The sequence below is a fragment of the Acinonyx jubatus genome, chromosome C1, assembly GCF_027475565.1.
Source record: "Acinonyx jubatus isolate Ajub_Pintada_27869175 chromosome C1, VMU_Ajub_asm_v1.0, whole genome shotgun sequence".
Taxonomy (NCBI): domain Eukaryota; kingdom Metazoa; phylum Chordata; class Mammalia; order Carnivora; family Felidae; genus Acinonyx; species Acinonyx jubatus.
In genome coordinates, this window is record NC_069381.1 from 155,985,506 (window position 1) to 156,822,365 (window position 836,860).

Sequence of the window (836,860 nt, forward strand, 5' to 3'; positions counted from 1 at the left end):
CCGACTCACGCTCTGTCTCTGTCTCTCAAAAATAAATAAACATTAAAACATTTTTTTAATTTAAAAATACATAAATAAGTTCTTTAACAGTGAAAATTTGTTTTCTTTTTCTTTTTAAATCTGAGTATAGTTGACACACAATGTTGCGTTAGTTTCAGGTGTACAACATAGTGATTGGACAGGTTTATACAAATGTATACATTATGCTATGCTCACCAGAAATGTAGCTACCATCTGTCACCACACAACCCTATTACAATACCATTGACTCGATTCCCTGTACCTTTTATTCAACAGTGGGAAATTTTTAATCTCATTCTTTTTTCTTCTTGAGGCCATATTTCTGTTCCACTTTCCCCAGAAAATTGTTGTCCTACTGAAAATAAAGGCAGTCCTCATTTTACACAGTGGTGCAGGACCTAAAAATGTGCCAGATTACTGGGCAAAGTAATATTAATAATTAGTGGGAAAAATTTTAATTGTGACCTTAAAATATTCTTTTGTAAGAACATTAAAAACTGCTTTACTGTCAGTTACAAATATATAGGAAAATGAAAAACATAGTAAGATCAGTATTTACTTCGTACAGTGCAATTAGAAATATTGAGAATTAAAGTATTTCTTTGTAGAAAATATTATCTTGAGTAGTTTCAACAGTTCTTGCTTTCTTTTGTCATATAACTTAGAATACAGAGAGACCATCTTTCTATGCCCTAGTGAATTGTCATACTTTTTTCTAAGCTTGGATCAGTTTCCAACATTTTATCCTTTGCCTTGTCAGCATTATGAAGAATCTCCACGAGTTCCTGTAATATGAAGTTTTTTGCCAACATCACTTCTTCTGGGGCATCCTCATTCCTTTTGTCAACAACCGCTTTCCTCACTTAAGTCCCTACGTTTGCCTGCAGCAATTTCCACTGACTGTATATCTAGACTCTCTCGGATGGTGGCAGTGTTAACATACCCTTGGTCAGCTGTTTCTTCTAGTACTTCATTATGTTCTATTCAAATTTCACGTGTGGCATTATCCTTTTCAACTATTTGCTGAGTTTTCATTTTTATTAGCCAATGTCCTCTTTCAGTGATCTATTTTTGTAAAATAATACATTTGTCACTGGCAGATAACGAGGTAAAACAACCACAGGCTTTGCCGTCTGTGTGTCTTTGCTGCTTGAACTGAATAACAGATGCCCAGTGACCAATCACCAACGACTTTGAAAGAAGAAATATGATTGGTCACTGATAATGATGCTCATCTGTTATTCATATAGTGACTTGTAGATTGAGGAGCTGGGGGCGAAATTTGTATTTTGTGCAGTTACAGTTAATATACCATAGTGATTGAAATTTGAACCCTGTTTAGGGGATTGGTGTTATTTAAGCATGGTAAGTGAAATTCATGCATGTTGGGTCCATTTAAATAAAGAATTGTCTGTATATTTTTATACTTGAAATTTTTTTTTATTAATCACCTCTTAAATTTGCAACAAAAACGTACATAAATTAAAATTTAAACTATTTTACGTCCTGGATTCTTAAGTAGAAAAAAAATTATGGGCTGTTTAACATTACAATTATTATAATTGATCAAACAACATAAATGTGTTTAAATTAAAAGTAAAAATTTCAAAAATTATTTCAGTCTGATGAATTGGGCTATTTTCTTTTCATTAGACCATATATCATTGACTAAGTATTGCTTACTGTTGGAATGAGACAGAGTTTAGAATCAATGACATCCTTGTTTTTCATTTCTACAGATAAAATCCCTGAGAAAATGTGTTCACACAAACAGATGGAAATGAGAGGAATTTTATTATAGCAGTGCCACTCATTTTGTGGATTCTTTCCAAGTTATTTGTCAAAAATGCTCTTTGACATTTGCTAAAAACAAGGAATTTGAAAACTTCTGACTTGCGAAAGTAGTTGTTACCCAGTCATTAGAATGTTCACTCTCTTATTTTCCAGGAGGCCTACCAAAAAGGCTTTGCCAGCTTCTGGGCAGCCAATTACACACCTGTGTTGATTGTGTAGGTACAACTCCTAAGGACAGTGTTCACATTGCACTCTACTTGAGGGGAATGAGCTGGAATCGGTCAGTGCACAACTGTCACAGCTGTATGTGATGGCCTTATAAATTATGCCTACTAAATAAGCGTCTGACTTCAGCTCAGGTCACGATCTCGTGGTCCGTGAGTTCGAGCCCCGCATCGGGCTCTGGGCTGATGGCTCAGAGCCTGGAGCTTGCTTCTGATTCTGTGACTCCCTCTCTCTCTGCCCCTCCCCCGTTCATGCTCTGTCTCTCTCTGTCTCAAAAATATATAAAAAACGTTAAAAAAATTAAAAAAAATAAATTATACCTACTATTTACTTAGCAACTTATTTAATCCAGTATGTAAATGAAGTATGCAAAATTTCCTGTATATATCCATCATTTATACACACTGATAATGATATCACAATTAGCATATCAAACATTTAATGACATAGCAGTATTTAGTGGAAAGATGTACTAATATGGTAAAAACAAAATAGTTATTTTTAGAAACCAAGAGTCTTTTAGAAAGTGAAGTGTGATGTCAAAAGGCATCCAACTCCATGCCAAGCTCAATATCTGCCAAGAGTCATTTATATCTCATCTCCATGGTGGCTCTTTATTTCCTTAAGACTTGAATTCACAGATGGCACATTTGTTTCCTCGAACAGTGTCATTAATTTATTTAATTTATGAATGCTAATTATATGTTTCTGAGTGCATCAGATCTATTAGCATTGCAGTGGTCTCTACCACATGATAAAGCATGTGGTAAAGAGGAACTGCTCTGGCAGTACCCTACAGGACCTGTTCTTCCCTTGGCAAGTTGAGGCAGTCTAACATATACTAAGATACACTGTGTTTGGCCTTTTTAAAAAATGAGATATAATTGACATGTAACTGATATACACTGTTAAGCAGTAATTCATAACCAGTAAATATCAGGCAATGGAAGCAAGAGTTTAGTTGGCCTATACAGCAATCTGAATAACTGCACAAATGACAGTACAGTGAATTCTATTAGTCAAGAATCATTTATCACATGACATTATGATTCTGGAAGCCCCTACTCCTTGCCTGGGTGGCTCAGTCGGTTGGGTGTCAGACTTTGGCTCCTGTTTTGAACTTGCAATTGGTGAGTTTGAGCCCCTTGCAGCTGTGCTGACAGCTCAGAGCCTGGAGCCTGCTTCAGATGCTGTGTCTCCCTCACTCTGCCCCTCCCCCCTCTCAAAAATAAATAAACATTAAACAATGTAGAAGCCCCTACTCTTAGTTAGGTGGAGTCTGTAATATTTTCTATGCATCAAACTTGGCATCAGAGCCACAAACTTCAGGACAAATATGGAAAGAATGCCCCCTCTTCAATCAGTCACAATAACACCAAGAATAACATCACTATCAGTTGTGAAGGAAAAGCTGTCTATAATTACAATTTACTATAAAGTTCATAATTTTTTGAAGAAATGTTTACAATTACGAATTTCCAAATTGAGGTTTTGATGGAGAATTAAGTGTAAATACCCTTTCATTATAATAGCTTTCATATGTAACATTTTTATGCCACATCCTATGCACTCTCACATTTGTAATTTTATTTTATCCTTCCAATAATGTTATGTTGAGAAAATATTGGTATTTTCTGTTTTACATATCAGAAAACTAAGGATCAGAGAAATTTTGGTACTTCCTTAAGGCTATATGTTATAAAAGTGGCAGAGATGAAACCTCAGCCTGAAACAAAAATCTCATATACTTTTCCTCTCCACCAAACTGTTTACCTGAGGTTGAAATAGTAACCTTTTGTTTTTCTTCCATTTTGGGTCCAACATCCATTCTTCTAACTTTGCAAAAGAATCACCTGATACCCTTGTTAGAATACAGATTCCTAGGTCTCCACCCCAGAGACCTGGTGATGTTTGTGGGATGCTGCATAACTATGATCCCACATAATTCAGTTGAGACTGACCTGCAGAATTAAACTAAAACCACCCAAACGAGAACAAGCAGATGCTACTTATTCAGATTTTGCTATAGCAACAGAGTAAGCCCCCATTACTTGCCTTTGGGAGAGGCTCAAAGGCAGGCAGGGGAGTGGGAAAGCTTTATAAAACTGAAAAAAAGGGGGAAGGTATGTTCGGATTGGAGGTTGTTGGCCTGGGAAAGCTAGAGGCAGGCTACTAGAGGCAAGGGGTGTTTTATGTGATTGGTTTGGGGAGCAGTTGGCTTTCTCTGGTTGCTCCTGAGTTGGAAGTCCAGCAAAAAGAGGGACCTTGGCAGTCCTTGAGGATGTCCTAACTGTTCTGGTCCAGATGCAGAGGTTATGGTTTGGCTTCCTGAGCTTCTCACGTGGTTCAGAGTTGTGTTGTCATACATAGTTTGGCCATTGTCCATTTGTATATTCTGTCTCTCGGACCATACTTTGAGAAACACACTGGGCCTCTGATGTTCATTTCATCCTGGTCCCTTTCCTCCCTTAACATGGCTAGACTGTTAGCTCCCTAAGAGCTCTAATTACCAGTGCCTAACCCTATCAGACACTCAATAAAAACTTGCAAATGAATGGATGGATGCCGTCTGTGTAGCACATGGACGTCTTTATATGACTGGACTTGCTGTCATCAGGAAGAAAGACTAGAGGCTGCTTCTTCAGCTACTCTGCTCTAAATATGTGAACTTGAATCCTTGACCCTGGCTGCTCTCAGTTTATCTTAAAGCTTCCAGGTTAGTCTGTAGTGTGCAAATCAGCCCCAGGGGCTCCCTCCTGAGTTGAGGGCTCCGCTGGGGGCGGGATGATGTTGGTGGGAAAGCGACACTTATTCTGGCATTCTGAAGGCAACCTCAGCCCCAGACCTTTAAGGTTTGCTGCACACTTTCTCCTCCATCTCTCCCTCTAGGGCCTGGCCTGTGAGAGCTACTGAAGGAGGGGGAAAGGGCATCCCTCTCTCAGCCTCCAGATGTGGACTTCAGAGTGTCTAGAGAAAAACGCTCGGGCGTGTGTGCTGTGTGTGAGGCTCAGACCTAAGGAAGGAGCAGAAAGCTAGTCGCGCAGGCGGTCTCCTCGGAGTTGACTTCCCACCTGCTGCAGGGAGGAACGGCCGGGAAGGGGCTGCAGCCGCGTGCCCGGCCGCCCCGCCCCTGCTCGCAGCGCGGCCCCGCCACCGGGGAGTTCCCGCGAGTGGCCCCGCGCCCAGGCCGCGCGGGGGGCTGTTCGGCTGGAGGCGGGGAGCAGCCAGGGCACCAAAATAGGAGCCGCTTGTGGGCTGGAGCTGCACTAGCAGGCACCCTCCGCCGCGCTTCTTCCAAAGATGGTCAGAGGGTCCGGAGGCGCCCCAGCCCCCGCTCGCCGTTAGCCCATCGGCCCGCACCGTGCCCGGGAGCTGCCGCCGGAGGTAGGTGCGCTGCGGCGTCGCCGCCCGGGGCCAGCCCGAGGGGAGCGAGCGGGGCCGAGCGCGGGAGAGCGAGGCCGCGCCGCCTCCCGAGCCCGCCCGCGGCAGGGGCGCGGAGACAATGGCCGCGCGGGCGCCGGGCCGGGCCGAGCGCGGGGCCGCCCGCGTGCCCTCCCCACACCTGTGCTGCGCCCCGGGGCGGAGGGGACGCGGGCACCGGCCCGGCGGGCGGCGCGCGGCGCTCTCGAGTCGAGTCCCCGCGCCAGGCCCGGGGCGGGGCGGTCTCCGGGCGGGAACGCGGGCCCGGGGCCCAGGCGCGGGGCGCGCGGAAACCCCTGCGGCAGGCGCGGGGGAGGGGGCACAGGGATGGAGGGACAGCGGCCCGGCAGCTTTCTTTTCTCTCCTTTCTTAAGCCGAAAGGTACAAGGTTTCCCTTTTCCAAGATTTCTTCATTTCTAGTTATATTTCGATCGCCCCTTTTTTGGCATCTCGAGACGACTCCCAAGGGAGACGGAGCTAGTGAAAAAGGTTGAATTGGGGCCGAGCCAAGACGGCCAAAGTCCGGTCTCTAGTGGGGTGACCCGCCCGGACACTCGGTTTGTCAAGCGTGGGTTCTCTCTCTCCGACCGCCAACTAGGGTCGGATTTCGGAGACTGGGTGAATGGGGTAGCAAATCAATATTTTTTATTTAAAGGACTACTGAAAATCCTAGGGGCCTCATTTCAGGCTCAAAGTGACCCCGAATTTAGATTGACCATCACATAAATCACGAAATAGTGTATCCACATTTTGCATTTGTTACTTAGTGTAGCTTTAGAGTATCATCATAAGGATCGACATATTTAGCATTGATTATTTTCAGTAATATGCAACATTGAAAACACATTTATTTCATGTTTATTGCAGCCATGGCTCTCAAAGGACAAGAAGATTATATTTACCATTTCAAGGATACGACGCATCCAGTGGATTTTCTGGATGCATTCAGAACATTTTACTTGGATGGATTATTTACTGATATTACCCTTCAGTGTCCTTCAGGCATAATCTTCCATTGTCACCGAGCTGTTTTAGCTGCTTGCAGCAATTATTTTAAGGCAATGTTCACAGCTGACATGAAAGAAAAATTTAAAAATAAAATAAAAATCTCTGGCATCCACCATGATATTTTGGAAGGCCTTGTGAATTATGCATACACTTCCCAGATTGAAATAACTAAAAGAAACGTTCAAAGCCTGCTTGAAGCAGCCGATCTGCTACAGTTCCTTTCAGTAAAGAAAGCTTGTGAGCAGTTTTTGGTAAGGCACTTGGATATTGATAATTGTATTGGAATGCACTCCTTTGCAGAATTTCACGTGTGTCCAGAGCTAGAGAAGGAATCTCGAAGAATTCTGTGTTCAAGGTTTAAGGAAGTGTGGCAACAAGAAGAATTTTTGGAAATCAGCCTTGAAAAGTTTCTCTTTATATTGTCCAGAAAGAATCTCAGTGTTTGGAAAGAAGAAGCTATCATAGAGCCTGTTATTAAGTGGACTGCTCATGATGTAGAAAATCGAATTGAATGCCTGTATAATCTACTAAGCTATGTGAACATAGATATAGATCCAGTGTATTTAAAAACAGCTTTAGGTCTTCAAAGAAGCTGCCTCCTAACCGAAAATAAGATACGATCTCTAATATATAATGCTTTGAATCCCCTGCATAAAGAGATTTCTCAGAGGTCCACAGCCACAATGTACATCATTGGAGGCTATTACTGGCATCCTTTATCAGAGGTTCATATATGGGATCCTCTGACAAATGTTTGGATTCAGGGAGCAGAAATACCAGACTATACTAGGGAGAGCTATGGTGTTACATGTTTGGGACCCAACATTTATGTAACTGGGGGTTATAGGACGGATAATATAGAAGCTCTTGACACAGTGTGGATCTATAACAGTGAAAGCGATGAATGGACGGAAGGTTTGCCAATGCTCAATGCCAGGTATTACCACTGTGCAGTCACCTTGGGTGGCTGTGTCTATGCTTTAGGTGGTTACAGAAAAGGGGCTCCTGCAGAAGAGGCTGAGTTCTATGACCCATTAAAAGAGAAATGGATTCCTATTGCAAACATGATTAAAGGTAAGTACAGATTACATTTATTCTCTATTTTTAAGTGTTTTTTTTTTAAGTTTATTTTGAGAGAGACAGAGACAGTGCAAGTGGGGGAGAGGCAGAGAAGGAGAGAGAGAGAATCCCAAGCAGACTCTCCACTGTCCGCACAGAGCCTAATGGGGGGCTTGAACTCATGACACTGAGATCATGACCTGAGCTGAAACCAAGAGTCAGATGCTTAATCGACTGAGCCACCCAGGGGCCCCAATATTTTTTAAGGGTTTGAAGTTAAGACCAGTGATCTAAATTATCTTGCAAATAACTTTAAAAGAATTTATCACTTTTGGAATGCTACCTAGGAACTATAGTAGATTATACAAGTAATTGTGGACAGAATGTTCCAAGTAAAAGCGTGGTATAACAGTCCCCAACTTGTTTGAGGTTATGTGATCAGAATATGCTACTCAGACTAGAAAAAAATCATTTATGTAAGAAAACAGTATAACTCATTCTCCTTACTCTACAGCCTGTTTCAAGCCTAGGTCTTGCTTCAGGTCTTAAGAATATATATTTAAGTCAAAGTCTAAATGAAGGGAGAAAGCTGGGTAGTTTTATTAGTTTATACTTAAATTTTTTTTTTTGCTTGCTTACTCTTGAAATTGAATCCTTTTCAATCCTGCTTTTAAATATTCAGCTTTCTCCCTCTCATTATGTGGTCATCTCTCCTTTAAAGGGTCTTTCATTAAAACTTTGAAAGGTTTGGTCCCTGTAGAGTGTAACAAATTACATTCTCTCAAAAACTAGAGACAGATAGCCCCTTCTTTCTGTGATTCAAGTCCTGTTTCATAGAGTAGAAGATAAGGCAGATCCCATACCCTCCCTCATGTGGTCCACACAGCCAGGTGCACTATTGGGTCTCAATGTCTGTCTGATAAACACTGTATTTTCTGCTGTGTCCAGTACTATATTAGCCTTGCTCTCCTTCCTTCCCACTGGCAAAAAAGTTAAACTGGAATCTTAATTACATTTATTCATTTGTGCTGGAGAGTTGCACAAAAACAACTGGTAGGTTGTTACTAAATTTGTGTCATTTTATCCCAAATGTTCCTTCCCAGGGCTTTCTGTTTCTTTTTTAACACTAGGGAGGGTGTGGGAATCTGACCTGGTCTGGGAATCTGACCTGGTGTGATCGTTGGATGACAAGCAGGAAGCCTGAGAGGCCGGATGGTCTTGTGATCAGGCACAGTGCTTCTGAAGCCAAACTGCGGTCCAAATCCCAACTTTCCACTTACTTGCTGGTGTGCTCAGGCAAATTGTTTAATCTCCCTGTGCCTCGGTTTTATGGTCTGTACAGTGGGGGTGACAACATTATATAGCTTAGGGTTTTGAGAGGATTAAATGAATTTATGCATGTGAAGTGTGTAGAACAGTGTCTGGAGCAAAGTAAACACTCAGTAAGTGTTAGGTATTCTTGTCATTATTCGTTGTTCATTATTGTCATAATAAAGGTCATTATAGAAGAACATGTCAACTTTGATAGAACAAAAATATCTTTCATATTAGGGGCGACTAGGTGGCTCAGTCGGTTAAGTGTCCCACTCACGCTGACAGCATGAAGCCTGCTTGAGGTTGTCTCCCTCCCTCTCTCTCTGCCCCTCCCCTGCTCGCTCTCTTTCTCTCTCAAAATAAATAAATAAACTTTAAAAAGGTGTCTTTCATATTAAATCATGCCCGTTCTCCTGCATGCCCGAAGGTTCTGCCGCAGTAGGTGATAGAGCGGGAGAAGGGGGCATAAGGCCCACTACTGTTGCTGCTCTGGTTTTGTGGTTTTGGACTCTGCCTGAGCTTGACCACTGATTCCTGGTCTTCTCCCCAGGATGTTCCTGAAGGTTGTCATGACTCCTTTCCTACTAAAGAGACAAAGAAAGTTCAAATATTTTAGCAGCTATTGTCAACGTGGAAAAGTTTCTGCCAATGAGATAAATGAGATAACAGTTCCAGTGCTTTCCTAGTGAAGAGCATATTTCTGTGAGGATGAAAGTTTATTACTTTACTGCAATTTTGTTGAATCATATTAAAAAATTTTTTTTGATGTTTATTTTTGAGAGAGAGACACACACACATGTACACACACACACACACACACACACACACACACACACACACAGTCCCCAGTGCCCCTGGGGGAGGGGCAGAGAGAGAGGGAGACACAGAATCCGAAGCAGGCTCCGGGCTCTGAACTGTCAGCACAGAGCCCAATGCAGGGCTCAAGCTCACCTACTGTGAGATCATGGCCTGAGCAATAGTCAGACGCTCAACTGACTGAGCCACCCAGGCACCGCTGTTAAATCATGTGTGAAACATGCTTGCTGAAAAGAAAATGCTTCAGTGGTGCGTCCACTGTGAAAGAAAGCCATTATCTGTTTTTTGCCTTCACCTTGAATAGAATGGGAGACCCTCATGCACGAAAGCCCCCCATCCCAACCAGCTGGGCTTGAAATTTCAAAGTTTTATTTATACTTTGACATTGAAGTTTTGATTCCTGATTGTAACTAATTGTCCCTGGGAAGGGTAACACTGTGTCAGTCATGCGCAGCTTTCACCAGTGCCGATTTTGAGTTTTAAGTTTCTCATTTTTCTAAGTTGCAAGAGTAATGTTACTTTTCCCAGTTTGTTTTGTTTTGTAGTCCTGAAGTGAACTGGCAGCTTCCCCTGGTGATCAGAATGTAAATTTGGTAGAGTCAAATTTCAAATTCATTTCCTTTTTTGGTTTAGGGATGTACAGAGAAGAAATAAATACTTGGCTGAAGTTTAGGAGCTCCTGACTTTTTTTCCCTCTCTTACCGTAACTGCCCTGCTTATAAACTCACTTTTGTGTTGGAGTAGAAATACACAAGGAGATTGAACTGCACCCAGCATGTACCAGTGGTAAATAAAAGTTGTTTGGAAGACTAAACTGATGTATTCAACTAATCTGATGTCTTCCTTCCCTGCTGAACTCATTTCTTCCTCCTCATTTTCCTAGGGCATCAGGGTGTCCTGCTTTTCTGAGCTTAGGACCTCAGAATCAGTTTTGTTTGTTTCTGGCACAGTCAGTCATCAAGGCTTATCTGTGTGTCTTGTCTCCATACCCAAAGCCCCTCCTAAATCAGGCCCTCAGTACTTTGTACCTGGGCCAATACCTAGATCTTTCCGACTCTGTCTTCTGCTTTTGTAGTCTCTCCCTTCCTCTGCTTAAAAATCTTAAAAATCCTGCTGAATGAAGTCCACATTTCTTAGTTGAGTGCCAGGATCCTTTGTGATGTGGCTTCAACTTACGATGTCGGCTTAAATTCCCACACGACAGCCCCAGGTTTGCCACGGGCCCTTCCGTGTGCTGGCATCAATCCGGGCCTCTAGACATTGCCCACTAAGCCTCTGCACTTGCCTTGCCCCCTGCTTAGGATGGCTTCCTCTCACCTCTACCTGCCACAGTCCTACCTACCGGGGTCCAGGTCAGAGTCGGCCACCTGCTATCTGACTTCCCTCCTCAAAGCAATGTCTCCTTGCCCTGAGCGTTCACGGTGTTTCTGTACCCTGTGTTCTAACTATTGGTGTAAGTGTCTCACCCTCTTTTAAAAGAGAGCAGGCAGCCTCTCTTGTTCATTCTTCTATCCCTCATAGCACCTAGCACAGGACCTTGCATCTACTATCAGTAATAACAGAAACAATAAACTGAGCCCAGAATTCAGTGTGATTTTAATTAACACACAGGCGTGGGAAATGCAACTGCCTGCGTCTTACATGAAGTTATCTACGTCATCGGCGGCCACTGCGGCTACAGAGGAAGTTGCACCTATGACAAGGTCCAGAGCTACAATTCAGATATCAATGAATGGAGCCTCATCACCTCCAGCCCACATCCAGGTAAGAAAATACTGTTTCAAATAGTACATGTTGTACAGCTAAAAATGGCCTGGAAATAGAAAATGCTAGATTTATAGCAGACTGCACATGGGTGTAATTAAAAGGCTCAAAATATTCATATGCCCATCCAACCATAATCACAGGTAGTTCCAATTAGGTTACATCTACAAATGCTTTCCCCGATGTCTTTACGGAATACATTTTAAGCCTGTGTGGTTAAAAGTGGTAGTTTCTTTTTAAAATTTTCTAGATTCTTTTTATTTAAAAAATTTTTTTAATGTTTATTCATTTTTGAGAAACACAGACATGGTGTGAGTGGGGAGGGGCAGAGAGAGAGACACACACACACAGACAGAATCCAAAGCAGGCTCCAGGCTCTGAGCTGTCAATACAGAGCCCGATGTGGGGTCAAACTCATGAACCGTGAGATCATGACCTGAGCCGAAGTCAGATACTCCAACTGACTGAGCCACCCAGGCGCCCCAGAATTTTCTAGATTCTTTTGTTTTGTTTCCTATTCCTCTGTTGTGTGCTTTCTTTCGTTTATATGCATTATATAAAACACAGTTTTTATAGACAGTTAAAAAGCACTAGTCTGTCAAATAGTTGGGAAGATTACTCATTGATTCAGTTCAACAGGAGATGGTTTCTTCTTTTTAGCATGTTCTGTCTGGGCGCCAGTAATTATTAAGCACTCACTCCTGTGATGTACAGAACCCCATGTTGGCCTTACTTTGACAGTCATGAAGGGGACATGTGGTCCATCCACAAGGAATGGCCAGCCTTCTGCCTTCTGTGCCTTTGTTCTTTGACGTGTCTCTTTGATATATGTTTAAGATTTTTCCTTAGGTAAGATTCATATCACCGTATCACTATACTACTTTGGATGATTTTCCATATAGCATAAGGCTTCTATGTGAGTCACTGGTGAGCATAATTGGAAATTCCCAAGCTTGAATCATCTGAGAGTGATAGCAGTTGTTAACCTTCTTGAACACTTTCTGTAGGTCAGCTACTGATTAAGCACCTTACATGTCGTATTACCTTAAATTCTATCTATAACCTTACGAGTAGGTATTGTTCACCCCCATTTTACGTATTTAGAAATGGAGTCTAGAAAGGATAAGGTCACACAGTTTGGCAGTGGCAGACCAGGATTCATTTAAGCAGTCTGATTGTATAATCTGTGCTATAGCCACGAAGCAGTCTGTCTCTTCTGAAGGGACCAGGCTCTCCTGCTTTTGACCAGTTTCATCTGGCAGTTGAGGTGAAGCGCACTGAATCTGGTGCTGCATATCCATATGTCCTAGGCTTTGCATAAGAAGAGACTTCGGCCACAGGCTGGCCTGGCTCTGAAGACATGGAACAGGTAGCCTATCTCCTAGTAGCCCAGATGTAATTATCGCAGACTCCCCACCACTTTCTGTTATGGTCAGCGAAGTTATAATGGAAAGTAGTAATACCGGCTTGTATGGAGTAATAGCTAACTTTTAGTTAGTAAGTATGCATCAGGCAGTAACTATTCTAATAATTTTTTGTGTCTTAATCTATTTAAACCTTACAGCAATCCTATGAGCGAGGTACTTCTATTATCTCATTTTGCAGGCCACTGAGGCACAGACATGGTAAATGAATTGCCTAAGGTCAGCTAGCTAGCACTTGTTAGAGATGAGGTTCAAATCCAGGCAATCTGGCTGGGAGGCCATGTTCTTAACAATTGCACTGTTATCTCATTTGATCTTCATGTTAATCTTATCAGTTAGATATTACTTTGACATCTTTACAAAGAAAATCCAATATATGAAAACTCAGATTAACAAATTAGAGGGCAGTTATTTACATTACAAATTTAATATAGATTTCATAAAGGGTTCCTTTAAAAATAAATGTCCTATAACGTATTTAAATAGCATAGGTCTTGTTAACTGAAAGGGAGACTAAAAGATGTAATCGAAAGCATGAAAATCCATGGCCAACTGAAAAATCAGTCAGAAATAAATATTAAATTAGAGTACAAATCAATGGGATCATATAATTCTGTCTGTAAAGTTTTGCTTTATATTGGACTTTTTTGTGACATAATGTAAGAAACAAAGGTAGCAAATTAGCATGCTGCCTGGTATGTTCTTTTTGGGGTACAGTGTTTAAAATATTTTTAACTGACTTGCCACCAATATTTAAAATTCGGTAGTTCTTAAATAAAAATCATGATTCCTGGCCTTTAGAAAAATTATAATGACCTCTGTCAGCAATCACTGCAGCCAAGTAGTGGCTGTTCCCTTTTAGATGGCACTTCTTTTTTTTTTTTTTTAATTCATTATCTCAGTGCTGCATGCTTTTTTTTTTAATATGAAGTTTATTGTCAAATTGGTTTCCATACAACACCCAGTGCTCATCCCAACAGGTGCCCTCCTCAATACCCATCACTCATCCTTCCCTCCCTCCCACCCCCATCAACCCTCAGTTTGTGCTCAGTTTTTAAGAGTCTCTTATGCTTTAGCTCTCTCCCTCTCTGGCTTTTTTTTTTCCTTCCCCTCCCCCACGGTCTTCTGTTAAGTTTCTCAGGATCCACATAAGAGTGAAAACATATGGTACCTGTCTTTCTCTGTATGACTTATTTCACTTAGCATAACACTCTCCCGTTCCATCCACGTTGCTACAAAAGGCCATATTTCATTCTTTCTCATTGTCAAGTAGTATTCCATTGTGTATATAAACCACAATTTTTATCCATTCATCAGTTGATGGACATTTAGACTCTTTCCATAATTTGGCTATTGTTGAAAGTGCTGCTATAAACATTGGGGTACAAGTGCCCCTATGCATCAGCACTCCTGTATCCCTTGGGTAAATTCCTAGCAGTGCTATTGCTGGGTCCTAGGTAGATCTATTTTTAATTTTTTGAGGAACCTCCACACTGTTTTCCAGAGTGACTGCACCAGTTGGCATTCCCACCAACAGTACAAGAGGGTTCCTGTTTCTCCACATCCTCTTCAGCATCTATAGTCTCCCAATTTGTTCATTTTAGCCACTCTGGTGTGAGGTGGTATCCGAGTGTGGTTTTGATTTGTATTTCCCTGATGAGGAGCGACGTTGAGCATCTTTTCACGTGCCTATTGGCCATCCGGATATCTTCTTTAGAGAAGTGTCTATTCATGTTTTCTGCCCATTTCTTCACTGGGTTATTTGTTTTTCAGGTGTGGAGTTTGGTGAGCTCTTTATAGATTTTAGATACTAGCCCTTTGTCTGATATGTCATTTGCAAATATCTTTTCCCATTCCGTGGTTGCCTTTTAGTTTGGTTGACTGTTTTCTTTGCAGTGCAGAAGATTTTTATTTTGTGAAATCCCAATAGTTCATTTTTGCTTTTAATTCCCTTGCCTTTGGAGATGTATCAAGAAATTGCTGCGGCTGAAGTCAGAGAGGTTTTTTCCTACTTTCTCCTGTAGGGTTTTGATGGTTTCCTGTCTCACATTCAGGTCCTTTATCCATTTTGAGTTTATTTTTGTGAATGGTGTAAGAAAGTGGTCTAGTTTCATTCTTCTGCATGTTGCTGTCCAGCTCTCCCAGCACCATTTGTTAAAGAGACTGTCTTTTTTCCTGCTTTGTCAAAGATTAGTTGGCCATACTTTTGTGGGTCCAATTCTGGAGTCCCTATTTTATTCCATTGGTCTATGTGTCTGTTTTTGTGCCAATACCATGCTGTCTTGATGATTACAGCTTTGTAGTAGAGGCTAAAGTCTGGGATCGTGATGCCTCCCGTTTTGGTCTTCTTCAATATTTACTTTGGCTATTCAATCTCCCAACAAGTAAGAGTCCAGGATCAGATGGCTTCCCTGGGGAATTCTACCAGACATTTAAAGCAGAGATAATACCTATCCTTCTCAAGCTGTTCCAAAAAATAGAAAGGGAAGGAAAACTTCCAGTCTCATTCTATGAAGCCAGCATTACTTTGATTCCTAAACCAGACAGAGACCCAGCAAAAAAAGAGAACTACAGGCCAATATCCCTGATGAATATGGATGCAAAAATTCTCAATAAGATACTAGCAAATCGAATTCAACAGCATATAAAAAGAATTATTCACTATGATCAAGTGGGATTCATTCCTGGGCTGCAGGGCTGGTTCACCATTTGCAAATCAATCAATGTGATACATCACATTAATAAAAGAAAAGATAAGAAACATATGATCCCGTCAATCGATGCAGAAAAAGCATTTGACAAAATTCAGCATCCTTTCTTAATAAAAACCCTCAAGAAAGTTGGGATAGAAGGAACATACTTAAACATCATAGAAGCCATTTATGAAAAGCCCACAGCTAATATCATCCTCATGGGGGAAAAACTGAGAGCTTTCCCCCTGAGATCAGGAACACGACAGGGATGTCCACTCTCACTGCTGTTGTTTAACATAGTGTTGGAAGTTCTAGCGTCTGCAATCAGACACCAAAAGGAAATCAAAGGCATCAAAATTGGCAGAGATGAAGTCAAGCTTTCACTCTTTGCAGTGACATGATATTATACATGGAAAACCCGATAGACTCCACCAAAAGTCTACTAGAACTGATACATGAATTCAGCAAAGTCGCAGGATACAAAATTGATGTACAGAAATCAGTTGCATTCTTATACACTAATAGTGAAGCAACAGAAAGACAAATAAACTGATCCCATTCACAATTGCACCAAGAAGCATAAAATACCTAGGAATAAACCTAACCAAAGATGTAAAAGATCTGTGTGCCAAAAACTATAGAAAGCTTATGAAGGAAATTGAAGAAGATATAAAGAAATGGAAAAACATTCCATGCTCATGGATTGGAAGAATAAATATTGTTAAAATGTCAATACTACCCAAACTTATCTACACATTCAATACAATCCCAATCAAAATTGCACCAGCATTCTTCTAGAAGCTAGAACAAGCAATCCTAAAATTTGTATAGATGGCACTTCTGTGCTCCATTTCACCAGTCTCTCCCATTCCTATCACATCATGGACCTGGCATCCGTGCCGTTGCTCTTCTTACTCCCGGCCTGCTTCATTCAACTGGTCTGTTAGCTCCTTCGCCCTTGAAGGCATAGGGCCTGCCTCTGCTGAACTGTGGCAAGGTGTGCCTCTTACACACTTTCAGAGTGCCTCCTGAGGAACATAAAATGTCAGTCTCAAGTCTGCCTTACAGATCTGTAGCTTAGACCACAAAAGAAATCATGACTACTCTTATTTTTAAAAGGTACTATAAATGCTATCTTTTTTTTTTTTCCTTAATTCCTTTGAGGTCGGTGGTTTTCGGTTTTTTTTTTGTTTTTTGCTTTATTTTTTAATGTTTATTTATTTTATTAAAAAATTTTTTTTTAACATTTATTTTTTTTCCATAGAGAAAGAGACAGAGTGTGAGCTGGGGAGGGTCAGAGAGAGAGGGAGATACAGAATCCAAAGCATGCTCCAGGCTCTGAGCTGTCAGCACAGAGCCTGATGAGGGGCTTGAACTCACAAACTGTGAGATCATGACCTGAGCTGAAGTTGGATGCCCAACTGACTGAGCCACCCAGGCACCCCTCATGTTTATTTATTTTAGAGAGAGAGCGCAAGCGGGGGAGGGGCAGAGACAGAGGGAGACCCAGAATCTGAAGCAGGCCCCAAGCTCTGAGCCATCAGCACAAAGCCCAGTGTGGGGCTGGAACCCATGAACCGTGAGATCATGACCTGAGCCAAAGTCAGATGCTTAACCAACTGAGCCACCCAGGCGCTCCCCCTTTTTTTAACGTTTGTTTATTTTAGAGACAGAGTGCAAGCAGGGGAGGGGCAGAGAGAGAGGGAGACTTTTTTTTTAATTCTTTAATGTTTATTTATTTTTGAGAGAGAGAGAGAGAGAGAGAGAGAGAACAAGTGGAGGAGGGGCAGAGAGAGAGGGAGACAGAATCTGAAGCAGGCTCCAGTCTCTGAGCTGTCAGCACAGAGCCTGACATGGGGCTCGAACTCACGGACTGCAAGATCATGACCTGAGCCGAAGTCAGATGCTTAACCCACTGTGCCACCCAGGTGCCCCAAGGGTGGTGGTTTTGTTTGGTTAAAAAACAGGGGACTCCAATTCCATTAAATTAAAGATAACATTTATTGAGACCTTGCCTCAGGAAGGGTACCATTCAAGTTATTATGTAAGACACAAAGATGCTTAAGAGTGAGTCTCTACTGCTACAGGAGCTCAGAATTTAGAAGGAAATATACATACATAACAGGAATATAAGACAGTCATGGAAATAAGTGCCGTTGAAATTGAGGATAGAAAGAGCTTGAGAATAAGGGGAATCTGAAAATCTTAGAAGTCTTCCAGGAGTTCACTGTTATGATTTAGTCCTTAAAGAATGGATACAATTAAGGTATTTTTTGAGGGAGGAAGTTAATGATGGGAGGCAGAGGGGCAAGTTCCAGGTATATTCCAGTACCTGGGAGTGGATGTATATGATGGGATGTGAGAGGGTAGAATGAGAGATTGCATGGGAGAGTTCAGTGGAGGAGCGTACCATAGAGGGCTTTGAATGGCAGTTAGGAGAATTTGAAAAATTGTGAACTAACAAAGGTTTTAGAGCCTTTCAGAATAGATTAGGAGAAGGCCAGAAGTCTGCTGAAACTGTTATAATAACCCAGGTGAGAAATGCTGAAAGCCTGAAGCAGTAGGAGGTGAAAACGGGTAGATATGAGGAATAATATGGATTCACCATGGGAAGGAGAAGGTGGTGGGAACAGAGGAGAGGAGCTGAGTTGGAACTTAGTTTTGTAGTTAACTGTGAAGGACTGGTTGGATCACCCAGAAGAGCTGTCCAGCAGGCAATGGGAAGTGTGGGTCTGCGGCCCAGGAGGAAGAGTGAGGCTGACTTTAGAGATCTGGGTGTCATTTGCTTGGAGGTGATGACTGTGGGTGTGGAGATGGTTGAGGTGCCCTGCAAGGGTGGGACTAAGTACAGCTAAGGACAGAGTCTTGGGAAACAGCACTATTTAAGGGATGAGCTGGGAAAGAAGAGTGTGGGAAGAACAGGGAAGAAGCAGGATGTGATAAAGAAAAAAACCTATGGAGAGCCTTGTCAAGTGGGGAGAGAGTTCTTTCTGGCTCCGCCATTTACTCACATGACTGCTCTTGGGCAGTGGCTTAAGCTCTTGACTTTTACTTTCTAGTAAAATAAAGAGGTTAAATTACATAAGCTTTACAGGTCTTTTCCGTGAGAAAAATCTTAGGAAAAAGTTCTAAATCATTTCAGTGTATACTGAATACCTGAAAATATCGTGGTTGTCTCAGAGCCCCTACATGGCTTTATTCATATCATTCATGGAATACTAAATACAGACTGCTATGGATTTATACTGAATAGTTGTGTGTAAACTTTTTGAGCCATGACAGATGGTACCATTCTTATACTTAGTTTGAAATTGTTCACTCGTTCATTGGTCCAACAGAGGTTTGCTGAGTGTTTCCCACATGTTGTGTATAGTGTTAGGTATAGTTATGGATAGTGCTGGGAGCTCAATAAAGGCACAGTTCCTCAGGCTCAGTAGCTTTGTAGAGTGACCAACAGAGAAAAAGGCAGTTACAGATGAGGAAGAAAAAGTTTCCATCAGCAAAAACAGAGCATTATGCTGTATTTGGGTAACAGGAAAAAACCCAAGAATCACCTTATCTTAAACATTTTTCCTGCTATAGGAAGATTGAGATACTTAAAGAAAAAAATTTTTTTGTTGTTTATTTATTTTCACGGGGCACCTAGGTGGCTCTGTTGGTTGGGCGTTCGACTTCAGCTGAGGTCATGATCTCGCAGCTTGTGAGTTTGAGCCCCACACATCAGGCTCTGTGCTGACAGCTCAGAGCCTAGAGCCTGCTTCAGATTCTGTGTCTCCCTCTGTCTCTGCCCCTCCCATGCTCGTGCTCTGTCTCTCTCTCCTTCAAAAATAAATAAACGTTTTTAAAAAATTAATGTTCATTTATTTTGAGAGGGAGAGAGAGAGCACGAGGAGGGGAGGGGCAGAGAGAGAGAGAGGAAGAGAGAATCCCAAGCAGGTTTCACACTGTCAGCTCAAGAGCCTGATGCGGGGCCCAAACCCATGAATCGTGAGATAATGACCAGAGCCAAAATCAGGAGTCGGTCGCCCAAATGACTGAGCCAGCCAAGGGCCCCTTTTGATACTGTTCTTCACATAAGAACCACAAATTGAGGATTTTTTGTGAAATTTAAGAAAGGCCTAGTGAACTCATTGTTGAATCACTTAACACCAATGGATAAGATTTCTGAATCATCATGAATTTTCATGACCATTTAATGGAATGATTTCTCTAATTTCACAAGTACTGAAACAACTAAATTCTATAAAAAATTCTGCATGTATATAACTGGAAAGTAACAAAGGGGGTTTTTAGAGGTGGAAGAATTCTTATTTTCCTGGATGTCAGATACTTGAGAACAACAAAGCACAAATGTCCATCTTCTGAGATTTTTCTTGGCCTTCACAACCTAGATAGCAGAAACTTTACTGATAAGAATGTACTTGCATCCTTAAAGGGGAAATCACATTTTTGATTGTACATTCTCTTTCTAAAGAAGGGTTGATAAGCTTTTTTATTTTTTTATTTAATTTTTTTATATGTTTTTATTTATTTTTGAGAGAAGGAGAGACAGGGCGTGCGTGGGGGAGGGGCAGAGAGAGAGAGGGAGACACAGAATCCGAAGCAGGCTTCAGGCTCTGATCTGTCAGCACAGAGCCCGACACGGGGCTCAAACTCATGAACCACGAGATCATGACCTGAACTGAAGTCAGACGCTTAATCGACTGAGCCCCCAGGCACCCCGATAAGCTTTTTTAGTGTATAATGGGAGTGCATATTTGGGTACAGAGGGTACAAAGTACAATTCATTCATTGATCCAACAACCTTTTATTGAGTCCTTAAAAGGTTCCAAACACTTGCCATTCTTCAGCTGGGATGCAGTAGTGGGCAGGACACAGGTCCTACGCTGACCGAGGGTAGAGGGACAGTAAAGAAGAGACATCAGATAATGAGAAGTGCTGTGGAGAACATTAAAACAGGGTGATGTGGTGGAAATGCCTGACTGGCTACTTCAGGTTGGGTGGTCAGAGGAGGGCCCTCCAAGGAGATGATCATAAGATGAGACCTAGATGACAAGAAGGAGGCAGCTGTGCAAATACTTGGGAAAAGAAGAGTTTCTAGACGTACGGAACAGCTCAGTGACAGCAAACTGTAACGTTAGTGCTCCTGACAAATCCTGCAGCTGGAAGTATTGAAGTGTAATCCTCTGGTTGCTATTCCCAGAGAATGAACTCACAGGCCAGTAGTGGTGCTAGAAATAGGGATGTGGAAGAAGCCTGGGACTCAGCATGCCTGTGACTAGGGTGAGGGAGGAGAGACGCTCGCTCAAGGCACAGAAATGGAGTCCCTCCGCGAGTGAGAGCAGAGCGGTCTTGTGTTTTGCGCTCTAGGCCCCTCGCTTGCCTCGCCCGAGTCACAGACCTGGGAAGGGAGAGGACGTGAGGTTGCAAAAGAGCCTGATGCCTTGAAGAGCCAACAGGTTTGCATGTGGAGGGGGAGACACATAAAATGGGAAAAATTAAAACAGCACAGAAGGCTTGCCCACCTAGAGGCAGACTCCCAGCCCAGGATTCAGCCCTCACACAGCAGCCCTCTGCCTTTGAGCGTCTTTCACGGGGTTCTTAAGATGATAGACTGTAGTTCCCCACTAGTCTGGTTGTGCTTCTCTAACTCCTTGTGTCCTTAACTTGACGAGCGCTGTGAGAGAGGCAAGCAGGGTCATCCGTGCGGCACCCGTGGCTGCAGAGGCTACAGATGATAGGGATGGTGGTAGGGATGGCCGCTAAGACCTAGAGGAACCTGCACTAGTTACCTCCTACGTCTTTGTGTCAGAACGTCTGAGAGACCCTACAACTGTTATACGTGGATGTAGAATGAAAGGTGTCTGTGCTGGGGAACTCTCAGAAGGGTCTGAGGATGAGTTCTTCCCTGGCATCCTGCAAAGTCAGATTAAGGATTACCTGAGAGAGAATGGCTGGACAGGTAATCTGCATCAGGTGATGTCAGGGATGGATTTCATGGCTCAGTGTTGTGGTAGAGGAATCAAAATGTCAAGACTACTCTACTTTTGTCTGCAGCCTTGTAAGGGATTATTGTATCATCACCCTAAGGAATCTCTTTTGTTCATTATCCTAATAAAAATTTGCTTTTTTCTTTTTAATAGAGTATGGATTGTGCTCAGTTCCATTTGAAAATAAGCTCTATCTAGTTGGTGGACAAACTACAATCACGGAATGCTATGACCCTGAACAAAATGAATGGAGAGAAATCGCTCCCATGATGGAAAGGAGGATGGAGTGTGGTGCCGTCATCATGAATGGATGTATTTATGTCACTGGGGGATATTCCTACTCAAAAGGAACTTATCTTCAGAGCATTGAGAAATATGATCCAGATCTTAATAAGTGGGAAATAGTGGGCAATCTTCCAAGTGCTATGCGGTCCCATGGGTGTGTTTGTGTGTATAATGTCTGACTGAATCCATAGAAATGACCAAGTAATCACTGCGTAGTGGGAGAAAAAAAAAGAATTCAGGGTTTGGAGTCCCTTACTTATTATTGTGGCTTGGCACATAATGGGTAAATTCCCATGCCTAACCCCCACTCTTCACTTTAGTACAGTGATTAATGGTCAAGAAAAATCCTATGTATATTTACAGTTGAATCAGTAAGGTTAACACCCTATAATCTCTGCTTTTCAAAGGTAATATGGAATGTTGGACACTTGGTAGAAGGTAAAATACCTTTATAGTGAAATTTTCTCCTGGTAGCATCAACACTGGTGTAGGTCAGAATCATTCTGTGGAATGAAATGTCTCCTATGACCCTGTAATGTACTAGTGTCTATTAAGGTTCTGTTTAGCTAGCAAGGAATTTGAAATTCAAGGAGGGAATCTTCTCTACCTCTACAAAATCAACATTTTAAAACACCTTTTTTTTTTTCACCATTAGACTTATTTAGAATGTGGACTGACTTTAAGTTTTCTTTTCTTTTTAGTGTGTATAATTTATTGTTCTTCTTTAGTTACTGACTACAAGAAGTATACAAGATCCTGTGCAAGAGATTATTACTGTTGAGAGTTTACAAACTAAATTTAAAGGAATGGCACATCTGAAAAATTGCAGAGAAAATAGTCAAATATTTGCTGATGCTAAGAGCTATTTTTAATTTTCAGCTTTGATGTAAATTGCTAGTTTAGGTGTCTTTAGTTCAAGCATGCTATGAAATCCTCTTTATTCTTAAGTATAGGTATATATCTGCATACAAACTTGAATTTTAGAGCCAGAAAGCATGTAGAACAGTTGTGATATAGTAAAAAATACATTGATGAGAAGAAATCTGCATTCATTTCCCAGCTGTGCCACTAACTAGATTTTTGTAACTTGAATCGAGTCACTTAACCTCTCCTCAATTAGCGCTTCATGACCCATGCACTTTGGGTCATAGATGTGCCTAGATGTGGAGCGCCATATCCCTTGGGGCAGTCAGAGGTAGCCTGGGTGGCTGAAGCTTCTGGGCAGAAACATCTTTGCCCACTTTCCCCAGTGTGCCTACAGTATTACTTTCTGTGTGTGCCAAAACTTGAGAAAAGTTAGGAAGCATTGCTGAAGTTATCTGAACTTTTAGTGATCTGTTAGACCATCTATCCACACTCTTCATCCTTTTAAAAATACAGTAATTATTTTTAACTTTAAATGTGGAAGTTGAAAACTGCCTAGTGCTTCTGATTTTTTTTCTTTTTTTTTTTTTATAGAAAGAGACTATTTAATGCGTTCATTTCAGATGGCATTTTAAATAGACACAACCCTTTGGGAATGCAGTATGCTACTACATAGAGGGAGCCCCCAAAAATGACCGTATCTTTGTCCCATAAATTCTACTCCTAGATTTTAACCAAAGAATAATATAAAAACAAAACAAACAAAGGTAAATGCATGAGGATGTTTATGTCTGCATTATTTATAACAGCAAAGAATTGGAAATAATCTACATGTTAAGGAAGAAAGTGGGCTAAGAAAACAGTGAAGTATTATACTCCCACTACAATAATTATTTGGAAGACTGTAAACACATGGATGTATCTGTGATATGGTAAGTAACATAAGCACAATACAAAAGAGAATGTGCACTATGTGACTTTGTAAAATCTTTTCACATGTAGAAGGTAATATGCAAACTGAAATCCATTGTGTTAGTGTGGGGGGAATGTGGAATGATTTTTAATTTATTTAAGTGTTTTTCCTTAATATGACTTTGTGTTTTCAATAAAAATAAGTAAATCACAATATATGTGGTAGAATTGCTGGAATTTTGGGTGAGTGAGTCAAAGGATAGTCAGAATTAGTGAAACCACAGAATTATAGACTATTCCAATCTGAAATTGAATTATAGATTATTTGATTGCTTTCAAGAACACTTAGCTGGACCAGTAATGTGATGCCCTGTAGCGCTTTGGAGATCTGTTTTATGGAATAGATGAAAACAATTTAAATCACCTTCCCCTGATTTTAGCTTATCTAAGTCCTATAAAACCCTGATTCAAGTCCAACCTCTGGGAATTCTTTCCTGACTGCTTCAGCCACAGTAAAACTCGCACTGTCACATTTAAAGAATTTATCATTTATGTATATGTAATATATATCATTTTGAGATCATGGATCACATATGATTATTTTAATTTTTTCAAGGCCTAGCATTTCATTTGTATATCCAGTGTACTTTTTTAACAAAGATGATGGTATCTGTTACTTTTATGGAAAAGCATTCCACAGGTGCTTGAAAGACCTTGAAAATAGTTTGTGACTTGAAGCATTTAATTTGCTGTTCCTATTTGCTATAAAATTCTGTTTTTGGTATTGCTTTGTGCACATAAGAAAGGATTAAGGAAGGTAAGGTAAACATTTATGTCAGAATTGTCCCAAGTTCCAAATCACTGTAGTGTGAATGAAAAGTATCGTACTATAATTACATGCAAGCCATTGGTTTGGGAGGGCCAGCACTGTTTTGCAAAATAATTAAAATTGTGGAGATGATTTTAAGTAGATGATTTTGAGGTTAATACTTAAGAGGACTCTAAGTATCCAAATTTTAAAGTTAATGTTTCTCACAAGTCATATTTTTAGTTTTGAGCTGCGACGAAATAGGGTCAACATCAAGAGTACTTGCTTAAAGGCACATTAGCCTTTTCCCCCTCATTCACATACATAAATGCTGGTGTTAAGGAATGAATGTTTGTGTCTCCCCAAATTCATAGGCTGAAGCCCTTATCCCCAATGTGACTGTAGAGGTAGGGCTTTATGGAAGTAATTAAGGTTAAGGAAGTTATAAGTGTAGGGCTCTGATCAGATAGGATTCATTTCCTTGTAAGAGTTACCAAAGAGCTTTCTCTTTCCCTGCCTGAGTGAGGATACAGAAAGCAGCATCTGCAAACCAGAAAGAGAGTTCTTACTAGAAGCCGACTGTACTGGCATCCTGATCTCAGACTTCCAGCCTCCACAAACGTAAGAAACATTACTATTGTTTAAGCCACCTAATGTGGTGTTTCGTTATGGCAACCTGAGCTGGCTAATGTAGCCTGCAAAGGAGATGGTGCTTTATATGATGCAGTTAGGTGCTGAATCAGCCAGGAGTAGACAGGCTGTTCCCTAAACAATCCCCCTGCCTTCCTTGTACCCCTCCACCCAAAGCACCCAGAAACCCCCATTTTATTAGTGTGAAAGTGTCTGAAACTCTAGAAATACAGTTTCATTTTTCTTAGATGATAGTGGATGTAGCTAGGGGTTTCGTCTGTCTAGTTCTTGCCATGACTGCATCTGTACTGATGCCCTAACTCCCTCCTTATGGGGACACCTACACTTTGGCCATCATAGCATCTCATCCCCAGCCATGGTGATGAGTCCAGAGCTGTGGTTGGCCAAGTTCCCAACTGAGCTGGTTTGAGTGGATATAACTAATACACAGAAGACAGCAGTTTGGGATGGGGGGGTGACACTGGTGTCTTGGTTCTAGGCCTTCTTGATGCAGCTCCGTGTCTGTCTTTTCCACACTTTGATTATGTGAACCAGTAGGTCCTTTTTTTGTTTTGATTTGGGTTTCTGTCTACTACAACCAGTAGAGCTCTAATATCAAGCAAATGGTGAAATATAAATATTTTTTTGGATAATGTGTTAGTGTTCTATTGCTGCAGGAACAGTAACAAATCACCACAAACTTAGTTGCTTAACACAGGACAAATTTGCTTTACAGTTCTGCAGGGTATGAGTCTGACATGTGTGTCACTATATCAGTTTTGGTCACCTTAATTCCATCTGCCATTTTTGCCATGTACCCTAACATATCCACAAGTTCTGGGCATTGGGACATGAATGGAATGTGTTTAGGAGGTCATTACCCTGCCTGCCACAGATGGTAATATATTAAGTCTTATTCTGACTTTTGGAATTCCATGTGGTTGAATTTGTCTTATTTCCTCAGAGGAGGTTCTAATAGAAGGAAAAAGAAATCATGATGAGTCTCAGGGACCCCTGGAGGACTGGAAGGTAACAGTAGATGAAAAAAAGAGAAGTTGATAATAGGGTCATTTGCCATGAGACCATTCTTTAAAGGACTAGCCTTTCTACCCTGGAAACAATATATAAATATTTTATTTTTGAGAGAGAGAGCACATGCATGGAGCAGGTGAGGGGCAGAGAGCGAGGGAGACAGAGGATCTGTGCTGAAAGCAGAGAGCCTGATGCAGGGCTCAAACTCCTGAGCTGCGAGATCATGACCTGACCTCAACCGACTGAGCCACCCAGGCACCCTAAGCCTGAAAATAGTATATAATGCAAGAAAAATCACTGTAATTATGTTACAGATGCAGATTGCCAACCTTGTAACCATTATTTACTGGTAAGGAAAAGCTCCATATTTTTTTGTCTATTAAGAAAACATGTACCTTGAATCTTAATTAGTCTAAGCCAATCACGGCTCTCCCATCTTCCTTGTCAGTGTTTGGTTTAGGAATATGTGTGTGAAGCATTTCAAACCTCTAAGACATGAGAAGTCCGCTTGGGGTTGTTACAGAAAAAACATAGGAGATAGATAGGAGGACTCTACATGGTAAATCTCTTTCTTGAGGTTAATATACAAAGTTTTCTTAACAATTTGGTCACTATTATTAAATGTCAGTACATATAAGAAAACCACAAAATACTTCATAATATCAAGTGTTTCATAGTTTTTTAGCTATAGCAGTGATGGTTGAACAGCTAAGAAATAGAGCAGTGTAAGACAAAAATATTTTTTATAAAATTACAAAATATCAATACTGATAGTAAATCTTCATCAATTATCACAATAGTTAAGAACATAACTTAGCAATACTTCACAATTGAAGGGCTCAATATGAAATTAATACCATTGTCAAGAAATTAAACAGGAATTTTAATTTGTATTGAAGGTAATAAATAGAGTGTTACCTAAAAATATATAGTAGTCTAGTCCTAAAATCCAAATCTGAAGTCCAATGGTATTTTGAAATTGTGAATCATAAACTTAACTCTTACTTTAGCCTCTGATTTAAAAGATAATATTCTTTTGGGGGGTTCACTGGAGTGGTGTTCAGCACCTTGCTCAAACCCTCAGTGAATATTCTAGATTCCAATTAGCCACAATTTAGGGGTGTTCTATGCTGGTTTAGGAATGATCAATGTAAACTATGTCCAGTTGTATATATAAGATTGCCAATATTTTTTTAATGTTTATTTATTTATCTTTGAGAGAGAGCATGAGTGTGGGAGGGGCAAAGAAAGAAGGAGAGAGAATCCCAAGCAGGCTCTGCACTGTCAGCACAGAGCCTGATGTGGAACTCGAACTCACAAACCGTGAGATCATGACTTGAGCCGAAATCAAGAGTCAGTCACCTAACTGAGCCCTAAGATTGCCAATATTTCAACTTCTGCCTTTGAAATTCAAACCAAACCACAAGCTCTTACCTCTGTATACTGACAAGTGCCTATAGAAGTTCTTGGTGGGGAATCTGAAATACCATCGCTGGGTACTTCAGCCTTAATAGGGAGAAATGGAGCCGATTGTCCCCACCCCCACCCCACCCCCGCCTACACACACACCTTACCACCATTGTTCACCAACATAAGACTGTGTGGGCACATGTAATCTGTGAACCCTCTTAGCAGTGCCAGCCAGACACTGAAACTTGCTAAATGCATCTTTCAGCATTTCTTTCCTGGACAGATGGATACACAAAGGTGGCACTTATGTTTCCTGGATGTGTATTTCTGCAGCCCCTCTTCTACCCTTTAGCTCTTTCCTTCTCACACCTTCCTCACTGAGGAAATGAGACAAGCCTTCTCCCAGACAACAGACTCTAGGGCCTGTGCATATAGGCAGACATGGAGATAAGAGCTTCACTAGTTTGTGTGTGATTTTTTTAACCTTTTTTTAAACTGTCAAATATAATACAAATCCAGAAAGCCACATGAAACAAATGAACAGATTAGTGAGTTGTTAAAGGGCAAACCTTCTTGTAACTGGCATCCATGTCAGGAGAGAGGACTGGCCAACCGCCCTAGACACCCTCCAGAGGCACCTCACAAACACACCCCCCGCTGCTATGAATAACCTCTGTCCTCACCATAGTGATTATTTTTTTTTCTCCTACTGGCTATTAGCACCTGTATTACTAGTTTCCTGTGGCTGCTATTAAAAAATCATCTCAAACTGGATGGCTTGAGACAACAGAAATTTATTCCCTCAAAGTTCTAGAGGCCAGAAGTCCAAAATAAGGGCTGTGCAGGGCTGTTGTCTCTCTGGGGTGTCTAGGGGAGAATCGTTTGATTCCAGCTTCTAGTGGCTGTCAGCATTCCGTCACTTGCAGCCACAAATGATCCAATCTCTGCCTTGCTGGTTGGATGGTCTCTTCCTCTTCTGTCTGTGTCAAATCTCCCTCTACCTAACTTATGAGGACACTTGTGATTGGATTTAGGGCCACCTGGATGATCCTAGAGGATTTCCTCCTCTCAAAATCCTTAATGTAATTACATCTGCAAAGACCCTTTTTCCAATTAAGGTGATGCTGACTGGTCCATAGAATGTGGACATATTTTTGGAGGGGTCACCATTCCACTTAGTACACCATCCAAGTGTAAATTCCTACAACACTGTATTTTGCTTTGCCTTTATTTTGTCTTTCAGGTTTCTTAACTGATAGGTTCCCCATCCATCTCTCTCTCTCTCTTTGTTTTAACACCTTACAATTTATTTGCTGAAGAAGTTGGATCATTTATTTCGCTTTCCCAAAGCTGGGGTTGTACTGATTGAATGTGTGTTGTGTAGTTTAGCATGTTCCTTTGTCCTCTGTGTTTCCTGTAAGTTGGTAGTTAAATCTAGAAGCTCAGTCAAGTTCAGGTCTGATTCTTTTGTCAAAACTACTTTGTAGGGGGGTGCCTGGGTGGCTCAGTTGGTTGAGCGTCTGACTTCGGCTCAGGTCATGATCTCGCAGTTTGTGAGTTGGAGCCCCTGCATCGGGCTCTGTGCTGACAGCTCAGAGCCTGGAGCCTGCTTAGGATTCTGTGTCTCCCTCTCTGCCCCACCCCTGCTCATAGTCTGTCTGTCTCTCTCTCAAAAATAAATAAACATTAAAATAAAAATTAAAAAAAAAAAACCATTACTTTGTAGGTGGTGGTGTGTTTGTCAAAGGACACAGAATCACCTCTTTCTGATGTTAGCAGTCATAGGTACTGTGTGATGAGAAAACCACCATTTGGAGTGGCTGCCTATGCATCTTGCACTATGACAACCCTGTTCACACCTGGAGTCTGGATATTCATTTGTTTGTTTATGGAATTTTATTTTTATTGAAATATAATTGACACACAATATCATATTAGTTTCTGGTGTACATTGTAGTGATTTGATGTTTTTCTACATCAGGAAATGAGCCTACAATAAGCCTAGTCGCCATCCGTCATCATACAAAGTTATTACAATATTATTGACTCTATTCCCTGTAGTTTACATCACATGCCAGAGTCTGGATGTTTAAATAAGGACCTATGCGGGGCACCTGGGTGGCTCGGTCGGTTAAGCATCAGACTTCGGCTCAGGTCATGATCTCACGGTCCATGAGTTCGAGCCCCGCGTCGGGCTCTGTGCTGACTGCTCAGAGCCTGAAGCCTGTTTCAGATTCTGTGTCTCCCTCTCTCTCTGCCCCTCCCCTGTTCATGCTCTGTCTCTCTCTGTCTCAAAAATAAATAAATGTTAAAATTTTTAAAAATAAATAAATAAATAAATAAGGACCTACGCTTAGGATTCCCGCCCAGGCTCCTGCTTTGCTTTTCCCTGGGCACCTTTTAAAAATAACCACTTACAGTGGAGCCTGGAAAAAGTTAGTGGCCTCTGCCCTGACCACCTTATAAGTAATAAGGGCTTGCTACCCTGCTCTCTATCTCCCGCTCGCTCCTGCCCTGGGACAGAAGACTGCCTCTGCCTGGCTCATTGTGCACATCCCCACTCCCTCCACCACCAGTTTCTGGCATTTGTAACAAATCTTGTGACTTTTCTTCTTTTGGGTGAGTATATGGAAACTGGCTTCATCATAATGACCCTGGAGTTTTCACTTCCCCCAAATGGGAATTCTGATGCAGAGGAAGCTACCTGCTGACCCCGTGGTGGTGGCTTCTGCCTCCTCATTCAGCATATTCTGCGTATTCTTAATACACCAGCCAAGGGCCCCCTAACACAGATACTCAATACATAGGTCTTTAATTCATTAGAGACTGCCAAATGGTGATTTCCATGCCATTATCTTTTTGGATGTATTTGTTGAAATACTTCTGTAAAGAGAAACTTTCCTTCATTTACTATTTGTTTACCCAGAGGTATAAGAAAGGTGGGATAAATGCTTGGTTCCTACCTTAATGTACCAGTTTGCAAAATAAACAACCTTCAAAGGTAATTTATTAGAATTATTGGATTTTTAAAATTTTTTTTTTTAACGTTTATTTATTTTTGAGACAGAGAGAGACAGAGCATGAACGGGGGAGGGGCAGAGAGAGAGGGAGACACAGAACTGGAAGCAGGCTCCAGGCTCTGAGCCATCAGCCCAGAGCCCGACGCGGGGCTCGAACTCACGGTCCGTGAGATCGTGACCTGAGCTGAAGTCGGACACTCAACCGACTGAGCCACCCAGGCGCCCCGAGAATTATTGGATTTTTTAAATCATGATTAGCGAATGGATTTAAACATATTTGTCACCTTTCAGTCCATTGTAATCTTATTGAAGTTCAATTTATTCCATCTTGAGCCAGTGAAAGGCTCTACAAATGGCTTTCCAATTCCTTTTGGCACAGTCCCAATAGTCTTTGATACCTTCTCTGCTACCCAGTGTAACGATATACTCCTGGCTCATTGTCTACATCTCCTGCCTCCAATCTGGAATCTGACATTTATACAAAGAGCCCTGGTTTCTTTTACTGAAAAATGATATTCCAGCACCATAGTCTGCGCGCTAGGGATGTTTATTGCTACTAGGTAGGTCATTGTTTCTAGCTCTAAAATTAAAATACGTAATAATAACAACAACAACAACAACAACACACAAGACAGGAGAGGGGTAATTAAAGTTTTCTAAGGTCCTAGCATTGTCAAGGAAGTGCTAAAAGCACCATATGGTGTTTACCTAACCTCTTCTAACAGCTGTAGCCCCGTTTTCCCCCAGAAAGTGTTCTGGTTCTCAGAGTTACCTGGGATACTAGAATTAGAATATCACATTACAGTTCATTTTCTTTATCCCACATGTTACACACACATACACCATTCTCAGAATAACAGTATTTTTTCCCCTCAAAATAACAGTATTAACATGCAGGTTGGGAATGCATTTTCAGTCATTTGGGGCTTCTTCAAAGTCCACACAGGAAGCAAATGCAGAGATAAGGTTGAAACTGAACTCACTACCACCTGGGACTTTGTGGGGTTTAGACAGAAGGAAAGGATGGTAAGGGATTCCAGCCACGAACTCTAAATGTGTGTAAAAAGTAGGAACATTTTAGAGGATTTTGTTCTTCATAATTAAAAAAAAAAATTTTTTTTTTTTTTAAGTAATCTCTATACCCAACGTGGGGTTTGAACTTACAACTCCCAGATCAAGAGTCACATGCTCTATGAGCTAAGCCAGCCAGGCACACTCAAGTTCTTCATAATTTTGAAGATCTTTGAAACAGTCTTTGTTAGACCTTTCTTCTGCTTTTTTATCCTCCAATTTCTAGCAGAAGGTGTTTATGCTTAGGAACTCAGCCAACAGCTTATGGGGGAACTCTTCCAGATAACAATTCTCCCTTGTCAATATGTAAAATTATTTTCAACTATTTTAAAAGTTTACTAATTTATTTTGAGAGAAAGAGAGGGTGTAAGCAGGGTAGGGCAGAGAGAAAGGGAGAGAGAGAATCTCAAGCCAGCTCCAGGCCCAGCACAGAGCCCAAAGTGGGACTTGATCTCATGGCCAAGAGATTATGACCTGAGCCAAAATCAGGAGTTGGACACTTAACTGACTGAGCCACCCAGGCACCCCTCAACTGTTTTAAGAAAATGTAGACACCCAAAGTTGACTTAAAAATTTATGTATTCTCTTTTTCACCTCTGCTTTTAAAAGACGTGAGGAAGGCAAAGTGAAGGAGTCCATAACATTTGTCTCCTCGAACAAGAAGAAGTTTATCTAAGGTTTGTGTCAGGAACTGCACAGTTTAGAATCCCCGTGTATCCAAGCATTTATGTAGCCACACCCAAGTCACGACCCACACCTGGTTATGAAATTATTGGAAACTTTAAACCAAAATTGCACCCAATGTAAATTATCATTATTATTCTTACAGCCTCAGTCTTCAGGTGCATTTTGTGGCTTTAGATTTCCTATTTGAGTTTTTTCATCTTGTACACCTGTAATATTTTGAAAAGTAGTTTTAACTAGGCATCTCTCCATAGTGACATCCTCTTCTGAACCTCTGTGTTTTTATTGTTTAAGTTATAAATAAAGATGTTCTTGGCCATTACAAAGGATGAGCTGAAGCTTTGAAATGTTTTTTTAATGAGGAAGCTCAAGATTTTATGAGAAAATATAACAAAACATCCTTGAAAGTAGCACAGCATCCTGTCTCATAAATCCAGGATTGGAAACTTTCTCAACAGGCTCTTTTCTGTTCTTCCCCTTCCCTGTCTATAAAAAACATTTAGAAGAGTTTAAGATGTGGGAACGGACAGCACCCAACCCACTTCTCCAGTGGTACATTTCTGAGGGTAACCAAGAAAAATGTATCAAAATTGCAAATGAAAGATCCTGTTGAACTGGAAGAGAACACTTCTCATCTCCTGATGTGCCCTTCCAGACGGAAGCAGCTCTGCTAGTTTAATATCCTTGGATTATCCTGCTTCTCCCTAGCGAAGGAGGGATGGCTTTCCTAATTTTTAAACTTATAAAGAATAAACTGGCGGGGTGCCTGGCTGGCTCAGTCAGAAGAACACACAACTCTTGATCTCGGGGTTGTTAGTTCAAGGCCCAAGTTGGGTACAGAGATGACTAAATAAATAAATAAATAAACTAAAAAAAAAAAAAAAGAATAAACCGGGAAGGCTCCACTTAACCTCTCTTCTTCCTAAACCTATACAGGGAGGCCTATAGTCCATCAACATTGCCTTGAATAAATGGAAAGAGATTGGGAATTAGAAGCCCCCTTATCTACAAATGTAAGCTGCATTCTTCAAACATCAGTTTTTATCAGCAATAAAAGTCATATTTTGATCACCTGCCTAATTCTTTGTCTAATTTCCCAATTGGCTCAAAAGTTGGGTGGGGATGAGGAGTGTTATTTATTGTTCTAAAATCCAAACACACATCTAAGAATTTATCCTACACATACAATTATGTATGTGTGAAATGACACATGTACAAAATTATTCATTGCTTCACTGTTTGTAACGGCAAAAGACTGAAAACAAACTGAATGTCCTTGTAGAATTATTTAAATATATTAAGACACTGCTGCACAATGGAGTACTATATAGTCATAAAATTTGAGGAAGCTCCAAACAGAGATTAAGTAAAAACAAACAAAAAACCCCACAAAACAAAAACAATGTACAGAGCTGTGAATATAGTGTGCTATCAGTTCTGTAAGAAAAGGAAAAATGCATAAATATTTGCTGGTGCATTCATAGATTATTTCAAGAAGGATATACAAGAAACTAATGATTTTATTTACTTATTTTGCTTCAGGGGAAAGAAACATGGTAGCTAGGTGCATTTTATATTTGTTGCTCCTTAAAGTCACAGAAATAATGGGTGAGTGAAAATCCAAGGCAGAAATCATATGTCTTAAAGTCTTATGAAGTAGGTATACCTCTGAAATCATATTTGTTTGTAGATGGGTTATAAATTAATCAGTCATAAAAATAAATCAGTCATTCACTCAATCAAAATGCATTCACACTTAGTCATCTAAATTGAAGTGATTGCTGTGATTGGACTTTAAAAGAAAATACTTAATTCACATTTGCATAAATCCTCATATAATTGAGTACCTAAATGGAGTTTTCAAATAAATAGAATAAAAGCATAGGTACATGAATTGTTGCACTATATGGTAAGTTTCATCATGAAAAGCTATCTCAGTCTCACATATTCAGAAACTACTCCTGGAGAGCCTCCTCTGTGCTACGTCCTGCTCTGAACTCTGAAAACAAAGGGGAGCAAGACACTGTCCCTGTTCTTAGTACTGTTTCCCCTAACAGGGCATAGAGACCATAAACAAATAAACAAGCAGACAATTTTAAAAAGTGATAGTGCTAGAATCAAACCTATAAATACAGAGAACAAACTGGTGATTGTCAGAGGGAAGGGGGTGGGGGGCATGAGCAAAATGGGTGAGGGCGAGTGGGAGGTATAGGCTTCCAGCTATGGAATGAATAGATCACGGGAATAAAAAGTACAACGTAGGGAATATAGTTAATGATATTGTAATAGCCTATGGTGACAGATAGTAGCTACATTTATGGTGAGTTTAGCACAATGTATAAACTTGTCCAATCACTATGTTATACACCTGAAACTAATGTAACGTTGCATATCAACTATATTCAATGAAAAAAATTTAAGGGATAGTACTAAAAGAAAATAAGTACAGCTAAGAAGATAGAGTTGATAAACTGGGAGAGGAAACAGGATTATTTTTCCAGTTTGAGGTGGGAGGTGATAAACACATGTAATATGCCTCTCTGTGCCAGGCACTCAATGCGCATGAAGTAGTAAACACGGAAGACACCATTGCTGCTCTCAGAAAGCTAACATTCTGTTGTTGTGGACTGACAATAAATAATCAAATCTATATTTAAATTTGCAGAATCAAATTTATCACGATAACCCAAACCATATAAGCTTCAGGCCCCACAAAACCTGTATGTACCTGTAATAAGGTACCAGATGGGTTGGCATAAAAAACAGACACATAGACCAATGGGATAGAATCAAAAGCCCATGCTACTCTTGATCTCAGGATTGTGAGTTCAAGCCCCAGGTTGGTTGGGCATAGACATTACTTAAAAAAAAAAAAGTCAAAAGCCCAGAAATAAAACCAAGCAAATATTTGGCAGGGAGCCAAGCATACTCAATAGAGAAAAGACAGGCTCTTCAATAAACGGTACTGGGAAAATTGGATATTCACATGTAAAACAATGAAACTAGACCCCTCTCTTAGACCACTCACAAAAATTAACTTGAAATGCATTAAAGATTTAAATGTAGGGGCACCTGGGTTGCTCAGTTGGTTAAACATTCTACTTTGACTCAGGTCATGATCTCCTGGTTCATGAGTTCGAGCCCTGTGTCGGGCTCTATGCTGACAGCTCAGAGCCTGGAGCCTGCTTCAGATTCTGTGTCTGTCTCTCTGCCCCTCCTCCACTCACACTTTCTCTCACTCTCCCTCTCTCTCTCTCTCTTGAAAATAAATAAACATTAAAAAGATTTTTAAAAATTAAATGTAATACCTGAAATCATAAAACTCCCAGAAGAAAACAAAGGAAAAAAGCTCTCTGACATTGATCTTGGCAACAATTTTTTGGATATGACACCAAAAGCATAAACAACAACAACAACAACAAAATAAACAAGTTGGACTACATGAAACTAGAAAGCTTCTGCACAGCAAAAGAAACAATAACAAAATGAAAAGACAACCTACAGAATGAGAAAAATATTTTCAAACCGTATATCTGATAAGGAATTAATATCCAAAAAATACAAGGCGCTCATACAACTCAATAGCAAAAAAAAAAAAAAAAAAAAAAAAAAAAGGAACAATCCAATTTAAAAATGGGCAAAGAACCTGAATACATGCTTGTCTAAAGAAGATACATGAATGGCCAACAGATACCTGAAAAGATGTTCAGCATCAATAATCACTGGGGAAATGCAAATCAAAGCCATAATGAGATATCACCTCATGCCTATTTGAATGGCTAGCATCAAACAGACAAGAGATAATAAGGGCTGGTGAGGATGTGGGGGAAAATGGAACCCTGGTGCACTGTTGGTGGGATTGTAAATTGGTATAGCCACTGTGGAAAACAGTATGGAAGTTCCTCAAAACAATAAAAATAAACTGCAATATGGTCCAGCAAGCCCACTTCCAATCCCAAAAGAAATGAAAACACTGTGTCAAAGAGATATCTGCACCCCAATATTCATAGTTACAAGAGCCAAGACATAGAAACAACCTAAGTGTCCATCATGAGATGAATGGATATAGAAAATGTAGTATATACATTATTCAGCCATAAAAAAGAAGGAAATCCTGCAACATGGAGAGAACTTGGGGGCATTAAGCTAAATGAAACAAATCAGATGGAGAAAAACAAATACTATATGATCTCATCATATGTGGAATCTAAAAAAACAAACAACCCCCCCGCCCCCCGGCCAAAAACCAAACTCATAGGAAAAGGGATCAGATTTGTGGTTACCAGAGATGGGGGGCAGGAGTGGGCAGATTGTTGGATGAAGACTATCAAAAGTTACAAATTTCAAGTTATAAGTTAAATAAGTACTAAGGGTATAATGTACAACATGATGTCTATTGTTAGCACTGCTGAATGATATGTTGGAAAGTTGCTAAGAGAAAATACTAAGAGTTCTTACCACAAGGGAAGAAAAACATGTTTTTCTTCTATTTTGTATCTGCATGAGATGATGGGTGTTAATTAAACTTCTTTGGCAATCATTTCATGATATATATAAGTCAAATCATTATGCTGTGTACCTTAAACCTTTTCAGTGATGTTTGTCAATTATGTCTCAATAAAACAGAAAAAAAAAAAGATACCAGGTGGTGATCAATGTTATGTAAAACAAATCAGGATAAAGTAGATGGTGTGAGGGAATACTGTTTATATAGGGTGGTCAGCAAAGGCCGCTGATAAGATATTTGTGCTTGAGGTCTGAAGGAAAACCCAAACCTTGGAAACAGCAAATGCAAATGCCCTGAGGCATGTATACTGAGAGATCTTATGTATATTTGTTATCCAAAAGGATTTAGCCTAGGCTTAGTTAATACTTTTAGAATATTTTACATTTACAGAATCAAGGAACAATTACACTAATAAACATATATACTCATTAAGCAATCAATTCATAAGAAATGCAGAGGGTGAATTTTCATGAAAACAGTTTCATTTTCTGCAAACCAATCTGCAGTTTAGTACTGTACAAAGTTTATAGGCTGACTCACATGTTCACACGTGGTCCTCCACAATGATACTCCTAAAATCCTAAAATGATTAATTAAGTTCTCTTTATTTCTAGTATCTTTCTAGTATCTGACTTTAAGAACCAGAACAAATTTCTTTACATCTTCTGTGAGTCTTCCAAAGTTTACTTTATCCAGAGACAAAGGAGAAAGAATCCTTCAAGTTGGTAGCTCTTAGCTCTGTTTTTAGAGTAAACATAACCGTTTAATGAAAACAGACAATGTGCGTGCACTGAGTGTTATTTTAAGGGAATCAACAGAGAAGGGAGGGATGGGGGAAAACCAGAAGAGATCAAAGGTTATTAAACAACCCGGAATTAATAATAATAAGCTTTTGAAAAAGTTTCAAGCCAGTGTATCCTGTTTTTTTCCTGTCTACCTTCAATAAAGAAATGGTCATTAGAGAGAGGATGAATTTAACTAGACTCCAAGCTTTCCTGAATCAGAAGGCAGAGCCTCTTTTGTTTACTTTTGTGACCTCAGGGACAAGCACATGGTAGGCTCACTATGTATATTCGTGGAATTAATAATTAATGTTAAACTGAGCAGTAGCAACCATAGTTTTCCTACACTTCCTGGTGACACTTGGATTCAATCTTATATATGGGTTTCTTATTATTTTTCCAAGCCCTGCCCACAAAAAACCTTAAGAAGATGAAATGGAGAACTTTCAGCCCTGACCCTGTAGTCACAGAAAATGGGAGACTACCTGACTGCGGGCCTCACAAGAATTTCAAGGCCCAGAACATGTAAGTTGGGCCTAGATGGCTTAGCTCACTGAGCCTCAGAACGATCACCTTCCATGGTAGTCTAAGCTGCTTCTGAGCTGCTGTAGTTGGGAACATAGAAAGCAGGGAGTCTGTCATTTTATGTTCCTTTGACCTGGGGGATATTCCGTTCTGCAGAATTGCCAAGAGATGCAAACTTTGGGTGCACTCTGAGAGATACAAAGGAGGCAATGGAAGCCACATTCATCCTCCTGCATCTGTATCTTATTTATATCCTTTGCTCTGCCTGTTGGCTCATTTAGAACTAAATCAAAGTAATATCAACTTGAAGAAAAGCCTTGTCTTTATTCTCTCCATTCCCCAAACTTAGACCAAATCCCATGGTCTAGTTTTGAGCTCTAGCTCTGTGTTTACAGGGAGCATATTTAATAAAAGATGACAATTTATGCAGAGTATTATTTTAAGAGGAGCTAGAAATATATGCTCCAGCCCTCGAAGAGGTGACTTTATAGTAAGGGAGGCAAAAAATCTAAAAACTATTCCCTCAAAAGCAATGTCAAAGCTACAGGTTCTGGGGCACCTGAGTGGCTCAGTTGGTTAAGCGTCTGACTTCGGCTCAGGTCGCGATCTCACGATTCATGGGGTCTGAGCCCTGCATTGGGCTCTCTGCTGTCAGTGCAGAGCCTGCTTCAGATCCTCTGTCTCCCTCTCACTCTGCCCCTGCCCCATCTGCTCAAGTGCGCGTGCACACGCACTCTCTCTCTCTCTCTCTCAAAAGTAAATAAACATTGGGGCGCCTGGGTGGCTTCGTCGGTTAAGCGTCCGACTTCGGCTCAGGTCATGATCTCACGGTCCGTGAGTTTGAGCCCCGCTTCGGGCTCTGTGCTGACAGCTCAGAGCCTGGAGCCTGTTTCAGATTCTGTGTCTCCCTCTCTCTCTGCCCCTCCCCTGTTCATGCTCTGTCTCTCTCTGTCTCAAAAATAAATAAACGTTAAAAAATAAAAAAAAAAAAGTAAATAAACATTAAAAAAAAGCTACAGCTTCTAAGAACTATAATGAGCCACACGACATTCACTCAATTTGATGTAATAGTGTAGAAATCTTCCTCTTCAAATTATATTTTTTTTTACAGAATTTTAAAACATAGTAAAAGTAAAAGATTATCCAGTATGGAATTATTTAATGTATTTAAACTAGACCTCTTGTATGAGTATACCACAATACCACACACTTCTCCCCCTGACTCCAATATTTCTTTGTGGTTGGGGTAGAAGTCCACAGTACTCAAGCCGTCAATGGTGTCTGCTGTGGCTCCTCAGTCACCTTGACTTGGATGTGGTAGGAGGAGTCTCATGGAAACAAGGCCCAGAGCCTCTTGGCCTTTCAGGGATAGGAGGGTGGAGGGATAGTGTGTACTCTGCACTGGGAACAAGCATCATCGAGCTATGAAAGCTCCGGGCTTTACTGAGTGAACCCTAGTGTGTTGGTCTAGTTATGATGTAGTATCCTTCAAGAGATGTCAGAAACACTTATGTGTGGGCTCTGATATGGTACAAGGGCCAGAACAAAGATTTCAAGTCTTAATTCATATACAAAAACAATAAGAAGTGTTATAATTGGGGACGTGTGGGGTACTATGGCAGCATAGATGAGGGACAACTTCTCCCAAGAAATAGTATCGGCTAATGAATGCAGAAGGAATGATGGACTAATCGCCATTTTGCCATCTGAATGAAATAATGGATCTAGTCATTGATCATCAACAGCTGCTAAAATCATTATGTGAGAAGCTGATGGGGAACTTTATGATTCTGGATCAGACAATACTTGGGCTCAGTGATTAATTTTTTTTTAGTTTATCTATTTATCTTTGAGAGAGAGAGAGAGAGAGAGAGAGAGAATGAACATGATCTGGGGAGGGGCAGAGAGAGAGAGGAAGACACAGAATCCTAAGCAGGTTCCAGGCTCTGAGCTGTCAGTACAGAAACCAACGCTGGGCTGGAACCCACAAACCGTGAGATCATGACCTGAGCTGAAGTTGGACCCTCAACGGATGAGCCACCCAGGTGCCCCCCAATGATTAATTTTAATATTCCAAAAAGGAGACTGATAGACCATACATGTCTCCTAATGTGATGCAATAAAAGCACAGTATCACCTATGGAATGTTCCTCCCAAAGTTTATAGCCAGAATCTTATCAAGCCTCTAGAGCTAATTTTCAGTTTATAGGAAATGCAGGGAACAGAGGAACATTTTAAATAACACCCAGGATACAATCAGCCAAACCTAGAATGTAGCAAATTCTGTAGGGAAATGATTTGATTTCATCAACAAATAAATGGTGAGGAAAACTAAAGAAAAGAACATATAGATTAAAATAATTTTAAGAGGCATATCAACAATGCAATATGTGAATAGCATTTGGATCCTGATTTGAATAAAGGAACTGAAAATATATTTATGAGGCAAAGAAATTTGAGTACTGACTGCCTATTGATGATATTGAATCATTTTTATTAAATTTACTTTTTGAGTATGATAATGGTAAAGATGGCTATTTTTAAGTCCTTATTCTTAAAGATACAGATGTAAGACTTTGTGGATGAAATCATTATGCCTGCCATTTGCTCTAAAATAGTCTGCTGACAGTTTTGGGGAAGTGGGTAGCATACAGATAAAGCAAAAGTGATCATATGGTGATAAATGTAGAAACTGGATGGTGGGTATTTGGGGAGTTATTATACTATACTTTCTACTTTTGGAGCATCCTTGAAAATTTCTGTGATAAAAATGAAAACAAACAACACAACAGCAACAAAAAAACTTGCAACCCTCTTAGCTCTCTCCTTGTGAATTATTTTTCAAAGCCTACCAATGGTTTATCAGCAACACCTTTGCAAAACAATACTTCATCTATGGATTTCTTTCATTGAGTTCCCACAATTCTCTCAAAATTCCCCATGGTTGTTCTGAGTTAATTTATTACTTCATTTCTGTTTTTGAATGAGTAAGAGAGAACTTTTTCCCTGGGATTTTTCTACTAACTGCCCAGTTATGCTCCCCAATGTGGGGATTAGACCAGTTCTCTCAGTGGGAGGTACCCCCAAAGCATGATTTCAGCTTGTGTGTTAAGAGAAGATCCCCCAGACCTTCCTATGCTGCTCCTGTCTTCACAAAGCTTTCCTGGGAGACCTCTGCATGATAGGGAATTTCTTAAAGTAGTCTTGCTTCTGGAATGATTTTCTACCACTTTGCTGCCCGAGTTGTATGGGTCAGGATTTCCTCCACAATGCCACCTACCCCATCTCAGCTGGTTTTGCTTCTTTTCTCTCCTTCATTAATGAAGTTTCTAAGGTCTTTTCAATATATGCCTGTCATCCATCCATGAGAGAGTGCTTCATGTTGTAATTTAATTGCTGTTGTTATCATTGCAGTGAGTAGGCTCACTTTTGTATTTTGAGCAGAGTCATATCTGAATTTATGGGGCATGATGCTAAATGAAATTTGGGGGACTCACTTTAAGAAAAAGAATACCAAATTATGTGGGAAAATGAGTATCTCTTTAAATGAAATGATAAATCACAATAAAGACAAATACCACAAAATCCAGAAAAAATAACATTTTAAATTAGTTAACTGCCAGAAACATTTCTTTAATACTTTCCCCTACACTTTTGGCTTCATAGGTTTTGATCAATCTGTATATAACAATAATTTTGTAACATTTTCTACAGAAAGAGTATTTTCTGTAGAAAATGGTACAAAGATAATTCAGTCTTTCCTCTAGAATAGTTAGAATTTCTCTAGGATGCTTTTTATTATTGGTTACTTGAAAGGCATTGCTATTGGTGATGCTTTGTAAATATTTAAGAGTATTATCAAATTTAGGGACACCTGGGAAGCTCAGTCAGTTGAGCATCTAACCCTTGATTTCAGCTCAGGTTGTGATCTCGTGGTCATGAGATTAAGCCCTGAGTTGGGCTCTGTGCTGACAGTGGAGCCTGATTGGGATTCTCTCTCTTTCTCTCTCTGCCCATCCCCCATGTGTGCTCTCGCTCACCCTCAAAATAAATAAACATTTTTAAAAAAGAGTATTATCAAATTTAGGAAAACTATCATTTTTTTCACATATGTTACTTGATGGCAATCATTATAATGGTATAATTTTAGATCATATTTGTTGTCATTATTTTTAAGTGATCAAAAAATTTAATTTTGGGGGCACCCAGGTGGCCCAGTCAGTTAAGCCTTCAATTCTGGATATGGGCTCAGGTCATGATCTCACAGTCCTGAGATTTAGCCCTGAGTCAGTCCCCGAGCTCAGTGTGGAGCCTGCTTAAGATTCTCTCTCTCTCTCTCTCTCTCTCTCTCTGCCCCTCCCCCGCTCACATGCACTTTCTCTCTTTCAAAAAAAATTTTGGGGGGGCACCTGGATGGCACCGTTGGTTAAGTGTCCAATTTTTTTTAAATTTTTTTAATGTTTATTAATTTTTGAGAGACAGAGTGTGAGTGGGGGAAGGGCAGAGAGAGAGAAGGAGACACAGAATCTGAAGCTCCAGGCTCCAAGCTGTCAGCACAGAGCCCTACTGGGCACTGGAACCCACTGACCACAAGATCATGACCCCAGCCACAGTCAGACGCTTAATTGACTGAGCCACTCAGCCGGCCCTAAGCGTCCAACTCTTGATCTCCATTCAGGCCATGATCTCACAATTTGTGAGTTCAAGCCCGCGCTGGGCTCAGAGTTGATGCCCCAGAGCCTGCTTGGGATTCTGTCTCTCCTCTCTACCCCTCCCCTGCTTGTGTGCTCTCTCTCTCAAAATAAATAAATGAATATTTTTAAAAATTAAAAAACATTTTACAATGTGTTATGATTCTCTCCTCTTCATTAATTGGATTGTAAATAATCCAAAAGGCTTATTCCTTTCTTTTTTGGAATTTATTCTTCTTCCTAGTCAATTGCTGCTATTGAGAGGATCTAAAAATTTTTTGGTATAATTTGCTTCTTGAAGTCAAAATTATGCCCACTACCATTCTCTTTATCACTTTATCTTCATACTCCATTAATTTTATGAATTTTTCTCAGTTCTTTATTAAATAACTCTGTGCTGACAGCTCAGAGCCTGGAGCCTGCTTCGGATTCTGTGTCTCCCTCTCTTTCTGTCCCTCTCTTGCTCACGCTCTGTCTCTCTCTCAAAAATAAATATATATTAAACATTTTTTTAATAAATAAATAACTCTGAAACCTGTAATTTCCTCATGTTTTACTGAAATGTTCTAAAACATCTGTTCAAATTATAGATATAATGGCTTATTCTCAATTCAACTGCTTCTTAAACAGATAAGAAAAATGCCCATATCGCTTTAACACTATCAGACACTAGGCGAAATGGGATGGAAGGAAATTTGAAATGGAAAGAACACCAGTTTTAAATTTTTAAAATGTTTTATTTATTTTTGAGAGAGAGAGAGAGCAGGGGACGGGCAGGGGACAGCACGGGCACGGGAGGGGCAGACAGAGAGACACAGAATCTGAAGACAGGCTCCAGGCTCTGAGCTGTCAGCAAACAGCCCAATGCAGGGCTCAAACTCACGAACCCTGAGATCCTGACCTGAGCTGAGGTCGGACGCGCTCAACCGACTGAGCCATCCAGGCGCCCTGAAAGAACACCAGTTTTAATGATCTTGGTCAAAATATTTTACTTCTGCAAATTTAACAAAAACACTATCTCATGAACATGTTACTAGGATTCCTCCCAGGCTTTGGAAAGAGCCTATGTAACTGAGGGGCTCTGAAGCTTAAACTTCATTAGCTTCACTGTAAATCCACCTCTGATCTTGAGAAATCAGTATAAATATCCTCTTCCTTCCCTTGGACAAAGTGTGTTCCTGTGTTTTGTGTGCTGGATCTTCTGTTTGCTCCTCCAGATCCAGTCTCCACGGGGGAGGCGATGCATTCTGGTTGGGTCCAGCTGAAGGAGAGTACTGGTAACAGATTGGAGCAAAGGGGCAACATACTCTGACCTTTATTTCCCTGGCTCCTTCCCTGAAGTGTTGGCATGAGTTGGATGCCTCTTGTGAGGGCCCTCTCCAAACAGTCCTCTTTGTCACCACTTCCTTGTTTTATTCAGTCAGCCCTTGGGATGGTACAAGAACCTTCATTGTTACTAGTCCTAGGATACTGCCTTATCCCTCAGAGTTTATTTATGCCCTGCCTACAATTTTGTAGAAAGTGGTTTATTAAACTCTTGAAATTACCCAAGTTGAGTATATCACTTTTTCCTGCTGGGACTCTGATACAGTTTGTAACATCAGCCTTGTACAGGCAACAAATTTTTGTTATTTAACACTATGTTAACCACCTTAAAGTGTACAGTTCAATGGCATTAAACACATTCATATTGTGAAACCATCACCACCATCTTTCTCCATAATTCTTTCATCATGTAAAACTGAAACTCGTACCCATTAAACAGTAACTCTCCATTCTCCCCTCCTCCATTCCCTGGCAACCACTATTAAGCTTCCTGTCTTTATGACTTTGACTACTCTAAGTACCTCATTTAAGTGGAATCCTATAATATTTGTGTTTTTATGAATGGCTTATTTCACTTAGCACAATGTCCTCGGGTTCATCCATGCTGTAGCATACGACAGAATACCCTTCCTTTTTAAGGCTAAATTCCATTGTATGTGTTGAATGCCACTGTAAGTGGCATTTTAGATTTCTTCTAAAAGTTTTTTTTTTCTTTAACTCAGCATTATGTGTATGAATTTCATCTATGTCAATGTAGGTACCAAGAGATGGTCATTTAGTATATTATCCTATAAAGTTAAGGTATGAAAGAGGTGGATATTAGCAAGAAAGTCTTCGCGGTGCTTTTTCTGAAAAAATGAAGCTTGCAGCTGTGTAGCCAGGAAGCTTGGCCTCTGGAAGAGAGAGGGAAGGGGAGGGAAGGGGTAGGGAGAGAAAGGGAAGAACAGAGACGGAAGCGGGAGGGGAGGGAGAGAGAGACTAAAGGACTAGGGACCCAATAGGAACACTAAATAAATGTCCCGCAGTAAACGTGGTTTCTCGAAGTAGACTGTACCTGCAGTTCTACCCAGACACTATAGGGCATAAAGGAGCAGTTACATTTGTTTAGGTGCCACTGTTTCTAGGCAGAGTCTGGTCTTTTTATTCCCAGTGCTAAGCTCCATACCAGGACATTAGTAGGTATGTAATAAAACAGTTTGCTGAATGGATGAGTGAGAGTACTTTGACACATATTTGATGTGTTTTGTTAAATACCTAAATTCTCACTGACTTGATCAAAAAAGAAAATTAACTTTTTAATTAAGTCTGGCAGAAAGTAGAGACTAGGTAAGTACTGAACTTGATGAGTGAATAAAAGAGAACCTGATTAATTTGAATTAAAATTACCTGAGTATACCTAATTTTTTTCTCATCGGCTTGATGCAATGTCTGGATTGAATCTGTAACTGCATTTTTTCCCCCAAATAAATATATTTGATCTATTTTGGGACTGCCAAAAAGCCCTGAGATCACTTAGGGATCTCAAATTTTCAAGAAAACTGAGGGGAAAATAAAGATTACTTCACAAGAAAAAAAACTCCGTTAGTGACTATATTATCGTGCAAAAAGTATACTAATAGAAAAGAGTTCTAGCAGAGGTAATTGATTTCTGCATTAGATGGCATCTTGGTCTTCTAAAATTACGTTTTTTGTTTTAAATTAACGTCACCTGCTCCTCCTACTATATGCAAAGCAGTTCCCAGTAAGGAACATGTTGTATCACGTTTAATGCTCACAACTGTATGAAGTAGGTAATATTTATCATTGGCCCCACTTGATACATGAGGGACAGAGAAGCTGAGTAAATCGCTCAACGAAAAAGTCTGTAAACAAGAGAGCCATTACTTGAGCGCAGGCAATCGGACTCCAGATTCCCAGCTCCTAAACGCTCTACTCTGTTGCTTTCTCAACCCTAAGATTCCTGAATCCCTGATTTTTAAAAAATTTCACTTGCCATTTTTTTGAGAACTATCACAACGCGATAAAGTTTAGATATATATACGGATCAAGTAAAACAAATTTTTTGAGAAGTATAATCTGAAAAAAAGCCAAAACTTCATACGCATGAAGAGCCGAAGTAAGTACCGGAGATACAATCGCGGTCTAGAAATGCTTAATATATATTTACCCTAACACTCTCCCACCACCCTGCAGGACACTTCAAGCCAATCTCCTTGGCGAGGGGGCGGGACTTCGCGGGCCGTGGGAGCCCACGGCCGGCGCGCATACTCCTTACGCGGCGCTGGCTCCAGCGGCCCGAAGCTCCGCCCACTTGGGCCGCGAGGGCTGCCGGGAAAGCCCCCATCTTCCTTACGCGCGGTAGGCCACCCGGCGGCGCTGGGAAGTGGAGACGTTGTTGTCGCTGTTAGTGTTTTTGTGGCGTGGCTCTGTGGGACCCGGACCTTAAAGGTGAGCAACTCAGGGTGGCAAAAGAGAAGTACAAAAGGGTATGCTTTGCGTGGCTGCGGCGCATTCCCTTTCCTTTCTGCCTCACGCCGGGTGCGTCCACTCCTTTGGTCCGCATGTTCCGGGCGAGCGCCGCGTGGGCCGCAGCCCGAGGCGGCGCGCAGGGCTGGCCGCGGAGGGGCGCGGGCCGCGGCGAGGTGCAGAGCTGGCCCGAGAGGAATGCAGGAACCGGGGTTTCCCGCACGTGCTGGGGTCGGAGCGGGCCAGTGGTTGCTTTGGGACTGGACTCAGGCGGGTTCTTTGGACGGAGGCTGCCGGCATTCCCACTGCGTCTTCGACTTCCTACCTTCTCCGTGTTTCGGTGTCGCCGAAGGTGGACGTTTAGGGCAGTGTTTTCAGTTTCTGAGGTGGTTGGCTGTGGTGAATCGCCGGAGGCGCCCTTGGATCCCGTGGGACCAACTGGAGGTCGGGGAATGGGGGCCGCAGGTGTTCCTCTAGCGTCACCGCTCTAGGGTCTTTGGTGTCCCTCGTTCACTCACGTCAAGGATTCTGTGCGAAGTGAGAAAGTGTAGGTAATATTTCACTTCTAGTTGTACATTATCTTGTGAAACGGAAGTTTCAAAATTGGGTAGGCCAAAGAAGTCTTGTAACGACGGAACAGTTCTTATCTGTTTCATCCTTTGCTTTGTAAGGGACCCTAGATCATGGTAATAATTTAGGAATGTAGGTTGTGGTCGGCAAACAATGCATAAGATCGAGCAAATTTTGTAGTGGAATGGCACCATACAAATGCCTATTATAGGAGCTTCCAGTGTGCATCCAGATTACTGCATAGCAGTTACAGTGTGAAAAGCGGTAACTTGAAGAAGTGTACCAAAGATAGTTCACTAGAGTCAACTAGTGGCATCTATCCTTATGAGTTCTTACAAATATATTTTTGTGAATGTGGATGACTGGGTGGTTTAATAGAGCACTGGAGGCAAGTCATTTCAAGTCAGAAAACTTGGTTTGTGCTGCCTAGCAAACCAGCCTCACAACCTCACTTTTTCCTTCAATGCCAATGTCAGGGAAGTGAAACAGGAAACTGGTTGTAAGGCTAACCAATATATTGGTGAATTTGGGGGCATACCCCCAGCTTAACATTATTTTAGTGCCCCCAGATTCTTAAATTATCACGTGTTCCTTAACATACAGATTTTAATCTAACCCTGATGGTAATATTTGATTTTTTCAAGTATCATTATGATACTTAATCTTCGCTGATAAGTTTTTGGTAAGTCAGCTGTGAGTAATTTTAAAAGATGTGCAACCCACGCCAAACAAATAGAACTGAGATGGATCGAAATATACTGACAGATGGCGATCTGCTTAAAGCTGGACATGGTTGGTAAGGAGTTGAATGGAGTTTTTGCCCAGTGCTTTCTTGATCAGCTAAGTGAAGATAACTACTTGCTTTGTTATAGAGATGGAAACGTGATTTACTGAAAGGGTTGCAGATTATCTATCCTTTTCAATGTTCCATCATTTATTCCAACATTCTTTTGTTGAAATTTGAGAATTGAGTAGAGAAATTGAAACTGTGAAATTAAAAATTGTTGATTTTTTAGAAAATAATTGATAACTTTAAAACATTCTTGAGTGGTATGTAAAAAAAATAATAACCTCTTTATGCCAATTTGGGAAAATTTGCAGATAGCCACAATGGCTGAAAATGGTGATAATGAAAAAATGGCTGCTCTCGAGGCCAAAATCTGTCATCAGATTGAGGTAGGATTCTTGTGATATTAAATTGCAAAAATGCGCTCTTTCTTTGAAAGGAAATGTAGAGCCTCAAAACAAATACAGAAGGAACATTTAATTTCACTATGCTGACCTATTAAACATTTCGTGTAGAGTATTAAACATCTGGTTTGTCTTTGATACTTGGAATTAGATGAACTCACAATAGTGTAGAGTTTTGTATTAGTGAAATCAGTTTATGAAATCCAAGACCTGCAAACCTTTCAAAAGGTAACATTATAGACTAATGTTACTTTTTTTGCTTTCCTTCCCCCAGTTTATAAAGTGAGGATAGTAGTACCCTCCTCCTCCTAAGGTTGTTGTGAAGATTACATTAGTTAATAAAATGTAAAACATTCAGAAGAGTTCCTGGCACATAATAAAGTAAAAATTCTTTGTAAAGCAACTTCTCTGTTAAATAACACTTCATCTATTTGAAGGTCCTAGTAGATTTGTCTGCCCAATTAAGCTAAGTTCTGGGCTGTTACAACTTTTAACAGAGTGTCTATTTTTTTTTTTTAATGTTTATTTTTGAGAGGGAGAGAGCAAGAGCAGGGGAGGGGCAGAGAGAGAGGGAGTGTCTATTTTCAGTCAGCATTTTTTTGAACTTAGGTATTATATTTAAATTGAAGCTTTTCAGTGTCCATAATGGCTCTGTGGGAAATTATCTCTTAATGTTTTCTGTTCTTACCGAGGAACTTCAGATCATATTATTTGGTGGTTTTTGCAATTCTCAGAACTTTTTAAGTTGCACTTCTCTGCCATTTAAAATATCCTGTGCTACAAGTTTTTGTACTAATTTCATTATAATTTTTGTGAAGAAAAATTACAAACTTCAGTTTATCATTTAGAAAGTACAAAGATGTGTATAGACAGAGTTAATAATGTCCCTTCCACAATCTGCCACCTCTCAAATTCTGTTCTCTTGCAGTAATCAAAGTTAACAACCTAATGAATACCCCTTCATACTTTGTGGTCAGTGCTCACACTAACCTAATTCTTATTTCCTTCCCTTTCCCCATCACACATGGATGCATTTTGGGGGAGTAAAGTTTTGTGTCCTCAGTTATTTACCCAGTCCCCTGTTTGACGTAGGGTATTTCTATTTTTTTGAGCTGTAAGAGTTCTGTGATGAATATCTTTATATATAAATCTTGGTAAATATGTTCACTGATAAGGAGATGTTCCAGCTCAAGCGTTATACACATTTTTTAAAACCTTTGATACTTATTGCCAGTTTACATCTCCACCTGCATGACCATTTGTCTGTGTTCAGGACAGTACTAGGTATTCCTCTTTTTAGAATTTTGGCCAGTTTGTTAGGTGAAAAGTGTTATTTAATTGCTTTAAATTCCATTTCTTTGATTAATAATGAGGTTGAACTTTTATATGTTTATATTACATTCTTAGTAATTTTTTGATGTCCTTTACCCATTTTTCTATTAGGGTTTTCAGAATTTTTTCTTCACCCTTGATTTATAAGAATTATCAACAAACTTCTTTGTCTTTTACTTTTTAGTTACTTTTGGCATTCCAAGTAGTCATACCTGGGTCTTTCCATGTATAGTTTTCTTGTCTTTTTTGCTTTTATACTGAGAAATAGTGTTTTTATGCTTAAATAAACACTTGCCTATTTTTTTTAACTTTTAAAAATTAGATTAATCAGTTTATTCCAGTTCTTTTTATTTAACAATCTGTTTTTCACACACTGATTTGAAACAAGAGGCTTCTCATATACTAAATCCTTAACTATGTTTTTAAAGACTTGATAGTCTATTCACATATCTGCTAATTACATTGTTTCAGTAATAAATTTTTGGTTTTATCTTTTTAATTTGTATTGTAAATGTTTCATTATGGTATATTTGGGAGAAAATGTTTATTGCTTCTTAAGTTATGACATGTATTTTTAAAGAATAGAACATGGTGATGTAATTAAAAAAACAGCTTCAGAATTGGAGTCAATATTATACAGTGCTCTGAAATATAATGTAATTATCTTGCAGTATTATTTTGGTGACTTCAATTTGCCACGGGACAAATTTTTAAAGGAACAGATTAAACTGGATGAAGGCTGGGTACCTTTGGAGATAATGATAAAATTCAATAGGTAAAAACCTTTTGAAAATCATCTTTAGAGTTTTCTCTTAACAAGTGCTACTATGAAGTTTTATGATCCTTTTATATATATTCTTCAGGTTAAACCGTCTAACAACAGACTTTAATGTGATAGTAGAAGCATTGAGCAAATCAAAGGCTGAACTCATGGAAATAAGTGAAGATAAAACTAAAATCAGAAGATCTCCAAGCAAACCCCTCCCTGAAGTGACTGATGAATATAAGAATGATGTAAAAAACAGATCTGTGTATATTGTAAGTAGGCCTTTAACAACACACTTAATTACATCTTAAATATATCTTATTTAGAAAAACCATTTGGTAGAGTGGATAAGGATAAGGACTCAGGAATCATAGCTTTACCATTTACTGTGTGTTCCTGAACAATGTTCCTAACCTAAGCCTTATCTTCATAAACGAGGAGAATATTTTTTACTTTATAGAACTATTATGAGAATTAAATGAAAAAAACCCTTATATACCATTGTACAAAATCTTGGGCATGTTGTAAGCACCCAGTGCCTATCAACATCTTATTTATCAGTAGCCAATCTTGATAGTAATTTTCTTTAGCATCGTAATTTTTTTAAGTAGATTTTTTTTTTCCTGGAAAATGTCAGACCTACAAAGGTAGATTGACTGTATAATGTACCATTATCCAACTTCAGTTATTAACACGCAATTAATCTTGTTTTATCTCTGTCCCAAGTAGATTATTTTGAAGCAAATTCTAAATTAGTCACTTTTATTGCACTGGAGTACAGTGGCTCTTAACTAGAGCTGTTGTTAAACATTTAAGGGACAGAGGGAGATGGATATGTGTATCCTTGGCTTGGTTTCAAGACAGAATGAGTCAGAATTTCTGATAAATTGTTTACCTGAGAAGTCATTTGTCCATTTCTTTCTACTCTTCACAGAAAGGCTTCCCAACTGATGCAACCCTTGATGACATAAAAGAATGGTTAGAAGATAAAGGTCAAGTACTAAATATTCAGATGAGAAGAACATTGCACAAAGCATTTAAGGTACAGTTGTATGATATTAACAGACTTTATCTAGTTGAAAAATATATGGGACATACCTTTTTAAAAAGGGTTTTCTTCCCCTTTCCATAGGGATCAATATTTGTTGTGTTTGAGAGTATTGAATCTGCTAAGAAGTTTGTTGACACCCCTGGCCAGAAGTATAAAGACACAGACTTGCTAATACTTTTCAAGTAAGTCTTTATGCTGATGTTTCTTTTGGCTGCTTAGTTATATGGAGTTGACACATTGGCATATAGAATTTGGAATAGCATCTCCTGTAAGGACAATATTTTTAGTATCTTTGGGCATTCCTTGATAAATACTTGACATTTGCTCAGTGGAAACTACTAGTCCTTTGAGACCTTAAGTGTTTTTTAGTACCTTTTCACTGTTAGCAGTTAATAAAGATTAAGTTTTAGTACTTATTTTGCATCTAAAACGTATAATCAAGTTAGATAGTAAATTTGGGCTTTTGGTGTGGTTAGAGAATCAATCCCTGTACAATTTCCAGTCTGTTCTTAGTTCTCATAGTCTATACATGTCTATATTTGTTAGTACAAAGGAGTATTTAATACGGATTTGGATCACGTTTTTGTTTTTGAGAGAGAGTGCCCACACAGGGGAGGACGAGGGACACAGGGAGAGGGAGAATCTGAAGCAGGCTCCTTACTCAGGATGAGCCTAATACGGGGCTCAGTCTGAGATCATGATTTGAGCCGAAATCAGGAGTCAGAGGTTTAACTTACTGAGCCACCCAGGTGCTCTGGACCACATTCTTTAGTGTGTGTGTATGTGTCAAAAATTGGGACAAACCAGAGCGTTTTGTGGTAAAGTTAGGCCATTGTCCCCTACTTTCTCATTACGCAGTCTTTTAAATGCCATGTGCTAAATCTGATGGACTTAGAGAAAACTGATGAATCGTGCAATCAGTGTTAACCCTCAAAAGTATTTTTTAATGTAATTTTCATAATAGATCTTATTCTTAGGTTTCAGAGATTGTAGAATTTTCTTCTTTTGTGAAAGTAACACCGGGGGCGCCTGGGTGGCGCAGTCGGTTGAGCGTCCGACTTCAGCCAGGTCGCGATCTCGCGGTCTGTGGGTTCGAGCCCCGCGTCAGGCTCTGGGCTGATGGCTCAGAGCCTGGAGCCTGTTTCCGATTCTGTGTCTCCCTCTCTCTCTGCCCCTCCCCCGTTCATGCTCTGTCTCTCTCTGTCCCAAAAATAAATAAAAAACGTTGAAAAAAAAAAAAAAGTAACACTGTAGAAAATTCTATGAAACATTAAAGAATTTACATAACTTCTAGTTTACTTTTTTTTCCTACACATGAATGAGAAAACCAGTGTGAGATTATTATGGTGTTGGGTTTCTTTTTGTTCTGAGATTAGATGGTAGTGATGGTTGTGCAATTCTGAATATACAAAAAAAAAAAAAACATGAGTTGTAGACTTTTTTAATGTTTATTTATTTTGGGGACAGAGAGAGACAGAGCATGAATGGGGGAGGGGCAGAGAGAGAGGGAGACACAGAATCGGAAACAGGCTCCAGGCTCTGAGCCATCAGCCCAGAGCCTGACGCGGGGCTCGAACTCACTGACCGCGAGATCGTGACCTGAGCTGAAGTCGGATGCTTAACCGACTGAGCCACCCAGGCGCCCCAGTTGTAGACTTTTAAAAGTTGTAAGTTTTATGGAATATGAGTTGGTTTTTAGTAAAGCTATTAAAATAAGTAACTTCCTTGACATCTTTTGAATTTTTAGGTAATTATGTTGATAGAAAATGTAACATTCCTTCCTGTGCTTAAATCACTCAAAATAATTTGCATCTTATCTTTGTTCTCATGAACTCAGTCCCTATATTTTGTTCTTTAGGGAAGATTACTTTGCAAAAAAAAATGAAGAAAGAAAGCAAAATAAAGTGGAAGCTAAATTACGAGCTAAACAGTAAGTACGTTGAGCCAGTCATTTTAATTCCTTAAAGGTTTAACAGGGATAGAGTTAATGGTTCTGGGAAGTGGCGCTTGATGATGAGTTCTGAAATGAGTAGCAGTAGATTTTTCTTTTGCTAGTGAAACATTGAGATCTTAAGCTGCCTTGATAATCTGGGGGCCACATTGTGTTGCATTCCAGCCTTGAACAATCATAAAACGGACTGGCTTTAATTACTAAGCAGTGTGATCGTGATTGAGGTTAACTTTATCAGGATTTAATTTTTTCGTGCAGTAAAAGGAAACGTTCTAACTAACATTTCTTTTGTAGAGAGCAAGAAGAAAAACAAAAGTTAGCAGAACATGCTGAAATGGTAAGTATGTATTATTGGTATCCAAAGAAATCATTAATTCAAATTTATGAGACTAAAAAGTGAGGACTTTTTGAGGCATGTCTATAGTTGTTATTGTACGAAAATCATAGCCCAGTAATATTGCCTAAAATCATGATTTATCCAGAGAAGTAACTTAATAACTAGATTTATTTATTAACATATATACCTAAGTAAATATTACTTGTTGAAGAAATTAAGTTAAAATCAAGCTGTTGTGGAACAAGGGATGACATAGGAAAATGCACTGTTAAACTACTTCAAAATAGCATTTTAATTTATAGCCTTTTCCATGTATTAGGTACAGAGTGGTTTAAGCCGTTTGTGGTTGATTTTAAGAAACTTCTTTGTTGCTTTGTATGTTTTTATAGAAATCTCTAGAAGAGAAGATTGGCTGCTTGCTGAAGTTTTCAGGGGAGTTAGATGATCAGACCTGTAGAGAGGATTTGCACATCCTTTTCTCAAGTCATGGTGAAATAAAATGGATAGACTTTGTCAGGGGAGCAAAAGAGGTTTGGAAACATTCATGTGCTTTTTAGCAATCAGTTTAAAAATCCATAGAAACTTTTTATTTTTTATTTAGTTTTCAAATGTTTACTTCTTTAGAGAGCGGGGGACAGAGCATGAGTGGGGGAGGGTCAGAGAGGGAGACACAGAATCTGAAGCAGGCTCCAGGCTTTGAGCTGTCAGCACAGAGCCTGACGTGGGACTCAAAACCACGAACCGTGAGATCATGACCTGAGCTGAAGTCAGACGCTTAACCAACTTTGCCACCCAGGTGCCCCAAAACTTATCTTTTAGAAGACAACATTAGTAGAAATAAAATAATTTTTTAATTAATGTGTTTATGAAATAGTTTTTACTTACTCATTTACTTTCCATTTTGTTACTGCCATCACTGGATGTGATGTCTGATATTTTCTGAATTATACTATGAATAACTGTTGATATTAGTGACTATGAGTTTTGTGGTAACTTCCTTCCTGAAGTTTAGTAAAATTCATTGAAACTGGTAATGGCATAGAAGATTTGCAAGGTAGGAAAAATAACTTGAGCAAAGGAATTAACTACGGATCTAAAAAAAACCTTAAGGGTGTGGCTTTCATTGTCTGTCTTTGGTATAGGGGATAATTCTTTTTAAAGAAAAAGCTAAGGAAGCACTGGATAAAGCCAAAGATGCAAATAATGGTAACCTACAATTAAGGAACAAAGAAGTGACATGGGAAGTACTAGAAGGAGATGTGGAAAAAGAAGCATTGAAAAAAATCATAGAAGATCAACAAGAATCTCTAAACAAATGGAAGTCAAAAGGTCATTAGTTCCAATTTGTCTTTGACCATTGGTTATTTTAACTCATTTGCTTGTTCAGAGACACTGACAAGAGATTTAAAATATTTCTTAATGGATTTCTCATTATGTTTCTATAGGTCGCAGATTTAAAGGAAAGGGAAAGGGAAATAAAGCTGCCCAGACTGGGTCGGCTAAAGGAAAAGTACAGTTTCAGGGCAAGAAAACAAAATTTGATAGTGATGATGAACATGATCAAAATGGTGCATCCGGTAAGTTTTTCTAAGTCCTTTGGTACTTTCATGAGAAATTATTTGTGGGAAAGGACAGCAATGTGGGTTTTTCAACTTCTGTATAGTGACATTCTTGGACAGTGATTTTACACAAGTTATCCTGTTTTACAAGTAGAAAACAAAGATGTTTGGAAGATAAGTTTAGAGAGCAGAAGATCTGTACTAAAGGAAAAGCCTTCTCATTGGTGTTGGGAAGTTGTTTTTAAACAGAACTATTTTTGATAATTATACTCAGTATTAAAATAGAGTAATGCCTATATAGTGAACATAACAAAAATTCTGTTATTGTGTAGGACCAGCAAAAAGAGCAAGAGAAGAAACAGACAAAGAAGAGGAGCCTGCATTAAAACAACAGAAAACAGAAAATGGTGCTGGAGACCAGTAGTTTAGTAAAAAAAAATTTTTATTCATCTTAATTAGGTTTTAAGCTGCTTTTGTCTTTAGACGCTTTTAAAAAGAAAACCGAATTAGGTCCACTTCAATATCCACCTGTAAGAAAGGAAAGTTTTTGTTGTTTAACTTGTCTTTTTTGTTATACAAATGAGGATTTTTTTTTAATGTATAGTTCTGTTTGTGTTATTTCAAATGATTTAAATATCAAAAGATCTTTCCAGTAAATTGCCTTTGTAATATGAGAATGTATTAGTACAAACTAATAAAATATGTACTATATAAAAAAGCAAAAACCTAGTTTTTTTTTATTTTTGTGTCTAAAGCATATGAGAGAGAATTTACTTAAACCAGAATATTGGCTGTTTTCCCATAGATAATTATTCTATCTCCTGCTGGCTTTCTGTATGTACTCGGGCAACTTGTTAACACTGGAAACACTCATTGAAAAGTTCTTCAGTACTGAATGTAGATAAGCCAGAATCAAGAGACTTACTGATTTCTTTTTATGAAATTTGTATGATGCTGGCAGGTCATATCGCAACTCTATAAAAAAAAAGTCATCTAAGAATAAAAATTACATTTCTAAACATTTACCACCCCTGACATATATACATACATTCAAAAAATTAAGGAAGTACTTAAATTAACCCTGGTAAGGAGAACATTTGACTTGCTATTTCCCTGAGATTAGCTATGGCTAACTGAGGTTGGCATTTTTGTTATTTTGGTCATTTATACCATAATTTGAGGTTATGGGGAAGAGTGTGAAAGGGTAACAGTTGGGGTGCTTGGGTGGCTCAGTCGGTTAAGCGTCCGACTTTAGCTCAGGTCATGATCTACGGCTTGTGGGTCTGAGCCCCATCTTGGGCTATGTGCTGACAGCTCAGAGCCTGGAGCCTGCTTCAGATTCTGTCTTCCTCTTTCTCCACCCCTCCCGTTAGCACTCTTTCTCAAAAATGAATAAACATTAAAAACCAAAACGGTTGAACAAAAGAGATCGTACCTTTCTATTTTTAATTTCCTAATAATCTATAGCTGGCGATCATAATCATGCTTATTTTTTAATTTCTTCTCTGGATTTTAGTATTGGTAGTAAGTCATTATTTTCCTACTAAGCTCTCAAATGAAAATCCATTTTTCATAATCTAAGAAATAACGTAGGTTCTCCAAACTTAACACTTTTAGAGGGATGGCAATGAGACAGCCTATTCTTCACGTTTCCCAAACATAAATTCTAACTCTATAGGCTACAGCCCTCAAATTTTAATGTGCAGTCAATCATCTTCAAATCAAATCTTTTTGAAATGTGTATTTCAGTAAGTCTGGGTGGACCCTAGAATTATGCAAGACTCCTCTCCCAAGTAATGTCAATAGTATGGTCTGAGGACAACATTTGGAGTAGCAAGGCAGTGGTTTGGTATATGTGGAATTGTTTTAAGGTGCTCCAGGTTGCATATTCTAATACCTTAAACTAGGTATAGAATGACAGTATTGGGTAAATAGGAAGACTGTATAATTACATTACTAATTATTAATAATACCTGATCTAGTTACATGGTTAATACCACAGTGCTAATCCTGGACAGTTTATTATCAACTAAAGATATTTCCCCTATTGTATTCTTATTTCAGGCCTTCCGAATTATTTGGATTTACAGTTAGCTCCTAGTTACAGGTTCTGCCCATTTTGATGTTTGTGAATATTACCCAATTAATAATAATGTATCAAACATTTACAGTGTGGATGATTACATCCTATCCCTCACTAAAAGAAAAACGCTTCATGTTCTTTGACTTCAGGGACAATTAGAAAATTGAAATAGAAAAGTAATCGGGGAGCCTCGGTGGCTCGTTTGGTTAAGCATCTGACATCAGCTCGTGATTTCACAGTTTACACGCCCAGTAGGGCTCTGTGCTGACAGCTCAGCCTGGAGCCTACTTAGGATTCTGTGTCTCCCTCTCTCTCTGCCCCTCCTCTGCTTGTGCATGTGCGTGCTCTCTCTCAAAAGTAAATAAACATTAAAATTTTAATTAAAAAAAAAAGTAATGAGGCATAATCTGGTGGTATTTTCCATGAATGGATTTCACACAGGTCTGACCCACTCCAAGCCCAAGCTCTTAAGTCACTACGATGCTATATATTCTAAGCCCGGTGTGACCAAATAGTTGGGTGCTATTATAAATTTTCAGTAAAATGCATAAATTGAGACAGTTTTAGCCAAACACCCTACCCTGCCTTTGCTTCATTTCCAACCCATTACCTATTACTTCATTTCCATTACCCATCACCTAAACTGAATTTTGCTAAACTGAAAACATGTTCTGTGATATCTTTTCTCAGCATCTATATACAAAATCTGGTTGGGCTGATATATATTGTCCTTAAATAATTAGGATTTAGATTTGTTTTGTGAAAAACTTAAAAAATTGTCTTACCTGCAATAATATCTATCTTGATTTTCCATTCTGTAGCTTTCTTTTGAATATGCTGAAGATAACATGTTAATGTGAGCTGATTTTTAAAATAAGTTTTTGAAAATTGCTTTACTGCTAATATTTCATATTGAGTTTTCAAGCTTTTATATTTCATTAGACCCTTAAAATTTTTTCAACTGGATGGGTAGTATTTTGAAAATAAGAAAGCAAGCCATTTCAATACTGTAAGTGTAGCGGTGAGTACAATAGTATAGGTGGTAAAGCTGAATTCAAGTACTTTGACCAAGAAAGCTAAATTCAAGTACTTTGACCAGGATAACACAGGGAAACCATAGTCTGGATATGAACCTAGGCAGTCTGGCTCTACAGTCTGTGTCCTTGATCACTATGTTACATTGATAGATAATATACCCAGTGTTCTAGAATACATCTTACATACTCCCATATGTTACATGCTGGCAAGAAGAAGAATGGAAGAGGTAGGTTCTGAATTCAAATCAGTTTAGCTCCAGGCTCAATGTTCTTAAAAATCAGGTCTTACTGCCTCCCTCATGCACACAAAGGGACAATGGGAGTACCAGGACTTAGCTAACTAGGACATATTATAACTATAGTTATACCACACTTCTTAGTCTCTTTCCTGGTAACAGTTCCTGCCTGAGCAAATCTGTGGCAAAAGAAGTTATGTAAGGCTGGGAGAAAGCTAATCACAAATGCTAGCTACTTAAAGGGAAAATTCAGTTTCTAAGTGCCAGATGTTTATAAAGTCAGGAGAAATAGATACCTTGGTAATTAGTATTCACAACAAATCCTTAAAAACACTGTCATGAATTTTAAATTGACAATATCATGATGATTTGAACTTACATCTCTAGTGGAGGATTTGTGTAAAGAGTACACTGCTGTTCTTGCCATTTCCAAAGCAGTCTTCAGAAATGCCATATCTGTCCCTGTTAAGATAGAAAAAGCTCCTGTTTACATTATATATCTGTTATCAAAATAAAAGATTAAATGACTACCAGGTATTAAAAACTTTTTTTTTTCCAAATTCCAAAATAGACACTTCAAATTGTTCCTTCAAAAAGACAGGATAGAAATGAGTAAAATATCTAAATATCTTTTAAAGTTGATAAAATAAAACCAGAATTATACTATCTTGGTTAAATAAGGCTAAAATAAAACTTTTCATATTCCAAATTAACAGCTTTCAAGGAAGAAGAGAACAGGAACAATAGTAATCAGAATCAGATGGGGGCTGGAGGGAAAACTTTTCATATCTTCTTACCAACTTCCTACCCTCCTTGCCCAAAGCATACACAAAACAAATAGCCAGAGTCCGTCACTGTTACTAATGGATACATGTTGAAACCCTCATGTGTTAAGGCATCAAAAAGAGGTTTTTAGAAGCATAACAGCCTTGGGGTGCCTGGGTGGCTCAGTTGGTTAAGTGTCTGACTTTGGCTACGTCGTGATCTCATGGTTCATGAGTTTGAGCCCCACATTGGGCTCTGTGCTGAGAGCTCAGAGCCTGGAGCCTGCTTCGGATTCTGTATCTCCTGCTCTCTGCTCCTCCCCCACTTGCATTCTCTCTCTCAAAAATAAATCAACATTAAAAAATTAAAAAAAAAGTATAACAGCCTTTACAGGATTATTATAATCATTCATAAGGGTTAGGTAAGTCATTCTTGAAAGCACAGTATAAATAGTAAATGAATAAAAAGACTATTCACTTAGTACAAATAGATGAAAACAAAGATTGAAAAATTCGATTCCCTAGCCATGCATTAAAAAATTCAAATTGTATGGGGCGCCTGGGTGGCTCAGTCAGTTGAGCATCTGACTTTGGCTCAGGTCATGATCTTGCGGTTTATGAGTTCAAGCCCTGCGTTGGACTCTGCTGACAACTCAGAGCCTGGAGCCTGCTTCAGATTGTGTGTGTCTCTCTCTCTCTGCCCTTCCCCCAACTCACACTCTCTGTCTCCTTCAAAAATAAATACACATTTAAAAAAATTTTTTTAATTGAAATTGTACTAATTATACAGGTAAGAGATGGTTTATTTAATGAATAGTGATAAAATCACTTAACCCAATCAATAAGAAAATGACTTTTAAAACTTGCTTTTCTACAAATACAGCAGTACACATGATTCTTGTTACTAACCTTTATTATTTTTGGTCCCAAAGGGAGGATTCATAATTACTGTATCAAATGACTTGGACATTCTTTTAGATAATGAGCACACATCACACTGAACCATGTCAACATTTGTTAACTCAAACTCCTCCACATTCCTATTAAATATTTCCAATGCATCTTCATCTATGTCAAATCCAACACACAGCCTATAATACAAAACACAAAGAGTGACTACTTATAGCTACCAAGTCAAAACAATGACAAAAAACCATATACTTTTTTTAACCCAACTGGCAAAGTAAGAGTGAGCATTGCCTTTCAACAGCATGATTTCCCAACCTGGCAAGGGTTGGAAACTGAGGTGTGTATAAGGGAGGCATCTGATAGCTGCTGTTAACCATTTTGTGTTTTAATTTTTTTGTTGTTGTTCTGCTCATTCATAATGTACTCAGTATCAGATTCTTGCTCCCCTCATCTCATACTGTATAGTCTCATAAAAATAATTCAGTTAATTCTACTTATGTTTCTTATTAAGGCCATCCTATACCCAAACATTACATACAGGATCACCTACCCAGCTCCTAACATTGCAGTTCCGATGCTAAGAACTCCACAACCACATCCTAGATCTGCAACCACTTTATTTTCAATGTCATCATATGTATTATGGATTGTATAGAGCATACACGCTAAAAGATAAAAAACATATTAGGAAATAAGAGCAAGTTGATGACCAAAATCCAATTCATGTAAATGACTAACATAATTTCTTGTTTTGCATTATTCCTTCCCCAAATGGTGTTCCAGATTATTTTTAAAAACATACAAAGAACAATAATGCACACCAGTGGCTCCCAAAAACTACTCTGCTGACAATGCCAGGAATGACAAAACTCAAAATAAAATAGAAAAATAAGGTTAAAGTGTTTTTTCCTCAGCCTGTTCAAAACATTGCCATACACACATATACATTAGTTCTTTATTTGATGTTGAAATGTAAATACGTTAAAAAAATGTCTTTGTCAAAATATCAACTTGGCAACCCTGTGTCAGTCTCCAAAACTGTTTTGAAATTTTACTGATCTGTGAAATCTGTAAGTCTGGGAGCCACTAATATTGAACAACATTAACATTAAAATGGCACAGAACTTTTTGGCAACAAGTTTGTTACTAGAACACAGGTACCCTAAGTTCAAGATAGAATGGGAAAGGAGAAGTCCTATATCCACAATATAGCTTTTAGACACATATACTCATGATCTACAGATATATATGCATATCTACTAATGAGAACTAATAAGAGAACTGAGGAGCACAGCGGAAGCTGCTGAGATCAGAAAGCAATCTTTCAAATACACAAAGATGTGGGATATATACTAAAAGTTAAGCGTGAGTAACACCACTGATATCTCCCTGTGGATATCTGAACCCAGCAAGAATTACTGGCCATCACTGATGCCCTAGGATCCAGGGGTTTTATGAAAAACACAATTAGAGGGATATTGCAGTCTGACTGCTGTCCCAATTACTGCTGCAGGTTTTAGTGACTTTCAGCTGGTATCTCAAAGAATTAGTACATCCACGTGCATGGTACACCATGGGTATGAAACATGGATTAAAAAAAAAAAATTAGACTTCACTAAGAAACCCTACAGCCAGAATACATTAAAGAAGTCATCTAGGAGCACCTGGGTGGCTCAGTTGGTTTAGTGTCCAACTTCAACTCAGGTCATGATCTCACAGTTTGTGAATTTGAGCCCCACATCAGGCTCTGTGCTGACAGCTCAGAGCCTGGAGTCTGCTTCAGATTCTCTGTCTCCCTCTCTCTCTGCTCCTCTCCCACTCATACTCTGTCTCTCTCTCTCTCAAAAAAAAAAAAGTCATATAAATTGAGAAAATAGGTCTTAACCCAGACACAGTTTTGTGCCAGTTTGCTTGGAGTTCTGACAATACTTTGGAGTTAAGTGCAGGTATGCATGTATTTTCCTTGATTTTCATTGACTGCTTAGAAACAGAACTATGTTGGAGCTGGCAGGGATTCCCAAATTAATTTTCCTAAGACTCCTCAGTGACTCTGGTAATAGATTCACTAAATATGAATATTTTTCCTGTTTCCTCCTGTACTCCCAATATCAATCTCTTACATTAACACTGATGATTCTGGGTCATTAAAAATTGAAACGCATCCTCATCCTTATAGCACCTATTCTGGATTTGTTAAACTCAGTCCTTTGGCTACCAACCCTAGTATTCATTCATTGTGTGAACACGACCGAGAAATTCTTTACCCTCAAGGAGTTTATGGTATAAAGACAGAAACAAACATTAAAATGATGTCTGACAGTGTTAAGGGGTGTGCAGAAAACTAAACAGTAAAACAATAAAGGGGGGGGCTGTCTTTAGCTGCAGTGTCAAAATAGTCCTCTCTAACGTGCTATGCAATCTCAGAGCAGAATTCCTCTAGACGTTCTTTGTATTCAAATAACTTCTATTTTCATTATGGAGTAAGTAGACGGGACAAACCCTGGGAAGCAAAGACCTGGTCACCAGCCGCCCTACCTGCAATGTGCGGCCTGGTAGGATACTGTTCTAGAAGTAGCTTGGGCTTTTCGAATCCATCCACTTGTTGCAGGCGACTTTCTAGTTCCTTAAGCCTTAATTTCTTCATTTTTTTTTTTTAAGTGTGGGGTCGCAGGATTTACCGGCACTGGATCTGCAGAGAAACCCATTTAACCTGCATCTCCCCCCCCCCCCATCTCCCCCCGGCCCCACGCCCACCCCCACGCCCACCCCCACGCCTTTTTTCCATCGCCGCTGGCCGGGGCCGGACTGGGGAGGCAACGAGCAAAGCGCACACCCAGCCCAGGCTGTTCAAGCTTTCCTTTCAGCGCCAGCGGCAGGCGGAGCCTGGGGCCAGCCTCCGATCCGCCCGCAGGTTATACCGAGCCGATCTCGGGCCCCTCGGAGACCCGCAGCGGCTGTAGCCCCGAGTCAACACAACGCTCCTCGCGCCGCGTCAGGGCGCTCCGGGAGACTGCTCGCGCCTGGACCGGGGCCGGAAGTGCTGCCACGCACGCACGGCCGTGTCCGCTGCCCGGCTGCCCCGCTCCGAGCTGCAACAGCGGCCCCGCGGACGGGTTCCGCTGGCGACCCGGGTGCATCACCCGCCGGTGGACGCCGGTAGAGCCGTCCCTTCTCGAAGCTACGAAACCGGACCCCGCCACCTCTCACAGGGCCAAAACCCTCTACCTTTCCTTGAGTACCTGCAGGCCCCCAAAGGATGAGGGAAGAAAGGTGAAAGCAAGGGTGAAAGTCACGGTGGCTTTGTGTTAACACCTCGTTTAGCTCTGTCTTCCAGTCTCAGGAGGCCCGTCTCAAAAAGTAACAATTTCCACTTACCTTTGCCTCCTTGGCCAGTCGCATGCCCTACTTTGTTTTACATTCGTTTCCCTCTTTTTAGGTTACCTGTGTCACTTAAGTTGAACACTCACAGGGTGGTGATGTCAGAAAATGTAAGGAAGACAGTTTAAATGAAGGAATGGGTAGTGTGTCAAATGAAGGGGAGGGGTCAGCTTTCATAGAATAGACGCAGAAAGCAAGTTGTGGTGGATTGTGAAATGAATGGAAGTTTAGGAATTAAAGCCAATGTGAACAGTTAAGAACCGTCGCTATGAAAAGTGAGAATAGTTGGTGCTAAGTAAGGTTGGGGGAAGGTTGTTTTGTTTTGTTTTTAACGGTGGCAGGAGACATGAGCACACCTAAATTCAGACAGGATAGCGCTTATAGAAAAGCAGACGTTTAAAAAATACAAGAAGAAAGGACGCCTGGGTGGCTCAGTTGGTTCAGCATAGGACTTCAGCTCAGGTCTTGATCCTTCGGTTTGTGAGTTGAAGCCCCAAATAGGGCTGTCTGCTGTCAGTGCAGATCCCGCTTTAGATCCTCTGTACCCTCCTCTTTTTGCCCCCCCCCCCCAAATAAATAAACCATTAAAATACAAGAAGGATATTGGAAGGAGTTAGGATCCTGAAAAGATAGGATCCTGTGCATAAGTGAAAGAATTGCCCTTAATCTGGAGAATGGCCATGCTTCATTATTAAAGGAAGGGAAACAAAAGGAGTGGATGGATGAGGATGTGTGAAAATGAACTAGAGAGAGTGGTGTCTGAAGCTATTTCCTGTGAAGAATAAAACTCAAAGTTACCTGTTATGAAGATTAAGGGAATTAAGATATGTAAAGTTCCTACTGTGTAAAGCTACCACATAAAATTGTCACATAACAAATGCCCAATAAATGTTAGTTTTTGTTGGTGGTGGTAGTGGTATCTATTGAGGAGGAGGTGGCTAGAGTAAGGAGGTGGAGCCAAACGAATGATTGAAACTAGCCTGGTATGTGGAAGGACAATGAATTCATCTGAAGTTGAAGGCAATTTTTTTCTTTCTTTTTTTTAAAGATGAAGATTTTTCTTTGAGATAATTGTAGATTCGTATATAACCATAGAAAATAGTACTTAGAGGTGCCTGGGGGGCTCATTCGGTTAAGCATCAGACTTCAGCTCAGGTCATGATCTCATGGTTTGTGAGTTCAAGCCCCACATTGGGCTCTCTGCTGTCAGTGCAGAGCCCACTTCATATACTCTGTCTCCCTCTCTCTCTGCCCTCTTCCTGCTCATTCTCTCTCTCTCTTTCTCAAAAATAAATAAACACTAAAAAAATAATACTTAGAGATCCTGTGTATCTTTGCCCCCAGTTTCCCCCAATAATTACATTTCATAAAGCTATAGTATGGTATTACAACTAAGATATTGACAGTGATACAGTCAAGACAGCATTTCCTTTACCACAAAGATCCATGATGTTGCACTTTGGTAGCCACACCTACTTCCTTCCAGGCCTCCATAACCCCTGACAACTATTAATCTGTTCTCCATTTCTAGAATTTTGTCATTTCAAGAACTTCATATAAATGGAGGCATACAGTATGTAAACTCTGGGGAATTTTTTTCACTCACCATAATTCTCTGGAGAACCTTCTAAAGTTATGTGTATCAACAATTTGTTTCCTTTTATTGCTGTGGTATGCATGTACCAGAGTTTGTTTAAACATTCACCCACTGAAGAATATCTGGGTTGCTTCAAGTTTTGTCTATTACAAATAAAGCTGCTATGAAAATTCATGTACAGTATGTGTGTGAACATAAGTCTTAATTTCTGTGGGATAAATGCTCAGAAGCACAATTACTGGGTCATATGGTAAATCCATGTTTAGCTTTTAAAGAAACTCCAAACTTGTCCAGAGTGGCTATATCATTTTACATTCCCATCCATCATATATGAGTGACCCAGTTTCTCTGCAGCCTAGCCAGCATTTAGGGTTGCCACAATTTTTCTTTTTAGCTATTCAGTTGGTGTATATTGATATCTCATTGAGGTTTTAATTCGCACATCCTTAATGGCTAATGACATTGTACACTTTTTCATGTGCATATTTACCACCTGTATATCCTTTTTGGTGAAATGTCTGTTCATTTCTTTTGCCTATTTTCTTTTAATTTTTATTTTTAGAGAGAGAGCACAAGTTGGGGAGAGGGGCAGGAGAGAAAGAGAATCTCAAGCAGGCGCTATGCTCAGCATGGAGCCTGACGCAAGGCTCAATCTCACAACCCTGGGATTGTGACCTGAGCTGAAATCAAGATTTGGAAGCTCAACTGACTGAGCCACCCAGGCACCTCTCTTTTGCCTATTTCTAATTGAATGTGTTTTCTTTACAGTTCAGTTTGAGATTTGTTAATATATTATAGATTCTTGTCCTTTGTCAGATATGTGGTTTCCAAATATTTTCTCTCAGTTTGTAGCTTTTTTTAATCCTTTGTGCAGAATAAAAATTTTCAATTTTAATAAAGTCCAGTTTATCAATTTTTCTTTTCATGAATCAGTCTTTGATGTCAAGTCTAGGAACTCTTTGGCCCTAAAACTCAAAAAGATTTGCTCCTATGTTTTTCTGTAAGGGTTTTATAGTTTTCTGTTTAATATTTAAGTCTGTGAATTCATATCAAATTATTTGTTATATAAAATTTGAGATTTCAGTGGAGTTTTTTTTTTCTATGAATGTCCAATTTGCTATAGCACCATTTGTTGAAAAGGCTACACTCTCTCCATTATTGCTTTGTACCTTTGTCAAAAATCAGTTGAGTATATTTGTGTGAGTCAATTTCTGGATTTTCTACTCTGTTCTATCAACCTGTGTGTCTGTACATCTTCCAATACCACATAGTATTAAACTGAAGCTATATAATAAATCCTGAAATTAGGTAGTTTGAGTCCTTCCACTTTATTCTTGTTTTTAAAAATTGTTTTGGGGCGCCTGGATGGCTCAGTCAGTAGAGCATGTGACTCTTGTTCTTGGGGTCTTGACTTTGAGCCCATGTTGGGTGTAGGGGAAAAAAAAGAAATAATTTTAACTCTTCTAACTCCTTTATCTTTCCATATAGATTTTAGAGTAAATTTACCAATATTACAGAAAATGTTGTTGGGATTTTTATAGGAATTGGGTGAAACCTATATATCAGTTTGTGAAGAATTGATGTCTTTACTACATTGATTCTTCCAATTCATGAATACAGTGTCTTTCCATTTACTTAGATCTTCTTTGATTTCTTTCATCATCATTCTGTAGTTTTCTGCATATAACTCCTATACATGTTTTGTTAGACTTATGCTTAAGTATTAATTTTTTTTTAATGTTCATTTTTGGGAGAGGGGAGGGGCAGAGAGACAGGGAGACAGAGGATATGAAGTCGGCTCTGTGCTGACAGCAGAGAGCCCCATGCAGGGCTCAAATTCACCAACCATGATATCATGACCTGAGATGGAGTTGGGTGCTTAACAGACTGAGCCATTTAGGTGCCCCCATTAAGTATTTAATTTTCATTTTGAGCAAGTGTAAGTGGTATTACATTTTAAATTTCAGTGTTCAAATGTTAATCGATAATATATAGAAGTATAATATGTTTATCTTGTATTCTGTAACCTTACTAAACTTACTTACTAGTTGCAGGAGGTTTTTGTTTTGTTTTAGTAGATTCCTTAGAATTTTCTGTATAGAAAACCATGTCATCTGAAGCTCAGGACAAATTTATTCCTTTCTTATTTGTATGCATTTATTTCCTTCATTAGCCTACTGCACTGACTAGAACTTCCCATGCTATGTTGACTGAGAGTAGTAAGAGTGGACGTTTTTGCCATGTTTTCCGTTTTTGGGAGAAAACTTTCACTCTTTCACCATAAAGTATACTGTTAGATGTAGGTGTTTTGTGGGATGTACCTCATCAAGTTGAGGGGTTCCCCTCTATTCCTAGTTTTCTGAGAGTTTTGATCATGAATGGGTGTTGAATTGTGTCAAATGCTTTCTCTATGTTAATTGATATGATCATGAGATTTTTCTTCTTTAGTCTTTTACTTTGGTGGGTAACACTGATTGATTTTCAAGTATTGAAACAGCCTTGAATTCCTGGAGTAAATCCTACCTGGTCAAGATGTATAAATTCCTTTTTATACAGTGTTGAATTCTATTTGCTAATATTTTATTAAAGGTATTTGCCTCTGTATTTATGAAGGTTATTTGTAAGTGTCTTTTTTTGTACTGGCTATGTCTGGTTTTGGTATCAGGGTAATACTAGCTTCATTAAATGAAGTGGAATACATTCCCTTCTCTTCCATTTTCTGGAAGAGATTATATACAGTTGGTGTTAATTCTTTAAGTGTTTGGTAAAATTCTAAAGTGAAACCATCTGGACCTGGAAATTTTTGAGGAAGGGAATTTTTAAATTACAAATTTAATATTATTAATTTTAGGGCTATTCAAATTAGCAGTGTCATGTTGGGTGAGTTGTAGTAGTTCATGTTTTCTAAGAAATTGGTCCATTTCATCTAAATTATCAAATTTATGTGTATAGAATTGTTAGTAGTATTTCCTTATTATCCTTCAGGATCTGTAGTGGTATCCTCTGTTACAGCTCTTGCTGTAGTCAGAAGGGGGTGAAAGTTGTAGGCTCACTATGTGGTCCCCACTGACATCTGGTGGTTGGAGGATGGGAGAGAGCCTTTGTACAACCTGAGGAAGGTAGAAGTCTAGGCTTCCCCTTGGGCCTTTGCTAGTGTGGATATGGGTGGTACCAGTGTCTTTTGTGGTGTTTGGCTGGAGTAGAGTGGTTGTTGTTTAAGAGTTTTCTGTCTTGCTACGCTACCCCTTTCTTGGTTCTTTGGCTAGAGAGAGAAGCTTTTGTTGCAGCTGCTCCTCTTGGCATTTATGAACTGCTAGCTTCTTTAGGTCCAAGTCTGGAATATAATGAGACAAAAAGAATACACAGGGAACTCACCCACTGTGTTCCTCCTTGGATCTCAAGGTTCTTCACTGGTCTATCTTCTTCTCTTCCCTTTCAGCGTCTTCTTATGTTATATATATAATGCCCAGGCTATCTATCTATCTATCTATCTATCTATTTGTCATTTTTAAGTACATTTACACACTGACCAACAGCACTATCCAATTCTAGAACATTTTCATCACTGCACAAAGAAACCTCATACCTATTAGTAGGAATTTCTCATTCCTCCTCTTCTCCCAGTATCTGACAACCACTAATCTGCTTTCTGTTTGTATGTATGGATTTGCCTGTTCCAAACATTTTCTATAAATGAAATCATGTGTCCTTTTGTGTCTGGCTTATTTTTTTTTAATTTTTAATGTTTATTTATTTTAGAGAGAGAGAGAGCAGGGGAGGGGCAGAGAGAGAGAGGGAGACACAGAACCCGAAGGAGCCTCCAGGCTTTGAACTCTGTGCAGAGAGTCCAACACAAGACTTGAACTCACAAACCATGAGATCAGGACCTGAGCCAAAGTTGGATGCTCAACTGACTGAGCCATCCAGGCATCCCTGTGTCTGGCTTCTTCATTTAGCATAATGTCTTTAAGGTTCATTCATGTAGTATATGTCAGAATTCGTTTCCTTTTGATGGTTCCATGTTATTGTATGGATATACCACACTTTGCATATCCATTTATGAATTAATGGACATTTGGGTTGTTTTGACTTGTGGCTATTGAATAATGCTGCTGTGAATATTCGTGCACAAGTTTTTGCAGGAATATATTTCAATTGTCTTGAGTACATATCTAGGAGTGGACTTGCTGGATCATGTGATAATACTATATTAACTTTTTGAGGAACCGACAAAGAGTTTTCCACAGTGATTGCGCTATTTTATATTCCCACAAACAGTGTATGAGGGTTCCAATTTCTCCATATTCTTATGAACACTTGTTATTTTCCTTTCCTTTTATTTTATTTTATTGTTTTTGTTAAGGCCATTCTAGTGGGTGTGACGTGGTAATTCAGTGTGGTTTTGATTTGTGTTTCCCTGATGGCTGATGATGCTGAACATCTTTTCATGTGCTTATTGGCCATTTCTGTATCTTCTTTGGATAAATGGTAATCCAAACCTGTGCCTACTTTTACATTGTTTTTGTTGTTGAGTTGTAAGAGTTCTTTGTATATTTTCAATACTAGATCCTTACCAGATATATGATTTGAAAATATTTTCTCTCATTCTGTAGCTGTCTTTTTACTTTCTTGATAGTGTCCCTTAACATAATGCAAAAGTTTTTAATTTTGGCAATGTCTAAATCTATTTTTTTCTTTGGTTGCTTGTTCCTTAGGCGCTTATCTAAGAATCTGTTGCCTGATTCAAGGTCACAAAAATTTACATCTATTTGTTCTTCTAGAGTTGTATATTAGGTCTTTGATCTATCTTGAGTAAGTGAACACTGAAATCTCCATAATGGTGGTAAGAACTTAAGAAGTAGAGGAAAGCTGCTTTTCTACTGCCAACTCTTTTTATTTTATTTTATTTTATTTTATTTTATTTTATTTTATTTTTTAAGTTCATTTATTTATTTTGAGATAGAGAGACAGCAGAGGAGGGACAGAAAGAGGGAGAGAGAGAATCCCAAACAGGCTCTGCACTGTCAACACAGAGCATCACCTGGGGCTTGAGCTCACAAATCTTTTTAAAATGTAGGTACAGGGCACCTGGGTGGCTCAGTCAGTTGTGCGCTAAACTCTTGATTTCGGCTCAGGTCATGATCTAACCGTTCAGACGTTCAAGTCCCGCGTGGGACTCTGTGCTATGTCCGCATGGAGCCTGCTTGAAATTCTGTCTCCCTCTCTCTGCTCTTAGCCCACTCATGCTCTCTCTTTCTCTCTCTCTCTCAAAATAAATAAATAAACTTAAAAAAATGTAGGGGCAAGATTGATCTGTATAGGACATTGATAAGGAGGGTTAAAGAGTGATTTAAATGGATACCACAAGACTTTTGGGAAATACTTTTACCACATCACCAGGAGACCTCTTTGCTTAAACTTTAATTGATGGATTAGTAAAATTTGCTGTTGGTTCTAGGTAGTACACACTGTTGTAATGGTAACTGGGAGCTACATAAAATGTGTGATCCCTTCTAGTAGAGAGTTAATGATTTGCTTGAGGGAACCAACAATAAACAGTTGAAAAGTTTAGTAACAACTACTAGCATCTATTAGAGTGGCTAAAATAAATTAGGAAAAGAAGAAGAAACTCACAATACCAACTACTGTAGAAAATATGGAGCACTTGGAATACTCACACTTGGTTGTGCGAATGCAAAATGAGTTAGCCTCCTTGGAATGGTTTCACAGTTTCTTATATAGTTAAATATACACTTATCATATGATTCAGCAATCTGACTTGTGGGTATTTGAAGACAAATGAAGATACACGTCTACATAAAAGCCTTATGTATAGATGTTTATAACAGCTCTATTCAAAATTGTCAAAAACTATAAACATCCCAATTGTCCACTGACTGGTGAATGGATAAAATGTGGGACACTCATACATGCCATACAATACTACTCAGCAGTAAAAGAAAAAAAGAACCCTTGATAAATGCAACAGCATAGATAAATATCAAAAGTATTGTGCTAAGTAAAAGAAGCCAAACTAAAAAAAACTACATATTGTATAATTTTATTTATATAACACTCTGAAATCTATCAGAGAGGAATACAAATTAGTGGATGCCAAGGACTGAGTTGGGGAGGGATTGACTATAAAGGGGTATGAAAACACTTTTTGGGATGGTGGACTGTGGTGGTTACATGGTCATGCATTTGCCAAAATTCATAGAATACCTTAAAAGGGTCAGTTTTACTGTATGTTAATTACAATTTAATAAACTCAATTTCACAAAAAAAGTTTAGTAACAATATCAAACCAGTCATTTATACATTAATCTCACAGTTTTCAAGCTTTTTTGTGTCAGGATAGTTTTCTTTAAAATGATTCAGGACCAGGGCGCCTGGGTGACTCAGTCGGTTGGGTGTCGGACTTCAGCTGGGGTCATGATCTCATGATTTGGGAGTTTGAGCCCCGCATGGGCCCCTCTGCCCACTTTGGATCCTCTGTCTCCCTCTCTCTCTGCCCTGCCCCTGTTTGCATGCGTGCCTGCATGCACTCTCTTTCTCAAAAATAAATGAACTTAAAAAAAATTATTAAGAACCTCAAAAAGCTTTTGTTTATAATGGGTTATATTTACTGATATATTTATATACTGATATACTTATATTACTGGAAATTAACACTGAGAAATTTAAAAAATTCATTAATTTACTTAAGGCAATAATAATTCCATTAGATGCCAATGTAAGTAACGTATTTTGTATGAGAAGTAACTGTGTTTTCCAAAACAAAAAACATTAGTAGGAAGAAAAGCATTGATTTACATTTTTGTAGATCTCTTTAATGGCTGACTTAATAGAAGACAATTGAATTCTCATATCCATTTTCACAGTCAGTTGGTTGTGATATGTTTTTTTAATTGAAATATCTGAAGAAAATCCAATTTGACAGGGATATTTAGTAGAAGAAGCTAGGAGTAGTTTCATTGCTTATTCAGATGATTGTAGATACTCTTTTATATGATGCCACAAGTTGAAAGCAGTAATATCTTGAAGAGCAGCTGTAATGTGGAATCTTAAGCTATCAATGAGCTACAATTCATTAGACTATGTTGGACTTAAAAATTTGTTTTTAATGTTTATTTATTTTTGAAAGAGAAAAAGAGAGAGACAGAGTGTGAGCTGGGGAGGGTCAGAGAGGGAGACACAGAATACAAAGCAGACTCCAGGCTCTGAGCTGTTAGCACAGAGCCTGATACGAGGCTTGAACTCATGAACCATGAGATCATGACCTGTGCTGAAGTCAGATGTTTAACTGACTGAGTCACCTAGGAGCCCCAGTCTATGTTGGACTTTAAATAATAATGTTTTACTTATACATGATTTTGTAACATTATGCATCAATCATTTGGAAAATATTGGTTCACTGAATTACCCAAGTCTTCTGACATATTTTGTTATACCATATCAGAAATCACATTTAATAATATCACCACCAATCTACCCAGAAAAATCTTTAAGTAATGGAAAGACTGTCAAGCTCATGGTAGCAGATGTAAAGCTTTTTAAATATTAATTTTGTCTTGAAAAATCAAATTTTTTTTTTGGTAAAAAATACTGCCAGGCATTTTTCATGAAATGACAGTCTACTTCATCCATTTATCAGAAAATGACAGCCAAATATGAAGTCTGAAAAACCGTATTTTGTCAATCATGCTTTCAAGTAAAATTGTGTGATTAATATCCAGAATATGTAGAACTCCTACAATTCAATAAGAAAAAGACAAAGAAGCCAATTCAAAAAATGGACAAAATATTTGAGTAGACATTTCTCCAAAGATATGTAAATGGTCAATAAGCACATGAAAGGATGTTCAACACCATTAGTCATTAAGGAAATATAGAACAAAACTACTGTAAGCTTATGCCCAATAGGATGCCTATTATCAGTAAAATGGAAAATAACAAGGATGACATGGATATGAAGAAATTGGAACCCTGTGCATTGCTGGTGGGGATGTAAAAGGGCAGCTGCTGTGGAAAACAATGTGGTGGTTCCTCATAAAGTTAAACACAGTGTTATCATATGATTCAGCAATCCCACTTCTAGTTACATACCCAAAAGAATTGCAAGTAGGAATGCAGATACTTACACAACAATGTCCATTTTAGCCTTATTCACAATAGCCTAAAGGTGGAAATAACCTACGTGTGCATCAACAGATGAACGGATAAACAAAATGTGGTCTACACCTACAGAAGAACACTTTTCAGCCATAAGTAATGAAATTCAGTTACATGCTACAACTGGATGAACCTTGAAGACATTATGCTAAGTGAAAACAGCCAGACACTGGGGCACCTGGGTGGTTCAGTCGGTTGAGCGTCGGACTTCCGCTCAGGTCACAATCTGACAGCTCATGAGGTCCAGCCACGTGTTGGGCTCTGTGCTGACAGCTCAGAGCCTGGAGCCTGCTTCAGATTCTGTATCTCCCTTTCTCTCTGCCCCTGCCCTACTCATATTCCCTCTCTCTCTCTCTCTCTCTCTCTCTCAAATAAATAAACATTAAAAAAAAAATCCAAAGCAGGCTCCAGGTTCTGAGCTGTCAGCCCAGAGTCTGATGTGGGCTGAACCCACAAACCACGAGATCATGACCTGACCTGAGGTGAAGCGGGATGGTTAACTAATTGAGCCACTAGGTGCCCCAAACGACAGCTATTATATGACTTCACTTATTTGAAATATTTAGAGTAGGCAAATTCATAGAGGCAGAAAGTAGAATAGAGGTACTAGGGCTGGGGAGAAGAAGAATTGTTTAATAGCTGCAGTTTATGTTTGGGGATGATGAAAAAATTATGGGGATGGATAGTGGTAGTGGTTGCACAACATTGTAAATGTACTTGCTAATGAATTGTGTGTTTAGAAGGGTTAAAATAGTAAATGTTATGTATATTTTGCCACACACAAAAAAGCTGTTCAGTTTATACATTACATATGCATTTTTTTGCTGGACATTACATAGATGTTTCAGTATGCAACAAAAGTGCTTTATGTGTAAATTACTAACTCATTGAGACTGTTAAGATGTGTCCTCATGGATGAAAATGTAATAACATTTTATATTTTTTGATGCTTTCTTGAGAACATTTTTAAGGGAAAGTGGTTTTTTTCTTCCCCCTGCAAGTATAATAGAGACAAATACAATGTCAAATAGATAGTTTAGTGCCATTGTCTTGATTAATACTAAGTTGTGAGCAGTTTTATCCATCATTGCTTTTGCAACATCAGTGCAAATAATAATGCAGTTGTTCCGGCATAAATCATGAGATTCAAGAATGTTATTCAATAGTCTGAATGTTTCAATGGGAAATTCATTGCCAAGCATTCACATAAAAGATCATGTTTGATGATTATTTGGCACTGAATCTGGACAAATACAAGGAAAACAGCAAGTCCAGCCATGTTTTCAGATTTAATATACTCTTTTTAAGCCAAATAGTCATTCATTTTTTTAAAGTTTATTTATTTACTTATTTGAGAGAGAGAGAGAGAGAGAGAGAGAGAGAGAGAGAAAGCAGGGGAAGGGCAGAAAGAGAGAGGGAGAGAGACAAAGAATCCCAAGCAGGCTCCGTGCAGTCAGCGCAGAGCCCTACGTTAGATCCCATTAACCATTAGATCATGACCTGAGCTGAAATCGAGAGTTGGACACTTAACCTGCTTGAGTCGCCCAGGTGCCCCGAGTCATCCTTAAATGTAAGAAACCTATAAATACATTTTCTTATATTTTAGAATCAAACACTATTAGATATTTAAAAACAGTTTTAGGTAAAAAATTAAAATTTAGAAACATTTTCATATTTCAAAAAATTATTGAAAAATGAGACAACAATTAGTACTGACCTTTTATGTTTGCACAGATGAGATGAAAAGTTCATGATAACTGGGTGGCTCAGTCAGTTAATAGGTGCAGAGTCAGCTCAGATTTGTTTGGGATTCTCTCTTTCCCTCTCTCTCTCGCAAAATAAATAATAAAAAAAGAAAAGTCCATGATTTTAAAACAACAATTTAGTCCATAATAATGAGGTTATAGAGACTATAGCAGATATAACCTAACATAGCCAGTAAGAATATGGCAGAAGTACTGAGAACAAACTTGGTTAATCTGTGAAAATGTACAGATTTAAACCCTAATCCTACTACCTCAGAAAGTCCTAAAAAACAAAGAATACAAAAGGACACATTTCATTAATTGTCAGAATGATCATATCATCATACATCATGTAGCATCTGGAAAACTCCACTGCACGATTCTAAAATAATAAGAGTAAAAAAAGCAAATAATGTCTTAGTATTATTATGAAAACAGTCTTGTCTTTGTGGATGTCCTGAAAAGTTCTTGGGTACCCCCCAACCCAAAGTTCTGCAGACATACTTTAGGAATTGCTTACCAAATATTCAAATATTTAATGTTGGAATTTAGAAGATACTGTGTTGTGTACTGGAAAATAATTAAGACATGCTTCCTAGTTCTCAAGAAACTCGAGTTATATTATCAAATAATATTTGATTAATTGCTCAGGTCAGTGTGATTGAACAAGTAGGTGTGAATTGCCCAAGCACAGTGCATATGTGCTGGGTGGTCAGGGGCATTCTTACAGGGACTCTTGTAGTGGGAAACCTACCCTCCTGCCCATTGCCCAACCATCCTTTTATGAATTCTTATCTCAGGCCTTGTTCTACATTATCTTACTCCCTTTCTCTTTCTACAGTAGTCCAATAATTTAACATACTTTCCTTTTCTTCTTTTTAGGGAACTCTACCTGTTTTCAGTAGCAGGCAAAAATATGTGTTCTGAGTATCTTTATGCATATGTCCTGTAGGGATGCACTGGAGACAGGAATTCTTTTTGAATTCCCACTCTGGCTTTTGATCATATTGTGTTGTTGTCATGAAATGAACTTTAAAGTTTCTCCTTCATATATGTGAAGGAGAGGCAGAGAGGTTCAGTGAAATTTAAGCGTAAACTATTCTAATATTTCTAATATTAGAAAGTATACTCTGAAAGCATATTCTAATATTTCAACTTAAATTCATAATCACATTAAACCTTTAAATTTGGAATGTTTTGTATTCGGTGGTGAAGAGTCACTCATTTATTCATAAATGATTAAATGTAAAATATGTATCTTTCTCACTATTAGTACTAATTTTGATTGATTGATTGATTGATTGATTGATTTACATCCAAGTTAGTTAGCATATAGTGCAACAATGATTTCAGGAGTAGATTCCTTAATGCCCCTTACCCATTTAGCCCATCCCCCGTCCCATAAGCCCTCCAGTAACCCTCTGTTCTCCATATTTAAGAGTCTCTTATGTTTTGTCCCCCTCCCTGTTTTTATATTATTTTTGCTTTCCTTCCCTTGGGTTCATCTGTTCTGTGTCTTAAAGTCCTCATATTAGTGAAGTCATATGGTATTTGTCTTTCTATGACTGACTAATTTCGTTTAGCGTAATACCCTCTAGTTCCATCCATATGGTTGCAAATGGCAAGATTTCATTCCTTTTGATTGCTGAGTAATGCTCCATTATATATATATACCACATCTTCTTTGTCCATCCATCAGTGGACATTTGGGCTCTTCCATACTTTGGCTATTGTTGACAGTGCTGCTATAAACCTTGAGGTGTCTATACCCCTTTGAAACAGCACACCTGTATCACTTGGATAAATACCCAGTACTGCAATTGCTAGGGTATAGGGTAGTTCTGTTTTTAATGTTTTGAGGAACCTCCATACTGTTTTCCAGAGTGGCTGCACCAGTTTGCATTTCCACCAGCAGTACAAAAGAGATCCTTTCTCTCCACATCCTTGACAACATGTTGTTGCCTGAGTTGTTAATGTTAGCCATTCTGACAGGTGTGAGGTGGTATCTCATTGTGGTTTTGATTTGTATTTCCCTGACGATGAGTGATATTGAGCATTTTTTCATGTGTCAGTTGGCCATCTGGATGTCTTCTTTGGAGAAATGTCTATTTATGTCTTTTGCCCATTTCTTCACTGGATTATTTGTTTTTTGGGTATTGAGTTTGATAAGTTCTTTATAGATTTTGGATACTAACCCTTTATCTGATATGTCATTTGCAAATATCTTCTCCCATTCTGTTGGTTGCCTTTTAGTTTTGCTGATTGTTTCCTTTGCTGTGCAGAAGCTTTTCATTTTGATGAGGCCCCAGTAGTTCATTTTTGCTTTTGTTTCCCTTGCCTCTGGAGATGTGTTGAGTAAGAAGTTGCTGCGGCCAAGGACAAAGAGGTTTTTGCCTGCTTTCTCCTGGAGGATGTTGATGGCTTCCTGTCTTACATTTATGTCTTTAATCCATTTTGAGTTTATTTTTGTGTGTGGTGTAAGAAAGTGGTCCAGGTTCATTCTTCTGCAGGTTGCTGTCCAGTTTTCTCAGCACCACTTGCTGAAGAGACTGTCATTATTCCATTGGATATTCTTTCCTGCTTTGTCAAAGATTAATTGGCCATACGTTTGTGGGTCCATTTCTGGGTTCTCTATTCTGTTCCATTGATCTGAGTGTCGTGCCATAGTACTAATTTTAATTGATGTACAACATATATAAACAAATAATAAATGAACAGCTTATTGAACAAGTGAATACAGTGAACAAATCTGTAGAAACACCACCCAGGTCAAGAGTGAACACCATCAGCACCCCAAAAACATCCACCTCATGCTCCCTTCCAATCACTTCCCTCCCTGCCATTCCAAAAGCAATTATTATCCTGACTTAAAAAAAATTAAAAAAAATTGTTTTAAAGTTTATTTTATTTATTTTTGAGAGACAGAGAGAGACAGCATGAGCAGGAGAGGGCAGAGAGAGAGAGAGGGAGACCCAGAATATGAAGCAGGCTCTGAGTTGTCAGCACAGAGCCTGAAGCGGGGCTCAAACTCATGAGCCGTGAGATCCTGACCTGAGCCGAAGTCAGACACTCAACCGACCGAGCCACCCAGGCGCCCCCCACCCCAATTTTTTTTTAATGTTTATTCCTTTTTGAGAGACAGAGAGAGACAGAGCATGAGCGGGGGAGAGGCAGAGAGAGAGAGACGGAGACACAGAATACAAAGCAGGCTCCAGGCTCTGCACTGGTAGCACAGAGCCTGACGTGGGGCTCAAACCCACGAGCCATGAGATTATGACCTGGGCTGAAGGCAGATGCTTAACTGACTGAGCCACCCAGGCTCCCCACTATCCTGACTTTTAATACCACAGATTAAATTTACTAATTTTTAAACTTTACATAAGCAGTATCATACGATGTCAGATTTCTTTTTTTTTTTAATTTTTTTTAATGTTTATTTATTTCTGAGAGAAAAGGAGACAGAGCACGAGGAGGGGAGGGGCAGAGAGAGAGGGAGACAGAATCTGAAGCAGGCTCCAGGCTCTGAGCTGTCAGCACAGAGCCTGATGCAAGGCTCGAACTCACGAACCAGGAGTTCATGACCTGAGTCGAAGTCGGACGCTTAACCGTCTGAGCCACACAGGCGCCCTTGTCAGATTTCTTTTGTTCAACATTATGTTTGTAAGATTCATCTATGTTTGCTCTTTTTCTTTGTTGTGTCGCAGTCCATTATGAATATACTATAATTTATCTGTTCTGTTGAGGACATTTAGTTTGTTTCAGATTTAAAACGAAGATTTAGTTGACAGAAAATGAACAAATTTTAACCATACAGCTTGATGAAACATGAATAACATAGATACCATATAAGTACCATCTCAAGTAACTCATCCTAATGATTTCTAACATTCAGCCCCAGGCGACCGCTATTCTAATTTCAATTATCATAGCTTACTTTGCCTATTACAAAACTTCATGTAAATGTAATCATGCATATGCATTTTTTTGTGTGTTTGCCTTCTTTCACATACCATAAAGTTTTTCAGATCCATCCTGGATGTATCTTTTTATTACCAAGTTCTATTTTACTGTATAAATGTACCATGATTTGTTTATGCATTCATGTTATACATTTGAGTGATTTCTAGTTTTTGGCTAATATGAATAATGCTACTATGGACTTTCCTGTACAAGTTTTTTTTTTTTTTCTGGGTATACATGCTTTTGTTTCTGTTAAATATAATTTTGGGGTCATTGAGTACATGTATTTTCAACTTTATAAGAAACCACTGAAGTCTTTCCCAAAGTGGCTGAACCATTTTGCACTCCCACTGGCCCTCATTAATAGTTCCAGGTGCTCAACATCCTCACCAATATTTAATATTATCAATCTTTTAAATTTTAGCCATTGCATTAGGTGTATAATAGATAATACAATTTTGATTAGCAATTCTCTGATTACTAATGATTACTTATTTAATATGTTTTTAAAATATTTATTTATTTTTGGGAAAGCACAAGCAGGGGAGGGGCAGAGAGAGGGGGACAGAGGATCCGAAACAGGCTCTGTGCTGACAAGCTGACAGCAGCCCAATGTGGGGCTTGAACTCACCAACCCTGAGATCATGACCTGAGCCAAAGTCGGATGCTGAACCGATTGAGCCACCCAGGTGCCTCCTTATTTCATTTGTTATTTGCCATCTGGCTATCTCCTTTTGTGAAGTGTCTATTGAAGTCTCTTGCCCATTTTTCTATTGGGATGACTGTCATTTCCTTGTTGCTTTGTAGGAATTCTCTATATATTATGGATGCATATCCTTTTTGGGTTAGACACATTGCAAATATTCTAACTCCACAGTTTTCCCTTTTTACTCTTAATGGTATCTTTTTTTAACAGCTTTTTTGATATACAATTTGCATACCATTCAACTGACCAATTTAAAGTGTACAAATCAGGGGTGCCTGGGTGGCTCAGTCGGTTGAGCGTCTGACTTCAGCTCAGGTCACAATCTCGCGGTCCATGAGTTTGAGCCCCGCGTTGGGCTCTAGGCTGATGGCTCAGAGCCTGGAGCCTGCTTCCGATTCTGTCTCCCTCTCTCTCTGCCCCTCCCCCATTCATGCTCTGTCACTCTCTGTCTCAAAAATAAATAAATGTTAAAAAAAATAAAAATAAAATAAAGTGTACGAATCAATGGTTTTTGCTATATTACATTATCAGCTTTTAAAAATTGTGGTAAAATATATATAACAAAACTTGCCATTTTAACCATTTTGAAGGGTATAATTCAATGACAATAATTATGTTCATAATGTTGTTCAATCATCATTACTATCTATTCCCAAAACTTTTTCATCACCCCAAACAGAAATGTTGTAACTCTTTAAAAAATTTTCTTTCAATGTTTATTTATCTTTGAGAGAGAGAGAGAGAGAGAGAGAGAGAGAGAGAGAGAGAGAGAGTGTGTGTGTGGGCAGGGGAAGGGCAGAGAGAGAGAGAGGAGACACAAAATACAAAGCAGGCTCCAGGCTCTGAGCTGTCAGCACAGAGCCTGACATGGGACCAGAACCCATGAACTGTGAGATTATGAGCTGAGCCAAAGTTGGACGCTTAACTGACTGAGCCACCCAGGTGCCCCCGAATTTTGTAACTCTTGTTGGTGTCTTTTAATGACCAGAAATTTAAAGTTTTAAATTAACCCATTTTGTCAGCTAGTCTTTTCTTTTTTGTGGTTAATATTTTCTGTACCCATTAAAAAATGCTTTCTCACTACAAGATCAGAAGTAATAATAATTGTCGACATAGTAATAATGCATTTGTAGATTAGGCTGTAATATATAATGTGATTTTATCAGTCTGCAAGGTCCATGTCAGAAGTATTGCATCCTATGAGAATGGTACCTGTGGAGTTGTGCCACTCCAGGCCACGCCATGGACCATGTCTGTTTTGTTCACAGTGCTATCCTCAGCTCTTGCGGAGCAACTAGCAGGGGCTCAACAAATACTGAATTTATTTGCTGCATGTATAAGGCAGTGGGTGAAAATTTTCTGTTCTTTAGTGGAGATGCAGAGAAAACAACTTCTCTCTGGCTTAAAAAAAGAGGGGGGGAGGGAAGAAAATTAGGACAACATGTAATGGTATTAAATAATAATGAAAAAGACCCCAGAAGATTGTTAAGCATTTATAACCTCGGAAAAGTTGCGCAGACCAGTCTGTAGAGGAGCTAATATAGGTCAAATCCTTAATGCACTGTCACGCTTTTTTCCCCAAAATACATCTAAAGCATGAGTTGAGAAACTTACTAAAAATGTCCTAGCTTCAGTATTAAACAAATGAGAAAATCATGGTAAGTGTAGTTGCAGGATTTTAAAGGACTCAGTTTAAAGAAAGAAAGAAGGGAGAGAAGGGGGGAGAGAGAGAGGGAGAGAGAGAGAGGAGAAAGCAGACGGGCACATGTAGAAACAATAAATTTCTCTTCCAGTGTTTGTTCATATGTTTTGACTCCATGAAATGAAGGGTATCATTGCTGCTTGTAAAATGGGGATAATAACAATTCTCTATCAGGGTTGTTGTGAATCTTAAATGTGATCACCTGGCTGAATTTCTTGGCCATAGTAGGCACAATATTTCTCACAGCGTGAAATTTTAACAATCGTGATTAGAACTGGTGAATTTGCTGTGCACCTAGAGAAAGTCTGGTGTGTATATAGGAGCCAGAAGGAAATTTACAAGTTAATACTGTGGCAGTCATCTTGTATGTGTAATAAGTGTGGCACGGGCCACTAGCTGCGTCGGTCAGAGTTCTTCCCCAGGGTTTTAAGGGGATCTGGCAGAGAAGAGACTCATTTCTCCATTGGGAGGTTGTGGAGATATGCCCTAGAGTTGGGGTTGGGGAGGCCCATTTACAGAAGCTGTTTGAGCCCATGGAGCCCATCCTGAAAGCAAAGATAAGGATGCATCCAGATTGATCTCTCTCTTCCCTCCATTAATTATATGATTAAATACGGTCTTCTTTTTGGCTTAAGCTAGTTCGAGTTGGGGTTTTGTCTCTTGCATCCAGAGAGTCCTGATAAATACAAAAACAACTTTGGAGTGTTTACATTAATTTGTAAGTTCTCTGTTACATTAATTTTAGAAGCAATTGTGTTATCTATCATTTATAGTTTTTACCTTATCTGTGTGGTTTATTTTCATTTGAAAAGCCAATTTAGATGTATCACAAGATTCTTCCTCATGCTAAGATGGAATACATACAAAATGCAGTTTTTTTAATGTTTATTTATTTTTGACAGAGAGAGAAGACAGAGCATGAGCGGGGGAGGGGCAGAGAGAGAGACAGGGAGACACAGAATCTGAAGCAGACTCCAGCCTCTGAGCTGTCAGCACAGAGCCCGATGCAGGGATTGAACTCCCAGACTGCAAGATCATGACCTGAGCCAAAGTCACAGACTCAACCGACTGAGCCACCCAGGCGCCCCCAAAATGCAGTTTTTTAGATACAATATTGCAGCTTTCTGTAACAGCAGTCTGCTGCATTATTTATTCAATGTCCTCAGTAGAGTAACAGTAACATTTAATGAGGTATAGCATTTAAGGAGTGTGGAGTTTTCAGCTGAATTTCAATCTGGCTTTCCCTCATGGAAATATGATCCTTGTAGGAATTCCCCATGATACAGCACAGTGATTTGAGAGGTAGTTTAGAAGAAGAGATTTTATATTTCACTCAGGCACTGAAAGAGAAAATGTCAGTCTTCCTGAATCCGAATCATAGAAGCTGCAGACATTTTAGGAAAAGCAAAGATTTGAGAGCCTGTCATATGATTTTGAAAGCTAAAGCAGTAAAATAGTTTCTATCTGGACAGAAACTTGATGATTTCATTCATCTCAAACAATAGTTAATACTACTGATTACATATGGTACTACTGGACATATGGTATATTATTAACTGATTTATTGAAGTCTGGTTTCATATCATAAAAACCCACCTTTTTTTAGAGTTAAATTCAGTGAGTTTTAGCAAATTATAGTTGTGTAACCATCACCCCAACCATCCTTAGAACGTTTTTATCATTCTAAAGAAAGATCCCTTGTACCCATTTGCATCCACTGTCCGTTCTCACCCCCAGCTCCAGACAACCACTTTCTGTCTCTATACATTTGTCTTTTCTGGACAGTTCATGTAAATAGAATAATGTGTTTTTTGTGTTTGACTTCCTTCATTGACATTACATTTTTGAAGTTTATTCATGTTGTAGCACATATCAAAACTTCATTCCTTTTATCATTAAATAGTATACCATTATATGAAACATGCCACATTTTGTTTATCCATTTACAAATTCATAGACCTTTGGATCATTTCCAGTTTTTTTGACTATTATGAATAATACTGTTATGAATATTTATCTATAAGTTTTTGTGTGGACATATGGTATAAATTCTCTTGGGTAGATTTCTAGGAGTGGAACTGCAGGGCTCTATGGTAAATTTATGTTTAATTTTTAACTTAATTTAATTTTTTTTAAGTAGGCTCCACACCCATGGTGGGATTGAACTCAGGACCCTGAGATCAAGAGTTGCATGTTCTACCAACTGAGCCAACTAGGCACTCCTAATTTTTTTTTTTTATTAGAATATAGTTGACAGACAATGTTACATTAGTTTCAGGTGTACAGCTTGTGGTTTGACAAGTTTATACATTATGCTATGTTCACCACAAGTGCAGCTACCATCTGTCCCATTATATTGCTATGACAATATCATTGACCTTATGCTCTGCTTTTTATTCCTGTGACTTCCGCATTCTATAACTTGGAGGCCTGTACAGTATCTTCCACTTCTCTTCACCCATTTTGCTCAACCCTCCACCCCCCTTCCCTCTGGCAACCATCACTTGTTCCCTGTAATTGTATGGCCGACTCTGCTTTTTGTTTACTCCTTTTTTTAAAATATTCCATTATGAGCGGAATCATATAGTATTTGTCTCTCTTACTCTGACTTATTTCACTTAGCATAGTACCCTCTAGGTCTATCCATCTTGTCTCAAATGGTATGTTTAAATTTTTAAGTAACTGCCAAACTGTTTTCCCAAGAGGCTGTACTATTTTACATTCCCATCAGTACAGTATGAGGGTTATTGTTTTTCCATATCCTTGCCAACATTTGTTATTGTCTATCTTTTTGATTATCACCATTCTAGTGGGTATGTATAGTAGTATCTTACAGTTGTAATTTGCATTTCCTTAATGACTAATGATGATGAGCATCTTCTCTATGTCTATTGGCCATTAATATGTCTTCTTTCCAAAAATGTCTGTTCACATATTTTGCCCATTTTTCAATTGGTTTATTTATGTTCTTGTTATTACCAATGATTTTTAACAGTTTTTTTGATTTTGAACAAGTCTGATATCCTCATTACCAGAATAAGTGGGAAATCTGACAAGTGTCTGGATTTCTGTGCATGTGCTGCAATGAATATTTAACTGAAATACAGGGTAGTATTTAAATTTTGTTGTTGTTGTTTAGAGAAAAAGAGACCCTGGTGGGATTCTGTGGACATTTGCAGAATTTTAGGAGTGTATAGAGACCACTGAGAAGTGCTGAAAAGGCTTCATTTGTCAGCATGCATTATCATGGTCAAGCAGGGAGGGCACTCTTGTTATTTTCCACAGGAAAACAATCCTGGAGAGCTATATCAGCACACTTCCCCGACTGCCTTAACCCACAGACGTTGACTAGTGACTACATACTAGTTCTACCTTAGTTTGAAATATTCCTGGAATTTACTTGCTTTATAATTTGGTGATTCATCAAGAGAATTATTGAGCAACTTTTTTTTTTGAGCAACTTTTGAATTACTTATCACTGCTTGATAATTAGTATGAAATGCTTTATTTATATAGAGGGTCAGGGCATGTGAAATAGTATGTTTAAGTTGTGTTCAATTCACTTATAAATTTGGGGTCATGGATTGGAAATACTCTTATTCTACTTCCTTGAATTATTTCTCCTACAGTTTTGTTTTGTTTTTTTTTTTTTTTTTTTTTTTTGGTTGTCCTCTGTCATGTGTTACTAAGGTATTTGTATAACACAGCCAAGTGTCTGGAAGTAAGCTGTGGAAACTTCAATGAGCTGTAGATTTTTAGTTCTGGAAAGATCGTTAATGATTCTCTCTCTCAAGATTTATATTTTGCTGTGTAGGAGATTTTGATTCCTTAGGTCTGAGGTGGTGCCTGGGAATCTGTTTTTGTGAGTAGAGCTTCAGGTGATTCTTAGGGATCAGGTAGGTTTGGGAAATACTGGCATGGTAATTAAGATCAGGGCTTTGGAATCAGATGGATCTGGGTTCTAGTCACATTTCATTTAATAGCTAGCTGTGTGTTTTGGGGCACATAAATCATCTCTTTAAGTTTTAGTTTCCTCTAATTACAGTTCTTATCTCATAGAATTATCAAGAGAATTAAAAGAACTAACATAGATAAAGAGCATGGCCCATAATAAATATGCAACAAGCATTATCTGTTGTAATTATGTTCTATTTAACAATCAGACAAATATTTGAGCATTTATGGCCAATGATGAAATTTGGCAGTGAAGAAATTTAGGAATTTGGGGTGCCTTGGTTAAGCAGGCTCAGGTCAGGATCTCACAGTTTAGTGAGCTCTAGCTCCACGTAAAGCTCTGCTCTGACAGTGTGGAGACTGCTTGGCATTCTCTGTCTCCCTCTCTCTCTGTCCCTCCCTCGCAAGCTCTGTCTCTCTCAAAATGAAATAAATTAAAAAAAAAAAAAAGAAATTTACCATTAGTAGTGGGGTGGAGATGAGATTTTACAGTAAAGGCAATAAGTTGTTTAATCAAGGGGTGTCTGGCTGGCTCAGTTGGTAGAGCATGGGACTCTTTAAGACCTCTAGGTGCGAAGTTCAGACCCAGATTAGATGTAGAGTTAAAAAAAAAGTTATATCATCAAGTAAGTTAAGAAGAGCCATCCTTTTGAAGAAAATAAATTATAGGGGCAGACTGTGCTAGAATTGGTTTGTAGGGTGAGTGAGAGGAATACAGTAGTGTGGGAACTAGAAGCAATAAAGCCCCAGAGGCAGGAAATGATAAAAGCTCACAAAACAGTGAACAGTCCCATTGGGCTCTTTCATATGGCAAACCTGGAGTAGTGTCAGGAGATAAGGACAGAAAGATGGGTTTTTGAGAGAGGATTTAAGGAGCTTGGCTTTTTTTTTCCCACTGAAAATCTTGAACAGGAATGTGATAGTGAGAATGTAGTGTACTTTAATCGCCTAAAAAATGTACTTTAGATTAACTTGGTAATAGCGTGAGGGTAAGAATTGATTCAGGGGGGAAAACTAGGAGTTAGCTTTAATAGTAATAGTGATTCAGTAGTAATTAAGGATTAATAACAATGGGAATCTACATCGTAAAACGAAATGCAAATACTTAAAGTACATCTGCAAGATGCTGTGTGTAATTCCACAGTCCAGGTAAATACAGAAGGAAAAAGTCCATATGAAAGATTTTTCATGTGGTCCATATTAAAGTGGCCCGTATTTACTTACTTATTCATTTTTAAGGCGGATCCTTTATTTCGGTAGCTCTCAACTTTGAGAGCCAAGAGGAGGGGGAAGTAACACCCCAGGTCCCTGAGAGAGGGGCGGGGAGCAGGCCCCGCAGCCCGAGGGGGCGTGTGCAGGGGCGGGGACGCGGACAGAGGTGCGCGGGGTATCGCGAGAGTTGGGCGGGCCGAGCAATCGCAGCAGTCAATTCCCCCACCCTCCCGGGAGGAGCCGCCGGCCCTGGGCTCTCCAAATTCTGAGCTCTCATCATGGCGGCGGCGGCCGCGGCGGCCGTCGGGGGGCCGCAGCCGCCCCAACCCGAGCTGCCCGCGCCCGGGCTGGCCCTGGACAAGGCGGCCACCGCGGCGCACCTGAAGGCGGCCCTTAGCCGGCCGGACAACAGGGCAGGTGCTGAGGAGCTACAAGCGCTGCTGGAGCGAGTGCTGAGCGCCGAGCGGCCGCTGGCCGCGGCTGCGGACGGCGAGGAGGCGGCGGCAGCCGGCGGCGGGGGCGGTCCGGGGGCGGCCGAGGAGGAGGCCCTGGAGTGGTGTAAGTGCCTTCTGGCGGGCGGCGGAGGCTACGACGAGTTCTGCGCAGCAGTGCGGGCCTACGACCCCGCGGCGCTCTGCGGCCTGGTCTGGACAGCCAACTTCGTGGCCTACCGCTGCCGGACGTGCGGCATCTCCCCCTGCATGTCGCTGTGCGCCGAGTGCTTCCACCAGGGCGACCACACCGGACACGACTTCAACATGTTTCGCAGCCAGGCTGGGGGTGCCTGTGACTGCGGGGACAGCAACGTGATGCGGGAGAGTGGGTGAGTGGAGCCCCCCTCCGGGGCGGGGGCACGCCGGCGGCCCAAGCCGGGTCTGGGGAGGCCTGGGGCGTGCGGAAGGCTGGGAGCCGACCCTGAGCTGTCACGGGAAGGGGGTGGGGGAGGGCGCAGCCACACGGGGATGGAGGTGAGTGAGCTGTCAGCGGCGGAAAGGGAATGGGGAGCGGGAGAGCAGAGCGCATGTTTACGGAACGAGGCTTTCAATTTTCGGGGAAACCAGGGCGAGTGTGTGGTAGCGACAGAAGAGCCAGTGCGTGGGGCAGGAGGGGAAGGAGGAAAGGGGAATCTGGGGAATCTGGTGTCAAGCTGTCAGTTGTGTACTTCTCGGGAAAGGCTTTAAAGCTGCCTGATTCTTGGGAAGAAACTGATGATGTGATTTGGATTGGCTGGGCGGGGGATGGTATTAGGGACGGAATTGGGTCGCAGGATTGTAAGAGTCGGGGAGGTGTCTTGCAGCCAGCTGCAGGGGAGAACGGCTTGGGGAGAAGGACTTCTGAACTGTCAGTGTGTCTGTCAGTGTCGGGGAAGGAGCTCTAGCGCTTGTGAGGTTGAGGGAGGAGGGAAGGGGAGGGGCCTGCATGAAAAGTGACTGTTGAGCTGTCAGTGGAGTATTTGGTGTGCTGGAATGACATCTAGAATTGGGCTACTGAACAGTCGGTTACAGAATACCCTACACACCAGAAGAACAAACAAAACACTGAGCGAATTAGGAATCGAGTGTTAGGTCTTCTCCAGTTAAAAGGGCACTTTATTCACTCGCTAATATGAGAACCTCTATCTAAAGAGGGACAGTCGTCAAATGTTTTTTAGATAGCAGCAATGTACCAGGGTGTTGGGACTTAGGACAAAAGGCATTTCAGAGATTGCAGTGAGCTAACGAGTTGGTACGTGTATACTGTCTTGGATTTGGGACACGATATCAATGTCTGGGGAAGTCCTGGGAAAAGAAGAAACCTGATGCAAGAGAGGACATTTTGTCTGGGCGGTAGTTGAAAGGATGTTAGCAAACCCAGTTATTCAAGTTTAAAATTTTTCAGGTTTTATAATTGATGATAGAGCATAATCCCTTTAGAAATGGTCACTGTTTTCTTCTTTGGAGTATTTGTAGGTTACTGTTACTATAGAACCTTTGTATCTATCAGGTGCAAGCAAGGCACCTAGGATATCGAAGATGAACAAGACATTGACCTACCTCTTAAGCCGCTTAAGTAGAGTAGAAAATGATAAATTCTTTAAATAATCTGGAAGTTAGAGGAGGCTTCTGTGCAGAGGCAGTACTTCAGGAAGGAGGTATTTTGACCTTGCTACTGCAACTAGTAACAACAAAAACGGCAGTAGTAATTGCAGCCAACATCTGAGAACTAAAAAATGAAATATTAAAAAAAATATTTAAATATTTAACTATTTAAAAAATTAAATACTTAAAAAATTAATATTTGAATAGCTAAGCTATTCATATAGCTAAAAAAGCAAAAGAAAAAAATAAAAAGATGCACGGTTTGAAGTTTCCCTCCTATCTTGTCTTTTATCTGCCCAGTTCCTTCCCACCATTATTACTTTTCTTAGTGCTTAAAAACGAATAAGGATGAATATGTATTTTGATTTTTCAGTTTCTTTTATGTAAAAGGTAACATATTATATACACTGTTCTATACATCTTGCATTTGTCACTTATCCAAGAGGTCTTTCCATGTCAGTAAATCAGTATTCTACTTTAAGAGTGTTGTTAACACTTTCCTGGTTGGCTCAGTCGGTTAAGTGTCTGACTTGGGCTCTGGTCATGATCTCATGGTTCGTGAGTTCAAGCCCTGCATCTGGCTCTGTGCTGACAGCTTGGAGCCTGCTTTGGTCCTCTCTCTCTCTCTCTCTCTCTCTCTCTGCCCCTCCTCTGCATGCACTTTGTCTCTATCAAAAACGAATAAAGGTTAAAAAAAGGAAAAAAAAAGTGTAATTAACACTTTGGATTTTTATCCATCTGTTTGGTAAACAGTGGTCAAAGATTAACTGCTTTACATTATGTAACTCTTTTAATCTCCAACAGTTCTGAGATTGTTACTGTCACTATTCTCATGATACAGAAGAGGAGGGTGGGGCACAGAGTTTTAAAAACTTGTTTAGGATTATACAGGTAGTAAGCTAGGTATGCTGGCTCCAGAGAGTCACAACTCAACATTTCTCTCTACTGTCTCTACAAATAGCATTCCTATTGGTACTTCTGTTTGATACTGTGTTTTGTCTTTCTTTCTTTTTTTTTTAATATGCCCTTCCTATTTGAGCTTTTGTTTATTTTTCTTTTTAAAAATGAAAAAAAATTTAAAAGGGATTTTAAAACAGGAATTGGAACAATCCTTTACTGATATTCAGACTTTTTTAAAATTAAAAAAATTTTTTTTTAATGTTTTTATTTATTTTTGAGACAGAGAGACAGAGCATGAGCTGGGGAGGGGCAGAGACAGAGAGAGACACAGAATCTGAAGCAGGCTCCAGCCTCTGAGCTGTCAGCACAGAGCCCGACACGGGGCTCGAGCTCATGGACCATGATAGACCTGATGGTCTGATGATAGACCTGATGGACCTGAGCTGAAGTCTGAGACTTAACTGACTGAGCAACGCAGGTGCCCCTATTTAGACATTTTTTACTTCTTAGACTAGGTTAGCATTTGGGATGCCCCTAAACAAGGTGAAAGTAGGAAATAATATTGATTCTATCTTGAAGTTTGGAACACGGTAGTAATTGTCGAGTTGATCTGATTGAGTTGCAAGTCTGATCTGTAATTGTGATGCTTCAGTGCTGGGGCGGAAAGATCTCTGAGTTTCTTTGAAGGTACTCATACAGGTTTTCGGGCATTTGACTGTGTCAGATAGTCCACATCCTAATCTTACAACATTTGCCTTTCTTTGCTGACATCTGGTAGATTCTTATTTTTTTTCCTAGTTAGGCAGTGCTCTTATGAGTTGATACATAGTACTAAATAATTACTGTTGCCTATCTGAAAGGCAGAGCTGTTGCTGTATGTGCTAGCAGCTGCCATGTCCAATTTCAAGGTATTCCAAGGTAAACAATAAAAGTATTGTGGCCATGTAAATATTCTGAGATTTTTACAGCTCTGGGTTAGAAAGAATAATTCCAGGCTACACAGAATTAATCTACTGCCTGGAGAGACAGAGGTGATGTTAGCCAACAGTGCAGGTTAAAAGGCTGCCTCTGGAACCTTTTCAGAACTGGAAATCATCAACAAATTATAGCAGTTTTTCTGGTGGGCAAAGCTGGACTATCCTGGCATGGACAGAATATATTTAACTTTTCTCAGTTTTCTCAGTTTTGATATTTCTTAAAGCCCTGTTAGGTTGCTAAAAATTAAAGACGTGTTGTTTTGGAGTTGTTGTAACTGCCATTGAAATTTATAAATCCCATTGTTCAATAAATTTTTAAGCAAGTATTCTATTTTTCTCTGTATCTGTTTTTTTAGTAAAAGAGAGAAAAACCTGCTGTGCCTTAATCCTTTCCCCAAATGTCTGTTTTGGGTAAGATTTTGTATGATTGGAGATGGGGAAGAAGCTTGGATCCATCACAACCTATATTACTATTTAATTTTCAAATTTATAATTATAGAAATATGGGGAGAAGATTTAAGTTATTTTTGATTAGTGTTATAGATATAATGTAATATTAACAGGTATACAAACCAAAGGAAGAAAACAACTGAGAATTCATTTGTGGGATGAAATCACAAAGGCTATGGAATATGGAAGCTAGATATTAATAACTATATCATAACAGCATAATTTTGCCATTAATGAATAAATGCATCATTGTCACAAATGATTGAAGGATGGATAAAGTTTAAAAAAGTAATGAAAAATCTAAAATCATGTCTGATTGGTTTGGGGTTCTGATGATGCTAACCAGAAGTTGGAATTTTAAACAATTAGTTCTCAAATTTTGATGAGATGATGACCATTTTTATGTTCTATCCTGTATTAATAGATTTTTTTGTTTTTTGCCTCCTTGCTTGTTCTTCTTACACATTCTAAGCTCCTTAAAAATAGGAATCTCATCTTGCAGTTAGTTAATCAGAGGCCAGCGTAGTCTCGTGCACTTACTAGATGCTTAGTAAATTGTATAAAATAAATTGAATTCAGTTGGATAAAATAGTGGTTGTTGTATCTGAAAATTTACCCTAAGATTACATTGGTTTAGGTATTCAGGAGGTGGCACTGATTATTAAATTCATAACATTTTTTTTCCAGAGTGATTTAGGTTTAATTTCCTTCTTTTTTAATTTCAAAAGTAATACATATTGCTTAGAACATAAAAGTAAGTGGATAAAGTAAAAGGTAAGGGTTCCTCTTTCCTCCATCCCACTCCTCAGTGAGAGATTTCCCTTATTTTCTTTTGAGCTTAGCTATACATTTAAAAGGTATTAGTTATAATTTACTTTGCAATTGTAGATGTTTTGTTGTGAGAAATTTTTAGGTTATTTGGTCTGTGGCAGTGCCAGAAATGGAAGCAGTGAATGTCTGGTTGAATTGTGTCATACTCTGCTGTACCAGGCTTTTTTCCCCTTACCGTATTTATTGCACACGGTCTCTTATTAGTGCACATAGAACCATTTTATTTTGTTTTTTTTATAGTTAAATTATAGTTCATTGCATTTTTAATTTTTTTTCCTGTTAATTTATGCTGTCATTTCCCTACTGGTAGACATTTAAATTGTTTTCAGTTTTAGAGTATTATAAACATTGTTGCAGTCAGTATGCTTATATACACTTATTTGTATATATGTGTGAGCGCATGGGTGAGGATAAATTCCTAGAAGTGATATCTTGCTTAAAGGAAGTGTATATTTTAAGCTTCGATAGACCCTCCAAAGACATGGATTTACACTCCCGCTGACAATGTATGAAAGAGCATGTTTCCCTATGTCTTGGCCAGTGTATATGGTGTTATCTGTATTTCAATCTTTGTTAAGTGAGAAGTGTATCTTGTTTAATTAATTATTCCTCTCTCCACTGCTCTTTACTTCCAAACTGGAGTATTTTGAAGCAAATCTCAGTTATATTATAATTTAATTTATGAATATGTGAATATGTATCTCTGTAAAGAGATAATAAAGATAAACTCATAAGAATAAAACATAACCCAAATGTCCATTGACAGATGAATGGGTCAACAAAATGTAGTTTATACATAAGATGGAATGTTGGGGTGCTTAGGTGGCTCAGTTGGTTTAAGCATCTAACTCTTGATTTTGGCTCAGGTCATGATCTTATGGTTCCTGGGATCCAGCCCCAAGCTGTCAGCGTGGAGCCTGCTTGGGATTCTGCAGCCCCCTGTCTCTCTGCCCCTCCCCTGCTTACGTGCATGCATGCTCTTTCTCTCAGATAATAAATAAACTTAAAAAAAAAGATGGAATGTTACTCAACCTTTAAAAGGAATGAAGTTCAGACACATGCTAGGAATGAAGTTCAGACCCATGGATTGTGGTGATGGCTGCACAACAATGTGAATGTACTTAATACTACTGAACTGTACATTAAAAAAAGGTTAAATTGGTAAATTTTATGTATATTTTATCACAATTAAAAGAACAACCACAATACCATTACCACACCTAAAATATTCACAGATATTTTTAAAGTCTTCAAATATCCAGTGAATGTTCTGATTTTCCCAGTTTCATGAATGATTTCTTAGAGTTGCTTTAGAATTAGGATCCAAACAAGGCCCTCATATTGTGTTTGGTTTTTGTATCTCTTAGGACTCATCTATGTTATAGCCCCCTTAAATCCACCCCCCCACTTTTTTTTGTTCTCTGCAGTTGAAGAAACCTTCATTCTGAGTATTACTGATTGCATCTCTATGATGTGATGTTTAACTTGTTCTGCCCGTTATTTTCTGTAAACCAGTGGTTGGGATCTAGAGTCTTGATCAAATTTTAGGTTATGTTTTTTTTGTTGTTGTTTTGTTTTGGCAAGGAAACTTTATAATGGTGTTTTATACTTCCTGATTCATTGTATCAGGAGCTACAGATCGTTTCCTTGTCTCTCCTTTAGTTAATGTTAGGATTAACTAGTGGCTCAGATTTGTTAGTGTGATCCATTTGTTCTAAAGTTACCTATCTTAATTTTTTTTTTAATGTTTATTTATTTTTGAGAGAGACAGAGACAGAATGTGAGTGGGTTGGGGCAGAGAGAGAGGGAGACACAGAATCTGAAGCAGGCTCCAGGCTCTGAGCTGTCAGCACCGAGCCCAATGCGGGGCTCAAACTCACGAGTTGCGAGATCATGACCTGAGCTGAAGTCGGACGCTCAACCGACGGAGCCACCCAGGCGCTCCATAAAGTTACCTATCTTGTTAAAGATAGTAGTAACTACTGATTATTATTGTCCAGATCCATATTTTCATTAGGGTTTGCAAAATGGCTATATTCTAATTGTAGTATTCCTTTCATACTCTAGTGAGAGCTTTTTCTAGACTACTTTTAAAATTTCAAGGATCACCTACACTCACATTTGGCCTCTGCCTGCACTGCCAACCTTATCCATTGCAGTGGGATCCTCATTTGTTTAACTCACTGTATGTACATTCCTGTCCTTGAACTTTTATGTTAAACCTTCTCCTGCAAAGTCCAGAGGCACGTTTTACTTTCACTGTCCAGCTCATCTGTAGGGGCAACACTCCTATAACAGAAGTACAGCGTGAAACCATATTGTAGGATTTGATTTTCTGAATTGTAACAATTTTTTTCATTTCTAAGTTATATCTCTCCAAATAACCAACTTTTGATATTTGATGATAAAGACCTCTTTTGTTTATACCTCACACATATTTAGAGTTTTAGTAATTTGGTTAATCATATCATATTTTGTGTTTATTGATTTTGTGGGAGAGTGTTAGAGCTAATCTCCTAAATTATTTATGTATGTATCCATGCATTTACATGGATTACTTTGTGAAATTTTCTTCCTTATGAATCTGGAATTTTCTCTACAGCGATATCCATCTAATTCAGGTCACAAATTCAAACAAGGGAACAATGACACTCCCCATGATCCAAGAGCTTGGAGGAAGAAGAGTTGAAGAATTTTTTTGTTATCTTTTCTGTGTTCAGTGTACTTTTTTTTTTATTGCTAATTTACTAGAAATAGTATAGACAGATTCTTAGTGTAGAAGATTCTACTTGAGCTGGAAGTGTAATCTCTAGTCGTCTTCATTGTAGTAAGGTTTAACTACAACACAGCAATTTGGAAGACTTATTAGATTGTAATTATTTTTTCTAATCATTTTAATGTTATATAAAAATCATTAAAACTGTTTTCAACTATGAAACATTTTTAATACACAGAAAGGTACAAAAATAATATAAAAATACCTTTGTACTCACCACTGGGATTAATAGATGTTAACCTTTTGCCTTGTTTGCTGTAGAGCTTTTTCTGGTCAAAGAACTAAAGGTCATCCTCTTCTCCCTTCCTTTCTCTTTCCCTCCTCAGGAGTTACCATTATCCTGAAATTCCCATGTCATATCCATGCATGCTTTGTACTTCTACTACATCTAAGCAATATATGGTTGTTTTACTGTTAAAATTTTGCATAAATTTTATATTTTGTGAATCTTTTTGCAGCTTGCCTTTTTCACTTACCAAGTTACTAATATGGATTCGTTCATTCATTTCTAACCACCATTAAGCATTCTGTGGTATGACTGAATCATGATTTGCTGATTATTTTGCTAACGGACAATTAGATGCTTTACATTTTTGCATTGTTTCCACAGGGCTGCAGTGAACATTTTTGCATGTGTCTCTTTGTGTAGATATACTAGAATGTTTTTAGGATAGATTCCTGGGAGAGGAATTTCTAGGTCATAGAGTGTGTTGTTCTTCATATATGTGTGTGTGTGTGTATCTATACATATATATGTACACATATGTGTACTTGTATATGTATATATACTTGTATATACATATATGTACACACGTGTGTGTGTGTGTGTTGGATATAAACATTTAAAATTTTTTTAATTTAAATTTTTATTTTAAGTTTTAAATTTTAATTTTTAATTTTTAAAACTTTCCTGACTACTGGTAAAGTTGAACATTTTTTCATGCTTTTAGGCTATTTGAATTCTTCCTTTGTGATTGCTGGTTCATATTCTTTACCTGTTTTTTATTTTTTATTTATTTTTTTGTTTTATCTTACTGAGTTTTAAGACTACTATATATATATATTCTAGATCCTGATCTTTGGTTATGTGGATTCCTAATTTCATCTTTCAATCTGTGGCTTGTCTTTTCCTCTTGTAATACCCAATAGTGTTATAAAAAAAGCTTTAAATTAAAAGTGTAACTTTCCTTCTATAGTTGGTATTATTTGTTTCTTTTTTAAATGTTTATTTTGAGAGAGAGAGTGGATATGCACAGAGGAGGGACAGTGGAAAGGGGCAGAGAGAAAGGGAGAGAGAGAGAATCCCATGCAGGCTCCAAGAGCCCGATGTGGGGCTTAATCTTATGGTTGTGAAAATCATGACCTGAGCCAAAATAAAGAGTTGGATGCTCAACCAGCTAAGCCATCCAGGCATCCTTTATTTGTGTCTTTTAAAAGTAGTCCTCTCTATCTTTGTTTAGAAAAATGCTTATATGTTTTGTTTTAAAAGATTTAAGGTTTTGCATTTCATATTTACATCTTTATTTCCTCCATCAATCTATAGCACTGCCTCTCATATATCCATTTCCTTCATGTGTCCTAAGCTTTCTGTTGTATTGGTATGTCTCTGGCAACAGTATCATACTGCTTTAATTATGGTGACATTAGAAGTTATTGATATGGCAGGATTTCCCTTATTATTACTCTTTAAAAAAATTTTTTTTTAATGTTTATTTATTTTTGAGACAGAATGAGACAGAGCATGAATGGGGGAGGGTCAGAGAGAGGGAGACACAGAATCTGAAACAGGCTCCAGGCCCTGAGCTGTCAGCACAGAGCCCGACGCGGGGCTCGAACTCACGGACTGCAAGATCATGACCTGAGCCGAAGTCGGCCGCTTAACCGACTGAGCCACCCAGGCGCCCCCCCTTATTATTACTCTTAAAAAGAAACTTGGCTATTCTTGGTCCCTAACTCTTTCATTTTAATTTCAGGGTAACTCGTCAAATTCTGTGGAAAATTTCTGTCTGATATTGATTGGAATCATATTAAATTTGAGGACATTTTAAAAGGAGACCTGTACAAGGATATTCATTATAATACTGTTTTAAATTGGGAAAAATTGGAAACAAGGAGATTAGTAAACTATGGTTTAATCATGCAGTAGAATACTTTGCACTAGAATACATATATTATTGTCTTTATAGTATTTAGTCTGCCTATCCATGAGAGTAATTGTTTTTTCTTCCAGTAAAGTAATTTTGTCCATAAGTTGTGTATCTTTTGTTAGATTTGTTCCTCATTACCTTACTTTTGTTTCTACTATAAGTAGTATCCTTTTAAAAATTATTTTTTCCAATTTCTCATTTTTTGCTTTTTTGGTAATATTTTATATTACAAACATTTTCAAATGCTATTGAGTTTTTTAATTGAGCAACCTTCAACCTTCTCAAATTTTTTTTCCCTAATAGTCAATCTGTAGATTTTATTAATGAGTGCTTATTTTATATCAGGAATTTACATATATCTCATTTAACATTTTCAGCAAGTTGATATTGCTGATATTAGGGATTGATATTAGCATCTACATAAGAAAATACTATCTCAGAGAAGCAACTTGAGCAAAGTTACACAGCTCTTATTCACATCTGTTTCTGTCCACATCCAAAGCCTGTGTTCTAAGCTCCTTCCTGGCACCTCTGTTGTTACTGTGTAGTAGTGAACGTTAAAGAAAACTTTATAAAGAATTTGATCTGGTGGGAGATTGGGAGGTGAAGGATGACATTGTGGATAGAAGGAACAGAATACATAAAGCTTCACAGGCATGAAAGAATATAAGGCAATCAAGTGCTAGAGTAGTTCTCACCTTCTTTCTTGAATAATGTTAAAACAAATTTTTTTTTAAGTTTATTTTGAGAGAGAGAGGAGGGAGACAGACAGAGTGAGAGCAGGGGGAGGGGGAGCGAGAGGGGAGACACAGAATCTGAAGCAGGCTCCAGGCTCTGAATTTTCAGTGCAGAGCACAACGCAGGGCTCAGCCCACAAGCTGTGAGATCATGACCTGAGCCCAAGTAGGGAGCTTACCTGACTGAGCACCCTCAGGCACCTCTCTCTTAATAATATTTAAACTGAGTAGAGAATTTTAGTTGACATTTGTTTTCCCTTGCACTTTGATGATACTATTCTGTTGTCCTCTGGTTTCTATTGTTGAGAAGTATTTCAGTGTAATTGTTTCTTTGCAAGTAATCTGCTTTATTTATTGGTTGCTTTTAAGATTTACTTTTTGGTGATCTGTAGTTTCACTATGATGTGTCTAGGTGGGACTCTATTTGTTGGGTTGGTTCTAGATGAAGATTTTTGTCTCATAGCTTCTGGAAATTCTCAACCATTGTCCCTTTGAATTTCAAGTCTCTCCCATTGTTTCATTTCTGTTTTGGGATTGCTATAGTGTATTTGTTGAATCTTCTCATTCTGTCTTCTAAATCCTAGAGCTTACTCATTTTCTACTCATTTATCTTATTTTGGGCTGAATTGGGGGTGATTTCCTAGATCTATCTTCTAGATAATTTCTTCACCTCTATCTTATCTGCTGTCTAGCTTGACTATTACATTTTTTTTTAAAATAAATGTAATTTTCAGTTCTAGGAAATCTGCTTTTGACTTGGCCTTCTTAAAAAAAAAGTCTTATTCTTTTTTTTTTTTAAGTTTATTTTGAGAGAGAGAGCGCGCGCACGTGTGTGAGTGTGCACATGTGTGCACGAGAGCGGGGGGGGGGGGCAGAGAAAGAGGGAGAGAGAATCTCAAGCAGGCTCCATGCTGACAGTGTGGGGCTTGAACTCATGAACTGTATGAGATGATGACCTGAGCTGAAATCAAGAGTCAGATGCTTAACTGACTGAGCTGCCCAGGTGCCCCCCAAAGTCTTATTCTTTAGTTAGGGTTTCAATTCCTTCTATGCTTGTAGTAATTTTAAAAACATTTGTCTGTGTGTGTGTGTGTGTGTGTGTGTGTGTGTGTGTGTGTGTGTGTGTTTTCAGAATTTTTGTTCTATTTTTCAAATTTTTTGGAAAACAAACCTGCCGTGTATTGTGCCTACTGACTCTGTTGATGGATGGTTTCTTTCTGTTTTTGAAATTTTGGAATGTAATCTCTTCTTTAGTGTTTGTATTTAAGTCCAGTGGTAGAGTGAAGAAGGAATGCTTTTGCTGTGGGAATACCTTGTGGTTTGGGTTTGTTTGTTGTTTGTTCTGCCAGCTGTCATAGATACCACAGATATCCCAATGCCAATTAAAAAAATTAATATATGGCTTGGGGAGTTCCAATACGACATGAGTAATGTAAATTTGAACCCCAAACTTGCATGCAGCCTAGATTTGGGGTTTTGACTTCTCAAGGGAATTTTAACCCTTATTCATTGCTCAGGTTGAGATACCCTGCCCGTAGGCGATTTTATTTGGAGAAGTAGGGACAGTTTAATGGAAGATATTCTTGAAAGAATCTCTGGAAATCTCACCCTGTAATTGAAGAATTTCCTAGAATACTGGTTTGGAAGAATATGTTATAGTTCTGATTTATTAACTGTGATATTTTCATCATCACAGAACTCCAGTTAGCTTCTCAGTCATCTATAGAAAACTCCCATTTTTGACAGGGTATCTTTGAAATTGGTAACTTTTAGTTTAGAATTTGTGAGAACATCTCTACCTGTAAGGCCATGTTTGGGTTGTACCTCCAACATTTGTTATCTTTTTGTCTTTGGGTAAATCACTTAATTTTCCTTGGCTATAGTTTTTCTCACATGTACAATGGGAATGATGTTTGATGTGCCTACTTCAATTTATTTATTTATTTTCAAAAATTTTTTAAATTAAATGGGATACCACACACATATAGAGAATGGTATTATTCCCATTTTATGTGATTAATTGCCCAGGACTGTGAAACATTTTGGCATGTTGTATTAATATTCTATTTATACTGATGGTCTTGTGGACAGAGCCATAAGAAGCAAAGCCTTTTTTTTTGGAGCATTGCATTGGAATGCTTGAACAAGGCAATTGCATATGATTTTAGGGCATTTTGTGGTATTAGCTTTGTTGGAGGCATAATTGACTTACAAATTGTACACATTTAAAGTCCACTGTTTAAGTTGCCAAATATGTATACCCCTGTAAAACTATCACCATAATCAAAATAGTAAACATAGCAATGATTCCCAAAAGGGTCCTTGTGCCTTTTTTTTTATTTTATTTTTTATTTTTTAAAATATACATCCAAATTAGTTAGCATATAGTGAAACAACGATTTCAGGAGTAGATTCCTTAATGTCCCTTACCCATTTAGCCCAACCCCCCTCCTACGTCCCCTCCCATAACCCTCAGTTTGTTCTCCATATTCAACGTTTATTTATTTTTGGGACAGAGAGAGACAGAGCATGAACGGGGGAGGGGCAGAGAGAGAGGGAGACACAGAATTGGAAACAGGCTCCAGGCTCTGAGCCATCAGCCCAGAGCCCGACGCGGGGCTCGAACTCACGGACCACAAGATCGTGACCTGGCTGAGGTTGGACGCTTAACCGACTGCGCCACCCAGGCGCCCCTGTTCTCCATATTTATGAGTCTCTTCTGTTTTGTCCCCCTCCCTGTTCTTATATTATTTTTGTTTCCCTTCCCTTATGTTCATCTGTTTTGTTTCTTAAAGTCCTCATATGAGTGAAGTTCCTTGTGCCTTTTTTAATCCCTACCTCCAGCTTTTTCCTGTGCCCTGTCCCCCAGCAACCACCTATCTATATTCTGTTGGTATGGATTTATTTATTTATGGATTTATTTTCTAGAATTTTGTATAAATGGAATTATATAATATGTATACATATTTTTTGATCTGTTGTCTTTCAACATAATTATTTTGAGATTCATTCATGTTGTGTAGTTCATTTCTTTATTGATAAGTAGCATTCCACTGTATGGATATACCACAGTTTGTTTATTTGTTCATCTGCCAATGAACATTTGAGTCATTTCTAGTGTTGGGCTATTACATATAAAGCTGCTATCAACATTTGTATTCAAGTTTTTGTATGGATATTAACAAGTCTTTGTAGGGATACTTCATATCTGTTGGGTAAATACCTAAGTATGTTATGAGTGGATCATGTTGTAGATTTATGTTTAATTTTTTAAAAATTAAAAAGTTTTTTAGTATGGTTTTGTATATATTATAAAAGTTTACATTTCAATTATTTTTCAGTGTATGATTCAGTACATTAATTGCATAATGTTTAACTTTTATTTACTTATTAAAAAAATTTCTTTTAATGTTTATTTATTTTAGAGAGAAACAGAGTGCCAGCAGGGGAGGGTCAGAGAGAGATGGAGACACAGAATCCCAAGCAGGCTCCAGGCTCTGAGCTGTCACCACAGAGCCCGATGCAGGGCTTAAACTCACAAACCGTGAGATCATAACCTGAGCTGAAGTTGGACACTTAACTGACTGAGCCACCCAGACACCCCTAACTTTTAAAGAAACTTCCAAAATGCTTTCCCATTGAATGTTCCAGTCTATATCAGCAATGTGTGAGAATTCCAGTTCCTCTGAATTCTTGCTAACACTTGCTGTTGGTCATTCTTTTTAATTTCAGCTCTTCAAATAGCTATGTAGTGGTGTCTTCTTGTAGTATTAATTTGCATTTTCTTAATGGCTAATGAATTTTTAAAGTATCTTTTCATGTCCTTTTTTGCCATTGATATATTTTGTTTGGTATTGGCTCAAATATTTTGCTTGTTTTTTTCTTACTGGTTTATTTTTTTCCTTTGTTTCTAATTATTAACTTTTTTTTCCATTTTATTTTATTTAATGAATTTATTTTTTAAAGTAGGCTCCAATATGAGGCTTGAACTCCCAGCCTTGCGATCAAGAGTTGCATGCTCCACTGACTGAGCCACCCTGGTGCCCCTCTAATTATTAACTTTTGATACAGTTCCTTATCTATTGTGGATACAAGTAATTTTTCAGGTATATGATTTGCAAATATTTTTTCCTGGTTTATGGCTTATCTACTTACAGTATCTTTTGAAGACCAGAGGTTTTTAATTTCGGTGATGTCCAACTTACCGATGTGTTGGCCTCTTTTGGATCCTATCTTTGATGTTAGATCAAGAAGTATTTACCTAACTCAGCATCAAGATTTTCTTCTAGAAGTTTTATAGGTTTAAGTCTATGATCAATTTTGAGTTAATTTTTATATATGGTATGAGGTATGGCTCAAAGTCCATTTTGTTGCATACGGGTATCCAGTTGTTGAAAATACTGTCCTTTCTTCATTGAATAGCTTTGGCACCTTTGTCAAAAAAGAGTTGTCCATATATGTGTGGATATGTTTCTGGACTTTCTGTTTGTTTGTTTGTTTGTTTTTTAATTTTTTAAGGTTTTTATTTATTTATTTTGAGAGAGAGAGCGAGCGAGCACGAGCTGGGGAGGAGCAGAGAGAGAGGGAGAGAGAGATTTAGAAGCAGGCACTGTGCACTGTCAGCATGGAGCCCAAAGTGGGGCTTTATCTCACAAACTGTGAGATCATGACCTGAGCTGAAATCAAGATCTGCGCTTAACTGACTGAGCCACTCAGGCATCCCTGGACTTTCTATTTTTATGCCAGAGCCAAACTCTCTGGATTACCGTAGTAAGATTGTAGTAAAATCAGATAGTATCAACTTTCCAACTTTAGTATTTTTAATTTCAAAGTTACTGTGGGTAACTTTGCATTTCCATATGAATTTTAGATTAAACCTATCAGTTTCTACAAGAAAGAAAGCCTGCTTAGATTTTGACTGGCATTGTGTTGTATCTCAGATCAGTTTGGGGAGAACTGACATCCTAACATTACTAAGTCTTCCAACTTACAGTAAATCTATTCATTTTTTAAGGTCTTCTTTAATTTCTTTCAGCAATGTTTTGTAGCTTTCAGTGAACACGTCTTGTACATTTTTTAAATGCCCAAGTATTTCGTATACTATTATAAGTGGTAGTTGAAAATATTTCAATTTCTGATTGTTGCTAGTAAATAGAAATCCAAGTAAATTTTGTATATTGATTTTGAACCTTGCTAAACGTATTTATTCTAGTAGCTTTCTGTAGACTCCATTAGGTTTTCTATGTAGGTGAGTATGCTGAGTCTGAATATAGTTTTACTTCCTTTCAAATCTTAGTGCTGTTTATTCATTTTCCTGATTATGTGGAACAGAACCTCTATTACACTATTGAGCAGAAGTGATAGATGTGGACATCCTTGTCTTGTTCCTGATGTTAGGGAAAAGTAAATCTTTTATCATTAAATATGATATTAGCTATAAGATTTTGTAGATGTCTTTTCTCAGATTGAGGAATTTCTCTTCTGTTCCTCGTTTGCTGAGAAAATTTTTTTTAAAAAATCATGAATGGGTTGTTGGATTTTGTCAAGTGATTTTTTGCTTCAAATGAGATAATTGTATGGTTTTTCTTTTTAATTGTAGATATGGTGAATTACATGGAATAATTTTTGAATATTGAACCAGTCTTGCATTCCTAGAATAAACTGTATTTGGTCATGATGCATGTTTTTTTTTACATATTGCTAGATTCCAATTGCTAGTATTTTGATGTGAGGATTTTTGTTTCTGTGTTCAAGAGGAATATTGGACTTCTTTTGTCATATGTTTGTTTTCTTCTTTGGTAATATCTTTGTCTGATTTTGGTATCAAGGTAACGCTACTTATGTAAGATGAGGGAAGGTTTTCTTCTTCTATGTATATATTTTTAAGGGTTTATGAAGAATATAACTATTTCTCTCTCAAATGTTTGGTGGAGTTGGACAGTGAAACAATAATAAGTTTAGAGTATTTACTGTTGGAAGCTTTTTTAAGTAAAAATTTAATTTCTTTTTTATTAAGTTTATTTATTTTGGAGAGAGAGAGTGCAAGCTGGAGAAGAGCAGAGAGAGGGAGATGGGGGATCCGAAGTGGACTCTGCTGCCAGTGACAAGCCCCACACGGGGCTCGAACTCATGAACCGTGAGATCATGACCTGAGCTGAAGTTGGATGCCTGACCGACAGAGCCACCCAGGCGCCCCAGTTTCTTTAATAATGTAGTACTTATTCAGGTTACTTTTTTTTTTTTTTATGTACAGTTTGGCAGTTTTAATCTTTCAAGGAATTTGTCCATTTCATCTAAATAGAATTTCTGAGCAAACAAAAATTTTCATTCGTGTTGCCCTTTTCATGAAATCAGCTTTTGGTTTTATTGATTTCTCTCTTTTTTCCCCCCCATCTGTTATTTATTTCACTGATATGTGCTCTTTATTATTGTCTTCCTTCTTGTTTGGGTTTAATTTTGTAATTTCTTTTTGATTTTTTTAAGGTGGCATTTTTAGATCAATGCTTTGTGACTTTTTCTAATGTAAGTGATACTATAAATTTCTCTCTATGTACATTTTTAGAGGAATCCCACAAATTTTAATGTTTTTATTTTTATTCAAGTCACACTATTTTCTGTTTTCCAGGGCTTCCTTGTTGGCCCAAAGGTTTTTTAGAAGTTTTGAGGATTTTCCAAGATTGTTTTTTAATAATTTCTAGGTGAATTCTGTTATAGTCAGAGAACATACTTATATATCAACTTTTTAAAAATTGTTAACTTTGGGGCACCTGGGTGGCTATGTCAGTTGAGAGTCTGACTCTTGATTTTGGCTCAGGTCATGATCCCAGGGTTGTGGGATTGAGCCCCATGTTGGGCTGTACGCCGAGCATGGATTCTCTCTCTCTCAAAATAAAAATAAATAACTAAATAAAATTGTTAACTTTTTTTTTAAAGGTTTCCTTCATAGCCCAGAATGTGGTCTAACTTGGTGAATGTTCCATGTGCACTTGAAAAAAGTGTGTATTATTCTGTTGTCAAGTGTGGTGTCTTAAAAATGTCAAAATGTTTTTTTCTGTTTCTATGAAAAACCCTATTGGAATTTTGATAGGGGTCACACTGATTCTATAAATTGCTTTGTCTAGTATGGACATTTTATTTTATTAAAAAAAATTTTTTTTTTTTTAACGTTTATTTATTTTTGAGACGGAGAGAGACAGAGCATGAACGGGGGAGGGTCAGAGAGAGGGAGACACAGAATCTGAAACAGGCTCCAGGCTCTGAGCTGTCAGCACAGAGCCCGACGCAGGGCTCGAACTCACGGACCGTGAGATCATGACCTGAGCCGAAGTTGGACGCTCAACCGACTGAGCCACCCAGGTGCCCCTAGTATGGACATTTTAACAATATTAATTCTTCCTGTCCATGAACATGGGATAGCTTTCCATTTATTTGTGTCTTCAATTTCTTTCAACAGTATTTTATAGTTTTCAGTGCACAAATCTTTCACCTCCTTTGTTAAATTTATTTCTACATATCTTATTGCTACTACTGTAAATGAGATTTTTTTTCATTTTACTTGCATATAATTCATTGTTAGAATATAAAAATGCAATTGATTTTTGTATGTTGATTTGTATCCTGTGATACTAGTAATATTCTAATCGTTTTTTGATGCAGTCTTTAGGGTTTTCTGTGTATAATATGTCATCTGTAAACAGGTAATTTCACTTTTTTCTTTCTGATTTGAATGCCTTTTATTTCTTGTTCTTGCCTAGTTGTTGTCATTAGGACTTCTAGTGCTTTGTTGAGTAGAAGTGATGATAGTAGGCATGCATATCTTGTTCATGATTGTAGAAGAAAGCTTTCATTTTTTCACCATTTAGTATGAGGTTAGCTATGGGCTTGCCATATATAACTTTTATTATGTCGAAGTTTATTTCCTCTGTACTCAATTTGTGGAGTTTTTTTTTTTTTAATATATGAAATTTATTGTCAAATTGGTTTCCATACAACACCCAGTGCTCATCCCAACAGGTGCCCTCCTCAGTACCCATCACCCACCCTCCCCTCCCTCCCACCCCCATCAGCCCTCAGTTTGTTCACAGTTTTTAAGAGTCTCCTATGCTTTGGCTCTCTCCTACTCTAACCTCTTTTTTTTTTTCCTTCCCCTCTCCCATGGGTTCCTGGGATCCACATAAGAGTGAAAACATATGGTATCTGTCTTTCTCTGTATGGCTTATTTCACTTAGCATAACACTCTTGTGGAGTTTTTATCATGAAACAGATGTTGATTTTTGTCACATACTTTTTCTGCATCTGTTGAGATTATTGTATGATTTTTATCCATCATTCTGTTAATGTGGTGTTACATTGATTAATTTGCGTATTTTGAACCATCTTTATATCCCAGGGGTAAATCCCTTTTGGTGTAGGATCTGATTTTTTCATGTGCTGTTGAGTTCAATTTGCTAGCATTTTGTTGAGAATTTTTGCATCAATATGCATCAGGGATATTGGCCTGTAAGTTTCTTTTCTTTTAGTGTCTTATCAGAGTAATGTTTGCCTCGCAAAATGAAATTGAGAGTGTTCATTCCTCTTCGGTATTTTGGAAGAATTTGAGAAGGATTGGCATTAATTCTTAATTAAATGTCTGGCGGAATTCACCAGTGAAGCCATCTGGTCCTGGGCTTTTTTGTCTGGGAGGGATTTGATTACTGATTCAGTCTCTTTATGTTATTGGTCTGTTCAGATTTTCTGGTTTTTTCATTGATTCAGTCTTCAGTGGTTGTATGTTTCTAGGAATTTATCCATTTCTTCTAGATTGTCAAATTTTTGGTATTTAATTGTTTATAGTAGACTCTTATCCTTTGTATTTCTGTGCTACTAATTGTAATTTCTTCTCTTTCATTTATAATTTTATTAATTTGAGTCATCGTTCTTTTTCTGTTGATTAGTCTACTTAAAGATTGGTCAGTTTTGTTTATCTTTTCAAAAAACCAACTCTTAGTTTTGTTGTTATTGGTTTTCCATTTTTAATTTCATTTATTTCTGCTCTGTTCTGTTTTCTTCCTTCTGCTTTGGGCTTTGTTCTTTCTTTTTTTCCCCCTCGATCCTTGACATGTCGAGGTAGGTTGTTTATTTGTAATCTTTCTTTTTCCTTAATGTAGGCATTTATAGCTATAAATTTCCCTCTTATACCTGCTTTTTCTGCACCTTGTAGGTTTTAGTTTGGTTTGTTTCCATTTTCATTTGTTTCAAGATATTTTTTTATTTTCCTTTCTTTTTCGATCTGTTGGTTGTTCAGGAGTTTATTGTCTAATTTCTGTGTGTTTGTGAGAATCCCAGTTTCTCTCCTGTTATTGATTTTTAGTTTTATAGTTTTCATTGTGTTCAGAAAAGATGTAATTTCAGTTTCTTAAATTTGTTAAGACTTGTTTTGTGGTCTAACATATGATCTTTTTAGGAAAATGTTCTGTTTTGAGATGAATGTGTATTCTGTCACTGTTGGATGGAATGTTCTGTATGTGTCTGTTACATCTGTTTGGTTTATAGTGTTGTTCCCATCTGCTGTTTCCTTATTAATTTCCTGTCTGGATGATCTATCCATTGTTGAGAGTGAAGTATCACAGTTTCTTATTATATTACTGTGTTGCTGTTTATTTTCCTTTTAGAGCGAGAGAGAGTGAGAGCACACAAGTGGGGGAAAAGGGCAGAGGGGGAGAGAGAGAGAGTGGGGGGGGGGGGAGAGAGAGAGAGAGAGAGAGAATCCTAAACCCCAATGTGGGGCTTGCTCCCAGGATCCTGGGATCATGACCTGAGCCAAAATCAAAAGTCAGATGCTCAACCAGCTGGGCCACCCAGGTGTCCCTCTTTTGCCTACTTTCTAATTGAATTGTTTTTTTTTGTTTGTTTGTTTTTTACAGTTGAGTTTTGAGATTTCTTAATATATTCTAGATACTTGTCTTTTGTCAGATATGTGGTTTTGATAACTTAATGATAATGTGTCTCAATGTAGACCTTTTGGGACTAAACCTACTTAGGGACTTTAGGGCCTCCTGAGTCTTGGTGTTCTTTTATTTCCCCAAATTTGGGATGTTTTCAGCGATTATCTCTTTATTTAAAAAATTTTTTTAAGTTTATTTTGAGAGAGAGAGAGAGAGAGAGAGAGAGAGAGAGAGAGAGAGAAGGCACAAGCTGGAAGGGGCAGAGAGAAGGAGAGATAGAATCCCAAGCAGACTGCTCCATCAGCACACAGGCCCATGTGGGGCTCAAACTCACAAACTGTGAGATCATGACCTGAGCTGAGATCAAGAGTCAAATGCTTTTTTTTGTTAAAAAATATATTTTTAAAAATATATTTTAAAGAGAGAGAGAGACAGATAGACAAAGTGCAAATGGAGGAGGTGCAGGGAGGGAGGAAGACACAGAATCTGAAGCAGGCTCCAGGCTCTGAGCTGTCAGCACAGAGCCCAACACAGGGCTCAAACTCATGGACCGGGAGATCATAACTTGAGCCGAAGTGGGACGCTCAACTGACTGAGCCATCCAGGCGCCCCTAGAGCCAAATGCGTAACCAACTGTGCCACCTAGGCGTCCCAGCCATTATTTCTTTAAATAGACTTTTGCTCCCCTTCTCTCTGTCCTCCTTTTGTGATTCCCATAATGATGTATGTTGTTTGTTTGAGTCGTGTCTTATGAGTCCTGTAGCTTTCTTCATTCTTTCTTATTCTTTTTTCCTCTTGCTCTGCTGACTGGAGATTTCAAATGACATGTCTTGTTTTTATGAATTCTTTCCTGGTGAAGTCTGCTATTGAATAGTTCTGTTGAATTTTTCAGTTCAGTTATATTCTTCAGCTCTAGAATTTCTGTTTGTTTTTTAAATGATTTTCATTTCTTCTTGAACTTATTCTATTCATGTGTTTTCCCTGTATTTTTGCTTATTTTCTATCAGGGTTTTCTTGTAGTTCACAAAACCTATTTAAGAGGATTATTCTGAATTCTTTGTCATTCAGTTCATCTCCATTTCTTCATAGAGGAACCTTACTGATTTCCTTTGGTGGTTTCAGGTTTACCTGATTCTTCTTGATCCTTCTATCCTTATGTTGGTATGTGTGCATTTGAGGAAATGGTCTCCTTTTCCAGTCTTTACATGTTCACCTTGGTAGGGAAAGATTTTCTTCATTCACCTCAGCCTGGGATTCTGAATGGGCCAGCTGATACTATTCATTGGCAAGCAGCACTTCAGGGTGTCTGGTCGGGTGGAGCCACTGCCTGTGCTCTTAAGTTGAGAGGGGTCCCCTGGCTGGGTTTTACTGTCAGATGAGTCTGCATTCAGGTGGGGCTGCTGGCTGGGTTCTATGGTCAGGCAGGGCCATTGGCTGGGCTCCATAATAATCTCTGGTTGGACAGAATCGCAGGCTGTGCTTCCTGGCCAGGTAATGTAGCTAGTTGGACTATGTGATTGGGTGGGGCCACAGGCTAGGTCCTTAATCAGCCCTGATTGGGTGGGTCCCTAGGCTATGCTCCCTGGCTAAGTGCCAGTCTTTGTGTCCTGCTTGGTAGAATTTTTTGAATTCACCCCCTTTAAAAATTTTTTATTTTATTTTATTTTTTTCTTTGATTGTTCAAGCTGTTGAAAACTATGGGGGTTATAATATTTTATTATTTTGGCAATACTACATCTTACAGCTTAACTCTTTCATCTGGACACCATATGAAAATTCTTTCTTTGTACCTTGAAAAAATGTTCTTGTAGGTTTTGTGAAAAAGTTCTAGATCAGAAATTAGGCAATCCTGACTCTAATTCCTTGAATTACTGGGTGAAATAGGTATGCATTTATACTTTTAATACAGTATTGCCAAATTGTCCTCATATTTGGTGTGTTAATTTACACTCTTCTCCGTCAGTACAATGAGAATATCCATTGCTTTAGTACTTAGCCAAGCACTAAGCATGGTCCATGCATTGTTTGCAGGTGTGTAAATTTTCAAATTTTTAAGGATTTTTAAGCCTATGTCTGTTACTGATTTCCATTTTAATTGTTTTGTGGTCTGAGAACATAGTTTGTGTAATGTTCATTTAAAATGTTTCAATACCATAAAGTGGTAAGATCCATATACCATTCGTTGATGTTTTTTGCTTGTCAGTACTGACAAGCCATCAGTTTGGTTTGGACTAATTTCAGTGCTGGCCATAAGGCGGGCTCCATTGTGTATTTAGGCAGTTGTGTCCCATTGAGGGAGTATATTAGCTTGCTGCCATAACATAATACCATAGACGGGGGCTTAAACAGTAGAAATTCATTTTTCACAGTTCTGGAGCCTGGAAGTCCAAGATCAAGGTGCTGGCAGGTTTGGTTTCTACTGAGGCTTCTCTCCTGGGCCATAGAGGGCTGCCTTAACCCTGTATCTGCACATGGTCTTTCCTGTGTGTATGTGTGTAATCCTGGTGTCTCTTTCTCTTCTTTTTTTTTTTTATGTTTATTTTTGAGAGACAGAGTACGAGTGGGGGAGGGGCAGAGAGAGAGGGAGACACAGAATCTGAAGCAGGCTTCAGGCTCTGAGCTGTAAGCACAGAGACCAATGCAGGTCTTGAACCCATGAGCCATGAGATCATGATCTGAGCTGATGTCAGACGCTCAAACAACTGAACCACCCAGGCGCCCCTATTTTTCTCTTCTTATAGTGACACTAGTTGTATTGGATTAGGGCTCCACTCTATGACTTCACTTAACCTTAGTTACCTCCTCAAAGGTCCTGTCTCCACATACAGTCACAGTGGGGGTTAGGACTTCAATGTATGAATTTTTGAGGGTCACAATTCAGTAGGAAGAAGAGGATGGAGAGTGGGTATATTGACATGTATGTTGGTAAACATATACAGTGTAGATCATTTGAAAAGGTCTGTGTGTTTGACTACATAATTCTGTCAGTCAGTAATATCCTAGTACTTCTTAAAAATGATAAAAGGTATTTATTAGGATATATTTTATGAACAATGGAATGAGCTTCTAGCTGTTGTAGTTTGTAGTGTTCTATTATTGTTGGTTAGGTCTAGTTTGTTGATAGTGTTTTTGGTAGTTATCTATCACTGTGTAACAAATCACTCTGAAACTTAGAAGCTTCAAACAATAAAAATTTGTCATCTCATAGTTTCTATGGACTAGGGATTTGGAAGTGGCTTATGTGGGTTGTTTTGGCATAGTGTCTCATGAGGTTGTAGTAAAAACCTTGGCTGGCTTTACAGTCTTCCAGGGACTGGAAGATCCACCTTCAAGGTGGGTCACTCACATGACTGTTGACAGGAGGATCAGTTTCCTGCCATGTGGGCTTATCATAATATTGCTTGAAAAATTTCCTTTAATATTTCATATGGTACAGGTATGATAGCAATGAATTTTCTCTGGAAAGATTTTGTCTGGAAAGTTTTCATTTACCTTCAGTTTTGAAGGGTGTTTTCTTTGAGGTAAGAATTCTAGAGTCACAGGTTTGCTTTTTTAATTCTAGCGCTTTAAATATGGTTCTACATTGTGTTCTGATTATGCAGTTCCTGTTGAAAAGTCTGCCGTCCTTTATATTTTTGTTGCTCTGTACATAATGGATCATTTTCTTCTGGTTGCTTTGAAGATTTTCTTTTTATTTTTTTTAAATGAAAAAAAAATTTTTTTACATTTATTTATTTTTGAGAGACAGAGAGAGACAGAGCACAAGTGGGAGAGGGGCAGAGAGAGAGGGAGTCACAGAATCCAAACCAGGCTCCAGGCTCCGAGCCATCAGCAAAGAGCCCGATGTGGGGCTCAAACTCACGAACCGTGAGATCGTGACCTGAGCTGAAGTTGGACGCTCAACTGACTGAGCCACCCAGGCGCCCCAAAGATTTTCTTTTTTAAAAAAATTTTTTTTAAATGTTTATTTATTTTTGAGACAGACAGAGACAGAATGCGAGTGGGTTAGGGGCAGAGAGAGAGGGAGACACAGAATCCGAAGCAGGCTCCAGGCTCTGATCTGTCAGCACAGAGCCCGACGCAGGCCTCGAACTCATGAGCTGCGAGATTATGACCTGAGCTGAAGTTGGACACTTAACCCGACTGAGCCACCCAGGTGCCCCACTTTGAAGATTTTCTTACCACTGGTTTTCAGCAGTTTGATTATGAAGTGCCTTTGTATGGCTTTAAAAAAAGTTTATTCTGGTTGGGATTTGATGAGTTCTTGGATCTGTAATTTTATGGTTTTCAGCAAATTTGGGGAAACTTCAGCCATTCTTCAGGTATTTGTGTTTTCTCCCCTCCTCCCCTTTTTGGGTTTCCAGGGTAATGCAAGACTGCTTGTTATTGTCACTCTTCACATAAGTTTTGTTTATGTTCTCAGTCTCTGTGCGTTATTTTGGTTAGTTTCTTATTTTTTTAATGATTTTATTTATTTATTTTAGAGAGGAGAGGGAGCGTGCGCTGCGCGCATGTGCATGGATGAGCGGGGGAGAGGGGCAGTGAGAAAGAGGGAGACAATCTTCAGCAGGCTCCATGCTTAGCACAGAGCCTGACACAGGGCTCAGTCCCATGATCCTGGGATCATGACCTGACCTTAAGTTAAGAATCAAATGCTAAACCAACTGAGCCCCCCCAGACGCCCCATTTCTTATTGTTAGGTTAGTTAAATCGCTCATCTTTTTTTTTTCTAGTGTCTAATCTACTGTTATCCTGTGTGGTGTATTTTTCATTTCTGATATTTTTCATCTGTAGAAGTTTGATATGGGTCTTATTTATCTGTTATCATGGTATAAGGTGTGAGGAGATTACTCCTCCCCCGAATCTTTGCTGGTTACTCAATTCATCTCAATATCATTCATAATAAACCATGTTTTCCTCATAGATTGAAATCTGCCTTGTCATGAATTAAATTCCATATGGATTTGATTCTGTATTTGGATTCACAATAATTAATTTGTCCATTGATACACCTTTTTATCTACCATTACCACATTGTTTCCTTTCTGCCCTCGAGCATTCAATATAATTTATTTACTATTTTAATACTTTAATACATGTACATCTCTAATTTTGCTGTCTTCTAATTTACTGTACATCTCTAATTTACATGTCTTCTAATTTACTGTACATCTCTAATTTACATGTCTTCTGATCCTATATGCACACTGTGACTGAATTTAGAACTTAGAGTTTTCATAAATATTTTGCTTTTGTTTTGGTAGTACTTTAGGCCTCACCAAATAATATTAAACCTATATAGATGGAATTTGTTTTCTTTATTTCTAATAATTTTAGACATGAGATGGATTAATACTTTAAGCTGTACAAATTAGAGATGTAGAACTGTATGTCTAGGGAAATGGCATAAGAACACATATAGGTGAATTTGGAACTGAATTTCTGACCTAACTTCACCTTTCTTTACTTTATGTTTTATTTAATTATATTTATCATTAATGTCTATTACTGTCTTCTAAAAGGTAAGCTCCCTAAAAGCTGTCTACCACAGTTTTGATTATTTTAACCTTAAAGTAAGTTTTAATATCTGGTAAAGCTATTTTATTATTACTCTTACTGTTCAAAATTTTCTTAGCCTTTCTTTTCCATAGGAATCTCAGAATGACCTTGTTTATTCCTTACTGGTATTTTTACCTATAAATATATAGGTCAATTTAGTGGAAACCATATATCTTTACGGTATGTCTTTTGTGATCTTTAGGAATTTTTTTTTAAACAATTTTACTAGTTAGGCATGTCATTTAGTGTTTCTGAGGCTTCCCCATCTGTAAAATGAAGAGAACAGTTTATTTCAAAGGCTTTTAATATGGGATGCCTGTCTTTCCAGGGGTCTTTGTGAATTACCTTAAATTATATGCAGAATAGTGTATATGTGTGTAATTTGTGCTAAATTGGGAATGGGATGTATATGCCACAGTCTGATTTTTAGGGGAGCTTATCTTAGATGCTTTTCTAATTTTTGAAATATGTGCTTGAGTTATTTGAATTGGCCTTTTCTTACTGTCCTAACCTCCCCCCCCCCCCCCCCCAACTAAGTCTTAATAATTTGCAAATGGACCACCAGGAATCTCTGGTCCTTTTTTCTTTCTTCCCCTTTCTCCTCTCTGGTCCTGTCCACTCCCTTCCCATCCTGTCTCCTCCCTTCTCTCAGAATCCTGGAATTCCGCTTTTAGTCATTTAAACTCAGTATCGTAGGAGTCACAAGGAGAGTTTCTGGGATACTGGGAATGTTTTGTTTCTAGATCTAGTTGGTTACATAGGTGTGCTGTTTGTGATACTTCACTGAGCTGCACTTATTTTTTTGGAAATTTTCTGTCAGTTATATTTCAATGAAAAATTTTAAAAAGTTGAGGTAAAATAAAATTTGGAGAGGTTATTTTATTAACTGTTTCTGTAGTTCTGTTCAACCTTTCTATTATTGCCATAACATCCTGTTCCACTAAGGAATATTCAATCTTCTTAATCATTCAAAACTGCTGGATTCTTTGAAGAAAGTATCTGTGACCTGTGAGCTGCTATTGTGAACACATTACTTTCTGCCTCATTTTTTCTTTGGAGCCATACCAGTTGTCTAGAAAGGCCTCTTCCTGTTCACTTGGGGAGAGATCTTTCATACCTGTTTATACGCAGTTGGCTTTTGTCAGACCTCTTGACAATATACCTACAGAGCTTGGTGTGCCTAGCCTAGCTTCTTTATGTCATTTGGCCTGTATCCTAAATATCACCTCTTCAGAAAGGCCTTCCATTTCAAACCCAATTTAAAGGAGCCTGGTAGACACATTCTGTAAATCATGCCGTCAAATTATTTTTGCAGAGCTTATTATTCATATTTATGTTTTTGTTTCTTTCTCTGTCATCTTCTACTCACTCCCCCAGTAGAAAGTTAGCTCCATGGGAGCAAGGCCCCTGTATTCCTGGGGCCTAAGTTGTCAGTGTCAGGCATACAGTGGTTCTTTAAAATATAATTGAAAAGCTCGTATTATTAAATGGGTGTCTAGTCCTTTTTGTTGTTGTTGTTCACAGGAAGTCTGGTTATTTTTTAACTGGATGCCCTTGAAATCATCTTGGTGTTCTATTATTAGATTCATTCATTTCCTCAAGTCTTCATTGAACACTTGCTATGTAATATGTAAGATGCTTTAGTTCCCGCACTATGATCAGTTTGAAATATGAAAACCAATTTTGTCTATCTTATAATGTGTTATACCAGTATTGCACAGTCTTACGTTATTTTAACTAGCTCACAGAGCTTGGTCCTTAAGTCTTCTGGCTATTAATTTTTTCAGTCAATAGCCATCTGATATACTCCTGTAATCCCAGTCCCCAGGTTGCTTAGACCACTCTTGTTCCTTGGGCATAGTTAGTTCAAGGTTGAAATTTCACTCTTTGATGCCACTTGACACTGTTCAAATTGTTCTTCACTGGCTGCCCAGTAGCACTTTTGAATTCATTTCTTTTCTACATGGAAAGTGTCTAAGAGAGCTTTCTGTGCCCTCCTTCATCTAATCCTTTCTCTTTTCCTGCTTTTCAACTGTCAAGTTTTTCATTGCATCCTTTAGTGTATGTGTTCCCATTCTTCTCTTCTGGCTTTCCTTTCATCTGTTGTTTGTTCTTCATATTTATCCTTGCAGGCAGTATAATTAAATTATCTTCGATCACCACTTGTCTAACCTGTCACACAGGCCAGACTTTTTTTTTTTTTAAGCTTTTAAAAATAGAAATCTTTCCTTGATTTTGCTTATTAGATTTTGTGTGTCACAGCTGAAAGATGTTCTGAAGTTCATATTTATCTTTATCTTTATGAAGCAGGTGCTTGAGTCTGGTGCCTTAAACTACTTGGCCATCTTGACACAACCTTATTTATCTTTAATGTTTATTTATTTTTCAGAGACAGAGAGACAGAGTGAGAGTGGGGGAGGGGCAGAGAGAGAGGGAGATATAGAAGCAGGCTCCAGACTCTAGGCTGTCAGCAAAGAGCCCGACATGGGGCTCGAACCCATGAACCATGAGATCATGACCTGAGCCGACGTCGGACACTTAACTGACTGAGCCACCCAGGTACCCCAACCATATTTACCTTTAAAATAAAGGTTTGGACCTTAAGATACAGTACTTCCTAACCTTTTTCATAGTATGCTAGACATGGAAATGATATTTGGATGGGCCACAGAAGCAATTGAGGAGGCTGCTCCGACCCTGCCCATCTGTCTGCCTTGAGGACTGAGGAAATCTGTATCTCTCTACACTGTAATCTGTTGACCTAACATTAAGGATAGATAGGCTTCAGCAGTGTGTGACCACTCTGTTTTGTGGTCCTTCTTTCTTCCTTTTTTTAATATGGTTTTTTAAAAAACTTTTCTTATGTTTTATATTTGAGAGAGAGTGAGACAGAGACAGAGAGCCAGAGACGGAGACAGAATCTGAAGCAGGCTCCAGGCTCCAGGCTCCGAGCTGTTAGCACAGAGACGGACGTGGGGCTCAAAGTCATGAGCAGTGAGATCATGACCTGAGCTGAAGCCAGATGCTTAAATGATTGAGCCACCCAGGCGCCCCTGTATATATTTTTCTTAAGAAAGAGTTATAACTTTCATTAGATTCTCAAAGGAGTCTATGAATCCAGAAATGTTCAGAATTAAAACTGTAAATTGTAGAACTAAAACCAAATGAATGACATAACTTATTGTTTGTTTGCTTTTAGTGTAAATCTTTTCCTTTTGATTACAAAGTTATGCATGTGTTTGTTACACAAAATTCAAATATTATAGGTAGAATTAATGTAGAAGTCAGAGTGTGTTATATATTGTATTCCTGGTTAATTTCCACCAATTAATATTCCTGGTTAATATTCCACAGATACATGTATTTGATATAAATATTTTTTTCTTACACGTATTAACATTTTCTTTCCTATTCTTTCTCCAAAATTTTAATTATAAAGATATTACAATATGTATACTATTATGTAGTTCATTTCTGTATCTTAGATATGATTCTACTTCAGTACTTGTTGATCTACCTCATTCTCTTTAACAAACATAAAGTATTTTATGGATCTGCCATAATTTGGATAACCTTTATTACTGAACACGAGTTGTTTCTAGCTTTTTTTTTTTTTTTTGCATTGCAAACATCTTTGTAGATACTGTCTTAAAAATTTAGGAGTATTTCTGTGTAATAAATCCCTAGAAGTAGAAATGCTAGGACGGGGTGTGAACACTTAAAGATTTTTAAAACTAAATTTTTATTTTAATTCCAGTATAGTTAACATACGATGTTAAAGTTTCAGGTGTACAATATTGTGATTCATTACTTCCGTACGATACCTGGTGCTAATCACAACAAATGTACTCCTTAATCCTCATTACCTATTTCACCCATCTCCCCAGCCACCTCCCTTTGATAACCATCAATTTGTTCTCTACAGCTAAAAGTCTGTTTCTTTGTTTGTCTCTTTCTCTCTCTCTTTTTTCCTTTGCCCTCTGCCCATTTGCTTTTTTTTTTTAAATTATACTCATGTTTATTTTAATTCAAATTTTCACAGGTTAAAAGATTGCATTTTATTAGAATCAATTTATAGGCAGTTTGCAGCAATGATTTCTCATGAAAAAAAAAAAAAAGAGACGATAATCACTCAGATTTTGGATGTGAATGAAACCTCTTCCAGGGTGCCTGGGTGGCTCAGTTGGTTGAGCGTCTGACTTCGGCTCAGGTCTTGATCTCTCGGTCTGTGAGTTCGAGCCCTGAGTTGGGCTTTGTGCTGACAGCTCAGAGCCTGGAGCCTGCTTCGGATTCTGTGTCTCCCTCTGTCTCTGCCCCTGCCCTGCTCATGCTCTGTCTCTCTCTCTGTCAAAAATAAATAAACATTAAAAAAAAAATTAAAAAAAAAACAACAAAAAACCTCTTCCTGCAAACCATGGAGATGTTCCTACCAATCTAATAGCAGGAGTTGAATAAAGACATGACATCTTATGTTGTGCCCAAAATGTAGGGTAAGGCTTGAAGCTGCAGGTAGCATATGTTCTCATAAATGCAAGATGCAAGTGCCGCTCACTCTAGCATTCACAGACATACCACATATGTGTCCAGTGGCTCATTACTGTCTGGCAGTGATGAACTTAGCACGCACTAACAGGAAGGGCTGTCCCCTTTACAAGTGAATGGATCCAGGCAATTCTTTATGAAAATGGTAAGGTTTGGGGCACCTGGGTGGCTCAGTCAGTTAAGCATGTTGACTCGATTGTAGCACAGGTCATGATCCCATGCTTTATGGGATTGAGCCCCGTGTTGGGCTGCACGCTGACAGCTCAGAGCCTGCTTGGGATTCTCTCTCTGCCCCTCCCCACGCTCACACTCCTTCTCAAAATAAACATTAAGAAGAAAATGATAAGGTTCAGAAAAATGTTTGCTTCAAGAGTTATAAAACTTGTTAGAAAATACACAGAATGAACAGCATATAAAAGGGAACTAGTTCTCAATGGAGGAATCTACTCTTATTATAACTAGTGTAAATAATTACCTCAGATACATTACAATCAAAATGCACATTGGGGGTGCATGGGTGGCTCTATTGGTTGGACCTCTGACTCTTGATTTCAGCTCAGGTCATAATCCTGGGGCTGTGGGATCGAGCCCCGTGTCAGGCTCCGCAATGACAGTGCAGAGCCTGCTTAGGATTCTGTCTCTGTCTCTGTCTCTCTGTTTTTCCTCTCCATGTGTGCATGTGTTCTCTCTCACTCTGTCTCTAACATTAAAAACAAAACAAAACAAAAAACCCCCACATCGAACGGACTATGCTGTATGAGGGAATGTCTGACCAGAGAACATTCCCATGGGTACTTGGGGGGCTGCTGGTACATTGCTTACAGAGTTTCTTCGCGGAGGCAGAGAAACTGTGCCTCACTTGTATTTGCAATGTCCTTCTTCAGTCTTCTTGCCAAGCTTATTCTCTGCTACCAACTTCTTCAAGGACAGGCTGGGTTGAAGCAAAGGGTTCCATTTCATGCCACCTGTCCATGATGAACTTTGTAGTATCCAGCCCTATGTAATTAAGCTCAAATGGGCCCATGGAGTAACCAGCTCCTAGCTTCATAGCAGTGTTGATATCTTCCTTTGGATGCATTACTCATTCATGCAGCCTGACTGCTTCCATGAGGTATGGCACTAGGAGACAGTTCACAGTAAACTCAGACATGTTCTTACAAGAAACCGGATGGTTTTCCAGGGCTTTGCTGAAGTCTGTCAGAGATTCAGGTGTATTCTGGTCGGTCAGTGGTGTTTTAATGACCTCCACAAGCTTTATCAAGGGCACTGGGTTGAAGAAATGGAGTCCAGCGAATCAGTCCTGTCTTATGGTGGCATTGGCTATGTTTGTAGACTGCAGAGAGGAAGTGTTGCTGGCCAAGATTGTACGTTCAGAGGCAAACTTATTCAACCTCTTGAAGAAGTCATTCTTCATCTTTAAATTCTCCAGAATGGCCTCTACCACCAAGTCCATGCTGTGGACTATGGATGCTGCATCCATGCTGGTTGATATGTTGCTCAGGGTCTTCTCCACAAATTCATCACCCGCCTTGGGGTTTTATGCAGACTTCTTCTCTGCCACTTTCCTAAGGCTTTCCTCAATCTCATTTCTAGATTTTGCCAGCATGTCCTCTGTCTGGTCCACCAACACCGTTGTGGCCAGTTGCTGCAGCAACCTGGGTGATGTCAGTGCCCATCATCTTGCTGCCAGTAACCAACATGTAGTTGATGATGATTTTCTTCACGGAGGCTGAGGTAGCAGATGAGGAGCACACAGAGTACACAAATTGCCAGGTTATGAAAACCATGCTGCAGAGATGAAGGCAAAGGTGGGAACCGCGACAAGACCCACCAAAGCTTTTTTCCGCTCATTTGCTTTTGAACACTAAAAGTTTTAGTAAATTTTGCTAGAGCGGGATTTTATAGAAACGGGATCTATATACACTTCCGTGTATACGATAACAAACATTTCTGAATGTACTTTCCAACAATGAATTAGTAAAGTGAACTTTCCCCAGTCCTAAGATGAAAAAGATTTTTGTGTTATCAAAATTTTCAAACATACACAAAGATAAAGACGAGAACATTGAACCTCCGTGTATACCCATCACTGGACTCAACATTTACCAAGATTTTTGTCACATTTGCTTCATTTGTCCTTTTCTTCTGTTTTTCTGAAGTATTTTGAAGGAAATTCCAAATATTGTCATCTTACCCTGACATGCTTCAGTATTACCTTTTTTTTAATGTTGATTTTTGAGAGAGAGAGAGAGAGAGAGAGAGAGAGAATGCTAGTGGGGGAGGGGCATAGGGGGAGAGAGAGAGAGAGAGAGAGAGAGAGAGAGACAAAGGAGCCCAACAGAGGATCCAAAGCAGGCTCAGCGCTGACAGCAGAGAGCCCAATGTGGGGCTCGAACTTGCAAACCATGAGACCGTGACCTGAGCCAAAGTTTGATGCGCAACCAACTGAGCCACCCAGGCGCCCCCAGTATTTATATTTAAAAAATTCAAATAATTCCTTTCTTTTAAGCATTTTTTAGCTTTTTAGTACAGAAAATTTCAAACATATATAAAGGCAATGCACATAATGAACCCAACTACTATGATCTTTTATTCGGAAAAAGCTCCTTCAGTGACATTTTTTATTTAAAGACCAATTAAAACTACATTCATTTGACTTGGTGCCTTAAATATGTGAATGGAATACTTACTGGCTTTGATATTGGCCCACATTCTATTTAATGAGCACAACATAATGAAACCTCATGTATCCATCTCCCAGTTTCAACAACTAACAACTTCTAGTTGGTCTTTGGCATACTCCCACCTAATTCAGTTCACCCCACTGTGTTATTTTGAAGCAAGTCTCATATATATAGCATTTTATCTGTAAGTATTTCTATAGATATATCTCGAACACAAGACTTCCTTTTCCCACGATAACTGCAATGATGCTACTGTCCTACCTACATAAAATAATTCCTTAGTATCACCAAATATCCATGCATATTTTCCTACGTAATCACAATGCTGTTATCACACCTAATAAAATTATCTAATGAACTAATGAACTGTTATACCCAGTTCATAATTAGATCTCCCTGATTGTATAAAAAATACCTTTGTAAAGTTGGTTTGTTAGGATTGGTTCACGTATTATGTTTATTGGATCTCTAAAGCTTTTTCAAACCTAGAGTGGTCCTTCTACCTTCTTTCTCCTCTTGCCACGGACAGGTTGCATAAATTAAATCCATTGTCCTATATAATGGTCTACATTCATGATTTGTCTATTTGTTTTTAGGGGTGTTTTTAACTTTTTCCTTTAACCCCTATACTTCTTATAAATGGAAGTGAGCTCTAGAGACTAGGTGTCAAGTTCAGCTTGTTTGGTAAGAACTCTTCCTAAATGGTGCTGTGTGCTTCATAAGAATCACAGTGTTTGAATTTTTTTTTTAACTTCTTGTTATGCAAAGATTGATAAGGATGTTATCATCTAAATGGAAAATTGCCCCTTAAGCTTTTCTTTATAATGGCTCCATTCATATGTCAGTTATTTCACTAGATATCACAAAAAGGTTATTTTCTAGTTACTCATTTTTTATTAAAAAAAATTTTTTTTAATGTTTATTTATTTTTGAGACAGAGAGAGACAGAGCATGAACAGGGGAGGAGCAGAGAGAGAGGGAGACACAGAATCTGAAACAGGCTCCAGGCTCTGAGCTGTCAGCACAGAGCCCGACGCGGGGCTTGAACTCACGGACCATGACCGGAGCCGAAGTCGGACACTTAACCGACCAAGCCACCCAGGCGCCCCAGCTCATTTTTTATTTTAATATAATTCATTGCTTTGGTTATTAGAGAACTTGAGCATCTTTTCATTTGTTTATTGGCCATTCAGCAGGGGTTTTTTTTGGTGAATTGTTCATGACCTTGGCTGCTTTTTCTGTTGAATTGTTTTCCTTTTCTTACCGTTTTTAAGAGTTCTTAATCAAAGATACTAATCTTTAGTGTGTTTTGCCTCTTGTAAATATATTTTTTAATTTGTAATTTGTCTTCTGTATAGAAGTTATTGATTTATGTAGTTAATTTTTATCTTACATTTATGGCTTTTGGCTTAAACTTGGTTATGCTTTCTGTACTTTGAGGTAATGTAGGCGGAATAGTTTATTTTTTTCCTCGTAACTTTTTTCACTTTAGATGTGTATGAAATATATTTTGTATGTAGTGTAAGATAAGAATAACACTTACTTCCTGCATATATAAGTAATCAATTGTCCTAAAGCAATTTGTTGAATGTCTTCTCCCTACCACATTGAATTGAAATGCCGTATTTGTTATATTAAATTCACAGGTTTACGTGGTCTGTTTCTATACTCCATTGTGGTCCTTTGATGATATTTTATTACTACAGTTTTTTTTTTTTTTTACTGTTTATTTATTTTTGAGACAGAGAATGTGCCGGGGAGGGGCAGAGAGAGGGAGACACAGAATCCAAAGCAGGCTCCAGGCTCTGAGCTGTCAGCACAGAGCCCCACGCGGGGCTCGAACTCATCAACCGTGAGATCATGACCTGGAGTCGGACTCTCAACCCACTAAGCCACCCAGGCACCCCATTATTACCACAGATTTTTAATTATAATAGCTTTGTAGTATGTTTTAAGGTTTAAATCACTATCATTAATCATATTTCTCCCAAGTTTTACAGATTTTTTCCTATACATTTGCTCTTCCATTTAAACTTTGATTTAACTGTAATGGTATCAAGCTTGGTGGCACTGATTTAAAAAATAATAAAATTAGGGGTGCCTGGTTTAAGTGGTTAAACATCTGACTTCAGCTCAGGTCATGATCTCGCGGTTCCTGAATTTGAACCCCAGTTCCTGAATTTGACAGCTCTGTGCTGTCAGCACAGAGGGTCCTATGGATCTTCTGTCTGCCCCTCCTCACCTCTCCCCCACTTGTGGGTGCATGTACTCTTTCTCTCTCAAAACTAAATATTTAAAAAAAATTTTTTTTTAATTATTTTTTCCATTTGAGAATGTAGTTTTTCTCTATTTAGATCTTTTATGCTTTTCAGGTGAGATAGTTTTTGCATTCTTTCTAATAAGTTTGTTTCTAGATATTTTATATGTTTAGTGTGGTTATTCTGTATTGTCACAAAATACCTTATTTGTGATCATTTGGATTGTGAATACAGAATAGTTTGCTTAATTTTTGTTCAAGTATATCAATCATACTTTAAAATAAGTATAAACAAGATTAGAAGGAATGTATATACTTAAGTGTACTATATTAATTTTTCAAATAAACTAAGTATTTCTATCACTTATGTATTCATTAATACAATAAATTAGAAATAATTAAGGAATAGAAAATGCAAATTCTTAGGAAATGATGTTTCTACTTAATGGTTTTATAAAGAGTGGAAGTAACAAAGTAGTATGTAAAAGTAATAAATTGCAGTTAAAAATATTAAATCCTGTAATGAGATTTTCTTTTTATATTCTAGTTGGAACCTAGCCAGTGTAGTCTTCTATTAGGAGGAAATCCCCCTCAGCCACATTTTTGATTTAAAGACTCATTTACAGTCTTTTAACATGGTACCTTGATAAGAATCATATTGGCCTGCATTCTGTTTATGGATGTTGTAAATATAGTGATAATACGTTTCTGGCAGATTAGATATCACTGTTAATTTTTTTCTTTTTCATATTACAGGTTTTGCAAAAGGCATCAAATTAAATCAAGTTCAAATATTCCCTGTGTCCCCAAAGACTTACTGATGATGTCTGAATTTGTTCTTCCAAGATTTATTTTTTGTCTTATTCAGTACTTAAGAGAAGGCTATAATGAACCAGGTATGTTTAGTCTACTCTTTGTTAGTAGTCTTTTTAAGTTTCCTATTAACAGAATTTAGTATGAATAATGAGGTGAATTTTTTTCAGATATCATTTTTTTTGTTTACCGTGTTTTATGACAAGACTATGAAATACAGATGCTAAATAAAAACATACTTTAGTATATACATCAATTATATAACCTAACAGATACCTTATAATCTTATAACCTTTTAGTAGGCACAGTTTAGAACTTTCTGTTCCTGGGGTCATAGATATGTTGAATCAAACTTAGTTGGCCTTTTGCGGATGAGGAAATGATCATTTTATGGGGTTAAAGTGACTTTACGATTATATTGTGCTATAACAGAATTAAGAAGTCCTGGAAATGTGTGACTTTAACTTAGATTTTTAGAAGATAAACTACTTTTTCACCAGTTCTCTTTCTCTCTTTTTTTTGTAGATGTCTATATATTTTTATTCACCTCCATATATAACAACTTATGAGAGAAATTGCTCACTCCCATCTTACAGGTAGAATGTATGGGTGTAAGCATCGTGATAGTATTGAAAAGAAAAAAGAAACATGTAGATATTCTTCTTGCTTTTTAAGATTTAGTCACAATCTTGATTAATATACTTTTCTAAATATTTTGGATTTGGATATTATCTGTTAAAGTCGTCAGTCTGACCTTGTAAATTACAGATATCAATTAGTGTGGTAATTTACCTTTCTGATAATACTTGTATTTTTATCATTTAAGGGACTACATCTTGAATTACTTTTAGAGGTTTTAAATTATGTATTTACCATAAATAATCTTAAATCCAGTTTGAAACTATGGCACACGTTTTAATCTTCTGTCTATCCCCCATCATTGGAGTGTGAAGGAATATTTAGCATCTTCATCATTTCTAAAATACCATGTTATTCTCATTGTGAGCAAACACTTATACTACTGTATTTCTACATTTTAAACAAAATCTACAATCCTTTGTTAACTACTTCCACCCCTCTCAGAGCATATGTCTTAAAATATAGGAAGAAATATTACTTTGATTTAGCCTCAAACTACCCTGTCTTTGGAATGAAGGACCTGGAGGCCAGCTGGTTATTGAACTTGCCTTTTGTGCTATTTCTCATATACTAGTTAATAGAGTTTTTGGGAATTTACATTTTGTATTATGAATGTCCTATTTTAGAAGAGTAATAGGTAGAAATCATTTATTATGAGAACTTTAAACCTTACCATTAGATCAGGGAGCAATTCACACAAAAGTACATTATGTTTATTTTTTCCTTTAGTTACCTTTAGCAGTTATAAAAGGTAGATGACCTAGGTACATAGCTTTGATAATTATTTGCTATTTAATTTGATAATTATTTGTTTTGCAAATATGAGTGGAAGCACTTTTTTGTCTTCAGATGAGCTTCATGAACTTAGGTTCATGAAGATTTCCTTTCTGTATTACGACTTGTGCTCAGCATTCATTTCTTCTTCCTGTGCCAGAAAAATTACTACATTGCTTTGTGTAGAGATCATGGTTTAAAATTAAAGAAAGGACTTGAAATCATCTAATCCAACGTAATAGAAACTCAGAGATCTTGTTGTTTGACAGATGCCTTGAGTTCCATTTCTCATTTCACTCTACATTCCTCAGACCAGTGTCAGAGCTCATCTAGAGCTTTGCAAATGTGAATTAAATATCTGCTGTGTTACTGCATAAGTCATTGGGGAGGATATGAAGATGAATAATATACAGTATTAGTAATCCACTGAGAAAGTAAGGTTTTTTAGTTTTGGGTCTCAGGAGTCAAGAGTTACCTAAAATTTCATTCACAGATCATCTTTGAGCTGGGTTGTGAGTTCCTTGGGGGGTAGAAACTAGGTTTTATTTAGTTTTGCTTCTCAGTGCCTATCATGTAGTAGGTACTGAATAAATGTTGAATGAAATTGATATCCCCTTTCCTGGACACACGGGCCCCCCCATTAGCTCCCTTATGATGCGTCTTCTTTGCCAATTTTATCTGAGCTCTAAATCTAATTATTTATTTCTTCCTTTAAGACTCAGTTTCTCTGAAAAATCACTTTTTTTTCCCCTCCTAAATATTCTTTTTCAGTTGCTGTACAACTTTCTTCTCTCTTCCTCCAGCTCTACTAGACATATCTTGTCTGGTATCTTAAAACTATTTTAGTAAAAACATTCATGTTTATGAAAACAGTTATTTTTCATTTTGCTTGCTTTGACCTCCAGCTAACATGAGTTTGTATTTTTAGAATATGATAGAGGATGGGTTATTTGCTACACAGGTTTAAATTTAGAGCTGACATAATTTTGTTCTAATATTCTTACACTACTCTCAATATTATTTGGTTTCAAAATGTCTTATTTTAGAGAATGATCTTACTTTTTCTAAAACACTAATTTTGAAATGATGTTATGATTACATTTATATATTTGGAAGTATAGGACCCTCAAATTGAATCCCTTTTAACCACATTAAATGCTTAATATCTTATGAAGTCATCTCTTTTCCCCATTTACCTTTTCTCAGAGAATTGAATTCTTGAGCAAGTCTACCCTAGGCTGGGCTCTGGGTGGATAACTACCTTCTAAACTGAGTTCTTATATTAATTTTTTGATTATAAAATACTCTTACCCAAGTTGCTGTAATTTGAAAAGAATAAAATATTGTTATTCTTAGCAAAATATCTTAAAGGAAGTTAATTATATGTTTTTACAGCAGCCGATGTACCATCAGAAAAAGACCTTAACAAAGTTCTTCAGCTTTTGGAACCTCAAATTTCCTTTTTAGAAGATCTAACTAAAATGGGAGGAGCGATGCGGTCTGTTCTTACTCAGGTTTTGACAAACCAACAAAACTACAAAGATCTGACTTCTGGTAAGTAAAATGTTAGAATAGAAGAAAGAATTTATTTATGTTACTGTAATCATAAGAATTGCGTATTTTCAAACTTAAATGTAAAATGTGGATTTTTTTTCCCCATGGAATGCTAAAGCTGGACGTTATTAACTTGGAGTTAGCACTAGAACCCAGGTCTCTTCTAAGTTTCGGTGTGACATACTCATAATTGTACTCCACCTCCCCTTCTGCAAGCAGTAACAAAACTACTTCTGTGTCTTCATTTTTGGTATTCTGTACTTTTGGGTTATATTGAATAGAATTTTATAATAATGTAGAGTTTAAGTTAAAAACTTGGAATTGCTGACTATGTTTGTACATGATATATACTGTTATATAAAATGGTACAACAAATATTCAAAAAAATTTTTTTAACATTTATTCGTTTTTGGGAGACAGCAAGAACAGAGCATGAGTGGGGGAGGGGCAGAGAGAGAGGGAGACAAAATCCAAAGTAGGCTCCAGGCTCCGAGCTGTCAGCACAGAGCCTGACTCAGGGTTCGAACTCATTGACCACAAGATCATGACCCAAGCTAAGTCAGACACTCAATTGACTGAGCCACCAAGGTGCCCCAGTACAACAAATATTTTAAATAGCATTATTTTTGCTGGCTTATGAAAACATGCTATGAAAATTGAGGTTTATCTTTTCTTTAGAGTGTGAAATTTTCATATGTATTGTAAACCATATGTTCTTCAGAGGTTGTCTTATCTGATATGTTTACTTTTTCAACAAATGCTTATTAAGCACTTACTATGTACTTGGTTTGGGGGTAAGTACTGGAGCTTGGAGCAGGGAATTTAAGTAGTAAACCAGGTAATCCTGTCCCTGCCCTTATAAAGCTTAAGGACTGGTGAGTGAGATGGCATTAACAATTATATTAATACAGTATAGAAGGGAGACTTGATTTCACTGATGGGGAATGTGGGATGCTTCACTGAGGAAGTGATATTTAAAGTAAAACCTAATGGTTGAGAGAAAGTCATTTAGCTAGAGGGTGAGGGGGAATTGGGTGATAATGGGATGGAATTATATTCAAGGTGGAAGACATCCTCTGCTTCTGAGTGCTGGGCTAGCTCTTATGTCATAAACAACATAAAACTAGAAAAAATGTGAGGAAGCTGTTATTAGGCATTGTACAAAAGGCAATACAAGACTAGAAACCTTTGAGAGAAAGGAAAACATGAGACGAACTCCACGATTGCTTTGAATATCTGTCGGGGGATAACTTCCTGACTGTAGTACAGCAAGCTGGCATTGAAGCAGAGTGTGGTTGTCCAAGTGAGCCAAGGAGGCAGAAATCACAGGTTAGGACAGCGGAAGCAGTTGGAAACTGGAATCTTTGGGGTAGAATACCAAGAGGTATTAGGGCAGATGAATGAGGGACCCCTGAAGGTGGTTGGCTGAGGACGGAGATCCACCTGTACAGTATGAGACTGCCTCAGGCTTACTAGAGAGTCACTATAGAGTGACTGCTATCGGGTTAAAAGCAGAATAGTGACATTAGAGGTTAGGCAGTTTTGGGAGACATTGGCGTTTCAGCCCAACCAGACTGGAGAGACCTTGTTAATACCCCAGGTATCTAGCTGAGACACCATAGAGTAAGGTCTACCCTAGGTCAGATTTAATGAAGCCTAAAACCCTGGCAGATTCTGCAATGGAGACAGAATTTAGAGATTATTCCTGTCACTTAAAAAAATTTTTTTTGAATGTTTATTTATTTTTGAGAGAGAGAGAGGGAGACACACAAACCGAAACAGATTCCAGGCTCTGAGCTGTCAGCACAGAGCTGACAGGGCTCGAACTCACAAATCGCGAGATCATGACCTGAACTGAAGTCGGACGCCCAGCCTACTGAGCCACCCAGGTGCTCTGTCACTTTAGAGGGCCTTTTGAGAACCTTAGGCTTTCTACAGACCTGCCCTTCACAAATTTTAAAACCAAACCTTCATGAGTTTGTGATTAATTGAGTAGTCCGCTAAATTAAAATTGATACTCTTCAAAGGAAGATAATAGAATTCAGAATCTTCTATAATATGTCCTTAGAATGTCCAGTATACAATAAAAACTACTAAACATGCAAGAAAATAAGTTGTGCACTATAACCAAGAAATAGGGCAGTCAATAGAAATTGATCTTGAAATGGTCCAGATGTTGGATTTAGCAGATAAAGACATTGAAGCATCTATTGTCAATACATTCAATAAATTAAAGGAAAATCTATTTAGATAACTAAAAGTAAATATGCTGTTAATGAGTGAAGAGATCAGGAATCTTAGCAAAGAAAAATAAACAAAAAGAAATTCTAGAACTGAAAATTAGTGTTGAGTGCAGTAATTGAGAAAATTTACTGGATAGATTTAGCAGCAGATTGGAGAGGGTAGAAGAAAGACTTAGTAAATTCGAAGACAGATTAATAGATCATTCTATCTAGAGAACAGAGAGAAAATACAACAGAGTCTTAGGGACCTGTTAGACTAAATTGGATCTAACGTGCCTATAATTGGAATCCCAGGAGGACAGGAGAGTATGAATGTGGCAGAAAAAAAATTAGAAAAAATCCTGACTAAAATTTCCCTAATTGGATGTAAAACATTGACTTACAGATCCAAGATGCTTAATAAACCCCAAATAAGATAAATATAAAGACTATCAGTCACACCTGGACACCTCCTAGATTCCATGTTGAAATATTTGTGGATGAGAATGAGCTTACTTTTTTAAAAAGGACTAAAAAAAGGTCTAGTGTTGAAATTAAATGAAGGTAGGGTGATAGTGACACCAATAAGGCTACCACATCAGGTTAGATCCATGGCTCTCATAGGCCATGTGATATTTTATGTGATATCCTGAATGCGTTGGGAATTCATGGAAATATATATATTTTAAATGTTTATTTTTGAGAGAAAGAGTGGGGGAGGGGCAGAGAAAGAGGATGACTGAGGATCTGAAGCAGGCTCTGTCAGCGCAGAGTACAATACGGGGCTCAAACCCACAAACTGCAAGACCATGACCTGAGCTGAATTCGGACACTTAACCAGCTGAGCCACCCAGGCGCCCCAAGCGTGGAAATATTCTAAGCTTAAGAGTGACATGATCAGATATGTGTTTTGAAAAGATGATTTGCTGTTTTGCCAAAATAGATGGGAAGGGGCAAGAACAGAAAAGCTCTGCTATAGTAGCCTAGAGTAAAGTTGATGGTAGCTTGTATTTGAGTTTTGGTGATAAAGCTGGAGAGAGATAAATTATACCTGGTGGTCTGTTATTCTTCAACCTTACGCTGAAACTCAACTGTTGTGAAAGAAAGCAGCAAGTTGTTCTTAATCATTGTAAGAATGTATACCTTAGGAAAGATTTATGGTAATTGCCTTCTTTTATTTCCACAATTCCTTTTTAATTATTTATTGAAATTAAAAAACAACACAACAGAAATGCTTGAGTGATTTTTAGTGATGGAAATCACATTAAATTTTGATCAAGAAGTTTAAAATTTGCAGTCTAGCTTCACTGCTTATCACTGCTTGCTTACTCACTGGCTATGTTACCTTTGTAAGCCTCAGCTTCTTCACTTTTAAAAATGGTGATTATACATTCATTTTTCTCAGGCTTGTTGTGAAGGTTGGTAAAATACATTTTGTTATTTAAAAAGTATTACAGTATTACAGTATTAAAAAGTATTACACCTGGATGGCTCAGTCAGTTAAGCGTCCAACTCTTGATCTTGGCTCAGGTCATGATCTCAGCTCAGGTCATGATCTCGGCTCAGGTCATGATCTCACAGTTTTGTGGGTTTGAGCCCTGTGTTGGGCTCTGCACTGGCAGCATGGAGCCCGTTTGGGATTTTCTCTCTGCCCCTCCCCTGTTGCATGTGTGCACATGCCCACGCCCTTTCTCAAAAATAAGTAAACTTAAAGTATTACAAAAATTTCATCCATCACAATTGAGAGAAATACATGGCTTTTATTACTCAGGAGACATGTAGTCATTTCTCATATAGGATGCTTAGAAGGTCTTTATTTTTTTTTTTTAATTTTTTTAATGTTATTTATATTTGAGAGAGAGAGACAGATCAGGGGAAGGGCAGAGAGAAAGACCAAGAAGACAGTCTGAACCAGGCACCAGGCTCTGAGCTATCAGCACAAAGCCCAATGCGGGCTCGAACTCACAAGCCTTGAGATCATGACCTGAGCCGAAATCATGACTGAGCTACCCAGGTGCCCCAAAGGTCTTTATTCTTTATAAACTAAATGTAATTGTTTGTGTTACACTAAATGTAATTGTTTTTAATATTGGACTTGAACTGAAGGATAGATGTATTCCTCTCTGTTTTAATAAGTGCTAGAGTGTTTTTTTGTTTTGTTTTGTTTTGTTTGTTTTGTTTTTTGTCTTTTTTTAAACCAGCCCAGAGAGACATTTAAAAAACTAAACTAGGGGCTCCTGGGTGGCTCAGTCGGTTAAGCATCCCACTTCAGCTCAGGTCATGATCTCGTGGTTCATGGGTTCGAGCCCCGCATTGGGCTCTGTGCTGACAGCTCAGAGACTGCAGCCTGCTTCAGATTCTGTGTCTCTCTTTCTCTCTGCCCCTCCCCTGCTCATGCTTTGTCTCTCTCTCTCTCTCTCTCTCTCTCCCAAAAATAAATTAAAAAATATTTTTTAAAACAAAACAAGAAAACCCAAAACTGTTCTGGGGCACTTGGGTTCAAGCCCCACATCGAGCTCTGTGCTGTTAGCACAGACCCCGCTTCAAATCTTCTGTCCCTGTCTTGCGCGCATGCTCTCTCTCTCAAAAATAAATAAATCTTAAAAAAAAAAACAAAAAACCCAAACCAAAACTGTTCTATTGCAATTATTCAGGCTAGCAAGGAGAGAAAATAGAGAAAAGCTCAACAAGTATTAAGTTCATTTATGTATTTTTATAATCAAGAGATTGAGGTCTTAATTTAAGATATGTAATTTGCCTAAGAGGTGTACAATGCCATGGTATTTTGGCTTTCAGACAGCGAATAATCTTTTTCTTTTATTTTTCTTTTTTAATTTTTTTATTAAAAAAATTTTTTTTAACGTTTATTTATTTTTGAGACAGAGAGAGACAGAGCATGAACGGGGGAGGGTCAGAGAGAGAGAGAGAGAGAGAGAGAGGGAGACACAGAATCTGAAACAGGCTCCAGGCTCTGAGCTGTCAGGACAGAGCCCGACGCGGGGCTTGAACTCACAAACTGTGAGATCATGACCTGAGCCGAAGTGGGACGCTTAACCGACTGAGCCACCCAGGCGCCCCAATCTTTTTCTTTTAAAGAACTCTCAAAATAAATGTTTTTCTTTTACTGTTATTCCATGCTCCATAAATATATTAAAAAACAAAACAAAAATTGGCAATAATTAATAAGCCGCAATGCTAAAGTGAAAGTTCCAGGATTATGTAATTCTAGAACTTAAGGTTTTCAGTATTACTTGGAATAAATTAATTTTAACTGATACTTCTATAGAAATTATACTTTTAATTCTTGTGATAGAAAATGTGATGGAAAAAGTTTGATAAAACAGAAATTAAGAGTAATCTCAGTTATAATGCTTGAACATTCCACCTGGGTATTATTTTATCCAGGAAGCCTTTCCTAAGTATTTTGCTTTGGGTTAAGTCTAGCTGCACAGTACTGTGAGAGCACAGATTGTCAAGCCAAATGGTGAAGTCTAATACACTAAATTGTCATTTACCGGATTATCTGCCTTTCTCTGCCATGAGTTTTCAGGTTCCTTGAAGGCAGGAATTATACCCTTATTAATCTGTGTACCTCTTGTGCCTTGCTTATAATCTCTGGCATATTTTACATTTGTTACCTAGTAGATTTTATTATTTGTTATAAACATGCCGTGCAGTTTTGCCTGAAGCTGTTTTATATTATTCATTCTAGGGTTCTCCTGCCATTAGAATATTCAGCTCTTTTATACATATATTAGTTACTGAGGTTGCTTTACTTATATTTTGAATGGAATTTTTTTCTGATTTTAAATATTAGGTCTTGGAGAAAATGCTTGTGCAAAGAAAAGTCATGAAAAGTACCTTATAGCTCTGAAGAGCTCTGGACTTACGTATCCCGAGGATAAACTTGTATACGGTCTACAGGAACCATCAGCTGGCACTAGCACTCTGGCAGTGCAAGGTTTGTCTGTTTAATTTGAACAGTGGTGACTTTTCTGTGTTAAAACAGAAAGACCCTCACACTTGACTTGTTGTTGGAGAAATTTAAGTAATGTGTCATTCCTTGGTGGTAAACATGTAGAAGCAAGAAAGAATAGATTGGCCAAAGAAGAGAATACATTTCTTAAATGGAATTTGGTTAAGTTTATTTAAGGTTCTGTTTTTAATTCATGAAGAAGGTAGCAGTTGCTATTTAAGAGTAGCCCAAAACTTTAGTATCTTAATATTTTAGTAAACAATGATATAAAAAGAAAGAGATCCTTCTGAAACATTATTTGTGATGATTAAATCTGGATTTTCACTACAGATTTCCTTTGAAGTATAAACCTATATTAGGCCCAAATTTATTAAAGATAAATGTTGAACTCTCCCAAGATAACTGTGGGAATGAGTTGTCTTAATGTAACAAAACTTAGCTTTTTGTTTATGTCTCAGAATAATTTTAAAGTAAGGCAATACGTAACAGCTATGAAGGAAATTTTTTTTTTTCCTTTCCAAAGGTTTTGCGGGTGCAACAGGAACTTTGGGACAACTAGATTCTTCAGATGAGGTGACATTTAAAATTTAAAACTTTTTGCAAATAAAAGTTTTAGAACTGTATAGATTTGTGGATGTTATCTAGTTTAAATTTCTCATTTTGTAGACAAGGACACTGAAGCCTAGAGTGAAATAATTTAGCCAAGATTGCAAAGTTACTAGCTTTTTACTTCTGGTTTATAATTCATTTCTTTCTTCACAGTTCAAAAGTGGGAGATAGAAAGAGATAGCAATTTCTCCTAGGAAGATATCCCCATGTTGACCCAAATTATCCTATATACAATGAAATTGTTTTAAGAAATTTAGCTTAGTCTAGAACAGTGTATTAAAAGAGTATAAAATGTAACTGCTTAAAAAAATAAAATGTAACTGCTTTTCCAATTTCATAACAAGCTATACCTTATATGTTATATCTTATTTTAAAAAGCAGGGAAATGGGCTGTCAGTTTGAAATTTCAACTTTTATAGTACTTACTAGCCAAATAGTAGTGTTTATTAAATATGTCTGATAAATCCTTTAGAACATTCATATATTTTATTAATATACAATTTATAAGGGATCAAATATACAAATATTTGTGTACAATTTTGATGCTTATGAAATTTAAATTTCACATTTTTCTAAAATTATACATTTAATGATTAAAATTTATTTATTTTTTGATGTTTGGTTTTGAGAGAGAGACAGAGAGAGAATGAGAGAGAGAGAGAGCATGAGCAGGGGAGGGACAGAGAGAGACACACACACAGAACTGGAAGCAGATTTCAGGCTCTGATCTGTCAGCACAGAGCCCAATGCGGTGCTCAAACCCATGAGCCACGAGGCCCGAACCTACAAGCTGTGAGATCCTGAGATGAGTCGAAGTCAGATACTTAACCAACTGAGCCACTCAGGCGCCCCAGTGATTAAAATTTAAAACCTAAAAATTGTGTTATATTAAAACATACACTTTTTCTTTGAAAACCCATTTTGATTTGAAAATATCACATGAACTAAGAAAAATATCCTTTTTGAAAACATGATTTCTGTTATTGATGTCTTGTAATTGATTTAATGCCTTATAATTTGAACTTCCTGGTAGTATTTTTCCCCTCTAAAAAGGCTCTCACAAAATGCAACATTTTATGGAGTCCCTTTTTGGACAGTTTCAAAGAGTTTTCAACAAATTGGAGAGACAATTTCATAGGCTGTTTACAAGTTTGACTCTGGAATTAGAGTGCCTGGGTTTGTTTCTGGCTCCTGTACCAATTAGTAGTGTGACTTTAGGCAAGTGTCCTAACTTCTCCATGGCTAAATTTCCTCTTCTGCAAAATGGAGGTGATAATAGTATTATTGCCAGGCGTTATTATGAGGATTGAATGAGTTCATATATGAAAGCACTTAAACTAGTGCCTGGCATATTGTGAACACTGTATATGTGTCTGTTAAATAAGTTAAAATAAAATCATAAAAAAAATTAAATTTAAAATCATTAAAAATAGTGCAAATGGTTAGCTAAAACTTTTGTTTTTTTTTAACTTTAAAGATAAGTTACAAAGAACATTGCTATAATGATGAATTGGAAAACTTGTATTTAAAATAGATTCTCAAAAGTACATATAAACATTATTCATTATTCCAACCAAAATAATAATAATTCCATTTCGAAGCTAGTGGAGGGGAGTGATGGAGGTAGGAATACTAATTGTTCTTATGTCAAAGAAGGAAGAGATTGGATAATAGACATGTGGTTTCAAATGACTTACTCTTCTTTCCATAAGGGCATTTTATGGGGAGGCAAAATGGCCTCTAAAAAGGCAAGATCTGGGAATACTAGGAGTTGAATATGAATGGGTGCATGGACATTTTTGGTTTAAAGCCAGCCAGATAGGAAAGGAGCCTTGTCTATTGTCAGTAGAAACTTTAGAAAATAGTTTCATAATGAAATGGTTTAGTGATGTTACAGAACACTTTTAAAGATAATCTAAACATTTTATGTGATTTAGAACAATAAAAACCTATACTTACGTTATATGATGGGATAAAATTTTCGTATTATTTTAGCATACCTAGCATTATGCATCTAACAGCCATGCTAATAATTCTGCTTTACTTCCATGAATTGAATTTGATTTCTGGGCATGTAGAAAACTGATGTTCAACATAGATCCTTTTCCTCTGTGTAAGGAAAGTAGTAACAGTCATTTTGTCTTTGCCTAAACTCTCCAGATTGCCTTTTTAAACTGACAAGGGAGATTTTAATTGTATATAACTGCATTACAATAACACTGTATTTTATGGTAGGGTGCTAGAAGGAAATCCTTTTGTGTATGTATGTGTGTGGGGGGGGGGTGGGGGTGGAGAGAGAAGTAATTTTTGCGGGGGTATCAGAGGATTTGAAATATGGCTTTTCTTTGTTCATTACCATTGCTTCTAGTCTGTCCTTACATCTTCTGTTCCTCTGTTCTTTCCTCTTGGATTCTTTGTTTCAGCAACTTTTTGTGTGTGATACGGTTTTATTACAATAATATATAATATTTTGTTCCTTCATTATGATTGTGTGTCAGTGTGAGTATCATATTAAAAACATCTTGATGGTGACAGCTTCAAAATACTTCATTTCTTCTATCCTCAAAATACATCATTTTTTGAGAGTATCTGAGAAGAATTACTGTTAGAGCATGTGATACATATTTAACTTATGTATTTAAAAGTACTTTAGACTTTTTCACATTTAAATCACATTTTATAATTAAAATTTTAATCTCTTTAAAAGTACTTTTTGTAATTTACATATTTTTTTTAGTTTATATATTTTCTAAATATATGTGTTTATTATATTTTCATAAAAATGGGGTAATTCGGGCATTTGCAGACTTAAAGAGTTTCAAGTGAGTTGTTTAGCTGGAAGTGCATTGAAGGGCTATCTATTTTAGTTTTTCTTTAAGAGAACCTTGGGCTTTAGAGTTAGGAAGACCTTAGTTTGAATTTTCTTTCATAATCTTGCTCTGCTTTTGCCAGGTTATTTAACTTCCGAACATCCATTTTCTCTTGGAGAAATGAAGGTGATTATGTTAGGATTAAATGGGATAACGTATAAAGTACCTATCATGGATTAGACATAGAGTAGACTCTTGATAAATGTTTTTGTCTGAGTACTTCATGTGAGAAGTGGTTCAAATACATGAATTTTTGAGCTGTTGTGGGTCATATTATATACATTTCTATTTATTGTTCTGGAGGAAATAGTTTGCTAAAGCATGTTTTAAAAGAATGAAGTTTATTTTTATTTTTATATTTATTTATTAAACACATTTTATTTTTTTCATATTACCTGTCAAATTTTCTTTGGCAAATTTACCCCATATACCAAATATTCAATTTAGAGCTTAGTTTATATTTATATAACTGAGTGCCATTCACCAATATACCTTTCTCTAACCCCTAATGGTTTATTTATTTATTTATTTTTTATAATTTACATCTAAGTTAGTTAGCACATGGTTCAACAATGATTTCTGGAATAGATTCCATAAGCCCCTTACCCATTTAGCCCATCCACTCCTCCCCTAACCCCTCCAGCACACCTCTGTTCTCTATAAGAGTCTTTTATGTTTTGTCCCTCTCCCTGTTTTTATATTATTTTTGCTTCCCTTCCCTTATGTTCATCTGTTTCGTATCTTAAAGTCCTTTTATCAGTGAAGTCATATGATATTTGCCTTTCTCTGACTGACTAAATGCACTTAGCATAATACCCTCTAGTTCCAGCTACGTAGCTGCAAATGGACAAATGAAGTTTATTTTTAAAAATTTAATTGAGATGTTACCTAAATAATGCACAAATACATTGTAGTTGTTTTCCAGACAGTTCAGATAGAGTAAAAGTCCTTTCTCTATCCTCACTAGCACCAGCTCTTCTTTGGGTAACTACAGTTAATAGTTCGGATGTCCTCGACAGACCTTTTTCCATGGAGTTAAATAACCATGTGTTTACAGAAATGTGTGTGTGTGCATGTGTGTAAATAAAAGGTGTTGTGCTATTTTATGGCCTTCTTTTATTTACTGCAAAGTGTATTGTGTAGATCCATCTTTGTCAGTACTGTTCTTTCCATTTGCTGTACAGTAATCTGGAATATGAATAAACTACAGTTTGTCCAATCATTTCTTTAATTTGCAGTTTTTTCTTACAAGGTGCAGTACTTACATTTCTTTTTATGCAGATGTGCAGATAGTTTTCTAAGGTGGAATTGTTAAGTCACAGGATACGCATATCTTAAATTTTAATAGATTATATTTTTCTGATTATAAAAATCACGCATACTTAAAATGAAAAATGTAGAAAAGTGTAAAAATAAGATCATTACTTAGGACTAATTGTAGAAGAGTTTTAGTAATAAAGTCAAGAAATTTCCTATTTTAAGATTATAATCACAATTTTTTATATAAAAACACTTATTTTTATTGATTTGTATACCACAAGTTCTTTGCTTTTTGGTTCTGAACACATTTTCAAATCTTGAGCTGGAAACAGAAAAATCAGGGACTCTTGGGTGTCTCAGTTAAGCATCCAAGTTGATCTTGGCTCAGGACATGATCTCATGGCTTGTGAGATCGAGCCCCACATTGGGTTCTGTGCTGATAGCATGGAGCCTACTTAAGATTCTCTCTTTCCTCTTCTCTGTGCCTCTCCTCCGCTCACGTGAATTCTGTCTCAAACAAACAAACAAACAAAAAAATAGAAAAGTCATATAGTACAACAAAAACAAAAATGAGAATTAGGAAGGGGCAATTTGGTGGTTATAAACATTACTAATGCTAGAGCTAAAAGAAACCTTAAAGTGCATTTTGCCTAACTTTCTTATCAATGAAGAAGCTGAATTCCATGGAAATAACAGGTTCACTCAAGCTAGTAAATTTTAGCTCTAGTTAGTAGAGTTGGAAATGGACTCTAGGTCTTCTGTCTAGTTGGTTTAGAGTTCTTTCTATAAAGCAGATAAACTGCTGATTAATTACTATTACTGTGCAGCAAATTTCTCCTAAACTTTGTGGCTTAAAACTGTTCTTTTTCTTTTTCCTTACAATTTTATGACTCGGGAAATTGGGAACTGTATAGTTTGGCATTTCTCACTTGGGTTACCTCATGCAATTCTAGTTAGTTATTGCAGCCAACAACTAACTGCATTGCAACTGTAGTCATCTAAGGCTCAGCTGTGGTAGAGATATAAGGTGGTCACTGACAGGCCTAGGAGTTGATTGCTGACTGTCCCCAGGGAACTCAGCTGGCTTTTCATTGGAGTGACTACCTGTGGCTTCTCTAGCATGGGGTCTCAAGTTGTTACATAGTTACTGGCTTCTCCCAGATTGAGCAGCTGGGGAGCAGAATCTGTACAGGCTTTTCTGAGCTAGCTTTGTAAGTTACAGTGTCCTTTCCAGCTACATTTTATTAGTTGTGAGTTGTGAAGGTGGGCCCAGAGTCAGTGGGAGGGAACATAGATCTCACCTTTACAGGGAGGATATCAAAGAATTTGTAAACACATGTTTAAAACTTCTGTAACCAAGATGTGATGTCCGCCATTGTTTTCCCTGGATTCTCTTGATATCCAAAATAATGACTAACAAACCAACAATTGATTATAGATTTTTCCATCTATTCAGTCATTTTTTTTTTTTTTTTGGTTGGTTGGAAAAACTATCACATGATAATGAAACACCACTGCAATCAGAAATGACTTTTGTAGGAGTTTTCCTTAAGTGTAATAGTTACTGTGGTACATCAAGAAAATGAAAGCTTATATTTACGATTATAAGATATTTTTTTAAAAGGTGATGAAAAAGAATGAAATCTTGCCATTTGCAGCAACGTGGATGAAACTGGAGGGTGTTATGCTAAGTGAAAGAAGTCAGTCAGAGAAAGACAGATATCATGTAATTTCACTCATATGTGGAATTTGAGAAACTTAACAGATGACCATAGGGGAAGGGGAGGAAAAAATAAGTTACAGAGAGGCAGACCATAAGAGACTCAAAAAAAAAAATTATTTATTTTTTATTAACTTGTTTTATTTTTTATTTTTTAAAATTTATATCCAAATTAGCATATAGTGCAACAATGATTTCAGGAGTAGATTCCCTAGTGCCCCTTACCCATTTAGCCCATCCCCCCTCCCACAACCCCTCCCGTAACCCTCAGTTCTCCATATTTATGAGTCTCTTACGTTTTGTCCCCCTCCCTGTTTTTATATTATTTTTGTTTCCCTTCCCTTATGTTCATCTGTTTTGTCTCTTAAAGTCCTCATATGAGTGAAGTCATATGATTTTTGTCTTTCTCTAATTTCACTTCGCATCATATCCTCTAGTTCCATCTACGTAGTTGCAAATGGCAAGGTTTCATTCTTTTTGATTGACGAGTAATACTCCATCGTATATACATACCACATCTTCTTTATCCATTCATCCATTGATGGACATTTGGGCTCTTTCCATACTTTGGCTATTGTTGATAGTACTGCTATAAACATGGGGGTGCATGTGTCCCTTCGAAACAGCACACCTGTATCCCTTGGGTAAATGCCTAGTAGTGTAATTGCTGGGTCATAGGGTAGTTCAATTTTTAGTTTTTTGAGGAACTTCCATACTGTTTTCCAGAGTGGCTGCACCAGCTTGCATTCCCAGAGAGACTTTAAATACAGAGAACAAACTGAGGGTTGATGGAGAGTGGTGGAGAGGGGAAAATGGGTGATGGGCATTGAGGAGGGCACTTGTTGGGATGAGCACTGGGTGTTGTATATAAGTGATGAATCACAGGAATCTACTCCTCAAGCCAAGACTACACTGTATGTCAAGTAACTTCACAAATAAATTAAAAAAAAAATATATTTACCTTTGTGAACTCTTTTTTTTTAACTCTGTAAAGGAGAAAGTTGATGAAGGGATAAGATAGAGTATGATAGAAGAGTACCTAGATATACATTTTCTTGAACAAATACCTATTTATGCCATTTCAAAATTTCTTGAAGGCTTTTAAAGCTATATTACATTTTTTTTTCCAACCATAGGCACAAATGGTATATTTGCTTTTAGTATTTATATTTGAAATTTAATGAAGACCTGGGTATTATTTAAGGATTGGAGTTTCTACACTCTTACCCTACAGGCCCATGAGATTATTGAGCAAACTCTTTTCATGATTTCATTCTTGTAACTTAACAAATGGTATGAAAAGACAGGATGAGAAGAGAGCAGTGATGTGTTTTTTTTTTTTTTTAATTTTTTTTTTTTAATGTTTATTTATTTTTGAGACAGAGAGAGAGACAGAGTATGAACGGAGGAGGGTCAGAGAGAGAGGGAGACACAGAATCTGAAACAGGCTCCAGTCTCTGAGCTGTCAGCTCAGAGCCCGACGCGGGGCTCGAACTCACTGGCCGCGAGATCATGACCTGAGCCGAAGTCGGACACTCAACCAACTGAGCCACTCAGGCGCCCCTTAATTACTACTGTAGAGAAGTGATTATAACAACTAAAAATGTTTTAAGAATTTAGGATTGGAGAGACTCTAGAGGTAAGGTACTCTTAACCACTTTGTTTTAAAAATGAAGAAACGGATTTGGAACTATAACAGCAGTAAGAATTCTATTTGTAAAGTTTTATTTGAATGAGGGTATATATTGCAGTCTACTTAAAGTATATTATTCATACAAGTTGTGTCAGATATTTGTCCCCGCTGTCCCTAGAGTAACAGAACATTATGTACTCAGCAGTGCTATTTATACACATGACATTCTTCATGCTACTTACTACTACTTATTCTTTTTTTGTATAGCTCATATGAAATAGGAGTAGAAAATGTTTGTGTTGTATGGCACTGAAAAGAAAATAAGCACATTTAACTTTACAGAGTATTTTTAAATTTATATTTGTATTTTTTGTTTACATTTATTTATAACCATCAGATAATTCAGTTCAAAAGAATTATCTCTGTAATATATGTACCTGGGTCTAATTAGAGAATTTATCAGAGAAAATAGTATCCTTTAGATGAAGATAACATTGTAAGGAAAGATTATATTCACTGTGGCCATTACCATAGCAGTGTCCATTTATCTGTGTGCAGTGACCAGATCATTAATTTCTGTGGCATTGACGTACTTAGCTGTTCATACAAATGAAAACATTTAAGACACTTTTCCCTCTGTGAAACTGTAAAAATATGAAAAATTGAAATATAGAAAAAAGTATAAAAAAAGAAAACATTTACCTTCAGCTGTACCATCCAGAGATAACCATTGTTGATTTGTTTTTTTACTTCTAGTTCTTTTTTCTTCTTACTCTTATATAATTGAGAAATAATCACCCAGCAAAATAAGTTACTATGTAAACATGTTCTCAATACTCTTGCCTTTATTCAAGACAGAATCCAAATGAACAGTTAAAAAACTAATTTGTCAAACTGTAGCAAAAACAGGATTATTGAAATTGAAAGTCAGAGTTGCTTTTCATAAATTAATAGGTAAGGGAAAAAATTATTTTTAGTTTTGGAGGTGTAAGAGTGGGGTAGGGAATCATAGAAACTTTTGGTTGGGAAGGCCTTAGAAATGTCTATTGTATTTCTTTTCCAGTGCAGGAATTGATTTTACAACATTCCTGATAGTTGGTAAGCCTTTTCATAAACACTTCGAGTGATAGGTAGTTTACCTAGTTCTGAGGCAACTTGTTCTTTTGTTTGATAGCTCTAATTATTAGGAAGTTCTTCTCAATACTGTGCCAAAATTCTATAATTTTCACACATTTCTTATTTTTTCCTGTAGAAAGATGTTTGTTTTTACTTCCATAAGATGCCTCTTTAAATATTTAGCTTTAGTTATTTAATATTCTCTGCTGTACATACCTTTTTTTTTTTAACCTATTCACTCCCTTTTAAATCTGTGATCTAATTCAGTATACAATCATGGGCTATCTTTCAATAAGCATACTGTTTGTTAAGGTCTCAAGTTTTTTTTTGTTAGCCTTCTAGCAGCTGTGCTAGACTGTTCACAGGAGCCCAGTGGTGAAAAATAAAATGCTTAGGTTTGACCCTCTCACTCCCCAACACTTAAAGCTGACAAGTTAGAGTTTCCTCTCTGCTTTGTATTTGTAGAATTGATTTAAAGTAAACAATCTGATTGTAGTGGCTTACTTAAATCTTTATTTCATTTTATTGTTCTAGCCCCTCAGGATCTTTGGATTTTAGTTTTATAACCTGCTATGTTAAATATTCCTTTTAGCCATGTATATTCTTTTTTTTTAATTTAAATTTTAACTTACAGTGCAGTATTGGTTTCAGGAGTAGAACTTAGTGATTCATCACTTACATATAACACCCAGTGCTCAACATGACAGGTGCCCTCCTTAATACCTGTGACCCATTTAGCCCATCCCCCACCCACCTCCCAACATCAACTCTCCATTTGTTCTCTATAAAGAGTCTCTTATGGTTTGTTTCCCTCTCTCTCCCTTTCTCCCCCTCTCCCTCATCTGTTTTGTTTCTTAAATTCCACGTATGAGTGAAATCATATGATATTTGTCTTTCTTTGATTTGTTTTGCCTAATACATTCTGGCTTCATCCACATTGTTGCAAATGGCAAGATTTCATTCTTTTTGATGGCTGAGTAATATTCCATTGTATTTATACACCACATCTTCTTTATCCATTCATCAGTTGCTGGGCATTTGGGCTCTTTTCATAGTTTGGCTATTGTTGTTAATGCTGCTATTAACATTGGGGTGCGTGTACCCCTTTAAATCTGTATTTTTGTATCCTTTGGGTAAATACCTAATAGTGTGATTGCTGGATTCTGGGGTAGTTCTATTTTTAACTTAAAAAAATTTTTTTAAGTTATTTTTTAATGTTTATTTTATTTTATTTTACTTTATTTTATTTATTATTATTTTTTTAAGACAGAAAAACAGAGCGTGAGCAGGGGAGGGGCAGAGAGAGATGGAGACACAGAATCTGAAGCAAGCTCCAGGCTCTGAACTGTCTGCACAGAGCCCAATGTGGGGCTTGGACTCACAAGCTATGAGATCATGACCTGAGCTGAAGTCACAGGCTTAACTGACTGAGCCATTCAGGCACCCCTATTTTTAACTTTCTGAGGAACCTCCTTGCTGTTTTCTGGAGTGGCTTGCACCAGTTTGCATTCCTGCCAACAGTGTAAGGGGGGCCCCCCTTTCTCCGCATCCTTGCTAATATCTGTTGTTTCCTGTGTTGTTAGTTTAAGCCATTCTCACAGGTGTGAGTTGGTATCTCATTGTGGTTTTGATTTGTATTTTCCTGATGAAGAGCGATGTTGAGCATCTTTTCATGTGTCTGTTAGCCATCTGGATGTCATCTTTGAAAAAGTGTCAGTTCATGTCTTTTGCCTCTCTCTTAACTGTGTTGTTTTTTGGGTGTTGAGTTTGATAAGTTATTTGTAGATTTTAAACACTAACCCTTTATCAGATACTCATTTGCAAATATCTTCTCCCATTCTAGGCTGCCTTTAGTTTTGTTGATTGTTTCTTTAGCTGTGCAGAAGCTTTTTATCTTGATGAAGTCCCAATAGTTCATGTTTGCTTTTGTTTCCCTTGCCTTCAGCGACATGTCTAGTAAGAAGTTGCTCTCTGGCTGAGATCAAAGAGGTTTCTGCCTGTGTGATCCTCTAGGATTTTGATGGTTTCCTGTTAGGTCTTACATCCATGTTGAGTTTATTTTTGTGTATGGTGTAAGAAAGTAAGTGGTCCAGGTTCATTCTTCTGCATGTCATTGTCCAGTTTTCCCAACCCCATTTGTTGAAGACACTGCCTTTTTCATTGGGTATTCTTTCCTGCTTTATTGATGATTAGTTGACCATATAGCTGTGGGTCCATTTCTGGGTTTCTATTCTGTTCCATTGATCTGTGTGTCTGTTTTTGTGCCAATGCCATACTGTCTTGATGCCCACAGCTTTCTAATATAGCTTGATATCTGGAATCATGAAACCTCCTATTTTGTTTTTCTTTTTCAGGATAGCTTTGGCTATTCAGGGTCTTTTGTGCTTCCATACAAATTTTAGGGTTGGTGGTTCTAGCTCTGTGAAAAATGCTGATGGTATTTTTATAGGGATTGCATTAAATGCGTAGGTTGCTTTAGGTAGTAGTATAAACATTTTAACAATGTTTGTTCTTCCAACCCATGAGCATGGAATGCTTTTCCATTCTTTGTGTGCTCTTTAATCTCTTTCATAAGTGTTCTATAGTTTCAGATCTTTTATTTTTTTGTTTTTAATTTAAATCCAAGTTAGTGTAATAGTGATTTCGGGATGGAATTTAGTGATTCATCATTTGTATATAATACCCAGTGCTCATCCTAACAAGTGTCCTTCTTAATGCTCCTCTCCCATTTAGTCCATCCCCCCACCCAGCACCCTTCCACCAACCCTCAGTTTGTTCTCTGTGTTAAGTCTCTTACGGTTTGTCTCCCTCTCTGTTTTAATATTATTTTTGCTTCCCTTCCCTTATGTTCATCTGTTTTGTATCTTAAAGTCCACAAAACAGTGAAATCATATGATACTTGTCTTTCTCTGACTAATTTCGCTTAGCATAATACCCTCCACTTCCATCCACGTTGTTGTAAGTGACAAGATTTCATTCTTTTTGATCGCCGAGTAATATTCCATTGTACCTATGATGGAATACACATCTTCTTTATCCATTCATCAGTCAGTGGACATCTGGGCTCTTTTCCATACTTTGGCTATTATAGATAGTGCTGCTATAAACATTGGGGTGCACGTGCCCCTTCAAAACAGCATTCCCGTATTTTTTTTTTTAATTTTCAATGTTTATTTATTTTTGAAGGAGAGAGAGACAGAGCGTGAGCCAGGGAGGGGCAGAGAGAGAGGGAGACACAGAATCCGAAGCAGTCTCCAGGCTCTGAGCTGTCAGCACAGAGCCCAATGTGGGGTTCGAACTCACGGACTGTGAGATCTTGACCTGAGCCAAAGTCGGATGCCCAACTGACTGAGCCACCCAGCCGCCTAGCATTCCTGTATTCTTTGGACAAATACCTAGTAGTGCAATTGCTGGGTCATAGGGTAGTTCTATTTTGAATTGTTGAAGAACCTCCATACTGTTTTCCAGAGTGGCTGCACCAGTTTGCATTGCCAGCAGCAGTGTAAAAGAGTTCCTCTTTCTCTGCATCCTTGCCAACATCTGTTTTTGCCTGAGTTTTTTATTTTAGCCATTCTGACAGGTGTGAGGTGGTATCTCATTGTGGTTTTGATTTGTATTTCCTGACAATGAGTCATGTTGAGCATTTTTTCATGTGTCTGTTAGCCTTCTGGATGTCTTCTTTGGAAAAGTGTCTATTCATGTCTTTTTCCTGTTTCTTCACTGGATTATTTGTTTTTTTGGGTGTTGGCTTTGATAACTTCTTTATGGATTTTGGATATTAACCCTTTATCAGATATGTCATTTGCCAATATCTTTTCCCATTCTGTCAGTTGCCTTTTCGTTTTGCTGATTGTTTCCTTTGCTGTGCAGAAGCTTTTTGTCTTGATGAGGTCCCAGTAGTTCATTTTTGCTTTTGTTTCCCTTGCCTCCGGAGACATGTCAAGAAGTTGCTGCAGCTGAGGTCAAAGAGGTTGTTGCCTGTGTTCTCCTCTAGGATTTTGTTGGTTTCCTGTCTTAGGTCCGGGTCTTTCATCCATTTGAGTTGATTTTTGGGTATAGTGTAAGAAAGTGGTCCAAGGTTCTTTTTTCTGGATGTTGCTGTCCAGTTTTCACAACACCACTTGCTGAAGAGACTCTTTTGTCTATTGGATATTCTCTCCTTCTTTATCAAAGATGAGTTGGACATACATTTGTGGGTCTATTTCTGGGTTCTCTATTCTGTTCCATTGATTTATGTGTCTGTTTCTGTGCCAGTACCATAATGTCTTCATGATTACAGCTTTGTTATACAGCTTGAGGTCTGGAATTGTGATGCCTCCAGCTTTGGTTTTCTTTTTCAGGATTGCTTTGGCTATTCAGGGCCTTTTCTGATTCCATACAAATTTTAGGTTTGTTTGTTCTAGGCCTGTAAAGAATGCTGGTGTTATTTTGATAGGGATTGCATTGAATATGTAGATTGTTTTGGGTAGTATCATGTTCTTCCAATCCATGAGCATGGAATGTTTTGCCATTTTGTTTTGTCTTCTTCAATGTCTTTCATAACCTTTATCTGTAGTTTTCAGTGTATAGATTTTTCACCTCTTTTGTTAGGTTTATTCCTAGGTATTTTATGTTTTTTGGTGCAATTGTAAATGCAATCTATTCCTTGATTTCTCTTTCTGCTGCTTCATTATTGGTGTATAGAAATGCAACTGATTTCTGTACATTGATTTTATATCCTGTAACCTTGTTGAATTCCTATATCACTTCTGGCAGTTTTTTGGTGAAGTCTTTTGGGTTTCCCACATAGAGTATCATGTCATCTGTGAAGAGTGGAAGTTTAACTTCCTCCTTGCCAATTTGGATGTTTATTTGTTTGATTTGTTGGATTGCCGAGGATAGGACTTCCAATACTATGTTGAATAGCAGTAGTAAGAGTGGACATCCTTGTTATGTTCCTGAACCTTAGGGGGAGAGTCCTCAGTTTTTCCCCGTTGAAGATGATATTAGCTGTGGGTCTTTTGTATAATGCTTTGATGATCTTTTGGTATGATACTTCCATCCCTACCTTCTTGAAGGTGTTTATCAGGAAAAGATGCTGTTTTTTTTTTTGCCAGATGCTTTCTCTGCAACTATTGAGAAGATCATGTGGTTCTTTTTCTTTCTTTTATTAATGTGATGTATCACATTGCTTGATTTGCAGATATTGAACCAGCCCTGAATCCTAGCAATAAAACCCACTTGATTAAGTGGATTAATCCCACTTAATGTATTGCTGGGTCTGGTTTACTAGTGTCTTGTTGAGAATTTTTGCATCCATGTTCATTAGGGAAATTGGTCTGTAGTTCTCCTTTTTTAGTGGGGTCTTTGTCTGGTTTTGGAATCAGGGTATTGCCTCGTAGAATGAATTTGGAAGTTTTCCTTCCATTTCTATTCTTTTTGGAACAGCTTCAAAAGAATGGGTGTTACTTCTTTTTTAATTTTTAAAAAATGCTTATTTATTTTTGAGACAGAGACAGCACACGAGTTGGGGAGGGGCAGAGAGAGAGGGAGACGCAGAATCTGAAGTGGGCTCCAGACTCTGAGCTGTCAGCACAGAACCTGATGTGGGGCTTGAACCCACGAACCGTGAAATCATGACCTGAGCTGAAGTCAGATGCTTAACAGACTGAGCCACCCAGGCGCCCCATCTCTTCTTAAAATGTTTGGTAGAATTCTCCTGGAAAGCCATGTGGCCCTGGATTCTTATTTTTTGGGAGATTTTTGATTACTGATTGAATTTCTTTACTGGTTATAGGTCTGTTCAAATTTTCTATTTCTTCCTGTTCACTTTTGGTAGTTTTATATGTTTCTAGGAATTTGTCCATTTCTTTCAGATTGCCCAATTTGTTGGCATATAATTGCTCATAATATTCTCTTACTGTCTGTATTTCTGCAAGGTTGGTTGTAATCTCTTTCATTTGTAATTTTATTTATTTAAGTCCTTTTTTTCTTTTTATCAATCTGGCTAGGGGTTTAAAGAACCCTTCTTTCAAAGAACCATCTGCTGGTTTCATTGTTCTGTTTTTTTGATTTCAATATCGTTGATTTTCTGCTCTAATCTTTATTTTTTCCCTTCTCTGCTGGTTTTGGGCTTTATTTGCTGTACTTTTTCCAGCTCTTTTAGGTGCAAGATTAGGTTATGTATTTGAGACCTTTCTTCCTTCTTTAGGAATGCCTGGATTGCTGTATACTTCCCTCTTATGATCACCTTTGTTGCATCCCAGAGGTTTTGGGCTGTCGTGTTTTCATTTTCATTGGCTTCCATGTACTTTTACATTTCCTCTTTAATTCCTCGTTAGCCCATTCATTCTGTAGTAAGATGTCCTTTAATCTCCAAGTATTCATGGCCTTTCCAAATTTTTTTCTTGTGGTTGATTTCAAGTTTCATAGTGATGTGTTCTGAAAATATGCAAAGGTGTGATCTTCATCTTTTTTGTACTTGTTGAGGGCTGATTTGTGACCCAGTATGTGATCTATTCTGGAGAATGTTACATGTGCACTGGAGAAGAATATGTATTCTGCTGCTTTAGGATGAAATGTTCTGAATATATTTGTTAAGTCCATCTGGTCCAGTGTGTCATTCAAGGTCATTCTTTCCTTGTTGACTTTCTGCTTAGATGATTTGTCCATTGCTGTATGTGGAGGTCTTGAACTCCCCTATTATTATGTTATTATTATCAGTGAGTTTATTTATGTTTGTGATTAATTGATTTATGTATTTGGGTGCTTTCACGTTGCAGGCATAAATATTTTCAAGTCTTAGATCTTCTTGGTGGATAGGCCCCTTAATTATGCTATGATGCCCTTCTTCACCTCTTGTTACAGTCTTTATTTTAAAATCTAGTTTGTCTTGGGGCGCCTGGGTGGCTCAGTCGGTTAAGCATCCGACTTCGGCTCAGGTCATGATCTCGCGGTCTGTGGGTTCGAGCCCCGCGTCCGGCTCTGTGCTGACAGCTCAGAGCCTGGAGCCTGTTTCAGATTCTATGTCTCCCTCTTCCTCTGACCCTCCCCTGTTCATGTTCTCTCTCTCTCTGTCTCAAAAATAAATAAATGTTAAAAAAAATTTTTTTTTTAAAATCTAGTTTGTCTGACAGAAGTTTGGCTACTCCAGCTTCCTTTTGACGACCATTTGCATGATAGATGGTTCTCCATCCCCTTACTTTCAATCTGCAGGTGTCTTTAGGTCTAAAATGTGTTTCTTGTAAGCACCATAGATGGGTCTTGTTTTCTTATCCATTCTGATACCTTATGTCTTTTTTTTTTTTTTAATTTTTTTAACTTGTTTTATTTTTTAAAAATTTACATCCATATTAGTTAGTGTATAGTGCAACAATGATTTCAGGAGTAGATTCCTTAGTGCCCTTTACCTACTTAGCCCATTCCCCCTCCCACAATCCCTCCCGTAACCCTCTGTTTGTTCTCCATATTTATGAGTCTCTTCTGTTTTGTTCCCCTCCCTGTTTTTATATTATTTTTGTTTCCCTTCCCTTATGTTCATCTGTTTTGTCTCTTAAAGTCCTCGTATGAGTGAAGTCCTATGATTTTTGTCTTTCTCTGACTAATTTCACTTAGCATAATACCCTCCAGTTCCATCCACGTAGTTACAAATGGCAAGATTTCATTCTTTTTGATTGCCGAGTAATACTCCATTGTGTGTGTGTGTGTGTGTGTGTGTGTCTGTGTGTGTGTGTGTGTGTGTGTGTGTGTGTATGCACCACATCTTTATCCATTCATCCATCGATGGACATTTGGGCTCTTTCCATACTTTTACTATTGTTGATAGTGCTGTTTTCCGTATTGCTGATTCGCTGCTCTGCTTCGTCCATCCTTGTTGTCATGGCCTCCATTCTTGCTATAAACGTGGGGTGCATGTGTCCCTTTGAAAGAGCATACCTGTATCCCTTGGATAAATGCCTAGTAGTGCAATTGCTGGGTCATAGTGTAGTTCTATTTTTAGCTTTTTGGGGAACCTCCATACTGTTTTCCAGAGTGGCTGCACCAGCTTGCATTCCCAACCCTATGTCTTTTGATTGGAGTGTTTAGTCCATTGACATTTAGAGTGAGTACTGAAAGATACAAATTTAGTGCCATCGTGTTGCCTGTAGAGTTAGTGTTTCTGGTGATGTTCTCTGGTCCTTTCTGGTCTTTGTTGCTTTTGGTCTTCTTTGTTTTGTTTCTTTTTTTCTCCACTTAAAATTTCTTGCAGGCTGTTTAGTGGTTATAAATTCTCTTAGTTTTTTTTGACTGGGAAACTCTTTATTTATCCTTCTATTTTGAATGATAGCCTGCTGGATAAAGAATTCTTGGCTGCATATTTTTCTAATTCACCACATTGAATATATCTCCCACTCCTTTCTTGCCTGCCAAGTTTCTGTGGATAGGTCTGCTGCTAACCTGATCTGTCTTCTCTTCTAGGTTAAGGACTTTTTTTCCCTTTTTGCTTTCATAATTCTTTTCTTGTCTGTGTATTTTATGAATTTGACTATGATACAACCTGATGATGGTCGGTTTTTATTAAATCTAATGGCATTCTCTGTGCTTCTTTGATTTTGATGTCTTAGTCATTCCCCAGATTAGGAAAGTTTTCTGCTATAATTTGCTCACATTAAACCTTCTGTTCCTTTTTCTCTCTCTTCATTTTCTGAGATTCCTATGATTCGGATGTTATTCCTTTCTAATAAGTCACAGAGTTGTATTGTGCTCTTTTGCCTTTTTTCCCCTCTTTTTTTCCTGCTCCATAATACTGTTTTCTGTATTGCTGATTCACTGCTCTGCTTCGTCCATCCTTGCCTTTGTGGCATCCATTCTTGCTTGCATCTCGGTTATAGCATTTTTAATTTTGTCTTGACTAGATTTTACTTGTTTTGTCTCTGCAGAAAAGGATTCTATGGTTTTTTCCAACCCTAGCTAGTATTCTTATTATCATGGTTCTAAATTCTAGTTCAGACATCTTGCTTATATCTGTGTTGATTAAGCCCCTGGCTGTCATTTTTTCTTGTTCTTTATTTTGGGGTAAATGGGTGAATTCCTTCATTTTTTCATTTTGGAGGAAGAAAAAAATTAATAAAATTAAAAAAGTTAAAAACAAAACAAAAAATCAAACAAGGGAAGCTAGATCCTAGGTGTGTTTTGGTCAAGAAGTTGAAAGAAGCTTGATAGAATAGAGAAAAAAGACAGAAAAGAAAAAACAGGTAAGAAAATATTTAAAAATTAAAAAAAAATTTTATGGGGTGCCTGGGTGGCTCAGGTCATGCCCTCACGGTTCATGGGTTTGAGCCCCGTGTCAGGCTCTGTGCTGTCAGCTTGCAGCCTTGAGCCTTTTTCAGATTCTGTGTCTTCCTCTTTCCTTGCCCCTCCCCCACTCAAACACGTGCTCTCTCTTTCTCCCTCAAAAATAAATAAACACTAAAAAATTGTATATAATAAAATAGAATAAAATGAACTAAGGGAAATGAAACAGTAAACATTTCAAAAAATAATGAAAAAAATAATTAAAAAAAGAAAATAAAAATAAAATTCTTTATTTCCTTATCCAAGACTAAGAAAAGAATGGGGAAAAAAAAACCAAGAAAAACAATTTAAACAAAATCAGAAGCAACAAAAACCCAAAAACAAAACCACAACAACCTAAATAAATGAAGAAGCAAACAGAATGAAACCCGAAGGAAGTTACACCCAGGTTACCCTGGATTTCAATCTATGTAGTAATCTATAGTCCATAGTAAGCAGGGGGAGGGACTTGTGTGGTCTTCTAGGGGATGTGCTTGGAGGGTGCAGTTGGGTGGGGCTTGGTGTAATGACTCCGTTCTTCACTAGGTGGCACTGCTTAGCTTGCTGGGATGATTAGTGTGGCTTGTGCTAGAGAGGTGGAAATGGCTTCACCCAGCTCCCTTGTCTCTGGCATAGGAACTTCCCATTCTCACTGACTCATGATCAAGCACCCCTCCTCCTTTGTCTCAGGCCTCCCTCCACTCCCTGCCCCTACCCTGTCCATATCCAATCCATCTGCCTGCCAGGCAGTACCTCCCTCCAGAGTTTTAACTTAGGTGGTGTTGCGTTTCAAAACCCCACACTCCAGAGGCCCTTGCTGCTTGGACTTGTGCCAAATCTCTGGTGCAAGATCTCGCTGAGCAATGGCTGGGTGCCAGCTTGCTCCAGAAAATGTGATTGCGCAGTGACAGAGTTTCAGAGATTATGGCAAATCACAACACAGGCGGAGCCAGGTTTCTCCGCACTCTGGTGTCTTTGTCCCAATAGTAGCAAACATGGCTGCTCTCTGGGGTCTTCTGGGATCTGTGCCTTTGGTGAAGCCATATGACCTCTATCAGATGCCCTCCAAGGGGGGAACTGCTTCTCCCCATGTGGCACACTGACCCCTCAGACCTTGCTGCCTGCTTCTGGGGATTTGCCCTACTTCCTCACCAGAACACCACCAAGCACTGAGCTCCAAACTGTCAGACTCTGCTCTCCAGTGTTTTATAGGATCCTGGTGTATTGAAACCCTCTCCTTTCTTCCCATCAGTGGTTTTGGGGAACAAGTTGCTTGTTCAGTCCCCTGTGAGTGTTTTCACTTCTTTCTCTCTCACTCCTGCTACTTTTGGGAAGTGTTTTTTCCTGCACTCTCCTGATGTGCTTCATTCTCCACCTTTGTCTGTCTTCTTTCCAAAAAAACCCAGCTCTTTATCCTTCTCAGCTTTTCTCTCTCCCAGTTCACCTCTCTGCACTGTGTCCCTGCCGAGTTCTGTGGCTCAAGTCATGCAGATAGTTGTGTTCATTCTCAAATTAATTTCCTAGGGTGCAAATGGTTTGGTGCTGATCTAGCTGCGTTTTAGGAATGAGGCAAGCTGAGGGTCTTTGTGCTGCTCTGCCACCTTCTCATGGCCTCCAGATTTTGTACTTCTTTAGTTAGGTTTATTCCTGGGTATCTAGGGGTAGATTGGGGCTTCCTCTGCTCCTCTCACCTCTGTGTTGTCTTAGCTGGCTAGCTTCCCATTCTGCTGTGATGCAGTGGTAATATCCCCTGAGGCAGCCTAACACCACTCCAAGATATTTGTCTGGGCATCCAAATAATATCCCCAGGTACCTATTATTGCTTTTGTTACTTCTCTGGTTACAAAACTGACTAGGTTGTAAGTTGTCTGCCCCTCATCTCCCCCCCCCCCCCCCCCCCCCCCCCCGCTTAGCTTTGTTATTTTTAATGGGAGGGTTTTTCAGGAATGAATATATCACATATAAGCAGAAATGCCTGTATTTCCTTTTTGGATTTTTTCTTAAGTATTTAAAATTTGTTATTATTACTTTTTAGACTATCAACTCTAGCTTTTAATGCACTGTGCTTATTTTTCAGAATTTTTTTTTTTTTTTTTTTTAGAATTTGCTTTCTTAAACTCATCTTTTCTCTTAGATCCTTCAAAGCCTTTTCTCTATTCATTGTTTTAGCTCTCTTCCCCTTCTCTCCTTTCTTCCTGTATTAATCTTCTTCCCTTCTCCCCTTTACCTTTTTTGTGCATTTGATATTATGTTTCAAAGGTTAGTAATTTTTTTGTGTTTTGGAAATTTTTGTTTTGGAATTTTTGGGTTTTGCAAGTCTGCCATTAAAAACACAGATTAAGGGGTGCCTGGGTGGCTCAGTCGGTTAAGCGTCTGACTTTGGCTCAGGTCATGATTTCTCAGTTTGTGAATTCAAGCCCTGCGTTGGGCTCTGTGCTGACAGCTCAGAGCCTGGAGCCTGCTTCAGATTCTGTGTCTCCCTCTCTCTCTACCTCTAACCCACTCGCACTCTGTCTCTCTCAAAAATAAACAAACATTAAAAAAAATTTTTTTTAAGCACAGATTAAATTTAAGAGCTCTTGTATTTTAATACTAACGATTTTCATTATATATTTTAATTATAATGCTAATTTTAAAGTAAAAGTATATTTTATTGTGGTAAATACATAAAAGTAAAATGTGTTAATATTATGGAAGCATGCCTGTGTTATATATTTAACATAATTTATAAGCATATTTATATTTGTGTAAAATGTGTACATTCATGAATAGGACTGTACATGATGCTAATTTTGTTTTTCTCCAGGAGGATCAAGATGGGAGTCAAGGTCTGGGCAAGAGAAAGAGGGTCAAACTAAGCAGTAGCACCAAAGGTATTTATATTCGTTTTTTTCCTTGTATAAAAAGCTAAAAATATAAACCAAGAAACAGACTCTTAACTATAGAGAACAAACTGGTGATTGACAGAGGGGAGGTGGGTGTGGGGATGGATTAAATTGGTGATGGGGATTAAGGAGTACACTTGTGATGAACACTGGGTATTATATGGAAGTGTTGAATAACTGTATTGTACACCTGAAACTAATACTGCACTGTGTTAACTAACTGGAATTTAAATAAAAACTTTATTTAAATGTTTAATCTAAACATTAATTTAAAAATGTTTAATCATTAAGAACACTTATTGGCTAGCCATTTTGAAGAGAGTTATGTTTTTAGATTTGTCTAATGATGGAGAAAGTGTTGTTAGGGAGTGATTGTGGGGGACCTCAAAAGCAAATGAAACCCTTACTATCGGAATTTTGTTTCTTGTTTTTTTCATAAGATATGCATTATTATATTTGAACCATAAAAACAAATGTTTTCGTTGATTCTTTGATTTGGATCCAGTGTTTTTGGTGTAAAGTTTTAGTTTGATTTACATCTTGTTATAATCTGGAGTATGCAATTTCTAGAGTGAAAAAGGATGAACACAGAAGAGATGATGAGAGAGAGGTGGGGGGGAGGGAGAGATTTAAAATGAATGGCACTTATTAAGGGTTGTTTAAAGGGGTGCCTGGGTGTCTCAGTTGGTTAAACTGCTGACTCTTGATTTCTGCTCAGGTTATGATCTCAGGGTTCATGAGTTTGAGCCCCGCATCGGGTTCTGTGCTGACAGCATGGAACCTGCTTTGATTTCTCTCTCCCTCTCTCTCTCTGCCCCTCCCCTGATCACGCATGCTGTCTCTCTTTCTCAAAATAAATAAGTAACATTAAAAAAAAAAGGGTTCAGTAAAGGTTCAGTATGTGTTTGCTCAAAGGAGGAAGTAGATATGTCTGTAGTGAGGAAATAGATTAATAATAATAATATTTTTAAAACTTTTTTGCATATGCTAGACGTAGTGCTAAGCACCTCACATTTCATTTAATTCTTAAAATCACCATATGAAGCAGTTTTTATCATTATTGTTATTATTGTTATGACTATTTTATGAATGAGGAAATGAAGGCATGTTAGAGATCACAGCTAATGGGAAGTAGTTCCTTAATTCAAGTCCCAGAGCTTAACCTCATAATCACTATGTTTTCTAGACCCTCAGTAAAAGCTTTTCTAGAGTATTTGTTATAAGTTGATGGCCTGTGCTGTGAATTTTTGCCATGGATTTCCAAATACCAACGTGGTCTATATGCTGGGTTTGTATGCACTGTTAGAGAGTTTCCAGAGGTTATATTACTATTTTGATGAAAAGAATTTGTTAAATTACTATTTTGATGTATCTTGTAGAATATTTAGAACTGCTTGGGAAGGAATATTTAGAACTGCAGGCACTTTGAGTTGAGGCTCATTTTGTAAGTCTCTTCTGAGGTACTTATGCTGCTGCATTTAATTTCTAGTGGTGGGGACCCTTCAGGGTCCTTCTAGCCAGCCTAAGATGACATGAGACAGATTGGTAGGAGACAATCAGATTTAATCGCTTATATATGGGGAATCCACACCAACATGGAAATTCCAGAGACAGGCGAAATACAGCATCTAGGTCATTCTGAACTAAGGAGAAGCGAGTAGGGGTCTGGGACTTCAAAGAGAAGACTTGCAATTCACAGGAAGGGAAAAAGAGTAAGTACTTGATAAATGCATGTTTTCCGAGCCACTCAGAAACAATGGGACATAGAAGACTTTGATCAAACAAGTCTTGCTAGGTTCCTCCCTGTCTACTATACTTAGTTTATACCATAATGTAATTATCTTTGGTGATAGCTCTCTTCTTGGAGCAGATCTTCTATCTAAATTCTTTCTTTTAATTTTTTTTTTTAACGTTTATTTATTTTTGAGACAGAGACAGAGCATGAATGGGGGAGAGGCAGAGAGAGAGGGACACACAGAATCTGAAACAGGCTCCAGAGCTGTCAGCACAGGGCCCGACACGGGGCTTGAACTCATGGATCCTGAGATCATGACCTGAGCCGAAGTCAGCTTCTTAACTGACTGAGCCACCCAGGCGTCCCCTATCTAAATTCTTTCTGGGTAGTTGCAGGGGTAGGTTTTCCTGAATCTGCTGGGTTTTGATTGCTGTTTGTTTGTTTGTTTGAGTATAGTTAAGACACAGTATATGTTAGTTTCAGGTGTACAACTTAGTGATTTGTCAAGTTTGTACATTATGCTCTGTTCACCACAAGTGTGGCTGCCATCTGTCTGGTTACTTCACTATTACAATATCATTGACTGTATTCTGTATGGTCTGCTTTTTATTCCTGTGACTTACTCATTTCTTAACTGGAAGCCCATATCTATACATCTATCCTCTCTCCTTCACCCATTTGGTTCCCTCCCCCCCACCCCGGCACCTGTTCTGGCAGCTATCAATTTGTTCTGTATATTTGTAGGTCTGATTCTGCTTTTTTCTCCTCCTCCTCCTCCTCCTCCTCCTCCTCCTCCTCCTCCTCCTCCTTCTTCTTCTTCTTTTTTAGATTTCACTTATGAGTGGAATCATATGGTATTTGTCTTTCTCAGTCTGGCTTATTTCAGTTAACATTATACCCTGTAGGTCCATCCTCTTCTCTCAAATGGCATAATTTCATCATTTTTTATGGCTGCCTAATATTCTGTTGTGTGTATATATCATATTTTCCTTATCCATTCATCTATTGATGGACACTTAGGTTGTTTCCATATCTTGGCTATTGTCAATAATACTGCAGTAAACATAGGGGTGCATATATCTTTTTAATGTCTGAAGGAAATTAGAAACTCATATGGCTGCCTGGCCCTTTGACTTGCCAGAGTTGTCTTTGTGTTTACCTGAGTTCTTGAGGTAACATCTGAATTGAAGCAGACTGTTAGGCACATACTTGAGTTTAAGCTTTAGGGATGCCCAGAAAAAAATACCTGTTATGGTGTAACATTGTTTTCCTTTGGTCAGACTTTGGCTGAAGATACTTTTTATGGAGACTTAAAGTTGGAGCTTATTTTATACCTGATTTTTTTCATACTTGAGATTGGATTGATTATCTTCTCTTCCTTCTTCCACTGGTGAGGAGTAGTACAGAGATTTAAGACTTGATCAGTTATCATTTTTGCCCTAATTATGTGCATGGAAGAAATAGCCATTTGAATTAGTAGAACCCCTGTTTTCAAAAAATGATTGTTGCTTTTGAAGATATTGGTAGTCCAGGGAGTGGTGTAGTTTTTGTAAGAATTTGGTTCAGTGGTTAGAAAGGGAGCTGAAAAGAAAATATGTAATGATAGGCAAGAGGTTGAAGCTCTGTGCTACACAAACTCACTGTGTATTCTCAAAACCTAAATTTTAAGGATGAGAAAACTGAGGCCTAGAAGGCCAAGTTTATTGGCCAAAATTATTGAGTTCCTGAGTTATAGAGCCTGGACTCTACTGTTTAATTAAAACCTTTACCTTACCCACAGATTTTCCACCACATAACTGATTGTTCAATTTTTTTTTGTTTGTTTGTTTGGCTTAAGGTAGTTTTGGCATTGTAAAAGTCATGACAATTTAATCCAGATTTTAACGTAAATATGTAGTCCTACATAACTACTGGAAGCATTTCTTTTTTTTTCCAACGTTTATTTATTTTTGGGACAGAGAGAGACAGAGCACGAATGGGCGAGGGGCAGAGAGAGAGGGAGACACAGAATCGGAAGCAGGCTCCAGGCTCTGAGCCATCAGCCCAGAGCCTGACGCGGGGCTCGAACTCACGGACCGCGAGATCGTGACCTGGCTGAAGTCGGATGCTTAACCGACTGCGCCACCCAGGCGCCCCCTGGAAGCATTTCTAACCACATTTCCATAACATAGCACACAAAGCCCATCACACATGTTTTATTTTTTTGTTATAATTTTTTACATTTTTTTTAATGTTTATTTTTGAAAGGGGGAGGGAGGAGGGAGAGAGAGAGGGAGACACAGAATCCTAAGCAGGCTCCAGGCTCTAAGCTGTCAGCACAGAGCCCAACGTGGGGCTCAAACCCATGAACCTCAAGATCATGACCTGAGCTGAAGTCTGACACTCAACTGACTGAGCCACCCAGGCACCCCACACATGTTTTAAATATCTGGGAGAAACTGACATCATCTATTTTAAGAACGACTGCAATGAAGACATTGTGGGCTTTTTCTTTGCTTTTTGTCTGAAGATGAAAAAATTGAATTGTACACAACTGTAGCTATTTACATTTTAGTAGAAGCAGTAGCTTTTCTGGTTCATTTGGCTTGCTTTATTTATTTAAAACAAAGTTAATGTATCTTTCTTTTTAAATACTTGACATATAATAATTATGGTAGCTTCAGGCTTTCCTTTGACAATTGCAAACTTGCAGAGTCCTGTGAATTCTAAGATTAATACCACAAGTTTTTTTAGCTTTGCAAATATTTTTAGAAACACTTATCTTTGAAGGTTTTTAAATTTTTTTGGTAGTCTGTAAAATTTTCAATCATGTTAGTGCTAAATGAACTGTGCGAATTATATTGGCATCAGCAATATGCTCTGGGTTACATTCTAATTTTAATTTCTAATCCTCCTATTCCTGTCATCTGATTCACTTGGGCCCTAATTTTATTGCTTTTTTGGCTTTGAGTATGTCAGTGTGTGCTTTTGAATATATTTTACCTCAGTTTTTGCAAGACTGGTTTATTTCTATTTTTAAATCATTGTCATCCTGTGAATGATCTAGTTCAGGAGGAAGAGATTTTGGTTTTACAAGTAGAAAATTCTGAGAATAAAGAAATTCTGAAAATAAAAAATTAAGTAGTTTCCATTAAGGGGATATATAGTATAATTGTATTTATATTTTTATCCCTGTTACATATTGCTTATACTAAAGGCACAGTGAAAGGGAGTTGGGGGATTGGGACATAACTTTTGCCTTTGTGTAGTTAAAATTGTTGTGTCTCCAGAATAATGAAATTGTATTCTGAAAATATTGGGTTACCAATTATTAATGAAAAAACTGGGTTAAAGTTATGTCTAGTAAGTACGGATTCAAGCCTGTTAAGCCTAGAATATTTTATAGAAGAATCAAGAGAACGATGACATGCTTGTTGATGGCATGTGTATTGAGCGTACTGTTACATTTGCATATCTATGAGCTGAGGAGATGTGGTGTGACCACATTACTAAATAATAGAACTGTACCACTGAGGTAGGGCCAGTTGAAAAATGCTCCAAGATTACTCTGTAAGACAACTTGAACTATAATGTAGTTTGGGTCATTCCTGAGTATTTTAGTGCATGTGATTTTATTATTTTTAAATCTCTCATCTAAGTCTAGTCCCTGTGTAAGCATCATCACTGAACCAATCCATTCCATTGACACTTGCTATGTCCTCTGAAATGTGCTTATGTGGACCTGATGATCCAGAGCAGTAGCCCAAGATTATTGGCTCCAGCAAAAATCAGTAGAATTTTCTTGTTCTTTTTCAGGGAAAGAAATTAGAGAAAGTGAGAGAAAGAAATAACCAAAGTATTAAAATATTCAGTTCATTATATACCCACTGAGACCTTTCTGTTGACTAAGTGTGGCAAGGATGCAGAGATTAGCAGGAGACAAAGTAGCTCTCAAGGAGTGAGTAGCACTTCACCATAGAAATTGGCTGTCTAGTAGATAATTTTATCCTTTTTTGAATATTTTTATTTAAATGGGGCATCCAGGGGTGCCGGGGTGGCTCAGTTGGTTAAGTGTCTGATGCTTGATTTCAGCTCACGTCATGATTTCTCACATGGTGAGGTCGAGCCCTGTGTGGAGCTCCACGCTCATGGCATGGAACCTGCTTGGGATTCTCTCTGCCCCTCACCTGCTCATTTGCTCTCTGTCACTCTCTTTTAAAATAAATAAATAAACACACACAAATAAAAGGGGCATCCATTTTCTTTCTGTCTTTCTTTCATGTTTGTTTATTTTTGAGGAGGGGGGCAGAGAGAGGGAGAGAGATTTCCAAGCAGGCTCCACATTGTTAGTGTAGAGCTGGACATGAGGCTCAATCTCAGGAACCGTGAGTTCATAACCTGAGCTGAAATCAAGAGTTCAACCTGAGTTGAAATCACTGAGCCACTCAGGCACCCCAGGGGGCACCACCCATTTTCTGTTTCTTCTGTGCATGAAGAGGGCATCTTGAGTGCAGTGCAAGTAAGCATGTATAACACTCTTTATACTTGTTCTGGTATATTCTTTCCGGAAAAAAAGTGAGTGCTTCCATATACTAGAGTAAACAATACATTAGTAATTATTTCCTGCAGGAAAGTTAGTATTTCATTTATGAAGAACAATTTTAAAGAAATAAATTATTGAATTCTATAAAAATTTCTCCCCCTTTCTCTAAAAATTAAAAATCAAAAGATGTAATAATTTTGGGCTTTCTAGCTTTGATATTTTGTTTTTAGCTTAAAATTGTTATTACTGTAAATATTCAGTACCATGACTGTTCCATAATTATTTTGAATCTTAGAAATTTTAGATAAAGTGCTTATGTTTAAGGAGAAATAATTACTTATTTTTCTAGTACCTCCTTCCTATTAAAACATAAAGATTGAGTATTTTGCTATTTTATACTATGGAGATTATAGAAATCTGAATTGATGATGTCAGCATTATTGAATTAATGAAAAGGTATCCTTAATTTATATACATTCAGGTGTTTGAGGTTGATGGATTATTAATTATAGTAAGGTTTAAATGAGATGAACAACTTAAATCATTAGGTGATAAGTTTTCTTTTTTTATGTAGATCAATCTATAATGGATGTTTTGAAACATAAAAGTTTTCTAGAAGAACTATTGTTTTGGACTATAAAGTATGAATTCCCTCAGAAGATGGTAACTTTCTTACTCAACATGCTTCCAGATCAAGAGTATAAGGTATCTACATTTTTTCCCTTTGTTTCTGAACTTTGCTCTCCTTTCTTTGCCTTTTCATTATGAAAAATCTTTTTGGTGTGTTTCTCAGCTGTGGCTTATTTTATTGTAGCTTTGAGGACTGATATAACACTAATAAAAAGCATTAGCTTCTTTTGTTGTCAAACGGTTTGCACAAAAAGCACAGGATCATAGCTCTGAGGCAAAGCAGCTTTACAGAACAGAATTCCTAAGGATAGTCTTTCTGCATGGAACTTGGTCCAAAGAGAATGCTGGGGGACAAAGACATAATTGCACAAGTAAATGTGTAGTTACAAATTGTAGTACTCTAAAGGAGAGGTACAAGGTGCTATGAGAATGTTTAAGGGGGCAACTGAATTTGGATTGTGGGGTTAGAGGGGCACTTGGCTGGCTCAGTTGGTAGAGCATGCTTGATCCTGGCGTCATGAGTTCAAGCCCCATGTTGGGTGTAGCAATTACCTAAAAAAATGTATTGTGGGGTTAGGTTTGGGAAAATCGTGGGGTTAGTAATTGCCAGCCATACTGTTAAAGACAGAACAGGTATTGACCTATATACGCATGTAGGTATTGAAGGCTCTAGTCCCAGAAGGTGTGGACCCACACCTGTGACTACCATGTAGTTATGGCAAAGTGACACAACTGCATGCATGAAAAGAAAATAAATTATGTTGTAGTAGTAGTAGTTGTTGTTGTTATTGTTTTTCATTGATTGCTGTAGTTCTTCTTATGGTTTAGATAATAAAGTCTCTTTAGGAGTTAAACTTTAATGAATAATGCCATTGTTTTGTGTCATTATACCCAGTTAAGAAAACAAGAGGAAATGTACATGTTACACAGAGTTTGTTTTTTTTTTATTTTTAATAATTTTTTAAGTTCATTGATTTTTTTTTGAGAGAGAGAGAACCCCAAGTAGGATGTGGGGCTCAAATTCACAAACTGAGATCATGATCTGAGCCGAAACCAAGAGTCGGATGCTTAACCGATTGTGTCACCCAGGTGCCCCAGAAAGAGTATTTATTTAGTCATGTAGTGGTCAGCTTTCCAATCAAATAGGGGAATACATTTCTTTTGGAGTAATCACATTGACACCCTTGTTTTTTAGTTATATTACATCCTCTGGTATGGTTTTTAGCTGAGACTTTAGATTTTGTTGTTAAACAAAACAGTGACATCTATTTTGACATTAGCTAATTGATATTATTTGTAAGCAAAGTGAAAATTTGTGTTTTTAAATCATGGTATTTATAATTGCTCTAAAATTTTAATGATTTAAAATGGTAATTAAATTTTTTTTAACCATCCAAGTATTTTGCTAATGTTCCAAAAAAAAAAAAAAAAAAAAGAATGTGACTACCATCATCATTAAAATTACTTTTAAAATTATCTTGGGCGTCATCACAAGCTAATAATAGCTTTAAAATGCTAACATAAGGTATTGGAAAATGTGTTGTAAAACTCTAAACTATTGTGTTTTTTTCCCCCATTTTAAAAAATTTACAGGTTGCTTTTACAAAAACTTTTGTTCAGCATTACGCTTTCATTATGAAAACACTGAAGAAGAGTCATGAATCTGACACAATGTCTAACAGAATTGTGCATATTAGTGTTCAGTTGTTCAGCAATGAAGAGCTAGCCAGACAGGTGACAGAAGAATGTCAGCTGCTGGATATTATGGTCACTGTGCTATTATACATGATGGAAAGTTGCCTTATTAAAAGTGAGCTACAAGGTAAACTCAGAATTATTTCACTAGTTTTATTATTGGTATACTTTGTGTAACTAGTCTTAAAAACCTCCTTATATGCTTAAAATAACTTTAAAAATATTGTAAAATTATACATCTTTGTTAAAGAATTTTTTTGAAAATTTTCAGCAAAGTTTGAAGACAAACTTTAAAATTAGTTATAGCTTAGTTATTTACAAACAGCTGTTAACATTTGGGGATATTTCTTTTCTGTCTTTTTGTGTGATAGGAGTGTATTTACAGATAGAAATAATACTTTAATATATGGTACAATACTTTAAAAATACACTACCATAGTGTACGTGTTGGGAACATGGTTTTAATGATTGCAGTTATTAATATCATATGACTTTATCATAATTTAACCATTTCTTTATTGCACATGTTCCTTTTTTTTATTATAAGTTTAACTATCAGCCTTAGACATTTTTATATGCCTATAGTTTTATAATTTAAAAATTGAAATAAATATTGCCTTTTTTTGTTTTCCCATAGTGAGGTCTTTAGTTTTTTTCTTTTGTGCCCACTATATGGTTGATATTCCTCAAACTGCCGTAATGTCTCTGGGGCCTCCTTCTATTCTCATTTCACTGTGGTCTTTCATCTTAACTTTGCCTCCCTGTCATAATTTATATTATTTGAGTATTTGCTATGTATGAGGCGCTGTGTTAATACCATTCATATGTTGTCTCAGTTAAGCTTCGGAACTCTTTTCTGAGACTGGTATTATTATTTTCCCCACTTTATAGATGAGTTAAATTGAGTCTTAGAGAAGTTAAGTCATTTACCATAGATAAGCCAGCTAGTAAATGACAGAGCCAAGGACTTCATATCTCCTGATGTCAGAATCTGCCCTTAACCATGAAACAAGGCAGGTCAATATCGATAGCAGTGTGTCTTCACTTGTTGGCATGTGGAGCTAAACTTTAACAACAAACAGTACCTCAGATTAAATCTTAGGACTTTTCCATTTTCTCTGGAAGAGAGATCTTGTAGTTGAAACACCTTGTTCCATTGTTACCTTCTTTTGCATATCAGCTCCTATTTTCTCTCTATTCTGATAGTCTGTCTATATTCTCCTGTGATATCATAGCCTGAAAATTGATATATGCTCAGTGCAGGGTACAGTGCCTTATATATACTAATAATAGCTAGCTAATATGATAGCTACCATCTTTTGAGCACTCACTATATGCTATGCTCTTTTTCTTTATATTATGTCATTTAACCATTAGTAGTTCTAAGAAGTAGATTTTGTTTTTTTCCATTTTATAGGTGAGGGAACTGTGGCTTAGGGAGTTAAAGTCAATCATCTGTGGTTTTACAGCTGTAAGTAGTAAGGCTGGGTGTTTGACTTACACCCATTCTTTTGCCCACTCTGTGATTCTGTCTTCCATTGTGGGTATAGTGGGAGCATAATACATTATTTATATTAAGCAATATATCTCTTTACTTTTTTTAAAGGAAAATTTAACAGCTGCTTTGTATTATAGTTTTTCTGTCTTCATGTAAGATGACCCTTTCTTTCTGAGATTTAGTTACATACATTACATGTATTGTTTGTTCTCTTTTGAAATAGTATCTATCATCATTCAGTTCAGTATCTAATATCCTATCAGTCATATTCTTATATATAGAATTATTTATTTACAGAAGGACTTTTCACAAAAAGTATTTTTATTTTATAGACTAGAAAACTTAAAATTTAGAAGTATCTGCTCTTTTGAAAAGAATCTGGGGTCTGTTTTCTTGACTAAGTGGTTTAGCTGTGCTTATTATATATAGTTTGCATTTGATCATCAAGGAAGAACATTTGAGAAGATGTGTTTGAATCTGTCTCATATCTTTTCTGCAGCCAGATTTCCTGAAAGAGTTTGTTTGTTTCCTTGCTTTTCAGGCACTCAGTTACTGACTAGAGGTCTAGTGTCTAGTGTCCACTTCTATCATTCTGTTGATCTCTCCAAAATTGTCCATGACTCCAGTGGTTGCATGTCCTACTTTCCCCAGAACAATTCCAAGTAATGTCTGTTGTTCTGATGTAGTTATTCATACAATCCCTTTTACTCTCAAAAGAGTCCCAGTTTATACAATAAATTATATGGTCACCCTTTCCATGACCTACATGATAGGGAAACCCATGGCCACTCTTTCGACCTTATCTTTCCTAATTTTCAGTAGCATTTCACACTGTTGATTGTCTATTCTTTCTGTGGCCCAGAACTCTTCAGCTTGTCCTATCAACATTGGTGTTTTTTGGCACTTTGTCTTGGTATCTTTGTTCTTCTTACTTTACCCATATTTTATGAACTTATATTGCAAAGTCTTGTTTTGCTTTCTGTATATACTTCCCTTCTAATGCAGTTAATCTGTCTTGGAAATTCAACACAAATTGAATTTTCTAGAAGCTAAATAGCTATCAGTAGCATTGCTAAGATCTTTAAATACAAGTGTATTTTTTCTAGCAGTAAATTACATTATTTCTAAGCCAAGGCCTAATATTCTCTTTAGATCTCATGGTGTTTTATTCCAACGTAGCAAACATTTCATGATACCTGCTTGATGGTCTTCTAAAAACACCATAAACTTTCCTGTTTTTACATCGAGTATTGGAACGGGCTTTAAATATTTTGAACTACCTATAACTTGCTACAGATATTACAACAGGATCCCTGTACTTTGTTTTTATTTTTAAATAGATCTATCAGGCTGTTTCATAAATTTTCGTTAGACATTATTTTAAAATTTTGTATATATCGTTAGTAAATAGACGCTCATATAATGAGAATTCACATGGCCACAGCAATAGTTGAAGATTAAAAGGAAAAAGCCTCTAGTAGTATGCAATCCCTACTTTACACTTTTACTCTGTTGTATTCATTTCTACACCATACTCCTTTGTAATTCCAAACATAACTATTGATGTCCCTGAAATTTTACAATTTGTATTATGAAACAGTCTGTGTAAAATAGGAACTTAAAACCATATGTTGCATAACTATGGGAGTGTCCGCAGTTGGTAATAATCCCAGATCGATCTGTTCTGCACATCAGACTGTTTATTGTGCTATATTCCTTGGATGTCTCAAACATCCAGTTGTGTACCTCAAACCCACGATGCCCACACCAAGAACTCTTTATCTCTCTATCAAGCCTGCTTCTTTTCTGTTGTGTGTGTGTGTGTGCATGTGTGTGAATGTGTGTATTTATATGTGTATGTGAGTACACAGTGTGTGTTTTAGTACCCCTGTCCAACTACTTACACAGCTGCCTCACCTAAAAACCTAGGAGTCATTTTGACTTTTTACTCCTTGTAGATATAATGAGCATCACCGAATCTGTCATTTTAACCTTGTAAACACCTTACAATAGCCACTTCTCTTCATCTTTACGTCTTCATGCCACCACCATAGTTCAAGCCATCGCCATCTCTAGGCTTCATACTAGTAGCCGTCACCACCTTCCTTGAGTTACTTTCTATACTGCACATCTGATCATGTCCCCATCTCTCAACCCTACCCCCAGTGGCTTGCCATTCTCTTCACGTGAACTCCAGACTCCTGAAGCTGATTTATAAGGCCCTCTGGCGTCATTTGTGCCACCCGTCTTCTGCATTCTTTGTCCCAGTGATTCCATCCTTTTTTATATTGCTTCCTCTACCTAGAACACCATTGCCTCTCCCATCCCTAGTTTATTTGGCTTATTCTAATTCCTCCTTCATTCTGTAGATCTTAGTTTAAACATCGCTTCCTCAGGAGAGTCTTTTCTAGCTGTATTTGTTCTTACGACTTCTTATACTTTTCCTATTATAGCCCATGGTGATGGCGGTAGTAGTCAGGGAGGGCTTTCTAATCTCAGGTGTGGATGATTTGTAATCGCCCTCTTACCCCCACTCCTTCATTCAGTTACACCCTCTCTCGTCCTATTGAGAGGCACTGAAAGAGAGCATACTTAACTTCGCAGGTCTTGTCCTTGTGTATTGTTGTAAGTTAAGAGTTGAGTAAAATAATTTCATAGACTGAAACCTAAATTTAATGTATGGAAATTAAGAAGTGCTGTAGAAACCTCTCACTGATGAGTTTGACAAGTAGATGGTTAGTTGAAAAACTTGGTTAAAGTGAGGAATCATTAAAACAGGTTACATGCATGTATTAAACAGTGCATTTTTAACTAAAAACACAGAGATGCACGTTGATTCTCCAATCTGTTAATTTTGGGCAAAGCATTTTTAAATTTATTTATTATTATTTTTAAATGTTTTTATTTATTTTTGAGACAGAGAGAGACAGAGCATGAGCAGGGGAGGGTCAGAGAGAGAGGGAGACACAGAATCTGAAGCAGGTTCCAGGCTCTGAGCTGTCAGCACAGAGCCCGATGCGGGGCTCAAACTCACAGACTGTGAGATCATGACCTGAGCTGAAGTCGGACGCTCAACCGACTGAGCCACCCAGGCGCCCCTGGGCAAAGCATTTTTAAGTTACAGTTTCATTGACTGGAGTTCTCCCTCATCTTTCTTACATGTACCACTTGTGCAAAGCATCATCTGTGGTTTCCAGTTTCATTTTCTTTAAAGTTAGAACATAAAGATCTTTGTGAATCCATCTGAGTGTAAAATCCTAGATTTTTATGATTTTTCTCCAAGATTTTTTAGCATATATGCTTATCCAGAGTCAGTTTTTGTTTCTGTTCATGTTAAATGTTCTTATTATAAAATTTGAATTAAATATATATAAACTGATGAAATATGAATGCATAAAGAGGTATTACAAAGCTTTTGAGAGACAAAAAAGTAACTGCCTAAGAAATGCTAAAAAATCTTGGGGTATTAGTATGTTTTATAGTAGGAATGGGGAGCTCGTTTGTGCAGTGAATCAGTTAAGTTGGAACAGGTTAAGAGAGCTAATGCATATATGCTGTAACTTCTAATAGTAAAGATTTTGTACATGCCTAATCTTTCCCCACACACAATAATGTATTTAAACCTTGAAGATTTTTTTAAAGGCTTAAGAAGTTTATTTATGTGTGTATCTTTCATTTTCAAAACACCGTGTTTGCTAAAAAACTATGTATTTTTTGAATAGAAGAAAGCAACTAAATACATATCACTTATACAGATTTCTTTGATAAGATGGAATAAGATTAATCTAAGAATAAAAATATTTTACTGATTAGAACTGAAGATACTGCATTATGTTGTTAAAATCAAGAAAATAATAAGGTTTTATGAACATATAGCTACCTCAGTATCATGTAATATGTCAAACAAGTGGTATAATGATTATAATGATGTACTAAGTATTATGATAATGCTTCATTTAATTTCCTTAAGGTATGTGTCTTTTCCCCATTTTACAGTTGGGGAAATTGATTCAGAGTATAAGTAACACACCATATGTCAGGCTGGAGTTTGAATTTAGATGTCCCGATACATAATCTGTATCATTGATAAAGTTTTTGTTTTGTTTTGTTTTGTTTTGTTTTTAACTTATTTATTGCTGGGCTGTGTGTATCTGTTTTAGATGAAGAAAATAGTTTGCATGTGGTAGTGAACTGTGGAGAAGCATTACTGAAGAATAACACTTATTGGCCTCTTGTCAGTGATTTTATTAATATCCTTTCTCATCAAAGTGTGGCTAAGAGATTTTTGGAGGACCATGGTTTGTTAGTTACATGGATGAACTTTGTATCCTTCTTTCAAGGTATGAATTTTACTTTTTTTGTTAAGTTTTTAGTTTACAAAATGCCTAATGCAAAACTATCAAATAAGCTAATTAAAAGATAATAAGATACCATTCAGGTTACACGTGAAATGTCTCATTTTAATTAATATTTTTAAGTACTTTAATCAAGTGTTCATGAAAATATGTCAGAGTTATGAAAAATGTCAAATTATTAAAAAGGAAACAGGAGTATAATTTTTTTTAGAACTTTAAACCGTTAATCTGGAAATTTCTAATCTATTCTCCAAGAAAGATTTATAACACTTTCATAAAATTTCAGTTACTGTCAGTTAAAATAGTTTTGAGTTTCTTACATAACATATTCAATTATGTTGTAAAGGAGACAATTCACAAAGTGTTCCTAAGAAAACCTAGCTTGTAAAAACTTCCAAAAAGACTAGATTATTTTATTTTAAATATTTATTTCTATACATACTGTGCCATTTATGCCATTTGTGTGCACTGAAGTGTTTGGTACTCAGAAGTATTTTACTTGACTTTTAATATGAATAGTTGCTTCCATTTGGCAAGGTTTATATCTGCTTTAATTTTTGCAAGGTATGAACTTAAACAAGCGAGAACTAAATGAGCATGTGGAATTTGAGTCTCAGACCTACTATGCTGCCTTTGCTGCTGAACTTGAGGCCTGTGCACAGCCAATGTGGGGGCTCTTATCACATTGTAAAGTTAGGGTATGTTGAAATATTTTTGTTAATTTCTGTCTTTACCTTTAAAAAAGTGATTTGAGAAAAATATTTGTGAAAACATTGGTTTGTTTACTCATATATACTAATGGACAATGTTTAATTGTGAATTCAGGTCTATGAAAGCTGACCTGAGACAGTAATTATTATTAGGCAGGTAGGAGTTCATTATATTTTCAGATCTTTGCAGCCTTCCCTTACCATGTATATAGCCTTGCAGCTTTGTAAGTCTCCACATTCATTTTCATTGCTTCATTTTACCCATTATCAATTAATTGCCTGATGTTTCTTGTCTTTCAAGGAATGGGAATAGTTCTCAAGACAGTTTCCATTTTTAAGATTCCAAGCACAAAATTAGTACACATTTCATTCAGCTTCCAATTGTTTATGAAAGGAATCTTAAGAGTAGCATAGCAGCAATATAAATTCTTAAATTCTTAAATTCTAGGATAAGAAAATGATCACTTGTAATTGCATGTGTGTGTGTCTTTGTGTACAAATATATATTTTACCTTTGCATTTTAAAGTATTGGTTTGATGGGTCTCCTGAATCCTTGGATAATCCAGAAAAATGGAATTCCCTGACCCTACTAAACTAAGAACTTGAATGAGATTTTGCCATATGGATCTCATGGAGACCAACCTGCCAGCCTGTATCAGTAAGCATGCTGGACAAGATTTTATAGTGGGAATATTTTGAAGCCCTACATTCTGATCTTGGCTCTGCCTCTTTCTACTTAAGTCACTTGGTCAACTCATTTAAAACTATTTGAATGTCTCAGTCTTTTTCCTTATTTTTTAAAAAACAAAACAAAAGAAAATGGAAATGGAATACTAAAGTCTGCCCTTCTTCACAGGGTTATTATGAGGCTTTCCTCCATTATATTCTTTAAATATATGGGTTCCTTTAAGCACATTTATATTTTATCTCATGACTTCAGCTACTCTCCAAATGCACATGACTTACAACTTTGTTACTGTAGCCAGGTTCAAATTTCCAACAGCTCTGGTTATTCATGTGGATCTCCTTATATAGGTACATGAATTTTCTCAGGCCCGTAACTTTCTAAATTCATCTGCCCATACCGAGTCCTTTATGTCATTTAATGGTGTCTGAAAATATAGAATTATCCAGCATGGATACTCACTCTCCCTGCTGTGCCAGCTGTGTTCAGACTATAATAAGATACCATGAAATATCTCTTCTGTTCCAGCAGTTCTCCCTACCACTTCTTTCCTGTGTGTTACTTCTTCATATATTAAAAATAATCTAGGTTGTTAAGATAATTTCTTAACTGGTTCTTCTGAATTTAGATTCCACCTACTCTAATCTGTCCCAATACTTAAATTACTTTTCTAGGCTCTGTGCATATCTCTCCTTTGCTTAAAAATCATTAAAAGTTCTCATCTTTCTACAGGGGACATCTGTGTTTCCTATAGAGACACATAAGATCCTCCATCATAGGGGCGCCTGAGTGGCTCAGTTGGTTGAGCATCTGATTTCGGCTCAGGTTATGATCTCATGGTTCGTGAGTTTGAGCTCCACGTCAGGCTCTGGGCTGACAGCTCAGAGCCTGGAGCCTGCTTTGGATTCTGTGTATCCCCTTTTCTCTGCCCCTCCCCAACTCACTCTCTCTGTGTCTCTTAAAGATAAATAAACATTAAAACAAATTTGAAAAGATCCTCTATCATTTGCCCTTAACTTGTCTCTCATAATTCATCTTCCATCTATGCCCCTCTATCTATCTCCATGTCTTCATTGGATTGAATAGCATTCTTTTTTTTTTTTTTGAGAGAGAAAGCGCATGTGCGCACACACGTGTGCACACACTTGGGGGAGGGGCAGAAGGAGAGGGAGAGAGAGAATCTTAAGTAGGTTCCATACCCAGTGCAGAGTTCCACGTGGGGCTCTATCTCACAACTGTGAGATCATGACCTGAGCTGAAGTTCGAGAGTTGGAGGCTTAACCAACTAAGCCACCAGGTGCCCCTGAATAGTGCATGCAGTGTCTTTTCTTGATTCCTGTGCTTTTGTTCATGTTAGTGCCTTTTTTGGCTTATGCTCTCTTATTCTTTCTGCTTAGTCTTACATGAGAATCATCTGAGAAGCTTTAAAAATACATATGCCCAAGCCCCAGAGATTTTGATTTGATGTGCAGAAGGACCTTGGCAGTGATTCTAACCAGAGTGGAGAACCATTTGTATTAGCTCTTAAAAAATGCTACTCAGATGGTATATAATTTGCTCATTTAAGCTTTTTCAGTCAGGTTTATGATTTTAGTTTCTGTGTTTTCATTGTACTTTATTTAATTTCCACTGTAGCATTTATAAAAAAACTATTATATAATATGAGGTTCATTTGGTCATTCACTGAAAAAATGTTTGTTGAATGCTCTTCTTAGGCCTAGACACTATCTAGATTCTTGGGTTTTTGGTGTTGAACCATATAGGTATGGTTCTTGTTCTCATGGGGCAGTCTGACTGGGGAGATAGACATTAAGTAGGTAAACACACAGATTCATTTTGTAAGTGCTCTATAGGAAAATAACAGGTTGCCGTGAGAGTAATGAGTGTGGGGACTAATTAGTCTTGTGCTCAAAAGAGAATTCAGGACTAAGGTTATAAGTTTTAGACCCTTGGTAATGTAGATGGTGTTCATCACTGGGGGATGGGATAAGATCATGTAGGAGGAGAAGAGAAATGGACCCTGAAGAAAGAACTAACATTTGGCATCAGAGATAAGGGTGAGGAGAAAAACCAGAGGAACAGATTATCATATAAACCAATAAAAGACAGCGATTCAGCAGGGAGGTTGATATGATGTTAATGTGAAAAGATCAGTATTTTGGGAGGACTGTATTTAGGATGAAATTGAATTATGAAGCTGGGGTTATGTTTATCTCTGATGATGAGAACTCATTGTTTCTAGACAATAGTTTAATTTCCAGCTTTGGAGGTTAAGATTACAATGTGTTATGGTTCTCTTAACCTAAGAAGTGAAGAGAACAGAGAGAAAACAAGCTTATATTGTCCTGGTAGAATCTGAGAGAGTAGTTCCTCAGTTAAGGGAGTATTTAGTTCCTAAATAAGACATTCTCTTGAGGAGCACCCACACTATGTCAAACATTGTTCTTCACACTATATTCTTCGCATTATATTCTTATCTAATCTTCATTGCATCTCTTATAAAGTAGACACTATCATCTCTTTCTCTTAAAATTTTTAAAAATGTTTATTTATTTTTGAGTGACAGAAAGAGAGACAGCATGAGCAGGGGAAGGGCAGAGAGAGAGGGAGACACAGAATCTGCAGCAGGCTCCAGGCTCTGAGCTGTTAGCACAGAGCCTGATGGGGGGCTTGAACTCCCAGACTGCAAGATTGTGACCTGAGCCAAAGTCAGACGCTTAACCGATTGAGCCACCCAGGTGCCCCTCATCTCTTTCTTTCAGAAAGAGAATAATGTTTATTGAACTAGAAGTTAAATAACTTCTGAAAGAAAGAGATACTCAGAAAAAGAATAATGTTTATTTAGCTAGAAGTTAGATAACTTCTGAAAGAAAGAGATGATGCTATTTACTTTATAAGAGATGTAATGAAGATTCGATAAGAATATAATGCGAAGAACATAGTGTGAAGAACAATGGTTGGCATAGAGTGACTTGCTCAAGTTCATACAGCTTTAAGTAGAAAATGAGTTTGAAAACAGATCCATCTGATTTCAGAAGTAGTACTCTTTACCATTTTGCTCTAATTGTTTCTTAAGCAAGAATGTCTAGAGCTTTGTTAGACTTTAGATACGTAAGCTAGAAGAAAGACCATTAATTAATGAAAAAAAATTAGCTATTTTGTTGTTTCTATTCTCTTATAAAATATAAAACTAAAGGATTAACAATGAAAAGAACTTTACCTGATAGCTGACTTTCTTTGTATGATTGCTCTAAATGCTGTTTGGTTCTTGAAAATGTAAAGGGCTAGTTAAACAAGTAATACTAGATTAATAACAGATAGATTGGTTAAAGGGATGGCACATTTCTAGCACCTTACTAATTTTTGCCTTCCTAACAGCACAAGTAAGTTGTAAAATCTCCATCTAGTGGCAACTTTAGGTTATTGCATGAGTCTGGCCATGACTCTGGAGCACTCAACTGTGTGTTAAGACATAGTGCTAGGCTATGATATAGAGCATTTTACAAACATTATTCCATTTGCTTCTTTCACAGTACTAGGAAGTAGATAGTATTATGTCAATTTATGCATATGGATGACAGACTCAAAAGATTATCAAGTAGTAAATCAACATGCACCTGGGATGTTTTTGGGTGGATGTGTTAGTGGTGGGAGATGGGAGATGATCTGAACATAATTATTAAATATGATGTATTTAGAAATGGAATTAACTGGTCACCTTTTTAAAGCCTCTTAATTCATGCTTTTCAGAGTTTTCTCCAGAAGGGCTATATCAGTTTATACTTGTGCCAAGAGGGTGTTATGATATACCTTTGCTCAAGCCCTTGATAAAATGGTAGAACATTTGGTTTTAAATGTTTCTTTATCCATGACTTATCTGCCGTGTTAGTTTGGTTATGACACATTATTTATGGTAACTTAAAAGTGCCATTAAAATTTTTTAGTAAGAAATAAGGGAACAAAATGTATAAAATAATATTTTTATAAAGATAAATTTCATATAGGGTAGATTAAAACAGGGTGAGACCTTGGCAAGGAAACTAGATAAGTAATATTTGGTTTGGATGGTAGTGGAAATAAGAGTGGACCTACATGATAATATTAAGGAAGAATTAGCACGATAGGAGACTGAGCAGGGTGAAGAAGGCAACAATATGAGACTTTTAGCCTTCTTTAAAGGCACAGGATAATTTATATATGTTAAAGATTTTAACCTATTTGACTTTGATGCTACCTGCACTTTTATTACACATTAAGCCTCCAAAATGTCTGTCTGTCTTTCTTATAAAATGTATTTTTTTAAAACTTTTTTTATTGAGATCAAATTTACACAATGTAAAATTCACTATTTTAACCATTTTAAAGTATGCAGATCAGTAATGTAGTATATTCACAAAGCTGTGCAACCATTACCAAAAATTCTCCACTAATCACCCCTCCTCCAAAGAAATGTCATACCTCTCAAACCCAACTTCCTCTTATCTCCTGGAAACCACTGATCACCCATCTGTCTCTATAAATTTGCCTAATCTAGACATTTTATGTAAGTGGAATCATACAATATATTACTTTTGGTGTCTGGTTTCTTTCATTTAGCATAATGTTTTCATGGTCCAACTATGTTGCAGCATGTATCAGTACTTCCATTTCTTTTCATAGCTGAATAGTAATCCAGTCCGTAGATACAGCACATTTTACTTGTCCATTCATGGGTTGAGCTACTATGGATAATGTTGCTGTGAACATTGTATATAAGTTTTTGTGTGAACATATGTTTTTAATTCTCTTGTGTATGAGTGTAGAATTGTTTATCATATGGTAACTCTGTGTTTAATGTGGCTGCACCATTTTACATTTCCACCAGTAATGTATGAGAATTCCAGTTTCTCCACATCCTTGTCAACACTTTTTATTTTTGCATTTAAAAAATTAGAGCCTTCCAGATAGGTGTGAAGTGACATCTCATTGTGGCTTTGATTTGTACTTTCCTGATAACTCATAGTATTGAGCATCTGTTCATGTGCTTATTAGCCATTTGTAGATCTGCTTTGGAGAAATGTCTGTTCAAATTCTTTGCTCATTATTATTATTTTTTTAAGAGAGGCTGTCATGATTTTTCCATTTAATAGTTGCCTATTTCACTGGATCCATTTCTCCATAAAACATTACAATTTTCTTTCACAGTATCTTTATTTTAATTGGCACACATTTATCCTTTCTTCTTCTTAGCAAGCTATTTGTAGGCTGCTTATAGTACTTCTGTGTTCTGCCCTCTTTTTTTTTTTTTTTTTTTTTTTGGTTTTTATTTTTTGTGGCAAATATACATAACATACAAGTTAATCATTTTTAGGTGTGCAATTCATTGACATTAAGTACATTTTCAGTGTTGTGCCACCTTCACCATTATCTATTTCTAACACTCTTTCATCATCCCCAAAGAAATTATATCAGTTAAACAGTAGCATTAGGGAACTTATGTTTGGAATCTCTTCAAATGGAACCTGATATATAACACATAAAACTATTTCAGCTTTGATTCGTTTTCAAGTTGTGTTCTATAATTTTCATAATTGTCACTGGTTGTTAGTATTAATTTGTGAAAGGCTTTCTTAAAATTGCACATGTAGGTATTTTAAAAATATATATGTTTTCCCATTATGTATACAATTTTTATGTATTACATATAATTTGAAGTTGAAAATATACATATTTACATACTGTAAAATTTAACTAACTTATTATTTTAGGAAACTCAAGAATACACCCGAAATGTTGTTAGATATTGCCTTGAAGCTCTTCAAGATTGGTTTGATGCTATTAACTTCGTAGATGAGGTATGTATATTTTTGGTATGTATCGAGGCACTTAAGAAAAAAAGTGTTAGATCTCATTTAACACTAAAAATAATATAGGGTAAGGGAAAGATGTTGAAATGAACATAGTATCCTTAGGTTTAAAAAAAGAAATGGGAGATCAGTCCTTTGACATTTAGGAGATTGAGGAGTGCACTGATCATACTTGCTTATTTCCTAGAGAAGGGCATGATTTCTTTTTCTATTATTAAATGTACATGTCTCCATATTTCTCAGGAGTGAAAATTAGTTTTATGTAGAGGGGTAAAAGTGACAGTGCAAATGTGAATAGGGTGGGGGACATTAAGGGAAAGGGTGTTACAACTTTATTAATTGGTCAGTGTTCTTCTGTGGGCTTGAACAAAGGTGATTGTTATTAATAATAAACTGAGAAGAGTTGGCACGGAACATACTCTGTATGAATTAAACAAGGGTTTGCTTGTAATTAGCCAAGTTTCCTATCAGAAGCCCCTTTTATTTCTCTTATGAAGTGAGTTCAGAATATGCCATATGCGTAAGGAAGACCATGTTTCAGACAACTCCAGCTCCCCCATCTGATTTCTAAATCCTGGGCAGAATAGAACTCTTGCTATCTTTGTGTGTGTGTGTGTGTATGTGTGTGTGTGTGTGTGTGTGTGTGTGTGTGTGTGTGTGTGTGTATGTCAGGGGGGTAGGGTGGGGGTATTTTTCTTTTTCTTTGCTTTTTTAAAAAAAAATTTTGATATAGTCACAGACTTATTGAAAAGTTGGAGTGGAGTACAAAGAACTTTGTTTTCTTGAACCATTTGACAGTTAAGTTGTTGACTTGATGCCCTTTATGCCCAAATACTTTAGTGTGTATTTCCAACAAACAAGGACATTTCTCTTATATAACCAGATAAAACTGTAAATATTAGGAAATTAACATTAATATATTATTACTGTTTAAGTGTTAGAACTCATTCATGTTTTATAAATTGTCCAGTGTTGTCCTTTATAGCAAAAGGATCCCATTCTGAATCTCACATTGCATCTAGTCATCATGTCTCTAGTCTCCTTCTGGAGCAGTTTCTCATTCTGTCTTTGCCTTGAAGGATAGTAACATTTTCAAGAGTATGGTTGGCTCAGTTATTTTGTAGAACATCTCTCGGTCTGGGTTTGTCCCATGATTAGATTCAAATTGTGCCTCCACAGAACCCCTCCTCCTTTCAACCTTCTTTACTCCTTTGCCCCTCTAGGATTAGTTGGGCAGCTGGAGCATCTTTCAATACAGTTCTCATTGTTATTTGAAACTTTAGGAAGTATGTTGAAATAGTAGCATCACTAAGATAACACCTTGATTGAAGGAGGGGAAAACTCTCTTACACATAGAGGGTTATGAAGTACTTTAACATGAAATTAATAGTTGAGCTCAGGGGTGGAGTTAAGGACAGTTAGAATCATGTAAGGTATGTAGGGCAGCTGAACTTAAGGAAATAGTACATTTGTTTTTCACACAAGTATTTTAGGAATATGTTGAATATTATAAAGAATTTAAATAGATTTTTAATAGAAGACAGAATAAGTTCAGAACGTAAGGAATCACATAGAATGGTATGTTTTTAATGGTGTTTTCGAAGGTTTTTGTTTCTTAAAAGTGCTTTGACAGATTTGTTCCTCAAAACAACCCTGTGAAGTAGAGAAGGTATTATCTTCCTCTTTTTTTTTTTTTTTTTGGTAGATGTAAAATGGAGATGCAAAGATAGTAAATCACTTGCCTGTAGTTACATAAGAAATTACTGGTAGTTCTCAGTCTAGAACCCGCATCTCTCAACTCCTTGTCTGGTAGTATTTCAGTGATGCTGACTATTGGCAGTGGAAAGAGCTATGGGTCAGACAGGCCCAAGTGTAAATTGTGGCTCAGCCACAAACCAATGAGCTATGTGATCCTAGATAGGTTTTTAAAAATTATTTTAAATTTTTTTTACATTGCAAAATCCATCTCCTCATCTGTTTGTTGAAGATAATATTAGTAGTCAACGAGGATTGAATAAGAGGCACATTTTACATTTGTGATAAATATTTCTTTTACCATCCTTGTTGGTGGATGTCAGAAGTTATTGGGGTAATATAGCACAGATTAAATAAATACTTTTTGAACTGAATTAAGTCAGATCAGTCATATAGAAACAAGGGATAGGGGGTGCCTGGGCGGCTCAGTTGGTTAAGCATCCATCTCTTGATTTTGGCTCAGGTCATGATCTCACAGTTCATGGGTTCGAGCCCCATGTTGGGCTCTGCACTGACAGTGTGATATCTCCTTGGATTTTACTCTTTCCCTCTCTCTCTGCCCTTCCCCAAATCATGCTCATGCTTGTGCTCTTTCTCTCACTAGAATGCCAGTTCTTTGATATATACTGTACTAAGCTTTCTTATGGAGGCTGTGTTTTCAGTGCTGATATGGGGAGCATCTCACCCAGCTTGTGAAGGCACATAGGCCCTTCACTTGTATGTCACTTTTAGGACTGTGATAGAACCTCTTACCACTCTGAATATAACAGTGGAGTCCAGACTGGCTCTTCAGTTCACTATTTGTTAACTGTAGGAAGTTATTTAAGTTTCCAAGCTTGAATTTCCTTACTTATAAAATGAGAACATTAATAGTTTCTACTCCCTGGGGTTTTTCTGAGGATTAAATGAGGTAATGTGAATATGGTCAGCTGTGATTATTGTTCTTACTACTGTCATCATGTTTGGTATGCATGCATTTGAAGATTCCCAAATAGGCTAATTGTAAAAGGAAATGTGTTCCATCCCTTGTTCAATGCTGGATGCTTCAGAGGATTCAGAGTTGAGTAGTATGTAGTTTCTGCCTTCAGAAACTTGCATTTAGGTGTGTAAAATGGAATTAATTTTATCTTTTATCTATACAGGATTTTTTTTAAAGCTATATCTTCTAAAATTTTAAGTTTTGGTTAAAAAGGTTCAGGAATAAATCAAGGTGAAAGTGTGGTTTTAGCATTTTGAAACCTTCTTTGAACTTGTATAAAACATGCTTCAACTTGTGGATTTTGTTTGTTTATTCTAGCCAGCACCTAACCAAGTCACTTTTCATCTGCCCCTTCATCGTTACTATGCTATGTTTTTGAGTAAGGTAAGACTATCATTAAGCAATTCTGGTATTTTTTTTTTAATATTGGGAAATAAGTATTGAATTAGTAACTTGTTTTTTTTCAAAATTTTTAGGCTGTGAAATGTCAAGAACTAGATTTGGATTCTGTTTTACCTGATCAGGAAATGTTAATGAAACTAATGATTCACCCACTCCAAATTCAAGTATGTATTCAAGGTTTAAAAAGTTCTAAATTGAGGGACTCCTGGGTGGCTCAGTTGGTTAAGTGTCTGACTTCAGCTCAGGTCATGATCTCCTTGTGGGTTCGAGCACCGCATTGGGCTCTGTGCTGACAGCTCAGAGCCTGGATCCTGCTTCGGATTCTGTGTCTCCCTCTCTCTCTGCCCCTCCCCGCTCACACTGTGTCTCTCTCTCAAAAATAAACATTAAAAAAAAAAAAAGTTTTGAATTGAATTCCTCAGTTAAGTGATTCTTCTTTATTTTGTTTTTATGTTTTACATTGTTGTTATAGCCAAAATGTTTGAAAAGCTTTTTTTTTTTTTATACTTGGTTATTTTTGCCAGATTATATTTTGGTGTTTTTTGTTCTGTGAGATTTACAATGAGTTTTAATTTCCCCAGAAATTCTTTTCACCATATTTTAGGGAAGTTTTTAACATACTATGGCATTGTTTTGAGAGGAGATGCAAAAGAGTTCTAGCATTAGTGCTATTTCTATTTTACTAAAACCATGTTGTTTGGGGGTAACTTAGCTACTTGATTCTTAGTTTCCGAATCTGGAAAATGAGAGGAGAGAAAAGAGAGAAGAATATTTCTGCATAAACACCATGGTTTCTTTCAGTTCTAATACTATAATTTTATGGGCCAATCTTTTATATACAGTATAGGGACGTGTGCTTCAATTTATTTTTCCTGGAAATTTTAGATTTATTAAGTATTATTGAACTTTAACACTGGGGGTTAGGAACAAGTAAGAGATGAAGTTGATACAGGACACAAATTCATGAAGAATTAAACATTAAAAAAAAAATTTGTTCTAATCTGACCTTCTCTTACCTGCCAGTTACTTGAAAGATTACTAATTTAGGTTGAAGGTTGAGTTAGGGTACATTAAAGATATAGATTATATTTATTTATTGGAGCAATTAACTTTGTTTTATGCTTATTTGTGTGTTTCTTTAAGCATTATGTAAGTTTTTTTTCTTGAGAGACAAAGAGTTAAATATAAGTGTCATTGATTCCTCATGAAAGATTTCATTTAAAATTGTTATAAATGTATCCAGGCATCATCATACTAACTCATGTATAAACTCCAAAAGAAGGGATTGTATAAAGCATAATGATCACTTAAAAATTTCAACGTATGTATTTGAATAGAATATTTTAAACTAACATGGGGCAGAATGTCAGGCTTATTCTATGATTACGTTACAAAATACTTTGAACTGATTATTCAGTATAACATGATTTTTATAAAGATTGAATTTAGAACACTTCTTTGTCCAGTTTACTTAATTTTTATTTTACTAGGCAAGTCTTGCTGAAATCCACAGCAATATGTGGGTAAGAAATGGTCTACAAATCAAAGGACAAGCTATGACCTATGTCCAGTCTCATTTCTGTAATTCCATGATTGACCCTGACATTTACTTACTGCAGGTAAGCCAGTTTGATAATGCAGATATTATACTTTAGAAGTTTCTCATTTGTACCTGCAGCAGTTAGTTGATAGAGGTGACTCGATGACATGAAGAGGTCATTGCTATTGAAAGAATTTACTACTTAAATTTTCCAGGAGAAGGGGACATGCCATGCCACAGCAGAACCACAGGAAGCATTAGACTTTGGTCAAGAGGCAGGAACAAGGGGGAAATCCTAGAGCAGGACCTTTTGGGGGGTATCCACAGAAAGGGCAAGGCAAGGCAGGGGAAGCAGTTGAGAATTGGCTAATTTGAATAGATTCTGGTGGGCTTTGGGGCATTGGGGCTGTCCCCAGCTACCTGGCCATGGGTTGTTTCAGGGCAGGGAGAATATTGGCTTGGTGTGTGAGAGTTAGATAAAGGGGGGTGATTGACTTATCTGTAAGAGGCTTGTCCCCAGGAAGTTGTTTACTGTTTTTAGGAATATATTTAAGAATGTTTCTTGTCTTTAGCTAGCCCAGAGAGGGGTGGTCTCTCCCCCTGTCTGTAAGTGCCCCCCACATTGTCAAAACGTCATAAGACATAGGAAACTAACAAACCACATGATTAATACAAGAAGTAAAACTGAATATTGAGAGATAAAGTTTCTGGGTTTTTTTGTTTTTTGTTTTTTTGTCTTTTAAAGGTTTGTGCTTCTAGACTTGACCCAGATTATTTTATTTCATCTGTCTTTGAAAGGTGAGCATAATTTTATCAAGACAGGTATTAGGAAGTATTTGGAATTTAAGTTGATTTTGTTTTAACTTAAAAAAAATCTGTCTCAAATATTTCTTATTATAGATTTAAGGTAGTGGATTTGTTGACAATGGCTTCACAACATCAAAACACAGTACTTGATGCAGAGCATGAGAGATCGATGTTAGAAGGCGCTCTTACATTTCTTGTGATTCTTTTAAGTCTTCGTTTACATTTAGGTAAAAAGCACTCCTACTAATGCTTGGGTATTAAGTATTCTCTCTTTCCTCCCCTCTCCCTGTGGTAGTAACTGGCTTATGGAAAAAAGAAAAGGATTTGGATATATTTAAATACTGTTTCAAACTCTTGACATGTGCAATTGCTACTCCTTTCATAGTATCCTTTAAAAAGCCCTTTACTTAAGGGAGCTGCAAACAGCAGGTTAAACTGGTTATATTTGGGGCATTGCATTCTTTGCTCTTTAATTTTTGAAGCATCTCATTTTTGGTAAAACAGCTTAATAAAAAGTGTGGTAAGTTGTTTTTTTTTTTTATAATTTACGTATATTCAGATTAACTAATTTCCTTTTTAATTGTTTTAGGAATGTCTGACGATGAGATACTCAGGGCAGAGATGGTAGCCCAGTTGTGCATGAATGACAGGACACACAGTTCATTGCTGGACCTCATATCCTTTTAAAAGCTTAAGTTTCTGTTAATTATAGAGTCTAAATGATAAGTAATTTTTATGGGTTAAAGATACATCACTTTTGTGATTAAAAAATATTTTTGGAGTTGAAAAAAACCTTTAACTGTTCAAGTGTGTGTCCAGGGCTAGTTGGCAGATATTTTTGCCTCTCTCTGTCACTGCTCAGGGAGCTCTTGTTAGCCGTGGTTACACTTCAGAACTGATGGCTCTGGGCAACCCAGGATCTGACCTTCTAGGACCGTGTTCATGAAAGGAAGCTGGACACTTGGTAAAAGGCAGCAAAGTCTACGTTATCTGTATATCTAGGTTGGAATTCATGGTTAAAATTTATAGGTTTACCTTATAATTATTACCAGGGTTTTAAACATTTTAAGAATTTTTTTCTTAGAATTCAATCTTAAACCAAGAAGTTTTTGAGGGGAAAGACTATCGTCCATAAACTTTAAAAACTTATGGTTCTTTGTATAGGATAGAGCATACAACAGACGCTTTATTATTTTTTAAGTTGTTAATAAAATTTTAGACAAAGATTTTGTTATTTTGTGATAAAAATTTATTTTATAAATTTTGGACTAAGTTTACTTTGTATATTATGAATACGTTTGGAATAATTGGCTGACATTTTGTGAAATAACTCCTGTGGAATGCCATTTGATAACCTTGAAGATTTTCATTAGCAGCAGCAATTTGATATTGTTTGATGATTTCATTCAACTATTATATAATGTGTATCAATGCTGTAACAGCAGAGGCATTCCTCTGTAACTTTGAATTTTGAAAAGTTAATTGATTAATGTGAAATCAGTGGGAAAGGATCTTTGTGGTTTCCTGGCTTACTTCTTTATAAAACTTTGTTTAGCATCTTTTTTCTCTTTTTTTTTTTTTTTTTTTTTTTGGAGGATGGCATTTTGTTTTTGGAAAAATAATCTTTGCTCATAAAAATATTGGCTAATTTTTAGCATCCTGTTTTTGATTCTCTAAGGGAGAATATAACATTATTTGTAAAATGATGAAAATGGAGGTGCGCCTGGGTGGCTCAGTAGTTTGAGCATCCGACTCATGATTTTGACTCAGGTCATGATTCCAGTGTTGTGGCATCGAGCCCCGTGTCAAGCTCTGTGCTGAACATGGAGCCTACTTAAGATTCCCTCTCTCCCTGGGCTCCTCTCATGTGTGCTTGCTCTCTGAAAACAAAAAAGAAAAAAAAAGAATGGAGATTAATTTTATAAACTTTTTTTTTTTCATTTCTTAAAATTTGGTTAATTTGTTTTGGGGAGAAATAAACTTGGGAACTACTTTAGCATATAAGCTAGAAGTAGGCTTGTAGGTTAAAAATATTTTAAAAGTTCACAATTAATAAAAAGTTAGTGAACTCTTGTATTATATAGCCCTCTTGTGGCCAGTATTACATATTACAGCCAATTACTCAACAAAAATAGTTAGAAACTAGAGTACCTTGGTAATTTTATAAAGCTGGCTTTTAGGCATTAATTTTTTTCTTGACACATACATCATATTCCAGAAAATCCAAATCCCAAAAGTGGTATTATTCCAGGCAGTTACAGCTTTGAATCAGTTTTATCAGCTGTAGCTGACTTTAAGGCTCCTGTTTTTGAACCTGGAGGTTCTATGCAGCAAGGCATGTATACTCCTAAAGGTACGTTTATATACATAAATATATTTTTTCAGGAATGGTTTTCTGAAGGTAAGTTGTGTACGTAAAGAAAACATTTTGCTTTTTATTTATTTGTCTTTGAGTTATTCCTCAATTTTCTTATAGATGTGTGTTTGTTTTTTTATGGTATATGGTGATATTGCTTCTATTTATTTACACATCTATGGTTTTATGTTACAGGAAACCTTCTTAGATGACTCTGAATTAGAAAAGGAACTTTATATATGAATTCTAGTTCATTTTTATACGTGAATGAGCTGTAAATGAACCAGAAATTATAAAACAGTGTATATTAAAATTTTTTAAAATCTATTTATTTTCTAAGTTTGATTTTGAAATAGTTCTCACTACCCAAAATTTAACTTGAAACAGTTAAAATTAAAATCCAGATACGATACTGATTACATTTTCCTACATCCTATGTAAATACATAAAATCTTTTCCTTAAGTGGTTGGTTTTCCAAGGTTTTCTCCTTAGCTTCATAGATGACATGCTTGCCAAGCGCCACAAGTAGTGAAGTCTTCATTCACAGTCTTGTCCTTTTCACTTTCACATGTTCACTAATCTAAGTTAAAAGTTTGAAGGAAGTACCACTTACATGCTTCTTGACTTCCTCAATACTCATTGTCTAGCTGAAAAACTGATGCCCATGTTGAAGGTGTGAATAACATGTACTGTTTGGCAAAATCCAGCAGGATAAGCCTTATCATGTGGGATTTTTCCAGGAGTTTGCAATGGTGAATCCCGAGTCTCTGGTTGCAGTGTGTATTCCATTAAAGGAAAAGCACAGTGTTTCTCTATTGTAGAGAACTTCTCAGGTGGAGCTGCATCACATAGTACACTGCTTATTATGGTGTGAGGATTACCTCTGTCCTAGTCACTTGTGGTCCTTATAAAAAACACAGGTTCTTGTGCCTCACCTCAGTCTGTTCTCATCAGGATCTCTCGGGATGGATTCTGGGAATCTGCTTTTTTAATAAGCTCTGAAGGTGATTGTCATGCACAGGAAAGTTTGAGACACTGAGATTGAGCATTGGGCTTTTGAAGATTAGATTAACTAGTTTGCGTGATGTTTGGATTTGACATCTTATTTGTAAAAATGAGAGAGTTGGGGTAGATGAGTACTTTTAAAGCTTTTTAAAAAGTGGTTGAAATAAGCCTTTAGTTTTGGGCAACTAAACCTTAATTAAATCTGTTATACAAACCAATAAAAGCAAACCTACTCTTGTTAAAGTGGGTGCAGGTAATAGACGTGGCTTTTCGACTGTTTTGTCATCTCCTTGCTCTTGAAGTGGCCCCAGGTACACTTCTGTGGGAATCCACAGAACACTAAAGCCTGCCAGACTAGTTAATCACTAACAGTTTTCTTCTATTGCTGTGGTTTTATTCTGATAAAAGCATTGGCATTTTAGTTGTACAAATTAATAGATTAAAAAGTGAAGGACAATAAATGATAATAGAAGTAAGAACAAAGGTCTTTGTGAAGGCCTATCTTAAGGATCTTAAGTCATACTTAGGATAATTTAAGATGAATGAATAGTCTGTTACATGAAAATAGGGACAATTGTTAACAGTTTCTTATGCCAGGAAATTGGAATTACAGTAGATATGTAGAGAGAAGCTTAAGCTTCTTACTGTTTTCAGATGTTAAGAATTCTGCTAGAATGAGATGTGAAAAATGATCTAGTAAAGATAACACTCTTAAGGCAATGGTTTCTGAAATTATTATTTGCAGGCCATGCTGTAGATTTTTTCTACATCTAAATACCATCTCTGTTACTGTATACATAGTATGCTGTATTTTCTTGAGTGGATTCACTTCTTTAAATTTCACCTCATGCTAAGCATGATTATGAAATCATGGGTTTTATATGCAATGTACAAGTTCTTAATACATGTTAATATAATTGTATAATTGTTAAAAGCTTTGTGCACTTAAAATCATCTTGTATACCACCACTTGTACACATTCCACACATGGGGTAATGGTTCCTAATCACTTCTACAAACCAAAAATATTACAAAGACTCTTGAAAATCAATAGCTCATTAATTTTTTAATCTAGCTTTCACATTTTTATCTTTGAATGTTTTCAAATTTGTTAATGTGTTTTTTTCTTACATTCTATTGGCACTTTACAAAAAAAAAACATGAACTAAATTTTATGGTGCAGCATTATCACGTTGTAATAGATTTTTTTTTTTGCTCACTAGTTCTTACTGAAATTAAAAGAATATTCATAATGATGAAATTATGATTTTTAAGACTTAGAAAAGTAGTCATGATATCAAGCTTATTAAAGCAAATATATGATCCAATTAAACTATCCCATCTTATAAATTTAAAATATACTTAAATGTAATTAGTCATCAGAAATTGACCTTGTTCCTAAGAAGTCAGTGTTTTGTTTCTACTTTCTTTTGAATAATAGCTGAAGTCTGGGATCAGGAGTTTGACCCCGTCATGGTCATTCTTCGAACAGTTTACCGTAGAGACGTGCAGTCTGCAATGGACAGATATACAGCATTGTAAGTCTGTTATGCTAGTATAAAATGGATATTTTATATTTATGTAGAAAAACTTTAGTTATAACACAAATGTGATATGCAGTGATTAAAGTATACTCTCAATCTTTAGAGGAGAAAATAATACTTTAAGATTTAAAAAAATCTGCCATATATTTATGTTCTTAAGATCTTGATCCAAAATCTGATAAATATTATAATGTCACAAATAGACATTAAAAAAATAACAAACTTATTTAGTTGCTGTTTGACTGGTGGAATGCAAAACTTGGTTTTGTGTTGTTCTGCTTTCACACCAGTAGAGGAGGCACAAGTTAAGAGAATAAAATTATCTGATCTCAGAGATGATGGGTATCTACCAAAAGTTTGGTAATATTGCTGTGTTTTTCACAACTGGGAAAATAGCCAAAGAAAAATGAATTTTATTTGTAAATATTTAACAAAGTGGTTTAAAATGTTGATGATTGCAGAAAAAAGTTTTGAAGAATATCTTTTTAATGAAGTATTCATTTTTGTTATTGTTATAGACTATTTTTTAATGTATTGTTTCCACCAATTTTTAAACCTTAATGTTATATTGCTGAACATCATATAATACCATGTTTTATCTGTGCTTTTCTTTTTTTATTAGGTTTTTTTTTAGTTTTTTTTGTTGTTGTTGAAGTTTTTATTTTAATTTACATATTTTTTTAAATTTGTATCCAAATAGCATATGGCACAGCAATGATTTCAGGAATAGATTTCTTAATGCCCCTTAACCATTTAGCCCATCTCCTCTCCCACAATCCCTCCAGTAACCCTCTGTTTGTTCTCCATATTTAAGAGTCTCTTCTGTTTTGTCACCCTCCCTGTTTTTATATTATTTTTGCTTCCCTTCCCTTATGTTCATCTGCTTTGTATCTTAAAGCCCTAATATGAGTGAAGTCATATGATATTGTCTTTTCTCTGACTGACTAATTTTGCTTAGCATAACACCCTCTAGTTTCAGCCACGTAGTTGCAAATGGCAAGATTTCATTCCTTTTGATTGCTGAGTAATACTCCATTGCATATATACACTACATCTTCTTTATCCATTCATCCATTGATAGATATATGGACTCTTTCCATACTTTGGCTATTGTTGATAGTGCTGCTATAAACATGGGGGTGCATGTGTCCCTTCGAAACAGCATACCTGTACCCCTTGGATAAATACCTAGTAGGGCAATTGCTGGGTCGTAGGGTAGTTCTGTTTTTAATGTTTTGAGGAACCTCCATATTTTCCAGAGTGGCTGCACCAGTTTGCATTCCCACCAGCAGTGCAAAAGAGATTCTTTTTCTCTGCATCCTCACGAACATCTGTTGTTGCCTGAGTTGTTAATGTTAGCCATTCTGACAGGTGTGAGGTGGTATTTCATTGTGGTTTTGATTTGTATTTCCCTAATGATGAGTGATGTTGAGCATTTTTTCATGTGTCAGTTGGCCATCTGGATGTCTTCTTTGGAGAAGTGTCTATTCATGTCTTTTGCCCATTTCTTCACTGGATTATTTGTTTTTTGGGTGTTGAGTTTGATAAGTTCTTTATAGATTTTGGATACTAACCCTTTATCTGATATGTCATTTGCAAATATCTTCTCCCATTCTGTTGGTTGCCTTTTAGTTTTGCTGATTGTTTCCTTTGCTGTGCAGAAGCTTTTTATTTTGATGAGGTCCCAATAGTTCATTTTTACTTTTGTTTCTCTTGCCTCTGGAGATGTGTTGAGCAAGAAATTGCTGTGGCCAAGGTCAAAGAGGTTTTTGCCTACTTTCTCCTTGAGGATTTTGATGACCTCCTGTCTTACATTTAGGTCTTTCATCCATTTTGAGTTTATTTTTGGGTATGGTGTAAGAAAGTGGTCCAGGTTCATTCTTCTGCATGTCGCTGTCCAGTTTTCCCAGCACCAGTTGCTGAAGAGACTGTCTTTATTCCATTGGATATTCTTTCCTGCTTTGTCAAAGATTAGTTGGCCATACGTTTGTGGGTCCATTTCTGGGTTCTCTATTCTGTTCCATTGATCTGAGTGTCTGTTGTTGTGCCATTATCTGTGCTTTTCTGAAGCATATGTTAAATATTTTAAAAACAATATTTATTTATTTATTTATTTATTTATTTATGTATTTATTTATTTATTATTTTTAAAAATTTACATCCAAATTAGTTAGCATATAGTGCAACAATGATTTCAGGACTAGATTCCTTAGTGCCCCTTACCCATTTAGTCCATCCCCCCTCTCACAACCCCTCTGTAACCCTCAGTTTGTTCTCCATATTTGTGAGTCTCTTCTGGTTTGTCCCCCTCCCTGTTTTTATATTATTTTTGTTTCCCTTATGTTCATCTGTTTTGTCTCTTAAAGTCCTCATATGAGTGAGTCATATGATTTTTGTCTTTCTCTGACTAATTTCACTTAGCATAATATCCTCCGGTTCTATCCACGTAGTTGCAAATGGCAAGATTTCATTCTTGTTGATTGCTGAGTAATACTCCATTGTATATATATATACCACATTTTCTTTATCCATTCATCCATTGATCAACATTTGGGCTCTTTCCATACTTTGGCTATTGTTGATAGTGCTGCTATAAACATGGGGGTGCATGTGTCCTTTCGAAACAGCACAGCTGTATCCCTTGAATAAATGCTAGTAGTGCAAGTGCTGGGTTGTAGGGTAGTTCTATTTTTAGTTTTTTGAGGAACCTCCATACTGTTTTCCAGAGTGGCTGCACCAGCTTGCATTCTCATAAAAACAAATTTTAAGTGATATAAATGTCTTTGATCTTGAGAAAGTATTTGTCAAAGTTTAAGTGTAGATATTAGGTATAACTGAAACTTCTTTTTTCTCAAGACAGTGTAGTAATAGATATATGTTGAATTTATGATCCATCAGAGACCTATCTGAAGAAAGTTTATAGTATAGAATTTTAGTATACCCTTCCTACCCCCTAGAAAACAAAAACAAAAAACAACGCATAGTTCAGCCATCAGCATGTCTCTTTACCTTTCTTTAAAACCCTTGAAGAGGTAGTCTCAGGTTCTCCGTACTCTGGTTTCTTAACAACTTCTTTTTATATGGTTTTGTACCTATTTGTTTACTTGTAGGCTTTTACTAGACTCTTAGTTCCTTGAGGGAAGATATTTTTGTCTCTCCCTTTACATCTTTAGTACTTATTTTCAGTGCTGGCACATAGTAGGCATTCAGAATATATGCATTGAATAAATAAATTGGAGTAGTTCATCTTGAAAAAAGATGGACGGGAGGAAGCATTTGCATGGAAAGCCTAATGTGACATAAACACTGTGGTCTTAAGTGGCTCTGCTGTTTTCAGGGGGTGGTAGTGGTGGCTAGTCATTTGAATATATAAAGAGTATGTATATAGTAAATTTTATTGCTTTTTTTAAACTTTGTAATAAATAGAAATTTGCACTGGGATTGGGCTCAAACTTTCAAAGTTTTCAGGGAGCCATTAAATACTTAATGCAATCAGTTTTAAAGGGGAAATTTTATTAACAATACATATTTATTGAATGCTTGTTATATGCCAGGCACTCTGTAAAGCAAACAGCATTGTATCTTTTATTTTTCACATAGCAGACTTAATTGCTCCGAGCACTTAATTTCCTTCATTGAGAACCAGTAGTTCTCAACCAGGAGTGATTTTTATCCTTCAAGGGACATTTGGCATTGTCTGAAGACTTGGATGGTTGTTACTGACATCTAGTAGAAGCTAGCTAGATCTGTCCCCCTGAACAAGAATTATCTGGCCCCAAATATCATTGGTGTCAAGACTGAGAAAGCTAGTTTAGACCCATACTGACATAGAGGTATCCTTTTTTTTGTTTTCTGGTATCTTGTCTTTTGTAACGTATTTTGTGTTATTAGTTGCTTAGAACCAGATCATAGTTTGATTTATACCCACTTCACATAGTCATAGAAGACTGTATCTTCAGAGCTATTTTTATTAATTTTTCCTCTTTCCTGTTTTGTTCTCCATATTTTTTCTAATTCTCTCACGTCCCCCATTGGGCTTTTGAGTTCCTTCCTGTACAATATCTTTATAATTTCTTAGTAATTTCTGAAGTGCAGTGATGTTTCTTGGCAGTTTGGAAATCTCTGTTTTAAAAAAAAATGTGTATTTTATTTTATTAAAAAATTTTTAATGTTTATTTTTGAGAGAGAGAGAGAGGTGAACAGAAGAGGGGCAGAGAGAGAGAGAGAGGGAGACACAGAATCCAAAGCAGGCTCCAGGCTCTGAGCTGTCAGCACAGAGCCCTACACAGGGCTTGAACTCACAAACTGTGAGATCATGATCTGAGCTGAATTTGGATGCTTAACTGACTGAGCCACCCAGGCGCCCCAAGAGATGTATATTTAAATAAAGCAGTAATAACAAAGGACAAATAAATGTACTCTATAGCTTCAGGATAAAACTCTTTAATCATTTTCTTATAAGTTAATTTATGTATAAACTATTATATTCATGTGATAACATTTCATGTACTTAAATATCATACTCATGAATAAATGTATTAGTTTTTATGTAAACCTTAATTTTGTTTTGAAATTTATTTTGTATGTGAAATAATAACATCTGCTTTCTTCATGTGATACCTTTTATTTGCTGTATATTTGACTGTATAGTTGACTGTTTCAGTTCTTATTAGAGCACAACAGGAAATAACCCTAAATGGTAGGACTTCCTGGTCATTTTCATTTTCTTTTACTTCTAAGGGACAAGAAGTGGCTAAACTGATTTTACTGAGTGTGATCGTTTTTTATTTGCAAGAAGGCAGTAGAAAATCCTTGTGAAGAATTATGGTGAAAAATGATTGGATAAATTGACACTATTATGTCTTTAAAATCAAGCTTGGTGCTAGGCCCTTTTTAGGCGGTTAGTAATTGCTAAATTAATGAAAAATAAATTGCTTTAAATTTTTGTGCTGAGTGTTTAGGTGAAAACAAGCCATTTGCTGTATGTAATGGTTAGATGTTTAGAATCTTAGGATCTTGTTGCTGGAAAAGGCCTTTAAGATCTACTATCCAGGTTGCATCAAAGTGTCTCTGGGGCCATCACTGGAAGAGCAGGTTGGGCAACAGCAAGAGAAAGCCTAAAGAGAATGGAGGTGGCTCATACTGCTTTCTTCACTCCTTTCCAAATACCCCTTAGTGGGCAGTTCAGCTTTTAAAAGGAAAACAAAAACAAGACTACAACAACACAAACACAAACCCAACAGTTGGAAAACCATCAATATTGTATTTTATGTATGAGGACATTGTGGCCCAAAGAAGTTAAGTGAAAATGTTTTTTAATGGCAGTATTGGAACTATTGTCTAGGCCTTTTCCAACCCGCACATGTGATTTTTATACAGTGGCTGTTTTAAATTCAGCTGGAAAGTAAGTTTTTTCAACAATAATTTTTGATATTTCTATTGCTTCCCATCTCCCATCTTGAAGGTTAATGACTGCTGGCCCATGTTTGAAAGTATGATGTATGAGTTTGTATACATATCATTTTTGCTTCAACCTAGTCAATAATTAGGTGTTGGTTTGAATCACTTGGAATTTTTTTGCTGTCATGTAGCTTTTCATTTGCATTATTCTATTAATGCTTTTGAAAAGAGCAGTCAAAATGATGTATTACCTGCTGCCTTGAACAAATATATAACCTTTATTTTGGAATACTTTATTAATCTAGGTGCTACATATCTAGGAGCTAGCAAACAAAGAAACAAAATGAACACTAAACATGCTTATCTATGCTAAATGAAATAGGATAGTTGAAATATTTTATCATAAGCTATTGAAATTTTTTGAAAATTATGCTTTTAAATAGCTACTATAATAGTATATAGAAACCAGCTTTTTTTTTTTTTTTAAACAAACTTAGTTTTATGTCTTTCTCATCTTGAATCATAGATGCAACTCATTTCTCTGGTATATTAATGATATATCTTTTTGTTTTTTAGTTTTTTCCCCCCATTTACATAATATCTGTTTATTCTAAATTGAGTTTTCTGTTGTTTGGTCTCTGGCTTCCATATTAGAAGCATTCTTCAGATGTCTGATCATTCTGGCTGCTCTTGATAAAGAGCTCGGAGTACCTTGGTGTAGCTTGTAGATCCTGAGTTTTAATGTAGGGTGATTTGGGCAGGCAGGTTTTGAGAGCCTTTATGTTAGTCTCTTTAGAATTTTCTTTTTGGTCTAGAAAGAGTCCTCAGAGAAGTATTTTCATATATTGCCCAGAAGGTAATGGTTTGGCTGCCATTATTCTGTGAACCGAATGGGAGGAGACAAAGGCCTGGCTCTGAATCAGAAGTGAATACTGTGACCTTAATTCCCCATCCTCCTTCCTTTAACTGTGCTTGTGTTTTACCTTCTCCAGAGATGAATTCTCCAGTCAGAATTCTGTTGGAGTGGGAGAGAAACACTTCTTACTCCCGATCTCCTACTACTGAGGTACCAGGTGCTGTCAGTTTCTGACCTTTTGAGGATTCTGCAGTGTTACTTGGATTGATTCTCAGTTTTCCCAATTGCCTTCTTGTGATTTGGCTTTCTTAGGTCTACTAGTTGAGTTACCATGCGCTCATTTCCTTTCCAGTTAACAAAATTTTGCATTTTTTTCTTTTCTGATTTTCCCCATCGTTGTGGTTTTCATCCTTTAAAAAATACCATTATCATAGTTCTGTTGGAGTTTTGGGTGCAAGTAAAATTAAATACTTATGTTCATTCTTTGATTTTAACTTCAAGAGCTGAATGTGTAGCTCACTTTAATTTGCATTCTCTGGATTACTAGGTCCTCGAGGTTGAGCTTTAAAAAAATCTATTAATTTCTCTTTATGTTTCTTGCTCTGAGAACTGTGTATACATTATTCTTTGCCAGTTTTTCTATTAGGTTGTCTAAAGTTCATTCGGTCTCAAGTTTTACTTTTTATTTATTAAAAAAAAATTTTGTTTACATTTATTTATTTTTGAAAAACAGAGTGAGACAAAGTGTGAGCGGGGGAGGGGCAGAGAGAGAAGACACAGAATCTGAAGCAGGTCACAGGCTCCAAGCAAGCGGTCAGCACAGAGCCTGATGCGGGGCTCGAACCCACAAACTGTGAGATCATGACCTGAGCCAAAGTCGGACACTCAACCGACTGAGCCACCCAGGCACCCCAAGTCTTACTTTTTATAGTTAGATCTGTAACCCACCTGGAATTGATTTTTGTTTGTCAAGTAGTGATTTATTTATTCATTTATTTTTCTCCTATAGAAAACCAGTTGCTTTTGGATCATTTATTGAACAGTTCATTCCTTTGTCAATGATTTATTAATATGCTAATTTTGTCATAAACACTTGATCTTCATTATTTGCAAATTTGGCTACTTGCTAAAGTTTAAACCCCAGGTTAATACTTTCTCCTGGGTATTTGTTAAAGCTTTCTCCTGGGTATTTGCAGGTGTGTGCGGACATGAAGAGTGCACCTAGCTGAGGTTGAACAGAGCAAAGCTCTGTCCTCTTGTTTCAGCGCTCATACTTTAAACAAGTGTCCTTTTAGACTTAGTAGTGTTTTTAGAACTGTTTTTGCATTTTTGTCCTGTTTACTATTTAAAATGGTCCCCAAATGTAGCTGAAGTGCTGTCTGGTATTCCTGAGGGCAAGAAGGCTTTGATGTGCCTTACAGAGAAAATTCGTTGTTAGATTAATCTTCATTCAGTCATGAGTTATAATGTTGTTAGCTGAGAGTTCAGTGGTAGTGAATCAATAATATGGTACATCCAGAAAAAGGTAGAGGAAATTCACTGATCTGTACACGGGGTCATTCCAAAAGGGGCTAAAATAACAACTGTAGTGTGTAATAAAGCTATGGAAAAGCTGAAAATCTAAATTTGTGGACTCATGAGATGGTGACTGATAAAAAGGTGTAGAGGATAACATTGTTATGAGACTGCAAGCCAAAGAAATTACTGTCATGTTTAGCAAGGGTCAGAAAAAAGGTAAGCCCTACTTTGCTAGTGCTGGCTGGCTTACACGTTTCAAAAGGTAATATACTGTGAAAAATGTTAAATTTGCAGGCAAGGCAGGCTCTATAGATCATGAGATGGAGGAATTTTAAAAATACTTGCTAAGAGTTCTACAGAAAAGGGTTATGTTCAGAGCAGGTTTTCAGTGTTGATGGGACTGTCTTGATTTGCAAGGACATTGGCAAATATAATGTAAGTTGGAATTTTGATTAACAAAATTGACCCCAGATTTGCAGGAACCTAATTCTGTATTTCTCCTAGGAGCAATAATTCAGTGTGGTGTTTGTGGTATTTGTGGTGACTTTATAGAGCATAACTACTGTGAGTAAAGTCAGTTGACTGTATCAGGTATCATGTATATAGACCTATTTCTCTTTTGTTCATTCTGTAAATTAATGCCGTACTATCACAAATATTGTTTCCTTCCTTCCTCCCTCCCTCCCTTCCTCTTCCTCCTCCTCTTCCTCCTCCTCCTCCTCCTCTTCCTTCTCCTCCACCATCACCACCACCACCTCCACCCTCCACCTCCACCACCACCACTTCCTACTCTTCTCCTCCTCCTTCTCTCTTCTCTTTATAAGTTGTTTATTCTTGGCCCTTTGCCTAGAATTTTATGATCATATCAAATTTAATGATGAAACATGTTGGATTTTGATTGAAATTGTACTGATTGAAATTATCTAGAATAATTCCTAGATTAATTTGATAGAGATGCCATCTCTTTTTTAAGTTTTTATTTTAATTCCAGTTAACATATGGTGTTATATTAGTTTCAGGTGTAGAATATAGTGATTCAGCAGTTCCATACATCACTTTATGCTCATCTCAACAAGTACAGTCTTTAATCCCCATCACCTATTTCACCCATCCCCCCATCCACTTGCCCTCTGGTAACCATCAGTTTGTTCTCTGTTAAAGAGTCTGTTTCTTGAGTTGTCTCTCTCTTTCTTACTTTCCCCACCCCCATTGCTTGTTTGTTTTGTTTCTTAAATTTCACATATGAGTGAAATCATATGGTATTTGTCCTTCCCTGACTGACTTATTTCACTAAATATTATGCTCTCTGGCTCCATTCGTGTCATTGCAAAGAGCGAGATTTCATTCTTTTTTACAGATATGTAATATTCTATTATATATGCATACCACATCCTCTTTATTCATTCATTAGTCAGTAGAAATGCCATTCTAACAGTAATGTGTTCTCCCACGGATGAACATAGTGTGTATCTCCATTTATTTAGGTTGTCTTAAATTTCTTTCCATAAAATTGAGAATGTTTTGGTATCTTTTATTAGACTTATCTTATAAGTCGAATTATCTTAAAATTTTTATAGATATATGGTATATTTCCTATAATTATCATTTCTTTTTGTTCTAGTGAATAAGAATGCAATTGATTTTGGGGCTTTTATTAGTTCTAATAATTTGTAGATTTTTAAAGATTATCTATGTGGACCATTAAATTATCTGGGAATAGTGATGATTTTGTCTCTGTTTTTCACACAAAGATTTTCTATGTGGGCCATTAAATTATCTGGGAATAATGATGATTTTGTTTGTTTTTTACACACTCTCTTGTCTTTGCTGGCTAGTCTCAACTATAATACATAATAATAGCAGTGATGAAAAGCCTTCTTGTCTTGTTCCTAACACTTTTCATGTGTCACCATTAGATACAATGTTTAGTAGTTTTGTAGTTACCTTTTGTCAGATTGAGGAGATTCTTTTTTATTGCAAGCCTACCAGGATTTTTTATTATGATTGAGTTTTTAATTTTATTAAGTGCTTTTCTTGCATCTCTGTAGATGATGGTATACAATCCACATATCTTTGCATTATTGGGAAAAACCCAATCTTGTCATTATTCACTTAAAAAAATATTGCTTGATGTGGTTTATTGATTTAAACATTTTTTTCCCCATTGTACTTGCAAGAGTTTGGTCTTATAAGATAGTCTTTTTTTTTTTTTTTTTTTTTAAGTTTATGTATTTTCAGAAGGAGTCAGAATCCCAGGCAGGCTCTGCGCTGTTAGTGCAGAGCCTGATGTGGGGCTTGAACTCAAGAACTGTGAGATCACGACCTGAGCCAAAGTAAAGAGTCAGATGCTTAACCTACTGAGCCACCCAGGTGCCCCATCTTAGAAGATAGTCTTATACATTTTTAAAATCATGTTGTTTTCATATTGGTAACAGGTTGTATTAGCATCATAGAATTATTTGTGTATCTTTTATCTTTTTGCTATTTTCTAAAATTTATGTCAGGAGTTGGAGATTATCTGTTTCTTAAAAAAATTGTTTTAGGCAGCTTTATTTAGATATATTTTACCTACAGTACAATTCACCTATTTAAAAAGTACTATTCAGTTAGTGGTTCTTAGTATATTCAACAGAGTTGTGCCACTGTCACCATAATAATTTTAGAAAATTTTCATCATTCTAAAAAGAAACCCTCATTATTCATTAACAATTACCACGCATTTTCCCCAACCCTACATTCCCTAGGCAACCACTAATCTACTTTCTGTTTTATGGATTTACCTGTTTTGGACATTTCATATACATGGAATTCAATGTGGTCTTTTGTGACTTGCTTCTTTTACTTAGCATAATGTTTTCAAGGTTCATCTACATTCTAGAATGTATCAATACCATTTTTTTTATTGCCGAGTAATATTCCATTCTGAGGATATCCACTTTTATTGGTCCATTCATCAGTTAATGGATATTTGGTGCTATTATGAATAATACTGCTATGAACATTTGTGTATAAAATTTTGTGTGGACATATTTCATTTTTCTTGAGTGTATGCCTGTGAGTGGAATTGCTGGGCCTTATGGTAACTCTGTGTTTAATTGTTTAAGGAACTACTAGATTGTTTACCAAAGCAGCTTCAGCATTATGCATTCCTATTAGCAGTATATTTGGGTTCCAATTTCTCCTTATCTTTACTAACACTTGTTATCTGTCTTTTTGATTATAGTAATCCTTGTGGGTATGAACTGGTATCTCATTGTAGTTTTGATTTACATTTCCCTGATGGCTAATGATGTTGAGCATATTTTTAGTTTATTGGCCATTTGTTTATCTTCTTTGGAGAACTGTCCAGATCCTTTGCCCATTTTTAATTGTATTAACTTTTATTATTGAGTTTTAAGAGCTCTTTATGTATTATGAATACTTACTTATCAGAAATATGATTTGTAAACATTTTCCACTATTCTGTGGGTTGTGGTTTGTCTTTTCACTTTTTTGAATGTCGTTTGAAGCACAAAAGTTCATTTTAATGAAGCTTAATTTATCTGTTTTTTCCTTTTGTTACTTGTGCTTTTGGTATCATATCTGTTGCTTAATCCAGGATTACAAAGACTTATGCCTATTTTCTTCTAAGGGTTTTATAGTTTTAGCTCTTATATTTAAGTCTTTGATAGATTTTGAGTTAATTTTACATATGGTGTGAGGTAGTGGTCCAACTTCATTCTTATTTATGTGAATGTTTCTTAAAGTTTTGATAGAACTCACCTTTTAAACTACCTGGGCCTGATGTTTTATTTTTGAAGGAGGTGTAATTTAAAACTGATTTCACTTTCTTTAAAGCTTATAGTCGTAGAATTTTTACTCCTTTTTGAGAGGGATTGTCAAGTTATATATTTCTAAGAAATCTTTTATTGTCTTTTAAGTATATAATAAAAAAATTGTCTTTGCCTGTTTATTTCTATTATTTATTTGTGTTTGTTGTTTCTTATTCTTGATTAGTCTCATCAGAGGACCGTCAGTTTTACTATTTTTTTAAGAACAAGCATTTGGTTTTGTTGTTACTTCTTTTTCCCCCTTGTCCATTTTGTTCTTTTTTCCTTATTACTATCTTCTTTCAATTTAGTTTGGATTTTCTCCCTTAGACACTTAGATTTTGACTTTTTACAAAAACATGCATTTAATGCTGGGGATTTCCTTCTAAGTAGTGCTATAGTTGTATTCCATGATTTTTTTTCTCTATAGTTTAGGTTCTAATTTAAAATTTTTTCTATTATGATTATAATTATGTCTGAATGTATAAGAACATCATGTTATAAAATGTCTGCATGTCTGAAGTTTTGAGTTATCGTGTAGTGGATTTCTAGTTTTATTTGCTTTGTGACAAGTGGTTGTGGCCCATATATCCATTCTTTTGGTATTTTCTGAAATTTACTTTCAATCCTAGTATTTTGTAAATTTTCATAAATGTTCTAAGTGCACTTAAAATTATATGTATTCTCTAATTATCGGATGTTCTATATTTGTCTTAGGTTCAAGCTTGTTAATTATGTTGTTAAAAATCTTGAAAATCCTTACCAATTTATTTTTCTTGGGCTTTCTGTCAGAAATATGTTAATGTCTTCTATTATGATTGTGAATTTGTCAGTTTCTCTGTGTAATTCTCTCAAAATTTGCCTTTTGTATCTTGAGTCTGCTGTGGTTTGTATACAAATCATTGTTAGTTTCTTCCTGGGGAGGCTGTTGTTCTTCCATCACAGAAGAGACAGACAAGCTCTCTTACTTCTCCTAGTGAGTTATCCTTTCATTGAGGGTGAAGCTTTTCAAAAGTGTCAGCTTTATATGAATCTCAGTTCCAATAGCTTGAGATCTGCCTACTCAAGGACTTGAAACCATCACTAAACACGTATTTAGTGCTCATTGTTAATTCCTTCCTTTTCTGGTAACTTGGGAAGTTCACTTTCTTTTTTGAGTTGAAATATGCATTAAAAAGATTACATTTTATATTTTAACCAGCTTTCCCAGCTGTTTCTAAGTGGGATAGTTTTTCGGTTATCTGTTTTGTTTTTGTTTTTGTTTTTTCCAATTGTTTCAACTGGAAATTTCTTTGTTGAATAGTTTATTTTGTATTCTTTCTGTTTATTTCCTTTTGTTAACATTTCCTATTCACATTTTTTTTTCTAGCTGTCAGCTTAGGGACTCTGTATTCATTTTTATCTGATACAAAAAGAAAATAGTTATGTTTATTGTGAGAAAATAGTTATGTTTATCTTTTTGGCATTTTTGAGCAATTTGATTAAAATAGTACTGCGTAGAAAAATATGACCAAAAATTAGTATCTATAAATCACTATTTAAACGATAGTTTAATTTTGAATCTATCATCTAATTTTTGTTTTGCTTTGTTTTTACAGTTTAAAACAGAGTGGAAAGTTCCCTGGAAATCCCTGGCCTCCCTATAAGAAAAGGACACCACTCCATCCCAGCTATAAAGGTCTCATGAGACTTTTGCACTGTAAAACTTTACACATTGTGCTATTCACTCTGCTTTACAAGGTACAGTAGTAATTTGAATAGAAAGACTCAGAATTTATTTCCATAATTTTCAAATAAAAGTGTTAACATAATATTTGCATAAAAGTAGCACTCATAAAGCAAAGCGTATTTATACGTTAAAGATGTATGAAGATATGTCATAATCGCGTATATGTGAATTTTAAGTTGAAAAGGGAATAGATACACCATTCTTTGTGGGAAACTATTTCATGTTACCCCATTTCAGATAGGAATATTTATTTATGGCTCCTGTAGAACAAACGGTAAAATACTATAAAACGACAGGAGGGTGAAATAAACAATAGGTACCAAACGACTACCAGAATCCATTAAAATGACAAAACTAAGCGATGAGGGCCAGTGACCCTGTGTTTAGGGTTGTTTTCTTGGCTTTTTCCCTTTGATTAGGAATGCAACATGGAGGAATTTGAATGGTTTTATGTGTGGCAGCATTAAGAATTTGCTTTGGTAAATACCTTCTAAACTAAAAAGATACTTTTGCTCTCTTGTTACCTAGAATTTGTTTTATTCTTGGGTTTTCTTGTATAGAAGAGATTTATTTATATATTTGGCTAACATTAGCTATGTACTCAGAAACTGTATACATAATATTGTGCAGTAGGTGTATATATATAACAGGCATATTTATGATCTGTTACGTATTAGAGATAAAAGATGGAAGAACTGTATACTTGTGTATAGATAAAATAACTATAGATATCAATGAAGTAACTATACATGTGATAAACATAATTAGGTACAAAGAAAACCTTTTGTTTCTTATTCCTAATTAGAATTTGAAAAATTAAAAGAGGTTTTTAGAAAGCATATTTTTATGCAGATTTCCAATTGCTATATACACATTTTTTAATTACTTTAAGAAATAATTAGTGCATTTAGTTCAGTACACATTTGGTTTTAATGTTTGCTTTGTAGTGAAAGAATACTTTTAGATTTCTGTACCCCCCCATTCATTCAACTCTACCCCTTGACCACTTTTTCATCTTACTTATTAAGTTACTTCTGTTAAGATTTTAGACATGACTCAAAAAAACGTCTTTAAATTGTTTACTTTCATTAATTTCTGAGAGGATTATTCAGTAAAATGATTTAAAATGTTCTTTTCTTCATCAAAAATGGTAGATTTTTATTAGATACTTGTATTTACAGACATTTTTTGGATGCTTACCTATACCAGATTTTGTTTCAAATGCCTTATATATATTTACTTTGTTTAATTTTAACAACAATTCTTATGAGTGAAAGTTTTGTTATTCTTATTTTTTAGAAATAATTATTGAGTTTTAGAGGTTAAATAATTAGATGCTGAAGCTGAGTACTGTGATATCAGTTAAAAAGTAATAGGTCAGTAAGTCATGTTTTAAAAATTAAAGGAGCGGGGCACCTGGGTGACTCAGTTGGTTAAGTCTCCGACTTCGGCTCAGATCATGATCTCACAGTTCGTGAGTTCGAGTCCCATGTCAGGCTCTGTGCTGACAGCTCAGAGCCTGGAGTCTGCTTTGGATTCTGTGTTTCCCTCTCTCTCTGCCCGTCCCCTACTCGGACTCAGTCTCTCTCTCTCTCTCTCTCTCTCTCTCTCTCTCTGTCTGAAAAGTAAATAAACATTAAAAAATTAAAAAAAAATAAAAGGAGCCTTACTGCAAATGATTTGTGTTCTTTCAAGTTATATTTTTCAGTCTTTTCATTTGCTTAATGTACAAATAGAGCTTTCTCAAAAATAGAAGGCAGTGTTTCAGTTGTTACAAGATTATGAACAGTTTTTTTTAAAATCTCAACTTTGTAATAGCTGTTCTGACTTTAATAATAATAGAAAAAACTCTAATTGACGTTGCATTGGCAAATCAACTTTCTAAACATCAGTATCAATGAGCCATCTCATCACCTGCCATGTTTAATGTTAAAAAACATTAATATAGAACATGTTAAGAAAACTTCTCAGAAAATCATTCTTAGAAAGTCATTTTTTTCCTTACCTTTTAGGTTACTCATTTGAAACTGTGAGATGTAATGTCGTAGGATTTCAGCCAAAATTTATTTGAATTTAATTAGTAATGTTTTATTTATCAAGAGGAGGCAGTGTAGTAACGACAGGCAATAGTTGAGGTCTGAAATCTGTTTGGTGTTGCTTATACTAGCTGGGTGTGTGGCTGAGCCTTGGTTTCAGGGATTACAAAGGATGACGTCCGGGGCCTCCCAGCCTTCCGTCCTCTCCTCCTGCTGCTCCTCCCACCATGTGCACCACCTGCCTACTGTTTGTTGAACACCAACTGATACATGCTGTACCACACAAATTACAGTTGTTAACTTGTGGGATCCTCACAACAATTCTGGTCTGTTGTTCCAGGTTAAAGATGAGAAAACTAAGGCCAGAATCTGTGGCTCAAGGTCAAATAGCTAGGTATATACAGAATTTGTATAAAACAAGTTTTTTAAAAAAAGGTCCTTACCACCATGCCGCACAAAAGGTGACCAGAAAAGCCTTCTCAGTAGTCAAAATAAACATTAGAAAGGCAGTGAACTGAAAATCTTTTTATTTTTCAGTCAGAATAAATTAGCTCTTAGGTGATTAAGTCCTTTTTTTAAGCCTGCTCAGCCTTTGGGGCAGTTTCTATGAGGCCCATCCTAGAATGTTCTCTTTTGTACTCTCTGTAATCTCACCTGCTGCTGACAAGGCCACCCCCAAACAACCTCTTTCTCTTACCCTCCCGTCATTTGGCTAGATGGCTTTCTTATAATGAGGACGACATGATGGCTGCCAGGCCACTTTTTTCTTAGGTATTTTAGGTATCTTAGATTAGTAGTTTGTTGCATCATGTCGAATGAGTGATGTGAGTTAGCCCTGAAATCCTGCATAAGATGTGTAAAACTTGCAGTGTATAATCCACATAAGGGCAGATTTATTGGTAATTTCTCAGAGAAGCCTCTTTTTCAACTAGCTGCATCCCTTTTTGCTTTCTCACCCATATAAACCAAAGACTAACACATACATTTACTCAACCTCAAAAAATACTCAGGCTGAGAACTTTAATTTTAGAGATATTTTAAGAACATTAATATTCTGTAAACACTTATTGTCCTCCCAATTATATGCCAGGTGCTATGCTAAACACATTTGCATGAATAATCCTATTTAGTACACTTATTTATCTGGTATTTTTGTCATCAGGAAAAGTATCAGCAAATGAGGATGCGAAACATTCTTGTTATTTCATAGATACGGTATATTTGTAATAATGGATTTAATGGACTACTTATTGTGTTACCTTTAGGAATCAGTGAACCAGTATTCCTAGATACTGCTTAAAAGACTGTGTGATCTTGAAAAGGAACCTGTTGTTTCAGTTTTAGTTTGTCTTTTCACCAAGATATAGTTTTACTTTCTTTCTGATCATGTGGTATATTTATTTAAATATGTATGATTATTACTTTTATCTATTACTTTTATCTATAATAATGTTTTTAGATACTTAAATGAAATATATTTTGTGGAAAAAGTAATTACAAAGCATTTTTTCCCCTTTTTAAAGATTTTGATGGATCATCAAAATCTGTCAGAACACGTACTCTGCATGGTTTTATATCTGATTGAATTAGGACTTGAAAATTCAGCTGAAGAGGAATCAGATGAAGAGGTAAGTAAGTTTCTTTTATTTTTAAATACTGAAGTTATGAAATGCCTTAACAAAGGTACTATGTTATCTTGAAATGTATTTATGGATTCATCATACTCATTAGCTATTCCTTAGAACTACTGGAAAAGGCCCTTTTTCTTTTATTTTTTTTTAAGTTTATTTATTTTGAGAGAGACAGAGACAGAATGAAGGGAGGGGTAGAGAGAGAGGGAGACAAAAGATCCCAGGAGGCCTATATACTGCTGGCACAGAGCCCCACGTGGGACTCACAAACTGTGAGATGGTGCACGACCGTATCTGAAACCAAGAGTTGACGCTTAATCGACTGAGCCACCCAGGCACCTCAATTTTCAAATATATGTATGTTCTTTTAGAGGTATCACTGATACTTTAAACTCTACTTACGAAATTACTGAATTTGAAATTTGTAGTTCAGCATATATAGGTCTAAGAAAAGGGATTAATGCAATTTTGGAGTTACGCTAATAACATTGATTACTAGTAAATGTTATGTTAGGACTTCAGTCTAGAAATTCTAATCATTTGATTAGGGATTAATTTTGAGTGGCAAACTCTTCTGTAAAGGTTTTACGTTAATGAAGTAAATATTGTTATATGGGAAAATTTGTAAAGTACTTAAGAATACAAGTTATGGGGCACCCTGGGTGGCTCAGTCGGTTGAGTGTCTGATACTTGATTTCCACCCAGGTCATGATCCCAGGGTCTTGGAATTGAATCCTACATTGGGCTCCATGCCAAATGTGGAGCCTGTTTAGGATTCTCTCTCTCACTCCCTCTGCTCTGCACCCCCCACCCCTGCCCCAAAAAATAGATAAAAGGGAAAAAAATTGAAAAACAAAAATAGGAAAAAAGAATACTGTACAGGTTGTTAGAGGTGCCTGGGTGGCTAAGTCAGTTGAGTATCTGACTCTTGACTTGATCTCAGCTCAGGTCTTGATTTCAGGGTTGTGAGTTCAAGCCTGGCATTTGGCTCCATGCTGGGCAAGGAGCCTACTTTAAAAAAAAAAAAAAAGAAAAAGAATACAAGTTGTTAATATGTTTCAGGACTTTAGAAGTATCACTTCAATAAAAGCAGTTATTACTACAAATTGATTTGCAAATTTAAGATTCCCTTCATCTCCTTTCTCCAAAAAGACAAAATACTGTGGAACATTGTAACAGCAAAAAACAAATAAAAAGACTAGGCAGTATGCTATTGTCTAAGATAAGTCAATGTATATTCTTTCATAGATAATAAAAGGTCATTGATATTTCTCTAAGGCCAGGTCAGACTTTTGGTTGATTTTTTTCAACTTTCTTTTACAATTAGTCCAAATCAACATTATTTGACTGTATTATGAGTCATTATTAATGGGTACTGAAAAATACTCTGTATTGTTAAGTACTTCCAGATTGAAAAGTGTATTTTTTTTTTCCAGGAGAAGGTTAGCTGACTTCAATTGGACTTACCTATAAGAAATTTATTCTTGTATTTTATGTTTGAATTTGGGTTTATTGGCACTTGATAATTTGAAGATGAGACTGTAAAGGATGCAGAGATAAGACAGGCAGTGGGTGATTATTTGGGCTAGTTCATCTCCATTGTACCTTAGACCTGACTTTTGCAAGGTTTCACATTCATTATGTTCATGTTTTAGGCATCAGTGTGTGGACCAGAACGTTGTCATGACAGTTGGTTTCCTGGCAGTAACTTAGTGTCAAACATGCGACACTTTATAAACTATGTTAGGGTGAGAGTTCCAGAGACTGCTCCTGAAGTGAAGAGGGACTCACCTGCAAGTACCAGCTCTGACAGCCTGAGTTCTTTACATGTAAGTGTAGAAGAGGGAAAAAGAAAAAGAAAAGACTACATTTTATGTCGGAGTATATTGTTTAGATCATCCTGTGATATTCAGAAGAAAAATGTGGTTGTAGGTAACTTTAAATTGTCTTTTGTTTCCTCTGATATATCTAAGCAACTTCTGCTTCACCCATCTTTTCCCTTTAATCTGCCAGAGTTCACGAAGGCCTAAAGTTCTTCAGAGAGAGGTAGATATATATGATACTTGCATTAACTAGCAATATGGCTTTAACTGGAAATCGGAAAACACTTTGAAGTATTTGTGTGTATATGTGTGTGTTTAATATGGTTACATTTTTTAAAAAGTTTAACATGTGTGTGTTTTTATATGGTGACTTAGGCTTAAAGAAAATTCACACACTGAAGTTAAAAAATAATACTGAGTATTTATTCGTGGGTTTTTCTTAGTATTTTGGACCAGTTATAAGCAGCACGTTTGGGTTTGTTTGCATTTCTCATTGTTACTAATATCTTAAAAATGAATGTTTCCTAAATCAAAATAAATTTAATCTTTAATTGCTGGCAGCATGCCTGTTTACAGATTTTTTTGCTTCTGTGGCAATTAATTAACTTTGATAAAATAAGCCCACAAAAATCTTAGTACAGTGTGCATTTGGATTCATTTTGAAAATCAGCTCTTTCATTGCATGTAGCTTTTAATTAACTAATTTTTAAAAGGCAGAAATGAAAAATTCTTGAAATGACCTGCCAAGTAACTGAATTTAAATACCTCTTATTCTTACAATGTATTTTTTTGTGGATAGAGAGCACTGAATCAGATGTTTCTCTTAGCAGAGTCCATGGATAGGAACTTTCTTTGCCTTTGACAATATGTTTTTGCTGTGAACACCATAAAGAATTTTGATTAAATTGGAATCTTAATCAGAGGCAGCTTTTACCTCTAATGATGGTAGAGAGTACTTTGAAAAACAATTTGGATGTTAAAAAACAGCATATACTATAATTTAGCTCATAAAAGCTCTGTTGATATTGGAGCATCCTTTCTATGCTTGCTTAAAAAAATTAAATCCATTAAACTGACTTGTATCTTAATTAAAAGATGATTTCTAAGAGCTCCGATGCAGTTTGACTGTTTTAACAAAAAGGCTTTTTAAAAGACAAATTATTGAGGGAAATATTTTAAAAATCCTTTCAAATAAATTATAGTGATATTCAAATATGAAACAGACCATATTTTATTTTAGTAACTAAGCATTTATTAGAAGTAATTTTTCAACTTTGAAGTTCTTTAAAAATGAAATTAATTAGTAGTTCAGATTCATCAACTTAGGAAAAATTAGTTTATAATTTACTTAACTAGAAAATGTATCAGTCTTGTAGCAGTTAGTAAAGACATAATATTCTTTTTTTTTTTTTAATAGAAGCATAGTTAACACACAATGTTATATTAGAAGTATAGTATTCTTGATAAATGTTGGGTGGAACATCTTTTATTCCTATAAACTGGTGAGGAACTTCATGTATGATTTCTCCTTAACATGGCTATAGATACTTCTCAAGCTTTGTCTCTTTTCCCTGGTAGATTGGCCTAGGAGGTTGAGAAAGAGGTGTTACTGTGGATAACCTCCTTTTTCCCCAAAATTGTTTCCAGATTGAGTGAGACTAAATATATTTGATTAAGAGAGGTAAAGGGACAGATTTACTTAAAGAGTAAATCTATTGGCTGAATCTTTGGATGGAATGTTGAACATTCCCTTTGGAAAATGTTATACTAATATGTTCTTACACTTGACATTGAATAACTTCTCTTGATTTTTCTTTCTCTTTTTTAATGGTAGAATTCTGGTACAGCTCAAGTTTTCAGCTTAGTAGCAGAGCGTAGGAAGAAGTTTCAGGAGATCATCAATCGCAGTAGCAGTGAAGCAAATCAGGTGGTTCGTCCCAAAACTTCAAATAAGTGGTCTGCTCCTGGTTCAGCTCCACAGTTAACTACAGCCATTTTGGAAATTAAAGAAAGCATATTGTCTTTGCTAATTAAACTTCATCACAAACTCTCAGGAAAACAAAACTCCTACTATCCTCCTTGGCTTGATGACATAGAAGTTTTAATCCAACCAGAAATTCCTAAATATAATCATGGAGATGGTATAACTGCAGTGGAAAGAATTTTACTAAAAGCTGCATTGCAAAGCAGAATGAACAAACGCATCATTGAAGAGATATGTAGAAAAGTGACCCCTCCTGTACCCCCCAAAAAAATCACTGCAGCAGAGAAGAAAACATTGGACAAAGAAGAAAGGTAATTTTTATTTTTAATATTTTAAACATGTATGGTTCAGTTGAAGATTTGGTGGATCTCCCTTTTTTGGCCATCTGAGGCTAATCATCTGGATGTTTACCAGCTATAATCATAGTTGATTAGTTTGTAAGATAAAGAGAACCAAACATAGTCAGTGATTGGGCATGTATAATGCTTGAGTTAGTTTGGGGTAAGAAGACAAGAGTTTATGACCCCAACATTAAATTACTCCCCTAAACTTGTGAGATCCCTTTGGAAAAATTGCTACTTCAGTTATTGCTGTGGGTTATCTAATGATTCTGCTGCTGTTTTCAAATACTATTATTAATTCAACTTTAAATGAAAATAGAAAAATTTTAAAAAATATTTTAAATATTTCTCAAAAATTTGGTTGTTTTAGGGTTTTTTTCCTTTTTGGTCTTTTCCAATCTTTCCAGTATATAATTACTAATTATTAAACAAGTAATGTTTTATTTATTTTTTTAAAGTATATTTATTTTGAGAGAGAGAGAGAGAGAAAGCAGGGGAGAGGCAATGAGAGAGGCAGAGAGAGAATCCCAAACAGGTTCTGCTCTGTCAGCACTTAGCCTGACATGGGGCTTGATCGCACAAATTATGAGATCATAACCTGAGCTGAAACCAAGAGTCAGACACGTAGCCAACTGAGCCCCCCAGGCACCCCAACAAGTAATGTTTTAAAACGGCTGTAGTGGGGTGTCTGGGGGGCTCAGTTGGTTAAGCGTCCGACTTCAGCTCAGGTCATGATCTCATGGTTTGTGAGTTCGAGCCCTGCATCAGGCTGTGTGCTGACAGCTCGGATCCTGGAGCCTGCTTCAGATTGTGTGTCTCCTTCTCTCTCTGCCCCTCCCGACTTGCACTTTGTCTCTCTGTGTCTCTCAAAAAATAAATAAATGTAAAAAAATAAATAAAAAATAAAACATAGCTGTAGTTTTGGGAACTTTGGGTTGCTTTTTTTAAATTAAAAAAAATTTTTTTAAGCAAACTTTACCACCAACATGAGGCTTAAACTCATGACCCCCATATCAGGAGTCACATGCTCTAATGACTGAACCAGCCAGGTGCCCCTGTTAAATCATAATATTTATAAATTACAAAAAATCTTTCTTGGATGATGTTCCTCTTTACCAAGATAGGGGAGGATAACAGACCAAGATAAGGAGAGGCTTAGGCTTAGCAGTAAAGTTGATATGCACTGCTTTGTACATTACTGAGTTTAAAGAGCATACCCAAGTGGAGATGTCCAATCAGATAAAGCGTTTGAGACTTAGGGGAGAATTCAGAGTTAGAGCTATAGATGGGGCCATACAGGTAGTAGTTAAAGGCTTATATATAGAAAAGTGTGTGCAGTAAGAAATGAGATACTTAATACTGAACTTTTATAAAATAAGGAAAAAACATTAAACGAATTACCTGTAAAGGTGGCTTAAAAGGGATGACCAGAGTGGAAGAGGAGGAACACTGTAGAGAGTGGCATTCAAGAGGGTTCAGAAAGGAAGAAACAAGATTGTGCTACAAAAGTTCAGATAAGATTGGCAGTTTCCTTTGATTCAGTAGTTAGGTGGTTATCCTTTCTAACTGTGTCAGAAGCAATTTTAATCACATATATAGTTGTACTTCATTTCTGATATAATTAAAGTTGTAGATAATTTATATTAAAAGTATAAAGTATATAAATAAATATGTGTCCACATTTCTCACAAGGCAGCACATACACTAAAATTGGAACAATACAGAGATTAGCATGGCCCCTGCACAAGCATGACATGCAAATTCGTGAAGCATTCCATATTTTTAATTATATTTGAAAAAAACTTTTTACTCTTACTTCTATTGCATGAAAAAGAGCTCAAGACAAAAAATTCAAACAGTTACTAAAAGCACTCACCAATCAAATAACTTCATTGGACTTTATTGGATAGCTTTATTTTATTATACATTTCATTGTTGTTAATTTAGAAGACATGGTCTAAAAAAAAAAAAATCAAACCCATGTATAATTCTATCCCTCAGTGAAAACCAATGTTAATAAGAGTATATACAATCATCTAGTATAAATGCAATAATAATGGCTTTTCTATGTGTATTTATCATACTGCATTTTAATTTTTAAACAATTGTTATTGTAACAGTAGAGGTGAGATTCTCCATCTTGAGGAATCTTTCTTGTATTTTTGAATCTGTTATATCCAGTACCATATCTGGAACACAGTGCTAAGTATATATTTGATGACTAAATACATGAAAAAAGAAAAATATATATATACAAAAGCTTTTAGTAGGAGAATGTAGGAGAGTTTTATTTCTCACAGTAGTTCATAAATAGGAATCATTATAAATAACTAACCTATAATTTGCATGACAATATATTAATTTTGAATTAGTAACTGCCTAAGATTTAAGAGATCTATTGATAAAGTTGAAAGCGAGGTAAAATTTTTTATGTTTGTTAACCTTTTAAATTGGTGATACTTCCTTGATTATAGAATAATGTCATTTTTTAAAAAGAAGGTAAACATTCAGTGAATCAAAGTTTATTTTATTTGGTTAAAGGTATTTTGTAATTATTACTCAAAATGCATATGATACTGGAGTAGTTCAGATGCTATTTTTACAAAGGCTCTAATGCTATTGTAATAAATAGTACTCTTGAAAAATTGTAAAGGTTTTCTTCATAATAGGCTTTGTTTCCTTTGAGCAGTGGTGGTGATGGTATTGACAAGGACTTGAAACTAATTCTGTAGCAGACAGCTAAGGATTAAGATAAATTTATTTGAATCTCACTATGCTTCTCACATTATCTTTTCTTAATTTATTTTGGATTTTAGATTAAGTTTCATAATAAAGGCCAGTTTATAAACAGTGGTGGTCCATTTCCAACTACCTCACCCATAGACAAACGTGGCATCACTTTTCATTAGAGTTATTGCATAGAAAACGATACAAATAGGAAACCTTTAGATGGTTATAACAGTGTGCAGCCTCAATGTTTCTACCTCTGGGATAATAGTGGAAAATTCCTGAGTTGTACTAAATCTGCTACACTTGTCTGCCTTTTCATTTTTACTCATATTTATGCCCAATTTTAGACAAAAAATTACCTAAATTAAGAAAAAATTTATAAGGGAAAAAGAATTGACATTCTTTTTCTGGAAATCATAGAAAGCCAGTAGAGATTTTGTTTTTTTTAAGCAACTTAAAAAAACATCCATTTATTTACATAGTGTTTCTGTATGTCGAAGTGTAGGCATGATGTGACTGGGTTCTTTGCGAGAGTCTCTTGAAGCTAATGTCAAGGTGACAGCCATAATTATCTGGGGCTTATAGTTTTCCAGGCTCATGTGGATGCGGGAGAGTAGACATGCATTTTAATACTAGTACCAAGCAGTTATTTGAAGTTTCCTTAATGTTTGATATATGATTTGTTATTTGAAATACTCTTTTATGGATATACTCTAAATGTTCATGTAAAGGTGATTTATAGAGTGGCATAACTGATTGTGTTAATTAAAGAAACATGTAACTTACAAATTTTATATGGAAATTTTATAAAGTAGTGATGTAGGAAACCAAACGTATTATATCCATTCTCTTGTTGCTTATAGTATTTTTATAATAATAAATTTCATAAAGTAGTGATGTAGGAGATTAAACATGTATTCTATGCATGCTGTTGCTTATAGTATTTTTGAAGGTTTCACAGAATGCTTTGAGCATCTGTAGAGCATTTTTGTTTGTTTCCATTTCTTCTATGGTGGCAAATTTTTGTCCTTTGAGAATGGATTTTAATTTTCATTTTGAAGAAATGTCAAATTTATTGAAAAGTTTCAAGGACAGTACAGAGAACTTCTTAGACCATTTCAGAGTAAGTTGCTTTACCCTGGAATATTTTAGTTTGTATTTCCTAGAAATAAGGACATTTTTTTTTTTTATATAATCACAATATAGTTTTCAAAATAAGGAAATTAACATTTTATTTGAGTATGATAAAATCCTTAGATCCCAAGTTTTGGTAGTTGTCTCAATACTTTTTTTTTTTTTTTTCTTTTAAGGTTTGATTATCCATATTTGAGAGAGAGAGAGGGAGACAGAGCGTGAGCAGGGGAGGTGCAGAGAGAGAGAGAGAGAGAGAGAGAGAGAGAGAGAGAGAGGAAGACACAGAATCCGAAGCAGGCTCCAGGCTCCAAGCTGTCAGCACAAAGCCTGACATGGGGCTCGATTCCACGAACTGTGGGATCATGACCTGAGCCAAAGTCAGACGCTTAACCAACTGAGCCACCCAGGCGCCCCTCAATACTGTTTCTTACAACAAAAAAATCCAGTACAGAATTGTTCCTTGCATTTGGTTGTCACGTCTCTTTGGTGTCCTTCAATATGGATTTTCTTTAGTTTTTCCTTTATTTTCTTGATCTTGTCACTTTTGAAGAATATAGGGTAGTAACATTGTAGAATGTCCCTCAATTTGGGCTTCTCTACTGGCCCCTTATGTTTAGATTCAGATTATGCATTGCTGGCAGGAGTATCAAGGAAGCATTGCTATATTCTTTTGATTGTATTCCATCAGGTGTCCTATGATCTCAGTTTGTTTCATTTGGTGATTAATTTTGATCACTTGATTAAAGGGGTTTCAGCCAGACTTCTTCACTGTTAAGAATCCCCCTTTTCCCCCTTTGTAATTAATATGTAATTTATGGAGAGATATTTTGAGATGCTGTAATATCTTCTTTCTCACAAACTTTCAATTTATTCATTTTTTTATTTCTATCAGTTTGGACTTACAGATTCTGATTTTACGGGTTGCAACCTCATATGCTTGCTCTTCATTTTGATGCTCAAATTGTTTTAGATTTGACCTGTGGGACTCCCTTCCGGCTGGTTTCTGTATTCTTTTGATGTTTCCCTATCATTCTTTGAACATTTTCTTTTTTTCTGGGGCCAGAAGATAGTCCAGGTTCCTTTTGTATTTGGAACTAGCCATTTCTCCAAGGAGTTCTGATGGCTTTTTTTTTTTTTTTTTAGAAACCACAATCAATGTGCTCATTCTAGGGGATATAGCTATTTTCAGTCACTCTTAGTGGACAGAACTAGGAAAAGTTTGTGTGTGGGTGTGGGTATGTGAGAGAGTGGGAGGGAGAGGGGAAGGAGTTGGAGGGAATAGGGAGAGAAAGTTATTAAAAACTGTGAGTGGGGTGCCTGGATGCTCAGTAGGTTAAACATCCGACTTTGGCTCAGGTCATGATCTCTTCGTTGGTGAGTTCGAGCCCCACATCGATCTCTGTGCTGACAGCTCAGAGCTTGGAGCCTGCTTTGGATTCAGCGTCTCCCTCTCTCTCTGCCCCTGCCCCACTCACTCTCACTTTCTTGTTCTCTCTCTCTCAAAAATAAATGAACGTTAAAAAGTTTTTTTAAAGTAATTATTAGAAAAGCAGTGTTAAAATCTTTTGAATGTTATTGGCAAAAGTATGTAACTTCTCATGGTAAGGCTTGACAGTACTTGACTCTATGCCTGTTCATGATTATCTCCACTAATTGGATGGGAGTGGATATGTGAATGAAAAATCTAAAATTACTGTTAGCATTTTTTAATCCAGGATTCTCTATCTTTGAATCATTGAGATTAATGAAAATTCTTTTTTAGGTTTCCCACAGAAATGACTTTATAGAATCTCAGCTTAATACTATGCTTTGACTTTTATAGTATATCTGTATAATAAATAGTCATTAAATGACTGCTATAATATGCTCTATCCATTATGGTTTTTTAGACTTTTTTTTTTTTTTTTTTTTTACTTTTAATTTTCTGAAAGTTTTTATTTAAATTCTAGTTAGTTAACGTACAGTGTAATGGTAGTTTCAGGATATCCTTTATGTTTTAATGGATATGTTTTAATGTTTTTAACATCACAGGCCATGGCAAATTTCTTCTTGAGTTTTGTTTCAGTAAAAAGTTTTCTTTCTTTTGATGAGCTAATATATAGCTTACATTGTAACTTTTTTTTTCTTCCTTGCCTTTTGTTTTAGATTACTATTTTAACCTTTCTTTGCTCGGGATAAAATTTTTATGCTCGCTAGTATTGTTGGCATCCTCAAATCTAGGGAAGCCTCTGTTTCCTTTCTTTATTAGTTCACCTTTATTTTCTTATTCTTATGTTATAGTCCTGTTGTGTTGTATTTGTGTGTGTAGTTTTTATTTTTTTCTTTTCTTTTTTTCTTTTTCCCAACCAGCCTCAAGTTAAAATACTCTTTGGAAGTAGATAAAGGATAAATAATAAATAGAATTTGATGAATTAATCCAAAAGAATATTTATGCTTAGATTTGAAATACAGTTTATTTTTTATGTTGTATTTGAGACTTCTGTATTTTTCCTTGAAACAAAATAAACTAAACTTGGAATATTTCCTAGTAGAAACTGGGAAATTTATTAGCTTCTGCTCATTCTCTTTTAGGAGAGTCCAATTCTTAATATAATAGTAAATCTGACTATTTTTTATCTTTTAGATTCTGTTTATATCTAAACATCATAGCTTCTAGCAACCAGTTTGCTGTTATTTGTGCCTGGGGCCAAATTGTGAGTTCCTTGATAAAAAAACTTTTCTAACTCTTGCTGCCAATTGACATGACATACTTAGGAAATTGTTAGAAACCCAGATTTTCTATCTACTTTAATTATTTCACATTTTAAAATAAATCTTGGCTTTTATTTTTGTCTGTTTAAGCCAGTGATCTTCAAACCATGTTGAAGCAGTGGAATCTAAGGACAGTCAAATCTTACATAAAATTTAATACACAGTTCAGAAAATAGTTGTGTGCCAGGGGCTTTTCATACAATATACACTTCTGAAATGTAGTAGGTAAGTCTTAAACACATCTGATACTTACCACTTTGTTCTGTTTAATCTAGGCGACAAAAGGCTAGAGAGAGGCAGCAGAAATTGCTTGCAGAGTTTGCTTCACGACAGAAAAGCTTCATGGAAACTGCAATGGATGTTGGTAAGCTAAAATTTATTAGTTTAGAACTCTTATAATTATACTTATTACCTCAGGGATTATCTAGTTCAATCTTCACCAGTTTTCAACATTGTAAACGGATGATTTCTGGTCTTTATTTAAACAGTAGAGCGATGGAGGATCAGACTGTTATTGCGGGCAGTTTATTCCGTGTGGAGTAGTCGTAATTATTAGAAAGTTCTTCCTGATGGTAGCAATAAAATATCCTCTGCTACTTTCTTCTGCTAGATTGTCCTTTAGATCTGTGTGGTACACCAAAATGTATTTACTTGTTCTGATTTTTCCTGTGAAATTATCCCGAGGTTTAAAAATAGCTTTCAAATACTTTTAGTGCCTCCTCCTTCTGCTACCCCTTCAATATTTCTTAAAATCAGGTGTACTTCTCACTTCTGTTAGGATAAGCATTGGTGTATGTACAGTGAGAGGGGATGCCGTTTTCCTGTATAATAGTAGATTGCTATGAGTAATTTTTTACAAACATTGCAAAAGAATAGATTAAATTTCGGTTAATCTCAGTCTTCAGTCAACCAGGATACTCCCTTTCTTGACGATCTCTTGCATTCCAGTGGTTTTTATTTTTTCTTTTAGAACAGAGATGCTGAAATAAAGTCATACACATAATTAAAATATATACACATATATGCATTCAAACACCCATGTACATTCCCATGCACTTTTGTGCACATAAGCACACAGGGTCAACATCCAGAAGACGTGTGTGTGGGGGTGTTAGTCCAGATATAGTATAATGTCTTCTGAACCGTCAACAGTGGAGTTTATGTTCAGGACTTAATTTTGATGTGAAGAATACTGTTTATCAGATTTAGTATCAGTTGACTTTCTCATTTGAAAGATGAGGGTTTAGTTCATTGACATTACTTTCCCTTTCTTCATCTCTTCTTCTTTACCTTTTTCCAAAAATTCATAATTAATATTTTGTTTTTTACATATCGAATATAATTATCATGTGTATTAATTGTTCTTCCTATAGCCACTGTCTTCATACCCCTTCATATAAAGTAAACTTATAGCACCCCTATTTTTCCTTTTATTTTTCCTTTCCACATTTCTACCTCTGTCTTTATCAGTTAGTTACTTATTTACTTTTAAATTGTCAGGGTTGCTTACATTTTCTTCTGTAGTTACAATCAAGTGTTCTATCCAAAGATTGACTTTAAATGTTGAAAAACAATTAATATGACTTTTTGAATGTTGTTGAGTACAGGGCTAAGTAGTGTTCTAAGATTCATTTACTTTATTATTTTTTTTTCAGTCCAGTGGCCTGACTCCTAGACTACTTTAAGGAGATTGTGTATAGCCCCATTTCTTACAGTTTCTCAATTGCTAAAACCGTACCACCCTTTACATACCTCTGCTTGGGCCATTACTTTGTTATATTTATCTTTTGTTTTTCCTGAAGTTTTCAACTGTTGTTTTTTCTTAACTCACGTGCCCTTATGATATCTCTGTTGTTCTACTTAGTCGTACTGTCCTTTGAATGTAATTCTGTTCCAGTCTGGTTCATTTGCTCTGGAGGTATGCTGTACAGCCATTACCTTTGGATTTTCCTCTTGTAGAGTTGATCTGGGGTTTCCTGCATCTTATATCATCTCTCTTTTTTGGGTCTTGTTTTACTGGAGTTCAGCCATAAGTGTATTCCTAATAATGCTTATATGGGGTCTGAAATTTCTGAACTTTGTGTTTCTGGATGGAACTCTGTTTGCTCTCATGCTTGATATTTCATTTGGATAACTGTATAATTCCAGGTTGAAATATATTCTCTGTTACAAATGTTAAAGCAATACTCCTTTGTCTTTTACTATTCATTTGATGAGAAGTCTGGTGGTAGTCCTTTGTAGGTGAACTTTTTTTCCCTTTTCCGTAACTTTTTAATTGATCCTTAGAGATTTGGATTTTTTAAAAAAGATTGTAATGTGTTTTTTTGTTTCATTTTGATTTGTTTTGTGTTGTTTTGTTTTGTTTTTAATTTTAAGGAGGCTCCATGCCCAATGTGGGGCTTGAACTCATGACCCTGGGATTGAGAGTCTCATGCTCTGCCGATTTAACTAGCCAGGCACCTCAAGAGATCTGAAATTTTATGATTTGTATCTAGGTGGATCTTTCTCCTTTTCCTTAGTCCTTAGTGGGCCTTTTCAGTCTGAAGATTCATATCTGTGAAGCTCTGAGAAAAAACTTTCCTATGATTTCTCTGATGACTAGCCATTCTCCGAGATGACCCTCAAGGATCCATGCCTTCCTTTTTATTTTTAATTTTTTTAAATATTTATTTTTGAGAGAGAAAGAGACAGAGTGCAAGTAGGGGAGGGGCAGTGAGAGAGGGAGACACAGAATCTGAAGCAGGCTCCAGGCCCTGAGCTGTCAGCACAGAGCCTGAAGCAGGGTTCGAACTCACAAGCTGTGAGATCATGACCTGAGCTGAAGTCGGATGTTCAACCAGTTGAGCCACCTCGGCGCCCCTATGATCCGTGTCTTCTGGTTATTTATGCCCTGTGTAGTCTTCTTTCACATTCCACCAGCACTGGTGTGCATGGCCACTGGCATATGGCAGAAGTAATACTGTGTCATTTCTGACATTAGGTTATAAAAAACACTGCAGCTTCTGTCTTGTTTTCTCTCTTTCTTGGATTACTTATTCTGGAAGAAAACCAGCTGCCATGTTGTGACCAGCGCTATGGAGAGGACTGTCTGGAGAGAGACTGAGGCATCTGGCCAACAATTATGTTAGTGAGCTTGGATGTGAAACTTCAACCTCCAGTTAAGCCTTCGGATAGATTTTTAGTTTGACAGCAGTCTCATAAGAGATCCAGAACCAGAACCATTCAGCTAAGCTGCTCCCAGATTCCTGACCCTCAGTAACTGTGTGAGATAACAAATGTTGGTTTAAGCCACTGAGTTTTGGGGTAATTTATTAAACAGCAGTGAAGAACTATTACATACTTTTCTCCTTATATTTTCTATTATTATTTTCTTAGAGACAGAGACAGAGAGAGAGAGAGAGCAGGGGAGGGGCAGAAGAGAGGGAGAGAGAGAATCTTAAGCAGGCTCCATACCTAGCATAGAGCCCACCATGGAGCCCAACACAGAACCTAGCATGGAGCTTGATCTCATGATCGTGAGATTATGACCCGAGCTGAAATCAAGAGTCAGACACTTAACTGACTGAGCCACCCAGGCACTCCTATCCTAATATTTTCTTTATACTCCTTTTGTGGGACTCTTATTAGTTGTATAAGTTGGATGTTGAAACTCCTAGATTGCTATTTTACTTAATCTTTTATATTTGTTACCTTTTATATGATGTGTTCTTTTTACTTTGCATGCTTAGAGATGTTCTTTCTTCAGTATCTTGTTCCTACTTGCCCTACAGAATTTTTTTCAAATCTTTCTGAATTTGTTAGAGTGCACACGTGCTTTCTCTCTCTCAATTATCTTTTATCCTTTTGAATTACTTTAAGCTATAATTTTTAAGTTGGAGAGTGAATTTTTAAAGTTCATTGGAGAGGTAGCAAGGTGTAGTGGCTATGAATATGGACTCTGGAGCCTGACTGCCTAGGTTCATACCTCAGCCACTCTGTTGTCTGGAGCACTTTGCTTAACCTCTCTGTGTCAGTTTTCACGTAATGAAAAAGGGATTATTTTTTAAACAAAATTTTTTTTAATGTTTTATTTATTTTTGAGACAGAGAGAGACAGAACATGAGCAGGGGAGGGTCAGAGAGAGAGGGAGACGCAGAATCGGAAATAGGCTCCAGGCTCTGAGCTGTCAGCACAGACCCTGACGTGGGGCTTGAACTCACTAACTGTGAGATCATGACCTGAGCTGAAGTCGGACGCTTAACCGACTGAGCCACCCAGGTGCCCCCCCAAAGAAAGGGATTATTACACTACCTGCTTCATAAGATTGTTGTCAGGATTGAATGTACTAGTATATATATTTTTTAAATGTTTATTTATTTTGAGGGGGGGGAGGGAGGGGAAGAGAGAGAGGGAGAGAGAGAATCCCAGGCTATAAGCACGGAGCCCAATGCAGGGCTGGATCCCATGAACCCATGAGATCATGACCTGAGCCAAAATCAAGAGTCACATGCTTAGCCCATTGAGCCACCCAGACGCCCCGTATTAGCACATTTAAAATACTTAGAACACAGCACTCTCAACAATAGCCAAATTATGGAAAGAGCCTAAATGTCCATCAACTGATGAATGGATAAAGAAATTGTGGTTTATATACACAATGGAGTACTACATGGCAATGAGAAAGAACGAAATATGGCCCTTTGTGGCAACGTGGATGGAACTGGAGAGTGTGATGCTAAGTGAAATAAGCCATACAGAGAAAGACAGATACCATATGGTTTCACTCTTATGTGGATCCTGAGAAACTTAACAGAAACCCATGAGGGAGGGGAAGTTAAAAAAAAAAAAGAGGTTAGAGTGGGCGAGAGCCAAAGCATAAGAGACTCTTAAAAACTGAGAACAAACTGAGGGTTGATGGGGGGTGGGAGGGAGGGGGTGGGTGATGGGTATTGAGGAGGGCACCTTTTGGGATGAGCACTGGGTGTTGTATGGAAACCAATTTGACAATAAATTTCATATATTGGAAAAAAATACTTAGAACAGAGTGCTTAGCACGTAAGTGTTTATGAACATTGGCTATCCCTATTATGTTTATTATATAATTTACTTAATTATCCCATCTTAATTAGACTATAGCTTTTTTCTAATTTTAATTCTAAGCATTGTATACACAGAACTTTTTCTATATTTAAGAAAAAATTTTTTAATGTATATGTATTTTTGAGAGAGAGAAAGAGTGCAAGCAGGGGAGGGGCAGAGAGAGAAGAAGACGTAGAATCTGAAGTAGGGTTCAGGCTCTGAGCTGTCAGCATAGAGCTTGACGTGGGGCTTGAACTCACGAACCACAAGATCATGACCTGAGCCAAAGTTGATGCTTAACTGACTGAGCCACCCAGGCGCCCCAAACCTTTTCTGCATTTTGAGTCTGGGTCTAAAAGTACAAATTTTGGGGAATGATGGAGGTTATGTAGTTTTGTATGTTAATTGTGTACCCACCACTGTGTTGAATATATTGTATATTGACTTACTTATCCTGACACCCCCATGAGAGAGGTGGTATTATTCTAGATAAAGATACCTAGACTTAGATCAAGTAACTTGTCTGAGGTTATACTGTAGTACATGGTATAGTACCACAGTAAGTGGTATTTCTTCAGATTTGGAGGAAATTGAGAAGAGTTAAGTGCACTCGCCCCAAGTTGGTAGCCTGGGGATAGAAAGGGACAGACATGAGAATAGTTGCAAAGTAAGAATTAAAAGATCTGATCATTGCTTGATTGATTCAGGCACAAGGCACAAGATAGAAGGTATATTTAACGTGTTTGGAAATTTTATTTTTTAAAAACCAGAATGAAAAGAATACTGTTTTTCCAATAGCTAAAGCATAAATCTTTGATGTGCCTCTATTAGTCTAGCCTATTGTAGGGTCAGCCCCACCCAAATCATATGAATTGGAAGTGAGTGATGAGGGGGTGATTCTGCTAAACAAAAACTGAAGCCTGCTATTAGCAGAAGGGCAGTAGATACTAGGTAAATTGAAATAATATCTGTCCGCAGTACCTATCCTTTAAGATTTCATTTGGAATGTGGGGTTGTCCAAGCAACAGCTGGCACAGATCAGGATTTGGCTCAGTTTTATTGTTACTTGTGGAGACAGCTGATTATTTTGTTATTTAATAATACAGTTGGGTTTTCTTTAAGTTTCTTTATTCATTTTGAGAGAGAGAGACAGAGAGAGTGCACACAAGCTGGGAAGGGGAAGAGAGAGAGGGAAGGAGAGAGAATCCCAGGCAGGCTCTGTACCACCAGCATAGAGCCCCACAAGGTGCTTGATCTCACGATATCATGACCTGAGCTGAAATCAAGAGTTGGATGCTTAACTAACTGAGCCACTCAGCCACCCCAATAATACAGTTTAATTTGAGATTTATCCTTTTATTTTTTAACATGCATGCTAAAAATTTAACGTTAGCATTTACAGAAGAAAGGGACTGCAGATATGAGTATATTTTATATATTATATTAAGATATAAAAATACTTACATCCCTAGTGTCCCCTTCTCAGGTAAATAATAACATACTGTGTATGCTTTCTTTACCTTGTTTTTTTCACTTAACATTCTATCCTGGAGATCCCAGCAGACAGTGTATAGAGATCTTCTTCATTCCCTTTTCTAGCTGTATAGTATTCCATTTTGTAGACTTCCCCCGCCCCCAGATTTTATTCAAATGGTCTTCTATTACTGGAATTTGGGTTGCTTCTAGTACAAGTAGCACTGCAGTGATTGTCCTTATATATGTATTTATTTGTATTTTGATAATATATCTGTGAGATAGATTTTTAGATGTGGGACTGCTAGGCTAAAGGGCAAATACATAGGTAATTTTTCTAGGTACTGTCAAATTACTTTCTTAGTGGTTGTGCTATTTTGCATTCCCACCAACAGTGTGTCATAGTATCACTTTCCTTACATTCTTGCCGTAAGAATAAGTTGTCAAACTTTTGTTTTTTTGGTAATGTCATAGTTGAGAAGAAGTGGTATTGTAGTTTAGCTATAATTAGTATATCTATTATTTTTAAAAAGGATAATCTTTGCATTTTTAACTGCTTCTTCTTATTCCCTGACATCTCTTTTTGCTCCTTACACAGTTTTGTGTGTGGTTTTCATGAATTAGCCTCTTTTTAATGTTCTTCCATTTTCTTGGAATCAGACGCATCTGTGAGCTTTGTTCTCTTTCAGGTAGGACCAATCTACTTGGGACATTGGAATGCATGTAGTGCATAGTACTATGCATCTATGGCTGTTGCATATATGTTTAAAAACATTATTTTATGAAGTATCGTTTTGAATTTTGCTGTGTAACTTGTGAAATTCTTGCTCTCTCAACTAAGTAGAAACTACTTGAATTCCTTTTCACTGAAATTAGAAAGCAGATCTCATGGATAGAATATTTTTTACGTTGGTTATTCTGAATCTAAATATGTCAGTTTTGAGGGATGGTTCTTGGTCTGTAATGTCTTGTAAGTTTTTAATTAATTTCTAAAGTTTACTTTGAGAGAGAGCAAGCTGGGAGGGGCAGGGGGAGGAAGAGAGGGGGAGAGAGAGAGAGAGAAGGAGAGAGAGAGAGTATATCCCAAGCAGGCTCCACATGGCTTCAACTCATGAACCGTGAGAACCTGAGCCGAAATCTAGAGTCAGATGCTTAACCAACTGAGCCACCCAGGTGCTCTTTAAGTTTTTAATTTAAATTCTGGTTAGTTAAGGTACAGTGTAATATTAATTTCAGGTGTACAATTTAGTGACCAAACACTTACATAAACACCTGGTGCTCATCACACCATGTGCATTCTTTAATCCCCATCACCTGTTTGACTCATCTTCCCACCCTCATCCCTTCTGGTAACCATCAGTTCTCTATGGTTAAGAGTCTGTTTCGTGGTTTGCCCCCCCTCTCCCTCTCCCTCTCCCTCTCCCTCTCCCTCTCCCTCTCCCTCTCCCTCTCCCTCTCCCTCTCCCTCTCCCTCTCCCTCTCCCCCTCCCCCTCCCCCTCCCCCTCCCCCTCCCCCTCTCCTCTCTCCCCCATTTTACTTATTTGTTTTGCTTAAGTTTCACATAGGAATGAAATAATGTGGTATTTCTCTTTCTCTGACAGACTTATTTCACTTAGCATTAATACTCTGCAGCTCCATCCATGTCATTGCAAATGACAAGATTTCATTCTTTTTTATGGCTAAGTGATAGGCCATTATTTATATATACCACATCTTCTTTATCCATTCCTTAGTCGTTGGACACTTGGGCCTTTTCATAATTTGGCAATTGTAAATAATGCTGCTGCTATAAATGTTGGGGTACATGTACCCCTTTGAATTAGTATTTTTGTATTCTTTGTATAAATACCTAGTAATGCAATTGCTGGATTGTAGGGTGGTTCTGTTTTTTTTTTAATTTTTATTTTTAACGTTTATTCATTTTTTGAGAGACAGAGACTGAGCATGAGCAGGGGAGGGGCAGAGAGAGAGAGGGAGTCACAGAATCTGAAGCAGGCTCCAAGCTCTGAACTGTCAGCACAGAGCCTGATGTGGGGCTCAAACTCACTCGTGAGCAGTGAGATCATGACCTGAGCTGAAGTCGGACGCCCAACCGAGTCACCCAGGTACCCCTGGGTGGTTTTATTTTTAACCTTTTGAAGAACCTCCATACTGTTTTCCAGAGTATGGAAACTGGCTGCACCAGTTTGCATTCCCACCATGCAAAAGAGATCCTTTCTCTCCGCATCCTCGCCAACATCTGTTGTTGCCTGCGTTGTTAATGTTAGCCATTCTCACAGGTGTGAGGTGGTATCTCATTGTGGTTTTGATTTGTATTTCCGTGATGATCAGTGAAGTTGAGCATCATTTCGTGTGTCTGTTGGTCATCTGGATGTCTTCTTTGGAAAAATGTCTATTCATGTTTTCTGCCCATTTTTAATTGGATTATTTGTTTTTTGGGTATTGAGTTTATAAGTTCTTTATAGATTTTGGATACTGACTCTTTATCCACATTTCTCATTTGCAAATATCTTCTCCCATTCCGTAGGTTGCCTTTTAGTCTCATTGTTTCTTTCACTGTGCAGAAACTTTTTATTTTGATGTAGTACCAGTACTTTGTTTTTCTTTCCCTTGCCTCAGGAGACATATCTGGTAAGAAGTTGCTGTAGCCAGTGTCAAAGGCCAATGCTATGGCTTGTGTTCTCCTCTAGGATTTTAATGGATTCCTATCTCACATTTAGGTCTTTCATCCATTTTGAATTTATTTTTGTGTAAGGTGTAAGAAAGTGGTCCAGTTTCATTTTTGCATGTTGCTGTCCAGTTCTCCCAACACCATTTGTTGAAGATGCTGTCTTTTTTCAATTGGATATTCTTTTCTGCTTTGATGAAGATTATTAATTGACCATATAGTTGTGGGGCTAGGTCTGACATTTTAATTCCATCATTTGTGATGTGGTGTGTTTCAAAAACTGGAGCCCATAAATAAAAGTTAGGTTTTATTTGTACCATAAGTAAAACACACACTTCTATCAAGCCAAAACATTTTTTTAAAGCATAGTAATATGCTTAACATATCATATGAAACTATTTGAAAGCAAAGGTAATCATCTCTGCCTACCTTCCCTTTTAATCTCACCATTCTGGAGTAAACCATTATAAACAGGTTTTCTTCATATGAATACATATAAAAATTATATAAATGGATTTTTTTCTGAAATAAAATTATGGTGTACATAAGGCTGTGCAGTTTGCTTCCTTTTTAAAAACTTAATGTATCATGAATATCCCTGAAAATTACATATAGTATATATAGATCTCTTCTTATCCTAGATCTCATTATGCACACGTGCGTACACATGCATGCAATGTTACATGAATGGGATTAGTATAAGTGCTTTTCATTTGTGTTTTTTTCTTTTTCTCCCATGACCTATGATTACACTTCGGTTTGTGTACTCCTCTGCTACTCTCTATATTCATATAATCATGTACAAACATACTATAGTTACAGGTTCATTTAAGCTTCTCTCTCTCTCTCTTCCTCCCTCTCCCTCTTTCCCTTTCTTCCTTCCTTGTTTTTGGTCATTGTTTGCTTTTACCAAATGAGATCACCTTTCCCAGCTCTCTACCTCAGTAATATTTCTAAGTCCTAACCAGTAGTTCTGATTCAGTAGTTTTCAACCTTGATGCACATTAGAATCATTACAGCCTCCTTAAGGTAAATCTGTGCCTAGGTGTCACTATAGATTAAAGAAAAGTCTTTGGGAGTGGAATTCAGACATAGGGAGCCTTAGAAAAAGTTCACAGCTGATTCTAATGTGCAGCCAAAGTTGAGTACCACTGTTCTAATTTAGTGGTTTTTTTCCTTTCTTTATTTTGGGGCAAGCAGAGAAAGCCCATAATAGTGCATAATGAAGTAATTTACTCAGCCATGTCTTTATTATTGGACATTCACTTTATTTTCAGTTTGTTTTTTATTCTGTTTTAACTAACAATGTGCAGTAAACAGCCAACCTAATTTTCTGAAATTGAAATATCGCTATATGTATCTACTCTTTGATAGCCACTAGATGGAGATAAGTGTTTATTTTTCGTTTTAATATTTGTTAACCAATAGTTTATAAAGATCCAGCTACAGTGATATAAATGTGACATTTAACTCATAGTTTTTTCATGTGTTGCCAGTTAAAAGTACAAAAAGTTCTTTTTCTTGGAACTTTTGGTTTTAGGAATTTGACATTTTTCTCCAAGGTAAATTTACTCTCACCATATGATCCAGCCATCATGCTGTTAGGTTATTTACCCAATTGATGTCAAAACATAGATCGACACAAAAATCTGCACAAGTGTTTATAGAAGCTTTATTTGTAATCGCTCAAAACTGGAAGTAGCCAAGATGTTTTTCAGTAGATGAATGGATGAACAAACTGGTACATCCATACATTGGAGAACTATTCAGCAATAAAAAGGAATAAACTGTTATGCCATACAAAGACATGGATGAATCTTAAATTCATATTGCTTAGTGCAAATAGTCAGTCTGAAAAGGCTATATACTGTATGTTTCCAATTATATGGCATTTTGGAAAGACCAAAACTATAGAGATGGTGAACAAATCAGTGGTGACCAGGGTTGGGGGAGGGACTTAAGTAAGTGAAGCACAAAGTATTTTTTAGAGCAGTGAAATTATTCTGTATAAGACTGTATGGTTGGATACATAACTATGCATTTTGTCAAAAGCCGTAGAATTTTACAACAGAAAGAGTGAATTTTAATGTATGCAAATTTAAAAAATCACTTAAGAGGTTGAAGGTCCCAGAATGGACTTCAGAATGTGGCAAGAGGCTCTAACTGTATTTTAAATACACAAAACAGCCTCATTTAGGGGAAGGGGAGAAAAGAGGCTAAGTAACTTTGGAAATTAGTGAAGTCTAGAATACTGAAGATAAAAGGAACTATACATCGACACTGAGGTTGATAACATGCCTTCTGTGGAAGTATGGGTTAACTATTCTGCAACTCCTATCCTAATATACTGAGATTGAACAATTAGGTAAATAGATGGTGGCCTGGAGCTGGATTTCTCACTACTGGAGTGGTAGGTTATAGATAGATAAGAGAAGGCTAAAATGATCCATGTAGTAATAGATTAGAGTTGGAGACTGAAAGTGCTCCCAGTGGCCAAGTTGGCACAGTTTATGCAAGGAAATAAAGTAGTGTTGGGTTATAACCCTGAGTACAAAATAAATATCCATGAATTCATACTTATATAAATAAATGATTGAATGAATGAAGACGAATAGACAAATTTCCCATGCAGAGGAATTCCAAACCATTTATGTAGATAACTCAACCTTCAAGCAGGTAGAACAACTCTCTACTCCTTAAGTGTAGGCTGTGCTTAGTGACTTCTTTCCAAAAAGTACAGTGTGGAATGGGGGGAAAGTAATGTTACAGTAGAGAAAGTTGGCAAGCACTACCTTAACTAGATGTTCCAGGTAAATATTGATAGTGATGTCATGTTGATAATATGACATTGGTATGATGTGATGAGAATGGTACTTTACCTCAGTGGTCTTGTTCTTAAAACCCATAACCTAGGACTAATCTTGAGAAAAGCATTATCCAAGTTACAGTTGAGGAACATAGACATTAGGGTGCATGTATCCCTTTAAATCTGTATTTTTGTATTCTTTGGGTAAATATCTTATAGTGCAATTGCTGGATCATAGGGTAGTTCTATTTTTAGTTTTAAGGAAGCTCCATACTGCTGACCAGTTTGCATTCCCACTAACAGTGCAAGAGGGTTCCCCTTTCTCCACATCCTTGCCACGTGTTTCCTGTGTTGTTAATTTTATCCATTCTGACAGGTGTGAGGTGGTACCTCATCGTGGTTTGGTTTGTATTTCCCTGAGAATGAGTGATGTTGAGCATCTTTTCATGTGTCTGTTAGCCATATGGATGTCTTCTTTGGAAAAGTATCTATTCATGTCTTCTGCACATTTCTTCACTGGGTTATTTGTTTTTTGGGTGTTGAGTTTGGTAAGTTCTTTATAGATTTTTGGATACTGACCAAATACTTTCAGCTAATGTGATTTGCAAATATCCCCTCCCATTTTGTAGGCTGCCTTTTAGTTTTTTTGATTGTTTACTTTGCTGTGCAGAAATTTTTTTATCTTGATGAAGTCCCAGTAGTTCATGTTTGCATTTGTTTCCCTTGACTTCAGTGATGTTTCTAGTAAGAAGTTGTTCCAGCTGAGGTCAGAGAGGTTGCTGCCTGTGTTCTTCTCTAGGATTTTCATGATTTCCTGTCTCACATTTAGGTCTTTCATCTATTTTGAGTTTATTTTTGTGTATGGTGTAAGAAAGTGGTTCAGTTTCATTCTTTTGCATGTTGCCATCCAGTTTTCCCAGCACCGTTTGTTGAAGAGACTTTTTTTGCCATTGGATATTCTTTCCTTTGTCAAAGATTAGTTGACCATATAGTTGTGGGTCACAGAATTTTTTGAACTTAATTTTTTTCCCTGTGTTTTCATTGAAGAAAGATTTTTCTCCTCAGAAATTAAGACCTGCACCTTTTTCCCCCCAGATTCTCCTGAGAACGATATTCCTATGGAGATCGCAACAGCAGAGCCACAAGTTTCTGAGGCAGTATATGATTGTGTTATTTGTGGACAAAGTGGCCCCTCCTCTGAAGACCGACCTACAGGATTGGTTGTACTATTACAAGCATCCTCAGGTAAAATCAAAGTAATTTTTCGGTGGGAACATTTTACAGCCAAAGTATATACGACAGATTAATAAATACCTGTATTAATAAATTAGTATCTTTGGATATACTATAGATCTATATAGCAAGGATCAATTTAGATCTGTATAGCAAAGATTTTTAACATGGCTTTATCTGACTTTCCTGGACATGAGTGTTAGAAGAAGCCCTTAACAGAGAAGTCTTTCTATATGTCACACGGTCTTTTTCCTTGAAGTGTGATGGTATATTATCAATGGTAGGTGGCCAATAACTGAGTTTAGCTTTCTTGACAGTTTAATTGTTTTAAAATTGGAAAGCAGTTTAAGCCCAGAAATACTGTCAGTTTAAATATTTTAATTACATAAGGCACATTCAGGTAGGTTTGCCTTTATTTTTTGAACTACTAGAAGCAGTCATTCTTTTTTTTAAATTTTTTTAGTTTGTTTTTTGAGAGAGCAGGGGAGGGATAGAGAGAGAGAGAATGAGAGAGAATCACAAGCAGGCTCCACACTGTCAGCGCAGAGCCTAATGTGAGGCTCGAGCTCATGAACCATGAGATCATGACCGAAATGAAGAGTCGGAAGCTTAACCAACTGAACCACCCAGGTGCCCCTATAAGCAGTCATTCTTGAAACAGCCTGCTGAATGATATATTTGCCAATGTATAGTTAAAAAATTTTTCTTTGAAAAATTTTTGAAGGATTTGTCTGAATGCCCTTCATCCTCTCCCATACTGAAGTATTTTAAGGTGTGATAGCTCTTACACACTTTTGTCCCAATGAATTCAATCCATTTTCAGCAGGAGTTTGTGTGAAGCAAAGAGAAAATAAAATTCTTTTTTTTTAAAAAATTTTTTTTTTTCAACGTTTATTTATTTTTGGGACAGAGAGAGACAGAGCATGAACGGGGGAGGGGCAGAGAGAGAGGGAGACACAGAATCAGAAACAGGCTCCAGGCTCTGAGCCATCAGCCCAGAGCCCGACGCGGGGCTCGAACTCACGGACCGCGAGATCGTGACCTGGCTGAAGTCGGACGCTTAACCGACTGCGCCACCCAGGCGCCCCAAAATTCTTACACATTTCTCCCAAGCTTTTTTTTTCTAGGGTGTTTATTCTCTGAATTAGTATAGTAAAGTGGAAAGAGAAATGGCTTCAAATACAGGTATTGCTTGACATAATCTGGTCAAGTTTGTTGCTTTCTTTTAACTATAGAGATAATATTGACCTCCGAGGATTATTGTACTTGTTAAGTAACGTAATATAGGCAAAAGGATCTAATATGATGTCTAGTAATTAGTTTCTCCTCTTGTGACTTTTCTTGCTTAAAAATAAAATTGATTTGGGAAACCCCAGTTGAATAGAACATTGGAGTAGAGCTGTCAAGATCAGAAATGCTGACTAAAAAGGAAATGTGTGGGAGTATTGACTAGTTTTGTAGCTATTTCTGTTTTCTACTGTTGTGAGGAAAGTAGCATATTAGATTTTTGCCACTTTTTATAACTTCTTCTTCAAATACTTTATAATCATCAATGTAATGTTTTGTTTATTCCTTCATTCATTCATTCCACATATATTTATTGAGAACCTAGGTACAAGATACTGTCACAATAAGAAACAAGGCAAAACAAAATCTCTGTCCTATGCAGAGTTTTGGTTTTTGTTGTTTTAATCTTTTTTATTATTTTATATTTAGGTTACTTTCACCAGATTGTCACTTCATTTAATCCTTTTTACAATTTTGCATACTAGCTAAACTTATTAATGTTAGATAATTCTACTATAACATAGCTCTTTTATCTTTTATAGATAGAAGGAAGTGAATAAAAACTAACATTAAAAAGTGTTAAATCTGAAGAGTGATTTTAATTGGGAACTGTGGCAGGTGAAATCTCTGGCTGTTTCCTTCCTTTCTTTCTGAGCCTCACACACCTACTGACATCGTGCCTTTTACCCCTTTTTATTTTTCCTTACTTCTGACTTCTTTTTTTATTTTGATCTCTTTTTATCTATTTACATTTGGATATGGAACATTTCAACCGCACAATGAAGTAAAGAAATTAGTAAAATTAACTTCCATGTCTCCATCAGTCTTTAATAGTGACTGATTGGCTAATCTTATTTATCCCACCTCCTCAGAATTATATTGAAGAACATTCCAGATATTATTTCAGTTCATCTGTAAACATGTCACTGTTTCAGTTAAAAAGAAAGTTCATGTTTTTTAGATATAGCCCAGTCACTTGTAAGTAAATTAGTTCCTCAGTATAGTAAAATACCTCGTCAGTGTTTAAAATTCCCCAATTGTGGGGCGCCTGGGTGGCTCAGTCAGTTGGGCATCCGACTTCGGTTCAGGTCATGATCTCGCGGTCCGTGAGTTTGAGCCCCGCGTCGGGCTCTGTGCTGACCGCTCAGAGCCTGGAGCCTGTTTCAGATTCTGTGTCTCCCTCTCTTTCTGACCCTCCCCTGTTCATGCTCTGTCTCTCTCTGTCTCAAAAATAAATAAACGTTAAAAAAAAATTTTTTTAATAAAAAAAATAAAATTCCCCAATTGTTTCTTATTTACTTTATTTAATTAATTAATTTATACTTATCGGATCTCCTTGTAGTCTTTTAATTAATAAGCTCCCTTTTCATCTCCCCTCTTCCTTCTCCCTTCCCCCAAATAGGGGCCCTCCTATCCACATACGTTTTACTTTTTTGAACAAATTAAGTCATTTAAGAATGTTTTGAATTTTACTGAATGTATCTCTATGATGTTTACCTAGTTCTTCTGTCCACTCTGTTTTCTCTGTTTTTGAAATATTCGCAATGAATTGTGATTATTGGCTAGATTCATCAGTTCATCCACAAATCTTTCTCTTTTTTTGTTTATTACCTGAAATACTTCTATAAAAGAAATTTTACTTCATCAACTATTTTGATTACTCTGAGACATAAATTATCCGCAAAAGGCAGGGTAAATACTGTATTCTTTCCCTTAGTGCTCAAAATATTGAGGTAGCCATTCCTTAGCACTTTCCCAAAATAATTAATTAGTACTTTTTAAATCATTATGATATGTTGCAATTAGTTTCTCATTGAGGATCACATTCTTCCATCTTTGTTCAGTTGGAGCCTCTTCAAGTTACTTCCTCAGTTCTTTTGACATAACTCATGTAGACTTCAAACTTTACATTTTCTGGCATGGCAAGTTACACATTTCTGACCCAGGAATCAGCCATTTCTCTAAGAAGCCCTACTTCCTTTTAGTGGGAAATGGTATTTGGAGACCACAGTCTGGGTGCTAGGTGTGCTTATTGCTCTAGACCTTTTTTATGGCCATTGATTCTTTATTGGCCTACTTTGAAACCATGCATCAAAGAAAAGTCCCATGATATCTCCCCTTAGTCTGACATTTGACTTGTGCTGGATTATATTTTGATTACAAACCCTTCAAAATAACTGCTTGAGATAAGGGTTCTAAAGGTGTTGCTTTATATGCTGTCTCACTATTGTGCAGAATGCCTGTTGTAAATATTATTGACTTGGGAGATTCAGTTCTCCATAGGAGAAGAATACAATGTTATATGATCTTTTCCATATTATTAATCTCCACAGTCTTTGTAGAATTTAAGAAAATCCAAAATTAATGCCAGTGTTTTAATCTTCATAGTGTTTTAAACACATATGTAATAAAAAAAACAAAAAAATATATGTAATAAGAAGGAACTAAATCTGGAAAGCAATGCAGATTGAGGTTTTTAAACCAAGTATCAATGTTCTTGTAGAAAAATTCGGATAGATAAAAGCATGAAGGGCAAGGAGTAGAGATGTAACTGTAAAGGAGCAGAATTTTTGTATACTATTGAAACTAAGTTCAGATTAATTCCAACTTGATTGTTAGAAAATGAAGGTAACTATTTAAGGAGAAACTAAAAAAGAAAAGAAATGAGAAGGGAATCAATACAGTATACTAGAACAACAAATTGAGGAACATATAGAAAATAAATAGCAAAATGGGAAAATTAAATCATCCTAAATCAATAATTACTTGAGATATAAGTGCATTCAGCTCTTTAATTAAAAGGCAGAGATTAACAGAATAGATTAAAAAACATGAATAGACTGTAGGAGACATTTTATTTCCCTTTTTGTTTTTGAGAGAGAAAAAGAGTGCTCAAGCTGGGTAGGGGGAGAGGGAGAGAGAGAGAACTCCAAGCAGGCCCCACGCCCAAGGTGGAGCCCTCCCTGGGGCTCAATCCCATGACCGTGAGGTCATGACCTGAGCTGAAATCAACTAAGATGCACAACCAACTTAGCCACCCAGGCACCCTTAGACATTTTAGATCCAAAAGCACAAACGGGTTGAAAATGGGTGTGGGGGCGCCTGGGTGGCTCAGTCGGTTAAGTGTCTGACTTTGGCTCAGGTCGTGATCTCATGGTTCATGGGTTCAAGCCCTGCGTTGGGCTCTGTGCTGACAGCTCCGAGCCTGGAGCCTGCTTTGGATTCTGTATTTCCCTCCCTTTGCCCCTCCCCTGCTCTCACTCTGTCTCTCTCTCTCTCTCTCAAAAATAAATAAACATTAAAATTAAAAAAAAAAAAGAAAAGAAAATGGGTGTGAAAAAATATTCTGCACAAATAGTAACCAACAGAGAGCTGGGATGGTAATGCTAATATCAGACACAATAGATTTTAAGTAAAACATTGTTGCAAGAGCAAAAAGGACATTATATATTGATAAATGAATCAGTCCATCAAGAAAATAAAAACAGTTTTAAACATAATATGTACCAAACAACAGAGACCCGAAATATATGAAGCAAAAATTGATGGAGAAATAGTTTGACGATAATAGTTGAAGACTTCAGTGCCCCACTTTAAATAATGGATAGGACAACTAAACAGAAGAAGATAAAACAAACAAACTTTAGCAACAGTATAAAACAATTAGATCTAATAAACTTATATAGAATGCTTTATCCAACAAGAGTAGAGTACACATCTTTCTCAATTGTACGTGGAACATTCTCCAAGGTAGATGATGAATTAGGCTGTGAACAAGTCTTAATACATTTAAAAAGATTGAAATCATCCAAAGTATCTTCTCTGATCACAGTGGAATGAAACTAGAAATCAGTAACAGAAGAAAAACTGGAAAATTCACAAATAGGTGGAAATTAAATAAGAGATTACAAGTGAAATTAGAAGATACTTAATAGATGAAAATGAAAACACAATATACCAAAACCTGTGGGAAAATAGTGCACAGAAGAAAATTTATAGCTGTAAATGTTTACATTAAAAACAAAGATCCCAAATAAATAACCTAACTTCACACTTTTAAGAAACTAGAGAAAGAAGAGCAAGCTAAACCCAAAGCTAGATTATGGAAAGAAATAATAAAGATTAGAACAGAGATAAATGAAACAGAGAATAGGAAGACAGTAGAAAGAGTCAGCAAAAGCAAAAATTGGTTTCTTGAAAATATCATCAAAATTGACAATTTTCAGCTTGACTGACCAAGAATAAAAGAACACACAAATAACTAAAATCAGAAATGGAAGTTGGGGACATTACAATAAGCCTTACAGAAATAAAAAAGACTAAGAATATTATGAACAATTTTCTGTCAATGAATTTGTCAATCTCACCCTTAGGTGAGATGGGTAAGTTCCTAGAAACATAGAAACTACTGAAACTGACTCAAGAAGAAATGGGAAATCTGAATAGACATTAAACAGGTAAAGAGAATGGATCAGTAATCAAAAACTTCTCAACAAATAAAAGTCCAGGACCAGGAAACTTCACTCACAATGCTACCAAACATTTAATTTTTTTTTTTTTTTACATTTATTTATTTTTGAGAGACAGAGAGAGACAGAGCACAAGTTGGGGAGGGCAGAGAGAGAAGGAGACACAGAATCTGAAGCAGGCTCCAGGCTCTGAGCTGTCAGCACAGAGCCTGACTTGGGGCTTGAACTCACAAACCGTGAGATCATGTCCTGAGCTGAAGTTGGATGCTTAACCGACTGAGCCACCCAGGCGCCTCCCCCCTACTTTTTTTTTTTTTTTTTTGAATACTGACTGCTTAAAAAAATTTTGTTTTGTTTTGTTTAACGTTTATTAGAGAGAGAGACAGAGCATGAGCATGGGAGGGACAGAGAGAGGGAGACACAGAATCTGAAGCAGGCTCTAGGCTCTGAGCCGTTAGCACAGAGCCTGACACAGGGGTTGAACTCACAAACTGTGAGATCATGACCTGAGCTGAAGTCAGATGCTTAACTGACTGAGCCACCCAGGTGCCCCCTGTGCTACCAAACATTTAAAGAATTAACATCAGTCCTTCTCAAACTTCTCAAACTTCTCAAAAAAAAAAAAAAAAAAAAAAAAAAAAAGAGGAGGGAACTTTCTAATTCATTCTATTATGACAGCCATACCCTGATACCAAAGCTAGATAAAGACATCACAAGAAAAGAAAATGATAGACTAGTATCTCATGAATGTAGATGCAGAAATCCTCAACAAAATCCTAGCAAATGAAATCCAGCAGTGTATTAAGAGGATTATACATCATATAGCTAATTATATTTTAGTTGCTAGCATCTCCCTACTTCTGTTTTTTCTTTCTACTGCTGCTGTAAATCTCTTCAAAACTTGGGGTCCATATTTATATACCTGATACTCCTTCCCTAAGAATGGTCTTCCCATGCTCATTGAGTCTTATAGTAATATATGGCAGTGTATGTTTCTATCCCCCCTCCCTTTTTTTGTGCTTTGATGTTTTACAGTTATAAAATCTTAGTATTATTTTTGCCCTTTTGTTATACACCTCTTTTCCTAGCTTTTCATTTTGAAAATTTTGTATCTACAGAATAGTCTTTACTTGCACTCAACAATTGTTAGCATATTGCCATGTTTTTCTTTCCCTCTCTTGTCTATACACACACTCATATACACATGCACACGTACTTTTTAGAAGAAAATGGCAGATGTCATGATGTTTTATCCTTGTAAGAACAAGGATATTCTTCTATATTATCTATGTTACACCCAAGAAATTTATATAGTATCTATTATGTTCCAATTATCCCAATAGTATGTATGTTTTTAAAGTTTATTTATTTTGAAAGAGAGAGAGAGAGAGCATGGGCAGGAGAGGGGCAGAGAAAGAGGGAGAGAGAGAATCCCAAGCAGGCTCTGTGCTGACATGGGGCCTGAACCCACAAACCGTGAGATCATGACCTGAGCAGAAACTTAACCGAGTCAGACTCTTAACCGACTGACCTACCCTCGTGACCCCCCCCAATAATATTTTTTTGTAGCAGATTTTTTTTCTTCATCCAAGAAAAAGATCATGCATTGCATTTAATTATCAATTCTTGTTAGTTTCCTTGAATCTAAAACGGTTTCTCCAGCCCCTTTAAAAATTTTTGAAGAGTCTAGATCTTTTGTTCTGTAGAATAGTTCATGTTCTGGATTCATGTGGTTATTTTCTTATTAGGTTTAAGGTAAACATTTTTGACAATGGCATTATATACATGATGTTCCCTCCCATTCCATCACATTAGGAGGCTCATAGTGACAGCTTGTCCCATTATTGGTGATGCCAACCAAGTTTGATCACTTGGTTATGGTGGTAGGTAGTCTATAGGATGATACGTTGGGATCCTGACAATTTACCCCTTTACCCCTTTACTTGATGTTCTTTGCCTGAATTGATGAATGCGTTATCATTATTCTTTTCAGAACTCAAATTTTCTTGAATTTGACCATCAAAACTCCTGAAGGTCCTCATGACCAGGCACCTCAGTGTTTGAATATCTCCTTGCTATTTATTACAATTCCAGGCTCACTTTGAACTTTTCCCCAACCCTGGATGTAGCTTTTTCTCCAAGGATCTCTGTTTACTTTTAGTGAAAAATAGTATATTTAAAAATGAGGTTTATTGATACCAGAGAATCATAACTTCTAGGCCTTTTCACTGGACAGATTTTGAAAACCATTCATCCTCTATTGATTGATCGATTGATCATCCATCTCTCCATCCACCCAGAGTTCATACTAATATTTTAGTGTTATTTCAAAAAATAAATACTGTCATATTTCACACTTATTTACTCTTTAGAAGAAAACTAGAATATCACTTTTTGTTAGGTCTTTAAAAATATTCAGTAGTAGAATAATTAGAGTAGCTTGTGATAAATAACAGCTTTACTTAGTGAATTATGTTGAATCAGGTTGGTTATTTAATGAGCTCTTATTTCTGTTGTTAATGTAGTTTTGGGGCAGTGCCGTGACAACATTGAGCCAAAAAAATTGCCTATCACTGAGGAGGAGCAGATTTACCCTTGGGATACATGTGCAGCAGTTCATGATGTGAGGCTTTCATTATTACAGCGTTATTTTAAAGATGTAAGTACCCTTTTTTATCATATAGTGATAGTTTGTCTGCAAAATTGATGGTTACTTCTCTCCAGAGTTTTATATTTTTTCTTCTACTAGATATCATTCTAATTTGGAATCTGGAAGTTTATTAGAAAAATAGTTAATATATGGATAGTAAGGAAATAGGAATCTGTAATAAATAAACTTTTTAGGTTATAAATGTCATACCTATGTTTTAAATGTTATTTATTATAAGATATATAAATTCAGTTCAATGGAATGATAAGTATTACCTCTATAAAAACTTTTAGTTATGGCATGAATATTTTATGAAGATTTTTGCCTCCTTTTACTTTCTTTTAAACATATACAATAAAATCTCATTATGATGCTTTTAAAATGTAAAGTAGGGACAGATTAATTCATGGCTTCTATGGTTTGTTGTTGTGAACTTGATAGGTTTTTTTCCAACTCTTTACATCTAGGGGCTCTATCTAGCACTCAGGTGTTATTGGTCTTGGAAGGTCAACTTAGTTTATTCAGCAGCACCAGCATTGTTAACTTCCTTATAAAATTTCTGTACCATTTTCAGTATTCTCTCAGTGGATTATTAAATGGGGTTTCCATTCACCTGTTGTTTTTTGGATTTACTGTATCTTGAATTAAGTAAATATATAATAATAACTTAAAATAGTTAAAATATGAAGTGAAACATTATTTTTAGTTAGCTATATGAGATGAATATCTTGATACATTTTCACATATGATTCCTTTTTGCCCATAACACACTGGATTAAATGGAAGAAACTAGTAGGAGATGTGGAAGACAGAAACTTAATGAGAATAAGCAGCAACTGACCTAGTAATGATGGGAGTCAGAGTAGGATGTGGTTCAGTAGTTTGGACTGAGGAGAAGGTTTCTAGTGGGTTCTGGAGAAAATGATGGCTCTAGTAACGGAGGCACTGTGTAGGGTAGAAAGAGTTACAGTTGAGAAAAACTGGGGCTTGGTCCTGATTCTGCCATTGCTTAGCCATGTAAGCTTGCCAAAAAAACAGACTAGGACTCCATTTTCTCATGTATCAAATAGGCCTCATATGAGCGTTCATACAGTAACCCACCAGGTTAGAAATTTCTTTAGATCACTGTACATGTTATAAAGGTCAGTATAAATGTAGAGTGGTGTTTTTAATATTCGGGCTAGCCCAGTGAGAGGGCTCAAGTTAGGCCTTACAAGGCAGTTTGGGTTAGGTAGTGAGGATCATGTTCCCATATATTTTCAGAGGCTTTACAATGAAATTATTCTTATTTGGAAAAAGAGGGGTGCCTGGGTGGCTCAGTAGGTTAAATGTCTGACTCTTGATTTCTGCTCAAGTTATGATCTCACGGTTGTGAGATTGAGCCCTGCCTCGGGCTCCATGCTGGGCATGGAATCTGTTTAAGATTTTCTCTCCTTCTTCCTCTGCCCTGTTTGCTCCCTCTCTCTTTAAAAAAAAAAAAAAAAGTGTGTGTGTGTGTGTGTGTGTGTATGCATACATATGTACACACACATACATTTTCATGCTTTTTCTTTATTCTGTATTGTTTCTTTAAATTTTTGCAGCATATGTATGTTAATTTATTAATCATAGACCAATAAATATCTTCATTTTGAAGAAAACAATGAAACTGTGCCAAGTTCCTCTTTTGCAGAAATTTACTATCACCTTTATTTAGATTTTATTTTGTTGTCATAATCCTGAATTTTATCGTTTCGAATCACTTTAGAATAGATGAGTAAGGATGAATCCTAGAGCCAAGCAGAAAAGGAAAAAAACTTGATTCAATGGAAATATAACCCAGACTTAAGAACAAAATAATTTTGAGGGAAGGGGAGTTCTAATAAAGGAGAGAAAAAGTAGCGTATCTCTTTCTTAAAGCAGCCAGAATAGTTATTCATTTCTAGAAAAAAAAAATCTTTTTTGTAGGAACTTTGAACTGAAATCTGAACTGGACAGAATCTCTGTTGTGTTTCTGTTAATGATTATGGGATTTTATTCTTATATATATTTTTATACAACAGTTTTTTACTTTCATAATGGTTATTTTCTGTATATCTGGTGTGCTCCCTGGACTATATACGTCTAGAGGTGTAGGGCCATTCTTATATTGATTATACGGTCTCCTCAGGGGCTAGCACATGCTGTGTGGTTGTAGATGCTTAGCGGATTTTTTACTGAATTACTCTAGCATAGAGTACCTGAGTTTTGTATACAGGCAGACAGCTGTATGCAGCAGAAGAGTTTCTATTAATGAGCACTGATTCTGATTATAGAATTAAACTATGTAGATTGTTCTCTTCATATCAGTTGCATGCATTTTACAGAGTCAACCTGTAGAGTTTTAGTTGTGTAAGGCAGTAGTGCCGTTGAAACGGGGAGTATTATATTATGAGAGAGAGGACAGAGTAGGGCGGGAGCCCGAGCTTTGGAGTCAGATAGACTTGGGTTTGAACTTGGACTCTGCCATATATAACTGAGTGGTCTTGGTAAACTTTTCATTCCTTTTTTGGTAATGTTTTAATAAATATTGAGGCTATGAAGATTCAGTGGTAAGCAATTCTTAGCACAGTGGTGTGGGCACATTGTTGAAGTCTTCCTAAAATATTAGTCTCATGTTAGTAAATATTTTCCTGCCTTTTTGTTTTGACTCTGATTCAAACAAGAAATCTAACAGTTACTTAGACAAATGGCATACTGATTTTAGTTTTAAAAGCTGATTTATTAAAATGAAAGGGGCACCTGGGTGGCTCAGTTGGTTAAGCGTCTGGCTCTTGATTTCAGCTCAGGTCATGATCTTACGATTCGTAGGATTAAGCCCTGTGTCGGGCTCTGTGCTGACAGTGCAGAGCCTGCTTAGGATTCTCTGTCTCTGTCTCTGTCTCTCCCCTGCTGTGCTTGGGTGCTCTCTCTTGCTCTCTCTCTCAAAATAAAATAAATAAATATAACATTAAAAAAAGAAGTAAGATAAATTACATTTTTATAATACATTGCCAAAGAGAGCAGCTTATTAACTGACTAAAATGATTCTAAACCTGTTCTAGATGATCTAACCATTCTAAAATGATCTAAATCTGTTTCTACTTCAAGCGCTCCAAAACATAAAACAAAGATGAGCAGGTCTCCTATTGCTATTCTGATTTGTAACAATAGAAGCTAGCTCACCTGCTGTGAGTATTTGATTTGTGCTGCTACACATCTTTAAATAGGCTGGAAAGGCATTTTGCACCGTGTAATATTTTCAACTTTCAGATGTTCATGAAGAACATTAGAATTCTTTTAGAACATTAGAACATTCATTTAACATTAGAATTTTGTTTACTATTGTTTAAAGATTATTTGGTCATCTTACATTATATTGTAAAAATTTCTTTCCAAAGTAAAAATAAAGTTTAAAGCTATACTCAGTTTTAGTGGCTCTCAAATCTTTCATCATGTGCTATCACCCATGTTAGACCTTTTTCCTAATTTTGCTCTGGCCTGGTCATCTGTTTACTACAGACTCTAGAGGGTGAACTGACTCAAGTTCAGACCCAAATAGTGTTTGATAGAGGCCAAATGAAAATTCGAAGAGGATTATTTTAGGAGGAAAAGTCCAAGTCTGTGTATAGGTTGAGGGGAAGGAATTAGTAGAGAAGGAGAGAAGGAAGAGTTGACGATATAAGAAAAAGGAGATTAAAAAAGTTAACTTGTAGAACAGATTTCAAAAGGGTATTGTAGTTGCTTATATAATCTGGGTCCCTTCTTTATTGTATATTCTATTAAACCCATGTAAATGTTAAGGTACTTTTTGGGGTTATCTTATGACCAAATCTGTAGTCCAGAAAGATGTATGGAGGGTGATGCATTATGGGGAGAAGAAATTGGCATCAAGGTGACCAGTTAAAAAACTTTGTTGAAAAACCTCCTCCCCCACAACAAATGATGCAGACATGAATGTTATAGTGGAAATGAAGAGGAGAGGCCCAAATCATGTTTTATTTAGGAGATAGACTCTGCATAGTTTGGGAGCTAATACTGTGGTGTAAAAGAAAGAATGTGATGTAGAATAACTCTTAGCATTCTGATTTGGTGACTGAAAAGATTGTGGAGTTTTTAAACCAAGAGGAAAAGAAAGATTCATGGGGGAAAAAAGACAAATTTATGACACATTTAAAACAAATGTTTATTTATTATGAGAGAGAGAGAGTGTGTGTGTGGGTAGGGGAGGGGCAGAGAGAGGAGGAGAGAGAGAATCCCAAGCAGACTCTGTGCTATCAGCATGGAGCCCAACACAGGGCTCAGTCCCATGAACTGTGAGATCATGACCTGAGCTGAAATCAAGGGTCTGACACTTAACCAACTGAGCCACCCAGGCACCCAGTAACATATTTCTTAATGTTATCTGAGGGACATCAAACTAGAGATTTCTGCTTGGGAGTTGAGTGGTTGTATCTGTCACTAAGGCAAGTGATCCAAGTTTGGAGAGTAGTCAGATTTACTGATTAAATCACTCAGAGAACAGCTCTAGTAAGAAGAGAGTGGTACAAAGAACCTTGAGGAATATAAACATTGAAGGGACAAGAAAGAAAAAAGTTGTTACTCCATTGCATCTATCTATCTATCTATCTATCCATCCATCTATCTATCTATACCACAACTTCTATATAAATAATACTACTATGAACATAGGCATGCATGTATCCTTTTAATTAGGAATTTTGTATTTTGGGGGTAAATACCCAGTAATACAATTACTGGATCACAAGGTAGTTCGATTTTTGAGGAATCTCCATACTGTTTTCCACAGCTGCTGTACCAATTTGCATTCCCACCAACAGTGGATGAGGGTTCCTTTTTCTCCACATCCTTACCAACACCTGTTGTTTCTTGTGTTTCTGATTTTAGCCATTCTGACAAGTGTGAGATGGTATCTCATTGTAGTTTTGATTTGCATTTCCCTGATGATGAGTGATGTTGAGCATCTTTTCATGTGTCTGTTGGTCATCTGGATATCTTCTTTGGAGAAGTGTTTGTTCATGTCTTCTGCCCATTTTTAAATTGGATTATTTATTTTTGGGGTGTTGAGCTTGATAAATTCTTTATATATTTCAGATACTAACCCTTTCAGCCATAAAAGAGAATGAAATCTTACCATTTACAATGACATGGATGGAGCTAGAGAGTATAATGCTAGCAAAATAAGTCAGAGAAAGACAAATATCATATGATTTCACTTATATGTGGAATTTAAGAAACAAAACAAATAAGCAAGGGAAGAAAAGAGAGAGACAACAAAAGAAATGGACTCTTAACTGTAAAGAACAAACTGATGTTACCAGAGGGGAGGTGGGGAGGGAGGGGTAAAATAGGATTAAGGAATGCACTTGTCATGATGAGCACTGGATGATGTATGGACGTATTGAATCACTGTATTGTACACCTGAAACTAATAGAACACTGTGTGTTAACTACACTGGAATTACAGTAAAAGAAAGAAGTTGTTAATGTCAGATATCACAGAGCAGGTAAAATAATCGATAGCAGAATAATTTATAGTGAACTATAATATAATATCAAGAGTTTATATTTCATGGGGTAGAGAAAGTGTAATTTATAGTTTCTCTCTTTCGTTATGAGCCTAGATATTTGGAAGGTAGAACTTTATGGTATTTCAAGTTTAAAGATACTGCCTTGGTGCTGTCAAGTTGGGTGTTACTTTATATCATAAAAATATGAAGTTCACATTAGTATAACGGTATGAAATCATTCAGAGGTTTATGTGGATATGTTTAGGTATGTTTATGCTTCTTAAAAATTAATGTATTGTCTCCTTTTTTTTTTTTTTTTTAAGAGTTCTTGTCTATTGGCAGTATCAATTGGCTGGGAAGGAGGTGTTTATGTACAGACCTGTGGCCACACGTTACATATAGATTGTCATAAATCTTACATGGAATCATTACGGGTAAGTTGATTTAAAGGTATATGTATCTTTCCAGGTATTAAATATTTTTATAGCATGTATATCCCAGTTCATCTTGGGTGATTTTGATTGCCATTTGAACTATTCAGCCTTGTAATTCCCTGACCCCTTCAGCCTTAGGAATTTCATTTTTTTTTTTTTTTACTTCACTTTAGCAACTGATTTCCATGGTAGTAATTCTAGACTTTGCTACTCTAGCTCTGAAATACTATGCTTTAATATCCTACTATATCATTTTGTTATATGATCACTCTTCAGATTTTCTTATTTCATTTTCATTAGCGTGTTTTGCTTCTGACATCAAGATCTCTAGTCCCTTAACCCCTTTATATTTTCCCTAGCGTTAGTTCTTCCTAGCCTCACTTTTTTGAACAGTGCCTATTCTGCTCTGAATATCATTCATTTAATCCTCCTCCCTTGGTTTTAGACCCAGGCAGCTAGCCCTCCAGAAAAACCATGAAACTAAGTTAAGTGGTATGTCTGTAAATTTGTGGTTTCCTATATAATAGTGGCTTAAACTAGGGTCACAGATTGTAGATATTATTTATCGATTCATTTACCTGTCTTTGATCGGTTTCCTCTCTTAGTGTCCCCAGCAGCTATTCCAAACCTTTGCCTCCTCTATCCCAGGCTCTTTGCCTAAACTCCAAGATTCCTTTCCCCTCATCAGATTCTGTCTCTTTCTTTGTTACCGAGAAAACAGTGGCTTTCTGTCACACGCTACCTTAGCTTCCTACTTTGCTGATCTATTCCCTGATAAATGAGTCTGCATCCCAACCAATCCTTTTCTTCTCTACTCTTTGAGATAGTATTCCTTCTTCTGTTCAGGAATAATTTTTCTGTTTATGCTCTAATATTCCTTTCTCCCATTACCTTAGGAGCTTTGATCTATTAGTAAGTAACCTCTTTTTATTCCGTATCTTAAGTTTTTCTGCCCATTCTATTGTTTCTTTTCAGTCCATAAAGATGCTCAGGTCCCTGCCGTTCAGAATTCCTTCGTTTGACTTTGCATTCCCCTGTAGCTGCAGTTTTTCTCTTTTTCTTAGCTCAACTTCTTAGAAGTGTGGTCTTCTCTATTCCCTGATTCCTAGCTCAGAAGCAGTGGATTCCTATTTTTCCTTTCTTATCCTTCCCTATCACATTCATTTAGCAAATTCTATTAATTCTGTTTCTTAAGTCTCACTTGACTGTACTCTACTTTCATTATTGTTGCTTCTTCCTTTTTGTGTATGCCTTCATTTCTCATCTTGACTATTGCAATTGCTTTCTTATCAGTTTCCTTACTCCAAGTCTGATTTCTTCATTACATTGATCTTTCTAATATGTAAATCCGATGACATATGTCATTGGCTTAAAAATCCTTTACTGAATTCTCTTCCTGATGGGATAAAGTCCACTCTTCTCTGAATGGCATTCAAGGCACTTCATGATCTGGGCTTGCCTGTTGTTGCTTCAGCTTTATCTTTCATCAATTCAGCATTAATAAGCTAATTAATGGTTCCTTTAGCACATTATCCATTTTTCATATATCTCCATTCAGTCGTTCATTCAACAAATATTTATTCAGTGCTTACAGTGTTCCAGATACTTTGATAGACATTGGGGATTCATCAGTGAATAAGACACAGTTCCTTCCCTTTAGGAGTTTACTATGGATTGCATGAGATGGTGTATGTGCTGAGTGTTATGAGGTATACACAGGGCCTTTTTGGAACATCTGCCAAGTGCCAGAACATTTGATGAATTAAGGTGCTTGAGTGATGAGAGATAAGGGAAGATTAGGGGTCATACTGTAGAGGACCTGGTAGTTCATGTAAGGAACTTGGACTTTGTTTAGATAGGTTCTTTACAGAGAGCCATTAAAGCCATTTAAGACTTTTAAGCAGAGATAGGTTCAGAAAGATCATTGTGGTAATTGTGTAGATGGTAGGGGATTATGGTGGGATTGCAGGAGAGTAAGAAAGAATGCAATGAGGTACGAAATGATGGTGGCTTGGGGTTAGTCATGGCACTGGAGATGGAGAAGAGCTTAGAGATTTGAAATATATTTAGAAGAAAGGTCTTCTGGATGTGGTGAGAGATAGCATGTGGAGTGTCAGAGGGAGGAAGGCATCAGGTGATCATTGAAAGATTTTGATTGGGAATAAGAGTCACATTAGGTGGATCACGTTGGCAACAGTATGGTTGGAAGACTAGTTAGGAGATATTAGCAAAGAGAGTAGAAGGAAGTAGATGGAAGGACTTGTGAGATTTATTAATTAGATATTGAGATGGGAGAAGGTAGGAAGCAGAAGGAGCTGTCATGACTCTCTTTTCTGAGATAGGAAGTGTAGCTTTATGCTTCTAGAGTAAAGGGGGCAAGGCTCAGGTGGGTGAAGGGACTTGACAAGTGAGGAGGTGGTTTGGAAGAAACACTTCGGAATTGGGTGAGAGAGTGCTTCATAGGATGTTGGAGAGAGATTGTCAGGAAGTATTCAGGGCTCAGTTAGCGTGGAAACAGTTTGTAGCAAGAAGCTATTTCAGTATTCCATAACAACCCTTAATTCAAGTGTAGAATTGGAGAAGCCATACATTGGGTTAATTTTGTATGAAGGTTTTGTGGAGTGTGCATGATAGAAGGACAAATGGACAGGGAATGAGAAGTATTGACCGAAGAGTTTTTGAAGTGGTAGATCGTGTATAGGCAGGAGAGGAAAAGCTTGATAAAGTGGGGAAAAAAGGAGGAACTAAGACAGCTAGGAGTTGGCAGTCAGAATGTAAGCTGTTTGGATTTAATATTTTCAGATACGGACACTTTGGGGTCATTTCAGTATAAGGGGATAGTCATGGTAGCAGGTGCTGAAGTAGAGTGGAGGTCAAAGCTATAAGAAATAATGAGGTCAGAGAGCTGATAGACTGAGATGTAAGATTGGTTGTCTCCGTTACACACTGAAGTTGCACAGGAGGATGACGGCACTTGGAGCGATGAGGAAAACTGATTTAGGTACCAAACTCTTGAGTGATGGAGGACAGTGGATGACAGTAAAAAGGAAGGAAAAGGGTGATGTCACCAAATGACATTAGCCGCAAACATGGGAGAATGCAAGAGTAAAGATCTCAAGCCAGCACTGGAGATGAGAAAGATACTAGGTGGGAGGGATGTGGGAGAATGAGCAGTGCCTACTTGAGAATGCTTCTGGAGAGGCTTTAGGAAAGAACACATTTTCAATCAAGGCAAAGAGGGGGATCTAGCATTCTTTAAAATTAAATTATAGAGGAGCTTATCATAGAACGTTCTTCAGTGATATCAGGACCCTTTCCCCAACCGTCTAGTATGCTCTACTCTTCTTGTATATCTTTAAAACTTAGCTCACAAGTCTCCTCTGAGAAGCCTTCTCTGTTGTATTTTTCACACTATTGTTATAATTTATTCGTTTCTATTTGCTTTTATATTGTTAGGACCTTAAGTGAAGATGTACCTTAAGTCTTTATGCTATCACCTGGCACAGCATTTGACACATGTTAGGAGCTTAACAAATATTTGTAGAATTGGATTTAAGAAGACATGGTGTTATATTTTTAAGAACTTAAAAGAAGTGTCAAAAAGTGAAAAAAGTAGAATTTTGTTCTTTTAGTCAAAGTATTTGAGATCCAAGATAAAGCAATTAAGAGTGGGGAACTTAGGGGCACCTGGGTGGCTCAGTTGGTTAAGTGTCCAGCTCTTGATCTCAGCTCAGGTCATGATCTCGTGGTTTGTGGGTTCAAGCCCCGCATAGGAGGTCTGTGCTGATGATGTGGAGCCTGCTAGGGATTCTGTCTCTCCTTCTCTCTGCCCCTCCCCACTTGTGTGTGCTCTTTCTCTCTCAAAAAAAGTAAACATAAAAAAAATTAAAAACAAAAAAGAGCGGGGAAATTTAAATTCATCCTGACATTGTCATTACCTTTGTAACCATAGACAGATTCATTTTCTTCTCTTTGTATCCTTTTTTGCTCATTATTTTTGTCTTGTTTGTGATAATGGTCATATTGTAGCATTTGTACATTTACATTAATACATTAAAACATATTTTGAGATAGAACATTAGGTTAGTGGCAGAATAAGAAAGAGACTGCTGAGAAAAAGAGTAATATAGTGGTTAGGACTAAATAGCAGTGGCGTAAAGAGCGAAATAGATGTGTATGGTGTCATGCAAAAGAAAGGAACAAATGTAACCGTCTGGATTCCTGCCTTAAGTTTTCTGGTTAGTTAGCATGTATAGCAGTCTCTCGTGAACAAGAATTTTCCTAGGCATATACACTTATGTGTCTTTTTAAAAAATTCTCTTTCCTCCTCTTTCTATCAGAAACATCTGAAGAAAAGGGTGATAAATTAATTCCCCTCCTCTTACACTTATGTTCTGAATACTATAACTGAATCTTTCCCCATCCATTAATCCTAAACAAATCCACTGCATGAAGTCCAGTCAGTTGTGTTTGGCAGTTAAAGACACATCACGTTTTTAAGGCTTAATTCTCAAAAGTTGTCAGTTCTTCATCAAGAGAGAAAGAGGACGTGCACGCACAAGCAGGGGAGGAGCAGAGAGGGAGGGACAGAGGATCCGGGGTGGGATCCATGCTGACAACAGAGAGCTTGATGCGGGGCTCAAACCTGCCAAATGTGAGATCGTGTCCTGAACTGAAGTTGAATGCTTAACTGAGTGAGCCACCTGGGTACCCCTAGGGATGTCCTTTTTTTTTTTTTTTTTTTTTGTATGGTTCATTTCTTTACCATAAAATGTAATGATGTAAATTTTGTTTTCTGTAGAGGTGTGCATTATAAATCTGTATGTTTATTTCATCTTTTAGAATGACCAGGTTCTTCAGGGCTTCTCAGTGGACAAAGGAGAATTCACGTGTCCTCTCTGCAGGCAATTTGCTAACAGTGTTCTTCCTTGTTATCCTGGAAGTAATGTGGAAAGTAACCTTTGGCAACGTCCTAGTAACAAAAGCATTCAAGACCTCATAAAGGAAGTGGAGGAGCTGCAGGGACGGCCGGGAGCTTTCCCAGTAAGCATCAGTGTAAGGCAGAAATACCCTGGTAACCTCAGCTATGCTTTCAGCTCTCATTTTCCTTCCTTTCATTTTCATTCCCTTTCTGAATTGCTCTGGACCGTTACACATTTAATAGAAATTGCTTTTAGATGTTTTTCTCTTCTGTTTGTGGTTGCTACAAACAAAAATGAGAATAATGGAACAAATTCTTACCAAAGACTATACTTTTTCCTTCATCTAAATTGTTATAGTTTTAATATACATCTTCCAGATCATGAGATTCTATAAGCTTAGATATGGTTAGACTCTTTTAAGATGTTGAAATCTTAAACCAAACAAACAAATAAATTACATATATATGTATCTTGTAATGTGAAGCATAGTCTAACCACTTTAAAATATGTCTGTTAGGTATATTAGGATTAAGATGATATGTGTACACATACACACTTTTTATGTGTATAGTTATAGATTTGCATACATTGTGTGTGTGTTAGATAAAATATCATACACTTGATTGAACCATTCACAAGTCAGTCTGTTTTACTGTGGGATTTGGTGTAAGTGAACCCATCTTTTATCCCATTCAGTAGGATTTTTAAATTTTATTTCTTAAATTATTTTTTTAAACATTTATTTATTATTGAGAGACAGAGACAGAGCATGAGCAGGAGAGGGGCAGAGAGAGAGAGGGAGACACAGAATCTGAAGCAGGTTCCAGGCTCTGAGTTGTCAGGACAGAGCTGGATACAGGGCTCGAACTCACAAACGATGAGATCATGACCTGAGCCGAAGCCGGATGCTCAACTGACTGAGCCACCCAGGCGCTCCAGGATTTTTTAATTTGATTTAAATACTTAAATATTTCCCCTTTAATACAGGTTTATGATGTGGTCCCTGAAAGAAGTCATAGCTGTGCCTAGTTTAAGCAGTAAATGTATGAAAACTATTAATATTTGACTTTTGGGACAGAAATTTATAGTTAAAAGCTACTCTGAAAGATTCATCTCTTGGTAGTTTCTTTTCTCAGTTGAAGACTATAATTTTAGAGTCTGTAGTTTTCTTCTTTTGTAAATCCAAATTTTTATGTGTTTAAAATATGCTTAAAGCAAGGGACATCAATATTAGTGTTTGAGAAATGAACTGAAATGAAAATCAGGTTGTTTATAAACATGAAAACTGTTCCAAAATATTATTTTAATGACATCTACTCATTTGTTTAGCATATAGGTTTGTGTGGTTAGTTCATGGTTAGATTATAGGTTAACCAATCACAATATAGAATTAGGATAAGATAAGAGAAAATATTTCTTAATCTATTTTATCTTTGTACAGTAAATATATTTATGGTAGAAAGTTAATGTACATTTGTTTTAACTTTTTAACTTTAATTTCCTAGTGTATTCATATGATAAACCTTGTAGTGTAGACTATATTAGAGAAAGTGAATATGAATAAACTTTATATATGTTTCCTTTTTTTGCAGTCAGAAACCAACTTAAGTAAAGAAATGGAATCTGTTATGAAAGATATCAAAAATACCACTCAGAAAAAATATAGAGACTATAGCAAGACGCCAGGCTCACCAGACAATGATTTTCTCTTTATGTATTCTGTTGCTAGGTAGGTGTACATGTTATGTACTTCAATATTTACCTATTATTGGTAGTTGGTTTTTTGGTTTGTTTACTGCCATTCATATTTATTTGAAGAAAGGATACGTATTTTTTATGTTGGTTAAAATTATGGCTAGTTTTAGAAATTCCTCAAAGGATCATAAAAATGCAGGTTTCCTTCGTTTTCTGAAGAGTTTTTATTTTAATGAAATATTGGGTGAAATGTTCTTATGTATTATAGGATATGTGGGAAAAAGTATATTGTTAACATTTTGGGACAGTCTACCTCAAATATGTGAGTATTATATATGAAGGGTGTTGTTAAGAAATCACTGTTCAAGTCCTATCAAGAAGTGATAATACTGTAAACAAAACCATGGTAATATATTAAACACTTTTAATTTGTTTTTAATTCATAAGTAAGAAGAACTTATTTTCTTTGTTTTCAGCTAGTAAAAGATCTAGTAATATCCTAGAAGACTGTAGGTGGTTTAAAAATCAGATAAAGGAGCCAAAGCAAGAGATCAGGCATGCTCTAAGCCTCTATTAGTAGCTAGCAGGGGGCTCAAGAAAATAGAGGTAAATACTTCTCATCTTTCAAATTAGGTAGGATTAGTCTAATTGACTGAGTAGGTGTTCAGTACCTAAGAAATAATTCCAAATAGGAATTTTAGAAAACTTAATTGAATGAAAATGGAGAACCATAAAAGAAGTAAATAGAAAAGAAGCAGGCACAGTTAGGAACTTGTAAACACATACTGCCAGAACTGATGTTGTAGACCCCTGGATATCCTTAGAAGCATACTTCGTATTTCATCCCAAGTAGTGTTATAATAGGTAACATTTAGAGAGATAACGTAACTTGAATGTCATGCAGCAAAATTAGTGGCATGTAGGACTAGAATTCAGATCTGAGTCAAGGTCTATCGTTCTTTCAATTACTGTCCTCCTTTTTCCTCCCCTGTGTTCACATTTTATAGGTCATATATGCATGTGGTTCATCAGGGCCATTCTGTCTGCCCTGTTCCTGGAGCAGAGGTAGTATGGGTAAATGAACAATATGTAGTCTTTAGAACCTAGGAAAAAAGGAACCAGACTTAAGGAAATTGCAAGCAGGTTAGAGCTCAAGATAAGGAGACATTAGTCTTTCATTTAAGAATGCAGATGCTGGACATAAATTGATGTAAAAGGATCTAATGGCTTGGGAAGTAATTTTCTAGTCTGCACATTCCTAGACTATTGTTGTCATTTATCCAGAATACTTCGGGAGAACATATAACAGTTAATTCAACATTTTGTGTTTGGACAGTTACTAACTGCGTACTTGCAATAAAATACGATTTATGTGAAAACTAAATTGAATATGATTTAATTTTGCTAAGGTTTCAAGGTTTTAAAAAACTTACATACAATATTGTAGTAGTAATGGTGTAGAAGACTGAGATGAATATAGACCCACCCAGTTATGCTATGTGTATGTGTGTGTGTATATATGTGTGTATGTTTATATATATGTTATATATGTGTGTGTATGTATATATACATTTGTGTGTAAATACTATGTTTATGTTGCTTATTTATGCCTTTCATTTTCTTAGGATTGACCTCGTAAGAAAATTCTGGTTGAATAGGAATGATCTGTCCGTGGAATTTTTCTACAGTATGATAAATCAAATAACTTGATTTAAATTTAGTTTAGTGGAAATTTTAGATTCTTATTTCTTGAATATATAAATTCCTATTTTCTTAAATATAAAATAACTTATAAAGCTTGTCATTTTAATAGGAGACTTTATAGGATACCCAGCATATTTTGGGTTTTCTTTTAAGGGAAACCCAATTTGGTTAAAATTGCCCAGGCCATTGTAAAGTTCTCACAGTGAGATTACATGCCTTTTCTAAGTTTTGCTTAGTCATTAAAAAGAAAACAAACAGAAACCAAATTAATTAAAAAAATTAACAAAAACACAAATTGAAGGAAAAAAGTATATTGTAAGTTTTGTGTCTTAATGTAATTTTTTCAAAGTATGAGACCAGGTCTTTATAAATAACTTATGCCTAGCATATAACCTTATTTCATAAATACATATGATTATAGATTATGATTATTTTCATGCCTAAAAGGTAGGCATTAAAATGTTTAGCAATATTTAAAATGTTTAAATGTTTAAGTATTTAGAAATAAACTTACTTGAATTACTTAACTTTTAAATTAAATATTGTGATTCTTAAATGTATAATTCATTAGAATGTGCACATTTATTTGTATTTGACGTTAGTAATTTAAATGGACTGCAACCCTGTTTCCCAGAGCTGAATTTCTTCCCACTGAATGAGTAATTTAGTTTGCTCTTTAGGGAACTTAAATTTTTTGATGTTTAGGAACAAAATACATCCAGTGGTAAAGTAGCCTATAAAACTGTGGATTTTAATTGTTTTAGAGATTTTTTTTTTGTAAGGCAATACATTATTTCTTTGTTTTTCATTTTATTTGCATGGTAAAGCAGCCTTGGAGGATTTTTTTGAGGGCAGTAGAGAAGAAATTGTTGGAATAATATCTTTCTGTTACATTAAAATTAATCAGAATTACTATATTCAAGCTTTATTGTATTTCCAAAAAATGGTCTGTTGCAAATGTCAGTCATTCAGATGGATTATGGAAAGTTAATTTGGGGAAGAAAGCTTTCTTCACTTAAATACCAATTCATTATTTCTTTATTGAAACAATAAATGACACTAATTTTAGTAACAGATTTTTCCAAGGATTTTGGACTCAAGTTACACATAGCCTAGAAGTATTGGTGAGTAGTATTTAGCCTGTATATATATAGCAAGAAACATGGAAATGGAAAGATGAAACATGAGTAGCTGAGTTGTAGATGGAGAGACATCTTTAAGTCACAGTGGGCAAACTGCTCCATAGAGTGAGTGCACCTTGCTTTACACATTAGTTGCATGATTTTAAACTTTATCAACGAATTATGTTCAAAATAAAACGAATGCTTGCTAAAATACCATATTACCCATTTTAAAACCAAAATTTATTTGATAATAACCACCCCCCCCTTTTTTTTTTCTGTTTCACTGCTGGATTTAAGGAAATAGAAGGAAGGGTCAGCAAAAGAAAGAGAATAAACTACAGGGATAAGAGACTCTTATCGTTGGTTATATACCAAAACAAAGAGGTTGCCAGTTCCTAAGGTGTTTTTGAGCATTTTGCTGTGTACCATCAGGGATTTAGAAGCTTTATCTGAAATGATCCCTGCTCTCCAGGAATTTACAATGTGGTTGGAGAGACAGAATGAATATATATCAATCTGTATAAAACAATACAGTTTGTTTAAAAAATATCATATTGAAAAAGTGCTGTAGAACTTGAGAAGGGAAGATGAACAAATTGAAATATAAAGTATATGGAAATGCTTCTTTCCTGTCCCAAGAAAAAGGAATTAGTTCTCCCTGACTCCTGAAGGAGGTAGAGCTTGAGCTGAGTCTTGTATAATATAAGCTATGGTATGGATGAAGGTATTTTTTTCTCTGAGAAATTGAGTCACTTGTTCAACCAGTAAGGGGTAGGCTCAGGCCTTGAACCCACACTATGCCAGTGTGTGTTTGAGTGTCTCTGTGTGTGCATGTGTACAAATGTGCATGTGTGTGCACATTTGTTTTTCAAATTATTGCTTTAAAAATTGAAATTAGTGCCAAAGGAGGGTGGAGGAGGATGGAAGTTTGGAAAGCAGACCTTGGTCATGCAAAAAGAAGCTGGAGCATAGTTGGAGTTTTTATGTGGTATATGTAGGTGGACACCAAGGTAGGCTTGAAGCAATCTTTCTCATTATTGTTTCAGATACAGAGATATTTTAATTCATTTTTTTCTTTCCAAACTAATGGATGTGTGTTAGAAATATAGAAAGTAGAATCTGCTTTTCTCTGAGAACAATCTTTATGTCATCCATTCAGGAGGGCAGAAATAGAATATCGTGTTGGGATTTTCAACAGTGAGGGAAAATCAAACATGGGGCACATGACATGTTTGTATGTTCTTTTCTCTAGCAAGTGTTAAATTAAAGGACCAGTTTTGATGTAAATGAAATAAGGAAAACCTGAGGGTTAGGGTCTCTTACATATTGATTTTTAAAGTCCTAGATTATTACATGATACTAATGTTTTGGGTAGGTGGGGCTTTGTGTGTGTGTGTGTGTGTGTGTGTGTGTGTGTGGGTGGGTGGGTGGCTTTTTTTTTTTTTTTTTTTTTTTAATGTCAGAGGAACGTTGTTCAGGAGATTTTCCAACCATAATCCGAAATGATTAATTACATTTAGTAGTTTTCTTTCAAGTAGTCTTTAAAATCAACTTCCTGGTAACATGTTTGTCATCCTTTAAAGTATTTTATTTGATGATTGAATTCTGTTCTTTTACTTATATTTTAATGAATATTTTTGCAAACTGTGCTGAAATAAAAGTTGACATTCTGGTTCTGACATTCGTTTGTAACAATTGATCATGTTTCTGGTTAGCTCTTTTAAAAGTACAATCTAGGAAATCTTAGTTTTTATAAGAGAATATAGCCATTAATTTTTTTCTACAGATTAGGCAACAGAAGATTTGTGAAAACAAAATATATTGATCTCATTTATATTCCCTTGATGAAGGAACACATGCTGGTCTCCGCTCGCTTTCTGTCCACTAATATGAAATCCTTGTCCCTGCTTCCTTGCTGGTAGGTTTTTAGAAGTTCAGTGAGCAATGCAAATCGCCTGAAGGGTGGAAAATTCCCTTGTCACACAGATGCCCTTATCAGCAGCAACCAGATGGAGCTCTGAGCAGGAACATTATCAATGTTAAATTGCTTTTCCCCCACCCTAGTAGAGAGGATTAAAGCATTCCTTTAGAAATGGGTGGCAAATGTACAGACTTAGGAATATGAATTTAACAGTTTGCATTTATATGTACATATATGAAAATAATGTTTCACAACATTCTGTCTTTAAAATACAACCCAAACCAGTTCAAACTGTTTTGTTTTAAGTAAAATAGGATAATACTCTTCCTTGAATTCATTTACAGAGTAAGCTTGAAATTTTACCTTTTTTTTTTTTTTTTTTTTGAGATGGGGATATCTCACTATTAGTGTCAAATGCATATCTTGGATATAAATTTATTCAATTTTAGTTGTGACAAATAAAGGTGTTTAAGTTTATTAATACTGTTGAAGTAAAAATACACACATTTTATCACTCAGATTTTCATTTATTATTCTGGCAAAATTCACTGGCTATTTTATTTTCTTGTTTTTGAGTAAACAATTTGATTTTTGACATGTCAGTTTAACTATTATTCTGTAAGCTAATAATTGCTAAATATATAATAATTGCAGATCTATATGAACATTATCAATGTTTAGCAGTGTCAGTAGTTATACAATGCACTTTATAAAACTGTGATTTTAGAAGTCCATAGAAGAGACTGTTGTTAATTATATGTGTTGTTCATAGCTGATGTTAGTGATTTTAATATTGAATTCTAGATACTATCTAAGCTCCAGTGAGTGATAACCGTTTCTCCGATAGAAAAGTTGGTATGCCCTTGTGTTTTATATGACAGTAACCACCTATTCAGTGGCTGACAGTTGGGTACAAACTCCTTCATCACATTCATGTGCAGGTTTATGAAATGTGTTGCTGTTGTTTTCCTTAAGGCCTAGTTTTTAGTACTTGCCAACATTTGGGATTTTGCCGCAATTACATCGTGATGTGTGCAGTTTTGCAGATTATAAATATGAACATATTAATATAGATAAACTCACTCCCTTTCTTTCTTTCTTTCTTTCTTTCTTTCTTTCTTTCTTTCTCTCTTTCAATTTTCATTTGCTACTCAGATCTATCTTGTTGTGGCATTCAGGTAGCCAGGGTCCAGAACTACAGATCCCTTTTTATTTATAAATATCAGATAAAATATTATTATGGATATTACATAAACTATTCTTTGGCAAATAATAAAGTTGAAGAACTTCATTATTTAGGTTGATTCAGACATATCATTAAAACAAATTAAAAAGTATTGCTTCAGCCTAATTGAGTTCTATTTTAATGCTTTACTTACAGAACCAATTTGGAACTTGAATTAATTCATCGGGGAGGCAATTTGTGTTCAGGTGGTGCAAGCACAGCTGGCAAAAGGTCTTGTTTAAGTAAGTAGTAAACAGTGCTAAATTTAAAAACATTTTTATTTTAAAAACATTTTTAATTATGTCATTTCTGAAAAGCCTCTGCAGGCAAAGCGGTCTTTTGATGTATTTTCACATTCTTTTTATGTTGCATATAATCAGTTTTAATGGTGATTATACGCTTTAAATGGTTTATCTTGTACTTTAAAGAATCATATGAATATTTATCTCTTCCTATACTATGAATACTTAGTAAATAAATGCCATACCAATAGATCAGATTTACAGGGGCTCAAAAATAAAACAATGTCTCAGCTGTAAAAAATTGTCTTCAAACAAATTCTTTTAAAGAAGTTTTACATTGTCTGGATTTAAGAAAATTTTTTTACAAGTTAATTTGTGTTGCCTACAGATTTCTGTCATACACAGTGCTGCTGTTAATGAAGGCATTTGCACTCTATTTTGATGTGGACGTTACACTATATAAAATTGTGGATGCTTGCTTTTATTTATGAATATACTTTATGTTATGAAATGAGCATGATTTTTCATTACTTTTTGTAAGGGTAAATTTGGAGAAGTGTCATTTCATACTTAAAGTACATTTTTCATGAGTATGGTTTTGATGCTATCACTATTTAGTCAGAGAATTAATGTGAATAATAGGAGTAATGTTACTGAATGTCATGTACAGCCAATTATTCTTTCCCAATCACTGGAGTTAAAATGTTACCTAATGTCATCAGCACAGGAAATAAAAATTGTTTAAAATACATAATGTATTCTTTGAAAAATGAATGTGTTTTCTTAAATGCTAAAAAATATTAGTAGTTTATTAAAAATTATCAACACATAGGTTTCAAAAATATATGCATGTTATTGGAAAAAATATACATATATGTGATTTTGGTATGATTTCAAAGGACTGATCAAAAACATCTTGAAAATTTTAACATAAAGGTACAAATTTATGTGAAATTTCAACTGAGTTACTTTTAAAATTCTTACTAGTTGTATTAGATTTTGGTGTTTTGGGTTATCACTTGATTCCTAGAAATGTAAGATTTTGGAAGTTATTTGTTACTGAATAGTATTTATTGACTTTTGTATGTATTTAAACCCTACTGTACCAGTTGATTTAGTATTATGTTTTAAAGGAGAAGTTGTTGATACATAAGAGTTTTAGTTTCTGGACTGTTTGAATTAGCAAAAACTATAAGTTCACTTATTCAGATTATTTTTTCTTATTAATTTATTCTTAAATGATGTTTGGCATCAATAGTGTTCCAGAAACTGTCATATTAGAAAGTATTTACTAAAGGAATTTCAGTTTTATGTTCAAAAGCTCTACTTCATTTTTTCCCCTCTGAGGTACTTAAATTTATCCAGAGACTTGTAAATAATGAATTTATTCAGAATCTTAAAACTAGTAGTAAAATTCTAGCAGCATCCACTTCAGTTATCATCCTGAATTTTAGTTTAAATTATTAAATTGATAGTTACCTCCACTTTCTTTTTATTTTCCCCTTTAATGAATAAGAGATTATAATGTGCCAATAAAGAAAAGGTCATGAACATCCTAAATAAAAAATCAATACTATTTTTGGTTTTTCTTTTTCTTCTTCTGATTTATGTTAGTCCTTCATTCCCCCAGCTTTCTTGAAGTATGATTGACAAATTATATTGTATACGATTGTATATATTAAGGTTGTACAACATGATGGTTTTTATTTTTACTTGCCATATGATTTATTATTGTTCAGTTGCTTATGCATTATTTATCCTAATGTAGAATATATTTTATGTTGTATAAAATCCCACTGTTTTGCAAATGTTATTTACACAAGCTTAACTCAAACTCAAACTTAAGATGATGGTGTGTCTTAGGACCTTAGATCAAATATTTCATTTTTTCATTTTCCAGTAGAATGTTAATAGTATTATTAAACAAAAATTCCGTCTTTTCTCTAGAGACTCCTTTTAAATCAGTATTTTCTTATTTCCATTTATTGTTCTCTGTTAACTTTTTAAATATCACATTTTAAAGTGTCTTTTTGATCCCGTAATATTTTGGGGAAAGAGTAAGAAAATGCTTCACTAATTAAGCAAATGGTATGGAACTTACACTTTGGAATGGTGTTCCATTACAACTTCCTGATAAAATTGAAGATTAGTCAAGAAAAGAGTTAATATATTTCATCTGGAATAGCTTGTAAAATGCCTGATAGATAATTATGAACGGACACACACACACACACACACATACACACACAGGCAGGAGTTGAGGGGGGAAAAGATTGTTCTTTCCATAACAACAAAAGTATAAAATATTACTGGCTAAATTTACGTTGAGAAATAAAATTGTAGTGGAACAATGCCATTCAACGCTTACATATTCAACATTTTTAAGCATTGAGGTAAAATGGCCAGTACCCAATCATAATAAAAGTTCATTCCTACATATGTATCTGGGAAATTTTCCGAAGTAAAAAATGAGCAAAATTAATTAACAAAGCAGAGTACTATGGTGTTTTAATAATACCTCACATTTGTAATTTTAAAGTTTATGAAGTACTTTCACATAATTATTTAGTCTTTAGAATGACCATGTGAAATAGGTGTTATCTCTTTTTCATAGAAAAGGAAACTGAAGTTCAAAGTGATTGCCTTGCCAAGTCATACAACTGGAAAATATCAGAGCTTGCACTTGAACCCACCTCTTCTGACTCTAAATTCAGTTATGTAAGACATATCCCTTGCCCTTAATTGTACCAAAAGGTACAGAACCTTTAAGAACTTTTACTCATGGGCTTAGTTAAGGACATCTTACTGAATACTGTTGCCTTGGAATCTTTCCAGGCTCTACCTGCTAACACTCCTATTATTTTGTCTCCTGTTTTCCTTTGTTAACCTTTCACTGTGATTCCTGTTTTTGTTTGGGGCCGCTGCTTCAGATATTTTCTCAAGTCCCGATTCCTTCTTCTTTGAATACCAGCTGGTTTTCTTTTTATTTTTCACCAGTTTGCTGGCTGGTTCCTTCTTACTCCTGGTATCTGCATCAGCTCCCACATACAGCTCTGCTCCTGATTTCTGGATCAGAGTTCTGGACCTCCTGTTTATCAACTGGAAGGTCAGGCATTGAGGACCTTGTATTCAGCAGATAAGACTGTCTAGATAATTAATTATAAGATAGAAAGTGTTCAATTCTATTTTTTTTATTTTAATTTTAATTTTTAAAAAAATTTTTTAACATGTATTTATTTTTGAGACAGAGAGAGACAGAGCATGAATGGGAGAGTGTCAGAGAGAAAGAGGGAGACACAGAATCTGAAACAGGCTCCAGGCTCTGAGCTGTCAGCACAGAACCCGACACAGGACTCGAACTCACGGACCGCGAGATCATGACCTGAGCCGAAGTCGGATGCTTAACCGACTGAGCCACCCAGGCGCCCCAGAAAGTGTTCAGTTCTAAAGAGGGACATGGATAAAGTTCTAGGGAATTTGGAGGTTTGGGATCATATCTAGATGATAAATCAGTGAAGCTTTTGGTAGACGTGGCATTTGAACAAGACTGTAAAAGATGAGTGAATTTAGGATTTTTGTTGCAAATTGGTATATATGCTGATAAGTACCACCAGTTTCATTAGCAGCAGATGTAGGACAAAGCAGATGCAAAAATTGAAGGCATACATTTTAATTAAGAATAATGTTTTATTAAAATTGGTTAATTTCTTCATTCAAGTGATTCAAAAGTACATACAGAGCTCGGAGTCCAGTGAGGTTCACAGGATTTCAACACTTTTTTGCCATGATAATCTTAGTGTATTTCTTAGGTAGAAATTGTTGAAACTACTGTCTGGGCTAGGAGTAAAGGGAGGAGGTGTCAGTTGGTAAATTATTAATATTTGGGATAGTTTTTAAAAATATTTATCTTTAGGTAAACAACATCTTTCCATATCTTTGGGTCTGAGACTTTATATTACTGTCATTTAAGAAGCCACAGTTTATATTAAAAACTAAACTGTAGTTAGGTGAAATTATGGCAAACCCTTGCTTTGACATTTTCACTGGGAGTCTAACTTAATTTTGATATATGATCTCATCAAGAAATGATGCATATGGTGAATAAACTGCCCGTGTGTTTGTTATTCATAGAAAGCAATCCAGCTTAAATGTGTGCAGGCAACTTGAAATAATTCTAATTGCTCAAAGAATGAATTAGGAAGAATGATTTAATGTTAATTTCATCTTACAGTAAGACTACACAAAGATATTGTTGGTTAAGATTACAAAATTCCTCCTAAGTAGTCTGACCTCATTCTTTAACAGTGGTAAAATTCTGATATCTATAGCTTATTAAGGTCTATTCTTAGACTTAAAAATTATGAATTCTACAAATAGATTGAATCACAACTCTTGTTCTATTCTTACTGTTATTCCATAACAAGAGGAAAATTTGGCTACCAAATCATAACAGTCAAAATGTACAAATTAATATAGAAATGTGAAAATTGCCTCCTGATTCTATTCTTTATGAATAAAATAGGCAGATGATTTGGGAACAAGCTGTTTTACCTCATGAATTCTTTTTGTTCATAGTACCCAACCAGAAGATTGTTGTAAGAACTCAATATATAAGTCCTTTAATTTTTTTAAAGGACTTAACAGATGTTCTGTTGACCTGGAGATGAGAAGATCAGAATAGGATTTATTCCCAAAGGTTGATATAGTTTATCTGTTGGGAACAAAATACATTGTTGGTCTGGGGAGACCTGGATTAGAGGGATAAGAGTGGGGCTTGAGAATCAGAGCTAAGAGGAGTGGCTTTATTCTTTAGGTCTTTCTGAAGGTTCTGTGCTTTGTGGCAGCGTAGTCAGGCCTTACTGCATTTATGATTTGTGTATTCCAATTTGTGTATTCCAGGAACCTAGGTACCACAGATAATAATGTCCACTATCAGGGCTTAGGAGCCCTGAGACCTTGTTAGGCTTAGGGCAGGGCAGCTTCTTTCTTCTGCAGTATGATTAGAACCCCTGCCCCTCAGTTTTAAATGAGGTGTTCAAATTAGACCGGGATTCATGGAGCACGTCCTTTTTGGTAAGAGGAAATTGAGAGTCCTAAGAACCGGCTTTTTTTCTTTACCTTTCCTATGATTACCTACGTTTGGAAGCACATTGGTGCCTCTCCCCATATTGTTCCAAGCAATGATGTAAATGTGAAGGGGGAAGCTGCTAGTCATCTAAACCTTAAAAGTAGAAGGAAAACAGTTTGATGAAATTAATACTAATGTTGTGATACTTGAGGTGACCGGCCAAAGAATGATGGTGTAGTGTGCCCTGGAGTGGAGACATAGGAACTCCAGGAGGCAGTAGAGGAACACACAGCATGGAAAGCAGGCGGGTACTAAAGACAGCTTTTTTCCTCTGCATTTTTCCAGACTCCTATGGTGGAATAAAACCTCCCCTAAGTAAGCAAAGCTCTGCTACTTTACCCCCAAATTTCCATGTGCCTTTATAGGATATAGTGCTGGAAGGAGCACTGGATTCGAGTTAGAAGATCCGGATTCTAGTCCTGTTTGTTATCTTTTGTACTCTAGGAAAGTCACCTAATTTTTTACCTTATTGTGGACATGGAGATGATGATAGCTGTGCTAACATATCTGTCACAGTTAATTTAAGGATCAGATGGTAATAGATAAAACTGAAAGTATATATATACATGCTATGTATGTATACATATACACTAAAATAGAGTTTATGTATAAAACTGAAGTCTATATATAAAAAGTTATTATTATTATTACTTTTTTTCTTAACCCTCTAAAATTCCTACCATGACTGCCACTCTATTCCCTGCCCTGCCTTGCCTGGAGTGGTGGGGAGTGGGATGGGGAAAGATGAGTCAGCTCCTGTCACCCATGGCATTAATCTCCTGTTTCTTGGGAATCAGAGCTGCAAATCTTCCCTTCTTCTTAGAGTTGTACCCAGACTTCATTTGAGGAGCCATCTCCCATCTTTCTATGGCTAATTTCTCAGGGGTGTGTAGAGGAACCAGGATTATCTGATTCAACTATGAGAGGAATTTACCCACACCTATTACATTCACCTTGGATAAATTGGTCAGAATCATTTCTTCACTTTGATTGGTCAGTTACAGAGAAATTGGGATTTTTTTCCAGAGAGTCATTTGACTAATTGAGATTTTTTTTCATTGACAATTATTTCATCAGTGATAGCTACACTGATACTACTAAAATCTTGAATGATCCAAAATGTAGACCCAGATAAGTTTACCTTAGGTAAATTTTAACAGTGGTACAATTTAAAGTGGAACCAATTTATAAAAGTCTTTAGGACAACTCTTTAGTACATATTTGTTTAATGACATGAACTCCACTAAGAAATAATCTACCAGTTTTAGATTACTAGTTACTTTAATATTGATAAAGATAGAAGGGATTATTAAAGCTTACCTTTTTGTTCCAGCTGAGAGCTCTTATAATTAAACCATAGGGTGTGTTTTGTGTGTGTGTGTGTGTGTGTGTGTGTGTGTGTGTGTGTGTGTGTGTTAAGGACAAACCAGTCTTTCAGGGTGTTTTCTGCTTTGGTGAGGACATGTCTGTATTGTGATTAAGCACATTATAATACTTTAGACTTGTCACGATTACAAAGAATTTGGTTAGGTATTGGAGAAAACAGAATTTTTTCTCCCAGGTGAGTTGTCAGAGTAACCAACATAGGGAAGAAGATGGTGGGAGCAAGTAGGTTAAGCATTGTGCTAGTAGTTAGAGTTGAAAGGTCAGTCTCTTTGGGGCAATAAAATTAGGACTGATTAATTGGCATACTTCTTGGTTACTGAGCCAGTGTGTCATTACAACAGGAAAGGAGAGTAAAAATCCTTCATGAATTTTATGCTTATATCATACTATGTTTTTTTGTATGATTGTTGATTTATTCACACAATATTCAGCATACTTAAACAAAGTCCTATTATGTGACAAGCACTGTGCTAGCCTAAAAAGTACAGAGAAGAAAGGACACAGTTGTCTTTTTCCAAGCGCTCTCACTATTAATAGAGAAAAACGTGAAAAATAATTACAGGACCATATAAGAAGAGAAAATGGAGTTAACTCAAGGTATAGAGAATGTATAAAGCAGGGGATGATTACATTTGTCTCAGTTGTGGTATTAGAGAACATTTTACAGAGGAGCACTTGAACTTGCTCTTGAAAGAGAAATCGATTTGCCTGGAGCCCAAAAAGGTACTATTCTAGACTAAGAGAAGAGCTTGCAGAGACGGAATAAGACAATATGACACATTGGGGAATACTTGGAAAGGAAAGGGAGGAGAGAAGGTTAAATAAAAGATAGGGCTTAGCTCATGAAAGGCTTTCAATACCTATTCCTTCAGTGGTTCACCAACCAGTTATGAGATAATATGATAGACTTATTGTTTACAGGGATCAGGAGAGAATGAAACAAAATGAACCTGAATGAGCACTCTGTTGAGTAATCCATTTGTGAAATGATATAGCGGTGGAGTGAAGCAGAAGAGGATGGATCATAGGAGGCAGAACCAATAGGATTGGTAACCAGTTGGCTATGGAGGGCAAGGACATGGGATTTGACTCCCCAAGTTTTTGGTGTTTTATTTATTTATTTTTATTTATTTTTTATTTATTTTTTTTATGTTTGCAGGGGCAGTGATGTCATTCCCCCAAATAGGGATTATGAGAGGAACTGAACATTGCAGCCCAGACGAACATTGACCTATATAATCAGTTCATTTTTGGATATATTGATTTTGTGGCGCTGTTGAACATTGAAATGCTAGAGAAATTTGTGTATTGTAAACTTATAAATAGACATGGAAGTTGAATTTGATGAAGTAGTATGTGCAGAATGAGAGGGAAAGGAAACTAAGAAGGGCTTCTTTTTCTTTTCTTATGGAGAAGGCTGTCTTTTAGGTTTAACAGAGGAAGAACACGTAAAAGTAACTGAGAAGGAACTGGGGGAGAACCAGAGATGAGTATTACCAAAAGTAGTACCAAAATAAATATTTTTTGTGGAGTGGTAGTTTTATGTGGAGACCTGATGTTTGTAATATTATGATTTCTAATTTTAGTTGTAATATTCTCAAGTTTATAAATATTAAGCTTATTATTTATAATTTATTCTTGAAAACTATGTATGTATATGCATGTATATAAGCACAGCTATCTACACTACAGATATATACTATTATTTATTTTTATTGCTATATTCCAGGCCAGAAAGGTGGTATTATTCCCATTTTACACATAATAAAACTAAGGTCTTTTGTCCAAGGACATGTGATCAGTACAGAGTTTGGATTAAAATATAGGACTTCCTGGCTCCTATTAGACAGTGGTGCCTCCTATACATATGTTGAAATCATAGCACACATCTAAATAAATTTAATGATGTTTCTCATTTCCAAAACTTTTATAAGTGTAGGTCTAACTTTATAACTTTAAAACATGTCATTCCAAAAAAGACATTATCTATTCTTTTTGCTATTGTTATTCAAGATTTTAATAACATGATTTCTTGATAAAATTATTTTTCAGCTTTTAAAGTATCATACAAATAGTTGGTATTTAAAATGTTTTCCCACTGGGGTGCCTGGCTGGGTCAGTCAGAGGAAGATGTGACTCTTGATCTTGGGGTTGTGTGTTTGAGCCCCATATGGGGTCTAGAGATTACTTATTTTAACTTTAAGAAACATTTTCCCATTATTTTTAGTTGTTAACTTTTTGATTATGATCATAATTTCTCTTTATCCTAAGTTTGCTACTGTCATTTGTGTTTTAGTGTAAGAGCCCATTTTGCTGATAAATGAGTTTATTCTTACTGATAGCCCTCAGACTAAATTTTGAAAACACACAATGAATAGTGAAAGGTATTGATTGTTATTTGACCAGTTTTCTGTTTGCTACTGAAGTTGTCTGCAGTTTCTAGCATTGTTTTTCAAAGGTAGATGTACCTCGTTAGATATTCTTCAGTTCTAGTTAAAATCAGTACCAAAGACTATTATTATATATTGTATTAATAGCTTTAGAAGATTCCTCAGGGTTACGATATCAGTTTTTCATAGGAATGAAAAGGGGTGTGTATGTGTTAGAAAAGGAATTTTGTATTTTTCTTTTAATTGTAAACCCCCAAGGAGAACTGTGTTAGAAATAACAAAGAAGTAGCAAATCTTGAATTCTTAGCTTTTCCAGTATTAGGGTGATCTGGCAGGGTTCTTCCTTTCTCTGGGCCAATTTCCTCATTGGTAGAAATGAGGGAATAGAAGAAAATGGAAATGTTTCCTTCAACATTTGTATTTCTTTAATTAATGGTAGAGGTTGGGAAAATACCTGGATTGCAACATTATTGCTGTGCCAGCCATGGTTTCAATGTAAAATAACTTAGTAAAATTGTAACGCTTATGCTTTTGATTAAATCAGATAAACTTTAAGATAATTGACTTTGATCTTGAAAGGAAATTTTAAAAAGAGCCCTTTGATTCAGTTAGCACTTATATAAAAAGATTGTAAAACCCACCACTTTGCAATTTGAGTTAATATTTTTCTGCTAGAGGAATTTAGGTGTTTTCTTAAAAAAACACTTTTAGGTTTTAGACCCTTTTTAGATTATAAATTATGTACTTGGTAAAAAACAATCTCTTATGTGTAATTGAAGTGAAATAAAATGACCAATATATCTTCATCATTTTATTTCTCTGCTAAAAACATCCCTGTTGTCAATGCTATTAGTGGAATAAAGTTACTGGAAAAATTGGAGATTTGGGAAACTTAACTGGTCTCAAAACTGGGGGTAACAATATTACCTACCTGGTAGAATTTTTGTGAAAGTAATTGAGTGCTTGGCATGTAATAAATACTCAGCTAATGTTGGCTATTAATAGGATGAAGAAATTTTAAGAGAGGATTTATACTATACATTGACCTATAGACAGGAGTGAAGCAGGTTAAGGTATTTATATTCTTCTGATCGTTATAGAGAGGTCAGATTGAAACTTAAAGGTATGTATAGAGTGTTAAGATTCAGTTCCCCACCTCCCATTTCCTCTTCGTGCCCTACAGAGTGGAACATTTACTTTCATCTTACAGCTCTCCCATGTCTTACAAAAGCTTCCCAAGACAACTACTACTATTATTCCTATTACTACTGCACAGCGCCCCCCCCCCATAAGAATTATATTGATGGATCTTAAATGAATCTAAAATCTAGTTGATTTCTAAGTCAGTTGCTCAGAGAAACAAAATCTTGTTCAGTTTTGATTGTTTTAATTTAGAGATTAAGTGGCAACAATATGCTTGTGTTATTTGGCTTTTCATCCTGTCTGGTTTTAAGAATTAGATTCAGTTATATGTCAAAAAGTATTATCTGATTTTGTAAAAAATGACTTTTGATTTACATGTTTTTGAATATTTATGGCAGAATACTCTAACCCATTCCTTGTCATTTTTACCACCAAAAAAAAGGCCTTATATGAAAACAAAATTTCGGATTTTCTTCTGCATAATTTAAAATTTTTAAACCAAAGTTTGTTGAAAGCTAAGAATTATGGATTATTGTTATGGTTTAGATAGAAGAAATAAAAACTGCTGGATTAGTTCTGCTAAATAATATTATTTCAGTTTTTTTCTTCATGTTGAATCAAAAGATGATGAAGTCACAATTCAGTCTAACGAGGATTTGGGGAAAGATACTAAGTGAACAGAATTTCACCTAACAGTGATTTATGTGGGTGGAGTAGGACTCAGGGTAGGGTATCAAAGATAACACTAAGGAGGCGACCACAAGAGTAAGAAGTACAAGTTGTCAAGTCTGAAGCATAAGCCAAGAAAAAGTAGGTCTGTGATAGGAGATGAGGAAAACAAACCATTCCTGTATTAAGATTGAACATAAGGATAGTCCATATTCCAAAAGATACTATTTAGAGAGATATATGTCAGAGTTTACCTTAAAAGAGAGTATAAAATAGTCGGTACTTAAAGTTGGTGAATTATCATTATAAGGATGGGAAATATTTCCACACAAATTAGCTAGAAGTTTTGTTTGAAGTTTGTTCTGAAAGAATTGTGTGAACTTTCTAATTACTTTTTCTTCAATTTATTTAGATCAACTGTTCCATGTATTAGCCTTGCACATGCGGCTTTATAGCATTGATTCTGAGTATAATCCCTGGAGAAAGCTTACACAATTAGTAGAAGAGATGAATTCACAGTAAGTATTATCAAAAGATTAAAGTCAATTAAAACTGTTTTTGAAAAATAGTTAAGTATTAAAATAGGATTAAAATTCTCTATGAATATGTAAATTTTCCTTATTAAACATAGAAATATATTAAAAACAAACAATGGTTTATCATTATACACTCTGTAAAAATTGCATAAAAATTCACACCAAATGAGAAAATCCTATAAAGAATCTGTTGATTTGTATGCAGTTAAAAAGTTTGAATGGAGGTACACAAAGGCTGATTGCCTGTCTTTTTATGTCAGAATTGATTATTGATTCAGATAACCTTAGTCTGATCCCTTTATTTATTGTAAAGTTTTCCATCAGCTTTCTACCCAGTGATTTTTGTAACCCCTGATGCTTCTTGCCTAAATCTGGTATTTTATTAGGTGCTTCAAAATAGTGATTTTAAAAAACAAAACAAAAAAACTTCAATTCTGATTTATTAGCTAGGAATGTTTTTTTAATAAAGGGAAACTTTTCCATATCATATCAGCTATTTGGTTACCCTGAAATATAGTTTGGCAGGATGAATGCATGATTTTTCCCAGTTTATACATTTTCAAAGATACGAGTTGATGCCCTAGCAACTTCCAGTGGTGACCAGTAAGTGGTGGCTATTTATTTGGTGATCTCATAATTTTTATATGTTTGATGTGTTCACTCCATTTCAGCCATTCTTCTTTTCATTCTTCTTTAATTTTTATTTTATTTTATTTTATTTTTATTTTATCTTATTTTTATTAAAGTATAATTGGCATACCGTATCCTATTAGTTTTATGTGTACATCATAGAAATTTAGTATTTTTGCACATTACAAAATGATCTCCATGGTAAGTCTAGTTACCATCTGTCACCATACAGAGTTACTACAGTGTTATTGACTCTAGTCCCTATGCTGTACATTACATCCCCATGACTTATTTTATAACTGGAAGTTTGTATCTGTTAATCCCCTTCACCTATTTCGCCCATCCCCAACTCCTCCCCATTCTGGTAACCACTAGTTTGTTTCCTGTATCTGAATCTGTTTCTCTTTTGTTTTGTCTGTTTTGTTTTTTAGATTCCACATATGAGTGAGATCATAGATTATTTGTCCTTCTGACTTAATTTCACTTAGTGTAATACCCTCTAGGTTCATCCATGTTGTCACAAATGGCATGATTTCATACTTTTTTTATGGCTGAGTAATAATACATTGTATGTATATATCACATCTTCTTTATCCATTCATCTATTGATGGATGCTTAGGTTGCTTCCATATCCTGGCTATTATAAATAATGCTGCACTGAACATAGAGGTGCATATATCTTTTCCCTAGTGTTGGTGAGAAGGTGGAAAAAAGGAAACCCTCATACGTTGTTAGTGGGAATGTAAATTGGTGCAGCCACTATGGAGGTTCCTCAAAATTAAAAATATGATTCAGCAATTCTGCTTCTAGGTATTTATCCAAAGAAAGCAAAAACACCCAATTTGAAGAGATATATATTGCTCCCTTTTAGGTTATTGAGAATCCCTTTAGGATGGCTGTTGGACTTCAACATGATCCAAGTAGTCTTTGATAATATCCTTGTTTTCTGGCACAATAACCTAGGCTTATTTTGTATATTTTACACTCTGTACCTGGAATCAGCCAATCCTCTATGTAGTCCCTTTTAATGGGAAATGGTATTTAGAGATCACAATCTGGGTGGTTAAGGGGTATATATGACTATTATGTTATCACAAAATCTTACAGGCTCATAGGCCATTCCAGTGGACAGAGTTAGGGAGTCTTTTTTTTTTTTTTTAGAAAAAGATTCTGAGTTCTTACTGGTATTTGTAATTCAAATGCAAGATTGAGGGTATATTTTATTTCTTAACTTTTTTGTTATTTGCATCTTTTTTCTCTTATTCTGAAAATCTAGGTTCATAATGTTATTAACTTTATTACTACTTGCATAACCTATAGTATAATGATAATTATTTAAAAAAAAAATCACTACTGACTATATGTTCTTTTGTCCTAGAATCTATACCACCAGGGATGTACAGGCAAAATACTGTTTTTAAAGTCATTTGAAGTAACTTTTTTTCTTGTGTTGTTATGCCATCAACTTGATTTATAGTGAGACTCATTTGTTTCAGTTCTTTTTTTCCTCAGTGTTTAAAAATTGCCTTTTCCCCTTTGATTTATTGATTTTAATTTTATAAAACTTGTATTTTTCCAAAGGAAAAACTATGTGATAAAGTAAACTTGGAGACCTCTGTCTTACATTCGTGCCCATTTGCATTTTTTTGTGTGTGTGAACTCTTATCTGTTGCCTGTTTCTAACAATTGAGTTGTTGGTTGTTTTTAAAAACATGTTTATGGATTTTGAATATTAGCCCTTTGTATTATAATTTGCAAATATGTTTCAGTAGATTGTCAATTTAGTTTTACTTTATGATTTTTTTTTGCCATCCAAAGTTTTTTTTTAATGTCATATTTATTAATCTTTTCAGTAATTAATTCTGGAATTTGACTCATCCTGACTCAGATCTTAACCCCACTCCCTTTTTTAAAACTCAGGTTTTCTTTCCCTATTTCTTTTTTCTTAAATTGAGATATGATTGATGCACAACATTATATTAATTTCAGATGTAATGAAACTAATTACAACATGATTTGATATTTGTATATATTGTGAAATGATCACCATAGTAAGTCTAGTTAACATCTGTCATTGCACATAATTACAAACTTTTTTTCTTGTGATGGGAACTTTTGTGATTTATTCTTTTTGTTAACTTTCAAATACACAATACAGTATTATTAACTGTAGTCACTGTGCTGTACATTATATACCCATGACTTATTTTATAACTGAAAGTTGGTACCTTTTGACCACTTGTTACCCATTTTGCTCACTCACCATATCTGACATTTTGCTCACCACTGTCTCTGACAACCACCTATCTGTTCTTTGTATCTATGAGTTCATTTGTTGTTTACACTTTTCAATTTTATTTTATTTTATTTTGATTTGTTTTGCTTATTTATTTATAAATAAATATGAAATTTGTTGTCAAATTGGTTTCCATACAACACCCAGTGCTCATCCCAACAGGTGCCTTTCTGAATACCCATCACCCACCCACCCCTCCCTCCCACCCCCCATCAACCCTCAGTTTGTTCTCAGTTTTTAAGAGTCTTAGTTTTGACTCCCTCCCTCTCTAACCTTTTTTTTTTCCCTTCCCCTCCCCCATGGTCTTCTGTTAAGTTTCTCAGGATCCACATAAGAGTGAAAACATGGTATCTGTCTTTTCTCTGTATGACTTTTTCACTTAGTATAATGCCCTCAAGGTCCATCCTTATTGTCACAAATGCCAGGATTTCCTTCTTTTTTATGGCAGAATAATAATTCCATTATGTATGTATACATCATCCATTCATCCATTGATGGATACTTATGCTGTTTTCATGTCTTGGTTATTGTAAACAATGCTGCAGTGAACATTGGGTGTGTCTTAAAGTTTTTTGAGTTAGTGTTTTTCTTTCCTTTGGATAAATATGCAGAAGTGGAATTCCTGGATCATATGGTGGTTGTATTTTTAACTTTTTGAGGAACCTCCGTACTGTTTACTATGATGGCTGCCCAGTTTACATTCTCACCAACAATGTACAAAGGTTCCTTTTTCTCCATATTCTTGTCAACACTTAGTATTTTTTTTTTGATATCAATTTTAACAATTGCAAGGTGATAGCTCATTGTGGTTTTGATTTGTATTTCCCTCATGACTAGTGATGTTGAGCACATTTTCAGTACCTGTTGGTCATCTATATGTCTTCTTCAGGAAAATGTCTGCTCAGATCCTCTGCCCACTTTTTAATTGGCTTGTATTTTTCCTATTGAGTTGTATGAATTCTGTGTATATTTTGGATATTAACCTATTCTCAGGTACATGATTCTTCTAATATTTCTGTGACTTCAGTTTTTACATTTAGCTCTCTATTTGGAATTTATCATGATATCTGATATAAAGAATGGATCCAATTTTATTTTTTCCCATATAGCTACCAAATACTGCTTTATGTTCTCTACAATAGTAAATTAAAACAGACCTATCAAAAAAAAAAAAAAAAAAGAAAGAAAGAAAGAAAAGGAAAGAAAGGTGAGAAAGCACTTTGTTTACTAATGTGGAAAGATCTCCATCAAGATAAAATGTTAAGAGAAAAATCCAGGAGAAGAAAATATGTACATTATACCACCACTTATGTGATCAAGTGGAGCTGAGAAAATTAATTTGTATTTGCTTGTTAAAACAAAACAAACCAGACCCACACATGTCCGGATACTGGATTTATAGCATAGATGGCACTGAGGAACAGTGAGAGAAGCATAGTTTTTAAAATAAATGGTGCTGGGTTAATTGGACATGTATATGAGAAGTAATTAATATTGACCCCTATCTCATATAGAACCTAACACATTTTGCCAGTTGTTTCAGTAATGTCCTAGAAATGCAAATGCAATGAAAAAGAAATTCAAGGTTGTGCTTGTATTTAGGTGTCATATCTCTTTAATTTCCTTTAATCTGAAATTGTTCCTGACCTTTTCTTTGTGTTTCGTAACATTGACATTTTTTTCTAAGAGCTCAAGCCGGTTATTTTGTAGAATCCCTCAATTTATTTTTGTCCAGTAGTTTCTTGTGCTTAGATTCAGGTTATAAACTTTTCACAGAAATACCACAAAAGCAATGTGTTCTTTTTAGTGCATCATATTAGGAGGTATATGCTGTTGACTTTGTTTTGTTATTGATGATAATGACTCATTTCTTGGTTAATGTGGCATCTGCCAGGTTTTTCCACTCTAACGTTATTATTTTATCCTTTGTAATTAGTATTTAAAGTTATCTTCTGGAGAGCTACTTAGAGGCTATGAATATATCCTGCTACTTCTCAGAAAAAATTTGTGTGTTTTGTGTGTTTATAGACAGAATTAGCAAGCTATTAGTATTTTGCCTGTTATGGCTAAGGAAAATCATTTTCCTTAATATTAGCTAGTGATTTTCTTTCCTAGCTAGACTTGCATACTCAAGGGTGGAGAGGGTGTGCAAGTATTAGAAGGCCTAATTCTCTGAGTCTAAGTATGTTTAGCAAACATAACGTTTCCTAAGCGTAGTATTGGTGAATTAATAGTTTTAAACAATAGGGCACCTGGGTGGCTCAGTTGGTTGAGCGCTGGACTCTTGATTTTGGCTCGGGTCATGATCTCGTGGTTCGTGAATTCAAGCCCCACATTGGGCTCCATGTTGGCAGTGCGGAGCCTACCTGAGATTCATTCTCTCCCCCTCCCCCTCCCCCTCCCTCTCCCTCTCCCTCTCCTTCTGTCCCTCCCCTGCTTGTGGTTTCTCTCTCTCTCAGAATAAATAAATAAACTTAAAGAATATATATTGTAAAAACTAGACATAGGTACTATGATTTCAATACAACTGTTTGCCAAGAGTGTTCTTATCAAGCCCTAAGATTTAATACCCATTAGGATAGTAGTAAATGTTGTGAACACTTATCCAGTGATTATGTCATGCTTTCATTTTTATGCTTTGCATATATAATCTCATTTAATCTTCACCATAACTATATACACTAGGTACCATTGTTATCTCAATTTTTACATATGAAGAACGGAGGCTTAGAAAAATTAATTAAAATGTTCTTTAGGGGCACAGAACTAGTAAGGAATAGAGGTGGCATTTGAATCCACACCTTTCAGATTCAGGAGTCTAAGTTCCTAACTATTTTTCTGTTTCCTTTCTTAGTAAGAAGAAATCTGAGCAATTATTGGAAAATCCCATTGATTTTTCCCCCCTATATTTGTTCTCATTTTTATGGTTCATTAATTCACTAACTTGTAATATTATAGTTGATTATAGTATGATATCTGTGTTTCCTATCTATATATTAGATTTTAAAAGATTGAAATATCTTTTTCTATTTTCTCACTTTTAATACTTTACTAAAATAACATTCTATGTCTAATGATACAGGTTTCTCATATAAATTTTTTTCTGTAATCCTCATGAAAGTTATTTCTTTGTTTCTTTTTAATTTCATTGTGTTGATAATGGCTTTGGTTTTAAAAAATGGAAAATCAGGCCTATTAACTCTAACCATCCATTTCTTCTTATCCATAGAGTCAGTAGTATACAGTTTTTATAATCTGTATTTTTTTTAATGTTTATTTTGTGCGCACGTGCTGGTGGGTGAGGGGCACAGAGAGGGAGGGAGAGAGAGAATTGCAAGCAGGCTTCCTGCTGTCAGTGCAGAGCCCAGTGCTTGTCTCAATGACATGAACTGTGAGATCATGACCTGAGCCAAAGTCAAGAGTCATACACTTAAACAACTGAGCCACCCAGGCACCCCTATGATCTGGATTTTAAAGATAATCTAAAAACTTTAAAAAATGGAAAAAATTATGTATTTTTAAATTAAGTATTAAAAGGATAATTACTATAATGATGGTATTAAATCTCACAGTGAAAAGTTTTGGTTCTCTTTTCTACATTAGAGTATATCCATTCATTCATTTGTTCTGATTATTTGCCTGCTGTGTGCCAGGAAAGATCTATTTCTCTGTCCTCAGAATGATTGTTTTTGTCTTTGTAGCCAACAAGCTCCAGGTTATTACTGTTTTTGTAAATTTTTTTCTGATCATAAAAATTGTATTTATTGTACAATGTTTAGAATGTGCAAAAATGGTGAGGGAGAAAATGAAAGGATATAAAATCTTATAACCCACTTACTATATATAGTTTATTACAATTTAATGAATTTATGAGCTATAAAAATGAGGTCAAATATGAGGGCAGGGAATCAATACTATTTTCTGGGAATTCCTCTAACATTGGTAACATTTTGAGATATTTATTTCCAGTTTCTTTTTTTCTGTATATATATTATGAATTTTTAAGAACTATTTGAATCCTACTATACCAGTTTTAGAATCTGCTTTTTAAAATTAACACACAACTGGGGTACCTGGGTGGCTCAGTGAGTTAAGCATCTGACTCTTGATTTCAGCTCAGGTCATCTCACAGACTTGTGAGATTGAGCCCCATGTTGAGCTCTGCACTGACAATGCAGAGCCTGCTTGGGATTCTCTCTCTTCCTCTTTCTCTCCTCCTCCCCTGCTTGCTCTGTCTCTCAAAATAAACAAACATTAAAAAAAATAAATAAAATTAACACATAACAACCAAATTCCCACATCATTAAAAATTCCTTAAATGACAGGGGTACCTGGGTGGCTCAGTTGTTTAAATATCTGACTCTTAGGTTCAGCTCAGGTCATGTGATCTCATGGTTCTTGGGTTCAAGTCCCACATTGGGGCTCTGTGCTGACCGCACAGAGCCTCCTTGGGACTGACACTGTCTCTCTCTCAAAATAAATAAACTTAAAAAAATTCTTTAGATGACATACATTATTTATTCATTCCTATTGTTAATCTTTTAAATTGTTTCTCCTTTTCTACAATATCAGATGGTGTGTTTAGCAGTTCTTGACATGTCAGATATAATCCTAGAACTATAGAATGACATGAAAGTATATAAATTTTTTTTAGTTTTAGTCATTTATTTGATAAATATTCACACTGCTTGTCAGGCACTGTGTTACGTAGTACAGCATTGCTTTTTGAAAAGAGTGCCCTTTTATAAGCTTTTGCTGGCAGTGTAGGAACATTCCTGTTGCTGTTCATCTTGAGTATGATCACTTTAAAAACATATTTTGGGCTAGTTTGATAGATAAAAAATGGGATCCCAAAGTAATAGAAATTTGTTTAATTTCTGGTAAAATTAGCTTCATATTAATATTAAATATTTCCTGTTTATTAGCTATTTGTGTACATTTTTTATGAATTCTATGTTTAGAACATCTGTCCATTTTTCTGTTGGCATCTTATTTTTTAAAAATTATCTGAGTGATTCTTTATGGCTTAAAAATAGTAAACCTTATTTTTTCATAGGTGTTGAAACTTTTTTCCAAAATACATTTGTCTCTCAATTTTATATTACTTTTCTTGACATATTAAAGTTTTAAAATTTCATGTAGCCAAACCAGTCAGGCCTTATAATTCTTATTTTTTCTGATTGCTTTCATACTTAGAATGCCTCCCAAACTTGTCCATGATGTTTACCTTTATAACCTGTACTATAATGTGTTTCCTGCCTTGGGGTTTGCAATACCTACTTACATATTCTTTGTAGAATTTTCTTATGGGATGATTTTTAAAAATATATCATCCATTTGGAATTTATTTTCATCAGTAGTTATGAGTGAAGAGTTAATATTTATTTTCAAAGAACTGGCTAATTTTTAAAGCAGTTTTACATCCTGTTTATTATATGCTAAATATTTGTATGTTATGGTTCTGATTAGGGACTCTCCACTTTGTTCTGTTGACCCACAAGCCTATGTCTGTGGCAGAAGCATGCTGGTTTACTTTATTGAGAAGATAATGTGTATATCTCTGATCTGGATTAAGATTCTCTCCTTTTTCTCCCCTTTGACCCCCATCCATACTTCCCAATTTTTCTTTACTGTTCTCACCTGTTTATTCTTTCAGATGATCTTTAGAGCCATTTTCTAAGCTCTTCCCTTCACTTGTGATTTTGATTAGAATTATTTAAACTTATAAGTGAATCTGGGGAAAATAGCTATCTTTACAGTAGACAGTTTCCTCAACTAGGAACATTCTTTATTTTTTTAAACTTTTTTTATTTTTTAAGTAATCTCTAAGCCCAACATGAGGCTCGAATGTATGATCCTGGGATCAGGAGTTGCACGCTTTACCAATTGATCCAGCCAAGCACCCCGGAACATTCCCCATTTTTTAAATTCATTTTTTGTTTCATTCTAGTTTTCAAACATTTCTTAATTATACATTCTTAATCGTATTTAATGTAAAGATTGCTAAATTTTTAACAAGAATATATGAATAATTTTAATAGAAGATGTAATCTGGAGGTTTAGACTGATTTTAAATAATATTTGAAGGTCATTGCAATAATAATAAAAAAGCAAATAAGTAATAATAGCAAAAGGGAATTCACCTCTAAATTTGAGAAAGATTGCTTCTGTTACAAAAAAAAAAAATTGTTGACACATAACGTAATAAAATAAATGAGAATCTAGACTTATGTTAGCCCTTTAAGCTTTTCAGTTGCTTATAATATCCCTATTTTAAGAAACTATATTTAATTTATTCATTTGAGATGTATTTCGTTTCTATACCTAAAAGCTTTGTAATTTGTTAGTCTTTAGGTTGTGACACAGAAGTTCTTAAGTCTCTTTGATTTTTATGCAGTAAAATATATCTTTGTATAGGTATGAGATTGAGCTAGTTTAAATGGATTCACAAAGTTCCTTTTAATTCTAAGTATGAGTCTTTTGTCAACTGTTAGATTTAATGCAGCAGTATAATAATCCAAAATCATTTTTGTTCTAAATAGTTTTTAATGGACCAATTTCTTACCACTTTCTTTTTTTATCCATAGGTTAGTAAGGATTTTTCAGTGTTATTTTCCTCTTTTCTTTTTGGGAACAGGTTTCATCTTCTTGGCATGTTTTCTTTTGAGTCATTTGGTTCATTTCACTAAAGTAACTGTGATAAAACCATAGAAATACAAACATGTGTAGGAGTCAAGGGCCATGATCTTAAGTTTATAATTTACGATGATGTTTCTTCCTTCAGTGCATTTTCTCTCTTTATGCTCTGAAGTCTTAACTGTCTAGTTTTTGTCTCTTTTGCCACCTGTATGTCCATCCAGCAATCCTTTCATTTTTCATTTTTTAATTTATTCAGCTAGTTTTATTAACTGTTTTAATCCAGGCATCAGGGAAATGATGGTAAACAAGATACAGTTTCTGTGGAATTTTTTTTCAGCGTCTTTAACAGTGTAGAGGATGAATTGGGAGAACGTAAAATTGAGGGAGATTGGATAGTTAGAAGTCAGTGGCCATAGAGGTGGCAAAGAAGGAATAAAGATAGTTGTTAGGACTTACTGCCAATTAAATATGGGGTGAGTAAGAGAAGATAGGTTTGGGATATCCCTAAGATACTACCTTATTTATTCATTATATTTTTATAATTATACATTGTGCTAAATACATATAAATGTATATAAATATATCCATTGTGCTAAATACTAGAGGATATAATAAATAAGCCACATCAAAACTAAGAACATAGAAGGAAGAACAGATTGGTTATGGCTAGGGGAGATTGAGTGCAGTAGAGTAGAATGTTGATGAGTTCAGTTTTAGGCATGTTCAGGTTTAGCTGCCTGTTGGATATACAAGTGAAGACTGTAAATATTCAGGTAGTGGGTTTAAGAGATTCATAGCTAGAGATACAGACTTGGAAGTCATCAATGTGTAGCTGGTGATTGAAGTCATGGTTTAGGAGGTCTTTCAAAAAGAGTCCTTCATATGAAAAGAGAGTGGGAATTGGAGCCTTGGGGAACAGCACCAGTTCTAGGTTAGTCAGAGAAAGAACTTGTCAAGAAAACTAGAGTCATCAGAGAGTTAGAAGAGAATCTAGGAGAGTGTTTCAAAAAGGCCAAGAAAATTTTCCAGATAAAAGTGTTCAACTGTATGCAAAGTCAAGGGTCAGTATGATAAAGTTGAAAAATGCCCACTAGATTTTGTAATTAAGAGATCACTGTTGGCCATGTGGAAAACCATTTTGGTGGGGATTTGAATACTAGGTGAGCAAATGGTGCCTCCCTCCCAGTTTTTTTAAAAAGTACTTTGGGCTTGTTAAAAAAGATTGGAGAGACAAATAGGATTCATAGCATTAATGGAAGGTTAGCTTTAGAGAGGGAGGCAAGTAAATTAAAGGGTTATTTGTAGAGAATGGAGACACTGAAAGAGCTGTCTTTTTCCTCTGGCAGTTATAAGCTTCACAGCAGCAGGCATTGGTTTACTTGCCAGTGCTTCCAGTGCCTGACATATAATAAGTGATCAGTAAGTATTTATTGAATGATGGAGCCTAATAAAAGAGTTGAGCAACTTTTGTTCATCCCAAATCTAGTCTGAAGTATAGCTTCAGAATTTATTGAATTCTTTAGAAACTTAAGATTTGCTTTTGTTTTCTGAATTAAAAATTAAACCTAAGATCAAAAAATGTATCCTTCTATAGGAGTTTTAAAAATTCTTAACAGATCGAGAATGAGATCTGCTTTAGAATATATTCTGTTCCTCATAGTACCACACATTGCTGAGGTTTCCTACTTTGTCTTTTATAGTTTAAGTTCTGCCTATTATCTTTTTTTTTTGAAAGTGTTAAAGAATTTTTTGAATTTTATGTTAGTCATGAAATTGAAACAACTTTTTAATAAAAAAAATATTAACCATGCCTCTTCAATGTAACTTGTTTGCGAATTGTACCTGTTCTTTTTAATAATATGAACATTTACTTTTTAGTGTGAAGTTTGTGACAGCAAGTGTCCTATATGCCACCACATTTATAGTGAAACTAATCCTCTAAATTTCCAATTAATCCTTCATTTGATTTCTGTAATCTAAGAGATCAGAAAGACTCATAATCAAGTTAATGTATCCAATTGTTTGCTTAAATAAGATCTAATAAATTTTGTATATAATTTTTTCATATTAGGCAGAATCAAGGGAATAGATAGATTTAAAAGATTATACTTTTAGGCAAAAAACATGGCCCCTAACCTTTTCTTTTGAGATTTCTCAATTGTTTATGAAAGTTTAATTTCTGTTCCTTAGACATATATGTGAAATATAAAATGAATTAGAAAAGATATGCAATATTGTCTAAAGTAATTATGCATTTTTTTTAGGCAGGGAAATGAAGAACAACAGCCTGAGGTTCCAATTCTTTATCATGATGTTACATCCCTTTTGCTCATCCAGATCTTAATGATGCCACAACCCTTACGCAAAGGTATGTCTTTATAATTCCGATTCTTAGATTATATAGTATATATAATATTCTAAAAATAGTGGTGACAAATATTCAGTCTGCTGGAAATGTTTTGAGGTAAATGAGTGTACTATTTTTTTATTCGTAGTAAATAGTTCATATGTCTAAAAGAAGATGACAATGAAATGAAGGTTGTTGTTGGATGTGTCCTTTGGAAAAGTGTTCATGTCTTTTGCCCACTTTTTAAAAGTTTTTATTTAAATTCTAGCTAGTTAACATACTGAGTAATATTAGTTTCAGGCATACAATATAGTATCTCAACACTAACATACATCACCCAGTGTTCAACACATGTATACTCCTTAATCCCTGTCACCTGTTTAACTCATCCACCTACCCACCTCCCTTCTAGTAACCATGAGTTTGCTCTCTATAATTAGGACTCTGTTTCTTGGTTTGTCTCTCTCTCTTTTTTCCCATTTGCTCATTTGTTTTGTTTCTTAGATTACACATATGAATGAAATCATGTGGTATTTGTGTTTCTCTGGCTGACTTATTTTACTTAGCATAATACTCTCTAGCTCCATTGATGTCATTGCAAATGGCAAGATTTTATTCTTTTTTATTAATTCTTTCAAAGAACCAGCTCTTAGTTTTGTTAGTCTGTTCTACTGGGTGTTTTGTTTTTTTTTAATGCTTATTTATTTTTGAGATAGAGAACACAGGCAGGGGAGGGGCAGAGAGAGAGGAGGACAGAGGATCTGAAGCAAAGCAAGCTGTGTGCCAACAGCACTGAGCCCAATGTGGGGTTCAAACCCACAAACTGTGAGATCATGACCTGAGCTGGAGTTGGCTGCCCAACCGACTGAGCCACCCAGGAGCCCCTGTTCTACTGTTTTGTTGTTGTTGTTGTTTCTATATAATTTATTTCTGCTCTAATATTTATTTTAATTTCCCTTTTTTTGCTGGCTTTAGGCTTTATTTGCTGTTTCTTTTGTAGATCCTTTAGGTGTAAGGTTAGGTTGTGTGTCTGAGACTTTTCTTGCTTCTTGAGATAGGCCTTTATTGCTATATACTTTCCTCTTCTGCAATCAGAAGGTTTTAGACTGTCATGTTTTCATTTTCATTTGCTTCCTTCTGTTTCTTTATTTCTTCTTTAATTTCCTGGTTAACCCATTCATTCTTTAGTAGGATGTTCTTTAACCTCCATGTATTTGTGGCCTTTCCAAATTTTTTCTTGTGGTTGACTTCACGTTTCATAGTGTTGTGCTCTGAAAATATGCATGATATGATCTCAATCTTTTTGTACTTGTTGAGGGCTGACTTGTGACCCAGTATGTGATCTGTTCTGGAGAATGTTCCATGTGCACTTGAGAAGAAGAATGTGTATTCCGCTGCTTTAGGATGAAATGTTCTAATTATATCTGTTAAGTCCATCTGGTCCAGTGTGTCATTCAAAGCCATTGTTCACTTGTTGATTTTCTGTTTAGATGATCTGTCCATTGCTGTAAGCGGGGTGTTAAATTCCCCTATTATTATTGTATTATCATCAATGAGTTTTTTTATGTTTGTGTTTAATTGATTTATATTTTTGGGTGCTCTCAGGTTGGGGGCATAAATATTTACAATTGTTAGATCTTCTTGTTGGATAGAGCCTCTTTATTATGATATAGTGCCCTTCTTCATATCTTGTTACAGTCTTTGTTTTAAAATGTAGTTTGTCTGATATAAGTACAGCTACTCCAGTTTTCTTTTGATGTCCATTAGCATGCTAAATGGTTCTTCATTCTCTCACTTTCAATCTGTAGGTGTCTTTAGGTCTCAAAAGAGTTTCTTGTAGGCAGCATATAAATGGGTCTTGTTTTTTATCCATTCTGATACCCTATATCTTTTGATTGGAGCGTTAATATTCAGAGTAATATTGATAGGTATGAATGTACTGCTGTTGTATCACCTGCAAAATCAGTGTTTCTGGAGTTTTTCTTTGTTCTTTTCTAGTCATTGTTGCTTTTGATCTTTCTTTCCCACTCAAAGAGTCCCCTTTAATATTTCTTGCAGGGCTGGTTTAGTGATTATGAACTCCTTTAGTTTTTGTTTGTCTGGGAAACTCTTTATCTCTCCTTCTGTTTTGAATGACAGCCTTGCTGGATAAAGTATTCTTGGCTGTGTATTTTTCCTATTCAGCACTTTGAGTATATCATGCCACTGCCTACTGGCCTGCCAAGTTTCTAAGGAGAGATCTGCTGCTAACCTTGTCTTCCCTTGTAGGTTAGGAATTTCTTTTCCCTTGCAGCCTTCAGGATTCTTCCCTTATCTGTATTTTCCAAATTTTACTATGATATGTCTTTATGTTGGCCTGGTTTTTGTTGATTTTGATGGGAGTTCTCTGTGCCTCCTGCATTTGGATGTCTTTTCTTCCCAGATTAGGGAAATTTTCAACTATAATTTGCTCAAATAAACCTTCTCCTATTCCCCTCTCTTCTTCTTCTGGGATTCCTATTATAGGAATGTTATTAACCTTTATGGAGTTGCTGAGTTCCCTAAATCTATATTCATGATCCAATATCTTTCTTTCCTTCTTCTTTTTGGCTTCATTATTTTTCATAATTTTATCTTCTATACCACTTATTCATTCCTCTGCTTCTTCCATCTTTGTGGTCATTACAACCAGTTGGTTTTGCATCTCAGTTATAGCATTTTTTATTTGGGCCTGACTACTTTTTAGGTCTTTTATCTCTGCAGTAAAGGACTTCCTGGTATCTCCTATACTTTTTTTCTAGCCCAGTTAGTATCCTTATAATTGTTGTTTTAAATTCTGGTTCAGGCATATTACTTACATCTGTTTTGATTAAATCCCTGGCCATGGCCTCTTCCTGTTCTTTCTTTTGGGATGAATACCTTCATCTTGGCATTTTGTCTAGGTCTCTGTCCTCTGTGTGTGAGGAAAGTCTGTTATGTTTCCTGCTTCTGAGAGTAATGGCTATATTAGGAAGAGGTCATATACTGTCCAGGAACTCATGCTTCAGGAAATGTTCCTGGTGTATGCACTCTGCTGTTGTGTATTGGCTGCTCTTTCGCTGTGGTCAGTCCTCTGCAGAGTTTCTCCTTGCCTGCAGTGAGGAGTGTTTGGATTTTGTCCATTGTGTGGTGAATTTTAACTAGGTGTGTTTTGGTATGCTTGTTAAAGGAGGCTAAATCCTGTTTCCTCTAGAGCTAAAGCTTTGGAACGCTCTGTGGTCAATAGTCTTGGTGTGTGCACAAGGTTTGTGCTGGTCTTCTGGGGGAAGGCCCACTGCTGCTCTGAGTTTAGGCACAATTGTCCTAGTTTAAAAAAAGAAAGAAAGAAAAGCACTTACAGAATGCAGGGGGGCATGGCTTGGTTTAAGTCACTCAAGCCTCCACTGTGAGCACTATTCTGCTTACTGGTCTGTCTGTGCTGACAGGCAGGGGTAAAAATGGCATCAGCCAGCTCTCTAGTCCCCCAAGAAGGGAGTTTAGGAAACCCTCACAGAAGAGCATATGATCTCCCCTTGTGTGTGTTCCAGGCTTCTCTCAGGTCCCTGCCTTCACCCTGTGTGTGTTTGAGCCATCTGCCCACTTGGTGACACAGTGTTCCTGCATCTCAGGTGTGCAGGCTGTGTTTCAAAACTCCAAATCTTAGGGACCTGATGCAGAACGGCCCGTGCTGATCCTCTGGGGGAGGGGTCTCACTGCACTGTGACTAGTGGTGGTTTGTCCCACGAGGGCAATTGCAGGAACATGCAGAGACTTAGAGTTTATGGTAAAGCACTGCAAAAAGCTGGCATCCAGGTTAGCTGTCCTCAGCAGGTACCTCTGTTCCTATGCTAATGAAAAGGGCAGTTCAGTGGTACCCCCTGGCTCTTTTGTCTCCAGAGAGGCAGTGCTACTTCTCTCAAATGCACTCAGGAAGACAAACTGTCTCTCCCAGTGCGACCCAGGGGATCTTCAGGCCACGCTGTCTGCTCCTGGGCCTCCAAACTTCTAAAACTTTAGACTTTGAGCTCCACTGCTTGTAAAAACATGGAATAATCACTCCCTCTCATTTTCCCTGTGTGGTTTTGGAGAAGGGTTTTTTCTTGTTCTGTGCTCTGTGCCCTGTGCCCTGTGTGCGTTCTTTCTCTCCTCTCTGATCAGGGCTTCCTCCCCTCAGCAGCACCATCAATTTTTTTCTTCCCCAAATCATGAATCCACACCTCCTACCTTCCACGATGTGGCCTTTTCTCCCTCTAGTTGTGCAGTTTGTTTTCTCAGTCCTCAGATCAATTTCTGGGGCACACGTAATGATTTGATATTTATTTAGCTGTGTTGAGAGGGACAAGGAAGCATCGGGTCCCCCTACTCCTCTGCCATCTTAACTCCTCCTTTCAAGGCCTTTTAATTTGTGATTTAAGAGTTCAAAAGTAGGAATCCATGAATCTCCTAAAATGATATAGGAAATTTTTATATGTACATGTGCATTTTTTTTCTGAGAAGCTCCATAGCCCTTAACAAGGTTTACAAAAGGATCTTCACCCCTAAAAATGAGTTAGTTATAAATTCTCCTGAGGACTCCTGGTTATATGCAGTAATGAGGAATAATAATAAGGAAGTTGCTTTTGTGCAGTTGGAGAATCAGAAGTAGATTATAGTGGGATGAGAAATGACAGGGCAATGAGGAAACAGCAGAGAGAACTATCAAGAACGAATGTGGGGAGAGAGCAGAAGGTATGTGTGGATATATCAAAGGAGCTATATTTTGTTTGTGTTTAAGGTAGGAGAGTTTTGAGCATGTTTAAATTTTTGCCATTTCTCCATTAATAACTGTCAGTGGTACTTTTACCTTAAGTGTTACTCTCTCCTGGAAGCCTTTCTCTTAAATATGCGTTTTTCCCTTTCCCATAATATCTTGTCTATAGTTCTGTTTTGACAGTTGTCTCATGAAAATAATGGTAGATTATCTTTAAATCCCCTGCTCTAAACTATCAATTCCTCTAGGATTTGCATCATTTTACCTGTATCCCTAGTGCCTACCTGCTACCTAATATGCCCAGTAAATGTTTGTGGACTGGATATGTTAAATATCCAGTTGTCTTATTTTCTGGTAAATTGCTTATTTTCTATTTTGAAATTCAAGAAAGCTATTGCTTTGGTTTGAATCTTTATGTCTTATATTATGGTCTTTTCTATATAATGTTCTTAGAGAATGTTGGCAGTTTAGTAGACCCAAACCACAATTGCCCTGAAGTATACCCAAGGGAGCAGCTTTAACTACCTCATTAGTTGTTAGATGGACTCGGGATCTTTTCTCGGTGCTGTTCAGTAATGCAAAGAAAGTCTTACTAAACTATTTGGGTTCTTCACTCATCAAAGAGAAAATAGAGTTGAGCGTATCACACAAAACACATCACAAGTTGATTTTTGTTGTAGACTAGACTTTTTGAAGAAAGAACATGTGTACTTAGGAAGCTCAGATCATGAAAGAGAAGATTGAGAAGATTTGATGTTTATATGGATATGTGCAAAGTGCTTTACTGAAGTAGTGCAATAGTATATTTCTTTATAAAAGTTTTTCATGGTAATTTTAAGAAAACAATAAAATGTCTGATATAGTCTTTAGATTGTGTCCTGTTTACTTGTATGATTTTCCCCCAAGAGTTTTATTACTTTACATATATTATACTTTGTCCTAAAAGAAGTTGGAGTATTTTGTGTTACCTTAACTCTAAAACACTTTATGGGAAAGGAATTTCTGCAGGCATCTGAATCCTGTTTGTTTTAATTATCTCACCTGCACTAAGCATGGTACCTGTAGGCAAGCCAGTATCACCCCAGAAGACTGTCGGTTCCTTGGATTACTCTTATAACACCCAGCAAAAATGCCATTACATGAAGAGGGTACTCACTAAATATTTAGTTATCTTATTTTTGAAAATTTCTCATTGTGTGTTTATATATTACCCACGGGAGAGAATCTGGTTGAATCAGATTTTATTGGTATCATTAAAGAGTCATGCTGTTGTCTCAGTTATGTCAATACCCTTTGAACTGTTTATTCCTTTTTTAGGATTTTTATCTTGCTGGAAATAAGTCAGAAATAAGGCAAAGATTTACACATGTTATCTATTTAAAATGTCTTCATTTCATGAGTTATGATGTTTACAACTTTTTAAAATGATGATTTAAATATAAATAATGAAACTGATGACTTCATGTTCTCAAATAGTCTAATGATGTGGATGTTGCACCTGTCTAGAAGGTCAGAAACTTCAGTTCTCAGACGTTTAGAATAGGAAGTAAGGAATATAATTTTCATTTTTGATTCTAAGGAAAAATTCACTTTTTAAAGAGCTATAGGCTAACATTTCTATCATACCAAACTCTGTATCTCATGAAATCAGTTTTTTTAATTATTAAGCAGCCTTCCCAGCACTATGTTCCCCCACCCTTGTTTCCTGTCATGTAGTAGCTCTATAATACTTAAAATCTGTGCCATCATGGGGCGCCCGGGTGGCTCAGTCGGTTTAGCGTCCGACTTCAGCTCAGGTCATGATCTCACAGTCTATGAGTTCGAGCCCTGTGTCAGGCTCTGTGCTGACAGCTCAGAGCCTGGAGCTTGCTTCAGATTCTGTGTCTCCCTCTCTCTCTGCCCCTCCCCTGCTCATGTTCTGTCTCTCTCTGTCTCAAAAATAAATAAAAACACTAAGAAAAAAATTTTTAAAATATCTGTGCCATCGTTCATGGTCTGTTTGCTTCTAAATGCATTTCAAGTTAAGTATTGGTCTTCCTTTGTTCACATTCAGGTGGTTTGATGGTGGGCTTTTGGTTTTGGTTGTTTTAAAAGCACATTGACTGAGAGTAGATATCCAATTTCCCTCTCCTTTTAAAATGTTGATAATTGGTTTGAAGGGCTTTGTTCTGTGTTGCAGCCTTAGAAGATAACAACCTGGAAACCTAATGTACATGTTATATGAGTGATTCCTTGTTTTCTTCCAAGTCCCTGAGAAACACTGACTTAACGTGGCAATCATTTAGTAAATATTTGTTACATATGTTAGTGAATGTGAGAACTTAAGCAAAAGCTGTAACTTTAAACTGCCATTTGAAATACTTGAAAAATGATGATCACCAAGGCAGATAAAATGACTAAAACTAGGAATTAGTACATTGCTACAAGGAAAAGCTATGATTACTCTTATACTGGCGCTTATTTCCTTAAAATATATGACTTCTTCTTCTTTTTTTTTTTTGAGTGTTTATTTTGAGAGAGAGAGAGCGCGTGCACATGCACACACAGGGGAAGGGCAGTGAGAGGGAGAGAGAGAATCCCAAATAGGCTCTGTGCTGACAGCCCTGATGCAGGGCTCCATCTCATGAACTGTGAGATCATAACCTGAGTTGAAATTAAGAGTTGGACACTTAAGCAACTGAACCACCAAGGCCTCCCACTTCTTTTTAAACAAACAAAAAATTTGTGTCGTTTATGATGGGAGTAAGTCATATATGAGTGATATTTCTGAGCAATATTAAATGACTTCCTCATTTTGTTGTGCTTAGTAGACAAATTCTATTAATTTTCATCATTCTATTGAAACATTCAGTTAAGTCATGAAATAGTCTTTCCTTGACTTTGATGATACCATCCTCTTCTGGTTCTCTTCCTATCTCTTTTTCACTCATTTTCATGGCTCCTTTTTATTCACCTGTTCTTCTCACCATTTTTGGAGTTGTCTCTTAGTTCCTGTCCCTTTCTCAATTTTGTGTTCTTTCCCATAGTGTCAGTTCACCTGTTCTCTCATGATTCCCAAATCTCTAGCTGCAGTCGACAATTCCTTGGTGAATTCCTTAATTCATTTTCTACTCATCAAGACTAACTCTTTTCCTCTATTTCAGTCGTTCCATTTTAGTCAGTGCTGCTACTTTCTACTCTTTGTTATACAATGAAAGCCACCATCATTCTCTACCTCCAAAAGGCTACTAAGTCCTATCATTTTTGTCATCTAAATACTTCTCTAATTTAACTCATTCTCTCCATTATCATCATTCTTCTGTAGTTCAGGTCATCGAATTTCTCAGGTATGGTACTTTTGCTGTCTGTTAATAGGTTGTCTTGCCTCTAGTCTTGGCTTGTTTCAATCCTTTTCTTCTAAAGAAGCAGCAGTGAACATTTTAAAATGCAAATCTGATATTATCATTCTCATGCTTAAAGTGTTTCAGTGGCTTATTACCCAGTCTGTATGCCTGTAGATATCAAACAAGTAACAAATAGTAATATATTGGGGCAGCTGGGTAGCTCAGTTGGTTGAGCATCCGACTCTTGGTTTTGGCTTAGGTCATGATCGCAGGGTCCTGGGATCCAGCCCTGCATTGGGTTCCGCACTGAGTGTAGAACCTGCTTAAGATGTCTCCCTCTCTCCCTCTGCACCTCTCCCAGCTCGTACTCTCTCTCTAAAAATAAAAAAATGAATAAATAAACCAGATATTTACTGATTGCCGTTGCTAATCACTGTTTTAAGCATTTAGGTATAAACCTTATTTCACTTAATCTCTTTAAGGTAGATGAGATTATTGTCTCCATTAAATAGAATAGGAAATAAAGCAAGTGTATATTACTAACCTGCTTGAGATCTGAAGAGTCAGAATTTAAATCTAGACAATTTGGCTTCATAGCCTAAATTCATTCTTAACAATAATGTTATATACTGACTACTTGTGAAATAGTCTTTGGTTTGATGTAATTGGGAGTAGGAGACTGATAAGCTAGAGAATGAATGCTTGGCCAAAGAGGACAGTTACTACTCAGTTCCAAATCATTGTTGGCATGTAAAAATGTGGCCCCAGTGTTGTCAGATCTTCCTGTTTTTTTTAAGAGTAAGGGGAATTCTTGACTTGTATAAGAAATATCCTATTTTTAAATGTCAGTAACTAAAAACTAAATAGGATAGAGGCAAACCAAACCTCTCTGTAGACCACAGATAGCCTGTAGTTCATAACCTTTCATCTTCAGCAATAAAGATTGCTTTCCTAGGCTCATCTATCAAAAATCACTACTTGTATTCTAGTTACACTGGACAGTTTACAGTTCTTGTAAACCTTAGGCTTTTTCTGTGCCCTCAAAAAATGGCTTCATCTATCTGGAATCCCCCTTTCTTTACCTTTCCCTTCCCCCTTGCCTTCTTTATTATGGCTTATTTCTCTTCATCATTCAAGACTTAACTTTCCTCACTGAAATAAAAATCTGTATTATTTTTTTTTCTATGCCTTGCCCTTGAATTAGGTTAGTTCCTCCTCTTATTTTCTCCCAGTATACCATGTGTATGCATGTAGCCCTCTGTTTCTCTCTTCCTCTCTCTCTATCTAGATTGTAAGTTCTTATTGTCTTTATCCTGGCATATGTTCAACACCTAGGTGTTAGGACATTTAGAAATCCATTTACAGCTAGTTTATAAGCACAAAGGAAGAGCACTAATGTACTCACATAACCAAACTGTAGGAGTTAAGGGTAGTCTTGGGAATGACCAGAACCAGAACTTTGGATGCTGGCATCTTAGGTTTCTTGTCTTAATGGATCTGCTTTATTCAGTGTTACTTTAGACAGTCTGCCATAGACTAGGAACATGACCTGTGACACTTCTAGACTCACATTTTTATACTTTCCATTTACCTCCAGTTACAAAAATCGCACAGCTGGCTCAGCTGTAAGTTCCCACCCCAAGTCATCAACATGAGTAAGAGACAAGGCTTGCACGTGTATGCACTCACACATACTCATTTTAAAATCAGGAAAGATTTTCCTTAGGAAGTGACTTTAAGGTGTCACCTAAGAGTTAGCCAGGCTTTGAGGAAGGAAAGAGTGTTTCAGCTTGTACAGAGACTCAGTAGAAGGATGCTAGATATTTCTTTTAAAAAGATCAGTTTGGGTGCCTGGGTGGCTCAGTCAGTTGAGTGTCCAACTCTTGTTTTCAACTCAGATCATGATCTTCTGGTTTGTAAGATCAGGCCCAGTGTCGGGCTCTGTGCTGACAGAGCAGAGCCTGCCCTCTCCCTCTCTCTCTGACCCTCCCCTGCTTGGTCTCTCTGTCTCTCTCTCTCAAAATAAATACATAAATTTAAAAAAAAAAATTAAAAAGATCAGTCTGGCTGTAAAAAAAAAAAATAAAAAAGATTGCAGGGGACTAAGAGGTGATGCACATAAACCACTGTGCAAGAAAGACTTAACATAGAAGACCTGTTAACTTTTGAAAGGCCTGCTTACAAGGTTGGCACTTAACTGGTATCTGGGAACTTTGATTTTGGAAGGGTCTCTACCACCCCACCGTCCACAGAACTGATGGGAGTGGGTCACTATGCCTAAACTGTACAAACAGTGGTTTATGCTGAACACACCTGCTTTCCTCCTGGGAGTCTAAAAACCTGGTTTGTGCTAGGCAAAGGGTGCCTGTGTGAACTTCCCCCAGTAAAAACCTTGGGCACTCAATTTCTTAACAGGCTCTTCTGGTGTCTATATCTCACAATCTGTCATAACTTATTGCTGGAGGAGTTAAGCATGCCCTGTGCTAGAATACTGGTAAAGAACTCTGGATTTCATCTGGACTACACCCAATGTGCCTTTTGTCTTTGCTGATTTTACTTTATAGCTCTTGCTATAATGAATCATAGGTGTGTATGTTGAGTCTTGTGAGCCCTCCTGGTGAATCATCAAGCCTGGAAGTGGTCTTGGGGCACCCTGAACACAACTACTTAGGGCTGGAATTTTGGGCATAGGCAAGAAAGGATGGAAGCCTGGTCTAGGATTTTAGAATTGACTCAAGATATTTTTAAAGTAGAATTGACAGGACTTGGTGATTTTTTTTCATGTGGGGAGAATGAAATAGGAAAGTATCAAGGATATCTACAAGTTTCTGACCCCAGCAACTGACTAAATGGTAGTATCCATTTATTAGGGGAACCACATAATATAATAGAAGGAATACTGAATCTGCAGTAAAATCATCTATATGGATTCAAGTTCAGACCTGGATGTTTATTAGCTTTGTTATCAGCGGCACATCATTTTGAAACTCAGATGTCCAACTGAGACTTATGAGGATTGAATGAGACATTCGAGGAAATTTTCTAAGTTATTAGCTGTATGTAAATATTACTTGTGATTTTTAAGCTACTATTTATTAAGTACCTAATATGTGCCAGAAGCTACCAGGCATTTTATGTATTGTTAATATTGTTTTTGCATTGTTATAGTTTTAAATTGAGTTTTAAAACTCAATTAGAGTGGCTAAAATACTGGGATTTCTTTTCTTTTTTTTTTTTAACTTTAGAAGTTTTGTATTATATATAATATGATACGATATGATATTACTTATAAGGTTTATATAATATTAGAAGTGGATGAAGTGTTGGTTTAACACTGTTCTGAGACATCATTGTTAAGTACATAATGATCAGGAAGGGGATTTGCCAACATTACACAGCTTGAGTGGCATTAGCACTCTGTTCGTCTAAAACAGAGCACACTTTACGCTGCGCTAAATGCCTCTCATTTACATATTCTGTGGATGAATAAAGGAATTTTGTTTTCATAATTTCAGATCAGGTGGGTAGCAAATATAATATCACCTTATAATTTCATTTTATTAGGTGAAGTGTTGAACAAAAACCAATTACATGTTCAAGGAAAGATGTATTTGTGAAATGATCTTGAGTACAAAATGTCTAGATTCCAAAGAAATAATGATCCTCTCTTTCTCTTCTAGACCACTTCACCTGCATTGTGAAGGTGCTTTTCACCCTACTATACACACAAGCTCTTGTGGCACTTTCAGTTAAATGCAATGAGGAAGATAGGTTAGCCTGGAAACACATGGGAGCTCTCAAAAAGGTTAGTGTCTTGTCTGAATTTGTCATTTATAGCTTGGTGAACTCATTTAAGTTGGAGATATGAATGAATGAGATTAGGTGTTTGAAAGGCAAAATGAGTTATTAATAGTATTTCCACTGGAAATGGAGCACCTTCAGGTTAAACAAAGTTAAAAATGTTTCTTTGGATGGTGAAGTCTTCTTCATCTATCTCTAAACCTTGGCCTTTTGCCTCTTCTTATTTGGGCAGTTTTGCTTTTGCTTGTAAGCCTTAAACTTAGAGAAGTTATGAAAATTGTACCAACACAGTGAGTAAGTAATAAAATGTCTGCAGACTTACCTATTTTACTTATTTGTCATCTTTTCTTCTCCTTGCTCCTATTTGCAGTCAGTCCAAAGATGGCTTTTGATGTGTCACCTATGAATTTAAAAATCTTAACTTTTTCTTAATTATGCTTCTTTAAATACTAATTTTTATATCTTAAAAAAATGTGTAAGTTCTTACAAATTTAAAGTTCTCAAGTTAAAATTACATAAACAATTTTGAAAAATTGTCCAAGTTTAGTTAAATGTAAGTGTTTTCAGTGACTCGAGAACAAATGTGATACTATAGAACCGAAGAACTGACTGTGAGTGGTTTGGCTTAGAGGTAGGTAAAATAAGAAAACTACTTCAGGGTGTATTTGGGGAAGTTGGTAGGAAAAAATAGTAAGTGTAATGTTAACTGAACCTCTTGATTGGTTTATAGACTCTTCAAGAGATTCAAACCTCTTTGAAAGGTTCCAATTATATACTTAAATCATGGGGCGCCTGGGTGGCTCAATAGGTTAAGTGTCCAGCTCTCAATTTTGGCTCAGATCATGATCTCACAGTTCGTGAGTTCCAGCCCCACATTGGGCTCTGCACTGACAGCCTGGAGCCTGCTTGGGATTCTCTCTCTCTCTCTCTCTCTCTCTCTCTCTCTCTCTCTCTCTCTCTGCCTCTCCCCCACTTGTGCTCTTTCTCCCTCTCTCAAAATAAACATTAAAAAAAAAATCACATCTACTTATGTCAAAGGAAAGAAAATCCATGATAAATACAGGAAATGTATTCAATGTAATCTTTACTTTTATCACTAGTTTACTCCCAAACAATGATTTGGTGTAAAAAAAAAAAAAAATTAATATAGTATCACCACCAAGCTCATAATGTCTTAAATAGGGATATTGGTTGGATACTGAACCTGAATACTAGGCTGAGCTTCTGCCACTAAATAGAGCTATTATTTTTTTGGTCAAGACATAAACTTCCTGAACTTTAGTTTTCTCAAAGGTAATTGAGAGATTTGGAACATATAATTTATAAGAGCTCCTTTATTTCTAAAATTCTCTTATTCTAAATTCTCAAAATGGATATATTTTTTCCCTTAGTGATTTTTCCTCCTTGTTCCTAGTTTGTTCTTGGATAATTTTGCCTTCTGCAATTTTCTTTCTTTTTTTTTTTTTTTAATATTCTTACAATTTCTCTGCACTGTAACCTGATATTTGGATTGTTAGTATTCAAATAAGGTATATTAGGTTTCTATGCTGTTTCATTGTTTACATATGTTTTCTTTAGTAAGCTGTCTAATCATGAAACAGTACACATTTAAAACATTTTCTGATATAATTTGGGTCTAAATCTATTCATCTGATTGTTTACTAAAATGAGACCTAATGACAGAAAATCAGGCAATTGTAAATCTATGATAGAACTAACTTAGGTAACTGTTCTATCAGTTTTCTTTCTCAATTTAATAATTGTTAGCTATGCAAAAAAACAGTTAGTGAAACATTTAATGTAAGGCATATTCTTATCAGAACATACATTTAGAAGTTTATAGCCATGTAAATTGCTTTTAGCGAATAAAAACAGTATGATGTTCTCTTGGTTAGTTTGCCGCGTGTCACTAGCTTTTTCTGTAATAGATCTAAATATTTAGGTACACAGCAGATGGTAAATAATAGCAACAATATTATAAGGAATGAAATACATCATTGTGATTTTTAACTATTCTGCATCATTCATTCTTTATTTCCTTCTTCCTTCTCTCACCCCCACTTCTTTACTTATTTCCTTTCTTCGTTGAGTCTCATGTATTCATTCTATCCCTCTATTTTCTTATCCTCAGGTATTGATAATTCCAATGAAAACAGATTTTTGCTAGCTGTAATCTGGCCTAGGGCAATAAAAATATAGGTACTATGTATGTATTTTTAAAGGGATATTAGAGTTAATTTGATAATAAGGTTTAGTTGTGCTGGAATAATCATTATTATAGTTAGTATAAATTGTGTTCTTTTGGTTACTAAAATTTCTCTTAAAAGACTCTTTACAACAGGATTTCCTAATCTGAGGTCCTGTTGTGTTGTGTTGTGTTGTGGTGTTTTGCTGGGGATAGTAGGACGATAGCATCCAACATATATCCATAGTGTCTGTCATCCCCCAAATTTGAAGAACTACTGTAATTTAAACAAAGCATCTGCCCAACACATAACTGTTGGATCTCTCAACTCTCAACTCTTGATCTTTCTCTTTAATTAACTGCAGACCTTTGCCACCTTTCCGATTGGATTCTTTTGATCTGATTCTAGGTCTTTCATCCATGGTCTCCTAAGTCCTCTTAAGCTTTACAAGCCTATTTGTAAATTCATATATTACGTATATAAAAATATGCTTTCTTAAGACATGTATGAAATAAAACTATTTTCTTGTCTAATAATCTGATCAGAAGAATTCTCACTACAAAAGAGTGAATAGTACATTATATTTAACTTTCTGATCTGATATAGTACTTGCCATGTATAAAAAAAAGTTCTTAAAATATATTTGATAATAATGACTTGAAAGCTGATTATCACTCAATAACCCACCTGGATGATCTGAACATCATTTCTTATTATTGGAGGGTATTTTTTTCCCTAAGTTAGAAAGTATTTTGACTTGAAATACTCTTCTGTTGCTATGTATTCTGTGTATCTTTTACTGAAGAATATATTGAATTTAGGAAGATTTTAGGCTGAATTGTATATTTCCAGAAACTTTAATATGTGCAAAATCATGGTAATATTTTCTTTTGAGTCTTCTACATTTTGAGTTTAAGTGAACTCTGTTTAAAAACTACTGATTAAATTAATTTTTGTGTTTTTTTCAAGTTTTTATTTAAATTCTAGTTAATTAACATATAGGATAATATTGGCTTCAGGATTTAGTGATTCATCACTTACATATAATACCCAGTGCTCATCACAAGTGCCCTCCTTAATACCCATCACCCATTTAAACCCCCATTGGGGGTGGGTCACATGATTTAAAGAGTGCGGTTGTAGAATCAGAACTGTTTTTGTAGTTTAGAATCAGGACATGATAACACTACATGGCTGAATGATATGAAAAAGAAGCAGAGGAGTAATTTAAAGATAATGCAAAGAACTGATTACCAAAAGAGATACATCTAGGCAAGTTCCAAGGTCAAAAATTCCAACAGTACCAAAAGAAATTCTATTAAGTAGGCAGCAGGTGTTTATTGCTCAAATTTTTGTTCTGCAAATGGATATATATAAAGTACAAAGCATAGTTCCTGACATTTTGGAATTTACTGTCTAGGTGAGGAGAGCATAATAACACAGGAGAAGACTAAGATCGTCAAATAACAAATTCTAAAGATCGGACTGTTAGTGATTATCAGATGGTCAGGATAAACGTATATATCCCATAGTGTGTACTCAAATCTTATATTTTACTATGTAAAAAGTATAGTTAATGAGTAGAATAAATGACATCATAGCAAACTTATTACTGTAGCCCATTTTATACTTTATTGTATCTTTTTTTAAGAAAAAATTTTTTAACGTTTTTATTTATTTTTGAGACAGAGAGAGACAGAACATGAACAGGGGAGGGTCAGAGAGAGAGGGTGACACAGAATCTGAAACAGGCTCCAGGCTCCGAGCTGTCAGCACAGAGCCCGACGCAGGGCTCGAACTCATGGACCGCAAGATCATGACCTGAGCCGAAGTCAGCCGCCAAACCGACTGAGCCACCCAGGCGCCCCTATACTTTATTGTATCTTGAAACAACCTCCAGTATCTCAGTGAATATAAAGAGAAACATTTGTATAAAAACTTATTGACATAAATTTGAATTTATAAATAGCCATTATTTTTCCTTTCTTATAAAAATATAGCATCATTAAGCTTAATTAATTTATAAGCTGTTATTTAATGTATCTGGATTTTCTTTATTAAACATATTGTAATGTGGTGCCTGGATGGCTCAGCCTGGGTGGTTGAGTGTCTGACTCTTGATTTCAGCTCAGATCATGATGTCACGGTTGTGGGATTGAGCCCCACGGGTCTCTGCACTCATTGGAGGCTGCTTGGGATTCTCTCTCTCCCTTTCCCTCTGCCCCTGCCCTGCTCACACTCTCTCTCAAAATAAATAAATAAACTTAAAAAACAACAACAACATTGTCCTATTTTATTTTTACATTAATTTTTTTAAAGAAATCCCATTCAAGGAATTTGACAGAAATTGTAAAAGAAAAAGTTTGTGGTCCATGTTATTTCATGCATGTATGATTTTACATTATAATGAGTGTATGTATATATGCTGCTTTTGGCCTTTTTCACAGTATTATAAACATTTTTTCATTCAGCTCAAATTTGTCATGTCGTATTCACTGCTTATAAAATGTTCTATTGAGTTGATATGGAATAATTTAGGTAACTGCTTTACTTTTGTTGGTCATTTCTAGTTTTTCAGTATTGTAGTATTACAGTGAGTGTCTTGGGGGTTTAGTTATTTTTTTTTATTATAGATTATTTCCCTAGGAAGAATTTCCAGGAGTGGAAATTACTGAGTCAAAATATATGATTTACATATGTTTGTTTACTCATTCATTATATAATTTACGTCTGCCTTTTAAAGAAGTATTGCAATAGTTTTAATCCCATACCCAGTTTCCTTGCGAATCCAGAGGTGTGCTGTTGTACGTAGATTTGGAGGACTTGAAGTTTACATGTGTGAAAAATAATGTAGTCATAATTATACCCCTACTTATTAAGAAGCGTTCTTTCCAATGTAATTTTTTTTAAATTTTCAGTGACTGATGGAACTAATTTTTCATTTCTTCCAGAATGCATGTGATGCAGAAAAGTCTTATGAAGTGTTACTGAGCTTTGTGATAAGTGAACTGTCTAAAGGAAAGTTATACCATGAAGAAGGAACTCAGGAATGTGCAATGGTATGCTCTAGGTGTAGAGATTATTTGTTAAAAATTTAGATTTTGTTGCCATTATGAATATAATTTTTAAGCTATATCTATTAGAGAATGAATTGTTTAAATTCTCTTTTTTGACTTTAGGTTAGCCCTATTGCTTGGTCTCCTGAATCCATGGAAAAATACTTACAGGACTTCTGCTTACCTTTCCTCAGAATCACCAGCCTTCTTCAGCACCACCTTTTTGGGGAAGATTTACCTAGCTGCCAGGTATAATTTGGGATAGTATTTATATGCAGGACTGTCATGCAAGTGTATGTTAGTCTAACTGAAAAGGAATAAATATTTAGAACATTTACTATTAATGTTATTTTTTTGTATTTGCTAGCATCCACTCATTTTTATGATATTACTAATATTTGATATTAAAGCACTTTTAGATGAGATCAGTGATAATAAATGCCCAATACTTGAATAGGATCATAGTATTCATATTGATATATTTAGCATTATTTTTATCATATTGATAAATTAATCACTGATCATCATCTGCCTTTCTATCCTTTTAAAAGTTATGTTGATCAGAAAGCTGGTTGTCTGAAGACATGATGGCATTTATATAACTTTAGGACAGGAAAATGCTCAGTTTGTAGCCAGTTAAGTTAAAAATTTGGATATATTAGTGGTTTAGCCTATTTCATAAAACTGTGGGTTGATGTGAGTAGGCAAGAAAGTGACAGAATGGGGAACCACTATGTTTATAGGATTATAATCCTGACATTATCTCCCATCTGTTTCCAGGGAATTTGATATTAATTCCATGGGAATTAAGACATTTATCATATATATGGCCTTTGAAGCCTGTAGTATATCAGAATTAAGCAGTTGATTGTTCTTTCTCTCTTAAGTAATTGACCATTGTATTAAATAGTTTGGAGTGTTTGGTTTTTTTCAAATGATTCAAGATAAACTCTATACATTTGTCTTTGAAACATTCAGAATTTATGGACATTGAATAAATTAAAACTGTTCATCCATTAGATTTTCTTTCATAGGTGTTTTATTTTTAAATTTCAACTTAAAAGTGTTTTCTTCTGCTATACAGTAGTTGTTCCTTATCCATGGGGAATATGTTCTAAGGCTCCTAGTGTATGCCTGAAACTGGGGATAGTGCTGAACCCTATATATATTATGTATTTTTTCTCTGTACATAAATATCTATGATAAAGTTTAATTTATAAATCAGGCATAGTAAGAGATTAACAACTAATAATGAAACAATTATAAGAGTATACTATAATAAAAGTTATGTGAATGCTGTCTCTCTCTTAAAATAACTGTATTCACCCTTCTTGTGATGATGTGAGATGACAAAATACCAACAGGATGAGACGAAGTTAGGTGAATGATGTGTAGGCATTGTGATGTAGTGTTAAGTTACTATTGACCTTCTAACTATATATCAGAAGATGGATCATCTGTTTCTGAACCACAGTTGACCACCAGTAACTGAAGCCACAGAAAACAAAACTGGGATAAGGGGGAACTACTGTCTGAGCATCTTCAAGCATGCAGGAGATTAATTTTTTAAAAATATGCTACTTCATTAATTTTTCTTTCTTCACATTTAAAGGCCATAGGCTGTGGCTCTTTGTATGCTTATTACCTTATGGTTTATTTTATCATTTGTTTTTATTGGAAGTTATTTTTCTCCCCTAAGTTGGACATTATCTGGAAGCAGAAGCTCTCGAACTGGGCATTGAAAGTTGGTTGGGGGTTGGGTGTACAGTGATGCCTATAGTAGAGCACCAGGCACATGCTTAGAACAGGGAAGGAATGCATCAGTTAGGAGGCCTGAAAGGAGCAGTGCTACTTAGTGTTAGAAATACATTAAGGGGAAGTTGTAGTGAATCTTGAATTTCACATGAAGAAATTTGGACCATTGAAAGATTTGGGACAAAAATGTGACATGATTCAAATTTTATTTCAGGATGAAATTTCATTCTAATATTAGACAGATTTGAGAGTGTGAGGAATGGGGGGCCTGGGAACAGAAAAGCTAGTTGGGGAATGACATAATAGAAATAGAAGAGAATAGGGAGCAATTAAAGATTACAGAGGTGGAATAGTCAAGATTTGACAGCTAGTTGAACATGTGGGAGTCAAGGGAGAAGAGAGAGCCACACTGTACTTGGGTTTTGGGCCTCTGAGACTTGAACCTTTCTGGTATAGTTAATAGAAGGAGGAAGTATGGAACAAGTCTCTGGGACCTGAGTGAAAGAATTTTGCATATATTCAAGTTGAGGGGTTGGATATGGATATATTCAACTGAAGTGAGAAAAGTTAGATTACAACTTTAGGTAGAAGTTCTCTTTTTGTTTAGATTTCTGTCATCTGTGTAATCTAACTTTAGTAGATTTCACATTTTTTTCTTTGTGTCACTTTCATTTAATTTTTTTGGTTAGCGATATATTTATTCTCACAAATACTTTTATAATCAATTTGTCAATTTTCTTCCAATAGCCTACAAGATGTTAGATGAGAATTGCTTTGAACATGTAGTTTTAAGACATTGAGCATAGTTTATATGTCCATTCAGGGCTTCTTTTAATTTTCATAGAATTTTTAAATTGTCATCTTTTTTATGTTTACTTTATTTCTGAGAGAGAGAGAGAAAGAGAGAGAGAGAGGCGAGAGAGCACAAGTGGGGGAGGGGCAGAGAGAGAGAGGGGGACAGAGGATCCGAAGCAGGCTCTGTGCTGAAAGGAGTGAGACTGATGTGAGGCTTGAACTCATAAACTGCAAGATCATGACTTGAGCTGAAGTCAGATGCTCAACCAACTGAGCTACCCAGGCACTCCTAAAATTGTCATCTAAAGTCTGGAACATTCTTCATAAAGTGAACCCAAAAGGCTTTATGGTTTTAGTTTCTTTCTAAATGATGTGTTATTTCTGTGACACTCTGATTACTTCTTGCTGGTATAGAATAATACTATTAATTTTGGTGTGTTCTTGTAACTGGTCACTTGCTGAACTCTTACTAATTTGAATAGTTTGCCTGTTGATTCTTTTAGGTGCTTTATGTAATTATCATATCATCTGAAAATAATGAGAATGTTGTCTCTTTCCTTCAAATATTTATTTTTCTATTATTGTCTTAATACATGTCTAGTGAGTATTTTGAACAGTGGATGTAACAGGCAGCATCCTTTTTTTTTAAGTCATTTTTTTTTAAATTTACATCCAAATTAGCATATAGTGCAACAATGATTTCAGGAGTAGATTCCTTAGTGCCCCTTACCCATTTAGCCCATGCCCCTTCCCACAACCCCTCCAGTAACCCTCAGTTTGTTCTCCATATTTATGAGTCTCTTCTGTTTTGTCCCCCTCCCTGTTTTTATATTATTTTTGTTTCCCTTCCCTTATGTTCATCTGTTTTGTCTCTTAAAGTCCTCATATGAGTGAAGTCGTATGATTTTTGTCTTTCTCTGACTAATTTCATTTAGCATAATACCCTCCAGTTCATCCACGTAGTTTCAAATGGCAAGATTTCGTTCTTTTTGATTTGCCGAGTAATACTCCGTTGTATATATATACCACATCTTCTTTATCCATTCATCCATCGATGGACATTTGGGCTCTTTCCATACTTTGGCTATTGTTGATAGTGCTGCTATAAACATGGGGGTGCATGTTTCCCTTCGAAACAGTGCATATATATCCCTTGGATAAATGCCTAGTAGTGCAATTGCTGGGTCATAGGGTAGTTCTGTTTTTAGTTTTTTGAGGAACCTCCATACTCTTTTCCAGAGTGGCTGCATCAGCTTGCATTCTCACCAACAATGCAAAAGAGATCCTCTTTCTCCGCATCCTCACCAACATCTGTTGTTGCCTGAGTTGTTAATATTAGCCATTCTGACAGGTGTGAGGTGGTATCTCATTGTGGTTTTGATTTGTATTTCCCTGATGATGAGTGATGTTGAGCATTTTTTCATGTGTCAGTTGACCATCTGGATGTCTTCTTTGGAGATGTGTCTATTCATGTCTTTTGCCCATTTCTTCCCTGGATTATTTGTTTTTTGGATGTTGAGTTTGATAAGTTCTTTATAGATTTTTGGATACTAACCCTTTATCTGTGTCATTTGCAAACATCTTCTCCCATTCTGTCAGTTGCCTTTTAGTTTTGCTGATTGTTTCCTTCGCTGTGCAGAAGCTTTTTATTTTGATGAGGTCCCAGTATTTCATTTTTGCTTTTCTTTCCCTTGCCTCTGGAGATGTGTTGAGTAAGAAGTTGCTGTGGCCAAGGACAAAGAGGTTTTTGCCTGCTTTCTCCTGGAGGATTTTGATGGCTTCCTGTCTTACATTTGTGCCTTTCACCCATTTTGAGTTTATTTTTGTGTGTGGTGTAAGAAAGTGGTCCAGGTTCATTCTTCTGCATGTCGCTGTCCAGTTTTCCCAGCACCAGTTGCTGAAGAGACTGTCTTTATTCCATTGGATATTCTTTCCTGCTTCATCAAAGATTAGTTGGCCATATGTTTGTGGGTCCATTTCTGGGTTCTCTATTCTGTTCCATTGATCTGAGTGTCTGCTCTTGTGCCAGTACCATACTATCTTGATGATTACAGCTTTGTAGTATAGCTTGAAGTCCAGGATTGTGATGCCTCCTGCTTTGGTTTTCTTTTTCAAGATTGCTTTGGCTATTCGGGGGTCTTTTCTGGTTCTATACAAAGTTTAGGATTATTTGTTCTAGCTCTGTGAAGAATGCTGGTGTTATTTTGACAGGGATTGCATTGAATATGTAGATTGTTTTGGGTAGTATCAACATTTTAACGATATTTGTTCTTCCTATCCAGGAGCATGGAATCTTTTTCCATTTTTTTGTGTCTTCTTCAGTTTCTTTCATAAGCTTTCTGTAGTTTTCAGTGTATAGATTTTTCACCTCTTTGGTTAGATTTATTCCTAGGTGTTTTATGGTTTTTGGTGCAACTGTAAATGGGATCGATTCCTTGATTTCCCTTTCTGTCGCTTCATTGTTGGTGTTTAGGAATGCAACCGATTTCTGTGCATTGATTTTATATCCTGCAGCTTTGCTGAATTCATGAATCAATGCTAGCAATTTTTTGGTGGAATCTTTTGGGTTTTCTATATAGAGTATCATGTCATTTGCGAAGAGTGAAAGTTTGACCTCCTCCTGGCCGATCTGGATGCCTTTTATTTCTTTGTGTTGTCTGATTGCGGAGGCTAAGACTTCCAATACTATGTTGAATAACAGTGGCGAGAGTGGACATCCCTGTCTTGTCCCTGACCTTAGGGGGAAAGCTCTTAGTTTTTCCCCACTGAGGATGATGTTAGTGTTGGTTCATTCATATATGACTTTTATGATCTTGAGGTATGCTCCTTCTATCCCTACTTTCTTGAGGGTTTTTATCAAGAAAGGAGGCAGCATCCTTTTTTGTACCCTATCCTAAGAGACTTCTTTTAAAGTTTCCTGTGCATTTCTTTTTGTTTGTTTCTTTTTTATTATTATTATAAATGGAATTATTTAAAATTATATTTTCTAGTATGTTGCTAAGGTGTAGAAATCCAACTGGATTTTTGAACATTAATCATCTACATTTATCCACCTTGCTAATAAATTCTATGATTATTTGTAATAGACAGTAGACTCTTGAGTTTCACAAGACATTTAAAAAAATTTTTTTAACATTTTGGTAAGCATGGGAATTCATCAAGAATGGTACCTAGTACGTATTCCAGCACAACATTCTGCCTCCACAGTAATCTTTAGACTTCCTAATTTGGTTAAATGTCTTAACCTAACACTATTTCTACTACCATGAGAGGGCTAATTATAGTAAACTATATGGTTCTCCTATATTTTCCCCTACTTAAATGCAGCCTCTCTTATTTATCCTCTAACTCCGGAATTCTTACAGAGGGACTTCAGGTAATTTTTGAATTCCATAGCATTACCTGTAAAATGTTTGTGTATGTGTATTTTTCTTAGAAGAAAATGGTTATCAGACTCTTCTAGGGGACCTTGATTATCACCACCATCCCAACATTTGAAAATCAGTGCTCTAATATATCTCCTTTAATTCTTTTTTCTCTCTTCTGTCAAACAATAGTTTTGCCATGAATATTTATATTGATAGCTAGCATTTACTGTATACTGACTACATGCTAAGCACTGTTAAGTGCTTTGCGTTTGAATTCATTTAAGTTCCACAACAATTCTGAGATGGCTGTTATAGTCCTCACTTTACAGACAAGTAAACAGGCCCAGAGCTGAATAATCTGCTCAAGACTCACAGCTAGTATTTAAAGCAGCCAGGATTTGAACACAGTCAGTCTGCATGCCAAATCTGAACTATTACCGTCTGAACTGTGCTACTGCTTGCTACACAAAACTTTTTTTGAAGCACTCAGTTTTCTTCTAGTATTCAGTCTATAAAAACTGTTAAAATATTGCATGTTGTACTCTCTTTGAATCTCAATACAATTGTGAATACTTCATCTATAGGTGTCTCTTTTAGTACAATAATAGGATGATCAATTTATTGATAGCTGAATAGACATGGAAATAGCAAAAAAAAAATTGAAAACATCTGAAGTGTCCATCAATGAGAAGCTTGTTAAATAAATTGTGGTTTTTTTCATACAATGGAATACTCTTCAGAAGAGAATAGAGGGCACCTGGGTGGCTCAGTTGGTTGAGCATCCGACTTCGGCTCAGGTCATGGTCTCGCAGTCCATGAGTTTGAGCCCCATGTCAGGCTCTGTGCTGGCAGCTCAGAGCCTGGAGCCTGCTTCAGATCCTGGTCTCCCTCTCTCTCTCTCTGCCCTTCTGGCACTCATGCTCTGTCTCTCTCTCTCTCCTGCAAAAAATAAATAAACATTAAAAACAATTTTTTAAAGAAAAGAATAGAAAGTTTTCTATGTATTAATATGGAAAAATCTCAAAAATATTTTAAGTAAACAAAGGCAAGGTATGCTTATATTAAATTCAGTGGGGGAAAAATAGTGGTTTATATACACACACGCACACACACACACACACACACACACACACACACTCTGGAAAAATACATTAAAAAATTATGGTCAGTTCTGGGGCACCTAGATGGCTCAGTCGGTTAAGCATCCGACTTCGGCTCAGGTCATGATCTCACGGTTTGTGAGTTCGAGCCCCGCATCGGGCTTTGTGCTGACAGCTCAGAGCCTGGAGCCTGCTTTAGATTCTGTGTCTCCCTCTCTCTCTGCCTCTCGCCTGCTCATGCTCTGTCTCTGTCTCAAAAATAAATAAAACATTTAAAAAAAAATTATGGTCAGTTCTTACCTAGGAGTTGGGATTGTGAGTTTGAGATTTGTATCGAAAGGGAACAGAGATGGTTGAAAGTTTTGGTTTTTTTTAATGATATCTTTTCATACTTTCTAGTGTTTAAATATTATAAACATTCTGCAATAATTATGTTTGCAGAAAAAAATACATATTTTTTGAACAGGTACTGTATTCATAGTTTTCAAAATTCAAAAGTACAGTTTCTTTTTTTAAAAAGTTTTTATTTAAATTCCAGTTAGTTACCATACAGTATAATACTAGTTTCAGATGTACAATATAGTGATTTAAGCGCTATCATACAACACCTGGTGTTCGTCACAGAAAGTGCACTCCTTAATCCCCATCGTGTATTTGACCCATCTCCCCACCCACTTCCCCTCTGATAACCATCAATTTGTTCTCTCAAACAATTTTTTCCCCTTTGCTCATTTGTTTTGTTTCTTAAAATCCACATGTGAGTGAAATCATACAGCATATGGTATTTGTCTTACTCCGCTTAACTTATTTCGCTTAGCATAATACATTCTAGCTTCATAGATGTCATTGCAAATGGCAAGGTTTCATTCATTTTGATGGCTGAGTAATACTTCATTGTACATATATACCACATCTTTATCCATTCATCTATCAATGGGCACTTGAGCTGCTTTTATAATTTGGCTGTTGTTGATAATGCTGCTCTAAACATTGGGGTGCATGTGCCCCTTCAAGTCAGTATTTTTGTATCCTTTGGGGTAAATACCTAGTAGTGCAATTGCTGGGTCATAGGGTAGTTCTATTTTTAACTTTCTGAGGAGCCTCCATACTGTTTTCCAGAGTGGCTGCACCAGTTTGCATTCCCACCAACAGTGTAAGGGGGCTCCCCTTTTTCCGCATCGTTGCTAATATCTGTTGTTCCTGTGTTGTTAGTTTAAGCCATTCTGACAGGTGTGAGGTGGTATCTCACTGTGGTTTTGATTTGTATTTCTCTGATGATGAGTGATGTTTCATATGTCTGTTAACCATCTGTATGCCTTCTTTGAACAAGTGTCTATCCATGTCTTCTGCCCATTTCTTAACTGGATTATTTGTTTTTTGGCTGTTGAGTTTGATAAGTTCTTTATAGATTTTGGATACTGACCCTTTATCAGATAATGTTGTTTGTAAATATCTTCTCCCATTCCATAGATTACTTTTTAGTTTTGTTATTTCCTTCACTGTGCAGAAGGTGTTTTGTCTTGATGAAGTCTCAGTAGTTCATGTTTGCTTTTGTTTCCCTTGCCTCTGGAAACGTGTCTAGTTAGAAGTTGCTACACCTGATGCCTAAGAGGTTACTGCCTGTGTTCTCCTGTAGGATTTTGATGGTTTCCTGTCACACATTTAGATCTTTCATCCATTTTGTATTTATTTTTGTGTATGGTATAAGAAAGTGATCCAGTTTCATTCTTCTGCATGTTGCTGTCCAATTTTCCCAACACCACTGGTTGAGGAGACTTTTTGTCCATTTGTTATTCTTTCCTGCTTTGTTGAAGATTAGTTGACCATATAGTTGTGGGTTTTCTATTCTGTTTCTATTCTGACCATATATTTCTGGGTTTTCTATTCTGTTCCATTAATTTCTGTGTCTATTTTTGTGCCAGTACCATACTGTTTTGGTGACTACAGCTTTGTAATATAACTTGAAGTCCAGAATTGTGATGCCTCCAGCTTTGCTTTTCCTTTTCAAGATGGGCTTTGGCTATTTAGGGTCCTTAGAGATCATTTCATATTCAATATATGAAGATCTTCCTCATTTTGTTTTACAGATTCAGAATATTTCATTGTATGAGGTACCAGGATTTATTTAATCAGTTCTCCATTAATAAATATTTGGGTTATTTCTAGTCCTTTGCTCTTTGTAAATGATACAACAATGAATAATAGTATATGCAAGTTATTTTGCATGTTTTTTTTTATTGTATTTGTAGGATAAATTCTTTGAAGTGATTTGCTGTGGCAGCCCTTACATGCACTTGTAGTTATGATGGTTGTTACCAAACTACCCTTCATTGAAGTTGTACCAATTATGTTGACAGTAATGTATGAGAGTTTCCCTATACTGTACTTGTATCTACTTAGTGTATTATCACACTGTTTGATTTTTGCCTCTAGATCTTTTGTCTAGGTAAAATATATCTCAGTGTAGTTTTTATTAGCATTCCTCCTAAGGTTGAGCATGTTCCATATTTAGGAGCCATTTTCTTTTACTCCAATTTACTTGTTATATAGCACTTCTTTTGAAAATAATTAGAGAATGAAAAAATTAAAAAGATAATTTACTGTCTGATCTTGAAAAAAGTATCTCATGACTTTTCTTTGTTTAGAATAATCTGCCACTCTGTTTTGTTTAAGTTGAATGGGAAACTTTTCTTTCATTTTTTATTTCTTTCATAAATTTTTCCTCAGCTATGATTCTTTCATTTCAGTGAACTGCATTTGGACTCAGTATCTGCTTCATAAAATACAGGCCAAGTAATCATGAAGTAGCCTAGGAATCCCAGGAGAAAAGAAATACATTTATGTAAATCTTTGTTAATTTTTATTGGTTGTTGGATTTCCTGTCACAAAGATGAAAATGTTGCTATTTTTCTACCATTGGTAGTTCCCTTTTTCTCAGGTTATTTTTGTGCCTTACATTAGAAATAACTGTCTTCTCTCAATACAGCAGGAAGATAAATCATTTATAAATATATATGCACAAAACAACAAAACTCCAAATTACGTATGCAGAAATTGACAGAATTGAAAGAAAAAACAGACAAATCTACAATTACAACTAGAGATTTCAGGGTTCTTTCTTACTAGTCAATAACAAGTAGACAGATAACCAAATAGTATAAATGTTATCTGAATAATACTATCAATCAACTTGGTATAATGACATCTGTAGAATACTTCACCAAACAATAATAGAATGCGTATTTTTTACTAGTGTACATGAAATATTCACCAGAATATACCATATGCCAAGCCATAATGCAAGTATCAATAAATTCAGAAGAACTGAAATCATGCAACACATTTCTGCCACACAGGAATTAAATTAGAAATCAATAACAAAAAATATGGAAATCCCCAAATGTGTGGGAATTAAGCAACATACTTTTAAATAACTTACATTAGGTCAGAAATTCCAAGGAAATTAGAAAACACTTAAACTGAGTGAAAATGAAAACACAGCATAGCAAAAAAGTGGGATGCTGCTAAAGTAGTCCTTGGAGAGATACAGCTTCAAATGCTTATATTTAAAAAGAAGAAAGTTCTAGGGGCACCTAGATAGCTCAGTCAGTTAAATGTCCTAGTCTTGATTTCAGCTCAGATCTCAGGTCATGAGGTCAAGCCCTGCATGGGGCTCTGCACTGATAGCACCAAGCCTGCTTGAGATCCTCTCTCCTTCTGCCTCTGCCCCTGCCCCCACACAAAAAAGTAAGTAAATAAACATTTAAAAAATTGAAGAAACTTCTCAAGTCATTTCTCTAAATTTCTACTTTATGAAGCTTCTAGTTTCAAATTAGACCCCGAGCAATTAAAAGAAAGGAAATTACAAAAATTAGAGCAGAAATCAATGAAGGAATAATGAAGAGACAGTAGAGAAATTCAGTGAGTCGAAAGTCTGTTTTTTTGTAAAGATCAGTAAAATGGATAAACCTAAAATGTTAGGAGCTCAGCTGAGCTGGGAGAAAGAGAATTGAGCTGCTGGGTGTCAGAGTAGCTGATGAAAGTCAGTCACAAGCCAAAAGTGAGAGAATTAGGTCTTCAGTCACTTACTGTGAAGCAGGAGGCTAAGACCAGAAGAAGTGCCAGTTCCTTCTGTTCCATTTACCCTTATGGAATGAAATGGTACAACAGTGGAGGATCAGGTGAATCAGCACAGATATGGGGATCTGTTGAAGGAGCCCCAAAAGCCCTGAACTAAAAGCTCTGGCAGTGTTATGGACTCTGAGATAGAGAAGGGGTTGGGGAGACAAGGATAAGAGTAGAAGACACTCCTTCTCAAGGCCTCAGGTAAAGAAGCCTAGGAATAAAGGTACCAGGGCTGGGAATGTAAATATATGAAAGAGTGTGACAGGATGGGGGTAGGGGGCTGAGAACTTGACTAGAAATTCCTTCAGAGACTGCAGTGCATTTTGGCTGTGTACTGGATCTGATGTAGGGAGGGCAGTTTTCATCCATGAAGCCTGCGAAGTAAAACCTTTATAAATTGCCTATAGTTAGGTCTGAAAAAATCACACGTAGAATTTGAACCAGGAGCCAGACTCCTCACCAGATCGATAAGAAAAAGAAAAGAAGGTACAAATTACCAATATCAGGAATGAAGGAGGAAACATCCCTACAAAACTGTAAGAGAATATTATGAATAACATTTGCCAATAAATTTGATAATGTAGATTAAATGGACAAATTCCTTGAAAAATAAAACTTACTAAAACTGACTCAAGAAGAAATAGAAAGTCTTAACTAGATCTGTATAAAGTAAGAAAGTTGATTTAGCTATTAAACCTCTATAATTATTATCCTTCCAAAAAAGAAAAGTCAACAACTTTATACCAACAAAGATAACATCATGGTGAATCCTATCAAACATTTAAAGAAGAAATTCCATTGATACATATAAACTCTTTCAGAAAACAGAGGAAGAAGAAACAGTCCAAATTCATTTTAATCGACCAATTTTACCCTGACACCCAAATCAGGCATCGTGAGAAAACTACAAACCCACATCTTTCATGAACATAAAGCAAAAGCCTTGACAAAATATTAGCAGTAGAAGAGGATAATACATCATGGCCAAGTGGGTTTATTCTAGGAATGCATAGTTGGTTCAACAACAAAAATCATTTAATTTAATTTAATTCACCATATCAATAAAAGAGATTTTCAAAAAGCATATTATCATCTCAGTAGTCAAAAATTTTTTTGGACGAAATTCAATTCCTGTTCATGGTAAAAACACTAAAAAAACAACAGAAAGCAATTTTTTTCAGCCTAATAAAAGAAATGTATGAAAAATGCATAGCTAACATCATAATTAATAATGAAAGATAGGAAACTTTCTCCTGAAGATCAGGAACAAGACCAGGATGGCTGCCCTCATCACTTCTTTTTAGTATTGAATTAGAGGTTCTGGGAAGAGCAGTTAGGCAAGAAAAAGAAATAAAAGGCATCTGGATTGGAAAGGAAGAGGTAAAATAATGTCTGTTTTCAAATTAGATAATCTTTTATGTGGGCAAATTATAAGGAATCTCCAAAAAACTATTAAAGCAAATCATTGAGTTCAGCAGAGTTCTTATAGGATACATGATCTATGTACCATAAAAAAAACAAAAAAACAAAAAAACAAACCACATCTAATTTATTTGCACTGGCAGTGAGCAATCCAAAAATGAAATTTAAGAAATAATTCCAGGGTGCCTGGGTGGCTCAGTCGGTTAATCAGCTCAGGTCATGATCTCGCGGTCTGTGAGTTCAAGCTCCACGTCGGGCTCTGTGCTGACAGCTCAGGGCCTGGAGCCTGTTTCGGATTCTGTGTCTCCCTCTCTCTCTGACCCTTCACCGTTCATGCTCTGTCTCTCTCTGTCTCAAAAATAAATAAATGTTAAAAAAAAATTTTTTTTTAAAGAAATAATTCCATTTACAATAGAGCGATGAAAATATTCTGGAATTAGCTTGTGATGGTTGCACAATTCTGTGAATGTACTAAACTGTGCATGTTAAGAGGGTGAATTTTATGGAATACAAATTACATCTCAATTAAAAAAATATATGGAGGAAGGACTTGTATCCAGAATGCAGAATATTTTAAGAACTCTTGTAAGTCAATAATTAAAACAAAAACCACACAGTGGGCATAAAATTTGTATAGGCACTTTTCATAGGAATGATATGTGTGAAAGAGAGGCGCCTGGGTGGTTCAGTTGGTTAAGCATCCGACATCGGCTCAGGTCATGATCTCACAGTTCAAGCCCTGCTTCAGGCTCTGTGCTGACAGCATGGATCTTGGAGCCCACTTTGAGTTCTTTGTCTCTCTCTCTTCTGCCTCTCCCTCCCACCCTCCCTCCATTCCTTTCTCTTTCTCTCTCTCTCCTCCCCCCTCCCCAAAATAAGTAAACATTAAAAATTTTTTAATATATATAAAAGACCTACAAGTAAGTAAAAAGGTGTTCGCCATCATTGTTGATGAGAAGAGTACAAATTAATGTTACAAGTGTTGGTAAGGATTTGGAGTATCTGCAGCTCTCACTCATTGCTGGTGGGAATACAAAATGTTATAATCAAATTTGAAAAAAATGTGGCAGTTTCTTTAAAAAGCTGAGCATGGACTTACTATGTTTGGACAACCAAACAATTCTCCTATCCTGAGTATCTACCAAAAGAAATGAGAACATATATTCACATAAAGACTTTTACATAAATGTTTATAACAGCTTGATTTGTGTAGTCAAAAACTGAAACAAGCCAGAATTCATCAGCTAGTGAATACATCAACAAAATGTGGTAATATCCATGCAGTGGAATACTACTCAGCAGTAAAAAGGAATGGGCTGCTGATAGAATAACATGAATGAATCTCAAAATATTTTGCTAACTGAAAGAGGCCAGGCACAAAAGATTTCTCTATCTATCTATCTACACACACACACACATACACATATACACACACACATACACATATATACACACACTGTTTGAGCCTATCTATATGAAAAACTTTTTTAAAGCCAAAACTATAATGACAGCAAGCAGGATTAGTGGTTTCTTGGGGCCAGGAGTAATGGCTGGAATTGAAGGCATACAGGCACAAGGAAACTTGGAGGGGATGGAATTGTTCCAAAGTTTTATTGTAGTAGTGGTTACTTGGCTACACTTGCCAGAATTCATCAAAATACACTTAAAGTGGATGGATTTTATGGTATATAAACTACACCTCAATAAAGTTGTTTTTTAAGATGCCTTGTGTAGCTATGTAAATGGAGGATTTGCAGCCTCATTTCTAGAGATTTTAAACATTAACATCTTTTTCAGCCTGTGTATCATTTTGCTTTTTTATCTTTATTTTTCTTTGTTGTACATTTTAGAATTTTGTGCTTAATCTACATAATGAGTTCAGTTTTACAAACAGATGTGTGTTGAATGTCTACTATGTGCCAAGCGCTGGAGGTACACAGCCCCTATCCCCAGGGACTACTCCCACAGTCTTATAGGAAATGCTGATTTATTTTTAAATTAATTAATTAATAGAAAATGTAAACATGAGAAGTGTTTACAAGGTATGGAAGGATTAACTTCATCTGAATGGAGCTGAGTAACCTAAGTTGTCATTAAGTTTGGTCGGGAAAGGATTCCCAGGTGACCTGGAATTTGGAGGATGATAGGAACTGATCCAGTGGACAGGGGAAAGTAAACGTATGAGTCTCCTAAATGGTCTTTTAGTTAGAGAAGGATTGGAGGGTGTATTTTGGTGTTTATAAGACTAACAAATTCTTTTCAAAATCAGGATATGTGTCCTTGGCTCACTGAATTCTTTGGTTCTTTTATTACAGAGTAGAGCTTCAGCTTAGCTGGCACTTAGATCTCTCAAGCTTTTAAAAACTCCACCCTCTTTTAAAAACTGACCTTGTTGGGGGTGCCTGGGTGGCTCATTTGGTTGAGCGTTCAACTTCAGCTCAGGTCATGATCTCCTGGCTTGTGAGTTTGAGCCCTGCATCGGCTTCTGTTCTGACAGCTCAGATTCTGTGTCTCCCTCTCCCCCTCTGTCCCTCCTCCCCTCTCTCTCGCTCTCTCTCTCTCTCTCTCTCTCTCAAAGATAAATCAACATTTAAAAAATTTTTAAATAAAAGAGTAAATAAAAACTGTTTTACACTCATTCAGGGTCCAGGCAAATTATTTTGCACTATGTCTCGTGCATTCCATGTTTTTACTGTTCATCCACACTGACAGCCTGTGTGTTTTTAATCAAAAGCCACTTTCCCTTTGCCCCAAAAACATTTGCTCTCACAGAGTAGCTAGGTTCTATAGACTGTATTCATCAGAAATGTGACAACACTATTTAAAAAATAAATACATAGAAGACACAGATGGTATGGCAGTTTAAGATTTGAATTTCAAAGAGAAATACCGGGGATATTTGAATATAAAGCTAGAAACCTATTCTCTCCTTTGCTCCTCCTACTCCCTTCATTTTTCTTTAGTTGAATGTTAAGAAAATTTTTTTACTGTCCGAAAGCAGTTGATAAGGATGACACTTAAAATATCTTTAATGAGAAATGAATGTTCTTGATGAAATGTCTTGAGAATTTCCTGTTTCATGTCTAAAAGGAAGAAGAAGAATTTTCAGTTCTTTCCAGCTGCCTGGGACTTCTGCCAACGTTTTACCAAACAGAACATCCATTCATCAGTGCCTCCTGTCTGGATTGGCCAGTTCCAGCATTTGATATTATATCTCAGTGGTGTTTTGAAATAAATTCATTTACTGAAAGACATGCGGAACAAGGAAAGGTATGTAAAAACAATAATGAATAATTAAAAATTTCAGATCATCTGTTCTTGGCAGCATTTGTTAATAAACTGATGTTGAAAAAAATGGTTTTGCTTATATAATGAGTATAAAAGCAGAAATATTTCAGTGAACAAACCTAAGTTATTAATATATTACTTTTAGTTTGTTTTATGTCATCAAATTTTTATTGAATGCATTAAATTATGATAGTACTAGACTTGGAAGATACAAAGCAATTTTAAGATAGGCAAGGAACTTGTAAGCTTACTGGAAAGAGAACTGTCACCTAAAAGTCAAAGGTCTGGACTAGCAGATTTAAAAGGCCTTGTTTTAACTTTACAATTTGCCTATGCTGCCAGCTTGGCTGGTAAAAAATTTTGTTTTGGAGATGAGGTAATTGGAAAGATAGAGTGGGGGCAGTGGGAGGTGGCTGTGAATGCCATGGTTTGGTGCTCAGACTTTCTTCTATAGGTAGAACTACAGTTTTTGAGAACTGGAATTAGTGTATTAGGGAGGTAATTTGGGAGGTTTTTTTAGTAGGTAAATTGAAGGAGACAGGAAAGTCAGGGATTGTTTAGGTGGTGAAGAAAATCTGGTCTTATAGTAGAAATTAGATAGTAGAAAATCTGGCATAGTAGAAATTAGAATGTAACCAATGCAAGAGACATTTTAGAAAAAATATATAGGGCTTGATGACCAGATGTACTTGACTTTAAGACCTTGGAACTCAAATCATCAGAAGAGTAGTAGCTAGGAGACATAGATCTGATAGAAACGTGGTCTTGCTTAAAGCACCATTGATGCTGCCCCATTAGCCAGAGGAAGATAGGAAGTCTTTGCATGACATTCAAGAATTTTCACCATCTTGCTTGCCTTTCTGACCTCATTCTATATCACTCCCCTGCTACCACCTTGCTCAGACCACAGAAGAATGTTTCTTAAGTGTGCTGTATATTTTTAAACATCTGTGTTATTGCTTATTGCTGTTGCTCTTATCTAAAGCAGTTTTCCTACCCTTCTCATGTTGAATTAATCACCCATTAAGGTTTTGCTAAGATACACATACCTCTTCTATAAAGCTTTTTCTGATAACCCATCTTCCTCTTCAGTTCTAATCCCCTCTCTCTGTTGTGCTGTATGACAGTACTTTTGCCGTGGTCACTAACAGTTGCCATATTTATCACTTATGTTTGTTTAATATGTCTGAATGGGGGCTCCAAAAGCAAAAATTGTTCCTTATTTATCCTTGAATTCCTAGCTCTTAGAAAGTACCTGATGCAGACTAGTCACCTAATAAATATTTGTGGAACAGTTAACTTGTAGGATGATATCATTGGTAGAAATAGAACTGATGAAAGAAGGGCTATGTTTCAGGGAAAATGAGAATTTTAACATCAAGGGACAGAAAATGAGTATTTTAGAGGGAGGTGTCAGACTAGACTTAAATTTTAAAACACTGAATAATAAAGGCAAGGTAAGCATAAATAAAAAATATCTCTGCTTTTGTTCATTTTGTTTTTTGTTGAAATCCTCAAGGAGATAATATGCTCTTTTTTTAAAAGGAAAGAGAATTTCTTGAACCTTGTATATTATGTGTAAAAATTTTGTCCTATGTAGTAATTTATTTATAGATTATAGCTAGAATCTGAAGTTACATATTGATGTCTCAAAACCTATAAGGAATGACTAGGGGTAAGAGATGGGTATAACTGTAGAACCAGGACAGGAGAAAGTGATAAGTGTGTACTTAAAATTTTGTGTCTTCATGGGGCGCCTGGGTGGCTCAGTCGGTTAAGCGGCCGACTTCGGCTCAGGTCATGATCTCGCGGTCCGTGAGGGCTGTGAGTTCGAGCCCCGCGTCGGGCTCTGTGCTGACAGCTCAGAGCCTGGAGCCTGTTTCAGATTCTGTGTCTCCCTCTCTCTGACCCTCCCCTGTTCATGCTCTGTCTCTCTCTGTCTCAAAAATAAATAAATGTTAAAAAAAAAAAATTTGTGTCTTCATAGGAGTCATGAGTTAAGCAATAGATAAAAATTCACTCATTTGACTGCATAATAGCAAGCTTACATGTTGGATATATGATTATTGGTATGGATATTGATGGATAATAAGAATTTATCATCTAGGGCCACCTGGGTGGCTCAGTCAGTTAGGCATCCAGCTCTTGATCTCAGCTCAGGTTTTGATCTCAGGATCATGAGTTTGAGCCCTGTGTTGGGCTCCATGCTGGGCATGGAGCCTACTTAAAAAAAAAAAAAAAAAAAGCATCATTTAAAAATAATTAATCTTTTTTGTAAAATTGAGTGATAATGATTTGTTTTAGAGCCAGAATAGTAGTCATTTATTTATTTCTACTTAAATTGAATTTTTACCAGTTATTTGAATGTACTTATATCTGACCTGCATCCCTGTGCTTGTTCCTATTCCATTCTGTTCTGTCTCTAATCCTTACCCTGACCCAGATCAACCAGATTTTCTTTACCTGGAATTTTAAGTTTGAACAAGATAAACAGTGATTGGAGCTGAATAGTCTAACAAAACTACCCTTGAAAGATAGCCTGAATTACTACTTCTAATTTTTTTATACCAACTAAGACTCTTTGGTTATAGGCAGACAGTTTGATTGCAACAGTTTTGGGACATGGCAGGTGCGGGGGGGGGGGTTGGGGGGGTGGAAGATCTCTAACTTCGAAACATACTGCTGCTAATTGTATAGCAATATTTCAGTTCCTCCTGATAGTCAAGGTCAGTCCCTCCAGATAATGCTTTAAGCCATTCTTTTCTTCTCCTAGTAATGTGGGGAACCTAAAATGGCCAGATGACATTTAGTTTCTAATTTGGTAGAAATATTATTATATCCTCTGATGGAGGATAGTACACAGCTTCCTTAGGATGGTCCTAAAATCACACAGGAATTCAGAATAGCAGGGAAACAGAAATAAAAAACTGAATTCTTAGGTGTAATCATGAGAGACGCCAAAAACCACTTTGCACTCCCTGGTTTCCAGATTGGTGCATTTCATCTGTGAGAAAATGATCACCCATATATACTGGTTGCTGGTTAAGGCTGTATACCTCATTCTGTAGGAGCGTATACCCCATTTGATAGTTATTTTCTTCCAGCTGGTGTCATCTAAAAATTGATCAGCAAAGTAACTTCATCATTTAAAGATCAGCAGTTTTTTCAGATTTTTTGAATATATGTTACAATCAGTTAATTCAATAGACATCTACCTATTGGCCTTATATCTCTGTTTGAAGAGAATTCTTTAAGACCACGTGGTGTGAGCTACTGGGTAATTTACAACCTAATCTAGATAAGTATCAAGTTTAGTGAGGACAAATGGCTATTCCTTCCACTGATGGAAGAGTGTAATATAATCAACCCATTACAAAATATGCAATCTTTGCATTGTGGGATTGGACACTGAATACAGGCAAGTAGCATATTGTAAGCCCATATGTTGTCCTTATTCTTGCCTCCATGGCTACTTTATCCATGAGCTTATTGATAAGTGCCAAGCTGGCTGCTTAAGTACTGCTTTGATTTAGATGGATTATGGCTGTAGGTAATGTGAAGTGATCACCACATGAATTGCCTGCCTTCTATACAGTTTCTTGAGATAATAGATTCATACTACATTTTATCGATTTTAAGTGTTAATGGAGAGGCATCTAGAAAAAAAATAGTGCTATCACCAGTATTTTTGTACAACTGCAAATAACGAATAAAGTATAGTATGCAGGGAAATTTAATTTGGCAGGTTTTTTCGTACTTAGAGCAGAAAATTTTTGAAAAGAGTTGTAAGCCCCAGCACTTATGGATACAAAAGGCCTTAACAGCTTGTGGTGTGAGTAGATTTTACATCTTTTAAGAAGGAGATTCTAGATTATACAGTATCGAGGTAGAAATAATAAGTTACAACTATGACCTTACCTTTTAAAAAAAAAAAAGCCAATAACTTGTTTATCTGAGAAAGATCAAAACTTGGGTTTTAAAAATGTTTAACTTTTTAAAATGTTGCATTAAGCCTATTTAAAAACAAGTACATCAGGGCGCCTGGGTGGCTCAGTTGGTTAAGCAGCTGACTTCGGCCCAGGTCATGATCTCGCGGTCCGTGAGTTCGAGCCCCTCGTCGGGCTCTGTGCTGACAGCTCAGAGCCTGGAGCCTATTTCAGATTCTGTGTCTCCCTCTCTCTGACCCTCCCCCGTTCATGCTTTGCCTCTCTCTGTCTCAAAAATAAATAAACGTTAAAAAAAAAAAATTAAAAAAAATAAAAACAAGTACATCTAGATATATTTTCCATGCTTTCTCAGTTATGTTGAATATTTTTCTTGTAAAGTATTAGCAGGTTTCAATGTGCTTAATCTAAAAACTGACATCATATTGTAATTGGAAACTACATATGAAAGTAGAGATTGGTAATTGTTGAAGCACTGTTTTAGTCATTTGTAAAATGAAAATGAGAAGAGTTTTAACAAAGAAGATATACCACATGCATACAGAGGCTTTTTCTTTAATAAAAAAAAAAAAAGCCTTTAAGTCAGAAAGACAAATACCATATGATTTCACTCATATGTGGAAATTGAGAAACAAAACAGATGAACATAGGGGAAGAGGAAAAAGAAGAGAGACAGAGAGGGAAGCAAACAATGAGAGACCCTTAACTATAGAGAACAAACTGAGGCTTGATGGAGAGAAGTGGGTGGGGGACGGGCTAAATGGGTGATGGGTATTAAGAAGGGCACTTGTTGTGATGATCACTGTATTTTATATGTAAGTGATGAATCATTAAATTCTCCTGAAACCAATATTACCCTATATATTAACTAATTAGAATTTAAGTAAAAACTTGAAACAAAAAACAAAACAAGCCTTTAAAAAATAAGTACAGTATTTTGAAAAAAAATTTTTTTTGTTAGTGACTTAAATACAAAGGACTAATGAGTATTTTTGGATATTTTAGGCCTTGCTTATCCAAGAGTCAAGATGGAAATTACCACACCTGCTCCAGTTGCCTGAGAATTATAACACCATTTTTCAGTACTACCACAGAAAGACCTGTAGTGTCTGCACCAAAGTTCCTAAAGATCCTGCTGTTTGCCTTGTTTGTGGTACTTTTGTATGCCTGAAAGGACTTTGCTGCAAGCAACAGAGTTATTGTGAATGTGTATTGGTAAGTAATAGCAAATAATATACAATTTATGAAAACTAAAATCTGTCACATGGAAATGTATATGTGGTGAAGCCAACTCTTCATATTTAACTACTCTTTGAATTAAATGCTCAGTACGCAAGGATTTCATTTTTGTTCTTTTGTTTGTTCTTTTTAATCTGGTAGAAAGGTTAAAAAAAATTCAAGTGAGTAATACTTTTCTTAAGTACAATTCCAGTTCCTCTCCCTACTCCCATTGCCCTTTAATGGCTCATGCTCTTAAATGATGGACAATGAAACAACAGTCCAGCCTGCTGTTGTGGATGCTAGCCTCAGAGTTAGATTTAAGTTGGCTCTTAATTGCTTTCCCATATAATCCTTACCCAAATTCCTCCTAATGTATTATTAATCAAGTGTTAAGAATGAAATTATAAGTTTAACTTAGATGAAATCTTATTAAAAATTTAAGTAGGGGCACCTGGTGGCTTAGTAGATTATGCATCTGACTTCAGTTCAGGTCATGATGTCACCATTCGTGAGCCCTGCCTTGGGCTCCTGTGCTGACAGTGCAGAACCTGCTTGGGATTCTCTCTCCCTTTCTCTCTGCCCCTCCCCTGTATGCTCGGGTGCGCGCGCGCGCGCTCTCTCTCTCTCTCTCTGAAAATGGATCAGTGAACTTTTAAAAAAATTAAGAAATATTTCAGTATTATTTAGAAGATTAAGGCATTCTTTATTTTCTTATAAGGTCCATTTGATCATGAAGATCATTAATATATTTTTAATTTTTTAGCATTCTCAGAACTGTGGTGCTGGAACAGGGATTTTCCTTTTAATCAATGCATCGGTGATTATCATCATTCGAGGCCACCGCTTCTGCCTGTGGGGTTCTGTGTATTTGGATGCTCACGGAGAAGAAGATCGGGATCTTAGGTTAGATGCACATGGATATATTTAAATGTTTTATTGAGGTTTGATCAGTAAGAACAATGTACCATTCCTGGCTTTGTAATTGTAATAACAAATATGTTTTCTATCAAGAAATTCTGACAGTCATTACTTTAGAGTTATTTCTAGTTTTTGAGATACTTTCCACGTCCATATGCTCAGGAAATAGGAAATAAACCAGATTACTATATGAGATTTTTACCATAAAGAATCTATTTTTTAATAATGTGTGTGAAATCTTCACTGTATTGTATTACTTTTAATGCCTTTTTTTCCCTTTTTATTCTAGGCGAGGCAAGCCTCTCTACATTTGTAAAGAAAGATACAAAGTTCTTGAGCAGCAGTGGATTTCTCATACTTTTGATCACATCAATAAAAGATGGGGTCCACATTACAATGGGCTGTGATTCACCACCTCAGCATTGCATTATATCATTTTCATTAAGAATTTATCAACAATAAGCTTTACCTTAGTTTTGGGGATTGACGCTTTTGCTGAGAGAGAAAAAGAAAACATATATTATGAAGCCTTTCCAAAATTAGGTGCTTGGTAATGACATTAATGGTATAATAAACTTTTTTTTAAGTATCTGGAGAACATAACAAATAAGTTAAATCATTCTTTAATGGTCCTTTTTTTTTTTAAGTCCACAATTAATAATAAGCACAACTTGTTGACAAAATCATTTAAAAATGATTCTCCCAGCAATGCATATCAGCTATTCATTGATACTTAGAGTGGGTGTGATTTATTTAAAGTTTTACTGCTTCTTTATATCTGTGTGTTTTAATTTGCATCTGCTAAACACAGTGCATCTTTTCCCTCTGCCATTCTTGTGTTGATTTGAGATTTTTGCTGTATGTAACTAGAAAAAAAAATGTAAAACATGATTTATGTGAAATACTGTATAGTAAAAGTTGGTCTAATAGTAGGACTTTAAAATTTTTTCTTATTGTGAGGAATCTGTTAAAAGTTTAAGGCTTTGCTGAAAACTTAATTCATTCTCAGGAATTTCATAAATATTCTCCCCAGGTAAATAATTGAAATAGTTGTAAAATAAGTAGATAGCTGCTGTTAATATAATACAGTACATTTTGGGGGACATATGTGTGGTTGGGGGAGGGAGTCGTTAAAAATCAAAATTTGCCATTTCAGTTGGATGAATTACTTGAGGTATTAACAAATAGATTTTGGTGTAAAATCGAAAGTTTTAAGAGCATACACATGGCAGATTTTGATTTTGTGCATGCCCCCCTTTTATTACCAACCCAAGTTTTTGTTTAAATGATTGAATTGGAAATGCTCAGACTTACCCACAAATGAAGCTTAGCTTTGGAATTTCCCTATCATCTCGAGAGGTTCATCTATATTGTATTTGTGCAGCGTAATCACTGCTATTTCTGCTTGGTTTCCCAAAAGGAAAAGAAGAGGCTCAGTGGTGATGACCCTCATGAATGAGCCGCATCTGCATTCTTCTTAGAAGCTGCTGCGAAAAGCAATTTATGTTTGTCGGGGTTTTAATCAGTAAGAATGGGAATGATTGAGCTAAAACCCACTCTATAAATAGAGAAGGAAGATTACAGAAAAGCATGTTATATATTGCTAACAAGATTTTTCTTCCAAATTATTTAGTAATTTGATGACTATTTAATATATAGTGCTATCAAGCAGTTCCTGGTACTTCGAACTTCCATGGCTTGTTATATAAAATTACATTTTTACATGTAAAAAACTAAAAAGCATCTAATGATAAAATACAAAAATAAAGTCAGATCTATGTTCTAAAAATTATCAAATGACATGACATTACAGAATGTGAAAATGGACATTAAATGATGGTCTTGCATTAAAATAGAGCAGAACAGTACATGTTCAAATGTGTTCAAAATGTCAAAAAATGACCTATAGCTCTACAGTAAAATACATGGAAATAGCTTGCTATTTTTATATACATTTCCAAAATATTAAGATAACTTTCTGAAAGATGAGACTGATTCTGTTTAACTAAATAGTTGTCCTTTCCAACACATTGCTACTTTTTTAAATACTGTATCATAAGTTCAGCCTGTCATATTTTTTGCATCGGTCATTATGAATACCAGACCATTTGTAAGTGTGGTTGAAGAGCAAAATGCTAATTTAAATCTCTAGTAAATACTGTTACAGGATTCATGAACTTGAATAATTCTACAGTTTGAAACTCTGATGCTATATATACATGGTATAATGTATTCCGACTTTGATTACTACATATTTAAAATGGAATGTTTTATGGTTGTGCATATGGATGTGAAGTGAAAATATTAGCCTTAACATTAAAATTTGGGTATTTGATAGTGTTTATTTTGATATTGGTGAATTAGTCACCAGTAAATTTTTAAAAAGCACTTGGTTGAAAATTGTACTTGAATTACATACATGCATGCTGCTAAACTAGAACTTTAATTTTTTCCCCCATAACTTTTATAAGTCCCATTTATAAACCCACTTTTAAAAATAACAGGTCCAAGCTAGAGTGATGTGTGTATATTATTCAAAAAAAAAAAATGTACTGGTGTGATATCTTGTATGAATGATCATTTAAATACAGTACATTACTGTAGAGGCTAAATCAATCTTTATAATTAAGCAGAGATTACAAAACTAGGAATAATCAACATTGTAAGATATGTTAATAAAAACCTACTGTCATTTGGTTTGTGAAAGGTCCTTAAAATGTTTAATTCTTACATGTTTTTCTTTTTTTCAAAGGTATTGACAATAATATATATAAGTGAGCATAGTGGAAAAGATCAAAGCATAACATAACTAATAGTTGCTTTAAGGTAGGGTTAAATATAAAGGATTTGCTTTCCCTTAATACCTTTTGTTTACATAGGTAGTTCCTGTTTCTTCTGTCTTTGTCTTAAAATGAATACAAAGCTCTTGGTATAAGTGTGTGTGTTTTTGGAAGTAGGAGAGAAGGAAGTGGATATGCAGATCTGAGGAACACTGTGTGGTCCTTGCTGCTTTCTGAAAATTCCAGCTATACTTCAGAAATCTGAAGTGCTTTATGAGAGTGTTTATCTTGAGTGATCTGTGGTTGTGCTGGAATTGACGGTGTTCACCCCTACCCCTCCCACCCTGCAGTTTACCAGGCAGTTATCAACTAGGAATCCATTTGTATTCACACATCTTTTTTTCTGTTTTATGTATTTGGATATTTACTGATTTGATTTCTGTGACTTGGAAAAGATGCTGATTTGAAAACACTTGAAGACTTAGAGGTGACAGCAGCATAAGAGGATATACAACACAAGAGTCTATCCCATCTCTGGAATTGTAATGGCTGACTCTCAAGTTCCTGTTGTTGGCTTATCTTTAAGGGCATGTTGAACAACAACAAAACACATCACAACAGGGTTTTAAGCTCTAGAATCAAACCACCAAGATGAGATACATTTACTGGGGGTTATGTATGACATGTGATGGTTGGTGGGAGAGCAGAAGACTTGTGACTGTCTCAGTCCCATTTATAGCACATCGTTCTTTTCCTTTATGATCTGGCTGGATGAGCTGGAGTGGGCAGAAGGATGGCAACAGGATCACTTCTTACGTTGTGACCCTTCAAGCTCCCTTGATAATGAGGCATATGAAATACAGAAGAGCTATTATCTTCCATTCTGCTGTGCCATAATCAAGTAGCAGTGGAGTGAATGTGACTCCAGCTGAGGCAACACAATGAAAAGGCATAATGGGACCTTATGTAGAGTTACCATGTAAAATGTGGCAATGCCAAGCTTGATGCGGCAGAGCCCAAAAGCAAGCCAGAGAAGTAGGGTCAAGAGCACAGATAAAGGCTTCAGGTTAAGAGGAAGGAAAAGAGACAAAGGGAAAGGGAAGAAAGTCTGGAGCAAACTAAGAGGATTCATATCTGATTCCCTCTTAAGTTGTGGCAGAGGAGCAGGATCATCTGTTGACAGTGAGCAGGCCTAGTGTATCTGGGGGCTTGATTAAGTGGTAAGTGATTCATACATATGCTAGGAGAGAATAGGCTAGAAATGAGAAGCACCACAGAAGTCATATTGAGAGCCCAATAGGGTTAGAGGCCATAACATTTTAATGGACCCAATTAGAAAGGTTCTATGACTTTATAGAGCTCCTGAGATCAGCAGTCCAGGACCTTAAAGGTAGAAGTTAGACTGGGAATTAGGTGGGTGCAGTATCAGATGGTAAGAGAATTAGGAGTGCTGGTTGGAATGAGTGTGGGGCCCATGCTAAGTAAATTGAGGGGTATAGGATTGGAATTCATGATAAGATTTAATGAGCAGATTTAATGCAAGTTTTCAAAGTTTTCATTTGGAATCAGGACAAATTACTGTTGAAACATTTGAATCCATTCAGTAAATATTTATTGAGCTCCTCTTATGTGACAGGCAGTGATGAATACTGGAAATACAATGGAAAAGAAGCCAGATAACCCCTTTTCTCATATAGCTTTCTGTGTGATTAATGCTACAAATGCTGTGTGTTGGGGGTGGGGAGGCTGGCAGGGAGGAAAGTGGAGTATAAGATACTATTGTAGGGACCTCTAAACCAGACTTGGGAGTATGAAGAGGCTTCCAGGGGATACAGATGTCTGTGATGATCCCAAATACTGTGTAGGAGATACCTGGGTGAAAGTGGAGGTGGGGGGAGTAGTGTTTCAGTCAGTTGAAGGGGATGCCATTGGCAAGGATCCAAGGTTGAAAGAGAACTTATACTTACAGACCTGAAAGGGAATCGTTGTGACTCGAACATAGGTACTTTTGAGAGATGAAAAAATCTAAATTACAAACTGTTTTTATAAGCCTTCTAAGAGATTTAGACTTTTTTCAGAGAGCATGGGAAGCCATTTTTGGGCTTCAGACAGTAGAGTGACATAATCAGATTTGTGTCTTAGAAAAATCAGTCTGGCTGCACTGTGGAGAGAGATCCAGAGTGGGAAGACCTGTTAGATACCCATTCAAAGAGTGAAGACATGATGGTTGGCTCAGCTAGGTGAGCTGTGGTAGAGACAGAAGTGGATAGTATCAGAGGAGACTTGACAGAATTCAGTAAAGTAAGGGAGAGCAAGGGATATTTATTAAGTGGCTACTATGTGCCAGATACTGAGCTAAATGCTGGGGATACCACACTGAACAAGGCAGAAGGGGTGTTTGCTTACTATCTAGTGGAAAACAATACTAAGTATGTAATTACAAGTAAATAGATGTTATCAGCACATTAGGCAGAAGGCTGTGGGAACCAGTGGACTCGTGTATCTTGGGGAGTTCACAGGAGACCACATGGAGGAAGTGATGTTTAAGCTGAGACCAAAAAAAGAAAAAAAAAAAGGATAGATGTCATTGTAAGACTTTAGGGCAGATTGTGATATTAAAAAAGAGCACTATGGCCTTAGTTTAGAGCAGAGGTCAGCAAACATTTTGTATAAAGGGCCAGATGGTTTCTGTCTCAACTATTCAATTCTGCCATTGCCAATGCAAACAGCATCCATTGATATGCATAAGTGAATGGGCATAGCTGTGTTCCAACAAAACTTCACTTATAAAAACAGGGTGCCAGCCACAGTTTGCCAAGATTAGTTCTGGTAAAGTGGTAGAGGTAGAAGCCAAAGTATAGCTTCTGGAGGTGAGAAAGTAGAAAAGTGACAATGAAGCAGAGGAGAAGAACGCAATTTTCTCACTCTCCCTAGAATGTCCAGGTCATACTCCTGTCTGCAGGACATCTGACCATGTCTGCATCAAAACCTACTTTCAGTTAGTTTTTGCTTGTATTCAGATGGGATGGTTTACCATCTGAATCTAGGGCTTGAAGTCAGCAGACCTGGGTTTGAATGACCTCACTGCACCTCATTATATTAGTTAGGAATGTGCCCTGTTTTTAAACAAAAAACCTGACTAAAACAATGGCCTGAAGAAGTAAGGGGTTTACTAGTTTCAAGGAAAAGGAAGTCAAAGTAGGCAGACCAGTAAGGGGAAGCTGCACAAAGAAATAATTATGGATCTAGACCCCTACCTTTTTCCTTTTCTACATTGTTAGATTACAGCTTTCATCCTCATGGCTACAAAACAGCTGTCAGTCTCCAGGCTGCTGTAAAAACAAAACCAAGATGGCTGCTAACTTTGTTTTCTAGACAGGAAAAAAGGTCAAAGGCTTCTTCCTAAGGCTTTGTCCAGTGTTCAGCAAGAGAAGCCCTTTCCCAGCACACTTTTACATAACATCTCATTAGTACTATCAGATGGCTACTATTAAATGCAAAGAAATCTGGGAAGGTAAGTGTTTTAGCTTTTGAGCCTCTATGCTAGAGGAATACAGGGAGGAAAAAAGGGGTTGTGAATGACTTTTAGATCGCGAATTCAATGCCTCCCACACTTGGGTTTCTCATTTGGACAATAGAAACAATAGCTAATATGATTAAAAAACATTGACTCTTCTGGCTTCTCTTAAGTTCAGATTAAATTATTCAGACTACATTAGTTATCAATTGCTGTATAACAAATTACCATAAAATTAATGCAGTGAAACAATATTCATTACATCATAGATTCTGTGGTTTAGGAATCCAAGAGTAGCTTAGCTGGGTGTTTCTGCCTCAGAGTCCCTTATAAGATTAAGGCATCAGCCAGGGCAGCTTGGCCGGGGCTGGAGGATCTGCTTCCAGACTCGCTCCTGTGGCTGTTGACTAGAGACTTAAGTTTCTTGACATGTGGAACTCTCCCCATGGCTGATAACAGCACAGCAGCCGACTTTCTCTAGAACAAGTGATCCAAAAGAAGGAGAAGGAGAGACTGAGAACATAAAAAAGCCCAAGATGAAAGCCTCAGTGTCTTACAACCTAATCTTGGAAGTGGCATATGATCACTTCTGCCACATATACCAACTCTGGTACAATGTGGGAGGGATTTATGTAAGGGTGTTTAAGTATCAGGAGGTGGAGATTATTAGGGGCCCATCTTACTGAAGAAAACTTTAAAAGCCAAATGAGTGGACAGAAGTTGAAGAAGCAACAGTATGTGTGCAGTCTCAAAGTAGGCCTCCCAAGATGTTTATTAACCACAGAGGGTAAGATAGTAACTTTATAGTAGAGAATGGTAGACTCCACTTTAATGCAGTAATTAAAGTTACTATCACCAGGAATAAAGCTTATTGACTTGATGAACCCCTTAATATGATTTACTGAGAAATATATATTATTTCTGTAATAAAATTGCAAGAAGTACATAACTTTAATCACGTGAAAGCATCAGACAAACCGAACTAAAGGACATTCTAAAAAATAACTTAGCAGTACTCTTCAAAGTGTCAAGGTAAAAGACAAGGAAAGACTGAAGTATTGTTACAGACTATAAGGGCCAAAGGAGGAATAACTAACTGTAATATGTGGGATCTTGGACAAGATCTTGACACTAAAAACACATTAATGAGAAAACTGGTGAAATTCAAATTGGATCTGGAGTTTAGTTAATAGTTAATACTAATTTCTGATTTTCATAATTTTTCTATAGTTATATGAGTTGTTAACATTAGAGGAAACAGGAATATATAGGAAATCTGCACTATTCATGTAACTTCTGGAAGTCTAAAATTTGTTCAAAATGTAAAGTTTTTAAAAAAACATAGACTAAGAGAACTTTCCTCAAATAAAAGAAGACTCAAGTTCCTATTGAAAGAGCCCACAGAGTACCAGAAAAATTGACCCTTAATCAAATCCAAGACACACCCTAGAATAACACTAGTAGACTATACAGATAGAAGTTCTCAGGCCCTACAGACACAAAAAGAGAAAATACCTGAGAAGGACAAGGTAAGTATGCTGTGTCAGACTTCACATGCAACATGTAAAGCAAGGCAACATGCAAAGCAGAACTTTCAAAAATCCCGAGAAAGAAAGTCACCCAATCATTTTCTTTAAGGTCAGGCTGTCCTTTCAAGTACCAACACTGTAGAGAAACCATTATAAGCACTCAAATGTGAGTGTTTCTGAGCAAATCTACTAAAAGATTGGCTTCATCCAACCGCAAGTTGGGAAAACTTCAGCAGAAGAACTGATGGAGTGAAGGTAGCAATTCCAGCTCTAGAAAAAGTTCTGGTTATAGACTGCTAATGCTTTCTAGTAACTAGCAGAAAGAAAGAACTTGAAGATACCATCCAAATTCTAAAGTTATTTCTAGAAATATTTCAAATAAAGTAAAGGAACATGATGAGATGATACACATAAACCAGAATCAATAGAAAAAGAATAGTAACAGGCCACTGGGATTCTAGATATTAAAATTGTGATTTTTTTTTTTAATTAGAAAAAGGGCCAATTAGAAATTCTGGTACTGAAAAAAACTCAAGGGATCTGTGTAATCATTTGAGACACAGCTAAGGAAAGACTTAGTAGACTGGATTATAGGTCAGAAGAGTCTAAAAGATGGAAAATAGGTAAGAGAGGTAAAAGTCCTAGAGGACATCATGAAAATGTCAAACATACTTGAAGTTCCAGAAAGATAGGAGAGACAGAATGTGTCAGAGACAATATTGAAAGAGATGACAGGATTTTCTGCAAGTGATGAAAGGCATTGAGCCATAAATTCAAGAAGTCAGTAGAACCCAAGTAGAATTAATAGAAAGGAACCCATACCTAGACACATAATAGTGAAACTGCCAAAAAATAAAAAAGGGAAGAGAGAAATATTAACAGCCTCTCACTAGAAAAGGAATGAACTACTCTCCAGATTTCTGATTTCTGAATAGTACATTGGAAATAAGTAGACAGTAGAAAAATGTCTTCAAAGTGTTGAAAGAAAATGACTCAAAGATTCTCTATACAACAGAAATATTCTTCAAGAATGAAGGCAAAATAAAGACATTAAAATAAAAATTGAAAGAATTTAATAGCAACAGATCCTTAAGGAAGGAAAGAAGGGAAATCCCCCCCCCCCCAAAAAAAAGGTTTTCAGACAAAGAGAAAATAACCCTGGTGGAAGATTAAATTTCAGTAAGAAATAACAAAATTTGTGGTAAATATGTGAGTATAACTAAATGAACATGTTGCACACAATATGATAATGCATTATATGGGATTTCAATATGTATGTATGTGAGTGTTTGACAATGATAGAATATAAGCTGCAGGGATAAATGAAATGTTTCAGATTTCTTACATGGTCTCAGAAAAGGGTAAAGGTGATATTAGAAGAAAACAGTTATAAGTCTTTGTGACCTTGGATTAGGCAATAGTTTCTTAGATATGACACCTAAAGCACAAACTTAAAAATAAAAGCCCCTCCAAAAAAAAAAAAAAGATAAATTGGGCTCTATCCATATTAAAAACTTCTTTATCAAAGAACACTATCAAGAAAGTGGAAACCCACAGAATGGGAGAAAAATATTTGTTAATCATATATAGATAATGCTTAATATGCAGAATATATAAAGAACTACAATGACCAAAAAACAACCCAATTAAAAAATGGACAAAGGATTTGAATAAACTTTTTCCAAAGAAGATACACAAACGGCATACAAGCACATAAGAAGATGCTCAGCGTCATTAGCCATTAGGGAAATACACATCAAAGCCACAGTATGATACTATTTCATGCCCACTAGGATGGCTGTAGTCAAAAGGATGGACAATAACAAGTGCTGACACTGTGGAGAGATTGGAACTCTCATGCTTTGCTGATGGGAATGTAAAATAATGTTGCTGTATTTGACAGTTCCTCAAAAAATTGAACGTAGAGTTACCACACGACCCAGCAATTACACTCCTAGGTATATACCTAAGAGAACAAAAAATACATGGTCCTACAAAAACTTGCACACAAATGTTTACAGCAACATTCTCCACAATAAACCAGTGAATGGATAAACAAAAGGTAGTATATCCATACAATAGAATGCTTTTCAACCGCAAAAGGAGTGGAGCATTAATCCATGTTATAACATGGATGAAGCTTGAAAACATGCTAAGTGAAAGAAGCCAGACACAAAGGCTACAGAAAAAAGCTAGGATATCCAGGATACGCAAATCCATAGGGACAGACAGTAGATTAAAGATTGCCAAGGTCCTGGGGGAGGAGGAAATAGGGAATGACTGCTAATACAAAAAGGGTTTCTTTGGGGGGGGGAGATAACAATATTCTGGAATTAGATCATGGTGATGGTTGTACAGCTTTGTGAATATAATAAAAACCACTGAACAATACGCTTTAAGAAAATGAATTTTATGGTATGTGAATTACATCTCGATAAAATCAAGTGACAATCATGTACTCTTAAAGTATTAATACACACTACAATTTCTCTAGCCCTTATTTTGATAAATCCTGCCATGTAATATGGTGGAAAAAAGTATAAGCATTAGAGACAAGCATATCTAGATTCAAATCCGGCCTACCACTCGCTAGCCATGTGATCCTGGGAAAATTAATCTCACTGAAATCACATTCCTGATTGGATGATAATGCTTCCCTATAAGGTTGTTATGAGGATAGATATAATGTGTAGAAAGATATTTGTCAAGATCCAGAGCAGCTGGATTCTCTGAAATAGCGATCTGAAACCAAAAAATTAATATGTGAAAAAGATGTCATAGACTGTTGACAATCTCTACAATAAGCTTATAAAATATTTAGTTCTTTTTATAAACATATGGTGTTTACATAATGAAAAAAAGTAGTAGTCTAAACTTGGGAAACCTAAAGATTCTTTAAAAGAAAAATAAAGGGACTGGCTTAGACTAAAATTCCTCAAGGAACAGACTGCTTAATCATCTTACCCCTGTGGCTTTTTATTTCACCTGATATAGGGACATACTCAATACTTTCTGGTAAAAGAAATAAGATTAACATTATACCTTGGAAAGTAAATTTCTAGGGTAATTTTTAAAATCTTTAATATAGAATACAAAGAGTGTAAAACTTCCAAAATAATGTGGGAGTAGAGAGTGGAATAATAAAAAACAATCAAAAATAACATATGAAAGGAGTGAAAAAGAAATGTAGTCAGTAGAGAGAAATATAATTACATAAGAAGGTAGTCATTTGAATCCATACTTACAGAAATTACATTAAGTGGAAATAGTCTGAATTCCTGGTTAAGAAAAAGGTGTGAGCCCAGATTAAATAGAAAACCAACATATGTTTACAAGAGACCCATCTGAAAAAACTATGGCTATATTTTGAAAAAGAGTTCTAGAGATATACACTGATGTATATATGATAATGACATAATGTCTAGGGTTTGCCTTAAAATAATCTGAGGTGAGGGTGGGAAATGGGAATATGGGAATAGAGATGAAAGAAAGTTGCTTATGTACTAGTAATTATTGAGGCTGAAGGATGGGTACATGGGAATTTTTATGTTATTCTCTCAACTTTTACATGGTTTGAAATTTTCCATAACAAATTATGACCAAGTTGAGTTTATCTCTCAAATAATGGGAGGATTGTTTAACATTAAAATACCAATCAATGTAATCGGCCACATTAACATATAAAGGAGAAAATGTTAACATCAGTAGATACAAAAAAAAAAAATCATGTGACAAAAATGTAACATGCATTCACAGTTAAAATTATTAATAAATTAGGAATAGAAGATAGTTTCCTTAATCTGATAAAGGTTACATACCAAGAAAAAACCTGCAAAGACCATATTTATGGTGAAACATTGAAATGTTTCCCTTTGAGATCGGCAACAAAATCAGATGTCCTGAACTACTACTTAGTTCAAGATTGTACTAATATCCTAATAATGATTGAAGAGGAAAAAAATAAAGTCAGTATTCAACAATGATGTGATTGTGTACACAGAAAATCCAAAAGAATCTATAGATAAATTATTCCAGTTAGAGTTTAGATAGTTACTAGAAATAAAATCAACATACAAAAATCAATTATTTCTATTTACCAAAAAATAAAATTTTAGAACATACTATCTACAAAAGCATACAAGTATCAAATACCTATAAGGTAATCTAATAAGAGATTTGCAAGACTTCTTTAGATAAAATTATATTAATGTGAAAAATCAAAGATAAGAAAAATCTGAACAGACTTACATGTTATAAATTAGTAGACTCATTAAGATGTTATATTTCTTAATGTTTTATTTATTTTTGAGAGAGACAGCACAAGCAGGGGAGGGGCAGAGAGAAAAGGGGACAGAGGATTCAAAGCAGGCTCGGCACTGACAGCAGTGAGCCCGATGTGGGGCTTGAACTCACGAACCGGGAGATCATGACCTGAGACAAAGTCAGAGGTTCAACCAACTGAGCCACCCAGGCACTCCAAGATGTTCTTTTTCCTTACATTGCCAGGCAATCAAAACTCAAAGATATGCTGATTCTAAATTTTATATGGAAATTCAGAGGTCCAAGTTAAGCCAAGATATTCTTACAGAAGAACAAGGTTCTGGACAAGACTTGTTCTATTTGTTATCAAGACTTAACAGTAGTTCAATAAGGAATTAAGACAATATGTAATTGAGGGGCACCTGGGTGGCTCAGTTGGTTAAGCATCCAACTCTTGATTTGGGCTCAGGTCATGATCTTACAGTTGTGAGTTCAAACCCCACGTAAGGCTGCTGCTCTGCTGACAGTGCAGAGCCTGCTTGGGATTCTCTCCCTCTCCTCTCTGCACCCCCTTCTCTCAAAATAAATAAAAAATATTTTAAAAAATCTTTAAGATTCTCTCTCTTCTTCTCCCTTTGCCCCTCCCCAGCTTATTCATGCGTGCTTTCTCTCTCTCAAAAAAAGATAATGTGCAGTTGGGGTAAGGATAGATAAATAAACAAAAGGAACAGAGTACAGAGCCCAGAAACAGAGTTGTGCATATATGAACACTTGATTTATAACAAAAGTAGCACTGCATAACAGTGGGGGAGAGAATGGGCTTTTCAATAAATGATATTGGTATCTACATTGGATCCCATCACACCATACCAAAATCTGTACCAGATAGATGCTACCCCTAAATGTGAAAAGCAAAATAATAAATATATTGGAGTCATTAATGCTGTTTACTTTCAGGTTCATGTTAGGATTGTAATTCCTACCCCCTTGAACTAGATATAGCCATATAATTTGCTTTGGCCAATGTAATGTGATTAGAAGTGATGTGTGCTTCCTTTATAATCTTTAAAAGCCAGTGAATGATTCATCCTGTTATTTATCCCACTGTCACGGCAACTGGCGATGCTCTGGGTGGTGGCTACTCTGTCCCAGAGTGCTACTGGGTCCCAGTTTGAAAACAAGCCAACTCTGTGCTGGATAAGCAAAATAAACATGAACTAAAATAAGCCTAATGTTTTCATATGATGAGATTCTTGTAGTTGCTTGTTATTGCAATATAACCTGGATTATACTTACTGAAAGAGAAATTGCTATGAGGAATGGGATTTTTTGTAACAAAAAAAATAAAATATATGTCAATGATTTAAGAGTTGAAGGTAGATAGCAAGAAAGCTGATATTGAAGGATGAAAGGGAGATCTATGTTATCTAAGGACAAAATATTTGTTAAGCTGTTGTCTGCAATAATTTATAAGATGATAAGATACCTAATGAGAGGGTTGGAAAACAGAATGTGTTGCCCGCTGTTGGCCGCATTACACAAGGTATTACAAGAGAAGATGAACTCAGAGAAGAACTGACCATTTTGTAGCAGGAATAAACAACAACACAGTCTAGAAATTTGGGGAGTTGAAGAATTGGAAAGCGCAACTTCTCTCAACCACAATTACTAAAAGATAAAACTGAACAAGCTTTGAGTAACATTAAACTCAGTCTTCTGGCAAAGATGAAATGAGATTACGGTCTTGATGTCATTGTTAAAACCTCTGAAAAGACTTTCTGAAAGTACTTGTTTCAGAGTAAAGATCAAACTAAGGGTGTGGCGTGCAGTATATCCCTTCAGTTGGACAAAATGGTTGTGGAAAAGAGACTAAAATTGTGGCTCTCACACTGAGGTCTGATAAGCTTAATTTACCTGCAAATAAGTGGAAAGAGAGTCCTGGAAGCTAGAAAGCAATGATACAGAGAAAATTTAAGAAGAATGTCTAGAAAAGAGCTGTTGTTAGAGCTTTTGAAACATGGAACTGACTGAACACCAATAGAAAAGAAAAAGTCTTACTATATTTTCAAGTATAGTAAAGAAACTGAATCAGGATATTAGAAGTCTGTGACTCTTCAGAACTTGAAATGACTTGGTAAGCATATATTGAAAAAAAAAGTAGGCTGTCAGAGAGCTGTGCGGCTCCCAAGGAGACAAGTAGTATAATGGAAAAGGAACATCTTCCCAGAGTGTGGAGCCATAGGCCACAAAGAGCAATGCACAAGGGAGATCCTCCCAAGAAGTAGAATCTGGACCTAATCAAGAAATACACACCTATCAGATAAAGGGCCTTCAAATATCTTGCCAGGCACATTTCAGAATTGCTGTCAATCAATAACTGTTGTATTTCTTTAATTTTTCTATTTTCCAAATGGAAGTGTTTATTATAGTCACTTAGATATTCACATTTTATGTTTTTCTATGTAGACATTTTAACTAAAGTTAGCATTTTCCTCTGTAACAGGTTTTTAAAAAATAAATATTAATTCTTAAAATGTTTACAAAATCACTTTATATTTCTGTTATTTGAGTGTTCTAAAGAGAAGTAATCATTAAAATAAAACCCCCAGAGATTACCGACTTTGGATGTAAAGCAGAAGATGTCAAAGTTAAGTAAAATATTTACCTGAAAGGATTATAACTATGGTAAGTAAAATATACATAAGCAAGTAATAAAGGTCAATGAGAAAATTTGGATGAAATAAAACTAAATGCTTTTGGCCTAAAATGTTTGAGAATTTCTATCTGAGGTCAAATATTTTATTTCAATGTCAGTTGTTTATATTGACCCATATGTTGACTCAGATACTCTAGTTTGTTGCCTTCAGAAAATAGATTATATTTCTTTTGCCATCCATTTGCTAGTACATTTTCTAAGTTTCCAAACTAGTTGTATCATCTGGATTCTTTAAAAGAATCATAATTATGTAACTTTATCCTCAGGGTTTTCTTTCCTTCTATAACATTTGGGTTGTTTTAAGCTTTTTTTTTTTTTTTCAATGACCTTTACATTTCTTCAGATCAATACTCTTCACTTTAATTTTTCCAAAGGGGATATCCATGATGAATGATCATGTACAGATAATTCCATCACCTTGGAGACCCAGATATACACAGATTGGTTGCTTGCCTGGAATGGACATTACAGGCAAGCAATTTCTCCTAAATGTTCTTGTTTATTTGAAGAGTTTCTTCAAAAAAATTGCTTCTCTGTAATTTTCCACAATTATTTATAAAATAAGAACCTATGGTTCTCATCTATGTTATTATTACTGTGCAGTAACTCTGCTACTGATAAAATTTGTCATGCATAATTTTATTTCTCTAAAGGATGATATAAACAGGCTCTTTCAAATCTGTTAGGGAAATTATTCTCTTGGTTCTTCTATGTCTTTTCTTCTCTTTGATGCTTCAGGATATCAATTTGGTTTTATAGAGGAAAATAAGACAAATGCTGCATGGTAGCTAGCAGGTGGGTCTCCTCTCACATATGTCATCAGGCATTTCCCATACCTGTTTTGTAAACTCACTCTTATGTAGTCTGGTAGGTTAGGGGATTTTTTCAATTTACCCTAATATTGAAGTGCCCTTCCCATACCTCACCTATCCCATAATTCGTCTTACCAATTCCACCTACAGGGTGCAATAGAGTCAGCACGTCAGATTAAGACCCTGAATTGGTGGACAAGGAAGGGTAAGCCTGTCAACTAATTACTCTTGTGATTGAGAAAAAAATTTGTAAGAGTACTTGTTCTTGTTGCAAATAATCTGAAACAGATAAATACAGAGAATTGAGTGAAATGTCCATTGCCCGGCATTTCTGATAAGATAGAAAGATGAGAGAACATTTGAGAATATGGGCACAATTTGAATAGATGCCTCAAAGGTGAAGTTGATTATATTATTACTATTGGTATTCATTAAGAAGTTAAACACACACACACACACACACACTGCCCCCTTCTGGCCCCTGACCCCAGGAATCCCTGTTTATTGGTCTATTTCCTAAAGCTCATCCTTCCCTTTTCTCTCTCTTTAAAAATGTTGTTTTCCTGGGGCGCCTGGGTGGCTCAGTCACTTAAGTGTCCAACTTCAGCTCAAGTCATGATCTCGAGGTTTGTGAGTTCAGGCCCCATGCCGGAATCTCTGCTGTCAGCATGGAGCCCACTTTGGATTCTCTGTCTCCCTCTCTCTGCCTCTCCCCTGCTCATGCTCGCTCTTTCTTTCCTTCTTTCTTTCTTTCTTTCTTTCTTTCTTTCTTTCTTTCTTTCTTTCTTTCTTTCTTTCTTCTTTCTTTCTTTCTCTCTCTCTCTCTCTCAAAAATAAAAACATTAAAAAAATGTTTTCCTCCCGATCTCTTCTCAGTTTTCAGCTATTTTGTGAATTTAGCTATAATTCCTTAGACTCTTTTAATACAATCTCAATATTATCAACTTTTTATCCAAGAAACATTTTTAAACAGCCTGCTGTTCCTAAAGCCTTGCCTTAGGTACTAGGTATGATACAAAGTGGAGAATTGAGCTAATATTTTTAGTTCCTACTATGAGTAAGAAGATATTGTGCTTGGCATTTTATCCACATTATCCTGTTTAATTCTTACAGGAACCTTATTGGACAGATACTATTTCCCCATTTTACTGATGAAGAAATGAGGCTCACAGAGGTTAATTGGTGCAATGTCACATAGTCAGCAAAGGAATTGGGATTTAAACCCTACTTTAAATATAAAAGCCATGATCTGTCTGTAGTATTCTGCTGTGTCGAAAATGACTGAGGCAACTGCAATGTTGTAAATGTTCATGAACCATATTTCTAGGCAGACTTAAATAATTGTTAGAATGAAGGCACCTGGGTGTCTCAGTCGGTTAAGCATCCAACTCTTGATTTTGGCTCAGGTCATGATCTCACAGTTTGTGGGATAGAGCCCCACATTGGGGCTGCTTGGGATTCTCTCTCTCTCTCCCTCAAAATAAATAAACATTTAAAAATAAAATAAAATCTTTTTTTAAAAAAGAATGAAGTAATAGGAATGCCATGGAGGATTAATTCCATCTAGGAGGTCAAAGAAGCTTAACAGAGAAGATGGCATTGAAAGTGGCCTTTGTGGATGCATAGAATTTCATGAAACAGGTAAAAAAGATAGTGAAGAAGTAGCAGAAGAAAGGGGTGATTGGCTATAGAGCACACACTGTATCTAGGGAATGGATGCCTTTAAACGCCAAAAGTTTACCTTCATAGACAACGAGCCATCACAGGAGTTTGAGCAGGGAAGTGATGTTCTCCATGCTGAGTTTTGAGGGAAAGAGCCCTGCATCACTGTGAAGGAGAATGAAATTATTATTTTAATGGTGCACATGAGAAATAATCAGGGTCGGAGAGAAATGGAGGAAAAACTAGGGGACCATGAAAAGGTGCTCAAAAGCCCAGTCTGTTGGATACCAGAGGTGAGGAAAGTGAGGTTATTAAAAGTTACTGAGGAAGGGTGCCTGGGTGGCTCAGTAAATGCGGGGTATGGTTACCTGGGGTTGTTAGATTAGGCAGGCCAACGTCACTGACTGAGGGATTTGAGGATTCGGTGCAGCTCTTGGTGAATAAGAAGTCAGAGAGTGAGTGAATCGGCCAGGCTGGGGAGATGCAGGGCAGGAGATGAAGGTTAAGCTGACAATCTGGGGGCAGTGTAGCAGAAGCAATGTTACTCTCTTTCTACTTAAGAGTTTCGTCTTCTCAGAGGAGCCATGAGCAATGGTTGCAGGTCCCCAACCAAGAATCCCTAACGCAGTAGAAAGTCTGGCTTAGTGACAGTTCCTTGATAGTCTTCTTCCATTTACTGCTTCCACATCCACCTCCATGAATGTGCTCCCAGACTGGGCTCTTAATTCATTCTCTTTCTTATTGTTACCTTCCTTACAAGCAAACTGAACTATAAAGGGTAGCAAGGAGGGAGAATTAAAAAAAAATTTTTTTAACGTTTTATTTATTTTTGAGACAGAGAGAGACAGAGCATGAACAGGGGAGGGTCAGAGAGAGGGAGACACAGAATCTGAAACAGGCTCCAGGCTCTGAGCTGTCAGCACAGAGCCCGACGAGGGGCTTGAACTCACGGACTGTGAGATCACGACCTGAGCCGAAGTCAGACGCTCGACCAACTGAGCCACCCTGGCGCCCCGCAGGAGGGAGATTTTGATGGGATGGGATGGGATGGTTCTGTATTTGATTGTAGTAGTGTTTATACATATTCACACATGATAAGATGAAAGAACCACACCCATATTTTACCAATATCAGAGTCTTAGTTTTGGTATCAGACTATGGTGTTATAAGATGTAAACATTGGGAGAAGGAAATGGGGTTGTCTCTCTGTACTATCTCTACAGCTTCCTGTAAATCTGTAATGATTTCAAAATAAAAAGTTTTGTTTTTATATTTCTTTAATGTTTATTTATTTTTGAGAGAGAGACAGAGTGCAAGTGGGGGAGGAGCAGAGAGAGGGAGACACAGAATCCAAAGCAGGCCCCGGGCTCTGAGCACTGAGCCCAGTGCAGGGCTCAAACCCATGAATGGTGAGGTCATGACAAGAGCCAAAGTTGGACGCTTAATGGACTGAGCCACCCAGGTGTCCCTAAAAGCTTTTTTTTAAAAAAGGTAGGTGAGAGGCGACTGGGTGGCTCACTTGGTTAAGCCTCTGATTCTTGATATTGGCATAGGTCATGATCTCATGGTTCGTGAGATTGAGCCCCTTGTGGGGCTCTACACTGACAGCATGGAGCCTGCTTAAGATTCTCTCTCTCCTTGTCTCTCTGCCCCTCCCCTGTTCATACTTGCTTGCTCATGCTCTCTCTCTCTCTCTCAAAATAAATAAATAAACATTAAAAAAATTAAAAAGAAAAGGCAGATGATTCTGTATGGACAATCTCTCTGTGATATCTTTGATTTTGACCTGTTGACTGACAACAAATTTGGGGCCTTTCTCAATACCCCTTTAATTGTGTGAAGGTTGTGCTTTTCACCTTGGTTTCAGTTCTACTTGCTTTTTGATCTGGTTGGCTTGCAATTCCAATAACACTCTGTTGCCACCATTATATATATTTTACTATTTTGGAAAGGATAGAAAGATATACAATAAATAAGATATAATTGCATATGTTCACACATATATATAGATTTATAGTATACAGCTTCATCAGTCAAGAGGTTTAATAATGACTGGATGGGCTTTTATTTTTTTTTTTAAACTCACTATCCACATGTTTATGTAGGCTCTATATTCTTGTATTTTTCTATCCAAAGACCCGGAAGCATATAATCTTGCACATCTTTACAATAAAAAAACTAAAACAGTACCTGTAATGATTGCCCTAAGATGATTTAACAAGCAAATGAATGATCGGGTGCCTGTGTGACTCAGTCATTAAGCATCTGACTTCAGCTCAGGACATGATCTCACAGTTTGTGAGTTCGAGTCCCACATCAGGTGAACTCGAGGCCCACTTCAGGTGAGTGAGCACGAGCCCCACTTTGGGTGAGCACAAGCCACACATCAGGTAAAAATGAGCCCTGCTTCAGGGGAGCCCTTCTTCTCCCTCTCTCTCTGCCCCTTGATCACTTGTGCCCTCAATCTCTCTCTCTCTCTCTCTCAAAAAAAACAAAACAAAACAAAAAAAGGGGGCACCTGGGTGGCTCAGTCACTTAAGCATCTGACTTCAGCTCAGGTCATAATCTCACCGTTTGTGGGTTCGAGCCCCGCAGCGGGCTCTGTGCTGACGGCTCGGTGCCTGGAGTCTGCTTTGGGTTCTGTGTCTCCCTCTCTCTCTGCCCCTCCCATGCTAGCGCTCTGTCTCTCTCTCTCCTTCAAAAATAAACATTTAAAAAATTTTTTTAAAAAGTAATTAGCACTGCAATTATAGTATAAAGCACAATTGGCTAGTACAATAAAAAGAAAATTATAAATGTCATATAGTGAAAAAAAACTAAAAAATCTTCCTAGGATTGGAGACATTGATATTATTATGTTTAAAAAACTTTAATGTTTATTTTTGAGAGAGAGAAGGAGCACAAGTGGGGGAGGAGCAGAAGAGAGAGGGAGACACAGAATCTGAAGCAGGCTCCAGGCTCTGAGCTGTCAGCACTGAGCCCGATGAGGGGCTTGGGCCCATAAGCTGTGAGATCGTGACCTGAGCCGAAGTCAGAGGCTTACCTGACTCAGACACCCAGGGTCCCTGATATTATATTTTTTAAGTTTATTTTATTTGGAGAGAGAGAGAGAGAGAGAGAGAGAGAGAGAATCCCAAGCAGGCTCTGGTCTGTTAGTGTGGAGCCTGATGTGGGGCTCGAATCCATGAACCATGAGGTCATGACCTGAGCCAAAACCAAGAGTTGGATGGTTAACTGACTGAGCCACCCAGGCGCCCCTGATCACTGATATTATTGAGGAGTATGGACCTTGATGAAGGGGAAAGGGAAGAAAAGATATGAGAGAAGGTAGGCATTTGGAGGACTGGTGCTAGAAGGAATAGAAGGAAACTAATTAAAACATAGACCTTTCTTCTGCTTACTTTGGGTTTAATTTGCTCTTCTTTTTCCAGTTTCTCAAGATGGAAACTTAGATTTTTAATTTTAGATCTTTCTTTTTTTCTAATAGATTCATCCAACGCTATAAATTTCCCTTTAAAGCACTACTTTCACTGCATCTAACAAATTTTGATAAGGTGCGTTTTTATTTTCATTTAGTTCAAAATATTTTAAAATTTCTCTTCAGATTTTTTTGACCTGTGGGTGATTTAGAAATGTGCTATTTAGGCGCCTGGGTGGCTCAGTCGGTTGAGTGTCTAACTCTTGATTTTGGCTCAGGTCATGATCCCAGTGTCATGGGATGGAGCCCCACTCCAGGCTCTGTGCTCAGCACAGAGCCTGCTTAAGATTCTCTCCTCTCCTCCTCCTCTTCTCCTTCTTTTTCTTCTTCTTCTTCTTCTTCTTCTTCTTCTTCTTCTTCTTCTTCTTCTTCTCTCTTTCTGTCTCTTTCTCTCCCTTTGCCCCCCCTCCTTTGTCTCTTCTCTCAAATTAAAAAAAAAAGAAGTTTGTTGTTTAATTATTTGGGTATTTTCCAGTTATCTTTGTGTTACTGATTTCCAATTCCCTGTGGCCTAAGAGCAAACATTGTCTGCTTTCTGTTCTTTTAAATTTGTTAAGGTGTTTCTGTGTTTTATGGCCCACAATGTCTCTATCTTGGTGAATATTACACGGGAGCTTGTGAAAAATGCATATTCTGCTGTTGTTGGATGACATAGACTGTATATGTCGATTATATTGTCTGGTTGATTGGTGCTGTGCAGTTCAGCTGTGTTCTTACTGATTATTTGCCTGCTGGATCTGTCAACTTCTGAGAGAGGGGTGGTGAAGCCTCTAACTGTGATCGTAGATTCATCTGTTTTTCCTTGAAGTTCTATCAGTTTTATCTCACATAATTTGATACTCTGTTGTTAGGCACATACACATTTACAAATTGCTATGCCACAGTGCTCTTGTAGATCCAGGTTTCTGACCTATATGATTCTCCTTCTCTCTACAGAACTTCTTTCAACATTTCTTGCAAGGCAGTTCTTTTGGACAGCAAATTCTCTCCATTTCTGTTTGAGAATGTCTTTATCTTCCTTCACTTTTGAAGAATAATTTCACATGGTACAGAATTCTAAGCCAGTGGGGATTTTTCTTTCAAATTTAAATATTTCATTTCACTCTCTTCTTGCCTTGAATGGTTTCTGAGGAGAAGTCAGATGTAATTCTTATCTTTGTTCCTCTTTAGGTGTCCCCCCCCCCCCCCCGCCCTGGGTTTTTTCTTTATCTTTGATTTTCTGTAGTTTGAAGATGATGTGCCTAGGTTAGTTGTTGTTCGTTATCCTGCGTGCTATTCTTAAGCTTACTGGATCTATGGTTTGGTGTCTGACACTAATTTGGAAAAATTCTCAGTCATTATTGATTCAAATATTTCTTCTGTTCCTTTCTCTCTCTCTCTCTCTTCACCTTCTTATATTCCCATTTTGTAGTTCTCCTACATTTCTTGGATATTTAAAATTTTTTTTAAATGTTTATTTGCTTTTGAGAGACAGAGACAGAGCATGAGCGGGGTGGGGGTGGGGGGCGGGTAGCAGAGAGACAGAGACACAAAATCCAAAGTAGGCTCCAGGCTCTGAGCTGTCAGCACAGAGCCAATGCGAGGCTCAAACTCACGAACTGTGAGATCATGACCTGAGCCGAACAAAGTCTGTTGTTCAACTGACTGAGCCACGCAGGCACCCTGCTTAAACATCTTTTTTAAATAGAGAGAGAGAAGGAGAGAGAGTGAGAGCACACAAGTGGGGTGGGGGGCAGAGGGAGAGGCAGAGAGAGTGAGAGAATCCCAAGTAGGCTTCACATTCAGGGAGAGCCCCATGCAGGACTCGATCCCACGACCTGAGTTGAAATCAAGAGTTGGACACTCAACGGACTGAGCCACCCAGGAGCCCCCTTGAATATTTTGTTCTGCATTTTTTTCCCAGTCTTTGTTCTCTTTTCAGTGTTTCAGGGGTCTATTGAGATCTTCTCTAGCTCAGAGATTCTTTCTTCAACTGTGTCCAGTCTACTAACAAGCCCATCAAAGGTATTCTTCATTTCTGTTAGAGTTTTTGATCTCTAGCATTTCTTTTTGGTACTTTCGTAGAATTTCCATCTCTTTAGAATTCCATCTCTTAGAATTCCAATCTCTTTCATTGCCCCTCCGATTTTCCATACTGTCTACTTTACCCATTAGAGCTCTTAGCGTATTAATCATAGTTGTTTTAAATTCCCAGTCTAATAATTCCAACATCCCTGCCATATCTGGTTCCAATGCTTGTCCTATCTTTCCAAGTTGTGTTTATTACCTTTTGGTATGTCTTTTAATTTTTTCTCGATAGCCAGACATGATGTACTGGGAAAAAGAAACTGTTGTAAGTAGGCCTTTAGTAACATGGTGGTAAGGTGTTGGGGGAGGGGAAGTATTCTACAGTCTTATGATTAGGTCTCAGTCTTTTAGTGAGCCTGTGCCTCTGGACTGAACTTCAGAGGTTTTCTCAGTCTTTTTCTCTCTCTTTTGTGGAACAAATGGCTACAGCTGGTATTTCTCTTCCTCAGGTCAATTAGGCTCTGATAACCCCAGCTGGTTAGGCTTGGCTTAACTAATGTCACCCTAGGCTAGGGCAGGCCTTGTTAAGAACACTGTGTTCTGATGCATTTCAAAAGGTTTCTTTTCTGCTCCTCCTGCCAGAAATAGGAGGGATTTTTCTCTGATACTTACTTTGGGAACACGATCAAGCTGCTGGAGGTAAATCTCATAATATTGTGGGCGCCTCTCATGACCAGGTCTCCCTGGAGTTTTTAACTCTCAGACTTGTCCACACTGAGCCTCCAGCAATTTGTCAATTCCAATTCAGCTTTTCTATCCCCTCAAGGGTTCCCACAGGCTTTTCTCCTCCTGAGTCTCTGCTTTAGTCAGTTGCGCCTTCCTGTATTTGCCTCTCAAGTGTTGGGGGCGGCGGTTTGCCCTGTATCCTCCCCTCTCTTATCCAAGAAGACTTGTTTTTCAGTCAGTTCAGCTTTTTACTTGTTCAGTTCGAGTGATGACTTTCAAGCTTCTTACTTGTGGAAAGGAAAAGCAGACGTCCCAGAGCATAGACTTGAAAATCCGATAATCTTCTACTTAGCTATTGGATTGTAGGTGAGTTATTTAGCCTCTCTGGCCTCAGTTTTCTCATCTCTAAAATGGGAGTTATAAGGGCACTGACTTCTATGATCATTGGGGGGCTTAAATAAGATAAAATGGAGAGCCCCATGATACTTTAGATCCTGCAAATATCTTCCCACATTTGGTTATCTGTGTATACTTTGCATTCTGCCCATAATGTTATTCATGGAAGAAAAATGTTTAATGTTTGACATCAAATTATTTACTTTGTACTTTACACTTTTGGGAGGACTTGTTTAAATCAGTAAAGAGTACTTGGAAACCTAGTAGAAAAATGGGCACAGGGTATGAATAGGCAGTTCACAGAACCAGTAATCTGAATGACTAATATCTGTGAAAGAAATGCTCTACCTAACAGGGAAATACAAACTGAAAGCATAAAGAGATACTATTTAGAGCTGCATTTTGGTGGTACCAAGCAAAGATTAATGTACATACTTGGTGATGTACATACTTGGTAATGTACATACTTGGTAATGTACATACTTGGTAATGTACATACAGCTATCCCAACCCTCAATATATATTCCAGAGAAACATTTGTGCAGGAGATGGATAGGAGGTACGCAGTACTTTCTGTTGTTCATCACGGAAGAAAAAGGTGGATAGCAAAGTAGAAGATACACACTGAATGAATGCTGCAGCAGCCAGAAATAATGAGCTAGATGTGCACATAGCATGAGAGATAATTGTTCAAAACCATGGTGTCAGGTGGAAAAAACGAGTAAATATCTATGGTATAAGCCATTTATATAAATTAAAATTTTACACACATAGAAAACTATAATCCTTCCAGTTTTATTGAAATACAATTAACAAAATTGTATATATTTATGGTGCACAATGTGATATTTTGATACATGTATACGTTGTGAAATGATTACCACAATTAAGCTAATTAACTATTCCTCATCTCACGTAGTTATCATTTGTGTGTGTGTGTATGTGTATATGTGTGTGTGTGGTGAGAACATTTCAGATCTACTCTCTTAACAAAGTTTAAGTATATAATACAGTATTATTAGCTATAGTCACCATGCTATACATCAGAGTTCTAGAGTTTATTCATCCTAATAACTAAAACTTTCTATGATTTATAATTTTAAAGAATAAAGTAACATCCAAGGATAATCACAAGGGCATTCTCTACTTACCTATATCTGGGGAGAGAGGGAAATAGAGGAATTGGGGATGCTGGAAACAAATAAATGAAATATGGGCCTTGTGTAGTTGAGGGATTATCCCAACTCTAGGACCTTAAGACCACCTATCCCACAAAGGAAAGCATCCTTGAGTTTTGTAAGGATGATTGGTGTTAGCCATTGTAACAACAGTTACTGGCATTGATAGGTAATAATGTGAGGAAAATATGGATGAGGATGATACAAATTTTATGAAACAAAAATATTTTATATGAAGTTAAATTAAATAAACATTTCTCAAATCATTCTGCTAACATTTAGTTGGTTAATGCCAAATGCAGTTTCAAAATGCAGTTTTACAATGTTTCAAGACATGATAGCACTCTATATTTTCCTTTTATGCTTGTCACTATTATTTTTTAAAAATTTTGATGGAGAACATACAGTCAGAAAACAGAAAAGTACACAATTCATAGCTGTCTACTCTAGTGAATGATCACAAAAGAAACATATCATCACCCAAGGCAAGACATGGAATAGTACCAGAGAAATCAGAAGTCCCCCTATGTTCTACCCCAAATCCTATATCCTTTCTCCTCCCCATGACGTTTCTGTTTTCTGGTACCATAGCTTTTGTCTGTTTTTGAACTTCAGTTTAGCACTTTTAAATGCCCTAGTACAGTAGGATTTTGAAAAACAATCTAAGGCTGAAGATTAGATTTATACCTGAGACTTCATTTTGTAAGTGGTGTTTTTAAAAAATTTTAGTTTCCAACGTCATTACTACTATAAAGAAACCACTTTTGTGTGTTGGCTTTGTATCTTATGATCTTATCAAATTCATTTATTAGTTCTAGGAGCTTTTTATAGCTTTCTAGGGATCTTCCCTGAGGACAATCATGTCATCTGTGAATGGGGGCAGTTTTTTCCTTTCTAATTTGTATACCTTTTATTACTTTTTATTGCCTCGTTGCAGTAGCTAGGATGTGGAGTATGGTATTGAATAGGAATTGTGACAGCAGACGTCCTTCCCTTGTTCGCAATCTGAGGGAGAGGGTATTAAGTCTTTCACCTACTAAGTAAGTTTGATGCTAGTCCTAGGTTTTTTGTAGATTTCCTTTAATAGAAGTTTCTTTTTCTTTCTGGTTTGCTGAAAGCTTTAATTACAAATAGATGTTAAATTTTGTCAAATTCTTTTTCTCCATCAATTGATACTATCTTCAGATTGTTGATAAGATGGATTACATTGACTGACTTTTGATTATTGAAGCCAGCCTTGCGTTTCTAGGATAAACCCCGCTTGGTGGGGGTGTACTGTTTTTTAATATCTATGCTGGATTGGATTAGCTAATATGTCATTGAAGACTTGTATCTATGTTTATGAGAGATATTTTTAGTTTTCTTGCGCTGTCTTTGTCAAGGTTTGGTATGATAGAGTTGGGAGGTGTTCCCTCCTCTTCTGTTTTCTGGAAAGGCATGTAGAACTTGTATTATTTCTTCTTTAAATGTTAGATGGAATTTAGCAGTGAAACAATCTGGGCCTGGAAATTCCTTTTTCACATAGCCTTAACCATGGATTTAATTTGTTTAATTGTTGTAAGACTACTTAGGTTGCTTATTTCATTTAGGGGGAGTTTTGGTAGTTTGAGGTTTTTAGAGAATTACTTCATTTTATGTAATTTTTGCATTTATAAGCATTGAGATGTTCATAGTGTTTACTTGTCCTATTAATGCATTTTGAATCTACAGTGGTGTCCTCTCTTTCATTCCCAGTATTGGGAATTTGTGTCTTTTATCGTTTTTCTTTTCAGTCTTACAAGATGCTTATCAATTTTATCGTTATTTCCAAAGAACTAGCTTTTGGTTATGTCGATTTTCCCTATTCTTTTTTCCTGCTTTCAATTTCATTAATTCCTGCTGTGATCTTTATTATTTCCTTCCTTCTGCTTTATTTAGGTTTATTTGATTTTATTTATTTATGTTTAGTTTAATAAGGTGGAAGCTTAGATAATTGGTTTGAGATCTTTTTCCTTTCTAATATAGGCATTTCATGTTGGGAGATTTTCTGGGTTTTTCTTCCAGTTATTGACTTCCGGTTTAATTCCATTATGGTCAAAGAACATATATTATATGACTTAAATTCTTTTAAATTTGTTAAAGTTTATTTTATGACCAAGGATATGGTCTACCTTAGTGAATGTTCTATGGACACTTGAATACCTATTCTGCTATTGTTGGATGAAGTATTTTATGAATGCCAATTAGATAATTTGGCTGATGGTGACTATTCAAATCAGCAGTTTTATAATCTTGCTGATTTTCTGTGTACTGTTTCAGTCAATAGCTGAGTGAGGAGTGTGAAGTCTCCAGCTATAACTGTGGATTCATATATTTCTCCTTTCAGTTCTGTTAGTTTTTTCTTCATGTTTGAAGCTCTGCTATTTGGTGCATACACATCTAGAATTGTTATGTCTTCTTGGTGAAATGCTCACTGTATTATAATAGAATGACCCTCTTTATGCCTAATCACTTTCTTTGTTCTGAAGTCTACTTTGTAATAATATAATTAATAATGCCACTTAGGTTTTTTTCTGTTTTGAAAATGTGTACACAGTATATTTTGTTCCATCTTTTTGCCTCCAATTTGTCTATATCATTACATTTGAAGTAAGTTTCTTGGGTATAGCGTATAATTGGGGCACTTAAAAAATCATTCTGATATACGTATTTAGACCACTTACATTTAAGGTAATTATTAAGGTGTTGAGATTTAGGTTTATAATTTTAGTACTTGCCTTCTGTTTGTGAGTCTATGTTTCTGGTTTCAGCCTTGTGAGATCCTGAGCAGAAAGCCTAGAAATTCCTTCCCAAGCTTTTAACTTACAGAACCATGAGATAATAAATTTGTGTGATTTTAAGCTGCTGATTTTGTGATAATCTGCTATGCACCAATGGAAAACTAATATAGGTCTCCTCCCACATGGAGTCACTACTGGCCTATGTGACCAATAGAATATGGCGGAAGTGACAGCATATGACTTTGAAGTCAACCTCATAACAGCTCTGTGAAGGGGAATGGAGAGAACAAAGCTCTCCTGCCAACAGCCAGGATCATTGTCTAGCTACATGAGTGAGCCACCTTGGAAGTGGATCTTCTAACCCCAAACAAGTCCTCAGATGTCTGTAGCTCTGGCTGACATCTGATCACAACCTCATGAGAAACTCTTGGCTATAACCATTTAGCCCAGTCTCCTGAATTCCTGAGCACAGGAACAGTAAGAGATATAAATGATTATTGTTTAAGTCACTCACTTTTGGGTCATTTAATGCAGCATTAAGTAACTAATATATGGCCTATTGTATGCTAGGCCCTGTTCTACATGATAGGAATATAGCAGTGAGTAGAGCCAAGTGCCTTCTGTCATGGAGTTTATGTTCTACTTTAAGGGAAGAGATGGGAATTATATAAGTAGGTGAACATATACTTTGCCAGGTGTTAATAAGTGATGACAGAAAAATAAATCAGAGTGAGAAGGTTGGAAGTAATGGTGAGATTTCTGTAAGATGGTCAGGAACACCTCTTTGATAAATAGAAATCTGAAAGTGACCTGAAGTAAGGGATCAAGCTACACAGATATTTTGGGGCAGAACATTCTAGCAGAGGGAGCTTCAAACATAAAGACCATGAGACTGAGGGTGTTCATAGTGAGTATGAGGAATTGCTGAAGATGTGAAAGTTCTGTCTGTAGTTTTAATTGCTACACTTCTAGAATGTTTAGAATGACAGTTGCCAGATTAAATATACAAATCCCTGTTAAATTTGAAGTTCAGATAAATAACAATTTTTGTTGTTAGTATAAGCATGTCCCAAATATTGCATGGAGACACTTACTAAAAAATATTAGTCGTTTATCTGAAATTCAAATTTAACTAGGCATCCTGAATTTTTATTTGCTATATCTGACAACCCTATTTGGAGCAAAGGAAAATCTGAAGACAAGCAGCTAAAATGATTACAATGATGGAAAACACATCTCTTTGGAGGAATGATGAAGAGGTTCATATGTATATTCTGAAATGGAGAAGGCTAAAGGATTGCTCCCATCCCTACCCCCAAATTAAGGCAACACAGTAGAATAGAAAGTGCACAGGATGGAAGACTAGTATAGTTAACTACCTCCTGGACAGCTTCTCTCAGATGTTTTGCAGGCACTGGAAACTAAATAATCTCCTGAATCTATGTGTGTCTTTGGACAAGCACCTTCATAGGTCAAATAAAACCACAGTGCCAGTTTATATCTGAAATCCCTTTTGTCTCCAATACTCTGTGATTCAATGAATGGATAGAAATTGCACAACTTGTTTTTTTCCATCTACACAGAGAATAGAGCAAGAGTTGATGAGTCTTGCAAGGACTTGCAAAGAATTGATTAAATGTAAGGAAGAACTTCTTAACTGAAGGGCAATTAGACACTGGAATGGCTTTGCATGGGAGGCTATGGAATCCTGCCCCCTCAAGATCTTTAGGAGAAGGCAGCCGCTGTTATGGGTAACATAGACTCCCAAAGCACCATCTTGGAGTGAGACAATTGAACCAGGTGGCTTTCTTGAGGTCTAGATCCTGGGGATGATTCCTTTTTGGTCTAGAGAAGTGGAGGGAAATGACCCTTTATTCCTCTTTGGAGTTGATGCTGGTTCTCTAAGACTTATGATACTAATGTAGCCCTCAAACAGTCTTTCAAACGTGTCCTTTTTATACCTGAATCAGAATTACCTAGAATGACTGTTCAAAAATGCACCCAGACTTAGTGAGTCTAGAAGAAGTTACCCAAAATATGCATTTTAACAGGTTCTCTAACTAGTCCATATGTATACTGCAGCTTGACAGCCATAGTCATTGAGAAATGAGAGGCTTTCTTGTTCTGCCTACAGATGGGCCTTTGAGACATATGTAGTTTTGGATGTGCTGATTGAGACCCCTGCCTAAGCTTGTTCCTAGAGGGGAGATACATGTGCTAAGAATGGGACTAGAGAATGAAGGTGCTGAAGGCTTTAAAGAGGATTTTGGTTAGGATATCCCAGGCCAAGTGGAGAAGTATAGGAGAGGGAATGAAACAGGGGTTCACTGAATCCTAACTTTTGACAGGAATTCCCATTACAATAAAAAACTATGTCTTGAAAACATGGTTGTGCCTCTTTGTTTTATCTTCTTGAAATTTTTTACCCAAAAGAAGGATTTTGTTCCCCCATTACGTAGTCAGAATAGATTGAGGACCCAGAATATCCCAAGCAGCTAAGTGATGGACAACCGTGTCTTCTCAAATTTTTTTGGGAAGAACAAATGGAGCTGGTAAAAATCCAATAGAAGAAGACCTCAGGGTCTCCTAGGAGGCAATTCAATGTAATTTAATACAATAACAGGAATCCAAAGGCACCCAGCATTCCCAAGTTCTACTTTGATCCTGCATTTCAAGAGTTGTTGTGGAAGTCCTTGATGAGGAAGAAGTGGGAAGGAAAGACTCATGTAGGCCATTCCAGATATCCCCTCCATGGTCACTGGAGATTCTGTTGGAGCAGGTCCCTCTAGCCAACCATGTAGGCTACACCTCAGCTCCGTTTTCACTTTTGGAATCTTTTCCAGATTCCTGCCAAGCTCTGAATTGCTTACCCCTCTCCTTCTCTTGGCATTTACGTGTATTTCTGTTTCAAGTTTGGCTGTCTTCAAGTGACTTCCTGCCTCAAACTCCTCTTGCCTTTCCAGACTCTTTCACCTCCTTTCTAGGTTGATGTGGGACAGATAATGGCTTCCCTGGATTTTGTGTCTTCTGCCTTAGGTACAGAACCCTGAGCTTGTCTATATGTGGCAGTCGACTTGGGGTTGGGGGACAAGCCTGCTTCTTGCATACTCTGAGCTCTGAAACCTGCCACTGTTTACTGTTTGGGCATCTCAACAAGTCATTTAAACCCAAACGGAGTAAACTCACCTTTTAGCCCACATCCACAAAACTGGCCCCAGAATGGACTGCAGCTAGTCTTTGCCTTTGGTGATTTCAAATTGATTCTAAAAGTTTCTTCCAGTAGATTTACGCAAAATAAATTTTTCCCTTGGCAGAGCAGCTTGGTTTGATTTGGGTTATTTGACTACAAAAGCCCAGAGGCCAAGCATTTATTTAGAAATATTAGGAATCAGCAGCACAAATGAGATTGAGGTTTTGTGAAAAGTTAAAGATTTCTCATTTAGGGAGGGAGTTCACAAAAGACCCCATTAGCCAAGCCTCACCAGTAATTAGTCTGATTTCTCAGGCAAGAGGCAGACTAATTGACTGCCATCCATTCCAGAGGCCTAGAGACACTTTAAAACCTACCACCCATTGAAGAATATCTTTGGAGAATTTCCTGCTGCGTCGAAAGTCTTTTCTTATTAACTAAATGTTCAAACTGAGATCAATATATGAAAATATGAACAAAATGACTGATTATAAACGTGCCCTTTCAAATAGCAACTCATGGGCCTGTTATGACACTCAACTATAGAGAATGAAAAGGGGCTGGTATTTATTAATCAATACTAAGGGGTACATATTATTGCCCAAGTTTAATAGAAGAGGGAACTGATGCTCAGAGAAGGTAAATAACTTTCCCAAAGTCACATGATGAGTTCATTGCATAGCCAGGATTCAATGAATTAAAGCGAGTGTGGTTTCCACAACCCACCATAGAGGTCAGGAACGAAGCAGTGCTGAGTTAGGAGTGTCGGAAGCTGGCTGATTGGCTGGCTATCAACAGATTTGCAGGATGGGCTAGTTGTCACCACATGATCTCTCCGGGACAGAATCCACTAACCGGGTATATATGATAAGTAAGGCCAACGTTGAAGCCAGTGTAGGTGAGCCACCTGGGTCTAATGCTACAGAAAGAGGGGTATTACCCTCCTTCTCCCTTCCCCGCACCCCCACCCCAGACTCTGGTTTCTTCATGCCTTCAGGATTTCTTAGAGGGGAGTTAATTACTTAAAGACATTTTATTTTTTAATTATTTAAAAAAATTTTTTAATGTTTATTTTTGAGAGAGAGAGAGAGAGAGAACAAGTCAGCAGGGGAGAGGCAGAGAGGGAGGGGGACACAGAATCCAAAGCAGGCTCCAGGCTCTGAGCTATCAGCCCAGAGCCTGACACAGGGCTTGAACTCAGGAACTGCGAGATCATGACCTGAGTCATGTTTAACTGACTGAGCCACCGGGTGCCCCTATTTAAAGGCATTTTGATTTTTTTAGAAGTATTTGTTGGAGGCCAGAAAGTTTGACCTAAGTGAAGGGATTGATAATTCTTATAGTAGAGATTAGGCTTTTGTGGTAAAATTGTCCAAGACACACAGCCCTTGGATCAAATAAAGTGTGTGTGTGTGTGTGTGTGTGTGCGCACACACACACACATACACGCACCTGTCCTTATTAAACAGTGGAAGAAGGTTTGAGCAGACCATGATGTTAGTCTGGGGAAGCTCCTTGGAACACATACAGTGTGCTTTACGTGGCTTTCTTGATTAGGCTTTCTCCCACCAGGGAACCTTTATACTTCTGTGAAACTGCATCTGACAGCATCACCGAGTGGGGGAGGAGACAGCATCTTCATAATCATAACACTTAATGGTTGGAGAGCTCTTACCATGCCCTGGCCCATGACCTGAACGTCATGCCCTCCACTGAGCACTTGCTAGGTGCTGCCTCCCTTCATCTTTGTAACAGAACTTTGTAGACTGTTCCTCCACAGAGAAGGAAACTGAGACTCAGGGGCAGAGTAACTTGCCCTAGGGGTCCTGGCTGGTAGTTGCAGAGCCAGGATTTAGACCCAAGTCCACTGGACCCCCATACTACACTCAATTTCTCTGTTATGCTGCATCTCTACTTTTTTGCTCAAACAAGGGAATTCAATGTTTATTTATTTTTGAGAGAGAGAGAGAGAAAGAGAGAGAGAGAGAGGCAGAAAGAGGAGACACAGAATCCAAAGCAGGCTCTAGGCTCTGAGCTGTCAGCATAGAGCCCAATGCGGGGCTCAAACTCACAAACCGTGAGACGTGACTTGAGCCAAAGTCAGTGCTTAACCGACTGAGCCACCCAGTTGTCCCTTAAACAATGGAGTTTAAAATCAGTATGTGTTTGTTGCAAAAATAGAAAAGGTACATTTCTATATTTCTTCATTCTACTCCACTTACTTTAACATTTGCATGTTTCTTCCCAACTCTCTCTATATACATGTATATAAAATAGTTCAGAGAGAGGCACCTGGGTGGCTCAGTTGGTTAAGCATCCAACTCTTGATTTCGGTTCAGGTCATGATCTCACATTTTGAGTTCAAGCCCCTCGTCGGGACTCTGCACTGGCAGCATGGAGCCTGCTTGGGAGTCTCTGTCTCCCTCTCTGTCTGCTCCTCCCCTGCTCAAGTTCTTTTTTTCTCTCTCAAAATAAATAAGTAAACATTAAAACAATTTTAAATCGTTCAGAGAAAATTGTTATATATATAATCTACATCTACAGTTATTTATATATCTGTGTGTACACACACACACACACACACACACACACACACACACACACAATGTAGTTCTTTTCTGAACAGGGTAAAAGTAAGTTGTATACTTCATGGCCCTTTACTCCTAGATATTTCAGTGTATATTTTCTAGTAGGAGTATTCTATTACATAACCATAATGCCTGATGAAGTGCTTTTATCTAATCTACCCTCCATATGTAAGTTTTGTTAGCTGACCTGTCAATGTCTTTTATAGCATTTCCCTTCAGTACAGGCTCCAGTCTAAAGTCAGGTACCACCTTTGACTGTCATGTTCCTTTAGTCTCCTTTAATCTGTCTTTTATGATGTTGATCTCCTGTCTGCCCCACACCATTTCTTTTTCTTCACAAATTTGTATATCATCTTTGTGCAGGGGCAATGGTAATCTTTCCAGTATTATTCCAACTTTAAATATCTGTATCACATGCCATTTTGTTTTATAGCACGTCTCTCATTATGTGTTTGGTGTTTCCTCATGTTTACATTGGTTATATAATCTCAGCCAGAATGCTGCCCAGGTGAGGTGTGTCCTGTCCAAGGTACCACATCTGGAGCCACATGATGTCATCTGTCCCATGCGGATGATAATTTGGACCACCTGGTCAAGCTGTTGTACAATTTCTCCATTGCTTGTTGTTTTTTTCCCCTTCCTTGACACTAATAAACAATATATGGGGAGTCACTTTAAGACTACACAACTAAGGGGCACCTGGGAGGCTCAGGTGGTTAAGCATCCAACTCTTGATTTTGGCTCAGGTCATGATCTCACAGTTCATGAATTCAAGCCCCATGTTGGTCTCCATCCTGTCAAGGGTGACTCCAAGGGTATTTGATCTAAGTACTAATAGAATTACTATTTGCTGAAATGAGGAAAATCAACAATTTGTTTTCGGACATGTTAAATGTGCCATTCCTTTTAGATAACCAAATGGAGATGTTGAGCAAATCATTAAATAACTAACTGAGTGAAGTATTTAGGTGTGAGCTCTGGGTTAGAGATAGAAATTTGGGAGTTGAGGGCACCTGGGTGGCTCAGTCGGTTAAGCATCTGACTTCGGTTCAGGTCATGGTCTCACGGTTCATGAGTTCAAGCCCCATGTCAGGTGAGGTCAAGTCCTGCTTCAGGATTATCTCTCTCTCTCTCTCTCTCTCTCTCTCTCTCTTTCTCTGCCCCTTATGGGATTTTCTTTCTCTCCCTCTCTCTGCCCCTCACTCACTCATGCTCTCCCCCTCTCTTTCAAAAAAAAAAGAGAGAAAGAAATTTGGGAGTTGGCAGTGAGTATATGGAGTTTAACAAAATAGGTTTTATTTTTAAATGTTTGTTAATTTTTGACAGAGAGAGAGAGAGAGCGAGCGAGCGAGCATGAGTGGGGGAGGGGCAGAGAGAGAGGGAGACATAGAATCTGAAACAGGCTTCAGGCTCCGAGCTGTCAGCACAGAGTCCAACGTGGGGCTTGAACTCCCTGACAGCGAGATCATGACCTGAGCTGAAGTTGGACACTCAACCGACTGAGACACCCAGGCGCCCCAAAATAAGTCTTATTTTTTAGAGCACTTTTAGGTTCACAGAAAAATTGAGCAGAATGTACAGAGAAGGCCCATCCCTTGCCCCCATACATTCATTGCTTTCCCCACTATCAACATTGCAGAGCCTGCTTGGGATTCTCTTTCTCTCTCTCTCTCTCTCTCTGCCCCCTTCCACCCTCTCCCTCTCTCTCAAAATAAACAAATAAACTTGAAAAAAAAAAAAAGACTACACAACTAACATCAGACCAGCAACCCTTGTAAGAGCACTTTTCCCGTGCCGAGCACTGTGGGTTACAGACATGGCCTCTTTTCATCCTGGGGAGGCTCCTTTCGTTTCTCATGACCACAAGCCTGTCTTCTCTTGGCTCAAAGCCCTCCCTTGCGGAGACCGTATCAGGAGTGGGATCAGATCTGCAGTTGCTAATGCTGTGATTAGGCAACTGCAGATGGAACTGGAGCAGAGAAAAAGAGGAGAGAAGAAATGTTAATTACAGGGTCCTGTTGAGAGGGGGAGACCGCCTCCAGAAGCCTGGCTCAGCTCCAGGAAAGGGAGAAACAGACTGGAGGGGATGGAGTAAAGGAATCATAGTCACTGAGCTGTACTGGTAAAGTCTGGCCTGGTTCTGTTAAACTGAGCCCCTGGCCTCTGACTCTGTGGGCCCAGGACCTTGTCTGCAAAATTCTCAGTGGGCTGCAGCATCCTGGAACATCTGAGGAAGGATGCCCTCTGGAGTGGGGCCAGCAGTCACCAAGGCTTCTAAAAAGACCATAAAATCCAACAGCCTCATGACAAAGAAGAACAAATCCCAACTTTAATTGCTTCAGAGCCCCAGAAGAGCCACTTGAGCTCCTGTTCAGAACCTGGCGAGGCACAGCCATTCCAGGACCAAGTGGATGCCAAGGTGCCTGACAGAGCTGAGCTGAGCTGTGCTGGAAACACACAATTCTCCAACCATTCACTGAGAAATTCTGCCCAGGACTCAGGGGACCAGGTTTTCACCCAGCTCTTCTGCAAAACAGAGCAAAGAAGTAAATAAAAGTGTCTTCATTATTACATTCTATTGTATGAACCCCAAATGGGCCTTTGACGAGACCCACCTTTGAGTGGTGGGTCCTGTCAAAAACCAAACTCTACAATGAATAAAACAAAATGGAAAGATGAGCTTATCGCAAGGCTTTTAACTCAGGAAGCTCAAGGCTATGGGAGAAATGAGTGCAAAGTTTTTCACTGACTAAGGGATATTTTACAGGGTAAATGCAGAAGTTATTTGGCTTTTTCAGCTGATTGGTGGCCTAGTGGTCTTCTTCCTTATTTGGATCAAGATAGATCAGTCAGGGGCATAAGGAAGTTCTGAGATGTCACAAACAGACTTGGTATTTGAGAATTGGCTGATGCCTTCTGCTGATTTCTAAGAGCTGTAAATCCCCGTAAAGTTAGGTTAGATTTCCTTTATGACCATTTCCATCTTGTCCCTGATGCAAGATATTCCATTTTGGTTTGTTTCTATAGTCCCTGAAGAAGAACTGCCAAGAAGCACTGTGAGGGTTCTCTACCTACTTAGGAGGATGTCCTAGGAGACAACAGTGCACAGATAGTTTTCTATCCAACCATCGTTCCATTCATTTTTTCAACCAGTGAATATTTCTTGAGTGACTATTATGTACCTGGAGACCCAGGACACTAAGCTGGACTTGGGGAGGGGGAAAACTTCCTAACAATAGAAGGAGAAATAATTCTATTCTGATTGGGCGAATAGATGAAATCTTTACTTTTCCAATCGTTAAGAAAACATATAGCCTCTAATGATGTTTATAAATACGGAATCTAGAGTCTCCCAGAAGAAAAGACATTTTTTTTCCTTTTCTCTAGGGAAAGGAAATAAAGAACATAAGCTTATCTTTAATTAGAATTGACCATTAAATCTGTGAGATATGGGGCTGTTAAAAGGGCAGTATTTCACTTTGACATTGGGCTTTGTGACTGGACACAATGCAGACCCTGGAGTGATTCAGCACTTTCCTATGCCCTCTGTCTTGAGCTTGTGGAAAATAGGTCAAGTAAGCCTGAAGCTGCCCAGAGGGAAGAGGCTGAAAATCTCACAGGCCAGCCTGTCTGGAGAGCAAGGGTGGAGCTGTAAGATGCAGACTCCAGGACAAGAGCCCCTGCCTTTCCAGGGGACCACCCCCCTACACACACAGCCATGGTGCTAACAGATGATGGATGCTTCAGAGGTCCTGTGCCAGTGGATTTTTAGGGAATGGAAGCAGCATGGCTTTTTTCTGAACCAATGCACAGACTCCCAGGAACAGCCGAAGTTTTGCTGCTTAAGGAATTAAATGGTTGGAAGCTCACTCATCCATTGAAAATGCTCCCCAGGATGATACTGAAATGTTGGGCAGGGGTTTTTCCTGGTAGAGAGAAATTCTGGGGCCGGATGGTGCACTTCAAGAGAAAAAGCCCTGCTTGGGATCCATTTCTGCAGGACGGGAGTGTGGTGTCTAACAGCCTGATTTCTCCTCATGGGGAATCAGCCCACTCATATCCAAAGCTATGGAACAAAGTTTCTTCTTCCAATAAGGCTTGGGACAAGAGCTCATGCTTTTAGCAATTCTGGCTATATTTTCAACCAAGATGATGCTCATGATGCTATGTAGAGAATGAAGCACCTGGAGCCTAGTCTCTGTTGTGGGAAACCTGTCATTCGTCATCTTTACCAGTACAGGACAAGGCCAAGAATCACAAAGCAAGAAAAGCAAAATAAACCAACAAAACAACTGAGAAGCCAGAACTGATATTGCAAGATGTTCCATTGGTTTTATTTTTTTACACCCTACATATTTTCAAAAATAGCATTAGAGCAACTTTAGACTGTCTACTTGTAAAGTCTGTCATGGCCCCATTCGGAATCCATTTACGCTAACTATATGCAATTCTCTTATTGATACTTTTATAAATAACCTGGAGTCTCTAAGAAATCATGACAAATCCAGAGATCATTCTTAAGTTCTCATTTTGATCTTGAGTGGCATAGACTATATTAATCTCTCCCTTCTTTGGGAGATTACCTATTTTGTTCTCTTAGGACATTATATTCTTTTGGTTATCCCATTTCCTGGCCATGTTGTTTCTTTTGTGGTCTATACTTCCTCTGCTCTCATCAATTATGGAGGGTGGTGTCCTCTATCCAGACTCTTAACACTCTGTATAGGTAATTCCATAATTTATAATACCACCTATACATTGAAGAAGCTCAAATAATAACGGTTTATTGAGTGGTTTCTAGGTTTCAGGCTGTCTTCTAAGTATTTCACATGTAATAACTCATTTAATGCTCAACATCATGAAGTAGGTCCTATTATCATCCTGGTTTTATAGATGAAGAAATGGAGAAGGAGAGGCTGCTCAGGGTCACAATGCCAATAGGAGGTGGAGCCAGAATTCCAACCCACGTGGTTCAACTCAAGAGCCTGAGTATGGGGCTGGAGATTATACAACAGTGGACGCCCTCTTTAATACAGGCACGCCTGGAGAGCTTAGTGGGTTAAGCATCTGACTTCGGCTCAGGTCCTGATCTCATGATTTGTGAGTCTGAGCCCTGCGTCGGGCTTTCTGTTCTCAGCACAGAGCCCGCTTTGGATCCTCTGTCCCCTTCTCTCTCCACCCCTCCCCTGCTTGCTCTCTGTCTCTCTCAAACTAAAAAAATAAATATTAAAAAAAAGAAAAATAATGCAAAATTACAGATAGAATTAAATAGAAAAGTGAACATTTATTTAGAATGAGAAAAGAAATCATAATAAATTGAAAATGTAAAGGGCTGACAGAGGCTTCCACTTTTGGCTAAGATGGAGTAACAGACACCACATTTGCTTCCTACCATATACAACCAGAACACTGCAAAAAAAGTGGACAAAATAAATGAGACAATTTTTCAAGAGCCTGGATATCAAGCAGCAAAGGACACTATTCCCTAAGAAATGGGAAAAAAAAATCCAATAAACCTTACAGTTGCCCTAACCTACTTCTTTGAATGTTTCTAGGCTGTAGTGCAAAGAAAGGGAATCCAGGCAGAACCTGGTGGATCCCCTGGTTAAAGAGGCTGAGTTGAGGGCCTGGGACAAGACAGCTAATGTTCACAGAGTACTGGAGAGGACAGAGCTGTGCAGAGAGAATTCCAAAGAGCAGATGGTTCCCTTTAAGAATCTGGCAGAGCACTCAGCAATGTGTGTGAGTGAGAAAACTACACAAGGCCAACGAACCACCAAAAGGATTAAAATGAACGATACTTAGAGTTTGTACAAGCCCAAGATTAGTACCTATTCCCACCACACAGACTGGAAATCCTCATAATTTTCAAAACATTAGATAAAATACTCAGAAGCACATTGCCTAAGTAGTGGGAAATAATTAACTCTAGACTGAAGACTGGTTTGCTGTCATCTAAAAAAATCGTAAAAACAAGATGAAAAAGAATCAAACTGTTTCTTAGTAATTTAACTGCATCTCATAACAGCCAATGGTATTCATGGCAATTCAAAAATATCCAGCAGCCAACAAGAAAAATTCATAATAACTAGTATCCAATAAAAAATTACCAGGTATGAATAGAAGCAGGAAAATATGATCTGTATTAAGGGGAAGAATCAATAAAAGTCAACCTTGAGCTTATACAACTGTTAGAATTGGTAGACAGGAGTATAGGGCATTTATTATAACTGCATGACATATGTTTAATAAAGTAAGTAGAGGGGCACCTGGGTGGCTCAGATGATTAAGCGTCCAACTCTTGGTTTCAGCTCAGGTTACAATCTCATGGCTTTGTGGATTCAAGCCCCACATTGGGCTATGTGCTGGCAGCACAGGGTCTGCTTCAGATTCTCTCTCCCCAAAGAGAATCTCTCAAAATAAATAAGACTTAGAAAAAAGTGAGACATGAGAGTTATTAAAAGATTCAAGTTAAATCTCTAAAGATAAAAACTGTAATGACTGAAGTGAAAAATGTATTAGAATTAATGGCAGAATAATTAATTACAGAAGAAAAGAGTAGTAAACTTGAAGACAAAGAGACATTTATCAGTTCTGAAATGAAGCAAAGAAAGGAAAAATAATTTTTAAATATTGAACAGAGCATCTATATACTAAGGGGCATCTTCAAGTGGCCTACCTAATATAGGGGGAATTCGAGTTCTGAAAAGGAAGTGGGCAAAGAAAAATTATTTGAGGGGCGCCTGGGTGGCTCATTCGGTTAAGTGTCTGACTTTGGCTCGGGTCATGTTCTCACGGTCCGTGAGTTCGAGCCCGCATCGGGTTCTGTGCTGTCAGCTCAGAGCCTGGAGCCTGCTTCAGATTCTGTGTCTCCCTCTCTCCTGACCCTCCCCCGTTCATGCTCTGTCTCAAAAATAAATAAACATTAAAAAAAATTATTTGAATAAAAATGGTCCCAATTTTTCAAATCTCATTAAAACTATGTGAAGCATAATGACCCTAACCAAAAAAGAAGGAGGAAAAGGGCAGAGGGAGGAGGAGGAGGAAGAGGAAGAAAACTACACCAAGGCACAGCCTAATAAGATTTCTGGGAAAATCTTAAAACCAGTTTAGCAGAAAAAGGTCAGGTTACACTCAGAGGAGCAAAGATAATGACAGCAAGTTTCTCATCAGAAAACACACACAGAAGCAAAGCACAAACATCTTAAAAGGACTGGAGAAAACCCTGTCAATACAAGAATTTATACCCCAAAAAATGCCATTCAGAAAATGAAGGGAAAATAAAGACTTTACAGACATACAAATGCTGAATGAATTTATCACCTAGAAATTCACAGTACAAGCAGTAGTAAAGAAAGTCCATCAGGCAGAAGCAAATTATACTAGATGGAAATAGAGATCTACAAAAAAGACTGAAGAATATTGAAAGTAATAACTACATGGGTAAATATATATGATTTGAATCTATATTTAAAATAGCTCTATAAAAGATAATTGATTGGTCATTAGTCATCAGGGAAATGCAAATCAAAACCATGATGAAATACCACCAGGAAGGCTATAGTCAAAAAGACAAATAGTCACATGTATTGATGAGGATGTGGAGAAATTGTAACCCTTATAATTGCTGATGGGAATGTAAAATGGTGCAGCTGCTCTGGAAAATAGTCTGGCAGTTCCATAAAGGGTTAAACATAAAGTTACCCTATGACTCAGTAATTCTACTCATAGGTACACACCCAAATGAAATGAAAACACATGTCCACACAAAAGCATGTACATGAGTATGGTTAACCTTAAAAAAAGAACAACCTGTGCTGACAGCTCAGAGCCTGGAGCCTGCTTTAGATTCTGTGTCTCCCTCTCTCTCTGCTCCTCCCCTGCTCATACTCTCTCTCTCTCTCTCAAAAAGAAATAAAAAATAATAAATAATAAAAGAGCCAGATATTTTACCAGTAAAATTAGTTCATTTGGGAATAGAAAAGAATTGCAATTTGGGCCAAGCAAACTATGGTGAACCATGGGCAAGTTCAGAGAACAGAGAAGAGGGGCTTGCTTTTACAAGGGAAAAAAAGAAGCTGCGAGGGGCTGTGACAGCTTCTCATTGGCTGAATGTGGTGGTTTCTCATTGGTTGGGCTGTTGCTAGGCAAGGAGAAATTCTTCCTTCTTCTTGATAGAGTATGTAGAGTAAGCTTCTTCCTGTCGGGGAATATGAGATATGCTTCTAACAGTGATTGATAGTGCTTGAGAGGTAGTGCATGAGAGCTCCTGACTCCAGTTTAAATAAGGTTTCCTTGGGGCACCTGGGTGGCTTAGTCATTTTAGAGTCCAACTTTTGATTTTGGCTCAGGTCATGATCTCATGGTTATGAGATTGAGCCCCCATGTCAGGCTCTGTGCTAGACATGGAGTCTGCTTAAGATTCTCTCTTTCCTTCTCCCTCTGCCCCTCCTCCTAAATAAATAAATAAATAAATAAATAAATAAGGTTTCTTTATTTATTTTCAGAGCGTTCATACCAACATTATTCATTAACAGTTCCAAAGTGGAAATAACCTAAACGTCCATCAACTGATGAAAGGATTTAAAAAGTAATATATTTACATAATAGAATATTATTCAGCAATTATAAGGAATAAAATATTGATACATATGACAACATGAATGAACCTTGAAAGTATGCTAGGTGAAAGAAGCCAATCATAAAAAATGACATATTGTATGATTCCATTTATATGAAATGTCCAGAAAAGGCAAATCTATAGAGACAGAAAAGAAATAGCTGGAAGAATGGGGGATTTGGGAGATAGAGGTTAAAAGGGGTTTCCTTTTGGGATGATTAAAATATTCTGGCATTATATAGTGGTAATGGTTGCACAATCTTGTGAATATGCTAAAAACCACTGAATTGTACACTTTCAAAGGGTGAATTATATAGTATGTGAATTACATCTCAATAAAGCTGGTACAAAAATGATAATTGTTTAAACAAAAATAACAATTAATTGTGAGTTTTATAACATATGTATAAGTAGGATGCATGAAACATAGTATAAAGGCCTAATGGGAATAATTGGAAATACACTATTATAAGGTTCTCTATGTAAAGTGATATTTTACTTGAAAGCATATCATGCTATATTAATGACATATAGTACAACCCCCAAAAGCAAACACTAAAATAAGAAAATGAGGAGTCAATAAACCATGTAAGGAGATAAAATTAAATTGTAAAAAGTACTCAATAGAAAAGGAAGAAAAGTAGAGGGAAAAGAATAAAGAACAGATGAGACAAATAGAAAATAAAAAACAGGATGATAGGCTTAAAGCTAGCTTTATATTACATGTAAATAGTCTAAACACTTCAGTTGAAAGGCATAAATTGTAGGGGTGCCTGAGTGGCTCAGTCAGTTAAGTGTCTGACTGCAGCTCAGGTCATGATCTCATGGTTCGTGGATTTGAGCTTTGCATTGGGCTTGCTACTATCAGCACAGAGCCTGCTTCAGATCCTCTGTCCCCTTCTCTCACTGGCCCTCCCTCACTCACACTCTTGTTTTCTCTCTCTCTCTCTCTCAAAAATGAATAAACATTTTCTAAAAAATGGGAAAAATTTACCATGTTAATACCAATCAAAGCTGAAGTGGCTATGTTTCTATCAGACAAAGTAGATTTTAGAGTAAAGAGTATTACCAGGGATACAAAATGTCCTTTTCTAGTGGTGAAAGAGCCAGTTCATTAAGAGGGCATAAAAATCCTAAGTATTATGCCCCTAATAACAAAAATACATGAAGTGAAGAGGCATCCAACTCCTGATTTCAGCTCAGGACATAACCTACTGGTTAATGAGTTTGAGCCCTGTCAGCTCTGTGCTGACAGTGCAGAGCCTGCTTGGGATTCTCTTTCTCTCCCTCTCTCTCTGCTCTCCCCGACTCTGTCTTTTTTTCAGAATAAATAAATAAATAAATTTTAAAAAATAGAATAAAATACATGAATGAAAACTAACAAATGCAAAGTAGACAAGTCTTCAATTATAGCTAGAGATTTCAATACCCCTCCTTCAATAATTCATAGGATAAGTAGAGAAAATTAGAAAATCAATAAGAAGGGGCACCTGGGTGGCTCAGCCAGTTAAGTGTCCTTCTTCAGCTCAGGTCATGATCTTGTGGTTTGTGAGTTTGAGCCCAGCATCAGGCTCTGCACTGACAGTGTGGAGACTGCTTAGGATTCTCTCTCTCTCTCTCTCTCTCTCTCTCTCTGCACCCCCTCTACTTGCTCTCTCTCTCTCTCAAAATAAATAAACTTAAAGTTATTTAAAAAAAAAAGAAAGGGGCGCCTGGGTGGCTCAGTCGGTTGAGCGTCTGACTTCAGCTCAGGTCATGATCTCACGGTTCGTGAGTTCGAGCCCCGCGTCAGGCTCTGGGCTGATGGCTCAGAGCCTGGAGCCTGCTTCCGATTCTGTGTCTCCCTCTCTCTCTGCCCCTCCCCCATTCATGCTCTGGCTCTCTCTGTCTCAAAAATAAATAAACGTTAAAAAAAATTAAAAACAACAACAACAACAAAAAAAGGAAAATCAGTGAGGAAATAGAAAATCAAATCAACACTATCAACCAAGTAGACATAATTGACATTTAGAGAACATGCCATATAATAAGAGTGGAATACACATTCTTTTTATGTTATGGTCCATTTACTAAGATAGACCATATTCTGCTGCATAAAAGAGTCTCAATACATTTAAAAGGATTCACCTTTTAAACATGCTCTGTTTTCATAATGGAATTAAATCACTCAAAACATGCTCTGTAATCATAATGGAATTAAATAAGAAACCAACAAGAGAAAGATCTCTGGAAAGTTTCCAAATCTTTACAAGCTAAAGAATATATCTCTAAATGGGTGAAAGAAGAAATCAAAAGAAAAATTAGAAAGTATTTTATACTGAATGCAAATAAAACCACAGACTATCAAAGAGCAGGTTAGGGCAGGTTAGAAGGGGTTGTAAAGGGTCCCAAGGAAAGTTTTGAGGGTAATGGTTATATTCACTATCTTATTTATGATGTGATTCACTCTCTTGAGGGGGATAATTTCATGGGTTTATAGAAATGTCAAAACTTATCAAATTGTATGTTCTAAATATGTGCAGTTTATTTTATGTCAATTATAACTCAGTAAAGTGGTTTAAAAAGTCTTTTAAAAAGCTTATAGATGCTGCAAATGTAAACTAAACCAGAAAATAACATATTTTCATTAATTAACCTTCTGACACATCTCTAAAGGAATTTTTTTCCTAGGGATTTTTGCTGAATACTCTTTAATTGCCTTTCAATATGCAAAGGTTTTGTAGCATTATGTTCTACAACAAAAATAGAAAGAATTCAGTCTTTCCTCTATCACTGTTAATTAAAATTGTTTTTTTTTATTTTTTATATTTGAGAAAAGTTTCAACTATTTTACTCCACTGGTGACAATTATGGTATCATTAGCCATCACCAGTATAAGGTGAATCAGATACACCAAAACGAGATTTGTGTGTGTTGTGATTTACGACGTACTTGCTAGCTTTAGTGCTGCTCTAGGATTGGGCCCCGTTAACACAGGAACTTTTATACTTTTTCTTTTGTGCAGTTCTAGTTGAATAAACTGCCTTTTAAAGTATAATTACTGAGTGCCTATAGGCACCAGGCAACATTCTAGGTGCTTCAGGTATGACAGGGAATGAAATTGGCAAAAAAATTCTTTGTCTTTGTGGAGCTTATATATATACATATACACATATATATGTATATTATAAGTTTTTAATGTTTATTTATTTTTGAGAGAGAGACAGAATGCGAGTAGGTTGGGGCAGAGAGAGGGAGACACAGAATCTGAAGCAGGCTCCAGACTCTGAGCTGTCAGCACAGAGCCCAATGCGGGGCTTGAACTCACAAGCTGTGAGATCATGACCTGAGCCGAAGTCAGATGCTCAACTAACTGAGCCACCCAGGTGCCCCAAGTGGAGCTTATATTTTAATGGCAGGAGACATAAAGTAATAGAACTCAACACTTATAGGATGATGTATTATTAAATTCTATGACAAAAAATAAAGCAGGAAATGAGGTGGAATTTTATACAGTGAGGTTAGGGGAAGCCCCGCTGAGAAGGTGACTTTTGAGAGAAGATCTGAAGAATCTGAGGGAGAAAGCCATGGGGATATCTGGAGGGAGAATGTTCCCTGTAGAGGGACAGCATGTGTAGAGACTTGAGGCTGGCATGTGTAGGAAGTGGTGAGGAATGACGTAGTTCCTGCAGGGTGAAAAAGGCAAGAATAGTCAGAGAGGTGTAGCATCCAGAATTGTATAGAAGTGCAATTTTTACCCAGGGTACGATGGGAGCCATTGCAGGATTTTGAGCAGAGGGGTGACGTGATTTGATTTGTGTTTTACCACTATCACTGTATTGGGTTGAACAGTGGCCCCTAAAAGATTTTCAAGTCTTAATCCCCAGTACCCGTGAATGAGAACTTATTTGAAAATAGATTCTTTGCAGATATGATCAAGTTAAGGATCTCAAAATAATATCAGACTGGATTTAGGATGGGCCCTAAACTCAATGACTATCATCCTTATAAGGAGAAAAATGGCCACAGAAAGACCTAGAGACACAGAGAAGAAGACAATGTGAAGACAGAAGCAGAGATTGGAGTGATCTGTCTACAAGACCAAGGGACACCAAGGATTGCCTGCAACCACCAGAAGCTAGGAGAGAGGTATGGAACACCTAAGTTCTCCTCCAAAGCATGCGGAAGTAAGCAACTCTGCTGAGACCTTGATCTCAGACCTCTGGCCTCCAGAAGTATGAGAGAGTCAATTTCTGTTTTAATCTACCAAATTGGTGATAATTTGTGAGGGCAGCCCTAGCTCATGAATATAGTGATGTTGGCTTCTGTGTGGAGAGTTGACAGTAGGTCAAGTAAAGGAAGCCTGTCAGGAGATTACTGTGCAATCCAGGTGAGACTGGTCCTTGGAACACAGTTGGTGCAGTATGGGGGTAAGAAGCAGTCAAGTCTTGGAGATATTTTAGAGGTAGAGCCGAGAGGATCTGTTGGCAAGTTGGAGGTGGCATTCGAGAGAAAGAAGTTTGGTAGAAAGGTGTGTGGATGCTGAGTAGCTAAAGAGGTGGACTGTGCTGGTTCTTAAGTTCTTGTTTCTAGGCTCGTGTCTGTCTGCAGACCACCCTTCAGCTATTCTAGCTTGGTCCACTTTCAGTTCTGCTGAAAGGAGATGCTAGAGGCGATTCCTCACACCAAGCCTGGGGTGGAAGGGGGCGCTGTTCCATCATGTTGACTTCCTGTTCCTGTCAGTGACACTGCAACAGTAGATGGTTCCAATTTCCTCACACTCCCAGAACCAGCCTCACCGGGCCCCCTCAGAGGTACCGGCACCTTCTGACTTTGGTTCCCTCCTCAGAAGTCTAGCTCTGTGGGCCCCTCCTCACAGACTGTAGGTTCAGATAACCCCAACCCTCCTTTCTGTTCCCCTAGCTCTTGGGGTAGTGGCTTCTTTGAGCAATGACCCCCTCTGTGCTACCTCAGGGGTCCTCTTTTGTCTTTTCAGTTCTCTATTACCTTGTTAAAATTATTTTTTTTTTAAGATTTTTAATTTTAGTTTAAATTTATTTATTTTTTTGAGAGAAGAGAGCGCAAGTGAGTGAGGGGTAGTAGAGAGAGAGAGAGAGAATCCTGTGAGGGATGGGGGGGGAGAGATGGGAAAGGGAAAGGGAAAGGGAAAGGGAAAGGGAAAGGGAAAGGGAAAGGGAAAGGGAAAGGGAAAGGGAAAGGGAAAGGGAAAGGGAAAGGGAAAGGAAAGGAAAGGGAAAGGGAAAGGAAAGGGAAAGGGAAAGGAAAGAAAGAAAGAAAGAAAGAAAGAAAGAAAGAAAGAAAGAAAAGAAAAGAAAAGAAAAGAAAAGAAGCAGGGCTTACCTGAAGTGGGGCTCCAGCTCACCCGATGTGGGACTCAAACTCAGGAACTGTGAAATCATGATCTGAGCTGAAGTCAGATACTTAATGACTGAGCCTCCCAGGAGCCCAGTTAACAATGATTTTTAGTCAGCTCTTGGGTGACTCAGTCTGTTAAGCTTCTGAGTTCGACTCAGGTCATGATCTCACCATTTGTGGGTTCAAGCCGTGCTTGGGCTCTTGTGCTGACAGCTCAGAGCCTGGAGCCTACTTTGGATTCTCTGTCTCCTTTTCTTTCTGCCCCTCCCCTGCTCATACTTGCTCTCTCTCTCTCTCTCTCCCTCTCAAAAATAAACATCAAAATAATTTTTTAAAAAAACTGCCGTGTTTTCAAGTTCCCCAAAAGACTGACCAATGCTGAAAGCATGGATGACTCCTAGAAACGTGTGTACAAAGAGGCTGTGGGAGCAGCAGGTTTGGAGTCTGGGTTTGGACAACTTCCATTTAGATGCCTATTAGATAGCATGAGATATCCAGGAGACATGTTGGCTCTGATTTTTGAGCAGGGGAGACGTTGGGCTGGAGACAGTGATGTGGAAGTCACCAACACAGGCAGGTGTTTAATGCCACAAGCCCGCAAGTCTGTCTGGAGATGCTTTGGTCCTATTTTTCTTTTTGATCCCAAGTGTCTCACCACAGATCTTGGCACAGAGAAAAGGCTTCCTAAAGATTTGTTGAATGAAGGACACATGGTTAAAAGAATCAGCAAATGGCTTAGTTGAGTTGTTGTGCCTGCAATAGTCAACTGCTTTCGGAATGAAAAGGAAGTTTCCTAGGAATGGGGACTACTTGGGCACGAGGAACATGATGAACTCTTCGTCACCCACTTGCAGGTGCAGAAACCAGGTGACCGGCTCCAAAGATGGCATTTTCCTTTAACAGCAAGTATCCTCTTGGAGTTGTTTGGAAACCAAGGTCTGATTTCTCTCAGTCCAAAACTAGTGTTTGGAAAAAAAAGACTCCAGCTCCCAGAAGTTCAACATACCCCCCCCCCCACCTCCCCACCACCTCCCTGTCTGGTCTGAGCTTCCTTATGGAATAAAACTTGGCCTTTTTGCTTAGTGTTTCTTTCTTTTATTCACCCTGGCCTCACACTTACCGTCTGCTTCAAGTTCCAGTGAATGATTAATTATTCATCCCTCCTAGTCCTTTATCTTGGGAGCCGGACTTCTCCGGGTTAGTCTCACCGGGTCGAGTAGAACAATGGCAGGTAAGGTTCTTCGTCCTCTGGCCAGGAGCTGAGTGAGTGAAAAGTAGTGCCTGGACCCTGGCGTCCAGGTGGCCACAGCAGGCTGGCACAGGCTGAGGCCCGCAGGTGCCGGGTGGCTGTCTTAAGTCTCCTTTTTTGCTTGTTTGTTTCAGTGGCCTCGGAGGTGAGCAGCGAAAGCCCCGAAGGAAACAAAACAGGGTAAGGGAAAGAATTCCCTAAGCCATGTCTTACAATTTGGAGAACCGGACTGTATGTAGGCCTAGCTGATGTGCCCAAGTCGGGCTTGATCTTTCTGGCGTGTGCTGCTTTTCATCCCAAAGAAGAATTTCCCTTTTTAAAAAGAATAAGTCTACATCTGCTAATCATGTGATCATGATTATGTCAGCTGCAGCGTAAGGGGAATTAAAATTAGGGAGGTTTAAGTAAATGTGATTTAAAGTACGATTGCAAACTACTCCCTGTGCAACCCTCCACATATATTTTTAACATGTTCTTGTCAGAAATATGTTAAGCAGCAGCTGCGAATTTTAGTGCAACTAGGTGTGCATAGTAAATATGCACTTTCTGCCTTCTCATTAGGTCCTTTGGTGAAATAACGTTTGCTCTGCTCTCTGTGCCCCCTGCTCTCCTTGTGTGGGGGTCCTGCTGTCCAGCCTTCCCTTCTGCGGGCTGTGTGAGACCTTCCCCTTTGCAGAGGAGCCCTGAGTAGTGGTGCAAGAGGGGGGGTCCGTGCAGATGGAGGCCACAGGTTTGTCCCTGCAGAGCAGGAACTTTGGAAGCAGGCAGGCTGCTGAATTGCTCAGACCTTGCTCTTTCTCAGGGCTTAGAGGAAATCATCTACCTGTTTTTTCCTCTAGAGTCCCCATGTTGTAGCTTGCAGTGAGTTCTCACCACATTTTGGGAGGGCTCCAGGGTTGCCAGCCTGGGTAGGTGGTGGAAGGAAGGAGGCCTTGTCCCCTTCTCTGCACCCTCCCTTCTTCCCTATCTCCCAAGGCAGACATCTGCAGGGTACAGGGGCAGGTGGCTGATGGAAGGCCACGTTGTGTCATCAGGAGAGGAGTGTGAGATGACAAGGTTCAGGATGGTAGAGAGACACCAGAGAGGCAGGTGGCATTCCTTCCTCTCATCACAATCCCTGCTCCCAAATCGATGTGGACCCTTTGAGGGGCTGCAAAGCCAGGGTGGGAGCATCCTGCGGGCAGCTTGTCTGCAGACAAGGGGAAACAGGGAGACCAGAGGGCTGGTAACCAGGAAGTAGTCGCAGAAAACCGCCTGCCTTCCAAGGGTGATTTTTTTTTCTTAAGTTTATCTATCTAATTTATTTATTTTTAATTTGCATTTAAGTTAGTCAGCATATAGTACCACAATGATTTCAGGAATAGATTCCTTAATGCCCCTTACCCATTTAGCCCATCCCCCGTCCCATAAGCCCTCCAGTAACCCTCTGTTCTCCATATTTAAGAGTCTCTTATGTTTTGTCCCCCTCCCTGTTTTTATATTATTTTTGCTTCTCTTCCCTTATGTTCATCTGTTTTGTATCTTAAAGTCCTCATATGAGTGAAGTCATATGATTTTTGTCTTTCTCTGACTAATTTCACTTAGCATAATACCCTCCAGTTCCATCCATGTAGTTGCAAATGGCAGGATTTCATTCTTTTTTATTGTCGAGTAATACTCCATTGTATCTAGATACCACATCTTCTTTATCCATTCATCCATCAATGGATATTTCAGCTCTTTCCATACTTTGGCTATTGTTGATAGTGCTGCTATAAACATTGGGGTGCATGTGTCCTTTCGAAACAGCATACATGTATCCCTTGGATAAATACCTAGTAGGGCAATTGCTGGGTCATAGGGTAGTTCTATTTTTAAATTTTGAGGAACTTCCATACTGTTTTCCAGAGTGGCTGCACCAGTTTGCATTCCCACCAGCAGCGCAAAAGAAATCCTCTTTTCCATATCCTCGCCAACATCTGTTGTTGCCTGAGTTGTTAATGTTAGCCATTCTGACAGGTTTGAGGTGGTATCTCATTGTGGTTTTGATTTGTATTTTCCTGATGATGAGTGATGTTGGGCATTTTTTCATGTGTCGGTTGGCCATTTGGATGGAAAAGTGTCTATTCGTGTCTTATGTCCCATTTTTTCACTGGATTATTGGTTTTTTTGAGTGTTGAGTTTGATAAGTTCTTTATAGATTTTGGATACTAATCCTTTATCTGATATGTCATTTGCAAATATCTTCTCCCATTCCATCGGTTGTCTTTTAGTTTTGCTGATTGTTTCCTTCGCTGTGCAGAAGCTTTTTATTTTGGTGAGGTCCCAGTAGTTCATTTTTGCTTTTGTTTCCTTTGCCTCTGGAGATGTGTTGAGTAAGAAGTTGCTGCGGCCAAGGACAAAGAGGTTTTTGCCTGCTTTCTCCTCGAGGATTTTTATGGCTTCCTGCCTTACATTTAGGTCTTTCATCCATTTTGAATTTATTTTTGTGTATGGTGTAATAAAGTGGTCCAGATTCATTTTTATGCTTGTTGCTGTCCAGTTTTCCCAGCACCACTCCCTTGCTGAAGAGACTGTCATTATTCCATTGGGTATTCTTTCCTGCTTTGTCAAAGATTAGTTGGCCATACGTTTGTGGGTCTATTTCAGGGTTCTCTATTCTGTTCCATTGATCTGAGTATCTGTTTTTGTGCCAGTACCATACTGTCTTGATGATTACAACTTTGTAATACAGCTTGAAGTCCAAAGTTTAATTATTTTTTTGAGAGAGACAGAGACAGCATGAGCAGGGGAGGGGCAGAGATAGAGGGGGAGAGAGAGAATCCCAAGTAGGCTCGGCATCTTTAGCGCAGAGCCTGACATGGGGCTCAAACTCATGAAACCATGAGATCATGACCTGAGTCGAGAGAGTCTGACGCTTAAACAAGCTAGCCACCCAGGCGCCCCCCAAGGGTGATCTTTTAATGCTTACATAGCCCACTCAAAAAAGACACAGCCTTTTTTGAGAGTTTATTATGATTTTGAAGTGACTGCAGGGTGTGCTCTGTGATCACAGACACATCAAGAGCTCAGTGTGTTCACCTTTGGTAACACCTAACAGAAAAGCTGGTGATTGGACCCATCTCCCTTCTCGTAATGAGGCAGCAGTGGGTTGAGTGAGCACATTTTCTTCCAAGACAGTGGGCTCTGTGAGAACCAGGTGAGGGCCATGCTCGGTGCAGTTTGTTGGGAGCAGCCGTTCCCAAGCATTTGCTCCTTCTCCTGCTGAAGAACTGAATGCGTTTGTCTTCTCGTCCCCACGACCCCAGCCCACCCCCAGACCCTCAGGGGCAGCTTCTTCTACTTTGGGAGTAACTGCTTGTCAAGCCCTGAGTTGGAAACATGAAGAATGTTTTCCTGGAGGATACCCCGGCAGATGGGAGACCCCTCAGTGGGGATCATCAGAGACTTTGCTTTCCATTTCTAACCAGAATGAAATCAGTCATTCTCCATATGACCTCAAAACCCTCACTGATGAGTAAGAAATACTTTATCATAAGGTATTTTTTGTATCATAAGGATCTTGTGCCTAAAAAGATGATGTATTTTGGTATCTTGGCTCTGACACATGACTTGGGTGTATTTTTAACCAAAAAACATTTGCTCTAGTACATTTGAATGCCATCAATCTGCTTTTTCTTCAGTGATGACCTTGAGCTCAGGCAGAATCTGGCTGGATTGTGACTAGACATTTTTTTTCTTTTTTGCCAAATAAACCCATTTCATGTCACAATAGGAGGTGATGTGACAAGTTAAACAGATACTGAAATATAAGCATAAAGAAAACAAAAAAATGTGCTGTCAAAAATTCATGATAGAAATTATTGACATTTTCTCAATTTTCTATGCACTGTTAAACTCATAATTCCTTTAAAAATGTTTTAAATAAATGTTTTCTTCCAGACAGGAGGCAGTGAGGCTTTTTACTATTAATAGTCCCCGTGTAAATTTTTAGTGGCCTTGAGCTTGTGGCCAGGTTCTTGCAGGATTGGGTCAGTTTATAGATACAGTGTGCTTGGAAAAACAAGTAGGAGAATGGCTTTTGGCTCATTAACTGGCTGGCCCAGGCCCCTGAGACTGGTTGTTCTTCCTGGAACAGAAGGAGCCTTAAATTGGTTTCAGGGAAACTGCCAGCCTGCCATCTCTCTCTCTCTCTCTCTCTCTCTCTCTCTCTCTCTGTCTCTCTGTCTCTCTGTCTCTCTCTGTCTCTGGCTCTTTGCTTTAGCCACTCTGTTTCTTTCTGTTTCTGTTTCTCTCTTCTTTGTTTTCTCTCATACCATTTATTCTATCAGTAAATTTTACAAAATAGTGTGTATAGGGGCACCTGGGTGGCTCATTCAGTTGTGCATCTGACTTTGGATCAGGTCATGATCTCACGGTTCCTGAGTTCAGGCCCCTTGTTGGGCTCTGTGCTGACAGCTTGGAGCCTGGAGCCTTGCTTCAGATTCTGTGTCTCCCTCTCTCTCTGCCCCTCCCCTGCTTGTACTCTGTCTCTCTCTCAAAAATAAATAAACATTTAAAAAATTAAAAATAGTATATATAATTGCATGTGCATGAGCACGCGCGCGCGCGCGTACACACACACACACACACACACACACACACATTGAAAAAGGTCTGGAAATATATACCCCCTGATGTTTTAACAGTTATCTCTGAATGAGAGCATTACATAATATTTTACTTTTTCCTTCATGCAGGTCTATATTTTTCAGTTTTTTCAGTGAGTGTGTATATCTTTTCTCATCAGAAATTTTTGATAAAACCAAGAAGTAGGATACTGAGTAATAGTCTCATATAAGATGAAGGTGGAAGGAAACTTTCCTTGGGATGTGAAAAAGCAGGTTGCACAAGATTCTCCCCAACTCAGCTGTAATAGTATGTGTTCGGGGCAGGGACAGCATTTTGTTTGCTGGCCTCTCCCCAGGCCTGGCGGAGCAGCTTTCACAGCGTGGGCTTGGACACGTGTTTGTGGAATGAATAATTAGAGAAGGATCTAGGGTGCAAAGAAGGTGATTTTGGAGGAGGCAACTAACGGTGCTGCCAGAGATTCAGTCTACTTGACGTCAAAAGGACAATCAATGGATCGGAATGAAAATACTCTAATTGGATATAACTTGGGAAGGATCTAATAAAACTCTCATTTTAAGCCCCAGTAGTCTTTTATTAGAGAGAATATTATAGATGGGGTCCAGAAGTGGTTGCCTCAGTGGAAGAGTAAATCTGGCATATAGTTTTTAACTAAGAGTGTCCTTTGTTGGAATCCCAAATACCAGTATTTGGTTCCATGCTAAAAATATCTGTAGCAGCAATTGCGGGATGTAGGGGAAGCTCCATCCTCTCTGAGTTTGACAAGCCTGTTTCTTTCAAGGGGAAATAATGGATTTGTCCAGTGCCAAACCTGCTTGTAGAGGAAGGAACCTGACCTTACAGTCTCCCCATTCCACATAATCTGGGTGTTCAGCCAGCCGGGACTTGAGATGTCTGCCTGGCTCAGCAAAGTGCCCTTGTAGGTAGTTTCCAAACTCTCTGGAAGCAAATGCCTACAAGTATCTGGTCTGAAGACTACAAAAGTTTAGCCAGTTAGGAAATGTTAACCTGCTTCAAATGGGAGATTCACCCCAGCTATAACTTTGACAGGCAGTTAAAGCTCTGCCAAAGGAATCTTTCCAGAAACTCCAGTTCTAAAGAAGAACATTCTGAGACTGTAATGGTGGAGAGTCTATGTTCATAGCCTTTCTCCTCAAACCACTTATCTAGGTGTCCTGTCTCCATAGAACTCACTTCTGTTGCTCTGATGTTTTCAGAATATTTTTGCTGAGTTGCTTAGGACAAAAAGAAGCGATCAGTAAGAACTCACAGAGCTTGTATTGATGGATAATTGTCTAAGGACTTGTGTGCAATTCCTGCTCATCAAGTGGTCACTTTACTTACTTGGCAGGATGAAAACGGTTTTGTGAGCAAGTGATTTTGATTTATTTTGGTCTTATAAGAAGACCTTGAGTTCTTTTCCCCCACAGTGAGTCCAAAGGAAGTATATTTTTAATGTCAAAATAACAATAAAAAAGACGGAAATTTCGACAAAGGGGATTCCTCAAGCACATTTTATGCCCAGCATTAACTCAGCTGTGTTTCTTTGTATGTGGGCAATCTGTGGTTTGCTGTCAGTCTACAAGCTGGTGTGTCGAATATCTCATGAGCGCTCACGGAAATATGACTGCTTGTGAATGGTCTTTCTCCTGAAGATGGGTGCCTTCCTGGAAGAATGGGTGCCCTTGTGTGTCCCTGCTGCCATCCCACTGTGCTTACTGTAAACTTCTCTTTAGCTTTCAGCCCATTTGAAAACCCAGGGCCCTCAGAATGGAGACAAATTGAGTTTAGGAAGACCCCGACCTTCTAAAGCCTTTGTGGCCACTCCCAACCAGCTGGGAACTGTGAAAAACTGTCTATTCATCTTCCCTGCCTCCCACATTCCCCCCTGTCTCTCCTTATTCAAATATAAGTTTTCTAAAATGGTTAAAGAGTGAGTAAGTAAAAACAGTACGGCTTCCTGTATAGAAATTACATGCTTGTTTTGATAAGGGCCATTTATTTATTAGATGCTTTGTTGCGTGTTATATTATCTTTGCAGTCTGCTGAGCCACCTCGATTGGATACTGGGAGGAAATTATTTCTGAATGTAATTTTGTGCTTAATTTATGGATTTGATGCCTATGTTTTTATCATTATTTCTGCTAGCTTTTAGAACTCTATTAATACTTTGATTATGAATTTTCTTTGTTTTTGTAGCCCTAAGCTATTTGATGGGCAGGCAGCGTTTTATAAATAAGTAGATATGGTTCACTTACAGAGAAAAAGAAGAAAATAATCAGAGAAAGTAAACTATGTGGGGGAGTGACTATAATCAGTTTCCTAATTTAAACGAAGATCTGCCCACAGAACAGAGCTTTGCAGACCTGGTGAGACCATGGCTTCTGAAATAATGGAGCCTTCAGCAGCCTGCCCACTGTGCTGTAGACATGAGACACCCCAGGCCTGAACCCTCACGTGCGTTTGATATGAAAAAGAAGGAAAATGGTACAGAAACCTGAAGGCCTGGGGATGTTAGTCTTGATGGATATTAATTGGCCATGTGAACTTGGACAAATTATTTACTTTCTCTAAAGCCTCAGTTTCTACATCTATAAGCGTATCAAGAATAGTGTCTATTTTCCCAGTCATTATAGCAGCTTTATACAGGAGAAATGGCATAAAGGATGTCAAACGACTTACTTGTTAAACTGTAGAGTGTGGTGCAGATATGAGGCTGCAGCCACATGCTGACACCTTCTGGGCCAAACACTGTGCGTGCATTGTATTTGGCCTGCACTCTATTTTTAAAAATAAACCTAACGTTTAAAAATGGAACGATCTATATAACATTTTGGGTTTCTGGCTTCTCTTGAAAAAGCAAGCCCTGTGGCAAACATAGGCCCCATTTCTATGTGGCAACAGTTGGCCTGAGTTTAGGTGGGCCACAGGGTTTCCAGTTCCCTCGATCCCTGCCTTCCCTGACAATGCGAGCGGCTCCTTTTGCTGTTTGTGTGTCTGCCTGGCTCCAGTGCGCTAGAGTTCATGACGCTTGAGGAAGATGTTGGACAGGCTGTTTTGACTTCGTGGTAAAAACCATTGAATTTGGGGGATGCCTGGGTGGCTCAGTTGGGTAAGCATCTGACTCTTGACCTCGGCTCAGGTCATGATCTCATGCTTCATGAGTTTGAGCCCCATGTTGGGCCCTGCAAGGAGAGCATGGAAACTGCTTGGGATTCTCTGTCTCTCTCTCTTCTCCCCCACCCTCAAAAACAAATAAGTAAACATTAAAAAGAACACATTGGATTTGGAGTGTGAAGATCAGAGCTGGAGCCACAGCTCTGGCATTTTTCAGCTGGGCCAACTTGGACAGATCACTTTACCTTTTGAGGCTTTTTATTTATATGCAAAATAGAAATTGGTAACTGCCTCATAAGGTTTTGTAAAGGCTTTATATAAGATAAAGACCTCAGTTTTTTTTTAAATTTTTTTTAGTGTTTGTTTATTTTTGAGAGAGAGAGAGAGAGAGAGAGAGAGTGAGAAGGGGAGGGGCAGAGAGGGGAGACACAGAATCTGAAGCAGGCTCCAGATGTGGGGCTCGAACCCATGAAATGTGAGATCATGACCTGAGCCGAAGTCGGACATTTAACCGACTGAGCCACCCAGGTGCCCCAAGACCTCAGTTTATAAATAAGAATGAGTAACATACTTATGGATGTATATAGTAGTAAGTATATGGGTATTTATTACCCCAGGGAAACATTGTGTTACAAACAACACAAAAATCTCTGTGGCCTACAGCAATACACACTATTTTTGCTTGTGAGTTTATAAGTTGGATGGGTGGCTCTGCTGATTTTGGTTGGGCCCTCCCGTGTGTCTGGGGGCCTTGCTGAGGCATCTGTGCCAATTCAGCCCTGGTCCGTGTGTCTCATCCTGCAGCAGTCTAGCCTGGGCTTGTTCTCATGACAATGTCAGAGCAACAAGAGGGAGAAAGTGAATGAGTAAGTGCTTTTTCAAGTATTTGTGTTACGTTTATTAATGTCCCATTGATCACAGTAAGTCTCATGGCTGAACCCAGAGCCAAGGGTTGGGACACCACACCCACAATGGGAAGGCACTGCAAAGTCATATAAAAAAGAGATCCAGGAAGTAAAGAGGATTTGGAGCCATTTTTGCTCTCATTCTGCCATAGGTAGGGGAAGCCACACTCCTGAAACACATACATTCCCAAGACATTTAGTGGCTCAAATACATAGAGTTTCATTTCTCTTTAACAGTACAAGTCCTGGTTACGGGGTGGCTCTTCTGACACAGTGATCCAGGAACCCAGGGACCTTCCATTGTCTAGCTGCATCATCACCTAGGTCCCATCATTGTCACTGTCAACCCCAGGAGTTGACACACTTCTTCCTAAAGGGCCGGGTAGTGTATATTTTAGGATTTGGGGGTCATATGATCTCTCTTGCCACTACTCAATGCTTCCCTTACAGTACAAAAGAAGCCATAGACAATATGTAAAGAAATGAGCATGATTATATTCCAATAAGACTTTATTTACCAAAATAGACATCAGGTCAAATTTGGCCCATGAGTCATAGTTTTCTAGCCCTTGCCCTAAAGCTACAGGCCTGATAGATACTGGGTTAACCTCCTATGTTAATAATAAAGGATACTTTTATTAAATGTTTTGGCCACAGGACAAGAGGAATTTCCACCTTTCCAGCCTGCTATCTGGTACCAAACCAATAAATCAATTCTCACATACACATTTTTCATGCAGCAGCTCCCCACTTTGAGATACCAATTTCTGTGTCAGTGAGTTTAACTGCTAACACCCACCCCCATCCCAAACCCCAAGATGTGTAATAGCACAGACCTAATAGGAAAGTAGGTATATAACAGTTAAGGCAAGTATTCCTGATCAAAGAGTATCTCTCCTTCACATGGAGATTCAAGACTGTGAATCTACTTCCTTTCCCTCTTGGGGTCTTGCCACCCTCTCATTTTGACCTGCACCTACTGGATAAAAGAAGAAAGAGCATGGAGAAAAAAATATCTATTTCTTAAAGGTTTTGGTCATAAATAGCACATATTACTTCTCATTTTCCATTGGGGATAATGTAGATACATAGCCACACATAACTGCAATCGAGGCTAGGAAATCAGTCTAACCACATCCCCCGCTGCAATCACATTACTATGAAAGAAAGAACAGCTTTGGATGCACAGTAGTGTTCTTAAACTCTTACAGAATGATTCTTAGACTATAAATACCCCAGTGCCTAACACAGTGCCCAGGATGGAGGGAATATTTGGTAAATATTTATGGAAGGAAGGAAGGGAAGGAGGCAGGGAGGGAGAGAGGGAGGGGAAAGGGAAACTCCTGTCCATGTATACAGCTGCCCATTTACAGACAGATAGGACTAGCTATAATGTGCTTCCCCATTTGGCATCATGGTTTATTCTTTTCACTACCGAGTAATCATTTGTGCCCCTTGAATTCTGTAAATGGTATACCCACAACCGTATACATGTCCTCTTTGACTTTTATAAATTTAGGGGAAAGAGAATTAAACATTATGCATTTAAGTAATTAACTCTGTCACCTTGTCACCTAAGTGTAAGTCAATGGGAGGGAATGAGGAAGAAGCAGTATAAGCAAAACTGGAACACAACCTCCTCAGGCATCTAGGGTCAGAGTCGTCAGGGGTTCATAGAACAGTAAGAGTGTGCCCGTGTCTTCTCCCTTGCACCTTTAAAGTATATCTAAGTGGACTTTATTAAGGCCACCGTCACCACAAGACCTTGAAGTAACCCAGATGGCACTCTCCAGGTGCAGTCCGTGTCTGGCTGAGGGTGAGGCCTCTGAGTAGTTCTCTCTGGTTGCACATATGGCACTTCTCTGCTCAGTCACCTTTCTCTACCTTCTGCTATTTTGGTGACTGTGTGGGGCTGTTCTATGTTGGACTCTCAAGAGATCTTGGCATCTCTACCATTGAGGACAGTGCTAAGGGCCCAGGGACTGAGAGATCCTCGGCACAGTGCTGAACACAATTCATGCAAGGAGGAGAGAGAAGGCTGGAAATCATGGTCACTCCCCTACCTCACTCGGGAAGGGGAAAGCATGAACAGAGAGGTCTACTGGTGCAACTTAAAATGATGGGAAATGGGTTGGTGTCTGCTTTTGGGCCTCCCCCCATGTACTCACCAAACTGAGGGTCTGAACTACTGTCTTAACCTGACTTTTTCTCACAGAGTTGGCTTACAGTGGTGAATGTGTATGGTCTGCTAGACACAGTGAGGACTGACCAATGATGAATGATGCTTTGGCTGGGGCTCCCAGCTGTGAATTGTGATCGCTTTTTAAAAACAGTGCCACAGGTCCCACAAGAGCTGCCTCTAGGCAGGGTAGGTAGTTCTACAGAGTGAACACTAAAAAATTTAACTTCCAGATTCTATCAAATCTTGCCAAAGAACGTAACACCCATCTCATACTTGAGATAAATGGTTTAGGAAAGAATTCTATTTGATGGTCTGGTAGTGTAAAAGAGAATTTGTTTTTGAGCATTTTGATGCTGGCATTCTGGATTGAGTTGAAAGGGTGGAACACAGGCTCTCTTTCATTACATTCCATGCCATTCATTCCATCCCATTCCACCACATCTTTTTCCATTTCGTAACACTGACTCATACTCTATGATGCTTCATAGTCCACTGTGTTTCTTCAAGTGGAATGCTGGTTAAGTTGTAATCACTTCAGCAACCACTGAAAAAACTATACATTTATGGTGAGAAAATGCATAAATAAATTTAAATGGAATACTAAAAAATGTTCAAATAATTCCAAAAGACGGCAGAGAAAAGGGAACTAACTCCAGCTATGCTAATTAAAGGCAGAGATTGTCACGATAAATAAACACACACACACACACACAAGAACAACAGAGAAACAAAAAATAGAACAAACAGAAAACAATGAAATAGACCTAAACCCAAACTTATTGATAACTATGTCCGAACACACTGATTATATTCTGTCTCTGAGAAACTCACTTCAAATACAGTCATACAGGTAGAGGACGGGAAAAGATTATAATAGCTTTCTATGGTGTATAACAATACAAATTTAGTGACTAAAAACAACATATGTTTATTGTCTCACAGTTGCTGTAGGTCAGAGATCTGGGCATGACTTAGCTGCATTCTCTCCTTCAGGCTCTCACCAGGCTGCACCTGTGCTTCATCAGGTTATTTGGCAAAACTCATTCCTTCCAGGCTGCAGGACTGAGGCTTCAGTTTCTTATGCAAATAAATTTGTCAACTGAGGTGAAATGGACCAGTTTTTCAAAAAAAAACCAAAAAAACAAAAAAACCAGAAACTACCAAAAGTAGCCCATAGATAAAAAAAGATAATCTGAATAGTCATATAATGATCAAAAGTAATTGAATCCATAGTCAAAAACCTTCCAAATACCAGATGGTTTCACTAGATAAGTCCACCAAATATTTCAAAGAAGAAATAAATATTACATAATCTCTTTCAGAAAATACAAGAGAAAGAAACACTTCTCAACTCTTTTTATGAGGCCAGGACTACGCTGATATCAAAACTAGATTAAGGCAGTACAAGAAAATACTCCAGACCAATATCCTCATGGACACAAAAATCCCCAAGAAAATATTAGCATATCAAATCCAGCCGTTTACATAAAGAAAGAATACTACACCACAACCAAGTGGAAATTGTCCTGGAAATGCAAGGCTGGTTCCATGTTTGAACACAAATCAATGTAATCCACTTTCTTAATAGTCAAAAGAAGAAAAAGCACATGATCATATCAACTATTGCAGGAAAAAGCATTTGAAAACAAAATTCAAGTTGATTTGTGATTAAAAATTTGCAGCAAACAAGGAATGGTGGGGAACAGCTCCACCTGATACAGGGCATCTACAAAAGCCTTGAATGTGGCAAAACCAATGAAGGCCGCTTAGATCCCAGACAACATTACATGACAGTTGCTTTCCCCGTCCAGGTGTGGTCCAGCAGTAAAGTCCCAGGAAACACCACTTCCTGAATTGTGCTTATTAGTTCTGAACCATTCAGAGACCAGCAGCTGGGGGAGAGCACAGGTGCAGCAAAAGTGAGCTCTGCTCCTTGTCTCACATGACACTGGCATCAGGACTGCACACTGATGTCTTTCTGCGATGACATTGTGCAGGAACCGCATGGTGAAGGCAACATTAGGTTGGCGGGGAAGCAGTTTGCTGAACAAGGACAGAGGCTCTGAGAGCAAGGCCGTGTGGCAGGAAGCTGGCAGCTCAGCTGAGCCTGGGTACCTCCTGGAAACTAGAGCCGACACTCATCCTCACCCAGGAAAACAGCGGGGACCTGGAAATTAGATTTCTGAAAGTCAGTAAGTAGTTTGCAGTTGAGTCAGGGCTGTAGAACGAGCTGAAACACAAACCTTTAGCTCGCAGCACCAAGGAACAAAGTAGCAAGAAAGGGCTCACTAAGGAGACCAGGTAGCTTTTTTTTTTTTTTTTTTTTGTAATGAAGGGACTCAAATAAAATGCTTTGCTTAATTAATGTTACAGCCTGCCAGAGATTCCAAACAGCAGAGTCATAAAGAGAAATGTCTCATGAAGGTTATTCTCATGTGCAGATGGGTGCACTCGAGTCTGTAGTCAGGCTCTTCTGCTTTCTCTTGAGTTTATTTCTGTCAGACAGATGCCCTATACTTTCTTCTTAATGACCTGGAACTTCTGACTTTTCCAAACTTTTCCTTGAGAAGTTTGGTCTCCTAGTTCAGGCAGAAAAAAAGAAAAAAGAAAAGTTCAATGATGAGGCCGAGTTGGAAATATAACTTGGGGGGTTCTAATATTCAGCACACACTCAACAATGGGTGTGTGACATCTTTTTCTTTCTGGGCCCTACTGGAATTGCTCATGAGATGCTTCAGTTGAATTGCTCAAAGAATGTGTCAAAGGGAAGCTTACTTGTAGCCCTGAAGTCACTGGTTCCTTCTTAAAGAGCCCCAGGCAAAGAGAAGCGTGGAATGTTGTGGAGAAAGAAGTGGTGTGGGAAAGTCTCCAAAAAGAAGGCAGCTCTTCTCAGAGGAAAACCCACTGCAGCTCTCAGTGGCCAACAGAACCCCCAAGTCCTCACTTGAGAATCACAGCCTCTGAAGCAGTGTGGTGTGGTGGAGTGCACCCTGGTCTGGGAGTCAGACGGCCTGGGATCTGACCCGCATCTGCCTCTGTGTGTGCTCTGGAGTCAGGGAGTCTGGGTTCAAAGGCAGGTTTGCTATTTTCTCACTGTGTGACCTTGGGCAATTTAGTTCACCTCTCTGTACTTCAGTTCCCTTACCTATATACTCAAGAGATGATGCCCACATGTACCTCGTAGAGCTGTTGTGGGAATAGAAGAAATTGCTTCTGCGTGGGTAGGGAACATCTGGAACCGTACCTGTTCATGGTGAGTGCTAGAGCAGTGTTTGCTGTTGTTATGCACTACGTGGGTCCTAGGGCAATTACCTGTATGGTCCCAGTTCCCTCAGCTGTAAAGCTAGAGAGCTGGGTTAGGCCATTTTTCTCAAAATGTGGCCTGGAGACTTCTAGCATCAAATAACCTAGACTGTCAGTTCAAAAAAAATCTTTTACATTGGGGCCTAAAGACGGGCATTTAAAAATGCTTCCAAAGTGCTTCTTAAGGCACGTTTATTCAATTGTAGCTGTACCTATGTAACTAAATAAGCAACAGTGGGCATTGAAGTGCTGTGGGAGACAGTGGGCATTGAGGTGCTGTGGGAGGAAGGGAGAATTTATACCCTTTGAGGTGCAGGTACCACTCTGATCAGTGGATGGAAAGCCAAGCCAATGCCAGTCCCTGCTCCCTGCAGAGGAGGAATTACAGCTGTAGATGGGATGAGCAGCATTTTCCACGAATATTCAGATGGGTCATGGAATTATCCATGGAAAGTCCCCTTCCCAGTTGTATGGATTCAGGTGAGCCCTTGAATCTTGGTGACAGTAGCATGAAAAAAAAAAAAAAAAAGAAAGAAAAAAAAGCAACACCACTTGTTGGAAATTGGAAGAATTGCTCCCTCATCTGTCCCCCCATCTGCATTATTTCCATCCTATTATAATTTGCATCCTACTGTGTTACTGTGAATACCATGTGTGTCTCCCCTGGAAATGACAAGCACCCTAAATTCAGGCCAGTGTCTTATCCTTCCCGGTGCTCGTCTTATCCTTCTTGGTGCTGTCTTTCCTCGCTTGCTCTAGCCTTTAGCTCAGTGATTTGCACATGGTCATTGTTTTGTAAATCTTTGTTGAACTCCAGTTGGAACTGAGTCCCTGGCATGGAGTTTACCAGTCAGTGATCCCAGCATGTGCGCTGTAACTGATGAGACCCACGGACACAAAGGCAGTGGAAAAACCCTGCCTCCATCACAAAAGCCTTTGCAATATTAATACAGGGGAAGATATAAATCTTAATTAGTATCAGGAAAAAGTGATGATGTATCAAGGTTCTCGAAATGTCAGCTGGTGGCTGGGCAATCAATTCATTCGTAGCCACTCACCATTGCACTGTGATACTGAAACCAGTATTGCTCATTAAAGGTGTAATGACAATCAGCCAGATCGCTGTTAATTGATTCTTAATACTTCAATTACTTGTTTTTATGCCAGTCGAATTTAATCAGAAGGAGTCAGAGAGTACTACAAGGCTTATAATTTTAAAAGGATTTGCATATATTAGCTTTTATGTGCACCTTGTTCAAAATCCAAGTGAAAAAAAATACTTATATTTATATATACTTTGCTCACTCATGAAAGCTTTTGGAAGGTGAAGTTAATTTTTGATGACAAATAGATATAAATATTTCATCAACAAGAGGGAAATTTTATTACTTTTAGACTTTGGTTTCATATTCTATTTCTTTATCCTAGGCTCAAGAATAACCCCAGGTTGTTTTCTAAATTGAGAAAAGCTTTCTGTTGATCATGTGGTCATATGCCCTCTTTCTACATCATCTTGTTTTTCCCTTCCTGTCACTGATATGTTTACAACTCCTCTGTTTTCCACCCCTGCAATGTGGATCCTGCCTCCGTCGTTCAGCATGTTTGAATGACACCATTAACCTTTACAAGCTAAGTCAAATGGCTTTTTCTGTTCCTCAGTCTTCTCATAGCCTTTATCACTACTAACTGCTCTCTTTAAAAAAAAATTTTTTTTTAATGTTTATTCATTTTATGAGGGAAAGAGAGCTTGAGTGGAGGAGAGGCAGAGAGAGAGGGAGACACAGAATCCAAAGCAGGTTCCAGGCTCCAAGCTGTTGGCACAGAGCCTGACATGGGGCTTGAACTCACGAACCATGAGATCATGACCTGAACCAAAGTTGGACGCTTAACTGACTGAGCCACCTAGGCACCCCTAACAGCTCTGTCTTTGAAGCTCTGCTGTCTATGGCTGGGATCCCCACTAACTGCTCTGCCTGAAATATTTTATAGAAGGGAGTTCACACTTGCAAGACAGGCAGAGAATATGAACATAGAGACTACTGGGCTTAAAGAGTAAGGAAAGCCCTGGGGCAGAAGGGGTGGCTCCTTCCCAGGAAAAGGCCAATGGCCAGTGGGTTAGAACACTCTGGAAAAGAAAAGGCAATGGAAAATTCCAGTTCAATTCTGGACCCATGTCAGTATTTAAGGGAGCAGAATGGGAGTACATCTCTGAGAGGGTAGGCAGCTATGGGACTTCAGTTGCAGAACAGGCTGTGTTCGGTCAAGTCTCTAGAGGCAGAGAGAGGACTCAGCAAATAAACCCAGCCTTGGTGATAGGACTGGCAGGAAGAAGAGAAAGCAGACCCCCTCCCCCACCCCACCTGGCTTCTGGGGTGCAGCACTGGGCTTTTCTTGGGTACCAGACCTGGAACAAGTCCCTGTGTGGAGTTGATTGGAGAGCCCTCATGTGGGGTAGTGACTTGGAAAAACTCCCTGTTTCTCCTTTACTATCACTACTTACCACACTCATAGCACTTCTGACACCAGATGTGTGGATTTTCCACACCAAGCAATTCTGGTACTAACTGCTTGGAGCTAGAGCAGACCCAACAGGTTCAGGGCTCAGTTCCACAAGACTAACCTCCCCCCTCCCCCAACACACACACACACACACACACACACACACACACACACACACACTTTGGACCAGTTGTAAGAAGTGGGTCACCAGGTTATCCACAATTTCTGTCCACCTTGGCTACAAATTTGAGACTCTTATGACCTCCTCCTTGGATTAGATTATTTGCTGGAACAGCTCACAGAACTCAGGGAAACATTCACTTATACTTACAGATTTATTATATATAAAGGATATGATAAAGGATACAGATGAACAGTCAGATGAAGAGATACATAGGGTAAAGTCTGGAAGGGTCTTCTATCCTTCCCTGTGGAATCAGGGTACACCACCCTCCTGGCACATAAGTGTGTTCATCAAACCTGAAGTTCTCCAAACTCCTTACTTTTGGGATCTTCATGGAGGCTTCATTACATAGTCATAATCAATCATTAACTCAATCCCCCTTCCTGGGAGGATAGGGGGAGAGGCTGCAAATTCCAAGCTTCTTTAAAAAAATTTTTTTTAATGTTTATTTATTTTTGTGACAGACAGAGTACGAGCAGGGGAGGGGCCGAGAGAGAGAGAGAGAGAGAGAGAGAGAGAATCTGAAGCATGCTCCAGGCTCTGAGCTGTCAGCACAGGGCCCAACACGGGCTCTAACTCATGAACGGTGAGAGCATGACCTGAGCCGAAATCAGACACTTAACCAACTGAGCCACCCAGATGCCCCTGAAAGTTCCAAGCTTCTAATCATGGCTTAGTCTTTCTGGTGACGTGCCTCCACTCTGAAGCTAGCCAGGAGCCCACAAAGAGTTGCCTCAGAACAAAAGACACTTGTTTATCACCAGGGAAATTTGAAGGGATTTAGGAACTCTGTGTCAGGAACCAAGGTCAAAGACCGAATATTAGAAGAAAAAAATGCTCCTGGTGCTCTGATGATTTAGAAAATTACAATGTTTTAGGAGTTTTGCACCAGAAACCAGGGAGAGGGACCAATATACAGATATACAGATTTTATTATTATTATTATTATTTTCCTATTATTTCATTGGTAGGCCATGTGTACAAGACCACTGCTGCCTACGGTCTTATCCTCTTTTGACTTTTGGACATCTGAATAACAACCCTGCTTGCCAGCTTATACCTACAGTTTGCAGATGGCAGCCATGACTACAGGACCCTGGGGCAGGGCAGATGCTCCCACGGCTCCTCTTGGTTTCCTTTCCTGTGTTCATTCCTCATCCTTCTTCCCCCTGTCTGGTGTCTCTGGCTTGATGATCTGTCTCTCCTACTCAGCCTTCATAAGCCACAGTTTCCTCATCTATAAACGGCCTCACTCAGCTGTTGTGAGAATAACATGTAATAAGGCATTCAAAGAGCCCAGAACAGTGGCAGTCACACTGCTCGTCCTTGCTTATTTAAGCTCTTCCATTCCTCCATATCCACATTCGTATCCATGAACTCATCCCCGTGCTCTGGGTTCCACACCTCCAGTGGGCTGGGGGCATCAAATGGAAGGCTTTCTCCTTGCCAGCTACTATGCTACCCCCTGCTTTGCATTATCTCGCTTACTAGGATTGTTCCCATTTCAAATGAAGGAAGAGAGACTTAAAGATCGTGTAACTTGCCCAAAGTCACACAGCTAAATTCAAACTCAGGTTTGTTTAACTTCAAGGAGCTCATACTTTTCATATCGACATTTGAACTCGTCTTCCCCAAACAGACTTCCTCCTCTCCAGAGGGAGCCTACAAGTAAAAAATTCCACATTCTTTTTGACTCTTCCTTTCTTATCACCTTTAGCACCACCCCCTTCCCCCATATCCAACCATTCATCATTCTGTCCAGTCCATTATACTTCTACCGTGTCCTTTCTCCTCCTCTCCTTCCACCATTGCTCTGACTCAGTGCTCAGCTCCCAGGGTTGGGATTCCCAATCTGCTTCCAGGAGGCACATTCCTTTATGCTTGTTCTTTGCAAGGCATAGCACTGTGGTTCACAGCACAAACCCTGGAGATAGACTGCTGGCTGTGAATACTGGCTCAACCCCTTACTAGCTATGTGGCCACAGGCAAGTTTCTGTAATCACTTTGTGCTTTGGCTTCCTAGTATCTACCTCAAAGGGTTGTCATGAGGGTAAACTGAGTTCCTGTTTATAAAGCCATTAGAACTGGCTCTGCCACATAGTAAGTGGTATGTAAGAATAAATACATTGTGGCCGGACATCCTCACATGTTGACATTGGGATTCTCTTAAGAAACTTCTTAACCCTGAAGAATTTAATGGTAGGGTTATCCCAAAATATTCACCCAGGCTGACCCTGCTGCCTGCCACCCGCCCCCCCACCCCCCCGAGGGGGAGGAATCCTCTGCTGGCTCTGAGTGATCAAACGTGTCTTGTGTTTTGCAGAGCCTCACATACCTTCTCAGGCTGCCCTTCCCTCTCTTGTGTTTTTACCCATCATCCAGATCCCCTTTAGGATTCTCCTTTTCCAGGCAATCTCCCCAGCCCACCGCAGTGGGCCATGCTGGGACCTAGGGTGTATTGCCCTCATTTTGTAGTTCCTTGTGACCTGCCAGATGATAGTTCTTATATTGCATTCTTGTGCATTTTGGTTTAATTTGTCACAATACTTATGGTTTGTCTACTTGACTTAATTAGATGTTTCAGAGAGGTAGAGACCCTACATTTTGTTTCTTTGTGTTCCCCACTGTTTCTGGGAGAATACCTTGCACATGATAGCTATCCTGTAAACATCTGTTGATTGAATCATAAGCCACTTTAAACGAAAATGGGTAACATGAGGTTTAAGAACAAAATTAAGTGTTACTTGGTTTCTTAGCGAGATCTTTGTTTCATTTTTAAGATTTGGAAGTCTCATTAGCAATGCATTCATCCTATTTGGTACTTTGAGACAGAAAATGTTAGAAATATAGTACTTTGTTGTTTTCTTGAAGTGTTACAAGATGTGAAAACAGAATATTGTTTGATTAAATTATTTGTACTTGGATATTTTCATGCATGAGGGGGACTTTAAAAAAAATGACCAAAAGTCAAATGAGAATATAAACGATCACCTAGTTTAATGTTAAGATTAGACAGAAAACCTCAAGAAACCTTAACATCTTTTAGTTCTTACCTTTGGAAAGAACCAGCAATTTCAAATCTACCCATCGGATCTATAGAAACTCTCTGTGTCTCTCTCTCAATTTCTTTCTCTTTTTTCTTTAACATTCAACTCACCCTAGTAGCCATTTTAATTTCCAATACCTTTCACTAGTAGGATTTTATCTATCAATTTAAGATACCCCAAATTCTTCATCTCAAAAGGCAGAGCAGGAAAAGAGGGGAAAAGAGGAAAAAATAAATACAGTTTTTCATATGTCTGGTATAGCTCTTCAGTATTGCAGATGAGGACCAAGTCACCTTCCTGGTACAAGCCATTTACTTAATCTTCTTAATTTTTTCTTTGCACTGAAAAATTCTAGATTCTTGAGCTTTTTCAGGAATTTATTCTCTAGGACTTTAATTTTGTAGCTCTCTTTTCAACTCTCTCCAGTTCCACAATAAAAGTAATTAAATAGGGTTTCTGATACCTAGTGCTTTTTCTAGAAGGAACTTGCTTCATTGGAATCTGTCCTCCTCCCTTTTCTTTTAGTGTAAAGATGAATTGTACAAGAACTAAAGAAGTCATGGAGTCTGTTCATTATTCCACATCAGCAGGCATCCATGTGTGTGCTGTCTTCTCTCAAAAGACCTAACTTTATCCAACATCAGTAAGAGATGTCCAAATTCCCCTCCTGAACTGGGACTTGGGGTTCTGGGAACCTGGCCTGATGAAGAAAGTAGAATGAGGTTATGGTGAAAACACGGCTTATAGCATGGGAATCTTAAAGGCCATTTAGTCCAACTTCTTCTACCGGACATCTGTTGTTTTTGCCCATTCAGTATCCTTTCTCCTGTCATCTTGGAACATAAGTTCCATTTCCTATGGGGAACCCATTCCATGTGGCTTGAGTGGGACAGACCCTGCCCCCATCTTGCAGAAGTGGGTATCTACTAAGACCCGGCCATTCAGAGAACTCATTTTTTGATTCATAGCGATTGGTTCAGCGCTGGACACATGACCCAAATCAGACCAGAGTCCTCCCTGGGACATTGCCTTTGGAGCTCTTAGTCCACTGAGGGGACTATAGATAGATTGGGTACAATGGCTTGCTGGTGGGCATCTGGTTTTTATGTAGGAAAATCCTGTTAGAGTGAGAACTCTGATCAAATTCTTTGAGTGATGCCTGAAATCCATCTATCCCTGGACATTTCTGAAATATAAGCCAAGAAACTACCTTTGTTTAAAAAGCTAGCTTAATTTTTTCACTCTTTTCTCCTTCCTTTACCACTAATATCGGTAAAATTCTCTTGCTGATCACAAAATACTCCTATAAAGATTTTACTGTAATGACTGCAGAGAAATGCATCTTCATCACCATCCTTGCTTCTAACCATAACAAAAAGAAAAAGAGCCAGCTTGAAAAAAAAAAAAGCCAGTTGATGTTATGTTTCTATCACTTACAAATGGCATCCTTACTAATATACTCCCCCTTTTATACATGAAGACACTGACAGTACAGGAAAGTGACTGCAGGAGCCTCCTAGTTAGTTCTTGCCACCGGGTTGGGATTTTTCCCCTTTCCCCCACTTCCAGCCTGCTCTTCCCCCTTTCTCTCTGATGCCAGAATGATCTTCCTAAACCATATACATGATTGTGTTATCGCACTCTTGACGGTAACCAGCGACTCTCCAGTTGCCTACAATTGCAGCATGGCTCATGAGACCCTCAGAAGGCAGTCTGTCTATGTCCCCACACTCCTGCTTCCTCTTCTCCTGGATATTTATGCTCCAGCTGTGCTAAAGCACTTGCGGTCCCCCAAGCATGTCATGCCATTTTACGCTTCCTTCTTTTGCCACCTAGAATTCCCTCTCTCTGGAATGCTCCTTAGGTCCTATGCAAACTTTGCGCTTTTATTTGTCCTCCAAAATTATCTAAATACAAAAATCAATCCAGTCACCATCCCTTGCCCTGAAGGGGCTCAGTACCTCATTTGAATTCAACCGACTCCCCTGAGACAACTCAGCAGGCAGGCAGGAGTAGAACCCGGGTCTCCTGACTTCCAGCCCCGTGCTTTCCAGATCCACAAGATTTGGAGCTAGAAAAGTGGTGGGCCCTTCATATGGCACTGTTCACACAAGCATATCAGTGGTACTGGATTTGCATGACAATCATTCCTCTCCCTGGCATCTGGGATGGGAGCAGCAGACTTCATTTTACAGGATTTTTAATGTGCCCCCAATTATTGCTCTCATTCAGGTTATGCTAATAGTATAAAATGCACAATGCTGCTCCTTTTCCTCTAATCTGTTCATATATAGTGGTAGCTCCCGGCTCTAAGCATCTGGTCTGCTAACTGCATAGTAAATAATAGTCAACGCGCTGTATGTCTTAAGGAACTACTTGAATAAAATTGTTTCTGTATGATCAAGATGCTATTGTTGTTATTAATAATATCAGCCATTGTGGACAGGTGCCTGGGCCCCACCCTGACCCAATTAAATAAGAAATGTCTAGTGTAGAGCCAGGTCTTGTGTTTTTAAAAGCTCCTGTGTTGGGGCACCTGGGTGGCTCAGTCAGCTAAGCATCTGACTTTGGCTCAGGTCATGATCTCATCATGAGTTTGAGTCTGTGTTGGGCTCTGTGCTGACAGCTCAGAGCCTGAATCCTGCTCGGATTCTGTGTCTTCCTCTCTTTCTGTGCCCCTCCCCAACTTGTGCTCTCTCTCTCTCTCTCTTTCTCAAAAATAAACATTTAAAAAATTAAAAAATTAAAAAAAATTTAATTCCAATGTGCAGGCAGAGTTGAGAACCAGTAGGCTGGTAAGTTCCTCCTCTTTGGGGGGAGGTCTGGCTAGGATTTACAAAATTTTTGAGTTGTGGACAACAATTAAGTTGTAAGGAGACGATGTGACCTATTTTAAGAGTTATGAAATAGATTTACTTTTTAATTGCTAAGGCTAAATGTTGCCTCCACCTAAACAATTTTCTTCATTTTCATATTTTCTCCTCATTTTCTCATTAGCATATCATCATAAAGTGTTGCCTTATTGCCAGGCCAACCTGGAGGGGTTCACCTAGCTAATTCAACCTTTTGTGAAGACTTTGTTCTACCTGATCATACGTGGTGTTCTTGGCTCTTCTCATTCTGGCAGTGGGAACAATAAAAGAAAATCTATAAAAAGGTCTCTTGGCTTCTTTTCCCTCTTCCCTTAATCTCTCCAAGGTCTCATTGGCCTGTACATTCTTTTTGTTTTTTTTTAAGTTGACTTATTTATTTGAGAGAGAGAGAGAGCAGGGGAGGGGCAGAGAGAGAGAGAGAGAGAGAGAGAGAGAGAGAATCCTAAGCAGGCTCCATGTTATCCGCACAAAGCCCTATGCGGGTCTCAAGCTCATGAACTGTGAGATCATGACCTGAGCCAAAACCAAGAGCCAGATGTTTAACCGACTGAGCTACCCAGGTACCCCTGGCTTATACATTCTTATCTAAATGCACTAACTAAACCATTTTGTTTCTATATCTAACTTCTCCTAAATAACAGATTTCTCCTTCTGGCTGAGGTAACCCACATAATGATATTTAAAATTTAAAAATAGCTAAAAGATCATCCTTGTTTAATTTTGCTTTGTGCCTAATGTACACAGAATCAAGCTCAAAGTATTCAGAGTCTATGTATGTCTTGGCAAGTGGCCATAGGGCTTTCCTCATCTTTAGCCCCACATATGGAAAACCAAACTCCACAGAGCTGCTCTTGGGCTTATTAATGCTGTTCTGTATTTACCCTTTCTCTGGATCAGAGCTCCTATTTCCACTTCTCCGGTTTTCTCTTGCAGTAGAGAAATTTATCTGTGTTCTACTCCACATTCACCTCAGCGCCCAGGCCATAGCAGTATCACAGAGGGACAACAAATCCACAAGCCCCTCCAGAATGTGTTGTAAATAAAGTAAAACAGACACAGCCGATGTTCTAGTGCCTGCAAAGAATGAAACAGAAATTCATTTAAAAGTGTTACTAAATTCATAGTAACTTAGGAGTACGTGTTTCTCCAACATCGGATGGTGAAACTACGGTGTCTGTCATGGGAGGAGGTGGAGTGAAAAATCTGTGAGATTTTGGCTCTAACAAATGAGCCTCTATTTCATTTTCACTGCTGTGCGTCCAGATGCCGGTACCATGGTGCTCCTCTCCCTCTCCCTTCCTCTGCTGTCTGTGTCCACTTTACGATCAATGAATTGGTGAGTTCAGAGCAAAGTTCCTAAATTTGAGGGGCGCAACACCTTCCCCTCAAAGACAAGGCTACCTTGAGCCTCAACCAGGGGTCTGTGTTCTCCCGGGGAGAGCAGATGGAATCTGGGGGTGGTGTGAGATAGCAGCATAGGCAGATAGGACTTGGAAAGAGCCACAGTGGTGTCTCATATTTTTACTCCTGCTCAGATAGTTGAGGAAGGTGGCTTGAGAGTCGGAGGGTGATCACCATTTGATGGCAGGATCAAAGACGGTAAAATAATTTGGATGCTGTTTCATTCTGGCTCCTCTTTTTGCTTAGCCTACCATTCATTCCTTCATTTATTCACCGAAATTTTACTGGGGCCTCTCATGTGCTCAACACTGTATTAGGCAATGGAGTTATAAAAGCAGGGAGACAGACAAGGTAAATACGAAACAAAAACAAAATGTCAACAATCCCATCTTGGAGTTTGGAGAATAATTATGAATGGAGAGGCCTGAGAAAGCCCTCTGAATGGGGCAGTTCCTTGCCTGCTGGCTCTGGTAGCCAGCTCCACAATGTGTGCTTTCCAGAACTGCTTTGGCTTCCTCCAAATGGCTTTTTTTTTTAAGTTTATTAAAAAAATTTTTTTTAATGTTTATTCATTTTTGACAGAGAGAGAGAGAGAGATCAGGGGAGGGGTCGAGAGAGAGGGAGGCAGAATCTGAAGCAGGCTCCAGGCTCCAAGCTGTCAGCACAGAGCCTGACACGGGGTTCAAACTCACGAATCGTGAGATCATGACCTGAGCCGAAGTCAGATGCTCACTTGACTGAGCCACCCAGTTGCTCCTTAAGTTTATTTATTTATTTTGAGAGAGAAAGAGAGAGAGAGAGAGAAGGAGAGTATGTGTGGGGGAGGGGCAGAGAGAGAGGGAACGAGAGAATCCCAAGCAGGCCCCACCCACACTGTCAGCACAGAGTCCAACACAGGACTTGGTCTCACAAACTGAGATCATAACCTAAGCTGAAATCAGGAGTCTGACGATTAACTGACTAAGCTACCCCAGACACCCCCAAATGACTTTGTTTTATAGATTTTCCTCCACCCCTAGCCACCTCTTTTTATCTTTGTAAAAGGAATTTTACTTGCAGTGGTAAAAAAAAAAAAAATCTTGGGGTTATTTCTGTTCAAGTAGAATATACTCTAATGATTACAAACCAGTTATAATTTAAAACATTTAAATTATATTAAATTGCAAAGCACTTCAAGCATAGAGAAAAGAGCATAAATTTTAAATTTAAAGTGAAAAGAAATTCTATGACCCATCAGTACTACTCCAAAGTATTTAAGAAAGAAAAAAACATCCACAAGAAAGCTTTGTACAAGACTGTTTATAGCAGCTCTGTTCAAAATAGCTCCAAACGGGAAACAAGCCACATGCCCACCAATAAACTATGATATAACCAGGAAAGGAATACAAAAAGCAAACAAAAATAACAACAAAAGAACTATTGATAAATGTAACAACTTAGGCCAATATTTAAAAAAAATACACTAAATGAAAGAACCCTAACACAAAAAAGTACATCATGTATAATTCCATTTATGTGAAAATTTGAAACTGTGAAAACTAACCCATGGCCATAGAAATCTAATCAGTTGTTATGTCTAAGGAGGTTTAGGATTGACTGGGATTGAGCACATACTTTCTGGGGCAGTGGAAAAGTTTTCTCTTGATATGTACTTGACAAAATGAGATTGAATGATATATGTAAGATCTGACCATTTAACTCTAGGTATATTATATTTCAACTAAAAAGTAACAACATTAAAGGATACATTTTATAAAAATGTTTCTGTCCCTTTCCCCATTATCTTGACAGAGCCTTGAGGGTAGGCAACATCTTACTCATTTTATTTTTAATTTTATTTTTTTTAATTTACATCCAAATTAGTTAGCATATAATGCAACAATGATTTCAGGAGTAGATTCCTTAATGCCCCTTACCCATTTAGCCCATCCCGCCTCCCACACCCTTACTAGAAACCCTCTGTTTGTTCTCCATATTTATGAGTTTCTTATGTTATGTTCCCCTCCCTGTTTTTATATAATTTTTGCTTCCCTTCCCTTATGTTCATCTGTTTTGTCTCTTAAAGTCCTCATATGAGTGAAGTCATATGATATTCGTCTTTCTCTGACTGACTAATTTCATTTAGCGTAATACCCTCCAGTTCCACCCATGTAGTTGCAAATGGCAAGATTTCATTCTTTTTGATTTCCAAGTAATATTCCATTGTATATATATACACCACATCGTATTTTTTTTATATGTGAAATTTATTGTCAAATTGGGTTCCATACAACACCCGGTGCTCATCCCAAAAGATGCCCTCTTCAATACCCATCACCCACCCTTCCCTCCCTCCCACCCCCCATCAGCCCTCAGTTTGTTCTCAGTTTTTAAGAGTCTCTTATGCTTTGGCTCCCTCCCTCTCTAACCTCTTTTTTTTTTTTTTCTCCTTCCCCTCCCCCATGGTCTTCTGTTAAGTTTCTCAGGACCCGCATAAGAGTGAAAACATATGGTATCTGTCTTTCTCTGTATGGCTTATTTCACTTAGCATCACACTCTCCAGTTCCATCCATATTGCTACAAAGGGCCATATTTCATTCTTTCTCATTGCCATGTAGTACTCCATTGTGTACATAAACCATAATTTCTTTATCCATTCATCAGTTGATGGACATTTAGGCTCTTTCCATAATTTGGCTGTTGTTGAGAGTGCTGCTATAAACATTGGGGTACAAGTGCCCCTATGCATCAGTACTCCTGTATCCCTTGGGTAAATTCGTAGCAGTGCTACTGCTGGGTCATAGGGTAGGTCAATTTTTAGTTTTGTGAGGAACCTCCACACTTTTCCAGAGTGGCTGCACCAGTTTGCATTCCCACCAACAGTGCAAGAGGGTTCCCGTTTCTCCACATCCTCTCCAGCATCTATAGTCTCCTGATTTGTTCATTTTGGCCATTCTGACTGGCGTGAGGTGGTATCTGAGTGTGGTTTTGATTTGTATTTCCCTGATGAGGAGCGACGTTGAGCATCTTTTCATGTGCCTGTTGGCCATCTGGATGTCTTCTTTAGAGACGTGTCTATTCATGTTTTCTGCCCATTTCTTCACTGGATTCTTTGTTTTTCAGGTATGGAGTTTGGTGAGTTCTTTATAGATTTTGGGTACTAGCCCTTTGTCCAATATGTCATTTGCAAATATCTTTTCCCATTCTGTTGTTTGCCTTTTAGTTTTGTTGATTGTTTCCTTTGCTGTGCAGAAGCTTTTTATCTTCATGAGGTCCCAATAGTTCATTTTTACTTTTAATTCCCTTGCCTTTGGGGATGTATCAAGTAAGAAATTGCTATGGCTGAGGTCAGAGAGGTCTTTTCCTGCTTTCTCCTCTAGGGTTTTGATGGTTTCCTGTCTCACATTCAGGTCCTTTATCCATTTTGAGTTTATTTTGTGAATGGTGTGAGAAAGTGGTCTAGTTTCAATCTTCTGCATGTTGCTGTCCAGTTCTCCCAGCATCATTTGTTAAAGAGACTGTCTTTTTTCCATTGGATGTTCTTTCCTGTTTTGTCAAAGATTAGTTGGCCATACTTTTGTGGGTCTAGTTCTGGGGTTTCTATTCTATTCCATTGGTCTGGGTGTCTGTTTTTGTGCCAATACCATGCTGTCTTGATGATGACAGCTTTGTAGTAGAGGCTAAAGTCTGGGATTGTGATGCCTCCTGCTTTGGTCTTCTTCTTCAAAATTACTTTGGCTATTCAGGGCCTTTTGTGGTTCCATATGAATTTTAGGATTGCTTGTTCTAGCTTCGAGAAGAATGCTGGTGCAATTTTGATTGGGATTGCAATGAATGTGTAGAGAGCTTTGGGTAGTATTGACATTTTGACAATATTTATTCTTCCAATGCATGAGCACAGAATGTTTTTCCATTTCTTTATATCTTCTTCAATTTCCTTCATAAGCTTTCTATAGTTTTCAGCATACAGATCTTTTACATCTTTGGTTAGATTCATTCCTAGGTATTTTATGCTTCTTGGTGCAATTGTGAATGGGATCAGTTTGTCTTTCTGTTGCTTCATTATTAGTGTGTAAGAATGCAACTGATTTCTGTACATTGATTTTGTATCCTGCAACTTTGCTGAATTCATGTATCAGTTCTAGCAGACTTTTGGTGGAGTCTATTGGATTTTCCATGTATAATATCATGTCATCTGCAAAAAGTGAAAGCTTGACTTCATCTTTGCCAATTTTGATGCCTTTGATTTCCTTTTGTTGTCTGATTGCTGATGCTAGAACTTCCAATACTATGTTAAACAACTGTGGTGAGAGTGGACATCCCTGTCGTGTTCCTGATCTCAGGGAAAAAGCTCTCAGTTTTTTCCCATTGAGGATGATGTTAGCTGTGGGCTTTTCATAAAGGCTTTTATGATGTTTAAGTATGTTCCTTCTATCCTGACTTTCTCAAGGGTTTTTATTAAGAAAGGATGCTAATTTTGTCAAATGCTTTTTCTGCATCGATTGACAGGATCATATGGTTCTTTTCTTTTATTAATGTTATGTATCATGTTGATTGATTTGCGAATGTTGAACCAGCCCTGCATCCCAGGAATGAATCCCACTTGATCATGGTGAATAATTCTTTTTATATGTTGTTGAATTCGATTTGCTAGTATCTTATTGAGAATTTTTGCATCCATATTCATCAGGGATATTGGCCTGTAGTTCTCTTTTTTTACTGGGTCTCTGTCTGGTTTAGGAAACAAAGTAATACTGGCTTCATAGAATGAGTCTGGAAGTTTTCCTTCCCTTTCTATTTTTTGGAGTAGCTTGAGAAGGATAGGTATTATCTGTGCTTTAAACGTCCAGTAGAACTCCCCTGGGAAGCCATCTGGTCCTGGACTCTTATTTGTTGGGAGATTTTTGATAACTGATTCAATTTCTTTGCTGGTTATGGGTCCGTTCAAGCTTTCTATTTCCTCCTGATTGAGTTTTGGAAGTATGTGGGTGTTTAGGAATTTGTCCATTTCTTCCAGGTTGTCCAGTTTGTTGGCATATAATTTTTCATAGTATTCCCTGATAATTGCTTGTATTTCTGAGGGATTGGTTGTAATAATTCCATTTTCATTCATGATTTTATCTATTTGGGTCATCTCCCTTCTCTTTTTGAGAAGCATGGCTAGAGGTTTATCAATTTTGTTTATTTTTTCAAAAAACCAACTCTTGGTTTTGTTGATCTGCTTTAGAGTTTTTTTAGATTCTATATTGTTTATTTCTGCTCTGATGTTTATGATTTCTCTTCTTCTGCTGGGTTTGGGGTGTCTTTGCTGTTCTGCTTCTATTTCCTTTAGGTGTGCTGTTAGATTTTGTATTTGGGATTTTTCTTGTTTCTTGAGATAGGCCTGGATTGCAATGTATTTTCCTCTCAGGACTGCCTTTGCTGCATCCCAAAGCGTTTGGATTGTTGTATTTTCATTTTCGTTTGTTTCCATATATTTTTTAATTTCTTCTCTAATTGCCTGGTTGACCCATTCATTCTTTAGTAGGGTGTTCTTTAACCTCCATGTTTTTGGAGGTTTTCCAGACTTTTTGCTATGGTTGATTTCAAGCTTCATAGCATTGTGGTCTGAAAGTATGCATGGTATGATCTCAATTCTTGTATACTTATGAAGGGCTGTTTTGTGACCCAGTATGTGATCTATCTTGGAGAATGTTCCATGTGCATTCAAGAAGAAAGTATATTCTGTTGCTTTGGGATGCAGAGTTCTAAATATATCTGTCAAGTCCATCTGATCTAATGTATCATTCAGGGCCCTGGTTTCTTTATTGACCATGTGTCTAGATGATCTATCCATTGTTGTAAGTGGGGTATTAAAGTCCCCTGCAATTACCACATTCTTATCAATAAGGTTGCTTATGTTTGTGAGTAACGGTTTTCTATATTTGGGGGCTCCCCTATTCGGCACATAGACATTTATAATCGTTAGTTCTTCTTGATGGATAGACCCTGTAATTATTATATAATGCCCTTATTCATCTCTTGTTACAGCCTTTAATTTAAAGTCTAGTTTGTCTGATATAAGTATGGCTACTCCAGCTTTCTTTTGACTTCCAGTAGCAAGATAAATAGTTCTCCATCCCCTCACTTTCAATCTGAAGATGTCCTCAGGTCTAAAATGAGTCTCTTGTAGACAGCAAATAGATGGGTCTTGTTTTTTTATCCATTCTGATACCCTATGTCTTTTGGTTGGCGCATTTAGTCCATTTACATTCACTGTTATTATAGAAAGATAATGGGTTTAGAGTCATTGTGATGTATGTAGGTTTCATGCTTGTAGCAATGTCTCTGGTACTTTGTCTCACAGGATTCCCCTTAGGATCTCTTGTAGGGCTGGTTTAGTGGTGACGAATTCCTTCAGTTTTCGTTTGTTTGGGAAGACCTTTATCTCTCCTTCTATTCTAAATGACAGACTTGCTGGATAAAGGATTCTCGACTGCATATTTTTTCTGTTCATCACGTTGAAGATTTCCTGCCATTCCTTTCTGGCCTGCCAAGTTTCAGTAGAGAGATCGGTCACAAGTCTTATAGGTCTCCCTTTATATGTTAGAGCATGTTTACCCCTAGCTGCTTTCAGAATTTTCTCTTTATCCTTGTATTTTGCCAGTTTCACTCTGATATGTCATGCAGAAGATCGATTCAAGTTACGTCTGAAGGGAGTTCTCTGTGCCTCTTGGATTTCAATGCCTTTTTCCTTCCCCAGATCAGGAAAGTTCTCAGTTATTATTTCTTCAAGTATACCTTCAGCACCTTTCCCTCTTTCTTCCTCCTCTGGAATACCAATTATGTGTAGATATTTTCTCGTTAGTGCATCACTTAGTTCTCTAATTTTCCCCTCATACTCCTGGATTTTTTTTTTATGTCTCTTTTTCTCAGCTTCTTCTTTTTCCATAATTTTATCTTCCAGTTCACCTATTCTCTCCTCTGCCTCTTTAATCCGAGCAGTAGTTGTCTCCATTTTATTTTGGAACTCATTGATAGCATTTTTTAGCTCCTCCTGGCTGTTCCTTAGTCTCTTGATCTCTGTAGCAAGAGATTCTCTGCTGTCCTTTATACTGTTTTCAAGCCCAGCGATTAATTTTATGACTATTATTCTAAATTCACTTTCTGTTATATTGTTTAAATAGTTTTTGATCAGTTCGTTAGCTGTCGCTATTTCCTGGAGATTCTTTTGAGGGAAATTCTTCCGTTTCGTCATTTTGGATAGTCCCTGGAGTGGTGCAGAATTGCAGGGCACTTCCCCTGTGCTGTCTTGAATAACTTGCGTTGGTGGGTGGGGCCGCAGTCAGACCTGATGTCTGCCCCCAGCCCACCGCTGGGGCCACAGTCAGACTGGTGTGTGCCTTCTCTTTCCCTCTCCTAGAGGTGGGATTCATTGTTGGGTGGCGTGGCCTATCTGGGCTACTTGCACACTGCCAGGCTTGTGGTGCTGGGGATCTGGCGTATTAGCTGGGGTGGATCGGCAAGGTGCACAGGGGCGGGAGGGGCAGGCTCAGCTCGCTTTTCCTTCGGTGATCCGCTTCGGGAGGGGCCCCTCTTCCGTGGGCCTCTCATCTACGCCTGGCTCCGGAGAATCCGTTCTGCTAGTCTTCTGGCGGTGTTCTGGGTTATTTAGGCAGGTGTGGGTGGAATCCAAGTGATCAGCAGAACGCGGTGAGCCCAGCATCCTCCTACCCGGCCATCTTCCTCCGAAAAAAAAAAAAAAAGCCACATCTTCTTTATCCAGTCATCCATCAATGGACATTTGGGCTCTTTCCATACTTTGGCTGTTGTTGACAGTGCTGCTACAGACATTGAGGTGCCTGTGCCCCTTTGAAACAGCACACCTGTATCCCTTGGACAAATGCCTCCTAGTGCAATTGCTGGGTTGTAGGGTAGTTTTATTTTTAGCTTTTTGAGGAACCTACATACTATTTTCCAGAGTGGCTTCACCAGCTTGCATTCCCATTACTCATTTTTTTAAATGAACTTGAATGTTTTATTATTAAACTAGTCATCTTCCTGCAAGGCTATTGCTTTGCTACGTAAAAATAGCACCAGCAAGTACAGTATGTTGTAAAATTAAGATAGTATTGTTCTTTATCTGACATTCTGCAACTAACAGACCTTTCTCCACTGCCAGTTACTTCCAATGACAGATCATTTAAGTATTTTGACCCCAATCCAAGGACAGATGTAAGCAAGTTATAATATTCTCCAAGGCTTAATATGACAATGTTATCCTTCAATTACATAATTTTTATAACTAGTTTTTAACCATAGATAATTTCAGGATTCTGAATATTATAACTGGAGCCCAGCCTAAAAATCATATGGTGTTACAAAAAGATACATATTGTGTTTATCTGCAATCATTAGAAAGTTAAGGGGTGTGGGGGAGCCTGGGTGACTCAGTCGGTTAAGCTTCTGACTTCGGCTCAGGTCATGATCTCGCACTCTGTGAGTTCCAGCCCTGCATTTGGCTCTGTGCTGACAGCTCAGAGCCTGGAGCCTACTTCAGATTCTGTGTCTCCCTCTTTTTCTGTCCCTCCACCGCTCATACTCTGTCTTTCTCTCTCTCTAAAAAATAAATAAACATTAAAGAAAATTAAAAAAAAAAGTTAAGGGGTGTTTTCTTTCATTAATATTGTTGCAAGTAGTTTCTTTTTGCACTGGTATTGCTAAAAGTTGCTATTTTAAATCCTCTGTGCACTGCCAATTTAAGAAAAATGTGCTAGATTAAGTTGTTTCATACTAGTTTATCTACAGGTTCCATTTTCACTGGTCAGTATGCTCATATGCTTCTCACTCATTAATTCACCCAGTTCTGAAGGATTACTGAGTGTCATCTTGATCAGCCAACCATCTTCCTAACAGGATCTGATGACAAGTCCTGGACTTTCTGCAAGAGCTTTGTTAATTTCAGTTATTTGTCCTGATGGAGGAGAAGAGAGTTCACTAGCAGCTTTCACACTTTCCAAAGCACCAAACTCCTCTTGTTTGGCCAATTTTGTCCCAACTTCAGGCAGACTACAGTAAATGCTTCCTGTGCAAAATGCTGATTCCCACTGTTCCAATACCATTTTCTGTTGTCATCCATTCATGTTTGTCTGTGAGTTTTCACACCGAGAGCAGAGCAGTGCCGGTCCACAGCGTCTGAAAGGCACCCACCCCCAGGGCCACAGCCTGTAGGCTTCAGGCCGCAGTCCTCATGCTCCGCACTGCTCATAGTGCCAAGTTCCCAGAGGGGCGGGGGTCGCGGTCTTACCCATTTTTAATTCTCTTTTTTATTTCAGTATCTGTAACAGAGTAAAGATAAAATGTTTGTTGAGTGAATAAAGAATGAAAATATGCTATACTCAGATAGTGGTTTCACATTTTAGTCTTAGTTGATTCCCGTAGTAACCCTGAGTTTATAGATTAGACTCAGAGAGGTAATGTGAGCCACCCGAGGGCACACAGCAGAAGAATGGTATAGGTAGGACTTGAACAGGGGACTCCTGATAATCATAATCCTCTACCTCCAGACCTTATGCTATATTCATGACATCCCAATTTATGGATGCATTCAAATTCATTACCTCATTGTTTTCTCTGGCCAAGCTTGTCAACTCCATATATACCACCCACACATAACTTCCAAATTAAAAAAAAAAGTATAAAAAGTTATTAAGAGGTAAAATTTAGCACTGTTTTTTTTTTTAAATTTTTTTTTCAACATTTATTTATTTTTTGGGGCAGAGAGAGACAGAGCATGAACAGGGGAGGGGCAGAGAGAGAGGGAGACACAGAATCGGAAACAGGCTCCAGGCTCTGAGCCATCAGCCCAGAGCCCGACGTGGGGCTCGAACTCACGGACCGCGAGATCGTGACCTGGCTGAAGTCGGACGCTTAACCGACTGCGCCACCCAGGCGCCCCAGCACTGTTTAATTGCCACCATATTTAATCTTTTTCTGCTGATTTTAAATGTGATCTTAGTAAGTCCTGGCTAGAAATATCTCACCTAGGGAGTAATTGAGAATGATAGATAAAGAGAAATCCTTTCTGTTGTTTTAAATCAGGTTGTCATTTAAGTTCCTGAGTGGAGCAGGTTTTGCAAGCTGCCCAGCTAATGTTTAACGATGTTGGCTACAAAAGAAAACCCATAATTGACCATCCATCCTTAACTTTCTGTGCTGGAAAAAAACCGTCTGTGCCCTAAATTTAATAAAAAGTAACCTCATGTCAATACAATAACAATCAGCATGTAGTTGGCTTTCATGCTGCTATGCCCTTTTAATGTGGAGGTAAGAGGAATTGACTCCTATTTATTTAACACCCACTGTGAGTTGGGAGCCAGATGCACGACATTTGTTTTCTCTTTAATCTTTGCAACAACAAAATGAAGTTGGTATTGTGGCCTCATTTTATAAGTGAAAAACGCTGAGGCTCTGAGGGTTGAGTATATTAGCTAAGGTCTTACATGAGTGGCCAATGCCAGGATTCAAACACTGGTCTTCACTCCAAAAATGTGTTTTCTCTGTTACTTCTGTGCTGCCTCCCTGGATACTGCTCGATGCTAAATGCCAACCACAGTTTTAGAATGGGTGGTAGACAGACTAATGTTCTCCCAAAGATGTCCATATCCTAATCCCTGGAACCTGTGAATTTTCATTTACCAGGCAAAATTTGTAGGTTGATTAAATTAATGGTCTTGAGATGGGAAGATGCACCTGGATTATCTGGGTGGGCCCAATGTAATCACAAGGTCCTTGTAAGGAAAGAGGCAGGCATGACAGTCGGGATGAGAGTCAGAGAGATTTGAAGAAGCTTGGCTGCTGGCTTTGAAGATGGAGGAGGGGCCATAAGCCAAGGAATGAAGGTGGCCTCTAGACACTGGAAAAGGCAAGGAAACAGATTCTCTACTAGAGTCTCCAGAAGGAACACAGTATTGCTGACATCTTGAATTTAGACCAGTGATACCTATTTCAGACGTCTGACGTCCACAACTATAAGGTAATAATTTTGTATTATTCTAAGCTACTTGGTTTGTGTTAATTTATAATAGGAGTAGGAAACTAATATAGAAAGGCAGAACAGTTATGCAATACAAAAATTATCTTGACACTTTAAAGGAGCAAATTATTTTTTTCTTTAAATAGTCTATATCTTGATTAGGAATCCTTGTGGCTGATAAATTAAAATATGTTTGTACTATAAGAGTCTTAGTATGATAGGAGGCGCCTGGGTGGCTCAGCTGGTTAAGCATCAAACTCTTGATTTTGGTTCAGGTCATGATCTCACGGTTGTAAGATTGAGCCCCACATCAGGTTTGTGCTGATCGTGTAGCCTGTTTAAGATTTTCTCTCCCTCTCTCTCTCTGCCCCTCCCTGGCTTGTGCTCTTTCTTTCTCTTTCTCTCTCTCTAAAGAAATAAAAAAAGAACCTTAGTACAATAGGAGAAACCAACATTGTCAAGCCTCTTCTATAGAAGTGGCAATAACAGACAAGGTAGGTTGCATTAAAATTCAGAGTATCAATAAAATAAAATAAAATAAAATTCAGAGTATCGAAATAATTTGCTAATCTATTATTTTCTCTACCATCGTGGGCATTATCTATTGCCATCTTAATTTACAATAGTTATTACGTTCATTCATCATTCATTTAACAATGATCAGGTGCCTTATATGCAGCAATCATACTACAGCAATCTACTCATACAGATATATGTGCTGGGATATAGGTAAGTGGGTAGATAAACAGACACAAATTCGGTAGTGCTCTGAGTTCTGACAGGCAGATTTTCATTTTCAGGGTTAATTCACTTACCATCTCTGAATTAGTTGGATGTATTAATGTTTAAAAGTTTATCAGGTATCTGATTACAAGAGAATATAAATAATTCAATACAGAAAATTACCCCTATAGAGTTGATAGAAGTGGCAGGTAATATAAATTCAATATAATATAAATGAGGAATTTCAATTTTATACTAAGTTGCTTTGATGATTAATCTTTTTTTCAAGAAAAGAATTAAAACTCCTGCCAGAGAAAGAACCCTCTGACATCTATTAGATCTTATAAAAGTTTGATTTATTTCTTTGCTATCAGAGTTCATTTTGAAAGTTAGGAGAATATCTTGATGTTAAATGATATGAAAAATCATTCATGCAATATAACAACTCAGTTGGAATTCAAAGTCTCAGTCAAATTGCAGAGCTGCTCATTTATCAGTAGACTTGTTTAGCCGGGGACTAAAGGGTTGGTCCTGCTGGTTATGAGGTGCTGTTTAGGGCCTAGATTAGTGGAAAATTTCATTTATATCTGACTTTGGCTTAAGAGTGCTATTCTGAGTTCAGTAATGTAGGTGATCTCCCTGAGCCTCTTTCTTCCTATTTAATGAGAAGGACATGTTTTCTGAATTGTCTTCAACTGCTAAAATGGTATTTGATCCCAAATGAGTAAAGTATAGTTCAGCTGGGATTTCCCACCACCATCCCCATCCCAAGGTAGTTTTAATAAAAGTAGCAGTTAATTATCAATTAATAACATACTTAGTCTAGTTGATGTATATCGATGGGGCACCTTCATACTTAAGGACTTTGCTACCTGAGGTTGAGGAGTATGAATAAATATAAGACACAGAGAATGCACCCAGTTTTTGTTTGAATTATGAAATGCTTGACAGCTTGGTAAGCAACTGTGCCTTTCTGATCATTAGAAAAATTTTCCTTTTCTCTGGATATATGAAGTCCCATGCCAGGGCACTTGTGTTTCAGCTCCCTCTGGTCTCCTTGGTTGGGTGACTTGGGGCAGTGTGCAACCTCGTCAACCACACTTAGCAATCATGGTAAGATCATCCCCACGTTATAATCTAGTTGGGGGAAACAGCACAGCACATCTATTCTGTATTCAGTTCTTATGAGTTACTTCTAATGGGTGCATTGCTAATTCAGTTTAGATCAAATCAGTAGAACTAGGATATTTTCATTCTTAACAACTCTTGTGAGGAAACCACCATATGGCTGTTTGCAAACTGTTTTGTCTTGTCAAGTTTGTTTTTAAATATTCAAAGTGCTTATGAATTTTACAAGCCTTGCATACAAAAGGGAGGTTGCTAAATCTCATCCACTCATTTAGGAAACATGTTTTAAGAACTGTTGCCAGGCACTGGGAGAACAGCAGTTGATGGTAAACAAGACAGCCACCATTTCTGCCCACACAGAGAAATAGTCTGGTGGGAAAATGTGGTAAAATAGAAACACTCCAGATCCTCAAAGAGTCTTGTTGTTTGCTAATATTAGGGACTTAGTGAGCAGGAGGAGTTGGGGCAAGATGGTTGCCAAGAAAAACCTTCCCATTTGAAAAAAAGAACAGGTGTGGGACTGTGGGTGTGCAGATGTGCGGACCATGGTACTTAGGTTTTCTATTCTGACTTTGAGAGGAAGAGAAGCTGAAGGCTTCCCTGGGAAGAAGTTGGATGGGCAGTTAAAGAATGCCAGGGGTACTTAGGAGAATTAAGAAGGCTAATGAGTTGGTCTTTCTGAGATGACATAAGCGGGTAGTTGAGACTTCAGGGGCCAAAGCATTGTGAGAGCTGTGTGCGAGTGTGCAACCTGGACTATTCTGAAATCGAAGTAAGAAAAAGAAATATCTATGGCTGCCTTTTGCTTAGAAAAAGAACAAGAGATTGAAAAAAACTTCATTTAGTGCAAGAAATATTATTTTTTTAACATTTATTTATTTTTGAGAGAGTGAGAGCACGAGTTGGGGAGGGGCAGAGGGTGGGGGGTTCACAGAATCCAAAGCTGGCTCGAGGCTCTGAGCTGTCAGCACAGAGCCAGATGTGGGGCTTGAACTCACGGATCACGAGATCATGACCTGAGCCAAAGTCTGACACTTAACTGAACCACCCAGTTGCCCCAAAATATTCTTAATATATTTAAGTATTTCTATTTATTTTGATCATTCTCCAGTCTATGCCATTATGTTTCCCCCAAAATTTATGCATAAACCTTGAAAATATTCAAATCCTTTGACCCCACAATTATACATCCAGGACTTTAACCTAAAATCATCAGGTATGTATACAAGAATGTACATTACCTGGAATTTGTTAGAAATGCACATTCTGAGGCTCTTCTGAACCACAACTAATGCATAGACTCTGGGTTTGGGGCCTAGAAACCTGTGTTTTCCAAGTGTTGCCAGGGATTCTGATGCAATCTGATGTTGGAGAACAGTTATGATACCCCAATTTTTCTGCACATTAGCCTCATCTGGGAAGTTTTTAAAACTGCTGGTGCTCTGAGCAACACTCTAGTGTAGTCCCACTCTCTAATGGTGGGACCCAGGAATCAGTATTTTAAAATCTCCCAGGTGATTCCAATGTGCAACCAAGTTAAAGAACCCACCACCTCATGGGCTGGATTAGCTCTCTTTTTCTAGGCCTCCTGTGCTATCTTGTATTTCTCTTCTGTAACACTCATGAGCACAAGGAATCTGCTTTATGTCACAAGGACCTGCTACACCCTGGCACCACTGACTGGTGACAGAATGAATCCAACTGCGCTTTGATTAGAGGGTGTGTTAGAAGGATTAACTTAAAAATACTAATACCAAAGGATTTCAACATGGTGTTATCCAAAATATAATTGGGGCAATCTCATATTAGTTCATGATGAAGGAAGATGGTCCTTTACATAGATGGAGGTTTAAAAGTGTAGGAACAACCCCCCAGAACCACCCCTCACCCAGGTACATGAGCCACATCAAAATCACAGTCAGTCTTTGTCTCTTTTCTTTCAGCCATTCTTTCTCTCATGTTTTTTCAGACACAGGTGGACTCTGTGTGTGTGTGTGTGTGTGTGTGTGTGTGTGTGTGTGTGTGTGTATTACAAAACAGGTGAACTCCAAGTCGCCAAATGTTTAAAATCTCAAGTCGAACACATTATTTGTCATTTTTCAGTGGCTGTTCCACTCCGGTCAGACTTAATACCCAGAGGTCCTATCGCCTCTTACCATCAAGATCTATTTTTTTCATTTTTTTTCCCAACGTTTATTTATTTTTGGGACAGAGAGAGACAGAGCATGAACGGGGGAGGGGCAGAGAGAGAGGGAGACACAGAATCGGAAGCAGGCTCCAGGCTCTGAGCCATCAGCCCAGAACCGGACGCGGGGCTCGAACTCTCGGACCGCGAGATCGTGACCTGGCTGAAGTCGGACGCTTAACCGACTGCGCCACCCAGGTGCCCCAAGATCTATTTTTTAAAAAAGTACCAGCTGATGACTTTGGTTACGTTTTCATTTGACTTAGAATGTCATTTGGAATTGAGGGATAAGATCCATGAAATGAAAATATGGATATTAAAATAGAGCAGAAAATGGATTATTTAGTCCTGCCAAAAATGCATCTGTTTAGAGTAAAACGTAATAGAATGTTCTTTGGAAAAATTATCCAGGGGAAGAAACCCAAAAAGTAGCTTTTTTACCCTTGCTTTGCAATTCTTTCTTTGGCCTGGCATTCCATAAATAGATGGAGGAGACTAAAAGGTTAATCTGTAGTAATTCATTTTAAAATGTTATAATATGCTTTGCTAGTTTTGAAATATTTCTGCTATGTAAAGAATTTAAAAATAAAAGTATTTATTTTTGACGTACTTGCCTTCTCAAGGTATTTTTACTGGAGGTGTGTGTACCCTTGTGTATACACATGGGCACATATGAAGGAACATGATGACATTCTTGTTATTTCTAGGTCTCTGGAAAAATAAATATATATAAATTTTTAAAGTATATTAGTTGCCTCTGTTATATAAATAAATCACATTCATTCTTCCATCCTTCATCCAGTTAGTCATTTCTTTCAACATTATGTAGCCACATACCAGACCCTATGGTAGGCCTGAGGTATGTGACCTAAAAGGCCTGGTCCCTATCCTTGTATTGCTGACTGTGTAGTGACGTCAACACCTGCAAAAATCATCTACAACATTCTTTTGCTTCTGGGTTTTTGAGTCATTGCTGACTTGATGTGTGTATGTCTTATTTTTGATACCATATTATTATGGATACTGTTATTATTATCTTGATACTATTATTATATATTATTTTTATTGAAAAATTTTTCTTATTTTTAATGTTTATTCATTTTAGAGACAGAGAGACCGAGTGTAAGCAGGGGAGGGGCAGAGAGAGAGGGAGACACACAATCTGAAGCAGGCTCCAGGCTCCGAGCTGTCAGCACAGAGCCAGCCACGGGGCTCAAACCATGAACTGTGAGATCAAGACCTGAGCTGAAGTCGGACGCTTAACTGACTGAGCCACTCAGGTGCCCCTATAATATGTTATTTTTGATACCATTTTTTCCTGCCACTCTTAGATGAACTTTCTAAGCAAGCTATCTGCCAATCTTATTTCAGAACAATTGGACATTCCAGAATCAGTTGGTGATTCTATAGTAACACAAACTGTGTGTTCTGCAAAATGTCTCCTTGGAGAGAACAAATGTTACACTATATAATTCATGGGTTTAAAACCTTCATAGTACCTTAGGATTTACCTCCATTAAAAGAGCAGCTCAAGGAAATTTAAAATTAATAGATGCTATCTGGTTTGCCTATTGTTATTTTTGAGGCCCGTTACAGAAGAGAAATTATGCAAATGGCTGTCAGGCTGCTGCTTCTGCGCTCACACTGGGAATGCATTATAATTTGTTTCTCAGAAACACTTATCTGGAGCAGATTGAGCTCTCAGCCATTTTCAGGGCCATGTCCCTTCCTGCAGATGCTCCACTTGGAACCAATAAGTACTGTTAGAGGGTTGAGGTAGGAGGTGGGGAGGTGGGGAAGGAAGGGAGGAAAAATTACTAGGAAGGGTCCATAATTCCATAATCTGGAAGGGTCAGGGGCAAATTCCTGGTAAAGATGTTTTAGCCAGTCCTCCTGAGCAGGCTGTCAATGACCTTTGAGACTATATCCTGCTGACATTCTGTATCCTCAGTCCAACTATATGATGCTATAATTATAGAAGATGCTGTATGTGAGCATCTATTATGTGCACTGTGGATGATACAAGAACACAGAACACATTATCCTTATTGTTAAAATTCTTAATGGCAGTAAATGGAAATACAAAAGGTTGCAATGAGTAGCAGAGGTGGGGTCTTCATTCTCTAAACCATGCTCTTATATCTGCATATCTGAGTGCTGTTGTTGGCAGATTTCCTTCCTGCCTGTCTACACTAATCCTTTTCACTTCTCCCTCAGAACCATACCTAAATTTGCCTACTCCAGGAAGCACTCCCCCTGGAGTCTTGGTTCTGGGTTGAATGGACTCTTCCTCAGAAGTTATGGATGCAGCTAATCCAAAGTTATTTGGCTCTTGCTGTCTGCTGCTTTGCAAGATTCAGCTTACTTCACATGGGCTCTCATGCTCCCTCGGCTGACCAGAAAAGAAGCTCCCTGCAGGCAGGTGGGCCCTGCCTTCCAGTTCCTAGCTCCTCCTCTGTCCTCTTAGCCTGGTGCTCTGCACACAGGGCATGCAGGGCATGCTCCTGAATGCTGTTGAAAGTCACTTTTCTTTCCTTGGGAATTCAGGTCAGAAACTCATGGGTGCATCCCCTGGGTGCTTCTGCCACTTACAAAAGTGAACCTGCTACAGGCTTTCTTAGTCCTTGACTTAGAAGAAGATGGGTAGTTTGATTGTGCCATGTCTGAAATGAAGGGGCAATGCAACCTAAAAATTGGGGGAATATAAAATTAGAGCTATTACATGATGTGCACATGGGGCCCGGGATTCTGCTGCTTCTGCTGTTTTGATTCTGCTGCTTGTGCTGGTGGGAGACACTAAATAGATTAGGTTCGCTACCAATTAGCATCATGTTAATCTTGGCTAGCAGGGAAGCAAAGCCACCAAGGATTTGGTAGATTTATCAGTCTCTCCCCCAATAGCTGTCTGAGGCTAACACCACTTGGAACCTGGGTCAGAAAATAGTCCTCTGCTGACGATGTGTCATACATTCTGGTCCATGTGCTCCTCAAAGGCACCATTTTCTGGGCATGAAGTGTTCTGCAGCTTTTTGGAGGAGTAAGAATGCAATCTCGGATAAGCCGGATTCAGAAAATAGGTCATTGGTGTGAGTTGCAATTATTTTCCTTTCAGCTTTCTTTTCTGTGCTTGGTTTAGATCGCTTTTCTGCAAAGGGCAGGCGCAGCTGCCTTGACTGGTGTGCAATAGAGGTGGGTGACCACAGCCACTCTAGCCTCAGGCCCTTGTGAGGCACCACCCAGATTCCTAGGTCCGCATGGCTAGCATCTGCCTTTTGTTGGGGCTGTTAAAGTCCCATTAAAGGAGTGAAAAAATACCCTCCTCGAGTATTGACTTTTCACACACACACACACACACACACACACACACAGCTTAGTTCATAGCCACTTGATTTGCCACCTGCAGTTTATAATAGAATGGGACGTGTGGGATTATAAACCACTTTATTCTGCACAGAACTTCTCAGCTTGAGGCCAAATTGAAGGGCATTAGTCATCAGTAATTTGCAGTTATTTTTAATGTATTTCACTCAGAGAGGTTTAAGGCAGCTAATGCTAAGATAAATTTCCCCATGCTTTGGTGAGGAAGTGAAAAATCTGATCATTTAGTTAATCGTTTGTCATAGCTGTGGTTATGTATTGTTCCTAAGTGAATGCAACGTCCTGACTGATTTGTGATTTGGTAACATGACAATCTGAATGATATTAGATAAATTCAATTATGCCACAATTCTTCCCTCTCTCCCCAATATTTGTATAGGTTTAAGGTTTAAAATTCATAATACATTAGAGAAGGGAACCTAGAGATGAACTCCGAGATCATGGGAATTACCAAGGGAGCCCTGGCCAATGCCAGTTCCTGCCCCACCCCAACATTCAGTGTCAGCAGCCTTGGGTTTGAGCAAGTACCCTGAGTGGTGCGTGGAGCAAACTTTGAGAAACAGTGATTAATTCAACCACCTCATTCTTCAGATGAGGAGGGAAGAACAAAGAACTGAAGAGATTTAAGATTTTGCCCAGGGGCCCCTGGGTGGCTCAGTCAATTAGGCCACTGACTCTTGATTTTGGCTCAGGTCACGATTTTGAGGTTAGTGAGATCGTGCCCTGAGTCAGGCTCTGTGCTTACAGTCTGGAGCCTGCTTGGATTCTCTCTCCCGTTCTCCCTGTCCCTCCCCCACGTGCACAAACACTCTCTCTAAATAAATAAATTAAATAAACTTAAAAAAATATTTTGCCCAGATCCCAGATATATAAGGTCTCCTGCTTTCCAGTTCAGTGCACGCCTCACCAGCCAAGACAAATCCCTTGCCTCCCCAGCTCTGGAATTAGCGTAGCACTGCGTGGTTCTCAGCCCCTTCCGCAGTAGCGGAGATCCGGTTCCCTTCACTGGCACGCGCAGTGGGGAGGGAGACCTTCCGGTGAGCATTGCCGCTGCTTCCTGGCCTCCGGGTCGTCCTCGTGGGAGGCCTCCTGTAGGGTCCCTCCCTGCTCCCTCGCTCCAGCAGGGCCACCTGCCCAGCTGGAGGTCCAAGAGATTCAACAGCTCAGAAGGACACAAACCAACTTTTTACTTTTTTTTTTTTTTCTGCGGCTTGTGACTCCCTAGGAAGGGCCCTGCTCTGCTCAGGGGCCCCTCACAAAGCTCACCTCCTTCCTCAGGCAGCGCCTCCTCACTCCTGTCCCAACCGCAACTTTTGTACCCCTGCTGGCGATGCCTCGGGGAACCCCAGCCCAATCCCTCACGCTCAGCCAGCCTCCTCGGGCTCCGCCGTGAGCATGGTGGTTCCAGAAGTTTCCTCGAAGGCCGAGGTACGCCAGCGGAGCCTTTAAAGGTGGGAAGGAGCTGGAGAATGTTTCCCACCCGGGAAGAGTAAGGTGCCTTAGGTGGGAAGGAACGCGGAGCACTGGGCCGGCTGCAAGATGGCAGGTTGCGGGCGAGAGACGAGCAGAAGGTGTGGCCCCAAAGGGAGAGGGCCTTTCTCGCCAGGGTGGGAGGAGACTGGATCCTGTTCTGGTTGCAATGGCATTTTATGCAACTTTGAAAAAAGAGCCCTCTCGTAGCTGTGTGGAGAGCAGACTGTGAGGGGCAGGGGGCAGAACTGAGGCCGGGGACAGGAAGGGAGCCCGGGGCTGTGCGCCAGGGGAGAGGAGAGTAGCCTGGACACCCGGAGGAGGTGGCAGGGCTGCAGGGAGCGCCCTGGTGGAGGTGCCTGGCCGAGGTGATGAGCGGTCAGTTTTCTCATTTGCCCAAAAGGCTCTGTGGGGGCCTGCGGTGGCCCTGGTGGTAGTGGTGGTGGTTGTGGCAGATATCCAGATTCAGGAATTTATTTTTAGAGTAGAGCTGACAGGACTTACTGATTGTCCGCAAGGAGTGCTAATTGATTACTTACATCACATGTGAAATAATTGGAACTTGTTAGGAAAAGAAATCTTGTAAATCTGAAAGATTTTCTTCCCATCCATACATAGCCTTAAAATGATCAAATCATATAGTTTTCCATTTTGATCCACGATCTAGCTTGTTGACTGTCTTAATCAGTTTGGGCGATTACAACAGTGTATCATAGACTGGGTGGCATAGACAACAGAAATTTATTTCTCATCGTTCTGAAGGCTGGGAAATCCAGATGGGGGTTCCAGAACAGCTGAGAGTCCAGGCCCTGGTCTGCTTTGTCCTCACATGGTGGGGATAGAGCAATCATCTCTCTAGTGTCTCTTTTTATAAGGGTATGAACGCCATTCATGAAGTCTCCACCCTCATGACCTAATCACTTCCCAAAGCCCTCACCTTGGAATACCGTCATACTGGGGGTTAGGGCTTCAACGTAGGAATTTGGGGATCATACCGATAGGTGAAAAGGTCTTATTTACCTGCCTAAAAATAGATTTCATTTTTGGAAGCAATCCTACTTTACAAAAACCGTGAGTAGCTGAAAAAGCATTAATAAATAGAACACGTTCTGTAAAATCCTTGTGTTTACTGAGAAAAATAACTTCATTTTTCTCTGGTGAAATCCTATGCTTGAAGGTGAAAAGTCATTACTTATACCCCATGGATTGAATCAATTGTAAATAAACAAATAGATACAAAAGTAGTATCTATAGCAATTAGTGCTTAGAAGAAATAAACAGGATTATCTGAGAGAGAATAATAGGGGAAATTACATGGGGTGTTTTTAACTCATCTCTACCATTGTTTCTCAAAGTGGGTGTGGAGTTGAGTGGAAAACGTTAAAATTACTTGAAAGTCCTTGATAAAAATACAGATTCCTCCACCCACTATTGACTCAGAATTGCTGGGGAGTGGGCCCAGAGTCTACATTTTAAATAAGTTGCTGAGGGATTTTTTTATGAGTGTTGCTGGGTCCTCCCAAACTGTCCCAACAGTGGTTCCCAATTTAAGTCCTCCATTTTCCAGTCTCTCCTTTTGTTTCATCTGCCTGGCAAGCCTTCTGAGCATCTGTGTGTCCAGCTCCAGCTTCCCCTTGAAAGCCCAAGTCAGATGCCATCCCCAAATCCTCCTGGCTGGGTGGACCGTCTCCCTCCCAATGTTAGTTGTAGTTAGTCTGTAGTCTACAACCTATAGTGTATACTTACTGCTGTGTAGTGATTTGTGTTTAAGCTGTATCCTTTCACTGTGTGAACCATATGCCCACTTGGGTCAGGACTGAGTCTGATTCATTATAAAGTCTTTCAGTGGCTTGCAAAGAGTGGGTGCTTGGTATACACTTCGTGGAATGTCTGGCTAAGCTCAAGCCTCACTCTCTGGACTGTGGACTTCTGCCACTTGACCATGTTCTAAATGTCCCAATCATAGCAGGTCAACGTTGTGCTGAGATTGGACAGCCAGTTTTGTGTTCAAGTTCATCTTCTAAAATGAAGGTAACGCTGAAGAGTGATGAGGAAGAATGCAGTGATTTCTAGCCAGCTGCTGTGGATGCACTCGGGCAGCTTGTTTTAGAAAGGCTCCCAGTTGCAATATAATTGAATGAGGGCTCCCCACAACTGATGTATTCAACAAGACATCATAGGATAGGTGGAAAGAGGCTTCCCCAGCACTTTGTTCTGAAAAAACCAATCTGTTGTGATCATACCTTCTGGAGATCCTTTTTTGTTGCAATAGCTTTGCTCTTAAGGGATCTTCAAGTGGCACCTCTTTCAGTCTACTATCTGTGTAGCCACCGAAGTAACCTGTTAAAACATGTCAGATCGTGCCCTTCCTGCTCAGATCCCACAAATGGCTTTTGATCTCAGTCTAAGTAAAAGCCAGGTCCTTACCTTACAGGGGCTGATAAAGACCTACGTGATTTATCTGCTTCTCCCTCACCCCATATCTCTCTGACTCCACCACCTACTTCTCTCCCTTCTCTTCTCTTATTCCAGTGTAGCCTGCAACTGGCTTCTCGCTATTCCTTGAATATGCTAAGTAAACTCCTGCCTCAGGGCCTTTGTACTTACTGTATCCTCTGTCTGTAATAGTTGCCCCCCAGAGTTTTACTCTTCCATCTTTTTCCTGTCATTTCTCAAATGTATCCTGCTCAGTGAGTCTTCCTTGGTCTTGTTACCACCCTGCCTGTCACACACTCTGACTTTCTGGTCACCTTTCCTACTTTATTTTTCTCATAGCGATTGATTACTACCTATCATCTATATATTATACTTACTTATTTTGTTGATTGTCTCTCTCCCCCTCCTAGAATATAAGCTCCATGAAGGCATTGTTTGGGTCTGTTTTTTTTTTAATGTTTTTATTTATTTTTGAGAGACAGAGAGAGACAGAGCACTAGTTGGGGAGGGGCAGAGAGAGAGGGACACACAGAATCTGAAGCAAGCTTCAGGCTCTGAGCTGTCAGTACAGAATCCTACCCAGGGCTTGAACCCATGAACCGTGAGATCATGACCTGAGCCGAAGTCAGATGCTTAACTGAGCCACCCAGGTGCCCCATGGTTGGTTTTGATCATTGTTGTATCTTCAACACCTAGAAACATGCCAGACACATAGCAGATGCTCATTAAACATTTCTTAAATCAATGAGGCAGAGTAGGGTAAAAAAAAAAAAATTAAATCCTGGCTTTTAGCTTAACTTCCTTAATCTTTCCATGCATCAGCTTTCTTATCTGTAAAATAGAAATAGTAATAGTTACTTCCTCATGGAGGTGTGGCATGTGGTATAATGTCCAACATCCAGTATTTACTCAGCAAATTCCCTATGATAGATATGGTTTTACAATGTTACGAAAAGGGTATCTAGTGGTGATATTCCTCTTTTCCAGCTAGCAGATTTTTCCATGATGTAATAATAAATGATGTATTTTGTGCTTCCTATTTGTTGAGACTACCACACAACTTTAAGAGGTGAGTGCTTTCATTATTTCCATTTTATGGATGAAGAGACAGAGGCACAGAAGGGTGAGCAACTCTCCCCTTGACGGTATAGCTAGTAAGTGTAAAAGCTGGGATTTGATGAAATTCAGGACTAGAGACCATATTCTTTACCTTATTTTTCATTGCTTCTCAGTATGTACATGAGTGGAAAACGGAAGAAAAGGAGTGGTTGTCGGTTGACTTATCTCCTCCATAGGAGCAGGAGAGAGGTTCAAAGATAGATGGTGTTGGGTGTTCTTCTCACCTCTTTGGTGGAAGTAATTCTTTTGCTCCAGCCAGATCTTGTCAGGGCTCATTAATTCCCTCTCCAGCTGCCCATGGTCCCTTTGTCATTTCTTCAATTAATCCTTACCTGGAAGCAGTGCCAGGGGATGTCTTTGGTTGTCACAATGGAAGGGGTATACAGTCTTTCCCACAATCCACACTCCACTAATCCAAGGCATGCACTTTCTTCAGGGGTCAGCTGAAGTCATTGCTTTGAGACTGCAAAATACAGCCTTCCATATTTAACTATACTCAACCTCTTCTTTTGTTTCACAAATGTCTGTTGAGCTGATATAAATGTAGAGGGGACGCATATGAATTAGTCTCTCTGCCTTGCTTGGGACCTCATTTGGGATCTGAGGTTTATTCACAGACCGACACCACAAGGCAGCTTATCATATATGAGTACTATAGAGTTTCAAAGGAAAAGGAGCTGCCTATTTGTGGAGGGATAAATGAACATGAGCTGGCTCTTGACGGGTTGGTAGGACTCCTGATTAATGGATATGGTGGGATGAGCATTCCTGATGGTAGAAATCATTCAGACAAAATTACATAGGTGCAGACATCCAAGGATGGTTTGGGAAATGGTGAGGGGTTTAGTTGAAATTCATCATAAGCTTGATACAGGGAAATAAGAGGAATTTTTAAATTTATTTTTTATTTTTTAGAGAGAGAGCATGTGAGTGGGGGAGAGGGGCAGATGGAGAGACAGGATCCCAGGCAGGCTCCATGCTCAGCACAGAGCCCGATGCAGGGCTGAATCCCACGACCCTAGGATTGTGACTTGAGCCGAAATCAACAGTTGGACACTCAGCTGACTGAGCCACTCCGGTGCCCCTGAAAACAGTTTTAAGATAAGATTGGAAGGCTGCATTTAGGTTGTGGAGGTCTTAAATATGTGACTGAAGAATTTGGACTTTAATGTAGCAATAGGAGGCCATCACAGGTTACTTTTTTAAGTAAGGTTGTGACATGAATGAATCAATGGTTGTGTGTGTTTATTTGCAATTATATTTACAGCTAACAGTGGTTATTTCGAGTGTTGTAGTATTTTTCTTTATTTATTTTTCTTCATTTCCTTACTGTTCTATGAAACTACAATGGTTTTTTAATTAAGAAAACCTCACTGGTTCTTAAAGTTCTGATTTTTAATCTTGTATTCGACAAGCATTTATTGAACACTTATTATACAATGGACATTTGCCTATGAGGCAGAAAAAAATTAGGAAGGCATGACACGTGTTCTCTAGGAGCCCACTGGTGGAAAAGACCAACGTGTGAACAGTGAATATCAGGCAATGTGGTAACTGCTAGAAAAGAGTAGGTGATACATAAAGGAAAGGTCACCTCTAATGGGAAGATTAGGGAAAGCCTCCTAGAAGAGATGACATCCAAGCTGTGCTTGAATGTATTCTTTGTAGCCATGTGTAGATGGGTTCTGTTTGTTAAGCCAGTTCCTAAAAATGGGCCTAGTCTCTTACCAGCCTTTACCAATGTATCACACACTTGCTTATATGATAGTTTGGAATTACATTCTAGTTTGTTCAAGCTTATATGATATGTCTTTTCTTACTTTATGTGTCTCTGGGTGTTTATTATATTTAATATTTATGCAAATTCCCTCTGAGCTTCCACGGCTTACTTTTCTGATTGCTTTTTAAAATCTATTCTCTAGTTTAAAAACATTCTTCTAAGATTTATAGTTCATACAGGGTATAACACTTAGACAAGTTATTCTGAATAACATACTCAGAAATGGAAATCTTAATCATAAATTTTCTCACAAGTATAAAATGTTGCTGGACAAGTTTCTATTTAAATCATACTCGCTAGGCTTGACTGACTGCAGGAGTTCACAGGGTACATGCTTCAGATTGCTTCATTTTCAGCAAGGTAAGGCTGCACCTCCACTATAAAATAATGCAAGATATTAAAAAAGGGTACAGGCCAGGCTTCTTTGGGGTTCTTAGGAATTAAAACCAGTTTATGCAGGAGTTAGATTGGCTTGTGAGAAGAGAGAGCTTCTTAGAAGAATGTAGTAAGAAATTTCATGGATGTCCAAGGACAGACAAAGCTTAGCAGACCTCAGAGGACCTGGGTGTAGAATTGGTAGGGAACCCACTTACCAATCCTCTTTTAAGCATAGTCCTTTTGGTTTCTTTCTTCTCTACTTTTTTGGTTTGTTTCTTCTCTACTTTCTTCTTCTTCTCAAGATGGGTTTCTACTGCTTCACATGATTTCTGTTCTCCCACCATCTCAGCAGGCATCTGGGCCAGAATAATCTCCTTGTAGGGATCTCTTATTTGTTAAAAAAAATTATTTAGTTTTTAAAATAAAATAACATATGCACTAGCTCAAAAAATAACGAGTAGTATAGAAAGGTATAAATTTTCTCAAAATTATATTAATCTCTCCCCTTCCTGATAGCTCTTCCTAAAGTGTAAGAGTTTCTTTTGTAGTTTTCTGGAAAATACAAACATAAAGATACACCCATATATAGATACACACACATAAACATACACATAAAGTAGCTGTAAGTATAAACACTTTTATTTACAGAAAAGTTACCATCTTTACCTACTGTTCAATGCTTTTTAAAAAACATAATTGTTTATTTTGTTATTCTTTCCATGTTAATTGACACAAAACTCATTTCCTTCCTTTTAAATGATTATATGTGGTTATATGGTATTTCATTTTATGTAATTATTATGATTTATTGCATAGTCTCTTCATAATGATGGACCTTACAGTTGTGTCTGGTTCTACCAGGAACAGTGCTACAATGAACATCCTTGCATATTTATCTATTAGAAGTTTCATAGAGTTTTAGCTCTTTCATTTGTTCTATGATCAATTAAAGTTAATTTTTGTATGTGAGAGGAAGAGGTGGAGAAACCTCTTTTCTTTCTGTATATGGCTATACAGTTGTTTCAGCACTGTTTGTTGAAAAGCTTTCCTTTCTGATAATATAGAAATATGATTGATTTTAAAATACTGACCTTGTATCTTGTATTTTTAATAAACTCACTAATTAGTTCTACTAGCTTTATGTAAATGCCATCGTATTTTTTAGATGAACATGTCATCTGCACATAAAGTCTATTTGCTTCTTCCTTTCTAATCTCCAATCTGTATGCTTTTAATTTCTTTTTCTTGCCTTATTGCACTGGCTCCCCCACAATATTGAATAGAACTAGGGAGAGCAGACATCCTTGCCTTGTTCCTGATCTTAAGGTGAAAGCATTCAGTTTTTTACAGTTCAGTGTGATGTTAACTCTAGGGTTTTTATAAATGCCTTTATCAAGTTGAAGAAATACCCTTATATTTCTAGTTTGCTGAGCATTAAATAAAATCCTGAATGGATATTGAAGTTTTTAGGTGCTTGTTCTGTATCTGTTGAGGTGATCACATGGTTTTTCTTTTTTAGTCTGTTCATATGATGCGTCTAAGTGTTCTTCTCTGACTGAAATGAAATTTAAAATTAAAAAGTACTTGAAAAGAAGTTTTATGTTGGATTGTACTCTGATCTGTATCTGTTGGGTTAACCATATTGATTGTATTATGTATATTTCTTTTTTTTTTTTTTTTAATTTTTTTTTTCAACGTTTATTTATTTTTGGGACAGAGAGAGACAGAGCATGAACGGGGGAGGGGCAGAGAGAGAGGGAGACACAGAATCAGAAACAGGCTCCAGGCTCTGAGCCATCAGCCCAGAGCCTGACGCGGGGCTCGAACTCACGGACCGCGAGATCGTGACCTGGCTGAAGTCGGACGCTTAACCGACTGCGCCACCCAGGCGCCCCTATATATTTCTTACTATTTTGTCTTCTTGTTTTGTTATGGGTGGCGGTGTCTGTTACTATTACTGTGTTTTGTTGGTTTCTCCTAGAGGTTTAAGTTTTTATAAATTTTGACACTTTGTTTTTGGTGGTGAAAGATTTTATAACATGTGTAAGCACATTATTGATTTAAACTCTGGTGATTCTAATAATGTGCAGAACATTTCCTAGTGCATAGTAATTGCTCAATTATTATTACTGAACGTACAAATAACCCTTTATGTTCTTTAATAGTTTTTCCCTTGAATTTGCTCTTTTCTGATATTAACATTATGATTTTTTTTCTTACCATTTGACTGGTTTATCTTTGATATCCTTTTTACTTTTAACCTTTCTGAATTATAAAGAGTCTCATGGAGAGTTTATTTTAGATGTGGATCTCTACAGATTTGGTTTGTTCTTCATTGAGAAATCTTATATTTATTTATTATAGGATGCATGCTTCTTAATTTACATTATATTTTCTGTTTTTAATGACTCCCCCATCCCTACCCCAACACCATCTCTTTCCCCATGGATTGTCTTTTCTTTGTATGTTTTTTTATGTGTCAGAAGAAGTAAGTGTACTTTTTATGATAATGTCAGAGATTTATAGTCTATTTTTTGGTCTTTTATACTTCTTTTATACATTGACATAGAGGTTTTAAACTCTGTTTATCAATTTATCAATTATCTGTTGACTACTGAGATGGGTAAGAAAATTAACACATATACTTTCTCCTTATTTTTGCTAATGTTGGTTAACTTTATAATTTCAAGTAGTATCCTTAAGTATCAATTTCTTGCTTTATCATCTTTAGAAAGTAAAGAAATGTGAGGAAATTCTACTGTTATTTTTCCCTCTACCTCCCCCCCATACTGTTGAATTTGGTTTATTATTAGTTTTTATTGTTGAAATGTATAACATTCTCGGTGTGAAGTAAACGTACATCATACTGTTGTTTAACCTTATTTCTAAATGTAAATAGGTTCAGACCTATCGGACTTTTTACTAGAGCTCCACGTTTATCTCTTGGTTTGCTGGATTTGGCATTCAAGTCATTTTTTTTTTTTTTTAAGTGGGACTCACGGAGTCACTGAGCTGTTGCATGTCTGAAAATGTCTGTTGTCTTTATACTTGAACGACAAATTGGCTAAATATAAAAATATTTGTTCACACTTTTTTCTCCTTCAGAACTTTGTACATATAGGTTACATATATTCTCATATTGAGTATTGAGTGGAGGGGAACCTAAGCTTTTGTTCTGTTGCTTTTTCTTTGTTTTGTGGTGTGTGTGTGTGTGTGTGTGTGTGTGTGTGTGTGTATGTGTGTGTGTCTATATTGGTTCTGTGTACCTGAAAGATTCTCTCTCTGCTGTGATATTCAGTAGCTTTATCAGGAAATGTCTGTCTCTCTGAGACTTGTTCACCTTGCTCTCTGATGTAGGGGCACTCGCACTGGGCATTAGGTGCAATCATGGTTGATGGATATTGATTTTGCTCTTCTTTCTGAAATATTGTTTAAAGTGCTGTGCTAGGGTCATCCCACCTGGCAGGAGCCATCTTTTCTGCATATCTTTAGAAATGTAATTTGTTTTAGAATAGAACCTGGTTACTTCTTCTACTTCCTTTTAATGACCCACATAGCCTAGTTTTGAGTAATTATAGAATACTTTCTTAATAAATTCTTATTGAATATATAAGTGAATGAGCCTTGACTCATTTCCCTGCTGCTAATTCTCCCCCTCTGACTATTTCTTTCTAAATTGGGAGTGTTGCTGAGGTTTTTCAGAATTTTGTCTGCTCACCGACTCCCAAACCCACCACACCTCTAGGAAAAGAGAGCATGGTTGAGAACAGAAGTTGACTGTGGGATCTCCCATCTCTCACTCTCCCTGAATTCTGTTTTTCACATATTATGGCATGACATTGTGTCATTTCTTTTGTTTAATCGCTGCTAATGTATCTTTGCTGGATTTCAACATTTTGTTGTTAACATCATTCATTCACTTAGTTTTAGAGAAAGTTGTTACCTGACTTCACTGTTCCACCTTACCCAGAAGTCTTAAGGGTTTTCTAAACAGGTTTAGAACCTCAAAAGCAGAATTGAGTTTGTTATTTTTACTTATATTTGTTGTAGAACCTAATCTAGGGCTTGCATACAATTAGCGTTTAAAAACTCCATACAGAATACACAGTGATAAATTTTATGGTAATTTTGTCTAATCTATGACCTGTTGTTGAAAGAAAGGGAGATGGTGTACAATCACCTTGGAATCACCAGGTCTAGTTTTTTTGATTAATCCAAATTAATCCAAAGAATTGACAGGCAAAGCACAAAGAAAGAAAGAGCAGTAGGACAGGGAAGAAAAAGCCACACTTCAGAATGAGGATGTTTAGTGCTCACTTCAACCCTGGAAGAATTGAGCTCATCTGTTTGTTTTTGACCCCATGTCGATGTCAGCTCTTAGAGCCTCTGAAAAGACACAGGTGAATGAACAGGGAATTTTCCAAGAGCATTTTCCTCCCTTGGATTAGTATTATGTTTTCCTTCTTCACTAAACACATCCGTTTTAAGGGCACCAGGTGAGATTTGTGGCATGGATTCTCTTTCTTGCCAAAGTCAAAGCTCACCATGGACTATTCTTCATTTTTCTTCTAGGCCCTTCACCGGTGGCATAGGGACTGCCCACCCAGCTGGTCAGTGTGTGTTTCTCTCTTCTCTTATGTGACTCTGTGTTTATAGCCTTGGGCAGATTCAGCTTCATGCCATCGGGCAGTTTCTTTCTCAGGGACAAGATGAAAAAGATTATAGATCTTTGTGGTGATGAGTCTTTTTGTTCATTTCAGCGTCTGTAAATTGATGTTCTTTTTCTTTTCTTCCTTCAAGAAGAAAGAACAGGAGTTGGATGGACAGAGGAAGGTCACTTGCCTTCTGCCTATTGATTTTCCTGTGCTGTTCAGCAGTTCACTAGGCCCTCCTAACTATAGTTCTGTATTTAGTGGCAGTTTGGGCTGGGACATCAGCCACAGAGGGGCATTGCCTGTGCCTCAGTCAGCTAGAGGTGGATTGGGAAGGTGACTTTCTGACAGTATGAATGTGGGTGCTTTAGAATCAAATGCTGGTGTGTATTTTTGTTGGTTAAAAATTTACTGTTTCTTACATGAGTAAAGTGCTAGCCTTTCATGAGACTTTGAGACTTTAGAATATCATGGAGAGCGGTGGTGGAGAAACTCTTTAGGGAGGTAGGTTTGACCAAGTGTATAAATTCCAGAATGTACACTGACATACATTAGTTACACTGAATTTTAAAAACTTTTTATTATGGGGGGCACACTTGGTTGAGTGTCTGACTCTTGATTTTGGCTCAGGTCATTGATCTCACGATTCGGTTCATGGGATGGAGCCCTGTGTCGGGCTCTGCACTGATGGTACGTCGTAGCCTGCTTGGGATTCTCTCTCTTCCTCTCTGCCCCTCCCCTGCTCACACACGCTCTCACTCTTTCAAAATAAATAAACATTACAAAAATAAAAATAAATAAAAACTTTTTATTATGGAAATTGGAAAACATACAAAAGTAAACAGAATATAATCATGAACCCCCATGTATTCAGCTTTAGTAATTACCCCTCATGGCCAATGTTGTGTCATGTAAATGCCCCTTCTTATTTTTTCCTCGTATTGTTGCACCTGTAAATATTTCATTGTGTATTGCTAAAAGATAAGGAAACTTCTGAAAAATATAACCACAAATACAGTTATCACAGCTAAAACAAAATTAACAATGCTTCCTTAGTATCATCAAATAATTAATCAGTGATCTGAATATCTGATAAATGTTATATATTTTTTTGTGTGTGAATCCACACTTTACTTCACATTTGGTATGTGTTTTAAGCCTCTTTTAACCCTAAGGTTATCCTTCTCAATTTATTTTTATTTGCAACTTAATGTTTGAAGAAATTGGATCATTTGTCTGGGAGGGTTTCTTGGAGAGATTTAGGGTCTGGATTTTGCTTACTGTACATGAATGGTATTGTCTAACATGTTGCTCTGCCCTTCTTATTGAAATACAGTCGACACACAATGTTACATTGGTTTCAGGGGTACAACATAGCAATTCAACAGTTCTGTGTGTTATGATGTGGTTGCCCTGTCCCTTTTTTATTCCTGTAAATTGGTAATCTGGAAGATCAGATTTGGGTTTAATTTTTTTTGGAAATACCATTTCTTAGGTAGTGGATGTTCTTCCATCAGGAAGCCTAATGCCTGACTTTGTGTGTGTGTGTGTGTGTGTGTGTGTGTGTGTCACTAGAAATCTATGGAATCATGTTTGACAAAACCTAACTATGGAATATTCTGTGGCTTATTTTTTAAAACCATGTTCTCTGCTGATGATTGAAACTAGAACTCCTAAGGAAGTCTTTAGACATTCAATCCTGATAAGATAAAGCAGCAGCTGTGCTATTAGTTTACAGCCATATGTGAAACTCCTCACCACAGCGTGATGTGTAACCTGGGCAAACCACCCCTCTCTTGTCAGAGCAGGGATCTGGAACTGAGCTGGCGGTGTGAGATCTGCCCCTGTTGTTGGCAACAGGCAGAGGTCATGTTTGGTCCATTTGTACTTACCAACAGAAAGAATATTCTCAACGGCCAAAAAGAGACATAGCTTCTGCTCTCCAGGAGTTTGCCTTCACAAAACAAAACAGGAGAAGAAAAAGACAATTATTCTTAGCTTCCAAGCAAGGGATTGTGTTACCACAAGGATAGAGTCTCTTACTAAATCAACCAATTCCCCCGTCTGTCTGTCTGTCTGTCTGTCTCTCTCTCTCTCTCATCAGCTTAAATAATGAGAAGTTTGGCTGTTTCCTAGATAATTGGCTAATGATGTGTGACAAAGATAGGAAAATATTGCTTTAATACTGTGTAACCCCCTTTCACTCAATGAGGATATCTTTCCCAGGTGATGTCCTCTTTGCCTTGCTAATAGCTATTCCTGATAGTGGAAGGATGTGGGTGCCACAGTAATACAGGGCAGCAGAATCTTGCTCTGAGAGAGTAGTGACTTTGATAAGAAATCCATTTGTGGCATCGACTTACATAATACGACTACATGCAAAAACAAAAAGTGTTCATCAGGTCTCATTTTAGAGCAGCTGCACACATAGACACATCCAGGCCGATAGGACTTCTGATTGGCTTGTAAACTGCTCAGGCCCACCCTGTGCTGACAAATGTATCACTTTCTTGTGCCAAGACAGACTAGTCCTGTCTGTCTTTCAAAGAGGGTAGTAGCCTGTATAACCTGAGGTTTGTAGACTCCTGAGGGGTTACCCCTTCATTTCAAGTCCACACAAATTCCAGGGATTGTGGGAGGCCCAGGTGCCTCCGTGGGGACTTCAGAGGTTCTGCAGAGTCCTGAGGTCTCAGGTTCATCCCTTCACTCCTGGCTCTTTTTCCGTCAGTCCTGACTATTTCCATGAGGTCCAGCTCTGTCATGCCCCAAACAGACATTGGCAGAAGTGCAGTGTCCCCTCAGGGTTAACATTCTGACCAGGAGCAGCTTTTTGGTTCTCAGAAGGGCTATTCCAGCTGCCTCCCCAGAGCAGATTATTAACCACGTTTATGGAGCTGTATAAACAGCCACTGTTTGGGCTGACTGTTTGATCAATTGTCAGAGAGTTGATAGAGTCGGGTATTGATTTTAAAGAGAGAAGGACTGGCAACCTTATTATTCTGTTGCACTTTTATTTAACCTTGTCTGTGGATGCCCAGATAGACATGGTGGGCATGGCAGTGGAACCTGGTCTTCCTCAGCTCACTGTGTCATTGGTGCTAACTGTAGATGAGTCTCTCCATGTGAGTTGTTTTTGTTCTAGGGGGTGGGGGGCAAGGAGTGCAGATTGCCGTCTGTTAGGTCTGTGGGCATTTGGCTTCCATATGAGTGGGAGTATTTCCACCACAGAACTTTTGAATATTTGGTGCAGTTGGTCAGACAGGATCATTGTTAATTAGCTGACTCCCTTTCTTCTATTCTGTGGAACAAAGATCACAGGATCAGGCGTAGGGAGGCCCACATTGCCGTTCCTACGTTGCTAGTAAGCAGTCGTGACACCAATCTGGGTTTTATTTTCTTCATCTGCAAAACAAAAGTGTATTAGTTTGCTAAGGCTGCCATAACATAGTTCCCCAGAGTGGGTGGCTTAAACAACAGAAATGTATTTCCTCCCAGTCCTGGAGTCTGGAAGTCTGAGATCAAGGTACTGGCAGGGTTGACTCTTTCTGAGGTCTCTCTCCTTGGCTTGTACATGACCCATCTTCCCTGTGTCTTCACATGATCTTCTCTCTGTGTATGTGTGCGTCCTAATCTCTTACAAGGATACCGGTCATATTGGATTAGGGCTCTGCATATGACCTCATGTTCCCCTAATTACCTCTGTAAAGGCTCTGTCTCCGAATATAGTCATGTCTGGAGGTACTGGAGGTTCGGACTTCAATGTATGAATTTGGGGGAATACAATTTAGCACATACCAGAGGGGAAGGGAGGATGGGGTGGGGGTGCTTAAACAATGACCTTCTGATAATGCTCTGAGGAGGCCTCAGAGACTAGGGTACAGGCTATCTCAGTGTACCTAGTTCTGAGAGGTTTCCCAGGACACAAGATTTTTAGTGCTGAAGCTGAGGCAGTCCTAGGTGAACCAGGATGGTTAGTCACCCTCCATGTCTCCCATACGGGGCACAGGGTTCCCCAGCCTGCCTCAGCCAGACCTGGGCTGCTTCTTTCCACTTAAACACCAGCATTCTAAGTGTTTGAATTTAACAAAAGGGTTTGTGGCCAAAAATCATTAGAAAACCACTTGATTCAATGGCCTTCAGGGTCCTCTCCCACTGCCACATTCTGTGATTTAATTTCTTTTGCACACATCAAATTCCAGCCATTTTTCTGAAACTGTTAACTGATTGGAGTAAAACTAATTTGGTTCTCATTGGTTCATGGCTAAAAGTGAAATAAAAGAGGAAACTGTTGAGCCTTGCCTATTCTGAACCAGAACTAGGTGCTCTGCTTTTATGATGCCAGATGCCCTCTTTGGGCTCTCATTATGCTCACTTGACTCTGCTATCATCTTTTTTTTTTTTTTAATTTTTTTTTTTAATGTTTATTCATTTTTGAGAGAGAGACAGAGTGTGAGTGGGGGAGGGTCAGAGAGAGAGGGAGACACAGAATCCAAAGCAGGCTCCAGGCTCTGAGCTGTCAGCACAGAGCCCGATGCGGGGCCCGAACTCACAAGCCATGAGATCATGACCTGAGCTGAAGTCAGACGCCCAACCAACTGAGCCACCCAGGTGCCCCTACTCTGCTATCATCTTGCAATCCTTCTTGCAACTCTGTGAAGACGTTGTATCACCAGTCACAGCAGCCCCATGATGCCAATGAAGAAACTGAGGTACAGAGACATGAGTAGCCAGTTCACATCTCAGGGCTGGTCAGGGAAGGAAGGGCCAGGATCATGCAGACAGTTTGACTTGAGCACTACTCTGTCAGGACACCGAGTCTAGCTGTGAGTGTCCCTGCTGGTGGGGGAACGGGGACTGCCCTGGCAAGTGTAAAGTAATTCCATCTAGGCTGATGGGCCAGATTCTTCTCTCCGGGAAACACATCTCTCCTCTCCTCACAACTCTCCCAAACCTGTCTGGCCTTGACCAGTAACCCTGGCTAGTCCAACGTTTTGCTGTTGTAGAAGCCAGGCCTGGAACAGTTCTCAAGGTGTTGAGAGGTTTTAGTGATCTCACAATAAGGAGCACTGAAACACACAGTGACATAGTTATTTTCTTGCTAATTCTTTTCAGGTCTTCTGATGATGTTAAAGGAAAACCTTGTGCTTGTCTTTAATTCCTTTCCAGCATTTGATGAGCTATCTCCCTTTTTTAGAAAGAAAGAGCACGGGGTAGCAGAATCTGGCTGAACTTTTGAATAGCTCTTTATAATTTCTAGCATAATTATCATTTTGTGGTTAATTTCAATATATGGCAAATGATACTGGTTTTGCATTTAGGGTAGAGATAAAAGTGCCTTTAAAAGATATTTACTAATATGAAAAAGCAAGTAATTTAAAGATATTTAGTAAATAATAGCATAGGTAATGTACAGATGGCAAAAATAGTGAAGCATGTGGTGAAAAAGATTGATTTTGTTAAACACTGGGCAAGAGGAAAGGCTGGAGTTTATTCAAAACTTGAAACTAACCGATGAAAGGCAGGAGTTATTTGACCAGCCAGTCTTTTGGGGTCAGTGCCTCAGCCCAGGGTAAATATTGCCTGGGCTCTTGAGGTACTGATTGTAGGCTCCTTTGAAGCATGGTGTGCCTGCCAGGTGAACTCTGGAAAGACAGTTTCTTTCCAGCATCAACCCCACAGTCACTGGGATTTTATTTTGTTTTGGTAATGGTTTTCAGTATCTTTGAAATGCCCCCATCAGAAAGGTTAGGGATAAAAACTGGATTCTTGTGGCAGGTCAGAAAGCTGCACTGTGAGAGGATGCAGTATCGAAAATGATTAGAATTAGAAGTGCAGATTGGAATGCCCAAGATGAGGCAGAAGTGCTCAGCCTGGGTAGCTACCAGGCCCCTGTGTGGGGATTGGATGTCATGACTTTTGCTGTTGGAGTCTGGCCCCTCTGCTGGGATTAGAAGCAGACAGGTTTGGGATCCTTCATCAAGGAGCAACCGAACTTAAAGAGGATCAGTCTTAGGGACTTTATTTGCCTGTCAAGCTGTTGGTACTTAACTCCACAGGGCTGTGTTCTTACTAAATAGGCAAAGTGAGTTTGCAGCTCCTGGTTAACTACTCAGTGTGATTCCCACACAGGGCTATTGCTGTATGGATGGAGTCTGAGCTTGGCTAATCCTTGCAGGACCCAAGACCTGGGCAGCAATGCTGGACTTTGACTGATGCCTGGTAGGGGCACCAGATCCTCCTTCCTAGCAGCCTACACTTTGCACATGGAGGTTGGAGACTGGTGTCAGTGACCATCAACAATGAGGTCTGGTCGTAGTTATAGAACCTGAGCACAAAGATCTTAGTCCTTTAGCTTTCAGACACTTCCCCTAGAGGTAGCCTAAAATGAGAACTGTCCAGTCATGACCAGTTGTCCTCTTTGGCCCTCTTGCTTCTTCCTGTAGTGCTTATAGAATCTCCTCTTTTAGAATCATGTTGTCCACTCCTCCACCTTCTACCACCATTACTTAAGAAAGCTTCAAATACCCTTTGTTTTTTTTTTTTTTAAATCTACTTAAAATAAAAGGGGAAAATAAAAAGAAAAAAATACCTTAAGATTGCTAGTTAAGAAGTGCAACAGCACATAACTTTTTTTCTCCCCACCAGGAAACATCTGTATGGATTGTTTCATTACAACCCCACGATGCTTGGACTTGAATCGCTTCCAGATCCCACTGATACCTGGGAAATTATAGAGACCATAGGTAAAGGCACCTATGGCAAGGTCTACAAGGTAACTAACAAGAGAGATGGGAGCCTGGCTGCAGTAAAAGTTTTGGATCCAATCAGTGTAAGTAATGGTAGTAAATTGCAACCACAATATAGTGTTTTATGCACATTGAGCATTCGGCTTCTTTTCCTGGTTCTAGGGATGATTTTCATGAAACCTGGCATGAAATCTCAGAATGAGTCATGATTTGTCAGCTCATCTGCATGAAGGGACTCCATTTGGAGTTAAAAATCTCCTTGAATTTCTGTTTCTTGTCCATTTTACTGTTGTTTTAGTTTTGACCCTCTGAGTTCATCAGTAGTTATTTTCTTGGAAAGAGTAATGTATTTCACTCCTTTCTACAGAGGCTAGTCTCCTTGTAAGCTACAAAGATCTAGATTTGTGGTATTCATTCATCTTAGCCTGGCATCTTCTTCCAGAGCACTGAACACCGAGGTTATAATGCTGGAAGCTGTCTTGCACAGTGAGGTTATAGGTGTTCTATCCTGGGTTGGGTCCCTTCAAGCTACTTCTCCTTAACTGCTTTGAAAATTCAGACATTTAAAAATAAAAATAGTTATTTATAGTAGTATTATTGAAGAAGAAAAGATATAATAAAGACATTTTATTGTTGTAATAATTAGAATGTTTTAATTGGGATTTGAATGTCCATTGTCAAGTATTTTCAAGATACAGTAATGATGACATTAAAAATATACAATATGCTTTATTAAGTGATATCATGCCTGTGCCCACCCTGACACATTAGACTTAATCTGGCATGTATTTTTTACCCTGTGCAGGATATGGATGAAGAGATTGAGGCAGAATACAACATTTTGCAGTTTCTTCCTAATCATCCCAACGTTGTAAAGTTTTATGGGATGTTTTACAAACCGGATCACTGTGTGGGAGGACAGCTGTGGCTGGTCCTGGAGGTAAGAGGCTCCCGTTGGGTAACCATCCATTTAAACAGAGCACCAGGGACAAGCAGATGCAATGTTGCTTAAATAGTGTAAGATACACATGTGAGGAGTTGGTCCCTCCTGTGTGTCGTAAGTACCTTACCAGATGTGGCGTTCTCCTCCGGAGTTCTTATAGGTAGGCTGTGTGCTGAAAATGTTCATGTTTCTCTGCTTCATGTTAACAATCTTTTCTTCTCCTACCGAGTGAATATAGGAGTGCAGCTAGAAAAGGTTATTTTCTTCCTTAAACTGGGAACATTTCGTAGAAAACACGTTCCAATTGATTGCAACTCATTTTCAAAAATTGCTAACCCAAGGTTTATTGGACTCATCAAGTTTGGATTAGTCCTTTCATATTCATTAATCTTCATCTTAGATCAGGTTCCCTCAATACAGACTGAGCATCATGTGTGGCAGGTTTACTGGAGAGTTCTTGCAGGAGCTAGACCTGGAAGGAAGTGAGGAGGGCAAGACTGGGTGAGGGAGACCTGGAATAGCAGTGCAGTTGCAACAGAGGTCTCTGCCCATTCTCTAGGAGTTAGAGAGCGTGGATGCTTTTGTAGAGCTGTCCTGGGTTGTACCTCTGCATCAGCCAGTCACAGCTGTGTGCCACCCTGAAGGGGGTGTGACCTTAGGGGAAGCAGTTCCCTGTAGCCAGGGGAAATTCCTAGTGAGTGGTGCTGTTGGGAACTGGGAGTAGCCAGTGTTCCTGGCAGCATTCCCTCTGAAGAAGAAATCTGAAAGGAGCACCACTGTATCCACTGTGATCCTGCCTTTTTTCTTCCTTATTAATGGTAATGAATGTGTGTATCTGGGTGTCAAAGAGTCAATTACCTACCATTCCATTCCTCATGAGACTAAAATGGCTAAGGTGTAATAATGATAACATATAAAGTTAGTAAATTAGGACAGGTCTGTCGCCTCATGCTCACTAGGCCAGCCTGATTTGTTCTGGATCCTGCCCCTCTGAACCAGCAGATGCCCCGTGCCTGAGCTCCCATATGCAGTCCAGGAGCACGTGCACACATGTGAAAGCTTAAGAGAGAAGCACCAAGCAAGAAGAGGTCAGGCCTCAATTCATCATCTACCCTCTTGTCCGAATCTTTTGCCTGGCTGTGAGAGGGCCTGGGCATAGAACAATATATACTGGCTGCCATGGCAACTGTGTATGGAGAATTCATTTGTTATATTCAAATGGGGTAATCTGCAGGGACACCACTTTGTATATTTCTGTCATATCAATTGCTTTCCTCAGAATATGACTATGTAAGGGGCTTTGGTTTTCAAAGATCATCTTTGTCTATTTAGTTGGCCGGTTGTCATATATCACGTTCTCATAGTATCATCTTTTGGATTTTATTATTCCCTACCCCTTCCCTAAAAACATATTTTATCTGGAGAGTGAGCTCTAGAATAACATTAATTTTTAAAAAAATTTTTTTTAACGTTTATTTATTTTTGAGACAGTGAGAGACAGAGCATGAATGGGGGAGGGTCAGAGAGAGGGAGACACAGAATCTGAAACAGGCTCCAGGCTCTGAGCTGTCAGCACAGAGCCCGACGCGGGGCTTGAACTCACGGACCGCGAAATCATGACCTGAGCCGAAGTCGGCCGCTTAGCCAACTGAGCCACCCAGGCGCCCCAACATTAATTTTTAAAATGCTGTTTTTCTTAGAACATGGAAAGTATTGTTTCTAGGGTGTCTGATTATATTCTTCTTCAGCTCTCTAAGATCTCCATGTCTTAAATCTCATTGCAATTTAATAATGGAAGTACAGTGACCAAGAAGTCTTAGTTTCAGTTCATTTTCACCCCCTGACTGAAAAAGGCTGTATGTTCAGACATGGAGAACTGGAATTTCCAGGAATTTTCCAGGACTTTAAAAGAGGCCGCCCCTTGATGTGACCAGGCAGGCAGGTAGGCTTTTCAGGCCTGTGGCCACCTGGAGAATAAATGCTCTTCCTGATGAGGATATTGAACATCAGCTCCTCAGGCATGGCCACGGCAGCCAGAAAGGGCTGGGCATGGCCTTGAAAGATGAGAAGGAGCCCAGAACTATGAACTAAGCCTCATGCAAATGCTCCCCTGGCAGGTGCTTGCTTTTTCAGGGTGACCACAGACAGGTAATGAAGTTGCCCCGTGATACTGAATTATTCATACATCAGCAATACAATATGCTGACATTTATGCTTTTTGCAAGTTGTTTTGGCCCATGCCAAAGTTGGTAGTCTGGGGAACCAGATATCCTTAGTCTTTTTTGTCCCTGAATGGGCCATCTGTGTCAGGCTGCTGGGTGGTTAGGTGTGTCCAGTGCCTATAATATGCTTATAGAAAAAGGGACTCCTAGGCTTCTAGAACTGGCCTTGACCTTTCTTTAGGTCAGTCCCCTGGTATTCAGTTGAAGAGCAGAGGCCCAGGAAGGAGTGACATGGCAGAACTGGAGGGAGAACCACACTTGAGACCTTGTCTCCCGTCATGTGTTGCTGCTGCCTGTGGCATTGTCTGCCAGTCCTGGGAACATAGACTTGGCTTCTCTGGCTGGGAGCAAAACAGTTTCTGGACACACACACACACACACACACACAGCAGGAAGACCATGATGATCTACATAGCACCCTGATTATTTTGCTTTATCTGCAGTTTTTCAAGGCAAGCTTTAGGAGACTCACACAATAAACTTATGATCTGTTTAATATTGTTCTTATTATGTATATTGAGATTAAATTTATGTTACTTTTGCTCTTTCCTTGCTGAATGAGATGAAAGGACCAGTGAGAAGCTACTCTATAGAGCAATTCGAGAGGATAGAAAAATGTTATTAATAGCCCCCTTAAATCATCACAACTCTGAAAACAAAAGCAAATAAAAATGTCATTGCTGGAATTCATTACTAATTGTTAGCAGAAAGTAAACCAAAGGTCTCTTTCATGACAGACACCTATTATATTAGAAAGGTGTGGAGAGAAAACACTTACACATAATAACATTTGGAAAATTTGTGAATAAGTTTTCATCTAAATGAGTATTAAAATTTAAAACTCCATAAGTCCTATTATCTCTCACCTAAATGAAATATAATAAGAATTTAGACCTTTAAGAAAAGCATGGTATTCAGAAAAAATACCTAGTATGTGCTAAGGCATAAACTATATTTTCTCTTTTTCCCTTTTAGCATAAAATGTTCAGCAGATAGAAACTGTTAATTTCAATATGAATCATGTGTTAAACTTAAAAGAAATGGTTTGGAGTTTAGTGCACATAAATGAGGCTGTAAAGTAAAATATTTATAAAACCGGATAAAATAATTAGCTTTTTAAAAAATTGTTTTATTTCATCGGAGATTTGTGTATAAGTTCAATAACTAAGCCAGGTTGGAGTGGGGGTGGGGAGGGAGACACCTGTGTCCAGTTTTTGCTTCTATTTAAGGCCCTAGAAAGTCCTGGATAGGCCTGAATTTCATTGCAAGTGTTATACTTTAAAACCGTTCTCACCCACTGATATTGTGGCATGAATCAAGTTTATCATGTGAACGAACCAGGGTTGCAACAGGGCTCTAATGGGTTGGAACCTAGGACTGGTACTTTGGGTTGACCAGAGATGGTTAGCAAGCACTGCTTCAGACAGCAGCCTCTGGTGGGGTTCTAGAATGAGAGTCACTGGAGTGCTGGGCGTCAGAAGGAAGGTATAGGAACCCTGGGAGTGGAGAGGAATTTGCATCCTATGTACATGTACTGTCTGTGCTCAGAGAAAGCAAGGGAGAGTTTGAAGTGTGACAGTGACCCTGTCCACCCTGGAGAGCGACAAGATGGAAGTAGGGAGTCTTGCAGCCCACCTGCCTCTCAGAGTGGGAGCATCTCTCCACTCTGACTGGAACTCTAGAGTTGCAAGTGACACAGTGTTCATTCTTCTTGGTGCAAGCCATTGGCTTCAGCTGGTGTCAGCAAAATAAACACAGTCTGCCCCAACAGTGTGGAGGAAAAGTATGTTGTTCTGGACTTACTGAGAGATGGATGATGTCCAACAGGGTGCTTCCTGAGGCATCTTTATTCAGTAGTTTTGACAATTCTTATCTTTTGCTTTATGCCCTCTGTAGAGCCTAACACACCTGAAAGATAAAATCCACTGAACAAAAGGGCACCAAAGAGAAATTCCTCTGAATTCTGCAATCTGACTAGGTCAAATCAACATGCCAGTACAGAATCTACTTGCAAGTTGGAGCTTTGACTAGAATAGAGGCCTGTTGATTGTACTGCATGGGCCATTCTTTAATAACATGGAGGAAAGTTGATGGCTTATTGAGCAAGGAACATTTTATTGCTTGAAATTATGGCCATCTTAGCAAGTGCACATACTGTGATTGAATCAATATTCAACGGTGTTTTGGAAAATAAATGTGGTACATAAATGATTTTTCTATTTTTCTTGGTTTGCAGCAAAATGCTCATTAAATTCTAGATGCATCCAGCTGCCACATTTCCTGAATGCTGAGGGCATAGGGAGGAAAGCAGGGATGGTGACACACCTCTGTGTTTGAATCTGATGGCTGGCAGAGTGGGTGGGAATGAAGGGCTGCAGGTGCCAACATTCAGGGGTGGGGCGGGAGGCACGGTTGCCTTCTTACAGTTCTAAGGGGATTATTTATTTAATGCAGGTAAATGTAATTCCTTGTCATGCTTTTAAAATATTTATTTCACTGAAATTTGTACTGGTAGGACAATTGTCAGTGTGTACCTGCTTTCCTTTTTTGTACCAGGTACCCACAGTCCTTTTTCTGTAACCCAAAGGTTGCCCTTTAAAACTTTGCTGGGGAGCTTTTCAATTTCACAGGACAGCTTCCTCTTAAGGGGCCCTGAACAGTTTAATTGTATGTTTTTGTGAAGCACAGGAAGTCACACAGCTCTTAAACTCTGACATTTAGTGAACAAAAGGCACCTACCCAGTAAGATCCTTTTGTTGTTTTTAAATCCACAGCTCAGTTTTGATCCTGCTGACAAAATGGCTGCTCTTAATCTCTTCACAGGTTCTAGAGCTATGAAGACAGTTTGTAAGTTAGCTACCTATATAAAATATCGCTGAATAGGCTTCTGTTGCAAAAGTGGCCACTGTTAAAGTAGGGCAGGAGATACTAAAATGAGGTTTCAGGGAAAAATTCCAGGGTTGAGTTAGCTTGGATCATCACCCAGCATTTAATTTAATTTTTCTCTCAGTAGAATTTTAATAGTGCACTTGCAGTTCAACAAAGCATGTGCCTCCCTGAGACAGGGGCCAGGCTGAGGGGAGGCTCTGATGAAGGGGTTATAGTACCTTGTACTCCTATTACTGCTTTGGCTTTAGAGGATCAAAGAACTTTATTGCTGTTTTCCTTAGTCTCACAAGATCCCTAGGCTCTCTTCTTTACTTTCTACATCCAGTTGGTCAGAAATTACAGCAGATTCTATCTCCTAAAAGCCTCCTGTATCTGTCCCTGAACCTTCATCCTCATGACTTTTGCTTTTTGACCTTGCCTTTCTTGATTGCTTCAACACCTCCTAGCAGGTGTCCAGTTTCTGATGTCTTCCTATTCTGTCTGCTCTCCAGTCTGCTGCCCTGGTCTTTGTAGAATACGAATCTGAACAGAGACCTCTTGCCTAAAACTTCCCATAGCTTACCATTCCTATCTAATGATCTATTATGGTATTGTAATACATATGTGTATAGTAATAAAGCCCATACTCCTTAGCAGGGCACACCTGTCATTTCCTGCTCCCCACCTTCCTTCCCCATCTCCCTGCCCTAGGATTCTGGCACCCTTTGTTCTAATAGTAGCTCAGTATTTAGATGATAGATGATAGATGCCCTTCCCTTTCTTGTCCACCTGCTGTAAACTCATTTGTTCCTTTAAAGTCATTGTAAATGTTACATCCTCTCAGAAGATTTCCCTGACTGTCTCCTCCTCACTCTATCTCAGGAGACGCCACCATTCCCTTTTTGTGCCACCACACTCCCTTAAGCACACCCTTGCTTCCACATGCCATACCCTATTACTCATGTGTCCATTACTGGTGGTGACCTCTTTGAGGGCAGGGACTATATTGTATTCATGAATGAGTAATGGGTCATAAGCTGAACAGTCACAAACTATTTAGAACAAAGAGGTAAATTTCTTTTCAATAACTGAACTCAACTTTGTTCCTGAGCCCCCAACCTGCCTAGAGAAGACAACTGATTTTAATTCATTCTGTTAAACTTAGTCCAACGGAGTGACTTCTTTGGAAAGGGGCAGATTCTATTTATATCCCATTTTCACAGTCTGGGTCAAAGCTTAATCATTTGGGTAAGGACTTAAATTTTTTAGAGCCTCTTCTTTTCTTCTTCCTCTTCCCTTCTCCCTGGGTGGCACCTGGATCTGGGTACAGGAGATGCTCAGATAAAGCTATAACATTGAGGACAGGGGCCTTGAATTGTGTGGTGAACCCTAAGTCCCCATACCGTCTGGCTTTGGTATCTCTCCATGTCCTTGGTCCCTGATACTCCTTCCTATTATGAGGTCCTCACTTTTTTTGTCCTTCTCATTCAGCCTCTAGTCTTGTCCCTGTCTCCAAATGGAGCATAAAGTTCTGAATCTTCTGCAAGTCATGAGTGGGATGTAGGGAACTATCAAAATCCCAGCCTTGGTCAGCCTCACCTTGCCCTGCTGCCATTTCTGCTCAACATGGACACCTCTTTGTTGTCATGAAGCTTTATAGATTGAAAGATTTAAAGAGTGAAAGAGGGTCATGAGAAATTAAAGTTTTATTACAGTTGTTTCCTTATTTAACCCCTCAAGAGGGAGCAATGTCACTCTAACCTTGTTCTCTCAAGCTCTCTAAGCTCTATGCCACCAACTTTAGAAGGGCTTTTCTTTTTCTTGAGAACTTCCCTTATGTCACGTCCTATGTTGTTCCATGGTCACCATTTGATTCTGTGGTCAGTTCTCCAGTATTTGGTCCTTGAAATGTAGAATCTAGTTTATGAAGTTCTAGAAAATTATTTTTGTCTGGTGAAAGAAAGCTGAGCTTTTAAGACTATTATACAAATCATGGTACTAAAAATGCATTCATTGCCCAAAAGGATATTAGGTTGAATATTGAATGTTATTTGCCCTTTCAGGGTCACACAAAACATAGAATCAAAAGAATGAGGAATCCTTTGGAAACCATTATTACCCTGGTACTCAACGTTAGGGCCATCAGAGTGATCGGTGTTGAATGACAAGTTACACCTGACATTGGTAGAGAGTAGATTCCAAGGGAACTTCAGTTGCAAACTGATGGGACTTTTGTCACCTTCAGTGCATTTCACTGTTTTCAGGGTGCCTCCTAAATCGTTCCTGATAGTAAGTTTGTTGTAATTTTAAAGACTGCTAATTCTGTATTAGATTTTTAGTCATACTGTTGCTTATGAGCAATTTAAATGGTAAAAAATGGGCAGATTCAGTTCCAGGTAATTTTGATTGTTAATGTGTATGCAAGGTATCTGCCATATATGTAGCAGGGAATGATACACACGTAAAATAAAAACATCTACTCACCCTTTATTAAAACATTGCAGATATTCATAATTAGAGTAAAATAGATCTAAAGAATTGTCTTCTTTTTTCTTTTTTAATATATGAAATTTATTGTCAAATTGGTTTCCGTACAACACCCAGTGCTCATCCCAAAAGATGCCCTCTTCAATACCCATCACCTACCCTCCTCTCCCTCCCACCCCCCATCAACCCTCAGCTTGCTCTCAGTTTTTAAGAGTCTCTTATGCTTTGGCTCTCGCCCACTCTAACCTCTTTTTTTTTTCCCTTCCCCTCCCCCATGGGTTTCTGTTAAGTTTCTCAGGATCCACATAAGAGTGAAACCATATGGTATCTGTCTTTCTCTGTATGGCTTATTTCACTTAGCATCACACTCTCCAGTTCCATCCACGTTGCTACAAAGGGCCATATTTCATTCTTTCTCATTGCCACGTAGTACTCCATTGTGTACATAAACCACAGTTTCTTTATCCATTCATCAGTTGATGGACATTTAGGCTCTTTCCACAATTTGGCTATTGTTGAGAGTGCTGCTATAAACATTGGGGTACAAGTGCCCCTATGCATCAGTACTCCTGTATCCCTTGGGTAAATTCCTAGCAGTGCTATTGCTGGGTCATAGGGTAGGTCTATTTTTAATTTTTTGAGGAACCTCCACACTGTTTTCCAGAGCGGCTGCACCAGTTTGCATTCCCACCAACAGTGCAAGAGGGTTCCCATTTCTCCACATCCTCTCCAGTATCTATAGTCTCCTGATTTGTTCATTTTGGCCATTCTGACTGGCGTGAGGTGATACCTGAGTGTGGTTTTGATTTGTATTTCCCTGATGAGGAGCGACGTTGAGCATCTTTTCATGTGACTGTTGGCCATCTGATGTCTTCTTTAGAGACGTGTCTATTCATGTTTTCTGCCCATTTCTTCACTGGATTATTTGTTTTTTGGGTGTGGAGTTTGGTGAGCTCTTTATAGATTTTGGATACTAGCCCTTTGTCTGATATGTCATTTGAAAATATCTTTTCCCATTCCATTGGTTGCCTTTTAGTTTTGTTGATTGTTTCCTTTGCTGTGCAGAAGCTTTTTATCTTCATGAGGTCCCAATAGTTCATCTTTGCTTTTAATTCCCTTGCCTTTGGGGATGTGTCAAGTAAGAGATTGCTACGGCTGAGGTCAGAGAGGTCTTTTCCTGCTTTCTCCTCTAGGGTTTTGATGGTTTCCTGTCTCACATTCAGGTCCTTTATCCATTTTGAGTTTATTTTTGTGAATGGTGTGAGAAAGTGGTCTAGTTTCAATCTTCTGCATGTTGCTGTCCAGTTCTCCCAGCATCATTTGTTAAAGAGACTGTCTTTTTTCCATTGGATATTCTTTCCTGCTTTGTCAAAGATTAGTTGGCCATACGTTTGTGGGTCTAGTTCTGGGGTTTCTATTCTATTCCATTGGTCTGGGTGTCTGTTTTTGTGCCAATACCATGCTGTCTTGATGATGACAGCTTTGTAGTAGAGGCTAAAGTCTGGGATTGTGATGCCTCCTGCTTTGGTCTTCTTCTTCAAAATTACTTTGGCTATTCAGGGCCTTTTGTGGTTCCATATGAATTTTAGGATTGCTTGTTCTAGCTTCGTGAAGAATGCTGGTGCAATTTTGATTGGGATTGCTTTGGGTAGTATTGACATTTTGACAATATTCTTCTAATGCATGAGCACGGAATGTTTTTCCCTTTCTTTATATCTTCTTCAATTTCCTTCGTAAGCTTTCTATAGTTTTCAGCATACAGATCTTTTACATCTTTTGTTAGATTAAGAGTTGTCTTCTTTTAGGAGAGGTGCTAATCTGTGCCCATTTATATTTCCTTGTTTACCAAAGCCATTTGACTCAAGCAGCCACAACCCAGGGGACCCCTGTTCCCCCCCAGTGTTCACTAGTTAAACCTTTCCCAAAATTTAGACAAAGTGCCCAGAGGAAACTTAGGTCTAAAGTGGGGTCTTAACCTTTATAAGAGAAAGGATTGCTCTGAGAATCTGAAGAAAGCTCTGAATTTTCTCAGAGAAAAAATGCAAGATGCATATACAACATGCATACCTACAATTTCAAGGTATTTCCATGTCCTGCTCACACCAATTAAGAACCTTTGATTTAAGATGGCATGTAGCAAGCCCAAACCTGCATATTGACCTCTACAGTTAGTAAAAATTATCCTTGAAAACCCTTACATTTCCATGAAAGTATAGTATGCCTGGTTCATGTGCTCTCAAATCTCAGTAATATATAATACATAACAAAGAGCAAATATGCAAGATTTACTTATAGTATTTTTAATTACAGAAAAAAAAGAAAGGCATAAAGTTGCTGAACACCCAGGGTTGAATACGAGAAGGTTAAATGCACATATGAGGCAACTCCATTCCATAAATTTGACATGCAGTGGCAACTCTGGAAAGAGCTGCTTGGTTGGGCTTCTGATGCCTGCAGTGCTAGCCCTGGAGACAGGAAGGTTTGAATTGAGATTTATTTCCTCCCAGTAGCAATGGCATCCATCTTTACCTCTTCCCGTCTTTTCTTATCTTTAAAATGCATGTGTTTTTATTTTTTTTTAAATAGGCAATATTCATGTAAAATTAAAAGTATCCAATAAGTCACCATGATTACTCATATGCCTTGTCTTTCAAATGTCTAAGTAACTTGTGCTTTTATATTTCACTTGACAATCAACTTTTTAGACATGTACTTTGTGTAATCTAAATCTGAAGTTAAATTATTCTGACCTGGAGTTTTGTGATCTGTAAATTTACTACATCAGGTCAATAATTAGTGAGCTTTTCTTCTTAACGTCTTTTTCTTTTTCTTTTGTATGTGCTCTGCTGTCTCTCTCTCCTCGGCACTCCCTCTTGCAGTTGTGTAATGGGGGCTCAGTCACCGAGCTTGTCAAAGGTCTACTCAGGTGCGGCCAGCGGTTGGATGAAGCAATGATCTCATACATCTTATATGGGGCCCTCTTGGTAAGAATGTCCATCAAGCTGGGAATGACGTCAGAGGGGGCAATTTGTAATCTATCGGGATCACCATTGCATGTTAACAAGTGGAAATGGCCCTATAATATACAAGGTGCATAACAGCAAGGAGGTGTAGCCAAATGTGGACTTTGATTGGATTTTTAATAGTAGGGTAAAAATTGTCTTAAATAACCATTCAAATTTACCCTTTCCTTGTTTCTCTTTCCTTGTTGTTTGGTCGTGGTGGGATGCCATGCAGGGCCTTCAGCATTTGCACAATAACCGAATCATCCACCGTGACGTCAAGGGGAATAACATTCTTCTGACAACAGAAGGAGGAGTTAAGCTCGTTGACTTTGGTAATGACTGCTTGTCGTTTGTTTTCTTGATGTGTGCAGTTTAGCCCAAGGCGACAATTTATTGGAATCTCAGAAGACTGGGGCCTCTCTGCTATCCCATAGGCTGAGGGACTTTTCCAGTCAAACACAGACTGGAGAGTGGGGGGGTTACCAGATGGATCACCCTAGGAGATGCTGTTTGTTAATCTATTTTCAGCTTTAGAAGCAGTTTTATTAAAGATAGAAAATAAAAGTGTTTTAAAAGAAGAATTTGATAGAAAAACTTTTTGGTTTTCTGGGAAGAATTTTGCATCTCAGGGCGATTGTCTATAATTTACATTTCGTCATTTCTTCTTTTGCATATGAAAAGAGAAAGCAGTTTGGTCTTTCAAATGACTTTTTCTAGCCTCAGGCACACTTATTCCCAGTGAGCAGAAGGTAAAATAGTCCTTTGGGTCTGGGAGCTAACATCCCTCTAAATTGTGATTATTGCTGCTACATGTGAGGCTGGTTGAACTGGAAACATTAAGAGGAAATGGAAATGTGAGAGGAAATGCAGAGCAATATCACCTAAGGCCAGAGACCTATTAAATATCTCCTTGCAACACTCATGTATTGATAGTCACAAACCATCAAACCATTTGGTTTTCCTTTTTAAGTTTATTGAATGGTTTAATCTTCTAAATGTGTTCAACAACAGTTAGTACTTCAGTATGATTATTACAAATAATGAGAAAACATTTACAGAAGCACTTTTTAAAATGTTCTTTATCAAAGTCAACAAAATAGGAGAAAAGATTGATTATTTTGAATATGCATTATATTTTTGTTAAGTAAGAATTCAGTGTTAAAATGTGAATGATTAGCTCAGAAGAAATTTCTCAAAAATAAATGGAGTTACTTTAGGTGTATTGATCTATTTACTAAAAGAACAACAAGCAAAGAAAAACAGCAAAGGGGCACTTTGTTCAAGTCTTATGCTCCTCTTTCTGAATAAGGAATGGTGTAACCTTATGAATGTGCTATGGATAACATCAGAGATGCATTTTACACATAATCCCAAGGGCAGTGAATGTATTGCGAGGGAAAGAGCCTAGAAGGATGAGGATGGGGATTAATGCTGATTTATCTGCTTACCAGTTTTGTGATTTGAAATGAGTCTCCTATCTTGCCAATAGAAGGTTCCTAAACTTCCACTTGCTGGAAAAGGAATTTCTAGCAATTAAAAACAGGAAAGTCCAGTTTTTTCTTTAAGCAAAATCACAGTAGAGAACATGGCAAAATAACAAATTATCCATGGTCAATAGAGTTTAGAGAGTCCTCTTTTGATTTCTAATAAAGAGAATGCAAGCATCCAGTACAACCACCCACCCAGAGCAAGGCATGGGTCCTTGGCAAATCTGTGCCTGATTCAGGTTTTTAAGTTCTCATCACCAACAAGCATTAATGACGATGTTTGTCATTATGTTAAGGGCTGCATTAGTTTTCTTTTGTTTTTTAATTAAAGATTTTTTTTATTTTTTATTTTTTTAAGCTTATTTATTTATTTTGAGAGAGAACGAGAGAGAGCATGAGTCAGAGAGGGGCAGAGAGAGAGGGAGAGAGAGAGAATCCCAAGCAGACTCCATGCTGACAGGCTTGAACTCATGAACCATGAGATCATGACCTGAGCTGAAACCAAGAGTTGGATGCTTAACTAACTGAGCCACCCAGGCACCCCTACATTAGATTTCTGCTTGGTATAAAAGAATACCTTATATTTGTAAAATACTGTACAATTTATAAAATATTTCACATTTATTTTCATATTTGATCTTTAAGAAGAACCCTTATGGAAGCACCTCGGTAACTCAGTTGGTTAAGCGTCTGACTCTTGACTTCAGCTCAGGTCATGATCTCACGATTCATGAGTTTGAGCCCCACATTGGGCTCAGTACTGGCAGTGTGGAGCCTGCTGGGGATTCTGTCACCTTGTCTCTGTCCCTCCCCTGCTTGCCCTCTGTCTTTCTCTCAAATAAAAACAAACTTTAAAAAATTTATTTAAAAAAGAAGAAGAAGAAGAAGAACCCTGGCATTAGGTGTGACAGGTATCATTATCTCCAGTTTGAGGATAAGAAAATTGAGGCTCAGAGTGAGGGAGTCTGTTTGAGGTCATACAATTAGGAAAAGGCATAATTGGGATGGAAAACAAGTCTTCTGACTACTAATCCAACACATCTGTGCTTCTACTTCACTCCCTTTTGTATAGAGAAGAGAGCTGTCTGAAGACTAAAATAGATAAAATACATTGGAATTACATTAAAATTCAGGTCCTCAGCACTGAGTCCTAGATAATAATATTATTAGTCAGCTTTTTTTCCATTTGACATGGTTGTCTTGCCAGGTTTCCAGGCTTCTAGGTAAGATAAGGGACTAAAAAGTTTTTATGTCTACACTGATACTCTATTATAGATAATACATGCCAATTTTCTTCCTCTGTAAAAAGAAGCACCACTTTAAGAAAGAAATCACCAGGAATATTTTGGAAATATAATAGGAAGATATTTTGGGTTTAGTTCTTGGTATTTTCTTTTGATTCCAATTTTGCAGCACTATAGATAGGAACATTTATTAGGAAAACAAACTATTCTAGTGGTTTGGGTAGAGTGGTAAATGTTTCCACATAGTGGTTGGCAAAGTATGGTGTCTCAGCTGAATCTGATCTGCCTCCTGTTGTATGACATGTGAGAGAAGAATGACTTCTACATTTTTAAATGATTGGGGGAAAAAAATGAAAAGAATATTTTATGACGTGAAAATTATATGCATCCATAAATAAATTTTTATGGCAACACAGCTGTACTTATTTGTTTCTGTGTTGTCTGTGGCTGCTTTTTGCTCTCCACGGGCAGGGTTGAGTAGTTCTGATGGAGACCATGTGGCTCGCAAAACCTATCGACTCTCTGACCGTTGATGGAAAAAGTTTGCCAGCCTCTGGTCTAGCATCATCCTCTGCTCACTGATGAATTACGATACCCTTTTCCTATAGGTGTCTCAGCTCAGCTCACCAGTACACGTCTACGGAGAAACACATCTGTTGGCACCCCGTTCTGGATGGCCCCTGAGGTAATCAGAAGGCACTTATTTGTGTTTGTTGAGTAGCTTGATACTGTGCCTTTTTTTAAAAAATTTTTTTTTCAACGTTTTTACTTTATTTTTGGGACAGAGAGAGACAGAGCATGAACGGGGGAGGGGCAGAGAGAGAGGGAGACACAGAATCGGAAACAGGCTCCAGGCTCTGAACCATCAGCCCAGAGCCTGACGCGGGGCTCGAACTCCCAGACCGCGAGATCCTGACCTGGCTGAAGTTGGACGCTTAACCGACTGCGCCACCCAGGCGCCCCGATACTGTGCCTTTTTATGGGGAAGTCATATACTTCAAAAAATTTTCAGAACTGTAAGTTCTGCTTTGGTCAGTGATAATGATGACACATAATCTCAAAAAACGCAGGATTTAGTCACAGCTAACCCATAGGGTACCTTCATGCAATTAGAAAAAGGTATTCCCCCCAGAAGATGCAGCCCTTTCCAAGGGTCATGGCTTGCGAGTTTACCCAGCCTTTGTGTAAATTAGAAAAAGTTGCCTTCCCTGGATAGATGCAGCCCCACAAACACATGGCTTATTGATAAAGAGAAAGATTTCAGTTCCAAATGGATTACAGCACTATATACAGAAGAAGTCCTGGTTGTTTTTTGCTACCAGGTACATAGCAACTTCTCTTGAGTACTTTTTTGGCTCTCTAGCAAAACCTGGGATTTGACCCTAATTTGGTTCTGGCATCATCACAGAACCCTCTGTGAGATGATGCATGTAGAAGTTTGGGGAATTTTCCAACTAGATAAGGCATACCCTGAAATACTGATACAGCTTTGCTTGCCAGGTCAGCATTTAATTCCACCATACTGAGGCCTGTGCCCTGAGCCGGTCTCTGGGATTAAGCAAATGGGTGCTTTTAATAAGAGGACTCAGGCAGTCATCTCGTTAGAGGTCTTTCTATCTATTCTGTCCCCATGGCTGTCTTTCCTCTGTGTGACTGTACGGGAGGTCTCCTAACACAGTAATCAGTTCATATCAATATGCTCATAGTTTTTCAGTGGCTCGCCATTGTCTATGGTCCTCTCTTTCATACTTGGGTAATGGACAGGCTCGTTTTAGAGAAAAAACGCCTGTAGATTCCAGGGTTTACTTAAATCTTAAATGTTTCTTAAGTAGGATTTAAAAAACATGAAACTAGATATAAACTCCTTATTGCTTATATTTATAGAGCTATGTACCTAAAAGGAAAAAATGTGTTATAAAAAAACTACAAAGCCAGTATCATTCAAGTAAGTACCTTTAATTTAATGAGACAAATGACACTTTTGTGAAACTCAGTTGTCCTTTGCAGTGTAAGTATGTTTCAGAGTGTGACAGTATAAATTACTTTGAGTTATTTTGTCAAACTTAGTACTGTACCATGTGGTGACCCACCACTTTATTTCAGCTAGGGTGATCTTTGTTCAAACTCTAACTGGTACATGTCTCTTGGCTTATGCCAACTTAATAATAAACATAAATACAGGCACTGAAATTGTGAGGCAAATGGTCATCCATATTTGGAATATGTTTTTATCACTGTTCTCTGATTTTATTACTAATAAAGTCATCATTGCAGCAGAAACAAAAACAAGAATTTTCATAGGGACCTTGTGAACCCTACTTTGAGTAACACTGCAGGACAGAGTCAAAACTCCTTTGGATGGTAAACAAAGCCCTTCATATTCCAGCCCCTACCTGTCCAGTCTCATCTCAGGTTACTGTTCCCCAATTTACTTGTTCTTAAGCCTCAACAGTAGTGAACAGCTTCATCCCAAATCCATCTTGACCCTTCCACGCATTGCTATATCTTCTGGATTAGGCCTCAGACCCCTGAAAAATTCCTTCTAAGTCTTCAAGTCTCAGCTCAAATGCATCTCTATCCCCTAAGAAACCTTCCCTAATGCATGGCTGACACTGAGGCTCCTATCCCTAAGTTTCCACTGCAACCTTTTAGTCTCCATTAGTATACTATGATCACCCCATTGTAATTGTTGGTAGGGTCTTAGGATGTCTAGCTCTCAGCATGGTGCTTGATACAGAGTAGGTGCTCATAAGCCTCTATTGGATGAATGAATCCATTGGTTAAAAAAAAGCCAAAGGAGAAGATGAAATTGGAGGGTAGTTTGAGGAGGCTTTACAACTAGTATTAAAAAATTTCTCTGTAGATTTTGATTGATCTGTTATTGAAGGAAAGCATAACTGAGGCTACTCAACTCACATTTAGGGTGGCATAACACAGAAGATGTTGTTCTTGTTCTAACAGCAAGCTGGTGTTCTTAGAATCACACAATGTAAATAAGAGAAGCCTGCCTTTGGCTTCGTACGTTTCTCATGAGGTGTTTGTGGCTTCTCAGTTTTAGCCACGTTGAATAAAATATGTGGACTGTTTCTGTAAGGGGCAGTTTTGTGGTCTGTGGTGAGCTTCTGTTGCCCAGATTGTCTGGAGCTGGTTGTGTTATCAGCAGGGAAAAGCCAGTGTCCCATCTTATCTTCTGTAGTGGTCAAGTTGAGGAGTACGCAGATTGCGGTGTGGAAACCTCAACAGTGCCTTTCAGGAGCAAGTGCCCAATTGCTCGTGCATGCCTCAAAGACTGTCTCAGGATGTGTGCTGGTGCCCAGTATGCTCTGAGTTCTAGGCTGCAGTTCTTGGGACTCAAGCCTGCACAATCCTCACATTTTTATTTTCTTATTTTTTTTTAGAAGTATATTTATTTATTTTGATTGACAGAAAGAGTGAGCAGAGAAGGGCCGACAGAGAGGGAGAGAGAGAATCCTAAGCAGCCTCTGTACTGTCATTGCGGAGTGTGATGTGGAGCCTGGTCTCACGTGACATGGGGCTCAAACTCACAAATCGTCAGATCATGACCTGAGCCAAAACCAAGAGTTGGAGGCGTAACCAACTGAGCCCCTAGGCAACCCCTATCACATTTTTTTTTCTAAATGGAGAATTACTTTTTCCAACAAGGCTTCTTTTTGCTTCCTATTTCTCCCTAAATATGTCCACAGGAACAGTTTTCCATTAGTCAGTTCAATTCCACAAACGTGTGCTCTCCCTGGTGAGCAAGGCTTTGGGTCAAGAGCAGTCCTTGGAAGTATAATCAGTAGTGGTTGAAATGAACATTGTCTTCAAGTGATGGCCTGCATAGCATATTGATCTTAATATACATTTACTTCTCTAGTGTGAATAAGTGGTGTTTAGATTAAATATGGCAACAATGTACGCAATGGCAATACCAGGGGAATGAAATCATTGCAGGTGACCAGTGCTTTTATTTTGAAAATGCAGCTGAAAGATCCTTGATCCTGTTTAATTCTGAGAAATGGAACCGAATTATTCTTTTCCCAATTTTGTTTCCATTTTTATTTCACCAGCTTGAGTAACTTCAATATTTAATTCAAATAGGCTGTACTACAAACCAGGTAGCTAATGGAATGTGACCATACCACAACCAAATGTTGATGAGCAGTCCAAACGCATAGTTCACTGGGACAGCTCAAAGTTGTAGTGTGAACTGACTCTTACGTTGTCAACACTCTCCACTTATTCTTCTCAGTGTCTCATTTGGATACTACTAAAGTTGAAAAATACTGGGTAAAAGCGGTATCAGCTCAGCCATATAGAATAAGAAAAATTCTAGGGAGTGCTCTTAGGGTGATAGTACTTGGAAACAATGCTCCGGGGGAAATACTGCCTAGCGTAGTAAAAGGGTTAATCTGAAAGTCAAGATCAAAAAAATAAATCAATAAAAGTCAAGATCAGTACAATTTTTTATAAACTGAGTATATTGGTAACGTACTACGACCCAGGGAAGGCAAGAGGTAGGTGGTTGCAGAGTGTGTTGGTTCAGCAGCTCAGTAAAGCCATCAAAATCCAGGCTGTGACTGCTGCAAGCTGCATGGCTTCACTGTTGGGGACTGTCTTGGGGGCAGTCGTGACAACATTGCCTGTGAGTATCTGAGGGGCAGTAGTAGCTCCAGCATTCCAGTAGCCACCAGTGAAAGTACTCTTGGTACAAATAGACACCCCCCTTTACTTCCATGAGGCTGATCGTGTGGTCAGCCGAGAAGTTAAAGAGGGTTCTTCTCCTGTCCTGGAGTCAAGGACTGTCCACTCCATACTAGTTTTCTAGGACTGCCATAACAAAGTAGTACCAACTTGGCTTAAAACAGAAAATTATTATCTCCTCGTTCTGGAGGCTAGAAGTCCAAAATCAGGGTGTCAGCAGGACTGTGCTCCCTCTGAAGCCTCCAAGATCCTTTCTGGCTTCTTAGCTTCTAGCAGTTTGCTGGCAATCTGGTATTCTTTGGCCTGTGGCAGCATAACTCTAATATCTGCCTTTGTAGTCACATGGCACTCTCTTTGTCTCTGCCTTAACATGGCCATCTTCTTATAAGGTCGCCAGTCATATTGTATTAGGGGCTCACCCTACTCCAGTATGACCTCATCTTAACTAATTACACCTGTAGCAACTATTTTCAAGTAAGTTTTCATTCTGAGGTTCTGAGGGTTAGCACTTTAAAATATTTTTTTTGGAAACACAATTCAACCCATAACAGCCCTCCAAATACTTAGCACCCCTGCTTTGTAGTAAGTAATTCAAGTTTCCAGGGCAATCAGTCAGTCATTTGGAACCTACAGGTCAGGTTTGCATGTTACAGGTATTAGCTTAGAGAGTTCAGCTTTGACTGTCTATACATGCACGCATGAGTGTGCACACACATACATATTGTTCTCTCTCAGCCTCAGGTGTTTAAGGCAAACATCGTTCTTACTGGATGTACTAAGCATAACATATTGCCTTCCCACATGGGGGCTTAACACCTTCAGAATTCTGTTCTGTCCTACCTGATCTCTGGCCAAGAATTTTTTATTATCTCCTGAGATGTTTGGCTCTGGTGACCTCCCTCAACCCTCTGTATACGTTGAGCCTCTGGTCTCCTGGACTCTTACTTTAGCCTATATCTTAGACATGTATATTTTTTTAATACAGTCTTCCCATTAGCTATGTTTATTGTCTCTTTTCTCCTCTACTATCTCCTGACAGCCAATTTCTTACGATAAATAATATGCATAATAGTGTTGCACATTTGCATAGAACTTTCACAGATATATTTTTTTAAATGTTTATTTATTTTTGAGAGAGAGAGACAGAGTGTGAGTGGGGGAGGGCAGAGAGAGAGGGAGACACAGAATCCAAAGCAGGCTCCAGGCTCTGAGCTGTCAGCACAGAGCCTGACGCACAGCTCGAACTTGTGAACTTTGAGATCATGACCAGAGCTGAAGTCGGATGTCTAACTGACTGGGCCACCCAGGTGCCCCTACAAATATATTTTTTTAGTGCTCACACCTACCTGTGAGGATGCCAGTTAGGCATGATTATATTGCCTTTATATGTAAGAATCCAAGCCTCTGCCAGGCTGTGTTCCCAGGGACACTGAGTAGGTAGGTGAGTAACAGTGACCAGAATCTATCTGTATGTTTGACTCACTGAACTGGAACCCATGCCCATTGTCAGGATTGGTATTGCCCAGCTAGTGTTTGCATCATATACTTGCCTGGTAATATCCTGGGCTGTAGCAAAAAGGGACACAAGCCTACTTTATGTTTATTTATGATGATGGTAGAGGGGGGCAGTTGGGGGAACTGATCCTCCGTCTTCCTTTCCCACCATCACACATAGCAAAGAATTAAACTGAATGTTGTAAATGACTGAAACTAAACAAAAAGGACCAAAGTTGTCATTATTGTTTTTATGGGGGACATTTGTGGACTGTGTTAAAATTATGCCTTATAGTAACTAGTATGCATAGGTGTGGCTGTGCTGATTAGGAAATTTTTGAAAGACTTCCATTCTGGATGGTAAGTGGTTGGCATCCAGGGCCCCTTGAGTGCTCCTCGGCCACCAGAGGTGCCTGTCTCTTTCCCTGGGAGCCCAGATCTCCTAATGGTCTAACACCTGCAGGTAATGTCTGGCAAGCAGGGGACCTCAAGGAAGAGCTCCAGCTGAATGTCAGACAGTTTGAATATTGTACCTGCTAAACATGCGTATGGTGGGAAGGAAACTTGCACTTGCTGAGGACCCATCAATGTATCAGGAACTAGGATAGGGATATTTAACACATTATTTTATTTGATTCTATATTAGACATTATTTTCTCCATTTTACCACTGAGGAAAGTGAGGCTCAAAGAAGTGCATAGGAGATGTCAGGCCCGAATTCACATACCTCGTAAGTAGAGGAATGGTTTGGCTTTTCCAAGAGCATGGGCATGCAAGTCCCATTTGACAGATGAGGAAACTAAGGCAGGGAGAGGCTATTCTCTGTGATAGTTCAGATAGTTCAGTCTTGGTTCTAGAATTCAGGTTTCCTAGCCCACCAGCCTTGTACTCTTTCACTTTAATGTATTCACACAGAGTGTTCAGTGTGGAAAATGTGTGCTGAGACAGCTCAAACAACAAAGACCTGCAGAGATATAGCAGAAGAATACTCTGAAACTGGAGTGTGAGTCACATCATTTTAAAAGACATACGTGAAGGACCTGTCACCTGTAATTTGTAGTTGACTACACTTTGTAGTCCTACCAGTGAGAGAAGCAACCCATATATTAAGGATTCAGTTTACTTGGCATCTTACTAAAACTGCTAAAGGTCTGTTTCTGTATCAGAAAGCAGACTTGTGGATAAAGTAAACATTTGCTTCTTTTTTAGAAAAAAAAAATTTTTTTTTTTTTTGTTTTTACTTCCATCTGCTCATTGTTGCAAACAAGAGCTAATCAGCTGAGCAGAGAAACAGATGTGCTGTGACGGCTCCAAAACTGGGTCTTTTTCTCTGCTTGGAAAAGGGTCGTTGGCAGGGGACGGTTGCCATAACAACAAGCTTACACCAATGCAGAAATATCACAGGCTTTTTGCAACCACTCTTGCCTTCATTAATTATGCCTTTCCTAGCTAAATGATACGATAATGCTATTTCCTTTGGAATGCCAAGACGAGAGATGACAAATGAGATATTTTGTGTCAAAGGGCTCAGAAAGCCATAAAACACTATAGAACTAAAATGTTATTACTGTCGTTATTATCATTTTTTTGTTCCCTAAGCTCTAGCTAATGGGTTTGGTCCCCAGATAAGTGTTAGCATTTATTGAGTGCTTACTAGTCACCAGGTACTAAGTGCATTATTTTTTATTTTTTTAAGGAAATTATTTATTTATTTTTTTATTGACGTATAGTTGACACACAATGTTATATTAATTTTAGGAGTACAATATAGTGATTCAACAACTCTATATGTTATGCTATGCTCACCACAGTCACTATGCTACCATCTGTCACCATACAATGCTATTAAAATACCATTGACTATTTTCTCTATGCTGTACCTTTCATTCCAATGACTTATTCATTCCATAGCTGGAACCTGTACCTCCCATTTCCCTTCACCCATTTTGCTCATTGCCCTATCCCTCTCCTCTCTGGCAACCACCAGTTTGTTGTTTGTATTTATGGCTTTGTGTATGCTTTGTTCTTTTGTATTTTTTTTTAAGTTTATTTATTTTGAGAGAGAATAGGTGAAGGGCAGAGAGAGGGAGGGAGAGAATCCCAAGCAGTCTCTGTGCTGTGCTAAACCAACTGAGCCACCCAGGCGCCCTTGTTCTTTTGTATTTTAGATTCCACCTGTAAGTGAAATCATATGGTATTTGTCTTTATTTGTCTGACTTATTTCATTTAGCATAATACCCTCTGGGTCCATTCATGTTGTCACAAATGGCAAGAGCTCATTCTTTTTTATTGCCTTGTAATACTCCATTGTCTGTAAATACCACATCTTCTTCTTTTTTTTTTTTTTTCAACGTTTATTTATTTTTGGGACAGAGAGAGACAGAGCATGAACGGGGGAGGGGCAGAGAGAGAGGGAGACACAGAATCGGAAACAGGCTCCAGGCTCTGAGCCATCAGCCCAGAGCCTGACGCGGGGCTCGAACTCCCGGACCGCGAGATCGTGACCTGGCTGAAGTCGGACGCTTAACCGACTGCGCCACCCAGGCGCCCCAGTAAATACCACATCTTCTTTATCCATTCATCTATAGATTGACTTTTGGGTTGCTTCATATCTTGGCTGCTGTAAATAATGCTGCAATAAACATAAGAGTGTAGATATCTTTTGTTACTAAGTGCTTTATATGAATTAGTTCATTTATAATCCTCACAACAACTCCATAAAGTACGTGCTATTACCATGCAATGTTTTAGATGAAGTAAATGAGTTACAGAAAGTACTATTCTTGTTCTTGAGCAGGGTATTATGTGATGCCACCAGGACCTGAACCCAGCTATTTAGCTCCAGAATTCTTCCTCTTAACCACTATACTAGAGCAAACTGTTTAATTGTGACCACCAGCATACCAGATAAGATATAAATCTTTTCAATTTTGAATTATTTATATAAGAATTATGCTTTCTAATATGTTGAGAAAAATGTAATATTTCAACATGACACTAGAAGCCAGTATGCTTAATGCCCTAGGGAAGGATCTGGGGGAAAAAATGACAAAGTTCTTCAGAACAGAATTTAGGATATTTGGATTTTAGGTTTATGTCTGCCACTCATTTTAAAAAACTGTGGTTCAGTTATTTTAATATGGCTTCAGTTTGGGTAAAAAAGTTAAGAGCACAAATTTTGGAGTCACATAGACCTGGGAGCAAATGATAGGTACCTACTTACCTCCAGCAAGTTACTACTATTTATGATTAGTAAGATGGGAAGTTAAAAAAGGTAAAACGAGAAAGGGAAAAGAAAACAGTTTCAAAGGACAAAATTAAATGATGTACTGAACATGTTTTGTGCAGTTCCTGGCATGTTAAGTGCTTTAAAAAATGATGGCACATACTGCCTGAACACCACTCCTCCCTAAACTTGATCTCATCTGTAAGAAGAAAGGATTGTCTTGGGTAGTTGCTGCTTCCAGGTCTCTTCTGTTTTTCAGAGAACATTTACATTTTACAGAGGGAAAGGTGTCTTCTAGCTCACATGTTCCATGGCTCTGGTGTTCCTCTGATAATGAAGATATGGTCTCTCTCAGTAAGGGTGAAGTGATGAAAAAAGGCCATTTTTACTGGACTCGGTTTTAAATGGCTGGGGATTATTGGGATCCCATGTGCCAGTCACATCACTGTAAGAAATGCAGGACTTGGTTGGTCAGGAGTTTCAACTGAGGTGTTTAGAACCCGGATCACTGGCTGGTAGACCTGTGTGTCTTCCCCCAAAACATTCATTCCAGAGATTCTGTAGCCTTGTCTTCCCTGATTCCCTTCAGACTCCCATGTCAGCTTCTAAGAAACAGAGGGATTCCCTTCCTTCTTGTTCTGGGCTGACCCTGCCTGTATTCCCACAGTGGTTCTGCCTTGAAGAACCCTGAAGCACAGCCTAGATACTTGGGGCTCTGGGGGGTGAAGGGCCCAGGGCAAGGGTGAAATGACTGAGTGCGGCCCTAGCCTTAACCTCAGTTCCACCAATAGATACCCTCTCAGCTGGAGCTCTGAGGGGAAGTTGAGTCATATGTCCTATGTCAGTGCAGAGGTGGGGGGCTGGTCCTGGAGGTGGTGGTGACATATCATCTCCTTCCTCCTGGAGGGTCTAAATATAGGACTCCTGAGAGCTTCAGCTTCCAGACGTGCAGAAGCATGTGAGGCCCAGAGCAGAGGCCTCATATCCCCTCCACCCCACCTTCCCCTGCTCAGTACTGAGCAAGAAACATCAAAATATTGGCCTCTGCGAACATTTGGAGCTCTGCAGGCTGTCCTCCTACCCCTTTCTGGGGAGGTGAGAAGGCTCAAACTGTTCTCATATGGGGCAGAAGTATTTGCTGAAGGAATGTCACAGCCGGCCTCAGCTCTTCCTGAGCTCCGAGTCCCAAATTACCTGGTGGCTATCCTCTTATCAATGCCTCCACTGCCCTGCCCAGGGCCGAGGGGCTCAGCCCCATGAAGGGGAATTCATGCCTAGGCCAAATTCTGCATTTTGTCTTTTGCCTGATGGTCACTGAGCTGTCAGAAGGAAGCAAAGGCAGGCTGGTCCCATTCAGCATTAGGATTGGGATCCTAGAGGAGCCTTGGGGTAGGGCGAGGCAGGATCAGGTGGAGGGTAGGAAGACTAGTATTTGTGGTGCTCTGTTATGTCCCAGGTTTTTTCCATACTGTCTATAGTTTTAGAAAGTTAAAGGAAATCACTCTCTGGTAGGAATGTTTGACATTCCCAAGGGCATCCTGGTTTGCATGGTGATATCAGCCTGTGAGATAACAAAATCCAGAGACTACTTGCAAATAAAGAGATATGCCTTTATGAATGTTAGAGCATTCAGATATTCTGTTCGATTTGCTTCAAATCAAATAAAATTTGTGGGCTCATGCTTCAGTTCTATTACTTACTAGCTGTGTGACTTTGGGCAAGTTTCTTCACCTTTCTCAATCTGTTTCCTCACTGGCCTAACAAGCAGTAAAATGAACCGAATTGTAGAACTGCTGCTCTTTATTTCCTTAACTGTACTGTGGCAGAAATGGAGCATTAGCTGGCAAAGGAAAGGGGCAGCAAGGAAGCAAGAGGTGGCAGTAAATCTACCTGCGTGAGTGGGAGGTGTGCTTACACGTTCACGGTATGGAAGTTACTGTGGCTGTGGCTATCTGAAATGGCTTTGGCAATGACCCAGTGTTCTCTGTTTAGTAAGAATTCTCAGGAGATGCCTCAGTCGGGAAGTTAGTGGGGGAACCATGGAGCTTGCTCCTGGTGTGGCCACAAACCAGCTGTGTGACAGTAGGTCTCCCTACTCTGGGACCTCAGTTTCCAAGGCGGCTGAATGAATCCTAAGATCCCTTCTAAGCATCCATCCATCCAGCAGGGGAAGCTGCTGGAACAAAGGAGGGCAGTGGGGTTATCCTGGGTTTCCAAGAAAATGTGCTCCTTTAGAGCATTTTTTCTTTTTTTAAATAAACAACAGACATTTATTTCTCACAGTTCTAGAGGCTGGAAGTCCAAGATCAGCATGTCAACGTATTCAGTATCTGGTAGGGCCTGCTAGCCTCCTGGTTTATAGATGCCATCTTCTTGCTGTGTCCTCACATGGATTCAGAACCTTTTGAGTACTGAAGACACATACAAAAATTGGGGCACACTGATTTATCTTTCATAAAGGAGTTCTGTGAATATCGGTCCTGAGTTTGAATATGGGGCTTATCACATAGTTAGGAATAAGTGACACATTTCTGGGGTTTTGGGGAATTAAATTTCTTTTTTTTAACATTTATTTATTTAAAAAAAATTTTTTTTTAACATTTATTTATTTTTGAGACAGAGAGAGACAGAGCATGAACGGGGAAGGGGCAGAGAGAGAGGGAGACACAGAATCGGAAGCAGGCTCCAGGCTCTGAGCCATCAGCCCAGAGCCTGACGCGGGGCTCAAACTCACGGACCGTGAGATCATGACCTGAGCTGAAGTTGGACGCTCAACCGACTGAGCCACCCAGGCGCCCCAACATTTATTTATTTTTGAGAGACAGAGACAGAGCGTGAGTGGGGGAGGGGCAGAGAGAGAGGGAGACACAGAATCTGAAGCAGGCTCCAGGCTCTGAGCTGTCAGCACAGAGCCTGTTGCGGCACTTGAACTCACGAAACGTGAGATCGTGACCTGGGCCGAAGTCGGATGCTTAACCGACTGAGCCACCCAGGCGCCCCTTGGTTTTGGGCAATTTAAATGCAAAAATTGTTGTGTGCTGGCATAAAACCCAGAACCAGTCCCCCTCTATCCTCTACTACCATGGTGGGAAGTTAGTGTTGTACAGGCATTAATTTGAACCTTGTTTTATTTCTCTAAAGGCATAAGCTGAATTTTACAATCCTGAGCAAAGTCTTGTAGAACATCATATTTTAATTAAAGACCTTCCTGAATTTTGTAAGGACAGTATAATTTAACTTATTTTTGGCAGTTTCTCAGTGTACAAAATATAGATTTAATGCTAGCCTTGAGTTTTATAAAAGAACCAAAAAAAAAAAAAGCAACCTCATCAATTTCAATTCTTCTAGTCCACCTCCTTTTTGGAAAAAAAATTTAAGCAAATCTCAAATATATCCTCCATTGAAGTTATATTTCATCCAAGGGAAGAGACTTCATTTGTTTATTTAGTATCTCAGCTTGTAACACTTTAAGATTTTTGTATGTAAAGCTGATGAATAATATTTGCTACTGGAATATTTATAACTGAAATTTCTAATTCCAGATAAGTTCTATTTTAGAAATCTTTAAGATCAACAACATGTATCAATTATGCTGCATAAATTACATAAGCAAAATTAGGAAACCTATTTGCCTTCCTCCCTCTCAGCCCATCTTATTTGCCAGTGTGTTGACTGCATTTCTGGGCTCAAGGTCAGCCAAGGATTAATAGCTTTAGGTCTGTTTGCCTTGCCGATTTCAAAGCTGAATTTAGCTCTTGAAATAACAACATTTTGCCTGTGTACTTGAGTAAAATTTTAATATAGAGCGTTGGTTATAATTGTAGATTACACAATCAGTTCTAGTAAGATGAGAAATTAGAACAAATAAGGCGAACCTAACTCTATTTTTGGTGACATTTTAAAATATTAGTGGGAAAATGAGATCGTCTGAATAGGATCTATTGTTTTTTTAAGTTTGTAAGTTATTTTTTATAAGAGTGTAGAATATTTTTTCCTTATGTTTGATGGTGCTTCTATAATATTTACTTAAGAGTATTGGTTAAAATCACATTATTGAAAGAGATTTCAGCCCAGCAGCTCTTTGATATATAATTTGATACATGGTATAAGTTAAATATCTTGTTGGAAAAATCTAGGTTTTCTGAATGCAGGAGCTCATGTGTTACTGTCTTTTATCCCCTTTACATCTAATCTAATACAGGTGTTCTTTTCAGATAATGAATACCTTGAGATGAGGAGAGACTGTTCCCTCAGGTTCTAAAGCCCAAATCTTTTTGTAGGAGATAGAAAGTGGATCTCACTCCTATCTTCAAAGCTTTATCAGCAAGTCCTAGTTTTGGCTTAGGCTGAAATGAAACTCTAATCATGGGGCATTTTATGGGATGGTGATGGCCTGAGAAAGTGAGAATAGTAACCCCAGCCTCATGGTTACAATAGAAAGGGATATTGTTGGGAAAGGAATTTAACTCTTCTTGTATTAGTCTCACAGGAACCTAGTGTTCTGACCAAGACACTCCTTTAACGTGCCAACTTGTTGATGAAGAATCTCAATAGCCAGCAAATACTCTGAAAGAAAGACTCCCTTGAAAATTGAAGCAAACTTTGCAGTACTTATTCACATTTTCAAGACAAAAAAAAACAGACAATATTTGCTCTTTTTTGTTATAGAAATAATTCATGCTCCCTCTAGGCATTTTAGAGACTGCAAAAAGTTTTAAAGAAGTAAATAAAATAGATGTTATGCATGCATCATTGACCCCGTGATATCTACAACTAACATTATGATGCCATAGAAAACGGTGGGTAACCAGCATTTTCATAAGCAGCACTTCAGACAAGGCCCAGAGAAAGGGGTTGCTTGGTTTGTATGGGAAGAAGAGGTGCAGGGAGATTAGGTAATTCGCTAAAGTAACCTAGTGAGGGGATGGCGAACCACAATGAAGATGCCTGGCTCTGGGATTTTCTTTGACCAACCAGGAGTACAAACCTTTCCCACAATCCAGATGCTACTGACAGTTGTTTTTTCTGTCATTCCCCTGGTAACTGAAGAAAGGGTCAGCCATCCTCAATGGAAATCAACCAACTCTATGCCTAAGGGTGGACAAGGAGATGATATTTGTCAAAGCAGTTGTGTTATCAAGTGGTGGGTACAGTTTTACCCCATAAACTCCTTCAGGAGAGTGGAGGAGGTGCTCCCTCTGTGGGGTGGGAGGAGTGACAGGCAGATTTAGAGAGTTTGGAACTTTGGAACTCGTTAGCCTGAAGAAGGCTAAAAAATACTGCCCTAACAAAGAGGGTTGACTGGCAGCCTTTGCTCCAAAGACCAGTGGAACTAAACTCTTAGTGAAAACTTATTTCTAGTTCTCATGCCCTTCCAGAAAGAAAAGTTTTTAGCAGCCAAGGTGGTAATGCCCCACATTTGGGAGACTCAAGCCCACCTCTGGCTAAAGTAGCTATGGCCATTGGGCACTGTGGCTTCTAATGCATAGATATTGTTAGTAATCCAAACATTAGTGCTTTTCCTCTTCCTAAAATAAGCAGCAGTGTGGTCTAAGTGTACTAGAAGAGCTGTAAGTTTGCATTTCAAGGTAGGAAACTGGATATGCTCCATTAACCAGCATCCAAACAATTGCTCTGTCACTGAAGCTCATCTTCCCTAACATAGGCATTATCACAGCAACCAGCATCTTTTCGTAGACCTTAAGACCTTTTACAAAATATTGGCAATAAAATCTCCTGACAAAAAAATTCCAGCCTTCTGGTTCACACCCCAGAATAATCTACTGTTCACTCTAGCTAATTTGCATGGAGAGGTTAGCCTGTCTGTTTGAAAACAGTCCCAGAATCACTTACTTGGAAATTGTAAAGCCATAGAGTATGAGAGCAGGAGGGATAGCAGAGATCATTCATTACCACCTTGCCACTTTGTAGAAAGTGAGAGCCCTATAACTAAGGACACTCAGCTCAGAGTTTTCAAGGGACTTGCTCAAAGGCACTCAGCTGTATTTATAATAATGGAGTGATGAAGTAAATAATGGAATTCAGACTTTTATTTTATTATTTTTAAAATTTTTTAATTTTTTAACGTTTATTTTTGAGAGAGAGAGAGAGAGCGTGTGTGCACGTGCATGCTAGTGGGGAACGGGCAGAGAGAGAGGGAGACAGAATCCAAAGCAGGTTCCAGGCTCTTGAGCTGTCATCACAGAGCCTGACGTGGGGCTCGAACTCAAGGACCACAAGATCATGACCTGAGCCAGAGTAGGATACTTAACTGAATGAGCCATCCAGGTGCTCCAAGAGTTCAGATTTTCTAATTCCAATCTGAAAATTTTCAACATAGCTTCTCTGAAGAGTGCCACAAATTGATGTGGACAGGGAGGGAAGAAAGATAAGGATTATAATCCTCACCCTGGGTTACTTCTGTTTACTTCAAGGGTCGCTTTGATGAGATCATCAAGTCTCTGGCCCCTTTAAGACAGAAAAAAATGATGCGGTTAATGGTACATTAACACCAAGTGGATAAAACTATTTATTAAAATCAGAAACAGTATAAACACTCACTGATATGTCAGAGAATTGAAGATTGTTAAAAGTGGCTATGCAGAAGTATGTAGGGATTTATATGCTACTGAAACTCATTGAGACTCAGAGAGATAATATTTTAATTTTGGAGCGATTATGCCACTAGCAATTACTGTGCTAGGACTCTGTCTCCATTTTGATTCATTTAATGCTATGTTCTTAGCCTTTACTGGGTACACTAAGCATTTTGTAACAGTCCATACATATGTCTCATGGAACATTCCAGAAGACATATTCTCTTCATATCAACCTCCAACATGCTGTGGGACTTTAAAATCAACTTTGGAGAATCTATACTTTGTAAAATTGACATTTATTAGCAGGTTTTCTATTCACAACACTGGATTAAGATAAATACACATATTTTTTCATGATAAACAACCTGGTATCTGCTTCTGGTACTTAGAACTGTATATTAAAACCACAAATTGTGACTAGTTTGTTGGCAACTAACAATAGAGAGATTAAAATCTATTCAGTTCTGAAATGTAAGATATATTTATTGCATTATACAACTTCAGGTAGTCACTGAAAACTTGTATTTTATTGTTACCCTTTAGTATATTGTGCTTCTGATCTTAATAGAATTTTGTTTTCTTATTGCATTTACATGTGAAAAGAAAGTGAGTTCCAAAGAGCACAAGATATTTTTCTGCATCTGGTGAGGGGTAGAACTCAGACCCAGTTTGAACTTGTTATACTGCCTGCCAAACTGACTTCTCTTCTTGACATCCCTGATGGCACCATCATTCTCCTGATCACCCAGGATCAAAATGTCAGTCTTCCTGGGTGTGTCCCTTTTCCTAACCACCCATATTAAATCTCTGTGCATATTAAGTCCTTAAGGTCTTTCCCCGAGCTCTCTCTTACGGTTATTCTATCTTCCCTCTTCCCTATTCCCTATCAACATCACTAATACTGCTATGATTGAAGCAAAGGCTCCAGGTAAAGGAGCATATACACTTGCCTTGGTGGGTCTCCTCCTTGGGCTGGCTGAGGTGAGTTGGAGAGGTATGAACGAATGAGGTGTTTGGGGTCCTGGCCTGAGTCAATGCCATCTCACCCTGTCTCTCTCCGTCCCCTTAATATGACTTACAGAACCTGGGAAACTTGGTCTGAGCACCATATACTTATTTGCCATTGCCACTGTCCTTAGTGGAGGCTGGAACATCTGATTCAGAGTGCTCTTTGAAAGGTTGCCTTCTCCTCCGGGCAAGGAAACCAAAGACCAATGGGACATCTAAGCATTCTTAATTCAGCTTTATTTTACCTAGAAACAAGGAGAATGCTATGCTAAGGAGAATGAGATTACTTCTCCTTAAGAAATAGTTGTAGATTTTGGTGTTGGATAGATAAGGAATCCAGATCCAGGATGTGTTGACCTTAGTTGAGATGCATCCTCTTAGAGTGCATCTGTAAATCCCATCACACATGTGGCCCATATAAGGGTCTTTCACTCCTCTGAAGGACTGGTCCTGAAAAAGAGATTCCTTCTGAGAAGATGGAGTTTAGGTGACAAAAGTCTCAAGAAACCTGGTTAATTTATTCACAATATGAGTACAGAAGCTGATAATTCAACCATTCTTTGAACATAAACTTTATTATGTAGCACATTTATCATATTATAATGATTTGTTTGCTGGTCTCTTCTCTATGTTCAAATTCTGGCCCTGACAATGACTCACTGTGGGCCATGGATAAGCTATTTATGCTGTGCCTCAGTTTCTACACCTGTGCTAGGTGATGATAGCACCTACCTCACAGAATGATGATGAGGATTCAATTCAGTGTGAATTTAGCTTTCTCTCCCTGGGGCCTAGTACCATGACTGGCTCGTGGGCACTCTGTAATTATTTGTGAATTATTTTAGTAGCAAAATTTTCTGTAAACTTCTTTGGAAGGCTGAGCTTAAAGAATTTGTCACATTACTTACTAGTTTTGGGAAGAGGATTTGGCCAAAAGATACTTTTCAATCAGATGGAACTGAAGATAATGTCTGCCTGCAAAGAGAAATTGAAACCAGATGAATGTTTTGAATATTTTACGACTGCATTCGAGAAACGTTAGGATGTCTCCATTCCCACATTTGGATGGGTTCTTGGAACTACCTTTTGTGTCTCATCCAAGATGGCTAGAAGTTGATTTGAATTTCCTCCAACTTCATTTGAAGCTGTGCTCAAGCTCCAACATATTTGAAGATGTGGAGTTTGGGCACTAGACGCTTTTTGCTGTCTTGCTTCCCTGGCATGATCTCCCTCTAATATCCCAAGCATTTGGAGCCCATATCCTTCACTGGACATACTAGCACACATTGTCTTAGGCCATTTAGAGTTGCCGTGGTTTGTCATTTAATTATTGTAGGTTCACTTTAAATCTTAATTGACTGTAACTTTTGTTGGGGAAGGACAGAGTCTTATTTTTCTTTCCTTCACACGAACATGTAAGAATGGTGAGCTATTTGCTCTGATTGATAGGTTTAAAATTATGTTTGTCCCACATGTTTAGAGATGTCATTTCTGAAAGGAAAGGTGTTTGAATAGCCTTCTCTGGAGATCTTTAAAAATAGTGATACTTCTCACCTGATTGGGGTGTTGAAAGTGAGGTCTTGTGGGGCAATGAAATGGCTTCTGGTCCTGAAGTTGGAATTATTTTAACTTTAGTTTGAATGCACATTTGAAAATAATGTGTAAAAAGTATGGCAGGATATTCTGTGGCAGGTAGTCTATCAGATGGGGCTGGGATCAGGCCAGGGCTGCAGGTACATGGAAAAACGTTCTTCAGTTCAGAAACCAGAAGAGAGGGTAGAGGGCAATTATAGGAGCAAAAGCATCAGGTCTCAGGCAAGACAATAGGCACGTTTGGCCTTGTAAGTCCAATTAAGTGGGTCTGAGCAGTGTGTTAATATTCTGTCATTGCCATAGTAATATTGCACCTGTGAGGCTTAAAACAACACACGTTTATTCTCCAGGTCATTAGTCAGGTACAAGACCTACCTGGCTAAAATGAACTTCTCCATCTGGATTCTCACAGGGATCTCAGACTTAACATGTCCTAAATGGAACTCCTGCTTTCAGCTCAAACCTGCTTCTCTTCCTGTCTTCCCCGTCTCATTAAATATCAGTTCCATTCTGGAATTGCTCATATATCAAAAGCTCTGGACTTGTCCTTAATTCCTCTTTCTTATAAGCCCCAGTCAGCCAATCTGGTTGGCTCTACTTTCAAAATTATGTAATCAGTGTGATTATTTCTCACTGTGTCAATATCTGTAGTTTGGATTCTTGTAGTAGCATTTTAAACTGGTTCTGCTTCTTCCACTCATGTCCCATTTCAACGTATATCGTCAGCACAGCAACCAGAGTGATCCTGCTAACATGTTAGCAAAATCTCACCCCTCTGCTCTTCACAACCAGTTGGCCCATCTCACTCAGAGTTAAAGCCAAATACTTTCTGGGGGCCTAACAGGGCAGGCAGGCCTGTCGCTCTGGCCCCTCACTGCTCTCCAGTGATGCCACTTGTCTACCTCATAGGCTGTTTGGACCTGTACATCATCAGACTCTCAAAGTTTCCCACCTGTCTGTCCATAGCCAAAGATCATCCTTGGTTAAGAAGGCAGATTTCAGGTCAAATAGGGACGCTTGGTTCTTCCATTCTCTGGGTCAAATAGTAGGGACATCTGGTTCTTTCATTCTCTTGCCTACCCCAACCTTCTTCCAACCCCATTGTGATAGCCTCTGAGTCTGAGTAGAGGAGCTTTTCATGTTTGACTCAAAGATAAAGATTTCCTCACAAGGTTCCATGGTCTCCAACCCAGTGACAAACCCAGGGGCATTTTCTGGTTCTGCTGCTCTTGTATCCAGTCAGGCCAGTCACTGACATAGCACCTGCTGCTGAAATACAAACCAGTTGTTGGGGTTTGAGGTGGGGGCAGATGTTCCTGGAAAAAAGGGATGGGAAGGAGTGGTTCCTATTTTAGGTTAACCACATCAGTCTTCCAGTCTTCCAACATCTTTCTGCTCAATTGGCCACACTCCTGGGGATTTTGTGCAGGTAACAAGCATCTTTGTGAACAACTGTTCCTCATTGTTGAATTCAGCAGCTGGCAGTGAGGTGAGGGATGCAGACAAAGCCTTAAGGGATGTCAGAGTGGGCTCAGTGAGGTGTCCACTCTTGTGTCTTCCCTTGCACTGTTCTTCCCTTGCACTTGTACCTAGAGGATTCAGTGTATGTTTATTGTACTGAAATGACACATTTTTAAAGGCTAATGAACATACCAGATGATAAATTAATCACACACAAATAAAGTCTAGGTAACACATACCTTATTATCTCTGGAATTCAGTATCAGTGTAAATAAGGGAACTAAGAAGGGGGCTAAGATCGGCTGAGGGTCTTTTAGGACATCTGAGGTGGCAGTGGGGTTGATGTGTCTTGTTTTTGTCTGATAGGTCATTGCTTGTGAGCAGCAGTATGACTCTTCCTATGACGCTCGCTGTGACGTCTGGTCCTTGGGGATCACAGCTATTGAACTGGGGGATGGAGACCCTCCCCTCTTTGACATGCATCCTGTGAAAACGCTTTTTAAGATTCCAAGGTATGACACAAGATGGCGCTCTTGGCTTATTAGTTCTTTGTGAAAGAGTCTGGTTAAGAGGGATAATAAGTGGTTCGTAAACAATTTCTGGCCAAACCTAAGAAAGCCTAATTGTACAATGTATTTCTTTTGGGGAAAAAAAAGGGGGGAGTGGGGGAAGAAAGATGACTGTTCCTGAAAGCATATCCCAAAGAATAATAGGACTATATGTAACCATTGCAGATTTTCAGTACTCTGATTTTTCTGAGATACTCATTTATTGTGCTTTGCACAACAGGACTAAAAATACAATTTTGGATTAAATAATCTCTCTAAATGCTGATTTTCTCTTTTTGATTATATAATCACATCTGGTCATTCTGTTTGTTTATTGGAATCTTTCTCGAGTATTCAGGAAAATTTGGGGATAAGAAATGTGTATTATATTTTCGTATACACCCAGAGAAGCACTAAAAAACATCAGCTAAGTGAATCAGTTATAAGACTTACTCTCCATCCCCTGATTTCCATCTCAATGGGACATTGTGCTGAGAGGTCTGTTTGGAGGGTATTTAAATGCCAGTATATTTTCTATTGTATGTATTCATTAGGGGTTTGTACTAGAGATTTGGTTGTTTGTCTTTCATCAGAATTGGACTGCTGTTTGGCCGCTTAAGCTTCTAGTTACCGAAAAGGAAGCAATCGGGCGAGCTCTCTCCTGGCTGGGTTGCAGATTAAGAGATTTGTACCCTCCACATTTCTCTTTCAAAGGAAGGCTCTGGGCCGGCTTGGAGCTGTTTAACTACTTTAACAGTGCAAGTGTTAACCTTTCCTTATCTGCACAATCACACAGCCTTTAAAAATCTCTCCTGATTGCAATTTGCATTTCTGATTAGGTCTATTTAAATGCAGATGAAGCCTGTGGTGTTCATCATCGTAATGTTATCATTTTATACCTAATCCAGATGTGAACCACTACCCACCATTATTCCAAAAATGATTCCCACCCAAGTCAGGATTGGTCTTTTTGCTTTTTCCAAAGTACAAACACAAGTCCAGGCAATTGGAAGAACAGACAAAGCTCCTGGCTTTTAAAATTAATAGTCTGGTGATCATTTAAAACAAAGTACGAATGCAGGACCAAAAGCACTGTTGTATGCAGTAATATGTCAGAAAATGAGAAATGGTGTCTGGGATGGTATGTGTGTATGCTTTGATTTTTTACAAATCATTAACTTTTCACCATTTATTTACTGTGGCCACATAATTTCCCAAAGATCAGAATTAAGGTGTGGCTTCTGATTAGCAAGATATATGTACTTCTGATAAGACATCATCTACTTGGGTATATATTTTTTTCTTTTTTAAAGTATGTGTTTGTGTACAGACCACCTGTTCAAAAATTTCATACGGTGATAAATGTGAGGCAGCTTAGAAAGTGTGTGTGTGTGTGTGTGTGTGTGTGTGTGTGTGTGTTTAAATAGACTGTTCATCTCCAATGACTCCTCTGGGCTTGCTTCTGTGCCTAGCAAAGTCTCTGATCTCTAATAATCTCAGTACTTCACTTCTTCCATCTTGGGAGAAGCTCCCAGACCTTTGAAATACAAATAACCAAGCTCCCTCCCCCCACTGCCTGCTTCTGGACAGGGTGAATCCCAGGAACAGGACAATTGCTAGAAAAGGATCTTAGGGGAAACAAGGATTCTTACCCTAACATACGTTGAAGCTTTCTTTTTCTCCTTTTAATGTAATCTCCTGCCCTTTTACCATCTCTTGGTTCCTGCACAAGTGATGAATCAGATCAAACTGGGAAATGTCAACAATAATCAGTCAGCAGATCCTCAGTGAGATTCTATGTGCTGAATACTTGCCACTGTCCCAACCTTAACAACCAACTTGACGTTCCTGTGCAGGAAGGATGGATTTTTTTTTTTTAAATGTAGCATATTTGCATATACTGCACAGCATCTTATACTCCCCAAGTTATTTACTTAAAAATTACCCTTTCAAGGGGTGCCTGGGTGGCTCAGTTGGTTGAGCGTCTGACTTCTGCCCAGGTCATGATCTCACCATTCATGTTCATGGGTTCGAGCCCTGCGTTGGGCTCTGTGCTGACAGCTCAGAGCCTGGATCCTGCTTCATATTCTGTCTCAGTCTCTCTCTGCCCCTCCCCTGCTGGTGTTCTGTCTCTCTCTCTCAAAAATAAACAAACATTTAAAAAAATAAAAAAAAATTACCCTGTCAATTAGAATTATGCATTGCTCTTATGAAGTATTGTGGATTGACCAAGCAAGTATGTGTGTGTGTGTGTGTGTGTGTGTGTGTGTGCGCATATGTGTTCATACTATCTTAATTTTGAGTGCTAAAAATGTGCATTTCCTCAGAAAAACTCTTTGATGGAGAGTGGAAAAATTAAGCATTTACATATTTTAACTGGGCACTCAAATTATTTACCTGTGTGTTTCACGGGGTACTCTCTCTCTCCCTCTCTCATTTTCTCATTCTTTCAGCATTTTCTTTCCTGATGGAGAAGAGAAAGTGACAAGTAATGACAAAAATCTGTTTAAGCCATTTGGCTTCTGGTTTTTTTCCTATTTGGTTATGAGTGTCTTTGCTGTTCTGGAATTCCCTCTAGTTAAACAATGAAGTCCATTTCAGAGTATTCTAGGATCCAGAACATTGTATGTGGCTTCCTTCTTTGGCCCTCCTAACTCTCCTCTTCCCTGCAACCTTCCTTACTGGAAATAAGTACCAAATAAGGGAAGAAAAGAAGACCTTTACTGAGTCAGGGAAGATATAACTTTCACAGGTTCTGAAGGACTTAGGAAAGAATGAAGTGCTGGTTACATGTGAGATGAGAGCCTCAGGTGTCAACAGGCAGATAATTACACAGGTTCCCTGGACACTGTCAGAAAGCATGAAGCAAGACCTGCCTGGATGTGGTTGACTTGCCTGCACACAGGGCTCCTTACTTTTCCCCCCTCTGCCTCCATTTCTTCTGGAGGCACCTTCTCCTTTCTTTTGACCTTCACGTTAGAAGATGACACATGGAGTAATCGTGACCTGTCTTTGAAATGCTGCGTGACTCACAGTCTTTCCTACATTGCAAACACACAGAAATTATCTGCTGATTGTGACAGCATCCACTATTTGCAGAACCCGTCAGCATGTGTCATCTTGTCTAACGCCTTTGCTCCAAAAAAGTCACCCCTCTCTGACAGTCACTGCTCTGTCTGCTGCTATTTTTCTCTAGGAGTTAGAAGAGAGGAAAAGAATGAAAACCATTTCTTTGGGCATCAGTGGATTTGACAACATCTCTCTGATGACCCTCTCCTGAGGACTCCTTTAAAATGTCAAAGGCTTATTAAAAGGATCTTGCTGATGACCTGGATATATTTTTTTCATTTAAAGGGAGATCCATTTCATAGATGTAATTGCAAGAACCCATAGAGTTAGGAGAAATATGCAATTATATTTCTCTCTTGGCAACTAGGTATCTTTCCTTAGCTTGGAATCTTTGCCTCATGACCCCTTTGGCCTTCATAGATGGGAGTCAGGAAGGCAGTGGGGACCAGTGTGGCTGTGTCTGTTGGACAAGGGCTAAGAGCTGTGTTGCCCGCCCATTTATTTGGGGCCAGATAGAGGCTGACTCTTGCCACACATTGCATAGTACTGCCACTTCATTCCTTGTGGATAAGTGTAGAATGTTTTCAGCTTTCCCAGCAGAAATGTCTTTGGCTGGGAGTGGATGGGCCAGAATGGCCTGAACATTCCAGTTCCTAAAGCCAGTGGTTTTCCCTTTCTAAAGAGAAGTTTCCCTGCAGTACACTGCAAAAAGGAGAACTCATGATAATTTCCAGTTCACATTTGAGCTTGCTTTTGTCACCAAACTTAGGTTGTTCCAAGCTGTACCCAAACGGTACATTAGTTTCCTAAGGCTGCCACAACAAATTACCACAAATTTGGTGGCTTAAAATAAGACAGATGTATTGTTCTAGAGACCAGAAGTCTGAAGTCAAGATGTTGGCAGAGCCACGATCCCTCTGAAGGCTCTAGAGGACAATCCCTCCTTGCCCGTTCCAAGGTCTGGTTACTTCCGGTCGTCTTTGGTTTGTGGCAGCACAACCCCAGTCTCTGCCTCCACTTTTGTGTGGCTTTCTTCCCCGTCTCTCTGTGTGTTCTTCTTTGTCTTGTCCTATAAGAACATTGTTACTGTTTTTAGAAAAACCCGTCCTGTGGGGCGCCTGGGTGGCGCAGTCGGTTAAGCGTCCGACTTCAGCCAGGTCACGATCTCGCGGTCTGGGAGTTCGAGCCCCGCGTCAGGCTCTGGGCTGATGGCTCAGAGCCTGGAGCCTGTTTCCGATTCTGTGTCTCCCTCTCTCTCTGCCCCTCCCCCGTTCATGCTCTGTCTCTCTCTGTCCCAAAAAAATAAACGTTGAAAAAAAAAAATTAAAAAAAAAAAAAAAGAAAAACCCGTCCTAATCCAGAATGATCTCATCTCAAGATCCTTGTCTTAATTACGTCTGCAAAAGCCCCTTATCTCAAATGAGATCACATTCTCAGGTTCCAAGTGGACATATCTTCTGGGGGCCACAGTTCAACCTGCTATACCATCAACTTTCATGTTTTCTAAATTCCCTGAGAAACTAATTTGGGGCAGAACACAGGATAGCTAGCTAAATGATGATGGAAAAATAATAATAGCTTAGATTTATTGATTGCTAACTGTGCGGCAGGCACAGTGCTGTGTGTTTCCCAAATATAAATGCATCAATCCCTACAATGACCCTGAGGTGGATTCTATCACCACCCTTTTTTCTGGAGGAGAAAACTAGAAGCCCTTGGTTATGCACCTATGGAGGAAAATGGTTTGAATCTGAGAACTTTGACTCCAAAGCCCATATGTTTTGCAGCTATAGTTGACGATTGGACAGCATGGGGGTTAGTGGTACCAACCCCTCTATGCAGTTGAAAATCTGTGTTTAACTTTTGAGTCTCCCAAAATGTGACTACTAATAGCCTACTTCTGACTGGAAGCCTTACAGATAACATAAATAGTTGATGAACACATATTATATATGTTACATGTATTATATATTATATTTTTTTCACATGTTTAAGAACTTATTTGAATTCCAGCTAGTTAACATACAGGGTAATATTAGATTCAGTTGTAAAATATAGTGATTAAATACTTACATACAACACCCAGTGCTCATCTGAACAAGTGTCCTGCTTCATACCCATCACCCATTTAGCCCATCCCCTTCCCACCTCTCTTCATTTATTCTCTGTAGTTAACAAGTCTGTTTCTTAGTTTGTCTCTCCTTTTTCTTTCTGCATGTAATCCCTTGTTTTCTTTTTTAAAAAAAATTTATTGTTATTTTTTAATATGAAATTTATTGTCAAATTGGCACCTGTTGGGATGAGCACTGGGTGTTGTATGGAAACCAATTTGACAATATATATTGTATTCTTACACTAAATTAAACAAGAGAAAAGAAAATGTTATTAAGAAAATCAAGGAAGAGAAAGTACATTTACAGTACTGAACTGTTTATCAAAGAAAATCTGCACGTAAGTAGACACATGCAGTTCAAACCCATGTTATTCAAGGATCAACTATACATTGAAAAGTTAAAGCCCCTCTTCAGTTATATTTATTTATCAATGAATTATGAATTAAGCACTAAGGGGACTGGAGTATACAGAAATAAATAGGACATCTCAGTCTTTAAGAAGCTTATGATCCAGCATCCTTCTTCCTGCTCCCAATTTAAACGGACACTATAAACCTGAGAGAATCTTATTAACATCAGCGATTGTGTCAGCCACAGAACTGAAGAATAGAAATCAAAAGTGTCATCACAGGTGAATATAGGTCTTGCTTGGCTCATTGATTTATATATGACCCCCAAACCAAAAATCCCTTCCTTTTCCAAACTCCCTTTTAAGCAACTGCCTTCTAGTTCCTAATTTGGAACTTAAGTGTTTGAACTAAAGAATTGTAGAACATATGTTACATAAAACTGGAGAGGCATTTCAGGTTATCATTATTGTACCCAGAAGTTCCTGTCCCATCCTACCCTTCTTGGAAAACTTGCGTCTGCCACATCAGGGCTATTTCTGGTATAGCCAGAATCTCCTCCCCCTTCACCTTCCTCTTATTTTTTTGATTGGAAAAGCTCACTTTGGTTCTGGGGTAAATGGAAATCTGTTTCTGGCATCCTCTCATGCATTCTCTCATGGAAACTATTTTAAATGGTTATTTAAGAGGAGGCAATGTAACACCTAAAGTTCTCACTTTGGGTGCATTATTAGACTCTTGTGGCCAACTAGAGTTTTATGGTCGAGTCTGAGGACTTAGCCTGTCTCTAGAACTTTATGCTTATGGGAAAAAAGCTTTCCAAGCTCTGAACTACCCATTGACAGAAGTGTTTTGGAACACAGTCTGTTGGGTATTTGGGGATGGCTATGCCCTTTAACCTAGGACATCTCTAACTGTTCACTTTGAATTAGGCTTGTTTTGAGCGCTTGAGTTGTAAGGCAGGGTTTTTTGTTTTTTTTTTTTCCTCTCTCAAGAAGAACAGTTTTCCTGTGCTTTCCTTATTCATTGTCAAAGGTGAAAATGGCAGAAGTTGGATAGTAAAGAAAAGAGGAACAAGGAGGAAAAATCAAAAAAGATACTCTCAGGGTTCTTGAATGATGTGGGTGATGTGCTTAGAAAGGGTAAGTTGAAACATTTGTGAGTTTAATTGAAAGGTTTCTTCAGGGACCCAATGCCTACAATTGACTCTTGTTCTGAAACAGAATCCTTGCACTGAATTTTCATCAAATTGCATCTGAATTTCTATCATTTTTTAAAGGTAAAGATTCTTTGTATTCTGACTTTACTAATTCAGGAACCAAATTGTTCCTACATGGGAAGCCTGCTCCTCAGCTGTGAGAGGATGCAGAGGCAGCAGGGAGCCCTGAGTCACCAGTAATTGTCTTACTATTACAGAATTGTCACAGGACATTTTCCCTTAGGGTTGTGAAATATATGGAAAAGAAATTAAAACTAAACTATTGTTGTTGAAGGGTAATGAGTGAGGGGGTTGGGTGTTTAATGGCACAGTAAGGCTAGATCTGCCCCTGGGGAATTTTGGTTTCTCTTCACCAACCCAGGTCGCTTAGCTATTGGCCTTTTGAGCAAGGAACCCTCACAATCCCAGCTTCCCTCATAAAGCAAGAAGAGCTAGAAGAATTAGCATCATTTAGCATTTATTGAGTTCCTAACAGGAAAAAAAAAGTTTTGAAATACTCCAGTAGAAAAACAATAGTCTTTTATGAATGTTTTTCTTTCTTTGGGAGATTTCTAGTCCCATTTTTAGGGGATTGTGGTCCCTATCCCTCAGGATGCTTTAGGGGTGCCCCTTCTCTCCCTGGAGTAGCCTCTTCATTTCCTTGGGAACACAGTAGCTGGAGGCAGCTGGAAGAAATGCCCCAGAAGGCCTCCACTCTGTGGAACATGTTTCTGAACTCTTTTTTAATTTGAGTTGAGCAGCTGGGGCTGTTAGTTCCTGTGGAGGTGCAGCTTGCTGCCCCCTGAATCCTGGCAGGCAGGAAGAGTTCAGCTTTGCAGGTTTTCATTTGGGGATCAGGTGGCAAAGGAGGAGTGTGCCTTCAGGGACTGCCTGCCACTCCCCATCCATGTTGAGTAAGAAGCCCATCCTGAGAGAAGGGAAAGGCCAGAGAATGAGAGGTGTTGATTTACAGCACTACCTGTGCTTTTCCCCTCATTACCCTGATTTCATTATTTTGGCACCACTCACTTTGGCTAATTCCAACTTAGCTCCTAAATGATGGCGAGATGGGCAAAGAGGAGAGACAACGAAACAGAGCTCTAAATAGTACCCTATTTAGGGTTTGAAATACCCTAGTTTCCTCTTGATTCCAGAAAAAACGGGGGAGTAAAGGTGAGGAATATTTATCAACTGCTTTCATAGGTTGGCATAGTGGGGCAACACAAGGATGAAGAGAGGTAAGGTGGTAGTCTGGAGGAAGGCTTTTCATAGCTGAAGCTATCCATTCTGGGAGAATCCTAGAGTCAGATGAAACTAGTGAAAGAAAATAGAGTGTAGTGGTTAAGCATTGGTGTATCCGTTATCTACTGGTAAGTAGCAAAACACCCCCAAACTTAGTTGCTTAAAACCATAATCATTTATTATTTTTCACTACTCTGTTGGGTCTCAGGGTGGTTCTGTGGATCTTGGCTGGGCTCACTCATGCATCTGTGGTCAGCTGGGGATTTGGCTGGGGGCTGGCTGGTCTAGGATACGTTGGCTAGGATGACTTGGCTCTGTTCCATGTGGTTTCTCATCCCCTGGTAGGCTAGCCGGGGCTGGTCTCACATTGGTGACAGGGTTCCAAGCATAGATACAGAAAGGGGTAGAAAACTGGTCTATTTCTGCAATCAGTTTACCACAGCTGAGTGTTCTACAGTCAGTCTCTGTGGGTTTAAATACTACCATTACTACCTTTAAGCTGTATCGACTTGATGAAGTTACTTAATGTCTGTGCTTTAGCTTCACCCTCTGTAAAATGGAGATGTGAAAACTATCAGTTTCACAGAATTGTTGTGAGCAGGGAATCAATGCAAAGTGCTCAGAACAGTTCATAGTAAACAATTGATTTTTGCTGGTTGCTAACAAAGAAAAAAAATCCCCAAAAAGCACTTTACTTTCCCGTGTAGCTCAAGAATTAAAAATTTCTACTCAAAAGAGCTACCCATGAGATCAATCATTTGGAAGTTTAGCTAAGTGATTGAATGATGATTGTATGGGGAATTGAGAGAGAATCAAGACTGATTTTCAGTAAATCCTTGCTACTACTACTGTATCTGTTTGAAGGACTCTGCCATGAATATTCATGGTCACAACTTCTTTGTTAATAGACACACTCCTAAGAGATGAGGACCCTCCTCTTGCCCCCATACAAACCCATGAGTGTATGACAGGAACTTCCCATTTGGAAGCAGAGCTGGCCCTAGTCCCAACTCCCAGTGTGTCTACAGTGAGTCGGGTGATGCTGTCATTCTCTGAAGAGAACTGGGGCCACAGTGTCTTTCCTTTCCCATCAGTTCCATCTTTGTGGTGACTTTGCTTGGTGGATGAGTTGTGTGATCGGGGGTTGTTTGCCTCCTTCTACAGGGTCCCTTTAGCCTCCTTGATAGGTACAAACTTCTACAGGGTCCCTTTAGCCTCCTTGATAGGTACAAACTTCCTCCAGGTTCTGGAAATGTTTTGTCCCCAGGTAAAGGGACAGAAATAGGAGTTCTATGCAGAGGGCACTGACTCTGGATCGGGTTCCATTTTACTTCCATTTTTTTCCACCAAAGAGAATGACTTTTTTCTAGCCCAGCCTGGAAAGGCTAAAAACATTGGCAAATGGAGACAGAAACTCAAACCAGTCAAGGGGATTGTAAGGAGAGCACTTAGTTGTTTCAGATGAGTTCAGGTTTCTTGGCTGGGACGAGTGATACCCCAGGTACCGAGAGAATATACAGGTAAGACTGCTGACCCACTGTCAGTAATCTTGGAAGAATTCTGCAGCATAAGAACAGTGTTTGAGGAGTGGAAAAGGGAGGATATGCTACAATTCTTCAAAAAAGAGAAGAAGGCAGAATCTGCAAATTACTACCTGGTGAACTTGACTTTATGGGCTAATTACTAATATTCTTTTTTTTTTTTCATTGAATGATTTGTGAATTCTTAGAAGAAAAAGTGGTGATCATTAGAAATTAGCATGGGTTCACTAAAAGTAAGCCATGTCAGATTAGTTTCCTTATTTGGCATTATTGAAAGGCTGCTACAAAAGGGGGATTGTTTTAGACATAATATATTTGTAATTTTGCCTTTAGGTAAAATCTGTTGTGATATCTTTGTGGCTAAAGTGGAGAAGGTAGGCTGGAGAATGGTGGTAGTGATGGATCGTACCCAAGAAAGGTTGTATTAAGGAATGCTGGGTAATGGTGTCGATGTCAACATGGCAGAGGAAGTCCTGGAGGCCTTGGGCAGGGCTCTGCTGATCACCCTACCTGTTGAATGTTTTAAAATGTGTAATGAGTTGGAGGACATTGGCAGCTTGTTGTTCACATAAATGAAGGGTAGCTGGTATGTGGGATGACAGACTTGGAACTCCAAAAGATCTCAGTTGTCAAGAGCAATCGGGGTTTCTAGCAAGCAACTCAGAAACCCTGGTGAGCTCTACCGACTGACAGCCATGGCCTTATAACCCACAAGGGGAAAATGAATTTAATTGTGGCTGTAAGCCCAAGGAGTCAAACAGGAAGATAATCATGTGTGGTTAATATGAGGTTTAATAAACAGAACAAATACCACCCCACCCCCACATTGGTTCTGTCCCAGTCAGAGCCCTTTTGGAATGATGGCTTCATTCTGGGCACCACACTCAAACTCTGCTTCAGGAGAGTCTTATCTAGGCAGAACTCTAACTGGCCTGAAGCTAGCATTTCAAATGGGGATTTGGACACTTGGGTGCTATTTCTGCTTCTACTCTTTCACCAGTCCATCATTTCAACTCTCAGAGGGGCAGAAATGGCACCACCTGTAAGCAGCATGTTTGCACTCAGATAACTGGGCCTATGTAAACTATTTTCTTCGGCTTCCTCCCTGCATTTTGAAGGGGCTCAGTAGAGAGAGATGTGAGTAGTCGCCCAACTGTAGGGCCAGGGCTGTTCTCTACAGCAATGACTCTCACCCAGCACGGGGTTCTTAGTTTTAGCTATAGGTTAGAATCCCATGGGAGTTTTTAAAAAAATACCAGCCCCTGGACACCACCCCCAGAGATTCCAGTGTAATTGATCTGGGGTCACATGCAGCATTTATAAAAATATATATTTAATTTACACAAATACATGTTTGTAATAACATGTGTATTGCTTTATATGTCACAGTTTCCCCAGATGATTCTAAGATCAATTTTTAAAAATTTATTATTATTACTATTACTATTATTATTATTATTATTGGAATTCAGGTTAGTTAAAATACAGTGTAGTATTGGTTTCAGGAGTAGATCCCAATAACTCAACACTTCCATATAACACACAGTGCTTATCCCACCAAGTGCTGTCCTCCTTTTTTTTTTTTTTTTTTAATGTGTATTGATTTATTTTGAAGGAGAGCACAAGCAGGGGAAGGGCAGACAGAGAGGGAGACAGAGAATCCAAAGCAGGCTCCAGGCTCTGAGCTGTGAGCGCAGAGCCTAATGCAGGGCTCAAACTCACAAACTGAGATCATGATCAGAGCCCAAATTGCTTAACTGACCAAGCCAACTGGGCACTCTGAACCCCAACAAGTGCCCTACTTAATGCTCATTACCCATTTAGCCCATCCTTCCACCCAACTCCTTTTATCAAACCTCAGTTTTGTTCTCTGTCATTAAGAGTCCCCAAAGTGATTACATTTTTTAAAATGTTTATTTATTTTGAGAGAGAGAGGGCACAAGTTGGGAAGGGGCAGCAAGAGAGAGAGAGAATCCTAAGCAGAATTCTAAAAGTGCAGAGCCTCATGTGGGGTTTGAACTCATGAACCAGGAGATCATGACTTAAGCTGAAGTTGGACACTCATCTGACCCAGCCACCCAGACACCCCAAGTAGTTGTATTTTTAATTTTTTAGGAACATCCATACTGTTTTCCAGAGTGGCTGCACCAGTTTGCATTCCCATGAACAGTGCAGAAATGTTCCCCTTTCTCCACATCCTTGCCAACATCTGTTGTTTCCTGAGTTGTTAATTTTATCCATTCTGACAGGTGTGAGGTGGCACCTCATTGTGGTTTTGATTTGTGTTTCCCTGATGATGATTGATGTTGAGCATCTTTTCATGTGTCTGTTAGCCATCTGGATGTCTTCTTTGGAAAACTGTCTATTCATGTCATCTGCCCATTTCTTCACTGAATTCTTTGTTGTTTTTGTTTGTTTTTAATATTTATTTTTGTGAGAGAGAGAGAGTGTGTGTGCAAGCGGGGGTGGGGCAGAGAGAGAGGGAGACAGAGGACCTGAAGTGGGCTCTGTGCTGACAGCAGACAGCCCAATGCTAGACTGGAACTCGCAAACTGTGAGATCATGAGCTGAGCTGAAGTCAGACACTTAACCACCCAGGCACCCCTGGATTATTTGTTTTGTGTGTGTGTGTGTGTGTGTGTGTGTGTGTGTGTGTGTGTGTGTGTTGAGTTTGATAAGTTCTTTATAGATTTTGGATACTGACCTTTTATCAGATAATGTTGTTTGCAAGTATCTTCTCCCATTTGGTTGGTTACCTTTTAGTTTTGTTGATTGTTTCCTTCTCTGTGCAGAAGCTTTTATCTTGATTAGGTCCCAGTAGTTCATTTTTGCTTTTGTTTCCCTTGCCTCCGGAGACATGTCTAGTAAGAAGTTGCTGTGGCCGAAGTCAAAGAGTTTGCTGCCTATTTTCTCCTATAGGATATTGATGGTACTGTCTCATATTTAGATCTTTCATCCATTTTGAGTTTATTTTTATGCATGGTGTAAGAAAGTAAGTAGTCCAGTTTTATTCTGCGTGTTACTGTACAGTTTTCCCAGCACAATTTACTGAAGAGACTGTCTTTTTTTCCATTGGATACTCTTTTCTGCTTTGTTGAAGATTAGTTGGCCGTAGATTTGTGGGTCTATTTCTGGGTTCTCTATTCTGTTCCATTGAACTATGTGTCTGCTTTTGTGACAGTACCATACTGTCTTGAGGATTACAGCTTTGTAACACAGCTTTAAGTCCAGAATTATGATGCCCTCAGGTTTGGTTTTCTTTTTTTTTTTTATTATTAAAAAAAATTTTTTTTAATGTTTGTTTATTTTTGACAGAGAGAGAGACAGAGCATGAGTGGGAGAGGGGCAGAGAGAGAGGGAGACAGAGAATCCGAAGCAGGCTCCAGGCCCTGAGCTGTCAGCACAGGGCCCGACGCGGGGCTCGAACCCACAGACTGTGAGATCATGACCTGAGCCGAAGTCAGACGCTCAGCCGACTGAGCCACCCAGGCACCCCTGGTTTTCTTTTTTAACATTACTTTGGCTATTCAGGGTCTTTGTGGTTCCATACAAATTTTGGGATTGTTTATTCTAGCTCTGTGAAGAATGCTGGTGTTATTTTGATAGGGATTGCATTGAATATTTAGATTGCTTTGGGTAGTATAGACATTTTAACAGTATTTATTCTTCCAGTCCATGAACATGGAATGTTCTTCCATTTCTTTGTGTCTTCTTCAATTTCTTTCCTAAGCCTTATATAGTTTTCAGCATACAGATCTTTTATCTCTTTGGTTAGGTTTATTCCCAGGTATCTTATGGTTTTTGATGCAGTTGTAAATGGGATTGATTCCTTGATTTCTCTTTTTGCTGCCCCATTATTGGTATATAGAAATGGAACTGATTTCTTTTAAAAAATTTTTTTAAATATGCTTTTTAATTTTTTTAAATGTTTATTTATTTTTGAGACAATGTGAGAGACAGAGTGCAAGTGGTGGAGGGGATTTCAGAGGGAGACACAGAATCTGAAGTGGGCTCCAGACTCTGAGCTGTCAGCACAGAGCCTGACGTGGGGCTTGAACCCACCAACCATGAGATCATGACCTGAGCCAAAGTCAGATGCTTAACCAACTGAGCCACTCAGGCACCCTGCTGCAACTGATTTCTGTACGTTGATTCTACAGCCTACAAATTTGCTGAATTCATGTATCAGTTCTAGCAGCTTTTTGGTGGAGTCTTTCAGGTTTTCCATACAGAGTATCATATCATCTGCAAAGAGTGAAAGTTTGACTTCTTCCAGATTGCCCAGTTTGTTGGCATATAATTTTTCATAATATTCTTTTATAATTATTTGTATTTCTTTGGTGTTGGTTGTGATCTCTCCTCTTTCATTTGTGATTTTATCTATTGCATCCTCTCTTCTTTTTGAGAAGTCTGGCTAGGGATTTATCAACTTTGTTTATTCTTTCAAAGAAGCAGCATTTAATTTCATTGATCTGTTTTACTGTTTTTTGCTTTTGTTTTTGTTTTGTTTCTATAACACTTATTTCTGCTCTAATCTTTATTATTTCCCTTCTTCTGCTGGCTTTAGGCTTTATTTGCTGTTCCTTTTCTAGTTCCTTCAGGTGTAAGGTTAGGTTGTATGTTTGGGACTTTTCTTGCTTGTTGAGATAGGTCTGAATTGCAACATGCTTTCCTCTTTGTGGCATCCCAAAGGGTTTGGACTGTTGTATTTTCATTTTCATTTGCTTCCATGTATTTTTTTGTTTCTTCTTTTATTTCCTGGCTAATCCATTCATTCTTTAGTAGGATGTTCTTTAACCTCCATGTATTTGAGGGGTTTCCAAATTTTTCTTGTGGTTGATTTCAAGTTTCCTAGCATTGTGATCTGAAAATATGCATAGTATGATCTCAGTCTTTTTGTACCTGTTGGGGACTAATGTGTAACCCAGTATGTGATCTATTCTGGAGAATGTTCCACGTGCACTTGAGAAGAATGTGTGTTCCGCTGCTTTGCAATGAAATGTTCTGAATATGTCTGTTAAGTCCATCTGGTCCAGTGTGCCTTTCAAAGCATTGTTCCCTTGTTGATTTTTTGCTTAGATGATCTGTCCATTGTTGTAAGTGGGGTATTAAAGTCCCCTACTATTAAGGTTTTATTATCATTGAGTTTCTTTATGTTTGTTATTAATTGATTTATATATTTGGGTGCTTGCAATCTGGGGGCATAAATATGATTGCTAGATCTTCTTGATGGATAATATACAATTAATTATTGTATATACAATGGATGGATATACAATTAATTATTGTATAATGCCCTTCTTCATCTTTTGTTGTGGTCATTGTTTTAAAGTATAGTTTGTCTGATATAAGTATGGCTACTCCAGCTCTCTTTTGACATCCATTAGTATGATAGAGGGTTCTCCATCCCCTCACTTCAATCTGCAGGTATCTTTAGGTCTAAAATGAATCTATTGTAGGCAGCATATAGATGGGTCTTGTTTTTTAAATCTGTTCTGGTACCGTATGTCTTTTGATTGGAGCATTTAGTCCATTTACATTCAGAGTGATTATTGAAAGATACAGATTGAGTGCCATTGTGTTACCTGTAGAGTTGGTGTTTCTGGTGATGTTCTCTGGTCCTTTGTAGTCTTTGGTGCTTTAGTCTTTTTCTTTTTTCTCCACTCAGAGAGGCGCCCTTAAAATTTCTTGCAGGGCTTGTTCAGTGGTCATGAACTTTTTAGTTTTTGTGTGGGAAACTCTTTATCCCTTCTTCTATTCTGAATGGCAGCCCTGCTGGATAAAGAATTCTTGGCCGCATATTTTTCCCATTCAGCGCATTGAATATTTCCTGCCACTCCCTTCTGGCCTGCCAAGTTTCAGTGGACAGGTCTGCTGCTAACCTTATGTGTCTACTTTTGTAGGGTAAGGACCTTTTATCCCTAGTGGCTTTCAGAATTCTCTCTTTATTTTTGTATTTTGCAAGTTTCACTATGATATATCATGGTGTTTACCTGTTTTTCTTGATTTTGAGGGGAGTTCTCTGTGCCTCTTGGACTTGAATGCCTGTTTCCTTCCCCACGTTAGGGAAGTTCTCAGTGGTAATTTGTTCAAATAAACCTTCTGCTCCCTTTTTTACTCTTCTTCTTCTGGGACTCCTATGATATAGACATTGTTTCATTTTTTAAATTTATTTTATTTTTTTAATGTTTATTTTTGAGGGAGAGAGAGAGACAGAGTATGAGTGGGGGAGGGGCAGAGAGAGAGGGAGACCGAATCTGAAGTAGGCTCCAAGCTCTGAGCTGTCAGCACAGAGCCTGACGCGGGGCTCGAACTCACAAACTGTGAGATCATGACCTGAGCTGAAGTCAGATGCTTAACTGACTGAGCCACCCAGGCGCCCCTGGACATTGTTTCATTTTATCGAATCACTAAGTTCTGTAAGTCTCCCCTCATGATCTAATAATTTCCTCTCCCTCTTTTTTTCAGCTTAATTATTTTCCCTAATTTTATCTTCTATACCATCAATTTTCTCCTCTGCTTCTTCCATCTTCACTGTCACTGTATCTAGCTTATTTTTCATCCCAGTTATACCATTTTTTAATTCATCCTGACTGGTTCTTAGGTCTCCTATCTCTGTAGCAAGAGTTTTTCTGCTGTCTTCTATGCTTTTTTCAAGCTCAGCTATTAGTCTTATGAGTGTTATTCTAAATTCTTGTTCAGGTATATTATTTATATCTGTTTTGAGCAATTCTCTGGCTGTGATTTCTTCTTGAACTTTCTTTTGGGGAGAATTCCTCCCTCTTGTCATTTTGGCCAAGTTTCTGTCTTTTGCATGTTTTAAAAGCTTGTTATGTTTCCTGCACCTGAGAGTACTGCTATATTAAGAAGGGGTCATACATGGTCCAGGGCCTGGAACTTCAGGAAGTGTTTTTGGTGTATGCTGTGTGCACTCTGCTGCTGCATTTTGGCTGCTCTTTCCCACTGGTCAGTCCCCTGCAGAGTTCCTCCTTGCTTGCAGTGGGGAGTGTTTGGAACTTCAACTAGGTGTGCTTTGGTTTGTTTGTTGAAGTAAGCCTCATATCTGCCACGCTAGCTCCCTCCAACTGTGGAGATCCTTCTGCCATTGTGCAGATTGACTTCCTGGGTATTCCAAATAATCTGACCTCAGTCTAGCTATGTTTGAGGGACGAGGAAAGCCCAGAGTCCCCCTACTTCTCTACCATCTTAACTCTTCCCCGCTAAGATCAATTTTTTTTTTTTACATTTTATTTTTAATTAATCTCTCCATCCAACATGGGGCTTGAACTCACAATTCCAAGATCAAGAGTTGCATGCTCCATTGACTGAAACAGCCAGATGCCCCTCCCCAGATGATTCTAAAGTGCAACCAACGTTGAGAAAAACCCTGCCCCCAAATAACCATTAGACTGTTGTTTATTTATATTTCAAAAATATATTTGCTGGTGGGAATTCTGGTGCCTGCCTTTGCCATTCCCACTTTGGTTGAGATTGAGAAATGACAGATGATACAAATGAGAATGTATTGCACGTTATGAAGAATGTAAAGGTAGAAAAGAGAATTCCAGCAGAATAGTCAACCATGACTGCTTTGGACTGAATTGTAGTGTGTCTCCCACAAAAAGTACCTTGAAGTCTTAACCCCCCTACTCCCTAAGAATGTGGCCTTATTTGGAAAATGGGCTCACTGCAAATGTATGTGTTAAGTTAAAATGAGATCATATTCGAGCAGAGTGGGCCCTTCATCTAATATGACTGGCATCCTTCTGTGAAGAGGGAAATTTGTGACATACAGAGACACATGTGACAGTGTGACAACAGAGACACAGGAAGACAGCAGCACTGCCACAAGTTGAGGAATGCCTGGGCCACCAGAAGTGGGAAGAGGCAAGGAAAGATCCTTGCCTAGAGGCTTCAGAACGAGTATGTTCCTGCTAACACTTTGATTTTGGACTTATGACCTCTAGAACTGTGAGAGAATGAATTTCTATTGTTTTAAGCCATCTAATTTGTCGTACTTTGTTATGACAGCGCTAGGAAACAAATACGGTGACTTTATTTAGTTTTGAGTCTGTTGCTCCTGGAGCATTGCCAGAGGCATGATTACAGGTGGGAGAGTTGGAGGTGGAAGGGAGGTGCTCTGCCTAGGAGAGTCCTGGGGGTTGGGCAGACTGCCACCCCATCAACCCCTAGGCAGTGTTTCTGTAGAGATGAAGACCTGCTTACATAATGTGCCTAGCAGGACTTAGTCTGCTTTTAGACAGGATGTAGGCACATGAGAGGTTCCTCTTCTCCCTTGTTTTGTACCACTGAACCAAGAACTCCTGTCCTCATCCAGACCTGCCTGGGCAGGAAAGACTCCTTTCCCTCTGCAGTGTTCAGCGTGGAAAGAGCTCTGCATTTTGTCTCTGAGTTCTCCCTGGATTTGGGACTTCTGGAATGGAGTGTGGAATGAAAGGAGTTGATTCTTAACTGCCATCGGTTTTTCCGTTGCAGAACAAAGGAGACTGCATGGTAGAAGTAGTACTTGGGTATTGAGGAGCAGCTGTGGTGGCCAGCTGAGACAGGTGCCATGGTTTGAGGGAGATTTCCCAGAAAATCCAGGTGTCCACCTAGGCAGGGCCAAACACTGTGGAGTATAATCCAAGGAGCAGCAGTACCATCTGCTTCTTGTGTCTCGAAGGGCCTTCATACCTGCACAGAGAGCAAGCGGGCATCTCAGGATTAGGCTTCATACTGGTTTGAGATAGGGGCATTGATCTCCACCAGGCCTCACCCAGGTTTTGTTATTTAGCTTTACACAAAGCATGTGGCCAGGTGTACTGTGGTGGGGATGGGGGGGGGGGCGGTTTCCTGCTGGACCCTGCTGCCTTATTGCTTCTTCTGTATCTGAACCCTCAGCTCCCACTTAACTTTGGCCTTGTATTCTTCTTGTAAATCTTAGCTGTGCTCTCTGGACTCCCGATCACCTCCTCCCACTCTTTTTATGCCACATATCTCTTGGGCTGGCAGCTCCTGCATGCATGCTATATTACTCATCAGTCTTGGTGGGTATGGCCTCTTCTGGCTGCCCTTACCCTGCAGTCCACACCTAGCTCTCATGAAAGAATCCCCTTCTTGCCTTCTTCCTTCCAGAAGACTGAGGGAATGGGAAGCATAGTACCCGAAGAGGTGAGGAGGTGTTTGGAATTAGTCATCTCTAGGCTACCATATCATAGTGAGCCTGGCTGATTTGGAAATTTCTTGAAGCCATTCATCATCTACATAATAATACTGCTTTATATTTATATAGATATATATTTAGGTTTCTAATGTCTTCAGGCTCAACCTCAAAATAGCAAGGTCTGAGCTGCACATCCCCTGTGTTAACTTCATATTGCAGCTATAACAAATTATTACAAATTTAGTGGCTTAAAACAACACAAATTTATTATCTTAGAGTTTTGAAAGTCAGAGGTCTGAACTGGGTCTCACTGGGTGAAAATCAAGGAGTCGTCAGGGCTGAGTTCCATTGTGGAGGCTCTAGGGGAAAATCCATTTTCTTGTCTATTCCAGCTTTTGGAGGCTCCCCACATTCCTTGGCTCATGTCTCCTTCCTCTGTCCTCAAAGTCAGCAGTGGCCTTTCTCACATTTCATCACTCTGACACTGACTATTCTGTCCCCCTTCTCCCCATGTAAGGATACTTACTGGTGGTAATCCAGGGTAATCTTCCTATCTTCAGGTCAGCTGATTAGCAACTGTAATCCCATCTGCAGCCTTAATTGTGCTTTGCCATGTAACCTAACATATTTACAGATTCTGAGGATTAGGACATGGACGTTTTGGGGGTCCATTATTCTGCCTACAGAACACCCAAAGTATTGCCCAGAAATTCTTAGAAATCCTAAGAGTGTGTTCCATTTGTGCCCACAGTCAGTTTGAGGTACCATCATTATGTGGCATCTGCCCTCTTATTTCTTTCCTGTCTGGCTCTTCTTTGCCCTTTTACCTGTTGCCCACTTAGTCACCATCAGAACACCACTGTTTGTAGGGCTGCTGGTTCTGGTTATTCCCAAAGTCTCCAGTTTCAGGATGCCAAAGCGCTGGGGTTCTACTCCGAAGAAGGGAAGTAATCCCTTTTGTCAGCTCTGAGTCCCACTCTGTCAGTTGGGTCCCTAAGCAATTCTACTTGTGCCCAGAGCCTCCCAATTTTGGTTGGCTCCTGACACTCCTCTCTTTACAGAGTAGCGTCAAATCCCTCCAGAAAGGCTGTTCCTTCTATTTTTGTCCTCAGGCCAGGGAGCCAGAGAGGAAATAAACACATACCACTTCCTCTACTTTCTTCCACACTTCCCCTGCCCTAGACCTGACCTTCTTGGCCTCATCAGTTACTTATATACTCATCCACATCAACACACACTTGAGGGAGAAGAGGAATAAAGGAGGAGTACCGACTGTTCCAGTGGTCTCCAATATGGGAGGATACAAAACAAGACATCAGGATGCAGACAAAATACTAGGACTTTTATATCTGCTTGTTTTGTATCTAAAAAACAAGAAACAAATATGCTTTCCTGTTGCCATGTGTAAAGTTAAACACTAGTGCCTTCACTCAGTCTAAACATTGGATGATTTTGTCTGATCTGCAGATGAATCATGAGGGAGCTCAGCTCGATAGCCAAGGGGCTGAGTGGGTTCAATTTGTGGGTTCAATTTTTAGATTCCTGGAAAGCACCGAAGTAAAAGGTGCCTTGTTATGTGGTTATGTGGCAGATGCCATCGAGTTTCGGCTGACTAGATCTTTACAAAGTGGACAAGTGGCTTTAAAAGTTTTATTCAAAGAAACCTTGGATTGAATCTAATCTAATTCCAGTGAAAGCACAAGTGAGCAACAGAAAACAAACGGCTGAGACCATGGCAACTGTTCTCCTAGGACAAGCTCTTCATCAGCCACATCAGGCTGCAAACAATGACAGGCTCCTCACGTTTGCCAGGAAATCATTTTTAAAAACCCAGAATTACCATGCAGACCACCTGAACTATGGATTTATGTTAACTGCTGTTAGCGCTGTTAATGAGGCACGTCTGCCCCAGCGTTCATCATGCAGGAAGTTATTAGTACGACACCATCAAACCTCTATAGTCTTAACTGCAGAATGTTTTGGGTACTGTTAAGGAACATTATTTATTTTGTCTTATTCATTTTTAAATTTAGTAACACTTGTACACAACTGATAAGAAAGGAAATTGTTATCAGAGGGTGTGCTCAGACATTTCTTATGGGTAAAATGTATTATCAAAACAATTGGGAGACCCAATTTTGCAACTTTGGACCCCATTTCAGCCACATTAAATAGTTCTTTTGCAATCATTTGTCCTTTCACAATGTACATTTACTGTCTTATACATGATTTCTTTGACTCCACTACAGCTCTGATAGGTAGGGGTTTGTTATTTTAGAGTTGAGCACTGAGGACTCAAAAGAGGTATGGTTTGGTTTGTTTCAAGACATATAGTTAATAAAAACTAGTAAGTGGCAGAGGGTGAGCTTCAAAGAGTCTGTAAACTCTCCAAGAGTGAACGCAAAACAGACCATTTTTAGGAACATGGGTTGCATTATGGGTTGAATTACATTCCTCAAAAAAGATATATTGAAGTCCTAATCCTCAGTATCTGAGAATGTGACCTTGACAAGGATAATTAAGTTGAAATGAGATTGTTAGGGTAGGCTCTAATCCAATATTATTGGTGCCTTATAAAAAGGGGGTTGATTTGGACTCAGACACATACAGTGTGAGACGTGGAGAGAACATCATGTGAAGATTGCAGTTATGCTGCGAAGCAAAGGAACACCTGCGGCTGCCACAAGCTGATAGAGGCAAGGAAGAATCCTTGCCCTACAGGTTTCAGAGGGTACATGCCCCTACTGACACCTTGACTTTGGACTTCTAGCCTCCAGAACTGTGACACAAGAAATTTCTGTTGTTCCAAGCCATCCAGTTTGTGGTACTTTGTTATGGCAGACCTAGAAAACTAACACAATGGCTTATAGCTCTGAAAGAGGTCCGGGACCCAAAAACATTTAAAATCACTGTTAAAATCCAATACAGCCACAAGCAGAGGAAGAAGCCCAGAGTCTGGGAGTGGATTTTCTTAGGTGATATGGCTAATTAAGAGAGATACACAGCTGAGCCCCACACATTCTGACTCCTAGGTTCAGCTTCAGTGGCAGGAGGGCTCAATGTGGGGAAATTGGCCTGTATCCTTACCAGATTTGGTGTCAGTCCTGCCTTAGTGGTCCACCGTGGTCTGGCACAGCTCACCATTCTTCCAATGACTTTTTTTTTTTTCAGAGAGAGCAAAAGCAGGGGAGAGGGGAAAGGGAGAGAGAGAGAGAGAGAGAGAGAGAGAGGGAAAGAAAGAGAGAGATGGGAGGGAGGGATCTTAAGCAGGTTCTACACTCAATGTGGAGCCCAACATGGGCCTCAATTCCACAACCCTGAGATCATGGCCTGAGCTGAAATCAAGAGTCGGATGCTCAACTGACTGAGCCACTCAGGTGCCCCTCTTCCAATAACTTTAAAGGAACAAATGGAAAGTGTGTTGCATCTTTGCCTTGATGATGATGCACCTCCCTGTATATCATAGTCCTTCTTCTGCCCCCACCCTTCACTTTCTTCCCAAAGTTCATATGTTGGCACTTCTGTGTCTATTAAGAAGGAAGAAAAAACCCAACTAAAACTGTATATATATCAAGATGGAAAGAGTTCATTGACTTGGTGAGGATACATGCTCCACCTGGAAAATGGCTGAAAAAAAATAATGCACCTGGCACAAAATTATAAGTAAGTAAAGAATGACCCCAGGGTAAAAAAGTTTGCCAAATGAGTCTGGCAAAAGGTAAGAGCTTCCTAATTAAAACTATTTCAGGTCTTTAGGAGCATGTGTGTGAATAGTGACCTACTTAAAAGTGGGCTGTGAGCTGATCCTTGGAATTAACTTATTCAATCATTTGGTAAATATCTATTAAGCATATTCTGTGATCAGTCACAGTATCAGACACAGCAGTGAACAAAACAAATTCCCTGTCCTCATGGAGTTTGTATTTTAAAGGGGGGAGAGAAATAATAAAGTATATACTATGCTAGGTGGTGATAGGTACCTGACTAAAGAAAGTAAAGTGGGATAAGGGGAGTAGAGAGTGACAGTGGAGGTGGGATTTATCATCATACCAGGTGCTGAGGGAAGGTCTGTCTGAAAAGGTAGAGGGAAATGTCTAAAAGGAGTGAGGGAGCAAACCATGCCTAGGGAAAGAATAAGAGCAAAGGTCCTGAAGTGGGAAAGAACAGGGCATGTTTTAGGGATGGTAAGGAGGACAAGGCAGCTGGAACACAGTGAGAGAAAGGGAGAGAGGTAGGAAATGATGGTGGAGAGAAAGAACTGGGGACAGACCATGTAAAGTCTTATAGGCCTCCATAGTGATTTTGGATTTTTCTATGAAGGAGATAAAAAGCCATTATGAGTTTGGAGTAGTAAAGTGACATGAAGTGTCTTCGTTTAAAGGGACCCTCTAGATACTATGTGGAGAATGGAATGTTAGTGAATAGGAGGGGTTGGTAGGAATAGAGGCAGAAAGACAAGGTAAGAAGTTCTTATCTGTAACCATCCATGTAAGAGAGAATGGCAGCTTGGATCCAGGTGAAGTTGGTAAGAAGTAGTTGGATTACGGATATAATTTGAAGGTAGAGTTGATAGGATTGCTGATGGATTAGATATAGGACATGAGAGGAAAAGAGGACATAGTGAAAATCTCAAGATTGTTGACTGGAGAAACTGGAAAGTAGAAGCTGCCATTTTCTGAGGTGGGGATGATTATGGGAGGAGATGACGTGGTAGGGGATGGGGCAGGAATCAAGAGTTTCATGTCAGACATTAAGTTTGAGATGAAAATTTGTCACCCAAGCAGAGATAATGAGTAAGCAGTGAGACACAGGAGTCTGGAGTTTCATGGAGACATCTGGACTGGAGGCATAAATGTAGGAGTCATCAGAATGTATGTGATATTTAATATCATGGGTCTAGTAGTCTTTACCCTGGCAGTGGATGTAGATAAAGAAGGAGGAGGTCCTGAAGGCTAACCCCACATTTAGAGACGGGAAAGAGAGAAACCAGGAAAGGAATTTGAGAAGCAGTGGCCAGTGAGGCAAGAGAACAACTAAAAGAGGGTGCTGTTCTAGAAACCAGAGAAGGAGTTGAAAGAGAGAGAATGATCAACTGTATCAAATGCTTCTGAGTCTAGTAAGACAAAGATTGAGAATTGACTGTTAGAGTGGTGGCAGAGAATTTGCAGCCACCTTTAAACCACCATCCCAACATTCCTGGATTTGAATTCCTGATCTGCCACTTGCTGGTTGTGTGATGTGACACAAGTTATGGGAATTCTCTTAGCTGAGATAATATCAACGTTATCCCTCCAAGCTGTGAGGGAAAGAAATGATGTGGCAAGGTGCCCTGGCATGCAGTTAGTGCTCAATAAAAAGTAGCTACTATTATTACTACTGTCACATGCCCTTAAAAGGATAAATAGAATGAAAATTGGGAAGAGGATGTTTGTTGACTTGACATTTAGGAGACCTATGGTGACTGCCTGATTTTGGAAGAGAGTAGTAGCAGAATGAGGATCAAAAGCCAGTGGCAAAAGTTAAGCTGTAAGTGGATTTGAGGGCAGTGAGGACAGCTTGGCAGTGAAAGGGGACATAAAGTGAAAGGGCCTGTCATGTGGGAAAATCAGGTTAGGCAGAAGGGCAGGTGGAGAGGTGGAAAATGAAGACATATGAGAGGAGATCATTGATGAGGGCAGGGTTTTAAAAAGGCTTCTTAAGATTTAACAGATTCATATTTAGAATGTTGTGATGATAAGCCAGAAAGCCATTGGGGTTTGCTCTCATATCAGGACTCAGTGTCTTTAACTTTTTTGCCTCCTGATAGAGGGCTCTCTTGTCCTTATCTCCTGAAGTCCTCCTCTGGTTGGAGATACACTTAAAGCATATGTAGCTCCTCTAGTTTTTTAAGTCTTTGGCCTTACTTTCAGAGAACTGTGAATTCTTTGCCTATAAATCATACCATTGGAGACTCCAACACTCTGAAAAGATTCATGCCTTCCAAGATTCTAAAGAAAGCACTTTTCTGTATAGCTTGGAAGGTAAATGTGATAAAACCTATATCATATGTGAATTTAGGAGTAATTATAGCATGGCTTGGGCCAAAATCAGCAAATTAGACAGGGACCCAGGTCTCCATGCCAAGATGTGAGTAGTCATAAGCAGAGGGCAATCCAAGGTGAGGTGAGGCAGGGGCCCGGAAACAAAGTGAAGGAGCTAACAAGTCAGAGAGATATCAAAACCAGGAGATTCAAGGTAGATGGAGATAGGCAGGGAGTTAAGGGACTTTAGCTCCCTGGCTGGATTATGGCCCAGGGGATGCCAGACTTTGTAGCTTGACCAAAATCTGGTGTTTTATTGAAGTTTACTTTTAGCTTCTACTCTTACACCTTGATTTCTCTCTTCTCTCTAGTTAGGTGTCCATCTCTCCATCACTTGGCTTATTCCCCTAAGTATTTAAAACCATTGACAAAAATACAGACTATGCAACCAGATAAAATATGTGAAGAAAGGAATTTTCCAAAAATAGAAAACAAAGACGGGAAAAAGATTAAGCCAAGGGGACGTTGATGAACCAAATGGACATCTTAATTTCTTATTCATTCATGGACTATGCATGTGCTTCTGAGTTTCCTAGCTGCCAGGGCAAAAAGCAAAATATAGTCAGTTTCACAATTTGCAGGGTTCAGAAGATTAAAAACAAGCAGTGTTCTCAGGATGGGTAACATAGGAGATAGTGTTTTCATCATCATCTTTATGATAACTCCAGCAACAGTTTTTCAGTGTGGATTGACATCATGACTATAAAGAAAAATTCAGTCGAAATCAATAAAACAATGCAGCTCATGTGTATAGCTTTCTGGTGGGTCGGCCCAATACAAGATTAATTTTTGGATTTTCTAGAGTAATAGATTGAATGCCCACCTTGGCTATAAAACAAAATACATCAGAAGTCAATAAAGCATTTAAATTTAATTTTTAAACTAACTTTAATCCATTTAATCCATTTCCTGGTATACTCTCTGAGTTAAACAAGTGGCTTACTGATCACTTTGGTTTATTGCTGGTTGTAAACTAACTATATTATTATAGTATATCTACTGGAAGTCATGACTGCTTTTAGAATACTCTTAAGTAATTCTTTCTATGGCTCATGTATTTCTTAACAGGTTTTTTGTTTAAAAAAAGTCAGTGCTCTGTGTACAGATGTGTGCTTACCATCCTTTTTTCTGTCATGAGGGGAGTAGAAAGACTGATACAAGTGAGGGAAGGAAGGCCCAAGTTTTTAGGAAGCATCATAGCAACTAGGAATCTCTAGTGAGTTCACACCTCTTAGTTTATGATGGGTTGTCATCCATGGAGTCAGAAATTAAAGGAAGGTATATAAAGCTTAAAACAGTCTTATGTGGTTCTTAACAGGTTTCTTCTGATGGTGATAGTGTGGAATAGTGGACAATGGACAGAGTGTTTGAAAGAAGGAATCCTAATGGAAACTGGTCAAAGTATTAAATATTGAGTAATATGTGATTATGTGCTAAAGACTTTGTTTTCCTATATGATAATTCATTCAGTTTATTGGACATTGAACTGTTTGTCACTCTACTGCAAACTTGGTGGCTGGAGGAGATGAGGAGATCAATTTGAAAATGCAGGGCACACTCACTGCTCTGAAGACTTACAGTCATCTAGTTGCAAAGACATAAGAAACAGGTAAAGAATATGAGTATGTAAAGGAGTACCAAATTAACAATACTCAGAAGGTAAGAAAATATTTGCAATATATATAATGTAAAAAAATTAATGTCCAGGGGTGCCTGGGTGACTCAATCAATTGAACATCCAACTCTTGGTTTTGGCTCAGGTCGTGATCTCACGGTTCATGAGTTTGAGTCCAGGTGGGGCTCCATGATGACAGTGTGGAGTCTGCTTGGATTCTCTCTCTCCCCAGCCAACAAATGCTCTTTGAGTTTGACTTTTTGATCTTGGATTTGACTTTTCTACTCCTTGGTCTTAAACCCAGTGCCGTTTAAGCCTATAGTATGCACAACTTGCACAATATAGGCTCTTGTCCTTGTGTCCCTGCCCTCCAGAGCCTGATAGTCCCTCTTAAAGCCACCATTTTGTGTTGCCTCCAGTTGTTGCAAGGTTGCTGGGATGGCAGCTTAGGATAGAACTTAGTGAGGGTGAGGGATCAGAGCTGTGGCCCAAGGGAAGAAGGGTACTCACCACGGGAGCTGTAACTCATGGCTAGCTATTGTGTGAATTTTAGACATTTGGTAACTTTCGTTGTGTATTTCATCAACCTTTCTTTAGTTGAGTTTGTGTGATAAATGAGAGAAGAGAAAACAATGTGTTTTACTCCAGCTAACACTACTGCTACTACTACTAGTTCTATAATCGTAGAGTTGTGGAATGCTTCATCATTTATAAACTGTATCCACATGCATTATCTCAGTAAGTTCTCAAACTCTGGAAGGAAATGTTATACTTATTTTCCAGATATGGAAACCGAAGCCCATAAAGGTTGCTACTAAGTAGCAGATTTGGAATTTACTTCTAGTCTTCTAAGCTCAAGTCCTTTCCAAGAGTTTAGAAATGAGGGGATCTTCTTTCTCTCCTCCTCAAGGTATTATTTTAGTGTTTGTTAATGAGGTAAAGAAATGGATGGGGCACAGGGAGTATAAAAGTGATGAACATGTTTTAGATCTAAAGCTTCTAATTGGAAGATGGCATAATCTTAAATATTATAATTTTGTTTCTCAATAATGCACACGTTTCCTTTCAACAGAATAGAATTATATAGGTAGCTCATAAATCTCTTGAATAGGGGGCCTCCGGTGCCTACAGATATAGATAAATCATGCTGAGAGGACGCTGAACCATGAAATGATTCTGTTAACATGTCATCTGTGTAGAATATATTTTCAAATCTCCAACAGAAGGGTCTAAATTATGAAGGGAGGTAGCCTAGTAAAGCTGATACTTTGGTATTTGATACTTTCAGCCTCCTCCATCTACTGCCTCTGCTTTTGCTGAGTCTGGCTCAGTGAATAGAGTACAGCATAGCCTAATGCAGAGAGTCACTGGAATTAACCATGTTAAAACATGCAGTGAACCCAGAAATTCTTTAAGCTGTGTTATCTTGTGAAAGTGATATATTAATGCTACTTATCTGGTCTTACAAGAAATTGTGAAAATTGCTAAGTCACGATGAGAATTTTGACCACAGAGAAGCCAAATTTAATGGCTTTATGCCCAGCACTGATTCTGATACTTTCAATGAGATTTGGAAACCTTCCTTAAAATGGCTTTTGTTTTCAAGTTGCTTTGAATGTAGTCTCAGAATTTGATGTGGGGATTGGTAGATTTGGGTGGCCTGTTTGCACCCAGGTTCAGTATAGAACAATATGACAATAGCTTTTTGTGTCTAGGAATCCTGCTGACTGGTGAGGGACTGTTAATGTTCTGCATTTTATCTTAATGCCCCTAGCACAAGGGACATATATCACTTTTCTAAATGGGGACAAAGGAGAACACTCATTTTTGACTTAGCGCATGGAATGTGCTATTCCAATAGTTCTCAAAGGTTGGTCCCTGAACTAGTAGCATCAGCACTTAGGAGCATGTTAGAAATGCAGTATCTCAGTTTCTACCCCAGACCTACTGAATCAGAAACTCTGGGGTTGGGGCCCACATGTCTGTGTTTTAACAAGCCCCTGCTGGTGATTTGGATGCTCCCTATTGCTTGAGAACTCCTTTCCAAACCCTATGCCACTGTTCTGGTGCAGATACTCATCAATATCCCACCAAAGCCATTGGAGCAGCAACCCCGCTGGTCTCCCTGTCTCCAGAGTCAAACTCTCCAATTCATTCTTTAGTTTACTGTCAGCTTTCTTAATGAAATACTGATTTAGTCTTGTCACCATTGGAGCCCTCAACACTCTTGAAAGATCTCCAGTTTCTCCTTTTATTCCACTCACACACAAGGAGTGGGCCCAGGCAGTGGATGCAATAATACGACAGAAGTGATAGAGCCATATGGGGGAGGTGGTAACCATTATGGGAAGGAACCTTGGGTAAACTACTCTTTCTCCCCCCCTTTTTTTAGATGAGGGTGGTGGTATGTATGTATTTCCCTGGGGATAAACTTTATTTTACCATCTGAGACTCAAGATCAAGAGGGTTGGAATTCAAAAATGGGTCTCCAGGAAGAATCCAAAGAGGTATCTCAGCCTGCTTTGGGTGTAGGCCTGAATGCTGCCTGGAGTCAGGTCAAAAGGGGTCCTCTCAGCTCTCTGAAGTCTGGTCCATCTCACCGAATGACCATCCTGGGGTTGAGGTTAAAGCCTCAACTGATAATTAAAAGAGTGATTTAGCCTAGAGCAATATTTCTGCACTTCTTTCTTGGGAACTAGAGGCAAAAGTAGGGATCTGGGACTCTGAGTTCTTACTGTTTATTATCACAACAAATCTGGTCTTTCTCTTGCCTCAAATGTTTGAATTTCCTACAGGATAAAGTTCAGACCTCTTGCTACAGCCTATAAAGCCCTTCATATTCTGGTTCCTACTTATTTTCTCTTGTTGCTGTCTACATATATAAAAATCAACATGCAGAAAGCTGTTGCATTTCTTTACACCAATAAGGAAGCAGCAGAAAAAGAAATCAAGAAATTGATCCCATTTGCAATTGCATCAAAAACAATAAGACACTTAGGAATAAACCTAACTAAAGAGGTAAAAGATCTATATTCTGAAAACTATAGAACACTTATAAAATAAATTGAAGAGCACACAAAGAAATGGGAAAGCATTCCATGCTCATGGGTTGGAAGAACAAACATTGTTAAAATGTTTATACTACCAAAAGCAATGTATGCATTTAATGCAATCCCTATAAAAATACCATCAGCATTTTTCACAGAGCTAGAACAACCAACCCTAAAATTTGTATGGAGGCACAAAAGACCCTGAATAGCCAAAGCTATCCTGAAAAAGAAAAACAAAACTGGAGGTTTCATAATTCCAGATATCAAGCTATATCAGAAAGCTGTGGGCATCAAGACAGTATGGCGTTGGCACAAAAACAGATACACAGATCAGTGGAACAGAATAGAAACCCAGAAAAGGACCCACAACTATATGGTCAACTAATCATCAATAAAGCAGGAAGGAATACCCAATGAAAAAGACAGTCTCTTCAACAAATGGGGTTGGGAAAACTGGACAATGACATGCAGAAGAATGAACCTGGACCACTTACTTTCTTACACCATACACAAAAATAAACTCAACATGGATGTAAGACCTAAATGTGAGACAGGAAACCATCAAAATCCTAGAGGATCACACAGGCAGAAACCTCTTTGACCTCAGCCAGAGAGCAACTTCTTACTAGACATGTCGCTGAAGGCAAGGGAAACAAAAGCAAACATGAACTATTGGGACTTCATCAAGATAAAAAGCTTCTTCACAGAGATAGAAATAACAAAACTACAAGGCATCCTACAGAATGGGAGAAGATATTTGCAAATGACATTATCTGATAAAGGGTCAGTATTCAAAATCTATAAAGAACTTTCAAACTCCACACCCAAAAAACAACTCAGTGAAGAAATGGGCAGAAGTCATGAATAGACATGACTTTTAGACATGAATAGACTTTTCTGAGAAGACATCCAAATGGCTAATAGACACATGAAAAGATGCTCAACATCACTCATCATCAGGGAAATACAAATCACAGCCACAATGAGATACCACCTCACACCTGTCAGAGTGACTAAAATTAACAACTCAGGAAACAACAGATGTTGGCAGTGTGGAGAAAGGGGAACCTTCTTGCATTGTTGTGGGAATGCAAACTGGTGCAGCCACTCTGGAAAACAGTATGGAGGTTCCTCAAAAACCTAAAAATAGAATTTCCCTATGATCCAGCAATTGCACTATTAGGTATTTACCTAAAGGATGCAAAAATACAGATTTGAAGGGGTACATACATCCCAATATTTATAGCAACATGGTCATCAATAGCCAAACTATGAAGAGAGCCCAGATGTCCATCAACTGATGAATGGATAAAGAAGATGTATATATATACAATGGAATATTACTCAGCCATCAAAAAGAATGAAATCTTGCCATTTGCAACAATGTGGATGGAGCTAGAATGTATTACACTAAGTGAAATAAGTCAACAAGAGAAAGACAAATACTGTATGATTTCACTCATATGTGGAATTTAAGAAACAAAACAGATGAACACATGGAAAGGGGAGGAAAAAAAAGAGACAAGAGGGAAACAGACAAGAGACTCTTAATGATAGAGAACAAACTATGGGTTGGTGGAGGGAGGTGAGTGGGAGATGGGCTAGATGAGTGATAGATACTAAGAAGGGCATTTGTTGTGATGAGCACTGGGTGTTGTATGTAAGTGATGAATCACTGAATTCTACTCCTGAAAACAATTTTGCACTGTATTTTAACTAAAATTTAAATTAAAAAAAGGGGGGCACCTGGGTGGCTCAGTTGGTTGAGCGCCCAGCTTCAGCTCAGGTCATGATCTCACAGTTTGTGGGTTCGAGCCCCACATCGGGCTCTGTGCTGACAGCTCAGAGCCTGGAGCCTGCTTCTGATTCTGTGTCTCCCTCTCTCTCTGCTCCTCCCCCACTCATGCTCTGTCTCTCTCCTTCAAAAGTAAATAAAAACATTAAAAAAAATTTTTTTAAAAAGGGAAAAACAAAAACAAAACAAATGTACTCTTATCTCCACTTATATCAGATTAAATTCCCTAAAGAAGAGATGCTCTTTCATGGTTCTTCATGTTTTTCATATACTGTATCCTCAGCCTACAAGGCTTTCACCTACTCCATCTTCTACATTCCCCTTGGACCCTGCCATTTGCTGCATGGGTGACCGTCCTTTAAAACCTAGCTGATGTATCACCTTCTCTGTGAAATCTTCAAACCCACCAAGCAGGTTTGGACTCTTGTGTGCATTTATCACATAGTGTTGGTCTAATGAATACTTTTTTTGACAATTGCCTTATTCCTGGAATGAGATATTTCCAAGTTTGAAATGACCCCAATTTCTTAGGCCAAAAGTAGTAATAAGAGTCCTAGAGACCCCACTTCGTTTTATTTAACACACAGTGTTACATTTGTTTCAGGTGTACAACATAGTGATTCAACATCTTTATATGTTATACTATGCTCACCACAAATGTAGCTACCACTGTCACCCATACAGTGCTATTATAGTATCATTGACTATATTCCCTCTCCTGTACCTTTTATTCTCGTGACTTATTCATTACATAACTGGAAGCCTGTATCTCCCACTCCCATTTACCCATTTTGCCCATCCTTCCACCCACTTCCCTCTGGAAACCCTTCGTTTGTTCTTTGTATTTATAGGTTTGATTCTGCTTTTTGTTTGTTAATTTATTATTGTTTTTTTTTTTAGATTCCATGTGTAAGTGAAATCATATGATATTTTTCTTTCTCAGTCTGACTTTACTTAGTGTAATACCCTCTAGGTCCATCCATGTTGTTACAAATGGCAAGATCTTATCCTTTTTATGGCTGCACAATATTCCATTATGTGTATATATACCAACTCTTCTTTGTCCATTCATCTAGTGATGGACACTTGTTGTGTCTGTATCTTGGCTATTGTGAATAATGATGCAGTAAACATAGGAGTGTATTTATCTTTTTGAATTTTTTATTTTCTTTGGTTAAATACTGAATAGTGGAATTTGTGATCATATAGTATTCTAATTTTTAATTTTTTGAGGAACCTCTATACTATTTTCCACACTGCCTGTACCAATTTACATTGCCACCAACAATACTCGAGAGTTCCTTTTTCTCCATGTACTCTCCAACACTTGTTATTTCTTGTCTTTTTGATTTTAGCCATTCTGACAGGTGTCAGGTGATGTCTCATTGTGGTTTTGATTTGCATTTCCCAGATAATGAGTGGTGTTGAGCATCTTTTCATGTGTCTATTTGCTCTTAGCATGTCTTATTTGGAAAAATATCCATTCTAATCCTCTGCCCATTTTTTAATTGGCTTATTTGTTTTTTTGGTGTTGAGCTTTGTAAACTCTTTACATTTTTTGGATATTAACACCTTATTGGATGTATCATCATTTGCACATGTCTTTGGATACCCCCACTTTACTTTTATTTGCTTATTTTTTTAAAGTTTTTATTTTGAGAGAGAGAGAGCATGCATGAGAGGGGCAGAGAGAAAGAATCCCAGACAGGCTCTGGAACTGTCAGTGCAGAGCCTGATGCAGGGCTCAAACTCATAAACCTTGAGATCATAACCTGAGCTGAAACCAAGAGCTGAACACTTAACTGACCGAGCCACTGAGATGCCCCTAGATACCCCCACTTTAAATGGGAAGCCATAGGCTAAGTTGCTGAGCCAGTCAGATTTCCATTTTTGGAAATTTTAACTGAGACATAGAGGGTTGTTCCAATTGGTGGTATGATAGAGTACCATAGACTGGGTGGCTTATAAATAGCAGAAATTTATTTCTCACAGTTTGGGAGGCTGGGAAGTCCAAGATCAAGGTGTTGGCAGACTTGGTGTCTGAGGAGGGCCTGCTTCCACATTCATAGGCAGCCATTTTATTTCTGTGTCCCCACATGGCAGAAGGAGTGAGGGACCTCTGTGGGGTCTTTTTATTAAAGGCACTAATCCCATTCGTGATTGTTCTGCTCTCGTGACCTGTTTACCTCCCACAGGCCCCACATCTAAATACTAGCACACTGGGATTAGATTTCAACATATGAATTTTGGGGGGACACAAACATTCTGTAGTAAATATGAGCTGAAAGGTTGGGAAGAGTGGGGGCTGGGATGACCATATTGGATCTCTGTCAGGATGGATAGACAGAGTAGTAGAGCAAGCTGGGAGGGAGAGGGAGAAGCAGAGGGGGTGGGGTAGGAGAGAGAGAGAAGAGAGCTAACTTTAGGAGTTGGTGAGACAGTATGGTGTAGGGATCTGATCCAAATTTCTTGCCTTTTCTGTTCCTAGCCTGGTTCACCTGGGGCCTGTCTGAATGTAATTTTTTGTTCTCGGGTTCATTGGGGTGCTATAGCCTTAAATAAAACTTTTGCTCAGGCTATTTGAAACAGGTTTTTCTTCAGTGCAACCAGGGGAGCTTTGACTACTTTATCTCTGGGAGCTTTCTCAGGAAAGGCGCAAGGCTTTTTCTCTTTATATTCTCCGTTCTATATAGCACAGTGCATGGTATTAGTCAGCACTCAGAAAATACTGAGTGAATGAACTAACGGTAGGCACTAAGGCTGCTGCAGAGCACCCAGGAAATTATTCTGTAGAATTAAAACTGAAAAACATAGGTTGGGGATTAACTGCAGAGGAGCACCTGTTTGGAGTGATGGAAATGTTTTCTATTTTTATTCTGGTAGGGATCACATGACTAAATGTTTGTCAAAACGCACAGACCTGTACACCTAAAGAGGGTGAGTTTTTCCAGATGTCACAATTATAACTAAGTGAACTTGATCTAAAAAAGTGAACCAAAAAGAAGAAAAAAAAAACAAAGGAAAATAAGATTTTCTTCATAACATATTAAATTCATGATAATGAATCTCAAGACTTTTTTTATGTATAGTTTTATTGAATTCCCTTTTTTTAAAAAATTTTCTTGTGACCTTGGGCTCCAGATAATAGGGGTATTGATTGTGGAACATGGTTTTGCTTTTTGGCTTCAAAATGTTGCAAAAATAGAAAGTACTATTTCTCTACTTTCTAGTTCTGAGTAGTGATTGAAACAAAAGATTATGTTCAAAGAGAAATAAGTCCACATGCCTAAGCTCCAGTTTCTACCAGGCCCTGCTTTACCATTTTGCCTGTTAGCTATTTGAGAGCTTTAAATAATACTGATTATTCTATCCTAAGCCAGCATCTCCCAGACTTAAACATTGGTTCACAGAATGTTAAAATAGGCTAAGAGAAAACAATAATAACAATTATGACTTATGATAGTTGTTGTGATCAGATGCATTTGGGAAATTCTGGTTTAAAAAGTAAACAGGCTTTTGTTTGTTTGTTTCAGGAGTTTTCGATGTCATAGGATAGAGTCCACCAAGTGTGACGCTGAAGGTTGCAGATATCTCAGATTACTGTCAATCTTATTTCATCCAAAATTTCCAAATGTTGTCATCTCCCTCCTACATTTTTGCTTTGGAACTTGGTTTAATTGAGTCAATACTGTTACTATGACGTATTTCATGTGTACTATGTCCTATATACTGGGTAGTTGCATCCATTTTATTTTGTTTTATTTAGAAAGATGTGGAGGTAGGGCCTCTTGAACTTCTTATTCACATACTAATTTAGTCCTAGCTTATTTTAAAAATAAGCTTTTTAAATAGAGCTCATTGTCAGGGCAAGAATGGTTTTCTTGCTTTTTGTTTTGACTTCGGAGGCATGTTTATTAAGAAATTGTTTAATGCTTTGCATAAAACACATAGTACCATAAACCCAGTAAAATCTGTGTAGAAAACAAAACAAATGGCAGAAGGAGCAGCCAAGATGGTGAAGCCCCCAGGAAAAAAAAAGCTGAGAGTTGGAGTTCAAAATCCATGGTTCCCAAGGACAAGAATAGTCCTGCTTCTCCAGCCAAAAAGAAGGAAGACAAGGTCCCAAAAGAGGTTGTTGCCCATGGGGTCAAGGAGGGGCCCAAAGCCAAGGCTCCTGCTACTCCTAGGGGTGGTGGGTCTAACAGCGTGCCTGGACCCCTGGCCAGAAAGACAGAGCCCCCAAGGGCTCAAGAAGGTCCAGCATGCCGTATCACCAAGGCCTCATCATTCAGATTGGCCAGTAAGAAACTAGAAACTGAAAGCTAGAGCTGGGGTGGAGAGAGACTAAGATTCTGCTTGAGTTCTTATTCCCCCAACAAACCATCACTCTGTTTATTTCATTGTAACCTATTTATCGATAAAGACTTTTTAAAAACAGTTATCTGGCATTTTATGTGGGTAAAGGAAGGAATTTTCACCTTTAAATGATCGCGTTTATATTTTGTTCACACAGCAAAAGAAAAATAATCACCTCTGAGTATCTGCATGTAGTTATAGTGGTTATGAACCTTTAAATAATCTCCATCATTTATGTTTTTTAATAGCAGAAGTGTGTAATCTTTGCTAAATCCAGGCTGCTCTCCTCTTTGCAATGAGTGAAGAACTTGGGAGTTGCAATTCCATGCTTTTTTATGCTAGCCAGTGTCATCTTCTGGAAGAGGTTCATTCATAGATCACTTATGAGTTTTATTCCTGGAATAGTAATTGTCACTCTAGACGAATGAGGTTATATAAAGAGCTGCAGTATAGATTTCCCATCTGCACCCACTGCCACAGAAAGAGACTTTTGCCCAAGTCAAGAGTGTGTGATGCAGAAACTGGTGTGGGAGTAAGTCCCAACGGAACTATTCCTAGTATGGTCCATTGAAATGGCAAACAAATGGGTCACTTAGAGAACCTTGGAGCAATATGAATGAGTCCTCTGTTGTTTATTGATTACTTATTCATAAAACCCAAGCTATATTAATTCTGGTCTCATGATGTCCTAAAGAGCTTTCTAGAGTGGAACCTATATGCTTATGGTTATCTAAGAGCTTCCAGAGTTGACTTGATAAAATGAGGAAACACTTTATATAGTGTGCAAACCCTATAGCTTAACCATCCTGCCATCTTAATTGTACAGTTTGTAGCAGTAATTAGGTTGTAAATGTGTGGATAGTCATGTACTTGACCAATTATAGGAAGCACAAAAATAAATTGTTAAGTCCTTATTAGAGTCTACAGTGATGACTGTCAAAAGGCAAGTAGGAGTAGTTAGTATTCAGTTCTTTACAGGTGGATAGTATAATGCCTGCCTAACATAGCCCATTGGTTTTCTTGTAACATAGTGCTTTGATCTCCATTCTCTTTTGTAGCAGCAATTGCATATGTAAATTTCACAGCAGTAAAAGAATACAAAGGCTGTGTTTTTGCTTTATAATTCATTTATTTCTTTAGATCAGAGTTCCTATCTCCAGTTTCTGTATATTTTATTCTAAAAGATGAAGGTTGTTCTGTGAGTCCCCGTTCCCTGCCCCCAGATGCAGGCCATTTTATGCATTATATGGTAAATGGGCTCCAAAGGTAAATTGTTACTATGCAGAACCTGCTGCTCAGGCAAACAAGGGCAGCTAAGATACAGTGAGCACCAGCTCTATTTTGCTCTAGAGGAAAATGTCCTGCTGACAAGGTCACTGCTGGAGCCGGGTGTCATCAAGCAGCCCGTGCCGCACCTGGAGAGGGCCGAGAGGAAAACCCCTGCTATCTTGTTGGTCAGGTGAAATCCAGGGCTTCAGCTGTACCCAGAAACCCAGGCTTACCAGCAGGTTTGGCAGCTTTGGAAGTACAGATACTCTATTCTAATGATTGTTATTGTTAATGACATTATTGCGGGAGCATGTTACGCTTTAAATACAATTTCCCAAGAAGCTAAAATTTAATGGTATTTTTCATTGACCACATATGTTCCGTGGTGATCTCTTGGGCAGTCAGCGTCTATGGCTCACACACACACAAGTTATTAAATCAGTATACATCAGTTGTTGATTTTCAAAGAGATTCTTGATTTTTGCATAATGTAAATATGAGAGTAACTGTACTGTGGCTCAGTGTGATTGCAGAAAGAACTCACTGGGCACTGCTTTTTACAAATGAAAGCAGGTCAGAGGGAAATGTGACCTTTATAAATGGCTTCATTTATTCATTAAACTTAGGAAACCATTTCTTTTAGGCTGGTAATTTAAGGATAGCTCTGCTAGGGACTAGGAATTTTGTTTTACCTGTACTGTTTTACTTGATTACAAAAATAATATATGCTGACTGCAGAAATTCAGATATTACACAAATATATGTCTTAAAATGAAAACCTGCCTTCTTCCTACCCCTCAGAGGGTACCACTGACGTTATAGTCTGCTGCATATTTTCAGTATTTTCCATGCAGAATACACACACACACACATTTCTGCAATTTGCTTTATTTGCTAGCATTTAGAGGAAATGTATTTTAGAAGGAAATGTTATGATATATCATAGTAGAAACTAACTTTTCTGTGTATCAGATTTTTCAAATTATGTTTGTGTGTCTGGAATAGCTTAAGATAGAGGCATTTTCAATGCCGATTTATCTCCATAATTATCCAAAGTCCCTGAGAGGCCATGGATGGTTTATTAGATAGATTTAGAAAGAGTAACTGCAGTACTAAGCTTTTTCCTACAGAGTGGGCTTCCAGCGCACAAAGCATTACAATTATTTGGAGACAATCTGTAGCCTTGGAAACAATATGGCAGTAGTGACATCAGCAGCAATTATGTGTAATTTTTATCCCCAGTTTATCACCAAGGTAACCAGAGCAGGTTTCCCTGCTTGAAATTTTAAGAATGTCATAGTCCTATATACAGGAAAGATGTAGGAAAGGATTATACTCAGAGTCCCTTCTACAGTTCATTCCATTTCCCTTATAAAACAGCTCTTTGGAATTCAAATAGCACGCATTCTATTTTAGGCAACAGCTGCAAGCTTTTGAAGCTATTAAATAAGATTCCAAATACCCTAAATACTAAAAAGAATTCATTATAATGTTTAAATTTTATATTTTTCCTTGTTGGAATATCTCCTCTCGCTTTGAACTGCAGTTCTGAGACACAGTCTTTTATAGAAAGAGGAAAGGAAACAAGCTCACCATCCTTTGGTCCTTTGTGAAGCAGGCACAAACTTGCTCATTCTTGAAACCAGTTGCCACTAACAACAATTATAATTTCCTCTTCCCAGATTGAAAGATTCTGGTCAGTTCTCTGTGCAGAGGTCAGAAAGCTGAAGGTGAAAAATAGCTGAAGATGGCAGTTAATTTGGATTCTTGGGTTGTTCCTAATAAGTTTGGATAAGTTGCATCTGGTTCTGAACAAATGAATAACGTGAATGAATGAATGAAAAGATGCATAGATGTGCATCTTCATGCCTTATTGCAGCAGTACACTGGCTCCTCATTTTCCCAAGAATTCCTTTTGCCCCACAGCTGAACAGTTCTTGTGAGTTCTTTGCTCACATGTTCTAATTCTGGCCCCTTCCATTAAGTAGAACTCCATGAAGCAAAGACCACAGCATAGCAGTGACCACTCCAGAGCTCCTTGATGGTATAAGGTGGAAGAAGTGTTCATACCAATTATCTATCCCTTTAAATCCAGGGGGAAGAGACTGAGGAAGAGGCATTAAAGAGATGCCTGTCCTTATGCAATCAGTTCAATTTAAATGACCACTGAGCACCCCTACATGATGCCCCTGCACAATGCAGTAAATCTAATATGGATACTCAGGGGGCCTGGAGTCTGGTAGGAAAGGCAGATAGATATCTAAATGTAATTATCAGTAGAAACATATAACCAATATTCAAATGTTTTTGACCTGGAAACAGCAGCAGTCTTTTGTGGTTCAGCCCGACACATCAGTGTGGTAGCTACGATAACAGAGAAGGGTGTGAGTCCAGTGGGGGTGACCAGTGGGGGTACAGAGGAGGGAGGGAGAGAGGCAGGCAGAGTGAAGAGTTCAGAGAATTTCTTCAGAGGAGTTGAGGCGTACACAGAGTTTGGTGAATGAAACTCTCTTTGGGGAGAAGAAGAGAGAGAAAGGAACCTTTGGGAAACATGTTTATAATTAAATCATTTATTCCCTGAAGAGAGCAGCTTAGGTTTTTAAGTTTTGATTTAATTTTTGTATCAAACATTTAAAACATACAAAAAAGCTTAGAAGATAATGACACTGAACCTCCCACATCTGCTTAAATTCCTTTTTCTTAATGAATAAAATGTAATAAATAAAGTACCCCTACCCATCTCATTCCTCTCTCTCCTTCCTAGAAGTGATGTCACAGATATTGCTGTGAATCTTTTTTAAAAAAGATTTTTAAAACTTTCATTGCACATGCATCTGTTAATACAGAGCATTGTTTGTTTTAAAATGTTACGTAAAATATTTAATACTGTGTATATTCATTTTGCAGCTTACTTTTGCATTACTCAACATCATGTTTTTGAGGTTTATCCATGTTGATACATGTAGATCAAATGATCTATTTGATCTGCATAATATTCCGTTCCTGGACTGTATCATCATACTTTATCTGTCCACATCCTTAATGATGGGCATCTGCACTGTTATTATAAGCAATACTGCCCTTGTCTTCTTGTGTGCATGGATGAGAATTTCTCCGGAGGACATACCTAGAGGTAGAACAGCTATGTTACTTGATATGCACATTTTCAACTTAATCAGATATTAGCAACTTGCATTTCAAAGGATTTTTGTCTTTATTAATTTATAGGAACATTTTAGTTTATGGATACTAATTCTTTATTATGTATTGTAAATATCCTCTCTCCTGTGGCCTGTATTTTAATTTTATGTTTGTTATTGCACAGAAGCTTTTAATTTCAGTGTGGTCCAATTACTCAGTCCTTTTGTTTTTCATTATATGTTTTGCATTGTAGAAATCACTACCTACATAGAAGCCATTGTTATTCTCTACATATTTTTATTATTTTTCTACTTTTTATTTTTTTATAAAGTTTATTTTGAGAGAGACTGAGAGGGAGAGAGAGCATGAGAGAGGCAGAGAGAGAGAGATAGAGAGAGAATCCTAAGTAATCTCTGTACTGTCAGCAAAGGGCCCAATGCATGGCTTGAACTCATGAACGTGAGATCATGACCTGAGCAGAAGTCAAGAATTGGAGGCTCAACTAAGCCACTCAGGCGCTCTTCTACATATTTTTTAAAGTATCGCTTTTCTTTTTTTTTTTTTAATGTTTATTTTTGAGAGAGAGAGAGAGAAGGAGGAGGGGGCAGAGAGAGAGGCAGACAGAGGATCTGAAGCAGGCTGTACACTGTGAGCTCAGAGCCTGATGCGGGGCTTGAACTCACGAATTGTGAGATCATGACTTGAGCTGAAGATGGATGCTTAACCTACTGAGCCACCCAAGTGCCTCAAAAAGTGTTGCTTTTCTTAACATTCAAGGTCTTTAATTCAGCTAGAATTTTCAATTTTTATATAATAGGAGAGAGAAGAAACCTAATTTTTTTTATATGGAAAGCCAATTGTTCCAGTATCATTTATTGATTTGATATTTCCCCACTTACAGTGTCATACCTACCATATATCTAAATCTTATTTATATGTAGACCTATGTTTGGACTCTGTATTCTGTTCCATTGGTCATTTGGCAATCCTGGTTTGGATAACTACAATAATTCTTTTACACTGGCCGTGGGGTTCTTGTTGGATCAGCACTGGGGCAATTGGCCTCTATCTGCACCTGTACTGTATGGTCTAGCCAGTTTCCAATTTATGCCTACTTTAGGGGCTTTCTATAAACAAATTTAGCTCTGGCTACTACATTCTTTCTCCTCCTTTCCTCCTCAAAAATCATTGTGGCTATTCTTGACGTTTTGCTTTTTCATATGAAATTTAGGAGCAGTATGTCAAGTTCTATCCTACTGAGAATTTATTTGGAATTGCAAATATTTAAATAGTAATTTTGGAACAATGAACTTCTTTAAGATATCTAGTCTTTCCATCTGTTAAAATGATATTGCCCTCCTTTAATTTTGGTCTTCTTTTATGTTCTTCAGTTAACCTTTAAACTTTTGATAAAAGTTTTGTGTATTTAAAAAAAGATTTATTCTTAGATACTTAATATTTTTGTTGTTGCTATTTTAAGTGGTATTTTTGCTTGTTCTAATACTTACTAGTTTGTAGTAGTTCTGATGCTTATTTCTTATATTATGGTGAATAGAAGTGATAGTGGACATCTGTCTTGCTTCCTAATTTTGGAGAATGATTCCATTGTCTTATAAATATTTTTGGTGGTAATATCCTCTCAGATTATAAAGCTTTTATTACTTTTTTTATTACTTTTATTTATTATTTATTTATTTATTTTTATTTTCTTTTCTTTGTTATTTTATTTATATTATTTTACTTATTTACATTTATATTTGTTTATTATTTTTATTAATTTTATTTATTTATTTAATTACTTTTATTGCTTTATTTTATTTAATTTGTTAATTAATGAATTAACTTAGTAATTATAATTAATAGTTATAGTAATGAAACTAGCATTGCAGTCTTTTTTTCTCTCTATTCTCTAGACTGGATAATGTCTCTTTAAGTTCAATGACTTTTTCTTCTGTCATCTCCATTCTGTATTTAACCCTTCTAGGGAGTTTTAAAATTTGATTATTGTATTTTTCAGTCTAAATTTTATATATGTATATATATATATATATATGTATATGTATGTATGTGTGCACGTATATTCTTCTGTTTCACTGCTGAAAGTTTGTTACTGTTCCCAGTCAGTTCCACAGTGTTTGCCCTTACTTGTTAGAATATTTTAATGATAGCTGCTTTAAAATCTTTGCCAGATAATTTGAACATCTGTGTCATCTTGGTGTTGATGTCTATTAATGAATAGACTTTCCATCTGAGTCAAGATTTTCCTGGTTCTTTGTGTGCTAAATAATTTAGGATTGTATGCTCAACATTTTTAATAGTATATTTTAAGATTCTGAGTCTTGTTTCATTCTATGGGGAATGTCTATATTTTTGTTTTAGTAGGCAGTTGGCCTGGTTGAGTTTAGGCCAAAAGTTCCATCCAGCCTTCCTTGAGTTGTGATTTTTACCATCAGTTTCAAAGCCTTTACAGTATCATTCAGAGCTGTCCAACATGTGTACCACCCAGCAGTAGATCTGGGACTTGGGTAGTATTCTCACAGTTTTTGGTTTGCTGTTCAGGATCAGATCCGTATAGGCAAACTTTGGGAGGGTGTTCATGAGTTCATAAACAACTTTATGGAGTTGCTTTCCTAAGCTCTTCCCTTTCTGTGATCTCCATGGTACAGTCTGACTTCCTGGAGATTTCCTTTTCAGTCTTTCAGCCAGAAATCTGGGTGTTTATTTACCTTATCCTATTATACACTTTCTATGACTGCATGTGTGTCTGGGGTCAAGTGACTGAATGATAGAGAAAAAAGCAACAGAAATTCACTCTACCTTTTTGGGACCAGAACACATCTGATCAGAGAGTAGAGTTCCCTTCTTTCAGAGTTTTAGGTGCCAGTTGCTGCCAGGAGGCCCCTTTCTTGCCTTTCAAGCCTGAGTTTGAGGTATTGTGCTAGAGCTTTCTCTGTCCGTGCCAATATTCACCTCTAGGTTTCAGGCTGTCCTTAGTACAGTCTGGGGGATATGGAGGGAAAAAGTGATTAATTCACCACTGGTTAAGAGCTACTTAGAATTTGAATCTTTTTCTCAATCTAACAGCTCCTATTTACTATTCAGAGTCTTCAAATAACTGCTCCATGAATTCTGTGCACATATTGTAGCTGCATTCAGTGTGAGACAAGACAGAGTATGTTTACTCAATTTTTTCAAAGAAATAGCTTTGGTTTGATTAATCCTATTATTTCTTTGTTTTCTATTTTATTAATTTCTATGCTTAAAATTAAAATTCCCTTCATACTATTATATTTGGACTTAATTTGCTATTTTCCTCTGTAATCTTTTATTGAAGACTTAGGTCAGTCTTCCTTTTTTCCCCCCTTTTCTGTTATATACATAAATATAATGTGTTATTAAGTTTCTCCTAAAACTGTTTTTGCTCCATCTCACAATTTTGAACATGTAGTATTTTCATTGTTCTAAATAGTTACACAATTTCTATTTTTACATTTTTCTTTAGTGCCTAAATTATTTATCACTTTATTTTACTCTTGCACAAAAGAAGTTTGCTATATTTAAAAAAAATTAATTCTGGTTTATTGTACTAAAGTTATATACTGTGGTTTGTATGACCTCAATTTCATATTACTTATTGAGAATTTGTGAACCAGTTCATGGTCCACTTTTGAAAATAATTCATGTAAGCTTGAAAGGAATGTGTGCTCTTTGATTATAAGGAGATCCTAGATATTACTATCAAATTAAGTATATTAAAAATTCTTAAAACTTTTTTTAATGTTTATTTTTGACAGAGAGAGAGACAGAGCATGAGTGGGGGAGGGGCAGAGAGAGAGAGAGACACAGAATCCAAAGCAGGCTCCAGGCTCTGAGCTGTCAGCACAGAGCCCGATGCGGGGCTCGAACTCACAGACTGTGAGATCATGACCTGAGCTGAAGTCGGATGCTCAGCTGACTGAGCCACCCAGGCACCCCTCATATTAAAAATTCTTATATTGATTGTGGATTGATTCATTTCTCCTTGTAATTCTTTCCAGTTTTACAAGTACAGAACTACTATTTATTTCTAATGAATAGTTCCCTTTGTCATCATGTAATCTCATATTAGTTTTGTACCTTAATGGTATGTCTTGTAAATAACATATGGTTGGATTTTAAAAAAAAATCAATCTAAGACTCTTTAATTATTGGCTAGTTTGTTCTGTTTATACTCATAATTTCTGATATTTTTAAATTTATTACTAATTTTATTTTTTATTTTTCATACTTTTCTTTGTTTTTTGGTGTTTTTTTTTTTGTACATTCTATTACACTGATTGAGTTTCTTTATTCCTTCTTTTCCCCCATCTATATCATTTGGAAATTGTATATTAGATTTATATTTTAGTGGATACCCTTAAATTTGGGAAAGGGGTTGGATACCTTGAAAAAATTTTTAATGTTTATTTATTTGAGAGAGAGAGAAAGAGAGAATATGTGTGCTTGTGCACAAGTTGGGGAGGGAGAGAGAGAGAGAGAGAGAATGAGAGACAGAGTGAATCTGAAGCAGGCTTCAGGCTTTTAGCTGTCAGCACAGAGCTGACACAGGGCTTGAACTCACAAACTGAGATCATGATCTGAGCTGAAGTCAGACGCTTAACTGATTGAACCACCCAGGCAGCCCTGGATACCCTTAAATTTTTAACATAATATATTGACTTAACAAGGTCTAAAGATAATATGTATCTTTACCTAGTCCCTAAACAATAGAAGAACTTTAAAAAGATTTAACTCTATAAATCTCTCAATTCTTCCATATATATTCTCTGTGTATTCTAGGGTTCCTTATTTTTAACCCCCTTAATTAGTCATTACTGTTATCAGTTTTTAAAAAATTAACTCATGTCTGCCAAATCTCTTTGTTCAGTATATCCTACTTTTTCATTCAGGGTCAAGGTACAACCTGAAATAATTATCTCATAGTATTTGAGTAATAGGCTCTGTATGTCTTCATATTTCTAAAATATCTTTATTTATTCTTTACTATAAAACATCTTTACTTTCGAAAAATAAGTTATTTGGGAATGGAATTCCATGTTGAAAGCTATTTTCTCTCAGTATGTTGAAGATGTTATTGCAAAGAATGCTGGCCATCTGCTCAAAGTCTCTGTCTGAAGCCCAATGGGCTAAGTCAATGGGCTTCACTCATTTTGGGGGTCCTGAGTTTACAGGAGGCTACTGAAAATCATACAAACTCCTATTTAGAAATTGGAGGCAATAGTGCCTCTTAATTTGAGAGTTTATGGAGCTCAGAAGCTCATCCCTGGCCCTAGGTTAAGAAAATTTGTTATAGGCCTTCAAAAAGTAGGAGGTCTTTCCAAGTGGAAGGTAGGCCCTACAGTTTTTCATGGAGCATTTTGGTCTTAATCCCATCTCTGTGCTCCTACTCTGTTGAGCAGAACACTGGACTGTGTGTGGGTTGAGAGCTTCTTTTGTCTTTCCAGTCTGAGGCTTAGCTGAAAGAGAGTCAAGTGGTAAAAAGAAGCTGGTCCAAAGCAGAAGAGATCTCTAACGGCCATTCATGTAGAAGCTGACGCTGAAATGTAAATCATTAGGCTGTTACTAATCTGTCTGTATAACCACTGGTTACTAATGGTACAGCTCCACCGGCCTGGTTTAAACAGAGGCTTTCGAATGGGCTTTCCAGTAGAGTTACTTAGATGTCTCCCTGTCAGTGCAGACCTGTTACAGAAGATTCTTGTTATCCAGGTATTAAGGAACTACAAAAATGGCATTGTGTGGGATTCAAAGGAGGCTACAGACTGAGCAGAGCCCTGTAGTGGGGAGGTATCAGGGTCTTCACGGGCCATGAGACCACTTTTTATAGCCCCAAAGAGCATAAAACCTTTTCACTAACTGCTCTTCTTCACACATGGAATAGGATTATTAATGGGAGGGAGGCCTAGGGGGGAAATTCACAAGAAGACACACCGTTTCTTCTTTATCTTTCTTTTCAACAAACTTACCTGGCATGCATTGTGACTGAGGCACCCACTGGGTGTTGGGGTATAACAATTCACCCTAGGAAAAGATTTATTCCCAACTCCCCCTCCCACATTTTATAGGCATGAGCAACAACCCCTCCCCCCCACATACCACATTGTTGCCACAGACAGTTAAGAACATGTGGGTGTTCTTCTTATACCTTGTGAAATGAATTGAGCTAAATTATAGCTTCCCATTTATAAAACAGTGGTAGTCTAAAGCTGCAGAGTGCAAAATTCAGAGATTGCCATAGTAACTCTGCTTTTCCCAGGAAGTAATTGAAAAAAAGGCACTTTTAACAAAAATAGAATATTGATGTTCGTATCTATAAAGGAATTAATTTACTGACTGATAGAGGGGAAAGACGAAAGATGAGCCATCGAGCTGCATTTTAATGTGATTGTGATTATACCCAGGGTAGCAAGAAGCTTAAACTTGTTCTTTTATTTTTGCAGCAAAGAGCACATTTCTTTTCAGCTGGTTTGTATATAGAAATAGTTTCCAGAAATATATAGAGTAATAGGGAATTAGAGAGCACATCTGGTAAAACACTGAAAGGCTCCAATTTGTTTCTTGCCATTATCAGTTTGATGAATGTTAAAATTGCTTGCACGATATTTAATTGCTGTTCACGATTAGTATGGCAGCAATATTATAGGAATAGCTTGTGAACATACTTTTAACAATTAGGGAACTTTGGCCTATCACGGGTGCCATCATGAGACCAAAGACACAACTATATGAAGGAAAAATGATTAGGCAAAGAAATAATAATGATGATAATCATGTTCTAGAAATACTATTTGGACAGTTGATAGAATTTTGATGAAAGCTTATAAATGTGTATATGTATATATGTGTGATATAAATATATGCTAGGTATATTTCAGGGCTTGTTTTCTGGGACTTCCATCTAGAGAATTAGAATCATTCTAAAGGTAAATTATTTCCAAGTTAGGTTCCAGTTACCTAAAGAATGATCCAAATGAATGAATCTTAGTGAAATATTAGGTCCTATTGCAGGATTAGGGATGACACTTTGAGGATAGGTCTCTCCCCAGAGAGATCATACCCCTGGTAAGTTTGGTCCTGGTTGGCAGGAAGTGAGAATATGGTTCTTTTCTCAGGGCTATTTTCATTTTTTAAAAGTCTATTTATTTATTCTGAAGTGGGGAGAGAGAGAGAGAGAGAGAGAGAGGGAGACAGAGAAAAGGAGAGAGAGAGAATCCCAAGCAGGCTTCTCACTATCAGCTGGGAGCCTGGGGCTCAAACTCATGAACCATGAGATCATGACCTGGGCTGAAACCAAGAGTCCAATGCTTAACTGACTGAGCCATCCAGTTGCCCCAGGCTACAAGAGAGGTACATCTTTACAAAGAAGGCTAGAATTCCTGGGATAAAATCTCAAGCAAGGTAACCTGACATGGGATTTGGGGATGAGGGAGTAGGTGCTTCCCCTACTAGATTATGAGCTCACAGAGGGAAGGATAGTGTCTTAATTGTCCCTGGAGTCATAGGTCTAGCACAGTGCCTGGAGTAGAAAGAATGGTCAATGTCTGTTTGACTAATTAAATGAATGACACTCCACTGAGACAGCCTCAGGTCCCATTTTCTAGGACCATCCTTGCTCCCTACACATTGCCACTGGTTTGGCTGTCACAAGTTACCTTCACTTAAAGTAACTTTACAGTTTTTTTTCTCAAAAAAAAAAAAAAAAAAAAAGACAATGGTAATGGAATGCTTATTATGAGCCAGGCACTAAGTTAAGCACTTTGTATATTATTATGTACATTTATTCCTTTCAAAACCTTGGCAGGGTTGGTACTTTTAATGACCCCACTTTTCACAGAAGGAAACTGAGACTCAGAAAGATTGGCTAGGATTTCTTTCTTACTCTTTTTTTTCTTTTTTGTGCCAAAACTTCATTGCTTCCATTTGGCCCATGGCTGGGGAGAGGGCTCCAGGTGGTTACAAAGTTGCCTAATAGCTTCAGGCCGAGGCTCAGAGGCAGCAGTGGGATGCCAGAGCGGCCCCTCAAAGGCCACTGGGTCCTGGAGACTCCTAGTGGGTCTTGAAGGTGAGCCTTTGAAGAGATACTCGCCCAGCCAGCCTGGGGGCGGCCAGCCTAAGCAGGTGAGTCAGGTGGTCACCCATCTTGATGAGTTTCACCTCTACATCCTGGAGGTAATGCTCCAGGAAGTCACAGAGCCAGGGGTCTGTGTGGGCAGAACCCAGGCATGCAGCCCAAGAGGGACGGGGCCAGGTTCTTCTCCCGGACCCTGGGGGCTTCCAGGGCTCCAGGGTTCTACCCCACTCTTCTCAGGAAGATTCTGGGTGTCCTGGGAGAGGGCATGGCCATGCGTGGGTTTCTCATGTTCAAGAGGCCCCGGAGCCCTGGCGCTTGTCCTGGCCAACTAGGGAAGCAGTGGCCGCTGCCCTCCAGAGCCACAACCTCGTGGGGTCAAAATAGACACCCAGAGAGAGATAGGTGTCGGAGGCCCTCAGATGCCTACCAGCCGGCCCGTTAACAGCGGCCTCCACCTGGGTGGAATAATTCTGATGAATCTGGGAGCTCGCGGTGGGTCGGCTGGTCGGCCATGAGGAGCTAGGCCCCCAAAATGGTGTTGGCTGGTCCTGGAGGCAGAGGATGGCTGGAGTATGGTTCTGAAGTGAAAAGAGATTGGAGGGTGGTCGCAGGCTGGAGGAAGGGGCATCTTCCGGGTCTGTTATGGCCAGACACTCTGGAAGCAAGATAGTAGTACTGCCAGGTGCTCTGCTGGCTAAGATTTCACAACCAGCATATGTTAGGGCCAGAGTAGCAACCAAGTAGTTTAGCTTCCATTTGTTCCCAGGAGAATGAATATAAACAGAAATGAAGCCAATTCTGGGACCTCAGAAAGAGGGGGAGAAAGCTTTTGATGTGGGGAGGGGACAGTATGGAAAAAAAGTACATTCTTAGGTTACAGGAAAAATTACGTGGGGTCTCTGATGAGATTTAAAGACCTAGGAAACACTTCTGAGTACCAGAAAACATTCATGCTTATGTTATTGGGTTGAGATTATCCAACCTCAGTGTGGCAAAGGTCTTGAATCCTGTCAGTGGTGTGGCACTCAATACTAAAAGAACTCACTGTTGTATAGGGCTTGCAGTTTTTAAAAGCACTTTCATATCTTGTTTCATCTGATCTCAACCTTGCTGAAGTATGCAGTGCAGGAATGGTAGTTGTTAGAGCTGGTCAGTGTTCCAGTTCCCTTCCTCTGGCACAAGGTTAGATAGGATTCACCTGCCGCTTTGAAATTGGATCTGGCTGTGTGAGTTGCTTTGGCCAAGAAAATGTGAGTGATGGTAACACATGACATTTCTGAGTGAAAGCCTTTCAAAAATGGTTCACATGTTCTCTTTCCCCTGCTGATTTGATGAACAACTTTCTTGATAGTGTAGGCTTTGTCTTTATGCTAGAGTTCTGATATGGCAAGAGCCCATATTAAAAGAATAGAGTCATAATCTGCATATTAGCACTTCCTTTATTTCCTACCATACCTGGTAATGCAGGGTCATGAGAGAAGACTCATTTTCAACCTTCAATCTTAAGGATTCTAAATTCTTTTCTAAATTGCATATCTTACTGGAACCCTTGCCCCAGCCGGGTGCCTCTGGGGAGTAGTAATGTGGAAAGTACTGGTCGTCTTGGGAGTTTGGTAATCAGTCATAAAGGCACTTGATGGCTGGACCAGAATGGCAGAATAAAGGACTTAGTGCTACAGATGTAAGGATACCTATTTCTCCTTTTCTTTCCACCACTGGGGTTTAAAAAGTAGAGGGTCAAACGTTGGAAGAAACAATAACAGTAACAAGATTGCAACCAGTTCCTGCTGGCTGTTTTCATTCTGGCACATCTAGTCTGCAACTAGCTTCAACTAGTGCTCATGAAACAAAAATGAGATGTTATTGGGGTTATTTTTCTGTTTTTTTTTTTTTTTTTGAAATTTACCACATCACATCTTAAATGACTTATTTGGTAAGACTTGAGAGTTAGGGTTGGTTTTTGCTTTTATGGTCCTCCATCTCAAAACCAGCTTAAAAGTAAAGATGAAACAGATTTCCACACACCAGGTCTCTTGGAGAATCAAAACAAATCTGGAGAAGAGGTACTAATTATAAAAAGGTTTGTTCAGTTAGTTTACAAACCATGGTGGGTGCCGGCATGTAGGCGTAGCAGGCATTTACAGGCTACATCTGTGCAGGCTGCCTGTCGAGTAGATATCCCAGCCTCAGAAAGAGGTTCCATCAGACAGCAGGGCTGGAATCAAGTGATGGCAATGAGAGTAATATCGCTGAATGTTAAACCAATCTACTTGCCAGTGTGTGGTGGTCCCTCAGCCAAATAGTAAAGACCACGGGACCCTTAATTATCTGCACTAACTTCTCAACCAGGTTTTATTTTGGTGATTGAAATCCTAGGAAAAAGCACCCAAGAAGAAATGAAGATATCCTGGACTTAAATGAGCCCTAACAGTATATTCACATATCCCATTTGGCGATGTTGATATTTTGGGTTTCTTTATACATCAAATGATTTGTCTGAAATTTGAGGAAATCATCGTTCCTCAAATTGAATTGGTAATAGTCATAGATTATTCTGATTTTATATTCTTGGCACAAAACACAGTCAAATTAAGGTGGAATGCTACTAATAAATTTCTCGATTCAAATGCTTTTGCTAAATTCGACTTAGGTTTATAGTGGTTGGATGGGGAAAGAGAAAGAATCTTTTAAAGAGAATGCCCTTAGAATCCCAGCTTCCATCAAGCAAACAAAACAACAGTTGGAAATTGCTGGAGTGGTTTAATGACTAATCTTCAACAGTCTACTTGCAGTAAGAAATGATGATTATCATGAGTAATTGTTTCCTGATTGTGTGGTACACAGTCATGCAGAAGGTGATGGTGGGACACACTGGCCCAATATTTCAGGGCCTTTTTGTGTGTCACAGTCTATGCAAGATGAGAAAGCCTACAGGAAACAAGCAACATAGAGCTGCCATATAGGCAAAGTGAAAGTAGGAGGCTGGATTTTCCCTCTTGGGCACTGGCTAGATAATTAGAGCCAGCAGCAGGAGGCAAATTAAAGCCTTACTGGGAAGTTCTAAATAGCGAGGTGTTTGTGAGCTTTGGATACTTCTGTGAAGCCCTGAAGCAAGACTGAAGTGTGGGAGCAGGCGTCAGTAAGTCTTTCCACAAAGCTGGATGTATCCTTCAGCAGCTCTCAAAGTTCCTAAAACCCACGATACTGCTGCAGAGAATGAGATCTGTGTGACTTCTGATTTTAAAAAAGGAAGAGGCACAATGAGTAATAACAGTTTAAATTGAAATTCTGTGGATAAGAGTCTTATTCTGTATGTCATCTTGCATTTCTTTAATTCTTAGTCCACATGGTATTTTCTCTTAGAGTTAATATGTTAATTGTATACAATTGATAGCTAGTTAATATGATTATGAAGAGTTTTTAAAATTTTTAAAAATCATTTTTTAAGTTTTATTTGAGTAATCTCTGTACCCAGCATGGGGCTTGAACTCGTGACCCTGAGATCAAGAGTCATATGCTCTACCGACTGAGCCAGCCAGGTGCCCAGAGTTTTAAGTTGGGGGAAAGAAAAAACATTATATGGAATTGAAGTGCTTCCCTTAAATGAATTAGTTCTCTGTTTTCCACAATTGAATGAGTTCAGCTGTGTTTGGGACTATACAATCTAAATAAGTATAATTGCCCTTGTCGTGGCAACAGTCCCAGTTTTACAATGGGATTTCAAAAGATCTAACTAACCAGCCCTTACAGCAGTGGTTGGCAACCTTCTTCCTGCCTCCAAACTCCTGAGGGGTATAAAATACTCCTATTAGAAGAATAGTTGTGAAGTTCATTCTAGTGAACTTCTAGTGACACATATGCCATGGTCAGATACGGGAAAGGGTATTATCTGCAGGGCATGAAGCACGTGTATTTCTAACATTTTTACCCTCCTTAATTGAGATTGTTGCTTTAAAGAATGAGTCTTGCAAAAACAATTCTTGTGTTAGCTAACTCTGATATTGAGCATCTTGTGGAGAAAGAACTAAAACATGGAGGTATTTGACTAGGAAGCAAGGATGATGGCAGTTTTGGTGTCATGATGCAACTACAAAGAGAAGATGGTTTGACCCATTACTGTCTCTTCTTTATTACTTTATTCCTTGATTAGTTTTTCTATTTTGAAAGATTTTGCAATTCAGACTACTATACATCTTTCTGTTATATGTAGCTGCTGACTACAGCTTGGTTTATATTTTCCCAGACATTTTCTCTTTTCTGGTATATGTATATATGTACTTGTGTGTTTATGCATGCTTATATTTTTCTTATGCATATATTAATATATATTTACACAACACACTTATTTGTAAATTTGCTTTTTTACCAAAACATGATCATAACATTTGTATTTTACTAACTTTCTTTTTCTTAGCAATTTTATCAAAGATATCTTTCCTTGTCAGTACTTATGTAGATCTACCTTATTCTTTTTAAAATGGCTGTGTTGTATTCCATAGTACAGTAGTTTCATAATATACTTATTCTCCTATAGATGGGAATTTTGGTTGTTTCTCTTTTTTGTTGCTTTTATAAACAAAGCTTCAGTGAATATCATTGTGCGTATATTTGTACATCTGTGTATTTTTGTGAGCATTCTTGTAGCTAATAGCATTCTTTTGTGAGCATGCTTGTAGTTAATAAAAAGTGGAACCCATTAATAAATTATTCTAAAAGATGGCTGTGCCAAAAACAGACACATAGACCAATGGAATAGGATAGAGACTCCAGAATTGGACCCACAAACGTATGGCCAACTAATTTTTGACAAAGCAGGAAAGAACATCCAATGGAAAAAAGACAGTCTCTTTAACAAATGGTGCTGGGAGAACTGGACAGCAACATGCAGAAGGTTGAAACTAGACCACTTTCTCACACCATTCACAAAAATAAACTCAAAATGGATGAAGGACCTGAATGTGAGATAGGAAACCATCAAAACCCTAGAGGAGAAAGCAGGTTGCCCTCAGCTGTAGAAATTTCTTACTTGACATGTCTCCAAAGGCAAGGGAATTAAAAGCAAAAATGAACTATTGGGACCTCATGAAGATAAAAAAGCTTCTGCACTGCAAAGGAAACAATCAACAAAACTAAAAGGCAAACAACAGAATGGGAAAAGATATTTGCAAATGACGTATCAGACAAAGGGCTAGTATCCAAAATCTATCAAGAACTCACCAAACTCCGCACCCAAAAAACAAATAATCTAGTGAAGAAATGGGCAGAAAACATGAATAGACACTTCTCTAAAGAAGACATCCAGATGACCAATAGGCACATGAAAAGATGCTCAACGTCGCTCCTCATCAGGGAAATACAAATCAAAACCACACTCAGATATCACCTCACACCAGTCAGAGTGGCCAAAATGAACAAATCAGGAGACTATAGATGCTGGAGAGGATGTGGAGAAATGGGAACCCTCTTGCACTGTTGGTGGGAATGCAAACTGGTGCAGCCGCTCTGGAAAACAGGGTGGAGGTTCCTCAAAAAATTAAAAATAGATCTACCCTATGACCCGGCAATAGCACTGCTAGGAATTTACCCCAGGGATACAGGAGTGCTGATGCATAGGGGCACTTGTACCCCAATGTTTATAGCAGCACTTTCAACAATAGCCAAATTATAAATGTCCATCAATTGATGAATGCATAAAGAAGTTGTGATTTATATATACAATGGAATACTACTTGGCAATGAGAAAGAATGAAATACGGTCTTTTGTAGCAATGTGGATGGAGCTGGAGAGTGTTATGCTAAGTGAAATAAGTCATACAGAGAAGGACAGGTACCATATGTTTTCACTCTTATGTGGATCCTGAGAAACTTAACAGAAGGCCATGGAGGAGGGGAAGGGGGAAAAAAGCTACAGAGAGGGAAGGAGGCAAACCATAAGAGAGTCTTAAAAACAGAATAAACTGAGGGTTGATGGGGGGGTGGGGGAGGATGGGAGGGAGGGGAAAGTGGGTGATTGTCATTGAGGAGGGCACCTGTTGGGATGAGCACTGGGTGTTGTATGGAAACCAATTTGACAATAAATTTCATATTAAAAAAAAGATGGCTGTGCTAATTTGTATTTTTCTCCAGCTGTAAATGAGAACACCCATTCCCCTACATTTTTATCCACAGTGGGTATTATCAGTCTTCAACATTTTTTCCAATATGGTGGGTAAAAATCATTTTATTTTCATTACTTTGATTATTGGTAGAGCTTAACATATTTCTATGTTTTTGGCTATTTGCACTTCATTTAAGTGAATTGCTTGTTCATGTTTTTCATCATTTTTCTAATGGGGTTTCGTATATTCTCAGTAATTTGTAGATGCTTATAATGTGGCTCTTAATCCTTTGATATATAGTATAGGTATTTTTTCCTGTATTTTTGGTGGGGGCTTCTAATTTTATTTTTCTGTACAGAATTTGAAATTTTCATGCAGTTAAATCTCAATTTTTCTGTTTATGGTTTTTGAATTTTATGTCATGCTCATGAAGCTCTTTCCTATCTTAAGATTTTAAAAGTTTATTTTATCATTTGAGGTTTTATATTTAGATAATATAAATATTCAGATATTTGGATTTCTAGGCCATGTGGAACTTATATTTATGATTAATTCTAGTACGAAGGTAATTACTTATTAAAATATGAATAACTTATTAAAATTTGAAAATATGTCCAGTACTACAGGACACATTCTTCATCGTCTACTACTATACAGGTTAGCTCATCCTTTCCCAATGATTGAAATGCCTGTTTATCTTCCACTAAAATATCACATACACATCGGTCTGTTTCTGCACTTTGTATTCTGTTCTGTGATTAAAACAGTACCACACTGTTTTCATTACTTCAAGGTATATTTTTTTTAGCTGCAGGGTGAGTCCTCATTTGTTCCCCCCTAGATATTTCTGGCTGTTTTTCTACATTTACCCTTCCAGAGGCTATTCATTGTAGAATGTGGCAGCGATAATGTCAAAGGCAGTTTCCTTGGGACTACAATTGAAGTGTGAAGGCAAGACCCTTTGTGTCACAGATGGAGGGAATGATTTGTCTCAGTTAAAAATGAGAAGTCATTCTTTTCTGTCTCCATGTCTGGCCTGCTCTGACTCATGGTAAGTACTCAATAAATATTTATTGAGTGAATGACTAGGGCAAAATGATTTGAATGTACTGGCCTCCTATTTCCAGCCTTTTGTTTGCCCTATTGAACCCTATTGTCTCAGAACATACTGTGATAATAGTTCCGGGAAAACATGAATGTTCTGTTCTTGCAACATTGCAAGGAGATGCTGTAATTGCTGTAAGCGGTGCCCTTTGGAGCCCTTTCTAACATGCAGAAATCTGGAAGCAAAAAATCAAAGAAACCATTGCCTTCTGTAATTATTTTTGTAGCCATGTTGCTTACAGTAAGACATATGTACCTCTCCTTCTCTGCACAAAGGCATCTCCCTGGGCCTGGTGGGTATAGATTGCATTCTCCATGCTAAGGTCTCTGTCAGTGGATGTGCAAAAATCACCGTTCCCACAACAATCTTGACTCCTGTAAGGATCATGCTGCCTTCCCCTTGATCTCAGATAGGGTCTTTAGTGCTGGGCATACTCTGGGTATATGTGGGTTTCTGTGCTTCACAGTCCAAGGGGGCTGGGTTCAGGCATTGATTTTATTAATCATCTTTCTCTCAGTCACCTTTTATTTGTTGCTATAATTCTGTATCTGTATTTAATTCTGTATTATGGTTAATGAAAGATCCTTTGCGTCTCACGTTCCTGCCCACCTTTTTTGATTAGACTCTCATGCTCCTCCCCTCCCCAACCTTCAAGAAAGACAACACCAAAAGTCAACCAAACATACCCTCATAGGCTTGTTGTTTTAGAGGGGGGCACAAATTCAAATGTAGTCAGAGGCCAAACAGAAAGTGAAAATAGGGAAACAGGTTGGTGTTGTCAAATTAGACAGTAAGAGATAGAGGAGCCTGGGGCTAGACTAGAGAGGTCATTCCCTCCCAGAAGGCATTCAGAATCTTAGTTTTAAGGCCATGCAGGCCAAACACATTTTGTGGCCGAATCTGGCCTATTTACCCAAGATATACTCTCTCTGTTGTATACACAGAACACTGGATATTCTCAAGGGGGACCTCTAAACGTCTTTGAAATCATATATACTACTAAGGCATGTAATTTCCCTCATGAAATGCCACAGAGTGTGTGAAGATTTTTAAGTGGCCCCTTCAACAATAAGTGAAAATGTGGTAGTGAATATAGCAAAGTTGACTAGGGCCACTCACACAGCCTCACAGTTTAAATCAGTGTCTCTGCAAAATTGTAAATTACTACATTTAATAAACCTGTGGGTGGCTTGCAAATAGTCAAAACTGTTACTGATAAATTTTTCAAATGCCAAGGATGTACTGGCTTCCTTTTTGCCTTTGCCACATGATCTTTGCATGCCTTGTTTCCACTGAATGGAATGTTCTCTCCACCACAGCCCTAACCCCTCCTTCCTCACTGCAGTTATTACCTCTAACTTTTCTATTTCAGCTCATTTTTGACATTTTCAGAGAAGCCTTCCCTGATCCAGAATAGTGCTTATGCTTCATGACAGTGATTATTTGATTAAGGTCTATCTTTGCCATTAGACTGGCATGGTTATACTCACCATTTTATCCTCAGCACAGTGCCTAATACATACTAGTATTTCCCCATTGGACCCTTCCCTATTGTGAAATGAATGAATGAATGTTCTGTAGACATTTTATTTTATTTTATTTTTTTAATTTTAAGTTACTGGATTTTTTTTAGGCAAAATTCATACAACATAAAATTTACCATTTTATTATTTATTTATTTATTAACATTTATTTATTTTTGAGAGACAGAGAGAGGCAGACTATGAGCAAGGGAGGAACAGAGAGAGAGGGAGACACAGAATCCGAAGCAGGCTCCAGGCTCTGAGCTGTCAGCCCAGAGCCCGACGCGGGGCTCGAACTCACGGACCGCGAGATCGTGACCTGAGCCAAAGTCAGATGCTCAACCGACTGAGCCACCCAGGTGCCCCTAAAATTTACCATTTTAAAGTGAATGATTCAGTGATTATATTTCAGCATATTCACAGTGTTAGTGCAACCACCACTTCTATTTACAACACATTTTCGTCTCCCCAAAAGGAAGCCCTGTGTCCAGTAAGCAGTTCTTGCCTATTCCCCCTCTCCACCAGCCCCTGGTGACCACCAGTCTGCATTCTATCTCTATGGATATACCTATTCTGGCTATTTCATAAATGGGATTATACTATATGTGGCCTTTTGTGTCTGGCTTTCATTTAGCATAATGTTTTCAAGGTTCATTCACACTGTAGTATATCAGTACTTCAATCCTTTTTATGGCTGAATAATATTCCATTGTATCTATATACCTTATTAGTTTGTTTATCCATTCATCCATTGATGGATGTTTGAGCTGTTTTCACCTTTTAGCTATTGTGAATAGTAATGCTGTGAACATGCATGTATATGTATTTGTTTTCAATTCTGTGATAATTCTTTGTTTAACTTCTTGAGGCACCACCAAACTTTTCCACAGCAGCTGCACCATTTCACATTCTCATCAGCAAAGTATAAGGGTTCCAGTTCCTCCCCATCCTCTCCAATACTTGTTATTTTCCATTTTTAAGAAAATTATACCCAGCCTAATGAGAAGTGGTGAAGTGGTACCTAATTGTGGTTTTGATTTTGTTATTTCCCAAATGATTAATGGCATTGAATGTATTTTCATGTGGTTGTTGGCCATTTTTATATTTCCTTTGGGGAAATGTCTGTTAAAGTCTTTAGTCCCTTTAATAAGTTAACAGCCTTTTTGTTGTTGAGTTATAAGAGTTTTACATGTGTATACGTATTTATATACACATATACGTGTATATGTATGTATGTATATGTTTTCTGGATATTAGATTCTTATCAGATGCATGATTTGCAAATATTTTCTCCCATTTTGTGGGTTGTCTTTTAAATATCTTGATGGTGTCCTTTGAAGCACACTTTATTTCTCTTTTTGTTGCTTGTACTTATTAGTGTCATATCTAAGACTCTATTGCCAAATCTAAGGTCATGAAGATTTACTCATATATTTTCTTCTAAGAGTTTTATGGTTTGAGCTTTCCTATTTAGATTGTTCATCCATTTGAGTTGGTTATTGTATGTAGTATGAGGTGTAGATCCAATTTCATTGTTTTGCATGTGGATATCCAATTGTCCCAGCACCCAACAGAAGAGAATGCTCTTTCCCTTATAGGATGGTCTTGGCACCCTTGTTGAAAATCAGTCAGCCATGAATATGTGGCTTTATTTCTGGACATGCAATTCTATTCCAATTATCTATCTGTCCTTATGGCAGCACCACACCATTTTGATTACCACTGCTTTGTAGTAAGTTTTGAAGTATGGAAGTGTTTGTATTCTTTGTTCTTATTTTTCAGTATTGTTTTGGCACAGGATAGTTTTTTCCTTGAAGCTAAGATTGTCTTATTTCTTTGCACACCTTCTTCTCCATCCTTTCTATCACTAACACAGCCATCTGTCCTAAAATGCACATTTCTTCAGGTGTTCATCTTTTTTCACAGTCACTTATGTTTCCAGGGAGAAGCTAGGGTTTACTATGATGTTAAGTTGTGAACACCTTTAAGACTAATATGGAAGAGGATGAAATGATAGCTGGGGCCAAAATCTGGTCCAGCATTCTTCTGTGATCCATCCAGCTAGGATTCCCCTGCAGTATTTTGTAATGGCCCATTTACCTACCAGTGATTAATCTGTAAGCAACTAGAGCATGAGGAAGGCACCCCTAATATACAATATGACTCCTGGCCTTCAGTAAAAGCTTACTATGTCTAATTAGTATATTACCGAACAAAGAAATTACTGACCAGACCAGTTTTTTTTTTTAATGTTTATTTATTTTTGAGACAGAGAGAGACAGAGCATGAATGGGGGAGGGTCAGAGAGAGAGGGAGACACAGAATCTGAAACAGGCTCCAGGCTCTGAGCTGTCAGCACAGAGCCCGACGCGGGGCTCGAACTCACGGACTGCGAGATCATGACCTGAGCCGAAGTCGGACGCTTAACTGACTGAGCCACCCAGGCGCCCCAGACCAGTTTTTAAATAGTGATCTGTGTTTGATCCAAACCAATAGGCAAAATGCCATCCAAGCAAACCCTGCCTGGAAGGCTGGTGGTGAAAAGTGGAAATGTTTATTTTGCAGTTAGCTAAAGGTAAAGGAGACTTTTCTGAATATTTTACTTGGCAGCTCCATGTAGTCCGTGTAGACCACTATACTAACCACATTCTCTAGAGATTAGAGGACTGTTGAAATCCCTTCCATCTGTTAGGGAAATTGTGCCTACCTGCAGTTTAGGGGACATGTTTACCTACAGTCGTTGTCTGAGTTGTAGTAGCACTTAAAGGTGGTGAGTTCCCCAGTCCTCATATGGAGTGGGAATTTTATACCCACATATCTACAAATGTATGTAAGTTACATGTAGAGGAGCTATCGATATTTCATTTGTGTTGTAGCCATGGTGTTTCTTTTTTTAGCTACTATGGGATTGTAGGATTTAGACAGCTGGGTATCTATTTTAGAGGAGAATAATAAACATATTAGCATTGCTCCCTCTACTACTTGGAGTAATTGGCTTTCTTGCTTTCCAGATTTTTAGTTTTTTTGATTATAATAGAAATAGAATACTGCAGAATATTTTATAAATTAAAAATAAAGTCTTTTACTATACTTCTGCATCCTTCATGCCTAGTTCAATCTGCCTCTCTTGCTTTGATGTGCCATTTCAACAACAAGAATGAATGAATGAAATACTGCAGGCACATTGCATTTAGCCTGGAGGGTGACTATTAGCAGGTGAAAGGTATTTGTCTTTCCTGTCCTTCTATCTTACCCATGAGTTTTTAGTGATCCAGATCTATCTGTCCTAAGGGAAGCTGGAAACAAAACAAGAATGAATAGTTCTTGGTTAGGCCCTAAATGAAATGCCACACCCGCCTGTTATGCCTGTAACCTGTATGCACTCCATTGGGTTGAGAAAAAGGTCAGATGTGGGTCAGCAGTTCCAGAGCAAGGTATGTTTTGTTTTTGTTTTATTTTTTATTTTTATTTAAAAAACATTTTTTTTTACATTTATTTATTTTTGAGAGCTAGAGTGAGACAAAGTGAGAGCAGAGGTAGGGAAGAGAGAGAGGGAGACACAGAATCTGAAGCAGGCTCCAGGTTCTGAGCTGTCAGTACAGAGCCTGACGCGGGGCTCGAACCCGCAAACCGTGAGATCATGACCTGAGCCGAAGTTGGCCACTTAACCAGCTGAGCCACCCAGGCGCCCCTGTTTTTTTTTTTTTTTTAATCATTTTCTTATTTATTTTTGTGAGTAGGAGGCCACGGTATAATTTCTGTTAGGAGATACTCCATGCAAGTTAAGGAAGACTTACAAGGTCTTCTATAGCCTGAGGAGTTTATGACAATTCCTCCATCTTGGTTTCCTGATACTCAGACTTGTTTGAAGATGTCTGACTCCGTGAACAAGCTCCATCTAAAGATACGCCTATCATCTTCATACATTCAAAAGGCCCTGCCTTGCACTGTGGGAATGAGGGCCTAGTGAACACTCATGCTGCACAACCAGTGTGCCCCTTGCCTGTCCTTTTGAAATGTCTTCAACTTGTTGGGACAGAATTGCCAGTGTTGCCTAGGATGGGCGTGTATGGGACTGCACAAACAACCCAACATCAGGGCTAGTCTAAGGCAAGATGGGAAGTAGGTTGAATTTGTCTTTGCACCTCAGCTTTGCTATTCTTTGCCCTACTGTGACTGTCCCCTGCACTCCTCTTGCAGCTTCTGCCTTTGTCTATCAGTGCCCCACTGAGACCCTTTCTCCCAGAACCATACTTTAGTGCATGGGGCCTTTCTTGTTCTCTCCTTGTTCGTATGGGTGTGTTCCTGTGTGCCACACTGTGGTTGACTGATCCTTGACAAGGTGATAATAGGTTCAGTAATAGGTTCCAGGGCCTGTGAGATGATATTTCAGAGAACCACAGAACCCTGTGGCTGGATGAAGGCTCAGTGTTGCACTGTGGGTGGGAGACTCCTTTTGAAGTTGACCCGCCTGGGTTGTTCACCCTGACATTTAACGTTAGCAAGCTAGTTGTTTCACCTCTCTGAACTTCACTTTCTTCCTCTATAAAATGAGGGTTATGACCTTTCCTTCTGAGGGGAGTGGTCTGGATTACATGGGATATGTAGCTAACACATGGGGCGTAGTGGCAAGCATATAGTAAGTTCAGTAAGTACATGAGGGTTCCTTTACTTAAAAAAGACTTAGAGTGGAGTGGAAGGAAAGATAGAAATCATCTCGTCTAACCTCTTGGAGAAACACATCAACTGTAACCTAGGAAAGTGATTCCAGATGCAGAGGGAGAAACCTGCGGCTGAGCCCTTTGATTCAGAGCTGTGGGCTGCATCTATCCTCAGGGCCAGCCTCAGTTCACGTCTGATCTTGCTGCGTATGATCCAGTGATAGCATCTTTGGACCTGAACACCCAAAATGTTCCTGAAAGGGACCTACTTCCCACAGAAAGGCAGCCAGCCACCTGGACACCAGATTTGTTTTTAATATTAACAACCCTGATCTTTTAAAAATACCTTTGAGGATATACTGAATCCGTTTTGTCTGGTTTCCTTCTCTCCTGACAGGGCCTCTCTTTTTTTCTCCACACCCACCTCTTGGCCACCCTCTCATCCCGGCAGCTGCAGGGAAGATTTCTTTCCAGCTGTCTATCAAGTCTTCAAAAGCCAGCCGGAATGTAATTGTAATCTATTTTTCCACCCCTCAATGGTAGTGGGTGAAAAACACACACACATTGCTCAAAATTGCAAGGCGATGAGAGCCAGAGCTGCCTCGTGACTCACACAGAGCCCTGCATGGATAATTACTGCCATTCATTACTGGCCCAGGAAAGAACACAAGGATCCAATTGGGTTTTAGTGAACCAGAAGCCTAATGGATAAGGGGGAAGAAGGGGCCTCTGCTCCCTCCCTACTGCCTCCCCCTCTAATATCCCCTCATCCAATACATACTCATATGCCATTCTCAGAAAAATAACATCCTGCTGGCTATTCTCTTCCCAGCTCACATCTTTTATTATGCTTACTTAATGTGCAGTTTAAAATTGGTACTGTGGCCAGATTCTGATAAGCACTTCTCCGCAGAATACCTCAATAACCTGAGCCAGGACCTGACTTGCCAGTTTTCCTGGATGAGGGTTAAATAGGCACTATTTCATTAATTCATATATTCATTCATCCAACAGTTGTCATGAATTCACCACGCAGTGCTAGATTCTGAGGGAAATGTTGAAGTTGCACTCCTCCCGATGAAGTGATCTTCCCTCTTCACTTTAATCCTTCCTGGTACTATCTCTTGCAGACGGGCTGGGATGCCATTTGCTGGCTCCCACTCGGTGCATTCTCTCCCTCCCCTAAATTCCTTCAGTTGTGCTGCTCTGTCTTGTGATCTTTCATTGGATCTTTAACTTGTCAAGGGCAGAGAATAATATCGCTAAGAAAAGGGAAGCATATATACAAAAATACGTCCATATCAACTCTGAGCAGAGTTTTATACACTGTTAGGTATTGTTTGTAGGTACTCAATTAAGCAGTATGGAATGAATGAATGAATATTCAAGTAAGGAGCAGTATATTTTAAGTTAAATGTCTTGGGATGGCTGTGGGGAGAGGTAAGTCCTAACAGAAGGGTAAGATTTCAGTTAGTTGACAGAGATATAAAGTCCTTCTAGAATGGGAAGTGTTGGGGGTGGGGGGCGCCTGACTGGCTCAATGGGACAGTCATGCCACTCTTGATCTTCAGGTCATGAGTTCAAGCCTTATGTTAGGTATAGAAATGACTTAAATAAATAATTACTTAAATAAGCTTAGAATGGGAAGTGTTGGAAGAAAAGCATCTCCTGCTGGAAGTAAATCTCTGGAGTTAGAATGTGCAAAAGAACACACTGAGGCTGCATTATTCTGCATTATTCAGTTTTGTCCCCAGTTTGGCTCCTTGAGGGTGGTCCACCAATATCCATATATTCCATTTAGCGTCACCCATTCATTATAAGAGCTCATTTACTGTGTGGAATTTGTATTAGGTGGTTAAGGCCTTGAGTGACACTTTTAGCACAGTCAAGTTTTCTTCAGATCACATACATCTTCTTGTTCTCTCTGTTTCATTGTTATTTTTTGGTTCTTGAGATTTATAGGCCCCACACAGTGCCTCATCTCTTTTGCTTCTGAAAAGACTGAAGTTTCAAGAATTAGAAGCAGCATTTAACTTAAGATTCCTGGGAGTCTGCTTTATTTTGCAGACTGATTCCTCATAAATTTATCATATAATATGAGGGATAATCTGGAGAATTACAGTGAAGAGATTCATGAGTTACTTATAGTTTATAATAAGGGCAATTTTAACATCACTTGTTGAATTGTTTACTTGGTTTTTTTTTTCAGTATATGAAATTTATTGTCAAATTGGTTTCCATAAAACACCCAGTGCTCATCCCAAAAGGTGCCCTCCTCAATACCCATCACCCACCCTCCCTTCCCTCCCACCCCCCATCAACCCTCAGTTTGTTCTCAGTTTTTAAGAGTCTCTTATGCTTTGGCTCTCTCCCACTCTAACCTCTTTTTTTTTTTTCCCTTCCCCTGCCCCATGGGTTTCTGTTAAGTTTCTCAGGATCCACATAAGAGTGAAACCATATGGTATCTGTCTTTCTCTGTATGGCTTATTTCACTTAGCATCACACTCTCCAGTTCCATCCATGTTGCTACAAAGGGCCATATTTCATTCTTTCTCATTGCCACGTAGTACTCCATTGTGTACATAAACCACAGTTTCTTTATCCATTCATCAGTTGATGGACATTTAGGCTCTTTCCACAATTTGGCTATTGTTGAGAGTGCTGCTATAAACATTGGGGTACAAGTGCCCCTATGCATCAGTACTCCTGTATCCCTTGGGTAAATTCCTAGCAGTGCTATTGCTGGGTCATAGGGTAGGTCTATTTTTAATTTTTTGAGGAACCTCCACACTGTTTTCCAGAGCGGCTGCACCAGTTTGCATTCCCACCAACAGTGCAAGAGGGTTCCCGTTTCTCCACATCCTCTCCAGCATCTATAGTCTCCTGATTTGTTCATTTTGGCCACTCTGACTGGTGTGAGGTGATATCTGAGTGTGGTTTTGATTTGTATTTCCCTGATGTGGAGCGACGTTGAGCATGTTTTCATGTGTCTGTTGGCCATCCAGTTGTCTTCTTTAGAGACGTGTCTATTCATGTTTTCTGCCCATTTCTTCACTGGGTTATTTGTTTTTCGGGTGTGGAGTTTGGTGAGCTCTTTATAGATTTTGGATACTAGCCCTTTGTCCGATATGTCATTTGCAAATATCTTTTCCCATTCCGTTGGTTGCCTTTTAGTTTTGTTGGTTGTTTCCTTTGCTGTGCAGAAGCTTTTTATCTTCATAAGGTCCCAGTAATTCATTTTTGCTTTTAATTCCCTTGCCTTTGGGGATGTGTCGAGTAAGAGATTGCTACGGCTGAGGTCAGAGAGGTCTTTTCCTGCTTTCTCCTCTAGGGTTTTGATGGTTTCCTGTCTCACATTTGTTTACTTGGTTTTTGACATTACATTTAATGTTTTACATTGATTTTTTTTAACTCGCCTGATCTCAATAATATATGTATTATTGCTATCCCACTTCACAGATGATGAGACTGAGGCTTGATGGGGAGTGGGTTAAGAAATTGCCTAGGCCCATGCAGACAGTAAGCAGTGGACCTGGGACTTGAATCCAGGTAATCTGACTTTAAAGCCCACATTCTGCAGGTTTTTGCATCCATAGCTTCTCTCTCTGACTAGAACTCTTGTCCTGACAGGTATCTGGAAAGATTATGTTCTTTACCTCCCAGGATCTAGGCAGATCAGCACAAATGTGACATCAAAATGGCAGATGACTGGGCTATTTCAGAGATGATTCCAGAGAACGTTATGTATTTTTTTGTAGGCAGAATCACTATTAATTGTCATTGAATTTTTAGGTGAAATTATTTGCCAAGTATTCCATACTTAGAATTCCAAGTGTTACAACCTCCAGAACTCTAACAATATATGCACACGTTTATATACACATTCATATATGTGTTTGTGGGTATAAATGATGAGGTGTATTTGATTTAAAGTTAATTATTTGAATTATTTGGGTGTACCAATCCACTGAACTCTTTCCCAGTTGCTCCTAAACCAAGTTGTTCCCAGGAAAATCAACAGAAATTCTTCAAATGATCTCTAAGTGGATCATTTACTCTTCCAAAGAGCTTTTTTGTTGTTGATATTCCCAAGAACAATATTCTCTAACTGCATCTTCTGAATGCTCATAGAATCTTTGTTCTGAAATCTGAAAAGGTTTATCTTATCTATTCACCCATACCTGGGCAGGAAATTATCTTAGAAGATTGTATTTAAATTTATAATGACCTGCAGGGGATACCATACCACCTCTCTTGGCAGCTTATTGCCATCCCTAATAATCTAGATAGTCAGCAGATATTTCCTGATGTGCAATCCACATCTCTCCTGCTGCTTTGGCTCATTCCATTTGGTTGTTAGGATACTGATGCTATCCTGTTCGTGGTCCTTTTCTCAAGGCCAGGAAATCACAGCATTTATAACAGAGTCAATAGCTATGGTCACATTCCAGTTTCTTTAAGTGCCTCCATCTTGAACAGCCCTCTGAGCCCCAATTTTTATAATGTGGCTGAGGAGCTGTGAGAATGCCATCTGTTTGCAAGAATGAGGCCATTGATGGCTGTACACTTGACTCTGAAGATGGCACTACTCATCCAAATCGAGATTTCAGACTTAAAGAAGCTTGCTTGCACAGCTAGGTTGACCCTCGCTTTGTAGGGAGATGTGACCATTTGAGAGTAATTGAATGGAATCATGAGCCTGGCATGGCATCTATATAGCATTTTTGTTTATTGAGTATAATTACTATACTCAGCTTTGTATAAAGCATGGGAGTAATAGGATCAAATTAAGGAAACTACTTAGCTGGAATAGCAGGGAGGTTCCCTAATGAAGAGATCTGATAGACCATGGAATAGTCATCCCCAGGAATGCTGGTCTCATTGAGATGTGGTTACTTACCATGGAACTAAATCGTCCCCCACTGGATGCATCTCAAGCCCTTTTCATTTCAGTTTGTGACTTTGATTTAATTGGAAAAGTCTCACAGCTGTTGTTGACTACCTAAGGCTATGCTTTTCAAATTCTAGTTGTGGCAGAATCACCTAGGGAACTTTTTAAAATGCAGATTCTTGGGCCCCATTCTCAGAGATTCTGTTTCATTAGGTCTGGGTGTTGTCTTGGAATCTTCATGTTTACTGCATTTCCTGGGTGATTCTGATGTACATGTGTTGTAAACTCCATTTTGAAAAACAATGAGTTAGGGCCACTTTGGGAAGATTCTTTATCTTATAGTAAGTACATCTGTACATTTTGATTTGTTCCTTATCCTCATCTTAACAGTCCACTTTGTCCCATCACCAGAGTCCCTTTTTACTTGAAGACAAGGATAATGTTTGGTGAAAGGCAGGAGGTTGCTCAGAGATATGTCCTGCTCCAAGAAGTCTCCAGCCTCACTCTATCTGGCCTTCCCTGACTTTCCTCTGAGGCAGCTTGGTGTAGGGCAATGTTTCCCAAAGTTCTATGGCATGATAACAGTTCATAGAAAAAAAAAAGGGGGGGGGCTTTAGTATGGGTTGGAGTATGATGACAGCACCTATAAGCATGAGCATCAAGGTCCAGGCCTTCCAGAGAAGAGGCTAGAAAATTTTGTGTCATATGCGAAAGTTCTCACCAAGTGGGCAGAGCATTAGCCCAGTGGTGTAACTATAATGTAATTTAGAGAAACCCAAATATACCAATGGAACAAAACATAGTGAAACTGGAACTTGGGAAGAATGATTAAAGGGATCACATACATGGGGCTTATTCCTCTTACATCAGATTTCAGGCTTATAGTACAAAATTAATTCTGGACCATGTCTGATATTGATGACCAATATCTCAGCAGTAATAATAATAGCAAAGAATTATTGGCTACTACTTTGTCAGCTCTGTTCTAAACGGTTTATATGTATTATATCAATTCTCAAACTGCACTACAGGGATGAAAAATCCAAGGTAGAGAGAAGCCAAGTAATATTGCCTAAGGTCACACAGCTAATAAATGGTGGAAAATTGAATTTTTGAAGCTTAACAATAGAGCTGTGCTCTTTTCCACCATACTAGGCTGCCTCTGTTCCACCACAATGACAGTAAAAAGTATAATTAAAATGACAAAGTCAATAGAACTCAGATTTAATTGGTAAAAGAAAGAATTAGTGAACCTGAAAGGAGGTCTGTAGAAATTAACCAGTCTGAAGAATACAGAAGAAAAAAAAAATAGAAGAAAAATGAAAACAGCTGCAAAGTCCTATGGGATACCATCATAAATTTCAACAGACATTTGAAGGGAGTCCAGGAAGGAGGTAAGAGAGATAAGGGTCCAGAACAAGTATTTGAGAAATAATTCGTGAAGACATCTCAAGTTTGATGAAAAACAGACTACGTAAAACCAAAAGCTCGATAAATCCAAAGTAAGATAAATACCTATACAAATCTGTTAAAGATGAAGACAAAATCTTGAAATCAACAGGGGAAAAACAACTGAGAATATACAGAGGAATGTCAATGTGATTTATGGCCAACTTATCACCTGAAAATGGTACTCAGAGGGCAATGGAATCACATTTGCCAAGTGCTAGAAAAAATTGTCAGCCAATAGTTTTATATCTAGCAAACCTATCCTCAAAAATTAAGGCAAAATGAAAGTAATCCTAGATAAACATTGATTGAGGGAACTTGTTAACTGACTTGCCTTATTAGGAATACTAAAGGTTGTCCTTCAGGCTGAAAGGAAATTATAACAGATGGTAACTGAAATCCATAGCAAGAAATAAAGAGCAAAAGAAACATGGTAACATGGTTAACATGTGAGTTAATTATGAAAGACTCTTTAAATGTATTTTTCTCATGTTCTCTCAATTTCCTTAAAAGAAGGTTTTATGAAGCAATGATTATAATTTGTGTTCTTAATATTAGACAACATTGAATCCAGGACCCAAACCATTAAATTAGTCTAAGAAGGGCACTTTTTAATACATGCTATTTTTTAAAAAATGTTTATTTTTGAGAAAGAGAGAATGTGAGCTGGGGAGGGGTAGAGAGACTGGGAGACACAGAATCTGAAGCAGGCTCTGTGCCTCCACTTCAGCAACGTGGAGAGGTCACCTGGCCACGGTCTGGGGGAGAGTCTGAGCTGTCAGCACAGAGCCTGATGGCGGGGCTTGAACTTACAAACTGTGAGATCAGGTCCCAAGCCAAAATTGGATGCTTAACTGACAGAGCCACCCAGGTGCCCCAATAAATGCTGTTTTTTAATGAAGATATAAGAAGTATACCTACTTATGGCATCATCTTCATAAAATAGAAACTACAAACTACTGAAATTGCAAGGAGATATACATGCTTGCAGAAGTTATTTATTGAACTTCTTTCAATCCATGACAGACATAATACATAAAAAAACCCAATGGTACAAGTTTTTATGAATGTTTGAGAGGCACTTGAAAAGTGCATTCTCTATTTGTAAGGGACAAGGTTTGATCTTTATATACTTTTTATAGAATTTTAAAAGTTTACTTATTTGTTTTGGGAGAGAGAGAGCAGGGGAGGGGCAGACAGAGAGAGAGAGAGAGAGAGAGAGACAGCAAATCCCAAGCAGGCTCCACACTGTTAGCACAGAGCCTGATATGGGGCTTAGACTCATGACCTGTGAGATCATGACCTGAGCTGAAACTAAGTCAGATGCTTAACTGACTGAGCCTCCTAGGTGCCCCTATATTTTTATATAATTGTACAGTAATATATATTTATATTGCATATATTATATAAGTGTACTATACTTAAACATATATACTTATTTAATAAATATATACTTATTTTTATCTACTACAAATGCTATAAAGACATTTTGAAATTCTATAAATATAAACAGTGCAGACAGCATTCTCTGATCACAGTGCAGTCCAACTAGAAATAAACACAGAAAACAAAAATTTCCCACCAGCTAGGTGTGAAAAACAAAACCACCTTTAATAACTCAGGTTTAAAAAAAAATCTAAATGAGGGCATCTGGGTAGCTCAGTCCATTAACCGTCCAACTCTTTTTTTTTTTTTTAACGTTTATTTATTATTGAGAGACAGTGTGAACAGGGGAGGGGCAGAGAGAGCAGGAGACACAGAATCCAAAGCAGGCTCCAGGCTCTGGGCTATCAACACAGAGCCCAATGTGCAACTCGAACCCACAAACTGCAAGATCATGACCTGAGATGAAGTCGGACGCTTAACTGACTGAGCCATAAGCGTCCAACTCTTGATTTTGGTTTAGGTCATGATCTCACAGCTTCCTGAGTTTGAGCCCCATGTTAGGCTCTGCCCTAACAGTGTGGGGCCTGCTTGGGATTATCTCTCTTTGCCTATCTCTCTGCCTGTCTCTCTGTCTCTGTCTCTCTCTCAAAAATAAATAAATCTTTAAAAAAACTAAATGGAAATGCAAGAATATATACAAAATAATAGTTATCAAAATACTACATATCAGAATTAAGGGGAAATAGTTAAAGCAGGGATTAGAGGCAAATTCATAGCCCAAATACTTATATTAATAATCAAGAAAGAATGAAAGTAAATAAATTAAGCTTCCCAACCAAGAAATTAAAAAAATTTTAAAACCTAAGTAGTAGAAAGGATTTAATAAAATAGAAGTGCAAGTTAATGAAGTAAAATATAAGAAACAGTAGAACCAATATATAAAACATGAGTTTATTATGGATAAAAATAACAAAATAGACATTAACTAATCATGAAAAAAGAAAGCTTAAACATACAAAATAAAAAAAATAGAAGTAACCACAGACACAGAAGAAATTAGAAGAATTACGGCAGACTACTTTGCTCAATTCCTTGCAAATAAACTTGACACCTGAATAAAATGGGTTAGTTTTGTAGGGACATATAATTTAGCAAAAGAAAGGACGCAAGGCAAACAAGAATGCAGCATTATCCACTGGTCACTCACGACTAGGATGAAATGAGAGAGGTCACAGGCTTTCCTCAGGCATGGTCTAAGACCTTAAGAGAAGACGGTCAAATGGGCATTGTGTTTTCTCAATAAGTTTTTGATGACTTGATGTATTTATTCATCTTCATCTTTATGAACATGCAGTAACCAGTGATAACCTCCCATTTGCTGAATATGCCTGTATAAACATACTTGCTGGCATTGCGTGTTCCTGCTAGAGGAGTAGCAGCACTGTAGTACTATCACACAGCCCTTCACTCACCCCCACCCCAGGAGGGGGCAACAAACAGATTGGTTTTTAAAAAGGAATCTGTGATATAGATACACATTCACTCATCAGTATGTCTCCAGCATCCCTCTCCCATAATTCTGTCCCTTCAAAGGTTGCTAGGCAACCCAGGAGAAAAATAGCCAAAGCCCTTGTGAAGAGAAGACATGCTTACAATGTCAGAAAAATAAATGGGGCTTGCTCACTTGGGCTTGCTCACAAACTGCCAGGACTTGAGACATAATTCATTTACTAGCAATGATTGTAATTGATCTTGAGGATGGTGAAAACAATTGACCATAATCTACCCAGGGGAGACATGACTCAAACCACCCAGGTGTGAGAGGGGGTGCTGTTTTGGGGGTACCTTTTGCCCTTGAAGGAGGATGAACATTCACCGGTTCCTGCTGAGGCCAGTCTCTGCTTAAGTTTGTGTAATTCCATTCTTGCAGTTAGCACAGTCTCTCTAAAACGTCTTAGAGCTCACAATTGTTAACAACCAATCCTCGGGAATTGCTGCTTCATCTCCCCTGGCATTTAGTATATCTACTTGATTTTAAATGGAACCTGCTTCTATGGGCATTGGCATGCATATTGTCTCTGGTGGCCCGGGCTCAGATTGCTCTAAGGAAGTGCACAGCCTTCCTACCTGGTGTGTATGCCAGGGTCTGCTCACAGTGACAGGTGTTGATATTCAGCTGTTAATTTCCCCCATTAGAGACAATGTGGTAGGATCTGATGATACAATCTGTTCATCTGAGGTCTGCCCTGGTTTTTTCCTATCTAGAATATATTGCTAACTTTATTGAAACAATAAAAGAAAGAATAGATTTGCAATCTGCCCTTTAAATGGTTTTGCTTTGCTAGGAAAAAAAATCCATAGCAGTCAATTTCTTTTTGTCTATTATAAATTTATTAACAGTGTGTTGTAATTAGGTGCATGGCTTTGCCTTAGAAGACAAATGGTGCTTCTTGAACTGTGACATTAGTCTGATTGTGGTAAAATGACCCATTTGGTTTTACCAGCTGTGACTTTGGAGGGAGCTGAATGACACAGGATGAATAAAACTCAACAGATGAAAACATTCTCAGCTGATACTCTCTATTGCTGATCCTTCTGCATCCCAAACAAAATATTCTTTGGATTGGCTTGCTAATGTCTTGGTGATCCAAAGAGCACTATGCTTAAGCTAGTTTATCAAATTGGGCCCATATTCCCCCATTAATATGATGTAAGTTGCTCTGGCAGATTCTAAAGATGTTGTGTTGTCTAATTAATGAAGAGGAATTCCCAAGTGGGGAAGCCGGACTGCGCAGTGGTGGGTTGCAAATGTGCTCTTTGGGACCAGGCTGCCTGCGTTGCAAACCTTTTAACTTCTCTAAGCCTTGATTTCTTTATCTCTGGAACAAGGAATTGTGTAACATGCCTCACAGAATTTAGGTGAGGGTTAAACGAGTAAATTCTAAGCACAGTGCTTATACATAATAAGCTCTTAAGAAATTAAGGATATAGATCTCAGAAATAGGAGTCTACAGAAAAATGGTCCAGCTGAAGGAGAGTTGTGGGTTCCTGACTAGGCTTGAGAGAATAAGGTGAAGAACCATTATCAACTCCCTTCAGCATGCTCCCTATCTAGCCCTTGTAACTATGTTGGTAGCAAGGGGAGCCCAGAAGAGAAGGGAGTTCCCCTTCTGTGGCCATTATCCTGGCCACTATCCTGGCAAAAGTGTTTGAACTATACTGACTTTAATTAATTCTTTTCTGTTCTTAGAGAAATCTTACAAGCAGAGAGACAGGAAAGAGTAAGAGGAAGTGTCATGCTACCTGACTCTTCAGTTTTACAGCTGACACGAAATTGAAACCATAGAAATGGAAAACCACGAAGAGATTAAGTCCATGTTTGTGGTCCTATCCCCTCACTTGTCCTTGTTTTGGGTGACTTTTTCTACATTTTTTTATTCCTGTCTGCCATTTATACCAAGTAAAGTTTTGGCCAATGAGGGTTTACAGTAGGATGCTTTCCAGAACATTCCCATTTCAATAAGGAACTTCTGGGATAGAAAGCAATGAGTCTTAATGAGGAAGTTTCATGCACCATGACAAAACAGCTTTTTTTAAGTAGGGGAAGAAGGTTTCCATTATTTCTTCATTACCTCTGAAATATATCCAGCAAGTGCACCTAATGTCAGAGGCTACTGTATTTATTCAGTTGATGATGGCTGGAAGTGGCCTATAGTAAGCCTGAAATAGAAATTTTTTTAAAATCTGGAGTTTCATCTAAAAATAAAAAAGAACATCGTAACACTCCAGCATCTCTGTTTTCTCATCACTTCCTTCCTGCACCAGTTATCAGTTTAGTGCTTTTCAGCTCTGACTCTGCCCTTCTTTGGCCTGCTTTGTGCTACTGGAGTAGACTCCATAAACATTCCGCCTTTGCCATATGGCAGATGTTAGGCTTTGTCAGTAGAGGGCACTGGAAGGCCACTGCAGTAGAAAAGGGTCCTCTTCCTGGTTTTGGTATACTTTTTTCTTGCTTCTGTGGCTTTTGCCTACTAGTGGCATTTGGGACACCCAGTGATGCTCACCCTACAGCAAGTTTTACCAGTACTCATCGAGCAACTTCCCACTTAAGTGTCAAAGGCATCGTGGCAGGTGGTTTTCTGTTTGCCAGCCCTGGCCTGTCTCACCTCAGAGAACTTCACCACCTGTGGGCCATAGTCACATCCTTTCCAGTGAGGTCTGAGTTTCAGCCTTGGGTTGGAGTCAGGGTCCCGTCTAAGTTAGTTTCTTCCTTGGGTATTATGTCTCAATTAGAGGTAGTAGCTCTTTCCCAGTATCTGCTCTTCCTGTATTTGTTAGAGTTCTCTTTACTCCTCAGTATCTAATCTCCTATCACAAGTAAATAATTATTTACATTAAATTTTCCCTGTTCAAATGACTGGTATATTTTCTGCTTTCTGATTGCACCAAATTGATAGATCCTAGAGGATCAGAAGTGATATATGCAGATGGCGAGTTTGGAGAGGCATGTCCCAGCTCCTTTTCCTTCTGTCTTCTTTGGAGAGTCAGCCTGCCCTGGGTGATTGTTCTTAACCTGCAGGCAGCTCAATGGCCAAGGCTCTGCCCCTGAGTGAGAACCTATGGTGGTCCAGCCCCAGGCCCAAGACCTGCCAGATAAGTTTGTTTAACTCTGTCTTTCAGTTTTAAAACCCAACTCCCTGCAGATGAAAGTCACATTCTCCAAGATCAGCTCTATTGGTAATAAAGGACTATTTAGGAGCCAGTCTGCTGACTGCTTTATCTAAATTCCTAAATTAGTGCAGGAAGCAGGAAGAAGTCCTACTTTTTGTTGTCTCCTCCTCCCTCCCTCTCTAATGATTTTCATACAAAACTGTTTAAAACAACTTATCCCCAGAAAAATGAGTACTTCAGGAAAGCACAACATGTCTAGCAGGTCTGTTTTAGCTTTGCCTGTCCTCTGGCCCACTGTTACATCCCACCACGTATAAAGCTATTTTTTCTTAAAAGCTGCCCTAATTGGAGAGTGATTCTGTATCTCTAGAATGCTTAGACACACCATAATATTCACCTTCAATGAGTACAGTCCCACAGAACACACATAAACAGTCCAGAATTGGGTGAGAGGAAAACAGTTAGAAAACAACCTGATCTATTTGAAACACATCTCTTTACAGTCATAAATTAGCAGATTATGCATTTAAAACTGTGTGAAAAAAAATAGACTTGAGGCTTCCACTGTGTGCTTAGAGGACCACTGAGGAAAAGGGTCATTAGCTAGCCCTTGAGCAAGGTCTGCTTCCTTGATACGGTGGACATTAGCAGTTGGACTCGATGGCATTGCTGAGTTCTTGTGGAAGAATGGGTGTCAGCAAATGACCACACTGGCTCAGACAGTGAGCCATGCACCATTTGTCCCTTCCATCATCTCTCTTGACATGGTACCTTCTATTATCCTTGACTTTCTCCTGTACTCTGCATGCATGGGTGATTTGCTTGTGTGTCCTGTGTGTTTGCATAAGGAGGGTACAGTGGAGAGAAGGGTACCCTAATGTGCTTTAGAGAGAGTGAGAAAATGCGACTCATGCCTTTTGTGAACACTTGAAATGTTGGTGTAGTGACCGAAGATTAATAAAGCTCTGTAACACGTCCAATCTCAAACATAGGCCTGGAGTAAGAACCTCTGACTTGGGGAACATAATGTAATCTTGAGATTTCTTAGATGACCTTTGAAACCGATTCTTGCAGGGCTGAAAAGCCGGAGGAGGTGAACATCTTGTCACTGACTGATAGTAAATGGTTAAGAATGGGTTTGTTATGGAGCTCTGTGATTTCATGTGGTAACTTTACATTTTAAGGATTAGCTTAACATTGCAAATGGTGTTATTTTAGGGACAGAGTCAGGTTATTAAGAGACAGAGTTAGGTTATTAAGGATCAGAATCAAAGGAATCAACAAACTTGAAATTTAAGCACAAATCTTTGCTTTTCTCCTCACTGCTTTTAGTAATTTCTTCAGTTATTGTGGAATAAATAATCATCGGTGTTAATCATAAACCCTCTTTTTTTGTAGACAGCAGTGATCTAAGGCTGAGATGTGATTGAGGTTCATTTTTTTTTTTTAATGGTGCTCAGGACACATCCAAAAACGTGACCTTGAAATGTTGAATATTTCAAGCTGGAGGAATTTGAGAAATGGCATGAGCAGGAAGGACTTTCTGACCTTTCTCCAAAGCAAGTCCTAAAACCTTCATGTGAGGTGCCTTCCCTTTATCCAGAGGAAATGAACATCCTTATCTCTGAAGAGAGTGGATATAGAGAGGGATCTGCATGACTAGGTCTTGCGAAGTTCCCGCAGTTTATCACACTCCCCATACTGTCTGTCCTATGACTTCTTTCCATCACTCTCCACTCTTCATCAAATCTAGCATAAAAACACTCAGGTTTAGCCATTTTTTCAGGTCTTCCTTTCCTTATTAAGGCTCCTATATCATGTAAAACTTCTATTAAATAAATTTGTATGCTTTTGTCTTATCAATCTTCCCTTTGTTACAGAGGTCCCAGTTGGGAATTTAAAGGGTAAAGGAAGAAGATACTTTTCTTTTCTACATTTATTTCTTCCAGCCACCTCCTCATCTAGAGTTCTCCTTGCACAGCTCTTCCTCTCTTTTTCCCTGCTTCAAAGGATTGACCCTGATGTATGTCTTTTCTAACCTGGACCTATCTTTCACATTTACTGAGGGTGTAGGGCCTAGCATTGTGATTCTAATATCTGTGTCATTTTCGTATCATGTTTTCTGATTTTAAAGAAATATCCTCAACTATTTAATTTTTTCAAATGATTTCACTTCAGTAGAATTATAGCATGTGTATATTTTGAATAAATCTTGGTCTGTGTCCCATATGTCAAGGTAATTACCCAGAGATACTGTTCAAATCAGGTAGCAGATTCTTGCAAGTGGCAGAATGGAACCCAGCAGGGGGGTTCAAAGCTTGACACTGGTAGAGTTGAACAATTCACAGTGTATTCTATGGAGTGGCGACCTAGGGGCACTCTTCACAACCTGCAGAGCCTTTTCATAGTCACTTCCTCCTCTGCTCTGGAATTGTTTACTGGGCCACCTTGAGAAGATGAGGCAATCAGTGTCTGCTGTCTCTGCATTTTAAGTTATGTAGTAGGATCCTAAATGTTCAGCGACAAATGTCCGGTGTTTGCCACCTAAGAAGCCTTTTAAAAGTTAGAGATCACATACGACATGTGGCATGTGTAAACCATTTCAGCTTTTATCCTATTAGTGAAAAAAATAGAAACAGCCTGAATATCCACCAACGAGTGAATGGATAAACAAACTATAGTATGCCCACATTGTGGAATACTCTTCAGGTATCAAGTTGGCATGGGTTGATCTTTAAGCCATGTTATTGAATGGAAAAAATAAGTACCAGGACACTTTAATCCCATTTGATCCCATTTCCACTGTCCCCAACTGTAATTATATCCTAAAATTTATATCATATTTATTAAATTATATACTTAAAGCATAGCAAAAACAGTCTATATGTATTTATAGAAAATAATAAAAATGCATTTAAAAATATCTGAAAGAATACAAGCACACTGATATGAACAAGAGCTTGAGATTAGGGGTGGTAGTGAAGAGGTATTTGGCTTTTTGCTTTCCATTGAAGGAGTGAAGGATGAGATGCCCCAGAATGTGCTAGTTTGGCATAAAGATTATTTTGAGTTAAAAGTGATCAAAACCCAGCAGATGCAGAAAAAGCTCTCTGTCTCCCCATCGGCCTGCTCAGTTTACATTGGAAAGGAGAGCCTGTATGAAGAAGAGAGCTATGAACAGACTCCCATTTACCTAAGAGATGATCTGCATAATAGAGCAAACCTTTGTTTTTCCAAAGGTCACCTTTCACCTCCATGCCAGCAGTCTTTCTCCCCTTTGTATCCCCAGGCTCCTGCCCCTCTCCTTAGCTCATACAAGCTTCATGTTGCCTCACTGTCTTTGGAATTCCTTTCTTGTGTGGATTTCCCATGCGTATGCTATTAAATTTGACTTTCCCCTATTAATCTGTCTCATGTCAATTGGATTCCAAGTCCAGCTAGAAGGACTTCTGCCCTGACACTATGTTCCTACATTGGGGAATTTTCTACATTAAAATGGAGCCATGTATTACAAGTAAATATAAAAATTTTCAAGTCATTGATTTTGAACGGATAAGATGTGACTTAGGGAGAAAAGCAACTTTGGCTGGAGCCAGGTGGTGATACTTAGGGACGAGCTGCAGGCACACACCGAACCATTCAACCTCATAAATGAATCTAAATCTCTCAATTGTAGATCAGGATGGCACCTCTGTTGCTGTGGTTAATACTCTCAGAACAGTTAATTGTGCTCAGTGTCTTAGTTTATTGCTTTTATGAATAAATAAACAGGATACCATTTGAACAGACTCCCAAGAGTTTATTTAACTGCATGGTAATGATTTATTTATTAGTTATCATACTTCAGTCTTGAGGTCTTCCCCTCTATATTCTCCCTCTTCCTTAATGCCCTTCTCATCTCACCATCTGGTGTGTATACCCTGTTTACGACCTGCCTTAAAATTCACAACTTCCAGGAAGCTTTTCTTAATTAACTCAGTGTCATTGAGAATTTTTTTACTCAGCAGGTCTTTGGTGAGTGTGCTTTAGGGTTTGGGGACTTCATTTTGCACCTTCTAAAAGTATTGCTTGCTAATTGTTTTTCTGTCATTTTTTCCATATATGTTCTCTTAATTCATCTTCCAATGTAATGGACTCTTCATGAGATAAAAATAAAGAAGACAGTGATGAATATTGACATTGAAATAGAACTATCTTTTTAAAACCTAACAGTTCCACTTTCTGTTAGATGTTTTCAAGAAAATGTCTTAAACCCACCATGCATATGTGTATAATGGTCCTGATACCAGATAATGTCTATAATGCAGTTTTAATCATGATTTATTTCCTCCTTTGGTCAAATATGTTCAGGGATCTGGGGGCATTCCAGCTTCAAAAGCAGAGAGATGAGGCTTATATTATTAAATCCAACCCAAATCACCACCCAAAGGGACTCTCTGTTCCTCAAACCCTGCTTGTGTGTAAAATATAGTTAGAATTTGCTCACATCCAAAGGTGCTGTTTCGCTTTGTCTAATTTTATGCTACTTTGGGGAGCAAGTCATATTTTGTCCTGGCATCATTTCTTGGCTTACTTACAGTAGATGTATGTTTGTGTGCATTCATTCAGGTAGTCATTCGTTCAGCAAAAATTTATGGAGTGCTGCTGTGCTGGGTACTGAAGATGCACATGAAGCATAAATAGGAGCAGTCCAGGTAGACAAATTGGGGATAGCACTCTAAACGGAAGGTCTAGCATATGCAAAGGCCCTGAGGCATGAAATAATAGGACCTGCTTTAGGAGCTACAAGTACTGTGCAATACACTACTGCATCATCAGGTGCACATGGGGACATGGTTTGAGATGAGATTGGGTAGATAGACAGGCAGGGCCATTTGTATATCATGCAGAAGGGTTGAGTTTTTTTTTTTTTTTTTAATCATGCTGGCAGTGTAGATCTACTGAAAAATTTTGAGCAAGAAAATAACAAGGTCAGATTTGTATGTTATAAAGAAATTCTAGCTGCCAAGTGCAAGATGGATTAGAGAGAGATGAGGATGGAGGGAGAAAAAGGAGGAGGCTACTGGAATAGTCTGGGTGTGAGATGATAAGTGACTGAACTAGGACATGAAAGAGGAGATGAGGTGATTAGAAAGGAATTTAGAGAGTAGAATTGATAGGACTTGGTGCTCAATTGATGTATTAGTTTTCTATTGTTGTCATAACAGATTACCACAAATGTAGCACAAATTTATTGCCTTCTAGTTCTATAGATTAGAAATATGACATGGGGGGCGCCTGGGTGGCTCAGTCGGTAAGGTGTCCGACTTCAGCCCAGGTCATGATCTGACAGTTCGTGAGCTTGAGCCCCGCGTCAGGCTCTGTGCAGACAGCTTGAAGCCTGGAAGCCTGCTTCGGATTCTGTGTCTCCCTCTCTCCCTCTCTGCCCCTCCCCAGCTCATGCTCACACTCTATCTCTGTCAAAAATAAATAAACTTAAAAAAAATTAAAAAAATATGACATGGATCTCACTGAGCTAAAATCAGGGTGTTGGCAAGGCTACACCCCTTTCTGGAGGCTTTAGGAGAAAATCGGTTTCCTTGTTCATTCTGGTTATTAGCAGAATTCAGTTCCTTGTATTTGTAGAACTGAAGTCCTGTTTGCTTGCTGGGTATCAGCAGAGGCCCATTCCCATCTTTTGGAGGCCGCATGCATTCTTGGGCACCTGACACCCTTTCCCTGCCTTCAAAGACAGCAGTGGCAAGTAGAGTCCCTTTCGTATTTCGTATCTCTCCTGCCTCTTCTTGTGCCTCTCTTTTCTGCTTTAAAAGGCTAGAGATTAAATTGAGCCCATGCAGATAATTCGAGGTAACCGTTCATGTCCTTAGCCTTAATCACATTAGCAAAGTCCCTTTTGCCATGGAAGGTAGGTATCGTGTTCATGGAGTACGAACCTATGAACATAGTCCACATAGCATGTGGCCTTCTTTGGGGGAGTCATTATTTTGCCTTCTCCAACTGGATGTAGGGTTATGGGAGAGGATAGAACCCAAGTTTCTGACTTCAGCAACCAAGAGGAATTTAGATTTGGGGGAAGAAGGTAAGTTTGATTTTGAACATGCTGACTTTAGGATGCCCTTGTGATATTAAAATGGAGCATCTAGTGAATATTTGGATGCACCAGCCAAAAAGTAGAGGAGAAATCAAGGCAGGAGATAGAGATTAGAGAACTGTTGACATCTAGTGAGCCATCAGTGAATGTGTAGGATGGGAAGAGAATAGGGCTAAGAACAGAATTCTAGGGCCAATAATATTCTAGGTGCACCAGAGAGAGAAGCACTCACAAAGGGAACTCAAGAATAGCCTCTGGAGTCTCAGTTTCTTGTAACACTTTCCTTCCTTCCTCCTCTACCTGGCCTGTTTTCTCCTCATTCCCTGGTTTTCTGCCTACTTGTAGTATCTGCTTCCTAAAACTTGAGCTTGCACATTGTTCTCCATGGCCTCTCCCATCTGTCATCACAGATCTCTTAGCTTCAGCTCTCATTACTAGGCTGCTTCATTCTCTTGTTTGTTTTGTGTTTATTTTTTTAGTTCAAGGTGGGGGGAAAACCCTAAAGAGAATCAGATTGACCCATATTATCATTTTGCATCATGCTATGGCAGAGGCCACCAGTTTAAATTAGGATTGGCTATCGAGAGGTCAGGTCCCCATCCTAGTCAGCTGCTTCTCTGTTTCAGGAATGAATTCAGTTGGACTATTCAGAAAGCCTCTTCCCACAGAGGCTTTGTGAGAAGAAGGTTAACTTGATCTCCATTGTATTTGCTGGATCCAGGATTATAGTGTCAAAAATGGGTATATAATAGGTTCGGGACTCTCTTTACCATCACCCTATTTGCTTCTAGCTTCATGTAGCCTTAATGCTGTCTGTACGCAGTAAATCATCTTTATAGAAATTGAATTTGTGGTCCAAATCACAGGAGTAAAATCCAAGCAGGCAAAACTCAGTACAACTACAGGTTTCCCCTGCTATCCAAAAGTAGAAACCTTTCTTAAGCCAAAAATAGTGTAAAGTGAAGAAGCAATTGCCATTAGTTTGTAAAGAAAAATTTTTGAGCATTCCCAGACCCAAGATAACCCCTTTTAGGCTTTTCTGATGCCTTAGGACACATGTTGCTAATGGGTGCACAAAATACATTGAGATAAAGTACAGATACTCACAAACACAGTTCAAAGCTACGGCAGCTTGTTGCTGAGAGGCTGAATGTGGTTCCTGGGGAAGGAGCTTCATGGGGCTTCTCCGGCTGCTTGGGGTATGCCCCAATAATGGCTTGCTGCAAAACAAACACTGAACACTGAGTTCACTTTTTGCCTTTTTCACGGAAGCAAAACGTATGTTTATAAACATTATCCAAATTAGAGCTGGTTATTTAGATTCACAGTCCTTCTAGTCACTCACCATTCATACATTCTCTAGGCTCTTACTATCCATACACATACGTGAGCGATGACTCTCCCCATCACACTGAACATGAAGCATCTCATCTCCTTTCAGAAAGAGATCCTCTGGGCAGGGTTGCAGCTTGCATCTATGGTATTGACAGGAGCCAAAAAGGGACCATTGTTACTATTTGGTCCTCCTCCTGGATAGCAAGAGGACTGGAATTTATATTTCCAGTGCAAACAAAGTACCACAAAGCCTTCAAATTCCTTATAGATTTCATTATACACAGATAATAATCTTTCACAAGATCTCTATTTACTGAACCTAAGTATGATGGATCGACTCCAGGAAAGGCAGGGCACCTACCTACAAGGTCAAATGAGCTCTGAAACCAAATTCCTATGAAGCCAAGCTTCAAAGAAGATGTTTCCTTGTATGGGGTTCATGTGAGGTGAGCAGGGATTGGTGATGGCCTGGGTGAGAGGTGATCTCTTGCTACTCTCCTCTGTGCCCTGCAGAGGTTTAGGCCAACTCATAAACCATAGCCCTGGCCTGTAGTTCCTACTGATAGCTGGAATGAAAACAGGAGAGTGCAGTGTTTTCTACACAAGAGTGGACATTCACCATCCATTTGTCCAGTGGACTCTTGCTGGGTCATTCTTTAATTGCAGCAGAGGGCTGTGCCTTCATGCTCAGCTGGCCAATGTTGAGCCTACTAGGACTGTTTTAATCAAGTCTGTTTATTCTGTCTACAAGTGACTTCTTGGTCATGGTTAACTGCTTTAGGGGTGAATTAAGTTCTATTAGGCAGTAAATTGCTTAAGCAACTCTTGTCTATGGAACTGATCTCAGTGAGAGCAGAATGAGCAGAAAACCTAAGAAGAGCAATGGAAGTTCAAGATCTCAAAAGGGCTCTAGAGATGATGTAGGATAACCTCACCAAGAGATGCTACACTGAGGCTGACAGCTGGGGCCTCAAACAGCTGGAGCCAGTAAGAAGAGGTCAGCCAAATTAGCATTGAAGCAGAAGTTATATGATGGTGCTTTTGTTATTTAAAAAATATAAGGGAAAGATAAGGGGAAATATTGTTGAATAAAATGAATGCAATAGAGGCAGCCTCCCAAATAACTGAAGGGCAACCTTCAGCTACTTACTCTTTCTCTGTGGTCACACAGATAATTTTCCTTTGGGTCTTTGAATCAGAAGATCTGAAGGATGATTAAATTCTTATGCAGAACAGGGAAATCATATGCTTCGTCTCTTACATTCTTCCTTCCTTCATGCTCTCTCTTCAGATCCAAAAGAATCATATAGTCTAGTCTCAAAAAATTACTCATGTTCTTTGAACCTGCCAGATTCTTTTACACTTCTGTGACTTGGTACATGTTGTTTCCTAAGCCTGTAGTGGCTTCCCTTTCCTTGTCTATCTTGAAAATTCCAACCTAATCATCAGGGGCCAGCATAAGTTCATCTTCTTTAGAAAGTCTTCTGGGACTCACCAGATTGGGTCAGTTGTTCCTTAATTATGCTCCCACATATCTTTGTGTGTGTATTTTTCTATCATTTGTCAACTTATGTTATAATCATGTGATAGGATAATACTCTGAAATATTACTGGCTCATTTAGGATTAATTGCATTATAACAATGGCTTTAAAAAGGTGGAAGTTTACTTCTCTGTCCTGTTAAGAAATACTAAGGGGAAGCAGTGTAGAGCTAGTACAGCAGCTTTGCAGTGTCATCATGAATCCAGTTTCCTATCTATCTTCTTTGCCATACTCAGCTTATAGCTCTCATTTTCAAGTTTACCTCACATCCAAAATAGCTGCTCAAGCTCCAGCCATCACAACCATACTTCAGGAAGTAGCAAGAAGGAAGAAGGAAGATGTCCTGTCTCCGCTCTTTTAAGAAGGTTTCCTGGAAATACTGTAGAACAGTTTTAGTTATATATAATTGGCCTGAACTCAGTCACATGGACACACATATAGCTGCAAGAAACTCAGGAAAATGTATCTTTATGTGGCAGCATTGTGTCAGAATAAAAATTGTACTCAAGGAAATGAGAGAAGAATGGGTATTGAGAGGCATGTTGCAATCACATTATCTAATGCATTTTTTTTTTTTTTGAGACAGAGAGAGACAGAGCATGAACGGGGGAGGGGCAGAGAGAGAGGGAGACACAGAATCAGAAGCAGGCTCCAGGCTCTGAGCCATCAGCCCAGAGCTCGACGCGGGGCTTGAACTCACGGACTGCGAGATTGTGACCTGAGCTGAAGTCAGACGCTTAACCGACTGAGCCACCCAGCTTAACCGCCCCTCTAATGCATTTTTTTTTTTAATTTTGTCATTCTTGCTGCTTCTCATTCCTCTACCTATTGAAGCTAAGCAGCCTGTGGTTTTAGGAAGTGGTTAGAGCCCAGGTGAAAACACATATAATGGGTTTAAGGTATACAGTCGTAATTCAAATATGCAGAAATGTAAACTTTCTCCATTTGCTGAACTTGATTTGCCCAGAAGCCCCTACTTCCATTTATGACTAGAAAAAAAATCTTACCAATTAAAGGACCTGAGCTGAAGTCAGACGCTTAACCGACTGCGCCACCCAGGCGCCCCTGTCACTTCTATTTTAAAATGTAATCTCTTTGGGGACTCTTGATGACAGAACAAACTGAGGGTTGATGGAAGGAGTTGAGTGGGGGAGATGGGCTAAATGGGTGAGGAGGGCACTTGTTATGATGAGCCCTGGGTGTTATATGTAAGTGATGAATCACTAAATTCTCCTGAAACCAATACTACACTATATTTTAATTAACTAGAACTTAAATAAAAATTTGAAAAAAGAAATCTCTTTAGATAAATATTCAGCCAAATGCAGGGCTCTTACCGTCCCTTTATTCTACCTTCTTACCAAGAAGTGGTCTGGTTACCAGAATCTTTCTGCATCTCTCTAGTTCTCTTGGACCTCCAATACGTAGTAATATTAGATGTCTGTCACACTCTCTACGCAGGGACCCCATGGGTCTGGAGCACTGTCTTAGCTGTTTCGCTTTCCCCAGTGCCTATTGCAGAAGTTGACATACAGGCAATAGTTAAAAATTTGATGAATTTGAGTGTATTTTAAATGCATCACATAATTAATTCAAATGGTAGCATAATGATCTGAAAATCCTTGTAAAATTTCTCTAAAGCCCCTAGCACTATGTTTATAGGATTCTTTCTTTTTAAAAAAAATTTTTTTTTAATGTTTATTTATTTTTGAGACAGAGGGAGACAGAGCACGAGTTGGGGAGGGGCAGAGAGAGAGGGAGACACAGAATCTGAAACAGGCTCCAGGCTCTGAGCTGTCAGCACAGAGCCTTATGCGGGGCGCGAACCCACAAACTGTGAGATCGTGACCTGAGCCGAAGTCAGACGCTTAACCGACTGAGCCACCCAGGAGCCCCTATAGCATTCTTTCTTATGGCATTAATAATACTCGGCTCTCAGTGATGGTGGTTGTGTGCTCGCCCTTCATTAGTGTCTGCTCCCTGAGGAATGTTCCCGATCTGTGTAATTCTCACAGGTCCTGCAGAAAACCATGGGCATTGTAGGCCTTGAGTCAATGAAAATGAAGGACTAAATGAATAGGGACTGGCACTTTATAATTTACGACGAATGACTCCCACCTGGGAAGAAACAGATTGGATTTTATCAGAGCTATTTAGAACAGTATCAGTAAAGACAAGTTGATGTTTTGCCTTTAACTAAACACTTTTTTTTTTGGTATAAATAAATAAATAAATAAATAAATTGCTTTTGTTTTTCAGAAATCCTCCACCTACTTTACTTCATCCGGAAAAATGGTGTGAGGAATTCAACCACTTTATTTCACAGTGAGTATCTCTTCCACTAAAAATTGCTTATCCAGCAAGGCCTTGAACAGTGATTGGAAATCCAAGCTGTGGAATTTACTTGGCGCTCAAAGTTGTTATGCCTTTTAGCACATTACGACACAGAATTTGTTCCAGTGAATGATGGAAGATGCCTCTGCAGAATTTGAAACATAAGGAGTTCCATTTGACTTTTGGCTATAATCAGTCCTTCTGATCATGTGGATCACATTTATCTGAGAATCTACTCTGTCCTGGAGCAAATGTTGCCAGTGGTCTTTTTAATAAGGGAGGAGACTCAACGTCTAAAACTGTGATGCCCAGGGTGCCTGGGTGGCTCAGTAGGTTAAGCATCCGACTCTTGATTTTGGCTCAGATCATGATACCACAGTCTTGAGATTGAGACCCGCATTGGGCTCTGCGCTGGGCACGGAGCCTGCTTAAGATTCTCATTTCCCCTTCCCCTTGGCCCCTCCCTGCCCATGTGTGTGTTTTCTCTCTCTCTCTCTCTCTCTCTCTCTCTCTCTCTCTCTCTCTCTCTGTCTCTCTCAATAAATAAATAAACAAACAAACAAACTGTGATGCCCACACTAGTCCTAGAGAAGAGACAGAAGGTGGCAGTGTTCAACAGAAGCCTTGCAGCTTGGAAGTTGGACTTTGCTCTAGGATCTGTGGTATGAGAACACAGCTCCGGTTCCCAGGATGATTGAGTAGGCAGAGTAGGATCTCAGGCTTGAGGCACTAAAGTGAACAGCCCCAGCCAAGGGCTCAAGGTGGGGAGAACAAGATAAAAACCCATGTGATGGATGGTGTACCTGATGGGAGCTGTGTTACCAGGAGCTAGGCAAGATAGAATGGGACTAAGACAGGAGCAGAACCACCAATAATACCATTAGGATGGTGACTCCATGCTGGGAACATGAGCTTTTGTCCTGGCCCCTGGGAAAGGACCACACTGCTTCCAGATCTGGGGAAGATAACTTACTTTGCTGGAAGGGACTATATGACCCCAGGCTCAAGGCCTGGTGAACTGTGGGGTCTAGACCAGGCATTACAAGGTATATCCAGTGCATAGGAACTGGGAAGAGATGTGCTCAGTGTCTAGCAGATCAAACCAGGTGTTCAGAGGTCATGGAAGAGAAAAGAAGTGCCCAAAATAGCTAGTAACCAGGAAGTAGTGAATGGTCAGCACAACGTTTTCTAACTTCTATCTGTGTGCATGATTAGCTTCAACAAAGAGGCAGGACAATGAAGAAAACTGGGTCCCTTCATCATCTTCCCTACTCAGTCACAATACAGATCAATAATTCCTTATCCACAATTCTAAAATCCAAAGAGCTCTAAAAAATGGAAGTTATTTTTGTACTTGACTCATTTAGCTACAAGTCCTGACCTTATGTGATCTGACTTGGTGGCAACACATGACCTAAACTGAAATGAAGCTATTTATAGTCATTATTTATCTCACTCAGTGTGAATATTCATGTGAATTGCTGCAGATATATTAATGTGTTTGATTATAGTGTGCTGCCCCAGATCCTGCTGGGGAATGTTACATAACATACAGTAAATGCACTGGTTTACTTTTCTAAAATTTGATAAAATTCTGAATTCTAAAGCCTATTTGACTCCAAGGGTTAGTAGAAAGAGCTGTGAACCTATATTTAATTTTTGTTTCACATGCAGCCTAGTTCAAGGTCCTTGAAATTGTTTGCTTGTCCAGCCCCTCCTGGATTTGTGCTGTCTTCGTCAGGAGAGAAGAACAGTAATGTACTCTCAAGAACTCTACCAAGCAAAGCTGTATTGGAATGTGACCATATAGTTCAAGGCTAGAGCATTTCCTCGCCCCTCCAGCCCCCACTCTGATGCTTCTGCAAAGCCTGCAGAATGCAGAAGCAGCCACAACTTAAGGGTGGCAATGTCAGGCAATGGTGAGAAGAACAACATATAGAGCAGGAGGGATGATACTCATGTAGGAGCAGAGGAAGAGGCACTCCCTGGAATTTGGGAGCTAAAGGAGGAGGTCAAGGGAACTGGAGAACTAAAGACACCTTGGTGTCTGGGGGCACATTTCAGATCACCCCAGGGAGAAAAATCCAAGGGCTGTGGTTCCAGTGATTTTTGCTAGCAAGGCTGGATTTAAAAAAATTTCCTTTTCATTCCATTGCTGCATACAGATTCCCTTGATTGACCTTCTCAAAGCTGTTGGCCTAGAAAAATCCATTACATATTCACAAAAATGCCTTCCTATACCAAGCTCTTGTGATGCCTCTAAAATGTGACTTGACTCACCAAATTTTTATATTCTGTATATTTTTTCAAGAGTGTATTTGTGTTCTTTTAACATTTTTTAAATTAAAAAAAATTTTTTTTTGGTTATTTTTGAGAGACAGTGGGAGCAGGGCAGGGGCAGAGAGAGAGGAAGACACAGAATTCGAAGCAGGCTCTAGGCTCTGAGCTGTCAGCACAGAGCCTTGTGCAGGGCTCGAAATCATTAGCCATGATATCATGACCTGAGCTGAAGTCGGACGCTTAACCGACTGAGCCACCCAGGCGCCCTGTATTTGTGTTCTTAAACCAAGCACGGTATTGCTTAGATGGATTTGGGAATAGAGGTACATAATTTATGATGAAGTTGGGACTTTCAGGGTTAAACAGTATAGAAATCTCTCCCTATTACTGATTTTTCTCTATGGCAGATCCTATTATACCATTTAAGTGTAATTTAAGTCCACTTAAGTCTGCTTACGTTTTCCCCAACTCTGAGATTTCTTGATGCGCTCGTTCTGATTTGCTTTAGACTTAGAAGGGTCTTGATACTGGAATGGAGAACAGAACACAAAAACCGGTGCCTTTAATATGCATACTATAAGGCACAAAGAAAAATATCTTGTTGAAACCACAGGAGAGGGAGAGTCTGAAAAGGTTCTAATGAACCAATGAAGGTAAATAGAAATTAAGTGATTGTGTCCTTTACTACTAATTTAAGATATGGAAAAATGTCATCAATCTTCTCTTTATTTAATGAGTTGTCCTTAGTGGTTTTATTAGTGAAAATACTATATATTATAGTTGTTCATAGATTCTTTCCTGACTTGAGCCCCCAATCCTGCTTTCCTCATAACATCTTAGATTCCTCAACCATGAATTCTTTTTTTTTACAAGATTGTTAGAAAGATGAGCCTCAAGATTAGAGGCTAATTATTCTATTTTATATATTTAGGTAGAAACCTGCCCACTATTCCCAAATAATAACCTTTGGTTTCATAGGTGAGCCTGCATACCGTAGACTGCCATTACTCAGCCTACCAAATGCAATTTGTCTTTACTATTTCATTCTGTTTATTCAGATCTCTAATGAAATACAAACAGTGACACTCACTGAGTTAGAAATGTCTGTTTAGAGAGCCTTGGTTTGCTTTTATACTTATCTTGCCCATATTGGAGGAGAATGATAGATGATTAAGACTTTCAGAGTATATTAGTGGGAGTGGGGTGGAGAAGATGATTTTCTCATAATTTTAGGAAAGGTGTTTTTAGCTTGAATTATTCAGTTAATTGCTTCAATTCCCATTGTAGAATGAACAATGCATTGTATTAAAGTAAATAAATGAATTCTTTCTGAAGAGCAAAGAGGACTAGAATTCTTTCACAGCTTTAAAACTTTTAATACCCTATCATCATGTGGCTACTAAACCATAGCAGAGGTGATTCAGTAATTTTGATCTTTCTTGGTCCATGTTTGTCTCCACTTACCAAAGAACCTATATGGCTTCTCATTGATTGCTACAGTGGCCTGAAGGGATTAGTCTGGCTGTAGCTAGTGATTATAGCTTGTGTAGACAGGGGACAGGGTGTGTGTATGTGTGTGTGGGGGGGGCAATGGGAATTAGAGAGGGAACGAATGTGCATGAGGTAGCAGGGGAGGGGCAGGGACAGCATGAGTGCTGGGATGTGGCTTGGTGTTTTTCAGGTTTCCAGCCTTAATTTGGAAATGCTAGGAGAGATTTAAGAAAGTCTGAATCCTATTAGTAAACATGTATTGGAGTTAAAAGAAAAGAAACGTCAGTTTGGTTCTGAACCTTTGGTTGTTAGTGATAATTGACTAATTTATATGAGTTAGTTATGCATTTGTCAAAGCTTGACTCCTGACAGCTTAGTTAAGATAAATTAAACATGATGCTCACATAAATTCTACACTGCTTTTTATCCATATGCTAGGACCCTGCCTGATGTTTTTTGTCACCTCTGTAATGTGTGGCTGGCTTTGTAGAGATTTTATTATCAGCCCTTTCCCCTATGGCTAAAGCTATTTGCATAACAAGTTTATCTGGTTCAAATTTCAGCCAGACTTCTGCTTTGTCAGGAGGCTCCTTTCAGAAGTAGCCTTGTGACCAGATAACAATAATTTTCCTTTGCCGACTTCACCTTCATCCTGAAGGATGTCTTCGCCACCCCCCCCCCAACCCCCCCTGTTCAAACTAATTTCAGGTCTTTGGACCAAACTATAATACTTTCCCAGTTATTGGCTAATTAGGTATCTGTGAACTATGCTTTTTCATGTTGCCTCTAAAACTTTCGGGGTTTTATTAGGAATTAATTTTAGGAAGTTATCATCAGTGACTCTTGAGCTGATTGGTGAAACAATAAAGAAGGATTTCTCCCAGGCAAGGGCAAATCTACCAGGAGCACGTTGGCTGCTCAGCTTAGGCTTTAGTGATGACCTGAGCTATATGGCCTGCCACACACACTGCTTTCTTGGGTTGGCTGGCTTGAGAGGCTAAGCATGTAGGTCTGTTTTCCAAAGTGGGCTTTGTGGCTGAGCCTTGCCATTTAGCCATGAAATGTAGAGGCAGCCTTTCCTATCCCTCCAAATGACATTCAATGGCTACAAGCAGTTGTACTGCATGTTAACAAGGTGAGATCACTCTGAGCTACAGAACTGCTAAAACTAATGGGTATTTGCATAAATTCATTCTTTAAAAATTGAAACTCAGAACTGGAACATTGGCTTTTCTCTAGGCCTAAACCATTTTGGGGCGGTTGCTTCCTTGGCATTGATTGTGTTTCCTTGAAGGCAACCATTCTTAGCTCTTTGCCATCCTGCGTTTTGTGGCAGCTTAATTCCACGTGGTTTTTATAATGTCAGTGAACATTATAAAATGTCCTAACTCAGTGATTGATTAAGCTCCACAAATACTCTTGGCTTGTTAAGTCTTGTTAGATTCTCAGGTGGCCATGCAAAGGGTTAATATTTCCTGGAAGAGAAGGATACAATAGCCTTTATTTACATTACTTCACAAATTGGTAATATTAATTAAAATGAGCAGTGGTATCTCTAGTGACAGACTCTCCATTTTAGATTTATTTAGTCAATGATTAGCTGTTATGGCTTCTTGAATTAATTAGCATCTCGAGCTACAGGGAATTAGTGAATTAATAAAAACTCATGAAGAAGCTCAAAATTAAAAAAAATTCTAGTTTAAAACCCCCCAAATTCTTCTCTCTCCTCTTAACATATATTGATCAATATACTTACAAATGCAACCCAACTTCTTTTTCATTTTGAAAAATTTGGATTCTTTCCTCCTCATAAAAAGAACAAATAAAGCTATGTGTTTCAAGGTTATATCTCCCTGAAGAGGGTCTAATTTAGATTACCTAATAGATCATCTAAAGAAACCAAGGGCCCAATTTGATCTCACTTAGACCCTACTTACAAACTCAGCCAATGAAATGTGATTTTCTCATGATGTAAATCAAGAAGTGGTTCATTGTAATTTGAAGTTTGAAATATGGTACAGTGTCCACAGATACTTGGAATATACTGTTATCGTAAGAACCTTGGCAGTGAGGGGTTTAGCTTGATCTAAAAGAAGCAAAAGGCATAGTAAGGTGGATAGACCATTCTCTAGGCAGCATATTCTATTGATTTCCCAACAAATGCTGGGTTTGGATCTTGTGAGAAACCAAACCTGTAGCATATGTCCTAGAGTTCACATTAGTGCTTTGTAGCATATTATGTTAGGTGACTTTTAGTTAGGGTTAGCCTAGATGATGTTCTGTTTACCCCATACTGGTTTTTCTTTTTTTAAATTTGTACTTGAATTTCATAATATAAATCAAAGTGCATCTGCAGTTGAAGTAAACAGAAGTAATGGTGAGCACATGGTGTGTGGGGGACAGGGGTAGGAGAAGTGGGGACATGGCTCATAGCTCTGCCCACAGTCTGTTCCCCTCCATCACTCCCCAGAGTGCCACCTGGTTCATCGAGAAGAGCAGTGTGTGCATTCAGCTGTGTCACTTGCTAGCTGTGCAACTTGGGGGAAGATATTTAACCTCTCTGACCTTTGGTCCTCATTTGTCAAGCTGAGGCAGACGACCTGCCTCATAGATTTACTGTTAAGGATTAAATTATATATGTGTCTGTAGAACCTGGCAAATAACTCTGACTCATGCCAGGCTCTGTTCTCTACATGTCCTATAATTCAGGTAGTTCTCATAGTTCTCCATTCCCTTCTCAACAACAACAGTACCACCCCTCAAACTCAACCTGAGAGAATCTGCTCCAGCAGGGGTCAAAACAGAAGCAGTGGATGGAATGCAGACTTACCTTCACTTCTTTGCCTCACAAACAGCCCTACCTCCCACAACTATCCCAGGGCACATCTTGTCCAGACCCAGTGCCTCTGTCTCTGCTGTCAGCCAGCCAGAAGTTTCTTCATGGGGAAGGAGCAGTGGGACATGAAATGGATGGCTGGACCCTGAGAGGTAGAACCCACAATGCTTGGCAACTATTAATGGGAGAAGACAGGTGCTACAGGAAAGGATGAGTTAAACATGAGGATTCCAGTATTTTCAGCATGAGAAAGGGTCTTTTTAGAGAATACACATTGGAGAGATAAAGAGCATTAGACCTGAAGTCAGGTTGTATTCTAACATTTCCACTTAGATTCTTGACCTTGACCAAATTACTTCATCTTTCTGAACCTCAGTTTCCTAATCTGTAAAATGGGAATACTAATATTTATATGATAACCATTTGGGATTAAGATCAATTCTGCTGTGATAGAAAATCCCAACTAACAGTGACTTTAATAAGGTAGATTTTTATTTATTTCTTACATGAAATAAGCTGGAAGTTAGTCCACATAGGTACCACTAATCCAGCAGGGCATCTGGCAGCCACCTAGGCTCCTGCCCTCATGCTGCCCCATTAAGTGTGATTTCCACTTCCAAGGGTACCTCATGAGCCAAGATGGCTGCTATAGCTCCAACATTGACCTACTTATTATAGCCAGCTGGAAGGAGAGATAAATGAAATTTTGCTTACTTTAAGAAAACTTTTGTCCATTTCATGGAGCATATCATTAGCTACAACTCAATCACATGGCTACAACTAGCTACAAAGGAAGCTAAGAATTTAGTCTTCTAATAGGGCAGCCCTGGGCCCAGGATAGTACCAGAACAATATCCTTAAGTAGAGTGGACAGTGTACAGACAGGTTGCAGTCTGAAATCATGCTACCTTATAGAGTGTTGTAAGAATTAAGTGAGATACAGACTGAGAGTTCAACAATTGTGAGAAATATTTTAACTCCATAGTGGTACCATCAAAAGAGGTGTGAGAGTCAGGAAGGAGAGCCAATAGCATCCATAGGATGATAAGTCACAACAGAAGTGGATCATGAGGAGGAGGGGCATTCATGATCCTCACTGAGGCTGATCTAGGGCCTCGGCGGGATGGGGAAAGTAAGGACAAGTAGAGAGCTTGGAGGGGCCAGGTTGACACCCTTCCTGGATCTTTCTCTCTCTCTCTCTCTCTCTCTCTTTCTCTCTCTCTCTCTTTTAAATTTATTCATTTATTTTTGAGAGAGAGAAAGAGACAGAGAGAGAGAAGAAGCTGGGGGGAAAGGCAGAGGAAGAGAGAGAGAGAATCCCAAGCAGGCTCCCTGCCCAATGCAGAGCCCAATGCAGGGCTCAATCCCATGACCCTAGGATCATGACCTGAGCTGAAATCAAGAGTCAGATACTCAACTGACTGAGCCACCCAGGCGCCCCCCCTGGATTTTCTCTTAAGAGCTGTGATGTTCTTCTGGTACAGTGTGAAGTTCCCGGCTTCCTGCCTGATCCTCTACTCCCTGGCTACTGTAGTTTCCACTGTGGAATTTCCACAGGCTCTAGTGCAGAAGGAAATCTGGCTCTAGGTCAGTAAGAATTTTAATTAAAAATGGAAATGAAGGCTCATGTCACTAGTACTACATTATTACAGGCCACTGATGATTTCTGGCAGGGATAAAAATAACAGACATAGCCTGTTGGCACTAATGAGGAAAGGGCTGATTCGTTTTTTAAATAGATTCAAAATTTATAAGAGTGATATTAAATATAATGAGTAATCATAGATTCTCTTGATCTTCCATCTCCTTTTGGATATGTGTGCAGCTTCCAGCCAACCTTCTAGTATTATAATTTGGAATCTCCTAAGGAAATAAGGAACCTCATCAAATACATGACATAGGTATCATACCAGGCTAATGAGTGGGGGAAAAATCCCATAATTGGTTTCTGAAATTTTTTTTAATGTTTATTTTTGAGAGAGAGAGAGAGAGAGAGAGAGAGAGAGACAGCATGAGTGGGGGAGGGGCAGAGAGAGAGGAAGACACAGAATCTGAAACAGACTCCAAGCTCTGAGCTGTCAGCACAGAGCCCAATGCAGGGCTTGAACTCACAAACCGTGAGATCATGACCTGAGCCGAAGCTGGGCGCCTAACGGACTGAGCCACCCAAGTGCCCCCCATAATTGGTTTCTAATATGAAGGACTATTGAATGTTTCTGAAAGAAGAATTTTATTTAAAAAGCTATTATTTTAGTGAATAATAGAAATTCTTGCCTTTAAGAGAAGCCCAAAGCTTAAATCCTTAGGTTCAAGCAGTGTTCCTCATGCTTGTACAGAATGCTTGGCTTTGATCAACCCATGCTATGGTTTGAATTATGTCTCCTAAAACTTCATACGTAGAAGTCCTAACCCTCAATATCCCATAATATGATCTTATTTGGAATTAGAGCCATTGCAGATGTAATTAGTTAGAATGAGATCATACTGGAGTAGGGTGGACCCCTAAACCAGTATAACTGGTGTGTTTATAAAAAGGGGAAATTTGTACACAGATATGCACACAGAGAGAATGCCTTATGCTGCTCTAAGCCAGGAAACAATTAAAATTAGGAGAGAGGCCTGGAACAGATCCTTTGTTAGCACCTTTGAGGGCGCATTGCCCTACCAGCCTTGAGTCTTGATCTCAGACGTCCAGCCTCCAGGGCTGTGGGACAATAAGTATCTCTTGTTAAGCCACTCAGTTTGTGTTACCTTGTCACAGCAGCCCTAGGAAACTAATACAGTCCATTACTTGGTTGGTATATGACCTTAACTCATTTAATCTCTCCAAGCCTCTACTTCCTTAGCTGTGGGTGAGGATAGCAGTGTCCACCTGTCTACCAGTGAGAATCAAATGTAAAAAAAAAAAAATTATAAGTTTATTTTGAGAGAGACAGAGACAGCATGAGTGGGAGAGGATCAGAGACAGAGGGGGAGAGAGAGAGAGAAACCCAAGCACAGAGCCTGATGTGGGGCTCGAACTCACAAAACCGTGAGATCATGACCTAAGCTGAAACCAAGAGTTGGATGCATAACTGACTGAGCCACCCAGGTGCCCCAAAATATTTAATTCAGTAGAACATCGTCACAAAGTCAAGTATTAGTATTACATCATAAGGCCATAGTGTTTTCTTCCTTATTTGCTTCCTTCCTTGTTTCCTTCCTTCTTCCCTTTTATTTTTTTAGAAATATGTCTCAGATACTAAGGGTTTGTGTTAAATTCTTCCTAAGCTTACTGCCCAATTGTAGAAGAGGGGTATTTCTGTCATTACCAGTATTTTCTGACTTTACCGAGGACTTCAAGAATCAAATACATATTCTGTGCTAAGATGTCTTGGTCATATGTGTCTGTCTGAGAGGAATAAACTATATATAAAGAGATGGCAAATTGGTGTCATCTCATATCCCAGGATGGTCCACCTGATTGCTAGGATGCTATATTAGAAGGATTCTGCGTCTGTGTCCAGGATAGAGGATCATGATCACTTAGAGATATTTTCTATGACCCTGAACTGGATATCTGTATAAAGGTAGCATATACTTTTGTGGACCTATAATTCATTTTTCTTTTTAATTATAGCCAAGTTCTATGTTATGCGAAAATCGTTGTTCATGGCAAAGTTCATTTAGCCAAAGAAAGCTCACATTCAACCAAATCAAGTACAGCCTAAAAGATACCCGAGAGTTAAAATAAAAGTAGTTGAATAAATCTGGGGTTATCTGTGTGAGGAGTACAGATGATGTTAGTGGTAAGATTTATTTAAAGCATGCTATGTGTCAGACACAGTGAAATGCACTTTACATGCATTATTTCATTGAATCCTAACCCCTGCCATATGAGACAGGTTACTACTGGAAAAGTGAACCTCTTAGAAGGTAAGTGACTGTCCTGATGTCTCACAACTAGAAACTGACAGAGCTAGGATTCGAATCAAGGTCTGTATCATAGTTCAGTACCCAAGGTCATGTTGCTGTATGGTGTGTGCATGTGTGTGTGTGTGCATATGTTTAGGTGAAATTCACATAAACATTGACCATTTAAAAGGGAACCATTAAAGGGAATGTGTGATTCAGCACATTCACAGTTTTGTACAACCACCACTGTCTAGTTCCAAAACAGAGAATGTGTCTTTTTTGCTTTTATCCCCAATATTCGGCACATTGCTAGCACATGGCAGGAGCTCAGTAAATGTCAGTTCCTTTTGAAGAACTAAAAATTGCAGAGAGGAGGTGATACCTTCAAAAGCATACACAGCAATATGATGGACTTGAGTTAGAAATTGAATATTAGGACTCATGGTCTTTATAAATCTCTCCTAACTGTAAACATAATATTAAGGAAAAGAATATGAGGCAAAAAAAAAAAAAAAAAGTCAAATGCACTCCCCCAACGTACTTGCCCAAAGCAAAAATAAAAGTTTAAGCATCAGAAACATGATAAGTTTGTTAAAAGTGGATTATGTAGACATGGTTAGCTATGGGTTCTTTTTTGGTTGCTTTGAATACATGAAAATGATGTCAAAATAAATCATCCCTGGCAGTCTCAGTGATTATATTCCTTTCCAACAGCTTCTGCCTATTGTACTTCATTTCGTACCCCCCTTCCCCATATCCCCCTGCCACATCACTTGTCCTGTTTTCCACCACCACCTACTCTATCTCCTGGTTCAGAATTCCAGGGAAAGGTTGAAGAGAAGTCATTTCTGAACCCAGGATTAAGATAAACACCTATGTCTTCATGGCTCATGATGTTTCAGGACCATGGTCAGTGACATGACATTCTACAGTTTGACAATTTCCTTCTGATGTAAACATTGGCCTGCCAAGGCTGCCTTAGGGGAATACGCAGGTGTGAGGGGTGAGAATCAAGATGTGGGGGGAGTTTGACACCTATGACGTAGACTTTGCTTCCTCTATAAAATAAGAGCAAGGGCACATCTCACAGCTGCTAATCTTGGCCATATACATTATTAATACATTCTTTGCACCAGTAGATATTAATTACCAAAGGAAAACAACTTAGGGTGGTGGAAAGCAGAAGAAATTATTGGGTAACTTTGAATTTGAAGGATTTTTGCCTTTAGATGTTTCCAGGCAAGAATATCTGTCAAAGGGGATCTTTAACTTTATGCTTTTCCAAAAATGTAACAATGACAGGCCACATATAAAAAAGAAAGGCCCAGGGGTGCCTGGGTGGCTCAGTCAGTTGAGCATCTGACTTCAGTTCAGGTCATGATCTCATGGTTTGTGAGTTCGAGCCCCACGCCGAGCTCTGTGCTGATAGCTCAGAGCCTGGAGTCTGTTTCAGATTCTGTGTCTCCCTCTCTCTCTGTCCCTCTCCCACTTGTGCTCTGTCTCTCTCCCCAAAATAAGCATTAAAAAAGCTTGTTTTAAATAAAAAAGGCCAAAAACATTATACTAGGGAAGGAAGGAAGGAATCTAGATTCTAAGATCAGAGTGGAATGAGAACACAAAATGCTCACTCAGCTAAGCTGAAGTCCTAAATCTGCTGGGATCAGAAGCAAGCAGTGATAGCTGGAAGTTTGGCTCCTGTGGTTAAAAGGACTAAGAGGGCTCCAAGGAAGACTGTCCAGAGTTAGACTCCTGCCTGAAGCCAGTGTGTGGAGTAGTTCTTGTTGGCTGATGAAAAGCTGAGGAAAAGAATGGGATAAGGAGAGGTCATATGATCCTGTGCTCTGACTGTAGCAATTTCCTCTGTTGTTCTCCAACACCTAGGGAGGTGCTGACCATCAGCCAGGACTATGGCTCTTAGGCAGCTTCTGCCTGAGAATGGTAGGATAAGTAAGTGGCTGGGCCTTCTGCTGCCACAGTGATGAGCTCTTTCATATACCTAATAAAACCGTGGGATAGGAGCACAAAATTCCATTCTAAAAACTGGCTCTGGGCTAGAGACCTAGGGAGCCAAGAAGACACAACCCCGAAGTCATTACACTAAGAGAGTAAGTAAGCACAGAGAGAAAGTGAGAGGGAAAGGGAAAAATTCTCCTCCTCCTCCTCAAAGTGAGCCTGCCAACTGAAATTTCAAAACACACAAACTCTAAGGCTAACAAAGACAACTTGCTGGCATCACAAATGAAGCAGAAATTCATTTGAAATGAAATAATTTCGTAGAATATTTTCAAAGTGTAACTGTTAACTGTAAGAAATGACTTGGGGTGAAATAAATCTAAATAGTCATAAAATTCAGGGGGGACAGTAGTATTCAGTTCGTGGTTAAGGGATGCATAGATTCTTGTGCTCAAAGAGGATAGAACTACTGGAAAGTTTATAGTTCAGCAAACATTTTAAACATGTAGGATAATGACTAAAATTATAAGAAAACAATGTCTAGTTTCTAAACCAACAGAAGGATAAAAGGGTCTCTAGGAAACTTTTATCCAGCAGAAGGCAGGAAATGAGGAAAAAAAGAATTAGAGGGAAAAGGTGGTAAGAAGAGATTTCTACCCATATCACACAGTGCTTTTGAATTATCAGGCAGTTTTCCGCAGCATCTCTAGTCCGTGAGCAATGATGTTTAACAATTGTCTGGGAGGGGCTAGGGGGCTAATTCGTATCATTTACTGATTTCCGTGGTATAAAATACCCCCCCCCCCCACCATGGCCAATTTCAGGCTACCAATGTAACATCCATCAGTTCACAAAATTCCTGAAAATGTAACAATATCTAGGGAACCTTGTGCATGCTGGCTCCAGCACATGACTGTTTGGGATAGATAGGCTTTTCTGTATGGTCTTCATTCTACATATAATTTTTGATAATAAAATAAAAATTAAGTAAAAATTCTCTGCATTTTACTTCTTTAACTGAAACCATATGGAAATTTATTGGGGAAACAGGACCTGGTGGCATTTTGTTATTAGAATATTTATCATACAGTTATTGAAGGCTTGTAATTTATGATCCTTGCTTTCAGAGCCAGATCAATAAAGAGATAAATGTCCTCAGCACAATAGAATTTATATCCTCCACGTGATAATTGACCACTGTGTCATACATTCAATCATTCATCTCATTATCTGATATAATGAGCAGAAAGTCCAATATGTATATGATTTATAAATGTACATTAGTGTGAAGCCCACGACCTATCTAACCTGTTACCTGTCCCTTGGCAACATAGTGTATACAGTTGTCTTCCTCCAGCAATAGGATCCCACAAAAAGGATTATCCACCTTTTTTTTTAAATATTTATTTTTGAGAGAGGAAGTGTGAGTCGGGGAGGGTCAGAGAGAGAGGGATACAGAGGATCTGAAGCAAGCTCTGTGGTGACCCCAGTGAGCCTGATGTGGGGCTGGAACTCACAAACTATGAGTCATGACCTGAGCCGAAGTCAGACGCTCAACCATTGAGCCATCCAGGTGCCTCTGTCTGTCTTTCTTTTTAACACTAGACGTCTATCTAATTAGAACAGATAGGGGAAATGCCTGAGCTGACATTATTCCCTCTCTTCCTTTTGTCTTTCCTCTTTCTCCTACTTGTGGGTTCCTAGTCCTAGTCCTATTCTTTTCTTTTGTCTTGTCTTTTCTCTTCTGTTCTTTTCCTTTTCTTTCTCTCTTTGTCTCTTTCTTTCTCTTTCTGTCTCTTTTTCCTTTCTGTCTGTCCTTTATCACAGAGCACAAGTGGCTTGTCCTAGAGTGGGGGTGGGTAAATGGTATTGAAGGAGCCTTTCATGTCACTGATTTACTACTATGAGTAGATTTGGCAACACAAGTCATTCCACATCATCTGTCTGTGCATTTCACTGAGTTACAGTAGCTTAAAGCTCAGGACACAGGAAGTGTCAGAGAATGGAAGTAGCATATTCCCAGGAGAGAGAGCGAACAGGGAAATGAAAATGGGAAAACAGAAAGCTAACCATTTAGAAACCTATGCATAGAGTTAGTTCACTAACAGTGGGAGTAGGAGCCATCCCAGCCCCCGCCCCCTTTCTCTCTCACCGCCTGGGAACATTTGTTGCCTGCAACGTCTGTACTTTGCTTTGCAAGGGTTAATCAGAGGGCCTATTATTCAGCAAATTAAAGGCTTGGCTGCCTGAGAGTTCCTTTCATAAAGGATTAGGGTCTCTGATGAGGCTTTGATGTAATAGATGGAGCTGTTCTGCTCCTTCATGTTAATGGAAGAGTGTTAAGGACTCCCCAGGCTCTCTTTGGCAGTTGGTGTCTTTACTCTTTCCCTTGCCTAAAAAAGAAAAATATTTTATCTTTCAAAAATTTAGTGCTTGAACAAGGCACTGGATTGACGTCCCCAGGGGGTGAAGTGTTCATTTCTTGGCCTAAAAGCACAGAGGCTCAGCACTAACTGGCTTCCTTGGGTGGCCACTTCCTTGGGAAGAACTGTCTGTCCAAAGTGCAACAGAAGCAGTCATTTAAATATTGCAGTTCATTGCCCTTGGAAGCTTTTCTTGCTGAGAAATTGGGCAGAAGGGTGGCAGGTGACAGGCATGGTAATGGTTTGTGTCCTCAGGAACATAAACCAAGGCTGCAAATAGCTGTGCAAAATCCTGATTTGCATGACAGTTACAGCTACTTATTATCTGACAATATTTTCTCCAGGCTTTTTTTTTCCCCATCACATTTAGTGTACTCTTTTTTTTTTTTTAATAATCTATTTTACATCCCAAGTTACTTAGCATATAGTGCAACAATGATTTCAGGAGTAGATTCCTTAATGCCCCTTACCCATTTAGCCCACCCCCCTCCCACAACCCCTCCAGCAACCCTCTGTTTGTTCTCTGTATTTAAGAGTCTCTTATGTTTTTCCCTCTCCCTGTTTTTATATTTTTGCTTCCCTTCCCTTATGTTCATCTCTTTTGTATCTTAAAGTCCTCATATGAGTGAAGTCATATGATATTTGTCTTTCTTTGACTAATTTCACTTAGCATAATATCCTCTAGTTCCATCCACATAGTTGCAAATGGCAAGATTTCATTCTTTTTGATTTCCGAGTAATACTCCATTGTATATCTTTACCACATCTTCTTTATCCATTCATCTGTCAATGGACATTGGGCTCTTTCCATACTTTGGCTTATAGCACTGCTGTAAATATTGGGGTGCACGTACCCCTTCGAAACAGCATATCTGTATCCCTTGGATAAATACCTAGTAGTGCAATTGCTGGGGTGTAGGGTAGTTCTATTTTTAATTCTTTGAGAAACCTCCATACTGTTTTCCAGAGTGGCTGCACCAGTTTGCATTCCCACCAACAATGCCAATAATGCAAAAGAGATCCTCTCTCTCCACATCCTCACCAATATCTGTTGTTGCCTGAGTTGTTAATGTTAGCAATTCTGACAGGTGTGAGGTGGTATCTCATTGTGGTTTTGATTTGTATTTCCCTGATGATGAGTGATGTTGAGCATTTTTTCATGTGTCAGTTGGCCATCTGACATCTGTCTTCTTTGGAGAAGTGTCTATTCATGTCTTTTGCCCATTTCTTCACTGGATTTTTTTTAGTTGTTGAGTTTGATAAGTTCTTTATACTTTTGGATACCAACCCTTTATTTGATATGTCATTTGCAAATATCTTCTCCCATTCCATCAGTTGCTTTTTCATTTTTCTGATTGTTTCCTTCACTGTGCGGAAGCTTTTTATTTTGGTGAGGTCCCAATAGTTCATTTTTGCTTTTGTTTCCCTTGCATCCAGAGACGTGTTGAGTAAGAAGTTGCTGTGGCTGATGTCAAAATGGTTTTTGCCTGCTTTCTCCTCAAGGATTTTGATGGCTTCCTGTCTTACATTTAGGTCTTTCATCTATTTTGAGTTTATTTTTGTGTGTGGTATAAGAAAGTGATCCAAGTTCATTCTTCTGCATGTCGCTGTCCAGTTTTCCCAGCACCATTTGCTAAAGAGACTGTCTTTATTCCATTGCATATTCTTTCCTGCTTTGTCAAAGATTAGTTGGGCATATATTTGTGGGTCCATTTCTGGGTTCTCTATTCTGTTCCATTGATCTGAGTGTCTGTTTTTGTGCCATCTCCAGGCTTTTCGGTAGTATGTAGGGTATTAATGAAAACCCAGTCTAGTTTATTTTCCCCAAATTGATTTTTTTTGAATTTTTTTTAACATTTATTCATTTTTGAGAATGAGAGAAACAGAGCATGAGTGGCAGAGGGGCAGAGATAGAGGGAGACACAGAATCAGAAGCAGGCTTCAGGCTCTGAGCTGTCAGCACAGAGCCAGCCCATCATGGGGCTCGAACTCACAGACCACGAGATCATGACCTGAGCTGAAGTCAGACGCTCAACCGACTGAGCCACACAGGCACCCCTTCCCCAATTTGATTTTATACCATCAATAATATTCATATAGTTGGCAATCAGCCAGTATTTAGTCTATGTAAGTCTTTACCAAAAAAGCACACATCAAGGGAAGGGTGCTAAATGTGGGCAGACACAATGCCAGATTATTGAAAGTCTTGGCCATGATTTTCCTTCTCAGTCTAATCTTTCTCCACCATGTACTATGCCCTGAAATTTGGAACCAGCATTGTCATTATTTAAAAAGCAAATTTGACAATCTTACTGTTTCCATTCCCACTTGTGTTGTGCTTCAATCCTCTTCTTGCCCTCTCCCAAACTCCACCTGTGGGATTAAATTGCTCCCTTCTTTGAGTTGCTTTTCATCCATGGGCTAAATTTTTCAGCAATTTTCTTTCCATTCTTTGCAATGAATAGTTCAGTTGACCTTTGAACAATGTGAGGGTTGGAGACACTAACCCCTCACACAGTTGAAAATCTGTGTATAACTTCTGATACTCCAAAACTTTACTAATAGCCCATGGTTGACTAGAAGCCTTACTGTTAACATAAAGAGTTGATTAACTCATAGTGTGTATTATATGTACTATATCCTGTACTCTTACAATAAAGTAAGCTAGAGAAAAATGTTAAGAAAATGTAAAGAGAAAATACACTTACAGTATTATACTGTATTCATTGAAAAAATTCACATATAAGTGGACCCGTGAAGTTGAAAGGTCAACTGTACATGGTGTCTTGGCACCCGGCCTTTCCTTTCCTTGATGGATGCCAGCATCTGCATTCAGCATTTTAAGAATCAGGGGACCTGACTATAAAAATTTACCAATTTACCAATTTACTGGTAGATTTAGCTCTGGGTTAAGATCAAAGAGCTCTCTGTGCCTCCTTATATTGGCCACCCAGGGAGAATTTTTTTGCTATATAATTCTTTGATAGAAGATATCAGTTGGGATTGAAGATAAGAAACAACTCTGTGAAACTCATGGCTATGTTTAGTGGAGGGAAATAGTATTCATTACCTTATATAGAGTAATGTCTATGAAAACCCAGGAAACCTCAATCTAGTCTCCTTGCCAGTCATCATCATATATTCATATTTCTACAAGCACCTAGTCTGTTTTTACATCATGGATTTTAAGAAATATAGAGCAGGCTGCATTTTCCCTTCACATTGGCTGCTACAGAGCCCAGAGCCAAATTTGTGGCCACTCTACCAAAGTAATTTATTTGGTACTCTAAATTCTATTTTTATTTCCTAATTTCCCCTTTGTTTCATTTTCTCTTCTTTAAAAAATTTTTTTAATGTTTACTTATTTTTGAGAGAGAGAGAGAGAGAGAGAGTGAGAGAGAGAGAGAGCCTGTGCAAGCAGAGGAGGGGCAGAGAGAGAGGGAGACACAGAATCGGAAGCAGGCTCCAGGCTCCGAGCTGTCAGCACAGAGCCCCATGTGGGGCTTGAACTCATGAGCTTTGGAGCTGTGAGATCATGACCTGAGCCAAAGTCGGCCACTTAACTGACTGAGCCACCCAGGCACCCCGTTTCGTTTTCTCTTCTGCCTATAATTATTTTTTATTTTGTCGTATTGCATATACCTTAAACAAGTGTTGTAGAATGCCTTAAATTATTTGTAGAACAAGGTGAAGTTTTAGAAAACAATTGTATACAGTGGTGGTGGGAAAGTAAAATGATGCAGCCACTTTAGTAAATAGTCTTGTAGTTCCTCAAAAGGTTAAATATAAAGTTACCATATAATCCAGCAATACATATCCAGGAGAAATGAAAATATGTGTCCACATAAAAACTTGTATACATTTCCTGATTCTGGGTTAAAGCCAAAAAAACCCCAAACAACCAAACAAACAAAACTTATATACAGGGGTGCCTGGGTGGTTCAGTTGGTTAAGTGTTCAGCTCTTCATTTCAGCTCAGGTCATGATCTCACGGTTTGTGAGATTGAGCCCTGCGTTGGTCTCTGCACTGACAGCATGGAGCCTGCTTGGGATTCTCTCTCTCCATCTGCCATTTCCGCCTGCTCATGTTCTCTCTCAAGATAAATAACTAACTAAAAAAAAAAAAAACTTGTGTATAAATGTTCATAGAAGCATTGTTCATAATAGCTTAAAAGTAGAATTAACCCAAATGTCCATCAGCTGATGAATGCAACAAAATGTGGTATATCCATATAATGGAACATTTTTTAGCAATAAAAAGAATGCGGTATTGATATGTGCTACAGCATGGATGGACTTTGAAAGCATTATGCTGGATGAATGAAGCCAGTCACAAAAGACCACATATATAACAGGAAATGTCCAAATTAGGCAAATCCATAGAAACAGAAAGTAGATTGGTAGTTGTCTGGGACTGAGGAGGTTGAGGAAAAATGGGGAGTGACTACTAATGGATATGGAGTTTCTTTTGGCAGTGATCAAAATATTCAGAAAATTGATTATGATAATGGTTATATAATTGTGTGAATATACTAAAACTTTTTGATTTTAGAGGTGTGAACTGTATGGCATATGAATTATATTAAAGCTATTATAAAAGTCATTAATCAACTTTAAATTTTATATAATAGCTTTTGCTGGTTTTCTTACACTTTTAATTTGCACTTAGTGCCAGACATGCACATACCAGTCAAGCCCACTTATTTTTAGCAGAATCTACAGACTTGTTTGAGATTGTGAATTTCTAACAATAGGGATATCCATCTCCAAAGGATGCAAAATTCTGTCCATATTATCTAGTTCAGTTTATTTGATCCACTAGGCAAAGTCTGTTTGTTCAGCAAATTCCAAGCCTGTGGGCATAAATACTGTAATTTTATTTCATCTCCTTCTTGTCTTTGCATATCCTGTCCCCTCTCTTTTGTCATCTTGTTCTACCTGATAGTGAAAATAAATTAGCGTTGTGGTCAGAGAAGTAAGACGATGAAGAGATGTAGCATCACTTCAGGCACAGAAAGAAAATGTTTCATGAAGGTGAGGCAGGTCAACAGTGGTCATCAATGACAACTTGAACAAAGAGGTTGAATAGAATGAAGAGTAAAAAGATACCATCGAATTGGTAAGACCTGGGTTCCTTTGAAAGAGGTTACATATAGGTAGTGAAGATAAAAAGTAGATTATGATATTTGCCAAGGTTTAGCTGCAGGTGCATCCTATAAATTTCAATCTAAGTTGGCTGAAGATTCCACCAATGGCCCCTTCTTCTTTTTTTTTTTTTAAGTTTATTTATTTTTGAGAGAGAGCAAGGGGAGAAGAGGGGCAGAGAGAATCCCAAGCAGGCTCCATGCTCAGCGTGGAGCTCAACATGAGGCTTGAGGCTCGATCTTACAAACTGTGAGATCATGACTTGAGCTGAAATCAAGAGTCTGATGCTTAACTGATTGAGCCACCCAGGCGTCCCTTCTTTTATCATTATTCATTCCTGACTTGCCTTCAAGTTTCACAGGTACAACCATCACCTTTCCTTTCTCATTTCCTTAATTCAGACTGTATGCTTCCTAAAGGGATCCCCCCTTCCCTCCCTGTGATTTACTCTATAATGTGGTACCTGTTCATCTAAAAAAAATTTTTTTATTACATTTCTTTATTTTTGAGAGGCAGAGAGAGACAGAGTGTGAGTGGGAGAGGGGCAGAGAGAGAGGGAGACACAGAATCTGAAGCAGGCTCCAGGCTCCGAGCTGTCAGCACAGAGCCAGATGCAGGGCTTGAACTCACAAACCTTGAGATCATGACCTGAGCTGAAGTCAGACGCTCAACTGACCGAGCCACCCAGGGGCCCCTGACTGTTCATTTTTTTTTTTTTTTTTTTTTTTGGGACAGAGAGAGGCAGAGCATGAACGGGGGAGGGGCAGAGAGAGAGGGAGACACAGAATCGGAAACAGGCTCCAGGCTCCGAGCCATCAGCCCAGAGCCTGACGCGGGGCTCGAACTCACGGACCGCGAGATCGTGACCTGGCTGAAGTCAGACGCTTAACCGACTGCGCCACCCAGGCGCCCTGACTGTTCATTTTTTAAAGCAAAGATCTAATTGTGTTACCTCCCTGCTCAAAAAAGCCAGTTCAGTGTGGCTACGAAGGAAAACCAAAGTTTGCCAGCATGGCCTTCTAGGTTTTGGATAAGATGTTCCTGGCCAGATTCTCACCCCTGTCTCTATTACAACTGCATTGTTCTGTTCTGGTCTATTCTCATATGGGCCACACATTTTACCAGTGGGCTTCTATCTCTACTGTATCCTCCACTTGGAATGCCCCTCTCCTGAACTTCTTGTCAGTATCCCTTTCACACTTTAAGTCCCAAGTGTCATTTCTCACATGAAATGACTTCTAGCTACAGTTGTTTATTTGGCCTGAACTACTCTAGTGCTTATACTTCTTGGCCTTCAATTATCATTATTTATGGTTATGTCTATTTTACTACTTGTTTGTAAATTCCATGAAGACTAACCTCTCACTCTAGGCATCTTTTCCCCACAAGCATTTGGTGGAGCACCATTCACAGTAAATACCTAATAAGTGTTTGAATGAATCAATAAATTCAGTCCCACTGGGTTTACTAAATATGTCACATATGTAAGTTTGGTATTACCTTGGAAGAGAAGTTTCTTATGGAGGCATATAATAGGTTGTGTTTGTTTTGCACTCTTCTAGCTCCCACGCTAGTCCTGGATAGTCCTGAGCTTCTAATAGTCATGCGCTATGGAACCGGTTGTTGATTTCTCATAGGTGATGGCTGGGTGCTGTCCATTGCTTCCTCTTAGAGGGAAAAAAATGCATGCAAATGGAAATTATGGATTTAATTTGGGTAGGGTAGCAAATAGGATCAAGGGAAGGATTAGAATTCATATATCCCCCAGCTCTTAAGCCTGGACTAAGAAGCAGACCATAACTGTTTGTCAAAATGGAAATTGATTTTTGAATCAAAGAAATTAACCAGACATTCAAAAACAGGAGTGCCTAAGGGCTTGAACTTGAAAATGCCAGAGTTCTTTGCTTTTGCTGAATTGTCAGACCCTCAAAGTCCCCCCTTTCCTCCAGAACTTTGTAAGTTCTGATCAGGGCATCTGTCAAACAAGGATTTTGTTCACAGTGGTGGGAATTGCATTGAGAAAAAGTAGCTAATTTATGGACACAGTATTATTCAAGTCTAACTCAAGGAGCCATTGCACATTAACATTTATTTTTATACCACTCATCCTGCTGGGAATTGGGTATGCCATGGCTGTCTTCCCCAAATGGACTGACTTACTGCATCCCCAGCACCTAGCACAGTGGCTGGCCCATATAGCCGGTATTTATTGAATGCTCACTATGTGCCAGGCACCATACATGGATTATCTCATTTACTCCCCACAATGACATTATTCCCGTTTTATAGATGAAGACACCGAGGCCCAGAGAATTTGATTAACTTGCATATTAACACATATCCATAAAAAGTAGAGTTAAGTTTGACCTCAATCTCTGGCTTTTAACCTATTTATATGATCCTGCTGCAATACTAGGCACCAAACATTTTTTTTAAATGAGTGAGTACATGTGTCACACTTGGGAGAACAATGGGTTTGGAGATTGGGCACATTGTTATTTAAATAAATCAATATACAACTTAAAATATTTAAGATTGATAATATTTAATATATAACTATGTATTATATGCTATATGAATGTATAGAGAGAGAGGGGAAGGGAGAAACCCAACCAGGCTCTGCATGGTCAGCAGAGAGCCCGATGTGGGTCTCAAACTCACGAACTGAGAGATCATGACCTGAGCCAAAATTAAGAGTCAGATGCTTAACCGACTGAGCCACCCAGGTGTCCCTAATATCTTTTTTAGATGGACTTGCCACCATCTAGATTATTCTGCCCAGGCTCACCCACGTTTTCCATAACTACTTCCTTCTGAGTTCAGCCATCACTCCCCTCTTTGACTACTCCTCACCTTCCTGGGGTGCTTCAGGCAAATATTTCCTGAATTTTCACGTGAAAGCAAAGACCTTAAGCGAAGACCTCTAAAGGAAAAAAGCCCTGTGCTGGGTTTGCTGGCTGAGTCTACGGCTGACCTGTGACCGACCCCAGCCCCTCACAGAGACCCATGAGGCAGTGGTGTGGCTGCGTAGAGGAGACTCGGCAGTACCTGCAGGAGCAGCGAACGCCCAGATCCTTGGGAACTGGCAGCACTGCAGCCTGAGAGGTGGAGGCATCCAGGGATTCTCATCACCCAGAGATCACACCTTTCCCAGCCCTTCGAATCAGATGGTGGGATTTGAACACAGATGAACAGCCCAGTAAGCAAGTCACTGGGCTGTGCAATGGTGTAATGGCTCATTTTTTTTCAGGTGCCCTAACTGAGCAACATGAGTAGAGTTGCCTGGAAAAATATTTAAGTGCAAAGTGCTTTCCCAACCAAGGAAGAAAGAAACAAAACACAGGAGCAAGAAGGTGGTCACTTGGGGCCATTGATTACAGTCCTTAAGATTGCCTTGATTGTAGGACACAAATTTTGGGATCTTTCTTGGCTATGGCATGTCCAGTGGAGGCCATACTCATCCCTGGTCTTCTGCAGCTGCCATATGATACTTCAAAAGTGCAGATTAAACCAAAGAAGGAAGTGCCAATAACAATCATAATAAAACCACCGCCCCTGCCACCACATATTCCATTGGCTTCTCTTTGGATAGCCTTTGTGTCCCCATCTAGACTTGATCCTTGACTCTGGCCTGGTTCTACTTGGTCCTTCTCCTCACTTCATCTCTTTGCTTGGCACTTTGACTCCTTTTTCCTCCTCCCAAATTAACTCTGCCCATTGTCCATAGTATATTCTCTTCCCTTGGTCCCTCCCAGCTGTGACCCCCAGCAAGTCCCCCAAACAAACAGTACTTGAGGATCTAGAATTTTTGTTACCACATCACCTTCCTTAAGAACATGGCCAGTTAGTCTGGGCTTTTCTAATTATTTACTATTGATCTTGGAGTCAGAAACATAAGGATGAAGTAAAGAGGACTTGTTCACAGATGTCACGTAGACTGCAGCTCTTGTCTGTTATGGGGCTTTCACACTGCAGCTTTCTGCCTTAGGTCCTCCAGTCCTGGTCCCTGTTTTTGCATGGGATCCTTCTCTAGCTACCCTAGTGTATGTTCCTTAACTCTGGAGGAAGATTCTGTCCCTATCCACCTAGATTTTCTCTTGTGGCTTCCAACCACCCTATGCTTTTTCTCTGGTTGCCTTCTTCACCTTTGAGTTTTCTATGGGAGAGAAGAGTTATTTCTTCTTTGTCTCAGGTTACAGGAAATGCAATGTTTTTCTCTTTCTGTTTCCTTGTTGGGTTCCCCTGAGCTCACTCTGGACTTTTGGTGCTGTTTGCTTTGTTTAAAGCTAGGGCTGACTTGATGGTTTTCTAAGCCTGCATCGGGGTTCTCCTTGCTCTGGCATTTGAGGCAAGATGGCAGCTGCCCTGTTGTCCTGTAGCCCTGTAGTCTATCTCTGACTTTGCCACACAGAATCTGTGCCTGTTACCCCTTTCAAAAGGAGATTGAGCATCCTGTTCTTTTTTTTTTCTTTTTCTTTTTTTTTTAACATTTATTTATTTTTGAGCAGGGGGCGGTGGGGGGGGGGGGTGGAATGGCAGAGAGAAGGGGAGACACAGAAGCTGAAGCAGGCTCCAGGCTCTGAGCTGTCAGCACAGAGCCTGACGCAGGGCTTGAATGCACTAACTGTGAGATCATGACCTGAGCGGAAGTCAGATGCTTAACCGACTGAGCCACCCAGGTGCCCCAGAGCTTCCTGTTCTAAAACCCTCTGTCCTACACTCTCAGGGCTTTTTTACTTTTAGCGAATACTATTTCTCATTGATTGATAACCACAGACCTACCTTGCTGACTAAAGCAAAGGCGCTTCTGGTTCTCACTTACATGTTTTAGGTTAGGAACCCACTTTCTCATCCCAGGTGTGAAGTTAACATTGCAAGCCCAGCCTTGCCAGCAAGACTTTAAAACACCACCACATGCAATATTTGTCAACTTCATGAAAACTGAAATGCAGTTAAATATTCCACCAAATGGAAAGGTGAGGTTTCACTAAAATACATATGCATTGTCAAGTTTCTCAGCCTGCCTTCTTTTGAGGCATTAGTCATCTTGGGAAAATGCCTGTGTTTGTCATAGTCCTGTCTTTCAGAATGGAAATTTCCTTCCAAGACAGAGCACCACGGGCTCCAATATTTAACCTATAATTAGTATATCCCCTGGAGGATTTTCTCCTTTTGATGCAGAGGCCTCTTTGTCACTCAGGCTTCTGTCTGACGATGATAGGAACTGCAGGGCAGCAAGATGCATCACGAGGCAGGGAAATGTGTGCTCTGATCAAAACTGTTTGGATATTATGTACCAGTGCAAACACTTCACAATCTAAACCCACAGGAAAACAGCAGAAAGTATAAAAGAATATTAAAAAGGAAATTAGAAGAGACACAAATCCCAAGTTTTGATCTAGTTTTGCATGGAACAGGATTGCTTCCCCTCCTGCTTCTCTCACCCAGTTCACCAGTATTTTTAGTTTTTGACTTTTCAGCTGCTCTTTATCAAGTGTGTTTTATTCATATAAACATCTGCCTGTGACTATTGATAAATAGCTTCCTCTTTCAGCCATCTGATTTTTTGGTTATGAAATGGCAGTTTACAGTGACAAGGCAGCTGTGTCTCGACAGTGTTATCATTTGGGGAGGGAAAGAACATGGGCCCCACCGGTTCTAGAGAGCAGTATGGAAGTCAGACCTTGTTTCTTGCTAAGAAATGTCTTCTTTTTGCCTATTTCTGGCAGAAGCTAGGCTGGGAGATCACAGCACATGGCTGCAACAACCTGTGTTTAATGTGGTGACACTAATGAATTCTGAGAATTAATCTTCAGCCAGGAAAGTATGATGGAAGGTGCTAGAATTTCAAATTAGTGGAATGGATTGATTTCCTTCAAGGGTAGAATTTGTTTCCATTTTCTTCTGGTGGACTTTTCTATTATATTCAAGCCACCTACCATGGCCTTCGAAATCCAGGGTAAATCCAGGCACTCTATCTCATGGTAGTTTTACATTTTTAATTTTCTTGTTTTGTTTTATCTCTTAGCACAGAGAGCACCACACCTACACCCAGGCTTTAAAAAATGATTTAAAAGGATCTGGAAATGAAAGAGTTGCTTAAGACTTTGGAAGAAAGTAGTATCCCTAAATCTCATCCTTGTTTACTTTTTTTCCTGAGTAAAAGACTCTGGGAAGAGCTGAACTTGAGGACTATATTTCCCCAGCTTGAGACACTGACTTCTACAGAAACGACAGCCTACAGGTATCTCAAATGTGCTGTTGACAATCAGGCGCTCTGGGTGTCTCCCCTGAGTCAGCTGAGATGAGGATTCTGCCACCCATTCTGAGCGCCTTGTACTGATTTCTCACAGCAGCACTTCCAAGGATGTCACTTGCAGGGCCCTGGTTCCACTGACACAAGAAAGAGTCTGTGTCCAAGTAAGTTTGGAAACATGGGCTTAAACAAAATCAAGCTGTTTTCTTTATCCCAGAGGTTCTAAGAACATTTTATATGCTCATGTGCATTATAAAACTCCAGACTTACTTGGTTAGAGAATCAGCAATGTTTCCCAAACCTTCCTGACCAGTATACTAGTTCCTCTTTTCAGTGGAACGTCTTACGTGTTTCACCCAACTCACCTCACATTGGCTGACCCCCACTTCCTATACAGAGGTCAACATTCTCTGCATTCCCTTATAAAAACTGCTCACTCCCTGGCTGGGAGAAAATATTCTGCATCTGGAACTTGCAATTCCTGGTTTAAAAAGCAATCCTGAAATGAATAAGCATATTATATACTCCTTAGTTTTCAAAGTTTATGCTCCAAGTCAGGTTGGAGAATTCTGTCATGTTTTCAGAAATGGCATGGAGGCTGTCAGGTGTTCTTGTAGATCCAGTAGTCAATTCTATCTTAATCCACTAAATCCCTGCCTGGAAGGAGAGTAAGACAGAAATGAAGAACTGACAAAAGTAAATAGTATGAGTTTGGAGTCTTAGGCTATAAAGAATATACCCTAGTTAAAGTTGGAAGAGGGACTAAAAGAATTGTTCTTGGGCTTTCAAAGGAGGAAGCTTAGGGAGCACATGGGAATGTTCTGGTGGCCTTCTGAGTTCCTGGCTACACAGCTTGCCCAGTCTGGCTTCTTGCACTGCCCATCTAGTGTCCAAACTTTGAAATGTCTTCTACCTCTTCACCAATTGAGTTCAATTTCGTCCCCAGACTTCCTCCCAAACCTGGCTTGCTTCTTACCTCCCCCACCAAGGCTTCCCTGACCAAAACTCTCTGTCCCACCTACTGTTCTGCATTTTTAACAGTGCCATTTTAAACACAGTGCAGAGTGGGTAGGGCTCTCCCATTGGAGTCAGAGAATTAGCCTCATCTCTGTAGGACTTGACCTGAACTTCCTCACCTCTTGAAAAAAGGGATTAGAATAGAAAATCTCAGTCCCTTAGCTCCAAAACCCTATGCTTTTATGTGATTATTTCTTATTCTGCATATAGAAGCAAACACTGGCTTTTGCTATTTCCTATGTTTCTTTTGTCCTCCCATCTTTCCAATTAGATTGTAGATCCTCAAGGAAAAGGGTCGTAATTCTTTATAAATGAATTTATTTTGGCTAATTCTGGCTGTGTAATAAATGTTTGCTGAACAAATGAAATGATATGATTCCAGTGACCTCAAGTTTAGTAATGCATGACTTTCAGCCCTATCTGCTCCTAAGGTAATACTGTCCTCTATTATCAGTAAAATAATAATTCCATTTCAGTCTGGCTGTTTGCTCCCCATGAGAAAAAAGTATGCAAAAGTGTTTTAGAATAAGGCTATACCCTCAAGGTCTTTATGCCCTTCTCCTAAAAATCCTCCAGTGCAGCTGGGTATGCCACAACTCTGCTTAGCATTCTTCCCATATACACTCATTTTCACTTTTGCTGATCCGATGATATGACATTCAGCCCACTCAGGTCTTACTGAGAGAACTAACAAATTCTTCTGATCATTGCTTCCAGAGAGTAGAATGCCTACCATCTTAATTTTGGGGATCTTCAAGAGACAACAGATCCACTTGTTAGTTTCTTTCCTGTTTGATTATCTTGCTTCATTATTTACTTGCCATTTCTCTTACTCCCTCTGTGATATAGAGAGAGCTTATCTCCAAAATACCAAATGATCTGCCAGCCTTGTGGGCAACCTTTCTTCCCCACTGGATGCTAAAATTATGAAACAAGATGTAGTGCCTTTAATTACATCCCCAGACTCCAGCGGAGACATATCTTCATAAAACTGGAGTATGGGTTTCTTAGCTTCTCTCAAACACTATCCAAAGAGCTTTCATTATTAAAGTATCAGATAATACTTTACTTGTTTCTAGGCCTCATGTGAGGCACTGTCCCAAGGCACCTATCCTGAGGAGGAAGGAAGAAGCAGTTCCATACTACTTTCCCATTTACATGCTATGAATTTTCTGTTAGTGAATGTGGCACCCACCTTCATTCGCAGCCCTGAGGTTATCCATTTGAAGTGTTGGCACTAGTCAACAGGCAGTTGAGGGTTGCCCCAGTACTTTTGCTCAGTGCAGGAAAAAATGTAGTGTGTCCTGACCCGGATCACTGGGCAGGCTTGATTCCTGGACTCCCATACTACCCAAGCGCTCCAAGGCTCTAGGGGGTGTGTGAAGCCACCATATCCATCTGCAGTGGGAACTCTCGGAGGACACAGACTGTATTTTAGGAGTTTTCATATACAAACCCTCAAGCCAGGAGGATGGGGCCACTACACCTGTATTACTGATCCTTTAACTACCAGGTGGTTCTTTATTTTCCAGGTGCTTAGGGAAGAAGCATTTATTTTCCTTTGGTAATCAAATATACATTTACAGATGAATATACATGGAATCCAGGGAAGATTGTTAATATAAAGACATGAACATAGTATTTTTTAAGGATGTGAGCTGACTTTTTTTTCCTTTTGGCAGGAAAAATACTAGATTATACCAAAGGCCCCTGAACCCATAAGAGTCAAATGATTGATTTCTTCCATGGCAAGGCAGAGGTGGTATTTATAGTCCTGCGGGCAACAGAATGGAGATAATCTAGATTCTTTTGGCATTTCTAACTGAAAGCTCTAGTTCCAATAGATAGGAAATCCCTTGAATCAGTTCTAAAACTGACTGGGAAATTTACTGAATATCTTTTCAGGACTAGGAGGTGAGGGATCAGAAAGTGGTTTGAGATGTAAAGTGGAAAGATTAAAGCCATTTTGTAAACCCAACAGTTAAGGATTGTTGTAAGAACTTTGCTTGAGAGTGTTGAGAAGGCACTCAAGGTGAGGCTGATTATTTTTACCATTTGTGAGTACATTTAACTGTTTACAATATGTTGTGTTTTGGATGTTGCTAGCACGTCACTATTTGGAAAATTGGAAACAATTTTGTTTTGCAGAGTGGGCTGAATGGCATTTAGCATTTATCCTAAGCCTCCAAAGTGAGCTAAAAGCTGATAGTTTAAAAGGGCAGTTGTTGAAATTTCTTTCTCTTATCAGGGGCATCTACTCAGAATGGAAATACAATGGTAATTGGAGGGGCATTATCAGATTCAATTTCAGTAGAATATTTCATTGTATCAGAATCATCTTTGATAACATAGGGCACAGAGCAAAATGTACTAAATTATTGTTTTCTTTGAAAAGGGCCTTTGAATCTGAAACAGAAAGTGGTTACACCAGTGCGGTTTTAACCAATTAACCACAGAGGAGTTTAAATGCAACCCACTTTTTACCATTTTCGATGGACTTTTTGTTCCCTGTTTGCATAATTCCATTCCAGTTCATCTGAATTATATTATGGTCACTTCCTGTTCTGAGGTTTTTCTGCTTCTTCAGAAAACATCAAGGTGTTAGACTTTCTCTATGAAGGTTTCTTTGTGATCAGTGTCTTTCCTTGCAAACTCCTGAATGCATTTTCCCTACCATCAAATGGTGGACATTTCATATATTAGGATTTTATTTGAGTGACAATATATAATTTTATATGTTTGTAAAATATATAGACTAATCCACCTGACTCCATCGTAAACATTTTTCTGTAGTGAAAATTCAGACAGAAAATTCAGTCTGATCAGTCTATTTTTCCCGTGTTTTGAGCACTTCAAATTCAATTAATGGCAAAAACTTACTGTGTTTTCAACATGTACTTCACACAAAATAAAATAGACTTCTGATGTACTGTTAATTCTACTAGCAGAGAATTATTATTTTTTTTACCTTCTGGTATGTACGGATAAAGAAAGAGCTGTGTAAGGTTAGTGATCAGGTTTTATAAATGATCTTTTTTGCCTCCTTTCTCTCATACTCACAGGGGAACCAGGTCTCTAAGATTGTACTTTGGATTGTTGTTGATTTTTGCAAACAGGTGTCTTATTAAGGATTTTGAAAAGCGGCCTTCTGTCACACATCTCCTCGACCACCCATTTATTAAAGAAGCCCACGGGAAGGTTTTATTTCTGCAAAAACAGCTGGCCAAGGTCCTCCAAGACCAGAAGCATCTAAACCTTGTTGTTAAAACCAGGTATGGTACTCGTCCTCTCCCTACTTCCTCTCTCTGGTTATTTATAAAAATGGTATGTCATGTGTTTTGATTTGCTCGGGATTAGTACTGGTAATTATCACATCCCTGCATTTTTGAGAGTTTCATTTACATGACATTAGGTACTCCACACTCAGTGGATGAGATCAGGAGAGCTTTAGAAACAAGCTGTCCATTTGTGCTCTTAAGACTAACATCCCTCAACTGTGGCTGAAATCCCAATGTGTCCTCGAGTTCTAGTTAAACACCAACACACATATATGTTTATATTTAATATGAATGTGGGTTTTTTTAATCAATAAAGGTAGCTGTATGAAAGCAGCCATAGCTGAGATCGTGTGAGAGATCTTTACTTGGCCATTGCTGATTAGAAAGCAGAAATGTAGGCTGTAAAGCGATTTTGGGAAGATTACAAATTAAACACTGGAGGATTTTTCTCTAATGTGCTCTGAGACCCTGTTCTTTAGTTAAAAATTCCTTAGGGGCAATTTAGTATTTTTAAATGATTTTTCCCCCCACAGGCGATGTCTGTGCTATCCAAAACAACAGTGATTCTCCCTCCCTGCCCTCCTTTTCCTAAAGCATAGATTTTAAGAAATAAACATGTATTTTCAGGGACAGTTGCTTCAAATGGTATTCCATGGTGGTCTCTAAGAAACAGATCTTTGGTTTCTGTCCAGAGGGTGGCAGAATTTCTCTTTAACAAAAATTTTTAAAATGCAAATAAACCTGCTTCCCAGCTCAGCAATTATTTGGTTTTATAAAACTGGCCAGGATGTAGATAAGCTCTAATCCATTATTATTAAGAGAACATTCGGAGGACTGGAGGTGAAGAAAATAAAGTAGTAGTCACAAGTTCTGGAAATATTCATGTATTCTGCAGAGAGCACTGTTTACAAATCAAAAAGCATCAGAACCCTTGGAGCTGGAGGCATGGTTTCAAGGTGACTATACCTTGCTGATTTTCCCTTCCACCACCAAGTTCCCTTTGGGTAGCTCAAAACAAATTTTTTCCTACTCTTTCTTTCCCCTTTTCCACTGTCATTTGTGTTTCTATGGCTTGCCTACGGGATAGAGAAATTCTTGTGACTTGGTGCGTTTTTGAAGCAGTAGGAACTTGCGTTTAAGCCCCAGGGAACTAAATCCCTTTTCTTCCCTGCTTTTGTTCCTATAAACCAACCACCGCCCCAAAACCACCCCTGTCCCCACAGCACACACAGCGCTAGCACCGAAAATGAGGATGAAATCAAATAAAATCAAACAGATGAAGCAAAAAAACAAACCCAGCACTTAAAGGCTCTAAGTTGAATCAGGCCTTCCCTCCTTTTCTCTCTGTTTGAAACCTGCTGCAGAACAAGTTCTGAGACTGAAGTTGCAACGTTACTCAGCTTTTCACATGGGCCTGACTGTGCCAGTCCAGATGTGTGTTCTCTTTTTAAAGACTTCCCTTCTTTTACCATAGAGAATCAGGCTCCAGTCTCTCTCACCTGCTTCCTGTAGTTTCTCTTGATCTTTGTTAACTTCTTTGCTACCAAAAATCTGGTAGCAAAGGCTTCTCACAGCATCTTTAGTTTCACTCACGAGTTTGTATTTCTTTGAAAGTCATTAAAAAAAAACCCACAATCACAGATGCCTGGCTGGCTCTGTCAGTCGAGTATGTGACTCTTGATCTCTGGGTTGTGACTTTGAGCCCCATGTTGGGTGTGGAGATTACTTTAAAAATAAGTAAATAAACTTAAAAAAAGAAACTCCACAGCCTCATAAATAGGAATCAAAACTATAAACAGCAACTTCCTTATTAAGAGGTAGGAAAATTAATTCTAAAGGAAACACAATGCCTGTCATTGACACTTAACCTACCACCTGTCCCACACTGTTACCTCCTTTTAGCAACTGGCAGGGGTTGGCTACCTAGGTGTTTTTCAAGCCCACCCAGAAAAACTCTCAAATATCATTTGATGCTGGTAATTCAGTATATTTAAAGTTGTGAGTTTACAAGGTAAGGTGGGGAAAGCAGAAAATTTGAGGTGAGTGCAAAGATGAGTGAAACAGATACCCAGCTTATCATTCTTCTGCACAATTACGGTCACCCAGTGTGGTGGCTCTGCCAGGTTTAAATCCCAGCTCAGCCACTTAGGTTCAGTTTGTTAAATTGTTCTGTTCTGAGGTTTCTTCATCTATAAGATGGGGGTTCATTTGAGGGTTAAGTGAGTCAGTACATAAAAAGAACAGCTCTTAGTACAGAGTGAGCTCTCACAGTGTTAGCAGTAGCAGCAGTAGTATACAGGGTCTATTTGATTCAAAGGTCTTCATTTCTGTGTAACACTAACTACCTCTTGGACTTAACTTGCGCAAATTCATCTCTACTTATCACATGACATCACGAAAATAAATAGTACTGAGCTACTGAACGTTAAAAATACCAGTTTTATCTCATTTAAAATCTAATTTATTCATTTATTCATTCAAAAGACATTTATATGTGTGCATGTGTCAGGCCCTCTGCTGAACAGAGGGACTACAAAGGCAAATTAGATACAGTTCCTGATAAAGAGCTAACAGTCCAGTGCGTGAAACAGACAAGAATCAGACAAGAACAGCTCAACATGAAAAGTACCTGGATATTGAGGTACTTCCTGGAACACCTGGGAAGAAAAGACCCCTGGACCTGGTGGGAAGATGATCCTTGGAGTGTCCTGTAGAACAAACAGAGGAGTTGGGATTGAGATTATTTTAGGTAGAAGGGAATAATGAGCAGTGAGCAGAGGGCAAAGGCACAGAGACTGGGGAGAGCTTAAGGAATCTGATGAACAATTAGTTAGCATTACTGGAGCCTGGCATAGAACAGGGGGAGGGAGAAACAAGGCAGGCAGGAAGCGGGTCATGTTGGGCTAAGGAGCTTCGATTTGTTCCTTAGTCACTCAAGAGCCCCTGAAGGTTTTCAAGCAGGCATGTGCTCCAGGAAGATCATTCTGATTGCAATGTCGAGAATGGAGGAACTGGGCAAGGCAGGAGCCAGAGAGACAAAGTTGCAGGTTGTGGCAATTGCAAATAACAGAGGATATTAAGAAGATGGTATTGTCAGGACTTTGTGGTGGATTGGATGAGAGAGATCAGGCAGGGCGGGGGGGGGGGGGGGGGCGGTAAGAAGTGTCACAGGGTCTACCCAAATTAGGCTGCCTCTCTGCCCTGGTTCAGACTGCAATCCAATAGAAATTGGAAGACACTAAGAAACAGAGACTGGTAAAGAAAGTTTCTTCCTCTTCCTGTTCTACCAAATGCAATGCCAGGTACTTCCAGAAATTATACAAAACTTCCAGCTTTCTGTCCAGAGTAGGATTCTGCAGTATTCCAGATGGTCCTGGATCTTCGAGCTGGACATACTTGTTTAGTTTTGAAAGCTAATGCAGAGAAATGAGACCTAACAGTCTGCAGGGAAAAATGTCTTACTATTCCTGCAAAGGCAGGGAATGTTCTGTCAACTTTAGTATTTTCTCCAGGGGAGAGAGAAATTGAAAGTTTGAGGGGAAGAAGGCAGGTTTTTAAAGGATGGGGGAAACTTGAACAGATGAAGGGGAGGATCTTATATAGAGAGAGACATTGAAAATAAAGAGAGAGACAGTAATAGAGGAAGCAAGAGGAAGTGGAAACAAAGGCCCAAGAGGAAAGTTGACCTTAGGAAGAACCTCAAAGTTGGGAAAGACACAGAAAGGTTAGATGAAGATATCCAGAAAGTTTGAGGGGCAGGATGGGGGTAAGAAGAGAGGGTCCTATGAGGAAACTCATGGTGAATTTTCTTTATCTTTCAAAAAAGATTAAGGTGATCTCAAAGTTGGGAGCAGACTGTTGGACTCCAGGAAAATGTTAACTCTCTGAAATAGCCACTAGGAGGAATATGATAAAGGGTTTATTAAAGATGGACATGATGATTGCTCAATAGCACAGAAAACCCACGAGGAACTTAACTGAATAGCATTCCATTGTAGTGAAGTTAATCACTGTTTAAGATAATGCATGTAGAGCATTCAGGAGAGCACTTGGCACCAGAACCTCTTTAAAAATGTACCATCACCACCACTGCCCTTCCTATCTATTATCTCTAGCTTCTTAGCAACAAGCAGGAGAAGTAGAGAAAAGAGATATATACCCAGGTCGTCAGACTGGAGACTGTCTTAGGTGGACATGATGGGTGGACAAGGGAGCAAGGGAGTTAAGATGAGTATCCTTGGGGTCTTTTTGGGATTTGGAAGAAAGTGAAGCCAGAATAGCTTTTTAAATCTTGAGGTCTGGTCTAGGTTAGGAGACTGACAGTTACAATGCAGATGAAGAACAGATTCAGTGAGTGGATGGTGAGCAAGGGATTGTAGAGCTGAGATCTTGGGAACTTTTGAGAAATAACTGGGAACTAGCCATGGCTGAACTTGTGGACAAACTTGGTGGAGTTAGAAATAAAAGTTGTTGACAAGTTGAGGAACCCTGAGGTCAGTATGTGGGAAGCATTAACAAAGTGATTGGTGGGGGATGGGGGAACCAAAGAGCAGAGATAGAAAGGAGATTGGGGGGTCAGTTGTTGGAGGAAATGATACACGTGTGAATTTTAAAAGGGAAAGATTGGTTAGGGATAAGTGTGGTTGGGAAATACAGAGGGGAGCAGGGAAGATGCCCCTTCCACTACCTTTTCACAGTGAGTGGCTGGAAAGTGGAGCTGGGGCAGGAGCATGATGGGCAGTGGTCCACTTCAGTTCTGTTGAGATAATTAAGTGTTCAAGAACAAGGCTAGGAATCATGGGAGCCTATTCACTATAGAGCAGGAGCCACACAGTACACAAAGAAGGGCTTGGGTGGTAAGGCCCCATCTCCCCTCTCCTGGATCTAAGCATTCTAGCTCTTCTGAGTGGTACAGTTGTGTGGAAAGCTAGGCTGTGATCCATTCCCCTTTCACATTGTGTCTGTGAAGCAACTGTGGAGAAGCGGCATTGTGTTGAGATTTGATACTATTTCCTAATGCTGATTACAGTGTATGAGTGTAACTGTGTTGGAATTTAAGTTTTTCCAGTAGTTTGTAATTTTGCCATAGCATATGTTTGATTCAGGTTCAGTAGAGTAGTTATGAAGACAAGGCTTACTCTCTCAGAGGAGGTTAAAAAGCCCTAAAATCCAGTGAACAATAGTTAGGCGCTACATTTTTTTTTTTTTTTTTTTTTTTTTACTTAATTGTCAGGGATGCTTTTAAACAATTTGGCCATTTCCTTTACATCAGCTTCCATTGCCTTGACCTTCAAAAGGACTCTTCCCCCAAACCAGTTTTATAAATCCCTGAATTCATCAATATCATTGGCATGTTATGTCACTATTAAAGTTCAGAGAAGTAGACATGAAAACGTGTTTGTTTAATTACTTCACAGGAGTTAGTGGGAGAAGAGCAAAACCAGTGTCTGGAATGTGAGTGGAGGCAGGAAAGGTGCTGTGTTGCCTGTGCTGTGACTCCCTCCTGCCTTCCAACCTCCCATTATGGGCTCAACTGCAGCCCTTAGTACAATTACAAGATCCAGCGTGTCTTTCCCCTGCGGGTGGCTTGGGACTCGCTGAAACCACAAATGTTAAGCCCTCAAATGCCAGGGGTCTAATCTAAGTATTATTTGGTAGGGGAATTAAGTTGCTGGTTGTTTTCTGCTCTGTTAAATGGATTTTTATTCTACCCTTGCTATTTGCCTGGGGCTGATTAAAACAATGGCCTCAGCTTTTCTGATTTTCTTTTCAACCTGCAGCAGTGACCTTTAAAAACAGATTTCTCACTGCTTAACTGTCTAGCCTTCCCCAGTAAGCCTTGTTCATTGACTTCCTCTTTTCCCTGCAAACACGCATGTGCGCGTGCACACATACACACACTCATTCGCATCCACCATATTGCGTACACTGATGAGTTCCTGGACTCCTGTGTTAATGAATGACTTTTGAATGATTACTTTATCAAGTGCTGAAGATGCTTGATACATAGAAGGTTAAAGATCTTCCTGTCCTCCTAACAGATATCAAGTAAATGCTAAGAGGTAAATGCATTATCTAAATGCGTAAGAGGTAAGAGCATTCTGATATAATGAGTATCTGCTATCTATCTATAGGTCTATAACTGAATGAATAATATTGAATTTTCTGCTGTTGTCACTGATTCTTGCTGCCTAGGGTAGGTGGGTGTATCAAATTCTGTTTAATATGATTGATAATAAGTTGCTGATTTATTGGAATTCTGGCCAAAACCATGCTTAGATGAAAAAACAGGGAGATATTATAGTGATTTCCACCCAAACAATTCTGTTTTTTAATCTGTTTATTGTAGTGTTTGGTAGATATAAACTTAAGTTCTAGGTCAAGATAGAGCACATGTAGTTAGAGTTCTCTAGGTGGTATCTCCATCCACATTTGACTCTTAGTAAAATGGCATCACACCTAGATGGCCTGCCGTTGTTTTTCTCCTTCTAGGCCCATAATTATACAGTTATAGTCAAATAAGTTTCTCTTTCATCATCTCTGTTATCAAAGGGTATATTGAAATGTAAATAATGATTTTGAAGAAATAAAACAGTGCTCTTTCTCGGTTTTGAGTAACATTTTCCTCACTATACGGATGGAATCCATTGAATGTGGTGATAAGGGAGTTCCTCTGATCTCTCCGATTCCTCTGATCTGTTCCAACTTGTCAATTTGTCCCTGAGCTCTGTCCATGGCCATAGAAGCCTTTGCCTTAGAATTTTGAGGACTACCACCTTTGAGCCTAGACCTTTTTTCTTACTCCTTCTCTTCTCTACCCCTTTTTTCTCCACCTTCAACAGATTTTATTTCCTTTTGTATCTGGAATCTAATGGGAGGGTTAGTCATTCTCCATTTCTTCCCATCTACTCTTGGATAAAGGAGAGGGCTCTGATCCTGAGTGTGGAAGAGCTAAGCAGAGGCATCCTTCACAATGGACCTGTCACTACTTGACTGTCCAAAATACCATCAAGCATTTCTCAGTGCAACATTTAACCTCTCTCACTGGCACATCTCTTGTAATTATTAGGCTGAAAAATTTTCTTTCTTTCTCATCCTGACTTTGCCTCAGAGGGCTTCCTAATGCTTTGTTCTTCATCATAGAACAAGAGAAGAATTCATTCTGCCACATTTTTGTGAGGCTCCTGTGGCCCTGTTTTGACCTACCTGCTTCCATGGGTATAGTTGATGGATAGGAAGAGAATCGCTTTTGGGCAAAATACATAATATTTGTCAATATCTTTCTTAGGGCCAGCAGCTTGAACAAAGAAGTCTGTAGCCCAGTGATATTAAAAAGCACTCTCACACACAAATGATTTTAACCATAATGGTGAGGCATAGAGATGAAACTATAGTGAAGGCAGAAGTACTTCAGGGATTTATTCCAAGAGAATAATACCCCCAGTATCTGAATCAGCTTGGTACCCTTTACAGCTTCTTTCTCACTCATGGACTGGGCCTGAGACATTCCAAAGCATTCTCCTTCCTCTGCCTCATCTATGCTGAACCTTGTCTTACAGGAACTCTTAGCCTCTGCCTTTCTACCCACTCTTCAGATCCATTTCTTACTCTCCACCCATTGCCTTGGACTTGATGTTTCAGACCTGCCCTCATTCCCACCTTACTTCAGCCAGGAATTCTGACACAGTTCCTCCTTTTCCTGATCCCTGAAACCTAAGGTCAGTCCTACTCACCATCCACTATCTCCCACCAACCCCAAACTCCAAGAATCAGCCCAAGCCAGAGCTTTGAGTTTCTTCCTTTCTAAGTTTTAACCACCACCACCCCCCCCCCCCCGACAAACTCCCTTTATCTAGGGAGCCAGGCTTGGCAGCTAACATACTTAGAGCCTCATAAAAACAAATAAGAATCTAGTGAAAAGCAGTATGGACTTTGCTGGGATTTGAAAATGTCTTTTGAGTCGGGGCACCTGGATGGCTCAGTCGGTTAAGTGTCCAACTTCGGCTCAGGTTATGATCTCATGGCTCGTGAGTTTGAGTTCAAGCCCCACATCAGGCTCTGTGCTGACAGCTCAGAGCCTGGAGCCTGTTTCAGATTCTGTGTTTCCCTCTCTCTCTTCCCCTCCCTTGCTCGCATGCTGCCTTTCTCTCCCTCTCTCAAAAATAAGCATTTTAAAAAATGCCTTTTAAGTCATTAAAAACTTACACCCTTGATTTAATAGAATGCCTTTTGCTATTCATCTATCCATGTATCTGTCCATTCCTCTGAACTTTGGAACATTCAATCCAAGTACCTTGTAGTTGGAAATTTGTAATTTTCACATTAAACAGGGAATTCTTCAGCAAAAATTGATAATAGATGCTATTCTCAAGTAAGGCACTAGATGGAGCATGTGAATTTAAAGGAAATTTAAGCTGGTAGTTTACTGGTGACAAATCATTGAAAGAAAATTTAAAAATTTAAGCCAAATTATTCTGGTTAATTTCAACTAAAAATAGACAAATATTAAAGAACATAATACTTTCTATGAGTATATGTAAAGTCTAAGATAATTTTTTAAAAACAAATAAAAACTGGAATAATTTTTTCTCTTCAGTAGACCCTCCAAACCCCATAGCCAAAGCAGGAAAATGAAGCAGTTGGCAGTTTCAGAATGCTAGTTGGGGAAGGCAGAACTAGGGATATCAGATATTTTTCTTCACTGGTTGAGAAAGTGAAGTGGTCTTGATAGAGTGGAAATACCTTGCATCAACATCAATTTCTAGATTGCCAGCTTCGATTTTGGAAGCAAATATTGTCTAAGGAATTTGATGGCCAACAAGCATGGGAAGAGGTGATACATGGCTAATCACAGCAGGTAACATATTTTAAAAGTTGTTTATAAAATATAATAAGGGGAAAATTTTTGTGAGAAACCCCGATTTGCAGACAGCATCTGCATGTTTCCTGGAGATTAAATTTGTGATAGATAGATTGGCATATAGACAGGGCTCAAAAGATAACAGCTTCGATCCTGGTGGTATTGCAATGTACATGTTCACCTTGAAAGTCACAACTTTCTCTAGAGTTTATTTGTGATGTTGCACGTGAGGTTTTATTGGTATTTCCATATTTGGTTGGCTGTAAAAATGTCATCTAGCATGAAGCTTGACATCCCTGTCTGTGGTTCAGGCTGCTTTTAAGTTCAGGTCAGGAGTTACTGGAGGAAAAATAATCCCTGGGAAACCTGCCATTGATTCAGTGGTATTTCAGATTCTGATTTCCCAGTCTGCCTGTTACCATTCACTTTTCAGAGTCACATGCACTCTGTCCAGGGTATTGAGCCACATTCAGGAGAGAGGCACAGTGGAGAGTGCTTACTCCATCTTGACTGGAACCAGAGCTGTGGATGATTTTTTAATTCCTGATTTTCTTTGTTGAAGATGTATAGAATAAACTCTTAGTCTATTTCATACAACTGCAAGATACGGATTTAGGAAGGAGATAAACTAGCTGAATTTAATATGACAAGAATTATTTTATAAAAAGGGTATTGTGATATTTCATTTCATGATGAACTTCAAGGGAAAAAATGCTTAGGTTTTATGTGGAGAGGATTTGGCCAGATATATGCACCCTCCTACTGTTTTATTTAGTGAGGTGGCTAGCTAGAAGCAGCCTCTGAGTTTTAGTAAAAATTTGTATTTCAATTCAATCTGATTTCTCTTTGACATCACTAATATGTTAGGACACAGATGAATAAATGCTTCTGTTTAATAATTTTTAAAATGCTTAGGTTATAAATTTGATTGTATTAAGTAAATTTACGCTTCATATGTTTTGAATCTCTCTGTGAATTAGCAGCAAGACTGGTTCTAGCACTGGAAACGACTAATACCATGCATGCATCAGACACTCTTTCTTCAAGTCTGCCAATGCTGGGAATTGGGAAGTAAAATTTAATTTAATAGGCAGAAAGAAGGAAAAAAAAGTCAATGTTTGCCCATTTCAATTGTATTTATGGAGTCAAGATTCAATATGTAGAGCTGTTGAGTTTGCTTCTTCCCTTTTCCCTACTTCTGTGAAATGCATGTAGCAAGGGACAAAGTGTACAGTAGGAGGCTAGGACGCCCACATGGTACTTAGGGTAAAATGTTCAGTAAAGCTGGCTTCTGGGACCTGGCAAAATAACACTGTATCCTATGAAGCTGTGATGATGGTGAGCATAAAAGGTGCTGGTGAAGTACTGTGCAGTGATGCTTCTCTGCTGCTGAAATGATAGTACCTGGGAGGCATTTTCATGTGATTTTTTTTAGTTATTGGTATTCCAAGTAATATTTAGATTTGTGCAAATTGTTGATTCCAGATTTTGATAAGGTTGTAAGAATAGTGCTTGGTAACTGTTTTCAACTTTTTTTGCATTTCTGTATCAATGACTGTATCGTTTTCACAGCCCCCCCCCCCCCCCGAGAGATAGATAGACCAGTCATGAGAGATTCTATTTATAGATGAAGAACACTGAGATGCTGGCCATTAATTAAGGGGATTATTGAGTGAACCACAACACACTCCTCAGAACCCTGAAATTAGGATCCAGAGCTTTTAACTTCTAAGCTGATGCTTTCCTCCTACACCACATTGAGTAGTGATCCCTTTATGAAGGGAATTATGGGAAGGCCTACTGTGACTTGAAATAATTTTATACCTTAAAGAACTATATTTTGGTATGCCAAAGGGGATTGGTATTGATTGCCAACCAAGTTTCTTAAATGCCTGTGGAGTAATGCCCCTTAAGAGAAAAGTCTCGCGTATTTAGACAAGGGGATACATATAATGATACTGAGTGCCGCTTTGTTTCTAATAGGAAAAAATTGGAATCAACCTAAGTGTTGATCATCATAGAACTGGGTAAATAAATTGGTATGTTTTCATATGATGTAATATTACCCAGTGATTAAAGTGACTGAAATAATGTACGTGTCTGTATATACATATATACATAGTTTAGAAAATCATAATGTTGAGTGGAAAAAACCAAGTTTCCAGAATGAAACCTACAGTATATCATTTTTATAATTAACATATAGAAAATGTATATTGCTCATATGTATGACCAATATTTAAAAATAGACTAGAAGGTTACCCACCAAAGAGTAGTCATTCTGGAAGGGAGAATGGGATGAAACATGGGTAACAAAGGGATTTCAAATAAACAAATAAGATAAAATGTAAACATTTTTGATTTATAGATATTTGCTATATTATTCTCTCAAGTTTTCTGCAGTTTCAAATATGTCTCAAAAAGTTGGGGTTGATGCTGGTGGATGGCATGAGGGGACCTCAAGGGAAGTACCCTGGTGAGAACTGTGTACCTGACAGTGAATAGGAAAAACAGGAGGAGATACTTATTTCTGGAAAGGCTGTAGTTGGCATTTAAGAAAAGCTAATATAAGTATTAGATGGGCCCATTTGGAAATGTTCCTCACCGTGGTAGAAGGGAGGCTTGAGGTCTGGAGCTCACCTTACTCCTGATAGCTGTACAGCAATGGGGAGGGGGCCCTACAGCGTGGCGAGCTGGACTAGACTTGCTCTTCCTGTCCCCACCTCTGACGTCTCTGAACATATCTGATAAGACCGTGAATGAACCATTCTCGTCGCCTATGTTCTGCTATGCGTTTTACTCTATTAATGCTAATATTCTCTGGATAAATTTCTAGACATGAAAGAATGCACACCAGAAGACCCTATCATGTGGAAGATGCTGAAAAATACTGCCTTGAGGATGATTTGGTCAATTTAGAGGTTCTGGATGAGGTACTAAATATTTAGTAGGCAATCTCACCGATGACATTTGTTTCATGTGAATGGTCTGACCTTTTGCTTGTGACCATGTTTTCCTAAGGTCACTTGAAAATTTAATTGTTTGTATAGCCTTGGGGTGAAGCTCGGGGAGCATTTGGTTACTGTGACTATGATCCTGTGTTGTGTTCATTTTTAGTTCCCCAAATGTCCAAAACGATGAAAAGGAAAGGATTTGGATTTTTTCCAATAAAGCTCTTTATATTGTAAGCCTAAATGATCTATCACATCACTGGAAATTATTTTGTTTTAGAAAAGGTCCAGTTTAACTCTTAAGTCAAGATAGTTGTTTGTTCTTCACGAAGAGGAGCATTCTCTTATGATTTAAATTGACTAAAAAACTTTCTTGTAAGAGTAAATTTGATTTAAATTGAGTGAAAAAACTTTCTTGTAAGAGTAAATTTGTTGTTATTATTAGAACTCTCTCCTGGTTGGAAGTAATGTTTACCTTCAATACCATTTATCCTCTTCTTAGGATACAATTATTCGTCAGTTGCAAAAGCGTTATGTGGACTTGCTGATTTACACCTATGTTGGAGACATCTTAATTGCCTTAAACCCCTTCCAGAATCTAAGCATATACTCCCCGCAGGTAAGGGGTGCTTTGAGAGTATGTTGCTTCTTAAGAGGAAATTAAAAACCACAAGGGAAAATAAAAAGAAGGGAAAAGCAAAAATAAAATTATGCCGCTTTTAGTGGTGTATACCCCACACTGCAGATAACAGTGCATCACAGATGGAGTTCTTGCATTTTGGGGGTAACTTTAGAGCAAGATATAACAATAATAGCTAACATTCATTTAGTGCTTGCTATAGGCCAGGCACTGGCTTATCTCACTTCTCATAATCCTGTGAGATGGCCACTGTTATTCACCCTGTTTGGCAGAAGAAGAGACTTAGCACTGCGAAGTCAACTCCCTTACAGGAGTTCATGAAACTAGTCAGTGCAGAACTGGGATTTGAACGGAGGCCTGCAGACTCAAGAGCCTGTGCTCTGCAGCCTTTCTGATGCTGCAGTTCCCCTACTAAGTGACAAAGTCTTGGTTTCACGGGCAACAAGTACTGGAGCATTAGAAGTTTTCTTTAAACTACTTATTTTTTTCTTCAGTTTTCCAGACTTTATCATGGGGTGAAACGTGCCTCCAATCCGCCCCACATATTTGCATCAGCAGATGCTGCTTACCAGTGTATGGTTACTTTCAGCAGAGACCAGGTAAGAACTCCCCTTCCTGTCCTGCCAAGTCACACAGTAGGGTGTGTTCTGTCTTCCTCTGCAGCTCTTATGTCTTCCTGAAAACTCCATTCTGGTTGCTGGTGCTGATTCAAGGAAATAGGAAATGAAAGAGTAGCTCACTGGAACAGGAACAGTGATAGAAGCTGCAGCGGCAGGAGAACGTGAAAATTCTTTTCTGTAATGTGAAACATTCACATCATGAGCACTCATTTTCCCTGATAAAATCTAATAAGAATGTTTCTAATATGAATGTGAGAGCATAGAGTCGACACAAACCTGATTACATAGCAACAATTGTAATAAAAACAGAATGTAGAATGACATATATGAAATTCCTTCCTATTAAGGTCTCAGAATTTTCGTGGTTCAGACCTTTTTGTGTTGTACATGGGTTGACGGGGACCATGTACCACATCATTTAGCTGGTGAGAAATTATGATAGATTTGGTAAAGACTGAACAGATTTTAAACTCAATGCTGGTTAAACACAAAGCTCACCCATACAACTTCCCTTTCTGGACCTTTGACTCACAGTGGTGACATATCCAACCTTTGACCCTTCCTTTACTTTCAATATGTATATTTTCCTTTGTGTCTTTAGTCTGTTTGAAATGTAAGTAACCTAAATTGGTGAGAAGATTTTGTGAGAGAATTACTGTGTGTAAATCTCCTGAGACCTGTGAAGTCTCAGCTTTGGATTCATTGAGGAATAGATGAAACTGTAACAGGGCAACTTACAAAATAGAGTACATGGATTCACTATAGGTTAGAAACTTGGCTTCTCTAAATTCTTGCATTTCCCACAGACATGTGAAATATCCATAGATTTCATAGAGTGGAAGTAAATGGAGAGAGATACATGTATTTTCCAAGTTGAGAAGTTGCCCCACACTGTTGTCGTTTCTAACACCAAATGTTGTCTTTTCCAACACCAACCAGGTCTTCAATTCTCCCACGGTAACTGGATGTCCAACAACTCAATTCCATTAAATTCTGATACCTCTCAGAGTTAGTACAGACCCCAAAGCATTAGGGCTCAGCCCCAAAGACTGCCCCCATTTAAGACTCCAGCCACAAAAGGGATTCCCAAGCTACCTACACTCTGCCCAGCCTGCAAATTCAGGGATTCCCACAACCACCCTCAGGTCTGATAATTCACTAGAACATCTCATAGAACTCAGGAAAACACTTTACTTAAATGTACTGGCTTATTGAGGCACGTGGGTGGCTCAGTTGTTTAAGCGTCCAGCTTCAGCTCAGGTCGTGATCTCATGGTTCATGGGTTAGAGCCTCACATCTCAGGGCTGGCAGCGCAGAGCCTGCTTGGGATCCTGTCTCCCTCGCTCTCTGCCCTTCCCCTGCTCCCTGTGGCTCGCTCTCTCTCTCTCTCTCTCTCTCAAAAATAAGTAAACATTAACAAAATTTACTGGCTTACTGTAAGGATACAACTCAGGAACAGCCAAATGGAAGAGATTGCGCAGGGCAAGATACAGGGGAGAGGGGTGGTACAAAGCTTCCCTGCCTTCTCTGGGCATGTCCCCTCCCAGCATCTCAAAGTGTTTATACCAGAAACTCTGTGAATCTTGTTCTTTGAGTTTTTATGTCTCAGTCGGTCTCTAGCCCCTCTGCATTCCCTAGAAGTTGGGATGATGAGGCTAGAAGTTCCCACTCTCTAATCATGTATTTGGTCTTTCTGGTGACCAGCATCTATCGTGAAGCTGTCTTGGGCCCTACTTGGAACCACCTGGTTAGCAGTTAGGTTTGATTGAAAGGGACTTGTTTGCAAATAACAGAAGATGATCCTGTTGTCCCTATGATTCAAGAAGTTTCAAGGGTCTTAGGAACTCTTGCCAGGAACCAGAGACAAAGACCCAGTGTATGTTTTTTATTATAATACACTCACTAATCTCCTTGATACATAAAGAACTCCTAGACATGAATAATAAAAACACCAATAATGCAAAAAAAAAAAAAAGCAAAGGATACGGGCTAGTCACAAAAAGAAAATATGAATAATCTTAAATGTATGAAAAGACCTCAGTGTCACTCATAGTGAAAGAAATGCAAATTAAAACTATACTGAGAGACTATTCTTCTGCATTTCAGATTGGCAAAAATCCAATATACTCTATTGGTGAGGCTCTAGAACAGGCACTTTCCTGGATTGGTTCTAGTCCTTGAAAAGCAATTTGGTACTATCTATGCAATTTACAAATGCATTTTATCTTTTAGTCTAACAACCCATTTCTGAGAATTTATTCTACAGAAGAAGCTGCATGTAGATATAATGCCCTATGTAGGGTTATTCGATGTGGTATTGCTTGTAATAACATAAGGAGTATCTGTCAATATGAGACTGGTTAAATAGATTATGCTGCAACTGTACAATGGAACAACAAGCAGCTGTGAAAAAGTCAAAGCTCTCAATGTACAGAAATGGAAAGATTCCTAAGATCTATTGTTCAGTGAAAAAACTAAGGTGTGCAGTGGTAGATGTTGTATGAAAGCCATTGCTGAACATATAGGTTGTTCCCTGTGCTATGAATTCTTCACTCTTCATTTTCTGTGTCAGTGCATTGTCATCAGCGGAGAAAGTGGCTCTGGGAAGACGGAAAGCACCCACCTGATTGTTCAGCATTTGACTTTCTTGGGGAAGGTATTGACTATTTGCTTTATGTACTGTGGCTAGACTCCTTACAGAGTAACTGCATATTTTATAAATGATGGAAATACTGGCTTTTATTAGGGATTACATAAAAACCTTCCGACTTTATTATGTTTACCTCCTGATAGCTAGGCCTCTTAAGATGTCAGCATGTCATCCTTCTTTCACGTAGTGAGGAAAATAATGCCAGCACGAATTTACTAGATTATCAGCAATTAATTTTTTATGTTTTCAATGTAATAGAAACATTTAGCCATTAAGTAGTAAAAGTGGTTAAACACTAGGAACGGGATTAGGGAGAGCCACTAAGGCTTTGATTAAAGGATTGGAAAATAGAAATCTTTGAGCAAAAGTTGAAGGAAATGGAAATTTTTAGCTTGGTTAAATGGACATTGAAGGAATGACTTAAAAAATCAGACTGGCAGGTACATATACTGAGAAGTAGTGTATTATGAAACTAAACATTTAAGGAATCTTTTTTACAGATGAGGTTAATTGAATATTATAATGGATGACTGAGAAAAGTTATGGGATCTCTCTATTTAAAATTCTTTCTAAAATGTTCAGGCATTTTATCAAGGATTTTAAGTAAAGTGTGGCTGGATGTAAAAATTGATAACCTAAACTAGTTGCTCATCTGAGAAAACGGTGCTAGTGGCTGATGATAATTTTCCCAATGAAGTTCTTCCCAAAAAGAATATGTGAATTTTGGGGGTAGGGAGGGGTGCCTGGCAGTTTTGCTAAAGTGATATTTCTGGAAGCTCCTCCTGACTGTTGTCTGTTTGGCACAGGCCAATAATCAGACCCTGAGAGAGAAAATCCTGCAAGTCAACTCCCTGGTGGAAGCCTTTGGAAATGCACGCACTGCCATCAATGACAATTCCAGCCGTTTTGGAAAATACCTGGAAATGATGTTTACACCAACGGGAGCTGTGATGGGGGCAAGAATCTCTGAGTATCTCCTTGAAAAATCCAGAGTTATAAAACAGGCAGTGTAGGTACACTATTTTATCACTCTGTTTTTGTTCTGGAAGATAGACCAGGAGGCTTTCATAATCTTAATGAATCCATTTCACCCTTGTTCTTAGCATCCAAGGTCCCCCTACCTCCAGACTTCCCAAGAACAAGGAATTATTTAAGCAAAGGATAGTGGTAAGTTCTAACCTAAAAGATATTTGCAGGCTGAGTACAGAGGGTTGGGGTGGGAGTACTTTGGGATCAGGATGCCCTTTTCTTCTGAGCTGGTACTAGGTAGAATTTAGCAACATTGTGAATACTTTTAAAAATCATTGGGTACGTTAAAATTTAATTTGTATATTAAAAAAAGCACTGATAGTATTCTGCGTACTGATTTTTTCCCCTAGATTCAGTAGGGGGGAAAAAACCTTTGTTTTAGGAAGAGCATGGACTTCTCTGGATTCAAATGCTGACTCTGACATTGACTGTTCTTGGTTATGTCACTTAACCTCTCTGTGCCTTATCTGTGAAATGGAGATGCTTGTATTGCCTACCTCATGGATTTGCTATGAAGATGAAGGAGTTCATTTATATAAAATTACTTTAAAGAGTGCCGTGTGTAGTACATGTTATTAGAGGGCTAGCCATGCTTCCTATTATTATTGCAGGACACCAGACTACCTCAGGAGCATGGTCCATTCGTGCATTATTCAGTAACTCCTGAATGCTTGTTGTATGCTAGTGTTGAGCTCTCTGCTGGAGTTGCAAGAGTAAGCAAAATAGACAAGGTTGCAGTATTCATGGAGCTCAGACTGGATGGGGCATTGTTGGGGGAGGGAAGGGAGGACCACAGGCATTGAAACGAGTAAATAAACAAATGCAGAACCATTATGATAAGTTCCAGGAAACAATATAAAGTGCTATAAAGGTAAAACAAGAGAAGGAAGGGCACCCGACCTAATCCAAGAAGACAGGGGCTCCCTGTGTATGAGACAGTTAATCTGAAACCTGAGGATCGCTAAGAGTTGGCCAGCAAGGTGGTGCTCTTCCCAAAAAGGGGAGACAGGCAAAGATGAGCCTGAGACCAGATCATGCAGGGCTTTGGAACCAGGCTGGGGATTTCGAACCTTATTCTAAAGGCAATAGGAAACCATTTAATGTTCTCAAGCAGAGGAGTCACAAAACCCAAGGGGCATTTTGAAATGATCTCTCTGGTTTCAGTGGGGAAAATGGATTGAGGAGGTGCAAGAGGGATTGTGTTGAGACCATTAGGAGACTGTTTGTTGCCAGATCCATGTGAGATAGAATGTAGGCCTGCACTAAGATAGTAGCAGTGGAGGGAGGTGGAAAGACGTGGATGAATCTGAGAGATATTATGCAAGAAGAATCTATAGGACTTGTTCTAGGGTAAGGGTTCAAGCATCCTCTCCTGCCACACATTTGCAGTTTCTTCACAAAATAGGTACTGGCATGCAAATTAAACAAATGAACAAAAAGACAGAGTGAGAGTTATTTCAGGTTCCCTGTGGCTTCTTGATTAATTTTTATGAGGTCACTTGCTTCTTTTTCCCCAAATTAGGGTGATTTTAAAGTTTATGGAGCTGCATCCGACAGAATGGAAAACACAGTTTTCTATGTTCAAATGTAAAAGGTATTTTAGGAAGATAATGTGAAGAGGGTTCCAATCACAGCTATGTCACTTATTTTATATGTCACTTAGTGTAAATATCTTCATATCGTATTTTCCTTACATGCAAAAAGGGCATAAGAAAGTCATCCATACAGGACTATTATGAGAATCAAATGAGATAATGTGATTTATACCAAATATAAACTCTGAAACATAATAGGTGCCTAATATACCATAATATTATTGTTAAGTTTATTCAATCTGATAGCAGTGATGAGGTAAAATAGACTGAAGATACTGAATGAGGAGAAAACGGGGCTCATGCAAATCCTGTTCACCTAACGTTTCTGATCTGCTCCCTTCTGAGCACATAGTAGGATTTCTCTTTTACGTACACTGTGGTTGGATGTGGTCATATGATCAGTTCTGGCAAATGAACGTGTAATGACAAGACCCTCTGGCAAAGTGCAAGATGGTGGCTGCTGCATCAGCCTAGGCCCATGAGTGTCTATGATGAGCACACCCCTTCCCTTCGCTGACTCTCAGTGGGCAGGTACTCTGAGCAAGAAGTAACCCTTTGTTCAGTTAAGCCACTGAGATCTTTGGAATATTTGTTATCTCAACAAAACCTAACCAAACCTGATGGATACAGGATGAAAATTAAATTGAATTTATGTAGGGATGGATGTTGATAGGCAATGTTAAGAAGAATTAAAACTAGAGGTATCTGCAAAAAAAAACTGTAAGAAGGTAAGATCAAGATGGGTCAGCTGAAGCCTGCACATTTTATCAGAGTTTAAAGAATAAGTGATATTTGCACCAGGCATACTGATTCATAACACCCTAAAAGGGCTTTACCGTCTCCATGAATGGTGCCATCATCGCTAGATGCTCAAGTTAGGTACCTGGGAGGCAGACTCCAGGTCCTTTTCTCACACCACCCTCATTCATTCTCTCAGGATGTTCTTTTAGTTGTTCCTCCAAATATATCTGTAAGCTTACTCTTGTTCTCCATCAGCACTATAATTGATACCTATCCAAGTTGCTTGCTCTCTCACCACGACCTCCTAATTGGTCTCCCTGCATCCATCTTGGCTTCTTACAGTCTAGTCTTCATCCTGCAGCTAGAATGTACTTTTTCAACACAGATCTACTCATGTTATATACTTAAAGTGCTTCTTGGCTCCAGTTTAATACACTTCAAAGAATTCTAATTGCTTAATCAACAAAGTCCTCATTATGGCCTAACCAGGCCTGGTATGGGCTGGCCCTGCCTACCTGCCCACCCCCTTCTCCCTAGCATCTTTTTGGTTCTATGTGGGTGTCAGGCTCAGAGCCCTTGTGTATATGTTGCTCCCTGTCTTTGGAATGCTCTTCCCCCTTCTTTCTGTAGCTCCTTCCAGTTCCTTCTCATGTTTCAGTGTTTGGCCTAAGTGTTATTTCCTTAGAGAGTCCTTCCCTTGACTTAACACAGGCAGCCCTTATCCCCCAACCTTATTCTTCATCTTAGCCTTTTGTTTGTTTCAAAGCCCTCATCACAAGTTTCCTTGTTTTATCTAACTCTGTCACTAGAAGGGAGGCTCCAGAAGGCAGGAATCCTCTTAGTCCTATATCCCTGGCACCTGGTACAGTGCTTGCTCTGACTGACACTAGGTAAATTTATTAGTTGAGGGAACAGATGAGTGAGAAATGGTGAGCAGAGGCATCTGGAATACAAGAGAAGAATAAGAATATCCTAGAAGAGCTTTGGCAGGATAAATGACAAAGGAAGACCAGGATACCTAGAAGAAGCTGAAGAAAAGAGTGGGGCCCGTGTCACAGATGGGAACAAGGAGTAGAACGATTTCTTTTCACAGAGCTAAATTGGCCAAAATGAGGATTTGCCAAATCCTGGGATATCAACAGAAGAGACTGCCCTCCTCCAGAGGACGGAAAGGGACCCAGAGCAGGGCTTTTCAAACTGTCTATGCTGAAGGACCAGTTAAAAAAAATTCTTGGGGTGCCTGGGTGGCTCAGTTGATTAAGCATCTGACTCTTGATTTCGGCTCAGGTCACGATCTCGTGGTTGGTGGGTTTGAGCCCCACTTCGGGCTCTGCACTGGCAGGAGAACTGGTGCATACTGCTTTGAATTGCATTTGAAAGAACACAGGTTTGAAAGAGTGGAGACCTCAGTCCGGGACCCAGTTTTGCTCCCTACCTTGCCATAGGACTGGAGAGCCACTGTCTGGGGCTCCAATAAAATGGGGAGATTGACTGACGTCTCTAAGCTGTTATCACTGTTCTGAAGCAACACGGGTTTCTAACAGAAGGCATGTGACACAGATGCCTCGTCCTTTGGGCTGTACTAGAAATATCTCTAAACGTGTGTAACCTGACTGTGACGTATGAATGTTCCATTCTCTAAAACCTCCTTCTGCGTAAAGATAAGTGTGTTTAATAATGTGACACTGTGACAATTACTATACTAATCCTATCACTATTACTATTCTGTAATTGGGATGTGGCAAATTTAATTGCCTGAAAATGCAAATTTGCTACAGGATAATATTTTTCACAGAAAGATGGTATAGATTACTTAAAGTGGGGAGGCCCCAGAATATGTCATTAATAATATCCTCTCCCCTCTTTTCTTCCAGGGGAGAGAAAAATTTTCACATATTTTACTATATTTATGCTGGTCTTTATCACCAGAAGAAACTTTCTGAGTTCAGACTTCCTGAGAAAAAGCCTCCTAGGTAAGTATCAGGGGTTTTAGTTGTTGATTTTTAATGAATGTGTAACTAGCAATTGAGAAAACTTGGAAATAAATGGAGCTGTTTTTCCTAACTGGACACTGATAGTGTCTTAAGTTGAAATACCCAAGGTGAATGGCACCATTTTCATTTTCCGGAAACTCAAAAGCTTAACTGCAGCCATTCACCTTTTGCATTTTCTGGAACGTTTAAAAACTTAACTGTGGCCGTTTTACTCAGCCACATGCACCATTATTCCACTGCAATTGGACTGAAAGGGAAATGCCCTTGTGAAGAAGGAGCCCAGTGATGCCCTGGTATTTGGGGTGCCATTTGCCACGTCAATGCTCATTGTATTTGGTCATACTCCATTTAGGTACATAGCTGATGAAACTGGAAGGGTGATACACGACATCACTTCCAAGGAATCTTACAGAAGACAATTTGAAGCAATTCAGCATTGCTTCAGGATTATAGGGTTCACTGACAAGGTAGGCGATTCCCAAAAGAAAAAGAAACTCAGGTGTTAATATTCTTGTATCTTGTAGATGTGAACGTTCTAAGCTGGGGCAGGATACTTTGTTTTCAGATCCCATCTGGTCATGTATAAGGTCTTGCTCCTCAACGTATGGTCTGATCAGACCAGAAATATTGTCATCATGTGAGAGCTTGTTAGAAATGCGGACTCTCAGGTCCATCTGTGAACAGGTGAACCAGAATCTGCATTTTAACAAGAAGCACAACCGAATATTAAAATAGAAGTACTGTTGTAAGTGCCACATGCCTGCAAATTGTTACCGTTGTCATTAGTTCACTACAGCTGTGATAACAAACACCAAAACAATACTGCCCTTTTCTGAGTTGGGGTTGTTCCAGCCATTAAAGTGTGTTGTGTAATATGAGTATAGGAATATGTAGGTTACACCAAGGCTCAGAAATATATTTATGCAAGTAGCTCCTTGTGCACCAAAACAAATTAATTTAAACCTTTTCAACTTTCTTGCAGTCACTTCCTTCTCCATGGTACACAGTTGCACATTATTACCTCTAGCTCTAAGTACTCGACTCCTCTTATCTTACGAGATACAAGCTGTCTCTATTAAATATATGCCAGGGGTGACAGAAGATATTTATAACCCTAGGTTCAAATATTATTCTGTGATGCATTTATGTCATAGTTTCTGGGCTTCATGCCATCAATTTGGCAAAATACACAGATTCTTTTGCTTTTCCAAGAAAGGAGGTGAATGATTAGGAGGTAGGTGAGAGTGTTAAATCTTAAGGGATTAGATTACAAGACACTCCAGTTACCCTGGGACAGCCACTCTGGGTAAAGTATTGCTTCTGTAATCTAATGAGTTTGGCCAGCCCTTTCCTTCCCAGCATGGCTGATTTTAGTCATAATAATACCTTTCTTTTCTTCTAGCCAGCTGTTAATTTTCTCTGTCTGCCTCCCATTGACTTTAGACTGACAGACAGTGGAAAATCCCAAAGGTCAGATAAAAACAGAACTGTATTTCCCTTGGCTTCTTAGAGGAGAGCAATTAAACAGGTTCCAGCCTTATTAAAGGACCTTTATGGTTATTAATTTGTAGAGCTGATTGTTATCAAGATGCATCACCAGAAGAGTCCAAGCGTGGTGGAGATGGCAGTAGAACGATTTCAAGTCACCTCGGTCATGCCAAAGTGTTCAGGGGCATACTACCTGAAAAGGGTACAGGAACAATAGAGAAGTTAGTCATAAGGTTAATAATATTTTGCTTTCAATGACTATAAAGATGGGTGTAGAATACTGTGAAGAGCTTGGTCCTAGCTCTAAAAGAACGTATATAATGGCTTTGTTCTAATAATAGAAATGTATTGCAAATAATAATAAATCAAGCTGTTTTAAGATAACAAAAAACGAAACAAACTAAATATGCTAAAAGTATGTGTCTTTGAGGTAAGCCATCCCTAACCCTTGATGAAAAAAAAGTATAGTAGAATTGAATGGAATGAATGAATGAATAAATGTGAAAAGAAAGAAGTGTAAAAAGTGGTAGACATAATTTCTGCCTGATCTGGACTATAAAATGAATAATGAGAATGTAATGATATGTTTATAGTTTCACCGTGTCCCATATCAATTGATACTGGAAATAAACCAACTTACGTCAGCAACCTTGGAAATGGAAGGAAGAGGCTGGCTCTGATCTCTCTGATCTTAAATTCTTTGGTTATATCTTTGTCTATATCTCTATAGACAACCTGTTTTTGCTGAATTCACTCAGTTTACTTTATAAACTCAAAGTAGTTTGACTAAATTCAGAAAGATTCAGGTGAATGTAGTCAGGGATCAGATGCCAAATAGCTGATGTATCAGAACTTTTTCTTAAGTTTATTTCTAGACAGAGGGACATTTTCTAGACATAGCTTAAATAAACTGGTCAATTTAATCAAAATGATGGTCACCCTCTTTTCTTATAATGTCACTAAGTACCCTGCAGGAATCCTCATAGTATTCTTCAGATTCCTCCAAACTCCCATAACAAAATTATAAGTAGCAAACCTTAGTGCAGACTCAAGAACATGAATTTTAATTCTGGGACATCAGCCAAAAGTATCAGAAAGAACACTTGACCCTGAGTTTATTGTAAAGAAACCTCTGGTAGAAGGAGTCTTTGACTAACAATGAGGGTTCCTTGCAGGGGATTGGGCAGGGGTTGGGGGTTGGATGGGTGGGATTATACCTAACACCCTATTATGAAGATCCATACCTTTTTGGAATCAAACATTATTATTTTTGTTTAATATTAATGCTTGTCTTGCTGGTATATGAATAATCATAATGTATTAAATTGAGTTTTAGGTATGTTTATATTTAATACTACATGAAAAGATTTTAGGCAGATTATCTGTGTGAGGGTCAAGATTGGATATTTTACTGCAGATCCCTTGATGAAGAGGTTAGGGAGAAGGCTTTGAGATTAGGGCAAAATTTTTTCCCTTTCTTCAAGACAGATTATGTATTTGGGAGAGTATTGCTGAAGAGAAACCGAAGGGTTTATGTGTTAAAATGTAAATGGGAGATCTTGAGGATTTTCAGTGTTCAAATGATAGACAATAGGACTTACCACATTTTTAAAACTTTATTGATGTATGATTGATATACACCCCCTACCCTCAAATGTTTTTAAACCCATCATTGGCTTTCAAGATACAAATGTTGTGAAAACATTTTTCTTTTCAGAGGTGAAACATCCTCTGAAAAGGAAACTGAAGAAAGGTGTTGGGATAGAGCCCATAAGGGAGAAAGCCCTTTAATTGGGCCTAATGTGGTACTTAGAGCAGCTGGTAAAAAACTAGAGACTTGTAAAAAGGAAACAAGGTAAAGAGATACTGAGAGGACAAGTAAATGCCTAGGAGAGGAACAGAGAAACAACTACCATGAGATGCCTGTGAGCCAGGCTGGGAGCAACTCCAGGCTAAATGGAAATCAGCTCCAGGCTAATGGAAAACTAAGATCCTTCTCAATTTTCTGCTTAGCTTTAACTTTATTGAGAGAATACCTACATCAGTGGAAGGAGTATCTTTTGAGAAAAGGAAAGAAGCAGCAAAGACATCCTGCATGAGATGTTGATGGAGAAAGGCTCTTTCTTCCCCACTTCTGCTGATTGATGATAAAAATGAATTCATACTCATCAACAGTGAATTGGGAAACCAGCTGGAGGAGTTGTTAGTCTTCTTGATAGTATTCCTGTCCTGAGTGAGGTTATTTTGTGTTATCACGTAGAAAGTTGAAAACATAAGAAATAAAAAATAGAGCATCATAACAAGATTCTGTAGCAAAGGAATCTGCCAGGAAAGGGTGCATAGAGCTGGAGATCAGACAAGAGGAAATAAGCAAAGTGAGGAAGGTGAAAATCTTTCTCAGGATAGCTGTGGGGAGAAAAGAAGAGACTTGATGAAGAAGTACTGGGGGTGGGGCACGCCTAGGTGGCTCAGTCAGTTGAGCATCTGACTCTTGATTTCTGCTTAGGTCATGATCTCACAGTTCATGAGATTGAGCCCCACATCAGGCTCTGCGCTGACAACGTGGAGCCTGCTTGGGATTCATTCTCTCTCTCTCTCTCCCTCCCTCCCTCCCTCTCTCCCTCTCTCCCTCCCACCCTCCCTCTCTGCCCCTCCCTTGCTTGCATGCCTGCTCATGCTGTCTCTCAAATAAGCATTAAAAAAAAAAAAAAAGTACTGGGGAGGGAGATGTAATCCCACAGATGAACTTGCTACTGATTGTCCTCTAACATGACAGTATATGGGTGATGTTTTGACTTGACCATAAGGTTGGATATAGGTTCCTAGGCCAGAAAGGCAGAACTAATTAATCTAAGGAGGAGACTGAAGGAGTCAAGTGGAATAGCTTGGAATTGTAGCATAAAGAGCACTCTAAGGCTAATTCCTCCATAGTGAGGTCAACATTGGATACCCTTCTTAAGTTCCCCTGTCTAAACCAAGGAAGAAGACCCAACCTACCATTAGGTTCAGTCATTCACAGTGTTTGAACCCCAAAATTTTCACTGAAGGTCACATGGGTAGTTTTGTTTTTTAAAAGAGCAAATGTCTGAGTATTGTGCCGAAGAGATTATTGCCAGAGAAGCAACTAGGTGAGAACTACCATTTCCTTTGGGGATAATCACCCCAGTGGTGAAATGCCTGGAAGCCCTATTTTGGGAGGTTTCATGCCTTGTATGGTCATATATGTTGTATGTGTGTGTGTTAATTAGAGGAAGTACATTTTTTTCCTCAGAGTATTGAGAGTTTAGATAACTTTTTGAGATAACTGGATACAGAAATAATAGATATATCAAACTCATTGCCTTAGAGTCTCTGTTTACCCTCTGGGAAGTTGCTTGCTTGTTGCATTCCATGAGCTTCATATTGTATTGATCGAGGTAATGAGGTGCTGTCATGTTAAATCCACACTAGTCCCAGAAAACCCATTTGGTAGGTGTTCTCCTTAGCCAGTCTTAAGTTGTGTGATTAAAACAGTGATTCTTGACCGCAGAAACAGGACAATTTGCCTTTGATTTAGAAGTTTGAAGAACAATATTTATCTGTAGCAGAAGCCTGGTTTAAAATCCTCATTTGTCTTTGTAGCATTATCAGGTAGCCAGCAGATGTCACTATTACAGTCTATGTTCAGTTTTTGGCTTTACTGAGGAATGTTCACAGGAAGGCTCAATTTGGGAACAATGCTTTATCAATGATCTAATGACGGTTCCTATTAGTTTGCTGCTGTGTGTAGTACTAAATCAAGTTCCTCACCTGAGTGTTTTTGTGGAAGTACTTTTCTCTATAAGCATAAGATGCAGAAATTTACTGGCTACCCATTTATCTCACCTACAGGAAATGCATATGTTTAAATAAATAAATATACTTTATATTTTACCGCTAATGCTACTTATATATTTAACTTTCAATATAAAAATAGGGCTTAGATAATCTAAACTATCTTCACTCACAACACTCTGACATCAAATGTGTGGAGTTTTTTTCCCCCCATACCAACCAATTCTCCTATAATTCAATTCGCTTCTGATACTGTCTACCTGGAGTTAATATCTGATCACACAAGTGAGGGGTTCAGTTCCCTAAGACTGCTCCCACTTCAGACACTAATGGCAAGTCCTGCTTGTTCAGTAGGGTTCTCCTAATGACCAAATGGCTATGAAATGGGAGGTTTAGGGTCCCAAGATCCCAAACTTGAGTTTATTAATTGGATAGAAGGACTCAAAAAACTTGGGAAAACAGTTTACTTTATTATAAAGGATAAAACTCAGGAGAAGCCAAGTGAAAGAGGAGATACATAGGGCAAGGTTTTGGAAAAGGGGTACCCCTCCTCTCACCACCTTCATGTGTTCAACAACCTGGAAGTGTTCTGAGCCTCATCAGTTATGGGTTTAAATGGAGGCTCCATTACATAGGCATGAATGATTAAATTATTGCCAATTGGTGATTAACTCAATCTCCAGGATTCTCCCCTCCTTGGAAGTACAGGATTCAGCTAAAAATTCTTACCCTTTAATCTGTGGTCTCTCTAGCAACTAGCCCCCATTCCCTAAGAGTCACCTCATTGGCATGAACTCAGTTACGGCTGAGGGGCTTACTCTGAATGACAGAGGATATTCCTTTAACACCTACCACTCATAATCCCAAGGGTTGCATAAACTCTTGTGCCAGAGATTGGAGTGAAGACCAAATCTATGTTTTTATTATATCACAATATCACAAATAATTTCTAGTGAGTCAGAATATTTCCTGACCTCATTCATAATTATATACTCTATTATTTAACTTCAGAATGTTGAATGAGCCATTAATAAATGCCCTGATAACTATTTCATAAAAGCTATTCAAAAGAGGTTAAGGAAACATCTCCTCTCTTGTGTTGAAGAAAGAACATACCTGAATTTGGGAGTTGGTATTAGTTAGGGAAGTGGCTCAAAGTGGCATAAAGAACAAAGAAGATCAGTTCTCCCTGACGGAAGCATTTCATGGTGAGAGGTTCACGCTGCAGAACAACTTTGTTCCATGCAGTCATTAGTCTCAGGAATCCTAATCAGCTGCATAGTTGAGGCTGGGTTTTGGGGCGTTCCAGCCAGCAATAATGGGAAAGAAAGCATGGAGGAGGCATGCTTGTTTCTGTAAGACTGGGCTCAGAATTGCCCACGTCATTCCTCTTGCTCCTTTGTTAAGAGTTTAGTTCTACTGTCTAACTTCAAGGGAGGTTTGGAAATTATTTGTGTGCCCAGGAAAAGGGTGTGTGTGTGTTGGACTTCAGTGGACAACTAGCAGTGCTGGTGGTTTGTTAGTTTGATTGGCAGTGACCAAACATGGCTCTTGCTGTCCTTTTCAGGAAGTGCACTCAGTGTACAGAATTTTGGCTGGGATTTTGAATATTGGAAACATTGAGTTTGCAGCTATTTCCTCTCAACATCAAACTGATAAAAGTGAGGTGCCCAATGCTGAAGCTTTGGAAAATGGTAATTGTTTGATGTCTGTGCACTGTGTAGCCAAAATACATGTTTCTTTCACTTTGGTACTTTCTCAAGATGCTGTAAAATATAGAGTAGCTGTTGCTGGTCTCTGTACTGACTTTGGGTATTTTCACCAACTGGGATTTCCCAAAGGATGTCTTGTAGACCATCACAGTTCTTTTTATAAGCTGCAAATAAATGCTCTGCAGAAAAGAATTTTGTGGCAGGTCACTTTGGGCAGTGGTGTCAACACTGGCTACTTTTGAAAACCAGCTATAAGTTTTTGAAAAAATACAAGAGGTGGATCTCTCTCTGAATCCACTGAATCAGCATCTCCAGGGGAGAAGTCAGGCACTACTTTTTTTGAAGTTCTATAGGAGATGATGGCACAAGGAAACCAAATCCTGAGTTAGGGGAAAAAAAACTGATTTAAATAAACACCATTTGTGTTAAACAGTATCTTTTACTGCCTTTAATAAAGTAATGTGCTTTTTGACTCTTGAGAAGAGTATAGTCCCCGGCTATTTGACCAAAGACCATCTCCTCTCACTTTTTTTCATCAAATACCTGGGAAGAGCTTTCAGAACAGTGTGGATGTTCTGTTACTGTGTCCATCTGGATGCTTCTTGGTGTTAGGGACCTGGCTTGTTTACCTTTGCATCTGAAGTGCCTAGGGAGAGCCTGACACATAGTGGATGTTGAATAAATGCTGGCTGAATGAATGAATGCATGGATGGATGACTACATTCTCTGGTGTCATCCTTACCCTGTATTCCAGCTGCCTCCCTTCTCTGCATCAGCCCCGAAGAACTCCAAGAGGCCCTTATCTCACACTGTGTGGTCACCCGGGGTGAGACCATCATCCGTGCCAACACTGTCGACAGAGCCGCGGATGTCCGAGATGCCATGTCCAAAGCCTTGTATGCGAGGCTCTTCAGTTGGATTGTAAATCGCATCAATACACTCCTGCAGCCAGACAAAAGCATATGGCAAGTTCCCTCGGGAAGCAGAGGCCCTGGGAGAGCTGTCATTGACCCCAGTGTCTCCTAGATTTGCAAGAGAAAGTGTTTGGTCCACTCATGAGTTTTCTTTAGTGAAGCTCTCAAGTCTTCACCTTTAAAAGGAGAATGGTATCCAGGACAATGGAAGAGGCACATGACTGACAGAGCTGTTACAGTGTAGTGTTTAAGAGAACAGCTTTGTCTGGGAGCTGGGCAAACTGGGTCTGCATCTAAGCTCTAGAGCTGGATCAATCCCATATTCTAAGTCACAGTTTTCTCATCTGTGACATGAGGGTAATGATATCCTCCTCATAGTGTTGTTTTCAGAATGAGATGTAGTTTCATGTAAAGTTTTAAAGCACCATATATTACATTATTTACATTATCGCATTACATTACTACTGCTACTGCTGCTGTTACTACTATTTCTAAGCATTGACGGTTTCTATATTGTGGAAGAATTGACAACATCAAGTTCTAAAGAGTGTTCTTCCAATTAAGCCTTATGGGTGGGAAGGTGAAATAGTGAATGGGCAGCAGTTCTAGCCCCTTCCAATAGAGTGGTTCCTCGTTAATCTTTCTCTTTTGGAGCTTCTGAGTAAGATTTTAAAGGATCCTACTGCTTAAAAAAAGTTGGAAAGACTGTTGAAAAACTGAAGGAATGAATACTTTAAAACACAAACTGTTTCTTCCTTCAGAGGTGGCTGAATGCTGCTTTCCATGAGTGGGTATATATGTTGGTAAACACACGGGCATATGTATTTAACATCATCCTGAGATGAATGTTTCTTCCCCTAACAATTTTTTTTTCTTCTCTTCAATGCAGTAGTGCAGATGATGGTATGAATGTGGGGATCTTGGATATTTTTGGATTCGAGAACTTTGGGAGAAATTCATTTGAGCAGCTCTGCATAAACATTGCCAATGAGCAAATCCAGTACTATTTCAACCAGCACGTTTTTGCTCTTGAGCAGGTAATAGTGAACTCTGAAGTAACTAAACCTGGTGGGGAAGGTGCCTCCAAGCTGCCCACAATTAGAAGGGGAAACCCTGTTAGGCTAACAGGTAAAAGATTCTAAGGAAAAAACCACTGGTGAGGCAGTCCTGCCTGTCCTGTCAAAATAAATAGTCTAAATTTAGCCTGAAAAAAAAAGTCTTGATTTCTGTGGAAAGTTACATTTCCTCACTTGAGTGGAGCTGGTGACAAGCCAGTTATTTAATTGTTGCTTCTAAACTGTTTCATGCACCTTATCCAAAATGCTACCTTCTCTTCCTACCTTATTTAAGTAAAATAAGTGTCCAAAATGACACAGGATGATGTTGAATTCAGGGCACAGGTTCTTACTGTTCTTAACTCCCAGATGGGCCATCCCCATCCCCTATCTCCTGCACACCAGGTCCCACAGTAACTGCTGGGGTGGGGGTGGAATGTCTCCAGGGAGGAGTAAGATATGTTCTTGGTTTTCTCCAAATGGAAGTCTTTTCACTATGAGTTTAATGGTAAATCAAATTGAGTGTGAAGCTCATGTGCCCAAAAGCTAGGGGACCTTCCCCTCCACCCTAATTTCTACCCTAACCCCAAGATTCTATCTTATATGAAGTTGTTCAACAACGAAACATACTAAGCCCTTTGTTTTAATGTAGAAGTGAAGGCATACACACACTGTGCTGTGATTAGATAAACACGAAGTATTGGTTTTACCAGTGGACCTGGATAAATCTGGATCACCCACCCCTCCCCTCCCCTCCCACTCTGTGTGAAATTCCACCTCCTTTTCAGTCAAGGCTCCCTGCATTTATTTTCCCTGGGAAATCTGGAATTTTCTTTGTTTTCCAGCCGGAGATGATTCCCTTGCAGAATCCTTTGTAGAAGATAGATGTCTGTTTTCTTCCTGGTTTAAACCATATTTATCACCAAAATAGTTTTTTTTCAGCTTCTCTTCCATTCCATGTCAGTTTGTAAATTACAAGTTACCAAGTTGGTATTTGGGAGACAGCACTGTCCCTTCTTTTGCTGACTTCAGCTGCCTGCCACAGGCTGTGCCTGTAGGTCAGACTTAAACCCAAAGCTTCAACAGTGCTATATGCAGAAGACTCCTTTGCTACACCCATAAAACACAGCCTGTTTTCCACATACAGTCAGTGTTTCCAGACACAGAGCGTGCATGCCAAAGCAGCCTGGTGCCACCTAGGCCAGTTTTGGGCTGGAGACATTCACAATCCATTTCCCTCCAGGTGGAATATCAGAATGAAGGCATTGATGCTACACCTGTGATGTATGAGGACAACCGCCCACTCTTGGACATGTTCCTCCAGAAGCCCCTGGGACTGCTTGCACTTTTGGATGAGGAAAGTCGATTTCCCCAAGCAACTGATCAGACCCTGGTTGGTAGGTATCTTTTGTAAAAGGCATAATGCACTCAGAAGAGAACTTGGTTCATGTCATCAAATGAGCGTGGCTGAGCATTTTGGCCACCTGGTAGGCTATGCAAGTATAGGCTCTATTTTTAATGCATTGAAATATTCAGCAAATGTCCTGACAGATTGTGTCTTAAACCCATCACCAAGCCCTCCTCACACTCCTATTGCTGCCAAAGTAAATACCTTTATCCTTTGTCAATATCATTTTTTATACCTTCCTGTCCCTTATTTCCTATAACCAATAATTGCTTCTCCTCCTTTTCATACCCTTCTCTCATATCTTTGCCTAGATCCCATCCACCTCCAGTCCAAGTTTGTATAGAAGACCCTTCTGGTCTCATGGCTTCTAGACTCATACTTACCTTATCTAACCTGGACATCCCAGCTAATTTAGTCTTTCTAAAGCCACCTTTTCATTAGTTTACTATTGTCTACGGCCTGCCAGTAAGACACCTCATCCTAACATTAAAGGCCCTTTGTATTCTATCCCCGTTCCCTTTGTCCATCTGCTTCTCCAGTCTTCAGTGTTGTACATGATCCCTTCCCTCGCTTAGATTGTGAGATATTTAGGGCAACAAAGCCCCAATCTTTGTATCCATTTAGTACTTAGCACAGATCCTCACACAGAGTAGGCTCTCAGTTACAACAGTAGCAAACATTGTTTATTGAGGGAGGAACAGAAAGCTTCAAGTCTTTTTCCCAGATAGGAAATTGATTGGTGGGAGAGATTCTCTTCAGGAGTTGACATTGTCACCTTCGGTGGTTTCCTTTTACCTGTGAAATCATCACAAGTTGCCATGATAAGTTTAAACAAGGGTTGTTTGCCTTCTTCTGTGGGATATCTTTATGGTTCTAAAGCTAATTGTTCAGAGTTCTGGTGTCATCAGTGTCCATGCTAGGAGTTCTTAGAACAAAACAAGATGTTAGGGCATCGCCTGACGCTAAAGACAAATACAAAACAACTAAACGAAGACTTGATGGTAAGCCCATTTCAACAGGGCATTTTTCTCTACTGTTGTACATACAACGACACTATCAGACTGCTCTGAAATCCCTTATTTGGGGTCACTCCTGGCTCAAGGAGTGACCTTTTGTTTGAAGGAGCCAACAATTCTCATTGTAACTTTTAAACATGAAAATCCACACAGATAAATTTGAAGATAATCTGCGATGCAAATACTTCTGGAGGCCCAAAGGAGTGGAGCTGTGCTTTGGCATCCTGCACTATGCCGGAAAGGTGAGGCAAGTGTGTGTCATTAAACCTGAATTTGACAGGGGTCAGTGTCCATATTACCCTGTCTGTGCTGCTCACAAAATTTCTTGCGGGTTTCTTTTCTCCTTTAATTCCTCTTGAACACCTAATCGTAATTCCCAAACTTTCTCAGTGTGCTGCTCACAGAAAGTCGCCCCTGGTAAAGAAGCAATGTCTCGCTGGGGTGACTATAGAGCTGCCATCTGCCTCTCACCTGAGGTTTGGCCCAGAAGTGACAGCTCTCCAGAGAGAGAACGTAGTATAGCTTTCCCAGTGTTGAGCAGTGAATGTGCACATTAAAGTCATTTGGAAATGTGTAGGTAGCAGTGGAGGGTTCATATCACAGTGGGGCTCATTTTTTAGCAGTTTAACTCTATGTGTCTTTAGGGAACCAAAAATGTCTAGATAAAAAGGGAAAAAAATTCACTTCATCATCCAGATATTAAGCTTTTATATCATTAACAGAAATTTCCACCTTTCGTAACTTATGCCTCAGTCTCATTTCAAGTTCCTGAAGTAGAGTAGTGACTAATTCAGGAAACTCTCTAGTTCTGCAGCCAACAACTCATTGCTTGAGTTACTCTCAAAGGAGCCATTGGAATTATGGCTAATTGGGGGGGTCTGCTGAGGCCCTGGGTCCAAAAAAAATGGGTAGGAGTTCAAAAAAAGGCATTTTGGATTATTTTGTTGATGTAAGATTTATTGAAATTATTTTTACTTTTTAAAAAAATTTATTTATTTGTTTATTTTTTATTTTAGAGCACACGTTGGGGAGAGGGGCAGAGAGAGAGAGAATTTTAAGCAGGTTTATGCTCAGTATGGGCCCAGTGCAGGGCTCAATCCCATGACCCTGGGATCATGACCCATGCTGAAATCAAAGGTCAGATGCTCAACTGACTGAACCACCCAGGCACCCTGAAATCATTTTTCATATTCATATCATAGTATTGAAATTAAGTATGCCTGACTGGAGGTTGGTTGAAAGGCAATTCTAATGTAAGTAGACAGGATTGTTTTTCTCTTCACATAGTGCATAGTGTCTATTTTGGATATTTGTTAGAAATTGCAACCCAGTTTTTACCCTTAGATCGTTCACTCATCTTAGCACTGATGTCTGCCCATATATTGATGTCCTTGACGTCTGAGATGCCCTTATCTAGCCTGCTTCCTCCTTTCCTATCCTCTTCCTTACACCTCCACTCTGTCTCCATATCCTTTTATACTTATTTCCTATTCACCCATCTTCCCTTTCTCCCTCTTCTCCTTTCTTGATTTTAAGGGGCGGGAGATGGATAGGAAGGATCTTTTTCTTTCTGGACTCCTGTTCTTTTCTGAATTCATTTGTCACTCAATGCTTATTTCTCTGGAGTGTTCTTAAAATTTCTCTGACCTGGATCCCTCCTGTTCTGAGAACCAAAAATGGCTCAGCATCCCTGAGCGATCACATGCCGTGAGTACCTTGGGAAGCAACAACGGTACGGTGGGTATGGGCTCGGAGCCCAAAGTGTCTGGGTTTGAAAGCTTGCCTGTCACTTGTGAAATGTGCATATTATTTGTTTTCTCTCTAGGACTCTGTTCACCCACCAGTAAAATGGGGATAATAATAGTGTTTACCTCATAGGATGGATGCTTTACATATAGTGACCAAAGATATAGTACCCAATGTATTTTCATTATTATTCCGATGTGATGTGACTCTTTTTTTCAAAGAGCACCTGGACAAGAAGTTAAGATAAACTGGTGTGTCAGAAATTACATTTTTTTCCTCCTTATCTTGTGGACTGGATTTAAAAGCACAACTGTGTCAAGACAAATTCTGTACATTGGTCGATTAATGACTGACCTCAGACAACTTACCAGTGTTGCTAGCAATGGATGATATCGGCTAGTTTGCTATTTGCTGTTTACATTGCAGGTATTATATGATGCTTCTGGGGTTCTTGAGAAAAACAGAGATACTCTACCTGCTGATGTGGTTGTAGTCCTGAGGACGTCAGAAAACAAGCTTCTTCAGCAGCTCTTCTCAATTCCTTTGACCAAAACAGGTACCTGGAGCCCCTGACCTCCCTGGGCCTGATGCTTCTACAAGCACTGCTGGAGTTTTCTTGTTAGTGTCCAAATACTGCCAGGGCTCCACTACTACCACTTTGAACTTTAAGCAGGGGTAAAGGTCTATTCAACCAAATTCATGAAAAGGAAAGTGATTGTTTCTTTTTCAAGTTAATTGCACAGCATCAGTGTATATATACTGGGCATACATACAGACACACACACACACCTTTTATAACATTAACTCTTAGACTCCTCATTTCTCTGCCTGCCACCTTTCCTTCTTCATTTATAAAGCCATATGGAATCACTAATTCGTGCTAAGCACTCCAGGGTGGTCTCAGTTTACCTAGAGTTATTGGGAAGATTATTTCTGTTCACGTATGAACCTAAGTGGAGGGAATGTGGTGAATCCGAAGGTTATTCAGTCATGGGGTCCTCAGAGGTCACCTGGTCCAATTCACCACCCAGTCAATAACCCCACTCTCTTAATCAATTTAGAATAGGTCCATCACTGGCCTATGTGCCGGCCTTTGCCCACTTAGAGTCAGCTTCTGCTTAATGGCTTCTGTTTAGTTGTGCAGTCAGTTCTTAGGACAGGAGGCAGGAAACTAGGGCTGAAGAACAGAACTTCCCTGTCATTGCTATTTTGCCAAATAGGTTCCATTTGGGTCAAGTTCCTTTGATTTACCTGGGATCTGCTGCCTTTGGCTGAGCAGCAGACCAGGTCTTCTCAAAGCTTTCCTCTCAAGGGCATTATGTTTCTGAAGGTATGTCTGGAAACAGCTGCATTATGCTTTTATGAAAGGAGGAGAAACCTCTTTGTCACTATTCATAATTTCTTTTTCTTTCTTCCCTCTCCCCTCTTGAAATAATTGGTGCCCGTGTGTAGTTTGGGGCCATCATCTGCTTAAAGAGAGTGGCTGCCAGGTCTGACTTTTAGCAACATGCAGAGGAATGAAAAGCTTGGCTAAGAAAAAAGCTACAGTCTACAACCTTTGCTTCATCTTAACTTGGAAAGAAAGTTGAAACCAGTTCTTAACTTTCTTCAAACATGCTCCTTTAAACAAAGATAGTAGGATGCCCATGAGAAGACTGCCCTCCAGCTTTCTTTCCAGACCTCCCTTGGGCAGAGCTGGGATTTTACTCATTATCTCCTTATGAAGATATCTACCCTCAAAAATTGTTTCTAAAGAGATTGTTCATCCTACGTTGAAGGTCAGAATATTAATCAAGCTGCTAAATTTTAAAACATCTATATCATTTATTTTTTGGTTTTAATGTATTACAGCCTTTGAAGGTGGGAAAATTTTACTGGACAGGAATAGTTGTGTTGTTTTTGCTAGAATTATAAATATCGGTTTCAGAGTGACCAAATGTGAGCTGGGCTGGGGCTTCCTCACCAGACACTTAGGTCTTATCAGGCAACTTACGTGCAGGGGCAAAGATACAGGCATCATTAAGACCCCTACTTTGTGCTCTTTGAAATGAAATTTATCTAAATGACTTGTCAGTTGGCATTTACACTCTCATAAATATAAGTAATGATTTGTCAATTCTGTTCACAACTTTGGAATTTCCAATTTTTCAACTGTTGGCAACATGAAAACAATTTCTCGGCCTGGGCCACTAGGTGGTGCTATGCAAGAAGTCAGGCTCTGAAGAAGCCTTCTGTTTGCCCTTGATCCGCCTACATGGGAAAGGAAAAGGAACAAAGAGATAGCCTCTGCTTTTTTTTTTTTCCTTCCTTTCTTTTTGATTTTTGCTTTTCTCTGAAAGAGTTTTTCTCCTATCTTGTAACTCTTTCTGAATCTTGCCTTCAAACTGCGTTCCACACATCCTGGAGGAAATAGAAGTGAAAAAGAAGACCAGAAACAAATGTGTTTTCCTAACAAGCTTCCTTGTATTCCTGAGTCCCCTATATTGTGCATAATAATTTCTTTTGAAATCCTAAGCCTTATTTTCTTCACATTTTGAATATAATTAAGAAGCCACAAAAACACGTCGAAACTAATAAGCATGATTTTATTTTCTTTTTCTGAAACTGCTCATGTAACAATGGCTTCAGTCAACATTTATAGAATAGCTTCTAATAATAAGGCATCATTTAGGCAGCGAGGTGAATATAAAGATAAAATGACTTTGCTCCAAAGCAACTGGAAATTTCTTTTACCTTCACTTTCTATCTAGAATTTTTCTCCCTATGATGATATTTGCCCTCAAACATCAGTTCTAAAGAGATTGTGTATCCAATGGTGAAGGTCAGAATATTAATTAAGATTCTAAATTTTAAAACATCCATACTCTATATTTTTTGGTTTTAGTATATTACAGCCTTTGAAGGTGGGAAAACCTTACTGGACAGAAATAGTTCGTGCTGTTTTCACTGAAATTGCATATACTTGTTTCAGCATGTGCCCCTTATGAAAGCAGAAATGGTTTTCTGGCTGGAAGCAAGGTCCCACGTAACCTAGCATTTTGAAAATGAATATGCTGATATTTTCAGTGCACGAGAAACCATTTTCTTGGTTGTTTTTATTTTTATTTATCCTGCTTCAAACCCTTAAATACTTGTCTTATTAAAATGAAATGGGTTACTAGTTCCGTGAGCATAGATGTTATGGGAAGCTACTTTACAAACTTCTTTTAGGAGATGACTGCAGAGAGGAAGGAGAAAAGTCAAAGTTGGGAAGCTTTGGAGGCTGTTAGCATCAGACTTTAAAAAGAGGTCCAGTGTTGGACTCCGGTTTTGGGAGAAGAGGATGTTGTAGGATGTTGGTAGTACTCTGACTCCTGGTCTTGGTGGTGGTTACGAGTACGTTTGCTTTATAATCTGTTATGCTGTACGTGTGTTTTACACGCTTTTCTGTACATTCTATTTCACGATAGCACTTTTATTTTCCAAAAGATAGAGAAGACATCTTAAAATGCAAAGAAAAACTTTCATTTCTTTCCCTAAGATTTCCTATTCACTTAATTTGGGGTTTCCTGGTAGCCAGACCGCTGCAGCCTTTTGCTTTCAAATGCAGGCATCAGAGAGCTTCTGGCTGACATTCCTGTCCAGTTAAGTCAGCCTCCTCTCTGGGCTGCTGGGCAGGGCAGGTAACAGTCCCTTCATTAGTGGATAGAAGAAGTATCGGTTGGTCTAATCTCTTATCAAGGTTGAGAAGATTAACCTCAATGTGTCTTTGTGTCAAACTGTAATAAAAATCAGAGAAAGTAATCCAGTTGACATTTTCCTGTTTCCTGTACCCACCTTCCCTTCATGTTGTACATCCCCAAATACTGAAAAGGTTAAAAAAACATGGGGTGTGAAGTCACGAGGTGCAGGGCTCCTCCCAAATTTCTGTAGCCCCCTTGCCAGCGGCCCCTCCTGGCACATAGCTGCATCTGGTGAGAGAGATGCCTGTGCCTGATGACACTCCCATTCCAAGATACTCGGTGGTGACTGGGCGAATGGAGGCAGCTGCAGACGACATGGATTCTCAAACCTTCAGGACCACTCTCTTGCCTGTACATGGGCCACTTCAAACGTGGTGAAATTTTCTTTGTAATCCTTCCTCTCAATAGGAAATCTCTGAAGATTTCATGTGTGAAAATTTGATGTGGCAGCAACGTTGCTTTCTAACCCTTCAGCTGGGACTTTTCAAACTGAATGATCTAGGTGGAAAAACATTAAAAGGAAAGATGTTATAACAAGGTTTCATTGCATATTTCCTTGTTTGGGAAACATTCCACTTGCTACTAATAAACTAGAGAAAAGTTCAAAAGGCTCAAGGGAAGAAAGAAAAGAGGAAGTTTCAGAAGGAACTTGAAGAATCCATTTCTGTCTTTGAATTGTGAATTCTGACTTCCAAATAGGAGTTTGGGGTTTTAAAGGAGTTAGGAACTGGGGAGAAACTAGAAAAACAAAAGTAGTGCCAAAGGGAATATTCTCTGAGCCTCAAAGTCTGGTTTTGCTTCAGAATCTAGAACTGAGTTTGGCTCTATTTTCTCCTGTCCAGGCTCCCCAGGTCTTTCCCTTGGAATTTGATGTGAAGTGAAAATCAACAGTAAAGTCTCTTTATCTTGACTTCCATTGGTTCCTCCTTTTATTCGGATGGGGGTGGGTGGGCAAGATGAGCTCCCACGTTATATCTGCAAAGGACTCCAACACCATCACTGCTGAAATATTTGATTGTTCCTGATTCTGTAACTTACCAAATAGGGCATTCAGCTCTTAAGAGGATGCCTTTTGGGAACTGTCTCTCAGAGTTTTCATTTTTCACTTCCATGCTGGTTTCTCCTCCATGCTGGAAGTTCAGAAAATGGGTCTGGCAGGATGAGCTGACTCCAAATGACGAGGTTCCAGGGTCACAGCCATGGGCAGTGCTTGCCTCCTCTGAAACAGCAGCTCTAATGAGCCAATCCTGTCAGGAAGCCCTGAGGGGTGAGTTCTTTCTCACACAGAGGCCTGCTTCTTTCTGTTTAAGAATGTATTTCAGTCAGTAGATAATTATATATTTAGCATCTATCTAGATATGGTGTTATACATAGTCCTTTCTGGAAGGAATAAAAGAAAATCTCAGCCCGAATAGTCAGGGACAGATAGTGCGGATCCTAAAATGTATAAAAGATACACAAAAGAAATGTAAATTATGAATAGGCATGTAAATCAATACTTGGGGACAATATAAGCACTGAGTCTATACAAGTAAAAATAGAAGGAAAAGTCATGGAAATATCATGTGTTGATTGAGGTAAAACTTCTTTTAACTATAAAGACTTCTTGGAAGAGGTTTTTGTTTTGTTTTTTGTTTTGTTTGTTCGTTTTAATGTAGAGTAGAGAAAATTGAGCAGTCTGGGAGTAATGAGGCATGCTAAGCCAGGGTCTACAGCACTGGAAAGGAGACGTAGGCAGCGGGATGATTAAGTGAACAGAATGCGAGGAAAGGACTCAGGGCAGAGGGAAGGAAGCAAGATGGAGAAATGATGGCAGTCTGTTGAGCCAAGAGTGGGCTTCTGATGCCTTTTGAAACAGTGTGGGTGGTCAAGTCAGGCTTCTAAAGAGAACAGTTTCAGGGTGACAAAGGAAACTTATACAGGGGTGTTAAAGACTGACTAGGAGAGCCAGGGTGCTCCCATGTGTTTATGTGGAACTGTGTATGAGTAGATGCTCAATAAATACTTCTACATTCTACTTTTTTTTTAAGTTTATTTATTTATTTTGAGAGAGAGTGCATGGGGGGGGGGGGCAGGGAGAGAGGGAGAGAGAGAGAATCTCATGCAGGCTCCACTCTGTCATCGCAGAGAACAATGTGGGGCTCAAACCCACCAACCTGAGATCATGACCTGAGCTGAAGTTGGATGCTTAATCGACTGAGCTACCTAGGTGCCCCTACATTCTACATTAAGACCTAGCATCCATTTTGAGTTAATTTTTAGTGAGGTGTAAGGTTGAAGTTCATTTTTTTTCTGTATGTCCAGTTCTAAAACTTTTGAAATGACTATCCTTTCTCCATTGAAGTACTTTAGCATTTGTCAAAAATCAGTGATTATATTTGTGTGGGTCTGTTTCATTGATCTATGTATGGAATTCCTCAATACCACATTGTCTTTACTATTGTAGCTTTATAATAAATCTTTATTTACTTTTTTCAATATATGAAATTTATTGTCAAATTGGGTTCCATACAACACCCAGTGCTCATCCCAAAAGGTGCCCTCCTCAATACCCATCACCCACCCTCCCCTCCCTCCCACCCCCCATCAACCCTCAGTTTGTTCTCAGTTTTTAAGAGTCTCTTATGCTTTGGCTCTCTCCCACTCTAACCTCTTTTTTTTTTTTTCCTTCCCCTCCCCCATGGGTTTCTCTTAACTTTCTCAGGATCCACATAAGAGTGAACACATATGGTATCTGTCTTTCTCTGTATGGCTTATTTCACTTAGCATAAAACTCTCCAGTTCCATCCACGTTGCTACAGAGGGCCGTATTTCATTCTTTCTCATTACGACGTAGTACTCCATTGTGTATATAAACCACAGTTTCTTTATTCATTCATCAGTTGATGGACATTTAGGCTCTTTCCATAATTTGGCTATTGTTGAGAGTGCTGCTATAAACATTGGGGTACAAGTGCCCCTATGCATCAGTACTCCTGTATCCCTTGGGTAAATTCCTAGCAGTGCTACTGCTGGGTCATAGGGTAGGTCAATTTTTAGTTTTTTGAGGAACCTCCACACTGTTTTCCAGAGTGGCTGCACCAGTTTGCATTCCCACCAACAGTGCAAGAGGGTTCCCGTTTCTCCACATCCTCTCCAGTATCTATAGTCTCCTGATTTGTTCATCTTGGCCACTCTGACTGGCGTGAGGTGATATCTGAGTGTGGTTTTGATTTGTATTTCCCTGATGAGGAGTGACGTTGAGCATCTTTTCATGTGACTGTTGGCCATCCAGATGTCTTCTTTAGAGAAGTGTCTATTCATGTTTTCTGCCCATTTCTTCACTGGGTTATTTGTTTTTCGGGTGTGGAGTTTGGTGAGCTCTTTATAGGTTTTGGATACTACTAGCCCTTTGTCCGATATGTCATTTGCAAATATCTTTTCCCATTCTGTTGGTTGCCTTTTAGTTTTTTTGGTTGTTTCCTTTGCTGTGCAGAAGCTTTTTATCTTCATAAGGTCCCAGTAGTTCATTTTTGCTTTTAATTCCCTTGCCTTTGGGGATGTGTCGAGTAAGAGATTGCTATGGCTGAGGTCAGAGAGGTCTTTTCCTGCTTTCTCCTCTAGGGTTTTGATGGTTTCCTGTCTCACGTTAAGGCCTTTATCCATTTTTAATTTATTTTTGTGAATGGTGTGAGAAAGTGGTCTAGTTTCAATCTTCTGCATGTTGCTGTCCAGTTCTCCCAGCACCATTTGTTAAAGAGACTGTCTTTTTTCCATTGGATGTTCTTTCCTGCTTTGTCAAAGATTAGTTGGCCATACGTTTGTGGGTCTAGTTCTGGGGTTTCTATTCTATTCCATTGGTCTATGTGTCTGTTTTTGTGCCAATACCATGCTGTCTTGATGATTACAGCTTTGTAGTAGAGGCTAAAGTCTGGGATTGTGATGCCTGCTGCTTTGGTCTTCTTCAAAATTACTTTGGCAATTCGGGGCCTTTTGTGGTTCCATATGAATTTTAGGATTGCTTGTTCTAGCTTCGAGAAGAATGCTGGTGCAATTTTGATTGGGATTGCATTGAATGTGTAGATAGCTTTGGGTAGTATTGACATTTTGACAACATTTATTCTTCCAATCCATGAGCACAGAATGTTTTTCCATTTCTTTATATCTTCTTCGATTTCCTTCATAAGCTTTCTATAGTTTTCAGCATACAGATCTTTTACATCTTTGGTTAGATTTATCCCTAGGTATTTTATGCTTCTTGGTGTAATTGTGAATGGGATCAGTTTCTTTATTTGTCTTTCTGTTGCTTCATTAGTAGTCTATAAGAATGCAACTGATTTCTGTACATTGATTTTGTATCCTGCAACTTTGCTAAATTCATGTATCAATTCTAGCAGACTTTTGGTGGAGTCTATCAGATTTTCCATGTATAATATCATGTCATCTGCAAAAAGTGAAAGCTTGACTTCGTCTTTGCCAATTTTGATGCCTTTGATTTCCTTTTGTTGTCTGATGGCTGATGCTAGAACTTCCAACACTATGTTAAACAACAGCAGTGAGAGTGGACATCCCTGTCGTGTTCCTGATCTCAGGGAAAAAGCTCTCAGTTTTTCCCCGTTGAGGATGATGTTAGCTGTGGGCTTTTCATAAATGGCTTTTATGATCTTTAAGTATGTTCCTTCTATCCCGACTTTCTCTAGGGTTTTTATTAAGAAAAGTTGCTGAATTTTGTCAAATGCCTTTTCTGCATCGATTGACAGGATCATACGGTTCTTATCTTTTCTTTTATTAATGTGATGTATCACATTGATTGATTTGCGAATGTTGAACCAGCCCTGCATCCCAGGAATGAATCCCACTTGATCATGGTGAATAATTCTTTTTATATGCTGTTGAATTCGATTTGCTAGTATCTTATTGAGAATTTTTGCATCCATATTCATCAGGGATATTGGCCTGTAGTTCTCTTTTTCTAATGGGTCTCTGTCTGGTTTAGGAATCAAAGTAATACTGGCTTCATAGAATGAGTCTGGAAGTTTTCCTTCCCTTTCTATTTTTTGGAATAGCTTGAGAATGATAGGTATTATCTCTGCTTTAAACGTCCGGTAGAACTCCCCTGGGAAGCCATCTGGTCCTGGACTCTTATTTGTTGGGAGATTTTTGATGACTGATTCAATTTCTTTGCTGGTTATGGGTCTGTTCAAGCTTTCTATTTCCTCCTGATTGAGTTTTGGAAGTGTGTGGGTGTTTAGGAATTTGTCCATTTCTTCCAGGTTGTCCAGTTTGTTGGCATATAATTTTTCTTAGTATTCCCTGATAATTGCTTGTATTTCTGAGCGATTGGTTGTAATAATTCCATTTTCATTCATGATTTTATCTATTTGGGTCATCTCCCTTTTCTTTTTGAGAAGCCTGGCTAGAGGTTTATCAATTTTGTTTATTTTTTCAAAAAACCAACTCTTGGTTTCATTGATCTGCTCTACAGTTTTTTTAGATTCTATATTTATTCCTGCTCTGATCTTTATGATTTCTCTTCTTCTGCTGGGTTTGGGGTGTCTTTGCTGTTCTGCTTCTATTTCCTTTAGGTGTGCTGTTAGATTTTGTATTTGGGATTTTTCTTGTTTCTTGAGATAGGCCTGGATTGCAATGTATTTTCCTCTCAGGACTGCCTTCGCTGCATCCCAAAGCATTTGGATTGTTGTATTTTCATTTTCGTTTGTTTCCGTATATTTTTTAATTTCTTCTCTAATTGCCTGGTTGACCCATTCATTCTTTGGTAGGGTGTTCTTTAACCTCCATGTTTTGGAGGTTTTCCAGACTTTTTGCTATGGTTGATTTCAAGCTTCATAGCATTGTGTTCTGAAAGTATGCATGGTATGATCTCAATTCTTGTATACTTATGAAGGGCTGTTTTGTGACCCAGTACGTGATCTATCTTGGAGAATGTTCCATGTGCACTCGAGAAGAAAGTATATTCTGTTGCTTTGGGATGCAGAGTTCTAAATATATCTGTCGGGGGGCCTGGATGGCTCAGTCGCTTAAGCGGCCGACTTCGGCTCGGTCATGATCTCACAGTCTGTGAGTTCGAGCCCCGTGTCGGGCTCTGTGCTGACAGCTCAGAGCCTGGAGCCTGCTTCAGATTCTGTGTCTCCCTCTCTCTCTGACCCTCCCTTGTTCATGCTCTGTCTCTCCTTGTCTCAAAAATAAACATTAAAAAAAATTTTTTTTAAATATATCTGTCAAGTCCATCTGATACAATGTATCATTCAGGGCCCTGGTTTCTTTATTGACCATGTGTCTAGATGATCTATCCATTTCTGTAAGTGGAGTGTTAAAGTCCCCTGCAATTACCACATTCTGATAAATAAGGTTGCTTATGTTTGTGAGTAATTGTTTTATATATTTGGGGGCTCCCGTATTCGGCGCATAGACATTTATAACTGTTAGCTCTTCCTGATGGATAGACCCTGTGATTATTATATAATGCCCTTCTTCATCTCTTGTTACAGCCTTTAATTTAAAGTCTAGTTTGTCTGATATAAGTATGGCTACTCCAGCTTTCTTTTGACTTCCAGTAGCAAAATAAATAGTTCTCCATCCCCTCACTTTCAATCTGAAGGTGTCCTCAGGTCTAAAATGAGTCTCTTGTAGACAGCAAATAGATTGGTCTTGTTTTTTTATCCATTCTGATACCCTATGTCTTTTGGTTGGCACATTTAGTCCACTTACATTCACTGTTATTATAGAAAGATATGGGTTTAGAGTCATTGTGATGTTTGTAGGTTTCATGCTTGTAGCGATGTCTCTGGTACTTTGTCTCACAGGATCCCCCCTAGGATCTCTTGTAGGGCTGGTTTAGTGGTGACGAAAAAAATACAGAACGCTTCACAAATTTGCGTGTCATCCTTGCGCAGGGGCCATGCTAATCTTCTCTGTATCGTTCCAATTTTAGTATATGTGCTGCTGAAGCTAGCACTATAATAAATCTTTAAACAGGTAGTGCAATCCGTCCAAATTTATTCTTTTTTAAAAAATTTTTTCTAATGTTTATTTATTGTGAGAGACAGAACATGAGTGGGGGAGGGCCAGAGAGAGAAGGAGACACAGAATCTGAAGCAGGCTCCAGGCTCTGAGCTGTCAGCACAGAGCCTGACATGGGGCTTGAACCCACGAACTGTGAGATCATGACCTGAGTTGAAGTCAGATGTTTAACCGACTGAGCCAGCCAAGCACCCCAATATTTTTCAAAATTGTTTTGGCTATTTCAGTTCCTTTGCCTTTCCATATAAAATGTAAAAGTAATTTGTCTATATCTGTACAAAATCATGCAATTTTGGAATTGCATGAAATCTACAGATCAATTTGAGAAGAATTGGCGTCTTTATTAAGTCTTTCAATCCACAAACACAGTATGTCTATTTATTTAGATCTTACTTGATTTATTTCATCATTACAGTTGGCCCTTGAACAACATAGGTTTGAACTGCACAGGTCCACTTGTGTGCAGATTTTTTTCAATAAATATAGTACAGTACTGTAAATGTAGTTTCTCTTCCTTATTTTCTTAGTAATATTTTCTTTTCTCTAGCTTATTTTATTGTAAGAATACAGCATATAATACATATAACATACAAAATATGTGTTAATTGACTGTTTTATTTATTCATTAAGGCTTCCAGTCAACAGTAGCCTATTAGTAGGTAAGTTTTGGGGGAATCAAAAGTTACATATGGATTTTTGATTGTGTAGGGGATTGGCGCTCCAACCCCTGTGTTGTTCAAAAGTCAGCTGTGTTTTGTTTCAGTATAGAGATCCTGTACATGTTTTTGTTAGATTTATTACCTAAGTATTTCAGTTTTTGGAGCTAGTACACTTTTTTGGCTTGTTTGTTTTCAGTTGTTTGGCTAGTATACAGAAATATCATTGATTTTTTGAGTATTGACCTCACCCACGAACTTGCTAAATTCGCTTGTTAGTTCTAGGAGTTTTGTTTTTGTTTTTTTAGATTCCTAGGGATTTTCTACATAGACAGTCATGTTGTCTATAAATAGGAATGTGTATTTTTCTTTCCAGTCTTATGCCTTTATTTCTTTTTCTTGCTTTATTTCACTGGCTAGGACTTCCAGTATTATGTTGAATAGAAGTGATAAGAGGAGACATCCTTGCTTTGTTCCTGATCTTGCAGGGATGCATTGTGTCTTACACCACTGTGTATGATGTTAGGTGTAGGTTTTATGTAGGATACCTTGTACTTGCTGATCCCTCTCTCTGCAATGTTTTCCTCCCAAACATACCTATGGCTAGCTTCTTCAATTTCTCTAGGTGTTTTATCAAAATCTGCTTTCCCTGTTAAAATTTTCACCTACTCAATATTTTATATCCCCATTTCCTGTTTTATTTTTTTCCTTAGCACCTGTCACTACCTTATATAGCATATACACTTCTTTATCTTATTTATTGTCTGCCTCCACCATAATGTAAGTTCCAAGATGGCAGGGATTTTTGTCTGGTTTGTCCATTACTGTGTCCTCCCTGATGTAAAATGGTCACTCAATATATGTTTGGTGAATAAATAGATGGGTGAACCAAACCTATTCCCATTTCTGTCTTCCTTCTAATCTAAATGACTCAACTATCCCTACCCTTATTACAGGTCAGCTCTCCACTTGTCCTCTGCCTTCCTTCCCCTTTCACTCTCACAAGGACTTTCATCATGCAGTTATTCCTCATCTCTTCTGCATCATCTGTTTATTCCTCATAATGTGACCATTCTCATCAACATAGTGTCTTCCATCTTTTTGACTTCTTGTTACAAATTGAATTATGTTCCCCCCAAAACATATGTTGGAGTCCTAAGCTCCATTACTTCAGAATGTGACCTTATTTAGAAATAAGGTCTTAGCAGAACAAATCAAGGTAAAATGAAGTCATCAAGGTGGGCCCTAATCCAACATGACTGGTGCCTGTATAAAAAAAAGACGACTTTGGACATAGGGAGAGTGCTGTATGAAAATGAAGGCAGATAGTAGGGTGATGCTTCTCTCACCTGAACCTCTTAACTAAATTCTGTTTCTACTCTTGCCTTTTACAGTCTAACAGCTAAACTACAGTCTTTCCGAAAACGTAACTCTGATCATCTCATTCCTTTGCTTAAAACCTCCAATGGCCCCTTATCACATGTAGAATAAAATCCAAATTCCTTTCCTTTTCTACGAACTCTTACATGGTCCGTCCCTGCCCTTCTCTCTGTCCCTATCTCTTGAACTTTTACCCTTCACTCTCTGTCTTCATTCTGTTCCTCAGATATTCCAAGTCTTTTTCCTGACTCTGCAACTAGCTGCTCAGTCTGCCTGGAACATTCTTTCTCCAAATCTTTACAGGTCTGTTTCCATCTTGTGATCCAGAATTCTGCTCATATATCACTTCCAAAGACAGGACTTCTCTGTCCACCCAGTGGAGAGTGGCCCCACACTTTCACGCTAACTCTGTTATACTGCCCTGTATAACTATCTCCGTTGGGATCTGACGTTGTCCTGTCCTATCTGTATATCACCCTCCTTCCCCAATCCCCGGTGCTAGACTGTAAGCTCCTTGAGAGCAGAGACCTTATTAGTCTTTTTTTTTTTTTTAACCATGGTATATCCAGGACCTAGAGCAATGCCCAGTGCATAGTAAGTCCTCAATAAATCTTTGTTAAATAACTTGGTAACTCCTGCAAGGTAGAAACTAAAGCTGAAATCCAAATCTTGACTCTGTATTTAATTTACTCTGTATTTAGAGAAAATTTAAGACTCTGTATTAATTTACTAGGGCTGCCACAATAAGGCACCACAAATAAACAGTGGTTTAACCAAGAGAAATGTCTCACAGTTCTGCAATCTAGAAATCCAAGACTAAAGTGTCAAGAAGTTTGATTTCTTCTGATGCCTCTCTCCTTGACTTGCAGATGGCTGCCTTCTCAGTATTCTCACGTGGTCACCCCTTGGTCTCTGTGTATATTGTGTACCCCAATCTCCTCTTCTTATGAGGATTCCAGTCATATTGGATTAGGGCTCACCCATATGACCTCATTTGACTTGAATCACCTTTTAGAAGTCCTGTCTCCAAATGCAGTCACATTCTGAAGTATTGGGGGTTAGGATGTGAACATATGAATTTGAGTGGGAGGGGGCGATACAGTGCAACCCGTAACAGGTCACTAAGAGCTGAGGGAGCTGTTCAATATAAGCCTGATACCTATGGGACATGTGGGGGCCACCACCTTTCCGCATAAGCCCCAGGGACAGCTGTAACCTGCCAGAGAGTGTTTGCAGCCTCACCCAGTCAGGGAAGGAGAGCTCTGCTCTCTCCCCTTTCCTTTCTCCCTTTTTCCATACCAGAGGAACTATCTAGAGAAGAGAGAAGACTTCCTCAAGCCATGAGAGCCGTCAATCCAGCCTGGAAGGAAAGGGAGAGTGGGAGAAAAAAGCTTTGAATTAATATGATATCAAAAGTTAAAAACAAATAAGAATGAATCTTCAAAACCAAAAGAAATATTTAATAACAGAAAATATCTGAAAATCTATGAATGGGGCAGAAATATGGTTAAGAGAACTGCCATCCTCACAGAAGGGTAGGTCAGCGTGGGTGGGGGAAGTGACAGGAAGAGGTGATATGTTTTTTGTTTATCCCCAATGAATTGAGATGCCTCAATATGCTGACTTCATGCTCCAGGCACAGCAGAGAACCACAAAGCTTTCTGTATATGTGACCCTAGGAGGCTGGCCGTTTCCTCCCAGCACCAGCCTGGAGTGGGCGAGAGTCAGATTCTTGTCTCAGGAATAGGGCAAGTGACACCGAGGGTCACTCATGAATAACAGAAGTAGCAAATGGTAATTACATGGGCTCTTCATCTCCAACAATCTGTAATCAGAACTGCAGTTCAGTGTTTGGTCTACCCAGCTGTGCAGCTCTGTCTCATGTAACCATCTTGTGTACCTGAAAAGACTGTTAGCCCTGTGAGAACAGAGACCGCGTCTTCTATTTTATGCATATGTATAGCATATGGTTGGGACTGTTTACAGTACTCACAGCTCCACGCCATTGCCCACATGAGTTCTGCTTTCTGGAGTTACTTCTGTCCCCCACCTCCACACTCATCACCACACCTTCCATCATTCCCCCTCTCCTGCTTCCTAATCCTAATCTCCCAAACTCTGCCCTGACCTCACCTCCTTCAGGAAATTTTGGGTTGGGTCCAACTCCTTGCATCAGTGGAATGTAAATTCCATGAGGAAAAGATTTTGTCCATTTAGTTGGGTCCTCTTTCTAACTCCTAGAGAAGCCGCTGGCACCTACGAGGTGTTCATTCGAGCCTGTTCAGGCAGAAAGTGCAGTTTGTGACCAGAATTTCCTGGTAGTCCTGAGAGCACTGGAAGCGTGTTAGAAATATGGGTCATCCCATGGTTTATGGTGTTAGTTGGAAGCCCACCATCATTGGACATCTATTTAACAAGTTGTGAAATTCGGAGAACTTCCATTTAGAATTCTGTAATCTGAATCTAGAAGAACAAGTATGAAGCCCTGTTTGGACTCAGGACCCAGAGAAGTACAGATGTGATTGCAAAGAAGTACAGATGTGATTGGAATCTGAAATGGATGGCTAGCCCCCTTCCAGGCTGCAGTGGGCAGGATGGGGACTTTCCCAGAAGCAAAGAGCACACAGTTGACTAAAGTATAAACTGTACCAAGAAGGATGAGATCCACTTACTTGCTCAGAAATGTGGCTGCCCTGGGGGCTGTTGGAGACGTGTGGCCACAATCTGTGCTGCCTCGGGGAGGTTCCATGAAGGACAGCATCCTCCTTTGCCTTCTGTCCTGGCAACAGCTGGACAGCTGCAGGAGAAACCTCACACCTTTTCAGCCCTTGCCTGGAAAAATCTTTGATTTTCTTTGTTAGGCTTATTGAAGCCAAGATGCAGGCATAGTGTGGTTGTGGTGGTGAGATAGCGTATCTTGTAATTCTTGTTGTGTTTTTTCCCCTACCCCTGAATGCTTTTAGGTTTTGAGTTTGCATTCTCCAAGTGCTGCTTTCTTTATGTTTAAATGTAAGCAGCTTAAGTGTTTCATTCCTTTTTAAAAATCTACTTTTAGTTTCTTCTAGTCCATCAGCTGCAGTGGAGTAAAGAGCCCTGGACCATAAGTCAGGAGACTTAGATGTCGATTGGTACTTTGCATCCCTCATGTTTAATTCTCTGAACCAGCTTCCCACCTGTACATTGAGGGGTTTGCATGAAGGACCTCCCCTGATTAGATGGAACCTTAAAGTCAAACAGACAAACCCCTAATAATCTCTAGCCCAAACCTTCAGTCTGGAGTTTAAAAGCTCTCACTGGGCTCTGTTTTGTTTTTCGATCTGTAGAACCATGCTGTCCAGTGGGGTGTAAAACGTTCTAATACCCCTTTTTAAAAAGCAAAAAGAAACAGGTTGTCTTAGTTTGTTCAGGATGCCATAACAAAATACCACAGACTGGATGGCTTATAAATAACAGAAATTTATTTCTCATGGTTCTGGAGGCTGGAAAATCCAAGCTCAAGGTGCCAGCAGATTTAGTGTCTGGTAAGAGCCCGTTTCCTGGTTCACAGAGCCTTTCTACTGTGTTCTTGTATAATGGAAGGGTCAAGGGAACTCTCTGGGGTTTCTTTTGTAAGGATGCTGATCCATTCATGAGGGCTCTGCCTTCTTGAATCACGTAACCACCTTTCACAGACCCCCACCTCCCTGCTCAGAAACCTGGGTGCATGTGTATATCATCATATATGAATGGGGGTTAGGATTTCACATATGAATGGGGGGACATAAACAGTCAGTCTGTAGCACAGGTGAAGGTGCAATGATTTTAATATACCTTTACTCAATATATCACAAATATTATTCAACATGTACTCAATCTAAATCTTACTAATGTGATGTTTTACTTTTTTGTTGCATGGAGTTCCCAAAATCTGGTATGTATTTTGTACTTATGACACATCCTAATTTAGACTAGCCACATTTTCACGTGCACGGTAGCCACCATATTGCATAGCTGTAGCTCTAAAGAAGCACTGCCCTGGCCACAAAAGTGCCTCATTTCTGCTTTCTAAGAGAAGTGCAGAAATGCCAAAGAGCTCTTCTTGCTGGTCCTCCCAAGGAAAGTAAATTCTTCTTGCTTCATAAAATAATATTTTATTGTATCCAGATTACTGTTTTTCTGTGTAGGAGAGAAATTACCCTTCTGGATTTGCAGAGTTCCAGTTCCACAAACTTCTAAAATTTCCCTTGATTCTCTTTGCAGGGATAGAAATATTGCTATATTATCAGTAGTAAGAGCAGTGTTTCCTGAAATGTGTTGCATGCAGCACTAGGTTCGTGGGATGTGAAGAGGTGTGAGGGGAATAAGAGATTTCCATGGTCAGAAAGCGTGGGGAATACTGATTGTGAAAATCCAATACATATCTTTATTGCAGAAATACTAAGAGATGCCTCTCTCATGTATAGGGGTTCCAAAACCAATAAGATGCTTTTTGTGGAAAGCATCTTGAGGATCAGGAGTCAAGTGGGACTGAGGCAGTGCCAGGCAGAGAATTTTCTCCCCGACTTTCTTTTCCAGGGCAACCTTGCCATGTGGGTCTTAAATCCATTCCCAAAAGTTCCTTGTGCTTTCTTAACTCCAGGGCCCCCGCTGATGCTATGTTCTTGAGAAAGAAAAACTGAGCTCAATAATGAGTTGTGATAATGGCTCTAATATTGGGAGCGTTAGTATCTGTTGTGAATCAGAGCCACTATCTTTCCTCAACACATTTTAATAGTTCTTTCATAGCTCCTAAATGTGACAGTGAATGTACATTTTATTTTAAAGTGGCCGTTCAATTTAGAGACATTTTGTTTTATTTCTTTAATGATCCTGTCAAGTATAGCAAATGTGGCAGCTGTGATGTTTTTCAAATGGTCAAAAATGCAAGAAAAGTAAATTCTGCTTCTCTCGGCCAGCATCCTTCACATTCATAGAAAAGAAATATGTTCCCATTTAAGATGAAAGGTTCTTTGCTTTCATTTCATAGCTCATATTGGAGAAAAAGTCTCAAGGCCATTTACAGTTTATTAATTTATCCCACTATAAAATCTCTTTATAATGGGGCTTTCAGGTCATTTTAACCCTCCTCCTCCCTTCTCTTACTAAAAGATAACTCCAGGCGTTTCAAATCAAATGAATTAGAAACAAAGCCATTATAATTATAATTATAATCTCTCCACTTAGAGATGGATCACAATTTAACACTTTTTCCCCAGGAATTTGGGTCATATTAATAGAAATTGTAGTTTTCTCTTTAGAATACAAGACCAGCTTCTGACAGTCTGGTCCATATGTTAGATGCATATAAAAGTTAATCATTTTGCTCTGGTGCCAGCTTGTGTGTGAAGAAAAGCTGTAAACCACAGCTGTATGGAGTAACAATTGTGAACTTTACTGGCTTGCACATGTGAGACGTCAGTAAACTAAGTAAAATGTCACTTTACGGAACTGGAGAGTTGGAAGTGGGAGAGAGGATCGCTAAGATTTCATTAAGGTTTGTACTTAGTAGAGTCATTCCATTCTTTACATTTCACAAGGATAGTTCAAGTTACACAAACCCTGAATCAGCTGTTTTCCAGTTGATTAGGTTTGGCTTAGCCACAACAATAGTGATCCCACAACAGTGGGATCACCCGGTGGTTGACCTGGTTTGGTGTGTGAATGATAAAAAAATCCAGATATCATCTAACGTCAGTTGTGTTCAGTCAGTTTGGCCAGGCCGCAGTCCCATCGATTACTCAGTAGTCTGCCTTGAATAAGATCAAAAACTCGGAAACTACTGTAAAATCTTAAATTAGGCCATCCTAGCTGATGGACTGTCTTAGTGTTGACTGCGCAGAGCTGCGTACTGCTGATAGCCAACTTTGGGCAAGAAACTTAAATACCCTTTGCCTCAGTTTCCTTTCTTTGTGGATTGGGCACCCAGCTCACAGGACTGTCACATCAAATAATGCTTTTCAACCACTTAGCACATATCTACTACACTGTAAACATTCAGTAAATGTTAGTATTTAAGAATTGTTAACTCTTCTAGGGAAGTCTGGGTGGCTCAGGCTGTTAAGTGTCTGACTTCATCTCAGGTTGTGATCTTGCCATCCTGGGTTTGAGTCCGATGTTGGGCTCTGTGCTGACATCTCAGAGCCTGAAGCCTCCTTTGGATTCTGTGTCTCCCTCTCTCTCTGCCCCTCCTCCACTCATGCTTTGTCTCTCTTGCTCTCAAAAATAAATGAACATTAAAAAAAAATTTTTTAAAGATAATATTACATTATGCGGTCTTTCTGTTGAGAATTTCTGATTTCTGTATTTTAAAAATAATATCTTAATGGGGCACCTGAGTGGCTCAGCCAGGTAAACGTCTTACTCTTGACTTCAGCTCAGATCATGATCTCCCAGTTCGTGAGTTCAAACCCCAGATTGGGCTCTGTGCTGATGCTGTGGAGCCTGCTTGGGATTCTCCTTCTCTCCCTCTGTCTGCCCTTCCCCTGCTATGCTCTCTCTCTCTGTTTCTCTCAAAGTAAATAAACTAAAAAAAAAAAAAAAATAGAATGTTTAAAAAATATAAAAATAATATCTTAATAAATGGGAGAGAATAAAATAAACCCTCAAATCTTATATCCTCAGTTTGTTTTCTTTTCTAGTCAAACAACCCAGCATTTAATAAGGCTCTAGGCAATAGAAAATTGGATATTCTATAAAACTCCCAATTAACCAGAATCCCTGATTAATAACATTTTTGTAAATCTCAAAATGTATGCTGAAAACATTGTCTCTGAGTCAAGTTATTTGGCTTAAACCAAAACTCTTTGGTCAAGTAGGCCCTCTGGGGGTTCCCTGTGGCTCCAATCAATCCCCTATACCAGCAACATCTGCATCTCTACTCACCACTGAAACTCTGTTAACCATAAATTTAATAGGAACACTTTGTTCCCAAAGCTCAATAAACATTTGTCCAGCCCTCTGGATGATGAAACCCAGATACGATGAAATTAAGTAACTCATTAAAGCACTCCTGACCAGTAAGGGGCAGACCTGAGACAAACCTCAGGTGGTTTGACACCAGAACTCACAATCCTAACCACTTCACCTCTGTAATCCAGACCTCCAGTAGTTTGAGCAAAGGGTCTGAAATATGAAAGTAACATGGCATGGACAGAAACCAGCAAAATAGGTTATGTAGAGGGAAGTGAGGTGTACTGGGGCCTGCTCCTAAAGAGTATTGGATGTAATGTTAAATAAAAATTTAATGCTACACAATTTATTCACTCATTCAGTCACGTATTATTTGAGTGCTTATTCTTTGCTAAGTTTACCACTGGGTAGAGAGTGGTAAATAGAATAGACTTAGTGCCCTCCCTCATGGACCTTATACTCCAGTGAGAAGAAACAGTGTTAATTAGATTCATGGATAGCTTTCAGTGTTCCATCAACGAACATCTTTAGCTTTGATGAGACATTCTCTAGAAACACTTAACCCATAAATCTGTTTCATTCAGATTCATTACACATCCATGGTGCTACATAACTCTGCAAAATGATTCACAGTCCATTGCTTATCTACTTGGGATAATGAGCCTTGGTGTTCTTGGATGACTGAGGAAGAACATGTGATACTGAAGTTTGACAGAAAATGGTAGATAAGATCCATCTCTAGAAGGCAAGGGTAGAAGTCGCCTAAAATGTGGTGGTGCATTGAGCATCTTCAGTGAACATTTTTCTTTAGCATCTACTACGTGTAGGGCACTTTCCAAGTTTTTAGCAAGTGCTGAAGAAATCTTTTTTGATGAGACAGTCTCCAGAAACATTAAACTTTGATTGAGAATAGAAATACTTAGTGCCTGGCCTCGCTTGTAATCTCTATAAGGAATCATTTCTAAAGATAAATCCCAGGGGCGCTTGGGTGGCTCAGTCAGTTAAGTGTCCGACTTCAGCTCAGGTCATGATCTTGCAGTCTATGAGTTCAAGCCCCACATCAGGCTCTGTGCTGACAGCTCTGAGCCTGGAGCCTGCTTCAGATTCTGTGTCTCCCTCTCTCTTTGCTCCTCCCCTGCTCACACTGTCTGTCTGTCTGTCTGTCTGTCTCTCTCTCTCTCAAAAATAAACATAAAAAAATTTTTTAAAGATAAATCCTACGTAAAGTAGAATATTTATATTGACTTGAAAGGACTCGGACACATGTGTACTGACTAGCTGCAGCCTCTAGAATTAGCACAGACTTGTTATGCTTGTGGAATTACTTCATCAGAGAAATAGTCTTTTGTACTGACTTTTATTCTTAATAGGTTCTGTTTTGTTTTGTTTTTTAATTTTTTTTTCAACGTTTATTTTTTTTGGGACAGAGAGAGACAGAGCATGAACAGGGGAGGGGCAGAGAGAGAGGGAGACACAGAATCGGAAACAGGCTCCAGGCTCTGAGCCATCAGCCCAGAGCCCGACGCGGGGCTCGAACTCACGGACCGCAAGATCGTGACCTGGCTGAAGTCGGACGCTTAACCGACTGCGCCACCCAGGCGCCCCTGTTCTGTTTTTTTTTAAACAAAATCCAAAAAACAGTAGTTATGGCACCCCAAGTATGTAAGATAAGTCTTTAATTTACAATGTTTTTGAAATTAGATGGTTATTTTGTATGCTATATCACAAGGCCAAAGGCTCAAAAAAATTATGCCTGTACTTAAGAAATAAAATATAGTTTTATCCTTTAACACCATGACACATATGAGGTTCAGTAGAACTTTCTGGGCACTGCCATTTTATGAATTGGTAACAATAAAACAAAAATCATACACACACACACACACACACACACACACACGTGACATGAGAGAGAAGAGGAATGTGGGTGTGTGGGTGTTCAGAAAACCCATGCCAGTGTAGCTAAGATAGGAGTAATGCTGGCAAGTAGGCATGTTGTAAGTTTTGTTCCCTGCAGAATGTTGCCTTTCTCAGTATGTCTCTTCTTATTTTCTGGTTTTTTTTAGTATTAAAAAAATTATTTTAGGGGCGCCTGGGTGGCGCAGTCGGTTAAGCGTCCGACTTCAGCCAGGTCACGATCTCGCGGTCCGTGAGTTCGAGCCCCGCGTCGGGCTCTGGGCTGATGGCTCAGAGCCTGGAGCCTGTTTCCGATTCTGTGTCTCCCTCTCTCTCTGCCCCTCCCCCGTTCATGCTCTGTCTCTCTCTGTCCCAAAAATAAATAAACGTTGAAAAAAAAAATTAAAAAAAATAATTTTTTTAACGTTTGTTTATTTTTGGCAGAGAGAGACAGAGCATGAACGGGGGAGGGGCAGAAAAAGAGGGAGACACATAATCCTTTTTTTAAAAAATATAATTTATTATCAAATTGGTTTCCATACAAAACCCAGTGCTCATCCCAACAGGTGCCCTCCTCAATGCCCATCACCCACCCTCTCCTCCCTCCCACCCTCCCATCAACCCTCAGTTTGTTCTCAGTATTTAAGAGTCTTCTATGGTTTGCCTCCTTCCCTCTCTATAACTTACTTCCCCCCTCCTCTCTCCCCCATGGTTTTCTGTTAAGTTTCACAGGATCCACATATGAGTGAAAACATATGGTGTCTGTCTTTCTCTGCCTGACTTATTTCACTTAGCATAGTACCCTCCAGTTCCATCCACATTGCTGCAAATGGCCAGATTTCATTCTTTCTCAATGCCAAGTAGTATTCCATTGTGTATATTAACCACATCTTCTTTATCCATTCGGGGAGACACATAATTCTAAGAAGGCTCCAAGCTCTGAGCTGTCAGCACAGAGCCCGACACTGGGCTCGAACTCACAGACTGCGAGATGGTGACCTGAGCTGAAGTTGGATGCTTAACTGACTGAGCCACCCAGGCGCCCCTATTTTCTGGATTCTTAAGCTGCTGTAGTTTTTTTCAAATATGTGCCCCTGGATGTTCAGAGTAGGTTCTTTAAAAAGGGAGCGAGGTTATCTGGAATAGTCATTCCTTGAAATAAAGCAAAATAATTGGTAAATGTAAAAATAGACTTGGATAAGTACACATCAAAAGTTAACCTTGGATGCTTGGACTCAGTAAAAAAAAGATTTACGTAAGTAATGATTGTATTCGTATTAGTACCCAGTTATTCAAAATGGCCAGTATTTACTAACACGCAAACTGAATGAAGCATAATTTTTTTTAGTAGGAGAATATATATATTATGAAGATGTTGAAGATAAGCACATTGAATTCCTTAATCTTAAAAACATTGCAGGGAGGGTGCAAACACTTATATTACTGTCCCCTATCTTATGTGCTAAGAAGAATGCACATAAACGTTGAGATCTGAATAAGCTCACGATAGCTGCAATAGCCAGGTGAAGGAGGAGTCACTAAAGAGACCACAGAAACAGAACATTGCTAGTTGCTTGTGGTGACCAGCTGTGAAGAGAGCTTTGGCAAATTATGTATCCAGGTCTCGGTAAAAATCATTTACACTTCCTTCATTTATCTAAGCCACACTGTCATCACTGCTCCCTCATCTTTCTGTTGCCTACCAAACTGCAAAGAAACAATAATACAATGTACATATTTTAATTTTATCTTCTTTATGTTGTTCTTTCCAGGCTTCTTTTGAGATGGATTTCACATAGGTAGAATTTCAGAGCTGAATGAAAGCCCGACACTATTCAACCTTTTTTACTCTAACTTGCATCCACAATTTTTACTCATTTGTTCTGCATGATGTTGCTTTAAAAAAAAACTTTTTAAAAGCAGTTTTAGTTCACAGTAAAATTGAGGGGAAGGACCGAGATTTCCGTATAACATATCCCTGCCCACACATGCATAGCCTCCTTCATAATCAGTATCTCCCACCAGAGCGGTACATTTTTTATAATGGATGAACTTAAATTGATACTTCATTATTACTCAAAGTCTATAGTTTACATTACGGTTAACAGTTGATATTGTATATTCTATGGGTTTAGACAAATGTATAATGATGTGAATCCATCATTATGGTACAATATGGAATATTTTCACTGCCATAAAAACCCTCTGTGCTTTGCCTATTGAGGAGAGTCCCCCAACTTCTAACCTTTCTATTATCCCCATAGCTTTGCCTTTCCCAGAATGTCATATAGTTGGAATCATATAGTATGTAGCCTTTTCAGATTGGCTTCTTTCACTTTGTAATGTGCATTTAAGGCTCTTCCAAGGCTTTTCATGACTTGATAGTTCCATTTCTTTTTAGTACTGAATAATATTCTGTCATCTAGATGTATGTACTTTATGCATTTACCTGCTATAATATATCTTGATTGCTTCTAATTTTTGGCAACAGGATTTTGTGTGGACACAAGTTTTCAACTCCTTTGGGTAAATATTGAGGAGTGGGACTGCTGGATCACATGCTAAGAGTATGTTTAGTTTTGTAAGAAACCACCAAATTCTCTTCCAAAGTGGCTACACCATTTTGCATGCCCACCAGCAGTGAATGAGAGTTCCTGTTGCTCTACATCCTTGCCGGCATTTGCTGTTGTCAGTGCAGTGGTGTCTCACTCTTATTCTAATTTGCATTTCTCTGTAGATATGTGATACGGAACATCTTTCCATGTGCTTATTTGCCATCTGTATATCTTCTTTGGTGAGTTGTTTATTAAGATCTTTGGCCTGTCTTGGAATGCCTTGCTGTCTCAGTCACTGGAGCGTGTGACTCTTGATCTTGGGGTTGTGAGGTCAAGCCCCACCTTGGGTGTAGAAATTATTAAAAAAAAAATAAAAGAAAAAAAGAATATTTAGTCCATTTTTAACTGGGTTATTTTCTTGTTGAGTTTTAAGAATTGTTTGTATATTTTGGATGACAGTCCTTTATGAGATGTATCTTTTGCAAATATTTTCTGTGATGTTGCTTTTTGAACAATATTGCTGATTGCCCCGACCAGCTCTCTAAAGCCCAGCTCTATAAAGCCCAGGTAAATGTCTCACATGTCCTGGCCACAGATGTCACACAATCTCTTTGGTACCAGGTCAACATAGTTCCTTGTAGTTCCCTCTCACAAAAGGTTCTACCCCTCTTAACACCACGTTGCCTGGCCTTGATCTAAATGAAGCTGTGTAGCCACAGAGGGTGTGCTCCATGGGTGCCTTGGCAGAATTCTATGGCATACATGTAGAGGACCACTAATCTACTCAACTCCTCATTTGACATGTAATACAAGCGAGTCACAGAGAGTAGAGTGATCTCAAGTCAATGGCAGGCCTGGGATAAGAATCCAAATTTCTCACTTTCAAGTATAACATCCTTTTCATTGCTTCCATGCTAAAGAGGGAGAACCAAAGAAGCATTTATAGTTTCAGGGACTCAGTTGTCATCCTGCACAATGGGAGTTTCACAGCATCTTATTTTCTGTGTGGCTTTCTGGGTCTTAACTGAAAACCTAAGGAAACTTAAGTATTGTGCTTCACACAAAGAAATGGTACAATGGACTCATCACCAACAGATAAGGTATATTGAGTGGAACTTCTAGGGGAAGGATTTTTTTTTTTTTTTTTATATTCAGTGATCAGTTTATTCTCTCCTGCCTGGGCATTTTATTTTGGATTCTATTCTTAAATATAGAATGTCACTTTTCTGTGTGCAACTACCTGATTCAAGACTTTGGCCTAATTAGTATTTGTACCGACCAAATGATATTAGTCCCCTATTGGCTTATATCCAAACCATCCAACTTCAGCCATACAAATGGTTGAGTACTCTATCTGAAGACCCCTGGAGCCGAAAAATAGCAAAGATTTTATTCATAGTCCCAGTGACTTACAGTGCCTTTGCAGAGCCTGCCTCTTCCTCCTTTTTCATGTTTTTTCCCCCACAAATTGCCTTCATAGTTAGTGTTTTCATTGGTAAGGAGGGGCAAGGAACTTGGGTTTATGCTTATAAGGGTAAAATACTATTTTATGCTATTATTAAATATCTAATATAAAAATGAGAAGCTGCTTGGGAGTTTGATGTGTAGGGTCTCTGGAAGTTTCTGGAATTTTTTAAAAGTTTTTATGTTTTTTGCTTATTTAAATAATCTCTACACCCCACATGGGGCTCAGACTCACAACCTTGGGATCAAGAATCACATGCTTTTCTGACTGAGCCAGCAAGGCACCCTAGTCTCTGGAATTTTTAAAGATCTCTGTTCTCACTAAACATTCTGCATCTTCCAAATAGAATCCTTTCCCTTTCATGTCAAACTTCCATTAATCCTTCAAGATCTAGCTCATTTATTGCCTACTCTCCAGCTTTCTTCTCATTCTGTCCAGAAAACTTAGTCTTCTATCCTCTCATGTCACTTTATTCAGGTTTATTACAACACTTTCCACTCTAAACTGCAATGAATTGTTTATATGTCAGTCTTTTCCCTACCCCTAGCAGCTCCTCTGGGCTGTCCTCTCCTTGAGATACAAAAAACTGTGTTCTATTCATTTTTTGAAGAACCATAGAGGGCCCTTAATGTCTTACTTCAAAGCATGAATAACTTGAGCACCATTAACTGAAAGAACGTCTGCTTCTGAACAATCTCATCTTACCCAGACACTGGATGGTCTATAGCTACCCAACATTTCCATTAACAGAATCATTCTGTAAATGTTTTGTTCCTGGAAAGCTTTCCATTCTATGCAAACATCTTGCACCTCAGTGAAGTAATACTAAATATTACTAAATAATTTATTTATCCATGAACAAATGAGATCTGGATTAGTTGGCAGAGGAGGATAGTAACCTGAAGATTTGGAACATAGGAAAGGTTTGATGGAGGAGGTCTGTACTGCCTTGTAGAGTTCAAGAGTGGGGCAAGAAAATAAGGGGAACCGGTTGTTGGAGTAGGGAAGAGATACAGCATTAAAGCCATGTTGCACCTTCAGAAGTGGGAATGGGAGCGTGAAAAGGAATGTGTGGGGGTGCCTGGGTGGTTGAGTTGGTTAAGTCTCCAGTTTCAGCTCAGGTCATGATCTCACAATTCGTAGGCTCAAGCCCTGCACTGGGCTCTACACTGACAGTGAGGAGCCTGCTTGGGAATCTCTCTGTCCCTCTCTTTCTGCTCCTCCCCTGCTCATTCTCTCTCTCTCTCTGTGTCTCTCAAATAAATAAATAAACTTAAAAAAAAGGTATTTGTGGAACTTGAATATATCCCTCACCTAAATTACATTTTGTCCAGGACCAGCCCTGGTTGGACTAAAACCTCTGCTGTATGTGGATGTTGCTCTGAGGCTGAAATAAACCAATCTCCCATGTCAGTGAACAGTGGGTGCTGACAGATCCGTGTATGTGAATTTCATTTTTCTTTTTTCCTGAATGGGTCAGATCTTCTTTGATAGATGTCAACCGTCTAGGCTCCACTACTATTGTGAACGCATGTCCTGTCATTTACAAGCAAACTCCACCAGAAAATGTGGGGAAAGCAGACAATACTCAGAGGTGTGTGTGTGCTTGTGGTGGTGTTGTTGTTATTGTTGTTGTTGTTGTTTTAACATGGCTTTGCCTATGGGGAGACTGAACTGGCAGCTTCTGCCAATGTGGCAATAAAATGCAGGAAACAAAGACCTTCAGCTCCACTCTTGACCAAGTTAGGAAAGGGAAGTCTTATTACCTCCTTGAATTCTCATGATTCAGTACAGTTATTTGCTGGGCTGACATCCTGTTGATGAGTTTTAAAGCTTAAAGGAAGAAAGAAGGAATTACTATTTTTCCTCAGCTCTACAATTTTAAAATCACTGGGTCACAGATGTTTAAAGCCGTGGTTCACGTTCTAAATGAAAAAGAAAGCAGCAAAAACATTGGTTTGGCTTCCTTCAAGCAGAATAGTCCAGAGATGTTAATTATGCAGAAACTTCTAAGATGCCAGACAACTGCCAATTAAAAGCCGATTCAGGAATGAGAAAGGGGTTTCTTTTGGGCTTTGAATTTCCCGAGTGCATGTTTTTAAAGGTAAGGTTGTGCACTCAGAAAAGAGAGTGAATTTGTTATCTGTGCATCTTTCTTGTATAAAACAGCCGGGAGAGTAGGCTGGTGTTTTATTTACTCTTGCTGCCTTCCCTTCACCAAACTACAGCCCATTCGATATATTGTCAGTGTTCTTCTCGTGAGAGATTAAGTGGGCTGGGAACTCTCCCACCTCCCCCCTGCCCACTTATTGATATTAATACTTAAAGCGATAGATGAATGCCAGAGGAGAAAGTAAAAACTGGGAAATGAAATCTAACAACACACTTTTTCTCTTGGCCTCCTACAACTGTTTCATATTTTTTGTAGCTGTTTTAAGTTACCTCAGTGTATCAAATCTAAAACAAATCCATATTATATTTAGGATAGATAGGTATGTAAAAAAACAAGCTTTTTGCATACAAAATACTATAGTATGTTTTATGCAACTACTGAATTTGACTCCTTGAATTTTTGTTGGCTACAGTGTTGTTACTGAAATTAGAACACTGGGATCACTATAGGCATCACATCAGCATAGGTCTGTCCCACGCTGACTTTGTCAGCATTATACACACAACCTGGTGATGAGACAAAGTAGAGTTTGTTACTTACCACAGTAAGGGAGCCACTGCCTCTCAAAGCTTTGGCAGTGTCCTGGAGAAGGAAAAGCAGGATCCGAATTTAGTGAGAGATACAGGTTTTTTTAGGGTGGGTCTTTCAAAGTAAGGAGGCTGATTAGGGTTGGGTAGGGATCACAAAACAGTAGTCTACGATTTGATGGAAAAAACAAGGTGAGGATTTTTGAACTCAGTGATTCATAGAACCGTAGGGGGTAAACTCACAGTTGGTATTTTCCATTGAAGAGTTAATGGGTCTTAGGTCTTTAAGGAAATTCCTATAATAACAGTCAAACTGTTGCCTGGAAAAAAGATTCATGCTAATGGAGACCGGGATGATATAAGGTCATTTTCCTATAGATAGTAAGGTGTGGTTTAGGTTTTCTGTATCCAGACTGACTGTTGGATCAATGGTTTCAGTTCTCTGGTCTCCTCAGATAACTTATTCTGGTAGCAGATGAACTGCAACATTTTATTTTTTTTTATTTGCATTTCCTTTCTTAGTAGCAATTTGACATAAGACTTTTACATTTCATTATTGATTTGCAGTAATTTATTAGTTTATGAACCTATACCTTGTGTTAGGGAAAATTAAAATAGGAAAAATTTCCAAACAAATGTGCACTAGCAGTCACCACTGGAACCCTGCAACAAATTCTGTAAACCAGAGAGGGCAGCAGAGGGAAGCCAAATTCTATGCGTGATTATTTAAACAGCAACCCGTTGTTTTGGACAATTCTTAGGAAGCAATTTAGGAAGATGAAATCATGAGTCCTGGGTACTTTCCAAGAGATGAAATCCTCCGAAGCAGGCAGGAAATTGCCATTGTTTAAAAGTTCCAGCTCTGTCTTCAGACCACTTGTCTCTTTCTCTTTAAGTTGGAAGCAGAGAAATTGTGCGGGATCATCATAAGCTCCATTTCAGATTCTTTCTTAACCCCGTTCCGACATAGGATATAAATTCCATTAGATGTCTGTGACTTCCATTTTCTCTCCTCAGCACACGTCAGTAGCCACAGTCTAGAGAAGGACAGGAGGGTGCTCTGGGGCAGTAAGGCATCCTTAGCCAAAGAGGCTGTCTAGGGGTGAAGCAGGGAGGAGGCTTTGAAACAAATGTGAACACTGTATTTACATTTAAATTAAAATGGAAACTTCTTATAGGTTATGTTTCTGAAAGGTGTGTGTCGTGCATCTGCTGAGGTCTATTGTTTATTCATGCTGTAAATCCTTTGAAATGTGTTAAAATGCTTCCCACTCATTATAAAGCTCCTGCCACCCCTGGATTATGACTTTGATGTCACCAATCCTGCTTCAAAGGCTTCTTTCTGGGCTATTAATCACAGTTTAGCCTCTGAAGATATCGCCAGAGAAAACATTTGGACATCTTTGTGCTAGACTTGCTAAAAACTTTGAAATCTTGAGTGTCTTGCCTGTGCACAAATTGCAGCATTTCCTTTCATTGACAACTTTTTATTTTGCTACAGAATCAGATGACATCCTAGGTAAAAAAGCAAACAGCTCTCTTCAAGAACTTAGTTTGGGAGGTTAGGGACAGGAGAGGAGAGGAGAGATTAAGGATGGGTGGGGAGAGGAGAAGAGCGTCTGAGCAGGCCACTCAGCTCCTTCAAAGGTAAAAAGCATTGGGAATCAGAATGGCCAAGAGATGGCGGTTCAGAGTGGGGGTTGTCTTATCATTTTTCTCATCGTTCAACTGTTTTTTTGACTGACCAGTGCTCACAGTTGCAAATTAGTAAGATCCCTTGGTGTTCTCTTGCCCTCTACTCTCTGCTTTGAGTCCTAGGTGAACTATGCACAGCAAATGGTAATAATAATATGACTGGTAATAATTAGTGCTGGCTGACATGAAGAGAGCACTTACCTTCACCAACCCTGCATTGACAGTGCTTGACATGAGTTACCCTCACTGAATGCCTGCAACAACTCTGAGAGCAAGGTAGTACTGTCTTCATGTTATAGATAAGGAAACTGAGGCTCTGAGATATTAATTAACTTGTTCAAGGTCACACCCCTGGCAAATGCAAAGACCCATCGGCCCCAGACTCAACGGCCCTTGCCCGTATTCTCTGTGTCCTCTGGTTCCCTGTGTGGAGTTTTCTCTGTGTGCTGAGAGATCCATACTGCCAGATCTGCTAATCAGTGTCTGTGTCTTAAACCTTCACAGTGGGGTTCTCTGTTGTCCAGTTTCTCTTTCAGGAAAGCTCCTAGCATCTGTTTTCTTGTATATCCATCTCCTTCAGGGACTAACAGTGCCCTAGTTCAAGACAGTTTTTTAATTGTGGTAAAAGAAACAACAAGAAACCTACCCTTCTAACACATTTTTAAGTGTATAGTACAATATTGTTCACTGTGTGCACACTGTTTTACACCAAGTCTCTAGACCTTTCTCATCTTGCATTACTAAAACTTTATACCCAGTGAGCAAAAGCTCCCCATTTCCCTGTCCCCTCAGCCCTTGCCAGCCAACATTCTACTCTCTGCTCTTATGAGCTTATCTATTTTAGATACATCATATAAGTGGGACCATGCCATATTTGTCTTTCTGTGGCTGCCTTATGTCCCTTAACATAATGTCCTCCAGATCCATCTGTGTTGTCTCAAATGGCAGGATGACCTTTTTTATAAGGCCAAGTAATATTTCCATTGTACGTATATACCACATTTTCTATATCCATTCATTCTTTGATGAACATTTAGTTTGTTTTCGCTACTTGGCTGTTGTCAGTGATGCAATGAACCTGGGAGGCAAATATCTCTTCACAGTTCTGTTTCCAATTGTTTTGGATAAATACCCAGAAGTGGGATTGTTGGATCACATGGTATTCTAATTTTTTATTTTTTCAAGAACTTTCATACTGTTTTCCATATTGGGTGCGCCATTTTACATTCCCACGGGCAGTGCACAAAGGTTCCAGTTTCTCCATGTCTTTGCCAACACTTGTTATTTTCTGTTGTTATTGTTGTATTTATAATCATTATCCTAACAGTGTAAAGTGATATATTGTTGTTGTTTTGATATGTGTTTCCCTGATTCTTAGTGATGGTGAGCATCTTTTTATATACCGGTTGGCCATTTTTATGTCATCTTTGGAGAAATGCCTATTTAAGTCCTTTGCCCATTTTAAAATCAGGTTATGTTATTTTAATTTTTGCTGTTGGGTTGTAGGAGTTCCTTATAGATCTTGGAAATTAGCCCCTTATAGATGGTTTGCAAATATCGTCTCCCATTGTGTAGGTTGCCATTCCCTGTGTTGATTGTTTCCTTTCCTGTGCAGATGGGATCTCACTTGTCTATTTTTGCTATTATTGCCTGTGCTTTTGATATCCTATCCAAGAAATCATTGCCAAGATCAATGTTATGAAACTTGGCCCCTATAATTTCTTCTAGGAGTTTTATAGTTTTAGGTTTTACATTAAGTCTTTAGTCCAATAGGAATTGAATTTTGTGTAAGTTAGGGATCTAGTTTCATTCTTTTCCATGAGGATATTGAGTTTTCCAAACATAGTTTGTTGAAGAGACTGCTTTTTCCCCATTGTATAATCTTGATACCCATCTTAAAGGTCATTTAACCATATATGCATATGTTTATTTCTGGGCTCTCTGTTCTGTTCCATTGGTCTATATGTTTGTCTTTATGCTGCTACCATACTATTTTGATTACTGTAGCTTTATAAGATATATTGAAATCAGGAAGTGTGAAGCTTTCAGCTCTTCTCTTCCTTCTCAAGATTGTTGGGAGCTTTGGGTCCTTTGTGGTTCCAGATGAATTTTAAGATTGTTTTTTATATTTGTATTTTTAAAAAATCCATTAGGATTTTGATGGGGATTGCATTGAATCTATAGATCTCTTTTGGTAGCAATGGACATTTTAACAATATTAGGTCTTTTAATTCGTGAACATAGTAAAGAGTAGCAGAATATGCCACCCTAAAATATACCACTTTGGCATAAAGATTATTTTGAGCTGAAAGCAATTGAGAAAAAGCAGATGTAAGAAAAGCTCTCTGCCCTCCCCCTATTTGCATAAGAGAAAATTTGTAGAAGTGTCCCCCCACCCCAACCCTTCTGTATCAGGAAGAACAAAAGTTACTCACCAGAGACAACTCTAGACCCTTATCAGCCCAGAGACAGCACCAGAGGAATCTATATAACAAAACTTCACTAACTAGCCCTTACGTTCCATTAACTTCTCCATATATTTACCCTTCCATAATTTACTGCCCCTAGAAACTCAAAGATCTTTTTTTGTTGTTGTTGTCTTGTCACTTATGTAGAAATTTCTTGTTCTTTTATTAAGATGCTGTGTGACCCAATTCTAGCCACCCCTTGAGTTACTCATTACTGGGTACTCCTGTGTGTGTGTGTGTGTGTGTGTGTGTGTGTGTGTGTGTGTGTGTGATGCATACAGTAATAAACTTCTGTTTGTTTTTTCTCCTGTTAAACTGTCTTCTGTCAGTCAAATTTTCAGGGCCCCAGGAAATGAACCTAAGATGAGTAGAGGAGAAAGATTCTTTTCTTCCCCCAGAACAAGACGTCTTTCCATTTACTTGTGTGTCTTCTTTAATTTCTTTCAAAAATGTTTTGTAGTTTTCAGCATATAAGTCTTTTGCCTCCTTGGTTAAGTTTATTTCTAGTATTTTATTCTTTTTGATGCTATTATAAGTGGGATTGCTTTTTACTTTCCTTTTCAAATTTTGATTGTTAGTTCATAGAAATGCAACTGATTTTTCTAGGCTGATTTTACATCTTATAACTTTACTGAATTCATTTATTCTAACAGGTTTTTTGATGGGATCTTTAGGGTTTTCTATACATAAAATCATGCCACCAAAGAACAGAGATCACTTTACTTCTTTCTTTACAATTTGGATGTTTTTTATTTCTTCTTCTTGCCTAATTGCTTGAGCTAGGGCTGCTAGTTGGTGGTGAGAGTGAGCATCCTTGCCTTGTTCCTGATCTTAGAGGAAAAACTTTTAATCTTTCACTGTTGAGTATGTTAGCTGTGGGCTTTTCATTTATGTCCTCTTTATGTTGTGGTAATTTTTTTCTTTTTCTAGCTTATTGAGTGAGTTGGAGAGGTTTTTTTTTGTTGTTGTTGTTGTTTGTTTATGAAACTAATATAAATTCAGTTTATATTATAAATTATAATTTATAAATTATTACAATTTGTTTATAATTTATGTCATTAAGGTTTCAAAATTCAAATTCTTCTAAATTGTTCATATTCAGAGAAGATCATTTGGAAAATTAATAAAAATACAAGGCCAAAAGGGAAAAATTACTCATAATACTATTCCTTAACTTTTCCTTCACTTTAACTTTTTTGTCTTTTTTGCTTAGGTAACTTGGCCCAGACAAGAGCCAGGATAACAGCAGCCTCAAGATCTTTGCCTCCTCATTTCAGTGCTGGAAGAGCCAAGGTGAGTAGCAGGTTTGTACCCAAAATAATGGGGACCATGGGGTGCTCCTGCCTTGGGGACAATCCTAGAATAGGCAACTTTAGTTTATCTGGCACACTGCTGGGGCAGTCTGGTCAAGAGATGGAAGGCCAGGAGATCAAGAATTAGGAAATTTGAAACAATATCATGACATCCTTACAATCTTGTGTCAGGGAAGAAAACTTTTCCTCTACCCTTTTAACTTCAGTTCTTGGGGGACTATGAATTAAACTCAACCTGAAAGATTAACAGGGGAAAAAGCAGACTTTAATCATGCACATACAGGAGCTCACTCAAAAAAGTGACTCAAAGGGGTAGTTAGAATTTGAGACTTATATCCGTCTTGATAGGGATTAAACAGGGGGAGAAGGGCACTTCTGGGAGAACAAATGACTTTTGAGAAAAGCAAGTGGTCCCTTAGGAGAATAGATGGGAGATATGATAGTTTTGCGAGTGTTTATTTAGGCAATTTCTTATCCCAGTGCTCATTTCTCCTCTCTGGTGATAGGAGTCAGTCTTCCATGGCAGGTTGTGAAACTGCCAGGGAGGAGCTTTATGACAGTTGGATTATTTTGAGAGGTCCTGTTTTTAGCCAGATGAGGGGAGTTCAGAATAAGCGTCTTCTTGCAATTGTTGATTCTCAAATGTCCTCAGTTCAAAATAATACCTATGCCACTAGGAGTATTCCGGACCCCTTCACGTGATTTCTCAGAAAGACCACTTAAAATACAGAATAGTGACACTTGGAAATGAAGTCTATCTAGAAAGAGATAAAGCCTTTTTCCTTGAGGCTATCACTAACCTACAAAGGAGGATAACTGGGACCAAATGGAGTCAGCAGGGAGGAAAGAAACCAAACCATTTTTTATCGCTCTGCTTTGCCCTCTGAAAAATGAGCAGTGTACTTGTCTGTGCAGAAGGGATGTTAGAAGGGTTAGTAAATATCCTTCTGTAAAATATTTTTAATTGTTCCATCCTGCCTACTAATGTTTAAGCAAGGATCTCAAGGATCGGATGGTTAATGTTCATTGTATATGCTAACTCCGAAAACCAATTATCTGAAAGGTGATAGAGTAATAAATAGATCACATCTCTGAATTTTCATATATTTTTATTTACATTGAATATTAAATTATTTAATAAAGAATAATAAATTCAGCCACACATAATCCTGTTGAGTATTATCTCAGAATTGATAGACACATACGTATCTTTACTTCTTTTGAGAATAGCTTACCTACACATAATAGGGACCCAGATCATTTTTATTAGCAATAATTTTTATACCCATATTGCTATTATAACCCCATGTATTACTCTACTTTTCAGTCTTGTGAGTTTGTGGCAAGGTATTAGTACTATTTAACTTGGTTTATATGGAACCCTAGAAAAGATTCACTTAGGAGTGTCGGTGGTTCTAAGATATTAGAATCTCTTGATATTATTACATGTAAAATTTTGTAAGTACAGTTGATTCTTATTTTTTTAATGTTTCTTTTTTTTAATGTTTATTTATTCTTGAGAGAGAGAGAGAGAGAGAGAGAGTGCACACACGCATGAGTGGGGGAGGGCAGAGAGAGAGGGAGACACAGAATCCGAAGTAGGCTCCAGGCTCTGAACTGTCAGCACAGAGTCTGACGTGGGGCTCGAACGCACAAACTGTGAGATCATGACCTGGGCTGAAGTCAGATGCTTAACTTACTGAGCCACCCAGGCACCCCAGTTGTTCCTTATTACTCATAAAAATTATGTTCTGTAAAGTTGCTGTGAGCATTGAATCAGCAAATACTGAGGCATTGCTCCTAGGGGAAATAACATGGTTAGGTTCCTGAAGCCTCTGGTCATAACATTGTTGTCAACCAATTAATACATAATCTTGTTTTATGTGTGTTTCTGTTTAAAGGCATGTTATTTAATATATATTCTTACAAATAATTACATACAGTATTTCTTTGTATAAAATCATATTTTAATTACAGTATTTGTGTTATTGAACTCAAGGCCAGCGGCACTATAACTCATGCCTGAATGAAGTTTATCCAACACACATATGTTCTCTACGAGGTACTTAATAACCTTCTTGCATTTAGGAACACCAGATAGCACTCCAGCACTATGCTTGGGGGCTATTTGAAACAGTGTAGTCACTAGCCAAAAGTACAAAAATGCAAAACACATGGCACTTAAATAAACTTGGAAAAGGACGCTTGCTTATAGCATGAAAGCTAAAACAGGGAGGCAGAGTGTCACCTTGTTCAACCTGAGCTGGAAACATGTACATTAGATGATCAAAGTTTTCACCACTCTGCATGTCTGCGGATGACTATGAAAGCATTGCAGGTACTTATTTGAGGGTTATAAACAAATTTTTAAAAGTAGGCACATACAGGGTCACCTAGGTGGCGCAGTCATTTAAGTAGCCGACTCTTGATCTTGGCTCAGGTCATGATCTCACCGTTTGTGGGTTCAAGCCCCACATCGGGTTCTGTGCTGTTGGTGTGGGGCCTGCTTGGGATCCTCTGTCTCCTTCTCTCTGCCCCTGCACCACTTTTGCATGTTCTCTCACCCACTCACTCACTCTCAAAATAAATAAACATAAAAAACAAAACCTTAAAGAAAAAAGCACATATAGAATCCACAAATAATGAGGATCAACTGTATTTGCGTGGTTTTTTTGGCTCCCACCAGATTCTAAAAGGGATCATGGCACAAAAAGATTAAGACTCCTGTATGATATTCTCTACCAGCCCATGTTTCCTTCCTTTCCTCAATTTGATTTTGTAGCTTTTGGGTTCTGCCAGGACCCCACTCCCCTGCCTCCCACACCCAGAATACCAGCACAGTGTTACCTCTCTCTCTCCGCTCTCTGATTTATCCAAGATAAAATAACAGAGGTGATCTAGGAGGCTGGCTCCAACACCATTCAGGGCCACCACATTAGGATGGTTCCAAAGCCAGTCTTGCTTTTCCGTTAGGGCTGTGGAGGCTTTGAGAGGAGTGATGTCATTGGGCTTTCTTCCTTAAGGGGTAGACAGATCATTTGATAGCAGTAAAAATTCTTGACAAAAGATGTTGTCCAGAAGATGGATGTAAGTACTTCTAAGGTTTCAGGATGCAAATAATGGGCACTTACTAAGACTGAGAAAAAAAATCAGTTTTTCATTTATTGCTGAAATCTAGATAGTTTATGAGACTTTTTTGGAATCTATGTCTTTATCCTAGAGTAAATTTAGTTGACAGATGAGGCAAGTCTTTTTAATAAAATAATGCTTTCAGACCAATTTTATAAATTCTATCAAATCATATAGAAAGACAGTTTATAATGTTTTAGAGGTAAAGTTTTAGAATCAGACAGAACCGGGTTCGGATGTAGACATGGCCAATTACTAGCTGCAGGGACTCTGGAAGATTTTCCTAAGATCTCTGAGCCTTAACCTCCTCATATGTACAATAGGAATAATCATAGTACTAACCTCATAGGGTCATTCTGAGACTTCAATGGCAATATAAGCAAAGTGGTTACTACTGTGATTTTACATTGAAACAATAGATGTTTTATTACACATGTTTGGTAACTATCTAAAACCCCATATGTGGAGTCCATACATGTACTGAAACTTGCTCATTTCCTGTGGACTTGGAGTATTACAATTTATAAAGCTGACTCAGGACTACCTTGAACGCTAACCAGTACCTCTCACAAGGAATTGGGCAGGATATTTGTCATGTGGGCAGAAAGCAGGATTGCTCAGCTCCAGTTGACTTATAGTGTTGTATAAATTGGCATTGGAAGAGAAAGGATACTGGGTTAGACAGACAATGGTTTGGTCCAGAATATTGGTTCTACCGATCATTTTGAAAATTGGTTTCATTGGAAGTATTTTCTCTGCCAATAAGTAAAAAGATCTTGCTGTATTTTATGGGTGCTAGAACCTGTCATCTACCATTAAAGAAAACCCTGCATCTTTGACATTCATCACAAAACTAAAACTAAATCAGTAATGATAATCATGGTAATAATGGAAGGGAAACTTATGTCACTTCTTGTATGTGTGCAAGGCAGTAACTCTTACTAACCAATTTTACTAATAGGGAAAACAGAAGCTTTCAGAATGTAAATAACTAAGCCTAAGTGCACACAGATAGTAAGTGGAGGAGCTAGAATCTGAACCAGGTATGTCCAGTTCCAAAACTCTGTTCTCTATTAGCATATATCCTATGGGTCTAGGAAAGCTCTTCTAGTGCCTTTTCCTCCTATCTAAGGTGAAAATTTATAAGATACTTTGGAGAAAACTGGTTCTTGTGAATTTCTCACCTTTGGGAAGAACTATTTGCTAGATGATATCCCTAATGAAATCTACTTTTCGAATTCTAAGAGATTTTTTTTAATTAAATGAGACTACTGTTAACTAAATTAGCTCAGGAAGACAAACTCTTAGGTCAGACAACAACCTTCACTTCTGTTTTGGTTTTGAATGGTGGGGGGGGGGGGGGTAGTTCCTTGGAGTTCATGGTAGACCTGGTGCAGACAAGAGCTTTGCACCTAGTCTCCTAGTTTGAAGGACCAAGAGACTCAACTTCTGGTATGTCCCTTGTCCAAAATTCCCTCTTTTAGATCCACTCCATGTTCAGAAGAACCTTGTGACAATGCAAGAGATCCTTGACCAACACAAGACCTTTCCAGATTCTTAAATTAGAAAGTACCTCAATGGCATGCTATTTATTCTTTAAACTATAGTGCTAAATGTGCAGGTGATAAACTGTGGACAGGCATTAGCACTTGCAGGCTGTATGTAATACCAAATAGGTTTTTACTTACTTCCCAAGAGTTACTGTGTATGTGAGTAGAAGGACAGAACTTAAGGTCATACTGGGTGGCTAGATAGGGGATCCCACCAGCTTTATAACTGTTGGAGTGCAAATCATTGCTTCATTCTGTATTTTTCTAGTTTACTGCAGAGGACAGGTACTAATCTTGAAAACAGTAGTTACTGTACCTTTTAAATTATGTCCCAGCAGAATGAATATCCATCAAGGGCTTTCTGATCACTAAACTGTTAAATCCTCAAATGCCAAGGCCCATTGTATATTCTGAGGGAAGGTAACAGGTAAATCCTACTAATAGAGAAATAGGGATGAGTTTTTAAGCTGCTCTTTGCCTGTGTCCTTGAGCCTGAAGGGCTGGCACTCACTGACTAGTTCGAATAAAAAGGGAAGGAAACGAAAGTGGAAAAGCAAGGTTCAAACTAATGTAGGGTTCCTCTGAATAAAAGGAAGTGGTGGAGAAATTCCCAGGTTTAGAGTATGTGTGTATACATGTGTATGAAGATCAGGTTGGGGAGAAAGATAATAAGGAGAAAAAAAGTTCAAGAAAACTTAGAATTTACAATTTGATGAAAGGCAGACCCTGGCCAAGATCCTCTTTCCTTCAGTCCTGATTGGCTTGCCCTAAACCTCACCAGCTCTGAGCTCCATTCTCCAAATGGGGGTCTGATGGGGGAAGAGAACCTTCAGTGGGTCCTGGCAGGTGCCCACAGAGAAAGTGCGATATAGTCTCAGCAGGTGGGAGCAGGTGTGTTTGTGTTTGTTTTTCCTTTTTCTATATTAGAACAGCCTTCCTTCTCAACACTGTGCTTCCATTTCCTCCTTTCTCATTAAAAAAGTAAAAAAGTCAAACCTACAGGCTGTTGTACCATTGCTTCTTCAGCTGCATACAAATGAACTGATGGCCTTGGGAATGCCTCCAATATGCAGCCTAGAAAAAGGAAGCTGCACTGCCCCCTGACATCACTTCATGCAGAGATCTCCCCATTTTCCTGCTCACTATTTAGGTTGCTTTTCTAGTCATTGAAAACTTAACTCCCCATTACTTCCCTTTCTTAAATAAACCTGTTTTCTTTATCTAAGCCAATTGAAGTGTTTCCTTCCATTTTGGACAGTCTCCTAAATACCCGTTGTGGTAGGCCTCATTTTTTGGCCCCATCCCCATGCCTTCGGCCCTTCTAGCGCCCACTTTTCACTTTTGTTGAACGAGGCCGCAGACATCCTCACCCCATGGGGAGGTGGCCGCCTGGACAGCAGTCCACCAAGCAGAACATACTTGCTGACAGCAGCATCTTCCAGTTCAGACATTCCTGCTTCATACCCTTGCCACCTGTTCAGAGCAGATGGGAGGCTGCCATGGCAGAGGCTGGTGCTCAAACGGCACCCATGCACTCTGCAAACCAAATAGCTTTGTATGTGTAGGAGCAGGGTTTTTATTGTTGAGGCATGGTAACAAAACATGGGCTGTCTCTTCCAATTGGTGTCATTCATAAATTCCTTCTAGTCAGTCTAGGTAGTTAGAATAGATGATTGGGAACAGGTGTATCCCAAGCTCCAGTCTGCAGGGTGGGAGGTGGGAGGGGTGGCAGAGGCAGGGTTTGATGGCAGGAAGGTGACTGGAGCTCATCGAATTCCCTGTGGTTCAAACCGGGCTTTGGGCCCATGTCTTTGTAATCACCCAGCCTCATGGGTCATTGCCCAGTTTTCTCTTAAGGAATAGTTTGGTCTCATGTGACATTATTGGAGAATTTAACAGGGGCGCGTTAGAACATCAAGAAATAAAGAAATAACAGTGAGTGGTGTTTATACTGAGACCGTATGATACTTTGCAGAGTGTGGTCCTTCCCAAGTGAGTAGAACAGTGCAAATTCTGTTTTTCTTTTATAAGTCTTAACTCTTCTCCCCATAGTATGCACTGTTGGGTTCTACACTTCAAGGTCCCTCAGGTATTTAACCAAAAAGCCTTTTACATTTTGGAAAATCTGGAAAATGTCTATATCCTCAAACCACTTCCCTCTGCCTCTGCTCCAGGTGGACACTCTGGAGGTGATACGGCATCCAGAAGAAACCACCAACATGAAGAGGCAGACCATGGCTTCTTATTTCCGGGTATGGAGTCTTTTTGGGCTCTGCTCTGCCTATTTCCAGAAAGGACTTACTAACCCTTCCCATAAAAGGCCCAGATATTATAGGATCATTGAAATAAGAACAAAGCATAAGAGTCAGTTAAGAAAGGTGGGAGTGTGAGGAGAGAAAAATGTAGTGGGGAGCCTACCTCCAAGTATAAGGTTCTCTGATTCCAGAAAGATCAGATGAAATCCCACGTGTCTACCGGCGGGGGGCAGCACTCTTTGTCCCTAGCACATAACCCTGTCCATTGAATGTATTGATTCTGTTGGCATTTGAGCTGTTTCTTGGCCTTAAAGTTACTGGAACCGGCCACTTTTCCAGCATATTTACTGAAAAATAAAGTAGTTAATAATATTACAGAAGGTGGCTTATTAAGTTCAGATCCTGAGGGAATCTGTCTTAGTTTTGACTTTATTTTCCTAGATCGAATTGATCTATTGCAAAGCCCAATTATTTCCCATCTCTGCTGCCCCAATTCTTGATATTTCATTTAGTAAAATGACTCCTTTGAGTAAAAATGTTGTGCCTAGAAGGGCTCTATTAAATGCACATTATGTAGGTAAGATAAAATGCAGAACTTTGTACCAATTTGCACATATTTGTTTATCTTCAAATTATAAAGCACTGGGGTTAGAAGCCCCTTAGAGATCATGTACCACCACTGGGAGCTAAGGTCTAGGCAGCTTTGTGGTAGAGATGTGATGAGTAATTCCAAAGATGGAATTACTGGTCTCAGGTTGTAAGGTGGGGTAGCAATAAGAAGGGGATCCCCAAGGATGAGAAGTCAAGTGGTCATGAGCTGGAGTTGCCAAGGCAGGCTGAAGGATGGGACCTTGGAGCCAGTACCATGGATGGAAAGCTGCATGGAAAGCTAGTAAGTTTAAGAAGGATCCAGAGCCAAGAAGTCTGACCTAGCCAGTTGTACTTCAGAAGTAGACTAAAATTGGGCTCAGAGACCTTTGAGTCCAGCAGTCAGTCCCTCCATGCAGCAGTTCCTGCTACAACTTCTCTAGCAGGTGGACATTCAGCTCCTGCCTCATCACTCTCATGGTTGGACATTTCTAACTGCCACCTATTTCTTATCTTGAGACCTATCCTGATCCTGTCTCCTTTGGTGGCTGTATCCTCCTAGTGTCTTGGGTGTATGTGTGTGTGTGTGTGTGTGTGTGTGTGTGTGTGTGTGTGTGTGTGTATCATGGGTTTTGAAGGCTCTGAACAACCCTGTGAAATCATCAAGATCTTAGAGTACCTGTCTTAAGAAAAGCCACCTCTGTCTTACAGGTTTTCAGAAATATACCCATGACAACCAGTTTGGTGTCCTCAAAATACTGGGCCTCAAATGTTAATTTTGAGAAACAGAATACTTTGGCAAGTAGGTAACACCATTGTGGATCAGTAGGAGGTGTGATTATGGAATAATGGGACTGATCTCCTGTTTGGCCTGTAATTGCCCCTGAAGGTATATCCAAAAGAGAAGCTCCAAAAGTAGATGCCCCTGAGGATTAGCTGAGGCCATCCCCACACAAGCAGTGCTTGGCTTTTCCATGTGCCCCCTTTCTGTGAGAGCCCCCTGCCAGCCACTCGATGTGTATTAGTTGAGCTTCAAAATAATCTTTTCTCCAGTTTTCTTTGCCCTCCTTCTCTCATTTTCTTGTCTTTCTTCTGCTTCATTACCAGTGGTATCAGTAGGATTTGCTTAGACTTTCTGGTGGTTCTTAGGTTGAAGCAACTGACCCCTTTCCTAAAAGCTAGACATTTTAAATTACAGGTACAGTTTGGGGAGCATTGCCTTGGAATACCAAAGACTCTCGTTCTGGCGATGGAGTTAGAATAGCCCAAGCATGATTTTAGCTATGTCTCTGCCACATAGGGATATTGCTTGCACTAGGTGATGTTTAAAGAATGCTTTTGAGTCCACAGACAGCTAGAAGTACTCATCAGAACCTATATTATCACCCCCTATTGCTGGTGTCTTTTTCGGCCTCAAAAAGGTGTGTGAGTTGTTTGCAAGCCCATAAACGGCTCTAGAGGCCCCTGGTAGGCCTACGTTGTAATTATCCTTTATGTTTGTGGTAACCTTATTTCATGTGTATTTTTTCCCCTGGTAGTATTCTCTGATGGATCTGCTCTCTAAAATGGTGGTCGGACAGCCCCACTTTGTGCGCTGCATTAAACCCAATGATGACCGAGAGGCCCTGAAGTTCTCCCGAGAGAGTGTGCTGGCCCAGCTCCGCTCCACAGGGATCCTGGAGACAGTCAGCATCCGCAGGCAGGGGTATTCCCACCGCATCCTCTTTGAAGAGTTTGTGAAAAGGTCAGGCCAGCATCTCGGGATATACATTATGTTAAACATGGCCGTGCTGTGGCTATCCTTGTCCCCTGGGATTGCTGCTTCTGCCTGTTTGCCTCCTAACTTATAATTGGCTAGTTACCAGCTGCCATTTACTTGTTTAACTGTTGCATTTTTATTGTGCTTCAACTGAATTGCAGTGGTCTGGAGGACAGAGTAAGCACCCTCTGATCACTTAAAAAAAATTAAAATGTCCATAGATATTTGTATGTTACATATATCCTTAGATTTTAAAACCTCCAGATACTGAATTGGTAGGATACAAGTATTCCTCCACAAGTGGGTCAAGATCCTAGTAGATGTGAATACACCCAGGCACCCAATCCTCTCGCATGCTAAAACAATGGCCTCATATAATAGGATAACTAACATTTACATAGCACTTAGAATGTCCTAGATATATAATCTCATTTGTTCCGTAGAACAACCCTGTAAGCTATGCTGTTATTATTCCCATATTATGGATGAGGAAATTGAGGCACAGAAATGTAAGTGACTTTCCCAAGGTTCCATGAGTAAATAGAACAGAAATCTGTAGAACAGAAATTTGAACCCATGCAGTCTTTAGCGTCCACACGTTTAAACTCCTCAGTCCACTGGATTCAGGCAGTGTGTATTGAAATAAATTGCTTCGGAGCTTTTTAGACCCAGAAATTGACTTTACTTAGGAGTGAAAAACCTCTTCTTTTCTTTTTTTAATGCTTATTTATTTTTGAGAGAGAGAGAGCGCGCGCACACACACACACACAGGAGCGTGCGCAAGTGAGTGTGGGGGAGGGGCAGAGACAGAGGGAGGCACAGAATCTGAAACAGGCTCCAGGCACCAAGCTGTCAGAAGCTAACGTGGGGCTCGAACCCATGAGCAGTGAGATCATGACCTGAGCTGAAGTCAGACGCTTAACTGACTGAGCCTCCCAAGGTGCCCCAAACCTCTTCTTTTCTATACAACGGCCATGGGGATGCATTGTGTTTTATGGGATTATGGGTAGAATTTTTACAAAACTTTCTGTGAGGAAATAGAGGGCAACAATAACAAAAAGCCACCTGTGAGGTGCACTGCTAGCTGAGGACACCCAGAGAGGAAAGTTAAAACCCATTATAAAATCTGCACCCTGTCAGTCATCTGTAGTTTCTTTTTTCCTCCTTTCTGAAACTTATGCCCAAGGTCATTTTTCCAACTTTTTCTCTGGGAAGAATGGATCCTAATATGGTATCTTGCTTCTTTGAGTCTTCCAAATGCCACTGCATTTCATGAAGAAGAAAAGGCAAAAAAAATTCCTTGCAATGAGAGGTTTTAAATTAAAAATAATGAAATGGTTTTTTAAAAAGAAGTGTCTTTGAACTTTTTCCTCTTAAATTTGGAGGTGGAACAAGAAAAAAAAAGACTATTTTAGCACATGAATGTGACTAGTCAAGTATTTTTAGCCACTAACTGTGGAATACATAAAAATATTTAAGAAAACAGGTCAAATGCTAAACAGATTGGCACTTCTTTGTTCGTAATCAGAAAGCCATTAGGCAAGTATGAACAAGAATTTCAAAATGTCAGTAAATCTGAGGGTATCAAAGATTTCTGAGCCAGCAAGTTAATTGGTATTTTGATCCTTTTGAGCAATTTAACAACAAAATGGATGAGTTAGCAGTTTCTTCCTTGATGTTATTCAACAAATAGGTGCGCCTCTCATCTTCCTGCTCAGGAGTGCTGTTTTGTAAACTCTTAGCAGGAAATGCAGACAAAACAATCAAAGGCAGGGAACAGAGTCATTCAAGGTATATCGGGTGGAGATAAATAAAAGATAAAGACTTGTTTAATGTTACTCTTTACCGTTTTGTATTTTCTGGCATTTGGGACTGAATCTTGAAAGACTGTGTTTGGGGGATTATGTTGTCGGGTTCCAGAATGGGGAAAGACTTCCCCAAGTCACCCAAATCTGCCACTTGGCCAAACCTAAAATACTTCCTCACCCCATCATCCTTTTCTGGCAAAACTTGCAAGTGTCCTTCCTATTTTCCATTCATGGAGCCTTGGAGGAGAGAGGTCGTTCTAAACACCTTCTCATCAGTGGGGCCAGGTGGGTTGGAAGTATTTATTCTAGGATAGGTATGAGAGAAGTCACCTGGCAATGCTGGGCAGGTAGCTGAAGCCTTTTGAAGTAATACTATTGAGGGCCAGCACGGTAATGACTGTGAATGTTCATTGGCTTCATGGTCATTGGTCCCTGAAGCATGGTCCAGGAGAAAGTGTCTACTGGGGCAAACGTATAGGACAGCATGTGTTGGGATGTGTTCTGGCAAATGTCTGTAAGATAGGACTGCACATTCAATTCAAAGTCTCATCATTCATTTATTAAGCTATTGCAACAAATAGTGCAATTTAGTAATGAGATCAGAGTTCTAATCTACTTGTGAATATAGTATTTGGCAAGTCACTTGACATTTCTGTAAAAGATATTTCCTTGTCTGCGTGAGAAGGCAGGAATACATAGAACCCACATCCTGAAGATTTTGAGAGATTGCATGCAGATTCCTTGGCTTTACTTGGCCTCTGAGTCTTCCAGAAATGCCTGCTTCCCACACTCAGGCTTACAGGAGGTGTTATGGAACCAGACTGGATCACTGGCGGAAAAACCAAGTGGCACTCGGAGATCTTGGTGGATCGGAGTTTTATTTTACACTGGCGGGCTCAGAGGAGATCCTTCTCCAGAGATCTGAGCCCTGAATGCAAGTGGGAGGGGTAGTTTATAACGTCATCTTGCGCATTCATGGTGGTTTTTGCGTGTGCAGCAAACAGAGCAGGAAGAACCCGGAAGAGGAGTCTCTAACTAGAGTTTATGTTAGTCCCATCAGCCATCTTATGGTGCACAACTTTCCTTATTTTCCCAACAGAGGGAGAACTGTATGTCCCAGGACTCAATTCATAATAGTTGTTAAATCAACGTCTGTTAAGCAGAATGACATTTACTCCCCTGACTCAGGACATCGCAGTTTTACACCCCATGATACAGGGAATTTCCACCTAAGAAAGATTACTTATCTTTCATGTGGAATTTTGTATGTTGCAATCCTAGGACTATTTGAGATCTCCCTAATGTACATAACACCTTCAATTTTCTTTAAGATCTTTCCTGTCAGTAGTTTACTATTTCTCATTATTCTCTTCCTATGTTTTCCCTTTGTAATTAATATGAGGTCAATGAAGTATTGTAAACTTGTAGAATTTCCTGGCAGTGACAGAAGAATATACAGTTACACAGAAGAATTTGAGTCTAAATGTATGGCTTAATGCAACTGATACTAGTTTTTCATAATCGTTGAGAGTGGGGGTGATCCTCTCAGCAGCTGCAGAAACACACATATATTATTTCCAACAAACTATGCTGTTATTGAAAGTATTTTTTATTTGGAACTTCCTTCAGAACTAAGCACACAATTATTTTATTTGACTTCTGGGAACACCCAGTTTGACCACCTTTTCTATTAGACTTGGCCCTGAATTAATCTTAGCTATTTCTGAAAATTAACACATGTACATGACAAAAATTTACCAACTTTGAGGCCAGTTTTTAAGTGGAAGTTCAGATTTAGGTTCTAAAAATGAGTCCTTGAAATGTTTGTGACAAAAGAGCATTCTTAGGGATGTAACATCCCAAGGAGTTGGGTAATGAGTGATCTTTAAAAGGAACCACATTTATTAGGACCTTTATATTGGTTCTGATGTGACTTGTTTGTAAATGAGTTACCTGATTTTATAATTACTTTCCAAGTAGTAGCAGAATCACTAGCAGCTACTGAGAAGCCTTCTGAATGCCAAGGATTATGGACATAGTTGTCACTCCTGAACATTTATGAAGAGTCAAGGATGCCCTCATGAAAAAATGTCTCCTAAAAGGTCATTTATGCACCTCCGCCTTTATGTATATATCCACATCTCTAATAGAATGCCTGGCACAGAGTAGGTACTCAAAAAATGTGGAACAAATTATTCTAAACCTCCATCCCCTCAGCGAAGGTGCTTTATTGTTACCACTATTATTTACATATACTCTAAAGGAAATGACATACAAAACTCCTCACTGAAGGCATCTCCAGAGTTGGCAAATTGACTTTTTTTGGATTCTAGATCTGGATCCTTTGAGATCCAGATATTTTTGTCAGTAGAGGGTCCAGAGTGACTCTAGACATCCAGACGCTTTTAAATTTGACCTTGATTTTCAAGTCTTTCATATTTGGACTTCAGCCTTTGACTTTGTACTCCTTTTGGCTCTTTCCCGAGTAGTTCCTGGATGAATCCAAGTGGTGGATATACATGTCCCATTAGCCACTCACCTACAGGGCTTCTTAGATCCTGGCCATGAACATATCCTCCCTGTTATCAAGAGAAGATGTACAATGAGGACCTACCTATATGGCAAGTTCTGTACAAGGTGCTGAGAACACAGAGAAGGCGCATTCTTGTCTTTAGCATCATTGGGTTAATAGAAAACATGTACTGGATGGATTACAAAAGAACATGTGACACAGGACATCCTAAATATATATTTTCTCCTTTTGACTACTTCCTGCCATACTTTTCAGAATGCGAATGGTAGTCTCTTAGCTGAATTTTTGCCTATCCTCCAAATGTGTCTTCCCAACCCCAGCCTGTTTATTGGACATAATTCCTTACACTGCCACTAGTTATGTTGCTAAAAATATAAAGATAATCATGTCATTCTTGTGAATAAAACTGGTCTGCTCCTCGTTGCCTACAGAATAGAACCCAAAGCCTTCAGCTCAGCAGGCAAGACTTCTTATAATACACCAACCAACTATTCTCATTTCTTCCCCCACCATTCTCTCTTACACACCCTAGACTACCATCAGTCTAACCTTGGACCCTCCAGGCCCATACATAATGCTGGCCTTTACACCTCCTATTTTCTCTGGTGGAAAGTCTTTACCTGGTCACCTCCTCCCCACCTTTTAATCTCTAGCCCAGTCACCTTCCCTCTGAAGCTTCCTTGTATAAAGATGCCAATAACCTCCTCAGTCCTGCCACATCACAACAATAAAAAAAATATCTTCAGATATTGCCACATCTGCCCTGGGAGCAAAACTGCCCAAATTGAAAACTACTGACAAAAATTTGTTTGTTTCTCGCAAAAAGAGATTAAGATGTAAGCTATTTTTAATCTTAGCTTACGTGTTCAGTGATGTCACCAGGGTCCTGAACGCCTTCTGACCTCCTTTCATTCCTTTTTACCATCTTTACCATGTGGGTTGGCATATAGTTTCATGGGGCTGCTGTCTCTCTAGACATCATGTCTTCATTCAGAGGAAGAAAGGGACAAGATGAATGACTAAGCCAGCCACATTTGCCCGACTTTTATTAGGAAAGAAAACGTTTTCCCAGAAGCCATTTCACAAACTTCTCATTAGCCTGAACAGACTTGTGTGATCATTCTTCACAACAGAGAGAGGCTTAGAAAGTAGGGAACAGGACTGGGGCTAGGAAGATTGTAACCCAAAGGAAAACTAGTGTTCTTTCAGCCAGGAAGAAGTGGGAATGGAATGAGAGAGACATTAATTATGCTTGTCACAGAAAAGAAATCTAATGTTTACTAATTGAAGGAGGGAGTGACTGAATGACTAAGGGACTGAGTTGAATTTGGATACTTTTAGTTCCCCACAACCCACCCATTCCTCATTTGCTACCCAGCTTCTTCCTGAAGATTGTAGTTTAAGGATTAGCAAGTACAGAAGTACCTGATTAGAAACAGGCAAGACACCGAGAACCCTTTAATTCCATTGCCATGGAAAGGTGTGTTTGCAGTTTTAAGCCTGCAACAAATGTCAGCTCTTGCAAAATGAACTGAGTATCATCATTTATCACATGAGCTAATTCAGTTTCAGGAAACAACCCATGAGGACATAGAATCCCAGTGGGCAATGACCATGCTGTGGGAACAGTGCAGGAAGAAATGGCAAAGGAAAATAACAAGAAAGATGTTTGAAGGGAGACAGTGTCGATGCAGTTGAGAAGGGCTGCCGCTCTGGACCTTTGGATTGGCTGCCCAGCCTACTCGATGAAAATCAGTGGCTGAATTAAAACTGTGGCCCTGCTGGGAGGTTCCTTAAAACAAATTTAGTGGGACTAGGTTATGTTAATGATAATGATGAAGCAGAAAAAACAAATAAGAATGTAGAAAATAATGAATGAAGAGAGAAAGTGGAAGAGGAGAGGAGAATGTGAGGAGATGGGGCACGGAGATGGGATGTCCAGCCCCAGCTGAGGCCCTGGCTCCTCAGCCCAGGCACATTGCCTTCACAGCTTTGGCATCCTCCTAACATGGTGCCCTAGGACACCTCTGCCCAGTCCATCAGCCAACCCACAGTTGAACTCTTACCCATCCCTGTTCTAACGTGCTCTGTTTGATTCATAGTAAATATCTGCCCACCCCTGAGCACCATGGTTTAGGGGTGACTCGGAGGAAAGATTGCTAGCTGTTTTTTCATATATGTTTGGGTCAGGGAAGAGAAAACTGTATTTTTGTCAAAGAAAGGGAAGGAGGACAGGAGAGGTATTTATTGACCACCTGCTGATGATAGGCTTCGTGCTAGTGCTTTACAAACATCATCTCACTTAACACTGGTAATAGCCCCCCAAATACATGAAATTATTTGTTTTACAAATGAGGAAATTGGCTCAAAATCACACAGGTAGTGTGTTGTAAAGTCAGGTTATGAAAAAAGAGTCTACCTGATTCCAAAGTCTGTCTTCAAAATACGTAAATGAGACAGTTGAACACCACCCAAGTAATCACTATGAAATCAGTCTGTAGAATTCAAAAAAAAAATTAATAATTTTACCAGTTGTAAAATAGAATAATCAGTTTAGACTTTAACTTTCTGGGGCACTCAGTTAAGCACCTGACTCTTGGTTTGGGCTCAGGGTCATGATCTCACAGTTTGTGAGTCCAAGCCCCACATCAGGCTCTGCACTGACAGTGCGGATCCCGCTTGGGATTCTCTCTCCCTCTCTTTATGGCCCTCTCATGCTCTCTCTCTCTCAAAAATAAATAAACTTTAATAAATCAAAAGGATAAATTTTTAAAAAATAAAGTTTAACTTTCTGTTACAAATTAATTTGTGAATAAACTCAGCCTTAATCTTCAATTCCCAGTGTCTTTTTTTTTCTTTAGGAGGCCTCCTATTTAAAGCTTATGAGGAGGCAGCAACAGCATCAGCAACATTTATCAAGCACCTATTTTTTAAATATATATTTATTTTGAGAGAGAGCATGTGCACGAATGTGGGAGGGGCAAAGAGAGAGGGGGAGAGATAATCCTAAGCAGGCTTCGCACTCAATGCAGAGCCTGATGTGGGGCTCAATCCCACAGCGGTGAGATCATGACATGAGCTGAAATCAAGAGTCAGTTGACTGACTGAGCTACCCAGGTACCCTGTTAAACACCTACTGTGTGTGCTGAGTGCTATAGTAATACTGAATTAGAAGGAATTTACAATCTCAGGACTTCCACAATCTAATAGCACAGATCAACATGACTTGTCATCCCAGAGCCCAAATTTAGGAGTCTTCCTAAGGATGTAATGGATATAATGGCTTTTTTTTTTTTTTGTAGCAGATGGTGGCCAGCTGTTCTGTCTTTACTGAAGGCCATACATGAAGGAAAAAAAATTAAAATAAAGGAACTTATGGTAAATATAAGAAAGAACTTAAAAAACTAAATCTGGATTTTCATACACACTAAAGGGAAATGGGCAATTGGGGGTAATTATCAAATTATCCAAGCCAGAATAGCTCAGTTCCCTCCATTATCAACCTAAGAGAAAATTATTTATATGGGTTGAATTGTTCAGATAATTGTCCTGTATTTTGGATATCTGAGTAGACAGTCTGGGTGGTCACTGATGTTGATTGAGGATCCCTCAAGGAATATTTTTAAATAGGAAAAGGGTTGATACTTTTTGCTGTCTGATTGGGAACGAATCTACTTAGATGGAAGTGATAGTAGTCAAATTTGTAGATACAGAATTCTTTGACGAGGATATAGGTACATTGTAATTAAACCATAATAATTTTTACTTATGTTTGAAATTAACTTTTAATTGCAAAAATAATGTGTGAATAACTTTTCCTCTTAAATTTTTAAAAGTTACATATGAAACTAAAGTCTTTCTCTCTGCATCTTGAATTTTCAGTATCCTGCATGCACCATGGCCCCTCTCTAGGGAGTTAACGTCATTCTTTTGGTAGTGTTATCCTTTCAGAATACATACATACATGCATACACAACACAGAGGGGGAAGAAAGAGAGATCAAGAAAGGGGCAAAAAACCCCACGTTTTTAGCTTAACTTGAATCACTTATTTCATACTATTTGGCACCTTCCTTTTCTGTTTAACAATATGTATTAGAGATAAGTCTATGTTGTTTCATAGCTCCAGTGCATTCCTTTTTAATTCCATCATTAAAATTGGTAATATTCATTTAGCCATTCTTCTACTGGTGGATATTGACATTGTGTCCAATTGCTTGCCAGCAGTGCTCAAACAATCCTATATATTTAACCTGTAGGAGAATTTCTTTAGGGTAGATTTTGAGCAATTAATTGACCTTTCCAAGGGATAGTGATGTGCTCCACAAAGCCATTTCGTCCTAACGAAGAGAAAAGATGAGAAGAAACATGAGAGCCAGTTTCTTTCCTCAGATAGATTGTGTCGCTGGAGGCAAGTCACTTCACTTCCCTGGGATTCTGTTTCTCTAACAAGTCAGTGGTTCTTCAACTTTGCCATGCATGAGAATCTCCTGAGGCCTTGTTAAAACACAGCTTGCTAAGTTTTTGATTAGTAGGGGGCTGTGTGTGCAAGTTTCCAGGTGATGCTGATACTCCTGGTCAGGAGACGACTCTGAGAGCCAGTCACTGTTCAGGTATGTTGAGGAGAACATCCTGTGAAAGAGATGGTTGTGGAAATTCCAAGAGCCCCAAACAGACTACCTAGAGAAATTTAATTGTTCCAGTTGTCCACATATGATGAGAACCCATGATTCGCCACAGTAATAGTATTGTACTGATGCTACACATCAGTTTTTAAATCACAGAGTCAATTCTTTAGGCCAAGAGACAAGTCAACATTGCATCTTTGCTGTGGGCCTTCCAGTTCAAGTACATAGCTAAAACTAGAATTTCTTTGGCAATATTCTTGACCTTGTCAATCCACTTCCCATTGAACAGTTCCGGGGTCTGGGAATTAACTCTTTGACTCCTGAGGCAACGTATTTTGTGTTTTTAGATGTCTGATCACAACCTTGTCCTTACTAACCTTGACCAATACATCTTTCAGAAGCTTCTATGCATCCGTCCCAGTTCTACACTCTGGGCTTTAAAAAACAAATCAGCTCCTTTTCTAATTGATAACAGTGTTCTCCCGAGTCAGCAGTTCTCAAATCCTACAGTGCATCAAAATAGCCACAGGACCTTATTAAAATTTAGATTCCTGAGCCCCAGCTGTAGAGATTCTGATTCTGTGTCCAGAGTATGGCCTGGGAATAAACATCTTTTATGAAATCTCCAAGTAGATCTGCTGCCCGTAGTCTGACATTGTTTAAGAGACTAACGGGGTTCAGGACATGCTACCACAAAATCTGACGTCTTGGCATATTAATATTACAAGCTGAAGGAACTTGAGAAATGGCATGAGCAGGAAGGATTTTTTGCCCTTTCTCTGAAGCAGGTCATATAACCGTCATGTGAGAGGTGCCTTCCCTTTACCAAGAGGAAACAAGCATCCTTATCTCTGAAAACAGAGGACACAGAGAGGGATCTCTATGACCCCAGTTCCCCACACTTTGCTCATACTCTTTGTCTTACCTCTTTCCATGACTCTTCAAGCTTCATCACATCTAGCATAAAAACACTCATATTTGATTTCTTTAGGTCTTCTTTCCTTATGAAGACTCCTGTGTCATGTAAACCTTCTATTAAATAAATGTGTGTGCTTTTTCTTGCTAATGTGCATTTCGTCTAATTTTTAGATCTAGCCAGAGACTCAAGTTTCTAGGAAAACTTTTTTCCTTTCTTATAAGACCGAGTTAAGTCTTTTTGTCTAAGCTCAATGCTTCAACAGTTCCTCATATGACATGGCTTGAGTTCCCTCACTATCCTGCTTACTAAGGGCTATCTGCCAAAATACACTACAAAATATACCCATTAACACCCACCCCCATCCTGACTTACTATAGTACTCATCCCTACCCAAACTGATGTTCTTTATATACTTGTTTAGTATTTTGCCTCCCCAACTAGAATATAAGCTTCATGAGGGCAGGGAAATTGTCTATCTTGCTCACTCATAATATTCCAGCACTTCTATCAGTACCTGGCAATCAGTTGATCCTAAATAAAGTTTTATTTAATGAACAAATGAGTAGAATGGGAAAGAAAAGCCGTTTCAATTCAGAAAGTGAAACTATAGAGAATGAATGACCCATCCCAAGGGAAAGTATTTGCTTAAGGTTTTTAGAAAAAAGAATAAAAATGTTTGTATAATTAACCTTTTTAAAAAAAAAATCTCATTATGGACTTAAAGCCCTGGAAAATATTCTTTTAGTAGTACAGATGTTTTGCATGCCTTTAGGTACATAACTCAAACCGGAAGGATGAGTCAAAGCAGGCAGGGCTCATTATGGTTTGGGATTTCAAAAGCATCTTTAAAAGAAGCAGATCCTTTCCAAACATGTAAAAATGCAGAAGCAGAATGACCAAGATGAGAAGTGCAAATTTTAAATGTCAGGTGTAACAAAAAATGTAAGCAATCTCCAATGCTTATATTATTTTTATCTAATATGGATAACTCTTGGCTGGCTTGTTCGTGCTCTCCCCTCCCCTTCCAGGAGCATAGGTAATCATTAGAAAACAGAGAAATATGATTCATTGCATATACTGTTCATTGTCAGAGGACTTAAGTGAAAACAAAAGGGAAAGTTAAGCATCATTAATAATTAAGGAAATGCACATTAAAGCCACAATTAAATATCACTTGATACCTAGTTTGGCAATAATCAGTAAATCTGATAATTCCTTGGATTGACATGGTTAAAGAGTAGCAAGACTCTTAGGCTCTACTGGTAAGGTAATATATGTGTGATCACTTTGGAAACAGTTTGACATTTTTAGTAAACTCCAACATGAACATATTACACTAACCAATGGTTATACTCCTAGAGTTATTAAGTAGAAAAGTGACAGTATTTCAGAGCCCACTAGACCTTTTAGGATTGCTGAGAAGCACTGAGTCTACCTAAGTGTGGTGACTTCCTGCCTCAACCTGCCCACGTGTTCTCCTTTGGGTCAAATGTCTACAGCCCAGAGTTTTGTACTTCTTTCTTCCTCTTATTAAAAGATAATTTTCAGAAGAAGGTAACATCATGACTCACATACAGATATAAAGATAAATGTGTTTAAAGAATTTATTCATATGATATGAGGGAATCAGGCAGATATGATCATCAGTTCAAAGGAAAAGTCAAAACAGTGCAGGCTTATATGAAGGAAAAGAATGTTGAGGTGAATTGCAAATGGAGGCAAAACTGGATTTTCCACAGTGGCAAGTCAATTGAAATCATCAGCAGACTGGACAGAATTTATGTATCTATCAATTACCTATAATTTAGACAGAGTTGCAAACTGCCTCAAAGAGGATGAACAGGGCTAGAATCCAGTAACCCAGAAGGGTATGCTAAGGATGGTGTGCATAGTTTCCCGCTGATATATCAATGCCTTACTGATACACTAGTCCAAATAGAATATTGTTTGGATCCCTCACACTTGTGTCAAGGAGCACCTGACAGTTGGTGTTCAGATGTAGGAAATCAACACTTCTCCGGGGTCAAAAGCCCAGTATTCCAGATTGCTACAGACACAAGTTCCAATGAGCTGCAAAGTTCTGGAGTATCAAAGGTCCCTCCCTGTTACAGAGTCAAAGATACTACCACTGTATACAGTAAGAGCTAAGAGTAGATGTGGGTTAGAGGAATGTGAAGGAGCCTGAATTTGGAGTTAGAAGACATGGGTAAGCCTCAGGCCTCCACTTACTAATCTGTGACCTCGAGCCAATTCCTCCTATCTGGATTTCTCTTTCAAACAGGAATTTTTAAAACAGGTTAACAATTAAAATTAAATTAAATTTAAAACAATTTAAACAATTTAAAAACAAGAATTTTTATTTATGACTTTAAGTTCCCTTCAGGATCTAAATGTTTATTCAAGTAGCAAGCCAGGCCCTTCCACAGATGGCCCTGTGGGAATGCCCACTCATGGAGGGTTTTGACGGAGGGCTGGGCAGATCTGTTTGTGAACATGAGGAAGAATAGCTGGATTGGGGTGTCCTAGGTCCCTAGTGTGCAGTACAGAAGCCTCAGCATCTGTCGGAAACTTGGAACGTTCAGCAATGAAAGGAGAAGAAATGATAGGAAGTTACTAAAAAACAACCTGCAACAATTTAGGAAATGTATCACCAAGGTTGGCTCTGACTCTACTCAGTGTGCCTAACCACAGCAACGGAGAACTGGAACTGTGTTAGTCGGGGTTCTCCATAGAAACAGAATCAATAAGAGTGTGTGTGTGTGTGTGTGTGTGTGTGTGTGTGTGTACTGAGAGAGATTTGTTTTAAGGAATTGGCTCATGTAATTGTGGGGGCTGGCAAGTCAGAAATCCGCAGGGCAGGCTAGCAGTCTAGAAATTCCAGTGGGAACTGATGTTGTGGTCTTGTGCCCAAAGGCAGTCTGGAGATGGTATTTCTTCCACCCCAGGGAGCATAGTCTTTCCTTGTAAGGCTTTCAATTGATTAGATGAGGTACAACCACATTATGGAGGATGGTCTGCTTTACTCAAATATTAACAATATTAATTTTTCTGACTTACAAACATAGCATCTTTCTCCATTTATTTAGGTTGTCTTTAATTTTTCTTAGCCAATATTTTGTAGTTTTCAGTGTACAGGTCTTGTACATTTATTCTTAGGTTTATCCCTATTATTTCACATTTTTAATGCTATTGTAAATGATATTTTTAAAATTTCAATTTCTAATTGTATATAGAAATACAATAATTTTTGTATATTGATTTTTATCTTGCAAGTCTGCTAAACTCGCTTATTAGTTCTGATAAGGCTTTTTTGTAGATACCATTGGATTTTCTACATAGACAATTATGTCATCTTCAAATTAAAACAGTTCTATTCATTTTTAAAATCTTTTTAAATGTTTATTCTAGAGAGAGACAGAGTGTGAGTGGGGGAGGGGCAGAGAGAGAGAGGGAGACACAGAATCTGAAGCAGCCTCCAGGCTCTGAGCTGTCAGCACAGAGCCTGAAGCAGGGCTCGAACCCATGAACTGAGAGATCATTACCTGAGCTGAAGTAAGATGCTCAACCAACTGAGCCACCTAGGCGCCCCCGTTCTATTAGTTTTAAATACAGATGCCTTTTCTTTCTTTGTCTGGTCCTATTGCAATGGCTGGAATCTCTGGTACAATGTGGAATGGAAGTTGTGAGAGTGAACATCTTGCCTTTTTTCCTAATCTTTGGGGAATAAATGTTCAGCCAGTCTCTGTTAAATATGTTAGGTTTAACTTGATGAGTGAGCTTGAGGAAGTTCTCTTGTTGCATGAGTCTATTGAAACGGGTTTTGTTCTGTTTTGTTTTTTTAAGTGTTATTTTAAGAGAGAGGGGAGGGACAGAGAGAGAGAGAGAGAGGGAGAGAGAGTCCCAAGCAGCGACATAGGGCATGAACCCACCAACCATGAGATCATGACATACACCGAAATCAAGAGTTGGATGTTGAACCAACTGAGGTACCAGGCACCCCTGTGGGTTTTTTAAAATAGGATTAGATGTTTGATTTTGTCAAATGCTTTTCCTCATTTATTAAGAGCATGTCTTTTTTTCTTTTAGCTTATTAATATGTGTAAAGTTTTTCATTATTGTCCTTTTAATATTTATAAAATCTGTAGAATTTCATAAATTATGTGATATTATATAATTTATATCTTCTTTGTTTTCTCTCCCCCCTCCCCGATCTGTATAGCTAGAGGTTTACCAATTTTATTAACCTTCTCCAAGAACTGCTTTTAGTTTAATTCATTGTCTATTTTCTGTTTCATTGATTCTTTCACTTTGATATTTATTGTGTCTTTTCTTCTGCTTACTTTGGGCTTAATTTGCTCTTTGTCTAATTTATGGTGGAGGCTAAGGTCATGCATTTGAGAGAATGTTCTTTTTTTCTATTACAGGTGTTTGATGATATAATTTTTCAAGTACTACTTTAGCAGTTTCCCATAAGTTTTGAGAGATTGTTTTCATTTTCATTTGATGAAGAATACTTTTTAATTTCTCTTTTGATTTCTTCTTTGACCTATGGACTATTAAAAAGTCTGTTTGTAAGTATTTGGGGATTTTCCAGATATCTTCCTGTGGTTGATATTTAATTTAATTCTACTGTGATCAGAGAGCATGTTTTGTGTGACTTGAGCACTTCATTTATTAAGTCATGTTTTATGGCCCAGATTTGTCCTATTGTGGTAAATGTTTCTACATGCAGTTGAAAAGAATATATATTCTGTTGTTGTTTGGCTGGAATGTTCTAGACATTTCCAGTAGGCCAAGTTGGTTGTTCACTCTTTCTGATTGCTTGATGTTGGGTTTTTTTTTTGTTGTTGTTGTTTTTTTTGTTTTGTTTTGTTTTTTGCCTACTTGTTCTAACAATTATTGGGGAGGGTATTGAACTCCCTAAGGATAATTGTGGATTTGTCTATTTCTCCTTGCAAATTAGTTTTAGCTTCGTGTATTAGGTACAAACATGCTTAGGTCTCTTAAATTCTTTTGATGGATTGACCTTTTTATCACTGTGAAATAAATGTCTTTATCCTTGGTAATATCTTTTTGCTCTGAAATCTACTTTGTTTGATATTGTAATATAGTCAATTGCTATAGTTTTAACTTGATGAGTGTTTGTTAGCACGGTATATCTTTCTCTTTTACTTTTACTTGTGTCTTTATATTTGTGCCTTTTTGGTAAGCAGCATATAGTTACACTTTGGTTTTTTATTCCGTCTGAGAATTTCTGCCTTTAAATTATGTTGTTTTGACCATTTACACTTAACATTTGTTTGGCTAGGTCCAATCTATCATTTTGCTGTTCGTTTCTCAGACACATTTGTCTCCTGTGTTCTCTGTTCCCTTCTTCTAGTTCTTTTGGATTTATCGAGTATTTTATATGATTTCATTTTATCTTCTTTGTTCACCTATTAACTGCTGGTCTTTTATTATTTTGGGGGTTGTTTTCTGATTTATAATAAACATCTTTAACTTACCCTAACCTACTTCAGGCAGTATTATATCACTTCACAAATAGTTTTGTGTATAGAATATATAGTATAGAATAAATTAGAATAATAGTTTACTTCACTGTCCCTCCTCCTGGCCTTTATGCTCTTGTTATATTTGTGCTGTTTATGTTATGTTGTCAGTCATAAGTTATACTTACCCATATGTTTTAAACTTCATAATATATTATTAATTTTGTTTAACAGTTAAGTATATTTTCAAAAGATTTAATAATAAGAAAAAATCTCTTCAATATTTAACAACATAGTTATCTTCTGGTACTCTTCATTTTTTTATATAGATCCATATTTCCATTTGGTATTATTTTCTTTCTTCATACAGGACTTCATTTAACATTTCTTATAATGCAGATCATCTGGTGATGACTTCTTTCAGCTTTTCTATGCCTGAAAAATTCTTTATTTTGTCTTTGTTTTTGAAAGATAATTTCACTGAATGTAGAATTCTTTTCTTTTGATTCTTTAAACATTTTCTCCATTGTCCTCTCACTTTCATTGTTTCTGTTGAGGACTCTAATGGCATATTTATCTTTGTTCCTATGTATCTAACATATCTTTTTTCTTTGGTTGCTTTTAAGATTTTTCCCTTTATGACTGTGTTTTGAACAATTTGATTATAATATCCTTTGGTGTAATTTTCTTCAAGTTGTTTTGTGTGTGTGCTTGGACTTAGATCTGTTAGTTTCTAGTTTTCTTCAAATTTGGAAAATTTTTGGCCATAATTTTTTCAAATATTTTTTCTGTACCCTTCTTTTTTCTCCTCTTCAGAACTCCAGTTTCATGTATAAGGCCCCTTGAAGTTGTCCTACAGTTCATGAATGCACTTTTATTTTTTTAATTATTTTTTTCTTCTGTGTTTCATTTTGTATAGTTTCTATTGTCGTGTCTTCAAGTTTAGTAATCTTTTTTTTCCTGCAGTGTGTCAATTGCTGCTAATTCTGTTCTGTGTGTGTATTTTTTTTTTTTTTTAATTTCAGACATTACAGTTTTCATTTCTAAAAATTCTGGTTGGCTCTTTTTTGTATCTCTGCATCTCCATTTAACTTTTTGAACATATGGAATACAGTTAAAATAAGTGTTTTAATGTTCTTCTCTGTTAATTTTATTATCTGTGTTACTTCTGGATCTGTTTCAGTTAGTTGACTTTTTCCTCATTATGGGTCATATTTTCCTGCGTGCCTGATAATTTTTGACTGGATACCAGACATTGTCCTTTTATCTTTTGGGGTGCTGGATATTTTTGCATCCCTATGAAAATCTTTGCGCTTTGTTCTGGGATGAAGTTAAATTACAGGCATACTTTGTTTTATTGCAATTTACTTTATTGCGCTTCTGCAGTAAAAGATACTGCATTTTTTACAAGTTGAAGGTTTGTGGCAACCCTGCATCAAGTTTAAGTTTATTGGCACCATTCCAACAGCATTTGCTCACTTTGTGTCACTGTGTCACATTTTGGTAATTCTCACAATGTTTCAAATGTTTCATTATTATTATATTTGTTAAGGTTATCTGTGATCAGTGATCACAGCTCATTGAAGGCTCAGATGATGCTTAACATTTCTTAGCAATAAAGTATTTTAAATTAAGGTATGTATTTTTTATAACATAATGCTATTATACACTCAATAGACCACATAATAATGGTCTATCACTTTAATATGAACTGGGAAACCAAAAAGTTGATTTGATTCACTTTTTTTTTGAGATAGTCACTTTATTGCAGCAATCTGAAACTGAACCCATAGTATCTCTGAGGTATGCCTGTACTTGGAAACAGTTTCAGCCTATTGGATCTTTTTTTTTTTAATGTTTACTTTTGAGAGAGAGAGAGTACGTGAGCAGGGGAGGGACAGAGACAGAGGGAGACACAAATTCGGAAGCAGGCTCCAGGCTCTGAGCTGACAGCACAGAGCCTGACATGGGACTTGAACTCTTGAGCTGTGAGATCATGACCTGAGCTGAAGTCGGACACTTAACCAAGAGCCACCCAGACTCCTGGATCTTGTTTTAAGATCTCTTAGGTAAAGCAGAGCTGTGTTTAGCACTAATATTTCCCCACTTCCGAAGCAAGACACTACTGAGTCCTCTATCCATTGTCCTATGAATTATGAGGTTGATCAGTCTGGCTGGTAGAAACAAGCACTATTCTCAGCCCTCTGTAAGAATCAGGCACTATTCCCTCTAGTCTTCTTAGATGGTTCTTTGCCCAGCCTTGAGTAGTTTCTTCCCATGCAGGTGCTAATCAGTTACTCTGCTGAATACCTGAGAGGCCTTCCGCAGATGTCCAGATGTAGCTCTCGACTAGTACTCTGTCCTACATACTCTAGGGCCTTGGTGTCTCCAACACGTGGTGGTAGGCTTTGAAATATGATTGGTCAGATGTAAGCTGTCAGTTCTGCCTGCATCGTGTCTGGAAGAGTTCAAGTCTAGCTCTTTATAAGAAAGAAAATAGTCTCACTGGCAGCTGATTTGGAACATTCAAAAACTCCAAAATTTCTAAATATTTCTTTTCTTTTCTTTGCAATTAAGGTTTCTTTTAGTAGACCCAGAGCTCATCTTAAGTGAAGTCCAGGGACACTTTTCATCTTCACTCCCTCTTTATAGTACCCTTAGTCCCCCTCCTGGAGGGTCCTGCTTCCTCTGAGGGAAGCCTAGAAGTTCTTAGGGATTTTATAGGCTTTGTTACTGGCTCCACCCTGGAAGGACAGTGTTTGGTCATTACAGTTTCTTAGACATAAGTCTCTCACACTTTCCTAAGTGGAACACAAACAAAACTAAAATGCCTTCCTCTTACTGAGATGGATCAGTTCTCATAGGACAACTTTAATAGTCTCTGTTTCTTTACTCTGTCTTACCAAAGACTTTATCAACCTGTACTGAAGAGTATAAGAAAGGAGAAATGAAGAAAAATAGAAGCCCCTGTTTGCCTCAAAGGTACTATTCAAATTAAATAGGTTAAATAGGCTTTGGAGGTCAGCCTAAGAAATGCACTACCATTGATTTGGTGGCGGATACACCTACATTCCTAACAATAACTTTTGTTGGGGATAGCTCTGTAGAGAGCATGATTATAGTATGAAAAAAACCATTGTACCTAGATAGACAAACTAAAGAAGACCAATTCTTCCCAAGTTTTCTTTTTTTATATATATAGAAAATTTTTATTTTTATGTAGGCAAATTTGTCAGTATGTTCTGGTGAGAAATGATATTATCTTTACTCTTTTTTGTTTCTCTCTCTTACATTGGAAACAACTTTAGGGGCCTCTGAGTGGCTCAGTCTGAGCATCAGACTTTGACTCAGGTTGTGATCTTACGGTTCCTGAGTTCAAGCCCCATGTCAGGCTTGCTGCTGTCAGCCTGTCAGCACAGAGCCCATTTCGGATCCTCTGTCCTCCCCTCTTTTGCCCTTTCCCTGCTCATGCTCTTTCTCTCAAAAAATAAATACAAATAAAAAAATATTTAAAAAAACCCTAAACTTTATTAGCTGGATTCATATTGCTTTTTTTTTTTAAATCAATTACATGGTGGTTTAGAGATTTAAATAATAATCTTAGCCTTTGTCATTTACTTGATGTCCTCTTGGACAAGTCATTTCATCTCACCAAGAACAGTTTTCTGTGTCAGTAAGATATTTAATGATCTAGAGAGATTCTTTGTGATGGTTTAAAAACATGTTCACAAATTACTTGATACTCCTCCCTTCAGGAGGTAGAACTTAATTTTTCTCTCATTGAATTTGGTCTGGATTTACATGACTTGTTTCTAGTGCATAGAAGATGAAGTAAGTGATGGTATGTCACTTCTAGGCCTTGGTCATTAAAGGCATTATGGGTTCCCTCCCGTTCACTAGTGCGCTCTCTCTCCCTCTCTCTCTCTCTCTCTTTCTCCCTGGGATCCCTGCTTCTGAGGGAAACCATCTTCTATGTTATAAAGATACTCAGACTGTCCTCTGAAGAGGCCCATGTGGCAGGGAACCAAGGCCTCCTGCCAACAGCCAGTAGGGAACTGAGGCTTTCTACCATCAGCCATGTGAGTGCACCATCTTGAAAATAAATCATGTGGCCCTAGGCAAGTCTTTAGATGACTGCAGCCATGGCTGACATCTCAACTGTAATCTCATGAGAGACCCTGGGCCAGAATTGCCCAGGTAAGCTGCTCCTAAATTCCAAACGCTTACAAAACATACGATGACAAATGTCTGTTTTAAGGCATTAAATTTTGGAGTAATTTGTTGTGTAGCAATAGAAAACTAATATGTCCTAGTATCTTACAGATACTTCCAGTTTATGATTCTATAATTTAAATGCAGGAGGCTGTATCTCTAATTGCCTGTTACTTTTACTAATACTTGACAAACTGCTTAGCCTGTTACATTTAAAAACTCTTCCTTGAAGAGTCTTCATTCCATATACCATTTTAGGCAGAAAACTAGATAACATATTTGAGAAGAAATATTTTTCAACTGGATATTTACTGTTTTAACAGCTTATATGTTTTAATGAGATGAGACCTTGGGAAGACTTTCCATAGAGTTCTAAAGTAGGAAAGGGCTCTTTAGTCTTTGGAGGTCCAACAGGAGCTATGTGTACCTTTTGACTTTATATGCAATACGTTAAGAACATTTTCTTGAGAAGGAATATGAATACCTTTCTCCAGATTTTCAGAGATTCCTGCCCCCAAAAAGAATTTAGAACCACTTATCTGCTTCCCATTCCCACCTGTGAGAATTCAGGTACAGAGAAGTGATTTACAGTTACCCAACAGAGATCTTCTTACTCTTAATTCAGTGTTCAGACTCCAATCTGAGAGGTAAATTCTACCTACAAGAGGCAGCTCAGGGCAGAACTGGTCTTTGCAATGCTCTCAAGTACCCAGACCCTTAGGACCTTTATACTTACTATTTTGCAATTGCATATCCCCTGTTCATTTAACTCATCCAACTGCTTCGGGAAGGGGGTCTGGAATAGATCTTCCCAAAAAAGACCCCTCTTGCTGACAGATCTTTTATATTGGTTACTTTCTGTTTTGTCCTTATATGGAAGCACACAGGAGCTCCGCCAGAGTGCTTCTTTACCATGGTACCTACCAGAATCCAGAATTATTCCATGGAGGAAATACACATTGTACTTATCTGACCTGATTATTACAGACATATCACTTACATGGTTTTTTTAGTATTTTTTTGAAACTTTCACTTCTTTGTAGTACTGTTACCCATCTCTTTCTGAACTAAGCCAAATATGAATATTAGCATCATAATAAATTAAGAGATTGGGTTGAAGGACCAGAAATCAAAGCTGAGTTCTAATATTTATGCTAGTTCAGGATTCATTCTGCCTATTTAAAAATTAGAAACTGCTAAGAACCATCTATAGATGCCTGGAAAACAAGTATAAATCCTTGATTGGAGAGCTGGAACATACCTTACATTCTTCCCATATCTCACACGGGACTGATCGTTCATTAGATTCTCTTTAAATACTTCATCATTAATAGTATTAACCCTGGGTTGATTAAAGCCAGGGCTGTTTGTGTTATAAATGGCCAGGCCTAATGGAAAGAGTGTAGGAAATCCTTGTTTTACCACTGACTTATATACCTCATGCTATTTGTATTTCAGCTTTCCCCAAACATTCACCCATATAGATTTGCCATCTATTCCCACCATCCCTGTGTACTCCAGGACACAAACATTTTGCTTTGACTAGAGCCAGGTCAGAGAAGCCATGACTGAAACTATAGTCCTAAAGAAACTGAGGCTAATGTGCTAATGCCATGAACTGCCCTGATAGCCCTAATCCTGATTCCCAGCTGTCCCTCCTCCCACTTGGCCCCAGAAGATGTCATCTATGAGCAGGTTCCTGGGCTTGGCTAAATGACCTAGCATAGTCCTGGCCATCATTCAGGGGTTCTTTGAGAGCACTGCCCCTCCTTCCCGATGGTAGAAACAGAGACTCAGAGCCTTGGAAACATTCCCAGGATCTCTGAATGCAAATGTTTCCAGCAAATTCAACATTATATCCTAACTTGTAAAACAGTCTTGTAGCACAAAGATAAAGTTAAATGACCCAAGTGCTAATCAGGTGTGTTTATTTTTCCATAAACAGAAAGATGTGGAATATTTGGCAAGAGGAAGGGTCATATTTTGTATTTGGGCAATTTTTCTTAAAAAGTAAAAATAGCTCTATATTTAAAAGTATAGTAATTCCAAAATAACAGATCAACCTTGTCTGAGGAATGGCAGGGAACTCCTTTGACAAGGAAATTAAACTTCCAAGGGGTTGAATTTAATTATAGATGGCAGCAAAGAGCAGAGGAAAGATCCCTGGAAAATTTTTAGAGAAAAACTAAGGTAAGGTGTTCTAAACGAATAAAATATTTGTGTGTGTGTGTGTGTGTGTGTGTGTGTGTGTGTGTGTGTGTGTGTTTTGATGGGGAGAAAAAAGGAGAGGGGGAAAAACCCTTTTGTGGGTGTTCTTTGAATCCAACCAGAAAGTATGGAAGTTCGTTAAAATGAGTTTTTTAGGAAGACAAATGTGGTTTTGGTGATTATATCAAAAAATATGCCTACTCTGTATTTTGAGAGAGACATGTGGCTCAGTGGACCAATTCAATAGTATTAGGCTACTTCATTTTTGCTATCTACAAATAGCTTCAGAGGGAACATTTCAAGGTAGAGTCAGAATTTATACAGTGGGATTACAAATTATATTGTAATAATGCTAACATTTAAAATGATGACTTTCCCTAGAAGAGCTGTCTGAATTTCAGTTTTCTTAATGGATTAGATACTTTGATTTTACATGCAAAAGATGCCAAGTATTCCACTGAATATGAATTATAAAGCAATATTAAAAGGGAAATACATGTAGCAGAAAATTTAAAAGCAAGTAAGAGCTAAGTTAATATGTATAAGTTGTATACCTCTCACTACCTAGTATGCTATTATTGGACAGTAGGTCCTATACTGTATCAAATGATAACTAAAAATGTTTTATTTTACTCTTTTATTTTGTAGGTATTATTACTTGGCATTCAAAGCACATGAAACACCTGTTGCTAGCAAAGAGAGCTGTGTTGCTATCTTGGAAAAGTCCAGATTAGATCACTGGGTGCTGGGAAAAACAAAGGTAGTTCTTTCTTTATTGTTCACATTGTCACCTGTGATGCTCTACTGTGTACTTTTGTCTATTGTCAGTGATATGACCAGCTCTGTACATTGTGTAGCTTAGCAGGCAAGACCCCAGCCTAACAGTGATCTTCGCTGGTCTTGGGTCAGGAGTGGTCCTAGGACCTCTGGACAAGAAGAGGAGGGTTTGCCTCCTGTTCTGCATGTAATTTGAGAGAACCATTTAACATTTCTAGAATGAGAACTTTGAGCTCATTTTAAAATGTCCCTCTAATTTAAATGCTGTTTATCCCAGCACCTCATGGAAATACACAAATCTTATTAATGACAATAAAAAGTATCTTTTACAGTTTTGTCCATTTTTCATTAGACTCTTGCTGTGTTTTTTACTGTATACCCTGATTAGTAGTCCCATTGTGTATAGCTTTTCATCTGGAACATCCTGTTGCTGCATCCCAGGTTTTTATGACCCATTCTGAATTGTCCTACAAAGCCAGTGGCAGCCTGAGTGTTGATGACAACATGGTTGCTCCTCAGCAGGAATTAGATCACTGTGGGTCCTGTACGTCCTTCTCCCAAACTTCCACTGCTGGCCATGGGTCAGTTCTGTTGGTTAGTGCCTCTATCAAGGGCTGTAGAGACAGATAGTAGAAGTCAAATTGAGAATATAGAACTCCTGGCAGATATAAGGCATTTTTGGAGAACATTTGGAATCTCCTAAACCCCATTTACCTCATTGTTTGTTCACGTCAATAACCAAGAATTGGCTCAACCTTAGAAGGGGAGTTGGTTTGCTCCTAAGCAGTCAGTAATACTGGCATAAAACACGTCACTGTAAACTTATTTAGATAATGGTTTTAATATTTTTATTAAGAATACTCTGGAGTAGACTGGATATCTGTTCGGGAGCCCATATTTAATGCTAAAAGTAATATCTCATTTCAGGTTTTTCTCAAATATTACCATGTTGAGCAGTTGAATTTGCTGCTACGAGAAGTCATAGGCAGAGTGGTGGTGCTGCAGGCATATGCCAAAGGGTGGCTTGGAGCCAGGAGATACAGAAGAGTCAGAGAGAAGAGAGAGAAGGGGGCCATTGCCATCCAGTCAGGTAAATAAATGGTCCTGAATCTTGGCATTTCATCAAGCACTCAGGCCGCTCGCCTGTTGCTTTTCTCAGTGGCTTCTTCTCTTCCTCCTACCTTCCCTTCCCTTCTTCTTTCCTTTCTTCCTTGCTTCAGCAAATATTTATTGAGTGCCTATTACAGACCAGTCCCTGGGCTAGATGCTGGGAATCTAGCCATGAGCAAGACTACCATGGTCTCTGACCTCCACATAAGCAAACAGACGTCACAACACACCGTGATAAGTGCAAGATAGAGGCAGTGTGAAGTGGGAAAAGGTAAAACCCAGATCACACGGACATGTGCCCCTTCTCCCAGATGACTGATGTGTAATACACACCTCAGGCCCATCACTAAGTTCTCAACATCAGAATCACTAACGCCATTTCCCAAAGGCTTTTCTAGCCCAGACAAAGCTTATAAACCTAGGGAACAAATTGCTCGGCTCTCCCCTACGCCCAGCCCATCCAGTGTCTCTTTCCACATGTGTGTGTCATTTGTGTTACAAACAGCATCTGAGCTCCTGTGCTGTTGCTGAGTGGTTATGAAAGCATCAGATCTTGTACATAATGGACAGTTTCCCTTGTGCCCTCATAACCCAGAATCATGTCGTTCACTCTGGACTTCACGACCACACTCAGCAACACTGAAGCCTGTGATGCTAACAGGAGGGACAAAACGGTGAAGTGGTCATGCTCCTGGCAGGCAGCTGAATGCCCCAGTCCTCTTTCTACAGGACTCAGCACATCCCCAGAGGTTTCCTTTCTCTTTCTCTTATCCTCATCCATTTCTTTTGCCTTTTGCCTTTCTACTGTCTATTTTCTTCTCTCGAAGCACTGTACTTAGCACATGGTTCACTCTCCCCAAACACACGTGTCATGCTACTAATTATTCCCCTTGACTCCCATCGTTATTTTTCACGCCTTCAAATTGATGTTCATACCTTCCTCCCCAGTAAAAAAAAATTGGTCAGGGCAGGCTCTTCAGTTCTTTCCCACCATCTCAACAAACCACCCTACCCCAAGTCCTGAAAATGAAGCTTCCTCTGTGGGTTGGAATGACAGGGAACCACCTCAGCTGGGATGGAGGTCCCAGTGATTCATAAGTAGATTCCAGTGTTCTGGAAACTCACTGCTGGAGCAAAAATAACTCCTTCTCAGAAGCATCTTGGAAGCCAAGCTAAGAGTACAGAGAGGCCTCTCTTCCCCCATCATCGCTCACGTATCTCTGCTCATTTTGTTTAGGGAGGAAGCAGGAGGGAGGAGAAGAGGGGTAATAGATTGGAGGGAAAACAGCTTATATCAATTCTCTGGCACGTTCTTAAATTAATGTCATTCCTAGCACATGGTTTTATATTTTTAGCCTGGAGAGGATATGATGCTCGGAGGAAATTTAAGAAAATAAGCAACAGAAGGAGTGAGTCTGCGGTTCGTATTCAAGCAGGTAATTAAAACATCATTTTCATAGCGTCCACTTGAAAATATTCTGTGATTAAGTTCATATGAGTTTAGGAAAGCTGAAAGGTTAATAATTCAGGAGCACCGGAATAGAAGGTAAAGTCCTAGTGGGGGTTCTAGTCCTTGTTCTGACACACCCCCTGCGTGATGATGGCAAGGCTGACAGTGAGCACTTACTGCATACTTGTGGAAAGATGCTCAAAGTAAGTCCTGGTTTATAGAGAGGGGACCTGCGGCACAGAGAAGTGAAGTAACGTGTCCATAGTCACATGGCTAGTCAGGAGCAGAGTCAGCATTTGAACACAGGCAGATTGGACACAGTCAACTTTACATACTGCCAGCTGAACAAATTCCTTTCCTTCTTGGAGTCACATGTCCATCGTCTGTGAAAGGAGAGCACTGGCTAAAGTCTGGTTAAGTCTGGAAGGTGTCTAATTACCTTGGAATTTCTCTGATTATATGCAAGGCCCATCTTTCAGCATCACAGAGATAAGAATAGCTCAGGGACTTTCCCAGAAAATGGAATTTCCCACACCCTGGCCTGTTTGTGACTAGGGTGGTCCTCTGCACCACCCCCCACCCCCACCCCAGGGTAAGCTGTGGCTCAACTTGGCCTGGCTGCATGAGTGCTCTGAGCTCTGCTTCCTGGCTCGTCTGACCTGTCCCTGGCTCCTGGATGGCTCTGTTCTTCTGCAAATGGCAATATCCACGGTGGCTTCCAGGCTGGGTTCCCTTCATCATTTGAAGCTCTATAATCTAAAGGAGGCTCTGGAAGAAGTATGCTCCAGCATGCCTGGAGCTCTGACAGTGGAGACAGAATGAGAGAGAAGGGGCTAGTCCAGTGGACTCCACAGGCTCAAAGGATAAGGTTTCAGATACTGTTGCCTTGAAGCAAACTCCTTAGTAAAACAGCTGCAATCTTTTTGAGATGGTCCTGCCCAGAGCCTGACTCCAGGAACACTTGTCAGAACTCTCTTAGGCCACTGTAGAGGCCAGACATCTTCATTCAGAACCAAAATATTTGGAAAGAAGGGGGCATCATTTAAATGCAAATGTGTAGCTTTTAACACCATCCCCTAGGAGTTTTAAGCTCTACAACTCCAAAGAGTTCAGGAAGAAGGATGTAATTGTAGTTGCAACTTAAGAAAAACAACTCAAAGTGCATTTGTTCCCTATTGCCCACCTCCACTCACCACACCACACACACCCATCTCCACCCCACCCCCCAAAGTCTCCTGGACTGATTTCAGATCCTGCAGTTTGGCCCAAAGCCCAACATATGTTTTAAAATATAAACTTGGGGTATATATTGTTGATCCACTGAGTCCAGTGTGTAGGATCATAAATCAAATTTTCCCTCTCTGAAAACGATCTTTACGGGCTTCCCTGTTTGCACTGTGTTATTGCCAAGTAAGGGCTGCATGAAAACACAGACAGGTTTGCTTCATCACCGGATCAGGTCAGTCATGATTGCATCGTTCCAGTAGAGCACCAGTGCGGTAGGTGCCATGGAAGGATAATCTTGTTTGGTAGAACCAGAGAGAGCACATCTCTTTAAGGTATTTCTGTTTTTTTAAAGCTTTGCAATCACCCCATTTTTTGGCCTGGCAACTAGTGTTCCTCCGTATCAGGTGGCATCGGGAGTCTCCAGGGACTTTGGCAGACATGAGGATGTTGAGAGTGGTACTCAAGCCACCCCTCCCTCTTAGAAGTCATGTGGCAGCCAGAGCAAAAGCAGGCAGAGTCCCTTTGCCCTTCAGCCAACACAGGAATCAAGGTGCTGGTTTTGAGTTAGCAGAAAAGATGCATGGGGAGGGTAACAGTATTTGCAGTTTTATTGGCAGTTTACTTTTACTTGAGAATGTTTTCCGTATCTTTATATCGGAAGCCATGGTTGTGTTGATCTAAAAAGCAAAGCCAACTCCTTCTAACTTCTCTGTTTTGGGGTGTGTTCTTCTCGAAGCATAACCTTCTCATTACAAGCTCTTCTTCACCCCACGAGAATATTTCTGGGCAGAACAAGCCCCAGACATAGTGCTTCCCTTACTTGTGAAGCCTGCAGGAAGTGACTTAGAGACGTTATCATAGACAGCCATTCTGATTGTTTTTGAAACTTATTCTCTAATTTTTTTTTCAACAAATCATTTCATTGGAAATTTAGATTCTATGGAATGCGTTTCTTTGTATTTCAAGTTCTGGCCCATAGCATTTTTTTGTGGGTAGTGTTGCTAAGATGTGTTATATATTTTTAAAAGAGCAGCCCTTGAAATTTAGGAAGCATTTGGCCTACATGTTGCTACAGACCAGCGCATATTGAAATTTGTTTGCCTTTCATCTCCTTCCCAATAAAAGCAGCCGCACAGCTTATCCCTTTAGCTTCCTCAGAACTTCCTTTCAGAATTCCCGATCTATTACGGCACATTCACATACCAGAAACAAGATGCCTTTTCATGCTGTCAACCTTTTTCATCTGAAATGTAAATTAATTCTTGCTGGTATGCCTTCACAGAGATCAAAGTCGGGGTATTAACCTTCCTGGGCTTTCTCTGGGAATCCGTCCCCAGGACCGGGCTGCTACTAAGAGGCCAGTGTCCCTGTTATAGGGCCCTCCTCCAGGAAGCCCTCGGTCTAGGAGCCACCATTTCAAAGGTACAGCGTCGTTTTGCAACTGACCTCATCATTACTTTAAACTAGGTGAGAAATGATCTGCCTGGCTAATTCTTGAAAGAGAGAGAGGGAAGGAGGGAAGGGGATACACACACACACAACACACACACACACACACACACACACACACACACACACACGAGTCTGTTCATTTTAATTGTGGGCCCTTCACTCAGATTCCCGGAGCTTGTTTAAGTGGTTTTGACAGCGAGTGATCTCGGTATGGTAGAGGGAGGGACAGGGCTCCAGATTGGAAACCTCTCCCCTTGCTCAGTGGGTCATTTCTTGCCTGTCAGTCTTTGAGGTAGGCCACATTTGCATTTTCAAAATAAACAGATGCCTTTCAAATACATGAGCTGGTGGTCTAGAGATCTCTGTGGGCCCAAACAGTTCACCAGCCAGTGATCAAATGCTGGAAGAGAAAACAAACGGAAAAAAATACCCTAGGTACATGCTCATCCATTTCCTAAGTGTATAACATTACACCAGCAATAAAGGGCCTTTATGAGATGTGAGGAATCTGGAGGAGAGAGAGCTAGGGATCCCAAGCAAAAGTATAGTATGTCATTTTCCCTTTTTTTTTTTTTTGCTGGGGTGAGAGCAACTTTGAATATCATCTTAGTGAGAAATGGCATGTTTCGTGTGTTTTTATTAGTTAATGCTAATAATAGGCTCTTGCCAATGGAAAACATTCTTTTAAACACCAAAAAATTTAAAATTACATACTTTTTAAATCAGGTAAGATTGAAAACGTATTAGTTTTCAGAGAGATGGGATATTCTAAGTAAAAAGTAACAGTTATATGTCATTCCCTTACTAATCTATTATTTTTTTAATGCACCCTTAAGTGTCAGAAAGTGGATATAACTAGATTTAGTCAAATAAAAATGCACACATTCCTCAGTAAATAGTATCAAAACACATAACTTGCAGGCAATTCATAAAAGGTCTACAATATTTCATTCTTTAAGTTTTTGAAAGCATTGGCCTTAAAATTCCTCCTCTAATTCAAGATCTGTTTTTTAAATGAGAGCAAAGTGGTGGGCCTCCCATCTTGGAGGGGAAATGCCTCAAGTAGGTGACAGTGGAGCCCGAGAGGCTGGGAGCAGAATTTCAAAGAATGTCTCCGGAAAGAGTAGGCTCTTCCAGCCCCCACTCCAGTTCTCCTCCCAACCCCCAGAAGCAGGAAGAGCCCATTGGTTTACAGCATATTTTCATCTAATTGCTTCAGTGCAGTGGAAATTGTTTTCCCTTTCTCTGTGTCCTCTGATCAGCTTCCTACTTACTCTCCTCCTTGGCCCTTCCAACAACACAGATAAACGATAGCCATTTCTCCTTCTGATGCTTTTTTGGGGAGAATGCTTTTTGGAGCATCAGCTGTGACTCTGGCAAGACTTAGGTTTCCTTGAGCCTGTGAACAGGCATTTTTTATTTTATTTTTTAAAGTTTATTTATTTTTGAGAAAGAGAGAGAGAGAGAGAGAGAGAGAGAGAGAGAGAGAAAAGACATGCCAGTAGGGGAGGGGCAGAGAGAATCCCAAGCAGGCTCTGCACCCTTAGCACAGAGCCTGATGCAGGACTTCATATCATGAACTGTGAGCTCATGACCCAAGCCAAAATCAAGAGTGGAATGCTTAACCCCCTGAGCCGTCCAGATGCCCATGAACGGGCATTTTAAACTGGATTCAGCTGGAACTGCTGGGTACATCATATGATACCGGCCAATAAGAGTTGCTTTAAATGCTGCTTCCAGAAGGGAAAGCAAGCATCATGTCCAGATAGGTTCCAGCACACTCAGATGCATTTCCAGATAGCAGCCTATCAGAACCTGTTTAACTACTTTTAGAAACTTGACCCTACTTCATAACAAAACCAAATTTTTAGTATTTAAAGCTGCTTGAACTTTTAAACCTCTCTGGGAGTAAGGCCTCCTCCTAGCCTTTTCTAACTTTAAAAGGTTGGTTCCTTTAGCACTGTTGGTGAATTGGCAGGGACTGGGTGGTTGTAGTAATTTGCTAGAACTAGATTTCTGGAAATATCCCTAGGTGTGCAGGACAATTATATTTTAAATTTGGAAATTTCTTTCTTCCTTCACTATTTGTTAAGTATCTACTTTATACTGGAGCTACCATGGTGAATGATGGGATTTGATTTGGAGCGTCAAATTTTCATTCTCTGATACAGAGGGCTATAAAATATCCTGTCCCCTAGAGAGATGATGTTTGTATAAATCAGGTACTCTATATTATGCCAACACATATTGGGAGGAAATTCTGTAAAACTTCAGTGTAATACAATGAGCCAAAATCATTATAAAATATAGCTGAGGGTTTACATTGAAATAACCCATGTTTCTTGAAGGTAAAAATGATCACAGAAGATATTTTTTCATTCTGACAGAGCTGTGTGTAAGCAGATTGTTGATCACAAGCCAAACAGTAGAGGAAGGTCAAGTGAATGTACCATTGAAGGAAAAGGCCCACTTTGAACTAACAAAAGGAAAACAAGCACAACCTCTTTCATTCCTCTCCTTTCATTGCTGTTTGCCATTGTATCTCTATTCCATTGTTTCTTGACTCACTCCATTTCTGTCTCTTAGATTCCTGATTATTTCACACACACACTTGCCTCCTCAAGATGTGAGGAAGACAGCTTCCAAACTCTTCCTGTCCATTGGGAAGGAACCAGCTACCTCTCCTTTCCTGGTGTTTTAGGTCATATCCATTCGAGAGTAAGGCAACATCCAGAGGAAGGTGTTAACTGGTGTATCCAGGCTTGAGATGAGCTATGAGGTGCACACTAGCTCCACTGCCTTCTAAACCTTTGTTTAACAGAAGACAGAATACCTTCAGGTTTATGCAAGGGATCTTGCCCAGTCCATCTGCACATGGCCTGGGTTTCTCTAACTTTATAGGTAAAAAAGTTGGGACTAATTTCTGACAGCTATAGGCTTAACATTTTGGAGGGGGAAAATGTTTGTGGGGACCAGTATTGTGCTTTACTTGGGAAAATGTGCATTGTTTATGAACAAGACATGTGCAGAGACATGTATGACATACAGGACAGGACATACGGAGCTCCCCTGAAGCTTGGCTTAGAGGAAGTGGTATATAGCAGAGAGAAGGCCTGACCTGCAGCTTCAAGGTTTCTGTTAAGAAATGGCCTCTGCCAAACCTCACTTGGGCACAAACAGTAGAATTCTTGCCATGAAATGACTTGGGACGCAAAGGAACGTCCTTTGCTATGAAATCAAATAATTGTTCGTGTTTGAATATAATGCCCACAGGGCAGGGTGCTATTCACCTGATGCACAGAGAGGACACTGCAAAGCCAATGTGGACTTGGGGTCTGCTAATACCTGATATCATGTTGATGTGGCACAGAACTGTGCTCAAGGTGAACCTTTGGTGCATCTGTACCAGCAGGACTCAAGGTTAAAATTTCAGAGGAAGTCCATGAGTGCTTCAATTTCGAATCATCTCTTCCATGCTGGACCTCATATAGAGCTCCAGAATCTGGCTAAAAAGAGGTACTGCCCAAAATGGCATCTTTACCACCTCAACCTTGAGTGAAGCAACATGATCATGATCAATAACACACTCAGGTTGCCTTTATTCTATGGAATCATAGTTATTTAGGCTATATCCACATAATAGTAAAGAAACATTAGGGGAAAAAGTGAACTGCTATGGCAAGAGTGATTGGGCTTCTTTTCCTCAAAAGACTCCTGTGTGTAGAAAGGCAAATTTTGTTTTTCCCTTTAACAGATGAAACAGAAGCACAAGGAATTTAAATAAGTTGTCTCCCCTTATGTGTTATGTGAGCTTAAAAATTGGCATCAAAGCCCTCTTCTGAGTCCTCACCCAGTTCCCTTTTCAGTAGACCACACTCTACGATTGGTTTCCATCTTGGATATGGCACATGGACATAGGGTACCAGCTTTTGGAAGAGCTCTATATACCAACCTAAGCAAGTGGACTTTGGAATCAAAACAATTGACTTTAACCAAAAAACCCCAAAAATCTGATTTAAAAATGGGCAGAGGACCTCAATGGAAAGAATACATGCTGATGGCCAATAGACATATAAAAAGATGCTCAACATCACTAATCATCAGGGAAATGCAGATCAAAAGCACAATGAGATATCAGCTCACACCTGTCACAATGGCCAAAATCAAGAAGACAAGAAATAATAAGTGTTGATGAAGTACGTGAAGGAAAAGGAACTCTGGTACAGTGTTGGTGGGAATGTAATTGGTGTAGCCACTATGGAAAACAGTATGGAATTTCCTCAAAAAATTAAAAACAGAAATACCATATGATCCGATAATTCCACTACTGTGTATTTTCCCAAATAAAGTGAAAACACTAACTCAAAAAGGTATATGCACCCTTATGTTTACTGCAGCATTATTTATAATAGCCAAGATATAGAAGCAACCTAAGTGTCGATCTTGCCATTTGCAACAAGACAGATGGACCTAGAGAGTATTATGCTAAGAGAAACAAGTCAGACTGAGAAGGACAAATACCATATGATTTCACTCATATGTGGAATCTAAAAAAGCAAAACAAATGAGTAAATAAAAAGTAGAATCAGCCTTTAAATACAGAGAACAAACTGATGGTTGCCAGAGGGAAGGGGTATAGGGAGATGGGCCAAATCGGTGAAGGGGAGTGGGCTTTTAGGTGTAGAATGATTAAGTCATGGGAATAAAAGGTATAGCACAGGGAATATAGTTGATGGTATTGTAATAATGTTTTATGGTAACAGATGGTAGCTATAGTTGTGGTGAGCATAGCATAATGTATAGAGATGTTGAATCACTGTGTTGTACGCCTGAAACTTCTGTAACATTGTAATTCCACTATACTCAAATTTTAAGAAAAAGGAAAGAAAATCAAGCAAACAGGGCACCTGGGTGGCTCAGTTGGTTAAGCGTCCAACTTCGGCTCAGGTCATGATCTTGTAGTCAGTGAGTTCGAGTCCCGCGTTGGGCTCTGTGCTGACAGCTCAGAGTCTGGAGCCTGCTTCAGACTCTGTGTCTCCGTCTCTCTTTGCTCCTCCCCCACTCACACTCTGTCTCTCTCTGTCTCTCAAAGATGAATAAATGTTACAAAAAACAATTTTTAAGAAAATCAAGCAAACAAAAGCAATTGACTTTAATTCCCAGCTATGCCATAATTTGTCATATGGTTTGGGGAAAAGTACTTAACTTCTGAGCCTTAGTTTCCTCACCTATAAAATGGGACTCATTAAGGCCTAATTCTCAGGACTGTTGTGAAGATGATTACAAATAATATATGCAAAGCATCTTGCATGGTACCTAGTACCTGGTAGATATTCACTAAATGTTAGCTCCCTCTCTGTACTCCCTTCCCAAATAAGAATTTCACTGGGAAAAATAGTCTGTATAGTACTCTCTCTGTATGTGTGTATATATATATGTATATATACCTACATCTATGTAAGTGAGCATATATATTATAACTTCAAAAAGATCAAACTATTTCTCTCACTTTTGGAGGAAAAAAATAGTACCTGTTAAATCTTAAATGTAGTTACAATAAAACATTTATAAGAGAGAATTTTCCATGGTGCCTGGGTGGTTCAGTCAGTTAAGCGTCTGACTCTTGATTTTGGCTCAGGTCATGATCTCCCAGTCGGGATCTCACAGTCCTGAGATTGAGCCCTGTGTGGAGCTGAGTGCAGAGCCTGCTTGGGATTCTATCTCTCCTTCTCTCTCTGCCCCTCCACCACTCATGCGTGCTCTCTGTCTCTCTCTCTTTCTCTCTCAAATAAAAAAATAAAAATAAATAATTTTCCAAATCTTGACTTATGTCTTGCTTATCTGACAGGAAAAGTTAAAAAGCAATAATATCATGTGAAATGTTTCAGGTGGTTTTGTTGTTTCTGTAAAGAGCTGTGCTCCATAATGCCAAGAGCTTGATTCATTTGCGTAGAGAAATTTTTTCACTCACCTCGACATTGTTAAGATTTAATGGTTTAGTATGCTACTGACATCATTTCCCCATTCACTGGTTTGAGGCTCTTCTGTAACTCGTTCTGGAAAATAGCAAGTCCCCTGCTCATCCTCTTCCATGAAGTCAGAAACTCTAAAATCCAGGAGTTAAATATCACCCAGATTTGCTGCCTGCTGGTGTGGAAAGCAAGTCGCCTTTCAGATGTCTAAGGAGTTGGAAGATCTCAGTGTGCATATCATACTTAACCCACGGTGACGGGTGATTGGCAGCATAACAGCTGAGCGACAGCCATTTGGCTGGGAGTTCAAACCCCAACACGAAGAGCCATAGCAGGATCATGGCTTGATTTGCTGTGGCCGTGAAGTCTAAATCACCGAGCACAGAGGTGGAGGCAGAGGTGACAGCTGGTAGCCATTCTCATCAATAAAGTTGTGACGGTTGAGATGTACAAGCAACCAGAGCCTGCTAATTTCATAGACTTTGAGCCAAGTACTTAGTGTCAAAACCAGCTATGGTCAATGATACAAATGGCTCTGAAGGGTCCCTCGTCAGCAGCAGGGCTCTCCCCACCAGACTCTTTCTTCCTAGTGGGTGAGAAGTGATTGGATCCTGCTTTCCAGGAACAATCAGTTTGAGAAGACCTTATTTTTTTATTTTTAAGTTCTGGTGATTTTTTAAAAGTCATATTTATTGAGGTGTAATTTATATACAATAAAACACAAACAGTTTGATAAAATTGGATGAACACATACAGTCAGGTAACCCCCTCCACAATCAAGAAAAAGAAAATTATGAAAAAGCTCCCTCATGCCCTTTCTGTCACCATCCCTCCCACACCCTTAGCTCCTGGTGATCACCAATGGGTTTTCTGTCCCAATAATTACGCCTTTTCCAAAATGTCATAAAAACAGAGTAATATAGTACATAGACTTTTGTGTCTGGCTTCTTTCACTTAGCATAATGCTTTTACAGTTCATCAGTGTTGGTGCATTTAACACTAATTTGTGCTTTTTCATTGCTGAGCAGAACTCCAGAGTATAGATATACCACAATTTTGCCAATTACCAGCTAAATGATATTTGTTTCCAATTATTAGTGACAGTGAATAAAGCTGTTATAAACATCCAGACCTTTATCTTTTTAGGGAAGACTTACAGGAAAGTAAATAACTTTGATTTATGGGAAACAGGAGCTGTTTAAGCTAGAATGATCCTAGAGGTGGGAGTTATTTCCTTCTTGACTAACAAACGGTAACACTTGTTTTCCTAACATGTTATTTTTGCATAGCAATTTCCAGTTTCTACAAGGCATTTTCATTCACCTTATTTTTGTAATTATCAGACTAACCCTGAAAAGTAGGTTGGGAATCTTACCCCATTTTACAGATGGTAGCTAAGAAACACTGCAGTCAAGACTGCCTCAGTCCTGATCTGGTATCCTTCCCCCAAACATTTTCTGAACAGGAACATCCTCTCTGTGCAGAACACTCTGCTAAATGCTTTTGGGGTGGTCACAAAAACAACATCAAAATTATTTTTTTTCCCAGTAAGAGGGGACAGTCTGATGCTCCACATCATATGTCAGCAGGAAAATGCAAATTAAAACAACAAAATACCATTATACACCTATTAGAATGGCCAAAATCTATAACACTGACAACATCAAATGCGATGAGGATGTGGAACAACAGGTACCTCATTCATTGCTGGTAGGAATACAAAATGGTACAGCTACTTTGGAAGACCGCGTGGTGGTTTCTTATAAAAGTAAACATACTCTTACCATATGATCCAGTAATCACACTTTTTGATATCCACCCAGAGGAGTTGAAAACTTACATCCACACAAAAACCTGCACACAGATGTTGGAGGCAGCTTTATTCATAATTGCCAAAACTTGGAAGCCACCAGGATGTGCTTCAGTAGGTAAATGGATAAATAAACTGTAGTACATTCAGACAATGGAAATTATTCAGTGCTAAAAAGAAATGAGGTATCAAGCCACGAAAAGGCATGAAGGAAACTTAAATGCATATTACAAGGTGAAAGCCAGTATGAAAAGACTATGTACTGTATGATTCCAAATATATGACATTCCAATAAAACCAAATCTATGGAGACAGTAAAAAGATCAGTGGTTGCCAGAGATGTAGGAGGAGGTTAATAGGCAGAGCCCAGAGGATTTTTAGGACAGTGAAGATACCATATGACACCATAATGATGGATATATGTCATTTCTTGTCCAAACCCATATGATATACAACATCAAGAGCAAACCATAATGTAAACTATGGATTTGGGGTAATGAAGAAGTGTCAGTGTAGGTAACAAATGTACCACTCTGGTGGGAGGTGTTGAGAGTAGATGCATATGTGGGAGCAGGGAATATGGAGAAATCTCTGTGCCTTCCCCCCTCAGTTTTGCTGTAAGTCTAAAACTACTCTGAAAATGTTTTTAAAAGGAGGTGGGAGAAACAGTCTCAGATGGAACCAGGACGGACACATCTGCCCCAGGCTTAAGAGGAGTACTAAGCCAGAGCCAACAAACACAACCACAAGAAACAATCTATGAAGCTTCCTCCAATCTTTTTTGTAAGCAGGCAAGGCATAAATTCTATGAAGTAAATCCCATTGAAGGCTGCTGGGAGTCAGAGAACATAGTGACAGTCCCTGGATGCTTAAAGGCAAGGGGAATTCCCCAAACAGTGATGTTCCAGGGCAGACAAGAAACTCATCTCTAGGATGAGAGAAAACCTTCCTCCTTAGTTTCCAAGTTAGAGAAAGCAATTATGAGGCAAGACTTTTCTTTGAACTCAAAGTTTGACCGGGATAATGACTGGAATTAAGTACTAGACAATCAAAGTGGAAAATGATCTCGTAGGCCTGAAATTACCAGAATTGTTTTATGTGGAGACTAGCGTGTCTGATGTGGCTGTTAAAAGAAAAAAAAAATCTGTCAATGAGATTCTGTTCTTTGAGAAAAGAATTTTACTTTCTCAGTGCTGCTTTTGGTGGCATTTGCCTGTCAGACCTCCCACAAATTGGCCTCTTTATGTTCTGATAAGATGGCTGCTGACCAGCTGTCACTCCAGCCAGAAATGACACAGGCTCCTTGTGCAATTGGCCAGCAGCAGTTAGGAGGGGAAGGTTGGGCTTTTGTGCCTCATCTGTATGCGCCTTCTCTGCCAGATACAGTAGGCACCGTTTGCCAGGTCCATTATGAGAGCAGGAAAGCTTACCCAGCCTAGATCCCCAACCAAGAAATCAACCTGGACAGTGCCCCTGCTAGAAAGCATGCCTCTGGGTCTGTCCTCTGGGTAGGCCATCAAATGCCTGTCTAGACCAGAGGCTCCTCCCATAGCAGCTGATCTGTGGGACCTTAGAGGCCCAGACATGTGAAAGAAATAACTTCCGCTTCTAAAGGAAAAAATAAGAGTTAATGATTTTTGAATGTTTACATTAATGGGGCTGCACTGTGTAATATTTAGGAATCCAGACTTTAGGGTGAAACTGTTTGGGTTTGAGTCCTGGTTCTGCCACTTTCCAGCTGTGTGTGTGACTCTTAGGCAAGTCATTGAACCTGCCTGGGCCTCAGTTTCCTTACCTGTAAAATGGGAATAATAGTGGCCTCTACCTTTTAAAGTTACCATGAGGATTAGTGAGGGCCTTAGAACACTTCATGGCACATAATAATCCATATATTTGTGTTTGTTAAATGAAAATAATGGAAATTTCCCTAACTCCTGTTCTTAATGAGCCTCCCCTGCCTCCCCAGCCAAATCAAGCTGAATACAGGTACCTGATTTTTTTCTCCTCATTTCTTTTTTCTTAACAGCTGTCAGCTTTTCCTCTTCATGTTAGTTTCCTAGGGCTAACATAACAAATTACCCCAAACCTTGTAGCATAAAACAACAGAAATGTATTCTCTCACAGTTCAGGAGGCTGGAGGTCCAGAATCAGCAATGTTGGTTTCTCCTGGAGGCTCTGAGGGAAAATTCTTTCCATGCCTCTCTCGTAGCTTCTGATGCTTGGCAGTCTTTGGCTTAGACACCCATCGCGTAGCTTTCATTATCATATGCATTCTCCCTGTATCTGTATCTTCACATGGCCTTCTTAGAAGGGCACTAACCATTGGACTGATGACCCAGCTGAATCCAGTATGACCTCATCTTAAACCAGTTACATCAACAAAAACCTTATTTCCGAGTAAGGTCACATTCTGAGGTTGTAGATGGACAGGAATATTGAGAGGACTCTAGTCTACCCAGCTTACCCCCTTAAAGTGTCAGGGTGTTTGTTCATTGTTATCTCTTTTTACTCTTACTCTCTGTATTAATTAGAATGTAAGCTCCATGAGAGTATGGACTATATCTCTTTAAGTATAGTCTGAGGCAGCCAGCCTTGCTTAAAATGGGTTTACTGGACCACCTCAAGAGAATGGAGAGGCATGGTGTCATCAGGCTGGGTGTGGGAAGGTCACGCTTGAGGTAGGAGAGTCACTCAGAAGGAGAGAGACAGAGCAGATGGAAAAAAATTCCCATTCGAGGAAATTAAAAAGGAGAAAAGTCAGAGATTCCAAATATTCTAATATGGTATATCTAGAAGTACTGCCAGCAAATTAGAAATAGCCAGAGTCAGAGGAAGGTGGGGGATGAGAGAGAACAAGGTTTACATCACAGGTCAGAGAAAAAGGAGACGGCACAGAGTTTGTTGACTGCCTCAGGGCAGAGCCTAAAGAATATCTCCTCTGTGGGAAGGAGGGACTCTGCTGCCAGTGTGGTTTCTTCTAGAGCCAAGGGACGCAACTGGAAAGAACTAGCCATCTTCAGATACCTGAGGTAGTCTGAGATGGTGGAACATCTTCAAACCATCATGACCTTGAGGGTCATGGAGAATGGAAGAAGAGACGTGACAGCCAAGATAAACCCTTCAGTATTTTTCCACCCAAGGCATGAGCTGTTTTGGTAGAGAGATATTTAGGTGTTTATCAACATGAGCCAAACTAACTGGACAATGAAAAGCTGCAATTGTGATAGTCCTCAACCAAGTGGAATGTGTAGTCTCTCTTTTCCATGATGGCATTATTGGTTGTCAAGCCAGGACAATTAAAGAACAGGGCTTTAAGATGAAAGGAAAGGACAGACTTGCCTGAGGGGTAGAGATGTGGAGGGAAGGAGGAGACCTTGTCCCTCCTTTTACTTCCCTGATGGTACACCTGAAAAGGAAATAGGAAAGCCACCTGGTTGTCAAACCAGCAGCCCTGGCCTGGTGCACTTAAGACTTCTATTTGTCACCCAGCTCCCTATTTGACTAATGCAATCAGTGAGACAGAGGTTACCTGAATTACCAATGTCACCAAGCTAGTAGGAAGTCCAACCAGAACAATTATCAATTCTCCTATTTTCTACAACTATGCCCTTTCCAACCACACTGTATTAAATCTTAAAAATAAGTGCCAGATCTGTTGATGATATTTATCACCTTGGAGTCTCAAACTGTAAGACAAATGTGGGTTTCGCTAGCCACATGATGTCACCCACTTTGGTAATTCATCCAGGTATGGGAGCATAACCTTGGTAAGTTACTCCTTTGTTTCATTCCACAGAGCACCCTTCAGGCCAAAGCAGTGATCTGCAGCCTGCTGTTGCAGGGGACACCAAGGAAAGTGCCCACGGTCAAGACTGTAGTGAGCTTGGTGACCACACAGGTAGGATCATTAGAGGTTTGGGAAGGGTGTCCTGTAGTTAGAGACGTTCCATAGCTGAAAATGATCGCCTGATATGGTGATCTGTTTTTCTATAGGTGACAGCTGATTAAGTGCAGGGACGGCTTTACAAAGGACCCCATAGGTGATTTCACGGAAGGGAAGGAGTAAAGGGAGATAAGCTCGGCTTCTCTGCAGCTGCTCCCTCTGCCCTCTGACCTGTTTACTGGGGAAACTGGTCTCGTTGTGGCTCTCCTTACTGATAGCCTCTCTTCAACTCCTCCTCTCGGAGTAGACCCTGACACATTTCTGTCTGACTCATGTTGGGACTTATGAAAGTTCAACTTCTTAAGATCTTTCTGTGATCCTGACATTGGTAAATAGACCTCAAACTAATCAAGAACATTTATGGTGGGAAGGAGCACCGTGGACAAGAACTTAAAACTCAAGGTCTAAGCCCTCCATCAGTTAACATCCTCGTAAAATGAGAGAATTAGACTAAATTAATGGTTTTTAAATATTGAAAAAATATTGGAATCTTCCCTTTTTGCAGTTTGAAGTTTCCTGGACTTCTGCTGCAAGAAGAAACTATGATTTTAAAAAATATGGCCCTTAATGCTAATGCCAGCATTTTCTAAAAAGTGAGGATGAGTTGCCCCGGATTTTCCAGTAGAGTTTGCAGTTACAGGGTATCAGCAAGGAGTTTCTGGGCACATCTGGCTCCTTTGGAATTGGCCATGCAGCCTATTTTTCAAGGAAGTACAGAACTGGGACTTCACCTTGGAGCAGGGAGGTTAGGGAGTAAGAGAGAAGGAGAAGAGGGAGAGCCCAGGGAGCAGCAGTGTTTCCTGAATTTGAGGAGACTTTGGGGTGGAGACAATGACACCCTTTTCATTTTCAAAAACAGGATGCCTAGCTCTTACTGACTCATGGTCTAGACCCTTTCTCCGTAGCAGAAGTCACAAATAGGAGGTCTTCTGGTGTAATCAGCACACAGATGTATTTTGTTTGGTCAGATACAGTGTTTGTTTGGTTTTTTTTTTTAAACTTTGAACCCAAATGTCTTTAGGTGGGGCATATATTTTCTGCTTCACCACAAACCCTAACACCCCCCCCTCCCTCCGCCACCCTCTTGGCCTGACAGTGCACACATTCTTGTTACCTGAGTGACCCCAAAAGGCATTTGACTTTGCACTGCCTGCTCTGGTGTTTTCAGCCATATCTTCTCCATTTTATTCCAAAATGGTCCAGTGGAGAATTGGCTTGATTTTCCTGGGAAATATGAATGGCTCATTAAGCTCAATCTGACTTTGGAAGGATTCGACTCCTTCAGAGAAGGAGTCCCAGCATTACTTTATTTCATTGAACCAGAATACTCAGGGATGCTTCTTTGAGGAAATGAGAATCCATATCTGGAGAAGCTTCTGTTGTCACTCCTGGACGTATTCAAGTCTGCAATTCAAGCTCTTCATCGTTCAGCCACGTCACTGGTGTCATTCCTTTTAAGTTGATCTATTTACTTAGAATGGACCACCCTATTTTACCTTTCTGTTTTTCTCCATATCTTCACTTTTCCAATCTCCTTGTGTAGCAATTAATTTGCCAAAGAGATGCAGATGATTCCAGCTGTCACCAGGACATAGTTAAAAATATTTGACAATACTGAGTTTTGCTTTGAACTCAATAGTTTGATGGTCTCCTTCTTATTTAAGTTTATCTCTTTACTCTGACTCAAATCCTTCTCCCTGCTCTCCAGGCAAAGCTGGAGGATGGAGAACAGACTTCATCTAAGCTTTATTAAGAATATTCTGTAAGTTTTCTGTTTGATTTTTATACTTCAAATAACTCTTAAAAATCAATATTTTGATGACTGAAGTGTAAATGAATAAGAAACATGGAATAAGTTTTCCCTTCAATTACATGAACAGAAATTCTATGGGTTTTTATTGTAAATCCAGGCAAAGTAACTAGGGGCATCTGCTAAGTTCCAGGTGAAGATGTGGAAGCTTCCTCTCTGGGGAAAAACATGGCACCTTCCTCTGGAGAGTCCCCAGCCAAAAGGGGCTTGGTGATCTTTTCTTGCTTTGTTTTTTCCTCTCTGAATCTATTGAACTGCTGTTGCTCCTTTTTATTCTGAAGATCTCAGATGGGTGGAGACAACAACAATCTCAGCTTTCCACGTGGGTGATACTGGCTGGGCTTTGATCAGTGCATGGTAGCTCTTGGTCCAGCTGAATTGGGCCAGAGCACAAGGTTAAAGATTATTCCCATCAATGGTCCTTCTTAATAAGCAAACAGAGTTATCTGTGCCCTGAAGTGGGCTCCTCTTTCTTCTTTTTATGTCACTTCTTGCTTTTATGTTGCTTACCACGGTATTACAAGTAAGCGTAGGCCTAACAGTGTTTTGGAATCTCCAGGAAGGGGAAACCTGCCTGGTCCTCTACTGGGAGGAGTTGGTCAATCAAGAGATGGGAGGGAAGGCAGGGAAGGGAAGTTAATGAAATTCTAAAAAGCTGCAGATATTTTTCTTAATTTCTTTTTTGTCTTCTTTTAACATTGTTGTTTCCCTGTCTGGTCATGATGTTTTTTGTGTGATAATAAAAATGTAATAATATTCCATTTAAAATTAAAAAATTTTTGTCTTTATCCTTTGGTGTTTATAGCAATAATAATAACAACAACAGATGGTCTTATCTACTGTTGATAGCTCGAAGAATTACATTTCTTCTACACAAAAGATATTTGTCTAAGGAACCAAACTAATAACATAGAATCAGAGCGTAGTCTTCCCAGAATAGACAATATAAAACAATTGATTTCTATATTTATTTTTCTGCACTGTATCTTTGTCATGCTGTGTTCTATCATTATAATTTCAACCTTATACATTTTATGCATCTTCTGCAGTATGTCACAATTGCCAAATTTATAAATTATCCTCACTGTTTATATTTTGGTTTGGATGCTTTTAGATGATCTGAAATGAGGATACCAAATAGGTGCAGTCTCTCTTGATTAGTAGTGACTGTGTGAGACTGTAAATGCTCAGCCCTGACCACAGGTTAAATCATCCAGAGAGTTTCTTGAAATTGAAGCCAACCCCACCCCACCCTGGGTCAGTTTCAGAATCTGTAGGGGTTGGGCTCAGGCATACTTAAAATCTTCCCGGGGTGATTTGAATATACAACTAGGATTAAGAACCATTGATCTGGAGCAATGTCTGTCAAACTTCAGCACGGATCAGGATCACCTTGAGGGCTTGTTAAAAACACAGGTTGCCAGCCCCTCCCCCACTCCCTGGACATTCTGATTCAGTAGGTCTGGGGTGGTGCCCAAGAATTTGCATTTCTAACAAGTTTCTAAGCGATGTTGATGCTTCATGGGTTGTCCCTATCAAGTCGTGATCACGTGGCATCTGCACTTTGGGAAACAACTGATGTAAAGCGTGTTAGGAAGGACCTTGAAGATAAATTAAAGTTTAGTGGAAAAGAGGGGCATGATTGATTAGTTACAGCTGGGCTGCCAGGGTCACTGAAAGGAGGAATTGTATTTGTTATCCCCACTCTTGAGAAACTTACTGGTAAACTGTCCTCATTCACAATGTAGAAATGGGTTACTCTAGGAATGATTCCCTGTTTACATTCAGTCCTACCCGCATTGTGACAATCCATTCCTTGACCTACCATCTGTGTCAGCAGGCCGCCCTGTCCTGCTGTCTAGGACCGGAAGCTGGCCTGCTGTCTCGCCCAGTGCCATTCTTGCTGCCACCATTGCAGTCTACCTCACCTGGGGGCCACTGAGCTCAGTCCGTTACCTCTGTTGCCAGAGAAAGGTAGCTTGTTTTCCCAAAACCCTGAATGATTTTACCCAACTTGCTGGCTGGGATCACAGAACAGGTCAGTTTTGATGACATGTCATAGACAAAGGCTGTGGAACAGCAGGAGGGGCAGGAGAGAGGTACTACGGAGTGTAGACATGTTCTAAAACCTAACCCTGCCTATTTCTGAGCTTGTCCATAGATCTCTAAGTACTTTGTTTGTCTTCTTGTTTGTTTTCTCTCAGTTCTAAGGGGCTCTATAGATCATAAAGTCATCCCACAAACAGAATTCAACAATGGCCATGAAGACACTTCAAGCAACCCTCCTGCTATCACTGAGAAAAATTGGTGAGTCTTATCCATAAGCATTCCCAATCTTAAACTCAGGTGCTCTGTTCCAATGGACACTGAAACAGAGCTATTTCTAACAGTGTTTTGGTGAGTTGGAGACAGTGGAGCCAAAAAGTGTTTTTTATCAGATTCTCCCAGGTCAGACGTCATTACTCTGTGGGCAAAAGTCTTTATTCTACAGCGCAACCTGAGCGCAGTCCCGCTATTTGGGTTCTCTTCATGGTAAAAGAGGTAGTTGCCTGATGAACCTTAACAGATTCTCTCAACTGGGGACAGTTTTGCCTCTCTTCCCTACTTCCCCCCCCCCCCCCCCCCCCCCCCCCCCGCCCCCGGGACACTCAACAATGTCTGGAGATATTTTTGGTTGTCACAACTCTAGGGGGAGGAGTTGTACTAACGCCATCTAGCGGGTGGAGGCCAGGGATAGTGCCAAACAGCCTACCAGGCACAGCACAGCCCCCTCACGACAATGAGTTGTCCAGCCCCAAATGACAGTAGTTCCAAGACTGAAAAAGCTTGGTTTACGCTGAAGCAAAAAGGGAGCATCAATTCCTATTTACCCACAGTTTCTAGTCAAATATAATTCAGAGTAGAGCATTACAGCCCAGGGCCACACCACCCCATCTTCAGTGTACCTAGGAACTGCTCGGGTCTGCAGAGACCAATATCTCTGCCAAATGGAGGCTCATGTCACTCTAAGTCAGACCAGACAAGGCCATGACATCAAGCACTGGACATTCAAGGAGCTCCTAGGCTAGGCCTTCTGTTCTTCACAGAAAACTCCCCAACCTACCCTTTCCCAGAAAAGGTTTTCAGGCCCTGTCACACATGTCACCAGGAAGAGGACACAACCACAGGAAGGAGTGGACCGTGGCAAAAGGAAGGTCTAACTAGAATGAAGCTTATCTTTCTTCTTTTCTTCTAAGTTGGTTGTAGGGACTTTTTCATTAACAGTTTACTCCAGGGGTGCATGGGTGGCTCAGTCGGTTGAGTGTCCGACTTAGGCTCAGGTCATGATCTCACAGCTCATGAGTTCGAGCCCCGCCTTGGGCTCTGTGCTGACAGCTCGAAGCCTGGACCCTGCTTCGGATTCTGTGTCTCCCTCTCTCTCTGCCCCTAACCCACTCATATTCTGTCTCTGTCTCTCTCAAAAATAAATAAACATTAAAAAAAATTTTTTTTTAAGAAGTGTACTCCAGGATTTGGAGAAAGTTCTTTGCATCACTTTGTACTAGAAAGTTCTTTGCATCACTTGGAAAAAGAAGTGGTTTTGATTTGTACTTTTAAAAAATATTTCTTAATCTCTTGAGGCTTCTTATTAATATTTTTGAGACTTGACAAATTATCAGTACTTCTCTAATGGTCTCAAACTGTTGTTGGACTGCTTATAAAGTAGACTACTTTCCCAGTAGGATAGCTCAGCCAAGGGTACTTGAGGGAATATTATAGAACATAATACTAGATACTCTATACTAGAATAACAAACTTTAGAATTTCTGATGCAGCAGAAAGACCACTGAACTTAGCAGGTGGAAGACTTGGGTTCTGGTCCTAGTTAGTGCTGACATTTTCCAGCTGTTAGACCTTGGACAAGTCAGTGAACCAATTTGGTCAATGCCTCCAACTGCCTGACTCCCCTCAACCTCAGCTGGTGACTGACTTTAACATAGGGTATCAGGACAGCTGTAAGCAACTTCATCTTTGCTTCCCTCCACCTCAGAATCTCTCTTTCTCTTCAGCTATTCTTTCTTCCTTTGCTCCCATCTCAAAAGGCTATGCTCCCATCTCAAAAGGCTACAGGTCCCTCCTTGCACAGGTGAATGCCTTCATTGTGGCCCTGCCCTCATCATTTAGCCCGCCCTGGCGTTCTCTCTCTAGTGTCTTTCTCCCTTTTGCTTATACTTCTCTCCATTTTACAAAAAAGGCCGCTTTTGGCCCTGGCTTCCCTCTTGTTACTTTTACCATCACACTTCCTCAGACTAACATCCTGGTCTGGGGCCTCATTCCCTCCCCCACCACCCTCCTTATTCCTCAAATCCGATCTGATCTGTGCCCTCCCTCTGTCTCCACAGTTGCTCTTGGGAAGTTCAGCTCCCAGTTGCTAGAGCCTTGTCTTCGTCAGACTCTGCAGCATCAGTTCCGTGGGCTGTGCTGTCCTCAAATTGCCCTCCTCCGTGGCTGTCTGCAGCATTGCAGGCTTCAGGTTCTTCCTCTAAGACATCCTGGTCTTTGTCTTCTCTGGCCCCATTATCCTCTTCCACCCACCATTGGAATGGGGCAGCCCTCCAAGCCCTTGACTTTCTTTCTTCTCTATTCCTCACCTGAGTGATATCCTCTCTCGCTGGTATGCTCTGGTATCAACCGACTCTCAGCTGAGTGAGCACAGTTCTTGGGATTCTGTTCTGCTGACCGTGTTCTGATTTCCACACCAGGGCCTCAGCAGAAAAGTTCCCACCAAAGCACCTTTTCTGCCTGACCCCTCTGCCCCCACTCTTGTGAGTTGAATAAACACTCTGGTGACCTAGCCTTGAAACCTGGCAGCCATTTTTGATCCCTACCTCTCATTTAACTCCACCTCCAATCATTTTCTTAGCATCCTTCCCTGGTCCAGGCCTACCATTATCTTGTTCTCTCTCCCTCTCTCCCTTTTCTCTTCTTTATAGACCAGCTTTTATTTCTGACACCTGATCAATTATCCTAAAGTATATTCTGGCTTTTCAAAGAACTTTAATGGCTTCCCATTTTAGACCAAAAGAGGTTCAGACTTCTCAGTCTGCCATGTCAAGTCTCTTTCTGTCTTGCTCTGCTTTGTCTTCCAGACTCACCTCCAGTACGCCCCTATATGCACCCTGTGGGGTCAGACTTACCGTTTTACCAATGTAACTACCTCTGTTCTCTCTGCTCATGCCTTTCTGTTCAGTTCTTAGCTATCTCATCAAGACACATGGTCATATCCCTTCCCTCTATGAAGACCTTAATTCTCTTCAATGCTCCTTGAATCTTTGTAGTCCATTTTTAACAGTACTACTCAGAATGCTGGTTCACAACAAGATAATGAGTTCATATCAGAATGTCAATCAACCCACTGCTTTCTTCATCAAGGAAGTCTTGCTATGAAAAAAAAATATCAGCAGAGCTAAATAATGTACTTGATAATAAACTGATTTACATTCTGGCACAAGCTCCTTATGACATTGAGTGAGTAGGAACAGCTCACAGACAGGGTCCTGGGACCACACTTTGGTTTATCACTCTCTGTCACTTCACATATTGCGTGGTGGTGTGGTTGACTGTGTGCTAGGAGGTCAGCTTCTCAAAAGTGAGGGTTGAATCTTATTTCTTTCTGTTTCCAATACATGCAGTAGGTACTCAGTACGTTTATTGAGCTGACATCCAAGGCCACTCTTAGAGCTCAGATTTTTATGAAATAAATGTTTTTCCTGCTCAATCTTTGGGTAGGGGCAGCAACAATAGGATCCAGAATAATTCATTAGATAGGGTGTCAAGATATGCCTGCCCCAGGGGGTTAGGGGTCTCATTTTGCCCTCTGTGTTGATGGTCACCTCAGTGCCCTGTGGATCAACCCAGGGGTTGACAGGAAGGAAACTGGGGAGAGCAACAGGGGAAGAGATGGGCAGGCAAAGAAGAAAGCTGAGTCATGCCAGTGATGATGCTCTTAGCAGCAATTAACAGACCCTCCAACCAATATGTTTAAGAATCCCTTGAGATAAAGGTCTGAAGACAAAAGTTCCAGTGCTGGCTCAGTTGCTCAGGGATGTCATTAAGGAGGTAGGCCTTTTCATCTCTTTGCTATTTTCAGTGCATCAGCGTGCCCCTACTTATGGTTGCAAGGTGGCTGAGGCAGCACTAAAGCAATACTTCCTCATGTGGCAGTGTCCAAAGCAGGAAGGAAGAGGTGGATGGGAAGCGGGTGGGGTTCTCCTCAGGAGTCTCTCTCTGTTCGTCAGGATGGAAGCCTTTCCCAGAAGTCCCTAGGACACTCTCCTCTCATCTCACTGGCCAGAATCTGCCAGGGAGCTACAAGGAAAGCTGAGAACATGAGCATGGGCATTTTCAGCTTCTGCAAGTAGGCTGTAGGCAAAGAAGAAAGGGGGTGGAGAACCAACCAACAAAATGTGCCAGAAGAGTCCTGAAGTAGTAGTGATGGGATCAGACAGGTACTAGGGAAAGATAAAGAGAAGGCAAAATCAGAGGGAAGAGCTCATAAGGAAAACCCAAACCTGACAAGAAATATTGCTGAGAATAAGAACAACATAATCCTTCAGAGTCACTCAACGTTTGTTGTGAGTCCAGGTCCTTTTCCAGTTATCTCACGTGATTCTTATCCAAGCCTTTTGGCTGGCATTACCGACCCGTCTTATGGATAAGTAAACCAAACTGGGAAGGCCAAGACTGTAGTCCCCAAAGCTTGCCTAGAGACCAGTGCTGAGTTGATGTATCAGATTTACCTAGCCCCTAATCAGCTAGTCTGGAGGGGTCACACAGTGTCACACAGAGAATAAATGGCAGGTCACGTTTGAAACCAGAGCTTCTCTCTCCAGCAATAAAAACAACTAACATTTGGCATTTATTAACAAATTTGGGGCACTATATTAAGTGTTCTGCATGTACTACCTTATTTAATCCTTAGATTACCCTATGAAAGAGGTACACATTTTATAATTTCCGACATTATGGTATTACAAGTAATTTGCTTTCTGGTGGTGGAGTCTGGAGAAGACATGCGGAAATGGCACCTCTCAAGGGGAAGGAAAAGAAGGAAGAACAGGTCATCAGCCTCAGATCTCAAGTGGCTGAAGGAGAAAATGTGTTTGATGTCCACCACATCTTTGCATCCTTCAGTGACACTATTGTCCGGGTCACTGATCTTTCTGGCAAGGAAACCATCTGCTGTGTGACTAGTGAGATGAAGGTGAAGGCTGACCGAGATGAGTCCTCTCCCTTTGCTGCCGTGTTGGCTGCCCAGGATGTAGCCCAAAGGTACAAGGAGCTGGGCACCGCTGCCCTCCACATCCAACTCCAGGCCACAGGAGCAAATAGGACCAAGATCCCTGGCCCTGGAGCCCAGTCAACCCTCAGAGCCATTGTCCACTCAGGAATGAAGATCGGGCAGATTGAGGAAGCCACCCCCATCCCCTCTGATAGTACCTGCAGGAAGGGGGGTTGCTGTGGTCACCGTCTATGAACAGGATTTCTCAAATTATTGTTTTCTATTAATAAACTGCCTTTGTATAAGCTTTAAGAAAAAGATAAGTAATTTGCCAGTATTGCCCAGTAGTAAAGTGACAGAGTCAGGATTTGGACTCAGGCCTTCTGACTCCAGAGCTGACACTTTTAAGTTACTGATACATTCTGCTGCCTGTCTAGGTTCCAGGTTCCAAATGCTTAGCCCATGGCTTTTTCTGCTCTGTGCTCTCTATAAATGTCATTGTGACAAATCTTAAATCACAACCAGCTAAGGGAAAAACCCTGGTGGGCATAAAACCGTCATCCTGTGATTGGTGGAGAGAACTCCAGCACCGAATTCTTGGGATTAAAGCCTCATGGAGAAGATGTTCCCATCTGTGCATGATGGGGTGGGGGCTAACTTGGCTAGGGAGAAGGCAGCTTCAGGTTGAAAGGAGAAATCAGTGGTTGGTGTGGCCCTTCTCTGCTCCGCTTCCTACATGAGCCTGTAACTGTGTACAGTGAATGGCAGAAAGGAAATAATCTTTTATGTCGTGGGGCTTTGTTCCCATGATGGTAATCCTCTATTTTAATGCTGATAAGTACAATAGTGAGGATTATGCTCCTTAATTTAATTTGGCCTGCATATGGCAAAGCTCTTGCCAGGCTTTTATTTGACATTCTTTAGCACAGCTAGCCTGTTGTTATATAACAAGAAGCCCCTATAACGGAGGCAGGAGATTGATAATGCTGGTGCACGTGTTTCTACCCGGCAGCTCGTTACACACCTCCAGAGAAACCGCTTCCTTGTGGGCCACTTCAGGGAGGATTCGGACTCCGAGTGACGGGAATCTTCATGATTCAGGCAGCTCGAGGAGAGCTGGCACCTCGCAAGAGGGGAAAGCGAGCACATATTTCTCCCACTCTGGGGCTTGGAGCCAATTGGGCTGACCTCAGAATGGATGAGCCAGAGAAACAGCTTCCCAGTCAGGGCCAACTGTGGGCCAGATCTTCATGTGGGCTGTAAAAGTACAGATTGCCACATATCTTGACACACACACTGCGTGGGGGGTCCCCGCAGAAATATGTGGCAGTGCTAAGAAGATTAAACAAAACAAAACTTTCCTTATGTATCAGGAGGACCTTTCCTCTCCCACCCTTCAGTTCCCGTGCTCCTTTTTCCTTCCACTTCTGTTTCTCCCCCTCTGGAGGCCGGTGCCCTCCAGCCAAGTGCCTACTGCCAGGGCCAAGTTAATGCACTAGGCATTAGAGGAACTTGGACACCGAAGGAGGGTGGCGGCAGGTATGGGCGCAGTGGTAGAGGTGGTGGCCTTCTTCTAGGAAGTGCTCGTGATGTGGGAGATACGCTGTGTGTTATCTCCTTTGGGTAGAAAGCAGATGGGCCTTGGTGACAGTCCTGAGTTTAAATCATAGTTCAGCTTCTTATGAACTACGAGTCTTTGGTCAAATTCCTTCGTCTTTCTGAAACTCGGTGTCCTGGGCTGCAGAAAGGGCGTGATTGTGAGGATTGGAGATGATCTCTGCGAGGGAACTAGCATAGCTCTAGACGCATGGTAAATGCTCATGGGATGATAACACGCTGCTGTTGGTTGTGGTGATGGAAGTGGTAGAAACAGTAGTCTGTGCAAGCTAGCCTGAGGTGAAGAGTCAAGGCTCCTCTGGCTTAGCTGTAGGGCTTTAGACTAAAATACGCATTGAGGATTCCAGCACTTTAGAAACTTTGAACAGCCCTCACTCTCTGCTTTAACGTGAGGGTCATATTTTATTTTCTTGTGTTCCTGGCTTTTATGCCAGGGATAAACGTGAGGTTGAGTTTGGGCCCGACTCACCCTTGCCAATATGGCCAGGGTTTCACTGGCACAGCCCCAAGTGGTAACTTCCAGAGCTTACTCGATTGTTAGGGCCTTCTTGGAGTTTCTTGATTTTTAAAGTACTAATTGATCACATTTATTTTCAAACCGTTTTTGAAGCCAGAAATCTTATCACCAGCTGAAAGGAGCTTCAAGGAAAAATCTGTTTTGAGTTATATTTTTCCTTGTGGATTTGCTTATGGCTGTACATAAATATTTATCTGAACTATTTCAACAAACCTTAAATCATCAGTGGATCAGTGATCCTTATGCAAAAGACCCTTTTAGAAGGATTGTGGATGTCAAGAATGTCCGCAGTCCAAGTTCTTTTTGGAGGACCAGATTCCAAAGTCTAGTGCCCTCTTTTAAAATTATCTGGAGCTGTTTGGTGATTTTCAGTATGTCTTTTGTTTTCCTGTTTCTGTATACCTGTCCATGCTATTCCTTCTGAATAGAATTTCCTTGACAGTTCTTTCTTTACCTGGAATATTTTACTCATCCTTCACGCTATCACCCATGTGGCACCTCGTGCAGGGTTTTGAAACAGACTAGAGCCAGGAGAAGACCATCCCAGGTAGGAGAAAGAGTGAACCATGGTCCAGAGGCATGATGTGCAGGGGGCACAACAAGAAGGCGAGGTGTCCAGTGGGATGAAGGCAGAGGGTGTGGTGGGAGGGACGTGATGTAGGGAGAACTATAACGAGCAATAAAGCAGATAGGAGCCAAGATGTGGGAGGCTTAAAGATGCACAAAATGTTTTGGACCATATTCTATAAGCTGAAAAATGTACACATACAGTCATTGAGTAGAATATGGTCTGCAGACGTATTTTGGTTGGCCTGAACAATGTTTTTAAAATTCTTAATTTAGTTTCCAACTTATAAAAATAGAAAGACTTCATGGAACAATTCAGATTTCTGATGGCTTTAAAAAATTGTTGTATCTAGCAGCAGTCTGCTGGGACCGAGTAGAGGGTGTCTTCCATTGATTCCTACTCACAGACTGCTTAATTCATGGCCTGGCCCCACCAGCATCTGAGTTTGACTCCTGTCCACTGTGTTCAGGGGCACCATGCAGGCAGAGGAAGCAGTTTAGGCTATGGACTCTGGAGCCAGATTGCTTCTGTCTAGGCTCAGGTCCGTGTCCAACTAGCTCAGTGACCTTGGGCAAGTTAAACACATGTCTAATAATGGTACCTATCTCCCATAACCATTGTGAGAATAAATTATAGGAAATGTTTAGAAGACTACCAGGCGTGTAGTAAATGCACAGAAATGTTAACTGTTGTTACTATAATCTATATGTGATAATAAACTCCAGGGTTGAAACTGTCACTCATTTCTGGATAACAGCCGAATCTGGATCTTGGGCCATTATAAGCATAAGGGTAATTGATGAACGGATGAATGAATTTTTACTTCTGTTAGATCCAAAGCTAAATTTAATTAGTTTTCCCTCAAGAAATGCTTCTTATTTATGTTGAGTTTGACTTCAACATAATAATTGATTTTTGATAAAGTAGGAATCTGGCTTTCTCAGAAACCCAACAGTGCTAACAAAATAAGTGAATGGAAATGTTAACATCGTCTCATTTTTCTGTAATGGATCTAACTTCCCAACTCAGAAATGAGGCCTGGGGTGCCTGGGTGGCTCAGTCAGTTAAGCATTGGACTTTTGATCTCAGCTCAGGTCTTGATCTCAGGGTCATGATTTCAAACCCTGCAATGGGCTGCATGCTGGGTGTGAAGCCTACTTAAAAAAAAATTAAGACCCAAGTTTGGGAAGATGCTTAATTATGTATTTTCTTTATGAAGCAGAGTTATTGGCAGGTAACTGCCTATGGTTACTATCTTAATTTAGAGTTAGCTGCTAGGATCCAGACATAGTGAACTTAAGCAGAAATATTAGAACACATTTTTTGAAGTTTATTTATTTATTTTGAGAGAGAGAGCGAGAGACAGAGAGAAAGCGGGTGGGGGAGGGGCAGAGAGAGAGAGAGAGAGAGAGAGCGAGAGAGACAGAATCCCAAGCGGGCTCTGTGTTGTCAGCACAGAGCTTGATGCTGGACTTGAACTCACAAACCATGAGATCATGACCTGAGCTGAGATCGAGTCAAAATATTTGACTGAGCCACCCCAGCACCCTGCTGTTAGAACACATTTTTGACTTGGGTTCTCTGACCACCCCCACCCACACACGAGATCCACACTTCAAGGCAGTGTTTTGGGCCTGGTGTCTCAGACAAACACGGAGCATCTCCAGAAATGGTTTGGACAGTTTGACGTGAGAACCAATTTCGGTGTGTTCGACATAACCTCATGGATAGCCGCAGTTACCGCATCACCCACCGAGGCCTTAAATGTGATCCCCTGTGGACACATCAGCAAGTGATGCTGTCAGCAAATGATGGCATGAGCTCTGTGGAGTTGACCTGCAATGTTGGATTTACTTTCTTTCTGGAAAGCCTGCACATTTACAGAGAACTTTGGTCCAGTGACACTTAATTTTATTTGGATAAATATCATCTAAAACTGAATGAAAGGTGGAAGTTGCTCTTTATACTTTAAGTAGCAAATAACTTCCCCCCCTTATTTTTTTTATAAAAAATCAACTGTTCAGAATGATAACCTGTACTTTTACTAAAGAAATCTCCATCTCTCTTTAGCTCTCTCCTTTTCCTTCTTTCTTTCCTTTTCTTCTCTCTGTTTCTGTTTGTCTCTCTCCGTATACAATTGATACCTACATCCCTAAAGTTCTGGTTTCTAATCTAAAGGACAATTTCAAGGAACAACAAAATTTGGCAAATTCTTCTGACCATTTCATCATCCCTTGCTCCCGTCCTACATTACCCATTTTGTGAGTGTAGGAAATTCTAGAAATTCAGTACATCTCTGATACCTACTTTGCTTGTATCCTCATCCATACCTTTGTTATGTTCAGGCTTAGAATGAGTTTTTGACAAAAATACCTTTGCAGAGCCCCTGGGTGGCTCAGTCAGTTAAGCATCTAACTCTTGATTTCAGCTCAGGTCATGATCTCACAGTCATGATATCGAGCCCCACATCAGGCTCCATGCTGGGTATGGAGCCTGCTTAAGATTCTCTCTCTCCCTTTCTTATACCCTTCCCTATGCTTGTTCTTTCTCTCTCTCTCTCTCTCTTTCAAAAAAAAATCTTTGCGTATTGAGCCTATTTTGAAAGAAAAAACAAACTTGAGAAAAGAAAACTTGTTCAAGATGAAAATATTGCAGGAAACAAAATTTGTGTAAAAATGAATTCTAGATAAAAGTGTTTTATCATCAATACTTAAGGAAACCTAGATTATACTCTTACAGGTTGAAGGAAGAATAACTTTATGTATTTCCACAGCCTTGTTAACTTTATTTCATTTTCTTTGGGTTAAAAGGAAAAATAGTAGTGTTTCTGTTCCAAATGTATTTCGTGGATTCTGTGGCATTTGGCTTGTACCTGCAGGGCACAAATATTCCAGCATATTTCCCATTAGTATTGCCCCAGTCACTTTAAACTGTGATGGACCTGAGCAAGTGTTGGCCACAGCAGCCATTGACAGTAGTGATGCCACACTCTTTCTGTGTGTACCTCAGTGACTTCTCAGACTTGCCTCCTTGATGAGCAGACAAAACAGAAGGAGGCTGGAATTTTTTTCTTTTCATCTCGATGGTGTAGGTCAGGAAGACAGGAATAGAGAGCTTTGGTGAGACAGGGCTCTAGCGACTGCTGTGATTGGGAAATTAGATAATAAACAGACCCTGTTACTAAGATTCTAATGGCCTAAAATCAACACAGTCTGGAGACGCAGGCAGGAGTGGCCTTCCTTGCTCTGGCCCAGACCTTCCCCGGAGAGCTCTTTGTGTCAACAAGAACAGCCAGCGCTCCTGGCCCGCTCCCAGCACTCAGAGTGGGGCTATCATTTTTGTTTGCTTTGCAAATATCTTAATGGGAAGTGGTTCAACACCACCTATGGGTTAATCTGAGGGGTTCTGCTTGGCAGCTGTTAGCTCTGAGAGCCACATGGCTGCTCTCGGGTGGAGGGAGTCAGGCTGACGGTTAACTACCCAGCGCCAGGTTGAGGCATCTCCTTTGCTTATTGGATTTACTGACTGGCAGGAAGCACAAGCACCGTGTTGTCTTTTATTTTTAGTTCGTTCCTCCTGGGAGTGTAAGGATGTTATTCTCAGATCCAATTGTGCTTTTCCCTCTAAGGCAGGGCTGTTGTTTCCATTAGTTTCTCTAGCATGCCACATACTTCTTTCACCCAAGTGCAATCTCATAGTATCTGTAATTTCATATTAAAAGTGGTGGTGTGGCAGTGGTGGAGTCCGTGGTATTGTTGCAGGAAGAAGGATCTGATCTGTTAGCCTGTTAGGAGGGCAAAGCTACAGCCCTGTCTTCACCTGGGATCTAAAGGCTTGAATAGATACCAACTTTCTTAAGAATCTCTGCTCTGCTGTTCCCTCAGTTTTCTTTTCTCTTCCTAAATTTGGCTCTCACTTGTCTTGACCCATGGGAACGCTTCCCCAGGTGACTTGGCCAACTCATGTTTTTCTGGATCTGTGTCAGTAGACATTGGCTCAAATGAACTCTTTCTTTATGCTTCCTTCACAGGATTTCAGGCAGGGCTGGGACAGTTTCCACAGTGCAGGTTAGGAAAGCTCCTAGACTGATGACAGACTTGTAGACAGTTTCCAAACGCCCCATTTGTAAAAATGCAAAAAGTTCAGATGACTCTATAAACTCTGGAACAAATGTCCAGCTACCCTCAGTAACAGTGTAGACTTGCTTCTAAGATTTTTTCCTTTCCTGAAGATTTCCACACCTATTTGTGGAGTTGCCTGGTGGTTGAGAGCAAGGGCTAGACCTGCTGCTGCTAAGGGTAAGTAAGGCTTTGATGAACTCATTTGCTCCATTTCCTCATCATTAAATGGAAGACAAAATGACACGATGTCTACCTCACCAGGTTGAGAATGTCCAGTGAGATAACGTAGATAAAGTGTATCTTACCTGACACAGAAAACATATTCATGAATAGTAATAAAGAAGGAGTTATTGTTGCTCTCTCTGAAGTACCCACCATTCCCTATGTAATTTTTAGTGTTCTACATTCTTTTCTGAGACACTCATTTTGAAATCTGTGGTTCCTAACTCTTTAAAATGAAGTCAGTGCTGAAGTGCGTGGGTGGGTCAGCCGGTTAAGCTTCCATCCTTGGCTCGGGTCAGGATCTCATGGTTCATGGGTTCCCCGCATTGGGCTCCTTGATAACAGCATGGAGCCTGCTTGGGATTCTCTCTCTCTCCCCTTTTCTCGCTGCCCCTCCCCCACTTGCTCACGTGCACATGTGTGCACATGCTCTCTCTCTCTCAAACTTAAAAAAAAAAAAATTAAGCTAGTGCCAAATTGAGGACAATTCAGTATCAAAATAAATACTGATAATAAAAGAATATAGTGTATTGAATAAAATAAGAATCCACTAGTCTATATTGATAGATGGAAGGGAGGGAGGGAGAGAATGAGAGAAGGGAGGGAAAGGAAGATGAAGAAAGGAAGAAACAGGGTAAGCTTTTCCTTGCAATAAACTGTGAAATAATAAATGTAAAAGGAATGATGAAAACAGAAAATCATTGTTTGGCAACTGCTAAAATAACCATTGTTTTAGACAAAAATCATCAACGGATGCTAAAACTAGTAGGGAAAATTTAAGGAGTTAATAAGCTTTTTACATAATCACAGAGTAAATCTCCATGAGATACTTAGTGATTGCAAAAAGAGAGTGGGGCAGTCTGGCAGACCCTACGTTAACCAAGTGTTGAAAGTTAGCATCACCAGTAATTGGACAAATTGACAGCATCTTCCTCCTCATGATGTACTGAGGAAGAACACAATATTACTTCGGTGGATTTCCTGCCAAATGAGCATAACCTGAATTTAATCATGAAGAAACAGCAGACAAACCAGAAAGACCTCTTCCAAAATTAATGATCTATAGGTTTTAAAATGCAACACAAAGGAAGACTAAGGAACTGTTTCAGATGAAAGGAGACTAGAGAAACATGACAACTGAATGCAGTGTATGGTCCAGAATTTGCCTCTTCCAAAGAAGACATTATTGGGACAGGTGGCAAAATCCAGACAGCCTAAACATTGGATAATAGTATTGTATTAATATTAATTTCCTGATTTTGGTTATTTTACCTCATCATATAAGAGAATGCCCTTGCTTTTAAGAAGCACACACTGGGGCGCCTGGGTGGCTCAGCCGGTTGAGCGTCCAACTTAGGCTCAGGTCATGATCTCACAGCTCGTGAGTTCGAGCCCTGCGTCGGGCTCTGTGCTGACAGCTCAGAGCCTGGAGCCTGCTTCTGCTTCTGTGTCTCCCTCTCTCTCTGCCTCTAACCCACTCGCATTCTGTCTCTGTCTCTGTCAAAAATAAATAAACATTAAAAAAAAATTTAAGAAGCACACACTGAAGTATTTAGGGATAAAGGAACACCAGGTGCAACTGACTCTCAAATGGTTCAGAAAAAAATTATATGTATTTGTGTATACGGATATCAGTATACGTGTACCGAGAGAAAGAGAGGAGAGAGGATAAGACAAATGTATATATTGCTAATATTTGGAGAATATTCTGAGGAGTATACAAAATTTCATATGTTATTCTTGCATCTTTACTAAATGTGAAATTAAGTCAAAAGTCAAAATACAAAGTTAAAATTGGGCACCTAGGTGGCTCAGTCAGTTAAACATCTGACTTGATCTCAGCTCAGGTTTTCGTCACAGGGTCCTGAGTTCAGGCCCCGTGTTGGGCTCCACACTGGGTATGGAGCCTACTTGAAAAAAAAAAAAGTTAAAATTAAAAAGTAAATTCGGTGCTACTTCTCTCCTTTTGACTGGGCAGTTCATCAGCCACTTTCTCTTTAGATCACAGTCTCTCTCAATCCATACCTGCAAGTCTACTCACATGAGCATTGCCCTGCTTGCTGTCTGTCCTTGACTTCTCCACTGTGACGTTGCTGACTGCGTACAATCTTGTTTAGGCTTTTTCACTTCAGTTTTTAAAAATTCCCTCAACTATTTCTCCCTACGCTCACGCCCCCTCCCTCATCTGTCTTTGGGCCTCATCGTTTAGTGCCTGCTTATCTATCATGCACTTTATTTCAGGATTTCAGGATTTCTTGCTTTTATTTCTCTGAACTGAGCACTGCTTTCATAATTAAAGGAGGAAAACAGGGTTAAATATACCACCTTTGGTGGGTATACTAGTGACAAGAGCATCATCCAAAGAATGTGGATGTTAGACTCCTCTTACCTCTGACTTACTTGGACAAGTCACATCAGCCTTTCTAGGCCTCAGTTTTCCCACTTAAAGCATGAAAAAGAAATGGTAAATTACCTCTGAAGTTTCCTTTGTCTCCACAAGTCTCTGCCCTGGCCTAATTCAGGCTTTAAAGTGCTAGAACTGTCACTCAAAAGTAACTCAACCCACAAGTTACCTTGTGACCCCACTCAAAGGAGAAACAGAGGTCACAAAAGGAAGCTACCCCCGGGGTACCTGTCATTAGCATTCCCTGTCCCTCAAGCCTGAAGTTTCCCAGTTCAGGGACTTTCAGAAGTACAAAATTATAGACAACTAATATTAAACACCTTGCTAAGTGTGTGTTTCTAAATTCTGACCGTGGATATATCTTCTGACTTAATTATTTTAAAATCCTTTTGTTGTCTTTTTTGTTCTGCCTAAAAGCACAAATGGAAACCTTTTGCCCCAATTTTGCAAGAATTTTTATTTACATTTTCCTGATGAAGATGCTGAGGTACTGATTTGTCCAAGATCAAGTTGTCATATTTGGCAAATAAAAATGCAGGATACCCACTTAAATTTGAATTTTATATAAATAACTTTTAGTGTATGTCCCATGAAATATTTTAAAAAACATACCAAAAAATTATGTGTTGTATACTTAGAATTCAAAATACACCATTAGTGAGTGTATTTTAGTGCTAGCCCATGTGTTTTGGCACTAATATGTCAAGAATATGTACGTGTATATCATAAATATGTATCATAAAGTATGTTGCTAAGCCTTTATCAATTGTTTGCAATAGTCTCTGGCTTCTACGTGCCGTAACACAATGTTTTTTACCTTTTAGGAGCTTTTGCTTGAAAGCATATTCAAAGACATCAATTACTATTTTTTTATTAAGGGCTCTATTCAGATATCATCTACTGCAGCCATTCAGTCTAAAATTGCAGACCCAAGCCTGGGTGGCTTAGTCTGTTAAGTGTCCAACTCTTGATTTCAGTTCGGGTCATGATCTCACAGTTGTGAGATCGAGCCCCATGTCAGCCTCGGCACTGAGCGTGGAAGCTGTTTGGAATTCTCTCCCCCTTACCGTCTGCCTCTCTCTGTCACCCACCCCCCCCCCCCCCCCCCCGCCGCTCATGTGTGATCACTTGTACTTGCTCCCTCTCTCCCTCAAAATAAATAAATAAACATTTTTTTTTAATAAAAAATAAAAATAAATAAAATTGCAGACCCTGCCTCCAGCACTTCTAATGCCCCTTTCTTGCTTCAGTTTTCTTCTTTGGCACTTCTGTTTAACGTGCTAGCATATTTACTTTTCTCTTTCATTCGTTGTCTGCTTCCCCCACTAGAATATAGGTTCTTAAGAGCATAGCAATCTTTGATTCCCTTGTCACTGCTGTATCCCCCGTAACAGCAAGAGACAAAGGTACTCAAAAATTATTTGTGGAATGAGTGAATGATATCTGGGAGGCAGTTGAGGACCTTATATTGCACACATAATATATGTTTTATAATTATACAGAGTCTTTTTTAAAATTAATTAATTAATTTATTTATTTAGAGTGTGTGTGAGTGTGAGCAGGGGAGGGGCAGAGAGAGGGAAAGACAGAATCCCAAGCAGGTTCCACACTGCCAGCACTGCCAGTGCAGAGCCCAACCTTGGGCTTGAACTCCCAAACCCTGAGATCATGACCTGAGCCAAGATCGAGTCGGACGCTCAACTGACTTAGCCACCCAGGCACCCCAATTACACAGAATCTTAAGTCTTCCCAGCAAATTAGAATCTTGATTGTGGTACAGTGTGTATAATCTTCATATTAGTCCATAGACACAAAGTAAATAAAAGGTCAACAGGTCAGGGATCAAGGAGTATCTCCGGATACAGTTGGGCTTAATTTAATCTGTTTCCTGGCAAGTTTTCTAGAATTAAATGTTAGTTGCTCCAGGCAACATTGATTAAGATCCCAAATCAATTGTGTCACTGTCTACAAAAGTCCAGCAACAAAATGGTGCCAGAGGCTGAGAACACAGGCTCTGTGTCCACCGGACCTGGGTTTGTATCAGAATGTCTGGATGCCACCTGCACAGGGCACTCAGTCCGCCCCAGTTTCAGCTGTGAAAAGGGCACTCTGGTAGGACCTTCGCTGCTAGCACTGACTTGAGGATTAAACAAGAGCATCCAGTCACATCCTGAGCACAGAAAAGTGTGCTCAGCTATTCTGGCTGTGCTGTGGCCCTCAGCCCATGGTCGTGCATTTCTTTGGGTCACAGTGCACTTCCTCACTACTGCATCCGAGTTCCATCCCTGGGCCTGAGGCTGGTTTTGTCTTTGCTCCCTTGGTTGCTGACAAAGAAATGAAGTACATTTTATGGGTTACTTTAAATGTGGGTTATTTTAAGGGCTCTTGGTTGAGTGTCCTTTTTTCCAATAAGACAAATATTCTCAGCAGAATGAAGAAAAGTCTTGTGCTCTTAACCTTAGACTTTACACATGACAGCTGCCTGCAATAAAGTAGTAAAGGAGAAAAAAAGAAATGAGAATACAAGAGTTGGCTAAGGCTGTGTGGTCTCACGGTTGGGGAAAAGCAATGAGGCAAACAAATATCAAATTTAAAGGACTCAGTGGGACTTGGGAAATTAGCATAAGTACATACATTTAACTAGTAGTGCTAACTTTGAGCAATGACATTATGAAACATTTATTAGGCCTTTTGAGCCCTTTTGATGAATTTGTCCTTGAGCCATGCTCTAAAACTTAAAATAATTACGTGTCCAAGACCAAACTAATACCCATCTATTTAAGTATAACTTGTATATTCAACTTATTCGGCAATGATACTGGTTGGGATGCTGAGATACAGGGCATACCTTCAGAATCTTTGTAAAAGTTACCAAGTAGCCAAACGTAATTCAGAACAAATAACACAAACACTGTGATCGTTCTTTCATGTTTCCCTTTTTCCTGCAGTAATGGTGATCTTATTTTGCATGATTATTGTTTGTTTTCACTTCTTCTGTACTCTTTGTTTTTCCTTCATGTCATATATCAAAGCCCAGGAATAATGTTTTCCTTCTTTTGGAATCAACAAATGCTAATTAAACTAATAATGAGGTACCCCTCTTTTTTGTTGACCAAAGAGCTAAGCAAAGCTTCAAAAGACTAATAATACCCAGGGTTGGTGATATGAGGAGAAGTAGGTCCTTTCATACTTTTGCAGGTATGAACGTTAATTTTTATTACCTTTTAGAGGAGAATTTGATGATATAATTCAAAAGCTATAAAACAGGCAAAGAGTTTGCTCACCCTTTGACTCAACAGCCTCAGATTAAGATTTATCCAAGAAGCAGGGGCACCTGGCACCTGGGTGGCTCAGTCAGTTGAGCGTCCAACTTCGGCTCAGGTTATGATTTCACAGCTTGTGAGTTCGAGCCCCATGTTGGGCTCTGTGCTGACAGTTCAGAGCCTGGAAGCTGCTTCAGATTCTGTCTCGTCTCTCTCTACCCCTCCCCCCACCTCTCTTAAATATAAATATAAAAAAGATTTATCCAAGAAAATAATTGGATGAGTACTCATAACTATATGCACAAAATATTTCATGATTTGTTATTTATAATGTCGTAAAACTGGAAACAACTTAAATATCCAAAAGTAAGAGATAAAATCATTTATGATACTCACCCAACGTAATACTATGCAACCATAAATATGATATGCCTGCACACTTGCATATGTGTGTAGTGCACACAAATATAGCAAAAGATGCTCCTAACTTGCAAAGGTAAGTTAAAATGGCAAACATCTGAGCCTTTGTCTTTTTTAAATGTATATTATATGCATAGAAAAGCGTCTGAAAAAATATACATCAAGATATTAACAGATCCATTTGGTTGTGGAAATTATCCTTGATCTTTATTTTCTTCTCTTTAAATATCTATTTTAGATGATTCAATAATGAATTGTTTTTAGGTTTATTATTTCTTCTGAGAGAGAGAGAGAGCACACATGAGGGAGGGGCAGAGAGAGAGAGGGAGAAACCCAAGGAGGCTACCCACTGTCAGAGTAGAGCTGGACACAGGGCTTGAACTCACGAAACTGTGAGATCATGATCTGAGCCAAAATCAAGAGTCAAAAGTAGGACACTCAGCCAACTGAGCCACCCAGGCACCCTTATATGTTATTTTTTAATCAGAAAAAAGATTCTTCTTTATTCAGAAGGAGCAAAAAAAGGGAACATTTTGCCACCAGTTCTTTTAGTCATCTGCTTTGGGGAGAAAGTCAAAGATTACTACACTTTCATTGATTAGTGATTGGTGAATATTCAGACCTCTTGGGAATTTGGAGCATCTTCAACTAAAAAATAAAGAAGAAAAGACAAAACTGATGAACAGAACTCTGATGTCTCAAAGGCCAAGTGGCTTGTTCCCTTGACTCTTCCTTCTTGAGCATAATTTGATAAAGTCTACCTTCACTAGATGATTTGCAGACATTCTTAATTGGTCAGCATGTGGCACCAGGTGAGTTAGTTACAATAGTAAGTTTTCAGTGTGGTTATGTTCAGTAGATTGTGGAAATGCACCAGGGTGCCTCCAACTCTGCCCAGAGTACAAGAGATGGCCTGGGTGGGGATGGGGCAGGAAAGGCTCTTCCAAGCTAAAGGGTAAAGGTGCAATGGCTGGGTGCATCAGAGAGGAGACGACATTGCAGGAAAAGCACAGAAGTATGAATATAACCATGATGAGGTTTGGTGGGGGCATGGCAAATGCTTATTTGTTGTGATGGTGGTGATAGAGAATAAAGGCATTCTAGAAATCCTAGCTTTCCAAGTTTCATAATACAGTATGCATTACTTATACATTTATGTTTACATAAAAATCTGTGTTCTTAGAACATTTTCCATTCTTCCAATCCTCTGTACCTTCAAAGCCATTTTAATAAACGTAAGAAAAGATGCATGGACACCTGGCTAAAACAAATCAGGGAAGAGTAGATGCACAGTGACAGTATAGGGAGATTCAGATATGGTGGTGTTCCACGTTTGTACCCTCAGCCCTCATGTTCAGATTCCATATAAGTGCTAAATAAGAATTCTTCAGTTGCCACTTGGGGTTTGACCTGTGGCCAGTTCACATGGAAACCCCGTTAGTGCTCAGGTCAGCTCGGGATCTTTTACAAAGGACGGTGTCCTTTTCTCTGATGTCATTTTTTAAAAAATGTCTTTATTTACCTAACCTTGAACTTATCAAACCATTTGCAAAGATGTTTATGTTTTCTATTACGCTTCATGGTAATTTCCATAAGGAAAGTTGTATGACTTATTTATCTTATGACTTATCTGAAATCCCCAAGATTCATGGGGATCCTACTATGTTAAAATATCTTGGTCTGAGCATATCTTTTGCAGGGTGGATTGGCTGGTGCTTCTTGGGAACAAGAAATTGACCTCTTCTTATTAAGAGCTCCATGTACAACAGATTTTTTTTTTCAGAGCTATCAAAGAAACAGGAGCAAATTTGCTTGGTTATGCTGATTAGCCTTTCTCCCAGGGCTACCACTGAAGACACACGAATTTACAATGAGAACTACTCAGACAGCAGGAAGCTAACAAATCAACCGACAATGAATTAGCTGCAACCTATCCTGTTTTGAAATTAGAATATACTTTCAAGTGTGAACGACTAATGAGTTTCTCAGTTTGTCTACAAGCCATTCTAAATTACAATTGATAAAAGATAAGACAATCCTGCAAATTTTATCAGAGTTAATAAAAACTGCAAAAAGAAATTTAAATGAAGTTTATAAAATGGAGAGTCAGAGGGTAACCACTGTGTCTCTGTTCCCATCCAAGAAAAGTTACCCTAACCCTAAAGTAGGAAAAGGCCAGTTACCAGACCAGATTGATGGATCAGATCCTCAACGTTCACACGGAGCACGTGGCTTCCTTTAATTATAATGCATAAATCAGTCTCCAGAGTATATCAACCAACTAGTGAGAGTATATAGTCCAAATTATACTACTCACTGTAAAACCACACACTGGCATTCTACTTTTCAAATATGACTCTTGAAAGTTTGGTTCACAACTCCACTCTGAAAAAGTCATCACCCCTCAGTGAACTGGCAAACTCAATTTTGGAGCCTGTTAAAGCTGAGACCCAGTTTTGGAGTGCGGTGACTTCACCTAGTGCTGCCAACCCAGCATGACAAAGCCAGCTGGCCCCATGGATCTTTGCTGTAGAAGAAAAATGCTGGGGCATTCTCAGCAGCCATGCACTCAGGAGCCACCCTGCACCCGGCCTCTCATCCAGTCACACTGGGATGAGAGTTTAAGAAAGAATTAGATGTGAGTTTCATTTTGGGGGCTTTTTCAGGGCAGATGCCCAGGGGAAACGCTGTCCCTGAGGCGTGAGATTTTCTGTGACTCCTAGAACCCACAGCTGAGTGAACTGACTGCAGCAAAGCAGCAGAGCTACTGAGCCCTGGAGGCAATCTGCTTAAGACTTCAGTCATGGCCTCAGAGAGGCTCAAAGAGCCCTTGGAATATGTAAGGAATCGAATGTAGACGGACAACTGCTTCCTATTTACTGCCATTTTGCATGTGATTCCTAATAGAGGCTGAGGACACTATTGTATTTTTAAATATTCCTACAGTTTTAATGTTTATTATTTGAGAGAGAGACAGAGCATGAGTGGGGAGGGGCAGAGAGAGAGGGAGACACAGAATCCGAAGCAGGCTCCAGGCTCTGAGCCATCAGCCCAGAGCCCGACGCGGGGCTCGAACTCACAAACTGAGATCGTGACCTGAGCTGAAGTCGGATGCTTAACTGACTGAGCCACCCAGGCACCCAATAATATCACACTTTGAAAATGAATAATTCCTGGGGTGCCTGGCTGCTCAGTCAATAGAGCATGCGACTCTTATCCTTCAGGTTGTGAATTCAAGATGCACATTGGGCATGGAGCCTACTTAAAAAAATAAAATAAAATAATAAAAATTAATAATTCCTTAATATCATCTAATACCAATTCATAGTCAAAGTTTCCCAGTTGTGCTAAGAATGTCCTTTACACCTTTTTGTACAAGCTGGGGTCCAATTTAGGTCATTACCTTGCATTGAGTTGTTATGTCCCTAAATCTCATTTAATACATAATCCTCACTTTCTCATGACACTTTTTAAGAAATTGAAGCTAATTATCTCATAAAATTATAGCCCACTTTCTGTATTTGTTTGCTTGATTCTTCGTGGTCTTATCTTGTCCCTCTATATCCTGCATTCTAGGTAAACTGTAAGTTAGATTTAAAGCTTTGATTACATTCAAGTGAGATGAAACAAAAAATATAAATGTCATGGATGATGTTGAATTCATCATATTGCCTCACATCACAAGACAATGTTGTCTTGGCTAGTGGTGCTAAGACTGGCACTGGATTAAGATGGTGACCTTGTGATTTCTCCAGTGTTCTGTTAAACCTTGCTCTCCTTGTGACCTGAAAGAAGGACTCTGTGTGGTAGTGCTTTGGCACCATATGAATCTCCTGTTCACTATCAACCATTTGTCTGAAGGTTTTATGAGCAATTGACAATCCTTGCCTAAATCAATAATTTCCTGTTGAAGTTTCCTTTTCTATGTCAGCAGGTTTTGTGCTGCTTTATTTTTTTAAGTTTTTAATTATAGTTAGTTAATATACAGTGTTGTATTAGTTTCAGGTGTACAATATAGTGATTCAACAATTACATACATCACCCTGTTCTCATCATGAAAAGTGCCCTCCTTAATCCCCATTATCTATTTAACTCAATCCTACACCCACCTTCCCCTCTGGTAATCATCAGTTTGTTCTAATTAAGAGTCCGTTTCTTAGTTTGTCTCTCTCTCCCTCTGTTTTGTTCCCCCCCTTTGCTCATTTATTTTGTTTTTTAAATTCCACATATGAGTGAAATCATATGGCATATGGTGTTTGTCTTTTTCTGACTTATTTTGCTTAGCATTATACTCTCTAGCTCCATCTATGTCATTGCAGGTGGCAAGATTTCATTCTTTTTTATGGCTGAATAATATTCCATTATAGATATATATATATATATATACCACATCTTTATCCATTCATCTATTGATGGACACTTGGGCTGCTTCCATATCTTGGCTATTATAAATAATGTTGCTCTAAACATAGGTGAATACAAAGCATAAGAGACTCTTAAAAACTGAGAACAAACTGAGGGTTGATGGGGGGTGGGAGGGAGGGGAGGGTGGGTGATGGGTATTGAAGAGGACATCTTTTGGGATGAGCACTGGGTGTTGTATGGAAACCAATTTGACAATAAGTTTCATATATTAAAAAAATAAATAAAAAATAGATAAATAAACATAGGTGAATATATCCCTTTGAATTAGTGTTTTTGTATTCTTTGGGTAAATACCCAGGAGTACAACTGATGGATCATAGGGTAATTCTGTTTTTAACTTTTTGGCGAACCTCCATACTGTTTTCCACAGTGGCTGCACCAATTTGCATTTTTCCCAACAGTGCAAGAGGGCTCCTTTTTTTCCACATCCTCTCCAACACTTGCTGTTTCTTGTGTTTTTTATTTTAGCTATTCTGACAGGTGTGAGGTTATTATCTCATTGGAGTTTTGATTTGCATTAAGTGATGATGAATATCTTTTCATGTGTCTGTTGGCCATCTGGTCGTCTTCTTTGGAGAAATGTCAGTTCATATCTTCTGTCCATTTTTAATTAGATTATTTGCTTTTTGGGTGTTGAATTTTATAAGTATATATTTTGGGTACTCTTTATCAGATATGTCATTTGCAAATATATTCTCTAATTCCATAGGTTGCCTTTTAGTTTTATTGATTATTTTAATTTTTTTTTCAACGTTTATTTATTTTGGGGACAGAGAGAGACAGAGCATGAACGGGGGAGGGGCAGAGAGAGAGGGAGACACAGAATCGGAAACAGGCTCCAGGCTCTGAGCCATCAGCCCAGAGCCCGACGCGGGGCTCGAACCCACGGACTGCGAGATCGTGACCTGGCTGAAGTCGGACGCTTAACTGACTGCGCCACCCAGGCGCCCCTAGTTTTATTGATTATTAACTTCACTGTGCAGAAGATTTTATTTTGATGTAGTACCAATAGTTTATTTGTGGTTTTGTTTCCCTTGCCTCAGGACACATAATGTAGAAAAAAGTTAACACCCAATGTCAAAGAGGTTACTGCCTGTGTCCTCTTTTAGGATTTTAATGGTTTCAGGTCTTGCATTTAGGTCTTTAATCCATTTTGAATTTATTTTTGTGTATGGTGTAAAAAAGTGGTACAGTTTCTTTATTTTGCATGTTGGTGTCCAGTTTTCCCAACACCATTTGTTCAAGAAACTGTTCTTTTCCCATTGGATATTCTTTACTGCTTTGTCAAAGATTAATTGACCAGATAGGTGTGGGTTCATTTCTGGGTTTTCTCTTCTGTTTCATTGACCTGTGTCTGTTTTTATGCCAGTACCATACTATTTTGATTACTGCAACTTTGTAATATACCTTGAAATCCAGAATTGTCATGTCTCCAGCTTTGCTTTGCTCTTTCAAGATTGCTTTGACTATTTGGGGTCTTTTGTGGTTCCATGCAAATTTTAGAATTGTATATTCTACTTCTGTGAAAAATGCTATTGGTATTTTGATAGGAATTGCATTAAATCTATAGATTGATTTGGGTTGTATAGACACTTTAACAGTATTTGCTCTTCCAGTCCATGAGCATGGAATGTCTTTCCATTTCTTTGTGTCCTCTGCAATTTCTTTCATTGGTGTTTTATAGTTTTCAGAGTATAGGTCTTTCACCTCGTTGCTTAAGTTTATTCCTAGGCATCTTAATATTTTGGGTGCAGTTATAAATGGGATTATTTTCTTAATTTTTCTTTCTGCTGCTTCATTATTTGTGTATAGAAATACAACAGATTTCTGCACATTGATTTTGTATATTGTGACTTTACTGCATTCATTTATCAGTTCTAATAGTTTTTTGGTAGTCTTTCGGGTTTTCTATATATAGTATCATGACCTCCGCAATAGTGGAAGTTTTACTTCCTCCTTACTGTTTTGGATGCCTTTTATTTCTTTGTTGTCTGTTGTGGCTAGGACTTCCAGTACTATGTTGAATACAAGTGGTGAGAGTGAACATCCTTATCTTGTTCCTGACCTTAAGGGAAAGGCTCTCAGTTTTTCCCCATTGAGGATGATGTTTGCTGTGTGTTTTTCATATAGGCCCTTATTATGTTGAGGTCTGTTCCCTCTACACCTACTTTATTTGAGGATTTTTATCGTGAATCAATGTTATACTTTGTCAAATTCTGGTGCACTATTTATGGACTAGTTATGACATGAACCAAGTCATTAGTTTCTTGAGCCTTGATTCCCTCACCTGTAAAATGAGTATAAAACAATAGAACCAAATTCACATGGTTGTTGGAAGCCTTATGTAACTATGTATCCATTCTTTGACAGTTGCCTGGTGACATGTATGCATGCAGTAAACATTGACTATTTTTTACCATCGTGCTTTTCCTTATTTGGGGGATGACAGCTTATGGAGCATTATCATTCACTGCCAGTCTTAAGTCCTTGAGGCATATGACAACATATCTGATAAAATTGCTGAAAAGGAGTTGAGGCAGTTAGACTTTTGAAAAAAAACTTACTTATACCGTTTTTTAAAGGCATTTTGGAATTCGTTTCAAACAAGGGTGGTTCAGATTAGTATTTCCTAAGGCATGTTAAAAGAACAAGTAGGCCTCCGACACACTCACTGGGAGATGGGCGACACTGTTAAGATAACATCTGGGAAATGCTGTGTCTTCTTTTCCCCTGGTGGGGTTTCATTGTGCATAGTATTAAGTTAAAGTTTCCAGAAAGCTTCTTAGGAAAGAAACCTGCTTCAATCAAGTATTTGTTTAATCAGGGATTTTCTAATCTATTTGCCTGTAGGCACTACTGTCTCCACCTCCGCTTTTATAAAACCGTGTAACACATACAAACATTATATTGAGTTGCCTTAGATTCTTCCAAAGGCTTGAATGAAGAGGGGGTCACACAGATGGACTGACCCTCTGCAGAGAGTTGTAAGATGTCTGTCCTTGGCTTTGGATCCTAGAAAGCCATGCAAGTGAGTGGAGTTCTTAAGAGGTTCCATTTCCATGTTGGGGCAGGGAGGGCAGAAATTAGAGTACCCATAGTAATGTGACAGCTAAACTCTCCTCCTTAGATTTTCTCCAAACCTTACCAGGACTCCTAGAGGACTTCAGAGACCATCTGTCCTTTAGGCCTCCCAGAGCCATGGGCCTTGCCAAGGCTGACAGGAATGAGTTCCTTGGGCTGGTGCATAGAAACCAAAGGGCACAGAGGGTGTCCAGTTGCAGAGGAAGACAGAGGTTTGGAGTCAGACCAACAGTGGTCAGTGTCTTAGCTCTGCCAGGTATTCACGTGATCCCTGGCCAAATCCTTTACCCTCTCTGAACTACAGTTTCGTCATCTATATAATAGGGACAGTTAAAGTACTTAGCTCAAATTGTTGTGAGATTCTCATTAGATACATAAAAGCATTTTTAAAAATATGAAATGTTATATAAAAGCTCATTAATTTAATGTTAATGTTAAGGGTATTTTTAACCTGATCTTCATGGCCCATATTTTGGGGGTCCCCTAGTCATTCTTTTATTTATTCTTGTCAAATATTTATTGAGCCCTTACAACATACCAGCCACTAGGGTTAGGTGCTGATAGAGAGTACAGAATAAAGTAGATCTGATCGCTGCCTTCTTAGAACTTACGTTCCATAGTGGGAGTCATACGATAAACAAATGTATACACAAATCAGTGTATCATTATAGTCCCCTCTCCCCGGCTACTGATGTGATATTTTTTAAATGGGGATATTGCTTATTCTCTATTTATAGATGCATTTAGAAGGTAAATCCATGAACTGTTCACAGAAAATCCAGAAAATGAATTTATCAGTTTAAATAAGGAATAAGATTTTTAATAGAGAACCAGAAGAGACCTTAGGAATAGTTTATCTCAATCACTTCATTTTATAGATGAGGAAAACTAGAATACTAAATAGAATACTAAAGAAGTTTCCCCAGTGGTGTGTATGCATCTGAGTGTGTGAGTGCGTGAGGGAGGGAGTGTCTGTGAGAGAGAGAAAGAGAGAGAGAGCGATCCCAGAGATCTTGGGGCAGGAGTTAGAATCCAGATTTCCCTTCCCCTAACTTGTGCTTTCCACTCTGCTGGGGTCCAACTGCAAGGGCCGGCTCATATTTTAACAGTGAGTTATTATCACACTTTTATACAGTGGGTTTCAATTGCTAGAAATTGGGGACACAGCACAATTGATTTTTCCAAACTTTGCTCCATGAGATGTTAATATTTTAATAGATGTTAGTAGTTTATCACTTTTTTAAGTTTATTTATTTACTTTGAGAGAGAGCGCATGCGAACAAGTCAGGGAGGGACAGAAAGAAAGAGGGAAAGAGAGAGAATCCCAAGCAGGCTCCATACTGTCAGCACAGAGCCCAATACGGGGCTCAAACTCACGAGCTATGAGACCCTGACCAGAGCTGAAACCAAGAGTCAGATGCTTAACCGACTGAGCCACCCAGGCGCTCTAGTAGTTTATCACTTTTTGAGTTGTTTGGTCAAATTAGTTTAAGAAACTTTGCAGCCCTCCCCGCCAACCCCTGTGCCTTAGGAGTCCATAAATGAATACCATGACTGTAAAAGATCATTCCTGCAATAAGGAAACCTCTTAACTATGTACAATTCAGCATTTCCCATATTTACTTGACTACAGACTCTATTTTGAATTATTTCACAATTAATGTGATTAATGTGCTGGCTGGGAAGTCTAACCTTAGCATCAGTTTTGTTGGCTTCTTGGTAGAGTCTGGGAATGCCTAATAGTAAACTAAATTGTATCACACAACTTTAACAAGGGCAAGCTTCTTCAGTCTTAGGACCTCAGGCTGACTGTGGATATAGCAGCAATACCTAATAGGATGCATTTTCTTAAGTTGACGGTGTTCTTTTAACCAAGGACTAGAATGGGAAACGATGGGAACTTAGAATGTGTTCTGATCTATCTTTGGAGGAAAACAGTCGTCTGTAAGTTCTTAAAAATTATTTCAGTCCTTTTAATTTTTATTTTTTTTATTTTTAGGCATCCACAAGCCCAGTGTTCTCCAGAAGGGTATGATGTCTTCGCAGGACATCCAAATAAGGTAGCCGGATACCTTGACTCTTAAGTGACTGTGTATCTTTTACACTTGTCCCAGTTGGTGGTTGTGAAGCCTGTCTGTGGCTGCGTGGTCAGGTCATCCAAACATGAAACTGTTAGTGATATTTTGAAGTCTTTGAGACAAAAGCCCAGCTTGCTAAAGAACTTTGGTTCAGCAGAGAGACAGGGAGGTACAGTGAAGAGAGAATCAAAAGCCTGGAAATTTGCTGCTGAGAATAAATGCTAGCTGCTCCCTGAGGTGATTTGTCTGTGCACTCCACTCTCTACAGATGTTAGAGCCTCTTTTTGAGTAAGGACCCGAGGTTCTTTGGTAGCACTTTGATATCCTGCTCGAATTCAATATGTGAAATGGAGGCGTCTCTCTGTGACTTGGAGCCCACAGCAGGCTTTGAAGTCTGATCCAATTTTTGCTGCCTACTATTTGATGTTGAAAGGATGAAATGAAGAAAATGTACAGTTTTTGCCAGTAACTCTGCTGAGCATATGTAAGATTAAAAAAACAAAATCCTTTGGATGATGTACTTAGAAATGTTAAGTAGATTAATACCTTCCTATAGGTTTTCTTTTTTCTTTCTTAGGGATAAAAATTAAGTATAGGAGAAAACCAGCACAGAGCTGTTTTTTATATTCTGGACTATAATTAATTGAAGAGGGGGCTAGGTTGACTTGTTCAGAGGAAGAAATAAATGAATTAAGCAAAAGGTGCTGAGACTTTGCTACTAATTGCCCCAAGGGGAGGACCTCCACTCAATTCTAATGCAACACGGGGGCGACTCACAACATGACCCCAATATACTTAGCTCCTTTCTCATATCATCAGGGTTAAAGGTCCCTTAGTTAAATGGAAGCTATGTCCTTAAGGCCGCTTCATCAGAAGATTAATGTTTCTCTTACTGGGTCTTTCTGAAGCACTCCATTTCTGGGACTGATTTGCTGTCTTCTCGGACATGCCATGCTGCCCCAGGTCGCCCAGCACTGAGTCCTTCCAGGGGAGCCCCTGCAAAACCTGGTAAGAAGAATATTTCGAATCGCATGCTGCTTCTACCCTTTGCACACTTGTGTACGTTTTGATGCATTGCTTAGGCGGGACTGTCTATAAGGGAGGACTCGGATAGTAATATGACCTAATGTTAGCAAAAAAGTTCAGGTTTGCACTGCCATAAAGGCTGGATTAAAGGTAGCCATTTACTGCCTCCTCATGCCACTCAAGTTTACTCCTCTGAGGGAAGAAAATGAATATCAAAGGCTATTATTTCCCTTTATCTGTTAAGAACCTCAGACTAGGAAACTGCTTCACAATTTCATTTTGTCAAAGGAAGGATAAACAACTGACCAGCTTTCAGTGGAGCAGATCATTCTGGGTCAAAATCTAGGGCTTGGTAAAGCATATGGGTTAAGAGAGTAGTTCTGCTCTCTTGGCAACACTACCATTCTTTCAGCAGGAATACACACATCTTGCCACTCTCCTTTAGGAAATAGCTATTTATGGCCTCTTTTCTAAATGCTTTGCTTTAGAATATGGGGAAAGTTTGGGGGCTTATGTGTGGCTATAATCAGTACTTCTGGAAGATAAAATAGAGGCACGATGATAAGAAACATTTATGAACCAGAAGATACTAAGAACAGTGTGGATCATTCCAAAGAAAGAAACCTTTTCAACTTAAAATACTGACATTACACTTAATGTCAACCTCATCTATTTTTCTGAAGTATGCAGTAGATTCTCAGTTCTCTCCAAATTTCTTCTTAGCCTGTTTTCCAATGATAAAGTGGTACAATATGAAGTGGGAAATGTACAATAAATGTGTTAGGATCTTCAGTCCATATGGAACTTAAGCTCTTGGAAGGAGACAAGAGAAGACGAGTGTACTATAGCAGAACCTTTTAAATGGATATGCAGAAAATGATAAATCTGTCAAAGAGAATATTTTCTCCACAGTATTCAGGGTTCCCACATAGCCAGATAGCATTTAGGAATAAAGCCATAACGAGGTAGGGGTAGGAGTAGTGCAAAAAAAGAGGAAAACTTAGGGAAAAGACAGTGTGGTGGAGCAGAATCCATTATGCAGGAATTTGCTTGGCCTTTTTCTCTATCCAAACAATCTCTACCTTTTAATTGGGTTGTTTAGACCATTTACACTTAACATGACAATTGATATATTTTGGTTTGAGTCTATCATTTTGCTATTTGTTTTCTATTTGTCCCATCTGATCTTTGTTATCTTTTGGCATTCTACTTTAAAATACACATAAAAAGAAAAATTTGAAGTATGATTGAGTAGCCAAAGGCACAGATTCTGGAGTGAGACCTCCCTGGATTCAAATCTCTTTTCTCCCGTGTAGTGTTAATCAAGTTATGAAACAGCTCCTTATCTCAGTACTTACACATGTAAAATGAGGGAAATAGTCATTCACAGCTGAGGGGTTGTACTGAGGATTAAATGACCTAATAGTATAAGTAAAGAGTGTAGCGTGGTGTCTGTTTCACGGTAAGGGTACCTTGTTTTCGCTGCTGCTGTGGTAATGATTGCTATTGATATTATATAAATGCAAACCAATCTATAAGTATGAAAAACGGGTAGAGAAATAAAGTTCTTATTGTAAGGCCCTAAATTTTGGTGGGAGTTTAGAGGGAGTAAGAACAGGTTATATTTGGAATTAACTATTAAAGAGATTTGTTGGATTACAGTCATCTTTCCCAGTCTTTAGGAAAGTATCCTCAAAGCCAAACTTATTAATAAGCTACATATCTGACTTGCTATAAATGGCTCATATGCACTTTCCTCTCACAACTGTGTTTTCCTTCCAATCTAGGTGGTTTTCTCTTGGGTCTGCCACCATCACCATTACTTCTTACACTCTTCTAAGTAACATCCTGAGTAGTCTTCCTGCTTCCATTCTTTTCTTCCTTCAACTTCTCTTATCACAGATACTTGAGGAGCTTTTCTAAAGCATACCCTGATCTTGACATTCCCTTTCTCCTTATTCCTCTATGGCTCCTCACTGCTTCAGCATCAACTCTAAACTTCTTGGCGTGATACTCAAGGCTATCTCTGTTATGGGCTTAATCTTCCTTTCCTAAGCGCTATCTTCCACTGATCTCTCTTTCTCAGTGTGTGCTTCAGAATATCCAAACTGTTCTCTGTTCTCCAAGCCTGCCTAGTATATCCTTTCTCACCTCTGTGACTATGCCCATGCTGATCCCTCTGCCCCACTATCCTGCTTCCCTGTTCACATTCAGTCCACTCCATTCTTGAGTCCCCAGTGATTCCCATCTTCTGTGCCCTTTGACTTTTCTTGTAGTACTTATCACATCCTGCCTTACATTATAATTATTTTCATTCATCTACTAAATTTTAAACTCTCTGGGGTTGTATCTTTTCATTTCTGTGTTCTCTCCTCACAGCCTCGCCTACATCCTCTGACTAAATTCTTGAGCATCCAAAGCCCTGATGAAATATCATGGAAGCAAGAATGTAATGAAGCTCTTGAATGAGTCAGAGAAAAGTTTTAAAATGTGTTTTTAATAATCCTAGAACAAAGCAAATGTCTCTTAGTCACCCCGAAATAGGTATAGCATACGGGTAGAACAAGTTAAAATGATCCAAGCTGTTTCATTTTGTTGCTGTTGTTTTGGGTAGGGAGAGAAGGAAAGGTTTAGGCAGGAAAATGCATTACGTAAATCAAATTCCCCTTGACCTTAGAAGGCAGCAAAGATGGATTGAAGAACAAAAGCTTTCCAGTTTTATGTTTTCAAGGTTATCAGCTGCAGAAACAAGAGTATATTCTGTAAGAGACATTTTAGCAAGTTATACCTTTGTATTTAATTTTTTGCCTTGAATTACTCACTATTTCAACCCACGTTTCTTTGAAAGACTGAGTGGGAATATGGTGATCTTTTCAGTGTAAGAAAAAAAAAAACCACTAACATCCAACAAGTTTGCCTTCTAACCTGCAGTGAGTGCTAATAACTTCACTGTTCTATGAAATGGTCTGGTGGGTTGGGGGATGGAGGGAGGCAGGGAATAATCTAAAGTTACTCAGGCCAGCTCTGCTCAGGGCAGGCATGCAAAGAAGTATACAGATGTGGGGCTTGTACAAAGGCTGTCTTCCGCCCCTGTCAGAGAGTCTAGGAAGTGTGCTTAATTGGTCTGTTTGAGCCTGATTCATTCTAAACATGGGAGAGGAAAGCACAGCATACCCAGGAAGTGCATAATACAAATCACTTTGCCACACGGGCGCCTGGGTGGCGCAGTCGGTTAAACGTCCGACTTCAGCCAGGTCACGATCTCACGGTCCGTGAGTTCGAGCCCTGCGTCAGACTCTGGGCTGATGGCTCAGAGCCTGGAGCCTGTTTCCGATTCTGTGTCTCCCTCTCTCTCTGCTCCTCCCCCGTTCATGCTCTGTCTCTCTCTGTCCCAAAAATAAATAAACGTTGAAAAAAAAAATTTAAAAAAAAAACAAATCACTTTGCCACTAATCCAAGGAGTGAAATTATTTAATTAGACTGATAGACATATATACAGACCTCATCTGATTTTACTGTTTAAAAATGTATTCTTTAGACATTTGTCCTTATATTTATTTATTCATTTATTTACTCGACAATTATTAACACTTACTGAGTGCCAAGAACTGTCCTGTGCCAGGACTTCTCACATTGTTTTAAAAGACCAGTTTGAGGCTCCTTATTTTAATTTCCTTTTTTTTGTTGTTAAAAACTTTTTTAATGTTTACTTATTTTTGAGAGAAGGAGAGAGAGAGAGCATGAGCAGGGGAGGGACAGAAAGATAGGGGGTCACAGAATTCAAAGCAGGCTCCAGGCTCTGAGCTGTCAGCACAGAGCCTGATGTGGGGCTTGAACTCACAAACTATGAGATTGTGACCCGAAGCAAAGTCAGACACTTAACCGACTGAGCCACCTAAGCGCCCCGTTGTTTTAATTTCTAATTTGCGCAATCAGATACTTTTATGAATACAGTAAAAATGAATTATAGTTGACCGTTCAACAATGCAGGGGTTAGGGGTGCTGAGCTCTGTGCAGTAAAAAATCCATGTCTAACTTTTGATTCATCAACAATTTTTTAAAAAATTTTTTTAATGTTTATTGATTTTTGAGAGATAGAGACAGAAAATGAGCATGGGAGGGACAGAGAGAGAGGGAGACACAGAATCTGAAGCAGGCTCCAGGCTCTAAGCTGTCACCCAGAGCCCGACGTGGGGCTCGAACCCATGAACCATGAGATCATGACCTGAGCCGAAGTCGGACACTCAACCGACTGAGCCACCCAGGCACCCCTGATTCATCAACAATTTACTAATAGCCTACTGTTGACCTGAAGCCTCGCTGATAACATAAGCAGTTGGTTAACACATATCATGTATATGTTATATACTGTATTCTTACAGCAATATGTAAAATTTTCTTAATTTTTTTCAGTATTTCTAAACCATGCAGTTCACCTGAGAGTTTTTTCAAATTGTCGCAAATCTAAAAAAAAAAAAAATTTCCAACATATTTATTGGAAGAAAAAAAAAACGTGCATAAGTAGACCCACACGGTTCAAACCCATGTTTTTCAAAGGCACCCTACTAGATAAACAGTCACATATTTGGATGTTGTGTCAATATTAAATTTATCTAGACTTTCCTAAATTTCTTACTCTAATTTCTTTCCTAATCTTGTTGGGACAGGTAGCAGGGAATCAGCCTACAGACCCCATACATCACTAGCACTGTCCTAGGCATGTGTGATACATCAGGGAACAGCAGTAAAAAATTCCTGTCTTCACAGTGCTATGTTTCAGCAGAGGGAAATGACAATAAACAATAAGCATAATACAAAAGTCAGTAGTATAGGATGTTAGAAGGGCCAGGTGTTAATACTGCTAGCGAGATTAGGAGTGGCCAAAGTGCACGAGGAGTGTTTGGGGGGTGGTTGCGCTTTTAAATAGGGTGGTTTGGGTGGGCTTTATTGAGAAAGCTTGAAAGTGGTGAGCTAATTAGCCATGCAGTATTTGGAGGAAGAGCATTCCAGGCAAAGGGAGTACCTATGGCAAAGGCCTGGCATGCAGGGAATAGGTGAGGAGTAGAAAGAAGCCCATGTGGTGGGAGCTGGGAGAGCAAGGAGAATGGTAGGTGGGGAAGAGACAGATGACGTGGGTTAATACTACTATTTTTTGTTTATTTTAACTTTTATTTATTAAGTAACCTCTGTCCCCAACATAGGGCTCAGACTCATAACCCGAGATCAAGAGTCCCATGCTCTATCAACTAAGCCAGCCAGATACCACCATATTTCTTTTCGAAGGTCGGAAAGTCATTACACTTGCTGAGAGTAACTTTAACTACACTGGGGCTTAAAGATGGAGCATGGCACCTTTGGAGGGAGCGGAGGAGCAAGTGGGATTGCACCAGCCTCCTGAAGGGAACACAGTTGGCAGTGCACCATGCTGGGGAGTGGTAGAGCCCTTGGAGAGTATCTAAGTCAGGTTTAGTGATCTGATTTCACGTCTTTCATGGCCTGTCCACCCCGCACTTCTATCCAGTCTAATGCCATCTTCTTCGTTATTTTTCATTCTTGCTTGCTGCTCATTACTAACTCTTGTTAATTTTGGCATTGGTTCAGCTATCAGAAGGCAAATTTGGGCTCTATTTTATCCTTGGAATTCTTTTTTTTTTTTTAAGTTTATTTATTTATTTTGAGAGGGAGAGAGTGTGTGTGAGTGGGAGAGGGGCAGAAAAAGAGGTAGAGATAGGATCCCAAGCAGGCTCCACACTGTCAGCATGGAGCCTGATGCGAGGCTCAAACCCTTGGAACTCTTAATCCCAGGTTGACCAAACATCTCAGTTTTCCTAGAACTGAAGGGTTTTCCAAGATGTGAATTTTCAGTGCTAACACCAGGATAAACCCAGGTAAACTGGGATGAGTTGGCCACCCTCTTACAATAGTAGAAGTTGAATTTGATTTTTTTTTTTTTTTTTGAGTAGATTCGCTGTATCAGGCAAGACAAAGCCTTAGATCCACGTGTCAGAATTGCCTCACACTGCCTGCCTATTGGAAGGGGTTACAAGCAGATTGCCAAACAGCAAGCACTATGACTGTAAAGGGCTCAGACATCACCCATTTGACAGAGAGAGTGTGTTCCTACAACAGAGTCTCAAAGGCAACATGATCCCTATTAGGAAAGCACATGGAAACCAAACCCTACATAGAGAAAAGGCTACGGGACTTGCTGGCCTGCATCTAGCCCAATCATAGAATGCCATGCACAAGACTTTGAGGCCTCTCTTGTGTAGTCCCTAGTGCTCTGAATCCCTGCCATTTTCAACTCCCCTTGGGCTGAGACATCTTTTCTTCTTGCCTGGGTGCCACAGAATTCAACGTAAACCCTCATCAGTGAGACTGGTAAAGCCTGTCTCAGGACTTTTCTCGATGGGATAATAAAGGGATTAAAGAGATAAAATTCTTACTGTTGGCAAGGGAAGTAGAAAAAACACCACCTTGTTGGATACAGGTGTGCTGTTTCAAAGGGGCACATGCACCCCAATGTTTATAGCAGTGCTATTGACAATAGCCACAGTATGGAAAGAGCCCAAATGTCCATCAGCGGATAAATGAATGGTGTGTATATATATATATATATATATATATATATATATATATACACACACAATGGAATATTACTCAGCAATCAAAAAGAACAAAATCTTGTCATTTGCAACTACATGGATGGAACTAGAGGGTATTATGCTAAGCAAAATAAGTCAGTCAGAGAAAGACAAATATCATATGACTTCACTCATATGAGGACTTTAAGATACAAAACAGATGAATATAAGGGCAGGGAAGCAAAAATAATATAAAAACAGGGAGGGGGACAAAACATAAGTGACTCTTAGAGAATAAACAGAGGATTGCTGGAGGGGTTGTGGGTGGGGGGATGGGCTAAATGGGTAAGGGGCATTAAGGAATCTACTCCTGAAATCACTGTTGCGCTATATGCTAACTAACTTGGATGTAAATTTAAAAATTAATTAATTTAAAAATAAGTAAATAAAAAATAAATAAATGTAAATTTATGGGAAAAAAAAAACCCCACCTCCTTGTTAAAGGATCTTTTTGGACACGTGGTGCTCAAACTTTAGTGGGTATCGGAATCACTGAGCCTATTCCACAGTTTCCGATCTGGGGGAGAGCAGAGGTGAGGGGGATTTGCATTTTTATCAAGTTCCCGGGGGGCCTTCACGATGCTGGTCTGGGGACTGGCCTTTGAGAACCATTGCTCTAGATGTCCCCTATCTCTATGATACTACATTGAATCAGGAAAAGTGAACTGTAAATTTAGGGCTTCCTATTCGTTCAGCAAACACTTATCAAGCACCTACTGCACATCAACTGCAGGCCAGGAAGTAAAATAAGACACTTAAGAGACTAATGTATTTCTAATATCTTGGTCTTTGCAGCTGTTATTTTCCAAAGCAGGCTTGGGAATACACTAGTGTCCTTATTTATCTCAAGTGGTCTCATTAAATTCTGGGGAAATTGTCAAGAACAAAGTTACATTTATTTGTAACTTTGCTATAGAGGAGGAGGAGGGAAGTGTTCCAGATTTTGATAAAGTTTCTCAGTTTTTAAAACTGTAAGGAATTATTGCTTTTAACGGCTATCTCTATTTTATTAACTCTGCCAGCCTTTGCCAGCCTCCCTTAAGGCAAAATTGTTCTAAACCCCACCAGATCTGAACACTTGCACATATGTCTAATACGTATGTCATCACCATAAGGCTTGTGTTCTGGTTTTTTGCAAAAGAATTTAGGCAAGGCCAGCATAAGGATTGCACGGTTTGAGGCTTTGGGGCGTGAGGGTGGAGGGTGGAAGGAAAAAGAGGAGGGTAGATTATAGTTTTCCTAATTCCAAATTTCATTTCTAATTCAGCACGATTTATATTAATTATATACCTCACTTCTTTTGCTCAAAAGACTTTTCTCATTTTTACCAGATCTAGGTTTGGGGTTGGTTTGTTTTTGTTTTGTTTTATTTTGTAATTTTGGAGAATGCGAACGGAGTGCCAGGACATCAGTTGGAGTCATGGCAGGTTACCCCAATTTGAGGCTTCTGTCCAAAATTGTGATTTTCAGGAGGAATTTTGTAGGTTAACTGCCAAAAGGAGAACATTCATTTTGGTGCCCCATTTCCCCTGAAACTTGGGGGGTCTGGATGATAAGGAAGAAGGGATCCACATAGGTGGACCTATATGGTCCACATAGGTCAGCACTCCATCCACACGTCAGCCAGCTAAGGCGAAAAGATCCTGACTTGCCTGCGCAGTCGAGGATGGAAGGGAGGTGGCCACAGCCCAGGAGGTCTCAGCCACCATTTTCAAGGCTACATACCTCAGGGAAGGCCTGGTGACAGACAGGATTTTCTCATTCCTGCAACTCATTAAAACATGTTACAAAGTTGCATAGTTTGGGGCCATTATTTCTTCCCAGACTGTTACTGCCAACGTATCTGAGGAAAGTTCAGCAGGAACTTTTCTGGTGCTTTCCTGAGTGTGTTGGGTCAGGATGCACTTTTTGCCGATGCCAAATTAGGTTCTGGCATTGACCCAGGACATCAGGAGTGCAGCTGCCAAACAGCACAAGGCAGGGTGTGTGAGGCAAGTTAGGCTCCTTGGCTTCCAGAATTGGATGTTGATGGCATGACTGTAAAACGTGCTGAGAGGAATTTTATTTTTAAATTCTTTTCTTACTTGATGTATTTGAAACAGCACATACTCTGTAGACTATCCTGTTAACCTTGGCTGCCTCGTTTGTTTCATTTTAAAGGATTCTTTTCAACTTTAAAATTAAACATCCAGTTATATAGTGATAGGAGTGAGAAGTAGAGTGATTTTTCTTCTTTTTACTTTTGTTTATTTTCCAAGATTGGGAGTAATACATTTTTTTAATTGATAGAGTTTCTGGTTTTTTTTAGTAGTTTTGGGTTTTCAGAAAATTGAACAGAAAGTACACAACTCTCATATACTCCCTTACCTCTTCCCCTCCCCAGGTTTCCCCTATTATTAACATCTTGCATCATTGTGGCTTGTTACAATGATGAACCAATGTTGATAGATTATTATTGACTAAAGTCCATACTTTACATTCGGGCTTACTCTGTGTTGTACCGTCTGAGTTTTGACAAATGTGTAATGACATGTAACCACCACTACAGTTCCATACAGAGTAGTTTCACTTGCCTAAAAATCCCTTATGGCTCCACCTATTTATCCCTCCCTCCCTCCCTCCCACTACACTCATGGCAACCTCTATTTTGGAGGGGGTGTGTGTTGGCTTTTATTGTTTGTTTTTGTTGCTGTTGTTGTTTTACTGTTTACAAGTTGCGTCTTTTCCAGAATGGAAATACAGTTGGAATCATACAGTACAGAGCTGCGTTTGAGCTCTCTGATTGATGTCTGCGTAGCTTGAGAGCCCATTTCTTTTTATTGCTGAAAATATTCTATCGTGTGGCTATGCCACAGTTTGTTTATCCATTCACCTATTAAAGGACGTTTTGGGTGCTTCCAAGTTTTGGCAATTATAGAATAAAGCTGCGATAAATACTTTGTTCAGGTTTTTATGTGAATGTAAGTTTTCACTCTTGGGTAAATACCGAAGAGTATGATTGCTAGATTATATGGTGAGAGTATGTTTAGCTTTGTAAGAAGCTGCCAGACTGTCTTCCCAAATGGCTGTACTATTTCATACTCTCACCAGCAGCGAATGAGAGCTCCTGCTGCTCCACATCTCCACATCCTTGTCAGCATTTGGTGTTATCAGTGTTTTGGATTTTGGCCATTTTAATAGACGTGTCATAACATCTCGTTGTTTTAGTTTACATTTCCCTGATGTCTTATGATGTGAAGCAACATTTCATATGGTTGGTTGCCACCTGTATATCTTTGGTGAAGTATCTCTGCAGATCTGTTACCCAGTTTTAAATTGTGTTGTTTGTTTTCTTATTAAGTTTTAAGAGCTCTCTGTATATTTTGGATACCAGACCTTTTTCAGATACCTTTTACAGCTATTTCTCTCAGTTTCTGGCTTGTCTTTTCATTTTTTTGAAACAGTATCTTTGGCAGAGCAGTAATTAATTTTTTTAATGTATATATAATCAGGGAGAAAATATTCTTAGGTCAGCCTGACTCCCATTTTAGCTTAGCACCCATTCCCCATCCAAGCAAGTAAGAGCAGCCTGAGAGGAACAAGGTAATCTGTTGTTTAGTTTTTGAACATAAGACACCCTGATACAAGGTGTTCCCTAAATTAAATGTAATCAACTTTAAGTGCTATAGGGAGGCAAGACAGACATAGTCCAAAATTAAATAAGGGAAAAAAAAACTTGATTGTATGTCTGCAGAACCATAAGATTTTCCCCCAGTTTTCATTTTTCTATGTGTTTCCAGTTTCCTTGCTCCTCATACTCCTTTAAGTAACTAGAGTTCCTAAAATGACCAGGAAAACTGGGGTTGTCAGCTTCCAGTAAAAACTATATTTAGCAAAGAAATATTGTTGGCTTAAATTCAGAGAGGGCTGGGAGAGAGTGAAGTGCATCCTTATTCCTCATTCATTCAGATATTCAGCAGATGTCTGCTGAGTGTCTACTAAGTGGCAGGCACTGTGTTGGGTGCCTGCAGACAGCCGGATCCAGGCTTGTCCTTGTGAAGTTTACATTCCAAGGGAGAAATGGACAAGTAGCTCCGAAATCAAATCTCCTTTGACTGAGGTGTTAATAAGAGCGAGCAGTGGAGCTGAGCTACAAGGATGCTGGGTCTGGGGTGGAAGGGGGGTGGGGGGGAGGAGAAGGGTCACATAGGCTTAAACCAAAGCTGAGAACCAAAGGAGAATAGAGAAAGGGCCAGGCAAAGAGGGGAGAAAGGTGTTTCCAGACCTTTGACTGTTCCCTTTCGACACCAGGGAAAGCTCACATGGGAGAGATAGGAGATTTTGGTTGTTCTTGTTTTTATAGTTTTTAAAATGATGAAATGAGGGGCGCCTGGGTGGCTCAGTCGGTTAAGCGTCCGACTTCGGCTCAGGTCATGATCTCGCGGTTCATGAGTTCAAGCCCCACGTCAGGCTCTGTGCTGACAGCTCGGAGCCTGGAGCCTGTTTCAGATTCTGTGTCTCCCTCTCTCTCTCTGACCCTCCCCCGTTCATGCTCTGTCTCTCTCTGTCTCAAAAATAAATAAACATTAAATAAATAAATAAATAAATAAATAAATAAATAAATAAATAAAATGATGAAATGTAACATGATTACAAAAAAAAAACATTTACAACAGAGATGGGCAGTGTAAGGAATTATTATAAAGGAAGCACACACATAACCACAACTGAGATTGCAGAAAGAACTTGCCCACACCTCAGAAACATCCTGCACACCCTTTCCTGATTGTGACTCTCTTTTTCCTTTTTTTTTTTTTTAATTTTTTAACGTTTATTCATTTTTTGACAGAGATAGAATGTGAGCGGGGAGGGGCAGAGAGAGAGGGAGACACAGAATCTGAAGCAGGCTCCAGGCTCTGAGCTATCAGCACAGAACCTGACGTGGGGCTCGAACCCATGAACCGTGAGATTATGACCTGAGCCGAAGTCAGACACTCAACCAACTGAGCCACCCAGGCATCCCTTGACTCTCTTTTTTCTTAGAGTGAACCACCTAAGTATGCATCCTAAATAGCACAGTTCCGTTTTGCCTGTTTTTAAACTTTGCATAACAAGAATCACACAGCATGTGTTCTTTGGTGTCTGGCATTTTCTTCTTTTTTTTTCTTTAACATTACATTTTTTTAAGATTAACTTGTTTATATTCATTGCTATAGAGTATCCTACTTTATGAATCTAGTCTTCTGTCACTGAGCATCTGGGTGCCCGTGGATGATGGTCCCACACTCTTGGCAGTATAGCACAACAGACTTTGGAGGTCAGACAGACTTAAATGGATATCTCAGCTCAGCCACTCTGATAGCTACTAAAGTTACTTAAGTGACAGTTACTTAACCTCTCTGTGCCTCTTCTCATGTGTAAAATAGGAGTAATAAAAATACCTATCACATAGGGTGTGCATGTAAAGTGCTTAACACAATACTTGGCATAATAGTAAGCATTCAACAAAAGTTTGTTCCTCCACGGGGTTCTGTTTCTTATTCATGGGAGTATTTCGTTTTCCTTTGAGTAAGTTCTCTACCAAATTTCTATGGCATGACGTATCTGGATCTAGAATTATAGAAGCCTCTGAGATACTTCTCCTCAGCCCTCTCATTTTATTGATAAACAGTCTCGGTTGGTCAACACAGAGCTAGGTTCTAGGGAGAAATTGAGGAAATAATGCCTTTGGACCACTCTTTTGGCCCAGACTATTCTTGATGGTTCTTTGGACAGCCATTTTAGCTTCTTACATGTATTTTCCTCTTTGCTCTACAAAGGAACAGAGGAAAAGAGAAAGCTCAAGGGGTTAGCTCTATGGTAAGCTGTAGACTGATACATTATATAGACTGATACATATCTGTTACATTATACCCCAGACGTTTGATTGTGTATTGGTCAGAGTTTAGGATTTCATGGACTCTATCCTGGTTAGGTTCAGAAGCAAGCAGGCAAAATAAGGGACATAAAGCCATGCCTTGAGGATTAGTGGCATTAGGTAAAGGTGGTTTTTTTAGCTTGAACTGCTGTTAGATTTACATTCAAATCACTTGTTATTTATTTAAAGGAATAGATACATTTCTTCTTAAACTGTTAAGATCGGGGCACCTGGGTGGCTGTTGCTTAAGCATCCAACTCTTGATTTCAGCTCAGATCGTGATCTCACGGTTCATGGGATCTACCATGCGTAGGGCTCTGCACTGACAGTGCAGAGTCTGATTGGGATTCTCTTTCTCCTTCTCTCTGCCCTTCCCCACCCCCCTCAAAAGAAATAAGTAAACATTTTTAAAAAACTGCTAAGATTAAATTGGAGTAATGACAGGAGGGAGAAATTAAAGGTAAACAATTGATATTAAATGAGTCTACAATTTACTTCCAAGCAAGAACAGTTCCCAATGACTTTCTGTTCCCCTGCTTCAAGTCTGCATTCTATCCTAAACCCGATTTTTCTGCCCACCATCACCCCCAAAGCTTTCTAGTCCCACATTTTGCCTGTCTTTCCAGGATTTTGCTGGTATTTAGCCCTTTTATTAGCCTGCACTTCCCTGGTCTCTGATACACATTCATGAGAGAGAGAGTGTGTGTGTGTGTGTTTATATGTGTGTGTGATGCTCTGGCAGCTTTGAGGGAGCTCCAGCTCACAATTTGTCCTTCAAATATAAGACTTCAGGTTATTGGTTTAATCATGAGAATAATGCCTGGCACAAGGTAAGCACTTAATAAACATTTAGCTGCTGTTGCTGCGTGATTTCTCACTCCTCAAATGAGAATCCCTTCTGAACTTGCCAATTTCCAAGTCAACAACTCCTCCTTTTCTTTCAAATTGTCAAGATTTATGGAGTATACTAAGATTTTTACAAACTGCACTTAGTTTTGTACTCAGTGTCACCGTAAGGCTTAAGAGTTTATCACCTTGAAAACCCTTGCAGCATTTAAGAGGAGTGAGGCTAATCTGTTGGTATTTTCTGTGTCTGGCAATTTGTGTAATGGGAGGAGTTCTGTTTCATTAATCCACCTAAACGGTATAAGGACTATACCCCTCCCCCTGACTCCAATCTCCATTTTCTTTCTTCACTATCCAAAGGGGTCTGTTCCACTGCTTAGCAGGAAGCAATTAGAACAGCCAGTCTACTTAGACATTACGCTGGGTTTGTCTGACCTAATATACATGAAGACTCAGTGTTCCCAAAGGGACCCTTCCTTTTTTAAAGGAAGAAATTAATGATATCCCTTTTCATTAAATTGGTGCCAGGTATTTTCTCTAAGCAGGCTATTTAGAAGAACAAATTCAAACAGGTCCAAGAAACAAATGCAAAAGATCTACAAAGCTCTTACAGGATGAGTTTACATACTATCCTAATTTCAAAGGAAAAGTTTTTATACCAGGACACAATGGCCGGGCTCTCCCAGTGGGCACACAGCAACTCTAAATGTCAAACTCTGCATTTGTGCAGAAATCAGATAAGCGCAAAAAGCTCTAGGCCTGTTTCTGTTCTTAACTGACTTGTCCTCCCAAGGACAGTTCACATGCTAACTCATTACACAGGTCTGAATGTTTGGGGTGTGGGTGGGGGACAGAACATCTAAGGATCCACTCCAAAGCTTTGAGGATCAAATGACAAAGTATCCATTCCATTTGTTTTTCACTGCTATATTTACCGGTGCTCAGAGTAGTTCAGTTCACAGCATGGCTGGTACTCTGCCTTCTGATTTTCAACTTGTGTTGCTGTCTGGGAACCAGGGCTCTTCTCATCTCTTGTGGGCTGGTCATTCTTTGCTCTAGACCACATCCTCTTAATCAGTCCATTAATGGAACCCCCGCTTCTCATGGCAGTTTCTATTTAACACTGTGGGAAGGTACTGGAAAAAAGTACATCCCATTGTGTCTCCTCCTAGGGAGTTAGAATAGATGCTCCCTTTAAACTACCACTCTGAGCAGATCAACCCATATGAGCATAGGGGACACCCGTAAATAACTGCTGAGTGGTTAGGGGAATGAACACACACTGTGTAAAAGCCTCGTTTACATTAACTGTAACCAGTAAATTATAAACATTGACCTTTTAGTAATTCTCTTCTCTTCAGTGCTCCTGACAAATGGTCATCTAGGCTGCTTTGATACATTTTTTTCCTAGACCTTTTTTCATTGTGAGACTCTTGGAGAAGCTAATGGAATTCATGCACTCTGACCCTAAAAATATTTTGCATATAATGTCAACAACTCTTTGAACACCTTCATGTTCCCATCAGAGTCTACATTCCAGGTGAAGACTCTCTATACTAGTGAGAGGAATTGGCTGATTTTGAGGACTATCAATTTCTTGGTTAGAAAACTTAGTAGAAGGGTTTGTTTTTTCTTGCTCCCCAATAACTGAACAAAAAAATGGCTACTTCTTTTAGCATATGGTGGTTCTTCAAATATTGGTAGATTGCTATAGCTTTCTCAGTTAGACTTCTCTTTGAGGTTTTTGGCTCTGTAATTCATCAAATGACCCTTAAAAGCTATGTCTGCATTCAGGAAGTTTTGTGCCAGGATCTAAGGTCTCGGGACTAGACTAGGAAACGCACACACACTTGAAAAGGATAGAGCTGTGGCCTCTCAAAAATACTATGGCAGGTTACTACAGAGTTTTCCTTCTTCATTGATAAAAAAAATTATCCCCTTTTAAAAAACTAAAAACCTCATAATTATTGAAAAGACTAAAACATTGAGCCCTATATTTATTTCTCTATCACCTTAGCTCTTTTTTTTTTAATCAAAAGAATACTGCTTAGCTATTGCTCAATTTTTCATACTTAATAGAGAAGGAGGATTCTTACGAGAATTCTGGACTGAAAGTTGGAGCATAAAGATTGAGATGAAATCATTTTACACTTTCCTTTTAACTCCTGCAAGGTGGGGTTAATGTTTTCTGAGCCACTTCTAAATGGAGGATTTAGGCATAACATATATTAGTATTATTATTGCTGTCCTTGAAAGCAGTTTTTTTCCTGCTTCTCGTTGATATCAACCTGAACTTAGATGCTACCCCCGGACTTCTTAGGCCACTGATTTTGATAAGAGTAATAATGGTCCCCAAAATCTCATATGTTGTGTTTTGGAGATTTAATATTGTCTTTAGTTTTTCTTTCATGAAAAGCTGCATTGTAACTATGTAGAATTTAGAGAAGAATCATGGGGAAAAAAACCAAAACAATTCATAAAAACCCCAAATAATAGCAACAAGCCTGACTGAACGTCTAGAGATGAGGTATTTGGATTTGGTTTTACGCAGTAAATCGGCCCTCACAGAAAAGTGAGTAGGTTGGGCCAAGTCATGCCTGATTTCCCTACACTTACATTATTCTGTAATGAGAAGAGGCCGAGGGTGAATAATGAAGTTCTGTGCATTGACAGATATTTATCATGCTGTCTGCCACCAGTAAAATGATTGCAGTCTCTGATAAACTTGGTTGTGACCCCCATTTTAACATTTTACATACTTCCTTCAAGTCTACTCACCCCCTAAAAGTGTTTTCCTGCCTATCCTATTACAGTTGACTCTCTTTACCTTGATGTGGAGGTGGAAGGTATGGGCCTATGGCCTTTCCTCAAATCCTAGAATATATGTGTGTGTGTGTGTGTGTGTGTGTGTGTGTGTGTGTGTGTGTGTGTGTCTGTAAAACAAGGGATGTATCAGAACAAATTAGGATAAATTGGGTATTGTTTAATTAAGGAGATTATAGCAAAAGGTTTATGGGCAGGAGTGGAGCTGTTACCACACATACATACCTAAAGGGGCAAGGAAAGGGCATAGCATGTGGAATCCAGATGGAAAGGGCCACATGAGGATAGGGGCCTTAAGAAGAGAGCTAACTTTCAGCAAAGGACACATTCAACATAAGACAACCCCACAGAGGATGCTGGGGAATAAGAGTATTTTCTCTTTCTTTCTTCACTCTCTTTCTTTCCTCTGATTTCTTGCTAGGGCTCTCTATTGGCCAAACCAATGGAAAGCCGAGTAGTCCATCCAGGTCAGCTTCTGGGGCAGAGAACTTTGTAGAAATGGATGGAGAGTGGATCTGTAGGGAAGGAATGCTACCTCATTTAAAAGGACCCAATAGAATGCAAATTGGTGCAGCCACTCTGGAGAATAGTATGGAGGTTCCTCAAAAAGTTAAAAATAGAACTACTATACTATCTAGCAATTGCACTACTAGGTATTTACCCAAAGGATATAAAAATATAGATTCGAAGGGGTACATGCACCCTGCTGTTGTAAGCAACATTATCAACAATAGCCAAGGTCTGGAGAGAGCCCAGATGTCCATCGACTGATGAATGGATAAAGAAGATTGGTGTGTGTGTGTGTGTGTGTGTGTGTGTGTGTGTGTGTGTACATATACGTATACACACATATATATACACACAATAGAATATTACTCAACCATCAAAAAAAATTAAATCTTGCCATTTTCAATGACATGATGGAGCTAGAGTGTATTATGCTAAGTAAAATAAATCAAAGAAAGACAAATGCCATGTGATTTCACTCGTATGTGGAATTTAAGAAACAAAACAGATGAACATATCAGTGAGGTCGCAGGGGTGGGGATTGGGAAGAGAGAGGGAAACAATGAGAGACTCTTAAAGACAGAGAACAAACTGAGGGTTGGTGGAGGGAGGTGGGTGGGGATGGGCTAGATGGGTGAAGGGTATTAAGGAGGGCACTTGTTATGGTAATTCCTGGGTGTCGTATGTAAGTGATAAATCACTGAATTCTACTCCTGAAACCAATATTGCACTGTAAGTTAACTAACTAGAATTTAAATAAAAATTTGGAAAAAAAAGTTTTCTGACAGTGTAGAGCCTGACATGGGTGAAATCATGACCTGAACCAATTCAAGAGTCAGACACTTAACCAATTGAGCCACCCAGGTGCCCCTGGAAGATATTTTTAAAATAGTTCATCAGTTAGGAGTTGTTCTCTGCTTTAATAAACGGACACTGAAATACAGTGACTTCGATAGATAAATGGTTACTTTCTTTATGTCACCAGAAATCCAGGGAGGTAGGCAGTTCCTGGCATTGGTTCAGAAGATCAAAAATGTCAGGCATGGCCAAGACTCTGCAACTCTCTTGGCTTTTCTTTCATGATCCCAAGATGGCTGCTGGAGATCCAGCCATCAAGGCTGCTTTCTTTGCAAAAGAGCAAGAAGGATTTTCCTGGAAGCCCCACCCAGTGACTTCTATTTACATCTAATGGGCCTCCTTTATCTATAGAAGCTGGAAAACATTTGAGTTGATCACATTGTGCCCATACCATATAAGAGTTCTGTTGGAAAAGAAATAGGGAAGAATGGAAGTTGAATAGACAACTAGTAGTATCTATCCTACGTAGAAATTAATCATCTACAGTACATATGCCCAAGGACATTGTTTCATGCTGGTTTCTAAACTTGGGAATCCTCAAGTACTATGAATCAGATATTCCCTCCTGAATGATTAGGTTTAGCCTCAGCTGCTTCATGGAATATCAAAGCTTACAGGCAAGAAAAAGACCACTTACAAGAGATGGTTATAAAATTCCCAGGCACATATTCAAGTGCCTTGTGGAGAAAGTTTGCAAACAAAATGAAGCTATTTCTGGTAAAGTCTAAAAGTAGAAGAAATGGAAAAAACACACTTTGTTAGCATGCTGATGGAAGTATAAAGGAACAATTTTTGTACAAAAATATTTTGCAGTACATATTGAGACCCTTTAAAAAATTGTTCAGATCCTCTATGCCAATAATTCACTCAGAATTTGCCTTTTTAAAAAGTCTAGAAAAAGTTAAGAGGGCGCCCGGATGGCTCAGTCACTTAAGCATCTGACTCTTTTTTTTTTTTTTCAATATATGAAATTTATTGTCAAATTGGTTTCCATACAACACCCAGTGCTCATCCCAAAAGGTGCCCTCCTCAATACCCATCACCCACCCTCCCCTCCCTCCCACCCCCATCAACCCTCAGTTTGTTCTCAGTTTTTAAGAGTCTCTTATGCTTTGGCTCTCTCCCACTCTAACCTCCTTTTTTTTTTTTCCTTCCCCTCCCCCATGGGTTTCTGTTAAGTTTCTCAGGATCCACCTAAGAGTGAAAACATATGGTATCTGTCTTTCTCTGTATGGCTTATTTCACTTAGCATAACACTGTCCAGTTTAAGCATCTGACTCTTGATCTCGGCTCCGATCATGATCTCATGGTTCATGAGTTTGAGCCCCACATTGGTCTCTATGCTGACAGTGCAGAGCCTGCTTGGGATTCTCTCTGTCCCCCTCTCTCTCTGCTGTACCCCCACTCATTCTGTCTCTCTCTCTCTCTCTCAAAAATGATAAGTAAACTTAAAAAAAAAGATTTTAAGTAATCTGTACACTCAGCATAGGGCTCAAACTCACAACCCCAAGATCAAGCATCACATGCTCCACCTGCTGAGCCAGCCAGGTGCCCCTAAATACTCCTTTAGAAAGAAATTGACAAAAACTTAAAGGGCAATTTATAAAAGGAGAAAATGTAAATGACTATGACTATATGCAAAAGTATTCAACCTCAAAATTTAATGTGAGAAATTAAAATTTTTGCCTATCAAACAGGCTAGACTAGAAAAAAATTGATGCATGGGCTATCAGGAATACAAGGAAACAAGCATTTATAGCATTGTTTGTGTCAGGGCAACAGCCTCTTTGGAGGGCAGTCTGCTAATATATTGCTTGGCCAGCAATACCTGCTCTATAATCTTATCTTCTGACCATAATTGGATAAGAATATTGGAAAATGTGTATACTATTCTGTGACTGGTTGTATTGATGTATAAACACAACTCAATAATGTTAATTATGTCACTAGGAGAATAATGGTAGATGAACAGAGAAACAGGGACACGTTTGACAGAGGACACAATATCTAGCACATAGTCGGTGCTTAGTAAATGTTTACCAAGTGTTTATTCAGGTGAGTAGTCTCTTTTGAGGAAATTCATTTTCTTTCAAAAAGCATCTTGCAGGGGCGCCTGGGTGGCTCAGTCAGTTAAGTGTCTGACTTCAGCTTAGGTCATGATCTCACAGCTCGTGTGTTCGAGCCCGGCGTCGGGCTCTGTGCTGACAGCTCAGAACCTGGAGCCTGTGTCAGATACTGTCTCCCTGTCTCCCTGCCCCTCCTCTGCTCACGCTCTGTCTCTCTGTCTAAAATAATAAATAAAACATTAAAAAAACAAAAACAAAAAACATCTTGGATCTTGCACTTTAGTTGCATGTTATAAATATTTCTGGTCAACAATTGTAGCCGTGGGAATAGAGCTTAGGAGATGGGGCACAGCCATCTGTCTAGAACAGTGGGAGACTAAGAAATGGGATTTCTGGGGCGCCTGGGTAGCTCAGTCGGTTAAGCGTCTGACTTCGGCTCAGGTCATGATCTCACAGTCCGTGAGTTCGAGCCCCACGTCGGACTCTGTGCTGACAGCTCAGAGCCTGGAGCCTGTTTTGGATTCTGTGTCTCCCTCTCTCTCTGACCCTCCCCTGTTCATGCTTTGTCTCTCTCTGTCTCAAAAATAAATAAACGTTAAAAAAATTTTAAAAAAAAGGATTAGAGTAAATTTTTTAAAAAATGGGATTTCTTTCTTTTTTTGTCATACACACACACACACACACACACACAGTCAAATTCGTTATGAAAATGAATGTGATCTCCAAATAAGACTGAAGAGAGATTAGTAGTGGGCCTGGGAAAAGTCTGCAGGGAGCAAGGTAAACTGACTTAGGTTGCTCTGTAATTTATTTAGCTATATCCAGTGCTTTGGATGAGAGGAAGCTAAACTGAGTCATCTGATTGGTAAGCATAATCATTTTAGGTAAATTAGCATGGTCTGGAGAGATGGTCTCAGGCCTGACTAAAAAGAGGCTATATAGCTTGCTTTAAAGTCTTTTCTCCTCCTCTGCTCAAACATTTTTCCCACAACACACCTGAAAAATCCCCAAACCTTTGTTGCAAAAGAATTTGGCTACAGTAATCAGTGAAGACAACTTGAAATATTGGTTTTCATATCAGCACATTAAAATATGCTTGGATTTTAATGATGAAAATATGTTGAGTTAGAAACTTCTGCAAGTTTCATTATTTATTTTCTTAGTAATTCCCAACAGAATGTGTTCAAATCACTTAGTAAGAAAGTATCCAAAATGGGATGTTAAGAGACTTATTCTTAACTGTTTCTCTTACAAAGGGAAGGATGAAGTAAAGTTGCTCAGTTAGAAGGACTCTGGACAGAAAATGCAGTTTAGGCACATAACATAGTGACTCAGGAAAAAAAAAAATGAGTTTTAAAATGTGGCTCTGGCATTATTATTTTGTTGATGGTAACATCTGAGAATTTTTACCATGTGAATTGTATAAGCAATAATGTTAAAATAAAGCTGACATTTTAGTCTCATTTTAAATATACATTACAGCTAGAATTTTACCACTTGACTAAGTTCTGCTTACCCCAGTAAGTAAATATTATTATCCATCTTACAAAGGGAGTTATGAGTGGCCAGTAAGAAAAATTCTATTTCTTCGACACGTTTTACTAATTTGTTAGTTATCTGCACCAAACTTACTTAAATATTGAAATTGATAGAGTTATTAGATCATGCTAGTGAAGGAAAACTCAATCATAAAAAATTATGCACCAAGTGTGAATGGGTTTGCCTTTCTTTTTTTTAATGTTTATTTATTTTTGAGACAGAGTGTGAGCAGGGGAGGGGCAGAGAGAAAGGGAAACACAGAGTCCAAAGCAGGTTCCAGGCTCCGAGCTGTCAGCACAGAGCCCCCAATGCAGGGCTTGAACTCATGAACCGTGAGATCATGATCTAAGCCAAAGTCAGATTCTCAACCAACTGAGCCACCCAGGCGCCCTGGGTTTGGCATTTTGAAAAGGGTCTCACGCTCAGTAAATAAATCTGCTCTGTATAATTCTGAAGTTCAAATGTTTCTGATTAGTGGCCTGCTGTCTTATTGGTACCTCCTGGAAGGCAATAAGATTAGTAGCGTGCATGAGTTCCTCATATCTCGGCATGATTGAGTCCAGGTTTGAGAGTTGAGCAGTAACCCTGATGAAGAACCACAGCATTCTGTACACGAGTCACAGACTCAGATCCTTAGAACTTTAACTTGGGTGTTTGTCAGCCATCTAACCTTTAATATTGACATCGTTTTAAATGAAACATTTAACCCATGGCATGTGGGAAACAGGTTGTACAATTTTTGTAAGCAACCTTCAGTGAAGCCAACAACTTGAACTGTATTTCTTGCATTTATTGTCATGAAGAGGACGTCTTCTGGTCTTTCCAGAGTCTGTTTCCTAAGAGCAAAAATAAAATGATGCAATAGAAGGAGAGGGAATGATTTTATTTATAAGCTTGATGTTTAGTTATAAATCTGATTTTCATACTCTAATACCGTTTGTAATAATAAAGTGGGGTGAACCAATCAGTGGAGGCCAGCAGCACAGGCAATGGAAGAATCCATCCAAGGCAGAATAAAGGAGATAGACATTTATCTGAACACACTGCAACGGAGCAGTGGACAGGACAGCAAAGGAGACACTGTCCAGGAGGCCATGGTGGGGGACTGTAGTTAAGGGGAGAAGTGAGGAGGTATGGGAATGTATGGAATTTTCCTTTTTGGGTGCCTGTGCCTGGTTGTAAGTAGCCCATTGGTCATCTGGGGCCTGTGGGTATTGTGAGGTGGGTCCCCTAAGGATTCTGTCTGCATTCAGTCCAGGGGTCACTGTGGGCGCTTTTACCTTGCTCAGGTTTCCACTGCTCAAGCCTGTTATCTAAAAGCAGTGTCTACAGTAATTATAATAATATATTCTACTGAAAGTGTCATTCTGATACCAACATTATAACTAGATGAGTGTTCATGAAGTCAATAAGAATTTCAGGAAGATCTTTGGGAATTTAAGTGTCTCAACTGAAAATGTCAACTTTCTCTCCTACCAGTGGATCTTAGGTGATTCTAGTGAAGAATGTGACCTAGAGAAAAGGACTTAGAGAAATGTTTGAGCTGTCTTTGGACCTGAAAGTGCGATGTTCCTTTGTGTACATAAAAAGTCAAATAGTGAAATGTTTATGACAGTCAACAGGGCACGGCTCCACCTGGAGCAGCAGAGAACAAATCACTGAGCTTCGCTCCTGATCAGCACAGGCTGCTTTGTTTGGGGCCTCTGGCTGAGGTTGCAAGGGAATAATCTGCTAAATGGCTCTGTTCTTAATGCTGAAAGGCCTTCAGGCAGAAAGTTCAGTGGAAAAAAATAACAGCCTGAGTCACAAATGGAATGTCACCGTAGGAAAACCACCTTTTTCTCACAGAGAACAGAAACAACCAGCGTTTGGAACCAGGGTCTCACGTAGTCTTCACACAGCCAAGATGTAAAAACCTTGAGATGTAGGAGTGGGATGAAGAATGGCATACATTTTTATGTGCTTTCAAATTAAAATTTGATATTCCATTTAGCAGCATTTTAAAGAAGTAATAGCATTAACATTTCCTGGCAACAAATACATTTTACAGCAGATCTTCAAGTGACGTGCTGTGGTGCTCCGCTGGGCAATGGATACATTTTGGTTGTACCAAGATACTGAAGCAGTCGGGCAGAACTGGGCAGTCTGAGCACTTCTGTCTGCCTGGTTGTGCCATACAAACGGTGTAATTTTCTGTGTGTGTTATGCCATGGCAAAGGCTAAAAAACCCGCTTTACAAGTAGGCTTTGCAAAATCCTTTAATTCTAAAAGAAGGAGCATGTTAAATTATTTTAGGAGTAAATACACAGAGGCAGAAACAGTGTAGTGTAGCGTCCCCAAATAGAACGCACTATGTGCGCGGTGATAACAGAGTGTGAAGGAAGGCCAGTGGAGGAAAGCCAAGGACTTCCCGTTGGGCTTTTTTGCTTCCTTTGCTTGACCATGCTGACTTTCTAACAATAAATACTCAGTAATGTTCTAGCAAATGTTCGGGAGTGAAGGCATATGGAGCGTTTGATTTTGTTTGTGTTTAAAATATGGTTTCCACACAGATGGCATTGGTTTAGCTGTTGTGTGGCTTTGTTTGGATCTTCTTTTGCTCAAAAAAGAGATGAGAACCACAGCTCTTTGAAATGTCCACCTCCCAGGTTTGTCTTCTATAGTTTGCTTCACCACATTTGCAGAGGTACAGGCTTTTGTCCCTAAGATGTCTTCATTTGTGAGACTACAGTGACTTTCAACAGTGTTTTCAGCTGGATCTTGAAATATTAGGGTTAAGGCATAAAAGGAGGCCATGAAATTCCATGGACCATGGATTTAAATATTTAGGTTTTTAGATTCCAGAGTGCAGTTACTGTAGCAGGAATCTGGCCATGATACTAGAGCTGATGAGGCCAACTATTTTTTTTGAAAGGTTGGATGTCCAGGGAAAAGGTCTACAAAAATGAAGTCAGTGACATATGTGTCCTATTAAATAAGTTGGTGTTTAATATCCAAAGATATTTTTAGACATCCAGTCTTTCAGTTTTTCACTACCTTGGTGAAGACAAGTGGGATGACAGAAAAAACAAGAGCAACAAAATCTTAAAATACTAGAAATTTGTACAATTGTGAGTGTCACTTTTTTGTTTGTTGATTATTATACCTACACTTTCGCATTACTTGGAGCCTGAATATTATTTCAGGGAACACTAGAGTGCTAGCTTTGTTTCCTCTTGTCTGTATTTAGCTTTCCTTTTGTCTGTATTCAGCTTTTCCTAGTGGTTCTTCACCCATCTTTCCAAAAGTGAGCTAAAGTCAGTGTCTCTCTTTTGCATTTCCCCAGGGAAAAATGCAGCTTCCAGCAATATTCAAATAATATGTTTTTCTCTTCACACTAAGGTGGCATCTTAGGTTAAAGCAATTCTATAATAAGACACCCACTTCCATCAACACACTTACATCAACAGCCTCTCAAGCGTATTTATTGCAGTAGAATCCATGAAGCTGCACTTGAATTGTATGTTAACCCCTATGCAGAAGAGTCATTTCCTTCCTGGGACCTTGTGAAAGAGAGAAAGACTCTGTAAAACCAACCTGAATTATCTTCTGAAGATTTAAGTTTTGCATTGTACCGCATAGAAAAACTGAGGGTCTGGAAATGTTTTGCTTTTATTTCCTAAGTCCTAGAATTCAGGTGATTTTGCCAGTTCTCTTCTGCAGGATCTGGTTCTTTTAACCATGTCCTCATTATACGGTGATATGGATTATTTGAACATGAGAGTATTTAGTAAATGCTTCATCCACCTAAACCTAATTTAACTAATTTGGAAGAGGATTAAGGAGACCCAGACATGGTATGATTGTGGGGGAAGATCCAAGTTTCATCTACTGAGCTGCCAGAACTATTGTTTCAAATGTTTTGAAAACAGATTTAGATCTTATACACAATCTTGGCTGAAGAAAAAGAGTTTCCCCGTTTGGAGAGAAAACGAACTTCTCCCAGCTGCTGTACCTGGAGCAGTGGTGTTTAAAGGAAAAGTATTTATCAGTTTGAAGGGTTGGAGTTGAATTGGTTTGTTTGCCTCTCTTTATTTAGCTTCTTCTCTTGTGCTAGAAAACCTGATTTTACTAGAGATAAACTAATCTTTTTCATATTAGATCTTACTTAGAATACCCCCATTTCACAGATGAGGAAGGTGCCTTGTCCACACTTGTGCAGCCAAAAGGTATCAGAGCCAAGATTCCCCACAGGCTTTTCTCACTGTGAAGCCTGGGCTCTGGACCACTATGCTCTGTTGTCTTCCATGGCAAACAGATTTTATTCTACTTAGTGACGTAAAATGTCGTAAGAAATGTCTTAGTCCATTTGGGTTGCTGTGACAAAAATACCACAGACTGGGTGGCTTAAACAACCAACATTCGTGTCTCACCTCAGTCCACGATCAAGGTGCCCTCAGATTCAGTGTCTGGTGAGGGCCTACTTCCTGGTGCATAGACAGGGGCCCTTTTGCTATGTCCTCGCATGGCAGAAATGATGAAGGAACTTGCCTGCGTCTCTTTTCCGAAGGCACTAATCTCATTCCTAATCATTTCCCAAAGTTCCACCACCAAATATTATCACGTTGGGGGTTATACCAAGTTTTGGGGAGAAGGTGGGTACACGGACTCAGTCTAGCAGACACTGCTTTTGGGCAGTTTTCCTTAATCTCTGGATGGCTGACAGTGCCAATTTTATTTAGCAACTGACCATTCTGATCATTTGTCCTTAAAGGCACAACCCCTTGTACATTACTCTGGCCTAGTTTTTGGATTCTTTATTTGCAATTTTTCTTAGTGGCTTCACAGATCTTCAGGCAGTCCTCATCGTTACACAGATATCAGTATAAACATTTATTCTACAAATCAGCAGCACCCAGACAACCCATCTATAAATGATAGGCAGGAATTTGAAGTTCCCACAGCCTTATCCTTAAGCCTATTGCTATCATTGCTTCCTAATGTGGTGCTAGGAACATAGTTGGGACATAATCTTTGTGAAAAAAAATGTCTATCCTATCATCCTGAAAGACTCCCCAGTAACAGCTGCCTTGCTGATTTAGAATTGCCTCCTAAAAGCCTGCTGTTAACATAACCTCATGTTTCTCAAGATAGATAACACTTTGATAGATTTAATTTAGCAGACTAGCCAGCTGGCTTTCACCTAGCAATGTGTAATTTCTGAAAGAATTGAAGACATTGGTGGATTTTTTTGAGCAAGAACAGCTAAAATATTTGTTCATTTCTTGAATATACATTCATTTGTCATCTGCTGTGATCCAGGCCACAAATGTAGAAAGATAAATATGATTCTGTACCTGCTCTCAGGTGGAATAATTGTTATTATATTGTTAAACACAGAATGAAATGGGAGCCCAGTGTTAAGGCCTTTAACTTGGACTTGGGAGTTAGGGAAGGGGCCGAAAGAAGATGAGTCTGAGCTGGTTCTTACAGGGCTAGCACATGGAGTTGTTGCTTTGTACCAGAAGCTGGGCTCTGAGGAACTGTTGGAGATGAGCTGGAGAGGTAAGTTAGGTGTCAGAGCAGGAAAGGATATGTGTGCTGAACTGAAGATTGCCGTCTTTGTTCTGAGAGGTATGGGGAACCATTGAAGACATTAAGCAGAGGATGACACGTTCATTTAGAAAATTGTCTCTGGCTTCCATGTGGAAAATAGATAGGATGGGGCAAAACTGGAGATGACACTAGGAGAGAGGCAGTCACTGTGGTCCAGGCAAGAGTTGATAAGGCCTGAATTCAACCAGTGAGATAGGTGGAATGACTCCCACAGGGAGGACAAAAGTGGAAGGTGCAAGGCCTGGTGAATGATATATGATGGGGCTAGGAGAGGGTGGAATCTGGCATGAAACACCTTTGTTTTTGGCTTGCGCTGTCCCTGAACACATTATAGAAAAGTGGTGCCTTTTCAGCAATTTTCTAAGGCAGTGATTCTCAGTGGCAGCTAAAGATTATGATAAAATTATGCTAGAGGAGTAAGTGTGAAAACAAGTGTCATTCTTTTGGTTTGGAATTGAAACATTGGTGGTCAGGTGGTGGAGAGGTGGAAGCAGCCATCAAAGGTTGGCATTTCCTCTACCCATGAACAGCATAGGCCCCACCCTCATGGCCAAGGTTAGCACCTGATTACATGGGATGCACCCCTGGTACAACATGGCAGACTATCCCACTGGGTGATATGTAAGTATAAATATCTGTAAACGTTTATGGCATAATTGGGGAAACAGACAATATAATATGTGTTGTGAATCTATGCCTGGTTCTCATTTTTCTAGGCCAGTATATTATGAGAAATAATTCATGTCATAGCTAGTTTTCCTCTAGATATTCCTGACCCTTTTTATTCCTTGGTAATTTGCCCTATAGATTCCGATCTTTCATATTTGATCTTCTAGCAGTGCCTTGCACAGTTGGTCTCTATGTGTTTTACTAGTCAAGAATGGGGCTCAAGTAAAAGGTTTAGATTTTCTAAGTTAGATTGTAAACTCTCTAAAGCAGAACCACTCTCTATAGAAGGTATCTCTTATCGTGGAGATTGGACTGCTTTTAGGCGATACTATATGTACGTAGACTATGTTGTACCAGCAAAGTTTACCTGAATTGAGAAACTGCACTATTTAATAACTAGTGGGATGCAGGAAGCTTGTCAGTCAAAGTACAGAAACTATAGAATGGTAACCGAGCTAATTAATTCAAAATGAACACATGATTGTGTTCTTCCAGAAAAAGCTGCATGTGGGCTTAAGAACATAAGCCTTCCTATAGTCCAAGAGGTCTATCAATTCTGTTTTAAGTCTGGAAACCTATTTATTTATTTATTTTTTGAAGTAAAATGAACAGATGACAAGGCAATTAACCTTGTAAATAAGCAGGTATAGGTATAGTTTCTGGCATTTAGTGGCATGCAGGTTATAGACCTATGATTGACACAAAATTCTCCTAAAAATATTTTGTGTTATTAATTGAATAAGCTCCAAGGGAGGGAATGACTGTCCCAGCATAAGCTAGAAAAGTATTTCAAATTAAGAGGTGAGAAGATAATACCAATATGTGTTTCACAATATAGCTTTTTTAAGAAAAGGGAAAACAAGTCTAATTGACTAAGTGTGCTCATAAACAGATATACAGATGGTCCTGTTTAAGATTAATTTCCATCAATCAATGATAGTTGTTCTTTTCCCCTCTCCAGTTTTTCTTCAGTTAATTAGTAACTACAGTCCCAGTTAAGTTTAGAGTTCCTTTAAAATGTGTTCAATAACTGCCTTGTAATTGTTTCTTATTAAGTGCTTAGAGCTGGAATGAGCCTTAGAATTCACCAGCCAATCACCCCATTGTATAGTAGAAGAAACTAAGGACCAAGAAAGTTGAAATGACTTGCTACAGCTTAAAACAAAAAGACTTTCACCCTACGCTGTTTCAGAACACTGCAGCACTTAATATAGCATGTATGTATTTGTTAATCAGAAAAACCTTATTGTGTACTATTTGCTGAAGTTAAGTAAATTGTAAAGCCCTAACTAGTTTTGTTCTGAAATGTGACCATCTTGATGGTATGCACGCATGGTGGGCTCTCATTAACCTTCGTCAGGTTTAAGCAATATTAAATTCTAATTGGCTTCATTTTCAGTTGGCCATTATTTAATTTGTTGAGATTGACCAGTGTAATATATGGTTTCCAGGATTTCAACACAATTTGGGGATTTTTTGCAATGCAGATATTTTACTTTTGCCCAAGGCAATAATAGACAGGGATGCAAACACTGCTTTAAAGAGGGTGTCTGCTGATTTACATATTTTAAAAGTATTAAGATCAAAGGTAATGAGAATTTAATCCATATGGCATGCAGAAGATAAATAAGAATATTAATACTGTATCAAATACTAATTAAAAGAAACACATGGATCTAATTTTAAGAATGTAACACAGGGATGAGATACTCTTTGTAAAGTTAAGACCTGATTGTTTTGTAAAAGGATAGTTATGGTGAGTTGGTCTTTTCCCCTCAGGGTGAACGACTGGCTGGCTCATATATACAGCTTTCATAGGATCATGATAATAATTATGAGATGGTGGTTGTGCTTTAACAGTTCACAAAGTGCTTTCATATCTTTTTTTCCTCTGCAAAACACAACTTTTAGTCCTAGAACTCTTACCCCCACTTCAGTGAAGTAGAAATAAGCTCATAGAGGCAAATAACCCTGGACTTGACGTCAGTCTGGATCTCAGTCCAGTCTTAATCTCCCTCCCTTGCTCTCCCCCCACTTCCTCTGTCATCCTCTCTCCCCCTCTCTGCTCTAAAGATGATTACTCAGAAGAGTACAGGGAAATAAGTACTTGTATTTGCTGCGAGTAATGGGTGTGTACATTGGCACATTTTTAGAGGATCTATAACTGTTCATATACTTTATGCTAGTCATCTCACTTCTAGGAAGCTAATTTTAGGAAATAATCAGAAATATGGTCAAATATTTGTGCCTAAGGATGTTTGTGGCAATTGTAAGTGAAAAATTGTAATAAACCAAATGTCCAACAAAAGAAGAGTGTTTAAATTATAGTACATCTTACATGATGTAATGTTAGGGAGCTGTTAAAACTATGTTTACAAAGAATATTTACAGTTACCAGCAAGTGTTTATATTTAAATGTTCAAAGAAAAAAATAGAATATAAGGTACATAATTTTTCATGCATATTTACATACACCTACATACTTTCTGTAAAGAACCAGATAGTAAATATTTTAGCCTTTGTGGGTCATAGGGTCTCTTGCTCAGCTCTGCTATTGTAAGACAAAAGCCACAGACAATGCATAGACAAATAATTATGGCTGTGTTCCAATAAAACTTTATTTAAAGACACTGAAATTTTAATTTCACATAATTTTCATGTGCCATAAAATATTGTTATTTTTTTATTTTTTTCAACCTTTTAAAAATGTGAAAACCATTCTTAGCTCATGGGCCTTACAAAAACCACAGGCTTGGCCCAAGGGTTATTGTAGCTTACGTTGTAGAAAGAAATAGTTTAAAATAGTCAATTATCTCTGGGTAACAAAATTATGGGAGGTCCTTATTTTCTACCTTAATATTCTTACCTACGTGTTCTACATTTTGTATAGTATATACATTATACTTTAATAATTGAAGAATGCACATTGTTTTTCTTTTAAGCGCTTGTTAGCATTTAATGAACCACCCTCCATGTGGCTTCAAGCTACCAGGACACAGGCCCTCGAACACACCCTTAATCTTCTTCCTAGCTTGTCCACCGAATTTAGCCTTTATGATGACGGGTTGTTTGGGGAGCTTTCCCTTCCCCAGAACTTTGCAGTAGCCCAATTGCACCACGTCAGTGACAGGAGCAGCTCCAGTCTCGTTTTGGGCAGCATTTGCCCGTGTCTGCTCACTGACGTAGGTCCATCCACAGATTATCAGTGTTGGCAGTTGGGCAGAAGCCCTAGTTCTTGTTTAAGTGGTGATGCCTCCTGCCCACTTTTCCTGGGTGATATCTGTCAGAGTTCATACTGTGGTGATGCCACCAGCATTATCTCGGCCTCCTGGGTGCTTCCGGTGCTTGCCGACGTGGCTGTGGCTCATGTGGTCCCGAAGTTTCTGGATCTTCCTAAATCTGATGGCATGTCAGCAGCCCAGACAAAAGAGCCACATTATTTTTTAAAAGAAATAATTTGTCCAGGTTTAACACCTGGCAAGTGCCAGGGGCAAGGTTCGAAAGAAAACCCCTTTCTCCCATGCCTGTTGCCTCCTAGAATCTCATGCCTAGAAAGATCTTTAGAGAACTATGAATAGTTCAGCCCTTTAATTTACAAAAGGAAATGAAGACTCCAAAAATTTATCAGCTTGCTCAAGATACAAGGCAATCAGTGTGAGAGTCCTAGATGGCTCCAGGCTTCCAGACTCCCTCTACAGTGCTCTTTTGACTTCCTCCCGTGGCAGGATTAGTTGTAGGCAGGATTTGTGTTATTTTGGTTTTTTGTTTGTTTGTTTGTTTTTTAAATCTCCAAATCACTTTTATTTTGTGTCTTCCCTTTCCTTTGTGTTTCCTTTTTTAAAAATACCCACAGCTGGGGTGCTTGGGTGGCTCAGTCAGTTAAGCGTCCAACTTCAGCTCAGGTTGTGATCTCACAGTTCATGAGCTGTGCTGACAGCCTGGAGCCCGCTTGAGATTCTGTCTCCCTCTCTCTCTGCCCTTTCCCCACTCATGTTTTCTCTCTCTCTCTGTCAAAAATAAATAAACATTAAAAAAAATTAAATACCCACAGCCAATTCTGTAGACTAATATGTTAAAACAGCAGAGGCCTGGTATCCTAATAATCCTTTATAAGAGTACCCCACATGTGGAACAAGATAGCTAGAAAAAGAAATGTTTGTATAGTCAGCTTTGTCAGAAAAAGAGTCAATTTATGAAGTCTTGGCTAGGTGGTTAACTGCCAGCCCTCCTCTGTGAGAACGTGTGTCTGAGAAGCCCTCCCTCCAGGGAACTTCTCTGTTTCCCCATGTACCTTTCAGCTCTTTAGACTCTCCTTTCCTAGTTGGCCTATGCTCTGACCACAGCCACACCTAGAAAAAGGGCAGAGAACTAGAGCCAGAGGTCCTGGGTTCTGGCCCTAGTTCTACCTCTTAGCTCTACAATCCTGGGAATGTTTTAAGGAAAAAAAAATTCTGCTGAAACTCTCTTGTCTTTCATTTTCATTCACTAGCCAACATTTCCTGATCACCTAGAATTATATCAAGGTCACTTTGCTGGGCTGGGGACAGAAGGAAAAGTTGGTCACAGCCCTGGCCCTTGGTGTCAACAAAGTGGCTGTAACTCCCCTGTCCACTTCCCAGAGAGCTGGGCATCCAAATTAAATTATCTATATGAAGTATTTTGAAAACTCAAACACTACGCAAATGTGAAAGGCCCTTTTTATTATCTGTGTCTGTGCTTATCACTAAAAGTCAAAAGGCAAGAGGCTGAGGCTTTCACAATGTTTAACCGATGAAGGAGGGCAGAGGGAGGCCCGGAGAGAGTTTCAAGACCTAAGGTTTCTAAAAATAAAACAGACTGTCCACAGGTCTTTTCCTCCTACTGGTCTATCAGTATGCTAGCATAAAGAGCTGAAGGCAAAGCTGATGGAAGTTAAGTTACTTCTACCTTGTGAGTAATTTGAACTTGCATGTGGTCTAATGGCTCTGAATTCATATCCCCAGGATATTAGAAATACCAACCAAAAAATGAAAAAATAAACAGCTTCCTATGTCCTTATAACCAAAAGAATAAACTTAGAAAAACTTTTCCTATTCAGATAAAGGTTTATGGTATTTTTAAGGTGTAGAGGCAAAACTGGTTATAAAGGATAATTCGACCTTAAGAACTCAAAGATGACGGACTTAACCCCTCTCTAATATTTTACCGTATTCACTTCATATGGGTATATACCCCATGAGTGGCTAATGCACATATATAAAACTGCATCTTATAAGCCTGCATGGTCCTTTGTAATCACACGTATGTTTAAGTACAAGATGACTGCATTGGAAGGCTTTTGCTGGCAAGTAATTGCACATCTAACTCAAACTAGCTGAAATGATAAAGAAGATTTACTGACTCCTTTAATGGAAATGTCCTGAGTACATGAGGTATGACTTCGTCAGGACTTCAGGCTCTGTTGTTTGCAGCCCCCTTAACTCTGCCATCCTGCATGGGTTAGCTTCACCCTCTGTTTGGTTCCTCTTAAGATGGCAAAAAGGCTAGCAGCAGTTGTTGACTTTATATCTAAATAAAACTCTATTCCTGTGGAGATAGAGCCTCCATGTTGCAGAATTTGGAATACCCCTAACCAATCCCTATGGCCAGAGGAATGATATAGACTAATTGGCTGGTGCCTTGGTTGTATGCGCCACTTATAGTAAGGAAGGGAGTGGGGTTACTGTGACTTACGCCAATTAGGACCCATCCCTGAATCTGGGATAGGCTTGGTTTCTCTCAAATAATGACTGCTATTTATTGTGGAAGGGATGGAATGGACTTGGGGGAGGCAACAGTATTCATTGTATCAGTCATGATCCAGTCATTAAACAGGAATCACATCAATTAGTTTAACAGAAAGAATTTAACAACTCTAGTTGTTAATCAACATTAGAGAACTGAAGGGGTGCTGCAGTGGCTCAATCGGTTGAGCATCCAACTCTTAATTTCAGCTCAGGTCATGACCTCACTGTTGTAAGATCGGGCCTCATGTCAGGCTCCATGCTGAGCATGGAGCCTGCTTGGGATTCTCTCTCCTCTCTCTCTCTCTACCTCTCCCCAGCTCATGCTGCCATGCACACTCTGTCTCTCACTCTCTCTCGCTCTATCCCCTCTCTTTACCTCTCCCCAACTCATGTGCCCATGCACACTCTCTCTCCCACTCTCTCTTGCTCTGTCTCTCAAAGACAAAAACCCAAACGTTAGAGAATGTAAAAGGCAAAAGGGAGATACTGCAATACCCCCAACATAAAAATTTTAGGAAGCAGCTACCACTCCTAAAGCTTGAGGAGCAAAGAGAAGATGTTGTAATTGTTAGAACTTAGGCTTGGAGGAGGGGGCTTATGGAGCTAAAACACAGACTTCTGAGAAGGGTCACTATCCAAGTGGTGCTGGTATCTGAGGGAATACAGTGAGGCGATTTCTAGCGTGGGACACTGCAAAATGGAGCTAAGTGCAACTATTGGAGTCAGCCGTCACTGCCAGGGTAAAGATCAGTGGCTGTGGTGATGCTGACAGAAACCAAAAAATGCAAGAAGAAAATATGTATAGCTGCTGTAGTCCTTGTTACAGTAAATGAAATGGTCATAAAGATATAGTTGATGGTTTAAAAAATTTAAAAAAAAAGGGGGGGGGGCACCTGGGTGGCTCGGTCAGTTGAGCATCCGACTTCAGCTCAGGTCATGATCTCACGGTTTGTGGGTTTGAGCCCCGCATCAGGCTCTGTGCTGACAGCTCAGAGCCTGGAGCCTGCTTCTGATTCTGTGTCTCCCTCTCTCTCTGGCCCTCCTCCACTTGTGCTTTCTCTCTTTCTTTCTCTCTCCCTCAAAAATAAATAAAAACATTAAAAAAAAATTTTAAGATACAGTTGATGCTTATAATTTCCTTATTTCTTACTCTGTGATCTCTCAGTCAAGATCTCAATGTGTTGAGATTCTTTACCCATCGGGTAACCCAAACTTCATTCCTGAAAGATCTGAATATTCCCTGATTCTTCATATTTCTACTTGTTGTTTTCCATTAGTGCCTACTGTTGGACCTGGAAGTAGTGGGAGGTTCCCCAAGAATATCCTGGGTTCCAGACAGAGTCCTCTTTGCCCTCATTATGTAGCCCCAATTCCCTGATAATCAGGATCAATCCACTTAGTGAAGTCATCTCTTTGCTTGATGGTTCGGTGGCATAAGGAGTCCAGAATGCCAAGCGGCGGTCTCATCTTCTAATTCAGTGGAACCATTGTTGCGTCTGGAAGCATCCCTTTCTTGGGTACCTAGACCTTCAAGCCAGGAAAACTCACAGTTGTGCGGACAAGAAGCAAAAATTCTATATAAAACTATTTTAATTATTTAGAGTAATAAAAAAAAATCCAGAGTAGACCGATTATCCCTGATTTATTACTCCCTTGAAAATATATTTTTATGTGAAACTTTAATCTCCTGGAGGGCAAAGTCTGTGACTGGCTCATGTTTGTATGCCTAGGGGTGCGGCGGTGGGGGGGCCTCTAATAACACCTGTATCCTGATAGACAATTAGTAAATGCTGGTTGAATGTATAGGTAGATAGGTAGCTAAATATGGCCTAACTGGCTAGTATCAGAAGACTAAAAATCTTTTCATTTTCATTTTAGTATCGCTAGCTCACACAGGAAAGCTAGGTTTCTTCAGTCTCTGGACTTACAAATAAATTCTAGTAATCTGACTCAGCAATGCCATTTATCCATATTGGGTTGAAGATCACAAGTATGTGAGTTCCTCCGAGGAGATGTTAGGCCTCTACTCCCCTCAGAACATCATGGCTTTTGGGTAGTGTTTAATATTGCTGTCCATTTTAACATGGAATATCTTAAATTTTAGAAGATTCATTTTCTTGTAAGTGACTTTAAACAGGGAAACATTTCATTAGCTCCTCTTCCCAAGTCCTGAGGAGCTCCTGAAATGTGAACCAAAGCAGTCTTCCACTGCCTGGAGCTGTTCCACAACATCAAACGCTTAATGAAAATGTTTTCCTCAAACCTCAAGCATTTCCAAGTATTAAATGTGAAGAGGAAAGATTTTGCTCTAACTGCAAATTGTTCTACAACTGCAGGGTATGTGGAAAATGTGTGTGTGCTCACACGCACATGTGTGCACATGTACATGTATGTTTTTCCTGTTTAATACTTTCGGCATAAATTGAATATCATGCCCAAACACTCTCTAAACACAGCCATATAAAACAATACCTGTTTGGGGTATTACCAAGAGTTCTTTAGGACGAAGGAGGAGGGGTATGTGTCCTCTCCCAAACACAGCCAAGCTGTCAGCCTGGGAAAAGGTGGATTCTCACGCACGCAAGGTCACATTGCACTCTTAGGGCTGTAATGCCTGGAGACCTACAATGGGTTGTTTGGGGGAGGAGGCATGGGTGGACAAAAGGGGTGACCAAGCAGATTAATTTTAGTTAGATCGATTTTACTAACGCACAATTTTAGGAGCTGGCCTGGACTTTAAAACAGAACAGCTGTTCTGCATTTGAAATTTCACCCTCTCCTGAGCTGCTGTGAAGTCGTTTGTTTTAAATAAGTAATATCCAAAGTAGTTCCCTGTGAGAAGGTATTGGAAACTTAGTGAACGTTTTCTGTTAAAGGATTTCAAAAGCCTCCTAAGGTAAATACAGTGAACACTCTTAATTGCCACTAAAATTTGCATTTTACATAATTTATACTTGGTTAAAAATGTATTAAATATCCTAAGCTGTTAATATATTCACTGTATTATCCACAATTTGCACTCGTTTTTCTGAACCAACTGCTATAATATTCACGTGTTCACTTGGAAAACTTGCTTTAAAGAGTCGATGTTATGGTCTAAGTGAACAGACCCCCCAGGAATTGTGCTGTCCCCCGCTGGTGGTGGCATTACTGAAGGAGAGAAGCCCAGACAGCTTACTGAAGGCTCAGATCTTTAGCAGTAACTCCAAAGAGCTTAGTGCTTTCTTAGAGAAATGGCTTGGTTACAGAAAGTCTGTATAGTATGGGGTATAAGTTATTGTTCTTCACAAATTCATATACTAATTAGTCCATAAATCCTGGGCAAACTAAAAGTTTATGGTTTGAATGTAATTACTCAGCATGTTTGTGGAGCTTGTCACTAAAGAAGCAACTATTCATAAAGACAATAAAATACACTTCTTGGTTGCATAATAAAATGGAGAAACTATGACCAGCAAAGAACTGGAGAATCAGCATCACCAAATTTAAAGATTTGTGATTTGTAAATAGTAGGTTTTTTTTTGGATAAGACTTTTTGAAATTATTTGAGCACAGAGGAGGCACTGACAGTTACAGCCCCAATGGTTAGTGCTTTGGGTGTGTGTGTGTGTGTGTGTGTGTGTGTGTGTGTGTGTGTGTGTGTATGTGTGTGTGTGGTGTGTATAAAATAAAATATTTGCAGACACCCAGAAAAGAAGAAAAATAGTACAAAAAAATCCCCATAATAGGTCTTAATAGCTCACCCTATTTGCATTCAAGTTTTTTTAAGTGTTTATTTAATTTTGAGAGGGAGAAAGTGCCTGTGTGAGAGAATGCATGTGTGGGGAAGGGGCAGAGAGAGAGAGGGAGACAGAGGATCCAAAGCAGGCTCCGCCCTGTTGGTGCAGAGCCCCATGTGGGACTCAAACTCAAAAACCGTGAGTTTGTGACCTGAGCCAAAATCAGAGACTTAACCAACTGAGCCACCAAGGTGCCCCATAAATTCGAGTATTTTTTAAGTTCAAATACTATTGAAACCTTCCATTACCCTATCCCAATCCTAATTTTTCTCTCTTATCCCTATGGTAATCACTGTCCTGAATTTTTATTCCCTAACATGTTATTAACTTTTTGGTAAATGTGTAATGACAGGGTTCAGGGCACACTATCCCAAAATATGGCACTTTGACATATTAAATATGTCAAACTGAAGGAATTTGAGAAATGGCATAAGCAGGAAGGACTTTCTAACCTTCCACTGAAGCAGGTCATAAAAGCCTCATGTCAGAGGTTTTACCCAGAGGATGGAAGCACCTTTATTTCCAAAGAGAAGGGACACAGGGAGGAATCTGACCCAACATGCTTGGTAACTTTTCCCAGTTTGCCACATTTGGCTCACCCTTGTCATATCACATCTTTCCACAATTTTTCACTCTTCATCAAACCTAGCATAAAAATACTCAAGTTTAAACATTTCTTCAGGTCTTCATTATTTTTTTAATGGTTTCTGTGTCTCATAAAATGTATATTAAATAAATTTGTTTGCTTTTCTCTTAGTAATCTTAGTTTAATTTTCACACCCAGCCATGGACCCTAAAAGGGTTGAGGAAAATTTTTCCTCCCCTACAGTAGACAGAAGCCAATTTATCCTGAAACTAAAGAATCTTGGGCTTAGGCACACTTGCTCCCATTGCTTCCTCTAAGGCCCAGAAGTTGCCAGGGCCATTGTCAAAGAAGTAGCTCCCACAACAGGAGAGAAGTCTGGAGCAGGACAGAAGTCTCACCCAAGCCTGAGGTGCATGGCCCCGGTGCTGCCAAGACTGCCTCCATAGCCTCAAAACTCCCAGCAGCCAGAGTTGTTCTGCCCCTGACTCTGATCTCATCATATTCAACCCTGAGAGAACAATCTGCTTCTTGCTGAGGGCCGTGGTCCAGGCTGCCTAGAGAGGTCAGTTGGTCACTCTGCTATGCAAGAAGGACAGAAGTTACAGAGTTGTGATGCTTAAAGAATCTTTTCCAAAGTATCTTTCTTTTTGCTGACCAGCTATGGTAGTGAAAAGATGGAATTATCTTTTTATACTTAATGTAAAAAATATATTTTAAAAAATTGGAGTCAAAGAGAATCGTATTATTTTTAAAATTTTTTTACGTTTACTTATTTTTGAGAGAGAGAGAGTACAAGCGAAGGAGGGGCGGAGAAGGAAACACAGAATCCAAGGCAGACTTCAGGCTCTGAGCTGTCAGCCCAAGGCCCAACATGGGGCTACAACTCAAAAACCATGAGATCATGACCTAAGCTGTAGTCAGATGCTTAACCGACTGAACCACCCAGGTGCCCCAAAGAGAATGATAATATAGATAGGTGTCAAATAGTTAATAATATTACATTGTTTTTCTGAATTTTGTTTGTGGTATTTGTCAGCTTTAAAAAACTTATAGTTGTGATTTTTTTCTTTTTCAAAATTAATATTCAATTTTGTACCTAGTTTATAATTGTATATTCTTTTTTTTTTTAAGTTCATTTATTTATTTCAAGCAAGGGAGAGAGTAAGTGTGAGCAGAGGAGGGACAGAGAGAGAGAGAGAGAGAGGGAGAGAGAGAATCCCAAGCAGCCTCCATGCTGTCAATGCAGAGCCCAACGTGGGGCTCTATTTCATGAACTGCCAGATCATGACCCAAGCCAAAATCAAGAGTTAGATACTTAACCAACTGAGCCATCCAGGCACCTCTCTGTGTTCTTTTTCATAAAGAAGACCGCCCCCCTAATTATTTAAGCTTCAGGCCTCACCAAAGTTTATTATATATATGAAAGCATTAATAGTATATGTTTTTAAATTTTAAATTTTATATAAATGCAGAATATATCACTCTGCAAGTTTATTTTTCCCCTTAAATGATTCTAGTATTTATCCATGTTGATATACGTAGCACCATTTCATTAATTTTGTGAATACAACATAATATCTGTTCTCTTTTTCATTAACATTTAGGTTGTTCATGAGTTCCCCTATTACAAATGATGCTGTGATAGATGTACATGGCTTCTTATGGGCCAGCACAAGTCATTTCCTGAGTTATATATTTCTCCAGAAACAAACTGCTGGGACACACAACATGCACATCTTCTACTGTCTAGAATATTGCCAAATTGCTCTTCAAAAATAAAATACATGGGGTGCCTGGATGGCTCAGTCGGTTAGGTGTCTGGCTCAGGTCATGATCTCATGGTTTGTAGGTTCAGCCCCGCATCAGGCTCTGTGTTGACAGCTCAGAGCCTGGAGCCTGCTTCGGATTCTGTCTCTGCACCTCCCCCACTTATGCTCTGTTTGTCTCTCTTTCTCTCTCTCTCTCTCTCTCTCTCTCTCTCTCTCTCAAAAATAAACATTTAAAAAGTAATAAAATAAATAAAATACAAATTTGTATTCATAAGCAGAAGACCATGAGCCTTCCTTTTCTCCATAATCTCATCAACCCTTAGAATTTTCAGATTAAAAAAATTTTTTCTGGTCAGAAACATACAATGTATCACTTTCTTTGCTTGTCTCTGACTAATAATAAAGATAAGCACTTTCTCACATGTTGTGGGCATTGGAATTTCTTTTTATGAACTGCCCAAAAAACATGTCCTTTTTCCATTTCTGTTGGGTTGTTTTTCTTTCATTGATTTATAAGAATTATCTCTGAGGCACCTGGCTGGCTCAGTCAGAGGAGCATGCAACTCTTGATCTCAGGGTCATTTATTTATATATATTTTTTAATTGAAGTTTTTTGTTTTTTAAGTTTACTTATATATTGGGGTGCGTGTGTGGCTTAGTCAATTAAGCCTCTAACTTGGGCTCAGGTCATGATCTCGCAGTTTGTGAGTTCTAGCCCCACATCTCTCTCTCTCTCTCTCTCTCTCTCTCTCTCTCTCTCTCTCTCTCTCTCTCTCTCTCTCTCCCCCCCTTCTCTTCTCTGCCCCTCCTCTCTCTCTATCAAAATAAATAAATAAGCTTTTTTTTATTTTGAGAGAGACAGAGAGAGACAGAGAGAGAGAACGCATGAGCAGAGAAGGGACAGAGAGAGAGAATCCCAAGCAGGCTCCATGCTGTTAGTGCAGAGCCCAGCGCAGGGCTAGATCTCATGAACCGTGAGGTCATGACCTGAGCCAAAACCAAGACTTGGACACTTAACTGACTGAGCCACCCAGGCCCCCTAAAAGTTTTTTTAGAAAAAAGAATTCTTTCTATACTATGGATATTATTTTTTACGAGTTAGATGCATTGCAGATATATTCTCCTGCTTTTTTTGTATCTATGTATAGTGACTTTTATTGAACATATGAATTTAATTTTAACATAGTTCTATCAGTTTCTTTTCTTTACAGCTTGTGTTCTTTGTGCCTTAAGCAATCCTCTCTCTCCAAGCTCATAAAGGTATTAAACTTCTTTTAAAATTTTGAGTACTTTGTTTTTTACACGTTTAGCTACTCACTCCACCTCAGATTTATCTTCACATATGACATGAGAGAAGAGTCTAAAAATTTTCTTTCTTTCCATACGGATAACCAGTTGGTTCCACTGCCTCTGTTGACTAGTACTTCCTTTCCTCGCTGATTTGTAAGGTAAATCATATTCTTTTACTATTGCTCTCATAACAAATTACCACTAAATTTAGTAGCTTAAAACAACATACATTTGTTATCTTATAGTTCTTGAGGTCAGAGGTCCAAAGTGGACCCTGGTGGGCTAAAATCAAGGTGTTGGCTAGGCTGCATTCCTGGTAGAGGACCTAGGGGAATATTTGTTTCCTTGTTTTTCTAGCTTCTGGATGGTTCCTGCATTCCTTGGTTCATGGCCCCATTCCTCCATCTTCAAACTAGCTGTGCCAGACTAAGCCCTCTCACAGTGCCATTTCTTTGACAATGACTCTTCTTCTGCCTTTCACTTCTACTTTTAAGGAGTCTTATGCTTATGTTGGGCCCACCCAGATAAACCAGGATAATCTCTCTATTCTAAAGTCAAGTCAGCGATTAGCAAATTTAGTCCCATCTACAACCTTAAATCCCCTTTAGAATGTAACCCAACATATTCACAGATTCTGAGGACTATATTGGGGACATCTTTGGGGTGGGGGTGGTGAGGGAGGAAGTGGGGTGGGCATTATTATGCCTACCACACAGATCAAGGTTCTAAGTCTGTTTCTGGGCTTTCTGTTCTGCTCCACTGATTTGTGTACCTCTGTGCCAGTACCACACACACTATCTTAATGACAACAGCTTGATAATAAATATTGGTATCTGGGAGACTAACCCCACTGCCTTCCATACCTGGTGGTGGTCTTCAGATTTTTATTGAATATTCTTGCTCTTCTGATCTTCTATATGAATTTAATATTAGCTCATCAAGTTGCATAGGAAGTAGGTCTGGATTTTTCCCTGAATATGTAGTTTAAATTGGAAAGAATTTCTGTTCTTAGAAGTAAAGGATATTTTATTTATTCAATTTGTTCAATTTGTCTTTTATATCATTCAATAATGTTTTAAAAATATTTTTCCTATAAAAGTTTTTCATATCTTAAAATTTATTTATGAATTTTTGTTAAAATTGTTTCTCTATTGCTACCTAACTAATTACCCTTAAAACCTAGTGGCTTACAACAGCAAACATTTATTATCTCACAGTTTCTGAGGGCCTGGAATTCAGAAGCAGCTTAGCTGTATGATGCTGGCCCAGGACCTTTCATGAGATTTAAGGTATCAGTGAGGACAGCAGTCATCTGAAGGCTTGACTATGGCTGGAGGATCTGCTTCCAAAACGGCTACCGGAAAGAAGCCTCAGTTTCTTACTGGCTCTTGGCAAGAGGTTTCAGTTCTTCACCACGTGAATCTCTCTTTAGGGCTGCTTTGTTAGTATCTTCATGACATGATGGCTGACTTCCAATCACAAGGGATCCAAGAGAGAAAGGTTGAAGCTATAATATCTTATGTGACTCAACCTTGGAAGTCACAGACTGTTATTTCTGTGGTATCCTCTTGATTAAACAGGAATTCAAAGAAAGTGGGGAGGGCACTGGAGGCAGGTTACCACACTTCTATTTTCTGTTGCTATTATAAATGGGATTTTTTAAATTATATTTTTGAATTGTCCATTATTGGGATATGGAAACACTATTCATTTTTCTATGTTGATTTTGAACATCAGCCTACTAAACTCTTACTACTTTCAGTAGTTTATAGATTATCTTAGTTTTCCTATATAGTGTATCATATTGTTACAAATAAGCAAAATTTATCTCTCTATGTCCAATTATACCCTTTTTTTCCTTGCCTTATCACATTATGTAGAAGCTTCAGTACAGTATTGGATATAAGCAGAATTAATGAGCATTACTGTCTAGTTCCTGACCTTAGAATGCCTTTAAAAGTTTCGTTACTGGGGCACCTGGGTGGCTCAGTCAGTTGAGCGTCTGACTTCGGTTAAAGGCTAAATACAGAGGTCACATAGATTGCCTTCTCTCTATGCATCTCCTGGGTAAATGCAAAATTCCAAACACTGCTTCTCAAATAGCTATAGCCAGTGCAGCTCCAGAAGCCCCACGTGGGCAGGCAGTAGGAACCACAGGGTGGTTGGAGAGCTGCTCAAAACTAGCCTTGAAGCTGTGTTAAATTGTAGGCCTGCTGCTTCTACTGAGATTGTGTGTCTACTAAGGTGGTTGTGGAAGCTGTGCTGATGCTGGTTACTGGGAGGGGCCCCAAAGCTGCGCCAAACTGTCATCTGGCTCCGTGATTAGCTGCGGCCCCCTCTGCAGACTTGGATGTTCCTCAACCGTCACAATTTTAGTTAAACAACTTAACCTCTATCTGATTTATTACAAAAGTGAATATTTACTTTATGTATAATATTTACCTCATGTATAATAATAACATTGTGCTTTTGATGGTAGTGGCATATGTTAATGAACTATCTTTTCAGGCAAGAATCTTTTGTGGCAATTTTAACAAAGCTATAAATAAATAAATTCATTCATTCATTAACTTAACAAATCAATCAATAAATTATATATATGTAATATATAATTTATATATTTATATAGAAATATTCATTCATTCATTAACTTAACAAATCAATCAATAAATTATATATATGTAATATATAATTTATATATTTATATAGAAATATATAATAAACATATATAATATATTTATAAATTATATATAATGTCTATATAATTTATAATTTATAAATTAAAAATATGTTATATATATACTTTATAAATTATAAATATATAGGAAAGGAGCCGAAAGGTATGTGTCATTATGACAAGTAAACACAACCCAAAAAGTTAAGGACCATATTAATCTAAGATATGCCCCAATGTTAGACACATAGTCATAAAGCATACTGTTGATTTATAAATTACCTTTTATCCACTTCTCAGGAAGAAAAAAAAGTCCTTGCAGGGGAAAAGGCTGTTTCGTCCAACATAACTTTGTGAAGAAGTGGTAGGACTGTAATCAGATTCAAGTGTGTCATGGCTGGAGACACACTACCAGCAGGTCCGGAAAATTCCCAGTAAGCAAAGGGACACGGTGGGAGCTTCTGTCAGAGAAGCTGTCGCTCCAAGAAGCAGTTTGAGAAAAGTTGAGGGTGAGGATATGAAGTTTAGCATGTAACTGCTTCTTCCTTCCTTAGAAAAAGAAAAAGAACAACATAGGCTTTGGGGCAAATGTGTGTGGGATGGAGTCAGGCCTCGGGACAACTTTGTTTCTGAGGGAAGAGGACCTCACCGCTCTTCTCTCCAGCCCTTTGTTCACCACTAGGGTCACTGCACCCAGCTGCACAGCGCTGTTAGGCCCTCTCTGAACAGCACAACCCTGATGTATGGGCGCCTAGCAAGGACTCTCCAGGGTCCCTTTGTCTCTGGCCTTCCCTCACAATTCCCCTTCCTTCATTTTGCCCCTGTTTCCTTCCTCTCCTTCTTTCTTCCTCCTCCTCTGTTGCGTTAAGAAATAAAGATTCATCAGGAGTTATGACTACTGAGTCCCCCGGAAAGGTGAAATAAGTACCCGGTAACAGGCATTGAATATTTAAACCTTTTGTTAACAAAACGTTGTCATTGTTCTCTCTTGGGGCCAGGGGAGAGAAACAGTGGGACTTTCTCTGGTCACTCTCCCACAGAATCCCTTCCTAAGCTTGCTCTCTGGAAGTGGACAGACCCTTTTCCAGCAGCAGCTTGCTTCAGAGGGCATTAAAGTCACAGCGTGGCGAGGACACACAAGCCCTCTCCACAGCTGCTAACCTAGCCCTGGCCAGAGAATTGGAACCCAGCCTTGCCGGGGCCTTAAGGCCATTCCTGCCACACCCCTGCCCTGGACTGCTGCCACACCGCAGAGCCCTGACAGAACTGGAACTCGGAAGGACTCTAATTTTAGTGTTTGAGCATATCTGTGTGCATAACTAACACTTGTCTCCCCTACCAGATTGACAGATTCTTGAGAGTGGGGATCAAGGTCTCATTCCACCTCTGGTCCCCAGTGAGCTCTGAGAGGAGAGGTCTCAACCTCACCTATGGTCATGTGGCAGAGACCCCCAGTTAGTGATCTGCTCTTTTCTGGTAGAGTCTTCTCCCACGGGGCCCTGGAAACAGCGCATCACTTCTGAGTGATGACTTCACCATTCCACTGGCCATATTCAGGGTCTCTGTGAGAAACAGGAATGACAGGTCAAGGCTGGAGGCATCATTTCTCTGAATTTTCATTTTATTTAGAGCCACTGGTCTCTATTTGACATCCTGAATCCAGGATCCATTTTTGAAGAGTTGCATTTCTCTCTAGAAAAATCAAGATGAGTACTAGGCTTATCTACACGTAGTAAATAACAACAACAATAACAGATATTTCATGAGTATTATACACTGTGTGTGCACCTGGGTCAAATGTTTTTCACATGCTACCTTAAATAAGAAAACATCTTTATAAGTTCCTGATAAAGAAAGAGGCTTAGAAGCTTGCCCAAGATAACACACTGGCAAACAGTACCACCTAACCTCAAACTCAGGTCTTTTGGTGAGGGGGAAAGAATTTCTATCTGAAGATGTTATTTTTTATATTAAAGCAATAATCTTCAAAAAAAATTAAACCTCAAAAAGCAAGCTAATTTACAAAGCACCTATTTTTGTTTTCAGTGTAGCCTAGCAAAGAGCCATTTTCATCATCCTCTGTGCCTTACTTTCTTTTCCTCTGCCCGTACTTATATTCGCACAATGACAAACAACTGGACCAATACAAAAATGTGCTAACACCCACATTTAGCATGTCATATGTACCTGCTACCAGGCATCTGGCTAATTAAACAAATCCAAATTTTTACTTGATTTTAAACTTTTCATCTAGGATGTGGTCCCCCTGTGGGGGTTTATTTTTGTGGTATCTCCCTCCAACAATTTTGAAAAATACTGTAAAATTGAAGTGGATGAGGTGTGGACACCTCTACCATAGCTAGAGATAAAGCTTTCTTTCTGGTTTATTTTTTCCCAGACTCTGTACACCCATCACCACTTTCATGAAGTATTTATTTACCAATTAGTCAGCACTGTGAACTGGTTGATTTAATGATCTCTCCTATGATTTATGCATAACTTTTATTAATTGAGCCTGTGGAGATGAAGGGCGGATATAAATTAATGTGGAAAATGTATCACTTGTCATTCCTGTAAGCAAATACAGTTCTCTTCAACTATCTTTGCAGTCTTTTTCCCTTTAGTTTTAGGTAAAGGGATACATAAATACCAGGCTATATTCAGCATTTGGGTGTTGGTTGGACCTCTCACACTTGTTAACATGGTTAACAAGACCTTTTATTGATCTGTAACTTGATTCTTAATAGTTATAGTATTTCAAAGGGAAAAGGCAATAAGCTGAAGTTAAAAGGCAACTTAGAATTTCCAGCATTGCCATCAGCTAAACAGGCTGCTGATGAGTTATTTTTAGGCTCTCTGCCTTTGATTCTGACCCTTAGGAGGAAAACTGAAATAAGTTTTCAGTAGATACTAGGTAGTTCCCCTAGAAATCTGGGATGCTTTCAACAAGTCAGCATAACTGAGAACATTTCCACCCCTCTCAACTCCTGAGCCTCAGATCCATGCTCCTGACTGTTACTCCTTTAATACAGTACTTTTCAACCTTGACTGCACATTGGAATCACCAGGGAAGCTTTAAAAACTATTGACTAGCCTGGGACCCACCTCCTGAGATTCTAATATAATTGTTCTGGGTGTGGCCGACCATTGGGATTATTTCAGAGTTCCCCAGATGACTCTATTGTGCAGCCAAGGCTGAAAATGATAGCTCTAGGGACACGTACAGAGAGGAGACCTGATAAATAAGTCTTACACATAAATTCCAGCATGTCCTCAGGTTGCAAATGTTTCTGTGAGCCTGAATAATACATCCCAGGTGAACAATGTGTTACTTCTAGTGATTCATTGTGTACTGAGCCAAGAAGGGTTTCAGAAATCACTTGAGCATGTCTTTCTTTTATGGAGGACCCAAAGAGTATCTGTTCTTATACCTAGCTCCTCTCTGAAAGCTCAGGACAAAAAGGAGAGGCATATATACAGTCTGCTCGCTTTCACCACCTGCCTGCATTTTAGTCTTGAGCTCTTATAGAACCACCCTCACTTTTGCATATCCTTCCATGGTTTTCCAGGAGTGAACACTGGGTCACGTTGGGCACAGGCAGGCTCTCAGGCTCACCCCCCTTGTGACATTTGTGAGATGACTAGCCACATTAGGGGTACATTTGTGGGCAATGGAACAGACCCAGGTGATGAATCAGAAACCTATAGCTGTGGCCTCATCAGCAACTGGCTCTGAACAAGTAACTGAGTAAGGAAATAACTGGAGTCACAGCTCCTGGAGTTGGGAATCGTATCAAGAAATCACACAGTGTTTGTTCAGGGAGTGGTTTTATTTTCCTCACTTAGGAAAGTGGCACCATTGTTGAAGTGAATTTACCAAGCAGTGGAATGAAATCTAGAAAGGGAAAGCAAGTCTTCTAATACAGACTCTATTATAACCCAGTAATAGACCTCTGTACTTCTGTGGGTTTACCCTTTGACTTTGTGGTATGTAGCCATTTGTTTTGTCGCCTTTACCTTGTGACCTAAGATTCATAGGCCCAGTTTTCAGTTCCTCTGCACTAGACTCAAGAGAAATACCAGGCTGAAAGCAGTACTTTTCACAGCAGGTTTCACAGCAGGCTGGGCCTCACCGAAGTGATTTATGTGTTTTTTACTTGGAGACTATATTTTAATGCCGAGATTTTTCTGATTATCTCTTTGTGTGCACCCGCTCACCACATGGGCCCTTAATTTAGAAAATATTCAGCAATTACATGTGGAATTGATACTTTACATAAAAGCAAAAATGGTGCCTGTTATGTATATTACTGAAAAATTCGACATCTTTTATTTTTCTGGCAATAGAGATACGTGACCCAAAGAAATTGCTCGTTATTTTCCATTTTCTATGAGATGAAAAGTTCTTAATTGAAAAGCAAAGCTGCCCCTGAATAAAGGTCACATGATGGAAATTTTGGTTTCAGTGGTCCTGAAGACTTTGCCAGGCACCAGAGATAACTGCTGTGTGCTCATAAATTTTAATTATTGATGACTCTGAATCAAATCTAAATTTGATTTAAACTAAATTTAAAATTTTTGAAATTAATTTTGATGTCAAAATCAGATACTTCAGGGGGTGCCTGGCTGGCTCAGTTGGTAAAATGTGCAACTCTTGATCTCGGGGTTGCGAGTTTTTGTCCTGTGTTGGGTGTAGAGATTACATAAAAATAAAATCTTTAGGGGTGCCTGGTTGGCTCAGTCGGTTAAATGTCCAACTTCGGCTCAGGTCATGATCTCACGGTTTGTGAGTTTGAGCCCCACATTGGATTCTGTACCTGGAATCTAGCTCAGAACCTGGAGCCTGCTTCGGATTCTGTGTCTCCCTCTCTTTCTGCCCCTCCCTGCTCAAGCTCTGTATCTCTCCCCTTCAAAAATAAATAAACATTAAATAAAATAAAATCTTTAAAAAGTAAAAATACATGTAGATGCATACATACATACATACATACATACATAAAAATAAAATCATTTAAAAAATGAGATACTTCAGCTTCATGAAACATCATTCTTCTAGGAACTGCTGCTTTGACACTTGATTATCCAAATATTTAACACTTTGTGTAAACAACACTTAAACTCAATTTGGAACTCAATTTGAATTTTTTTAAATGAATCAGTGTATCAGTTTTCTGTCTTGCCAAGTCTGCCCAGTACCAAGCAAGCTGAATGTCGTCTGCATGTTTGCTGTCAGTGGCACTCTGTGATGTAGAAAAGTAATGTCAACCAACTGTAACAGAAAGGATTTACATAGCACCTCACAAATGTCTTTGCAAAACAACGGTGCATGACATGGATCTTTTAAGTTGTTGAATTCACACTTGTACAGGTAACAGAGAGGAAACAACTACTCCCGAACACAGAAGCATAAAGGATCTATGTCTTTATTAGCTTGGTTAAAATATGCCTCAGACTTGTCACTTTCTCTTTTTTTTTTTTAACTTTTTTTTTTAACGTTTATTTATTTTTGAGACAGGGAGAGACAGAGCATGAACAGGGGAGGGTCAGAGAGAGGGAGACACAGAATATGAAGCAGGCTCCAGGCTCTGAGCTGTCAGCACAGAGCCCGACGCGGGGCTAGAACTCACGGACCGCAAGATCTGACCTGAGCTGAAGTCGGCCGCCTAACCGACTGAGCCACCCAGGTGCCCCCAGACTTGTCACTTTCTATAGTTAATATTCTAATCACAACCACTGTCCAAACTAAGAACTCAGAGGCGAGAGGTGTATATACACATATCTGTGAGTGTATAGATACAGATATATAATACATTATTTCCTTTCTATATTTATAAACTTTTATGTATTTATAAAGAAAACAGGAAGTTACTTTCCAGAACAAAAATTTTGTAAGTTACTTTCTTTGAAAACAACCAAAAGGCATAGGAGAATGAATGTTTCCTATGAATAAAGGGACAAAGATTAAAAAATTGAGGGTTTTTTTCTCAAAAGTTCTGTCTTAACTTTTCTCTTTTGAGTATGAGTTGATACCCTAAGCTGTTTGGAAACAACTGGAAATACTCCCTTCATATTTTGATTGTACATCTAATGAAATTTCCTATTATGTCCCCACCCCCACATTAACACATTTCATTTTTAAGTCACCTGTAATGAGGGAGCCAGGCACAAAGCAGACCGAAACCAGCAGAATGCTCTTCTTCTCACACCTTAGCTAAGGCTGTTTTTTTTTAAACATTGTTCCAAACATTTCTATTTCCGTTGTCAGAAGTAATGCATTATATGGGTTTTTGTTTTTTGTTTTTTGTTTTTTGTTTTGCCTCAAAACTCTCTGAGTCAACAAAATCCAATTACCCAAAAGATTTTTCTTTCTTTATCTGTATATTTTCCTCCATGAAGGACAGGACATGGAACTGAGCTAAGAAAATCCAGCTTAATTTGGAGGGAGTAAAAAAATAAAAGAAGTCTGCTGCTCTCTTTTAAACCTAGGGAGGGTAGAGGGGGTATTACACTTTTGATACCAAATTTAGAATTTTCTGGAAAGTGGTCAATAGTATTCAAAATGGCTTCTTTCCTTCAGGACCGGGATGCTGCTGAGAAAAACTCTTGGCCGAAATGCTTTCTTCACACTCACAGTCTCTCAGACTTTTGACTTCACCATGGGATCCTTGTCAATTTAACTTGAGAAAATATGTCTCAATATTCAGAGGCCACAGATTCCTGCTGTAGTGGGCTGGCAGAGGAAAAAGGTCATATTACCACCTTTGCTCCCATCATCCAGCTGGGCCTTTGGATACTTTATTATTTCTCCCTCCCTACTTGGGACTTTTATTTTTTCCCAGTAGCCTCAGGCATAATAATTTTTTCTTTCCTTAGTGAAAACTATTGATACAATTATTTAATTTAGGTTTTTGATTGCTCTCCTTGGAGCACCAGCGGATTCCTGTGGATTAGCTTGAATAGTGTCAATATGTGCCTGCAATTTTAGACCTTCACAAATGCTAATCTCCTTCCCAGAAGGCCTAAAACTCTTGGGTCTCTGTGTTAAAGGTACATAGGGCCTCTGTTATTTCTCATGATGATGCTAAATGAGTTCAAACCCCATTCTCTGAGATCAAAAATAAAAAAATCAAAGAGGTGTTGGGTTGTAAACCACACCTTTTCACATTTCAGTGGACAAAAGAGATTTTCTATGAAAACGTGAGGTTAATGACAACAGAGGTCAGTGATACAAAGGATGGCTAACACTTGTCAGTTGGCAGGTCCAGTGTGGGAAGGGAGAGTGAAACAGAGCAGCACAAAAGACTTTTTTTTCTTTTTTGGCAAATTCTCCTGCAGATTTTCAACAAAACCTGGATTCATAGAACTTTAGAGATCTTAGAGGTCATCTAGTACAGCCCTCTTGTTTTACAGCTGAGCACCACACTTCTGGTTAACTTTCTTAATATTTCTTGCTCCAGCTTTAGGCTAAAAAAATAATGTATATTCAGAATACATAAATATTATGTATTAAACTCATTAAAAATGCACTAAGCTTAATAGCATAAATTTAGAGCCTGTAGGTGCCTTACTTCCTAGCTGAAGTCTCTTATATCTACCATTTTGCAATTAACATGCACTCACTCTCAACTCAGGATAATATATCCCATTTTCTAAATACCCCACACCGGGGAGCCCCCCCCCCCCCGCCAATGCCTTATCTTACTCAATCCTCACAGTATCCCTGTTGAAATAGATTTTTTTAATTCCGTTTACACATGTGGAAACTGAGGTAGGAAGAGGTTAAATCATCTGTCCAAAATCCCATAGCTACATGCTGAGATTTCAGCCGAATTTATCTGAACCAAAGCTCTGTCATAACCACACTCCCTCCTATGTTGAGTGTTAAATCACTCTCATGTGTGCCTTTCTGTTGACAGGGGTACATTTGGAGGACCTTGAGGACTTTTTAGGTGGGGCGGAGTAGAAACATCCTTAGCAAGCTTTACATTGGGGTCAGGATGATGGTGCAGGGCCAGCTTGGCAACAATAATGAAGCTGCTCTTCAAAGACAGGATTGAACTGGTAGTCCCCTGTGAGAGTCCCTTTAATAATCCCATTCTCTGTGCCTGAAAAGGAAAGAGAACCAAAGATTTGCAGAAATTTTAGAGCAAGAAGAAGCTCTTATGGGTTTCTTAATAAACCCATAAGAAAACTAAGACTGAGAAATTAAGAGACTTGATACCATTTTTCGGTTAAGACAAGATGAATGGGGATTGGCAGGGAAAGGGAATGGAAGGCAGTTCACATCGACGGAGCACCTACTATGTGCCAGGCTCTGTACCAGATGCTTTTTGAGTATCATTTCCTTTCCCATCTCCCTCACTGAGGGCCTGTTTAGTGATTTCACCTTGGTGCCCTCATACAGCTGTAGTAGATGCTCAATAAATACCACTGACTATTCCAATACATTACTGAGTGAACTCCTCCCCAACTAGCCTTACCATCTCCATTTTACGAATGAGGAAACTGAGGTTCGGTTACCTGACGTAGCTTACCCATGTTCACCGAGTTTACCCATTGACTCCAGAGCCCACAACTCCTTGCACACATTAGTGTAGAAAAGACACATATCCAAGCAAATAAACAGACCTGAATATCAACTTTCACTACCTCTCTCCTACTTTTTAGCAGAGCTGGAGAACAGAGATCTGAGTAAGGTCTGTTAGCCCTATGATGTCATTATTCTCACAAAATATGCTAGGATCCACTTACAGTATGCTGTGAGGTATCATAAATAATTAAAAGAGAACTGCACATCTTAAAATAAATGAGCTCCATATACTTGAACATGATGCAGCCTTGGATTTCCACTGTTTTGTTTCCAGCTGTCTCTGATGTGCACCCTGGTAGTCATTAGTCAGGAGCATCTGTAAGATTTTCCTATGTCATGAGACAGCCGGCCATTTTTCATGGAAAATCCTTATTATTTCATGGAGCTCACCAATTTTACACATTGTGATATGAATAATAACACTGTACCCAACAACTGTTGGTGTTGCCAGCCCAGCATTCCTTCTCCTTCACTTCTTCTGATGTCACCTACGTCTTTTGGGAAATTGTCTCCTAACACACACACTTCACGTGGTTCTGATGAGACTCTCAGGCGAGTTATGCTAAATCCTGGTCAAAACGCTGGGTATGTGCCCCAGGCCTGGTCTATCAGAATTACTTATCCCCCAGCCACTGTGATTGGTCCAGGGTAGGACATATGCTTCAAGTTAGGCCTGAGGTTTTGTATATGTCTACCTCCCCCCCACCCCCAGATCACATCCTCTCATCCTGCCCCTCCCACCACCACCACCACCGCCAAGTAGTGAAAGGCTGTATGGAGTAAAAGAGAATATTATCGATGCAGAAAGAGGAGCAGAACTCAGAGATGGAGAGAAGGACGTGTAGGCATGCAAGGGATAGTAGGACAGAGAAAACCCAGATTACATGGTTTAAACCTCCAGAATACTGGAAGCCAGCTCTTCCCCCCAGACTGCTCCATCAAATGTTTCCTATGTTGCGTAAACAAATTTAAGATGGTTTTTATCACTTGAGCTAACACATATCTAACACATTTTCTTTTTTTTTTTTTAACTTTATTAATTTTGAGCAAGACAGAGAAAGAAAGAAAATCCCAAGCAGGCTGTGTGCTGACAGATGTGGGGCTCGAACCCACAAACGACAAGACCATGACCTAAGCTGAAATCAAGAGTTGAACGCTTAGCTGACTAAGCCACCCAGGCGCCCCCAACATGTTTTTTGATAGCAAATGGGAGTTTTACCCTGTGTAGTTGGGGAATAAACAACAAAGTGGCTAGCTTTATGCTATGACATCATTACCCTAAGGATAGCAGGTTCCAAGCAGCCCTCTGCTAGCCCATCAGTTGTGTGTCAAGCTGAGACCTGCCCCAACCCCAGCCCCAAGGCTGTTTCAGTCCCGCCCCCTCCTGGCAGCCTTTCTCCTTTCTGTGGTGATTCAGCCTGCTCCATGCACACACACTCTCCCAGCACATATACTTCTTTATTCCTGAGCTGGATTTGCACTTTCATCTGTCACTTTTCTGTGTATTTGACTAAAAGCAGCCCAGTGATGGGCACAGAAGGTCATTATTAAATCCTCATTGGCGGGGCGCCTGGGTGGCTCAGTCGGTTAAGCATCGGACTTTGGCTCAGGTCATGATCTCATGGTTCATGGGTTAGAGTCCTGCATCAGGCTCAGTGCTGACAGCTTAGAGCCTGGAGCCTGCTTCAGATTCTGTGTCTCCCTCTCTTGCTGCCCCTCCCCCACTCACGCTCTGTCTCTCTCTCAAAAATAAATAAATATTTTTTTAAAAAATCCTCATTGGCTACTTGTCTCAGCTAAGAGGGTGATGTGGAGAAGGCCTGAGGACAAAGTTGTGCCCCTGGCTCCAGCATACCTGTGCGGTTCCTCGGGCTCTGGAGTTGAACGATAGCTGTTTCAGCCTTCACTAGCTGTGAGAGCTCAGACAAGTCACCCTCCCAGAACTGAAGTTTTATCTGTAAAGTAGGAGCAAGAACCACCATCTTGCAGGGCTGTGGCAAGGAGAAAAGGTAACATATGGCAATGAGGCAGTCCAGCCCTAGCATGTAGGAGGTGTTGAAAAAATGAACTACTACTTACTGTCTTACTTAGAGATGGCCAGGTGGTTGATGGGAACATCATGGCCATGAAGAAGATAAGCCGTCTAGCACAGCTTTAGATAGGCAAAGCTAAATTATGAAACCATTCTTGACCCTGTGTCTCTACAGCCCTTTAATTTTGCACCTTTCTTGTTTACTGGTACCCTCTAGGGGTATTCCTGGGTCTCCCAGCTCCAGAGAACATGTCATCTTGGCCTTCATAGGTCTTTCTTCTCACTCTTACCTAACCAACCCTGCCCTTTTCTCAGCTAGTCTAATGAATGATTGAGGCTTCTGTGATCACCATTGCTAATGAATCCACTTTTCCCAAATATGGTTGCATGTTTGCGGGGATTTTTGCAGTATAAATGCCTGAGTCCAGGTGTTTTACAACATTTTTGCCATTTATAGCACCTTCTATTCTTCTCTCTTGTGGCTGCTATATTTTGAAATTTATATCTTCTCCTAAGGGTATAATTTATTTACTAAAATTAACTTTCCCACTTTATTAATTATAGAAATGGTCGCCATTAGGGCTCAACCCACCAGCATGATATGGTCAGTGCCTCTACATTGAGTGAATTCATTTCAGGCCAAGAGGAAACAAATTCGAAGTTCCAATGAGCCTATTTATGATTTTGGCTGGGTTTGTTGGAGTACTGAAATAATCTAAGAAGCCCATGACAATCATACTGAGTGGCATCCCTATTTTAAACCACCCCCCCTCCCCCACTAAAGAAAGCTGTCCTTTCTGGTACCAGGTCTGGGAGAAGGCTGGCCCTTGAGCCCCTCACATCTCACCTACTAGGTAGTCCCTCGGAGGATATTACCAGCCCCTACGGCTCCCTCTGCCTTATCTTCCTCTGAGCTTGCTTTACCTAAATTCAGCTGGGCCTCAGAACACAATGCAAATCATGCAGAACGCTATTTGTAGCTATTTCACATACATAAGCATTACTGCCCATCCCTAATTGGACTGGATTTGGTCATGAAATTCCTTAATTCTGATTTATGTTTTCTCCCACACAAACGATTCATAGGAGGAAGAATGACTCATTTTAAATAAGTATCTCTTCCTCTGTTCTTTTCCTCTCCTCTGCACCTCACCCGCACCACGACTACACCATCTGCCCTTTACAGTGGAAAGGGTCCTTTAAGGCGGTAAGAAGCAATGTGTTTTGTAGAAGGCAATCTCCCAAACTGAAGTAGGCCTGAGAAGCCATTGTTCTTATATTCTCCAGCCACAAGCCTGTGAAATAAGTTTATGTTTCTTCAGAAAGAAGTATCTTTCACTTGCTAGCCCCTGTTCATTAGGTACTGTGATCTACCTTTGCCTCTGAGTGACCCTCATGGAGTTGGTTTTATGTCCACACATTTTTCTACTTAAATGGGAAAACATGACTGCAAAATGAAAAATGGTCTCCATGGTACCAGAATCTTTGGTTTTCTAGTGTTGACCTTGCCTTACCCTCAGCACCCCCATCTTCCTTGGGGAATCTCCCCCACTGTCTAGATGGGAAGTAGGGAACACCATCCTCTCTTCCACTATAGAGTGGCTACAGAGCAGCCCTTATAAGAGGCCCTGCCAGGCTGGTGCTCCCCAGACTCTTGAGCCAATGAGGCAAGGACATGGCAGGTTGGAATCATCAGTGTGGCAGTGGCCAGGCCTCTTTCAAATTCCCTGACCCTCCATAGTGCCCCTGGATCCTACTTCTTGCCCAGGCTGGGTTCTCTGCCTCCCCATCAATTTTGTGAATCCCTGACTTCCTTCCAGTAATTCCCTTTTAACTTAGGGTGGTCTCAGTTGGTTTCTGATGACTATATCCAAGACCCCTGACTTATTCTGGTACCAATGTCATGGTGAAGTAGATATAATAGTACCTATAGTGGTGGTTCTGCTGCCAACATTTCTGGCTTTGTGGTTCTGCTGTTTATTGCTTATGCAACTAAAAGCTTTGACTCTGATATAATCAATTGTAATAAAATGGCTAGAGAAAGATCAGGACAATACTGGAATAGGGAACAAACAATTTGCAAAGGGTCTAGTTGTGCAACTTATTTCTCAACACAGCATCTAAACACCATAATCATAGCACTTGGAGACAGCAAAAATGATTGATTTTGCAGAAAATATTTGTTGTTTAATTACAGGATCATATGGGTCTTTTGGCAACCAGCAGATGCCAAAACAGACTTTAAGCACCATCTTGAGAAACTTGTGATTTGCTTAGTGTGCTTTTAATTTAAAGCATATGGCTTCACATTCAACTGCGGTGTCCAAAATGAAGACATTAGTAATGAATCACTCTATTGGAGAAAACGCAGTGCTCCCAGATCAGGTCTTTTGGTCTGTGTACTCAAATGGTTCTGTTTAGAGGCATAAACACGAAGCAGCTCTCTGTTTTAGCTGGGTGTTCCTGGGATGCATGTGACATCAAAGGGCCTCACAAGCGAATTTTCCTGCAATGTACCGTGCTTGGCACCAGGGCCCGCCTCCATCTGAATAAACAAAGTACAGTTTGGTCACTAGAAAGAATGCCCAAAAGATCATTTATTTTATGGCAACTCTTCCTTTTTTTAGTTTCTCAGCCTACTAGCTTAGCCTGAAGCTTCGTGGGAATTCAGCTATCCTGTATGGAAATTCAAAACTGTAACCCTTCTAAGAATCACATTTGTGACTGCAGGCAGGGCACCTTGGTCTTTTGAGACCACAGGTGGTCTACCTGCTGGTGAGGGATGGCCAGTGAAGAAGTGTGCAGCATAGTGGCAAAAACATGGGCTCAGGAGTCAAATTTGAATCACGTGGCCATGTTCGAGTCCTGTGAATTTGAGCACAGCATTTCAATGATCAGATCTATAAAGTGGGGATAATAGTATCAGTCTTATAATGTTGTGAGAATCAGACGAAATAGTCCACTGTCAGATCTAAGCTAAGAATCTGGTACCTAATAAGCTATAATAATATAACTGTAGGCTATTATTTTAATTTTTATTAAAGGCAGGATCTATTTCTTCTCTGCCTCTTTGCTTCTAGCCATGTTATGCCTTTGCTTAAATTCAATACATTTAAATTTAGTAAAGTGCCTACTGCATATTCACCCATATCTTCTTTTATCATTTTTAAAACTTTTTTAATATTTAGATTTAATATAAATATCCTTGAAATGTTTACCTTTAAACTGTCAGAATTTGTCTAGCACAAATGATTAACTTCATAAATCAGTCATCATTGATGACTGTTTTCCCTTCTTGGAGGTCTTGCCTTGCTCCTTTATGACCAGGTACCAATGACAGGAAGGTAAAAGCTAAAAGCATCCCATTCAGCATACACAATACAAAGTTCTGAAGACAATCACTTCCTTGTTTATATATAATTTAATGATTTATTGTGACACTTTTAATGGCTTAGTCTTTTAATTGGGTTTTCTGATGCATTTACAACAAAAAAAATTTAATATGTTTTTGGTGTTTATTTCTGAGAGAGAGAGAGAGAGATTGGGGGCTAGGGGCAGAGAGAGGAGAACAGAGGATCCAAAGTGGGCTCTGTGCTGACAACACAGAGCCTGATGCAGGGCTCGAACTCACGAAATGCAAGATCATAACCTGAGCCAAAGTCAGATGCTTAACCAACTGAGCCACCCAGGGACCCCATAACAAAATTTTTAATATAGCGTGAATAACTGTTAATGGTATTTGTCTTACTTCACAAGGGTGCAGGGGCAGAGAAAGAGGGTTAAGATTCACTCTTAGGTCCTTTTCCCTTTTTGTTTCTGCTGTTCTCTCTTCAGCCAAGGTTTTCATCTCCTTACACTACTGCAGTGTCCTTTTTTATTCTTCCTTTTGTCCCTCCTCCAATCCATTCTACATGCCTCTGCCAGCACTATATGTCACTCTCCTGATCAGAAGCCTCAGTGTCTCCCGAGGGTCCACAAGATAAAAGACAAAATCTTTAAAACTGACTTCCAAACCTTCACAATCAAACTTTATTTTACGTTTCTCCACTTCCCTGCCCCTGAAATACACCTTCCTAATTAGTGGTGATTCTAGGGGAAAGCCTACAAAGCACTCTGCTTCCATAATATTAGATCCATGAAAAAGCTCACTCAAATAAAAGTACTAGTATTGTTGAAATTGAAAATACTAATTGCCCATGTACTATAAAATGTGAAAGAAAGCATCTTTAGAAGACTGTCATTCTGGGGGAAAAAAAAAATCAGGGGCGCCTAGGTGGCTCAGTCAGTGAAGCATCTGACTTCAGCTCAGGTCATGATCTTGTGGTTTGTGAGTTCAAGCCCCATCTCAGGCTCTGTGCTGCCAGCTTAGAGCCTGGAGCCTGCTTCAGATTCTTTGTCTTCCTCTTTGTCTTCAGATTCTTTGTCTTCCTGTCTGCCCTTTCTCCACTCATGCTGTGTCTCTCTTTCTTTCAAAAACAAATAAACATTAAAAAAAAAAAGAAAAAATCCAATAGCATATTATCCAAGAAAAAGCAAAACACTGAGTGCTTGCTGCATAAGCCATTTGATAACCCATACTTCTTTATTCTAAAGGATTGTTTTTATAAATGTCATAGTCAGTGTTTTCAATGTCAGCATCAGGCTCTCCACTGACAGCTCAGAGCCTGGGGCCTGCTTTGGATTCTATGTCTCCCTCTTTCTGTTCCTCCTCAGCTTGCTCGCGCTCTCTCTCTTTCTCTCTCTCAAAAATAAACACTAAAAGATTTTTTTTCATTAAAAAATTTTTAAAAGAACATATTATGGTTTTAAAATGTTACGAAAAATCTCTATGCTCATCAGTAGAAAACTTGTTAAATGATGTCGCAGCCATAAAAATGGAGCCATGGAAAAGAATGAGCCCTTATCTCTATATATGTATTCTTATAGGATAGCCTCCATGTTATATCAAAATGTGAAAAAAGCAAGGCACAGAGTAAAGAAATATGCTCATGTTTGAGGTTTTATTGGGTTATGGTTTTGTTTTAAGGACAGGAGCTATGCAGCCTTAGGATTATATCTACATAGGCTATTTCACACGATACAGGAATGGCCATGGATGCCTCGAGAGCAGGGACTACGGTTCTGGGGAGGACTTATTTTTCATTCTCTACAGTCTTTTGTGCTATTTGACTTTTTTCCTATACCTAAAGTGTGTGAATTTTTCAATTAAAAATATTAATTAAACATTGTTGACTGAGATTTGTAATGAAATTTTACTCTCATTTAATAACCCTTAAGCTAAGAGGGAAGGGAGCTGTACCAAGAGATACAGAAACCAAGTAAGTCAGCATTTTTTGGAGTTAGGGGGGAAAAAATAAAACCCTCTTAAACAGAATATTCTTGCAAGAACTATGACTGCATAGTTTTCAGAACTTAAGAGACAAAATAAGATAAAGGCAAGGATAGAAAAGCTATATTAAGTAAAGTGACCCAAACAGAATTCTTCCAGAAATATGGGAAAAGAAAGTGGAGGAGAAGATGACATTTGAGGAACGTGGTATTGCAGATAGAGACCACATAAAGCAGATGTGCAACATTATAATGAGTTCTCAAGGCTGTGTTTTTCCTGATAGCGGAAAACAATCTGGTAGCTTCCAGGTAAACTCCATCATTTCCAGGATATTTTTTATAGTATATCTTTATTAAATACTGTTAATTCTGGGCTCTCCTCCCACATTCTTCTTTTCTTATCCCCTTAGCCAAATTTTAAAACATTTTTTACTCTATGTATTGCCTATATTCCCTCCCCTGCAGAATCCCTTGGGCACATCCCTCTTCCTGAAACACACTTGTCAGGGTCACTAAACACCTCCAGGTCACCAGATCCAGAGGACCTTCTCTGTTCCTTCCTTCTACCTCCCAGCAGCATTTGACACAGCTGACCACCTCACCACTCATAAACCATTCTCTTTTCTCGGTGCCTATAAAGACTCACTGCACACCCCTGTGGCTTTCCCCCAGCCTCATGACTGCTCTTTGCTTCCTACTAAAACCTCAAAATCTTAGAGCTCCTTGGGCCTCTGAAAACCTTTTTTTCTCCTTTACATTTATTCCCCAAACCTGACATTCCATTGATGGGTTGACGACTCACCAGTTCGTACGTCCTGCCCAAATTGTTTCTCTGGATTCTAGACATGCTTCCCACTTGGCATCCCCACTCAGATGTTCCACAGGTGATCTCATGCTTAACATGTCCAGAACTGAACTCGATTTCCTCATGGCCTCAGAAACCTTAGTCTTCCCTTGGTGTTTCCTGTCCACCCAAGGACCCAGGCCAGAAGTCTGGAAGTCATTATTCATTGTTCCCTTTCCTTCGCCCTCTATATCCGGTCCATCAGCAGGTTATATTTTTGACTTCCTACAAATATCTTTATTTTGCCTATCTCTCTCCCTCTTCAGCACCACAACCTGGTCCAGACAGCCATCACCTCTGGCCTGCGGTAGCCTCGTCAGTGGTCTTCTTGTTTCCATTCTTGTGCCTCTACTTGTATGGGACTCCTGCCAAAGATCGTGATCCATGATAAGAAATAAACTATCTCTATCTTTTTTCTTCCTATTCTCTTTCAGTAGCTTCCCATTGACTTAAAATTCAAATTCCCTCTGTCCCATCAAAGCCCTGCATAACCTGTCCTCAGCCCATTTCTCCAACTTTATCACACATTATGATCCCTTTTCTCACTACAGTCCAGCTCTGGTGGTCAGATCTGACCTGCCTCAGGATCATGAATATGGTGTTTGCATATGCTGTTCCCTAAGCCTGGAGTGCTCCCCAACCCCCACTTTTACCTCTTTTCACATGGCTGGCTTCTGTCATTCTTGAGGCCTCAACTTATCTGTCACCTTTCTGAGGAGCTATCTCTTTGGTCCTCTTTCCTATATAATTCCCACTAAAAACAACCTATTCGTCTCTTTGTTTGCACTTATCATGATTTGTAGTAACTTACCTGTTCAGAGTTGAACTCCATCACTAGGATGAATGAAATCTCCAGGAAGGCAGGGATCACAACTGTTTGCTCACCAGTGCATCCCTAGGAACTGATGCATGGAAGACTATCAATTGATTATTGCTCTCACTGTGGATTTAGGAATGTGTATTTTTGTGCAGCACTTTTTCTAGCTTTGCTATGATCTTCTTTATAAAAAGAACAAAAGTAATAAATATTCTCTTCTCTTACTAAGTAATTATTAAATATGGAAGAAAAAGCATTCATAAATAGAAATTTATATTCCAATTTTTTCTCAATTATATTAAATTGAATCACATGAGATTGCTCCTATTAGATCATTTGTTTGCTACCAAATGGCAATGTCATAAGGTTCAAACTAAGAAAGAGTCTAATGAAGTGTACATATTTAGTTTAAGCTATTGCGTCAGAATAGTTCAGATTATGCTTCAGAAACAAAACACCCCCCCTCCCCCCCCACACACACACGTCTTAGTGGCTTGTAGCCACAAAGGCTTAATTCCTCACTTCTGTTACACCTGCTGTAGCTGTAGCTCTGCTCTGTGTCATCTTCACTCAAAGACCCAAGCTGGTGGAGCAATTTCTATCTAGATCATTGCTGGTAATTGTGGCAGAGCCTTGGCCAATCACATCCCAGCTTCTACCTAGAAATCCTCCTTTTGAGATATGTATATTTCACTGGCCAAGGGAAGTCATGTGGCCACTCCTGCATTCAGCAGGGCAGGGATGTGAATCTTCCTGCCGGGAGAGGCACGTTGGGGATAGCAACAGGAATATTGGTGTAAAAGTATTACAAACTACTACTGTCAGTCTGAGCAACTGCTTTCATCTGATAGTAGGTGTCTAAATTTCGGATATACTATATCCTAGCGGTAGATAGGATTAGGTTTATGCCATTTTAGTAAAAATATCTACATTGGTGTTCTAACTTGTATTTAGCATTTTATGATAACATATGTTTGTTGCATTTAATGAGAAGCTCTAGATGAAGGCACAAAGCATGTAGAAATCAGGAATTCTAAGAGAGACAGAAATCTCTCTACTTTGCTTGCTGATTAGAAAGATTTGGTTTGTAAAGGGGAAATAACATAACTAGGGGTAACTGACTTCTGATGTACTGCTTTATTTTTTTAAGATTTTATTTTTAAGTAACGTCTACATCCAATGTGGGGCTCAAAACCTCAATCCCAAGATCAAGTGTTGCATACTCCACCAACTGAGCCGCCAGGCACCCCCGATACACTGCTTTAAACTTGTACACCTTTAAAACTACCTATAGACAAGGGTGCCTGGGTGGCTCAGTCAGTTAAGCATCCAACTTTGGCTCAGGTCATCATCTCACAGTTCATGAGTTCGAGCCATGCATCGGGCTCTGTACTGACAGCTCGGAGCCCAGAGCCTGCCGCAGGACTTGGTAAAAAGAGGGCTCGAACCTCTGTCTTTAGATTTACAGTCTAATGCTTACTCAGCCATTTTACCTATGTTCATAAACCGCTGACTATCTTCAACTAATCATAAAGATATTGGTACTCTCTACCTTCTATTTGGTGCCTGAGCCGGTATGGTGGGGACTGCTCTCAGTCTCCTAATCCAGGCCAAACTGGGCCAACCTGGCACACTACTAGGGGATGACCAAATTTATAATGTGATCGTCGCTGCTCATGCTTTTGTAATGATCTTCTTTATAGTAATGCCTATTATAATTGGAGGATTCGGAAACTGATTGGTCCCATTAATAATTGGAGCCCCTGCCTGCTTCAGATTTTGCATCTCCCTCTCTCTCTGCCCCTCCCCGTCTCACACTCTGTGTCTCTCTCTCTCTCAAAAATCAATAAACATTTTTTTAAAAATTAAAACTACCTATAGACAAAATCCAAGGATGTTTAAGGAGTTGCCAATTTGGGGGACAGGTGTATTTCCAGAGGCTTTCTATTCTACTTAGTCTAATGATATGAATACTTATAAGCATCAGGTTGTCTGGGAACATATAGGTTCTGGGCTAATTTCATTTCTTACTTGCTATGTAGTCTCTCTTTCTGCAAGATACAGATACATATAGTGTGTAAGTTCCACAACTTCTCAGTACATTTTGTGGGCTACAAAATGACTGAGCATCAAGTAATAGACATTAAAAGGATGGTACTTTGTGGGCATTGCTTTGAGTTTCCAGTGGGATTATACAAGACTAAAGGATCCAAAAGTCACCAAGAGAAGTTTCCATAAATGATAAACAGTATTTCTCACACTTCAGATTCTTATGACTGTCTAAATGTCCTTCACACGGAAGCTCTTAGAAAGATATCGCCCAGTAGAAAAAAACACATAACTTTTCTTCTGGCCTCGGTGTGCTCTGACTGGCTCATTCAAGCCTGAAGTGTAATTTTTTTTTCAGTGCTTCCAGCCTCTTTCTCATGAAATCAACCATTGATCTGAAAGTCAGAGATGCAAATCCAGAGGAAACTGGAAGCATTCCAGGGCCCACAAATAAAAAGTTAATTACCTAAGGAAAAGTACAAGAAAGACTTTTGTTTTCCACCAAAATCTCCTCCCCAGGCTATTAGCTATGTCGTACATGGGCCCGATCAATATATTAGCGCTTGAGAACCAAAGTCCCTTGGAATAAATTAATCTGTCAGGGAAAGAAATAAACAAAGAACAAATTAACATGTTTTAAGACATTGCTTAAATTTTCATAAATATAGACCTTGAGATGGGATGATGAGTTCCCAGGAGCCAGAGCTAATATTTGGTTGTAATTAAGAGTTGCTCTTTCATGTTTCGTCTGATGTAGGTGGGAAATCGCCCACGTGCTTGCAGGGTTCCTCACTCATGCTTCCTCACAATTGCCTCTGTTTACTTCATTAATAAGAAATGGATGTCTCACAAATTACACTGACACACTTAGCTTGTTTTACCTCTAGCTAATATTAAAGTAATGAAGTGCCATACCCATGCACGCACACGCCATACAAGTGGGGACTCCTTCATGAATAGCCACATACTAATTTTTAATGGCTCAAAAGGACCTAATGACCAATCCATGATACACTAGACCTGTCTGAGAGGCTTAGGCAAAAGACCCCAGTGTGCTCCTCACTGGGTACAGGTGTGGAGTGTCAAAGCTAATGATTATCAGGAAGGGCAATAACTATGTAAGTTACTCATTCGTAAAAAGCATGGGAGGACTCATTTAAATATGAGAACCAGAAACCCATCTCAAACTAACTTAGGCCAAAACGTATTTATTGGAATTCAAACAATGTCATTGTGCCTCCCCCACCCCCGCCACCCCCACTGTCTCCCTTCCTCCCTCCTCTCTCTCCCTCTCCATCTCTCACCCATTTGGGACTATTAGTTTTCAGTGTTGGTAAAATGGCCACTGACAGCCCTGATCCTATCTCATGGTCCCAAGGGACAAAGTGTACACTCTCTCTTCCAGTGCCCTTATCTCAGATCTCTTAGAGGAACTTCAGCCCTGCCTTGTTTGTGTGCCCACCCTCGAATGGATCAGTGTGGATGGGAAAGGGGATCTCTGCTGGGCCAGGCCTGGGCCACATGTTCAGCCTGACTTGGGGATGAGAGAAAGGAGGGGAGATCAGCCACATGCAAATACCTCGAATGTGTCCCCCACAGAAAAGAGGAGCCTCTCTAACCAAATCAGAGGGGAAGAGATGTTAGGGCAAAACCGTCTACCTGGAGAATTTTTTTTCCATTATATTCATCATGTTCAGTTGCTAAATGTAGCTAATTTTCAGAAGGGGAGACCAAGACAGAGATCTCTGTGACTTTACAGCAAGTCTGACTTCTTTTGACAAAATTACTGCCCTTTCTCAGGTGATCAGTAATTTTCTATCAAGTTCTAAACAAAAATTCCCTGGGGGTCTTGACTAACAGAAATGAGACACCTACATACATTCCTTCTTACAGCTATGGTAGCTCTGTCAAGTAAATTAAAATGTTCTTTTTACCTCTTGCCCCATCTTTAAGTATCGTTCTACTTCATGGAATGTATTGGCTCTAAATATCCTATTACTTACTATTACCAAGTTATACACAGGGAAAAGAAGCAGAGTATAGTACTTTCTTTTTTATCAGTTGAGAACTTTTAAAATGCTAATTTCTGTGTTTGAATAATTTCATAACTCAGCACTCTTGAGAATTTTGCATTTTGGTAGTAGATAAAATCTGAATTGCATATTTTGATGTGAGATGCCTGCTCTAATTATAGAGCAATTTATATATTGTGAAGCCAGTTTATATAATTCTCAGTACAAGGAGACAGAGTTGGAAATATACTCTTCAAAGCTGTATTATAACAGAAAAGAGACTAAAGTCTCTGAAGCAAGTAGCTGCAGATCCAGGAGGTCAGAAAGAGTCACTGAGTCTATTTGCCTTTTAGGAGCAGGATAAGCATGGCTTGCACTTTACTAACCTTCACGCAGGACTCGCAGATTAACCCCAGCTAACAGCATGGCAAATTCATCGGGACTACAAACAACCACGTTCTGGAATGGGTAGAATTAGCAGGTCAGCCGTGTTGGCAACTAGACGAGGCACCACCTAGATCCTTATGAAGCAGAGATTTGGCTGATTAAAAGCATTCTGTCTCAAAATTACTTACATAGCATTGCATAGAAGCAGTGCATTTAACCCATGATTGGGGAATCTTATTTAAAGAAAGGTTCTATCAACAAGTGATATGTCTTAAGTGATTATGCGTTGCTTGTTTATTTTTTAAGGACAAGGGCCAGAGTCACTTAGCAAAATGGAATCCCCATCAACCTGCTCTCGGGATAACATTTATTGCAGCAAAACTTTATTTGCACAAAATGGGAGTGTCAAGGACATTGGGACCTATGAAAATTCTGCAGATCAGAAATGGAATCAGGAGTAGTTCAGTATTTCCTCTTTGAGGGTTCCCTTCTTTAGGGGTGGGAGAGGACAAGGCAGAATTGAAAAGTCTCCTGCTACTGCATTCAGTAAAATAAATAAAAGAAGGCACACTGAAGAAACCAGCAAGAAAATCTTATAAATCTTTGAAAATAGTAACCTTGGGTGTAGCACATTTAACTTCTATATACCTTCCCTTGTTTGTAGGAAACGTGTCAAATTCTCCCTCCTGTAGCTTCAATGAGGGGCCTATGGACTTATTTTGCATTGCTACAGAGAATGTAGAGATTGAAGCAGGGTTTTTTTTCTTCCTCTGTGGGCCTCCATCAAAATGGACACATTTCAAATTTCATGAATTGGTTTTTGTGAATCTCATTTCATTTCCTCATTAGCCCAAGAATCCTTCTTGAAGAGTACAAAAATATGTTGTTGTTAGTATCCTAGTGGATCTTGAGGCCAGTCTCATGGGCACTGAGTCCCACCCATGTAACAGCATGGGTTGCTGGGTGACACCTTCCCTGGACACCTGGACAGGAAAGAAAGCTTTGACTAAGCCACTCCTTCCCTACAAAGCGGCACTTCTGCCAGTTAGCATAGATGCCAATGCATCATCTTCTCTGTCACCTGCTCCTACAACTTTGGTCCACCCTCCCCCGCCATGAACCAAAAATTTTACAAGGAAGAGCATATGAATGGCCAGGTGAAGTTTGGAGGAGAGAGGGTCACCTATGGTGTGTATTTGCATCTGAGGGTTTGTGGGGGTGTCATCAGACCTTGGGAAAGGAAGTCCAGCAGTACCAGTGCTCGGGACCTTAAGGACAATGGACTAGTCATGTGCCCTGCCCTATTATTTTGTTGTAAACAATCTGCATAACTTTCTAACATATACCATATTATTCATTATGCTTATTGTTTATTATGTTCCACCACCACCCCCACCCCCACCACCACCAACTGGTGAGTTCCTTGAGAGCAGAGATCTTTGTTGACTGCCACATGCCCAGGGCCTGGCACAGAATAGGCCCTGAATAGAATTGAATAAGCAATAAGGGACAGATTTCACCATCAGGGAGAAAAAGACATGCTGACCCACACTCACCAATGGAGCCAGGGATTACGAGGGAGTCATGATTCTGGATACAGTATGACAACTGGTATTTGAGCTCATCCCACAGCACCAAGACGTATGGCAGGCACTGTTGACAAGGAAGACCCCGTGTTTGTGAAATGAGTGAGAGAGATTGTTAATTTCCATAATACATAAGGACACCACAACCCTTTCTTAGCAGAGCATGACATGAGCACCTGATGTCTTTCTTCTCGCTTTACAAAGGGTAGAAGTCCACAGAGCAGTTGGGACCAGGGGCCACAACTCAGGGCAGCCAGAGGAGATTAATCTGGTAATGGGAAAGAAAAGGCCAAGGTCTGGCCTCTCTCCCCATGCACCTGGACTTCTACCCTCACCCCCATTTTTTCAAACTCCCACCAACTAGTCTATCAGCAATAAATCAAACTCTATTAATCTCACTTCCATACTCAGTATTTACTTTCCAGGAGCATGAAAATAACATTGCACCAGTGGTTTGGAGCACTGAACCATTTAGCCTGCTGGCACTTAGCTTCCGTGCCTGCCCAGGGTTCTGAGTTCACACTGGCACTGATGGAACTTCACAACAGAGGTTATTCCATGTGATACCTTAGGCTGACTTTCTCCAGCCTGCGTTGCATGCAGGTTACCACTGGCTACTGCCCAAAACTTAGGCCACTCTAGTCCCCTATGCTCTCATTGCTTATCTCACTGCTTCCTGGGTTTCCTCTCCTCTGACTTATCCATTTTGCGGGCCACCATTTCCCCTGAAGTCTTCAGTGGAGCCCCATCAGCAAGATCTTGGGGTGGGGGAGGGGTCAGGGGTGGCGTCCATGTCCTGCTAACTTGCCATTGCTATCTATACTCCCTTCGATCATCCTCTGTTCCTGTTGTTTGCTGACCTTATCCTGGTCATTTCACATTCAATGAATGTGTGAGTGTTTAATTTATCATCTTCTCCATTCCCAAATCTCACCACCAACTAGAGAGATTTTTTTCGCAGCCATCCCATCTACCCATCTCCTAAACTTTACTGCTCCCTACTCCTTCATGCCAATGACCTTCATGTATTTTCCACCCAGGCATGTACTTCCATGGCTGCATTGACCCATCAAGAGCCACTCCCCATAGGACCACAGCCTCTCCTTCCACCTCTCTCACCCTTACCTTAGCTGTTCTTCCACTGTCTCCCAGGTTCTGCTGGCTTCCCCTCCACCTGCCTTCAGCCTAGACTAGAGTTCAGTTACTCTGACAAACACTAGGTCCTTCCACCCACCATGTGGAACACCCAAGCTTCAGATTAACCCTTCTTCCTCTGCATTATACTTGCACTGCTAAGAGTTATTGCTGAAAAGCCTACCTGCCTAGGCAGTCTTGTACCACTCACAAAACAATCGTCTCCAATACTAGCTGGGCCTATAATATACCCCAAATACTAGTCCCAGACCAAGACCCACCCTCATTCCATTCTGCATCTATTTCAAGCTCTCCCCACTCGCTTCAGTCCCCTGACTCTTCTACCTCTCCCCACCAGTAGAGTGTAGGGGAGCAATAGGCCATAACAAAAGGGGCACGGGCTTTGGTGCCCAATGAATCCTGGGTTCTACTCTCTGCTTCTTAGGTGGGTAACCTGAGTAAGTTAAAACTGTCTTCCATACTAAATCAGCATATAAATCTTTTATGAAGTTTTAGTGTGAGATTGGGCAGTAGGCATCAGGTTTGGGTATTTTTGTCAAACTATTCAAAAGAAACCTGCCATATCCATTCCCAGGGACCCATAACTCTAATCAGTACTGGGTTTCCATTATTTAAAAGTCACATGCACATAGTCACACTTATATACCTAGGAAAACTAAAAGCTTTCAGAAGAACTATCAAAATTAGCATGACCCTAACTACAGAACCTTAAGAACAAGATTCATCCATGCGTTTGCTTGCAATGTTCTCTCTCTGGGGACTTGGATGTATCTTTTTAAACTCTGTTTTTTGTGACTGGAGCTTTCATTAAAACTATCTCTGGGGTCGCCTGGGTGGCTCAGTCAGTTAAGCGTCCCAATCTTGATTTTGACTCAGGTCATGATCTCACAGTTCATGGGATCAAGCCCCGTGTTGGACTCTGCACTGAGTGTGGAGCCTTCTTGGGATTCTCTCTCCCTCTCTCTCTGCCCCTCCCATGCCCACGCTCACATGCTCACACTCTTGCTCTCTCTCAAAATAAAAAAATAAACTTTAAAAATGTGTTTAAAACACTATCTCTGCCAGGCTGGCCAATATGGATATAAATTTATCCAAAGTTTAGGATAGGATGATTAAAAATGAGATTCAACTCTCAGAATTGTATGTTTCTGTTGGTCATTGACCACTGGATTTGTTCTCCAAATGATGTCTACTATCTGAATCAGAAACCAATGTTATCTGACCCCCCACCCCCCTGAATCTGAGAGAGTACAGTGTCATAGATCTTCCCGGTTACTTTTTCTGCAGACTAGGCATCTAGGACCTTGCCAAAGGCTTTATGAGGATAATTTCAGCTACCATTCATTCTTAACAATATCAGGAAAGTATATTCACCATCTAAAAACAAAAACAGCCTGAGTCTTCTTCCTTGCTCTGGCTGCTTTGTAATCAGAACTAAAGGTATTCTGAAGATTTCTGTTAGAAGTACACAATAATGAGCTAGAATGAAAATTCCTCTTATGAATTCAACTATGATATTAGTGATTCTTACAATGAGATTAGCAGCTCATTCTAAATTAGTATTGTAATACATCTTAAAGATCACACTGTAACTTGTCTTTATTCTGTAAGTCTAACAATCTATGATCAAAAGAAATAAAATACTGTATTTTAAATATTTTTTTCTTTTTTACATATTTATAGTTAAGGAGGAGGGACACCCAAAAGTCTAAAAGGAAAAAAGAGGGGCACCTGGGTGGCTCAGTCGGTTAAGCGTCTGACTTTGGCTCGGGTCATGATCTCATGGTTCGTGAGTTAAGCCCCACATTGAGCCCTGTGCTGACAGCTCAGAACCCGGAGCCTCCTTCAGATTCTGTGTCTCCCTCTCTCTCTCTCTCTCTCTCTGTCCCTCCCCTACTTGTTCTCTCTCTCAAAATTAAATAAATGTTAAACAAATTTTTTAAATAAATAAATAAAAGGAAAAAAAGAGAAGCAACTTAATGAATAATGTAAGTCAAGTCAGTGACCAAGTATATGCAACATGTGGTGTCTATGACTAACACCTCTTTGTACAGATTGTCTTAGAATGACCTGAGAAAGTGAGTCCCAGCTTGTTTTTAAATTTTCATTGTTTCAAAAATTACATCTTAAATAATCAATATTGGGCACACCCTAAGTAAAGCTGTCTGGTTTTCTCTTTTTAGTCACAGATCTTACTACAGTGTGTAGAATTCCGCTAAGTGTTTGGTATGAGGCCTGCCTCCACACTTTAGGCTTCACAAACATGCCCATTCCCTCATTATCCAGCATGGATGTTCTGATTACTAGCCATTATCAAACCATTAGAATTCCTGGGCTGGTCCCAACCCAGGCACCGGTGAATTGTCATTATGGCCAGAGATTGACCTGAAAATTTGGTTTCCTGGCCCAACTCTCAAAAACAATGGACTCACTTTGAAAAACATCACTGTTCATGTTTGTATCTCCAAGAAGGGGTCTCCATGAAGTTCTTTTTTTTTTTTTTTTTTTTTTTAATCCAGCTTCAACAGCCTCTTTCTTTCCAGATGGTACATGGAGCCAAGCCTGTCAGAGACCCTTAGTCTCCTGCTGCCTTTTAATGCTGGTCCTTGATTGCTAATGACCCCCAGCTGGACTGGCTCCCCAACCCATTTAACCCCACTCTGCTGGGTTCCCAGCTCATGCAGGGTGAGAGGCAGTGAGAGCTGGAAGTGGGAAGGTGCCAAGTCAGCCAGGACCTCCCGCCCTTTCGGAGGTAGTGGCGCATTTCCTGGCACCATCACGGATGTCCAAGATCACTCCAGTGGAGAGCTCCTGTTCATATGATTCTCTCTATATTGTCAGATAAATGCTACCAGGTTTCTGATCATGAATATTTTATTGGACTAAGCCAAGATAACAGAGTCCCTGAAAGAGTGTTTCTTTAGGGTCCAAGGGTTGAGAACTGCTGGTATGGATCCCCTGAAACATGTTAGCTTGGAAACTTAAAATTAAATTGCACTGAAACTGTCAGCTTGAATGTGTCAGTATACAAATCACTGCAGACAAGCCTGGTGATTAATTTTGTTGTCAAGGCCTAAATCACTGTCTAACACAAGAGATACCTATTTTCAGTTATGCTGATAATAGCTGTAAGTATTTACTTTGTTAAGCTTGGCTTATTTTTTTTTCGTGACATGCCAGAATGTGCCTATAGCTATACTGGTCAAATGAACTCAGAGAAGTAGGATTTAAGTGGAAAAAAGGTTGATGACATTAATTTGTTGAGAGATTCTGAGTCCCATGGAGAGACTCAGGTCTCTTATGACCTCCTCATGACAAGATCACTTCCCATGAGAATAAAGGGGAAGAGGGGGGTGTGATAGGTCATCCATCTGTGTATACTTTCCATAATGGATTTTGTTAAGTTCACATCAGATTGTAAAAAACAAGATAAAGAAATTTAGTAGTTCTGTATGACCTGGAAGAACTGCAGTCTAAACTCTTAATCTGAGCGAGAACTGAGACCTTTGTGTCTCACTATTTTTATAAATCTTAAAGGTGTACTGGATAGTTGAACCAAATTTAATTAACAGTGTACTAAGGCAACTTTTTCCAAAGTGAAGCATAAAATGGGACAGTAACCCAATGTAGTTATTTTCTTTTGAACTTTATTTCCCTCAGATACTTCCTATTTTATTGGCTTTTGGAGATTAAAACTGAAAGAACCAGAGTAATCTAATTTTTTACCACTAATACTGCATTGATTTCACTTTTGCATCTCATTAGTTTAATGCAAACAAAAATCACATTTCATTTCATTTGGTCTATTATATACGTTCTTTACAATGTCTCTCTCCCTCCCTCCCTCTCTCTCTCTCTCTCCCCCTCTCTGTGACGCACATACACACATGCACACACGCCAATCATTTGTGCATATAATCTCCCCCAAACCAAGTCAATCATACTAATGACTGCTCTCTACATGAAAAAAGGTTTTAGAATTTGTGAACCTGGGCGAGTGTTTGTACAGCTGCACAGTATTCACCTGTACGTTACAGTTTTTGCTCACAGCTGGGAAGGCTGGGTGAGATTAAATGTGGTCTTTTAGTCCATCAGTAACCAAGTGACCAAGAAAGGGGTTTGGATGAACACCCCCTTGTGCAGCCTTCCTCTTTAATTGAATGAATCCTATTACGATGAAGTTCTGGTATAGTGATGGAGAAGTTTTCTCCCTAAAGCCTGATTGCATTTTGATTGGTCTTCTTTAAATTCCAACAAGGCCAATAGAGTCAACAGCATTTATGTCCATTTTGAAGATGAGTGGCTGGAACTCTGTAATCATAGCATCTTAAAGTTGGAAGAGACTTTAAAGAACCTCTTGGCTAATGGTTCTCTCTCTTTTCCTGCTTTCACACTGGTTTCATGCAAGAAAGTCTATCAGGCTCATCTCTCACTACATACAGGCACTCACATTCTGGGAAGGAGTATGACTTCAAGGATAACAGAACATGTGTGATGTGCTGCACCACCACCCTTTGTCGAAAAATCACTATGTTAGATAAAATGTGGCAGCCAGAAAAGGAAGCAATTCACCCAGGTCACATACCAGTAAGTTCCAGAAATTGAACTATGCCCAGGCCTTCCGACCCCAAGTCCGGTGCTGGTTTCACGATAGCTGACCTCCCCTTTGCACACTAACAGCAAGAACTGGGACCAGGTCTCCAACTTAGAGAGCAAGAAAGAGCTGGGGATGAATGCCCCAGGATCCTCTGCCACAAGGAATCAAAGACCCAGTCACAGTTAGTTTACTAAAACCAGCACTATCTGGTGTCCCATATCCTCAAGCATTTAAAATGTCGTTCCAATCTTCAAAGACATTCTTTCATTCCATTTTTATCTGCTTTTACCCAGGACATTGTTTCCCAGCTCCGGAGTAGTTCACTAGGTGATTTGCATCTCATTAGGAGCTCCAGAAATGACATCTCCCAGCCTGCTGCCTGGTATTGTAGGTCTGCTAAGCATCAGATCCAGGTCTTAGATTTTTTTTCATGTTGACATTTTTGAAAAAGCTGAATTAATGCTCTTTTCTACTGGGCAGAGTTTGGGTGGCCATTTTGGCCTTAATTCCTACCCCCTTACCCACAAGGCCAAAGTTAGGGAACAGCCATTGTCAGGGACAGTACAAATGAAGTCAGCCATCCCCACATGAAGACATCTGGCTGGAAGGGCATATTGTGAGACCTCAGATAAACAGTTTTAAAATTCCTAAAAGCAGAGAGATGGGACAAGATGCAAACATTGTTAGTAGTATGCAAAGTAAAACAAAAGGAAAGACACCAATAGCAACCCATTGCTGATGCTAAGCTTGTGCCTTTCAAGCATTTTTTTTTACTAGTCCCAACCCTCCTGACACCCCAGAGTTCTTGTCCTACATTTATGATTGATTTAAAAGGAGTTTAGTAGGTCAGAATGGCTTTTCAGCTTTGTCATTCATTCATACCGAAACCTCCAGAAGAGCACTGCGCGACATCATACCTCTGGAAACCAGAGATAATGTTCCCGTGGTCAGCATAATTGTCTTCTTGGAGTAAGAGAAATGATTTTCCCAGTGCCCAGGGAAATTAGTGTCCACTTGGAACTCAAGCCATGTGATGCAGCTTCCAGCACAAAGTAAATACCTGACAAGGCTGGGAGCCCTACTGGAGCTGCGTCCCCTTCCCAGAATTTCTTCTGCCCAACTGAAACTTCTTTGACCCGATGCCAGCTTTTTAAGATGGCAGCTAGCTAATCTGCACAGTCAACCTAAGCTTTCAGGAAAGGGTTAAGTCGTTAGGTTTTCCAGCCCTGCTACAAGTTAAAATCATCTGGAAGCGGACAGGTGGTGGGGCTGTTTTTAAAAGCAGTGATGCCAGAGTCCTACCCCTGACTAACCGAATTAGGACATCCAGGGGTGAGGCCAAGGCATCTGTATTTTTTTGTAAGTTCTTCAGATGCTGCTAATGTGCAGCCAAGGTCAAGGACCACTCTCATATAACAAGAATTATGGTGACTCCTGAGGTACCCCTGCTCTGCCATGTCTGCCAGGTTTTCCCACTGCATATATCTTCTGTCATCTTCACTACAACCTTGACTGGGTGATCGTCATCACCAGGTTCAGACCTCCAATAAGTGCTGGAGGTGGGATTCATACTCCAGTTTTTCTAAACCCACTGTTTTTATTTTTCTTTCACGACACTGTTATTTCTCCAAAGTGTGGGACATGGGCCTCTGGTTATCTCCAGGTCAGTTTTAAATAGTGTGTGGACGTGACCTTAAATAACACTGAGTCATGTAAAAGAAAGCTACTCCTTTATCAATTCTCAGTTTAAAGTCTTCGTATTTAGGAGAAAATCGTATGTCTTAAATTCCTCTCTTTTTAACAAACCTTTAAAGAAGCCCAGAACATTCTGTGGGAAACAGAATCTAACTCACGTATGATAGTACTGTTCTGTTTTCATTATATTTACTTTATGTTTACTCCTTTTTTTTTTAATTTCTTACTGTTTATTATTTTTGAGAGAGAAAGAGACAGAGTACGAGAGGGGGAGGAGCAGAGAGAGAGAGAGAGAGACAGAATCTGAAACAGGCTCCAGGCTCTGAGCTGTCAGCACAGAGCCTAATGTAGGGCTCAAAGTCACTGACCACAAGATCATGACCTGAGCTGAAGTCAGAGGCTTAACCGACTGAGCCACCCAGGCGCCCCACTTTATGGTTTACTTCTATTTATGGCATATGACCCTGGCTTTCTATTTAGTACAGCAGTGAATAAAGTTTCATTCTTAAAGAAATATATTTAAGTAAAAAAAATTTTTGATTTTAAAAATACTACATGAAGAATAGTACAGGTGTCTTGAATGTAGCAAAAAATGTTTAAGAGGTGGATGATGACAGAAGTTTGAGAAATGCTTTCCTACAGCAGACTAATTTTAAAAAGAGGCATCTCCAGACCTGTTAGCAAGTGGGAACTCTCAGCTATCATGCCATCACAACAGGCAGACAACAACTTGTTCCACCCATTTTAGGTCAGGCAGGACCTATGAACTTTGTTGCTGCTTCCAGCACAAGAGGAATCCTGAAACACTGTTGGTAATAAACATGGGGAGGGGGAAAAGACAGACACTCATCTGCTCAAGTAATCAATGAAATGAAAATCCAAACACAAATGATGTGCCATTTTTCACCTATTGCATTATCAGACTTTTTCTTAAAGATGCTCTCCCATGCTGGTGAGGACCTTTAGAAATGTATAATCTCTTGGGGCACCTGGGTGGCTCAGTCAATTGAGTGTCCGACTTCAGCTCAGATGATGATCTCACCGGTAGTGAGTTTGAGTCCCACATCATGCTCTGTGCTGACAGCTCAGAGCCTGGAGCCTGCTTCAGATTCTGTGTCTCCTCTCTCTCTGCCCCTCCTCTGCTCACACTCTGTCTCCCTCTCTCTCTCAAAAAATAAATTAACATTAAAAATTTTTTTTTAATACGTATACTTTTTGGCCAGTAATTCAACCTCTAGGAATTTATCTCAAGAAAACAATGTGGATTATCAAAGATCACATTCTGAGATGTTCCTCAAAACATTACTTATCAAAAAACACTGGAATCAGCTTCCATGCCCAGTATGGGAAATTATATAAGTTTATCATATATCACCCATTAAATAAAATACCATACAACCATTAGAAATGATGCCATTTAGACCAATCTGGAAGACAAAAAAACTTGTTCCAGGATTTCCTACTATTTAGGGGAAGGGAACATGGGGTGGGCAAAAATATGGACTTTTCATTGCTTAATTTATTTGAACATCATGTTTATCTATTACTTTAAAAATGTAATTCTAGGGGCACCTGGCTGGCTCAGTTGATAGAGCATGTGACTCTTTATCTCAGGGTTACAAGTTTGAGCCCCATGTTGGGTGTAGAGGTAACTTAAAAAATCAAATCTTAAAAAGATATAACTGTAAATGGAATATACTATTTTTGTTTTATTTTTTATTTTTATTTGAGAGAGAAAGTGTGTGTGCACAAGCAGAAGAGAGGGGCAGAGAGAGAGAATCCCAAGCAGGCTCCATGCTCAGCCTGGAGCTCAACTTGGGACTTGATTCCATTGCCCTGGGATCATGACCTGAGCTGAAATCAAGAGTCAGATGCTCAACTGACTGAGCCACCCAGGTGCCCCAAAGTATACTATTTTTAAGGTAGGTTAATATCACGGAAAATACTTATGACTTTATTGTTAAGTAAGGGGAAAAAGCAGTAGCAAATAAGTGACAGAATTTTTTATTAAGAAAAGTGAATGCATAGTCCTAGAAAAGTATTGAAAGGATATTAAAGGAAAAAAATACTAATCAACTTTGTTTTTAAGAGGCTGACTTCATCTCCCTCCTTTGTAGATTAGTCTCCCCAGAGGTGTCCCAAGATAGGAAAGGCCCTCTTCCTATTGGAAGCCTTGGCAATAATATCCTGATTGACAGAACCAAAGAGGGGGCCACATAGATGGAATAAATCTTGACAAGAGTAGTGAATGGTCACCATTTCATTCATTCATTTATTCATTCATTCATTTATTCATTCATTATTTGTTAAATGTATGCCGAGCCCTGAGCTAAAATAGTTTTAGGGGAAGTTATTACTACTTCCCTAACGAGTAAGGAGAAAAGTCCACACAGACAATTTATAACTCCACCATCTTCCACAGGCACTAATTTAACTCAGGGATATTTTCTTTGTAGCAATTCTGCAATTTTGAAGAAGATTGTTCATGACATAACATGGCAACTGGGAAAATTTGTAGCTTTCCTTTCATCTTAGAAAGGAAGATCTGAATTACATGCACCCCAGGAGAAAATCTCTCTTTCTGGTTGTGCGTATGTTTTACAAAAACCCACTGAATTCCTTAGTCCCTCCTGAAGTTAGACATGGTGAGGTGAAAACTTCTAAGAATGTCTCAGTAAAAGAACAAGCATTGTAGTAAACGCCATGGCCTAGGCTTTGGGATTTTGAATCAAAAGACCTGAGTTCTAGCCCTGGCTCTGAAGGGAGACCAGCAGAGGGGCCCAAGCTCCCTGGGTTCACACCCCTTAGATATATAAGGAAGGGGCTGAACCACAGAGATTTATCAGCCCGGTGTCGTGACTTAAATTTGAAAATCTGAGTTCCCAGGGCATAATATCTTCCCTCCTATTCCCTGTCAAGACTCTGAGCATCCCTGAAATAGCCTATGCCTCAGGGTATATCAGGAGCAAGTGGTTTGGGAAGATTCTTCCTTAGACTGCGTTTTTAAGGTAGTGCAGATTATCGCAGGCTTTCTGCCGATGTGGTTCTTATTGTTAAGGAAAGATTTAGTATGGTCTAGTATAGTGGCTCTCAATCTGGCTGTACATTAGAACTATCCAAGGAGATTTTTTTTTTTTAACACCCATGCCTAGGTCCTGATCTGGGCACCAGTATTTTTAAAAACTGAACAACTTGTGTAATGTAAAGAAAATGATCATCGGTGAGGACATTCGGAAACCTGAATTCTCAGTTGGACTTTGTCTCTAACGTGCTATGTGATCTCTTAATCTCCTTATGCCTTTGTTATCTCTTTGGGGTTAGTTGTCCTTCCCAAAATGAGATGAAATAAATAAAAAGCTACTTTGTAAAACAAGATTTGATACATAAAAATGAAATGGTGAGTGAAGAGGCACAGAGCCAGAAAAGCCAAGTCATCTCATTGGAAGCTGTTTCATTAAGTGTCACCGGGGTGCCATGCAGCATGGTCGGCTATCATTGAGGAGAAAGATAATCCAGCTGACAGCTAGGCTACTCTCACCTCCAGTTGCCCTGAGAACTTTGGTCACAGAAATGATGTACCTCCCTTTATGCAGAGTTGACAGAAGTCTGTAAATGAATTGCATAACTCTTAATTCTGTTTTGTGCCTCAGGGAAATATCTAGTAACCCCACATGGGATTTGCCATCTGTAAATCTAGAACACTGAACACTATTGGCTTCAAGGAGATGTTTTACTTGGCAAATGACCCTAGGAAAGGCTCATCCACAAAATGGCAATCAGATAGATCGGCAATCTTGCCAATCAGAACATATTCCTACCTGCTGAGGGCCCACAGGAAGGGTGCATATGACCATGGTTCTCCTGGTGTGCTCTCTCTCTCTCCTCCCAGGAACTCTGCCCATTACCTGTCCATTCCATGGGGGCCCAGAGTTCATACTGCCCCACTAAGCAGGGAAATATTTGGGCTATATGCCCCATCCTGCCTTCACTGTGGTTGTCTTTCCCTCACTACGATCCTGCTAGGAAATGGATCAGAATGGCACATCTGTAATGGGTGATAAAAAGTGAAACCCTAAGTGTTAGGGGACAGTGTAGAGAAGAGCATTTGTAGCCAAAATAGCTGTAACTCAGCAAGTCAATTAGAGCAGAGGAAATAGTTTCCTTCTTCATCTCTGAGACCCTAGGAGGGAACAAAACGCCTTGTTTGTGACTTGAAATTGTGCTTGTGAATTAGGGTTGCCAGATTTAACAACAAAAACTACAGAACACCCAGCTAGATTTGAATTTCAAATGAATAACTGATCACTTTTTAATTTAATACAAGTATGTCCTGAATATCGCACAGGATTTTAGTAGATTAAAAAAAGTATTGGTTGTTTATCTGAAATTCAAATTTAATTGGGTGTTCTGTATTTGATCTGGCAACTCTAGCTTGGATATACCTGCATGTTCGATAAAAAGAACTGGAATACGAAATTTCCAAACCAGTTGTTTGAAGTTATGTAACGAAGCCATCAACTGAATTCAGCTGTTTGTCTCTCACTAAGGACTCAGCCAGTTGTGCAGCCGCAGAGTATGGTGATTTGGGGTTACAGAGAGAAGTATGCCTGTCCCAGCACTCCTCACTGAGGTGTCATTTACATTTCTTCCATTTTATGACAGGTATATCTCCTGTTTATTACAAAGTTCTGTGTCAGCTCAGAAGAGAAAGGTGTGTTCAGGGTCTCAAATATGAAATCAAAAGGTGCAAGGGGAAAAGAAGGTGCAGGGATTCTTGAAGGGGAAAGAGACCTATGTTAAATAGTACTCATGACGTGATATACTTTCGAAAAGCTTTATGGGGAGGTAGCCTCCAGAGGATTACAAACTGGAGAGTTTGGCTTGGTTTACAAATGCTTATGTGAAGTAAGAATAGGCCACTTTCAGAATACTAACATTGTCTTCAAATAACTCATATACTAATGTTTACCTTCAAACTTGAATTGCCTATTTTGTCTACATAAACTAATCAAATGAACTAGGTAATTGCCAGATTGTTTTATGTCTCCTGTAAGCAAACTGATTGGCTCAAAAGACAGGGGTTGTGGCTTCGACTCTGCCACTTCCAGATTTATCTTTCTTAGCTATAGTTTCTTTGTCTACTGAATCAAAGAATAATTTTGCCCTACATGCCTTATTGATTTTTTTTAATTTTTAAAGGAAAAAAAAACTTCTCAATGTACATAAACATTTAGATTTCATCAGTGTCCTATATGCTGTTATATATTTGCTTCTTTTCCTGAATTTTGAATTTTCATCTATCAACAGCATACCTTAAATTTATCCTTGTTGGTGCCTTCGTGGTTTTATATATTGAGTGTAAAATACATATTAAGAGCTTTTACAAAATAAGATAAAAATAGAAACATGAGGGGCGCCTGGGTGGCTCAGTCGGTTGAGCGGCCGACTTCGGCTCAGGTCATGATCTCGCGGTCCGTGAGTTTGAGCCCCGCGTCGGGCTCTGTGCTGACAGCTCAGAGCCTGGAGCCTGTTTCAGATTCTGTGTCTCCCTCTCTCTGACCCTTCCCCGTTCATGCTCTGTCTCTCTCTGTCTCAAAAATAAATAAACATTAAAAAATAAATTAAAAAATAAATAAATAAATAAAAATAAATTTGTTTTTATCTTTCTATTGCACTTCCTTTCATCTTAGTTTTGTTACTGTCTATCATACAGAATATTTTACTCTAATTGGACCCATCTTTGTCATTAATATTTTCTTCCACAGTTAAAATAGTCTATTTCACTTCCCTTTAAGGTTTTTATAGGAATATTTAAAATGTTTAACTATATAACTCATCTGGAATTTATTGTGGCCTGTAAGAATCAAAAAGCATATTGAGAAAAGTAAAAGATTTAAAAAATTTTTAACACTAACTTGAGCCCAGCAGCACTAATTTATGACAAGTCACTTAACCTCTTAAGACTCAATGCTGTCTACTAGACTGAAGGCAGGGACCTTGTCTTATTTTTCTTTGTTTTCCCCACAATATCCAGCAAAGTACCTTACATATAGGATAAACCTTATAAGGTCTATATTTAAGTTATACTTTTTGTATATTACTATCAGATTGTTCCAACAGCATTTTTTTTTAACATTTTATTTATTTTCGAGAGAGAGAAACAAGAGTGTGAGGGGGGAAGGGTCAGAGAGAGAGAGAGACACAGAATCCAAAGCAGGCTCCAGGCTCTGAACTGTCAGCACAGAGCCTGATGCAGGGCTCAAACCTATGAGCTGTGAGATCATGATCTGAGGAGCTGAAGTCGGAAGTTTAATCAACAGAGCCATCCAGGTGCCCCACTCAACAGCATTTATTAAATAATGATTCATTTCCCAAATATTTATTTGGTTTCTTATTATTGATCACATACCAGTGATACTCAAATTTGTTCCAATGGCAAAACTCTTGTAAGTTATGACACTCTGTAAAACATTGTGAGACATGGAAATATTTAAGTTAAAATAATTAAAATTAAAATTTAATGCTAAATCAGACACCAGCTTATACTAGATTCTAGTATAGTATAGATACCATCAGACACCAACAGATTTTTTTTAATTTATGGGAGAAATGCTAAAATTGTGAAAATTATGCCCAATAACTTAATTCCTAAGTTCTAAAAATCAGGAAAAAAATACCCACCCATGGAATAGCAAATTCATCGAGAACAAAATTTGAGAACCACATCTTAAATTAAGTATCCCCAGTTGAGAATATAAATAAAAGTTTCTCTGATCAAATGTAAACACTATATGAAGTCCAGCTGAACTGGGCTGAACTCCAGCTGAACTCAGAAACTATTTAAGATCAGTCTTTTGAGTTTCCAAGGTTGGAATTCCCATAACGTTAAGAAGTCTAAGGGAGAATAGATGTCAGATCTCTAGTGCATGTTCACACCAGCAACTTTAACTCTATACACTTCTGTTCATTAATCTATAAATCAGAGGAGATGAGACAGGGCACCTTGTGTCCTACCATATTACAGCATATGGACTTCACAAACCAAGCAGGCGGTAGGTATGTTGGAAGTAGCAGAAAGAACCCATATCAATTCTGGATTCCTTATACTCTGAGGATGATGCCAGCCCAAGATACTGGAGTCCTGCCCTCTACCCAGACTTCCTGAAGATGTGTACAGGGATATCTTTAATGGCTACTAGAACCTTCTGCAAGCAACATAGCACGATGGAGCTTACTTTTACTTAGATCTTAGCTTACAAAAAAAGTTTCTTGTTAAGAAGGACAGTATGCTGTAGTTTTAAAAAGAATGCTTCCAGAACAGGAGGTAAGAGTCTAGGGTTAGGTCCTCACTCTCCCATTTCATCTGGGATGAGTCATTCAACGTTCGTGGGCCTGTTTTCTTTTCCAAAAAAAAATAAAAAATAGGCATTTAGAATAAATAGTTCCTAAATCCTTGTGTGGTTCTAACAGTCTTGGCCAATAAAGATAGGTTCCAGTTCAAGAACAGTAAAGGTGTGAAACTTCATACTTAGGAAACTGATAATTTGCTATTCATAATGGTTCTTGCTGAGTCATTCTTCACTTAGAAAATTCCCCCAGAGTTTCCCTAAATAGTAAGAACCTCTAGTGAAGTGAAACTATGTTTCCAGGTACAATTCTACAACCCTGTTTTATGAATATGATACACACTCGGCCCAGGAAAGTGAGAACTCTTCTCTGGACTGTAACATTCATAAACAGTATTGTGTGGCAGCTCTGGGGTGTGTGTGTGTGTGTGTGTGTGTGTGTGTGTGTGTGTGTGTTGGCAAGAAGTTAAAACTGCTAAATCCTGATTCAGATATAGTGCCAAAAGGACAGCAGATTCCACAAAAATCATCTGCTTGGAAGGGAAATAAATCATGACTTCATTGGACACGTGGTTTCTTAAACTCCAGTTCACTCTTGGTCCAGGGTTCTGAAATCGGGGCTAACACGGAGAGGCTGCTCTGTGAAATCATGCAATTATCTTTTCCCCTTCTCCTTTACGCTATCTCCAGAGATTGCATGGATCAATGGTATTGTTCAAAGCATTTCAGTAAATACTAGCTCAAGCCATTTTCCCTCCGAAACGTATCCCACCAAAAGGTTTGCTTCTCATCTACCCAAGAGGGTGTGTGCTCCAGATGTCTTTGAACCCTCACTGCAAGATGTGGTGCAAACTATCCCGGATTGCCTTCATTGTCCTGAGTTATCCCATGAAGATAGGACTCTGTGCTCTACAAAGGCTGGCCACCAACCTCTACTTCACCAGCATGGACAAACCAATTTGCTTTCTGTCACTCTTGACTTCTGATTTAGATAAGAGAGATGAAGGCAAAGTTACAGACAGTGGCCTTTGTTTACACTTAGCAATTCCTATGTGTGTGTATGTGTTTTAGGATGACATTTCTGCCAATATTAGCAGAGCTCTAACATGCCCATTAAAATGAGACACAGTTTCCACTAAGTGCATTTATGTGAAGAGCGATTTTTACCTAATTTTCCCAATACTTCAGATGGTTTACAGTAAAGTTTTGCTGTCTTGTTGCAGTTTCAGAAAATGGTCTTGTACAGAAGCAGCGAACACCTCGCCGAAGATGTCAGCAGCCCAAAATGTTGAGTAGCCCTGAGGACACCATGTACTATAACCAGTTAAATGTGAGTTCAAAGTGGCCATAAAGCTGTTTCACTGGCTTTGTTTCCAGTTAATAATTCTGTTATTAATACCTGTTCCAGCCCCTCCAGCCCCACCCCCACTCTCTTATGCTCTCTTCTTGAACATGTGCTTAGGCTCTTTATCTGTTGCTTTCATGTCAGGATGTCTGCCTTCACGGTGAATAATTGATGTGGTTTATCAAAGACGAGCAAGATGCATGCTTCATCAGGCTCACTTGAGCCCTTTGATCAAAAAAATTATGCTGTGACTTCTGATATTATCAGCATCTGCTTGCATTCAACACAAAATCACTTTGAATTAAAAATTAACGACTTGCTGCTTTGCTTTGACTGTGTGTTCTTGGCCCTCTCCACAGGGAACTCTAGAATATCAAGGGAGCAAAAGGAAGCCAAGAAAACTTGGGTAAATATCTGTCTTCTTAGTTCTAAGCAACTGTAAACAGAAGGGGTCTTTTGTGATATTACAGAAAATGCAAAACTTTCCAGAAGAGCTTCTAAAAATATGCAAATGGGGATATCACCACTATTATTGACACTGGAAACTACTTTTCACAGTAGCAGCTATATAAAACTTGAGTCTATTCTGTCCAAAAAGGCTGAAATTGCCACCTAAAGGCAAATGGTATTTCTCGTAATTATCCCAGGAAATTGTAGTTTCCTCCTAATTGCAGTCATGGCAGATTGTATAAAACTCTCTCACAGATGAGAGCATTCCACACAGTGCAAACAGGCCACTTCCCACATCACCCTACCCCTGGGCCTTAAAGATACACAGAGGAAAATTTCCCCCTGTGGTTAGACACAGGACACTAAAGAGTTTGTGGCCCATTTGATTGTTAGTATCTTGACCGAGAATACAGTGACATAGCTAACTGGTACTAATTTGAGAACTGGAGGAGGGCAAGAGGGGAACTTTCTCATCTAGGAACCAAACAGGGACAGACAAGTAAATTCAGACAGAAAAGTTGTAACATGATCACAGCCTCCAGACGCCACTAAATTCAGCCCTTTATCAGTCTGTGACCCAGAGGCAAAGGCTTGGTGGATCAGAGTCAGTTCCTGAGTTCTGGGTCACGCTGAGGTACCCTAAGTTGTCCTTCCCTTCCGGGGGTGGGACCCAGCCCTGTTCCCAGTACTCATGCACTGTTAGCTGCCTGGGTGATGACTGCGGCATTTGTTTTCTCTTTTTCCTGAAAACTCTTTTCTTTGTTGCAGCCAAATCAAAGTGCTTGATGGGGAAGATGAGTATTATAAATCTTTGTCACCTGTGGACTCCGTTCCTGAGGAAGACAACCCAGCCTGCCCTTTCTTTTATTCCTCATCCTCAAAAGGAGCATCTTCTGCTCAGCACTGAGCTGTACTTCCTGCCCCCCCCCCCAAGTCTGCGGAGGGTAAGAACAATCATGGTAGTTGACTGATTGTCATTTCATAAGAAAGCACTGCAACGGGTCAGCTTCTTTGGACACATGGTGCATGTCTGAGCCTTACTGAACAATTTTCATATTCCCAACCATTTTCTCATACCTCCATTGCCCTCCCCACATCTGCAGTGCAGCCTGAGCGGGGCAATTTTTCATAGCTGTGGGACACTGAGCACATCTTCACTATAGCAATAACCATCATTCATGGGAGTAACGGAGACCTCAACATCTAGGGGGGTAACAGACAACCTTGCCATTAGCCAATCATGAATACTGACATTTATTTTTCCTGCTGTGTCCATCCATGCAAAATCTGCCCCTGTGAAAATCCAGGACTCTGTTTCTACCTCACCTCTCCCTGGCATCCACCTCCTTCCTGAAAGACCCTCCAGGCATCTGTCCAGAGTCAGGGTTCCACTGCTGAGTGCTCCCATCCTAAAGGAGTGCACTCAAGGTCTCCTAGGTCAGGATAATTTTTTGTGTTTAGGGGGCAAGCCTAAGTCTTTCTATAAGGCAGATGGACACCTCTCTTGCTAATTATTATGCTGATAAAGCTTTTGCTTCTTTACTCCCATCACCTTAGCAGTAAATAGAAAGGAGTTAGAGGGACAGAAAATTTGGACCTGCCATAGTCCAAGTCCTGTGGTTTAGTAACTTCCCAGTCTCTGGTTGGCTGCCTCCACTAGGCTGTGAGTGATTATAGAGGAAGGATCTTGTCTTGTCTATCTTTGTGGGCACAGAGCCTAGGGTAGTGCCTGGCACAGAGTGGACATCCAGTAATGCACTTAAATGAATGGAGGGACTTCACTTAGTTATACTAACGTATCTGACAAGAAAATTTCAATTCTGTTGTTACACATGATTAATCACTTTTCTTATACCATAAACTCTGATTTTTTTCACTCCAGTTTGGGCTAGTCCTATAATAATAATGTTATACCATATATTATATTACTCAATATGATTCAATACAGCAAACAGCTTTGGAGCAACTCCTCTATGCAAAACAATGTGTAAGATTGCTGTGTGAGGTAAAAAACAAAACAAAACAAACAAACAAAAAAAAAACCCTACAAGACCTTTTCTCTAGAACAGATGTTCTCAACATTTTTTTTTACTTTAAAATACTTGGCAGATAGTACAATGGGAGTTCCCAGATTTTTAGAAAAATTAACTGGAGGAAATAGAGAAAAATCGTTTTCAGAGTGATAAAGGGGAGAATTTTAATACCCACATTTTACAGAGATAAAATAATGAAAGGAGGCATTTAAAGATCTCAGAAATTTTTTTTACGAGGAAAAAATATAGGAAAAGTTGAATAGTTAAACTTTACTTTTTAAAAAAAAAAAATGAGCCTTGATTTTTTTTCTCAGATGTTCACCCCAAAGAAATGTTTATAAGGTATGCAGACAGAGCAGAAGAAACACAAGTGAACTTTGTTGTTTAAAAAATATCTAGAATATGGGGCTCCTGGGTGGCTGAGTCAGTTAAGCATCTGACTTTGGCTCAGGACATGATCTCATGGTTTGTGAGTTCAAGCCCCACATTGGGCTCTGTGCTGACAGCTCAGAGCCTGGAGCCTGCTTCAGATTCTGTGTCTCCCTCTCTCTCTCTCTCTGCCCCTCCCCCACTTGCACGCTCGTGCTCTCTCTCAAAAATGAATAAACGTTAGGGGCGCCTGGGTGGCTCAGTCGGTTAAGCGTCCGCCTTCAGCTCAGGTCATGATCTCACGGTCCGTGAGTTCAAGCCCTGCGTCGGGCTCTGCGCTGACAGCTCAGAGCCTGGAGCCTGCTTCGGATTCTGTGTCTCCCTCTCTCTCTGACCCTCCCCTGTTCATGCTCTGTCTCTCTGTCTCAAAAATAAATAAACATGAAAAAAAATTTAATAAGAAATTAAAAAAATGAATAAACGTTAAAAAAATTTTAAATATCTAGAATATATAGATTTTAACATTATTCTAATATAAATATTTTTGTTTTGAAGTATAGTATAGGTACACAATATAGTGATTCAACACTTCTATGTATCGTGCAGTGCTTACCACTATAAACATAGTTACCATCTGTCACTATACAACCCTGTTATTGACTGAATTTACTGTACTTAAGTTTTCATCTCTGGTGATTTGTTATTTAAAACTGGAAGTATGTTATCTCTCAATCCCCTTCAACTATTTCTCCCACCTCCCCACCCCACTCCCCTTTGGCAGCTACCAGTTTTTTTTCCTATATCAGTGAGTCTGTTTCTGGGTTTTGTTTGTATGTTTATTTGTTCATTTGTTCATCTGTTTTGTTTCTTAGATTCCCCATGTAAGTGAAATCACACAGTATCTCTTTCTCTGACTTACTTCACATAGCATAATACCCCTCCAGGGCTATCCGTGTTGTCACAAATAACAAGATCTCATCCCTTGTTATGGCTGAGTAATAGTCCGTTGCATATATATACTACTTCTTTATCCATCTATCAACGACCGCTTAGGTTGCTTTCATATCTTAGCGATTGTAAATAATGCTGCAATAAACATAGGGGTGCCTAGATCTTTTGAATTAGTGTTTTCATTTTCTTTGGGTAAATACCCAGTAGTGGAATTACTGGATCATACAGTATTTTCTATTTTTAATTTTAAGGAACCTCCATACTTTTTCCCACAGCGTTTGCACCAGTTTATATTCCCAGCAACAGCACACGAGGATCCCCTTTGCTCCTCATCCTTGCCAACACTTGCTGTTTCTTTTTTTTTTTTTTTAATATTTATTTATTTTGAGAGAGAGAATGAGCTTGTGCCTGTGAACAGGGGAGGAGCAGAGCGAGAGGGAGAGAGAGAGAATCCCAAGCAGGATCCATGCTGTCAGCACAGCCTGACTCTGGGCTCGATCTCCCTAAACATGAGATCATGACCTGAGCCGAAATGAAAAGTTGGACACTCAACCAACTGAGCCACCCAGGCGCCAACACTTGCTATTTCTTGTCACATCATTCTGACTGGTATGAGGTCATATATCCTGTTTTGAAATTTTACTTTTATCATTGACTTATCTACTTTTGATTTGATACTTTAGCTATTTTTCGAACTGTTGAGTAGAAATATTTCTAACTTCCTATTTCTCTGTGTACAATGTAATTGTATACCTGCCTTGTTTCTAATTAAATATTTCTAAAAATAAGTTTAAAGGAAACAGAAATAATTATAAAATGATGATTTTGAAGCTCTACACTAATTAGTCATTGCCAAGCTATAACTCCTAACATTACTTTAGAAATAGGGTTCACAGGGCTCCTGGGTGACTCAGTCAGTTAAGCATCCAGCTCTTGATTCTCTTGGGATTCTCTCTCTCCCTCTCTCTCTCTGCCCCTCCCCTGCTCTCTCTCTCTCAAAATAAATAAAACAAACAAACAAACAAACAAGAAAACCAACTACACCATCTACAGATTGTTGATGTTATTCTTGGACTAGTCATAATGCCACAAACTCAAGAAGCAATTCTTAAATCAAGTATATGAGAAGGATTCAACCTGGAATCTCATAAAAGTCTTATGAGATTTTTCAAGGTAATATGCACATGACAAAACAAAACAAAAATCACATAGTCCAGAGGGTTGATAATGGAAAACATTATCTCTCTGTCCCTACCTTAGTCCCTCCCCGCAGAGTCAACCATTTTTTACTATTTCTAATTCTTCTAATGGTTTCCATCGTATCTATGGATAATTTACTTCTATCTTCTTTGGTTTATCATTATTGATAACATTTACTCTCTCCTTCTATGAAAGATGTGCACTTATTTCAGTTTTATCTCCCTTCTCTCTTACTTCTTCCAGTGATTATAATTGTATATTTAAATTTTTGTTGATTACCTTTTAAACTTTATACAATTAAACATCTATTTTTATGTGTCATTGACTTTTGATAGCATCTCTGCGAGGATACCTGACGTGAAGAAAACCAACAGGCTGAAGGATATTGTCAAGACAAACAAAATAACTGACCCTGGACAAAATAGAAATCATTCTGGGAATAGAACAGTTTCACTTAACTGCACCTTTGGTGTTCATGCTCTGAGCTGCTGTTTTTACATTTTGGTTCATCTGAAGATATGCCTCCATCCACTTCCTTTAACTTTCTTTATGTTTAAATGTCATACAAATACAGAAAAGGGCACAAATCAGAAGACTCAATTCAGTCAGTTATCAGAAAGTGAGCATCTGTATAAACATCTGTGCATGCAGTGGACCATTGTCAGCACACTAGAAGTGTCCCTCTTGTCCCTTCCCAACCACCACCTTCCCAAAGACAAGCACTCTCATGATTCTGCTGGTAAATATCTCCTTGATTTTCTTTATAATTTTACCACTCATGTGCATTCCTAAACACTACAGTTAAATTTTGCCTCTTATAGTTAGGTTTTGGGAACTTATGTAGGTGGAATCATGTAGTAGGTAATCTTTTGGGTCTTGTTTCTTTTCTTTAGTGTTATATTTGTGAGACTTATCTATGTTGTGTAATAGAAATGTAGTTCATTCCTTTTCATGACTATGTAGCATTCCAGTTTGTGAATATGGCATAACTGACTTAGCCATTCTGCTTTTGATAGACAAATATGAATTCTTTCCAATTTGGGGCTATTTTGGACATTGCCACTGTGAACATTGTTCCAGGTCTCTTAGTGTATATTTGCATGCATTTCTGTGGGCTATGCAGAGTTCTAAAGTACACATAACTGCACTTCAGTAGGTAATACCAAATTGTTTTCCTAAGTGATTTTACCAATTTACAGTCATACCTGTGACATAAGAGAACTTCCAGTTCTTGCTATTATCAGCCTTCTTTATATAGGCACTCTAATGGGTATCTATTAGAATCTCACTTTGATTTATACCTTACATATCTCTAATTGATAATGATAACTGAGCACATTTTTATGTGTTTAGTGCCCATTTTAAATACCTTCTCTTGTGATACACCCATTTTTAATTGGGTTAACTATATTTTTTCTTTTTATTTGGAGAAATGTATTACATATAGTTAATTATATGTGTCGCAAGTATTTTCTCCACTAGATGCCTTGTCTTTGCATTCCCTTAAAATATCTTTTGATGAAAAATGTCTGTAATTTTAACATAGTACAACTTATCAATCTTTTCCTTGATTAGTACTTTTTAAAAGCATACTAAGAAATCTTGTCCGGCCCCAAAGTCATAGATATTTACCTTTAGGATCTTCTGGAGGCATTATTTCTTGCTTTTCATGTTTAGATCTTCTACCCAGCCAGAAGTGATTTTGTGTGAATGGTGTGCAGTAAGGGCCAATTTTCATACTTTCTCATAATGGAGATTCAACTGTTGTAGCCCCATTTAATGAAAAGGCCATCTTTTGCCTACTGCTCTAAAATACTACCATTTACATAAATCAGGTAATAATGGATCTATTTCCAGATTCTCTGTTCTGTTGATTGGATATCCTTGTCTTAAATACTGTACCTTTATAATAGGCCTTGGCATATGACAAAGCAAGTCTTCCAACATGTTTTTTCTTCTCCAAGAGACCCTTGATTAGTCTGGGGTCTTTGCATATTATAGATTCAAATAGTGAACTTATGGGGGGGAAAAAACTGTTCATATTTCTTTGTAATTATCTTGAGTCTATAAGTCAATTGGGAAGGAATGGTCATGCCTATAATATTGAGTTTTCCAAACTATAAGCATGATATATCTTTCTGTTTAGTTATTCCTTCTCTTCTCTCAATAATGATTTATGATTTTATGTGAGAAATCTTACACATGGTTTATTAGTTTTATCCCTATATGCCATGTATAATTTGATATTATTTAACACTTTTTAATTTTTATGTATTAACTATTTGTTGCCCGTTCTAGACTAAATTTTTATGTTCCCCTCCCAAATTCATGTTTAAATCTAATTCCCAACATGACAGTATTTGGTGGTGGGACCTTGGGGAGTGACTAAGTCATGTGAGTAGAGTCCTTATGAATGGGATCAGTGCCCTTTTAAAGAGACCCCAGAGACCTTGCTTTGCCTTTTCTGCCACATGAGGACACAGTGAAAAGATATCTGTCTGTTAACCAGCAAGTAGCTCCTCACCAGACACCAAATCTACTGGCACCTTGATATTGGACTTCCTATACCTCCAGAATTATGAGAGAGAAATTTATGTTGTTTAAGTCACATCTGTGGAATTCTGTTATAGCAGCCTGAACAGACTAAGATATTGCCATTATATTAAAATGCAGTTGATATTTTGTATTTGAGATGCATCAACTTTGCTATGTCATTAATTCCAATAATCTATCTGTAGATATTTTTGGATTTTCTGCATACACAATTATATCCTCTGTGAACTACTATAGACATGTTCTTCCTTTTTCATACTTCATACTTGTTTTTATACTTTGTTTTTTTCTTGACTTACTGTCTGTTTTATAATGCTTTTGCTGCATTATAAACCACCCAAAATTAAGCACATATTTCTTACAAGTCTGTGGGTTGGCTGAGTATTTATGCTGGTTTGAACTAGTCTTGCCAGTACTCATTTGTGCATCTGCACTTAGCTGCAGGTCAGCTAACCACTTTTGTTCATGTTGACTGGGTTTCTCACATATCTAGGGCCACAGCAAGGACAGCTAGGCCAACTTAGTTCTACTCAACATGGGCTCATCCTCTAATTTGTTATTATCCCCAGTGGCAGTGTCAAAGTCTCTAAAAAAGGGGGCTGGGGGTGGGGAGAGCGTTCTTGAGGCCCAGAACTGGCACGTTATCAATTTCACCATATTCTTTTAACCAAAACAAAATGCAGGACCAACCCACATTCAAGAGGGGCTTCAGAGTCCCATTACATTGCAAAGGATTACATACAAGGAACAGTAAAGAATTCGTGTCATTTTTGTTTTAATCGAAATGCCACACTGACCTGGCTGGGATTTCTAGTACAAGGTTGTTTAGAATGGCTAATAGTAGGCACTCTTGTCTTTTTTTATAGTCTCAAAGAGGAAAGCTTTCAGTGTTTGATCATTAATTATAATATTTGCTGTTCCTTTCTGTTCTCTAGAGGGGTTTTTCCCTTATAAGTGGATGTTTGATTTTATCACATGCTTATGTTTTATACATGTAAATAATTCTGTGATTTCACTCCTTTATTTTGTCAGTGTAGTGAGTTATGCTGGTTTTCTAACATGAAACCAGCCTTGCATCCTTTCAGTACATACAACTCTATCATGTTGTATTATCCTTTTACATTTTGCTGCATTTGATTTATTAATTTTTTAAAAATTTATATCTGTGCCCATAATGAAATTAACATATACATTCTTAATTCTCATAATATCCCTACTTGCTTTTTTACAGAAGAGTTTGTGTAAGAATGACATTAGTTCTTTCTTAAAATAGTTTTAATTCACTACAGGAGCTATTTGTGTCTGCAGTTTTTATGAGGGAAAGTTTTAATTACGGATTAAATTTCTTTAATAGTTTATGACTACTTATATCTTCTGTTTCTTCCTGTGTCAGTTTTGTTAGGTTTTAGTTTTCTAGAAGTTTGTCTCTTTTTTCTGCATTTTCAAGTTTGGTTAGAATTGCTCAATGTATCTCTTAAGATATTTTTAGTATTGTAGAATCTGTCATAAGATCTCCTTTTTCATTTGCAGTAGTGATAATTTGTGTTTTCTTTTTTCTTGACTATTCTTGCTAGGTCTGTCAATTAGTGTTTTAAAGGAAACAACCTTTGATTTTGTTCATTTTTTTCATTATCTATTTGTTTCCCACTTTACTAACTTTTGCTCTTAGGTATATTATGTTTTTTCTTTAATAAAATTGGCTGTTATTTTTTCTAATCTCTTGGGATTTTAAGCCTTGTTTTCTAATATATTTATTTAAGCTATAATTTTCCCTCTAAGTATGGAATTAGTAGCAAATGAAAGTGTTTTTACTATTATGCAGTTATGGTTTCTTTTTTGCTCATGAGATTTTCAGAAGTTTATTAATTTCTCAACATACAAAGATTATCTCCTATATTTTTGTTGTTGAGTTCTACCTTAATTTTTCTTATGGCCAGAGAACAAATTCAGTATCATTTCAATGACTTTGATATTTATTGATACTTTATGACTCAGCATATGATTTCCATAATAAAAACTTTATTAATAAATATTCCATATTTACTTAGAAATAAGGTGTATTCTGCAGTCTTCTATATATGCACAATAGGTCCAGTTTGTTAATAGTCCTCTCTTCCATGCTTACTGAACTTTTTTACTGCTGTTTCTATCAGGTAAGAAAACTATGTTAAAAATCTCCCACTATGATTGTGTACTTATCCATTTCTCCTTTTAGTTTTGGCAATTGTTTTCTCTATGTATATTAAGCCTATATCATTAGGTACATATACACACTTTTACCATTTTTTGGCTACCCAAGAAATTACAATATGCCTTCCTTGACTTAACCAAAATCTAATATTACTTAATACTCTTACCCTATTCTTGAACAATTCAAGAATTCAAGGACCTTAAAACACTAACAATATTTCTATCTATATTATATATTCCTCCTTGATTATATTGCTTCTATTGTGGTATATTTCTAACTAGGCCAACATGGGGACTTGAACTCATGACTCCAAGATCAAGAGTCACATGCTCTACCAAATAAGGCAACCAGGTGCCCTATTGTGGTATATTTTAATTTCATATATATTTTAAATCCCACAAGACATTATTATTGTTCTCATAGCTCTTCGTTTCTTCCCACATCTCAGACCTTTATTCTGAGATCCATTTCCTTCTGCCTAAAGGGCACTTAGTATGTCCTTACTATGAGTTTGCTACTATAAGTTTTTGTTTAACTAAAAATGTCTATATTGCATCTTAATTTTTGAAGGATATTTTTGATGAGTGCAGAATTCTATATTGGCAGTTATTTTTTCTTAGAACTCTAAAGATAGCACTTCATTATCTTCTGGTTCTCATTGTATCTGTTGAAAAGACAACTGTAATTCAAATTGTTCTTCCTATGAAGGTAATTTGTCTTCTTCCCTTATTGCTTTTAAGGGTTTCTCTTTATTTGGTTTCTAGCAGTTTTAACTTATGTGGTTCTCATTTATGTTTTCTTATTCTCTTGGTTATTATTTATTGCGTATTAGAAATTATACTTGTGACATTGCTTGTAAAGATAATTTGAGACCCAGAATAATATTCCCTTCTTCCATAAAACAGTAGCATTTGCTGTGGGCACAGATAAATCAGGACCACTTTAATCCAACTGTAGAGCCTATGATGGTTGGAAACTGACCTGAAATCCTTGTTAGAACAGTAGACATCTGGTTTATTATCTCCTAAAGTGGAGCTCTTTACCATCCCAAGTCAGGGTGTGTGTGTGAGGAAGTGGGGGGGGGGGGGCGGGGAAGATAGGTGTTTAAGACTCCAACTTTCGTCCCCTTTGTTGCTCTTCATTGTTTAGCCTCGCAGCCTCTTAGTTGCCTTTTCTGAAATTGGCAAATTCCTTCCAGAAGAAAAGTTGCCCCCAGTGCCAAGTTCTTCTCTCAGAATTTCTGTTTTCTTCTAGACCTTGGTTCATTATTTTTTCATTCTCTTGCTAGCTTTCCAGTGCCTTCAATTAGGTATTTTTAAATCTTGTCCTAATTTACTATTTGGCTCAAGGAGAGGACAGTTTGAACTACCTAGGCCTTTATTACTGGAAGCAAGATGACTTCTATCCATTTTTCATCTTCCAGAAATATATTAAAATCTTTCTTCCTTTGATGATTCACTCTTCTATTCTTATCATTATCTTGAGTTTATTATTCTTAGTTCTAATTTACTGCTGTTTAAATAAGATTTCAAGAGGGGCTCCTGGGTGGCTCAGTCGGTTGAACATATGACTCTTTGTTTCAGCTCAGATCATGATCTTGCAGTTTGTGGGATTGAGCCCCATGTCAGGCTCTGTGCTGACAGTGCAGGGCCTGCTTGGGATTCTCTCTAAATTAATTAATTAATTAACTAATTAATTAACAAACTTTAAAAAGAAATAAGTAAATGAGATCTCAGGAAACAGGAGATACAAATGTGTGCATGCTGTATCTGCCATGCTGTAACCTATCCTGCTTAAAATCATTAAGTAAATAATTTACAAATATTAATATTTGAATTATTTTTCTTATAACAACTTTACTGAGATGTAATTCACATACAATACAATTCACCGTTTCCAAGTATACAACTGTGTATATTTGAACTATGATTAATAATAAATTATTTGTTTCACACAATTAATCTCCAGATATTACTGTCTTAAGACATTGTTGAGCTAATGTAGGAGTTTACAATAGAGGAAGAGAGCTGTGACATATACATAGATATTTATAGTAGGAAATGGCAGAGCAAGTAAGAGCAGAGAGGGAGCATAGAGAAATGAAGGAATGATTCATGAAGAAATCAGCATTTAACCTGAATCTTGAATGGTGGCTTGAGCAGAGATGGACAGAGGTAGAACGAGCTGCCATCCCATAAAAGAAAACACAAGGGCAGCTGCTAGTCTTGGTGTGAATTAGAAGAAAAAAAAAAGTCCCTCCCACCCCCATTCTAAGCACCCTTGTACACCTACAACAACCAAGTGTAATGAAAGAGCCCAGTCAGACTGAAGCACCCGGAAAAATTCAGGTCCTGTTCTTGTTTGACTGAAGCATAGTAAGTAAATAAAAGGTACCACTGGAGAAGTTGATTGTGGAGGACTTTGAATGCTGTGCTAAGGAGTTTGTACTCTATTTACTGGGCAACCAGAAACCACTGGGGATTGTGTTCAGAGGAATGCCATGAACAGAGCTGGAATTTGCAAAGAGCTTGTTGGCAGTAGTGCAAAGGGAGAAGTGAGAGGCAAGGAAATCAGTCGGAAGGTTTATGTGGCAGTTCAGCAAAAGGTATTAAAGACCTAAGCTAGAATGATGGAAGGAGAATAAAAGTGGTGTGAAATTAATACATCCGGTAAAAATGTCCTTTGCAGATTGGGTAGTAAGGGCTGGGGAAGCAATGGGTGGAGGAAGGATAAATTAAAGATGATCCCATGCAGAAGAAATGAGTTGAAATCTGGAATTTATCTGCAGTTTATCAGCTGGGTGACTGAGACAGTCACTTTAGTTTCCTGTGGCACCTGGCTAATTTCCCAGAAATTCAGTGGTTAAAGGAAGGAAAGAGGAGGAAATATAATTCAAGGGGGTTGCAGGATTGGCCAGATTTGTAGGCTGGAAACAGGCTGAAGAGAAGGATTAGGATTAAGGTTTACACTGTGGATGGGAGAAAGTGATTTTTTTATGTTAATGAAGTCAATGAAATTCAAAGTTATATAAAAAATCAGTATAGTGACTAGACCTCAGACACTTGTTAATCATTAAAACAGGGGTTTTTTTATTATTTATTTTTTTGAGGGATAGAGAGAGAGCACAAGCAGGGGAGGGGCAGAGAGAGGGGGGAGACACAAAATCCAAAGTAGGCTCCAGGCTCTGAGCTGTCAGCACAGAGCCTGACACAGAGAAACATGAGATCATGACCTGAACCAAAGTCAGACACTTAACCGACTAAGCCACCCAGATGCCCCTAAAACAGTTTTTAAAAGGTGTTTTGCTCAAATCTGTGTTTATTGGTTTTCCACACTGCCAGTGTTGATTTGTGAGATTTCATAAGGTATGAGGTATTTATTGCCAGTTCCTTGATCACAGTTAAAATAACCTTCAAGAGAATGGGATTGTTATGTCATATATACTATTTTACAGATATTTCAAAGTTCAGAGACTATCTCTAAAATAAATTTTTGGAGATTCCTTTTTCTAAAGTTACCTATGGTATTTCTTTTCTATGTAGCTATTATTGAATTACATTAGTCTTCATCCTAAGTCAAATTTGTATGAAGTAGAAATTTTGGAAAGATGTTGAGATATCTCCTCTCAAATATTTTATTTGTATCCATGACTCACTCACAATACCGCATCCAGTCACACCGAGTGGTTTGAATCATGGGCTGGTTATTGATCGGGTTACTTGGTTAAATGACTAACCTGGTCATCAGTTCAGACTATGTCTATGTGTAAACACCAGTTTGGCAGTTTAACGGAAGTACCCAAACAGATCATGTTTTCAGTATACTCAAGATACAAGGAAGAGAAGGAGTTTGTGCGTTGACACATGACATACGTGAACCAGTGACAACCTATGAATAAAATGAGGAGTTGGGGAGGGTCTATGCTTATTTAGTTAGTTGGGTACCCACTTACATGACCTCTGGTATTTAATGTTCTCCAAACCAGCCCCTTGGTCAGTGACAGGAAAGAATGCTAGCCTTTGAGTCACACAGAATGTTTTCTTCATTCACACTCACTTGTGGTTTTACTGGGCCATGTATCATTCAAAACAAAAGGAGAGGGGAAAAAAAATCAAGCAAACAATGAAAGTCTTATTGCCACTCACGTTACGATGTTAAAATCAAAGAAAATATTTCTGCCAGTTAACCATCCCCTTGATAACTTTGGATGGTTGGCTGTTACTTGCCAGATCGATCTGGGGACGTAAAGATGACGTGTCACTGCTCTGTACACCTGAAGGTTCTATTTTAGAACAATAAGAAGACTTAGAAAATACCAGGCCAACCCCACTCTTTTTACAGATGATGGAGCAGACAACCAGTGACTTATCCAGGGGTCACACTGTGAGTGAATAACAGAGTAAAAACAGAGTAAAATCTAGGTTAATTTATTCTACATTCTGGATTCTCTGTACCGGACTATCAGGCTTCCCATAATGTCCTATGATCTAGGACCAGCTTCACTTATACACAGGTTAAGTGGTTCTAAGCAGACAACTTGCTTAGAAAGAAGCGTTCTTCTTTCCAAAAATATTTCCCTAATTCTCCCGACATGTAAGATGTTGCTACCAGGCCTAGTGCCTTCCAAGAACTCTACGGATGTTTACAGAGATAATCTGAAAGCCATTATTGAAATAAAAATATTTAATACATTTATTTGATGCAACTTCACTAGCATTCTCCCATGTGGTCTTCACACCAGCTATGCTAAGTAGGTAAAAAGCATAAATGGGAAGTTCAGAAAGGTCACGTTATCTGGCCGCTGTCAGAGAGCTAGTAGGGAGGAGCAATATGCAAATCTAGCTGTGGCGGAGTCCAGCAGGCTCTTTCCAGGAGTCAAACAGTCCTTTAAGGAATGTTGATGGTTAACTGACAGTCTGTCCGGGGTCAGAGTAACCAAACTGCAGTTTAATATAGAATATGCTGATGCCTTCATTGAATTTTTATTGGAGAATAACACAACTGACATGCACTGAGTGGTTATTATATGCCAAGCCCTGTGCTTGACCCCTCTTGCTCCATTTAACCTTCACACTAACCTATCAGATATATATTATCATCATTATACCATTTTCACAGGAAAGTGAGGTATGTAAAGTTTCAGTGACGTGCCCAAGACCCTGCAGTTTGGTGGCACCAGCACGTAAGCCCAGGCAGTTTGGCTCCAGAATGTCCTTTAATCCCTATTCCATGCTGCCATGTAACACCTGCAACCTCAGTACGAGGCCTGCAGAGAGGGTCAAGTGGTGACTCTGTCAAGAAAGTTGAATAGAAGGGCACCTGGGTGGCTCAGTTGGTTAAGCGTCTGACTCTTGATTTCAGCTCAGGTCATGATCTCACAGTTTGGTTCGTGAGTCTGAGCCCCATGTCAGGCTCCGTGCTGACAGTGCAGAGTCTGCTTGGACATCTCTCTCTCCCCTCCCTCTCTCTGCCCTTCCCCACTTGCTTGTATGCTCTCTCAAAAATAAATACATAAACTTAAAAAAAAAATTGTTAGAAAAGAAAGTTGAATAGATTACCAAAGACTCGATTGAAGCCAAGTTGAGAAGAAACTTGAAGCTTTCAGACAACGATTGATTTTTATAGGAAGTTAGCGGAGGTCTTGAGGCACTATGGAATAGCCTTGATGGGGATTTGCAGAGATATTCCTGGTATCTTGGTGAAAGTTAACAAGGCAACGGGAAAAATGGTGGTGAGCTTTCTATTTGGAGACCAACCTGAGCTATCTTTCATCCTAAAGAAGGCAAAAAATTGTCACAATTTACACTTTTTTTTGTAATTGGTTTCTCAAATGAGCTAACTTCTGAGAGCTGGTCCTGAAACAGTGAACCAGGAAAAATAAGTTTGTTGGAGACTGAGAGGCAATAAAAAATCTGGGGCATGTTGTGCAAAAGCAGCTATAGGCACACAGCACCAAGAGTGCCCATGGGCAAAGGGAAGCTGAGAGGGTAAAGGGAAATAGGAAAACTCCGCTGACTCTCAATTCTGGCTGTGGTTCTGACTCTAAATAAAGTCTTATTGGAGCACAGACACAGCCATTCGTTTACATATAGTCTGTGGCTGCTCCCACAACACAATGGCAGGCCTGCAAAGCCTAAACTATTTACTACCTTGCCCTTTACAGAAGTTTGCCAACCCCTGCTCTAGACCTGTTACCCAAAGAACTGGAGGGAAAACTTTTTTTACCACTTTCCAGCCATTCTTGGGGGACACCAAATAGGTTTGGCCTCATGAAAACTCCTTGGACCAGAAGCCCAGCAATATGGTTCTATTGCCTTTTTCTTTTTTAGGTTGCATGATTATACTACACTATATAAATGGAACTATAGAATATAAGCCCATGATGTAATCCTATCTGATGAACTGTGTATTGATCAACAACTGTGGGAAGAAGGAAGGCAGCATGGAGTACTTAACAGATCACCAAGAACTCTTCAAAAAAGAAAGGAGAAAGCATGGTTGAAGGGGCTGGAAAGAGAAAAAGCAGAGAGAATCCTCTCAAAGCTGTAGTTTCCTCACCTATCAAGTGAGGGCATTGGGCTTCTCCATGGGGCCTCTGAGGACCCTCAATCATTAGCTTCCTTGGCTTTTCCTGAACCATCACAAAATCCCAAGACTTTATGCCCTGAAATCTAGCATCCTGCATTAACTCCCATTCAGTATGCCAGGTCTCTCCAGTCACTCATTACCATTCTAACATTTTTAGTTTCTATATGTGTAATCTAACATTTTTAGTTTCTATATGTGTAATATGAGTGATTTAACAACTTTTAATTATTAGCAAATCTGTATCTTTTCACCAATATTTATATATAAGCTTAATATAACAAGAAACTAATGTTTTCTGAGCACCGAAAGATCCCAAAGTTCTATAAAACCTCATCAGTATATTCTTTTATTTTATTTTTAATTTTTTTTAATGTTGATTTATTTTTGAGAGAGAGAGCCAGAGCATGAGTGGGGGAGGGGCTGAGAGGGAAACAGAGACACAGAATCCAAAGCAGGCTCCAGGCTCGGAGCTGTCAGCACAGAACCTGACATGGGGCTCAGCTCACAGGGCTCGAACCCATGAGCTGTAAGATCGTGACCTGAGCCAAAATCGAACACTTAACCAACTGAGCCACCCAGGTGCCCCTAGCAGTATATTCTTAACTAACTGCAGGCTAACCCATCCATTTTGGGTCAGGAGTGGCTAATAATTGTACATGCAACTGTGTAGCTATAGGTTCTTGACAATCATAGCAAATAATCATATGACCAAATAGCGGCTCAGCTGAGATTTAAAAGTTGCCATGGCTCTCTGAAGAGGTGTAATAGAAATTAACTGTGTATCTCTTATGTCTATATCATAGAGCTAAGAAATAGGGCTTGAGTTTATTTTTAAAATATATTCATGTATTCAGCAAATATGTATTAAATGACTACTCTGTGCCAGGAATTAAATTCACACCCCCAACTATGCAACTGTACTATACATGAAACCCTTACATTATTTTGCGTTTCTTTTATTTCCACGTTCCTGTTAAAAATAAGTCACACTGAGCAAGTTCTGTGATTTTTCTGCTCGATGCAGAGCTGTCCACTTGAGATCTTCACACAAAGATCACAGAGGGGAAAATCCCTTCCTGCAAGGACATCAGAGGTGTTACTCGGCTCGTAATGGCTTTAGCTTCAGGGGGTCAGAATGTCACATCATATTTAAACAATACTTCAGTAATGGTGCTCACTTTTCCCATCCCATTGATAAGCGGAAAGGAAGCTGGCATGTTTAGCTTCAGGATATGTGTGAAAAAAGCCCTGAGAATGAGAGAAAGGGATGAGGGGGGGCACAGAAACCTAGTTGTTCCCTTTACCTCCAGAGAACAGAGAGAGAAGTGAGAGCCGCTTTTCCTTCTTCAGAAATAAAAGAGAGATCAGAGGAGGCTCTTGGGGCCTAACCCAACCCAGGAGAAGTCAGAATAAGGAGTGCTAAACCAGTGCTTCTCCAGCTGCCTCCGGCTGGGCTGGGAGTATCAGAGCCACCTAGGGAGCTTGCTAAAGATGCCCTTTTCCTGGGCCCACCCAGACCTAGGTGAGCAGAAACTTTGGAGGTCGGGTGAGGGGAAACCTGTACCCTGAGTGACTCCCATGCACAAAAAAGTATGAGAACCTTTGTTGCAAATCTTGATAGATTGAATTAATTTACAAGTCCTTAACTTTTAATGAAATGAAACATTGTTTTAAACCAGTGTGGAAGGTATTAGAGTGGAGTTTATTAAAACTCAAGTCCTTAAGATGCCATCTTGAGCGACAAAAATTAACCTAGGACCGGGTGTCCGACTTGCCTTCTTCTGCCCTCCTCATTCCAAACTCCCTCCCGCTCTCCCCACTCCTCCATCCTCCTGTTCTTCCTTTCTTTCCATGGTTTAGGCCTTAGAACTAAAAACTAACTGCAGCAGCAGCCACACAAAGACTAAAGGTCAGATTCAGAGCAGGAGTAGGCTTTTCTAACTTAAGGTTGACGAAATGTCTCTGAAAAGAAATGTCTCTGCCTTGCAGAGAAGGCAAAACATGTGCATTTCTGTTGTAGACATTTTCTCACTTTTTAATATATATTACCTTCAGTCTGTAAAAATTAACAAGACTGGAAAGTTTATCCCTGAAATAGGAACTTTCTTCGAAAGTATATCAGAAGCTCAACTTCTTAATAATTATCACAACAATGTGTGCTATTATCACACTACTATGAGAATGGGATTGTCCCCAGTCTAACACATTCTTGTGCTGTCTAAGCAGATTGACACCCAGTGGTCCCTTCCATCCTCATTCTGCTCGCAGAAGCCTTTTGCTCCATTGGCAACTCTCCCATCCATAGCCAGGTCCTCTCTCTACCTTCCCAACTTACCTATTGTCCCTGCACTCCTTCTACACACTCTGCCTGCTTTTAGAAAGAGAGATGCCCTCCAATTTCATGCCATCTATAGGAGACAGCACCCAAATCAGATGTTCAACGTAAACACAGCTCCCTCTGGCCAAGGGCTTTCTTGTTCCTCTCTCTGCCCCCCACCCCGTTTAAGTTCACAGTTTTACTCCTAGGCCCTTTAGTTTTCTCCGAATACTGTCCTTTCCATACATTATTGAAAACATTTCCCAAATGAATCAGAGCTTCCTTTGGGGACATTAGGTTAAACAAAAGGCATTTAATGAGAAAGTCATTTCAAATCACTCTTTAAGTACAAGTACCACCTGGACTTTGAAGAAAGAGAGCAGTTGGCCTCACAATGTTGTCTTATGGGGGTAACCAAGTCAGGTTTTAAATTACACCAAAATAAGGAAGAAGGATGAATGAGAGAGCAGTATGAGAATGTGTGTTTAATCCTGAAGAACAGTCTTTCCTATGTCCCTCCTGACTATATGGAAAATACATGTGGGTGTTAAGGTGCTTTTTACGTATGTACATTGTAATGGTAAAGTGAGAAAAGAAAATGGAAACTATGCAGGAACTAATTCAGCACAAGCTATTGGTTACTAGCTGAGAGAAGAAAAACACTAGGGAGCACTTTAAATCAGACCATGTGAGAAGGCCATCTGTAACTTAATATTTTAATTTGTGCCCCCCCCCAAAAACATCTATATGAAAAAATAATAAAATGTAAATAGAAAACTTTTCCTACTGAAGAGTGAAATTGCTTTCCAAATAGTCAGAAAGGGAGAGGAGGGAGAACACTTAAACAATATTATATTACTGTCTAGTAAATCCATTCTCATTTATCCATACTAATGAAGTGTTAAAACAAAAAAAGAAAGAAAGAAACAACAAGCTCAAAATGGAGTCACTTGTGCTAAACCCCATGCCAACAAACCAACACTTAATACCTAACCTAACTGCAGTTTCAGCCTCCCTCAGGAATATAATCTTAACCAGTCAATCTGGAATTACCTGTTCAGCACTAGTGAGGTAATCTGCCTAATAGACCCCAGCCTTCCTCCAAAGGAAGGTGACTTTGCCTGAAATAATCCATTCTTTGCTAGAATAACTCTCTTGCCCCACCTCCTTCTGCCTATAAAAGTCTTCCATTTTGTACAGCTCCCTGGAGCTCCGTTCTTTTTCTTTCTTGTTTGTTTTTGTTTAAGATTTTTTATTTTTTAAGTAATCTCTACACCCAATGTGGGGTTCAAGATATTAAGAGTTGCACATTCCACTGATTGCACCAGTCAAGCACCCTATGAGCTCCCTTCTATCTGCTAGATGGTATACTGCCTGACTCATGAATTGTTGAATAAAGCCAATTAGATCTTCACATTTGCTCAGCTGAATTTTGTTTAACAGAAGGAAAATAGGACATCAGCTAAAATAGCATTAGTGTTAGATTTTGTAATATATTTTGAATTACTCATTTTAACAGGGATGGGTGGGCACCTGGGTGGCTCATCAGTTAAGCGTCCAACTTCGGTTCAGGTCATGATCTCATGGTTCGTGAGTTCAAGCCCCGTGTCAGGCTCTGTGCTGACAGCTCAGAGCCTGGAGCCTGCTTGGGATTCTGTGTCTCCCTCTCTCGCTGCCCCTCCCCCACTCACACATGCGTGCACACGTGTGCGGGCACACACTCTCTCTCTCTCTCTCTCTCTCTCTCTCTCTCAAAAGCAAATAAACATTAAAAAAAACTTTTTTAACAGGGATGGGTGTTCTGAGAATTTACCAGAATCCAAACTAAATATTCATTTAATCAGGAAACACTTAGCATATTCTTACTATGCGTAGAACATGCAACAAAGTGCCATGGGTATGGCAAAGACTCAGCCTTATGACTTAGCTTAGAACACTCTTCCACATTTATATAACATGTGTCCCAAAATGAATTTCATATATTATTCATTCAGTGTATTTGTCCATTCATTCTTGTATTCATCCATTCAGTGAATCTTGATCAAACACTTCCTATGTGCCAAGCACTGTTCTAGGCCTTGGGATGCACCAATAAGCCAATAGATAGAAACAGACAAAAAGCATGCTCACTTTGGCAACATGTACACTAAAACTAAAACAATACACAGAAAATTGGTGTGGTCCCTGCACAAGGATGACACGCAAATTTGTAAAACATCCCATGTTAAAAAACAAAACAAAAACAGACCAAAAGCTCTGCCCCTTTGCTCCCATGGAGCTTTATTTAGGTTGAGGGACAGCCAATAAGCAAGCAGCACAATAAATAAATCAACTACATAGTGTGTCTGGAGTGACCAAACATTCTGGTGGTTTGTTCAAGATAGTCTCAGATTATATATATTGTTCTGTCTCCACCCCATTCCAGTTAACGCTCCCTTTCACCTTCAAAAGTGTTCCATTTGGTCAATGAATTGGTCACTCTAAGTATGTTTGAAGATGATACATGGAGAATGGGGAGAGCAGAGAATGGATTGCAGCCTAACAAGGTGGTCAGGGTGGGTCCTATGGAACCAGGAACATTTGAGCTAAGATTTGAACAGTATGAGAGTTGGTCAAGAGCATATGATTTTAAAAGTCTGTATCCTTATTATAAAACATTGAACTAATACACTTCTTCATGCTTTTCTTCAGCCTATATAAGCTTTTATTTATTTTTTTATTTAAAAAAAAAAATTTTTTTTAACATTTATTTATTTTTGAGACAGAGAGAGACAGAGCATGAACAGGGGAGGGGCAGAGAGAGAGGGAGACACAGAATCTGAAACAGGCTCCAGGCTCTGAGTGGTCAGCACAGAGCCCAGCCTATATAAGCTTTTAAAACATAAAATGGTGTTATATTGCTCGTAGTATATGGCATCTTTGAATCACTAACTTATCCTGGCCAGTTCCACGTCAGCGTATACACACAGTAGTCCACTGTGTACTCATACTGCTTTCCCACTGCTGCAAGACTCTCCATCTAAATTGATTCTGCTCTAGTGAAAGAAGGGAGTGGCAGATTTGGGGGAGGGACCGAGAAAAGGAGGCCAGGGATTAAGCCTTTCTTGGTAATCAAATCTATGCTAAGTCTCCATGCTTCTTGCAGGCTACAGCAAGTTTCTAGAGTAAAAATATACAGAGATAGCAAGGGTAACCACAAAGCAAGCAAAGCAGATTAGGAATGCTTTAAGAATATTTCTCCAAAATGTAGAAATTGATCGTCTCAACAGAAGGGAAATCAGTTAGTGAATTCAGTTGAGAGATTTCATTGAAATAATATGAAAGCACTTGGTTCAGTTCCCTTCTTCACTGGGGTCCATTCCTTTCCCCCTGCAAATGGGAAAGAGGGGGGTAGGTGTCACTGATGAGAAGGGTTAATTTCAATTTTTTTCTCCTCCTTCCTGACCCCACCCCCACCCCCATCTGAAGACTGGAGCCATCCTAATGACACAACAAGCTAAGGGTATCTATTCTTAGGGATAAAAGCCTGGGGACGAGGTCGTGATTTATGATAGAAACGCTTCTCCCTGACCAGCATATTGTAAGCTCCAGTTGATCAAGTTATGTCATTACAAGTTAAGTGGGCAATTAATTTCTTTGAGAGATACTAATTTGACAATGACAGTACATTTTATGTACAATCTGTCACCAGGCACTAGTTTGGTAAAGAGGCCATATCACTAAGGCATGTATAGAACTAGACTCGGAATATTATAGCAATTGATTCTTCTCTTTGATGATTTATTATTATTGTAAAAGCATATAGGCTGGTACTTGGTGTTCAGGACTTTAAAACAATCAGACTGAAAAGTGAAAAAATAATCCATCATATGAACATTGTAGTGTATTATACAGATGTAGTCATCATCTGGCTTTTTCCAAATAGTATAAACGTGGGGGCACCTGGGTGGCTCAGTCAGTTAAGGGTCCACCTTAGGCGCAGGTCATGATCTCACCGTTAGTGAGTTCGAAACCCGCGTTAGGCTCTGTGCTGATAGCTCAGAGCCTGGATCCTGCTTCAAGTTCTGTGTCTCCCTCTCTCTCTGCCACTCCTCTATTCGTGCTTTCTCTCTCTGTGTCCTTCTCTCTCTCTCTCCCTCAAAAATAAATAAACATTAAAAGACAAAAACAAAAACCAAATAGTTTCAGCGTGTTCCCCAAGTCTCAGGAGGACAGAGGTCCAAGGCTGGAGCCCTCTATTTGTCAGCCTTGTGTTTGGGGTAGGTAGACACAGACCAATATATAAATCCTAGAAAGAGGAGGGGAAAGCATTTAACAAATAGGATAAATCCTTGTTAAATTAAATTTTTCTAATTTAGAGTATATAGGACTTTCCGTGGTTCAAATAAAATTCCCTCTGAATTGTCAGAGTCTTAATTCATGAATAAGAAGAATCTGACTAACTTTAGGAGCTTTTCCAAATTAAGAGTTCAGGGAAATACGACGTGCACTCAGAGCGTGAGTGCAGCAAGCAATTCATTCTCATAAAGCAGTGTGCTTGTAGTTTGTAATAGAAGTCTGCCATGAACTACAGTGCTTTCAGTAATGACTTCGTTTGCTTACTAGAGTCTGTTTTATATCAGATGGTACTTTATGTTGAATAAAGTATGCTTTTCTTGAAAATTTCTATAATTTAGGCCTCATACCAGCCAGACTGTCTACAGTGCACACATACCCCATTCTAAACTAATGAAATTTGCCGGCACGAGCACCATCATACAAAGCAATGTAAAATAACACGAGTGTGTTAGCGTGCAGATCGCAAACTAAAACCACGTGGGAAATTTTGGGAAAAAACAGAATCGGTGTCTGTCCCTAATTCCTCATAGTAAATGTCCTTCCCTTTGAACCTTTCTCTGTTATTAGACAAGAAGAGAAAGATCAGGTGAAAGTGAGGAGAAATAAGAATAGACAAAGCTAGGATGAAAAAAAAGTTTGCCAACCACCTGCCAGATGGGAAAATCCTTACAGTTCACGAGCATCTGAATTGCCCAAGGTTTTTTACAGAGAAACATACATTCTACATCAAAGATAAATTGCCCGAGTCTCAGACTCACAAAATCTCTAAGATCCACCTAATGCTCTAAAAAAAAAAAAAAAAAAAAAAAGTAGGAATACATACATCTCCATTTTTACTTCATAATCTGAGCTAGAGAAGATTTACTGCAGCATTATTATCCAGGCCTCATTACCTCATAGTTAATTAGCTAACATTTGTAAAGTGCTTTGAAGATGAAAAGCATCATATAAATGCTAAGAATTATTAACTAATATGAGAGGAAAATCATAAAATAGATGCATTGTTAACATTAATTTGTATTTTATCTTTTCTTATTATCTACTCCCTCGCATTTGACATTTGGGGCTGAACTATATATAAAGGCTGAGGGAGTTGCCCGTTTGTTACAGCTCTGAACCACAGTATTAAACCAGCTCCAAATGAATACTTGCCAAAACATGAGTGCTCAAGTAAAAATAAGTTAACTGTCCAGAGAGACCCCCGCTTATACTAAAGAGTTAACTAGTTAAACAATCCGTCCCCTCCAGCAGTTAAAAGGAAAGGTGTATTAATTCAGAAGCAATGAATAAACATTTCTGCTTTATTCAAAACAATGCAAAATGTACGAATGAACAGTAAGATCTGCCAGGCCGTTTTGTGGGAAACATATGATTCTACTTTGCGCCCAGGCTGCAGTCGCAGAGACTGCTGCTGAATAGCTTAGGACGGTATATTATGTGGTGTTGACTGTTCCCTACATGTTGCTGTCATCAAAGCGAGTTCAACTTTTCTTGAGGCTACAGTTCCACTCCCTGTCATCTCACCTCCTCCTTCCCCAATTCTCGGTGGACAGAAGGACAGACAGAAGCAAACCTGCCTTAGGAAGTCTTTGGCAGCCTGCCAGGGCCTCATCGACAAGGAAGAAAGAGATAGCGTCAAATATTCTTAAAATATGTTGTACCATGAAAGCTTTCAGTAAAACAGGAAATAATAGATCAAGTACATTCAAAGTATTTGCAAACTGTTTAATTGGGTAAAAGCAAGTCAAACTCTTCTCATCACAGCAACGACGTTATCGTAAAGCCCTCTTCAGTGATACTAAAGTTAATCCCAAATCCTGTTACAGGAAACTCATCCTTATTAAAGTAACATTAAGTGCTCCTTTTTTATTGATCTTCCCCTTCAGCTTAATGATAGAAACTTACTGATGTTTTAATAATAACCTCACAGGCTTTATCTATCTCATTTTACTTTGCCTTGGTACTAAAAGATGCGGTGGAAACTAACTTAGCATAAACATTTTGCAGACGTCTTTAAAGGACAGGGGGAGGTTAAGAAAAAAAAGATTCAATTGAGCTGAGTGTTAACAAAGATGGCTGAAAAACTAAAAGATAAAAGGGAGGCTCCAGTGTGAACATCAAAGAATTGTTAATGACAAGAAATACCATTAGGGTTAGCATCTCTTTTGTTTCAACCCTTTCACACCTGCAATGTGTCCTGAGCTAAGCCTTTGTTCCAAAATCTGAATTACCTCCATTAGCATTTATAGAAAAATGGTTGCAAAACAACGGAAACATACTTTTGGCTCTATCCTTTTGCTTGAAAAGTCAGAAATTAGTTAGGGATCTGTGGGTTTCCTCCTAGTTGCTGGGTGTAACTATACAAGACTATAGAGGTGTAAGGTAATGGGTTGCAAATAAGCTTGCTTGAAATGTGAGAATAGCTTTGTACCTAAAAAAGAGAGGTAATAGAAACAACATGGAGAGGCTACATAAGCAGCACAGGCATTAGCAATAGCAAAATCAGAGCGTGAAATTCAGATTAGCCCTCCCCAGGCTGTGAGAGGAAGGGGGTATTGCAAGACTTGGCATGGCTAAAGGTGTAACCTGTTTTATTTGGCCCCTGAAAAATTTTAACAGATGGTGGGACCAGCTGTCTTTTTCAGCCATTTAATAAACTCTTCGGTGGTAACAGTTTGGAAAGTGGGGGTTTTTCGTTTTAGGCCAGAGGAGAAAATAAAGAAATCTGTCCCAAATTGTCTTTGCCAAGTAGTAAAGCCTGGAAACCTTCTGAAAAGTTAAAGGGGAAAAATCCAATCAACTGTATTATCATCATTGTATCTTTTAAGGGGACAGCAACAAAAACAAATTCCTCTCTGCCAAATTAGATGACTAACTACTGGCGAAGTGTATTTTGTATTGGTGCCTTGTCTGTGATTGTGTCCTTGTCTGGGATTTTAATTTTGATGCTTCAAAAAGGGATGCCTGGTTATCGTGTTTAAGGCTCATTGACAAATTAGCGGCACTTTAAGGCACCTATCCACAGCTACAAAAAGAAGCAAACTAAACATTTATTGGAAGTTAGTACACATAGACAGTAAATACTTTGTCATCATGAATGAAGGAGCAAATTCCTTCCAACTTACATAATTAGTCTAAAATGGCATACAACCCTCCTAATCATGTCATGTAAATTACGGAGCCCAGTTCGAGACCTTGGGGAATGGGGGGAAAATGTTCATGTCAAGTTATTTTCAGGATAAGACTTAAGATGATTCTGCTTTTGTGCCTAAAATATTTTGTCAAATTGGCATTTTCCCTGCCAGTTAGTTACACAGCAACTCTCATTTAGGAGAGAGAGTGCTTATTTACAAAACTTCTCCCCTGATTGGCCACAAACACAACCCTTTTTACAAATTTCAGCGATTCCCAGCTGAGCAACAGCCATTTCCATTTGACAAAGCTTTATTCTGTCCACAGGCCTATTATAGATCCTAGAGTGTTTGTCTTAAACAAACAAATTAAACAATAAAATATAAACTCTTTTTAAATTAGGAGACATTAGGGACACCTGTTTAGATGCCTAAAGCAGATGCAGTTCTCATTATATTTAGTTAATTTTGCTTAGCTTCAGCTTGGTTGTTTTGGGGACTGCTTGCTGGTGATGTGTATCTTCTAAACAGGAAAGTATAGGTGATGGAGAAAGTAATAATAAGTAATTCTGCTTGGAATAAGTTAGCTCAGTCATCTAGAATAAGTCCAGTTATCAAGCTAGTCCCCAAAATTAAAAGTGCCACTTCTAATTTCCCAATTGCCATAATTTGTGAAATGCCTCAGATAAATTATACTTCGTTTGGGGTTTGCGGGTACTTCCTCTAGACTGTAACACCAGACCACCATTCATTCAACACATTTTTAATGAGCACCTACTATGGGCCACACACTGTGCCAGGAACTGTAGATACTGCGGTGCACAAGATAGACCAGATCCAGTGCTCTGAGAGCTTGTATAACCTCATAACTTCTTCACTGTATGAAAGGAAAAATGCTGTAAACATAAAGCCCTCCACCTCAGAATGTTTAGGCTTGGTCTATCCAACTAAAAAAAAAAACAAACAACCTAAATGATGCAGA

At 38.8% G+C, this 836,860-nt stretch overlaps 6 protein-coding genes, 2 long non-coding RNA genes, 3 other non-coding genes and 2 pseudogenes across 36 annotated transcripts; 8 read left to right on the forward strand and 5 right to left on the reverse strand.

Annotated features, from left to right (window-relative positions):
• The first annotated feature begins 5,291 nt into the window (after positions 1–5,291).
• On the forward strand, positions 5,292–23,805 carry KLHL23 (kelch like family member 23). 2 transcript variants are annotated; one of them, XM_027055533.2, is made up of 4 exons: positions 5,292–5,424; positions 6,328–7,542; positions 11,269–11,421; positions 21,682–23,805. In XM_027055533.2, exons 2-4 carry the CDS (start codon positions 6,330–6,332, stop codon positions 21,990–21,992), a joined length of 1,677 nt encoding a protein of 558 aa, XP_026911334.1. In that variant the 5' UTR covers positions 5,292–5,424; positions 6,328–6,329; the 3' UTR covers positions 21,993–23,805. The 2 variants fall into 2 exon arrangements, with proteins under 2 accessions (XP_026911334.1, XP_014941487.1); XM_015086001.3 differs by lacking the exon at positions 5,292–5,424 and adding an exon at positions 5,697–5,841.
• A 22,562-nt stretch (positions 23,806–46,367) lies between these two features.
• SSB (small RNA binding exonuclease protection factor La) lies at positions 46,368–56,023 on the forward strand. The gene is made up of 12 exons (XM_015086011.3): positions 46,368–46,523; positions 48,213–48,287; positions 50,306–50,409; positions 50,498–50,672; positions 51,335–51,442; positions 51,533–51,633; positions 53,310–53,381; positions 53,697–53,739; positions 54,129–54,269; positions 54,882–55,068; positions 55,185–55,316; positions 55,631–56,023. The coding sequence occupies exons 2-12, from the start codon at positions 48,222–48,224 to the stop codon at positions 55,720–55,722; spliced, it is 1,221 nt and encodes a 406-aa protein (XP_014941497.1). The 5' UTR covers positions 46,368–46,523; positions 48,213–48,221; the 3' UTR covers positions 55,723–56,023.
• On the reverse strand, positions 55,723–63,378 carry METTL5 (methyltransferase 5, N6-adenosine). 5 transcript variants are annotated; one of them, XM_027055526.2, is made up of 8 exons: positions 63,246–63,378; positions 62,863–63,016; positions 60,878–60,992; positions 60,328–60,509; positions 59,034–59,116; positions 58,167–58,218; positions 56,224–56,273; positions 55,723–55,826 (listed from the first exon to the last, which is right to left on the reverse strand). In XM_027055526.2, exons 2-8 carry the CDS (start codon positions 62,969–62,971, stop codon positions 55,788–55,790), a joined length of 630 nt encoding a protein of 209 aa, XP_026911327.1. In that variant the 5' UTR covers positions 62,972–63,016; positions 63,246–63,378; the 3' UTR covers positions 55,723–55,787. The 5 variants fall into 5 exon arrangements, with proteins under 5 accessions (XP_026911327.1, XP_026911328.1, XP_026911331.1 ...); XM_027055527.2 differs by having other exon boundaries at positions 63,161–63,309; XM_027055530.2 differs by lacking the exon at positions 58,167–58,218.
• Positions 63,379–86,966: 23,588 nt separating this feature from the next.
• Positions 86,967–319,147, forward strand: UBR3 (ubiquitin protein ligase E3 component n-recognin 3). 7 transcript variants are annotated; one of them, XM_027055521.2, is made up of 40 exons: positions 86,968–87,579; positions 123,374–123,513; positions 126,239–126,397; positions 132,437–132,580; positions 133,119–133,168; positions 153,901–153,967; positions 160,811–160,941; positions 162,460–162,688; positions 168,220–168,399; positions 168,979–169,112; positions 175,558–175,644; positions 178,709–178,774; positions 178,867–178,956; positions 180,283–180,411; positions 181,078–181,130; positions 181,233–181,366; positions 181,729–181,814; positions 183,351–183,492; positions 185,943–186,039; positions 199,227–199,368; positions 202,917–203,021; positions 204,680–204,853; positions 205,038–205,070; positions 206,682–207,142; positions 214,063–214,151; positions 226,889–227,038; positions 235,308–235,441; positions 241,284–241,394; positions 246,237–246,449; positions 247,909–248,045; positions 254,142–254,227; positions 265,356–265,461; positions 277,310–277,413; positions 289,143–289,267; positions 294,401–294,508; positions 294,629–294,754; positions 310,161–310,340; positions 315,308–315,517; positions 316,287–316,426; positions 316,731–319,147. In XM_027055521.2, the coding sequence occupies exons 1-40, from the start codon at positions 87,035–87,037 to the stop codon at positions 316,846–316,848; spliced, it is 5,715 nt and encodes a 1,904-aa protein (XP_026911322.1). In that variant the 5' UTR covers positions 86,968–87,034; the 3' UTR covers positions 316,849–319,147. The 7 variants fall into 7 exon arrangements, 6 of the variants coding, with proteins under 6 accessions (XP_053071224.1, XP_026911322.1, XP_026911323.1 ...); XM_027055522.2 differs by having other exon boundaries at positions 246,237–246,437; XM_053215248.1 differs by lacking the exon at positions 86,968–87,579 and adding an exon at positions 123,956–124,026.
• Positions 118,062–119,647, reverse strand: LOC106987750 (hydroxyacyl-coenzyme A dehydrogenase, mitochondrial-like; annotated as a pseudogene).
• On the forward strand, positions 208,854–208,956 carry LOC113598325 (U6 spliceosomal RNA). Its single transcript, XR_003419002.1, has one exon. It is a non-coding gene; the product is annotated as a U6 spliceosomal RNA (small nuclear RNA).
• Positions 319,148–340,043: 20,896 nt separating the features above from the next.
• Positions 340,044–811,174, forward strand: MYO3B (myosin IIIB). Of its 15 annotated transcripts, XM_053215252.1 has the most exons (37): positions 340,044–340,294; positions 362,651–362,787; positions 365,398–365,443; positions 426,270–426,453; positions 427,176–427,310; positions 437,770–437,874; positions 438,128–438,227; positions 441,235–441,311; positions 461,078–461,223; positions 546,361–546,426; positions 576,793–577,002; positions 588,705–588,801; positions 589,322–589,438; positions 589,954–590,058; positions 592,652–592,735; positions 593,536–593,738; positions 597,969–598,067; positions 598,441–598,555; positions 604,957–605,083; positions 605,856–606,066; positions 606,905–607,052; positions 608,314–608,467; positions 609,648–609,736; positions 611,667–611,796; positions 644,938–645,017; positions 651,891–651,968; positions 654,098–654,303; positions 676,763–676,874; positions 677,819–677,981; positions 679,357–679,437; positions 693,709–693,810; positions 697,870–697,972; positions 725,564–725,624; positions 726,551–726,650; positions 809,636–809,742; positions 810,117–810,163; positions 810,976–811,174. In XM_053215252.1, exons 4-37 carry the CDS (start codon positions 426,307–426,309, stop codon positions 811,112–811,114), a joined length of 4,044 nt encoding a protein of 1,347 aa, XP_053071227.1. In that variant the 5' UTR covers positions 340,044–340,294; positions 362,651–362,787; positions 365,398–365,443; positions 426,270–426,306; the 3' UTR covers positions 811,115–811,174. The 15 variants fall into 15 exon arrangements, 14 of the variants coding, with proteins under 14 accessions (XP_053071227.1, XP_053071229.1, XP_053071228.1 ...); XM_053215254.1 differs by lacking the exon at positions 362,651–362,787; XM_053215253.1 differs by lacking the exons at positions 362,651–362,787; positions 365,398–365,443.
• Positions 350,358–350,455, reverse strand: LOC113598354 (uncharacterized; annotated as a pseudogene).
• Positions 526,157–533,942, forward strand: LOC128314061 (uncharacterized). Its single transcript, XR_008295424.1, has 2 exons — positions 526,157–527,968; positions 533,713–533,942. It is a non-coding gene; the product is annotated as an uncharacterized LOC128314061 (long non-coding RNA).
• Positions 579,457–590,329, reverse strand: LOC128314060 (uncharacterized). Its single transcript, XR_008295423.1, has 3 exons — positions 590,029–590,329; positions 581,696–581,764; positions 579,457–579,716 (listed from the first exon to the last, which is right to left on the reverse strand). It is a non-coding gene; the product is annotated as an uncharacterized LOC128314060 (long non-coding RNA).
• Positions 621,811–621,917, reverse strand: LOC113598413 (U6 spliceosomal RNA). Its single transcript, XR_003419064.2, has one exon. It is a non-coding gene; the product is annotated as a U6 spliceosomal RNA (small nuclear RNA).
• On the forward strand, positions 701,254–705,761 carry LOC128314059 (40S ribosomal protein S14-like). The gene has a single exon (XM_053215263.1). The coding sequence runs from the start codon at positions 702,726–702,728 to the stop codon at positions 703,179–703,181; it is 456 nt and encodes a 151-aa protein (XP_053071238.1). The 5' UTR covers positions 701,254–702,725; the 3' UTR covers positions 703,182–705,761.
• A 19,357-nt stretch (positions 811,175–830,531) lies between the features above and the next one.
• Positions 830,532–830,638, forward strand: LOC113598347 (U6 spliceosomal RNA). The gene has a single exon (XR_003419021.1). It is a non-coding gene; the product is annotated as a U6 spliceosomal RNA (small nuclear RNA).
• The last annotated feature ends 6,222 nt before the right edge of the window (positions 830,639–836,860 follow it).

What these genes read in the sequence shown, in the direction of transcription:
- MYO3B (XM_053215250.1), top strand. Translation starts at nt 414,926, where the DNA reads ATGCTTCAGATTGCTTCATTTTCAGCAAG. An exon ending in AATTCCTTTGACCAAAACAG is followed by an intron (nt 611,797 to 644,937) that starts GTACCTGGAGCC and finishes TTTTTTGCTTAG; the next exon opens with GTAACTTGGCCCAGACAAGA. An exon ending in GCTATCACTGAGAAAAATTG is followed by an intron (nt 697,973 to 725,563) that starts GTGAGTCTTATC and finishes TTTTATTTTTAG; the next exon opens with GCATCCACAAGCCCAGTGTT.
- LOC128314059 (XM_053215263.1), top strand. Translation starts at nt 702,726, where the DNA reads ATGGCACCTCTCAAGGGGAAGGAAAAGAAGGAAGAACAGGTCATCAGC.
- KLHL23 (XM_027055533.2), top strand. Translation starts at nt 6,330, where the DNA reads ATGGCTCTCAAAGGACAAGAAGATTATATTTACCATTTCAAGGATACG. An exon ending in TATTGCAAACATGATTAAAG is followed by an intron (nt 7,543 to 11,268) that starts GTAAGTACAGAT and finishes ATTAACACACAG; the next exon opens with GCGTGGGAAATGCAACTGCC. An exon ending in CACCTCCAGCCCACATCCAG is followed by an intron (nt 11,422 to 21,681) that starts GTAAGAAAATAC and finishes TCTTTTTAATAG; the next exon opens with AGTATGGATTGTGCTCAGTT.
- UBR3 (XM_027055521.2), top strand. Translation starts at nt 87,035, where the DNA reads ATGGCGGCGGCGGCCGCGGCGGCCGTCGGGGGGCCGCAGCCGCCCCAA. An exon ending in CTGACATTTACTTACTGCAG is followed by an intron (nt 180,412 to 181,077) that starts GTAAGCCAGTTT and finishes TGTCTTTTAAAG; the next exon opens with GTTTGTGCTTCTAGACTTGA. An exon ending in AAGTCTTCGTTTACATTTAG is followed by an intron (nt 181,367 to 181,728) that starts GTAAAAAGCACT and finishes TAATTGTTTTAG; the next exon opens with GAATGTCTGACGATGAGATA.
- METTL5 (XM_027055526.2), bottom strand. Translation starts at nt 62,971, where the DNA reads ATGAAGAAATTAAGGCTTAAGGAACTAGAAAGTCGCCTGCAACAAGTG. An exon ending in TACCAGGCCGCACATTGCAG is followed by an intron (nt 60,993 to 62,862) that starts GTAGGGCGGCTG and finishes TTTATCTTTTAG; the next exon opens with CGTGTATGCTCTATACAATC. An exon ending in ACTGCAATGTTAGGAGCTGG is followed by an intron (nt 60,510 to 60,877) that starts GTAGGTGATCCT and finishes TTTGTATTATAG; the next exon opens with GCTGTGTGTTGGATTTGACA.
- SSB (XM_015086011.3), top strand. Translation starts at nt 48,222, where the DNA reads ATGGCTGAAAATGGTGATAATGAAAAAATGGCTGCTCTCGAGGCCAAA. An exon ending in ATAATGATAAAATTCAATAG is followed by an intron (nt 50,410 to 50,497) that starts GTAAAAACCTTT and finishes TATATTCTTCAG; the next exon opens with GTTAAACCGTCTAACAACAG. An exon ending in TTGTCAGGGGAGCAAAAGAG is followed by an intron (nt 54,270 to 54,881) that starts GTTTGGAAACAT and finishes TCTTTGGTATAG; the next exon opens with GGGATAATTCTTTTTAAAGA.